Here is a 1,147,349-nt window from a genome sequence, read left to right on the forward strand (position 1 = left end):
ATCTCATTGTGCTAACCTATGAATACATCAAGGAAATGCTTTTATGTCCAAAGGCAAAAAACAAAACAAAACAAAATAATATCCCAACCTCCAAAAAAAAAAAAAAAAACAATTATGCAAAATACAAAGCAGAAATTAATCACTGATAATGGAATGCAGAAAGAAAGCCTGCGAACAAAACTCCATTAGCTAAAAATACTCAGAATGATATTTATAACTATGATTTTATACAACTTCTGAATGTCAGGACTGGAGCCTAAAACCAGGAGAGGAACAGATTAATTAATAATTTAATTAACTCTCCTTAACTGAAGCTTCCCCTTTACAAGCTGACATTTTATTCTCAACTTTAGTCTTTGGGGAATGAGAGCTTCCCAAAATGTGTCCCTGCACATTCAAATGGAGTTAGTGATCACAACTGAATTTCTGTCAGTGAGTCAGACATGATGGTGGTTAAGAACCCGTCCAGCAATACGGCAATATCTTGGAGTCCACTTCTGCGTCAAGTTTGTCCTTGCTCTAAAATTATGCCCAAAGAGGTAAACTTTCTCAGCTTCGGTGTCTACTTTCTAGTTTCTCAGTCTCTTCTGCTGCCACCTTGCCTGCCATTTTGGATCTAGGCAACCCCATAGATTCCCTTCCCTAGGCTTTGGCTTGGTGCCCAAGGAGTTCTTGAAGAAGTGAAGTATTTCAATCTTAAGTAAACTCCATACTGTCTATTTTGGATACTCAGAGGCTTCCCCCCCCCCTTACTTCCTGCTTCTTTGGCTGTGTTCCAAATACTTATTCTAGCCAAAGAAGAGTTCTATGAATAATCAAGTGTGATTGAAGATAATACTTGAAAATATAGAGATAGCCAGAAACCTTTCTGCTTATGCTGCCAGGATTCTCTGGTTGGCTGCAGTGTAAAAAAAAAAAAAAAAAAAAAAGAGCAAGGCTGATGGCCCTGGAGCCTTTGAGTGTGCTGACAGGCTCAGCTCCCACTCTCCGGGTTCCTCCCCCAGCCTCACTGTGAGTGTGGCCACCGAGGCCACCTTCATCACAGGCTTCGGAGAACTCCACACCGTGAACCCTTTGGCCCAGCCCTTGCATTCTTCTTGGAGACCACGTGGGATCTCTCTGAGCTCTTATATTTTTCACCCTCCTCTCTCTATTTTCTGTGCTGCACCTGACCTGGTGATAGTGCCAAACACACGCATATTTTTTTAATTTCTTTATTTTTGCACAACCATAGTTTGGACTGAATGGAGAGATGATTCTCTAGCAATCCAAGCGGCCAACAGGACTCATGACTGTCTCTTTTCCACTGATTTAAGTCCTCATGACCCAGCTTATGTTTCCAAGCCTGTGTAGCCTTTGGTCAGCACATCGGGCCAGCCAGCCCTAAATGCTGAGTGGATGGTGAAGTCTGTTATTTATAGAACTAAAGTAGGTATTTGCCTCTGTTCATTCCCTTGGATATTTCCTGTATCCCTAATGTGCCATTTCTGCAATTTTCATTTTCTTCTAAACATCTTTCGATCATTAGTGGTCAATTCTCACAGAGGATCCTGTAAAACAAGTTAACGTTTTTCACAAAAATATTACTTATATCAATTGTCAGTCTCCAAGAAAGGGACATCAAGCTTAGTCGATACCACAAGACGTTTTTGTGTATATGATGTCTCCTTCAGAATTAGCTTTCCCCAGATTCATTTGGGGCAATAGTACTTTCACTTGAGAAGACTGGCTCAACATTCAGCAACTATTTATTAAGGAGACTTTATTTATAAAGAACTATTCTAGGTGCTTGGAGTACACATCAGCCACAAACAGACAAAAGTCACTCCCCCTGTGGAGCTTTCACGCTAGCAGGGGAAGACATAAACAATATAGAAGGATAATTTTAGTATGCCAGAAGAGGGGGAGTACATAGAATAAAAGAAAAGCACAGCCGGGTAAACAATGTATGAACATCGCCGTCCTCAATAGAGCGGTCAGGGTAGGCTGCATTGAGAAAGTCACATGTGAACGAAGACTTGAAGGAAGCCAAGGATTTCTGGGCACAGAACAATCCAGAAAGAGGAATATTCGAGAGCAAAGACCCTTAGACAGGAATAGACCTGGCAGGTTGGAGAAGCGTCAGTGTGGCCAGGAAGGCTGTAAAGAAAGAGGGTAGAAAGAAAGCAGGCCAGAAAGGCTCTGGGGGACATGCTATGGGGACCTTAGAGGTTCCTGTTCCTTTGATTGCAGTGGAGGCCACTGCAGGAATTTGATCGCAGCGGTGTCTATACCCTTTAAATAATCACTCCCTTGGGTGCCTGGGTGGCTCAGTGGGTTAAACCCTCTGCCTTTGGCTCAGGTCATGATCCCAGGGTCCTGGGATCAAGGCCCCCATCGGGCTCTCTGCTCAACCTTCTTCCCTTCCTCTCTCTCTGCCTACTTGTGATATCTGTCTGTCAAATAAATAAAATCTTTTAAAAAATAATAATAATCACTCCCTTTTTCCTCTCTCTCTAGCCCCTGGTAACCCGCATTCTACATTCTCTTTCTGTGAATTCGACTAGTATAGATATCCCATGTAAGTGCAATCACACAGTGTGTGTCTTGTTGTTACTGGCTTAGTTCATACCGCATAATGTTCTCAAGGTTCATGCATGTAATAGCTTGTGAGCAGATCTCCTTCCTTTTAAAGCCTGAACGATATTCTCTTATATACATTTTAGCTTTCCATCCATCAATAGACATTTATTTCTACCTTTTTGCGATTGTGAATTGCGCTACTATGAAAATGGGTATGCAAATACTCTTTGAGACCCTGCTTTCAATTCTTTTGTATATATACCCAGAAGTGGAATTGCTGAACTGTTTGATAATTGTTTGATAATTTATTTTTTAATTTTTTAAAAATTTTGTTTAATTTTGTGTTCCATAGTACCTGTTTCATTTTACATTCCCCCCAACGGTGTATGAGACTTCCAATTTCTACACATCCTTGTCGACACTTACTATTTTCTGTAATTTCTTTTAAACAGTAGTCATCCTGATGAGTATAATGTGGTACCTCTCACTGTGGTTTTGATTTTCATTTCCCTGATGATGAGTGATGTTGAGCATCTTTTCAGGTGGTTATTCACTATCTGGATGTCTTCTTTAGAGAAATGGCTATTCAGGTCACCTGACCCTTTTTAAGTCAGGTTGTTTGATTTTTGTTGTTGTTGGGAATTGTAGGTGTTCTTCATATATTCTGGGTATTAATCCCTTCCTTATCAGATACTTGATTTGCAATTATTTTCTTCCATCCCACAGGTTGTTTTTTCACTCTGTTGAGTGTGTCCTTTGATGCACAAAAGCTTCAAGTTTGATGTAGTTCCACTTACCTCTCTCTACTTCGTTGGTTATGCTTTTGGTATTATATTCAAGAAAACATTGCCAAGTTTGTCTGTTTGTATTTATTTATTTGAGTGACAGACGGAGTGAACAAGAGAGTACAAGCAGTGGGGAGCAGCAGTGGGAGAGGAGAAGCAGGCTCCCCCCTGAGCAAGGAGTCTGATGCAGGGTTCGATCTGAGGACCCCGAGATCATGACACGAGCTGAAGGCAGACGATTAACCGACTGAGCCACCCAGGCACACCTGTTGCCAAGTTTAATGTCATTAAATTTCCCCCTCTGTTTCCTTTTAGGAGTTTTTAGTTTTGGGTCTTACATTTGGGTCTACAGTTTGTTTTGAATTAATTTTTGGATATGATGGAAGATAAGGGTCCGCCTTCATTCTTTTGCATGTGAATGTCCAGTTTTCCCAACACCACTCATTGAAGAGATGGTCATTTCCCCACTGAGTGGTCTTGACGCCCATATGGAATATCATTTAACCATATATGCAACGGTTTAGTCAAATTCCTTTATTTTTAATGTAAAACTATTGAACTATCAATTAGCTTACCAAGTTCTTTAAAATCTATCCCATTAAAGGGCTTATTATTTTCCTACATAAAGACAGTGCTCTCCCTGAGATGAATTCTCCTGCCAGCTGTGAAATATTTACATTTTCCCACTGGTCACACTGTGTGAACCAGATTAACACAATCTTGGACAAATCTGCTACGATGGCCTTTCTGTAACCTAAAACCTTGGTGAGCACAGCCCCCCCAACTGCACATTCTTTCCCTTTGTTTAACGACATCCTTAAGGACTCCCTGGTGGCATAACGTCCTTGATCTGCCTTGGAGATGTGACAATGACACACACCTTTTCTCAAACATTCTCCTCCTAAGTGGTTCCCAGCCTCTAGGACTATAAAAGCAGGTCTTAGCCAGAGGTGGGATTGTAAAGATCTGGTCCTGTTGCAGCAGTGCAAGACACACTTCTGTCCCTTAGTCCCCCTAATAAACCATTTCTCATCAAGTTAGACTTATCAAACGTTCCCTTCAGTGTTCCAGCTTCTTTGGCCTTTGGAGGTCATTTTACATACAGCTCCCTTTCACAGAACACACACCTGTAGACGCAGGCAGGCCAGGTCCGAGGACCCAGAGGGGGGCCCCGTAGGACCAACCAGAGGATCCTTGACTTCACCCAAGATGGAAATCAAATCCGAGGCAGCAGGAGGCAAAAAAAGTTTACTGAAGGTATAAAGAGAAAGCAGGTAGAGTGTGTGGGAGACTCAGAAAGGAAAGGAGGGAGCCTCATCTTTGTTCGGGGTCTGGAAGTTTTTACTGAGGACAGTAGTCTGGTGTATGTGTCCCCTAAGGCATCCAGAAACCTAGAACATCCAGAAAATCAGAACAAAGACAAATGCCCAGGTATCCAGATGTCCAGCGCACTTGGTCTGGAATATGCGTATGATGGCTTTATCTGGCCACTCTCACCTGGTCCTTCCTTAGATGTTATCGATTTTAAAGAACTCATAAATCCTTTGTCCCTATAGACCGACAGACACTATATGCATTCTGAGGCTTGTGTAAAGTGGGGTGAGTTACAAGGTCTAGCAAGAACAGAAGCAGGAAAAGGAGCAAAAAGCAGATTTTCATGGAGTCCTTCAGGTTCCCTCTCTCGCTATGAGCCCAATTTTCCTGGGCTGCAGTTCCCCCCCCGTGTGTGTATGTGTGTTTGTGTGTTTGTGTGTGTGTGCGTGTGAGAGAGAGAGAGAGAGAGAAACAGAATCAAAGAGGGAAATAAAACTTCCTGCAACCATCATAAATTTTTTTAAAAGATTTTATTTATTTATTTATTTGTCAGAGAGAGAGAGAGAGAGTCAGAGAGCACAAGCCGGCAGAGTGGCAGGCAGAGGCAGAGAGAGAAGCAGGCTCCCTGCGGAGCAAGGAGCCCCATGAGGGACTCAATCCCAGGACCCTGGGATCATGACCTGAGCTGAAGGCAGAGGCTTAACCAACGGAGCCACCCAGGCGCCCCCAACATAGATTTTTCTAAACTATATTTTTTGGAAGATATATCATATGTATAAGTGTTATTATATATTTAATTTAAATAACAATGGTAAATAGTAATGGTAATTTAAATAAAAATAATAAAACAGGTAGGCATGTTCCCTCCACCCATTTTAAGAAATAGAACATCAGGAACACCAACAATAGTGCTCCTCAAATACAGACTCCCCCTCCCACCCCCGGGTACATAAGGACTTTCTAGAATACATAAGCACCAGGAAGTCTTCTGCTAGATGCCCAAATTCCATACGTACTCAGCCTAAAGCCAATTCACCTAAGAACTCTTGACTTCACGTGATCCTTCCACTGGACCAGAGCATCCTTGCAATTCTTACTGCGGTCCACCATCTCCAGATGGCCAGGTCTCCTGAAGCACGAAGGGTACAGTAAACCCACAGAGCTTTCTTTGTTTCCCATTATATATGTTTCTGTGAAGAGTAAAGCACGGAGGGGCACCTGGGAGGCTCAGTGGGTTAAGCCGCTGCCTTTGGCTCAGGTCATGATCTCAGGGTCTTGGGATCGAGTCCCGCATCGGGCTCTCTGCTCAGCAGGGAGCCTGCTTCCTCCTCTCTCTCTGCCTACTTGTGATCTCTGTCTGTCAAATAAATAAATAAAATCTTAAAAAAAAAAAAAAAAAAAGAGTAAAGCACGGGATTTAGAATCGAATATTTCGGTCCCTGTGGAGTTGTTCTGAAATCAGATCGACGGTGACCAGGTTGGACGGACGGCGGCGGGGACATTCTCCTCCTCTTACCCTCCTTCCTGCCTTTTCCAAGAACGGGGGGAAACATCCCGGAGGCCCCAAAACAAAGAGAGCACGGACAAGAACTATCCAACACTCAAAACTTGGCTCCCCCCACCCCTGCCCCGAATTTTAAAAATAAGCATTTATTTTCAGCTAGTCTCAATACTCTCTGGTAGGGTGTGTCATTTGCTGGAAATAAAAACATCTTGATCAGCTAAAGAAGCAGAATGATTCTGGTTCTTCTCAATGTAACGGAGATGTTTTCTGGGACTGCCAACATTTTCAGGGTAACTTCGGGTAACACCCAAAGATAAAACTTCTATGTAATTTCATTCCATTTTCATATGTGGCACTCAATGGGATAATTAAAACCTATTTTAACAATTATATTATGAATTTTTTGTAATTACTGAGATTCCTCCTCTTACTTCACCTTATAAAATGCTTATAATTTTCTATCTCCTTTTTTTTTTTTTTTTTTAAGCAATCTCTGTACCCAACAGAGGGCTCGAACTCACAATCCTGAGATCAAGAGTCACATGTTCCACCAACTGAGCCAGTCTGGCATCCTCTATTTTCTATTAAAAATTTTTTAAAAATAGGGCGCCTGGGTGGCTCAGTGGGTTAAGACGCTGCCTTCGGCTCAGGTCATGATCTCAGGGTCGTGGGATCTAGTCCCGCATCGGGCTCTCTGCTCAGCAGGGAGCCTGCTTCCCTCTCTCTCTCTCTGCCTGCCTCTCCATCTACTTGTGATTTCTCTCTGTCAAATAAATAAATAAAATCTTTAAAAAATTTTTTTTCAAATAAACTAACTGCTAGTACTACCAGTTCTTACTAGCAGAAATATTTCTCTTCATTAAAAGCATAGAAATAAGATAATGACACTTATAAAGAGATGTATTTCTAGTAAATTTTACTTTTTATATTAAATTATTTATCAATATTTATAATATATTTGAGTTTGATCAAGTATTTAGTAATACTTATAAAAGATAACTTCATCTAGAAGAATTTTTTTTTATTTTTTAAAGATTTTCTTTATTTATTTGAGAGAGAGAGCTGAAGTAGGGGGATCCGCCAGCCGCTGAGCTGGAATCCGACGCGGGGCTCCATCCCAGGACCCTGGGATCATGACCTGAGCTGAAGGCAAATACTTAACCTACTGAGCCACCCAGACACTCAAAGGATTTTTATTTTTTGGTTATAGCCCAATGATGTCAGGAAATTCGATGAATGTCAAGAATTACATTTACATGCATCTTGTTTTGGAAAATTTGAAAGGGTAATCAGCAGAGGACTTTCAAGCATACATATTTATCAGGACAAAGATTTGTGCAGGAAGTGGAGTAGAAATATGATTCAAAGAGAAAAGAGGAAGATTTACATATTTTTTCATATTAAGAGCTTGTCCATGTGTGCTTTCAGTGGTTGGGTTGGTTGGTGACAGTATAAAATTATTACTGTTTTATAGTCTATTAAATACTTTTAAGGGCAAAATATAACAGTTTTACTTTAAAATGTCAATGTTTACAACACGTTGGAAATTACATTTTTTTCTACTTTTTCAACTTTGAATGGAATGGAATATTTTTTATGTTAACTTTAAAACATAGGAGCAGGGCGCCTGGGTGGCTCAGAGGGTTAAGGCCTCTGCCTTCAGCTCAGGTCATGATCTCAGGGTCCTGAGATTGAGCCCCGCATCGGGCTCTCCGCTCAGCAGGGAGCCTGCTTCCCTTCCTCTCTCTCTGCCTGCCTCTCTGCCTACTTGTGATCTCTGTCTGTCAAATAAATAAATAAAATCTTTAAAAAAACAAAAACAAAAACAAAAAACATAGGAGCAAATGTATGTTTTTTTCAAAATTCTTTTTTAAAAAAGTGCATAAAATATTTGAAAGTCAGTGTCTTAAGTGGGTGCCCCTTCTCAGTGCATCACAGCTGCACAAAGGGAACAATTATTTGAATTTTATTTTTTTTAGTTTTATAGTTTTATTTTTTTTTTAATGAGTACAGTTGACCAGCAATATTACATTAGCCTCAGGGGTACAACAGTTGATTAAACAACTCTATAGGTTTTCTGTTGTACTTGTAAATCTTTTCTTTTTTTACATGTCCTGTTTGCTGCAATGTACTCTCTTTTTTTTTTTTTATATTTTATTTATTTATTTGACAGACAGAAATCACAAGCAGGCAGAATGTCAGACAGAGAGAGGAAGGGAAGCAGGCTCCCCACTGAGCAGCAGAGAGCCCGATGCGGGACTCGATCCCAGGACTCTGAGAACATGACCTGAGCCGAAGGTAGAGGCTTAACCCACTGAGCCACCCAGGCACCCCTGCAATGTACTCTTGAAATTGATTTATCATCTTACCTATGGCAACCTTTTGAATTTTTATGGTTATTGTATTTGCATAAAGCTTCTTTTGAGTTTTCTTTCTTTCTTTCTTTCTTTCTTTCTTTTTTTGTTATTTATTTGACAGAGAGAGGTCACAAGTAGGCAGAGAGGCAGGCAGAGAGAGAGAAGAGGAAGCAGGCTCCCTGCTAAGCAGAGATCCCAATGTGGAGCTCGATTCCAGGACCCTGAGATCATGACCTGAGCCAAAGGCAGAGGTTTAACCCACTGGGCTACCCAGATGCCCTCTTTTGAGTTTTCTATGTAGAAAATCATAGCATCTTCTTTTAAACGTTACAGTTTATTTCTTCCTTTCTCATTGTTCTATTTCCATTTCTCATTGTCATCCTATTGAGTGTGTTAGAACCTCCCAGTACTTTCATATGGAGTTTGGTAAGATAGAGTCCTTCCCCAAGAAGTGCTTTTTGGGGGGAAGCTAACCCACCAATATGATATAGTATGACATGACAGGCCATAGGGGTGGTTTATATAAAGTATATGGAAACTAAATGAGGCCACTTTTAATTCCTCCTTGGATGACAGAGATCAAGTCCTGCTGTGTGCTTAGCACTGTAGTTTAAAAGTATAAATTAATATGTTGCTAATCTCAGTCAATTATATAAATTTACAAAGTCTTCAGACAAGTAGGCAGGTTCTCTGCTCAGCAGGGAGCCTGCTTCCCCCTCTCTCTCTGCCTGTCTCTCTGCCTACTTGTGATTTCTCTCTCTGTGTCAAATAAATAAATAAAATCTTAACAACAATGACAAAAAAAGTAGAACATTGTTTTTGAAATAACTTTAAAAAATCAACAACACTTTCATTCGCACATTCGTTGAATATATAACACTCTTCTTCAGCATTGTCTCAGACCATGCAGATATAAGGGTGTCCAGACAAACACAGTCTGCTCTCAGTTATTAACTGGAGGAGGGGGAGAAACTCTGTTTAATCAGTGAAAACACTTTCATGTCAGTGGGTTTTTCTAAGTAAATAACCAACGTATGGGGCTCATTTGTAACCCATGGATAGACATGGGAGAAAGAGCATATTGTCTAAAAATTTTGCTCATATTGAGTTAAAATCTACCTTTCTGAAACTCTTTTTTAAAATAAAGATTATATTTATTTATTTGACAGACAGAGATCACAAGTAGGCAGAGGGGCAGGAAGAGAGAGATGAGGAAGCAGGCTCCCCGCTGACCAGAGAGCCCAATGTGGGGCTCGATCCCAAGACCCTGAGATCATGACCCGAGCCAAAGGCAGAGTCTTAACCCACTGAGCCACCCAGGCGCCTCTGCCTTTCTGAAACTCTTAACCACTATTTCTAGTTCTGCCAAAGAAAAGAAAATGATAAAATAAATTTTCTTCTAATTGATAGCAGTTACAAATCTGTGTAAAGATCTCTCTTTATTGCGCCCCCCCCCCCAGTCTTCACTTTCTTGTCTAAACTTCCCTTTTTGAAAACGACTTATTTATTTATTTGAGGGGGAGAGAGAGAGGTTGTGCGCGCGAGCAGGGGGTAGGGGCACAAGGAGAGGGAGAGAGTTCCGAGCCGACTCCAAGCTAAGACGAGAGCCCAATGGAGCAGGGCTCAATCTCAAGACCCCGAGATCACGACCTGAACTGAAACCACGCGTTGGTCACTTAACTGACTAAGATACCCAGGTGCCTCTAAACTTCTTCTTCTTTTTTTTTTTAAAGGTAGACAGATGGGGAGTGGCAGAGAAAGAGAGAGAACCTTAAGCAGGCTCCACCCTTAGCACAGAGCCTGACCTGGGGCTCTACCTCACAACCCTGAGATCATGACCTGGGCCAAAATCACGAGTTTGGATGCTTAACTGATAGAGCCACCCAGGTCCCCCTTTTGTCTATACATCCATTCCTTCAATTATGGTGCGATTTTAAGATCTCATCCTATCCTAGCCCCCCCTCTCCTGAGACATGATTCTTTGTCCCCATCTCTGTGAAAACCATTTCAGAAAACTGAATATAACCTTCCAGATGAGAAATGACCAGTGCAGTGTAGATGGAAAAGATCATCAGCTTTTTTTTAGAAGTTAATTATATCTCTGCCATAAATATACATTTAAAAGTAAATTTACATTATTTCATTTGGTTCCTCAGCGTAGAACAGAGACCTAATGTTACCTATTTCAGGAAATCAGATTTCAACTGAATATGAGTTCAGAATTTCTACCAGGATCCTTTTCCACACAAATAGCTGCTGGGCCCTGTCTCTCAATCCTTTATGAATTGACTTTTTGATCAAGTTTTCATTGTTTCTTTCTGTTGCAAGTGACAGACATCCCATTTCAAGTCTTCTTGCCCAACTGAAACAAACAAACAAAAAACAGGACAGAGATTCACTGTGTCACATAACTAACTAGTCAGATAACTGAAAAATCTAAGAGTATTCACACTTCAAAGACCTCCAGATCTCGGGTCTCAATGTTTTCAGGACTGGTCTTCTGCCATATCTAGGCTTTGTGTTTCTCTAGAATGGCCCCATTCTTACGCAATGCTCCCCTTAAGATGGGAAGATGGCTGCCTGCAATTCAGGCCAAAAGTCTTACCCTCTCAGTAGGCAGAGTGTCTGTCCTCTTAACAGGACACGAATCCCAGGACTGAGTTTCACTGGCCCACCTCAGGATGGGGCACTTGGTCAAGGAATGCACCACTCTGATTGGCCAGGCCTGTACCACGTGCCCATCCTGGAGCTGGGATCGAATTCACTCCATCCTCCTTCAGACTGAAAGTTGAAGGTGAAGTAAAGGAAGAACGTTGGGAAAGAGTACCTTTCCAAGGGGGGGGGGGAATAGTGTTCTCTTATCAAAAGAAGAGGCAATGGATATCAGACTTTTTTTAGTTTAGGATTCTATTTATTTATTTATTTGAAAGAGAAAGAGAGAGAGAGAACATGAGAGAGGGAACACAAGCAGGGGGCATGGGAGAGGGAGAAGCAGAAGCAGGCTTCCTGCCGAGCAGGGAGCCTGATGCAGGGCTCGATCTCAGGATCCTGGGATCATGACCTGAGCCAAAGGCAGACACTGAATGACTGAGCCACCCAGGAGCTCTTGGATATCAGACTTTTAATAAAAACAAATGCCTGGGGCAAATGGGTGGCTCAGGTGGTTAGGCGACTGCCTTCTGCTCAGGTCATGATCCCAGGGTCTGGAATCGAGTCCTGCATCAGGGTCCCCGCTCAGCAGAGAGTCTGCTTCTCCCTCTGTCCTCCCCCACCTTGTGCACCCTGGCTCTCACCCACATATAAATACACAAAATCTTTTTAAAAAATGCCCGCTCGAGCTCTAAATTTCAGATATATTTATGTCTATTAAATTGAACCCATTTTTCTCACTCTAATGTTGATGTCCTCACCAGCTAGCTGCCCTGGTTTGGTTTCCTCAACCCCTTTGAGTTAATGTACTAATTGTAAAATGGAGGAGTGAAGGTTGTGAAGTAATCATTAAAGCTCCGTGCCCCTCTTAACTTCCGTCATTTCGTGATACACATGTTAAGTGAATGGAGGAAAAGGAAACTTTAAAATGTAGTCTCCGATGAAAGCAATGACGACATTAAAATTCCTGTGGCTATAAGGTTTATCAAGTATGCTGGGTCCCTGGCAATCCCTAAATTAAATTCTAAAAATCTTCATTGAGTGCCGACTATCAATTAATCAGCAAGTTCTCCTCTAAATGGAAAAAGGCTCTGGGGATGTATTCAAGTCAGCAACTCTGATTTCATAATTACAAATGATCACCAAAAGGGGTAGAGGTTGGACGTGGGGGGTTTAAAGAAAGAGTTTCAATTGCAGGCTCTGTTTAACTCAGATTTTTAAAAAAAGATATTCAGGGAAGGAAGGAAGTAACCAAGCACAAACGACATATGACATTGACCTATAAGAAATAACAGGAAGTCCAAAATCCAGAATGATTTGAGGCCTGCCATGTGAGATACGGCATGGGGGAGAGAAGGGAAACCCAGGCGTTTGCATGAGACAGAACTGGAGGCAAAGACCACCTCCATACCCACTATTGGTTGGTTTCAGGACTTTGAGTGACTGGCCAAGCCATCTATGTCCTTATCTGTAAAATGGTTATAACGATTTTTTTTTTCTCAAGAGAATGGGATTATATCAGACAAAGCCGCTAGCACCAAGAATCTCTCAATAGATTCCCCTTCTTCATCCAACAGGCCTGACCTTATGAACATTTTTATCAGTCACTTGTCAAAATCATGGGGACATTCACAAACGATATGAAACTGAAGGAATAGGAATTGGAGGAAAGTTGGAGGTCAGAAAGGTTTCCCAACCCTTGCTCTGTGATCTTCGGCATTTGTGAAATATTTGAATCTGTATTCCCTCTTAATAAATTAAGAAGATCCTATTTGCCTACCTCATAGAGTACTGTGAAGAGCAAATTAGATCCCTTTTGTGGAAGCATCTCTAAATGGAAAGCATCGTTGTATAAGTCAGTGGTCACTCAAGGGTCCCACGATGGGATGTACAGTGATACCCAGCATGCAGCGCTGCATTTAAGGGGCACCATTCCCTTCAGACACACCAGGGATCTGTATGTCTAGTGCAACATTTTTCTGACAGGTGGCAACAAAGCTTCCAGGGCTACAAAATCGATACATTGTAATAATTTTCCAACAGAGGAAAGTAAAGGGCCTTGAAAAGAGGTAGTCTCTTTTCTGACTTGCACAAAGCACTTCAGAGTCTAGCAGGGCCCACATGGCTATTTGTTCCCATTAACTCCAAAGACAGAATAAAACTAGTACGTAGAACCTGGGGAGAACAGTGCAACAACAATCACGTGGAAAACAAAAATAGCGGAGTGAGCTCCCTGTCACTCAGGGTATTCAAGAAAAGGCTGACTCACTATGAATGAAGGATCTATCAGAAACCCTTAGAGGGCACATGGGTGGCTCAGTTGGTTCAGCCTCCAGCTCTTGATTTTGGCTCGTGTCATGATCTCAGGGTCTTGAATTCGAGCCCCATATCTGGCTTCCTGCTCAGTGGGGAGTCTGCTTCTTGCCTTCTCCCTCTGCCCCTCACCCCTGCTCATGCTGCATGCTCTTTCTCTCTCAAATAAATAAATATTTTTAAAAAAGAAATCCCTCGTTCAAGTTAGAAATGATCATTTCTGCAGGAAAGAGAATTAACATTCACCAAGCATTAGCTACGTGTGGGTATTTTGCCAGAGGTACACATATTGTTATCTCCCAGAATCCTGATAGAAGTCCTTCAAAGCGTGTGTCATTCTACCTGCTCTGAAGATGAGAAGGTCACGTAGCCTGCCAAAATTCATACAAAGCTTAAAGGCAGCAGAAAGGAAACTGCCAGACTCTATTATAGTTTTCTATTGTGGCAGTAACAGATTAACCTAAGCTTTGCAGCTTTAAACATCAGATTTGTTTTTCAAAGATTTTATTTATTTTTTTTGAGAAAGAGAAGGAGAGAGCGAGCGAGAAAGAGAGGGAGCAGGACCAGGGGAGGAGCAGAAGTAGAAACTTTCTATCTTACAATTCTGGTGTTCCAAAGTCCAAAATGAGTTTCACCAGGCTGAAAAGAGTGTCAGCGGGGCAGCATTCCTCTCTGGAGTCTCTAGAAAAATCTGTCCTCTTGCCTTTTTTTTTTTTTAATTTTTTATTTTCAAAAATTTTTAATTATTTATTTAATTTTTAAAAATGTTTTATTTTGGGGCGCCTGGGTGGCTCAGTGGGTTAAGCCACTGCCTTCGGCTGAGGTCATGATCCCAGGGTCCTGGGATCGAGCCTCGCGTCGGGCTCTCTGCTCAGCGGGGAGCCTGCTTCCTCCTCTCTCTCTGCCTCTCTGCCTGCTTGTGATCTCTCTCTGTCAAATAAATAAATAAAATCTTAAAAAAAAAATGTTTTATTTTATCTTTTTTTTTTTTTTTTTTTTTTTTTTACTTTTTTTATATCCTCTCACCTCTTCCATCTTCTAGAAGCTGCCCGCATTGGCCACGGTCGGTGGGTGCCCACTGTCTTCAAAGCCGGCCATAACTGGTCAAGTCTTTTTCATATCACAACACTTTGTCACGGATTCTTCTGACTCTGTATTTCAAAGGAGCCCCGTGATTCTCTTGAGCCCACCTGGATAACAGACTCTCGGGTCAGCTGATGATCATCCTTAATTCCACCTGCAACCTTAATTCACAGGCTTCGGGGATTAGGATGTGGCCAGTCTTTGGGGAGTCCATTATTCTACCCACACAGACTCCGAATCCCACGCTCTTTCTTTTCTCATGTGTTTTCCTGCTGCCTCTCTGACATCTCCCTCAATTCTTTTTAAGTAAACCCTACCCACAATGTGGAGCTCGAACTCACCACCTCGAGATCCAGAGTCACGAGCTCCACCGACTAAGCCAACCAGGGGTCCCCATCCTTCTCAGTTCTCAATGAAGCTGATGGCCAATGTGGGGGGAATACAGAAGACACGGTTCCCACTGGTCAGCAGCTTCCAGTGAACTTGGAGTAAGACTGACTCACACCAAGTACAACAGCCAGTTTGGGTCTCTGGGGGACAAAGCCCCGAACAGCAGCCCAACTCTAAGTCACCTTGCAAAACCTCGAATTCTTAGTTCTGTCACGGCTGTGCTCAGAAGCACTTTCTAAATTCCTTGCATGCAAATGAGGAAAGCATGGAACTGACTGGGGCCTGGGCAGTGACTGTCCCAAAGGCAGGGGAAGAAGGGGCTTGGCTGAGGAAGGGGCAAGGGGACAGTGGGACAAGGGAGGCAGTGAGGACTGAGGGGCAGGAGGGCAGGGGGTTGACAAGAGAGACTAAGGCAGGAGCAGAGAGGCAGCAACAAGTAGGTCAGGGGAAGAACCATTTCTTAGTAAAGACGCCTCATGGGCTGTCCAGAACCTAGAAGGTTCCTCATGCAATTTCCGACGAAAAGCAGGACCCCAGAATGCTTCTGTCTCATTCATTGGGAGAATGGCAAGACCAGGAAAGGGGAACATCCAGGGGACCCGAAGCGGTCAGTCACCTTCTCAGCGAAGTCAGAAGTCCAAGAGGAGAACTGCTATGGCTGCTGACAGAACAGAGAACATTCCACGGGAGAGGCCCCTGGAAAGAACCGACAGCTGGGAGAGCCTCCCCGCACCGTCCTTGAAAGCGAGCACCAACCATCGAAGAGGCCGTATTGCAACACACGGCGGAGATGCCCAAAGCCACAGGACGCCCGCGACACACTGTCGCAGTGGGTCGCTCTAATGAAAGATTTGGGAACAAGGCACGGTCAACAGAAGCAAATGCAGACGTGTGGTGACTTAGGGTGGTGTGACTTAGGAGGACTCTTAAATAAAATTTCAAAGACATTTTGCTTTCCAGACATTTTGGCCTACACCGCCAGAGACCTCGTCAATGATCACATTTCTTTCAAAACAAAACAAAACGCAGACTTGGGGGTCTTTGCATCAGACCTTCAGAATGGCTGGTGTTGGACACTGGGAATGAGCAAGGTTCTCCAGGGGCGGGACAGTGCTGGCAGGTGGCAGTTTTCTTCCCTGTGCGAGAGACCACCCGCGGGGAAGGTAATGAACTGAGCAAGGGGAAGAAATGTCAAGAAAAAGACTTCCCCTTCCCGGTTCTGTGAGCACCGCAGAAAGCAGCCTCAAGAAAAATAAACGTAGTTGTAAACAAACATCTGGCTTCCCCAAACTATCTGTTTCCAGATCCAAACTTTGGTGATGCCAGCTACCTGGTACGCTGTCGGAGATAGAAAAAGGACTAATTTGCTCAGAAATGGTGTTCTTTTGATAAGTCTGTCATTTTGGAGCACCTGGGTGGCTCAGTGGGTTAAGCCTCTGCCTTCAGCTCAGGTCATGATCCCAGGGTCCTGGGATCGAGCCCCAAATCGGGCTCTCTGCTCAGCAGGGAGCCTGCTTCCCCCTCTCTCTCTGCCTGTCTCTCTGCCTACTTGTGATCTCTGTCAAATAAATAAATAAAATCTTTAAAAAAAAAAGAAAAATAATAAGTGTCATTTCTATAGCTATGTACGTATTAATCGCAGGGGTTAGATAGACTATGAATAGCATTTAAAGGGAGCATATATTCACTTAGTCCCTAACGACCGCTCTAAATTACAGGGAAATTGTGAGGAAAATAATAACATTGATGCTCACTGGATATAGCTAAAAAGCTTTTCAGTTAAAAAAAAAAAAAAGAAAGAAAAGAAAGGAAGAAAGAGAAGTGGGGCATCTCAGTGGCTCAGCCAAGCATCTGACTCTTGATTTCGGCTCAGGTCATGGTCTTGGGGTCGTGAGAGCGAGCCCCCCATCCTACTCTGTGCTCAGCCCGGAGGCTGCTTCTCTCCCTCTCCCTCTACAATACCCCTCCCCTCACTCACACACACCCATGCACTCTTTAGGTTAAAAAAAAAAAAGGAAAGAAAACAACAAATACATTACCAGATCTGGTCATTTCATTTCAGATAAGCTTCTGAATGTGGCCCAGGTTCAAAATACCTGGTTGAGCTAACCCACCTTTTAAAATCCTTTAAACTTTCAACATTTCTTATCACTATGATCTTGGAGGAGGAAACGCTTTTACGTTCTTAACTCGAGCCACACCTGTCGAGAGAATGTTGCCTCTGAAGGTGCGGCCAAGACAGCACCTAAGTCTTCCCTGTGTTCCAGCCCAGTGAGAAGCCTGTGGCTGGAGAGCGATTCTTTCTATTCTCTGGAGCTTCTGGATTAGTTGAGCAGCCCGTCCCCACCCCTCTGGGTGAGTCAGTCAGCTAAGCATCTGACGCTTGGTTTCTGCTCAGGTCAGGATCTCAGGGTGGTGAGATCAAGCCCCACGCTGGGCTCTGTGCTCAGCATGGAGTCTGCTGAAATTCTCTCTCCCCACTGCTCACTCTCTCGTGCTCTCTAAAATAAATAAACATTCTTTTGAAAAAATAGCTAAGTTGAACTACTGTTTCAAACGTAGGCTTCCACCTCCTAGGAAGAGGATTCAAGAGAGACTCCCCAGCCATTAAGAGACTGTCATTTCTCATCCTTTCGCTTCTTTAAATTTCATTTCATGATCCACTTTTCTTAGAAGATCTCACTTATTCAAAGTTTCAAGCCAGCACTTGGATCCCACATTCCCCCCAAATAATTCTTGTTTAGCTGTGTCTAGCTTTAAACCAAAGTTCATGACCTTGGCTGTACATCAGAATTTTCTGGTGGGGGGAGGAGGGAGGAGTTGGATTTTATAAATTACTGAGGTCAGGCTCTGTTGAAGGCCAATTAAATCAAAATTTCCTGAGATGATCCCCAGCAAGACACAGACACGCTTATGATAAAATTTATATGGAAAGTCAAAGAACCTTGGGGCGCCTGGGTGGCTCAGTGGTTTAAGCCTCTGCCTTCGGCTCAGGTCATGATCCCAGGGTCCTGGGATCGAGCCCTGCATCGGGCTCTCTGCTCAGCGGGGAGCCTGCTTCCTCCTCTCTCTCTGCCTGCCTCTCTGCCTACTTGTGATTTCTGTCTGTCAAATAAATAAATAAAATCTTTAAAAAAAAAAAAAAGGCAAAGAACCTTGAATCACTAAGGCAATTTTGAAAAAGAATAAAGTGGAAGGAATCACTTCCACATGATATTAAAGTTTATATAGCTACAGTAATCAAGACAGTGGCAATGACAGAGGGGTAGATACACAGACCAAGGGAACAGAAAAAAGGACCTAGAAAAGAGACCCACATAAATACGCCCAACTGATTCTTGACAAAGATGGAAGAAAAATTCATTTGAGAAATGTCTTTCTAAGACATGGTGCTATAACAATGGGACATGCATGGACAAGAAATAAATCCCAGGTTAATCTCATACCTTATATAGAAACTGACTCAAGATGGATCACAGATGTAAATATAAAATATGAAACTGTATATCTTTTAGAAAAAAAAAAAAAGAGAGAGAGAGAATGTCTTTAGGACCCAGGTCTTGGTGAAGAGTTCCTAGACTTGAGGCCAAAAGCAGGATCCATAAAAGAATAATTGAAAAATTGGGTCTCATTAAAATTAAAAACTTTTCCTCTGCGAAAGACACTCAGGAGAACAAAAAGACAAGCTACACACAGAGAGAATATCTGCAAACCGTATATCTGACAGAAGAAAATACCTAGAAAATATAAAAAAAAAAAACCTAGAAAACATAAAGAATTCTCAAAAACTCATGGTCAATTTAAAATTTAAATTTAACAATCCAATTTAAAAATGGGCAAAAGACTATTGGGTATTTACCCTAAAGATACAAACGTAGTGATCCAAAGGGGCACGTGCACCCGAATGTTTATAGCAGCAATGTCCACAATAGCCAAACTATGGAAAGAACCTAGATGTCCATCAACAGATGAATGGGTCAGGAAGATGTGGTATATATACACAATGGAATACTATGCAGCCATCAAAAGAAATGAAATCTTGCCATTTGCGACAACATGGATGGAACTAGAGCGTATCATGCTTAGCGAAATAAGTCAAGCAGAGAAAGACAACTATCATATGATCTCCCTGATATGAGGAAGTGGTGATGCAACATGGAGGCTTAAGTGGGTAGGAGAAGAATAAATGAAACAAGATGGGATTGGGATGGAGACAAACCATAAGTGACTCTTAATCTCACAAAACAAACTGAGGGTTGCTGGGGGGAGGGGGTTTGGGAGAAGGGGGTGGGATTATGGACATTGGGGAGGGTATGTGCTTTGGTGAGTGCTGTGAAGTGTGTAAACCTGGTGATTCACACACCTGTACCCCTGGGGATAAAAATATATGTTCATAAAAAATAAAAAATTAATTAAAAAAAAAAAAGAACAAGACTCTGAAAGTATTACCATAAAAAAAAAAAATGGGCAAAAGTCACAAAGGGACATTTCGCCCAACAGGATATACAGACGGTGAATAAGTACATGAAAATATGTTCAATATCATCAGCGCTTAGGGAATTGCAAACTAAAACCAGGAATTATCACTACACACCTATCAGAATGGTTAAATATAAAAAACATAGTGACACCACCAAATGCTGGCAAGCAAGGGGAGAAACGGGGCTATTCATCATTTGCTGGTGGGAAGGTATAGCCACTCTGGAAAATAGTTTGACGGCTTCTTCTAGAATTAGACACACACTTGTCCTATGACCCGGCAATTCCACATTTGGTCATTCGTGCCATAGAAATGAAAATTAAGGTTCACACAGAAACCCATGACATGAATGTTCCCAGCGGCTTTATTCATAACAGCTGCAAAACGGAAACAACCCAAATACATCCCCGGTGGATGGTTGGTTAAATAAGCTGTGGTACGTCCATACAGGATCTCCTGGGGGGGAAAGCGCTGTTACCTGCAACGATTTCTATGAATCTCAAGGAAATTATGCTAAGTGAAAAAAGCCAATTTCAAAATGTTACATACTGCAGACCGCACGATCCTATTTACATCACAGTCTTGAAATCCCAAATTACAGAAAGGGAGAACGGATTGCTGGTGGCCAGGTGTTGGGGGGGCGGAGAGGGCATGCGGGAGGCTCGTGGGGAGGGCACCGCTGAGTGTGGTGGTAGTCACATGAATCTACACGTCATGAAACTGCCTAGACACACACACCTACAAGCATGGGTAAAACTGATAAAATCTGAATAAACGTGGGGCACCTGGGGGCTCAGTCAGTGAAGCGTCTGCCTTCGGCTCAGGTCATGATCCCAGGGTCCTGAGATGGAGTCCGGCATTGGGCTCCCTGCGCCGTGGAGAACTCGCTTCTCCCTCTGCCTCTCTCTGTCTCTCATGAATAAAATCTTGAAATAAATAAATAAATAAATAAATCTGAATAAACTCAGCAGAGTGTCGTTTTCTTGGAAGTGACATTGTTCTACGGTTATACAAGCTTATCATGGGCAGAAACAAGGCAAAGTCTGCATGGGACCTCCATGTACCTTTTTTTTTTTTTTTTTTTTTTTTTGCAATTATTTCAAAGTAAAACTTTGAATCAAGAAATAAATAAAAATACACTAATAAAATACTGATGACCTGGGCCCTATTCCAGACCAATCAGATACAAATCTCCTGGGGTAGGACAGGATGTCAAGGTTTTTTAAACTCTTTCCAGATGATTCTAATGTGTGTTAGGGTTGAACCACTGTTTCAACCAAGCATAGATTTCAAAGAATAGGTAAATTTAAAAGATGATAACTTGCTTTGCTCAGGAGTCTTTGCTCTAAAATACAAAATTGATTGCAAGCAGTCTTTCAAATAGACCTGTAAAGCACTCAAGGAGTCCAATTTATGCATTACCTTTTAGGGGGATATATATATATATATATATATATATATATATATATATATATATATATTTTGGCATGGTGCTATAACAATGGGACATGCATGGACAAGAAATACATATATATATATACATATATATATATATATGTATATATATATATTTTTTTAATACAGTTCATGCCGAAGTCTGCAACTAGTGATAAGGAAGTACTACTATAAAGAAGAATAAGTAATTTTTAAATAGATATGTATCTGCAAGTGAGCGTTGTCCTTGGGGGTCGCCTTTGGAAGTATTATCATTAAGATGGCAGCACTCAGAAGAAGAGTATTCGAACCTGTTTGCTATAAAGCTCCAGATCATGCCCACCATTTGCAGAACCTGGAGCAACAGTGCAAATTGAGACCCACACACCATATGTCTAAATAATTAAGAGTTATAAATCACACTTACGGTGAAATAAAATATCCCATTCTTCTCATTTGACAAATGCACCATCGTAATTTTTTAAAAAGATTTTATTTATTTCTTTGACAGAGAGAGAGGTAGGCAGAGAGGCAGGCAGAGAGAGAGGGGGAAGAGACTCCCCGCTAAGCAGAGAGTCTGATGTGGGGCTCAATCCCAGGACCCTGAGATCATGACCTGAGCTGAAGACAGAGGCTTAACCCACTGAGTCACCCAAGACAGCCCCAAATACACCATCATAATAAAAGAAATAAAAAAGAAAACCTGTGTGTAAAGGTTTGGATTTCATAATATTGAAAGCAATATTATCAAAGGCAACAGAGCTTAATAACTATCTTATAAGCTTGGATATTTTTGCTGAGGGGTTGGCAAACTTGGATGAGTAAAAAAATGAAAACATATAATCTATAAATTATTTATTTCAGAAAACTTCTTTTTCCTTCCTATCAGTATGTTGTACTAATCAAGATTTTCACATCGTTTGTGCTCTAGTGATGGAATGATTGGAAAGACGAAAAAAATGAAATGAATTTGTAATCAAAGTATATATCGTTTAAATGCACTTTCATGAAAATGTAAATTAAAGTAACAGTTAAAAATTTAAAAGGTAAAATTTATATATATATATATATAAATTTTACCTTTTAAATTTAAATATATATATATATATATATATATATATATATATATATATATACTTTCCAGAGAAGTCATTTTTTTCCACGCTTTTAAAATCACCTTTTGATATGAATGGTAGATTACAAACTATAATTAGTGAAGACTAAAATTCGAAACAAATATTTGAAATTGAAGTTCTTTATTTTTTGAGAGTTCCATTGAACATTATTAAATATTTATAAAAATACCGTTTTTCACAATTTCAGTCTTCAGTGTCCATTTGTAGTTACTACAAAGAATCATGATCACACTTCATATGTGTTACATGTAGACCTACCTAGATAATTAAAAGTAACATGAATTGTTTCATATTTAATGTTGCCAATTGTACCATGTACAATTTTTGTGAACTGCCACTTCCGTCACAAATTGTAACATGAAGAGAAGGGAGAAATGAGGCGTGGACACTAACTGGGAAGTGACCGTTCCTGAAGTAAGAAGCTATTGCATTCTGCGCTCCAAGCAAACACATTTAACCAGTTTATTAATCTATCTCTTCTCTTATAGGCACATCTACGGTTCCACCCAACTGGTTCCCTGAAGCAGTGTGGGCAGAAGCACTGACATACACCTTTTGCTTCAGAGACGTCAAATGTATTGTATAGAAACTGAACCCTGAGTGACAGAGATTCCATGTGCTTGTTCTTTTTTTTTTTTTTTAAAGATTTTATTAATTTATTTGAGAGAGAGAGAAAGTGAGAGCATGGGCAAAGGAAGGGAGAAGGAGAAGCAGATTTCCGGCTCAGCAGGGAGCCTGACCTGGGGCTCGATCCCAGGACCTTGAGATCATGACCTGAGCCGAAAACGGACGCTTAACCCACTGAGCCACCCAGGCGCCCCTGTTCTTACTTTTAGTGTATGTGTGATATCTGCAGGGCCCTCTAAATCATGGGCCCCATATCGGGGCTCCCCTTCCCCAGGACTAAGGGCATTATGACACACATAGCATCATGTAAGCCTCATTTTATTGTTTCTATCTCAACTGTGCATGTGACCCATTTGATTACCAATTTAATTTACCATTCTGGGCTCAAAGTCATTTTCATTCTAAAAACTAGGCCTGCTCACGAGCGATGGTCTTTTACCATCGAAGAGATTTCCAAACAATATGCCAGAGACTCAAAAGGAGAATCTAAAACAATTTGAACAAGTGACTACATCCTGGAATACTGGTGCAGAGTCTCAAAGCAAAGCGTTACAGAATTAAAATACTGATCTATGTATTACACACCACATGCGTCATTTAAAAAAAAAAAGAAAAGAAAAAAGAAAACGGGGTGCCTGGGTGGCTCCGTGGGTTAAGCCTCTACCTTCAGCTCAGGTTAAGATCTCAGGGTCCTGGGATCAAGCCCCGAATCGTGCTCTCTGCTCAGCAGGGATCCTGCTTCCTCTACCCCCTCTGCCTGCCTCTCTGCCTGCTTGTGATCTCTGTCTCTATCAAATAAATAAATACATAAAATCTTTAAAACAACAACAACAAAAACACTATCTTGAAAGCTCATGAGTGCCTGGCTACCACCATGCGAAAGCGAGATGAGGCTCAGAAAGCTTCAGAGGAGCTGTGGAGATTGGAAGGTTATTACAAACCAGGGCTTGAAGGTAAAGAGAAGACAGCGGGGCTCAGAGCGATCTATCCCCCAGACACTAAGCCCCAGAGAGGAGGGGCAGTGGGAGTCTTGGGGGAACCAAGTGCTCTTGTTGAGAGATGCGTAAGCTGGCCAGATGGATGGACCACATCCTGCCATGTCCGAACATGCTAGAAAACGCAGCCCTCTCGGTGCAAGGCAAGCTCGGGGATAAGACAGATGAAATCCAGATTGGCAGCGACTGGGGCTGAGCTCACGGAGGGACTGACAGCCACGCCAGAAAAAGACAACGGATTCAGAAGCTGAACTGAAATGCATCACAGAGAGACCTGCCAAAGTGCAAAACCCTGGGCCAGACTTTGCGGCACCTGTCTGAGCTGTGGCGTCCCCTCACTCCAGGGCTCAGCTTCTCCCTGCAGATGTCACCGGCACCTACCCCCTGCCCCCCGCCACCTGCTAAAAGCTGACCTTTGAACAGCAGCTGACCTTTACCTGGAAGGCTGCTCTTCTCCTCTGCCTCTTGTGTCCAGTCGTCTGTGTCATCCTTCCCAGAGATCCCGGCTAGAGTCTGGGCCGAACGCCCCCGGAAATAACATGTAAGGGAACGTGAGCAGCAGAGAAGTATCTTTAAAAACACACATTTTGCAAATACCTTTATTGATGTTGTTTGTAATATGTTCTAGATCATTCTATGGTTCTTAAGCTGTCTCTAAGCACTTTCCGAATTTAAGACATGCATGTTGGCCCCTCTCTTCTTATCAGAGCTGAACATAGAAACTCCATTGTCCATATCAAGCTCCATCCAAACCAGAAGATAATTCCAGAAGGAGTTTGCATGTCCCCAGAAGTAAAATCCCCAGGCTGAAGGCATCCGAGGGCATGTTTTTAAGTTGTTGGTCATCTTCCAGAATGACTGTCACCTCCAAGTGACTCTGCCAAAACCAATCCCCATAGCTCAACTTCCTGGAAACTTATTTATTTAGCTTGGGTTCTGTTCACAACACATCAAAGGCCAAGGAATTCTGCCTGCATCATTTAGAAGGGGACAAGCCCAGTTTCTGCCAGGGTACTAGCCAAGAACACCCAGCCCAGGACTTCACTGCAGAGAGCAAGGGTCACCACGCTTGGCTGCCATTCTCATGTTGGGCTCCTGCAAGGAATCCAAACACATAAAACAAAGTAGAACATAAGTTTTAATGGTAAAATAGGGTGAGGGGATACTGGGTTAAATTGAGTTTTAAAAATTTCTTTTTTTTTTTAAACCAGATATCGCAATGCTTATACTATGCTAAGTTACTGTATGAATCTCCAATAAAGAAATAAAATATTCACCACCCTCCAGAACGTATTGGACGCCACCCCTCCTTTTTTTCTTTTACAAACATCTCTCTTGATTAATGGTCTCTGGAACTCATTTTAGGAAGTACAACTTGATATGATATGATGGAAACAGCACACGTGCATTCCCCCTCCCACCCCCCACATGACGGCTTTTCCTTTTTTGCGGTGCCTCAGCTAATTGCAATTACCATTGCCTGTGGAATTTGGGATCAATCTCTTTCCAGCCTGCTTTTCATCACTGTTCCAGTTGTGGTTATGAGCTCCTACGGCTCTGTTCCATGTAATATCAGTACGACACCTTCCTTTTAAATTTCAAGTTTTTCCATACCTACAGACCTGCCCCTTAAGATGTCCCTTTCCTTTTTTCAAAGAATTTCAGTGTTACATACAACAGTCAAATGAAGACATTGCAGGGTTACACGATGCATGTAAAATCAATTCAAACTGAGTGCAGCCGGTGAGCGATCAGATAGATGATGTATTTTTTTGTAATAGTAGATGATTCACAATGCATGACAACACGACGGTGTTGTGTTGCATGACACCACGATTCAGGTGCGGTGTAGATCTGCCCAAAATGGTGGGCTTGTATATCATGGGAAAATAGTTTACACTGCCTCGGGTTTGTTTTATGTTTTTTTTTTTTTTTAAGTTAAAATGAAAATGAATTAAAATGAAATAAAATGAAAAAAGCACTTTGTCAGTTACCCTAGCTTCATGTCAAGTACACAGCAGCCACACAGGGCTAATTGCTACCATACCGGGTGGTGGGTAAAGGGAAACCGTCTGGGGTGCTTCTCAAAGGCGGAGGGCGACCTGCACACCCTACAGCAGACCAAGAGGGCGTTATACATGATGATGGGCAAAGTCTCAGGACGTAAGAGGACACAGGATCCAGAGAGACTGACTTGGAGAGAAGGAAGGACATCTTACTCCAGCCCTAAGCTGCCACCAAGCCCTTCTACTGCATCGTCATATACCCCACGCCCTGCCTCTCTAAAGAAAATCCATAAAGTAAGATTAAAGTCTCCAAAGATGAGCATGAAGAAAGGGGAGGTGGTCTGGGGTATCTGAAGAGAGAATAACCTGTGGCAGCAGACAGATCTGGGCTCAAATCCTGATTCTACGGTGCACCAAGTGACTGTTGTCAGGTTACCTAAGCTTCCGAACCTATTCCCTTATCATCACAATAGGGAAGAAACTTTGTATCTTAAAGAATGGTGTGAGCGTTAAATGAAATAATGCACACAAGGAGAAGCTTAGCCGAGTCACTGTCGCGTCAGAGCCCCCGGTCTCAGGGCGTCTGAGATGGTGAAATACCGGATGATGGATTGAGGTTCCGGTCGTGATCTCAGGGTCGTGAGATCGAGACGCATGTCGGGGTTTGCCCCGGGCTCCGCACTGGACGTGCCGACTGCTGAGGGCTTTCTCTCTCCCTCTGCCTCCCTTCGGCCTTCCCCCACCCTCTCTCATCCTCTTTAAAAAAAAAAAATTTAAAAAAAAGCACCCAGTCTCTCACATTAGGTATTAGGAACATTCCTTACCTAGTTTACAAATTTGCCTGAAACTCTATCCGGTAGCTGTGAGGACCCCCAAGCCTGCCTACAAGACATTCTATGCAGCAAACTGTCAAGTCATGGAATACTAGTGTCGGACAGAGAACATCCTGGAAGATTCGGACACTTTCTGAAGTGCTTTCCCTTAACCCCATCCTTTTGGGTAAGGCAGGCTTCAGCTAAATCTGACTTCACCCCAAAGCCAAACTCTGAGATGGAAGGAGACCGCTCTAAGTAGAAGATGATCAGGTGTCCTAGTTGGGTGTCATACACGTCTTATTTCCCTGTATCTCTGAAAATCGAGACTCAACGGATGTGATATTTCACAGAGTAATTAAGACGTTTTTGTGGGTGGGACACGTTTCCTAGACCTTTGGAAAGGCATTTTTTGGTTCTCTGGTCACCAGATCCCGCCAGAAGTGACCCAGCAACACTCAGCAGTGAGAAAACCTGCTCTGAGGGGGGAGGACCCGCATCCCCCTGCCCCACCCCCACCACACCCCTGCCCCAAGCCCCACCACCAGGAACAGAGACGTTCTCCCCCCTCCAAAGTTTCCACTCCTTCTACCAGTTGCTTTCCCTACTTCCACTGATTGGTTGGAAGTTCTAGTCACTTCACACTGTCACTTTTGTGGAGTCATTCTCCCAGTGGTGAATCAAAACAGCCATGTCAGAGTGGGCATGCAGAATGATTTGATGACTTATAAAAATGATCAAGTCTTCCTAAAGCCTGCAGGTGTTCTATCGTGAGGCGTTTCACACAGACAATGAAGGAGGGAGAACAAACTACCAGGCTCTTAGTCTCCTCCCGCCATCGTGACTGTTCTCACTTTCCCCGTGTGTACTTGAGACGTTTCTAAGGAAATACAGTATCACAGATAAAGTCCTCCTGACACTTTTTCTTGAAGTTGCAGTTTTTATGACTATTTTTTTAACGTTTTAAAAAGATTTCATTTATTTATTTGAGAGAGAGAGAGCGTGAGTGGGGGTGGGGAGAGGCTGATGGAGAAGGAGAAGCAGGCTCCCCGCTGAGCCGGGAGCCCGATGTGGGGCTCGATCCCAGGACCCTGAGATCATGACCTGAGTCGAAGGCAGACACTTAACCAGGCCACCCAGATATCCTTTAACTTTGAACTTAAATAGCAGGTTATGAGCATGGAAGTAATACATCTAAAGGCAGCATTCAAAGGCTGAGTAATAATTTTCTTCTGTTGCTATGGGCTTTAACTTAGTTAGTCTTAGAGCCTGCTTCCTTTCTCTTGTACAGTGCATTTCTTTCTCATTTTTACCAAGAATCTCAAAATCAGAATTAGAATTCGCCAGACTATTAGGTTGTGAACAAAAAAAGATCTAAATTTGCTTTGAAATTCTTACCTGCCTTTAGTCTAAGTAATTTAACTTTAAAATGCCCTGCCGGGTGCGGTGGCGCATGCCTGTAGTCCCAGCTACCTGGGAAGGTGAGGCAGGAGGATCCCTTGAGCCCAGGAGTTCTGGGCTGTAGGGCGCTATGCCAGTCAGGTGTCTACACTAAATTCGACATCAATATGGTGACCTCCTAAGAGATAAAATGCCCTAAGACATCATGAAGATCTTGTGTTATTTCACAAGATATTTGATTTCATATATATATACTTATATATATGTATTTCTATACATATACTTGCCCCATGTAGCAAGTAATTGAGTATAATGATTACTTAAATATAAAATCTTTAAGAATATATATGTATATATGTGTATATATATACATATATATGTATATATGTATATATATATAAGATATATTTATCTTAAAGATTAAGAATATATATGTATTCTTATATATATGTGTATATGTATTATATATACACACATATAAATATACATTATAATATACATATATTATATATACTATACATAATACATAATATACATATATACATATATGTATGTATATACAATATACATTATATATACATTATAAACATACATACATTGTATGTACATGTACATATACATACATATGTATATACACACATATATACATTATACATAATATACATATACATATATAATATACATATATAGAAATACACATATATACATATGTATATATACATATATATTATATATATACATATAGAAATACATATATATTCTTAAAGATTTTATATTTAAGTAATCATTATACTCAATTACTTGCTACATGGGGCTCGAACCCACATCCATGAGATCCTAAGAGTTGTGTGACCCCGAATGTTTACAGCAGCAATATCCACAATAGCCAAACTATGGAAAGAGCCAAGATGTCCATCAACAGATGAATGGATAAAGAAGATGTGGTATGTACACACACACACACACACACACACACACACAGGAATACTATGCAGCCATCAAAAAACCCCCAAATCTTGCCATTTAGAAAAATGTGGATGGAACTAGAGGGTGTTATGCTAAATGAAATAAGTCAATCAGAGAAGGACAATTATCATATGATCTTTCTGATATGAGGAATTTGAGAGGCAGGGCAGAGGGTAGTGGGGGGTAGGAAGGGAAAAAATGAAACAAGATGGGACCAGGGAGGGAGATAAAAAACCATAAGAGACTCTTAGAGGGGGGAGGGATGGGGTGGCTGGGTGATGGACATTGGGGAGGGTATGTGCTATAGTGAGTGCTGTGTGATGTGTAAGACTGATGATTCACAGACCTGTGCTCCTGAAACAAATAATACATTTTATGTTAATTTTTTTAAAAAGAGTCACATGCCTTACTGACTGAGCCAGACAGGTACCCCTGATTCTACATTTTCACCCCCATAAAATAGCCATTTAGGGTTGCAAATATCCAAACAAAAATAACTGAGTGTGGGGGCAATCAGTGGGTGGCTCAGCTGGTTAAGCTACTGTCTTCGGCTCAGACAATGATGTCAGGGTCCTGGGAGTGAGCCCCGCACTCGAGCTGTCTGCTTCTCCCTCTCCCTCCCCAAGCTCATGCTCTAACTCTTTCTCTCTCAAATAAATAAATAAAAATCTTTAAAAAAAAAAAAAAAAGTGTGGCTCTTGCCCAGTTGAATCTCTTTCTCATTCCACTGACTTCCAATTCCACTGACTTTTCATTCATTGCCATAAAAATTTGAATGTTTATTTATGTACCAATTCATTCAAATTTATGTAACTCAGGGTAAGAACCCAGCAAATGTAATGACTATACATTTTTAGTTGTTCACTTGATTTTAGTTAGCATATAAAATGTTTGCATCTTTGAAGCCTGACTAGAAATTTAGCAATTTTTTAATTTTCCAAGGACCCATTTGGAAAATCCAAATTTTCTCATCTTCCCCTAAGTTCATTATTTCAAATTATTCTCAGATATAAAGCTTTTACACCCATTCTCAGAGAAAATCTCCATGAGCATGTGCCCTCTTTCCCCCCCTACAGGCCAAAGAGTGAAACAACTCGTAATGTTTGCAAGATACTTTCTTTCCCCCCAGAATGCTTTAACATTCCAAACGGTGTCAAATGATCTTATTTTCCTTCAGCAGGGGAAAGTCTGTAACACTTTATACTTCTGATAATTTGCTACATTCTATCTTATACCGTGGTTATTTGGGAGCAAGTCCTATATCCCCTTTCAGACTTGGCTGTCTTAAGAGGCAGGTCTGTGTGTTACTGGTTCATCTTTCGGAACTCTTGACTCAATGAGTTTACACCGAGAAGAGTGAAGGAAGGAACAAATGATCAAGTAGACAAACACATCAAGTTGGAGACAGACTGCCATTCATCCGCACTTGGTCTTGGTTATACAAGAAAAGATGACAATGAGAAGAAAATGCTCCCAGCAGCATATGGGGTACGGAAAAGCGGTGGCAAGTATGGTGGGCGTGTGGAAAGATTGTGACCTTGAGGATAGATGTTGCTTTTCCAATCCTGGCTCTGCCACTAGGTAGTCAGGAAATCATTGGCTAAGTGACATTTTTTCTTAGCCTTGCTTTCTCTGTCTCTAAAAACAATAATGGATATTTTACAAAGATGTAGGAATACCAGTAGTGCCTTGTTCTCATAATAAATAATAACTATCATGATTGTTCCTGGAGAAGGCATTGCACACAGAAAGATGAAAGATCCAGGGGCTCCTGGGTGGCTCAGTGGTTAGGCATCCAACTCTTGGTTGCGGCTCAGGTCACGATCTCAGAGTTGTGAGTTCGAGCTCTGCGTCAGGCTCTACCCTCAGCAGAGAGTCTGCTTGAGATTCTCTCTCTCCATCTCCCTCTGCTCCTCCCCCTGCTCGAGGGTGTGCACTCTCTCTCTCTCTCTCAAACAAATAAATAAATAAATCTTTAAAAAAAAAGAAAGATTGAAGATCTAGACTCAAGGTCTGGCTCTACCACAGGCAGAGTAAGTCACTCACCCTCTCGGAGACTCCTTTTTCTCATTAGTGAGACTGAAAAGTTTTATGTACCACCTTTGAGGTCTCTGTGACTTAGAGAGTTAATGTTTAACACATCGACTCATTATCATTATCATAGTATAGCTGGGTTAACAGAACTCCATAATTTCGTTTTTTTTTTTTTTTAATTTATAATAACTACAACTTCTAAGTTTTGTTGCTGCCATGACAAAAATAAGGATCTGATCTTAAAAAAAATGCATCTCTCAGAAAAGAGCACTTAATTATCTGACACCATCCACGGAGCATATTTTTGCTTCCACATATTTTTGCTGAATGAATAGATGAATAAGGCCTTAGTGGGTGTTTGCCAGAAGTTCCACAACCAACAATACATATTCTCTACTTTTAGACAGCCAGCTTAGCTTTTTTTTTTTTTTCCCCCTCCCAAAATTGGTTTTGAGTCACTCACAGGATTCGTAACTTAAAAAAACAGGTTGAACCTGAAATTGGCCCAGCAGGAAATGAGCGAAGGAGCAAGATACAACCAGAAGGGAGATGCCCCCTCAAAAAAAAAAAAAAAAAAAAAAAAAAAATATATATATATATATATATATATATATACATATATTTCTTCTTTTCATTTTCTAGTTCCCAAGACAAAATGAGAAAATGTCAACAAGTAGCTTTATTCTCATCTCTCTGATGACATTGGTTGAAATCAAATGTGAAGTACAGAGCCACCAAATCTCCAGGAGCCACAAGGCACAGGTTTTCAGGTGGGACTGGCCTCCCCTCTCCACTTCCCCCACCACCATGAGTCACTCGGAGGGAGGGAGGCAGAGGGGGGCGAATCAACATTCTGTGGGCAAAGCGGCACTTACCGGGATTCAGGAGATCTAGGTCAAGCCTTGACCCTCAAAGAAACTGTTGATGGCAGACGGGGGCGGGGGGCCACTGAGGGCCAGCAAGAGAACTGTGGGACAGAGGCGAAGGTGACACAGGGCGTGTGGCAGAGGACCAAGACGTGCAGGCGACACGGGGAAGGGAGGCCCGACGTCAGGAGTCCGTGCCTTTGCTTGTTGTAGAAAGTTTGCCATGTTAAGAAGTATCCAAATGCTAGAGGAGAGTTTCAGTGCTCTGCTTTCGATATCCCCTCTAAGGCCCCAACTTCCAGTAATATCTGGAAACTACTTGGGCTATTTTCCCATGAATGATGGCACAGCCTAGTGTTTGTCCAGAAGCCTATAAAAATTATCCCAGGGAAGTAGAGAAGGGACTGTGGGAGAGGATAACATTGTTAAATAGGGGTGGGGTGGCTTTAGCCTTAGTCACGTGCAGAAAAGTTCCCCAGGAAAAGAGAGGCTCTTGTCCTAGAGCTCACTCTTAGAGAGCTCACTCTTGCTTTTCTCTGGCCATGCCCTCCCTTCATGGCCAAAGGGACACGCCAAATAGGTGTCCATGACCTCTTTTCTAGATCAGACTCCAGGTACCCAAGACCCTGGGATTCCCTTCCCCCAATGACCCTGAGCTCTCTTCCAGGACCTGCACTGGTCTCTTCTCTAGGTCTGGTCTAAGGGTGGACAGAAAAGCGGGAAACCCACTCCTAGACATGCAGGTGGCCATGCACAACTGTTGGGGCAATGGTGAGAGGTGGCGAGAGCTTGTATGTGCAAGGCTAGGGTGTCCACATGGGCCACGTTCTCCAAGGCCCTACAGTATAGGATGAAGCCAGTGGTAAGAAGAAGAGAGGGTGGCCTGGGAGAGGGGAATTGCTGATGTACAACACAAAGTGGTCCAAGAATTCTAAATGTGAGCTTGCTGTCCAATCATGAAAGTGTATTTGTAAATAGAGAAGGACAGAACGTATTTTGGTGAGCAAGTCATTAGGTTGGTTTATGACCGTTAGATCTACGGCATGAGACCATCTCCTTGTATTCTGCACTGGGCCCTGTAAATGTTGGAAGTGGGGGGAGCACAACACGCATTTCAACCCAAGATTGATTATTTATTGCTTGTATGATGACAAGAATGGTTTGAATTTGGTCAGTAGTGAAGGGTTGTTTCTTTGATACATATTAATACTTCAGTCTGTCAAAGAGATTGTTGTGCTCTCTATCCTAGAGTAATTTTTAACCTCATGTCAATAATTCTTGATAGTACCAGAAGAGAGGCTATAGTTTTTAGTGCAAAGGAAAATTAAGGTGTCTGGTTGGATTATGGTTTTAAGAAGTCACTCTAATGACAGCTGCTCATTTTATTTAAATGTCTAAATGCTTTTTCTGAAGAGTCTTTTAAAAAGGACCTTGTGAAGTCTGAGTATTTAGCAAACTAATGAATATTCTCTATTTTGATATATTTAGAGGCAGCCCTATCAAAATATTTAAACATCTTTTTTTTTTTAGATTTTATTTATTTATTTGACAGAGAGAGATCACAAGTAGGCAGAGAGAGAGGGGGAAGCAGGCTCCCCGCTGAGCAGAGAGCCCGATGTGGGGCTCGATCCCAGGACTCTGAGATCATGACCTGAGCTGAAGGCTGAGGCTTTCACCCACTGAGCCACCCAGGCGCCCCTAAACATCTTTTTTTAAAGACATTTTCTATTTATTTACTTGAGAGAGAGAGTGAACTAGAGAGCACATGAGCAGGGGCAGAGGGAGAGGAGATAGAGTCTCCCCTGCTGATCAGAGAGTCTGATGCGGGGCTTGATCCCAGGACCCTGGGACCATGACCTGAGCCAAAGGCAGATGTTTAACTGACTGAGCCACCCAGGTGCCCCTAAACATATCTAATTTTTTAAAAAAATGTTTAGTAGATCTCAAAATTTGCACTGGTTATTACTATAGTAACTATGTTGGGCTTAATGTTGCCTTAATGCTTTGCAAATCATAAAAATACCACATAGACACCGAAGTCTTGTTAAATGCCTCCTGACACAGTCCAGACTTCTGTTTTATAGTCTTGTTTCTAACACTGTTTAAGGCATTTAGTTGCCAAGGAACCTTGTAATCACAGGATCTTGCCTGCGCTCCAGTCCTAGCAGGAATCTTAGGCAACAGCATCCTTGTAAAATGCCAACAACCCAACAACCACAAATACAGATGTTTTCAAAACATCTGTACAAAAGGGTGGAATATATTTGACTCTTCTTGGCTCCATCACCATATTGTTGGGGCTTCGTGCATTCCATGAATGATTTGAAATAGATATTTTATTCCATCATCTTATCGGCTTAGACATGCAGAGTATGGTGATAAAAGAACATCCTGAAAAGAATACAAGTTCACGCACCGTCCAGATGAGGCCCAATAAGGAAAATTCCTTTCCAGTGACAAACATCCGCAGCCCAGTACAGAGTCTTCAGAAGATGGCGACAGATCCTCCCTCATTCCTCTCCTTCCAAAGGAGTGCATGGAAACCAGGTAAATCCTTTCAAAACCCCCAGATGTTGTTCAGGCTGCTCTTCTTGCCCTGCGGGTGCTATGTTGTTTTTATCCTTTCTGCAGCCTCCCTTGGCCGCTAATGGTCTTGCCTCACCAGTGGGATGGCAAGCTGGCATTTACTTCCCAATGGATGGAACTCCGTCACGGCTGTCCCAGCTAGAACAACAGACACTTGGATACACCCTTGACCATGACATTCCTCACGCTGACCCTGCCAGCCCTCACTGATTCTACCACCACTGCCTCTATCTGCTCCCTCACCATATTAATTCCTTGGAGAAGCTACAAAAGGCAGGGACACCTGGGCTATAGACTCTCCATTGCCCAAGGCAGATCCTTGACATCACTCTTCCCCCTGGAGCAGGATGGTCAAGGCCACTACCTACCCTTCTATACACATGGGCACGACAGTTTCATTTATTTCTTCTGATCAGCAGGCTACATGTTATCCTTTCCTCCAGGATGTCTTTTTAGCATCCTATAAGTCCCTATCATAAGACTTGTGTGCACCCCCTTATATTTACTTGTCCACAAAGGCAAGGGACTTGGTACAAGAGTAGGGATTTTATTTGTCTTGTAAACTATTATCTCTTCAAGCATCTGGTCCTTTAATAAACTGCACCTCAAAGGTTAAAGCAAAGCACTTTCCAACACTACAGTGTGTGTCTACTGACCTTCTTTCCCAGGCTTCTCCCCATCTTCCCAGGCCAACAACCCCAAATTATGATCCAAGAAAAAGCCTTTCTCACCTGGTTCTTAAGGCCCACCCTGTCAGGCCCCAGGCAGCCCATTCTGGGTGGCTAGGTTGCATGTTAGTCTTGGAGGTTGAGGTTTTTAAAACGACTGCTCAAAATCAGGGGGCGTGACTAGGAGAGGAGGGGGGTGTTTCTGTTTGGGTTCCTAAGGGACACAGCATACGCTCCCTGCTGTGGAAGCCACTCTCTCCATGGTAAGGGCTTCAGCCTTTAAACTATGGCCCCAGTGCGTCTACTCCCCTGTCTTGGCTGGGTGGGGAAAAATGGAATCAGGAGAGATGGATACTGTAGAAATGGAATGAAAGAACAAGACACAGAAGAGGTATGTTTCCACGTTCATGCTTAACTCTGATTCCAATAAAACCATAATAAACTGAGCTTTAACTTTATTATCCTCTAAGGAAGGATTATTCTAACTTTCCTTCTGGCATTTGGCATTTGTAGGTGAGGCTACTCAGAACAATTCTTATCTGAGCATAAGGTAGAACTATATGACCGAAGAGATACAGATTGTTCCTCATTGCAGACCACAGCTGCCATCTGCAAAATCATCATGACTGTGTATAAATCACCCTCTTTGACAAAGAACTTTTGTGGTCAAGCTGCCCCCTCCTAATGACCCAGGCACAGCCTGTCTATGATTCTTAAAAACCAACAAATAGCACTCTTTAAAACTTTTCTTCAGAGGGTAAAGTTTTTCTTTCCTGTTTCAACCTGATGAACTACTATCGTTCTCAAGATGGAAAACAATGATATTTTTTTTCCTGACAATTCATTTCAGGCTCATTCAGCATTGTGAGGACAATAGAGAATATGGATGGGGTTCTACCATATCAGATGGACAGACAGTGACTCTCAATGTATAATTCAACAAATACTTCCAGAATATATGGCTGGACTAATGCCAGATGGTAAGAATACAAAGTTACATAGAATGGAAAGAGACTCAACCTTGGTCTCCAGGGGCTAGGAGTTGAATGTGGGAAAAGACTCAAGTAAACCAGTAATTACAGCAAGTTTATTTGGCACATGTTCTGATAGAGCTCTATTTGGGTAGGGAAGAATACTCGCGGTACCAAAAAAGGGCACACAATCAGACTGGGGGAGGTGGTGACAGGAAACACTTTTCAAGAGTCGTGCTTAAACTGAATCTTGAAGGCCAAGGATGATAGGGAAAAGGCGAGGTGTCAAGGAGAGCGCGGAGGCATTCTGAGGAGAGGTCCTCATACCCATAAAGGTCAGAGGTACAGAAGCTCTGTATGCCTTCAGAACTGCAAATATGGCTAGAGGAAAGGGCAGGTTGGGGGATGGTGGGAAGTGGGGCTAAAAAGACGTATGGAACCACATCATGAAGGACTAGTAGGTTAAGCTCAGTTTAGAGGACCACAGATTGGTTTAAGCTGTCCATTGTACTATAAATGCCAAAAAGGACACAGACCGTATCTTCCTTGTACATTTCTATATCCTCAGTGCCTGGTACATGGTAGACTATCAACACAAGTGTGCTGAATCATTAAATCACTTAATTAACTAAACCCTATCACCAGGAAGGAAATATATCTTTATCAATGACAAGGGCAGTTTTCATTTATAGTAGCATATGGTTACTGAGGAATGAAGAAATAGAGTATAAATTTAAAAAGCTACATTAAAGATAAACCAAATTTTTTTAAAAAGATGAACAAAACTGACAAACCTTTAGCCAGACACCAAGAAAAAAAGAGAGGACTCAAATAAATAAAATTAGAAATGAAAGAGGGGACATTACAACAGATACCACAGAAATACAGAGGATCATAAGACACTACAAAAAAACAATTATATGCCAACAAATTGGATGACCTACAAGAAATGGATAAATATCCAGTCTATCAAGACTGAGTCATGGGGACACCCGGGTGGCTCAGTAGGTTAAACATCTCCCTTCGGCTCAAGTCATGACCCCAGGGTCCTGACTGAGTGCTGCCCTGGGCCCCTCACTCTGCCTGCCACTCCATCTGCTTGTTCTCGCTATTTCTCTGACAAATAAATAAATAAAATCTTTAAAAAGTGAGAGGGCCTGAATCATGAAGAAATGGGAAATCTGAAGACACGATTGCTAGTTAAGACATTGAATCAGTAATCAAAAAAACAAAAAAGAGGACTGGTCTTTGAATTATTTTTGGAACTATACCTCTGGTCCTAACAAAAGTCCAAAACCCAACACCTTCATTGGTAAAGTCTACCAAACATTTAATGAAGTATGGATGCCAACCCTTCTCAAAGTCTTTCCGAAAACTGAAGAAGAGGGAATACTTCAGGACCATTTTACAAGACCAGCACTCTCAACTGAACCAGTCAGTTGGGAAAAGTTTCTTTCCATCACTGCCAGTGAGTCTGTCACCTGGGGCCTCTCCATTCCCCAAAGAAAGATGAGGTCATCTGCCTGGTAAGACACCTTGCTTTTCCCCCAGCAAACAGCCTCCTCTAGAACAATCCTTTTCTTGTACTAATAACTTTCTTGCTGCCACCCCCCACCATCTATAAGAACCTCCATTGTGTACAACTCCTTGGGGTGCCTCTCTACTTGCTAGATGGGGTACTGCCCGGTTCATGAGTCACTTAATAAAGCCAATTAGATTGTCAAATGTACTTGTTTGAGTTCTGTTATTTAGCAGAACTGATGACAGTGAGGGTACTGGAAGCAAACTTCCAGCAGCATTTGGGGACAGCGATAAACAGAGGCATGATACCTGCAGATTTTCTGAGTCCACTGTCTTTCTCATAGTTTCGAGGTCTACGCTTCAGCTCCTCTCAGTCTGATTTGTCTCTTGAGACAACTGAGCTCCTGATCTAATTGGCTTTCTTTTAACAGAGTGGGTAAACTTGTGTTGAGTCCATTGAGATGGCATATTTGACTGGAGCCTAACTGAGAGGGCAGACTGGTCAGCCTGGAGCCACGCCCCTAGCCTCTGGTCACAGCTCCCTGGGGCGGGGGGCAGGACCTCAGCCAGATTTCAGGGCACTTGCTGGATCAGGATGCCGTAAGGCTGATCCATTAAGTCATGTGTCTACTTGTCTTGTCCGGTATAAGTAAGTGGCCATGGCTGGTGGGATCTCAGAGGCCAGAAGGCACAATATCAGTGGGCACGAATAGAGCATTTCAAGGCTGTTAATAGTGCCTGCCACCTCAGGAGGACTCCCGTGACAGGATAAATTGGTCATGCAACAAGGGAGATCGACCCTGGGTCACCTGCCAAGCTCAAGAAAACGTCCTTGCCACAAGGCACACTGTAAACTGCACTCTCCTTTTAGGTTATTAATTACTTCAGCTCCGAGAAACTCAAAGCTTTAGCTCATGGGATCTTTAACTTCTAAAGTCAGCACACCGCTCTCCAGCACGCCTGTTTGTTCTATGTCTAAGCACTTTCGCCCCAAAGTTAAATGTATCTAGGAATATAAAAGAAATTATTTTAAAAACCTGGGAAATTAGGTTGGCCATTATGGGCACTGTTCTAATTAGACAAGATTGTTCATTTAAGAAGGGCACTTAAAAGACTCTTAAAAAGAGGGGGGGCACCCGGGTGGCTCCGTCGGTTAAGAGTCCAATTCTTGATTTCAGCTCCAGTCCTGATCTCAGGGTTCTGAATGGAGGCCTGCATTGGGCTTCGCGCTTGGTGGGGAGTCTGAGAGTCTCTCTCTCTCTCTCTCTCTTTCTCTCGTTCCCTAGTCATGCATGCACACTCACACTCTTTTTCTCTCCCAAATAAATCAATCTTAGAAAAAAAAAAAAGAGTAAAGGCTTTTAAATTAAGTAAACAGAATGGGAAGCCCATTTTAATTGGTATGCAGAAGCTTCCAAAAGACTTCAAGATTCCACAATAGTTTCCTTGAAAGATTCGTAACAAAAGGCTAATGAAAGAATTAAAAACATACACAGTACCTGGGACGAAAGGCTGTAACTGTGCTGCTCCTCTCTGTCCTTCTCACCTGAGTACTCAGTGGCCTTTCTGTCTGAATGGCCTTTCCACTTGGAAGAGATGGTTACCTTTGAAAATAAAACCCCCTGAGGTTACAGTGGTTGTCCTCAGGGGTCTTTCATCCCCTGGTCAAAGGCTAACCTAGGGCCATAGTTAATTTCTTAAACCCAGGGAGAGTCCTCAACTGTCGTTTTAAAAACAGATTACTGGGGCACCTGGGTGGCTCAGTGGATTAAGCCGCTGCCTTCGGCTCAGGTCATGATCTCGGTGTCCTGGGATCGAGCCCCGCATCGGGCTCTTTGCTCAGCGCTAGCCTGCTTCTCTCTCTCTCTCTGCCTGCCTCTCCGCCTACTTGTGATTTCTCTCTCTGTCAAATAAATAAATAAAATCTTTAAAAAAAAAAACAGATTACTGCCTGAGCCCAGCTGAGAAAGGGAATAAAACTTCACGGTGTTCCTTCCCAAACCACTGGTTATTGATCCTTTTCTCCTGGGAATAGCTGTTTCCTTCATGCTCATCTTGTTTCACATTCTGAGAACATGGCTTGGCTTTCCGCCTGCCTTGGTTCTTTCTTTGGCTCTCTTTGGGAGTGGCTCTAGATCTTATAAAAATAGTATCTTTTACACCCTTTCTGAGGATGCTTCTCAGGCCCATGAGGTTGTTATATACTGCCAGAAATCTTTACTGTTTGTCCCAGCTAAAACCTAACAAGATATTTTAAAAAGATTTTCAAAATCTGTAATCAAAAATATGGCCAAATTAAAAGCTGATATTCAGAGCCTGATAAAAAAAATTTTTTAGGCCTTCTCCCCTAAGTTAAATGTACCCAGAAAAAAAGACTTTCTCATAGGAAGATGGATGTATGAGTCATTTAAGATGTTTTAGGCAACAGCCCAATTCTTTGAGAAACTAAAAACAGCCCTGTTTTATAAATCTGGTCTTTATAGGACCAGAGGTATAGTTCCAAAAATAATTCAGAGACCAATCCTCTTTACTAATTCCAAAATCTCCCGTATTTATCTCAAAGAGCATGTAAGTATCGTAAAACTTCTGTCCTTAAGAGAACAAAAGTCCTTCTAGAAAGAGCATTAGCCACCTAGATCAATAACCTTAATTTATTCCATCTACTAGAAAAACAAACTCAGATTCAACTTCTGAGACTAGTAAATTCTGTACCTATTTCAAGGCATTAATTTCAAAACTGAAGGTATTGGGGCACCTGGCTGGCTCAGTGGGTAGAGCATACAGTTCTTGATCTCAGGGTTGTAAATTCAAGCCTTACATTGCGCATAGAGATTACTTAAAAAATAAAATATTTTAATAAATAAATTAAATAGAAGCTTTAAAGTTGGCATCTATCTGTTTATGTGTGTCTATGTGTTGTAAATGTGTTTCTACCTCATGATGGATTTTGCTAACAATAATTTGTGAAAGTCTATTTAGTTGATTTGAAGGCAAGTGCTTATAAAGATTGCTCATTCTAAAACTCAAAGCAATAAAAACTAACCCAAATGCTTTTCAAGATCATATGCTCTGGGAAAATAATATATATAAAAGCTAGTTTGTGATTGATGGTTTAATCAAAATGTTGGGGAGGAAGAAATTCATCCTCCTTTCAAGATTCTTCTAGCTGGACTTAGAATCAAACTAACATGAGGCAGATTAACAGGGGAAAATAAAATTTAATAGTGTTTGTATAAGAAATCCATACAGACATAAAAATTTCAAAAATAGTTAACAAGATTTATATGAGCTAAAGAGAGGGGTAGTGATCTAAGGATACCAAGGAGAGAAAGATCACTAAAGGAGGTATTTGGAAAACACAGGTGCCCTATAAGCAGATAGATTTCTTAGGTAAAGAGAGATCTTTGTTAATAACTCTCTTAAGCCAAGGGGAGATAAGGAACTTCTCCTGAACTGTGGGTTTTGACTGCTTTTAATTCAGATTAATCTCAATGTCAACGTGGTCCGTCTTGGGGCTGCCTTCCTTTGGCCCCTACAAAACTAAATATGTCTTTGGAGCTACTGACATGAAATATAAAATTTTTATTCTACCTGCATTCACTAGTCAAATAAGTTTATGTTATCTTACAAGATTTATCCACAAAAAAATAATAGGTTAGACTGACTTTGTCTAATGCTTAATAAAGTTTTTGTAAGAAATCTAAACTTAATTATTAAAAACAAGTAGGTTGGGGCACCTGGGTGGCTCAGTGGGTTAAAGCCTCTGCCTTCAGCTCAGGTCACCATCCCAGGGTCCTGGGATCGAGCCCCGCATCGGGCTCTCTCATCAGCAGGGAGCCTGCTTCCTCCTCTCTCTCTGCCTGCCTCTCTGTGATCTCCGTCTGTCAAATAAATAAATAAAACCTTTGAATAAAAAATAATAAGTAGGCTATGGTTAAGTGGCCAACTTGGTTTCAGCTCAAGTTGTGATCTCAGGGGTCATGAGATTGAGCTTCCCTTCAGGCTCTGAGCTCAGTGTGGAGTCTGCCCAAGTCCTCTCTCCCTCTCCCTCTGCCCCTTCTCCCCAACTTGTGTGCTTTCTCTCTCTCTCTCTCAAATAAATAAATAAATAAGGCATAAAAAAAATAAAAACAAGTAGGTTAAATAAAAAGTTTAGGTAAATTTTCCAAATGTGTAGGGGCCAAAGGCAAACAACCCCAAGATGGGCCACTTTGGCATAAAGATTATTTTGAGTTAAAAGCAGTCAAAACCCAGCAGATTCAGGAAGATCCCTTTATCCACCCCCATCCCCATTCCCAGCCTGCCTGTACCAGAGAAGGACCGACTAACAGAGAGACCTCTTTATCTAAGAAACTAACCTGTATAGCAGGGCAACCTTTGTTTCCAACACCTCCCTTCACCTTCCTTCTAATGGTCTTCCTCCCCCTTTGTATCCCCAGACTCTACTCTTCCCTTTAGCTCCGATTGTCCTATTAGCCTCATATTGCTTGACCTTGACATTTCATGGCTATGCAGAGTCTCTGCAGGTAGGAAACAAAATCTGACATTCTCCCATAAATCTGTCTCTTAGATTCTTAGTCCAGGACCTTAAAGGGAAAATAAAATTTCTTCCTTCCCAACAATAGTTTTCCCAAGTATTTTTGGTAACTTAAAAATTTAAAAGTTTTGCTAAGTTAAATAATGAGTTGAATTAAACTCATTAGATATCTAAATCATTTCCAAATTAGACAAAATACTAGAATACTAATTACTAAATATAGGTATATCTACTTTTGGCTTCTTATTGCAGAGAAACTAAAAATATTTAGATATGCTAATGTTACATTAAAATAAATTAAAAAGACATATGCTTCTGAAAATTTTAAAATGCATCCATAAATTTGCAATTTAAAAAAATGTTGATATGACAGACTGCTCACCATTGCTTAGTTTTCACTAGAAACCAAGATGACTAAGAGTTAAAAATTCTAATTGATATGTAATTAAAACTACTAAAAATAGTAAGAGAAACATCTTCATATGCGGGAAAATGAGATATAAGACATGTAAATAATAATAATTTTCCCTTAAAATGAAGCTGGCTTCAAGTGAAAACTAAAGACAGCAGGAGAATATAGAAAAAATAGAAATTTATTTTAAAAATTTAAATTTTAATGTGTGGTCAAGCTGGCTAAAATTAAAGTCAGTTTTAATATCCAGCTTAAGCTGGTGCAAACGTTAGCTAGGATCCAACTGGAAGTTACTTAAATCAGAGGGCTGAAAGCTATCAGCAGAATGAAGAGGAGGAAGGGACAAAAGCAGGGAAAGAATGTGTTTTGTCTTACAAAACCAGCAGTTCCCACCAAGGAGAGGCAAGTTTGTTTCATTTGATAGTCACTTGTTACGTATGTCTTGCCTGGCATTTGAGCCAGTCTGACCAGGTTTGGAGCTGAGGACCTGCACAGAAGCCCCCCTGAGGTGTCCTAAAGTTACATTTAGATCATTATAACACAAAGCTCTCCTCCTATGGTTGGTTTTCCTGCCATTTTTTGGAAAAAATGATGTATGCACTAGAATGCTGACATGCTAGACTTGTACGAGCCAAAGTGCCTAAGTGATAGAACATGGATGAGTTCCTTAATGTACACGCCAGCTCCCTGCCCCTTAATACACCAAATAAAGATTTCTGTGCTAACTCCAGAGGACAGCACTTTGAGAGCTAGCTCCCTGTCTCCTTATTTGTAACAAGTGATAAAGGTTCTTTGCTTCTAATACTCCCTTGGGTTGTGTTCAGTTTAATACATCCCAAGCAGCAAACTCCTTGCATTCAGCTACACAAAATTAAAATTTGGAGGTTGGGGGAACCAGGTGGTGGGTATTAGAGAGGGCACGGATTGCATGGAGCACTGGGTGTGGTACAAGGAATACTGTTATGATGAAAAAAAAAATTGGTTTACTCTCTGTTAAAAGGGCAAAGTTTTCTTGGACTTTGGTCTACTTTTGATAAGATTACATTTCTTTACTTTTTAAATACTAAGTTTTTAAAAATCTAGGATCCTATTTAGATAAGTGCTTGAAAACATTTTTTGATATTTTTGACAAATTTCCCCAAATCAAATTCTTAAAATAAAAAAAAACAAAAAAAACCCTTTTGAACCTGGAGTATTCCAAAAGATTCATTAAACCAATTAGCCTTATTTAATATGCAAATTACATGGAAAATACTGTCAAAGAAATAAATATTAAGACCTTTTTAGTTATATTTATAAAATTGTACCTTTTAATTTATAAAATTAACATTTTAGTTATATTTATAAAATTGTAGTACAGGTAGATAAAGTCTATTCTGCTTCTGCAAAAAACTGTCTTCTCCTTGCCAGACTTTTGTTATCCTAATGTCATTGTGACATGGTTACAGTCTGTTTTACAGAAAAAAAATAATATAGATAAATAATGGTTGTAAATTCAGTAAACAGGATGATGAGAAGTCCAAGTTGGTCACTTTGTTCTTCCAAGCTCCCTGACAAACCTAATTTATTGGTTTTTGCATTCCTTCACCGACCATAGTACATTTAAGATGACTCAAATTATGACTAGACATTGGTGTAAAGACTTCTACAGAATTTTAACAATTGAAACTGAACTTATTTATACTACTACTATGAGTATGAGTATGAGCATGAGTTTTTAATATGTTCTTGTTATTTTATATGAGTTTTCTGGGTAGGTTAAAGTCACAAGGCTGATGCCCTCACAGTAAAAAGTAATAATAATAATAATAATAATAAAATTCTTTCCCAGTTGGGGTGCACTTTCCACTATCTCCAGTGATCAAGATATGCACTTCACTGCATAAGTCATAGGAGTCGTAACATAAATCTTGTGAAAATCTTGAAATTCTACCAGAATGCAACCTTCTACTGATCCCTTTTTTTCTCTTGATAGTATGACCAGCTACTATGTCTCTAAGATTTTCTGCTCAAGGCTGTCATCAACAGGTTAAAGAAGCCTTATTGGATCCTAATTCAAATGCACCTGTAAGTCAAAGTCTAGAACCTGGTGACTGGTATTCTAAACCATCACCAGAGACGCCATTAAAAGGAAGCCTACCACATTCTGACGACTGATCTTGCTTTAAAACTGAAAGATACTAGAGACCTCCAAACAAAATTGATGAGGAAGAAGTAGCTGACATGGAGGGTCTTTTTTTGTCAAGACACTGGATCAAGACTTTTTACTTTAAACATAAAATCTTTTCTCTTTCTTTTCCTTTCCTTCACTCTGACATTGGCCTAGAAGGATGGCACCCTCGTCTCCCAGGCCACTGCTAAGCAGGGGTAACCTCTTTTATGTCAGGCTAGAAAAAATATCTAACTGTGCCTCTAGCTCTTCACGAGCAAAAAAGGACATCTCATTTGTCACTCTCCTAAATTCACTGTTGAATGAAAAAGGACACTTCTTTTGGAAAGTTCCTCTTTCCCTGGTTAGGGATAAAGGTAAATGAAGCTATCATCAGACACTCCTTAATTTCTGGGGCACCTGGTGGCTCAGTTCGTGGAGTGTCCCACTCTTGATTTTGGCTCAGATCGATCTCAGGGTCATGAGACTGAGTCCCATCCTGGGCTCCATGATCATTGTGAAGTCTGCTTGTCCCTCTTCGTCTCTTCCTCCCCTCACTCAGTCTCTCTCTCTCTCTCAAATAAATTAACTAATTTTTGAAAACCTCCTTAGTCCTTAAAATCATTACAAACTACAGCAAAAGCAGCCCAACCAATCTAACCCCTTTGGTTAGATTCTCTGACCAAAGTTGTCCTTGGTAATAGAATATCTCCTGATTATCTTTTAGCTGAGCAAGGAGGTGTCTGTTCTGTGTCCAACATCACGTGCTATGCCTAGATTAATGCTTCTGGGGACATTAAAATTCAATTACATAAGAACAAGCTGCTTGGCTTTAAAAAGTGCCTCCTTCCATGGAGCCTTTCTTTGACTTATTTGATTTTGAATGATTTAGGTCTTAAGGACCATGGCTCTAAAGTGCACTCCAAATATTGAGAATTATCCTCTTATAGTAATCATAATAATCTCCCTGGTGCATTGTTTTCTCTCAAAAGCTTGAAATGCCTGGTTTGCAGTGATGAACCACCAAGCAAGTGATCTCCCTAACACTGGAACATCAAAGGAAAGAAAAAAATTTACCAATTTGAAGAATGTGAGCCAGAAGCCATGACCCACGAGTATCACAGGGGCCAAGTAAAAACCGTATGATCTGTAGATACCACAGAAAGGAGCAACAAAAACTGAACTAGAGCAGTAGCTAAGAGTGGTTTTCATGCCTTAAGATTTGATCTTATCTCTGAGTTAAACTGAGTCTGACCAAAAGGAGGGAGTTGTTAAAAAAAAAAAAAAAAAGAAAAGAAAAAGAAAAGAAAACTATGAGCCCAAATTGGTGTCACTTAGACTGAATTCCCAAACTTGGACTTATTACCCAATGTAATTGCAGTTTCAACCTCCTCAGAAATGTGGCCTTAACTGGTCAGTCAGAAAATTTGTCTTTCCATCAGCGCCAATGAGTCTGTCATCTGGGTCCTCTCCATCCCCCAAAGAGAGATGAGGTCATCTGCAAGATAAGACACTTTGCTTTTTCCCTAGCTAACAGACTCCTCTGGAACAATCCTTTTCTTGTACTAATAACTTTCTTGACCCCCACCCCCTGTCTATAAGAACCTTCCATTGTGTACAACTCCCTGGGGTGCCTCTCTACTTGCTAAATGGGGTGCTGCCTGGCTCATGAATCATTTAATAAAGCCAATTAGATGTTCAAATTTTCAAAAAAAATTATTTGTTTATTTATTTGATAGCGAAACAGCAAGAGAGGGAACACAAGCAGGCAGGGGGAGTGGGAGAGGGAGAAGCAGGCTTCCTGCTGAGCAGGGAGCCTGATGCGGGGCTCCATCCCAGACCCCTGAGAACATGACTTGAGCAGAAGGCAGATGCTTAATGACGGAGCCACCCAGGTGCCCCTAAATCTTCAAATTTACTTGGTTGGATTCTGTTATTTAGCAGCAGTTAGGCAGGAAAAGAAAAAAAGGCATCCGAATTGGAAAGAAAAAAATAAAACTGGCTCTCTTGTAGATGACATAATATTTTATATAGAAAACCCTAAAAACTCCATCAAAAAACTGTTAGAACTAATAAATGAATTCAGTGACATTGCAGGATACAAAATTAACATTCAAAAATCAGCTGCATTTCTACACACTACCAATGAACTATTAGGAAGAGAAGTTAAGAAAAAAAAGTCTCGTTTGTGATTGCACCAAAAAGAATGAAATACTTAGGAATAAATTTAACCAAAGAGGTGAAAGACCTGCACACAGAAAACTGTAAGAAACTGATGAAAGAAATTAAAGAAGACACAAATAAATGGAAAGGTATTCCATGCTCATGGATCAGAAGGACTAATATTGCTAATATGTCCATGCTAACATGACTCCAGGCAGTCTACAGATTCAATGTAATCCCTATCAAGATTCCAATAGTATTTTTCACAGGCATAGAACAAACCACGTGGAAGTTTGCAGGGAGCCACAGAAGACCCTGAACAGCCAAAGCAAGAAAGGACAACAAAGCTGGAGACACCCAACATCCCACTTCCTGATTTCAAACGATATTATGAAACTACAGTAATCAAAATACAATGGTATTATGTGATTTCACTCATAAGTAGAATCTAAAAAAAAAAAAAAAAAGGAAAGAAAAAAGAAAAAAAACAGAAACAGACCTGTAGAAATAAAGAAAACAATGGCTGCCAGAGAGGAAGGGCTGGGCGAAATGGATGAAAAGGGGTGGGAGGCACAGGCCTCCAATTATGCATGAGTAAGTCCTGGGAATGAAAGTTACAGCACAGGGAATATAGTCAATGATACTGTGATAGTGTTGCATGGGGACAGATGATAGCTACACTTGTTGTGAGCAAAGCATAATGTATCAACTTGCCAGATCACTATGTTGTCCACCTGAAAACGAATGCAACGTTGTGAGCCAATGATCCTGAAAAAAAATTAGAAAATAAAATAAAATAGAAAAAAGAGAATAACAATACATTTTCTATGTGACTTAAGAAAACAGTATGGCATTGGCATAAAACAGACATATAAATCAATGGGACAGAACCAGAAGCCCATATACATGATCAATTAATCTAGGACAAGGGACAGAAGAATATACAAAGGGGAAATGACAGTCTCTCCAACAAATGTGGGTGAAAAAACTGGACAGCCACATGCAGAGGATAAAACTGGACCACTTACACTGTACTCAAAAATTAACTCAAAATTGATTAAAGATTTGAACATAAGATGTGAAACCATAAAACTCCTAGAAAAAAGTGTAGCCAATAAGCTCCTTGACATTGTTTTTGGTGACGATATTTTGGATTTGGGACCAAAGCAAAGGCAACAAAAACAAAAACAAGTAGGAATACATCAAACAAAAAAGTGCCCAGCAAAGGAAATCTTCAATAAAATGTAAAATCATCTTATGAAGTGGCAAAAGATCATATTATCTGTTAAGGGGTTAATATCCAAAATATATAAAGAATTCACACAACTCAGCAGCAAAATAAATAAACAATTTGTTTTAAAAATGGGCAGAGGATCTGAATAAACACTTCCCCAAAGATGTCCAGACGGCCACCAGGTACATGCAAAGATGATCCACATCATTAATCATCAGTGACATACAAATCAAAACCGCAACGAGATACCACTCTACACCTGGTAGAATGGCTATTATTAGACAAGAAATAACTAGTGCTGGCTAAGATTTGGAGAAAAGGAAACCCTTGCACACTTCTGGTGGGCGTGTAAATTGGTTTAGTCACTATGGAAAACAGTATGGAGGTTTCTCACAAAATTAAAAATAGAGCTACCATAAAATCCAGTGATTTTACTTCTGGGTATCTATCAGAAGAAAAAACACTAACTAGAACCTGCATCCCCATGTTTACTGCAGTATTATTTACAGTAGTCAAGATATGGAAGCAACCTAAGCGTCCATGAATGGTGAATGGATAAAGAAGATGGTTTTTTATCTGGAAGGGAATATTACTCACCCACAAAAAAGAAGAAAGTCTTGCCATTTGAGACAACATGGATGGAACTTGAGGGCATCATGCTAAGTGAAATAAGTCAGAGAAAAATAAATACCATATGATTTCACTTATACGTAGAATCTAAAAAACAAAACTCAAAGTTACGGATACAGAGAACAGACGTGGTATCTAGAAGTGGGGTGCTGGGAGAGGGGGAGTCACCAAATGGATAAAGGGAATCAAAAGGTACCAACTTTCAGTTCTTTCTTTTAAGATTTTATTTATTTTTTTATTTAACAGAAAGAGATAGAAAGAAAGGGAACACAAGCATGGGGGAGCTGGCGAGGGAGAAGCAGGCTCCCGCTGAGCAGGGAGCCCGATATGAGACTCTATCCCAAGACACCAGGATCATGACCTGAGCCAAAGGCAGATGCTTAACAATTGAGCCACCTAGGCACCCCAACAAACTTTCAGTTCTAAAATAAATAAGTCTGGGGATATAACATACATACAACATGGAAACTATAGTTAATAATACTGTATTTGAAAGTTACTAAGAGAATAGATTTTAAAGTTCTTATCACACACAATAGATAAATATTTGGTACCTACCACAATTAATATGAAGAGGTTTACATATCATCAAGCAGACCTTAGGGAGGCATAGATTTCTGGGGAGTGTAGTCTTTTTCTTGTCTCATCAGAAACACATCAGAAAATATCTTTGAAATATAAAGCACTGTTCAAGCGTCCCTTAGAATTCTAATTCCATATACCACATCCCATGCAATACCCCTTACTTCTATTTAAAAATTATTCATTATTTATCTGAAATTCAACTTTAAACCAGATGTCCAATATTTCCTCTGGCAGTCATTTTCTGTGCATGCAAGTTTGGGAAATTCTGAGTTAAATAAACGAATACAAGCATCTTTAACGCTGGTCTTCCTGGAGCCACTAGTAAGCTCTAGTATATAAAATTTCTCCAGGAGGATAATGAGGATGCAGTTTTTCTCAAACTTATTTGAACAAAAATGTTTCAATGAACATCCCCAAAAAGCTAATCTGAAGGGTAATTGCTCAATGACCCCTGTAGATTCAGTGTCTTATTCACTAAGTATTTCTACAATTTCCTATTAGATTCTAATCGAATTGTTTCGCCATGTAATATCATCACATCATTTCTTCCAAGAGAAAGTCTGAAATCCCTAGCATGAAACATGGCGCCTTCCCAGATCCCTCTCCGGTTCTCCTCCCCCATGATCCTTACCTCGAGCTCCTCTCCAGCTTCTGAACATCTCCGCACTCTCAGACCACCACGGTCTTTGCACTATTTCCTCTTCCAGAATTGCCCTTCTCTAGCCCCCAAGTTCTCACTGAGTCTCTTAAAGACGCATGAAGGAGGGTGTTCCTGACGCCCCACTATGCACAGTGCGTCCCTCCTTGTGTCCCCTTCACATGACAATTGTCTATTAGTCTTTACTCGCTGTATTATTCATTTATGGGTCTGTCTCCCCCAGTGGTATAGCCTAACTTGCAAGGACAAAGCTTTCTGTTACTCATCTTTTAAGTCTTCGGCTCATACCACGGTATCCGACACATAGCAGATGCTCAACCAATGGGTGATGAATTAATGAATGGCTAGTGAGTGGGATTTTTAAAAAGATTCAGGGTGTGGTCCCTTCTCCTTTTTCTTCAATCCTCTCTCTTCTGATTCTGCAAAAGACCGAACATGTCATCCAAGAAAATAACCATCTAACAAGTAGGTACCATTTTATAGACATTGACTCAGCATTCAAATAGCCTCTCTGAAAAGAATGAGAGGCAATATATTTAGGTAAATGTCTGCAAATGTAGTACAGTATCTATCTGTGGATCCTTGCTCTCCCAATGATTATGATTATAATAAGTTATTTAAATCATGTCTTTCTTTAGTTACATGGTAACGTATTCAAAGAAGTTGACTGACATCTAACCTATCTTCCATTCATGAGGTAGTAGTATTCTCACCTTAAGAAGCCAGGAAAGTACAGGGCACCTGCCTGGCTCAGTCAGTAAAGCATGCAACTTTTGATTTTGGGGTTATAGGTTTAAGTCCCACACTGGGTGTAGAGCCTACTAAAAAAATAATAATAATAAAATCTTAAAAAAAATAAGAATATAGGAAATTGCAAGGAGGTGCATAATCTTTTGCCTTAGTCTGTTCTTGACTGATTTAACTGTCTTCAGCAACTAATTAGAGACCCTAAGTGCTATGAGAGGTTTATCTGATTCAGGTATCTCTGATTAAAAGTATGAAGAATTAATTCAAAACTCAAAACTGTGTAAATGCAACAAAAAGATTAGTTGAGAATAATGAATCCATACTATGGAATTCACTAATTGCAGACACATAGAGTCAAGCCGATGGAATCCTTCTCAACTGGAATTTGCCTCTCACACAGTTTTAATGCCTGGAGATATAGTTAGGATTGTATTTTCAACAACTAAGACAATTTTATTCCAGTATTAAAATGTATATTAAAAGTTGTGATTCCTTCCAACTATAAGAGACTCTTAATGTCACAAAACAAACTGAGGGTTGCTGGGGGTAGCGGGATAGGGAGAGGGTGATGGAGTTATGGACATTGGGGAGGGTATGTGCTATGGTGAGTGCTGTGAGTGTGTAAACCTGGCGATACACAGACCTGTACCCCTGGGGATAAAAATACATTATATGTTTATTAAAAAATTAAAAAAATTTTTAAAAGTTGTGATTCCCTCTATCAAGGACTCTTAGAAAGAGAGAATTAAAGGCAGAAGAAAGAAAAAGGAAGAAAGGAAATGATAGCAGGCACAGGACCTGGCACACAGTAGAATCACAAACAGTATTTGCTGCTTGGAATTGAACCAACATTTGAGGAACATAAAATCTGTGTAGTGGAGCAAAGGAGAGCATTTATTTTTTAAAAAATGAAAAGGCTAAAGGGAAGTAAACACGCTATTGGGCTTTAGAAACGCACTATTAGGAATGAGAAGTCTGTGATGGTCAAAGGGTCTGAGGACAAATTGACTGACATGAAACCACAAAGGGCAGGAGGGCCATTGCTGTGAAGGGGAGGGATGCGGCTCAGAAATATGGAGCTGACCAGGTCAAGTCAAGCTAAGCAAAAGCCACAGCTCTGCTTCATGTGGGCTTTCAAGTGAGGCTTTATCTCTGAGCCCTTATGAGGACTCTACAGTAAAAGTTGATTTACTTGAGATAAGCTGTTTTGGATCATAAAATGAGGACGACAGTCACTCAGGGGTGGAAGCCTGTTAAGATACAGAGCAGCCTCAGAGCCCCACCGAGCATCTTCTACTGAGCAAAAGATGATAATGGAAAATAGCTTCACAGACTTGGTGGTCCATAAAGGACATGAAGATATCATGAAAAGTGCCCTTATATACTAGGTTGTCTTTACAGTTTTATTCCAGTGACCTCTATGTTAGTACTAGTGACAACTAAGTATTCGAATTCCAGGTTTGTTCTAGGGGCTTTACATATCAGTCATGTAATTCTATTAACAGACCCATGGAGTTGGTACTCTTATTATTTTCATTTTATAAACAAGGAAGCTGTTGCATAGAAAGATTGCTTGGCTAGTGAATGGTAGAGTAGCCATTTGATCCTAGTGAGTCTGTCTACATGTGCACACTTACACACCACCCACGTGGGGTTCTTAACTAACTTCCTCAACTGAATTTAATTCAATATACATTTGTATTGAGCATCTTTTGTATACCGGGCCATTTCCCAGAAGCTTAGGACACAGTGTTGAATAGAGGTCATGGTGACCTCTATAGAGGTTGAGTAGAGGCCAAGGTGACAAATGCTATCCCTCCTCCTCAGTGAAGAACAAGGAAGGAATGAAAGTGGTAGGATTAGGGGGACCTGATGTAAGAGTTGTCCGATGCGAACAAATGTATCAGTGGTCATGTCTGTGCTAAGCCACCGTCTGGTATAGAAGTTTCTCACCCTTGTCCAAAGAAGGGAACATGATCCAAGCTGGGTCAATGGAGAGCCCACTTCCCAATCACAGTGACAGTCCAGGAGGTGGGTATCAGAATCCTATCTGGACCCTCTGAGGTCTTTCTTAGCATCTTTCCAACTGAAATTGCTTGGGATGTTGCATTGAGAAGAGAAGAGCTGCGAGATCAGGTGGAGGATATGACATAATCCAGGCACAAGATGGAAGTCATTTTGAAGATCTTGAGAAGTAGTCAGATTTTGGTTATATGGTGAAGGTAGAGCCCATGAGATGGGTTGATGGAGGAGAAAATTATGCATGTATTCTTCCTTTTTAAAAGATTTTTATTTATATATTCCAGAAGGAGAGAGAGTGGGGGAAGGGGCAGAGGGAGGAGGAGAGAGAGAATCCCAAGCAGACTCCCTGCTGATTATGGAACCCCCCCACAGGGCTCGATCCCTGGACCCTGAGATCATGACCTGAGCTGAAACCAAGAGCTGGGTGCTTACCTGACTATGCTACCCAGGAACCCACATGCATGCATTATTCTATTAAAATAATAATTACTGTAGTGGAGGTTTCCAGCATACAGAAGAACTATAAGAGAATGTGTGCCTAGATCTGGCTAACATGTTAAGTTCTCCACTGAAATATAAACTCTATTCAACACTGTGTCCTAAATGGCCTTCTGAGAAATGGCCTGGTATACAAAAGATGCTCAATACAAATGTATATTGGATTAAAACTCAGTTGAGGAAGTTTGTAAAGGCTTCACAGAGGAGAACGTTCTTGAGCTGCGACTCAAAGGGTCAAAGAGTTTTCAAGGTGACAAATGGGCCATGGGCTAAATTTATTGACCGTCCTGACACTTGTCTCCACCCCCAAGTTAAAATGCTCTCTCCTTACATAGTAAAAAGTTGGAGAAGAAACAGAGGATTTAAATCACAGATCTTTAAAAATAAAGATCTTTACATCAGTAAGTATCCAAGAAAGTACTAAGAGAATATAGGAGACTATATTTTTGACTTCAGGGTTAGGAAGAAGTCCATAAACAAAACCCAAAAGCATAACCATAAAGAAAAAAATGGATTCATCTCATGCGTATATGAAACAAAATAGCATGACACAGAATGGGAAGTTACTTAGACTGTAACTGAAAAGGGATCTATAAAGACATATAATAAATCAATGAGAAAAAACCAACTATATATAAAATGAGCAAAGGATATGCACCGTTGATATCCAAGAAAGGAATTCTAAATGGCAAAAAAAAAAAAAAAAAAAAAAAAAAGGAACAGCTGCTCTATTATTGGTAATCAGATGCAAATCTGTACAGTAAGCAGATGCCATTTCCTACCCATCAGATAGACAAAGATTAGTTTGGTGGTACCAAGTTTTGGCAACAACGTCCTGATAATGTGTCACAGGCATTCTGGGGCCCAATTTGGCCGGCTCTCATAAAGCGACACATGTCATCCCTGTGTTCCAACAATCTTGTTCTTAGTCCTATAACCTAGAGAAATTCCACCAGTATTTGCACAAGGAGACAAGACCCATAAAGTTTACAGGAGGATTAAGAAAAAATGAATTTGAAATACCCAACACATCCAGTAGGTAAATGTATAAGGAAACTATAGAATTCCCATTGACAGGAGTGTAGCCATCTAGATATTCTAAGAAGTCATCTTGCTGAAAAACGCGCACATACTGGATTAATGATCAAACATACGTTTCCAGTACATTGCTAAATTATGAAATATAAATCCCAGAGTACTCCCTATCCAAGGAAATAAAATGTAGACGTTCCTTAGTACTGAAGCTGGGGCTTTCCTGGGGGCAAATGCTAATTCCAGAAATGTAAAGCTTTGAGGATCAACAGTCAGAGGTCTGGGGACCAGGATACCAGGCTACAGTCTCTCGAAAGGTAGCTTGAAGTCTTCTGAACCTGAGACCCTAAACACTAATAAATGTGGGACTTTGAATGGTCCTTGCGCTCTGTGATAGGGTAGACTAGAAGAAACACTCTCTGCTTAGAGCAAGAGCAAGTCAACAAGAAAATCTACCTACTAAGGACAAAAGAAAAAAACTCCCATGAGAATTTGTATTACTAAGTCTATCTACATGTAGATCTGTGTTGTTTTTTTTGTTTGTTTGTTTGTTTGTTTGTTTTTAAAGATTTTATTTATTTTATTTGACAGACAGAGATCACAAGCAGGCAGAGAGGCAGGCAGAGAGAGAGGAAGGGAAGCAGGCTCCCTGCTGAGCAGAGAGCCGGATTCGGGGCTCGATCCCAGGACCCTGGGATCATGACCTGAGCTGAAGGAAGAGGCTTTAACCCACTGAGCCATCCAGGTACCCCTAGATCTGTGTTTTTAATGTAAATATTTGTTCACATGCTAAATCACAAGGTAAGGTTCTTAGTACCACCCAAAGTCTAACTAAACAGATGCAAACCCTCTATGGAGGGAAACATCCTCCTATTAGGCTTCCCCAAATTCCCACAGATTAAGTTCTGCCAAATATGAGCTCACAATCAAAATGTATGAAACACTTGGAGAAGGAAACCCCACAGACAAGACTTGGTAGAAAAAACAAACAAAAGGCATAGAGTTCCCAATGGCTTCCGAGGTTGGAATTTCATATGAGATATTGTATTATCTGAGTCTAAAATAACCACATATGGGGTGCCTGGGTGGCTCAGTGGGTTAAAGCCTCTGCCTTCTGCTCAGGTCATGGTCTCAGGGTCCTGGGATCGAGCCCCGCATTGGGGAAGCCTGCTTCCTTCCGCAGCAGGAAGCCTGCTTCTTCCCTCTCCCTCTGCCTGCTTCTCTGCCTGAATGTGATCTCTGTCTGTCAAATAAATAAATCTTTAAAAAAATAAAATAAAATAACCACACACAATGTTTAAAGATGTAAATGTTGGAATTTTGTTTTATTTTATTTTTTTAGAGATTCCATTTATTTATTTGACAGAGAGAGACACAGCGAGAGAGGGAACACAAGCAGGGGGAGCGGTAGAGGAAGAAGCAGGCTTCCCGCCAAGCAGATAGCCTGATGTGGGACTCGAACCCAGGACGCTGGGATCATGACCTGAGCCAAAGGCAGACGCCTAACAACTGAGCCACCAGGGGCCCCAAAAGTTGGAACTTTAAAATGTGGAAGGAACAAATACAATTAAACATGCCTAGGAGGATTTGAAAAAGAACCTCATGGAAATCCTAGAAAAGAAAAGATTAATCATTGAAAGGAGAAACTGAGTAGACATTTAAATAGCAGATAAAGTATAGAGAAAAAGACAAGTAACGGGTAGACAGAGCTGAAGAAATTGCCCATAATTTAGTACAGAGTAAAAAGCAGTTGAAAAATATGAAAGGTTAAGAGACATGTATTTTAGAGTAAGAGCCTACAGTCTGTGTGATGAGAGTTCCTCAGAAGAGAGTAGAAATTACAGTCTTGTCTCAAAGACATAATAGCTAAGAATTTCCTATAAATGATAACAGGTATACATTCTCACTTTTGGGGAAAAGAAAAAAACACAACCCTTGGACACAGTGTAGTAAGACTTTAGAAAGTCAAAGATGGGAAACATCTAAAAAGCACTCATTGCAGGAGGGAATGCAAACTGGCACAACCACTTTAGGAAACAGTCTGGCATTTTCTTATAGTTAAATATACACTTACTGTACCACCAGCAATCCCATTCCTAGCTATTTATTCAAAATAAATTAAGATATGAGTCTACAAAGTCCCTATATGTAAATATGTATAGCAGTTTTATAATCACCAAAACTGGAAGCAGTCTAAAATGTCTTCTGGCAAGTGAACAGGTACTGAACTTGTGGTATACCCCACACGATCAAATTAGTAAGGCAGGACAGGACAGGACAGGACAAAACAGGAACAAATTAAAAATACAACATGGATAAATTCTTAAAACATCATGCTAAAAGAAAGAAACCAGATTGAAGGACTACATACAGTTTGATTCCATTTATATGATATCCAGGAAAGAGCAAAACTATAAGGACATATCAGTATTTATAGGGACATATCAGTATTTGCAGGGACTGTGAATGAGGGCAAGAAATTCCACTGCAAAGGTGGACTAGGGAATTCTTGGGGATGATGAAAATATTCTATATGTAGATTGTGGTGGTGGTTGATGAGTTGTACATATTTGCCAAAATTCATACAACTTTACATATAGTACATTTATATTATACTATATTAAACAGAACTTTTTTTAAACATTTATAGAACATGGGGAAAACATCCAGAGATAAAAGACAGATCACTGTAAAGGAATTAAAATTATACTGACAGCAGACTTCTTAACAACAGGAAAGTCCAGAAGACAATGGAAAAATATATGCTGAGAGAAAATAACTATCAACCTAAAATTATGTATCACTCCCTCAAAAAAATTTATATCATTCACACCTGAATTTAATCTGAAAAAAATAATTTTCAGATTAAAAGAGAACTGGGAATTAGCCTTTAGTGGGCATTGAGAGGGACACGTGAGACACTCTGCAGACCTATACTCCAGCCAGCAAAACTGGTAGACAGTTTAAAAAAAAAAAAAAAAAGCCAAAAAACTAACCATTTGCAGTTTCTAGAAATGGACCCAAGAAGTACAGCAAATAAAGAAACATGTACTCAAGCAAGTCTACTAAAATTCAGTAAGAGGGACGCCTGGGTGGCTCAGTTGGTTAAGCAGCTGCCTTCGGCTCAGGTCATGATCCCAGCGTCCTGGGATCGAGTCCCGCATCGGGCTCCTTGCTCCGCAGGGAGCCTGCTTCTCCCTCTGACTCTGCCTTCCACTCTGTCTGCCTGTGCTCGCTCTCACTCTCTCTCTCTCTCTCTTACAAATAAATAAATAAAATCTTAAAAAAAAATGTTTAAAAAAATAATAAAAAAAAAATTCAGTAAGAGTAGAGAGAGTGTGTGTTATTTGAACACAGCCTCTTGACCGTATCCCAACTCAGCAAGATGGAAACTCCATTCCAGGCTGGTGCCACCAAGAATGTGGGCTTCCTCTTGCCCCAACTCCCAGGCAGAGGTCTGTCCTCCCAGCAAAAGCAGGATGTCAGCATTTTTCCTGCTGCCCCCAGCTACCTGTTACTGAGGCAAAGTTCTAGACAAGAATGGCTGAGAGGTTTTGGAGAGGAGGAGGTTGGGGGTGGGGTAACCCTGATGGTGGGTATTAAAGAGGGCATGTATTGCATGGAGCACTGGTTGTGAAGCATAAACAATGAATCTTGGAACACTGAAAATAAATTAAATTAAATTAAATAATAATAAAAAAAAGAATCGTTGAGAAGTGAGGCTCTCTTCTACCCAGACCCCATTTGTGGGGCTGGAGGTTCTCCCTTCCATGTAGTACTGCTAATAACACCAAGACCCTGATGGCCTTTGATTCAGCTCTCAAAGTGGCGACATGCTAGGACAAGTTAAGAACACTTGGGGTTACTGTCCCCCCTCTACCATCAAGAATTCAGCTCTCAAATTGGGGGTGTCACACAGAGAGAGGTATGCCATTTTTATCCCTTTTATCTGGAGCCAGGCTCCGAGGTTTGCAGAGAAGCAGGCCTAAGACAGCTCCTAATCTCATCTGAAAGGTACTGACATCATTTGCAACAGTGTGGAGAAGTTCAAGTCTACAGGCATTCGCAAAAACGGTATAGGTTGTGTCGATATGCGATTGGGAGGTGAGTGGTAGGTACATCTGACATAAAGACTAAACTGTAGTCTGGCTGGTTTACCTGACAGAACTGGAGAAAGAGGCAGGGGGGAGGCGTCTTCCTGGGTCTAGGGAAAGTTTCAAGCACTGATTTAGGAACTATCTTTTCCAAGAAACCCACATTTAATTTGTTTGGTCTACAGGGCAATTTATGTGCCAGGGCACTGTAGGGGGAGGGGAGGCTTAGAGCAATCAGTCAGCAATTAATAGAATTTAACAACTAGTTATCAGAAAGACAATCACAGAAGGCCCACACCGCTGCCACCCAAAAATTTGCTATGATGTAGCAGAAGTAGTTCTAAGAGGGAAGTTCAGAGTAATACAGGCCTATCTCAAGAAACAAGAAAATTCTCAGATAAACTATCTAACTTTGTACCTTAAGGAACTAGAAAAAGAAGAACAAAGCCCAAAGTTAGTAGAAGGAAGGAAATAATAAAGACCAGAGCAGAAATCAATGAAATAGAGACTAAAAACAACAAAAACAAAGATCAGTGATACCAAGAGCTGATTCTTAGAAAAGATGAAAAAGTCAATAAACCTCCAGCCAGACTCATCAAGAAAAAAAAGAGAAAAAAACAAATAAGTAAAATGAGAAATGAAAGAGAAGAAGTTAGAACTGACACTACAGAAATAGGGATCATAAGAGACTGGTACAAAAAATTATACACCAACAAATCAACATCAAAAAACTATTAAAACTAATAAATGAATGAAATAAAGTCAAAGGACACAAAACTAATACACAGAAATTGGTTGTGTTTCTACACACCAATAACGAGCTATTAGAAAGAGAAATTAAGAAAGGATCCCACTTATAATTGCATCAAAAAGATTAAACTACCTAGAAATAAATTTAACCAAGGAAGTGAAAGACCTGTACTCTGAAAACTCTGAGATATTACTGAAGAAAATTCAAATAAATAGAAAGATATTCCAAGCTCATGATTTAGAAGAATTAATATTGCTAAAATGCCCATGCTACCCAAAGCATCTTACAGATTCAAGGGAATCTCTATTAAATACAAATGACATTCTTCACGGAGCTAAAAGAAAGAATCCTGAAATTTTTATGGAACCACGAAAGACAATGAATAACCAAAACAGTCTTGAGAAAGAAGAACGAAGCTGGATGTACCATAATCCCTGATTTCAAACTATATTACAAAGCTATACTAATCAAAACAGACACGTAGATCAATACAATAGAGCATAAAGCCCAGAAATAAACCTATGCATCTATGGTCAATTAATCTATGACAAAGGAGGCAAACATATATAAAGGGGAAAGACCATTTCTTCAGTAAATATTGGTGGGGAAACTGGACAGGCACATGCAAAAGAATGACATTGAACCACTCACACCATACACAAAAAGAAACCCAAAATGGATTAAAGACTTGAACGTGAGACCTGACATATAAAACTCCTAGAAGAAAACATCACCAGTAAGCATTCTGACATCTGTCTTAGCAATATTTTTTCAGATCAATCTCCTAGGCCAGGGCAAGACAAGCAAACATGAACAAATGGGACTACAACAAACTGAAAGCGTTTACACAGAGAAGGTAACAATCCACAAAACAAAAAGGCAACCTGTTCATTGGGAAAAGATAACTGCACATCATACATCCAATAAGAAGTTAATGTCCAAAAAACATAAAGAATTCACAAAACTTAATATAAAAACAAACAGCCCAATTGGAAAATGGACGGAGAACGTAAGTAGACATTTTTCCAAAGAAGATACACAGATGGAGAACAGAAATATAAAACGTTGTTCACCATTAGGGAAATGCAAAAGAAAACCACAATGAGAATTAGCTCACACCTGTCAGGATGTCTATTTTGAAAAGACAGAAAATAAACATCGGTGAGAATAGGGAGCTCAGAGAACATTTGTGCACTGCTGGTGGGAATGCAAACTGGGGCAGCCACCATGGAAAACAGCATGGAGGTGCCTCAAAAAATTAAAAATAGAACTACCACATGACCCACCAGTTCCAATTCCAGGTATTATTTATAAAAACACAAATTTAAAGAGATATGTGCACCCCTATGTTCCATGCATTCTTTACAACAGCCAAAACATGGAAGCAACCTAAATCTCCATCCAGAGAAGGATAAAGATGATCAACAGATAAAGAAGATTTTGTATATATATACACACACAATGGAATATTACTCAGCCATAAGACAGAATGAAATCTTGCCACTTGCAACAACACAGATGGACCTAAGGGTATTATGCTAAGTGAAGTAAAGCAGAGAGAGATGAATATTGTATCTGGAATATAAGAAACAAAGCAAATAGAACAGAACAGAAAGAGACTCATAGATCCAGGAAACAAACCCTTGGCTACCAGAGTAGGGATGTGTTGGGGGGTGAAGAGGGTTAAAAGGTACAACTTTCAGTTATAAAGTAAGTCAGTCATAGGGATGGAAAGCATAGCATAGGGAATACAGTCAGCAATATTGTAATAACTTCATATGGTGACAGATGGTAATAGACTTACTGTGAGAATCATTTCATAATGCATAAAATATTGAGTCACTAGGACTTACACCCAAAACTAAAGAGGAACTCTATGTCAATTATACTTCAGTTAAAATAAAATAATCTTATATTTGGCAAAGTTGTCTTTCAAAGTAAACGGTAAATAAAGATGTTACCAGATAAACAAAAAATGAGAATATTTGTTGACAACAGACCTGCTTTGCAAGAAATACTAACGGAAAATTTTCTGGCTGGAAGGAAGTGATTCCAGATGATAATCTGAATTGATGTGAAAAACAAGGAACACTGAGAAAGCTAAATATGTAATTATAAAAGATACTAATAAATGCATTTTTTTGTTTTATAAACTTAACTGATGTATAAAGCGATCATCTAAAACAATATTTATATAATGCCTTGTTGGGTCTACAGCATATGTGAATGTAATATATTTACCAATAAGAGCACAAAAAATGTGAGTGGGAGCAAAGCTGTACTGGACTAAGAAAATGATTGCAGATGGCAACTCCACAAGAACAAATGGAGAGAACCAGAAATCATAACATGCTTTTGAGAGTACAACAAATGCTAAGTAAGCTTAACATACCAAAAGCTATAGATATATACTTGCTCTCTTTGTTACTCTCAGCTTCCTTAAAAGACATAAGATATATTATTTGATATTTATTACATAAAATATTATATATTATATAATGTAACAATTATAACAATGTATTCTTTTATAACATTTATAAATGTAATATGTATAACGACAATGCCACCAAAAAAGGAAGAAAAGAGAATAGAGCTAAGTAGGATTAATGTTTCTGTATCTCACGGGAATTAAGTCATGTGAATCTGAAGCTGATTCTGATAAGGTCAGAAGTAATGGTAAACTCAGGAGGAACCACCAAAAAAAAAAAAAAAAAGTAACAAAATACAATTCAAAGCAAAGGCAATGCAAAGGAGAAAGGACAGTCTTTTCAACACATGGCATTGAAACTACTGCACATCCACAAACAAACAAAACAAAAGAATCTAGACACAGACCTTGCACCTGTTACAGAAATTTACTCAAAATGGATCACCGACCTAAAGAGTAAAATGCAACTATTAAACTTCTAGAAGATAACAAAAGAGAAAATCTAAGTGACCTTACATTTGGTGATGACTTTTTAGTATGACATCAAAGGGATGACCTATGAAAGAAAAACTAGTAAGTTGGGCCAAAGAAGAAATCAAAAGGGAAGGAAGATGGAGATGAATGAAACTGAAGACACAGCCGACCAAAACCTAGGGGACGCTGTGAAAGCAGTACTTAGAAGGAAATTTACTGTTGTAAATGTATATATTAATGAAGAACAAAGATCCTAAATCAATAATCTAATATTCTACCTTCAGACTAGAAAAAGAAGAGCAAACTAAACCTAAAATAAGTAGCAGGAAGAAAATAATAATGATTAGAGAAGAAATTAATGAAGTAGTTACTAGAGAAAGTATGGGGGGGGGGAAGCAAAGGAACCAAAAGTTCATTTTTTGAAAAGATCAACAAAATTGACAAACATTAAGCTACACTGAAAAAGGAAAAAAGAAGGAAGAATAAAAATAGCAGAATCTGAAATGAAAAAGGGAAACTACTACCAATCTTACAGAAATAAAAAAGAATGATAAAGAAATGCTGTGACTAATTGTATGCCAATAAATTAGATAACTTAGATGAAATGGACACATTCCTAGCAAGACTCAAACTACCAAAACTGACTGGAGAAGAAATAGACAGGGGCGCGTGGGTGGCTCAGTAGGTTAAATGTCTGCCTTCAGGTCAGGTCAGGTCATGATCTCAAAGTCCTGAGATCCAGTCCTGCATTGGGCTCCTTGCTCAGCAGGAAGCTGGCTTCTCCCTCTGTCCCTCATCCCACTTGTGCACACTCTCTCTCTCTTTATCAAATAAATAAATAAAATCTTTAAAAAGAAGAAGAAATAAACAATTTGAATAGACACATAACAAATAAAGAGATTGAATTTATAATTAAAACACTACCAAACATACACAAAAAAGCACAGGCTCAAATGGCTTCACCAACTAAATCTATCAAACATTTAAAGAACTAATACCAATTCTTCACATTGGAAAGAAGGAAGGAAGGAAGGAGAAAGAAAGAAAGAAAAAGAAAGAAACATTTCCCAATTCATTTTGTGAATCCAATATTAACCTGACAGCAAAACCAGACAAAACATCACAAAGAAAAACTAAAGACCACTGTGGTGTCATAAATATGAATCTAAAAATCCTCAATAAAAATACTAGCAAACTAGATCCAGCAATATACAAACAGAGTGATACACCATGGTCACATAGAATTTATCTTAGGATTATAAAGGAATTAACATCTAAAAATCAATTAATGTAATACACCATATGGGTTGAATAAAAAGAACCACAAGATCATCTTACTAGGTGTAGGAAAAGCATATGACAAAATTCAAACACTATATCAGAATTTTTTTTAAAAACTCGATAAATAGGAAGATAAGAGAATTTCCTTTACCTAATAAAGGGCATCTAGGAAAACCTCACAGCTATAATTATATTTAATAATGAAAAACTAGGATCTCCTCTCATGTTCAGGAACAGGACAAGGATGTCTCTTCTCACCACTTCTATGCCACATTTTACTGGAAATTCTAGCTAGGATAATTAGGCAAGAAAAAGAAAAGGTATCCAGATTTGAAAGGAAGAAATAAAACTCTCTCTTTTTGACGATGGCGTGATCTTATATATATAAAATCCTAATAAGGATTCCACTAAAAATTATTAGAACTAATAAATGAGTCCAGTAATGTGCACAATTCATGACCAGTATCAAAGATCAACTGTATTTCCATGTTCTTGCAATGAATAATCTGTAATTGTAATTAAGAAAACAATTCCAGTTCTAACAGCATTGAAAAGAAAACACTCAGGAATAAATTAAACAAAAGAAGTACAGACTATGTACTCTGCCAACTACAAAACATTGTTGAAAAAAAGTTTAAAGATCTAAATAAATGGAAGAACACTGATGTTCCTGGATCAGAGGACATAATATTGTTAAGATGGCCATACTCCTCAAATTGATCTACAGGTTCAAAGCAATTTCTAACAGAATTCCATGTGGCTTGAATTCATTAGTCAATCCTAAAATTCAAATGGAATTATAAATCACCCAGAATAGCCAAAACAATCTTGCAAAGAACAACAATGTTGGAAGACTCACACTTCCTGATTTTATAACTTAATACAAAGCAATGATAATCAATACAATTCTGACAGCATAAGAACAGACATACAGATCAACAGAATAGAATTGAGCATTCAGAAATAAAACTGGGTGTCTATGGCTAAAGGATTTTCAACAGTGGGACCAAGATCATTCAATGGGGAAAGAACAGTCTTTTCAACAAAAGATGCTGGGAGTTTTAGAAAGCTACATGCAAAGGAATGAAGTTGAACCTTTATCTCACAACACACATAAAAATGAACTATAAATGAAGGGCAGACCTACATGTAAGGGCTATGACTTCAAAATTATAAGAAAAAAATATGAGTAGGTCCTCATAACCTGGGATTTGTCAATGGATTCTTAACCATGACACCAAAAGCATGAGCAACAACGAAAAAAAAAGAGATACATTTGAGTTCATAAAAATTAAAAACATTTGTGTTTCAAAGAACACTGTCAAGAAATTAATAAATAACCCACAAGTGGGAAAAAATATTTGAAAATCATATTATCTGATAAGGGTCATTTATCTACACTATATAAAGAGCACATAAAACTCAACAATAAAAAAGCAAATAAGCCAATTTTAAAAATTAAGTGAAGGATCTGAATTGACATTTCTCCAAGGAAGATACACACATGGCCAATAAGTTCATGAAGAAAGACTCAACATCATTACTCATCAAAGAAATATAAATCAAAACCACAGTGAGATACACTTCACAACCACTAGGATGATTAGAATCCAAAAGTCAGCAATGCATGTTGGTAAAGCTGTATAGAAATTGGAAGCCTCATTCACTGCTGGTGGGAATGTAAAGTGGTGTAGCTACTCTGGAAAATAATCTGGCAGTTTTTCAAATAATTAAATGTAGAGTTACCATGTGACCCAGTGATTCCATTCCTAAGTGTAAACCCAAGAGAAATGAGAATATGCCCGCACAAAAATTTGTACATAAATGTTTATAGCAGCATTATACAAAATAGTCAAAAGGCAGAGAGAACCCAAATGTCAATCAAGTGATGAATGGATATGTAAACTATGGTGTATCTTTAGAATGGAGTATTATTCGGTCATAAAACAGAATGAGGTACTGACATCGCCTATAACATGGATGACCCTTGAAAACATTACGTTAAAGAAGCCAGATACAAGATGCCACATGCTCTGTGATTCCATTCAGATGAAATGTCTATAATAGTCAAATCCATAGAGAGGGAAACTAGATGAATGGTTGCCAAGGGCTGAGAGACAAGAATGGAAAGTGTATTCATTTCATCACAGATTACCACAAACTGGATGGATGAACACCACAGAAATGGTTTGCTTTCCCAGTTCTGGAGGCCAGAAGCAGAAATCTAAGGAGCCATACTCCCTCTGAAAGCTCTAGGGAGGGATCCTTTCTTGCCTCTTCCTAGATTTTGGTGGCTTTGGGCCATCCTGAGCATTCCTTGGCTTGTGGCTGCCTCATGTAATCTGCCTTCTTTTCTGTTTATCGCCGTGTGCCCTCTCCTTTTCTTAGAAGGACATAAGTCATTGGATTTAGGACCCATATTAATTTAGTATGACCTCATCTGAACTAACTACGTGTGTAAAGATTGTATTTCCAAATACGGTCCTATTCTGAGGTTCCAGGTAGACATGAATTTTAAGGGAAACCATTCAAACCACTATAGGGAGTGACTGCTAACAGGTACAAGTTTTCTTTTTGAAAATGCCCTAAGGGATGCCTTGGTGGTTCAGTGGGTTAAGCCTCTGCCTTCCACTCAGGTCATGATCTCAGAGTCCTGAGATCGAGCCCCACATCGGGCTCTCTGCTCAGCAGGGAGCCTGCTTCCCCCGCCCCCTCTGCCTGCCTCTCTGCCTCCTTGTGATCTGTCTCTCTGTTAAATAAATACATAAAATCTTAGAAAAGAAAATGCCCTAAAATTGACTGTGGTGATGACTGCACAGATGTCTGAGTGTACTAAAAGCCACTTAATTGTATACTTTAAGTGGGAGAACGCTGTGACCCATGAATTAGATCTCAAAACGCAAAAATAATTGATTCAACAAACCTCCAGTAAAGGAACTTCTAAAAGATGTGTAGGAAGAAGGAAGATGATCTCAGGAGGAAAATCGGAGGTGTAAGAAGGGACCGTTAACATGAGCTGAAAGTCCCTAAAGATCGGGGACTTTATTTTCTTCACTTCTTGAGTCCCTAGACCTATAGGAAGTCTTCAGACACACGTGTTAGATAAATGGCGATGTGCAAACAAATTGGTAAACAGAGACGTAAATCAAAATAAACATTTTCATGAAAAAAATCATATCAAATTTTTATGGTTTAAAACCACTAAGTAACTGGTTTTGGGAAGATGGCAGAGCAGGAGGGCCCTGAACTCACCTCATCTCATGGACACACTGAGATAATGGCCACATCAGTGGAACTCACTATGAAAATGACCCAAAGACTGGCAGCAGAGACTTTCCACACTGTTAACCTACAGAGAGGCCACACCGGAAAAGGGGCAGAGATGCAGTTAGGAAACGAATCCCTGGTAAGACTAAGCACAAACATAACCATAACAAGAACTAAAGAACATGATCTTCTTTGTACATAATGTACATAATGATAAAAGGAACAAACCAACAAGAGAATATAACAAATGTAACCATTTATGCACCCAACATAGGAGCACCTAACTACAACTATTAACAGTCATACTATTAACATACAACTATTAACATACATAAAGGGAGAAATTGAGAGTAATAAAATAATAGCAAGGGACTTCACCACCCCACTTATATCAATGGATAGATCATTCAGACAGCAAGTCAACAAGGAAACAGGCTTTGAATGACACATTGGACCACATGGACCTAACAGATATATATTAAACACTGCATCCAAAACCAGCAGAATATTTTCAAGTGTACATGGAACATTCTCCAGAACAGATCACATATTAGACCACAAAACAAGTCTCAATGAATTCAAAAAGACTGAAATCATATCATGCATCTTTTCTGACCACAGCAGTATAAAACTCGAAATCAATCACAAGAAAAATTCTGGAAAGAACACAAATCTATGAAGGCCAAATAACATGGTACTAATTTTTTTTTAAAGATTTTATTTCTTTATTTGACAGACAGAGATCACAAGTAGGCAGAGAGGCAGGCAGAGAGAGAGAGAGAGAGGAGGAAGCAGGCTCCCTACAGAGCAGAGAGCCTGATGTGGGGCTCGATCCCAGAACCCTGGGATCATGACCTGAGCCGAAGGCAGAGGCTTTAACCCACTGAGCCACCCAGGCACCCCAACATGATACTAATTAATGAATGGTCAACCAAGAAGTCAAAAAGGAAATAAATAAATATATGGAGACAAATCAAATTGAAAAGACAACGGTTCAAAATTTTTGGAATGCAGCAGAAGCAGTTCTAAGAGGGACTTTTATAACAATACAGGCCTACGTCAAGAAGTAAGAAAATCTCAGAAAACAACCTCACCATACACCTAAAGGAGCTAGAAAACAAGAACATATAAAACTCAAAGAGAGTAGAAGAAAGGAAATAATAAATGTCAAAGCAGAAACAGATGAAATAGAGACCAAAAAAAACACAATAAAACAGATCAATGAAACTAGGAGCTGGTTGTTTGAAAAGATCAACAAAATTGGTAAACTTTTAGTCAGATTCATCAAGAAAAAAAAAGAGAGAGAACTCCAATAAATAAATCAGAAATGAAGGAGGAGAAATAACAATCAACACCACAAAAATACAAAAGATTATAAGAGAATATTATGAAAAGTTATAAGCCAACAAATTGGGCAGCCTAGGAAAAATGGATAAATTCCTCAAAACATATAATCTTCCAAAACTGAAACAAAAAGAAATAGAAATTTTGAACAGACCAATTTCCAGTAATGAAATGGAACCAGCAATCAAAAAAACTCCCAATAAACAAAAGTCCTGCACCAGATGGCTTCACAGGTTAATTCTATCAAACATTAAAAGAATTAATACCTATTCTTCTTAAACTAGTCCAAAATACAGAAGAGGAAAGAAAGCTTCCAAATTCATTCCACAAGGCCAGCATTACTGAAATACTAAAACCAGATAAAAATACTAACCAAAAAAAAAAAAAAAAAGAGAGAGAGAGAGAGAGAGAACTATAGGCCAATATCTCTGTTGAATATAGAAGCAAAAATTCTCAATGAAATATTAGCAAACTGAATTCAACAATACATTTAAAAAAATCATCCACCATGATCAAGTGGGATTTATTCTAGGGAGGCAAACATAGTTCAAAATTCCCATATCAGTCAACATGATATATCACATTAATAAGAGAAAGGATAAAAACCATATGATCATATCAATAGATGCAGAAAAAGCATTTGATAAAGTACAACATCAATTCGTGATAAAACTTCTCAACAAACTAGGTTTAGAGGGAACAAACCTCAACATAATAAAGGCTACAGGTGAAAAAAACCACAGCTGACATTATCCTCAATGGTGAAATACAGAGCTTTTTACCTGAAGATCAGGAGCAAGATAAAGGTGTGCACTCCCATCACTTCTATTCAACATAGTCCTGGAAGTCTTAGCCACAGCAATTAGACAACAGAAAGAAATAAAAGGCATCTGAATTCGTAAGGAAGAAGTAAAATTTTCCGTATCTGCAGATGACATGATACCCTATATAGGAAACCCTATAGACTCGACCAAAAAACTACTAGAACTGACAAATGAATTTGGTAAAATCTCAGGATACAAAATCAATAACAGAAATCTGCTGCATTTCTATACACTAATGATTAAGAAGCAGAAAGAGAAATTAGAAAATAATCCCATGTATAAATCCACCAAAAAGAATAAAATACCTAGAAAGAAACTTAGCTAAGGAGGTGAAAGACATGTACTCTGAAAAATATAAAATATTGATGAAAGAAGTTGAAACTGACACAAACAAATGGAAATATACTCCATGCACATGGGTTGGAAAAATTAAAATGTTAAAATGTCCATACTACCCCACAGCAATCTATAGATTTAGTGCTTATCAAATACCAGCAGTATTTTTCACAGAACTAGAATAAATAATACTAAAATTTGTATGGAACCATAAAAGACTCCAACTAGCCAAAGCAATCTTGAGAAAGAACAAAGCTGGCGGTATTGTAATCCCAGATTTCAAGACACACTAAAAAGCTGTCATAATCTAAACAATATGGTATGGACACAAAAATACACACATAGGTCAAAAAACAGAACAGAGAGCCCAGAAATAAACCCATGCATATATGGTTAATTAATTTATAACAAAGGAACCAAGAATATACAACAGGGGAAAGGCAGTCACTTTGGCAAATGATGCTGAGAAAACTGGACAGCCTCATGAGAAAGAATGAGACTGGACCACTTTCTTACATGATAGACAAAGGAGAACTCAACATGGATTAAAGACCTAAATGTAAATCCCGAAACCATAAAACTCATAGAAGAAAATACAGGCAGGAATTTCTTTTACATCAGCTATAGAAACATTTTTCTAGATATGCCTCCTCAGGCAAGGGAAATGAAAGCAAAATTAAACTAGTGGGACTACACCAAAATAAAAAGCTTTTGCACAGTGAAGGAAACCATTAGCAGAACAAAAAGGCAATCTACTGAATGGGAGAATATGTTTGCCAATGACATATCCAAATGACATATCCAACTGATACAACTGAACACCCCAAAAGCAAATAATTCAATTTAAAAACATGGGCAGAAGACACGGACAGACATTTCTGCAAAGAAGACATCCAGAGGGCCAATAGACACATGACAAATGCTCGATATCACTCATCATCAGGAATCAAAACCACAACGTATCACCTCATACCTGTGAGAATGGCTAAAATCAAAAACACAAGAAAAAACAAGCGTTGGCAAGCATGTGGAGAAAAGGGAACGCTCATGCACTGTTGGTGGGAATGTAAGCCGGTGCAGCCACTGTGGAAAACAGTGTGGCAGTTCCTCAGAAAGTTAAAAAATAGAACTACTCACGATCCAACAATAGCACTAATGGGTATTTACCCAAAGAATACAAAACGTCTAATTTGAAAAGAGGTATGCACTCTTACCTTTATTGCAATATTATTTACAAGAGCCAAATTACGTAAAGAGCCCAAATGTCCATCAATAAATGAATGGATAAAGAAGATGTAGCATACATACACAATGGAATATTAATTACTCAGCCCTAAAAGATAATGAGATCTTACCATTTGTAACAATAGGTACGGACCTGAAGGGTGTCATGCTAAGTGAAGCCAGCCAGTCAGAGAAAGACAAGTACCATCTGATTTCACTCAACTGTGGAATTTCAGAAACAAAACAAATGGAAGAACAAAGAAGAAAAGAGAAAACAAAAAATCAGACTCTAAATTACCGGAACAAACCGTTAGTCACCAGAGGGCAGGTGGGTGGGTGATGGGGGAAATCAGCCAAGGGGAAAATCGTGTTGAGCGCGGAGTGACGCACAGAATTGCTGAATCACTATATCGTACACTTGAAACTAATACAGCACGGCATGCTAATTACGCTTCAATAAAATAACAAATAAATAAGCAAGAGAAAACATAGAGTAAGCTGAGAGCGTTCAGAGCTGAAGCAATGAAATATTTTGGAATTTTTTTTTTAAAGATTTTATTTATTTATTTGACAGAGAGATCACAAGTAGGCAGAGAGGCAGGCAGAGAGAGAGGAGGAAGCAGCCTCCCTGCCTAGCAGAGAGCCCGATGCAGGGCTCGATCCCAGGACCCTGGGATCATGAGTTGAGCCGAAGGCAGAGGCTTTAACCCACTGAGCCACCCAGATGCCCTGAAATGTTTTGGAATTTTTGAGGCACAGGCTAACGACATTAATTTTGGACTTTGTAAATTAAAAATGCATGAAATTATTTCAGAAGGAATAATTAAGAGATAAAGAGGGTATAACTTCCTAGCTAGTTGAGCAAAAACTTGGAAAAAAGAGAAAGGGAAGGTCCATTAATCCAGTAGGATGTTGGAAAGGAGGAAAGTATAGATAAGGTGGGACAATTAGGAAGCAATATAAATCAGAGGACAGGGGAAAAAATCCAAATACATCAGAAACAGATGTAAATAGACAAAATCTCCCATTTAAAGGACAAACTATTACATTAGATGAACACAAATCTAGCTAAATGCTACTTAAAGATATACATCTAAAACATGAGAACACAGGAAAAAAATGCATATATATAAAACCAAATCCCAAAAATGCATATATTAACCTAAACCCTAGAACCAAACGTGTTTCCAAATTCAGGTTAATTTTAAGAAATTAATTAGGTCATATGTTATATTTTATGTAACATACTCACTGGGGTTTGAAGAAATCACCTCATAATCAAAAACAATAATATTTCTGAAAGAAATATTCACACCAAGTAGAATAAGAATAGCTTCACCTCAGCATAGTGCAGATTTTGCTGCCTAATAAATTATGAGAAAAACTTTATTTTGGGAGTTTTATGGTTTTCAGAACTTCAGATTTGTACTCATAGACTTAAAACCAAGCAAATATTGGCCAAAAAAACCCTGGCATACCTGGGGCAATGACAAACAAAATAGGGTCTAAGAAGACAATATTATTAGGGGTTATCACACAAGGATTTTTTTTTAAAGATTCAATGTACCTGGAAGATATAACAATTCTAAATTTATACACACTTACTGAGATAGCCTCCAAACACCAAGAGAAATTGATAGTATAACAAGAAAAATGTGTTGTACACATCAAATAATTTTCCATTTATTATACCCTGTCTGCCTGTTTAGTATTTTAGTGTGTGTCTTGTCATCCCAACTAGATTATAATAAATCAGCAGCGAGTGGGTAAACTTCCAAGTGAAAGGCACGAGGTGAAACCCTTTACCATCATGACCTCCTTTGACCACACAACATGGTGGCTCATGTCCCCTGGTTGCAATAAGGGAGATGAAGTAATTTGCTCAAAGTCATATTGCTAAGTTATCAGAGTTTGGATTCAAATTTCATTCTGTTGGACTCCAAAGACCCAGGACCTTTTCGGGGTATCATGAAATAAGCGTAAGACGCTGTCCCTTGATTTACTGAAGTTGAAATGGCAGCCATGATATCGGAGAATTAAAATCAAGACAAGGGATCAATACCTACTCTCTCTGTTACCATTTTCCAGGAAGCACAGTCTCAAGCAGCCATGCAGGAGAGACATGTTCCAAAGGTTTACACAATCTTCACCCTCTTGCCTCTCCCCAGATTTTGCCATTTTCTCCCTGACCTTAAGACAGCTTTGAAATGAGATGAACTCCCAATCCCAAGACATTCTGATATTTCTCAGGCTGACACTCATATTATGCTTTTAACACAAAAATGCAGAGTTGTTTGGGTAAAGGACGAGTTTATAATTTAAAATGTGAAGCCTCGTTAAACTTGTCTCAAATGTTTTTCTGCTCTCAGTCACCAATTACCCTCTGTAACAGGGAGAAACCAATTAGAACTAAAATCGGTCACAGTAACAACAGTTGGCATACAAATATACAGTGAAAAAGTCTAGAAATAAAAACGGCATATTTGCCTTTATGTGTAAAGCACACCAGGGGCCGCTCAAGAAGGAAAATCGTGCAGGGTGTACTTCCTTTTAGCAGGGATGTCAGAGAACATACAGACAAAACTCCTCTGTTCATGGCTCTCCAAGAGCCCTGGAGGTGGACGGAGATGTGCAAACTCGTGATCCACCGCAAGAGGGCGCTCATCCAAAGGGAGTGAAAGGTCATCTTGCCCTAAAAACACACCGGAAGAGTAAATCCCTGTCCAAAAGGGTTAGGAAATACTGTTATAACCAGGAGCTGCTGCCAGAATTGGTAAAACAAGGATCCCAATTACGATTTTCCCCCAATACTACTCTTGTGTTGTCAATCCCCTAATCTATAGTGAATCTTAGAGCTACAGTATACAAAATGGTAAAGGGCTCTTGTCTGGTGAAACAGAAACCAAGCGAATTGTTCACATAAAACAATCCCAGTAAGTGCCGGCATTAAGGGAATCTTATTTTGGGTGGGCTTTGCCGAACATTGGCGGATAATAGGGATTCAGCCTGCATTTCCCTTTGAGAAAGGAATGGAGGGGGAAATGTGGATTTAAACCTTGTCGTCCTTATAAACCGCTGAAGAGGGAAAACTCTGGGTTCAAATTCCAGTTTTATTATCTTTCGAAAGTATGCATGGCAGCTGCCTCAGCCTCTCTGTCTCTCCAGGCCACTGGGACAAGGTTTCTCTTGGATAACTCATTCCTTCAAATGGCTTCCACTGCAAATCCATCCTGCAGATATGATCTGTCAACCAAGAATGTGCTGGGCTTCCACAGGCTTCCCAGTGAAGACGTGGTGTGAGGGTTTGCGGGCCAGATTCAGGCTTGGGGCTCAGGCATTTCTGTGTTTGAACACTGGCTTCAACTCTTGCAAGCTTTATGTAAACTTGGATTAGTTTTGTAATCTGCCTGAGCCTCTGTGTCCTTATCTGTAAAATGGGAAAAGAGTAGGAGCCCCCCAGCCCCCTGCCCAAGAATGACAGGAAGGATTCAATGTAAAGCATTTGGTAAAGTGCTTTAACCAAGCATATGTCCCATAAACATTCATTATCATAATTCATTTCTTCACGAATACTTATTGAACACCTATGGTGTGCTGGGTAGCCTGGGATGCATCCCTGAACCAAACTGGGAATGATCCCTGCAATTATGGGCTTGCATGCTAGCAACGAAAGACATATAGCAAATAAGGCATTCTAAGTAAATAACATAAGCTAGAAGGCAGGTAATAGCACTAGGAAAAAGAAGACAAGAAAGCAGAATATAGAACTTGAGAAAGCCAGTTACAGTTTTAAATGGGGTGGTCACGTAGGCCTCATTCAGAGGTGGGGCTTAAGGAAAATTAGAGAAAGTGTGGGAGATACCATGTGGGGGTGGGGAGAGCATTTGAAGCCAGTAAAATAGCCAGTTCAAAGGCTCTGCAGTAGAAATATGCCTGGCTTGTTCCAGAACAACAAAGGAGCCCAAGGCTGCTGGAAAAGAGAGAAAAATCTCCAAATGGAATGACCCATTCTCACATCAAACGACAGGAGGTCCAAAACAAAACCCAGGAGCCTCCTCCTTTCAAGCCTGTCATGTTTCCCTTTATTAATGGTACATTCTTCTGAGATTGTAACTTTGTTTATTCCTTCTCTACTTCATTCCTGACATTATATTACTACTACTCCTGCTACTACTACTATTATTATTATTATTTGTTGTTGTTAGTGTCCTTTCCTGTCCGTCTCTTTTCCTGGAAAAAACCACAGAGACAGATTACAACTTGGCCCTAAGACAGAAAAAGGTATGGTGGGTGCCCTTCTTCATAGGTAGGCAAGGTCTGTGCAATTTTACAGAGCTGGGCATTTCTCATTTTTAGGTGCCCCTGCTTTGTCCCTGACTGTGATCTGACTCTGGGGTATCCAACACTGCCTCGCCCCCTTCTACATGCTTTTCACCCACCTTCTTGTAGGTTAGCTGAATTTTTTCTTAAAAGTATCCCCCTTCAGTACCCCCCAGCTACAATGTATACAATGCAAAACATTCTGATAGACCTAAGATGGTGCATTCATTAGTCATCTCTCTACTTAAGGACTCTGTAAGGACCATTTATTACTTACCAGATAAAGTCTAAATTGCAATCCCTGTCCTCCTAATTATTAACAACTTGAGATCAGAAACCTAGTGTTAAACTTCTGTTATAGTTCAAGAAATGCTTCGCATGGGGAGTGATACATGACTGAACTGATTTGAAAAGAAAAGAACACTGAAAGAAAAGAGAGTGAAATTTACATCATGCCAGGTTCTTCCAGCTCTGAGGGCCGTATTGATTTTTTTAAGAGTCTTTGAGGTATAACTGACACACAGTAAGATTTACTCCTTACAGTGTATAATTCTCTGAGTTTTGATAAATGCATATGGCTATGGAACTACCATCGTAATCAACATACAGAACCGTTAGAGGATTCTGAAACATTCCCCTGTGTGCCTTCTAGTCAACCCCTCCCTCCACCCCCAGCAATTATTGATCTGTTTCTTGTTCCTATACTTTTCTCCTTTTCTGCCTGTCCTATAAATGGAATCATCCAGTTAGATGAGCTTTGAGCCTGACTTCTTTCATTTAGCATCCTGTGATTGAAATTCATCCATTTTGTTGCATGTATCCATAGTTTGTTCTTTGGCCACTGTTCGGATGAACCGGCTTGTTTATCCCCGCACCCGTTGAAGAATGTTCAGATTGTTTCTAATTCAGGGCAAGTATGGATAAAGCTGCTACAATCCTTCATGTATAGGATTTAATGCAAACATCTGTATTCATTTTTCCTCGGATAAAAGCACTGAAGTGGAATTGTTGGAGCATGTGATATGCTTAATTTTTATTTTATTCATTTACTTATTTGAGAGAGAGAGACAGAAAGCAAGTGGGGAGGGGCAGAGGGAGAGAGAATCTTAACCGGGCTCCATGCCCATTTGCAGACCCCAACCTGGGTCTCTTCACACAATCCTGAGACTATGACCTGAGCAGAAATCAAGAGTCAGATGCTCAACTGACTGAGCCACCCAGGTGCCCTGCTTAGTTTATGAAGAAACACCAAACTGTTTTCCAACGTGGCTGTAACCATCTTCCATTCCCACAGCAGGTAGGACTGTTCCAGGGTAGGGAGAAGCCTCAATAGCACTTGGTATTGTCATTTTTCTTTTGTATTATTATTTTGTGTTATTATTATTATTTTGTTTTATTATTACAATAATACAATAATATTACTAATGGTTACTACTAATTAATATTATTAATATACATATACAACAATACAATGGGAACAGGTATATTTCATGGCGGTTTTAATTGGCATTTCTCTAACCATAATGTTGAGCATCTTTTCATGTGTTTACTTGCCATCTGTATATTGTCTTTGGTGAAATGTCTATTCCAATCGTTCGTCATTTTTTGGGTGGCTGGGTGGCTCAGTCAGATAAGTGTCTGCCTTGGGCTCCAGTCATGATCTCAGGGTCCTAGGACTGAGCTCCACATCTGGCTTCTTGCTCCGTGGGGAGTCTGCTTCTCTCTCTCCCTATTCTCTCTTCTACTCTCTCTGTCAAATAAATAAATAAAATCTTTAAAAAACATTATTCATCATTTTTAACTGCTTTGTTCTCTGATTATTGACTTTTGAGAATTCATTATAATTCTGGTCACAAGTCTTCTAATAAATATATTTTTTTGCAAACATTTTCTCCTAGTCTGTGGCTTGCCTTTTTTCAATACTCGACACACCGTAGAATTCGCCTTGTGTACAATCCTCTGAGGTTTTGTTTGTTTTTATTTTAAGATGTGATTTATTTATTTGTCAGAGAGAGAGAAAGCATGCATAAGGAGGGGGAATGGCAGGCAGAGGGAGAAGCAGGCTCCCCCATGAATGAGCCCAGTGCAGGACTCGATCCCAGAATCCTGGGATCATGACCTGAGTTGAAGGCAGATGCCTAACCGACTGAGCCCCCCCCCAGGCATCTCCAATCCTGTGAATTTTAACACAGGCACAGATTCTTGTAACCACCCCCCAAAACAGGACACAGACATTTTCAAGACCCTAAAGAATTTGCTCATGTTCTCCTTCTGGTCAGACCCTCTCCCCACCCCAACCTCTGGCAACCTGTTCTCTGTTCCTATAGTTTTGCCTTTTTCCACATCTCGAACAAGTGCAATCTTACAGTATATAATCTTTTGTGACTGGCTTCTTTCACTTACTATAATGCTGAACAGTGGTCGATTATATGGATATACCACAGTATGTTGACCCATTTGCCCACTAAAGGATATTTAAAGTTGTTTCCAGTTTTGGGTGATAAAAGTTTTGGGGAAACAAATGCAATTCTTTTGATGAATAAAGACAAAATATCAGACATTGTTGAAGACAGCAGATTTAAGCAATATTGTTAAATTTGAGAAAGCTGGTGAAGAAGTGTTACAAGCAAAGTGGACAGAAAGACCACCATGGGGCCAGCTCAGTTAGGATTAATGCACAATGAGCCCTCAGGGAATGACAGAAACCCAAGGGCATGAGCAGCGTGGTGAACCAGAAAGGCAGCCTAGGTCAACACAGGACCTTGGTTTCCAGTTGAATGCAAGAGAATTACTGGTAACATTATGAAGCTACAATTATATTAAATATTTTACTTACATTTTTAGAATTTCTCTTCCCTACTTCTCCGAAAGCATTATAACCAATGAAAACTGATTTGTACCAGAACAGCTAAAACCTAAATGGGAAAAAAAAAAAAAAGTTCAGAAGCCTACCGAGGAAGAGAACAAGGAAAACCTCCAGCGGAGAACTCAAATGACATGCTTTTTTATTTTCTGAGTCTCCCCTGGATATTCCACGGGTGGGGAGCAGCGAGATAACTTTTATTCTTTTGGCTGTTAGTTGGAAGAAAATCAGGTTTTCAGGAGAGGAAAACTTTTTCCTGTTAGTCGGAAAATTCACAGAGAATGCCTGGAGGGAGCAGTTGGTTAAGAGTCTGCCTTTGGTTTCAGCTCAGACCATGACCTCAGGGTGGTGAGATCAAGCCCTGTATCAGGTCCAGGGCTCAGTGAGGAGTCTGCTTGGGTTTCTCTCTCTCTCTCTCTCATAAATAAATTAATCTTTGAAAAAATGTTGTCACATCATTTCTTATATAAAAGACCCATGAAAATACTGAATAACATAATGAAAACAATAGTTTTGCAAGAGATGCAAAATTTTCTTCATAGGAAATTGTCTTATTTTTAAAAAATAATAATAATTGATTAAGACATCTCTCCACCCAGTGTGAGGCTTGAACTCACAACCCTGAGATCAAAAGGCACACGCTCTTCTGACTGAGCTGGCCAGGTGCCCCCGTGGGAGATTGCCTCGTAATGCATCTGCAGCATAATCTATGGAACACAGAAAATTTTGATGTGTTCACGTCCAGTTTCTCAAAGGTGGTCAGTATCACGGGGGTCAAAATCGTCTAGGGCTACTGGACGTGCATGCAAATTCCTAAGTCCTGTCCCAGACCAATAAAATCAAAATGGTGGGCGAGGGGTTTGGAGAAGGCATAGAACAGAGCCCAGGTATCTGGTACAGGAGAGTTTAGGAAGCACTTGTACGGAGAAGTATGGCTGCTCGTAGGCCATGTAAGAAGGCAGAAACAGAAATGGAGAGATTTAGGAAGATGAATAATTAACATGTCCTTTAAACAGCTTCTGTGGCTATTAATTGCTTCCAGTGTGCTTTTTGGCAGCCAATTAAGAGCTGAGTTCTTTGGTGAAGTTCCTGGGGAGCACACCTTCTCTTTATTGACTGAATCTTTCTAATTTAAATACTTTGAAGTGTGTTAGCCCGCAAAAGAAGCTTCACCCAAGCTTGGGCTCATCCCTTCAAAAACTCTTGATAAGCATATTAATAAAGAAAAGATGTTGATCACGTTTTCTGGTCTATTTGCCCAAACGATCTGCTGGGCGTGCGTTGGCGCTCTGAGTATTAGTGTCTTGCACTGTCCATCACGAATGAGACATGAACACAGACCAGGAGGTCCTTGGCTTGGAAACACCCATCCCACAGCCGCAGTTTACATGCGCCTGAGAATCACAAACAACAGTTCCTAAAAGTACGCTCAGGTCTGGACTGCGGTCCCACCGTCAGCGGAGGTCACTGAAGTGTTTCCGGAGTCTCCTTATTCTTCCTTCAGGAAACCACTAGAGGGTTGGACAACTTTCTCTTGAAAAGCAGCATCAATAGAAGAGGTTAACCAGCGAGAAAGAAGTGGAGGTTTCGAGTCAAATATATATACTGCGTTTAGTCTATAATCCTATTTATGCTGAAATCTAATACGGCCCCAGAGGTCTTGATATACATATGCTTCCTGGGAGAAGATACACACAGAAGTCTAACAGTCTCCAGGGTTCCTCCGTGTGTCTGGAAGCAAATCGTATTTGTCAAGCCCTTGTGGGCACGTGTGAAGTGCTGGGTGTGTTTACAAAGCCTCTGTAAGAGTTTATATTTTCGGGGAAAGAAATCACACCAGCTGCACGTGGAAAGGCATGTTCAAATAACTTGGATAACTAAAACCCAGCAGAGACACAGGAAGATACGTTCACTGAAAACGACACGATGTGGAACTTTCAATCCATAACATTAAAACCACCATTGTGCCTCTCAGAACCTACAGAGAAAATCAATGGCCACCACCATTTTTTGCTTTGGGAAAAATTAGAAAAATAAAACATGTGAGCTTTATAGTTGACTTAATGGTTAGATGAAACTTTCAGTTCTATTTGACCCACTCCTTCTTGTCTTACAAGCTGAAAACTTCTGGTTGTAAGCTGCTCATTCAATACGACCTGCCCTTTCTTTTCCGGGGCCCCATCTTCAACTCTCAAGGAATGTTATTTCCTAGAGGAACTTTATGGTCTGTGTTTTCACTTCTGCCCAGTATGTGGTATTACATATACATAGAAACATATACTTTCTGATGTTTGCCCCTAGAGAACTCTGGTTTGGCCCGTTACCCTAACACTTTGTAGGATTCCCTTTTAATCATGCGGTTGATAGTAGCTGGAAGTTCCCTTAGAGTTCCCTAATTTTTAAACATCAAATCTTTTAGACTCATTCGGGCCATTTCCTTTTCCAGTCCTTGACTCTTTCTTGAAATGACCCCTTTTAGTTCAGCCAAATGTAAACAAAACTGAATTTTAGCTCTGCTCTTCCAAGAGCCGTGTTTAGACTATGATTTGCTTCAGGCCAAGCCTTTTCAAAGGGAAGATGTTGATCTCTGGAAATCCCTGAAGGTGAAAGATGCCAGGAATCAGGAAGGCAGATTGTAAAATGTATATATTTATCATTCCTAACTTAGGTTAGAGGAAAAAAATAGATTTAGATGCAAGGAAAATGCATAGAAGCATGGCAGGCCACTTCCGTAATTCAAAAAAGGCGAAATTGTCTTATAACTCATTGAAGTATTTATTTATACCCCCATCTTATTTCAAAATGGGTGTTATTATACGATTCCATTTACGTGAAATGTCTAAAATAAGCGAATGCATTGAGACAGAATGTGGATTGGTAGTTGCCTGGGGCCAGCAGACGGGGGTGGGAAGAAATAGGGAATGGCCGCTGGTGCTTACAGGATTTCTTTCTGGGGTGATGAAATGTTCCAAAATTAGATGGTGGTGGTGGTTACACAACTCTAGATTGTACACTTTAAAAAGGCTAAGTTTTATGGTTATGTGCATAATATCCCAAGAAAGCTGTGACTTTTGAAAACAGATTTACAAAGTCCCCTTCCATCGATAAGATGATAAACAACCCAGAAAATGGACAAATGACAAATGACGTCTACCAGTTATGCAAAAGCTTTTATCGAAATTGATCCAATCCATGTCTCTTGTTTCTGTTATTAGTTTATGAGCTAATTAGAAAGTTTTGCTTCTCTACATGTTTATTAAATGCACTCAAAACCCAGGGGAGGGGGAAAAAAAAAAAAAAGGAAAATGGGCTGGTGATGTGTCCTGAAAACTCAATGCAGGAGGAAACACAATCAGGCAAATACATATGGAAATATACACAGCATGACGTGTGGCCAAGGAAAATGCAAAATGAAGCAACAGTGGGACATTTCAGCCCCTTCTATTGAGGGGCATTATAACAGGTCCCAAGGATGGCGGAAGGCATGAGTGAGACTCTCACACAGAGCTGGTGGGGAAGTCATTTAGGTTAGGGAATAAGCCCAGGCTACAGCCCAGTGGTTCCATCCCTTGGCATACTGCCACACACCAGGGCAAAGACAGACACACAGGCACAGCCATCAGCCTTGTTTGTAACAGGGAAAACTGGGAACAATGCAAATGCCTATCAATAACAGGACCGAGAATTAAACTCTAGTGCATATATACAACAGGATAGGCTACGGCACCAAATAAATACATTCGATTCATGAGAAGAAAAACATATTCACAAAACACATGCCATAGCATTTTTCTTAAGGGAGGAGGACTAGGAAAATTAAGATTCTGCTGAGGACTTTATGCACAGAATGAGGTCTGGCTCACTTGCTACCACTGGGTCACATTTGGCTCTTAATGTTTAGACACCAGTGCAAAGATGAAAATCTGATCAATTACAGAATTAGACTGTGATGCAAAAACCTACAACTAGTCCCGACACTAAGCTATTCACAAATGACATAACAGATAAAGGGCTAGTATCCAAAATCTATAAAGAACTGATCAAACTCAACACCCAAAGAACGAATAATCCAGTCATTAAATAGGCAAAAGACATGAACAGGAATTTCTGCAAAGAAGACATGCAGATGGCCAACAGACACATGAAAAAGTGCTCCACATCACTCAGCATCAGGGAAATACAAAATCAAAACCACAGTGAGATATCACCTCACACCAGTCAGAATGGCTAAAATTAACCAGTCAGGAAATGATAGGTATTGGCGAGGATGCAGAGAAAGGGGAACCCTCCTACACTGTTGGTGGGAATGCAAGCTGGTGCAGCCACTCTGGGAAACAGTATGGAGGTTGCTCAAAAAGTTGAAAATAGAGCTACCCTCAAAAAGTTTCAATACAGCTGAAAATAGAGTGTGATTTCTATGAGCAATCACACTACTTGGTATTTACCCTAAAGATACAAATGTAGTGATCCGAAGGGGCCTGTGCACCCCAATGTTTATAGCAGCAATGTCCACAACAGCCAAACTATGGAAAGAGCCCAGATGTCCATCAGCAGATGAATGAATAAAGAATATATGTGGTATTTAAATACAATGGGATACTATGCAGCCATCAAAACCCCCCAAAATCTTGCCATTTGCAACAATGTGGATGAAACTAGAGGGTGTTATGCTAAGTGAAATAAGTCAGTCAGAGAAAGACAATTATCATATGATCTCCCTGCTATGAGGAATTTGAGAAGCAAGACAGGGGATCATAGGAAAAGGAGGGAAAAATGAAATAAGATGAAACCAGAAAGGGAGACCAATCATAAAAGACTTTTAATCTCGGGAAACAAACAGGGTTCCTGGGGGTGGGGGGAGGGGTGGGGTGCCTGCGTGATGGACATTGGGGAGGGTATGTGCTATGGTCAGTGCTGTGAATTGTGTAAGACTGATGAATCACAAACCTGTACCCCTGAAACAAATAATACATTATATGTTAATTTTTAAAAAATTTATTTATTTGAGGGAGAATGAGTGAGAGAGAGCATGAGAGAGGAGGTCAGAGGGAGCTGGAGCCCGATGTGGGACTCGATCCTGGGAGTCCGGGATCATGACCTGAGCTGAATCAACTGAGCCACCCAGGCGCCCCATTATATGTTAATTTTTTAAATATGCAAAAAAAAGATTCATTTTTGAGGAGCTCTTGAGGGGCTCAGTCGGTTGGGCGTCTGCCTTTGGCTTGGGTCATGATCCCAGGATCCTGGGACTGAGTCCCGCATCAGGTTCCCTGCTCAGTGGGAAGTCTGCTTCTCCCTCTCCCCCTGCTCATTCTCTCTAATAAATGAATACTTTTTTTTTTTTTCTTTTTTAGAAGATTCAATTTTGAGAGCAGGGGATTAAAACAAGAGTGCCAGCTGCTCGGTCAGTACGGTGTTCAACACTTTTAAACTTGAATGCCTCTGGTGGGACATATACTCCTTACAGTGGTCCCATTGAGTAGAACTTCTTGCCATGGTGAGAATGTTCCATATCTGGCCTGTGCAGTGGAGTGGCCAACAAACGTGTGGCTGCCCACTGATTACTTGAAATGAGGCTAGTTTGGTGAAGGAACTGACTTGAAATTTTATTTCATTTTAATTAATTTTCATTTAAATAGCCATGCATGGCTAGTGGCAACCCCATGGCGTAGAACTCGAGAAGAGGAGGTCTGGTAAAGCCACGGGTCCCCCACCCCCATTCTCTATGTTCACCCTCAGCATCACACAGTCTGGGGTATCAGGCCCCTGGAGGTGTTTTCATTTGTAAGTCATGCTTCAACGCACTGTGTCTCAAGAAATGGACAGGTTGTCATTTTATTGTGTGTCCACATTTGTTCCTTTACTCTATAAACACTCTACCTGGAGGTATTAGGTCTGTATCAGACCCAGAACGTAGCTCCTCGAGGGCAACACAGAGCATGGCAGGAGGACAGCACTGTTCGGACAGGCCATCCACAGGGTGGGGAAAGCAAGGTCCCTAGGGAGCTCACAGGGGGGTGGCATTAAGAAACCTAACCATGAACTTGGTGGAAAGAGAAGCTCCCCAAAAGGGAGAACTAAGAAGTACAAGTCAGCTGGGGCTTGAGGGCAATTTTTTTTTTCCTAAGGTGTTTATTTATTTATTTGAAAAAGAGACAGAGTATTAGCAGAGGGGAGGGAGAGGGAGAAGCAGAGTCCCCGCTGAGCAGGGAACCCAACGCAGGACTTGATCCCACGACCCCGGGATCATGAGCCCAGGCAAAGGCAGATGTGTAACCGACCAAGCCACCACCCCCTTATTCTTTTAAGATTTTATTTATTTGAGAGAGAAAGAGACAGAGAGAGCCGGGGACAATTCTCTGAAGAGGAAAGAGTATGGCCTATTCTAGGGATTTGAAGAAATTCACTAGAATTTAGAATGAGGTGGTGGGGACTGTGAAAGATGGCCCAAGATGAGATCATATGGAATGTCTGAACTGTGTCCACCTGACTTTGGACTTTGTCCTGATGGCAGAAGGAAACCACTGAAAAATGTTAAGCAGAGCTACAGAGGTTCCTGCCATATCCACCATTCGAAATAGACCCACGGGGATTAGCATGTGACCGTGCAATTCCATTTCTGGGCATTTACCCCAAAGAATGGAAAGCAGCACATCAACTGGAAGAGATACTGGTACCCCCATGTTCACAGAACCATTATTCATGAGAGCCAAAAAGTGGAAACAACACAAGTGTCCACCAATGGTTGAACAGATAAACAAAATGTATAGTCCAATGGGGGAATATTACTCAGCCTTGAAAAGGAAGGAAAGCCTGACACAGGCTACCACATGGATGAAACTTGAAGACATTATTGCTCAATGAATGAGTCAGAGACAAGAAGACAAAAATATGATTCTGCTTATGAGATACCTAGAATGGTCCAATTCATAGGGACTCAGAGTAGGATGCTGGGTGGCGGAAGGCAGATGATAGTTGATGTTTAATGGGGATTCATGAGTAACGAGTCCTTAATGATCTCCAGTTTGAGAAGATGCAAGCGTTCTTGACCTGGATGGCAGTGGCACTCAGCAGTGTGAATGTAGGTAATGCCCCCCAACTGTACACTTAGAAGTGGTTAAAATAGTAAATTTTATGGGGCGCCTGGGTGGCTCAGGTGGTTAAGCAGCTGCCTTCAGTTCAGGTCATGATCCCAGGGTCCTGGGATCCAGTCTCGCATCAGGTTCCCTGATCAGAGAGGAGTCTCCTTGTCACTCTGCCTCCCTCTTCCCCTGCTTGTGCTTGCTCCCTCTCTCTCTCTCTCTGACAAATAAATAAAATCTTTTAAAAAAATGAAGAACTTAAATGTGCATGTGCAATGCTACTGATTAATTTCAGACTCATACATTTTATTCAGCCGAGGTCGTCATGTTTTTAAAACGGTGTATGGAAGGCAGGAAAGTCTTTTAAAAAGTATTATTATTATTATTATTATTATTAAATTTATTTGTCAGAGAGAGCCCAAGTGGGGGGGGCAGCTAGCAGAATGAGAGCAGGCTCCCTGCTGAGCAGGGAGACCAATGTAGGACTCGATCCCAGAACTCTGGAATCATAACCTAAGCCAAAGGCAGATGCTTAACCAACTAAGCCACCCAGGTGCCCCTAAAATCTAGTTTTACTTTATTTTATTTTTTTTATAATTAAAAAAAAATTTTTTTTAAGATTTTATTTATTTATTTGACAGAGAGAAATCACAAGCAGATGGAGAGGCAGGCAGAGAGAGAGAGGGAGGAGGAAGCAGGCTCCCCGCTGAGCAGAGAGCCCGATGCGGGACTCGATCCCAGGACCCTGAGATCATGACCTGAGCCGAAGGCAGCGGCTTAACCCACTGAGCCACCCAGGCGCCCATAATTTTAAAAATTTTTAATAAACATATAATGTATTATTAGCCCCAGGGATACAGGTCTATGAATTGCGTGGTTTATACACTTCACAGCATTCACCATAACACATACCCTCCCCAGTGTCCATCACCCAGCCACCCTCTTCCTACCCTCCACCCCCGGGCAAGCCTCAGCTTTGTTTTGTGAGATTATGAGTCTCTTATGGTAAAAAACTATTTTTAAAAAGTAAAATAATGCTGCCTTTCCCCCCCTTTTCTTGTGTCACTGCAACTGGGTCAATTTTAATGGATGCCATCCAAACCTTAAGCCATAAACTCTGTAATCCATCTAATTTAATAATTAACTAATTGCTCAGCCTTATGGGGACATCATTTCCCTTTATAGTTACAAGAGATCTCTTCATCCAGCTTCATCCTTTCACCTATGGGGACATAAAATCCCACAGACATCACTGACATGCCTAAGGTCACACCGCAGGACAGCGGCAGAATCAGAACTAGACAGATTCTTCTACATCTGCATAAGTAGTTCATAATTACGCGCCATTGTTTTGATTTCTGTTTTTGGTCAATCCTTGGAAGGACTCCTTCAAAATTGCTCATCGTGGAAAGACAAATACCATATGATTTGAGGCATATGTGGAATTTAAGAAACAAAACAAATGAACAAAGGAAAAAAGAGACCAAAAACCAGGCTCTTAACAGAGTCTTAACAGAGAACACACTGGTGGTCCCCAGCAAGGAGCTGGCTGGGCAGATGGGTGAAGTAGGTTGAGGGGGTTAAGAGGACACTTATCAGGAGGAACACTGAGTCATGCCAAGAATTTATGAGTCACTATATTGTACGCCTGAAACTAATATAATATTGTATGTTAACTACACGGGAATAAAATAGAAATACATACACAACATACATACATATATACATCAATTCAGTGGAGGCCCTTTAAAAACAATTGCTCATGATAACTGCACTGAAGGTGACCAAGAACAAAGCCATCTGGGTATCTTGCCGGTACGCACTACTCCACCCAGTGAAGTGAAGCTATTGTCAGATACTGAGTTTTCTCTCTTTTTTCCATGTCAGCACAGTTTATCTCTCATTTGAATATTTAAGGAAGTGCTTGAGAATAAAGATCTGACATCCAAGAATTCATATTCCTAAAACCTATGACCACTGGTGCCTCAAGATTGAAGGTCCAGGCTCTGATACCATGCACAGACTTCTCTTGGATGAGTTTCCTACTTCATGGAAAACCATTATTAGGTGGGGTCTGTAAGGACCAAAATTTAACGACCAAGTCCTACAATGAAAATTTTACATTAGAGGCAGAATAAAGGATCACCTCACCGGTGATCAACCAGCCAGAGGTGCTGGTTTTTCTCACCATCCCAGAAACTAATTCCGGTGGATTCACAGAATGGCCACTCCCAACCCTTCCCAGTGTCTTCTTCTTGTCTCCCTTCCTGCTAGACATCCTTCGCTTCAGCCTGGTTCAGACCCAAAGGAAAAAGCCAAGGGCACCACCGGGGACAGGCACTGCCATTGTCTGACCTCTGAACCCAAATCCGCCAACTCCACATTTCTTATTGTGTGAAAAAATTATTCTCTTTTTGTTTAAAGCACGGTAGATGTATCGTCTGTTTCCCACATCTAAATGCAATTGTAACCATAACTCAAGTTAAAAGGGTTGGGGGATGGGACGAGATCTCTCAGAATCTTTGTGGGTGGGACCTAGTTAGACACATAATTTATATATTTATATATTATATTATATAATATCCATGGGTAGGGTCTAGTTTTATATATATAATTTATATATTTTTATATATAATATTTATGGACAGGGCCAGTTTATATATATATAAAATCATCTTCAACACCTTCTCTTCCAATTAGGAACTATTCGTATAAGGTTTTCTTAATCAGTTCAGTTTTTATAGAGCGACAATCAATTATGAAAAAAAAAAACAACAACCCTAATACATTCATGATAAAAACCTTCAACAAAGTAGGTTTAGAGGGAACATACCTCAACATAATAAATGCTGTTTATGGAAACCCCACAGCCAACATCATATTCAATGGGGAAAATATTTCCCTCTAAGGTCGGGAAAGAACTAGGATGTCTGCTCTCACCACTTTTGTTCAACGTAGTTTTGAAAGTCCTTTCCACAGGAATCAGACAAGAGAGAAGTAAGAGGCACAGAGGTCGTAAGAAGTAAGATTTTCACCATTTGCAGGTGACATGATACTATATACAGAAAACCCTAAGGACTCCACGAAAAAACTTTCTAGAACAGATAAATGAATTTAGTAAAGTTGCAGGATACAAAATCAATATACAGAAATTTGTTGCATTTCTATACACTAACAATGAAGTAGCAGAAAGAGAAATTAAGAAAGATAATCCCACTTAAAACTGCACCAAAAAAATAAATAAAGCACCTAGAAAGAAACTTAACCAAGGAGGTGACAGACCTATACTCTGAAAACTATAAAACACTGATTAAAAAAAAATTAAAGATGGCACAAAGAAATGGAAAGATATTCCATGGTCATGGGTTGGAAGAACAAATATTGTTAAAACTCAAAGACATCTATACGTTTAATACAATCCCTATCAAAATACCAAGAGGATTCTTCACAGAGCTAGAACAAATAATCTTAAAATTTGTATGGAACCACTAAAGACCCCAAATAGCCAAAGCAATCCTGAAAAAGAAGAACGAAACTGGAGGTATCACAATCCCAGATATCAAGATACAGCCATAGTCATCAACACAGTATGGCACTGACACAAAAATTGACTCATAGATCAATGGAAGAGAATAGAAAACCCAGAAATGAGCCCACAGGTATATGGCCAATTAAACTCTGACGAAGCAGAGAAGAATATGCAGTGGGAAAAGTCTCAACAATGGTGCTGGGAAAACTGGACAGACACATGAAGAAGAATGAAACTGAGCCATTTTCTTACACCACACACAAAATTAGACTCAAAATGGATTACAGACCTCAATGTGAGACCTGAACCCATAAAAACCCTAAAAGAGAACGTGGGTAGTAACTTCTTTGACCCTAGCTGTAGCAACATTTTTTTCTAGATATGTCACAGGAGGCAGGGGAATTAAAAGCAAAAATAAACTATTGAGACCACATCAGAATGAAAAGCTCATGAACAGCAAAGGAAACCATCAACAAAACTGAAAGGCAACTGACAGGAAGGGGGAAGGTATTTGCAAATAGCATGTCTGATGAAGGGTTAGTATCCAAAATATATAAAGAAATCATAAAACTCAACACCCAAAAAATAAATAATCCAATTTAAAAATGGGCATCAGACATGAATAGATATTTCTCCAAAGAAGACATCCAGATGGCCAAGACATATGTAAAGATGTTCAACATCACTCATCATCAGGGAAATGCAAATCAAAACTATAATAAGTTCTTGCCTCACACCTGTCAGAATGGCTAAAATCAAAAACACGGTTAACAAGTGTTGGCGAGCATGTGGAGAAAAAGGTAGCTTCTTGCGCTAGTGCAGTCACTCTGGAAAACAGTAAGGGGGTTCCCCAAAAAGTTAAAAATAGAGCTACCCCTGATCCAGCAATTACACTGTTAGGAATTTACCCAAAAAATCATGAAAACACTAATTCAAAGGGATACATGCACCCCTATGTTTATAGCAGCATTATTTGCAGTGGTCAACTATGGAAGCAGCCCGAGTGTCCATGGATAGATGAATGGATGCAGAATGGAATAGTACTCAGCCATAAAAAAGGCTGGCATCTTGCCATTTGCAACAACATGAATGGATCTAGAGTGTATAATGCTAAATGAAATATGTCCATCAGAGAATGACAAATACCATAAAATCTCACTCACATGTGGAATTTAAGAAACAAAAGAACAGAGACCAACCAAGAAACAGACTCTTAACTCTAGAGCCCACACTGGTGGTCACCAGAAGGGAGGAGGGTGCAGGACGGGGGAAATAGGCCATGGGAATTAAGAGTATACTTATTACCATGAGCCCTGGGTCATGTATAGAATTGCTGATTCACTAGATTGTACACCTGAATCTAATATAACACCGTATGTTAACTACACTGGAATTTAAGAGAGAGAAAAAAAGATTGACATCAAAATGAAACAAAATAAAGGAAAAAAAAAAAACCTAGAACTTTGGTATACAAAGACCACTTTCATCCACATGAAAACTTTTCTAATTTGATAAGCTCCAAATATCACCAAAAGATGACAGAAACTCTCCTCAGGGCCCGAAATCCTATAAAGCATTAGAGACACTCATGGAGAATCGGTACAGCTCTCTAGGGCTGCTCCCCCGTGACTACGTGCTGAGGAGATTAGGGGAAATCTGCTTAGTCCCGCCAGGACTCAGGCTCTGCTCCTGTCCTCACACGACCCTGGAACACCCCCTCGGCCCTGTGGTCTGGAAAGGTCTTGGCTGACTAAGCCAAGTGCAAGCCCTGGGCTCAGTTGCTGTTAGCGCCCTGGCCACATCCCTGTAAACCATCTGCTGGCTCTGCCTGTCTCCGTCATTCTGCAGAGATCACGGTCCAGTCTGTGCCACCACACAGAGGGCAAAGCTCCCCGGAGCGACAGTGGGAATCCATTCAGAAGTCAAGGTCTTGCTGACAATGGGTCGTTTCTTAGACGCTTCGTGGTTTTCCTCCTGGTCTTACAAATAATACAGATAGCAGGCCTTTGAAACCCAGAGGCACCCCCTCGCTTCCCTAGCTTGGCAGGAGGCAGCACTGCAGATGTGTGAACAGTAGTTTGTCCTCCTTCTTGAATTTACCACCAGCCCAGGAAACGCTATGAAACAGGTGACGTTGGCTTTCCCCGGGTCTGTAAGAAACCCCCTTAGCACCCTTGGAGCTTCCTCTTCGCCCAGCCGCCACCTGGTGACGCTCTGCCCGCCCAGAACCACCCTCAGAAAGTCTCTACGCTCGCACCCCCAGCCAACCGATCATTTCCACACTGGGGAAAGCAGCACCTCGTGAAGACGCTAGGCTAGACTTAAGGTCTTATACTGTCTGGGCACTGGTCCTTCAATGACCAATGCAAACCCAAAACAATGACGCTGGTGCCACTCTTTCAGGCTCCAGGGATGGGCTGCTGGGAGGCAGTTTGCGGCAACACCAACCCCAGCATGCCGAGACGCAGCCTGCCTCTTTTTTTTTTTTTTTAAAGATTTTATTTGACAGACAGAGATCACAAGTAGGCAGAGAGGCAGGCAGAGAGAGAAGGAAGCAGGCTCCCAGATGCGGGGCTCGATCCCAGGACCCCAGGATCATGGCCTGAGCCGAAGGCAGCGGCTTAACCCACTGAGCCACCCAGGTGCCCCTCTACTACCTATTTCTTAAATCATGTCTTCTATGTTGCTAATCAGGTAAGTCAGAAAATGACGTCAATGTTCTCTGTGGTAGAAAACCTAGAAGCTTGCTAAACCAGCTGACTTCTACCATACATACCCCTCTAAGCACCCACAGGCAAAACCTTTTGTAAAAAGAGCCAGGAAAGCAGCCCATTGGGTCACTTTCCTTCAGATCAGTGGCTCTCTCCCATGGTCACTCAGGGTCATCCAGCTGGTTTCTCAGAGCATGAATTTTCTCTGCTATGACCTAGTCTCTATTTCTGTTTCATGAATGAATTTCTTTGTTTCTTTGTCTAATACAAACGAAAGGACACCTGGTTCTTTTCTCATCGAATGCATCATTAGATTCCCCCACCAATTCTGCAGATTATTTTTTCCAGTGGTACGTGGAAGCTGGCAGAAGAAGCGATCTGTGGAATATTTGTCCTCTTGCAGTGTGGACCATGACAACAGCAACGTTTTGAGTACTCAGGACCGATGCCATGTCGAATTTCAAAAAGTCTTTAGAATCACAATCTCCTCTTACCTTCTGCTAGACCTTTCTGGTCCTTTAAAATCATGGGGAAGTGTATTCCAAGTAATTTAAGAAAATAAACTTTACACCTTTGCAAAAATAGCCCGTTGGGAATTACTGGTGTCAATTTCCAACCCCCCACAGGACTGCCTGGTGTGAATTTCACCTGTCACTTGTTAGTACCCTGGGGCTTGATTCAGGGCCGCCTGGAAAGTAAACAGGAGACTTGCAGAAATATAATTAGAAGGGGACCCCCTTGTCCCACAAGTATTTTTTCTATTTCTTGCTCGCTCTCTGTAGAATGGACTCCCAGCCTAAAAAATAATAATAATAATAAATAAAAATTAAAAAAAAAAAAAAAAAAACGCTGCCTCACTGAAGGTGCCTAACAAGGAATGGGTAAATGCACTCTCGTCTGTGTTACAAAGCAAGCCCACGCTGTTTGTTCTTATGGGACACAAGCAAACCAACATGGAAACAAAAGGCATTACCAGGCCTAGGAAGTCATGGATGAAAGATTTCATCTTAGAGGCTCTTCTGTCACAGGATGGCAGGTGCGCAAACACTTCAGTTCTGCTGTGTGCCCTTCTCCAACCCCCCAACACCCCCCCCCAGCCCGGAGCCACCAGGTGCTTTCCTGGTGAGGCTCCGGAGGAGGCCTCTACCCTCGCAGGTGTGAAACAAGCACAAGGATAACCTCACACATCGGGTGTGCCAGTGAGGACCGGCCCCACAGCCGTGTCTCTATGTCTGTCATGACACTTGCTTGTGCTGCAAGACTCCCTTGGAAATCTGCAAGGGGGATTTCTGTTTCTTTCTCTGTCTTTATCATAGCCTCGTTTCCTATTCTGCTGCTGATGCTGTCTCTCTAGTTCTACTAACTTCCATCTGGTGGCCAATTCCTTCCCACGAAGCCAGATGGAATTACAACCCAACCCTGCACAGTCTGAATGTGGGTACCTACTTGTCTCATGCATCCTATCTGTACTTTGATAAAACGAGAATCTTTGAACACCATAAAATGACGATTACCTTTGAGTGCTACATGTTCAAAGGTCAAAAGAATATGGAGGGAGAATCCAGTTTCCTTTTTAAACTGTAAGCTTGCAATCAAACTCATGGGATTACATGGTGACTTTGTTTAAGGAGTAATTTTGCATTTATTGCCTGCTAATCTGGAAAAAAAAAAGGGTGGGGGGGAAATGGTAGTGTTAGAACGCATGCAGCAAATTAGCTCAGGATTAGCAAGTTGCTGCAGTGACTGCTTTGTTAGGTAAATGACATCACCAAATGCTTTAAGAATCAGAAAAACCTGGTCCTGAAGGGACAAAAATGGACCTGTTGAAACCCACCAACCGCAGGGCACCTGGGCGGCTCAATCGGTCAAGTGTCTGCCTTCGGCTCAGGTCATGACCCCGGGGTCCTGGGATCAGGCCCCCGTTGGGTTCCCTGCTCAGCAGGTGGTTCCCTTCCACTCCCCTTGCTCGCGCTCTCTTTCTCCCTGTCAAATAAATAAATAAAATCTTTAAAAAAATAAAAATAAAAACCCTGTCAACCCCTGTCAGCAGTTTTCCTTTTACTTCTGAAGGGACCTGGACCCTAATTCCATGACACAAGTTTTAAAAATTAGGATCAAATCATTGCTGCTCAAGGAATGTTTGAGAAGTAATGCAACGTATCTAACAATACAATATTTAGAGGCAGTGTGGCCTGGTAGAAAGAGCAGAGCCATTCGGCCGTAGGATGATGTGGGTTCCAATCTTGCCTCTGTTGTTCACCAGCTATATGGACTTGGACAAATTACTAAGCCTCAGTTTTCTCATCTGCAAAACAGGAATGAGAGAATAAAATGGCTTTATGTATGTAAAACAGGCATAGCATAAATAGTGATTTGGGACCAGATCCCGGCATTGCTGTTTACAGGTTATGGGACTTTCAGCCGATTGCATAACCTCTCTCAGCTTAAATGATGCTATGATACATACCTCAAAGGACTATTGTAGAATTCAATTGGTACAGGGGTCAGCAAGCTGTTTTAAAAGTCGGATAGAAAACATTTTAGCCTTTGGAGGCCATATGGTCTTTGTCACAACAGCTTAACCCCAACTTTGTGGCACAAAAGGTTTAAATGAATGGTTAGAGCTGTGTTCCCCTAGAATTTTACTCACAAAACAAGTGATGAGCCAGAGTTTGTTCCTAAGCCATTATTTGTTAAACCCTGATGATACATAATAATTGTAAGAAACAGTCTTTTTAAAAAAAGTGTTTAAAGTAATCTCTTCACCCAATGTGGGGCTTGAACTCACAACCCCAAGATCAAGAGTCATATACTCTACCCACTGAGCCAGGCACGCACCCCAGAAACAGTCTTTTTAATTAAGGTAATTGACACTAGATGAGAGACTAAAGAAAAGAATTGAAGAGTCCAATCTTGCTCTCAATACCTGTGTTTTTACACAATTAGTCCTGTTAGATAGCCATACAATAGTTCAGGTCACTTGCTTCTGACAAAATCCTTAAAACACACACACACAGAGCTATAATTTCTGGGGGCATAAAGGGAAATATGGCAACAACAAAAACAAAGACAAGCTTCCAAGACAATAAGCAAGTCTAAATATTTTAATAACAAAAATCAAATAAAAAGTATCACCAAACTGAAGGGGAGAGCAAAATCGCAGAACACAAACAATGCACAATGGTGGGATTGGTGATACTCCCCGAAGATTCCAAAATGAGAAGAAATTATCTGGTACTAACTAGGCTATGAGAGATAAAGAAGAGACTGGGAGTATAAAATAAAGAACAAACGTGGGACACCTGGGTGGCTCAGTTGGTTGAGTGTCTGCCTTCAGCTCCAGTAGTCATCTTGGGGTCCTGGGATCAAGTCCCACATTGGGATCCTTGCTCAGTGGGGAGCCTGCTTCACCCTCCACCTGTTGCTCCCCCTGCTTGTGCATGCACACTCTCTCATTCTCTCTCTGTCTGACAAACAAATAAAATCTTAAAAAAAAAAAAAAGGATATACAGCAATACAGAAAGGTCTCAACAAATGTGTAAACACTGAAACAACTCCAGGAACTCGTAAAGAGTAGAACTAATGGAGCACTGATGGTCCACTTAGAAAACAAAATTCACAGCTAAATAACACAGCAATTGATAAGAATGGAAAACAAATGGCAAACAGAAAATAAAGAATAAGAACTTAAGGATGATAAAAAAAAAAAAAAGACTAAATAGATAAGGCCATAATGAAAACCACTGTGCGACAGACTCTGCTAGCTGCCAATTCAATATCCACTCTTATGAGCCTTGAGGGAACCATGAGAAAGCCCCATGCTGAGGACAGAAGGAAAAGAGACAGAACCTGAGTACATCATAGAGTTGGTAGACCAGCCCTGGACTGCCTGTCTCCACGCTTCTTGACATGTGAGAAAAATGAACTGTATTTGGTGATGCCAGTAGAGACCAGTTTCTCTTACATGCAACTGAATATATCCCCTAACTGTTGTTTATATATTATCAAATCCAGGATGCTGTAGGTTGGAAGAGGCAACATTATATTCTGCACAAATTACTAATAAAATTAATAGTAATTAATTTACTATTAATAGTAAATTACTATTAATAGTAAATTAATTACTATTAATAGTAAATTACTATTTAGTAATAGTACTATTAAATACTATTTAATAGTAATTTACTATTAATAGTATAGATAACACAATGCTCTGACAGCCCTATTAGATATGTGAGTTGGTCATAATACCTCCCTTTCTTGCTTTGAAATTTCTTTCACTGGCTTTGAAGGGTTTTCCTGTCTTTCCAGATATGCATTCCATTACAGAGGGAGGATAAGCAATCCTTTGACACAGATCTCAGTGATAACCCAAATTTACTTGTGGGTTTCTTCTTTTCTTAGGTCCCACAAAGCACTGGGTTGTTGCTTTACAAGATCAATGTGTATGGTTGTGTGGTCTGTGCTTTTCACAAAAGTACCTGACCAAAGAGGGCAAAGGCATGCCCAATCTAGCCCAAACTCTACTATTCTGGCGTGTGACTCCTGCTAAAATGAAAGAGAAAAACCCTTGCTTGGAGGGGGCCCTTTTTCTGATCGGCACAAGGTACAGTGTCTTCACTATAGCCCTTGCACTAGAGAGATGGTGGACGAAAGGAGACACATGCTCCTGACTTCCTAGCTCTTGAAGTGTTGTGAGGCATAAGGACTGCCTACAATGACGTGTGACCATGGGGGTGAAGGAGAACACCGAGGCTCTGGGATCACAGGACAAGAATGCCTAGAATGGGTTCAAACTAAATGACCATCAACTTAACATAGACTGCTATATACAGAAGAGGTTATACACAAGCCTCATGGTAACCAAAAACCACTGATAAATATGCAAAGAATAAAGAGAAAGAAATCCAAATGTACCGCTAAAGAAAATCAACAATACATGAAAGAGACAAAGACAAGAAAGGATCAGAGAAAATCTCCAGAAACAATAAAAAGAAACAAGTCATAAGATGGCAATAAATACATATCTATCAATCATTACTATGAATGTAAATAGAGTAAGCATTCCAATCAAAAGACCTAGGATGTCAGACTGGATTAAAAAAAAAAAAAAGACCCAACTATATGGTCCTATATGGAATGCATAGCTGTAAAAACACCCAGCTATATGTCCCTCTATATGAGCCTATATGAGACTCAATTTAGACGTCAAGACACCTCCAGATTCAAAATGAGGGTTGGAGAAATAATTATTATACAAATGGATGTCACAAAAGGGGGGAGTCAAGATGGCGGAGAAGTAGCAGGCTGAGACAACATCAGGTAGCAGGACATCAGCTAGATAGTTTATCAAACCATTCTGAATACCTACAGCTCCAACAGGAGATGGAAGAGAAGAGCAGCAATTATAGAAACAGAAAATTGGGGCACCTGGGTGGCTCAGTGGGTTAATGCCTCTGCCTTCAGCTCAGGTCATGATCTCAGGGTCCTGGGATCGAGCCCTGCATCAGGCTCTTGGCTCAGTGGGGAGCCTGCTTCCCCCCTTTCTCTCTGCCTGCCTCTCTGCCTACTTGTGATTTCTGTCTGTCAAATAAATCTTTAAATAAATTTAAAAAAAAAAAAAACAGAAAATTGACCACTTTCTGAAAGGTACAACCTGCAGAGAAATGAATCCAAAGCCACAGGAAGATAGACGATGGGGGAGGGGCCGGCTCCCGGTAGAGCAATGGAGCACTAAATCAGGACTTTTAAAAGTCTGCTCCACTGAGGGACATTGCTCCAGAGGCTAGCTGGGGTGAAGCCCATGCGGGGACAGCGAGGTCTCAGGTACGCGGGGTCACAGAAGGATCAGGGTGTCTAAGTGTCACAGAGCTCACAGGTATTAGAGTGGGGAAGCCGGCTACAGAGATGGAGGTGAGGAGTGAGGAGTGTGGTCCGTGGCACAGTCAGGCCACTGCTCTGTAAGCAGAAACCCCACAAGATCCGGGAAGACCCCCCTGGAAGAGTGCAGGGATCTGCTGGGTCTGGAGACTCCAGGCGGGGCTGTGTGTCAGAGACAGAAATCCTTGGACACAGGCCAGGTGAGCTCGGAGTGCAGCGGGAGACCTGGAAGATAGGAGGGATTGAGTGCTTTTCCCCCAGAGAAGAGTGGGGGCCGAGCTCTCAGCTCCTATAGGCCAGAGACTGGGCGCCGCCATCTTCAGTCCCGTCCTCCGGAACTCTACGGAAAGTGCTCAGGGAACAAAAGCTCCTGAAAGCGAACCCAAGAGAATTACTTAGCCCAGCCCCTGGTAAGGGGGTGAAATTCCGCCTCAGGCAAAGACACTTGAGAATCACTACAATAGGCCTCTCCCGCAGAAAATAGGCAAGAAATCTAGTCAAGACCAAGTTCACTTACCAAGGAGAACAGGAGAATTCCAAAGGAGAAAGCAAAGCATGGAATTCATGGCTTTCTCCCCATGATTCTTTAGTCTTGCAAAGTTAATTAATTTTTTAATTTTATTCTTTTCCTTACGCTAAAATTTTTTTAACTTTTACTCTTCCCTCTTTTAACATTTTTTAACTAGTTTATCTTAACAATATCTTTCATTAAAAAAGTATTTTTTGAAACTTCATTATTATAGTCATATTTTATCCTTCACTGTATCTAATTTTATTTTTTATATACACATAGGGTTTTATCTTCTAAAAAAAATTTGGTATACAACTTTTTCTAATAGATCAAAATACACCCTAAACCTAGCACCAGGCTTTGTTCTAGTGTCCAGCCTGAGCAAATTCGCTCCACTTTCTTTTTCTTTATTCTCCCAACCAACTTATCTTATCAACTCCTTTTTAAGAAATTTTTAAAAAAAATTTTCATCTTTATAGTCATATTCCATCCCTTCATCATGTTTATCCTTATTTTGTGTGTGTGTGTGTGTGTGTGTGTGTGTGTGTATTCATTCTTTAAAATTCTGGGAGGTAGTTTCTTCTAAGAGACCAAAATACTCCCCAAATTAAGTGGGTGACTCTGTTCTATTCACCAGTCTAATATATTTTTTTTCTTTTTAATATTTTTCTTTTTAAAAAATTTTTTTTCTAAACTTCTTTTTACAAATGGATGTCAAGGGGCGCCTGGGTGGCTCAGTGGGTTAAAGCCTCTGCCTTCGGCTCAGGTCATGATCCCAGAGTCCTGGGATCGAGCCCCGCATCAGGCTCTCTGCTCCACAGGGAGCCTGCTTCCCTCTCTCTCTCTGCCTGCCTCTCTGCCTACTTGTGATCTCTCTCTGTCAAATAAATAAATAAAATCTTTAAAAAAAATAAATAAAGCAAAGACTGTAACAAGATTCAAAGGACACTATATAATAAAAAGGTGACAATCCAACAAGAAGATATAACAATTGTAAATATTTACTCACCCAACCTGAGAGCACCCAAATACATAACAATAACAAGCGTAAAAAAAACTAATTGATAATAATACAATAAAAATAGGGGACTTTTATATCTCACTTACATTAATGGACAGATGATCTAACTAGAAAATCCACAAGGAAATACTGGCTTTGAAAGACACACTGGCCAGATAGACTTAACAGGTATACTCAGAATATTCCATTCTAACACAGCAGAATACATTTTCTTTTCAAGTGCACATGGAACATTTTCTAGAATAGAGCACATATAGGCCACAAAACAGGACTCAACAAATAAATAAAGAAGACTGAAGTCTACTGTCTACCTTTTCTGACCACAACACTTTGAAACTAGAAGTCAGCAACAAGAAAAAATCAGGAAAGACCAAAGACACATGGAGGTTAAGTAACAGCCTACTAAACAATGAATGGATCAACCAGGAAATAAAAAAAGATATAAAAGAGGGTCACCTGGCAGGCTCAGTCAGTTGAACATGCAGCTCTTGATCTCAGGGTTGTGAGTTCCAGCCCCACATGGGCATAGAACCTACTTTAAAAAAAAAAAAAAAGGAATAAAAAAATACATGGAAACAAATGAAAATGAAAACACAATGGTCTAAAACCTTTGGGATGCAGCAAAAGCTGTCCTAAGAGGAAAGTTTATAGCAATACAGACCTTCCTCAAGAAGCAAGAAAATTCTTAAACAACTTAAATGTACATCTAAAGGAACTAGAGGGACGTCTGGGTGGCTCAGTTGGTTAAGCAGCTGCCTTCGGCTCAGGTCATGATCCCAGCGTCCTGGGATCGAGTCCCACATCTGGCTCCTTGCTCAGCAGGAAGCCTGCTTCTCCCTCTGCCTCTGCCTGCCATTCTGTCTGCCTGTGCTCGCTCTCTCCCCCCCCCCTCTCTCTCTGATAAAAAAAAAAAAAAAGATAAAGGAACTAGAAAAAGAGCAATAAATAAAGATAAAGGCCAGCAGAAGGAAGGAAATAATAAATATTAGAGCAGAAATAAATGATGCAGAAACTTACATACACACACACACACACACACACACACACACACACACATCAATGAAACCAGGAGCTGGCTCACTGAAAAAAATTAATAAAATTGGTAAACCTCTAGCCAGACTTATTTAAAAAAAAAAAAAGGAGAAAAGACCTAAATAAATAAAATAATAAAATCATAAATGAGAGAAGAAATAACAACTAACATGACAGAAATACAAATCATTCTAAGAAAATTATTATGGAAAACCCTATACCAACAAATTGGACAATCTAGAAGAAATGAATACATTCCTAGGAATATATAAACTACAAAAATTGAAATACAAGGAAATAGAAAACTTGAACAGACTAATTGCTATCAATGAAACTGAAGCAGAATCCAAAACTTACAAAAAAGTTTAGGACTACGTGGTTTCACAGGTAAATTCTACCAAACATTTAAAGAGGAGTTAATATCTATTCTTTGCAAACTATTAAAAAAAAGAATAGAAAAGGAAGAAAACTTCCAGATTCATTCTATGAGGGCAGCATTACCCTGATACCAAAACCAGATAAAGATGCCACAAAAAAAAGGAACTACAAGCCAATATCCCTGATGAACATAGATACAAAAATCCTCAACAAAGTACTAGCAAACCAAATCCAAACACAGGTTAAAAAAAAATCATTCACCATGATCAAGCAGCATTTATTCCTGGTTTGTAAGGGTGGTTCAATATTTAGAAATCAATCAACATGATACATTGCATTAATAAAAGAAAGGATACGAACCATAAACCCTTCCAATAGATGCAGTAAAAGCATTTGACAAAGTATAACATCCATTCATGATAAAAAAAAAAAACCCTCAACAAAGTAGGTTTAGAGGGAACATACACTTAACATAATAAAATCTGTATATGAAAAACTCACAGCTAATAACATCCTTCATGAAGAAATACTGAGCTTTTCCTCTAGAGTCAGGAACAAGACAGTGACATTCACTGTCACTGCTGTTATTTAACATAGTGCTGGAATCCCTAGTCACAGCAATCAGACAACAAAAAGAAATAAAAGACATCCAGATAGGCAAGGAAGAACTAAAACTTTTACTATTTTCAGATGACATGATACGTTATATTGAAAACCTGAAAGATTCCACCAAGAAATGGCTAGAACTGAAACATGAATTAGTAAAGTTGCAGGATACAAAATCAATGTACAGAAACCTGTTGTATTTCTATACACCAACAATGAAGCAGAAGAAAGAGAAATTAAGGAATCAATCCTGTTCACAATTGCACCAAAAACAATAAGATACCTAGGAATACTTTAACCAAAAAGGTGAAAGACCTATACTCTGAAAACTGTAAAACACAGATGAGGGACGCCTGGGTGGCTCAGTTGGTTAAGCAGCTGCCTTCGGCTCAGGTCATGATCCCAGTGTCTTGGGATCAAGTCCCACATCGGGCTCCTTGCTCGGCAGGCCAGCTTCTCCCTCTGCCTCTGCCTGCCTCTCTGTCTGCCTGTGCTCGCTCGCGCTCTCTCCCTCTATCCCTGACAAATAAATAAATAAAATCTTAAAAAAAAATTAAAAAAAAAAACACAGATGAAAGAAACTGAAGACGATGCAAAGAAATGGAAAGATATTTCATGTTTAAGGATTGGAAGAACAAATACTGTTAAGATTTCTATATTGCCCAAAGCAATCTACACATTTAATGCAATCCCTATCAAGATACTAACAGCATTTTTCACAGAGCTAGACCTGACAATCTTAAAATTTGAAAGGAGCCACCAAAGACCCCAAATTGCCAAATCATTCTTGAGAAAGAAAAGCAACGCTGGAGACATCACAATTCTGGACTTGAAGTTATATTATGTATGTGTAGTATCAAAACAGCATGATACTGACCAAAAATAGACTCATGGATCAACAGAATAGAATAAAAAACCCAGAAATCAACCCACATTTATATGATCAATTAATTTTTGACAAAGCAAGGATAGTCAATGGAAAAAGATAGTCTCTTCACCAAATGGTGTTGGGAGAATGGGACAGCAACATACAAAAGAGTGAAACTGGACCACTTTCTCATACCACACACAAAAATAAACTCAAAATAGATGAAAGACCTAAATGTGAGACCTGAAGCCATAAAAATCCTAGAAGAGCGCACAGGCAGTAACGTCTCTGACATGGACCATAGCAACGTTTTTCTAGATAGATCTCCTAAAACAAGGGAAATAAAAGCAAAGATAAACTACTGGGATGACATCAAAATAAAAAGCTTGTGCACAGAGAAGGAAACAATAGACAAAAGTGATAAGCAACCCACAAAAAGGGAGAAGATATTTGCAAATAGCGTATCTGATAAAGGGTTAGTATCCAAAATAAATAAAGAACTGATAAAACTCAACACCCAAAGACAAATAATCCAATTTAAAAATGAGCAGAAGACAAGAAGAGACCCTTTTCCAAAGAAGACATACAGGACACAGAGGCCAAATAAAGTGGGCTCACATGGGCATTGATAAGGCTCCATCCTGAGGCAAGTGGAGACCCCATAAAGGGCTTTAAGTAGGAGAAGGCACGCAGGCTCGTGCTGAGCAGGGAGGCCGAAGGTGCCATCCATAAGTGGGATCATGTGCAGTGGGTTCAAAAGGGATCATGACTTGAGCTGAAAGCAGATGCTTAACCGACTGAGCCACCCAGGCGCCCTCAGATTTGTGTTTCAGAAGACACTGTGGCTACAGTGTAGGGAATGGATGGGCGATGTTAGTCAGGAATCTGTCACACAGCTGAGGTATGACATGATGGCAATGTAGACAGGATTAGTGACAGAGGGGATGGAGAAAAGTGAATGCAGTTGAGAAATATTTAGAAGGTACAGCTGTCACAGTAATGTTAGGTTGTCTTCTGGGAAGAAAAGGGACAGAGTGACAGTCTGACAAGAGAAGTGGGTAGATGGTCACATCATCTACCCAACTAGGGAAGAGGAGGAGAATGATACATGGACAAGATATTTCTGTGTCATACGTGTTGAGTTTGAGGGACCCATGATGCCCAGGGGAGAGAGCTGCCCACCTCTTTCCATGCTCCTCCGACCCAATCGTCTCCCTCCCTTGTTCTGTATGCTCCTGAGCCTGATGTCTCCTAGCTTGGTCTTCCTTCAGAGGAAGGAAGCTTCCTTCCTTCCCAGAGGAAGCACATAAAAATTAAAGAAAAGAAAAGAAAAGAAACAAACAAGAAGGATTAATATTGTAGTATTCCCTAGAGAGGACATTGAACAATTTAACATCAGAGTCTGAGGCATCTGCTTCAGTTGGATTATGTCCCCTGGGGTGGAGGTTCTCCAAAGTTACGGTTGCTATTCCTCTTATAAAAGCAGATCAAAATCCATCTCCAGTGGGACCTTTCTAAGAGGACGACCAGAAAATCACTGAAAGATGAATTCTAACTTCTTTCCTTAGAGCCACCAGAGGTCCTATTTACATTAGTAGATATATCACAACATAACTGAATTGGATCCATGAGTTTTTACATGGTGTCTGGTTGTGGAACCCTTCTAAGGAAGCCTTGGTCTAGAAATGGAACCTGAGATGGAGATTTTTGTGCAAATGATTTGTGGAGGAAATGCTCCTGGCGCAAGGGCATGTTGGGGCGGGGGGATGGGGAGCGGGGGTTGGGGGACAGGGAGAGGGACAGGGCAAGGTGGAAACACTGAATAAAGATGTGGTCTCAGCCTAGCTCTAGCTTCACCCCCAGGGACCAGGAGCCAAACTATACTTCAGAGTCCATGACCCCTCAGGCAAGAGACCAGCCTTTTGTATCCTTCCAGCTGACCATTGGCTGAGGGCTGCTGAGTAGGGCTGTAACCTCCAGGCAGCCCTGTGCTAAGGGCAATTCTTTGGACAAGGGGGCAGCCAGGGGTCAGAAGCAGCCCATGCTCCCAGCGGCTGGGGGATGGGTGCACTGGGCCCAGTTCCAGCAATCTAGACAGAGAACCCATCGATGGCGTCTTCAAACAAAGCTTATCCAGAAGACTGATAGATGTAAAGGAAAACACACAAACACACCCCTGATGGATGGCACCTTCACAGAAAACTTTTTGACTCCTTCTCCCCAGGAGAAGAAGTCTGGTCATACATACCAGTTTGTATGAGAAACTTATAGAAATAAATAATAAACACTGTGCTAAAAAATTAATATTAGAAAATGCTAGAAAAATAACTAAATGAGATAAGACTATCATCATCATCATCATCATCATCTCAAGATGATATAGAGTTCCAAGCACCCTTTTTAAAAGCCTATGAATGAGCGAAGAACAGTAAAAATAAAAATATGTTGTACAAGGAGAGGCAAAAGAGAAAAGAAAGAAAGAAAGAAAGAAAGAAAGAAAGAAAGAAAGAAAGAAAGAAAGAAAGAAAGAAAAGAAAAGAGTATGACTAGGTCAGTTATTGGACCCACTGCACACGGAATACTTCATAAAGATTGTTGAATGGGACAGAATTGAACTGAGTACCCCCTCCAAACATCATATACTGAGTGTTTTACTTTTTAAATTTATATGTTGCAGTCCCAATGCCCAGGACCTTAGAATGTGACCTTCTTTGGAGACGGGGTCTTTACGAGGTAATGAAGTTAAAATGGGGATGAAGATGAACCCTGATCCAATTGGACGAGTGTTCCTATAAAAAGGGGGAATTTGAACACCAAAACACACAGAGAAGGAAGACAAGTTGAAGAGACAGAGGGAAGACAGACATCTACAAGCCAGGGAGAGAGGCATGGAATGGTCTCTCCTACAGCCCTCAGAAGAAACCAACCCCACCAACATTTTGACCTGGGACTTAGCCTCCAAAACTGTGAGATAATAAATTTCTGTTGTTTAAGCCACACAGCCTGTGGTACTTTGCTCTTGGAGACCCAGGAAACCAATACACATGCCAAGGAACATGCTTGGAAAAAACACCACGGAAGGGGTTGACATGGTTTGCCTGTTGGATGATAAGAAAAGTAAGAGGGGTTATCTCACTGTCTGATTTCAAAGTGAAATGAAGAAAGTCATTATATAATAGTAAATGGTATAATACATAACAGAAGCCTGAGGACACCAGAACACCATGCAAGGACGAAAATAGGCAGAAATTAGAATTGTAATTTGAAATGTCAATGTTCCACATGACAAGTCAGTAGGAACCGGATTTAATGAAGAAAGTATAGAGTTGATTAGTATAATAAATTAGGTGGAATTAACAGACATGCAGAATCATAGAAGAAATTAATACACTTTTTCCAGTGTAATGGGTCATCAGAAATATCAACCAAAGAAGGCACAAAAAATTCTTTACATGAAGAAAAAAAGAGAGATTTCTGTATACCACATTCCCAAACTAAAAAGGAGTTCAGTTTGAAATAAGGAGCAATAGTAGAATTGATTGAAATTTTAAACCAATCTCTTAAGTAATAACCTACACCATAAACAAAATCTACTACATAATTTCAATATATTTTAAATATATTCATACATTATAACACACACCCATGATCCACAATACATAAAGTTGTATATACAGCTGACACAAAATTATAGAAACAATACACAACTAAATGCACAAAAATAATCATAATTGTCTTTGGTTTCTGGGACTGAGTCATAATTTTTCTTATTTTCTAAATTTTCTGCTTTTATTAGGACTATTATTTTCCATCAAATTTTTTAAAAAGTCGATGACCAAAATGAAATGGAAGAGATTTCAAAAACACAAAATACACAAGCCAAGAGAAGCAGAAATGCAGGCTCTCGTTCCCACCAGTGCAGCCTTGGGAAGAACATCTCATGAGGTTTCCCAAGACCCTTTGTAAGAGGTGTTAGCAAAAGAAGATGACTTATTAGAAAAGACTTACTATCACTTAGGGGAGAAAAGCCAACAGAACTAACTATAAAAACTGGGAAAAGCTGTTCCACCATAATAAAAACATAAGAGCAGGAAGAAACAAGACACCTCACTCAGCAGATATTTCAAATAACAAATAATTCTATCGTGTATTGTTCTTAGCTGACTTTGCAAGTGACACGTGCATGTGTTTCCCTAGCTGGAGGCCAATATCAAAGAAGACAATTGTAACTATCAGCATAGATGCAAAGGAAGAAAAGGAGAAAGGAGGAGAGAAAGGGAGGGAGAAAGGAGGAGGTAGGTAGGAAATGAGGGACCAAAGGTAGGAAGGAATTAAAAATGAGATCCTTCCAAGCATCCAAAAACAAATTATCACTGAGGATGTCCAAGAGTGCAAGGTTAATATAACACATAAAACATCAAGATGATTCATTGTTTCGTAGAGTAAGGATTGCATAATGATATGAATAGATGCAAATAAAGTATTTGTTTCAATACAAAATATTTTCTTGATTATAAGCAATTTTTCTTAATTTGATAGAGAGTGCATATTTAAAGTGGAGAGTAACTATCACACCTAGTGCAGAACATTAGAAAAGTTTAGCTTAAATACAGGAACATGTCAAATTTCCCTGTCATTAATCTTACTTAACACCATACTAGAAAAGTTGCCCATGGTTAGTTTACTTTTTAAAAGATTTATCTATTGGGGCGCCTGGGTAGCTCAGTGGGTTAAAGCCTCTGCCTTCGGCTCAAGTCATGATCCCAGCGTCCTGGGATCAAGCCCCACATCGGGCTCTCTGCTCAGCAGGGAGCCTGCATCCCCCTCTCTTTCTCTTGCCTGCCTCTCTGCCTGCTTATGATCTCTGTCTGTCAAATAAATAAATAAAATCTTAAAAAAAAAAAAGAATCATGAATTAACTACCTCCATTGTACAATGAAAGAAAGTCTATTTTAAAAACTTAAGCTCTGAGAGTTTTGTAGCCATGGAGTGTGGTTGTCACTATTTTCAAGCAAAGACAAGATATCAAAAGAGATGAACAAGTAGCCTTAAAAAATTGCAGCCAGAGTATTTGCGACAACATGGATGGAGCTAGAGGGTATCATGCTTAGCGAAATAAGCCAGTCGGAGAAAGACAACTATCATATGATCTCCCTGATATGAGGAAGTGGAGAGGCAACATGAGGGGTTAAGGGGGTAGGAGAAGAATAAATGAAACAAGATGGGATTGGGAGGGAGACAAACCATAAGTGACTCTTAATCTCACAAAACAAACTGAGGGTTGCTGGGGGGAGGGGGTTTGGGAGAAGGGGGTGGGATTATGGACATTGGGGAGGGTATGTGCTTTGGTGAGTGCTGTGAAGTGTGTAAACCTGGTGATTCACAGACCTGTACCCCTGGGGATAAAAATAAATGTTTATAAAAAATAAAAAATTAAAAAAAATTGCAGCCAAAAATACACACAAAACTCACAGACTTACCATTCATTGTGAAAATCGAGATTTAAATAACTCTATGATCCACTTTTTTAACTTACCTAAAGTTGATCTATATCATAAAAATCCAATACAGCAGACCTGTATGCAGACAGGTGAACTAACAATATCTGGTCAACTATGAAGTGGTGTGTCTTTCCAGAAAGCCATCTGACAATATTTAAAAGCAATACGAAATTGTTTTGCACGTGAGCAAAACAGTCACAACTTGGAGAACCCATCTCCTCAAAACTCCAAATTTCATTTTTATTTAGCTTTATTTTATTGTATTATTTATTTTTAGAAAGCAAAACGTTTCAACTTTAAAAGTAAGAATTTATGGGGCGCCTGGGTGGCTCAGTGGGTTAAGCCTCTGCCTTTGGCTCTAGTCATGATCTCAGGGTCCTGGGATCGAGCCCTGCATTGGGCTCTCTGCTTAGCAGGGAGCCTGCTTCCTCCTCTCTCTGCCTGCCTCTCTGCCTACTTGTGATCTCTCTCTCTTTCTGTCAAATAAATAAAATCTTTTTTTAAAAAAATAAGAATTTATATAAGAATGTTCAAGGTGCCTGGGTGGCTCAGTACATTAAGCTTCTGACTCTCGATTTCGGCTCAGGTCACGATCTCACAGTCATGAGATCCCACCCCCCGTCGGGCTCCACGCTCAACGAGGAGCCTGCTTGACATCCTCCCTCTCCCTCTGTCCCTCCCTCTGCTTGTGCGCTCTCATTCTCTCTCTCTTTCTCAAATAAATAAATTTAAAAGCAAACTAAGAATGTCGAACAGTCTGAGTGCCTGTCAATGGGGAGATGTTTAAGCAGATGCTGGCCCCCTCCCTCTTGCGAGCCTTCTCCCCCAGATGGACAGCACCACCCCTACAGTAAACCTAGGACTCCTTTCTTTACCGTATTCCAGCCTTTCTCCCATGTAGGAGCCTCCGTACGGGTCTCTGCGTCCAGTGCCTTCGTCCTCCTCCTCCAAGTCGCTTTCCTCAGTGCTGCCAGGGTACTGATTCTGAAATCCGAATCTACTTCCCCCTCTCCACAATGACCATAAAAATAAGATCCAAAGAGCATGGCATCCAAAGTCCTCCAAGATCTGACCGTACCTACCAGTGTATTTCTTCCCTCACACGCACCCCATGCTCTAACCATCTGGACGATTTGCAGGTCAAGTCCATCACACTGTGTGTCTTTGCCCAGAAAGCCCCACCCCACACTCCTGTCCTCCTGACAAACACTCCTCATCTTTTAACCTTAACTCAAGGTTCCCTGCCCTATAAGCCCTTCCTGATAGAGCAGGAAATGCTCGCACGTCGGCTCAGATACACAAAAATCCGCTGCCATGTTTCTCTTCTCTGTATTCTCTTATTCCTGCGAATGACGTCAGCAGCGGAGCGGGAGTACCCCAATTGCCCAGTGAAAGGTAATGCAGTCTCTTTAGGTTGAATGCTGCTGCTTTCAGGAAGATAGGGAAGGTTCCAGCTCCTCATCAGACGGTTTCTTTCCCTTCATAGGAACTCATGCAACCCCCACCACTTTCCAAGATGGCACCACATGCAAGGAAACACGGCCCATCCTTCCTGTGAGGTGACATGCGTCCGTCACCTGCCTGGCTGTGCTGACACGTCACTTGCCTTATGAAGCTTCTGAATGCACAGAACTCATGGCTGCTGAGAGAAGGGCTTGTCCAACGTGGTTGTTTGGACGCTGTGGTGATACCAACTGCAGAAATCCATGATGACTGGCATTGTCCCCATGTTCTGAAGCTTCCTCATTCAGAGACCAGGGGACCTTCTCAGCCCCTGGATTTCTGGCCCATGAGCAGCCGCGCTCTGAGGCAGGTAGAGCTTCCGGGTGCCCTCGGTGCCGTGTGCAGGCTGGGGACCCCTGCCCCAGCCTCCTAAATGCAGACCCACCTCCGCCAGGGCTGTTCTATTGCTCCTGCACCATGGAGGAAGTGACGATGTGCTGAACCACTCCCAGATAACACCCGAGGAAACAGGGAATCTACCCCAGTATTCGGGGTTGCCTCAGCCCTGCCTGGCTGTTCCTACACCCTCTGCCAACTTTGAAGAGAGAGTCCAACACTCAGGACTAAATTCTAGTCCTTCTCCCCTCTCCTCCGTGCCTCCTCTTAGTGCTGGAATAAGTTTCTAATTGCCCCTCCTGATTTAGAGGAGTTACTGACACCAGTGTCATTCAAAAGTTGATGTGAATATAGGGGCGCTTGAGTGGCTCAGTCGGTTAAGCGTCTGCCTTCAGATCGGGTCGTGATCCCAGAGTCTCGGGATCGAGCCCAGTCTTGGGATCTGAGCATCGGGCTCCCTGCTCAGAAGGAAGTCTGCTTCTCCCTCTCCTTTCTCCCCGCCCCACTCGTGCTGTCTTTCTCTATCATTCAAATAAATAATCTTTTTTTTCAAGTTGATGTGACTATAAATCACCCACAGATGCTATTAAAATGCAGATTCCAAAACAAACTGAGGGTTGCTGGGGGGAGGGGGGTTGGGAGAAGGGGGGTGGGGTTATGGACATTGGGGAGGGTATGTGCTTTGGTGAGTGCTGTGAAGTGTATAAACTGGGCGATTCACAGACCTGTACCCCAGGGGATAAAAATATATGTTTATAAAAAATTTAAAATTTAAAATTAAAAAAAAAAATGCAGGTTCCAATTGAATTGTTCTGGACCAGAGCCCGAGAGTCAGCATTTGTAAGAAGCTCCCAGGTAACGCCAGCCAGGATGGCCAATGACCACTCTTGGAGAAGTCGGTCTGATTAGCCACTGGATTGTATGTGCCGCCCCCACGCCTCCTCCCTGGGACAGTGATAGCAGACAAAGTGCGGGGAAAAGAAATAGATGAACAATGGGAAGAGATGTCAGGAGCTCAGCTCCCCCGAACACCACCATCTCTCCCTCTCCCACTTGAACCCCACGGCTTCTTTGAGGCTCACATGCTCTACAAATTTCAGCCATTACTTCTGTATTTGATTATATGTGTTTCTCCCTAACTATACTATAATTTTCTTGAAAGTGTAGAGCAGAATTCCCAAACTGGTGGTGACAGGCTGCATATGGCCCCACAGATGTTTTGTTTTACCATCACAGTGTTTTTAAAATACATGAGTCAGTTGCCAAATGCAATGGGCTGCTTCTCAACCCTGACTGCACATTACAACCGCCTGCAAAACTTTCCCCCAAATGTCACTGCCTCCGTCCTACCCTCTAAGCGGTTCTGCTTAAACTTGTCCGAGAAGGACATCAGAATACAGACATCAGAATATAAACTTTTCATTCTAGGACAGTTTGAGAGTCACAAAATTGTTGCAGATAGTACTGACTATTTTCCTACATCACACGGCTGGCCAGTTTTCCCTCTTAACATCTTACATTGCAATTAGTGAACCGTATTGACTCAGTATCATTCACTGATGTCATATTTTATTCAGACTTTGTTTTTCCCTGGTGATTTTATTTTCTCTTCCAGGATCTTACCCAGGTTACCATGTTCCATTCAGCTGTCCTGTCTCCCAAGGCTTCACTTGGTCATCTCAGTCCTTCAGATTTACCTTGGTCTTGGTCCTGATGAATACCAATCAGGTGTTTGTAGAATGTTCCTCCCTTGGGATTTGTGTGATGTTTATCTCCTGATTAGACTGGAGCATTTTTTTTCTTTTTTTAAGAATTCAAGGTTATTCTGAAGTCCAACTAGTGTTAAAAAAAAAAAAAAATCCTTGATTTTAAGAACGTGAAGAATTCCCATGAAAGTTCAAATTCTGGCTTTCCTTGACGTGTGGGGAGATGTGCAAGCATGGAGACTGCGGTCCTTTCCAGAAACTAATGGCTGGCCATGAGAAGTGCTTGCCGGCACCTTCCAGGTCTCCACAGATCACTTCACTACCGGCCCTCACGTCACCCCCAGTGTAGACCATAACTACATCTCTAATGCCTCGCTCCTCGTATGACACAGACGCAAAGTGTGCACTGGATCATGTTGATTAAGTCAATCAGTAAATCAAGGAAGGAGTGTTAAAGGGAAGGACACGCAGTTCCTGAAAATGACAAATTCGTGTATGGTATCAGCAGGTTAAATTACTGGGGCAAAAATGGCCAGTTGGTTTACTCAACATGTGTTCAAACCCACTTTCTACCTGGCAGGAAGCTGGGCTTCCTCACGGGGCACTAGTCCTGACAGACTCGCTTTGCCCAACTTGGAAGGAGGAAGGAAGCCACACGAGAAGGAAGCCATGCACACGGAAGGGGCTTCCTTTTCTGGCAAGCCCACTCGTGGAGACGTGTGGTGATTCAGAGACCAGCAGCACGCTGATTGGTGCAGAGGCCACATGGTTTAGGGGTTCTGGAAGCATCAGCCGATGAAGCAGGCCAGTCCTGCAATGGTGCTCTGGGAGCTGGTGGCCAAGCAGAGCTTCCCCAAGCCTACGTTTTCATCCATCCAAGACTTTTTCCATAAATTAACAGGATGGATGAATTCTGTTATCGCCGTTTACTCATTTTGATACAATAATCGGTCAGAGACTGCTAATTGCCTCGCCAGCATTCACTCTGTTCTTCCCTTGCTTCTATATTTGGGAAGCGTAAATATGTCATGCTTTAAAAACATATGCTCTGTCTCCGTGTTCTCTTGCAGCATGAATGGCCAAGGAGTGGAAATGGAAGACTTGGCACAGGGCTCCTGGAAAAGGGGTCTGCTCAGCTGTCAAGGACTCGTTCTTCCTCTGTCCACCCTCCGACTTGGATGTGATGTTTTTAGCACCCACAGCCTCTTGTGAAGTTGGAAGCCACATGCCAAGGATGGCGGAGGAGAAAGCCAGATGGAAGCTGGATATTGATGCCTTTGTGGTGCCATCTTGTCCTCCCTTGACCACCTTCCTCCAGCCTTCTTCTTCTTTGAGAAACAAACAAAATTGTCTTGCATACACTATTGTGATTCGGGGGTCCCACTTCCCAAGAGTTTAAAGCTGCCCCTTCATAATACAAATATAATGTAATAGGATATCCAGCGGAAATTTGATGTTTTGAGCTCTAGGAAGTCAATGTTAAGTTGACTTTGCACCTGCCCAGTCTAACAATGTCTTTGAATCACTGAAATATCTTCCTCCACCTTCAGGGCCGGTTTAAGACCTCCAGATGGGTAGCCAAGACAAGATGGTGAGGGATAGCTCTATAATCTGGCCGGGGGATTCCAATCAGCACTTTCATGTTTTTCCAAATTTAGAAAGAGCACTAGGCAGACGCTGAGGAAGGGAAAGCAGTCAGGCTTCCGGATGCACTTGCTTACACAGTGCTTTCATGGTGCATCTACCTTATGCCATGGAACTATCTAGGCATTGAGGGCAGGCAAGGAGTGAAAGATCAGTTTCTCTCTTCTGGGAGTCTGCACTCCAGTGGGACCGCTGCAAGGAAGCTGAGCTGTAGTACAGAATGTGACCAGCAGAGTGTGAGGCCCTCAGTCCCGTTCACGCTTCGCGGAGACCATGGGAGTGAGCTACTATTATCTCCGTTGCATGAATGAGATCAGTGTTCACAGAAGTTAATTATCTTGATTGGGCATGGTAAGAAATCAAAATAGATCCATCTGACTCTAAGGTCACATTCTTTCCACCTCACTCTCCACCTCCTCCATGCCAGCCTGCAACTCCAGAGACACTGTGTGCTAGAGATAATTGCCAGTCTTTATCAAGCAAATCTTGTCAATTCACATCATGGCCACAGCAGTCATTCCACAGGCTGAAGGAGGCTATCTAGCTTGGAGGAGGGCACAAGAGCTGTATGCATCCAGGAATTTAGTAGGCTTCAGAAGTATCTCCAAGATTCTATCCCACCATAAAAAATACCAGACAGTGCCATAAGTTGTGGGTTTTTTGTCGGTGGTGGTAATTTACATGACCTGTTCTTGCTCTGGAGGGGGTTTAATGGCAATTTTTGTCTCATTACAGAAAGAAAAATATATTTCCCCTTGTCATTTTCACCAGTACAATCTTTGACTTGACCATAGGGTCTTTAGCAATATCCACCAGTTAATGAAATACAGAGACTAGGGGAAATTGGAGAAGAAAAGGAGTTGCCAGAAATTCTTTCCAGACCACTGGGTCCTACTAAAACTAATTAACTTGAGGCATGTAGGAAGAGAAAATGTATGTCTTATGGTCAGGAGGAGTGTGGGCTAATCACCCTCGCCAGGCCACGGGAACTTACTCCCTGGTCAGAATCAGGTGCTCCCTCTGCTCTACCCCCCACACTGGGAATGTATCTCTAAATTTGCCCTTACCACAGTTCTGCAGTCTCGGTATCAGGAATGATGTCTTTTCATTTCTGTCTCTCTATCAAAATTCTTTCACTGTTGGTGACAAAGAATATAAAAACTAATTCAAACTGGGTTAAGCCAAGGAAGAGTGAAGGAAGGAAGGAAGGAAGGAAGGAAGGAAGGAAGGAAGGAAGGAAGGAAGGAAGGAAGGAAGGAAGGAGAAAGAAAAAAAAGAAAAGAAAAGAAAAGAAAAAGAAAAGGAAAACAAACCAAAACAAAACTATTGGCTCATACAATTGTGAAGTTCAGGGTTAGTGTCACAATGATTTGGCCTGGATCCAGAAGCTCTAATAATATCTTTGGAATTCCATTTTTCTCCATCTTAGCTCTGCCTCCCACCATGTAGGTTAGGAGCTACGCGGTAGGTCCTGGCAATTCCAGCTCACTTCATTCTCAGTGTTAGTAATCCCAGGAGAAAGTAATTCCCAGTGCTTCCGCCTTCAGTTCTGGCTTTATTCTGATTGGAGGAACCCGAGGGACTCTGCCATCTCTGAACCAATCACCAGCTGGGGGATTCAGTGCGGTGACTGGCCAGCCCTGAGGCACATTCTCTGTCCCCGCAGCGGGAGGTGGAGACTCTCTAAACCACGGGGATTGAGCAAGGATGCTGGGAGTGGTTCCTTAAAAGAACTTCATGTTGTTATTATCAGAAGAAAAAGTGAGTTGGAGAGCAAGAGACCAAGAACAACATGGGATCCTCACTGCCCAACATAGCATTTGGCACATTCAGGAGCTCAAAAGTCTTTATTCAAATTATCATTGAAGGAGGAGGTGCTGCCTGGTGCAGACTTGTGCTTGGAGCAGTGCTCTGCCCCAGGCATCAGGTGGCATGAGTTAAGTGATGCCCGTCTTGGGTTTCTTTTCCCTTTGGCTCCTCTTCTCTGAGTTCTGACTCCAGCCCTGTAAGCTGCACTTGAGGTCTGATAATTTCCTTTCTCACACAACATGCCTTCTATTCTCCTGCCCTGACCAGTCTATGCTCTTTCCACTGAGGTAGAGCTCTTCAGAAGGCAATGCCCAGGCCTTCCTACCTGGGTCCACAGAACTCAACTGGACCTGAGCTGTCCTGGGTGAGACACTAACTGGGCCAGGTGCCTTGCTTCACCAGGATGGAGGACACAAAAGAAAAGAATGCTAGAACTGAAACCTTATCTTCTAGGTGCCCCACTCCATCCTCTTCCCAAGGAGCCAATGACCTCTTTTCCACCATGTATCTCGCAGATATCTTGAGAGTAGGACCAGTGGTTTTTCAAGATGGCAGCAGTTTCTGTTTCAACAAGTTATGGCGGCACTGGTAACGTTTCATCTCAGAGTATTGTACTAATTGACCAGAAAATGTTATACCCCGGAAAGAGTAAGTCAATAGCTAAGCCCTGTATAGTATCTGTGAGAAGACACCCTTAATTTGGGCTGCTGTGGTTCTGAAGGCCATGTTCCATCACTCCCCAAAAGAACTTGCAGCTTGCTGAATCTTCTTATATTATAAAACTCAGATGCCAAGTTAGCCTAACAGAATGCTGGCAATCCTCTTTGTTTTCCTACAATAATTAATTTTTCCTATCTTCCTAATCAATGCACTCCTTAAAAATTTTACATTGAATGTAAGCATGATTGATCTTTATCACAAAGAATGTGCTCCACAAGAAATTTCCAATTTCCTATTCTCACCACCGATGCGCTTTTTAAATAAACCTGAAATTTAAGACACTAAATGTAGGCATGTACTCCAATTGAGCAAACTCAAAATTTAAGACACTAAATGTAGACATGTACTCCAATTGAGGCATCAGACACAAACCTTGGAGTAACTAATAACTTCTGATTTCTCATGCATTCCAAACAGGATCCTGACAAAGAGGATAGGGAAGTAATTACCAGGATAGGGAGAGCCAAAGAACGCCTGATGATTTGTCTTGGAATATGACTTTTGCACACTCTAGTCAGAGGAAATTGAAAGTGAAATATAGCATTGCTTCTAATAACACAAGTATTTTGTATCTGTGCAGTACATTTCCTCAGAGGATGTTGTAACCCTTATCTTGGTAATCTTTATAACCACAAGGGGAGTTGAGTAGGCAGTCAATGACTCCATTTTACAGATAAAGAAATTAAGGCACAGAATAATTGGGTTTCTCAAAGTCACACACATCAAAGAGGGCGCTGGGAATCAAGTCCAATGTCAATTCTCAGTCAGCTCAGAATTTTACCTACTCGTATTTATAGAAGCTCAGACCCACCCAGTTTGGTTATTAACCTTTGTTCTACGAGCTATTGCTCTTTGTGTCTTCCTTAAACTCCTGTTCTCATTTTTGTACCGGATGTCGGTTCTCTTCCTGACACCAGAATTTTTTTTTGTTCTAATCCTTTGTTAGCTCTCTGTATAAATTGATTTCCCGTTTGTGTTCCTGAGGCTCACGGATGCATTTATTTTACTCGCTAAAAGACATGAGCCAGGATTCTTGTGACATAACATTGCAACGCAGTTAAGTTGATAAGTGGAGCACAAAATATTGCAAAATCAAAATAAAAAAGGTTGATGGGTGCCCAGGGTGCAGGTTCGATGCTGTTCGGCACTGATTTCCAGGAGGCATGTCTGCCCTACCCTGATGTAAGCCTAACTTTGGTGAATTTTTTAATTTTTTTATTTTTTTAGCCAGTGTTACATAACTATTCATTTCCCAGAAGTGTAACTTCCCTTAGGGGTTATAATGAAATGTCTTTGCAGTGCCTTGTCACAGTGAGGCGAGAGAAAAATGGAATCATTGGGCCTTAGTTATGCTTCTGGTGGGCAATAATAAAATGTTCACAACAACTGCTATGGCTTGCCCTAAATGGCAGACTCTTCCTGATCGTGTCATCTGTTCTTGAAACATATCACAACTTCCAAGAGGGGAAGCGTTTATTTCCTTTTTTTTTTTTTTAATTAACATATAATGTATTATTTGCTTCGGGGGTGCAGGTCTGTGAATCATCAGTCTTACACAGTTCACAGCGCTCACCATAGCACATATCTTCCCCAGTGTCTATGATCCAGCCACCCCATCCCTCCCACACCCCTCCCCGCAGCAACCCTCAGTTTGTTTCCTGAGATTAAGAGTCTCTTAGGGTTTTTCTCCCTCCCGATCCCATCTTGTTTCATTTTTTTCGAGGGGAGGCATCTATTTAGCGTTAATTACCTTTTAGGATGTAGGGTCTCCTAGGTGCTCTCTCCCCTACAAAAATAAAAACCCAAGTCCCGAGACTAAAGAGTCAATGTTTGGTGAAGCCTTTGGTAGGAGGTAGAGTGCATTGGTCAAGAGACTGGGCTTCATAGAGATGTGGATTCAGAGTTCAGCTCTGATGCCTTGAGAGTCACTCGATTTCCTATAAAATGGTACAGGATCCCCACTTCCTAGCATCCAGGTGAAGCCAAAAACGAGGTGAGGTATGTAAAGTGTTTGTTATGCTCAAGGAATAACAACTATTTGAAGGTATGCTTGAAAATAAATAAGGCTGGGGCGCCTGGGTGGCTCAGTGGGTTAAGCCTCTGCCTTCGGCTCAGGTCATGATCTCAGGGTCCTGGGATGGAGCCCCGCATTGGGCTCTCCGCTCAGCAGGGAGCCTGCTTCCCCCTCTCTCTCTGCCTGCCTCTCTGCCTACTTGTGATCTCTGTCTGTCAAATAAATAAAATCTTAAATAAATAAATAAATAAATAAAGGCTACTGGGGGATGGACACTGGGGAGAGTATGTGCTATGGTGAGTGCTGTGAACTGCGTAAGACTGATGATTCACAGACCTGTACCCCTGGAACAAACAATGCATTATATGATAATAATAAATAAATTGGGCTAGGGACACGTGGCTGGCTCAGTCGGTGGAGTATGCACATCTTGATCTGGGGGTTTTAAGTTCTAGCCTGGCGCTGGGTGTAGAGATTGCTTAAAAATAAAATCTTAAAATATAAATAAGTAAGGCTATTCATTGCCCCTGTGGGTGTAAGAGAGAATTCAAGGCAATTTGTCACTAATGATGGGTGATAACTTGACCTCTGTCAAGCGTTCTGCTTATTTTATGTACATTGGCATAATATACCAGGCACTAAGTGGCAAGTCACCAGGTGTCCCTTTATAATTTGAATGAGTACAGGGAGTCTGGTTCTTTGGTCGGCATGTGGTAGAGCTTTATGCGCCTGTAAGAAAGGAGAGCATTGATTTCCTCTCTTTACAAAGAGGAGAGAGGCAGAGTTCCTTCCACCTCCTCCAGGGCCCCAGAGGGACAGGGTGGTGGATCTTTGAAGATTCGAGAACTGCATCGGTTACCTTTTCTTAAATAGAAAACCTTTGTAGATGGGATGAAATTAAACTTAACAATCTCTGCAATTGCTGTAATGTGAAGCTCCAGGGCTAAGGCACACCGCACACACAGATCTCACCAAAAACTGTGCTAGAACTGAAGCTTATTAGGTGTCCTTTGACACCACCATGACCCTAGAAGCCAGAAGGACTTGGACGTGACCTAAACCAGTTTCTCTTCCATCTCCTCCTCTGTCTGGTGCAGGAGAACCCTGTGGCCCGTCTGCACTTCTTTACATCCATCAAGGCAGCTGGGATTACTAGCAGCTGTCCCCAGCCCGTCTTGACTCTGAGCCTCCCTGGTTCCTTGCAGGCTCACTCCGCTGCAGATGTAACAGAGCCCTGCACATCTCTGCACATCCCAGCATGGAAGGCGCTCATTAGCAATTCCATTTCCTATGTGAATGGGGACAAGCCCACGGTGTTCCATGGGTGCGAGTCGGCTGCCATCAGCTTTACATCACTGACCCCCTCCCCTGGCCCACCTGTCTGTGTTCAAGCAATACCACGACACCCCCATCACCAGCCATCACCGCCACCAGGAATCAAGTCAGCCGGACTCCATCATGGTGGGCGAAGTAGGCCCTGCTACTAGACAAAGATCCTCCAACTATCATTATTGTGTGTGTATCATTACTGTGCGTGTGTTAGGAGTCACGTAGGAAGGATAAGGATGTGGAATGATTCAGGAAGCAGGAATCGAAGAAAAAAGTATGAGGTCATGTTGGTTAGCTATGATCATAGCACTTTTTTTTTTAAACCACAAAAAGTGTTTGTGTGTACAGGAGGGCCAAAAAAGTCAACTAGTATCTATTAAGCAACAACCTGGGTCACAATATTGAGTTGGATGTGGTTGGGAGAACATTAGAAGTATCTAAATTACGCCCATCATTTTAGCCCTGAGTTAAGTACCCTGGCTTCTAAAAGCCTACAGACACAGGAAGAGTCTCTCCCTCCTTGTATTTTCATTCTATTTATTATCTACCAAAAGATTCCTTGCTTTTGAAGGCCGTAAAATTTATTGAGCACAAAAATCCAACAGAAGCCAGTATGGAAAGCAGGTCTAATCGGAGGGACTCTGGTAGATAGAAGTAGGGATATGGTCGCCCTCTCCTCCCTCTGTGGACAGCCTGAGAAACAGTGGGGTATTCTAGAACACCATTTGAAAAGTGCTTGCCCGTATCAGTTACTCGGCAGTTAACTGACATACATTGTCTGTTTTTTTTTCCCCCCTGATTCTTGTGCGTTGGTTACTAGATTACAGATTTCTAAAGGACAAAGATTCAAATGAAAGGCAAGAGAAACAACAAGGGCTGGGAGTCAGGAGCCGGGCACTGCCACCCACCAGACCTGGCACATAAGACGGCTCAGTGTGCTGAGTCTGCAAAGGCCACACCAGACCATGCGTAAGAAGGGTGACAAAATTCCCAGTTCTCATGCTAGTCCTGGTTTGCACTTGCTGGAGACCAGTTACCGTCACTAATTATTCTTAGGACCCCTTTCATTCTCGAAAGTCTCCCCATGTGAACGATCAATCACATGACCTCTCTATCTAAGGCCCCTTTTTCTTTTTTTTTTTTTTTCCCCAGCTGAAGCACTTTATTTCTCTCACCCAGTGACACGCTGCCGGGCCTAATGTTCAAACATGACAGGAGCAAACCAAAATTTGTTGTCATCTCTTAAGGAATTGAAACTTGTGTATAAAAACCTTACATAAATTCAAAGGATGAATAAATTTACAGTTGTACATGCAAACCGTTTTCCAACTCTAGGCAATGAACAGGCCACCGCGTGCTGGCAGGAAAGCATCAGGTAAGAAAGAAAAGTCGGTCCTAACGCTCTCGGACCTTCCCAATCCTGTCAGACCGGCAAGACCAAAATGACGACCGGTTCAGGACTCTTGCTAGCTTCTGGAGAAATTCTGGAACAGGCAGCTCTTACACATGAATACCCTGCACAGAGAACCTCACAGTCTCGCAGCTTCTCAAACCAATGGATCTCTGCCAGACACACGTTCTCCCCTGCAGCCATGAAGCGACCCAGCTGCACCGACAAAGGGTTTAAATCAAAGGTAAGTGCCGGCTACCGAACATATACCAAGGGGGCAGGGATATTCTTGAACATACAAGGCCAAGGTCAAGATACAAGGCCAAGGTCAGGGGCAAGTTCTACAGTCTCGTGCTGATACCAGATACAAGCGTCAAGGACAAATTTCTTTTCACAGGCGTATTCCAGGTATAAGGCTACTTTGGGAATTATGATGCCGCACTCCTGCTCCCCATTACCCACTCACCTCCACTCTAGGAGCCAGCGCAGGGCTAAAGACAGAAGAAGGGCTCGATGTCTATTACATTCGTTCAGGATAAGACACAGTTATTAACCTAAAGGAGCTCAAAACCTAATTGAGGAGATGATGTACACGTATAAAGCCTCTTGAGATCAATACAAGCCAGTGTGGGGGGAAGGGGGGTGCCGGAAGATGAATGAGAAGAACGTCAGGCAGGTCCCACATATTCTGGGCAGCCTGCAGGCAGTGCCTTCGTGGCAATTGGATTTTAAACATCGGAGCCAAGAAGAGAGGCCAGGTGAGGAATGGGCAGGACCAGACACACCAGACAGACCAGCCCGTGGAACCCATGACTGAAGCCATAGGGTGGTGAGTGTCGGGGAGGCGGAGGCTGGGTCTGGGTGGGTGTCTGGAGAAGGCGTTCGGCAGCCGTCCGCGCAGGCAGTGGGTGTTGGCGAGGTTCCTACGTGGATGGACCAAAAGCAGGGAGGGCAGTGTGGTAGGGGAGAGCCAGGCGTTGGGTGCTGGCAAGCCCACGCAGTCTCTAGCACTACGGCTAGGGAGTCCTGAAGTGAGAACAGAGCTCAGGAGTTTAGGCGGGGGTTTTCTGAAAGTCGGGGGAAAGTGGATGCTATGGTTTGGGCTGATTTGGCTACGGGGCAGGCAAGGATCTCAGCGGTAGGTGAACACTGGAAAAATGAGCTGCAAATTGGCAGCGACCAAGCAAGAGGGATTCATTTGGTTTCGGGCATGGCCCCAAGGAGAGGAGCCAGCTGTCCAAACCACAAACTAGGGTCTGACATGGGTCGGTGCCAGTGTTCAAATCTGCCAGCCGGAGCCTGAACCCTGCCTCCTCCGATGGGTAGAAGCCAGGCAACATGCACGGGGGCAAAATCCCACACGTTCTGGTAGGTCGCGGGGTCCGGCCCATCTTTCCCAGCAGTGTTTCCGGGAGGTGAGGTTGAAGGCAGAGCCTGGGAATCATATGAAATCTTAGAGAGCAAATCCAGTGCTAGGTCAGAAAACAGGGGTTGGGCTGAGACTATGTTTTAAGTTAAAGAGCTCAAGGGGAAATCATGAAATGAGGTCGGGGAACACAGGACATCTCTCATAGCAAGTTCATTACAAAGTGTGGGTCCCGATGGGGGTTCCCACCTCTAGCAGGCCCATCATGGGTGAACATACATGGGCTTGAACCATTTAAAGAGGAGAGGATAGCACATGGCTACAACCATCTCTAGGTCGAGATCGTGAATGTAGGCAAGCAGGAGGGTTGTACGCGGTTCACAAGACTCCATCTAGCAGCTGGAGGGAACAGGGGCGGCCCTGGGGGACAGGAGGTAGCCGAGCCCTGGGGCAGGAGGCATAGGGTCTTCTCAAAGTCCACTGGGGTCAGGGTGATCTTCAATCCCAGGAGTAAAAGTCAAGATCCGGGACAGAAGCCCAGCCACAGAGACAAGGCACACCCACGTAAGATGCGAAGGAAAACTTGAACATGTTGGATCGATCACAGCCCCTACCAAATACCAGCCTGGACAGCAAGACCATGGGCTGGTGGGGTTTGGTTTATGCTCTGGACTCAGACAAATTAGGGTTTCAATCCTGAGTCTACCGTGTGCTGGCTGTGAGATCGTCAGTTAATTAATATCTCCGAGTTGCGGTTGCCTCATCTTAAAGATGAGGATAACAACGTGTACTTGGAACGGTTGCACGAAAATTAGGTGACGTAATGTGTATGAGGCACCAAGCTCCCTCCGTGCCCACCACCATTATAGATGCCTCATAAACAGAACTTTACTACCATTAAGACTAAATCCCAACCACACCTATAGGGAGTGAGGCAAACGGGGGAGTTTTAATACGTGGCCAGGCCGGCCCAGATTACCACGGGAAAAGGGATGGCGCTCAGCCCGCAGGTTGAAAGCTGGGTGGTGCTGACACAGGCAGGGACTAGCGGTGGCCTTGGCCCCATGGAAAACACAGGGGCTCGGTTTCTAAAAACAGGTGTTCAGATTCAGAGAAGGACCAGCTGTGAGGTGCCAACTTCCTGGCCCTCATTTCCAGCTCAAGGAACACCGAGCCTACAGGCAAGGTCCAACCACCCTTTGCAGAAAGAAGGAAGGAACTTGGGATTAGGTGACCAAGTAGCTTCCTGACACTGAGAACGGGTAGACAGTCTGCAAAAAATATCCCCTCTCCTTAGATTGACAATCCATGGTACCTAAAATTCCACCATTATATATCAATTTCTTTGAATTAAACATCCTTCTCCCCAAACATCACTGTTTAAATGTAAGCGCTGCAGGACAAGGAACACGCTAGGTCCCTCACTCATAACTCATGTGTCCAGCCCTCCATCTCCAAAGAGCCTGCAACCCCCCCCCCCCAAAGGACTCACCTTCCCCAGACACGGGGCAGCCAACGTGAGGGAAGGAGAGGAAGCATTTGTAGGACTATGAAGCCTCAGGAAGGAATCAGGAAAAGGCGGAAGCTCACACAGTGTTTGTTTCTCTTCTTTCTGCTGACCCTGGGGTTTCACGGGTGCTAGTTAAGACATCCAGTTCTGTTTTGTGGATCCGAGGGTCCCAGTGTCTAGGGAACTGCAGGCATCTAGATATGGGGAAGATGGTCTTAGAAAGTTACGGAGAGGGCGCCTGGGTGGCTCAGTGGGTTCAGCGACTGCCTTTGGCTCAGGTCATGATCCTGGAATCCCGGGATCAAGACCTGCATCTGGCTCCCAGCTCCATGGGGAGTCTGCTTCTCTCTCTCTCTCTCAAATAAATAAAAATCTTGAAAGAAAGAAAGAAAAGTACGGTACGGAGAGGGACACTGTGTGCACCGTTTCCCCTCCCTGGGGCCCCAACCTCCGGGATCTTCATCCTCTGCTCTCCAGCTTTCCCCTGAAGAAGCTAATACCAGTAACTATGGACATAATTCTGCTAAGGCAGCTTTGAATTGAAGCACTGCGCATTGGAAATGTAGGTGCATGGCTAGATTACCTATGTGACCACTGGCGAGCGTCGGATGGTAACCCCTAGCCACACTGGGCTGCTGAGCCCTGGAGACACGGCCGGTTCCAATGGAGATGTTCTGCCAGTGTACAATACACACCAATTTTGTGACAAAAAGGGAAAAGAATGCAAAATGTCTCTTTCATATTTTGTACATTGATTACCTGTTGGAATGATCATACTTGGGATATGTTGGCTTAAATAAGATATATTATTAACATTAATTCCACTTTTTTTTCTTTTGCTTCTTGATGGGACTGCTCAGCCTTTTAGATCCATACATGGCTCACATTCGAGTCCTCTGGGACAGCACTGTTTTAGGCCAGATTGATGAGTCAGTTTTGTTCAAGGGTCTCCAGCTCCTGAGGGACCAGCCACCCCCGCTATGATTTGTCAATTGGGCGGGAATATGACCTCTGGCTGGTCACAGAGGGGTCAGCTTCTGTGGTGAGAGGGAGGGTGATGGCTCTGGGGGAAAACCACCAACATTCCCTGCACCCCTTGTTGCATCTGTCAAGGAAGAGCCGTCCCTCTTCCCTTCAGACACTTATCCTCACTTCGGCAGCTGAGAAGCTCTCCTAGTCCTTTCCTCATCACCATTTTACGGTTCCTCCCTGTGTTGAAAATAGGCTCTTTTTTTTTTTTTAAAGACTTTATTGATTTATTTGAAAGAGAGAGCACAAGCGGGGGAGAGCGGTGGAGGGAGAGGGAAAAGCAGACTCTCTGTTGAGCAGGGAGCCCGACACAAGGCTCGATCCCAGGACCCTGGGATCATGACCTGAGCTGAAGTCAGAAGCTTCACCGACTGAGCCACCCAGGCACCCTCCCTGAGAAACAGAAACTCTTAACTCATTTTTTCACCAGCTGGCACTATGGAGGGATCTCCGTGAAAGTATCTTGTGCTTCTCTTAGTGAGCTCAGATCTCCATGTTAAGAAACTCTCCTCTAGATGAAAAAACCTTCTCCATCTCCACCTCTGAAACTAGAAAGTTAGTCCTTCATTAGATTAATAAGGACACAAGCCTCACCTCATCTCTTGGCAACGTTTACGTGGCATGTACGACACGCCCCACACTGAAGGGAAGAGCTAACAAAACAGATGTGTGGTTCTGTCTAGCGTATTCGATGAGCCCATGGCTCCTTCCTTCTTGAACCACTAGCTTCATGTGGCCCCTAGGCATGACTTTATCTTTCTTCTTCCCATTTGACTGTTCAGTCCTTCATTCTACCTAGCTCCTCTTGGCCCTGATCTTTGAATTTTTTTAAATTTAAAAAAAAAAATTTTTTTTTTTAAAGATTTTTTTATTTGACAGAGAGAGATCACAGTAGACAGAGAGGCAGGCAGAGAGAGAGAGAGGGAAGCAGGCTCCCTGCTGAGCAGAGAGCCCGATGCGGGACTCGATCCCAGGACCCTGAGATCATGACCCGAGCCAAAGGCAGAGGCTTTAACCCACTGAGCCACCCAGGTGCCTCTGGCCCTGATCTTTGAATACCGGCCTTTCCTCAGTCTTCAGACCTCATGTTTTGAACCATCACAAAGTCCCCATGTTATTGCTCTGTTCCAATGGCTGTGCGCCGAGAATACCTCATCTTGGTGACCTGGCCTGGTCCCAACCTCTCGCTCACACCCCAGACTCCTAAAACCCTCTCTCTCTTCAGCATTTCCGCTTGGATTTCTCCTAGGCATCTCGAATGCCACATATCCAAAGCTAAGTTCTAGTCTCTCGACCAAAATCTGCTCTGACTTGGAACACTGAGAACGTATCCTTCCGGTTTAAAAAAAAAGAAAGAAAGAAATTGAATCATTCTTGATTCCTTTTCCTCTCACATCCCACTTCTAATCTGTCAGCAAGTCCTATTAGCTCTACTTCAAAATATATCCACCTTCTGACCCTAAACCAACCCAACCTCTACTCCCTTGCGTCAAGCCGCTGCCATTGCATATGGGGGATTTTTGCGATGGTTTCCTAATGGGTCTCGCTGCTGTTCTCACCTTCCCCTACAGTCTGTTCTCAGGTGAAAAGCCAGAGCAGCCATTGAAAAATGTAAGTTGCAGCGTCTCATCCCACGGCTCAGAATCCGGCAACAACTGCCATGTCTCTCCAAGCAAAATCCAGAGTGTTTGCTGCATCCTCAGGCGTACCATGCTCTCCCCTGGCTGTCTCCCGTGCGGCCACTCTGTCTCCTTGCTTTCCTTGAGCACATGGGCCAAACTACTCCTGTTTCAGAGGCTTTGAATTTGCTCTCGTCTCTATGCAGAAAACGCTTTTCCCAGATATCTGCATGGCTTGATCCCTTATTCCCTTCAGGTCTCTCTCTGCTCAGACGTCAAAGCAGTATTCTGGGGGCACCCGGATGACTCATCGGTGAACCCTCCAGCGTTTGGTTTCTGCTCAGGTCATGATCTCAGGGTCATGAGATCGAGCCCCGTGCGGGTCTCCGTGCTCAGTGTGGAGTCCGCTTAAGATCCTCCTTTCCGGGCGCCTGGGTGGCTCAGTGGGTTGAGCCGCTGCCTTCGGCTCGGGTCATGATCTCAGGGTCCTGGGATCGAGTCCCGCATCGGGCTCTCTGCTCAGCGGGGAGCCTGCTTCCTCCTCTCTGTCTCTCTGCCTACTTGTGATCTCTCTCTGTCAAATAAATAAATAAAATCTTTAAAAAAAAAAAAAAAAAGATCCTCCTTTCTGTTCCCTCCCCTCATGCCCTTTCCCCAACTCACTTCTCTCTCTCTCTCTAATAAATACACAAAAATATTTTTTAAAAAAATGTTAAAAAGCAGTTCTCTGCACCAGAACTTTGTATCCCCTTATTCTTGCTAGATTTTTCTTCCTGGCCCTCATCACCACCTGGTACATTATATATTTATTTACATGCACAGTTATTGCCTCCCTCCCACTGGAAATAGGAACCCTCGGACAGCAGAGGTGACTTTTCCTTCACCGCTGTCTCCCAGCAGCTGGGACGGCCCCCGACACACTGCAAGTGCTAAAACAACACTTGCTGAGTGCATGATGGCGAAGAAATGGTTTTCCCTCAGGAAGGCTATGAGGCAGACAGGAAACACGTAAATAATAAATACACGCCATTACAAGTAGTGATGAGTGCTGTGAGGAAGCTGGGACGGAGAAGCCACTTTAAATAGGGTGGCCAGGGACGCCTGGGTGGCTCAGTTGGTTAAGCAGCTGCCTTCGGCTCAGGTCATGATCCCGGCGTCCTGGGATCGAGTCCCGCATCAGGCTCCTTGCTCCACGGGGAGCTGCTCCTCCCTCTGACTCTGCCTGCCACTCTGTCTGCCTGTGCTCACTCTCGCTCTCTCTCTCTCTGACTAAATAAATAAAATCTTTAAAAATAAATAAATAAATAGGGTGGCCAGAGGGGATATTCTGGAAACCATGGCATTTAGGTAGGATTCGAAAGATGGGATAGGGCCAGCCCCACACAGGGTGGGAAGATCATTTGGAAGGAGGGGGGGAAAAGCACATTCAAAAACCCTTAAGTGGGATGAGTTAGACATCTTCAAAGACCTAAAAGGGGGCCAGTGGGGACTGTAAAAAATAGAAATTGATGTTGACGAGCCATTCAGAGGTCAAATCATCAAGGGCGTGGTGGGCTGTTGAAGAAATTAGATTTTTTTTTAAGAATTTTTTTATTTTTTATTTTTTATAAACATATAATATATTTTTATCCCCAGGGGTACAGGTCTGTGAATCGCCAGGCTTACACACTTCACAGCACTCACCATAGCACATACCCTCCCCAATGCCCATAACCCCACCCCCCTTCTCCCAAACCCCCTCCCCCCAGCAACCCTCAGTTTGTTTTGTGAGATTAAGAGTCACTTATGGTTTGTCTCCCTCCCAATCCCATCTTGTTTCATTGATTCTTCTCCTACCCACTTAAGCCCCCATGTTGCATCACCACTTCCTCATATCAGGGAGATCATATGATAGTTGTCTTTCCAAGTTGACTTATTTCGCTAAGCAAGAAATTAGATTTTTATTCATAGTTTTGTGTAAGGCTCCACATGTTAGTAACATGATGAGAGGAAGGTCTGAGGTGGCCTCCAGAGATAGCATCTGGGCATCTGGAGCATTAATTTAAGCTTCTGCATAAAGCTTCTCAGTTAGGGAGGGAGTGGCTTTTACAAGGAGAGGGCAGACTTACCCTCCTACCACAAAGCTTCCAAGATGCCATTTCCCGCGCAGGAAGCAACAACATTCTCCCTTTCTCGGACGCAGCCCTCAACAGCTCCTGCCTTTATGTTAGTTCGTCCCTCTTTAATTATGTAGCCAGTCTGAGCACGCACTCTGACAAAACACACATGACATTTCCAGTGGAGTGGGCCTAGTCCTTGGTCTCTTCCCTACATCCTTACAGCTACCCCTGGGCCTTTGCTCATGCTGTTTCCCGGGGAAAGAAATACCATGTGCCTCATCCGCATGGCCCAAACCCAGCTCTAGTCCGAAAATAACCGCAAGGTCAGATGATTAAGCCAGGATCGTGATTTCAAATTTACTTTATCACTGAAATAGGCTTCATAATGCCTTCCCCGATCCTACCAAAACAAACAAACAAACAAATAAATAAAAGACATCTGCATCCTAATCTCCAGAAACTGCGGCCATTACTGTATGAGGCCAAAAAAAAAAAAAAAAAAAAAAAAAAGTCTTTGCAGATGTGACTAAATTAAGGATCTCGACATGGGATGAACCTAGATTATCTGGATGGGTCCTAAAATGCAACCACGTGTCTTTATGGGCGAGAAGCAGAGGGTGAAAAGACCCAGAGAGGGCACGGCAGTGGGGCGGTGGAGCCAGAGATGGGAGCGAGCAGCTCCCAGCCTAGCAGCAGTCACCAGAGCCTGGGGGCTGTGAGAGCGGATTCTCCCCTCCAGCCCCTGGGGAGAGGGTGGCCCTGTAACACTGATTGCAGATTTCTGGGTCTCCAGAACTGTGACAGAGTACATTTCTGTGGCTGTAAGCTACCGAGTTTACAGTAATTTGCTACAACCGCCATAGCAAATTAATACAATTACCTTACTCTTGACCTGGGCGTCTTGTCCCTCGGGTCACTGCTGCTTCCCAGCTGGCCTTCCCGGAAACCCCTAGGTACCTGCTGGCCTCTCCTGCCTCTTTAGGTCCTACGCACTCACCTGGACTGCGTCCTGTTTCCCAGGTTTGCGGAGGCGTTTTCTGTCTCCTGCCCCCTTCATCCTCAAGCCACATGATCAAGCCAGCCAGGTGCCAGGCACACATCCAGGGGGGGCCGTCTGGGCAAGCCGGGGCTAGCGAGGAGGCTAGTTCCGCAAGCCGAGAGCGAGGCGGTGGGGCGTGGACGAGTGGGTGGCTGGAGCTTGTTAGCTTGTTTGGGTTTCCTAACTTTGACAACACCAGGTGCTTGGGATTGTGATGCAGAGACCAGAAAACAAAGGCTCTGAGCTGAAGTGCAGGGAAGAACTGATAAGACCAAATGGTTGATGGCTTGGTTGGGGGGGGGGGGGCAGGGCAAATAGTAGCGCTATGGACCAAAGTGCCAAAAATTAGGAAGCAATGAAAGGGTTTTTAAAATATTTTATTTATTTATTTGAGAGAGAGAGAGAGGGCGGGTGTGGGGGGAGGGGCAGAGAGAGAGAGAATCTCCGGGAGACGTCCTGCTGAGCCCGGAGCCTGATGTGGGCCTCGATGTCCCCACACTGATCATAACCTGAGCCAACATCAAGAGTCGGTTATTCAACCAACTGAGCCACCCAGGTGGCCTGAAATGAAAGTTTTGGAGAGAAAATTAGGAAATGCTGAGTCTTAGGTAGGTGGAGATGACCACTAGGAAAGTTGTCTCCTATGGAAGGTCCCATCCCAAACTCGCTGGTGCTTCTGGAATCCTCTGGTTATGTTTTTAATGTTGTTGTTGTTTTTGTGTTTGGTTTGGTTTGGTTTTGAGAGCACACAGGTGGGGGGAGGGGCAGAGGGAGAGGAAGAGAAAGGATCTTAAGCAGGCACCGCACCCAGCGTGGAGCCCAGTGTGGGGCTCGATCTTACGACCCTGAAATCACAACCTGAGCCACAACCAAAACTCAGATGCTTAATCGACTGAGCCACCCAGGTGCCCCTCTGGCTATGATTTGTTGTAGCCCCATTAACCCTATATCATGAATATGGGCCTTTCTCTCCCCCTAAGAGTCTGCAAGCTCCTTAAGGAAGAGATCACATCTCATTCTAGCTCCACCACCAGAGAGACTATCTGGCCCTTAGTAGATGCTCAATAAATCAACTTGGAATGAATCACTGAATGGAACTGAGCTCAGATCAGAGGTTCAGGCTGGGGATGACATGCTTGGAGCAGGCAGGCCACTTGGAACTAAGAGTTGATGCCATGGTAAATAGCACGACGGAAGGGGGTGGCTGCCTGATCTGCCACCAGCCAGATGTCACAAGAACAGGAGGTTCTAGCAAACCTGAGTTCTAGCGAGCCACACTCTTAAACTTTGACCTCCCCTTCGGGTGTCAGGGATCATAATCATCAAATGAGGAAGAAGACAGGAGTCTGAGCCATTGTCGTCCACCCAGGGCTTGCTGAAAACAGAAAGTAATTTTTATTTGCCAGCCGGTTCAAGGTTCATTCACCCTTATCATGATTGTCATACAACATTACAATGAGTGTCCATCAGAGGCATAAAGATATTCTGCATGTGACGTGCCTGACTTCTGGGCATTGGGAATTATATTTTGTGCCATACCCAGGATCTGGTCTACAGGGAATGTGCTTTTTTGGTTGGCTACTACTATTCCTAAAAAGTGGCCCAAAGCATGGAGCATTCTCGAAAAGGCATTTCAAGCATTTTAAGGCTGCCCCTCAAATTGCTAGCCAGATCCTTGTTTCACTTCCTGCAGGCACCAGGACATGGGGGTCCTGTTTCCTTTTAGCTTCTGAATGCTAAAAGTGATAGATAATAATCCCGGCCATTTTAGACTCTGCTCTTACCTTCATAGCCTGGACCTATAATTGAATTTCCTCAGGAATTTTATGATATATTGATTGAACCTAATTTAGTCTCTATTATCTGCCTTAGCAGCCTCTACCCAGAACTATTCAATTCAAACAACATTTACTAAGCTACTAAGTACAAAGCTATGTGCGGGGCCTCTGCTCGACACAGAGATAAGTAAGACCTTGTCCCTCTCCACCGTGAGCCCTGCACCCCTCGGTCCTGGAACCGTGAGGGTTTATATACTGATACTCTTACACAGGAACATAAGATAAATACTGTAAAGGAAACGGAGAGAGCCGTCACCACAATCACCGTGAATTACTGGGTTGAAATGGTAAAGATCCAGATTGTTTGTTTGAAATAGGAAGGACTCTACGTATAGGTTTTTAAGCACTTGTTCTTCAAACAGAGCCTAGGGAATTCTGACTCACCTGGTATTAGGTACCTCGCTCACCTCCTTCATGATTAACCCCAATGTGTCCTCCCGGTAACCATCATTCCGCTCCTCCACTTCCAGCTCCCTTGTTTGAACGTACACAGAGCAGGGGTTAACTCCTAGGGAAGTGCAGAAATGTTTTTAGGATGATCCAGGGTAGCTTTTCTTCCTTTCCTTGGCTCTGCTCCGTAGGACGCTCCCTAGTCCCCTGGCAAAGACGACATGTTGCTGAGTTAATACCCTTGACAGTTCTGTCCCTCTCCTTCTTCCTGAGAGAGACTACTGTTCTTCCATGTTTCCGCCACTGCCGAGGCCAGAAGCCAGGCATGCAAGAGTGGGGTGAAACCAAATTTGCAAACAGACCTCACTCGACCCAAACTTTGGAGAGAAAATTATGTTTAAGGAAAATCACAGCTATTTTTCTAGAATATCGTCGTACATAATCCTGTCAAATAACTTCAAGGTAAATGGTACTTGGTTTTATATATATTTCTATGTGTGTATGTATGTATGTGTATCCTAATGCCTGTATATATATATATATTTTTTCAATGTGTGTCTGTAAACTTGTAATTTTAAACTTCATGGTTATTTTCAGAAACTGCGCCACAATTAGAGCCAACTCGGAGTAGGCAGTAAATGCTTACATTGCATCACACAGCCTTCCAGACTTAAACTGTATGTGTGGTTAATTTAAAAAGAGATTACCATGCTTTCCTGCACATATTAGCCTGAACAACTCACTTAGCCTTAAATCCAAGACACTTTTACTGAATGGGAATATCTGCCCTTCTGAATGTTCAAAGTGATTGGTTATGAGAAACAAATAGGATGGTGTTGGTAAGATCACTCTGCATAAAACAAGGGAGTTAGGATTATCATTACTGAAAAGAATCTTCTGGACCTTTGGGTCTTTCCTTTGGTATCTGTAAGCCGACAGGAGAGTTAGCTATCGTGGATACTCAAGATGGACTTGTTTCTGTCTTTCCATTAAAACTATTCATAATCTTGGACCCAAAACATCTAAGTCTAGTAGTTAGTCTACTCAGGAAATTCTAGAACCTTACCTGACATTTCTTCAATAAGGGTTGTATTCAACATTCCCCTGTGCCAGGCAGAGCATAGACCTTAGAGATGCTAAGACGAACAATTCCCAGCCTGTGTAGAAAGGGCTTGGAATATAGCCGAAAGAAACAAATAAGTAAATGCAGTAAAAATTTTATAGGCGCTATCTAGAAGCCTGTGTGGAGAACAAAGAGCAGAGAGGAGGGCGTGGTTGAAGGGAGCGTGGGTGGGAGCATGACAGACTTTGCTGATCCCCAACCTAACAATCATCCCTTCCCCTCCCCCACACCAGCTTCCACCAAAGAGACTTGAAAGTCAAACGCTGCCTTCCTCACCCTCCCTCCGCACTAAGCACCCATGCGACCTAGATGGGTTCGATGAGATGAAAGTGTTGCTTTGCAGCCTGGTTTCTGGGAAAGTGTTGCTTTCTTGATAAAAGAATTTAGGGTCGATTGTATTTTGCAAAGATGGCCGCAAAAAGGATCTCCCACCAGGGGTGCTCTTCCAACAGAGTGATTGTAGAACTCCTCCCAGGAAGAGGTGGAGTCGATGTCCTCTTCCCTTGACCCTGGAGGGAGGTGTCTCTTTAGTCTTAGCCAATGGAGTGCACCAAAAGCGACATCGTGACGTGCGAGGTTAGATCACAAAAAAGCCGAGCATCTCCATGTCTTCTTTCCGTACACTTGCTTCTGGAAGCCATTGGCCATGCTGTATGGAAGCCCAAACCAGCCTATACCAGGACACCCCGTGGAGAGACTGGGTCTAGACGTTCTGGCCAACAGCACCAACCATGAAGCTTAGGAGTAAGGATGTGTCTCAGGGTTTGCAGCCCCATGATTGAACTGAGACTTCCGGTCTTCCCAGCTGAGCCCCCCGACGTGGTGGGTTAGGACCACCTTCCCCCATGGTGCTCTGTACATGCTCCCATGCTGCAGAATCTGTGAGCAGAATTAAATGGTTGTTTTGATGCCATTTAGCTTTGGGGGGTTTGTTTTACATCTGGACTGAGAACATGGTTGGCATTACTCCTTCTCTCCCCTTCCAGCCTTGATTCTGGGAGCTGAGCAGGGTGGGAGTGGGGGAAATCTTACAAGCATGTGGTGAAAGCATCATGTGGATCGTGACGAGGTTGATCTGTTAAACCAACATCTGCAACTGCCTATCTCCAGACCTCCTGAAATGTGAGAAAAATTAATACACTCCTGTTGGTCTATACTGCTGAACGCCAGATTATCTGTTACTTGTTAGAAGCACCCCTAACTCACACACAAGAGCCCTACTGGTAAGATTTGGTAGATTTGTGGGGGACAAAATTTGATTTTTAAATGTCACTGACTGTCTAATCGGAATAAAAGCAGAAATAGCTATTGTAGCCTGGGCTTCTGAGAAGTTAGGCTGTGAAGAGAATGAGAGAAATGAATTGGTAGCTGGGGGCAAATGTGCCTATGGGCAAATTTTATAGTCCATGAGGAAATATCTAGTAAAACCATAGAGATTAAAGCAGGAAAGAGAATAATATCAGTAATTATTGTACAGCTCAACCCTGCTTTGGCCCTCTCCATCTTCAGCCGATCTCAAAGACTCTCTTGGGAATTTTTTAAATAGAGCCGGCTTCATGGGTGTTCAACCTGTAGAGTCGCACAGGGACCTCATGCTTAGAAGGACATCATGGTTGATTTAATGCTCCCCTGTTTCTGTCTTGAAATTCGTAATATTTTTTAAACAAGGGATCTCATTTTTATTTTGCTCTGATTCCTGCAAATAACAGGTGGTCCTGCCTAAAAAGTGTTCTGCTCCCATGACCCATTCACATACAGTGCTAAGAAACGTGGACTTTCATTACTCATGGATCTTCAAGGGCATTCTGTTCTGTTTTTAAGTAGCATAGCACATGCTGTCATATGTGCTATGACATCCTCAGATGGCCGTCAAGATGGTGACTTTCTCCATCTTGGGAATTTTCCAACTCTCTGGAATGATGGCAAACCCAGAGAGACTCATGAAGACCCTCATTAAAACTGTGCCATTCGGGTCCATGGGTCCTCTGGTCCGCACCTGCCCCATAAAGGTCAAATGCGTTCACAGAGCTGTGAATCAATTCCCCAGGAACTATATATACCCCACGTCCCCCAGATGACTGGGCAGGTTAGTGGCCCACTACTGACTAATACTTTCCATGTGACCTGCTGAAATAGACCTCCCACAGTAATTATGGATTCTCTCGTTCATCCTTCCATCTCCCCCACAGCTACAATTGTACGTATAGAGTAGCTCCAGGTCAGTCACTGGGACATACGTCATGGAACAAAGGCTCGGTATGTAGTCTCCAGCAAATGCAGCTCGTTAAAAGTGGGTCCTCTATAGATGGAATGACCTCGGTTGCCACCCTCTTTTTAAATTTTTAATCTGAGTACAGTTGACACACAATGTAACATTATTTTCAGATGTACACCGTAGTGATTCAACAAGTCTCTGTGTGATGTTCACAGCAAGTGTAGCTACCATCTGTCACCATGCAATGCTGTCACAGTGTCATTGTACCACACACAGCACAGCAGACTTGAAATACTTGCCTTTGTATTGCCTAGGTCAAGTAGACTTCAATACTGTACACAGTATTCCTGTGTTCCCTGTGCTCTGCCTTCCATTCCCACGATTTATTCACTCCGTAACTGTAAGTCTGTACCTTCCACTCCCCTCCACTCAAGTCACCCATCCCCCACCTACCTCCCCTCTGGAAACCATCGGTTTGTTCTCTGTATTTATTGGTCTAATTCTGCTCCTTTGTCTTTTTATATTTCACACTTAAGTGCCATCAGAAGGTATTTGTCTTTCTCTGCTGACTTATTTCACTTAGCATAATCCCCTCTAGGTCCACCCATGTTGTCATAAATAGCAAGATCTCATTCTTTTTTGTGGCTTTTTTTAGATTCCTTTACATGTGTGTGATGTGTCTATATCCCATCTTTATCTATTCTTCTATTGATGGACACGTGGGTTGCTTCCATACCTTGGCAAATGCAAACAATGCTGCAATAAACATAGGGGTGCGTATATCTTTTTGAATTAGTATTTCTTTGGGTAAATACCCAGTAGTGCATATGATATTTCTATTTTTAATTTTTTGAGGGACTTCCATACTGTTTTCCACAGTGGCTGTACCAATTTGCATTCCCACCAATGGTGCCCAAGCGTTCCTGCCCTACTCCTTACATTTTATCTCTCTAGCTTCCCAGAAGACTTCAGGACATCTCCCTGGGGATAGGAATAGCTAAAAATATTCAAGCAAGAGATTTAATCAACTCTCATTGATGTGGACTAACAAAACACCATTCTCTCTTTCCTTCCTATGTTGGGATTACCAGAACCTGGGACCTCCTCCATTGCCTCTCATAGATCCTCCCTGAAGTGGGGAGAGAAGGGGGCACTGGAATGTTCTGTGAAGCTGTCATTTTCAAGCCATCAGGTATGTGCCACAGTTATAGATCACGAATTCCACAGGTAGCGTTCATTTCTTTTCTAGAAAGAGTCATGGTGACCAGGATTCCAACCAGCTGCGTTTCCATCCTACCAAAATAAAAACGAGGAACGGGAGCAGGAGGTCTGTTGGGGAGGGGGAGGACTTGGTAGGGTAGTGAGAGGGCCTGCCATGGATGCCCAGGTGGGTGCCTACAGTCCCATCATCCCAGAAACAAGGCAGCAGACCGCTACCAAGCTCCCTCATCCTCTCCACCACTGGGTGGTTGGGGAACTGTGGACGTGCCTCACCTGGCCTGACTCTAACTAGCTCAGAGCATGCAGAAGAAAGTGTGTGGAAGGTTCTAGCAGATAGGGGTGTGTGTTGCTGAGAAGTGGAGGTGAGAACTTACCTCCTCCTCTCCCCTCACCTCTCCCTGTGCTAAGGGAAAAGGACAGGATGAAATTATGTTTCCGCTTCTGCTAGCGAGGCTCAGCAACCATTTAGAAAAACACATCAAAGCATTTGTTTGTAATTACAAATGGAGAAGTGCTAGCAGAAAACCGAAAAGCAGAAGGTGGATTTTTACCCACCCAGAGAAAAATTTAGCTAAAAAACAAAAAAACAAAAAAGAAAAAACCCTGAGTGTTTGATATATATCTTCAGGACCCATTTCTATGTCCACGATAGGAGACCTCATGGTTCAATGCCTGCATTTCATAGCAGCCTGAAGTCATTTCAGCCCAAACACCTTGAAGAGGCATACGGTCCACAGGCATATTTTTCAAAAGCTCCTTTTTCTTCTCCCACCCACTGTCCCACAAGCAACAGCTCACCTCTCCTTTCTCAAAACCCTTCAGAAAACATGCTCCTAGCCCTAGCCAACGTGCCTGTATCTTTCTCCCCCATTTTCTTTCCTCTCAGTTCTCAAGACAGAAGCCTAAGAAAGCTCATCTGGCAAGACCTGTCCTTCCACAAGAATGAGGGAGAGAGAGAAAGCTGCAGGACTCAGAATTCTTTGCAGGTGGAGAGAGAAAAGCTGAGATTTTCTACACAGGCTGGTTTTCGCATCGTACACATGCAGTTAAAAAATAGATGTTTTTCTACATCAGTAAATATTCTTATATGTAATAATTTTGAATGGCTCCCTAGTATTCCATTGTAAACTATAATAAGTTATTACAAATAAAGTATAATTTCTTTAACTGAACCACTAGTAGTTTCTTTGCAACTCTCACATAAGGTCTGTGATGGCTTTCGCTGTTGCTAACATCTTTACACAAACCCTCAATTACGGACTGAGGATAAATCTCCAAAAGTAGGGATTCTGCTGCATTAGTTGGGATATTTTTGACCACTTATTAACATACATATATTTATATCTGCGATAAAGTCAGAGCTGGGATGGTGGTTTTGGTTCCATGATATCAAGAACCCGGGCTCTTTCTATCTTGAGGCTTCAGCACCCCTAGATGATGCTCTTGTCCAAGTGCTCTGAATTCTAGACAGTAGGACAAAGAAAAAAAGGGAAACGAGAGACCTCACTTGTGTCCCTTCACAGCTCAGCCTGGACGGCACCACATCCCTTCTGCTCTTGTCCCATTGGCCGAAACTTACTCATGTGCTCATTCTCGGCTGCAGGGAAAGCTGGGAATATCATCCTTAGTCCGAGGAGCCAGCTAAAACTTCTATTACAAGAAGGAATTAATGAACATACATGTCTTTAAAGCTCTTTATTTTACTTTTTTTTTTATTTTTAAGGCTTTTGATATCTGCTATCTTATCGGTTTGCAGAAAGACTATAGGAATTTATATCCCCTTTGCCCGCACAAGACCTTTAAAATATCTCATCAAATTAATAATGGAAGAAAATGATCATTGTGCTGTTTTGCATTGCATTTTCTTAATTTCTGGTGATGTCCACACTTTTTTTTTTTTTCTGTTGAAATACATCTCAGAAATGGCTTCAGCCATTTCTAAATTCTAAATGCAGAGTGATATGGGAAGCTCAGATTTCAAGATTAGAGACTCTCAGTAGGGCACGCCAGTTTGCCCACTGTCTTTAGGTCTGTTTTGCTACACACAGTTCTAATCCTGGTTCTCAGGGGTGGTCCCTTTTTTTCCCACCAGGTATGGACCTACTGTTGCCAAGTAGGTCTGCCCTTGGGTTTCACTGTTTCAAAGACTTTGATGGCAAGGTGAGGCGGCCCCTTTGAAGCAGAGGGGGAATGACTCAACTTGAAAGGACTGTTGTTTCTGGGAATTCCAGCTACAGTCAGTTCAGTGTTACCTTTGTTCATTTAGTGTTGCAGGGTCACCAGGACGCCCCGTCCCAACTCAGACTAGATAGCCCCGTTGGGGGCCACAAAACCTCTTGCCGGGTCTGGGAGATGCCCACTGTATCCGACAGGGAAGGCTAGGTTCTGCTGAGGTAATAAACACTCTCAAACTCAGTGGCTGAAAACAAGAAAATTTTTTCACATTTACATAATCGTCTATCTTGGGTCAGTGTTGGGGGCTCTATTCCAAATCATCCTTATCATGGAACCCAGCTAAGGGCCTCAACATCTAGAACATGGCCAGTCACTGACATAGAAAACTATGCACTTGTTCACCAAGGCTTTTTCCCAGAAGTGACGTGTTATTTCCACTGACCTTCTATTGGCCAATGCAAGTCACATGACTGCTCTTAACTTCCAGAGAAACGGATATGCAATGGTACCATGTGTGTTAAAGGAGGAGAGCCGGAAATACTGGGGAGTAACAGTAATGACTACCAGACTCCTGTTCCCGTGGAAGTAGGGGGTGTGGAAGTCTCCAGAGTTATCTTGGTTAGCCTCCAAAGGGTCTAGGTATGTTTCCCATGGTCCTTATGAACCCAGAATCTTAAGACAGAGTCTTGTCTTACTTTCTTTGGATCCCCAGCAACGGGTACATCTCTTGGCACATGGCAATTGCTCAACAAATACTTAGTGAATGAGGAATGAGGGAGGAAATACGGTCCCTGTAATAGCTTTGATATAAAGGTACTAGAGAGCATAGGACCAAATTGCTAGGAAGGTCCATTGCTTGGGGCAGTCCAAGTCACTACTTGAAAGGAGCCAGAAATAATATGTTCGTATAATATAACTAGCAGGTGTGGATGAAATGGTGGGTGGCTAGCTAGAATGGAAGGATATTGACCCACCATTTTTACCATCACACACACATGCCTGTATGACCTTGACTCATGCACTCCCAGCATGTCTGAGTTCACATACGTTCAGCTTAAGTTCCATTTATCACACAACACCACGTGTCCCCATAAGCACGCACACACATACACCCAGCACTAGCTGATTATAAATGCCTTGCTCATTCCTAAAAGAAGCTCACTAATACTCACAACCGGCTTGAAAGAAGCAAGAATAAAGAGCCTAAAAAGTTTCCGTGACTTAACTCTTCATGGGCAAGAGGACAGAACAAATTCATTCTTTATGTTTTATCTTGTTAATCTTGTAAACCAAACATGTAATACACGTTGTGTTAGTAAAAATATTCTCATTGCAAACCCCCAAAACAGTTCAGACCAAAGACAAAATGAACAGGGGCACGTGGAGGGCTCCGTAGGTAGAAAATGGGACTCTTGACCTTGGAGTCATGCATTTGAGCTCCACATTGGATGTAGAAATTACTTAAAATAAAACTTTTAGAAAAATGAATGGAAGAAACTGTAGAACCCTAAAATTAAAGTAACTCCTAAAACCTCAAGAAAGACAGAACCCAACAAATTTCCAAAGAATCTTTTTTTGACATTGCCACCAGATGATACAACGCCACAGATCATTCCAAGTGTAGGTACGGAGGTTCAGATTCCAGGAGAGCATGTGATTGGCCGAGGCCAGATGATATGTAACCACTTCACGCTGGATGGGATGGGGTGCGGAGGCAGTGAGTTGGGAAGGAAGAAATGCTTAGCTCTCAAAACATCCAGAATCACGTGGACCAAAGACAGGGTATTTGCCTGAAATCATGGACACTGATCAGAACAAAAGCAATAGAAGCTTATGATAGGTGCTTCTATTTTTAAGTAGAAAACATGGATACACAAGGAAAATGAAAATCACCTGCATTCCCCCTACAGTTTGTATTTTGGTATTATAGCCTGTCAGACATTTCTCTAATCATATATAAGTTTTTTCTTGGCAAAAACTGAGCCACACTGTGCACCCTGCATTATAATTTGTCTTTTTTCTCCCCCCACTGAAAATACCTTGCAAAAACTCTAAATAATCAACAGGATTGAAATATAATTTTAACTCAGAGAAAGGGGATTCAAATGAATTGTAACCAAAGATAGTGACTAGTAGACTAATCAGTCAAAGTGAGAGTAGGAATTTTGGAGTCATGGTTTCTAGACCGACTTTCCTACCCATGAACAACTACTACCAGGATATCTGAATGCTTATCTCTGCATATCTGTCTACCTACGAACACACCTACCCATCAGCTAGATCGCTACCTCTATTACCAGTCATGATGGATTCAGTTATGTGCCAATAGCAAACAATCCTGAGATCTCAATGGCTTCATAAGTACATTTCTCTACCTCACAACATGTCTGATGCAGGTTGGGGAGACTCTGCTCAACCAGGTACTTGGAAACATCCAGGTCATAAAACCTCCATCTGAACCCAGCAGGGGCATAAAATGTGGCAGAGTACACACCCATTCCCCAAGCTTCATCCAGAAGTGATACATCTTGTTATTTCTACTCACAAGTCCTCAGCCAATGTAAGTCTCATGGTCAAACTATCACCAATGTAGGAATCCTGTCACCTTACTGTACCTCCAGAAGAACTAGAACATTTGTGGTGCCAAGTAGCAAAGATGACACTTTGTTTGTTTGAGTGTATACACAATTCAGTCGTCGAAACTGGGTTGGAATAGAGAGTAAAATCTTTCCCGGTTTGCAAAGCCTTTAAGAGGATCAAATGATTTAACCATATTAGTCAGCGTTTGCCTCATAAACCATTTCCCTTTCTATCCTCAACTATATTTCATCTCTCCCCTTAATCCTCTGTTCATATAATATCAAACAAACCATAAAGTAAGGACACGGACAGCTGATTCTTCACACAGAAGACAATTTTGTGTTATGCTAAAATGCCCAATGTTATTAATTCTAGGTGATCTAAAACAAAATAGAGTACGCTTGATTACTCTGTTTTAAAAACTATCCTGAGGAATTCTATATTAAAATGAGAGCACTATTATCAGTGAGTCCAACCAGGAGTCTATTAGGAAGATAATACCAGTAATAACACATAGTTTTGGAGCTAGTTTATTTCAAGTGTTGCCTACTGAATGTATTAACTGATTAAATGTTTGCAATCTTTTTAAAGAAGTCATTTATTATTACACAGACTACGGGAAAACTACATCTGGAGCCACACTGAATGGTGGGATTCAGGTATATCCATCTGTTACATTTATTGAGGGGTCCCAAGGTGCTGTAGTCTTGGGGAAAGAGAGATAGCATTGGTCTTCATGGGAGGTTCACTTGAGCCCTTGGGTACCACTGGAACCAAGCACAGTCATCTGCTTGGAGGCTGAGATGGGAGCAAAGGTAGCTTTGCTGGAGGTACTGGAGCGGTACTGGAGGCTACAGATTTTAGAGCAGACAGGTGCCAGGGATGCCCTCTGATGAATCTAGACACCAAGGCTCACTTACAACCAATCTCATCGACTGACTGGTAAAGGTGCAGCAGGCAGAGGTGATGAAAAGAGATGAGACTGTAGGGTCGGCAGTTTGCAGCCCTTGGAAAAGTGAGCAGGCGGTCAGCAGAGCAGAGGATTCCCTGAAGCCCAGGGAAAGATGTAGTAGGATCTGGGCATGGAAGGACCTGGGCATGTGGGGTAGAGAGGAGGATGTGTCCTAGAAAAAAAGCCAGGAAGAGTTACTGAAGAACCAAAGTTCATTGCAGAGGAAAACTAGCTGGGGCTTGGGGGCTGGGGTCCAGCTTCCTGGTCGTCTGTCTTCTGAACAGATAGGGAATGTGCAAATGTCCTGAGGGCAACAGACACTCTCTTGCCAGAACTTAGCTACTCTGAGCAGAGAGAACATCTGTCAGTCCTCAAAATGGAGGGGATAGGGTGAGGGAAGAGACCTAGACCAGCCGAAACCAGATTCTGAAAAATGCTGCCAATCCTGTTCGGTTCACCCACCCCCTTTGGCATCCCCGAGGGTGTACACATGGGGATATAAATGCAAGTTTTAATCAAGGCAGCAAGTGTTTTCGTCCAGTTTAATATAACAAGCATAATGGTTAAGAGTCGGTATTATTTTTGTAATGTGCCCAATAAATTGGAATTTCTAGTTGCGACTGCAAAAGCAATACGAGCCAAATGCTGAAATTTTTGGAAAAGCAGAAAATGATACAGAAAAAAAATTTAAAGTGCCCATAATCTCACTGCTGGGAGATAGTTACTGTTAATATTTAATGTTTCCTTCTTGTCTTTGTCTATGCAATTTTTAGCAATTCAGGTTTTTTTTAAACATGGTAGATTAAATGTTATATACAGAATGAATCTCACATTTATCATTTTAAATTAAAATATGAACACTTCCCTGTGTACTAAATAACTAAAGGCTTTACATGATCTTCGCCCTTCGCCAGCATTTATTTATTCTTTTCCTATTGTGAGTCATTAGGTTTATTGCTAATACTTCATTGCTATAAGTTACACTGAAATTTATATGTATACATATATCTATTTACACACAAAACTTGGTTCACATTTTGAATAATTTCATTAAGATAAATTCCTCGAAGTGAAATCACTAGATCAGAAGTCATTAATACTGAGGCAGTTTCAAAATGAGACCCCCAAATTCTCTGGCGCCCCTCCCAGAGAGAGCTGGGGTCTATTCCCCCCTCTCCTGGGATCTGGGCAGCCTAGTGACAACCTCAACCAACAGACCGAGCAGAAGTAAGGCTGTGTGAGCTTTGAACTTTGATGGTCAGAGCACTGACATTCGGAGCCCCCCCGCACCACCGCACGACCAACCAGACAACCACAAGGCCCCCATGCCAAGAGGAGGCCAGACCACATGGGGGCCCAGCAAGGCCCTACTCTTTGGGTCACACCAGTCTAGGCACCCAACTTGGGAGTAAACCTACCGTCAGAAGATGAGTCACCCCCATCCAGCCTGTGGATCTTACCCGCTGAGGCCCCCCCACACCCTGTGACAGACTATCCATCCCGACTGTTTGAATTCCTGATGCGCAGAATCTGGGAGCTTCATATGATGGTGTGGGTTTTTGTTTTTGTTCTTGTTTTGTTTTGTTTTGTTTTAATAATAAAATGGTGTTTTAACCCAAGAACAAAACGGTGTTTTAACCCAAGTTTCTGGGTAATTTTTCATGCAGCAATTAGAACTAGAACAAATATTTTTAGGGGTTCTTGATATATCCTGTCAGACTATTTTCCAGGCAGCTTGTAGCAATCTGGCTTTCCACCCAGACGCTAGTAGGGCTCCCGGCTCGCTGCACTCTATCCACACTGATACGGTTCAGAATTCGCCCCTTGTCTTGTTTGTACCTTTTTACTACGGACAATGAACATACACAGAAATGAGAAAATAATAGAGGAACAAAACTTCTGTGTGCCCATCACCCATTTTATAATTCCCACTTTTATTTCATCTCGTCCCCTGCCTACTCCCATCTCTATCAGCAGAAATATGTTATATTTTGACGTCACTCTTCCTCAGTAAAAGCATATTTGCTCCTCTCGGTCTGTGAAGACCAGGACTTGCTGGAAATAGCTAGGTCAGACAATCAATAACAATGGAATAGAGAAGGAGACCGTAGCTACTACATCCCAAACGGTTCCGATGAGCTAGGCGCTATTTTATTTTTAACTTATGTATTTATTTAAGTAATCTCTACACCCAACATGAGTCTCAAACTCATGACCTGGAGATGAAAGATGAAAGATGCTCTTCCAACTGAGTCATCCAAGGGCCCCATTTTCTTTCTTTTCTTCCTTTTTTTTTTCTTTAAGTAAGCTCTTTGCTCAATGTGGGACTTGAACTCATGACCCCAAGATCAAGAGTCACATTCTCTACCGACTGAGTCAGCCAGGCGCCAGAGCTAAGCACTATTTTAAACACATCACCCATAATCACTCATTTAAGCTTCACAGAACTCTAATAGGTAGGTAAGATGAATTACCATCATCCCATTTTACAGATGAGGAAATCGAGGCCCGGGTAATGAAGTGACTTGTTCAGGTTTGCACAGCTAGCTACGAAGTGGTAGAGACAGAAGTTGACCCCAAGCAGTGTTTCTCCAAAAGCTCATGGGGTCATCACTCTACTACATCACCGCTCTTGAGGCAGACCAACGTCTGTGGCTGGTTATAGCAAGTAAGCATGCTGAAATGATTCTCTGTTCCACCACAACCCCGGTTAGTGGGGAGAGATTTGAAATGGAGATAGTATATGGTGCCATGAGCCTAGATGGCTCATGTCGGAGTGTGGCTGGCTTGTGTGTGGACCCCCGTGAAGAAAAAAGCCAGGTCAGAAAAGAAGCAAGTAGGGTATAGCCTGATAAAGTCAGGGTTTCTACTGCAGATGGAAAAGGTCCCGTTCCTATTAAAAGGGAAAAATACAACTTCTGGACAACAATGAAGCAAAGAAGCTGCCTCATTGCTAATTCTTAAGAAAAATGATAAAAAGTCAAAGCGAGCCCTTCAGAAATTCTCCAGCAGCCAATGAGGAAAGAGGCACACTCTGATGTCATCAGCTTCAAAAAAGGTGGTCCAGGATGGGCACACGACTCGGGAGCTCACTAGGGCGGCTTGTTGGTGGGGCTCCCAATGCCAGCTCCATCTCCCAAAGGATAGGAAATGCTAAGCCTTGTCATCAACCCTCCAATCGGCAAACCGCCCATCCGCGTTGTTGTCACTGTCTTCCCTGATGGCAGGGAATGACAACTGGGTGAAACATTCCACAGGGACAGCACTGCTGGGAGGGCTCCAGGCCTGCCCGCCTAATGACAGAGGGACCCAAAGCCTGTGGAAATGGAATCCACCAGGTGGAAAGAACTGTCGGAAGTAGAAATGAGCGCAGAGTCCCGGGTTTCTATTGAAGAATGCGTGTGGCGGCCGCTGAGCCCCCTACCATGCCCGCAGGGCGCAGAGAAACAGGAACCACGGAGCCCGCCCCTTAGAGCACTTTGGGGAAAACAAACGGGTCTCAGATAAGGTCGGAAGGCAGTCACGGAGTCACCCACACTCCATCAGAGCCAACAGGGGGTTGGACAGAGCTGCCTGAACTTGAGCAAGATGAAAAGAGGCCCCGGGGCCTGCAGGGCTAGGGGAGGAAAGGGGCACAAAAACAGAGTCTAACAGAAGACAAACACACCGCAGACTGCGTGAGCACTTGACTCAAGGGAAAGAAAGAATTGCCCTTGCCAGAGGCTCAAGGGCGAGACAGAGCCACCCAGTGATCAGGGCCTTTGGAGAGAGTCAGCGAGGACACCCACGGGCCGTCCTCTTAAGGCTCAGCTCGGGAGTCCAGGTCCATATTCCTTTGTGTGATTCGAGTGAGGGGGGCAGCTCCGGGCTGAGGATCCTTGCTGAACCTTTCGGAGAGAAGACAGCTATTTGAGTAGTACTGTGCAAGCTACGACCTTTTATTTTAATGTCTTAAGTCATGTAATCCTTACAGCAGCCCTATGAGACAGTCATTATTATCATCTTGTTTTACAAACGGCACAACGCACACACAGCCCGCAAGGTGGTCTGGTTCCAGAATCCATTCTCTCATCTAGTATACTACGTGCTAGCTTTTACTAAAGAAAAAGAAAAGGAAAAAAAAAAGAGAGAGAAGAGAAGAGAAAAGAAAGCAGAAAAGAAAAGAAAGAGCTCTTCTTCTGAGGCAGGATAAGCCCACACTATACCCACTCAGGTAGACAGGAGAACGAACCACAAGCTTCCCATCCATGGAGAAGAATTCTTTGATTTTTGCTGTTCACTCCTCTCCCCGAGAGAGTGGCTGGGGAGCAGCAAGGAGCCTGCCATCTGCTTACACTCATTTTGCTCACAAACCTTGCTTTACAGGTAAAGAACCAGTTGCAATTAATCCGGTTTCTATGAAATGTTCCAGATCTTTCTCACAGGTAAGTGCAAATCCCTTCCCCAACAGGTTTAACTTCCCAGGCCGTGGACAACACCCATACGTAAAACACCCACACGGGCACACACGGCTCACAGCCGTGTTTTAACACAGACATAGTTATGACTCACGAGTAAGCTGGACCGTAACTTCGGCCAGACATAGCATAAGCATGGACGCCCTCCATATTCTATTAGAGTGCACAAACATGACGCATAGTGGATTGGAGATGAAATTAACAGGAGGCAGAATAGGCCATTTATTGTAATAAATTCCTGACAGGAGGGATCTGTCCTGTAGTCACTAGATTACTGTGGGGAGTTCAATATTCCTCCAATTAACAATCAGCCCAATAATAAGCCCCAATATTGCTTCCAGAGAGCCAGCTGTGATTTAGAAGCTTTCTATCTGGACTCAGTGTCTTGTGTTCTACAGCTCATTGCCCTAGAATAATTCCTACATGGGAAGGAGGATGGATTCTGAAAGCCCCAAGAAAGCACCTCACTTGTATCAAACTTCCCAAAACCTTCTCTAAATTTTTAATGTATGCATGTGTGGAAAACTTGTGAGAATAGGAAGAGTAGAAGTCTATGCTGGCCCTACCTCCAATGGTCTATTACTTATAAATATTTCTTCTTCTTCTTCATCATCATCATCACTTTATCTACAGCACACACACCTGCTGGTCCATGGAAAGTGTTCATTGTGAAGAGAAGAGGGTCCCAGGGCCCTCCTATGGAGGATAGCGGCTGAAAGCCATATTGGTACAGCTAGAACTCCCTCCCCAAGGCACATAGGCTTCAGAGGGGAAACAATCTCACTTCTTGGGAGTCTCTGAGGCCACCCCTGAGGCCATCATGAGTGTTTAGATGGATTTAGAACAAGTCAGTAAGAATGACTACAATTTAGAATCATGATGGGTCTATAGGTACTTTGGGTGTATGCCTGGTTAGGGGACAGAGATGGTGGGATATCATGGGAAGAAAGAAGCAGAGTGACAAAACAAGAAAGACCAGGGGGAAACAAGTTCATGGACACCGTAACAGTAGAGCTGCAAGAAGGAAGGGGAGAGTTAAAGGTATCCAAATATCAAGCTTCTTGAAACATATATTCCTTTAGAAACAAGGTCCCTTTGGATCCTACATATTCCCTTCTTCTCTCTCACCAGCAGTCCCTGCTTGATTCCCAAATATGTTCCTTCAGTATAGGCTCTTTGTCTTTCAACTACCTGCTAAATAATTTCACTTGGATGTTCCATGGAGCCAACCGAAGCTTTCCTTCCCCACTTTATTCAGCAGTGTGCAGAGGGACTCACCATCATCTAACAATTACCTGAGCTGGAAACCCATGTGTCATCGTTGATAAGTCCTTGCCCTCCAACCTGCATTACCAATCCCTGAGATGTGCCACTTTGGTTCCTCCACATTCCTCGTGTTCATTACCCCCTTTCCAGCCTGGGTTCCTGATGCGTCATCTCTCTCCTCTACTGTCACTCTGGTCTTTCTTCTCTGCTCTCCCCATCTCTGGTCCTGCCTTCCTCAGTCCATGCTTCCCACAGTCTCCGAGTCATCTGATGGCCGACATCACCATTTCACGGTCTTGTTGAAAACCATTCATCTGCTGTCCCTCATCCAAGGACCCTATGGAAACAACCTGAGTTCCCACTGGTGAAAGAATGGATAAAGAAGATGTGGTATCTATGTATGATGGAATATTACTCAACTGTACAAAATAAGGAAATGTTGCATGTGCAGCAACATGGATGCATCTAGACAGTATTCTGGTAAGTGAAATGTCAGACAGAGAAAGATAAATACCATTGATCTCACTTATAGGTGGAATCTGAAAAACGAAAAATGAACTCATTGATACAGAGAACAGATTAGTGGTTGCCCAAAAGGGGGGAGGGCAGCAAGAGGATGAAGCAGGTCAAAAGGGAGAAACTTCCAATTGTAACATAAAGAAGTCACGGGGAGGCAAGGAACAGTGTGGTGTACACTGTACACCACAATACATGGTGTACTGCATGCATAATAGCAATGGTGCATGCTATTGTACAATCAGCAAATTGTACAATGGTACCATAGCAAATGCATTGCATTTTTGAAAGTTGCTAAGAGAGTTGATCATAAAAGTTCTACCCCAAGACAAAAATCTGTAGCTAAGTATGGTGATGGATCACTTCACAATATATACAAATACCAAATCACTATGGTGTACCTCTGAAACTAATATAATGTTATAGGTCAATTATATCTTAATGAAAAAAAATTGTCCATTTGCTGCCCATGATCTATTGGATAAATTTATGTGGGCCTCCCATCATCCAACCCCTGCCTCCCTCTTCAATACGGTCTTGATGCTCCCTTCCCCAAACGCAGCAATGAACTCCATGAGATTCCAATCACACTATTTTATTTCTCCATATCTCGGCTCTTGCCCCCTCCCTAAACCAAGCCTTGGCCCAACTATCTCACACCTGTACTCTAGGGCCCATCTCCACTTTGTTTTCTCTAAAAAACTTATCTGATCCTTCCCGAGTAGTTTCCCTCCCCAGTTAGATACTAGTTTCCCCTCCCCAGTTAGGTACTGGTCTCCTCGAAGACCCACAGGATACCTTTAATTTGTCCATCCAGGTCCGCTCTACCCTCCTCCTTCCTGCTCTGTTCCAGGAGGCCCATGTGTAGACGGCATCCACTGACTTCCTCTTCCACTGGTTTCCAGTTGGTTGGTAAAGGGCATTACAGGGTGAGGAGAGTGAAGTCAAGGTATTTATTCCCCAGCTTCCTCCTTGCCAGGTTGCTATCAGCTGACCGTGCCCTTGAACTAAGGCCGCACTGTCCCTACACAGCTTGCTGGTACTTCTCTGTTTCCCGTGTTCCAGCAGCTATGCCTCCCATCCTCCCCTCATTTCAGGTCTAAGGATGGTCATTCCCACTATTATTAGCCTTAGGGGACTACACTACCCCATGCTGTTTCCCTAAACTCGACATTCTCCTCAGATGACCCAATACGCAGTGCCATCTCTTTTCTGCTGGGATTCTAACTGCTACAAGGACAAAGAATGCCTCTTATCTATCTCTGGAGCCTCAAATTCAGCATAGAGCTTGGCATACAGTAGGTGCTTGGTAATGGTAGAACGAAAGACTGTGTCATCTTGCTGGAGTTTACCAAGTCGTGCCCAACCCAGCTGTGTTTGAGGTAACAGAAAGTGGTGGTAAGGAATGAAATCCTTGAACATAGGTTCAAGGGAAGACAGAAGAAGGTGCTTCCAAAAGCACTGGAGGGGGGTGAGCCTCAACAATTGGTTAGGACTAGAGGAAAGAGGGGAGGGTCCGAATCTTCTGGTAAATTTAGAACAGAAGTTCGCCTTTGGAATGTGAGGGAGTTTGGAGCCATTGATGTGAAAGATAGAGAAAAAACAAGTGTCCGTTCACAGGGAAAGTGGAGTTGATGTTAGAATTTTTTTCTTTTGCATCTGCATATATTTATAGTAGGTCAGGACAGCAATTCTCTGGCTTGGATGCAGGAACAGAATTCAAATAAACATTGTACTGAACACTCCCACGTGGCCGGCATTGTGGTAGGATCTGGAGTCACAGACATGAATGAGACAGTTTCTATCCTTGTAGAGAGAGGGAGACAAACACATAAACAGATCTTTAAGGCCACCTGGTGAGAATGACAGTCTGTGGAGAGCACAGACAGACTCAGGAAGGGTTATCCAACCCAGCCTGGGGAAGGAGGCAGCGTGACAGAAATCCAGAAAGTCTTCCTGAGCAGGTGAGCTTGGAGAGGCGTCTTGAGTCAGCCAGGCGAAGAAGGGTGGCCTAGATTGGGGCATAAAAAGAATGAGCAGAGAAGATCAAAGGGGTGAGAAGCACAGGACCCACACACCCGACATCCGCCTCGAGATCTAAACACTGTGACCTGAGTGGGAAACTGTTGTGTTTTATCATTAGTTTTAATTATGAAGATATCTTTTTTTTTTGAGGCGGGGGGAGGGAGAGAGCAGGGAGGGCAGAGGGAGAGAGAGGATCTTAAGCACGTTCCATGCCAAGCGTGGAACCTGACGTGGGACTCGACCCCACCACCCTGAGATCATGACTTAAGATGAAACCAAGACTTGGATGTTTAACCAACTGAACCACCCAGACGCCCCCAAAAGATATCATTAAAATATGTCCATAAAAAATCTAAAGAAACCAAAACAAGTTTTCAGAGAGAAAGTAGTCTGCTTTCTCCTCACTATCAATCCTCCTCCATTCCTCACAGGTAAATCCCACTAACACCCAGGCAGGTTTCCTGGATTTTCTTCTATGGGTATTGAAATAATATTTTGGTATATTAATCAATGTGGTTTTGTCCTTAATATTTGTAGTAGTTTCTGGGGTTTTTTTTTTTAATTCCTGAGATTTTTTTACTCTTTCGGTCCTACTCCCCATATACACTCAGCGTGAAAGCAGGACTAAAAGGCAGGGAGGTTGCAGGAATCAAGATGACACATGATCAAAGCTGTGAATCCCAAAGACCTGAAATAAAATTCCCAATACCCAAATCTTGATGTTGTGTGTCTAAATCAAATCCCTGAAATATTTGCAGCACAAACAGGGGTTCAGATATAAAATGCATGAAGAGGCCAACTTCTTTGCCACCAGAGACTGGTTAGGAATTGGGGGGACAGAAGGGACAGGACGTGACAGGGGGTCTGTGGGAGTCAGGATGAGGGCAGGACCTGAAGCCACCACATCCATCCAAGAGGAGAGATTCCATCTTCCTCCCTTGTGAGCAACAGAAAGTTCCTGGGGGCCATGGAGGGTCTCCACGTCTGCAGAGGATTCAGCAACCCTTCGAGTAAATGGAGCCAACAAACACTCTAGTTGTTCTTCTGGTTGTCCTGTGGCAAGGGCTTTCTATAAACAACAGCCAGCCGGACAGCCACCAACTGTCCAGCAGCTATGGTGGCTGTTTGTGCCTTAGAACTTTGCCCTTTCCAAAGGTTCAGGCCATTTATAGACCTCCAAGATGGAGCCAGGATACATAAGGAATGGTGATGTCAGAAAGTAAGCCCTTGCTTCCATACAGGGTCGCCTGAGGACAGCCAGCTTGAGACCCCTTTACCCCCTGGCAGAGGCGACCACAGCCCAGGAGATATCCGCACACAAGTCCGGATAATTGTCTAACATAATTGTCTAATGCATGGGTCATCCTACGCAGACAATCCCATATTTTAATAGTTTTAACTTTCAGCACCTGGAACAGTTTAGGCAAAGTCAAGTCCTCAATAAATATTTGTTGAGTCAATGGACCATATATGGGTGATCTTTCCCAGTAGAGTGTACAGACTTCCATGATATTTTAACTGGCGGCCCCATGCTCTATGATATGATAGCATCTACTCAACTATTTTCCCCCACTGAAGAACGTTCTGGCAGGCGTATTTCTGTAGGTACAAAGTACAATGGCTTAGCCAAAGTACATAGACGTTTTGAAAGATACTGCCAAACTGTCCTCTGAGAAGGATACACTGATTTACACTCAGCAAAGGTAAATGATATGATAGCCAATGTTGACTGAGAGTTTATTGTACTTAAGGCAACTTCCCAAATATTCTGCATGGATTGCTTAGTTTACTCCTTAAAACAGCCTTTTGAGATAGGTACTTCTGTCTTCTTTTTACATTTTATGTAGAGATGGAAGCATAAACAAGTCAAACAGCTTGACCAAAGTCATGGATTAGTAAATTGGACTCCAGACCTTGTGTCCTTATGCATGTGTTTCTCTAAGGAAGGTTGTCTGCTATCCTACATCTTCAAATAATCCTCAGATTATGTACTTCTGTCCATCTTTTAGGAGATAATGTGGGTGAACAGACCATATGAGCTCAAATGTGGATGTGAAGGATAAAAGATTAGAAAGCTGATTCCATGCAGCTATGTCTCCACTAGACTGGAGCTTTAATATTTTTGTGATGAAAGAAAAAGTTCTAATGTTCTTGCTGACAAGGTAGAGTATCAGTCCAAGGATCTGAGTGGCCAACAGCGGAGTCCAGTTTTTTGAGCTAGTTTCAACAGAAATGGATTTATTGTTTGCTCTCTGGACTTGCTGAATTTCTGAGAGGGTCAGAAAGAAGTTGGTGGGCACACAGCCAGGAACAATTCCACCAGGAGGAATAGCCAACCACCCTAGGAGCCCGTCCGACACCAGAGAACCTCTTGGCTGCTATTGAAGACTTGGGACAACGGAGTTGTGACCATCAGTCCCCACCGCAAGCTCCTAGCTCCCAATGGGCTGCTAGTTCATCTTGTTCATACCACCTTCCAAGTTTCTGGTGGAAGCTATTTGCAAAGGAGCCTGAGAAATGGATGTTTAGCTTGCTTGCCTTGGCAGTACAGTCCAGAAGGGTTTGGAGTATGTCCTACATGAACGGTAAATTCTGCTACAAGCATACACACTTTTATCCCTAGGGATTCAATAAAGTTTTGCCCTCTGTGGATAAGGGGACAAGGGGTAGATGTGATCTAGAAGTATCTTTATTTTTCCTTAATTTTCCCTCTTGCAGTTTGTCCTAAACATGGGGGCAGGATGGGAACTAGAGGGTCACGCTGTAGAGGGAATGAAGAGAAGAATGGGACCAGTAAAGATTTCACATTCTCGAAGCAAGATAATTGATCACGTCCTCATATCGATGACTTCTCTGCTCCTGAAAAGTACACTCCCCACCACCCTTCCCATCTGCACGACTTCTATCTAGGACCTTTCTTACTCACTTATTCTCCTGATGATTCTTTCACAACTACATATCCCCAGCCAAATGTGGCTGTCTCAGGACAGGTACCTGACCCGACAGGTACCTTGAAGACAAGGAGTGCCTCTCCTAGTAGTTTGGAATTTGTGTCTCAGTCTGCAGAGCCCGGAAGATACAAAACTAAGAAGCTATTGGTAGCCCCGTGTCTCCCATGCCAAGGAAGCCAGTGTGCAGTGAAGGAAATGTAGCCAATCCAAATGAGGGAAGACATTTGGACAGAGAGTTCCAGTAGGGTTTGGGCTTCTGGTTCAAGTAGTTCCTGAGATTCAAGTGCCTTGCACTCTCCTGGTGACTTGCCCCTATCTGATCAAGTTGAAGAAGCCATCAATTAAAAGATGTACCAGTTCGTTAGTATGTATGTTATGTAAATACAGTTGCAGTTAACCATAATAGGCTATCGAGTGGTAGGCTCATTTTATTGCAGAGATATTTTAAAAAATTGTCAGGCAAATTTTAGAACCAATGAAGTATCTATTCGACTCCTCCTTGGAGTTTAAGCAAATACAAGTTGGCTTGCTTGAGTCACAATCACAGCAAGTACGGGCGGATGCCATGGAAAGATAGGTTCTGACCTGGGAACAGGATCATGTGAAAAAGACATGGCAGTGAGGGAGAGGAAGAGAGAATCTCAAGCAAGCTTCACACCTGGCGTGGAGCCCAACGCGGGGCTCGATCTCACGACCCTGAGATCATGACCCGAGCTGAAATCAAGAGTCAGGGGCTTAACTGACTGAGCTACCCAGGTGCCCCTGCAATAAGTACTTCTTCAGGGAAGAATGATATCATGCAAGAATTACAAAGAGCATACATCTCCTCGAAAATACTGAAAATTGCCACTGTCCTCCTTTATTCCACCGCTGTTACGAGAAGGACCGACCCACCTGGAGGTGAAGGAAGACTGACAGTGATGATGGTGTCAAGCAATTCCGTTAAGGTGCTTTCCTATAATTATTATTCATAATTACAATTTTGAACATTGCTTAATATACATGGGCATCTTCTCAAGCTAGAAGTTAGCAAGTCCTCAGAATCCACCCTCCTAATGTAACTAAATTGTTTTCTAATTAGTGATAAATGGCTGCTTTAAATGGAGGAAAGCTTCGAAAGTTCACAAATAAGCAAACTTCTCTTGGGTAAACCAAATGTAAGCGCAGATTTACTTTTGTCAGTGCAGGCGAAGGACCCTATCTGAAGGCTACGGAAATGTACACACACTTTACAAACGGTTGTCCCACTGCAAAGAGTTTCCGGAGTTTACATGAGAATTTTTCTTACAGACTCAACTGTCCTGTAGCCCACTTCTACTTTAAATTTGGCTTGTGGTATTGCTTCTGCCGTAGTGTGAGCTGTGAACTTACATAGTCTGCCAGATGGCAGTGGGGAGCCCATTAGTTATGCATCACACATCCTGATCAAAACTGAAAGAAATTATGCTCGGATTGAGGAGAGATGCTTGAGAGTAAGGCAATGATTAGAATTTTCTGTATTTTTACAGAAGATTTCACATAATCATTGTCCATAAATAAACTCATTCTTATGATCCCGCAGACCCAAATCTGGGATAACTTCCAAAGGAGCTCCTCTCGTGCTTTGGGTCAAAACACGCACGTTCCCATGATATTCATTAGAGAACGCTATAGAGCAGATGCCCTTTCAAGGTTATCTCGAGAAGTCTGAGAATCAGAGTGTAAACTAATACATTAAATGTTGTGCCTTCCCGAGGAGGTCTGTTCTTTACTAGGTCCTGGAAAGGAAATAGAGGAATTCAGTTACAAAGGAAGCTTATTAGAATCTTTGAGAGAACAGGCTTGATGAAAATAAATGGGAAATGCAGTATATAAATACTGTTGATAGGAAAAGTCTAAGTAGTATTTTGAAAGGGGCTGAGGGGCCCGACGTGTATAAAATAACATTATCTGATTGTAAAGTTTATCATCTCTGAAATAAAATATAAGATGGGGTTTGTTGCTGAACAAAATCACGAGATCGTATCATAACCATACATTACCAGCTATCTGTGGAGTAGAAGACATTTATATTAGGGCTGATTCTAATGTACTCTTGTGAGAAAAGATCTTCGTTTTTATGGCTCAAGAGAGCCAATCACTGTAAATATGTCCACGGAAGCCAGTCCCAGCTCTGCTTTGAATTGTCTTTTTGGCAAGGGGTAAACTGATCTATTTTTCTAGTTCTTGGTTTCCCCATCTATTAAATAAGGGAAAGAAATACTTGTCTTTCCCCATCGACTAGAATGCTGGGAAGAAAAATGTCGAAAAGAGACGTTTCAAAGGGGGAAAGTTCTATCTTGGATGAAGAAAAGAAAAAACCTTTCTGCCCTGTCCCCAAATTTTCTGAGAATGCTAGACTACATCAATAGACATTCACTGGGCATCTCTGTGACTCTCACAATCCTTGGAATCCAAAATCAGCTCTGAGGGAAGCTTGGAAGACCATGAACCTATAGCAGCAGTAGAAGAAACAGGGGACACAGTGTAGGGAGCTCCAGTGAACGTGGCCCTGGAGTGGTGAGGGATAAAAGGTGTAGACTCCCTGCTCTCAAGGTGCATCCAGTCTAGCACCCAGGGGCGTCTTGGAGCCGCACCTTCCCAACCTGCCTCTCCATCCCCTCCAAACACCTAGATCTGCCTCTCCCCAGGTCTAGCGAACTGGAGCGTCTGGAAGGAAGAGGACAGAGCGGGAGAGGAGCTTGGATGACAGCATTGAAGGTCCCATTTGAACTTGTATTCGAGTGTGATTCTGCCATTATTTACATTCAGCAAGATGTTGTTTGAAAAGAGAATTCTACATCTAAAACAACAAAACAAAACAACCCTTTGATTTTAAAAAAAAACAAAAACAAAACAAAACGTGGGTCTAACGGGTTTCCTCACAAGCAGGGAATCATTTCCAGAGTTTCTTCTGTTCCTTCCACAAATATTTATCGTATGCCTGTTGTGGCACTAGGGTCTAAGAAGAGTGTACATCCACTTCCAGCGTGGAGGGAGACCGGGTTCGGTCCCACAAGGCTGCCCCCACACCCGCACCTCAGATGCCCATCACACACCCAGGTTCTCCCCTTTGCCTCTGACCAACAACTTCCTCCTTGGGTTTCATTAATTTGCTAGAGTGGCTCACAAAACTCACGGAGACGATTTACTTACTAGAATCCTGGTGAATTATAAAAGGAGGCAACCCAGAACAAGCCGGATTGGGGGGGATCCTTAGCGCAACGGGCGGGGAAAGGGCACGGAGCTTCCACGCCCTGTCCAGGCCTCCCACTCCTCCCAAATCTCCACGTGCCCGCCAGCCCAGAAGCTCACCGAAGCCCATCCTTGTGGGTTTCTACTGGATACTGTGTTACTTAGCCGGGATTGATTAAATCCTTGACCCCTGGTGATTGATTCAACCCGCAGCCAAGGGGTAGGGCTGAGTAGGAGCGCTGTGCCAGGAACAGAGACAGAGACCAAATACACATTTCTGGTGATAAATATCACCAGATAGCCCAGGTCTCAGCTGTGACAAAGGACAAAGTCCCAGCTCTCACGAAGCTATCATCCACAGAAACCGAACCTCCGGGCCCCCAGGTTTTGTTTTTCTAGGTTTTATTCTTGAAGAGAACCAGATGTTCCTCCCATAATTCACATTCTTTCTTACTCCACCCCCCTTTCCACCACCCTCTTCTCCCTCCAGAAAGTCATTTCTATTTCTTTGCAAACACAGATTTTAACGTTTGCTCATCTGAAGGATATTAGTCCCTGCGTATCTGTGCCATTGGTTCTGAAGCCGGCGGTGCATGAAACAAGGACTTGTGCTTGTTGCCTGGCTTGATTTCCTTCTGTTTTATATTCAACATGACATGTCAGAAATGGGTCTTAGAGCAGGATGTTTATATGTACATACTTTGGGTGGATTTGACCTGATGGGCCGTGTAGACATAATCAATCCATCGGCAGACACTTCTGGAGACGTTCCTGAATGTATAAAACAAGGCCCTCCTTCTCAACAAGCCCCTCCACTTCTTGTGAGGATCCCACAGGTCTACCCCCTCCCTGTGGTCGTCTGAAAAGAGAAGGAAGGATGTTAAAGGTGACAGGCAGATTATCTCCTCTTGTAGTTCACAGTCAAAAGGATGATTACCTCAGAGTGAACAGTTTTGTAGGGGGTCCTGTGTGTGTGTGTGTGTGTGTGTGTGTGTGTGTGTTGCAAGAACCGGACTAATGGGTACCTAGAGAGATCAACTCTTCACTGTTCCTGGTGGATATCTCACCAGCTTTGGTCAGGATGAAAAAGGTTAACTCTAGATAAAACCAACTACAGGGAAGATGGTCCTCTGAGGGTCTCTTTCTCCTTTGTTCTCCCTGTCCCCTCTCTGCTGACCTCGCTCATCAACACCAACTCCCGTCTTTCTGCTCCTAGAATACAGTTACTCAAGGCCCCACTCACTGTGTGTCCTGCCTCCTCACTACGGTATGAAGACATCATTCGTAGCCATCCCCACCATCATTCATCAATGGCATGGCTCCACCTGCTCTTTGACGGGTGGACCTCCATTTTTACTTGTTCTGGAACATCATTCCTAAAGCTGGTTAGCCCGAGGGAGGGGATGACCTTTCCAGATAGTGAAGGACCACTGTGCAAGTAAGAATGTCGTCCAGGTAAGAATGTCATCTGTCGAAGGACATTATCCATGAAGGACGTTGTCCAAATGAGGAGTCTACTGGTCTCTCCAACAACCCTCCATGCTCTTATTATTGTGCCTTCTCCACCACCAAAATGAGTCTCTCCCCAATCCAGATTCTTTGACATTGCTGGTAAATTTTAGCAGATCAAGTAAATTATTCCATGCTCACCAGTTAATGACACAAGAGCCATGGAGAATCAGAGCCCTCATCTTTTACCTCTCTCAGGAGTCCTAATTATTACAGTCTCTGCAGAGAATCCCCTCATCTTTGTTCTCTAGCCCAAAGAAATGACTCTAAGGGAAGGAATATTAGGCCACAGTTGTTAAAATAGGAGATACATTAAAACTAGAAGGATCTTTCCCTCATACTATTACGTACAGGTCATTCCCAGCACAAAACTAGCTCAATGAAAAAAATTCAGTGACCTTCTTGCAAGCCCTCTTCTGCAAGGAGGGAAAAAAATTAATACACACTTCAAGTAGCATTCATGTTTTGTAAATTTTCTGCCGTGGCTCAAGTTGAAAATGTTCTCATACAACAATAATGTGTAAATATTTCTTTATATGTTTTCAACAAAATAACTGCAGAGTTAAAAAATTTTTATAATAAGATGTTGAGGAAAATAACCTCAGGGATTAAAGATCGACTATTTTCTCTTAAACCAAGGATGTATTCTTTTTCTTTGACCTCTTAAATTCTCGTTGAGTACTGAAGAGATAAGAATCATACCATTTCTGGCCTCTTAATGAGCTTTTGCTTTGTTTTGAGCAACTTAAGATATAAACAGGAAATGTCACCCTTACCAAGAGAATATGATCACTTTTTGTAAGTTGTTAGCAAAGCTTTTACCTCTGTTACGTAGAATTTACCTGGTGTAGTGGTATCTAGAGACACTGTAGCTTGACGGGTTAAAAACAACAGAAACTTATTGTCTCACAGTTCTGGAGGCTAGAAGTCTGAAATCAGACTTTTAAAGAGGACCACACTCCTCTTTAAAACTGAAGGGAAATCCTCTGTTGTCTCTTCTACCTTCTGGTAGTCAGCAGGCAAGCTTTGGCATTCCTTGACTTGTAGTTACATGCCCCAATCTCTGCCTCATCATCAGAGGACATTTTTCCTCTGTGTCTTCATATGGCCATTTTCTTAAAAAGATACCAGTTGTATTGAATTAAGGGCTCACTCTCCTCCCGTATGACCTCATCGAATTTAATTAATTCTATCTGCAGTGACCCCATTTCCAGATGGAGTCACATTCTGAGGCTTTAGGGGTTAGAACTTGACACATCTTTTTTAGGGGGACACAATTCAACCCATGATATTTGGGATCTGTGATTTTATTAGAGAATGATTTGGAAACCAGGCCTTGCTCTCTAGAGAAGCTGGCCTCTCAGGTCAGACTAGTGTTCCACTTTCAGAGCATGTCTATAGGCCATGTCACGGTGTGTAGAAGGATCACTGAATCAAGAGTATGAACCCCCGGGGGCACCTGGGTGGCTCAGTGGGTTAAAGCCTCTGCCTTTGGCTCAGGTCATGATCCCGAGGTCCGGGGATCGAGCCCCGCATCGGGCTCTCTGCTCAGCAGGGAGCCTGCTTCCTTTCCTCTCTCTCTGCCTCTCTGCCTCCCTGTGATTTCTGTCTGTGAAAATAAATAAAATCTTTAAAAAAAAAAAAAAGAGTATGAACCCCCGAATCAGAAACATTGCCATCTAGCACATATGATGCTTTGTGCTTGACATAATAGATCTGTCATCCGCTGTGTTAGAGAGGGTAAAAACCTTAGGTTTTTAGAGGATAGAAGCACCTAGCCTTGCTGTTTATTGTGAATATATATTTGTTTAAACTTTAAACAAGAATGTATCTGTATATTGCTTGTAAAATAAGAATATTTTAATGTAAAAGCATAAGGCTTTATCATTGTAAAGTGCTCACAAATTAAGATATTTTTATATTTGATAAATCATAACCAATGTCTTAAAAATATTGAGATTCCTTCCGAAGTACCTACTGCTTATCTTAGATTTTGCTTGTGCAAATAAATGGCATTTGAGACAATTGTCCAGAGCACTGTCATAGGTCCACATTCTACCTCTTTCTTTTCTTCCTCTTGGCTTCCACTCGTTGCATTTGCTCTTCTTTTCCTTTTCCTGTTTCTTTCTCTTAGAGCTCCTTCTCCACCCAACGGCATTCCAAAGAGCACACAGGATGCTCCAACCCACCTGCTCACCCTTGACATTGGGTGTTACGTGTGTGTGTACATACCACTTAAGAACAAGACTAGTGAGTACCCAGAGGGATAAACCTTCGCTTTTCCTCATGGATAGTCTTCCAATTTGGAAGGATGAAAGTTAAGGTCAGCTCTAGGCAACACTCAGTTAAGGGAAAGATGTCCCCATGAGTTTCCAAGCGTTGAAAGCAAAGACCTGAAAAAGACTTGCTGGACAGGCTTGGATTACATTCCTACCCCTGGAGTTGGGATAAAAGGGCTCACCTCCAACTAAATCACATGGTTTCTGGCAGTGAGGACTAGGGGTCAGCAAGCAAAAGCAGTGGACGCTTTCCGATATCTACAGCCACACCCATGTAAATCTACATATATCTATTTCTCCAGCAAACACTGACCGAGCAAGTACAGTGTGGTGAGTACCAAAAGTCAAAGTTAACTGAAGAAAAAATATCATCTCTCAAGATGTTCACAGTTCAGGGGTGCCTGGGTGGCTCAGTGGGTTAAAGCCACTGCTTTCGGCTCAGGTCATAATCCCAGGGTCCTGGGATTGAGCCCCGCATCGGGCTCTCTGCTCAGCAGGAGGCCTGCTTCTCTTCCTCTCTCTCTGCCTACTTGTGATCTCTGTCTGTCAAATGAATAAATAAAATCTTAAAAAAAAAAAGATGTTCACAGTTCAGTGGAAAAGAAAAAAGAAATCAACGGATTATCATTTTAAGTCATATGTTATGGAAAAGAGAAGACATCTCCATCTGCCTGGGTGGTCTGGTCTAGTTCACTATGATGTCTCACTTAGATCAGAGGTTGGCCAACTCTTTCTGTGAAGGGCCAGACAAATATTTTCAGCTCTGTGGGTTAAATTATATTGCAACTATACTCAACACTGCCCTTGGAGCTCCAAAGCAGCCATAGACAATATGTAAACAAATGGGCTTGGTGATGCTCTAATCAAACTTTATTAACAAAAACCGAACTTCGAATACCATTTAATTTCTCATGTGTCATAGGATATATTCTTTTGATATGGAATATACTCTTTTGATTTTTTTCAACCATTCAAAAATAGAAAAAGCTAAAATATCATTCTTTGATTGCAGGGTATATAAAATCAGACCTAGGCCAGATTTGACCCGGAGCCAGGGTTCGCTGACCTAAATTATTGCCATAGTCCTGGTTCCTCCAATACATTCCCCATACTGCAACCAGAGGGGCCCTGCTTAGACCAGATCTTCTCATGTCACACATTGTCTCAGTAACTAGTCATTGCCCTTGTGATAAACTCCAAATGTCTTGATACTGGTTTATAAATGTCCTCCACAATCCCCTGCTGAACCCCTCCCATTCCCTTTAAGAAGCCATGCATTCACGTTCTCTGCTCCCATTCTATATTACCTAATTAATTCTTACTCATTCCTCTATTTCTTCCTCCAGGAAGCCTTCCCTAAGCTCTCCCTTAAGCCCTTCTGCAGTGTTTGGAAAGCACCATGTACTGCCTTACATTACAGACTTATAATATATTATTACATATAGTTATAATGACATTATTATTATTCTGTATTAGCTAGCCTCTATCTTCAAGCCTGGAGAAGACACGTTTAAGTCTGTTTCTCACAGTCATAGTTTCTAAATTGGAGTCTGGCACAAAGTAGATGCTTGATAAACATTTATTGGCTGGATGAAAAACATTGGATCTGAGCAGAGGAGGTGTTCCTTGAGCTGAGTCTTCAAAGATGAGTAACAGTGTATAACTTTGACAGGAAGGGACAGGCATTTCCAAGGAGACAGCTGTAGCCGTCATGGAAGAGGAAAAGAGCATTTGAGGAACTCCAGGTCGTTTGGTTTGGCCGGAGTGCTGGTCACCAGTGGGGGAAATGATGTGGGGTGGGACTAGAGAGAGAACCTGAGAACTTGTAGGCTGAGATAAGAAATTCAGTCTTGCTTAATTCCTCAGGTAATGGGGAGCCTCAGAAAGACAAAGTTGGTCAGACTGACATTTTAAAAACTTCACTTAGATCTCATTGCCCGTGGAGGTAGTCTAGATCCAATTAAAGTGTCTGAGATAAAGTAGACAAGATCATCTTGGCAGTAGAACTGACTGGAGTCTGGTGCCAGGTTCACGTTAGGAACTGAATTTGGAGTCTGCAGTAAGAGTTCACAAAAGTAAAGACCATGCAAATTAAGGAACACGTTCGTGGAAACCCAGTGGAAGTTTCATACTTGAAACTCAAGGAAAATGGCCAGGTTGGAAATAGAGAATTGGGAAAAGCCACAGCCTGTAAGTATGTGCCCACTCACTAGCCTATACTAGATTTACTAGCCCATGCATGGCTATTTAAATTTGTATTTAGGGGTGCCTGGGTGGCTCAGTTGGTTAAGCAACGTCCTGCAGCTCAGTCCTAGGATCGAGTCCTGAATAGGGCTCCCTGCTCGGTGGGGAGTCTGCTTCTCCCTCTGACCTTCCCTCTCATGCTCTCTCTCATTCTCTCAAATAAATAAATAAAATTCTTATTAAAAAAAAAAAAGAAAGGAAGAAAGAAAAACTCTTAATCCTAGAGAACAAACTGGTGGTTACCAGAGGGCAGGAGGATGGAAGATGGGTGGCGTAGGTGATGGGGATTGTTGAATCACTATATGGTGCACCTGAAACTAATATAACACTGTATGTTAACTAAAATTAAAATATAAACTTAAAAAGAAAGAAAAGGAAAGGTAAATCGGAAGATGGTGAGGAGGCAGCATTGTTCTTCAATCTCCCCTTTATGCCTGTATGAAAAGAGAAAGGACATCTACAGAGGAAAACCAGAACCCCATGAGCAATGTTGATGACAAAATTTGGTGACAGAGTAACCCCCTGAGTCCCAAAACAGAAATGAGAGGGAACAGACCACCAAGTGCCATTGAGAGCTGCATGGTATCAGCGCCTGTGTCTGGGAAAGGAAGAAAGAACAGGGTAGTGCCTGTTGGACCTTTGAACAATGCCCAAAGAGCCATCAGAACTTCACAGAAATGTGAGCAAAGTGGCATGGTAACAGTGGCTGAAATTGGGGGAGAGGTTCTGCCCCCCAAGAGCAGGTGAGAGCAAGGGCCGTGGTAGGATGGTCTGGTAGGAACAGTCTAGTCTCTGCCTCTCAAAACCGTCGGGATTCCCTTTCAAGATGGAGAGACACCAAATAGGGCGGGCTAGGATGGATACAAAACTGACCAGGAAAGGGGTCTCTGGGTGGCTCGGTTGGTTAAGCGTCTAGCTCTTGATTTCGGTTCCTGTCATGATTTCAGGGTCATGAGATCAAGCCCCAAGTTGGGTTCAGCACTGGGCGTGGAGGCTGCTTAAAATTCTCTCCCTCTCCCACAACCCCCTTCACAGGCTTGATCTCTCCTAAAAACAAAACAAAACAGAAACTGAGCAGGACAGGCACAAGGCAGAAGAAGGAAAGGCAAGGTTTACACTAGACTGGAATAGGGGTGGACGGGTCGCCAAAGGAAATCTCAGAAAGTAAGCCTCCTTCCTCATGACAACATGGAAGATGGAGCTCTGTGAAGACAGACAAGCTTATCTGAACCCTTCTCACTCAAGTCTGAGAAAACAAATTTCACAGACAGAAAAGTACTGAGGACAAATACGGTGGGAAAAAGAACATAAGAAGCATGAATGATCGCTAACAGGACGAAACAAGGGCTCAAATGGCCTTGGGCGCCTCAGATTTGCCAAAGGAATCAAACTTGAGTCCGGTCCACACTACGGATCCAGCTGCAAAATCTGCAGGAAATGCGGAAGACAGAGCAGAGGGGGTAACTGCACCGGGAGGGTGCATTCTGCCGAATTCAGGCCTTGAGGTTAAATGGCCCAAAGTCCTTGAATGAGTTCCTGGAGCTGATATAACAAATGCCCACAAAGTAGGAGTCTTAAAACAATAGAAATTTATTCTCTCCCAGTTCAGGAGGCCCAAAGTTTGAAATCAAGATGGCGACAGGGCTGTTTCCTTCTGGAGGCTCCTGAGGGAGAATCTGCGCCATGCCCGTCTCCCAGCGGCCGGTGACTACGGGCAGTCCTTGGTGTGCCTTGGTTTGTGGACACATCCCTTCGTTCTCTGCCTCTGCTCCTGTATCTCCTCTGCGTGCTCTTCTCCCCTCCTCTTCTAAACTAACTGACCTTGGATTTAGGGCTCATCCTAATCCAAGGTCATCTCCTCTTGAGATCCTTACTTTCATTATTCTGCAAAGACCACTTTTCTAAATGAGGTCAAAGGTCAAAATCAAAGGTCCCAGAGGACATATCTTGTGGGAGGGGCCACCATTCAACCCACTCCACAGGCCCAGATAAATCCTAAGGAAAATAAAAGGATGGTTGTGGAACCATAGATCAAAAGAGACTTAAAAGACATACCAGCATTTTCTTTAAATGGGCAAGATGAAACTATCGTTTCTAAAGATGCATATTTAAATGATGAAAGTTTAAAAAACATAAAGGGAAGTAAAGACTAAAAACATCAGGCTGGGGACTCCTGGGTGGCTCAGTAGGTTAAGCGTCTGCCTTTGGCTCAGGCCATGATCCTAGGGTCCTGGGATGGAGTCCCACATTGGGCTCCTTGCTCGGCAGGGAGCCTGCTTCTCTCACTGCCTCTGCCTGCCTCTCTGCCTGCTTGTGTGCACTCTCTCTCTCTCTGACAAATAAATAAAATAAAATCTTTAAAAACATCAGGCTGATGGTTAAGTTTTGGTGGGAGGCTGGGAGCTGTGGTCAGGATGGAGCATATGAAAGGGACTGCAGGTCGATGTCACAGTTGCCTAAGAAGCCAATTTATAAGGCAAGAGATTGCTAGGTCATGGATGGACGTCTGTGGGAGTTTCTCCAATTGCGTCCTGAGGACTGCCCGCACCCCAATTAGCCTGTTTATAATAAGGCACATCCCTGGGCTCCAGCTGGAGAGGCAGATTCACCAGAGGGGACTGAGAGCCACGCTCTGTGACGAAGCTCATCCCAGATTTATTTAAAAACACCAGGGTCGGCTGGGTGGGTCCGTCCATTAAGCATCCGACTCTTGGTTTCCCCTGAGGTCATGCCCTCCGGGTTGTGGAATCCAGCCCGGAGCTGGGCTCTGCACTCAGTGCAGAATCTGCTTCTGCTTCTGCTCCCCTCTTCCTCTGTCCCTCCCCATTCACACACACTGTCTCTCAAATGATTAAATAAAACCTTCAATAAATAAATAATAAAAACACAAGAGCTCAATCCAAACAGTACCTTCCTGAACAAAGAGCTGAAGACAAGAAACTCGATGCTGATATCTAACCCACAATCTGTAATAACCGCAATGGTCGATTTTCTAGGATAAACACCTAGAAATTTTGTTATTAGTGTGGGATGTGGTGATGGCATACGGACAGGCTCTTCCTAACCAGGAAGAGAAAACGGAGAATATTATTTCTATGTGGGCAACTAACAGAACTGCACTACAAAAATCCCTAAATTCTTAAACTAGTCTTCTCCAGACCCTCAAATTTTAAAGCCGTATACTGTAAACCCAATGTGGCGACCGCGTTTGTAAGAACTGGGATTAGAGGCACAATTTAAACCTCCCACTGTTCCAAAGACTTTCTGGTCTTAGGAGCTGTTCCTTTTGTTTCCTGAGCCTACGATTTTTCTATTTGAAGATTCAATATCGAATTGCCACAAAACTGTTTAATGGTACTGTGTCTTGGGAATTACTTCTATCGGTCTGAGGGATGCGGGCAAAACTGTATTTTGAAAATGAGGGCTTTTATAATCAGAGAAAGACAATTATCATATGATCTCTCTGATAATGAGGAAGTGGTGATGCAACATGGGGGGTTTGCGGGGGTAGGAGAAGAATCAATGAAACAAGATGGGATCGGGAGGGAGACAAACCATAAGAGACTCTTAATCTCACAAAACAAACTGAGGGTTGCTGGGGGGGAGGGGGGAAGGGGGCTATGGACATGGGGAAGGTTTGTGCTATGGTGAGTGCTGTGAAGTGTGTAAACCTGGCGATTCACAGACCTGTACCTCTGGGGCTAATAATACATTATACGTTTATTTAAAAATTTAAAAATTACAAAAAAGAAAATGAGGACTTTTAGAGAGGATTAAACATCCAGCTTTATATAAACATATCTATCAATCTATATAGTATGTGTGTGTGTTTGTGTGTGTACGTGAGTGACTAGGAATTCCGAACTTGTTCCATGAACTGTCAGGATGAGAAGAGGCAGGAGGATGCGAAAGCCCCCCTCAAGGCATTTGGGCACAGGAATGGCAACTCCAGCTGTAGCCAGAATAGGAAATCAGGGGAAGAAGGCCAAGGTCACACAGCTGACTCGGGCTCTCAACCTTTAATACCTGAAGATATTAACCTGGAGGGACTTGTTAAATAAGATTCTTGGGCCCTGACTCAAAGGATTCCAGCTCATTAGGACTGGGGAGAGCTCAGGAACCTGCATTTGGACGAACTCCTGCAACAAGTCTGCAACAAGTCTACTTTGGAAAGTCTTCAGCAGGGGCTCGAGCCCCGGCTGACAATTAGTGTCACTGGTATCCAGCAAGGAATGGTCCCTTGGCAGCAGCACAAAACAACGTGAGTAGCGGCGAAGAGGTTGGAGATTCGGGTAGGCAGGCTAACAGGTTGAATTAGTCCCCCAGGGCTGCCATAATAAATTATCGCAAACTGCGTAGCTCAGAACAACAGAAATTTATTCTCTCACCGGTCCAGAGGGCAGAAGTCCTAAATCTGGGTGTCGGCAGGGCTCTGCTTCCGCCACAGGCTCTGTGGAAGATTCTATCCCTTGCCTCTCATGGCTTCTGGTGGCTGCTGGCGTTTCTTGACTTGGAGCTGCTCATTCCGGTCTCTGCCTCCACCTTCTCAAAGTCTCTCCTCCTCTGTGTCTTTCCGCTGGGTGTCTCTTCCAAGGACATTGGTCATTGGATTTATTTGTCGCGGGACTTTGGGCTCGCCCAGGTAGTTCAAAAGGATCTTGAGATTCTTGACTTAATTACATCTGCAAAGATCCTTTTTCCAACTATGTTCACACTATGGGTTCTGGGGGTAAGGATAAAGACATGATTTTTGGAGGGGCCACCATTCAAACCAACTATGCAGGCCCATTTTGTAACAGCTAGCTGCCTGGGCCACTGTTGAAGCAAGAGAAAGGGGGTGCTGATTGGCAAAAGCAGTTTGGCTCTAGTCCAGATCGGTCTGACCTTCCAGAGAAGGATAGGAAGGCTCAGACTTAGGAGCCAGCCAGGAGCCACTGAGATGGGAGTGGGACAGGCAGCAGAGATGACTTTATTTTATTACCCTGAACTTCTGGGTCAGGATTCCAGAATCCCTACTAACCAGAACATGCCAGTGCTCCTACTCTGGGACAAAGCTAAGCTGCGTGGCCAGTGAACATCCAAGGGCAAAAGGGAAGATTTGAGGCTGGGAGTCAGATTGGACGACATAGAGCTACAAAGCACAGTCACACAAATAAACAGAATCATAAATAGCTCCCACTTATGGAACGCCTGCTATGCTATACGCCCGGTGCTTAACATTTATTATTGCCTCTTTCATCATGACCTTATAATATGGGCACTGCAATAGGAGTTCCCAGAGAACATACGAGAAAACAGGCTTTTAGAGATTAAAGTTATGTAACTAGTAAGTGGCTCCAAAGCCCATTATCTTTCTACCAAAACATGCTCCCTGTCCACAAATCAATAGCCTACCTCAAATTTTAGCATCTTATTTTCTGCCGCGAGACCTAAAAGGACAAAACGTTTGCTTTCGACCAAATACCCTACATTAAAAATATAGCTTGGCTAAAGGAGAAGGGTGTCAAAGCTTTCTAAACCAGAATCACCAGTGTGGATCTGGATTGTGTGAACACAGCCCTCTGTGGATGTCATCGTAATCCCTCGCTGGGTGCTCTAGCTGGGATTTTGCATACAGTTCCAAACCCTGGGCTTGTCTCTCATCATAAAAATGCAGGTCCGTCACAACTCCCCCACAACCCTCACTGTCACCACCACAAGCACGCCGCCAGCCATGTCCCACAGCGGGTAATATCCACCTAGTGACAGTACTAGGGTTCTTTTCCCACCCATGGTGGAAAGCAGCATCCATGGAACAGAGTCAGGGAAACTAATACATTACACCTCTAGTCCAAAAGAATTGATGCCCTCTGAGTACCATCTAATCTGCCCTAAAGAGAGCGTCAGTTTTATGATAGGTGTCAGTAAATGTTTGGGGACTAGGCCACGTGTCCTCAACGAGCCGGCCTGCAAGCGCAAAACCTTCCTGAGCCAGAGGCCAGGTTGGACCAGGTAATAGGACTGAAGTATTTAGGAGTCTGAGCCTCCACTGACCTATCTGTCCAGGCCTTTCATAATACTGAGTATATGCGTTTTTGGAAATTACTATTAATAATAAGAATCATAACCATAATAAAGTTTTGGGTCGGGACACGAAGAATCGCAACCCTCAACACCCCGTGAACACCAGCTTAGCGGCTGTTTTGTACAATTCTCAGCGACTGGAATGGTAAATGACGACTGACACGTACACCTTTCCCCACACTCCTGCAGGGGTCCCTTTTCCTGTGCAGTCTCACAGGGGCAATCTTCGATTTTAAGACCCATGAACAGTTGTTGCATCCATGCAGAAGTCCATTCGGCCATATAGACTTTGGGTGACCACTTATGGTATGCTAAAATTTAAAAAAAACAAAAAAAGTCTTTAAAAATGTTTTGGAATGAGTCTCGATCGCCGCGTTTGCTTTCTGACGGAGAACTTGGTAGGAAACCGAGATTGTCAAGCGCCAGTGTCTGGGCGCGCAGCGTTGGCTGGGAGCAAGACGTCACCGTGCGAAGCGTGCACTTCTTCGGGTTCCTGCCTGGCGGATTAGAAACCCGCAGATCAGCCCTAGGTTAGCCCTGATTAAATGCCCCGGGTGCTCCCGGACCGGGAGGGGTCGGGAGGGAGGGGCATCCGCGGGACTCAGACCAACACTCGTGGTAAGCTTTCGCTCCAGACCTTGCAGAGTTAATTGTCACTTCGACCCCATCCAGGCTCCTAACGAAGCCACCAGGAAGGATCTGGAATGCTAACTCAAGTGGTGCCCGCAATAGCGTCAGCCCAACCTTCTGCCCCCACGATCCCGTCTGCCCACATGCTTCTGTCGATCAGCCTGGGCCTCGGGATCAGCTCTCGCCGCGGCATTGGTTGGAATTCAGGAAAAGAGAAACCCACGATTTAAAGGGCTTCGAGCCCACCTGCCGGGCATCGTCCGCGTGGTCCAACTTGCCTTTGGAACGTATTTGGGAGAACCTCCAGCTCGTGCACATCTACTACACTGACTGGCCAGAGGAAAGAGAATTCCAGCGAGTGTCCCCTTGGTCACCTTGACGATTTCTAAAAGCGAAACTTGCGCTCCAGACCGGATCCTCACTGAGTCTGCGGGGCGCTGAGCGCCTGCCCAGGTCAGCAGCCCCCGCCCGACGCGCGGGCGGGGACCGGGCGGAGCTTGGACAAGGCGTGGTTTTCCGTGGGAGAGAAGGGAAGGCTTGGCCCCACCTCCTAAAAAACTCTGCTCTCCCCCGACCAATCAAGGAGGCCTATGCAAATAGAGCCTCTGTAGCCCCGGTAACCATGATGCACGGTGGCCAACGGAAACCGGCAAGTCGCGGCCCTGCGCCGCGATTGGGAGTTAAGTGAGAAGGCAGCGGCCCAATGGGCTGTGGGAACGGGCCTCGCCGGGTTGGAGGGCGGGGATATGCAAATATGGTTTGAAAAGCCGGCGGGAAATCTGAGTTTCGCGGGAGGACCTTGGCGCGTAAACCGTATCCCTTCATTCATTGTCAGCAGCAGCTTCCTGGAGCCATTTTTCAGCTGCCGGCCGCAGCACCCGGGCTGCCGCCGCCGCCTCGCAATCCGTTGCATCGGCCGCCCCCGACGCCTCCATCCCCCCTCGGGGCCCGATATCCGTGCGGCCGGGACCCTCCTCTCTCCAGAGCCCCGATTATTTTTGGCCCCCGGGGCCCGTGCGGTGCGGAAAAATAAAAAGAAAAGAGAGAGAAGGGGCTCGGAAGCGCCGGGCGGGGAGGAGAGAAGGAGGAGAGACTTGGAAACTCCGACTGCAAATAATAAAGAAATTGAAAACAATACATTAATAGACCATAGCAATAAAAAGAGCAGGAGCGAGAGATGAGAAAGGGGATCCAGCCCGCCCTGGAGCAGTACCTGGTGACCGCCGGGGGTGGGGAGGGGGCGGCTGTCGTCGCCGCCGCCGCTGCAGCCTCCATGGACAAAAGGGCACTGCTAGCCAGCCCCGGCTTCCCCGCCGCCGCCGCCGCCGCCGCTGCCGCCGCCCCGGGCGCGTACATCCAGATCCTCACCACGAACACTTCCACCACCTCCTGTACCTCCTCCCTCCACAGCGGCGCCGTCGCCGCCGGCCCCCTCCTCCCCAGTGCCCCCGGCGCGGAGCAGACCGCCGGCAGCCTCCTCTACACCACGCCGCACGGACCCTCCAGCAGAGCCGGGCTGCTGCAGCAGCCACCAGCGCTGGGACGCGGCGGCAGCGGCGGCGGCGGCGGCCCTCCGGTAATGCCCTCCCGTTCCCACCGTCCCCAGCCCGGGCGGGAGGTGGGCTCGCAGGGCGCGGGGTGGTGGGCGCGCTGCGGGCCGCCCCGGGACAGCGCGGGGCCGAGCGTCGCGGGCCTCGGCGGCTGCCCCTCCGGCTGGGTTTTATTGTTCGACTTGTGCGCTCCCCTCCGCGCCCGGAGGGTCGGGGGGCTCCGCCGGGCGCGCGGGGCGGCGGGGAGCGCGTTGGCGCGGACCACGTCAAACACTCCGAAACTTTTGGCGGCCCCCCCGTTCTTTTCCTGCACTTTTCCCTACCCCCACCCTCCCCTCCCCTCCAACTCGAAGCTTCCTCTTTCTCGGGCGTAGGAAGGGGTCACGCCCCGGATGGAGAAGGGGGTGGGGGAGGGAGTCGTGAACTGGGGAGTGGGGGACTCTGGGGGCTGGAAACTGGGAGACTGTGGGGGTGATGGCCCCCCGCCGGCCTCGGAGGCCCGTTGGCTGCCGGGGGTCCCCAAAGCGTGCTCGGGGCGCAGGGGCTCTGCCATGCGGCGCTTGACACATTTGGGGATCTGTAACTCCCGGCAACAAAGGGGCTGGGGGAGGCGGAGAGAGGTGGCGAGGGAGGTGGGTCTGGAAGCCGGGTGCGAGCTGGGGCGTGGGCTGTCCGGGGGTGAGGGACTCGCGGCCAGGCGCCCCGGCCTGGGCGCATCCTGGCGGCGTCCGCGTGGCCCGAGCGCCCGGGCCTTCCTCGCCGGGCCCCGGGCCTGCCCTTGACCCGCCTCTCCCCTTGCCCCTTCCTTCCCCGCCCTGTCCCCCTCCCCGCCCCCCGGCGACGGAGGGCGGGGGCAGCCGTGTTCCCGTCCCGCCGCCTGGGTCTGTCCCTCTCCCCGGGACCCGCCGGTGACGTTTCGCACACGTGCGCGGAGGACGCGCCTGTGACTGGGGAGGAGGCGGCGGCGGGAGGGGGCGCTGGAGGGGGAGAGGGGGGCACCCACTTCCTCCTGCTTGCCGGCTCCCTGGCCTGGGACGGTCCCGGCGCCCTCGCACCCGCCCCCGGCACGGCCACCCTCCCTGCGCTCGCCCTAACCACCCCCCCACCCCCCGGCCACGGGCGCCCGCCCTCGCCCGGCGCCGCCGGTCTGTTCGGCCCTCCGGGCCCCCTCTCCAGCCGGCCCCCCCCACCTCCCCCGGAGCCAGGCTGGTTTCGGAAATGCCCTTACAGCAGCAGGTTAGTGACCGGGACGGCTCGGGGGTCTGCGGCCGCCGCGGGGGCACCGGATTCTGTTGGAGGCTGAAGCCGTGGGGGTAGGCGGTTGAGCGGGGTTTTGGAGTGGGAACGGGGGGTTGGGTGCTTGAGGGAAATGAGTAAGCAAGAAAAATCTAACTAAGTAAATGCCCCGGCCTCCGGTTCTAGGAGCCTCGGGCCGGGAGTGTCCGCCCCGGGGGGTGGGTATGGTGTTTACGTGTGTTATTTTCCTAGGGGGCCGATGGATGGGCGATCGGAAAGCGGAGGGGGGGCTGCTCGCCAATGGCCGAGTTGAGCTCTGTTTTCTGTCTTGCTTCCCTTGTGCTGGAGGGGGAGGGGGGCGGGTCAGAGGGTAGGGTGTCTGTAGGATTCCCAGGCCACCCGCCGCCCCCTCCCTTTGTCCCTGTAATTTATAAAGCGCCTTTGAGAGATGATTTAGGTCAGTATGCGGCTTCTCTTTTTGTTGATACTAGAAAGAAGTGTGGCCCGGAGCTCTCTCCCCTTTCTCCCTTTCTCTCTCTATCATTCCCCTCCTCCATGCCTCCTGTCTTCACCCTCGTGGTGAGGCTGGGCCCCCACGAGGCTAGAAACGAACCCGAGTCGCCTGTGGTTGAGAATACCAGTCGTTGACCTCACCTTGTCTCAGTTCCAAATGGGTGTATGATTATTATTATTATTATTATTTTTTTTTTTTTTTTTTTTTTTTTGGAGAATCGGGATTTTGCAGGGCTCTTTAAGGAAGTCAGCACCTAGGCAGCACTTTGGGAAATGAGATGGGCTGTGGAATAATGAAAATTTTGGAATTCCCTTACTCTTACCAATTTCTCCCATGGTTGGATCCTAACTGCGTTCCAGTCCGGCAGATACTTGCTGAGAATGTGTGATATAGTCTCATATAGTCTCAAAGAAGCTCATGGTTTTTTAGTGACAAGGGTCTGCCAGCAGGGGGGAGATAGAGTGCGGTGCCTCCTCACATACTGTATCCAGGATGCTGGATCTCGGGCACAAGAATATTCCATGCTTTTAGCATCAAGTATGTGTTAACTTCGTCTGACCACCTCAACACGTTTAGCATATTTTTTCAAGCTTACTGACCCCTTACACAGTTCTCCTACTATATCATAAACCTAATCTGAGACAGCCAGCTATTGACATGTTTCTTGGATTGCATTCAGATTTATGGAAGAATAGTTTTGATAAGGAGAAATTATGAGACCACCAGATTGCTGGGTTTTTGTTTTTGTTTTTTTGAATCTTAGCCTGCTTGTCAAGACTCCAAAACTGTCTAGCCAAACTTACATGTAGTTCATTGTCTTTAAAGTATAAAAATGATCCTGTCTTCCAAGTTATTTCAAAACTTTTACTTTCTTTCCATGAGATTATTACTCCACAGTCAGGAGCGCTGAAGATAAGGTTTGAGTTTCTTATCAAAATTATATTAGACTTTTATTTAAGTCTTGAAATTTTGTTCATCTTCTTTCCCTGAGGCAGAAGATAGCTTGGGGATAGCTAAGTGATTGGCTGAGCACAGAAACCATTTAAACACTTTGTGTCCAAGAAGAGGTTGAGAACTCTGTTCTGCTGGCCAGATTTGTAGACCCACCTGGTTCTAATTCTCAAGGATGTGTAACAACTTTTTACAGGAACAGATCCTGTTCCTTTAGTGGGAGAAAATATATGAGTACTCCTTACTAGCTATCTTACTGCTATTATTTACAAGTTTTATGATCTTAGGCAAATCAGTTAATTTCTGCAAAGCTTTCCTCTTCTGTAAAATAGGAACAATAGCAAGGTTTAGACTGAGGTTCTTTTTTCTTTTGAAGGGTTCAGTATGATATGCATGTAAAACTCTTCCCACAGTGCCAGGCAAATAGATATCCAACAAAATCAGCATTCAAAAATGTTATTTCTTTTATAACTTAGAGAAACAGTGCAAGACTTTGCATACATGCCCTTCTTTCCATATGAGAGTAAAAGGGTTGAAAGTTTTCTGAGGTGATATGTAATTAATGATACCGAATTCATTTGGGTTTTTCTTTTTTTTAAGATTTTATTTATTTGACAGAGACCACAAGTAGGCAGAGAGGCAGGCAGAGAGGGGGAAGCAGGCTCCCCGCTGAGTGAGAGCACGATGTGGGGCTCCATTCCAGGACCCTGAGATCATGACCTGAGCTGAAGGCAGAGGCTTAACCCACTGACCCACCCAGGCGCCTCTCAAGCAGAACCTGGCTCTTGAACCATGGGTAAAACAGGGACATGTCCTTAGGACAGGGCTATATAGAGATAGTGTTGAACGGCCTATACATGTTCTTGTGCCTCGAGCAGTGATCAATTTAGATCAACTCATCCTCACATTTTCGCCGGGCCTCCACCTCTCCCCTGACCTCACGGACCTGCTCCCTTGTGGGTGCCGTCTGTGCCCCCTGGCTTTCAGCTGTCAGCAAGGCCGAGGCGTGCTCTAGGTAACCTCCTTTTCAGCGGGTGGACTATGGGAGATGGGAGCGCTGTCGAGGACCGCAGCCAGAGTGCTATTTCCTGAAGCAGAAGGGGCTTCCTCATTTCCCACCTCTTCTAAAAAAGCAGGTGCAATTTATTTCATCCTCCTTCTAGAAAATTTGAGATCTATTCATGCGAGAGACTAGTAGCCTTTCACATCTGATTTAATTTAATGCAGTCACAGCAGCCTCCTGATTATACTTGGGGAAAGAACCCACAGCATTTGAAATCTCGGTGTGAGAATGGGCAAACCAGAGATGCTATAGCTGGGTCTGCTTTTTCCTGTGCAAGTATGAAAGAAAAACGCCGGGTTCCTGTGGTTCTATACTCAATAATCTTGTTTCTGCTGAGATATATGGTTGGTGCCAAGTTTAAACTAGGAGAGAATTTTTAGTCCCTACATACCCCAAAAGGGAAGTTTTAACATAATGCAGTGCCCAGACTTGGGCAGTACAAATAGCTCCTCTATAATCAGTACCAAGGATGCCCCTCTAATCATCCTATGAAACAAAGCACCCTTAACTGTGCCACTGTGAGCCAAGGAACCCAAGCTCACGAACAGGAAAGGATTTTTTTTTTTTTCCCTGTAAGTCGTCACTTGTGTAACTCTTGGAAGAGTAGATTCTGAGATTAATGTTGTGCCGTGTAAAGCGAACTTGAAAACAGAAAATAATACTCAAAGCTTAGGCGTGAATAAACAGCAGCACCTGGAGATTTAAAGGCTGGAGGGGGGGTGGAGGTGGGGGAGTTGCTGTTTTCTCCTTTCTCAGAGATCTCACGCAGTAGTTTTCTTTAACCTTTTGTGTCTTGGGGCGCCGGGGTGGCTCAGTTGGTTAAGCGTCCCACTCTTGATCTCAGCTCAGGTCTTGATCTCCAGGTCGCGCGTTCAGGCCCTGTGTTGGGCTCCACGCTGGGCTGGGCATGGAGCCTACTTTAAAAACAAGACAAATGAAACCTCCTCTGTCTTGATTGCCTTCCCCGAAGGTATCGCACCTGTGCCTTCGACCCCCTTTCCATAGGACTGGGACCCATTTGGCAAAGCTTCAGATATCCATCGTTTTGGTTTTCTGATTTCCCAAGATTTACTTGTCCTCCATGTGTCCCCTTCGCCAGGGTCACCAGCTCCCACTCCTTTGCGTCCACCTTGTTTCTCGCTAACGTTGTTGAACCCAAGATGAGAGAAAGCCAGCAATGGGCCTGTGCTTGGGATATCGAGTTCCGTCTCCGTGCCCATGAAACCACCCCAAAGAGTGCAAAGCATAGAAGCAGATTTCAGTTCTTATCAGATCCTCTGTTTCCATTTGGTTTTTAAAGAGAGGAACTTTCCTGAATTCTTGGAGGTACTAAGCATGTGGTTTAATGCGTATTTTCATGCTTGTTAGCAGCTTAAAAATAGTGTTTTAGGGACTATATTTACAATTACTAAGAACCTTTTTTTTTTTTTACTAATCATTTTTCATGGGACTAAGAAGGGAAGATAAACTAGGAAAGCAGTAAATATAGGAAACCACTAATGCTATCTCTTTCCTCCGACTCTGATCCGCTCTTTTGGCTTATAGAGTGACTTGGAAAATGTATCTTACGCAAAGAAAAGTTAGACAACAGAAAGCTTAGAAAAGCAACAGCTGAGGTGGGGACAGGAAACCCAGGAGGGGGGTTAATGTCGATGCATAAGGCACAGCGCTTTTGCTCTAATAAGAAGGAAATTGGTTCATTTTCTGTTGTCACTTTTGTTTCAAACGCTCCCCCCTACCCCCATAAAGCAGTGTGTCTTGAGAACTCCAGGAATGTACGAGTTGCAAGAATGCATTCTTAGCCTTCCCTGGACCTTAACTGGGGGATCAGTCTTGTGGCCATGGCGGCCACAATCACCTGCAGTATCGCTTTGAACAAGAGGAAATAAAGCCCACTGGCTGCCAGATTGTATCACCAAGGCCATGCCCTTTGCTTTGCTGGAGAGAACCTGAGCAAAGCAGACCATGACTTAGATTTGAGAGCTAAGGCGGGGGTCTGTGCCCACTGGAGGCTGATGGGGAGAATGGACAGTTGATGGGATAGGGAAGGAATGGAAAGGAAACTGGTTGACCCTTGAACAGTGCGTACACACGCACACGACACGCACACGCAGTCAGAAATCTGAGTAGAGCTTTCGACTCCTCCCCCCAAAACTTAACTACCGATAGTTAATAACTGATTCCTAGTAACACAGTTTAAGCTTTGCGCAGTGGCAGCATCGTAGCCAGTGCGGTTTATCCGAGGCGCGATTGTTGCTCATTGAAAACTTTTCCCTAATAACACAGTTTACAAGGATTTTGCCCGTGTATTACATACAGTGTTAAAATAAGGCCGAGGAAGGAAAATGTTGTTAAGAAAGCCCAAGGAACAGAAAAAGACACTGCTAGCACTGCAAAGAAGAAATAAGTAAAAACTCGTAGAAGTGGACCCTTGTGCTTCAAACCTGGATTGTTCAAGGGTCAACTATAAGTGACTATGGCCCAACTGTCCGGGGCTAGCTGTGGGGTCCAGGGAATATTCTTTCTGATAACGCCACAGTCCCGAAGAATAAGGCTCCAGGTGAGCTCAGGCAACAATCGGTGCTTCCCATGGTCTTCGTGCGACTCGGCGTTCAGAGCCGTAACGCGACAGAGTCCTTCTCTGACCCAGGCCCCTTCATTTTGCAGGTGAAGAAATTCAGCCCCAGTGGAGTTCAGTTACTTGCCCAAGGTCACAAGCTAGCTCATGGCCAAGCCAGGACTGAAACTGGAGACTTGAATTCTTAGAGGAAGCCTCATTCACCAAGAAAAAGTTAACGATGTCTCTATGGGAAAAATTGGATGTATTGAGTACATTTTAGGTGGCCTTCAGGAGGGGTTACTTTTTTTTTTTTTTTTTTTTGGTAAACGTGCACATATGGAAGTATCCTTTGAACAGTTGGTCTTGGAGGAACAACTCATTGTCAACTATTCGGAGCAAGCGAAGTGACTTTAGATGTTCAGTGAAAGGGAATTTTTTTAAATGGAAGGAATGACGGACTCTTACAACAACGTGATAGTGTTTTTAAAGCTTTGTTACTGACAAGCGCGTTCTTCGTGTATCTGACATTTCAGGTTCTGGAAAGGGGAAACTTGTACAGAGACGAGAAGCTAAGAGGACTTTTGAAAGTTTCTTCAGGGCAGGGGCTCCAGATGGCTCTGGTGCTGGAAGTTTCGTCCGGGGCCGTCCACGTCCAGAGTAACTGGACAGGTTTTCGGAGGCGTCTGCTCGGTCACGCGGGACTAGAGGCTCTTCCCGCAGGAGACACTCCTGATTGAACCGAGTGGCTGGTCAGTTAACGCTTTCGGAGGAAGTCCCCATCCCCTAAAACCCAGAACCCGTTTCATTAAAATGTCTTCTTTTACGGGTGGAACTGAGGAAACTTAAAAATAGAATCACTTCAAGCCCTGGAGCCTAAAAGTGAAACCTGATCTGAGGTGAGGCTGTAGTTCATCCCGTCCTTAGGGGCTGGGATCTGTGGCCCGTGTGTCCCCCACAGACCCGCGGGGCCGCGTGCAGAGATGGCCGAGAGGCCAGGAGTGCTCAGGAGCACCGAGACCGCAGTTCTGCTTGTCAGGGAAACTTTTTCCCAGAAGATATTTTGGTAAACGGAGTCCGTCTTCCAGGCAGGGAGAAGCCGAATGCCCTTGGTCCGCCGGGCCAGCCCATGCCTGGCTGTCCCGGAAAGCCTTCTGGCTCCGTGGGCATGCTCTAATTTTCATGACCCCAGTGGCTGTGGCTCTGGACACTGGGGTCACTGGAAGGGAACTCAGCCCGGAGGGCTCACCCCCTCTGCCCACTGCTGTTTCTGATGCTCCGAGACTCTAGAGCTAGGAAATCAGAGCTGTAGCCCTGGGGGCCCAAACCCCATCCCCTTTGAGCCCTGCTGGGTCCAGTAGGCCTTAGGAGAGAGGGAGGGGGAGGCTCATGTGTACCACAGGGTACCCTCACCTTGAATCCAGGCCAGAAGGGAAGGTATGAGGGTCAGATGGTGGAAGCCAGAGCGCCTGGGTTCTCACTCTGGCTCTGCACACCAGCTCTGTGACTTGGGACTTAGAACCAACCCCTGCATCTCAGTTTCCTCACCTGTAAAATGGGCAGATCATAGTACCTAGTACAGAGTTCCTAAACCCTGGGGGTTTAGGAAGACTGCATGAGTTTCTATTTGTGAAGTGCTTAGGGCAAGGCCTGGTGCGTGGGTGCGCTGCCGAGAGTGTCCCTAGCTACACGGCAGGACCCAGCTCCCCTTTCACGGCCATCCCCTGCACTGTCCTTTGTGGCCTGTTTTCTTAAATAGCCCGGTGTTCCCTTAAACCCAGTTACAGCTCTACAAAAGTGGTGACGAGGAGGAGGCGTGATGCGCAGGGCGGTTTTCTCCTGACCTGGTCATTAGGGTCTGTGTCTTTATAAGCCGTGCATCGACTTGGATTGAATAATAATCTTCTTACTATAAGAGCAGTAATCGTGATTACTCTACTACTATCCTAGTAGCATCATGACGAAAATCTTCATTTCTCCAATTAAATGTGTTAATAAAGTTGCTCTGCTAACATGAATTGCGCCGTGAGCGTGATTTCACTTCTGCACGGTAAGCCATGGCTTGAGACTGAATGGCAAAAATCGGGGGTCTGAGCACCGCGGACCCCGGCCCGCGTGGAGGCCCTGTCCGGTGGCGGGGGGAGGGCCGCATTGCTCTCCAGTCAGGCAGCCTGCCCTCTGGGCCTCCCTGTCCCCTCCCCAGCTCGCTCTCACCCCTCACCTCTCCCTCTGGCAGGCTTCTAGAAGGATGCCAGTATTGAGCCTTCCCTGGCTGCTCCTGTGACTTACCAGGTTAATTGCAACCTTTTTTCCCCCGGCGTTTGAGGTCCAGTGAAATCTCGCCTTTCCCGTTCTGCCTCCCGGCTGGCCCCGCACAGCGTTTCAGCTGGCTGCAGGGTCCCCTCGGGTGCCTTCGTCTGCTCGTGGCTTCCGTGTCCTCCCAGTCCACCCCGCTTCTCTGCTGCCCTCGTGCCCTGCGGCCCCAGGAAACCGGTCGGTGGCGTCGTCCCCACAGTGCCTACCACCCCGTAGCCCCAGATTGCGGTGACGCGTTTGCAGTGGACACTCTGGTGCTCTCGGCACCCCCGCCGTTCTGCTGGGGATGCCGAAGTCCGAGGCGTGACCTGCCCGCTCTGGAGTTGACGGTCTATTTGGGGAGACGGGCTTGAAACACAAGGTGATCTCGCGAGCAGGATGGAACAGGAGGAAAACAAGACTCATCTGGTCCTCAGTGGCGCGGCGTCCACGGGAGGGGCCGGCCGGCCCGGGAGACGGGGAGCTCTTGCGCCATCAGCCCCGGAGGACGGAGGGTGCACGTTCGGTTCATCTGGGCACTTTCAAAAAATGCCAGAACTTGCCCCCCGGCCCCCATTAATTAGAATCCCTGAAGGTGCGATTCGGACATGGGAACTTTCCTCTTTTTTTCAAAGTGTCCCAGCTCGTTTCGCTGCGCGCTGTCCGTCGGAACCGCGGAGCTCGGTGGAGAGGGAGGATTGAGGAGGTTGTTGGTGGCTGGGGACGCATCCTGAGGCAAAAGGCAGGGAGTGGAATATAGGTCACATACGGAGAGACCAGCTGGGCTGAAATGAATATGGCGGAGTAACAGGACCTAACCTTGGCCGTGTTGGTAGTCCTGGTCCAGCCTAGAAACCTGCCTTCCTACGAGGGTCAGGCAGGGAGGTCGTTGCGGGGGGTTGGGGTGCAGGATGAGCGATGGGGGGGCTGGGCTTGAACACAGAAGAAATGCCCTATCCAAAGGGGGGCCCCGGGACCCAGCCCTAGGCAGTGTCTGCCGGAGGGGAAGGCAGGCTTGGCGTGTTGTCGTATCTGCAACCTTCTTAAAATGCCAGAAATCTACAGTTTTAAAATGTTGGCTCGATTAAATAGGAAAATGTGCAGGCCAAACAAAATAGGTCTCTAGGACAGATTTGGCTTAAGGGCTGCCACTCAGCAGTCTCTGGTCTTTGGGATAATAATAGCTAATGTTTATTGAGTGCCCGCGCGTGTGGAGGGCGCTGAACTAAGTGCTTTCCCCACATTAGCACATTATCCGCATAACAGCCTGTGAAGTGGGTATTATCATCAGGCTCGTTCTGCACAGGGAGAGACCGTGAGGGGTTAATGAGGGGAGCCGTGGAAACGGAACCCGAAGGGCCTGCCTGCAAAGTCTCAGCTCATTCTTGGCTTTTATCCTCCACGGTCTCCGACGTGGTTTTCATTCTATAGCAGAAACTCAAGATGCCTGTCCCTGAGAAATCGCCTGGTGTTTTTCCAAGCTTACCTGATAGTAGGAACTGCCTGTAGCACTTGTTCCAGGCTTTTCCCTTTGCCCTCTTCAATTAGAGAGAAATACCAAGATCTCCTGATCTTCTGGGATGTTTGGCAAAGACCGCTGCAAGTAGGGGAGCACAGGCAAAGGTTCTGGAAGCTGGAATGGCCAGGCGAGGGCTAAAGCTGCCTGCAGAACCTATGTCGGGTGTTCTAGGGTTCTCTCCACTCCTTCCGCATTCAGAGGGAATAGGCCAGCAGATCCCGGAAACCTGGGCCAGGTGCACTGGATCCCAGGCCCGCCCCTTGTGGTTCCTTCACCTGTATTTCCAGGTCTTTGCGGAGGCAGACCATCTGGATGACCCAAACCCCAAAGTGGGTGAAACCGGAAGGGGCTCCAAAGAGAACCTTGGCTTGGGAGGTCGGAGTGGGTATGATTGCCGCACGCCGGGTACCAGGGCAGGCTAGGAACATGGTGTACCATGTGATAGGCTGCATGTCGTGCCCTCGGAGGATTTACTTGACCCTGTAGTAGGAAGGCTTTTTTGGGTCTAGGCTGCCTGGAATAGGTTACCAAGGGAACCCAAAGCCAAGAAGCCTCCCTGGGAAGGGAACCAGGTCACACCATTTAGGGCAGGGGCGCCGTAGATCTCATGCGTCTGGGAGCAGGACAGCAACAGTGACCATTTCAGGAGACAGGATGAAAGTGAGGGCGATTCTAAAAAAAAGAAGGAAAAGGACTGTAGACGGCCCCGAGGTTGCGCTCCTGGGACTGTGGAATGGATGCGGCTGTGCGGGTCTTGCATCGCGCCGCACGCCGTGGGGAGGGAATGGTTATCTGTGCGTGACGCCACAGGCCATCCAGTTTCCTACGAGGCTAGGGCCACGCACTGCAAACGTGGCTTCGGAAAAGAGGCCACGATGGGCGTCTTGAAGAACAATGACGATCCAAGAGCTGGTCTCCCTCACTTAAAAACAAACAAACAAACAACAACAACCACCAAAATGAATATGGTGCCACAAACACCTTTCTCTGTTTTCACTTCTCCCTGTGTAATATGAAAACGAGACAGATCCATCAGGTTGGTTCGGGGATCAATACTGTCAGGGCTCCCAGAGACCAGCCATCAGACGTTATTTATCCTGTGCTCTACATGGTCTGGGCCTGGCTCCTGGCTGCTTTGAGAAAGCCCCCAGCTTGCACCCTCTCGAGGACGAGACCCAGCTAGAGAGTGCTGCGCATAAAAAGAAAGGTCACATAATTAGGTCTTGAACCAAGATGCCTCTTTGGACGGTCATTTCCCAGGCTCTCTGATTTTGCTGATTAAAAAAAGGAAAAAAAAAATCTTGAACTTTCTTAAGCTCTAGCACATTAGCATTTAAAAATGAGTCTTTGAGTACTCTTCTGAAGGAAAGACTCCTGTAAATTCCAAGTATCTTTATAATTAATTTTTAAATATGTAACGTGCACTTAAGCCCATTTGCAGCACTCCGTGAACTGACCAATTTAGTGGCTATGTCGGGCAGCCACACTGGTGACGATCACACTGATCATGTAAAGTTTCCAACCTTTCACGTTGCTGTTTTCCCTGTTAGCATCTCCGAAACCCTAAAAATGAGGGACTCTGTAGGAGACAAGGCTCTCAGCCCCAGAGCCCGGGGCCGTGGCGGTGGGGCAGGGAAGGAGCACAGGCTGGAAGATGTGGCCTCAGAAACAGGCTCTGTCACTGACCAGCATGTGACCTTTTACAAATTAGACATCTGAGCTGAAGGTACCTAAAATAGTGTTTCCTGTCTCCTTCAGTGGTTTGAAGGATTAAATGAGATAGCGTTTATAGGAAACGTGTGTTCCTGATTTAGTCAGTGCCCTGCCTCCGCCTCCACATTAGGATCTCCTGAGTGTTGGTGAGTCTGAAGTCTCAGTATCTTTACCCGCCTCCAGGGAAACCGTGGTGTTGGACAGATACACACCCTCACTTTGTGCAGAATGCAGTCCCCTGTGTTCTGAGGCATTCAGAGGCAACCAGGATATCCTTGCCCTCATCAGGAGAAAGGCAAGATGGAACAGGTTCTTCAGTCATAAAGGCAAGATAAAAGACAGTGAAGGCCGGATGATGGTATCGGTGGAGTTTCTTAGGCATCCAAACTTGGAAGAGGACAGAAAGCTTGAGGGTATTTGAAAATGGAGCAGGATTTCAGGCACCACTGATGTTTTGGTGGGAGACTGCCTCCCTCACTTGAAGCCAGCAGCCCCTCCAGTTATGATGGTCAAGGTTGTCTCTGGACATTGCCAGGGTCTCCTGGGGGCAAACTCGACCCCACCCCCATTGAGAACTGTTGTACTAGAGCTTGAAGGTAGGGCAGAAATGGAATCGCGCAGATAGATACATCTTCTATATATTAACGCTCTAAAATATGGTAGAGATTTTCAAAGCAAATGGTTTCTCATAGCTTGATTTTAATTTCGGGATGCCTGCCCTCCCGTGGAACCCCAGAGCTTGTGCTCCTACCCTCGGGAGATGGTATAGAGAAAAGACGGTGTGCGTAGCCTGCAGAAACCCTGCCTGGTTTCTCGCCCGGTGTACGGTGAATTGGCCCCTCGAAGCCTCCCCATAACTTGGAGAAGAAAGGATCAAAATCTGCCACTCAGGGAAGGCCGAGGAAGTTTTGCATTTATCATGTACTGACCGGGGCCATCAAGACAGACCTCAGGACCTCCTTCGCAGCGTGGTTTTTGGTCCCTATGCAACCGCACCATTCTTTGATGATCTGGGCGCATAATTTCCCCTCTCACTCCCATCTCCCTCACCCAAACTGGGGTTCCTACCTCATGGGGCTCTTGTGAATGAAGGTCAAATGCCTTGATGTGTGTCAAGTGCTGGTCAGGGCCGGCCACCTGGTCAGCTCAGGATTGGTAGCCGTCATTGTATGACTGTTGGTAGCGGTACCTTTGTTAAGTAGTAGGCTTCCTTCCAGCCTAGACCAGCTGTTAGCAAATAAGGTGAAGTGGATTGAGAGGTACAAACTTGCAGTTATAAAATAAGTTAGTCAGAAGGAAGAGAAGTACAGCTTGGGGAATAGTCAGTGATACTGTAACCACTTCATGCCGTGACGGTAGCTACACTTTTTCCCAGTGCCAACCCTTGAGTCACTGTGTTGGACACCTGAAACTATCATCATATGCACCAACTGTATTCAATTAAATACAAAAATAACAGGTCGCCCAGGTGGCTCGGTCAGTGAGGCGTCTTAACTCCTGGTTTTTGCTCAGGTCATGATCTCCGTGCTCAGCATGGATCCGCTTGCGATTCTCTGCCTTTCCCTCACCTGCCTCTCTAAAAAAACAAATAAATAAAAATAAACGCTCGAAATAAAATAATCCTAAATGTGCATATCGAAAAAGAAATTAGAAAGGTAAAACTTTTGGAAAAAAGAATTAGGAGTCTAGAGATTTAAGAAACATCTGTTCGTGTGTTATTAATAAGCCAGCAGATGTGAATCAATGTCAACTGAGATATTAATTTGCATCAAATACTTAATAAGAAAAAATGCACAATATACATTTTTCATCATATATAGTAACTGCAATCCAAACACTGAAATATATCAGCCAACCAGGAAATTTTACACATTGTTGAAGACAAGATTACATTTGTAAATGAAGAGAAAAACCTAGTGGTTTTTCTTTTTAACATCTTGTTTATTATATGTTGCACGTGACAGCATTAACTGTGGTGCACACGGGAGCTGATAACAGAAATGAGTCAAGCTCTCCATCCCCTAGAAGTGACCCAATTTTCCCTTCTACTAATAAAAAAAAAAAAATGATACAGCTCAGTCTTCCGTTCAGACTTGCTCGCTGAAACATGCAAAATCTGAGTTCTGGGTTTTCAGAATTAGATGCTTTAGCAAGAATATGCATATCAATCACCTCACGTTCTGAAGTAGTATTGGGCTGCGGGGCTGGAAGGACGGGAACACGCCGAGAAGAGTGCACTGGGCGGCCTGGCATGGGCTCCGCACAGCACTGGTACCCCGGGGGTGCTCACCCCTCCCGACTCCGTGTCGGGCGACTCCACACAGGTGGCTGGTAATTGACCGTGGTGGAAGGATTTAGGCCGGGGAACACGGCACATGCCACAAATTCAGGCTTTTTTTTTTTTTTTTCTGGAGAGCTGGTAGTGAAATATTTAAAAATGTATACTGTTGTGACCATGGAAAAAAAACCAAACCGAAAACAGTTAGCAGCCATTCCCTTTGTAGCTGGCACGTCTGCAGCCTCTTTCCCGGACTCACTCGCACCCACCATGGAGCCTACTGACTGCTTTGACTTCCGGGGGGGGGGGGGGTTTGTAGGGCACCCGCTGTAGGCCAGCCCCTGTTCTAGGTGCTAGGCATACAGCAACAGACAAAATCCCCTGCCCTTGGGTGGCTCAGATCAGACCTGATCAAGATTTTGCCACATCATAAATAGCCTGTTCCCATCTTTGATGGATTCTGGTCTTTAAAAACAAACAAACCAACAGTGGTCCTTGGGTTCTAGGATGTCAGACCCCAGGGCAAACACTTGGGAGCATGTTAGACCTGCAGGCTTTCCGGTCACAGCCGAGACCTCTCGTGTCAAAAACTCTGGGGTGGGACCCGCAGTGTGGGGTTAAACGGCACCCCCTCTGCCCCTCCCCCCCAATCATTCTGGGGCACCAAGTTTGAAAGGCACCGTTAGAGAAAAGCCAGCTCTGAGCTCTCAGCAAGAACGGGCCGGGGAATACTAGGGTCTTGTTTGTGCCGCAGCGTCGCTCCCGAAGTGCCAGTCTCCCAGCAGCCGAGCTTACAAACCATACTCTCGGGTGTATCAAGACCGTTCGAAACTGGCAGTACCCCTTGATCTCTCCCTGGGCCTGGCATCCCTCCCTGAAACCGGAGGACTCCGAGAGGATCCTGCCCGCCGCAGCCCAGAATGCCGCAACAGAAATTCTTAGCCTTCTTTGGGCTTTTCATCATTCAGCAAACAGGGAAACTGCTTCCCTCCCTTTTCTCCAGAGACTGTTGACATGTTTGGTTGACAAATATTTTCTTCCTTTTAATTCCCTCCCTCCTAATGGTCCTGTTCTCTGGCACCATTAAAAATCTTTATAACCAAATTGCCGGCCCGATGTCCAGGACTTATCTGGAAACGAAATGGTCGCTCTCCTTGTGTGTCTGGTAATTTGGGTATTTAAAGATATTGTGAGGAGCAGATGAAATGAGAGACCACGGGAAGGTGTCCAGCCTGGAGCCGGGTACGGAGCGGCCGGGCACTCGGTGACTGTCTGCCGTTCCTGCCCCTTCCCCGGGAAAGGCACTAAACAGCTGGTGCGCTGCTTTGTGGGAAAAGTTTGAAAAACCCCCCCCCAGATGGAAATGGGTATGAATCACCATGGAATAAATTATAATCAAAACCATGGAATCAGAAATTTTGATTAGTTAAAATATATATAGATATATATACACACATATATATGTATATGTGTTATATATATATAAAATAAAACATATATATATATATATAAAATAAAACTTAGAAACTTGAAAATAAAAAAGATGTTAACCTGATTTTTTTTTTTTTCCCCTTCATGAGGCGGGATTCTTCTGCACCAGCCCAAACCAGGGTCGGCTTCTAAATAAACCTGTGTTCGGTTTATAAATTCTAATCACCTGCTACCCATGTTAAAAGGAGTGTTTGGGAGGGAGCGATAGTTTCTTTTGAGAACAGACTGTCTGGAAAATGCCCGCATAGGGTCATGTGGCTTGATTACGGCCCAGGTTTGTCTTGGTGGTTCTCTTTCTAAAAATGTCTCCCTGGCCCCTTCGGTGGGCAGCTCCGCCCCCTTTCCATTCACCTGCTGCCAAAACAACCTCTGGGGACTGGGACGGTTCTAAGTTTGACAGTTTAAAGCTTGCCATTTGCGGTCGATGGCATCACCGAGGTCGAGAAAATACGGCAGGCGCGACTCATTTCTTGCTTCCTGCTTTGCTCGAGAGTGTGAAGATCAGCTTTTCTGAAGCCCCTGACTTCCGATGTCTGCTGCTCCGGGTGGTGAGGGTGGCCAAGGTGTGGCCCTTCAACGCTGCTTCTGAAGGTCTAGCATGACTCAGCCGCTCTCATCCTTCCCAAAGCAGGCCGGGTGTGGTCCTCCTGTCCCGCCTTGGTGGGTAGAAGAAGTTAGCCACGCTGTCTCCCGTTGCTGAGTTTTACAAATATTTTTCAAACGGACCCGGACGTTCGTTGTTACATCTGATGGGTCCGAGTTGCCCAGAGATGAGCTCTTTTGGGTCTTGCTTTTCCCTTTGCTGTGATACAAGAATGATGGGGTTGAAATGGCCCGCTTCTTGGCTGTCCTTTTCGGGTCAGGAAGGTCTCCTGCTGCTTTTGCCCCTCCGGGAAGGGATCTCAGTAGGAATCCGTGTAGGCCCCCACTTGGCATGATCGGGCCCTCAGATCTCTTGCCGGGGAAACTTCTCTGTGCAAACCAGACTTGTGAAGACTGATCAGTTAGTATGGGAACTCGTTCACCCTCCCTGAGACTCGGAATGGCCAGTTGCTGGCTTCACTGTTGTTTGCATTCCTGACCCCGAGGTTATTAGAGACCTCAGGATCAAGTTGAATGATCCTGTTAGTATCCAGCCGGGGTAACCCCTCTCTGGAGCCCAGCTCTTGAAGGAACCTAACGGACCCCGTTCTTTACTCAGATGTCCACGGATGACTGCTGTGGAACACTGACTTTGCTGCCTTTTTTCCTTTGTTTGAAGAAAATACTTGCTTTTAGTACATGCTTGCTTATTTAAAGAAATCAAAGACGGTCCATGAGGTTAAACTTTAAATACCCTCTCCTCCCTCCTCATCCTGCTTGCCTTCCTGGACGTAACCACAATAACAGCTTGGCCTGTCCCTTTTTTGTTCATTTGCAAATATATATTTTATATGAAGGTGCAAATTGTGGCTTGCAGTCTCGGCCGAGTGGGGCAGCAGACCCAGTCCCGCACCAGTACTCCCCGCCAGGCCGCACTGCTGCCCAGTGAATGGAGTTAGTTCCTCCCGTGTGGCTGCGCTCTCTGTTCCTGCCAGTTTTAACTGTCCTTGTGCGAGTGTTTTTATACGTAGTGTGTGTCTCCTCCGGGCAGGTGCGGAGCACGCCTGTTTTCCTGTGCTCTTTCCAATATTGGGTATAACATTAGTCTTTCTGCAGTTTTGCCCAGGGTGCTAACTGGCGATCTCTGATGTTTGTTTGTTTGTTTGTTTGTTTGTTTGTTTTTTCTAAATGAATACTAGTTACCTCCACCTCGGCAACTTCCAGTACTGCTGCCGGCTGATGTTTATGGACTGTATTTCTGTGCCGGGATGGTTGTAAGCACTTGACGTGGATTTTACTGATTTCAGCTTCCGCATCCCTGTGAATTGGGTAGGATTATCGTCCTCACTTTCCAGATAAAGTGAAGTGTCTGTGACCGGATTTGTATTTCTGTGAGTTGCCTCGTGTAATCCTTTATCATTTCTTGTTTACAAGGCTCTTTATAACTTTCCTTTGGAATTATTGGAATTTTTAATGCATTGTAGAGACTGGGCTTTCTCAGATGTGTGTGTGTGTGTGTGTGTAGTAAATAGTTTCCCCTTTTTGTCACTTTCCTATTAATTTTGCCTGTGAAATATTTCTCTCCAGCAAAGTTTTGCTCATTTTTTGAAATATATAAAACTATAAGCATAACAGTCTGTGAGTTTGATGGCTTGTTTTCGAAAGTCTTTCCTAATCCCTAAATGATAACGATATTCTGTATTTTTTTCTCCTGACTTCATAATTTTTGTTATTTTGATCTTGAACCTCCTTGGCAGGGGGCGTGTTGTATTTGTACGTTAGAGACCTGACTTTACATTTCTCCCAAGCGGACAGCCAGTCATATCAGTGCCCTTTGTTGCTGGCTCCGCCTTTCCTCATGAGTCTGAAATGCCACTTTTGGAGCACCGGGCCGGCTTGGTCGGTACAGCACGCAACTCTTGATCTCCAGGTTGTGCATTCAGGCACCACACTGGGAGTAAAGATTACTTAAGGGGGAAAAAAAAAAAAGAAAGAAAGAAAAATGCCACATTTATCCTACAAAAGTGTGTGCGTGTGTACACGCATACGGATGCGTATTGGTCTGATTCTGGACCTTCTCTGCTCCCTTGAGCACACTGGTGTAAATACGGTAGCTTTATGGTATGTTTTGCTATAAATAGGGAAGATCTCCCCCCCTCTCATCTTATACCTTTTTTTTTTTCCCCTTTCATTAAAATTACACTTTTCAACCTTATACTTTGTTGTAGTTTTACCACCAGGCCTCTCCACGCCTCATCTACTATGAATTTCCGGTAAGGAGAAAATAACCATTGTCTGCCTTATTGAATAGCTTTCCATGCCAGCCGTGGCCGTGAGCATCTTGTGTGTGTTACTGCTTCTGCCACAGCGACCTTCCTCACCGGTAGACAAGCACAGGGAGGTTCGGTGGGGCTCAGCACCTGGTCCCAGCCAGCGAGAGGCCTCCCAAGCACTCCCACGGTGGGGCAGCAAGGGTTGAAAACTCCGGCCTCGCTCAGGGTAATTGTTCCCATCCAGGACCTGGGTCACGGCGGGACCCCGGAGTAACACAGAAATGAGAGGAGGGGAAATGGCTTAGCTCCATGCTTCTTGGGCCTGGAGTTGTTGAACTGCCCTGTCCCTCAGCCCCGACATTCCAGGGCATTCTGGCAGGAAGGGCCCTCGTCACGATCCCCGTTCCCTACCCGCCCACCCCCACAACTGCCAGTGACTACCTTTTCAAAGAAAGGGAACACACGTTAGGGAGGAACAAAGGTCTTGGCGCATCTGGAAACACGTGGCTGGAGAGGAGAACTTAAACTTTTTCCTCCACGTCTAAATCAGCCTCCCGGCCCGGCTGAGCCCGCCTTTGCAGGCGGCTGCCCCTTGATTCAATTTCTCTCGGGTGCCTCCTGTTCTTAAGGGTGAACATCAGGGAAGTAATTTTCTTTGGAGAACTTCAGGTCGGCCTCCCAAACAGAAGTTTGGGCGAGCGCCCACCGGGAGCCTGAGAAAAGTAATCTGATTTATTAGTAGGAGAATATTGATTCTGTGTGTCAGAAGGGCCAGAGGCCTGTGACAGTGAGTCCATCTGAAATTATCATTTAAAATACCTAACAGACGAGCCGGGCTGAAATACTTCTCGAGAATGTAAATGATGAGGTGTTCAGCGAAGTTCGCGTGTACGTGTAATTAAATTGGCAGTTGGTGGGTCAAGTTTGTTTTCATATCCTATATCATTTAATTTACTTTTTCTTCTAAAACTGTCACCGGTGGTAAGGAGAGAGGAATCACTATTAAATCTTACAGGCCTTTGTAAAAATAGATCATTGTGCCTTTGTCGTTCATTTCTCTGTTTGATCGGTCTGCATCCCCCGATCTTATATTATAAAACAGAAGGCTCCTCATCAAAGAATTCTCCTTTTCACTGCATGACGGCCGTCTTAATTTTGTGGAAGTCGGCAAGGTTTCCTTCGCGACGGAAAGGTGAATGTATAGTCATCTTATCTGTTCAGCACCTGCCGTGTGGCCTTGCTCCTGCTGTCTGCCGTCAGGGCTGGGGCGCGTGGCTGCAGGTGCGCCCGCTGGGGTCGCGCTGGTGGTGACCGCTGCCACTCGTAACGGTGGCTTCGTCTCCGCTGCTCCGGGCCTTCCGTCCCTCCCGGGCTTTAAGCTGCGGCTCCGCCGGCTCCGTTAGCGGTCGTCCTCTTTCCTTCCAAATGTCTTCTTCCTTCTTCCAGTACAGCTGCCCTGGCCTCCTGGATTTTTCCATTCTTGACAAACGATCTGTCCGCTCACTGTAACTGTAGTTCCACCCGTGCTGATATCTGTTGACATTAGACCCAGAATCTAAATGTGACTTCTGGAAATGGTGGGTGGGACATTTTTCTCTTCTGATGGTCCGCGGTCTTCAGGCACCCAGACCACCCAGCTGTACCATCTCCGCTGTGGCGTGTGGGAGGAGTGGAGTTGCCTGTGTCTGAAAGTGGTTTAGAGTCCCAAGTCCCAAAGAAGGTGCGAGTTCGCCGTGTTCACATCTGTAATGAAGTAGAGCGACGTTTGCCACCAAGGCTGCCGGCCTCCCCCAGGCACGGTGAACTGACCTCAGACTAATTGCATCTCTGGCGTATAAAAGGAATCCAGAACCTCCTAGGGTTTGCTCCCACAGCTATTCCTTAACCCTAACGAGACTTTGTAACCCAAAGATTAAATGTTTTATTTCGGCTTCCTGGACCGGGTTACCGACACACTTTATATGTGGTCCTTTTTCTCTTAGAAGGTTCAAAACAGTAATTTGGTCCAGAAACTACTGCAAAATCGGTACCTGACAAATGTGACTCTGGGCTGGTGGCGGGCCAGAGTGCGCGGTGATGGCTTACAGTGGGGCGGGGAGGTGTGCCAAGGAGAGTGGGTTTGCTGTGTCTTCAGACTCGGGGGGGCCTGGTGTCTGGCAGGGGTCACAGCCTGAATGGACAAGGTCAATCAGCCTTACACCTCTAGGCTCCTGTTCCTTGTCAAATGTGACTCATCTTCAAAGCCTCCTCCTACTTAGACCTTGTGTGATTTGTCCATTCAGGCCACAGGCACCCACCCCACCACCGTGGCCCCTGGCTTCTTGGGGGCCTCAGGGAGGTTTCGCTGCCCCAGGTGGCCACTCGTCTGCCGCTGTGCATTTGGGGCCCCGCTGGAGGTGACTCAGACCTTGTGCAAGGGGGGAGCCCCAGAGTGCGAGTTGCCTCCCTCTCACCCCTCGCCACACCCCTCCGCTTCCAGACTTGGTGTCTCTGACTTCTCCACTTTTCAAAGTCCCAAGGGTTAATTATGATGTTTACTATTTACATTTGCATTCCTGATAGTGCTCTTTCAACTCTGAGTGGCACTGGTTCATTGTCAAGTCTAAGTAGATCTCACACTCAGGGCGTGGTTCTCCCGGCCTTTGAGATGGGCCCCAGGCCAGTGCAGCAAGCCTGGTGAATGTTACACTCACCCAGAAATCGCTGAATCTCATTGCTTGCCGGTTGCCAGGACTTTGGTCCCTTCCCTCCAACAACCCAGGAAACGGCCTCCGAGATCTTACAACGATTCTGACAAATACTGAGAGATGTCATTTCCAGGTTCCAGGTGAGGAAACAGAATGAAGGTCAGAGGCATCCAGTGACTTTCTTTTCCCCTCCAAGCGGAGATAGGATTAGACTTTGGTCTAATCTCAGCAGTTTTGGGGGCTCGGGCAAACAGTTTCACCTTTCAGGGCCCTGAGTCCCTTCATCCATAACATGGGACAGCTAATGACCAGGGCAGAGATGAAAGAATGAACGAGGACGCAGGCCCGGGAAGTGGAAAGTGAGCAGAAAGGTTGGCGCTTACTCTGTATGGTTAGGAAGTTGGAGAGACAAGCCAAGAACAGGTCTCGGATCCAAACGTCATGTGAGCGCACGACTCCCCGTGTATACAGACATCCAGAAGCGTCTTTCGACAGACAGACCTGTTTATTTTAATTAGATCGTACGTATATTTAGAACCATTTCGATCAGTGTGGCTTTGGTGCAAATTCTGTTGTGGTTCTGTCTCTCTGTCTTTCACTCGTGTTATTCTAAGCTGCCCTGCAATGGTATTTTTAAAAATTGCTGGAACTCAGGACGGCGCAATTGCCAGGGGAGAGCCAGGACACCGAAGGTTCTCCGAGGCCAGTGGTTCTCAACTGGGGACAAGTCTGCTCCCATGTCTGTTGTCGTGACTGAGCAGAGGGAAGGCGGGCATGCTGCTGGTATCTCGTGGGTATTGGCTGTTAAGCCCCCCACAGAAGAGAGAATTATTGGAGCCCAAACATCCTTAGTGCTAAATTTGTAAAGCCGTGCCCTGGGGTGATTCTCTTCCTATCTGAGGCAGGCTTGCCCCCTCCCCTTTACTGCGAAGTCCTCAGTCTTTTCCTCTTCTAAGGGGTATTGGTTTTCCTTATGAAAAATCTTCAGAATCGTAAAAATCTAGGACCATCTTTCAAACTGTAAGGGGCAGAGGAAGCTGGAGAGGAAATGGATTAGTTCTGTCTTCTAGCTGGAGGTATAGAAAGCTCTCAGATCTGCTCAGAAGTTCTTGCAATAGCTTTCTTTTGGGTATGCCTGCCCTCCCCCCACCCCAGCAGTGTCATTGATATTTTCGTTTTTGCGAGCACTAAGTAGACAGTGGCAGGCTATATGAATAAAATGTTCTTCTTACACTGTCAGTTACTCTTCTTTATACAAATGATACATGACTTCTTGTTCTTACACACGCTGATTTCTAGGCGAACTTTCATAATTTGTTTTGAAACTTTTCTTTCTTTCAAATTGAGCGACCCAATTGTTGGAGTGAACCATCAGTTCTAGAATGAATCCCGACTGTTAGAATAGCAGCCTGTGCTAGCTACTCATGCTCCGAACATTCTGCTGTGCTTTATCAAAGTGAAAACAGGAAGTTCGTATTTTAAATAGAAATTCTACTTTAAAATTCTAATTTTGCTAATTTTCCATTCTGGAATATTAAGATCGGTAGGCTTGCCATAGAAAACATGGATGCCAAGTTCAATTTGAAATTCAGATAAACAACAAATGCCTTTAATATAAGTATGTCCTGCGCCGTGTTTGAGATATACTAAAAATTATTTGTTGTTTGTCTGAAACTATAATTCAGCTGAGGATTCTGCATTTTTATTTGCTAAATCTGGCAAGCCCAAAGATAGGACCCAGGACTGGAAAACACCAGGAAATACCACTCATGTCTGGTATCTCCCTGCATAAATTTATCTTGGATATTGGACTTCGTGAAAGTGTTCAGTAATAAACCTGAGGCAATGATTTGCCAAGAAGAAAGAAAGAAATTTCTGAAGGGAATTTTAAAAAGTTTGTTCTGCGATCACATTCCTTGGTCTTTGAAGGTGGCTCGAATCCACCAGTTAGAAATCTCTTATCTCGTGTTCCAGAAGGGCCCTGTATTTGACCTCAGAACTTGATTCCAGAGGCGGAACCTGGATGGGAGAGAGAATCCTTTTTCTGGTTTGGCTTCCGGGCATTACCTAATAAAATTTAAGTGAGATCATACAGTTTCTAAGCATGTTCTCTTCACCATGGGCAGAATTCTTGTTAGAGCTCAAAGGCTGATTGCAACCAAGGGGATGGGTTGATTACAAGAGAACTAGATTAGCTTTAGGAAATGGCCCAAAAGCCCAACAAGAATTCTCATGAAAAATACAGAATTGTAGGAGTCTGCTGAAAGGCGGTGTGCCTGAGCAAGGAGCCCTCAAGCTCCCCTCTCCGTTATGGGGTGACGTCCAAGTTTACCTTTATGGGAGGAAAGCTATTGTTCCAGATGCCGGCGTCTTCCCGTTTCTGTGGCCTCAAAGTGGCTCCATCCCAGGTTCCCTGCTGCCCCGAGCTGCCCTAACGGTGTTTCTGCTATGTCAGCTGCGGTCAGGCACCTGCATGTTCCCTCTGGTCCCGCAGCACATCGCAGTGACCTGCCTCTAGCTTCAGTCACATCTGAGTGCATCAGCCGGTGTCCTTCGGGCTCAGATTCTTCCCCCGGTTGAGTGTCACTTTCTGCTTTCTCCCAAGGAGCTTCTCTAGGGTTACTGGTGCAAAGACCGCACCCCCCATGTGGAGGGTGTTAGCATCCCTGGAGGAAACCCTGACCCTGTGGGCGTGGGAGGAAGCCAGTGGGTTAATCTCCCTGCCTTCCAGAACAGTTCCTGGGGGCCCACGGCTGAGTCAAGCCCCCGTCACCCACAGCCATGATTGGGTTCACACACCCTGAAGTCCTACCCCTGCCTCACATTCCCTGTGCCCCAACTCCCGCTTCCTGGGATCACTTCTGAATGAACTGCCTGCACCCAAGTCCTTGTCTTGGTCTCTGTTTCCAGAAACGTCTACATTCAGACACCTGTCACGTGAGCTTACCTGGGGTGCCCTAACAGAACACCACCTACCAGCTGGCTTACACGTCAAATTTATTCTTCACAGTTTTGGAGCCCGGGAAGTCCACGATCAGGGTTGGGTTAACCAAGGCCAACAGGGTTGGTTTCCTTCAAGACTGCTCTCCTTGGCTGGCAGATGGTCCCCCTCTTGCTGCCTCTCCACGTGGTCCCTTATGCGCGTGCGAGGACACCCGTCTCTTTGGCCTAGAGTCCACACTGACCGCCTCATTTCCACTTTGTCCCCTCTTTAAAGAGCCTGTCTCTGAACGCAGTTCCTTCGTGAAGTGTTGGGGGGTTAAGGGCTTCAACATACGAATTTTGAGGCGGGAACAAATTGAGCCGGTAACACCTGTGAGGAAGAAAAACCGCAATCTAGAATATAGGCTTCCCTGTCATAGTGGGTCTCAAGTTTGTGGCTGTTTCCACAAAACTTGCCTGGCTTGTAGGGCTTTGGAGAGGTGGGTCTGTGAGCTCGGAGAGGAATAATTACATTAGCTGTCTTTCAGTTCACCGAGCAGCCCGTCTCCATACATTCTGGAGAAGAAGGCAGGGTAAGGGTGCTGCTAGCCGGAAGGAGCTAAAAGGCTAAATAAGAAGACAAGACCCTTAGTCATACATCAACAGGGAACACTGTGAAGTTCGTTTGAGACCAACTATGATACAGATCATAAACTTAGAAGTTTAGGGCGGATGGGCCACTTCAGGGGGATTCAGTTTCCTGTAACTGAAGGTAATGGTCAGATTATTAGATGTATGGTTGAATGAGGTGGTTTATGGAACCTCTGCCCTGAAACCCTTTGATGTGAGAGGTCAGTGTGGCCTGGAGTTTGTGAAAATGTGAGGGAAGAAGGGAAGGGTCCAGAGGACGTGAACACCGCCTCCTTTCCAGGGTCTTGGAAGAAGCCAGAGGGTTTGTGTGAGGGAGGGGAGTCAGGGGAAATGTTAAACAGGGTGTGGTATGGTTGGCCATATTGAGGAACAGGGAACTTCTTCTGTATTTGAGTGAGGGGCCCAGAGCACAGGGCCCGTGGAAGAGGATGGACTGGGCCGTGTTGTGCTGCTGGGAAGCCAGGGCCTTCAGAGGCCAGGTTCCGAGGTAGGAAGGGCCTGCGCCAAGCTTCTTCCTGCCTCGCAGTCTTTGCGCTTGCTGTTTCTTCCTCCTGGAATGGCCTTGCCCCACTTGCCCCACTTGCCACGCAACCTTGGCTCCGGGTCGTCACAGACTCTGTCGACACCTCAAAAAGGCCCCGCCACCATCCAGTCTAAGATGCCTCTCCCCCCGGCCTATCACACTTCATCCTCTTGGCGTGTTTTATTTTCCGAACATGAATCACTGTCTGAAGTTAGGGTCTCGCATCCGCCCAGTGCCTAGAACGCTGCCTGACCCTTACTGGCTGCTCCGTGTGTATTTGCTAAAGGAACGGAGAGGTTGAAGTCGGCTGGCCATTCATTCGCCAGCTGAGGTCTGGAATTTGGAACGTCACCCAGCAGATAAGTCAGACTTACCTACTGACTGGGTTCCAACATTCACTGAGTGTCTACTTTGTGCCTTGTCTCCTGCTCATTAGATCTCAGGAATCGTAGGTGAGTAAGACCTCAGGGGGACCCTTGTCCAGTGTGGGGTCCTTCACCTGGGTCTCCAAATTGGATTCTAGATCTTGCTTCTTTCTATTACGACCCTCCAACTGAAATGTTGCATTTCCTCCAAATCAAGACTGGCCTGTGTCTTGACCACCCACAGAAATCACAGATCTCTCCGTATCACGTTTCGCTATCACTTATTGGCAGATAACCTCGAAATACTGTGTACTCTGTGCACACTCATCACCATTGCAAAATTACAGTAATTTGGGGGCGCCTGGCTGGCTCAGTGAAGTGAGTGACTCTTGATCTCAGGGTCACAAGTTCAAATCCCAGGTTGGGCGTGAAGCCTACTTAAAAAAAAAAAAAAGAAAAAATTACAGTTCTTTTTAGACCTGCTACTGAGTCTTTTTATTTATTGCATTAATAAAAAGTACATAGATGACCGTATCATGAATTGCTTTTTAATATTTTGAATAGCTGTGTTTCAGTACAGAGTGTTTTCCCTTACAATCCTATGTGCTTTGTTTTAGGTCTATAAAAACATTAGTCTGAGAAGGGGTGTGTAGACTTCAGAATGCCAGAGGAGTCCGTGCCGCCAAAAAAAGGTTAGGAGCCCTGGTGGAATTATGTAAAAATAGGGAGTTCCTATCACCTTGGCTGACATTGTATTAGTGAGGATTCCTATGAGAAAAGATCCCACCCCTGCTCCAGGCTTATTGATTCCTCTAGAATCTCCTCCTCCTCTTCCTTTTCTCTACCTGTTCCCCCACCGCCGTTCTTTTGAAAAATTTGAGATGGACTTTCTGCGCAAGATTCTTTTTTTCGTAGTGTGGTCACAAGAGGCACCGGTCCTTGTCAGGACCGTACGGGCGTATCACAAGCCTTAGTGACGAGCAGGAAAATCGGGGGACAGCTGGTCGGAACAAGCCTGTCCGGCTTTGTGGGAGGGACAGAGCTTTCCAAACCATCCCTTGGTGAAGACCGTAATTAAAAGCAGCCTCAATTCACTTGCGGCCAGAATTTATTAAAGGAAAATAACCGTGATCCAGTCCCTGTTGTGGTTTAAAGAAAGGAGCCCAGTAGTGGGAGTTGGGAGGCTTGGATTCTGGTGAGCAGCAGGCAAACCTCCGCCGGGTCCGTCGGTTTGTGATCCATGTAATTAGGGGGTGGATTGGCCACTGAGATCTAAGCATCTCTGAACCTGAAGACACTGTGATATGTGGCGTAATGAGATACCGTTTATACTGTGATATCAGGGTGTCGGGAGAAAATGCACGAGTCATGTACCAGCCTCACTTCTGTGCCCCTGAAACTGCTGAAAGCGTCAGCATGTGGCAGTGGGTTTTTCAGCATTACCCAAAGCGCGCTGCTTGCTGTTTCACTGGGAAGTCTGTCGAGAGACCCAGGTTTCTTCCAGAATGCCTTTAGGGCGTTTATTAGTTCTGGGACCTTGGAGCTCCACTTCTTTAAGACCAGAAGGGGGTCAGGGAGCCGATCATTCCTTTCTTGTCCAAACACCCCATTCACAGCCACAAACTTAATGATGCTCATGGTCAGCTTTGGTGGGAGTGACCGACCCACTGAGCATTGGTTTCTCTGCTCTTCGAAATCAGCAAAGGCACATGCATATAACCAGAGCACAGCAGGTGAAGAGGGGCAGGGAATCGGAAGGGGGGCCGGGCTTCGAAATCAGCAAAGGCACATGCATATAACCAGAGCACAGCAGGTGAAGAGGGGCAGGGAATCGGAAGGGGGGCCGGCATGAGGCATGACGTTTAGGCGATGAAGGGGCAGGTTCAAGAAAATGGCAGGAGGGCCAAATCAGTGGACACCTGCCCTGGACGTTCTGCACAGCACAGGTGCGCAAGTGGGTGTGGCCTCGGCTAGGTGAGGTCGGGATGGACCACTTCAGAGTATTTTGGGGTCGTTTTTATTTTATTTTATTTCCCACTTTGAAGTAGTTTAGTGGAGTAGCCCCATTTTTACAGAGAAAGAACTTAAGACGTGGGTCAATTATAACTTGCCAAAAGTCATGTATAAAATTAACAGTGAGCCCCCAGTCGGTGGTAACTTGGGTATTGCTTGGCCTTCGAAGGGATGGTGAGCCCAGACCACTTGAGTGTAATCAAGAAAGAACTTCACCAAGCCAATTTGCTAACTTTAAAAGGGGGGGGGGGGCAATGAATGAACATCACTAACACTCAGTGAATTACCAAATACTGTAATTCAAGGGAGACCGGAGGTAAGAAGCATGGCTCCTTTTGTTATTATAGAGCAATAATAGTAACAGCAATTTTTAAAAAAAAGATTTTATTTATTTATTTGACAGACAGAGATCACAAGTAGGCAGAGAGGCAGGCAGAGAGGGAGAGGGAAGCAGGCTCTCCGCTGAGCAGAGAGCCCGATGCCGGACTCGATCCCAGGACCCTGAGATCATGACCTGAGCCGAAGGCAGAGGCTTTAATAACCCACTCAGCCACCCAGACACCCCAGTAACAGCAATTATTAGAGTTCTTTCGCTTGTGCCTCTCAGCCTCCCCTGTGGAAAAAGAGCACTTTACCAAACAAAGATTGTATATTGAAGAATCGTCTTCACAGAAAAGGAGTGTTTTTCCTATTATGGTTAAATGGAGGTCCTATCTCTTCCTCTTTATCCGTGCATGAGATGCTTTCCCTCGATGGGAGTAGCCCTTCCCCCGCCACACACAAAAGTACCAGGCGGAAGGGAGAAAGCATGAAGATGAAGAGAGCACACCGCCCACCCTTAAGCCCTCGAATTCAAGCAAAGCTCCAATACAGACTTAAAAGCAAGTATAACAATTGAGACCATTTAGGGAATGGGAACATCTTCTGTACTTTTGAAAATAAGTCTATATTCCCAGGTGGGATGAGCTCCTGGGAAACAGGAGTCTCCTGGCTGGACCCGGCTTCTAGGGAAGGTAAAACATGCCGTTGCCCATTACAGGTGACTGGTGCTTTTGGGTCGAATTTATCAGCAATGGAAACGGCGTTGAGTGAGAAGGAGTCATGTTTGTCTCTAGGGAAGACTGTTCTTATAAGAGCTTCTGCTTCCCTAGATCTACCCTAACTTGGCCGGCACAAATCAAGTGTGGAGGCGTGGCAAACGTAGTCACCTACAGAAAACACTGAATAATTCTCAGCATGTTTGTTCTGTAGTGCTTGTTCAGTGTTTACGTCTCACGTTGGGCAAAAGTTAGTCAAATGCATTTTGGAACCCTGTTTTCATGCAGTCAGGGTGGGTCGTGAGCCGTTGACCTGGACACACGCGTATTAGTCCAGAAGGAGCTGGAACGTTGGTTGACACCAAATTCTGGGTAGGTGGGAACAGAAAAAAACTGAAGCCAGTTAACGTTCTCATCAGCTTGATGTTGAGAGGACTTGGGGGTTCTCTCGTCGGTCGTTTCTTTACTGATTAGGAAACCGAGTCCAGGTGCAGACCGAGCTACTGGGGAGCCGCCCTCACCGTCTGTGCTCGCTGTGTTCTCGAGCCGGGCCTGCTCATACGATTTCTCTAATGGCATGTGTTGACTCAAAGATTCTCCGGGATGGCGAATACCACAGATCTGACCGGGTAACCTGATCGTTTTTATTTGCGTGAACTTGAGCCCTTAGCTCGGCACAACGGAAAGGGCACTCAACTTGGACCCGGAAGACTTGGGTTCAAGTTTCAGCCTCGACATTAGCTCTGCATCAGCAAATCTGAGGGCCCTGTTTTCTTAATCCATAAAATGGGAATAACACCATTCCTCCTCACAGTGGTGAGAATTAATGGTGGAGGGCCTGGTTTAAAGAAAAAAAAAAGACACAAAGTGCTACTGGAGTGTGAGAGTTGTCTCACACTTTGGTGATAAGCTAAAAGGCACATTTTCAAATTTGGGCTAACTCTCATTTGCATAATCTTGCAAATTCTTTCCCTATTTTTACTCTTGGTATTTTTTTTTTCCTTTCGAATTCCTGCGAGGCGTTAGAGCATCTCCCTCTCCTCGTCCAAACTTTGTCTCCACACGTATACTTTAAAGCATTACCTCCAGTGTAATTTGTCAATCCCTTGGCCTATTGGAAATTTTTGATATTTTCTTCAGTGTGTAGGATAACTGAATCCTACAAGGCCATGAGACACTTGAGCAAATGTTCAGGCTCAACACTGAAAATCCAAGCATGTTCCGCACTGAGGGAAAGGGAGGACTCGGACAGTATGTGATACACCCATCACCTGGGAATAACCCACCTCGGCACAGCCTTGACAGCACAGACTGGAGGGAGATTTGGTAATTATACTCTTTAGTTCTTCTATGACTATAGCCAGTCTGGGCAATTTGGGCACCAGAGTGAATTTTTAGGCATGGATTATCTGGTTAAGTTAGCCAGATAATTGCCAACTGTCTCCTCCGCCCTCTGCTCCCAGACCCCGGCCTGACTAATTGTCTTCTCTATTTCCTCATGCAAGCATGTTGCTTGTTTCCATTTTCAAACAAAAACGAACTTACATATCAGGATGGTATTTTAATGGAGCTATTTTTGCTGCTGATTCAGAAGTCCTCCATCCCTTGCCAGAGGAGCTGCCCAGATCAGAAGCCATTCATTTAGTTGATTGGGGGGCTTCCCTTGTTGACTCGGGGGAAGACGTAAATAGACTGACGGAGGTTTGGAAGTTGATGGGAGGAGGGTCTGTGAAACATTCAAAACTTATCTCAAATTCTGACCAAACATTTTTTTACTAATTTTCCTCACTAAATGGAGACTCCAGCTGTATAAATAATGATTTTTGTTTGGAAATATTTCTTCCCTTGTTTTTAGAACCATCGAGGGAATTACATTATAAGTAAGTAGCAGTGAAGAACTACTTTGCCAGTGCAGAACAGAACGCAAAATGGCTGTGATTCTGGAACCGAGTTCTAGAATGGAGAGACCACCTCTGAGCAGGGGTTGACCAAGCAGGCTGCCCGTGGAGGGGGAGGAACAGGCTTGCTCTGATGTTCCTTTTTGTTTGTGTCTTTCTGTCTTGATTTATTCGCCCATTTCTCTGGTGCATCTGATTTGAACACCGCCATTCCTTCCATAGACCCACAACTGATTGCAAATGCAGTGACATGGGCCTCCGCAACCATCCCCCCCACCTCATGTTTCCTTTTTAAAAAAAGAAAAAAGTGGGGCTGCCTGGGTGGCTTAGTGGGTTAAGCCGCTGCCTTCAGTTCAGATCATGATCTCGGGGTCCTGGGATCGAGTCCCGCATCAGGCTCTCTGCTGGGCAGGGAGCCTGCTTCCTCCTCCCTCTCTCTCTTTCTCTCTCTCTCTCTCCCTCTCTGCCTACTTGTGATCTCTCTCTGCCAAATAAATAAAATCTTTTAAAAAAAGGGAAAAACAAACACCAAAAAAAAAAAAAAAAGAGAGAGAGAGAGTCCACATTTCACTCACCTCACAAGCATGTCTTACTTAAGCATGCGTAATGGAGAGGTTTAAACTTCTGACCAGTCCTCATACTTTTCCTTCGGTGTGCTTGGGTTTGGGCTGTCCATTCCTCAGGCTCACTGGGGCACACGCTACCCTGAATTTTGTCTCCTGACCCTTCACTGCACCTCCTTGAACCCCCTCCAATGTATCCATGTTATTACACTGCGGGCCTCATTACATTTTGTTGAAGGGAGTCATTTTCTCACTGTCTTTATCCCGCAAATCCTTACCCAGGCCGTATTTTGTGATAGGACTATTACTACCAAAGAAATCAGAATTATGTCTCTGGGTTACCCGAAAAGATGATAATAACTTAGTATCTTCCATTGGACATTTTCCCAGAATTCCTCAGTGGAAGCAAATGGCCGCCATGAATTTTCACCTCGGCCCCTGCCTACTTGCGATCAAGGCCGTGAGAGCTGGCGAAGCATAGCCGTCACCCCAAGAAGACAGGAGGAGGTGTGGCCTCCGAGCTGGGGAGAGTGGACGGTTCCCTCAGGGGTCATGGGAGGCTTGGCCCCTTTTCTGTCTCCCTGGCTTCTTGGAAGGAAGTCAATGATACCAGTCAAAAAATCCCACTTTTCCTACTTGGGATTTGCTCTGTTCTCTGGAACCTTCTGGAAAAACTGAAGTTTTCTTTCCAAAATAATCTTTTTTTTTTAATATTTTTATTTATTTATTTGACAGAGATCCCCAGTAGGCAGAGAGGGAGAGGGAGAGAGAGGAGGAAGCAGGCTCCCCACAGAGCAGAGAGCCCGATGTGGGGCTTAATCCCAGGACCCTGGGATCATGACCTGAGCTGAAGGCAGTGGCTTTAACCCACTGAACCACCCAGGCGCCCCTTTCCAAAATAATCTTAAGTGTTGGTAGTTACTGTCTGTGTGAAAACTCATTCAGCAATGCCTTATTTTCCTTTGGAAGGGGAGGTCACAGGCTGGGGCCACCAGGGGAACACAGGAGCGAGGATCCCAGGCCTCCTGCTGATTCGCTGGCTCCCAGATTCATTGGAGCTACTTGTGCCAGGATTCGTGTCAGGGAAGACGGAGAGGGAGGGTGACCAGAGGCAGGGTTGGGAAGACCCTGTGATCCAGTGTGGACAGGCAGGGGTGAGGGCTTCCCTCGGGAGTCCTTGTTTGGTTTGTCTTATTGTGGTAACTTCTCATTTTTAGATGTATAACTCGGTGACATTAAGTACATTTGTAATGTTGTGCAGCTTCCCCCAGTGTCCCTGTTTAGATTTTTCCCCACCACCCCTCCCCGACCCCCTGCAGCACTCCATGAACGGTCACTCCGCGCTCCTCCAAGTCCCCCGCAAGCACTGTCCCGCTCACTGTCGAGCAACCCGATTCCTCCAGAATATTTGTCTAAGGGGAGTCAGAATATTTGTCCTTTTGTGTCTGTCTTATTTCACTTGGCATCTTCGAGGTTGGTCCGGGTCGTACCATGTGTCGGAACTGGGTTCTTTTCTAAGGGCTGAATGCCCTTCCGTGGTGTGTATATACCCTCCTTGTTCGTCCATGCTTCTCTTGAAGGGTCATTTCCACCGCTGGGTTGCTGTGAAGGAAGCCGCTGTGAGCCTTGGCATCAAAGTATCTGTTTGAGTCTCTGCTTTCAGTTCCTTCGAGTATAATCCCAGAAGTGAGATTGCTGGACCGTCGCTATGTCTCTGTTTAACCCTTTTAGGATTTGAGGAGCCTCCCCACTGTCCCCCACAGGGCTACCCCATTTCCCATTCCCAGCAGCAGGTGCATGAGGGGGAGACCCTTGTGTAGACCCCCTCTGGCTCTCACCTAACCCGTGGCCTCACCAGGCCTCATTCGTCACAGGGTCTCCCAGGAGTGACTGCTTTTGCTCACTGGCGGGTTGACTTTGGTTGGGGGAAGGGGTCATTCCTGTTCTGTCCCTTACTGGGTGAATATGACGGCCTGTTCCTGGGGTGCCGGAAGGCTGCCCGTGGCTGTGGGGTCCAGCGGGGATGCTCTTTGCCCTCCTCGCTTGTAAAGGGAGCCGGCCTGACGTGTGCTCCCCCGCCTCCTCCAGAAGCAATCTGCCCGCGAGTCTTTTCATTATCCTGGTAACCAGCTTCTTAATAGCTGCTGGTTCATCTAAATGAAAAATTTATCTTGTGCCGCTTACCAAAGGAAAGGCTCCTCGTGTGTCAGATATTATTTTACCCATTATCATGGAAACTTCTGTGCTCTTTGTTTCTTTATTTCTTAAAGCGAAGTTCGGAATTACTGGAGTTTCTCTAACATTCAGCTCTTTATGCCTTTTTATCATTATGTAGTAACAGTAAATCAAGCAGAGTGTAGAATTATTTGAAAAGTTGTAACACCTTCAATTATGCATGTGTTTGTGTACCTGCGTATTTACATCTGGTCGCGAGCGTTCTCGCTGACCAACATAGGGAGAACCTTTAAGTAAACATTTCGGTTTCTCGATTAATCATTTTTATTAGAAACCTCAATCTGCTTTTGATTTAACCTTTGAAACCTCGGTGGGAAGCAGGTGACTCATGAACACCATTCTCTTCTCTGGGCCGAGAAGGAAACCAGTCAACGAGGAACTCGGGACCTGCCCAAGAATTCCGGTGGGGGTGCAGTCTGGAGGGGCGGGGGAGCCTGGACAGCCTTGGAGCTCCGCCCAAGGGGAGGGGGGACCTGCGTGGCGACAGAGATGTCTGCACGTCCCTGTGCTCGTTCTTCCTTTCCTCCTGAAGTCACTGGGTCACATGTGGACGCGGTTACCCTGCACTCTAACTCGGGGCTGGCCCAGACCTTCAGCTCTGCACAGAACGTGCACTTTGTGCCCCTGAAATCCCCAGCGTGGTTATTGATCATTGCTTGGAAACCATGGCGCTCCAGATCCTGTCTCAGCCCGTGGGAATTCTGGTAGCTTGATCACCTATGGAAATTAGTTGTTAATAACAGTTAACTGTGTCCTCCAATAGTGTATGTCTTCCATCCAACTAAAAATTAGTTATTTTATTTTATTTATTTTACTTCGATTTCCTATTGCTACTTTATCCTTGTTTAGCTTTTAAAATAATGGGGCGCCTGGGTGGCTTAGTGGGTTAAGCATCTGCCTTCAGCTCAGGTCATGATCCCGGATCCTGGGATCGAGCCCTGAGTCAGGTTGCCTGCTCAGTGGAGAGCCTGCTTCTTTCTCCCTCTGTCCCTTTCCCCCGACTCCTACTTTCTCTCTCAAATAAATGAAATCTTTAAAAAAAAAAAAAACTAAACTAAAATGATAGAACACTCTCCCCACTAGATCGTAAGCTTTCTAGAGCTAAAAGCTACACAATCGCATGCCCGTGGGGTCTCCAACATCCTAAGTCCCTTCCACATATTTATGATTCGGTACAGTGCTTTTAGGTAAGGAGATTTGCAATACTAGCTACTCACGATTCATAACAAGTTCAGTCTTTGTGAGACAAACTCACTCCAATCCTTGAGGTGTCCATTTTTTTCAGCAGAGCTGCACAGTGGACACCTTGGACAGGGGAGAGGCTTGCCCGTTTCTGAGGTCCTTCACGAGAGAAGAACATGAGCATCTAGCACGCTCCCTGGGGGGCCCTCCGCCTCCACCTGAGGTCAGGCTGTGGCCCTGTTCCTCTGTCTTCCCTCGTTTGAGAGCTCCTTCCCGCAGCGGTGCCCAGACCCCAATGGGGGCAGGCGGCTTGCGTGCTGACCCCATCGCTCACCGCGGCTTGTCCCCCACATCCCCACCCAGAAGCAAGAGCCTTAGAAAATATGAAAGTTTATGTCAGACAAACAAACAAAAAAAAACACGATGCAGAGAAAGCATGATTTATTAACCATTCAACACTTTATCCTAAGTCTTGGGAACAACGGGTTCGAGTCTGCCCGTTGCCACTTTGCGGCTGACGCTCAGGTTCCTCATCTGTGACTTGGAAGGTGGGGGACAATGTAAGAACGGTGTCTAACACCGCGATCTCCCTCTCACCAGAGGCTCAGCATGTACCACCTGTGATCATTTTGCCAAAAGGGCAGGGACTCTACTGGAAGGCACCGGGAGAGGAGGCCATACGGGACACTTCCATGGGCAGCAAGTTGAAGCAGATAAATAATCAATCCCCAAAAAGCAGTTTCCTATAATGTCTCTGTTATACTGCATCTTTATAAAGAAATGCAGCCACCTTAGACCGAAAGATGACTGCTTTCTAAACTGTCTTCCTTGGGTAATATCAGGAGGCAGTGTAATAAGTTAGATTTATGTATTAGCTTGTGTCTTCTTTTCGGCTGAAAGGTAGGCCCGCAGAGCAGAGAGGACAGAGGAACCTTCCTGTTGCCCTGTTTAATGTCATTTTGAAGGGGACTAGCTCCTCGCAGTGCCTGGTGGTCTGCAGACGTGGGGGCAGGACTGCCTCTCTTGTGATGTTTCTTGCCCAAGGGACAAATGAGCCAAGCAACACTGCATTATTGTGTATGTATGGGAGCGAGAGAGAGACACACACACACACACACACACACAGGCAGAACCAATAAGTCTTGCCATTTTGCTTTGTCTCTGACAACCCACCCCCAGCCCAGAATGTAATCCTAACTCCAAGCTACTGCTTTGTCTGTTGGGTTTCCAAACGCGAACTGGTCGTGGAGGCCATTTGCCCTTACACCAGATGGAGAACCACGGCAATCTTCTGGGAGTTGGGTTTTTTTCCCCCAGAATGTCCGTGATTTGCACTGATCCAGTCTCCCAGGATAGGGGACAGATGAAATAGAGAATTTATTTTTATATTCTGTCATCTTGTATGGAGACTGCTGTATAATCAGGAGCCAGAAATCTAAAGGATTAGGCTCTGAAGTCACTTTATGCACACTTTGGGTGACCACACACCCATTCATCGCCAACGGTCACCAGTAGAAGAACCCACAGTCACTGACAGAATTTATTCTTGCCAGTAACTGGGGATTTCAAGTGACGGAGGACGCTAGCAGAATTAAGCCACCTAAAGTTCCGGTCTCTGTTCGTGTGGCTGGGAAAGAGCTTCCTGAGACCTCAGGGGCCACCCCTGCCTTTTGGGAAAGCTCCAACAGAGGCCCAGAGAGGGGAAGTGACTTGCCCAGGGTCACACACCGAGTGAGGACTGGAAAACTCCTTCCCACTTCCACTTTCCACTTCCTGGTGACACAACTGCTAGGATTTTACTCAAGTGTCAGTCTCGAGGTGGACAGGGAAAGTTTTTCCCTTGTCCAAGCCCATTCTCTTTTTCCGGGGGGATCACAGGTGGTAACATCAGATGCGGCACAAGGGAAGCCGGAGAGCTAGCGTGTGCAGTGGGCTTTTGGGGCCGGTTGTCAGGGGTGCTGTCCGTGCATTAGCTTAGAAACATCTCCAGAGGAATGATAATCAGGTCTCCAAGGAGCGCTCGCGGGACCGGCATGTTTCTGGCCCCCTGGCATACATGCTCCTGGAAATTCCTAGCATTGGGATTCGTCAGTCCTGGGGAGGTCAGCAGACTTGTTTTCCTTCATTGATGATAGGACAGACAGTCCTAGAATTGTAACTCTGGAGCCTTGGCGTGTGCCCAGAGTGAATTAAATGTGTTTGTCTTTATTTTTAAAAAATTTTACATAACATTTATATAAGACTTATATTAAATTTTTATATAACATTTATATAAGGCTTATATTAAAATTTTATATATTTTATATAGAACAGTCTAAATATAGGGAATGACAGGACAATAGGATGTTTTAGGGAGTTTGTAAAAGTGGGCATCTCCCCCGGGAAACACAGAGGTGGTACCCACAACCCTCAGTTACCGTGACATTTGTACACTCCTCGTGCTGTACTTCGTACGGGTGTCCAAAGGTGTTTCCTCACTCTGAGTTAGGTAAGAGACAGGCTGGGGAGGTGGGGGAAGGGCAGATCGTATTTCTTGTCTGATCTGGGGAATTTTATGTTCCTGAAGTCTATAATCAGGCGCCGATGTTGATGGCTTATTTATTAAAACAAAGGTGGGGGTGGAAAGTAACCGTGAAGTGAGACGCATTCTAGGGCCAATATCTGAGCTTCACTTAAAAGCATAGGCTCCAAAGAAATGTAAATTCATTGGCTTAATTGGAAGAGAGTATTTATAGAAATTGAATGATCCAGTAAAACGAAAAGCCTGGCTTCTTTCATCTTCAGAGGCCCTCATAAATGCTGTCCGGAAAATCTCTTGTATGCAGAGTGGACTTTGCTGTGGATGTCTGGCCTCCTGGAGGTCAGTAACTTTGGCCAAGCCCTATCACTTGACTGGTATTTACTAAGTACTTAGGGACGTGCGTGCGTGCGTGCGTGCGCATGCAGGGGTGTGTGTGTGTGTGGCTTTGAATTGTGCTGAAAGCATGTAAAGAAAAAAATGTTCAGATATACCGTTTTCTCATTGATGAAATAGCTAGCAATTCGATTCCGATAGCTGTTATAAAGGAACTTGCTAGGAAGGTGTGCTGGAAAATCCTGCTCACAAGCCCATGCCCCACCTCCCCCGAAGCTTTCCTCCTGTGCCTTTTACAGGTCATCATTCCTCTTACTCTATTGTGAATTCATCCACTGTTTATGCAAATTCAAAAAATTAAGTATTTCTTACTTCTTACTTTCCGTCTTAGAAAAAGATAACTAGGGACGCCTGGGTGGCTCAGTTGGTTAAGCAGCTGCCTTCGGCTCAGGTCATGATCCCAGCGTCCTGGGATCGAGTCCCACGTCGGGCTCCTTGCTCAGCAGGGAGCCTGCTTCTCCCTCTGCCTCTGCCTGCCATTCTGTCTGCCTGTGCTCTCTCTCTCCCCCTCTCTCTCTCTGATAAATAAATAAAATCTTAAAAAAAAAAAAAAGAAAGAAAGAAAAAGATAACTATACCTTCTTTTCTGCCTCCCTCTTACTTCTAGTGTGTGCTCTCAGGAGCCTTCTAGACCATGCAGAACTGCCTGGTATTTTTTATCTGCCATTGTATGGCTGCCCCGTAGTTACCAAGTCAGTCTCTCTGGTTCTGTCGGCCTTCGGCTGTTCCTAACAAAGTGGTATGTCTACCCGTTCCTATAGAGCAGGTATATCTGGGCGGCCATGGACTGCAAGGGGGATCTGAATTCTGGCCAGAGGACGTGTGCATGTGACTCTGGGGTGGTGTTGATCCCCCTTCCCGGATCATTCTGCATTCCTACCAACAACTCAGGAGAGCTTCACCAACAGAAGGGGTCATTCCCCTTTTGGTTTTGGGGCAATCTGATATGCAAAATAGATCATTGATACGGTCTGAATGCGTATGCTTCCTTTAAAGTGTGAGGCTGGACATCGGTTATGTGTAAGGGCCACTGGTATTTGTGTGTGTGAACTGCATGTCCCTGTACTTAGCCTTCTGTTGGTCTGTTGATTTTTTTTCTTATTGATCTGTAGGGCTCTTTCTATAATAAGGAGGCTAATTAGCTTTAAATCCCTGATACGATCCCCAAATATTGTTTTGTTAGTTTTCTTAGTCATTGAGGTTTTATATGCCCCATTCAGTGATTTGCATGAGCAGAGTTTCTGCATTTTTTTTTCTTTTATGGCTCCCAGACTCAGAGTCCCTTAGAAAGCACTCTCCACTCTGCCCCTTCCACACATGCTTATAGAAGTTGACCCCCCATTTTTATTTATTTTTTTTTCTTTGCAGAATTTCTGTGGGTATTTTTTTACATTTAAATATTTGCACCATTTGAGGTTTATGCCCTGTTCTATAAAGTATAGGTTCAACATTATTATTATTATTTTTTTGTCCAGTTATCTCAGTTGCTCCAATCTCTGAGTTAAAAAGCCCACGTTTAGGGCGCCTGGGTGGTTCAGTGGGTTAAGCTGCTGCCTTCGGCTCTGGTCATGTTCTCAGGGTCGTGGGATCGAGTCCCGCATCGGGCTCTGTGCTCAGCAGGGAGCCTGCTTCCCTCTCTCTCTCTCTGCCTGCCTCTCTGCTACTGTGATCTCTCTCCATCAAATAAATAAATAAAATCTTTAAAAAAAAAAAAAAAGCCCACGTTTGCCTCCCCCTAAATGTTCATTATAAAATAAACATTTATAACAAGCAAATATTTATAAAAATAAATATTTTTATCAATGAAAAAGAGCCCCTACTGCCCTGTGAAACAAACCATGCATGAACGTATTTGGGGGAGAATGTTTAGGTCCCTCTCTTAAGACAATTCTTCCACTTTCTCCTCCAAGGTGATGTTTAGTCACAAGCGAATGAATGAAGTTAACCAAACCCATCTGCTCTAGGGAAATGATACAGTTTTGCCTCCTGGCCTTTCAGGATTTAACCTAAGACAATGTGTCATTTCACTCAAAGTAATTTGTGTCTATCACAAAGCCTGAAGCAGGGCAAAAACATTTCATGACACTGCTCAAGAAACATGTGGCTTGTGAGCCCTTAAAACAAGGGTTCTCGAAGGTGGCTCCCAGACCAGCAGGCTCGGCGTTACGGGGGGGACTTGTCAGGAGGGCACACTCCTGTCCTCCACCTACAGAGCAGAGTAATCTTGATACTCTGCACCACGTAACCAGCCTTCCAGAAGGTTCTGAGCTGGCCCAGGTTTGAGACCTGAGGCCTTCCAAGTTACATTTCATCTCTTGGTGGAACCCTACAGCCCTGTGGTGCTGTGCTCCTGTGGTGCTGTGCTCCTGTGGTGCTGTGCTCCTGGTAGATGGGCTTGGGTCCTTATCCTCTTGATAGGGAAACAGAACAGCCCTCACCAAACAACGACATCTGTTCTCCGTCCACGGTGTTCTTCGAGTAGAAAACTTCCCTGGGTTTTTCCAGAAGTCACAGAGATATCTCACTCGTGCTTTGGACGAGAACGTCTTACATCCAAAATTGTGCGATTGGGTCAGTGATTCCCTTTGTCCTATAATAAAAAACCAGCAAAACTGGTTTCTGTAATATGTTAGGAAGTGTTGTAGCCTCGAAGCCTTGTCTTACCTCCACAAAAGCGTCATTGTTCCTTGTCGCTCTTTGCCCGTCTGCCTTTAAAAATAATTCGATATCTGAATGCAATTCATATTTGCCTCTGATGACTGGTAGCCACACCCTAACTGGGCTTACATTTGGCAGGGGAAGGCGGGCTTTGGCACAAACAGCAGTACCTTCTGGACCGAATTGCCAACCCGGGTTCAGCTTAGAGCAGTGGTTCAAAACCGCTGGATGGTAGAATCAGCGGGGTAGCTTTTTTAAAACCCTGCCTCCCAGACCACGCCCATACACCTAAACCGGGATCTCAGGGTGGGTGGGACCCAGGCATCAGACTTTTCAAAGCGTCCTACGGATTCCCGGGTATATCTCACCCAGCTCAAGAAGCAGGACTCATGCACTTGTCTTCGAGTGATTTTGATTGCGACGGGAGCAGACAGCATGTGCTAGGAAACGGTCCAGAAAACGGCAAATGCGATCAGGATGAGACCCTTGTAGTCGAAATAGCAACTTGCTTGAAACAAATCACCTCCTTTTTGGATAACTTTCTCATGTTCTGGAGAACCGGTGTAGAGGCAAGCTTTCCTCTCTGCATCCTCTGTATTTCCTTATAATAGTCTTGCCGATTTTGTTAGCTCCAGGGAAAGTGATGGGGGGTGGGGGGGCACAGGGGTCAGTATCGGGCTGTCCCACTGGCTCTGCTTCGGTGCATTAAGCAGATGGATTCAGACCCTCTCTTGGAAACTTTCCAGCCCCAGCACCTTCTGCAATCTGAGCTGTGGTCCTTGTTGGACCTTTTCCCGCCTTTTTTGCTCTGGAATACTGTTTTGTCCATAGCAGTAGGTAACAGCCCCTCCTAACGGCTGGTGATTCTCTTAATCGAACCCTGCTGTATCAGTTTCCTCATGTGAGTCAGAGTTCGCTGGAAAGGGAGAGAAGGATGAAGGGCAAAACTTTCTAAACATGCTGCTTTCCCTGTAGACAGGGCACTGCTCAAAAAAAAAAAAATTCAGTGTTCTTTCACAGTGCCCTGGGGCAAGGGTGTCCCAACTGCTCTGACAAAGGTGCCATCTGGTCATAAACACTGTGGTCATAGAGGTGAGGACAGAAGGAGAGTCTGTCATCCCTTTTACAACTCCTGTCAACTCCAAAACCAGACTCTTTGGAACCCAGAGCTCACAGGGATCTGGGGTGGGTGCATGTGTTGGCCGCACCTCAGGAGAAGCTGGGGAAGGAGCAGGGGAACTAGGAGCTTCTGTGTTTGGCCACAAACTAAGCCACAGATCAAGAGACTTGCAGTATGAGATTTTTCCTTAGGATTCTACGATGGTTTTTGAAATCGATTTCCCTTAACCTTATGTTGGTAACTAATCAAGTACAAATTTCCAGCGAATTTAATACTTTCCAGGTTCTGGTCTGTACACCATGGGGCAGGGCGTCTTGCTCAGAGATGGTAAGTGCATGTGAACAAGAAGTAAACTTTATTGATGGGCGAGGCTTCCCGAGACTCAGGGATATGCCTGGTCTTCTGTACACTTTGTACAATGAGGAAGCTGAGGCCCTGGAAGGTTCCGAGTCTCGCCATTTCTCCACAGCCTGACAGGTGGAAAAAAGGGTTGTTTGGGGCTTTTTAAAGTTACATTTTGCAAACTGTCAAAAAGGATTACATAATATGATGGAAATAGCACTCATTTTAATGTATCTGTTCGTCTAGTTTCTTATTTTGCTCACCTTTATAAACCGCTCTGAGAATATCATCATAAAGAGTGTTCTCCTAAATTGAAAGGTAGTTCATACAGTCCTCTTTTCCTCCGTGATTTTTATGAAGTCACTGCCTACGTGTGTGTGCATTTTAGTGAACAGTACTATCACCGTATGCGTAAAAATAGAAATAGATTCTGTAAAAGATTGTCAGTCCATTAGTTGAGAAAAGTGCCGAGGTAATTACAAGATTCATTAATCGTGATTAATAAAACTATCGAGGTAGGGTTTTTTTTTGGATTGCCTAATTTTATTTTATAAAGCTAATATTCTCAGATAAGTAAATGTCAACTGATCTGTAGAGATCTTGAAGTTTTATTTATCACACAGATAAGCATTCATTATTTTTTTTTTTTTCAGTAAGTAGGTACTTATTTTGCATTTGTAATGATTAACTGCAAAATAGTTGACACGGGCAATAGAAAACTCGAGATGAATTCTCAGGTGAGACCTCCTGTGGAGGTCTTTGAGGTTTACTTGGGGTCATTCATCAAGAAAGCCGGGCATTTCGGGTTCGGGAACTCCCTTTGCCTGCAGGTGAGCTTTCCAGGTAGAGAGCCAGGGGGAGAAGAGACAGTGGGAGGAGCTCATGGATGTGGGGCTTCAGAGAGGAAGGGAGTTTCTCCTTGGTGTGCTCCCCACCCCTTGCCTACCTCTAGAAGTAAGTATAGGTTATATTGATTATAATTATTCTCCAGTGTGACAGGTTCAAGTGGACTACTTTGGGGTCCTAAGATCTCTCTTCAATTTCCCAGTTAACAAATATCAATTGGGGTAACATCTCGTGCCTGGAATGACTTTTTTTAAGATTTTTTTTTTTTTATTTAGATAGTTATGTAAAAAAAAAAAAAATTGTTTATTTGAGAGAGAGAGAGAGAGAGAATATCAAGCAGACTCCATTCTGAGCATGGAGCTCGATGGGGCCTTGATCCCAGAACCCTGGGGTCATGACCTGAGCTGAAACCAAGAGGCTTAACCAAGACTGAGCCACCCAGGCCCTCTGCCTGGAATGATTCTAAGGTATATAGGCTAAAGGAGGAAGAGGTAAATGAGCAGGGGAAAAAACGCACCTGTAAAAAAGGAGGCAGGCCATCAGAGTGGTCCCCTCGCTGGACCTGCCACTCAGTCGTGTCCCCCGAGAGGGCCTCATTGGCTCCTCATTGGCTCCTTAACCTTAACCTATTCAGGTCAATTGTTGCTTTCCCCGTCACCACAGAGCTGCTGGATAGACTCAGGTCCTTGATAAACTTTCTAGCTTATTACTGATTTGTTTTAAAGATTTCATTTATTTGAGAGAGAGAGAGAGAGCATGAGCAGGAAGGGGAGAACGAGAATCCCAAGCAGACTCCCTGCCCAGCGCGGAGCCAGACGTGGGGCTCGATCTCATGACCTGAGCCGAAACCAAGTCAGACGCTCCACCGACTGAGCCAGCCAGGTGCCCCCGTTACTAAATTTTTTAATTAATAATGTTAACGTGGTCATCATCCCTTTCCTATAGCACACTAGCCTAGCATTTTGTTCAAAACTCATTTGAAGAACATTTTTCTTCGCATGTTTGTTTAATTCCTTTTTATCCAGTTTGTGTCTCTTCCAAACTATTGCACCATCACTGCATTGTACCATCACTAGCATTTACTCCTAGTACATTTCCAGGACCATCTTCTGTGCGTTTGGAAAATGAACACGATTTCATAAGCATTCAGTGGCATTCATAGAAAACAGACCTTTCTAGTCAGATTTTCTTCTCTGCCTCGAAGGCTGCAGCTCCTTACAGTGTAGGAAAAAGGCCAACACCTTCTCGTGAACCTTTAGTGGGTAAGTCAGAGGCTCCCAAGTCATGATGTCTATCAGAATGTTGGTCCCCTTAGTCCAAGAGGAGTCAATGTCCGAGTCACATATCGGACCCCGTCGTCACAGTAAGGATGCTAGTAGAGCCATGTGGCTCCTTTCAGAGAGCTGCACTGCTTCTGCTTTGATGGTGGTATTGTTTTGCCATATAGACCAAGAGCATCCACCCTTGAGTTCTCTGGGTTGAGGGGTCTTTAATAAGTCTTGGGTCAAGCAGAAGCAATAAGTCCTAGCGCAGGAACCCTGGGAGCCACAGCAGCCTGTCCTTGGCCCTGCCTACCTACCTTCCTGGCCTGGTCTGGGTCTTCTCCACTACCCCCTCCTCGACCATCTCCTCAGCCTCAGAAAGCTCATGGTGGTCCCATTGGGAGGCAAATTTCTATTCCCTGGTGATTGTTGCTTTTTACACAAATTGAAGTCTCGTCTTTGGGCTAATCCATGTCTTTTCGGTGTAATTGACTCCCCTGTCCAGGTTCCATTCCATCCTTGAAACTCTAGGAGATTTCCCAAAAATGGCCGTCAGCCTGTCGGTAAAAGCCTGCCATGACCAAGGAGCCAAATTTCCTTCTCTGTGTGGCTGGTGCTTTTTTAATATTCTTTTTCCTGGAAAGAGGATTCTAGGATGCTTCTCTAGAAGTTATTGAGGAAAAACCAAATAGGATAATGGAGGGTCCATCATCTGCCTCACTTTGGGTGTTGTGGGGTGACTCACCCACTACCAGAATGGCCTAATCCTTTTATATACCATGTTGAGGATCAAGTGATTTGGGGTCTACGTCAGGTTTTCCAGTTGTTTGCTCTTCCGTGATTTGCGGGGAAGACCCCAGGGAGAGGACTGGACCCACAGGGATTATCTGTGGGGACTCACTGATCCCAGGAACACCAGCTGTGGAAGCCAACTATCATTCTTACCGTTAGACGAGACGAATCTGCAATCCTCCTGTTACCAACAGACTATGTTAAGCATTGCTTCCAAATAGTCCGTGTGTCTGAGGACTGACATCACTATCTTGACATCAGTTTTGTTTTGTTTTGTTTTTTTCATTAAAACTTTTCATCCCCAGGACTTACTTATTTGTACCTGGAAGTTTATACCTTTTAATCTCCTTTGCCTATACACTAATCTTTTCAAATACAAAGAAATTTTCCTCTTAACAAATTAAAGGTCCACTAATAATGTGGATTTTTCTTCAATAAATACGGTATGGTACTTTTAAAAGTATTTTCTCTTCCTTACGATTTTTTTCTTTTCCAGAGCTTACTTTATTGTCAGAGTACAGTATATAGTACACATGACTACAGACTGTGTATTAATCAACTCTGTGTTCTTGGGCATCCAATCAACAGTAGGCTATTAATAAAGTTTTGGAGAAGCCAGAAGTTATATGTAATTTTTGGCTGCGCAAGGAGGGGTCTGTGCCCTAGCTCCTGTGTTCATGGGTCAACCATACAAGGAAGTACACAGTAGGCACTGGATACATTTTAGTTTCTTCTCTAAAACTTGGGGAGTTAATCGAATTATAGGGAGGTATAGAGATGTGAGACTGTAGAAACGGCCACTAATTCTAAAATCTGAAAGCTCCCACCCCCATTCCTTCCTTCCTTCCTTCCTTGTGGCCATCCATTCATTCTTTCACTGAACTTTGTCCTTTGCTGTTCTTTGAGGAGCTCCCCACCCCGCCCCCACGCTCTCCCTACTTTCAACTTCTTGTTTGTCTGATTTCTCATCATTTCTTTGGTGCCTAGGTTGTTATTGTGTTTTTAACCTGTGTTCCCTTTGTTTCTATTCTTTTTTTTTTTTTTTTTTAAAGCTTGATTGATTGATTTCAGCAAGAGTGAGCGCACAAGCAAGGGGAGGGGCAGAGGAAGACGGAGAGGGAGAGACTCTGACGCAGGCTCCCAGCTGAGCACAGTCTGATGCAGGGCTTGGTCTCACCACCCTGAGATCACTACCTGAGCCCAAATCAAGAGTTGAACGCTTGATGGACTGAGCAACACCCAGGAACCCTCCTTTGTTTATATTCTATTTTTACCAATTTAAAAGGAAAGGCAGAAATACTGTCTTCTTCCTTTTTTTTTTTTTTAAAGATTTTATTTATTTATTCGACAGATAGAGCACAAGCCACAAGCAGGGAGAGTGGCAGGCAGAGGCAGAGGGAGAGGGAGAAGCAGACTCTGCACTGAGCAGGGAGCCCAATGCGGGGCTCCATCCCGGGAAGGCAGATGCTTGATGGACTGAGCCACCCAGGCGCCCCGAGTTATGTATTCTTGCACACCTTCCATCAGTAGAGGACACTGACTTTCTCCACACTTCGCTGCCCTCCTAGCTAACAGACTTCTTAGGCCTTGCCTGGTTTTGTTTTTCCATAGGCGATCCTACCGCCAATACTATCGTGACTTGCTTTTTGTTCTTACTAGCAAGTCACTAGATAAAGCCAAAGATGGCTCTCACCATAAACTTGCAGTGTTCTCCAACGTGGGTGTATAATACAGAGTGGTTTCCTTAAATATCCTCCTGTTAATGGACACTGGACATGGAGGGTTGGCTTTTTTTTTAATTTCCCCCATTAAATAGAATACTGTTATAAACATGTACGTGCCTCCCTGTGCATGTTTTTGTAGTATTTCTCTAGGATAAGTTGATTTCCAGAAATACAATTTTGGGGTCAAAATGATGTGCATGTTTAAAAATATTAATAATAATATTTCCAGATTACCCTCCAGGTGGTGGGTCACACACCCATACTTCTCCCTGACTCCTACTCGTTTTACATTTTTAAAATTCTGCTAGAAAAATATTTCAGAGAATAGCACCATATAATGACATCAACAACAATGCAGTTGAAGATTCTTGTTTCTCTCCCCAATGGCTTTTTCTTTTTCCTCTCTCTTTTCTATGTTTCTTATTCTTTTCTACCTGTGCCTTTTGTGTGTATAATCATACTACGTATGGAGTACCCTATTGCTATTTAATAAGGTTTTCAAATTTTATGTAAGGAGACCATGTCTGTTCCGTAGTGGGTTTTGTTTGTTTGTTTTTACTCAAAATTTCTGTGATATACCTATGTTGATGACTACAGCCTGGTACTAATTCTTGTCCATGCCTCCTTGGCATGAGTGCAGGAGTTTATGGTGCATACTGAGCTGTTGATGGCTTTCACTAAGTATGGACAAAACTTGTATCCACAGGGTACCCGTGCACCCCCAACCCCCACACCCCCACCCACTAAAAAAGTGTAACAGTTTTGCATGTTTATAACACCTGGTATTTCCAGACTTTGTAGGTTTTGCCAATCTGACAAGCGTGAAACGTTTCTTTTGATTTTATTATTTTGTTAAGATTTTATTTATTTATTTATTTATTTGAGAGGGGGGGGCAGAACACAGAGAGTGAGAGGGAGAAGCAAACCACACACACACACACACACCTGAGCCGAGGGCCTGATGTGAGGCTTGATCCAAGGACCCTGGCATCATGACCTGAGCCAAAACCAGATGCTTAACTGACTGAGCCACTCAGGCACTCAGGATTCTTCCTTTTAATTGACATTTCCCTGATTATGTATTTTAATGTTTTGGCCATTTAGTACCCTCTTCTGAGTACTGTTCTTGTCTTACATCTGTTTTCTCTTGGGTTATATTCCCTTTCCTTACTAGTTTCTACTAATTCTTTTATCTTTTTTTGAATTATAATTCTTTGGAGATTATGTGCATTGCATGTATCTTCTCCTAACCAGTGGCTTGCCTTCATTGTGGTCTTTTGATGACCAGAGTTAATTTTAATGTATGTATAATCTGTGCATTTCTTTTTTAAGAAAAACTTGAAGCCAGATATTTCCTTTGTTTCTTTTTGTAACTGTAAAGTTTAGTCCCTTCATTTAGATCTGCAGTGGAATTTTGTCTGTAGAGGTAGAGGTCCAGTTTTATATTTTTTTCTTCTCAGATCAGTAGATGTCCTGGCACCCTTTATTAAATAGTCCTTCTTTGGTAGGTACACTTGGGTTGAACATAACAGGATGTAAGGAGTTGTTGAATCCCTATGTTGTACGCCTGAAACTAATGTTGTGGTGTGTGTCAATTGAATATAACTCAATTTAAAACAAACAAACAAACAAAAACTTTCGGACACCTGGGTTAAGCAGCTGCCTTCAGCTCAGGTCATAATCCTGGGGTCCTGTGATCAAGTCCCACATGGAGCTCCCTGCTCAGCAGGAGTCTACTTCCCCCCTCTCACTCCCCTGTGCTCTCCCTCTTTCTCTCTCTCCATTTCTCAGATAAATAAATAAAATCTTTATTTAAAAAAACAAAGACATAAAAATAGTCATCCTTTCCAGCAGTCTGGAATTCATGATATTTCCATGTACGTGTGGAACTGTTTCTGGGTTTTCCCTCCTATTCCCTTCGCCTTTTGCCCCTCCCTGTGCCAGTACACATTTCATTAATGACTGTAGTTTTGCAGTACACGTTTGGATACAATACAAGGTCTCTCTACCTTGTTCTTGTTTCTTCAGAATTGTCTTGGTTATTCTTGGCTCTTCGTTCTTACCCCGACTCTTGCTTAAGATTATATCACTTACCTCCCCTTCTAGCCTTGATGCTAGTATTGTCATGTATGTTACGTACACATATGTTATAAATGCCATGTAATTTATATTTTTGTTTAGGTAGTCAGTTTTCTCACAGATTTAAATATAAGGGGAGAAGTCACACATTTACCATGTAGTTACAATTTTTGAGACTCTTCATTTTTTTGTATAGATCCATATTTCCAGCTGGCATCATTTCCTTCTGCCTTGAAGGTCTTCCTTTAATATTTCTTTTATTATGGATCCACTGGTTTAAAAAAAAAAAATCCTTCAGCTTTTGTATCACTGGAAATGTATCTGTTTGCTTTTGGATTTCCAAAGATATTTTTGCTGGGTATGGAATTCTAGCTTGACAGTTTCTTTTCTTTCACTTTTAAAAACATGCTGCTCTACTGCCTTCTGGCTACATTGTTACAAATGAGGATTCTCAGTTTTGTTTTTTTTTGTAACCTATTCCTCCACTAGCCCCTACTGGCTTTGGAGATTTGTCTCTTTATTACTGATTATGAGGAATTTTTTTTTTAAAGATTTTATTTATTTGTCAGAGAAAAAGGGAGAACAAGCGAGCACAGGCGGACAGAATGGCAGGCAGAGGCAGAGGGAGAAGCAGGCTCCCTGCCGAGCAAGGAGCCCGATGTGGGACTCGATCCCAGGACCCTGAGATCATGACCTGAGCCAAAGGCAGCTGCTTAACCAACTGAGCCACCCAGGCGTCCCTGATTATGAGGAATTTGATTGTGATGTGCCTTGTTACACTTTTCTCTGTGTTTCCTTGTATTTGAGATTCGTTGAGCTCATTGTATCTGTAGGTTTAAATCGCTGAGATTTCCCCTTAAGTTTTTGAACATATGGAATATAGTCACATTAACTTGTAGGTTTTTTCTATCTTTGTCAACTGAGTCTTTCATTTGTGTTGGTTCTAGGTCAGTTTTGATTGATTTTTCTCTTAAATCTGGGCCATATTTTCCTGTTTCCTTGGAAGCCAGTTTGGTTGAATGATAGTCATTATTGTGTGCTGGACATTTTTGTATTTCTGTAAATATTCTCCAATTTGTTCTGAGATGCTTTTAGGTTTTCTTAGAAAGAGTTTGATCTTTCCGTTCTTGCTCTGTAGGTTAGGACCAGAGCAGTATTTATTCTAGGGCTAATGTCGCCTCACCAATGGAGAAACAGCCTTCTGAGTACTCTACCTGTGCCTCTGTGTTATGAGGCTGCTTTTTGTTTTGGTTTCACTTTTTGGTGTGTTGTCCCATTGTCCATCCCCTCCCCCCACAAAGTCTGTCCACTAGGAACAATTGCAGGAACAGTGTGCCTACAATTTTATAATTCCAGGCCCCATGGGAACTCTGGACATGCTCTCTTTCTTCTTTGTTTCAGGTGTGTTTCTTGGCCTTGGGGAGTTACCTCACACACATACACTGTATTCTGCTGGATTCTCAAGAGGGACCCTCCACAGGTTTTCAAGATTGTGCCTCTGACCAGTTCTCCCCTTTCAGGGCTCTGTCCAAATTTGAGCTCCTTTGATCTCCCTGGACTCTCTGTTTCATCTTCTCAACTCAGGGAGTTTATTGGCCTCCAACCAGGTTCCTCCTTACTGTGTTACCACCCAGAAACTCCCTAACTCTCAGAGACAGGAATTAAGTTTGCCACTAAATGAAAGTTGAGTGCATGGTATGTAGCAGTCTTTGGTCTTCAAGTCAGTTGTACAAGGATTGGATGGTAAACTTTAACTCTTTAAGAGGAACTTCTTAGTTCCTTGGTTCATAAATCTTTCAAAAGTGTTCTTCCTTCTTGGAGTCCACTTATCATGCTTCTGTACCAGGGAGCAGTTTGTAAAACTGTGTCCACCAGGACCAAGTGCCCTGTCTTTTGGAGCCACAGCGATCATTAAACGTGTGCCCTTTTTCTTGTCCTGCAAGCTGTTTTGGCAACTACATTCTGAAGTCTGGTTGAGATTCAGAACAGTTAGTCTGATGTTTCTACAATAACTCAATGGGACAAAGTTTGCTGAGAGATTTTTTTTTTTTTTTATTTAAGTTATGAAGCAGTTAATCTTCTCTAAAATTGATCTGTCAAATCCATAGAAGAATTTGTTTATAGCTCATCATTGCACCTATAAATTATCTCTTTAGCTTTTGAAGGTTGTGGGCATAAAACAAAGAGTATGTTCGTGTGTTTAATTATCATTGTTTCCTGTGGACAGGCTGAGGTTCAGCCATTCAAACGGATAGGTCAAATTTGCTTGTATTTTTCGTACTTCCTTGATATATATATATACATGTATATATATATATCAAGGAAGTACAAAATATATATATATATGTCACATATAACATAAAGTATATATATATATATATACTTTATATACTTTGGTGTATGTGTGTGTATATATTTATATATATATCACATGTAACACAAAATATGACAGAGACAAAATTCCATTACCCAAAAAGATGATTGGCTTTCTTCATAAAATTTCAGTATTTGGTATGAGCAGTATAAATACCCTTTAAGAAAAACATAAATCAACTTGTACAAGGATAATGGTTTATCCCATGAGTCCACAAACTGTGGCCTGTGGGCCAAATCTGGCTCCCGGCTCATTTTTTAAGTAAGCTTTATTGGAATAAAAGGAAGCCCATTTATGTATGAACTATGGCTACTTTGAACAGTGAAGGGAACTACAACAGGACTGTGTCCCACAATGTCTTAAATATATACTACCTGGCCCTGTATAGAAAAAACATCAACTCCTGGGTTTTTTCCATTGGTGTTGAAATGAGGTAAATTCCTAAGACCAAAAACTAGGAGTTGGAAAGGAAAGTGGAGATAAACGGAATAGTACCCTAGTGGGAGACTCAAGTATGCCCTTTCGGGGAGGTATGTGAGCAGCAGAGCCTACGCTTTGTAAGTGGCCATTACTGAACCTAGTGTGAATCCTTTGTGCCAACCTCCAACCTGGAAATGAGGCTGTCAGAAGAGAAGAATTCTTAAATTCTGTTTTATGGGCAATAACTATATCCTTAAGGTTAGCAATAAGTTAAAAGAAAAACACATGATGAACTGGGTAATGTGACTGAATTTAAAACTCTCTTCTCAGGTAGTGGTTTAATTGCAGTTGGCCATGTTCGCCTTCCTGCAAAAGCATGTGAGGTGCAGGCTTTAAAGGGAATAATAAAGCTTGAGCGTTGTGTGGGGAATTCAAAACCTTTTGCCCTCTCTGTTGTAGAGACCACGATGGTTATGCTAGGAAAGGTCATCAATCGTATTTCTCATTATTAAAAATAGTATTTATTTTTACCTCATTTGCATAACATTTAATCTAATTTATTAATCAGGCCCTTCTCTTAAGCTTCTTATTCATTTATTCTTTATTTGGTACAGATACAGAATTAATCTGTAAAAGGCTTTCAGAGATTTTTGCTTTTTTATAATCCATATTCAATTATTGGGGTAGAGACTTAGGTAGGAAGGATGTCTGGGCTTCAGCTCGCCTTGCATGCAAAAGGAGCCATTGCCTTTATCGTTGGGAGGGCTTAGCTCGGTGCCTTACACACGGTGAGTAGTCGGTATCACCTGCTGATAAACGAGAATTAAATACACAGACACTTCTGGTTCAGAAAGGCACACTGTCAAACTGAGATATCTCCTTTCCCTGGAAGAAGATAATAGTAAACAGTTAAAAAAAAAAAATCACTGAAAATGAGAGTGGGGTTTTTAGTGGACACGATCACTCAGCAGATTTCTGGAACACAGAGAAAGGATGGAGGAGTGGAAGTCAGTAAAGTAGAACAGAGAGGGGGCGCCTGGGTGGCTCAGTCAGTTAAGCCTCTGCCTTTGGCTCAGGCCATGATCACAGGGTCCTGGATTCGAGTTCTGCATCAAAATCCCTGCTTAGAGGGGAGCCTGCTTCTCCCTTTCCCTCTGCCGCTCCCCTGCTTGTGTGCACTCTTTCTTTGTCTAATAAATAAAATCTTTTAAAAAGAAACAAACAGGCATGCCTGGGTGGCTCAGTTGGTTAAGCGACTGCTTTCAGCTCAGGTCATGATTCCAGGGTCCTGGGATCGAGTCCCACATCGGGTTCCTGGCTCAGTTGGGAGCCTGCTTCTCCTTCTCCCTCTCCCTGTGCCTCTCCCCACAGCCCGTGCTCTTTCTCAAATAAAAATGAAATCATAAAAAAAAAAAAAAAAAAAACCGAGGAAGCTAGGGCCAGAGAGAACATTGATCTGCCTTGGAGAAGCTGAGGTATGACAAAACCAAAAATAAAAACAAGAGTTGACAGGAAGGACTTTATGTAGAATCTGGGAGTCTTTTCCTCAGCCAGTTAGGTTTTGAGAAATCTTCTCGAAATAAACGGATTAGCTCCTTTCTGGCATTTAAGGATATCACCTCAATCTGAGTCACACAGCCTGCAGGTGTCACTTAAATAGGGACTAGACATTTGAAAAAGGACTGCAACAATTACCGAGTGGGGCCAAGATTTCTTTTTTCTCTAAGTAGGAAAAGAGGACAGTGGAGAAAATAGATTGAACAGGAAACAAAAGCAAACTTTAAAAGAAATAATGAGTGACGAAGGAAGGACTCTCCTCTTCATAAAAGAACAAGATGCTATAAAAATAGATTGATCGGAGAGCAAAAGCAAAACAAATTCTCTTGGATATTAAAAGTCTAGTTGCCCAAACTTTAAAAAAAAAGAAAGAAAGAAAGAAAGAAAAGAAATTGAGTGAATGGAAGCTAAATCTGATGTAAGAACAGCTAAGTAGCACAAAAAGGCAAAGAAATGGAAAAACAGAAAATGCGAGCTTTAGAGGATCACTCTTAAGAGGAATGGGAATTCCAGGGAGATGACAGGAGAGGGGAGGGGATGATTTACAACATAAATATTTCTTGTAGCTGAAGGCCATGTGGGTGGGTTCTAGGAGCCCAGGAGTCCCTCGCACCGTGAGCGAGAAAAGGTACACAGCTGAGTCGCTTTTATGAAATGTCACAGTGAGTGTGAGACAGGCCGGAGGCTTTCAGGGAGGAGAAATCGGATAGCTTCAGCCAAATGAGAATCAGTGGCTGCAGGTTTCTCATCATCAACACTGGGTTTAAAAAGCACCAGAACAGTGACTTCCGGGTTCTGAGGGCAATAGGTGCTCCGCGTGAAGTCCTTGACTTAGCCGACCCGTGGAACGCGGGCATGAAATTCACACTTCAGATCTGCAAGGACTCGAATTTTCTCTTCCGGACCATCATTCGGGTGTGTTCCCCGAAAGCCGTCGGTTAACAGCCCTACGTGACTGAAGCAGAAAGGGCATTTATTGGAGGATATTGAGGATGAGAGCACCGAGCTTGGAGAACAAGCAGGAACGAAGGAAGGATCAGTAGCCAGAGCCACAGCCCAGATGTCGAGCCCCAGAATGAGTCCAGCAACCCCAGTGATTTCTCCCCGGCGCCAGCAGCCATCACCAGACAGCCTGCTGGTTTACCAGAGCAATCCAGATTCCAGGTCCGGGGCCGGTTTGTCTGTCTGTCCATCCCATGCAGGTAATGGGCCTGGCCCTGATTCTGGGCAAGCGAGGAGGGAGTGCGCGGAGCCTTCAGCATCTGCGATAGAAAGGCCACTATGCCTCCCACCGCGACTGATGGAGTCGGGAGTTTGCTAACCAGAGGAGGGAAGGTTCAGATGCTGGGCAGTCAAAGTGACAGGTGTCCCCATCAGGCTTCAACACGGTACAGGGAGTGGAAGATCACAGCATGGCAGCTTTGCAACAAGCTTGCAGAACAGTCAAGAGTCTCGACAGAGGTCCAAGAGCTTCAGGTGGGAGAGGAAGTGGGGACTTGACTTGAATACCTGAGAGGATGGAGAAAAAGCTATGATGGGTGTACACAGGTGACGTCATCTTTGGTTGGGTGACGGTCATCCCTGGGTGCTGGACATTTTTGTCCAGAAGTCGCTAGCCAAGCTTATTCCTTGGAGATGCTGAGTTGACCGCCTGGAGAAAGAGGAAAGTTGATTTCCCTGGGGAGCCCCTAGAAGCTGCCTGAACTAGTGGATTTTTTAAAAAATCAAGTACATTGATTTTTCTTTTAAACTGTCTTAAATTATTCTTTTTCTCTTTTTAGTAGGGCTCCACACCCAGCGTGGGGCTTGAACTCATGATCCCGAGATCAAAAGTCTTGGGTTGTCCCAACCGAGCCAGCCAGGCTCCCTGTCTCCAGTTACTCTTAAAAGCAAAGCAGATGCCTTTAGAAAGGGATGCTGTGGCCAGTGTCTAAGTCAAGGGCGTCCGTCCCACAAGTCAGGCTTTCTTTTCCCTGAGAAGCCCTCCTACATTATGTGGTCAGATTCCCAAAACCAGTCCACAAACATAAGTTATGGTGAAGTTAAGATGCCCTAGATCTGTAGTTTAAACATGAAAAGAAGAAAAACGGCCAAATTTGGGGACCATTCTCAGTCGGCAGTGGGGGGGGGGGGTGGCGGGGGCGGAGGCCTGGGGAGGAGAGAGACCTGCGCTCCCGGCTGCTGGGGCTGGCGTGCAGGATGGACGCTGCGTTCTTCCCCGAGGGAAAACGCACGCACGCTTGCTACTTCTGTTTCCACATGCATCGTCGGGGCCTTCTGCATGCCCGTGGGGCTCGCCAGGTCTTGGGGAGAATTCGGGTTCTGATTCGCTTCCCACCTAACAGCTCAGAGACAGACCCAGCTCTCGTGGATTCTGAACGTGCCCCTGGCTGAGGGAGGCCGGAGAGGACGACCTTGAGCTGTTCGTCCTAGGTACCCTCATCTCCAGGAAAAGGAGACACGGAGTGTGGTTCAGTAGCCACGCGGCACGGAAGGGACTGACGATGTGGCTCCTTCTTCACCCAAGCCCCTCCCTACCCACCAGTACCCCTGACTGGGGGCCCTACACATCTCTGCACCTCTGCGCATTCATGGACCCGGACTCCCACTCCCTTCTGTGCAGTACAGAGGCCCTTGCCTCCCTGGTCGTGGTTCAAGCTCCACCCCCTCTAACTGCCCTCTCCAGACCTCCACCCTCTTGTCCATCCAGGCCCCCTGCCTGCCTGCCCCCAGCCGCGGGCTCCTTGCTGTCCAAACCATGCGTTTCCCGTTCCTGGTTGGGTGCCGTGTCCCTTACGGCAGGGGCCTTTTACAGTCAATTATCTGCCTGTGCAGGGCTTGGTACACAGCAGGCACTTAATAAACATTGAGTTCAGGGGCGCCTGGGTGGCTCAGGGGGTTAAAGGCTCTGCCTTCAGCTCAGGTCATGATCTCAGGGTCCTGGGATCGAGCCCCGCATCGGGCTCTCTGCTCGTCAGGGAGCCTGCTTCCTCCTCACTCTCTCTGCCTACCTCTCTGCCTACTTGTGATCTCTGTCAAATAAAAATAAATAAAATTTATAAAATTAAAAAAGAAACATTGAATTCCTATGTAGGACCTGGAAGCTTTGTTGTCCTTTCTTAAAATCCTCCTGCCCTAACCTCCGACCTATTGGCCAGAATCCAAGGTAGATTCAGCTGTGGTCTGGTCTGGAGCTGGATGGAGAGTCTGTCCTTTGGGTTGTTTCACTAATGAACCTAACCTGACCCTCATTTGTTTTATCAAATTTCCATCTTCGGTTTCTCCTCTTCCTCTGTTCAAAATGCCCTGTCTCGTCTTTGGCCGTGAGATGGAATGTATCGTAGATCCTGTTCTTTCCCTTGCTGGGATCTCTTATGAACTGGGGTAAAGAGAGTTTATTTTAGGGCTCAGTTTGTGAACTACAGCAGGCTATGCCTTTTTCTCGATTTAATTTTTTTTCCTGTGGTTCGGTCTAATGGTAGATAAGAACCCCATTTCCCTCCCCATCATGAGCCTAGGATGCCTTTCTGATAGTGTATCCATCCCATTTCTGCTGAGAACTCATACCCATACCTACTGAATGATACATAAGATTTTCAACAGCCTAAAGAACAAACCAGCATCTTTCTTTTGTCCAACCTCAAATGGCAAATGGAAGTGATTTTTGTCTTGTGATGCAAGTAACCCACACACAAAAGCAAAACCACTGTAATCCTATCACCCCAAGATTATTACTCTTAAATTGTTTGCTATATATCCTTTGATGTCCATTCTTTCTATGCATATAATATCCCCACAAAAATAAAATTTTACTACTCACACCTACTTTTCTTTTAAACTTCTATATAAATGTATGTCATTATTAATTGCATAACATTCCGTTATATAAATGTACAATAACTTAGTGAATTTTTCTCCTGTAATTGGGTGTTCATGTTGGACATATGTGGCAAAACATAAAAATATTCAAGAAACTGGCTGTGCTGTTTTTAATAGACCCTAGAACCAACATAAATGTTCTCCGAATATACTCCGAAGAGCTAAGTTGCTAGTTTAGAAGGTATAACTTTAATATGTACACATTGCTTTGTAAAATACAATCAAATATGATAGAACTATAAACATGAAATCATTACCCTGTATTTAATTTTATTTCTCAGAGATAACCTCCATTAACATATGATGTGGATCTTTCCAGACTTTCTTCCTCTCTGGGTACTTGGAAATTTTTAGAGCAAAGTGTATGTTTTATCGTTTTTCTTACCCTTATAAAATCCCATTTTATGTATCCTTCTGCAACTTTAATTTTTCCCCTTTGCACTTCTTGAAAACCTTTCCAAATAGGTAGAGCTTAATCTCCAGCATATGTATATGTGTACAGACACATACATGTCTGCATAGACACATGCATTACAACATACATGCCAGCCTCGCAGGTGAGTGATGGCAGAGCATTGTGATTTACCTGCCAAGTGGCTGTGGGACTTTATTGCTTGGTTCATTCAAAATAGATACGTAAATCCAACTGCGTGCATGCCCAGTGCAAGGCTACTTAAGACCTGAGCTCATGGTCCATTGAGGAAACCAGGAGCATATATGTGAGTTATGATGGCAAAATGAGGCCCTGGCGCCCTGAAAATTGCTATGGCAACAGAGGAGGGACCTTTCCATCAGTCCAGAGAAGGCATGGGCTCCAATCCTGGTGTCTGTGACTTCACGGAGACATTAGGTACATCCTTACCTTCTCTTCCTCGGTGCAAGGTGGATATGGTAATAATTACCCCAAAATGCTTCATGAATGCCTACTGGGAAAATGTAGTCATTTCTAGAAAAGCGTCGGGTGTCCGTTAGTGTTTGGTTAGGTAAACAAATCATGGTGCACTAATTAATCCAGTATTCTGTAGCTATGAAAAATAAAGTCATTCTGTGTACCGATAGGTCAAACTTGAAGATGTATGAAGAGTAATGTGTGGTTTACGATCATTTGTGTACAATTTCTTTATAGGTTGCAGTGGTATACACCTATATACATACTTGTAATTCTGTAGTCTGTCTAAAAGGATATCAAGGGGGGAGGGGCCCCTGGGTGACTCCATTGGTTGAGCGTCTGCCTCTTGATTTCACGTCAGGTCATGACCTCAGGGTCGCAGGATCGAGCCCTGCATCAGGCTCCCTGCCCAGTGGGGAGTCTGATTCTTCTCCCTCTGTGCCTTCCCCAACCTGTGTGTTCACTCTCTCTTTCAAATAAATAAAATCTTTTAAAAACAAATAAAAGGTTATCGAAGGAACTGAACAGTCTTACCTTCGAAAAAGGGAGCAGAACCAGGAGCAGGGAGAGAGACGGGCGTTTCTCATAAGCACATTTGCGCTCTTTAAATTTCCTCGTGTGTTTATTGTGTAAAGGAGCGTTCTTAAAAATTACGAAACAAGTAAAAGTCTATGTTTATCATAGAGTAAGGTGTCATCCGTTTAGTGAGACTTTTCAAATATTCTTATGTGGCAGGTCTTCACAGTCATTCCGTAAAGCTGTTGTAGGCATCAACCTTGGAGTATGTGTATTTACTGACCGTGGGATCTCGGAAAAGTTCCTTAAGCGCTCTAAACCTCCACCTTCTCCTGTAGGATAGGAAATAATAATAACAACTACTTTCTGGGGATGTGTGAAAATGAGATCGCATGATGAGATGCAATGAATGGTGCGTGACAATGTGTCGTCCTCAGCCGTTCCTCGTGTTCTAGCTAATGCTGACAGGCCTGGCTCTTGAAGGACAAGGGGTTGCAAATGGCGGTGATCTAACTCAGTCTTCTTCTGCAAGAAAGGGAATGTGTTGGTTCGCACAAATGGAAGTCTTGCCTGCTTCTGGGCATGGCTCTATCTAGCACCTCCCTCGAAGGTACTGGGACTCAGTCTCTCTCCATCTCTTTGCTTCCACGTTGGTTCATTACCCTGGTGGCTCCAGGCTTACATCCTACCAACTCCCCATGACAAGAACCCACCGTTTCTAACCAAAGTCCCCGCACTGGCCAATTCTCCTGCCTTGGTCGTAGGTGCATTAGCCAAGGCGTAGGCACTTTAGCCAAGGGACTGGAATGCAGTGATTGGTGGGCCCAGATTGCAGTCCTCTCCTTTGAGCCCCTGCTGGGAAGGGTCAGGCTAAGATGTTGATCATCAGGGTTTTTGCTTGTCAGGCTGAGAGACAAAGAAACCACCTGAACCAAGGACTGTGGAGAAATTTCTTCCCCAAAGGGAACAAATAGGGGCCAGGCTGGCAGAAACTGGATGTTCCCCCTCACGGCCCACCACTTGGCTGCCTGACAGTTATTCCTATTATTTTTATATATACATTTTCAGAAATTTAACAGTACAACTGTTCATTACAATAGCACGTCATCTCCGTTTGGGCTGAGGTTCTCAAATTAGCACATGGTTCCTTTATAATAAAAGCCGCCCCTGATAATGCCTCAGGAACATAGCAGTGGGGGTGACCCACGGCACAGCCCTCCTGTCCAGCCTCTACTCTCAGCGAGGACCCGATAGCTTGGCCTTCTGCTGAGCACCAGGTAGATGCGTCGCTTTACCAGTGGGGCCCGGATATGAAGGTCTCTTTATAAACGGAGTAACTCCCAGTTCAGGGAAATGGTCACCCTAAGCAAACAAACATCTCTCTCTGACTGAGAGAGATTTCCATCTGCCCTGGTGTGAGCAGAGACGACCTGGACTGCTTAAAACCTCCCATCCAGTTTTTTGGGTTTTTTAACCAGACGTGCATGCTTGCCTTTGTTAAGGTAAGCGTTGACATAACGCTGCTCCGTCAGAGACCACAGTGTTTGGCCCCTTCCCAAGAGAGAGCCCAGTTACTGTGCCCGTCCGTCCCCAGGTCTGGGAGCGACAGGTAGTAAGTACTGTGTGTTCCTCTCAAAGCCGTTCAGCCCCTGCCACTGCACCCTGGACGAAGGCTCATGGGATAGCCTACCAGAAGCGTCCAGTGGGAGAAGGAGATGACACAGTGATCACCTCCCAAAGCACGCCCTGTCTCCTGCACGGCAGTAAATTCCAGGCGCCGGGAGACTTGGTGGGACGATGACTGTTGGTGCAGCCCATAGGACCGCCTCAATCTCTACCCCCCAGGAGGATTTGCTGGGGCTGCTCTCCCTCCGCCGCTCATTTCTTGCTGTAGACATAGGGGCTTGGTGATTGATTCCCTCAGAGGCTGAGCTATCTTAGACCTTTGCCTTCTGGACTTAAGGATTCTCTGGCAGTAGAATTGCCTTCAAGATTTTGTAGATTTTCTACCTAGTATTTAGATCAGATCAACTATCCAAAGGCACACAACCTGCCTAGTCCCGGTCCTTGAAGTTGGACCTCTGTTTCTTAGCAACAGATCTCAGGGAATTTCCCCAGCCTACAGTTTACGGCTTCCATAGGCCTTTGCCTCAAAGCAATTTGGAACAATAGCCTAGATGGGAAGACAAAAGTAATGTGCCCCCAGGCGGCCAGCCTGTGGGTGGTTCTTTCTTGCCAGTGTTCCGAGAGGTAATATAGACTTTGAGACTTCAGGGCCCCCAAGAGTTCTAGGTCCCAAGCTCTTCCCACTGGGCTTCTTTCCAGGGCCCTTCACCTGGAGGGAGTCCAGCTCTCAGATTGCTTTCAATGGAGAGAAAAGGCCTCCATAGCAAAGCTGTTCCCCTCTGACTTCCAGGCAAGCTTCAAATGAGGTCTCTTGTGGGTAATTTCCTGAAGGCCCCAGAAATGACCCACCCACTCTGCCGCTCCCTGTCGCACCAGGGCTCAGCCTGACTCCGCCCGTCCCACAGGCTGGCGCTTGCAACACCACACTTCCATTTCCCTAACTCGAAGAGCTTTAAGCAAAAAGGAGATGTTATGGGCTAATGCAACGGAGAAATCTGAGGCAAAGACCAATCGTGGCCCCTAGCATATGACCTTGATTCAGACTTTTGAAGGACAGACTCAGACCCTCTCTCTCCATTTCTCCACTCCACTGGCCCCTGGGGGCTCTCCATTCTCCATGGCTTCTGGCTGATGTCAGCCTTCCAGGGAAGGCACAACACCTCCTTGCCAGGAGTTCCAGAAAAAATCCCTGGGGTTGGCTTTTTTTTACCCCGCTTTGGTCATATACAGCTCACCGTGGTCATTTTCCAGGGGGGCGGGGGGCGGGGAGGGTCAGCCAGGCCGGGGTCTCGTCGGGGTACAACACACTTGGGCTAGCACCGGGGAGGACTGCTCCCCCCAAACAATCAGGGAGATTTTGCCTCATCAAGAGGGCATGTTTGGTGGCCAACCGTCACAACAGGCTCACACAAGGATTTGACCGAATACTTGGGAAGGGAAAATGATGTTAAGAAGTCTGCCAGATGTCATTCCTAGGCCTTCAGAGTGAAGTTCAGCCCAGCATTGCCCAACAGAAAAAAGGCAAGCCACGGGGTAAAAATTATATACATAGATAGATAGAATAATAATTGTCATACTATCTGATTTAACCATATTTCATAAAGCCAAAATGGTACCATTTTAACATGTAATCTGTGTAAAAATGACTAGTGAGATCCTTTACCCTTTCCTGCGCCGAGTTTTCGACCTCCAGCGTGTATTTCCTTCTTCAAGCACATGCTGCCGGGGGGTGGGGGAGGGGGCCACACGCGGCTGGGGACTGGTAGAGAGAACAGAGCAAGATTCGCCGGTAACTTTCTCTAGAGAGGCTGCATCTCTGTCCTCAGCTGATAAGTTATCCCTCCGTTTCCATGTCATGAGGGGTTGAGTTGAAATTGTGCGTGCCCTCCTGAGAAGAACGTGGCCATGCCGGGTGTCTAGTCGGTGGCCCTCCTGTCCAAACACCCATCCCACCGTTCGGTTAGTTAGTCCACAACAGTTACTTAATGATCTGTCTCCTCTCCAGGACTCTACAGGCTAGGGAGGCAGACGCACTTACCCATCTTGCTTTACCTCTGTTCCCTAAGCCCAGTACCCAGTCCACAGACACTAAATCGATATCTTTTAAGTAACATTAAATTAGATGAAAAACGTGGATGAAGGGGTGCCTGGGTGGCTCAGTCGGTTAAGCGTCGGACTCTTGATTTCAGTTCAGGTCATGATCTCAGGGTCTGAGATCAAGCCCCATGGGGGGCTCCATGCCAGGCATGGAGGCTGTTTAAAATTCTCTCCCTCTGCCCAGCCCCTCCCTAAAATAAAAGAAATAACTGAATGAAGACTCCTCATTTGCCTGGTTTGATGACAAAAATGGAGACAGGAATACTACTGGAAACCCAAGATTGAGCGTTTGCGTTTTTGTTATTCTGATGAATGACCATTTGCAGTCTGTGACTAGCTGTGTTACTGTTTAATCACTCTTTCTTCAAACATAAATATATGTATATAGAGAGAGTGATTGAATACCTACAGAAACCCAGGCTCCTTGCCAAACCCTAGGTATACAAAGATAAATGGGAAACAGTCCCTGCCTTAAAGGAAATGAGAAACAGATAAGTAAAATAACCCTTCTATCCAATAGGTGTTATAATACACAGAAACACAGTGATTGGGGGGAGCATAAGGAAGGAGACCCAACCCAGATCAGAGATGAGTGAAGGTCGGCGGCGGAGTGTCGCGAGGGAAAAGCGAATTCACGTTCCAGGGTGCCTGCTGTGGTCTGACTATCTCACCCCACGCCTGGCACATAGTGTTGAATCAGTGAAGGGGGTAAGCAGAGTGGCCCGTGACCTAACCCTAAAGGACCAGAGAAGGGATCTGTCTGAGCCTAGACGGGTAATCCCTCGCAGGTGAAGAGCGTTTTGGCGCCGGCGCAGACCTGGAGCCAGCAGCTGGCCAGCAGCCCGTTTGGCTGGTCTGGGTCCCCGGCAGCCCCACTGCTTGTGATCGCCCACACGACCGGTGATGAATGATTGCACTTTCCCGTTGCAGGCAAAGCGAAGGCTGGAGCTCGGAGAAAGCGGTCACCAGTACCTCGCAGATGGCTTAAAAACCCCCAAGGGCAAAGGAAGAGCCGCCCTGCGAAGTCCAGATAGTCCAAAAAGTAAGGATCCATTTGGTCTCGTACTCTCCTTGGTGTGGGCTTCCTACCTTTCAAAGCTGCTGGCTGCGAGGGTGCCAAGGTGGGGATAATTGTGGCACGTTGTGTCCTATTCCACTTCTCTCTCTGTTCCCATCCAGAAAATAACCGAGTATCTGCAGACCCCCCACAGACACTGCAGGGTCCCTTCGGTCCATGAATACTGACTCGGGAGGAGGCCTTTTTAAATGTGTGCGGTGTCATTTTTCAGCTCGGAATGCAAGCTCCCTGGCACCATTCTATAATCAAATTTAATTTTAACTTCTCTTCATGGACATCACTTTGGAGACCGGGCTCCCTGGGCGTAGAATTGTGCCAAGGTCAGTCAGGTCTGCGCCCGCCTCGTCCTCGGGCTCCGCACAGGGCGCTGTCAGAATGGACCAAAACCCAACCATGGTAGCTCGTTTTCCTTTCCACTGATTGTTTCTTTGACGAGAGAGAGAAGTAGGTTGGAAACAACGAAATAGCCCTTTAAGTCTCTGGTGTTTAATGGAAATGCTAAATTAGCATCTCCCCTTTCCTGGAGTTTACGAATCAGGCCTTCCCAAACCCTGTGCAATGAACACCTGCCTGCAGCTTAAATATGGTATTGAATGAGGACCTAACATGCAGGAGGGACGGGGCGAGTCGATGGAAAGGCTGGTTGGGTATTCTTCATTGACATGAATGCCGGTGCCCAGGTTCCAGACTCACACAGACCATGGACCCTGCAGAGCTGGTTGTGGGGGGTCAGGCTGAGCCCCTCCCACCGCCCCCATCATGAAAATGAAATGCAGGAGAGATTCGCAGCCCAGGCCCTCGTGGGTTGGGCTCTGCACGTGCTGGTGTTCAGAGACCATGGCACGGTTTCATTCGTTCAACAGATAATGTTGAGGCCTGCCTTGTGCGGGACCCAGGGAGGAGGGTGAGGCCAAGTCGGAGCTCCTGGGAACATCACAGCACAACGCTTTCATCCAACGGGAATTCGTACTGTCCCTTTCTTTTCTAATAAAGCCATTTCATAGCTTTCTGTAACTTACCGAGAACACTGGCCGTGGCTTTGCTTGGATGCTAATCCTTGGGCTGCAGCGGGAAACAGGGCTCGCCTACCTGCGGAGAAACCCTTCATTTCTTTACCTTTCCCCCTATCCCCCCCACCCGCTCGGCTTTTGTTTTTCTTTAAGCTCCAAAATCTCCCTCAGAAAAAACACGGTATGACACATCCCTTGGTCTGCTCACCAAGAAGTTCATTCAGCTGCTGAGCCAGTCCCCCGACGGGGTCTTGGATTTGAACAAGGCGGCGGAGGTGCTGAAGGTGCAGAAGAGAAGAATCTACGACATCACCAACGTGCTAGAAGGCATCCACCTCATCAAGAAGAAGTCGAAGAACAACGTGCAGTGGATGTGAGTACGAGCCACGGCCCCGGGCCCCAGCGCCACGTTCACACCCGCGCTGCTTCCGCAGGCTCCTCCCCGCTGCCCCTGAGCCCCCAGCCGAAGGCCAAGGGCTCTTTGCCCTTTAGATGCAGTCGGAGACATTGGGTTGGCCTCAGGCAAGGGGGTCCCTGCCCACTCCATGAAGGTGCTGTTTCTCTGCACCCAGGAGGCCGCGTGTGCTCACGTGTGTCATCTGAAGGATGCTGGCCCGTGTCTGCGGCTCGTCTCTAACAGGGGTTTGGAAATGAACCACAGCTCAGTATGAACACAGCCGTGTAGCTGTCCCATGGCCACGTATCCTCATCCGTGGCTCTAACGGCGGGTCAGCTTGCTTTCTGTGTAAAAATAGAGGCAAGACTTAGAGGACTCAGTCCCTCCTGGAGCGCAGGGATGATAACACATGTCCCCTGTCCACCGACACGCGTGACTCAGCGTATGGTTAGTCTCGTTTGTGAATTGCGGACGGAGCACTCGTGTGGCCGGTATTTTAGGAGGAACGATGAAGGCATTGTGGGAAGGAACAAATCTGTTATAGGCTGGCTTTGAGAAAAGACTCCCTCAAACGTGATTTGAGTGCAGGGAACGTTTTGTCCTTTTCAGGAATTTTGTGACAATTCAAGTGACCCATTTTGGCCTGTGGTTTAGAGAAACCTGTTGGGTAGTGGTCTTTGTTCAGTGTACAGTACACACATCTGTTCCCTTAACCTCCTTTTCCCTTTCCGTGGTTGCTAGAAGACCCACAGGAACTACCTAGGTCTTTTGTGCTTCCCGAATGATATTCTGTTGAATTTGAACCAGTCCTCTCTTCTTTCACATTTTTCTCTCTCTCAATATCTCTTTATCCTTTTTTTCCACCCGTTGTTTCTCTTTCCTCCCGGGAGGCATGTGGCAGGCAGGGGCGCCTCCTTTTGCCCTTTGAAGTTGAGCCTTCCGAAAAAACAGGCCTCCTGGAGGACAGAAACCTGGGAATTACAGTGTTGGGGGTTTATTGGGTTTTCTTGCCGTCCACTTAATTTCTGTAGTGTGAGAGGTGAAAGACTGTGCGGACAAAAAGTAAATACAAAAGTATAAATGTTCTGATGTTAACACTCGGCTAATAAGTGTGTCCTTCTGTGTCAAGGGGGCACATCTTACTCAAAAGGACATTTCTAGGGCGGGGTGCCTGGGTGGCTCAGTGGGTTAAAGCCTCCGCCTTTGGCTCAGGGTCCTGGGATCGAGCTACCTACTTGTGATCTCTCTCTGTCAAATAAATAAATAAAATCTTTATTTTTAAAAAAAAAAAAAAAGGACCATTTCTCGCTGCCCCTCCCCCGCACGCTCTCCCCCTTGGCCCCTGAGCAGTTACGAAGAGTCTGTGTTTGGGTTCCCAGGGGCTGCAGTCTGTCTGAAGATGGGGGCATGCTGGCCCAGTGTCAAGGCCTGTCCAAGGAAGTGACCGAGCTCAGCCAGGAAGAGAAGAAATTAGATGAACTGATCCAAAGCTGCACCCTGGACCTCCAACTGCTAACCGAAGACTCAGAGAACCAAAGATATCCTTTGTGCACCTGTTCCTTGGGGGTTAGTGCCTTCTAGAACACAGCCAGTGTTGACAGGCTGACTCTTCTGCACAGGTAGAATTTTACTCTGGTTAACGCATGTTCTTCACGTGTGGTTGGGGACATACGGATACACGCAGCACGCCGGGCGGCACTGTTCTCAGATAGATAAGGTGTCAGCGTTAATGACAACAACCAGCAGCTCCCTCTCTGCCTCCCCAGATTTCTGGTGGGCGTTCACTGTCACTGTTGGGGTTCTCATATTCTATTTTCTTTTCATCAGATATTGGAGCAATAGGAATTTGTTGAATCTGTCTGAGCTATAGCTGAAGGAACGAAGAGCCTAGAAAAACCATTCTGTAGCCTCTACCCATGCGTTAATGCTGATGCTCAACACCAGAAACTGATTTCTGAATCACACGCCCTCCCACCCCCGATGCCTGCAACATCTCGGTCTATCCATCCATTTACAGACATTGGTCCTTAGAAATAGTTTTAAAAGCCAGTTCTTGTCAACTGGCTGACAATCTGTTGGCCGTCACAGGAAAACTCGCTCTCAGCATCTCACTCCCCACAAAAAGGGAGAAAGATGACTTCTTCGCGTTGACAAGAAGTTTTTGCAGTATTCCCAGTTACGCGTAGAAGATGAAGCCCGTATTTTAAGAAACCTCACCTCTTAAGTTGTGTCCCCCGCTTCTGATTGTTCCACATTACCTTTTATGTCTGAGAGGCTTTCCCTTGGAGGGTAGGGGGACATTTATTGTTCAGTTGAGGCTGTTTTTTGAAACCGCGATTACTCATTTTTTGTCGACCACAGGATTGATCTTGCCCACCGATAATTAGTGAGGTGGAGAAGAGGTGTGGTGATTTGAACCCCCCAGTGGCAGCCAGAGTGGGCTTATGAGGGAAGAAACAAGAATAGATCTAGTTAGGACGAGACAGGGTGGTTACATGTGATTGGCAGCTCTCTGGAATGTGCAGCTTACAGCCTCGTTGACAACATCAGCTTCCTCTGGGGCCTTTGTTGCAGACACTGAAAGCTTCCTTGCGGGGAGCTGCTAACCCAAAAAAGCAAATTCAGGAGGGAGCCACAGTGGAAGTACTTTTAAGTTTGTAAGATTAGAAAGAAAACGTGTTTGCACAATTTATTTCAATTCGCCATTCGGTTCCGAATGTGGTACAGCTTGTTCACAAATGTGTTGAAATTTTCCTTCCTGCAGGATGTTGAGTAACTTGTAGATGAGTTTTTATTTTAATAAGTACTTGTCACGTAGCTTTTTGACAGTGGACTTGTGGGGTAGGTACCTGGTTATCAGTTTTTCCATGTTCTCAGTGAAAACTCAGAACTATCAAGTCTCATGAAGACAACAGTTGGCTTCCTTGACGAGGTACATGGTGACCTAAGGCCCAGACTCTTGCCTGAGCTGTCCTGTCAAGCTCAGTGCTGAATTTGCTGTCGTGTCAACCATTAAGACTTAAACTTAAGGAAGACAATCTGTGATAGATGTCCCTAGAAATACATATAGATTTGGGGTGAATGTGCTTTTTTTCTGCACAGTAGGCTCCTAGCTTCCTTCAATTTCTAATTAAAAGCCACTGTTCTAAGAGAAGCATTTCCTCCTAACTCTCTAAACCCTATTTCTGTATGAAATTTGTTAGATCACAGACTCAATTTTCTAATATTATATGACCTGCAGAAAGGCCTTCATTGAGTCATGTGATTTGCTGTTTTATCCTAGGCATTTTTTGTGGGCTAACATAAAAAACACAACAGGCTAAAGACATTGTACGTTATTTATGTCACTCCGTGTCCCTTATAGAAGAGAGCTATGTGACTCTTATAAGAGAGCTATGTGAACTCCTTTAGTGCCAAGTAAAAACTCGTCTCTCCAGGCAAGTTTGCATGAATACTCTTTATCATGTAGTTAAGTACCATAGCCTTTCATGATATCCTCTTAGGCTCAGCCACCAGGACACTTAAAAGAATTGTTCAGCGCCCAGAAGTCATGACCAAGGGTAGGGAAATACTCTTTCACTCTCGTTTCCTGCGACAGTGTTTCTCAAATTAATTCAGGTTGCAGAGCATTTAGAAGCTGCTTTCCCTCCTTGTGAACACTGAAATAGTGATAGTGATATTGTAGAAAGGATAACTTTTTTCTAACAGAAATGATGACTTTCTTATCAATAGGCAGTATGCAATCACAACTAGCCCAAGTGCCCTTAAGAAAACAAGCTGTCTGCCTGACCGTCTTCTGAGTTCTTCCACCTCTTTATCTGTTGGCTACTCATGTGTTCATGTGCGTGGCTAACAGTCGAGCAGCAGACAGAAGTTACCAGAGTTCCAAAAATTATATGGGCAAAGAGAGCTTAATTTTTTTTTTCCTATAAATTGGGATCTGCCATCTTTCAACTTGAGTGACAGAATACTTCACCAAAGTTCACTGAATGTTCGTGCTCCAGAGGAACCCGGCTAGGAAATCCCCACCAAACTGGGTCTGGGTTTTCTTCTGATAATTTAACTATTCTGTTTCCATGTTTAACATTCTCCATCACCATGGGCTTTTTAGAAATGAGTAGGAGAACGCTATGGATTTGTCTTTTTGTTTTGAGTATCAGAAAAGGTTTGCGAGAGATCCCGTGTGTCTAAAGATCGAGACAGAGAGACCAGTATATTCTTACGAGTCATAAAATACTTGAAAATTTTTCCATGCATCTGTTCTGTCAGTCTTCTAAATGGTTACATTCCTTAACACTCACTACGTTAGCTTACGTTACATATCAAGATATTCGAAAAATTAGTGGCCTTAAAGACCAAACTGTTATAGTTGTCAAAGCCCCTCCAGAAACAAGACTTGAAGTGCCTGAGCCAATAGAGGTAAGGAGATAACATCTTTGTCCATCTGCAGAGATCTTTTTGGAGTGCCCGAAGTTAAAGAATCATTGACATGTGGTCAAAGTATGCATTCTCCTGACACTCGATAGTTCTTTCCCATCCCTTTTACCTAACTGGAATTTCAAAAACATTTCAACTGTTCAGTACATATCGAGTGTCTCAAAAGTCTAATATTAACATCGTGGGGCCTCGAACGCAGGGTATGGTGCCCTGTCCCTCTAGTACTTTTTCTTTCTCAACATTTGGTATCTGGAGGTTCTGACTGATTTCAACCATTGGGGAATTTCATGTTGATTGCCTTGGATTTGTTCCCCACCAGGAATAGAGACATAAATGTTTTAAGGTATCTCCCTAACTTTAATTAAAAAAAAAAAAAAAAAAAAAGTATCTCCCTAACTTATCTTAGCACATTTTAAGAATTTATCTTTTAAAACATGTTTACTTTTAAGAAATCACATGTGACTTTGGCTGAATGGGTAGACAAGAATACTATAAGAAAGTAGGGAGCATATTCTTGTCATTAGTCTCTGATAATCTTTGCTAATATACGCCTGGACCCTAACTATAAGAAAAAGAAATGTAGCAGAAAGAAAATGCATAGAAAATAAAAAGAGAGTGAGCGTCACAAGCTCACATCTAGGGTAGAGTTCTCACCTAAATGATAATAATAGAACTATGACCCAGATGAAGGAGAATTTTAGTAGTTAGTGTGCTGCATCCTCTTATTAAACACTGCTCCTAGCACTTAATACTCTTCATCCAGTGGTTATTAAAGTTCACATAAAAATGCCCTGCCATAAAGGGATAGCAATATGGAAATACCGCCTTTGAAATACTTGAAGGATCTTTTCATAGTTTGCATAGAAGGAATATATTTGAAGAACACAGTTCACCTCTTCTTGGGCAGGGGTCCCCAAACTTTATCTTTAAAGGGCCAGAGAGTAAATATTTTTGGCTTTGTGAGCCATAACTCTGTTGGTTCTACTCAATTGCACAACTTTGCCATTGGAGCCCAAGAGAAAAAACAAAAACAGCCAGAGGCAATCCGGAAACAGTGGGAAAGGGCATGATTCTCTGCCAATAAAACTTTATTTACAAAGCCAGTTGATGGACTGGATTGGGCCCTCTGGGCTGCAGTTTGCTGGCCCCTCCTCTAGAGGATGACAGTCATCACCTGCTGGGGGGAGAGGGGGGAAGAAGCAAAATGAACAATGAAAAGTACCCTCACTTCCCATTTCTGGATGAAAATTACTATAGCTCTCGTGTCTCAGTTTGAACTTTTCTCACTTGTTCTGTCGATAGAGCCTACAAATACATTTGGCAAGTACCCAAGGGCCCATTGAGGTTTATTTGTGTCCAGAAGAGACAGAAACACACAGTCCAATGAAAACAAACAACCAAGACCACAATGGGAATATCCCGAAACCCCCTTCCAAAGGTAAAAATTCCACTTTTGTCATTTGGAAAGTATATTAAAAATGAAGGTGACCGGAAGGATCCGGTGCGGGAACCACATGCCTAGGCAAGAACCAAAAACTTCTGCTATTTAGCGCTATTAAGGTAACTTTTTTTTTCTTTTCAAAGGCAGTCTGAGTAGTTACAGAATCAAATCATGGTCTTGAGCCAATGACTCCTCCGCCCACAGACGGAGTCCCTCAGGCTTTCGCTATGGGCAGAAATCGCTTCCCTTACAGTGTTTTGGAAAGCCCGCTGGGGTGCCGAGTAAAGCTGTGAGCTGTCTGAATGAATCATCAGCTACACTTGGCCACACACCTTCGCCTGATGCCTCTGAGATCATGTTAGCAAAAAGGAAAGAGTTTGGAGCCAAGAGCCTTTTGTCAAAGAAGTTGAACTTGATTTCCGCTCCTCTCCTCAATCCCACCCCCTGGGGTGATGGGGACAGGCTATGGGAGGAAGACCCCGGGAGTATCTTAAGTTCTCCCCCTGTTTTCCACTTTCAGACTGGGGATATGTCTTCAGCCTTTCCCATTACTGTCTCCCAATATAGCCGCAAGAATTGGAGCGATTTAAGTGACTCGGGTCTGATTTGTAACACTGAGCACTGTGATTGCCACGGCAGCTCAGATGGTAAAACGAAAGATCACCTTTTTTTGCCACAGACATTCAAAGTGGTTATGTCTTATTACGTGCATTTTTAAGAAGTATCTTTAAAGACGTTATTTGTTTAAAAAAAAGACTAAGTGAAAATCCATTGAATCCCTACGAGGAAGCCAGCTTTTCAGCATGTATGTTTTGTTTTGTTTTGTTTTCCTTTAAATATTGACCAGCTGATAGCCGAGAGAAGTGTTTGAACTTGTTAGCCTCTAATCTTTGAAACGATTTGTATTCTTGTTTGCTAACCGTAGGCATCCCAAAAGTTGAGTGAGTTAGACCAGAACAGAGAAAAGTTGTCAGTCACGGTGCATGAGGTGGGCTGGACCACAGTGGTATCTGATTGTCCTTCCAGAAGGTCCTGGCTTTTATAACAGCCCCATGCATAGTCTTCCAAAAGTTGGTGTGATTTGTCTCCTAACTTATTTTTCGATTTCCTCCAATTTTTTTTTTCCCCCTTCAGACTTGGCTTCAACCAACTCAGGACATAGCGATTGTTCGATTTCTATGGCCAATCTTTCTCCTTTGGCCTCCCCAGCCAACCTCTTACAGCAGACTGAGGACCAAATTCCTTCCAACCTAGAAGGACCATTTGTGAACTTACTGCCTCCCCTGCTCCAAGAAGACTATCTCCTAAGCCTCGGGGAGGAAGAAGGCATTAGCGATCTCTTTGATGCTTATGATTTGGAGAAGCTCCCGCTTGTGGAAGACTTCATGTGTAGTTGATTATGCTTTGTGTGACCTCCCCTTATAAACCAATATTTTTTTATTATGGAACCAGAACATCTGTCATGCAGTGTTGCCCCTTCCTAACTTCTTCCTCTGAGATAGTATCATGAAGTAAACTACAAACTTCAGAACAAAGCTGACATTTTAATGAATTTAAAAGGGGGGGGTTGCCTTTTTTTTTTTTTTTTTGGGTTTTTTGTTTTTGTTTTTGTTTTGTCTAAACGCACAGTCGCGGGCTCCCTTGGGAAAGCCCTGCTTTGCTCCAGGCTCCAAAAATCTCCTGGATGAGTCAGCAATTGAGAAAATGTGCAATCAGGTGTCTCTCACCCGTATTTTTCTTCCCTCCCTCCCGGATTGGCTTGCTGTGCCTGACGGATGCGCTGTGGAATGGGGTCTGGCCACCTGGCCCACTCAAGAACAGCAATCTTCCTTAATAGCATTTCAAGCCGTGCCTTCTCCGCGGATTGCATGTCTTTGGGGTCTGCTAATATGGAACGGAACGGCAGGAACTGTAAACTTGAAGTCATGCAAAGTATGAAATGGATTTCTTCAGCTCTTCTTAGGAATATTTAAATTACTGTCATAATTCAGTGTAAGCTATGGACCTTGTGTCCTGCAGGAGGTCAAGGGAACCTGCACAGCCTTTCAGACGAAGAACCTCTTTTCCGATACTTGTTGCGGATACAGAAGAACAGTAGAGTTCTGCCGCTCGGAAGCTGTTGTGGATTTTCCGGTCTCCATTAACCACTCCCATTCCCCCGCCCCCAACGTATTTGTTAGTTTAAAGTTGATTTGTAGCAAATGCTTACTTAGGAGTTTTCTGTGGATTGTTTTCGCCTTTTTATTTTTATTCTTTTTAAATTTTTTTTTTTTTTTTTTTAGCTGCCATTTAAGCATTCCTGTGGCACCCAGCACCATTTCAATTTAATTGTTTACTTTGAAACGGTTTTTGCTAATTCACATTATTTAAGCAGAGACGTAGAGGACCTCTACTGATCAGAGCATCTATACGTGTGTGATCTAAGGTTTAACAGCCTCTGCAAGAAGTGTCACCCCACCTTGCTTCCTTGCCCAGGACGGGAGCTCGGAGCCAGCTGGTCCTGGGGCTCCCTCGCGGACACGGGTGGCCCGTTGGAGAGGAGAACCAGGTCAGATGACATAGCAGTCCCAAGGAGCAGCAGGTGTGGATCCCTCCGTCCTTGGGCTTCCCGGCCCTGTGACTGGGGCAAGGGCTCTCTTACTCTGCACTCAGGGAGACCACTTCTCAGGATGGGGTCAGATGGAGAGGCCTCTGGGGACAAAGATATCCCCACTGTGTCAGTGGCATTTACTTAAAAGCTGGTGAGAACAGGGCACTCCCACTGCATCGGGGGCTGCGATCGTCCTGGCCCAGAACCCATTCCCCTTCCTCTACGAAGGAGTCAGTTGGACCAAGGGAAGTCATTACGCGGAAGGAGAAGCGATAGAAGCCAGGGCCTCTCCTACTTTACTCTTCAGGAACGGTGTCCCCCAGTTGGAGGCTTCGTGTGAGCTGCAAATCCTACCAGTTAGGTCCAAGAATGGCTTTCCCATCGGCCCTGGGGAGGCACCCTTCTCCCGCTGGGCACATGGCATGGAACCTCAGGTCCATTGCTTGGATCCTGAAGACCACGGAAACGAGGGAGTCAGGTGAAAAAAAAAACAAACAAACAAACCTCAAAACGAAAATAGTTAAATTGAAATGCTATGTGCCTGACACTGTAGCACTCAATTCGTGGGTTTAACGGAATCGAAAATAATCCCTTAGGAAAAACACAAAATGAAACAAAAACAAAACAAAACAAACAAACAAACAAAAAACCACAAAAGCCCCAGCCAGTTTACTTAAGGTAGATTTCCACAATATGCAAAGTGGTGGTGGGGTCAAAATGAATGACACCAGCACTTTAAACTATTTGTGTGGGTATGCGTGGGTGTATGTTTGGGAAGAAAAACAAAGGTGCACATTATCCTCCTTTTTCTTCTTCGGCCTCCGTCCCCAGCCTCCTCCCTCACACACACTGGCTTTGGTACAAACAGCAGTGTGGTCTGTGATGAAGCTTTGGGGTGGGGGAGGGAGGGGGAGCTTTGTGTCAAGTGCCTACTGGAAATGCACTGTGGGGTTTTTTCCTGTATGGGAAACCATTTATGCCAAGCTTTTCCCCAGTTCCCATATGTATCTCATCTGGTTAGCTGCCTCTGCTTCAGCTCTGTAACGATTCTCTTCGCCAGCTGCACGAAGCTGACTTGTTTCCAAAGTCTAAAGACTGAGCTCTCACCTGGCTAGGTTGTTGTGTGTTTTGTTGACTTTCTCGTTTCGCCTTTCCGTAATGTAATAATGCCGTATTTATTGTTTTGAAGATGAAAGGAATACTAATAAGTCTTAAGAGTTCCTTCATGCATAAGATTTTTTCCAGTTAGTGGGCTGAGCTTGGTGTCCGTGAATTAGCCGTCCATGCTGTGTTCTGTTCGCATCGCCCATTTTTCCTTTCCGACATAGATTCTGGCACCCAAAGTGGGTTAGTGCTACAGTATTTGTGTTACTTTGAGTACTGAGTATGCAGGTTTTTCTGGTACCATTGAGTTGCTGCTATTAACGCTCACACATGAAATGGCTGAAAGTTACACGTGTGCGAATTATGACTGCGTGAGCCTTACAAAAGAAAAAGTGTACAAAGGGCAACACATGAGCTGTCAAACAGTATTAGGTGTGTGTTCACGTGTACAGATCTGTGCATAGCGATTGTTTTATTTAAGTTGATACGTAGTCTCCTCACACTTTCATTATCTAGCGATTTTGTACAAAAAAAAGAGAAAAAAACAGCAATTAATTTGTAAACACTGCCAGAATATTTTCTAGCGGGTTTGTAATTTTTTAAGAGTTGTTCTATTTTGTTTCTGGGTTTTTTTTTTGTTGTTGTTGTTGTTGTGGTTCTTGTTTCCGTTTTTGTTGTTTAAGTGTAGATCTGTAAATAAAACTGCAGTATTTAAAGCTTTAGCTTTCAGGAAAAAAAGAAAATAAGAACTCAGATGCGTGCATGACAGCCTGCGTGTGAGAGGAGGGATTTGAAGGAACATGGCTTGCAGAGTGAGTCGAGTGGCATTTGTCAGATTGTGGGAATTTCTTTTCCTACGGGGTACGTGATTTTTGTCAAGAGGAAGTATTTCTCCCAAAATTGGGAGTAGGCAAACTACTAATCGGTTTAGCTTTGTGTTGTATGCTAGTTTAAAAAAAAAAAAAAGAAAATATGTAATATAATGTAAAAAAAAAAAAAAGCTTTTATGATGGATTTTGTAAATAGATTTGTTACAGGGTAACCTGTTCTCTAGCTGTGATCTTATCACTTCAAATGGGTGTAATTTGAATAAATTTTGTATGGTAAAGGATCAATAAAATGATTTTTTTTAAGAGTTCAGACTTGTAAACGGCTTTTCTTAATGGTATCTTACGTTCCTGCATTAACTTCATTCTTAAAGACGTGCTTCAGCATGGAGAAAGGTGGCCTCAAAGCCTGAAAACACACCTGTATGTGGGACTTGAGGAACAGTGCCCGGACATTTGCCAAGCACCTGCGGTATGCCCGGCCCTTGGAGAAGTGGAAGAAGTCACCACGTCTCTGACCAGCAGCAAAAACCACTTTCAGATACAGAAGGATTTTTACTCTCCGTGGCAAGTCCAGTTTTATTTTTCATAACGAGTTACGAAGCCAAGACATTTTAATTCTCACGATGGGTAATTAACCACCCTTGTCCTGGATTCCATGTTCCGGAAAATGCCACCTCTGAGCAGGCTGGGATCTTTGGATGGCCATCGTGCCCTCTTCACCCTGAGCTCATCCTCTAAAATTCCAGCATATTATGTATGGTACGTACACGCGCAAGCCATCAATCAATACGCAAGGGTATAAAGTACGGAAACAAAACCATCCCTGCCCCTCCAACCTATTCACCCCGAAGGAAACCACTATCCTCATCTTCCCTATGCATCTACTTCCAGTCCAGTTTTTTCCAGGCATAGGACTCATGTGTGCGCATGTGTATTTTAACATAAATTGTACCATGTAGACTCCTCCGCAGCTCTTTTTCTTTCTCACTGTAGATTTGGACATCTTTCCATGTTTGCACTTACAGACCATGTTCACGGTCTTCAAAGCCTGTGTAGTGTCCCAGTGATTAAAAATGTATTTAAGAATTTATTTCACCCAAGTAATTTTTAAATAAAATATTTTATGTATTTATTTGAGAGACAGAGAGCACAAGCAGGGAGAGGGGCAGAGGAAGAAGCAGGCTCCTCTCTGAGCAGGGAGCCTGACGTAGGACTCGACCCCAGGACCCTGAGATCATGACCTGAGCCAAAGGTAGATGCTTAACCCATAGAACCACCCAGCCCACCCCTAGGTTATTTTCTTTTTGAATTTATTGAATGCTTATATTTTGCCAAGCACTATTTCTTTTTTATGTGGCAAAATACCCATAATGTGAAATTTACCATTAGTGACATTCAGTACATTTACAGTCTTGTGCAATGACCACCCCTATCTAGTTCCAGAACAATTTCATCATCCCAAAAGGAAACGCATACCCATTACCAAACCCAATACACTTGCACCCAGCAAACCACCCCCCGTACCCAGGAATGTTAATCTGCTTTCTTTCAATATGGATTGGCCTATTCTGGATATTTCCTGCAAATGGAATCATAGAATAAATGCCCTTTGGTATTTGCCTTCTTTCATTTAGCGTCATGTCCTCAAGGCTCATCCCCGGCCCAGAATGCGTCAGTACTTCATTCTTTTTTTAATGCTTGACTCGTGCTCCGTGGTGTGGATAGACCACATTTTGTTTATCCATTCATCAGCTAATGGACGTTTGCATGGTTTCTACCTTTTGGCTATTGAAATGCCAGGTACCATTTTTAAGTGCTTTATACGAGGGCTCTATGTTTTCTTGAAGCATGCATCACTAGCTAATATATCTGTTGTTTCTCTACTTCTAAAATGTCAACTCAGTGAGGAGAGGTACTTCGTGGGGCTTGAACTCACAAACCTGAGATGAAGACCTGAGCTGAAATCAAGAGTCAGATGCTCAATCGACTGAGCCAGCCAGGCAACCCTAAATATTGTTGTAGAGATGGGTTGTACTTGAGACAGTTTGAAGTTAGTCTCAGGAATATTAAGAGATAGGAAATAATAGAGAAGCTCATTGAACTCACTCATTCAGGATCCATTAAGAGAAATCATTAACTCATTGAGTCACTGAAGGATTCTGCAATTACTATATGCCAGGCACTGTTGTAGTTTCTGGAGTCCAAACAGAAGAAGGCACAGGTCCTATCAGCAAGAGGAAGCTTACAGTCTAGTTGGGGCGAGAAGCAAGTTTTAGCTGGAAGTAAATACTGAAGCCCAGATCTTGAATAAGGAATTTTTCTTTCTGAAGCCATATTTGAAAGACTTGGAAGGACAGATGATATAGAGGCAGAAACAGAAATGGAAAGAGGATGTAGCCTTACTACTGGAGAGCTTTACAGAAATGGGAGATTCTGATCCAGGATGGTGTGGGCGCAATTTCCAGCCCTGGACCTCTGCATCCAGATGTGGGAGTGCTTACAGTCCATTGCCCGGGTAAGCATGACTCAAATGTGAATAAACCAGTGGATTCATCTCCTAGAAACTGGGGAGCCTCCATCTAAACCAGGACAACAACCCCGAATCGAGAAGGGAAACAATAAGTGTAAATGGTAGGTCATGCAATGGGACATTTAGTGAGAATTCTCATACAGGCTTTTGAGAATGAATCAGCCAGGAGTCAATCAGAAGTTAAAAAAAAATAATAACCTTTGTAGCAGCAGATTGAGATGATCTGTAGAATACACAGAGAAGACTTTCCACGGTGCCCTTAAATCTACGACTTGAAGGCGGAAAGACAAACAGAGCAATTTATTAAAATATTCTAAAGTATTTTCTAACACTAAAAATTATGATTATGCTTTTCATGTGTGTGAAGAGCACTATCTAAAAAGCTCTGGAGTTCCTGATGCTAAAGTGTCTGAGAAGTGCTATGGGAAACAGAAGGGACAAAGTCTCACGTTCTCAGAAATGTGCCTCAGGAACGACATTTGTGCTTCTGTTGGGAGATTTTGCAACTTCGGTATGGACCACATCATGGAATAGGTGGCAGTAGTTGTGAGGGGAAAGAGAGGTTGTGTCTTCTCTTTCCTTCATCACCTTCAGGGACTCAACATACAAGCCAGGACCACAGGAATGGGAATTAGAACCCAGGGAATTAAGAATAAAAAAGCCAACCATTAATCAAGCCCTAGTGTTTTGACTCAAGACAAAACCATGTCAACCGGTAATGATGATCAGATCACAGAATTTGAGCTGCAAGGCAACCTCCTAAGAAGGAACTGGTTTCATCATGTGACAGTACAGCAATTTATTGTTTTTCATCAGGGGAAAAAAAAAGTTTCCAGCATCCTAGTCCAAGGCTCTTTCTGCTATGTCCGTAAGGTTTAGTTGCCCCACTCGGGCATGCTCAACGGAAACCTGCCTCGTCCAAGTTTTAGCCCTGGAACCATAGGCTGGCTGTCATGGTTAATTCATCATTTTGAATTCACATAGCTTCTGAGATTTCCTCATCCAGATTGTCCACGAGCACTATAATTTCTTCTACTCTTCCACACCACGTTTCAGAGGTGCCTGTTTCTAGATAGGATGTCTTATTTCCCCCTTGAAAGACTCAGACCTCTCTTCCCTTTCTCCACTTTTCAGCTTCAGAAGGACGTAAGACAGTTTTTTCAAATAACCAAAGTCAGGACATTTGCCTCAGCTAACACCTAAACTATATTGTATGTCTTATCCCTGAATCATCCTCAGTGTTGTACAGAGCTTTATAGTTTACAGAGTATTTTCCTATACCTCATCTAGTTCATCTAAAGCTATTCATAACTGATGGCGACAAGGACAGAAGTAACTAACCAACCTAAAAGTGACAGAACAAGCTATGCGCCATGATGTAAACTGAGGAAGAAAAGCACTTAGCTTTAAGCCATATTCTGTGGAGACCCAAAGAGCAAGAAAGAACATTGTGGTTCCACAGGAAGGAACTGAAATAATGACATCAGTGAATAAAAATTGAACCATGTCAACAAAGAGATTGTGTTTAAGTAGGTTAGGGCTGAGAATAGATGTTGTGTGTGTTTAGAAATGGGAGGAAGCAGGAGAGCTAAGATGCTTGAAAAGAGCCACAGCTAAATTCTGTCCTTGGCAGGAAACCAAAGAATGGCTGTTTCTCTGGTCGAAGAGAAGATACCATCTTTATTGACTCTGAGCTTGGGTGTCTGTTAAGGGGATAAAATAAGTGCTGAAGACATGGGCAGACACAGGACTGTCACTAAGGAAAGGTGAAGGTAGAAAGTATGGAAATAACTCCTTTACCTTGTCTTAGGAAGTAGATAAACTAACAAGTGGGGGCCAAAATTAATCATCAGGGTAGAACAAAGAACTGGATAGGACTTCCGCCCTACCAATATGGCAGATTAGATAGCCAGGAAACCCTCCTGTTATAAAACATTGAGATTGCATAAAAAAAAAAAATTTTTGTTGAGACTACAGGAAATTCCTAATTGGCTAGGAGAATAAAAAAGAAAACTGAGCAGAGGAAAAAAAAAAAAAAAAATGGAGGAGCATGCACATGGGAAAGCGAAGTGTGCCTAAAGACAGTCACCAATTTAGTTGCCAATACTGATGCTGGAATGGAGGGAAAGATGTCTCAACATCATGGGTCAAAAGAGAAAAATTGGAGCACTGAACCTCAGATTCTCAGATTAAGCCAGAAAAATTGGAAGAAGGCTCTAGTGCTCCAGGTGCTAATCATCCCCTGGCTTCCAGCAGAGCAAAATCCTCTCTGGACAGGTCCTTAAATAGGACCACAGACTTGATCTACCAAATCTGAGATCACAATCAAAGATCATCAAATACGTAAGGAAACGATCCAACACCAGGAGCAGAAGCAGGGATCTCAGATTTAGATGTCAAGGGATTCAAACGGAATTATCAGGTACAGAATATAGAATAAACATACATGAAATGTGTAAAGAAATAAAAGACGGTATCACAGAAATTACTTACTCAAAGCTTAGTAAGAGTTGATCAAAACCTGCCACATCGATTAGAGAAAGGATAAAATACAATGTTAAAACTTTTAAATAAAATTGTGGAAGAAAAGGGGGGAGGGAATGATGGCTAAAGCAGCAGATTAGATACGGCTAAGGAGGTTATAAAAAACTGGAAAGTAAATTACTAAGAATGTAGCACAGGGAGAAAAAGAGATTTAAAAATATATAAAGAAATATTAAGGGGCACCTGGGTGGCTCAGATGGTTGAACATCTGTCTTTACATCAGGTCATGATGCCAGGATCCTGGGATGGAGCTCCACATCAGGCTCCTGGTCTGTGTCTCCCTCTCCCTCTACTGCCCCCCCATCCCCTGGTCCACTTGTGCTCTCTCGCTCTCTCTGTCAAATAAATAAATAAAATCTTTTTTTCAAAAGGAGGGACAATCCAAAAGGTGACATAGCAGTTTGAATAAAACATCTCTTAAAAAGAAAAATAAAGAAAGAAAAGAAAAAATTAAGCGATAGGGAGCAGGAATTAGATTTTTTTTTTCCTCTGTAAAGAGCCAGATAATAAATGTTTCAGGCACTGTGACCTCAAGGTCTCTGTCAAACCATTCCGTTTGCCTGTGCAGCATGGAAGTGCCCAGAAGCAGCAGGTGCATAAGTGAGCATGGCTGTATTCTAATAAAACAATGATGGGTCCTAACACTTGATATTCATGTAACTTTTACTAGTCGTGAAATAATATTCTCTTTTTATTCTTTTCAACCATTTAAAAAATGTGAAAAATTGTTGTCAGCTCACAGCTGTACAAAAGAAGGTAGTGGGTGGTTTCTGGTCCAACATGTTAAGAGTGTGGATGTTGTCTCAGAGCAAGAATAAAGCAGAACAATGTGAAAATCAACAATTCTCCTTGGATTCATCAGAAAATTGAGATCCGGAACAAATCCCTGCCCTGAAAACTGGACAGAAAGGGAAATACAGAGAACCAGAGCATACCCAGAACACAAATGGCCACTGGAACTAGCAAATAGTATGAAAACCTAAAAATCAAGTGACTAATTGTGGGGGTCTGAGCATCAAGATAAAAGTCTCCTGAGGACCCAGTCTTAGGAGGATGCTTCCCACTTATACCAGTTTTTCCTTCCCACCAGGTTCTGAGTGAAGGTCAGAGAATGTTTCCTTTCTGCTTCTAGCAGGCAGAGGGGAAAAGTAGCTATTTTGAAATATGTCCAGAGCATTCTAGTCTCCTTAACAAAGGCCTGCTCTTGAGGAAAACAGTTTAGTCAGAGCCGAAATGATGTGGGGAAAAGGACATACCCAATTCCAGCCACTTCTAGTCTTCCTGTCCCACCTAAGGGGCAGGAAAAAAAAATGAAGAAACACAAACAACAACAACAACAACAAAAATACCTGAGATCCTGGTGGAGGTCTCAGTCCAGGGACACTGAAAGAATGATACACAATCATAGGATTATAGGATGCTTTCCATCTCCCACACCTTACCACCACATCAGCAGGACTGTGTATAATAATAGGGAACTACAATGGAAAGACTTGTAAACCACAGCCTTTATCTAAAAGGGAGGGTCTCTAGGAAAACTGAAAGACATCAGGAAAGACAAAAACAAGGACACAAGAGGAAATTTTAGCCACTGACACCACCACTATAGGAAATAGCACCACAGACTACAGGACTCTTAAGCAGATAAACACAAAAGCTCATGCTAAAGGCCTCTCTACCTCAGGTCTTTTTATCCTAAACCTAATGTCTGACTTCTGGCCAAAAGAAATAAGAAAAACAAAAGACAAGGAATGTTAAAAGACAAAAAGAATAAAGTTTGAAGAGACATCAGACCCAGACTCAGTTTGAGAATTATGAGACTGGGATTTTAAAATAACTGTGATTAACATGGAAGGGCTTTAATGTAAAAAAGTGGGCCTTAATACAAAAACAGATGGGCAATGTATGCAGAGAGATGGGAGCTCTAAGAAAGAATCCAAAGGAAATACTAGAGGGGCACCTGGATGGCTCAGTTGGTTAAGTATCTACACTCAGCTCAGGTCATGATCCTAGGGTCCTGGGATTGAGCCCTGTGTCAGCATTCTGAGCAGGGGGCCTGCTTCTCCATCTTCCTCTACCCGCCCACCCCCACTCATGCTCTCTTTCAAATAAATAAATAATTGTTTTAAAAAGGAAATGCTAGAAATTGAAAACACTTGAAACAGAAATGAAGTACATCTTTGATGGACCCATTAGTACATTAGACATGGTTGAGGAAAGAATCACTGGGCTTGAAGATAGGTCACTAGAGACTTCTCAAGCTGAAAAACAAAAGGAGAATGAGAAAAAGAAACAGATGATCTGGGGCTCCTGGGTGGCTCAGTGGGTTAAGCCTCTGCCTTCAGCTCAGGTCATGATCCCAGGGTCTGGAGATCAAGCCCCACATAGGGCTCTCTGCTTAGTGGGGAGCCTGCTTCCCCCTCTCTCTCTGTCTGCCTCTCTGTCTACTTGTGATCTCTCTGTCAAATTAATTAATTAATTAAATCTTTAAAAAAGAAAGAAAGAAAGAAAGAAACAGATGATCCTAGAAGAGTAGGAGAATATAAAAAGTTGCATCATATATTCAGTAAGAATACCAGAAGGAGAAGGAGAGAATGGAGCAGAAGAAAAACTCTAAGTAATAATGGTTGAAACTAATAGAATGCTGAATCTTGATTATATGGGAATTTTTTTAATTAAAAAGAATAATGGCAAAAAAAAAATGAATAATGGCTGAGAACTTCCCAAAAGTAACAACAAACACCAAACCATAATCCAGGAAGCTTATAGGATCGAGGAGGAAAACAGATCCATATCGTGGTACATTATATACAAGCTGCCAAAAATCAAAGACAAAGAGGAGATCTTGAAATAAGCTAAAGAGTGGGGAACCTTATTTGTAGAAGAGGAAGGGTAAGTATTACATTGAACTTTTCAGAAATCATGTGGGCAAGATGAGAGTAACTTGAAATGTTTAAAGTGTTGATGATAAAGTGTTGAAAGAAAAAATTAGCAACCTAGAATCGTATATCCAGAATAATTATCCTTCAAAAGTGAAAAGAAAAAAAAGAACTTTCTCAGACAGATAAATATTGAATTTGTTGCAAACAAATCCCAGCAAGTTATTTTGTGGATTGCAGCAAAAGTGGGTAATTAAAGTTCATATGGAAAGGCAAAATTCCCAGCATAACCAGCACAATACTGAAGAACAAAGTGGGATAATTGAGGCTATCCAGCTTGGAGACTTACTGTCACACTATAGTAATCGAGTCAGTATGGCACTGGTGGAAGAATAGACAAATGGATCTGGAGAACAAAATAGAGGGTCCAGAAATAAATCCATGAGAACATTGTCAAGTGATCTTTGACAAAGGCCCAAAAGCAACTCAATGGAGTAAGAACAGATTTTGTAGTCAATGGTAAGAGAATAGTAAGATCCACCCACATGTAAAATTTTTAAAAAATAAAAAATAAAGAAGAAGAAGAAGAATCTAGACATGGCCTTCACATCTTTCACAAAAATTAATTCAAAATGAATCATAGGCCTAAATATATGAAACACAAATCCATACGATGTGAAAAGGATATAGAAGAAAATCTAGGTCACCTAGGGTTTGTTGACAACCCTTGACATGCAACACCAAACAGGATCTGGGATGACCCTTGACATGCAACACCAAACAGGATCCAGAAAGACAATATCAATCAATAGCAATTGTGCTTACCTTACCTTGGTGAATTCACAGGTCTTGTTTTATTATTAAGTATCAAAACTTTCATGCTACTATGTACCTGTTTAAATGTAAAATTATTACATCATCTAAAATGTTTTTAACGTTGAACCCCAAAATGCCCAAGAAGAGATCAGGTAAGGGATCGACCAGGTCTTTGACAATGAACTGGTCTTCAGAATACCAAACAGGGTATTTCACAGCCCATCATATTGCTCATTAATAGAGAGGAATAACACACCGCAGGTTCAAGTCATCTTTTTTTTCTTTAGCTTGCTGTGTGCCGCAGTAAAGACCTCTGATAGATAAACGTCGAGAATTTGGTAGAACTAAGAGAAAGGCAAAGCTTTACAATTATTATTTTTTTTCTAAGCCAAGAAATAAATCAGAAACGTTAAAAAGAAGAACAACAAGAAGAAGAAGAGAAGCAAGGAGACAGAAAATTTTAGTTTTACTACACCAGGCCTATAGAGTGCTGTGCTTAACCCTTCTCTGAAGTGTTCTTGGGTGCAGACAGAGGGCTAGGAACTGTCCTTGATGAAAGCTGCTTCTCCTCCGGGGCCCTGTCCAGCGATGTCCAGCCACCTTCTCAAAGGCCCCAGCCTCCACTTGCTCATGGAGAGGTGCTGACAGGGGAGAGCCTGGTGAGAGCAGGAAGAGTTGACGAACAGCGATCTGCCCTGTGTGTTCTATTGCTTTCATAGTCATTTCTTTCTTTTTTTTCCCCTAAAGATTTATTTATTTGACAGAGAGCACACACACACGTGCACGCCCATGAGCAGGGAGGGGGACGGAAGGGTCCCCGCTGAGCACGGAGCCCGACAATGTGGGGTTCATCCCAGGACCCTGAGATCATGATCTGAGCCAAAGTCAAGAGCGGGCTGTTCAACTGTCTATGCCACCCAGATGCCCCACTTCCACGGTAATTTCATGAAAATACCAGGAAGTGGGAGAGGTTGGAGTGAGAAAGACCTTCCTGAGCCATTCTTGCTGCCTTATTCCTTCTTGTCTCGGTCTCACCTCCAAATTCCACAGCTTACCTTGCAGCATCTTTGCTCTCTCTTACTCCTGCCCTCTCTGGGTCCCCCTGTGTCTCGGGCTATCACAGTCTGTGGGACCTCGGCTTAAATACAGCTGTCCCACCCTGCCAGTCCCTCGCACCACCCAGTGTTAGGAGTTGGTATCTTGGTCCTTGCTGTTTCCATTCTGGACATCACGGTATGTGCTTCACGGAAGAACAGAGACAATAAAGCAATATTCTATTAAATATTTGTGGAAATACCCACCCAACTCAGTTTAAAACCTTCCTTTTTCTATCCTGTTTATTGCACTTTGGGTGGAAAATACGTAGTGGGAATGTATGAACTTTCAGGAAATATACATATTTTCATCTTTTATTTAGCTTCTTAAATTAAAATTACAAAGATACTCTCTTGATGGAAAAACTACCAATATTTTTCTCTCCTATTTCTTTTGGCAATTATTTGGCATAACTGAAATAGATAGTGCTAACCTTATAATGGAATTCTACCTTATTTATGAAAGCTTCTCTTGTTTTAGGATGACTGTTTTTTTTACAAGGGCAAGGGGGTGACATAAAAGAAACCGTCCTCTCCCTTCTCCCACCCCTCAAAGCTGCCATGCCCTGGACCACTTTCAGGATACTGCATGAACACAAGAAAGCCTTAACTCTCAAAGTTAAGTATAAAAATAAAGTTTCTATAGCTTCAATTATCCAAAATAGAGTGGTTTTGAGGCAACCTCCCAAAGTTAATTCTATAGCAGCACAATTAAGGAGGCTTTCCAGACTGTTCAGGAAAATTCTAATGCCAGCCATGGTTTTTTTCTGCACAGATTCAGGTATTACTACAAAGATCCTTCTCCTGGCTCTGTTTTGGCTTTCAGTAACTCTTGCTGTGCCTCCCTTTTCAGCTCTGCCACCACTAGACAAAGGGCCTCTTCCAAGAGTCAACGTTTTTGAAGACCCGAGGAAAACAGCATAAGTTTTATTTTTTTTTCCAAAGATTTTTATTAATTTTTTTGAGAGAAAGAGAGAGTGCCCACATGTGAGCAGGGGCAGAGGGAGAGGGAGAGGCAGGCTCCCCACTGAGCAGGGAGCCTGAGGCAGGGCTCGATCCCAGGACCCTAAGATCATGACCCGAGGCAAAGGCAGACCTTTAACCGCATGAGCCACCCAGGTGTCCCAATAGCGTAAATTTTAAGATGGTAGAAGAAGAGTGTTTTAAGCTGGTTGAAAAAAAAAAAATGATGCCCAGAGGTATTTTAACAACCTACTGGAGCGTTGAGTGCTTGACTCACATTATGCTTTGAAAGGTGAGAGATGAGTTTCTTCTAAAACCATAAACAGAAATGCCAGAATGGCAGGGATGAGGGGATCAGATCATAGGATGATTCCTGAAAACATAAACTGCTCATTTCAGAATCACCCAAATGAAGGAAGTTGGTCTTTGCTCTATGAGAAGTAGTAGATCAAGAATATTGCGAGTGTTTGCTTCCTTTCCTTACTAATTCATATCCTTTTCATACAGTGCCGTTAAATAAAATCAACCGAAAAACAAATTAGTGAGGGGAAGACTTTTGCACTGCTGGTGGGAATGTAAATTGGCACAGCCGTTACAGAAAACAGTATGGAGTTTCCTCAAACAATTAAAAATAGAACTACCATATGATCTAGCAATTCCGCTTCTACGTATTTATCTGAAGGAAATGAAATCACTGTCTTGAAAATACATATGCAGGGCACCTGGGTGCTCAGTGGCTTAAGCCTCTGCCTTCAGCTGGGGTCATGATCTCAGGATCCTGGGATTGGGCCCCACATCGAGCTCTCTGCTCAGCGGGGAGCCTGCTTCCTCCTCTCTCTCTGCCTGCCTCTCTGCCTACTGGTGATCTCTGTCTCTGTCAAATAAATAAATAAAATCTTAAAAAAAAATACATATGCATCCCCAGGCTCACTGTAGCATTGTTCACAATAGCCAAGACATGGAAATCTCCAAGAGTCAACCCACTGATGGATGAATGAATAAAGAAAGTGTGATATATATTTAGCCATAAAGTTATTCAGCCTTAACAAAGAAGGAAATTCTGCCATTTGCAACAACCTGGATGGCATGTGAGGGCATTTTGCTAAGTGAAATGAGTTAGACAAGGAAAGAGAAATACAGTTATGATCTCACTTACACGTGGAATCTGGAAAAAACCAGACTCATGGACACAGAGACAGACTGGTGGTTGCCAGAGGCAGGAGGTGGGGAGGTGGGTGACTTGTGCGAAGGGGGTTGAAATGGGGTTATTTATAAAGTAAATAAGTTCTGGGGATGTAATGTACAGCATGTTGACAATAGTTAAGTTAAAAAACAAGCAAGAAAACAAATTAGAGAGGCAATTAAGAAATGAAAAAAGAGACAAACCTGGCTGGTTCAGTCAGTAGAGATTGTAGCTCTCGATCTTGGGGTTGTGAGTTTGAGCCCCATGTTGGGCACAAAGATTTATAAAAAAAAAAAAAAAAGAAAGAAAGAAAGAAAGAAAGAAAGAAAGAAAGAAAGAAAGAAAGAAAGAAAGAGAACATAAAATGAGAGTTGTCTTAAAGATAATATGTAGATAGTGATGAGATTAGCAAGCATGATGCATCTACTGAGCACTGCATGTTTGCTAGAAAAGAAAAACTAATTCAACTCCAACATCTTTAGAACCAAGACAAAGAGAGAAACCTGAGTGGCTCAGTGGGTACCTAAGTGGCTCAGTGGGTTAAGCCTCTGCCTTCGGCTCAGGTCACGATCTCAGGGACCTGGGATGGAGCCCAGCATTGGGCTCTCTGCTCAGCAGAGAGCCTGCTTCCTCCTCTCTCTCTCTCTCTGCCTGCCTCTCTGCCTACTTGTGATCTCTGTCTGTCGAATAAATAAATAAAAATCTTAAAAAAAAAAAAAAAAGAGCAAACAGTCACATGGTTCAGGGTTTATAGGATAAAGCAAACCAGGGCTCAGGAGAAGTCCTAGCTATTCCTCGGTTCTAAGATCCTGAAATCACAGTTTCTCTGAGAATCTTCACAGAAATAACACTGTGTAAATGTCATAAACAACAAAAGTCATTCAATTCAGCAAATGTTGATGGAGCATTGATCATGTAACCATTCTGGAGTACTGTATAGTCATCCACCCCAGGCACGGAGTAGCAGAGAAAGCCACTGCAATGAGAAAAGAGAGGATTCTAGCAGTTTGGAGAAGCAGGGATAAGAAATGAAGAGAGCAATCAGTTCCATATGCTTTCCGCAGCCAGCTGCCCAGGAATTCTCCTTACAATAAATGTTTCATTGCTTAATTGGGCTTGGGTTTGTTGTTTCTATTACTTGCCACCCAAAGAGCCTAAGGAATATAGCCTAGTCACACAATGTGTCAGCCACGAAGGATACAGAGATTAAAAAAAAAAAAAAAAAAAGATATGGTTTCCATGCCACACTCCCACTGCACTAACTCCCCACCAAAAAAAGACATGGTTCCTTCCTGTAAGAAACTTTCAGTACCCAAGGGAGAGGTACACATGTCAGCAGATAAATCCCATACAGTATAACGAGTGAGGAAATGTTTAGTGTTGCCAGATTCGGAAAAGAAAAACAAAAACAGGATGCCTGGTTAAATTCGAGTTTCAGATCAACAATAGACAATTTTTAGTAGAACTGGTCCTCAAATATTTTATCTGGCAACCTCAGAGATATACTGTACACAGATGTCAGGGAAAGTGGGGCTTAACCCAACTTGAGATGTCTCAGAAATTTTATTTTTTTATTTAGTTGGTTGGTTAGTTCTTTCCTGGAGAAAAGAGTGCTTTGGGTTGAGTTCTGAAGGATAAGTAAGAGTTCACCAGAGCAAGAAAGGTGGTAAGGGTTTTTGAGTGAAAAAAGAGAAAATCACTCCACCAAAGGCATAAAGCATGGCCCAGCCACGTATGCGTGCAGAAAACTCCAGCGTCTTGGTATCGCTAAAGGTCACGAGCTCTAGGCAATGAGATGAAAAATGTCAGTAAACATATTGGAATTAAGATGACATGCTAAACACAAACAATGATTTCCCTTCCTGTGCATATGCCCATTGGAATGTCAGGAGAGATATTTTAAAAGCAGTTAATTCATGACACTAGAAATCTAAGAAGGGCTGTAGGCAGCAGATAAAAGAGTTAAAGAATTCCTGGAAAATAGACCACTGATAGCATCAGATTAACAAAGAAATAAGACAGAGAAACTGTAGCCAAAATACATACAGGAGAGGGTCACTTCCAGTGATATTTCAAGGGTAAGAAAAGATTTTCCTAAGGAAACCCCAAGTTCATCGTCAATAAATAGGAGAAAAGAGAAAAGCCTGGACATGGCATTATTACAATTATTGAATGATCTGACCTGGAACAGATCATTGGATTTCTTGGATTTCCCTTCCCTCCCCATGCTGCTAGCCAAGAGTTTGCTTCCAGAATAAAGGCCTGAGGATGTTTTTTCCTAAGCCTGTCAGGGAAGGGTCCAAGTTAGAATTGTGGGTTGGAAAGCCAAGGGGGAACCATTGGTGACTCTAGACTTTGGCCAAGATTATGCAGGAGGGTAATTTCCAAACTAAAGTCACGAACACTACTCTCTAAAGAGAAGGGGGTGCCTGGGTGGCTTGCTTGGTTAAGTATCTGCCTTTGGCTCAGGTCATGATCTCAGGGTGCTGGGATTGAGCCCCAAATCGGGTTCCCTGCTCAGTGGGGAGTCTGCTTCTCCCTCTCCCTCTGCCTGCTGCTCCGCTTGTTTGTACATGTGCTCTCTCTCTCTCTCTCTCTCTCTCTTTCAAATAAATAAATAAATAATAAAATCTTAAAAAAAAAAAACCCAACTACTTTTTAGGGGATAGGTAGAGGGCCCCAGCTAAGAGTAAGCTATCTCCATAAGCACTTGCTCTCTCTCTGTACATATATTTTATATGTACATGTACATGTATATATATTATCTTTCTACTTTTACAAATTCTCCTGAATAACAAAACATATTTTTAAAAATTTTTAAAGATTTTATTTATTTATTTATTTGTGAGAGAAAGAGGTGTGGGGGTGCAGAGGGAAAGAGATAAACTCAGGCAGACTCAGTACAGAGCCCAGCACAGGTCTGGATTCCCTGACTCTGAAAGCATGAACTGAGCAGAAACCAGTAAAAATAAAATGTAATCTTTAAATGTACAAAATTTACATTGCATTTATCAAAATCTGTAAATTAAAGTAAATGTGATCATTATTTTTCATACATTTTCAAAAATGCTGTCTTCTTCTAAAATATTTTCAGTTGTCAGAATTAAATGACAAACTACAAAGTTCATGAGTATTGGATTTTTTACTCAAATTATTTCAGAGCTGAAATTTAGATTTAATTTTTAAAAATTTCATTTAACCATTATTAACTTTTAAATAAAATACACCAAAAGCTAGTTAAAATTTTAGTTTTCACTGTCCATCTAGTTGTCAATAGAAAGAATCAGCATCATGTTACACGCCTATTACGTTCTAAACATATGTATAGAAATTTAAAAGCAATATGAATTATTCAACCTTGTTAAATTTTATTCAGCTGTCATGTACAAGTGTTTTAAATATTGAGCTAATTTTGATCCGGGAGTCCTGGAATCGAGTCCCATACCAGGCTCCCTACTCGGCAGGGAGTCTCCTTCTCCCCCTGACCTCTCTCCTCTCATGCTCTCTCTCTCTCATTTTCTCTCTCTCTCAAATAAATAAATAAATAAATATCTTTAAATAGTGGCTAATTCAAGAGAACCTCCAGATTCACAAAGGCAAGCGAGAAAACGGATGTTCAGCCTTCTTAGAGAATAATTCTTCATTATGTAAGAAACTATTGCATTCATCTTGAGAGGAAGGATTTGTCATGAAAATTAATTTGTATTTTCTCTTCCTTCAGTGATTCTGCCTGTCAAATCTTCCCTGCTGAAACAGTACCTATTTCTGAACTCGATAGGGCACAACTCACAAACCTTCATGGCACTGGGACAGGTTAGTCTCTTTTTGTTTCAAGGTTGCAGACACAAGGTGAAGAGAAGCGTTTCTCTGGGGTTTGAATGGGGTTAGCAATGGGAGCATATGTTGAGAGGGTACAGATCTCGCTGTGCCAGGACCAAGTGCCTAGCCTGAGTGGAAAAGGCACCTATGAATTCTTTAACCGTTTATTTTTGTGCAGTGCCTTTAATGTCTCCTCTCAGAGTGTGGATGTCCCCACACTTTGTCACACGATTCACCTCTCACCTACAATCGTCAGAATCAGTGTTCTGTGATCAAAACTTGAGCCCACTGAGGTGCCCAGGTGGCTCAGGTGGTTCAGGGTCCAACTCTTGGTTTCGGCTCAGCTCATGGTCTCTGGGTCATGAGATTGAGCCCTGCGTCACACTCCCCGGCATGGAGCCCACTTAAGATTCTCTCTCTCTCTCTCCTTCTGCTCCTCCCCATCACTCACTAGCTACACGCCCCCCCCGCCCCCCCGCCCCCGCCCATAAAACAAATCAAAATGTAAACTCACTGGGATAGGTGACCAGAAAGCCTGATTTGGGCATAGAAATAAGCTGTTGAATCTAGACCCACAAACAAATATTAGCAAGAAAGAAAAAATAAAAGCAGGAACCACCAAACTCTTAAGAAAAATTAATGCTGTGGAACAACATTGACAACAAAGACAACAAACAAGAGAACTGACACTTGAGTCACATGTTATTAAGAGGAGAAGCAGGCAAAGGCCAGATCCTGACCGGCGTTACTGGTAATGCTGAGGAGATCGGACTTTATGGAGTTGTCAGAGGGCTGCAGGAAGTTTTCCACCAGATAATGGCTTTATCATATTTGGGTTATAGGTGGGCCACTGGTTGCAGTGTAAGAAAGAGTTTTGAGAGGAATAAGATTAGAGGCAGGAAACAATTTAGAGGTATATTTAATAGTCCAGATGGGATTTGATGGAGGCCTGAACTAAGATATGGGATAAAGAAAATAGTCTGAAAGTACTCAGTAGGTATAATCATTAGGACATAATGATTAGATTGAAGGTGAGGAATGAGGATAAAATCAGTCAAGGATAATATCCAGGTTTCGGGATCATTGTGTTGCTAATTGATTTTGAAAAATGGGAGCAGAAGCATATTTGGTTAAAATTAAAATTTAAAAAATAATAGAATAATAGTCACAACAGGAAAAAAACTGAGGTGTAGCAAGGTCAAGTAACTTGCCAAAATTCATTATTATCATTGTAGCAAATAGCATGTTAGGATTGTTTCTTATCATGTCTGCTTTAGTTTACTGCTGCATAACAAAACACCAAAAAGTATTGGTTTAAATCAACAATAAACATTCATCATATCGTGCCTTTTTGGTGGATCAGGAATTCAGGAGCCGCCTAGTTAGGTGGTTCTGGTTTGGGATGTCTCCTGTTGTTGTAATCAAGATGTCAGCCAGGGCGAGAGTCATCTGAAGGCTTGACTGGGACTGGAGGGCTCACTTCAAGATGGTGGACTCTCATGGTTGGCCGACTGGTGCCATGATTGGGAGGATACTTCAGTTCCTTCCCATGTGGACTTCTCCATAGGGCTGCTTGATTGACCTCATGACGTGACCACTGACTTCCACAGAGTGAATGATCCAAGAAAGAAAGTGATGGGAGCTACAATATCTTTTATGTCTTAGCCTCAGAAATCACATAGTGTCATTTCCTCAGTGTCTTCTCAGCCAGATTCAGTGTTGCAGGAGAATGGAGAGAGACGAGCATCATGGGAGTCATCTTGATACCAGCTGCCATGTGTCCCTTAATTTGGCTGTGTGGCATTAAGTCACAGCTCCTTCAACAGTGCAGTCAGACTCTCAGTTCTTCTGACTTAACTGACGGATAGATTTTTAGAGACAAGCATGTGCTCCATACCCTGAAGGCAATCCTTTATTAATATTGTATCTGTCAACCAAGCTTTAGTCAATGTTGAGCATCAGGAAGTTTGACACTGTAATCCCTGACGAGTTCCTTGAGGGCAGTAAGCCTCCCCTGATGGTGAGTAGTATAGAAGGCCTAGCATAGGTGGTCTCTGTTTCTCATCCCTGACCATTCTCTGCCCACTCATAAGTTCTACTCTCCCTTGTCCTTTTCCCCGCCTTGGAGCCTTTGAAGCTGCTGTTGGCTCTGTCTGGAATGCTCTCTCGTGCTTCCTCCCACTCCATCTCTCCCTTGGCTTCTTATTCTAGACTTCAGCGTCCTTGTCATTACCTCAGAGAGTGTCCCTGCTCACATGGGACTCAGACGGAGCCATGGGTCCGTCTCATAATTGGGGGTCCTGAGCTATGTTCTGCCAGGAAGCAGGTGAAAAGAAATCTATTTTACCTGAGGAAGGCGGCTACATTAGCATTCTCATGGGGGAAGAAAAGGCGCCATTTGTTATGGTTGTCATGAATAATAAAGACAATTATTGCTACCATTTTTCAGGAGTTAGATAGCAGTCGTGTCCTGGTCCTCATCTCCTTCAAGAATTTACTTGCATAAACCGATAGTAAATAAAAGGGACTTTACTACAGGTGTCATGGGAAAATGAGAAGCAAACAATCTGAAAAAAAAATTTTCCTTTGATGTTCCTTTTGTTCTGACACAGGGATATTTCTGGGTTTTTTTTTTTTTTTTGGTGGTGGTGGTGGGGAGAGAGTTTCCACTCTTTTCTTCTTCTTCTTCGTTTTTTTTTTTTTCTTAAGATTTTATTTATTTATTTGACAGACTGAGATCACAAGTAGGCAGAGAGGCAGGCAGAGAGAGTGAGGAGGAAGCAGGCTCGCTGCCAAGCAGAGAGCCCAATGTGGGGCTCCATCCCAGGACCCTGAGATCATGACCTGAGCTGAAGGCAGAGGCTTAACCCTCTGAGCCACCCAGGCACCCCACCCCTTTTTTTCTTGAATAGGCTCTATGCCCAGTGTGGAACCCAATGTGGGGCTTGTACTCACCACCCAGAAATCAAGACCTGAGCTGAGATCAAGAGTCCAATGCTAAACCAGCTGAGCTATAGACCCAGTCTATGAGTGACTGAGCCAAAAGACTTTATTTAACTTTCCCAGGCGGCTCCCGAAGATGGCAGAGGGGCAGGATGGCCCTGGTCCTGGATGGCCAGGTCATCTCCTGGGCCACCTGGCAGCCATCATGGTCAAACAGGTGTTCCTAGGTCAGAAGGCTGTATTCATGCACTATGAGGGCATCAACATTTCCGGCAATTTCTACAGAAACAAATTGAAGTACCTGGCCTTCCTCCACAAGCACATGAACACCAGCCCATCCCATGGCCCCCACCACTTCTGAACAACCAGCCGCGACTTTTGGCAGACAGTGCAAGGCCTGCTGCCTCATAGGACCAAGCGAGGCCAGGCTGCCCTGGGTCGCCTCAAGGTGTTTGATGGGATCCCACCACCTTATGACAGGAAAAAGAAGATGGTGCTTCCTGTTGCCCTCACAGCGGTACACATGAAGCCTACGGGGAAGTTGGTTTTCCTGGGGCGCCTGGCTCACGAGGTTGGTTGGAAATACCAGGGAGTGGCAGCCACCCTGGAGGAGAAGAGGAAGGGGAAGGCCAAGACCCATTACCAGAAGAAAAAACTGCTCATGAGGTTACAAATACAGACCAGAAAGAATGTAGAGAGGAAAACTGATAAATATTCAGAGGACCTCAAGATCCACGGATTCCTGGTCTGAGCCCATTAAATGCTGTTTATTAAAACAACATTATAAAACTGTTTATTCTTCAAAAAAATTTATTTATTTGAGAGAGAGAGGGCACACATGCGGTCGCCAGTTGCACAAGTGGGGGAAGGGGTAGAGGGGGAGGGGGAGAAAGAGAGAGAATCTCTTAAGCACGCTGGGCACTCTACATCAAGCCCAAGGTGGGGCTCGATCTCACAATGCAGAGATCATGACCTGAGCAGGAACCAAGAGTTGGACACTCAAACAGCTGAGCTACCAAGGTGCCCCCAAAGTGAGTATTAAATAAGGAAGTTCATAAGACTTTTTTTTTAGCTTGTGTCAATAATACATGGAACCAGGTAGAGTTGTGGATATAAACCTGGGACCTAAGACATTTTAAACATTTGTAGAAAAGCAATGAGTAAGTTGTCTTGGGCCAAATCTCATAGGATGTTTTACGTGGGGAACAACCCAGGAGATAACCCAGGAGTGAACCTTGCAAAGCTGTAATATGTCAGGTGGGATCCTTAGAAAATAGGTTCATAATACTTAAACTCAGTTTTTGGTGGCCACACTCCTTTTTACCCTTCTTTTAATAACAGTGTGAATTTTGTTCTAGAAGAGCTTGCCTCCTGAATTTTCAGTCCAGGTGCTCTAGGTGGTATTCATTCAGTATTCTACTTCCAAAGAGTTCGTGTGGGGTGAATTTTATGGTATGTGAATTATATTTCAATAAAGATGTTATTAAAAAAATAAAATTCATAAGACTCAGTCTGGCTAATTAGAATATTACATTCTCCTGGCCAGAGTGAATCTGTTCAGGGACAGTTATGTAACCCAATCAAGCTAATAAAAAGAAATGAGACTTTTGCTGGGATTGTTGAAAGTCACACCTTAACACATTTTTTTTGTTACTGAATTGAACTGGGGAGATGATTCGAGAGATAGTTCTCTCATGGGGTCAGAGAACAAGCCCAACCTTCTCAAGACAAACATTTAGATGGTATTTCCCGATGACGTTTTGGTTTAACCTTCTTCTGAACCCAGCCTTGATTGAAGCGAGATCTTTTCTCTTTTCTTTTTTTAAGTTTATTTATTTAGGTAATCTCTATACCCAATGTAGAGTGTGAACTCATGACCCTGACATCAAGAGTTGCATACTCTACTGACTGAGTCAGCCTCATGCCCCTGAAGACCTTAAGACTTTTTTCAGTACCATAAGCCAATAACTTATCTTTCTTTCCTTAGGCCAATGTGGGTTGTGGTTTTTGTTATTGGCAACTAGAAAGAAGTTCTAAATGATAACACAGCTCATGCCAAAACTGGAGTGTAATAGACACTCAACTGTAGAATTATCTAAGTTAAGGATAGTTTTGGTAAGAGTGGACACCCTTCTTTCCTAGACAGGAAAGTTGGCCACTCTTATAGCCCTTAACGTAAAGAAAGAAAGAGCTGGTTAAATGACTATCATGTATTTTATCTTGGGACTAGAATTATTTATTGCCAAAGGATGGAATGTTAAAAGATACAACACAACCATGAAAGAATTCTGTTGTGTTGGCTGTTTCTTGTGGCCTATGTGATGGTGCTCCAAAAAGGAGGGCTTAGGTTGAAAGTGGCTCAATCTGATATCTAAGCACTAAAATCAATATTTTAAAAACACTCCTAATCCTACAGGTCCCATCCAACCAGCTCTCCTAATGCACTTCTGCCCGACAAAGTGGGCAATTCCTAGTTACAACAACGTGGTAGGGACCCAGACCTGGAGCAGATTAGCCTCACCTTCCTACCCAAGAATACTATTTTGAGTTTCGTAAAATAGATGTAGAGATGACGCCCTTAAGCTAAGGGTTGTAGTAGAACAACAGAGCTCTGGACTCTGTTGCTAAGAAACAGAATCCCATAGGTTCAGTTCTAGATTCTACTAGTGGTCTGGCTTTGGTTATTAGCTCAGAGAATTGCACAGAAGCAAGAGCTAACTAAACCCCAAGTCTGGCATAAAGACTAGTGATCATTTCACCCCTAAGTCTCTTGTCATACTATTAGTAGCTGAAAAGGTATAACCTCAGGAAAGGAAACCCTCCCCAGTGTCCATCTTAAATGTGACCTTGGAAGAAAAGGAACTGTTTTGGCCAATTACTTCACTTCCAAGATTCGGGACTTTGCTCTTCCTGTCAGCAGTATATGATACATGCTACGGTTTGGAGACAACTCTCTGTTTTTTTCTACTCATATTTTTTCCAAAGAAGTGTTGATGATGGGGGTTGGGAAACAAAAAAAACCAAGATCATGGGCAGATCACTACTTCACTTTATTACTACTATTTTTTTTTTTAAGATTTTTCATTTTTAAGTAATCTCTATACCCAACATGAGGCTGGAACTTACAATCCCAAGATCAAAGTCACATGCTTGGGGTGCCTGGGTGGTCAGTCAGTTAAAGATCCGACTCTTGAATTCAGCTCAGGTCATGATCTCAGGGGCGTGAGATTGAGCCCTGCATTGGGCTCCAAGCTCAGCGGGGAGTCTGCTTCTCTCCCTTTCTCTCCCTCTCCCTCTGTCCACCCCCTGCCCTCACCTCCCGCTCACATGCACTCTCTCTCTCAAATAAATAATATATCTTTTAAAAAAGGGGGTGACATGCTCTACTGACTGAGTCGGTCAGGTGCCTCTCACTCCATCACTGTTATGCTTGACTCTGTTCCCCAGCATTTTGATGCTGGGAATAGCATGGTGTCAACTCCCGACTATTGGAAAGCAGATGCTGGTGAAGTGAGAAATGCAAAAAGTTTATTAGGCAGTGGGGGAGGATCCACAGGACATCTGATACTCTAAAAAAGGGATTTATCAGGAGCAATGTCTCTACAGGATAAAAGGGGAGCAAGCTGGAGTGGGTGGGTGAAGCCTTCGTGCAGATCATACAAAGCCTGAGTCAGTGCAGTGGATGGTTCTGTAGCAAAACTGCAGTTAGAGTGGCCTGCCTTGCACAGAAACGGCTAGATATGAATAAGCCTGTCATGCTTCATCATTGCCTGGGACGGTGGCCCCGGAAGAGCATGGCCTCAGCGGAGAAGCTACCCAGCTGAGTCCTGAAGGTGCTGCTGAAGGAGGCTGCTGGCTAGCTGCCGTCTTCCCAGCTGGCCAGCATGCTCTTCCTCGAGAGCAGACCTGATGGTCGCTCTTCCACAGCCCACGCACTTCTTGGTTCTTTTTATTACCATTATTACCATAACACATCAGGTATGTTGGTGGGTGCCTCTGTTACTTTTACCGTTTAAGGTGGGCTTTGCTGGATTATGTGAAGTCACCCGGAGAGCTGCGACAAGTATTCCAGGGGAGCCACGAGACGGAACTTGGCGCGTCCCGTTTTAAGGGCGGTGCGGTTGTGTCTCGGTCACATACGGTATTCCGGTATGGAGGTGTGCGCAGGTTTTAAAGCATGTGAATGGGAAGAAGGGTTATGTGGGAATGTCAAGAAACAAAGTGAATCGTGAAAATCCATTTTGCTGCCCAGCACACGCGCATCGTTCTTCTGGCGAAGGGGTTCGAGCGCTCGCTCCTCTCTGTTGTCGCTCTGGCCTGCACCACCAGCCCCGAGGCCTTCCAGGGCCGCTGGTTCCAGCCCCGCCTCCGGGGGTGGGCGTGGCTCGGCCTCAGCCAATCAGTGCATTGCATTCTCCGTGCCTCTGATAATGCAAAGACCCGCACGAGGTCCAGAGTCAATAATACACGGTGAGACTTCTTTGTTGTTTGTTTGTTTGCCTTGAGATCGTTGAGCGAAAAACACATGTTTTCGTTTTCTTCTGGACGGGAATCTGGAAGTCGGCCTTGAAGCGGTGACAGCCAACTTGACCCCTTGCAGAGAGTCTGAGAATGACATCAGGCAAGTCAACAGGAATGATGGAGCCAAGAGGCTGAGCGAGGTGGGTGCTGGCTGAAGCTATTTGAGGTTCTAAATCCATTTTTACCTGAGGTATGATCCCTCCTAGGATTTGAACATGTTTGACCCAAGAAAATCGGTACATCTACATACGTTCTGTAAACACACATCTGTACACATTAATATTTACTTCTGTGTCTACTGTTATGTTAACAACAGACTTATATAGAAATCTCCGATTCAAATTCAATACCACAGGGTTCATTCTTCTTTGCTTTTCTTTTTCTTTTCTTTTCTTTTTTTTTTTTTTTTAAGTCACCTCTGGGCCCAGTATGGGGGCTCAAACTCATGACCCCAAGATCAAGAGTCCCATGCTCTACCAACTGAGCCAGTCAGATGCCCTTATTTTCCTCTTTCTAATTGTCTTGCTTGACAGTAAGAGACTTGCCTCTTGTTATGATGGGTATATTAACTTATCTGCTTCATCCTCCTGTACGTAGCTGGTCTCTCATGATGACCACCGTGCCTGTTCCCGTCATAGAGCCCTCCTCACCTCACTTAGAGCCTGACATCCTCCCTGCCTTGGCAGACTCTGTTCTTACTCCGCTCGGGCTCCGGTACTCTGTGCCTGGCTGATATTGGTGCCATCCTACGATGATATTCTTTTCACCCAGCTCTGACTCGGACATCCTCCGCGGGGTCACCCCTGCTGGGTGGTAGCCACAGGGTGGAGGTACCATAGATGAGCCATTCGCCTGTGAAAGGACATGTAGGTTACTTCCAGTGTGGGGTATTACGGATAAAGCTATTATGAATGGTCGTGTATGTGTTTTTGTATGAACGCAGCTTTCATTTCTCTGGGATGAAAGTCCAGCAATGAGATGGATGGGTCATACGGTAAGGTCAAGTTTCATCTTTTAAGAAATAGCGCACTCTTTTCCGCAATGGCTCTTTCACTTTATACTTCTCAGTCTAGTGACTTTTCTTTTCTTTTCTTTTCTTTTTAACCAGGTCTTTCAGGAAGGCAGAACAAGGAAGGGAAGACAAAAGGAGAGAAGAGAAGGAAGATACTAATAAACTATTACCTATACTGATGTTCGTGTCTGGTTTCTCCAATTTTTGTCTTTTGATCTTGCTTTTTGTTTTCAGACCATTGACATAGTATTTAAATTTTTATTGCTATGTGATATTTTCTTGTAAAAGCACTTTTTATCTGCTCTTTTTAGCATTATTCTTTAATAGTTTCTCTATTAAAACATTTTAAAAGCCGGGACACCTGGGTGGCTCAGTTGTTGGGCGTCTGCCTGAGGTTCTGAGCTCTGCTTCTCCCTCTGCCACTCCCTTTGCTTGTGTTCCCTCTCCTGCTGTCTCTCTGTCAAATAAATAAATAATCTTTTAAAAAAGGTTTTTTTAAAGGTTATTTATTTGACAAAGAAAGAGAGAGAGAGATCACAAGTAGGCAGAGAGGCAGGCAGAGAGAGAGGAGGAAGCAGGCTCCTTGCTGAGCAGAGAGCCCGATGTGGGGCTCAATCCCAGGACACTGGGATCATGATCTGAGCTGAAGGCAGAGGCTTTAACCCACTGAGCCACCCAGGCACCCCTAAAAATATTTTTTTTAAAGCCATGTTATTCAGGTATTATAAACATACAATAAGTTTCATGGTTTTTAGTGTATGATTCTTTCTTTCTTTATTTTTTATTTTTTATAAACATATATTTTTATCCCCAGGGGTACAGGTCTGTGAATCACCAGGTTTACACACGTCACAGCACTCACCAAAGCACATACCCTCCCCAATGTCCATAACCCCACCCCCCTTCTCCCAACCCCCCCCTCTCCCCAGCAACCCTCAGTTTGTTTTGTGAGATTAAGAGTCACTTAGGGTTTGTCGATTCTTTTTTTTTTTTTTTAAGATTTTATTTATTATTTTAGAACAAGAGAGTGAAAGAGCAGGAGAGGAGCAGAGGGAGAAGGAGATGGTCCTCAACAGACTGCACTGAGAGCAAGCCCGGTGTAGGGCTGGATCCCAGGACCCCGAAATCATCACCTAAGATGGAGCCAAGAGTCAGACGCTTAACCAACTGAGCCCCCCAGACCCCTCATGCATTTTTAATTTCTGATTTACTTACATCTGTTTTAGTTTTACTTCACTCAGGATTTATAAATTTTCTACGATCTTAAATTGAATGTTTATTTAGGTGTCTATTAGTAATAAATTAATTTAAAAGCCTGCATTTTTTCTAAGAGTTTTCCTGCATTTCAAAGCTTTTAAGAAGTATTTTTTTACTGTTATTTTCAATGAATCACATAACATTGTGAATAAGTGTTAAAGTCCTTTTAATATTATTTTATTTTATTTAATTTTAAAGATTTTATTTATTTGACAGACAGAGATCACAAGTAGGCAGAGAGAGAGAGAGAGGAGGAAGCAGGCTTTCTGCGGAGTAGACAGCCCAATGTGGGGCTCGATCCCAGGACACCGGGACTCTGACCTGAGCCGAAGGCAGAGGCTTTAACCCACTGAGCCACACAGGCGCCCCTAATATTATTTTAAAATAGACTTTTATTATGTTCTCAATTTTCCCATTAGTAAGTCTGTTATTTAGGAAAATTTGAAATTTTTTCGTGTAATTAAATTTCTTGTTTTATGTTGGTACTATTAAGTTCCTTTTTTATCACAAGTGATGGCCTAGAGGACATTTTGTATGTACTATAAATAGAGGTCTTTGGCTTCATTTAATTGATTCCAAATATCAATTAATTCTCTATTTGGAGATGTCACAACCCTTTGCACAATACTTCATGCTCTCAGTCTCTCATTATTGACACTGGAGAATTAAAATCTCCAGTATAATTTACATTCTGTCAATTGCCCATATTTCTAACAAACACATACACACAGGGCTTTGGTTCACACTCTTCTCTACCTAACTACGACCACTTTCCTAGGTAAATTGTACATTCTGTCTCTTACTGCCAGAGTTCCTGAACCTCTCTACTCCAACCCTTCCTTCCTTTCAACAACCCCCTCTCCTAGCCACATCCTGGACCTTGTTACAGTTTGGGACTCTTCTACCTTGGGTATCTCACTTTGAGACCACATCCTTCCTCTCCATTCCTGACTCCCACAAAGCAGCAAACTCATCTAACCCTGCCCTCCAGCTCTCCAGGCTTTTCCCTTCCTCTAGTTGAGTTTAACCCACTTTGGATACTCATTCTTCGCAAACTCAACTCGACTCTCATTTTCAGTCACTTCAACTTTGTTCTCCCTGGTACCTTCAGTTTCCTTTCCTGCTCATCCCTCTCTACTCAATCTGCCCTACAAATTCCCAACCCTCGGTCGCTATAGTCATCTGCCTTCTCCTCTACTTACCTTCAGGGGATGCAGAATTTAATAAAGATTCTTGACTGACAAGGAGAAACCAGCTGGAGCTAGCTTCAAAGAAAGAAACAAACTTGAAGATTCTAATGTGTACCTTCAGAGGACCAAGGGTCAAGAATGTCTGCCCGAGGCACCTGGTGGCTCAGTCAGTTAAGCATCTGACTCGTGATTTCTGCACAGCTCATGATCTCAGGGTCGTGAGATTGAGCCCTGTGTCAGGCTCCACTCTGAGTGTGGAGCCTGCTTAAGATTCTCCCGGGCCCTCTGCCTCTGCCCCTCTCCCTGCTTGTGTGTGCCTATGAGTTTGCTCTAACTCTCTTCCAAAAAACAAAACAAAACAAAAGCAAATGCAGCCTGGGCTTGAGAGGACCAGAATCACAACTTCTCCTGGCCTTGAGAGGACCAGAATCACAACTTCTCTTTTCATTTTTCATCTCTGCTTTTCTCTTCCTGACTGCTTCTTTCTTCTAGAAGGTTTTCTGTTCTCCTATAATCACATGGAAGACCAGGTGGACTAAGACCATATTCTTAGTCTCAGTTTTGAAATCATGGGGAAAGAACTCTGATTGGCCCAGCTTTGGTCAGAAGTCAATTCTAGGTCAACTAGGGCCAGAAGTGCATAGTCGTATTTTATAAAATGGCAGCAGGCGATGCGTAGCACTCATCTATGAACCTATGGCCAGGGAGGACAGGAAGAGCTGATGGACTTGGCCAGAGTTGAATGTACTCCTGAAATCCAGTACTGGGGTCATCATAGTTATGTAAAAAAAAATCAGCTTCAGGGACTATAGTTTTGCTTTGAGCAAATTCATATAGATGTGAATTCTGCCCATATTTATGCATAAAATAATTAAATATGCTTTGAAAATAATGTTATAATTATTCACTGAGTGCCTTTTTACTAAATACTTTTTCCTGCCTCCTTACAAATTATTTATTGAGAAATATAGAGGGTAAATATGAGAACACACAAAAAGTAAGACAAAAAAAATCTTGTTTATTTTGTACTGGCTTAGTTTTTCTTTTTATTTGGCTCTTAACTCTCCTTGAATGAGCAAAAACCCCAATGGGAGTATTTGAGAAATTTAGAATAACAAAATACACCAAAATTGAATAATAAAAAAAGTGAAATACTCCCTCTCCTTCTTCTCCTCTTAGTTGTTTCAATGTAAACTTGGTCTCTCTATAGTTTCAGAGTAAAATTATCATAAGATCAGCTGCTGCAAGTGTTCTGTTCTCTGGCAGAGTTTCTGAGGAGCAAAGCCCTTAGTGGTCTACTATTCACACTCAGAGAGATTTGTTCTCAGAGGAATTGCAAATCTCTGAATTTCCCCTATAGATTTATCATTTGTAAGAAAATATTTGGAAAGAAGACAGTGAGAGATGTGGCTAATAGCATTAATGATGCATTTTTCTTATTTTTAAATACAAGCCATGAATGTCCTATGGTTAAAAAAGAAAAAAAAAAAAGGATTATCTATTTTCCACATCTTCCTGGAAGTGACCACATTCTGATACTTGCCAGGGAAATATATTTTCAGCATAATATTTTAACTGACTCTTTTTTTAAAAGATTTTATTAATTAATTTATTTACTTAAGTAATCTCTCCACCCAACTGGGGGGCTCAAACTCACAACCTTGAGATCAACATCATGTTCTTTTCACTTAGCCACCCAAACACCTCTAAAATTTAGCTGACTTTTTTTTTTTTTAAGATTTTATTTATTTATTTGACAGAGAGAAATCACAAGTAGATGGAGAGGCAGGCAGAGAGAGAGAGAGAGAGAGAGAGAGAGGGAAGCAGGCTCCCTGCTGAGCAGAGAGCCCGATGCGGGACTCGATCCCAGGACCCTGAGATCATGACCTGAGCTGAAGGCAGAGGCTTAACCCACTGAGCCACCCAGGCGCCCCTAGCTGACTTTTTAAAAAAGTTTATTTGTTTATTTATTTTTAAGTAATCTCCCACCCCCCTACAATGTGGGGCTGAAACTCAGGACTCTGAGATAGGGAGTCACATGCTTTTCCAACTGAGCTGGACAGGCACTCCTAGTTGACCTTTCATTTTTATTTTTATTTTTTTTAATTTTTAAAGATTTTATTTATTTATTTGTCAGAGAGAGAGAGAGAGAGAGCACAAGTAGGCAGAGAGGCAGGCAGAGGTAGAGAGAGAATTAGGCTCTCCACCAAGCAAGGAGCCTGATGTGGGACTTGATCCCAGGACCCTGGGATAACGACCTGAGCTGAAGGCAGCGGCTTAACCAACTGAGCCACCCAGGCATCCCTGACCTTTCTTTTTTAAAAGATTTATTTATTTGAGACAGAGAAAGGGAGAGGGAGGGACAGAGGGAGAGGAGAGGGGGAGGAAGAAGCAGACTCCCTACTGAGTGTGGAGGCAAGGCAGGGCTCTAATCCCAGGACCCTGTGATCATGACCTAGTGGAAATCAAGAACCCGAGGCTCATCCAGCAGAGCCACCCAGACACCCCACCCTTGATGGTCACTGCTAATATCTCCTTAGAGAGAGCTAACTTTGTTTGTTTTGTTATATTTTTTTAAGTGTGACTTTTAAAATGACATCATCCAAATGTATTATATTTTTTTAAAGTAGGTGAACAACCTTTATTTATTCCCCAAATATTTATATTTCAAGCACTGTGATAAGACAATGCTTAGAAAAGCCACTACCTTCCCCCAGGAATATCATTTCAGTGATTTCCACCTCTTCATACTATATCATCAATTTCTCCATTTCCATGACCTTGTTCTTATTTAGCATATAGCAATCTTTTGTTTTCTCCTATCTTTAAAAAATAGTCCTTTATTTTTTTAATTTTAATTCCAATATAGTTAACCTAAAGTGCTTTGTAAAACAGTCCTTCTTTATGAACCCACTTTCTCCACTGCTACAGTCCAACATTTCTGCTCCTCTTTGCAGCATTTGCAGAATTTTCTATACCTCCTATCTCCAGTTCTCTTCCATACTTCACCCTGGAATTCACTTTGTTCAACTCCTACCCACACCATTCCACCAAAAGTGTCCTTCTGAGGTGCTCAGACTCATCATTCATTCTCAGTCATCTTACCTGACCATCTGATACTGTTGATCGTTCTCTCTTCTGTGATGCACCTTTATCATTTGGCTTTTGGGATACTGTATTCTTAGTTTTCTTCCTACCTCCCTGGTTGCACCTTCTCAGTTTTCTTTACTGGCTCTTCCTCTTTTCCTTCATCTTAATTTTTTTATTTTTAAAAAGTTAAAAAAATTTTTTTAAGTAATCTCTACACCCAATGTGGGGCTTGAGCTCATGACCCCAAGATAACGAGTTGTATGTTGTACTAACTAAGCCAGCTAAGCACCCCCTCCCTCATCTTGATATTGGAGTGCACCAGGCCTCAGTCTTTGGTTCTCTTTATTATTTATGTTCATTCCATAGCTACTCTCATTGAGTGTTTTGGCTTTATATGTCGGCTATATGCCAGTGACTCCCAAATTAACATCTGCAGCCCAAACTTCTCAACTAAACTTCAGAATCATCTATCTAATTGCCAAATTAACAATCCAGTTGGATGTCTCAAAGGTATCTCGAGTTTAAGAAGTTCAAAACTGAGCTTCTGAATCAACGGCACCTATTAATGATGAGCATACTTGGTGCTCCCATCTTGGTTTGTGAATATCACTTCTCACTAAAAGGAGCCATGCCTTCTTGAAGAATTGGCTGATTTGGAGGGTAGAGAAAGTACAAGATGAGCCTGGAGAATCTTGTGGTTCCGAAAAAATAAGTAAGTGCTAAAAAAAACCCTAAAAAACAAAACAAAAAAACCCCCAGACTTGTCAAAAGAACACAGAAGCCATCCCAAAGGCCAATGACCAAATCTGGGATAATTGGAGGATCAGAATAATGGTAGTAATGGATTAAAAGCCATAGAATAAAATAGACATCTATGAGTTCATATTAATATAAATAAATAATTGAGCAGATAAATAAATGATGGGGAGGAATAGCTCATCTAATAATAAAGGTAGAAGGAATGACAGAAATGGAAAATTATCATTTGGCAAACACCACAGTAATAATTGTTGCTCACAAGAATCATTAAGGGGTACTAAAATTAGTGGATGAGTGGATGCTGAGAAACAAGATACTTATACACTCTCAAAGGATCTTCACACAAGGCACTTACTAATAACAAAGGGAAGCCTAGTAACTTTCCATTGGAGAGATCGAGTGTTCAAAGTGCATCATCGGTAGAGAGACATTCTAACATCATGTGCCTCTTTGATTGCAATGGACTGAAAGGGAAATGGCATGCCTTGTATAGGAGTACTGCCAGTATTTCATACCTGAATTTAGTCATGAGGGAACATCAGACCAACTCGAATTGAGGGACATTTTATAGGATAATTGATCAGTATTCTTCCAAAGTGTCAAGGTCAAAAAAGACAGAGAAAGAACGAGGAAGTGTCCCACACTGGGACCGGTCAGAGTATCATGTCAATGTGAATTTTTTGGTGTTGACTGTTGTACTTGGGTTATATAAAATGTTAACATCTGGGGAAACTGGGTGAAGCTTATACATAAATTCATTGTACTATTTTTTGCAACTTTACATTTTAATTTAAAATTTAATTTAAATGAATTTTAAATTAATTTTAAATTTAAATTAATTAAAAATTCAATTAAACTTTAAACTTTAAATTTCCAAATTTAAGCAATTTGGAGATTCTTTCAAAATAAAAACTGATAATAAAAGGTAAAAAAGAAAGGGAAAGAAACAAGCCCTGAATTCCTGATCTCCTCCTTCAGTAATCTATTCCAAATTGTGATGATTTCATCCCTTTTATAGTCGAGGCTAAAAACTTGGGAATCCTCCTGTATCTCTCTTTTTCACTCTCATATTCTAGATCCAATCTACAGGGAATTCTATGGGCTGTGTCTTCAAGTATGTCCAGAATCTAACTACTTCTTATCACATCTACGGCTACTTGCCTAGTCCAGGACACCATCTGTATTCCCCTGGATCATTACAGTTATCTCTAACTTACCTCCTCGAGGTACTTCTCTCTTCATAACCCTCTGTGGACTTCCATTTCGTTTAGAGGAAAAGCCAAAGTTCTGGCTATGGCCCATGAAGGTATACATGATCTGGTTTCATTGACTCTTTGACCTCCGTTCTTATTACTCATGCATTCACACACTCACTCCATTCAAACCCTTCTGATCGTCTTGCTGTCGCTTGCACACGCCCAGTGTTAGAGCTTTTAGAGCCCTTCCACTGGCAGGTCCCTTTTCCCTCTGTGTTCCTCCTGCAAGCATTCCCACAAATACTTATAAGCAATCAGGGAGTTAGGCAACAGATACAAATTATCTTTCTTTCCCTCTGTGGTTTTTTTTTTTTTTTTAAATCAAGAGAATGTGTAAAACTAAGAAGTTTAGCTAGTCCTCTTTCATTTGCAAGTTAGCTTAAGAAATAAAAAAGGAGAATTGACCGGGGCGCCTGGGTGGCTCAGTGGGTTAAAGCCTCTGCTTTTGGCTCAGGTCATGATCCCAGGGTCCTGGGATCAAGCCCCGCATTGGGCTCTCTGCTCGATGGGGAGCCTGCTTCCTCCTCCTCTCTCTCTGCCTGCCTCTCTGCCTACTTGTGATCTCTCTCTGTCGAATAAATAAAATCTTAAAAAAAAAAAAAAAGGAGAATTGACCTATTCACAGAACTAAACAACTCACAAGTAAACCTAGCTTCAAGCAAGCTGGATATATGAGGGGGGTTAATAGCTGTCCTCAGAACTTACTGATTTCTCCCTTCATCAACCAGATCTACTTTCTTGTGAAACAGTTTGGGCCCCAGGCAGGTGTTCTCCACCTGGTAGTTTCAGAAACTTCCAGCTGCAGGTTCTCTTGGCAGACAGAGAAGACAGAATTTATCTGCCTTTCAAGTCTTAGCGTGGGTTACCTGCCCAGCGGCAAGTGGATGTGGGCCTCGTGCTGCTCTGGGCTGGCCCACAGGCACAGCCCCCAAACCACTCATACTGAGAGTGGAAGAATCAAAAGAGAAAATTAATTACAGAATTGAGTCAAACCTATTTGTGCAAACCGAAAGAATAGAAATAGCTGAATTATTGCAAGGACAGCGCTCTGACCCCTAGTGGTTAGATGACGTGGAGAAAATTCAGCATTTGTTCAAAGCCAAGAGCAGCTTCATTTATTTCACATCACGTTTTTATATCATCTATTTTCAGCTTACTTAAGAATATCAGTGTCCTTCCTTCCTATCCTCTCCTTTGAAGCCGTCACCTGTATGGGGCAAAGTTTCTTTTGACACACATTCTGTCTTCTCTATCTCAACTGTCACCATCTTTCTCCTTGGGTTGGTATTTAAATGCTGTGATAATGTCCTAACTTATTTCCTGATCTTCAAACCTTTAGGAAAACCAACACCTGAAAAGCCTTCCTAAAAACTGCATTGGTTGTGTAGTTTCCAGCTGGGGAGTTTACTCTGACGCTTAATCAGATTCAACCAAAAACCTTGGTGTAGCCTCAATTTTCATGTGCTCCTTTCATTCTTTTTCTTTATCTTTTTCTTTTTTTAAGATTTTATTTATTCATCTGACAGAGAGAGAGACACAGCGAGAGAGGGAACACAAGCAGGGGGAGTGGGAGAGGGAGAAGCAGGCTTCCTGCCGAGCAGGAAGCCCAGTGTGGGGTTCAATCCCAGGACCCTGGGATCATGACCTGAGCTGAAGGCAGATGCTTAACACCTGAGCCACCCAGGTGCCCCCCCCCTTTTATTATTATTATTATTTTTTTTGCTGATGAAATTACAGCTAGCTTTCTGTCACAGGAGATGGGAAGCTAATGTAAATAATAATACATTCACGTAATACGTGTTGACCCGCTGAACTTTAAAAACTGAGAACACTCATACTTTCTGATCTCATGTAGGAAATAGATTAATACATTTTAAATCTCATTCCACTAAACTTATCTAATATTCGACACAGAAACCTTCATTATACGTCTTAGTATTTTTCAAGGGTGAATTAAGTGCAGGATTTATTTCTCATGAAAAGACATTGACTGGGACAAATTTTAAGTATACTAACTAAAGACTCAGATTGTAAGCTAACACTAAATAAGATATGTGGACCTAAGTTTTCATCACTTTCATGTTTCTTTCTTTCTTTCTTGGTTAATGGCCGAGATAGTAAGGATTGTAACCTCATTGTTGTCTACGTTTTCTTTTCAATTTTCCCTGTAAAGACAAACATAAAGAATGGAATTGATCACTGAAGTCTTACAGATTTTATTGTACATTTCCCTTATGTTTGCTTTCTCTCTAGTGTTTGTCTCTGTGTGAATTTTTGCATTCTTAATGATAGTATACAGTTTCTTTCTTTTGAAGTATTCATATAAAGTTGCTAAGAAAGACCAGGGCAGGACTATCTAAGTTTCAGTTTTCTTTTCTGTGAAAAGAGGATAAGAGAGGGCTGCTTGGGTGGGGCATTGGTTAAGTGACTGACTTTTGGTCTCAGCTCAGGTTATGATCTTAGGGTTGTGAGATCAAACCCTGCATAGGGGGGCGCCTGGGTGGCTCAGTGGGTTAAAGCCTCTGCCTTTGGCTCAGGTCATGATCTCAGGGTCCTGGGATCGAGTCCCGCATCGGGCTCTCTGCTCAGCAGGGAGCCTGCTTCCTCCTCTCTCTCTCTCTGCCTACTTGTGATCTCTCTCTGTCAAATAAATAAATAAACTCTTAAAAAAAAAAAAAAAACCCTGCATAGGGCTTCATGTGCTCAGCTCAGAGTCTGCTCGAGTTTTTCTCTCCATCTCCCTGTGCTCCTTACCACCATGCTCTCTCTCACTTTTTCCTCAAATAAATCTTAAAAAAGGAGGATAAAATAATAATAGTACTACTAATTTATAGGATTATTTATAAACCAGTAAATTATAAATTATCAAGTGCCATTTTAATTTTATTTACATACTGTATCTTTATTTTTTGAATAAGTAGTACACAGGCATGATACAAAAATAAAAGTTAAGAAAGGTAATACAGGGGGGTGCCTGGGTAGCTCAGTGGGTTGAGCCTCTGCTTTCAGCTCAGGTCATGGTCCCAGGGTCCTGGGATAGAGCCCCGCATCGGGCTCTCTGCTCGGCGGGGAGCCTGCTTCCTCCTCTCTCTCTGTCTGGTTCTCTGCCTGCTTGTGATCTCCGTCTGTCAAATAAATAAATTAAAAAAAAAAATCTTAAAAAAAAAGAAAAGAAATGTAATACAGGGAAAAGTAAATCTTCCTGTAGTCAATGTGTATACACACACACACACACACACACACAGGTGTGTACTATACACTGTAAACACTATGTTGCAACTTTCTTTGTCCACTTAACAATGTCTTGGATAGTCCTTTAAAAGCAGCCTTATTCTTTCTTAAGAGAGGTATAGATATACCATAAATATATTTAACCATTCCCTGTTCAGAAGCCAGAGAGGTTTCTGGTATTTTGTGATTACAAGCCACATTTTAAAGAATAACCTGGCACATATGCCATGTGATGTAACTGTGAACATTTCTGTCAGATAAATTCCTAGAGGGAGCGTCAAATGGCTTTTCAAATGATTCCTATTAAAAGCGTCCTCCCTTCCATTTCCCTATGCCTCACAGCCAACAACTACATTTAGGTTTTCAGTATTTATTCATGTCTGAAGTTTTGTCCTCAAACCCATCCTCCTGAAAGAATCATCTCCTCAGATACTTTCATGTTACCTAATACATCCAAAATTAGGTCCAATGTCTATTGTAGCAAACAAGGCTCACCTTCATGGGGTCCCTGCATTTTCCCTGTCCAGCCTTCTCAACGATCACCCCCTTTACTCTTTTTGGTTTTATAATATACAAAAGTTTATACTTCAGGCCTCTGTGTACTTGCTTTACTATCTCCCCACCTGGAACATCTTCTTCCACTGCTCTTTTTTCCCCCATGAGGAGTCATGACCTCTTTATGTATGTAAGAGGAGGAATTTCCCTGTTGTGCTCCACAGGTCCCTGGGCATTCCTCTTCCACAGTGATTGCTCTTTTCTACTGAAACTATATCATTGAAGTATCCTTAAGGTAGGGAGTTGTCTTTTTCTCCCCTTTCTAGGGCTAGCATACAGCGTCTTGCCTGAGGTCATGTGGTATATACTCAGTAAAACTTCTTTCATGAACTCAACTAGATCTTGGGGGTCAGTCACTCTTAGTTAAGGTAGCTTACGGAGAGGCTATTAGGTGGAAGATTATGTGCTAGGCAGTGGGATTACAGTGAGAGAGATGGGGCAGCGTAAAGGTACAATTCTGATTCAGCTGGGTGAGGACTGCAGTGGACTCTAGGTCACAGTTTGGATTTTTTTTTTCATGGATATGGTGAGCAAAGGGTAGCATTGCAATTAGAAGATACACTAGCAATAAAGCTCATGATTTCTGTCTTCTTCATAGCTAATTGTCTTCGTTTTTTATTTTATTTATTTATTTTTCAAAGATTTTATTTATTTCATTTGACAGACAGAGATTACAAGTAGGCAGAGAGGCAGGCAGAGACAGAGGGGAGGAAGCAGGCTCCCTGCTGAGCAAAGAGCCCAATGCAGGGCTCGATCCATCCCAGGATCCTGTGATCATGACCCCAGCTGAAGGCAGAGGCTTAAGCCACTGAGCCACCCAGGCGCCCCATTGTCTTCGTTTTTTAAAGTGGAGATGCTCTTTCAGTAAACAAGGTCATGCACAGTGTCCTGGGTAAGAAATAATAAAATGAGAAAACACATGGAGGGCAACTAGACCAGAATCAGTGTACTCCATGAAAGTTTTTTCTGCTAAACTGCCTTACAGTGTAGCGGCCTTCCAAGCATTAAAAACAAAACAAAACAAAACAAAACAAAAAAACACAACAAAACAAACCCTTGCTTGGTGTTAAATGATCTATACTGTTTAATCCAACTGATCTTTGTCCTTTTCTACCCTCTTCGCCAATATGGTCTCTTTTCATAAAAGGTCGAGGGAGAAAGTAAATGTAACGAAAAGAATGGGTTCTTTCAGAGCTGGACAAAATTGAATTCAGCACAGGGGACTGCTACTACTAGTATAGTAACTTCAGGCAAGTATGTACCTCTTTTGTAAAATAACAACAACAACAACAACAACAATAATAATAATAAAAAGAAGAAGTTGGGAGATAATGTTTATGTTAAGCGCTTAATACGGTGTCTGTCACGTACTAAAAACTCAGCAGAAGATACTATTAATTGATTTTAAGAACCTGAGGTTTTGGCGTCGATTTTCACTCTTGCAATCAAAGGAATTCCGACTGTAATCTTTACCAAAACAAGTTAGACCTGAAGTCGCACTTTCAGCGAGGATGCAATTTGACCTCTTCGGGCCACCGTCGCCGAGCATGCGCAAGGAGACGTGGCGGGACGTCTGTGTCATGGCGAGCTCCATCTGAAGTGTTTTCCGTAGCCGCAGAACAGCGTGTGCTTCCCTCTCTTTGGGCTGGTAAATTGTTGCCTGATCTCTGACTCAGGGTGGCGGGTGGATCAGTGTGAGGCAGAGCGTGGCTAGAGCTTCGTTCATGGTGGAGCCCGTTTCTCCCGTTTCGGTCTTTCTCGGGCGGTTTGCTGGTTTGTTTCGTGGTTGAAAGGGGACTTGGCAGCTGGGGTCGGGGGGGGGACTTGGGAGGCGGGGAGCGCCGCCAGAAGTGAGGACAGAGTCGTTGGCGTTCGGTGCTGGAAGGGTGTAAGAAATATTTAAGGGGCCTCGTTCCTTATTGTCAAATCTAGTTTCATTCGTTCTCCCCCTGTCTGCGCCGAATTTGTGGGATGGGACGAGGCTTTCGCGGTTACGTAGCTTGTACGGAGCCGTATTTCCTGAATTTAGACTGCAGTTGGCTAGAAGGACCAATGTCTTGTGGTCTTTCAGTTTTGTTCCCTTTTACTCCTAAAACCTCCCTCTGGATCTCGGGACGACACGTGTTTCTCTCGTGGATGGTGACCCGTATACCTCCCTCTTTGCCTAGTTTCCGTTTTGGAGTTGGAAGTACTCGAATCACGCAGGCGTGTTGTCGTGCTGGGTTCGGCTGCTGTTCATAGCTGTGGCCAGACGCTCCACCACCGAGACGGCAGATGATGGTGGATGTAAACACACCCGACCCGCAAGATCCGTCCGAAGTTGGAAGTAGCGCGGAACCTCGTTCACCTTGCTGCCCCAGGCAGTCTTTAATGACGTCTAATCCCTTTTAGCGAGTCTGCAGGAGTTCTTAACTGTGGGTCTGTGAACTTGCTGGGAGCACGCTTTTTCTGATCCGTTTTTATTTTCCAGACTTTCCAGAGGATTTGAGACCGATTGCAGATAATCAAGGTACTCCTTTATTTCAAACTTTTTACGCTTGCATGAAGTGTTCCACACATTAGAAAGTTCAGAAAGGCAGCCTCGTTTCTAGTAATGTTGCCACCATCATTCTATGGAAATAACCATTCTCTGCGTATCATGCTATATCACCAAATCTAAGAGACTTTTCATTCACTGTACTTTTCATCTACATTCAGAAGCACTGTCATTGTTGTCCTCTTGGACATGTTCTGTAACCTACAGATTTTCTCCTTTTTGGGTTGCTGCTTCTTGGTCTCTTTTATAGGCCGGTTCTCTTCCATTTGGCAATTAAATTTGGACTCCCTTAAGGCTTGGTTCCTAATCCTTTTCTCTTTCTTTCTGGGTGGCCTAATCTACATCCTAGTGAATGCTGGTTTATTTTATTTTATTTATTTGACAGAGAGAGATCACAAGTAGACCGAGAGGCAGGCAGAGAGAGAGAGGGAGGGAAGCAGGCTCCCTGCTGAACAGAGAGCCCAATGCGGGACTCGATCCCAGGACTCTGAGATCATGACCTGAGCCGAAGGCAGCTGCTTAACCCACTGAGCCACCCAGGTGCCCTAGTGAATGCTGTTTTAATTCATTAATTTAATTTTAGCCATCCTAGTGGGTGTGGAGTGGTAGGTCATTGTGGTCTTGATTTGCATTTCCCTTATAGTTAATCATGTTGACGTCCTTTCATGTGCTTGTTGGCCATTTGTACACCTTCTTTGGAGAAATATGTATTCATATCTTTTGTCACATTTTACATTGGGTTGTCTTTTTATTGTTGACTTTGATAATTATTGCATTCTGATACTGGATGTTTATCAGACATGATTTACAAATATTTTCTCTCATTGTATGGCCTGTCCTTTCACTTTCTTGTGGTGTCCTTTGAAACCTAAGATTTTTTTTTTATTAAAGATTTTATTTATTTATTTGTCAGAGAGAAAAGGAGAGAGTGCATGTGCAAGAGCACATAGCCAGGAGGAGGAGCAGGCAGAGGAAGAAGTGGTCTCTCTGATAAGGAGGGAGCCTGATGCAGGGCCTGGGTTTCAGGACCCCAGCTTCACGACCTGAGCCAAAGGCAGATGCTTAACCCACTGAGCCTCCAAGGTGCTCCTCATTTGTTCATAGTTTTCAAAAGTGTATCAGGTGAATACAGTGAGCACTCAAGATTGAGAACATCTGTCCAGCAGAATGGTGGATCTCAATCAGGAATGTTTGGTGGAATTACCTGGGCAAGTTTTGCGTTAACATTTTTTTTTTTTTTTTAAAGATTTTTATTTATTTACTTGACAGACAGATCACAAGTAGGCAGAGAGAGAGCAGGAAGCAGGCTCCCCGCTGAGCAGAGAGCCCTGACTGTGGCCCTTGATTCCAGGACCCTGAGATCATAATCTGAGCCAAAGGCAAAGGCTTTAACCCACTGAGCCACCCAGGCGCCCCTGTGTTAACATTCTTAAATGCCACTCTTGGAGATACTAATTCAGAATGGAACCTGGATATTTGGTACTATAAAAGCTCTCCTAATAAATCACACATGGAAATAATACTACTGTAGGATATTTCTTTTTTCTTCTCATCATTTTTAGTAACTCCCTTTTTACTGACGATTTTTACTCCCTTTATCAAACTTGAATTCCTTTATCTTTTGAGAAAAAAGTTTATGATTCTGTTGTTACCTTTAAATATTGTCTTGCTTTCTTCTTAGTCGCAAGCTTTCATTTCCTTATTACTCATTTATAAATTTCTGAGGGCTAACAATTCCTCCTACCAGCTTGTTGGAAATAAAAACTTTATTGATGAGTGAGATTTTTTTTTAAAGACTTTATTTATTTATGTGACAAAGAGAGAGCACAAGGAGGGGGAGCAGCAGGCAGAAGGAAAAGCAGGCTCCCTACTGAGTAAGGAGCCTGATGCGGTGCTCGATCCCAGGATTCTGGGATCATGAGCAGAGCCGAGGGCAGATGCTTAACCGACTTTGCCACCCAGGCGCCCAGAGTGAGATTGTTTTGATTTGCTTGTGATAAGCAGCCAGATTTACCATTCCCTGCTTTTGTATTTGTCTCCTTTGTTTCTCTGAAGTGAATTTCTAGAGGTGGAATTGCTGGGCAAAGGATATATGTGTTTTAAAGTTTGGTAGGTATTGCTAGAAAGCCTTCCAGAAAGGATATACCAGTTTTACCATACTTTCAGCCAGCAATAGGGCTTTTGTCAGTCTTTTTTTTTTTAAGCAGTGGGGTAGACAAAAAATAATTTATTGTTTAAACACTTGCTGTTACTGTGCTTGAGCAGTATTTCTAGTGCTTATGGGCTGTTTGCATTTCTTGCGTGCCAGTTTTTCCTTTATCCCTTTTTTTCCTGGAGTGTCTTTATTTCTTAGCATAGCATTAGACTCTCACGTGGTCCGGGCTTTGCCAGTGAGGCACAGCTATGGGAGAGTGTGGTGCTGAGAGAAGGCTTGGATTCTAATTCTAGCTCTGTCGGCGCACAAATCTTTTTCTTTCTCTGGACTTCAGGTCTGTAAAAGGAGAGGCTTAGCAGTGTTTTCTTCTCCCCTCACTGTGTGATACTGTATGTCTACCTCCGTGGGCCCATCTCATCTCTCTTTCTCTGTTCTCTTTCCCTTCTTTGGGTCCATACACAATGCTGTATGGGATGTTAAAAATGTAACTAAGAGGGGCGCCTGGGTGGTTCAGTGGGTTAAGCTTCTGCCTTCGGCTCAGGTCGTGGGATCCAGCACTGCATCAGGCTCTCAGCTCCGCAGGGAGCCTGCTTCCTCCTCTCTCTCTCTCTGCCTGCCTTTTGCCTACTTGTGATCTCTGTCCGTCAAATAAATAAATAAAATCTTAAAAAAAAAAAGACTCAGTCCATTTTTCAAAGAAAATTGTAATTAATAAATATGGCTTTCAATTCAGAATCCTTTAGGCGTTCTTCAGTAACATTTGAAGGTACTATCTGGTCTTAGCTTTTGTCACTCACCTTATTTATTTCATAGACTAATAGCGATAGAAGAAACTTTAAGGGTTATTAGATATTTGCTTCAACTTCACATCCAGTGTCAGAATTTCCTCCTGTGTTATAGAGAGACTAGCTAAATTTACCTTAAGCATTTTATTAATTCATTCACTCGGGCAACAAATTCCATGTGCCTGCTCTGGGCGAGGCATTGTTACAGGTGTCATAGATGCCGTGGTGAGAAAGAGGTAATGCCTTTGTTCCTTATGGAGCTTACACTGCAGTGAGAAAGATGGAATTATGTTCTGCAGTTAGGGTGTCGGCTTAGAGGTCATTGTGAGTGTGTGTGAGTGCTTGGTCTCTTTGTGGTTATTTTATGTTATTTGCCTGAGACAGAGAGAGAGAACACGCATGTGTACAAGCGAGGGGAGCAGCAGTCAGAGGGAGAGAGAGAAACAGACTCCCTGCTGAGCGGGGAGCCCGATGCAGGGCTTGATTCCAGGACCCTGGGATCATGACCTGAGCCAAAGGCAGGCACTTAACTGACTGAGCCACGCAGGCGTCCCTGTGTGGTTACTTTGGATGTGGTGGTTAGGAAAGGCCTCTCTGAGGAGGTGTCATTTGAAGAGAGAAGTGGCCAGCGAGCCATACAATATTTGGGGCATGATATTCCAGTCAGTAAAAAACAGGTGTGAAGACCTCCGGGTCAGAAACTAGTTTGGCGTACTTAGCGAATATCTAAAAGGTTTAGTTTAGTTGGGACAGAGGGAGTAGCCAGGGGCCATATCTTGTTAGACTTGGTCAACTACAGTAAAAAAAAAAACAAAACTTATTGAGAACCTGTGATGTGCTAGCTGCAGTTTTAGGCACTGCTGGGATAAAGCAGTGAACAGAGCACACAAAAACTTTTACCTTTGGGGCTCCTGGGTGGCTCAGTTGCTTAAATGTCCAGCTCCTGATGTTGGCTCAGGTCATGGTCTCAGGTCATGAGATCGGGCCCTGTGGCCAGCTCTGCTGAGGGTAGAGCCTGCTTGGGATTCTCTCTCCCTCGGCCCTTCCCTGTTCCCATGCGCGCTTGTATCTTTCGCTCTCTCAGTAAAACAATAAACCTTTACCTTCGTGGAGTACATGTTCTGGTAGAGAAAGATTAAAAATTAATGAGAACCTCTGAGTGGGTAATGAAGTTGCTATGGTAAGGAGACAAGTCAGGGGAGGGGGAGAGCAAGTGTGTGTGTGTGTCTGTGCGCGCGCGCGCGCGAGAGAGAGAGAGAGAGAGAGAGAGAGAGCGAGCGCGCACGCATGCGTGCACAGTGAGGTGGGAGTTGCTCATAATGGTTTCAGTGTAGAGACCGTGGGATGAGTGTGTACTGGTGGGTATGAGGAAGCTCATGTGTTGAGTGGAAGGCGAAGGGGGATGGTAGGAAAGAGGGTCAGAGAGGTGACAAGAGGCTGATCGTACATGTCCTTGCAGACCTTTGCAGCAATTTTTTTTTTTAAGATTTTATTTATTTATTTGACAGAGATCACAAGTAGGCAGAGAGACAGGCAGTGAGAGGGGGAAGCAGGCTCCCTGCTGAGCAGAGAGCTGGATGTGGGACTCAATCCCAGGACCCTGGGATCATGACCTGAGCGAAGGCAGAGGCTTTAACCCACTGAGCCACCCAGGCGCCCCGCGATTTTGGTTTTTTACTGAGAGGGAATACCATTGGCAGTCTGAAGCTTGAGATGAAGTTAGGATTTAAAGGAATCCCTGGCTCGTGGTGCTGAAAATGTCCTTTGGGAATTAAGGGTTGACATAGGGAGACTAATTGGCAATAATCCATGAAAGATTCGATGTCTTGGGTATTGTAAATAATGCTGCGGTAAACACAGGGGTGCATGTATCTTTGAGTTAGTGTTTTCCTTTTCCCTGTGTAAATACCCAGATCGTGGACGTACTAGATCCTTGGTGTTTCTGTTCTTAATTTTTTGAGGAACCTCCATGCTTTTCCGTGGTGGCTGTACTAATTTACATTCCTACCAGCAGTGCACAGAGTTCCTTTCTCTTCCTCTCCAGCACTTGTTCATTTTTGTCTTCCTGGTTTTAGACATTCTACCAGGTGTGAGGTGATAGCTCATTGTGTTTTCGATTTGCATTTCCCTATAATTAATGATAGTGAGCATCGTTTCGTGTGTCTGTTGGCCATCTGTTTGTCTTAGGAAGAATGTCTATCCAGGTCCTCTGCCCATTTTTTTTTTTTTTAAAGATTTTATTTATTTATTTGACAGAGAGAAATCACAAGTAGTTGGAGAGGCAGGCAGAGAGAGAGAGAGAGGGAAGCAGGCTCCCTGCTGAGCAGAGAGCCCGATGCGGGACTCGATCCCAGGACCCTGAGATCATGACCCGAGCCGAAGGCAGCGGCTTAACCCACTGAGCCACCCAGGCGCCCCCTCTGCCCATTTTTTAATAGGCTTTTTTTTGGTGTTGAGTTGTATGTGCTTTTTACATACTTTGTATATATTACCCCTTTTTGGATATATCACTTGTAAATATCTTTCCCATTCAGTAGGTTGCCTTTTTGTTTTGTTGATGGTTTCCTTTGCTGTACAAAAGCTTTTTATTTGATTTAGTTCCAGTACTTTGTTTTTGCTTTTGTTTCTCTTGTCTTAGGGGATGTATCTAGAAACATAAGAGTCCTCCAAAACTGGATCGTGTCATCTGTGAATAATGACAGCCTACTTCTTTACCAGTATGGATGTCACTTATGTTCTCTCGTCTGAGCTGTGGCTAGGACTTCCAGCTCTGTGTTGAATAAAAGTGGCGAGAGTGGACACCCTTGTCTTTCCTGACCTTAGAGGGAAAGTTTTCACCATTGAGGATGATGTTGGCTGTGGGTTTTTCATACATGGCCTTTATTATGTTTTGGTATGTTCCCTCTAATTCCATTTTGTTGAGAGTTTTTATCATGAATGGATGTTGAATTTTGTCATATACTTTTTTAATATGTCATATGCTTTTTTTTCTATATCTATTGAGGTAGTATATGAATTTTATCCTTTGTCGTGTTGATGTGGTTCATGATGTGGATTGGTATATAAGTATTGAATCATCCTCGCATTCTGGGAATAAATTCTATCTGATCAAGGTGAATGATCTTTTTAATGTATTGTTTTATGGGGTTTGCTAATATTTTGTTGAGAATTTTGCGTCTATGTTCATCAGGGATATTGGCCTGTAGTTCTTTTTTTGTGGTGTCTCTGGTTTTGGTATCAGAGTGATGCTGGCCTCTTAGAATGTATTTGGAAGCTTTCCTTCCTCTTCTATTTTTTGGAATAGTTGGAGGAGAATAGGTATTAATTATTGATGTGTTAAGTGTCTGGTAGAATTCACTCATGAACCCCGCTGGTCTTGTACTTTTATTTCTTGGTAGTTTTTTGATCACTGACTTAGTTTCATTACTTGTAGGTGGTCTATTCAGATTATCTTATTCTTCTTGGTTCAGTTTTAGAAGATTATGTGTGTTTCTAGGAATATATCTATTTCTTCCTGGTTGTTCATTTTGTTGGCATATTGTTTTTCATAGTATACTCTTAAAATCCTTTGTATTTCTGTGGTATCAGTTGTTACTTCTCTCTTGTTTCTCATTTTATTTATTTGGGTCCTTTTGCCTTTTTTCTCAGTGAGTTTCCATAAAGGTTTTTCACTTTTATTTTTTCAAAGAACCAACTCTGGTTTTATTGATTTTTTTCCCCTATTGTTATTTTAGTCTCTGCATCATTTATTTCTGTTCTGATTTTTATTATATCCTTCCTTCTACTCATTTTGGCCTTTGCTCTTCTTTTTTTAGTTCCTTCAGGTGTAAAGTTAGATTGAATTTTTTTTCTTGCTTCTTGAAGTAGGCCTGTATTGATACATACTTCCCTTTTAGAACTGTTTTTGCTGTGTCTCCTAGATTTTGAATTGTTGTCTTTTTGTTTTCATTTGCCTTCATGTATTTTAAAAATTTTTTTTAAGATTTTCTTTCTTTCTTTTTTTTTTTAAATTTGTCATTGTAGTGTTTGAAAGCATATTCTAATTCCTCATTTTTTTTTTTTTTTAAGATTATTTATTTATTTGTCAGAAAGAGAGAGAGATCACAAGTAGGCCAAGAGGCAGGCAGAAGCAGAGGGAGAAGCCGGTTCCCTGACGAGCAAGGAGCCTGATGCGGGACTCGATCCCAGGACGCCGGGATCATGACTTGAGCTGAAGGCAGCCGCTTAACCAACTGAGCCACCCAGGCGTCCCAAGATTTTATTTATTTCTTAGAGTGAGTACACAAGCAGAGAGGGAGAAGTACTCCCGCTGAGCAGGGAGCCCAAGATGGGGCTTGAATCCCAGGACCCTGAGATCATGACCTGAGCCAAAGGCAGATGAGATGCTTAGCTGACTGAGCCACCGAGGTGCCCTAAATTTCTTTTTTGATGACTCTTTTGGCCCATTGGTTGCCTAGTATCATGTTGTTTAGTCTCCCCGTGTTTATGTTTTTTGCATTTTTTTTTCCCTTGTGATTTATTTCTAGTTTTATGCCATTCTAGTGAAAGATGCATGGTATCATTTCAGTATTCTTAAATTTATTGAGGCTTGATTTTGGGCCAAATATGTCATCTATTCTGGAAAATGTTTCATGTGCACTTGGAGAGAAAGTGTATTCTGTAATCTTGGATGGATATCTATAATGTCCATCTTGTCCATTGTGTCATTCAGATACATTGTTTCCTTCTTGATTTTCTGTGGATGATCTATCTATTGATGTAAGTGGGGTATTAAAATCTCCTACTGTTTTTATATTACCTACCATTAATTTCTCTCTTTATGTCTGTTAGTATTTGCTTTATTTATTTAGGTGCTTCTGTGTTGGGTACATAGATACTTGCAATTGTTATCCTCTTTTTGGATTGATCCTTTTATTATTATATAATGCCCTTTGTCTCTTATTACAGACTTTATTTTGTTGAAGTATTGCTACCCCAGCTTTATTTATTTATTTTTTTGGCTTCCATATGCTTGGCAGATGTTTTTCCATCCCTTTATGTCTTATGTCTTTAGATCTGAGGTGAGTCTCTTACAGGTGGCATATAGAGAAGAGTCTTTTTTTTTTTTTTTCCAAAGATTTTATTTATTTATTTGAGGGGGAGGAGCAGAGGGAGAGGGACAAGTGGACTCTGGACTGAGCATGGAGCCTGGCATGGCGTCCGGTTCTATGACCTTGAGATCATGGCCTGTGCTGAAACCAAGAGTTGGATGCTCAATCAACTGAGCCACCCAGGCACCCCAGATGGGTTTAAAAAAAAAAAATATTCTCTGTGTCTTTTGTTTGGAGCATTTAGGTCATTTACATTTAAAGTGATTATTGATAGGTGTGTACTCATTGCCATTAAAAAAAATTTTTTTTTCTGGTTGTTTTTGTACTTTTTCCTTCCTTCTCTTGCTCTCTTTCTTTGAGATTGGTATAGATCTATAGTGTTTTGTTCAGCGTTGTTTCTCTTTGTTTTTTTGTATCTCTCATGGGTTTGTGGTTACCATGAGGGTCATAAATAACATACTAAGTAAAGAGCAGTTCATATTAATTTGGTGGTCATTTAAGTTCAAACAAAGTCTGAAAAGAACAGAAAAAAAAAATCTTTTTCCTCTTCTCTTTTTACTCCCTGCTTCACATTTGTGTATATGTTTTCATATCTTACAACTTTTTCTTATGTCTAATTATGTCCATTTCTTTTCCACTTAAAGAAGTTCCTTTAACATTTTTCTTAAGGCTGGTTTAGTGGTGATAAATTCCTTTAGCTATTGTTTGTGTGGGAAACTGTTTCTCTTCCTTTAAATCTGAATGATAATCTTGCCTGGTAGAATATCCTTGGTTGTGGCCTTTTTCCTTCAGCACTTTGAGTATATCATGCCTTCCTCTTCTGGACTGCAAAATTTCTGTTAAACAATCAGCTGATAGCCTTACGATGATTCCCTTTTAGATGACTTTTTGTTTCTCTCTTGAAGCTTTTAGGATTATCCCTTTATCTTTAACCTTTGACATTTTAATTATTATGTGCTGTAGTATGAACCTCCTTGGGTTCTTTTTTTGGGAACTCTGCTCTTTGGACTTGGATGTCTATTTCCCCTCCTTAAGTTAGAGAAGTTTCAGTTATTCTTCAAATAAGTTTTCTGTACCTTTCTCTCTTTTTCTTCTGGGACCCCTCTAATGTGAATATTTATTCACTTCATGTTATCCAAGGGATCTCTTAATCTTTTCTCCTTTTATAAGAACTCTTTTCTCATTGCTGTTCAGCTCATGTGCTCTTCATTATCCTGTCTTCCAGATTGCTGATATGTTCTTCAGCTCCTCTAACCTACTGTTGATTCCATCAGTGTGTTTTTTTTATTTTGGTTATTGTATTTTTCAGCTTGGATTGGTTCTTTTATTATTTTCTATCTTTATATTGAAGGTTTCACTGAGTTCCTCTAGTCTTTTTTTGAGCCCACTTAGTATCTTTATGATCATTACATTAAATTCTTTATCAAGGATTTTGCTTAAGTCAGTTGCATTTAATTCTTTTACTGAGGTTTTTTTTCCTTCTCCCCCCTTTGGAGCATATTCCTGTATCTCCCCATTTTTCTTGACCTTTGTGTTTGTTTCTATGAATTAGGCAAAAGGGTGCCTTCTCCAAAAGTTGAAGCGAAAGATGACCCCTATGCAGACCGTGTGTTCTTGCAGACTTTTGCTGACTGGCTGGAGCTGTGGCTATATGTACTTAGTTACTCTTTCAAACTGTGGCTTTTTACAGAAAGGATAAAGAACAAATATTTTAAAGGAAAAGAAAATAATAAAAGAAAAGAAGAAAAGGAAAAAAAAGATGAAAAAAGAGAAGAAAAAAAAAGAACAAAACCAAAAAGAAAAAAATATACGCTAGATAAGTCAAATTTTACAAAGATAAACAGTAAAAATTAAAACAGACACACACATACACAAAACACAGAACTGCAGCCTGTTTGTTTTGCCCCAGTACCACAGGATGCTGGTGTGGGCTTGTGGACCGTGGACTTGCTGAGGTCACAAGCTCCCTGTGATGACTGGACCTGCCAGTTCCAACATTGGGACCCTCCAGTTATGGCGTTGGAATCCATCTCTTAGGGCAGCCAGACCCTTCTTCAGGTGGGGAGGAAGAGAGAATTCCCGCAGTTCCTTGGCCCTTTTAAACACAGGCTGTTTTTCTGTGCCCCAGCACATCTAGGGCTGGTGTGAGTTTATGGACCCTGGGCTTGCTGAAGTCACAGTCTCACTGGGAGGCTTGGATCTGTCCATCATGGAATCTGGACCCTGTTCTGATCTTGGCTTTTAAGGTGGGGTGGGAGCATCAACTGCAGTTCCCCAGCCCCTCTGACTTAGAGAGGTTTTCCTCTAGCTCCTCTGCTACTTGGCAGAGTTTTAGGGTTGTTGCTTTTATATGCTGGTTGCTCTTTTTTTTTTTTTTTTTTCTGTAAGATTTTGTTGATTTGAGAGCGAGTGAGAGTGATGGAGCAGGAGCGGGAGAGGGGCAGAGAGGCAGGAGGGGGAGAAGCAGGCTCCCTGCGGAGCCTGATGCCGGACTTGATCCCAGGATCCCGGGGTCATGACCTGAGCCAAAGACAGATGCTTAACTGACTAACCCGCCCCAGGGCCCTTACTAGTTGCCCTTTTAAACCTTGTTTTTATTTTTTTATTTTTCCTGTGTCCAAGGAGAGAGGGATCTGTTCCTGGTCCTTCAGTACTGTCCCTTCCCACTGCAGTTGACAGTGCTGGAGGTGGGGCTTCCCTCTCTTGCTGTGTCTTTGTCTCTCTTGCTCTTCTCCTGCCGTGCCGTCTGTGGTGGTTCCACACTTGCTCACTCGCTCTGTGTTCCTAGGAGGAGGAGTTCTATTAATAGGTGTAATTTGGTGTGTTCTGCGGAGGAGGTGAGCTCAGAGTCTTCCTACAACACCATCTTGAGTTGGAACTAAGGGGAGTTTTTCTTCCTTTTTATTTTTTTCTTTTAAGTTTTTATTTAAATTCCATTGAGTTGGGGCACCTGGGTGGCTCAGTTGGTGAGGCGGCTGCATTCGGCTCGAGTCATGATCCTGGAGTCCCTGGATCGAGTCCCGTATCGAGCTCCCTGCTCGGTGGAGAGTCTGCTTCTCACTCTGACCCTATCCCTTCTCATGCGTGCACTCGCTCTCTCTCAGTTTCTTTCTCTCAAATAAATAAATAAATAAGTCTTTAAATTCCACTGAGTTAACATATAGTGTAATACTAGCTGCAGGCGTACCGTAGAGTGATTCAACACTTTCGCACATCACTGGCGCTCATCACAAGTGCCCTCCCTAATCCCCATCACCTATTCGCCCTCGCCTCTGGAAACCATCAGTGTGTTCTCTAGAGTTAAGAGTCTGTTTCTTGGTTTGTCTTCTTATCTCTCTTTTTTTTTTTTTTTTTTTTTAAAGATTTATTTATTTATTTGACAGAGAGAGATCACAAGTAGGCAGAGAGGCAGGCAGAGAGAGAGAGGAGGAAGCAGGCTCCCTGCTGAGCAGAGAGCCCAATGCGGGACTCGATCCCAGGACCCTGAGATCATGACCTGAGCCGAAGGCAGCGGCTTAACCCACTGAGCCACCCAGGCGCCCCCTTCTTATCTCTTTTTTAAATCCTTTGCTTGTTTGTTTTTTTTTTCTTAAATCCCACGTATGTGTGAAATCATCTTTCTCAGACTGACTTATTTCCCTCAGTATAATAGGCTCTGGCTCCATCCACATTGTTGCAAATGGACAAGGAGTTTTTCTTCAAGGGAGAGAAATATGATCGAGGTAGTACGGGGAGCAAGCGGGGTCCAGATACAGTAGGAGAAATAACATCGTGTTTGTTCAGCGGGTGAAATAACACCATGTTTATAGGTAGGTAGTAATGATTCGGCACAGAGGCAGTGATGTTGCAGGAGGAGGAGTGATTGCCGGGAGGCTGTGCTTGAGTAAGTCAGAATAGAAGGATTGTTCCTGGTTGGGGGGCGGTGGACCGTTCACTTACAGGAACAGATTGGTAGGCAGAGTACATGGGCAGAGAAGCATTTCCCTGTAAAAGAAGGAAGTCCTCCATCTGTGCAGAATGTGGCAAGGGATCTGAGGGTCTGCTTCATTCAGGCCTTCTGTTTTTGGTACCATCTTTAGCCTCATTAAGAGGAGATCTGTGAGAAATTAATTTTCGGAAAACTCCTAAAATAAATGAGTTTTAGGCTCTTTACTGCAGCTTTTCACAGTCTTTGATCTACTAATGAATACTGGGGGTCTGTAAGGAGGCAGAGTTTGCAAATTTATTTGACCACAGAACCATTTTTCCCCACTGATCGTTCGTATTTGAAATAAATAGAACCAATTTCAGAAAGACTAACCTACTTTATTTCTCCTTCTCTAATTTGCTGAGTTGGCCAGGGCTCTTCTTAGCAAGAGCAGAAAACCCAATTTAAACTAATTTAAGCCACAGAGGGAATATACTGGCTTACATAACTGGGCAGAACAGGCTTTTGATCCAGGTGTTCAAATAATGTCGGTGTTCTCTCCCCAGCCCCCATTAGGCTTCATTCCCTGGGCAGTTTCTGCCCTATGGCGGGCAACATGGCCCCCAGCATCCCCAGTCCGACATCTTCCCTACTTAGCCACTTCAGTGAAAGGGAAGCCGTCTCTCCTGTTAGCTCTGGCATAGAAGTACTCTTGATGGTTTTCAGTGATCGGGCTTGTCACGTACATCCCTGAACCACTTATTGTGGCCAGGAGGATGGGTCACTTTAAAGGCTTGGCTCCTGTGCCGCATTCCTGTGTCTAGGGAAGGAGGAGTGATAGGCAGCCCCACCAGGACAATGCGGTATGCACGTTCACCACATTTTAACCAATCTTTAGTAGGTTATTTTTAACCTTTTGCTGTTACTACCAGTGTAGAACTATCTTTGAACACAGGTTTGTCTGATTTACTGGGCATCATTTGTTACAGTTGTAAAGAGTCTGTTACAGTAAAGGGCACAAAAGGATCCTGGCTGGAAACTGCTCATTTAATTGAAAGTTGTTCGTGGGAGGTTGGGGATCTGGCAAGTGAAGAGCGGGAAGATTTGTCCGAGAGGCTTGAGACCGACAAGGGAGTATTAGGATCCTTAACACTGGTTTGGGCAATGCAGATAGGACTAGTGGTCATTTGGTATACCTACATCACGTAGGCATTCGAGGCTACATGAAGTAGCAAATGGGCTTGGGCTCTTTGGGTAAGTTAGCTCTTTGTGTTTCAGGAGGCTCTTTTTTTTTTTTTTTTTAAGATTTTATTTATTTATCAGAGAGAGAGAAGGGGAGAGAGCGAGCACAGGCAGACAGAATGGCAGGCAGAGGCAGAGGGAGAAGCAGGCTCCCCGCCGAGCAAGGAACCTGATGTGGGACTCAATCCCAGGACGCTGGGATCATGACCTGAGCCGAAGGCAGCTGCTTAACCAACTGAGCCACCCAGGTGTCCCCAGGAGGCTCTTTAAAGTGAGGACAGTAACACCACCAAACTCATGGAGCTGCAGATGCTTAATGAATGACCCGGTAAAGCACTTTTTCATAAGCGTAGTAGTAGTACTCAGTCAGTGCACTCAGCATATATTCCTTTTTCTTTCCAGATAACTTTTTTCTTAATTATTTTATTTTCACATAATTATAGATTCACTTTCAGTAATAAAAATTATGTGGAGATGCTATAATGTTTATCCAGTTTTCCCCAGTGGTAACATCTTGTGAAACTGTAATATAGTATCACCGCGGAGGGGGAGGGGGGACTGACATTGACAGAGTCAGGATGGAGAACATTGGCATCACTCCCAGGGATCGCTCCTGTTGCCTTTCGACAGTCACATTCACTTCTCCCCTGTCCTCCTCTGCTTAACCCCTGCTAACCTCTCTTGTGTTCCCTATTTATGTAATTTTGTTACTTCAGTCTCAAGTATGTTCTATAAATGCAACCATGAGTGTGTAACCTTTTGGGCACGGCTCTTTCCACTCATCATCATTCCCTGGAGATTGAACCAGGTGCTGTGGGTACCGGTCGTAGGTGTTTTGTTGCTGGGTGGTGTTCTGTGGTATGCGGGTGCTAGAGCCTGTTTGACCATACCACCCACTGAGGGGCATCTAGGTGTTTGCAGGTTTCGCCTAACACAAAGAAACATTTGTGTTGAGGCTTTACATGTCTTTCTCTTGGATAAACCCTCAAGTGTAATTGCCGGGTTACATGGTCGTCACATGATTAGTTTTTTAAGAAAATGCCAAACTGTTTTCCAGAGTGGCTGTGTATGTTCCCACTAGGAGTGTGTGAGTGATCCAGTTTCTCTCCGTCCTTGTCGGCTTTATGTTCTCGCTGGTTTTTCCTGTAGCCATTCTGATAGGTACGTGTAGTGATACCTTACTGTGGTTTGGGTTTGTATTTCTCTGGTGATGAGTAATGTGGGCCATCTTTAAATGTGCTTATTTGCTCTCTCTGTGTCCTCTTAGGTGAAATGACTTTATGTCCTCTGTCCATTTTCTAATTGTATTTTTTTTTTTTTTAAGATTTTAATTTTAAGTAATCTCTGTCCTCAACATGAAGCTCGAACTCACAACCTTGACATCAAGAATTGCACGTTCCGGGTGCCTGGGTGGCTCAGTGGGTTAAGCCTCTGCCTTCAGCTCAGGTCATGATCTCAGGGTTCTGGGATCGAGTCCCACATTGGGCTCTCTGCTCAGCAGGGAGCCTGCTTCCTCCTCTCTCTCTCTGCCTGCCTCTCTACCTATTTGTGACCTCTGTCTGTCAAATAAATAAAATTAAAAAAATAAAAAAAGAATTGCACGTTCCACTGACTGAAGCAGCCAGGGACCTCTTTACTATTGTGTTTTGAATTCTAGATACCATCCTTTGTCAGATAGGTGATTTGCAAACGTTCTCTCCCACTCAGTAGCTTGACTTCTTATCTTCTCAAACGGGTCTTTTGCAGAGCAAAGGTTTAAAATTTTGGTGATGTCTGGATTTATTAATTTTTCTTTTTATGGTTGCACTTTGGTGTCAGGTCTAAGAATTCTTCACCTAGCTCTAAGTCTAGAGATTTTCTCTTATGATTTTTCTTAAAAGCTTACAGTGTTTTACATTTAAGTTCATGATACATTTTAAGTTAATTTTTGTATAAACTAGGAAATAGATTGAGGTTGATTTTTTTGGTCTATAAATGTCCCCTTGCTCCAGCACTAATAGAGAAATTTATCTTTCTTTCATTGAATTGCTTTCGTACTTTCATGAAAAATCCCTTGGGCATATTCGTGTGGGTCTGTTTGCAGGTCTCTGTTCTGTTCTCGATTCGTATTTCTGTTCTTCCTCGATTACTGTCTCTGTATAAGGAGTCTGAAAATTGGGCACCCAGTTCCTCCTGCTATTTCTTTTTCACAATTATTTCAGATATTTTATTTTTTTTTAAATCTTCCCGTATGAATTTTGGAACTCTTATCTATGTCCATGAGACATCTTGCCTGGGATTTTGATAGGAATTTGGTTTCAAACTTGTTTACCAGTTTGGTTTTCACTGAGTGGGCGGGGAGGGACTGGTGGGTAGGCTGGTTTGAAAGTCCAGAGTGGGTTACTGGTGGGTTGGCTGGTTTAAAAGTCCAGAGTCCCTACTCTGGTTCTGTCCTGGTGGAGTGTTTTGGGGTGCCTCATTACAGCCTCAAAAGTAGAAGTCAGGAGGTAGGACTCCAGTTTTGTGGGATTTTTAATGTTTTGTTTCATGGAGTAGAATGGTTATTGTCTGAAAATTTTCATCTCTCTAGGCCACCCCTTTTCTGCTTCTTTGCAAATAGAACAGTCTTTTGGGGGGGTTTTTATTGTCTGCGTCTGTTGGGTTGCTGGCTTCTTCAGCTTCAAGTCTGGGATATAGAAGGCAAAAGAAACCCCAAGCGACTCACCATTGTGTTGTTCCTTGGGTTCCCATGTCCCTAGCCAGTTTACCTCCTTCTCTCTTCCTTTCAAAGTCTTCTAATGTTTATTTTATATATAATCTCCCTAGTTTTAGTTGTATTTAGTGGGATCGGGAGGGAAAAGTATATCTGTTCTGTCTTCCTGGAAGCTATATCCACATTTTTCTTAATTTCAAACATTTTGAACTTTCAGTAAAGTTGAATTGGATAGGGCACACCAACACACCTATGTCTTAGATTAAAAAATGTTTGGCATATATCCTATTTCTACTGTTTTAAAGTAAATTATAGGCATAATGATATATAATCTCCAAATACTTAATAAGTATCTTTAAGAAGATTTTCTAAAAATAATAAAAAGTAAAGTCATGTATACAGTGTCAGAAATAAGGTTTTTTTTTTTTTTTTTAAAGATTATTTATTTATTTATTTGACAGAGAGAAATCACAAGTAGATGGAGAGGCAGGCAGAGAGAGAGGGAAGCAGGCTCCCTGCTGAGCAGAGAGCCCGATGTGGGACTCGATCCCAGGACCCTGAGATCATGACCTGAGCCGAAGGCAGCGGCTTAACCCACTGAGCCACCCAGGCGCCCCAGAAATAAGGTTTTTGAACATAAGGACAGTACTTTATGTCTAATGATTTACAGCCATACTGTAATATTACCTAACACCCACTTCATATTCTGATGTTCCTAGTTGTCCCCAAAATGTCTTATAGCTGGTTGGACAAAGTATATTATCAAGAATGCGAATTATCTTTCGTTGTTAGGCTTTTGAGTCTTCTTTAACCATGAATAGTCTCTTTCTTATTTTTTTCTCTGTGATACTGATATGCTGAGGGGATAGATCACTTGAACTTTGGGATGTCCCATTATCAGTAGGATTTGTCTGATTATTTCCTTGTGTTTTTTATCTTTCGTGTTTTTTGTAAACCTAAGTTTAAATGTAAAGGCTTTATTAGACTCGAGATCAGCGAGAATATTTTATAGGTGATACTCTGTTAAACAGATTTCTCAGGGACTCATGTGCTGCTGTCGTTTATAACTTTCTTAGATAATAGAGAAGATGCCTTCTGCGTCCTGCGACATACTACTGGATGACATAGAAGATATCGTGTCCCAGGGAGATTTAAAGCCACAAGATAGGCATTCTGCACGAAAGCATGTGGTTCCAAAGGCACGAAAGCGAAACACCCAAAAATACATGCAAGAGGAAAACAGTCCACCAAGTGATAGGTAAGCTCTTGTTTTGAAATTATATTCAGTATCCTACCAGGGAAGAAACTGGTACTCCCAGATGTGATATACATAATGTCTCTTTCTGAAAGTCTTTTGAACTCTTGAGAGCAGACATGTAGATTTATATTGTTATTTGAATGGTTTTAAATTTAGCAAAATAATTGCTTAAAAAAGAAAAGGATGTGAGATGGCGTATTTCTTGAAGACAGGGCCAAGGGCACTATTTGGCACAAACAGGATCTCTCCCCCCCCCCCCCCCGCCCCCGCTCCACTGCCCCAGGATCTTTGATTCCACTACTGTAGTTGGTATAGAATCTTGTGTTACTTCCAAATTCAAAACTTTTCCTGGAATTTTGAATTCTTGAGATGGTGGTTTGTTGGTTTGGGTACTTCATTTTTCCTAACAAATTTACAAATACTTATGGATCAGCTAAAGGTGTTGGGCACAAATAAATTCATGCTGTTTTATTATGTTAGGTCTGTAGAGTGAAATTCTAAGACAACCTAGCCATAAGGGTTATGCACTTGTTATGGCTTTAATATGCTTACATTTGTTTAGCTAGTAAATTGTTGAAATTTTTAATACACTTGGTTATTTTGTTTGGAACAGTAAGCTTTTAAAATCTGTGAATTTAAACTGTCCTTATATTTTAATGACTGAAGTTGATCAGATTTGCTTTGAATGTCTTTAAGGTAATTTCTCTTTAATTTCAAATTATTAGGACAGTCCAAGTTGAAAGTCCTTTTTTTCCCTTCCTAAAAATATTACATTTTTATAACTCTATATAAGGTATATTTTTAATTCTGCTACAGGGTGATAGTTTTTCTGTTTTGAGTCAGCTGCTTATATCTTAGTTATAAAATAAAGATTATAACTATTATATAGGAGTCATTGAGCAGGTAGATAAACTTAGTTTTTCTTTCCTTGGTTCTGTTGCTAGAACATTTTCTTTGCTGTTGTTATTTGTATTACCTTTCTTTGAATTTAACTTTGCGATAGTATATTAGTAGTACCGAATTTAAAATACAGTTCTGGGGCGCCTGGGTAGCTCAGTGGTTTAAGCCGCTGCCTTCGGCTCAGGTCATGATCTCAGGGTCCTGGGATCGGGTCCCGCATCAGGCTCTCTGCTCCGCAGGGAGCCTGCTTCCCTCTCTCTCTCTCTCTCCTGCCTCTCCGTCTACTCGTGATTTCTCTCTGTCAAATAAATAAATAAAATCTTTAAAAAAAAAAAAATACAGTTCTGAGCAAAAGGAGATCTTGTTATGTAGAGAGACTTAATTTAAAATATAATTCAGAAAAAAGGGAGATCTAATTTTATATAGAGAGTCTTAACTTAGATTCCCGTGGTTATTTTATTTTAATTATAGACTTGGTGTAGCAATTGATTGTGGATTAAGTTGGTGTATTTCATGAACAGATTGTGAATAGGTTGCTGTGTGTTTTTTGTTTTTTTTTTTTAAAGATTTTATTTATTTATTTGACAGAGAGAGATCACAAGTAGGCAGAGAGGCAGGCAGAGAGAGGAGGAAGCAGGCTCCCTGCTGAGCAGAGAGCCCGATGTGGGACTCGATCCCAGGACCCTGAGATCATGACCTGAGCCGAAGGCAGCAGCTTAACCCACTGAGCCACCCAGATGCCCCTGCTGTGTGTTTTTGAATGATATGCTCAGAAATCATCTTGTGTTTTTTTTGTTCCAAAACTCCCTTGATGAGACTTACTTTTTTTTTTTTTTTTGGTTGATTATTTTGTAGCACCATTCCAGGCATACAGAAAATTTGGTTGCGAACATGGGGTTGTTCTCATAATAATTCAGATGGAGAATATATGGCTGGACAACTGGCTGCTTATGGATATGAAATTACAGGTAATGAGATCTGTAGTGCATTTTATTGAATGAATGTTTCAGAGCTAATTTTTTCGGAGATATGTATTTATTTTCAACAGGTAAAGCATATTTTAATGTAATTTAATGATTTTAAGGCAAAACAAAATGATAAGATAACTATTACACATTGTCTGGATAATTACAGATATCCTATTTTAAAAGTACTTCTAAAAAATATTTTGAAATGAATTTAGACTTATAGAAAAGTAGTAAAATTATAGTTTGCATATGTCCATTATCCATCTTCCCCTAATATGAACATCTTACATAATTATACTGTGTTTAATATACTGGGCAGTTAACATTAGAGCAATACCCTTACCTAAACTGCTTATCTTATTTGAATTATACGAGTTTTCCCATTTACACTCTTCTGTTCCAGGATCCAATCTAAGATCTCACTTTATATATATTGGTAATGTCTCCTTAGTCTCCTTCAGTCTGTGAGAGTTCTTCAGTTTTTTCTTGTTCTTTATGTCTGTGGACTGCTGAGGAAAACCAGTGAGTTACTAGTTATTTTGTAGAATGCCCCTCACCTTGTTTGTCAGAGGTTTCTTCATTATTAGCGTAAGGTTATGTCTGCAGTCTTGGTGAGAAGGGCCCATTGGGTTCCCTATGGATCATAGTTTCTCATGAATCAGTATGTCTTATTACCAGTGGACTATGTCTGCCAGATTTCTCCATAGTAAAGTTACTACTTTTTCTCATTGTAATTAGTAAATATCCTATTTCTCCTCAACCTTTTCTCTACTAATTTTAATATCTTGATAACTTTAGTATCTGTCCATGGAACTTGTTTGCAGCAGTCATTACTGTACTGTTTGTTGAGTGGTGATTATCTGTTTTCTTTTCTTCTACACTTACTCACCGGGATTCTTCTGTAAGGAAAGACTACCCTTTCTCCCCTGTTGCATTTATGTGTATCAGTATGAATTTACATACTGAATATTCTATTCTGTGGGTTATACTGAATATTCTATTCTGTGGGTTTTGGTCCAATAGTGTCATTATTAATTCTGCTGCTCGTATTGTTCTGGCTTTGGCCATAGGGCCTCATTCAGGCTGGTTCCCGCATCTTCTCAACGTGTGCCCATTTTTTTGAGCACTTTCTTATTTTCTGACACCATAAGATGTTTTAGTCTCATATTTCCCCTTCCCTAGCCTTGGAAGCAGCCACTTCTCCAGGTAGTTCTGATTCCTTTCACAAGAAGAAGGGTGTTGAGAGCCACCAGAGGGCTGTGGACACTGGTGTGCTCATCACCACCGTGAAGTGTCTGTGTTCCTAGGTGCTCTCTGGGGACTGAGCTGGGAAATACGTGTATGTAGTAACCGGCGCGCACACACATCTATGTTACTGTCGCTGGCGGCCTGTACATTAAATGGGGCCATAATCGAATGTTTTGTGACAGCGACTGGCCCAGCGCTTTCTGTATGTTACCTTAGTTAGTTTTTGGGCGATGAGTTAAGTGTTGATATCTGTACTTTACAAACTAGAATGGAGGGATTGTGTCCTACTTTAAATCACCCAGTGAGGTCTCTGTCGCTCCGAAACACTGAGACCACTATTCTGCAGCTCCTACTGTCTGTGTGATTGGCAAAGTCCTAGCCTCAAGAGGGCCTGTTGATCAGCAACTAAATAGTCCGAATGTCTTGCTCTGTGTTTTGGTCATTTATTCTTTAGACAGTGAAATCACCCTTAATATTAAATTTTGTTCTTTAGATAAAAGTATCAAAATGTGCTTTTAGAATTATTTCTCTAAAAGAAGAGAATTATTTTTCTGTATTCATTTAGGGTAAGTTTGTGAGTTTGCCTTAATATTTCCTAACGGTGCAGTTTGGGTATTCAGACAATAGCCTGTGAGATTATCTCCTGAAACATTTAAAAAAAATTAGCTTGACTTTTCCTTGGTGACATTAAATATCTAATGCATTTTAATTTAAATTTTAGTCTATTAGCAGTTTGTATTTGGTCTTATTACAGTACTTTTCTAAAAAATAAAGGTAAAACAATTGTCCTGGTGTATTTCTACAAGAATACTAGGTTTTGTTACATTTTAGCTGCTTATTTAGGATTAGTGAAAAGGGAGGATTAAGGGAGCAATCATTTGAATATGAAATTCATTTTTCTTAATGTGGTATATTACTTTTATATAGTTGTATTGTCTGTATGTATTTGTATTGTCTGTATGTATTTGTATTGACGTTATGTACTGATGATTGTCCCCACTTTAGAAAGTTGCAGTCTGTGTTTAATTCTAGTCTGGCTTGCATGCAGCAGACTGTGGAATCTCTTCTCCCTGGTCAGATACTGTAGCCCAGGAAGAATGAACAATAGGAGCTTCTGTAAGACATTTAAAGGAAATCTCTACAGATTCTATACTTAGGTTGAATATATGAGATGAATGATTTCTGGGTTATCTGTGCCAGTTGTCTCTTCCATTACTGTGGAATGGTGGGAGTTTATAAAAATTATTATTGCTAAATAATTTGACATGTTTTATTGATGGAATGTAGAACGAAAATATTTTCTTTTAACTTTATAACTGATGGGAATAGGTATAAAATACAGGTTATGTGAAATATACACAGATCTCTGGAAACAGTACGTAAGAAATTCGGAATTAGCTTTCAGTAACCAATAATAGATACTTTTACTATTTGGGGAGAAGAGAGATTATGTGGGTATATACTTAAAATTGCTTTTTACTATGTGAACCCAGGAATATAATTATTCAATAGGGAAATCTGATAGAGTCTCTGAGCAATTAGCTCTTGTCCAGTGCCTCTTTTTTTTTTTTTTTCCTAAAGATTTTATTTATCCATTTGAAAGAGAGAGAGCGAGCCCAAACAGGGGGAGCGGTAGAGGCAGAGGGAGAAGCCGACTTCTCGCTGAGCTGGGAGTCTGCCATGGGGTTTGATCCCAGGACTTCGCAGTCATAGCCTGAACTGAAGGCAGATGCTTAACGCCTGAGCCAGCTGTGAATAAACATAGCATGTACTTTTTGGTTAGTGGAAAAAAGTTCATTGCGCAACCATTGACTGAGGTTCTAGTTCATAGGCATAAGAGTAGCATGTGGTTACAAACGTGGAGTGTTGTGATAAGCTTACATAGGTTGGAATAAGGCATTTTGTTTGGGTGCTCCCAGTTACAGAGAAATCATTTCTAAATTGCTGGGCTTTTGTGGTTCTTGATAGTTCCTTCATATATTTGTAGATCATTTATACATTCTACAAGTGTGGCCTGATCGTGGTGTGTGTTACAGGGTACAGTGCTGGAAGGTGTGAGGACGTGAGAACGAACTAGATGTGGATTCCAGCAGATGAAAAGTTTATTGTTCTTTTGGCAGAGGAAAAGCCTTCGTATTGTATGTTACTTGTTAGAAGTTATTTTAGTAAATGGTCAAGCTCTTAATGTATCCTTTTATGATACAGTGAAGTAGGACCTGCTTTGTTTGAAGAGTTTTTACTGTTTATGTTTTAGAAATGCTTTGTGGTAATGTCAAGTCAGAAATAACATTTACTTTTTTAATCATGGTAAGTGTAGTCTTTAATGCCCATCACCTATTTAACCAACCCCCTACCCATCTCCGCTCTGGTAGCCATCAGTTAGTTCTCTATAGTTAAGAGTCTGTTTCCTGGTTTGTCTATTTTTTCCTCTGTTCTTTTGATTCTTAAATTCCACATATGAGTGAGATCATGTGGTATTTGTCTTTCTCTGACTGATGTATTTCACTTAGCATTATATTCTGTAGCTCTATCCGTGTTGTTGCAAAAGGCAAGATTTCATTCTTTTTCATATATAAAGTTCATATATAAATTTCGTATATAAATACACACACACACCACCTCTTCTTTATCCATTTATCCATTGATGGACACTTGGGCTGCTTCCATAGTTGGGCTGTTGTAGATAAAGCTGCTGTTAACATAGGGGTGCATGTATCCCTTTGAGTTAGTGTTTTCATATTTTTTGGGTAATCAACCAGTAGTGTGATTACTGGGTCATAGGGTAGTTCTATTTTTAATTTTTTTTTTATTTTAAAGATTTTATCTATTTATTTGACAGAGAGAGATCACAAGTAGGCAGAGAGGCAGGCGGAGAGAGAAGAGGAAGCAGGCTCCCTGCCAAGCAGAGAGCCCTATGCGGGGCTCAATCCTAGGACCCTGAGATCATGACCTGAGCTGAAGGCAGAGGCTTAGCCCACTGAGCCACCCAGGTGCCCTGTAGTTCTGTTTTTAATTTCTTGAGGAACCTCTCCATGCTGTTCTCCACAGTGGCTGCACCAGTTTGCATTCCCACCAGCAGTGCAAGAGCGTTCCTTTTCCTCTTCATCCTTGCCAACACTGGTTGTTTATTGTGTTTTTGATTTTAGCCGGTCTCAGAGGTGTGAGGTGCTATCTCATTGTAGTTGTGATTTGCATTTCCCTGATGATAAGTGATTTTGAGTATCTTTTCGTATATCTGTTGACCATCTTTCTCTCGTCTTTGGACAAATGTCTGTTCATGTCTTCTGCCCAGTTTTTAATTGAATTATTTGTTTTTTGGGTGTTGAGTTGTATCAGTTCTTTATATATTTTGAATACTAACCCTTTATTGGGTCTGTCATTTGCACATACCCCCCCATTCTGTAGGTTGCCTTTCAGTTTTGTTGATTGTTTCCTTTGCTGTGCAGAAGCTTTTTATTTTGATGTAGTCCTAATAAATTATTTTTGCTTTTATTTTTCTAGCCTTGGGAGACCTAACTAGAAAAATACTGCTATTACTGATCTCAGAGAAATTACTGCCTATGTTCTCTATAAGGACTTTTGTGGTTTCAGGTCTCACATTTAGGTTTTTAATCCATTTTGAGCTTATTTTTGTGTATGGTGTAAGAAAGTGGTCCAGTTTCATTCTTTTGCATGTTGCTGTCCAGTTTTTGCAACACCATTTGTTGAAGAGACTGTCCGCATTGGGTATTTATTCTTCCTTTTTTGAAGATTAATTGTCCATATAATTATGGGTTTATTTTTGGATTTTCTTTTCTATTCCATTGGTTTATGTCTGTGTATTCATGCCCAGTACCTTACTGTTTTTCCTTTTTAAAAAAGATTTATTTATTTATTTGAGAGAGAGAGAGAGCATGAGCAGGGGAGGAGCAGAGGGAGAGGGACAAGCAGACTCTGTGCTGAGTGTGAAGCCTGTCGTAGGGCTTGATCCCATGACCCTGAGATCATGCCCTGAGCTGAAACCAAGAGTCAGATGCTTAACTGATTGAGCCACCCAGGTGCCCCAGTACCATACTAATTACTAGTGCTTTGTAATATAATTTGAAATCTGGAGTTTGTGAAACCTCCATTTTTATATTTCTTTTTCAAGATTGTATTGCTATTTGGGGTCCTTTTTGGTTCCATACAAATTATAGGGTTGCTTGTTCTCATTCTGTGGAAAAGCAGAGCAGAGAGCCCTGTATGGGGCTGATCCCAGGACCCTGAGATCATGACCTGAGCCGAAGGCAGAGGCTTTAACCCACTGAGCCACCCAGGCGCCCCTTAAAATGTATTTTGTTGGATTTGGTTTGCTAATATTTTGTTGAGGATTTTTGCATCTATCAGAATATAGCATTTTATGTTTGAATTAAAAAAAACTAATCTTGTAGAAACAAGTACTACTAGTTTATATGGTATAGGAGACAATATTATGATATCAATCAATCAATATTAATTATATTATATATTATTATATTAATTAATTAATATTATAATTGAATGTCCAAAGTGAAAGCCTGTTTCCTGGACCTGGCCATTTAATTTGAAATAGCTTTAAATTTTAATGGGATATATTAGATTGATACAAGTAGATGTTTGTGTAAGGAATACATTCAAGGACCATACTTACGGGTCAGTGGCATTTTAAGGACATTAAAGCTACATTTTTGTGTTTGGACTTGGTTTTTTTGGAACTCACATTTGTGTACATAATTAAAGTATGAGTGCACATAAAGTTTCTTAAGAGGAAAAAAAACCCACTTTGCCTGCTTTTTTATCTTTTTTTTTTAAGGACTGATTAGCATGACATTTCACATTAATACCCTGAGCTTACCTATATAATAAGATATTAAGATACGTAGACTAATTATGTGGGAAGCTGAAAAAGCAGTAGACTTCCACCTTCTTCAAAGTGAAACTAATGAAAAATGTGTATTTTGCTTCTCTCAGATGACACAGTATTTTGTGCCAACTAATTCTAAGTGAAATCAGGGTTTTTGTACACATTTCCAGGCAAGAGAGTTGAATTAGTTGAAAGTCTACCGTGTGTGAGGCATTTCACATAAGTTATTGCAAGGATCAGATGAAGTAACTTTGGCAGGAGGTTACTACATATTTTAAAACCAGCAGATTGGGACTGGGAGAAGGGAGATGTGTGATTCACGCACCTTCACCCAACTGCCATATGCTAGAGTGGACACTGACACATTGTTGTCTGTCAGCATGGCCGTTGCTCTTTGCTTTATACCCTATAAATGCTCAAACTTGATAATTTGAAGACAGGTCAGTATGGAAACTAATATGGGATAGGTTTTTTTTTTTTTTTTTTTTAAGATTTTATTTATTTATTTGACAGAGAGAGAGAGAGATCACAAGTAGGCAGAGAGGCAGGCAGAGAGAGGAGGAAGCAGGCTCCCCGCTGAGCAGAGAGCACCATGTGGGGCTCGATCCCAGGACCCTGGGATCATGACCCGAGCCGAACACAGAGGCTTTAACCCACTGAGCCACCCAGGTGCCCCTGGGATAGGTTTTATTAGATAGGTTTTGGGTTTCATTTGTTTGTTTTTTGTTGCTTTTTATTTTTTTTTGCTGCCCAACATTTTGAAATTGCTCCTGAAACACTTAGGATTCTTAAGTGCGATCCTTATTAGAAACCTTTTTGTTGTTGTTTTGAAGGGGAGAGAAAAGGGGATACTTACTGCTGGAATCCATACCTTAATTTCAGCGCTGTGCTGGGGGTTGGAAGCAAGCCTTTACTTTAGTTATAGATGGCGTTGTTGGCTGAGAGCTACCTGGTTCATTTCCACCTCGTTTATCATAACTGTAAAGTCTTCTCCTGATGGAACATAAATATAAGATCTTCTTTCTTTTTTGCTTTGATCAACAGTAATTACCAATGTTCATTTGGGGTTTCCCCTGTGCTGGGCCCCATGCCAAGGGCCTTTTCCATATTCCTTCAGTTAATCTTCACAGTAATGTATGAGCACTGGGACTCTATTTCTGTTAAAATTGTTTTAAGTTTTAGTTGACACACCTGTTACGTTAGGTTCGGGTGCGCGGCAGAGTGATTCGGTAGCTCTGGGTGTTCCGCTGCTCTTCTTACTCCTTAACCATCACTGCTGTTAAATACCTGTGCGTGGTGTGTTACAGTTCATAAAACACATGCATCTCTACTGATAATTTTTTGTGGATTGTACCTGAAGATAAAGAGAGAACAGAGACTTTGTTTACCTAGGCTTTTAAAGAATTACTTAGGGGTGCCTGGGTGGCTCAGTGGGTTAAAGCCTCTGCCTTCGGCTCAGGTCATGATCCCAGGGTCCTGGGATCGAGCCCCACATCGGGCTCTCTGCTCAGCGGGGAGCCTGCTTCCTCCTCTCTCTGCCTGCTTCTCTGCCTGCTTGTGATCTCCGTCTGTCAAATGAATAAATACAATCTTTAAAAAAAAAAAAGCCTTTCCTGGGGCGCCTGGCTGGCTCAGTCAGTTAAGCCTCTGATTCTCTCCGCTCAGGTCATGAGCTCAGGTTTTTGGGATTGAGGACCCCCCACCCCCGCCCCATGCCCCGCTCTCCGCAGGAAGTCTGCTTCCTCTCTCTCCCTTCCTCTGCCTCTCCCCTTCCACTTGTTCTCTCTCTCTTTAAAATAAATAAGTAAATCTTTAAAAAAAAAAATGAAAGTACTTCCTTACTTTGCCGGTAATTCACTTTTTTAAAAAAAGATTTGATCATTTATTCATTTGTATATGTTGAGGATGGAGAGTAGAGGGAGAGGGACAAGCAGACTCTGCTGTGAGCGTGGGGCCCCGTCCCACAACCCTGAGATCATGACCTGAGCCAAAACCAAGAGTCGGTTGCTAAACTGACTGAGCCACCCAGGCGCCCCTGCTGGTAATTCACTTTTACCTTTGCTTCCTGGTTACTGTGGCCATATTCATAGATTAGGTTATTTGCATGAACCCCCTAGGAATATTCCGCATAATCTTAATGATGGCAAAAATAACTAGAAAAATATTATTTCACATTGAAAGTTGAGAATTTCACTATAAGCTGACTTAGTACAAGGATCTGACAGCACAGGGGTAGTAGCAGCAGATGTTTTTTTCAGGATGTGACTTAGAAAAAGTACAGGTGGTGTACCTGTTGTGGGAGAGATGACCGTTGTCATTGGATCCCAGAGCTGTATTCTTTCTTCCAAGTCTTTCCAAAAAGTTCAGTTTTCAAGGGTAGAAGTCTTAAAGAGCTCGGTAGTCTTACCTTTGTGCAGTTGACAAAAACGAAACAATTCTCAGTATTAGGATTTGATGTGAGAGAGTAATTCGGGGATCTCTGAATGTAAAATGAGACCTGTAGGCATATTGCGTTATAGTATGTGTCAGAAACAGCTGGCTCTTTAGTAAAGCTCGACAGCCTCTTTTTGACCAGACCTCATGTTACAAGAGGATAACATTTTGGAATCCTATACTTGGATTTCTGAAATGACTAGCTTGAGCCAGGAAAAGTTGTTTTGTGATTGCAGAAGGAATTGAGTAAAGAAGGTCTGCTTTTGTTAGAAAGTGGTTTGGGAGGGGCGCCTGAGTGGCTCAGTGGGTTAAAGCCTCTGCCTTCGGCTCAGGTCATGATCTCAGGGTCCTGGGATCGAGCCCCGCATCGGGCTCTCTGCTCAGCAGGGAGTCTGCTTCCCTCTCTCTCTCTCTCTCTCTCTCTCTCTGCCTGTCTCTCTGCCTACTTGTGATCTCTGTCTGTCAAATAAATAAATAAAATCTTAAAAAAAAAAAAAAAAAAGAAAGTGGTTTGGGAATGCTAATAAAGTAAAAGATGCATTGGTTGCAGTTGAGGAAGATGAAGGGCGACCTAAGGGGATTAAAGTAGGAGTTTGAAAGTGGGAATAGTTGAGAACAGGCTTGAAGCGAATTAAGAGTGTAAGAGAATTAGCATGTGTTTGTACATCTTGTATGTAGGTATTAATGAAAGACTCCATCATTTGGAAGGATATGGACAAATGGAACTGGAAAACCATTTATAATAATTCACTCGTAGAAATGGCTTCAGTTTGGAAGGCCATTGAGATATATAATTGATTGCCATATATTATGCGTAACTTGCCTTTTTGGCGCCCTTGTGGAAGGCTGTGTCACGTGACGTTGGAGTCCCATACGCACCTCTTACGGAAGGCACTGAGTGAAGATACTATGAAGCTTACGTGGCATATTGTGATCAGTGTTTGTCCTTTAAGTTGTTTGTTTTTTTAAATTTTAAACTAATGAAGTATAATTTACATTTTATTTGCCCATACAATTTACCTGTTTTACCTGGAAGGTCTTTAAGGAGGTTGTCTTTATTTTAAAATGCATCCAGGATGATTGAGAAATGGATGAAAATTGCTTTTCATTACATCAGGAATTTTGTTATGCTTTATGTTGTAAAAACTGAATGGGATTCCCTAAGTCCCTAAAATTTAAATTTGATATGCTAACAGTTTTGTTTAAATTTTGTGATGCTTCAGTGGAACATAACATTTTAAAAATGTTTTAATATCTTTTAACAGGGTGTTTGGACTCCTCATTACGGTGATATTTCAGAATAGGATACATGCTCATTTTTCTGGTCTCTGTATTCTAGTTTTCTTTTTCCTTCTTTAAATGGAGCATGGAAATATTTAGTTTCTGTTACTTCTCATCTTGTTTGCTTTTTTTTTTTTTTCCCAAGGTTTTACTTACTTATTTGACAGAGAGAGAGATCACAAGTAGGCAGAGGGTCAGACAGAGAAAGAGGAGGAAGCAGGCTCCCCCTGAGCGGAGAAGCTGGTCAGTACTCGATCCCAGGACCCTGAGATCATGACCTGAGCCGAAGGCAGAGGCTTAACCCCCTGAGCCACCCAGGCACCCCTCTTCTTCTTTTTTTGGGGGGGGGGGTGAGGGTGTATTTTTTTTTATATGTCTCCTTTAAAAAAAAAAAAAAGATTTATTTATTTGAGAGACAATGAGTGAGAAAGAGAGCAGGAGCAGAGGCAGAGGGAGAGTTTGAAGCAGACTCACCACTGAGCAAGGAGCCTACTGTTGGGCTTGATCCCAGTACCCAGAGATCATGATCTGAGCTGAAGGCAGGTGTTTAAGCAACTGAGCCACCCAGGTGCCCCCCCAAGAGTCTCGTTTATCATGTGAAGCACAGTGCTCGCTTCGGCAGCACATATACTATCATGTGAAGCACAAAACGACATGTGTTTGAATCAGCAGTTTATTAAGTGGCCTAATCACTAGTTTTGATTTTGTACTAAATTGTGGGTTATCTGTACAAATTAATTAGTATCAACCTTTTTTTTTTTTTTAAATCCCAGGCATTTTCTCCTTCTGTTTGTGAGTAAACTTGCACAGTTGATTAGAATCTTCACCTTTTAAAGAGACAAAGAGATAGTCCAATTCACACTTGTGAATTCTACAGTGTGGTGGTTCTAGGTCATAATTTTCCGTAGCCTGGTATTACATCCAAAGTGAAATACCAGTAATAGTTAAAAACTTATGTGGTAATTTATTTCAAAAAAAGTTTTGAACTCTTTCTGTTTTCTTACCTAGTAGATCCAGGAAAGGATTGTCTTTTTGTGCTTGGGAACTTGAATATCGTGTTTCATTCTGTTCCACTTTTGGCCTGACCTTTCCAGGTTACTTAATTCTTGTTTGTATGTCTTGTACCGTGTAGGGATTACTAATATTTCAATTCATGTGTGGTTGTATTTTTGTGAATAAGTTGCTGTGGAGTGCTAACTTGTGTGAAGATGACTACTTTTTAAAATTTCTGGCATTCTGGTATCGAACAACTTCCTTTCTGCTTTTAATATTTTAGTCTTTTTAGGAGAAAAAGAATCCACATAGGCCCAAAGATTATTGGAAACTTGATATTTCCTCAATTGCTTAAAGATCCAGATTACTTTTGAGATTTTGTAAAACTTTAGTTTGGATAATTATTTAGAAATAGTCTGTTTAAATTTTAATTTGCTTTTTTCTTTCTTTTATTTATTTATTTTTGGTAAGGAAAAGGGTAGATGATAAATAACCATGGAAGCTTCACTTAAAAATCTGTTTTTTGTGTTATTGTCCTTGAGTTTTGGGGGAAACCTGTTTTTGAGATGTCGACCCTTGAATGTGTAAACTCATGTGGGCTCTTTCTGGCCTTGAACAATTCAGTGGGTTTGGATTAAAGATGATGTATTTTTAGCTCTTGGACAATAGATGGCAGTATTCCATTGCATGATCACTGTGGCTGTAATCTGATAGATGGAAAGTGAATTTCTTGTCACAAGTAGTCCTCCCATAAAATTATTAGACGTCATTAACTTTGTTAACACCTTACTTTTTTCTAACGTACTACTTTTTAAGCTTTGTAGTAGTATTTATGTAAGAATTAGACAAGTTGACCTTCTCAGAAGCAGCACGGATCGTGCACAATCTGCTCGCAACATGTATGCAGGAGACCAGATTGGAAAAAAAAAGGAAATGCTCCTTCGTGGGCTGACTCACTGCTTGACATCTCCGTGGCTCTGGCCCCGACTGGGTTTGCTCCTGGGGCTGCCCTCTTGCCCACAGGAGCTTACTCAGGTGGAAGTTTCTGAATCTGAGGACAAACATTCGTTACCTTTACCATTACATTGCTTGGACACTTCCTAAAAACTAACCTTTGCATAAGATGCATTTTGAGTAGCTCGTTAATCCTCAAATCTCTTAACATATATTAAGGTTAAAGAAGCTTAATTTTTAAAGAGTGCCGTAAACTACAGCCTTTTAAAATTTCCTGCCATTCTCACTTGACCAACATGTACTGGACGGTTCATTTAGAAGGGGAGGTGATTTGAATATCCAGGCATTTGCGGAGACTTTCCTTTTGGTCATTCCTTTATTGTAGCCTGGTGATTCTCAAATTTAAGAGTTTCTAAGAATTTTATAGTGTTACAGATTCATGTATGTCATACGTGTGTGTGTGTGTGTGTGTGTGTTTGTATGTGAGCCAGTTGTGACTATACCTGTTAGATCAGCTAATGTCATCATTTTCGGTCCCAGTTCTAATAAGTGTATGGAGTCTGCTTGTATATAATTCCACTTGCACTGCCGCCTTCCTTTTATTCCCTGGCTTCGAGGCGGAGAGGAAGTGGTCCCTCCATTAGTTCCTGTCTGTTTTTCATGTTCTCTCCTAGTGGGTGTGTGTTTCTCTGTCTTAGTCATCTTTACCTTTGACGTCTCGGAGACAAGTGTCGTTTAATTTTTAGGAGGAGACTGTAGCCAGCTATTAATATTAAGCTAGACTGTAAAAGCAGCTACTGGTGCGTAGTAGCATATGACTTTGGACAAACGACAGTATCTCCGTGCCTCAGTATCCTATTTACTTGATGAAGACAGTAGTAGTTTTTTCTAAAGATTAAAAGTATATGTATGTGTAAAGTGTTCAGTGTGTGTTTGGATTATCCTTATTATTTTTAAAACAGATTTTATTCATTGATTTGACACAGAGAGAGAGAGCACAAGCAGGGGGAGCTGCAGGCAGAGAGAGTGGGAGAACATGGGGCTTGATCCCAGGACCCACAGATCATGATGTGAGCCGAAGGCAGATGCTTAACCAACTGAGCCACGCAGGCGCCCCTTGGATTCTCATTGTTATCATTAAGCACAGGACCTGGCACAGAGTAGGAATTTAATTTAAGTGCATTAGTGAACCAGTCAAAATGCTATTTTGACTATATTGAATAACTTCATTCTTCTTATCTTTCTAGCAGGACAAAATATTAATGTATATCCTAAAGGTTAAATAAATGTGGGGCGTGCACGTGTGTGTGTGTCTGTGTGTGTATGTGTGTATCCCTTGAGTTTTCAAGTACAATCTATTTAGGTTTACATCACGTCCATTCTGTGTAGTCTTGACAGGTCTTGGATAAGATCCTAATACTATCGCTTTTCCTGACATGGACACTACAAATTATATTGAATCAGAAATCTAATTTAATCTATCCTTATTAAATTGTGAGCAGTAATTGCTTTCAATTTAATGGGATTGAATTCAGTACTAGAAATTTTGATGTTTCCTCATACCTAGTAAAGTTTGGTTATATATATTTCCATATATTTGTGGGTATGCCTGTGCAGAGACGGAGACAGGTGACCTTGGACTAATACTTGTATTCAAGGGTTCAGTTATTTGTGACCGTTGGTAAGGGTACATAGTGTAAGGATGGCAGTGGGAAAGGCCCTTTCTCATTCTTTTTTCCTTTTCTACCCAGGAACTAAAGCAGGGAGAGCAGTAAAACTAAGGGCCTTCAAAATGGGATTTTCATCCAGTTAGAAAAAGGGGGAAAGCAATTAAGAGTCTGTAGAGAAGACACTGAATGTCGTTTGCTCTTGAGGGTGCGCAGGCGGCCCTTGTAATTACGAGAAAAGAGCTAGAGGGTGAATGAAATCCTTCTAAAAAACTTAACTCTTCTGGGTGCCTGGGTGCCTCAGTGGGTTAAAGCCTCTGCCTTCGGCTCAGGTCCTGATCCTGGGGGTCCGGGATCGAGCCCCGCATCAGGCTCTCTGCTCAGCAGGGAGCCTGCTTCCCTTCCTCTCTCTCTGCCTACTTCTGCCTACTTGTGATCTCTCTCTGTCAAATAAATAAATAAAATAAAAAAAAAAGATAAAAATAAAAAACCTTACTCTTCGCATATTTTTGCTTGATTCTTTCCTCTAAGTCATTTTTAGAAATAGTTCAGTTTACCAACTTCCGCATCTTACACTGTGCCTTTTTCTTGAAAATGTTATGAATAAGAGGTGAGGCTCACTCATGCACTAAATGCATTTCTGGGTTAAGGTCTGTTGCCTTGGATCATGGCATAGTGGCGTAGTGTTTCAGGGAAGAAGCATTGCCCTTGGCCCTCGCTCTGACTCCCTCCCCGCTCTGACTCTTGCAGTGTTTTCCACAACCATTTTTTAGCCATCATCATATTAGCTATTGTTTTCTTTGTTGCTGTTTTTTAAAAATTGAGTTGCTGGGTCATTTAAGATGGAGTCATTACCTAGGAACTGTGATTCTGAAGTCTCTGTAAGGAAGTACTCGATGGGTGCAGCTGGAGTTAAATTCATGGTAACAAGTGAATCACAGACAAAGATCATTGGGAGTATTTTGTGCTCTTTGTGTGAGAGCCGAGCTATTAGCCAGCTTGGAAGAATCAAGGACCTGTGAGGGTGTTCCAGAGTACATACGTTATAGGTCTAACAAAACCAGTCAGGAAATCGCTGAAAGATGTAAAAATGGAAGACATTGAAAGTGGTACACAGACTTCTAAATACGAGATCAAATTAAGGCAGAGAAGCTTAGGAGAGAGTATTTGAAGATTATCATTTTCATCTGTTTAGGAGCAGCTTTTACTCTTAGGTGACTTAGGTGAGTTGCAAATCACGTGCAAGCTGTACATCTCCTGGGGTGGGGGCAGAGAAGGTAGTGAGGAGGCTTTGCAGTTGGCAGTGAAGGTTTTTCTAGCAGCATAGAGATAGGAAGAAGACTGTTGGATGAAGACTTGGTGGTTGTGTTTGTGACATGCGAACCGCTCCATGAGTGTAGTCCATGTTGTGTAGCCTTCATGGAGGAGTGTAACTATAAACATGTTTCCATTTGCACGTGTCTGCAAAAAACGTTGTAAAAACAACCACTTTACAAAATCTTACACAGGGTAGAACTGTGTGCATTAACTGCAACGTAGGATAATTCTAGGATTTGACTTATTCTATAATGTTTTAGGAATTAATGTAGGAATTTAAAAACTAGCATTTCTGAGCCAGTGACGGCTCATTCTCGCTTGAGGGATGTTTGGGTCAGTCGTTAAAACTTTCTGAGCCTTGTCAGTTCTTTCTTTTTGTTTTTAAATGAAGTGATGTTCAACCAACCTCATAAAATTGAAATGAAAATGTAAACATGAGGTGATGTTTTAGTTTCTGAAAATATTTATAATTCAAAAGATAAATAACTCGTTTATTGATTAAGCTGACTCTTAGTAAACTGTAAACGGATGGTTTTTAAATTTCTTGCTTTACTTTCATCTGTGTTGCATTCAAGATGTTTTTGTACAATTTAGGAGCTCAGTTCCTAAATATGCCAAAAGGTGGCGCTGTTGACCTATGTTTAATATTTTTAATTTGCTTTTTGATGAGGACATGTGTTGGATGTTTTATCTGCAAATGTATTAAATTGAGGTTATATTTTTTACATTTAATTTTCTGTTTTGTAAATGGATCTTTAATTCATGTAGGGTTTACTAGGACCAGGTTTCATTTTTATTTTGAGATGGTTTGGAAATTCAGATATTTAACATTTTGTAGACATAAATTCCTGTATAATCCAGTATAATTAATGATAAAACCTTGTATTAATGTGACAGCTAATGTTTCATGGAAAACATAGTTGCTTTTGTATAGCAAAAACCATTAATTTTTTTAAGCGTCTAAAAACAGTCCAGTGATTAAACCATAACAGCCATAAATAAATGATTTGGGTAGGCTTTTAGGTCACACCATGTAGGTTTATCCATTCTGGAACGTTCTTTTATGTTAAAAGTACCTTTGAAAATTTAGCAGAATCTGTCATTGCTTGAATTTCCTACTGGTAGTAATGTGATTAGAGGAGAATCTAGGTTCTATGAATAGCTTCTCGGGTGAGAAATGCAAAAATCAGGTAACAGGAATGTGACTAGAAGTGAGGGTTATTGATGCAGCAGGATGTGGGGCATATACTTCTCCTGATTGCTCATTCGTGGAGCCTAGTGCAGCCAACATAGCTTATGACCCAAGCAGGAGAACACAAGGAGGATGTTTTCATGTCCAGTGAAAGCTCTCTGTAGTTGGTTTTCAGTTATGGACAGAATTCGTCAATGATACTTGCTGGAAGTAGAAAATCACAGAACACCTCTGTTACTAATGTTATAAAATGCTTGACTCTTGCCTGAGGGGAAAGTTAAAAAACCCAGGGTAATTGTGAGTGTGCTTCCACTGTTCCCTTGATCGAAAACTAGAAAATGTTTGGAGTTAACAGAACTTGCCCTTTTGAGTTTTTGTTAATTTTCCTTCAATACCACTTCCTTAGGTGCAGGCCTTAGAACTAAAGAGACCTCTCTCTTTCTCCATGAAAAAGTCATTCTGAGAACTTAATGTGACGGTCACAGTTACTGAATGTACGTAGTTTGGGGGACGTGGGGACACACCTGGCAGTTAGAGGTTTTATGTTCAGGAAAGTGTGTGTGCTTACATTTAGGTGTTCACTCTTGTTGCTGCTTTTGTTGATGTAGTAATATGATACATATGTTATTTGTCTGAATTGTTTAAAAATGCATAATTAGAGGAGGATTTGATTATTCAGCAACTGTTCCAGTAGCTAAAGACTATTATTTGGATATTTTCTTCCAGTATTTGACAACTGTTTCGTGAGCTATGAATAGTATGAGAAATAGAAGGAACGTAGTATGACACATTAATACCTCAGACCCCTACTCTTAGGATACCATTATTGTAGACGTTAAAAAAACAATTTTAATTATTTAAAATGCAAGAAACGAATCTGCTCTTTCCCGTTTGTGTGTGTGTGTGTGTGTGTGTGTGTGTGTAGATGTAAAATTCTGTGGATTTGGTAAAGAACAAAGGTTTATTTTCCTAAATGGCTTTGTGCTTTCAGACTTTTGTAAGGAAATTAGAAGAGTACATTGAGAATGGCTTTTAAAAAATCTCTTTCTGCAAAAATGTAAAATGGAGAAAGACAGGCAAATGTCCCCAAAACGCTTTAAACAGAATTCCCTTTCTCCACCCTACCCCTTCCCCAACCCCCCACACACCCAGGCTCTCCCTAATTGCAAATTTCCTTCTCAGGGAAGTTGACGTAGTAAAATGTGATGTTACACAAGCAATACTTTTCCTGCAAATACTACTTTTGATTAAAAGAAATCCAATCAAATAGTATTATATATTTGTTATGAAAAAAGATCTATCATAGAGATTTTATCTGGTTCCTGTAGATGCCTTATAATAATGTGCTAATTTATGCTGATGATTTTACCTCGTGACACTTCTGTGTGGCCTAGATATGTTAATATGTTACAGCTTTTTAATTTCAGTAATCTGTGTTGGTTGAATATGCTTGTTAGTCCATAGTACCCCTCACCAGTCTGTGTCAAGGACTGGAAAAGAACAAGAAAATGTATCTCAGAATCCTTTTCTTTAAGCATGCATTAGTAATAGAAGGGATTATAAAATGGACATAATTTTAATAAGACTGTTACATCTGAATATACACTGAGAGTAGTGAGTACTCCAGATACTGTCAGCTTTTCATCAGGAAAGAGAATTGGGTCATTGATAATATGAAGCAGGGCCTATTAATACCTTTTGATTTTTAAAAAATCTTTGAAAATGTCAATGAGAAAATATCACAAGAATGGGAAATAGATGGCATAGGCAGTTTTTAAGAAGTAAACCATTTTATTAGAGCACTTTCTCTATTCTGTACACTTTGAGCATTATGTGTCTCAAAATTCCCATGGTAAGAAACTGCTGTATGTGATTTGAGAATTTCAAGGCCTCATGGTAGAAAAAGGGGTAAGGATGACCAAGGTCTGAAACATGTGGGAGAACGAAAATATATATATATATATTTAGAGATTTTATTTATTTGAGAGAGAGACAGTGAGAGAGAGCATGAGCGAGGAGACGCAGACTCCCCATGGAGCTGGGAGTCCGATGCGGGACTCGATCCTGGAACTCCGGGATCATGACCTGAGCTGAAGGCAGTCGTCCAACCAACTGAGCCACCCAGGTGCCCACGAAAATATTTAAAAAAAAAATTTTTTTACAATAAAAATTTCATAGAAGGAAAATAAAGATTTATATTACTTAAATATAATTAGTTCACCTAATTCTTCTTCTTCCTAGAAACTCCTTATAAGTTACTTTTATCCTTTCCATAGCAAGTATTTATCTTCCATGGAAAATATTTATTGTAGGAGGGATTTTTTTTTTTTTGCTTCTTGTATTTAGCCCTTGATCTACAAGTGTAATGCTCCTTTAGCTTTGCCTTGAAATTGCTGTTTCCCATTTTTGGGTCTCACTTTGACCTGAAAGACACTGACCAATTCAAATGTCTGAAAAACCTGGGGTAATTTTTAAATTAGCAGGCTTGGCATAACCAAATGAGTATTTCTTAGACCTCTCTGAGCCTGTGAGTCCTCGTCTCTAAAATGGGTTACAGTGTCGAGAAAATTCATAAGTGGTTGATAAGTGTTAGCTCTTATTAACTATTAATAAAGAAAAGTCAGTTAAATATTTTCAATTTGAATCTCTGAAACAAACTGGACTTTAAATGTATGTTTCATTCATTTTAACCTACTGAAATGGTTTTGTGTCACACATCTCTTTCTGGTAGTGAGTGTTAGTAAAAATCAAAAGGTATACTAACTAGGGTACGGAGGTAACACACAATAGGTAGCTTCTTGGGGAACCGTTGAGGCAGAAGGGAGTGATTTCGTGGGAGGAACAGGGACTGGGCATCGGGAGGATTAAGGTTTTGCTACAGAGATGACGTTATTAGCGAACTTATGTATCTTTGGTCAATGAACGTATTTTTACTTTATTTTTTTACTTCTCAACTGTGGAATAACCATTTTGACTTTTCCAGAAGTGTGAGGGACAGGTCATGTTTTTTTCTCACACACGTTCTCGTACTTTGAACGAGGTAAAGTGCTGTATTAAGAAACGTCAGGTGCGAATCCTTCTTGGACATCCCTGCCTCGGCTCCCCTCCCCCATCGCCCCCTCCCCTCATCAAGCTTACCATACTCCTCGCACCAGGGTTATCTTTGTCTCTGCTTGTAGCACTGTTCGACTCTGTTGGGATTATGTGTTCACAACCCCCTCTCTGTCCTGTTAGACTGAACTTGAGCACAGCTTTTCTATTCACAAGACCCACTACCACGTTTGGCCTATAATAAGCTCTCAGTGCTGGCTGATGAAGTAACATCCATATTCGTGTCATTTGTGAACAACAAGTAAAATGTCCTGAACAATTATGTCCAGAGTTGGTTTCTCACTTGCGTTTTGCTCTTCTTTTTTTACTGTTAGGTGTAAATTACTGATGATTTCTTGCCACATGAAAGAATTAAATTTCGCATTTTTCTAGTTCGAATAGTTCTTTTATAAGTTTTTGGGACTCTTTTATGAGCCTGCCCACAGTAAATGGCTTTATTCGTGCTTTACAAATGTTGTGATTCATGGGCACTGTGAGTGTAGATTTCATGCTTAAAGTGACTAAATAAAATGGGCACATTGTTCTTTGTTAGTTCCTTCAATTGGTTCTTTTAATTTTCCTGTTCTTACTGGTGATACCTTAAGGCATCTGGCCAGTGTTGAGTATTTCTTCCTGACTCATCATTCCTTCCGCCACCTGCCAAAGAAATGCTCTTTTACTTTGGTCAAGAACATTTGGAGTTAGATTTCCTTATGGGTATAGGTCATGGGCCATCTGATAAGTCTAAGCATGTCATACTAATTAGCATTGACTGCCAGCCACTCGAATGCTTTAATTCTGGTGCTGTGTTGTTTTAAACCTAAAGGTATTATAGAGGATGGAGAAATCCTTTATCTGAGTACGAAACTAGCTACCAAATCTAAAGGTTCTTCTTCCACTCCCGGTACAGTTTCCCTTTGTGTGAAGTTCTAGTAGATTGTATTAAATTGATGTTTATGCAGTCTTTCAGGGTCATTAGATTTTTTTTTCCTTAGGTATATCTATCTGAATCACCTCTTTTTGAGATAATTTAGAAAAGAGGAAATTGAGGGTCGGGAATTCAGGAGGAAGAAGAATGGCTGATACGTCCTACGGTAGAGGTTTTAACCTTTCAGCCTGAAGACAGAGATACTTTTGGGCCCCAATATTTACCATCTTGTATTTGAGAGCCAAGAGAAAGTTGAGATCTGTGTTGAAGTGTCCTTGGGACTTTATGGGACCCCAGAAATATAGGAATCTATTATAGTAAGAAAGGATCGATTGGACTTATAAATGTTTTACATACAGTGAAAGCATCTTAGGATGTATTTTATCTGTTGCAAGTCAAAAAATTTTCTCATGTTTGAATGAGACTGTAGAAGGGAGATCTGAATTTTCTCAAAAGCAAAGGATAATTGGCCTTAAAAATGCTGTACTCATCATTATGAACTGAAAGTGTAAAATGTCACTTAGTTCTTTCTTTTAGTGTGGTATCATTGTCATATTGTAGCAAATTAAAAAATTTTTATTATCAACATACAATGTCTTATTTGTTTCAGGGGTACAGGTCTATGAATCATCATTTTTTTTTTTTTTAAATTTTATTTATTTTTTTGACAGATCACAAGTAGGCAGAGAGGTAGGTAGAGGGAGAGAGGGAAGCAGTCTCCCCACTGAGCAGAGAACCCCATGTGGGGCTTGATCCCAGGACCCTGAGATCATGACCTGAGCCGAAGGCAGAGGCTTTAACCCACTGAGCCACCCAGGCGCCCCTATGAATCATCATTCTTAACACAGTTCACAGCGCTCCCCATAGCACGTACCCTCCCCAGTGCCCATCCCCCAGCCGCCCCATCCCTCCCACACCCCCACCCCTCCAGCAACCTCAGTTTGTTTCCTGAGATTAGGAGTCTCTTATGGTTTGTCTCCCTCTGGTTTCGTCTCGTTTCAGTTTTCCCTCCCTTCCCCTATGATCCTCTATCTTGTTTCTCAAATTCCTCGTGTCAGAGAGATCATATGATAATTGTCTTTCTCTGATTGACCAATTTCGCTCAGCACAGTCCTTTCTAGCTCCATCCATGTCAGTGGTTAGGGGCTTTCATGGGCTTTTCTCTTTTCTTTCTTTCTTCCTTGCCTCCCCCCCTCCCTTCCTTTGTTCCTCTTTTTCTCTTTCTCTCTCTCTCTCTTTTCTCTCTTTTTTAAAAAGTATGTGGGGCCCAAACCCATGACCCTCGTAACAAGACTTGAGCTGAGACCAAAAAGCACATGCCCAACCAGCTGAGCCACCCAGGTGCTCCTCTGTGGGCTCTTTTTCTACTTTGGGTCTCTCTGTTCTGGCCTTCCCTTAGATCTTAAAATTCCCCCAAAATAGATTCTTTTGCGATGGGAAGTTTTAGAAAATTAGCCCCCTGAGTGGGAAGGATTACTTTCCATCTGTCTGTCTATAAAGGGGAAACCTTTATGCATCTCTAGAAAGAGGTGCACTTAAAGAGTGAGTCCTATAGGTGGGAGAATGGATAAGAACAGTGTTGGGCTTAGGAGTATCCATTGAGTGAGACTCTGTTTGAGGTTGACCAACCTGCCTGGGGATCTTAGCCAATCTTTCTGAGCCTCAGTTTACTTACGCATAAAATGAGCGAGTTCAACCTCAGTGTTCTCTTGTTCTTTATAAATTCACTTTTTCATTCAATATTTGTTACCTGCTGCTAGGTGCTGTGTCTTTGTCAGCGAAAAAGACCGATACGGTCCCATACCTGTGAGAAGATCCCTACTTCTCCTGTCTTTGTTGACCCATCCTTTCCCCGCTTCTGAACCCTTATCCAGTAATGGGGTGGATAATGAGGAAATGAAGCATTGCAAAATGATTAATTACGAATTTGGGGACCCTGCCTGCTTTTGTGTACAAAGTGAATCAGCATGTTTTGGAGGAAAAACACACTTGCAAAGACCATAGTTTATATATGTTAAAAATGTTATTAAAATGAAGAATTATCTGTGAGTGGAAATAATTGGGTGACTTGGGAGAGAGAGGAATGAGCGTCTGAGCTAGAAAACGATCTTGTTTCAGTGGACCAGGTATAAATGGGGAAGATTTATCCTCGATGCTGAAAAGTAATTAAAAAGTATTTGAGCTTTGTGGGGGGTGGTTACTCATGCCATTGTATATGCTGAAGGTCAGATGTAATTTTTTTTAATCTGGGGGGAAAACCTGTTTGGTATGTCAGCCTTTAGTCTGGAGAATTGAAATTTATTGTCTCACTAAAGTGGAAAATAATTTGAATAGAGTTAATAAAAATGAAAGGAATAACATTTTACTTCATTAAGAAACACCGTGAGGCATCCAAAATGAAGAAAAGTCCGCATTTGGCTTCAAGATTTAAAATGATCCTTTGGTCTGTGTAGGTTGGTTCAAGAGCGTTTAACTCTGTCGGAGGCGGCCCGGTTAGCTTCGTATAATTTAAAACTCTGACTTCTCCCAAGATACTGATGAAAGCAACTGAATTTATTGGTTATTAGGTAGTGAGAGTAAGTTCAATTTTCTCCAGACTTGTGACAATTAGAGGTTGGTTCTAGCATATCTAATGCTTCAGTTTCAAGGCTACCTCTATTTGAGAGCTGTTTTGGGGAGATAACCTTGTAACACATCCATTTTAATGAGTACATTACTCTGACCACTTGCTCAAGTAGACTGGCAGTGACTGCTGACCTGAAGTGAAGGCCCGTGTTCAATATTAATACGGCCCGTCTGCATCCAGACAGCAATCTTTCATTTTGACATGCACATAGTCAAAGTAAATTAATGTTTAAAACCCGAACACTCTAAGTTCAGCCAGTGTGTGCATTCCATAATAATCCTTCAGAAGCAGTTTACATAGAAATGCTGAGTGCTTTCTTATACTTTATTTATCATATGTATGGGTCCACACTGCAGTATTTGTAACAAGATTTATCCAGTGCTGTTTTTGTGACTCACTTGTCTTGTGGTGCCTGAAGAAATTAATTATTTTAGGATTTAGTCTTTGCATGTTTTAAATAAAATTACACTCTTTTTATATATTCAAGTCTGGCAAGGCAGTAGCCTAATTTTGGTTATATTATTTTTAGATATTTTTATTAAGCTAATTTCTTTCTTTATTTCTGCTCAGATAATCACCACTTTTTGAAAGCATCGTACTAATTTTTAATAAACTAGGCTGGGAAATAGTGTGTATTTGTGGCTATCTGTCTAACAAGGATATTACTGGAGGATTTTTCTTTTCTTACATACCATTTTCTAAACTTGGCTTTTATTGGTTGCAAAAACATTCATGGCAGATGTAGTAATGGGGAAATTATATTAACATTTAAGTATTAAATTAGCTTTTAGCCAGAGTCTCCTACTAATACGATGACATTTAGTGAGTTCAGGATTTTAAGGACCACATTGCACAACTCATTGTTACACATTTCCTGTTTGCCTTTTTGAGGAAGCATGTTAGATCTACTTTTTCAGATTGAAAATTTCCATTGTGGATTTCAGTGGTGTTCTTATTTTACTGTGCTTGTCAATGTTGGTTACTTATGTATTAAGAATATGTGTAGAGTGACTATAATGAGAATAGTATGCTGTTGTTGCTACGTGTAACAAGCCAGGTTTCATAACACTTTTATAGCTTAATTCCGAAGAAAGATCTCAAGTTATATTTATTAACAAACATGTTTCAGCTAAGGGGGTTTTCCATTCTCCAAAACGGTGGCAGATGCCGATGAATCTAATATGTATTTAAAGGACATGTACTGCGTTTAAGTTCTATCTCCTGGACGTTTGATAGTTGTCTTAGCTTCAAGAATGCCATACTTTTGCTGTAAAAATCAGAATTAGATTCCTTCTGTGTCTGATAGAATTTATTTTCTGTTCAGAAATAAATATAATATTTGGTGTAGTATATAGACCATCAGGTATCAACTGTTAGATTATACTTAATACATATATAGTTTCCTGAGTCTTGGATATCCCTAACATTAGGAAAATCTGTGCTTTCCCCATGGTATGGGGGATTTAGATTGGATTTGGAAACACTGTACAGAGAACACCTATTGTTTCCACAGAATGATGTATGCCCTACAGAGGTGAACCTTTTGACCCACTGCTCTTCCAGTGGTAATGGATTTACACTGATTCGAGCATAGTCTGTCACTTGGTCCTGCTTTCAGTTCTCATGTGATGACTGGCTGGCAAAATTAAACATCTGCTTTGTGGCTGTAGAAGGCAGTCTAACTAGCTGGCTCATACTTTAAAATTTACAATGCAGGTTTGATTAGTGTTATGTTGTCACTACCTGAATTAACTAGCTGTGGATAAATTGTCTAGATCATGTGAACATAGTCATTTTTGTTCTGCTGCCTGGGGAATTTTTGTCCTCCTGTAAGGTTTCATAAAAGCTTGTATGAGCTTGGATGAATTAGAAAATCAGCATTTTAACACTAGCTCTCCCCCAGTCAGAGACTTTGTGAGTGAATTCTGCAAAAAGAGACTATGTACAAGATTCCATAGTTGGGCCTGCTATTTGTGATCTGATTCTAATTTGCTTGCTTTTATAATTCTTCCAAAAAACCCAGCATGTTATACCTCTAGAAAGATGAAGGGGTTTAGCTGGAATGTGTATACATGTAGGTTTTTATGGACTCATCTGTACATTTGTACAAACACACTATAAAATCATGCATCGGGCTGAAGTAATAAGACCTCTCGGAAAGTAAGAGTTACTGTGGAGTCCAGAGGTCTTGGGATATTTTGATGGAAGCTCTCCCTGTACCTTCATTGATAGAAATATGACAGGGCAGACATTTTCTTTGGTGAAGAGTGGTGCACAGCAGACGGTGACCTCCGCTTCTTGCAGTTTTATGGACTTAGTTCAGAGGGCTGGTTACTGAGAGCAAAATATGTGCATGATTACATATAATCAAGGTTAATTTTTATCAAGGGTCACCATGTTTTTGCTATGGTCTGACAATCATGACCTACATTAAAAGAGCCCTGTGGGTCTGTCTGGTGTATTTTTGCTTGATGTCTGGGTAGTTGATTTCAGATGCTTGTCAGTTTCATTATATATTATCATTTGGGGCTCTTGGTGGATTTTCAGGTACACCATAAACACAGTGCTCTTTGCCCTTAGGTTGTCATAAGGGTGCTTCTGTTGTGTGGGGTGTAAACATTCTTTCATCTTGAAGGATGAGGAATTTGGGGGACAGTGGCCATTTGGTTTTGTGTTATATTCAATTGGTAGATGTTTTTGAAATAAGATATATTTTAGCCCTACAACCGAGATTCCAGATTTGGTTCAGTTAATTCATTCTTCAGTTAGTTTTTTTGGGGGAAAATACTTTGGAGTTTTTAATTCAAATGCATTTTCCTTGCTTAAGAAAAATCCAGATGAGTAGTTTATTTCACAACATAGCAACTAAGTAGGATTTATAAGACAAATTTACAAATATTTTCTTCTTCTGCTGTTACAAAGAGAATGGTGGATAGCGTTTAAAAAAACATGTAATTTAGGACATTTTGGTAACTCAAAGACAAAACTTAATGGCTGTTAAAACTGGGTATTTGGTTTTATAGTTTTGAAATCATATTTAATTTTGGCCGTATCTGTCTTGGTAGTTTAAAGGGTAAACAGTTCAAACAGTAAGAAAAAAGCAGTTTGTGTTTTGTCAGTTTTCAACTTTAGATATCAGTAAATCATTGCTGTAGCCTTCTTTATCTTTTGTTTGCACAAAAAACCTGTTAGAATTATGTCTGGGGGGACCATCTGCTGTGGTTCCCAGTCTTGTCAGTGTGATAAGGGATAAGCTGTATAAACAGGGGCATCAGAAAAAAAAAAAAAAAGAGAGAGAGAGAGATTGAGAGAGAGAAAAGCAGGCTGCTTTTAGGAAGGAAAAAGTCTGATGTGGATTTAATTTTATAATGTAGCCACAGAAAGTCACAGGATTTTGCTCACAGTCTGTCAGGACTGACGCTGTCACGTATTTATTTAGAAACCACAGGTCCATGTTATTTAAATGGTTTATCTTCATGATAATATTAAACCTTTTTTTTTTTTTTTTAAATAGGGTTCCCATTTTGGAGGTCGAGCTTTAAAAGTTCTTTGAAAATATATCTGTATAGCACTTGACATTGCAGTATTTTCCAGATGGTCGCTTTAGTTTTTGAATTCTTTTTTCTAGCTATTAATTTTTCTCTCAGTTGAATCCTCAGAAATCATCCTTTTCCTTTTTCATTTGCAATGAGGTCATGGTGCTTCATAAGGAACAAGCCAGTCATTTCCATGGCAACACACTCTATCAAAACATCACATATCTGTCTTGTCCCTTACCTTCAAACTCTCAAGTGGAAGAGGTGTGTAAGCAGCACTGTTCTTACAGCACCCTGGATTATAGCAGGAGTGCAGGGAGGAGAAGAAAGTCAGCTAAAAAGAATTAATCTGAAAAGTACCTTAAATTCACTTAGCTACATAGATGTGTGTCTGTGTGTGTGTATACATATAAAATGTACATTAAAATATGTTTTATGGGGCGCCTGTGTGGCTCAGTGGGTTAAGCCGCTGCCTTCGGCCCAGGTCGTGATCTCAGGGTCCTGGGATCGAGTCCCGCATTGGGCTCTCTGCTCAGTGGGGAGCCTGCTTTCCCCCTCCCCCTCTGCCTGCTTCTCTGCCTACTTGTGATCTCTCTCTGTCAAATAAATAAATAAAGTCTTTTAAAAATTTTCATAAGTTTGGGAGAAGAGGGTGGGATTATGGACATTGGGGAGGGTATGTGCTTTGGTGAGTGCTGTGAAGTGTGTAAACCTGGTGATTCACAGACCTGTACCCCTGGGGATAAAAATATATGTTTATAAAAAAAATTTTTTCATAAAAAATGTATATTAAACAGTTTTTTTAAGATGGAAAAATAAAGATTTTAAAAAACTTGATTGAAAAGTCCATCCTTGATCAATATGGGTTTGAGCTGTGTGGGTCTGCTTATACTCAGATGCTTTTTGATAAATACTGTGTAGTGCTGTAAGTCTGTTTTCTCTTCTTTATGGTGTTCTTAATAACCTTTCTTTTTTCTAGCTTACTTTATCGGAAGAATACAGTATAACACAAAATATGTGTTAATTATCCATGGTATTGATAAGGCTTCTAAGGTAGTCTATTAGTAGTTAAGTTTTTAAGGAGTCAGAAGGTAGATGCAGATTTTCAACTGTTCAGAGTCACCGCGCCCTTAATCTCTGCGGTGTTCAGGGTCAGTGGAACTTGTTTTAAATAGGGGAATGAGTGCTGTATCATAATTACTGAGAATTTCATACTCTTTGAGATCAGCTATTACGGTGTACGATTAAGTTTTTATAATTTTTATACATTTTTAATAATGAAAAATTTTTTCAAAGTACATTTTACTTCTTTCCCCATATGTATTTTGCAAAATTTCCAAAGCTTCTTGGTGTGAGCTGTGAGGATGGTACATGTGAGGCTCAGCGCTTGCTGGTCCCTCTGAGCCCTGTTGCGGGCCATGCGGCGCGTCTGTGCCTGTCCTTGTCATGGGGCTGTCCCTTGACCTCCAGAGGCCAGCTCCTCTGTCTCTCTCCTCCCATGTGACTGTAGGAAGCCTGGAGGCAGCCACCTTCTCGTCCCTGTCTGTATGTGACGTGGAGCGAGTGCTCAGTGACTGTTTGGTGTGAGAATACGGGTCAGAACGAAGGGAGTGAGTGGTGGCAAACTGCTCGTTTCTGTGGCAGAGCTGTGTTCGGGTTATTCCCTGTGTGTGTCTAAAAGGAAGTTGGAATATGTTCTGCATAACCATTTTGTATCTTTTTCTAAATTTCCCAGTATAGTCGGATATCTTGGGCCCACTGCCTTGTGCCTGCCCGGGCCTCCTCCTTGGCCATCACAAGAGAACTCCCTAGCCTGTCTCTCCCCGTATGTTTTCTTTCTGGTGGCCTAACCTGGCAAGTCTAAGCTATCTGTCATGGGAGAAGGAGCTGCTGGCGGTGAAGGTTTCCAAAGGCTGCAGATAGTATGTGGTGGATGGCATTAAATTTTTTTATTATGAATCATATGATAGAGAAAGGGACTAAGCAAATAAGATCAGGGACAGCAGTATACCCCTTACCCAAAGTCAGAAATACAACATGGCTGTGTTGAAGCTCCCTTCTGTACGGAGTGGGGAGTAGACGGGAGACACTTCCCCTTCTCCCTCTCTGCCTGAGCTTCAGCCTGCAAAGGAAATCTTCCTCTCCTCCGTGCTTTTCCTCATACCCCCTGCGCCCGTGTGTGCTATTGAACCTGCCAGGGTGTTGTAACCATCTGTTCGGATGTCTGCCACCTCCACCGGGCTGTGCTGCAGCCTCGCGGTCCCAGCACCGTGCCCGACGGCTGGGCTGGAATAGGTGCTCGCTGAGGGCTTGGTGGCATGAATATGAGAACGAATGAGTAGGTACGATTCTTCTCTGACCATCCCCCTTCCAGGGTAGGATTCCGGTGAGCAAAACTATTTCCTTGTCTAGCCCATAGTTCCAGGGCCTTGCTGCTCTCATTTGAGCAAATTGAATTAAACATAAAATCCTGTAGAACAGATGCATTTACAAGTCCCTGCTCACACAGCTGCTGGTCTCTTTAATAAAAACACTGCTGTTTTGATTGAGCATTCATAGGCCTTCTTTTCGGTAACTCTGTTCATATTGTGCTGTAAGCAGAGGCTCCGGACTCCCGGCACGAGTGCAGGAATGAGCCAGTGAAGAGAAGTAAGACGGTAGGAGATGGCGAGAGGCAAGGCAAAAGGGTGGATGGGGAGTAGGTTTTGTTCTTAGGTGTGGTTTTAACAAAAAGAACAAATACATGTGCATGTCCTTCCTGGACCATAACCTGGAAGTCTTTGATTCCGTATTTCTCCAGCAATTATTCTCATCTTCCCTCTCCTAAATCACCTGTATGTAATGTTCCTCTTTGAAATTACCCAGAGCATATACAGATGTATTTGCTTTTTAAATTTTTAAAAAAATTCTGGCATGATTTATATCCAATAAAATGTACCAGGTCCCAAATATTCCGTGAGTGTTTCCCCAGCCCCCCGTACGCATCCATGTGCCACCCCCCAGAGAAGGTGGGAATAGTTCCCACTTGCTGACCCTGCCCCCTCTTAACTGCGGATGCCACATGAACAGCGTCACATGGTGTGCATGCTTTCGTCTTCAGCTTTTTGGGATTCGTCCATGTTGTTGCTGGTGGAAGTTTCATTTGCATCTGACAACGGAGATGCATACATTAGCAGCCAGATGCAAGTTTAGTTTCACCTTAAAGCTGAGAACCCCAGGAATGCTTTTTTAGGAGTTTCGTTAATGGAATTAATAACCTGAACTCCTATTTCTGGAGCAGCAGCCCCTAAACCAGGGGCTCGGCCTGTGTTATATTCGCTTCCTGCCGTGGTTGTGCTTGCTTAGTTCTCTGTGGCAGACGTACTCAGTGAAAGTCTTGACATCCGATGATGGCTTGATGTTTGCCCGAAGAAACTGTCATGTGTTGTGAAATTCTGCTTGTGTTCTTCAGGACCGAGCACTGTTTGTGGCAGGTCCTCAGGAACTCTCCGTGGAACGGCACTGGGAAGGGTGCACTGCGTGGGAAAAGCTGTGCAGGAGTTGAGCCCCGGTTCCGCTCTTGCTGGCTGCGAAGAGATCTCCTTTGTATGTAGGAAGAGTCGCATTAACTTTCTCAGAGATGCTTCTGACCATGTGATGCCCTTGTTTGTGTTCAGACTTACATTAGTCCAACTCTGAATTTTTATATGTAGGTGGGTTTTGCTTGCGCTTCCGTTAATACCTACAGACACTCTCCTAACTGCTTCACATCTATTTCATAATTCTGCAAAGCACCGATTTTTCCTTTTGAGTCTTTGTTTCACACATGAGGCTGAGAGGCGCTCAGAGATTTTAGGACCGGACCAGAGTCGCATAGGTAGCAAGAGTGGAGCTGGGATCCCTACTCAGGCAGTCTGGTTTCAGAGACTTACTCCTCTGTGCCACCCCCCCCCCCCCCAACCACGTTTCTTACCTTTTTCATCCTAGTGATGATGCTGGGTGAGTATTGGCGGTGCTAGTAAGCACTGATGATATCCAAACAGATGCAATGACTGGAGCTTACTTTTGACTCTTATGATTCATAAAGTAGGTCTTGACATTGCATGGTGGGGTTTTTAGTTTTTTGTTTTTTTTTTTTTTGTGCTGGGGAGGATATTTAGAAAGGAACTACTTACATTTGGAATCTGTGCAGTAATACAGTGAGTATTTTAAACCTCAGCAAAACTAATCATGGAACCAATATTATACTTATTCAAGCCTGTATGTGTAGCAGATCGAAGCTTCTCAGTGAGCTGTCTGTAGATCCTGGGGGTGGGAGACTCACCGGATTTACTGCAAGGAATGTACTGGGTGTTGTCTTAGTCATTGGCACTTGAAAGTGTGTTATCACCGTGAGGGGTCCTTGTCCTCGGAAAGATTCAACACATGTGCACTAGGTCCTTGATGTTTGTGAATTACATCTGTGACACTAAACATCTGTGACACTACTAAAGTAGTTTGTCATGATAGTATCAGTTTCGTACAACTCCGGGGGTATGAGAATTAATAAAAATAATGTATGTAGAAGTTAGCGATCAGGAGGCTAGAGTGTAAGTTCTAGTCAGTTGGTTCATGAATGAACCTAGCAGAGGTTCCCGCATGTCTGTTTCACTCTCTGATGCTCTTGAATCTGGGAAGGTGTCCAAGTGCGTGTCCCATGTCCAGGGGACACTGTTGCTGCCACTCCTGGTTCATGCAGGCCTGTGGGGTTTCTTCTCTGGACTTGGGCCTTCTGTGTGGCTTTGCTCTCTTGTCGTTTATGGAGAGGTTACTGTTTACTTCTGTTTGGTCTTTAAAATGAAGTTTCTTTATATTATTGACTCCCCTCTCCAGGCTATAAGATAGGCCACTAATGGCGGTCACCTTTCTCCGCTGCCGGTTAAACATTCTGGGCTGTATCCTTCCCTTTATTGCTGTGCTGTCACCCCTGCGTCTCTCTCCTCAACTCATGGTTAGGTTGGTTTCACTGATACTTTTTCAGCCTTTTACTTTTTTCATCTTAAAATACATTATTAAAATTTCTAGGAGGGTCCAAGGTGTTTTTGTAGCTCAGCCTCCAGAGCCTAGGTGAACCCTTGATACGTTCATTAGGTCTCTTTGTTTCCCACCAACAGCGGATGTTGTGAAAAACAAAAACAAAAACAACCCCCAAAAAACCTCAAATAAGGTTATTGTCATTCACCCTTGTTTTTTAAGCCAGACTTCCATTTTACCATGCTTTACTATAATTGGAGAAAATGGGTTATCACATATTTATATTTTAGCAAATGTGCCTTATATCTTCTTGTTCGTGATGGTTATTCTAAATACATAGTTGTCTGATGAAGGACTGTTTTTCTCATACACTAATTCACAAGGTATTTGATTTAGTAAGAAGCCTTATAATTCTTGAATTTCAGAAGGAGCCATTTTTATAGGGCCTGTTGAGTGTACACTTCCTACGTAGAAGATACTGAGTTTGATGCGCTGGGGGACATAGAGATGAAGTTCTGTTCCACGTTCCTATAAAGTATTCATCCTTTTAAGACTCTTGAAGATGTTAATGTTTTGGGCAAACCAAATATACTTCTATTGTTAGAGGTTAGTTAAGTATTTGAAAAAAGTTTATCTACTATATGAAGCTCTTAATTTATTGCAACTTTCATTAATCTTTATTTTTTTTTAATGCTGCTCCTCATGAAATTCTGATATTAAATAGATCCAAGTAGTGAGACAGAGTCATTAGTGCCGGATGCTTCAGCAGCCTTCAGACCTGAGCAGCGGAGACTCACAGTCAATACAGAGTGCCTCTGGTAATCGTCGAAGTCTGATCTCCAGAGTCCGTATTTTACATATCTGCGACTTCTCATAAATATCATGAAATTGCAGGTTTTGCTTCTTGCAATAAAGTACAAGTCAGTAAATAATGTTAGAACCTTAACACCCTGGTTTTTGGCTTAGCAATTCATGGTAATATCTAAAACGTACTTAACTTTTACTGTGTGCCAGGCATTATTCTGAGTGCTTACATATATTAACTTCATCCTAAGGATTAAGCATGGTTTTCAAAAATAAATACTAAATCCTTTTGGAAAAACCCAGCAGGGCCGTCTTGGAGACCCTGGGTTTGGAAAGTCCAGTCCCCACCTCCACCCTTTCTTTAAAAACATGTCCATACAGACATACAGATTAAGTATATTTTCAAAAACAAACCTAGCAATTCATAATTACTTTTTGGAGAGGAAGTATTTTCTTTATGTATATGACCCACAGAGTACTCTCTTTCACAAGACATTTTGCAGAGACCTTTTCGTGTGTGTGAGCTAAATGTTCACATGTTGCTTAACTATTCAACATATCTGAGATAACAGTGCTACGGACTGAAAGAAGTAGTTTTAAAAATGAAAAGATTTGGTCATTGTTTTTATTTGTTTAGTCATTGAAGGTGGCAAAACATGGATGATGCCAATATAAGATGATGCTATATTTTCCCAATGAGAAGATTTAATAAACTGTTTGGATTAAGTGGAATATATAAACTTTAGGAATGAAGGTGAAATTGTTAAATAAAATTGTCAGATATCCTCACATTTAGTTAAGTTACATATGCATAGTTAAAGTGGCATTGAATGGAATGATTTTGAAGTTGTTACTTTCCCGGCTTTTCCTCTCTAGAATCACTTTTTGATTAGACTGACACAGTTTTCTACACTTGATTTCCATTTGACTTGTTTGGAATTCAGCATATTTAGAATCTATCCATGATACGGTCTCTAGAAATTTCTCCCAGGCACCTGTTCTTAAAATTAAAGAACAGTTGGTTTTGTCTTTCCTCCTGTGGAAGCATATACGTTGATCTCTATAGTGTAACCATTTATTATGCTTTAAAAAAATTAATCTTCGAAAGATTTGTTAAAAGGAAATCCAATACTTGCCAGTGTGAGGTAATATCCCGAGGAGTTAAACCAGGGTTAAATCTCACTGCAGCTGTTTTTACTGATTCTGGTGACTTCTCTAGGCTTTCAGAGGTCCTGTTGTTCAGGCTAATGTCTTCTCCAAGTGATAGTCTGTTACTCAAAGTAAGGGAATGGAAAGAGTAAGAAAGAGCTCCTCGTGATAAGAAAGATCTCTGCACGGATTTTATTAGAAATATAAAACAGTTCCATCTTTTCTGAGGGATAATTTTAGGAGGAAAAATAAACTATGCCTTGCATTCGAGCATCTGTTTAGTAGCTAGCTAACATGTCTTGGGGAGAACAGATAGGTAGTACTTGAGCCCATTTTTTCCGTTGGTATACTGTCACCATTGTGTATTGCTTTTCCTTGCCATGAATTTAGCTCTTTTTACTTCTTTCTTCATTTTCACATTTTTCTGTTTCATATTATCTTGTTAGATTTTTCCCCTTTTTTTCAGGTGAAGAATACTTACCACTATTGTTGTCTTCAAAACCATAAATATCTGTAACTTATTCAGGGTGTGAGACTAATGTTCTGATGGCTTAGAGGCTACCAAATTGATCTCTAGTACAGACTGATGTATTCCTGCAATGAAAGTTTCAGTGATTATTGCTTGCAGATTAAACTTTAATATTTGATATCAGACCTGTATAATGTGGAAAGCTAAAATACACTCTTAAAAATATTTGCATGATAATCTAAGAACAAAAACATTTAGTAGGAGTGGTGGTAGAAATGTTTCCAGGATCAACACTTGAATGCTATGGGAGAGCAATTTTTTTTTTTTTTTTAATGGCTGGCAGGTGGCAGAGTTGAAAAACAGGTTTTTATAATGGAAATGCTAAGAGTCTTAGCTATAGTGGTGTGAATGGTATTGTTACAATAGATATAATAGATGTATTGCATTATCTTATCTAATCAGACACTTTTGTTAGAAAGAGCTCTCCTCCCCATTAGTTTTCAGCATGCTTGTTGCAGAGAATGGTTCTTACGAACAATTTTAGCTACTCACAGAATTTTTGAGAGACTAAGGATATTTTGTTTTATCGTCAAATTTTAACAGATTTAATAAGCCTAAATGTATTTTATTAAAAATACTACTTTAAGCTAGGAAAGTAAGCATAGGAAACAGCCCAGATGTATTACGGATAAGAGGATATGAATTGCCCCTTTAATGAATACCAGTACCGTTGGCAGTGTTCTGCCGGTTTTTTTTTTTTCTTTTTTAAATGTTAGTACTCATATTTCACATTTGATTTGTTTTCAATATCCTTACTCTTAGAAAGGGGCTCAGGAAATTGAATTACATCTTGTATATTTAGTTCTAATCTCATTCTTATTTTAAAAATCCTTACAATTCCTAAAGGCTTTTGTAAATAGGGCTCTGTAGTGTCTGTGAGTCTGGGAGGCTATGAGGGAAATACCACACAGGAGTCAGGTTTGATTGCAGTGGGGAAGGTGCTCTGTAGTAGACTTAAAGGAAAAGGAACACAGTTATGTTCCAAGAAAGAGTAGGACCAGTTGGTCTGTTCTGAGTAAACAGACTAGTGTCTGAGTGAGTCAGTCAAAATCAAAGTGGAGAGTTGCCATTTGGGGACTTCAGTCCAATGGGCCGGAAGCATTTTCTGCACATGTAGGTTGGAAATGGTTACATCCTTCCTACTCCATCCAAGAGCGGCAGCATTGGGTGGGGAGTGGGGATGGGTGCGGCTGTGGCTGGGAAGAGTGTGATGCCTTTTCTTCTGTGCAACATTGAGCATCTATAGTACAGAACTGACTAGTAAGTCCTGCACCTATCAAGGCTTAAGCTGAGGTCCCTGGGTAGTTGGGGAGTTCTGAGAATGTATTTGTTCAGTGGAACTCTTGAATAATTTAATGTGTGCCAGCTTGCTAGTGCTAGAGACACAAAGAGGACCAAGACACAGTCTATTCTTCTGGAAAGCGGTCATCCCTGTGAATCACACAGCTGTAGAACCATTGGAAGCAATACCCATACATTCCCCAAACCGAATCTCCGTGCCCGCATGAATTTGCTTCATGAACCACGTTGGGATCCAGCCACTGCTCTTGAGGAACGGTCTGTGTTCCTGAGACCGGCGCTGTCCCTTGTCACTCATCCCCTCTCGCTGCTCTGGGACATCGTTTCTGCAAGCTTTTCTCCTTTCTCTGTTGGATTACTTTCCCTCTTTACTAGGCCATTTCTGTCGTCATACATGCTGTAACGTATCTGATCTTAAAATAATTTCCTTCTTTGATGCCATATTCCTCTTCATCTTTTACATTTCTTTCTTCCTTTTTGTAGCAGAATTCCTCATAAGTAGTGTTTATACCCTCTGCTTCGCCTTCCGTCTCCAGTTTACTCCAGTGAGGTACCTTTACTGAGATTGCTCTTGCCAAGTTCACCAGTGACCTCGGTGTGGCCAAGTGCAGCTGTGACTTCTGAGTCCATGTCTTACAGTCTTTATCTGTTAGCATTTGTCATAGCTGAACACTCTTTTCTTCTTGAAATACCTTTACTGGGCTTCCTGGACACAGGTTCCTTTTGGTTCCTCACTCTTTTCTCATCTCCCTGCTGCTCCTTCAGTCGTCCTTGTTGGTTCCTGCTCATTCTTACGATATCTGAGTAGGATATCCGAATGTTGCAGCCCCCAGGTACTTCTTTGTTTTCTTTCTCCACCTATACTAAGCTGGAGCTTCATGGAACTACAGAGCTCTGAAGTACTCTCTGTATGCAGACACCACTCAGACATGTTTTTCCAAATCAGATCTCTCGTTTGAACCCTGGACTCTGCTTATGTATCGTCTGAATTCGAGTCTCTGATAGGCGTGTCTGTTTAACATGTCTAAAAGTCCCAATCTCTCCCACAGATCTGCTCCTCTGGAGTCTTCCTATATCAGTAGAAGAAATTGGTGTCCTGTGAGTTGCTTAGGGCAAAAATTTTAGAATCAAGGATAACTACTCTTGTTTTCCTGTCCCACATTGAATCAGCAAATCCTGCTGGCTCCACCTTCAAGAGGTAGCCAGAGTCCTGTTGTTTTTATCACCTGCATTTAGGCCACCACCTCGGTCTAGTTCAGCATCATCTCAGCTAGATTATAATAGTTGCCTGATTTATCTCCTGCGGCCCCCACCAGTCTGTTTTCTGTGTAGCAGTCAGATTCTTCGAATACCTAAGCCAGATTAGTTCCCTCTTCGGCTCCCGTTTCACAGTGCTATCTAATGGAGCTTTCTGCAGGATGGAAATGCTCTGTTTTGTACTATGATGGCAGCTACGGCTCCATGCGGCTGTCAGGCACTTAAAATCCAGTTAGTGCAAGGGGGGGTGGCGACTGAACTTTAGATTTTATTTAATTTTAATAACTTTAAATATAAATAGCCACATGTGTGAAAGCCAAACTTTTTATTCATGACGACAAAGGTGTGAAGAGAAGTGGAACCCCTCTTGCTTCTCTGACTTCACCTGCCAACACTGTTACTCTAATTTTCTTGCTGTTCTTTGAGCATACCCAAGCGTGTGCTCATACATCCTGTGTTTATGCCTGGAATGTTCTTTCTCCAAGGTATCCACTTGTGTTCCCTCATTTCAGGTGTGTGCTCAGGTGTCCCCTCATCAGAGAGTTCTTTCCTGAGTGCTCTTTACGAAATGGCGCCTTCCCTCACTTTCTGTCTCCAGCCTTCTTTATTTCCTTTGCGTACTGATCACCACCCGATGTATTTATCGGTTCACGATCAGTTTCTTCCCCACGAGAATGCGAGTTCCGGGAGAGGAGGGGCCTCATGTGGGATACAGTTGTAGCCCCGGAGCCGAGAACAGTTGCCAGCCTGTAGTAGGCACTCAGTCAATATTTAGTTAATGAATAGTAATTGGAGTCAAGGTGACGTACTTTTGTTGGTGTATGAATGAAGGCTTCTTGTAGTTACAGAGGAATCCGTAATGCCTTCAGCTTCAGGACTTGGGAAGACTTGATAGAGCTGATAAAGTTGGAATTAGGCCTTCAACAAGCAATAGACATGTGTCTAATTTTAGTAGAAAAATTAAAATTATGTGACTGACTTTCTTTTTAGCTTTACCTTGTTTTAAATGATGGTGACATTTGGTGTATGAGTTCTGTTGTGTGGTGGGTCCCACGCTGGGCACTGGTGATGCAAAGAATAAGATGAATGAGATGCTCTCACTTCCTTCAGGGAACTCCGGGTACCATATATGGTTATACAGTGGTGTCCGCTGCTTGCAACGAGAGAAAAGGGGTACAAGGTTCAAGTACAGCTCTGTTTCTTCTAGCACTTTAAATGGTATGTTTAATTATTTCATAATGAAGAGATCGATATGTAAAAAATGCATCAGTAGAAATGTCAGTTTCCATCAGCACCAGGTTTTTATTGATAGGGATCCAATTTTCTTTTCTACTTCCCTCCTCTTTTTCTCATTATGGGATGGGCGTTCTGCAGAAAGCTGAGACAATAAAATTCATTAATTGTCCTTAAACTTTGAGAAATTACAAATCTGAATTGTTGAGATTTTCATTTTGAAAGAAAAGCACCAAGATTACATGATAATTTTGGACTGCTGCAAAGTGGATACTAGGTGAATACTTAATGAGTTTAATGCTGATAAAACCCAGTGGAAATAGATTTGACACTGCCCCCTAGTTCCCTTTTCATTACATGTTGTTGTTCATCATCATGTATTGTAGGTGATGAATGAGCTTTTCAAAAATACTCTTTTCTTTCCTACAACCCACAGAGTCTGTTCTTCAAAGCCACCTTCTTCATCCCTCCCTCATCCAAGAAAATTTATCTTTCCTCCTAGCTGCCTGTGTTACTCTTATTTCTTCGAGCCCACCTTTGAATTTAGGACTCGTAAAATTATAAACATTTATAAATGTTTGATCTCTATGTCCATGGAACAGCTTTAAAAATCTTCTTTAATCTCTGAGATGAGGCAGTCAAGAAGAAGGCATCTTCGATTACAGAATCTCTTTGAAGTTTTCTTTCTATTTTCAGTTTTTCCCTCTAGCACTTCTACTTTCAGTGGCTCAGAGGTGGGTTTTTTTTTTTTTATTAACATTTTTTTCCTCCTTTTGCTTAGGTCTTTTTGGCAGTCATTCAAAAGTTCAGAGGCAAAAATTAGTAAAATTATACTTTGAGTTCTGTTTGTTGTTTTCAGGCTCTGCTTTTCTACTAAGATAGTTGTTGCGGATGGAAGGCGATCTCCTTTTAAAATAGTTTTATCTGTTTTACATTTTATTGCTGCTTCTTGTGGATATAATAGTCCTAAGCATGACTTGTTATTTTCTTTGAGTAGACTAGGAAACTTAAATCAGGATGTCTTGAGTATAGTTAAGCTACTATCCATTTTTGTTTTAAAGGATTATATTCTTGGAGTGCCTGGGTGGCTCAGTGGGTTAAAACCTCTGCCTTCAGCTCAGGTCATGATCTCAGGGTCCTGGGATCGAGCCTCGCATCGGGCTCTCTGAGCAGCGGGGAGCCTGCACCCCCCCCCCCGCCTCCCTCTCTGCCTACTTCTGATCTCTCTGTCAAATAAATAAAATCTTCAAAAAAAAGAAAAAAAAAAGAAAATCTCACTTCATAATAAATATGTTTTTTTTTTTTTTAAAGGATTATATACTTAAGTTTAGAAATGAAAATATAATTTTGGACTTTTCTTTTGTGGCTTTACGTGAATCAAAGTCTAGTTCAGGCCATAATAGTAAAAATACCACTACAAGGTATTTTCACTCAGGTTGTCTTGTGTGAAATTGTTGGTGGTCTTTTTGTCTCTCCAAATACCTACTCTGTACGTTAAGAAATTTGCTTCACCTTTTGTTATGCGATTCATATACTGTGAATGTTCAGGCTAGATAGCATTAGAGCCAATAAAGTACTTGTATCACACTCTCATATTTATGCTGAGCTTTTACTTCAGTGATGACTCCACTGTTTTCTCCTTTTTACTTAATATCATACACATGCATACACTCATGCTAAGGAGAAAGTGTTTCATATTGCCTCCTATTTGATTTTAGATGTAATCAAAGCTCTTACTGAAAGCCCATGAAATTGAAAGGCCTAACTTTGTAAGGAGAGTTTCTGTTTCTTTAATTCTGTAATTAATAATTATTGTTTCTCAAGTTTCCTTTGGTGGGTATTCTCATGGAACATTCTAGGATCCTGTAATACTTCTTGTTTGATTAGAAAATAATTCATGACTTGAGTTCTTTCGGAAAGCGGGGCTCTCCTCGTTGACATCAGTGGGATTGAATTTCAGAAGAATATACCATGAAAAACACTTTCTTAATTATTCTTTTAGGTAGTTGTTCTCTCATTTCAATGAAATATGAAGGATAAAGCCTGAATTTATGTTTGCAACTATTACAGAGTAAGTCATTGACTTTAGAATTGTATTGCTCTATTTGAAGCATTGGCAAGATGTTAGAGGGAAGCAGGTGAGTGGGTGTGTGATGGTCCCAGGCTGTGTTATGTGCAAGAGCCATTTCATAACTTGCTGTGTGACCTTGAGGACATTGTCGGCCCTCTCTGTATCCAGTTTTCTCATCTGTAAAGTAGGAAAAGAGTACCTTCTTTATTCGGTTATTATGATTAGGAAATGAATTTAAATGGAAATATTCGGGATACTTAGCAGTGTACTGAGAAGAAACTCTTAGTAGGAGGCGGCTGCTACTGCTGTTGTGTCGAGGTTGTTTTGTTAGGATCGACAGATAGGTCTGTGTTCGAATGCTTGGTTTGTCCTTTTCATAGTTGAGTGACTCTCCCAGCTTACCTGACTTGAAGTCTGATTTCCATCTCCCTACTGAAGACTGTGTAATGTCGTGCCTAATAAGTCATCACGAGGATTAAAGATAGGGTATGTAAATGGCCTGCTATCAGGTAGAGTAGGTAGGGTGCTTAAGTTTACTGATCCTCATGGAAGTTTTTGTATTGTTTTCTCTTGAAAACCCTGCCTGATAGCCATTTTCCTTTTTCCTTCCTCTAACATTGTCGTGTTTACTGTATCTTGCTAAGTGGATATCTAGAGGGTTTCTAAAAGGAGGAACTCTTGGGATTCTAGGGCTTTAGACTTGATTGAAACAAATGTCTCTTAATTGCAGGCTGAGAGAGACATGGTGGGGATCATTAGGGTTCCAGTACTGAGTGTCCAAAAAGGATGTGAGTGCTGAGCCGACATTTCCTTCCTCTTTTCTCTCCTGTCTGTGACCCCCTTCCCTCTGTGCATTAATATCTGTTGTGAGGTTGTTACGGTAGCTGGAGTTCACGGTGCAGGCATGGTAGTGCCTGCGGTGAGAATTGCAGGCCTTTTATTTTAGCCCGATGGCCTGGGGACCATAGAATGCCACGCTGGCATTAATGGATTCAAAGAGCTTCGGAGGCGGCGTTGGAAAGATGAAGTTGCATTTCCTTAAACTCTAATACTTGTAATGGGTCTAGTTACCAAAAGCATTGGCATAATTTGGAAATCTAGGGAAGGCTGTGCTGGCAGCTAGTTTTGTAATAAATTTGCTTGCTAATGTCACATACTGATTTTCTTTGCCCCAAAAGGCAAATTGTTTCTAAACCGAAAACCTCAGCTTCCTGAGCCTAATATTGATTTTGAAGGCTGTATAGTGATGACAGAAAAATAGGTTAGAGCCATTTTTGAAGAGAGAGAATACGTTTGAACTTTTACATTAAGTATGGCATGTGCTCCGTGTCTGACACATCCTGCTAAAGCAAGTCATTAATGACATGACCTCCTGTCATGGACACAGACACGTTTTAAATGCATCAGTGACAGCCTACGGAGAGAGGTCTGTTGTGTTCATTACAATATACATACGAGCTGGAGTCATATTAAACATTTCGAATAGCTAATTTTATCAACTCTTAACAATTAGTTAGTTTTTAGCACTGAGAATAAAGGTAATTAAAATAGATTTACGACATGCTATATGATTTCACCCCCAGGAAGATGAAAGGGGACATTTATTTTTCATGTATTTAAACACTGGCATTTCTACCTTTATACTCTTGGGGTTTGTATATAACAAAAGAAATCAATGAGTATTTTTGTTATAAAACTATAATTATAAAATATACTTAATGCTTTTTAGTCTGCCTCAATTTATTTAATTTTATTTATTTATATTTTAAAGATTTTATTTATTTATTTGACAGACAGAGATCACAAGTAGGCAGAGAGGCAGGCAGAAGAGAGAGAGGGGAAAGCAGGCTCCCTGCTGAGCAGAGAGTCCCCTGCGGGGCTCGATCCCAGGACCCTGAGATCATGACCTGATGGCTCAGGCAGAGGCTTTAACCCACTGAGACACCCAGGCGCCCCAGTGTGCCTCAATTTAATTGCAGCCTGTTGGAATGTTAAAATTCCATCTTTAGCTTCTACAGTTAAAAAAATATTTTATGCTTTTATGGTTTATTTTCACATTATTTTATTTACATTTTTATTAATTTGATCTTTAGAATGGGTTACATTTTCACATGGTTTAAAGTGCCTAGAATATAAAAAGACTTAAGAGGCAGAAGTTTTGTTTCTACCTGAATACCTTAATTTCTCAGTTCTTTTACTCTTTCCACGTAAAAACATTTATTAGTTTCTTGTGTATCATTCCATAGTTTGTAAAAATGCAAATACAACCATGTATCTTTTTTCTCTCCTTTATTACATTCTGTTGTTTTATTTATTCTTTATTATGTTTTAAAAAGTGGAAGTCCAGAGATAATAAGGTATTAGATAGTAAATGTTAGATATTAGATAAGTACTTAGAAAGAACAAAGTCACAGTATTTTTGTACTTGGGAGCCATTCATTGAGTGTGTGTATCCCTCCCTTTCCCTGTTATTTCAGGTTGAGTGTACATGTTTGCTTCATCTTCAGAAGAGAAAGTTCCTGGAGAAGACCTACCCTTTCTGGAATTGTTTCTGTTTGACCCATCCTATGCAAACTTACTCACTCATGCAAACACTGGGTGCTTTATACAAATACTACCACCTGTATTTTTTGTTTGTGTTTCTCAGAGGAGTTTTTGGTAAAATTTGCATAATGACTTGGCTCATTGAGCTTTGTATATTGTTGAGAGTTCAAATGCTGTGGATATGAGAGATTATAGTGTGTACCAAATAAAAAGGTTCTATGACAGGCGACGTTCTCAGGATAACTCTGTTTTAGGTATTTACATCTAATTTGCATATTGAATCGACACCTATGATTATTAACCTAACTCCGTTTACAGTTGATGAAAGTTTGCATAAAATTGGTCTTGATAGCGTAAGGTATAGTGAGCAGACGTTAACTCCTTATGTAGTAAGTGCAAGTCCCACTGTCGTGGTGAAAAATTATCTAAGCGCATGTGGTGTACTGATAATTTTTTCTAGAAATTAACTGTAGTATCCTGTCAGAATGTCAGAAGCATGTCTGACGGTTTGCCTTTTCACACTGGAAATGGTGGGTAGCATATTTCAAACCCTAGCAGCTGTGCTCTATCAAAACTTCTCTGTGCGGCTCTCATTCTTGGTAGGCCCATCATGCAGGAGGGGCTTGTGGCTTGTGATTTGTTTGATGATTTTGAAAACAATTATAGTAACTTTATCCCTTTTTATGTTGTTTCTTGCTTTGTTGCAGGCTTTCTTTTCTGGCCTTAACTGGTAACTTCCCAATTATTTGGTCTTTTTTTTTTTTTTTTTTTAATTTGTTGTTTGGGGAAGGTGCTTCTTTTTATTAAATGCTATGTGGGTATGCGTGTGGAATGGTTTACTGGGGGCAGCGCAGGTACAGATCTCCTTTTCAGACTAAGTTCCTGGCTATTTACAAAGGTTGATTATTTCTTAAAACATTGATTGCCTCAGATTTGCAAAAGCAGAGGAAAATAACACCCTTATTTTGCTTTTCTCCATCTGTGGATAAACCTCCTGTCAATAGATTGGTAAGGGTGTTAGGCCATGGACTAGGCCTCTGTATTTGAACAGTTTGATTCTGTCACTTTCACTGAAGTCATTATGCTTTGTCCTAACGAAGGTGTTTTATTTATTTATTTATTTTTAAAGATTTTATTTATTTATTTGACAGACAGAGATCAGAAGTAGGCAGAGAGGCAGGCAGAGAGAGAGGGGGAAGCAGGCTCCCCGCAGAACAGAGAAGCCCGATGTGGGGCTCGATCCCAGGACCCTGGGATCATGACCCGAGCTGAAGGCAGAGGCTTTAACCAACCCACTGAGCCACCCAGGTGCCCCAAAAAGGTGTTTTAATCAGGAGGGTACCACTTTCAGCGTGGTGACTGAACAAACATCAGTCCTTAAATAATACAATTTCTCTTAAAGTTTTTCTTTTATCAGAGGAGTCATCTGTGCCCTTTAAAATAAGATTTTAATGAGATGGTAATTAAATAATACTCAAGATGTTTGACTTTACTTATAAAGTTTTGGTTGCCTTGAGCAAATCTCCTGATGTACAAAAACCTGGAAGGTGAGTATGTATTTTAAACAGTATTTATAAGTTACGTCTGGCTAGCAAGCACCCTTAGTGCTTATTTAAAGTATTAGATTTGTAAAATTCACTTTATGTACAATAGTAGCTTAGGATGCCTGTTCTATAAAGAAGGGTATTCCTCTGTGAAACCTGGCATGATTTTCGTTCCCAGATGCTGTGGTGTGCTCAAAGATAAACAGTCTTGTCCTTAGTCCCATTGATCCCAGATCCCCTGAGGGAACTGGCAATTTGCCTTGGATGGCATTGCTAAATTTTCAGTATTCTTTCTGCATTGTTCTCCCTGTGGCCCGCACAGTTTGGTCAGATTACTGAGAAAGTCAGTGTTACTGATAAATGCTCTGTATATAAGTCTAAAAGTCTCAGTACCTCCGAGAAAGAGCAGAAACACATAATTAGATGCAAATGGTGGCAACTTTTAAAGTTTGAGTGCATGGAGATTAACCCAGTGACATTGGTCACTTGGGGTAGCACCGCGTGGGAGTCCATGATAAAGATCAGAATGCTTATTTTTTTCTTTTAGGTAAGTTAATGTGTGAGGATAAGAAGTTTTTGCTTTTTTTTTTTTTTTTAACAAAAGATTGCTCTGGTGGGAGGATAGTAAGTGGTGATTAAAGTTTTGAGTTGAATGAGTGGAAGGGAAAAAAAATAAACCGAGAGTTGGTTTACAGTTGTCCTCGGAGAAGAAGAGATCAGGGCTCTCAGAGCGGCTTCTCTGGTGGGAAGCTGGTAGTAGATGAGGGTGAAGGTGACGACGGTGGGAGCAAAAAGCCAGGGGGATTCCGTACCGGCATCCTAATGATGCCAGCCGTCAAAGTTCAGCATGCGCTGCGAAACTGTAATGGAGGCAGAAACTCTTGATAGCATCTAAGTCACGCGCGTCTTACAGCTAACAAAACTGAGGCCCGTGTAGAATGGGACACCTCCACCTTGTGCCAAGTTAAAGACTCCGCGGCAGCCTGGAATCCGGATCTTGTTTATGCAACCCAGCGCCACCGTCTACACTGTCCTCCTTCTGTGTGGATGGCTCATGCAGACCTTTCCTGGGATACTGGATGGGAACAGGTGTGATTGAGAAGGGAGGTGGGAAGACCTAACGCAGACGTGTGTTTCACAGTCCTGCTACAGACCATGGCCACTGACAGTTAATAACAGCATCTCATGTAACAGTGAGGGCTTGCTGTACGAGAGGCACGTGTACTTTACACGTAGTTCTCAAAAGAGAGCGATGTGGGTGGATAGCTTTCTTGCACTAGTTCGTGGATGCCAAAGCTAAGTGAAGAGGTGAAATAGTGTGCTAAAAACGCATACCTACTGAGTGTGGGAGCACAGATTTGAATGACCATATCCCCTTCAGCTTCCCATGGTATGTCATTCAGCATGGAAGGGAAGGCCTTTCAACACATCCAAAGCCCTTTTCAACTCTAACACCCTGGGACCGTTGGATTTTAGCCCTTTTAAAAAATTTTTTTCTTTTAAGTTATAATATGCAAGGTTAGCTAAGTGGATTATTCTCTATCTTCCAAGAGGGGTAGCACTGAATCAGGAAGATCTCCCGACTCTTAGGAAGAATTGAAGTTAGCTTTGCTGTTATTTGGGCCTTAGGATTTTAGGCTTTTCCTCATTGGTTAGTGATTTCTTTCTGTGGTGGTTTTAAACCATCTTTAAAATGGTGTAATTATAGTTCTTTGAGAATTGATGGCAAGTTGGCAAGCAACCCACTTTCCCTTAGCTTGGAGAATTGGAATCCATGCCTATGTCTTGTGTTTGCAGATTCTTTCTCTGGGACTCCTCTGAGATTACCGATAGGTTCTGCAAGCTTCACTTGCTTGTCCCGTCATTACCCTGGGATATCAGTTACCTGGGCTGCTTTAGAACAGGGAGACACTTAATTCTTACTCATCTTGGCCTCCAGTTCCTTTTAACCATATTTATTGTATTCTTTTCTAATCTGAGGGAAGTGGTCACATCCAGTTTCTCCAGGCAAGGAAGAGAAACTCACCGGTAATCTTTTCTCTGGGTCTCCTTTATGATTTGGGACTATAGCCCTGTTATACTGATTAAATCTCAGAGGGGTGTAGGTTTAGGGAGTGGCACCCATCTGTTCCCACTGTGTTTAGAAACAAGGAGGATATTGTGAGCAAAGCCGGTGTTCTGTGACTTTCTCCCTCCTACCTTTTCCTTCTCCCTCTTATTTGCCTCTGGCAAGTACCAGTAAGAAAGTCACAGTGCAGACCTCAAGGAATCTGATGCAAATCTATGTCCTCTTCTGCAGATAATGATTTTTCTTTAGAGAAAAAGCTCCTGGCTTGTATTGGGCCTCGTTAGAGACTGAATACTCAGTTGTAAGCACCCAGGAGACCATGTGGCCTGAGCTTCCCTTCCTGAATTAGGTGTTTGACCCATTTTACCGTAGAGTGGGAATGGACACCAGACTCTGTTATCAAATAGAGATGGTATACAGCAGGCCAAACTTGGGTGGGTCTGGAAGGTATGGCTGGCTTGTATGAGCAGGTGGCTCAGGAAGCTTTGAGGCCAACTTCTGTTTCATTTTTTCCTTCAGACCATGCCTGTGGCCTCCTGGGAGTTCCTATGGCCCGTTGAACAAAGAAGAAAAAACTTGAGCCTGGTTTACAAATGAGTCTGTATGACATGCTGGTACCACTCAGAAGCAAACACTGTAGCACACAAGCCCCACTCAAGACTGACCACGAATGACAGTGATGAAGGAACGTCCATCTAGAGGGCAGAACTTTGAGCTGTGTGTGTGTGTTTTCCTACCATATTTTGAGGAGGTGACCAGAGATAAAGATCCACATTGATTACTGGGCAGTTTCTCATATTTTGTCTGGATGGTCAGGGACTTGGAAGGAAGAGGATCTGAAGACGGGTGGCCAGGAAGTGTAGGGAGAGGGTATGTAGATGGACCACTCCTAACATCCACAGACGGTGGAGACTGGATGCCCACTGGATTGTGTGTGCTCCCGCACCGCAAAAGAGACGCTTGCACTGCAGGGGACGTCACCTGTCACAGCTTCATCGTCCCTGGAATAGCCACAGACTCTTCCCACAAATTCTCTTTCTCTGCCTATGGTGCTTCTGCTAGCAACACTGTGCGTGGATTCACAGAATACCTTACCCTCCGTCCGGGCATTCTGTATTGCTTTGCTTCTGCTTGGAGTGAACTCCACAACAAGGACCGTGTAGAGTGGGCTTACGTCCTTGGAATTTACTAGTCTTGCCATATGCCGTGTATCCTGTTACTTGAAAGTAGCCGGCCTAATTGAGAGGTGGAATTGATTACACAGTAATTACTCAGTAATTCATTACAGCACCAGTTGAGAGACACAATCATCGAGAGATGGGGTTCTCTTTTACAGGATGCAGGATGTACTTTGAATTCTATGGTGCTGTCTCTCCCCTAGTCAGAGTTCATGGTTCGGGGAATCAAGGAAAGTGAGAGGGGGTTTTTCTCGATATGATACCTAACAATCCACTTGTAGAACTTTTGCTTCCTGTCCTGGGAATACTGGGTTCTGCTGGTTTGGAGATCTTAGTCCGCAAGGAGGATGTTTCCTCTAGGGGACACAACATTGGGTACGTTGGATTGGAAGATGAGGCTTGCCACTTGGCCATTTTGGAGTCCTTGTATCACTGAGCCAATAGGAGGAAAAAAAAAAGGCTAATTTACTTGCCAGAGTGATTGATCCTGATTACTGAGGAGAAACTGGGTTGTTGTTGTACAGTGGAGTCAAAGGAGACAAAATCTGGAATTCAGGAGGTTTTCTGGGTTACCTTTTGGTACTTCCATTCCCAGTAGTTACACGTTAGTGGGAACCGACAGCAGTTCATGAAGAGCAGAATGACCAATGCCTCTGGTCTCTCAAGAGTAAATGTTAGGGTCATACTGCCGGGTGAAGAACCCAGAGCAGCTGATACAGTGTAGTCTTTCGTGCTCCAGTTTGGGGTTTTTGTTTTTGTTTTAATCTTTAGGTCTGTGCTTAATTTTTAGAATGCACATAATTCAGTTATAGTTTTTTAGTGTGTGTGTCTTGTAATTCTAACATCTGTGTTAATTCCGGGTCCTTTTTGAGGAGTACCTTCTGCAGATCTCTGGAGTTCTTTTACCGTGTAGCTGTCTCTAGTACCTGTCCTGCAAACTCTAGCAAATCTTGGATCCCGTCAACTCTGAACTCCAGTCTTCTCATGGTGCAGTCCTCGGGACTGTCCTGGTCAGCTACAAATCAGACATGGAAATGCTCTCAAGGCAGTAAGCTGGAACCCACTGGGTTTGGATCCCTCCTTCCCCCAGGGGTCATTGTCCATCATGTGATGCGCAGTGTCTTAAAAACTGTTGTTTTATGTATTGGCAAATTTTTTGGTTGTTTCAGATGGGAGCTTTTAGCATCATGCTTTAGATGATGTATTCATGGAACACTTAATAGGCTAAGAGTAAACAAAAAAAACCAAAAAACCCCCCATGTTGATTATTTAGAAAGTTAAAAGGAAAGCATTCTGCATAATGGGACCTGTTTTTAGTAATTTATAACCACTTCTTTATCATGGCAAGATAATTTGTTTTTACTGAAGATTGTGTCTCTCCAGACTTTTCCCTTGTAAGTTGTAGAGCATCGGAAAGAGCGAAGGCAGATAAGATTGATCTGATTGCCTCTGCAAGTTTGTATATACAGAGAAGCTGAATGTGTAGAATTTCAAGCAGGTAATAGAGAAGTCTGGATGTCATTTATCTGAGCACCAAAGAATAGTTTGTGAATAAATGCAGAATGAGAAAAGCAAAGAATCAAAAGAGAAGCTTTAAAATACAGTATTCCTAAGGTCTTGTCATAAGGATGTATTTCTGTGTTTGTTATCAACTTATTTGAGGTCTGCTTAGTGTGTGTGAGAAAATTTTATCAGTCTGAAGGAGTTGATCCTAAAATGCTACAGAAGAGTTAGATACGAGCAAAAGTGGGGAAGGTTCTTGAACTTTCTTTGGGGAAGAAAGTTAACTTTCATGAAACTTCACAGTATCTCTTTCCGTTCTGGGCAAAAATAAAACTGCCTGTCTCCCACTGAGGTTTTAAAAGGTATGTTGGCTGTTTGTGTGAGTTTTCTGAAGTGAGGTTTTATTTGGCTTCTTTTCGCCTTACTCTGTGCCAGTGCTATACATACATTGTCTCCTCGCGTCCTCCTGACAAATCCGGTGAGGTATGTAGTGTTCATCTATCCTAATGATGAAGGGTTTGGGGCTTACACGGTTTAGGTAGCTCACTTAGGGTCAGTGCTAGGCAGTAAGTGGGAATGGTGCCTGGGATGTTGACTCCTGCTCTTGATACCTTACCAGTGCCTAGGTAGTGTGTTCGTAGTTGCTTTTTCTGAAAGTCTATTTGTCTGTTAACCTTCTTTCTTGGGTAGAGAGCAGAAACTGAACTGAAAGTAATTCTTAGGTTATCAGTTTCTTCTGGTTACCAAACTAACATATGGTATGGACCAGGCAGCCTTTCTCAGCTGGGTTTTGCATTTTCCCTATTATATTTGTTGAAATACCCATACTTGTTCTGTTGAAATGGCCACATGTGTTTCTAGATAAGATTGTTACATATTTCTAAATGCAGACTTTAATCACTTAATTATGCCTTATTAAATGATCCATAGCCTGTCCTCGGTTTTTTAATCAGGTGGCACTTGGAGTCATAACTTTAGTACTGTAGGAGAAAGATTCAGAACATCCCCTTTCACCCAGAAAATCATCTGAGCTCAAAGCGCAATCTAAACACTATAGAGGCAGAGCTATTAATAGAGGGGATGGTAGCCACAGGTATTTGGCTCTTTTTTCTGGGGGTGGAGGTGTTTGTAATAGAATAGTGCCTGGACGTGTGTGGGTTGCATTTTGTTTGTTTCAGCTTTGATGTATTATTAAAAATACCACAGATCGCGGTAGGCGAGACAGGTCCTCGCAGGGAGCTCGCAGTGGTTTAAATCCAGCGGTGTTCTCTGGTTCTTGAGAGAAATGAACTGTGTACGGGAGATTCTAGGATACTAAGAAAAGGGGAAGTTTAAAGTCGATCTCATGTGTGGTTTTACTTCTAGTGCTGTCAACAGTCTGTGGCCAGAGCGGAGAGTGTTCTCGAACTAATAAAAATAATTTGCACTAATGGTGACATTGGCACTTTGTGTACTTCTGTTTTCTTTGGGGGTACTCTGTATTCTTTATGAGGCTGGGAATTTTAAGAATTTGAGGGTCTGCTCCTACTTTTAGCACTTTGCAGGTTTGTTCCTGGTTCCAAGTTAGTATTGGTGTATACAACTGCATGGCGTGATGTTTTCATCTATCCCGAAATAAACAAGTAAACAAAATCCAGTGTGTTACATCCTTGATAAGAACACTGTGTTGTTGTGGACATATGGTTAGTCATTAGTTGTATTCGGTAGTATACTTTCCTCATCTAACAGCACCATCTGTTAAAACTTTCACTGATACCAGTAGAGAGAGGAAGCAAGTTACTTTTTAGCTCTGAAGTGTGGACTGAATGAGACCGTGCCCAAGGCGGCCTGTGGCCCAGTGCTTTACAACTGGTTTGGTCAAACAACCTGAGCTGGTGCTACCTTGGGAAACTCGCTCTGGAGAGCCCAGGATAATGCTTGTTTAGTGTCTTTATCTACTCTTAGCAAGGGTGAGGTTTTATAAAAAAAATAAATAACATGATTAAGTTATTCAGAAAGATTTGCGCGCTATGCTTTGTTTTAATGCTGTCACACTGCTGGTGGTTATGGTTGGTGATTGCATTGAGCGTAATGAGAGTTGGAAAAGGTGTTTTTGTAAGGAGGCGAACACCTTTACGAGAAAGATTTTTTAAAAAATATTTTATTTATTTACTTGACAGAGAGAGAGAGATCACAAGTCAGCAGAGAGGCAGGCACAGAGAGAGAGAGAGAGTGAGAGAGAATGAGGGAGAGGATGCAGGCTCTTTGCTGAGCAGAGATCCCGATGCGGGGCTCGATCCCAGGACCCCGAGATCACGACCTGAGCTGAAGGCAGAGGCTTTAACCCACTGAGCCACCCAGGTGCCCCAAGGAGAAAGATTTTCATAGACTTTTAGATTTGGGATGATTTTGTACTAATAAAATAAGTCTTAAAATTATTAGACGTCAGGGTGCCTGAGTGGCTTAGTCAGTCTTAAGGGTTTGACTTCGGCTCAGGTCATGATCTCGGGGTCATGAATCAAGTCCCATGTCAGGCACCCTGCTGAACAAACAGGGTGACTCCTTTCCCTCTCCCTCTGCTCCTCCCTTCCACTCATGCTCTCTCTCTCCCTCAAATAAATAAAATCTTAAAAAAAACTTTTTTTTAGACATTTATAATCGATCCTCTTGAGGTCTTTGACTTTATGTGTATTGTGAAGTAATGTTTTGCAGCGTGTATGAGACTCTTGCAGAATGACTGGCCCTGCCAGGGGATGGTGGAGGCAGTTCTTCATAGCCTCTGTGTGTGTGAGTGTGTGCGTGAGCGTGCTTGTGTGTGTGGCAGTGGTGTGTGTGCTGTCACTGTCTTTTGCTACCTCTGCCAGGGCTCCTGAAACACTGATTTTTATTAAATACTTTTGACTTGGGACTTACGTGTGGTCTCCTCTTTAGCCGGCCTTCCTGCCCAAAACTCATTGTAGGACCAACAACTGATACTCAGATCAGAGTTTTCCTTCCCTCTCTTTTCTCCCCACCTTTCTCCCTTTCTCTCTTCTGTGAGTAAATCTTATCCGCATGACGACAACAAGAATTAGCAAACCGTAGAAGGTCGGAAATAATGTCAACAGAATTAACTTTGGCCTAGAATCTGTCTTGAGTAATTTTGTCAGAAAAGGTCTGTGGTAGTAAAATTTTCTGCACATGCATGACTGAAAATGTTTCCTATCTTTTGGCATTGGTATAACCTATGAGGTTGAGATAATTTTCCCTCAGATCTTTAAGGCATTCTTTTCTTTTAGAGTTCAACTTAATAGGTACAAAGTTTGATGGCAGTCTTTTCTCTCTCTGTGGTATCATTTTGTATTTTTCCTTTTTAGAAAATGTGTAGGACCTTAACTTTAGCCTCAGTCTGAAATCGCAGAAGGGTATTTCCAGGTGTGGATGATTTTTCAGTTACCATGTTTAGCTGTCTGTGGCTTATCAGTTAGAAGGTTCACGTCTGACTGCTAGGAAGTTTTTGTTTGTTTGTTTGTTTGTTTTTAAAATTTTGTTCTTTATTTTCTCATCTTTTCTCTCTTGCTCTTTTTCTCTCTGTCAATCCTGTTATATATGGTAGCCTTTGTGGGCTGGTCATCTATGTCTTTTAACTTTTCTCTCATATTTTTTATTTGCTTAACTTTCTGGAATTTCCTCGATGTGGTACACTAAAAATATACAAGGTAGCAGTTAATTTTAGTGCATATTTAAGATCCATATGTACATTAACTGTACCTAAAGAACTCTGTATTCTTAGCATTTCACATTTTCATGCAGATTATTAATATATTTTTGAGTTTTTATATTTACACATAAATAATATTGGTTGTATATATTAGGGTGACCACATTTTCATTTTATCATCAATAACTTTTTGGGCTCGTCTTTCATACCTCTCTGGAATTTCCCCACATTTCTCTGATGTAGATTGTTTTCTTTTAACCACTTAACTCTTTTACTTTTGTTGCCTCCTTTCTGGCAGAGAGAGTGCATTAGTTCACTTCAACCCACCCTGGTATAATCTTCTTCCAGTTGTGATCATTTCCTCATCTTACTTTAGTGTAGAGAAAAATTGCTGGCAAACTATTGTTTCTTAATAATCTAGGCTAGCAAATGTAATGGACAGCCGATCGGGCCTTCTGCATCGCTGGATGTAGGAGGGATTCTGATAGTCTCAGTGAGAGCAAATTAGATGAAAGAATATTTTAAAGCAGTAATATTTTGGGGAGGCTAATTCATTGGTATATTTTGGATAGGGAAGGCTTTCTCTGTAACTCAGGACCCAACACATTTGTTATGTATTTCAGTTTAAAATTGATGGTGTATGTAATCAAGACTCTGGTGTTTACTATTGCTGTCACTCTTTTGGCTCAAACTAAGAATATTAACATTTTTTGAATGGTTAATTTGTTCACATGGTACGAAATTCTAAAGGAGCCAAAGGGTGCACACTGACAAGACTCCATCCATCTGACCCAGCTACCAACTCTTTCTGAAGAAACCCAGTATTGCAATTTCTCTTTCTACAAAAGAAGGATTTGGTTTATAAGAATAGTTGTATATATAAATAGTTGTGCATGTGTGCACACACACATTTTTTTTATTTCCTTCGTTTATGTAAAAGCTAGCATACAATACATGTGATTTTGCACCATTTTCATTTAACAATATGATTTAGTGATCGTTTAATGCCATTTCATTACAAATATCTTCTTCTGGTTTTTTTTTTTAAAGTAGAACTGTATTCTGTTTTACAGATGTAGGATAATTTATTTAACCAGGCCTTGATACTAGGTCTGCATGTTGTTTCTGTTCCTGTCTTTCTGTACTGCCCACATCTGCTGTAGGGCTACCCACTTCTGTGTGTGTGTGTATCATTTTGCACTTGTGTAGATACATATATAGAATAAATAGCTGGGCTAAAGGGTGTATGAATTTGTAATTTTGATGGATATAAGCTAATTGTTTTCTGTAGAGAGTGTGCTAATTTATACTTCCATTATCAATGTATGAGCTTGTTGGTTTCCCCAGAACCTTGCCAACATAGTGTATTATTAGCCTTTTTTCATCTTCGCTAGACTGATGAATGAAAAGTGGTATCTCAGTCTTTTAATTTGCATTTCTCATAAGAACTATTTTTACTTCCTTTTCTGTGACCTATCCATATCCATTTATCACTTTTCAGTAGATGATGATTACTGATTTGTAGGCACTCTCTAACTGGGAAAGTAAACTTTTGTGACACGATTTCCAGATTGTCCTTTGTTGTACTTGTTGTTTATGGTAGTTTTGGCCACGAGAAAGTAATTATTTGTTGTACATTTGACACAAATGTTTGGTTTTTACTTCAAGGTGATGATTATAATTCTCTGATTATTTCTGTTGTTACTCTAATAGTTTCATTTTCTTGTACTTAAATTGACCTATATTCAGTTTATTTTGTGTTCTCTGAGATTTATGGACCCAACTCTCTTCCCCCGACTCCATGACTAACCAGTTCTCCTGGTGTTCCCCTTCCCTGCTGATGGCTAACCAGTTCTGATACCATTTATTGAGTCATTTACCTTTTTCTTCTGATTTGAAATGCCACCTCTACCATACATGAAACTCCTATATGCATTTGTATTCTCTTTTCATATTTAAGAATTATGTTTATTTCCTTTTCATATTTAAGAGCTAAGCTTGAGCATATAGATAGAGGGAATATGTGAGTGAACTGCACATACCTATCAACGGATTGAATAATTAAGATTTATTTCCTTTTCTCTTATTCTGTTTTTGCTGAGGATTTTAAAGCCATTCTGGGTATCATGTCATTTGACACTTACGTAATTTCTGTATGCAGCTCTTAAATATGGATATTTTAAAAGATAAGTTAAATATATGACATTTTATTCCAAATTCAAGGGAAGACACTTTTGGGGCTAACATTTGGTGTCTTTGCATTCTTATTAGTAGTAAATTGCTTTAGAAGGGGATTTCATATTAGACTTTCATCTGTTCCATGTTGTGTCCTTGTAAAGCTTTCTTCCTGCACTTGTTTTTAGGGGGCCTGTTTCTGTGTTACCTGGGTATTGAAATATTTTATTAGTGCAGAGGTGTCCAGGTGACTTTACTAATGGGTCACATCATGAGCAGTCTGTGTGTAGGCTGCATGAATAACAAAATTGTGAGCAGTGGTTAAATGTAGCCAAATATATAGATGGGAGCAGGGGAGTGTGATACACAGGCAGTTCACATATTGCTTAATCTGTTTTTGACTGTGGAATAGAAAGCTTCATGCTAGAAATTAATAATATTTTGATTAAATTAATGACTGCAGTCTTGAGAGTAAGGATGTCAGGGTCTGTGTCCCATCTGATCGTAGAATTGTACCATTACAGTTCGTGCTCAGTTTCATGTTGTCAGTTTCATGTGAGAAAATATATTTCTGTGATGCTAAATGGGCCCAACATTTTGCATAACTATACTTTGTCAATTAGATTGCGTGTATTGTATATAGTTTGTATAGTCTCCTTTCAATTTAATCTTCTTAAAGCTGAGCTAACCTCATAGGGCTTGTTCTTGATAATTCGTTTATGTCTTCAAATTTGTTCTCCAAAGACAGCTTCAGAAACTTAAAATACGGTTCACAGTTTTGTAATCTATTAAATTCTTCTGAAAATGAGAAATTATTTTTATTAAATAGCCATGGTAGTCACCAGAATTTACCTGGTATTTACTTGTAGTGATACAAAATGAATATAGATTTTAGTTACTATTTACACACTAGTTTCTATTTGCACACATTAGTTACTATTTGCACCAATTTGAAATTCATTTTTTGAACAATTCCACAGTTTCCTGATTTTTTTTTTCCATGTCAGTGTGTTTATATGTCACATTATGTCACTGTCTAGTGAGTCCCATAGATATTTGGCTGGTTTGGTCTTCCAGAGCCCTGCAGTTCCAAAAAGTGATCTGAGAAGTGCTCTTTTGTTTATCTCATTGGTTTCTTCTTGTCTAGTTATTTGTTTGAGTTTTAGTAGTCTCCATATTCTGCTTCAGCTTTTAAATATCCCCCTAACTTGCCATAGCAACTTCTTTCTAGATAGTTCTCCTGAGGCAAAGGAAACAAAAGCAAAAATAAACTATAGGGACTATATCAAAATAAAAAGCTCTGCCCAGTGAGGGAAACAGTCAACAAAACTAAAAGGCAGCCAGTGGAATGGGAGAAGATATTTGGAAATGACATATCCAATAAAGGGTTAGTATCCAAAATGTATAAAGAACTTAAAAACTCAATAGTGAAAAATGAATAATCCAATTAAAAAATGGGCAGAAGACATGAATAGACATTTTTCAAAGAAGACATAGACACACATGAAAAGATGCTTACATTAGGGAAATTAAAAAAAAGAAACTGTAGTGAGATATCAGGTTATACCTGTCAGAATGGCGAAAAAGAACACAAGAAACAACAGATGTTGGCCAGGATGTGGAGGCAAGGGAACCCTTGTGCACTGTTGGTGGGAGTACAAACTGGTGAGCCCTTGTGGAAAACAGTATGGAGGTTCCTCAAAAAATTAAAAATAGAACTACGCTATGATCCAGTAATCGCACTACTGGTATTTACCCCCCAGATACAAAAACAGAGGGATACATATGCCCCTGTGTTTATGGCAGCATTATCTACAATAGCCAAACTATGGAAACAGCCCAAGTGCCCATTAATTGATGAATGGATAAAGATGTGATGTGTGCGTGCATATATACATGTAGACGTACACACATGCATACATATATAGCAAAATATTACTCAGCCATAAAAAAGAATGAAATCTTGGCATTTGCAATGACACGGATAGAGCTGGATGGTTTTATGATAAGTGAAATAAGCGAAAGAAAAATATGAGATGATTTCACTCATACGTGGAATTTAGGAAACAATACATGAGCAAAGAGGAAAGAAGGAGGCAAGCCAAGAAACAGACTCTTAACTCTAGAAAGCAAACTGATGCCTACTAGAGGGAAGTGGGTAGGGGATGGGTAAAAAAGGTGATGGGGATTAAGGAGGGCACTTGGGGTGAGTCCTGGTGATGCATGGAAGTGTTGAATCACCGTGATTGCACACATGAACCTAATGTTACACTGTATGTTAACTAACTGGAATTTAAATAAAATCTTGAAAAAATAAATACCAGAAACTGTCTTAAAAAATAAATTTCTCCCTAACTTCTTTGTGTGTTCAACTGACTTGAAAATGTTATAGCATGATCTCTTAATGACTTATTTAGTAGAAAACTAGTCACACCTCTCTTCTTTGACTTGAATAAACTTGAAGAATCTTCTTTTCTCCTTGTATTGAAAATAAGTAAATTATCCATGGCAAGTGTACTCAGTTTTTCCAGGTTCGAATTTCTCAGTATCCTTCTGGTATGTTTTCAGCCCTATTTTTAATTCATACGTGTTGGCTAAATAGGCAAAACAAAGTTCGGGCTGAAAATCTTAATTTCTTGTATGTTAAAAACCCTAGTTTCTATTTGAGGGAGAAAAACCCACAAGACTATCTCAATCTATAGGAGGGAAATGGTTAAATTTGGGACATTATTAACCAGGTAGTGTGCATTTTTTTTTTTTTTTTTTTTAAGATTTTGTTCATTTATTTGACAAAGATCACAAATAGGCAGAGAGGCAGGCAGAGAGAGAGGAAGGGAAGCAGGCTCCCTGCTGGGCAGAGAGCCCAAGGTGGGGGGGGGAAGCAGGCAGGGAGCCTGATGCATGGCTCCATCCCCAGACCCTGGGGTCATGACCTGAGCTGAAGGCAGAGGCTTTAACCCACTGAGCCACCCAGGCACCCCAGGAAGTGTGTATTTAATAAGGTAGCTTGAAGATGTTCTCATTTATAAATTTAACATCCTTTTAGAAATACGAAATTTAGAACTGTTGAAAACAATTATTTATCCAGATTCTCAAATAGTTTTATTTATTAATTTCTTAAAAAAATTTATTTTTAAGTAATCTCTACACCCAACGTGGGGCCTGAACCTGAAACTTGGAGATCAAGAGTTGCATGCTTGGGGCACCTGGGTGGCTCAGTCGGTTAAGCGTCTGCCTTTAGCTCAGGTCATGATCCCATGGGATCTTGTTCTTCATTGGTCTCCCCGCTCTTCTGCTTCTCCCTCTCCCTTGCACCCCCTCAATTGTTCTCTTTTTCTCTCTCTGTCTCAAATAAATTAATAAAATCTTAAAAAAAAAGTTGCATACTCTACTGACTGAGATAGTCAGGCACCGCTCTTAAAGAATTCTTATTTATTTATTTATTTTTATTTATTTATTTTTTTAAAGATTTTATTTATTTATTTGACAGAGAGAGATCAGAAGCAGGCAAAGAGGCAGGCAGAGAGAGAGAGAAGGAAGCAGGCTCCTGGCTGAGCAGAGAGCCCGATGTAGGGCTCGATCACAGGACCCTGCGATCATGACCCGAGCTGAAGGCAGCGGCTTAACCCACTGAGCCACCCAGGTGCCCCAAGAATTTTTAAAGAATTTAAAAATATATACCAATTGTTAAGCTTCTACAGTGCTGGTTCTGTCCTAGTGGCAACTTTGCACAGATCATCTTTACTGATCTTGACACCACCACCAAGATTATCCCCACATCTTGGATGAAAACAGCAAAGCTCCAGAGGTTAAGGATCTGATATGTCACACAATTAGTGTGTTGGTGGAGTGAAGATTCGAAGAATGCCACCAAACGTTCATGGATATTGAATTTCCCAAGTTCTTATTCACATGTTTCAAATTCTCTTTTATTAAAACAAAAATCGGGCTCTATCAATGAGGTGTTTATGAATTTTCTTTTTCTCATTTTCATCCTCATAGTCTTGCTTTTGGATTTTGCAGGGATAATGTGAGTAAAGGGAGTGAGGAATAGCATTGGGTTGATTATCAAAATAGTTTGTTTTCAGTTTCATTTGTTTGCTAGGTTTCCAGGTAACATTCTTCAAAAGTTGATAGATTAAGTTTGGCCCCTTTCCAGGTTAGAACACTTGTGGTGTTTCTCTTTACTGATTTTATTTTATTTCTTTTGTTTAGTTCATTGAGATTTGAAAAGGTTCGGGGGCGCCTGGCTGGCTCCGTCAGAAGAGCACACGACTCTTGATCTCAGGACTATAGGTTGTAGCCCCATCCTGGGTGTAGATTCCTTAAAAAAATAAAAATCTTAAAAAAAAAAAAAAAAGAAAGATCAAGATGGGTTCACTGCTTCTATATTATTCTTTCACTTCGGTTAACACATTTTCCTCCCAAAGGCATTTCCACTGTACCTTACTGCTTCCTGAAATTTACTATTTACATTGAAGTATAATTGGAATTTGGAATTATCTTAGCTGTTATCTAGTATGGCTTTCATTTTATAAAGAAGCTGGGATATCATTTGCATTAGAAACTGACACACTGATACACACATACACATTCGCGCACGCGCGCACACACCCACACACACACACATCCTATATATATGTTTTACTATTCTGAAAGAGACCCCTTGCATTTGCTAGGCTTTTTTCAATAAAATGTTTTTGTGCCTAAGCTTATTTGTGGGGACTAATTATATTGGTTTTGTATGGACTTTTTGGGGGAAGAAAAGTATGTTAAAAGATGGATTGTTTTTTCGTTTTGTTTTTTTGTTAGCAAGGCAATGAAATATAACTCTGTACATTTCCAGGGTAAAGCAGATACTTAACTTCTCTTCATGTAAACTGTTGTAGTCAGATTTCATTGCAGAAAGCCCATTCAATTTTGGGTAGCAGTTTAAAGTTGCAGTGAAATCTATACCCTTATTTTAGGAGAAGAAGAATTTTTGAAAAGTCTTAAATCATTTTATAAGCTGACTTTGTAAGCAAAGAAAAGTAGTAAGTTTATGCAGTAGTCCATTTGGAATATGGAGAATGGGATACGACGTAACATAGCTTGCTAGCTTAGACTTACGCACCTGTTATTCAGTGTATTAATGGTTTTAAAATGGGATCCTTTATATTATACTATCCCAGACTCACAGGAAAGGGAAATTGCTATGTTATGTTCAAAAACGTGTTGAGATAAAATCTATTGCTATAGTTTACAGAAGTAAATCAGCACACTGATTCAAAAGTTTTTCATTCAGTGCAAGATATTTGCTATCTATGTTCAACCAAGTAAATCAAGGCAGAGGTTAGTTATTTAGTAGGATAGGTTTTGTTGGTTTCATGGTGTCTAACATAAAGAAAAATAGTACTATATAATAGACGCTTATGTTATTACTGATCTGTTTTGATGTGCTTTTAAATACATTTGGCAGCAGTGGTGGTTAGGGTTGCAGAGTCTGTTTGCAAATATCTTCTCCCATTCCTTGGATTGCCTCTTTGTTTTGTTGACTGTTTCCTTTGCTGTGCAGAAGTTTTTTTATCTTGATGATGTCCCAATAGTTTGTTTTGTTTTGTTTTGTTTTTTTGCTTTTGTCTCCCTTGCCTCAGGAGCTATATCTTGTAAAAAGTTGCTACATCCCATGTCTTAATAGGTTACTGTCTGTGTTCTCCATGTCTGATAAAGGGTTAGTATCCAAAATATGTAAAGAAGTTATAAAAACTGAACATGCAAAAAACAAATAACTCAGTTAAAAAATGGGCAGAAGATAGGAATAGACATTTTTCCAAAGAAGACATCCAAATGGTGAACTGGCACATGAAAAGATGTTCAACATCACTCATCATCAGGGAGAAGAAATCAAAACCACAATGAACTATCACCTCACACCTGTCAGAATGGCTAAAATCAACAACACAAGAAACAGTGAGTATTGGCAAGGTTGCAGAGAAAGGGGAACCCTTGTGCACTGTTGGTAGGAATGCAAGCTGGTGTAGCTGCTCTGGAAAACTGGAAGTGCCTCAAAAAGTTAAAAATAGAACTACCCTATGATCCAGCAATTGTGCTACTAGGTATTTACTTAAAGGATACCAAAATACTGGTGCAAAGGGATACATGCACCCTGATGCTGTAGCGGCATTATCAACAATAGCAACACTATGAAAAGAGCCAAATGTCCATCCACTGATAATGGATAAAGCAGTGATGCGCGTGCATGCACACACGCACATGTGCACACAGAAATATTAGTCAGCCATCAAAAAGGATGAAATCTTGCCATTTGCAATGATGTGGATGGAGCTAGAGAGCCTTATGCTGAGTGAAGTAAGCCAATCAGAGAAGGACAAATACCATACGATTTTACTCCTGTGTGGAATTTAAGAAACAAAGTAAATGAATGTAGAGGGGAATATAGAGAGAGACAAACAGGAAACAGACTCTTGACTCTAGAGAACACGCTGATGGCTACCCGAGGGAAGGTGGCTGGGGGGGATGGGTTAAATGGCTGATGGGGATTAAGGAAGGCACTTGTGATGTGTATTGGGTGTTGTGGGTAAGTGTTGAATCACTAAATTATACACCCAAAATTAATAGGACACTGTATGTTGACTAACTGGAAAATTAGATAAATACTTGAAGGGAAAAAAGAAAAGGTTGCAGAGTCTATAGCCAGACTGCCAAAGTCAGATTGCTGTTTTACCACTTGGAATGTGTGACCTTGGTCAAGTTTACTTAAGTTCAGGTTGCTTACCTGTAAAATGGAGGTAACCTGCCTCATGAAATTATTGTAAGGATTGAATGAATTTATGCAAATTAAGTCTTATAAGCTGGAACAAAGGAACATGCTTAATAAATGGTAGTAGGGATTAAATATATATATTAAGGAGTATTGGTTTATTGATGTGCTTTCTTTGGAAGACTGGAGAACCTTTTCCATGCTGCCTGTTGTGGGATTCTTTTCTTGAGATGAGATCTTTGTAATTTGGAGAGTTTACTACCCAATCCAAGAGGCTTGTTTTCAATTTATGAATAGCTATTTGGTACTCACTAAGGTGTGACCACTATGATGAGCTGGTGGTCAGCACGCATTAAAGACCTAGAGCTGTGATCCACGGAGGCAGCTCCTGGCACACAGGTGTTTTGTCCCCATCAGCAGTCTCTTTGGAGGACTCATTAGGAGAGCTCATAGGTTTGTGTCTGACTGTTTTTGCCAAGACTTTCTTCCCTCCCAGAGATGCTTCTCATGGTCATCTGACTCAGGAGCGAGTAGGCAGGTAGGAACTAGGGTGTCCAGGAGCTGCTCTGTCCTGTATGCATAATACAGAAGTCCTGGCTTTGACGCAGCTGGATCCCTGCTTCTCTTTCTTCCGTGCTCCCGACTCCTCACTACCACCCTGACTCCCACAGACTCATGAAATAGGGCTGTGATCGCACGGGTTGAATTTGAGGGCTAGAATTGATATATAAAGGCATCCACTTCCACAAGTGAAGGGAGTACTGGGGAAAAAAATGAGACATGGAAATTTACGAAGAATTTCAAATTATAAAATTACTTGTACTAACGTTTTTTACGTCAGCTTTTGTACTTCATTCTGTATGGCACCCTATTTCTACAGAGTGTATGGAAGCCAGTTTTTTTTTTGTTGTTGTTGTTTAATTGAGTTTATTATATTCACATCAGCAAGTGGTATTAGAGTGGGTTATAGAATAGAAACAGTTTCTTTTATAATCATGATTTTGTTGGAACAAAATTTTGTCTTTTCTGCTTCTGTGATTTTGGCATAGATCCTATGATTATCCTCTCTTCCTCTTTTTTCTGAGTAGTAACATGATTTCCCAGAATACTTAACATACCTAATACAAAAAGACAATATTTGTCTTTGCTCTGGTTACAAAAAAATAGAACTGAAGCATTCTGGATAAAGATCTTAAAGACAGTTAATTCCTAGGAAAAATGGTTCTATTTCTATTGGGGAAGGTATAGCCTTTTGCAAGAGTAAACCATAGATGAGACTAGTATCTTTTTTTTGTAACTGTATTCTAGAAATAGTTACGTATTCTGTTCTATTTCAGCAAGCTTTTTTTGAATATTAAATTATTTACCTGGGTTCTCTTATATGTCAAATATAAAAAAAGGCTTTTAGAGAAACATTTCTTGGTGAATTAAAGTGTTTAGTTTGTATGCGTCTATTTAACTTTTTTTAAAGATTTTATTATTTACTTGAGGAAGTGTGCGCATTGGAGGGGGTGGGAAAGGGGGAAGCAGACTCCCCGTTTAGCAGGGAGCCCATGTGGGGCTTGATCCCAGGACCCTGGAATCATGACCTGAGCTGAAGTCAGACGATTAAGTAGCTTAGCCACTGAGGCGCCCCTGTTTAACCTTTGCTGCATTGGTCAGTTGAACAAGAATTCCAGAGGTGAGTGTATTAGGGTGGTATGTTCCCTTCCCACAGTTCTCACTAGGGAAAAGTGTGAAATTCACTAAATTAATTCAAAAGTTTTAATGTCTTTGTGGCTTGTGATAAATTCCTGAAAATTAGGGCTTTCTGAGTCCACCTCTATAGGTCGTGTATAAAAAGTCAATATATTGCTATAATGTACAGTTTAATAAGCCTTTAGACATACTTGGTTCAAATGCAGTCTGTATATTTTAACCCTCTTAAGTGATTTGTAATATTTAGATCTATTTTCCCTGTGGGATTAAGTAGAAGGAAGGCACATAGAGTCAACAAATTGCTTCTGGGTAGAGCTCAGCACAAATAGATTTTGCTATAATGAAGATTCTGAAATAGAAGAAAATGTGGACTGTTACGTTCAAAAAATTAAGCAGATTCTATAAAATTGTAATTGGGGGACTCTGTACCCCTTTGACCTATTTAAGCTTATTATTAGCCTTTCTTCCTGATTTGGGCTTAAAACAATAGCCCTGTCTCTGAGACCTGCCTTAATTGTGTTCCCCTACCCCTAACCATTAAAGTCAGAGTTAGGATCAGTGTTTACTTTGCTGCTGTTACTTTGCGTGGGAGGCTTGAGGATGTACTTTGCGTGGGAGGCTTGAGGATGTGAATTAAGTATGCCTTTTTTCCTATACCTCTTTTATTTTGTAATTATTTAACTTTTAAATTCACAGTTACCACTCCCCTCACCCCCTTCTTAGACTGACTGACGTAGAGGGCTGTCATTCAGAAAGCTCCTTCCTGGATTCTTTCTCTCCCTCGCCGCATGCCTTTGTTACATGCCAGACCAAGGTTTGTTGTCCCTTACATTTTGGTGTTAGGACAGAGCATTTCCCGTCTGTTCATGTTGCAAGTAAGTTTTTTAGCTAGAAAGTCAGCTGTTTGGAGGTGGAGGTCTTGACTAAATCCTGATTACTTTTTGTTTTCCTGGCTTCTAGAGGGGTGCTTAACATGTAGTAGCCACTTAAAAATACATGTTGAATGAGAAAAAGGAACTGAGGTCCTGAGAGGCTAAGTGAAATAATCCATGGGAATGTATGTTATAACACCTAGTATCAAGTTAATACTCGTTTTGAAAGTACCCCGAAAGGCTCTAGATATATTAGGTACAATAATATTAGAAATATTAGTGTTCATGTGATAGTAAATAATTGTTCATATTTTAATAATCTATTATAAGGTAATGTAGTGCCCTAATAATATATTAGGGATGCTTTTCTTATTTTTTTTTATTGTAGTTGGCAGACATCATTATATTAATTTTAGGTGTACAACATCGTGATTTCACTTCTCTGTACATTATGTGTTGTGCTTCCCATCTGCCACCATATCATGCTGTTCCGTGTCATTGACACGTGGTATGCATCTGTGCTGTACCTTTTATTCCTGTGACTTATTCATTCCATAGCTGGAAGCCTGAACCCTCCACTCCCTTCACCCATTGGCCCATCCCCCCCCCTCCCGTCGGGCAGCCACCAGCTTGTTCTCTGTATTTATGGGTTTGTTCCTGCTTTCTGTTTTTGCTTTACATTCCACATATAAATGAAATCATATAGTATTTGTGTTTCTCGGGCTTATTTCACTTAGCGTAATACCCTCTAGGTGTACACACACACACACACACACACACCCCTCCCGCCTCTCTCCTTATCCACTCATCTGTGGATGGACACGGGCTGCTTCCGTAGCTTGGCTGTTGTAAATAGTGCTGCAGTAAACATAGGGATGCTTTTCATTGCACGAAACAGAACACCTCATGAGCAGTGGCTTAAACTCACGAGGGCTTATTTTTCTCATGAAAAAGAAGTTTGGAGGTCAGTACCTGCTGACATTGACTTAGGAGCTCAGCAGCGTCAAGGCTGTTCTGTAATTCTCTTGGCCTTCTTCATGGTCACAAGGTGGCTGCTCCTGCTGGAGAACTTGGCTTTCTGTTGGAGGCACCGTGGCCGGGCGTGCACTGACAGTGGCATCTCTTCATTTTACCAGGAAACCAAAAGCTTTCCTAGAACATCTCTACCTCACAGCCTTCCTGGAAGCCTTGCAGCACAGCCGATCTGCCCCGAAGTGTGGGAGGTCACCTGTTCCACATGGCCACCCCCACCTGGAAGGAAGGCTTTGAAGATGGAATTTAGCTTGTCCAGCCTCTAGTAGAGATCTGGGAAGGGAAGAAGGGGTTTGAACATGGGTGTTGTGTTTGCTAACAGTATCTACAAAATCTACCACTCTGGCTGGCCAAACTCCAGATGTATCCTTTTTCTTATGACTGTATTTTACAGGGATGCAGTCACCACCTTTCCAAGGGGGAGAATCCCTGTTCTTTTCCAGGACTGCATCTGCCTCTGAGTCCAAGCTGTCCGTCTGATGTACAGCTGTCTGCATCAGATCCAGTTGTAGCTTGCTCTCTGGTGACCCTGTCAGCTAATAGAGAGTCTCTGCTCCCAGTACATCCAGCAAAGTGCTATGGATAAAGGAACAAGGTGACTATGACGAGTCCTCCCACTTAGAAAACGGGTGAAGTAGAAACTCCCCAGTAGAAACTGGTTTTCAAACCACCATACAGTGGGGAGTGTGAATATTGAAGACTTCCTGTTCTAGCATGGATTAAATTCCTAGTGAGCCTTTCTGCTGTCCCTACTTATGTTCCCGGGAAGGGTTTCCCCAGGTCTTAACGTGTTCACCACCATAGCTATAGAAGAAGTCTTGAAATCAGGTAGGCTGATTCCTTCCACTTGATTTGTCCTTTGGCTATTTTTTTAGGGTGTTTCCCTTGCCATGTAAGTTTTGGAATAAGTTTATCTACATGTGGCAGAAAGCTTCCTGGAATGTTGATAGGAATTGTGTTAAAACTTATAGATCAGTTTGGGGAGAATCAGCATCTTCACTGACTCCTTTAATCCAAGAGGCTGTCCGGAGCAAGTCTCTCTGGCGATGGCCTCCTTTCATTTCTTTTGCCAAAATTTTATAATTTTCAGCCTACAGATTGTTAGATTTATACCTAAGTGTTTCATTTTTGGGGGGCAGTTGTAAGTGGTATTGCTTTTTAGATTTTGATTTCCCTTGTTGGTTGTTAGTATATACAAATGCAGTTGATTTTTGTCTGTTGGTCTTCTGCAACCTTGCAGAGTTCACTTATTATTTCTAGGAGTTTTATTTATTTATTTATTGTGAATAATGGGATTTTCTATATACATATTCATATTATCTGCAGAAAGAGTTTCATTTCTTTCTTTCTGATTGGTATGTATTTTGTCGCTTTTTTCTTTTCTTTTCTTTCTTTTTTTTTTTTTTGCTTTCCCATGCCATCTAGACCTTCCTGTATTACATTGAATGTGAGAGGTGACATTAGACATCTTTGCTTGGTCCCTGATCTTAGGGGGAAAGAATTCAGTCTTTCACCCTTAGTTATGATGTCAGCTGTAGGATTTTGGGGAGATGCTTTTCTTGTGTTTGAGAAAAATACTATTTTTCCCTTGTTTATGAGTATTTTTATCCTGCATATGTGTCGAATGTCTTATGGATATTTAAAAATACTATGAAAGAAACTGGGTTAACCTTTTTTTTTTTATTTTTTTAAAGATTTTATTTATTTATTTGTCAGAGAGAGAGCGTGAGCGAAAGCGAGCACAGGCAGACAGAGTGGAAGGCAGAGTCAGAGGGAGAAGCAGGCTCCCTGCGGAGCAAGGAGCCCGATGTGGGACTCGATCCCAGGACGCTGGGATCATGACCTGAGCCGAAGGCAGCTGCTTAACCAACTGAGCCACCCAGGCGTCCCTGGGTTAACCTTTTTTAATTGGCAGTAAGGTAGCATGTGAATAGTAAAATGTTAAAGTCTGAATGTTATCTAATATATAACAATAATAAAGGCACCAAAGAAATTAAATTACCTGACTCCGAATCAACTTTACTTATTTCTGTCTATATAGGAAAAAATTTATGAAAATCATTACATGTGAATATTCTTTTCTTTTTTCCTCTTGGGCCTTTAAAATAAATATTCCTTTAATCTAAACATTTAGAAACCCACATTGTCAGTATCTTTATTAGTCCTGCCACTGACATTGTACCCATTAACCTGACACTTATTTTCCTATCAGGGAAAAAAATACCTCCATGTGGATAGAGAGTCCTGTTCCTTATTTCATGGTGCTTTCCATTCCTGTTGCAGTTTCTTCGGTGTCAGCTATATATTCTTGCACTGCTGAGCAGATTGCTTCTCCAACCTCCTTGTTTCAAAAATGAAACTTTTAGAAAAGATGTTTAGAGTGAAGTTGCAAGAGCAGTACTGAAGCTGTATTTCTGAACCGTTTTCTAGGTAGCTGTTTGCTCAGTGTGTCTCACCACATGCTTTAGTGTCTGCAGAGTTTCCGCAAAGTTACTCTTCACAAAACCACAATGTTAAGCTAGATATTCTTGCCACCTCTTCCACAGTCCACGGTCACATTAGTCCCATAGTGCCCTTCACAGCAAGGGGACCCACTTTGTAATGCCGTTTTGCACTTACTTGTGTCTCTCAACGACTCTTTATTTTTATTATTTTTTTATTACTATTATTTTATTATTATTATTATTATTATTATTTTATTTTATTATTTTTATTTTTTTAAAGATTTTATTTATTTATTTGACAGAGATCACAGTAGGCAGAGAGTCAGGCAGAGAGAGAGGAAGGAAAGCAGGCTCTCTGCTGAGCAGAGAGCCTGAAGCAGGGCTCTATCCCAGGACCCTGGGATCATGACCTGAGCCAAAGGCAGAGGCTTGAACCCATTGAACCACCCAGGTACCCTTTGAAGACTCTGTAATCTGAAGCAGTTTTGGTCTCTCTCCTTGCTTTTTATCTCTGAGATGTTTGAGGGGTACAGGCCAGTAATTTGGATGATTGTCCCTTGATTTGTGTTGATCTGATGGCTCTCAGGTGTAGGTTCAAGTTTTGCATCTTTGACTGGAATTTCTTTGAAAGTGATGCTGGCTTCCACTCTGGGCATCCTGTCGCATGGGACCTGACTTTTATTTGTCCCATGATTGGTGATGGTAACTTTGATCAATTTGTTAAGGTGCTGTCTGCTGAGTTTTGACACTGTAAAGTTACTTTTGTCCCTTAATATATATTTCGTGAGAAGGTTTTTGGGGAGTATGTCAATTTCCTATTCCTCATCAAACTTTGACCTCCCTTGAACTCTTGTACTCTTGCACCTTGCTGCGTTTTGGCAGGGATGCCTGCTTGTGCCTTCCGGATTCCAGCACATTCTGCATACGTTCTTCTAAAACCGTTTGGGGCCACCGTCCTGCATACGCACACCGCCTCCCTCACCCTGTGTATGCTCTGACAACAGGCACCGTCCCATGTATGTGCCTGCTTCCCCTCTCCTGGCTTTGACACCCCCTGCCAGGCTGCCCTTGCATGCACCTGCCCAACTTCTCGGACAGCCCTGGCGGCCCAGGCCTGGCTGTCCCCTTCAGCGATGCCCCTCTTGCTCCTCTCAGGCTCCCAGACCCTGGGCTGGTCTGCCTGCCGTGATGGGTGCGCTCACTCTGCTCGCCGGTGATGCCTCAGGTCAGACCTCTCTGTCATACCGTCCCCACCCTCTGTTTCTTGGGCACTGCTGCCCGTGCTCTTGTCCTCCCGCTCAGATGCCTTCCGCATTCTGCTTGTGCTCTGATGCCCTCTTCTCCGCGAATGGGCCCTGATGTTCCCTCCTCCCGCTGTCTCTCTGTGCCACTTAGCACGGCCGCCTTCCTGGTCCAGCGAGACTGGAGGGAACTGGAGGGGAAGTGGGGGAGGGCGCGGGGAAGTCCAGCCTTCTCTTGGTTTTTATATTGATCATCAGCCCCCCGTTGTGTGCTTTCTCACCTCTTCTTTCTACTTCATAGCTCTTTTCGTGAGGACTAGAGGTAAGTTGTAACATTCTAAATGTGAAATTTCTTTTCCATAGAGAAAAGTAGGTGAGTATAAAGTATGAATAAATGTGCAAAGCTTAGTTGTTTTGGGCGTCATGAAGGAAATAGTCTCTGTCCCTGGGAGCGAGGACAACCCATGTGATAATCCCTTCCTCAGACGGGAAATCACTCGTGCAGCGTCGGAGTGCTGCCCTGTAACTGGAGAGCCAGCGATCCCTCCCGGCCTGGCCTCCTGCTTTCCCGCTTCTGCGGCCTTTTTGCAAGTCACCGCATTTTTCTTCTGTTTCCTCATCCATAAGATGGAGATTATAAATACTTACCTCATGGGGCTGTCGGGGAGCTCGGATGAGATAATGGATTTAAAAATGCTTTGCAAGTGGTAAAATGCTATGCAAATGTGGTTACTTAGCTCTAATTTATTGCATAGTCAAATTGAAATCTGTAGGAAATTAAGTCTAGCATTTTAATTGCACTTGTGACTTGTAGGCAAATTCCCTCTGATTCATAAGGTGGAGGAGAGGTCAGCCTAGTGTTGTTTTGGGCTGCCGAGCTGGGGCCATTGTTCTGTCACCATTACTCAGCCAGGCAAACACTCTTCTGAAGTCCTGCTCACTCACGGTGTCTATGGGACATAGTTGCATCTTCTGGAGGATTTTTTACCCCTGCCGTACAGTAGTCCGCCTCACCCCATTGCCTGCTCTGTGTCATCCTTGGTGACATCAGCATCACTGACCTTAGATGAGTTCTCTCATGCGTTCACAACTGCTCATAGCCCAGTCACTTGGCGTGTCTCACTGACTAGTCCTCGTGGAGTGGACACGGCTCAGTCCGAAGCTGCACTCTTCTTCCCTGACCTGCTTCTCCGTAGCGCTTCTCCTTGTGTTACTGATGTCACCTTTTGTATCAGTTCTCCGGTTCAGAAACCTGTAATTCCTCCCTCTGTCATCTCTTGTACCCGGGCAGCTGTGAGTTCTTTTATTTTTACAAAACTCTCTTTGCTAATCGAGCCCTTGTTTTCCCGTAATTAACAGTGTACCTTTGGCCCTTATTACTTAATCCCCGAACTATTGAAACAGCCTTCTTCAAGGCCAACATTGGAACCTTAGCTTGCCAGGTCTAAGCTTGGGCCGCTGCTGAATAATTGGATGAAGAAGACTTTTGTGGTCTGAGCCAGCTTGCCGAGGAGCCAGCCCTTCCGGATAAACTAGTCAGGTGCTGTGGAACATGTCTCTCACAGAGACCAAAGGGTCTCTGTGAGACCCTCCAGATGGCAGAGATGAGGCTTGCGGAAGCGCTATCTTGTCAGGCCCAAACTCGTGTGAAAGCCTCTAGAATCTAGGAAGACCTGTTCTCTAGAATAGGAGTTCCATTATTTAAATGTAGCTGCTATTAGCCTTTTGGTATGTTTCCTTCCAGTCTATTTTAATGCATAGGTTTTTTTGTTTGTTTTCTTTTACTTTTTTCTATAATTTACAATTTTCTAAAATTGTGTAATAACTATTTGATGAAAAAACATTTTCTGTGATATTTTTGTAAGTGTAATTTTGTTATTCATATACAGTGTTTGATAGATTGAAAGGTTGCTGTGGTCTTTGCTCCTTTTAGAACAATATGCTCTCCTGGGACAAATACTGGATTATCTATCAGAGCTTGACACTAGCTTCTACTCAAAGTGTTAACTTTTTTTTTTCTTTTTTAAGATTTTATTTATTTATTTGACACAGAGAAAGAGATCACAAGTAGACAGAGCAGCAGGCAGAGAGAGGGGGAAGCAGGCTCTCCGCTGAGCAGAGAGCCTGACACAGGGCTCGATCCCAGGACCCCGAAACCATGACTGAGCTGAAGGCAGAGGCTTAACCCACTGAGCCACCCAGGCGCCCCTAGTGTTAACTTTTTGACTGCTGACAGGAGCTAGTCTGTCTCTTGTTTGGTCTTGATGCTTAATTCATTTACATGGCTTTCTGTGTCTTTGATCTTTGCTTGCATGTCCATTCTTCCTTTCAGTTTTCGTTTTTTTCCTTCCTCCATTCCTTCCTCTGTTACCCTGTTTGTTCATTTGTTCTTTCTTTCTTTTCTCCCATCCATCCAGCCATCCATCCACCCATCCACAGTGAGGACATATGCTCTTCGCAGTTCTGAGGTTGGCTCTGGGGATTTAGAATGAATAGTCCATTAAAGGTCACGTCCTGGGAGACATCTTGGAATATTTGCTACAGTGTGCTATAAGCTCATCCGCGGGCACAGATGTAGCAGTGCCTTCCTCTTTCTGAAGAGGGTAGGGAAGGCCTGTCGCGGCCGGTGGCATGTAACCAAGCTGTGAAGGGTTGGGTAGGAGCTCGCTGGGGGCAGAGCGGTGGAGGAAACATTAAGGCAGAGGGCCCAGAAATGGAGAGCAATGAGGATGTGGCTCATGGTTGTCTCCAGTGGGTTTTTTGTCTTCATATTTTCTTTTTTTATTTTTTTAAACAACCTTATTAGTTTAAGAATTCCCATATTATACCCTGTTTAAAGTGTACAATTCAGTAGCTTTTAGGTTACTCACAGAGTTGTACATCGGTCACCGCATCCAATTTAAAACCTATTTATTACCCCATCTGGCAATTCCACATCTTTCAGCTGTCCCCCTCAGTCTGCCCAGCCTTCCAGCCCTGGGCAGCCACCAACCCACTTTGTCACTATAGATCTGTCTCTTTGGATCTTTTATTTAAGTGGAATCCTATGATTGTGCACCTTTGTGACCGACCTCTCTTAGTTAGCATATAGTTGTCAAGGTCTGTCCCTGTTGTGACCTGTGTGAGTGCTTCCTGTCTCTTCATCGTCTGCTGATGCTCCCTTGTGTGGATATATACGGCATTGTATTTATCCATCAGTTAAGGAGCATCTGGGCATTTTCCACTTTTTTAGCCATTAAGAATAATGCTTTGTGTGTGTTGAGTTTGAGAAGTTCTTTATAGATCAACACACACAAAACAGATAATCATGTCAAAAAATGGGTAGAAGGCATGAACAGACACTTCTCCAATGAAGACATACAAATGGCTAACAGACACATGAAAAAATGTTCATCATCACTAGCCTTCAGGGAGATTTAAATTAAAATCACATTGAGATAGCACCTTACACCAGTTAGAATGGCCAGAATTAGCAAGACAGGAAACAGCATGTGTTGGAGGGGATGTGGAGAAAGAGAAACCCTCCTACACTGTTGGTGGGAATGCAAGTTGGTGCAGCCACTTGGGAGAACAATGTGGAGATTCCTCAAGAAATTAAAAATAGAGCTTCCCTATGACCCTGCAATTGCACTACTGGGTATGTACCCCAAAGATACAGATTTAGTGAAAAGAAGGGCCTTCTGTACCCCAATGTTCATAGCAGCAATGCCATGGTTGCCAAATTGTGGAAAGAACCAAGATGCCCTTCAGCGGATGAATAGATAGGGAAGGTGTGGTCCATATACACTATGGAGTATTATCCTCCATCAGAAAGGATGAATACCCAACTTTTGTATCAACATGGATGGGACTGGAAGAGATTATGCTGAGTGAAATAAGTCAAGCAGAGAGAGTCAATTATCATATGGTTTCACTTATTTGTGGAGCATAAGAAATAACACGGAGCACATGGGGAGATGGAGAGGAGAAGGGACTTGAGGGAAATTGGAGGGGGAGGTGAAAAACAATCTGAGTGTTTTGAAGGGGTGGGGGGGTGGAGGTTGGGTGAGCCTGGTGGTGGGTATTATATGGGGCACGTATTACATGGAGCATTGGGTGTGGTGCATAAACAGTGAATTCTGGAACACTGAAAAGAAATTAAAAAAATAAAACATTAAAAAAAAAAAAAGAATGCTGCAGTGAACATTGATACACAAGATTCTGTATGATCATGTTTTTGTTTCTTCAGGGTTTATACCCAGGAGAGGAGTGGCTGGATCGTAGATTAACTCTGTGTGAATAGCTTATATAGTTAATGTATTATATAAGTTATATATTATATAAATATATACTATACTTAATATGCTATTTTATATTTTAATCAACAGCGTATGATGGTTACAGTTTCTCTACATCCTTGCCAACACCTGATATTATCTTTTTAATTTAAGTTTGGTTTTTATTACACCCATCCTAGTAGATGTGAAGTGGTATCCCACTATGATTTTGATTTGCATTTCCATCCTGACTAATAATGTTGACCATCTTTTCTTGGGGTTATTGGTTATTTATCTTTGGAGACATATCTATATCTTGTGCCCAGTTTTAGTTGGATTGTTTGTCCTTCTATCATTGAATTGTAATATTTTTTACATTGTCTCTAATTTTGTGAAGCAAAATTGAGGCTAGGATACATTATTTTTGACTTTGTAACTAGGAAATGAACCAGTTAATCAAAATAAATTTTGAATTACCTAAAATAAATGAAACGAATTTGGAAAGTAAGATTTGGAGTTAGGAGATATTAACTTTAAAAGGTGGTAACATTAATAAACACCACAAATCAAATTCTTGTTAAATTATTTTAATCTGTTTAAGATAATTCTTCCTATATACAAGAGTGTCAAATATCTAAATGCTTCTCACTCAGCAAGTCATTTTCCATGACAAATGAGTAAGATTTCAAATAGTTTCTTCTTTCCCAAATAGTTCTGTTCTTTTCTTTAATTTAAAAAAATTAAAAAAAGATTTATTTGAGAGAGAACACATGCATGCGTGTGCGCATGAGCGGGGTGGGGGTAGGGGCAGAAAGAAAAGCAGACTCCATGCTGAGCATGACTCGATGAGGGGCTCCAAGGCAAGGCCCCAGAATCAGGACCTGAGCTAAAGGCAGACGCTTAACCAACTGAACCACCCAGGCGCCCCTCCAACAGTTCTTTAAGGCAATCTTGTTTCTTCTCTTTGTTATTCCTTATTTTTGGTCTCAAATTGGTAACCCGTATTTGTCATTTTAGAAAGTTTAGAATTGCTATTTGGGGAATATTATTTTGGGATATCCATCAGTCAGTTGAATAATTACTGGATGCCTACCAGGTGTACAGCCAGCTCATTCTGTTTCTCTCCGGGGATCCTACTTAGACTCTCCACGGTGGTGCGGTGTGGACCCTGACATGTCCGAATGGACAACTGGTCTTGGAGTACTTGACTCAGTACCTTCAGCTCCACTGTTTCACTCAGAGATCTTTGATGTTCTTCTTTGCACTTTGGCTTCCATCGAACCTAGGCTTCGTATGTGGCTTTGTCTTTGATCTGGATCTTTCCTGTCTTGGCAGTTTCCTGTGGATTACCAAATTGGTACTTATTTTGATGTGCTAAGTCTGCAAGGTTAAAATCCAGAGGTAGCTCTTATATTAGAGATGATATGCAGCATGTAATCTATACTTCACTTTAAGGGGATACTTCTGTACTTAGAATTTGTCTTGGAAATTGGCCATAGGGGTGAATTGGTCATTCCTAGCAGATGACTCAAGTTATTGATTTGTGCTACACAATTGAGGGTTTGTATATCATTCTGAATGAGAACCATATGTTTTGCAAATTTACTAGCGAGGGTTTTTCTTGGTTATGATTTGCTCTTGGCTAAATAGAAGTCTTTTTCAGCATATTACTTTGAAAATATTTGAATGAGGAAGGAAGGAAGGAAATTTTCCATAGAATACATGAATTTAAGGTTACAATTGGACTGGTGGGTCCGGAAAGCCCTCCTGGCATTGTCCCTGGCCTAGCTCCTGGCTTGCAGCATCTACTGCCTCCAGTGCTGCCTCTGCCAATGCAGACTCGGGCAGCCCTCTCCCCACAGTCCCCGGACCCCGGCGTGCTTTCTCACTGGCTGCATTGGATCACCGATGAGCCCCACCACATTGGGCATGGTTGTGCACACCAGCTCTTAGTCATCACCAAGGACTTAAGGGACAAGAAGGACATTGTGTGGGGGGTGGGGGTTGGGAGATATGTACCTGCTAGTGGGGACACTAATGAGGAAAGTGGGAAGCAGGAGGCCACCAGTGAGGTAGGCCAAGAAGGGGAGGGAGAAGGGGATGGAGATGAAGATGAGGAGGTTGAGGTAGACCTGGGCCAATGGGCAGCAGATGTTGAGGGTGATGATGTCGACACCCGGAAGCAAAGACCAATGAGGATGACTGGACAGCAAAAAGGGAAAATTAACCTTTAAAAAAAAAAAAAGGCCCCATTATCCGTTCATGTTCCACATTCCTGTCTCAGAATCTCAGCATGGTCATGTGTGAGTAGAGAGCCTGCCGTGGACCGTGTCACCCGCGGACGACACCAGCAGCCCAGCCCCCAGCCAGAACCGCAGCGTGGCCCTGTGGTGGCTGCAACATGCAAACTGCAGTGGCCCAGCTCTTTTTCTTAAAAGTACTTTAAAAAGGAAAATTTGTATTTTTAATTTATATTTTATATTTTTGCTCATCTTGAGAGGGGTGAGCCATTTTTAGTGACTTCAAATGATCCAACCAGCCTTGGGGCCTTCTCTGGCGCTTCTGACTTGACTTGTGCTGTGACTGTGTTCATTACACTCTCAAAGGAGAGAAAAATAACAACAGATCTTACCACGAGCATTCTGTAGCTCTCTGTGTGCTTACTTTGCTGTACTCTAAGTAGTTGGTTTTACGAGATGTTAGAAAGGCCAAAGATAAAAAGTTTTTTTTTTCTTTCCTTTTTTTGTTTTTTGTTTATGCAGTTGCTATTTTATTTTTTTGTTTGTTTAAGTGTGAAACATGGTTGGTCAACAGTAAACTGGAATTGTATTTTGCTGAGTTCTTTAAAAAAAGCAGATACAATTGCATTTTTTAGCAACTCTGTTTCTTTGTATGTAGTGAATTATGAATAGTGACTTTTCCCCCCCTTACCAAGATAGGGTTTCAACTCACTGTCAGTAGAATGTATCTAATTAACCCAATTTTCAGTTATCCGTATGTAGAGATTACTCAAGCCGGTTAAAAAGCTCTAGCTTGGGCGCTGGGGTGGCTCAGTGGGTTGGGCCGCTGCCTTCGGCTCGGGTCATGATCTCAGGGTCCTGGGATCGAGTCCCGCGTCGGACTCTCTGCTCAGCGGGGAGCCTGCTTCCTCCTCTCTCTCTCTGCCTGCCTCTCTGCCTACTTGTGATCTCTCTCTGTCAAATAAATAAATAAAATCTTTAAAAAAAAAAAAAAAAGCTCTAGCTTTCCTTTGGCTCCTTGCTAGTTTTTTATTTTTAAGATTTTGTTTATTTATTTGAGAGCGTGAGCGCGCGTGCGTGCATGAGTGCGCGTGCGTGCATGAGTGGGGGTTGGTACAGAGGGAGAGGGAGAAGCAGGCTTCCTGCCGAGCAGGGAGCCCGATGTGGGACTCAGTCCTAGGACCCCAGGATCATGACCTGAGCGGAAGGCAGATGCTGAACGAATTGAACCACCCAGATGTTCAGTTCTTTGATGGTTCTGTGTTGTCTCACCGCAACTGTAGGGAGGCAGGACACTTGCAGTGGCCTGGGGGAGACAGCTCATACAGAGGTGGTGGCAGTGGAGGGAAATAGATACGTTCCCATTATTTTGGAGGTAAAATCCTTTGGGAGCGGTTGGATGTGCTGTAGGGGATGGTGATGGCAGAGGAATGGTTAAAGATGATCTCAGGTCTCTGGTTTCAGCATTTGGGTGTATGTGCTGATCAGGGAGATGGGAAGCCTGGAAAAGGTCACGTCATTTCCCTGCTGGCTCGCAGACACATCCCCCTGACCTCTCTCTGTCCTGCTCTTCACTGCATGGAACTAACTGCCTTTCTCAGTCTTCTCTACCTTTTGGGTTTTGTGGGTAGGACTGGCCAGTGAGAGGCGCTGATGGAAGCCTGCAGGATAGGAATGGGGAGAAGGTCATTTTCCTCCCCCTTTCTTTTGTTCCGGGTCACGTCCCAGGACACAGCAGTTTCATTGCTTTGGCTTCTGCTCCTATCAGACAGCCCCTCCCTCTGCAAGCCGAGCCCCGGTTGGGCAGCTCCTGCCCGTGTTCTAGCCCCTGCCCATGATGGTGGCTTCCAGGCTCTTAGAATTCCACCTCTTCTGCTGGGTCTCTCCAGCCTTTGGGCTGCTGTGCTTTCCTGCTGTAACTCATCTCAGGGTCGCTTCACCATTCCCTTTTGGGGTCTTAGCTTTTCCATCACCTGTGTAACCACAGTTCTGTATCCTAAAATGTCTAGAGTATTTTCCTAACTAGAATCTGATGAGTGAGTGAATACAGGAGTGAAATTTGAGAGTCCAATTTCGGAAATGATTTCTGTCAAGTTTAGTATTTCTTTGATGCGTTCCAGTGGAGATGTTAGGATGCGTGTTGAGTAGTGTGCTCAGTTGGTTGTCTGATCGGGAAGTATACATTTGGGTGTCGTCTCTCAGTGTGATGGCAGTGTTCTAGACCATTGGAACGGTTGGGATCATCAGCGCTCAGGTGAGAAGAGAACCAAAATCTAGGTCCTCAGGAGCTCTATTTTGTGGAGGGCAGAGGGGGATGGATAAAATAGGGGGGTGGCGTGGTAAGAGGAAGACAGGAGAGTCGTGCTGTTGACACCAGCTGGAAAGGGTGTTGTGCGGCCTTGTATGGCCGCTGTATCTGACATTGGTACCCGTTCCCTTGGTGAAAGCGGTTTCCAAGAAAGGGTGAGCACTCGAGGGTCTTCACCAAAGTGAGGCAGTGGAGTAGGGAATGCGAGGTGACCAAAAGTGGGCACAAAGAGACCGATCTTTCAGGATGTTTGACTCTAGGGTAATAGAGAAATGGGAAGACAGCAGGAAGATTTAGACAAGTTACAGTTTTTACAATTGCTTTTTTTTTTTGAAAATGCTTACTTTTTGGATGGGTTAAAAAATTAAAAATTATATACGGAATGAAGTCTTCCTCTAACCTTATCTCTCAGAAGTAAATGTGGTTCCCTCCTCCTTGCAACCATTGCTGTTTATTTCCGATACACATCCAGACACTTCTCATGCAGATGAATGCAAATGCCGCGATGTATTCCGGATTCCCCCTTTTGACCCCCGTGGTAGCCTACTGTACGTATTTTGTAGCATCATGTTCTTCGGGCAGTGGTCCTGGTGACCTCTCTGTATTAGGACTTAGAGGTTATTCATTCTGTTTCTTCTTTGTGGGCGGCTTTATAGCACCCTCTGTTCCGAATGTACAGAAACGTCTTCCACCATTCACCTCGTACTATCAAAAATAATGCTGAAGTGAATGACCTTGAATGGTCTTGTTCATGTGCGGGCATGTTTGTAAGTGGGCTAACTCCTTAGAAGTAGGACTTCTTGGTCCGAGGGTGCGCAGGCACCGTTTCAGGAGGTGTGGCCCATTGTGGGTGCGGGTGCCGCGGTACTGGCCTGCTTCCTCCCAGCTTCGCCAGCACAGCTGATCACGCTGTGGGGATTTTGACCCTCGAGTGAGTGAAATTTGGTCTAGTCGTGTTGTTGTTTTTTTTCTCCCTTAGTGCTTTTAACTTTCACTTATTTTAAGAATGGGATTGGTCATCTCTTCATGTATACTCAAGAGACACATGTGTTTCTGTTTTACGTGAACTCTGAAGATCATATTCACCGCCCATTTTTTTTTTTTCCCTATTAGATTTTGGTCTTCTTAATTTTTGACTTCTACTCATGAGGCCTGAGGGCCTAAAAGCTCCCATGTGGCAGGAACGGCAGCCTGCAGGAGGGGCACGATGGGCAGGGGTTTGGGGAGGGGGTAGTGACCAGATCATGAAGTGCCCTCACACGTCCATTGGTTCATATATTGGCTCTTAGTTTATAAACCTATTTAACATGTAGACATAGATATCCTGTTAGGGATGCCTTAGGTGGAGTGACTTCTGAGCTAATTATGTGTCAGGATCAACAGAGCAATTTAATTTGGAATGAGGATGGGGAGTATTAGCAGTGTTCTTTTCTACATAATAAGTAAAAGGTCTTTCTTGCACTCGGATTTTGATGATGGCCAGCCCTACTTAGCTATGTAATTAGTTTTCAATAGTTATCGGTAGAGTTTTCCACTATTATTTGTCATTTAAAAGGAAAAAAACATGTTCTTTTCCTTTCATACAGTAAACAGAGTTCAAGCTGACCCTTGGCTTCATCTGATTTCTGTGAAACACTCAGCAGGACTGTTCTAAAAGAACAACCTTATTATACAGGTCATCTCCGGGAGTAAGTGCTTCCCCATAGGAGTGCCTGTGTTGTGTTCCACCCAGAAACACACCGCGCAGTCCCCAACACTCCACACGCTCAGGCCTTGCCCTGTTTCCGACCGGGGACTGGGGATAGTTTGTCTCTTTCTTTCCTTTCTCCTCTCCCTTCTTCTCCCCTCTTCCTTCCTCCTGCTCCTTCCCCGTTTTATTCTTCCCATCCTCCTGCTCCAACCCTAGCTGGCTAAAGGCAGGATATCTCATGGAGATATTTTTTTAAAGCTTTTATTTTATTTTATTTTACTTTTTGAGAGGGGAAATGAGCGCATGAGCCTGGTAGGGGTGAGGGAAAGGAAGGACAGAGGGAGCAGGAGCCTGAGGTGGGGCTCGATCCCAAGGTCCTGGGATCATGACCGGAGCCAAAGGCAGACGCTTCTCCGACTGAGCCACCCAGGTGCTCCCCTCCTGGATCATTTTAATTGCTTTTGTAAAACAGATTTTGCAGACACAGTTAACTGCATTCTTTCCATTACACCGTTGCTCTGGAGAACAATGAATGGGATGAAGAGGAAAAAAATTAATCATTCTACAGAAATTTATTTTGCCTTTTATTGCTTTTAAGAGATTATTTTTAAATGTAAACCTTAACAGTGCCTTTAAATTCTCTTACTAAAGCATACTATTCTCTGAGTTTGTAGTAGGCATCCAGTGATTTGTATCACAAAAATACAACTCTCTGGGCATGATTAAGTATAATGGACATTTAAACTGTTTCGACTTGTCTTTCAGACTTCTGTGGTAAAGAGACTCCCTCAAAATGCTTGCGGGGTTTAAAACAATCAACATTCCCCCCCTTCATTTTGTTCTTAGTGATTTTTTTTTTTTTTTTTTTTTTGCATAAGCTTGCTTAACTGCCTTACTTAAATCCACGAATAGGCTCCTCTCCCCATTTCCCGCTGCCCCTCTAGGTGACTGTGCAGTGGAACAGTTGTGTAAGATAAACCTTGTGCTCTGAGTAGTGTTGATGCGAACCATGGCCTTCTCCTCTGTAATGTGGCCATTATGCACAAGCCTGCAGGGAGATTGGTCGCTGTGAGAGTCAGCCTGTGCTTTGGAGTAACAATCCTGTGCTCATCATTAATTCTCTCTTTATTTGCATGTCTCCCACGGATTATAGAAGGCCAAGAGCTGACATGTTCAAGATCTTGGAAATTTTGGAAATAGCCAAACAGTTCCTTTTGAAGCCTGATGATTAGCTGTCTTAGAAATACCATGAGGCAACCTCAAGGCCATGTAATACTTCTTTATTTTGTTTTTAGATATTGTCTGTATTATTTTTGATCAAGAGGCAAAAAGCCACTAATGAGGCATTCTAATTTCCTTAAGTTTATAGTCTCTGGAGTCAGTTTGTCTGGAGTTCTAATCCTGGGCCCCCTACCCCTTGCTGTGTGATTTTAGGCAAGTTACTTTTCCTTTCTAAGTCTTAGATTCCCTGTCTACAATTAGAGTAAAAATGAACCCACCTCAAATTGGGAAGATTAAGGGGAAAAAAGTGAGTATGATCTGTGTGGCTCATTTCTGGATGCATGATACGTACTCAATAATGCTAGCTATTGTCATTACTGCTAGTCAGATTTTTATTACTTTAGATTTAAAAGCAATTTTTCTTGTGTATATAAAGAAATAGTTCGGAAAGTCCTGCATTTTGATTAAAACAAATAGTTTGTTTTTCTCTCCTCACACTCAAAGTAGGTGGTATGCCAATGACCATCATTTTCTTGGTTCAGTGAGTACAAAAGCTTTTAGCAGTGGGGAAAGAAGTCTCTCAGAAAATGTCTATCAGGTCACTGTTTGCCTGATGGATCCCAGCAGGGAAATAGCTTCTTATATTCTCACCTTAAAATGAAAGAACACTATTGATTCTAAGCTCTCTGGAAAAGGAAACTTAAAAAAAATTAAAAGGTTTGATCAAAAGCAATACATACTTTAAGAAATTCAAGCCGTACAGATGGATATAAATGAAATATTCATGTCCCCTCCTCAGGATTACACTTTATACAGTTATAAAAGGAATGCCCATGCAAGTTGGAAGACAGAAGAGAGAATGAATATGAAAGGGTACATGAACAACTTGCCTTCATCTGGCTCCCAAGGGCAAACAGCTCAGTGTCATGTATATGCTTCCAGAAGTTTTCTTTCCTGAGAATGGAATTTCCCCTCGTAAGAAACAAATAACAAGATCTCCTGTCTGTACCTTGCTTTCTTTTACCTGATGATTTAACAATGATGATTATAAATCAGCATTTACTGGTGTGTCTTGCTTTTTAGACAGCTCAGTAGTATTTTAGCAGTCTCATAATTAATTGAAAGATTTTCCATATAACGGATATGTAGACTTTCTGGATTTTTTGCTTTGTCAGTAATGTTCACTGAGATTTAAAAAATTGATTATTGGTCTCTCTGTGTGTGTATATTCGTGTGTGTACATATATGTGTGTCTGTAAATACGCACGTGTGTGGTACAAGTAGCTCTACAAGCAGGTCTTCGAGAAATTCTGATGCACATGTAAATTTTTGAGAGCTTTTCCCACATTGGTGTTCCAGAGAGTTTCATGAGTGTAGACTGTTATCAGCAAAATTGCCAATTTCTCTGTTCCTTTACTAACACTAAATAATATCATACCTTCTATATTTTCCAGTGCGATAGGAGAATATAAGGTTTTAAAACATTTCATTTTGCATTTAAAACATTGAGTGAGATCAATGTTTATCATTATAAATTCCTAACAGATCAAAGATCTACATGTAAAACCATATGTGTATTAGGAGAAAACATTGGCAAACTCCTGAGTAATCTGGGAATTGAGGAAACTTGCTAATTATGACTCAAAATCCAGAAGCAGTAAGAGAAGATGTTGTTGAATCTGATATCCTGGAAATAAGAATATACAAAGATAGTCTATAAAAAAATGACAAACTGGAAAAAATAATGTAATCTATCATAGACAGAGAATATTTCGTGTGTGTGTGTGTGTGTGTGTTTGTATTTATTAGTAATTAAAACTTGAGATAAAAATGACTGTTTGACCCGAGGGAAAAAAAAGGGCAAAAGACATGAACAAATGGAAAACATTAACAAAAATTGCAAATAACCCTGAAATACATGAAACGATGTTCAACTCATTCATAATAAGAGACATGCGTATTAAAACCTCCCTGGATCCAGTTTCTTGGCAGATTGGCCTAAGTACAGAGGTTCGCTAGCACACTCCGTGGGCATTCTCCTGCATAGCTCACAGAAGTGCAAGGTGGCACACTCTTTTGGAGGGGAATTTGGAAGGGTAATGGGATGACATATGAGTTTATCCTAGGACAACAATCCCACCTTTTGGGACCTGATTCCAAAGGTAGTCTGGGAACAGTGCAAGATGGTATTTGCACCGCACTATTCATTATAGCACTGTTTGTCATAGTGGAAGCCTGAAAATTGTCTGGTCTTGGTGCCCAGATTCCATCTGGCTGGTCCGAAGTTTGTTCCTTTCCAGACCAGCCCTGGTGTCACAGCTGTGACACTGGTGATATTTGACTGATGTGCAGATGATTTTCATCTGCATATCAGGTTATTTGTGCTGGAGGCCACATCCCAGAAAGGTAGACATCTTTCTTGGATCCTCTTTAAGCCTCCAAGCTGGGTGTCTCCTGACTGCCCCTCCCTTTGCTGGTTTGTTCTAACCCCTCTGCCTAGTGCTTCTTTCTTAACTGCTTCTTCTCTAACTGCTTCTCTTCCAGTGTTCTAGAGAACCTGACATGAGGGCTCCGATTAGAGCCAGGCCATAAGGTTTAGCTTTCTCTTTGCAGATATTTAATCTGATAACCAAGTCCTTCACCAGTGGTAGTATGATTGAACATTTATTTAATTTTGGGTGATGGGTTCCTGAGAAGGCAGGTCTTCTGGCATTTCTTGGTTGTTCTTGATGGCAGCCATGCTAAACTAGCTTCTTTCTATTTCATGTGCCATTCATTCTTACCCTGTGAATTTTAATATTTGAGGTTGGGATGTAGCTTAAAGTTGATAAGAACGTGACTGCAGTTTTCCACGCCTCTTGAAGAGCTGTTACTAAGTCAATAGTGTTTCTGATCAGTGTTGGCATCTGAAAACCCAGAAAATATGTTTGTAAGGGAGCAAAACAATAAAGAGTCTGCATTCTTTATTGGCAAACAGCCATATACAGTTCCTCCTTTCTCCCCTTTTGTAGTGTTTGGTTTCTGTGTTACTTAGTAAAGCAGGGCCTTTGAGTGATTGTGGGTTGGCACAGAGATGTAGATATCCTTCTCGAACTTTCAACATGTAACCTAATTGTTTGTTCCTTTTTCAAATACTTTTTTCCCTCTGGATTTCTGTAACACCATGTTTTCTATTTTTTTTTTTTTAATTCTCGTTATGTGCTGCTCCTTTCCAATACCCTTTTCCCTTCTTTGCAAGATCTTTCTGTCTTCCACTGCTTTCTCTGTCCTCTTTTCTTCCTCCAGTAATTCCTTGTTAGATGAGCTCATCCGTTTCTGTAAATTCAGGTATTTTCTGTAGGGTTTGGACTCTCACATTTGTTTATGCAGCCTGAAAGACTCCCCTGAGCTTCTGTTTCTTTTATACCAAGCCAATCAGTGTTTCTAGTTGGATATTTAATAGGGATCTCAGAAAAAGTATACCCCCTTCCCCCAAGAGCTCTGTTGGTTCTCTTGTCTCCACATCTGTTTCTTTCTAAACTTTCCTCATTTCAGTAAACAGCGCCACAAACCACTGAGGCTCAGGCCCAGATTCCTTCCATGTGCTTAGGAATCCTACTTGATGCCTCCTTGCACCATTCCTTTCTCGTCTGTCTGTGAATTCTCTTGATTCTGCCTCCAGAATAGGCCTCCATTTGCCTTCCTGCTTTTGCCGTCGCAACTACCATGTTCTTTCACATATTCCTACTTACACCCGTGCGTCAACTTCCAACTGGTTTTCTTGCCTTTACTTTTTCCCCATTTGTCTTGACTTTTGCCCCATCTGTAGTCTTCATGGTGCTTCTAGAATGGGCTTTCCAAAGTAGCAGTTAGGTGTTTGAAACCCAATGGTGACTTCCTGTAATTTTACAATACAGTGTGAAGTTCTGAACTTGCCAGATACTCTGGTTGCTGCCTGCCTCTCCGACCTTTCTATTCCCACTTTCCCAGTGTCCAGTTCAGCTACACTGGTCTCTCTGGTCCTAGAGCACAACAAGTTCACTTTTACTTCATGGCCTTTATACTTGCAGGATTTTCTTCTTGAAATGCTCTTATTTTTGGCTTTTGCATGGTCTTTGCATGGTGTTGTGTTACTTGAGTCTCAACTCTTCCGACCTAATTATTCTTTGTCCATTAATGTCTCTTATCATTTTAATAGCATTGACCAGTACCTGAAATTACCTTGTTTTTCTGTTGTTTGTTTTCATCAGACTTCCTCCTCAAGACCTAAACTCCTTGAGGGTATAAACTCTTCTCACAGCCGTCTCCCCTGTGCCTGGAGGAGAGCCTGGCGTATAGTAAATCCTCATTATGTTATGGTGGTTTACTGACTGATTTTTGCTTGTAAATAGTGTGTTTTGACAATAATAAGTTAAGATATACTAACAAAAAACTGAGTTTGGAAATAATTGGTTAAGAAACTCTTGTGTTCATTGGAAAGGACATTCTCTTTTGAGGGGTGGTCAAAAAGTTGGGTAATTTTGTAGGCATTTTGGTATATTCATTGGATTCATTGGATTCCGACTTTTATAATCAAATGTTTGGAAAAAAATTTTTGCCAGTTCACCAGAAGCTTTGATGTGGTCGCCCTCCGTTTGGCATCATGCTGTCACTTGGGGTTCCCTTCCCAGGAGGAGAATGTGTGTGCAGACATCCGTTTGTCCTTCTGATCTTAGCTGCTTAGACATCCGTTTGTCACTGACCTTAGCTTCTGCTCCTACATTGGCGTACATGGAAGGTGCTGCGGTTTTCAGTTTTGGTTTTCCTTTCATTGTGGTCGTCCGGTTTTAACGAGTATGTCCTGCTAGGCATCAAGGTAGTGGGAATAGCAGTGAACACGTGAGGCATTTACAAAGGCCTTTCCTAAACTGGATGGGTTGCGGTTATTGGTTGCTTTGCCGGTGAGTTTATCACAGTACGGCGGCCCCTCTCCCTTACCTGCGGTTTCAGGTGCTCACGGTCAACCACAGTCCAGAAGCAAGTGAACCCTTCCCACCCCCGTGCCGTATTGCTAGAAGGCCAAGTAGCAGCGTGCTGCTGTGCCCCAGTGCGTGTGTTCATGTCCCTTCGTCTCCTCACACAGACGTCTTACCCTCTCATCACGCAGGCATTCACCATCTCCCAGCAGCACAGGAAGGGGGTGAGCAGAGTACAATAAGGTATTTTTACAGAGAGGTAGAGAGAGACCTGTTCACATAAGTATTTATTTATTTATTTTTTTACAGTATGTGGTTATAATTGTTCTATTTTATTACTGCTGTTATTTTCTTACTGTGCTGAATTTGTAGATGAAACTATCACAGGTCTGTATGTGCAGGAAAGCCTATAGCATCTTTAGGGTTCACTGTTATCTGTGGTTTCTGGCATACCCTGGGGGGTCTTGGAATGTTTCCCTGCGGATGCGGTAGGGGCTGGGGGGGACCACATACAAAACAGTAGTTGATCAAATTGGTGAGAGGAATGAGAGTCTCACTCTGAGGTAAATCATTAACTTTTTCAGGGAAGACAAAGTATATATATATATATATATATATATATATATATATATATGTGTGTGTGTGTGTGTGTATATATGTAATATTTTATTTATTTATTTGACAGAGATCACAAGTAGAGAGAGAGGCAGGCAGAGAGAGAGAGGGGGGAAGCAGGCTCCTTGCTGAGCAGAGAGCCTGATGCGGGGCTCGATCCCAGGATGCTGGGATCATGACCTGAGCTGAAAGCAGAGGCTTTAACCCACTGAGCCACCCAGGCGCCCTGACAAAGTATATTTTTAATAACTTCTTAGGCTGCAGAATATTTGGTATATGAAAATATCTGTGCCTAAAACATACTGACACAGTCCAAAAGGGAGCAATGAGGTTGCGTACTCGGAAGGTGAGGCTGGTTCCACTTAAGTTTTTGGAAGTTTTAAAATACTCTCAAGTATCGGGGCGCCTGGGTGGCTCAGTGGGTTAAAGCCTCTGCCTTCGGCTCAGATCATGATCTCGGGGTCCTAGATTGGGCCCCCCGTCGGGCTCTTTGCTCAGTGGACAGTCTGCTTCTTCTTCTCCCTCTCCCTGCCTCTCTGCCTACTTGTGATCTCTGTCAATAAACAAATAAAATCTTTAACAATAAAATAAAATACTTTCAAGTATCGAATATAAGGGAAGAAAATGCTTATTTTCTTTATATTTTAAATGAAAAGATACAGCGCAGGGTATACATTTTTATATTTCTCACACGTATTTCCACATGCGTCTAGCGGGCCCCTTTGTGTCAGGCAGTTATGGGTTTACGTGACTGCCCACGGCCTCTGTCTGTTTCAGTGCTGCGCAAGTGAGCTGTGATTAAGTGTGATACTGAAATTTCTATTTTATATTTGTTTTTTAATAGAAAATGCATCAGACGCAGATTTATGGCTCCTGAATAGTTGTACTGTAAAAAACCCAGCTGAAGACCACTTTAGAAACTCAATTAAGTAAGTGGAAGTTGTTTTTTTTCCTGTTTTTTGTTTGTTTGTTTTTAAAATATAAGTGAAGATAAGTTGAGGAAATCCATTTAAAAAAAATTCCCTAATATAAATATTTAGTATGTGTCAAAAAGAATAGGAGTTGGACTTGTAAGATTATACTGTTTTGACTTTGATAAAGAATGAAGCTTTACTCTTAAGAAGTTACATTTTCCTCATTAGGATTTTAGATTTATCCTTTGATCGATGTGAAATCACTGGTCATTCTTACATTTCACTGAATGAATTTGTTACCGTTTACTGATCAGAGTTTTCCCAGCGTTTTGCTTTTATGAACACTTCTGCTGTGAATATTTGGAATGTGTTTTCTGGTGTGCCTGTGCAAGAGTTATTTTAGTTTATGCACCTGAGAGTTGAATTATTGGGTCACAGGCGTGTGTGTGTTCAGACTTGAGTAATGTCAAGCTCCTTCTCGTGGACGGGCGTGCCAGTGTTCACTCTGAGTGGTAAGGGATGTGTGGAGTTGTTCTGCTTTCTTGCCAAGTCTTCATATTGTCAGATTTCTAAATTTTTGCAGTCTTGTGGTACAGGTGATACCTCACTGTGGTTTTAATTTGCATTTCTGTGACTTCTAATGATGTTGAACATCTTTTTATATGTTTACTAGCTATTTGGACTTACTTTTTTGGTGAAATGGCTTTTTAAATATTTTTTCCTGTTGAGTTGTCTTTTATTATTTGTGGGATTTTTTTATGTATTCTGTCTACTAATCTTTCCGTGTTATACAGGCTGCAAACATCAATTGTGACTTGTCTTTTCACTTTCTTTGATGGGATCTTAGGATGAAGAGAAATTCTGGCTTATAATTTATTTTTTTCTTTGGAGTCTGTGTTCTTACTATTTAAGAAGACTTTCTCTGTCTTGAAGTTAGGATATTCTCTGGTATTGTCATCTAAATGTCTGAGGGATTTTACTTCTTACATTTAAATTTGTAATCCATCTAGAGTTAATTTTTGTCGTGTGGTCCCAGGAAGAAGGTCCAATTTTATTTTATTTCCATGTAATCACTGCATTTCTTCAGTATCTTTTCTTGTTTCTTAAAAATCCATTCTTTTCCCTTTTTTCTGAGTATTGCCCATTCTGTCATGTTGAGTGTCCGTAGATGTTTGGGTCTGTCCCTGGACTCTCTCTTTGGTTCCGTTGACCTCTTTGTTTATTCTGGCATGATTCTACACAGTCAGTGATTAATACAGATTCATACTAAGCCAAAATATTTGGTAGATATCAAGAGTGTCTTGGCTTTTCTCGGTCCTTTGTCCTTCTATATAACTTTAATACCAGGTTCGAAGTTCAAGGAAAATACTCTTGTGATTCTGATTGTCATTAGAGAGACTGTCTTGATGACTTTGAGGGGAGAGTTGGCCTCTTTCTACATTTTGAGTTTTCCAGTTCGTGAATAAGGTATTTAGGTCTCCTTTGACCCTCCAGAAGTGTGTAATTTCTTCCTCTAGCATCTGTACATGTTTCAGATCTTTTCTCCTAACAATGTAGGGATAGCTGCTTTGTCCCCGTACCATTATTATTATTGTTATTTTAAAAATCTATCCATTCTCCTTTTACCTGTGCAGTAATTTTTTTTGTTGTTGTTGTTACACTACTATACAAAGTAATTTAAAAGAAATACTCATTTTCTAGCCGTGTTTGCTCCCAAGGTCTCTTGGGATTGATTCCTGGAGCAGTGTGAAGGATGCTTGGGTGCAGGGGTGAGCGTAGATCAGGAGCCCGTGGCTAGTGAGAGCTGTGCTTGTGGACGGGCTGTTGGCCTCATCTCCCAGAGAGACACTTGGATTTGGAAGAAAGGAGTTGACTAAAGAAGGAGGAATTCTTTCTATTTTCAACATTGTCGAGTATGGCTCCGAGACCCGCGGCTTGAATGCAGTGGGGCATGCCCAATGGGGAGGGCAGCTGGAGGGAAGACGTGTTTTGGTTTCGAACAGGCCGTTATTTGAAGCCACAGCTAAGTACTCCGATAAAGCGATGGTCCTGTTTGATCCTTATCGAGTCCTTCTGAGTGCTGGGTACGTCCGAAATGCTGTCCTTAATTGGGCATCACCCAGTGCAATTCTCGCAGTCTGTCCCTGACTTGTAGGTGACAGTTTTATTCTGCTTCTACAGACGAAGTGTCTCTTTTCCAGAGGAAGTTCTCTAAGGCTGGTCATAAAGGCAGGAGTGGGGACTTTTAGCCTAGGCAGCCCAGAGTCACTGTGTTGAACCATTTTATTGCTGTGCTTCCCAGGAAAAGCTGTCAGGTAAGCCGTTACCAGAGACCAGGACTAAGAGATAAGGATTTTATATTTTTTTTGCCTAGAAGTGATAGCTGAATGGGATGGCATCCTCAAGTCAGAAACTACAGAAGGAACGGAGAGGAGTTCTTACTGGCACTGTGGTGGGAAGCAGAAGAGGTGGAGGTGATGCGGGGTGGGCACAGGGGAGTTGAGTTGTGGTCAGAAGGAGGAGGAGGAGGAGGAGTGACAGTGAGCCGCAAATGACGATTCCCAGATGCTGCTCGTTTCGAAAGAATGCTTTTCATTTCCCGCGAAGTCTGTTATGTCCCCGGGTTATCTACTCTTTCCCTCAGAGAAAGGTAAATAAGATGTAAAGATATTTTGGTGCTGCTGATACCCCCTCAGTGCAGAATCCAGAGAATTTAGTTTCTCAGATTCTCCATTTTGTAATGTAACTAATGGCTGTGCTGCTAGACTATTTCTAAAAGTTTATTTAGAACCTCAAATATAGCTTGTGTCAGTGGGTTTTGTTATGTACATGAACCAGATAGTGAATGTGGTTCTCAGTAATGACTTGGTGAAGTAATCCCTTAAGAGAGCTGTCATTTGAACCACTGTAGAGCCGGTGCCGGCCAGCATAGGTTTTTAATGCGCTCATCTGCTTGATTGAAAGAAAGTGTAAAAACAGGGTTACAGGTGATTAAATGTTTTTTTTTTTTAATGGTTTTGAAGGCTTTTGATAATCACAACTAGTTCTTGTTAACAGAACACCTATGTTAGCATTTGCTTTGTTTCCAGAATAAGTATAATCTGCTAAAAGACACAATAACAATTAGCACTGAGAAAATGTCAAATTCAAGGGACATGTGTACATTTAGGGACCTTCAGTGATAGATTACCTACTCTTGTCAAGCTTTTCCCTTCATGCCGATGCCTTCTTCCTGGTCATCACCATCCCCTAACAAAGGATAACGAAGATGGATACTTTGTAAACTCTCGCATACTGTACGTTACACTGTATCCTTTCCCTTCGGCCTCCTCTCTCACCTGGGTTCTTTTTATCATAGTGAGAGGACACTGAATTTCTAGGAGAGTCTGATGTAGTGAGACAACACTGAAATGCTAGGAGAGTCTGATGGACTATTTCCCTTCTCCTTGTTCTGTTTCACTTAATCCCTTAAGCTCAAATTTAGAGATTCACAAACGTGAGCCTAGATCTTGCACAAATAATGATGGCGTCACTTTGCCACTCATTTCCTGAGTGTGTCATCATTTCTGACCTTCTGCCTTTGTGTCTCTTCCAGTGTATGTGTGGTATTTAATAGTTTGTCTTTAATCACTTATCATCTCATTTTTCTCTCTGTTGAGCCACCAGCCAGTCAGCCATCTCATTTTAACAGGAACGAAGAAAGAAGAACTTTAAGGGATTTACCCTCTTTCGTGTGATTGATACCATTGGTATTAAGATTCTTGAATCATTCCTCTCCTTGATTCAGATCCATGAATTGTGTAATCCAGACAAGGTAGCCATGGACCGATTCCCATGCCCCCCACCCTCCCCCACCGACCCCGGTGGTGGTGATGGTCAGACTTCATGCTGTGTATTGTGGGGAGTTTTATTTAAGGCTGGCCAAAGAGAATATTGGCTTAAAATTACTTGGAAGACTTCATTTTATAACTAGTGCTGATGATAAAATATTCCGTCTTTAAATAATTCCCTAATCTAGGCAAAGTAGCATACCGGATAGGAAAATGGTTGTCTGTATTTGTCTGTAGGCTGGGCTGCTCAGTACTTTATACTGGCTCTCTTCTAGTTGATCGGATTATGAGGGTTTTTACAGTGTTTGTGTTACTAGTGTTCAGATTGATAAGGAGTAGGAGTGTTAGTAGTGAAAATGGAGTTGAGTGATTTTTGGGGGGAGGGGCTGCCTTTTGAACTTTGAAATCTTAGATGCTGTTTCCTTCAGTAGTTTTGAAAAAAGTCACTAATGAGCCCCATATTTTGTGATGGCAGCCTGTTGGATGTATACTCTTTCTTCTTGAGCCTTTGCTAGTTGCCCTGTCCTTGTTTTATTCATTACACCAATTTGATTTAGACAATATGGCCTTTAACTTGAGGGGCTCTTGAATAAATGAAAAAGATCAAAAGTTTCAAAAAAATAAAATTTGCTCTTAATGAGAGTATCAAATAAAAAAACTCCTTTGGTTAATGCTTTATAGAAATGTGGGATCTTTTCTGTGCCACCTAAAGGAGGTCATTCAGAGGCTGGTAAAAATAAACACATCTTGTGTGTTCTATATAAATGACAGAAAGAATAGCCAGCTTGCTTTGATCATGGACTGTCAACCTCTGTTTGACCTTGGGCGTTATTAACCCAAACGGGCAGTGTGGTTTAGCCATGCTGATAGTGGGTAGACAAGAATCACTAGTTCTTTGAACCACCTTTGCTATAGAAATAAATGGTAATGTTAAAGGGATGGTTTAGACATCTGAGTGAAATTACTCGAAAGAACAGTTAGGATTTAAGGAGTGAACAAAGAGGAAAAGTTTGTGTTGAGACAGTGTTGACTTTGAGTAACATCTTCTGGGTGTAGGATGTTCTGTTGACAGAACATAGAAGTTAATGGACGGTCATTCTTATTATGAAATGATTTTTTTGCTTTACCTAGATTTAACCTGGAGTTCTTAATTGTGATAGTATTCTTTCAAACTGGATTTGTGAAATGTTTTAAACCTAATTTAGGAAGAACAGAGAAGTGCTTGGCCTTTCAGTTAATAATTATCCAGCTTATAAGGAAATAAAAAACTTGACTGATTCTGTTGTTAACCTAGATTCTTTAGCAATCAGTTATCTTTTTCTTTTTCTAATAAAAATAATTGGCACTGAAAGACAAAAGTAACAGTAGGCTTTAGTTTGGGCCTTTTGCAAAACACAGGTCAGGTGACACAAGTTGTTCTGTTAAACTAGTTTTTTATACTGTACATTGTGGAATTTTTTTTTTTTTTTTTAACTTAGATGTTTTAGTTCTGGCTTCTCTAGTTGTATGAGATGCCTTTGGTTCATTGTGTATTTTATGTCCTTGCTTAAACTGTCCGTGGCAGCCACCGGAGGCCCTGTGTGATCTTACCACTCACAGCCTCGTGGCTTCAGTCTTCCCTGCTCGCCACAAAGTTTCCCTCCGTATGGAATGTTAGTTTGGAGTTTTGGACCGTTGGGCTGAGCATGTGTTGTAGACCAGGTGTGGGTCTCCGAACAGCGCTGTGCTGACATGAGTTTACATTTCCTCCTGTCATTTTCCCCCTCATCTCCTTCACTTGTGTAGATACTGTCTGTGTGCTGATCACTTGCACATTGCTGTTTCCGACCCTTAGCTCCTCGTCCAAGATCAGACCTGTGCATCCCACTGCTTCCCCGCCTTCTCTATTCAGATGAGACCCAGACACATCTGGTTATCGCACGGAACCTTTTCCCCAGCTGCTGTGTCCCCTCCTGTTGCCTGTCCTGTTTGCTTGCACTGTCCTCTTTTAGATAGTCTCTGAGTTTTCTTTGATTCCTTTACTTCTAAAATATCTTTTCCTGGGACACCTGGGTGGCTCAGTCGGTTAAGCATCTGCCTTTGGCTCAGGTCATGATCCATCCCAGGGTTCTGGGATCAATCCCTACATTGGGCTCCTTGCTCAGTGGGGAGCCTGCTTCTCCCTCTGCCTGCTGCTCCCCCTGCTTGTGCTCTCCCTCTCTGACAAATAAATAAAATCTTTTTTAAAAAATTACCTTTTGCTTCTCCTTCTGAGCCTTCTATTTCCTCTTTTTTCTCGTTTGATGTTAATTAGCGTTACGGTCCTTACGTGGTAGTAAACGTTCTCTGGGAACTTGCAGCGAACCTCTGTTTCCTCATGTTCCCTCAGAGTGCCATGAACTAGACACACATCTGGCGGGAGCCCTTGCCGCGCGTGCCTGTTGTCACCGCTGGCGTTACGGGTCCTTGCTCTCTCTTGCTCTTCGTTCCACAGCAGAACTCTGGCTCGCTCTCTGCTGCTTTTCTGCCAGTCTGTGCTCTGCGCGCCTTCACACCCTGGGCTGGGTCCTTCCCAGCCCTCGGAGGAAGATTAAATCTCTTAGTGTAACAAGGTCTCTGTACAAAATCTCTTTTTCGCCTCCCTCTCTAACTTGTTTTCCTGCCACTCCTTGACAGAATTCTACCTCTCCCCGATATGATGATAGGATTTCGTGTTTGCATATGGTCTTCCTTTCCCCTGTAAGAGGCTCCCCTTTCTCCCAGATGCAGGCCTGTATGCCCGTGTGTGCCCTTACACACACACACACACACACACACACACACAGACACACAGTCCTGCCTGGCAACCTGTTCATCTTTTGGAACTCATATCAAAAGTAATATCATCTGTAAGGTCATCTTCCTTCTAATTCCCACCCTTTACCTCCAAGGTCCACAGAGTTAATCATCCTCTATTCTCTGCTACTTCTCGATCCCATACAAACATCTGTTGTTGAATATTACATTTTATTGTCCGTTTACATATTTGGCCTTCTACTAGATTGTAAGTCTTGAGGTCAGGTTACTGACCTCAGGATAATTCTTTTTTATGGAGTTTTTGACCCTCTGATCTTCCTTTTCTTGGGAAACAGAAATCATTAATAGACTGCTTGTCAACTCTTCTAAGAATGATCCCCCAAGGCCCTTGTGAATCCCTTGTCGGAGACAGCCTGTGTATTTGCAAAGAGGAGAGACAGAATTCTGATTTTCAGATATCATATTAAAGGAGCCTCTTTTTAAGAAATCATGCTCTTTTCTTTTTATATTTTACTTATAAACTAGGAAAAACCTGACCCTTGTCTTAAATGAGGTAAGAAACTTGTGTTTATCGTTGTTAGCCGGCATTTTCTCTCTAGAGGGAAGTAGTAAAGGCTGTCAGAAATCGTTTTGTTTGTTTTTTTCCTTTCAAGTTTTTGTTTAAAGTCCAGTTAGTTAACATTTTATGTAATACTAGTTTCAGGAGTGGAATTTAGAGATTCATCACTTACCTACAACACCTCGTTCTCATCACAAGTGCCCTCCTTAATCTCTTATCACACATTTAATCCACCCCCCTGTCTACCTCCCCTCCAGCAACCCTCAGTTTGTTCTTTGTAGTTGAGTCTTAGCTTTATGGTTTGCTTCCCCCCCCCCCACCAAATTCCATAATGAGTGGAGTCATATGGTATTTGTCTTTCTCTGACTTAATTTGGTCAGTGTAATGTAGTCTAGCTCCATCCATAGCAGTGCAGATGGCAAGATTGTGTTCTTTTTGACGGTTGAGTAATATTCCATTTTATGTATGTACACACACACACACACCCCACATCGTCTTTACCCATTCATCATTTGGGCTCTTTGCATAATTTGGCTTTTGTTGCTGTTCTGTGAACATCAGGATGCATGTATCCCTTTGAATCAATAGTTTTGTATGCTTTGGGTAAATACCCAGTTGGGCCATTGCTGGATTGTAGGGTAGGAATTCTTGTCACTTGTTGGCCTGGTCACTTGGTCAAGCTGGCAGAAGTCCAGCTGTGAATGGCAAGACCTTGTTCTCCCTGACAAATGAACTGGGCCAGCTTTAGAACCTTGGCTTAATTGAAGCATCTCATCTGGAGTCAGGAGAAGAAAAAGTTGTAGATAAAAACCTGGTAGGGTTTGGCTTTGAGTTTGACAAGCAACTAATTACTCAACACATGTTCATAGGGTCAGATAGAATTGATTCTTCCTTTTTGGGGAAGAGAGTTTGGCCTCATTCTATCTGTGCATCAGCGTGTCATTGTGAGTGTACTGTTCTGTGTTAGCTATGTTAGTATCGTACATTTATTTTACATTTGAGTATCAAATTGTTTAGTTTCACAGAATGAGCAAAAAACATCAGATAAGCCATCAAATTAAAAAAAAATCAACACGGCTATTGCAGGGGAGGAAGCAGAAGCATTGGTAAGGTGAACTTGAGAAAGGACGTTGTGAGGGAATCACACAGTAAGATCTCTGCGGACAGAAATGCTGTTGAAGACCACATTTCTCTGCAGAAGTTGTTTAGGCATTAGGTCTTACCGTCATGCCATGTGTGATTCGTATTATTTAAGCCTTAAGTCATGGTTCTGTTTAGTCTGTTTTCTGTTGTTGCAAGGACTTTATATGTTTTTTTACCCATCAGCTAGTCTGGGGTAAATAATGATGTTGGAACAACATGCTTTCCGGAAACCTAAATGAAGAGCTCTCTGTTGAAGGCTAAGAGTCATATAGGTTAGAGCAGATTTTGGCTCCTTCCTTGTTACAGGCTTTAGGTTGCTCGTCCCCTAGCCAAGGAAAAACACAGAGATGAAGGGGAATACAGGGAGATTATTATGTATTGTATCCCAGGGAGAAGTGTGATTGCAAATAAAGGAGAAAGTGTATTTGGGGGTTGAACTTCTGGTTGACTTAAGCAAAACCAAAGGAGGGAATGGTTAAATTCACAGTTGAAGGATTAGTAACTTATTTTGCAAATCAGAAGGAGAAAAAGCAGTTTAGATGTAGTAAGCCATTTCAAAATGCAAAACCAAGTTTTGCAGTTATCTAAAATCTTTTTGGTGAATAGTATTTTGCATATTTCATGATTACTGTTACATCAACAGTCGCTTTGTTTTTGCCATTTTAAGCAAGAGAGTAAGTGAAAGAGGTCAGTGTATTATGTACCGGCAACAGCTGGCTGATAGCATTGAATACTTACGTAATTAAATATATGTGTTGGCTGTGGTCCTAACAGCTCTGTAGGTGGAGGCCCAGGAAAGCATGCAGAAACTTGCTTTAGCAGGATTAAAGAAGAAATCAACATGATCTGAGCTGGTGCTTTCAGCCAAGAGTGATTTCCTATTGTTTTGGTTTCAAAGACATTCTACTTATTCTTGGTGTGTGTGTTTAGACAACAGAGAAAAAGACTCTTGTGTTTTTTTTCTCCCCATATTGTATGCTCTAAGTGTAAGAAACATAATCTTTCTTAATTTTTAGTCACTCAGTGGTATTGTTTAATAACTTGTAATAAATGAAATAAAAAAACCATCTGACCTTTAAACCTATACATGGTACATGATACCAAGATTGTATGTGTTAACTGTTTCTGTTCCTTGCGGACGGTTTGCACTTAGGTGTCCTCTGGGCCAGTTTAAAGGGTTGCTTCGATCTTAGACCACGTTAAGGCATGGTTGTCTGTGATCATGGAAAACTGGGTCATGTGGCTGTGCACAATAAACAGAATGCACAGGTAAAATGCAACTGCACTTTTGGGCTGATAGCCTCATCTGTGGAGGCAAATCCTATTCAGAGTACCCTATGATTATTTCTATTCCTGTTTTTATAGCTCAAGAAGGGCTGAGGCCAATCCTTAAGGCACCTTTGAATACAGGCTTTGATGACCAGAGAGCACCTTTGTGGGTTTTAGAAAAAGATGCCAGGCCTTGTAGACACAACCCCACATGGCTATGGATGGCTGCCCTATATAGGTAATTCTGTATTGAACCATCTCTTCTTGTGTCTGTACCTCATGTCAGGGTGGCTGCCCCTCAGGAACTCGCTCTGGTAACGGTGCTTGACCGTGAGAGTTGAACAAATGAAAGAACTGGGTCATGTGTTTGCTTTCTTTCTCTGTTTATCCCTTTGACCCCACTCTCCCCTGCCTCCGTCAGAACAGGTATCTTCCTCTCTAGCTTTTCATAGAACTTCTGTATCCCTGTTTTCTGATAGATTGCATCATTTAGAAATTAAGTTAGGCTGCATGTTCTAGAAAACTCAAAAAGTAGAGGCTTAAATAAGATGGGGCATTTATTTTTCCCATGTAATGTGTGAAGTCCATCGTTAGGAAGCTGCTGGTTTGGTTTACCAATTTAAGGATGTACGTGCTCGGTCTTTGCAGTTTTATTGATCTTTCTGTTATGGTGTAAAGTGAATGTTACTGTCCAGCCATTATATGTATTTTCTAAAAATGAGGAAGTACCAAATGGGACAGTGCCCCTTGACTTTGCCCCTCCTTTAAAGAAGATTTTTAGGAAGCCCCACTCAAGACTGTGTGTATATAGCCCAGTGGTTGGAACCCTATCGTGTGACTGCTCTGTAAGGGAAGCTAAGAAATAGATTGTTGTTTTGGACTGGTTACATTGTTGCTCCAATACAATTGGGGTTCTGTTGATAAGTGAGAAGGGAGAACTTTATCTGGGGGCTGACTTGATGTCTTTGCTGTAGATTATGATCTTTGGGACAAAATACAGATTTTGTTTCTTTTTTATATTAAAGATTTTATTTACTTTTTGACAGAGAGAGACAGCGAGAGAGGAACACAAGTAGGGGAGTGAGAGAGGGAGAAGCAGGCTTCTCGCTGAGCAGAGAGCCTGATGCAGGGCTCTATCCCAGGACCTGAGATCATGACCTGAGCTGAAGGCAGCTTAACAACCGAGCCACCCACGTGCCCCTAGATTTGGTTTCTTATTTGTCAGGATCCCTGTATTAATTAGTTTCTCAATATATTTTTAGACAAATGACCCTCCTTTCTTCTGATTTCTTTATTAAGAACATTTAGGAAACAACATAGGTGCCATTTGAGAACTTCCCTTTTTGGTTATCCTGACCTGGCTTTGATGAGGTACTAACAAAATATGTAGGAGGAGTTCATGGCTTAGCTGTTGCACACACTAACACTGATACTAGTACTGTTGATGATGATGATGGTAATGATGATAAGGACTTACTGGGATTTTCAGTTACTTTCTGATCCTAGGACCTGCAGGTAACATACTTGACATGGAACCATTAAGGAAGGTATCTCATTGTTTCTAAGATTCAGTTTTGTGATACAATAATTATAAAGCTGGTTTAGAAACTAGGAAGTTTAAAAGAATTTAGATAGAAAATAAGAGTTTAAAATTGAATATCATGGAATTAAATGACCAAGTAGAAGACAAGTTGATCCTTAAATACAGTCTATAATTAAATGTTAGAAAACACTATTTTATATAATTCTAAAATGTTTGTTTCTGCTGAGAACAATGCTGTTTTTCACTGAAATGGAAATTTAGTGTTGTACATCTAATGTGAAAAAAGTGGAGAATTAGAAGTAACCATTAAAACTCTAAACAATGGAGGGCACCTGGGTGGCTCAGTCCGGGAAGCGTCTGCCTTTGGCTCAGCTCATGATTCCAGGGTCCTGGGATCGAGTTCCATGTTGGGCTTCCTGGGCAGTGGGCAGTCTGCTTCTCTGTCTACGCCTTTCCCCCTGCTCATGATCTCTCTCTTTCTCTCTCTCTCTCTCTCTCGGATAAATAAAAAAAATCTTAAAAAAAAATCTAACCAATGAGAAGAGCCATATAAAACTTGTAGAGTTTCTGTAGTTTGGAGCCATTGGCCGTTATTACAGGAAAGTTCAGGATTATCAAATTCTCACCCTGGAATGTACCCTGAACATTCAGCAACAGTGTCTTTTGTGTCTTTGCAGAGATACACTGTTGAACCATTGTTATGAACTACCCAGACAAATTTATGTTCTAATGACCCATTCTTTAGTATTTTTCTTCTTTTTTTGAAGGTCTGTGTGTGTGCATGCTTGTCTGCTTTTCTCAGCGTAGATGCATTGAGAAAGAAACTGACAGAATCCCACGAGAGAAACTGTGCTGGGAAAAGTACAAATTAATGTGTATGTCAGGGATCTCCTTTACAGTAAGTTTTAGAATCAACAGCTCATCCTTTGTGCCAGGCAGTGATGTGTTTTCTAGCCCATAAATTTCTTTTCTGTTATAAGGGGTCAGATAAGAAAAGTTTATGGCAAAACTAAAAAGTTTAATTTGATGCTTTCCTTAAACACATGTCAGTATTTTATGATAGCTACTGAAGAGAAAGACTTACTTTTCTTTGAATGAGAAAATGTCAGCGTATTTTATAGTTTTTTTGGTCATCCGGGGTTGAAGCATAGGTTAATTTACTCTTGATATTTTTACCATTTTTAATAAATAACAAAGATTTTAGTATGCTTGATCAAGTTAATTTTAAAATGGTAATTAAAAAAATTACAGTAGAACTGATGGGTATTCGTTGAGCAAACCCGTACAAATGGTGCTTTGAGTTTGTGTTTCTGATGCCTTCTGATGCCTTCATTGTCCTACTGCCTACGTAACTTCAGGCAACTGGTTGAGCCTTAGAACTGATGTGTGAGGAGAGCACTGATGGGACTGAGACCCTGGGTCTCAGGAAGAAGGTTAACTGTGGTAGGGGGATTGCAGGACGACCCTTATCCTAGTGGAGGAGAAGGAAAAGGTCAAAGACCTGGAATTGGGGAAATCTTCACTCTCCTGTAATCTGAGGGCAGTAGTTCTGATCCTGGCAGGCTCTGTGGTCCTTCTGTGTGACAAGTACATTGCACTGTACCCTTAGTATTCTGAGGTGAAATTCATAAATAATGTAATCTACCTATACACATAATAACAGCACTGCTCTGAATAGAATTAATATAAAGGGGAAAACCAAAACTTGATAAGGTAATAATATGTTTTAAAAATGTAAATGTTCAGGCATAGATACCATAGGAAATGCAAGGAATGTGTGTATCTAGAAGCACACTGAACGTGAGCGGAGTGAAGGCGGGTCGTATATGTGTAGCCTTATTAGCTTAAACACCAAGAATGCCCTTCCCTAGTGATGCGCCTTTTTCTCAAGCAGATGACTAGTCTTTGTAAAGTTCTCAGTGCAACAGAGTGTGATTTTCCCCCCTCCATTTTCATAAAAGTTGGATTCCTGAAACTGTTTAAAAAATGCATTGTGTTTATATGTGAAATAGATGTAGATTCTAGATATTATTAATATTTTTAATACAATTTTTAAAAATCTAGTATTTTTTTAATGTTCAGTGAGATATTGAGAATTCATACACGACATAGGGAATTCTTTATATGGGACGAACCTATGCATTAGAAGACCTAGAGAACTTCTGACTTCTGTCCACTAAATGGCAGTTGCAGTCTCCAGTATCATAATCAAAAAGAATCGATTAATTTAATGACTTAATGGTTTGAATTTCTGTATGGCCTGAAGCACCCAAATCAGTATTTTAAAAAACCCCAAAGATTTTTAAAGATATAAAATTTATATGTATGTATGAATGATTTCTATTTATATGAACATATAAAGTCATATATGTCAAAGGGCTCCTTGAATGAAACAGCTTAATTGGACAATTTCCAAACGGTATGAATAAGCAATATATAGAGGAGGAAATGCAGGAAAACATGAAAGAGTTTCATCCTTTCTGGTGGTCAGAGAAACACAAATTAAAATGAGCTGCCATATCTTGCTGAGTATGTTGGATTTTCTTCCCCCAGGATATCCTGTGCCCCTAAGATTGTGGGGAAATGTGATACATTTCTGGTACATCCTAGGATATTTGAATTACTATCATCTTTCGGGAAAGTAATTTTTTGATAGGTATGAAAATAAAAAATAGGTATGCCCCTTGATTTAGCAATTCTGTTTTATTACCCTCTCCCCTACTGATAGGAAAAGACTTGTCTGCAAGGATAGGGATATAATCACCGATTACATTATTGTTGATAGCAGCCAGAAGCATCGCAACAGCTCTTCATCTGTTCTCCGCTTCCCTCCCGTGTTCTCTCCTCTCTCTCTCTCTCTCCTTTCTTCTCTTTCTTCAGTGGTACATTCTGGAATAATTCCATACAGGTAGAGATAAAGCTTCCTTATCCTTTCATTTATGGATTTCTAGAATACTTCTTTGTGCTCTTTTTCATGGATTCCTAGAAATACTGTTCTATCTTATGTGCATATTTTATTTAACTTACCTTCTGATGGACATTTAGTGTTTTTCCTAATAAATGGTTATTGTAAATATTGTCTATGAACATGTTTTGACTGGGACTTGATAAAGCCTTAACTTTTTTTAACTTGCACCTTGAAATGATAGCATAGTTAGAAAAGAGATGCAGGAGGAGTGCAGAGACTACCCCCCACCCAGACCCCTCACTGCAGTTCTGTGATGCTCCCGTGTCTTACATCACCGGAATGCAGTTGTCAAAACAGGATATGGATATTGATCCAGTACAGTGAATGGTTAGACAGTTCTTATGCACCCATTGTCTTTTTTTCTAGTTCAGGGGCCCCATTTTAGATCTCACAGTGCATTTAGTTGTCATGCCGATGTCTCTCAATGGGACAGTTTCTCTGTCTTTGTCTTTTATGACATTGACACTTTTGGAGACTCGTCAGTTATGTTGTAAAATGTTGCCTCATTGGGGCTTTTCTGTCATGTCCTCATGATTAGCTTCAGCTCTGCATTTGATTAAGACTACGAGAATGACAGACACATGTCCTCGGTGCATCAGTCATAACGAGGAGATTCTGGGGGCTGTAATGTCTCTTTATAGTTAACGTTAACATGTAGTAACTAGTTGTTAAATTTATTTCATTAAATTGGTGGCTTTTGCCATTCTCTAGTATAAAGTTATTATCGCCCCCTTTGGAATGAACAAGTACTTAGTGATACTTTGAGATTATGCAAATACTGTTTCTCATCATGCTTTCACCATAAAATTTAGCCATTGATTATTCTTGCCTGCAACAGTTAATACTATAATATATATAATATATAATGTAATACTATAATATAATACTGTTTCTCATGCTTTCACCATAAAATTTAGCCATTGATTATTCGTGCCTGCAACAGTTAATACTATAGTATTTATCAAGTGGTGATTTTTCTATTTCCACTGTGTGTCTACATTAATTAATTGGAATCTTGCTATAAGGAAGAGCATGGACTCCTTTCTGTTTACTTCATTATAGAGTCAAGTTTATTTCTTTATTTTGTGGAGCATAATAATCTCTTACTATCATTATTTTATTCCTTGAATTGTTCTGGCGTTGACCAGTATAAATTCCTTTCCGTGACTCCTTTCTGGTGCATGGAGTAAACCTAGCTTCAGTCCTGAATGGAGCCATTTCTCCGTGGATCCTGGTTCCTTTCACTGGTGACTGGTATAAAGACCCCTAATCCGTATGCTCTTTGCCAGTGGGGTGCCATTGCTTCTAGGCAATGTTAGTGGACAGAGTTAGGAGATGTATATATGTGTACAGACTGTATCTGTATCTGTTTATCTGTGTATTTATTAAGAAGAACGAGGTCATAGTACTCTCTCTGATTCTATTTCAACTGCATAGGGTTTATTTCTAGCCTTCCCTTCTTTCTTATATGTAACTCCGTTCTAGAGCTGCGAGAAACAAACCTCTCATTTCCCACCATGTATATGTTATTTCTTTAATCCTATTAAGTGTATAAAGTCATTTTGTAATTACTAACGCAATCTCCTGTGAAAAGACATTTTACTAACTAGAATATAATGTTTAAGTCCTTTTTGTCTTTCATCTTGCAAGATGTAGCCAAAATGTTACTTTCCAAAGTTAGATTGAATGTGGTTATGTTATTAATTTGTGATTCAATTAAGTTCATTTGAAGCCACTTGTATTCCATTATGGATTCTGCCCACTTCCTGTCTGGTTTTAATTTTTTTTTGTATTTTTTTTTTTTTTTTGTATGTGAAACATGAGCATGATTTTCAGCCTCAGAACTATGCTAAGTAGTGCACTGAGAGAAGGATCATTGCCCTGTCACTCCTTCCGCCCTCCCCATTACTCTGTTCTTTTCAGCCTCATCCCCTCGACCTCCCAGTAGCTTCTGGCTGCTTCTTGCTTTTTTCCACATACAACCACACGTCAGGTTGTGATTTTCCTATTTCTGTTATGCCTTTTATATTTATTAACTGCTATTCTACTGTGAAGAACTGTTTTTTTTTTTTTTTTCTTCTTCTCATTTCAGTTACTTGTATCAGTATGGACTCATGATTATTTATTCTGTGGGTCATAATCCCACAGAGTAAATTGTACCAAATTCTGGAGGTGGAATCTATGTAATTTTTAAAAATTTCCCTTTGTGGGTGTCTGGGTGGCTCAGTGGGTTAAGCCGCTGCCTTCGGCTCAGGTCATGATCTCAGGGTCCTGGGATCGAGCCCTGCATCGAGCTCTCTGCTCAGCAGGGAGCCTGCTTCCTCCTCTCTCTCTCTGCCTGCCTCTCTGCCTGCTTGTGATCTCTTATCTGTCAAATAAATAAATAAAATCTTTTGAAAAAAAATTTCCCTTTTTTTTTTTTTTTTAACTTAACTGATAACATATTTTGGATATTCTTTTCTTCTGTACTATAGCCTATGAACTTTGTATCAGGTGGTAAGGGATCGTCCCCGTTCTTCCATGTGGCTGTCCCCTCCTCCACTGTGGCCGCAGCAGGGTTTAATCTGTGGTATTCCTTTGTGTGGACATTTAGGTTGTTTCCATTAATTCGTAATTCCGAATAACGCTGCAGCAAGTAAACTTTGGCACACAGATGTTTTATGTTGTTGGAGGGGTGTCTTCTGGATACATTTCTAGAGTGGAGATTGCTAGGTTGAAAGGTAAGTGCACGTAGAGATATTACCGAAATGCTCTTCAAAAGGGTTGTGCTGATTTGCATTCTTAAAGGGCAACGTGTGAACCTTGGACATTTCTGCAGCCTCTCAAACAGTGTAGGGGAGCATGGTGTCCCCAGGGTGACCACTTTCATTTCTTGCCTTCTCTTATTCTATGTTTGGCCATTTTTATATCTTAGTTAACTGTTCATGTTGTTTTCCTATTTCTTATCCGCTGTCTCAGTTTTTGGAAGTTTTTTATGTATTACAGATAATTTGTCTGTAATATGTGTCACAACAGACACATTCTCCCAGTTTTTCAATTGTCTTTTGACTAGGCTTATGGTGTTTAGTGACACGTAAAATACTTCATACATTTATAAAATGTTTTTCTCCAGTTTTTCCTGGATATCGAATCCTAATTCGACCATAGCCTTTCTGGAAGCTGACACTCATGGTTTCCTCTCGTGCTTGTTTGGGTTCATTCGTTCGTGTTTGCATCGCCGATCTGTTTGGGGTGTGTGTGTTAGACGCTGTTGAGCTATGGCTCTGCTTTCATCCTGTCCACATAGCTCTTTAAATGTCCCACTGTTCGATATTGAACATTTCATCTTTTCCCCAGTGTTTCAAGATGCCGTCTTTATCATACGTTACATTTCCAGATTGACCTACGTCTAACTTGAGTTTCTTGCCTTATGCCACGGGTCTGTTTACTTATGTTCCGTCCACTCTGTGTTTATGGAGGTTTTATTTATGATATCTCGTGGAGTTTTCTCGTGGTATTAATCTCTCTTTGTGGTCTTCCATTTTTCGTGTTTTTTTTTTTTTCTCTCACTATTGTTGCACATCAGTTTCTTCAAATGAACTTTATTATCACTTTTCTAACTCCATGACAAAAGCGATTGGTACTTTTCCTGGTAAATAAAAATTAATCATAAATTAACTTGGGGAGAACCGATATTTTTATGATGTTGATTCATCCCACCCAAGGATAGAAGAGGGTACGTTTATTCAGATCTGCTTCTCTTACTTTCAGGAGTGCGTTAGTCTTTTTCCCAATATCAGTTTGGGATATAGCTTGTGAAGTTTATCCCTAAGAATTTTATGGTTTTTGTTTGCTATCTTAAATGCTTTCTCTACCTTTGATGAAGATTTTATTTTTTGTCCTCAACTTGGTTATTGTTGTGCCTACAAAGGTGGTTGTTACTTTATTTTATATTTTAACTTAATTTTTTATCATCAATTTTTATACATTTTTGTAGGATTTTCTAGATGCATCGTTGCTTCATCTGCAAATAGATGTTCCTTTCTTCTTTACCAGTTTTTATCCTTTAATTTATCTCTCTTGCCTCATTACGTTGGCAGTAAGCTCATTGGCTCGAGGGGGAACTTCTTGGAGGATATTTATTGGATAGGAGATAAGTCTCTATCTTCTGTAAATCAGCATTTACTGGAAATGTCTTTCAGCTAGCTCCCTTTTTCTGCGGGTTCTTTTGGGATATTTTCCATTTCATATCATGCAGCTCTGTATTAGACTGAAATCCTTTCATATTTCTGACTTGTGTTTAGTTTTATAAGGGGTGGTTGCAGCATTATTTTGTTCATGGATATTTATAAGTTACAATTTTGTTGTCAATTGTGGCTTCAGGATTAAAGTGCTCTTTTCATGGTTAAGTATTTTGGCTTGAATTCTGCTTTGTATACCCTTTTGATTTTAGCCATTCTGAATTGTGCTTTAGACATGTCTCTTATATGTAGAATAGAGTTGGGTCTTGCTTTGTGAGCCATATTTGAAATCTTGTTGTTCTGTTGATATGGCTGATACATGTGGTCGCAAGTCTGTGGTCGTATTTATAATTCTACATTATTTTGTATTTGCTGTGTTTCTCTATGAGATATATTTTATTTTAAATTAATGACATGTTATTTAGGAACATTTATATTATTCTGTGGTTACCTTTGTCTCTGTACCTCTTAAATGCCTGTAATCCTCTGTCACCATTGAATTGTTTACCTTCTGTTGTGTTAGAGTTTAATATGGTACCTTTTAACTTCCGGCTTTTGCCAACCAAAGAACTTATTTTACTTTCTCAACTCCTTTCCCTTTTCTTCCCGTTCTTTTTGCATTACTTCCGTTTTGTCATATAACATTTGCATATCAATCTTCAACTTTCAAAGGTTAATGTCTCCACCTTTATTTTCATCATAGATTTAGTTATGTGTATGAACGGTCTTATCACTCTTTTTCCTTTCATATGATAGGTGCATTAAGCTAGATTCTTGGAGAAAGGATAGTGATTCTTCTGTTAGAGTTTTTACAAGGCATTGATGCTTGAAGGACAGCTTGGTTGGATATAAAATCCATTATTCATATTTTCTTTTATTCAATTTCTAAACAGTGCCATTCCCTTGTTGCTCTGCATTGTGTTTTGTTTTAGACAACTCTGATGCCAATCAGATTCGTTTGCCTTTGTTCATTGTTGTGTCTTTTTTTTTTTTTTTAAGATTTTATTTAGTTTATTAGTCAGAGAGAGAGAGGGCGAGCACACAAGCAGGGGGAGTGGCAGGCAGAGGGAGAAGCAGGCTCCCCTCTCAGCAAGAAGCCTGATGTGGGGTTGGATCCCAGGACCCACCTGACTGGATGGCAGACACTCAACTGACTGAGCCACCCAGGCATCCCTGTTTTATCTTTTTTTTTTTTTTTTTTTTTTTTTTTTTTGCTAGAGGCCTTGAGCTTATCTTTATGTTTGAAACCCAAGAGTTTTTTAAGATTTATTTGGGAGTTGACTGTTTCAGGTAAATTCTTCCAAGCATTGGTTGGCACTTCAAATATGTAGATTCAGATCTTTTATTTCTGCAAAGTTTTCTTGGATTATAGTTTTAAATGTCTGTTTTACCCCCCTCTGTGTTTTTTTTTTTTTTTATTGGGGGGTTTTTTTTGCTTTTCTGTTGGGACTCCAGTTTTATGAATGTTATTCCTTCTTTCCTGTTTTCTAATTCTACCACTTCTGATGTTATTTTTTAGCTTTTCTTTTAATCTCATTTTTATTATCTTGATTGTTTTACCACATTTCTTCAATACTCCCTATTAAATTTTTACTTGAGTGTGAGGATGGATATTTATATTTAGATGGCGTCATTTTGGGGTGGGCTGGTCAGGAAGGCCCTTTGAAAGCGTAAGTCTAAATATAGACATCGGGTGAGTTCTGTAATACTTATTCGTAGTCAGTAAGAGAAGAACATTCCAGACAGAGCAGGAAAACACAAAAACAAAAACAAAAACAAAAACCTTTTTTTTTTTTTTTTTTTAAAATTCTATTCTTAACTGCTCCCATTCAGGTTCCGCCGTCTTCAGGCAAGACCTAGCTTATTATGAGGAATGGAAATTATATGTGGGTAGTGTTTTGTTCTGTTTGGAACTAATTGACAAAGGGTTCATTATGATCAGTAGTGGTGGATAGAATAAATGAATTATTTTCCCACTAGTAACTGGTGGATGTGCAGCAGAGTGAGAATGAGTGGCATTGTTGTCCATGCCATTGGCCACCTCGTAGAATAGACTACCACGTGGGGAGATCCTTTTAGCCATTTCTTGAGCAAATGCTGTCACTCAGCTCTTTCCTGTTAGATACTGTAAGAGGCACTGGGGACATGGACCCTTTCTGAAAAAGAGCTGACAAAGCCTCTTTCGACCAGATCTTTAGATACAGTTCTCTTCTGTGTTGAATGGCTTTTGGATGGACTCAGGTATAATTAAATTTTGTAGTTCCTGAAAGATGAATGAACATTGCTTTAGAAATTTATTGGATGAACATCTTTTAGAATATACTACATTGAATTTTAAAAACTTTTTATTGTGGAGACTAATTCTAGTCTCCACGTGTTAGGAGCATGTGATTCTTGATCTTAGAGTCATGAGTTCAAGCCCCACCTTGGGCAGAGATTACTTAAAAAAAAAAAAAAAAAGACATTATATTTGAAGTTAGTTTTCTTATAAATGTGTGCCAAACCAAGAAAAACTGAGGATGAATTTCCTGCCAGAAAACACTGTTAGCAGTATTGGATTCTTTACATTCATTGCTTAAACCATGACGATTCTAGGGCTAGTTTTTTTTTTTTTTTTTATAAGATGGTTAAAACTAGGGCAGGTTGTCACTTGTCTGGATTTGTTCTTTCAATAAGCAAGACTTTATGAACACTGAATGTTGTCTGTCACCGTCTACATCTGTGATTCCCTTTATTCTGACTGAAAGAAAATCTTTACTTCCTGCAAGTAGCTTTATGTAGAAAGCTGGCATCACAAAGCACTTTTGGATCGACTCTTTTGCCTTAAAAAATACTGAAAGATGAAATTTAACACTGATGTTTCTGTTCAGCAAGGTGAGGCTCCTTGTAACAGGGCAGCGTTGAAAGCTGTGTTTCTTGTTTGCTAACCTGCAAAGAGGCATCTTGTTCTTACCATCAAAGTTTTCCAACATTGGGATGTGATTTTAAGAAAATAACAGTCTTTGATACCAAGGATATGATTTAGTGCCTGAAATGAACAATCAGCAATGAAAAAGCAGGTTGGGAAGGGTACATGGCTTCAGTTGTGTTTGTTGCGTCACAGTGATTGGGAATATTTAGCTCACGTGTCTTTCCTGGTGGCCCGCTTTAGCTCAGTTCTTTTAGTTGTCATGAATGCACTTACAGTTCCGTGAAAGGATGGCCTCTCAGGATGGATGAATCCCTGGACATTACATTATAGAATACTGTTAAAGTGTGATCTGGAGTCCGAAATGTTTCTAGGTAGAAACAGCCCTGTGCATGCCCACCTTTAGGAAATCCATTTTTTTCCCTGCTGCTTATTTGGGTACCTTACTCCCTCTACTACTTCCCCTTCCCCCTACTCTGTGACTGGACAGCCTGGTCCGGTATCTGCCTGCATTGGAATTCTGTGTTCTTTCCATTTTACCCTGCTTTGCAAATGTATTGAATTCCTACTCTGTGGCAGACATTGTGTTAGAGGCCAAAGATTTATTTTTTATTTTATTTTATTTTATTTTAAAGATTTTATTTATTTATTTGACAGAGAGAGATTACAAGTAGGCAGAGAGGCAGGCAGAGAGAGAAGAGGAAGCAGGCTACCTGCTGAGCAGAGAGCCCGACGCGGGGCTTGATTCCAGGACCCTGAGATCATGACCTGAGCCCAAGGCAGCGGCTTAACCCACTGAGCCACCCAGGCGCCCCTAGAGGCCAAAGATTTAAAAAAAAAAAAAAAGAAGACCAAGTCCTGGTCCTTATCTTGAGAGGAAAGACAGTATGCCAGTTACCAATGTAAAGTTTCTCAGCCCCCTGTGCAGTCTTTATGGGACCAGGAGCCAACCCTGAAGTAGTTCTCCCCTTGTTAGTCTCTGCAGTATTAGCTCTGTCAGTAGAGGGCGCCGGAGAGAAACCGCAAGGTGGGAGGGGCAGGAACGCTCTTCTCTGGGGTGCAGCCCTCCTTCCTCTCCCCTTTCCTGCATGAGCGGCAGGTGGCTGTGTGGACCCCCTGGTGTGGCTGCTGGGACAGCATCCATCCTGCCTCCTTTCCCCGATCTTGCAGGCCACATGGCTGATGTTCCGTTCCTCCTCTGACTGGATAACATTTATTTTTCTGGTATCCAGCTCTAACAGCACTTCTCTCTTAAAGTCTTCCTTAAGCTCCAGCCCCCGTGAAGTTTCCTAACTTGTAGGTCTTTAGAGCAGCCTGTGCTTACGTAGCTGCCCTGTAAGGTTTTGCTAGCTTGTGTTTTTTCTCCCTGCAAACTGCAAGCTCCGGTTTCCTTCAATGTGCCCAGTGTCCTGCAGGGCCTCTCAGATGCCTAGTGAATTGATTCAAATCTTCTATTATGCTCTTTGCTCCTTGCTTCTACCCAGTAAACATTGCTTCTGAGGGAAAATAATAGCTGTCTTTTATTGAGTAATGTGTGAGGTACTCCTGCATACTCTGATTACTTAGCCTTACGTTAAACCTGCAGAAGCACATCTGCAGGTACGTTTTAAGGGATGAAGTCTCTTCCCCCAGGTTTGCGTTGCTGGGAAGTGACGGAGTTGTTTTTTTCAAACCTGGGTCAGTCCCACTTCAAAGACCCATACATGTTCAGAAGATGTTAAAACTTAGACCAGTTTCTCTCTTAGACCAGTTTCTCTCTCTCACTTTTTAAAAACTTGGTACATTTCTGATGCTTTCTTTTCATTATAGTTAGTGTAGGTCCAGTAGAGAGCCCTACAATCCAGAATTTCGTTAAAAATTCCTAGTTGTGGGGTGCCTGGGTGACTCAGTGGGTTAAACCTCTGCCTTAAGCTCAGGTCATGATCCTGGGGTCCTGGGATCGAGCCCCACATCGGGCTCTCTGCTCAGCGGGGAGCCTGCTTCCTCCTCTCTCTGCCTGCCTCTCTGCCTGCTTGTGATCTCTGTCTGTCAAATAAATAAATAAAATCTTTAAAAAAAATTTTAAAAAGGGGCACCTGGGTGGCTTAGTGTCTTAAGCCTCTGCCTTCAGCTCAGGTCATGATCTCAGGGTCCTGGGATCGAGTCCCGCATCAGGCTCTATGCTCAGCAGGGAGCCTGCTTCCTCCTCTCTCTCTGCCTGCCTCTCTGCCTGCTTGTGATCTCTGTCAAGCAAATAAATAAAATCTTTAAAAAATTTTTAAAAAAAATTCCTAGTTGTATTTATACTTAGAGATTTATCTGTTAGCAGAAAGTTGCTTATGAATAGTGTCTTGTCCTCTTCAAAGTTGGAATTAATAAAATGGTTCTTTCATCTCTCACAGTTATTTCTAGGGAAAGGAAATCACAGAGGAAAAAACCATAATGTCCATTTTATGACTGTTGTATAATTCCACCTGGGGATAAATTGTGTTTTCTTTGTCATTGATTTTTGTTTGTTAAAGGCTTATGTTGTGACATTGATTTTCAAAGTCATAGATACTTTATCTAGGAATCATTCAGAATTGAATAAGAAACTCTGTATTTATTATAAAAGGCTCATGTTTTATGAAGCTGATCTTAGTGTTTAAAATAGATGAATAAATAAAATGTTTGTTTAAAAAATAAAAAAGATTAAAAAAAATAAAATAAAATAGATGATTTTTAAAAATACCTTTGGTTGTTGATCCATAGACTTTTCAAACTATTTTACTAGCCAGTTATAAAATGGTAGCTTGCAGATTGTAGAACATTTGGGAAATACAATTTAAAAGTCACCTGTACCCCCTTATGTAGTGGTTACCATGGTTAAGATGTTGGCATATGACTTTTTAATCTTTTTTCTGTATTTGTTTCTCTTTGACATAAAGGAAATTGTTTTGTAGTATTTTTGTATCGTACTTGAATAAAATGAGTTTAACCCATGATATATTAATTTTAAATGGCTGCATAATGTTTCATTTTAGAGATCTGTTATTTATGTACATTCTTTGGCCAAGTACTTAGGTTTTATCCCATATATCACTTGCTGAAATAATTATATTATAACCACCAAATAAATCAACAAGTTCGGGTATAATTTTTTGTGTTCGTTTCTGGTTATTATATACTAAGCAGATCAGATTCTCAGAGGTGGAGCTTGGGGTCAGAGAATGAGCATTTTAAGAACTCTAGATATGTTTTGTCTCATTGTTCTCTAGACGAGATGCACCCATCAACCTCCTTACTAGTCATGTGTGAGAGTCAGGGGGAGGTGCTTTACTCTCCTGTGCCACTGGAATTCCGTTGCTAATTTAATGGGGATTGGGATGTTAGCTCATCGTTTTAATATCTGTCTCTTTGATAACCATTGAAATTAATATTTTTATATTTGGGTTAGTTACCATTAGTATTGTCTTTATTTTAGATTTCATGTCTTTCAAGTATACGCATATGAGCTTCTTGTATATTGAGAATAAGCTATAAGAGAACTTTCAAACTTAGGACTTCTTTATCATGCTCATGCAAACAGTAATAAGATTAAATTTTACTTTCGAATTTTGAGAAAAGGTTTTGCAGATCTAGTATGAATTTAATAATATCCTTGTGTACCCTCTATTGTCTGCTTGAGTACTTTCATGAGTATTAAAAAAAAAAAGGAAATTGAGATTGTGGTATGCTCTAATTATTTAGCTCATAAATAATGACTTATATTTCTTAAATAAAATGAAATATAGACAATAATGACTTTCAAATTCTTTAGGAACTACAGGTGAGTTAGATGCTCTATGATTCCTGCCCTAGAGGTTTTGTGGTTCGCATGTATAAGCTACCATTTGTCGTCCTGTCTCTTGTCTTTGGCCCTCTCCAACTTTTCTTTCTGAATCCTTGGACTAGTTCCTGCGGAAACTCTGAGTTCGCAGTGGTGCCCTCTGGGCCAGGGCATCTCTGGCCTGGCAGATTGTGAGCAGCCGCTGCTGCTGGGCGCAGGTGCGCGTGCAGATGGCGTGGCGGGGCCGGCCTGCCTTCTGCTTGGCGGGGCCGAGAGGTGATGGATAATCCAGCTTGCCTTGCATGGTGGTCTGAGGCAAGGGGAGCAGGAGGACCAGCCTGCGTGAAAGTCTGAGCTGGCAGAACAAACACACACACACTTACTTGACTGTAGTTTTATTAAACTTCCTTATTAATGCTCTTAAGCAGTGGCCTCAGCGCTTGCCAGTTTGTCTCCCTGCCACCTCTCTTGCCCGTGTGTCTTCAGAGGGATGTGAGAGTCGTAGCTACGGAAAGCGGGGACAGCAGCCCTCCTGTGGTCAACGCGTATCACATACCGTAGTGTGGGCTCCACGGCAGTGTAAGGGTGGCTTAGTATGTGCCTCAGTCTGTTTGTTTTTTCCTTTCCTCCTACTTGTCTCCAAAATGGGGAGGACATACCCCTAGAGTAGAGAAGCCAGGGAAGGACATAGCCCTAGAGTAGAGAAGCCACGGTACTGCTTTTGTTGTTAATACCAGGACACTGGGATGTTTACATAAGGTTACTGTCTACCTGTTAGGAGTTTTTCCTTTTTTAAAATTTATTTATTTTTTTACGGATTTATTTACTTATTTGAGAGCACGAGCGAGCGAGCGCATGAGCAGGGGGAGGGGCAGGGGCCGAGGGAGAGAGAGGACCCCTGGCAGACTCCCGCCGAGTGCAGAGCCTGTCATGGGGCTCTCACCCACGACCCAGACAGCGGGACCTGATTCAAAATTAAGTTGGATGCTCCACGGACTGAGGCACCCAGTGCCCTGAGTTTTTCCTTTTTAAAAAATTTGTCCTCCAAGTCAGCCTGCATAGAGGACATATGATGACATGAAGTCGAGGACACTTTACACTCTTTCTTTGCCAGGATTTTACTCTGAATTGAAAAATGTCAAAACGACTAAAGACTTCTGAAATGACTAGCATGGAAGCATTCTCGGTTTGTTACTGACCCTCAGAGTTCACCTGGAGTTTTATAACTGTTTTAGGTAGTTTTCTGTTTGGAGTTCCAGACATCAGGGCATCTTGTGAATTCTGTCTACAACTAAGAAATAAGGGTAATTCGTCTCTGGTTTTCTTCATCTTCTTTTAAGTGCTTATCTGTAATGTTCAGAACTGCTCTGGGTTTTTGATTGGTATTACAGAGAATTTCTTTCTGGGTCGCAGAGGACTTAGTTTGTTTTTGGAACTCTGAAATTTCATTATTCTTATGGTTTGAAAATCATGAAGACTAAAGTGAAAGCCAGTGTAGAAGCTCACTGCAGGGGAATAGGGCTCTGAGATTTTATAGTAATTATCATTTTGCCTTTTTTCCTTTAGGACACCTTACCTTTTGAGGCTTTATTTTTTAGGGTGTTATTAGTGGTGGTATTAGCAGGCCAGAAGGTAAGTCTTCCTTTAACAAAACCTTCTGGACAAATTTGGAAAAACAGTATTTTAAGGGGTCACAATTAAGAGACATTGGAGCTGCCCACAGGGTTAAGAACTTGCCACAGAGCAAGGCGTGAGATCTTAGCTGCCATCGGAGGGGGTGGCCCTCCAGGCTCTAGGGCAGCCTCTCACGTGTCATCCTCTCTTCTCATTCCCATGACACATATATTAAGTGCGCAAATATTTATGCCTTTTCTGGTTAGTCAGACGGCATTTCAGATACTTTAGCCACTTGAGATAAGGTTATTCTTGTTATTCAGATCAGGTCACTGAAATCCCTCTGAGTCTAAACTTACAGAACTCTCACCGAGCTCTTGGCCACATCAACTGCAAGTGAAGCCCGTTCTCAGCAGTGAGACTGTCAACATTTCCAGAAAACGTCCATACCACCTTGAAGGGACACACTGTTACTCTGAAGGTCCCTAGAGGAACCCTGGGAAGGGACGTCAGTCCACTGACGTAGAACTTAGTCTCCTTGGGAAGAAGAAGAGGCTCTGACTTGACAAATGGCGGGGCTAGAGCAGAGCTGGCTACTGTTCGCACTCTCTCCGGTCAAGTACGGAACATGGCTGAGGGCAGTGCCTTGGGTTTCCACTACAGGATGGGGTCCGTGTATGCTTCCGCATCAGAGCTGTTGTTCAGGAGAATGGCTCTCCTGTTTAACTCTGGAATTTCTTGGGCCAACAGTACATCTGTGGGGTTCGGATGAGGCCAGGTGTTGCTTATTCGGTATCCCAAACACAGAGACATGAGTTAATGCTCGAAGGAAATGACATCGAACTTGTATCAAACTCAGCCACTTTGATTCCGCAAGCCACAACAGTTAAAAATGAGGATATCAGAAAAACTTTGGTTGGTGTCTGTGTTTCTGAAAAACAAGCAGTTCAGCATGCTGATGAGTAAGATCTAAGCCGTCTGGAATCAGCAAGATGCCGGATGATTTTTCAGACTTATTTGTGATACTTGAAAGATGCAGTAAAAGCTGTATTGATTTCAGGCTTTTTCTTAAAACAACAACAACAGCTATTTGAACTGTGTGTTTCATCAAGACAAGAAGAACAACAACCATTTTCCTCTTTCTCAGAAACACAGAGTGAAGAACAGGACAAATGACCAAATTACCTTTCCAGATAGATGCGTTTCTTCCAAGACAGATGTTCTGTACTTAATTCTCCTTAGTTACCGTGCCTCCTACTGATGTCTTCCTAGCCCCACCTGCAAGAGCAGCCTTAATCTCTCGCCCGTGACTTCCTGAGAGGTCAAGACCACGGACATGCTATTACCTTCTCTTGTCACGTCTCGTCCATTTAATGAGGGTGCTTGAAGTCTACCCTAAAAGCTTTTCATAAGACCTAGTTATACTTCAGCTTGGAGGAGCTAACCTCAGGAGAGTTCCTTGTTTCACTAACTTGTAAACAGTCATGCTTGGCAAGAGTTTTTTCCGAGAGCCTCCGGCTACTTTCCTAGGAGGCACAGTTTGAATTCTGGAGGCAGGGAGAGCCCCTTGAGTTCCACAGAAAGAGAAGAGTGGACCCCTCTCTCAGGGCATCAGCATGCCATCCTTGGAGTTGTGCAGAGAAGGTTCTACTCCCACATCGTCTGCATGTTCTCCATGTTTATATTAATTCTGTGGTGAAGCATCAGCTGGGCAGAGGTCCTAGGAACCGGGGCTAGAGATGACCCTTTGCCCTTTCTCCAAACAGCCCACGAAGGTAATGAAATATGTCCTGACTCCTTGTGGTGACAGACATAAAAACCAGAATGAAGGCCTTTTCCAGTGCTTTTTACCTCTAATGCGAAATAGAAAATCTTTTCAAGTCCCTGTGTAATGCCCAGCTGCTTCTTTTTCAGCCAAGTAGTTTTGAAAGCTAGAGATACACAGTGTGTGTCTCTAAGGACTGTGGGAGAAAAATCAAGTTGTGCAGTCAGTGCCTTTGGAACTAGATGTTCTCGTGCTTCTAGACGAAATTTGATACTGACAGCAATATCCAGAATTATTTCTTAGAAGATATCCAGGACATTTGGTCCATCTTCCAGTGGCCCTTTTTTATCTGTTGGATCTCTTCTCCGTAATGTTCCTTTTTGTTCCAGGTGGGGCAAGGGCTTGCTCTCAGAATCGCCCTCGACTACTGCTCAGGTCCATCCAAAGGTTCATAAATACACACCATTTTCTTTTTGAGCTGAGCTTAGTGGTCAGTTTATAGTTGGGGGAAGCAGTGTCTCTACACTGCAGGGAGCTCTGGTTTCTCGCTCTCTGCTGACTCAGTTGCACCACCCCGCTCCTCAGCCATCAGTCCTGCTCCCGCCATCATTCTTTTGCTCCCTTTTCCACTGGCCGTGCAGATGTACTCCGGATTGCCGTCCGTGCGGCACGAGGCTGTGTGCAGGACCTCCTGGTTTTCACGGATACCTTCTTGTGAAACACAGATAACATAAAATTTGCCATTTTAACCATTTTTAAAAATCCATTAAGTACATTCCCATTACTGTGCAGGCATCACCACTACCCATCCCTGGAGCTTTCTCATCCTCCAGACCGAAACTCCATCCCTCATTAAGCAATAACCTCCCATCCCCACCCCTGCTCCCCGTCCCTGGTAATCCCTTTTCTACTCTCTGTTTTGTCAGTTTGACAGTTCCACATGCCTCTTGTAAGTGGATTCACTGATGCCTTAAAAATAGACCTAAGAAAGCCGCCACTGCCTTCCTCGGCTCTGTGGCGGGCACACCCGAGGGGCCTTCCTCCTTTAAAGACTGATCCCGAGGAGTCCCCTAAAATCAAAATAGTGTTCTTCCCCGAAGTCGTACAACCCGCGTGGCTCCAGAGTTGTCCTGACAAAATAAGGAGAATTCCAGGTTACTCAGCCTTTACCTGCACTCCTGGGCGAGGCTCCCAAGAGGTCTTCAGGCCAGACCGGGAATTCTTTACGAAATCATATCACTAAAGGCATCTGAAATTAGGGAAGAAAATAAAGCCCGGTTTTGAGAAAACAGAAATTAGTAGTTTGCTGAACAAAGGGACATCTTCCTCTGGCTGTCTCTAGAGCAAGGAGACAGACATTTGTGCTTTGAACTCCTTTTGTTGCATGCTCAGAGTTAAGGAAAAAATGTTTTATTTTTAAAGGTGTTTTAGGGGTGCCTGGGTGGCTCGGTGGGTTAAAGTCTCTGCTTTCGGCTCAGGTCATGATCCCAGGGTCCTGGGATCGAGCCCCACATCGGGCTCTCTGCTCAGCAGGGAGCCTGCTTCCTTCTCTCTCCGCCTGCCTCTCTGCCTACTTGTGATCTCTGTTTGTCAAATAAATAAATAAAATCTTAAAAAAAAAAATAAAGGTGTTTTAAATGTTTTAACAAAATTGTCTAAATTTTGACCAGGTAGCTCTAAAATTATTTCTAATGGAAGATCTATTAAGTTGAAAGGTATTGTCACGGAATAAGAGCTTCTGTAGCATTTGAGTCAGTGCTATGTGACCTTCTTACTAACTTCTGATAAGTAATCCATGATCCTTTCTGCCGCCCGTTTTCATTCCAGCGTTCCGCAGTTAGGACCTGACTCAGCCAGTATGTGCTGAACAGTGTATGATGTGAGGACTCCGCGCCATTTTTCATGATGTTCAGTTGTCATTCATTATAACATTCTCCGTGTCTGCTCATGAGGGCTCAAAACAGTTACTGTGTGTGCGTTGCCTGATCAGAAGTTTGGCTAACGAGATGGCACTCTCACCTTGAGCAGCATTTCTGGTGACTCTGTAGCACATGGCTTCCTTGTGCCAGGTCGTTGGAGATGAAATAATATTCACCAAAGAGGTACCCAAAGGGAGAAGATTGGTCATTCTTTCCCAGGGTTGGCTGAACTGGAAACTCCCCTAGCGTGAAGATGCTGTGAAACCATGGCTGAAATAAGGGACTGTGTTTAAAAAATAGAGCAAAACCTAACTCTACTGAGATGTACAAGTGATTCACGTCTTCAGATAAAATGGTCTGACATTAAAGAAAGGCACAGTTTGTCATTGTGTGCAAATAATGGCTGCTCGAAGAAAGTTTTGGCTTCTGCTTTGGGAGAGATGTTTGAAATGTCAAGTAAATTGTATTTCCTAATAGTTACGTTTCAAAAACAGATAAAATTGGATGTGGTATTTAGAAGAAACTGGAAGGCCACTTTTTTGCAAGGGGGGAGGGATATAAATTGTGTAATTTTAAGGGAAAACTGATTTTTAATAGAAAAAAACAATAGTTGGTTGTTCATTACTCAGGGCTATGGTTGTTAATACTTTTTGAGTCACAGACTCTTTCAATAATCTGATAAAACCTAAGGACACTTCCCTCCCTACCAAAAAGAAGCCCATTCACAAACACTCAAGTTTTCCTACAATTTCAGTTACCGTTTTGGAAGGCCATGCCTGTGTGTCAAGTTTGAAGCTCTTTCTGTACGACGACTTGACATAAGTGAGCTTTGTCATTCACAACACGTAGTTTTTGCCAAACAAGTTCAAGGTGGGGGAGGATCTTGTATGCAAGGCTCACATCACATTTGTCCACATGGAGATATATATTGATCTTTCATTGGGGAAGCACGCCCAAAGCAACCAATACAGTTTGTTGCATCAGCTTGCTGAGGGCTCAGATCTCTGTGGTCGTAAGTGCCTCGAGTACCACTTTGTAGGAAGGGTTCTTCCAGGCGACCCAGTGACCTTTTAGAAGTAGGATTCTGTTACCTGCATTTTTGACATTAAGCAGCAGAGAATCTTCCTAAACCCATGACTGGACACAGGACCTTTTAGAGCTTAAGTTTTGGGAGCCGTCTCTAAGGGTAAAGGCTGCCGGCCTCACTAATTTTTTTTTTTTTTTTAAGGTTTTATGTATTTGAGAGAGAGAGAGAAAGAGAGAATAAGGCTGGGGGAGCAGCAGAGGGAGTGGGAGAAACAGGCTTCCCGCTGAGCAGAGAGCCTGATTCGGGGCTCGTTCCCAGGACCCTGAGATCATAACCTGAGCGGAAGGCAGAGGATTAACAACTGAGCCACCCAGGCGCCCCTCGGCTCACTAATTCTTATGCCCTGTTCACTCAGAAGTGTGTAGTTTCTCTGACGATATTAGTCAGTCTACATTTCTTGAATACTGTTACTTTCTTTTTAATTTTTAATTTAATTTTTTACAATTTAAATTCAGTTAATTAACATATAATGAGGTCAGTGATTCATCAGTTGCAGATAACGCCCAGTGCTCATGACATCACGTGCCCTCCCTCCTGCCCATCACCCATTACCCCACTCCTCCCCCGACCCTCCAGCAAGTTACTTTCAGTAAGTGAAAACCCTTTTTTAGCAAGAATTCTGCCAGCCAGCAAGTACGATTTTTACCAATAAGAACTCATTTCTGACAGTATGCTAATTAGCAACCGAAGGTTCTTATTAGAGATATTGATAATGAGGTAATTATAGTAGCTGTTTCTGGAATGGGGATTCTAACTTGATTGCCCTGGGCTTTGCATTCTTGAGAGAGCAACTGAATGCCCTTAATCTTAACATTTGAGCTACATAAACACTTCTTTCTTTATGTTCCAGTATTGTGACAGCACACGCTAATTGTATTCTTTTTTTTTTTTAAAGATTTTATTTACTTATTTGACAGAGATCACAAGTAGGCAGAGAGGCAGGCGGTGGGGGGGGGGGGAGCAGGCTCCCTACTGAGCAGACAGCCCAACGTGGGGCTCGATCCCAGGACCCTGAGATCATGACCTGAGCCGAAGGCAGAGGCTTTAACCCACTGAGCCACCCAGGCACCTCGCTAATTTGTATTCTTGTGTCATTGAGGCGCCCTCTTCCATACACACCTGCTTGTAATCCTTTTCCCATCAGTAGTGGAGTTGAGCCTCAGTTTTGTGGTGGTCCTGTGTGCTCGCTTTGACCCCAGAGCCTTATATTGTATGTGGCTGCAGTTTAGTGACTGATCTGTGGATTTTGGTTGAGTCTCCAGTGAACAAATTTTTAGACAGTCTTTTTTTTTTTAGAATAATTTTCACTTTACTACAGAGGCTGCAGAGATCGCATTCATGTATACACTTCATCCAGTTTCCCCTCTTGGTACCTTTTCCATCACTACATGCATTTGTTGCAACTGTGAAATTAACGTTGGTACATTATGTTAACTGAACACCCCAGTGTGTTCAGATTTCACTGGTTTTCCCGAATGTCCTTTTTCTGCCCCAGGATTTCATCTAGGGTGCTCCACTGCATTTAATTATCTTGTTGTCCTAGTGTCCTTTGGTCTGTAACAGTTTCTCAGAGTACCCTTGTTTTTGACAGTTTTGAGGAGCACTGTTTTGTTAGAAGGTCAGCTGTTTTGTAGAATGTCCTTCAGTTTGGGTTTGTCTGATGTCTTTCTCCTATTTAGAGTGGAGTCATAGGTTTTCAAGAGGACACATAAGTGAAATGCCACTCTCATTATATCATATTAGAGGTACATACTAAACAATTTTATTTCTCATGTTTCATTCTCAGAATGGAGAGGTGGGGGAAAGCAGGAAAGCAGCATTTAAATCAGTCAGTTTTGCCATGGAGGAAATTGTGTTAAAGACAAGTAAGGGAACTGAATCTAAAAGAAAAATTTAAATTTATCTAGGAGAATTCAGCTCTTGGTATTCCTGTCATGCCTCCCTTTGGATATTTGTGAGATGGTAATATTTACTTTATTTAAATGCTTGACTGATATAAATCAGACAAATGAAAAGGCCAGTGGTTTATAGATACACTTTAAGGCAGAACTGCAATAATTTTTACAAGCCTCTCAAATAACCAGTTTTTTTGAAGTGGGAAAAATCTTTAATTGGATTTTTTTTTCCTTTTCCTTTGCTGCTGTGTTTTTTCTTTTCCTGTGTTCTTTTGCATTTGGGTTTATGTTTTTCAAGCTGAGTTAATGTTATTGAGAAACATTTCAAAGCATTTGTCACTGGAGTAGTTTATCCCTTAATTAGTGGTGAGGTGGTTTTGCAGACAGGTGACACGCTTTAATGCATTAGAGAGACTAGTCTTGTTAGTTATTGATTACTGATGAATAAATTACTGCCATTTTTAATCACAAGAAAATTTCTTTTGAGGATAATTAATCAGATTCATGCATTTCTTAACCAGTGTAGGATTATCCTGTGTTTTTGTTACAAGAATGAACCTGCCTTGCTTCTGCCCTAGGTAAAGTCAGGAGAGAGGAGACAGGTTTCTAGGTTTGTATTTTGATCTTTACTTTTATTAGGCAGATGAAAAGTATACTTGCTTAAAAATTACTTCAAACTGCCTTTCTTGTTGAGTAGGTTTTGAACTACCTGCCTGACAGATGGTGTTGGAAGTAATTACAGAAATCATGTGTTTACCTGTACGTGGACATGTGTTCACCAGATGCACCCTGTTTGCCCAGTGCTGCTGATTTCTTAAAGAAATACACACCTTCTGGCTAGAGTTGCATAACTCCGGAGAGGAGAAGCTGTGCCAGCCGGAGCTCTGTCTCTCTGTTGCAGAATCAGCTCTAGTCAGAGGGGTTGGTCAGGAAGGCCAAAGAAATGCTTTCCCAACATTGATTGCCTTTACATTTTTTGATTTATTAGTTCTTTAATACACCTTTATATTTATTAGTACTTCAATTTTACCCATCTACGGAATCATTTAAGCACTAGCCACCCCCCATTTTATATATTCAGCAGCAGTAACAGTAGTCACTCTCTTATTATGATGGTTATAGTTTGTTATATTGTTGTATTATTTGTACTCAATACTTTTTTTTTTTTAATAAAATTGCCTTCTTTTTTTTTTTTTTTAAGATTTTTATTTACTTGACAGATCACAAGTAGGCAGAGAGGCAGGCAGAGAGAGGGAGAGGAGGAAGCAGGCTCCCCACTGAGCAGAGAGCCCGATGCGGGGCTCGATCCCAGGACCCCGGGATCATGACCTCAGCCGAAGGCAGAGGCTTTAACCCACTGAGCCACCCAGGCACCCCTGTACTCAGTACTTTTAGAAACCGTGTTGTCCTGAGCCCATGTTAAAGATTTATGTACCCATCCTCCCCATCTCTAAATTCCGATTTGGGAGGTCTGGCATCTGGATTAAGTGTTGGTTATTATTTTTATTTTTTTAACAACTCATGGGTAATTCCTGTACTCGTGAAAATTGGAAATAGCTGCTTTATTTTATTAACCATCAAAACCTAATTTATGCTTTCCACTTCATTTCTATTTTACTTTTGCTTAAAAAAAAAAAGTGAAAAAAACCCTCAACGCCAGTGACCCCTTTCGCATGTATGCCTTAAGTGTTCAGTTTTGAAACAGTACATTTAACTGTGTGTAAACCCCGAGGAACAAGGGAAGTCATTGTTTCAAGATTTTGACAGGTGCAAAACTGTAAATAATTACAGGCCTGGGCAGAAGCTAGAACAGAAGTCGCACAGCAGCTGGCAGGCCCGACCTGTGACAGGTCTGACCTGAGCTAAGTAGCCTAAATTTCACAGCAAGCTCAGATTTGTTTTATAGTATGAAATTCACCTTCTGCCACAGAACGTTTCTAGTGATTCAGACTAGATACCAGCTGCAAAGGGAGAACTACATGCAGAATATTGAGAAAGAAAATGCCCACTGAGCCACCTTTTGTATGGCTTCGGGGCCAGATGGAACTTGTATAGATGAATTCCAAAATTGATTTGCACCCTGACTGAAATAAATCACCTAGCACCAAATGGTATTCAGCAGTCACCTCTGAGGAGGGCGGGCTGGCTTTTTTTTTTTTTTTTTTTTTTTTTACTTTTTATATTACCTACTTCTAAAACATCAAACTTTTTAGTCTATGAGCATATCTGACTTTTGTATGAAGTTATGTCTGGGAATACCTGAGTGGTAATTTTTTTAGGTCTTAAAGAGAATAAAGTGAATTTTTTTTTTTTTTAAGATTTTATTTATTTATTTGACAGACAGAGATCACAAGTAGGCAGAGAGGCAGGCAGAGAGAGAGAGGGAAGCAGGCTCCCTGCAGAGCAGAGAGCCCAACATGGGGCTTGATCCCAGGACCCTGGGATCATGACCTGAGCCGAAGGCAGAGGCTTAACCCACTGAGCCACCCAGGCGCCCCATAAAGTGAATTTTTGATGTGATTTTATCGCCGTTGGGTTCCATCAGGCAGTTGCCCACCTTAAAAGTACCAGATTCGTCACTGATCCCTAAAGAATCCTGCTCAGTGCGGCAGCTCCCCCTCCACGCCCCGTGTTTTCACCCCGGAAAGCTGCAGTTTGGAAAGGACAGGATTCTGCGAGAGCAGAAATAAAAAGCTGATGACTGGTGGGCCCTGTCGAGCCCATAGACACATTTTCTTTGGCTTGCACAGTGTTCCGAAAGTTTGACAGACCCACACATAAGAATCTGTGTTTCTAGCTTCCTTAGAAACACGGACGATATGGCAGTACTGGGCCTGCGTTCCCGCAGCTGGTGGTGCTGGGTGACGGGGGCCCCTTCTCCGTCCTTCTGTTTGCTGCGGCCCTTACCATCCTGTGGTTTAGTCCCTTCCGTTACCTGCCTCCCCACGTTTGAGTTGATGCCCCTCGGACTGGAAGACGTGTGGGATTACAGGTGGACACGCGTTGGGGGTAAGAACCACACGAGGGGAGACTGGCGGAGTGTTGATCTGGTCGGGGTGGTTTGCCTTGTGCTCTGTCCCTCCGTGTTCTTGCGTTGTTTCCTCTTCACTGGAGACTCCCAAGAACTTTGAGTTGTGATGTTCCCCCAGCCACCCTTAATAAAGGAAATATCCCAGGTATCCGGAGGAGGAGTTTTCTGGATGATTACCTGTCCTTTAATTCACATTTCATTTGATTTAGTGTGGTCAGCTAGTTTGTCTCCCTGTTTTTAGTCGTGATCAGCTTTATCGAAGGATGAGAGTTCAGGTAAAAAAGGAAGAGAGACATTTTTCAAGCCCTGGGCGTACTGCGAGGCAGATCATGGCCTACTGCCAGGGTGGGTGACGTAAGTGAAGCTGACAGCACCAAGACCCTTTACAAAGTGGACAAGAAGTAGAAAGATCAAGAGATTAAAATTTTCCTAGATCGGAGAGAAGAAAAGGCCCGTTTCTACCTTCCTGATACCCTGGTACTGTTTGGTGTCCCAGCTCTGTGCTTTCTCTTTGTTTCTAATTAGGAAGAGAGAAGAGGAGTGGGGAAGAGTTGAGATTCATTCGTCTGAGAATCTCACTACTTAAATACATGGGGAAAAAATCCACCCCTGCTGTAGGTTGACTTGGCACATAGTGGACTCGGAAGCTGGGTTGTTGTGAGCTTTGTTGAGTGAAGTTGGTTCAGAAGGCGTGGTGTAGACCAGGAGTTGGAAAACTGCACTGCAGACAGATCTAGCTTACTGGCTGTTTCTGTAAATACAGTTTTATTGGAACATAGTTGCACCCATTAGTTTATATACCGTCTGTGGCTGCTTTGACATTGTAAGGGCACAGGGGAGGAGCTGTGATAGAGACCATATGGTTTGCAAAATCTGAAGTATTTATTACCTGGCATTTTACAGGAAAAAGAAAAAAAAGCGATGATTTTGATGTAGAAGGTTCTGTCCAAAAAAGAAAAAAAACCCCAAAACAAACAAAAAACCCCCAGTTCTTTTATGTGGTCTAAGTTATTTTTGTTGAAAACAAAGGGAATTAGATGTGTGATTGATTTTCACAATTTATATGGCTTTTTGATGATTTTGCAAATATTTCATATAAGTTACTTTTCCATTTGAATGAAATGAAAATTTTATAATGCCTAGGACTTCAGTGGGGCTATGATTTTATTATGTCATTTACAACAGCTGTTTCTGGGGAAGATTATAATACAGCTAATGGGAAAACATGAATTAATATAGTTAGTCAAAACATGATATAATTTTAGCAAAAATTAATAAAATTAAAAAATTGGTTATGTTTGGGTTACAGCTTTTTTGGAGGGAAGAGTATAATGACAGTATAAAAACACGATGTTATTTAATTAGCTTTAAACATGATATTTTCAGGAATATATTTAATGCACAGATGTGCACATATGGTCCATTATGGTGTTAATTTAAACTTTGCAAACTGCCAAAAGTTATAGTTATTAGGGAAATAGTGAACTTTCATCTAATGATCACATTAAACATTAATAATGCTACGTTTTTATTGTTGTTTTCAATTTGGAGAACATTTGAAAGTAGCAGGCCTGTACTGCAGGATTCATCTAACATGATTATTGAATGCCTCAAGAGTAAGCACTCTTCTAGGCACTGGGATTGAAGCACCGGATAAAATAAAATATGAAATAAGCATTTCGATTGCTTTTCCTGCCAGAGGAAAAAAAACACAGAGCACTTTTGAGCTACAAACGTTCATTTACTCAGTCATTTATGGAGCTGCACCAAGTGCACCATAAGTCCTGAGGACGTTAACAGTCAGTAAAGCAAGTTTTTGACTTTTAAAAGTAGCTTCCATTGTAGTTGGAGAAGAGATAGACTGTGTTCAGTTGGGTAACAGATGCCGTGAAGAAAATGGAAGAAAGGACTTGGGAGAGATGGGGGTGTTATTTTGGGTAGGGGGTCAGGAAGGAGTTCTCTGATCAGGTTGTGTATGAGCGGACACCTGGATGGATAAGGTAATGGGCATTGGGGGTATTTGGGGGAAGAACGTTCCATGCAGAGGTAATAGCAGTGTAAAAGGCCTGGGATGGGTGTGTGCTTGGTTGTTGAAGGGAAAACAAAGAGAAGCCAACGTGGTTGGTGTCACAGGAGCCGGAGGGAAATGGGAGGAGGTGTGTTTGTTTTCTACGCAATGCACAAGGCTCTGCTTCTGGATGAGAGGTGAAGTCACATGGACCCAAGCTAAATTCTATGTGCAGTGACAATAGTACAGAAGTAGAGCGTAAGGGTCTATGGAAGATGCCGTAGACCAGAAGTCAGGAAATAATAGAGTTAATTTGCTCATTGTTCCTCGAATTAAATCTCATTTCTGTGAATCTCTTTGTCATCTACTCTTTCAAAAAGGAATTCTACATGGTATAGTCCAGTGCCTGGAGGCCTGGATGAGTTGTTGAATTTATGGTGTGCCAATACCCATTACAGGGTGGCCATCCGGTGAATTTGTAACAGAGAGTCTGAGGTTGGGAATAAATGGGTCAGAAAGTCTGACTAAAATGAGAATAACAATTCACGTTCAATTAAAATGTGCATAGCCTGCAATAATTTTTCATTGTACTAGGGTTAAGGGGAGAGTAGAAGTAGGTTGATAATTAATAGTTGTAAATTTAAAAGTCAGCTTTATTCCAAGTGTTAATTTTTCCTGGAAGTGTTTTACAAAACGGTCAAGTTCCTGAAATTGTAGAAACACTGATCATGGTATTTATAACTGTGAGGCATGCTAGGTACCTGACCCCAAGTGTGAACTAATTAACTTAGGGCTTGTGTAATATGCTTTAGCAAAAGTAGATATTTAAAAATAATTGACTTGTTTTTTTTTTCATTTCACAAATGACAATATATATATAGTATTTTAATTTATTTTAATATTACCGAGCACATTTTTGTGGTGCTTCCTTCAACTTTGACACAGATGGGTATCAATAAGTGAATCAAGAGGATGATTAACCTTATTCACCAAATATATATTTTATAAAAAACACCATCAATCACAACTATCATAAGTCTGCTGTACTCGAAACAGTACGGGTTTCTGAAACTCAGCAGTTAGTAACGATTATTGAAACACCACACAAAGACAAGGCAAACGTAGCATTCGGAGCAATATTTCACTGGGAAGGTAGGTGCCCATATGGAAGCAGGGTTCGGTTAAAAAAGTTCTTCTGCAAAGACTTGCTGGAGTTTAGGATGCATTTTTCCTTAGGAGTAATAATATCTATGGTATTTTGATTCTCAGGCCAACCCAAAATGTATCAGGAATCTCTCTATAGTTCGTGGATTTTTAGAGGACTTTGGTACTGGTTTTCAAGCAGATCTAATTTCCAGTAAAAAGTTACAGCTTTGCTTGTCCTTGGTCTACATGTATCAGTAGAGCACCCCTTCTCGAATCTGTTCGGGATTACTGCTCTGTTTGTTTTCTGCGTTGCTTTACCCATGTGGTGGCTTAAGTGATCTGTGCTCAAAGAGAGGTTGCTTTAAGCATTGGGCCTACAGGTGAGGCCATTGTCCATATCCTCCGACATTTAATTCTGTCACTTGCTGTTCCCAGGGCGGCAAGTCTTACCTGTGGGTCCCCAAGCCCTTGATTGCAGCCACAGGATAAATGAGGTGATGGGGAGGGCATGTCCCTGAGCACCCATCTGTTCCCCATTGGACGGGACGGTAGGAGGCAGTGAAGGCTAGGACAGTGGGGGTGGGACAGGTGGGCCCTCTCCACTTACAGCCCTGTGGCGTGTCCTGTGAAGATTCCTTTACCTTAATTCTGCCGCTTGATCAAGGGACACCCACCCCCCTCAGTAGCCTTACCTGGTGTGGGGAGGCAAAGCTGTCGGGCTGGACCTTGGCTGGAATGTTGTGCCGCGGGGGAGAAGGGGAAGGAAGGGAAAAAAAATCGTGCAACCTAACTTCTTTTGCTTTATTACGTTATGCTTTTTTTTTTTTTTAACTGCTTCTGGTGAATTTGAGGTGGTTTTCAGATGCTCTTACATTGACCCAACCAGCTTCTGCCGACTTTTCACTCTGACATGTCCATGAAAAATATCCTACAATTCAAATTTAGTGAAACTAGACACACTCTTCTCCTTAGTCCTGACTTTATTTCAGATTTGTAACATTTTACTTTTATCCACTCAGTCCTAAGTATTCATTAAATTCAGCCCCCTCATAACAGAGGAAGCAGAATACCCTCAAGTAAATAACTGTATTTAAATATATATGTGTATGTCTGTTCTTATGTATATTATTGATATATATTATAAGAAGTAATAAATAATCCAGGAGTCCGGCATCTGTCTCACCTGCTGTTCTCTTTATGATGTGAAGCGATGAGTCACACGAGTAATTGTATTACTTGTACAAAGTACTTGGAAGACAGTTTCACTTGCATAAGTCCTATGCTGCATGTCATAAAGATGAAAAGTTTGAGCCATCTGTTACTTAAAACAAAAAAAACAACAACAAAACTACCCTAGTATACCACCTGGTGTTTAACTAGGCCTCGGGATTTGTTCCAGTTATGGCTCTGCTTCATTGAACAAATATTGGGGTGAGGAGTGGGTAGGGTTTGGTGATTACTCCTGTGACTTGGGAGGGGCCCTTTTCACTGAGTCTCGAACAACGTTATTTGGATCATTGTTATCTCCCATTGTGGCTTGCCTGTCATCAAAAACAATTTTGTCTTAATTTTGAAAATTGGATGTGAGGAGTAACATTACACAAAAACAACATTATACAATGATGGGGATAATGTTCTGTGCAGCATGATTTAATTTGGAGCAGTGGATGGCCACCTGCTAGGCCTTTGTTCTGTGGCCGTCTGGCAAGTGGCCCCAGTGTTTTGGTTCTTTCCTTGGTCACGTGGCTGTTGAGATCCGCCTGGGTTAGTTGCAACCCATTAATCTGGTAGCGTGGAACGATGGAATATTTGACTGCTGGGTTTTTGCATTAAGAAAACAAATCCCTTTTAAAGTTATTATTCAGCAATCACAGAATGCTTTTAATGTGTTGATATAACATCTGAGCCTTTACATTTTATCTAGGGGTAGCCTCGTCTTATCTGCAACATTAAAAAAAAGATCTAGTTGTACTTGGCATTATGGTAACTAGCTGCCATAGAGCACCTGTCTGCTTCCCCACTGTGGTGGGGTAACCCTGTAATTCAGTGACCAACCTGGGACACCTTTGAGAGTGACAGCCACTCATAATAATGCTGGGACAAGAGACATAGGCAAGGACATATGGTGACACTGTTTATAAGGCATGGTCATTTTTACCATCCTCTGTGATCGAGAATAACCCAATATCCCATATGTATTTAAGGATAATTCCTATATTTAAATTGCATTAATTGTGGCTGATACGGTCCTTTGTAAAAAGTAGGTGCTCAAATTCAATATTTGCAAACCGATTAAATGTTTACATTTATTTATTTTTATTATGTTACATTAGTCAAAATTAAAACTTCCTGCCAAGTATCTTAAAAAACAGACATTTTAAAACAGCTTTGGGCTAAAACTCTTCACTCTGTTCTTGATATTAAGGATTGGTCTCAGGCTTCCAAATAGTGATGCTACCTATTGCCCTATGATTAGAAGTCTGAAATCATCTTAATATGTGGTATATTATAAGGGTAGGGTAGCACTTAAAAATTGCAGGGGCCTATCATTCTGTCTAAAATAATATAAACTGACTACTAGTAGAGGGGGCCATTTAGTCAAGTGCTTATTATGACATATCCTGGTAACTTAATTTACTTTCCCTTATTACATGAAGTTGTGAAGTGATTCATTGGGGAACTAGCAATTCCTTAAGTTTCTTCTGAGGAAATCAGGAAGCCAAGTCAATCCATTTCATTGTCTAATAATACTTTGAGACTTTCAGAGTACAGAAGGATTGAGACTTGGGATAATTTTTTAATGCTAAGTTTTAATCTGATACTTATCAGTTTGGGAACTTTCTTTCATCAGTTTTGTCTTTACAAGCCCTCGTTTATTACCTATAAGACGTAGGAAAGGATGCAGGAGTCTCTCTCCTTTTCTGTCTGAGGTAATAAAAAGGGTGTTTGTTGCCTATTTGGCCATCTCATGAGACAAGTTGGATTTTTAGCTCAGCCCTGGAATGTGGGTTATGGTGTTGGGGGGTTTTGGAAAGGCAGTTGTGGTTTTGAAGGACTCCACGATGTGGGCTGGGAACTTTGGTGTTTTCTTCTGGTCTGAGGTAGGTGTTTTTAAGAGCGAGGTGTCAGAAGATCTTGGGTTCTAGACCATCCCATTTGTCCTGGTCTCTGTGTTTTACAGAAGAGTTGAAACAGATGCTGTTTACACCTCCATTTCTTTATCCTTTGTGTGTGCGTGTGTGTCTTGGTGATTTCATAGTCTGGTTCTTTTTGCAGCTTTCCCTTTTGCATCTCCACCATTCTGGTCTGCTTTCTTTTCCCGGATCAGTTTTTTTCTTTGTTTTCTAGGCCTTACCTGTTTCACCTGAGTGGGAGAGTTCATGAAGTCGTCTTGCTTGTCTCTACCCTGATTGTTCATCATACTTATTGGTCATGAGGGAACTTGCTTGGGTGTCTATGAGTTTTATACAGTAGGACAAAATTCACGAGGAACTATTTATTTACTTGTTAATTATATTTCCTTCCCTGTTGCAGGGAAGGTCCAGAGGCAGGTGTTTTGCTTTGTTCACAGCTATATCCCCAGAGCCTGGCAGTATGCTGGGTGCCCAGTGACTTTTTTTTTTTTTTTAAAAGGAACAGGTTAACATAAATTTTAAAGGGTGGGGGGGAGCACCTGGGTGGCTTAGTCTGTAGAGATGACTTCGTGATCTTGGTGTCACGAGACTGAACCCCACGTTAAGGGGTAGATTGTACTTAAAAAAAAAAAAAATTAAAGACTAGAAATGCCGTAGCTTTCTGATAGTTTACCAAGTCAGATATTTTTTAGGGAGAGTCATGGAGCTCCTTCGCTCTATAGAAAACCTTCTGAACTTGGCTGGTATTTGAACCATTTAATGAGGGAGGAAGTACTTTGGAGTGATTCTTCTTGTAATAATGTAGGTTTTTAGTCTCTTTCCTTTCTGGTACTTATAGTCCCTAGACTTGGTTTTACTACTTTTATCAGTTAAGATGCTTTTTGTTGCAAGTAATAGAAATCTCAGCTGAAACTCATTTAAGCAGTAAAGAAGGGGGTGATTCGCACGAGTCCAGGAAGGCTCCGGAGTGGGCTGATTGAACTCAGTGCTGTCCTGAGACACCCAAGTTCGTTTGTTCTTTCTCCTCTTCCCTTGGCTCTCTTGGGTTCATCCCTACAGCTTGTTCTTCCTGTGACTGTGAGGACAGGAGCAACAGGTCCATATAGTTCTTGTTGATATCTAGTGGGAAAAAGACTGACTTTCCGTTCCTTGACAACTCGAGTGAGACTTCTTTATGTATCGTTGGTCCAAATTGACTTGGGACTACTCTCTCCTGAACATTAGCAAAGGAGGTGGAATTGTAGCATTTGGCTCGGGCTAATAATCATCTCACGTGAGATAGATGTTGGGATCAACTGCACTACTCACTAAAAATCCCATGCGAATTAACCTTTATAAATACATTTTTAAAGACTGTTGATTTCCTGAACTCCAAGATAAGACTTCCCAGAGTAATTAGGTTCATAACTAAGAGGATGCTAGGTGAAGTCAACATTATCATCATAATTACTTCATTAGGGAAATTACGGCCTTTAAATAAAAAAAAGTGACAATTTTTGTTCTGTCTTCCCAAGTTTGTTAAATAGACATGCGGCATTGTTTTTGTAAAGTAGAAAGTAGCTATGTAGAAATTGGTTGGAACTGTGACGCCCCCTTAAGTGTGTTTGCACTGATAACAATGGATATGTCTCAATTATTTAAATAAAATGAAATCTTGTTGACTAGAAAAGTGGAAAAAGATAGCGAGGACATAGTGAGGCTTACTTAAAAAAATAAGTCAATATATAAGGTAATGTGCATCTGTTACCTTAACTTACTAAAAGGTTTCTGATTTACTTGAACATACAGTAATGGATCATTTTGTTTGTTGAATAATGCTTAGTAAATATTTAATAAGTCACATGGAAGCATTATGCTATTGTGAAGAAAGCACTGAATTAAGAACTGAAATCCAAATTTCTCTAATTTTCCCACTGATGTAATAGGAAAGGACAGTTTCATTCAGGTTAGTATTCTCATTGGCTCATTCTGTGGGATCTAGCTGCTTCCAGGACTTAAGGGTAGTTAAGTACTCATTCAGTACACTGTAGAATGTTCCATGTTGTGAAAATCTACTGGCTGATCTCTCTAACAAATACCCTAGTGGAGTTACTTTTTTGGTTCAGGTTTTCTTTTTTATTATTTTAAAAAATTTTTAAAGATTTTATTTCTGTATTTGACACAGAGAGAGAAAGAGCGCGCACAAGCGTGGAGAGCTGCAGGCTCCCCACTGAATGGGGACCCCCATGTGGGGCTCCATCCCAGGAACCTGGGATCATGACCTGAGCTGAAGGCAGACGCCCAACTGACTAAGCCACCCCGGTGCCCCTTGCTTCAGGTTTTAAAGAGAAGTAATCCTTTTTCTCCTTCAGAAGGTAGAGATCTTCTCTGTACATTCTGTTTTCTGCAAACACTCCCACGTGCTTCTTTTGGCTTTAAGTAGGAGAGACCAAGGTTAATTCGTCTCTTACTCTTGTATTCCCTTTTCTGGCTTCCTTCTCTGAACCTCATTTTCCTGGTTTGTAAAGTGAGCATCACCCAGATTCTTCACAGGGATTGATGGGACAAGGCAGCACATGACATGTGTGAAAGTCACTCTGGAAAAATCTAAAGCGGGATGTTTTCTAGAAACAGGGACAGTTGCACAGGATCACCCCTTAGACTCCTGCCTGTCATCTTACATTTGTTTTTTTTCCTTCCTTTTTTTGTTTTGTTTTTGTTTGTTTGTTTTTCCCGTTAAGGACTTAGTTGTAGTGACCTAGATATCCAGGACCTCGATGTGAGGGGTTGAAATTCGCGTGCTGCAAACTGGAGGTCAGAGAAAGGAAAGTGGAATGTGTTGCCCATGTTTTTAATGGTTTCTTTTTCAAACTTATCCAAACTTGTAAAAACCACAAGGGTTTCCCTCGTATCACAGTTTTACAATGAATACATGAATGAACCAGAATATAAAATATGACAATAAAACTTCTTTCTTACATTTTTTATTTGCTAATTTTCAAATCTACTAAAGAAACTTTCTTTGTGTATCAGCTAGGTGTAAAATACTGCACATAGATTGCAGCTTTTGGGGGCAGTTTCCAAGAAATCTTACATTTTTCTTAAAAAAGTGTAAATATTTGGAAATGAAAATAATTTCTAATGACATCACTTGCTGCTGTGGTGTTTTGTATTAGCCTTGTTGATTTCTGGTGGGCCGTACTACTTTGTGGGACAAGTATTCCCTGTTACGATCATAGATTTGTAGTGCTGCAGTCAGCCTCAGAGTTGATCCTCTTCTACTCTTTCTGTGTCTTTGTGAGAAAATAAGGCTCGGGGAGGAAGATTGGTCTCACTGTGCATTCGGGTGCAGCAGGAGCCGAGCTCAGGTGTCTGGGCTGTGAGCACGGGGTGCTTCTTCCTGGACCTCTTGGAGCTTACATTTATGCTCTCAGAAAGTTCCAGGGAGGCCGCACACACACAGTGCGGCAGAGCAGACAGAAGTGTGCTCTGTGCACTCTCCGTGCTTTTTTTAAAAAATTTTTATTTATTTATTTGGCAGAGATCACAAGTAGGCAAAGAGGCAGGCAGAGAGAGAGGAGGAAGCAGGCTCCCCGCTTGAGCAGAGAGCCCGATGCGGGGCCTGATCCCAGGACCCCGAGATCATGGCCCGAGCCGAAGGCAGAGGCCTTAACCTACTGAGCCACCCAGGCGCCCCTCTCTCCGTGCTTTTAATCTCCCTGTCCTTTCTGGGGTAAAGATGTTGGTCAGTTTCCACAAAATACAGAAAATACACTCATTCTCTTTGAAATCTCCTCCTGAGTAATTCTGAATTACTGGGTCTTTCCCCTGTCGCTCCACTGACGTGCGACCAGGATGGTGGGAGGCAAGAATGCAGTTTTGTTTCTCCGAGCGTACATCGGGCTGCTTCCAGCTGACTGGGGCATCCCGTTCCCACACCCTGGGTTAAAACCACTTTCGGGTGGCTTCTGAGACATACAGGAAGGTTCTAAAGACTTCGGAGACGGCTGCCACAGTGTTACTTCTCTTTCCCTTTTTGTTGACTGGGGAATTTCTGGTTATTTAGTTCTAGAGTATTTTTTTAATTAGTTATTCATTTTATTTTTAACTCCTTTATTGTAACATGCAATCAGAGATTAACAAATCACGGAAACGCAGGGGAGGTTAGTGATTGTTTTCAGGGAGACCTCCACCTCCTTGTAAACCCCGGCCCGAGTGAGAGCGAGCCCATTGCTGAGCCACACTGGTAACCCTGCCGTGTTTCCACAGGCAGTCCCCCCATCCACCCGCCCCCTCCGTCTCGACTTTTGTAGTCATCACTTCTTACGGCTTTGTCACCCATGGTTTCTTTTTAGACAGTAAAGTTCAGTCCTGCTCATGTTTAAAAGCCTGATCCGTGCTTTAAATTTCTCTTAATCTGCATGTGCCCTCCTCAGTTTGCATTGGAAAAACCTGGGCCTTTGGACATGTGGGCCCTGCAGAGTCTGGGGTGCGCTGCTGGCGTATTTGGGGTGCAGCTCGCCGCAGTCCTTTGTTCTCTCTCTGTCCTGCAGCCTGGAGGAGGCAGTGGGGCCTGGCGGGGCTTTCGGCTGCACTGTAATCTGTCCTTGTGTGTGTGTTTCTTGCTTCTCGATGCCACCAGCCAGAGATGCTTAATGTCCAGATTCATTCTTTCTTTGCAGTGTGGAAATGGTGATATTTTATTTTATCACCTTATTGTCATAAATTGGCTATAATAACTTAATTTACTGTTTGTCCATTAGTCTTCTGTTTACCTGGTTTCTAAGATAATAAATTAGTTTCCTGTCATTCTCAGAAGGTGACTGAAAACTGCCTTTTTTTTTTTTAAATAAATGATTAGAAACGCATGAAAAAGCCTTCAGTTAATTGTAGTTCTCATCCAGGTTTGAACTGTCCCATCTTTGACCACCATGCCCCTTTTAGATTGGTTTTTGAGTCCTTTTGACATGACCCTGGTGTTCTTTGATAGCTTCCTTGCTCTTGGGCAGTGTGAGAAGGTGTTCCAAGCACATCATATACCTTTCCCGTCCTGGACCTGGGATCAGCCATTTCTCTAAGAAGCCCTGGTTTCTTTAATGGAAAATGGCATTTCATAACCACACCTGGGTGCTCTACTTCTTGTGTTAATCTTTGTTTCTAGGCCTTTTCAGCCTTTTCAGTGGAGACACATATGTGTGCGCACACACACAACACACACATAAAAACGCACACATATTTTAAGATAAAATACCTCACTGAGTTCATATTGGTATTTCCAGTTTACATTTAAGACTACAGGGTTTTTTTTTGTTTTAATTTCTTACTTCTTGATCAAGAATTATAATTCTTAAGGGCATTGGTGATAATAGAACTGGAATTATCCTATAGTCCTCATGAATTTTATCCTGCTTTACTTTATCCCACATAGTTTTGGAATAATTATACATGTACATATACCAAATTATGATTACTGAAAAAGTTGAAAAGACCTCTTTCTCAAATCCTCATTCTCCCCCTCAATATTTATAATGGGCATTCTGTATCTACAGTTTCAAACCATATAGCCATTACGTACTCACTCTTCTCTCTTAACCCTTATTTGGTATTTATTCCATAAATAACTATATGTTAGTGCTTGCCACTAGACAATATGTAGATAGCCTTGTTCTTCTTCTTCTTCTTCTTCTTCTTCTTTTTTTTTTAATTTGAGAGAGAGAGAGAGAGAGAGAGAGACAGCATGAGACAGGAGAGGCTCAGAGGGAGAAGCAGACTCCCCGCTGAGCACGGAGCCTGATTTGGGACTCAATCCTGGGACTCTGGGATTGTGACCTGAGCTGAAGGCAGACGCTTAACTTACTGAGCCACCCTGAGATCTTTTCTGTAGTTACCCTTATGTAAATATCCTTTCAGTTCATTTTTTGGTTGTTTGAAGTGCATTCCTTGTAGGTTCTTCAGGAAAGGTGTCTGGGAACAACATGTTGGCCCTGAGCTTAGCATGTTGATGGTAGTGCTCTTTATACTTGAAAGTTAGTTTTGCTGGATATAAAATCCTTGGGTCACATTTTCTTTCTGGCGCAGTGTACTGCTTTCAAAGTCCAGTGTAATATTTTTCCCTCTTAAAATTCATGTGCTCTTTTTGCCTAGTTGCTCCAAGGAGTTTTTTCTTTTTCTTCAGGATCCAGTGATTTTATTAGATTTGTCTTGATGTTGGTTGTTCTGGGGCAATATTCTAAAGTATGTAGTGTGATCTTACAATGGTGAAATCTCTTAAATCTCTTTTAATTTTTTTTAGGTAAGTGAAATCTCTTACAATTTTTCTGAGTAAGTTTTCTTGAATCATCATTTTTAGTATTCTTCTCCTCTGCTTTAGGTTCCCCCCGCCCCCACCCCCTCCCCCCATCTAAGAGCTTTTCTTATTCATATGCTGGCTTGTCTTTGCCCGTCTTCAGTAATTGCTACTTTCTCTTGAATCCTGTGTTCTTGTTAAACTAACTAATAAGGTCTAGTAGCTTTTAGTAAATTCCTTTGGAAGTTTATATATACTTCATCATTTCTTTTGTGAAAACGCTCTTCTAATGCCCCGCCCCCTTCCCCTTGCTGGATTATATCCCTTTTCTTTTCTTACTGCACTAGCCACCGTACCTAGGACAATATTGAATACAAATGGTAAGAGTGGGCATCTTTGCCTTGTTTCTCATTTTAGGGAGAAAGCCTGTTAGTTCTTGGTTTATTATAGATAGTCTCTCTCAAGTTGAGGAAATTCTCCTCAGATTTTAGTTTGCAGAGTTATTTTCATGAATGGATGTAGAACTTTGTCAGATGCTTTTTCTGCTTTTATTGAAATGCTAATTTGATTTTTGTCAGCATGCTAATATGGTAAATGTGTTAGGAGCTTTGACCCTAGTTGTTTAGGGGGTGATAGAAGTGATGACAGGATCATGAGTGGCTTCCTTTTGGGAATAGGGGAGATGCTGGTCTTTTAGGTGTGGTGATTTGGGGGCCCTGTGGTGGCCTGAAGTCATTTCGTCGCACATGTCTGCTTGGTTGCAGTGCTGATATGTACAGGCCCATCTCTAAGAGCTGCTTTATATTGAGAGCTGTGCTCAGGCCTTAACTTCTTATTCACTCTGGAAGCCATTCTCTGTGAGGGCAGGGGGATGTCAGTGTTTATGCATCTTTGATTAGGGAGGTTAGCTTTCTTTGCTCCTTTGACCTTTGACTTCCAGATTTTCTTTGGAAAAGTCACCTTGTTTTTTTGAAGTTTTATACAGTTCGCTCCATGATTTGGGTTACTTACAGTCCCTTTCCCCAGTTCTCCATCAGTGCTATGGATTTGTGTGTGTGTGTGTGTGTGTTTCTCGTCTCTGTAGAATTTTACGATAAGGTGCTTCTGTTCATTTGGTTATCACAGCCCTGGGATCAAACTACATAATTTGGCTTTATCTTTTAGAAAGACTCAGAAGATAGTAATTCACACCCCTCTTGACAGCAGCTGTTGTTCCCGTTACAACTTGCTTTTCTGCAAGTCATTTTCTGCATTCATTCTGAATATAATTTTCTTTTTTTTTTTTTCGGGTCCCATTTCTTTGGTTTCTAACTTCAGTTGAACAATTTTAAATATTATTTATGTCACCATAACAATCTAATTTTCTGTATCTGTAAAAATACAGATAATATGAATTACCTTGTTTATTAGTTCAGAGATTGAAAGGGGGTGACCTCACTGCAGGAGAGGGTTATTTTTCTGTCTCTGTCTCATGTATATGCATATATATGTAGGTATATGTTCACTTCTATGCACCAGTAAAATATGCAGTTACTTAAAGGAGAAATTAATTGACTAATTTCAGTAGAATTCAGAGAAAAATCTCCATAGGGATATGAAACTTCTAAATTAACCACAGATGTTGCCTCTGGCCTTAATAATTAAAAAAACATCCTAAGAACTGACATGCTTTGTTTGTATCTGTAAAGTGAAATGGATAATTAATGCAATTATGCAGTTAAAGTAATCCAAATCTTCTCATCCTCAGCACATGTAACTTTGCATCCCAAATAGTTTTCACTTGCTACACTGTGATTGTTCAGTAACTCTTCGTTGATTGTATAAAACCTTAATTATGGCAGTCCTAGATAATTGTTTTTGTATATACATACAGCCTTTTTTTTTTTTTTTTAAAGATTTTACTTATTTATTTGAGAAAGAGAGTGAGAGCACGAGAGGGGAGAAGGTCAGAGGGAGAAGCAGACTCCCCATGGAGCTGGGAGCCTGATGCGGGACTCGATTCCAGGACTCTGAGATCATGACCTAAGCCAGAGACAGTTGCTTAACCAACTGGGCCACCCAGGTGCCTCTATACAACCTTTTTATTGTTACTGCTGTTCCTCCTAGGGACATTGAGCGTAGAAGAGGCAGTCTGAACACGTTCTTTTCTCTTACACGCCTTAGAGGGAGCATCCAGCCCCTTTCTATAGACTGCCGAGCTTTAGTTTCTTCCTACCGGACAGAGGTATTAATGAAGAAAACCTGGGTTTTTTTTTTTGTTGTATATTGTAATATGTTTTCATTTTTTTTAAGTTATGCTGCTAAACGGTGAGTGCCATTCGCTTGGTCTTCTGGCTGGCATTGCAAACAGTGGAAGCCTGATGGCCACTCCTCATCGCACCCCCGCCCCGTGATGTTTTGTCCTTTTACCTTGGTGTTAGAGCATTTTCACAGAGAAGAGAGGGCAGTGTCTGTTTCACCGAAACTGCTTTGCTTTTTGGAACTAGAAGTGAGCCAGTTGCCCCAAGATTTGTCTGTGACCAGAAACGTTAGGTGCTCCCGTAAAAAGGAATTTTTTTTTACTCATGAAGTAAAAAAATAGTTGCATTTGTTATCAGTAGCTTTCTGTCTGAGGTCAGATTAATTACAAGCAATAGCTGTATTACATTTCTGAAGATGTAAACTAAATAGAATTTTTCTTTTTTAAAGAGTGATGGAGGGGACAAAGGAGAGAGGGGAAAATCATGTTGTTTACAAACACTAAAAAATAATCCTTAAGAATATGATAATAATTGTTATAAACTGTTTATTTGATCTGTGAATGAAAATCCTACTAGGATTTTCCATAAAATTCAAATTTAGATAAATGATGTTGACACTGATCACCTAGTTAGTTCATCTGATTGGATCATCTGTTTCTGAAGATGAAAAAGATAGATTCCTGTTTAACAGTGGCTTTATGAAATTTTAAGAGATCTAAGCATGGCTTCTTAATCACAACTTGAGTTAATGTTTGACCCTAGTGTTATTTTCTAGTCTTAGCTTTTCTTTCATTTGTTAAATTTCAAGAAGTCTTTCAAAAACGTTTCTAATGTGAATCCCATCCTGGTGTTGCCCTCAAGGAGCACATAGTCGGGAGAGGTGTCTGTTGTGAGAGCTACAGTACAATAAATCAGCCCTGAACATTCTGAATCCTTTGTCATAGGAGCAGGACAGAGAATGTAGGACCATGATTTTTCCAAATCAGCTAGTTCACCTAGAATATGTTACAAATGAGTTGTTGGTAGTGCTCTGAGGTACTCATATTCTTTGCCTCTTGCCCCTCCAGTGAAACCTCGTGATCACGCTGGCCTTAAAGCTTGCCGGAGCCCAGTTAAGGCAGTTTCGAAGGAAGTTTCTCCTCTCTTGCCTGCATCTGTAGGCAGGGATTCCATGATTGTATGAATTGGTCAGGGAGACAACTCTTACTTTTACTTGGGTGCCCTTTTTATTGTATGATTTTTAAATAACAAAGTGCTTTTCTGTTACCCTCTGCAGGGGGTCAGCTTTTATATGAACGCCTCTTGGGAAGAGTGGCTTTGAAAAAAAGAACGTGGAAATCTTGTTTAGGAACTGTTTATACGTTTCTAATAACTGTTCAGACCCTATAGACCGATTCTAAATGCAGGTGGTCTCCCCCAGAAACCAGGGTGGGATCTCACGGTGCTGGCTCACTGCGGTGTTCAGGAGGGATTAGAAATAAACCCAGCTGCGCATTTTCCTTCCAAACTTGGGTCCCTTTGTTCAGTTCCCAGTGGGAACCTGAAGTGTGTATTTCCCTCATTCCCTCCTCAAAATATGTAGATTCCTATTGTAATTTAATTTTCGTCTTTCTCGGTCAGTGCGATAATTAAAGTACAGTGAGATGTGCAAATTGGACAGTAAATTGAAAAGATGGAAGAGCTGATAGGGGCGTCTCTTCTCAGTGTCACTTTGTTAATGTCTTCCGATATAGTCAGAGTCTGGGGATTCCTTTCTTTCCCCTTTTCCTTCCTCTCTTTGGGTCTTTGCTCCGTCCAAAGATATTACCATCGGAAGAGTTTGCTGTGAAGAGTGTCAGGTTGGTGATTAGGGGAGGTGAACTAATTACAGATTTGTTTTTCATTTTATGGAATGAGTTCTCCATAATCGGAATATATCTGTCAGAATCTTAGGTAATTTTTTGTGTCAATTCTTTTAAGGAAGAAGTGTTTTACTTGCTCTGATTGTTAGCTTAACAAGAAGGAAGTGATTGATTCAGATGGTAAGTGCTGGTCATCTTAAGTGCAGTTTTAAAGGTTGTGAAATATCCTCTCTCCAGGGGTCAGATTTTCATGGGCCTCACTCCTCTTACTTTTCCTTGGATCCAAAAGTTACACAGGAAGTTATCAGAACCTTAAACTTCTTAATGTAGGGGAGGAAAAAAAATTCCCCTCATTGGCCTGGGAATCATTCTACTAAAAGATGCATTAATGGGAGTGGGGCGGAGGGGCGAGGAAGATTTAGGTATACAGGGTTATTCATAAAGAAATATGACTCAAATATAATTTGGAGATTATATACCATCTTAACAAAGGTGATAAGGAGTAGAGAAGAGTTTAGACAAAGGAGAAAGGGTTTAAGGTTTCTTTGGGAAAGGGAAAGGATGGTAAATGATTAGGAAATGTGTGGTAGATCAGGGCTGTGTAGAAGGGTTGGTGATGCGGGAAGAGTCAGGTGGTCTGAGTTGTCTCTGGACTGGTTCTCTTATCCTGGTACTGGAGGGGGCAGGTGCCTTTACAAGTGGAAATTTACATCCTTCTCTTTGCCTAATTGGGAGGGGTCTCTTTTCCTGTCAGTGCTGTTTCTTAATTGCTTTCAGCTCCGAATAATCTTCCTGGCAAAGTACTGTATTTTGTGGCATATTCCGGTCCTCTTCAGTGACTAAAGGGGGTTCGAGGTGATTGTTAACATGACACCAGATTATGGGAGGTTTGCTAACCCTTTATCTGAGCCTACAATCATTTCTCCCTGTTTGAACTCAGAACACCAATTTTTCTTTTACAGTAGTTCACTACAGAAATCCCATTATTAAGGTGTGTTTTACAACATACTGGTCTAGTACTACATGCGTATGATTTATATACAGATGTATATATTTCTATATCTGGATTATCTCCTCCCCCCCTTTTTTATTGGTGCGTTCTTTGATTAAAAGTTTTGGTGACCACTTTTTTAAGATTATAAAAAAGTCTGTTAATTTATTTGTACTTATTAATACACCACCCTTGTACTTAAATGTCCATTTGTATTTCTCTTCAATTTGCAAATTTTAGAGTTTTTTTTTGTTCTTTTCAATTTCACCTATATTTCTTGAAGCACAAATTCCTCTTGATATCTGACAAGCTTCTAAGCTGTACCCATAATACTGCAAAATATTTCATTAATGAATTTGTGGAAATCACGTACAGAAAGAGGTTGTTGGTTGGTCCTCCTATACCCCGGAAGTATCATAAACTCATTGCATGGCAGTTAGAAGTGGCGGTGGGAGAGTTGAGTAGACAAGTTAGAAATGACGTGTGGCGAGGTAAGAGGTGATGAGGGAGAAGGATCCATCTGTATGGCTTCCTGAGCTTGATTTTGGGGTCACACCGCCTCACCGATCTCGGTAACCCCGGGCCGGGTGTCATTAGATTGAAGCGAAGGGCCGCGGTGCATGACTGGCCGTCCTGTCTTTACTTTGACCTTGGGCAACTGCTGCATCTTTCTGAGCCTCCATGTTCTCTTTTACAAAGTGATATGACAGGGCTAGAAAGTTTCGGGTGTCTCTCCCAGATGTGAAATTCTGTATCTGCAGTGATTAAGGCATCAGCAAAGGTTCATTTGGATTCGCCGCATTTGGTCCCATAGGAAATGTGAGCCTGCCATCCAGATATTTCAGAGACATTTCCTTTACAGCGATCACGTGTTGTTTTGACCAAACATAGTTTGGCATGTAGGCCAGAGTGGGGGATAAGTCTTTGAGGGTAAAAGAAGGCGAGTTTGGGTGAATAAGTGGACGCTGTCTGGAGGTGAACTTTACAAGTAAGAACTAATAGGCAAAAGCAAATGTTCAGTGAGTAGGTAGGAAACTGTGAAACACTGAGCTCCCTGCCTCCGGGAAGTAAAGCAGAAGCCGCATGACCCCTTGTGAGGGATACTATAGGAAATATGGACCATTTGGGTAAAATCTGTTCAGTTGGGCAACCATCCTATCTAGGAGAAGCTCTACGAATTTTGCGGAGCTCTTTGAGGTGACCCAGGGCAAGTTAGGGAAGTATATAAGGAGGAACATGGCACGAATGGCCTCCTTGACAGGCGTTAATCCTGGAATGACACCATCCCAGGAGCTGGTCTGGCTGCTGGGGAGTCCCTCCCCTGCCCTGTTTTAGGGGCAAGTTTTCAACACAGTCTTTGTTTTCTTCATTTCTTCTCCCACAGACATGGTAGATGTTTACAAGTTGGAACATTTCCTTTCAGGATTTATTGTATGCGTTGTCTTCTTAATACCTTCTTTGTATAAATGGGACATAGTTTCCATCCTGTTCTCTAACTTGATGTTTTTTCACGACCATGTGACTGTCTATCCACTCAAGCCTTGTAGCTCTCTATAAGGCTCTCAAATAATAGTGAGCTTTATAACGCTCTTACTGTGTGCCAGCACTTTTTAAAAGTGTTTTTTATATATTACCCCAGTTAAGTCTCACAGCTTCATGAGGTAAGAACTTCTGTTACAAGTGAACAGACTACAGCTCCCAGAGGTTAAGTAATTCACCTGCGGTTCCACAGTAACTGAGCCAGCGTGGGCATCTGGGCTCTCTGGCTTCAGTCTGGGCTCTGTCACTTTGCTACTGTGTTTCCCACGTGACTGTCCTGTTCCTCTATACACCTCTGTTAGAGTTCATGGACTCCTCTGTGGCTGGACTTGTGCCCCCTTTCCCCTTCTTGCCACTACAAGATACCAGGTTCTGTTCTTAGACTGCACTACTACTTCTTCTTCTTCTTTTTAAAGATCTTATTTATTTATTTGTCAGAGAGAGAGAGAGAGAGAGAGCGAGCGAGCACGCACAAGCAGGGGGAACAGCAGGCAGAAGGAGAAGCAGGCTCCCCACTGAGGCTGAGCAGGGAGCTTGATGCGGGACTCGAAACTAGGATGCTGGGATCATGACCTGAGCCGCAGACGCTTAACCAGCTGAGCCACCCTGGCGCCTCCACCAGATTCTAAGTCTGGGGCTACTTCTGTAAGAAAACACACACCCAAATCCCCGTCTTTATGAAAATCACACTCTTGTGGAGGGGCAGATAGGGGAACGCACTATTTAAAAATCTTGGAGAATTGTGCCGGAGAAGAGAAGGTGAGAGGTGGCGTGAGCAGTGCAGGGAGCGGTGGCGCAGCCGTGGTGCCACGGGTTCGGTGAGCACGGTCCACGCGCCGGGACCCGGCAGAGGAAGGGAGGCCGCCAGGTGGACTTCTGCACGACAGGGGAAGGCTTGAAGGCCTGCGTAGCTGGAGCGGAGCGAGTGGGGAAAGAGTCGTGGGGGTCCCACTACGTCCCAGAGACGTAGGGAAGCAGGGAAGGGAGGAGGGGGAGCTGGGGGTCGGGGCAGAGCCTTGGAGGCCATTTTGAAGAACTTTGCCCTTTCATCTTTGTCCGATGATGAGCCTGTGGAGATTCTGAGGAGGGGGTGCTTTGTTCTGGCATACATTTTACAGAGATTCCCTCCGACAGCAGTGCTGAGTGAGAGGAAACGATAAGGGGACAAAGACAGAAGGACACAGTGCTTTGACCAGGGTGGTAGCCGGAGGTGGTCAAACATGGTTGGAACCTGGGCCTCCCCTTGAGGTCCAGGGAGCGGGGTTTGCCGACGGACTGAGTATAAGGGAAGAGGATGTAGTCAGCATAATTCTGTGAGTTTTTGGAAAACAACTGAGCAAGAATGTGTGTCGTGTCAAGCTGCCTTTCCATGTGGCATAACTAGGTGTGGTCAGTATATTTCAGGGTATGATCCTTAGTTTTGCTGATTCAGAAATTAGACTTTTTGTAGAGTGACCTAGAGTTAAATGGGCTTGGGGACCGAATTCATACTAACAGCCTCACTCACTCAGTTTCTGATGCAGGCGTGCCTGACCATGGTCAAGAGCAGCCAACGTCCCAGAATTAGAATTCCCCCACAGAGGTCCCCGTTTCTGAGAAAATGCGAATTTCCTGACTTGCAGAGAGAGTGACTTGTAGCAACTAGCCTGGGAGGATTCAGAGAGAAACCTCTTGCTTCCGTTTGGAGCCATGAGGCTGGTTAGGCCGACCTGGTGCTTTCTTTCCTGTGCGCTCCCTTGGCCTCTGCCCAGTGTGCGAGCTCAGCACGCGTTTTCTGATTTCCTTCTGCTTCTTCCCATCCCTCCTGTCTTTGGTCTCACCTTCTGTCTTCTGTCTCCACTTTTCTCTTGTAGCTTCTTTTAAAAACTTGTTTACACTCCTTACTGAAATTCCATTTTTCTATAATAATCCAACTTTCCTTATGCTAACCTCTGCACGGAAGTCTCTGCCCTTGGCAGTTACATCTCCGTGGAGCTGAGGAAAAAGTCTGTGTCCTGTGCTCACCTCCCTCCCGCCCCCTTGATTTAAAGCCGCCGAACCCTTTCTTCAATGAAAACCTTTCACAGATCTTTGCTGCATGAAGCACATACAAGCATAGTAGCAAGTCACAGCGGACGAGAAGGCGGACCATGGTCCGCTTTGCCCAGCCTCCTCTGTGTCCCTGACCGCGTCCCTCAGGGACCTGGTCGGGTGTCAGCGTTCCTCCGCAGTGCTTGCAAAGAGCACCGTCTGCCCCTCGCAGCCATGTGCCTCGGAGTCTCTGTGCAGCTCCGCGCGCTGACTCTGCCACGGGGCTTCTCGCGGCTCTGCTCACCCGCTCCAGACCCCCCGTCTTCCTCTTCAGAGAAGAGAACCTGGGCTCTAAGGCCCATTTCTTCTTCTCGCTAGACTGTGAACTGCTGGCGATTAGGGACTGTCCTTTTGTCTTTCTTTTTCCTTGTGTCTGGCACGTGGGGAGTGAAGGGGTGATAGAATGAAGAGATGAAATGCCAAATTATCGGCTTTATTGATAGAAGTTCCTATCGGTCCTGGCAGTCAGCATAATAAAGCAAGCTCCCTGGGCGTGAATGCAAGTGGGCATCCCCTGACTGGTTTTGTATGGTCCGTTCACCCCGGTGTGGTCGTTTGCTGTGCCCGGATTCACTTCGAAGAAATGACTGCTCTGGCTCTGGTCATCAGCCGTGGAGGCCTACTTTGCCTGTCGCCGTTACAGATGTTGGGGCGTGTTTACCCTTTGGACTCTTCTGGGTGCCTGGCGACTCCTCCCCTTTCAGTAACATTCTTTCTTATGGCGCATAAAATGTGCGGGTGTGTTCTAGTTTTCGTGTCGTTAACATACAACGGAGCCTTGAGATCCTGATGAGATCCTGACTCTGTCCCCGGTTACTGTGGATTTGGACGTATCCAGCCATCCCCAGTTACGAATTTGAATTACATATTTTTTTCAGAGTGAAAAAAATCCCATCAAGTCTTAGAGTAATTGATTTTTGGCTTCTGGCAGCCCCCAGCCCACCCCTCCTAGTCGTGGTGGTAGTCACGTGTGTGGACAGTGGCCGTGCTGTAGACGACCTGCCTCAGCTCCTTGTTCCAGGATTAGGAAAGGCGTCATGTTATCACGGTTTATCACACACACGCAGCCTTATTTACTGGGATGTTTTATGTGTTTCCCATAACTGTTGCCTGCTGTGAGTACTTCCAGTAGTTCCTCTCTTCCTTGAGTATTTAAGTGCAAAGAACACTCACATCCAGAGTAGTGAAGACTGCGCTTGCTGTGTACAGAAGCCGGTGAATGTGACTCTCTTTTTAGTGCTCTTGTGAGGAGAAGTTTTCATGATTATATCAGTATGCATTTAGAAATGTAAAAATTTGGGGCACCTAGGTGGCTCAGTCATTTAAGTCCAGCTCTTAATTTCGGTTCAGATCATGATCCCAAGATCCTGAGCTTGAACCCCGTGTTGGGCTCTGTGCTGACCGTGGAGCCTGCTTAAGATTTTCCCTCTCCCTCCCCTTCTCTTTCTGCCCCTACCACCCCCCCCCCCCGAAATGTCAAAGTCAGGTACATGTTTAGGAAATACTTTTTCATGAGAGAAGACTTTGGGTGAAGACCTAGTCATCGTTGTGAGTGTTTTTGTATTGATTAAGCATCACGTCGCAGGAAGGATGTTAGGAATAGGAGAGAAGAACATGGGGAGAGAAGCTACATTTCCTCCCAACCCACTGCTTGTAGAGAACTGTTTTTTTCCTTGATGTATACAGGAGTTTATTACTCCGCTATTAGATGGTGCACAAAACTCAGGAAAACGTGAACTATCAAATATTGTGTTTCTACTTTGAAGACGTTTGATTTCTTATAATCCTGTAAGTTTCTTTGTGGTTCAATCAAGGAATTGCTTGCTCTAATATTTATCAAGCAAGAAATTGTTTGCTCTAATATTCATCACATGATCAAAACCCAAGTTTCTGTCCTGAGATCTGATCTTCAAGGAACAGAGAATATTGGGCACCCATCCCAGCTCCAGTACTAACTCAAAGTGTGGCCCTAAGATTCACTATCTTCTTGAATCACAATTTTCTGTCTCTCTCTCTTTTTTTTTAAGATTTTATTTATTTGAGAGCGCGTGCGCGCGACAGAGAGGCAGAAAGAGAGAGTATAAGTGGGATGGGGAGGATCAGAGGGAGAGGGAGGAACAGACCTTCCCCCATCTTTCGAGCAGGGAGTCCTACGTGGTACTCGATCCCAGGACCCTGAAGTCATGACCTGAGCCGAAGGCAGATGCTGAACCAACTGAGCCACCCAGGTGCTCCTCAACTTTCTCTTTTATGAAATAAAGCAAATGATATTATGCCACATTTATTTTCTATACTTTTGTGAATCTTAATATTCTGTACAAATTATTTTTTGTATTTAGTAGTTGGCAGAAAAGAGGAAAAGATTTCTTTGTTTTCCGCATCACTCAAGTTAGTGCTCTAGTCAATGGTATGTCTCTAATTTAGAAGTGTATTTCAAGAAAATAAGAATGATTATATTGAATTAACTTTACATGTAATTTTTGTTTTAATTAACATTTCAGAGCTATTTAAAATGAGGACCCAGAAATTCATGCTACTTTAAAGTTTCTTGAGGTATTTTTGTTACCAACATTCATATTTTGAAGGATAAAAGCTTTTAAAAATGTGTCGGGTTCGTTTCTAAAGAAATTGTTTTACAGGCTTTTATTAACCTGAACAAAGCTCACCGAACAAAAAGAATAGGATGTAAAAAGGGAATATTTAGAACAAGAGGACTCCGAGAAATTGTGTTGAAACTTTTGCTACTTTATTTGGTCATATATAAAGTGTGACATTAATATTCCATAACGGGGCTATGATTTTTGCTTTGATTATAGTTCTGGTCTACCCTAGCATTTTACATCCAAATTCTGTAAGAGCATGAACTAGAATTCTAACTAAACTCCTTACGCAGGCATCTCTGTTTTCAACTTTCCCTCTTAATTTTCTGGTGTTTTGCTTACTCCCTTAAAATCAGCCTTGGACTGTTTTATGACCTGATTTAGTGTTTATAATGTCATGAGAAGATTTTCCCTGGATCGTCACATGTATAGGCTGCACTGTTTTCAAATACAGCTAACAGTGTAATGGTTAACTTGACGAAGTGCCTTGTAAGTGTTAGCCATGATTGCTGCTGTTGTTGAAGTACGGTTGTCAGTGGTGATATTACCTCCTTTTCGTTTTCCACACTAATATTTTTATTTTGTGGAAGTGTTTCTACATCTCTAAAGAGCCTTAACGTTTTGTACACAGTCAGATTCCCTCCACACCTTTAGTATCTGTTCTAGCCACTGTTTCAACGGTCACGTTAGAATACGTTGTGAAAATCTCCCCCAGCTTCGTTTCTTGCTGGTGACTTGAATTTCCAGAAACTGGATGGGCAGTAGTGGAATCTTGGATTTAGTGTGGCCTTTGTGAATTTGTTGCCTTTTATCTCAGGACTTAGCCAGCTGCTTCTTTGAGCCAAATCTGACCTGCTGTCTATTTTTGTAAATGAAGCTTCATTGGAACACACACACACACACACACACATTATGTATGGTTTGTTTTGCATTAAGGTGGCAGAGTTAAGATTTTTCCAATAGAGGACCTGTGAGTAGCAAAACCTAAACTATTTACCATGTAGCTCTTTATAGAAGACGTTTGCTCATGCCTTTTAGACTTTTGATTCTTCCTTGGGGTTTTCCTCAGGTATATTCTAGCAAGAGAACTAATTTCCTTTCCTTTAATCTTTCCTTTTTTGGATCTTCCACATGCCTTCAGTCACCACATCCCTGCCTAGAGCATTCTATGAATTTCCTCATCTCTTTGTTTCTTTCCCCCTTGTGTTTCCTTTCGTATCTTGCCAGCAGTGTCTTAAAGTTTGGTTCCACTCTGTGTCCACGCTGCCACCAGACACTTCCCCATTGCCCCCCATTAACTTCCCAACTTAAACAGAAACTCTCCAGTCTCTTTCTTAAGTCTCCGTCTATAATAGAAGCTTTACTAGTCTCCCTAAAATAGGAATTCTGCAGAATAATACTTTCCTCCTACTTTTTACCTTCTTGTCTTTGTCCATGCTGGAACAGCTGCCTGGTGCTTTCTCTGCCATCTGTCCCACATTCTCCTACTGCTGCAGGAGTTTATTTGGGATGCTCGTACTGTCTTTTTCTGTCTGCGTATTCCTTTCTTGTCCATGATGTGTATGTCGCCTGTGCAGCTTTCTGTCACGAGGGGCATTGTATTTGCTGCTGTGTTGTTGATGTTCTTTTACATCTCATCCATTATAAACCATGAGCTTGTAGAGCACAGTGTGTGTATCTTCTTCCTTACTATGTTCCCTTCAGCTCTCAACATCATGTCTTCGATGTGCTTAATAATTAATTGAGTCACATTATTGGAAGGAGGCCTTTTAATTTGCATGTAACTCTTGGTGACCTTAGAGACTCCCTTGGATGTTTGCTCTGATTCTAGGTGTTACAGTTAAAAGTCTTGAGGAAACCAGATGTTACTTCCTCATATAGATTGTTACTGTAAATGGAAAAAATCTGTTGTTGTTTGATAAGGTGTTTCACGTTTACCAGAAGAAAGCTGTTTGTGTGTAGTGATGTGCATGGCACGGATAAAAAAGTAAAACCAGGTGGTAGAGCCAGGCAGTAATTCTCTTGGATGTGTATAGCAATCTATCAAACTCAGATTTTTTTTTTTTTTATTCCATTAACAGGTTTCTCCCCCCCCCCCCGATTCCAAATGGAAGAATCATACCAAAGCTCTCTAATAAGTTTTGAAATGAAACACGGATGATATTAAAATAATGTTTTATTCTCTACTTACTGTTTAATTGCGCTCTGCATACTTTCCAGAAGGTTTTGATGTGGCTGTTGATCACAAATAGCTAGTTCTGTTAATCCTAGGGTTTTTTTTTTGGGGGGGGGGGCTCCAGTTCTGAGTTTGTACTCTTGAAAAGGTTGAGAAAAACAAGAGCCTGCCAGGGGTAGAAACTTTTCACTTCATGGTGGTATGTTCTAAGAGTTACATGTCCCGAAACTGGGCTGCTGATACCCTTAACTTCAGTTGGTTTTAGAAAGATAAAGATGGCCGGTGGGGCCAGCAACACAGTATGGTGCCTAAAGCCTAGAACCGAGTATCCAGAGAAACAAAGGAAGCAAAGCACTGTGCCCCCAAGCCCACATACTTGAAAAAGAATGGAAGACTTCAGAATTTCATTTTAAACTGGGCAAAGGATGTGAACAGTTTCTAGAAAAAGATACCAGCTCTGCTTGGTTGACCTCTGTGTAATAGCACACGGTCAGTGTTTGCTGTATACACGTATGCGTGATGAATGAGTAATGCCTAAAATATATCCCAACCCCTCCTAAGTAAAGATGTGCTAAATAACCAGCCCGGTACACCTTTGGATCGGCATTTCTACTTCTTAGCATTTATGCTAGAGAAATAATTAGACATCTTAGCATAGATTTCACATCGAATCTTCCGTAATCCAGAAACACTCTCTCAAATATTCAAAGATATCCATCCATCCACATATATATGTACATATGTATGTATATACATACATGTATGTGTGTAGGTGTATATATATGTACACCTGCATGCTCGTTGTAAAATCATTTGTAATGTGAAAGATTATAAACAACCTAAATGCCTATGAGAACAAGAATCATCAAACTATAGCATATCCACATTGTAATGGGTAAAAAGGATGAGAATGATCTGTAGGTAAAGATGGGAAAAGAAGGATACAAGATGTATTTGTAAAGCATGTGAAGCACTTTATGTGTAAGTACCGAACACAGGTCCAGTTACACATCATGCTTGCACATGTGAGGGCTGGGCTGAAAGTTAGCATAAGCACCCTGTGAGCTTAAGCATAAGTCTCTGGGGAGCACAACTGGGGAGTTGTGTGAATTCCCAGCATAGAGGGGATATCATACCTTCTATTTTTTTAAACTTCTGTTCAGTGTTTAAAAGTATATATTTACTATTATGTTCGTCAAAGCACTGGGAAGTCATAGAATGAGTTTTAGGTACATTTTCATTACTATTTAAAATAACTTATTTGAATGGGTAACTTGTCTGTCTAGAAAGTGGCTTTTGAAAAAGTTATGTTCAGTTAGCCAACGTATAGGACCTCATTAGCTTCTGACGTAGTGGTCAGTGATTCATTTGTTGTGTATAACACCCGGTGCTCATCACCACACGTGCCCTCCTTAATGCCAATCACCTGGCTACCCCATCCCCCCACTCCCTTCCTTCTGTAACCCTGAGTTTGTTTCCTGGAGTCCAGAGTCTCTCATGGTCTGTCTCCCTCTCTGATTTCTTCTCACTCAGTTTCCCTCCCTTCCCCTGTGGTCCTCCACGTTATTCCTTATCTTCCACATATGAGTGAAACCCTGTGATAATTGTCTTTCTCTGCCCGACTTGTTTCACTCAGCATAATCCCCTCCAGTTCCATCCAAGTCGATGCAAATGGTGGGCATTCGCTCTGACGGTTGGGTAATATTCTCCTGTATGCATGAACCACATCTTCTTTATCCTCCATAGCCAAACTGTGGAAGGAGCTAAGATGTCCTTCAATAGAAAGTAGCTTTTAAGCATGACTTACGTCCTTGAGAAAGTTCTTTGGTTTTGTAATGGGCTGATAACAAAAGACATGATCAGGTTGGATGGCCGTTGTATTCTCTGGTGGTATGACCAGTAGAGGCATAGTGCAGGGGTCTTATAATATGTTTTCTTTGTGCAGTTGTAAGAAAATCCAGTTTCATGATGGAAGGTCTTCTTAGGATTTGGACAACTTGTATGCACTAACATCAGTTTCCAAGGGTATACTTGTGAGCAAAAGAATCACACTGTTTTCTCTTCAATCTTTCAGAAAAGCTCAAGAGGAGAACAAGAAGATAGTGCTAGCTGGATGTGTTCCTCAAGCCCAGCCTCGGCAGGACTACCTTAAAGGACTGAGCATCATAGGGGTAAGTTCGAACCCCAAGGGGACAAAAGAACATTTTGGGCTGTCGAAACACATCCTAAGTCCACATTTGATGTGCTCTTTCTGTGTTGCTTGCAGGCTATGTTACACTTCCGATGATCTCTCCTCAACATACTGGCCCCGTTGCTGCTAAAATTTCTTCATGTCTCTGTAACTTTTTTACCTTGGCACAAAAATATATTCTTTTTTTTAAAAAAAGATTTTATTTATTTATTCATTCATTTATTTATTTATTTATTTATTTATTTATTTATTTGCGAGATAGTGAGAGAGAGCATGAAAGGGGAGAAGGTCAGAGGGAGCAGAGTACCCATGGAGGGACTTTATGCGGGACTTGATCCCAGGACCTTGGGACCATGATCTGAGCCCAAGGCAGTCGCTCAACCAACTGAGCCACCCAGGCGCCCACAAAATTATATTCTTGATTCTCTCCTTAAGAAAAAAAAATACCAAACGCAATAAAAAGCCATACGGAATTTAAGTCCCTTCCTGATACCCAGCCTTTGTCTGCCTGTCCAGCACATTTCTTGCCATACAGTTGTAATTTTCCCATCCCACCGAACTCCTTATCATCTCCCCACTACACAGATGCCTGTTTGGGGAACGTGCCCCTTCCCTTACATTCATCCCCCGGGTCGCCCTCTGACCACTCCACGCGTCTTCCTGTCCTCCTGTGCCACGGTTCCCTGTACCCACTGTGCTTACCGGTCATCTGCCCTCTCAGCAGCTCACAGCATTATGATTTTACATTCACTTATCTAATTTGATGATAAAGGCCACCTTTCTGCTTACATCACTATCTTCACAGTGACCACTTTTCAGTCTTTTTTAAGCTGTCCAAGTTTCTCCAACCTTTCCCATGATGCCGGGCATCCAGTAGGCACTCAGTGTTCGGTGACTGACTGAAGGAAAGAATCTTCCTGCTCTTGGCCTCATGAAGTCAGGAGACTTGCTGCCTGTTACTGGTCTTATTCACAAAATGCTCAAAAGTCGTTGGCATTCAGTCACTGTTGGCCACGTGGTGGCACTTCCTCCTTTCCGCCATTCTTCTAGGGCTGTGCTCAGTACGCTCAGGAATCCTCATTTATTTATATTTTATTTTATTTTTTAGAAAAGATGTTAGTAATTTTTTGACAGAGAGAGAGAGGGAACACAAGCAGGAGGAGCAGGAGAGGGAGAAGAAGGAGTCTCCTGGCTGAGCAGGGAGCCGGATGTGGGATTTGATCCCAGGACCCTGAGAGCATGTCCTCAGCCAAAGGCAGAAGCTTAACTGACTGAGCCACTCAGGTGTCCCAGGAATCCTCTTTTAAAAAAAGACTTTGTTAATTAAAAAACAAAAAACAAAAAAACAAATCTTAATGATATAACAGAGTACACTCATAGAAAAGTAATATGAATAATTGGCACCTGGAATAAGATTTATTGGGTTTTTCCTTATTTGATATACAACAGTACTGTTGACAACTTTTTTTAAGATTTTTTTTTTTTTAAAATAGTGTCTGTATTCAGCGTGGGGCTTAAACTTACAACCCTGAGATCAGGAGTCCTACACTCTACTGACTGAGCCAGCCAGGTCCCCCGCCATCGACAGCTTTTAATACTGTATTCTCAGCGTAATGACCTTGTTTTCTGCTGTCAAATCCTTGCCCCAATAGCAAATTTAATAATCTTTGAACAAACATTCTCATGTTAAACAGAACCTGAATGTTTGAGAAGTTTAGTTTGTTTTCACATTTGTCTGTTTACTTTTTGATTTCTCTTGGTTTAAGGAATGACAGGAATATGGACTCCTGAGTTATCCGCTCATATGAGACCCAACTTTCTCCACAAACATGGTCCTGCCGTATTAGGGAAACAGGAAACTCGTTAGAATTCTGTTTGAGGATGGAATATGGCAGAAGCATAGGATTCATCTTAAATTTCAACTCTAGGAGTTCAGTTACTGGAATAGGATAATTTCTTTAGTCTGGCAAAGCCTCTTCTCTGTGTACGTTATTGTAACAGTTTCCTGAGCTCCACTGTGTGCAGTGAAGAGCTCAGTGTATGTTAGAAGGTAGGGGAGGTTCTAAGGGAGCGTGCCCTGTGCTGCTGATGGGGAAGACGATTTTCAGTGATGGTATGAAACTGTGGCTTTGGCAAATAACAGCCCCGCCCCATTTGGTCTAGCACCCTTTTTGTTCTGTCATTGAATCTCACTTAATTACCACTAAAATTCTTTAGATGTATGTATTTTGCTTCTTTATAATTACAGAAATAATTTAAGCTCACATATTTAAAAATGGAAATAGAATATTCATAGTTCCATCACTGAAACATGGTAATTATAACTTCGCTGATTCCCTGCAGCCTTTTTTTCCCATTGTGGTGTTTTTTGTTTGTTTTTTAATGTAATCACTACACCCAATATTGGGCTTGAATTCACAACCCTGAGACCAAGAGTCATATGCTCTTGTAGCTGAGCCAGCCAGGTGCCCCCCATAAATGGCTTTTTATTTTAATTTCAAATCAGTATGTTGTGAAAAGTTTCCAAAAGCGAAATCACACTGTTTGTAACAGTGTTTGATTTGTAATCTAATTATATATGAGCAGTTAGTATTATTATTAAAATATAGGATTATTCTTTGTACTCATCATTTTGTAGAGCAATTGTTTCTGTGGCAGCTATATAACATTTATCATTACTGACTCTTTATATTTAAAAGTTATGTCCACAGAACCTGAAATTTAAAAATCTGCAGTAGGAAACCAAATGCATCTATGACTGGTATCTAAAAAGACCTGTTTCTGAAGATAATTGTTAGAATTGCTACAAAAACAGAAACCTTCTGAAATACAGTGAGTTTAACTGAAATAAAGAAATGCATTATATTGATTTAGACAAAGAAAAAAGTTGTGAAGTGTGAAAAGAAATACAGTGATGTTTAAATTCATTGATCTAGGAAACTAGTTTTAGGGGTTGTACTGCAGGTTTTTTTAATAGATGGAGTGAAAACTGTTATTCCCTCACAAAATACCCCTCACAGAATAAGTGTGCCACAGGACTTTAATAGAGGTGGAAGAAAGAACCCATGTAACTGCATTCTGTGCTTTTGCCATCTGCTAGGATTTGAACATGTCACCCCACAGTACAGGGAGGCTGTGTGGATTCTTTTGACCAAGTGGCTGAAATAAAAAGGTGGGGATTAGTGGCTGAGAAGCTACTTAGTGCACACCTGAGTTAAAAAGACATATTGTCTCCATGTTTGCAGGTACTCATGGCGTAAGTGTTTAAAAAAGAAGATTCTTGGGGCACCTGGGTGGCTCAGTGGGTTAAGCCGCTGCCTTCGGCTCGGGTCATGATCTCAGGGTCCTGGGATCGAGTCCTGCATCGGACTCTCTGCTCAGCAGGGAGCCTGCTTCCTTCTCTCTCTCTCTGCCTGCCTCTCAGTGTACTTGTAATTTCTCTCTGTTAAATAAATAAATAAAATCTTTACAAAAAAAAAAAAGAAGATTCTTAATAATTAAGCAGGATAATACTACTATTGTAATGTGAATTTCCATCAGTATCAGCCTTTAGAAATGGGACATCTAATTTTTTTTCATAATGAGAGAGAGCAGTGTAAGTGAGGGCACACAGCGGTCAGTTGTCAGACCCCTGGGCATTTTATTATCATCTCTCCTACTGTCTCCTGGTATTATCTACTTATAATTAATATTATTTGTGTGGTGGTGAATGAAAAGAAAATAACAGAATATCAAAACCTACCCGCCTCTGGGTCCCGAAGAACTGGCTTTGGTGGCAGTAACCTTTACACTTTCCCCATTCTGGAGCACAAAAATGACGAATTCTTTTACATTGGGAGAAGAGGGAGAAAAGATTTAACAACACCCTGTCTTCAAAACTTCTTTTTGCAACCAAAACTTCTTTCCTAGACTGATTAAATGAAATTTTATCTAATATCCAGAATACATATATTTATAGGTAACTCATATAGAATCAGGACCTTTTTAATTTTTTTCAGGATCTTGAAACATTTTAGCTCACAGTGAAAAATTTCATGTCTCTTGGGGCAAATAGTTACGGTTAACCATCCCACTTGGAAAGAGTTTTCATGCAGTGTCATTTTTTAAAAGTCATTGCTGTTATTTGTTTACTTTGGTTACTCTGTGTCTAGCTGTAGGTGCGTCCAAGATCTTGTGACTCTACTTTCCAATGTTCCTTTCCTTCTCTTCAGCTTTATTGGCAGGAAAATTTCTTTTAGATGAGTCAACCAGAAAGCATGATGCTCTCTGTTAAAGTCTGGTAGAAAAAAAGAAGAGTAGACTTCGGGACTCAGAAAGCCTGACTTCACATCCCTGGGCTGCCAGTCCTTTCCCCCTTAATAAGAACTTTCTGAAGACCTGTTAGGTGGTAGCTGCCAGGTGCCGGAAAGGAAACATGCCAGTATATCAGATCATCCAAGAGCCCTGTCCTCGCAGAGGTTACATTCCAGTTCTTTGTGATACCTGTTTTAAGCCTAGAACATCCCTTGTCCTAGAGAATGTGGTGGGATGGGTCCCTAAGACCAGAGGAAGATTGGGTAGTTGGGAATCTCCTCTGAAGGCTGAGGTATATTTTGAGAGAATATACTTCGTGTCTATCAGTTAGAAGTGGTGTTGGGGATGGGGGGGGGTGAGACAATATTTACTTGCTTCAGTTCTTTGTAAGGTAATAGTATTTCTTCATTATTGTAGGAGTCATCATTAATATGTGTGACATTTAGTAGGAAGGTTGGTTTATATACTCTGTTTAGGAAAGCATGCTTACTAAATTGTACATTTTATGTTGATTTTCCGTGCTAATTACTAAACAAAGACAACATTTGAACTTGATCTTTTTGATTCATTAGGCTCATCTTTGCGATTGTGTAGTCTAGAAATCCTAAATAAACGGAATTAATACACAGGTTACAATATTTGAAAACATGCAGTTCACAGCAGAATATATAACTTAATGTCAAAAAATTTGTAAATGAGAGAACTTCCTGATTTGACAGCTGTGAGCCCTGCAGGCAGGTGCACAGCTTTCTTGGGAGAGCTGAACAGTGATGCTTAGCACAGGTGTCTGCTTATCTCAGGGACTATCAACCAGGTTGATTTACGGTGGTTTGAACATCTTAGGCAGGCTGCCCTAATGGTGAAAAGTCAAGCAGCACGGCGGATATTTCAAATGGGGACACTTTAATTTTGGAAATTATGTGTATAAAGAAAGTAGCATTTGCAAGAGGCTATATTTGAGAAGATTTCTGTTATATATTGTAAAAGGCAAATGAATTCATGAAGAGGAACAATGTCGCAGTAATCCTGGCTTTGACACTGAGGGCAAAGCTTGAGAAATGTGTTTCGTTTGTCTCTACTTCATGGCTTCCCATATGTCATTTTGTTATATTACCTTTTTTTTTTTTTTTAACCTGTAATTGTCAAAAAGGCACTATCTTAACAGAATGACATGTAAATTTAAAAGCCCACTGATGTTTGTACCTTCTTAGATAATGTTGTTAGTTCTTTTGTGGTCTTTTCTAATTTAACCTGTATGTGTACACATTCTTCAGTTATTCAAGTATAAAATAGAGTAGAAGGTAATGTATCGTAGTAGTTAAGAGCATGGATTCAGGAACTAGACTGTATAGGTTCATATCCCTGAGGCACCATGTATCAGCTGTGTGGCCTTATACGAGTCACTTAACCTCTCTCTGCCTCAGTTTCTTCCTTTTTGGATGGGCGATAGTAATAGAACCTAACTCCGAGTTTTGTAAGGGTTAAATCAGTTAATACATGTCACATGGCTAGCATGGTGCCTGGCAGATAGTAAGTGCTCTCTCTGTATTAGCTTTATTATTATTATTATTTTTATTTTTATAATTAAAATTTTTTTTATAAACATATAATGTATTATTAGCCCCAGGGGTACAGGTCTGTGAATCACCAGGTTTACACACTTCACAGCACTCACCATAGCACATACCCTCCCCAATGTCCATAACCCTGTCACCCTCTCCCTCCCCCGCCCCCCGCCACCCTCAGTTTGTTTTGTGACATTAAGAGTCTCTTATGGTTTGTCTTCCTCCCGATCCCATCTTGTTTCATTTATTTTTTTCCTACCCCCAAATCCCTCATGTTGCATCTCCACTTGCTCATATCAGGAAGATCATATGATAGTTGTCTTTTTCCAATTGACTTATTTCGCTAAGCATAATACCCTCTAGTTTCATCCATGTTGTTGCAAATGGCAAGATTTCATTTCTCTTGATGGCTGCATAGTGTTCCATTGTGTATATATACCACATCTTCTTGATCCATTCATCTGTCGATGGGACATCTAGGTTCTTTCCATAGTTTGGCTATTGTGGACATTGCTGCTATAAACATTTGGGTTCATGTGCCCCTTGGGGTCACTACATTTGTATCTTTAGGGTAAATACCCAGTAGTGCGATTGCTGGGTCATAGGGTAGCTCTGTTTTCAACTTTCTGAGGAACCTCCATGCTGTTTTCCAGAGTGGCTGCACCAGCTTGCATTCCCACCAATAGTGTAGGAGGGTTCCCCTTTCTCTGCATCCTCGCCAGCATCTGTCATTTCCCGACTTGTTAATTTTTAGCTTTATTATTATTATTATTTTAATTTTTATTTCATTCACTTGCTAATAGAATAGAGTGAATGATAGAATAGAATGAATAGACTAGAATAGAATAGAATGAGCATTGAGCACACCTCTGTGCCTGGAACAGGAAGTGTTTGCTAGAGACACAGAGCTGAATAAAACGTCCTTTCCCTAAAAACCATGAAATCTGAAGAGAGCCACCAATAATCGTGGATAAATGTGCAGAGGGACAAAGTCCTGTGGGCACACCGAGGGTGACACCGTCCTGGACTTGCACTTGAAAGCCTGAGTAGTGGTTTGATGGAGAGAGGAGGAAAGGCTTTCAGCAGAAGCAACAGCATATCTTAAGAAAAGTACCTGTGGGCCAGGGCACCTGGAAGGGAGAGGAATGGCGAGGCGTGTGTCCTGACCTGAGTGTAATCTGGAGGGGGTGGGTTTAAGATGTGTGGTTTGGAGCAATGCCGGCGAGGGGTATGAATAGGCTTGTATGAGGGGAGGAGTTTGCAGCGCATGGAATGCTTACGGGGGACCCAGCAGGACAGGGAGAAAGATGGGGGGCGTCGCATAGCCTGGAAAACTGACATTAGAAGCAGCGTGATCCATGTCCTGTACTCATTATTTGTTAAATATTTTCTTGTACGTTAGTTGTACTGATCCTTTTTTTTTACTTTAATGCAGGTTTATTGAGGCATAATTAATAAAGAGATTTATCCTTGATGAATTTTGACAAATGTACACTATTATATAAGCACAGTAACAGTTAAGAGAGACCGTTTCCATTACACCAGAAAGTTCCTTGTGTCCTGTTGTAGTTGAACCCTCCCTTGCCCCTCCCCCGCCCCCTGCCAGACACAAATACCCACAGTCCTTGGCAGCTGCGGTTCTGATTTCTGTCCTTACGGTTTTGCCATTTTTGGAATGTTATAGTAATGTTACTTCTTGCTTTTTTTTTTTTTCTTTCATTTAGCCTAATGCATTCAGTTTTCACCCATGTTGTGATTATTAATAGTTCATTACTGCTTATTGCCTAGAATTATTTCATTTTAGGGACAAATTTCAATTGTCCCTAAAAACAATTATTTCATTTTAGCGCCACAGTTTATCTGGTCACCAGGTGATAGAAATTAGTGTTGCTTACGATCTGGGGCTCTTACGGCTCAAGCTCCTGTAAGCATTCACGTGTAGATCTTTGTGTGGATTCGTGTCTGTGTTCTCTTGGGTCAGTACCCAGGAGTGGTATTGCCTCTAGTCATGTGGTAAACATCTGCTCAGCCTTTTAAGAAACGGCCAGAGTGTTTTCCAGAACAGCTACACCATCTTGTTTTGCACCAGCTGTTCCAGTTGCTTCATGTCCGCATCGAAAGTTCTTACGGCCAGTATTGTCATCTCAGCACTTGTCCTAGCTGTGTAGTGATCGCTCTCTGTAGTTTTTAATTCGCTTTTCTCTCTTGACTGGTGATGTTCAGTGTGTTTTCATGCGAATATTTGCCATCGGTAGATCTTTGGTAAAGTGTTCAAATCTTCTACCACCTTCCCCTCTCTTTTGGTGATGTTGAGTTAGGAAACTTTCTTAGGAGACAGTACACACACACGCACGCGCGCGCACCTCTTTTTTATGACATGAAAGAAAAGAAGTTGACAAAGTGGATTTCATCAAAGTTAAGTATTTTTGCTTCTCAAAAGATACTCTGAAGTAAATGAAAAAGGCAGGCCACAGACTAGGGGGAAAAGAGTTGCAAAACACATTATCTCCCAAACACTTTATATCCAGAATATGTAAAGGACTCCTGCAGCCGAACAGTAGGAAATCAACCTTTTTTTTAACACGGGGAAAAGATTTGTCTTTTTATCACTTTTCATTGCCTTTTTAAAATTCTGTGATATTAGAAACTTGGAAATTTGGGGCAGGGGAGTGATGAGTTGGCAATGAGATTCTTCTGTAGTTTCCAGACTTTAAACTTATATTCTCAGAGCAGGTCTGATAAAGTATGCATTTCTCTCTCTCTCTCTGTTTTAAACCTTTTTTTTTTTTTTTTAAGTATGAAAAGGATTAATTCAACTTCTCAGTTTATTTACATTTTACTCTGATGGACACTCCTTTAAAGCCAAGGACTTTGTTGTTTATTATTTTACATGTTTAGATATTTTACATTACTTTCAGTGCTCAGTGTGGTGTCGGGCTCAAAAAGTATTTGTTGAGTGAATGTTAAATATAAGGTATGCATTTAACTTACTTTTTTCCATGTTGTTCTGTTTTTCCCAGAGCGTTTGTTTTTAAATTTCTCTTTTCCTGTTTCATGGTGCTGATGCCCCCATATGTTGGTTTCTTAATTAATGCATCAGTTTTGTATGCCACATAGGTAATGAATTGCCACAAATATAGTTGCTTATACCCAATACACAGTAAATACACAGCACGTATTTGTTATTTTACAGTTCTGGAGACCAGAAGTGGGACATGGATTTTATTGGACTAAGATCAAGGTGTTAACAGGGCTGCGTTCTTTCTGGAGGCTCTGCGAGAGAGGCTTTCTTGTTGCCTTTTGCAGCCTTTTGAGGCCACATGCATTCCGTGGCTTGGGGCCCATCAGTGTGTCTCTCTCTGTCCCACACAGGGGACACTTACCCTTAAGAACTCGTGTGAGTGGGTTGGGCGCATCTAGAGAATCCAGGTGAGTCTCATCACATCAGTGAGGTCCGTTTGCTAGGGAAGGGGACACAGTCACAGGTTCTGGGGCTTAGGACTTGAACATCTTGCCTGAGACAGCATTATTTATTACCTGATGTTCTACATCTCTCATGTGCATTTGTGTTTTGATTCTTTTATCTCTTTTTAACTTCAGTGTCACTTTAAAAGTCATTTTTTTACTTTGTAATATTGTCCTCTTATTTAATAGGGTTATCATATTCTAATGTCCCCAAAATGTGTCTTTGTGCACTTGTGCTTGGCAAATGTTGAGTTTTGGTACAATTGCTGAAAGAGTTGTTTTTGTTTTCCCACTACAGAAAGTTTCACAGGTATTTTAACCAGATTTAAGAGGAGGAAGTTTCCAGTATGGGCACTCATTTTTCTTGGTATCCCTCTAGCCTGGCCTTACCTGTCAATCAGTAAATCTCATCTCTCACTGAATGTTCATCACTCACTGGTACCATTCAGGTAGTAAATAAGCTTTTAGTGATATGTGGAACGTGCGCCATGTAATTTTTAGAGAAAGGGCTACTCCTACCATTGGGAAAGAATTTTTCTCAGTGAAGAGATGAAAGAAGATAAAACTATACTGGGAAATGAGGTTTTGTTCAAGAAGTTAAACCATGTGTAGCATCCAGTATTCTTTTATGTACTTCATGAGCTAACTTGTTTACAGACTAGTGAATTCAGTGTTTTTTTGGTAGTAAGGTTAGCTTAGTGACTACTATGGCTTCCTCAAATTTTAGAGATTGGGACATTGAGCTCTCTTACAACACCATGTATAGAAGAAGGGTCTTTCCTTCACAGCTCGGAGAAAAAATTTTAGAGAGAAAAATGTCTTACTTTTTTGCAGAGAAGTCGATATTGAACTTTAACTTATCAGGTAGTGATTACTGAATTAAACTCCCATTATGGTTCTAGTGAAAAGTTTAGACCTACATTTGAGGAAAAGACTTTATATAGCATAGTTTTTAACAGAGATAGAAAGACTTTTTTTTTTTTTTAAAGGTTGATGGAGTTTTAGGTGGTTTTGAGGTTTTGGTCTTATATTTCTTAATTAGAATGGTAAAGACAGGTTGCCCTATTTACATACAATCAGAATTAGGAGAGCCCACGAGAGAATTCCTTTGGATCTGTATTAATGTGTACCTATAATGTATTAACCTCTCTTGCAAAAGGATTTGAGGTGTCTTGGGATGAGGTCTAGAAATAGTAAAACCCCAGCTAGATGTATGCAAGTAGAAAAAGACTCAGACCAAATAGTAGAGAAACGCAGGTGAACAGTAGTCTGTGTACATTTTCAATAGCATTACCCTGAGCCGTGCTGTTGCAATAGTTCTGTTAACCCCGCACTGACTCCCTTGGGCGGGTGTAATAGCATCTGAACAGCACAGCAAGAGGTACAGTGTCTCACCTAATCTCCCTCCTCTGATCATCTGACCTCCTCTCCAGTCACTGTGCCCCTCATTCACCATCCCTTCTGTCCCGGCCCCTGGAGCTTCACGCTGATGCTTGTCTTAGGGTTCAGGTCCCAGGATTGACGCTGCCCGTTCAGGGGCTCTTGCGGACCACTGTAGCGAAATTGCCCTCTCCACCTCTGGCCTCTTGCACACTTGATTTTCTTCACGGCATCCGTCATGACCAGAAATGAACATTTCAGTTATTTGCATGGTTTTCCCTCTCCGCCATTAGAACGGAAGGCCCCCCGAAGCGGGGCCTTTGTATTTTCCACCATTATGTCCCCAGAACAGTGCTTTGTGCTTTGTTGGCGCTTAACAGACGTTTGTCAAGGGAATGCGTGCATGCCAGGGGTGATCTGTGGGGGAAGGTCTGGGGGAGTAGCTGTTTTCGGGGTCTCTTAAAATCCTGGTTTGGTTGGATCGCATTCTGTGGTCATTTAGGAATGACCTCCACACGTGTAGAAAAGGAAAATTCATGAAGTGTGCCACCCATGTGCCATTCCTCGGTAAGATCCCTAAAAATCCTTGGTGAGCCGTTAGCTGGATGTCCTTGTGCCTCAGTTCCCTTAGCCTCGGAAGTCACGGTGCTGTCGACTGCCTGGGAATGTCGTGAGGATGAAATGTGACAATGCAGGTGCCGTGTTAGCACGGAGCCTGGGACGGAGTAATTGCTCAGGGAATGTTAGCTTTCCCTGCGTCTCCACTGGTCACGCAGTGGTGCCGATCGCTCAGAAAAAAGAGGTACTTCCAAATGCACCCTAATGCAGACTTCTTTGTTACCTCAGTTGGCCAGATTGTGTCTGAGGTGTGCGTAGGTTTCCTAGAGCTGCCGTCACCGATTGCCACGAGCTGGGGCGGGGCGGGGGGGCTGTCTTAGGCATACCCTAAACCTGTGGTTGCCAGGAGCCGCGCGGAACTGTATAGATTAATCAAAATTAGAGGTTAGCTTCTCCGTCTCCGTAGCCACATTTCCAGTACGCAGTAGCCGCGTGGGGCCCTGTGAGCACCTCCATCCCTGGGGAAAGGTCTGGGGTCGCACTGCTCCAGTCACTCCCGACGTTTCAGAACAGCACTTGCACTCGCTTTAGGTGACTGGGTATAGGTTTGTTTCTTCAGTTCGTGTCGAGTTATAAATTCGGAGTAGTTCGTAATAGCCGAATAAAATATCTTTATGGATTTCTTTTAAAAGTTCTGCAGCAGAGTGACTCATTAATGTTATTTATGAATTGTTTGTTCACGGACTCCTTTCTTCCTTGTCGAGAACATATGGAGTCAGTACATACATCCTGCAAGCCTTTTTTTTTCCTGTATATTTATAACCAAGTGCCTGAAGGACACAAGATACTGTTTTATTTATTTTATTTGAATTATATGCCAGAAACTAAGCTCTTGTGTATTCAGGGCTACAATTTATAGTATTAATTAAGAACAGCTTTCCTTTTCTCTCCAGAATGAATTCAATATATTCTTCATTACTGTGTGTGAATTTTGAGTTTGTTCTCTTGTGATTGTTTTTTCTTCTTTCCCTGCCTTTTGCTTGGGCTTTTTTTTGCCTTCTGCCTCCTCTCTTCCTCTAACTCCCCCTCTCCTGACTCTTCTCCGCCATCCCTCTCTGCTTCCCTTTCTTTCTTTTTCTCCAACTACTTCCTCCAGTATCCTCCTTACTAGAAATGGACACAGCACAGTATTTTCTTTAGGTCATTCACTGAACCATCCCTTTGCATGTTTGTAATCAAATGCTGGTTTTTTTCCTTTGTCTTAATATTTGGTAGATACTTCTTAAAGTCCTAGAGGTCCTCCACACCACCACCCAGCGATTAACTTATGTCTGGGAAACATCGATTTTTCTACCACAAAGCAAATGTATTCAGTACTTTAAAAATCAGGATATATTTTTTTCTGTATGACCATCATTACAAAAGAAAATCTCTTTATTTCTTCAACACATACATATATACACACACACACACATATTTTTAAACTTTTATTTTGACATAATTTCACATTCACAGGGAAGTTGCAAACAAAAGGAATTACCGTATACCTTTTACCCCAATTCCTCAAATGTTTCTGTTTACCAAATTTGCTTATAATTCTTATGTATGTATGCACACACACACACACACACACACACTTTTTTTGCTGATCCTTTGGAGGGTAAGATGAAAACATGTGTCCCTTTACTTCTGAATACATATATATTTCAAAAACAAGGATTTTTTTGTATGCTACTGTAGTATAACTTTATAGCAAAGATACACTTCTATAAGTTAGCATGCAGGCCTTATTCAGCCCTTGCCAGCTGTTCTCTAATAATGTCCCTCTTCTTTGGGGAAGAAAGAATCCAGACGCCAAGTTGCATTCAGTTCTCAGGTTTCTTTAGGCTCCTTTAATTTGGAATATTTCCTTAATTTTTCCTTGAGTTTCATTAGCTTAGCATTAGAACATTTGAGTACCTCCAACCTGTATAATAATTATTTTTTTTAAAGGATTTACTTATTTTAGAGAGCTAGAGTGCGGGGGGCTGGGAGAGAGGGAGAAGGGGAAGGAGTCTGAGCAGCCTCTGAGCCGAGTGCTGAGCCTGATATGGGGCTCGATCTCATGACCTTGCCTTCAGGACCTGAGCTGAAACCAGGAGATGGAGGCTTAACTGACTGTGCCACCTAGGGGGCCCATATTATTATTTTTGAAATAACCGCTTTTTTGAGCTGTAATTCACATACAATACAGTGACCTCACATAATGTGTGTAATCTAATGGTTTTTAATATATTCAGAATTATGCCACAATCACCACAGTCAATTGTAGAATTTTTTCATCCTTCCAAAAAGAAACTCAGCACTCCCTGGCAGTTTCTTTCATTTCTTTTACTGCCTCGCCCTCAGGCAGTCACTAATCTACTTTGTCATTGAAGATTGACCTGTTCTGGCCATTTCATATAACTGGAATCATACAATATTTGACTTTTTTTTTTTTGGTCTGGCTTCATTTAGCATACTCTTTCAGCATATAGTACCCCCTTCCTTTATCTGTGGGGGATGTATTCCAAGATCACAGTGCATGCTAGAAACCATGGATTGTACCGAACCCTGTATATATTGTGTTCTTTTCCCATACGTACACACCCGTGCTAAAGTTTAATTTAGAAATAGGTGAAGTAAGAGAGTAACAGCAATTACTACTAATAAAATAGAACAATTATAATCACGTGCTATAATATAATGGAAGGTAATGTATTATGTAATGTAACATGTGATGTGGTCTATCTCTCAAAATATCTTCACGTACTCTAGTCATCCTACTGTACTCATCCTTCTCATTGTGATGATGTGAGATGATAAAATACCTACGTGATGGGATGAAATGAGGCAAGTGACATAGGCATTGTGAACTAGCCTGTGGACCTTCTAAGGATATGTAAGAGGGAGGACCATCTGGTTCTGGATTGCGGGTACATGAAACCGTGGATAAGGGGGGACTACTCTAGCTCCTGTTCCCCTTGATGGTATCATGGTATTTCCTTGTATGGCTGTACCACCTTTTGATTCTTTATCAGTTGATGAGAATTGAATAGGTTCCACCTTCTGCTTATTTTGAATAATGCTGCCATGCGCATTTGTCTGTAAGGTTTTTGTGTAGACGTCTGTTTTTCTTTCTCTTGGGTGTATCCTTACAATGGGAATTGCTGGATTGTTCTGTGACTCTGTGAACTATTTGAGGCTTCTCCAGACTATTTTCCAAAGCAACTGCACCATTTTACTGCAACTCACAACCTTGAGATGAAGACCTGAGCTGAAATCAAGAGTCGGATGCTTAACCAACTAAGCCACTCATTTTTCCCCATTTTTAAATGATTTGTCTTTTTATTATTGAGTTAAAGGAGTTCCTTACATATTTTAGATACAAATCTGAGTCATACCATGTTTATGATTTGCAAAAATGTTCTCCCATTTTCTGTGTTGTCTTGTTACTTTCTCAATGGTGTCCTTTGATGTATCAAGAGGTTTTAATTTTGATGGTGTTCAATTTTGATGGTGTTCAGTTTATCTTTTTCCTTTTATTGTTTATGTTTTTGGTGTAATATCTAAAACATCACCATCTAACCGAGGGTTCACCTACATTTATGACAATGTCTTCTTCTAAGAGTATTACAGTTTTAGTTGGCCGCCAACTTGGTAATTTTTTTGACTGCTCTGCCTGTAGTTAACTTCTCCAGAGAAATTCTGACTCTCTAGGAATACTGCTTCCCTCCCAGTCTGTGTGTTGTAAGACTGGATGCAGTGATCCCTTTGAGCTATTAGATCTCCAGCTATATAGGAACACTTTGCTGTTTTTGTTCCACCATTGGATTATCTCCTATTGTACTACTTTTATTCTCCGTCTTGTATCCTCAGCTGATATCTTGGTTATTCATCCCCGTTCCACTGGGAAATTGGGGCAACTCTTCTTTCCTTGTCCTTTCCATCCATCTGTCTGTAGGAGTAGGCTCTCTTTACTGTATTTTCTTAGTTATGATTCATTACTGTGACCTCACTTCTTCCCCTAAGCTCATCGACTCCCTCATTGTTGGATCAGGCATTTATATTCCAGTCTTTATGTGAACTTATTATCTCTGTCGCATTTGACCCTATTGGGTACTTTCCTCCTCTTTGAACCCTGTTTTTCTGGCTTTGATCACAGTCTATAAGGAGGCCACATGAATTCTCTTCATAAAACCAGAACCTAGTGGTTCCAGTGGTTCCAGTGAGGTGGGTTCTATGGGATCTATGATCCAACAGAGATTTACTTTTCCTTTGGCAGTTTCTCAGTAGTTAGTGCAGCTACTACTATTATGCTGGGCTGAGTGGTCAGAGGTAGAGTGGAATCCAAGTGTGTTCTCACAAGTCTTTTCCTCACTTCCCATAGCACAGTGAGGCCAAGGGAATATTTAAAAGAGACTTGCCACTGCACTTTTATAAAAGGTTTTTACTCAGTTGAGTTCATTGCAGCATCGTTGTATGATAACGAAAGATTAAAAATAAGGGTCTCTCAGTTGGGGAATGGGTGAATGCATTATGGTCTATCGATACAGGAAGTACTAGGAAGCTAGTGAAATAAATGAATACATAGACCTCTATGTATTGATGTTGTATAGAAAAAAATAAAGAGGCAGGTTTGTTACTTTCCCTCTCATCTATCTGTCCACCTATGTATCTCATAATTCGTAAGAAAGGACAGAGCAGAGCTACACATAAATGTTCTGCATTGGAAGATGTCTGGTACCTACTTATTAAGGGATTATGAATGATACTATCTGAGGAGTAGAAATAGAGGATGTACGGTAATACAGGTTACTCGATTTCCTTTTTATGTTTCTAATTTGTTTGAATTTTTCAATCAACATGTATTTCTTCTATAATAAAGCAATGATTTGAAGATTTTAAGGCTTGAGTAGTATCAACTTAGGACTCATTCTGTTTCGACTTTCTCTCTTCCCTTAGCTTCTTGCACTACAACCTTTGTTTTTTTCATTTTCCTTCTACACCCTGGCCATTCTAACTCAGTCTCCTTAGTGGGCTTCTCCTGTCTTAATCTGGTTTATCCCTCAAGAGTCCCCTTTGGTTCCCTGAGAAGCATTCCTAGATCACTCAGTCACAATTACCTTTGCTCTGTGTTTCCATGGCACCCTGGGGAGCTCTCCTTTAGTCACTGGTGTCTAGGATAGGAGCTGTTACTATTTGGCTCTGTCTCCCATTGACATGAGCGCAGTGACCAGCGCACAGTAAATATCCATTAAAAAGGGGCTTCCGGGTTAGAATAATAAAGCCTAGAATTTGGGGTAGGTTTCCTTAATACCAGCATGTCCTTTTGTGTGGGTTGTCATTTCATGCCATTTTTCTTAAAGAATGAAAAGAAGAGAATGTGTGTGTGAAGAGACATGTTTTAATTAAATGTCAGTTTGTATCTCAGGATGTGTTGAGTTTATGTTGATAGGCTATGCTACCAGAACTCCAGGCAGTTTATTTAAATGTATTATGATTTCTTCCTTTATCATTGGAGGACAGGAGAGTAGTAATTTCATACTTCACTGTAACACAAAACATTAATACAGAATATTTTTTATAATATCTCCCAATGCATTAATTAAAGAAAACCTACATTCGTGTGCTTAGAAAATGTGATACACTGACTCAGGCAGAAGGGTAAATACAAATTAATGTTTCTCATCCATGTCAATTGCTTGTCTAACAATTTGTTTTCTTTTTAGGTTCAACAGATAGATCGAGTTGTAGAAGTTGTGGAGGAAACGATTAAAGGTAATTGTCCAAGTAGGATAAGCAGGTGTATATGGTGGTTGATCCCCTGTTCCTTATCTGCACTTTTGCTTTCTGGGTACAGTTAGCCATAGTCGACTGATGTCCAGGAGCAGATGGTCTTCCTTCTAACTTATCGTCAGAAGGTCAATAGTGGCCTGACCCTATGTCAGAATGCCTACCTTGGTCACCTCGTTTCCCATCGTATCATCACAAGAAGCATGAAGAGAGGACAGTAAGATATTTTGAGAGAGAGAGAGAGACCACATTCACATAACATTTATTGCAGTCTACGGTTGTAATTTTTCTAGTTTATTATTAGTTATTGCTGTTAATCTCTTACTGGGCCTAATTTATAAATTAAACTTCATCGTATCTTTGTATTTATAGGGAAGAACACAATACATATAGGATTTGGTACTATCTGTGCATAGTTTCAGGCATCCCCTGGGGGTCTTGGACCATATCCCCTGGCTGGTAAGAAGGGGGAATTACTGTATTGTGTGAGCCATATTATAAAAATATCACTTAACATTTATTTACATGTAAAATGATTGACATTTTGTCCTTGACTGTTCCATGCATTCACCAGTCTAATACGGGAGGCATATATTTGATTGGCTTATAAGTGAGTCAGGTATGAAATAGATTTCATTTAAGTCTTAGGTCAGGAAGACATAATTTAATCAGTTTTAAAATAAGGAAATGGGGCACCTGGGTGGCTCAGTGGGTTAAGGCCTTTGCCTTCGGCTCGGGTCATAATCTCGGGGTCTTGGGATTGAGCCCCACATCAGGCTCTCTGCTCAGCAGCGAGCCTGCTTCTCCATCTCTCTCTGCCTACTTGTGATCTCTGTCTGTCAAATAAATAAATAAAAAATCTTAAAATAAGGAAATGAAGAATGCCCTGGGGAGTCAGTTGGTTAAATGTCTGACTCTTGATACTGGCTCAGGTCTTGATCTCATGGTTGTGAGTTTGAGCCCCGTATTGGGTTCCATGCTGGGTGTGGAGCTGACTTAAAATAAATAAATAGATAAACAAATAAATAAGGAAATGATTTTATTTATGTGGGTTTTGGGGATAACTTTATTGAGGTATAGTTGACATTGTGTGCATTTTTTAATCACCTGATTAGTTGCCCATGTGCTTTCTAAAAGTACTTAAAATTTTTTTTTTTTTAATTTTTAGGTAATCAGGGCACCTGGGGGGCTCAGTGGGTTAAAGCCTCTGCTTTCGGCTCGGGTCATGATCTCAGGGTCCTGGGATCGAGCCCCGCATCGGGCTCTCTGCTCAGCGGGGAGCCTGCTTCCCTTTCTCTCTCTCTCTTCCTGCCTCCCTGCTTACTTGTGATCTCTGTCAAGTAAATAAATAAAATCTTTAAAAAAAAAAATTTTTTTTTAAGGTAATCTATAGACCCAGCATGGGACTCAAACTTACAACCTTGAGATCTAGAGTCACATGCTTTTCCGACTGAGGCAGCCAGGTGCTTCTACAAGTACTTTAAAAAGTAGTGTTCCATTTTGATATTCTCCTGCATATAATTTTTGTAGTTACACTGGAAAATAGAACTGATGCTTTGTTTCATTAGCCATGGTTCTTCAGACCAGATTCTTACTAAAGCCACTGAGAAGAAGTTATCCTCAGTGCTACGGTTTAATTTTTAAATACTCATAGTTCGTTTTCCTCTGTTAGATTAGTACAAATGAAAACCAGTAATGCAGTGTTGAAATATTACATGAATTGAGCTTCTCACTTAAAATTTTAATTGTTTTGTTATAAGTGGGAATTGTGTGTTTAAAAAAAAGAAAATGAACTCCCGTCACCACGCTGAGGTTTTAACCACACACTTTCCCTGCTGGCTCTGTCTGTCGTCTTCCATGTGCTGTTCATTTCCTTTGGCTCCTTGCTGTATTGGCTGGCCGTAGAACGTGGGAATTAGACAATACCTTAATCTTCTTTGAGATTTCAAAATAAAATGAAATACAGCGATTAAAAACATAAAGCAGCGATCATTTTTCTGAGTTTGTCGGACTATGTACATGAGTCCCCACCTCGGAGTGTGTACAAGGGCTGGCATTTTTTGTGGGGTCCTGGTGCGGGAGGCGCGACGCGGGGCCTTCCATGGGGGTTATGTCGACTGATCTTCACAGCAGCACCGGGACGTGAAGCGGGTGTAAATATGTTCCTCACGTTTCTGATGACAAAGCTGAGACACAAGGGCACACAGCTGGTGGTGGCAGAGTCGGGCCTGGCATGCAGCCGGGCGGTGTGCTCCGGGCCTATGTGGGCGAGTTTGATGCCACGATTGTGCCGCTGTACTGTGACCACTCTCATCTCTCCCATCCGAGCGCCACTGTGTTCATGGTTGACGGAGTTCCTGGAAGCAGTGCTTCAGGGTACTTGAGGGGTTGCCTTGTTCATCTTCTGTCTGAAGGACCAGCTCCATGATGGCTACTCGGTGTGGATATATATACTCAGTTAATGGTGATAGAGTTAGCAGAGGAGAAAATCTAGGCGACCCGGGGTGTGGTGATGACTTTTTAGAGGCAACACTAAAGGCTTGAGCTAGAAAAGATGTAACTGACAAGCTGGACTTACTACAACTAAAACTTACCCTCTGCAAAAGACACTGTTGAGAGAGTGAGAAGATAAGCCACCGACTGGGAGAAGATGTTTGCCAAAGGTGTATCTGGTGAAGGACTCTTATCCAAAGTATATAAAGAACTGTTAAAACTCAATAAGAAAATAAATAACCCTATTAAAAAATGGACCAAATGCCTCATCAGACACCTCACCAAAGAAGAGACATAGATAGAAAATAAGCATATGAAAAGATGCTCCACTTCATAGGTCATTAAGGAAGTGCAGTTAAAACATGATAACCACCACACACTTATCTGGATGGCTAAAATCTGGATCACTGACAACCCCAAATGCTCGTCAGGGTGTGGAGTAACAGGAGCTCTCATTCACTGCTGTCAGTAGTTCAAAATGGTACGGCCATTTTGGAAAACAGTTTGGCAGTTTCTTACAAGACTAGTATACTTTTACCATACGATCCAGCAACCATGCTCCCTGGCAGGTACTCAGAGGAGTTGAAAATTCGCGTCCTCACAAAAACCTACACACAGATGTTTATTCAGTAATTGCCAAAAGTTGGAAGCAACCAAGATGTCCTTCAGTAGGTGAATGGATAAACTGTGGTCCATACAGGCAATGGAATATTGTCCAGTGCTGAGAAGAAATGTGCTATGGGGTCATGAGAAGACATAAAGGAAACGGAAATGCATGTTACAAAGCGAAGGAAGCCAATCAGAAATGGCCACACACTCTGTGATTCCAGCTCTGTGATGTCTGTAAAAGGCAAAGCCAATAAAAAGATCATTGTTGCCAGTGTTGGGGCAGGGGGAGCAAGATGAATAAGCAGAGTACAAAGCAATGTTTTGGGGTGCTGGCAGTATTCTATATGATCTTGTAATGGTGGATACATGTTGTTGCGTGTTTTCCCAGACCCAGGGAATGTTCAGCGCTATAAGTGTATTGTAGTGCGGTCTCTCAGTGATTGTGACGTGTCAGTGTAGGTTCATTGATACAACGAATGTTCCACTCTGGCAGAGGACGTTGATAGTAGGGACAGCTTGGGGGAACCGTATATGGGAACTCTGCACTTTTCTGCTCAATTTTGCCATGAACCTAAAACTGATCTAAAAAATAAAGTCTAATAAAAAACAGCAGATAGTAATATTGTGCTCTGAAGGCTGCCAGATGGCTCGGAGAGATATAATTTCTATAGGAAATCATAGAAGGTAAAGGTAATGTATGTTTTTCTATACTGACTGGCTCCAAATGTGTAGGTTTTCTATACCAAGAAATTTTTAAAATTTAAACATCACAAGTAAGATCTTTTATCTGTCACCATTAAATGTCTGAGTTTTTTTTTTTTTTTTTTAAAAAAGAGATCACCAGAGGCAGGCAGAGAGAGAGAGGGAAGTGGGCTCCCTGCTGAGCAGAGAGCCCGAAGCGGGGCTCGATCCCAGGACCCCGGGACCATGACCTGAGCCGAAGGCAGCGGCTTTAACCCGCTGAGCCACCCAGGCGCCCCATGTCTGAGCTTTAACCAGATTCTTGGCCTAGTGGTTCACCTCCATCAGTTTGTTCAACTTTACACCAGTCTCATCCCCAGTAGCATTTCCAGATCTACTGCCTTGACCATGAAGCTTCATGAACATTCCTTTCCCACCTCAAAGCGGGGATTCTTCAGCATTTTTACTTTTCTAACAAAGACATCATGGAGTGGATAAGAAGATGGGCAGGACTTTTTTGTGTCTTTTCCGATGCTGCCGGGAATCAATTTATTGACCACTCCTTTCAAGTCATTTGTCTGCACATCTCAGGTCATGATTTCATCATCTTTTTCTCAATTTGGTGGACCTCTTGGTACTACATTTTTAAGTAAAATCAACACAAAATAGATGAAGCAAATAACCATCCGTAGTCTTGACATCAACCTGAGCTTCAATCACGGTCTGTCATTTTTTTGACCGTGGAGCACATTTTGTCACTGGTAAGATCCATGCCGTGCTAATTCGTCAGGCACTTTTTGCCCTGAGTGTCCTCAGCAATTAGCTTGAATTTTCTAAATGCAACTCTTTCATTGTGCAGATCAGCAAGGCTTACTTCAAAAACACAACCCTTGAGGCCAACAGATGCATTTGCTTCCTTGAGTTCTCGTGACTCATGTTTTTTCCCAGTATTTCTTACACTGTACGAAGCTAGCTGGTACTTTCACATCATACCAGTCTTTCTTTCTTTCTTTTTTTTAAAGATTTTATTTCTTTATTTGACAGAGACAGAGATCACAAGTAGGCAGAGAGGCAGGCAGAGAGAGAGGAGGAAGCAGGCTCCCTCTTGAGCAGAGAGCCCAATGCGCAGCTCGATCTCAGGACCCTGGGATCATGACCTGAGCTGAAGGCAGAGACTTAAACCCACTGAGCCACCCAGGTGCCCCCATACCAGTCTTTCTTAGAAGATGGCTCAAGCATTTTCTTCTTGCCTCCCTTTTTGCTGCCTTTTGTAAGGTGTCTCTTCTTCCCAACCACCAGGGTGCTGCATGGGGAGCCAAAAGGCCTCTACCAATGTGCTCCTTGATGCTTCGGGTGCTGAATTTGCAGGTTGCTCTATGTTTCTCTGAGGGTCCTGCCCATAGTGGATGATTCTGTCTACTCTTACAGACCCTTTCTCCACCCTGACGTGTGTCCACGGAGGCTGACCCGTGTGTATTACGTCAGTAGAACCCTTGCTATTTTTGTGTCTAGGTGGGCTTTTCCCACTGGAGGTTGGAGGTATGACTGGAGTGTGAGACAGGAGTATTTGTTACGCTTTCCTACTCTCCCCTTCCCTCTTTCTGCTGGTGTTGGGCTTCCCTCAGCGGTGACCACAGGTCCTGTCAGGTGGCCCACTCTGGTCTTCTGTTCCTCGGGGTTCTTCTGTTCCCTTCCTTTGCTTTTGCAGGCCCGGGGATGGAAACAGCACCCTGCTGTTGCTAGCCTCAGAGCGTTGCATTGTCTCTTGCTGGTGTTCCTAACCTTGCCAAACCTTAGTAAATAGTCCCTTTATTAAAATCTCTTCAATTATGCAGTGTGCCATCTGCTTTGCTGGGACCCTGATTGATAAATGCTCCGTGGAGAAGCGAGTCTTGGCCCAGAAGGGCCAGATGGAATACAGCCTGACAAGGGGATTTTGCCACAACTGTCTTGTTTCCGCATTGGATTCCTGTTGGGCTCTCTTCATATGTCTTCCTTGAAGGGGGTTTGGACGTACAGCTTCTGCCACAGCCTGTTTGCCTTGTTCTTACTGCTTATGTTATCCCAAGTCATGTTTTAAAGATGTATCAATAAGCTACATTGGTGCCCAAAGCATTTAACTATTGTGATTAACGTAAAACTATATAAAGCATATTCATTTGTATCTGTCTCGGTTGGAACAAAATGGAAAGTTCCAAGTTATTCTGAAAGAATCCTCCCTATTTTAATAGTGGCCTGAAAATTCCATTCATTTATAGCATTTGCTTTAGGAGAGAACAGATTATAGTGAATTTCGGATTTTCCTCTGTATCATCTTGATAATCCAACCAGGCATATAACTGATTTGGAGGGAAGAAGTATAGTTTAAAAGGATTTACATGTATTTCTTTCTTTTAAAGTATTTGTGTGTCTTAGTCTGGGTTTACAGGGTCACTAAAACTTTTTTTTCTTGTATGAAAGCTCTGAAGGGAGTGTAAGTTTGTATTTCTTCTGATATGTGTACATTATGGCCTCCAGTTACTACAGGATAACTTAATGATTGCAGGTAAATATTGCCTGTTGATATTAGAAATATTTTTGTTATTAAGCCATATTTCTTCCCCAGTCAGCTTCTAATAAAAGAGGTCTCCATTGTTATTAATATGTTTGCTGGTATTTCATTCAGTCTAATGCCAAATGCCTCTAGTGTCGGTAATTCAAGACTTTCCCAATATGGCACAATCTGCAAGTTTAATTGATTTTCCGATTCCCTTAACTTCTCAGTAATTGATGCAATCTTGGATTAGACGGACCAAAATTCCCAGGGTACTACACCAAATAGCTCCTTCTTATTTAACACACTGTTATTCATCTTCACTCTGTCAGGTTTTGTACTTTGCATTTGGTACGAATTCAGAGTATGAACTTTTTGTGAATTAAGATTGGACGGCAGAACTCCATCAAGCGTGGTTTTCCTAAGTGTTAATAACTGAGCAGCCTCCCAAGCATCCCGTGGAGATGTACGTGAGGATGCTTTCCAAACTTAATGAATCAAGAGAATGGAGCGTGGATATGCAACATGGTCCATCTGGGATGGTAGTAGACTGCAAAAGCACGTCTACTTTTTTAGGGTTTGTTTTTCAATAAAATAATTTATTTTCAAAAAAATAAGTTTGCTTTGAATAAAGTAATTCAGTAAAATGATTTTCAAAGTACGATACCTTTGAAGGGACCCTTCTCTGCATCCTCTCAATATGTGTAATTGCTGATACAGCTATCAGGGAGGCAGAATGTGCTGGAAGATATTGCACATTGCTTTTACATATTGGGAATACTTCCCAGTCTTACTGGTGTAATTAAATAAGTGATAACTTCTCTCTTGTAATAACTAAAGAAGCCAGGAATTTATGGCTGTGGATTATTTAGTTTTTTTTTTTTTTCAGTGAGCCTATTTTAAGTGCCATGTTAATACATGATTATAGTTTCGCAAACATTGCATTTTGTCACCTTAAATGTGTCAGTTTGTCTTTTCCTCTTCCTTTACCTCACTGTCCCCTCTCATGGTTCCCCTAGATTAGCAGCAGGATTCTAACTTTACTTTCTTGCCCTCTATACTTCAGTATACAGTATTTCTAGAATGAATTTTTTTAATCCATTGTATCTTTCATTTTGTCTAATATTTTTCTTCCTTGAAAGCTTCTAAAGCTAAAATAAACACGTAAGTGTGCCCCCCCAGGTAGTCTTATGCTTTATGATTCAGAATTGTTTTGTATGTTTTTGGTTTGTCTTTACACTGCTTTAGTGTGCCTATCACTTAACATTTTCTTTTCTCTTCAAAGATGCATTTTTTGTACAGGTTTGAAGCTACCTTTTATTATTAATGGAATTAATTTTTATGAAGTCTTGGGTCTTTCATTAACCTCTGCATCTTCATTCTGGGTGGGGCTACAAGGGAGGGCACATGGTGTTGAATAGTTTGTTAGTTTGACGATCTTACTAGAGTTTTCACATAACATACTGTTACAATGGTTCACTGGATTTAATTGTTCAACACAAGGAAAGGAAATTGCTTTCAGCTTGAACCCCTCCGGCTTCCCATGACCCAACCCTTCTATTAGTGGTCCCACTGATCTGTCTGGAAATGTGGCCTCATCCTTCCTTGTTTAAATATTAACAAGGAGTTGCCTACTGAGAATTGGATGTTCATGTTAACTCTTAGATTTTTTTTTTTCTTTTAAACACAGATGGGCCCAGTGTCCCTCCTTTACTCTGACTTCCGTGGTACTCCCCCCTCCAACCACCCCCAACTCAGAGTAAAAGATAAACTTCTGTATGGCCTCTAGGGGTCAGTATGAGCTGCTTCCCCTGCAGTGTCCCTCCTCTCTCCTCCTTTAACTCTGTCCCCTTTTCATTCTGTTCTGGATGCATTGATCGCTGTGATGTTTCTCTCCCCTCCAGTTTTATGGAGAAATAAGTGACGTACATCACTGTGTAAGTTGAAGACCTATAGCAGCACGATGGTTAGATTTCTGTATATTGTGAAATGATTACCGAAGCAGGTTCAGCTAACCTGCACCTTCTCATATAGAAACAATCAAAAGGAAAGAAGGAAGAAAACTTTTCTCTTTGTGGTGGGATTAACTCTCCTAACAGCTTTACTGGATGCCATACAGCACTGTTAGCTCTAGTCATCAGGTTGTATATTCCATCCCTAGTACCCATTTATCTTCTAACTAGAAGTTTGTACCTTTTGTACCTTTCTCCAATTCCCTCTTTTCTCCTCCACTGACTCCCTGTCTATGATAACCGCAAGTCTGATCTCTTTTACTAGGAGTTTGCTTTTTCTTTGCTCCTCTTCCTCGTCTCTGTCCCCTCATATAAGTGAGATCATACAGTATTTGTCTTTCTTAGTTCACTTAGCAGGATACCTTCAGGCCCCCCCCCCATGTTATTGCAAATGGTAGGATTTCTTTCTTTTTTATGGCTGAATAGTATTCCATTGTGAATCTATACCACATTTTTATCCATTCATCCACTGATGGACACTTAGGTAGTTTCTGTATCTTAACTCTTATAAATAATACTGCTTTAAGTATGGGAGTGCAGATATCTCTGTGAGAATGTGTTTTTAATCACCTTTGGGTATATTTTTAGAAGTGGAATCGCCAGATCATATGGTAGTTCTAGTTTTAATTTTTTGAGATCCTCCATAATGTTTTCCATAGTGTCTGTATCAGTTTACAGTCTTACCAGCAATGCACAAGGGTTCCCTTTTCTCCACATGCCTACCATCATTTATCTCTTGTGTATTTTGATGGTAATTTTTTAACAGGCAAAAGGTGGTATCTCATTGTGGCTTTAATTTGCATTTCCCTAATGACCGGTGATGAAAGGTAGTGTGGACATTTTAACAATATTTGTTCTTCCAAACCATGAGCATGGAATGTCTTTCCATTTCTTTGTGTCATCTTGAATTTCTTTCATCAGTGTTTTATAGTTTTTAGAGTACAGACCTTTCACCTCTTTGACTAAGTTTATTTTTAGATATTTTATTGTTTTTGATGTGATTATAAATGGGATTGTTTTCTTTCTTTCTTTCTTTCTTTAAAATGGTTTCAGGGTTAATTTTAGTTCTAGAGCCTGCAACAGTTGGTCAGCAATGCTAGCTCAGCTGGTATAATCTGAAGGCCACTTGCCTTTCCAGGTGTTCATGAATAGAATCCCTACAAACAAGGTTAGAGACCATTGAGATGTATCTCAGTGTGTGGTGAGAGGGAGAAGAGGTCTTCCTCTCTCCTCCTGCTCCTCTCTCCTCCTGTTCCCTTCCTCCCCACTTTTTCTAACAAGATTGTTTTATGGTCAGATGCACTCAAACCCATCACAACAGCAACCAGCCATCTTCAATACTGCTGCTTCCAGAGTAGGAAGCAAAGAGAAGAGTGGGATTGTTTTCTTAATTTCACTTTCTGATGCCTCATTATTAGTGTATGGAATGCAGCAAATTTCTGTACATTGATTTTGTATCCTGCGACTTTACTGAATTCATTTATCAGTTCTAGTAGTTTTTTCGTGGAGGTTTTATGGTTTTCTGTATCTAGTTATCATGTTATCTGCGAATAGTGAGAGTTTTACTTCTTCCTTAACCAGCTTTTGAATGCCTTTTTTTTCTTTATGCTGTCTAATTGCTGCGGCTAGGACTTCTAGTTCTATGTTGAATGAAGGTAGTAACACTGACCATTCTTGTCCTGTTCCTGACTTTAAGGGTAAAGCTGTCAGTTTCTCACCATTGTGTGTGATGTTAGCTGTTGGTTTGTTATATGTGGCCTTTATTAGGTTGAGATGTGTTCCCTCTAGACCTGCTTTTCAGAGGGTTTCTGTCATGAATGGATGCTGTCCTTTGTTGAAGGCTTTTTCTGCATCTTTTGCAATGATCATATGGTTTTTTATCCTTTCCCTTATTGATGTGATCTATCATGTTGATTATTTTGCGAATATTAAACCACTCTTGCATCTGGGAGTAAATCTCACTAAATAAATCATGGTATATGATTATTTACTGTATTGTTGGTTTTGGCTTGCTAATATTTTGCTGATGATTTTTGCATCCATATCCATGAGAGGTATTGGCCTGTAGTTCTCTTTTTTTATGGTGTCTTAATCCGATTTTGTTATTAGGGTGAAATTGGCCTCGGAATAAATTTAGAAGCTTTCCTTTCTCTTCTGTTTGTTTTGGAACAGTTTGAGGAGAATTAAAATAGCTATTTCTTCTTGAAATATTTGCTAGAATTTTCCTGTGAAACTGTCTGGTCCTGAACTTTTGCTTTTTGGGAGTTTTTTTTGATTACTGGTTCAGTTTCATTGCTGGTGATTGATTGGTCTGTTTAAATTTTCTGTTTTTTTCCTGCTTCATTTTTGGTAGGTTGTATGTTTCTAGGAATTCAGCTATTTCTTCTATGTTGTCCAATTTGTTGACATATAGGTTTTCATAATAATTCTGTTACAGTTGTTTGTATTTCTTCTCTGTAGTAATTTTGTTTATTTGGGTCCTTTTTCATTTTTTTTTTAATGAGTCTTTCTAGAGGTTTATCAATTTTGTTGATCTTTTCAAAGAAATAGCTTCTTGTTTCATTGATAGGTTCTATTTCTTTTTGTTTCTATATTATTTATTTCTGCTCTAATCTTTATTGTTTCCTTCCTTTTGATGGGTTTGAATTTTGTTTGTTGTTTTTCTAGCTCCTTGAGGTATAAGGTTAGGTCGTTTGAGATTATTCTTACTTCTTTAAGTAGGTCTGTGTTGCTATAAACTCTTAGAATGACTTTTGTTGTATCCCAAAGATTTTGGACCATTTTGTTTTCATTTAATTTTTGATTTCTTGATTTAACCTTTTCATTGTTTAATAACATGTTACTTAACCTCGATGTATTGTGTTCTTCCAGATTTTTTCTTAGAGTTGATTTCTAGTGTCATAGTGTTATGGTCAAAAAAGATGCATGGTATGAATTCCATCTTTTTGAATTTGTCGAGACTTGGTGTTTGGCCTACTATGTGACCTATTCTGGAAAATTTTCCATGTGCACTTGCAAAGAATGTATAGTCTGCCATTTTATGCGGGAGTGTTCTGAATATATCTTCTATATCCATTTGGTCCCTGTCTTTCAAAGCCACTGTCCTTGTTGATTTTTTGTTTGGATGATCTGTCCATCGAGGTAAGTAGTAAGTCTTCTGCTATTATTGTACTATTATCCATCAGTTCCTTTATGTTTGTTATTAACTGTTTTATATATTTGGGTGCTCCTGTGTTGGGTGCACAAATATTTACAATTGTTATATCCTCTTGTTGGATGGTCCCTTTATGATTATATAGTCTCCTCCTTTGTTTCTTCTTATAGACTGTTTTAAAGTCTGTTTTGTCCAATATAAGTATTGCTATCCTGCTTTCTTTTGGGATCCATTTGCATGATAAATGTTTCTCCATCCTCTCACTCTCAATCTGTAGGTGTTTTTCAGTCTGAAATGAGTCTCTTGTAGGCCACATCTAGGTGGGTCCTGGTTTTTTAAATCTACTCTGTCACCCTGTGCCTTTTGTTTGGAGCATTTAGTCCATTTACATACGTTATTGATAGATATTTATTGCCATTTTGGTACTTGTTTTGTGGTTGTTTCTGTAGATTTTTCTTGGATCCTTCTCTTCTATTTCATGATTTGTTGGCTTTCTTTAGTGATGTAGTTGGGTGCCTTTCTTTATATGTTTTGCATATCTATTAGTGGTTTTTGATTGGTAGTTACCATTGTTTTGTATATAACTTCTTCTGCATACAGCAGTCTGTATTAAGTTGCTGGTCTCTTAAGTTTGAACCCATTCTCTGCTCTTTCTCCTGACTACACACAAACACACAAACACTTTTTAGGTCTGTGGTATCATATTTTACATACTTTTATTTTATGAGTCCCTTGACTGATTTTTACAGAAATATTCATTTTTATACTGTTCTTGTGGTCTTTCTTTCTTTTTCTTTCACTTTTCATACTCTCACTTATGGCCTTCCTTTCCACTCACAGTCCCGTTTATTATTTTCTGTAGAGATGGTTTAGTGGTCATGAACTCCTTCAGTTTTTGTTTGTCCGAGAAACAATTTATCTCTCCTTCTATCCTGAATGGTACCCTTGTTGGAAAGAGCATTTTTGGTTGTAGATTTTTCCCTTTTAACATTTTGAATTTATCATTCCACTCCCTAATCTGTAAAATTTCTCCTAAAAAACTGCTCATAGGCTTATATGGCTTCCCTTTTATGTAACTGTCTTCTGTTCTCTTGTTGCTTTAAAAAAATTTTTTTTATTACTACTTTTTTACCATTTTAATCACTATGTGTCTTTGTGTGGACCTTCTTATGTGAATTTGGGGGGATATCTCTGTGCCTCCTAGATCTGGATATCTTTTTCCTTCCCCACATTGGGGAGGTTTTCAGCTATTATTTCTTCCAATAAATTTTCTGCCCCCGTATCTTTCTCTCTTCTTTCGAGGTCCAGATAAGGTGGATGTTATTACATTTGATGGCGTCACTATTTATACAAACTCAGTTTATACACTGTTTCTGCAAACTCAATTTGTATAATTTTCTGTCCTCTCCTTTGGTCCGTTTGGTCTCTTTTCGTTACTCTGTCTTCCAGGTCATTAATTCTGTGGCTTCATCCAGCTTGCTGTTTATTCCATGAAGTGTATTTTTGATTTCATTTATTGTGTTCTTGATCTCTGCTTGGTTCTTCTTTTTATTTTAGTGTTAAGGGTCTCACTAATGTCCTCCACTCTTTTCTTCAGTCCAGTGAGTATCTTTATGATGACTTCTTGAAGTTCTCAGTCACATTTGTCATTTATATCTGTTTCCCTTTTGTTTCTTGCCATGACTTCGTCCTGTTCTTTCATTTGGCAGATGTTTCTGTCTCCTCACTTGGCCTTTCCGTGTCTGTTTCTGTGTGTTAGGAAAGTCAGCTACTTCTCTTGCTCTCAGTGATAATAGGCTTTAGAGAAGAGTAGAGGTCCCATAGTGCAGTGTCCCGTGTTCCCCAGGGCCTGGCTCTTCATGGAGTGTCTCCTATGTGTGTTGCACGTGCCTGGCTGTTGAGTCTTCGGCCTCTTTTTCCTTCATCCCAGTGGTCTGCAGATGCTCTCTTTGCCTGTCGTGTGGTTGGTCTGCTTGTGAAACGTGAACTGCTCCTGCCGCTCAACTGGTGCTGAGCAGAGGTCCTGTAAAACGCGCAGGTCAGGAGACATGCTGCTGGCAGGGCTCGCACCAGTCTTCTGGACGAGGGACCTGCAGTGCCGGGAAAGTGACTGGAAAGTGACTGGGAAGGATGGACCATTGAAGTGGGGTACAGGTGGGGATGCTTTCTGCAAGCATGCTAAGTACGGAGTCTGGGTTCTGCACTGCTTCCTGCAGTGGCCCTTGTTTATGTGATGATGAGGCTGCATTGAAATGGTTGTGCCTGCTCCTTTGTTTCCAGAGGGGTCTCCCTGCCATGCTCTGAGATGAGCACATCCTTCTTCCTCTCATGTGCTCCCCCCGGCCCCACCATCACTTTTCAAACTGCTCGCTCCACGCTCTGTCTGCTCAGGCTCTTTGTTGTCCTGTCTCTTTAAAGGTGGGGACTCGGTTTCCTAGAGTCCTCCAGACTCTACCAGAGCTGAGCCTACCGATTTGTAAAATTCCAGGCTTTAAGTCCCACTGGTTTTAAGAACTCATGCTATTCAGCACCTGTCATCTTGAAGGAAAAAATGTGACAGAGAAGCCCCATCAGTTCCCTCCCTGTTGCGGATGGCCACATTCCCTTTTGTTCCCAGGCCGCAGTCTTTGCCCTTCTTACCCTCCTACTTCTCAGCCTTTAGTTGTGGAGTTTGTTCTGCCGTCTTTGGATCCTTTCCTGAGTTATTCACATCGATGTGGGTGTTACCCAGTTGTGTTGGAGGGATGGGGTGAGCTTCAGGTCCTCCAGCGCCATCTTGTCAGCTGACCTGAAGTAATTGTTCTTATTCTGCTCTCCTTTTTTGTGTGTTTTGATATCTTTTGGTATTAGTATGCTTTGGCTTGTATATCATGTTTTTTTGTGTGTGTAATTCAGTTTTTCCTTATGGTTACTGTGAAGCTTATGTAAAATATTTTAAACTTTTAACACTTCATCTTAACTGATGGTGACTTATCGTCCATGCTTTTAGGTTTCCTTTGATAGAGATAGTTCTTTACCAGTCAGCTCCGTTTGGGTTTCTGGGTGTGTTTGGTGATAATGTCTTTGGCAGTTGTGGGGCCTGCTAATATGATCTTTTGTGGTTGAGGCAACTCTGAGGCTGGGGATGGGGGCATGTGAGAAATTAGATAGGACTTGGTTACCTCCCCACCTGAGGCATCTGTAGGAGGGGCTCTGTTGATGCCTCAAGTCTCTGGTAAGGCCTCCTCCATGGTCTGGACTTAGAACTGTATTCAGTAGTAGGTGGGGCTAAGAATTAGCTTGTCTGCTCTGGCGGAGAGCGAAGAAGGGCCTAGGAGCTATATAGCTCATTGTTTGGGGGCCTGGATCAGGCCTGAGTGTGCACTGAATTTGCTGGTCAGGTAAACCCACCAGGTTTGCTCGGCAAGTGGGAAAGGGCATGGGCTGCATTGTACGTGTGAGTGTCACCTTCTGTAGGACTGTTGAATGGGCCCCCCGGCTTCCTGTGTGGCCCAGGTAGTGTCTGTGGTTAGACAGGCTGAAGCTGTATTCAGCCCTGAGCAGGGCTCTGAATTAGATTCCTGCCCAGGTACAGCAGGAGAAACAGCTCTAAAACCAGTAAAGCTCTTTGATTTTTGTCTTCATTCAAGCTGAGGTGTAACACGTCCCCTGACTGAGCAGGGCGGTCCGCCTGCTCTTCTTCGCTGGCCACGTAGCTTCTAGGTCTTGTCAGCAGCCCTTCTGTTCTGATGGGACCGGAAGGCACTTCCTACTGTGGGGGGCTTTGAGTCAGGACGCTGCGTAGGCATGGCCCAGCCTGGCTCTAGGACCAGCAGAATTCCTTATCTGAGGATGAGAATCAGGCAGGTCTATACCCAGCCTAGTTCCCTTGCATCGTGTGCAGCCAGTTTGTTCTGCAGATGAGAGTACCTGCTTGTTGGAGTCACTACGTGGGCACTGCGTGTGCTGCCTGTTGCAGGCCCTTCCTCCCCCTTCTCTGTCCTAGTCAAGATTCCCAGTGACTGGGCCCCACAGATTGTTCGGCAACCCCTGTGGTGTGAGATCAGAGTAGCTGCTCCCACCAAGGACCCATGATATGGGGGAGATGGATTGACCCCTCTGGGGTTTTCTATTCCTCCTGGAGAGATCAGTGGCCTAAGAAACCTCTCCTCTTGGTGCTGCACTGACTGGGGGAGGGGCGGTGCCATCCGTGTGCAGCTACTTATTTTATATGCAGTCTGTCTTGGTCTCTGAAGCGCAGTGGGGTACTTCCACCTCACCCCGCGTTCTAGGATTCCTTCCGTGATCTTTTGTTCTTGAACAGTGGTTGTTCTTGGGAGAGGAAGTGAAGTCAGGCCCGACCTGTCGCCATCTTGGTGACATCCGGCTCCCACTCTCAGAGATCTTTAGCTCGTCATAGCTGACTGTGTGAAGGGGAGACTACAGATACTGTCGAGTTCTCTGAAGATGTATATACTACTGTTGTCTAGATTTTGTGAAACTCTTAATGGAAAACAGTTTCTAAGTGTGAACATCCTGATTTTTAAGTTTGAATATCATTTTCATTTCAACTATTTGGTATTCTGAGGTATACCAGTTTCTGAGTCCAAAGGTTCTAATTTCTATTTACCGTGATAGGATTATTTAGCAAAATATGCCAAGTGGATGAGTTAGTCTTTTTTTGAAGCTCTCATAGAAGCATGAAAACAAATATGATTTTAAAACACTTTAATATATGTAAAAAAATTTTCTGTATACAGTGTTCTTCCTTCATTATGGCTACCTTAGAAGAGAATCAGCATGTGGCACACTGCTTTTGTACCCAGCACACATCTCATATACATCTTTGTATTCATCAGGAAAAGTTTTAATCTTCATTTAAAGAATGCAGTTTTTGTTTGGCAAAATGTAGTAGGAATCATTGAGACATCAACTTAAGTAATACTAGCAGCTGCACTATACTTTTCAAATAGAGGGTGAAGTTGTAGGTTAATTGTGCTGTTCTTCTGTTTTCCTAACACGATAGTAAATTGTACTGGTAATTCTCCATGAGTACGTTATAGTTGGCTTCCATAAAGACAGAGAAAGTGGAAACCATTAGAAATAGAAAGTGAAAGCCAGGTCATGTTAAAGGTGTATTAGAACTTTGGTGTCCAAGGAAAATATGCATAAAAATCATGATCATCCTTGAGAAATCTACCAAAATTAGTTTTTTTTTTAAGATTTTATTTATTTATTTGACAGAGAGAAATCACAAGTAGGCAGAGAGGCAGGTAGAAACAGAGAGGAATGGAAGCAGGCTCCCCGCTGAGCAGAGAGCCTGATGAGAGGCTTGATCCCAGGACCCTGGGATCATGACCTGAGCTGAAGTCAGAGACTTTAACCCACTGAGCCACCCAGGCATCCCAAAACAGTATTTTTTTGCCAGTTAAATCATGGATTATATCGTAGCCACACGAAAAAACGGACAATATAAAGTTGACAAGTCAGAGTACACAGGAAATTTAAATCTGATTTTCTCTTTGTCTTGAAAGTTTTGTTTGAGAGGGGAATTTGCTTAATTAGACAATTTTAGGATGTTGTTTATAAGGTGATGCTCTCAACCTTTCCTTAGAAAACCTAATATTGATAATAATTGGCATAGAGAAAGAATGTTTCTTGATTTTAACATTTTGTATATGTTTGGGGATATTCATTTTTTTTCTCTCTTTTCTTTCTTTTTTTAAGATTTTATTTATTTATTTGACAGAGAGAGATCACAAGTAGGCAGAGAGGCAGGCAGAGAGCGGGTGGGAAGCAGGCTCCTTGCTGAGCAGAGAGCCCGATGCGGGGCTCGATCCCAGGACCCTGAGATAAGGACGTGAATTGAAGGCAGAGGGTTAACCCACTGAGCCACCCAGGCGCCCGTCTTTTTTTTTTTCTTCTTTTAAAAAATTCATTCTGTAACACTCTACAAAGCATGTAGCCTATATGTAGCAATTACTACTGAGACTTCGAGAATAAATTACCAATTTCCTGTAATTATTATTTTGAGGCCAGGGAACTCATTTGCAAAATCTCCAGTTAGACTATCAACTATGGGTGGGTTTTAAGTAGAGGTTTATCAGAACTACTGTTCTGCAACAAAACGTACATCTTATAGAATAGTGAAGATGTAGTAATTGAAATGTCTTTCTAAGGTAGTTTCTGACACATGAAATCTTTATCGTAACTCCCAATACTCAGATGTACCATTTCTTTAAACTGTGCTAAGTCTGCTGCCATGAGGGGTAAGAATCCCGGATTCAGAGTATGAAGAGTGTGGAAATATCTGGTTTTTCTTTTAACAATGTCATGTTCAGCAACACACACAACCTCATCAGTTCTGTTTCTCGAGTTGTGAATTGTGTGACATGGAAGGTTCCTTTGGCTCTGAAATTCCAGTAGTGTTTGAGTCTGCAATGTACCACTGACTTTCAGAGTCTGTCATTAGAATGAAATGTTGACATTTTGGACAGTGATCTCTAGCCAAAGTTACTAGAACGGGAGACACTTTTTCTCACATCCTAATCTCCTTCTGCCAGATTTTACTTTTTTTGCCCTGTGCCTTCCTCCTTAAAAAAATGAAGTTGAAAATGTTTGTAAAGGACATACCGTGCCGTTTTCTTTTGTATATTTCTGTATTTTCCAGCGAAGAGGGTCTTGAAGTCATACAGTGGCAGTCCTGGGGCTCGTCTGCCTTTACTTCGTTTTGCTGTAACCCCGTCCTGGGCGCTGATGGGCAGCGGGCTGCTCCGTGTTGCTTCAGAGTTGTCGGCTACTTCGAACCAACTTCACTTCTGCCCTGGGGCGTGTTTATTTTGGGCTCTTTGGGATAGACCATTTTCATCTTGGTGACTAGGATTGCTGGAGGAAAAAAAGCAACTCGAGGGGATTGAGTGGAAGGTGAGAACAGCACCCAGAGCAGGGCCTGTCAAGTGTGTTTGTGGAGAGAAGAATGGAGGCTGAGAAGGGGCTCCTCGCCAGAGAGGGAGTTGGCAGAGTGGGTTATCAGAGCTTGGGGAAACTGAGGCTTAGAGGGTCTGCCGTGTGGCCCTTCACCTAGATGCACTGCTGTGGGGGCCACTGTTGCAGTCTGATGAGGATCCTGTCACTCAGGTGTCCTGGGTGGGGCGTAGATGCTGTAGGCGTAGATGCTCAGACTTACCAGGATCCTGTGTGGTTCTGGCACGCCGTTTATGCTTTCTTCCTCGTCCCTCAGTTTTCAGGAAACTGTATCAGGATGCAAATGAGTGATTTAATAGGAATGACCTTGAATCTTCTTTAATTTATATATTTAAAAAAATCATTCGCAGATTTGATGATCATCATCAGTGCAATTATTTGTGACCTATTTCTTAGCCCTCCAGAGCTTAAAAAATAAATGGGCTCTGACTTTAACATCTAGTGTTTGTAAGTTTCGAAAATCTCTTTTCCTCCTTGCTTTTGAAAAACGTCATTAGCGCTGTAGATCTTGATAGGATTACAATTGCATTAATTATAGTAGCAACTGTAATTAACTTCTGTCTAGCTCTTTGTAGCTCACCCTTTCCATATACATTAATTCATTTGTACTCCACAGGAACCCTGGTATTACTGATTACACAGCGAGGCAGCAGTGTGTTATAATTTGAAACCTAGTTCTCTAATCTCGTGTTCTTTACTTTCTGTTAAGCTGCTTACCTTGACTGGAGGGGAGTGAGAAAGTGAGGCCTGTTCCTCATTTCCTTTCCTCATGCCTGCTGTCGAATGCCGCTGCTCCTCCACTTCTCATTCCCTTTCGTATCCGGGCTTACACATTTCCTTCCTTCCCATTTCTTGTTTTCCTCTGCCATCTCTTTCTCCCCCAGCTCCTCCCTTAGTTTTACTAGCCATCCCCATTTTGTGCCAAAGTAATTTTTTGTAAGGAGTCAGTAAAGATTTGTTTCATTTATTTGTTTTTAATGTTTTTATTTATTTATTTGACACAGAGAGAGAAAGAAATCACAAGTAGGCAGAGCAGCAGGCAGAGAGAGAGGGGGGGAAGCAGACTCCCTGCTGAGGACCCTGAGATCATGACCTGAGCCGAAGGCAGAGGCTTAACCCACTGAGCCACCCAGGTGCCCCCCCAGATTTGTTTCACTTAAAAAAAAAAATTGTAACTACAATATTTGAGTCTTACTTCACTATAAAGGTGCTTAATTTAGGAAATGAGAGAATGAAAGTATACCTTAACCGTAAGCAACCAATACAAAGCCGATTTAACCAATAAAAAGCTAATGAAAGGTTTTACAGAGAAAATTCCCTTGGGTGTGTGTATTAGAGATACTTTTTGAAGGTTTTTATTTGAAGTACACTTTATAGTTTTTTACTCTTAAATGGGTGGGTCAGGGTAATCCGTATTTTTTAAGGTTATGGACTGTGTTTTCTATCTCAGCTTTGTATTTAGGCTAGATAAATAATGAAGCTGTAAGGAGAAGGATTTTGAACTTTCGGTCTTTAGCATCTCGTCCTGAACATTAATTGTAATTTCTCAAAATTAAGTTTCAAAAATAACGTTTGATCACTCTTTGGATTAGATTTAAGAATGCATCTCAAGCCCACATAATTTCTCCTTCATAAACCATATTTAGAAATACTGTCATCTTGGAAGGTGTGGTTTTCACAGTGGGATTCTTTCATGCCAAGTCTTAATAAATCTTTGCAGAGAAATCTGGTTTTTGCGATAGGCTCTTAACTAGATTGGTTTTAAAAAGTGGAAAATGAGCAACAAGCAGGAATTCCAGCAACGAATTCTGCTTGCTGTGTTAGTAGTATTGTGTTCGGAGGTGCTGTGAAATACGTATAATCGTATATTTAAATTGTATCCTGCTTGCCCAGCAAGGTCAGCTCTCTGTGAAGCCTACCCGATCTTTCCTGGGAGAGTTGACCCCAGTCTCTTGGTGCCGAGCTCTTCCTAGAAACACTTGTCAGCCCATCTCTGTCGCTTCATTCCAGTTATTTTTGCAAATCTGTTTTCCTTGAGACCTTGCATGGCTTTTGGACAGAAGTCAGTGGTGGCGGTACTAAGGACAGTATAGGGTTGGTTTGGTTGGTTGGTTTTTTTTTTTGCATGTAGAAAAGGTAGTCTTTATGTTGTGTTTCAATATTGATAAAATAATATTTCCTACATCATTTTTAAAAAATATTTTATTCATTGATTTGACAGAGAGAGATCATAGGTAGGCAGAGAGGCAGGCAGAAGAGAAAGGGGGAAGCAGGCTCCCTGTTGAGCAGAGAGCCCCATGCAGGGCTTGATCCAAGGACCCTGAGACTATGACCTGAGCTAAAGGCAGAGGCTTTAACCCACTGGGCCACCCAGGTGCCCTGCATACATCATTTTTAAAGCTTGTCTGTAATACGTAGAGCTTTTGTTTCTGTTATGCATATGCATTACTGTATTATGCTATGCTATAAAATGTGCATCTTTGTTTTCCTTACATTTCTGTGCTTAGCCCATTATCGTCATTTTATAGAAGGGCAGTGAGAACACCTCTCCCAAGGGGCTGAGGACTAAGAGTATGAATTTAAAGCCAGCAAGGACGCCCCAGGTGCCCCGTTTCGTACCTCCTCCCTTACCGATTGCCGTGAGACAGCCACAGTAGAAGTGTGTTCAGCTCATGGTGGGAGAGGAAGTGAAGCACAGACCAGGTCTGTTTTAGGGTCCAGAGGCGGGACCTCTCCAACTTCCTTCCCTTCCTGTCTCTCTTCTGTCACGCTTCACACGGGCTTGAGTTGAATGACAACAGGAGGAAACTTGAAATTTTCATTCGCGATTGAAAGTGGGAATTGAACTTCAGTTTTTAAAAGTTCAGTTTGTGAAAGTTCACGAGGAGCTTGTACTTTACAGGTTCCGTGTGTCTGTATTTCACTGTTCTTGTGTCCTAGCGGCCTGGATGCCCTGTAGCGTACGGTCTGTTATCTCTGCTTCTGTCACCTGATGCAGTACTTTCAGAATGTAGGTTTGAGCACGGGCTATCATTAAGTTATGTGTCCTGACCGTGGATTGCTCTGCATACCAAACTGAAGCAGACATTGCGTTACTGCTGTAAACACTAAGGCCTCGAAGCTGTTTTGCAAATTTATAGTTCAGAAGAGCCGATTATAGCCAGCCAGCCAGTGAACTAAGGAGTTCTTTTACGGGTCCTGCTAACGCAGAGTTACTGACGTGAGACTGCCATTAACCCTTTCATGTTTTGATGTACACTTAATTTACATTTGGAAAAATAAATTGGTACCAAACAAATCTCCCACTGTCATATAAGGTACAACAGCTTGTAAGAGATGTCATTAAAACACAACATTCAGCGTTTATGGTAACTTGCCCCCAGAAGGTGTCTCCTTTAGGGTAAGAAGACATTTTGCTTACATGGATTATTTGTGATGTGTGTCTTTCCGTCACGTGGTGACCTTACACTGATTGTCATTATCAGTTGTGCCAGCAATGCTCTGCAAAGCGAAGAAAATATTGTCTTAAAATCTTCTGTAGTTTTGGATCATACTTAAATTTCACATCCTTCTAATTACAGCATAGGTACCCTTTGTGTGCAGCAAGAGTTTTGACATTAAATGATCCTCAAACTGGCAGGGATTTAAACTTTGTCTTATGACCTCATTTTAGCTTCCTCTCCAACCCAGTTGCCCGTCAGGTAGGGTGTCCGCTTCCCTTACACTTTGTTCACCCCTGGAGATGCACGTCCATAAACAGCACCGAAGCCCGCCTCTCTCCACTTACCCTCGGATTCACGCTTCTAATTCCGTCTCTTGGGGCAGCTGAGTCTGACTGTTCTTTCCTTCTTTTATTATCTTTTCCTAGGTGTCCTTGTTCTGGTTCACATTTAAAGTCTTCATACTTGTTTGGGGCGCCTGGGTGGCTCAGTGGGTTGAAGCCTCTGCCTTCTGCTCAGGTCATGATCCCAGGGTACTGGATTGAGCCCCAGATCGGGCTCTCTGCTCAGCAGGGAGCCAGCTTCCCCCCTCTCTCTGCCTGCTGCTCTGCATACTTGTGATCTCTGTGTGTCAAATAAAAAATAAATAAGTAAAAAAAAAATAAAGTTCTTCATCCTTGTTTGAAATCTTAAAAGCTGAAATTGGGGCTTCAATTGGAAGGATTTTGTGTGTTTGAGTCCATTCTGGCCCTTCCTGTAAGGTGTTCCAGCTTTGCCTTGTGGCAAGTTATTCCCCCTAAATCCCAAGTTTTACTTCGCTTTCTCCTTTTAAAATGAAATTATTACCAGGGAAGGTCACACTCGAGTGTGACTGTCAGACAATTCTTGCTTGCTTGAGAGGAGCCTGCCTCTGAGGAGTGACACTGGATTGAGCAGAGACACATTTTTGTTTGTCTTCATCAATCAGGCAGTTCAAACTGCCTGTGGAGGATATGTCATGTGATAATTCCAAACGTTTTGCAGAGGAACAGATGAAATTGAGCATTCCTGGGGCACCTGGGTGGTTCAGTCAGTTAAGCGTCTGCCCTCAGCTCAGGTGCTGGGATTGAGTCCCACATCCGGCTCCCTGTTCAGCACGGCGTCTGCTTCTCTCTTGCCCTCTGCCTCTCCCTTTGCTCCTCCTCTCTCTCTCTTTCTCTCCCGTGAATAAATCTTAAAAAAATAAATAGATTGAGCATCCCTTTCCTTTCCTTTTTTTAAAAAAATATTTATTTGACAAAGAGAGAGAGGGGGAACACAAGCAGGGGGAGAGGGAGAAGCCGGTCTCCCGCAGATCAGGGCTGGGTCCCAGGACCCCAGGATCATGACCTGAGCCGAAAGCAGATGCTTAATGACTGAGCATTCCTTTCTAATATTCAAATTGATGTGACTGCATTTGTTTTAGTGAGAATGGGTATCTGTAGTACATGTATCCTTTGTTCTTTTGGCTTGATTTTTCTGCCAATCTCCTACCTCTTCCCCTTGCATTTTGTTGGGTTGCTTCATGAGGAAGTTTTCCAGTGGCCAGACCCAGAGCTTGGGGTTCACACAGGTCCACTGAATGCGTCGCTGATAGGCCCGAGTTTGTGTGCAGTGAGAGCAGTTAGTAAGGTATCAAGAAAACTTGCCATGAGACCTCTCTTGTGCTGGTGGAAGGTGGGTGGCCACATGTTAAGGACACAATGGCCTTTGAAAATTGGTGGGTTGAATAGAATATTGAAGCAAAGTCTGGGCATTTAAAGAGCCTTTAAAGAACAGGGAACATTAAAGAGGGGGAATAAACGACCGCCAGCCAAGTTGCTCGCTCACTGGTACTTCTGCGATGGGTAATGCTATCCCGAAGCTAATTTGTACAACCCACTTTAGCTGTGAGAACCAAAAGGAGGGAAGATTGGTTTGCGAGTCGAAACAATTTAATTAATAAATATGTATTTTGTAGGTAATCCTGTTTCTATCACTCAATTAACATATGTGCTCATATTCCGGAGGTTGATTCTTTTCTGTTTGTGAATGACCATTGTAATTGCCTTCCTAACATGTTGACAGACTGTCTTTCTAGTAGACATGGGTGGAATGGAACCCCTCGATTTCCATAATGTTCTCAACGTTTAGCACTGTGGAATTTGGGAAAGATATTTTGCTTTCGACACAGCATTGAATATTGATTCAACTAATAGAGCGATTATTGTACAAAACAGACCTGTTTTTTTTCCCACATAGATTTTTTTCCCTTATTATGAATTTACAAATATGCATATAATGATGGATTATGTTTAAAAATTAGCTCTTGGCTCAAAATTTTGCAATACATAAGAATTTTAGCTCATAAAATTGTTTAGTAACATTCTTTGTGGACTGGATCAAATGTAAAAACAGCACAGAATCAAGGTTTTGTAGCTGATTGAAAAATAACCGCTGAAAGCCTCAGGCTTAAAATTAAATTTGGTTTTAACAGGGGTGAATTTTTGTGACATTGCTGAGTAACGACTTAGGGAGATGTTTATTAAAGATGGTTAATAAACCCACTGAGACACATCTGACCATTATTTATATGAGATGAAATGTCAATTTACATTTAGAATGGAGAAGACAAAAGATTTCAGAAATACTGCGTTTGAGTGTGTCCCATTCTGCATATTAAGGCAATCTGCTTTTTAAAAAAAAATCTTTGTATTAAAATTGCTTATCTCTGTTTTAATCACTTTACATCTTTATCTCCATCTCCTTGGTGGTCTCCTGTTATTATCAGTTGATCTGTTCACACTGAGCGTCATTCCTCCCATCTGTTCCTATTAATACTTACTCCTTTAATTTCTTCCTCTGTGTGATTGAAGTGATGTCAAAACGGGTATTTTCACTCTGTTTTTCTTTCAGACTCCGTTGTCCTGATTCCGCGCCCCCCCCTTCTCTTCAATCTAGCCGTGAAGGGTGATGAAATTCACAGTAGTAACAAAATAAATCAGTATTCACTGAGCTGCATGCCTTCCCCATCACGGTGCAAGGCCTCAGTGGCCAGAAGGGATCGAACAAAGAAGCAATGTGTGAGTGTGTAATTGTGCTCCTTGCTTCGTGGTCCTGTCGTAAGAATGGCATGTTCGTTTGCAGCACAAATTGCTCCAGAAATTTCCTTTTTCACTTTTCACATCTTTATTCCCTGAGCATGTTTCCCTGTTCCAACATTCTTGTTTTCTCTCCTGTTCTTCCCAAACACATCACCTCACTTTTATTTTTTAGTCTATCAAATTTCAATTTGTTTTAGATGGTTTCATTATTGATAACTGCGTATCGAGAGGTAATGATTTGCAGTATATGTTTTTAGTCTGTGGTCTCTACACTTAGGGAATTAATTTGAAACAACAGTCTGTTTGCACAAGGATTCTTAAATGAGTTGGTTTATAACAAATAAAAGTTTCATTCCTCTAGTCCATTAAAAAAAAAAAAACAACTGTTCTGTGGTTGAATTTTCTTCTTTTCATCTTTGGCCAGATATAATGAGGGACTTTTATGTTATTTCCTACTTTGTCTTCAGTGTACTATATTTTTCAATTAAAAAAAAAAAAACCCAGACTATTGTTAGTTCTCCTGCTCTTTAATGAATCATTGGATTGGAAAATAACTCATTATATCATCAGGCAGAGATATGTTCCTTTATTTGCATGTAGATAGTGAAGATGAATAATTTATCTAATGTTATTAGTGCAGGCTGCATATTACTGAAATCTCAGCAGGATATAATGAAATTTGTCTCATGCTAGTGTGGAGATAGCATGCCTTTGCATAGTCATTATTGAACTTTTGGCATCTCTCAGAGAACTATTATGTTAGCATGCCAGTCTTGCTCTCCTCTTCATTAACTGGACTTTTGATTGAAGAGTTGAACTTATCTTGAAGATCTGTGAAATCTGGTGTGCCAAATGCTCGCTTGACTCCAGCTATGTTTCTACAGCAGAGCAAGAATTTTCAGAATGAATGAAGGACTTAATGTTTCTTATTAAAGTGATTACTGCAAAAACGCTGTGACTGATGGTTTTATTACTTCTGGTCATGAAAAGCTATCTTTAAGACAGACATGGAAACAATGTATCTTTCTGAAATGAAGGGTGATGAAACATGTATATAATTGTCTATTATGTATATATGTATATGCATATACACATTATATATATATAATATATATATAATTGTACTAATTATGTATTTGAAGTTATTTTAAATAATTGCTTTGAAAAAGTTGGCTTTGATTTCCTTATTACATGATCAAATGTGGAGGTCAACAGATCTCCTCCTGAGCAGCAGTAAAGCTGGACAGTCAAAAACAAGCAGCTCAGTTGACTTGAAGAATTGTTCGTTAAAGTGGAGATTTTGATGGCAAGTAACAGGGAGGGTCTGTGGCTCTACCTTCTTGAAACTGGGGGACTGTTTGGCATGAATAGTGGACAGGTGGACTAGCCAGGTTTTGAACAGGAACTTCCTGAAGGTGAGGAGGTGATAGGAGGCTTGCTAAGTCTCCACGGACGGTTAGTTGACTGGGGGTTGTGCATACGCACAGCAGAGTCTGGAGTGGGCCCAGCCACCCTCGCTCACCTGCCCACTGGAGCCTGCATGCACATCCCGGGAAGATGGGGCGGACTAAAAAATGGCCCTAACTCTGAGTGACCTCACTGGCTCATACACACTTCCATCAGCAGATAGAAATCTCATTGGCTTGTGGTGTTTGAACAAATGTGTGACCATTCTTTCCTCAATAAAAAGCTATGCAGATACAGAGTTGACCCCTAAGATGTCATGCTTGGTGGAGGGGAGTGAGGATGGAGAACTAAGAAGGGACAAGGACAACCTTTCATTGTAGAGAGACAGATTTCATAGATTTAGTCCAGGTAAGCTAGTAAAGAAAACCAACAACAGCCCTTGGTGGGGGGTGGTCTGAATTAAAATTTGCCACAGTATATTATCTACAGTGTTCTATATTAAACAAGATATTACGATACATGCAGAGAAAGCAAGTACACCTATATGGAGAAAGAAAAACAAACCAGTCAGTATAGATTGTCTTTGACCAAAAATGTTGGAGTCAGCAAAGACTCCCACGTACTAAGTAAAATGATGTCAAAAGCCTTTAAGGAAAATGATGGCAGTGACGAATACAGAATCACAAAAAAGATGGAAAGGATAAAAAAGAACCAAGGGGAAATTGAAAAGTACAGTAAATTAAATGTTCATTCAAGGGGCTCAATTGCAGGTTTGAGATTGCAGAAGAAAATAAAATCAGTAAATTTGAGGACAGATCAATAGAAATGATCCACTCTGAATAACAAGAAAAATCAGCAGGGACTCAAAGACCTGTGGGGCAGCATCCAGCAGACCAGTTAGTGTGTCACGGAGCCACAGAAGGAGATACAGAAAAAGTGCCCCTCCCCCATTTTTTTTTTTTTTTAAAGTACTATATGAAAACTTCCCAAACTTTGTTAAAAAACAAAAACAAAAAACTCATTACTTTATGGAGCCAAAAAGCTACCTGAATTGCAGGTAGGAAAATCACAGAGATCCAGGAAAGCATAAGAAAGAAGTAACACATTATGTACAAGGGGAACAGTATTAAGATCGATAATTGACTTCTCATCAGATACAACAGAGTCAAAGGTAGTGACCTTTGACAGTTGAACCTTGAACGACATGTGAACTGTGTGGTCCCCTTCTCTATGGATTTGTTTACAGACCAGTACTGTATATGTATTTTCCTCGTGCTTTTCTTAACATTTTGTTTAGCTTATTCTATTGTAAGAAGTGTGTCATACATATGACATATAAAATATTTATTAGTCAGCTGAGTATGTTATTGGCAAACAGTGTAAGCTATTAGCAGGTAAGTTTTGTTATATGTGGATTTTCAAGTGTATGGGGGTTGGTCTTGCTCACCTCTGCAGTGTTCAGGATCAGCTGTATTCAGTGCTCAGAGAAAAAAAACCTGTCAACTAATAATTCTATATCCAGCAAAAGTATCTTTCACAAATTAAGCAAAATAGAGACTCTCAAATAAGCAAAGAATCTGTGTTGCTAGTAGATTTCCTTTATAAGAAATAGTAAAGAAAGCTCTTCAGGCAGAAAGGAAGTAGTATCAAATGATAAGTTGAATTCTCAGGAGGGAGTGATTTTTAGAAATGGTTAAATATGTGGTTAAATAATAAGTCCTTTGTAAAGATATGTTTTTCCTCTTTTTAAAACTATATAGTTGTGGGGCGTCTGGGTGGTTCAGTCAGTTAAACGTCTGACTCTTGATTTCAGCTCAGATCATGATCTCAGGGTTGTGAGATCAAGTTCTGTGTTGGGCTCTGTGCTGGATGAAGCCTGCTTAGGATTCTTTCTCTCCCTCTGCCCCCCCCCCGCCAAAAAACAACAACAACAACAACAACAACAACAACAACAACAACAACAGAAACTATACAGTTGTATAGAACAATAATTATGGCCCTGTGTTTTGGGGGTTGATGCAGCTGTCTGTTAATATGTGTGACAACAGTTGCACAAAGAGGGAGGAGGGAAAAGAAATGGCATTTGGACGATTGAATATCCATATGCAAAAAACAATCTTAGACTCTTATACACAAACTAACTAAGTGGATCCTAGACCTAAGGCTAAGACCTAAAATAGTAAGACACTGAGAAGAAAATACAGAATAAATCTGTGCCCTTGGGCTAGGCCAGGAGTTCTTAGCTAGAGTAGCAAAAGCATGAGCTAGAAAAGAAAAAATTGAGAAAGTACACTTCATTAAATTGAAAAACATTTACTTTTGAACAGATACTATCATGAAAGTGAAACTGTAAGCTTCAGTCTGCGAGAAAATATTTACAAATCACATACTTGACGAAGGTTTTGTAAGCAGAATAAAGGATTCTTAGAACTCTATAACAGGGCAACTACTCCAGTTAAAATACTGGCCGACTCCTGGAGTAGACATTTTTATTAGTGAGGGTTCTCTAGAGAAACAGCCAGTAGGGTGTGTGGGTGGGTGGGTTTGTTGAAGAGAAATGTATGATAAGGAATTGGCTCACACTATTATGGAGATATTTTGGAGACTGAGAATTCCAAAGACTGTAGTCTGCAATCCAGCACTCCATGAGAGCTGATGTATAGGTCCAGCCCAAGTCCAAAGGTCCAAGAATCAGTAGAGCCGATCGTGTAAGTTTCAGTCTGCAGCTGGCCAATAACAAGACCCAAGAAGATCCTGTATCCCAGTCAGAATCTGAAGGCTGGCAAAGAGCAATGTCCCAGCTGTGCAGTCAGATGGGAGTTGTTTCCTCTTAGCTTCCTTGTTCTATTCAGGTTTTGGATTGATTGGATAAGGCCCACTAGTGTTAATCAGTCTCCTGATTCCAATGTCAGCCTTACCCAGAAACACCATTGCAGAAACACCCAAGATAATGTTTGGTTAAATGTCTGGGTACCCTGTGGCTTAGTCAAGTTGACACATAAAAATTAACCATACTGGGGCACCTGGGTGGCCCAGTGGGTTAAGGCCTCTGCCTTCGGCTCAGGTCATGATCCCAGGGTCCTGGGATCTAGCTCCGCATTGGGTTCTCTGATCAGCAGGGAGCCTGCTTCCTGCTCTCTCTGCCTGCTTCTCTGCCTACTTATGTTCTCTGCCTGTCAAATGAATAAATAAAATCTTAAAAAAAAAAATTAACAATACCAACATTTTACCACACAAGACGTGCAGATGGCTAATAAACATGTGGAAAGGTGCTCAACATCGTTAGTCATTATGGAAATGCATGTTCATTCCAACTACAATACTGGATTACTTCTCACTAGAATGGCTGTTAAAAAAGTTGCAACTATAAGGACTTCGTTAACAATGTGGGGAAACTCAAGTCCTCATACGTTGCTGGTAGGATATAAAATGGTACCACCACTTTGGAGAACAGTTGTTTCTTATAAAGTTAAACAGAAATTGACCACGTGATCCAGCAGCTCCATTCCTGGGAGTCTATCCAGGAGAAATGAAAACTTATGTCCCCATGAAGTCTTGTATGTGAAGATTCGTAGAAGCAAGCATTATTCTAATAGGTATTAGTTGGAAACAATCCAGATGTCCGCCAGCTGGTCAGCAGTTGAACAGAATGTGATATATTTTGGAATGGAAGCAAGGTTGGACTGTAAATAAGCTTGAGGGAATTCTTAGGGTGATAGAAATGTTCTAAAATTGGGTTGTTGTGATGATTGTACAACTGCATGTGTTAATTTAAAATCATTAAATTGGGGGCACCTGGGTGGCTCAGTTGGTTAGGCATCTGCCTTTGGCTCAGGTTATGATCCGAGGGTCCTAGGGTTGAGATTTGGGTGAGGCTCCCTGCTCAGAGGAGAGCCTGCTTCTTCCTCTCTCTTTGCTGCTCCCCCTGCTTGGGTGCCATGCACTCTCTCTCTCTCTGTTAAATAAATAAATCTTTAAAAAAAAATCATTAAGTTGTGTACTTGCAAGGAGTGACTCTTATAGGATGTACCTCAGTGAAGTTATTAAAAAATACTATGTATATAATGAGCAAAGGACAAAGTAAGCATGGAAGAAATAATAATTGGAGAATCTGAAGGGGATGGGAAGTCTTAGTACTGTTCTCTCGTATTTTCTACCACTGCAATTCAAAATTTCAAAATTATAAAATTTTTCATGGCTTTTAGAAATAGTCTGTTTTTCTTTTGTAATAGTTTTAAAAAATAAGCCTAAAAATTTTTTTTTTAAAGATTTTATTCGATATAGAGAGAAAGATCATAAGCAGGCAGAGAGGCAGGCAGAGAGAGAGGGGGAAGCAGGCTCCTCACTGAGCAGAAAGCCAGATGCGGGGCTTGATCCCAGAACCCTGGGATCATGACCCGAGCCAAAGCAGAGGCTTAACCCACTGAGCCACCCAGGCGCCCCTAAAAATTTTTGTCTTTAAAAAATCTGACCCTGAAGTGTCACCTTATCCCAGCCTTTTTAAAATTTCTTTGATGTGTTGTTTGCTTTGAGCAAATAGTCTGCTTTTGCACTTTTTTTTTTTTTTTTTTTAAATTCCCCAACAGTGAGTTGGTTGGCAGGCCTGGTGTTCAGGTAAGCTCTTCCTGTTTCATTTCATACCTGGTCCCCGCTGGAGAGCATGCGTACCTTATGGAGTGACATTCTGAGGATGTTTCTGTTTTCGTCATATGTACAGTAGAAATGTGCAAATACTTTAAGCAAAGAACTTTGACTGCAGGAAGCGCGCACAGCTGTTTTTCCCTTTGGCGGTATTTCTTAGGTCAATGGTTCCATCTTATGTATATTTTGTTGTTTGTTTCATAACAGAAGTTACGTGAAAATATTAACTCATTTGTTGAGAGCAGTCAGTTGAAGTTCTGTGGCTGACGCTGTCGTGTATTTTTCTGCTTTCATTGGAGGTCACTCTGTGAGACTGCTGGGTCAGAAAAAGGACAATGGAAAGCGCCTCGGGGGGGCACGATTGGATTTGCCGAAGATCAGGAAGAATCCGCTGATAGAAATCATTTCCATCAATACCGGGTGAGTGTCTCTCAGACTTACCCATAAAACACTCAGTATACTCTGTGAATTCAGCTTTTCCCTCTGGACATGGGACAGAATAAAGCAGTTGAACATTTTCACGGGAAAGAAAAAATCAAAAAGCTCTAAATCACATGAATATAGTTCCCTCTTAGAGGTTCCCTGCGTACAAGTTACACGTTGATTTGCAGCAGGGTCTTAGGCCTTTGATTAATATTATTCTGACATCTTCTTGGTAACAAACTTGGATTTCATTTTCCAGCCATGCCCTTGGGTTAAAATAATTTTAAAAAGAGTTTTGTTGTTGGAATGATTAATATACCCATCATCTTTGTTTTTTCAATAGAATTATAGTAAATAATGCCTGAGATACTAACCATGTTTTAATTACGAACTCTATGAAATTCATGTTTTAAAGTGTTGTCCTTGGAGTGCCTGGGTGGCTCAGTCAGTGAAGTGTCTGCCTTCGGCTCAGGTCATGATCTCAGGGTCCTGGGATCAAGCCCTGTGTTGGGCTCCCTGCTCAGCGAGGAGCCTGCTTCTCCCTCTCACTCTGCCCCTCCCCCTGCTTGTGCACTCTCTCTCTCTCATATAAATAAATACAATCTTTAAAAAAAAAATAAAATGTTGCCCTTATGAGCTTTGGGCTAAAAATAAGCATTGTTTACCGACTATTAAGCACTCTTAATTTCATGTCTTAGTCTGAAGTTCCTGACCTTACTATTGACTCTTGGTGAGCTCGTTTGTACGTCGTTTTATTTACCTTAATGGAGTTCGTCGTCAATATTAGTGTAGTCTGAAAGTCTGCTGAGGTGAAGGCCTTCTGTTCTTTAAATCATGGGAGTCGCTCCGTTCATCAAACCGCTTTGCATAGGCTTAAGCTATCCTGCCTGTTATTTTTTATTTTTTTTTAAGATTTTACTTAAGAGAGAGAGTGCATGGGTCGGGGGAGGAGAGCGAGAGGGAGAAGCGGAGGCTCTCAAGCAGACTGTACGCCGAGTGCCGGGCCCAGCGCGGGGCTCAGACTCCCGATCCTGGATCATGGCCTGAGCTGAAGCGAAGAGTTAGACACTCAGCCAGCTGAGGCACCCAGCCCTGTCCTGCTTCTTTCTGATTCCAGCTTCCTTCCTTCCTTTTGAGTATTGTTTTCCTCCGTCCTTCGCATCGTTCATGCTGTTCCCGCGGGGAGCCGGGAACTTCCTTTCTGCTTCTCCAGCATCGTTCTTCCTCTCCCTGAGCCGCGCCTCCGTTTCCCCCGCACGCTCCCGGCTCTGTCGTCACTGGTCCTCTTTTCTCTAGTTTTATCACCTTCTAGTTAATCCTTCCCACGACTGCCAAAGATCAGGGAAGGCTGAAGAAGTCATTTGGTTTTTCCTTAAAAGCCGCCTGGGGTGGGCGCCTGGGTGGCTCAGTGGGTTAAGCCGCTGCCTTCGGCTCAGGTCATGATCTCAGAGTCCTGGGATCGAGTCCCGCATCGGGCTCTCTGCTCAGCGGAGAGCCTGCTTCCCTCTCTCTCTCTGCCTGCCTCTCTGCCTACTTGTGATTTCTCTCTGTCAAATAAATAAATAAAATCTTTAAAAAAAAAAAAAAAAAAAAAAAGCCGCCTGGGGTGACTTCCGTTTGCCCTGGTGAATTTGTCTGTGACCAACGTCCGGCCTTCAGCGCCGAAGATTCGGAGACCTGCACGCCTCAGGCGCAGAGGCTAGTCATGACATCAGGGTACAGTACTGAGAAATGTCGTTACCACGTTGACTGGAGCATCTAATATATTCTCGCTTTTGAGCCTGAGCCAAATCAGAGGCATAAGCCTGTTTGCTTCTCCCTCTGTCTCCGTTCTCCTCCTCTCGGTTGTACCGCGGTTTCTCTTTTGACTCCTGATTTCCTACCTCAAATCGCCACATCCCCACATTCCCCCTCGTCCATATTTGCCTTATTTTCTTCTGTAGCACTTCTCATTATTGAAGTAGATTCGAGTTCCTTTGTATTTTAATCGTCTCTCCTCACTGGCACGTCATAAGCTCCAAGATGGCAGGAATTTTCGACTCTGTCACCTACCACTGTATCCTTAGAATACGGAAGAACGTACACAGCAGGGATTTAATCAATATTTACTTACTGAATGAATGAATGATTGATTTTTATAATTTGAAAGTTTAATGGGTTTATGCTAAATTCTCTTCACAGAACAGATTGCCTTACCAGTTGGACAGTAATACTTGAAGTCTCGCTGAGCGCGCTTTCTCCTGAACAGTGTCTTTAGGAGGGCAAAGTCAAGTGTTTCTGTGAATGTCTCTCTCTTTTTTTTCCCCCATGTAGGATTGATCATCCCCTTTTCGCCAAGATACATTTCTTTACGCATGTTAATATTTTAGGGTCTGTCAAATGGATCTGTTTGATTTCTTTAAGGTGACTTTGCTCCTCTTGTTGACCTCTGGAGTGTTGCTTTTAACTGTTGGTTTTCAAAGATGCTTTATTTTTCTAGTTTCTGCGTATGTCTTCATGTGGTTGCTCCCTGCCTCACCCTCCAGTGTTCAGTCACACTGACTGGCTTGAGATTTCCAAACTCAAGATTCTCTTCTGTCTTGACTGCAGTCCCCTGTGCACGCCCTCTGGTGTCCTTGGCATGTCGTAGCCTTTCCCCATTCACCGTGTTGGTAATCCTTCTCTGTGCTCTTTTGGGGTGACTGCTTATTCCTTTCTCTGTGACTGGGGCTGAATACATCCCTCCTTCCACTACGCACCTACCATATTCCCTATTTATCTTGGTTATGGTCCTCTAAGACTGCCTAATTTCTACTTTAAATTTTAGGCTACATGGGCTCTGGAAGTATTTCAGGTATCATTATATTATTATCTCTGAGTTCAGTGTCTGGTATAGAGTGGAGTATGCAGTCAATAATTTGTTTTATTTATTTATACATGTTTTATTTTAAGGCCATCACTGTTTTTTGTTGCCATAAGAAATGTTGAGAAATTTGCTTTAGGTAGTCATTTGAAATGGCATTACGTGAAACATTTTGAGGCATTTTATTTGGGTTTCCCTTCTTTTGGATTTAGTGTTTCTTAAAATGAGGCTACACTATAAACTCTTAAGTTTTTAAATTTTTTAAAGAGATTTTTTTAGAGAGAGAGAGCACGCACACCCGTGAGCATGAGCGTGGGGGTTGGGGCAGCAGGAGAGGGAGAGAGACAGTTTTCAAGCAGACTCCCTGCTGAGTGCAGAGCCTGGCACGGGGCTGGATCTCAAGACCCTGAGATCATGACCTGAGCCAAAATCAAGCATCGGACATTAACTGAAAGAACCACCCAGTCGCCCCTACACTGTAAACCTTTTAAAGCTCACTGGATATTTGCCATCACTCTCTCATGTTACCATATAGAACTGCCCCTTAGTAAGTAAATTAGCAAATATGCCTTTGATGTTAAGAGAATTTAGTCCATACTGTCTATCTCTGCATGAGATCTGAGTTTCTAACCCTCCCTGACTACGAATCCCTTCCCTGAATCAGCTGTGGCCTTATCATTTGCTCTCAGGTGAGAGCATCCCCGTGGGCATTTGTCACGGTATCACTCCTAACATCTTAGCTTGGATTTTATTTCTTACCTCTGGTGCAGCTCATTGCTTTTTCTTTTTTTTTAAACTTACATTCAGATGTTTCGAAAGAGGCATATCCATAAGTATTTCTTTCAAGAGAAAATAATCCTTTCCACTAAAATCTTGACAACGTTTTATTGCTTTCAAATTAAAAATGGACATCTTAAATTTCATATAAATTTGTCCATTCTCCATTTGGGAAAGGGCTCACATTTGCAGCAAGTTTTATTGTGTATGTTAGTAAATTGTTGAAGTTACTATTAGAGTCTACAAAGTTGTTATGCTTTGTTACATTTCTAAAGGAGCATAAGGACTGTATTAATGCTTTACCAGTGAAAAAGTTAAACATTTTAGGTCATGCTAGATTCTGGAGGAGCAGAGAGAATTGTGTAGTTGATCACAGTATCTATAATGAGGGTGCCTTTTATTTCTTCAACAACATTTATCTTTTCTCCTAAAGCCTCTCTCTGGCGTTCGGTTACCCATCTCTGTTTATAGCCGCTGTGTCGAGTATATAAATTTTGGTCCGCTCAAGTCATTGCTGCAGTTTCCAGCGCTCTTCTTGTTTTCTGAGGCGAGCTTTTCAAGGTTAGCTGCCGGTTGCCTAGTACAGCTCCTGTTTCTGGACTGTCTCTCGTGCGGCAGAGACGCCCTGTAGAGGAAGCATGGCGAGGCACCTGTCTGTCTGGTGTGGTGATAAGACAGGGATGTGACCGTGACTCTGACAAACAGGTGAGAAGAAAGTTTAATGGTGATTGCTGATGCGAACTGAGTGCCTACTGTGGGCCAGACATGAGTCTTCGAAATGCATATTCTTTCCTGTATTGAATCCTCACAACAGCCTCTGAGTTTGGTTTTCAGGAGGTGACGAAAGTCAGGTGCAGAGAGGTTAAGGGACTTTGCATTGTCACGTTCCTGGGAAGCGGCTAAGACCGAGACTTACCTGTTACGTCCGTCATATACTTTTGTGGGTGCAGAGGAGCAGGGAAGTCTCTCCAGTGCGGCCGGCAGAGAGGGAGCTCGTGGGAGCCGAACGATCTTTGCGTTTCAGAGACTTCTGAATCGGGGCCTGCAGGACAGGTAGAATTGTGATGGTTTTGAATGGAGGTATAGTCAGTTTCAAATGACCACTAGCTGGGTGTCTTGAAACTTCACAGATTTATTATGTTACCGTTCCGGAAGTCAGAATCTCACACAGGTCTTGCCGTGCTAACATCATGGTATAGGCAGGGCTGCGTTCTGTAGGCTTTTGGGGAGAATCGATTTACTTCCTTTCTTCAGCCTCTGAAGGCCACCCACATTCCTTGCTTATGGTCCCCTTCTTCCGTCTTCAAAGCCTGCAGTATTGTATTTCTACTCCGACTCTCTCTTCCTCTCCCCCCTTAAGTGATTACACTGGAGCTACCTGGAAACCCCAGCATGCTGGCTACATTTTAATGCCAGCTTTAACTCCCACTTGGCGTGCATAGTTCCAGGGAGTAGGACAGGTGTGATGAGAAAGTGGTAGGTAAAGAAAAGAATGAGCAAAGGTGTGTGAGCGGGCCGTGGGAGTTGTTTGTGAAGAAGGCAATTTTCTCCAGGCAGTCTGATGTTTCCAACGCAAGGAAAGGGGGGATAAATCATCTTTTGTGTGAAGAGTGTAGTTGCCCCAGGGTGAGAAATTACGTTTAATTCAGATAGTGAAGGATAAGGAGAGCCACTGTCGTCTGGAGCAGAGGTGAGAAATAATCGTAGCCGGGCAGTAGGAAGATGTTTCGGGTACCAGCCTGTAACGTGGGTTGGTGTTGGAAGACAGGTGCGGGGAGCTCGCTTATGCCACCATTACAGCGAGCCCGTCAGGGAGGCCCGAGGGCCCGAGTGTGGTTCCAGGAATGAATAGTACGGATGACAGAACTGTGTCACGGTTAAGAAAATGGGCTTTGGCATACCCCAGTGGAACTACTTGTAACCATTGATTTGGGAGTTCTGAAGAACAGTGGGGGATGGGAGCACAAGGCCACAGAGAAGAGGTGGGAGTGGGTGAGTCGCTGAAGGTTGAGTGCTCGGTGCCCGCCCGGGCATGGGAAATGGGAGGAGTCATCTGTGAACCAGTAGCCGGAGACGAAGGTGTGGGAATAGGGAGCGCCATCCCATCACTTGCTTTCAGGCCCTTCAGGGGAAATCGTGTTGACAAAGCCGAACCGTTTCAGGAGAGTGGGCGCATTAAAAACCAGATTCAAAATTAGTAAGTTTTGCTCCAGGAAGATTACTCTTTTGAGGAGTTTAAAGGCAGAGAAGCAGACTCTAGAGAATGGAAAGATGTTTCTGCCTGGGCCTGTTTAGAGGCAGGGGGTGAGGAACAGAAATATATTGACAGCAGGAACTGCTTCGGTAGGATCGTGTATACAGATGGAAAGGTAAGCCTCGGCAAGGACGAAGGACACTTTTGTGCCTCCTTAGGCAGAGGAGTAAAGGACACGAGTAAGCCCAAGGGTAGGACTGAGTTCTTTTTCTTAAAGATCTAAAAAAATGGATTGTACAGGAGGTGGTTGTGTTCTTTTGTGCTAGCAGGTGAAATAGAGGGTAGTGTTTGCGTGTTTTGTCCCTTTACGTTTTGTTGGTATACCGTGATCTTTTGATGGCCCTGACTCAGATGGCGTGAGCTCTTCGTGGGAGTAGCAGGCTCCCTCCCCAGAATTCTCCTCTCCTTCTCCCGCTGGTGTTGGTGTTCAGTTGTGATTCCACGCCATGTACTTGCTGTAAACTGGAAGTGACATCACATGCTAGATTCGAATTAAATATCCAGCCGGAAACAAGCTAGTTTCTGAGATAAAGATAAAAATTTGAAGATTTATGCCAAAGTGTTTCATTTTTCTCATTAAATTGGTAGAATGGGGTTATAGTTCTGAAGTAGAGTTTATGTGGGTGTTTATGTAGATTTAAAAAAAAGGATCCATCCAACACTGTGGTCTGTATAATGAGGAGTCATCTTGTGCATAGACAGAAGAAGTGTGCTGAGGTTGGAAAGCTCAGGTTTTATTAGGGGCCCATGTTTGTGATTGCCTTGTTTTTTTCTAGGAGAGACGGAAGATCCTAGGTATTGTAGAGACAAAAAGTCAGAAGTTGGAAAGTGGACCATAAAGAAGATCTGTGCCTCATTTTTGCCTTCTCTGTCACTTATTAAAGTCATCACTTTTGACAATCTCTTGGCAATTTTTTGCTCCTCCAAAGCCAGAGTTGGATGTTGCTTTGCCGTTCTGATAGAAGTTGTATCGCTTTTTAGGTCCTACTATCAGATTATCCCTAGTTTGAAGGGAATAACCCTCCCCTGGGCTGAACAAATCTAAGAAAATACTGTCCGACCCTGTAATATTTTACTAATACTTTCTCTTTTAAGATTTATCTCAGTTTTCCTGTTACTTGCCATCTGTCAGACATAAAATGATGGTATATGGGTATCTTCACGGGGCATCTAATATTCTTTGAGATTACGTACTTGAATTTATTATCATTTTTAAAAGTATCTGTTACTTTTTTCCACCTGTAGCATCATGTCTTTGTGGGAAAAAAGCTAACTTGGGTGTTTTCACTTTCTTTCTCTATCCCAGTGCTGGATTCATAGGTGCTTTCTAAACATTTGAATGAATGAATGAATGAATGAATTTGAATGAACTGAATTTGAATGAATGAAAGAACGACAATTTATTTTATACAAGTAGAGTTGTTTTTAGAGAAATACAAGCACAACTAATAACATTTTGTTACCTTTCTGGTTCTAATGATTACAACATGAAATCGTTATTAACTAGACATAATCACATTTGAAAATACAATTATTATGTGCTTACACATTACCAGGTATTGTGTTAGGTATTACGATATATGCAAAGGTAGCTACATGGAATGAACTAATCCAAAACACGCAGCTCTAAACACAGACTTAATTGCAGCTCCTGGATGGGGAAGGTTTGGGTCTCTTTCTATTCTGTATTTTAGAGAATACTTTTAGATCGCAATATGACTGTCTTTCTAGGGGCTAAGGGTGCACAGCAGGGACCCGCAGACCTTGAATTGGAGAGCTGTGTGACACTCAGGCACTTCCTCACTGCCCCTCTATGAGCTGCAGTGGCGGCCACACCGTAAAACGATTTCCATGGCCTTTAACCTCCAACAGGACTACCGCCATCACCAGTATGTGTGCGGAAAATAGAACCTCAAATTCCATCTTTTTTTCTTACTCTTAAGTTAGAGCTTTCAGAAGATTACATTGTATAAAGAAACATCTTTAGAGGTATTTAATTAGAAGCATGCTAAAAAGCTCATAATTAAGGTTCTAAAGAAAGCGCATTACAAGGTTGAATATATGTGGGTTCACACTCACACTAGGGTGAATCCTTTTCATATTGTGTGAGGACAAGGTTTGGAAAATCTTATAATGTCTTCAAAATGACTGCATATTTTAGTATATTCAATAACAATTTGAGTTTTTATATCTTAGCATTGTGTGAAGAGATTAAGATTTTTTTTTTTTAAGTTCATGCTAGACTGTTGTTTCAATGTCCTGATGATATAAATCATGGCTTTCTTTTGAATAAGCTTCTTGAGACTAGCTCCTTCAGCTTCAGTGCCATCCTTAGACACAGCTGTTAGAAGGTCATAATACCTCTCTCTAAGAGGCAGAATCCCAAGATAAAACATTTCCCAGAAAGGATTTGGCAGACTATGTAGTCATTCTCTTATTTAAAAATTATGGGTCTCTATTGGCTTTTGTATATCGGGCACTGATGACTGCAAATTAACCCAAGCCAATTTCATTATGTACAACTAAATCTTAGGATTTTGTTTAGTTTTGTTTTTTGATAGACAGTAGTCCCTACCAATGGGGATTAGTTGCTTCCTTATAACCCAGCTGTCAGGCTATAATGAAAGCAAGTCCCAGTCCAAAATCTGTAATAAGAACTTACTAAGCAAGCTGGCACAGTCCAGCTGTTCTTACAAGCCTGGTGAAGTCCTTATTCTCTCTCCTTTTGGGTGATTAAAACACACCTTGCATGAAAGCTTCGTTAGAGCCCAGTGAGACAGTGTGGTCAGCCTCAGTTAGAATCCTCTACCAATGTCTGGAGTGATGGTCCAGTAGGGACCAAGCCAGAAAAATATCCATAATGTCCAAGTCAGGGCGACCCAAAGTGTGGTTCATGGACCAGTGGTGGGTCATTAACTACTGATGGCAGCTCTGTGACTGGTGGAGAAATTGAGAGCCAACACCTTAGAAACTTTAAAGATAGTTTACCATTGCTGCAATATCTTAGAATTAATTTTCATTGTGTTTTATAAAAATAATGATTTACAAGAGATTGGAAATCGAAATCAAAATCCTGGCCTGTTATGATAGTTTGAGAAACATTGTAAAAATATCCTTTAGCATGTTGTGGAGAATATTTTAGCCCATCCGCTTACCTTGAGTGCCAGTGATTTCACTAATTAGATCTTATTTCTACTACCTCTTATGCTAGGAGTTAGCCCCTTGTCCTTAGTAGCTAGGCACTACTTTCACAAGTGAAAACTTATTTCTGTCTTTTATGATGCTAATTTGCAAAGCCTCTGCTGTTGACCAAAGGTAATCTCTGGAAGGTAGTCTTGCTGATTAGTCACTAGAAAAGAAACACTGTTCTTTGGAGTTGTAGCTTCAAAGGACTTGCACATTTTGGATGATGCTCTTTATCTTAGATTCTTTCAGAAGTAAACTATGGAAATCCTCACGTGGCTTGTGGGACCTAAATCAAGAGGTTGTAACTGCTCTTTTAGCATGTCCCTCAGATGAGCAGAGAGCTGTTATTGTTCTCGTTCTTCTATAAACTTATGGAGGCCAAGAACCTTATCTCCTGATCATGAGCCTGGAATGTGACATCAGCTGATTCCTGGAGAAGGCAGTAGAGTCCGTGGCATATTGGAGAGAGGTCTGCATTGGGGTTGGAGTCGTAGACACTGTTGTATTCTGGCTGGGTGGCTCAGATAAATTAGATCCCTCTTGGAGCTGATCTCTTTGCTGACAGAGACACATGCTACCTATTACATGTGTCGCCTGGCACAGTATGAGTACTTTAATAAGTGTTTTCCTCTGGATTTTGATGTTGCTCTACCATTCTACCACTATTCCCTGAGGCTCCTCCTCCCTTTCTTTTCTCTTCATCCTTTTTTGTTTTTTGTAAAGATTTAATTTATTTATTTGACAGAGAGATCACAAGTAGGCAGAGAGGCGGGTGGCGGGGTAGGGGGCGGCGCAGGCTCCCTGAGCGGAAAGCCCGATGGTGGCTCGAACCCAAGACCCTGAGATCATGACCTGAGCCGAAGGCAGAGGCTTAACCCACTGAGCCACCCAGGCGCCCCTCTCTTCATCCTTTGTACTATGCAGGCGAGGACGTTTCTGGGACTGCAGTTCATTCGGTCCCTCATCCGCTTATCAATCATCAACATCACTTGTTCACTGTTAAGTGAATGACAAACTTAGAAAAATTTAATCTTAGTTTCTCCCATAGCTTTTGGTATAGTGTCTTGCTCACAGTATTCACCTCATAAATATTTTAGTATTTTAGTGACAGCAGTGTTACTTAAATGCAGAACATTTTTTCTGGCTGAACTGGAGTGTAATTCTAATTACTTCTCTCTTGCTCTAGACGATTGTTTTGTAGAAAAAGAGAATATGGTAATTTGGACTATGAATGAAGTGAAACTTATCTCAAACAATTAAATGTGTGAAATTGAAGTATTTATGGCATTTTTACTTTTATCCAAAAGCTGGTTGTCCTGAAATTTGCTGCTTTGTCGATATCTTCGGTGAAATTCCCAAATACCTTATTTTCAGTTAAATACTGTTGACATGAGATTTAAAAGTCATCTCATTTTTAGTGCCTTATAAAACTGGGTTTGGGAAAGATCATTCAGAAGAACAGTGGATGGCACTATTGGTTCATACCTGTGAAGTAATTATCATTAAGTAGAACATTTAAATGCTGGTGTAATAAATGCCTTTGAATGAGAGGCCCAGCTAGAAATTTTAGACTATATTAGGATGGGGATTTAATCTTAAATTTTGTAAATTCTCCTCTATGTTTTCACTGTTTTATGAAAATTTTGGGATGAATATATAACTGTCCTAGTAACTATATATAAAGAAATGGTTGGTTTAAAAAAAGCATTTCAAATGCTAGCATGTTAGAGGATATACCATTGCTCTAACTAAAAAGTACACCTTGCTTACTACTTTTCTAGTTAAACAAAAATATGCGGTTTGAGGAAGGTGTAAAAAAACCTGAAAATTTAAAAGATACTCAAATTTGGGTGAAGCTTAAGAAAGCCTTAGGTTTTGGTTAATTGAGTGGAATGGCTGACACTTTCTTCAAGTTAGTTCCTGGATTGTAATGGCGAGGAGATACATTAATTATAAATAGTTACAGATGTGTTTACAGTTTAGAAAGTTTTTTAATTTTATTGCATGTGTGAACGTCTTTTCTGCTTGTTCATTAAGAAAACCAAAGAGCCCCCTGTCCGGACATTTATTTACTCAACAAATGTGGTGGAACATAACATATGTTACGTGGTGAGGATGGACAGAAGCGTCCATTTGGTGTTGGCGTCTGCCCTCGAGACTCCCACGGGAGAGTGAGACAAGCCCTTAACAATTAAAGCCTTGTCAGTGCCACAGTATGGGAGGAGACAGCTAGGTCAGGACCGTGGCGGTTGTTGGGGAGGACTTTCTCAGAAAGTGCTTATGTAGACCGTGTCTCAGAGTTTATCTCCTCGGTGGGTTCAAAGGCAACTTCAGCAGGTGGGAAAACACACATGAACAGTGGTGTTGAGTTGCCGCCTCTGGGAAATGTGTGCAGGCCGGGTCCTCTGCAGAGAATGATGAGTTGGTAAGTGTGGTGGTGTTCTGAGTAAGGGGAAAGGGAGAAGAAAGACAGAGAGAAAGAGAGAGAAGGAAGGACTGAGAAGGGGGGGAGAGGGAAGGAGAGGTGGCTTGAGGGCTTGAGATTGCTTAGGTTCTAATCTGGGCCGCCTCATTTCATCATTTGCCGTGTGACATTGTGTGAATTATTCAAGCCCTCCATCAGGCTCTATTCTCTTACTCGCACAATGGGGATAATCATAGCGTTGTGAGAATTGAAAGATCATCTGTTAAAGTAATTAACACACTGCCTAGCCTATAGCATTCATTCTGTGTAATCATTATTAAGTTTACTACTTTTGCAATGAAACAGAAGAGAAATGTGAGACTTAATTAGATTGCAGTTTGCTGAGGACCACGGGCTAGTCAGTGGCAGGCCTGGGACTTGAACCCCTTCATCTGACCAGTTCTTTTTCCGGCAGACCCCGAGGTCGGCGGTGGCCGGCTCAGTTTTTTATCCTTACATTCAGACTGCGGTTGTTGAGTTAATTGAAAGGAATGCCAGTGTGAGCTGAAGTTTGAGACTACTGGGTGGGGGGGTGTCGTACTAAACCTGGGGGTGATGCGGTGGGCCCCAGATTTTTAAAAGGAGAATGTCCTGTCGGAAGGAGGTGGGGGAGGATCCTTGTCACGTGCCTCTTAAGGTGCGTTTGGTCTGTCCAGTGGAGTGGGTTCTCTAGTTTGATGTTTTTGTTTGGGACTTAAGTCACACAGATTTAGAGATTAAGGACTCCTGCATCTGTCTGTCTGTCTTCCTTTTTTTGTTTTTTGTTTTTTTCTTTTTTAGCCAGTGCTGGAGTTAGGGTGCATGGAAAGGAGTTGCACTGGGAAGGGCACATTGGGAGTGGACGTTGTGGCTACATCCAGAGAGCTCCCATCTGTCAATTTTCCTGTAGCTTTAAGAAAACTCACTTTCTAATCCTTATCAGGGAGGAAAAAAAAAAACAACCCTCCAAAACTTGTCTAGCGCAACTTTAATTAAGGATAATTGGATTACACATATGATTGTGGATAAAGGCTTGTCAATTTTTCAACCCCAAAATAATACATATCTCATATTTATTCCGGAAACCACTTAAAAATTTTTCTTTTTTCTACATCTCAGCATGGTAACACCAGTTGTTTTATTTTTCGTAACCCTGACAAAGCAGAATGTTTTGTTTGGCTTTTTAAAAAGGCGATAGTGCATGTAGTTACAGCCTCATTTACTTTATCTGATGAAGCAGTCTGTGAGGAATGTCTGTTTTTCTGTAAATTCACTAAGGAACCTGGGTTTAAGGCAAGGTCATTTTTAAAAATCCTGCTCTGTGTTTTCCAACAGCATATGAAGCTTCGTGATTTGTAATGTCTATTTTATGGTTCTTCTTAGGTTCTCCTTGAAATAGCTATTAATTGTGAGAGGTAGTATGGGTTGAGGAAGGTCTTTCTACCCTGTAAAGTATCTTTTATGTATCGGTCCATTATAGTTCTTCTTCTTCTTCTTTTTTTTTTTTTTTTTTTTTTAAGATTTTATCTGTTTGACAGAGAGACAGCAAGACAGGGAACACAAGCAGGGGGAGTGGGAGAGGGAGAAGCAGGCTTCCTGCGGAGCAGGGAGCCTGATGTGGGGCTCAATCCCAGGACCCTGGGATCATGACCTGAACCAAAGGCACACGCTTAACAACTGAGCCACCCAGGCGCCTCCATTATAGTTCTTGAGGAAAACATAAACTGTCTGAACCGGGATTTTAAGACTGTTCTCTTCCTCCCTCACCCCCTTTCCCTATCTTTGTGGTTCTTCCACCCACATGCCTCTACAGATTTACGAGAATGGTATGTAAGGATGGATTGATTTATTTAGGACCAGTAGCACCTTGTGCCTGGAGGACCTCAAGCTTGGTGGCCTGCCTTATTCATTGGTTTGTCTTTATACCTGTTTGGCCTATAGTCCTTCACTCATTTATTCAGCAAACATTCACAGGCTCTCTGTTAAGTATCAAGCACTCCAAACGCAGGGAAAGAAGCAAGGCCTGCCTAGTTTATCCCTGCACCCTGAGAGTCCCAGTGTAGCATAGTTAACTGGTAAATAATTCTGTTTTAGTCTCCATGGAGTGTAATAATCATCAGTTCTTTTTTATGTGTCTGTGACTTAGGGTCGTGTAGCTAGAAATGACCGCAGATATGCAGAAAAATAACATAGCATGGCCCCCAACAGGCTTGTCCCACAGTAGTGTTCACCACGTGGCATGTGGGAGCCGGTGGGACCCTCTGGGTTAGTGGATTACCTCTGAGAATTCATTCACTATGGTTACACACTGTTCTCACTGTAGAGTTTGGGCAACCTATAGTCCTTTCATGCTTATTCTCTGCTTACTCTGTTAAACTAAGAGCCTCTGATCTTATTTCCAAAGAGTGAAACTGTTCAGACACCTTTTGGCATGCCCTAGCTTCCTTCTCATTCTTATTTCCACTATTAGGTTTACTTGTTTATTTTCCTACCTAAATTTTACAATTATGTATAAAATAAGAAGCAGAGCAATAAAGACAGAGATACTGTCAACAGCAGTACTGGTGTTGACATGTTCAGCTGATTTTTGGAAAAGAGACGTCTGTTTGCGCCAGATGTCTACCAGGAGAGAGTGGGGCTCTGTGTGCCTCCAGCACGAGGTTCTTTGGCGTTCAGCGACACCTGCTAGTGGCTCCTTGGAGCATAATGTGACCTGTTACCGTGAATTCTCAGGGTAGATTATTGTAAGTGGGTGACGGAGGAGAAAATAATACAGGCATTCCCGGGTTTCTTTGGTGTTTGATTTTTAAGTCCTGATCTGTACCTGCCCTAATTCAGAATCCAGCGCTCACGGTACGACTGTTCTATGACTCACACATAGGATATTTTCCTGGTACTACCCCACAGTGCTTATTGGACACAGCATGGCTATGGATTGCCTCATTTCCCAGTTCACTTTCTCTAACCCGGCACTGCTTTGCTTAGATCTTAGTGCTTCCTGGACCACTTTGGTTGACTGATCCTGCCATATCTGTATTTTCTGATGTCTCTTATCTTGCAATCCCTTTGTCTTCTCTAAATTATTGCTTAGTGCCCTTGCCATGCTTCCATCTTTGTGTATCCTGTCCATCCTCGAGGGGCCATTATCGTGAAGATGTTTTGATTTCTTAGACATTTCGGTCTTCAGTACCGTCCGTGTACTGTCTCTTTCTTTGCATCTAGTATAGAATGATCAACTGTGGGTATTATTTATTTATTTTTAAGAGTGGATGTTTGGAAGAGCCTTTTCTCTGAATTTAGATATATTAATAACAGCCAAAAAGTAACTTTGATAAAGCTAGAGTGTCCTTTTTTTTTCTTTAATCTTTTTAAAGAACATAGAACGTCATAGATTTACCTTTGCCTTTTTATTTTCTTTCCTTTCTGATGGTTTTGACTGCAGTTAACTTTGGCTTGTTTAACATGTGCTATAGTTAACCCTTGAATAAAACAGGTTCAAACCGCACGGGTCCACTTACATGTGGATTTTTTAAATTAGCATTCATACAGCCCCGGAAATGTATTTTTCTCTTCCTTATGATTTTCTTAATAACATGTTCTTTTCTCTAACTTACTTTTTGGTAAGAACACAGTTTATAATACACATAACAAACAACATATGCGTTTATTGACTGTTTATGTTATTGGTAGGGCTTCTCTGGTCAACAGTGGTTAAGCTTTTGGGGAGTCAAAAGTTTTATGTAGATTTTTGACTGTGCAGGGGGTTGGCACCCCAACCCTCTGTGTTGTTCAAGGGTCAACTCTACTGCATATTATAAAGCATAGATTTGCAAATATATTTCACTAGGATGAATTAACAGAAGTGAAATTATGTCAAAGAGCTCTTTCATGGGGTTCTTACAAGATAATATAATATAAACTCAAAGCACTTTCTAGTGGCTTTTTTTTTTTTTTTTTATAAGTATGCTCTGAGCCAGCATGGGGCTTGAACTCACTCTGAGATAAAGAGTCACGGGCTCGGGGCGCCTGGGTGGCTCAGTGGGTTAAGCCTCTGCCTTCGGCTCAGGTCGTGATCTCAGGGTCCTGGGATCGAGCCCTGCATCGGGCTCTCTGCTCAGCAGGGAGCCTGCTTCCCTCTCTCTCTCTGCCTGCCTCTCTGCCTACTTGTGATCTCTGTCTATCAAATAAATAAAATCAAATCTTAAAAAAAAAAAAAAAAAAAAAAAAAAGGAGTCACAGGCTCTCCTGACTGAGCCAGCCTGGAGAAAGAAAGCCAAATTGCTTTCTAAAATATTGCCATTTGCAGTGCTAACAATTAAGAGGGTACATACTTTATTCCACTAAAAAGTCTTCATTATTATCCCCATTTTAGAGAAACTGATGTTGAAGAGGTTAAATAATGTGCACAGAGCTACCATCTTAGCGTAAATGTAGCTAAAAATTGCAGCTTCATATACCAAATATAAAGGGCCATTGGGCATAGTATAAGGAGTGTAATTCTGGAGCCGAACGGCCTGGGTCTAAATCCTGGCATCTGTGCTCACTGTGTAAGTCTGAGCAAGTTTGTTTGTACATCGGGGTTTCCATCTCTGAAGTGGGAACATTCATAATATATAATAATAACTTTCACAGTCCTCTCGTGAGGATTAACTATATCTCTGCATAGTTTAGAACATCATCTGGCAAATCATAATTACTGTATAAGTGATTGCTATTATTATTCTCATCATTAATTAGACTGTGTTTTCTTTTTTAACCCCACGTGTGTTCATTCCTTCTTTCTAAAACAACATAGCCATTTTGGGTAATCAGGTCACTAAACCATCCAAACACTTGTACGAGTGAGTGAATGGATGAAGTAATGCCTGGAACCCACATCTTTGACTTTTATATAATTAGGCTGTTTTATTAAAAAATGTCATTTGGAGGTGCCTGGGTGACTTAGTCAGTTGGTGTCCTACTCTCGGTTTTGACTCCTCTGGTGATCTTAGGGTCCTGGGTTTGAGCCCCGCATGGGGCTTCATGCTCAGTGGGGGGGGGGGGTCTGCTTGGTCTGCTTGGGGTTTCTTTCTCTCTCCCTCTCCCCCCACTGCCCCTCCTGCTTGTGTGCTGGCACACATGTGTGCTTAAAAATCTTAAAAACAAAAACAAAAACAAAAACCCTCCTTGTTTTGGTGCACTAGGTGAGAAAGAACTAGTTGAATTTAAATATATCCCCTGAAAGTATATAGGTGTGTCCTTCGTAACATGTCCTTGCTGAATGTTTACATGGATGATGGGATAACACAACAGTTTGCATAGGGAGCTACAGGTTGATCTAAACTCTTTATTAGTGGTTTGTACTGCCCGAGATCTCTTCCCAACTAATGAGAATGGTCTGAGGCCTTTCTTGTCAAAGATGAGGGGAAAAACCCCTTTTAATTAGGGATAGACTTTGCAAACTATTTAATAGGTTCCTTTATTATTTGTAGCCCTGTGGCCAAATACCAACTGCCCACACACCTTCTCAGTACAACTCTATTCTTGGATAATTAAAAACCCTTTGGGCAGATTCATATATTCAGAGGCTGTGAGAGCCGGAAAGGATTTTAGAGATTAAAAATTTTGGTTTCGTAAATGATGAAACTGAGGCCCCCTGGAGTCTGGCAGCCCTGCACATCACACCCACTCATAGAGGAACTCGGTTTGTGACAGACAGAAGAGGCTACTCTGATGGGTGGTACAGCTTCACTTCAGGATTGTAGAGCTTGGGGAAGGAGTAGAAGCTTTTCTTGTCTGTGGGACATTGTATAATCGATATTTTATGTTAGTTTGTATTGAAGTATATATAGGTCGAAACACCAGAAAACGGTATCACTTTGGCCATTAATGTTTGGTGAAGGAACAGTGGAACGTAGTGAAACTACCTTTCTATTAAGAGAATTGAATTAAATGGGATAAAGAGGTTGTTGCGACTCAAGGCTTCTCTTTGTGGAGAACCTCCGTAAGAATATTCCAGACTTTGTATCTCCTCGCATTCTCTTCGGTTCATGCATTTTTGGCCTTTCCTGTCTGTGTTTCTGATTCTACTCTTCACCTTCCTTTTCCCCTGTAGGTTTGTGTGTATGTTGTATCCTTAGCATCTTATAGTGACTAGCAAATGGAAGCACCCCCAAAATTTTAGAACTCAGTTTCTAAATGCCAGTGGTGTGTTTTCATTCTGGAGTCTCTCTCGTTTCCTCAGTATGGATTTCAGTGTTTCTCAGGGTGTGTTCTGGGAGAGAATGAAGCCTGAACCTAATACCTGAATGTTCGGCGGCATTCACTGTGTAAAATGAATTAACTTCTTTCTTAGACTTCTAGATTGGTAAATACCTGTGTGCCATCCTTGGGAGAATTTAGAAAATAACCACTCAGATTATTTTCTGTAGATAATTATCTTGGAACACTGGATGAGAAAGTCTGATTTATTCTCTTTGCCTGATTTCCCTTCTTGAAACTTACTTTTGTAGGAAGGTCATTACTGATTGATCTCATTTTGATCTTGGTTGATTCTTTCACTCCACATTTCTTTACGTTGCATTGACTTCTTTTTTACTATGGGTTGCTGCTAAATTTGCATTTTGCTGCACAAGTTACAGTTAATTCGGTCATCCTTTAAAGAGAAACACAAGGAGTAAGTGTGTAACAGAATTCTGACAGTGCTCTATCTTTCTCATGTAAAGCACCTGTCACTTGAATGTCAAACTGGCTGTTGCTTGGGTGGGTTTGTGTGTGAGAGATGCTAGCACCAGGACCACACAGTTCTTTTTTTTTTTTTTTTTTTTTTTTTTAGGACCACACAGTTCTAAGGGCAAAGGAGGGGGACTGGAACTAGTAGATCAGAAGGTGGTTAACACCGAATTGGCCACCACAGTTGACCCTGACAGTCAGCCTTGTTTTTAGGCATGGCCTCTAAAACTGGCAACTATCTGAGTTCTTACTCCCAAAGGAGTCAATATTAGACATGTTAGGGCACAGTTATAGAAAATCCCATGGAATCTACAACAAACCTCCTGGAACTCATGAGTGACTTTAATAAGAATGCCATGTAAACCCACAAAAAGCAATTCTATTTCTACATACTAGCAACGTACAATTGTAAACCAAAATTTTAAAAAATTACATGGGAGCTCCAAGAAAAATTATTTAGGTATGAGTACTTAGGTATAAATCTAATGCATCATATTGAGATCTGTATGTTGAAAACTATGCAATGGAAGAAATCAAAGAAGACCTAAAAAAATTATAGACATATGATGTTGTGATTTGGAAGACTTAATGTGGTAAAGGTTATCATTTCTTCCCATGTACATCTATAGGTTTAAAGTAATTTCAATACAAATTACAGTTGGATTTTTTTTTCCAGTTATGGATAACCTAACTCTAGAATTTATAAGGAAAGACTAAGGAACTAGAGCCATCTAAAATAGTTTTCAAAAATAATAAAATTGGAGGAATTACACCACCCTAATTTTTTAAAAGATCTTATTTATTTATTTGACAGACAGAGATCACAAGTAGGCAGAGAGGCAGGCAGAGAGAGAGAGAGAGGGAAGCAGGCTCCCTACTGAGCAGAGAGCCCAATGCAGGCCTTGATGTTAGGGACCCGAGATCATGACCTGAGTCGAAGGCAGAGGCTCATCTCACTGAGCCACCCAGGTGCCCCACATCACCCTGATTTAAAAGCTATTCTAAAGCAGCAGCAATCAAGAGAATGTGAGTGGTGAAGGGCTAGGCACATATGTCACTGGGAACAGAACAGCAAGTCCAGACAGAGAACCTAACAGAATGGCCAGCTGATTTTTGACAAAGGTGTCATGTCTGTCCAACAGGAAAGCAGTGAAAACATCAAATTTTGCTGGAACAATAGTTAGCCATATGGAAAATGAAAAAAAGAAAAAAAAAAACCTTTTAATTAAATCTCACAGACAATGACAATTAGCCCTGGTATTAACCATCCACATGTAAAATTTTAAATTTTAGTATTCTAGAAGAAAACATAAGGAGAACATTTTTGTGATATATGGCGAGGCAAACAGTTCTTTGATATGTTACCCAAACCATGATCTATGAAAGGTAAAAGAATGGACTTTGTCAGAATGAATGTGTTTTGCTCTGTGAATGATAGTGTAAAGAATAAGCTGCAGACCGGGAGAAAATACTTACATACCATACCCAAGCATAGTAGTAAGATCCAGAAGAACTCAAAACTCAGCATGAAAACAAAAACCCATTTAAAAAATGGGCAAGAGGCGTGAGCAAACGCTAAGCCAATGAGGATATTCCAAGGGCAAATAAGCACTAAGCATGTTTTTAGCATCATTACTAGGCTAACTTACATATTTGACTAGGTAAATTAAGAAATTGTAACAGTATCAGGCAGAGCTTAGGAGTAACAGAATTCTTTTTTTTTTTAGATTTTATTTATTTATTTGACAGAGAGAGAAATCACAAGTAGGCGGAGAGTCAGGCAGAGAGAGAGAGAGAAGCAGGCTCCCGCTGAGCAAAGAGCCCGATGCGGGGCTCGATCCCAGGACACTGAGATCATGACCTGAGCCGAAGGCAGCGGCTTAATCCACTGAGCCACCCAGGCGCCCCAGGAGTAACAGAATTCTTACACATTGTTGGTGAGGATGTAAAATGATACAGCCAGTTTGTAAAGCAGTTTTGCAGTTTCTCTGAAAAGTGTCACATCAACTTACCCTGTGAGCATTGATCCCATTTGTGCAGATGAGAAATGAAGACTTCGTAGGAAAACCTGTACGCAGGTGTTTGTAGCAGCTTCCTTCCAAATTGTCCAAAACCAAATAGATTTCGTATGTCCTTCAGGGGGTGAATGGATAAATAAACTGTGTTACATCCATTCAGTAGATGGTGAGCATGAAAACATGAATGAATGATTGATATCTTTTGCATCCTGGATGCATCTCAGAAGCATTGTGCCAAGTGAACAAGCCAGTTTAAAAAGGTTTATGCTGTATGATTTATTTATATGATATTCATGGGAAGAGAAAATGGTAATGATGGAGAAGAAATCAATGGTTTCCAGTGCTTAGAGGTAGAGGGAGAGAGAGAGGGGGATTAAAGGGAGAGCAGGAAGGAGTGTGTTGGGGCGAGTGAACTCTTCCATGTTCTTATTGCTGTGGTGGGTCCATATATCTATGCATGTGCTAAAATTCATAGAACTGAACTATACTCTCTCTAGGAAATTAATTACAGAAATTACTGTATGAAAGGTTTTTTAAAAAAAATAATTGGTTCTGTGAAGAAAAAAATATGTTAAGAAGTATTTAGGTGGAAAACCAAAGTAGGAGATTGAAATTTTTGAAAAAAGATTTACACCTCATCTAAGTAGGAAGCAAAGTCATCTGGACAAAGGGAGAGGTGGGTTTGGGTTTCTAGATTTGAGAAGAACTTAGTTTTGGAACAGCTTCTAAGGGTAAGTGAAGTCTTTACTGAATTTGTGCTCAGTGGTGAGTGGACTGTTGTCACCTCAAGGTAAGATGAGATGAATAACAAGACAGTTAAATGGCAGGATTATGTCATGATTTGATTTATTAAATAAAACTTTTTAATTACCTGCTGTCATTTCCCATTAAAGAAGACGCTCTTTCATTTTGGCGGTTCCTGCCAGTTGCCATTTGTTGACTGGAAGACAACTTTCAGAGGTATTCTGTGGTTGCGTGAGCTGAGAACGGGCGAGGGTGGAATTTGGTTAGGACACAAAGGTCATGGTCACAGAAGAAAGGGTTTTTGGCTCACAAGCCAATGCCTGTATGTCTGTGTTACCGGAACACATGCACGTACACCCACCTTGCAGTTTTTCTTGCTACTCTTCGCATAAAGAAAGGAATTGTTACTGCTTTGGAGCTTGTGCCCATAAAAATTGCAGAAATTGGGACACCTGGCTGGCGCAATGGGAAGAGCATGTGATTTCTGATCACAGGGTTGTGAGTTCTAGCCCCACGTTGGGGGTAGAGATTACTTACATGCATACATACATAAATACTTCTTTAAAGATTACCAAAAGTGCAACAGTTTGTAGCTACTTTATCATAATGACTTGTTTAAATTTGAATTTTTTGTCTAAATAGATACTACAAAATCAGGTCCTCATATTCACCATGTAATCATCTAATCATGTATATGGAAGAATTGCAATCTCATTTTGCAGGGGCCATAAAAATGTGTAATGGTGGCTGATCAGCAGCATGGAGAATTCTGTATTCAGAGTCTATAGTACCTAGGAGTGTTCAGCTCTCCAGGACCTGTTGGACCAGCATGCACACAACAATCTGTTGCTGCTGTATTTTTTTAAAAAATCAAATGATCATAGAAATATTTGTAATAACCAAAAACTAGAATCAACTCACTGTCTATCACAGATGCAAGGACAAATTACGACACGGGCATACAATAGGATACTGCCTAGCAAAAGAAAGGAATTAGCTTTTGATGCATGCAAAAGCATGGACGAAATTCAGAATAACTACGCAGAAGAACTCAGACAAAACCATTACACATATGTGCATTGGACCATCCACATAAAATTAGAGACAATGCAGACAGATCTCTAATTGGAAAAGTGGTGGTTCCCGGAGCAGTGGTTCCCGCAGGTGAGAGAGTCCTGTGGGAGGAAGGGGACACACAGGTATACACAGAAACTCTATCTCGATTGGAAAGATGTTTTCTTAAATACGTGAAGCATTTCTCAAACTATCCTGAGCAGCTTCTTGAATCCTTATAATGCTGGATAGGAACTGAAACATGTTTTAATGATACCACAGTTTTCCTTCCCTTTTCCCCTAACACATTTTCTTTGCTCACCTCCCACCTCAGTATCTTCCTGAAAATTACAAAGGAAAGAAAAATCAGAAGGGCGAAGAAAAGGGAAGAAAACAAGGAGAGAGTGTAAGCCATATTCTATTTTGCTAGTAACAGGCTACCAGAGAGCACCTTTTTTTATTTACTTTCCTTTTTTTAGCACCGTGTGTGCATGTTTGTGTGTGTATGTGTGTGTGCGTGAGCACATGCGTGTGTTGTACTCTCGAGGTTTGTGTATCGAAGCCTCTTGGCAGTTACTGGTAAGTGATCCGCACTTAGGGCTAATATCTATGTTTGTTGTGAATCATCTGACTTCACACGTTACCTGACTCTTCATAAAACGAAGCTCTTCAGTGTTTGTCAGACAGTATATAAGTAAGAGAATGGAAGATACAATGCGGAAAATTACTGTGACAGGCAGTTCAGCCCAACTGGTTTATCAACAGGGAGTTACTGTTGTCATCCTTGTACATAGCTTATTATGTAATACACGTACATCTGTGACGACAGTTCAGTCAGTGATTTTTTTTTTTTTTGCCAGTTTTAACTGACAACTGGTGATTGCCATAGACACCTTCATTGGGGGGGTGAGCGAGGAGGACATATGTACATACCTCTAAGGGTTTTGTATATTTTGATGGGGTTCCGGAATCCTTGGAACCTTGAAACCATATATATATATATATATATATTTTTTTTTTTTTTTTTTTTTTTTCTTAGAGATTCAGGGACTCTTGTTAAAAACTGGCCTAGGAGGTGGTGTTTAGGATGTCCTTGCTCGTCTACCTAGTCCCTTTTTCCTTTGGCTGGCCAGAGTTTCAAGGCCGCAGATTGCCCAGACTTTCACTTCTGAGGGATTGGTTCCCTGGGTGGGCTTGCCTGTGAAAGGTCCTTGGGGCTTCCTGTTAATTTTCACCACCAGACTTAGCAATACAAAAAGTGCATCGGAGAGTCCCGGGGCCTCCCCTCCCCAGAGCAGCCCCATCTCTGCAGTGTGAGTGCTTGGTCTCGCTCAGCCACACCACTGTCTGCCTTCCCCATCATTCCCCAGAAGCACTGGGGACTAGGCTCAGCTTTCCATTTTAGTGGACATGACTACCGTGACCCCTAGTGGAGTCATCCTCCATAGATACTAACGCTTCCACGTTAATGCAGACTCACGGGGATGACCTAAAAAAACACAGTTAAAGTGGGTCATCATTACGTGTAATTGTGAGAGGCACCACTGCCCCACCCGTATCTGGGGGTGTCCAGATCTTTGTTTTTGGCAGTGAGTGGAGTACAGGCCACGGCTTGCAAGATAGGCCTTCGGGCTTTGTAAAGAGGATCTGTGGATGGCACCCTAGCAGGCTTGGGTACATTTTCCCCAAATTTTATTATGAAAAATGTCAAATAACTAGCAATGTTGCAAGAATTTCACAGTGAAGAGTCTGTCATTAACATTTTATTACCTTTGATGTATCACATATTTACTCCTCTCTCCATTTCTAAGCATCTATCAATCCAGCTTATTTTTTTCAACACATTAAATTGCAGACATTTGAACACTTCTCTCTAAATGCTTCATCAGACATGTCACTAACTAGAGGTCAGTATTTGTTTGCGTTTTTGTTTTTGTTTTTTTAAAGATTTTATTTATTTATTTGACAGAGCGAGATCACAAGTAGGCAGAGAGGCAGGCAGAGAGAGAGAGGAGGAAGCAGGCTCCCTGCCAAGCAGAGAGCCTGATGTGGGACTTGATCCCAGGACCCTGAGATCATGACTTGAGCCAAAGGCAGAGGCTTAACCCACTGAGCCACCCAGGCGCCCTCATTGTGTTTTTTAAGTAAAATGTAGAAGCAATGGGATATGAACATCTTAAGAGCACATTTCCTGAGTTTTACACAGGTATATGTATATTATTTACATAATATTCAAAATGCAAATATAGTAGCACCCTTGATTTATAAGGAAGTGTTCCCTATAAATTTGTATAAATATAAAGAGTTGGTAAATATTCTGTATTTGCTGTGTTAAGAAAAAAAGCTATGAACTTCTCTCTCTGGAATGATGGAAATGATAGGTTACTTTAGCTGGTTCTGTGGTGTCTTTCTTAACTGTGTTATGTATTTTTAAGTGTGCTGTTACACAACATACTTGGTAAGATTTTTTCTTACCTCGCAGTATTTGCTATCAAACCCTTAAAAAGTGTGAGTTATTTTTCTTTAGCAAATGATTTTCTTCATTTTATTTTAAAATACTAAAAACTTATTCATATTTTATACATGACATCCTCTACATCCTATGCAATAAATAAACAACCAAATAAGGCAATAGAAAAAAGAAAGAAATTACTTTTAGAAGAACTGTCATGAGGAAGACAGAAGAATTTTTGTATTCAGGAGAAATAACTGTTGGAGATCAAGGAAATCCAAATGAGAAGCAAGGCTCTTCAGTAAGTCACTTCCTGATGCGTGTGGGATCAAGAACACGGGTGGAAGTACTGAGAAGAAGAATCTACCACCACCTCAAAGGCAGGAGGGTACCAGAAGATGAATGAATTTCCATTTTTAAGTCTTGTTTAGGAGGGAAAAACTTGACCTGTGATCTTTAGATCCTTTGTGCCACATTTTTCCAAGATTGTATTTCTTTATTCTATTCTGTTTACATTTATTGTATTCTGTCACATCTTTGAATAGAACTACACCATGCCATTTTAGAACGACCACCTATTTGGAAAATACCTTTAAAAGTTTAGGAATGGCAATAGAGGCATTGAGTCAGATTATCTTGAATGCCAATTATGTGTCAGCTACAGTGCTGAGTAGGAGAAGGCAATGCCGAGTAAAGAAGTCATGAGCGAATTTTAACAACTCAGGAAAGAAATATGGTCATATGAACTCGGAGAGAGGCAGTAGGTGAGTGGCAAGAGTAACCGGGACTAAGGACACAGGTGATTGGTTAGTTCAGGAATGGGACTGTTAGACCTTGCAGGCCATATCCAGCCACTGGCTTTGTTGGAACAGCCCACGAGCCAAGAATAAGAATGGTTTTCACATTTTTAAAGAGCTTGGAAAAATCATAAGCGTATTTCATGACGTGAAAGTTACAAGATACTCAAATATCAACCCACATAAATAAAGTTTTATTGGTATATGCTGCTGAAACAAGCACAAAATAAAGTTTTATTGGGAAGCAGCCATAATCACTCATTGTTGTTGTTGTTGATGCTGTGGGCTGTGACTCATTTTGTGCTGTGCTGGCTGAGTTGAGCAGTTAGGCCAGAGAATATACGTGGTGCTGTGCAGAAAAAAGTGACTGTAGGAGGTCTTGGGATGCCTCGCAGGGGGAGGGTGAAGGGGGTGGAAGGTGGGGCTGACCCTTTTCTGGCACCTGGTTTTAGGATTTTACCCAAATTAATTGAATGGGAAGTCTGTAGTTTCGATAGTTGTGACTTGTCTGTGACCATCCCAAAGTACAAATCCTACCATCAGTGTCTCCAGTGGGCTGGCCTAGGCTGAACTCTGGTACATGTGTGTTGTTCTGTCTCACTGCTGGAGGAAGGAGTGCATTCCGTAGGCCTCTCCCTAGAGGAAAAGTGTAAGAAGCCTGTGCATGATCCCTCCAGTCATCCCCTGCTGTGTCCTTGGCTCTTGCTGGTTGCTGGGCGAAACTATGGGTAGCAGTCTCCTGAGGGCTGTAAGTCCTTCTAGTTAGTGGCCAGATGGGTGGGTGGCCTCAGGTCCCCCGAAGCAAAGGAGCTCGCAGCCATCGCCCTGCTGCTCAGCACACGACAGACTGCAGTTACAACTCACACAAAACATCTACTCAGTGTTTTGAGTAGATGTATAGTGCTGGTGTTTTTCAAATTTTTATTTTTTATTACCATCTTTCCAAAACAGAAGAAGACAAAAGTACACTTCGAATGTCTCACTTCTAAGGCACGCTAGAATGTAGACTATTTTGTTATCAAATTAGAAGACAGAGCATTGTGTGTGTTTTGTGCAGTGGCGCCCCGAGCTAGAAGAATTCAGTGTGCCTTGCCGTCGCAAGGCTAAGCACCCATCACAGTAGTCCCAGTTCACAGAAACAGCAGCAGGTGGAAAACACCATTTAAAATGGGGTACCTGGGGGCACCTGGGTGGCTCAGTGGTTAAGCCGCTGCCTTCGGCTCAGGTCATGATCTCAGGGTCCTGGGATCGAGTCCCACATCGGGCTCTCTGCTCAGCAGGGAGCCTGCTTCCTCCTCTCTCTCTCTCTGCCTACTTGTGATTTCTCTCTGTCAAGTAAATAAATAAATAAATCTTTAAAAAAAAAATAAATAAAATAAAATGGGGTACCTGGGGGTGCCTGGGTGGCTCAGTGGGTTAAAGCCTCTGCCTTCGGCTCAGGTCATGGTCCCAGGGTCCTGGGATCGAGCCCCACATCGGGCTCTCTGCTCAGCAGGGAGCCTGCTTCCTGCTCTCTCTCTCTGCCTGCCTCTCTGCCTACTTGCGTATCTCTGTCTGTCAAATAAATAAATATAATCTTAAAAAATAAAATAAAATAAAATGGGGTACCTGTTTGCAGCAGAATTGCTTTACAAAAGTAGCCAATGAGAATGAGGCGGCAACCAAGTGTGTCTGATGGGTGCTTTTGGAAGCCAAGCCCGGAAGCCTCTTGTCAGGGATTTCATGCAGTCACTCTTGACGGGAGCAGCCGGAGAAGTGCGTCCGTTGGAAATAAACGTGGTAATTACATGTGAGGTGAGAGCAGTTGCTCACGGGGTGGAGGACACGAGGGGCACCATTCCTAGTTCATTCAGAAACTGGATGAATGATTGCAGGTGGGTTTCCTTGGCTCTTGATGAGTCATCAGGGGTCAGTGATGAATGTGAATTGGCGGAAGGATTAGGTTCTCTAACAGCCCTGGGTGGTCAGTTCCAGGTGAGGATACGGACAAGGAGATGAGGAAGACGGTGATTCCGTACAAGCTGAAGGGGAATCTGCTATGATGTGTCGCGCCGGATGACGGTAGAAATACGTGTGGGGCAGGAGAAGTCTCAGTCTCACAGACTGGGAAAATGGGGGGTTGAAAATGTGGAGTCGTTCGTTATTCATCAGCAGACACTTGGAGGAAAATACCTGCATCTGTTGTGTATTGAACCGGAACTGCAGTTCTGGTTTTTTTTCTTTTTCTTTTTTCTTTACAGATTTAGCTTTTGTTAGCTCCCTGAATTTTTGTCGGAGGTTAAAGCTAAAAGCCTTGACTTGCCCTGTGACACAGCCTTGGTAACTCAGCAGGGGCGGAGTTTTCCTGTGGTTTTTCGGAGGCTGTTGGGGCTGCAGGTGAACTTTTTCTGAATGAGAAGAATCACTCTCAACTGCTGTTACCGAACACTAAGTGGCTTTGAATTAGGTTTTGCCAAAGATTTGAAATACTTCTTAATGAAATTAATCTAACGTGAAAAGTTGGGGAGCCTGGCAGGCTCTGTCAGTAGAGCATGAGACTCTTGATCTCAGGGTGGTGAGTTCGTGCCCCATGCTGGGTGTGTAGCCTAGTCTTTAAAAAAAAGGAAAAAGAAAAACTTGAAATGGAACTCGCAAATGAAACTCCTAGTGTGTAAAGTCATTTTGATAGCAACTGGTGTTTACATCGCAAGTAATGCTGGGCTTCTCTCCACACTTCACGTGCTGTCCAAACTCAAACCAAGAAGCAAGCACTCTAGTCCCACCCAGATTTGTAGCAGATAAATTTTCTGAGCTCAAACTACAGTTCTAGCAGCATGTTTTGGAAATGTCCATACTTAAAAATCTATTTAAGTGTGTAGAGTGAACTCCCACCTACCTTCCTTAGAAATGATTGATCTGGGTTGTAAAGATGTGCTCCAAGGCAGATATCAAGAGTAGAATTGGGTGGATGCCGTCCAAGTGATGAATTTGCTCAATTAAAATCGCAGCGCCTGCGTGTTGCTGTCGGTATCTGCCATTACCCATCTGTGTGAAAAGACATTTTCAAAGATGAAATTAGCAACATCTCTTCACATACCAGTATTCACAGATGAGTGTAACCAAATTTTGATGGTGGGGGACATTAACTTTGAACCCAAATTAAGTAAAATGTTTTACCCCTCAGGGAAAGAACTCCATTCTATTCCTTAGGAGGTCTGTATTTTTTTTTTTAATTGTACTCTGTTATTAATACATTTTGAATTTTGTTGATTAAAAGCTTGGGGAATTTGTTCTCTCTCATTATAAAAGTACATACATAGTAACCTTGATACTACCTTTTGCCTTAGAAAACCCGGCCTGAAAAAATATTTACTATCTATCCCGTTACCGAGAAAATCGCCACACCTTTGTTAGTCGACTGGATGTGGAAAGCGGGTGGTGATGGAAACAGAGAGACATGCTGCCCACGGTTTCTGGCCGGGACATTTTGGCCCTATTCTTGCAGACAGGGAGTTCAAATGAGAACAGGTTTGGTGGTGAGACCAAGATGAGTAGTTGAATTTTGGGAGTGTGTGCACGCGAGATGCCTGTGGGAGATTGTCAGCAGCCGGTTGAATATTTGAGTCTGGGTTTCAGGAGAAAAACTCGGGCTGGATTTGCTGTCAGTAGTGTAAGGGGGTAATAGAAACCATGGGTGTGGTTTTTAATGTAGTCTGTATTTCTTCAGAAAATAAATGCATTTTTCTACTGTGTTTCCTATTAGGAAGCAAGGCTCATGTTTCATGGAGTTGGTGAGCTACATACTGGTCACTAAGAAACTAGTGTTCTTAGATTTTGTACTAAGGGCAATATTTCACATTCTCTTCTTGGCTGCGTGATAAAATTCCCTTTCACTGTGTATAACTTTAACTTTCAGCCACAGCACTTGCAGTAGAATCTAGAAGATCTATTTAGAAGGCAAACAGCATACATGCATTTTGGCTGCATCGATGCTGCTTGCAGAAACCACAGTGTTTTTATCAGGGGGAAAGCAAAAGCTTGTTTACAGTGGAAAGCATAACAAAATCTGTGATCTTTTTGCCCGAGGACTCTTTCCAAAACAACTTACTGTAACAGACATCTAAGGTCAGTATTTCCTAATTAAGACTCTTCAGCTGGAGCTGGAGCTCCCACTCGCAGCCATCACTCCCAGGGCTCTTCCTTCCTCTCTCTCTCTCTCTCTCTCTCCCTTTTCCCCTCCTTAATACACTGTGCCTTTCAAATTGCTGTTTAGTATCAGGGCCGATCCTTCTTTAGCTTAAATCAATATGAGAAAGAAAGATGTTTTATTTCTTAGCACTGATGATTTTTAACTTTTTTTTTTTTTTTTTTTGCCTTTTTCTGAAACCAAGTTTAGAAATCCAACACGATGACTAGGTATATCTCTTTGTTAGCCAACTGTGAGCAGAGAATGTAGTGCACTGGTGTCTTTACACATTAGTAGTAACGTTGTATCTAGAGTCTGTGGCCTGACGAGGGTCATAACTTCTCTCCTTTCTGCCCTTGCTTGTGCTCATCAGAGGGCCTCCTAGTGAATGCTCTGTAAATATTTGTTCATTTGAACCCCATTAAATGAGCTAATTGGAGGGTTAATAGTTGAAGAATAAATATATTTAGAAAGGAAGAGCCACTTCAAGATGAGTTATTCCAGTTCTTGAAGAGTTATCCAGTGACAGAAAATTGGGGATTGATGGGACTCATTCTTTTTATTGTTTTTTTTTTTTAATATTTATTATTTGAGGGAGGGAGATAGCAAGAGAGAGCAAGAGAGGGGCAGAGGGGAAGGCAGACTCCCCGCAGAGCAGGGAACCTGGTGTGGGACTCGATCCCAGGACCCCAGGATCATGACCTGAGCCAAAGGCAGACACTTAATGACTGAGCCACCCAGGTGTCTGTCTTCCTTTTTATTGTATTTTTAGCTGATTTTTTCTTTTTAAAGATATGTAACTCCCTGAAGAAAGACATTTTTAATTTTGAGGTCTTAGTATACACTATGTTTCATATCCCAATTTTATAATAGGAGAAAAAAGCTAATATGGAAAAGGAAGCAGCAAGTCAGTTTGAAGACGTACGTAAGCTTACAGGTGGACATATCCTTGGTTTTGGATCCACTTTTTCCCCTTTCACTTTTTCACATTTCACATTTCCTTTATTTTTGTTTTAATTATGGAAAACTTCAAAGAGAAAAGAGGGTGGTATAAAGAACCCTCAAGTACTCACCAGGCTGCAGTAATTACCAACTAATGGGTAATCCATCTTATTTTATCTGTCTTACGCCATCCCCTGCCCCTTTCTTGTTCTTGCACAACTGGATTGTTTTGAAGCACATTCCAGACATCGTATTGTTTGATTGACAACTACATTAGTTATGTTCTCTAAAGAAAAGATCTTTCAGAAGGAGGGGGAGACAGAATCTCAGGGAGACTCGGCCCCGAGTGCAGAGCTTGATGCAGGGCTCGGTCTCTAAACGCTCAGATCATGCCCTGAGCCAAACTCAGGAGTCAGATGCTTAACTGAGCCATCCAGTGGCCCCTTTCCTTCTCTTTAGGGCTAAAAGAAAAACAGAGAGTAGAAGAGAAACCAACCCACATACCATTGTCATACCTAAAATAAAATTAATAGATTTTCTTACTATCAACAAAGACCCTGTCAGTCTCAAAACTTTCAAAGTTGATGCTCTTTTTTATTCTCCCTCTTCTGCTCCTCCCCACTGTCTTCACAGTTGGTTCTTTTGAATCAAGACCCGAAGGGAGGCTCACATTACTTTTGGTTGACATGTCTGCACCACAGCACCAGTTATGTGTTCAAGTTGGCCACCAGTCTCCCAAGACTCAGATGGCTTCAATACTGGTTTTATCCGGATGCACAGAAAGAACAAGGGCAGGAGACTCAGCAGTCTCAGCATCTTCATGTCATCCGGAAGCCTGACCTACGTACCCTCATATACAGCTTCTTTTAGCCGTCACCTGGAGTGAGCGTTCTGACTGCCGTGGTCGGGAGCCAAGATGTGTGGATGCCAGCTCGGCACAGTGAAGACTCAGCCTTGATTTTTCACTAATTTTGAGACCATTCTAGTAAGTAGGACCAAGGCCTACATACCATCTCGGTGAGCAGACATGTTCTGCACTTGCCTGAGCTCCGATGTTTCGAAATACACAAGTGTGAGAAGAGGGACCCTGAGGTCACTCTCAGGGATGTCTGCATCAGCTCAGGCCAATGTTAACTATTCACATAGCCTCTTAAGTATTTTTTCACCTGTTGTTTGTTTTATCTCTTTCTTTTTTTCTTTCTTTCTTTTTTAACAACTGATTTGAGGAGACCATTTCACCTGTCCTAGAACTTCTCATATTCCACAATTTGCTTATTGCCTCCTCACAGTGTTATTAATATGTTTTCTTATCCTGGGTTTCTGCTGTAAAGTGGAAATTAGATCTAGAGTTCAGAATTTTGGCAAGAATACTTGCTAGCAGGTGGTGTGTAGTACTTGTTGCAACATACCAGAGTGCTTGTGTCCAGTTATCTTACTTCTGTTAACCTGTGCTATTTGAGCTCTTTTGGACTACTGCAGTAAAATAGCACCGACTGTCTAGTTTATACACAACAGAAATTCATTGCTCGCAGCTCACGGGGCTGGGAAGTCCAAGGTCAATGGACCAGCCAGCATGGTCACCTAGTGGTGCGGGCCTTCCTCCTGGTTCATAGCCATTGGCTTCTCTATGTCCTCACATGGTGGACCGGGCGAAGGGACCTTTCCGGAGCCTCAGAATTATCAGACTGATCTCAGTCATGTGGGGTCCAATTGCTTTCATTTCCTATTAGATAAGTATCTAGGAGTGGAATGGGCCTAGCAGATTGTACCATTGTATGTTTCCACTGGCATTTGTGATAGGTCCAGTTGCTCTCTGTTGTTGCTAACACTTCATAAAGTCACTGTTAACTATTGTAGCTGGCATATAATTATATGTCGTGGTTTTAATTTTTATTCCTCTAATGATTGATGATGTTGAATATGTATATGTTGTTTTAGGTCAATGCCTACTCAAATCCTTTGTCCTTTTTTATTAGCTTATTTGGCATACTATTTAGTTATTTATATGTATATAAAGTTGGAGGGGTGCCTGAGTGGCTCAGTTGGTTAAGCATCCAACTCTTGATTTTGGCTCAGGTCATGATCTCAGTGTTGTGAGATCAAACCCTGGCTTGGGCTCTCTGCTGGGTGTGCAGCCTGCTAGGATTCTCTCTCTCCCTCTGCCTCCTCTCGTACTGCACATGCTTGTTCTCTCTCTCTTAAAAAAAGAGTTGGACAAGTTCTTCATTGGATATCTATTTTGCAAATATTTTTTCCATTATATGACTTGTCTTTTTATTAACCTTGTTTTTTTGGATAAGCAACAGTTTTTAATTTTGATGAAGTCTTATCATATTTTAAAATAAAATTTATACTTTTTTATGTTCTACTTAAGAAACCTGTGTCCAGTTTGAGGACTGGAAAATGTTTGTTAACATTTTCTCTTTTTCCCTAGAAATTCCATAATTGATTAATCCTTAAATTTAGGTTTACGATGTAGGCATTTTTGGTTAATTTTTACATGCTGTGTGAGGCAAGGGTTGAAGTTCATTCTCTTGGTTGTACTGTTGTTCCAGCACTCTTTTTTGAGAAGAAACCTTTCCCCTTGTCTTGGAACCTTTGTCAGTAACCAGTTGATGGTGTACACATGTCTGTTTCTGGATTGTGTATTTTGTGTCACTGTCTCCCTCAGTATCATTTGCCCATAGCGTTGATCAGTGTTGCTCGAAATCTCATAGCTTGTCTTTCAGCTTCATTCTTCTTTTGAAAACTCAGTTATGCCATTCTAGATCATTTGCATTTCTATAAATTTTAGAATCATCTTTCAGTTTTTGCCAAAAAAAGTTTTCTTTTATCACATTTATTAATTTCATAGATCATTTTTGGGACCATTGACATCTTTAAATGTTGAGTGTTTTAATCTATGATCATATTATATTTTTCTGTTTAATGGTCTTTAATGCTGATAGTGTTTTGTAATTTTTATTAACAAGGGTTACACATCTTTTGTCAAATTTACCTTTAAGGTTTTTTTAGGGGGGTGTTATTATAAATAGCATTTAAAAAATCAATTTCTAAATGCTCATTACTATTATATAGAAGTTTAATTGACTTTTGTATACATTCTAACATCTTGTTAAACCTACTTACTAAGTTTGGTAGTGATTTGTAGATTTTTTTGGAAATTTTTACACAGATAATCATGCTGTCAGCAAACAAGATGGCTTTACTTCTTTATGATCTCTGTGCTTTTAAACTGGTTTTCTTGGCTAATTGCGCTGGCCAAGACTTCCAGCCTAATGTGGAATAGAAGGTTAAGAATGCTACAATTACTCCTGATGTCAGGTGGAAAGTACTGGTCTTTCACCATTTAAGGTAGTGTTAATTTTGGGTTTTATTGTGGTTGGGGAGGTTTGATTCCATTTCTAATTTGCTAAGAATTTTTTTTTCAAGATTTTGTTTATTTATTTGACACAGAGAGAGAGAGATCACAACCAGACAGCGAGGCAGGCAGAGAGAGAGGGAGAAGCAGGCTCCCCGCTGAGCAGAGAGCCTGATGCAGGGCTCCATCCCAGGACCCTGAGATCATGACCTGAGCCACACGCAAATGCTTAACCAGCTGAGCCACCCAGGGGCCCCATAATTTGCTAAGAATCACAAATAGATGTTTAGTTTATTCAAATGCTTTTTCTGCATTTACTGAGATGATCATATGCTTATTTCTTCTTTTTTAGTCTTCTGCACTTTATATAGTGAATTACATCAGTAGACGGTTTTTGTTTTTTTGGTTTGTTTGTTTGTTTTAAGTAGACTCCACACCCATTGTGGAGCTAGCTCAACACAGTTTGAATTTGTGACCCTGAGATCAAGACCTCAACTGAGATCAAGAGTCAGATGCTTAACCGACTGAGGCACCCAGGTGCCTCATGTCAGTAGATTTTTAAACAGTAAACTGGTACAAAAGCCGCTTGGTTTTTGGCATACTATTTATCATGGATTTTTGGATTAAGTATGCTAAAATTTTGCAAAGAATTTTAAAATTTGTGTTTAAGGGAAATTTTAATCTGTAGTTTTCTTGAAATTTAGCTTTTATATCAGGGAAATGCTGACCTCATTGTTTTTATTGGTGAGTTTACATCATTTATATTTAATACAGTTATTGGTGTGTTGGATTTTATTGCCCCATTTTGCTTTTTTCTATTCATCCCATGTGTTTTTGGTTTCTTTTTTCCTGGTCTCCTGCCTTCTTTTGCATGAAATGTGAATTTTTATTATTCTGTCTCTTTATTTTGATCTCATTTTCTTGGTAGTTGCTCTACAGTTTACAGTATTTATATTTAAATTACTACAACTTAACTCCAAGTTCTTTCACTTCACATTGCTTAAGAACCTCATAAGCAGCATGCTGTTATATCTGCCTTCTTGATTCAGTTGTCATCCTACATTTTTCTTTTCTGTAAACCTTATAATACATATGGTTTCCCATCACTCCATCTAGTCCTGAAGCAAAAGCCTTTTTGCCAGTGTTTTATTTAGCATTTTTTACATTGATATTCCTGTGAATGGCTATAGCTTCCTTTTTGGGATTCTTTGTGAAGTTTTGAAATTATTGTGATGTTTGCTTAATAAGCGAAGTATTGGATAATTGTTTCTCTGTTTTTAAGAATAGTTTATATAGCACTTGTACCATCGAATTTCTTAAGGTCTCAATAGAGAAAGGAGTACTTTAGATTCACTATTTCTGCTCTAGAATATGGATTTTTGGGGGGGGTCTTCCTCTCTTTTCTGGGGTCAGTTTTGCTAACTTGTATCTTTCTAGAAAGTTAGCCATTTCATCAAGATTTTCAAAATCATTTTAATTTGTGCAAAGTAGTTTCTTATCTTTAAATTAAAATAAATTAATTAAATAAATAAATTTAAATTAAATTTAAATTAATTTTAAAAATTGTTCTCTGCTTTCGTGGTCATTTCTTCCTTGCCCTGTCTAATTTTGTTTTTTTTCTTTATGCCTTGCTACATGATTAGTTTTGTTTAGTTTAGTTTTTTATAGCCATCTTTATTGGCTTTTATTCTGATTTTAAAAGTAAGCATCTTATTTAAAAAAGGCTTAGAAAATTTGGATCAAGAAGAAATATTACAGTGAAAATCACTTAGTCCACCACCCAGATATAGGCATTGTTAACAATTTGGCCACATTTCATACGTTGGTGTGCATATAATTGCCTATTAATCTAATACGAATGAAATCAGTATTCTGTGCACATACTTGTATTAGTTTCTTAGGGCCTCTGTAACAAAGTGACTGCAGAGTGGGCGGCCAAAAATAAGAGAAATATATTCTTTTACAGTTCCAGAGGCTGAAAATCCACAATCGAGGTGTACACAGGGCCATGTTCCTTCTGAGCAGGACTCTCTCCGGCGTGCTCATCTTTACATGGCTGCCTTTCTTTTGTGTCTGTGTCCAGATTTCCTTGTTTAAGACGGACACCAGCCACTGGTTTAAGTTCATCCCAATCCATTTGACCTTGTCTTAACTTGATTGTATCTGCAAAGACCCTATTTTGCAATAAGAACCGTCACAGTTTTGGGTGGATATGGATTTTGGGGATACACTATTCAACCTGTACAGTATTGTTATTTTCCTTTCTCTTTATTTCAAGGCCTTCTTTGTACTGTCATTTCTACAGGGGAATTTTAGGGTCTGCTGCTGGGCAAAATCATTACTAGAGTGTATCAGCATTCTGATGTGCTAGCGTCCAGCTACACGGAGGGTCTACCGTCAGCACAAACCTCCATCATTACCTAACAAAGCATCATCGTAGAGTAGAGAAGCAGAGCTCAGTAAATTTCTTCAGAGCTTAGTTCTCGGTTAATTTTAGAAGATGAGAATGGTTTTTCTTACACCGTTCTTCAAAATTACTTAATTGCATCATAAATAAGTGAATAGAATGAAAGTCATGTTTTTCAGACTCAAATCAAGAATCATAAAAAAGCAGGTAGAGTTTATCAAATGGTATCAGAACACTAAAAAGAAAGTAGCAGTGGCTTGAATGTTTTGTTGTTGATGGTGGTTAGTCTGATCAGCAAAACTGTTCTGGACTTTCTTCACGGCGTCCACCCTGGTTCTCATAGATGTCGTGGTGTGCTCTAGTCGTATTCCGCATTTCCTTAACAATGTTGTTCTGCCAACCCTGCTGCTGCCCTTGTATATTGAGAGTCAATGGCTATTCTTCCCCCTCCCCGCAAAGATTTATTTATTTATTTTAGAGAGTGAGAGAGAGAGAGAGAGAGAGAGATCCGGGCAAGGGGCAGAGGAAGAGAATCTCAAGCAGACTTCCCGCTGAGTGCAAAGCCAGACACGGGGCTCGATCTCACAACCCCAAGATCATGCCTTGACCCGAAATCAAGAGTTGGGTGCTTAGCTGACTGACCCAGCAGGTGCCCCATCAGTGGCTTTTTTGTATTATGATGAATTCATAATTCCTTATGGCCTTGGCTGTTGACACTTTGCATTTTAATTGGTCTAGTTAGGGGATGGTGGAGGGCAGGGTGTGGGCAGGGACCCAACAAGTCTTTGGGGACATTATGAATGACACACTGTGTGACACAGTATATGTTACTTTTTTTTAGTTCCTCAAACTGTCTTAAAGGTAAGTATTACACCCATTTTAACTATCAGATAAATTGGTATACTTGGAACTAGAATTTAGGCCTGAATTTCCATGATTTTGCTTACAGCTGTAGTTCTTTTTATTAATATATGTAGTTGCAGACTCCAGTGTCAAGACATGTATAAACATCCTCTATTAAGTCTTGTGCCAGGCAACCCATTTTTAAGAGTTAAAGAGGAATTTTTCCTAGTTTTTTTCCTTTTAATTATTTAAATTCTCAAGTCATGCACAAGCTATTCCCAGTAGTTATAGGTTTAAAAAAGCTCTCTGTTTTCAGAGGGTCAGAGATGGTAGATGCCATGCTCATTCTCAAACCGGTTTTATTTAATACTCTTTATTTGTTTTACGTTATTGGATTAAAATGGATTGGTTATTGTTATTTGAAGGGTCGCAGTGATATAAAGTCACCCTTCATCTCCAGCAAGGGCCAGACCCACTATTTTTCTAATCAACTTGGTGTGACCCAACAAAGCACGAATTTATTATTACTTATTATTAAGACTATTATATTAAGGGTTTTTGTGCTTTACATCAACGTGGAAATTAACCATAGTTTTTTTGCGAAAATACTGCTTCATATTATGGAATGCTTTTTGGAAATAATGGGAGACCAGAAGAACATGATCATAACGTAAAGTCCCTGGCTCTCAAGGAAGCTTCCTGTTCCTGAAGAAAAGGTCTTCTTACTCTTTTTTCTGAGCCTTGCAGCCCTACTGTCCGTCCCCATAAATGCTCTTTACCAAGAAGTCATTTACATTACTGGTCATATTGTGGTGTCAGCTTTTCCCAGACGTGCTCTCCCCAAACTCATGAGTCATGTCTGTGATGATGGCTTGTTTCAGAATCTTTCACAATCTCTTGTTTGATCCTGTGGGACCAAATGTCATGCTGTCACAATCAAGGGCTAGATTATGGTTTCTGGTAACATGTATAAAACTGGAGTTAACAGTTGTTAACTGGAGTTAACAATTTCTTCACCTGAGGAATGTTTCTGACCTGAGTCCTATAATCTGTTCTGTGGTAATAATGTTGTCCGTCTCTACATTTGTGCCTTAATCATTACTCACAGACACTGGAGCAGTAAACTCCAATGACTTCACATTATCAGATCATCAGTATTAGGGCAATCCAGTATCAACCGGTTATCTTTTTTTTTTTTTGCCTGTTTTGTGTGTAAGAAGAGTGATAATTTTTTTTTTCTCATTAAAATTGAACCGATGCGACTTTTCTATCTCTTGTCGTTGAAATCAGTTACTTAAAAACAATTATAGATCTGTATTATGCCCCATGACAGAAGTTTCCATTCAGGGCATCGACTTCATCAGGCTTCTTTCAGAATAGAAGAGTAGGCGCTGTTAGAACAGGTGTGCTAAACCTACACAAACTTTGTGGAATTCATGGTGAAATTCTTAACAGTATGTTATGCTATTCCAGTCTAGGACATCTATATCTTAAAGTGTCGCTGTTGCTGTGACGTCACAGTGAAATGGTGCCTCCCCGAGGGAGTGGTGAGAGAGGGACCTCACTCACCCTCTTGTGACATCTGGTGGTGACTGCATATGCTTAGGATCTCATTTTAGAGGATGCTTTCAAAATCTCTCCATCCTCGCTCTGTTATTAACTGACACAGGAATATGTATCTCTTCAGTTCATGAATGAGCATATGCTTGGTTGATTTATGCTTCATATTAAAACAATCATTTGGTTGAATGAGTATTTGATTTGTGTTTACAAGTTACTCACTTAATCTTGCTGTTAAGAATCATTTCTGGTAGTGCTGTTTTCAAGTGGTGTTTTCTGTTTCCCCCCTTCTCTGTAGCTAGCACACATTGCAACGAAACTTTGATTTATAGATGTTTGCTCTCTTATTTTCCCATGTTTTGTGTGCTTCAATGTTTAAAAAAATATATTTTTTAACCCATATATTAATGGATAGTTTGGTCAAGATGATAGCTATACAAAAAAGTTTGAGGTAAGTTATAAGGAAATGTCTCTCTCTCTCTCTCTTTTTAAAAGATTTTATTTATTTATTTGACAAAGAAAGAGATCACAAGCAGGCAGGCAGAGGGAGAGGGAGAAGCAGGCTCTCTGCTGAGCAGAGAGCCCGATGCGGGGCTCGATTCCAGGACTCCAAGAACATGACCTGAGCTGAAGGCAGAGGCTTAATTAACTCTCTGAGCCACCCAGGTGCCCTGGAAATGTATCTTTTAATTTGACAGGCAAAAGAACTAAAGTATAATTTTTTGTGTGTGATAGGTGTGCTTTGTAGGTGTCTTCTGACTCCAAGTAGCTATGAATATAATCTTTAAAAATTTTGTAAAGAAGTAGCAGTATATTAATTGACTGGCAAATACATTTTTTTTTAAATTTATTCAAGACTCTGTCTTCTGTATTCCTAATGGCGAAACCGATAATGTAAACTTTGCTTCATACATTTAGTGACAGAAAACGCCAAGGAACTAGATACTGTCCGAAGTGACCAGCTATTCAGGCATGAAGTACTATAAAAATCGTGACACACACTCATCTTACGCTGCATTGAAAGTTTTGATCACTAAACAGAGGAGACTCTTTTATATTTGAAAATGCAAAGTGTGAAGATTTTTTAAATGTGTATGAATATTTTTTCTTTATATTCTGCTTCACATGTGGATTTTTAGTATAGAAAGAGGAAGATAGCAGTAAATAATCATGCTGAAAAATTTTAGTTATCCTTTTTGTTCAGTATTTAAGAAGGTCGCTCCTCAGGCCTCGCCTGCCCCCTTCATTGATGCCGTGCACAGTGGAGGCTGCTTAGTACCCCTCGTCACCCCACCTCGAAGAGGCTTTCTCTCCCTGGGGACGCCTCTGTGCAGGGCTGAAGTCTGGTGGGCAGCTTGTCATGGGGCCAGTGATTCCCTTTAAGAGTTTGTGCCTGCTTTCTCTTGGTGCTGCCCAGAACTCCTGAGAGTAAGCATCGGGTCACCCTCATCCCACCTCCTCTTGTGCCTGTGGTTACGCCAGTACCTTTAATCTGGCTGAAGTCGGGTTTTCGTGGCTGGAAGCCATTCTCCTTTTAGTAATGATGATGGCGATGGTGGTGGTGGTGATAATGGCGGTGTGGTGGGTGTTGTTGGTAGAGGAGGAGGGATTCTCTGTACCGCTGGTGGGAATGTAGCTTGGTACAGCCACTGTGGAAAACAGAATGGAGGCGCCGCAGTAAGTTAAAAATAGAGCAATAATCCAGCAATTTCACTTTTGGGCATATAGGCTCGTGTTCATTGCAGCCTTATTTACAATAGTCGAGATATGGAAGCTGTCCACGTGTTCATGGATGAACGGATAAAGTTGTGGTAGAGACCTACAATGGAATATGATTCAGCCATTCAAAAGGATGAAATCTTGCCATTTGGGAGACATGGATGGACCTTGAGGGCATTATGCTAGATGAAATAAATCAGACAAGTAATGATCTCTCTTATATGTAGAATTTTTTTAAAAAACAAGCTCATAAATGCAGAGAACAGATGAGCAGTTGCCTCAGGGAGGGAAGTGGAGGGTGGTAGAGAAACGGAGGAACGGACATAAATTTATTTTACAATAAAGTAAATAGTAATGAGTGTACCTAGGCCTTTCTATGGAAGGCGCAGATATTGTTTATTCTTCCCACCAGCCTTGTCAGGTGGGTGATTTGGCTCCATCTCTATGCAGAGATTTTGCGTTGACCTCTTTATTTCTGGTCCCACCAGGACATGCCTTAAGAGCTGCTGGAGAAGGAGCGTGGGCTCCGGTCTCCAGCCACCTTAGACTCAAGTTCTGGCTTGGTCGCTCTTTCACTAGGTTCTTGGGAAAGCTCTGACGCCCTTTCATAAAGCAGTCCCTATTCATGCATTCATTCCGAGATGTTGTTGATCATCTCCTCTGTGCCAAACGTGGCTTGAAAGGTTAGGGATGTCATATTGGGGACAAAGTCCCTATCTTCACAAGAGTTCAGTTTCTAGTGAAAGGAACAGACAAACAGGTAAACCAAAGACTATACAAAATTATCAGAAAATTAACAAATTAATTCATATCCATAACTTCCTTAGAAAAGGCTTAGAAAATTGCAGGTACACTCATTAGGATACTTATTCTGTAGCATAAGTGTAACGAGAAAAATAGAGCTGCCAGTGGAGACGTAGGGCTATTACAGGGGGGCTGTTGTGGACAGGGGAGTTTTAGGGGCGGCCTTTGAGGTGGTGGTGCTCTTTTGATCTGAGATACAAAGAAATGAGAGAGTGAACTATGTGGGTTATCTGGAGAAGAGCATCTCAGGCAGAGGCAGGAGGCCTTGGATGGAAGGTGTGTGGCATGGGACCTCAAGGAGGCCTGGGTAGGGGGAGACCGAGTGGTAGGAGGTGAGATGAGAGGGTCATCAGGAACCAGATCTGGCTTTGGCATTTCTCACTCGCTGGGGGAATTGGCCTGGCCAGGGGGATGGCATTACAGAAGCATTTCTGGGGTGGAACCAGCCTGGGAGAAGAGAGAACCGGAAGGTTGCTGCACTGGTCCGGGGGAGAAATTATGGAAGTGACCCACGTAGTGTGAGCCCCTCCAGGAAGATTACCATCACTGACCACACTGCTTGAAATTGCCGCTCTGCCTCTGCCCCGACATCTCCCCCCCACTGCTCCCCCCCCTTGTCTGTCTCATATTCTAATAATACTGTGTCCTTTACTTACTAGGGTTGTTATTTATTGATATTCATCTCTTGCCAAAATATAAGCTCCTCCAGGGCAGGGATTTTCTTGGTTTCGGTCTCTAATGTTTCCCTTGGACAGAACCTGACACAGTGTCTTGCTTGGTAGATACTGACCGAATGAATGGATGGATGGGTCGAATGGTGATAGAGGGGTGAGGAGAGACTGGATTTGTGGGTGTCTATCAAAGACAGAGCTGACAGAATTTTCTTCTGGATGATCTCATGCATTTCTGGAAGTTACTCTGATAGACCAGAGGTCACAGACTTAGCTTGTACCTGATGTGCAATACGACATCAGTAAGATCGATACAATTATGTCATTTAATTCCAATGTGCAGGAAAGAGTTACATTTTACCCTCTTTAGTGAAAGCAAATTAATGAAAGAAAATATAGATCCAGGTCAGCAATCCATGGCCCCTGGGTCAAACTTGGCCTGTTGTCGGTTTTTGTAAATAAGGTTTAATTACAGCACAGCCACACTCACTCATTTGCAGAAAGTCTGTGGCTACCTTCACTGCACAGCAGAGTCGAGTACTTGAGACAGAGACCATATGGCCCTCAAAGCCGAAAATACTTATTCTCTGGCTCTTTACAGGAAGAGTTTGCCAGCTCCTGATACAGAGCATTATAGAGAGTTGATGGTGTTCTCTATTTTAGGGTATAGATCAAAGCGCCATTTTAAAAGTTGTTACAATGAAGCAGTGTTTGTGAAAGCAAGTAGCGAATGAATCAATATTGACCAATCTCCACAAAATTGATTTCTTTACAAAATACCAAAAAGCAGAATGGACAAGGAAGTTCTGTAAGTGATTAAGGTAGCAGGACGACACCTAAAATTTTAGGATGGTGTTTAGTTCCACTGTCTGTAATCAGAAGATGCCGCAGGAGCCGTCTAGCCCTAGGGATGATTCTCAGGTAACAGTTCTGGAATCACATAACACAAGACCCAAAGGCAAAGAGCATCACTTTCTCTGACACAGTGTACTTAAAATTTTGCTGTGCATTTCTGATCAACACAAACTCTTCTTGTGGTGTTCAGTCTTCTGCCCAGCCTGCCTCTGTCTCAACAACCCCTACTCTCCCGTACGCTCACACGCACACTCTCATTTCCCTGCCCTTCCCTCTCCTCCCCCCATGTCTCTAGGCATTTTGCTCTTATCTCCTTCTGGAGAGTGTGTCATTCCTCTCCCCAGCCCCTGCTCCACACTTGTGAAATCCTACCATTTTACTCACAGCCCGTCTAGCACGCTGTCTCCCTCAGGAAGGGAGGTTCCCCATTCCGCCTGTGGGTCCTTCCTTCCTCGGTCTGGACACTTCCTCTGTTCCTTGTTGTGTCGTTGTGTATACTTGCTGGTGCGTTTGTCTCCTTCCTCCTGGGAGACTGTTCTGATGACACCCAGTGTTCTACAGAGTGGGTCCCCAATAATTATAGAATTGATTTGATCTAATTGATTTGAATTGATGTGATACAGTCTAATATTTTCTGTTAAAGTAAGTGATGATTACAAGCCGCGGTTTGGAAAGCTGTGCTCTGAGGTATTTCTATGGCTGGCCGAGCTGGATGGTTAGGATGTTAAGGTTTGGGATTGCCACTGAGTCTACTCGCAAGTAGATTCAATGTGAAACAAGTTTGCCAAATGGGTTAGTCTTGTGCGTTGCTGCAGTGGCTGCTACGGCTCTTGCGAATGCTTTAGGTTGTATAGATTGTAGTGTAGGGAAGGGCATGTGAACCCTCTTGATCTTCTGTCAGAAGGACCGTGTTCTTCTGACTCTCAAGTGATTGTATGAGGGCGTGACCATTCTAAAGGGCCTGCACTAGCTCTTGCTGTATGGCACGATCCTGCAAACACAGCCCGTAAGACAGCATTTGTTTTCTGTCTCACTGCGTCAGAAGGGCAGGGGTCCGCACCAGTTTAGAGTCCTCTGAAAGGCCCTGGGTCACCAGGGTGGCTCTGAGGGCTGAGTTTTCACTGGAAGGTTTGACCGGGAAGGGCCCTGCTGTGAACTCACACAGTTGCTGGACCTTTTGGTTTCTTAAGGATTGTTGGATCGAGTGCCTCAATTTCTTGCTGATGGTCAGTTGGAGGCCACCTTCAGTTCCTTGCCATGTGGCCTTCTCCAAAGACCAGCTTCCAACATGGCAGCTTCCCTCTTCAGAGCCATCAGAGGAGAGTGTCTCTTTGTTGCACAGGTGTTAGTTAACATAATAATTCAAGTGGCATCTTTACGTCTTTGCCATGTTTTATGGATGAGAAGCAAGTTAGAGATCCTGCTCATCCTTAAGGGGAAGAGATTACACAGGGGCATGAATACCAGAGGGCGGGGACTGTGGCGGCCACCCTACAGTCTGTTAGCAGGAGGCTCATGCAGATGTAACCCATTTTTCCTGGAGCCGCCCATGAGGAGGGTGTGATATGTTTTGTTTATCTCTGTTTAAAAGATTCTTGACTGTTGGGCGTTGGGCTCACCCAGGTGGTAGAACATGCAACTCTTGATCTCAGGGTTGTAAGTTTGAGCCCCACATGGGGGTGGGGGGTAGAGATAACTCAAAAATGGAATCTCAAAAAAAGTTATAAGAATTAAAAAAAAATCTTGATTGTTAAAAGGCTATGGATATTTGATAAGTAGTAAAAAGAAGCAAGATTTTTAGCTCTTCTAAGAGAGAAGTTGTAACTATAAAATTAGTAATTCTAGCTGAATTCATTTTTATATTTCTGTCTCCCAGGAGTTGTCTCATGGATCAAATGTTGACCTCTCAAATGCACCTGACATTGTCGTTCCTTCTTACCCCTTATGTCCTATTTCTTAGCCCCCAAATATGCCGTCTTCTGGTTCTCCTCCTTTCTTCCCCCTTCATTTCTTAGTTTTCCTTTCCTGGATCATTTTCTTTGTTGCTGTTATAGCTTGATCGCTGTTATATGCTCAGTAAGTGTGTGTTGACTGTGTCATTTAAATGGCAGGAGGCTAAGTTCGAACCTAGTAAGGCAGAGGTTTCAAAGCTGGGTCCTCAGGGGCTGTCGGTGGGAAGGCAAGTAGCCAGAGCTCGAGTTGGAACGCGGTGCTGCTTCGTGAAGGATCTGCTCCTAGTCTCAGACCAGATATAGAGAGTCTGCACTTAGATGCTCTGGATTCAGGGGCGGGGGTTTGTTTGTTTTTCTCATTTTGTTACTTTAGTTGTAAGCAGTATTCCATCATATCACACCCTGTGCTTTTATGACAGCTCTCATGAACTTTTAAAGTATGGCTTAATTCTTCTTGGCAGGACTTGTGACATGAAAGCAGATCCCTAGTGACAAGCTGTATTTACTATAAATACTTTAAAAATTGTTACTGACAATTCAGGGCTAATTAATGAATTTTAAGTTGGTCCCAGTTTACTGATCCTCAAGTTATTATTAGTTGTGACTTAATGAAAGTATTGCCAAGTTCCAAATATGGCCAGGCAGACTGTACAGACAGGCCCCCTACTCCCCTGCAGTCTCTTTTTATGATATTTCCTTGTTGGATTTATAGCTCCTCTCCATTATTTTTTTTAGATCCTTTTTGGAAGATTAGTACATTGCATTACATTTTGGGGAGATTAACTTTCTTTTTACTCGCAGACCTGAATTTGGTCTCAGAAGATGTGTTCTTGCTACATAAAATTATGTAATGTTCTCTTCCAACAGAATCTACATTTAAATTGATGTGGCAACCTTCAGTCTGTGTGTAGCCTTTCTCCTTAGAGACAGAAACCAGAGTTTTGAGTAAGAATTTCTCTAACCAGAAGCCAATCCCCTATACCAGTGGACTCAGCCTAGTCACTTTGAGGAGAGAGACATTGGCCTCCCTGAGTTCTTGTACATGGATATGGGGAGCAGGAACCTGCCGAATGAACACAGCCACTGTGACCAAAAGCTCTTACTTTCTTTCTTCCTAAATACAGTAGTTTCTTACTGTAAGATATTTTATCCTCTGGCTCATAAAACTTCCTTTTTGTTTTTCTTTCTTGCTCCTTTTGTGAAACTTGCTATTTTCAGGTGTTTGTTTTGATTTGGGGGGGGGGGAGTTATAAATAGAATTGTGTATTTCAGAGAAGGTCAGGTTTAGAAGTCATCACTCATCACATGCCTATCTCCCTTTTTTATTTTTAAACGGCACACAAGTGTCTGACTTGCACGTGGTACTTCTTGCTTGGCAGGCTGGTGCCAGACTCAGTGTCTTTTGTTTTTTAAGAGATAAACGTCTGGTGGCTTTGTTTTGCTGTGAGACACATGTGAGTCACAGTTATCATGAACTAAGCCCTTCCTCCAAACCTCTAATTATTTTGGACAACTTACCTACTTCAACATCTAGAAGTTAATATATTAAAAATTTCAACTGCATGTCTGTTTATGAAGGTTTGATTAGTCATCTATGCTTTCCCTTTATGGACTGATATGATAATTTCTTGGTTGAGGAACCACCAATTCTGTTGGCACTGACATTGTTTTTGTGCTTTGGATATTGATTGCAAAGTTAGAGGAAGATTAGAATAAAGAAGTAGGCCTCAGTCTCTGTGACTTCCTTCTCGGTCATGCATAGTACCAAAAATTTAGATTCCACTAATGTGTTTAATCCTATCAATTATACTCTCTAATGCAGTAGTTAGTAGTTTTTTAGGAGAGCAAACAATACTGTGATCAAAGAGACAACTGAAGTATTTTACATTATATTATTAAAGAACTTGCTCAGCATTATCAAAATTGTCTTTATTTTCTCCATATATTATGACATGTGCTATGTGTAATGGTTAAGAGAAGGCGTGTCAGAGGCAGACGATCTGGGCTTATATATTAGCTCTACCATTTAATTGGTTCCGTGATCTTTGTGCTATTTGTCAAATAACTGTATCTTTCCAGGCCTCCGTTTTGTTTTCATAAAAGGGAATAGTAGTAGTACTGCTTCCCAAGGTTGTTTCGGGATTAACTTAATTAATGTATATAAAGTGCATAGGTGGGGGCGCCTGGGTGACTGAGTTGGTGAAGCGTCTGCCTTCAGCTCAGTCATGATCTCAGGGTTCTGGGATTGAGCCCCGTATGGGGCTCCCTGTTGAGCGGGGAGTCTGCTTCTCCCTCCGCCTGCTTTTTCCCTCTCCTTCTCTGCCCCCTACCCCCACTTGTGCTCTCTCTCACTCTCTCAAATAAATAAACAAAATCTTTTTTTAAAAAAAAGTGTATATATGCATAGGGCCTGGTACTGGCTAGTAGGTGCATATGAGTCTTAGCTGTCATTGGCCACCTTTGTGATTGTCTAGTTTCACAAAAATTTGTTAATAGCAACAAAGATTTATTTACCATATATTAAAAGAGTGTACTAGGATTTAAATTTTCAAAACTAAAAATTTCCAGTGAGATACCACTTTTCATCTATAACTCTGAAGAAATTAGCAGTTGAAGTGAAACACTTCCCCTTCAAGGGCAATGGCAAAATACAGTTTTAAAACATTAAAAACAAGCTAAAAACAAAAAGGTTATCTGTGGAGCTGTGTGGAAGACCCAGTAGTGGAGTTCTGGTTTTTTTGTGGTGTGTGTGTGTGTGTGTGTGTGTGTATTTACTTCTTTTAACATTTCCTAGGTTCCTGGTTGAAAAAATAAAGACAGGTGATTTTCAACGAAGTAGCTGCCAAGTCTTGTATGTCTTATCTCTGGAACTTTAGTTTTCTTTGGATTACCACTTAAGTAAGTTTTCTTGACTGTGGATACTCTTCCATATTATTGTTTTAAATAGCCTTTTTTTTTTTTTTTTTTAAATTGGGAACATTTCCTTGAACATTCACATAAACTATATCAAAAGAAGTTTTTGTCTGTGGTTGGAAAAAATGTCTCTAACCTGCCAACAGAACTTAAAATTGCATAAGGAAACGGGTGTTGATGCTGAGAAATGGTGTGTAGGCAGCAGATCTCTTGTTCTGTCTGAAAACAGTGATGAAACATAAACAACAAATGTGGATCGCTGTTGCTCTATTTTAGTGTGGGAAAGACAACTTCAGAGCAGGAGAAGAACTTCTGCTGTTTTAATCAACTTTCATTATATTGTAGGCATGGGATTTTGTTGGCAGTCCTCGCAGGGATCACAGAAAGCTGATGTCTATAAAAAGTACTATGGTGCCGGTTGCATTATATTTGTGTTGAACTTTAGCAGGAGTTCATAACTTGGGATTTGTTTTTGATCTTCACGTGATCTGTGGACTCTTGAAATTATTTATAGAATTTTACTTTTTTTTTTTGAAGCTTTTATGATGCATCTTTGTCATGAACCAATCTTTTACTCTTTTGTTTTTATATTGTAGTAGAGCACACAGAACATAAAATTCATCATTTTAACTATTTTTAGGAGTCTGGTTCAGTGGCATTAGGTGCATTCGTATTATTGTGTGTCCATCACCACTGTCCACCTCTAGAACTGTATCATCATTCCAGCCTGAAACTCTGTACCCGTTAAACAGTAACTCCCCACACCCCGCTGCCCTGGCAACTTCTCTTCAATGTTCCCTCTTTATGAACTTGACTGCTTGCTGGGAATGGCTACTCCAGACTTTGCTGTTGAAAGAGAGCAGAGGGCAAGGGGGTTTGTGCTCTGGGACGAAAACCCTTTGCTCTTCTTTGCTCTCACCTTTATTCGTGCTTCAGGGTAATTATCAGTCTTTATTACTCTGTTTCTCAAGCAAGTGATGTATGGCAAGGGCTCTTAGAGAAAATAGAAGAGTCTGATTATGGGAAAGATACAACGTGCTGATCAGATTGTTCTACGAGTTCTGCGCAACATTGCTTTAGGGGACAATGCAGGCATCTCCTAGATCACGGGGCAGCTGTTGGGGCTAAGAAGGCTTTGGGGAAGGTAGCTCCCCGCGGCATTCCTGTGACAGACTAGTCGCACAGGTCTGGGCATTCCAAAAGTCTGCGTCCTCCTCCAACACCTTCCCTTGCCCCCAGCAGCCTCTGTGTCACATTTTAGCAAGCTGGGTGTTATGGCTGACTTCATGCTCTATGTTAACCCCAACAACTGCTCTACTTTATGTAAGTGGGATCATGCACTGTGTTTCCTTCTGATTTATCCATGTTTTAGCATGTATAGAATTTCATTTCCTAAGGCTGAGCAATGGTTCATTGTATTTATATACCACGTTTTGTTTATGTGTTCTCCCACGGATGGACGGTTGGGTTGTTCTACCTTTGACCATTGAGACGAATGCTGCTCTAAACATTGGTGTGTGAAGTCTGTCTAAGTCCCTGCTTTCATTTCTTTGGTGTATGTAGTTTGAATCAGAATTGCTGGATCACATAGTAATTCTATGTCAAATATTTTGAGAGACCAGAATACCATTGTCCACACTGGCTACACCATGTTATACTACTCCTGCTGTCTATAGAATTTTGTGTTGTGTGCATTTTTTAAGAACCAGTCATTAGATTTCATCAAAATCTCGAGGTGATCTATTTGATCCTCACCAGATTCACTTGAATTCCCGCATACCTGATACAGTGAGTAATGTGTTACAGAGATGACTTAGTTAGGCCCATCCACTGTTTCCGCATTCCATCAGAACCTCTCTGGGTAGATGAAATGGAAGGCATCGGCCTTTAAGTTCAGTTCCCTGGGTTAACAGGAAAGTAGGTGACTGTAGAATTAGGTAGACTCTGATGTTCAAGTGGCCTTGGAAAACAGTATTATTTTTCAGGCTCACAAGAAGACTGAGATGACAAAACACAAGTAGCATTAAATTCTGCACTGAGAGTGTGATAGGTTGGTGCTAATTTTGATTTCTCATCTGTGTGGAAGAGGCTTTGCTTACAGGCCAGCAGACACTACTGTGCACCTTTATGTACTTGAACAAACTGTTTTCAGTGTGAGTATGATCATGGATTTCTTTATGTAAACAGATTTTTAAAATAGGTTTGTTGTTCTTTAAAATGGATTCTTATCAACCAATGACATCATCATAGCTGGAGTTTTTTTCACCTAACCTTAGAATGATAACTAGCAAAAATTAATACATTGTTAGTAGAAATAAATAGGACTCCCTTTACTTCGTTAAAAAAATGAAACAAACCCAATGACAAAAGTTCAACATTATCTTTTGACCCCGTAGCACTTTAAAATTACATGAAGTTGAACATGGTAATTTAAAATGCTATTCAAGATTCTACTATTTATATTTTATTTCTTTTTTAAAAATTTTTATTTATTTATTTGAGAGAGAGAATGAGCAGTGGGGGGGGGGCGCCGGGGGGAGAGAGAGAGAGAGAGAGAGAAGCGGACGCTTGATGCTGGGCTCGATCCCAGGCTGCGGAGATCATGATCAAGCGTCAAATGCAGATGCTTAACTGAGCCATCCAGGTGCACCTTTATATTTTATTCCTTAAAGCAGAGAATTTGTGCCACAAAGAATTTTTTTAGTAAATGAATTTTTGGAGTCCTATAATTTGGGACCAAATTTAAAAATCCAAAACAAACTAAAGAAAATTGTATAGAACTCTACTAGTAAGTCTGGTAAGGCTAGACTAGTGATGCTCTGACAGCCCACCTTTCTGCGCCTCTCCTCCGTTCAGGGCCATTGCCGTCGGTGGGACTGGGACACAGCTCAGCACTGTCTTTGGGCAGGAGAAAAGGTGGAGAACAACCAGTGCTGAAGTTACTTCTTAGAAAACATGATTTTTGCTTTTTCAAATTAATTAGCTTAATCACTTGGACTCCATTTCTTATTTTTAAAACGTTAGGATTGAACTAGAAGGATGTACCTTTTAAGGGGATGTTTCTCCCCAACGAGGAGATCAACATGGTGGTATTTATGATTCCAGAGTCTTAGCAGTTCTTTAGATTTAGAAACCTGGCAGATTACCCAAACATCCTTTATAGAGCTTCTATAATGTCCTAACCCTGTGATTCTTTTCTAATTTGGAGGGAAGGACTGTCCATCCTGTAAATTTCAAAATCTCCCGTTATGAGGCGTTTCTCACAGTTGGCACCTAGAAAGCATGCAGATGCAAAGAAAATGGTTCACATTAAGGAAGGTACAAAACTGTTGTGCAAACACTATTTAACTGGTTCTTCAGCACTCTTAGTGGGGTTTGGTGGCTCTGTTGGTTATTTGGATGCATACATTTCAATGGCAGATCAGAGATATCCTAATGATAATGAAATATAATGACTTGCATAACTCAAGGTTAAAAGTTAAGTTACGCCTTAATCCAGTGGCTTTGTCTGCATTTCTCAGTGATTTCTTTGGCTCTACCTTCCTCTGGCTTTTGGCCTCAGGGTCTGATAATCTTTTGTTCCTACTCTGTAAAAGAAAGGGGCAGTATTTTAAGAGGAAAAGAATGCTTTCTTCAAACTCTCTGTGCATTTCCTTGAATTTTACCCTTTTTCCATGTATGAGCTAATGGCCATGTGCTGATTGGCTTAGGTCTGAGTTCTGGGACTACCCATTCATTACAAGAGGAAAAGGGACTTCTCTTTGATTAGCCATGTCCTAGAAAACTCTAGAATTGGTGCTGTAGATAACTTCTCTTGAGCTTCGTGGATGACAAAACCAGTATTCCTTCAGGTCAGGAATGGGACTACATCCAGGACAGAGGTCTAACAGCATGCCCTATAGTTCAGCCCTTCACTCCCAAACATCCGAATCTATTCTTCCTCTTATGCGTGTCCTGAATGAAACTTGGCCCGTAGATGAAACACTCTCACTACCTCCCCAGAGGAGGACATTTCAGCATCTCATCTCATTCCAAGACCAAGGTCTTTAGGTGACCCATGATCATCTTTCTCAGATCTGATGGAGTGCCTCATGAACCTGCAGCCCTGTGGCAGAAGAACAACATGTCTGTTCCTAGTGCTCGAGCAAGAGCAGCGTGGTCATAGTACAGGTTTCCATCTTTAAAGTAGATAACGGAAGAGGACGCACAGTGAGCAACTCTCACCCTTTCCTGGTGCAGGAGTGATGAGTACCCCTATCGGCAGGAGGTATGAACCTTAGCGTATTTGACAGCAAGTGATATTTATGTCTGAGAGCGTCTCCTTTCCCGTGTCCTCATGGCACATCTGTCGTGGCATGAGAAGGACTGAGCACATGGGAACTGCAGCTTCTAGTAACCCTCTCACCTTGCCCACGGGATTAGAAGGGAAGGACCTCAACTTGTGTCGGAGCAGTGGTTCTCAGTGTGGTCCCCGGACCAGAAACTTAGCAGATTCTGGGGTGTCACCCCAGACCTAATGCATCATAACAGGTGCTCCAACGATCTGTCCTCCTGGAGCATCAGATGCACTTTCTAGTTTAAGAACCATCGACTTAGATGCTCAGCAGGCTTATGTGGTTTCTTTGGCAAATCAACTTCCTTAAAAACGAAGTGGACTGCAGTTGGTTTAGGGTCAGTTGCATTTGCACTAACCGTAGTCAGAGCCCTTGCCTGGCCATCTGCTTTCTGCTTGTCAGGGCATGAAGTCCCCACCCACCCCGGCTTCTTAATTTAAAGGCCACTGCCCTGTCCTGGCCTTGGCTTGGTCCTTGCCTTTAGGCTGCATCTTAATTGCCTTTCACAACAAAGTTCATTGTCCTCTTTTTTAGGCAAGGGTACACCTGTTAGGAGGGGTAGAGTGGTAGGTGCTGGGGAAAGGACCCTGGGTAGGGGGCCAGGTGTCCTGCTGGCTCCATTCTCCTCTTCCTGAGAATCTCTGACATCCAAGCCTCTGCTTTCTTAAGCCTTAGCTTGGCTTCCTCAACTTGACTTGTTAGTTAGTTGGTTGGTTTGTGGTTTGACCATGCTGGAGTCCACATTACTGAAATTTTAGTTTTGGGGGGGTTTATAGAGGCAGAGAGGGCCTCTCTGTTTTCTCCCCTCTCTGCTTTCAGCCAAAGTTTATCTTTAGGCTAGAGAGAGCAGGCAACACATTTCTTCATTCTTAATTTTTATAACACTTACCTTTCTTTTTCTTGAAGCAACCATAATCAGTGCTTGGAGTCATGGTGAAATATAAGGTATTCGTTCTTTGGTTAAGAGTGCGGATGTTAGACTCTCTCTTTTGGGGTTAGAAACAGGTGCCTCTAAGAGACAGGAAGCAAATAAGAAAGAACAAGTCCAGGCTTTCTGTCTCCCTCTTTTGACCCCTGCCCTCGTGGCCTCACGAGGAGAAGTTGGCAAAACATGGAACCCGTGGAATACTGCTCAGGACTAAGAAGCAGTGCACTGTTGATACACTCTGCAAAATGGCCGAAAGGAGTCAGACAAAAAAGAGTATATACCCTATGACTCTATTTATATAAAATTCTACAAAACTAAGTTATCTTGAATGTGAAGAGGGAGAGAAGGGGCAGGTGATGTGTCCAGAGGTGGAGAGGTGACAGAGGGACTGGAGGGAAAGATAACGAAGCAACACAAGAAACCTTTGGGGTTCATGACTTCACAGATACATATCTATAGCAACGTGATCAAAGTGTACATTTATTTTTTTAAGATTTGTTAATTTATTAGAGCATGAGCAGCAAGTGGTAGGGGGCGGGCGGAGGGACAGAGAGTGTCTCAAGCAGACTCCGCTCCGAGCGTGGAGCCTGAGGCTTGATCTCATAACCCTGAGATCACGAGCTCAGCTAATCCAAGAGTCAGATGCTTAACCCACCAAGCCACCCAGGAGCCCCTGTCATGGTGAAATTCCAATGCCCTAGGATTGACATTTGGTCGTGGATGTCAGGACATATCAGTGGAAGCAGCGTGTGTTCATGTAGCACCTTTTGATTTGTGTACTGAAGTAGCATAATCTAGGGCTTCTGAGTTTCAGAAGCCTCACCACTCATCAGTAGCCTTTAATAAATTACTTAGTCTCATTCTGCCTCAGTTTCTTCATCTGTAAAAGAAGGGCAATAAAAATGCAGACTTTATGAAGTTGATAAAAGGATTAAAAGTGCTTTCATATATGCAAAGTGCTTAAAACAGTGCCTTTCACATAGTAAGCATTGTGCAACTATTTGCTGACTATTCATTACTCCGTCGTCCAGAATGTTATATTTTTAAGACTGGGTTCTTGGTAAGATTTTTTTTTTAAAGATTTTATTCATTTATTTGATAGACAGAGATCACAAATAGACAGTGACGCAGGCAGAGAGAGAAGGGGAAGCAGGCTCCCTGCTGAGCAGAGAGCCCAATGTGGGGCTCGATCTAACGACCCTGGGATCATGACCTGAGCCAAAGGCAGAGGCTTTAACCCACTGAGCTACCCAGGTGCCCCGGAAAGATTTTTTTATACAGTGTATACAAATTGAACACTTAAACATGAATGTTTATTAGACTGGAAATAGAGGGGGAATATTCGGGAAAATACAATAAGGGTTTTTAACACTTGTTAACGGGTTCTGAAGCGAACCAGCTTTCACTCGTGTTGGCAGTCAGGGAGCTTCCCTAGAAATGGACTTATGAAGCCAAGCTAGAATGTTTTTTTCTTGAAAAATCTTAACATGAACCAGTTTTCACTATTTAATCTAGAAAATAAAAATGTCCAATAGGATAGGAGATATTTGGGAATATAAGAAAGGATTTTCCTATACGATCTATTGAAAAACAGGAAAGTGAACATTTGAGGTTTGGCAAGGAATGTACTCTGGGAAATGCTAATATACAGCATTTCCTATTGTTTATTTTATACTATTTGGGAGCTGTGGGCACTTGGGTACCTAGCCTTATTGATAAGATTTGGATAAACAGTCTAACGTATGTTTCTTGGTTGATTTTTTTAAAACAAAGGAAACATTCCATACCTTGATGTCTGCCTATGTGACACTGGCCTGCTGGGGAGACAGAGGCGGCTTACAATTTACCTTTGCCTCCTTTAGATGGTAGCTTCCTTGGGGTATAACCTATGCATACCTCTGCCTCTTGGAAAGGAAGTTTCTCAGCAGGGATATTGCTCAACTCAAAAATATTATTCTTTAATGTTCCTATTCTAGTTCTTACATTTACACGATTCCCTTCATCTGAGACACAAAATCCCTTTTCTGTCCTCATGTTTCTGAAAACAGCCTAACAGTTCTTTAAAAAGAATTGAATTCTCTATTTAAAGGGCGGTAGCTTTTAATCACTCCCTCTTGTCCCAATAAAGAAAGAGTTGTTGCCGAATCAAGAGGGAATTGGACAGTCTTTCGAGGAAAGAAGGGGTAATATGTATGAAGGGGAGCGTGCACTAAACCTTGAGGCCCCAGTGGGAAAAGCTTTTCTTCCAGGAGGTGTGGGAAGGGTGGGCAGCCAGTGCCTGGCCATTAAGGACCTGCTGGTTCACTCATTTTATCTCTGATAGATAAACGGTATTTGTCTTGGCCTTGCTTTAGTTAGTGAGCTCCAAAAGCTAGAGATAGGCGGTTGAATTTTACTTGGATTATTTTAATGCTAATTAGAGTTGAAATATTCAAATTTGGAGAATTTGTTGAAATGAAAATAGTGGGTAATTGCATAAATGCTGAGGCATTACTTTTTCATTTCAATTTAAAAGCCTCCTTTCTCTTCATTACATAATTACTCACACCATTATTTGACCCAAACAATTTGTTATTTTCCCACACAGGTTAGACAGTTATCTGAATTTAGCCTTCTAGTTTCAACACAGTTGAAATATAATATAAGATTTTTCTTTTTTTTCACAGAATGTTTTGACCCGTGTTAGAACAATACCTTTTATCCCAGGCGCCAAAATGTGGTACCTGTTATAGGTTTATGGAATTAGCTTTGGCTAGTGTTTCCTGTGAAATCTCTCCCCGGCAGACGTCAGCCTCCAGGGCCAGTGAGGAAGCAGAAACAATAAGCTTTCTTTGCTGACAGGTCTTTACTTTTTAATATATTCTGAGTTCTCCGAATCAGGGGTTGTTGTCCTTGCTGTTAGGGTTAGTGTGGAAGGTGGGGTTACTTTAGGGGAGTAACCCCCCGCCCCCCAGCTCAGTCTTCCTTCCATGTGTTGTCCTTTAGAGTATTTGGAAGTGGAGTTCTAGTGTTCCTTGATTTGATAGCAGTAAGTGTTAACTGTTGAGCCACAGGAAGTAAATAAATGGTATTTCTGATATCATCATGTAAATTTGGCTTCAGCTCAGGAGGCTAAGAATAGTACTATTGTTTACAAATCCACATTCTTTGGTTCTGTGGTTGTAGTTGCTAATGGGGCCCCCATATTTGTACGTAAGAAGCAGCAGCCCAAAGAAAAAACCAAAACCCAAACCAAAACAAAGCAATAACAACAAAAATCCCCTCCAAAATATAGAGAACATTTAGCGGTGGAAGAAGGGGAAACTGTGTGTGTGTGTGTATGTGTGTGTGTGTTTGTTCTTTATATACAAATATACATCTACTTGGTTATATATATATTTTTAAAAGAGTGTGTGTTACTGCTTTTTGACTTGAGGTGTATTGGGGATATGCTCTACATGGCAGAATTATATTTTAAGGGATAAGTCAAAAATGTTTATTTCTTGCAAATACATATGCCTTAATCTGATCACACATCACTGTATATAATGTATACACACAGTGCCTAAGTAAAGTCTACTGTGGTAGGAGATAAATAATTGCCTTCAGGAGCCCTCTTGTTGTGTTGTTGTTGTTACCCCTCTCCCCACCCCCATCGTGGATACTCATAAGTTAATTCAAGTCTGTAACAGAGTCACTTTGTAGGGGTCCCCGGCTCCCATGGCTCAGCTGTGTGTGCTTCCCTAGTCAGTAGAATTTGGTGGCTGCAGGTATCTTCAGTGGTCTCTTTGAACGGTGCAGATAATAGCTTGACTTTAATCTTTTGTACTGCTGTTACTGTTTTAGAAAGCTAAAAATGGCATGGCATTGTAGGTGGAATAGAAGAAAAGTTTTGGAAAAGTATGTGCCTCACGGTTGACAGCATTTCATCATCTTCCACCACGCTATTTTGGTCAATACATTCAGAAAACAGTTGTTGCTGTTATGGGTGTGGGACCTTGTCTCCCAGGGAGTAAACCACTGGCTAGAAATAGAACAAGCTCAGAATCCAGCTGGAATTATTGTTACTTATTATATTTCTTCTGTGTATTAATTGGTATGTCATCTGACCCAGGCCACTATATTCAGCGATGCCTTTTTTTTTTCACTTTTCTTTATTTTATCTGTGTATCTTCAGTTCTAAAGGTTATCATAGAAATGTAAGGAAACTTAGGTGGATGCTATTGAATCATCTGCAGCAATGGTTTCTGTAGACCTTGATGGATTTTTGCTGGTCTCTGGTGAAATATAAAGAAAATACAGTGAATTTTTCCTGCAGCTAAATATTTGATTCTTTATCATGATATTCCTCCTATTTTGGTGTTGAAATGGGCTCTTTTTAAGTAAGATAATGACAGTACAGGGTAGTTTGACTTATGTTTTTTAATGTCTTTACTTGGCAAAATGAAAAGTTGACGCCCAATTTGGTAGGGCAGGTGTAAGTGTGTGCATTTTAAAGTTGATGTCTCTTGACATCTCAAGGTCTGGAACTGCTGATGGAAAATGTACATTGAATACGGATGGTCTTTGATGAATACTTAGGCCCTTTGATTTCTCTCACTGGCTAGTGTATTTGACATAGTATCCACATTGCGTTGTGCTTATATTCTGTGTATGGTCTCTGGCCAAATCCTTCTAGTCTCTAAGCTGCCGTTTCCTGTTCCCAGCTGCCTGACCTTGAAGACAGGAAAGCAGCTCATCTGCTTTCGTCTGGCAAGATCTATGTGGTCTTGCGTCTTCTCCATTCCTGGTTTCCCTTTCCCCACCTCACTGTATCTTACTGGATTTGTTTCCAAGAAGATCCAGTTATAAATGCCAGCCGGCCTTTTATGGCTCTGTAACCAGGGACTGACTTGACAGCCGGTCTGGTTTATTATGAAATCACCAATAGCTTTGGGAATGGATACTCTAGTAGTGTACATGCACTGTGTAGGATTTTATGACACTCAGTAAAATGAGTAAAATAATGCCTGTTCCCTAAGTAAATTGTCAACCACTAAGAGAATTAAACACACAATCATGTATTCTTCATTTTGTTGTTGTGGTAAAATACACATAATACAAATTTTATCATCTGAACTTTTTACATGTACAGTTCAGTCGTATTAAACACATTCACATTTTTGTGCAATCATCGCAACATCCATTCCCATAATTCTTTTCACCTTGTGAAATGAGACTCTGGACCTCTTAAACAATAACTTCACATTCTCCCCTCCCCACAGCTGCTGGCAGCGCTGTTCTGCTTTCTGCCTCTGAATTTGGCTACTCTGAGTACCTCATATAAATGGGCTCCACATAGCATTTGTTTTTTTTTTTGTGATTGGCTTATTTCATTTAGTAGATTGTCTTCAAAACTCATACACGTCTTAGCACATCGCAGAATTTTCGTTCTTTCTAAGGGTGAATAGTAATAGTCCAGTGTGTTTTCCTTGTCCTTTCATTGGTCAGTGGCCATTGGGTTGATTCCACATTTTGGCTATCGTAAATAATGTTGCTGTTACAGATAACGGGTGTATAAATATCTCCTCGAGACTTGCTTTCACTTCTTTGGCATATATAGCTAGAAGTGAAATTCCTAGATCCTAGAAGTAGAATTGCTGGTAAATTCTACTTTTTTAATTTTTGGAGGAACTGCTATCCTGTTTTCCACCCCGGCTGCACCATTTTACATTCTTATCAACAGTGCACGAGGGGTCCTGTTTCTCTATATATTTGCCAACACTTAATGTATCCTGTGCCTTTTTTTTTTAACCAATCTAATGGGTGTGAGATGACATTTTATTGTAGTTTTGATTTGCATTTCCCTAATGAGTAGTCATATTGGGTATATTTTCATGTGCTTATTGGACATTTGTATATCTTTGGAGAAATGTCGGTTCAAGTCCTTTGCCAATATCTGAATTGGGTTGTTTGTTTTGTTGTTGTAGAGTTTTAGGAGTTCTCTGTAATTCGTTAATCTCTTATCAAATATATGATTTATAATTTTTTTCTGACTATGTGGGTTACCTTTTTACTCTGTTGAAAGTATCTTATGGCGAACGAAATTTTTAATTTTTCTTAAATCCAGTTTGTTTGTTTTTTTTTGTTTTCTTGCCTGTGCCTTTGGTATCATATCCAAGAAATAATTGCCAAATCCAAGGTCATGAAGCTTTTATCGTATGTTTTCTTCTAAGAGTTTCGTTGTTTTAGGTCTCACGTTTAGCTTTTTGATGCATTTTTGCGTTAATTTTTTTATATGGTGTCAGGAAAGGGTCAACCTTCATTATTTTGTATGTGGATATCTGGTTTTCTCAGCATCATTTGTTGAAAAGAATGTCCTTATCTCATTGAATGGCTTGGCACCCTTGAGGAAATCATTTGAACATGTATGTGTGAGTTTATTTCTGGGTTCTCCATTTTACTGCACTGGCTTATAAGTCTGTGTTGTGCTAATACCAATATTTTTGATAAGTAGTGCTTTGCAATAAGTTTTGAAATCAGTAGTGTGAATTCTTTAGTTTTATTCCTTCTCAAGATTGCTTTGGCTATTTGGTGTCCCCTGAGATCCACCCCCCTTGCAAAAAACATCTTTGGGATTTTGATAGGGATTGCCTTGAATTTGTATACCACATTGGGTAGTACTGACATTTTAACAATATTTATCCAATCTGTCATCATGCAGTATGTTTCCATTATGTCTTTTTCAGTTTCTTTCAGCAAAATTCTGTAGTTTTTATTATATAAGTCTTTCACTTTGATCAAGTTAATTCCTAAATATTTTATTCTTTCTGATGTGGTTGTAAACAAAATTGTTTTTATAATTTTCTTTTCAGATTTTTCATTGTTTGTGTTTAGAAATGCAGCTGATTTTTATATATTGACTCTTGTTCATGATACTTTCCTGGGTTTATTCATTCTTACAGTGTATTTTAGGGTATATTTTTAGGATTTTCTGCATAGATGATCATATCATCTGTAAACAGATGATTTTACTTCTACCTTTCCAATTTGGATGCCTTTTGTTTCTTTAACCTGCCTAATTCCTCATGCTAGAACTTCCAGAACTATGTTGAACAGGTAAAAGTGAGCATCCTTGCCTTGTTCCTGATTGTAAAGGGAAAGCTTTCAATTTTTTACCTTGACTGTGATCCTCACTGTTTTTCACATATGGCTTTTATTGTGCCGAGGAAGTTTTCTTCTGTTTCTAGTTTATTGATTGTTTTCATTAAGAAAGATGTTGAATTTTGTCAAATGCTTTTTCTGCATCAGTTGAGATGATCATGTGTTATTCTTTCTCCATAATTCTGTTGATATGGCATATTACATGGATTGATTTTTTTAAAAAAGATTTTATCTGAGAGAAAGAATAAGAGAGCATGAGTTGGGGGGAGAGGCAGAGGGAGAGGGAGAAGCAGACTCCCCACTGAGCAGGGAGCCTGACTCTGGCTGGATCCCAGTACCCTGGGATTGTGAACTGAACTGAAGGCAGATGCTTCCCCTCCCCTCCCCCCAATTTCTTTTCAGTGTTCCAGAATTCATTGTTTATGTACCAAACCCAGTGTTCCATTCAATACGTGCCCTCCATAATACCCACCACCAGGCTCACCTAACCTCCCACCTCCCACCCCTTCAAAACCCTCAGATTGTTTTTCAGAGTCCACAGTCTCTCATGGTTCATCTCCCCCTCCAATTTCCCCCGACTCCCTTCTCCTCTCCATCTCCCCATGTCCTCCATGTTATTTCTTATGCTCCACAAATAAGTGAAATCATATGGTAATTGACTCTCTCTGCTTGACTTATTTCACTCAGCATTATCTCTTCCAGTCCTGTCCATGTTGCTACAAAAGTTGGGTATTCATCCTTTCTGATGGAGGCATAACACTTTATAGTGTATATGGACCACATCTTCCTTATCCATTCATCTGTTCAAGGGCATCTTGGTTCTTTCCAGTTTGGTGACTGTGGCCATTGCTGCTATGAGCATTGGGGGTACATATCGCCCTTCTTTTCACTACATCTGTATTTTGGGGTGTAAATACCCAGTAGTGCAATTGCAGGGTCATAGGAGAGCCCTATTTTTAATTTCTTAAGGAATCGCCACATTGTTTTCCAAAGTGGCTGTACCAATTTATATTCCCACCAACAGTGTAAGAGGGTTCCCCTTTCTCCACATCCTCTCCAACACACGTTGTTTACTATATTGTTAATTTTGACCATTGTAAGGTGGTATCTCAATGTGTTTTAGATTTGAATCTCCCTGATGGCTAGTGATGATGAACATTTTTTCATGTGTCTGATAGCCATTTGTATGTCTTCTTTGGAGAAGTGTCTGTTCATGTTTTCTGCCCATTTTTGGACATGATTATCTGTTTTATGCGTGCTGAGTTTGAGGAGTTCTTTATAGATCCTGGATATCAGCCCTTTGTCTGTATTGTCATTTGCGAATATCTTCTCTCATTCCATGGGTTGCCTCTTTGTTTTCTTGACTATTTCCTTTGCTGTGCAGAAGCTTTTGATCTTGATGAAGTTCCCAAAATACATTTTTGCTTTTGTTTCCTTTTCCTTTGGAGACATGTCTTGAAAGAATTTGCTGTGGCTGATGTTGAAGAGGTTACTGCCTGTGTTCTCCTCTAGGATTCAGATGGATTCTTGCCTCACGTTGAGGGCTTTTATCCATTTCGAGTTTATCTTTGTGTATGTTGTAAGAGAATGGTCGAGTTTCATTCTGCTACACACAGCTGTCCATTTTTTCCAACACCATTTATTGAAGAGACTGTCTTTTTTTCCCACTGTATATTTTTTCCTGCTTTGTCGAAGATTATTTGACCATAGAGTTGAGGGTCCATATCTGGGCTCTCTACTCTGTTCCACTGGTCTATGTGTCTGTTTTTGTTGAAGGCAGATGCTTAACCAACTGAGCCACCCAGGTGGGATTAGATGATTTTCATATGCTGAAATATAGATTGATTTTCATATGCTGAAATATTCTTACAGTACAAGAATAAATCCCACTTGATTTTAATGCATAATCCTTTTACTGTGCTAATGAGATGTGTTTGCTAGTATTTTGTTGAGGATTTTGCATCCATGTTCATAAGGGATATTGGTCGGTAATTTTTCTTGTGCCATTGTCTGGCTTTACTATCAAGGTAATGCTGCCCTTCTAGAGTACGTTAAGAAGTGTTCCCTTCTTTTCAAGTTTTTGGAAAACTTTGAGAAAGGTTGGTATTGCTCTCCAGTGAAGCCATCAGGTTCCAGGCTTTTCTTTGTTAGGAGATTTTTGATTTCTAATTCAAGCTGTTTAGTCGTTATAGACCTATTTAGATTCCCTGTTACTTCAAGACTTGCTTTTGGTAAGTTTTGTGTTTTCAGGAATTTGTCCATTTCAAATAGGTTATCCAGTTTGTTGGTATACCATTGTTCATTGTACTCTCTTATAATCCTGTGTATTTCTTTAGACTTGGTAGTAATGTCCCACTTTCATTTCTGATTGTAGTAATTTGAGTGTTTTTTTCCTCAGGCCATGTAACTAAAGGTTTGTCTGTTTTGTGGATCTTTTCAGAACCAGCTTTTTAAAAATTTTCTCTGGTGTTTTTCTGTTCTCTATTTCACTTATCCCTTCTCACTTCCTTATTATTTCCTTCTCCTAGCTTTGGTTTTAGTTTCTTCTTCTTTTTCTCTTTTCCTAAGTTACCAAGTTGAGTGTTGATGTAAGATATTTCTTTTTTTTTTATTTTTAGCTTTTTAAAAGATTTTATTTATTCATTGCCAGACAGAGATGACAAGTAGGCAGAGAGGCAGGCAGAGAGAGAGAGGAAAGCAGGCTCCCTGCTGAGTAGAGAGCCTGATGTGGGGCTCTCGAACCCAGGACCCTGGGACCATGACCTGAGCCGAAGGCAGAGGCTTAACCCACTGAGCCACCCAGGTGCCCTGAGATCTTTCTTTTAAAATGAGAAAAGTGTTTATAGTTATAAATTTTCTTCTTAGTACTGTTTTTTCTGCATCCTGTAAGTTTTGGTGTGGGGTTATTTTAGTTTTCCTTCATCAGTGAGTATGTTCTTTGATCCATTGGTTGTTTAAAAAATGTGTTGTTTAATTCCCAGTTTTGTGAATTTTTGTATTCTGATTTCTGACTTCATTTTTTGTGTTCAGAGAATTTACTTTTAATCTATGGAGACTTAATTTGTGTCCTAACACACGGTCTGTCCTGGAATATGTGCCATGTGTATTCTGCTGCTGTTGGGTAGAATGTTCTGTCACCTCTAGATGGTTCAGTATATTGCTTAGGTTTTCTGTGCCTGCTTTCCTTCTTTCTTGTTGTTCTGTTCATTATTGAGAGGGTTTTAAAGTAACTACTGTTATAAAACTACTTCTTTTTTGAATTCTGTCAGTTTTTGCTTCATATTTTGATGGTTTGTCATTAGTGTGTAAATATTTATACGTGTTATATCTTCTTTTGGTATTAGATCTTTTATCAATTTATAATGTGTTTCTTTGTCTTTCATTACATTCTTTGATTTAATGCCTGTTGTGTGTGATATTAATATAAAAACCACTGTTCTCTTTTGGTAATAAGTGCTTGCAATATCTTGTTCCATCATTTTACTCTCAACCTATTTGTGTCTTTAGATCTAAAGTGAGTCTCTTATGGACAGCATATCGTTGGAGCTTGTGTTTTATCCATTCTGCCAGCCTGGAGAGTTTAATTCATTTGCATTTAATTACTGATAAGGAGGGACTGACTTCTGTCTTTGCGCTGTTTTCTGTATGCCTTATAAAGCTTTGCCCCTAATTTACTGCATTCTTGTTTTCCTTTGCATTTAGTTGATTTTTTATAATGAATTTTTTTTTAAGATTTTATTTATTTATTTTGACAGAGAGAGCACAAGTAGGCAGAGCGGCTGGCAGAGGGAGAAGGAGAAGGGAGAAGCAGGCTCTCTGCTGAGTGGGGAGCCCGACATGGGGCTCCATCACAGGACTCTGGGATCATGACCTGAGCCGAAGGCAGGGTCTTAACCCACTGAGCCACCCAGGCGCCCCTATAGTGAAAGTTTTAAGTAACTTTCTCATTTCCTTGTGTTTATATTTTGTAGCTGTTTTCATTATGGTTACCATGGGGTTACCTATAACATTCTAAAGTTCTAATACTAATTTGAATGTGTACCAACTTAATGTCGGTAAGCATAAAACCTGTGCTCCTTTTCAGCTCTATTTCCCTGTGTTTTGTTATTGATGCTGAATCCTTATAGTAAATCTTTCATTTTGATTCTTGTACTTCTCAGCTCCGAATTTTTTTTTGTGCTTTCTGTTCTTTTATTTCCATTTTTTCATTGATTGTTCTCTTGATTTCCACATTTTTTGGTTAGTTCTTTGAGCATCTTTAAGACAGCTGTTTTAAAGTCTTTTTTTTTTTTTTTTAAAGATTTTATTTATTTATTTATTTGACAGAGAGAGAGAGAGAGAGAGAGATCGAGAGCACAGGTAGGCAGAGAGGCAAGCAGAGAGAGAGAGAGAGAGAGAGAGAGAGAAGCAGGCTCCCTGTTGAGCAGAGAGCCTGATGCGGAACTCGATCCCAGGACCCCGAGATCATGACCTTAGCCAAAGGCAGCGGCTTAACCTACTGAGCCACCCAGGTGCCCCTAAAGTCTTTTTCTAGTAGATCTGCCATAGGACTTTTATGGGGACAGTTTCTGTTGACATATTTTTTTTCCTTTGAAAGGGACATACTTTCCTTTTTCTTTGTATGTCTTGTGATTTTTTTTTTTCCCCAACAACTGACAGTTGAATCTAATAATGTGGTAATTCAGGAAATGAGATTCTCCCCCTTCACAAGTTTCGCTAGATTTTGTTATTATGTATTTTTTAATTGTTGTATGCTTTGTTTTTGGTTAGGATCAGCCTGAAATGAACGTAAGATCTTCTCGGGTCTCTTCTGATCCTTTTTTGGGCATATCTGGTCACTTTCTAATTGTGCTCATATGTGCAGTTGTTTTTGAGTGTCCTAATTAATTCCTGGGCTCCCTACAAAAAAAGCGAAAAATGAAGGGATAGGTGGGATGCTGGCCCTTTAAATCTCTTCGCAGTCATTTCAGCTAGAGAGACAGAGACTTTTAACAGTGTGGGCAGGTGCATCAGTGGCGGTCACCTCTTCATTTTGAGCGTCTGTGATAAGAAGTAGCAATCAGAGCATCATTCCTGATACTCTGAGGGCAAGGTCCTTTTTGCCCACCCTACCACCCGCATTCCGTGTGTAAGCTGCTGTCGAACACATGGCTGGGGTAAAGCATGAGTAGGAAGGGTAGCTGCTCCTGTGCTAAGAACTGAAATTACCCAAAAGTTGCCATTCAGATCTTCCCCTGTAGTTGCAAGCTGTTAGCAGACACCAGGGTTCCAAAATTGTTACATCAGACAGACTCTGGGGGCGCAGTGAGAACAGCCTTTCCTGGAGCTTCCCAGTCCGCTGTGTACTAGGATCCTCCCCCCCATCACATGTTCTTACACACAGTGTGTTGCATCTTAAGGGAGGTAAAGTACAATCAGTGATAAAGGAGTTTCAGATAAGATAGATGCATTTTGGGGGACTCTTGGCTGGCTCAGTTGGAACCAACCCCAGGTTGGATGTAGAGTTTAGTTAAAAAAAAAAAAAAAAGAAAGAAAAAGCTAGATTCATTTTTTATTGAGCTGCCTATGTAACCTTGGGTAAATTTCTTAATCTTTTTCAACTTCAGTTTCCTCTCTGAAAGTTAGTGTAAAAATGCTGGTATCAGGATTTCTGTGAGGCTGAATGAAGTCATGGAAAGCAACCACCTTTTACTATTGTTAGCAACCCTCTCTACCCAAACCAGGTGATTTTAAAGGTGTGGTGCTTTTTACACAAGATTGATGGGTAGTGATGATAAAGGTAATTTGTTTTAGCTAAAAGGAATGGGAAGTAAGGATATAGAGCTTATATATGTTAGAACATCTTTTTGAAGCAAAGGATGTGGCCCTGTAGCTAATGGAGGTAGAAGAAAATCGAGTTGGCAGTTGTGTTTGAATTCAGTGTAAGTAGGAGAAAGTTTGGCTGCTGCTAAGCTCCCTCCTTCTTTCCCTCCTTTCCTTTCTTTTTCAAAAGGAAAAGCAACTTCGGAAAGGTAGCAGTTGAAGAGAGAGGCCATAATTGTTAGAATAAGGTCTTGGAGTTGGGGACAGAACATGGAATTGGTGACCCCAGTGGAGAGCTTCAGTCTAGGTTGGAGGCTTCCTGACCACAGGAAACTTAAGGGTTTAGAACTGTATTTTGTTAGTTTTTAAGGAAGTCATTTTTTCTTTGCTTGGTCAGGATTTCGAGCTTGGCAAACAGGTATTATGTTATCATTTGAAGATCTAATCAGATCCTGATGATAGGAGGATCTCTTACATTTGCTTAAAAGATCAAAAGGCTTTTCCTGGAAATACTTTTAAAACCAAGATCAGGACTCACAACAGGCTATGCACAGCCAAGTCTGGCACAGCCTGCCCTGTGTGAACCTTTTGTTTCTCGAGGAGTTTTTTGTTTTGGTTTGGTTTGGTTTGGTTAGCTTCATTTTCCTTCGATATGGAAGAACCTGGCGAGTGCTACAGCATGATTTTTGTAAAGTTTAGCTCTGTAAAGGGGCTTATTATTTGGTAAGGTTGAAGCTTTGAGGAGCATTGTACTTTGTCAATTGATTAAAAATAAATATGGATTGAATTATGTGGACGAAACTGAATATGCTATTTTAACGTGTTAATGTCTGAGTCCCCAATAGTATTTTTGGGTATTTAAATATATTTTTGACCCTAAAACACAGAGAGAAACAGAGTTCTGAGTCACGTAAGCTTTTTTTCCTTCCCCATAAAAAACGGTGTCAGTATGGTGAATTTTTTAGAAGTATAACTCTGATTTTTAAATTATTTCAGAACTTGTGATATTTAAAGATGCTCTTTAAAAGAAAAAAACTGAATATGTTAAAACTTTTAGTTTTCATTTGCTTTCTGTGGCTTAGGTATTAAATTTGACATTTTGTTATGCATTTGAGCCCTTTGAAATATTTTAATTTGTGAAAATTGTTATTTCATCTCTCTGGCTTCTGTAACTGAAAAATATTCTGCCACAGATGCTTTTTAAGACTTACGAGTTACACTGCTTAACTGGATGCTGAATCGCTCTTTGCTTTTGAGGTGTTTAGTTCCTTGTCGGCCTGTGGCCCTGGGACATCCTTACACAGAGTGGTAGGTGCGGTGTGCTCGCTTCGTTCTTCTGTCAGAACAGGTGAGGGCTTTTCAGGATTTTCCTTCTTCCTCAGAGTTTCACAGCATCTCTTTTTGGTTTTGGCTTGCAACAGTCAACCTTCAAAGATCTTTTGTTTTCTGACGGTTGAAGAAATTGGCTTGATGTTCCTACTACCAGACAATTATTTAATTGTTTACAGATAACCGAAAGTATCTCATAAAGGTTTCTATGATGAATCCCTTTATTTTGTTAGAAGCTTGTCATGTCGAAATAATTGGTTATTGTAATTCCTGTTGGTGGAGGGAATTGTTTTCGACCTAAATGTCATCAAAAACTCATTCTTTCTTTTTTGATTTTGTTGTACCTATTTTTCCTGTGAATTGTAACTGATTTCTCTCTTTTTTAAATGTAAGGCTTAGCAGATTTAATGCTTGAAATTGTGTTGTTACAACATGCTTGAAGAAATGCACTGTATAGAAATCTTCACTTTATCAAAATAATATGTTTTGATAACTGCAGATAAGGATGAACCTATCTTTTTTTTTTTTTAAGATTTTATTTATTTATTTGACAGAGAGAGATCACAAGTAGGCAGAGAGGCAGGCAGAGAGAGAGGAGGAAGCAGGCTCCCTGCTGAGCAGAGAGCCCCATGTGGGGCTCTATCCCAGGACTCTGAGATCATGACCTGAGCCGAAGGCAGCGGCTTAACCCACTGAGCCACCCAGGCGCCACAGGATGAACCTATCTTATACAATAAAGAGTTTAGAACTTCAAAAACATATCACATCAACAACCCTAATTAACCCTAGGGGAGCAGTTTAGTGAAGAATATTTTTAATTCTTTTTTTTTTTTTAAGATTTTATTTATTTGACAGACAGAGATCACAAGTAGGCAGAGAGAGAGGGGGGAAGCTGACTCCCCGCCGAGCAGAGAGACCAATGCGGGGCTCGATCCCAGGACCCTGAGATCATGACCTGAGCCGAAGGCAGAGGCTTTAGCCCACTGAGCCACCCAGGTGCCCCAATATTTTTAATTCTTAATTTAATATACTTACTGGCGTATTTTGATTATTATAAATGTTTCCAAATATCACCCTGTTTTATTAAGATGTTCTAGTGGATTTTCAGTAGGGAGCTTTCCATGGGGGGACGCTTCCACCTTTATTAAGTGAGCCCATAGGAAAACACAATTTGGTTTCCACAGTTGGTTTAAGCCAACCGATCAGTGGTACTTCTGTTCCATAAAGTTAGGTATATCTGGAACAGGATAATGCATAATTATTTCTTTATAGAATTGTTTAGAACAGTCACATTAAACAGTGGCCAACAGTTACTAATCAGTTACTAGGTATAGACACTGTTCTAAATACTTTATATGTGTTCATTCATTCATTCATTCATGTTACAAATGTTTCAAATACATGTTTCCCTTCACTTCCTCTGTTTTCCTTCCCCTTCTTCAGTCTAGTGTCCCTCAAGATAGTTCCTTTTAAGAAATAGCCCAAGTCAGAAATAGTAGTAGCTTTTATTAAGATTGTCTGCTTAATTTATGGAGCTCTCCATTGGTAATAGAAATAAGAGAAAAGGGTCAGGAGACTTGAAGTAGTTTCAGGAGGCAAAGAGAGCAGATTCTCTGCAAGAGTGCTGATCTACCCTGAGTGACAGCTGCCCATCATAAGGGGATATTATAGATGGAGGAATGGTAGGGCTTGCTGCATTGAACCTTACCATGGTGCCTGAGAAGGGCAGAGAGAACCTGAGCAATAGAATTTAAAGATTTTTTTTTTTTTTTAATTTGACAGAACGAGAGATATAAGCAGGCAGAGCAGCAGAGGGAGAGGGAGAAGCAGGCTCCCCACTGAGCAGGGAGCCTGGGATCATGACCTGAGAGCCAAAAGCAGTCGCTTAACCGACTGAGCCACCTAGGTGCCTCACAGAGCAACAGAATTTAAAAAGATATGGTATATCAAATGAGATGACATATTTTTCCCCAGAGCCAGCAAGAAGATGAAAAACAATTCGTAAAGAAGGGTGAAATAACTTGGGGCTAGTGGATAGAAAAGAAACTTAGTCTTAGATTTCTAAAGAATAAAGGCGAAAAACACATGCTCTAGACAACTAACCAGTACTAGATGCTAGTACTGGTCATATCTTTGAATCCAAATGCTACATTACTTGTAACTCATGTCAGATCATTGACTAGTTTATTATTTGCATTTGTATGTTACTAGGGTGTTTGACACACATTTATTTTGGGGAGTCAGATTGTATGGAAATAGCATGAACTTTGAAATTTGGCAGGCCTGGATTTGAACCTCAACTACATGTCTTGAGCAAACTACTTACTCAACTACCCCCCCGCCCATTTTTAGTGAGATATAATTGACATATCACATTGTATAAGTTCAGAGTATACAACATAATGATTTATGTCTATATCGTGAAATGCTCACCACAGTAAGTTTAGTAAACAGATTTCCCTGCACATGATTAACATTTTTTTCTTGTGATAGGAACTTTGAAAATCTAGCTCTCAGAAATTTTCAAATATAAGATACAGGGTTGGTAATTATAACTATGCTGTATATTACATTCCCAGAACATAACTATGCTTGTAACTAGAAGTTTCTACCTGTAGATTTCATTCACCCATTTCCCATTTCACCCATTTTCACCCATTTGCCCTTACTTCGGGCAACCACCAGTCTCTTCTCTGTTTTTATGAATTTGTTTGTAGATCTCATCACCTTTTTGTAGATCTCACATTTGTTTGTAGATCTTCACAAAGTGAAGTCATACACACTTTGTGTTTCTCTGACTTATTTCACGGAGCGTAATAAAGCCCTCAGCCCATCCATGTTGTTGGAAATGGATGTTCTTTTTTATGGATGAATAATGTTCCGTTGTGTATGTGTGGATACGTGCACATGCTACCATAGTTTTGTTCATCTACTAACTGTTGGACAGACTGAAGTGGTTTCTTTGTCTTGGCTTTGGTAAATAATGCACTGACAATGAGGATGCAGACATCTGAGATTGTGGTTTCCTTTCTTTTGGATATATATACTCAGAAGTGGAATTGCTGGATCATATGCGTGTTGTATTTTTAACTTTTGGCAGAACCTCCATACTGTTTTTGGTAGTGGCTGCGCCAATGTACATCACCACCAACAGTGGCCAGCTGTTCCCTCTCTTTTCTCTACATCCTTACCAACACTTGTTATCTTTTGTCTTTTTGATGATCGCCTTCATAACAGGTGTGAAGTGATATCTCATTGTGGTTCTGATTTACATTTCCTTGATGACTGATAATGTTGAACCCTTTTTCATGTACCTGTTGGCCATTTGTATGTCTTCTTTGGAGATGACTATTTTGATTCTTTGGCCTTTTTTTTTTTTTTTAAGATTTTATTTATTTATTTGACAGAGAGAAATCACAAGTAGATGGAGAGGCAGGCAGAGAGAGAGAGAGAGGGAAGCAGGCTCCCCGCTGAGCAGAGAGCCCAATGCAGGACTCCATCCCAGGACCCTGAGATCATGACCTGAGCCGAAGGCAGCGGCTTAACCCACTGAGCCACCCAGGCGCCCCTCTTTGGCCATTTTTAAATTGGATTATTTGTTTGTTTGTTTTCGCTGTTGCGTTCCTTATATATTTTGAGTATAAAGTCCTTATTGGATATTAGGAATTTCTTATTATGGAATAATAATCAAATATTTGAATCACTTATTATATTATGAATTAGATGTGTGGTTTGAAAATATTTTCTCCCAATCCATAGGTTGTGTTTTCATTTTGTCTTTCACTTCTTTTGCTGTGAAGAAGCTTTTTAGTTTGATGTGTCCTATTTGCTTACTTTTTATTTTGTTGCTGTGCTTTAAGGTGTCACATCTGAAAAATCATTGCCAAGACCCTTGTCAAGGAATTTTCTTCCTGTGTTTTCTTCTAGATCTTTTATGGTTTTTGGTATTACATTTAAATCTTTAAACCATTTCAAATTAATTCTTGTGAATGGCATAAGACAGTGATCTAGTTTCATTCTTTTGCAAGAGAACTTCCAGTTTTCCTAAACCATTTCAAATTAATTCTTGTGAATGGCATAAGACAGTGATCTAGTTTCATTCTTTTGCAAGAAAACTTTCAGTTTTCCTGGCAGCATTTATTGAATAGACCAATCTTTTCCCCACTGAATACTCTTGGCTCCTTTGTCAAATATTACTTGAGTGTATACACATAGGGTTGTTTCTGGGCTCTTAATTCTCTTCCACTTGTCTATTTGCTTTTAAGTCAGTACCATACTGTTTTGATCACCGTAGCTTTGTAATATTGTGTGAAATCGGGAAATGTGATGCTTCCTCTGTTCCCATTTCTCGGTACTGTTTTGGCTATTATTAAGAGTATTTTGTAGTTCTAGACAAATTGTAAGATTATTTTCTCTATTTCTGTAAAAAATGCCATTGGAATCTTGATAGGGATTGTATTGAGTCTATAGACATCTTTGAGTAGTATGGAAGTTTTAACAATATTAAATCTTCCAATCTCTGAGCATGGACTGTTTCTCCAATTATTTGTATCTTCTTCAGTTTCTTTCATCATTGCCTTATTATTTTCAGTGTAGAGGTTTTTACCTCCTTGGTTAAAAGGGGCCCGTGGGTGTTTCAGTGGGTTAAAGCCTCTGCCTTCAGCTCGGGTCATGATCCCAGAGTTCTGGGATCGAGCCCCGCATCAGGCTCTCTGCTCATCAGGGAGCCTGCTTCCTCTCTCTTTGCCTCTCTGCCTACTTGTGATCTCTGTCAAATTAAAAAAAAAAAAAAAAAAACTTAAAGAAAATGTTCTTATGTATTTTACTGTTTTTGGTGTTATTGTAAGGGAGTTTATTTTCTGTATTTCTTTTTCAGATAAATTGTTAGTGTATAGAAATACTATTGTTTTTTCGTTTTGTTGTTGTTTGTTTGTTTTTGTTTTGTTTTGTTTTTGTATGTTGATTTGTTATCTTCTACCTTTACTGAATTCATTGATTAGATCTAATAGGTTTTTGGCGGAATTTTTAGGATTTCTTATGGATAAGATCTTGTCATCTATAATGATGCCTCCGTGGCTCAATCTGTTAAACATCTGCCTTGGGCTCCGGTCATGATCCCAGAGACCTGCTTCTCTTTCTCCCCCCACTGCTTGTGCTCCCTCTCTCTCTCTTGCTGTCTTTTTTTCTCTCTCAAATAAATAAAATCTTTTAAAAAAAAAATCATGTCATCTGCAAACATTACTTTACTTCTTCTCTGATTAAGATGCCTTTTATTTATTTTTCTTATCTAATGCCTCTGGCCAGGACTTACATGAGTGTGATTGAATAGAAATGGAAAGAGTAGATGCCTTTGTCCTGTTTTTGATCTTGGAGAAAAAGCTGTGACCCTTACACCATTGAGTCTGATGTTAGCTGAGGGTTTGTCCTGTATGGTCTTTATTTTCTCATGGTACAGTATTCTGCAACCAGTTGGTTGAGTGTTCTTATTATGACTGGACATTGAATTTTGTCAGATAGTTTTTCTGTATCTGTTGAGACGAGCATGTGATTTTTGTCCTCAATTCTATTAATGTGTTGTATTACACTTCTTCATCTGTGTATGTTGAACCACCCTTGTTTCTCAGGGATGAATTCCACTTGACCGTGGTATATGATTCTTCCAGTAATATGCTGTTGAATTTCGTTTGCTAGTATTCTATTGCAATTTTCGCATCTGTATTCATGAGGAATATTTACATGTAGTTCTCTTGTCTTACAGTGTCCTTATCTGGCTTTGCTATCAGGATAATAATAGCCTTATAAAATGAGTTTGAGAGCATTCCCCCCTCTTCTGGTTTTTGGAAGAGTTTGAAAAGGATTGGTATTCATTCTTTTTAAAATGTTTGACAAAAATCATCAGTAAAACTCTATCCAGTCCTGTGCTTCCACAGTGGGATATATGGTTCAGTCTCTTCACTCATTATTGATCTATTCAGATTTTCTATTTCTTCATGACTTAATATTTGTGGGTTGTATGTTTTTAGGAATTTGTGCATTTCTTCTAGATTTCTTCTACATTACCTACTATGAACAGCTCTGTAGCTTATGTCTTCTTGTATTTCTCTGGTGTCAGGTGATGATCAGACATTCTGAAGTAGATTCTTCATCTGTAAGACGGGGATAATAACACTGAACTCTAGAATGATGAATGAGATAACAGGTATAAAACATCCAGAATAGTGTCTGATACTCAGTCAAAACTAAACAAAAGTGAGTTATCCTCTTAGAGAGAGGCCCGCAACAGTTTTCTCCTTTCCCTTCTTATGAAACAGATGGAAATTGAGAAGAGAAGACCTTTAACAACCGGGAGACTAGAATTTGTGCTCATAAGAGAGAGACCACAATCTGTGTTTTATCTTATCTTAAAAAAATGAACACAGCTTAGGAAGAAAAGAATGATAGTTTTTTAAAGTTATGTGGTTGGGTAAACAGTAAAAATCATTTGAAAATATATGTGTTACTTAAAAGTGCCATGCAGAAATTATGAGAAATGAAGCATTGCAGAGCGCCTGGGTGGCTCAGTTGGCTAAGTGTCTGCCTTCAGCTCAGGTCATGATCCTGGAGTCCTGGGATCGAGCCCCACATCAGGCTTCCTGCTCAGCCGGGAGTCTGCTCCCTCTGCTCTCTTCCTGCTCATACTGTCTTTCTCTCTCACTCTCTCTCTCTCAAATGAGTAAATAAAATCTAAAAAAAAAAAAATAGAAATTAAACATTGCATATTTGGCCGCTGAGTACGGTGATTCATATGTATCTCATAGTCACATATTAGCAAAATTACACATTGGTCAGGTTCAGTTATTAAAAGTTCATTTTTTTCTCATTTTGAAATTTTAAAGCATTTATATTATAATGGTGTTTTAAAACCTTGCTGTTCATTTTAGCAGTTGAATCAGTGAAGAGTTACTTCCTTGTTTGGTTTTGTTCAGTGTGGTTGAGCCTTTTTGGCATAGGACTGTTCTATTATGTTGTAACTATTTTTTTTTATATTAACAAAATCTATTTAAATTATATTTAAAAATTATGAGAGTAGAGCCAATATTTTAGTTTTTCAAAGATAATTCTTTATTATGTCTACAGACAATTGGGAAATCTGTTTTTTTATTTTTCAAAACTAATGTCATTTTCCTTGTTTACTTTCTCTAATGTAATCCTATAGAGTATTAATTGGATTTGTTTTAATGTATTTTTTCTGACTTCAGGAGTGAAAAATGTTATCTGAAAATTTCTCAGGGTATATTTTGTTATGAGAATGCTATGTTGCCTGTTTATTCTTATATCATTAGTTGAAAGTTGAATGAATATGCTTTATTATTTCTAAGCAATACAGTATACATAAGCAATACTAAATTTCTACTTTTATAGTGACCAAACAATGTCAGTGGCTTAGAAAAAAATGCCGATCTTGAATTTGTTTTGATTACTTAATCAGTGTAAGCATTTATAAACTTTGTTCCTCATTGCTATGTTCATTTGGAGATAATACTGTGTGATTTGTGCAATTATTTTTGAATAGTTGAAGCTTAAAAAGAATTGCACGTTGTAAATTTCTGTGTCTTGTGGAAATAAAGTAAGTATGAAGTATGATGGATACCAGTTTTTCATTTTTTCTCATTTCAAGTGGCACGTGTTATAAATTAACATCTTGTTGTATGTTTTAGGTCTTTTCCCATGTTAGGTGTGTACTATCTTTTTTAAAAATTTGAGCCCCATTTATTGCCTCATTTGAACAGGTGCCTCAATGCTTGTACCTACTGCAAAACTAAACACGCCAGAGGAAATTTGGCCAGTTACCCGATAGAAGAACTAGTAGAAAGAGCCAAACAGTCTTTTCAAGGTAAGATTTTCTAGAATTATGTGCGATTTTAGCCTTCTAAATAAATTATAATATTCTTCTAAATAACCCTTCACTTTAAATATATGATGCTGCTTTAGCTTTCTGGAGAGTTTATAAATATTTTAGCCTATATAACAGAAATGTTACCAGATTCAACCAACCAGCTTCTAGTGTTCCTGTTACTCTTCTTTTACTACTTTTCCATCTTCCATTTTCTTATGATGTATTTTGAACTTTATCACCCATTGTCACTTCATAGAAAAGACAAAAAATAAAAAATAAAAATGAAATCCATGACCGTCTAATGTGCATGAAGACTTTTGTGGACTGAGCAAACTACTTTTCAAGATTTCTAACTCTTTCTTTGGTAATTTTTGGACATTTGGAATGTAGAGTGAATAAGTATTTCCAGGAGCCTTGAAAAAGGTAGATTTTACTATCGGTCAATAAAGATCACCCTCAAAAAAAAAAAAAAAAAATTCACCCTCTTTATCTGCAGAACTGTGGACCAGCAAAGAGTGGTACAGGTAAAGAGACCTAATGAGAATAACTCTTTGTGTAGGTGGCCAGCTGCTTCCAAATCATCACTTGCTGGAAAATGTGATTGTTTAGGTATCTCTCAGCATATAATGAGACTTATCTTTAATGTGAGTCACAGTTGTGTTGACACTAACTGCTTAAACCATAGACTTTCTCTTTTGTCTTTGTTTATAATATGTGTGTATAACATTGGTGTGTCTTTACACCTAACATGATATAATCTATTGTCTCATAATCTTGCGGGTTAATAGTTATTGGCAATGTACTTGTCCTTTTAGCGAGTAACTTGGAGTGCGACTTTCAGTACCTCACACCCTAGAAGTGATAGTATGAGTTCTGAACACGTTTCTTTATTTAATCTGTGAAAGCCTTTATCAACATGAATTTGGAATGCTCTCCATAATAGAAAGAAAAGTACCTTGATTGATTTATGAACACCTCCCAACAAATTTGTTCTATTTTTACAACCTGAGTTCAGTCCCTTCCTTCATTCACATCCAACTTATATTGAACAAGAAACAAGAGATGCTCATTGACTCCTGCCGGCGTTCTGTTTTAGAGCCAGGTAATTATCTAATATGAAGAACAGTCTGAGTGATTGTCTTTTGTACAACATGACTACATTAAGCCGTGTTCAGAAAGGGCATACATTTGCACAGAAACCTCATCTATTTGAAAAATGATGCCTTTCCTGGCATTCTAAATTGGTGTTTATTTTTCCATATATCTGTCAGAAAATGGGGATATTAAAACTCTATGATCTATCCACCAAACACTGCAAATTGGTAGGAGTATGAATTAGTTCTTTCGAAGTACTTTTCCAACATTATGCATTTCTCTTCACAGCTAAATGTAAGTCTTAAAACATCTTCTCACTTGACTCTGAAAATTTATTTTAAAGGTCTAAAACTGATAAATCATCATCTAGGAAGTGAAGGTATTCTCTTCGCTCCCTTATATCTATCTTCACCTATAACCTCTCCTAACATTTTGATGTGATTGCTTCACCACTTAGTATAGACACATTGATTGATTGATTTTTATTTAGATTCAGTTAATTAGCATATAGTGTATTATTAGTTCCTGAGGTAGAGTTCAGTGACTCATCAGTCTTGTATAATACCCAGTGCTCATTACATCACGTGCCCTCCTTAATTGGACACATTTATGTATTACGCTTGACTTGAGGCAAAAACCAGAAAGGAATAATCAGTTTTTATAAACTGATTGTAGATTTTTTTCCTAAAGATATCCAACTTAGTTCTCTGACTTATGTTACTTATCTTTAGAAAGGCCCTCTGAGCAGCGGAAGTACAGAGTGTGACTTCGTTCAGACTTTATTGTCACTTAGCATCGTCATAGCCAAAGTGGGTTGGGCCACTTAAGGTGAATGTTACAAAGACTGTATCTGAGGTCAGCAGCGATGTAGCATTTGTTTACTCACAGAGAAAGCACTCAAAGAGATTGGGTTAGTATTGCTTTCATCATCATGAGCGTGTGTTTGGGTATGTGTGTGTAGGTGTGTTGCCTTTTTATTCCTGACCCTGGAATGTTGGCTGTGTAACTTCCATTGTCTTGGTATCTGTGTATTAGAGCTGAAACCAATTGCTACTTTTTGGACTGGTGAGCTCATTTGATTCATGGTATGGTAGTGTTACTAAAATATTGAGGTCGTAACTTCCTAGGCAAGGCAGGATGGTTAGAAGAACTTAAAGTAGTTAGGTATTCAATGTTCTTTGCCATAGGAGGGTTTGAATATGAAAAGTGTTCTGCTGCTGACCAGCCATGCCAGTCTGAAGAAGGTACTTGCCCCCTCCAGGCCTTGGTTTCCTTGTTACTGTGACGTTTCCTATTCTTTGTTGTTAGAATTTGAGATAACTTACAGGAAGTAATTGGCTGTGTTCTTCTTATGAAGAAGACATGCTACTTAAACTGAAGGAATTTAAGTGAATCCAAGAAGTCTAATTTTTTTTTTTTAAGATTTTTTATTTATTTGACAGAGAGAGATCACAAGTAGGCAGAGAGGCAGGCAGAGAGAGAGAGAGAGGAGGAAGCCGGCTCCCTGCTGAGCAGAGAGCCCGATGCGGGACTCGATCCCAGGACGCTGGAATCATGACCTGAGCCAAAGGCAGCGGCTTAACCCACTGAGCCACCCAGGCGCCCAAGAAGTCTAATTTAAAAAAAAAAAATTTTTTTTTATTTTTTATAAATCTAATTTTGAGGGAAAATATTGAAACATCTATAACAGACATTAACGAATAGAGTCAAATGACAACTTTTCTTTTGATGCTAAAACATATTTTAGGACTCTGTAGATAGAAACTATTTGGTGTGACTATTACCTTTCATTCTCTTAATTTGAGAAAAGCAAATTTGTGCTGAGAATGGCCGTATACTCTTTTTCCACTATAGGAGGTACCTGTTGATAGCTTACATTTTAAAGGGATTGAGTTCATTTTCTTTTTTTCTGCAAAAGACATTGGGATGTTACTGATCTTACAGATTTTCTATATGTGAACTTTTAAAATTGTGAAGAATAATTATGAAGGTAAATAGAAGAAATTCTCTCTTATCTCTGTGATTTTTGCGTATTTAATTCTAAATAATTCAGGTGTTAGGACTATCCTTTGAGCTAGAAACCCTTAAATTCTGCGTGATACCATTATTATTAAATGGCTGTATAATTAATAATAAACAATGTGGTTCTTTGAAAGGCTGCTCTAAGATGAAGACCCTTTTAAATATGTTTCCAATAAATTTGATGAGAGCTACTCTGTCTGTGGAAGTTAATTTCCCGTCCTGAAAAGTCATTTCCTTTCTTAAAGTTTTTGATGACTTTGTGTCAGAAATACCAAATGACTTTCAAAAACTCTGTACCAGTTGTAGAATGGGGATAGAACCCAGATTGCCTAGCCTATGATAGAATAAGAGCACAATTTCTTTTTGAATAGCATATTTATGAAACATTTTATATTCATATAAATTTATTTCATAGTGGTCTAATGAATGGAGAGGCTAAGGGCTGACCCAAAGGGAAGGGAGCATTCAGAAGAGATTCTGAAATAATCATGGAATCATTCTGAATGTACAGTGGATTCCCAAAGCACCAAAAATATACTGACTATACATTCAGCTGCCAAAAATGAGGGAGCTCATTAAATTTTGAATGGATTGCATTAAAATAAAAATTATTTATATTTTTAAATAGAAATTTTAGTTTGCCATTTACAAAAATACATGCATATATATGTATATAATATACATATTAATACATTAATATGTACATTACATTAATATGTACAATACATTAATACATATGTAATATGTATGTATTTAGTTTATAGTTATTTGATTTCCTTGCCTTTTTTCCCCCCTTTTTCTCTCAACTCAGTCCCCTTGACATTTTCACTTTCTCAATGTGTTCATCATTTTTGTGGCCAGTCCTGAATGTGAGTATAAGATTTATCACGTAACTTGAGTTTCTTCTCTCATTGTTCTAACAGCCTGTGGGGAAACTTTCCCCCTACCTCCTCACCTCTGCTGAGATTCCGGTTTTAAAAATTCCTCAGCATCGTGGTGTTCGGGGACCAGGGTTTGACATGGTTGCATTTTATATATCTAGAAAAACATGTCAGGCTGTGACCAGGACTTTGTTGGGGCCAGAATGAATTTACAAGCTAGTGTTTTCTAGGATATTTGTATTGATTTTTCTCTAGCAGCTAATCAATCAGTTTCAGTTGTATAAGTGATGGAGCAAACCTTTCTAAGTGTGCTGGGTGAGTGGTGTGGAAACAGCACCTTTCACTGCTGCCTCTGGAATCAAAATGTAGAGATGATGGATGAGCTATTTTTATAGTGATTGTGTGCTTTTCTAGATCTCATTTGTGTGTTGCTACTTTTTTCTTCCTCATGAATCTGAAAACCCTTGCAGGGTAAGTGGCATAAACCGGTTATGGAAAGGTAAATAAATTAAGGTGAAATATTCAGAGCAGGGAGAGAGTTTCTTGGTGTTGAGTGATTTTAGTATTAATGTTGAAATGTTAAAAAAACGAATTCTGTTTTATTTGAGACTTGCAAAGTTGCTGTTTTTTGTGTGTAAGATTAATTATGGAATGCATCTAGAAGACATTACCTCCTGACCTTTTATGTAGGGAAGGACATAAGCGGTGTTTGATTTTTGGATGTATGAACTTGGATCGTCGAGTTCTACAGTTTGTATCAAGCCGCATTTGACTCATCATTGTGAGCAGTGATTGCTGCATATTGAGTCTGATCTGAGACTGGAAAGGAGACCAATAGCTATATCCTGTTAATTTACATGGCAGTTATTTAAATGTCTCATTGACTCCTAGTTTCATTTGTGCTGTGTTGACACAGAGAAATTTCTTTCTTCTATAGGATTAATAATTTAATTTAAGTGTTTGTTATATACTGTCAACTTGCAAGGAGGATTTTAGGTAGTTTACATTAAAGGGTTGTGCATGTGGGCACCTGGGTGGCTCAGTCGTTAGGCGTCTGCCTTCAGCTCAGATCATGATCCCGGGGTCCTAGGATCAAGCCCGGCATCTGGCTCCCTGCTCAGCAGGAAGCCTGCTTCTCCTTCTCCCTCTGCCCCTGCTTGTGTTCCCTCTCTCGCTGTCTCTCTCTCAGATAAATAAATAAAATCTTTAAAAAAAAAAAAAAAGAAATACAAGATTGTGCATGTAATGGACCCTGAAAATAAAAGTGCTATAAAATGTTGTATTATGTTTGCAAAGAGGGAAGATAATTTTACAAACTGGTGAATCCTGGCTCTAGAGAAGAATAAGGGAACACAGCGGTTTATATACTTTGATATGAGTGTGTAAAAGGAAGTGTATAGTTTATAATGAGTCAGGTACATGTTTCGAGGCTGTAGACACTAAGAAGAATTATTTTCCTTTCATAAGAGACATTGAATAATGTAATAAAAATATATATAAAATATATTAAAATACTACATATAAAATATAAATATAACATATAAAATACATATTAAAATACTACATATAAAATATAAATATAACATATAAAATACATATAGAAGTATAAAATTGCTTTTAGCTGGTCATATATAGAAATTCAAGATATAGTTTGCACATGGCCTTTTCTTCTGTTGATTCTTTAAGAAACCCAAAATATAATATTAAATTGTAACTTTTCAAAAAAATTTTAATGAGACAGCTACTTATATGTGGTGTGCATGATACATGTCACCGGATAAGAGGACCTGAGGCCTAAATGGTTATGTGTCACACATTCAGTTTAAATAAGCCAACATTAATCACTTAGATTTCAGAGAATGCTAGTTACGTCTGTCCTTGGCAAAGCAGAGTACAGTTTACCTGGTCTTTGTCTATTTGGATCTGTGAGTTTCTAGGACAGTGGTGCTCAAGTCCTTATTTATTTTTTTTTAAGCAATAAGGGAAATCCCTTCTTCAAATGAAATTTGAAGAGTAAAAGCCGAGCCAGCCCCGTCTTCGTAGAGGTGAGGCCCTGTTCATTGAGCCCCTCCCCTCGGAGGCCTGGCCCCGGAACCTCTAGAACCCCGAACTGGCCGGCTTCCTCAGTATTTCTCTGGGGCCCCGGTTTGCCCCGCTCTGTGCAAAGAGAACATGTCCGGGAAACACTTCGTAAGCCGAGGGGCATCAAGCAAAGAAGCAATTACTGTTCATTTATGTGCAAAAAATCTGGAGTATTTCCCGGACCCCCAACATAAGCCCTCCCAGGCTCTCCTGATATCTAAGCACAGACACATTTTGCCAGTGGGTCAGGGGAGCTGAGCCCCGGGGCTCAGGACAGGGTTGAGCCGGGCGCCGTCCTGGGGAAGGATCTCAGAGGGCCACTGACCACTCCTGCTGTTGCAGGCTGCTAACGGTGCAGACGGCTGTGTTCATGCTCAGCTTTTTTTTTTTTCTTTTTTTGGGGGTAAAAACAAAAATCCTCTTTGGGTGCCTTGCAGTTAGCAGAAAACAGGTAGTTATGTTGGTCTTTCCTAAAAGCAGAGTGGCCTCACGTGAACCTCAGGACAATGTGAGATTCCTGTAACTCCTTAACACACCAGTCCTTTCTTGAAAGGGCTGGCTAGTGAGTTTTTTAGGCTTGGTGGACCCTAAGGGCTCTGTTGGCAACTGTTCATTTCTGCCCCCAAAGCCTAAAAGCGGCCACAGATGACACATACATGAATGGGCGTGGCTGTGTTCCATTAAAGCTGTATTTATAACAGGAATTAGGGATGACAGGGTTCATTGGTCACCTTTGGAGAAAGCTAACCTAAACAAACTAAGGAAGACTGGCAGAACCTCCCATTGCTTCTAATATGCTTATATATGTCCCAGATCCACCAGAGAAGGAGGGCCTAATGTTGATCTAGAATAGATCGTTGTACTCAGTCTGGCTGTTCATTTTAGTCACTTGGCAGTTCCTGTTTTTCACAGTCACATCGCACTTCCTATGACAGGGAACCCTGCACTTTCTAGAATCCAGGTGAGTCTGCCGTAGTGCCAGAGCTGAGGACTAGAGTCGAGAACCAGTAGTTTGAGAATTGTTGGTTGAAGCCGTAAAATGAACTCACCCTCTTCCCCTCTACTGAGAAGGATCTTGAAGAGGAAACCCCGGTTGCTGAGTAAGGAAGGAGCGGACTTAGGGAGGTGGGAGGGGCAACACAAGTGCCAATTTGCTGACACCCCTCCCCCCAATGGTTTCTGAATGCAAAGGTGCTTACTTAAGTTAAAAGGGGCGGTGATTTTTGTTATCCCCTAAGGTATCACAAAAGGGTCAGCTGACACTTGCTGATTGTTTACTGTGCTGTCTGGGAACTAAAAAGATGAAAAGCAAAATGACAAATACATGGTTCTTGTCATTGAGGGGCTCCTCCCAGTTTAGAAGGACAGGATAGCACGTGGGGCTAATGAAAGCTAAAATCCCCAGAACCAGGAAGCGGGTAACGAAAGTCATTGGCCCTTTTAACATGTATAAGCACCTGGATTTCCAGAACGTCTGTTATGGACCTGGGGCGGTGTCCACAAATGGGCCACCCCTGGGTTACCTCTGCACCTTCCCTGACTCTGGGCCCCCGTCACCAGTCAGCCAGGGCTTCTCCTTGCAAGCCTTCTCATGGTCAGCCACTGCCACCGCCACTGGAGCGCACTTAGGGTCCTAAGTAGAATCCACTTGCCCTTCTGAGTCTTGGGGTTTCTGTAATGCTAGAGTCACAGTCTGTGAAAAAAAACACACTGGCCAGTGACTCCTTCACTCAGTTAACTTCAGTTAACTGTTCCAACTATATAGTTATTTTTCCATTCATTCGACAAGTATTTATTGAGCATTTGTCAGAAGCAGCTTGTGTTTCTGCTAATAGGCACATGCCTTAGAAAAGGGAGGATAACGTACATTCTTACAATCAGCCTTTGGTTACTTCTGCCACTGGGTCAAGTTTGCTGACCCTTGAGCAAACAGCATACCTTCTAGGTGGGAACAGGGACGCAGTCCCGAGGCTGTTCGGCAGAATGGCGTCTGTTCATAATTCTCTGAATTTTCCTAGTTCAGAGAACATACAGACCAAAGTACAGAAACCTGGGAGCTTCTGGGAATACCTTTTGTATCTGTCCATAGCAAATCTGGAGTGTCCTCAGTCCCCGCTGTTATGGGAGTGGTATTTTTGGGGCTCCATTGTGTTCTACAAAACAACTTGCCAATACGCAAGTACAGAATTATATTGAAAATAATGAGGCACGGGAAAACAAATGAGAACAGAAAAGTCAAGTGTTGATGGGGAATTGCATCGAAAGTAGGCCATCGTCACAGATGCCGTGTAGTCTCCGAACTTCTGGAAAGCTTGTTGTCTGTAAGGAGAAAAAACCCGGCTTGGTGTTCGATCTGAAAGATTTTCACACGTGAGTTCGTGTAGAGAGTGCCGAGAGGTGTAGTACTTCTCAGCAGGCTCCTCTCACACTGAAATTCACATTCTCTGCTCTCTTAAAGTTGCATATTTTGGCTTTCCTGGTTAAAACTTGTAGCCGAGCCCTGAAAAGCTTCACACTGTGAAAGGCTTTCTGGGGATCTTAAACAATCCATCCTCACTAGCTATGCCTCTGTGGTGCCTTGGTCCCACGTCCGAAGCCCTTAGGAACCACAGAGGAATCCCACTGTAGAGACAGGGTGTACAAACCCTGGGTCATCCTGGGAGATGAGGCATCGGCGTGCAGGAAGAAGATAGTAACATTGTGTTTACTTGTATGTTCTCCTTGGAATTTTCCTTTTGTGTATATTTCATACTGTACATAATGCATTCGTACAAAAGTGCATGAATATAATTAATGATCTGGATCTATGGGGATGCATTCTTAAATTTTTTGACGGATTCAAGAAAGTGATTTTTCCAGAGGCGGAGACCACTGATTCAGAGGAACACATGGCCTGTTTCCTGCTGTAACGCAGTGCTTTCAGCCGGGTGTTGGTCTGAGCAGGGCGACGGAGCTCCCTACTCTCTGTTATGGTCTGAAGGTGCCTGTGTTCTGTTTTGCTTGAGTGCAAATCCTTCTGCTTTTGAGATCAAATAAACATGATGAAGTTTATGTCTTCAGGAGGAAAACTAAAGCACGTAATGAAGACTGGCCGTGTCTCTCTGCCCAGAGATACTCTCTGTCCTCCGTGGCATGCTTCCCCTTCCCTTCCATCTGTGCTTTAGGCCGGAAGGCTGAGCCTGGAGGCTGTGGGGTCAGGCGCATGCGGCAGTGTGCGTGTTGGCTTAGTAGGTGCTCAGTAAATGTTGGATGAGTTGCTAATCCTGAATTGATGGGGCCTGATAAAATCCTATATGCGACTTGGAACCTGTGGTGAAAATACAGCCTGGAAAGCTCAATTTTAAAGTGGGCGAGGGATATTGCTTCCTTTCAGCTGTTGTTCAGGCATAATTGAGTACTTGTGTCTCATAACACAGGCGTGATTTTATGACACTAGATACTTTGTGGTGGTGGCTTTCCAAGATCTGCAACAGAAATAACTTACTTTTGAAAACTATTTTCTGAGAATTGACGGGTATCCATCATTCTTACTAAGTGGGTACATCCCACTTAGGTCCACATGTATAGTTGTAAATACATACATATTTGCTTTAATTTTTTTTTCTTTTTCTAAATGGAATTTTGCAAAAGATTTTTTTTTTGGTGACGGGAGATAGAAGTTAACCAAAGGTTTTGCTTTCAGCATCTGAACTGAGGCAGATCTGTCTCTGGGATCATTTTGGTGAACTTTAAAGGCTGCAAGTTAGTTTTGGAAGGTTGTTTAATGGAATTTTAATAGCCCTGGAAAGATGTGAAAGTGATACTGCTACCTGGTGGTTTGTAAACCTGACCTTTGTGAGATGTTTTCTGGGCAGAAGTACTGCTTTGTGATGCCAGCGGCTTTTATCGATTCTGTGGACTCTGCACTTTTCTACCACTGGCTGTCAATTCATTCCAGCTGAAAAATTATTAAATCTCTTCTCCTGCTTGTGTGGATATTAAATTGCAGTAAACATACTTGCACTGTGTCAGGTATGGCGAGCATAATTTTCTGCATGAAAAAAATATTTGTTAGTGGGACCTTGGCTGCTGTGCAGAGGTTAAAAATTTCTGTACTTTTTTTTTATTTGTTGCTCTCTGTGTTTTATATATATATATATATATGTTTCTCTTGGTGAGTTTCAACACATTTCTTGTTACTTGTAATATAAAAAAGCTAGAGTTTGATTTAGATTGCTGCCTTTAAAGAATAAGCCCCCTTTAGCCCGTCATTTCTGGTGTCAACAAAAGAAGGATGAGAACCTGGGGGTAAGAGGGTTTAACCTGTGGAAATACATTTGGGGAAGAACGAGCAAGATCTGCTGAAAGAATGAATCAGATGGATCAGGGAAAGAGCGAACAATTAGATGACCATACTCTTCGCTTAGATCTTTTTGATCTGTTGGGTTCTAGTTAAGGAAAGTGAAGGCCAGTGCACTAACCATCATCTGTGGACGTGGGTCTTAAGCTTTACTGTCTCTGTGGATAACCCTGGGCCTTTGGGTATGTATTTAAAATTGCACTTTCTTACGCACGCCCTCAGCCCCTCCCCTCTCTTACACCCCTTTCTTTCTTTATAAAATAAATGAAGCTTTAAAAAAAAAAAAGGGTGGGTGCCCAGGTGGCTCCCAGAGTGTTGAGCGTCACACTCTTGATTTCGGCTCAGGTCCTGATCTCAGGGTTCTGAGATTGAGCCCCGCTTGGGGTCTGCGCTCAGCAAGGAATCTATTTGCGGTTCTCCCTCTTCCTCTGCCCTTCCTCTCACTTGCACGCCTACACACACTCTCTCTTTCTCTCTCTCTAAATCAATAAATCAAATCAAAAAAAAAAAAAAAAAAGAAAGAAAGAAAAAGACAGACATACTGCCCAGTTCCCAATTCAGTAGGTCTGCCGCAGGATTTTCGGATGAATCAGTCCAGATGGCTCAGATGCATGTGGTAAGGACCACTTCTAGAAACTTCTGTCTAGAAAACTTTCTTCGTTAAATAAATACACTGAGTCATGGAATCAAAATATTCAGTGGGAGTGGAGAAGAAACACCGTCGATGTGAGGCAATAAACTAAAACTCTGTGCCTGTTCCTCCCACAGAATGGCTGCAGCGTGGGCGCGGGTGCCCCTCTTTCCACCCCCAGCCTCCCCTCAGAGTACTGTGCAGAGTGTCACATACAGGTTCCCAGGCTCCCCCTCCAAAGATCCTGGCTCTGTGAGCTAGTTGGAGGCCGGGGAACATTTATTTTAGAAGCCACATAGGTTTGGGAATCACCAGCCTAGAATTTTTTTTTGGGGGGGGGGTGGGTGTAGTGTGTTTCTTTTGGATATAGAAATTCGTCTTGCTTTTCCTCTCTTTAAATATCCCTTTTTGGGCTCAGTTTGGGTCGAGTCTTTCAGAGCAAATTATCACACTATCATAATTAGAGGCACATAGGAGCCTTTCACTCTCAAACATGTTTTATAAAACAAATGTATGTATATTGTGGAAATAATTCCCTGCTGGTAGCAACATGATTGATGTAATTAATTAGCTAATTTGTTTTTATAGGAATAGAAAGAATATGTCCATTTGTGTAGTTTGTAAAATACCTTTATTTCCTCGATATAAAGTGTGCCTTTATTTACTTTTCTTTATTTGAGAAGAATAAATTTAAGAAATACTAAATCTATATTGGTAGCTGAAATCCACATTTCTCTAGTTCAGAAAGCACTTAACCTTGATATATTTGCATGATGCAGTATTACAAAGCTTTGAATGTTAATGTTTACCGTTTATAATAACCTGGAAAGTTTTTCATACTGGGTTAAAAAACATGGCTGTAAAATCATATTTGCTGTACAGTCACAACTTTTTATTAAGCAAGCAAAAATAATTAAGTACAGGAAAAAAGGAGAAATTAAGTCATAGGTTACTTTAGTTGGAGGGACAAAGAGCATATTAATACTATTTCTGCTTTTTATGTTTTCTAAATTTTCTGTAAGTACCTACACTTTTAGACTGCATAAACACAATAGACTTCATTTTTAAGGAGTTGCATATATTAAATTATCAGAGTTTTTCCATTTAGAAAGTTAAATCATGCATATTTGAAATAGAGCCACTTTTTATTTCTTGACTGAGATATGGGAAACAGAAATATGACCATTTGGAACACTTGATAAACTGAAACTTATTTGTACCTAACTCTGGACTTGGTGAATTCTGTTTGAGCACAGACTAGCCTGATATTCTGAGAATTTACTTTTTACAAATGATCAACTGTATGTGATGAAGATTTCTTTAGGAGAAATCTGGACGCCCCCTGGCTTAACCTGATCTGCTTCCTGCCCAGCTCTATGGTTGAAATGGCAGCTCTGTGAATAAATCAAAGAGCCAGCTAGCTGGGAAGCCTTTGCAATTATCTTTCACCCTTCATTTTCAGATGAGGAATGTGGAGCCCAAGGAGGACAGGGAACCTCCCTAAGCCCCTCTTTGCTCCCCAGTTCCCTCACCGCTATCCTCAGCTGCTTCTGCGCCATGGAATAGCATTATGAACATTTCTTTGAAAGGTAGTTCAGAGGGTGGGGCGGGGAGCGGGGGAAGACATGTGAGTAGGAGAAGCTTAGGGGAAAGAAAAGTTGTGGACTAGAAGACTAAGTGGTAGCTTTTCAGAAGACCAGAGACTTGCTTGAGTCCTTGGAAGGTGGCTTGCATTTGGAGGAAAATACAATTGAACTTGGCAGCAAAGCCCAGGAGGGGTCACGTGATCTGGCTGGGTTACCATTCCGAACTCTTCTTGCCTCCCTCTCTCTCCAACCTGTTACCATCCAACCCTTTTCCCTTAATTCCTTGAACAGAGCACTGGCTTTTCCCTTCCTTTGAAAGGGTTTACCTGTTTACCAGTGGTCTTTGCACGGCCGTCTCTTTCATAATAAGGGATCAGCTTTAATGTCTCCTGTTCATGGGGCATGTCTTTGACCACCCTGAAAGGGAGCCCTTTCCTTCTAATTCTCTGTCATATCACACGTGTCCTCCAAAGCACTTATGATTTGTACTTTATACCCTTTTGTTTATTCATTTCTTGATTCAGGAAAAGTTCTGAGACAGTAGACAGACTGCCTGTTTTATTCATCCATGGATTTTTTAGAGCATGGTGTAGCGCAGGGCATACAGGTCCATAGTAAATACTTGTTGAATGGAGGCATGAGTACACATTATAACATACATTAATGGAATTCTATTTAGATCTATATAAAAACACTTTTCTTAGGTATGCTCTTTTCTTCTTAGAGCAAAACATAAGCAACAAAAGCTATATATAAATAGATGGCTGTCTGCATTCTCGTCTTGTTAGGATAAGCCTGTTTGCTTTCTCTGAATTCCTTCTGCAGGGGGTGTGGAGTGACAGTGCCAGCACTGGGGCTGGGATAGAGCCGTGGTCCCTGAGTCATGCCGCCACAGGCTTTGTGCATTCACATGTGCAGCTGATACACAGAACAGTCACGGCCCAGAATGATGGTGGGAACCCAAAGTTGACCCAGAAGGGGAGCCTAGAATGGCATCAAAACAGGATGATCAGAGTCAGAGATCAAAGCCAAGAGTGTGAAACCAGAAGAGTGGATTGTTTCTCCAATCACACGGAGAGCAAAAGGGGGAAAGACCCAGCTAGTTAATTAGAAAGGGCCGTGTTACGTGCCCCTGGCTGAGTGCTCGACTAGACTCAGGGTTTAAGGCTATGTGTACAGTGGACAAAGCCCACTGTTGGCATAAAAACTATCTGAAGTATTTAGCAGTTCATGTTTTCTTCTCCCTAAAACCCTGTGGATAAACAATTGAAACATCCTGGGAGTCTGTTAACTTGGTGGCTCTCATTTAATCCCACTTCTTAGTCTTTGTACTTTGTGTAGATGGGACCTTCCACAGTGACTGTCAGCTGGGCCGTTGGATCTCACTTTGGCCACTGGATTTTGACTGTCCTGTGTACTGGGGCTTACTCTCGTGGAATGCTGCTTGGAGTGCCGAGCAGCCTCGTTCGGACGTCCAGCTACTACCCTACTGGCAGTGTCCTGTGAGCCGAGAGACATGCAGCCAGCCCATAGGTCTTCTCGCTTTTCCTCGGATCCCCCAGACTTGTAAGCGAAGGAGCCGTGTTGAATGTTTGGGCTACCACACTGATCAAAAGAGCTGCCTAGCTGAGCAGGATCGTATTAATCAGTTATTGGTTTAAGCCACTAACTTTTAGTGCAGTGTGTTGTACAGGCATCAGGATACTGTGTTAGATATTTGTATGAATGTTATTTTAATATATAAAAATTTCATAATACCTTTATTATATTTCAAACACCTTTTAAGATTAGCCCTATATATCTGGGATTGCTTCTCATTAAATGAGATATGGTGGTAATAATAGGATTATGGTTAAACAATTACTGGCATGTCACTAGGAGCTGTTAAACACAGAGAGAAATAAAAATCAGCACCTTGCCATTCACAGTCCGGTATGTAAGCCCTTACGTCACTGGACTCAGGTAATCCTGAGGTACTGTGACATTTTCGTTAAGACGGAGTTGGTTACCTGCTGTTTCCATAGCTTGTTAGCTCTGTGGCCTTGAGACAACTCTTTGGTTTCTTCTTCCTCAGCCTCAGTTTCCCCTTTAGCCAATCCGCATGAGTATGAGCCAAGCCAGTGTAGTGCTAAGTCTGTGATACTTTGAGAATGCTCAGTTGCTAATATGTTATTCTTGACCATATAATGAGAGAGCAAGAAAGAAGAGGAGGGACAGAAGATGTCGATGCCTAAGAAGATGCTGTTGGAACTTCAGTTGACTTTGCCCCCCTTGGCAACTGTGTTCTGTGCATTTTGTTCATACACTCCACCCGCTCCCACATGCATATGCCTGGGCTGCTTTTCAGAAGAAACGCTGGACCCTGGATGTGCTCCTCCCACCTGAAGCGCACGCAGGTCACTCAGGGACCTTGTTAGCCTGTGGGTTTGATCCTCGTAGATCGTGGGTGGGGCCTGAGATGACTCCGAGTAAAAAGGGCCTGTAAGATGACAGGTTATTCATGACCCTTCACCTTTTGGCCTTGAATCTCCTCTTGAGCCACCAGTGCTTAGCATTCTGTACCACATAACGTGTTCTTCAGTCACAGAATTTTTTTCTTCAGACGGCCAGGTCGAGGTGAAGTGGTTTGTTTCACTTTCCCTCCTCTGTGACAAGGACTGCCTGAGTCTTATCTTTGCATCACAGCTGATGTTCAGTAACTGTGTTTTGCACACTTGCTCACACGCCCTTAGGATTCTTGTGACTGTAGACAGGAAACTTCCCGGTCTCGCCTTAGCGAGCGGAAGTAGCAAATGCTCTGAGTGAACCTCTTCAGTGTCTGGCTATGGCTGCTGGAGTTTGAGGGACTAGTCAGCCAGTGCCCTTGAGTGGAAATGAGAGAAAGATGGATTGTTCACAGATGTGAGGTAATTTAGAGAGGATAATGTGCATTGGGCACAGTTAAAACTATTCTTTTTTGGTGAATGGTAGCGCATACTCATCCTATATTACAGTAACACAGTGGCAAACTAGCTAATATTTCAAATAAAGTGAGTGCCCAACATAGGAATTGTTGAAGAAAGCTGGAACCAAAAAGGTAATAGCTGTTTTCTTTGAAAAAGCGGGCTGCTGCATACTGGATACAAGTGAATTCATTCCTGTTTTTACATCTGTGTTTTACTCTGGTCACATCTAGGCTCTGTTTTTCAGACTTGAGATAATTTATACATAACAGTCTGACCTTCATTTACAGTTGTACTGACTGGAAGATGTGATTTACTATGTAATTAGTTTTGGTAAAAAACCAGGGGTGGGTGGGTAGGAGAAACTTGGTACTATGTTAAGGAGAGAATAAGTTGAATAGATTTTTAAAATAATTTCTTTCAGTGTGTTAGCCCACCCAGCAATATGATTTTTGCAGCTAAGTTTTCAGGTAGCAAGTGCTCTTTATAAATTCATAAATGCTGCAATTACGTGAAAATTATACCACCTGTGAATTTTAGAAATCTGTACTGTTTTTGCTGAGATTCACTGATGTTTTGCATTTTACTATGTATTTCTTGATGTAATAACATTTAAAATAGTTCACCTTGAGTAAATACAAGAGATTGGTTGAGTTTTTTTTTCCCCCAGCACATTGGCCAAGGTTAGTGTGCGATTTAATCTTAATTGTTGTTACTGTTATTTATTTAACAAACATCTGTCAAGTGCCTGTTAGGTGGAGGATTTGTGACAGCAAAATGCTGTATACATTCGACGTTTTCCATAGAGAAGGTTGGAACATTAAAGGAAGCAATTTGTAATTTGTAAGTATGGCTTGATAACAAATTATAAAACAAATATGTATTTTTCTTCACTAAAACAACTTGCTGGATTATAAGGTTCTACTTAAAGATGGCTGGCTTTTTCAGATTAATTTAGATAAAAGGAGAACTATGAAGAAACTTGGACCATTATTTTAAGTAAGGTGAGTAAGGACCATTATTTTAAGTAAGGTGTATTTTAAATAAGGTGAGGTGTTTCTCAAGTTTGGGATCAGCTCATTGTTGACATCTAATCGTGTACTCAGCCACCGTATTGCTGTGATCATTCTTAAATGTGGACTCCAGGAAGCAGAATGGCTGTCACCAAGAAAACAAAAAATTTATTTTATATGGTGCAAAATGTTTATTCTATTCTACCACCAGAAACATAAAATGGACTTTTCGCACATCATTGGTTCTATTGTCTTACTGCTTTTATTTTCTTTCTTATTTGTGACAGTGATTTTTTTTTTGATGACTGCAAGTATGATTATATGTATAATTCAGATGTGATGCTGTTTTGTGGGCCCTTTATTAATAAGACTGTCTGAGAAGTAGGCACCAAATAATTTTCTTTGCGCTCTTACATCCGCCTCTTCATCATTGCGTTTGCCCAATGAATTGCAGCTGCTGGCGTTCTCAGCCCTGTTCCACATAAGCACAGAGAGGTTCCATGGCTAGTCTGAGCAGGAGTCCTGAGAGGAACACTTTCTCGGGGGTGGGGGGGGGCGCACCCCTTGGCCCGCAGCGTGTGCGCCTTAGGGAAGGCGTTGTACTCAGACACTCGATACTGCAAATGCAGTGCTCGCAGTAGTGCTCTGTGGGTTATTGTGATAACTGGGCTCATTCCATCACGTGTGATCATTTTGAGACAAGCCCTTGGTGGTGGGCAGTCACAGTGGTCTTGACTGGCGGCACTGACTCACTTTACAGGTCTTCAGTTTCATTGGCCGTTCTGGTTTCAAGAGATTGAAACCTGACAAAGGCAACAGAATGCTGAAAATCAGATCCCAGCACTCATTTTAGGCTCCAGGAACCCTACCATACAAGAACAAGAGAAAGTGTTTTAATATTTGTTTGTAAGTAAGACTCTGTTTAAGTGCATTCACTAAGTAGTTCGTTAAGGTACGTTTAAAACTAGCTCTGCTTAATTTGTGAAAAATATTTAACTCTTTTCAAGTTTGGAGATTAAATATGTTCAAAATAAAGGAAAATTCTGGGGCGCCTGGCTGGCTCAGTCAGTGGAGCATGCATTTCTTGCTCTCGGGGTCATGAGTTGGAATGCCGTGTTTTGGGTAAAGTTTAGTTAATTAAAAAAATTTCAAAACAAGAAAAGAAAATTCTGTACTTCGTATTTTAGAAATGTATATAAAATGGATATAGTAATGATGTTCATGGTACACGAAAGATTTGTTCCGCTACATGTAATAAATATCAACTTGAGGCTTGGGGTCAGTGGAGATACTTAAAGCTTCCAATATACCCATCAGATTAGCTTGATGGCCTAAAATCCGTGTTCCCCTCATGCCACAGACTGTCGTTAGGTGTGCTGTGCATGTGAATTTGCAATGTCTTTGCAAACCAATTCCTATTAAAAAAAAGAAAGAAAATGGATCCATGGCCAAAGGGGGTACTTCAGAAACACGGAGTAAATCCAGTTCTTCAGCTGCCAGTTGTGCCTGTTTTTAATTTTAAGCAAATTGCATTTGTGACCAGCTCTTGTTTTGCTTTACTTTCTGAGAACCAGTGCTCCAAAGAAAGAAAAAAATAAGCCCACTTTTGTCCCTAGTTTATTTGCAAACCAGGTCAGACGCCCTTGATTAGCTCTCAGTTGGAGGATAATTTGAACCTTGACAGATTGAACCCAAACAGCAGGGTTTCTCTGGTCTGGCCAAGAGATAGAAAAAATAAAATAAAAGCTAATTCCAGTTCACAGGCCGTACAACAGGACTGAATAAATGTGCAACTGTTAATGAATGGCTATTTCAAATATTTACAAAAGGCTCAAGAAAAAAGAAAAGATTAGCATCTTAGGCAGCTGTTCTAAGGGAAACCTATTAAAAATAAACATGATAAATGATGCTTGAGAGCTAATATATCTGTCAAATATCAAATACACTCAAAGAAAAAAAAAACACTGTTTCAGGAAAGGGAAAAAAAAAAAAACCCAACCCGAAGACTTTTGGGCATAGCTATCTTGCTTTGTGGTTGACACCCGATTTTTCTTTTTATTCTTTTTAAATTTATCTTTTCTAATCCTGGAATATTCACGCAGATAGTATTTTATAGATTGTAAGGTCATGGGTAAGTGAATGGAATCATTTGAGTTGTGTCTGTTGTGATTAAATTGGTTAGAAACTTTAAAATTCACCCATATATCATTTGAATGAAGACATACCGTTAATTGTTATTTTATGGGATTGCAGATGATATAATGGTTTGAATATGATCGTAATAACATTTTAGCATCATGGCAATTGTGCTAGGAAATGCTACATAAAAATGGAAATTATTACAGAGGCAGTGAAGTGTTGGTTCCCAGCGCTGAGTACAAGTAGAGTTACTGTTGCCTGCAGTGTTGGTACCCGTCCATCCCAGCCTCTTCCTGGGAAACACTCTTTTTTTCTCGATTTAGCTAAAATGAAAGCCAACTGCGTTTGCCACATATGATGGACTTGTATGGTAGACCTTTGGCATTCAAGACTTACTGCTCGTGTTTTTAACTGTTTCTTGATAACCTGAAAATCTGTGGAAAGAAGCAATTTGAATTTTCTGAGGCTTGAATTTGTATTTGAATAGCTGTAGGCCGAGACTGGAATGGTGGATCAAGTCATTTGTCTGCTCAGTGAGTGTAGCCAGCACTTAGAATTCATATCTCAGTGTAATGGAGAGTGAGTCTTGTGTAGTTTTTTAGTTGTAGATTACTCAATCTTTGTTTTGTGTCCAAGATGTCACCTAAAGGAAAGCTGATTATTAATGTATAGCCCTTGTCAATTTGGTGATCTCTGAATGGTAAGGACCTAGTGTACTAATAATGGAAAATTTGTAAAGTCTCACAAATAGTTATTTCGATTTGAGGTCGTTTCGCATTTTGTAAAAGTGTGATTCTTTACCAGGCGTGTTTCTTTACCCGGGTCATTCTGTGAAAGTTCAGAAGGCACGTTCCTTGGTTGAAGTGTGTTCTTTGTGGGGAGGGCTGCCTGTGGTGTGAAGAGAAAGCACTTTGGTCACGCTGTCCACTATGAGTCGGGTGGACTGGGCATACGGAGGGAGTAGTAGTAAGCCCACTGTATGCTTCAGGCCTGTCTCAGAACCCGTGCAGCAGTGTGGCCATCGGAGCCCCTTCTGTGGGAGGGTGCGTGTTGTGAGGGAGACCGCGGAGAAGGCTGCTGGTGATGTGGGACCGGAGGCTCAGGTCCCAGCCTATTGCTCTCACCTCACATCCCCCCTCTCCAGGGGCACACGTGGCCTCAGCAATCTCTTCATCGATCAATTTCCTCCGTCCCCACCCACATGGGCATGATTGAGCACTCCGTAATTACCTATCACCTGGGCTAGCCTTTAATCACCATTAATTCACTTCTGCTCACTAATGGAAAGGTTAGAAAGTGGAAGGGAAATGACTAAAAACATAAAACTGATATATAGAGGGGGCCTGAATAAGTAAGTAGTCAGGGGGTAAGGAAGAAAGGCAGCCACGTTAGCCTTTTCTTTTTAAGCCACATGTTGCTGCTGTGTAATAAACAATGTTACGCTTGTATTTCTGTTGAATTCTTTGAAATACACACACACACACACACACACACACACCCCATGGGAATTACATTATGTATCCTTATAGGAAGGGCACTATCGACACTGTTGATGTTTTTAAGGATGACTTTCTATTTCTGCTGTGTTGAAAGAGCCTCACTAAATATCAGCCCCCATCCTAAAAGTGGTTTTAGTGAAACCTGAAAGGGTCTGTTTCTTATTTAGAAAACGCTTTGGGTAGGACTCCATTGATCGTGCTGAATTTTCAGGCTGTTCTGCCGTTCTCTGAGACCCTTAAACTTAGACTCTCTTTGTACTTCATCATTGTAATTTACACACTGGGTTGGTACATTCTCTCCAAGACAGTTTGTCTTGTGCCTCCAGCTGCTCCCCAATAGCCATTGTGCTGAATAAGCACTTACTTCAGTATGTCCTTGATACAATTAATGCAGGCATCTGCACGAGCGGCGGCCGCGGCAGCTGCAGGGCCTTATGGAAGCCAACTTCTGCTTAGCATTGTGATAAAAGAAATAGTTTTGAGCTGGAAGCTAATGTTGGCTTATTTTTAGCATAAAAAGAGTTGCACCTGCCAGGGCTCCGGCTTGCGGAGGACTGAGGTTTGTTGATTACACGTTCTTGTTAGTGCCATTGTTATTGGTAAAATGGGGATGATGTCATCCTTATCAAACTGAATTGGCACCCTGTAGAGTGACAAATAATTTACCCTCTGTGGTTTTATCAGCATGGGCCGCATGTTAGGAGCTCGTGGAGTGCTGAGTTTTCACAGTTGAATGCTGTGGAACTGCAGAGGTGTATGAAAATGAAAAGGGATTGATACTTGTAATCAGTGCACATGGTAATGGCCAAGGTGTAATGAAACATAAGTGCACATTTAGGGTAATTATGCTGCTACCAGGTGGGGCCCTGGGGCTTCGCATGGCTAGAAGCTGCTTGAGGTGGCGGACGTGCGGCGGGGAATCCGGCAGCACCATCTGGTAGCTTCTCATTTTCTCATTAATTCTTCTGTCCCCTAAGTCTGGGCTACGTTGACTTTGAACAGCACTTCATCTGTTCGGTATCTCATCTCAGTGTAGTGGGGAGTTGCTTTCAGCAATGGTATTGATATGATGTTACTCACAATCTCAGCTGGGTGAAATATATTAAAACAAACCATCAAGTTGATTTTTATTTTTTTTCCCCCTGTTTGGAGTAAAGCTGACAGGCCTTAGTAATGTCCACATGACCATCTGATTCTAAATGAGTCACCACTTATGTTGTTATTTTTCAGTAAAATAGTCTGAGTAGCTGTTCGATTTGGCCAAATGGACCTTGTCCTCCAGAATAATCTATAAATAACAGTAGGATGTCCATCCAAAAGAGTAAATGGTTACAAAAGTGCATTTTCTTTGGTAATTTTTAAAAAAATTGCATGTTTTATTTCTCTAGGCTGATTTAGTTTTTGCCTCAGATAGAACAAAAACTTATTTTTCAGTCAAGCTGGAGAATATGAAATTATGGTGAGGGTTGCACAGCAGTGTGAATGTATTTAATGCCACTGAGCTAGCTGTACACTTAGGAATGGTTATGGTAGTTTCTAGAAAAAGAACCAGAAAAATGACATCCAAGCCCGTATATATTGTAGCAAAGTAAAATGCTTTAAACCTGCTAAATTAATTTTTTACAAATATTTTCACATAACATTCAGAATAGCATATTTAAGGTACCTAGAGTGATATGTATAGTTCACATATGGCTGTTTTCCTTATTAATCTGAATATTAATATCATGAATGGTTTTAGTGGAATCTATAGTATGTATTTATGTAACAAAGAGTAATAATAAAGTGACATCCAATGGCCACCTTTTTTATCCTATGCATTCTGTAGCAGAGTACAGTGTATCAGAATAATTTAGGCAATCTTCTGGAGCCTGTGGTTACATTTAGTTGACATTAGATTAGTGATTTCACAATCTTTTTAATAAATGCAAAATAATATTTGTACAGTCTGAATGGTTCTTTAAGAGCTTTGTAGAAACAGTAAAAATACCCCTATTAAAATTTTCCACCAAGAGAATCCCCATGTAATTTGTCATTTTGTTTCCATGAATTTTCCTAAAATGGAAATCGGGGGGGGGGGGGTGGAATATGAGCTTCTTCCACAGACTCCACGAATGCTCGCTCGCAGGGCCGTCCCTGCCGTCCGCACTGGTCGGGGTGGTGGCACAGAGGCTGGGAGAGGTTTCCTGTCGATGACCGGGCTGCCCTCCGACAGTCTGGTCCACAGACCTCTGGCTCCATGACGGGAGAGAGTAATCAGCAGTTTAGTGCTTTAAGATGCCCGAGTAAAATTTTCTCACATTTACCTTGAATATGGTTGCTTATTAAAAGATTAATAAGTTGTATCTCATCCTCCCCTCCTTCCTCTTTATGTAAGTTCATTTACGGCAGCAAATGAGAGGAGGCTGGAAACGCCACGAAATCATTTCTCGGGAAATTACTTGATGATTATTTAATACAGTGCAGGGGTGGACAGAAGATACGCCAGCAGTACTTGACTCCCGTCCTGAAGTTTACGCGTACGTGTTCAGAGTATTTGAATACCAGGATTTTTTTTCCTTGGACATTGAACAGAGATTAGCAAGATTACGTATTTTCCAGGCTGTGAGTTTAGTACAGACCTGGGCAGTGAGGTGATGGGTTTGAATCCTGACTTGGCTGCGAGCCGGGTGTGTGACTTTGAGCAAGTAATTGAACCTTTCCATGCCTCAGTCTTCTCATCTGTAACCTGAAGATGCTAATTCCTTGCCTTGCGTGAGTTCACCATAATGCATTCCTGGCGCAGGCCTGTGCAGTGGCCCTCAGTGGGCGGCCGCTGCTGCAGTGGTTATTTTGACCAGCAAATGTGGTTAACAATCTGTGCCGTACTGTTTCCTTCACAGCAGCCGTTACACAGGAAAACGCAGAGTTAAGTCATTATCCTGGACCTACTAGTACCACATATTCCTCAAAGGCAAGGATGGGTATATACCTACCCCGATCCAGGATGGTTAATAGACAAGAAATGTCAGATGAAAGGCATTAATGAATGGGAGAAATACCTTTGTATCACTTCTCATGATGATGTTTTTATTTTTTGTAACTTTTTAAAAAAAGATTTTATTTATTCATTAGAGAGAGAGCGTGCACAAGCAGTAGGGGAGGCCAAGAGAGAAGCAGACTCCCCACTTAGCAGGGAGCTCCATGCAGGGCTCGATCCCAGGACCCTGGGATCATGACCCGAGCCGAAGACAGACGCTTACCCGACTGAGCCACCCAGGTGCCTCATGATGATATTTTTAAATGCATAAAATAAAACACGTAGGATTATAAGAAGACAGACTACACTGAAATAGCAGTATCAGTATAGAGAAAGGACAGTTTTGTGATAATATAGTATATGTTTACCGGTACATTAAGATGCAGCTGTGTGTCTAATGTTTCCCATAATTTTACAGGAGTGATATTTCTAACTATTTCAAAATATCTGGAAAAACTGATGTGATATAAAACTGTGATTTCTTATGGACCAAATCTTGGGGGCCACAGATACCTATTACTTGTCACCCACATTCATAATTGGAGAAATGCCGAATTTTGGCCGAAGGTTAGTGCAAACCAAGAGTTACAGGTTTTTTCCTCATCCAAGTTCTGACATTCTTACTCCCCCGTCCCCCATGCCTGTCCTTGAACACATTCAGGGTTTCTGTACTCAGGGTAAGAATCCTTCATGGACTGGGGCGCCTGGGTGGCTCCGACAGTTAAGCATCTGCCTTCAGCTCAGCATATGATCCTGGGGTCCTGGGACGGAGTCCCGCATCGGGCTCCCTGCTCAGTGGGGAACCTGCCTCTCCCTCTGCCTGAAGCTCCCCCTGCTGTGCTCTCTTGCATGTTCTCTCTGTCTGACAAATAAATAAAATCTTGGGGGGAAAAAAGAATCCTTGATAGGGTACTGGTAACTTTCACCTAGGCCTTCTTAATGAAGGAAAAGGTATAAACACCAATAATGACAGAACTAATTAAACCCACTTATCAACACCAGTGAAATAATCCAAAGATGATTCGGGCCAGCAGGTTTGTGCTATGTTGGCCTTGACCAAGACCCCTTGTCGTTGGGCCCTTCATTTCTACCTCTGTTGATCGCCTCCTATAAGATTAGCTATGTTGTAAAGTTTTATACAAAGTAATTCCTTGTCACTTGACTATGACTGCAAATATACTTCATGTTTTATTTGAATTAGAATATGAACTTCCCATAAATTAATATTATTTCCTCTTAATTCTATCTTTGTGTCCCAGGTCTATAAGACTCAGTTTACAAATGGTAGATCTGTCCCTTTACCTGTAAACAGTGAGTGCTTATGAGTGTAATAGGTTTGGAGTTCTTGAATGCAGTGGCCAAGAGGCAGTAGATGTCCAAATTAAAATCTAGAAAATTACTTTGCCCGAGCATGGAGCAACAGGAAAGACACATATCTATTCTTTACAGATTATGGTTTCATTGTTTTATGTATCTTTGATCATAGACGGGAGTAATCACAAAAATGTCATATTTTCTGGAACATGTTAAGCATCTTGTGTTGTTGATAATATTTTAATTTAAAACGTGTATTTTAGAGTAGCAGCACTTATTTTTATTCTCTGAAAAACCTTACTTTTCCTAATATGCACATTTCTGATTATACTTCCAAAGGCTAATTCCTTACTGTAGTTTTGTTTATCAAAATTGTACTCAGAACTAAGTAAAAATAAGGACTAGCAAGAATCATCAGAGCGGAGAGAAAGGTGAAGTTTTGGCTTTCAAGATGGTATTGGGCTATAGAGAAGGTTCCTTTAAGCTGGGGTTCTAAGGACATGTAGGATTTGGTAGATGGATATGCAGCAAAGGGCATTCCCGTTCTGGGCTGGCAAAGAGAGATATGGGCTTGCATGTTTTAAGTCAGGAGCCACACCACCTGAATCCCCAGGCCCGTGGCAACATGTGACGGATTTTATAAAGGCTGAACTGTGGAGGCCTTGTGTCCACAGCTGAGGAGCTTCACCATCATTTTGTAATTACTGGAAAGAAAGAAAAGATTTTAGAATGTGGATTTTGAAAAATTGGAAAATGAGGGGAAAAAAAACCACACACACACATAGCCCCAAAGGACTGAGATTTGTAACCTGAATGCCTGGAAAAGGTTGTGTCAGTAATAGAAATTGAGATCAAAACAGGAGCAGCTTGCTTTAGAGGAAGGGGTATTTGTAGGCTTAGGCTCAATGCGGTGTTGGAAGTCTCTACAGAAAAATACAACTGCCTGTTCCAAATTCTCATCTGAGTCGCTCTTAAAAAGTTCATGGTTAAGGGCGCCTGGCTGGCTCAGTCGGTAGGGCAGGCATATAGGGTGAATGATGCTGCTATTGGTCATTGTTAAAATAGATGATACATATATATACAATCAGTAAGTGATTATATATATATATGTATGTATGTATTTATATGCAGTTCAAGTTTTAAATGAAAGCTTTGGGAATCAGACATTGAAGCGGTGAAGCTGAAGAGGTGTGGGCTGTTCTGCAGAGGTTGAGTATTTTTAAGAAAGTGTCGCTGACGTGACAGGAGCTCACTGATTATCTTCGAAGAACAGTTCCGTCACGGTAGTCATTTCCACATGTTAGTGTGTGTGACCGTGACCTGAGAAAGCCTCTCAAAAATGCAGGTGTGGGAACTGTTAGCCCAGGTGTCTGGGACCAGGGCAGGGCCTGGAATCTGCTCCGGGAAGCACTGAGGTGATGGTGGTAATGATAGTAGTAATTGAGGTGTGTATCAGAAGGATCAGGGGGAGGGCGAAGGGGAGGGGGGAGGGAGGAGGAGAACTGACTCTATGTCAGGCACAGTTTTGTTTTGTTTTGTTTTTTAATAAGTTTTTGCTTCTTTTTTTTTTAAGATTTTATTTATTGGACAGAGAGAGATGACAAGTAGACAGAGAGGCAGGCAGAGAGAGAGAAGGAAGCAGGCTCCCTGCTGAGCAGAGAGCCCGACACGGGACTCGATCCCAGGACCCTGAGATCATGACCTGAGCCGAAGGCAGCGGCTTAACCCACTGAGCCACCCAGGCGCCCTCAGGCACAGTTTTAAACCCATTATATTTATAACCGTTGTCTCTTAAGAACCCTGTGAAGTATATGCTCCAATTTTTGTATTTTACAAGTGAGAACACTGAATCAAAAAGATGCCAGATAACCTGCCCAATTCACGTAGCCCAGGAATCAGTGCTGTGTGGCCTGTGATCTGCAGCACTGTGTCCTTCCTTGGGTGCTGAGAAGCGGGGCCTTAGAGCAGGGCCCATAAGAGGCAGGCCCAGGAGGACCGCAGACCCAGCCTCGCATATACCGAGGCCTTTAGTCATTATGTTTATTTCTGTAGATGTTTTAAAGGGCACAGCTCTGTTTCATGTTATAATTCTTCTAACATTGTTTTGACCTTGCTTAAATTTTAATACTGTTGGAGACTTACAAAATCTAAGTGACCAGGATTCTCCTAACTTCCACGAGGCCACTGGTGGGTGATTGTGGGGGGACATTGGATTGCAGTGACGTGTGTAGCTAAGGGGAGGTGGACAAATCAAAGTGGCTAGGGTTTGGAGGTGAGGGAGTCATGTCTGGTCCAGAAGTCTGTGGAGAAGGGGCTGAAGGGGTGGCAGTCCCAGGTCGGGACATGTGGTTTTAAAATAACACACTGATTTCACTCAGAGCTGGGTTTATTTGTATGGCCTTGAAGGGCACTGGACCCAAGATGCAGGAGGAAATAATTGGGGTTTGGAGTGGCGTCAGGGGACATTGCCACAACCCTATGAACACCACCTTTGGTGCCCCCAGCCATGGAAAGGAGAACAGATACGGTGTGGTAAATGATGAAATCCTATTCAGGGACAGTATTTTTACATTGGAGAATAATTTACATTTTACATTTACTCTTCATGCATGTTTCTAGATGACAAGGAGGAAGGAAGTGGAAGGAGTTTAATCCTAGCAGAGAGATGGATCTCATTTGATGGGGGAGCCGTTTCAAGGCAGGTGGGAAAGGACTGTCAGGACGCAGAAGGCAGGACACTTCCTACTCTCACACAAAAAGAGGCAAAGAGAGTAGCGGAGACATTTTGAAGCTCTGGGAGGAAGGTTAAAGCCTTTCAGAATGAATGTTACCTCGCCCCTGTAGTAAGTAGGTAGCAAGATCATTGCCCAGGAAGCACTGGGGATTTGAGAATGGTTGTGTATCACCTATAATTATATGTCTTTGTAGACCTTTGAAATTGACAAGGCAAAGAAATGGTAGAAACTATTAGAATATGTTTCAGTATTTACATTTAAAGTATTTCATCCTCACTATCGTTTCTGAGTTGGTGGGGGCGGGGGGGGGGGGGGGTTGGAAGACTGTTTCCAGGAGGGGGCAGCAGTGCTATAAGCATTTTACTTGGGTATTTCCTTTCTCTGTTCACTTGGCTTTTAAAAATCAAGTAATGATGTGTTTTCTGTCTCTATTACCTTAACTAGTGAAAAAAAAAAAAAGAAACAAGGTTTATGAAGCTATTTAATCATCTTACAATTATTAATTTATTAGTCTCACTTTACTGACCATAGCACTTATGGAAAATACCAAGGTCCTGAAAATTATCCTTAAATGTAACAGTAATATTTGAAAAATTTTGGTTTGATTTGGTGTAATTTTGTCCCATCTCTGTGTGTGGCTTGTATAATAAATTCAAAAAAGGTTTACCAGCTTAAATAGCTTTTATAATATAAACTGTGGGACTATAGGACTAATTGGGCTTGTTGAAAGAATTTTTAACATATAAACATTAATTTTTATTGAGCACAGACTGAATTGAAAAGGCTAAACTTACATGTTAAAATAATTTGGCAATCTAACTGCAGATTCAAAATTTCTGGAAATGTAAATAAATGAAAATGTAGGCAGTGTTTTGCCATCTGTAATGAATTAGCATTCCATTTTACCAGCTGCTGCTGGGGTTTTTGACGCTGACTCAGGATCTAAACACACTGGTGGGGAGCTGCCGATAAATATAAGGAACCAGGATTTTCAGGGGACAGGGCAGCACTGGTGGTTAGAGAAGTCGTTGGAGTTTCAAGTGACAGAGATTCTTCTGCATGGGACAGGCAGTAGGGGTGTGTTGTGTGTACAGATGTTACCAGAATGAATGAGGGAGATTTGCTGCTAAGGGGCCAGAACACTGAGGACGGCACTGCTCACCAGCATGGAGGTCTTCCTTGGGAGGAAAAACAAGCAGTCTTCTCTTATCTAGCTATTTTTAGGCACAGTAACACTATTTGTACATTGCTGGGAAATTTGGGGCTCTAGATTAATATTTTTTTCTCCTTGTATTTCAGTTACAAGGACTTTTATTTTTGAACACAGAGGAGATAACGATTTCTTGGAAAGCATGTGAACTTGGAAGTCAGACATCCCTAGATACGAATCCAGACGCTGTCACTCGTTAGGTGTGTGATCTTGTCAAACAGAATGCCTCAGCTTTCTGAGATTTCCTCATCTGTAAAAGAGGGATAATATCTACCTGGTAGAATTGTTAAGACGATTTATGCTCCATGGAAAGCCACCTCAGTCTGATACTGTCCGTCTAGCCCAGGAAATGGGGACATACAGGAAGGAATGCAACAACGTCTTTATGCAGGTGATCTGTTGATTTCTCATAGGGTGTTAAGGTCTGCGATACTTTGAATAGCAACTAAGAAATAGATGTGAAAGCTTACCATTTCCTCTGGAATACTGTGTCCAAAATGTAGTGCATTCATTTCATAGATATGAAATGACTTTTCTGGTTAATATGCTTTTAGTATTATTTTCTCCCTTGGTGTGGACTTACCAAAAGGAAAAATTTTTAGTGAAAGGTTTTTGTTGGCTTCGGAGCTGAAACACTTCGGCATCTTCACATTGTCAGGATCATACAAACTCCGTATATTCTAATTCAATAAGTGGTAACAGAGAGCTGGATTATCCGTGTGTGTGTGTGTCCCTCTTACCTCCTTATTGTCAGTCTTCTTATAAATTAGACTTCCAGATATTAAAATTTTACATACTAGCCAGAGCCAGCCAGAATTCAATACACGTATTTAATCAACACACTGGTTTAGTCTGTAGTATGTACTACCTATAGGAAGACACAGTGGTGACAATTCTGGCTTTGCGGAGCTGACGTTCTGATGAGGTTGGAAGGGGGTTGGTGTGGAGCGCTGGGAATTCAGAGCAGATAAGCCAAACGTTGTGATGTGGTCCATGCTATGATAGGGAAAACGTGTGTGGTTAGGGAAGCTTTTGGGCAGGCAGTGATGCAAAATACAGAACATTTTGCTAAAAATTTATTTGTATGAGCAGTTATGACTCAGGGATATGAAAATGCGTCAGGGGTTAAATGAGGACCGCAATTTTGACTCTGACAGATTTGTACATGCCACTTACAAACCTTTGCAATCTAAGACCTGACCACACTTAAGGAGTTTTACTCAAATATGGTGGAATGATCCTGTGAGTTTTCAGATCTCCCTGTGTCCAAAATGGCCGACCTGCTCTCACCATCCCAGAATTCCCAGGGGTCCTCATGGGCTGTGCAGGACCGAGATGTACCTGTCCCGGCCACTACCCAGGCCAGCCTGAGCTCACTCCCTTAGGGCTAAGACCTGTGTCACTGATTTGCTGGTGACTCACCACGTATTACTACAGCTGGCCCTGACTCTGCTTCCTCAGCTGTAGCTCAGTGTGAACTCAGACAACCTGTTTGTGACCCTAAACGGTTCTCTGTGCATTTCTTAGTGTTACTCATCCACCCATGACTCATGGCTCGGTTCTTTTTTTCAGTGTGTGGATTGGGGTCACTTTTAATTGAGCTTGTCTTCTCTTAGAAGCAGAAACTCTTACGTTGTTTTGACTCAGCCCTGGACTATTTGAAGTGTCTGTGTTTGGTTTTGTTTGATCCCAATCCTAGCTCCTCGGCCTGGAGATTGGGGCCATTCGTGGTCCTTCTTTCCAGCCTTAGCCCCAGCCACGTCCCTTCCCGCTGTCCTGTCACACTCAAGTACAGATACTTTTCTGTGTATGTGTTTCAGACTTCTCTACCAAGGTGGTGGGTCTTTGTTGCCCTGGTTTTCTTCATTTCTTCGGCCAAGTTCAAAGTTGCCACATTGGTTTCTCCTAGTGATGGTTTCACTGCTAAGGGGATAGAGACCTGTGTGCATTGTCTTTCGACTCACGTGCTGCTGGCCTCTCCCCCCACTTCTGTGGAGCCCCAGAGTGTCTTTTAAGGCTCCCTAGAAGCAGCGGAGAACAGTCTGGTAGGAGGAGGAGGAGGGTGTGGTTGGAAGCTGCTCAGATGTGCTTTAAAAAGACTTTTGAGGAATAATATGTTCTGTTTTTTGTGTATAAGGTGCTTTACCAGTTTGTAGGACATGTAACCTTCAAAACAATTTGGATAGACATTGTTCCTACGTTTATAGATAGGAACCTGAGATTCAGAAAGTCATGTGGGAGACACGAATGGCTCTTGTGGGGGCAGGTTTACTCTTGTCTCTGTAGGGGATTTTGAAGTTCAAACTTCATTCTCCTTCAGCACCTGATACCAGCTCATTCCTTCCTATCCTTCGTGGATTTCCTACACTTCTCACTCCCAACTTCCTCTGACTTCTCTTACCTCTTTGACTCATCCCTGAGTCCCTGGACTTGTGGTTCCCATTCTGTTTAATGGTCCTTGCTGTTTGCTGCCTGTGTCCTGGAGTCATGTTCAGTAAGAGAGTCCCACCTGCCCAAACCCAAGAAGGCGACCAGGTTTACCCTGGTCAGTGGTTTACCCTGACTGTCATTTTTTGACTTCAGCATGATAGTTTGATCCTGATTGCCTTTTTTTGTATTTCCAACCTTTGTTAATAATTTTGTTTCCTGCATTTTAAATCTACCTGCCTCTTGTCTTCCTTGGTTTCAGGCCTTTCTGCATGCAGGGTTGTCTACCATGTTCTTGCCATTGTCTTCCTGTCAGAAGATGTTGTTCTGTGTGCCAAGATGGTAGTTTTAATTATTTCAGAGGTGGTGACTTTTAATAGTTGATATGTATGTGTGTGTGTGTGCACGCATGTGCAAATTCTGTATTCAGGCATATTTTGTTATACTGGCATTTCTGGAAGTAATTCCCTTCCCTCCATCAATGTGAAGAAGCTTTCCAAGGGCTCCAGAATACTTAGACTGGGAATATGAAGTAATAGTAGTTCTGCATATTTTTTTAACCCTGTCAAAGAAACAAAATTCTTCTAGTTTTTACAACATCTTAATGTTGTAAAGGTGTCATAATGTATCGTAATACTGGTTTTCTGTTATTTATATATTTCTCTGTGACCTGTAACTTACACAATATACATTAAGCCCTGGGATTCGTATGTAATGTGGGTCTGAAAACGTATTTGAAAGTTGATTTTTCATTAATTGTACAAATGTGATCCCGTCCAACAACTCAGCATCTTGATTCCCAGTCACCAGGAGGACTTGTTAAGAACTCAGGTTTCTGGGCCCCATCCGCAGAGTTTATGAGTCAGTGGGTCTGGAGTAAAACCTTGAGTATTTGCATTTCTTTTAAGTTCCAAGATGATAATGATGCTGCTGGTCTGGGATTATACTTCAGGAAACACTGAAGAGAGACCTTTTCTCCATTGGCATAAGATTCCTTCTTTTTTTTTTTTTTTTTTTAAAGATTTTATTCATTTATTTGACAGAGATCACAAGTAGGCAGAGAGGCAGGCAGAGAGAGTGGGGGAAGCAGGCTCCCTGCTGAGCAGAGAGCCCGATGTGGGGCTCGATCCCAGGACCCTGAGATCATGACCTGAGCTGAAGGCAGAGGCTTAACCCACTGAGCCACCCAGGCGCCCCATCCTTCTTAACTTATGTATTTATAAGCATATATTCTGTGTATATGGTATATAAATCCATAAACCTTCATTTTTGACTCCCTCTCCTCTATATTTCTTACTAAGAATTCATTGTTAGCATACTCTTCTTCTTGTGAATGGATTGTCTTATTCTGTTATCTACTTTATCACATGTAGATGGGCAGGGTATTGATTTTGCTATATTTATCTAGACATTTGATTGAACTTTCTCATTCATTATTAACCCTGTAGCTTTTTAGTTGATTCTTTTGGGCTTTCTAGGTAAACGACCATATTGTTTCTATTTTTCTTTTGGACCTCCATTTATTTCTAAAGTGGCTCTCCATGAGATGTTTTTTCTATCTACTAGCATGTTGCCGTTTCTTTGTTGTTGTTGTTATGGTTTTATTTCTTAAGTCTATCTTCCATTCATTTTAATGTAGTCTCAAATCTCCAGTTTCTGCTTCCAAAGTAGTTAAAAAATTTTTAAAAATTCACACACTTGAAAATTCATTTTTGGAAATTGTTACTGCCACTACAATCAAGATACGAAACAGCCGTACCCTTTGCAAAAATGTCCTCCTGTCCCTTTGTAGTAAAACCCTCTTCTCACTGCAAGCCTTAGTAACCACAAATTTGTTTTCTAGTATGGTTTTGTCTTTTCCAGAATGTCCTATAAATGGAATCATAGAGTCCTGAGCCCGGTGAGTCTGGCTTCTTTCACTTGGTGTAGTGTCTTTGAGATGCATCTGTATTGTGGCCTCGTAGCTCCTTTTTATCACCCAGTGGTAATCCACAGTATGAATGCACCACAATTTGCTTATCTGATCACCAGATAAATGAAGGATCTTTGGATTGTTTCCAGGTTTTGGCAATTATGAATAAAGTCACTATAAACATTCACGTACAGGGGCTCCTGGGTGGCTCAGTGGGTTAAAGCCTCTGCCTTCAGCTCGGGTCATGATCCCAGGGTCCTGGGATTGAGTCCCGCATCAGGCTCTCTGCTCAGCAGGGAGCCTGCTTCTCTTCCTCTCTCTCTCTGCCTGCCTCTCTGCCTGCTTGGGATCTCTGTCTGTCAAATGAATAAATAAAATCTTTAAAACAAAACAAACAAACAAAAAAACCAATAACAACAAATTCACATACAGATTTTTATGAGAACTTTCTAAGACAGTTTCTGATTTTCTTCATCGGTTTTTCATTTTCATGTAGTCTGCACTTACTGTGCTGTATTTTCTTTTCATAATGGCTTCCTCTGATTTCTAGAATTACTGTCCTTTTCTGCGTTGTTATTAAGAACAAGTTTCAGAACTGAAGAAAATGTTTTTTTGGTTTACATTTCATATTGTGAGAATTAGTCTTTTTTTGGACTTTGGATCTTTCTCTTTTCCTGCTGAATTTGTATAGGCTATGTGACTTCTTTGCTCCTTCTTTGTAGTAGAAAAGTCTATAGTTATTTATGAGGTTTAGACAAAATGAGATAATTCAAATATTACATGAGTTCTGACACAAATTGGTATATGGCCCCACCAATGATTCTTCCAAAAGAAGCCTCCCAAGTCCATGCTGAAGGAAACAACAAAACCCAATTCTCAGTAGGTGGCTGGATGGGGAATGGAGCAGTGAGGAATTGCATTGGAACTACAGGCATGTGCCTCTTCTCATATTTCTCTGATTTTTTTTTTTTTAACCAGTTGTTGGATTTTAGTCAAGTATGACTAATTCCAGGTATCTGTCCCACATGTGGCAGGCAGAATTGAAATGTGGTCCACAAGATTCTCACCCGCTTCTCTACATAACTTATGTAATCCCCTCCCCTTGAATATGGATAGAATTTTGTGAATATGATGACATATTCCTCCCGTGTTTTTGTAGCCATTGGCCACATGTGGCTATTGAACATTGAAGTGTGGCTGATGCAACTGAACAATTGAATTGTTTTACCTATTTATTTTTAATTAATTTAAAAACAAATAGCCACATGTAGCTAGTGGCAGTTCAAGTTGATAATAAAGTTGCTGAAATATTTGGTGTGAAGTATACTGATAGCTGCATTATACTTTGAAATTCATAAATGAGTATATATAAAATTTTGCTTATAGCATCTAGGTGGTGGTCATATGGGATTCATTGTAAAATTATTTCAGCTTTTTGTGTATTTAAAAAGCTGTATAATAACATTCTGGTGGGAGGAAATCTTTCAAAGATTTTACTGAAAAACTAACTATATCCTGTGATGAAAAATCCAAGTCCAGATGACTTCACTGGTGAATTTTACCAAAACTTTAAGCAAAAATTAGCACCAGTCCCTCTCAAACTCTTTTAAAAAGTAGAAGAGGAGAGAACTTCTTCTGTTAATTCATTTTCTGAGGTCAGAGTTACCCTGATATCAAAGCCAGACAAAGACATTAGAAAAGAATCACACACCAATTTTACATAAGAATATAGTGGCAAAATTGCCAGCAAAAATACTGGAGATCAGATTCCATAGCATGTTCAAATTCCTGGGGGTAAGTCCATTAAGTCGGACTTACCAAGTGGGACTTAACCCCGGAATGCAAGGAGGGTTAAAAATGGAAAATTGATCAGTATAATACACCGATGTATTATAAAATACCTAAGAATAAACTTAGCCACGAAGGTTAAAGACTTGTACTCTAAAAACTATAAAACATCAATTAAATAAATTGAGTATGGGGCACCCTCTCACTCAGTTAGTTAAGCATCTGCCTTTGGCTCAGGTCATGATCTTGGGGTCTTGGGATAGAGCCCTTCATGGCCTCCCTGCTTCTACCTCTTTCTGCTGCTCCCCCTGCTTGTGCACTCATGCTTGCTCTCTCTTCTCTCTGTGTCACATAAATAAATAAAATCTTTAAAATTGAGCATGACAGAGACAAAAGGAAAGATACTCCATTCTTATGGATTGGAAGAACCAGTAGTGTTAAAACGTCCATACTACCTAAAGTAATCTACAGATTTAATGCACTTTCTATGAAAATACCATCAACATTTTTCACAGAACTAGAACAAAGAATACTAAAGTTTGTATGGAACCCAAAAGATCCTGAGTAGCCAAAGCAATCTTGAGAAAAAAGAGCAAAGCTAGAGGTATCACAATCCCAGATTTCAAGATATACTCTAAAGCTATAGTAATTAAAGCACTATGGTATTAGCACAAAAATAGACACAGAGATCAATGGAACAGAATGGAAAGCCCAGAAATAAACCCACACATATATGGCCAATTCATTTATAACAAAAGAGGCAAGAGTATACAGTGGGACAAAGGTAGTCTCTCAATAAATGGTGCTGGGAAAACTGGAAAACAACTAGGTGCAAAACAATGAGACTGGACCACTTCCTTATACCATACCTAAAAATAAGTTCAAAATGGATTAAAAACCCAAGTGTGAGACCTGAAGTCATAAAATCCCTAGGAGAAAATACAGGCAGTAATTTCTTAGACATTGGCCATAAAATCATCTTTCTAAATATGTCTCCTCAGGCAAGAGAAACAAAAGCAAAATTAAACCATAGGGAGTACACCAAAATTAAAAGCTTTTGCACAGCAAAGGAAATCATCAACAAAATGACAAGGCAACCTACTGAATGGAAGGAGATATTTGCAAATGACATATTCAACAAGGGGTTAATATCCAAAATATATAAAGAACTCATACAACTCAACACAGAAAACTCAAATGATCTTGATTAAAAATCAGCAGCGAACCTGAGTAGACATTTTGTTAAAGAAGACATAGCAGATGGTCAACAGACACATGGAAAGATGATCGATCATCACCAATCATCAGAGAAATACAGATCAGAACCACAGTGAGATTATCTCACATCTGTCAAAATGGTTAAAATAAAAAAGACAAGAAATAACAGGTGTTGGTGGTGATGTGGAGAAAATGGAACCCTTGTGCACTGTTGGTGGGAATGCAAAGTGAAAGTGGTCCAACCGCTGTGGGGAACAATGTAGAGATTCCTTGAATGGTTAATAGAACTACCCTACAATCCAGCAATCCCAGTACTAGATTTTTACCCAGAGAAGACAAAAACACTAATTCAGAAAGCTGTATCCATTCCTATTTTTATCGCAGCATTATTTATAATAGCTAGGATGTGGAAGCAACTCAGGTGTCCTGGAATAGGTGAATGGATAAAGAAGTCACACACACACACACACACACACACACACACACACACACACACACACACAGTGTTAGGTTACTTAGCCATAAAAAGGTTGAAATCTTGCCACTTGCAACAGCATGGAAGCATGAATGGATCTAGAGGGTATGATACTAAGTGAAATAGATTGGACAGAGAAAAATAAATACCATGATTTCACATGTATAATTTAAGAAACAAAGGGGAAAAAACGACAAACACAGAAACAGACTCTTAAATACAGAGAACACACTGGTAGTTACCAGAGGGGAGATGGATGTGAGTGAAAGAGAGGGAATGAAGAGCGCACTTACTGTGAGGAGCACTGAGGAATGCATAGAATTGTTGAATCATTATATTGTACACCTGAAGCTAATATAATGTTGTGTGTTAATTATACTTCAATGGAAAAAAAAACCACATTAAATAATGAAGAAAAAAACCCCACATGATCATCTCAATTGATGCAGAGAAGGCATTTGACAAAATCCAGCACCTCTTCATGATCAAAAAACTAAAAAAGACAAAAAACATAATACTGTGCAAATAGAAAGGAACTTTCTCAAGATGATAAAAAGCATTTATGAAAACCCACAGCTAACATCATACTCAATGATGAAAGACTGAATGCTTTCCCTCTCAGATTAGGGATAAGACAAAGATCTTTACTTCCATCACTGGTATTTAATATTGTACTGGAAGTTCTACCCAGAGCAATTAGGTTCAAAAAAGAAAAAAAAAAAAAAAAGTAAAGCGCATCGCTATTAGGAAGGAAGAAACGAAACTCTTTTTATTCACAGATGTAATTGTCGTGTATTCAGAATAGCTGAAGAATCTTTAAGAAAGCAACTAAAGCTAAAATAAGTTGTAGCATGTAAGGTCAGTACATAAAAACCAATTGTTTTTCTATGCACTAGCAGTGAACAATCCAAAAATGAAATTAAGAAAGCGGTTTCATTTGTAGTAGCATCTAAAAGAACAAAACATTTGGGAATAAATTTAACCAGGACAGTGAAAGAATTATACACTGAAAATTTAAAACATTACTGAAAGAAACTAAAGAAAACTTAAATAATGGGAAGATATTTGTGTTTATGTATAGTAAGACTTAATATTAAGATGTCAGTATTGTTCAGAGCAATCTACAGATTCAACACAATCCCCATCAGTATTCCGACAGCTGTTTTTGCAGAAATAAAAAAGCTGATTCTCAAATTCATGTGGAATTGCAAAAACAAAACAAAACCACAAACCCCAAATAACTGAAACAATCTTTAAAAAGAATGGATTTGGAAGACCCACACTTTCCAATTTTGGAAGTTCTTATAGAGTTACATTTCAAAAAGTGTGGTGTCTCCATAGGTATAGACATATAAAAAATAAAAAATTATATAAAAAAAAAGACATATAGATCAATGGAATAGAATTGGCATTCCAGAAATAAACCCATATCTTTATGGCCAGCTAATTTTTAACAAGGGTACCAAGTCCATTCAATGGGGAAAGAGTAGTCTCTTCACTGGGACAACCAGATTTCCACATGCAGAGAATGAAATTAGACCCATGCCTCACTCCATATGTAAAGCGTTAAAACTGCAAGACTTTTAAAAGAAAACATAAAGGAGATCTCCTTTACCTTGGATTTATCAATGATGTCTTAGATATGTCACCAATACACAAGCAGCAAAAGAATAAATAGATAAATGGAACTTCATCAAAATTTGAAACTCTTATGCAACAAAGGACATTATCAAGAAACAGAAAAAATAGTCCTCAGAATGGGAGAAAATACTTGTGTCATGAATTTGATGAATTGAATATCCAGAATATTTAAAGAGCTCCTCCAGTTCAGCCACAAAAAGGCAACCCAATTATAAAATGGGCAAAAGATTTGAATAGACATTTTTTTTTGAAGAAGATAAACCCTTGAAAAGCTGCCTAAAAGCGGTTCATTAGAAAATTGTGAAAACCACTTTGAGAGATTGCATTTCACACCTGCTAAAATGTCTGTGGTTTACAAAATGGAAAATAACAAGTGTTGGGAGGACATAGAGAACTTGCAACACTCATACGAGGCTGGTGGGAATGTAAAACGTGGCTCTTCCTCAAGAAGTTAAATGTAGAATTACCATATGATGTAGCAGTTTTATCCCTCACTCTATACCTGAAAAAATTGGAAACAGGTACTCATAGACTTGTTTCCATGTTCACTGCAGCATTATTCACAATTGCCAAAAGGTGGAAACAACCTGTCTATTAGCATACAGGTGGATAAAGAAAATGTGGTATATGCATACAATTTAACATTATTTAGCCATAAAAAGGGTTGGAGTTCTGATAGATGTTATACAGCATGAACCCTGAGAACACTATGCTCTGTGAAGTAAGCGAAATACAAAAGGACCAACATTGTACGATTCTGTTTATATACTGTATCTTTAGTAGACATAATCATAAAGATAGTAAGTAGATTAGAGGTTAGCAGGACTGAGGCAAGAAGGAATATGGAGCTTTTGCTTTGGATACAGAGTTTTTGTTTGGGATGTACAAAGTTTTGGACATTGATCATGGTTAAAAGTTGCACGGTGTTGTGATTATAATGTCACTGAAATGTAAAATTAAAATTAAAAGCTGATGAAATGAACAGTCAAGCCAGATACTAGGAGAAGATACTTACAAGACATTGGGTCACTTAGTCGTTGAGTGGCTGGCTTTTGATTTTGGCTCAGGTCATGATCCTGGGCTCCGTGTTCCACAGGGAGTCTGCTTCCTCTCTCTCTCTCAAAAATAAATAACCTTAAAAAAAAAAAGACATTTATTTAACAAAGGATTGGTTTTTCAATAATAAAAAGACAACTGACTTTTAAAACAAAAAATTTGAATAGATACTTCACAAAAGAAGACATAAAATGAGTGGTAAGTCCCGTTCACAGTGTTCATTATCATGAGTCATCAGGGAAATGCACATTCAAATGACGGAAAGATACCACTATACGTTCAGGACAGTCGCCAGGATTTAAAGGATTGACGACACTAAGTGTTGGAAAGGAGGCGGAGCACCTGGAACTTCCATATATTATTGCTGGAAGTTGGGGGTCCCAACCAGTTAGGAAGAGGTCCGCCAGTTTCTTAAAAAAGCAAGCATGTACTTATCCTAAAGATCCAGCATTTCTACTCATTTTACTTAAATGAAAACAAATGGTCACAAAAGATTTAACAGAAATGTTTGTAGCCATTTTATTTATAATAGCTAGAAAAATTGGAAATGGTCCATGTGTCCATCAATAGAGGAATGGATAAACAAAACGTAGTTTACTTACACAATGGAGTATTATTATTTTTTTAAGATTTATGGACTGTTTTGAGAGAGAGAGAGCAAGCAAGCATGGGCATGGGGGAAGGGCAGGGGTGTGGTTTGCAGAGAAGCGGACCACCCGCTGAGCAGGGATCCTGACAAGGGGCTCGATCCCAGGACCCTGAGATCATGACCCCAGCAGAAGGCAGAAGCACCACCAACTGAGCCATCCAGGCAGCCCTCAGTGGAATTATTTAGCAATTAAAAGATATGAATATGAAATAACAGGGATTTTTCTCAAAAACATACTAGATGAACGAAGCATCACACAAAATGTGCACAGGGCATGGTTCCATTTATATGAATCTCTAGAACTGACAAAACTCATCTGCGATGGAGAAATGTTCAATATATTTGTTGTCTCTGGGATATGCGGTGGAGGGAGTAGTGAAGATTGACAGGTTCGTGGGTTTGGGTTTCAGAGGACTGCTAATGTTCTGTACCTTGAGAGGAGTTTGGGTTATATTTGCCAAAACTCATTTAGGATCTGTGTATTTCATTTTATGTAAATTTTGCATCAAATTAAAAACAAAAAACTGTACTCCATGATATAAAGAAAAAAAAAATTCTGGGTTTTGATGGCATAAAGCCACCATATGTCCTGTGGGGCTGTCACCACCAGCCTGGGGCAGTTAGAACACCATGTTCTACAGTGTCCTCACCATGTGTGTAACATGTGCTTGAAGCTACGTCTTGCCTGATGTTTCATACTGCCTGATTATCAATTTGGAGACCCTGAGCATGTTATGCTCATGGTGTCTAAGGAAGCTTTCCTTTCTCCAGAATGTCTCCAGAATGTCTTTAGAGTAATGAGAACATTGTTAGTGCCCAGATTTGAACGTTGTAAGCAGTTGTGAAAAGAACAAAATAAAAAAACAAAAGATACCTCAGCAAGATAGATTGAAGAAATAGTGTGCAATGGATAATCTGATATGTTTTCAGGAATGAAAGAGTATGCATAAAGTCACATTTCTCTCTTGATGTCCGTTGTAACTTCAGACACTCTTGATGGGAAATACAGTTGTATTGAGAGATGTCTGGTGATGGCCAGATTTTTCTTTCCTGAGCTCTCCAGAGTTTCTTTTATATTGCTTCAAATAAGGATCACCTGTACTATTGGTCCAAAATACAGATTTCCTACCCTCTCCTCCCAGAGATTCTGTCTGAGTGGGGGAGGGAGGGGGTCATCAAATTTGTCCTTTCAACAAGTATATCAAGTAAATTGTATCAAACTGCTTGGGAAATGTTACCTTCAGACTGTCACTAAAGGCACCGGACAGGAAATACTCTTGTAATCCTTAGTGGGGACCAGTAATTGCTTAATTCAGTATGACAAAAATAAAAACAATGTACGATGTTAGTATCAGTTACAATCTTCCAATCACCCTTCTAAAATGCTGTGGCTGTTACTTGTCTGATCCTCGCCAGAGCTGGAGGTGCTGTTCTTCTCTCCTATTACGGATCAGGAAACTGTTTCGGGCAAGTAATCTGCCCTCAGTCGAAGAGACAGGCAGTGACAGGGCATGCTTTAAACTCGTAGATGCTGGCTACAGAGCCCACGCCTTGGTTCGGAACACACTTGGCTGCAGTCTGGCTTCTCGGGGGACCGGCTGCTCCTGAAGGGCTCACAGGTGTCTCGTCCAAGGTGCGAGGTCGCCCCTTGCCTGCGTCCCTTCTCCCATGACCTGCTCACCTGCTGTGTGGCACTCGCGATCTTGAACTGCAGCCAGCTTGGAAGACTCTGGGTTGCAGGCTCCTTCGCAGCAGCTTTGCGGCCATGCCGCAGCCCGTCCTCCCCACGGGGGCAGGGACCCGCCGCGCTGTGTGCCACACGGAAGGTGATGCCGAGTGCGGTGACAGGCACCCAGCGCTCCTTCCCATTTCCCCCTGTGCTGCCCGCCCTGCTGAGTTCCAGGGTGCATATGGGGCTCATCCCCTTTTTGATGATTGTCTGTTTTTCTTTGTAAAATTGATCTTAACCTCCAGAGTTTTTTTCCCTGAGCTCTGCTTTCACTGACCGTATCCTTCGAGTTTCTGTTGTTTTGTGTCTTTCCTTTTCTTCAGCACTTTTGTGACTTATGTTTCTTGTGTATCTCTGTTAAAAAGACTTATTTCCGGGGGCATCTGGGTGGCTCAGTCCGTGAAGCGTCTGCTTTTGGCTCAGGTCATGATCCCGAGGTCCTGGGATCGAGTCCCGCATCAGGCTCCTTTCTCAGTGGGGAGTCTGCTTCTCTCTCTCTCTGTCTGCTGCTCCTCCTGCTTGCTCTCTCTCTCTCTTTCAAATAAACAAAAATGTTAAGAAAGAAAGAAAGAAAGAAAGAGTTGTTGTTTCCACATCACCACCCATCAGGAAACCTTACCAAAAAGCTGAACTCAGATTTGCTTACGGTGATGCAGAAGACAGGGGGCCATGCTAAACCACACTTGAGGGATGCTCTTAGTGAAGTCAGATGTAAGAAGTTTGACTGAAGCAAAGACCCGGTTCCCTCCTAAAGGAGAGGTGGGAGGGGCTGGGGGAGGGGGATGGTAGGGGAGGGAGAGGGAGAGACGGAAGGACCACGTCGAAGATGACCCGATTTAAGAGAACATTGCCGTGTGTGGATCATATGCGGATCCTTACTCCAACAGACTGTGCGAAAAAGGAGACAATTAAAAAACTGAAGGCTGATGAGGTGTGGTAATCATGAAGTAGTAGTAGATGAAACGACATAATCTGCAACTTGCCTCAAAAACCCACTGCGGGGGGCGGGGGGGTGCTGGGGTGTGCGGGTAGACCTGTGGATGGGCTGCCCTGTGTTTCAGTTGTTGAAGCTGGTTCCTGAGTCTTGGGGACTCCTTGTCCTATCCTGTCTACCTGGGCATACATTTGAAGTTTTCTTCTCTAATAAAAAGTTATAATATATGCTTCTAACCCTTCTTCATCTGCACAAACCTCCGGAGTTAATAAAGTAGTTCTTCCTTGAAAATTGGTGTAAAGCGTTTTCATTTCTCTCATGCTCGCTCTCCACGTCTCTCTTGGCCTGCTAAGATCCTGTCCCCGTATCTTCTGACGGGGTCTTTCTAGGCAGACCTTGAGGAAGCGGTTGCCTCAAGCATCTGTGTTCATAGAGTCTGATCAAATTGGGTAATTTGAGTGAGATTCAGCAGCGCCGAAGTCAAGTGGATGAGAATCTCCAGGTCTTCCACCAAACACCTGCTCTTGGCGACAGGCTCCCAAAGGCCAGCGTTACTGATTTACCTGAGCTGAATTTGTGGGAGCAGGTGCAGAGTTGCTCGCTGCTTTTGTCCTGCACCTGCCTCACCTCAGGTAAGGAGAAACAGCTGCTGAGAGCAGAATAGCACGACCCTGTAGGTGGGTCTGGAATGATCCCAACAATGCAGCCCTTTGTGCAGCCTCATTTTTAATGGCTGATGTTTTTGACTTGGCATCACAAGAGAAGCACATTAGGACATCTTAATCAGGTACTAAATTCTTTGGGATTTTGATTGGAGTCCGTAAGGTAATCATGATTCACTCAAGTTGCTGCACCGAATGCCGTTTATAGCATACTGCCAGTGAGCTGTGTGCTGGCCTTTTGCTTGCCTCGGAGCAAAGGAACAATAGGGTTCAATGCACCTGCCTCCACACTGTGTATCAAAACGGCGCTTGGCGTATTCAGTTCAGATCTTATGCCTGTAGCAACTGTTTCTCAGCAATTACGATAAGAGGAAAGGATGTATGGAATGTGGAGACTGGCTTATTTGAGTGGGGAGGACCTGATCCTGGGGAAAGTGATGTCAGTTTTAAGGCATATTTGCCATATTACATGATTTTCTGTTGTGTACTTAGCTGCATTTATCTGCATTGTTTCCTGGCTTTTCTCTGGTTTTATGTTGAATGTATAATGGTTCCAAGTGCTTCCGCACTCGGGTGAATCACTTCTCCTGTTTGCTGAATCTGCGTGACTTTGGATGAATTATTTAATCTCTCTCTTCTCAGTTGCCTGTCTGCAAAGTGAGGATACTGACCGAACCAACCTCCTGGGCTCATTGTAGGAGTCAAGTGAGAAGATTGTGTGGAAAGGGCTTAACAACAGGCCAAGTGCTTCAGAACTGATGGGGGGATGGGAGGATGGGGGAGAAGGACTAGTGTCGTAGTGTGTGAGCAAAAAGATTGAGTCTATGACTTTGAACATTTCTTACCAGGACAGAAATGAACATTATTTCATGCTAACAAAACAATCCTTGTCAAAGCATTCAGGCGGTGTGATTATAGATGAAATGTAAATACACAGAAAGGAAACATGTTTTAAACTTCTTGACATGTAATCATGTACTAAGTGCATTGTAATCAAGAGGAGAATGCAGTTGTTGTCAAGGACATTAGTAGTTGGTTTGCTTATTGGCTGTGTACTAAGTATCTCAAATGGGATTTTGGAGTCAATCTGATGAGTAATTCCTAGTTCAGGGTATTACTGACCTCACCTATTTGATTCCTTAAAAAATCAGTTTCACTACTTCTTAGTTAAGTATTGTTTTGTAAATCAGTGTACCGATTTAACAAAAATTCTTTTATTCTTACCGCACCGTTCAGATGGTCTTAAATTAACTGTGATTAGAAACTGGGAGATTAATTTCTGATTTTACATTTTATACTTTTTTCTTTTTTTGTTGTGCTTTCAAATATATAGTACATAATTCTTTAAATAGTGATTGGAGAAAACGTATCAATGCCTTAAATTTTTAAAAAGTCTTAAATTTAAGGGTTTGTTTTGTTTTGTTTTGTTTTTAAAGACTTTTGCATGATGACCCTCTTTGTAAAAGCTACTCTCAAATCAGAGATTTTTCCACTTAGGAAAGTTTGAAGACCTTCTCTGTCCTTGTATGTGACGTGATGGGTGTGTGGATAACTAGACGGACAGACAGGCGGTGACGCATTTGTTCAAGGAGGTATTTAGCATCACCAGGTTGGTCATTTCCTTTAGGATATTTCCGTTCTCTAGGAACACCTGACATTGGCAGTTGTGGTGGTCCGTCAAGTCTCTTTCTCTTTGGCTTTGTTGAACTGCCACTACTTAAAATCATTCCTGGAAAGAAAGGGAATGGCTTTCCATAGTAACCTACCCTAAGGCAAGCCCAAATACACACTCAGAGGCAGGACTGCCTTGGGGAAGTATGTTTATAGTCTCTCCTTAAAATCGTCTTTCTCTACTTCCTTTACCCAGTGGCCCTTTTGAGGAAGCTGCAAGGCTTAGTTTCCTGTTTTCACTACAGCTTCCAATAGGCTGCCCCATGCAGCCTGGTCTCCGGTACCCCTGGAGCTCCGTGAAAGGAAAATCAGCATTCTGGGCAGCCACTGAAAGGGAGCACTGACAGATCAAAATGAAGAGGTTGGAACTTAGAAGTAATCTCGTTCTTTTTGAGATCATCTTATGAAATTTAACAATGGGTAATGATGTCTTGGTGAAAGCCTCAGGTAAAATATTTACATTGTGTCTCTTTGATATTAGATGCATATTTTCACAATTCGTTGGACGAGTGTTTTGCGCTGTTCAATAAAGGGTAAAGAATACTGTAAGTCAGTAACGAAAGCCATGGATTGGGTTTTGTGGTTGAGAAATAAATGTATGTAGTTGAGTTTGATTTGTGAACTCGTCAAGTTAACATGGTTCTTTCATTTTTCAGTTAACATTTAAATATAGTTTAGGCTTTTTTACCTCATTGTTGGAGCCTGAGGCTCCTAGATGTTACCAAATTGGGTATGGAGTGTGGAGCCAGAGAAATCGCTGTGATGATGACTCCCTACCTTTCTCAGAATAAAGGCCTCTTCTCAGAGAACTGTGGCCTTGGGAGTATCAGTTTTGTTCAACTCAATCAGGTTAACATGTTCCTGAGTTCAGAGGCTGGTCTCAGAAATTGTTTTTTACTCAGACATGCTACCGCTAAAGGAAAATAAATAGGACTTTAGACTTGAAACTCCTATTAGTAGCAGTGAATTTTTTTAAAAAAGATTTTATTTATTTATTTGGCAGATAGAGATCACAATGAGGCAGGGAGGCAGGTAGAGAGCGAGGAAGGGAAGCAGGCTCTCTAAGCAGAGAGCCTGATGTGGGGCTCGATCCCAGGGCCCTAGGATCATGACCTGAGTCAGAGGCAGAGGCTTTAACCCACTGAGCCACCCAGGGGCCCCAGTAGTGAATTTTTTTAAAAAATCTGTTTAAAATTGACATTTGTTATATTTTTTCAAAGGTTTATTTATTTTAGAGAGAGTACGTGTGAGTTGGTGGTAGGAGGAGAGGTCAGAGGAAGAGAAGCAGACTCCCCTCTGAGCGTGGATCCCGATGCATGATTTGATCTCATGACGATGAGATTATGACCTGAACTGAAATCAAGAGTGGAGGCTTAACCCATTGAGCTTCCAACTCTGACACTTAAAAGATGGATGAATATGTGATACAACCTGCTAGGCAGAGTGCTGAGAATTCTGGCTGTCTTGGCTGAACATATCTAATGATTTGGAAACTGATTTTTCAAGTTCTGCTGGTTTCAGGATTGCTATACTAATTATGTTAATTTGAAACGGTCCAGATGATTAATTTAAAGTGTTGGAAACCAGCTTCCACGGGAGACATGATTCTCTTTATGGAAAGGATGACCTTCTTAGACCAAACCCAACTGTGGGATCTAAAGGGAGGATATGGGTGAAGGCTGGCACTCTCCTCTCCGTCTCCCACTGCCGCCAGTCTTGAGAAAAGAGCGGGAAACACGAAGTCGGTTACTTTGTTTTGTTGCCTTGAGCCTTGGTCACCAAGAAGACCCCAGTCTGAATCGCCTTTCGTTAGAGATGATTCAGCTGGGGCATTTATTCAGAAATGACTTGAGTCAGATGGAGCTTCCAAGAAGAGCAGCTAACATCCGGGTGAAGTGAACAGCCTAGTCATGTGGGTGGGCAGAGGCAGGCTCGGAGGAGGAAGTGATCGGGATGCTGTGCCCCTGCAAGGGGAGGCTGACGACCTTCTCCAGACCAGACGGAGAGTGAGGCCACGTCAGGGCCTCTTTGACCTTGGGAATCTGGTGCCAGTCAGGTACCTCCAACAGCGTATATATCTGCATTATAGTAAAACAACTATCTGTTAGGAAAGTCTTCCTAGAAATAACTTTTCATTTTGTGTCTCTTTCCTACCAGATCTTCAATTTTTATAATCAAATGATAAATCAGATTTTATTGTAAGGGACTAACAATCTTATGCCAGTTATTTAGGGAAAAATGGTGCTTCTATGTGTCTATAAAAAAAAGACTGGATTCAAACAAAATAATGGTTTTTTTCTCAGTAGTGAAATTTAGTTATTTTAATTTTATATTGTATGGAATTTTTTTTATAGTGAGTGTCCATAATTTTTTTTCTTACAATTAACATGAATCAATTCCTCCTCCCTCCCTGTGATAAAATAATTAAAAATAAGACCTAGTTAAAGCACTTGGTGCTACACAGTAAGAGGATATGTTGGTGGCTGTTCTTTTTTTCTGAGGTTTATTTATTCATTTTTCAGTTAAATGGCTTCATAACTAATACATCAGTCTGTTGAAGATTGGATTATATGACTCAGTCAAGGTCTGATGAATTGATGAAATTAAGTTTCTGAATCTACAGAGAATTCCATGAAAATGTGGCTGCTCTGTAGGGTATAGTTTTGTTAATCAACAGATTTTTCCTCGTTTTCTTTCAGTAGGAAAGAATAGCCCAGTTCCTCTTGGATATATTTTAGTTTGCGACACCTGGATTCTGCAGTGGGGGACTACATGGGCTCTTTTTGCTGTTTTTACTTAGTCTGGGTTTTGCTTCATTTGCTTCTGCGTATCTCTGCCTTTGTCTTTCGTTGATTCTTAGGTCTTCTCTGTACCTGCAGATACTGTCTTGGTCTCTATACTGTCTTTGTCTCTATAGCTCTCTGTTCATATCTCTGTCTCTCTCTCCCCCCTTTTTTTTTTCCTGTCTCTCCTGCTATTCCTCTCTAGTCAAGCTAGTCTGAATGATTTTTTTTTAAAGATTTATTATTTATTTATTTGACAGACAGAGATCACAAGTAGGCAGAGAGGCAGGCGGAGAGAGAGGGGGAAGCATGTTCCCCGCTGAGCAGAGGACCAGATGTGGGGCTCGATCCCAGAACCCTGGGATTATGACCTGAGCCAAAGGCAGAGGCTTTAACCTACTGAGCCACCCAGGTGCCCCCTGAATGAGAGTTTTTAGGCAGATTAGACAATACTGACTAGAGCAGATTGACCTCAATGTGACTCATTCTGAGAGGGGTCTCCTGCTTAGGCTTCCATAGGTTCTTCTCAGGAGTGAACTCATATTTACAGAAATACTGTAATTGTTCTAAAGTAGACTACTCTTGACTAAGGACTGTTTTTCTTGGCATCTGAGATATAAGAGATGGAAACCCAATGTCTCTTTCTAAGTACATTGATTCAGTAGGATTAGGAACACTTTCCGAGAGTCCTGATAAACTAAACAGTATTTAAATAATACCATCCTGAAGATTATTGAATAAAATAATGTTTTGTAAAGTCAGTCAGACCTAAGTATTTTCTTATTCTCATAAATGATAGATTCTGTATTTAGAGTAATCCTGTGATAAAACAATTTCCTCCTAATATGTGTTTGCTCAGAGTGACTTCAACTAAGATTAAATATGGCTCCCAGAAGTCCCCACATTCAAACTACTAGTGCCAAGGAGTATTTTGGACATGGTCTTACCAAATTCCGTATATTCTTTGTGTGGAAGTTGAGAGCAAGAGGGGTCCAGTGACTTGCACACGTTGTAGAGCTGGTTCTAGTGAACAGGACGCAAACGAGGCACCGTCTGCTGGAGCTATCCTTCCTCTTCCGGTTCTCCAGCTGCCTCGTCACGCTACATCTTCTGAATGGGGTGTCCTCTTCAGGGCAGAGCGTATCTAGTGCCCGGTGCAATGAATCTTAGGCACAGGCTGCTTTTAAAAACCATTTCCTGGGGATATAATACTTACCAGGCTTCATACTCTTAAGTCTTTTACATTGCACTAATTTCAGTTTTCTTCTCACCATGATCCTTTGAAGTTGTTACTAACATCAGCATTTGTGGATGAAGAAACAGAAGCAGAGGGGTCCTGGGAGACATGCCCAAAGTGCTGTGTTAGCTTTAAGCACTGATAAAATGCTAGGTGACTAGAGATGCTGACCTTCCCAGTAATCTAGGCCTTAAATTTTCCTACAAGAACTTTTGTTCTCAGAAGCTCAAGATTGAACAGCGCTTTCTCCTTCATTTTATACCCATAGAGAATTTGGCGTGCTTCCTCAGATGGTGAGTGTTTGGCCCAATACTCAGGAAAAGTTGTAAGTAACACATACCTAGAATCACACTAATGCAGTTTTCCAAGTAGGTAAAATGGTGTTACGACAACAATTTTTTGGTATCCCCTGCTATTTAAAAGATAGCCTCCAAGCGACTGTCGTAATACACTTCTGTGCAGATCTCGAGTCTTTAGTAAAGGGTGAAAAGCTCAAGGCTTGTATCCTAATCAGCACTGTCACGTGATCTCCCGTGTTTTCAGTTTAAATATTGCATGCTCTGATGCAGTATGCAAATTGAAGCACCATCCCCACAAGTAGGTATTGCTAGGGGCACATCATCGATAGGCTACTTGAGTGAAAAAGGCTGCTGTTGAGTTTAATGATGAGGCTGAGTGTCATTAACTGTTACGCTTATTCAAAGAGCTTCCCCTCGAAACATCTGCTCCCTTGTCAGAACTGTCACTTTTAAATAACACCTGTAGGGTAGAGTCCTTTCCAACTTTCTCTTCGCGGAATCACCTTGCTTTTGCTAATGGATTTCTTGGTAAAAGAGGGAAACACAGAAACTGTTTCAAAATCTTACTGTTACATCTCTGCTCGTGTAATGTGATGCAAAATCATGAGAAAAGGGACAACATTCTTTGAGGAAATTGTTTATGAACATGTAGTAGAATACCATCCTTTGTGCGGTAGTTTTCCCCTGAAAGTTAAATATTAAAATTAAATGAAAAAGCATTATCCCAAAGGGCTTATGTCATCCACAGTAGTTTAAGTCGCGGATATGTGCTAAAAATCAGTGTGCTGTCCTCCCATAACTGACGAGATAATGTCTGATTGGGCTCGTGTATTAAAATAGGAATGTTTAGGGTGCCCCCGAAATGACGAGAGGACACCCTCACTAGTGAGTGCTTGCTTGCCGTGGGTGGGTCTGAGGGAAGGAGCGAGGACTAACGTGTGAGCAGCGGGTGGTCTAGAAGATACTAGAAGATACGCAGGTTAAGGAGTACTTTTATCTGATGTACAGAAACGAGGGTGGGTTTGTGTGGGAGATTATTACCTTTTTTTTTTAAGATTTTTTTTAATTGATTTATTTGACAAAGATCACAAGTAGGCAGAGAGGCAGGCAGAGAGGGGGGGGGGAGCAGGCTCCCCACTGAGCAGAGAGCCCGATGCAGGGCTCGATCCCAGGATCCTGGGATCATGACCTGAGCCGAAGGCAGAGGCTTTAACTCACTGAGCCACCCAGGTGCCCCCGAGATTGTTACCTTTATTTGCAAAGTCTGGGTTCCGCCCCCTCTGAATTTTTGTTTAATATTTTTATACATGGAACATATATACCAAAAAATGCACAAATCATAATGGTACAAGTTTCATGATTCTTACAAACTGAAATCAAAATGCATGAAACATAGAACCAGCGTGCAGATTAAGAAACAGGACCTTCCCAGCCACTAAGAAAGCAGTTTCTTACACTTCAATCATCTACGGAGAGTAAGCGCTCGCCTTACTTCTGCCGCTGTATATCAGCCTTACCTTTATAACCAATAGCAGATGAAGGATTTTGACCTTTCTCCTAGGAACAATGGTAAGTTTTATCCAAAGGCTCCAGGCAGTGGGATGACATCATCTGGTTTGCATTTCTAAAAGATGAGAAGCTGCAGTGTGGAGAACACTTTGCTGGGGTCCAGAGTTTAAGTGCAGGGATCCGACAAGAGGCTATTTGATGAAATCATGTTGTTAGAACTAGTGCTCAACCTAGTGTTAGACCCAGTGAGGTTGGAGAAAAATGCACAGATTCAAGATACACATACACTCACAGGCACATACCCCTTTAATGCTGAATCTCTTAATTTTTATTTCAAAGCTCTTCTGAGGATGTGAGTCTTTGAAACACTATCTCCTTTAATCTTCCCAAGCATCATTATTTGGAGATGTGTTCTTGAATAAAGTGCTGCTGGAGTCGGTAAATGCATCCTCATTACTTTACTCAGCCCGAGTTCCTTTGAGATTTTATAATTGAGCATTAGTAATATGCATCATTTTAGAAGCCTTCAGAGATTGGTCTTGATGTTCCCTCTTTTAGCTTTGCTGCTTTTATGGTGCCCTCATATATTTATTGAAAAAGATGAGATGATTTTCTATTCCTATATGCTTTAGTTTGATTGCTTAATCATGATTGTATTTTCCGTATACTTGCACATAGTAACAGAGAAGGGGAGAAAATGCTGGTAACAGAGGTGGTGCTTCTAAATAAAAAATGGTTTATTTGAAAGTGCTTGTAACCACCCCCCAGAAAGTCATGAAACTGTATTAAAGTCCCTGTGGATTCACATCACAGGGTAGGTTGGGCTTTCTTGATTTTTCATGAAAATGTAAACCCTTTTAGGTTTGAAAGAAGTAGTCTTAGAATTGACCATGAAGACAAGAATAGTAACTGGGGAAAAATCCTAGGCTAATCCTCTCACAATTGTGGTCTGGTCAGTAACTGTATGAGTCAATGGTCAGGCAGGAGAACTGGAACCACTGTGAGTTACTGGATAAGGGATTCATTATGGGAATGAGGACTTCCACAGTGAGCTGGGCTGGGAGGGTACAACGGGGAGTCAGAAGCCAGGCCCAGGGGATGGTGAAGAGGAAGTCGCCTCTGGGGACTTGCTGCCCCACATGTAGTGGTGGCCCTTGGGCTCCTGTTGGGCAAAAGTAGGGCCAGCTTGTGTCTACATCGCTGGAAGCAATGTGGAGGAGAATGAGGCTAGCCCGGTGCCCGCTGGCATCTCTGCGTCTTTGTCCCCCCCTTCTGGTCATGGCGACCTTCACGCAGAGAATGGTGGTGTCCCTTCACCTGTGAAGCGTCCCTCCCTTGTGAGCGTCCCTCCCTGGGCCAGCTTTAACCCAGGACTGAACCCGAAAGAACCTTTGGAGGATTCTAGCTGAGCCCTTGGAGACGGAGAACCACCACCTATGGGATCTGAATAACAGGCGCTCCTAAAAGCTGACCTTTTTGTCCTAGCACTTCACATTAATTAGAATTACTGAATGGAGACAAAAGAAAGGCTACTGTATTTTTCACTAAAAGACAAATGGCAGACCTGATTATGTAATATGAATTTAATAAGAATTGAGTATGTCTTTATTAGATTTGGATGGGTCTAAGTAAAATTACTTGAAAATATTTAGTATTGGTTAAAAAAGTCATATTTTCTTTAAGATACATAGGAATTATAGATACAAGTTTAATGACTGATTACAGTGGCTTCCTTCTTGAATCTTCATTGGTAAGCAAACAAAAAGGCCCACCAGAGTAGACGTCACCCGATCCAGGTTTTTGTACCGGCTGTGTCATAATCCAGCTGTGTGACTTTATATAAATATTTAATTTTCCTATCCTTACATTCTTTATTTATGAAGATTAAAAGAAATAATGTATGTGAAAACTTAGAAATGTTCTACAATCTTCAGATATTACCATGTCCTTAGGGAAAAAGGTTTTCCTCAGTTAGCAAGAATTTAACTTATATAATAAACATTTTTATCCTGAGTAACAGATTCTGGTGAATAGATTCCCTGTGTTACATATTAAGTCTGATTCCACTGAAGTCTATCTCAGTGCAATTGTAATGTGACAGAATCTTTTTATTAAAATTTAAATACTCTTAAATCTTGGGTATTTTTCGAAGAGGAAACTTCATTTATATTTTTGGTGATAGTGCTGGCTTAGCTGTAGTTATAAGAATATTATTCATTTTTGTCATAGAAATTCTGTCCTTGGATGTCTTGCTACAATATATCTGAATGAGTATTAGATATGATATGGATCTGTCTGAATAAATTTTCAGACTTTCTGGTTGTTTCTCCAATGTTGTTGCTGCATCTTTTTCTAACAAACAAAAGTATATTCAGTAAAAAGTCAGACATTGTAAATTAAGATCCAAAAGCTAAAATTAGCTGTAGTGTGACGAAAGTGTGCATGTCTGTGTCTTGTGTGTGATTTGTGTGTATGATCCCCTTATCGAATTTAAGGCTTTGTGGGACAAAGTTCAAATTACACAGAGCTTGGGAATCATTCCTAAATATCTAATACAAGATGAAAATTGGGATTAGGTCATCAGAATTGATGAAGGGATCAAAGAATATATCATAGTTCTGCACCTTTTAGAGTTAAATCTTATTCACTGTACTTAAGTTTTGTGGACCAATGATACGTTTCTTAAAAAGGCCTGTAGTGTTCATCTCTCAACTATTATTGGGTGTGTTGTCATTGAAATATATTAAATGCTCTAGGTGCTTCATTAAATCAACTTAAAACACAGATTGTATTTTAATGTGGCATTTGCCCTGGTTTTTTGCTTGTTATTTTTTTCTCCCTGTTTGTAGCATGTTTCAGTACTTGGAGCTGTACCCAGACCACCCACAGATGAGGCAGCGTTCTGCTCTCAGATCCTCCCCTTGTAGGGAGAAGGAGAATTTCCCAGTGCCAGGGAGGTTAAGCGTCTGGAGGCAGTGGGCACAGACTCCTGGGCAGGCCTCAGGTGGAGGGAGAGGTATCGTGCTAGGGGTGGGGGCGCAGAACAGCAGCTCCCCTCATTCCACCACGACACAGCCTTGGTTATCGGGCACCCTGAGTTTCGCAGGTTTGTACCTGGCAGAGAACGCCCGGGAGAAAACAGTCTGACTCACACGGTTATCATGCTCACTCCCAGCTCCCCAGGAGGCGAGCATTAATTATTTGTGGTTACCTACTCCTATTTCCTGCACTCTCATGTTCTAAATTAGAAGAATGTTTATTATTCTCAGCTGTTTATTTCTAGATTTTTGTTTTGATTTGATCATTCTTCCTTGTAGCTCTTCTACTAACAGCTCCTGAACTCTTCTTTGTCCTTGTCAGATCCAGAGCTTCCCACATCACATGCCTTTGGGAACAGGAATCATCTGGCTACAGGTTAAACCTCTAGCTTTCCAGACTCCTTCCATGGAAGGTCTTGATTCTCTGGGTCAGGGATGGAGTCTGGGAATCTGTGTGGATCACAGGCACCATAGGACATTCTTACCAGGAAAGTTCAGGCGATGCTGCCTGACCCTTAGTTCAGTGTGGCAATCCACCAAGCAACCCATTGGTGTGGGTCACGTGTCAGCTTTAGCAAGTGAAAATACAAGAGGATCCTGGGACACTCCTAAGCTGAAAAGTTACTTGTCGTTTATCTGAAATTCACATTGAACTGGATGCTCTATCTGGCCATCCTGCACCGGACAAAACAGACTTGTGTTGCAGAAACAACCATTTGGACTTGCACAGAGGTCTAGGAATTAGAATTCTCTTGGACCAAAATGTGGGGGCCACTTCAGACTCTCTCTGTGTTCCCTGATTTCCTAGCTATTTTGATGCATCACGGTGTTATGGGTTAAATTGCATCATGGGGAAGTCCTAAGTGCCAGCACCTCAAAGTGTGACAAGATTTGGTGACAGTATCTTTGGAGAAGTCATCAAGTTAAAACAGGATCATTAGAACGGGTGTTAGTCCAGTGTGACTACTGTCTTTATTAAAAAAAAGGGAATTTTCGTTGACAGACACATGGCAACAATGCTGTGTCAAAATGGAGGCAGCTGTCGGGTGGTGCTTCTGTAAACCACAGAACCCCAAAGATTGCCAGCAGCCCACCCGAAGCTAGGAGAAGTAGCATCAACTTCCTCCTCACAGCTCTGGGAGGGAACCGACCCTGCCGACATCTTGGTCTTGGAGCTCTAGCCTCCGGAACAGGACCTTCTGTCGTTTCAGCCAGGTGGTGCTTTGTGGTAGTTTGTTCAAGTAACCCTACCAACCAAACCAGTGAGCAAAGCCCCACGGAAGCTGTGCGGATGAGCTCTGTCATTGGGTGGGAAATCTGTAGAATGGCAGGCTGGATAAATGGCACAATATCTGTTTTACAGATCAAGAAGCTGAAGCTCAGAGAGATTTAAATGATTTACCCAAGTCCCTGACTAAGAAGTTAACGTTTACCAACATTTATTACCATATAAATAGAGAATATATGGACCATAAACATGAAATATGTATGTGCACATATTTGTAGTAACACTCCGTGTAGAGGGATTGTCATGGCCAGAGAACTGTATGTCCATGATCTAATTTAATCTCCAAGATAGCCAGTGAGCTGGGTCCTGTCGATCAGCTCCGTTTTATGAATGAAAACCGAAGCTCAGTAAGAGAAAATGTCTTAGCAGAGTCAAACAGTAGCTACCAAGTGGTGGAGCTAAAAATCAAGGCCAAGTCATCGGGTCCACGCACTGAGCTTTACCACCAGACGAGGCCGGCTGTGCAACTCCACAAAGAACTACCTGAGAGAAAGGAGGCTACTTACTTTGTGGGGCTAGTTTTTGCTCTAGAATGGTATATTTTGGTTTACGTGCTAATTTTGCATATGTGCCTATGAATCCGTAATCTTTTACGTGTACTGGTCACCCAGAATGTCTTTGTACATGAGTTTTACTAAGAATTGGAAGAATTGGATCCAAGTAAGCTTTTCACATTTTTACAGACGTTTTTATTTTTATGATCTTCTTGTTTTGCCCTGAGACCAGAACAGACATAGTCAGATTCAGTTTCTGGGTTTAATGCTCTTATTAATGCTTGCCAGTTTCTCTGAAGGACTGCTGGCAGTGTGGTCTTTCTGATGCACGGCACAGTAGATTCTCCCTCCCTCTTCTTCCACTTCCTCTGTCTTTTCCCACCCCGAGGTTCGTAGTGCGCAACTTCTGTCCCTTTGGGTTTTCACTGTGGTGTTTCCAGCCCCGCATTCAAACAGTTAATGTCTGCTTAGTGCATTGGAAAAGGTGATTTCTGGCCTGCAGAGTGTGTGGCTTCTGAGATTTATTATTTTTATGGGGTGGAGAACTTTCTCCAGGCTATTTCTGTGAATTAGAGATCAAAGTCAGATGGATCTGACAACTCTCCTTTGAGAAGGACCACCCAATAGTTAGATAGTTCTTGTATTTTTCTGCCACATGGTGATTGATGTACCCATGATCCTCTGCCATTTTGTTTTGAGTGGATGTGAATGAAGAAGCTCCTGTTTCTGCTGTTGATTTTTACCAGGAAACTGCTGGGCAATTTTTATTATTATTATCATTCTTATTATTCAAATGCATAAAAATTCTAGTGCTCTTCTTCCCTCAAACCTCAACTTCCATTTCATGAGTATTTATTTCTATTGCCTTCATCTAAATTGGAGTTCATTTAAACCTGTTTGACTTTCCTGGCCTGGGTGGAGAAGCAGCAGGCTTTTCAGGACTGAGTCCTTAGGTAAAGGGTCAAGCTCCTCGTGGGGTGAAGTTGGTCTCATCGTTTTCGGCAGATGAGTCATTTGATGAGGGTAGTGGTCTGTTGGTCAGGTCTTCAGTTCCTAAAGGAGGGCCAGGTAAGCAGGAGTCCGGGCCCATGAGAGGTCGGCGGGGGGGGGGGGCGGGGGGAGGTGTCCTCACTGAGGGGTGGCTGAATGAGGCAGGTGTTTCTGAATTAAGTCAGAGGCACCTTATGAAAACCAGAGAGCCCTGTAAGAAGGAAATAAGTTAGAGACTCAAGTGGTCAGGTAGGGGAATGGAGGGTCAACCTCTCTAGAAGGATTCTGAGGATCTCCCTTTCCATCTTCTCTTGTGGGAGGTGTTTCTTGACTTTAAGGAGTCTAAGTTCCCCCTAAATGTCACCTCAGGGATATCTTCCATGTCCATCCTCTCTAAAGTAGCACCTACTACGACCCATGCTTCCATCTTTCCATTTCTTACCTCGTGTTAGTTTTTTCATAAGAATTTACCACAGTCTCATTTAGTATATGTCAGTTCATTTTTTCCCTTCACCCCAGCCAAGCCCAGTGTAGATTTCATGAGAGTTTAGATTCGGTATTTTCTTTTCTTTCTTTCTTTCTTTCTTTCTTTTTTTTTTTTTTTTTAAGATTTTATTTATTTGAGAGAGAGCACGCAAGCAGGGTGTGAAGGGCAGAGGGAGAAGCAGACTCCCTGCCAAACAGGGAGCCTGATGTGGGACTTGATCCCAGGACTCCGGGATCATGACCGGAGCCAAAGGCAGATACTCAAGCAGCTGAGCCACCCAAGTGCCCTGCATGGAACATTTTCTTTATTGCTTTATCCTTAATGCTTAAACTTAACAACTACTCAATACAAATTTGTTGTTCTGTTGGATGACTGTTTTCTTGGCAGAGATGTTAACACTGCCTGTCTGGTCCTGCATTATTTTCTAAAGCACTGTGATTTAAGGCACATTCTAAAAATACTACTACTGCATAGAACATAATAAGCTTTTTGTAGGTTCATGTAACCCCCCTGCAAATGTCTGCGGTAGTCCGTTTTCTCACCTTGTCATGTGTAGATTTTCTCATAGCTCTTGTCCTACTTTGACAACATTTGCCTGCCATGTATGTTGAAGGTATTGTTCACCTCCAGACTCACATGGCACACCTAAACATAGTCTTTAGTTTACCACAGTGAGTAAAATTGGAGATAGGATAGTCTGCTTTACTCTGCTTACAGAATTTACTTGGTGAAATACTAATGGACTTTATAATAAAATGTTCTTATACCATATTTACTGAATCTCTATCAAATTTTTAATCCTAGGCTAGCCAATATGCAGATATCTGAGAAATATACTCATTTATTATAAATTGATTTATATCTTGAAAATTGCAGATTATTAACTAAGAGGAAAAAATTAGAAGGACAGATATCCCTGCCCACTTCCCAGTCTTAGGGTCCTTAAAGTTCTCCAAAGAAGTAGAACCAGTTACACACATGCACACATATATACACACATGCTCACACACATATATGCAGATTAACTGATTGATTGATTGATTGATTCTGAGGGATTGCCTCCCACGATTGCGGAAGCTGGTAGGTCAGAAATCTGCAGGGCATTCTGGAAATTCCAGCAGGTGTTGTGTTGCAGTCTTGAGTCTGAAGGCAGTCTGGAGACACAATTTCTTCCTCTTCTGGGAACTGTGGTCTTTTGTCTTGAGGCTTTCAGCTGATTGGAAGGGACCCAACCACATTATGTAGGATAATCCACTCCATTCAAGTTACACTGATTTAAATATTAGTCACATCTAAAAAATATGTTCACAGCAACATCTAGACTGCTGTTTGACCAGACAATGCTGTAACACAGCCTCGCTACATTGACACATCAAAACTAACCAGCACAGGGCGCCTTGGTGGCTCAGTGGGTTAAGCCACTGCCTTCGGCTCAGGTCATGATCTCAGGGTCCTGGGATCGAGTCCCGCATCGGGCTCTCTGCTCAACAGGGAGCCTGCTTCCCTCTCTCTCTCTGCCTGCCTCTCCATCTACTTGTGATTTCTCTCTGTCAAATAAATAAATAAAATCTTAAAAAAAAAAAAAACTAACCAGCACAGGTAATACGTGACCCAGCAGTCCCACTCCTGGGTACTTACCTTAGAGAAATGGAGATTTTAGGCTTACACAAAACTCTGTACTGTTCTTAGCAACTTTATTTGTAATAGCTCCCACTGGAAATAACCAAAATGTCTTTCAGCACATGAATAGACAAACAATGTGGTGTATCCAGTTTATACAGTGGAATACACTGGTCAGCAATAAAAAGGAACAAAGTATTGATATATGAAATGATCTCAAGAGCATTATGTTGAGTTAAAAAAAAAAATCTCGGGGCGCCTGGGTGGCTCAGTGGGTTAAGCCGCTGCCTTCGGCTCGGGTCATGATCTCAGAGTCCTGGAATCGAGTCCCGCGTCGGGCTCTCTGCTCAGCGGAGAGCCTGCTTCCCTCTCTCTCTCTCTGCCTGCCTCTCCATCTACTTGTGATTTCTCTCTGTCAAATAAATAAATAAAATCTTAAAAAAAAAAAACTCAAATGATTCTATATTGTGAGAGTCTACATAGAATATTCCTGAAATAACAAAATTATGGAAATGGATAACAGGATTGCCAGGACTTAAGAGTAGGCAGAGTAATGATTATAAATGGATAGCATAAGGGAGGTTTTGGGGGGTGATGAAACAGTTCTGTATGCTGACTATGGTGGTGGTTACATGAATTTGTGTGTAAGACCCTCCACCTCTTAAACCGCACCCCCCCATAAGTTCATGGAAAAACTGGTGGAATCCAAATAAGGCCCTGTAGTTGAGTTGGCAGAATTGTAGTAATGTCATTTTCCTAGTTTTGATCATTGATCTTATGGTTGTATAAGATGACATTTGGGGAATCTGAGTGGTGGGTACAAGGGAGCTCTACTCTTTCTGTGACTTCTGTATGAATCAAAATCTATTTCAAAATTACAAGTTGTCTAAAGGGCAGAAAGAAGTGAAAGATCTTTAGATAGTAGAGAAGTCACTGAAAATGGCAGATCGGTGGGCAAGGAGGCAGAAGAAGTCACAAGTAAAGCCCTGAACTTATAGGGAACATGGAGGTGAAGGGGAGTGAGGAGAAAGGCTAATGGAAAAGGCAAATGGATTATTTGTGGGGAAGTAGTAGGCGGGGACCCTCAGAAGCAGAGGGTGTAGATCCTTGTAGAAGCCATTTGCCTGAAGCATTTGAGCCCTCATCTCCAAAAAAGGAAATAGGGAGCTGTCACGGGATTTTTTACAAAGTAAAAATTAAGTAGAATTTTAAAGGACATTGATATGTTAGGTCTGAAAAATGGAAAGCATCAAGAAGCAATGATACTGTGAGGGTATCACTCGAGTATTCTAAGAGCATTAGTCCATTTGTGTCTTCTTGAAAGTATACTTTCTGCATACCTTTGTCCTAACATAGGTTGGCACACAATAATATATATTTTTGAAGGGAGGAATTCTGGTGATAATTCAGACAGTGGTACAAGCAATACAATCGAATGCCTTTGCAGTGGTAGGCTTCGGTGTACATTTATGGAACTAAGGAGTAAAATTTAAAATACCGTGTGTATTTGCTATATGATTGCTCATTTTTACTGCACATATCTTAAAGCTTTAATACTTTTGTGACCTAAGCAACAGAAATTTATTTCTTACAGTTTTGGAGGCTAGGGGTCCAAGATCAAAGTGTTAGCCCTGGTAGCTGGTGAGGTCTTTCTGCTTGGCTTGCAGACGGTGCTTGCTTCTGCATATTTGCGCACATTGGTGTGTCTCTGTTTGTCTGATTTCCTGTTATAAGGACAGCAGTCAGGTTGGATTCGGTTCCACCCTAAAGACATCACCTTTTCTAATGTGCTCTCTCCAAGTAGTCACAGTCTAAGGTGCTGGGTGTCCACACTTCAACAGGTGAATGGGGGGAGGGTGGGGAGGCAGACAAATGTACCCATAACAACCGCCATGTTGTCTGCAAATAAATGCATTGTTCTTCTTTCTCTCCAGTGTGTGTGCCTTTTGTTTCTTTTTCCTTCTACCTACTGTACCAGGTAGGACTACCAGTGAAATGTTAAATAGAAGTGGATTGAACAAATATCCTTGACTTGTTCATAATCTTTTAGGTAAAAAAGTATTCAGCTGTTCCCATTAAATATGATGTATGCTGTGATTATTTTTTGGTAAGAAGATTTACTTCCCTTCCTAATTTGCTAAGAGTTTTTTTTTTAAATATTTTATTCATTTATTTGACAGAGAGAGATTACAGGTAGGTAGAGAGGCTGACAGAGAGAGAGAGAGAGAGAGAGAAGGAAGCAGGCTCCCCGCAGAGCAGAGAGCCCGATGTGGGACTCGATCCCAGGACCCTGAGATCACGACCCGAGCCGAAGGCAGCGGCTTAACCCACTGAGCCAACCAGGTGCCCCTAAGAGTTTTGATCATGGTTGAGGAATGCATTTTTTCCCCCATATGCTTTTTTCTGTATCATAATCTCTGGTAATATACTTTTTCTGAAATCTACTTTTTCTGGTACTTTTATACCTACTCCAGCTTTCATTTGACTAGTGTTTATATACCTTTTTCCATCTTTTTACTTTTTTAAAAAGCTTAATTTTTTTTTTTTTTTTTAGAGAAGTTCTAGGTTTATAAGAAAATTGAGAGGAAGCTACAGAGATTTGCCATGTAACCCCCACCTTCCCACACGTACAGCCTCCCTCAGTACCAGCCAGCATCCCCACCAGAGTGGTACATTTTTAGAGCTGATGAACCTCCACGGACACATCCACGGAAAGTCCCTAGTTTACATTGGTGTTCACTGTTGGTGTTGAACGCTCCATGGATTTGGACAATCGTATAATCACTGTATCCATCATTGCGGTGTCATAGAAGTATTTTCACCGCTCTGAAAGACCTCCTTGCCCTGCCTGTGCACCCCTTCCCCTTCTTTGCCCTTGCCCCTGGCAACCTCTTATCTTCTTACTGTCTCTATGGTTTTGCCTTTTCCGGAATGTGGTATGGTTGGAATCATTCTTTCGAGATTGGCTTCTTCCACTTAGTAATAGGCACTGAAGTTTCCCCCTGTCTTTTTATCACTGGATAGCTCATTTTTGTTTTATGCTAAATAATTTTCCATTGTCTGATGGACCACAGTTTGGCCATTCACCTGCTGAAGAACATCTTGGTTGCTTTCTGGTTTGGACATTCATTAATAAAGCTTCTCTAGGGGCGCCTGGGTGGCTCAGTGGGTTAAAGCCTCTGCCTTTGGCTCACATCATGATCTCAGGGTCCTGGGATCGAGCCCTGCATCGGGCTCTCTGCTTGGCAGGGAGCCTGCTTCCCTTCCTCTCTTTCTGCCTGCCTCTCTGCCTACTTGTGATCTCTGTCTGTCAAATAACTAAATAAATAATCTTTGAAATAAATTAAAAAACAAATAAATAAAAAACAAAATCTTAAAAAAAATACATGTCTAAATGTCTGTTTGCAGGTTTTTGTATGGACACACAAATTCCAACTTCTTTGTGTACATACCAAGGAGCACCATTGCTGGTAAACATTCATTTAGTTTGGAAGAAACTGCCAAATGGCTTCCAAAGTGGCTGTACTGTTTTGTATTCCCACCAGCAGTGTATGGGAGTTCCTAGTGTTACACACCTGCCCCAGCATTTGGTGTTATCATGTTCTAGATCTTGACCATGCTGATAGATATGCAGTGGTATCTCACTTGTTGTTTTAATTTGCATTTCCCTGATGACATAACGATTTGGAACATCCTTTCATATAATTATTTTCTCTCTTTGTATCTTTTTTGGTAAAGTATTTGATAAGATATTTGGTCCATTTTTAATTGGGTTGTTGATTTTCTTATTGTGGAATGTTGAATTCTTCGTATATTTTAGATCATAGTCCTTCATCAGATATGCCTTGTGCAGATATTTTCTCCCAGTCTGTGCCTTCTCATTCTCGTGACAGTGCCTTTCACAGAGCAGAAGTTTTTAATTTTAATCAAGTCCAATTTATCAATGGTTTCTTTCATGTCGTATCTAAAAAGTCATTGCCATATGCAAGGTCACCTAGTTTTCTCCTTTGTATCTCCTTGGAGTTTTGGAGTTTTGCATTTTATACCTAGATCTGTGATCCATTCTGAGTTAATTTCTCGATAGCCTGTGGCGCGTGTTTCTAGACGGGTGTTGCGGCGGATGTCCAGCTGTTCCAGCACCCTCTATTGACAAGGCCATCTTTCCCCCATCGTGCTGCCTTTGTTCCCTTGTCAAAAATTAGTTGACTAATTAGGGCAGGTCTAGGGCTCTGTATTGTTTTTTTATCGATTTTTTAAAAAATCTATTACAATACTGCACCGTGTTGGCTGCTATTGCTTTCTCATAAGTCTTGAAGTCCTCCAGCTTTGTTGTTTTCCATTAGCATTGTGCCAGCTGTTTGTCTCTTGCCTCTCCATATAAACTTGAGGAACAGTTTGTGGATAATTCGCTGGGGTTTTAATTGATACTGTAATGAATTCATAGATCAAGTTGGGAAGAACTAACGTGGGTAATATTGAGCTTTCCTACCCATGAATTTAGAATACCTATTTATTCATCAGACTTTTATACTTTTCCTAATAGAGGTCTTATACATATTTTGTTATATTTATACCTAAGTATTTTATTTTTTTTGGTTAATAATATAAATGGCATTATATTTTTAATTTCAAACTTACTTGTTCATTGCTGTTATATGGGAAAGAAACTAACTTTTTTTTTAACCTTGTGTCTGAAAGTATAGCTATGATCATTTATTAGTTTCAAGAGGGTTTTTTTTGTTGTCGATTCTTTTGGTTTTTTTTTACATAGATGATTGGGTCATCCCTGAACAAAGGCAGTTTTATGTTTTCTTTCCTAATCCACATGCCTTTAATTTCCTTATCTTATTGCATTAACTAGTAATTTCAATATGATATTGAAATGGAACGGTGAGAGAGTTTGCCTTAGTCCTGACCACACACATTTTAAAAGAGACTGATTGTGCCATTCAAATATCACAAGCTTTTTCCCTGATTTAAAACTTCCTCCAGGAAACATACTTGAAAAAGAGTTACTTTTAAAAGGAAAGTGAGTCATAATCTTTTTTTCTTTTCAGATTTTTATTTAAATTCTGTTTAGTGAACATACAGTGCAATGTTGGTTTCAGAAGCAGAATTCAGTGATTCATCACTTACAACGCCCGGTGCTCGTCACATCCAGTGCTCTCCTTTATCCCCATCACCACGGAGCCCATTGCCCCACCCGCCTCCCTCCATCACTCTTCAGTTTGTTCTCTACGGGACTCTTACAGGTTGTTTCCCTCTCTCTTTTTCTTTTTCTTCTCCCCTCCCATTGGTTCGCCTGCTTGCTCCTTAAATTCCACATATGAATGAAATCATATAGTATTTGTCTTTCTCTGACTGACTTATTTCACTTAGCATCATACCTGCTAGCTCCATCCATGTTGTTGTGAATGGCAGATGTCCTTTTTCATGGCTGAGTAATAGTCCATTGTGTATATAGTATATATACTGCACATTCCTTATCCGGGAGAGTCATGATCTTGATTGAATTAATTTTGGGGCTAAGGTATGATTATGGGCTGTATCAAGGAGACTGTACTCCAATCAACAAGTCTGCCTGTTTTCCTACCTAATAGGCTTATTCATGCACATTAAAAAAATGCAAAGGACAATCAAATGTGCTTATTCTATAATTTTACCTAGCTATAAGGTACTGAAATTTTGGGTGTGTCTTCCTCATTTTCAAGGCATAAACATGCATGTTTGTTTGTTTTGGACTTCAACCTGCAAGTGGTAATTCTCTTACTTCCACTTCTTGATCTCTTTACTTACTCATATTCCTGTCCTTACATGTAGTTTGCAGAAGAAAAGCTACATAAAGTTAGGCTGTGTTATGGGGCTTGAAGAAATAGCGATCAGCCCTTCTTCATTGTGTTTATCCCAGTAAACATTGTGATGCCGATGTAAGCAGGAGTGCCGGTGCTTAGTTTTCGTGAGCATTCCTACACTCTAGCATTGGCCAGGAGCGATTGTGTGTGTGTGTGTGTTCCTGGAATTCTGTACTTCCTGAGTCAGAACAAAGTGTTCATGTTACAGAAGCACTTTTACTTGAACACACAGGCTTACTGACGGCAGTGATGTTCCTTGAGAACTTAGCAAAAACAAAAATGTTGGTAATCACTGAATATCTGAAGGTAAAAGGAAAGGGAGGAAGAAGCGGGGTGGAATTAGCCAAGATGTGGCAGAGGTCATTACAGGGGGTCTGAAGTGTTGGCTTTGCCTCTGTGACTTGGAAAGGTTAAGGGCCACTAAGAGTTCCTGGAAATGTTGACACTTAGGTAGTTAAGAATACTGTAGAGTTTTCATCTCCATTGTTCATGGTAGACTTAAAGCATGATTGGAGACATTGTTGTAGCCAAACCATGTTGGTTTGCAGTATTTATGATTTAATTATTTGCTTCAAAACATGTCTCTTTTCTAGGATGAAGGGATAAAGACTCCTCGTTTTCTTTATGTGGGTGTTTATTTGGTTGTGGCCGTTTATAACCCTGTGCACTTGGCATTAGTTGTATTTTCTGGCTGCCCAGCACCTTTTGATCACTCTTGGAATGATTAGCATGGTTCCAACCTTGCAGAAACCACGTCCCCAGGACGGAGCTCAGAAAGCTAACCTCCTCTGCTGGAGAGCATAGAAACATGACCCAGATTCCACCAACACTGAATTTGGAAGTGAGCAATTTGCGGGTGGAGGGTCCAACTATAATCCCTTTCTTGCTAGCAGGAGGAGCTGTGTCTGCTCTTGGAATTGGCCATGTGGACAGGCTCTCATGTTGGTGTCGCAGAAAAATGGATTGTTTTCTCATTAGGCCTCTTTGGCTTTGTATTATACACTGTTCCTGGAAGCTTAATATTGAGCCTCATTCTCAGTGTCCTTTTAATAAACTCGTCTTCTGTGTGATTACTCAGAATTAGCTGCTGCTGTTGCTTACAACTAAGTAGTTGAAGGCTGTCTATGCCCATTTGGCACCGTGGAGCACCTCATTAGGGCGCCCAGACTGAATTTGGTCTGGCCATGTTTCACAGACAGGTTGGGGCAGAGGACAAGAGCTAGGCTCAACACTTGAATGAGTGATAACATTTTTAGGACTAGCCCTAGGAGGTAGGCATGTAACCAAGGCAGGGAGGCTGAGCCCGGGATAAAGGTTTGAGCCCACTATGGGAAAAGCTGAACTCCAGTGTGGGCTGAGGGTACAGATCAAAGTTGATGAAGTGACTGGAGTGGGTGAGACTTAGGGCAGATTGACAAGTTAAAGTATATGTAATTTTTGTCTTGGTTTTAGAAAATTTTAGGTTTCAATACCATTTTTAAAAAAATTCTGACTGCCTTTTGTCCTATTTCTAAGACTGTAAGTCTTAAAACGTTTTAGAGAATCAGGTTCTTTGTCTACTATATACAGAAGTAACTAAATCAAAATTATTTTTATTGTTCTTAGGATTGTGTATGCCCATCCACAATTCCATTTAGTTAGTATTAAAACAATGATGCTAATTTTCTAATAGTTCGTGAACAGTGTTCCCAGGAAAGCACTTACAATGAAATATGCTTCCAGAAACTATGTACCTATAAAATTACTATTCAGATACTCTTAGATTAGCAGATTCATTCTCATATTGAGAGTCCCACTTACCCTTTACATAGAGAATTACTGACCCCGTGATTCAGGAGTGTGGCAGTCAGGAGGCCATGTTCCGTTAGTAATAGGATCCCAACTGCAAAATGCCCCATTTTCTTGAGATTCAGATGGTTCCCTTAAAGTTTTTCTCATATAAAACTGAAAGTTTCTTCCATAAAATTTCTTATTACAAAAATAAAAAAATAATCATGATAGTAGCTTTCATTTATTTAGTGCTGGGTCCAGTCTTTGTGTTCAGGGTATCACACAAGTGATTTTTGAGCGACACAGCCAGACCCTTTGTTACCTGTATCTTACAAAGAAAAGAGGGCTCAGAGAGGTCACGTGACTAACTCATGGACTCATGGCTCTCCAGGTCTATGTTACGTTGATGTTTCAGAGTGATTTTGAAGGAAATTGAAGGAGCTGAAGGTTCTTTTCTTAGGAATCATTAATTGCTGCTTGTCCTGAACTTCGTAGAATCTAAGTGGAAAAGCCCCATGGCCCGTCTGCATCTAGGTCTCCCAAGAATTGTTCTTAACCCCTGGACCAGCTTTGTGGCTTGATTTCACAGGCTTTTGAACTTCCAGCAGCTGGTGACGCTGGACAGTCCCTTCATTTCACTCCCTATTGGGAAAGTCCTTTTCCTAGATCTGAGTTTTACTTTCTCTGGTTTCCATTCTTCATACTTGGCCAAAGCAGCACATGGCTAAGAGAAGGCCCAGTGGAGTATTTAAACCCTCTTTGACTTGTTTCTCAGTAACGACAGATATCTCTACGATTTTCTTGCTTTAGGAAGGAGGAATATGTCAAACTTTTCAACGTTTCCTCTCAGACTGGGAGATGCTGGGCCTGATTTGCAGCTACTTGAGAAGCCCTAATATGTTTGTGTGCTGTAAGTGTGAAGGACTGCTGCCGATAGATTTTCCAGAACTGTGTGCATAGAAGCACAGGATATTTTGAATAAGGCGTAACAGGCTATTTGAACATAATTCAAACTGGTTTTTACGATAAAGGCATACATTCTGAGGCAGTGCCAGAGAGAAGAGTGATATCAAACTTATTTAAATCCTCTGGTGCTATTTGAGGAACAGACTGTTTTTGAATAAATCATTGCCCCACCAGTATTCAAAGGGTTTGCTGTACTTGCCATAATTAACCACATATTCAAAATGCAGACACAAAAGGAAGCACTGTAGAAACCTTTCCGTGTTTGAGGTGACTAAAAAAATCCTGATTTTGAAGTTTTTTTCTTTCTTTACCCTCTTACGCTATCCCTACTTGCTGAGAAGTTGGTGTGGGGGGGAGGGAGAACTGAAACCCGTGACCTCACCTGAGAAGGACACGGGAGGGGGCAGGGTCTGAATGAAAACGCTGAGTCTTCGTACATGCAGTAGCGTGTGTGTGTATGAGAACGTGCGCGCGTTCCCACAGTTCTGTGGAAAAGGGTAGAAGCAAGCTGCTACTTTAAAAGAAGCCAAGGGTAAACTGAGGGCTGCTTTATTTCCCTGTACCCGGCATCCGTACAGGGCTGTGGTCAGTTGAGTCAGACACCTCCAGGCTTTATCACCCAGAACAGGAGTCCGCTGTCTGGAAGGTCTACCTGACTCCAACATGACCCAACACCAGCGTGAGAGCTGAGAAGTGGGCCTTGAATCTCTGAGCTTAACTTCGAAGCAATAACTGTCGTGTAGGCAGCCTTTGTTTATTATGAAAATTAGTTTTAGTGAATCTAAATAACGCACGGAAATTTCCAGCATTTACCAAATGGTTTGTAGTTTAAACCGCATCTGTATGTCATCTGACTTTGTGTAGTAAAATGAAGGGATAGCATAACTTGTGTCTAAGATGTATGTCTTGAGTTGAGCTCTAGGCATTCAGAGTATTTATTAGGTAGAGTGGTATTTGACTGAAAAATGTTCTATTAAGGCAGATGAGAAATTACAAAAGAAGACAAAGTGATTTTAAAAGGGATTTGAGGGGCAAAAGCATGCATGTGCATATAAACTCTTAGCTATTTAAGATTTCAAAATCCTAATAGAGAAAATTGGTTAACATACTCACCTGTTATGTTACATAGTTAACTCTCTGGGTTACACTGTTAATATTACGTTAGTAGTGTTCAGAAATGTACTTACTATTGGATATAATGTTATAAGAGCAAAAAACCATAGTACTTTGTTTAATAAATTTTAGGGTACACTGATTTTTATAGTTAAATGGGGATACTTTTACATCTAAATGAGGGTACATCTTATTACTGAGGGAGTTTTAAAATTATTTGGAAGTATTTTGTGTTTTTTCCCCTTTAGAAGTACATTTTCTAAAGTATATTTTCCTTTTTCCAGATTTATTATATAATTGACCTATAACAAAAAAGGTGTGTTTTACGTTGTTGATGTTTTACGTTGTTGCTGTTGATGTTTCATTATATACAGCAATCCTCCTTTAAGTAGATATTATCTATAAATCATATAATGATAAGAATCGGGATGATAGTAGTACCATAACCACTTGTCAAAGCATCAAGCCAGTGCTGTTGGCTAGTAAGTACTATGACTCTTTGAAAAATACTGGCAATCAGATCAATCTCATTTCTCTCTTTTATGATGGAGTGATGGCCTACCTGAAAATGGGAGAGAAATTCACATTAACTACCTTGACATAAGTGAAAAACGTGACAGTTTCCAGTATATTTTTACCAGTAGAATTTTAGGAAATTATTGAAAGATACCCTTAAAGAGTTCCATTCATAGCCCGAGGATGGTTTTCTATAGATGATATCATTAGCTTGAAACAGTACTGCATCTTACTTAGTAATTGGAATGAAAGATATAGAGGGGATAAATTGATGGTGTCAAGAGAATGAAAGATTCTGAATTAACTGTGGAAGGTTTTGTCAAAACATCCATAGACACATAGTATGTTGAGCTATAGAGTTGTTTATGTAGAATGGAGGCTTGGCATTAACCCCTCAGGGGAATAATCTGGGTAGCATCTCTCAGAAAAATTTAAAGAAATCAAAATCATTTGATTAAACAGAAGAATCTAGAGATTAGGAGTTATGAGGAGAAGAGGTACCAGCTTTTCTCCCATTTCTGTTAACAGAGAGTAAGAACAAATGAGTATTAATGAGCAGAAAATGTGCAGGTTGGTTGTTGTGATGGTACCAGAAAGGAAAGGAACATCTTTTCTTAGGAATTTCGAATGTGGTGTGTAATTGCATCTGATAATAATGGCATAATAGTCTCCACAAATGATACACTCCAAGATCCCCAATGGCTTCCTGAAACTGTGGCCAGTATCAAACCCCATATGTACTACGTTTCTCCTGTGATAAAGTTTAATTCGTGTATTAGGCTTAGCAAGAGAGTAACAACAGGAATAAAACAGAACAATTTTAACAATATGCTGTAATAAAAGTTACATGAGTGTAGTTTCTCTCCCAAAATGTCTTATTGTACTATTATTCACTCTTTTGCTTGTGATGATGTGAGAAAATAAAATGCCTGTGGGACGGAGGGAAGTGACTGACATAGGCACTGTGACACAGTGTTCGGCTACTCGTGACTCTGACAACGTGTCAGAAAGAGAACCATCTGCTTCTAGATCACTGTTGACAACGGGCCGCTGAAACCACAGAGAAAGTATAGAAAGTGAAACTTCTGTGTGAACTCATTTGGTAAATACGTATTGAATATCTTCCGTTGACAAGGCTAGGGTTAGGTGCTGATTCCCGTTTAAATATAAGAGACTACTCCAGGGATGAGATGGAAGGTGTCCCTCCTGGCTCTGGGACTTTCCGGGAAGGAGTTAGCAGGCTAAGTGAAACTTCCCGAGTAAGGGAAAACCTAGATAGGATTCTTACAGGGAGGTACCGTACTAAAAGATGTTCCGTAGAGGATCAAGAATAGAACGACTCTATAAACTTCGTCACCCTTTGATGTCAATTAAGCTGACCTTCATATTAAGTATCTTTTGAATATTCCTTACAAAATGTCAGGCGAAGCAAGAGAAGGTTAGCAATGCTGCTCATATTTTCTTTGTCATTATTTACAGTGCATTATGTACACAGTGTAATCCGTCAGCCAACTTTAATTTCATAAGCTATTCATTGTGTTTAAACAGTGCCTTTCTTATATTAAATATTTATGGCAGTCTTTGAGAAGAATACATTAAAATGGCAGATGGGGGTCATTTTAAACATTTCCTTGATTGAAAGAAAGGGACCCCCTTGTGAATTTATAGTCTGCTTTCAAAGAAAGTTCACAGTGTCTGATAATAACCCAAGGAGGCAAGAATTCTACCAGTTCCCAGCACTGTGCTTTCAAAAAGCAGTGGCTGCAAACAGTCTTCATGCTTCAGCACCTCCCGTTTTAAAACTGTATGCAAGGGCACTGAAGAATGGTGAACAAAAACATTTACAGTTGTATTGCCTATTAATAATTCAATAGGAGCACATCACTTTTGCATTAATATTACCTTTTCATCGATTTTTAACCACAGTAACAAAAATAAAGGGAGAAATCCAATTTTTGACTTATGTTGGACAGGAAGATCTATCCTAGACTCTGGAATACTAGAGCTTGGAAGCTCCATTGGGAATCCCATCCTGGGCGGCTAGAAGAGGGGTGTGCTTTTTCGCTTTCCTGATGGCTGTTTGCCTTGGTAACAGGTAACCCCGAATCTAGGAACATTAACAGTTTTTTCCCCTCAGAATGGTGTCTTCTAGTCAAGCTCAGAAGAACTATACATCTTTAGTTACATTATCTCCTTTGGTAGTCATCATAAAAACTACTCTCTGTCTTTAATAGCTAATCTCTTTTCTTGGATATAAAAATTAAATCTGCAAATTTTTTTGGAAATTCTTGGAAGATTATTTATTAATCTTCATGGTATCATTTGACTCTTGAGTGTCAAGATGCTTCTTTCCTAACCAGTCCTTTTCTGTTTTTTCTTTTTCTTTTTCTTTTTTTTTTTTTTAAGATTTTATTTATTTATTTGTCAGAGAGGGAGAGAGAGAGAAAGCACAAGCAGTGGGGAGGGACAGAGGGAGAAGCAGGGTCCTCTCTGAACAGGGAGCCTGATGGGGCCCTTGATCCCAGGACCCTGGGATTATGACCCAAGCCGAAGACAGACGCTTCACTGACTGAGCCCCCCAGGAGCCCCTATTCTGTTTTTTTCTAAGAAAATGGTCTGTATTTGATGGAAAAGGGACATGATTGTTTCTGAAAATGCTGTTTCAGAGACAGTTACTTTTCCTCTCCCTGCTTTTTTAGCATGGTTCTTCAGGTATATGATCACAGAATCATTCCAGGTGTGCACGTTAGTGATTCACACCACTTGCATACATCACCCAGTGCTCATCACAAGTGTCCTCCTTCATCTCCGTCACCCGTTTCCCCCGTCCCGCCACCCGCCTCCCTCTAGTGACCGTCAGTGTGTTCTCTACAGTTCAGAGTCGGTTTCTTGGTTCGTCAGACAGTTGCTTTAAGTATGTATTTCATTCATTTTGGGAAGAGCTTTCAGAATCTCAAGCCAGAGAAGTTGTGGCTTTTGGAGTAATTACTTACTTACGTCACTTGACAATCAGCAATGACCATCCTTGGCTGATAGAGTAATTATTTTACAATTATGTGAAACGTGTGGGTACGTTGGACTGCCTTGGGCAGTCTGATAATTTCAGAGTTCCTTTAAACTTGTACATCTCAAGTAATTGTTCAGCGGTTATTAAGTGGGGATGTGAAGAAACTGATTTTCTAGTGGTAAAAATTATAGATCTTTATTTTCAAACATGGCTTGTTATGGGGGCACCTGGGGGGCTCAACCTATTGAGCATCTGACTCTTGGTTCAGCTCAGGTTATGATCTCATGGTCCTGTGTTCGAGCCCTGCGTCGGACTCTGGCCTGGGTGTGGAGTCTACTTGAGATTCTCTCTGTCTCTCTCCCTCTACCCCTCCCCCTGCTAACACACAATAAATAAATAAACAAATAAATAAATAAATTTTAGAAAGAATGGAAGCCTTGTTCTGTGCACTGACTGTGGCATCTCATTTGAAAATGTAGTCCAGGAAGTTTTCCACAGATGTGCTTCTAAGAATCTATGAACTGGCAAGAAATATTTTGTATGTGGCTTCCTTTAGAAGGCGATCCTTAACTTCCCTCAGTGTCAAAGAGGATGTTTAATGCAGACAAGTTGAGCTAAACAGCCTTGTCTAATCTCCTTATTTTCCAGATGCAGAAACCCTTTCTCGTACTGTGGACTGTCCCTGGGGTTTCCACTATCCATTTAGAATTTAGATGTTCTGATCCTGGAATTGGAAAAAAATACAAATTTTTTTCCATGCAAAAATATATTCAACCTAGAGTACGTATGAACCAGGGCATATTTTCTTGAGTTCCATCTTAGCTTGAAGATAATATCTACAGAAGTCAGTCCATATTCATTACATCTTATAAATGAAATGATGCCTCCTCAACCTAATTTTAACCCTATGCAGTAGAAATGTAGCATCTCCTTATTCTACCATTTGTTAGTAAATCCTGGCAGTTCCAGACAACGTTGAGGATTCCCAGTAGACAGTGAAAGGTTCCTCGCTTAAGATCCAGACTCGATGGGGTGACTTTCCTGAGCAGATTAGTAACAGGTGGTTGAAGGTAGGCAACCACTCATCTCCTGGTTTCCTTTGGGGGTACTCCAGGTCTTCTTTGGGGAGGGGGCACATTAAGTTATCCCGTTCATCCTGGTAATAAAGGCTAACCTTTGGGGGAAGGATAGTAGTCTACAGAGCAGTATAATGTAGGAGAAAATGGAAGGGAGAACCCAGAAGGTCTGAGATGGTCCCCAGCAAGAGCAGAAGTGGGAGAAATAAGATCTACTCAAGAAGGCAGTGAGGTAGCAGTATTGTAACGAGGGCAGTTTTTCATCAGGAAGGAATGATGGCAGATTGGATGTTTCCTCTGAATCTGAATCTTGTTTCATCTTTGAATAATCTTTCTGTATTTCGATATCAGGAGTAGTGACTTTGGCTTTTTATTTGACTTATTCTTTTATTTCCATAATCATCAAAGTAGGGTGTTTTGCTTATTTTTGTAGCAGGCCTGGCATGGGCTGATTTATTATTTTTGCCTTTAATGGTGGCCAGCACACAGTAGTCCTGAAGATTTGCCCGTGTCTGCGTCAGAGGTCAGTGCAGGTGTGCAGACGGGCTGTTGAGGCCGTGGCCACACCCTCGCGTCCCCCAAACACCACCTTGTCAGCGTCTACTGTCAGACCTCAAAAATACAAGGAACAGGGCACCGATTTGGCACAGTTGTTTTCAGGGTGTCAGCTCCTGGCTCAGGATTTTAGTACTTGTTTAAATACTATGAAACCATATTCTCTTTTTTCCTTTTAATTTTGACCCGTCTTCACGAAGTTGGTTTATAAGAAAATTTCCATATCAAATTGATTTGGGTTTTCTGAATCAAAAAGTGTAAGTGATTTCTGAACTTCTTTCTTGACAAAAAGTGCCGAGAAAAGCTTCATTAAAACAACAAATGTATTTTTAAAAACACTTAAGTGAGTTAAAAAGCAGACTCAAACCAAACTAATGAAAGCTATTTAGAAGTCAGTTGAAGTGGTTTTAAGCATTTCTCTCATTGCTTTTTTCACTCTTTGACTGTTAACACTATAAATGTGAATCTGAGAAAAATTAACTTGTTTTTGAACTCTAAAGAAAGTATTTTTTTTCTTTTAATTAACTTTATTGTTTTTAAAGCCCTGTATCCAGCTCTATTTCTGTGCTTGGGTAATTCCCATTTGCAAATAGGGCAATTTCTGCATATAGGTCTGAACAGGCTATGCCACAATTATCCTTTTTATTGTAACTTTACTGTCAAAGAAGTAGTTTTCTTCTCCAAATGGAAATTCCAGAGTAACTCAAATGCCTTAGTAAACATATCGTCATTTCCAATTTCCAAAGGCAGTGGCCCCTGGTCCACCAAACAAAAACCGTGTTGAGACCTGGGATGGGTCCCCAGCCCCTCACGATTACTTTGGTATCTCATGTAATCCTAACAGTTGTGAACATTGGTGGTTTACTCTGTGCCTGGAGAACGGGGGTTGTTTTGTATGGGTTATCTCATCTGATCTTTACAGCAGCCCTGTGAGGCGTGGGAATCATTTTCTTCGTCTCACAGCTAAGGGAATCTAAGAGACTCGTAGTTCACTTACGCAGGGCTACCTCGCTAGTGGCGTGGCAGGGCCAGGATTCTAACCCAGGCTGCCTCTAACTAAGCTTACTCTAGCACGGCTCACCGTGCTATACCGATATGTAAAGATGTACATTTGTTGGGATATATGTAATGTTTTTCTAGTTATCCATCATTTATTTATACATACATTAAAGAAGGAGAGGGGGAGGGGAGAGGGAGAGAAAGCAGGGGGAGGGGCTAATGGCAGGGGACAGACTCTCAAGCAGACCCCCCCGCTGAGTGTGGAGCCACACGTGGGGCTCGACCCTAGGACCCGCAGTATCAAGACCTGAGCGGAAACCAAGAGCTAGACGCTCAATGGACTGAGTCACCCAGGTGTGCCCCTTTGTCACAACTCATTTTGAAGCCACTTCAGCTTGGAGGAGACACTCTAATAATTGGCCCTGCTCGAGGTTATCAGGTCCTGTGCAACCTGGAAAATCTATCGGTTGTTACAGTTCAATTGTAACAATCCCAAGTCACTGTGCCCTGTTTACAGACCAGCCGCAGGAGATACTAATCTTCTTGTTGTCCTCTGGCTGGTAAGGTATCCGCACAGGGGTGGTGAGCCTGCTCTGGCTGCTGGCTATATCCAAACAAAGCTATCGTGCCATCGCAGGGCGGGTACTACTCGGACAAGCCACACAGAGATTAAAGAGCAGATTATCTCTAGAACACTTTCTACAATATGATTTCCTACCCACAGAAATAGGAGAAAAAATTTTGTTGTAAAATTCCCTGTTGCCCATTAAGTTGCGTATGTGAAGTATTTCCCTCCTGTCTTACCCATGACTTTCCTTCCCTCAGCAAATATTAGTTAACTGTTTGCCGTGTGTGGTAGTCATTGTGCGAAGAGCTGAGAGTACCTAGATGAATACAGCGCCCACCCTGACCTAAGAGAAGCTCCAGTTCGCTTTGGCGTCCGCAGGTGAAGGCGGAGAAATTCACAGAATCTCCAGGGCATCGATTTTACAGTATAGGTTGTCTCCACGCATTTACGTTCTGTCCCCATATTTAGGACTCCCGCACCCATAGAATCTTCTGTCATTATGTCACACACTCTTGAGCACCTGACTCTTGATCTCAGCTGGGCTCGTGATCCCCAGGGTCGTGAGATCGAGCCCCACATCGGGCTCCGTGCTCAGTGTGGAGTCTGCTCGTCTCTTGCCCTCTCCTGCTTGCATGTTTTCTCTCTCTCACTCTCAAATAAATAAATAAATAAATAAAATCTTTAAAAAAAAAATCTGGAGCATATATTCCTTTGGGGGATTAATAATTAGGAAGTATGAAATCATTGCGTGAGTGTTAACTAAATTCAAGGAGGGAGTTTTCAATGTCTTGTAAAGGTGTGAAATCTTTTTTTTTTTTTTTTTTCTTTTTTAGGATTGTGTAACTAAACATATTTAAGTTGTTGCTGTATACTCTTCTGAGCCCTAAGCTAGCATTTCTCTAAGTGCGGTTATCAGGATGGCCAGGGTTTTTGGTCTTGGACTTCTCAGACATCTGGGACCTACTTCATTAGAATCTTGTCCACCCTTCGCCCTTGAGTTTTTAACATGCGTTGGGGGATACTTAAACTCAGTAGCACTGGAGGCCCACTTTTCTTGTTGATTTTGTTTGTATTTAAGCAGAAGCAGAAGAAACTCTGGTTCGGGGTAAAAAAGAAATTGTGGAGGGATTCCTGATGCCTTGTGAGCTCTGTAGGAAGCCTGCATAGATCTCTGTAAATTTAGTTGACGCAATGCCTTCTGGCTGGACAAACTTCCTTCCTTCCTTAACAAGCATGAGTTTCTTCAGTGGCTTTGAGTAGGATGAATCTGGATTCCCCGAACACTGAATTCTGTCTTGAGGACTCTCACTTCTTAGAGAACCTAATTTCCCAACCAACACTAAAGATGTTCCCTTAAAAATAGTGGGAGAGTATTTTTACTTAGTTCGAAAGAGACCCCTTCTTGTTCTTGTAATCTACACAAGCTTCTCTTGGGGGAAGCAAGCCAACAGTGTTAACCTTTATTATATGTCTATTTGCTCTGAGCCGCACCCTCTACTAGGATTTTTTGTTACTGAATTTAACAGGTTTAAGTGAAAGGGTTATTATTTACACTCAGGTTGACTGACTCGAAGACATCGAGTCAAAGGAGCTAGGAATCAAACTTTGGTTGGCTGAATTCAAAGCCGTATAAATGGAAGACCATGCTTCCCACTCTGAATCACAAAAGAATTTGACAAAGCCACGTCTTTCCAAACTTATAAGGCACAGAGTCGCACTGAGTGAAAGGACTTTCTTCCTCTGTCCTGAAAAAGGGCCATCTTCTTTCTGAATGTAAGTGTTCACCTGACCCAGGAGAATAGAGCACCATTTGCCTTGGGCAAGAAGATAGTTGTTGTGTCTTTCCTTGGGCTTTTACAGGATTAGAATAAACAAAGGTGATGTTTATGTCAACAGCGTTGTTTAGCCAAAAGGTGACAGTGTCAGTGTGAAGGAATGCTTGAGGATAGTTGACTCTAAGAAAGTGACAAGACATTTATGAACTAAAACCGGAGACTCAAAATTAAGAATGCCTCTGTAACTGTAACTTTAGCACATTTGCCTGAATGTTATAATGTATTCACTGTAAAGTCTAGAAGCCTTATAAATATATGACTGGCAGTCGCCTCAGGCAGAAATCTTTTACTGATGCAATGAGATAAAAGTAATTAAGCTACATGTAGACTGATGGGTAATTAAATCCATGTGAAGCATTTTGTAACTAATTGCTATGTTCTAATCACAGATTGCTTTCTATTTGTCAAGGTAAGTGTATATAATTACACAGTCCTTATTTTCTTTAATCTGAAATCATCCCAGTTGGGTGAATATTTTTAAGCACTCTGAGTCTTAGAATATTTGGTACATTTCTTGCATAAAGGTAATTTGCATATTTTATAATTTGAGGGCCTTTTATGGTAAAATAGCTTTTAGTGTCACAGCAATTCTGTGGTCAATAACAATTTCTACAATCTAGGTTCATTGTTCAATTTTTAATTAATTAATTTTTTGAATAGTAAGGCCGATTTGTTATTTACTGAATGCCAGTAATGTTCCGAGCATTATATGGACTATGGTACTAATCACAGTAGCTTGAAAAGACCAAGGATCGGTAAGTGGATTTAAAATAGAATATTTCAAATGACTCCGGTAAAATAAATGAATAGCTTTGGGGGTGGGAGAGTCGCTGTGTGGGAGAGCAGCGCTGGCAAGATAGGGCTGGAGCTACTTGGCACATCATAACAGGTATCAATCATAGGCCGTTTCTGGAAAGAGGTCTGGAGGGGCTTTCGTCTCCTGGTGGGAGCAGAATTTTAGATGTGGACACCCACTCAAAGCTTGGTTTTTTGTTTTGTTTTGTTTTTGTTAATACAAGTTGCTTCTGCTGCTGCATGAGGCTAGACACTGTGCTTCTGGGATGCAGGACCAGGGCCTTCTTCATCTTGTGTTCGAAGCATGGTGCCTGGCCGCGGATCTCCCTCAGTTCATGTTCGTGGAATAGGTTGACCGAGAGGGAATCCACGATCACTTTCTGAAGATGTTATTCATTTGTGAACTTCCTTGTCTCATTCACTGCTTGGATAGATCTTTAAGGCACATTATAAAGCACTGCATTAAAATAAATTTTATTTAATTCACTTTTTGTACATGCTTTTTCTTAGATAAACTGTGTAACATCTTTTTTTTTAATTGCTAATGACTTTTAATAGCCTTGTAATTCGTAATGAATATTCTTTAACTTTAGTCTTCTCTAAGTGGGAACTATCATCAGAAGTATGATTTCCTAAGGCAGCGTTGCAGTATATTCATTAGGGGACCAGACACTTTTCCCCCCTCACTCTTCCCACTGTCTTTCCTCCAGCTATTAAAGCTGTCCAGAGCTGGGGGTCTTCAGGCCGCATCCCAGACCTGTTTCCCCACCCTCTGACCTGGAAGAGCTTGTTGACAACCTGCCAGCAATTTCTTTCTCAGATATAAATGCTGTGTTCCATTCCTGTCCACCACTTTACCGCATCTCATAATTTCTTTTTGTATTAGTGTATATAACAATAAATATAGGTGTGATATATTTTACCTTCATTACGTCTGAGTTTAATACCTTGAGTATAGAATATTCTTTGCCATTGCTAAGGCTTCTCATAGATATTGGCTCTGGTCCTGGTCACTTCCTTGTCTTGATGTTCTTCCTTAATTAATTAATTAATTAATTTTTAAAGATTGTATTTATTTATCTGACAGAGAGATCCCAAGTAGGCAGAGAGGCAGGCAGAGAGAGGAGGTGAAGCAGGCTCCCTGCTGAGCAGAGAGTCTGATGCGGGGCTCGATCCCAGGACCCTGAGATCAGGACCTGAGCCGAAGGCAGAGGCTCAACCCACTGAGCTACCCAGGCGCCCCTTGGTGTTCTTTCTTTTTCACTTTTACTTTGAAATACATCCAGGTTTACAATAATGTTGCAAAGATAGTACAGAGAGTTAGCATTTCCCCTCATCCACCCTGCTCAAAAGTGAATTATCTTCCATGACCCTAGTACAATGATCAATACTAGAAAACTAACATTGGTCTAGTACTGCTATGTAATCTGCAGATGCTATTCAACTGTTCCCCGTTGTCCCACAGAGTTCCTCTTTCTGGCCCAGCATCCAGTTGAAGAAGCCATCTGACGTGCAGTCATTATGTCCCCCCAGTCTCTTAACCCCTCATCTGGGGCAGTATCTTACCCTTCCTCGTCTTGCATAACGTTGATGTTTTTGAACGGTGTGTACTGGCCATTTATTTTATAGAGCCTCTCTCAGATAGGTTTGTGTGATGATTTTGCATGATTAAATTCAGATTATGTATTTTGGGCAGGAATACAGCTAGAGTGATGTTGACACTCTTCAGGTCGTCCAGGTACATGACGTTGAAATGGCTCACTACAGGGGGGGGTTCATTTTTATCATTCAATCAAGATTGTGTCTCCAGGTTTCTCCCTTATGAAGTTCATTATTTTTCTTAATAATTGCCCTGCAGGGATAAACTACAAGACCATGCAATTACTTTGTTTGTCTTCAACTCCTGCCCACCAACTTTAACATGCACTGGTGATTCTTACCTCCAACAGTTATTACCATGGTGTTTGCAAATGGGGATTTTTCTATCTCTCTTCTTAAATTTAGCAATTGGAATTATGTTATCAGGAGTAGCTGTTCTTTTTCCCTTTATTTATTTATGTAGGTATAAATATTTATTTTATTCTGTGCTTCAAATTCCATTAGTATCATGATTTATATTGTTGCTCAAATTGTCCCAGATTGGCCATTTGGCAGTGTCTCAGACACCGTTCTGTTGCAGGAGACACATCGGTGAACCAAACAAATGAAAATCTCAGTCGTATTGTAGCTTTCATCTTAGTTAGGGGTGGTGTGGAGAGATAATATACAATAAACGTAATTAGAAATAAATTGTATAGTGTATTAGAATGAGATACTTTTCTCCATTTTTCCTTCTGCTGGGCCCCCCTTTCTTCTATATTCACTGAGTAATTTCCTCTCTGTGGATTCTGTTGGACATCTTCAAAATAAACAATGAATGAAAGAGACCCTCTGGGACCTCACCTTCATCCATCACCAGCTGAAGTCACACGAAATAACACAAATGAATGAGGGAATTTCCAGTTGAGAATACAAAATGTTTTTCACAAGGGTTTTGTAGAATATTTAAGTGAATTCAGGTTTGAAGTATCAAAATGGGCTTCCCTGGAAGAGATTTGTCAGACTTGATAGAGGTAAATTAACGCATTTTAAAAACTTAACCAACACACTTATAAAAAATAACAGTAATCTGGTGTAATGGGCTGAGTTTGGTCCAGTGTAATTACCGCAAATACTCTGTTTTCTTCTTAAATCATTTCTCCGTGGTTAGACGATAATACCACAGTAATAGGTTGGTTGCGGGAATGAAGGGAAAAGTGGGGAGTTTCCTTGTAACGGTTTCATGGAGGGCTACTGGGGGTAGTAAACACTAGTTTTCATCAAGTTAGTATGAGTGGTTTGGTGATGATATTTCCTTTTTTCTCAGAGAAGAAGAGTTGTGTAAATCAGACTTGGAGATTGGGAGCTTTTAAAAATTTCTTATTCAACTCATGTCCTGATTAACAATATACAATTCACATATCTTACCCATTTTCTATGTTTGTTTTCTCATTGTGAAGTTATAAGATAAATAATGGTTTACAGTCAGAGGCAATTTGTAGATCTTTGAATATCTCATGCTTGGAAATGCTATTTGCAGCAAAAGCTACATTACTGGATATATATTTCGGTAGTGAGAAGCTCCACACCCAGTCTGGAGCTCAGTGAGGGGCTTGAACTCATGACCCTCGATCAAGACCTGAGTTGGACACCTAACCCATTGAGCTGCCCAGGTTCTGCTGAGTAGAGTTTTAAATAGATTAATGATCTTGGTATTTTTTTGAATATTGTGAACTGTATAAAATGTGCAAGTCCAAGCTGACTTAAACATGATAACACAAAATCGTAGAATTATAGAATTGAGAGTTTCTTAAACTCATTTCTTACTAACTTCAGTATTTTGCAGTTTTCTTAAACTACAGCAAGACAATCAAGTAGAGAAAAACAAGCATAAGTAAATGAAATATAAAATATTTAAGGTACAACATCTTATACCTATCAGGCTATGTAACTGAAAAGTTTTTAGTTTTTTCTTGATTATTTAAGAGAAAGTATAATTAAAGTCGAAGTTCCTATTAATTCTTTCAGTTCTTCATTGTAGATAGTTTTATAGGCTATATAACAGTGGTATCCAATAAAAATATAATGTGAACCATGTAAGTAATCTAAACTGTCTAGCTAGCCATGTTAAGAAAAGTCACAAGATACAGGTTAAATTTATTTTAGAAGATCTCTTAATTAACCCAGTGTATGCATATGTAATCATTTCAACTTATAATCAGTATAAACATTCTTAATATTTAAATTCTTTTTTCATATCTTCAGCATTTGTACACATACAGCATAGGTCAGTCTGCACTAATTGTATTTTAAGTGCTCCTTAGCCACATATGGCTGATGGCTACCATATTGGATAGCTCAGGCTGACACTCTTAATGCGCCTCATTATTTATTGATGCATTGTTTTGGTTTTCTTCTGTCATTTCTTATTTTTAATGCTACTAAAGCTTTCTTTCTTTCATGATTTTTGTTGGTACTTGTCACATTGCCATAATTATAGTCAAAGTTGTATAGAGGTTTTCTTTGATTCACTGAATTGGCATTATGTTCATGTTCCTTTCTTGGTAGTTAAAATATTAATTCTTTTCCCTGCTCTGCTACTGGTTTTATATAACTTTGGGTAAGTCATTTAATCTTTCTGATCTTCAGAATCTTTGTTTATAAAATGAGGTGGATAAAGTCTTGCATTTTCTAACTGGACAAATGTGATTTTTACAATTACCTTTGTGTTTGTTACTCAAATACATTGATTAATTATCCTAATATGCATTGTGTTAGGCACTAGTACCCAAAACAAAAAAAATTCAATGGAATCTGTTTCCAGTGAATCATGGTGAGTGGCCAGTTGGTAGATCACGAAGAAAGAGAAAAGTGATCTTACTTCACTCTCAGGGATAGAATTATTAAAGTTTTATATCATATCTGGAGACAGATTAAAGAGCCCTGAATTGGAATAATTGGGGCAAGGAAAAAGATGAGGTTATTGGAGTATTGGGTTGTTGTTCTCCTCAGGGTCACCAAACAACTGTATTTTATCTTTCTTTGAAAAGTGGAGAAATAAGAAACTACCATTTTTACCCCGGCGAGGTGTTTATTTTTCAGTGGCATTCACATTTTCCCCTTAGGCTAGAGGAGAGTTAACATTCTATTTTTAAATACTGAATACTAGCTATCTAGAGTAGCCTCAAATAGCAGAATTTAATAAAGGTCATTGCACTTAATTATGCTTATAAAACCACTTAAATTAAAGCACACTGACTTCATTGGTTGATTTAACTTCTTTTCAAGTGTTTTATGAAAAAGAAAAAGAAGATGGACTTTACCAATATTTACTTAATCACAAGGACTATTACTTGTTCACATTTTAATTATAAAACATTTCCAAAATATATAAAATTAACACAATTAGTTAGAAGCTAACAGTTAAAAAATTACTAGTTGTATCAAATTTTAACATTTTATCATATTCAATTCAGACCTTTTTAAAAACTAAAGATAAGGGGCGCCTGGGTGGCTCAATAGGTTAAAGCCTCTGCCTTCGGCTCGGGTCATGACGCCAGGTTCCTGGGATCAAGCCCCGCATCAGGCTCTCTGCTCGGCGGGGAGCCTGCTTCCTCCTCTCTCTCTGCCTGCCTCTCTGCCTACTTGTGGTCTCTGTCTGTCAAATAAATAAAACCTTAAAAAAACAAACAAACAAACAAACAAACAAAAACTAAAGATAATATTGAAGTCTCCTGTGTGTATCTTTCCATGATTCCATCCATAGTTTATTATAATTCCCACCATTTCTTCTTTCTTCTTTTCCTATCTTCTTCTGGATTAAGTATTATGATTCCATTTTATCTCCACTAATCCCATGTAAACTATACCTCTGTTTGACTGACTGATTGTGGGTTGCTCAAGGGTTCATATATACACACTTGACTTACCACAGTCAGCCTTTAAATAATATGACACTCTTTAATTATCGTATGAGAGCCTTATAATTATATACTTCCGTTACCTCCTTCCTTCTCTTTTATGTATTGTCTTTTCTTTCTTTCTTTCTTTTTTTTTTTTTTTTTTGCATATAGACCCCACAATATATTGGTGTTATTTTTGCTTTAAGCAGTCAATTATATTTTGAACTGATAAAAAGTGAGAAAACCAGCTTTTCTATATACCCACAAGTTTACCAATTTCTGGTACTGTCCTTTCCTTTGTGTATTTTCTGGTGCTCTTCTTTCCATCTGGAATCATCTCTTTTCTGCTTAAAGATCTTTTGTTCTTCCTCTTTAGACTAATGGTCTGCTGGTAATGAATTCCCTCAGCTTTGTCTGTAGTCTTTATTATGCCCTCATATTAATAGCTATTTTTAAATTTTCATTGAATACAAAGTCCTAGGGTAGTTTTTCAGTGTTTTGTGGACGTCTCCCTGTTACATTCTGGATTGCACGGTTTCGGACAAAAACTTTTCTGTGCTATGTTTGAGCCTCTGTGCAGTGTCTTCCTCACTCCCTTCACCCCCAAATTTTCTTACTCTTTTTCTTTTTTTTAAAGCAGTCTGTCTATAATGCACTTTGGTGTGCTTCTCTTTATGTCTATTTTACTGAGGTTGATTGAGTTTCTTGAATTTGTGGTTTATACTTCTCACCAAATTTGGAAATAAATGAGCCATTATTTCAGGGAATCTAATTGTGTGTGTGTTATTTGGTTTGGTATTGTTCTGTGTTCATTCTTACTCTCCATTCTTTCTCCCTTTGCTTCATTTTGGATAGTTTGTGTCGCCCGGTTTTCAACTTCATCCCTAGAAGTTTCAGTAGAGTCTTTTTCTAATATCTCCTATTTCTTTTCTCATCATGTTCACATTTTCTCAGGATATGGACCACATTTACAAGAGCTGTTTTAGTGTCCTTGTCTGCTAATTTCATCATCTCTGTAATTTATGACTTTGTTCCTGTTGATTGGTGTTTTGCCTGATTATAAATGTAGTCAGTGTTTTCTTTCCTGTCTGCATGCCTGATAATTTTTGTTTGGATGCTGGGCATTTTAAATTTCATGTTGTTGAACATTAGATTTTGTTGTTTTCCATTAAAGAGTTTTGGACTTTTTTTTTCCACAGAATTCAGTTATTGGAAATTACTTTAATTGGGTTGGGGGGGGGCTTTCTTTTAAGATCTATTAGTATAGGTCCAGAGCAGGTTCTAATAGAACACAAGTTTTTCTCAACCATGAAGGCAAAATAGCCTTCTAAGGACTCTATCCATACAGTCACATATTCTAAGATCTTTTCGTTGACTTCTGGGAACACAAATCATTCCTGGTCCTGCATGACTCCTAAGACTTGCATGGCCCACTGCTTTGCTCTGATTCTTTCACCAGCCTTGGGATTTAGTTTCCTCTCATGCATGTCCAGATATTACTCAGCCCAGAACTTGAGGGGAGCCCTCATCTGATCTTTGGAGCTCCATCTCTGTGCAACTCTTTCATCTATAATATTTAACCCTGTGTAGTCTAGCTTTTTGAGTTTCAGTCTCTTTCTTCTCAACTCAACAAGATCGTTGGGCTCTGTTTGCTTTCCCCTTTCCTGCACTGTGGCCTAGAAAATGCCTTTAGGAAGTAAGATGGATAATTATAGGATTCTCCTTGTCTGCTTCTTTAAAAAATCACAGTCCCTCACTGCCCGTTATTACTCGTCTGGTGATTGTTATTTCATATATGTTACCACTTTTTCTAGTTGTTTATAGCATTGAGGCAATTCCTGTAACAGTTAATTCTTTGTGTGTGGAAATGGGAGTCCTTACTGTATTTCCTTTTAATTAAAATTTTATGTTGCCATCAGTATGACCAGAGTCCACAATTTATACACGATATTATATATTCCTCCACTGAAATACCCATTGGTAGATAAAATTTTGATTAGCATGGTTTGCTCAAGTTACAGAGTTGGTTATTGGTATATATGTTATTTTAGTATAATAGATGGTAAAATCTATTTTATTAATACCACCTGCAATTTCTTTTTAGAAATTTTGAATTGAGCAGGTATCTGACCATTAAATCTTTGATATGTGAGGTATGTATCAAACCTTCATATTCTGGTTATTCTTTTTTTCCCTTAAGACACAACTACCTGCTTTTCCACAGAACTTCTAAACTTTTAAATATTTTCTTAGAGTTGCACCTTAATCTTTCATTATGTAGGGACAGTTCTCATCACCCAATCCCCCTCCCCTTGCTTTTTTTTTTTTTTTTTTAACTTTCTATTTACCAGAAAAAAAAAATCTTCAGATTTCGATGACATCAGACCTGGAAAAGCTACACTTAAACATTTACAGGAATATTTTAACCCACTTTTTTGGTCAGTTGCCAAAGTGTAGTAGCTAAAAGGAGCCAAACTGATCTGAATTATGCTATTTATCACTATAGTTACTTGGTGAGTGGGTAGTAGATTCTTGGGGATGATCCTATTTTTTTCTTTAATGAAGGAAAAATGAATTTTTTCCTGCCTCATAACAAAGGATTTTATTTTACTCGTTCTTATTTGTTCCTCCTTCTGAGATTGTAACAATGGCTCAGACTCTGGAGACTGAGTTTTTGGCAAATGTTGGTTTGTTGGGTGTCAACTTAAGTGATGTAAAGATAGAAGCTGGAGGCTCCTTAGTAATCTTTAGGTTCTGTTGAAGGGAAATGAAACAGAAGAGATAAAAGGCCGGCACCAGCTCCTTTCCCTCTTTTCCCTCTTGGTGCTACCAACTAAATGGCCTAAATGTATCACTAGTCTCAGATTCCTTTTTACCTGTTCCTGTTTAATTTTGTGAGTCTGATTTCAGGCATTTTGGTCAATTATAACAAATTCACCCTCCCAAAAAAGAGCAAAAGAAGGTAATTTTTTTAAGACAGACTGGACATTGACCTTAACTATTCCTCCTTTTCCTGCTGTTTCTTCCTATCTACCAAATATAGTGACTTGAGAATTCTCAAATGGCACCAAATATTCATGAGCTTACACATGAAAATATCTTAAAACACAGAGTTATTGAGAACTTTCACTAGCAAGTAGAATATACATGTTGCATATTCATTTGCCCATGACAGTGAATAGGTGATCAACATGTAATTTTTGTTTCCTTAACTCTGCTTGGTGAGCTTGAACCTCATGCCCCCACTGGCTCCCATCTTATAATTCTTTCTCACCGCAAATTCCTCTCTGCCAGCACATCACCCCAGCCACACTGACCTCGTTGTGGTTGCTTGGGAACCATAAACATGCTGATGCTGGATCTTAGGTTCCCTCTGCCGCGAGTGCCCCTCCTTCAGCTAATTGCACATGGCGCATGGCCTTGGTTCATGCAGGGTTCGCGTTATCCTGAGTCTTCCTCAACCACTCCTTGTCAAAAGTAATGTCCTGACCCACCACGTTTTCACTCATTCTTTATCCTGCTTTATCCTGCTTTTAGACATCTTCTAGCACTTACTCATACTTGACAGTATATTATTCATCTTTTAGTTTATTATATCCCTCACGTGAATAAATTTCACTCAAGATCTAACACAGTGTCTGGTACATTAAAATACTCAACAGATACTTGCTAGATGAAGAATGAGCGATGAATGAGTGAATGGATGGATGTTGTGTTATTTGTATTAGAACACCTACACTGTCCTCCTGATGCACCTCCAAACTGAATAGAAGAATGTGATAGAAAGTAGAAAGCTGTATCTGCCATTTAAGCCCTTGAAATGATTAATTTATAAGTTTTATATTCAAGGTCAAATTTCTGTAAAGATAACTGCAGTATTTTTAGTCCCACTTGACCATAGATTTGGTGTAGTTCACTTTGCGGAAAGACCTTGGGCCCATAAAACATTAGTCATAAAGATATTCTATCCTTTTAAAATTTAAGTTCTATTTGTCCTTCATTCTGTAGTTGGGTTCATTGGCCCAGGTAGTGCAAAATGCTTTGCTTCTTTAGTTTCTTTTATGCTCTAAACTATTCTGTAACTCTTGAACGTCGTCTTGGAATCTAGAGGAATTTTTAAATACCTCTATGATCACCTGATACTAGTTTTTTTCTGAGCAGAGGATACTGTGTTGTAGACTTCTTGTTCTTTTCTCCCTCTTCTGACTTCCTTTTCTATCTGTAATGTTTGGACTTCTGGGAGTTGAAGCGGTTGTGATTTTTTTAAAGACCATAGAACATCTCTCTGCATATCCTGCTAAAATACCAGAGGGCCCATTCATAGACACTCCTGTCTGGGTCCTCTCTGGGGGCATTAGAAAAGCCCATATATGGCATAAAAAACACTGTGGGATTAGGAGGATAAACTTAATCTCCCTCACTGAGGCTTACTGCCAGTTCTGGAGCCTGGGGAGTCAGATGCCTTGTTTTCAGAAAGTATGTCATCCTTTTGTGTTGTTTAGTTTGCTTTTAGCTTTCCATTATTTCCAGATTCTTGTAGAAGTATGAAAATAAACAGTATTCTCTCTGATTATGACCTTTCGAAAGAAATAAATTAAACAGGTTGCTTTTGTTTAGCGACAACATGATCAATTTATGTCAACAACTTCTTTTCTGTGTTGTGTTGTAATCACAGAGGTCAGGGTGCTCTGCAAATACTCTGTCAACTCTTGCTATTAGCTCAATAAAAAAGATAATTTTAAAGTTTAATCGTCTTGCGGATAATTGATCTATCTGAACTTACCTGTAAGAGGAAAATCTTACTTTTAGGTAAAAAAAAGAAAATTATATTCACCTGCTGTGCTATCCAGCTGTCCTTGTAGGATAATAGGAAATTCTAAGTAAGGCTGCTGATCTTATGGAGAACATAAGAGACCGTATAGCACACTTTGCCACATTCAAGCTGCATTTCCTTATTGTCCAAAGAAAATTTGTTATTTCCTTACTGCCTAATACAGAACGTAGTATACTCCTGTGCACACACTCTATGTACATGTACACATGTACATCCATATGTATGTGGAACCAAAATTTATTGAGTGCTTCCTATGTGTTATGCAGTGTATTCTTAGGCATCCATTTGTTAGTAAGGTTTTGGCACCTCTGTCTGGAGATGCTTCCATCCTAACGAACCACTAATTATAATGCATTGTGATACAAAATTTTATATAAGATGCTTGGGAGCACAGAACAGGGGCATCAAAATTAGTCTGGGTGGTCAAGAAAATCTCCCTTAAAGTTGTATTCATTATGCAAAGAGTGGAAGACGCTTTAGAGCGAATAGCATATGCGAATGCACGGAGGCCTGAGCAGCAGGACTTGCACAAAGAAGTACAAGGAATTCAGTTCACCGACAGTGGGAGTGATGTCCAGTGTTAGGTTTGCGGAGAACAGTGATTGTGTTGTGATTATGAGACAGTGTTCTTGATCTCAGAAGGTACATGCTGACATATTGAGATTTAAAGTGCTACAACGTCCACAACTAACTCTCAGGGAAAAACAAACAAACAAACCCAAGTATGTGTGTTAGTTGTTTGGTGTACTACTGTTGAGATTTTTCTATAAATGTAACATTGTTCAAAATAAAAAGTTAGCAAAAACACCTTCATGCCTATGATAACTTTTGTTAGTTTGCAATAGTATAAACAATATAGTTGAAGAATGAGGTAATTAATTGATGGTATGTCATTGTTCTATCCAGGATAGCCATGGTTGGTCCTGTTATGATGCTATTTTAATAATACTGTCATTTCAGGGGTGTTTGTTTGTTTGTTTTACAAAACCCTTGAGCACCCAATAATAGGATTAGAAGGATCAAATAAGTTATATTGTCTAATTCACTATTAAGTGAATAGATTGATTAGGTGGAGGACTGGCTATATATATTATTACTTAAAAACATCACCACTGAAGAAATTTCCATGACCCTTCAAATGCTTAATCAGAGATTCATAGTTATTTGTGAATTTTCTAAGTTTTTTTTTTTTTTTTTTTTAAGAACAAGACAAACCATAAACATCTAATTAATGTGCCCTTGTCATCCTTAAAACAGAGGATCTGGAATTCAGAGGAGAGAATTGGATGCGTATTAAAGGAATACAATAGTCTCTGTTTCTAATTCCTATTCCTTATTGGCCGTTGAGGAAGACGGAAGTTGGGCACTGGAATGGGATGGTGGCGAGAGAAGCAAGGGAAGGGCGGGGGCAGGCGCGAAGGAGGCGGAGGGAGAGGGCAGAAGCGTGTTCGGGAGAAGAAAGACTTAGCACATTTTGAGGTGAACTTTATAAAAAAATTTTTTGTCGTGGGTAAAGATTTTCTGGCTATCTGCTGTCGCTCCCTTTGGGTCCCATTAATCACTGTTTACCGTTTTCCTGTTTTTGTAACCCTCACTTTTAGAGACTCTACTCCTAGTGGAACAAATGAATCACCTTTGTGGGGTAGAAATTTTCCAAACGATAAAGCCAGAGCCCCTGGAGGAAAAAATCGGTTCTCTGATTAGATGAAATCAGTCTTTGCCCATATTTTCATCTACTACATCGAAGCCCCTACATAGGGCCAGTTGCAGTGAGTCCTAAGCTTTTGGAATTGAGTTTTGGCCAAGTTTGATTTTCAAGAAGGATTTTCTTTGCTGTGAGACTCTTATTGAGGATATTATCTTTTTTTTTTTTTTTTTTTTTTTTTATGTCTTCTCCTTTTTCTGTCCTCTCTCATCTCAGATTACTCTGGAGCAAAGTTCAGAATCCAGCTGTGGGGGTGGTTCTCCATTTGGGCAAAATACCGTGCATTTGAACTGTAGGCTGGTCTCTAATTACTTGGGCAAAATGATAATGGATTCTAATAATTGAACCTTTAGAGGACTTTCCCTGGTAAGACACATTTCATTCCTTCCTAGTATTTGATCATCTTTTCACCAGAATTAACAGCAACAAAGGGAAGATAGATGATCTGATGAGCCTGATGTTCATTAGAAAAGGCAAAATGAACAATTTCAGGAAAACAAAAATCAGATGGATGAACAGTTTTAGGAAAAAGTAAAATCTCTCCTCAGATGCTTATAAAAAGCTAATTTCTGTCCCACTTTTCCACTGCCTACTTTCCTTTTTTTTGCACGGGTTTATTTTTACAGACCTGGGAGTTTCTACTGGGCATTCATTCCTCTTATCTCAGTTCTTCCTGCTTGCATCCTTTTTTTTTTTTTTTTTCGTGTGTTTGTTTTCCTGACACGTATACATCCCAGTCCACGTTGGAGTGCAGACTGGGCCTATCTCATTGTGGCTGACATCATCCGCCCCCCTTGAGTCAGCCCAGCTAGCCTCTCATTCTGGTGTCTGGGGCTGTGTTCTCCAGTCCCCGCCCCGCCCCCCCCGCCCCCCTGCCCCCACCACTGATAGGGATGTATGTGAAGTTCCCAGGGTGTCTGTTAATGTCCCCTTCCAGCTCCTGGATAATAGCCAGTGTGAGCTCACAGAAGCTTAATGATGAATCCATATCTGTCATGAGTTGGAATTGATGCAGGGCACATAGTAGGGAAGGGCTTAATAAATGTTTGATAGACCAATAAAGAAACGAATGTGCAAAGGAATATAGCTCATAACCCAAGTCCTCAAGGAATGAAGCTGTTTAGGCAAGCCCTTCTGTCCATAAGTATAGCCAATTAAGTGTGCGGCTAGAAGCGCGCATGTGTCCCAGCCTCCATTAGTGATCACAGTCTGCAGCCTGCACTTTCCCTGGTGAATTCAGACGCAAGCGGACCTGACAGGAACCGCTTGCACAGTGAGTAATCACCAGACTTCCCAGAGAAAAAGATGGCAGGGAGGAATTCCGCATTTAGCTTCACCGTTAGTGTGAGATGACTTTCTATATCCCCACGATTGGAAGGATCAGAACTCATTGGAATTCTTGAGATAGAACCTTGCAAAATCCGACTTTCTCACGTTGATTAAGAGCGGAATCAACTCTGACACCTTTTGGGAGGGAATTGGCAAGGCCCGCTTTGCCAAAAGTCCTGGGATTTCACATTTTGCACATGGGCTCTCATTTCACTGTGTTTTAACCCAGGTTGCTGTTATATAGAGCATTTTAGCAGCCTTGATCTTGGAGACATCAAGACCATTATTCCTGTTGTTGCTCTGATTTAGTGTTACAGCTGCTTCCTCTTTATGTGATTTAATTTGAAGTTTCAGCCCACCAGGGGGCTATTGGTCCCCACCTATGCGGCTTTAAGAGCTGGCTGCTGTTTTCTGCATGGATGTTATTTCCATTCCTATTCATAGTGATTTTCCCCCCTTCTATATTCATCCAGCAACAGCAAGGCACTGTTCCAGGAACTCGCTCTCTCTACATAAGGTGCAACATGGAACCATTTGGATGGAAAAATTATAAATTAAAATTATTCTGTTCATTTTAAAATATTCATATTGTGTTGCTCAAGTGCCAGTAACTGGAAAATCAGGGATAATGTCCTGTTTTTATAACCTCTTTCAGAGTGTTTTAAAATCCGTATATGCTGTTACTTAGCCATCTCTTTTCCTGGAGTGGATTTTGTGATAAGATTAAAAACAAAACGGGGTGGGGGGGTGTTGTAGGAGTCCACTGTCTGATGTAATATTCAAATAAAGATAATACCACTGATTGCAACCCTTCTTCTTAAAATAGAAAAATATTTACTCCGTGTGCTGGGAATATTTATAAAACTGACTACAAAGGTAACCTATGAGCATGGCAGACTATTCCTTTTGAAGAGAAAAGTTTTTATTAAATGATTAAAACTAAGCAAACGTTTATTGATTTCTGGAACTACATATTTAATTGAAATAGAGAAAACCTGTGTGTTCACTGGACTACCGATCTGCAGATTCTGAAAACCTCTCCAACTTTTTCAGTAGGACTGTTTTCTTGTTTGTTTGTTTTTGGTTTTGTTTCTGTTTTGATGCCTCCAGTTCTCTATGCTAAGTTATTGATTCTTTAATTGCAGGAAACTAAAATTTTGTTTCTATCCTTGTATTTTCTGTGTTGTACGGGTGTGTTTGAGGATGTGCATGTCTCAGAAAGATAGACCCTAGGGAAAAGTGAAATATGTTTTTATGTGGTTTGGCTGGTTTGGGGTCAAGTAAATATATCTCTTATTCTAGAGGAAAGAGTACTTATTGGAGATCTCAGCTCCGTGTGGATTTTTCCACCTCTGTGGAAGGCATTAAAGAGAGTAAAAGTCTTTACTTTCCGCTTCTCTTTTCTGTAGGTTTTTAGGTTTACAGTCACACAAAAGCCATGTGTTTTGTTTGTTGTCTCCCTTGGCTGGGAATATTTAAATGTATTTTTAAAATTCTTCTCTTCCATCAACTGACGACAATTTAAAATTATAATTTGAAGACTCTTTCTAGAAATGTACACTTTTGGGTCAGGCTGTCGTCTTTGTGGGCCTGGTGTGTATGCCGAGGTTCTTCTGAAGCAACAAATCACTTTAGCATGAACACATTTCACAGGGCTGTTTCATTGTTGGTCTTAGCTTTGTGTGAATCATTTGGCCTTTTAAAATAGGCTAATCCTTTAATCGAATATGCTTTCAGAAAGGTTCTGAAAACCTGGGTGGCTCTTGTTAACTGTCTTTTACTCGTTTTAAATAGTACTAGGTTATCCAGACGTGTTTCTTTTTGATTTTTGAAAGGATGTTATTGCAGGCCATAATATTTAAAGTCAGGATTCTCCGTAATAACAGTAACAACAAAACACACACGCATTCTCCTAAAGTCTGATTGATGGGAAGCAGGACGCAGCCTGCCAGTAAACAGGTTTTTCAGCACAAATACTTAGTTGATACAGCAACCGACTTCTTTGAACACTGCAATATAGAGCACTCTATTCTTAATTGAATAAAGAAAACAAATTAGAATAGTGGCTGCAGGAGAAATGGGTACCTCATAATTAATAATTTGTGAGTTAAACCTTAACTACACTTGACATTTTTCTTTGAGCTGGCGACAGACTGATTAGTGAGTTAACTCCTGGTAGCACCTCTTCTGCGCCGCGACTGTTTCAGTTCCAAGGCTCACGGTGCTCCATAAAATAGGTCTTCATTGTGATGGGATTGTCGCTTTCGTCCTGATCAAAGTGCTTCGGAGGAAGCGCGGCTGAACTGATTGGCTGTGAATGTTAATCACTCCATAGGACGCACTGATAATTTACAGCATTGTGGTAACTCTCTGGTGTTCGTAAAATGAACTTAATAACCCAGTGCCACCACGGGATAAGCTGCTTTTTCTCTGCAGTTGAATACCCCGCCTGCCCGCATAATGGTGTTGAGTAATACTGCATTAAAAAGAGCGAGCAGCTGTATCATGAAGGAAACAGCTCTGCAGCGGATTTGTTCATTATCTCCTTTGATTCACAGAGGGCGTTTGTGAGATATGGTTGACCAGCGAAGACACGGGGGCTTACGGCAGAGACATTGGCACCAATCTCCCCGCACTGCTGTGGAAACTGGTTGAAGTGATCCCTGAGGGAGCGATGCTGAGGCTTGGCATGACAAACCCACCCTATATTTTAGAGCATCTGGAGGTAAGGCAAAGCGCCCCATTTCCCTGCTCACACAGACACGCTCCAGCCCAAGACAGGGTGGCAGCCTCAGCAGCATCGTACGGTTGCATTGAAAACCTCTTGCACAGGATCATTATTATTTTATTTTATTTTATTGTGGTCCCGCGTTCCTAGGAACGAGTGGAGAATTTCAGACCCTCCTCTGCGTCAGTCGCACATCTTGATTTTGCGTGCTCTCCGTTGATGAACGTTGCTTGGGTTTTCCTGTGCTCGCCCCCTCGTCACAGTTCTTTGTTTCTTCTTCGCAGCCCCTCAGACTCCCGTGGCATAAGTGTGCCTCGGTTCCTCCACTCAGTGCCCCGATCTAGTCCAGTTCAGGCGTGCTACGGCCTTGCATTCATTTTGCATCCGGCCGTGAGCACGTTATGGGAACCGCTGTTCGCCCTGGCGGTAAGGGTGCGGGGCTGTAAGTGTGCGGGTGTTTTAAAGCTCCTCCCTTTGTCTGGGGATGGTTAGGGATGAGGTGGGATCCCAGAGAGACGCAGCTTGGTTTTCCTCTCCTTGATTCTCTCGTGGTCACTGTGAACACGAAGGGGTCATGGCGACGGGAGATGCCTGGTCTCATTTGCATCCCTTCCCTGGGTCAGGCGCTTACCCTCAAGGAGCTTACCGTGAAGCTTGAAAAATGGACCCGTGTGCAAGTACCTGGTATCGGATGACACATGCCACAGTAAATATGAGCAAGAAACAGGGACATTTAAGTGAAAAAGTGCATGCCAGGATCCATGACAGCTATTTGAACAATAAAATGATTACATTGGACCCACAGTTCTGGATAAGAAATTTGATAACTGCTATTGGAAAATCACGTGCAAAGTATAGAAACAAGTCGCTTATACTTTTTTATTTTTAGATTTTTTTTTTTTTTAATTTGACAGAGAGAGATCACAAGCAGACAGAGAGGCAGGCAGAGAGAGGAGGAAGCAAGCAGGCTCCCTGCTGAGCAGGGAGCCCGATGTGGGACTCGATCCCAGGACCCTGAGATTATGACCTGAGCTGAAGCAGGCAGAGGCTTAACCCACTGAACCACCCAGGCAGCCTGTCACTTATTCTTTTATCCTCTGTGTTCTTTACAGTTGTTTTGGGCAGGAAAAAAACATTCCCGAATCTAAAAGCAAGCATAGTTGCTAAAATTTAATGCCCAGATCCCAGTGAACAATCAACAATGGTAAGATTGTTTCTGTTGACTTGACTGGAAGCCTGTACTTGTTGAAGTTGTGCTGAAAAGCCTCCCTTACATCTGCAACGTCTTTTAGAAATTCTGAAATCAGATTTGGTAGCAATCTGATTGCTAATTACAAATACATAGTGAAGAAATCCAGCAGTTTCAGTTTTGTTATTCACATATCCCCCAGCCAGATCTTTTAGGTAAAGGGATATGATAGGTTAACTTTAGTGCTTTGGACAGTGGGGGACCGTTAAGATTTGCTATTGAAAAACAAGTTGCAAATGTATCAGTTTATACATAAGCCTGTGACCCAACACTTGAATAAAGCAAGTGGCTTCCCTCTAAAAATCAAATATGGTTAAGTCCTGCTCCATTTGAAGTAAATATGCTAGATGTGTGGTTTGAAACAGGTCTCAGTGAGGACCAAGGGAACCATAGTACTAGAATCAGCAAAGTTCAAGTAGGGAGTAGACATAAAGGGGCAAATCATACATAGGTTCCGAGATGACTGAATAAAGTACATCTTGGAATGAATTCAGCACTTCTGTTAATTGCAAGGTTACAGAAGTAAATGCTGCATTTGTAGCAGATCCTCTGCCCCGAATCTGAAGTAGTGCCAGAGCTGTTGACCTCCACATGCATGCTCCAGGAGAACTTCTGAAATCAGCAGAAGTTGCTAAACCTAGCTTTACACTTCACCTGGAAAAACACCAGATGTTTAGTTCATACGTCGTGGTTGGGGTGACAGCAAGTTCTGATTGTTGTGACATTACCCTTTGAAACCTCTCGCTGTCTGGTATCTGTAATGTCGGCCTTCCCTCCTCTACTGTCATCTTGACAAGGCAGGGACCTCGTCATTTCCGTCTCTGGGTGTACCCGACCGAGTGGTGGTTCAGTAAATGAGTGAATCAAGAATGAGTCAAGGAAGGGCCTTCTTCAAAAAATAAATTAGAGAGCCCCACTCTATAGCCTCAAACTTTCGAGTCTTAACATTTGGGTCAGAAGAGGCTACAGAAGATGACAAAGTAAGTGAACTTCAAGGATGAGAGTTTGTCCCGAAGAAAAGCCACTCACTCCTCTGTCCTTGGTATGCTGGGAGTCACCCACCCTGTCGCACCACACCAAGGGAGAAAGCAATCTAAGGGAAAACAGGAAATGAAACAAATGAGCCGAAGAGTGCAAGAGGAAAATTACCCATGCCTACCTGAAAGGACAAGCTTGAAAAAGCTTCCTTTGACATCTGGACAAGACCTTCGCACCTTGTCCAGTTCTTCTCATTCTCCCCTGAGCAGGAGAGCCCAGAGCGCGCCATGTTCCCCAGACACACCATCCATTGTGTAACAGGAAAGGGAACTGAGCTGTGGAGCCTTCCTTGGCTCCCCCATGTGAAACAGGACATCAGGGAAGGGGGGAGCCCAGCCGCGCTGAGCCTCGGCCCGTGCCCACCAATACGTTGTGCTTCCTCATTTTCCTCTCGCTAAGCTGAGGGCACGCTGCTGAAATTACCTGACTTATCTAAAGAGTGCTGGAGAGAGTTCACCAATAAGAAAAAAAAAAGAAAACAGGAGAAAAAAAAAATCAAAACAAAAATAACACCCGTGAATGACAGATGGTGATGTCTTTTAAACTGTGGGGATAGAAAGAGCCCACTCTTGAAACAACTCCTCATGCTTTAAAACCCTCACAGTGAGGGTTCCTTGAGAATTGTATTGGTGGGAACATGCCTTCTCAGGTTTCTGAAGATGCTTCAGGCTGCAGACTTTAATTATAGAGGATTTCACTGGGCTCTTTTCCTTCTCCATTGTTCTGTTTACTTCACATTCACCGGACTTTGCGATCTTCCTTAAAATGTTTTACCAGCTTGCTTGCTTATTTTTGTATATATGTATTTAATTGAACAGCTTAAAGGGGAAATTCTTCTTCTTCTTCTTCTTTTTCTTTTTTTCTGAGAGAGAGGAAGAGAGCAGCGGGGAGCACAGAGGGTGAGAAGGAATCTTAAGCAGGCTGCACGCCCAGCATGGAGCCCAACATGGGGCCCAGTCTCACAATCCCGAGATCATGACCTGAGCTGAAGTCAAGAGTCGGACACTTAACCCATCGAGCCATCCACATACCCCACAAAGGCGAAATCATTTAAAGGAAAATATCAGAGTTTCTGTGATTATTTAAAAGTACAATGTGGAAAAATAGATCTATGGATAATAGGAACAGAATAGTTGATTAAAAAAATAGATCTCTTGATAATAGGAACAGAAGATGCATATTATAGTTAACATAGGTTGTACTTTTAAGGTATTATCATGAGTCTAGGGCCGCCTGCTTGGCTAAGTCAGTAGAGCATGTGACTCTTGAACTCAGGGTCACGAGTTCAAGTCCCATGTTGAGCATGGAACCTACTTAAAAAAAAAGTCTAGCATTATGTGTGGCACCTTATATAGTAGACATTAAATTAATGTGTAGTGAATGAAAGGGAGAGAGGAAAATTCTTAATCCTTAACAGGCAAGTAATTAAGTGTTGTTTGGAACATCTATAAACCCTAATTTTAACATATTCCCGCCTTAATAAAATAATTTGAGATGCATTTTAAATGATGAGATAGTTGACAAAGAGATAATCTCAAACATCGTACTTACATATATGTCTCTTTGAAAAGCATCCTCGAATTGCAGAAACCGAAGTATAACCTTATGCAGTACTTACAATATGGACATGAGGTCAAAACAATAGATAAATCAATGGATTGAAACCTATTAGCCCATCTTAAAGACCTTGCAGACCTGTCTGTTACCCATAGGAAGAGGATACACTCTTTAGCTTGGCATACGGGGACCTCAGGATGCCTTCTTCCAATGCATCCCTGTGTTCCCACGTCCTTGGTACCCTGTGGTGTCTCCTGTATGCTGTGGCTTTTTCATCCTCCTGAAGTTTCTACTTGAACTTCTGCTCTTTGCATTCCCACCACGCAGTGATTGTTGGTAGTAATGACGGAATCAGACGAACCGCTGCTCCGTTCGTTGACACGTAGATGGCCCCCACATGGCAGAAGAGAGAGGTTTTTGTGCTGTGTTTGCTCTCCTGTTGACATTATGGAGGTAATAACCGAGGCATATTCCTCTTGAGTGAACTCTGACTTTACAGAGAGTGGGGTGACTGGTGAACTTGCGCATTCTTGAACCATGTTGCTTTGTGTTGCTCTCCTGGTTGTAGATAGCCCACAGCTAAGGATGAATTCAGGCAACATGGTACCTGTGAACCCCACAAGGTATCTAGAGGCCAGTGGCAGGGGCACACTGGCTACCTGTCCTCGGGCTCCAGATCTCTGGTACCTTTTTTCAAGACTGCCTGATAATAACATCAGTACAGTTTGTCGACTGCTCGTTATTTTCAAGAAACCACACCGATTGCTTTCCACACATTAACTCTTTTCCTTCTTAAAATAAGCTACCTATAGAGATGCTATTCTCCTGATTTCACTGATGTAAAGCTACATCTTAGAACGCTTTAATTATTGGTCAGATTACATAACTCGCTAGCAGCTGGACTCATCTTTTTTTAAAGATTTTATTTATTTATTTGACAGACAGAGATCACAAGTAGACAGAGACAGGCAGAGGGTGGTGGTGGGGGAGCAGGCTCCCCGCTGAGCAGAGAGCCCAATGCAGGGCTCCATCCCAGGACCCTGAGATCACAACCTGAGCCGAAGGCAGAGGATTAACCCACTGCGCCACCAGGTGCCCTGGACTGTTTCTTATCCTACTTCCTCCATCTTTCACAGAGCGCTCTCTACCGCCGCCAGATTCCCACCATGCTCTGTCGGCCTCCGTCCGGCCTCCCCGTGTGGGCGCTCATCACCCTGCTCTAGCACCCCTCACTCACATGTAAACCCAACAGAACTGTCACCACCTTTAGGGAGAGGCCATCTTGGTCACCTCTTTGCACTTCGGTGCCTGTGACGACAGGCCTGATGAATGTGGATGGAACGGTGCATAGCTCTTCCGGACTGCCTGTCTCCTGAACGTTGCAGTATCTTCAGATCTGTGCCGGGCATCTGGTTTTGGAAGACCTTGTGGATGGCTGTCACGTGTGTTTCTCACTTAGGAGTCACACTTCTTTGAGGAGATAGGAGATGGTGAGGCAAGATCCATCTAAGGGATCCATTTTATTTATTTGTTCTGCTAGCATTCATGATGATAGATAGTATCTTTAGAACTACCTGGAGCAAATGAGCTCACTGTATGATTACTTAATTTATAGATCGTCTAGGCTCTTAGCTTCTTTCTCCTCCTTCCCACTCCTTAGCTCTCACTGTTTTCTTTTTGTTCCCATTTTGTTTTCTTTCTTTCTTTCTTTCTTTCTTTTTTTTTTTAAATAATCTCCCATCAGAGAAATCAGTAGTGGATGGTCAAGAAGGAGAAATTAAAATCAGGCAATTTGTCTTGTTTTTCATTTTATGGGTTGGCTGGTAAGGAAAAGTTATTAAAGCTGTTGACTGGGCAGGGATAAGGGAAGGATCTATGGATTTTATTTATCTAAGCTGTTCGGGTTCTCCCTGTGTTATGAATAATCTGAAATAACTGTTATCTCCCTTAAGATTCCTACATATCTTAAAATTGTATCTGAATTTTAGTACATCACCTGCAGCCTGGTCCAGAGAGGGGAAGTTGATTAATCTGGATCATAAATAAATACTTGTTATTAAGGACCTAACTACATTCAGAGTTATGAGCAAATCAGATTACTTATTTTTCATTTTATATTACTCTGGGAAATATCACTAAAATTACTATCAACATTGCTATTATACCACATTTTATTTAGCTTCAGTTAAAACATATAGTTTTTTACAAGATTTACATTTAGTATATTTATGTTATGTTATGTAAGATGGATCCTAAATAGTGATGTTTAAAGTGTTGTATCTGTTTTTGGTTGAGAAATCTTGTAATGATTAACAGTTTTCCATTACCCTTGGTTTTTATATATTTGCTTCTGCTTAAATGATCGTACATTCTAACCTAATTGGATATGTATCAAAATTAATTTATCTGGTAAAAGACAATAAATACGCCACATGGTAATTTATGAGCACTAATGATATGTTTGGCTTTGCAGACTTCTAAAAACTTCCTCATGGTTTCAAAATAATAGCAATTTCAGTACTTGCTGTACCTCTGTTGTGTCAAAGCAATACAGAATTTCTAAACTGAAGTCAATAATTCACATGGGGGCCCTTAAAATTATTTTTCCTTATGGCTTATCCTTTTAAGAGTAACAGAAAAACATGCAAACAGACTTTGTGCTGTTGTATATAAAATATTTCCCCTTTTTGATAAATGGAAGGACAGGCCAGGTGATTTATTTTAAGCAAGAAGGTGGAGAGGAGAAATCTATTTCTGCCATCCAGATCGAGCTTTGGGACATCAGTGTATGATTCGATCTGACTGTCGGCTCCCATTTTCTGGCCAATTATAATCCTCAGCGCTTCATTCTTAACCTGGCATTTGTGAATTTCAGGAGGTCCCTGACATGTCTGAAACTGGAAGCCAAAGTTTGTGCCTTTCTGAAAATCGAGGGGAGGGGAGACTCCCTCAAATACTGAAAGGCTTTTCTGGGAGCCTAATGCTGAGTGCTGGGAGGGAAGGGCAGGGAAGAATGGGGGGCAGGCCCCAGCGCTGTTTGCCACATGATTCGATAACTTGTGATGACAGATGAAATTAAAACACTCCTCCGCGCAAGCGTGATTGCAGGCTCCTTTCTCCCGGGCCTGGGCTGAGCAGCAGCACAGCTTCAGTGGGGCCATCTCAGACCCTTCCATCTCTGCCCTGTCACTGCTGTGACCCTCACTTGATTCCTCGTCACCTCCCAGCCTCTGAGCTCTAGCCCTTCACAAGAAGCCTAAGCTTTTCTCAAGCCCGACAGCCCCTCTGAAAAACTTCCATAGCGTGTTGCTTCTTACTCTAGTCTCAGTTTGCAATATTCAATGGTGAAGCCTTGTGTTTCTTTGCAGATCCAAGGACCTAGAATAGAAATGAACTCAGAAACATACAGACAGGATCTCGGCAAGTGACTCTTTGTGTCTGCCCTCACACCCAACAGACTCAACAGGTTTCATCAGGAATTTTATGGTCCCCATGTTTTCTGGGGAAAATGAACCATTTTGTGGATGAATGTTCCTCATGTTGAAAATTCTAGTTACATCTGTCTTCCTGGGAAGTGCAATGGAAAATGCATTGGTTTAACAATTCTATTTGTATGGCCATCAGTGATGTATAGAGACCTACCCATTGGGCTTCTCTGCTATCTCAGTTCCCATTTCTGAACTACCAGATAGCACAGGTGGGCGTCTAGACCCTGTATGGGAATATAAATGATCAGATCATCTTTGGTTATGATGAAGATGCTTTAATCCACTTTGTAGTAAAAGCTTTCTGTATTTCTCAATCTCTAATATCATTTTTCCCCTTGTATTGGCCTAAAATTTTGAGTTTTGCTCATGAAATCCAGTAACATGTGGATATTTATTCTTTTGGGAATTTTTCCTGGGAGGACATTTCCTGAGAGGGAAAGTACATAGGGATAAAACATGTGTCAAGATGATAAGTGAAAAGGCCCCAGCAAATGCTTCTGTAAAGAAAGTGACACCATGGTCAAATACCCATGTCTCTCTCTATAGAGATCTTTTAACAAAGCAAGAGACTTCTGTGTATATATATGAACATACATATTAGAAGTTATATAATACATATTATTTATAAATATATATAATATGTAATATAGTATACATTAGATATATTGAGAATTATATACATGAAATACTTTCTAGAATACTTCAGGAATATTCTAGAATACTTAAAAAGACTGCAAATTTACATATTTCAGTCGTGGCATACAAATGTTCCTATTTCATCTTTTAGTATTCCTGTGTATATTTTCATTTATAAAGGAGGGTATTAGATATGTATGTGGTTTAATTTGCATCTTAAAAGGCATTTCACATTGCCATTCCCCTGAATCCTTAATTTCACAGGAGTAGCTGAGAAGGCTTCCATGTCACCTGTCAAAATTAGTATAGTTCAAACACCACAATACACCATCTGTGGGCTTTATCTTCCTCATTAATTTAGGAAATCACTTGTGCTCAAACCATTGAGAAAGGCTGCCTTTGACTTTCCTTCATAAGCACAGAGAGCCGCCAACACACAAGGCAATCAACGGTCATTCCTTTACATTTTTCTTTTGATTCTAGGATCATTTCTCTATTGATTTCTTTGCTCTGATAGCTTATGAAAGGCTACCTTAGGCACTTGCTAATTCAGCACTTAGTAAAATGAAATCCTCATATTTTATATCAGGTGGGTAATGGAATTTTCAGATGATTCATGGTGTAGAACAGAAAGGTTGGTAATGAAGTTAATGGTTCATAGAATGCTATAGTGACAGTCTGCATATTTTCCAGAAAGTACAATTTCTTCGTTTGCTTCTATTCGTGTCTAATCTACTAAATTGTTTCTTCTAGGTCCCAAATGTATCTTTTCTTTTCCCCACATCTTCCTTTGCGTACCACAATAATAATCGGCATGAAAATGTTAAAGTTTCAAAATTGAACTCTGAAATTCTGTAATGCCATTTAACAGTAAATAACGATTGTGCCCTAGATTGGAGACGTAAAGGTTTTAAAATTATTATTATTGTTAAGAACTCCTTTATTTGCATGTCATATAGCAAAACTGTCAAAAAGATTAAATGGGCATGAGCGGTCCCTGTGCAATCAATCATTTTCAGTATCAGAGTTGCTGTATGTGGTCCAGAGAAAATCAAACTGTAATGCTGAAAGTAATTTTTAATTAATTTTTCATTAATTTAGGGGGGAAGTCCATTCTGGTTTTTTTTTTTATAGCATATATTTTTGTGTGTTTTTAAAAATCACTGAAAACTTTGCCACATGTAAAGCAGTGTATGATTACAGAGAAATACTGTGGATAAGTCTCTCTCTAATATATGGCAACAAAGAAAGAACTTCCTAATTACATGTTAAAATGTATCTTTAAAAAAGCAAGCTTTATATCAGCTCTTCTTACCCCGTGTCATATGGAATATCAGCCTCCATTCTGATCAGTTGAAACTTCAGACCTTAGTCTTCTGATTAACGTGTAACTGTATTTTCAACCTTCATTTTTTTCCTGCCTCAACAAAGCCTTTTTATTTGTTTGTTTCTCTATTCTTCTGTTACTGCCCATGTGTCAGTTTCCTAAGGTTGATGTAACCAAGTACCGCAGACTAGGCTGCTTAAAATGACACAGATTTATTCTCGCCCAGGTTGGGAGGCCAAAGGTCCAAAGTCAGAGCGTTGGCAGGCTCAGTTCCTTTCTGGAAGCTCTGAACTGAGAACCTGTCCGATTTCTCTGTCCTAGCTTCTGGTGGCTGCTGGCAGACTTGGGCATTCCCTGGCTGGTAGACACGTCACCACAATTTCTGTGTCAGTCTTCACATGGCCTTCTCTCTTTGTGTCCAGATTTCCTCTTCTTTAGGGGTACTAGTCATTGAGTTAGGGCCCACCTTAATTAAGTTTGACCTCATTTAAACTGGGTAATATCCATGAGGACCCTGTTTCAAATGATCGTATTTATAGGTACTGGGGATGATGTCTCCAATATATCTTTTTTGAGACACAGCGCAACCCACAACAACCTTGTTTTGCGGTAAACAGACATTTTCTAGGATGCCATTTTAATTCCGTTGTTTTATCTATGTTAATATCCATGTGTGTGTTTGTGTGTGTGTGTGTATAGTTAGTTATTTTCTTCCTGGATGCCTTAGAGATTACAGTTAATACCTTAATTTGTAGCAGTCTACTTTGAATTAATACCAATTTTATACTAGTATACAAAAACTTTTATGTATACCTTAGTTCCTTCTCCCCTTCTGTGCTGTTGTTGTCATACCAATTACATTTTTGTACATCGTATGCCCATCAACACCTTTCTTACATTTTTTTCTTTACTGAGAGAGAAGTGTGAGCAGCGGGGGTAGGGCAGGAGGCAGAGGCAAGTGGGAGAGAGACTGAAGCAAGTTCCATGCTTAGCACAGAGCCTGATACGGGGCTCCATCTCATGAACCTGAGCTCACAACCTGAGCCGAAATCAAGAGTCAGATGCTTAACCAGCTGACCCACCCACGTGCCCCCTCATCAACACATTTCTAATTAGTGCTTTATGCCATTGTCTTTTAAATTACATAAGTTAAAAAACAAGTGTTACAAACAGAAACCACATTTATACTGTCTTTTCTATTTATCTGTATAGTTTTCATTACCAGGGCTCTCTATTTTTTTCATGCAGATTGTAGTTACTGTTCTAGGGTCCTTTCATTTCAGCCGGAAGAACTTCATTTAGTATTTTTAACATAGGTCTGCTAGCCATGTAGTCTCTCAGTCTTTGTTTATCTGGGAATGTCTTAATTTTTTTCTTCTTTTTTTGGAGGATCCCATCTGTAGATTTCGAATTCTTGACTAACAGTCTTTTTCTTTCAGCCCCTTTTATGCCATGCCCGTGCCTTCTGGCCTCTGTGAGTTCTGAGGAGAAGTCAGCTGTTAATCCGCTTGGGCATCCTGGTGGGTTGTGAGTTTCTCCTCTCTGGCTGCTCTCAGGATTCTCTCTTGGTCCTTCCGCAGCTTGATTGTGAAACCCTTGGGGCAGATCTCTTGGAGCTTATCCCACCAGAGCTCCCAGAATGTATAACGTTTTTCTTCAAAAGTTGTGAGGCCTTTTTGCCATTATTTCTTCAGATACTCTTTCTGCCTTTTTTTCCCTGCCTCCGCCTGGAATTCGTATTATTTGTGTGTTGGTATGCTTGATGGTACCCCGCAGATTTCTGAGGCGCTCTTCATTTTTATTTATTCTTTTCTCTTTCTGTTCTTGAGTCAAAGTAGTCTCAATTGACCTGTCTTCAGGTTTGCTGACTTCTTCTTCTGTCTTCTCAGATCTCCCACTGAGCCTCTTTAGTGAATTTTTCTTATTTCCATTGTTATACTTTTCTTACCAGAATTTCTATCTGGCTCTTTTTTACAGTTTCTTTCTCAGTACTGATATTCTTTATTTGGTAAGACATTATTCTCATGCTTTCTTTTGGTTCTTTAAACATATATATTTTTCTTCTTTGAACATATTTAAAATGATGATTTAAAGTTGTCTGATGAGTACAATCTGGGCTTTTGCCAGGACAGTTTCTATTGGCTGCTTTTTTTCCTTGTGTGTTTTGCATTTTATATAAAAACCAGATATTTAAACAGACATGTAAGCATAGTGTGGAAGCTCTGGAAATCAAATAGTCCTCCCTTGCCTGCACTATGTTGTTGTTATTGTTATTATTGTTGTTTGTTTAGTGACTTCTTAAAATTTAATTCAGTAAAGTCTGTATTTTTATGTGTAGATAGTGAAGTCTGTGCCCCATTAGTTTAGTGTCCAGCTGATGGGTAGAGGTTTTCTTAAGTGCCTCAACCTTAAATCTCTCCCTCTTCACAGAGGAGCATACTGGAGCATGTCCTAAATGCTCAGTCAGGATGCTTACAGCTATGTCTTTAGCTTTATTTCCTCTTTGTGCAAAACTTCAGGTTGAGCCAGAGGTGAGAGCTGAGGGCCTTCTTGGGTATTTAGCGAGCCCAGGTACAACCTCGACACACACACACACACACACACACACACACACACAGTCAGTCCTCTGTGTGCTTGTAGCCCTCTAGAGTCCTTACAATATGTCAGGGTTTTTCAAAGCCCCCTCTGGACATCACATTCCCTAGTTTTTCCTGTTAAGCTTTTTGGTTTGTTTATCATTTGCCCTAACTTATTCACAGCCCCAGGCAGCCCTGATGTTGAACAATTGCAACTGATTATTTTTGACAAATGCCCCTGGGAAAAAGGCTGTTTTCACTATGTGAGTGCCAGGTCAGGTTAAATAAGCAAGCTGAGTGAGTAGAGTCATCCATAGAACCACTAGACGGATCAGATAATGACAGTTTTCTTGGAATAGGGCTTTGAAGGAGCTCTGACCCTCTTTTGTCCCCTCCAGTGGCTGCCCAGCTGCTGGTTTTCACCATGATTAGAGGCTTTTGGTTTTCAAGGCTACTGCAGAACTGGGGAGTGCGAGGAGAGGAACGGGCAAGTTTAAAATGCCTCATAGCTCTTTATGCCTACCAGGAGTCCTCCATTTTCCTTGCAAAAGGCTACCCAGATTGCTACAAGCCTTTAGTTAATTTCCAGAATTCTGAAAAAATTGATTTTGACCATTTTGTCACTACTTCATTGCCTCTATGGAAGAGAGGATTTTCAGAGTCTTTGCTCTGTCAGTCCTTCTCATATCAGTAAATATTATTTATGCCTCGAAACGGGCTGCCTATATATCTGTCAGCCATTAGTATGTTCGGTTAGTCCATTTTCTTGCTTAATTTTTGTGTTCCATGTCAAAGGTGCCATCAATCACTTAGGGTGCCATCTGCCCTCCTAACGCTTTTGAGGAGGAGCTCATGTCATTAGAAGGTTATTGACAGCAAAAGATCACTATTAATTGAGTCTCTCAGTGGCCTGTAACAAACATCACCCTCACAGAAAACGCAGAGATAAAATGTAGACCTCATTAGATACTCACAGCTCTGGGCAACACATGGGAGGTAATGTGGCATACATAGATTGAATCTTGACTATGACCGTTGGTTGCTTCCCGCTCTCTATTTTTAATTGATTCTCTTATTAAGAACTCTATCAAATAGTATTTTTAAATTTCTATTCTAATAGATAATCCAACTTCTACAATCACTATCTTTTATGTTGCTGAAGTTTCTGTGTGTCTTGATTCCTAAAAATGCTTTGTTTCCTTGATAATGATGTGCCCTTCACAAGGCTATGTTCCATCATCTGTGTAGCCTTCCAGAAAACTTTGCATATCAATTGATTAGGCATTTGTTAATCAGAAAGATGTTTGCTGTTGATGTCGATTTACTAAACTAAAAAGATACCCAGTTGGCAACTAGCAGCTATATACTTTAGGATTTGCAATAAACCACTGGAAAATACTGATAATTTGGAGATATTTAATACCAGGGATTAATGAGTCATTTTGAAATGTGCAGTACATTGTTTCACCATCATGAAAATAAACAAAGACTTTAAAATGCCTTGGTTTTATTACCAGCATTTTTGTTAAAACATCTATATGATGTTTTTATTTATTCTTCTTCCATCTTGAATGGGTCATAATTGTAGGAAGTGTTCACACAAGTAGAAAACCCGAGTCTAAATCAGTTTTGTCATTAATCTGTTCGTTTAGTTGAATCATGATCACTTCATTCATCTAAGTCTTTCTGAAAAGGGAACACCATTTTGAAGGGATTTAAATGAATGAAACATTACAAATTTTCCATTTGATTTCTCATTCTGAGCCTTCTGAATTTTTTTCAAACTCATTTTACTTGGGTTAAAACTTTTAAAAAGTAGCATTTTAAAAAAAAAAATGTGCCATTTCATTATCTGGTATTTGGTTTGAACTAATCATCTTAACACTTGCTTTCAAGGTTATATCCTATTTATAGAAACCTTTGTCCCTGAGGCCTAAATCACATGGACTTCATGAGTACAAAGAATTTCTGTAGGAAGTGTGAGGAATTACTTCCTTGACTTGCATCCACCATCGAAAACCTGAGAAAGAAGCATTCTCTCGGATAGCATGGCCCTCCACACTTTCACATGCTTTTCATATTGTAAATAATGCAGTATAAAAGTGAACATTGCAGAAAACCATTATCACAGCGATCTCTGTGTTGTTCAAGAGATGATTTGTCTGCAGATGGACTCTGTTGGTTCCCCGCCCATGGCCCTGGAGAGGAATTGGGGGTCATTTTGGTGGCCGGCTCCATGAGTCCTCAGACACCCTCTCTAGCATCAATTCCCAATCACACCGGGCTTGGGGCACTCTCCACACTCTGAGTGAGCCTTCGTGAGTTTCCCAAGGCACCAGCTCCTCTTTTGTTTACTCTCAGTTTTACTGATGGAAGCCTGTAAGTTTCTTTGTATGTCTCTCCTTCTCAAAGTCTTTACTATTTCTGGAAAGAAGTTGTCAAAAGAAAACAAGATAAACATTAAACTACTTCTGTCCCTCTTGCTCTTACCGTCAGCCTAGCCCACCTTCACCTCTGTCCATTTCCTCAGTGGCAGGTACATTTCCTGCTTGGAACATGTGTAATCCATGTTAATACTGGGACTTCAGTGTGGGGTAGCTCATGAGCCTCTGTTCTCTTGTCTTGAGCAAGGATCTTGGATTTGAGAACTCAGAGGGAGTCCGTAAAAATAGAACTGAGTGTTGCTGATGGGCGGGGTCCGGGCCATTCTTTGATACTGTCCTGGATGTGATTGATTTGGGTGGGGCACTGGACAGATTTTCACATTTCTCCAGGTTTTAGTGTTTTCAGATATCAATTGGGTCATAATAGCAGTTACCCTATACAAAGAATATTAAATAATGTGTCAACAGCGCTTCGTGGGATCCTATGTAAATCTAGTATTTTGTTTTTGCCTGGAATAGAGTAACACCTGTAGAACCACCAATGAATTATGCATAGAATGCTTAGGATAGTACCTGACGCATAGAAAGTGCTCACTAGCTATCAGCTGTTATTATTGTTCTCTTACAGGAATTTTGGAATTTTATCTTAAAACAGTGCATCAGATCTGACAGTACAGAACTTGGTTCTTACTTTCCTGTACAAAGGTGTGTTTTGAATCAGGTATTTCTAACTCGGAAGTATTTTCTCGTATCGATGAGAGATGCAGACTGAATCTGAAGGCCTTCTAGGGAAGGAGAAAGCTGTCCAGGGAGGGAGTGAAGCAGGGCTCATGAAGGCAGTAGGAGGCTTTCTGAGGGGGGAGGAGGGGGGAGTGTGGCTCAAAGGAACTAAACCCTGTAAGCAGAGACAGGCATATGCTAGTATTCTCCTGGGCCTCTGCTTTAGTGTCACCATCTTGTTGTTTGCCCCACAGGATGTCCGTGGGAGACTCCATGTTGTTGTGTGTACGGGGAACTGGCCTTTCTTCCAGTCATTCTCCTGTTGAACATTAGGATGATTTCTGGATTTCAGTTATTCTCCTGTTGAACATTAGGATGATTTCTGGATTTCAGTTATTCAGAATAAAGCTTACATGAACATTACGTGTGCCCTTTGGTGAACATATATACTCATTTCTCCTGGGTATATAGCTAGGAGCTGAGTTGCTGGCTCACAGAGTCAGCATATGTTTGGCCTTAATGAAATTGCCAGCCAGGTACGAGACTTGCCACTGTTCGTTTAAATAGATTTTGAATGGCCAGTATTTGAATGATCCAGTATTTAATCCCCCAACAAATGGGGAGGTGTTTGGGATTGGTTTTTGGGGTTGAGGTTGGTTTTTCCCAGTGGTTGGTTGATGTAGTAATGCCTGTTCAAGAGAATGAAAACATTTGGAATGTAGTGGTTTTATTTATATTAAATATGTTTAATATTGGTAGACTCAGTAAGTCACATATACTGTTAGAATATATTCTTGTGAACCTTGGTTAAATCTGTAATAAAAGTGTTTTATTATGAAACCTGTCATAAATTTTAACTTGTAAGAGTTGCATTTAAGAAGGCACTCACAGTTCTGAAAATCTGAAGACCTTGGTTCTAATCTAACCCTTCTTCTAACCCAGTTTAACTCTGTGACCTTGGACAAGTCATATAACCTCTTTAAATTTTTATCTGTCTCCAGAAGTTGTGGTGTTGAGAGAGCAGTTTGATCTATGTATCTCTTAGGTTTTTCCCAGTTTTCTCATCCTTTGACTTTTTAATAAGTCACCTAAAGTTATTTAATAAGTTTTTCCCTTATGTACATAATTAATGGATTAATAATTGAATAAATTAATCTATACTCACTCAAGGAAGAGAAAATAGTTCCAGACTTAAAAGACATGGAAGTGAGTCTAAAGTTTTGGACTATTAAGACAGGGTAGGTTTTACTAAACCAGAAGTGTATGTTCTTAAGAGATGAAATACTAAAAACTTTACTGGCAACTGCTTTGGTTTTGTAATGTATCACAGATGTGGACACTCAGCTACTACGTAATCAGAATCCTAAAGGACATTCCACATAAGATGTTGCAAAGGTTCAACTCTGGACTGGGTTTTGTAGTCAGCTTGAAACGCATTTAACCAGTCTGTGGCTCTTCAGATCCCAGTGTTTTTCTTAACAGTTATTAGTAGGTGCCAGAGTTTAGGAAAAAGGGCAATCAGCTGTTTCTGTTATGATTAAAGGTAGAATTTTCCTTTCACAGTCCTGCCATTTCAAAATTTGATTCCTTTATTATATCCAGATGGGACTAAAGGAGGCCTTATATTGTAGTTTTTCATTCTGCAGAATATTTATTATATTTAGTAATACAAAATAGTTTGTGAAGAATAAAAGCAGGAAATAAAAGTGAAGTTAGACATACAGATAACTATAAAGTTGAGCTGCTTTTGAAACTCTCAAGTTTTCATATTCTCTTTGGGCTACAAGTTAACAGTTTTATTACTGAGTGATGTAATATGGTTCTTTTTTTTTTTTTTTGAAGTGGACCATGGGAATTGCTCCATCATGTCGCACATTTTAAAGTTCAGTAAAAAATTAAAATGAATTTAATCATCATTTTATTATTGGTTGTTGATTTAGAGACCTGAGTAGTAAAATGTGCGAAATAGTGAGTGTGATTTTTTTTTTTCTTGAATGTGGGGTTTTCATTTGTTTAAAATATCTCTTTGGACAGTAAAATTAAGATACGATTAGACACTAGCATAGCTTTTGAGCAGTATCCTCTGGTCTTCAACAGATTTGACTTGTCAGATGAACTCCTTATATCTTGATTATTTTTAAAAAGTTTTAGGTACCTCAAATTTAACAAAAGTCATAATTAGTCTTTTCGTATATAAAATGATGACAAATTATTTCTGGTTAACTGTTCATTAAAAACTCTCCTGTTAAAAAGTAAGATATTTATGAATGAACGAACAGATGAAGAAAATGTGTTTATAGATACAGTAACACTTTATCCTTCTACTAGGAATATTATTCAGGCATTAAGAAAAAGAAGAAAATCCTGCCACTGGCAATAATCTGGGTGGCCTTTGAGGACATTATACTAAGTCACATAAGCTCAACAGAGAAAGACAAATACCGTATGATCTCACTTAGATGTGGGATTAAAAACAAAGAAACAGAGAACAGATGGGGGATGAAGGAGTGGGTGAAATGGGCGGAGATGGTCAAAAGGTACAGACTTTGGGTTATAAAATAAACAGGCGTGAGCACGTACTGTGGAGTGTCGTACAGCCTGGGGACTGTAGTTAACAATACTGTGCTGGAGGTGGGAGGTTTCTGAGAGGGACGCCTGGGTGGCTCAGTGGGTTGAGCCTCTGCCTTCAGCTCAGGTCACGAACCCAGGGTCCTGGGATGGAGCCCCGCATCGGGCTCCCTGCTCAGTGGGGAGCCTGCTTCCCCCTCTGCCCTCTTCCCTGCTCGTCCTCTTTCTCTCATGCTCTCTCTCTCTCTCTCTCAAATAAATAAATAAAATCTTTTAAATGAAAAAGAGAAAAGTTGCCAAGAGAGTAGATCTTGAAAGAGCTCATCATAAGAAAAAAATCTATAATTATGTCTGATGAGGCGTGTTAACTAGATTTATTGTAGTGATTATTTCACATACATAAATATCAAATCATTATGTTGTACACCTGAAACTAATATAATGTTATATGTAGGTATATCACCATTTTTAAAAATAAGCTCAGCATTTCCTTGCCAAAGAATTACGACCTTTTCCTGCACAGTTTGAAAATCAGTGAATTTCTCCTACTCCTCCACTATCCCCCAGTAGTTGCTGTGTGTTTCTTATATCACTCAGCCCTCAGAAGTCTCGGATATTTTGCCGTATCTACCTCCAATGTGTCCCTTTGCACTGTGCATGTCACACTCTGCTTCCTAACAAACAATAGTGTCTTCCAGTGACTGTAGTGTATTCCGAGAGGGAAACAAACTAGCAGGCAAGAGTCTTTTAAAATGAATCCATTTCCACTTGTGCTCTTTCCTACAGTTGATCTGTCTGTAGTGCAGGTTTCCTGCTGGGTCTCCTGCCAAACCCCCCTCTCACCTTCATGGAACATCTTCAGGTCACCAAACAAAGAGCTGCCTTTGTCAAGGCAACACACAGAATCCCCAGGCCCACCGCCCTCACAGACCATTTCATTGAAGACTGCATTTATAATAAAATTCTACATTTATGCTTAATAAATATTTATGCTGCTTTGATGAATTGTGTACTAGTGATTGAATGACAATTCAATTTTTTAAAAAGTGTTCTTTAGAAATACTTAGAGCCTTGTGGTTTCAGTCATGTTTTTATCTTAACATACACACATATCCTGATACAGAGAAGGATGGTTAGAATAATCAGTAGTAGACTTTCAAGCTTAAAAACATATTAGATGAAATTCTGTGGAGGAAGTAGAAAGGAAATTCAAATTGAAAGAAAAAAAGAGAGTGTCAATTTTCTTATTATATTTCAGTGAATACATTAAAGAGGGTGATGTAACAGTTTTATTTTACAATTCCGTATTTGAATTTTGCAACTTATTTAAACTTATCGTGAAAAAAATTTCAGTGTCAATAAAAAATGTATGAAGTGGCACATGATTTTTTAAAAATCTATTTCGGGGGGCGCCTAGGTGGCTCAGTGGGTTAAGCCTCTGCCTTCAGCTCAGGTCATGGTCTCAGTGTCCTAGGATAGAGCCCTGCATCAGGCTTTCTGCTCAGCAGGGAGCCTGCTTCCTCCTTTCTCTCTGCCTGCCTCACTGCCTGATCTCTCTCTCTCTGTAAAATAAATAAATAAAATCTTTTAAAAAAAAAACAAAACTATTTCGGGGTAATACCAAGCAAACGTTTCGATACCACTGACTCGTCTGCAAAACAAAATCGCACGTCTTAGGCTGACCCTCTGCCCTGCCTTTCCCATCTCATTTTCCGATGATGACTTTCCTCCCCACCCTACGTTCAAGTAACCTATTTCCATTTAAAAGAGACCTTCTGCTTTGCCCAGAACATGCTCTAGACTTTTCACCCTTGGCCAAATGTCACCCTCTGTCTAGAATGGAACTCCGTACCTCCAAGGTAGTCCCGCCGACTAGAAGTCCGTCCACACTTCAGTGATCAGTTGGGTCTTTCCAGTGTACACGAAGAACTAATAGTATATTTTCAGTTCTTACTAAGGACACTTTATACCTCTACTAGACAATTACAATATTCCACATTTTAGTTAACACCCCCCTCCCCCACATTCACCCTCTACATCGTGTGTAAAAAAGATTTGACATCTTTTGTTGAGTTGATACAAGCACCTCATTTTACCAAGAAGCAATGTATTTTAGTGATTTGATATTTGCAATTCTTATTTTGGCTTTTTCAATGACCTGGTATGTGCCTCTGAGTAAACTTCAGCTTTAAATAGTTTATGCCTAAATTTCTGCATTTGGAGCTTGAAGATTGTCCTCTTTTAAGTGTGCAGTTTGATAATTTTTTTAGTAAATTTGTATACTTGTACAACCATCATCACAATCCAATTGGCAGAATCATTTTTAAAATTGAGATATAATTGACATCTAACATAATACTTTAATGCATTCGACATAATGGTTCAATATTTGTATATAATATAAAATAATAGCCCCAGTGAGTCTAGTTAACAACCCTCACCACACATAATTACAATTACTTTTTTCTTATGATGAGAACTTTTAAGATCTGGCTTATTTTACTTAGCACAATGCTCTTGAGGTCCATTCAGATTCTTGGAAGTAGGAGGATTTTTTTTTTTTTTCAGTGCCTGGATATGTTCCTGTGTGTGTGTGTGTGTGTGTGTGTGTGTGTGTGTGTGTATGTACATAAAACACAGTATATATATCACATTTCCTTTATCCATACTTCTATACAAATTTTATTTTCCAATTTCATTTATACAGCCAGCAACTGTGGGAAGTCATTCAGTAGTTTATTAAGGAAAAAATAAAATTAAACACCCATTTGGCTTTAGCTTCGAATGAGTAGTTTTAATGTGTCATTCTTACACCTCTACAGGGTTGGACTTTCTTCATTTCACTCAGAAGACGTTCCAGAGAGTTAATTTCACCCAGGGGATACTTGGGATAAATTTCATCTGGAATGTGTTCTCCTAGTTCTTGACACCTTTTGCAATAATTCCCCATTCTTCCTAGATATCCTCTGAACCGTGGCCGTTGGGTAGTTCTAAGGAGAGATTAGTTGGAATCCTGTGAGGATAGGACCAGAGAAATGATCCGATATCATATAGAAAACTCTTGATGCTGACGATTATTCTCCATGCCGGGTCTTTCAGGATATTCGCATTTGGTTAGACTTATCTGTGATACAGTTCTTTCTTTTCCTTTCTGTTTTCTATATTCTCAATCTCTAGCTAATTTTGAAATATTTTAAAAAAGGACAGAGTTTTTTATTTGGAAGTCATTTTTCCTAAGACAGTAGGAAATTCTTAGCCTGTAATCTGGTGCATTGTATCTCCTTAATCATTGTTACAGACCTACGTTTATCCGGTTCTGAAGGCAGGTAAACATAATTATTAATGATCTTTATTTATGACACATCGGATCTTCTCAAGATGAGTTGCAGAACCTTCTATACTTTTTTTTAAAAGTAATTTAATCCTATAAAAATGGCAAATTTAAGATCTGAAAATACTTTTGTATCAAGTGATTGCTTCTATTATCATTAGCCAGAAACTTGCAATAAAGTTGCAGCAGATTTTTATATTTGTAAAGGCCATAGGCTTTGATAGAAAGGAGGATAATAAAAATCTTCATTTTCCTTGCTCATTGGAAGAAATCTGTTTCAACTGCATAGAATATTAACTTCCATTTGCTTAAAAAAAATAACAAAACAGTAAAAAATTAGCTCAAGTATTAAAAGGTAAATTCGGTTCATCAAATGGTAGTTTTTCCTGATCTTTCTTTATGTGCTAGATAATCTGGTTCTGTAACTTGGGAGCCATGGTACTTAAAAAAGCAGCAGGTTAGAATATCAAATATTCTGACAAGGTGTTCTTAGACAAGCTAGCCTACCCTGCAGTAACTGGAAATGCTTTCATTTCAGTTCCAATTAAAGAACTGACGTGTGAAGCCAATTTTACCAAGTGAAAACAATTAAAGTAGAACAAGGAGGAAATATGCCTTGCCTTGTTGCCTTATAAAAATGATATACCCATACACATTTATCAGTGAATTCAAATTTCATACCGTTCAGCAGCAAAAGATTACAAAGATCTTGTTTATTACCGTCTAATTTCAAGTAATATAATAAGAGGTTTTATACATTTTGAGACATTTGAAAAAAATCCATACATTTCTAATAAATTTCATATAAAGTTAATTTTGCAACTTAACAGAGTTTAAATCGCCTTTGATATATCAATATAGAGACTGATCTCTCTCTATATTTTGCATCTTGTTTAAAGAGCCCACTCTTCACTGCTTCTTTCTAACCCTGCTTCCAGAGATGACTGTTAACATATTCATGTGAATTAGTTTGTGCTATTCCTCCAGAATAGTTTTAGGTTTAGGGATGATCACACATGGGTCTGCAGGAGCGATGCCTTCGTGAGACACGTTTGATGGAGCGCGTTCTCCTCTACCCATCTCCAGTTCTCTAGGGGGGCCTCTATCAGTCAGACTGGCCAAAGGCAGAGTCATAGGAGTAGAACAGAAATTAACTGTGCCCCACTCATGTTTACATGGAAGCATCTGGCAATCAGCCTCCCAAATGGGTGCTTAGAATTTGGGTTTATATGCCATCCTATGCTAAAAGGAAAGAAAATGGGTTTGGGGCTTCAAGGCTTAATCTCCAAATTAAGAGAAGATGACCAGGAAAAGTATGAATAACAAGGATTCTTGAATAAAGTTTGTAATGCAGATCTAAGGTTGGGTTTTCATCATTGGTAAGGGGTGTTGAAAGTTCTCCTCTTCCTAGTTTGGAATGTCCATATTTACATCTTTTTCTTTTTTCCAAATTTATGGACACTGGGGAGGGGGGACGTGCTGTGGTGAGCAATGTGAAATGTGTAAGCCTGATGATTTACAGACCTATATCCCTGGGGCAAATAATACATTATGTGTTAATTTAAAAAATTTTTTTAAAATAACAATTTCCTTTATAAGTAGAAATTTCCTTTACAAAAGGAAAATGAAGGCCCTGGTTGTTAGAGCTCTTCCTGGGTCTGCTGATTCTTAATTGCCTTTAACTGAGAAGAATTCATACACGGAAGAGTGTATTTTGGGATGTCATATTCTGGTACCTTTCCCGGGTCAACATGCCGGTGTGTACGTTCTAGCTCTGCCCTTGTCCCTTGGGCAAGGTAGTTCACTTCTCTTAGTATTAGATTGAGTAAAGCTACTTCCTAACTTTGTCCAGAAGTTTAAATGCGATGAGTGTGACTCAGCACAGGGTTTAACCAGGGAGGATGCTAACTGCGCTGTTTTTATCATCATCGCATCATCACCATCACTCTCCCCGCTGTTCTCACCACTCACGGGGGTGTGATTTGGAGAGTGGGAATGGTTTTGGTTCCCCTTATAATCACTCCAATTAAATGCTGCTTATGGTCCATGTTTTTAAGACCAAAGGTCTCAAAGGCCTTCGAAGGTGAATTTGGGAGTGGGGAGAGAGTGCCCCTCCCTCTTCTCTCCTTTCACCTGCATTCCCATTTTTTATGTTCTTCTTAAACAAAGAAATTTCTTTCATGTCTATTTATTTTTTTTCACTCTCTTATCCTAGCTCCAGGGACAACATTGCTCTAATGGTAATAACTTCTTCAGGAATGATTCCAAGATGTTTTGCTGATTCTTATCTCTGATTCTCCTTTGTTTGTTGTTTTCATATTCAGATTTCTCTCTCCTGTTATGCTAATGTGGCAGCATTATGAGCCCCTGGAGTATAAGTGCCTGGGTGATTTGGACCCTGCTTAGAAGAAAGGTTTTCTTCTTTCATTATTGAAGAAATTGAGCTCCCAGGAATGATGTATTGTTAAGAAATATTGTGAAGCTTAGTGTTTTGGTCTTTGAAAAATCATTTCAGTTTTTCCAAGCCCACTGGGTAATATCAGATAAAATTTTATAATTTAATTGTTTGAAGATGATAATAAGAGGAGTGTTTTTCTTTGAACAGTGATTGCTGTAACTATGGTTAATTTTTCCCATTCTGTTTTTCTGTTTTCCAAAATCTCAAAAATGAAAATATGTTAGTTTTATAATACAGAAAAAAAATTCATTTTATACGTTTATTTTTTTTAAAAGAAGTGGGGTTTTTGTTATTTTATGTTACGCGAATTACTTTATGCATTTTTTTTCCAAAGGTGTGTATCAGCTTCAGCTTCATAAGATCTATAGACCCAATCCTTCAATGAACAGTTCTCTCTTTAAAATGATTTCAGGAAAGAGTATTACAATTAGTGTATTTGATAAAAGAGTAAATAGGTAGAGAAACATTAAGTGGTCCCCAAGTGTACTTATTTTTCCCAAATATACTTTAAAAGATATAATTGATAATATTAGGGGGAAAAAAAGCAGGTTGCTGGGTTCTTATACAAAATACACAGGTTTGTATCTCAAGATACTGAGATATGTTATGTGTTGCCTCTTCTGGTTTGCCTGGAAATTTTTTGTTTAGTCATTGAAAATTGAACTCCATTTGCGATGAAATCATCTGTTGTCCATGTTAATAATTTCTCCCTTGTAATGGATACATGCTTCCATTCCAGTGTTTACTGAAAACTGGTTCAGAAAAAGGACTTTGCAGTCTGAAAGGCATGGGTCCTGAGTGCCATTAGTCCTCTTACGACTCTTCCCCGTGAACACATTATTGTGAATGTCTTTGAACTTTTGTTTCCTTCAGTGACAGCTTGGCGGTGGGATGCATCAGGTTCTGCTGTACGACAAATGATCTCAAAAAATGTCAGTGTCTTAGGGCGACAAAAATGTATTTCCTTGCTCATGCTAAATAGCTGTCACAGCTTGACCGAAGCCCCGTTCATGTAGGCTCTGCTTCAGAACTTGGATCATACAAGAAGGGGGAATGAGAGCCAGCGAGAACCCCTGGCTTTCTGCCTTCTGCCCAGAAGGAGCACCTGTCCTTTCTGCCCACTGTCACTGGCCTTTCAAGTCCCACAGCTGCTCCTGAATTCCCACAGGGAGGGGGAACCAGGGTATTTGGCAAAGAGTGCACAGTCTGCCACAGAAATAATAGAAATACCTGTGTCCTGAGTTGAGGGCACAGATGAGGTCTGTACAAGCTGCTCAGCAGAGCGCCTGACGCAGGCATCGGATCCTTCGCAGAGGGACGCCGTTCTAGGTTTCCGTGGGTATCAAATGCAGAGGGGCTTACTGTCGTCTCGGCATCCCCGGTCTCAGAAACATAGTTTGATGGTTAATAAATCCTTGCGTAGCTGCATCCATTTCCTACCAGGCAGTTCTGACCAGAGCAATTAAGTCACTAGACGTTCTTTTTACTGTAGACCACCTAAAGCTGGAAGCAAAAGTTCTCTTAAGTTAGCTTCATTTTGAATAACTAGACCATAAATAAATTAAATATTTTAAAATAAGTCTTGAACAGCTGCTTTTCTGGGGGCGCCTGGGTGGCTCAGTCTGTTAAGCATCTGCCTTCAGCTCAGATCATGATCCCTGCCCCCAGGCTCAGGGTGGAGCCCGGCTTCTGGCTGCCTGCGAGGAGAATCCGCCCCGCCCCTGCTCCTGCTGTCTCTCTCTCTTAACTAAATGAAATCTTAAAAAAAAAAAACAACAACAACAACAATCTGCCTTTCCATCACATTCCTTAATTATTTATATCAGTCTTGAGAAAAGCCAATAGCATTGTTTTCACTGACTGCTCAGTCTAACTGGGATGCACTTTCCCCATTAAACTGATCAAGTATTGATTTGTTCTTTTAGTGTTAGTAGACTAGCTTCAAGAGAAAAAAACAACTATATGTATATTATACCTTTGATTTTTAGGACATACCTGTTCATATCATATAGCGTTTAAAACACAACAGATTTTATTACTGTAAATTTTCCTCTTTGCTGTTTTATCTTAAAACTAATCCAGTAAAATGGACTCAATCCTGTGTGTTCAAGTTTCATGAATTCTCACATACATAGAGATTCATGTAACCATCACCACCATCAGGATACAAACACCCTCTTTTGATTTCTTGGTGATGGCAGAGCAGAATCATAATTATAAAATAGAGTAATGATAATATCAGTTGAAAATAAATGTGTGTATAATTATAACTCTTAGCATCCTGACATTAGTATTAATGTATATTTTTATCTTTGTAATGTAAAGTCTGATTATTGACTGTGACACTTAGATGAAGTGGTAATGGTAAAGGAGCATTGAAGTCCTTTTAACATTTCTGTGAAGGCTAATTAGAACAGATATTTGCCTCAACTTCTTTTAACACAAATACTGAATATGTTAACTCTTCGCAGTTGAGAAGTGAATTCCATGTTATAATTAAGTTACAGACCAAATGTGATTTAGAATCTCCTCTCACTATCTAATTCTCTTCACTTGGGACATAAGGACTGGGACCCTTCTCTTCTTAGGCTCCCTCATTCGCTTTCTGATGCCATTAAATGATAATTTGTTTTTAGATTACTGAGTAAATGTAGGTGCTGGTAATTCACTTAGTGGCTGTTACAGTGTCACTAATGAAGTAATGGATGAAATAGGACTCTGGTCTTATTTTATCTTGACTTACATGACTTTCCGAGTGTTGAAGGTGACTCCAGAAATAGGATCCCCTAGAATGCAGGCATTGCTGTTTTGACCTTTAGCTGGAAGTTGTTGTAAGGACTTACTGTAATATAACCATGTTCACTAATTAATTGGGTCATTCATTCATTCACCTGTAACTGAAGTATTTAACAGCTCAGGCATTCGCAAGGCAATTGCAAGACGAGGACAAGTAAGGTCTATCATTGGGGTGGAGTATGTTTGGTAAAATTACAGGACAAGGAAGCAGGGAAGCAAGTGCTAATGGAAGCCTCTACGTTGTCCCCTGCACCGAGAGTAGAGGATGCCCAGGAGCCTGGAAAAGCAATATTTAGAATAGCATAATATTGGTACAGCAGGAGTGAACTTTGAAAATGTTACGCTAAGTGAAATGAGCCAGGCACAAAAGGACAAATACTGTAGTATTTCCCTTATGTGAGGTGCCTAGAATAGTCACATTCATAGAGACAGAAACTGGTATGAAAGGCAGGGAGAAGGGAGGCATGGGGCGTTATTGTTTGGTGGGTGTAGAGTTTCAGTTTGGGAAGGTGAGAAAGTTCTAGAGATGGACAGTGGCGATGGACTCATAACATTGTTCAGGTACTTAATGTCATGGAATCATACACTCAGAAATGGTTAAAATGGGAAATTTTATACCATATGTATTTTACCATCATAAAATGAAAAACAGTGGGAACCAAAAAAATGGTCATTTGTAGGCCCCCCACCCCCAGTTCTTCTATTTTTAAGAGAAGTTTTTTAAAAAGAAATTTTTGTAACATCACCTCCATCTTTGATAGTATGTTATAGTTTTTCTTAGTAAGATCCTGTATTTAACAACTCTTCTCTCTCAGATTTATGCCATTAGATTGTGTTGTTAAAGTCCGTAAGTGTAGACCACACTCACTTTACTACCTTAATCGAGCTAATAATATTCAGAACATTTGAAATACTCTTGCATAAAGTGGCATATTTAATAAATTCTGAATTCCTGTATTTTACTTAATTGAAAAAAATACCTACATACTTCAACATGGGTGACCCTTGAGAACATTATAAGTGAGAGAAGCCGGTTACAAAAGACTAATGATTCTGTTTATATGAAATGTGTGGAATAGGCAATTTACAGAGTTAGAAAGTAGATTGCTGGCTTTTTCACGCTCAGGGAAAGGGGTTATGGAATGGGGAAAATGGGAAGAGATTGCTGGTGGGCACAGGATTTGTTTTCGGGGGAAGGAAAACATTCTAAAATTAGATTCCGGTGATATGCACCATCCTATGACCATACTAAAAAGCACTTAATTGCATACATTTTTTTATAGGTCCATTGTGTGACATTTGAATTTTATCTCAAATAAGCTATTTTTTACAAAGCTTAAAGATAACAGTGTAATTTTTTTTTTGCTTCATCATATGTCTTAGTTTAGTTGAAAAATAGCATGGTGAAGGTTAGCATTTTAAATATGCATATACTTTCTAACAAAGCTATATTCTGAGAGGGCTTTTGGATGGTTAACTATCAAAATGAACGCACGGGCATCTGAATGCAAGTATGAACACATTTTATACACTCACACATTGAGTGACCTTGTGAAGCTGGTAGAGTACCTATTCAGATCCAGGTCGGATATAATGATTGATGTGATGACTGCAGAGCAACAAAAATGAAACTGAACCTTTCTTTTAAAAATGTACCCATACAAGGACACCTGGGTGGCTCAGTCATTTGGGCGTCTGACTCGTGGTTGTGGGATTAATTAAGCCCTGCATCAGGCTCTCCACTGGGCATGGAGCCTGCCTGATTCTCTCTCTCCCTCTCTCTACCTTCCCCGCACCACCACCCCAAAAACACACGTACAGGCATTCTCTCTCTTTCAGAAATAAAATTAAAAATGAAAATATACCCATACATAGGATTGCTTTTTTAAAATTAAGCCTGTTCTCTTCAACTTGTTATTTCTTCTTTGCTTTTCAAGTTCATAAAAAAATAACATTGAGATGTTATTTAACATTGAGATGGTTCCCCGTTCATGAAAGGAGAGCTCCATGTAAAAGCAGTGGATGGAAATCCTGATTCGTGGATTTGGTTAGCCCTTCTGGAGCCCCTGCCTATAATGCAGTCGCTGTCTGGATGCTGAGCAGCCTTGATACATTTGCCCTTAAACTATAAATAACCTTATATTAAAAGAGATACTGTTTCCATGCTAGTTGCTAGCAGAGCTACACACACACACACAAGCACGCACCCACGCACGCATGCACACACACGCACACCCCTTGCGGGCACATTGCCAACCAGCAGACTTGCCTGACTACTCAGACTCTCTCCACCAGCTCAGAGCTCAGGGTTGCTAATGGCTGCCATTCTCCTGTTAGCCACATTTTGGAACTAAATGCTCCTTTTGCTTTGGTTAAACTGGACCCCACATGTCATTTATAAATTACTTGCATAAGAAAATACATTGTGATTCCAATATACAGCTGCAACAGATTTTTAGAAATAAAACCCATGGGGGAGGTGGCTACCTATGAAATGTCTGATTTTTACTTTGTAGTTAGCTATCTATTAACATGTGATTTTTCACCACCAAAAATTAAGGCAGGCCCGTCATATGTTTGTTCACCTGCGTGAATATGTGTTACCTGCTTTAGCCAGACTGAACTGTGACTAACTGAAAATTTGTCTTCCTATCAAATAGCACTTCTATCTTAAATCTCTTTGTATGGATGTTTATGTGGTTTTGACCCAGATATATGTATGGTTTGGTGATGGACTTAGCACGGTACTAGCCATTGTAGGGATCCGGCGAGAGGAGTGAACCAAATCCCCTGCTCCTGTTAAGCTTCCCTCGTAGGGATTAAATCTCCCCCGCATTGCAAGGCAGAACCAAGAATTCATTCGGCTCACACCAGGCACAGCCACTGAGGAATCAGAGGGCATAATCTCTGACACCAGAGACCTTGTAACTAGAAGCTAACCCTTAAAACGAAAAGAATTTCGAAGTGGGGAGAGACCATAAGGTCTTTAACCAACATGTTGAGTTCTCATGAAAAGGAATAGAACTAAAATCAGAACCAAAAATATGTACTTTGTTTCTTTGGGGTATGTTAATCTATGTTAAGTCCTAAATCCTTTAGGAGGAGAAATATAGACATTAATTAAGGGGCAGGGTTATTTTTATTTTGTCTTCTGGTGCCTACCATTCTAAAATTGCGAAGTCTCTAGTATGAAGCTGAAAGTAATGACTAATGAGAAGTCTTATTTTGGGAACCAAAGGGGAAGCCCACCAAATTTCTCCTATTTGTTGGCTATTAAGTTTTAATTTGTAAATTGTCATACTGTAACAGGGCAGTACTATATCTGGGGCAGTGTCCTGTGTGGTGTGGTAGTAGTGGTGGTGGTGGTGGTAGTAGTAGTAGTAGTAGTAGTAGTAGTGGTAGTAGTAGTAGTAGAAGCAGTAGTAACAGTAGTAGTTGGAAGTGGGGCCGCCCTGAGGGTTTCTGGGAGAAGCTGCACTCCCCTGTCTGGCCCAGGCTCAGAGTTGCTGGGATCCCCTTTCCACTCTATTGTATGAGAATTAGCAAAGGTAAACTCTCCTTCACTTACTAGCTAAGGGAACTAGCATATTGAAAAGCTGTTCTTTTAAGGTTCCCATTAATCCGTATGAACATGTGTGACTATGAACTTCAGATACTTTGCAAGGAAGAAGAATATTAGATAACTTGTCTATTGAATACTTACAGATAAGCACATACTGAATTATTTTATTTTATTTTCCCTACAACCCAGTAGCCCTAGGAAGTAGGTACTACCACTGTCTCTGTTTCATAGATAAGGAAACCAAGGTACAGAGAAGGAGAGGGAAATTTTATTTCCCAAATCATTTGTTTTTTTTTGTTAAGGTGTTGTCATTTATCACAGTAGGTATGTTGAAAGTTAGCAAATGCAGAGTCCTGCCCCTTAAAAAAACAAGGATTTGTCTTACAGTGTTTATGAATCTTGATGTTCAGGCCTGAGAGACCTGAAAGGTGCAGACGCATGGCAGAAAGCCAGCACATTTACTGTGGGGTACATAATGGTAAGCGTTGCCTCGCAGCCTCATACACAGCAGGTGCTGAGTAAGGGTAGGGAGAGCCCACCGGTGAGGTACCCAGCCAGGGAGTCTAACAGTTTTATGAACAGATAATGCGTTAAATAGTTATTTTTTTGTTAAATAAGAAACTACACAACTCCAGTTCGAATGTGTATCTCTCTACATGTATCTATCTGTCCATATATATGTATATGTATGTATAAAATGCTGCATATATACTGATTAATTTCTGGTAAAGAAATTATCGATAAAATATATCCGTGAGTAAAATTATTGGACTATTAAATTTCTTCATCCAAAGGGATTTTTTTAAAACAACTAAGGCACTGGGCGCCTGGGTGGCTCAGTGGGTTAAAGCCTCTGCCTTCGGCTCAGGTCACGATCCCAGGGTCCTGGGATCGAGTCCCACGTCAGGCTCCTGCTCAGCAGGGAGCCTGCTTCCCCCTCTCTTTCTGCCTGCCTCTCTACCTACTTGTGATCTGTGTCTGTCCGATAAATGAATAAAAAATAAAATCTTAAGAAAACACCAACAACTAAGTCATTATTAAGAAGGTGACAGATCTGAGTTAATTGTTCTTTCTTCCACGTTGGCAAAAGCCCTAGTGTTGGCGGTCGGTAGAGACACACAGGGCATGGTTGACACGTGTGCCTGACTGGCCCCTAAATAACTAGGAGGTGACTCTGTGGAATTAGCTGGTTCTCTTACTCCACGTAAGATCTTCAAAATTCTGTTCCAAGAATGAAAATGAAGCAACAGATTGGAAAACGCGGTCCTTTACAAACTAAAAATCACTAGTTATGTGCGAGTTATCGCAGAGGAGCTCCTTTCTCAACATTCTTGCCTCTTGGTCTCTTCGTAGGCGTCCTCTCCCCACCACTCCCCTGCTCCCCTGTTCTCTTGCCCTCCTCTGCTCTCCCTTCGCCAGCCTTCCAATGCGTGAGTCCGCAGTGCGTCCGAGGAGAAGGGCCCAGTCAGTCTGGTTTCGTATTGCTTTCGTAAATGCTCACGTCACCACAGCTCTCCTGTTCTTCTTCCTGCCTGCGTTTGTATCTCCTGAGGAATTCCAGAAAATACCCTCTGGGTATCCTGATTTGTTTTACTCCAGTTTGCTCTGACTTTGCCAGCCACATTCTTCCTGTTCTTCCCTTCTCCCCGACTCTACATGGATGTCTGCAGGTGACCCAAGGCCAACAGGCTAGCTTCATTGAGTGATGCTCTCTCTTTTGCATTGTAGATGCTCAACGAATATGTTGTTGTTGGCTAGCTGAGAAAGAAACAGGTTATACGTTCCTTCTTCTTCTTCAGTATTTAAAAAAAAGAAATGTTGACTGACCTCAAGTTTGGAGATTTTATTCAAGTACCCAGGATAACAGAATCTTAACTGTTTAACTACTGCCCCTTCCCCGGCTAATGTAGCGAGGCAGAATATAAAACTTCTTTGAGGCAAGGGAGGACTGGTGGTTATTTTGAAGCTCTCAAACACCTTGCTCTTCAGGGATTCCATGACTTTACCTTCGTTTTGTTACCTAAGAGAGACAATGAGCGCGAGGAAGTAAGCCTTGTGTGGAATCCTCCGAAAGTCATCTTGGAGTCATCACAGAGTCTTACCCATTATCATTTGCTTGAAGAGCGCCTGCGTCCGTTTTCAGCTTTGTTTATTTGCTTGCCCCTGTGAGTGTTGATCTGAAGGAAACCATAACCTAATTCCTTAAAATGGTTAATGTTTTCTCCTTCCATTTTTTTTTTTAAAGGAAATGGCAAAAATCCTTAATCATCCCCGAGTCTACGCTTTCCTGCACATCCCGGTCCAGTCTGCCTCTGACACTGTACTCATGGAAATGAAGAGAGAATACTGCGTGGCTGACTTCAAAAGAGTCGTGGATTTCCTGAAAGAGAAGTAAGTCTGTTAGTACTTAAGAAAATAACCATTCCTTTTCTTCTTTCAAAAGCATGTGGCAAAAATGCACTAATTGTAGCCAGAGTTAAAGGTACCAGCGAGAAGGCGAGAGTTTCGAAGCTTCCCCAGGCTTTATGTTTCCTCAGGGAGCCTTCATGTGGTTTCTTCTTATATCCACCTCCCATCTGTGCATGACACACCATGAATCTGGGTAAGATTGCCTCTCTAAGCTAATGTACATTGTGATCATTTTTATACCTGACCTAGTAGATGAAAACTGCTTTGGCTTTGCTTAAATCTCCCTTAATGTGGACTTCGAGGTGCTGAGCTGGTTCTGATGTGGAGATAGGCCAAATCGTGTCACTACAGAATAGACTGTTTTCTACCAAGTAGCATTTTTTGACGAGTATCTGGAAAGTCTCTGCTTTTACATGTTTATCCCTGAAGATTACTTGGAGAATTGTGACTTATAAGGAGGTTTAAGGATTCTGTTTTTTAAGGTTGAAATTGCTGTTGACCAAAATTAAGGCATATTTACACAATCTTAAACATGAATGATCATTTTGTTTCCACAGAAAACACTTGCAGCCCATAATTATATTCTTTAAAATCCTACTTCTCATCATCACCAAACACTGACTGCCTTCTGTGATTATACAAGGCAGGAAATAGTAGGGCTGGCCAAGGTCATACAAAACCTTCTCAAGTCTAGGGCACTGTTCTCCGCTCGGGGGAGAACATTTATCTTGGCATATTTGTGGCATGGGTCTTCCTACTTTCCATAATTTTTTTCCATAATTTTTTCCTCTGTTGTTTTTCATAATTAAGATACAACTTTTTATTTCCATCTTCTTGTTTATAATTATGTACCTTTGTACCATGTCGAAGTGCTACATGGATATGATTGCTTTATACAAATTGTAAGCAATTATTTTTTCCACCTTCAATTAGTGACTTATCCTGACTACATAGAGATCTTTTAAAATCTTTTTCTTCTTCTATTTACTTTCTCCTTGCTTCCTCGTCTTTCCTGTACGTCGTTCTAATTTTTTTTCACCTCTAGGCATTTCTTGATTATCCTAACCACTAGAAATAAAGACACTTGTGTGCATTCAAACAAACACAGCTAATTGTTCGAATATTCAAATCAGTGAATAGAAGGCATATTTAATCTAGGATTTCATAATTATAATCATTAAGTATATACAGCCTTCAAAGCAGAAAACAGAATAATGACAGATCTCTACCATCTGTAATACTTCCTACTTTTAAAGAGAACTGAGGTCAGGGCTAAAGAATAAGAATTTTTATGTCCGATGTTCGTTAAGTTGCCCGGTATCCCTCCTTTGCATTTGTTCTAGTTTATGGTAGGTGAACTTGTCTCATGTGAGAGAGTCCTTTTGGGCACGTTGGCACTGGTGAATGGAATATTTTCAAAATCGCAAACATACTGTTGCACCTGTGAAATTTCTTGCCTCTTGCTTATTACTAGGGCGATAGCAAATAACGTGCACAATTCATAAGTGTTGCACAAGATTTTGCCAAGTGTAGACATGTATCCTGTTGTGCAGAATAGACCAGAACACTTTCCAAGTGCTTTGTTGCATTAATGTGATTCAGTGAGGTTAAGGAATCAACACCTCTCTTTCTCCTCTGCTTGGGTGAGTGCTGACTCAGTTGTTTGGGGAATTACTGCCGCCTTCTAAATGGACAACAGTTTCATAATAAGTTCTAGCCTTTTATGTTGTTCCAAAGATGGACCTTTTAAATCTGTTGCATCTTGAACAGTTTCAACAGCATCCATGAGCTGTAGAGAGGTCAAAAGATGATCACATCAACGTGTTAGAGTAGTCTCTTGCCCTTGTTCGTGGCTGAAACTCATTGTCCTTTGGATTCCGAGTTACCCTGAGACATCTGCGTAGCCTTTCTAGAACTACTCTGCTGTCTGGAAGATCCAGAACTGGGTGCGCCCCCCTAGGATCGCCAATATTCCTAGCACTGGAGATACCAGGGATCCCTGGAGAGGATATTGGAGACGTCTGGAGAAGACGCCCCATCCCACCGCCCGTCTGTCCATAATACCGGTTTCAAGTGTATTATCGCCGGCCTGGGATAGTGTGAGTCTTGATAGCATCTTTGAGAAGTGGTTTATTAAAACTCTATCTTGGAGGTACACAGTGAGGACTCAGGCAACCTCAGTATATAAGTCCATACTTAAATTATAATTTACAGGACATATTAGAAAAATGTTGGAAGACAGACAATATGATAATCTGATAAAACTTACAGGGACTCTTTGGAAAACAAGAAGAAATCAAATTATGACTACTAATAAGGTGATCCTTACATGGTTTTAGACAGTTCATCAGAACCATGAAATTGTGTCTTTCGTCCAGTCTGTCCTGTTGCTTGTGACGCATAGTTCCGCGCACTCACCCCTGTGCAGACGATACGCCCCACCTTTGCTCTTGTGGAAAAGTGTACCCATCCTTCCGGGGAAGTCCACCCGCCCACGGAGCAATTTTCAAATGCATCCAACTTAGAAATAAATGAAGTCTTTTTAGCAGGTTTCTGCTCTCACGGTTTGCTTAGTTTTCCTGTAAAAAACCAGCACCGCTTTATGCCAAATGGATTAGGGCTTATAGGAAACACCAAAATTTCACGGATTTTTATGGTGGAACCGCTAATCTGGATAACTGATCCAGCACAAAATTGTTTTGGCTAGCGTTTTATCAAAATTCAGTAAAATACTGTCTTTTTTTGGAAAGAGGGCCTCATACTGTCATTTTGCTTTCGTGTGTTCGTTAAAATGACTCTGACTTAAAGTGGTTTGTGAGGCGCTCTCCTCTTATATCTGCTTTTAAGGCTCCTGTACTAGTGTCTTGTTTCCTCTGAAGTTTTTGAAGCCTATTTCTTTTTTCTTAATGAGCCTTTAACAACTAAGAATCTCGATTTTCTTTTCCTCTCCATCAACAGGAGACTTATAGCTTCATGTTCTGCATTAGGGAGAGGGCATTTCCTAATCTGTCTCATCAAAAAAAAAATCCCAATTTTGAAAACCACCTATCACATGTAACAGGGCCATCTGAACTGTAGGCTGTAGGCTTTTAAACTACGAATTCAGCCGGGGCCGTGACGCCATGTCTCTGAGATGCTGGAGGTGAAATCTTTTTAATTAATTTTCTTTACAGTTGAAACTGGCCCATGTTTTAGCTGGGAGCAATAGAAGTTGACTTACGAGCCAAGTTGAAGTTGATTCATTATTCTCTTCAGTTGTTTGAAAGTTGGCAGCCATTACCATGACAGCAGCTGGATGCAAGATAACCCAGTGGTTCTGGCACATGTTGAGGCGTATGGGAATTTATTAAATCACACAACCTTTGCGAAGGAAAGTGCCTAAATTACTTAATATACTAATTTAAAACAGCTGGTCCTGAGCAGACAATCATGTGACTTAAATTATTCTATTCCGATTGATTAATCCAGTTGGAAAATTAACGAAGTTGATGTTTTCATATGAACGGAGAAGATGGTTTCTTGAAATACGTAGTGGGAGCTGCCGGGACGGAGAAGGAAGCTGCCATCACAAAGGCGCATTTCTGGGTTCAGAAAGATTTGCGTTCTTGTGATTTTTAAAGTTGTTTTTTTTTTTTTTTCCTTAAGATTTTATTTATTTATTTGTCAGAGAGAGGGAGAGAGCGCGAGCAAGCACAGGCAGGCAGAGAGAGAGGAGAAAGCAGACTCCCTGCCGAGCAAGGAGCCCGATGTGGGGCTCCATCCCAGGATGCTGGGATCATGACCTGAGCCGAAGGCAGCTGCTTAACTAACTGAGCCACCCAGGCCTCCCCATTCTTGTGATTTTTGATAAATACCTCCTAAGTGCAACTGCTTTCATTAATGGTCACTGAGCTGGTTTTTGTGTTAACTTTTTTTTTTTTTTTAAGATTTTATTTATTTATTTGACAGAGAAAGAGAGAAAGAGAGAGAGATCACATGTAGACAGAGAGGCAGGCAGAGAGAGAGGGGGAAGCAGTATCCCCGCTGAGCAGAGAGCCTGATGTGGGGCTTGATCCCAGGACCCTGGGATCATGACCTGAGCTGAAGGCAGAGGCTTAACACACTGAGCCATCCAGGTGCCCTGGTTTTTGTGTTATCTTATTGGGATTTTTTTTTTTTAAAGTATAACATTTGAATCATTATTATTTTTTTCATGTGATTTTGAAACAGTTACTTCCCAAAGAAAGGATTTTTCACTTAGCTATTTTGAGGATGATGTAATTTGGGACCTTGGAGGTAGACTTTGATTGGGCTCTCCTCATTTGAACAGCATTGAATTTACGCAGTCACTCCCCACCATAAAATCGTTTATTCACATATATTCAAAAAGTCACAACATGCAGAGGTGTCCTCTCAAGCATATGTTCTCGTGCTAAGTAAGAAAAACTCTTAAGTCCTCAAATTCACACATTCAAGTGTGAAAGAAATACTAAGAGTGTCCTGTTGATAGATACATTTTAAGACGTGAAACACTTTATGTATTAAAAGACCTATTTGTTTTCAGAGACTATTTTATTGGAAGTCCAGTGGCCTTTTGGTTTTTGCTAACCAGACCTTAAACTTGGTTTAAGGAGACAAGATCTGTTCCCCTCACTCGGTAAATACATTTTGAATGAAGTAACTACCAGTTATGTTTTTACCTGCAAGTTGCATAGATCTGAAGTTGTGCCTTACTGAGGCATCTCTGTGTGGACTTTTAATGCCGTGATATTACCCTCTGCAGCATTTGCCATTATCATCTGTCAGCGTGCTGTGTAATTCTGGGTTAATTTGTCATGTTGCTTATAGAATATTAACCTTGAGCATCATGCTATGCGTGCACAGCCCCGAGCTTCCTGTATCCAGAGATTGCCCTGTGAAATGCCACAACCAGTGACTAAGGAGCTTTTAGTGGGGAGAGCTCACTCGAGGGGGGCAGACAGCCTTGCAGAGAAAGTTCTGTCCTCCGATCTCTCCACTGTATACTCAGGCGGGGAAGGGGCGCAGGGACCCAAAGTCGGGCTGGTTTCGGCAGGGTGGTTTGTCAGTGAGTCCCAGAGTTCTCTCATTACCGCCCAGCCTGCCCTCTGACCTACTTTTCCAGTCTCTCTCGGGGGGGGGAAAAAGAGAGACGCTAACTCATGAACATCCTGAGTTTTGTTTTTTTTTCTTCTTCTTTTCATGGGTTTCCCGTCGCCCACGTGTGTCCGTACTGGAACAGAATCTGATGAAAGGCCAAATTGTGCTAAATTTGTGTTTTAATCCATTTTTTTATATCTAGTTTTATTCCTAGTGGCTTGGAAACACAAGCAACAGTATTTGTCAGAACAGAGGGAAAGAAATTGCAAAAACAAAAAACAAAACAAAACAAAAAACGATTCGGCAAGGATTAGGTAATTAAGTTTCCTTCCAGATGCGTTCCCAGATGTGTTTCTGTTCACTGAATAACCACCTCCCAAATCATTTACGGAAAATACTTCCCTCAAAGTTCTTTTCTGGCTTTATCTCATCCTTTCTGATATCTTTAACTAGGTGGATATTTTGGGGGTCCCTAAGGTCTTGCTCACTATTCTCTCTCTTGTCAGATATCTTTCTGAAATAATGACATTCTCTTCTCTTTCTCTGTCTCCCTAGCTAGCTCTACATTATTTCAAGAAAATGAATGCATATCATCTGAACAGTTATGTAGCAAGGAAAACATTTACTTTTTCTTTTTGACCATAGTATTATATTTATATTTGGAAGACACTGACATCATGTGCTAAACACCATATTATTTTGGGATTACCCTAAATGTGATTCATTGGTTTGAAGGTAATTACATTTTCTATTGATTTAGCTTTACATTTTCCATTGAGCCCAGTCGAGAGAGAAATCTCATCATTCCTAATCTCTTTCTACCTTATATCTTTCCTTTATGATACAATTGTGTTATTCCTTTCAGAAGCTACCTTCCCTTAATCCTTTGTACATTTTCTCTCCATCTTCTTGCAAACACAAGAATGTCAGATCGCATACTGTGAAATCATATACTGGTCGTGAGCTTTTCTCCTTTGATAGAGTGCTTTTCATATTCCATGGGGCTCGTGTACTATGTCATGATGTTGTCGCAGCCAACTATATACGATAGGTATTTTTAACCTGCACTTCTAAAGTGAATGTCAGGGTTCATAATGGTTAAGAAGACTTGGTGAGAGCCCACAGTGATTTAATGCATAATAGACTAGATCTTCAGTTTGTGCCATGTAGCTCTCTCCCTACTGATTCTACTGATTGATTTAATCGCTTTTAAAAAAATTTATCAGTTTTGTGCTCAGCACCATAATAAATGCAATAATACCAACACCACTAGTAATATTTGATATGGTCATGGTAATAAAACCAGTAGCTAATATTTTTGAGTTTGACTTTGGTGCCAGGCACTGCCTTGAGGGCGGTGGCATAGGTTAATTGATTTAGCCCTTCAGTTCCAAGGATGTTATGTAATTTGCCCACGGTCAGGCGGTTAGTGATGGAACCTTGGTGAGAACTAAGGCCACGCAATGCCTGAGTCAGAACCCAGTCATGGTGCTGTACCCTGGTTCCCGTCGAAGGCATGTCACCCTAGGAATGGAGCCAGTGAGGTGGACTCAGCAAATGTGGGTGAGGTGAGATTTACAGTGTGTGCTTAGGAGGGAGGATGCAGAAGGATGGCTTCTTGGTATTTTATCCCAAGGCGTAGTAGAAGATGGTCTGGTTAACCAAGAGGGGAAACGAGAAGAAGGAGGAGTTTGGGTAGAAGGCATGAGTTTGGCTTGGGACATACTGAATTTGAAATGCAATTTAAAATAGATACGAATTTGAAAAGAAGATCCAGGGGCGAGCCCTGCAGGCTATACAAAATAGGGGCCAAGAGCCCAGGAGGAAAGTGAGGATCTGTCTAGAGATAAATGTTGGGAAGTAATTAGCTTTTAAGTGGTAGATGAAGCTGTGGGTGGGGAGATCGTCCAGGAGCTGGAAAGTGGAGGGCTGGGGACAGAGGACTAGGGGACACCAGTATCTGAGTGCGTGTAAAGGGGAGAGGATCCTGTGACAGAGGTTGAAAAGGCGGGGTCAGGCCGGGGTAGGAGGAGACACAGGAGGAAAGGACACCGCAGAAGCCAAGGGACATAGCAGTTAAGGAAAATGAAAATGGTAAAGGGTCAGCTGTCAACTAGAGTGGGCTCTTGTCAGCAGGTGCTAGAGGGGAAAGAAAAGGTATTTTTAAGATTCTGTCCGCAATACCAAGTGTTCAAAAGCTGTTGAGATACAGTGTTGTCGCCTGTCTGAGCAGTCTCCGTGGCCCTCTGGTGACTGCATTCCGGGTTCTTAGCACAGCGTTCCCTTTGTCCTCCTCTGTCTTCCCCCTGCTACCCTGTGCACACGGCCCTGGGAGCAGGAGAGCAGGAGGCAGGCATACTGCGTCGTCATTGCATGAACGGTGCTCGCTCTGGAACCAATGAGATTGAGGCTTAGAGTAATATTTCTCAGTCTGTTTTAATTAAAGTTCTCTTTTCATAAACAAGAAAATCCCCTGCTCTTTGCAGAGAAACTGATATATTCCCTTTCGTAGACCATCAACCTCTGCATTCGTAGAGAGTCTGTGTTCTGTGAGCTCCTGCTGGCTAATAGTGAACAATAATTATAAGGCATTATTTATTGAGTGTATAATATGCTGGAAGCAACGTGCTAAGCACTTTACATAGATTAGCTCATTTAATTTTCACAGTGGCTCACACCAGACAGGAAATATTGTTACCCCATGTGACAGGTGAGCAACTTAAGGCATATGGTGACTTTGCCCGAAGTGACCGTGCTAACTGGTCGAATTCAGATTCACGTGCCAGCCTGTGAATCTCCAAACTTTTTTTCATTGCTGCCGTGGCATCTGGCCTTCCCAGTCTTCTTAGAAACATTAGGGATGATCGTAATTTTCTAATTAGGGATTGACTATATCATCAGATGGAAAATTTTAAATTAGACACAGCTTCTTCCAAAAATTTACTCCTTCTGTAGTCAGAATCCCCTCCTTTTTGCTTTCACTCCCCATCCAGGTGGAGAGTCCCTGAGCGAGGAGATGATAAGGAAGCAGTTGTGATTGTCAGCACAGGGAGAGGAACTACCAGTAGATAATGACGGGTCTACCTATAACAACACCTTTAAGTATATACTGACCCATGTCGTCACCTGCTGCTGGCACAAGGAGAGTCCATTCTTGGCCACTCGTACCTCCTCTACTCAGCCCTGTCATCATTCTCTGATGGCCATTTCCTGAGGCCTCCTGATTCTCTGGGACCTTATATCCTTATCGAAAACCAGGAAGAAATCAAGGGAGCATATGCAGTGCATGTAGTTTGGAACGTTCTACGAGACTTTGAAGTAATATCTAAAAGGCAAGGTCAGCAGCAAACAATAGGAAGAAGACGGGGTAATATAACCCATCATTGTTTTTAAAAAATTTAATTTTGGGGGCACCTGGGTGGCTCAGCGGGTTAAGCCTCTGCCTTCGGCTCAGGTCATGATCCCAAGGTCCTGGGATCGAGCCCCGCATTGAGCTCTCTGCTCAGCAGGGAGCCTGCTTCCTCCTCTCTCTGCCTGCCTCTCTGCATACTTGTGATCTCTGTCTGTCAAATAAATAAATAGAATCTTTTAAAAAAATTGAATTTTGGATTATTGAGATCTGACCAGTTTAAATTCTGGAAATAGAACCAAAAAACGTTGTTGTGAATTGATATGAATTTCAAAGGAGCCAAAGTTGCATTTATTCAACTAATACTTAGTGGTTATAGACTATATGTCAGACACTTGTTATGTGTAGACTATGAAAAGCTAAGTAAAACCTGATGCCTATCTTCTGGAGACTGACATTCTTAAATCATGGTTCATATTATGCAAATATGTATAGCCATAATGTTGGTAAGTGTAGTAAAACCCCAAGATTAACTCTAGTATAGGGGAGCAGAGCAAAAATGTTTATTATAGGCTTTCCATGGACAAGAGGGAAATACTGGATTACAGGTCTCACAGAAAACCAGATGACTATACTTTATTGTTTTGATTTGTTTATGATATAAAATCTACTGACAGGGAAAGGCTCTACCTCAATTAACCACACGTATGTGTATATATGTATATTTGTGTGTATAAAAGTTATAGTTTGGTTTGTCTCAGAGTGACAGAAAAAAAGTAATGGCATAAAGAAAGTAGAAGTTGTTCAGTCCCAGAAATAAAGTCCAGAGCTAGTGACAGAGCTGTGATAATCTCCAGTGTGTCGAGGATGCAGGATACAGCTTTCATCTCATGGTCCAAGATGGTTGCTTCAGCTCCAGCCATCACAGTTGCATTCCAGTCTATAGGGAGGAGAGGGACAAACAAAGGATATGTGTTCTTCCCCTTTAAAACCTGTTTGAAAGTTACATGTATCACTTTGATTTTATCTAATTGGTTAGAACCTAGTCATGTGTTCTATGCTTAGCAGAAAGAAAGGCTAAGCAATGAAGTCTTTAATTTGAGTGGCCTTTGGCCTATCTGAAGACCCAGGGCTTTGTTGGAAATAAGGGGAGGTGAGATTGGAAAATGGTTAGAAGTCTGCCACAGTCTCACCCTTTGGGCCACCTTATTACTACACACAGAGTTTACTCTTTGTCTAAGAGAGATAACTCAAGCCCCGTCTAGTCTGCCCTTTTGTACATGCATGGTCTATGGTCAATGCTCTGTCCTTTTCAGAAGGTCCAAAGTCTCCATTTAAAGTAGAGTAGAAATTAGAACATAATTTTTAAAAGTTCCATTTAAAAATGGGGGAATGGGATTGACAGATGAATGAATAAAGAAGATGTGTATGGAATAAAATATTACTCAATGGAATATTACTGAGCCATCAAAAAGAACAAAATCTCACCATTTGCAACAACATGGATGAAACTGGAGTGTGTTATACTAAGCAAAATAAGTTAGAGAAAGAAAAATATCATATGATTTGACTCATGTAGAATTTAAGAAACCAAACAGATGAACATAGGGGAGGGGAAAGAAAAATAGAATAAGATGGAATCAGAGAGGGAGGGAAACCAACTGAGGGTTGCTCGAGGGTGGGGTGTGATAACTGGATGATGCGCATTAGGGAGAACCTATGATATATCGAGCACTGGGTGTTAGATGCAACTGATGAATCACTGACCTCTACCTCTGAAATTAATAAAAAAATTATGGAGTGGGAAATACATACCAGCTATTGTTCAGTGGGAATGAGCAAATCCTGTTTGGTAGAATCATGAAGACTTTCTGCCCTAGCACTGAAGGACATTCTTTGTTACCCTGTCCCATGAACCCTGATAACCTTCTATAGGGGAAACTCTTGGCTGATCGTCCTCCATTGCTCTGGTCTCCAAGGCCATGTCTGAGTTGGGCATTAGAGAATATGCTCTTCTGGCTGGGTTCTGCTACCTCCATGCCTGCTTCCTTCTGGTGCTGATGTCAGATCTGGAAATTGCTGTAAGAGTTGTACAGACATATTGCATGCATCGTATGCAGACTAACCTGATGCATCGTTGGCAACCCACTTCCCTTAAAAATTTAGTATGCTCCCCATCTATTTATTTCCTGTCAGTTCCATGAACAAATTAGTCAAAAATCACGTCTGGACATAGTTTTGAATATAAAGACTCTATATTTTATTTATTGGCCTCAATCTTATGCCCTTCTACCCTGACTCTGAATTTCGGGATGACTTCCTGGAGGCCATCTGAAACACTCTTCATCCCAGTGCTGCCAGGAAACTGGGTCGGTATATGGTGGGGCACTAATCTATCGTAGGGAGCGGCGCCATTGTAGTCAAGCCTTAAAATTGCTTTGCTTGGGTTTTTACAAACCTGCAAACCACAAAAATCACAGGACTCTCAGTCAAATTGGATTATAACTCTCAAACACAGAGATTTTTTCTTAAATCTCAGCTTGCAACTGGCTACTCCCAGTCTTGAGGTCTCTGTTGAGAGCAGTAAGAAGGAGCAGGCTAATATTTGTCATTCTGATTTTTTTTTCTAGCACTTCTGCTGCTGTAGACTTAAACTAACACTTGGTCTGTCTACTGAGGTTCAGCGGTTGACAGTCTGACCAAGCATTTTGCCAACACACAACGCTAATTAGCTTTCAGGTCTGCAGTGAGAGTACTTGAAACCTGCGATACGACAGAGCTAATGCCACCTTTCAGGTTCTGGCGCCAGTAGTATTCAGCTGTAGATCGATTTGGTTTGGGCTGTCAATGATCAGAAACAAAAATAGCTCAAACAAGATAGGTGGGAAAACCCCAAAACATTTAGTAGGTGGTCGTCTTGCCCTAGTGGGATGGTCCGCAGTAGTGTGGACCCAGAGCTCTGTCCTGTTGCTTAGCTATCCATGAGCTCCCGCACCATGGTCTATGGTGACTGCTTATGACCCGTCCCTCAAGTCGCCATCCTAGCTGGCAGAAAGGAGAAGGGGAAAGGTGCACCTCTCTACTTCCCTACCCTTACAGTCCTGCCTTGGAGTTGACCGGACACTTGCACTTATGTCTCTTCGAGTAGAAAATGGCTATTTCTAGGTGGCAGAGAAACTGGGAAGTCATAGTGTTTCTTCCAGACCTCCATGTATCTGGCTAAAAATCTGTGGGAGGTGAAGAGAAGGGAATGGAGGGGCCTCCAGCAGTCTCTGCCACGTGTGCTTTTAAAAATGCTCTCATGTTACAGTTTGAGAACTGCCCCTAAAAGGAATTAAGTCTATTTTGATCAATGAAATCAGCTGTGTCTTACTAATAGCCTTTAAATTTAACAGATTCCTCTTCCCTTATTTAGAATAAGTTGGTTTTAGTCCAGCCATATAAATAAGACCAAGCATTCAACTTTTTTTTGAAAATACCATTTTCGTTGAACTGTGCAATAATGACTAATTGTGTGATTAGAAAAATACCGTTATTTTTTTGAGATTTATTTTCCTGGAAAAAGTGGTATTGTTCAGTTTTAACTCTTATCAATAGTCCCGGTTTGGTTTTATTCTTTTTTAAAAATCTATTTATTTATTTTAGTGGGAGAAGGGGCAGAGGAAGAGGGAGAATCTTCAAGCAGACTCCCCAGAGCCAGAGCTTGACGCGGGGCTTGATCCCAGGGCTCTGGGATCATGACCCAAGACAAAGGCAGACGACTGAGATGCCTAGGCAACCCTTCTCCCTTTTAAGTAAGTTGTACTTTCAAGAATCCTGATATAATTAACATTTGAAGAGCATTTTTGTACTTAGAAAAAAGTCAGATTGCATCTTAAAAACTTTTATAGTATAATTCCCTGAATCGTACTTAAAATTATAAAAGAAACTAAATTTAACTGAAAACTCTTGAGAACTTTCAGAATCATGGTACATTGGAGAGCTTAAAAAAGAAGAAAACAGCTACTGATTAAATTTTAATGACTTTTAAAACTGTTTTTGTACATAAAAGACATAGTATTTTCTGTTTTCCTTGGCTAAAATAAATCTCCATGTTTTTCCAAGTTACAAAAAAAAAAAAAAATACACAAATTAACTGCACTAGCATAAAAATATTTACCCTAAAGCCATGACTTTGTGTGTGTGTGTGTGTGCGCGTGCATACAGATATGCACACACACTCATGCTCACTTTATTCAAATAACAATTACATTAATTTCTAATACTAAGCATTTAAAGTATTCCAAATAAATAAATAATAAAACGTTCCAGTCACTGTTCAGGCTGGTGAGTATGGAGAAAGTCATTTAATTCTTAGAACCCCCCGGGGAGAGGTGTCACTTACTGACCTCCGCATTGCACAGATGAGGAAGCAGCAAGCCTGAACGTGCGTAGGTAGTAGGCGGGCCAGGAGAATTTGAGTCCAGGTTGCCTCGTACTAGAGCTTTCACTGCTATGTTCTCCCATCGCACGTGCTGTGCAAAAATGGCTTAGCGGCCAGGTCCCGTCTATTTGCAGACTTGTCATCAGTATATGAGATTGCCACCGAAACCAAATGTAAGCACGTAGAAACTTTTCCAGTAATTCAGCATTTGCAAGACATCAAATTTAATTCACTTTCGTCGTCATCTTTAAAACGTGGCAGTGCATGATGAATTGGAGGGAAGACTGGTTATTAGCCACAAATAATTCAAGAAGCACTACTAGGAGTAGAGTGCGTTTTATGGGGTGGTAGGTTCTTTGGAATTCATCATTTCATTTAGCTCGCCCAGTAACCTTGCAGAGTCCAGGGTGAGAAACTAAAGATCAGAGAAGGAATATATGTTGTGTATCTGGGATTCAAAGCCTGATCTTTATTCTATAAAATATAAAAACTACATTCTCTAGTGACATTCATATTAGAATATTTTTTTATGATTTAAAAAAAAAAGGTTTTTTAAATAATCCCTACCCACAACATGGGGGTCAGACTCAACCCCAACACCAAGAGTCCCACGCTCCACAGACTGACCCCGCCAGATACCCCCCTACTGGAACATTTAATTACCGATATAAATCGGTTAAAACCTTTCAAGACATTTCTTTTGGGCCAGTTATCTTTAGAAAAGAGAACATAGATTGAGTAAGTAAATTTAAAAATGTTGAAGCCTCCTTAACCTTAAAGAGAAAAATACAACATGGTCATTTATTAATCCTTTGTAAAGATTTTTTTTTTTTTTGTGAGTTATTACAGGCAGGTTTTTCAATGTTTATTGACAACCCTAGTTAGTAAATATTTTTTAGAATAGACGATCCAAATCTTTTTCTGCTATTTCTAATCGCAATGGCAGGATATGAGTTGGGATTCCTTCAGTTTCCTTGTTTCTAAGAAAAAAGACGAGCGAAGTGATTTAAATTCTAGTCTAACTCAAAAATTCTGTGGTTTCTTTACCTGTTCTTCGCTTTCTCCTGATGCGTTGTATTCTCTTCCACTTTTGCAGTTACTGCTGTTTGCAGAAACCCCTCACTGAGCCTGCATTTCCTCTTGCCTCTGTGTGCTGTGTTCTCGCTCACAGCCCACTCTCTTGCAGAGCGATCCCCCCTGCTGCCCGCCTCCGCCTTCCCCACTGTCCTTCCGCTGCTTGATCCTCTGGCCTGATTTCTCCTCACACTCCTGCATTGTAGCTGCTCTGGTTAAATTCTCGATGTGGGCTCCAGCAAGCAGCCTTCCATCTTTCTTTTTCTTCCCTCTTACGTTGGCCAACCCCTCCTCCTTCAATCACTTTCTGTCCCAGTCCCTTCCCCCAACTCTCCCTCTTCCCTCCATCCCCGTCTTCCCTCCTTCACGTCCGTCACGGCCATCCGTCTGCCTGTCTGACTGGCTTCTGAAGAAGGAGGACTTTCCGTTTGGGCTTCTACCCTTCATATTGCTCTTTCCGCCATGCTCTTTATCTTAGTAAAAGTACCCATTATTTATCCAACCAAATCAGAACCACTTTTTTGTTCTTTGGACTCACCTCTGGCTTTCTCCCGCCCAGTCTAGTCTGCCACCAGGTCCCGTGACGTTGGTCGGCCAAGTGACTCATGTCTGCCTCTCCATCCCACTGTTGCTGCCTCAGTCAGAAAGTTCTTTTGAAGTGTGTTGCCTCTCAAATCCCTTCCTCAACTCCAGGCTCACTCCCTACAACCTATCCTTCTTCACTGCATTGCCAGAGATGTTCCTTCTAAAATACAAACCTTGTATTTCTTTTACAAAAATTCTTCCATAGCTCCCCCATTACCTTCAGTAAAAGAAGGAGTAACAGCAGGAATTATACACCTACCATTGACTGATTTGTACCATCCGCCATTTTGCCAAGTATTTTACATACATTACCTCCTTGTAGTTCATCTCCATTGTGGTACTTACCACGTTGTGCATGGGTACATGGGTCTCCCTGCTAAAGACTCCCCCTCCCCCATATAACTTGATGAGGCTTTTCATGTGTGTGTATCTTCAGCACCTAAAATAGTGCTTACCATCTGAAGAATAGTGCTTACTTCATCGTCGAATGAGTTCTTTTGTCATCTTAGGGTTCGCTTGTAAGAATGTAGGGCGTCTTGTAGAATCTTGTAGTAGAAAAGCCTATAGGAAGCAGGCTGCCTGGGGAAGAATATCGTCCCAGGTCAGGGTCAAGGGAACCAAAGGGCCCGTTACCCATCACAACCTTGTGACGGCAGCATCATCACCTTAGTATAGCAGGACTCAGAAATGGACAGAAATGACTGCCTCTGGGGCTTGGGTCAGTGTAGACAGCCCACTACCAGCAGCCCCACCAGCAGCCTCACACTGATGTGCACTATATTTTCAGGCAAAATAATTGTACAGAAAATAGTCTTGGAGAGTCAGTTGCCTTCCGTGCTCTGGTTTGTTTAATTCTTCACTGCTGTCCCTTTACTGAAAGACAGTGATTCTTCTGTTTTTATCATAAGACAGCTTACTCTTCCAAGCCGTCCGTATTTCTTAAATTATCAACCTTCACACAGCATGGCATCCTGCGTTTAGCAGCAAAAGCTATTCTTTTTAATTCCCTTTCTTGGGTGTTTAATTTAAAACATATAAAATTTAATTTAGTCCCTCCACTTCTGAGATGTTTTAAAGGGTGTAAACTGAGGTTACGAACACTTTTGGGTCAGGTTACTGATAGGAATTTGACATTTATATTAATAAGAATAATACCAAGAGTTACAAGAGCTAATATAGAATCGCAAGGGCTATCAAGCTTTGTGCTCGAGGCCATAAATTGATTGCCAGCAGGGGTCAAACAGGAGTCTCTGCTTTCTCTGTACAGTCTCCCTTGGGGAAACCGTTGCAGTATTTGGTGCACCGGCAGAAAGGGCAGAATGAATTTACACCTTCTTTAAATAAATTGCCAGAATATTGCCTGCTTAAGAGATATATGGATTAATAGACCTTCTTGTGGAGACAGCTAAACATAGAGCCCACGCTTATTTTTCTAGAAATCATATCAGCCAAGAGAAATCTGATAATTTAGTCAAGCATTAGGTGGACAGCCTCTGTTTGGTCCATACTGTGTGTTCTAAGATAGGGTTTCAGATTTCTGGGTTTTTGTTTTTGTTTTGTTTTGTTTTGATTTTTTGCTGTAAGAGCTGCTGAGAAAAATAAAAGATGATTCCAAATGAACTAATCTGCTGCTCATTACCTAAAACAAAGTGCCAAAACCAAAGTTGATCCTTAAGGCATAAATATCTATGTGTGGCAATTTTGCTCATGCCTATTTATTTTATGTTGCCTTAAAAGCATTTTTTCTTATAAAAATGAAATCCTGAATGTTATTAAGTACTGGAATAAGTTTCTAAAAAATAGAAGTTATATTTAAATGTAAAATAGAAGGGTTAGCTACACTTTTGCCAAGATTATGACATTGGATGCTTTTAGTAAAGATTAACTCTTCGGTCAAGCAAACCTTTAAGGGGCTAAAATTACACAATAAGCTTTCTCATTTTCATTTGGTTTTCAGGTGTTACTTTTTATTACTTATTATGGGGAGTTTTTTCCTCATGAAGGTAGGATATGAAGTCTTTTTGTTCAACACTCCCTCTTAGGCCATTTAAATGAAGCCCTCTCCTCATATAAACTAGATGTATGTTCTTAGTGGCCAAAGGGAGGTTGTACCCGGCCTGCCTTATTTTCTCTCTTTTGTCTATCATCTGTCGCACGTCTTGTTTGATCGGAGTTGTTCATTTTGTAACTAATTGGCATCTGCTATCATCATCCAGTTACTCCTTTTATTTTCTCTTCTCTCTCTTAAGAGAGGCCCTTTCTCTGGTTTCCCGTTGGTGACGCGGGAAATGGGAACGCGATCCATTTTCCTCCGCCTTGAGATCCCACATGGTCTTCTTTCTGTGGCCTTCTCGGGTGCTGTGGGTACCACCAGAGCTCCTGAAGGAGTGTTGTTCTGCACTAGCAATCCAGTCTAGAGGCTAGACAGCAGAGATGTTAGCGACACGGGCTGTGATTACCTACAGGAAATTTAAATAACGCCTCGGCCAGGAGCCCCCCAGCCCCTTGGTGGTAGCACGGCCCATGACTCTGCTGCGGGGGGATGAGAGCCTGCTGTCTTGGGGAGGGTGCATTATGGAGAGCTTAGGAAAACATTATTTTCTTAGTTAGTTAGATAGAGGCATTATTATCCATACAACAGGAAGTGGTATGTAAGCTGCTCATGCCGATGTTCAAAGTGGTTCGTGTGCCAGCAGGCCACTAGGAGATGCAAAATAACAAAATGGCCCGTTTAATTTACCTGTTCCAACCTGTACTGAGGGAAAAATCTTCAAAGTTGCTCCTAGCATCATTTTTTAACTTCTGTCAAAGCATCATATTTATAGTGGCATTAACTCATTTTTTTTTCCTTCCTTACCCAATAACTGTTTCATCTCCGCCGGAAAAATAGCCCCTCTAACACCAGTATCCTAAATGATACTGCCTCAGAGTTTTAGAAGCTGGGGGGCTAACCTTATCAGAAACAAGTGTGTTTTTTTCTCTTTGCTTCTTCTTCTTTCATTCTTTCCTCCAGAAAGCAAGCAAGCAAGCATGCACGAAAGGGAGGGAGGGAGAGAGGAAGGAAAACAATTCAGGGAGATGAGATATAAGAAAGAAATTAAAAGGTTGCAAAATTAATTAATACGATCATAACACATGGAGTTAGAAGACAGCTTAAAGATTGTAGCCCTGCCTGCCCTCATTTTTACCTAAAGCCCAGAAAAGTTCATTTTTGCCCCCCACATATATTTAATGGCCACGTCGGTCTCTGGTTTTCTTTCATGGCTCATTCTCTCAAAATGTCAGACATAAATATATAAGTTGCTTCTCTCAAAAATGTCAGACAGAATTATGTAAGTTGGTTGTACTGGAGATAACCCCACACCTTCAACTAATTTCTGCAATTTTTGACAGAAAGCAACTCTAGCAAATTCAAAGGTGCTATGATTTAAAAAAAAAAAAAAGAAGAAGAAGAAGAAAGAGAAGCATTCTCAAGCTTAAGTATTTTGTGAACTCTGCCACTTTGGTAGAGATATTAAGTGAGGTGTTGTCATAATTTTCCTACAAGCAAGAACTTTTGTGTGGGAGTAATCACAGTCAGAGCACTGATGATAGAGACTTTAATTTAGCCCAGTAATTGAGAGCACAGGTGTAGGGTCAGATAAACGAGGTTTAAATCCCCTCCAGTTTTGTGATATTGATCGGGTTACTTAACCTCTATGACCTTGGTTTTCTTATCTATAGAATGAGGATAATAATACCCTCCTCCTAAAGGCTGGTGGGAGATTTAAATGAGATAATGTGCATTAAGGTAGACAACTACAGTGCTTGGCATGCATTCCATAAATGATTGCTGCTGTTTTTTCTCCCAAAAATAATAATAACAAAACACCCCTTCAACACAGAACATAGTCATTAAGCAAGACTTAAAAAATAAAGAAATTTGATACTTGTAAGGTAGAAGCCAGTGCCCATAGTTTCTGTTCAATCTAAAATATATAAAAGATCAGTGTGGAGGAGGAAAAAAAAACACTGAAAACATTTTTCCATTTTATCTTCTTTCTCACAGATCTTTATAAAATCCTGAGGTTAAAAGCATAGTTCAGTTTGCAGAGCTCATGCAGAAGATTGGGAGAGCAGAAGGAGTGTGCGAGTGTGCCACAGTTACACTTTGGATTTAATTATTTGAGAGAGAGAGAGAGAGAGAGAGCAAGTGTGCATAGGCACAAGTGGGGGGGAGGCAGAGGGAGAGGCTTTCAAGCTGACTCCCACTGAGAGCAGAGCCTAACACAAGGCTGGATCCCACATTCCTGAGATCACGGATCACAACCCTGAATAACTCCTGAATCAGGAGTCTGAAGTTTAACCAACTGAGCCACCCTCCGTACCCCCAGCAATGGTTACATCCTGGTCAAAGCTCACCAGTGTCTCCAAGAGTGATGCTACCAATTGGGGTCGTCAGGGTTGAAATTAGACACTTTTTCCCAGACCAGAGTTCTCATCACTGTCTTCTAGAACTTTCTTCCTTTATTCACTCCACACCCTAATTTGACCCCCAGCAGTGCCAGTCTTCCAAACACTTTATTTTAGTCTTTCCTCTTCCTTGTAAACCCCTGCTTTCCTGGAGTTCCTCACAGCCCTTGTCACCGGTGCTTAATCCTGCGGGCAGTCATTTCTGTTGGAGAGTCCTTGGGTGATTATGCCTTTCGGTCCCTTTCCTAAATAAAATTTGCCTTCGGCCATGGTTTTGTGATATCTTAAAGAAAGAGTAACAGAGAATACATTAGGAACTCTGAAAGGCCAGTGGGCAAGATATTCTGTGCAGAAAGAAATTTCAACCCCCGTCGCCCCTGAGCAGAAGTTGCCTGTTTTCATCAGGACCCACCAACATATTTTAGAAAAGCTACCAGTGTGTGGAATGGTTCTAGGTCCCCAGGTATAACATTCTGTTGCATGGGAAGTCAGAATTAACTTCCCAGTCTCTGGGTGGTGTAAAACATTATCTTGTTATGCAGTTTGTTTAAGAATAAATACTTAAAAATACTGTCTGGAGTCATTCCACAGGCTGGTGCTGGTTTCCAGAGTGAATTTTGAGCATTGTGTCCTGGGGGGTAAGTTATCTTTAAGACGCTCGGGGCCTGGCCGCTGCCCAGTGTCCTGGGAGAATGTAATCAGTTTCAGTTTGTTTCAACAATAGATGGTGGCGGGAACGCAGGTAAGTGGCGGGTTGACTGCACCCAGACTGTTGACTTAAGTTGTCAAAAGAGCTTGACTCATAGCTGGACCTGAGACCAGTTTGGGTCAGCTGGCTTAGCTCTAAGCCATTACCAGTAAACTCAGTTTCTTCCGTGTGCAACGAGGCAGGGTGAGGGTGATCCCTGTGGTCACGGTGCCCTCCTGCCCACGGCAGCCTCGGCAGCCTCTGTCTGACTTGGACTGCGCTGGGGGCCCGGCTTCTCCCCGGAGCTCTTCGGTAGCCGGGCTCCTACAGCCACCTGCCTGCGGGGATGCCAGCACTTTCCAGTCATTTCCAACATGTGTTGGTGCTGTTGAGCTGCACAGCATTGCGTGATTTTCACGGGGGACTCCTAGCTGTCCTGTATATTTGAGGCTAGAGCAGAGCAGGAATCACATTATGGCGTAATGTCAGCATGAATCATTCCTGTTACCTTCTGATGAGATCATTCAGGTTAAACACTGGTTTGAAGAGTGATCTAAGGTTGAAAGCATGAGGATAAGTGTGGGCACAGTATTAGCAGTTTGTTTAATGTGAGTCTTTATAAAAAAGTTTGAAGGTGTTTCTCAATACCTAATTCAATCCCCCCCTACCTTTAGCCTTTGAAAGTAAGAAGTAGCAATTTATCTAGACACGCACACAAATGAAAATTTGTTACCCCCTTGGATACCAGTTTGAGTGTGTTGGCTCGGAGGTGATTTAAAGCCCTAGATGGGCATGTTTGTTTCAGTAGGTCTGATCAAACAATACCTTAGCTTAGTGACAAGGTGCTGTGAGGAACTGAATGTCAGGGCGATCCAAGGCAGTTGTAACCTCACACCCTCCTGTTCCTGCCTGGCCCCGAGGCTCAGCAAACCTTGAGCTGCTGAGTTCCCGCATGGATGGCCTTTGTGTTCTTTCTGTAAATTAGTTTTCAGTACAGAAAGCCAGAAAGCTCAACCCTTTTAAATAAATTCTCTTCTTTCATTCCCTTATCAAACTTCAGAGCCTTGTCTCTTCCCTGTTAAGACTTTGAAAGTTTTCAAGTCATTTCAGTGACTTGCTTCTCGGTTATGGACGGTTCCATTTGGTGATGACTGGAACGCTGTCATCGAGAGACTGTCTGCTAAACATTGCCCTGTTTCTTATTTGACTTTCCAGTTTCGTTTTCATTTGTCTTAGAGCAGAGTGCAAATTTTCACGAGAATAGAAACAATAAACAGCATGGCACAATATGTTTTTGTTTACATGGAGCATACCCATTTCGCTTTTCCATGGCAGAGTGGGAACAGGCCCATCATGACCCTTTCATCGTTCTCCCCAGTGTCATTCAAGTTAATGGGGTACGTTAGTTACTCCCGTGGTGGGATGCGGGAGAGGAAAGGTACAATGCCTTTTCCTGTTTACATGGTATCTTCAAATGAGGGAAACCGTCTTCAGTTGAAGAATGTTTCATGAATTTTAGTCTGTGCATTTCCTTTTTTATTAATATGTAAATAAAAAACAACTTGGCAGTTATATTTTAACCAAGAAAATAGGAAGATATACATATTTTCGTGTCTTTATACTTGCTGGGTTTTACCTAACTTTATGAGATGAGAATAAATTTGAGAGATGGGCCATTAAGAAGTATAAATATTAAAGCAGTTTTCTTTTCCTAGGACAATGTATAGAGCAGTTTGATAACATGACATGAGTCGGTGATTTTAATTATTAACACAATTCATTTATTTATACCTGCACCCAGGAATTGGGTGGTTTATAGACAAATGTGCAGAATGCAGGATTCTTAAAAAATGCATTTGAAGAAATCCAGAGAAAGAACGTTAAAGTAGAAAAAATAAGATGATGCCAATGGTGAACTTACTATCAAAACCATGTGTCCTCTAGTCATAGAAGCTTGTTTGACTGGTGCTGAGTGTTTGACCACAGGCTTTGTAGAAGCCAGTGCAAAGACAGAAACACTGTCAGTTACACGATGTACACAGACTGTGTGGGATTAAAAAGTCTCAGGAACGAAGCTGTTCCTAATACTGAGACTGTGTCAAAATTCTGCTGCAATGCTCTTCCCAACACACCATGTCCTCGTTAGTGGCCTGTGGAAGCTCTCTCGTCCTCTTTCTTTTTTCAGTGTACGTGAGAGAATGGCAGTCACCATTCAGAAAAAGTCCAAGTACAAAGTCTTCTCACTGTCTGGTTTAATGCGAGGACCAATTCGGGCCACGTACCGGGGTGCATGGCCTCCAGCTCCTTCCACCATTCCTCTGCCATTACTCACAGCTGTGTTACCAATAAGTCATGGATTGCAGAAAATTTAATACTGTATTACCTGAAGAATACATAGAATAAAGATGTATTTTGTTGCCTCTTAAAGATGCATCAACAAGCTTTAAAAAAGCTTTAAAAACCCACTTCTCTGATAGAACTTTAATCCTTATAAATTTGACGTGAAGGAACATTTTAAATCACCCTAAAATTGGTTCTGGTTAATTGTCAGTTGTACAATTAGTCACCCCATTTTTTCCCCTCCCCAAGTTCTTTTTTGCTTTTTGGATTATAGAACTGGGCTAAGATAAAATCTTTTATCATTATAATTAATAGACACACTTTTTCCGATTAAGCAAACTCTTATCTTTATGCTTTTCGATGTATTTTCAGTTCAGTTTATCTCCCCTCCCCCCGCCCAGTTCAGTTTTTCTTAAGGTCGTATTTGTCTGCTTTAGTTTTTTTTGTTGTTTTTATTTGGTTTTACTTTTTTTTATTTTAAATTTAAGTAAGTTTTAAAGAAATACAAAGGTGGATGACTGGCCTTACTCTTCCTCCTCTGAAACTTTCAGGCCACCCCTTCTGACTTCTTTTTCCATTTGGAGACATAGAGAGTTTGGTTTGTTTATTTAGGGACTAGGAGGGCAGTGAGCAATGAAATGAACAAAAAGAATTCAAAGGATTATTTTCTCAAGGGCCTGGAAATGAAAGTTTTTAGGGCATTCTTTGAATATTTAAGTGCTCTAATCATTCTCTTCAAAATAAATAAATAGTAAGATGATTTTATAAACCCCTGCTCCTATTTCCAGCTGCAAAGAAATTCATCAAGAGCAAGAAAGCTTCATTCCAAACTTTAGAAACAGCTTGCTCATTTATCTGCTTGCTTCTTGTTGGTTTATATTATGGACGTGGAACAGCTTTATAGAAAAAAAAAAAAATATATATATATATATATACACACACACACACACAATAAAGGTTAATTTTCAGCTGTTTATATTGTTCTCTGAATTTGCTGCAAAACTCCTATTAATTTATATTCACTTTCGTCATTTTTCCGAATATCTATTTCCGTGATTCTCTGTTGTGCACGTATTCATCATTTCTAGAGCTTCTATAACTTATCATTACATTTACATTCCCTTCTTTGCTCATTGTTAAACATTTGGATTGTTTCCAATTTCTGTCATGTAAAGAGTTGGCTAAGAATTCCTTCTCCTTCTCCTTCAAGGAGAAGGAATTCCCCCACTGTTGGCGGGAATGCCAGCTGGTGCAGCCACTCTGGAAAACAGCATGGAGGTTCCTCAAAAAGTTGAACGTAGAGCTACCCTACGACCCTGCAATCGCACTACTGGGTATTTACCCTAAAGATACAAATGTAGTGACCCCAAGGGGCATATGCACCCGAATGTTTATAGCAGCAATGTCCGCAATAGCCAAACCATGGAAAGAACCTAGATGTCCCATCGACAGATGAATGGATAAAGAAGATGTGGTGTGTAAATACACGTGCGCGCGCGCACACACACACACACACACACACACATATACACACAATGGAATACTATGCAGCCATCAAAGGAAATGAAATCTTGCCATTTGTGACGACGTGGATGGAACTAGAGGGTATTATGCTGAGTGAAATAAGTCAGTCAGAGAAACAATTATATGATCTCTCTGATATGAGGAATTTGAGAGGCAGGGCTGGGGGGTATGGGGGACAGGGAAGGAAAAAAAGGAAACAAGATGGGATCAGGAGGGAGACAAACCGTAAGAGACTCTTAAATCTTACAAAACAAACTGAGGGTTGCTGGGGGTAGGGGAGAAGAATGGGGTGGCTGGCTAATGGACATTGGGGAGGGTATGTACTGTGGTGAGTGCTGCGAATTGTGTAAGACTGATGATTCACAGACCTGTATGCCTGGGGCAAATAATACATTATATATTAATAGAAAAAAAACTCCTTCTCCTTTTTTGAAGTGGTGACTATAGAAGCAAGTTAAGATTCATTATAGCTATTTGTAGGTAATACTGTAACGTTAGGTAATACAAAACTCCCATCCAGTAAGGTGACATTTTTCTGTTCTGTAGATTCACTGTAAGTAAATTGTATATCCTTACATGTTCAAAGTATTCTGTACAATGTATCACCTCACAGGATTCTTACGTGATTGGGCATAGGAAATAAGTTTGTTGTTGTAGTTTTGAGTCTCATCTTTTGGTTAAGAGGAAGAGGCTGCACAAACTTGAATGTTCACTTCTGCTCTAAAATTCTTCATTGTAATAACTTGGAACAGTTTTACTGTTCTAAATGATTATACGTGTTTGTTATTGTGTCTTTGCTTTATGATTTATTTTTGGTCTTATCTATAATCAGTGCCACGTCACAACCAGGAGGGTAGCAACCCATGGTTTTATTGTTCTTATGAAAAAAGGGAGACTTATGATGCATTCTCCAGGAATTCATTTTGGAGGGAAGTGGAGACGGCCCGGTATGAAGCCAGACGTATACATGGTTATAATTAAGATGTTATCAGAGAAAATGGCTTTATTTCTGGACACTTTATCTTTTGCTGGACATGACTGTATGTCTTCTCCATTTACAATGACTGCCGGCTGCCAGACGGGGAACCGCACCTCTTCAGTGAATCTCAGCCGTGATTCATCACGGCTCCTCCTGATCCTGAACGCCATCGTGAATTTCTCTCAATTCTCAAATCACCTGGCTTCCACCTGGCCTGGGTTTTAGGGATGTCTTCTGGTATTAGCTCTGACATCCCTTTACTTCGAGTCCTACCACCCCTCAGCGTTGGCCCTGCTGCCAGCTGCCTCTCCCCCCACCTCCATGGCTATACGTGCGTTGGGAAGCCCGGCCTAAACCTGACTAAAGGTGTCCTGTTCTTGGATCTCTGTGGAGCCCTCTGGGGTGTCCATGTGTCTGTTTTCTTTTTTAGACTGTTTCTCCGTATTCATAATAGCCACAGCCCGTCAGTTTCACCCATCTAAGGGACAGTCCCCCGACTTTACCTGACCTGCTCGGCAGCAGGACGGGGCCTCCCAACAAGGACCACCTCCATCCCCTCCTCTCCACGCTTGGAATGTGGCTAGATACTGGCCATTTTCCACATCCTTCCTGCCTGAGGATGTGTCTCTCCTCTCTTCAGCTGGAATGAAGGGAACCCTAACAGTCAGAGAGATGATCGGAGGGTCAGGTTCTGTGCTGACTGTGTTCTGGAAAAGACTGTTCATTGGGGGAAGAGCCTGAGCAGAGTCAGCCAAAGCCTCAGAAGTCTGAGGTGGAGATCGGTGGCCTCGGGTGCTAAATTGAGCCAGAGACGAAGAAATACAGGGGGGCTACACACAGGCACTGAGGATGAATTGGGGAGTCCACGAAAGAAGCCGGTGGGTCCAGAGAGGAGGGAGTCTGAAAAACCTGTGGGTTTTTACCTTCTTCTGTGAAGAAGAATAGCTTCTGTGAAGAAGGTAAAAACCCATAGGTTCTGTCAGTAAAATACCTTGTCTGGACTATTGAAAGAACCTCCTCGTAGGTATGCTTCCTGGCCCTGACTCACCTCCCCCGTTTCCAACAAGTGTAATAGTTACCATGTAGGGGTTGGCTTGGTGCCGGGCGCGGTATCATAGTACTGTGTAGACATTAGTCGCATTTCATCTTCCCCACACAGCCAGTCAGCGGTTCTCCTCAGTGTGCAGACTAAACCATAGAGGGAACATGGGGGAAAATTGAGGTACAAAGGAGATACACCGAAAAGGAGGCCTTAGCCTGTCCCCCGAGTTCCCCTCCACTGGGGTGCTCATAACTGGGGGGGGGTGATTTCAGTCCTCCTTCTGCACATTCTCTTTGCTTTGAAGCTGACGGAGGTAGATGTCTACTGCTTCCCTCATTCTGTTCTCTGTGTATTCATTTTCTCTTACTGTGTAACAGATTACCACAGACTTAATGACCTAAAATAACACAAATCTGTTGTCTTGCTGTTTCTGTAGATCTGAAGTCTGGTACGGGTTCTCACTAGGCTGAAATTCAGGTGTTGGCTCTGTTCTTTTCTGGGACTCAGGGTTCTCTTTTGACCTTACTGGGTCTGGTTAGACTTCATTTCCTTGCAGCTAAATGACGGAGCTTTCTGTGTTTCTGCTGTCTGTCGTCTGGGTACGATCCTTAGCTCTTAGAAGCCACTCACAGTTCCCAGCTGTGCAGTCCCCAGAGATGGCTCATACTGTGGATATTTGTTTCTTCTAGGCCAGCCTGAGCCCTTTCTCTGACTTCCCTCTTTGTCAGCAATGGCAAAAAAACCTCTTGGTTTTTCTTAAAAGGTACCTGACTAGGTCTGGTCCATCAGGATAAACTCCTTTATTTTAAGGTCCGTGGATTGAGGTCCTAATTACATCTGCAAGATCTTTTCCCAGCAACACCTAGTTTAGTGTTTGGTTACATAACTAGGAGAAGCTACCCACACACCAGGGGCCGGGGAACTTGGGGGCCATGTTAGAAGTCTGCCTACCATGCTTTAGTTGATGCCTTATCTGGGGTTATGACGACTCAGCTTGGTCAGGAAATAAGGTAGAAAAATACATCTTAGAGGGTAGAGGTCAGGATTGGAGGTGGGTGAAACCCAGTGAAAGTGATTGTTTCCTTGGCTAAGTCCACTCTGTGCTGTAGGGATGGAACAACCCCTTTATCTCCTGTGCTTTTATACCAAGCCCTAATCTCGTTTGATGCGTTATTTGCATAATTTTTGAATACTATTTGGAGAATAGTTCAATGTCTCAAGGTTTCCTGATGGTGTGGAGTCAGCTAGTCCTTTCTCCTCCAGTATCTGGGGTCACCTTTTTCTTTGTTTGCCCAGGACCGTCCTGGTTTATGCCTGCTGTCCTACCATATTTATTAACAGCACCTCTCACTTTCACTCAGCAGGGTCTGTGTTTGGAGGGTAAATGTCGACACACAGTCCTTACCATTTAGGCTCCTGCAAGTCCCATCTTTCTTAGTTGCTTCTTCCTATCATCCTAATGCCGTTCATGCACTGACAACCCACGGACCCTGAGCTCACCCCATCACATCATTTGTCAAATGAACAATGAAAGAAAGGATGATTAATAGTGTCAAATACAGTAAGTAGGTCAAGTGGAATTAGGACAGAAAATAACATTCATGGATTTGCCAGTGATGAGATCATTTCATCACTGTGTTGGGGCAGGAGCCAAGTTATAGAGGATTTATCAGGAAGTTAATTGTACAGAAGCAGCAATGATAGAATATTTTTCCAGAAGTCTGGAAGGAAAAGGAAGAAGGGAAAATATTTGGAACCAGGTAGGGAAAGAGGAGGGAGGAGTCAGGCAAGACAAGCTGGTTGGATTGTTCCTTAGTAGAGGTGAACCCCAGTATGGGGAAGAATAAGATAATGCTAGAGAAAGGTATAAGTATGAAGTAGAAGCAGGGTTCTAGAAGGATGAAATGTAGAGCACAGCTATGAGGGAAAGCGCAAATGTGTTTCTTAGAATCTGGGAGGATGATACAGAAAATTAAACCAAGCAACAGTGAAATATGTGGATACAGACAAAATTCTGGTGCTCCCAGATGGTCTCCACCTTCCGTGTCATCTTCAGTGACTGCTTGTTGGCCCTGTAGCTCCTACTCCTAATTGCAAGTTCCCCAGCTTTCCCTGGGAGCCATCACTGTCTCATCTCTGGAGGTTTTTAGATCCTTGATGCATGTTTAATAAAATATATTTATAAAATAAAAATAACTGTTTAGAATCACACCTGTTTGATTTAAAATAGGTGGCCAATTAAGGCAGCTCCCTGGATGAGCTAATCTTATAGGCTTTGTCTTACAGAGATGAATACAGTTTGTTAAAGCACACACGTAGCTTGATCCCAAGGCGGGTTTCTACCTAATAAAGCTAGGGAGATCGCTAAGGAAAACATCTGTTTTGTTATCAGGACAAGACAAACTGCCTACAACTTCAGCACATGAAAGACTTGTTCATGTGAACATAGGATTAGTTTAGTATGACTGTTCATTCATCCAAGCAAAGAATGGATAATCTAATCTTAGGAAATTATTTTGTTGTTGTTGTTTTTAAAATAACCAATTTTGGTTTAACTTGATAAACAAAAATCAAATATGAGCTATTCATGTATGACATTTTCCCTATCTACACAAAAGGCACAAGGGCACAACATTTCATTTTAAGAACTTTATTTGTGAATTGTATACTCAATTACTTTCTAAATCTTTTAATCTATTATTTTTTCAATTTGGTGGATTGTCTATACATCACACGTGAATACATAATGTCTTTTACTGGTGCTTATTTTAATGAAATAGAAAAAATTGAAATCGTATATTAACAACTTTTCATGCTGAAATATTCTGTTATTGTTTGTGCATTTGATGTTTGTGCTTGAGACGCAAGACAGATTTTATTTCAGCATCTTCCTGTCAACATCAATTTTTGGCAATCACAGAAACATACCGTATTTAGTTAACATTAAATATTACCTCAAAAGTTCTCAATAGCAAAATTCTGAGACTCACGATCGGAGCTGGGGCTTGTTGAAAATCCACTGGAATTCTCTTTATAGAATTATTCCAAGTAAAACCTCATAATACCCTGCTGGGAATTACCCATACTCTGATGCATTTCTTTATTATTAAAAAAAATTACAGCAGCCATAGAGTTTGTTTTGAGCATAACTCATATTCGAGAGGAAAACTTTACTTTTATATCTTTTAAACTATTCAGAGTCATTAAAGGAGCATGGGGGTCAGTGAACTTTATTGGTAAAGGACCAGGTGATATTTTCAAATTCATAGACCAAAACCCAAAATGAAGAATAAACTGTCCATCTAGGTACCGTCTATCTATAAGGAAAACAGATTTCCGCAAATTTTTTATTGATAAAAATATAATGATGTAGTCTTACATTTAAAATATAGATCTGCTGGTAAGAAGAATGGAATTACTTCATTTGGATAACGTTTCACTTATTGAGACTCATGGTCTAATGTTCCCTGTTGTCAAAACCAATTGTTTGTGTTCCCTTGTGAAGGTTGATTATGATGAGATTTTATGTATTTTTTTGAAAATGCCTTTTACCCAGATAGGAATGCCAAATATTGATATCAGTTCATGATCTCAGTTCCTCATGGTTTTAACTGAACATATTTGTCACTTGAAAAGGATTTAAAGAATTGTATTAGATCCTTTTCTTGATATTTGCCTTTTAGCAGATCAGTCCCTTCCAGCTGAAGGTTAAGTCAAAGCTCCTCAATCGCAGAGTTAAATGGACTTTTTAAATATAGACATTTCCTTTGCACTCGCATTGAGACCTGGAAAATGCTGGCACTGTGGTTGCGCTCAGAAAAATAAATATGCTGCAGATTTGTGCAGAACACTTAACGCTTTAAGTGTTGACAGCCTGGAGTGTATACAAAATGCCTTAATGTTGCTTGTGATTTAAACATCTTAATTGTTAAAAATGACCTTACTGAAGTAGAAGTTCTGTGTGAAAATATTGTTTGTCATGTAATATTAGGTCGCGTTCGTTGTGAAACATTACCACAGCTCTAACAAAAGCTAATTTTCAAGACCCTTAAGCCGATAAAAGTTAAGTCCACAGAGTGCACAGAATTCCCTGTTGACACTATTGGCTCCGTATCATGTAAAAGTCAGACATTTCCCCAGAGTTCCTGCAGAATTAATGTCCCAGGTTTTCAGGTTCAGAAGCTCAGTCTGTCTGAGCCTGTGTGTGTGTGTGTGTGTGCCACACGTAGTCCCAGCTGCCGTTGGCTGTGACACGTCGTAGCAGATTCCACTTCAGATTGTAACGAAATAGTGTTTCCTCAACTTGCCTGACAATGCTCCTGCCTCCAGTGGCTCCGTGCAGATTATTCTTAGAAGCTAATTTTTGGGCACTTCAGTTTTGGCATTGAATGCACAAATACAAATAACTCAACAGCATTGGTAATGTCTCTTGATTCATCAGAGCCAGAGATTACGGCTCAAAGTCATTTGCTTTGTTTTCTTTATTTTTTTAAGATTGTATTTATGTATATATGTGAGAGAGAGACAGAGATAGCAAGAAGGGAGCATGAGCGGGAAGGAGAGAGAGAAGCAAGCTTCTGCTGAGCAGGGAGCCCAGTGCGGCACTCGATCCCAGGACCCCGGGATCCTGACCCAAGCCAAAGGCAGACACACAACCGACTGAGCCACCCAGTCACCCCTGGGTTTTCTGTTGACTCTTGGCATTGGTCCCAATGTCCTCAACTTTGTGGCTAGAGCACTGTAGTGGGCGTTGATGAGAGCAGAGGACCTGGGTTCTGATGGGTTTTACTTGCTTGCCGTTCATAAGTCTAGAGACATATCTTATGGGACACTGGTTTGTTGTTTGGGGGGTTTTGTTTGTTTTGTGGGTTGTTTTTTTTTTTTACTTGTATTAAGTTCATGTGTTTAACCTCACAGTTCGTTATTGAAAAAAAATAATAATTTCAAATGGACACCCAGTCTATAACAGTTCGGTCTGGAGTCACTTCATTTGAAAAGTCATGAGGTGGGAGACATAGCACCCCACAGGCCTGAGGTTCCACTCAGGCCCTGCCCCCATGGCCTGTTTCATGCAGAACACACAGAAAACGACTCTTTTTAGCCCAGCTGGGGAACACGTGGTATGCCGTTCTCTGAGCAAAGGCGGGGAGCCTGTGTGATCGCCTGTTAGGTATCAGACACCAAGCTAAGTCTTTACAAATACCTCGTTTCATCCTCACAGCAACGTGATCCCTATCAGTGCCATTTTATAAAATGAAGAAAAGATTCAAATATATAGTTTTTGAGTGCTGTTATTTATAGGATCTCAACTTCTAGAACAGGACAGTGGAACTTCCTACAGTGGTGGGAATGCCGTGTATCTGTGCCGTTGAATATGGTCAAAGGTGGCCTGAGGTGGTTCCTGAACACCTGAAAGGCAGCTAGTGCAAATGAGGGACTGAATTTTAACTTGTAATTGCTTTTAATTGATTTTCATTTTAATAGCCACAGGTAGATAGCCTTTATTCTGGGGGAATGTTCACATCTGGGTAAGTATCCAAGTATATTTATTCTGTCGTGGTTCTGTCTTGCTTCACCACTTGCTCTGGAAGATTATTCCATAGTTTACGTTTATCCTGGGATGTTTTGTTGAATGTATCACATTTAAGTGCACCTATTTCAACTAAGAAGTTGACAGGTCTCAATAAAAATTTTTTATGGGATTTGACTCTCTTCCTTGAAAGGGGACTGATGAGTCTTTCGCTGACTCATTAATATTTATTAACTACCTACTTTATGCCAAGCACTGCTCTGGACCCTGGGGATACAGCACCTGAGACAGATGTGGCCACTGTCCTCCAGGAATTCCACGGTCCAGTGGAGAACCCTTAGAAACAACCAGCAATTCTAATAGCATATTGGGAAATCCAGTGTTTGGGAGCTCAGAAAGGGCTTTACATAGACCCTGCGCTCAGAGAGTCCTTCCTAGAGGAAGTACTCCCTTTAAGTAGAAGCATCAGTGGTGAGTGGGAGGTAGCTCTGCCCAGCAGGTGTGGAGGGGCACTGGGGAGAATGTTGTAGGTGTCGATGACTACAGGCTAGAGGGCACTGGGTCTTCAGAGAAAGGACTGGAAGTTCCACGGGGCTGGCCTATACCGTGTGAGACGTGGAGCCTGCGTGAGGTTCCCTATCAGGTCAGCCTCTGGGGCTCGAAGCAGGGCACAGAGCACGCATGGCTGGCTGGGGTGGGGAGGCTGTGGGGGAACAATGGAAGAATTAGCACAAATTATAACCTAAAAGATATTTGGAGTTTAATAAAAAGGAAAAAGAATTTTTTTTTTTTTTTCACAATGATACACTGCACTTCTTACCAGCCATGTTCACTTTCATTTCTATCCCTTGGTGTACTGACTCAGGCTTCAGAGACTTTTCTGAATCTCTCAGGAAGAACTGTGCATCCACACCTTTAAGAGGCACTCTGAAAAAGCTGATTTCCTTTTGCATTTCAGAGATGCTTTTGTACAGACCTGAAATTCCTTTCAAAATGGTCATTCCTTTTTTTTTCCCCCCCTTAAACTGCCCTCCGGTATTGTAGCATCATAAGGGTTTGTTTGAAAGATGGCCAGTATGTAAAGCTTTTCTCTTCTGTTGGTTTTAGATGTAATCCTTACTTCCCTCATCTACAAATCAAGGAAGTCTTAATTCTCTAGTATCCTGAGCACTGGTTTGGGCAGTAGTCCTACCTGAGAAGGAATATTCCCAAAGGCGTGTTACACGTTTCTTCTCCCATTCGACTTCCTCATTGAGGAAGCTGCCGCGTGAAATAATTATCCGTCAGTTTGCTGTTTGTTGGTGATATTGACAACTGGGGACTCCACTCAGTAACTCTCTTCTACTGTTATACTGACCACCTTGTGGAGCACGGGCCCCTCTCAGCAGCTCTCTGTGAAGCTTGATATTGATGGCTTTCGAAAAGCCAGCGTAGAAATTAGCACCTGGTGGAATACAGAAAACATTTAAGCTCTGGCCCTTCACACTTGTGTTCCTCTGTGTTTAATTTCTTGGTAAACATGGATGGACTTCATAATTCCAAAAGGATTTAATTAACCACAATTTCTGAAAGCATACCTGTAAAAATTGGGATCGGAACAGTATTATGCCTACAGAAATCGCTCAGATGTTTTTCCTTAGAGAAATGCAAAGTCTGGTTGAAACATTGGGGGGACTTAGCCATGTAAACCAATGTCAGTCAGTAGACGTGCCATATAATTTTCTCTATTTTGATGTCTACTTTTGCATTTTTTCTGTCCATGCATGACAGTTTTAATGTTTTACAAGGAAGAGTTATAAAAAATTAGTTTCAGTGACTGATTTCGTGCAGCAAACATTAAGTCGGTTCCCATGAACAGCCCCCTGGTGCGACCCTTAATAAATGCAAACTTTATTTTTAGTAATGACCTTTCGTAATGTGAGCCTTGATCCATTGAGATGCTGTTCACTTTTGATGCATCTCCAAATCCCTTTTTTTATGCATTTTAAATCAACACACGCTTGCTCTGAATTTATGCATGTGGATAGACGGAGATGTAATTTAAACACATCTGTTCAAATATGCATTTCAGATCAACTTGGTGCCGGTTCTCATAATACGATGGAGTTTTTGACGGGTATTATATCCCTAAAGTACACAACAGATGGTATTTATTAGAGAATGAATAGAAATGAAGTTTAAGGATGTTGAGCTTTTTGTCTTAAGTCACTCATTTTTTAGTCATAAAACAATAATGGTCTGAAGTCCTCTGCCCCTTATGTGATAAAGCATCATGTAAGACTAATTTCTTTCAGATGAGAGTCTCTCATTCAAACTGAGATTAAAAATATCTTCGTGTTGAGTAGTCACCAGTGTTGAGAAAATTCAATGAGAAAGAGATGGGGCAAATAATAAGCATTAACAATGAGCTACTAGCTACAGTTAATACTTTGTAAGTCATAGAGATAATGGATTTTAAAAGACAGCGTAGCTTCACTAAAAATCTCCATTCACTTGAGAAATATGTCAATGAATAGCTTCAAATGTATCAAAAATTATTTCCATACACTGGGGTCATTATTTCAGTGCCTAAAATAAGATTTCTTTACTCACGTTCAAAGCTAACCTTTCCCCCTCAAAATACATGTACTAAGAATGAATGGCGTGATATATCCATAATGAAGTGACTAAAATTCATATTCATCGCCCTTCAGATTTACTGTTTTCAATTAGGAGCTATACTTAAATGATTTGTCATTTGCACAAATGTAGAAAAAGATGACAAAAACGCCTCGTGCCCCCCTCCCCACTCTTTGAAGCAACCCCCCCACCTGCCATGTACCTTTCTGCCCACACCTGCACATGGGAAGCTGACAAGACCATCGGTTGCCCTTGTAATGAGGAGTCCTTGTTGGGAGATGAGTGACAATCGCACAGTGCTCGGACTTACAATAACTAGCTTTTAACACTTACTGCTTTCTCCCGAATTCATGACGCTGGGCACCATTTCCAGAGAGCTGGGTCAAGGATAAGAAACAAAATCTATATATGCATGCCTTTTTCTTACATTTGATAAATGCTGTATTCTCATATCCACAATCAGATGCAAGGAAACCAGACTGAGATCACTTGTGAGCTATTATGGACTCCTGCAAACAACACCGCAAATAAGTCTTTTTCTCCAAGATTTAGACAGAGGGGGTGCAAACGGAAAGTGATGATTTGTGAGGGGACCTGCAGTTATGTTAGTCAGTGATAGAAAACACTTTAAAATATTTGAAATAATATAATTGCTTTGCACCGAGAACACGTACATGAATAAAAGATGTTAGCAGGTGTCCTGCTAGTATGGAGTCTCATGCTGTTGTATTTATTGGAAATATGCACATCATCAGCAGATTTAAATTTGTAAAAAGTAATCGAAACAGAAGGCTTGAATAAAAACTCAGGCTTAAAATCATGTAACTCCTTTAAACTGAATTTCCAATTTCACAAAATGCAGGTTTTGCATCAAATTACCTTTCTATCTTGGGTTTTTTCACTGTAACTCCTTAAATTATGTTTTTCTTAGCATTTCAGATTTTTTGCTTTAAAATACTATAAGGTACAACATATAACACCTCTGATATTTGACTCGCCCATTGCATAATTTGATAAAGACTTTTGTAGCATTTAAACTTTTGACTGATAGGGTCTGAATGTTTAATGTATCTCCGGGTTATCCTTTTTGTGGTTAGTAGCACATAGAATTGTAAACATCACATTCTGATAGTCAATGTGCAGAGACACATTTGCGTATTGTTTCATGTTCATCAGTGAAATCGATTTTAATAGAATCAGTTGCATGGATAGCAGTTCCAACTTTAAATAAGGGACTAGTCACCTAGAATGGAATGTGCTTTTCAGTGCAAGTCTTTTCCCTCCTCCTATTTTTGTTTGTTTGTTTCTGTCTTTGACACTATTTTTATCCCTTGAATCAGGTTTTTCACTACCAGGGAAAATTCAGTCCAAGCCTCAAGTCTTAATCCATTTTAAGTTATACTAAGGCCTCCTCCTCAACGTTTCTTCCAGCTTGGTCGTCTTGCTTTTCTTTTAACGCTGAGTTTATGTCCTGCCCATCCTGCTCTATCCCCATCATTACCGTATTTGCCCCCAAATAGAGTGCGGCCATGTGGGCAAAGCTCGGACCTTGAAACCCAGATGCCTGTGATGCACATCATGGTTCTGCCCTTTCCTCACTTCATGTCCCCGGGGTCACACACCTTTACTGAGCTTCGGTTTCCTTTCTGTAAAATCGCGATGGTATCAGCACCTACCATGTAGGATTGCCGAGGGATTAGATGCATTAACAGAGGGAGAGCACTCAAAGCAGTGCCTGACTCAGAATGCAGTGTAGACGTTGTCCGGAGCTACTCATATCACTGCTACTGCTTCTCTGGGCTGCACCTGACTGCGATCCGCCAAGGCACGGACAGCACCTCCCTGTCTCTGTGGAGCACAGGGCTCAGTCGGAGAAGGGCCTCCTTCTGTGATACTGGTTAAGCTGACTGTCACATTTATTGTCAACTTAATTGATGCCATTGATGGAATTGAATTTTCCTTGAGAAGCCATCAAAACCCAGAGGGACTCCTCTGCCAACACTAAAAAAAATAATAATAATGTTGGGGCGCTTGGGTGGCTCAGGCTGATAAGCATCTGACTTTGGCTCAGGTCCTGATCCCAGGGTCCCAGGATCAAGTCCCATATCGGGCTCCTTGCCCAGTGGGGGGCCTGCTTCTCCCTCTGCCTCTTCTACCCCCTTCTAATGCTCTCTCTCTCTCTCAAATAAATAAAATCTTAAAAAAAAAAAAAAAAAGATTTCACTAGAGAGATAAACTCCACAAACACAGAATGTCCTTTTCAGCTGCCCAAATATGTGTGATAATGGCTCTTTAGTCATCCCATTTACCGTCCTGAAAGATACTCCCAAATGGAAATACTCTAAGACCTTCCTCTCTCCCTTCCTTCCTTCCGTAAAGTGTTTTGGATTCATTTCAGAGTATCCCGTGTCTGAATGTTCTTACCGCGTGTCCCTGTGCCCCCATATCTCTAGGAATCACTCTGCCCGCCCCCCCCCCCCATTTTAATGCCAGTGCATGCGTTTTCCTCTCAGTGTCATTCTCACATGATTTTCTGTTACAGTCAGCTCGTTTATGTGCACATTTTATAAAAATATCATCATGTAACCAAAAACGATTCTTATTCAGGGTCTGGGAAAATGTGACTCTGCCTTGACGGGGAGAGGACTCCGTGCAGGCAACCTGCGTCTTGGACACTTAGCTGTGATGAGAGAGTCATTGGCTGTCTCTTACCACCTGGGGTCTCTTCATTTACTGTTTTGATCAGAAATTGATTTTCTTAAAGCCGTTTGCTAAAGGAGCTGTTTTCTGTAATTGGAGCCATGTACATAGATTGACATGGAATATAAATTCTAATGATACCACACTTCATTTCGGTTCATCTCAGCAGACTCCGTGTTAGGAGGTGACAGTCCAGGCTCTGTATGCCTGGCCATGCTCTCAGACCTCTACATTTTTCCCCTGTGGCTCCTGCCTCCTCCCTGGCCCCCACCCCACCCCCGTGCGGTCCCTAATTTCACCTTCTTTAAAGGTCATAATCCATGTATTCCACCGCCCATCCTTTCTCATAACCTTGTGTTGTTTTGAGCTTGACACTGTCAGCCCATCACCATTCACCTCTAGTGGTGGCTGGGAATGGTGCTTAGCCCGCTAGTGGGCTGTGCTGTTATTTTCTTGGCCCTTTACTTGTGGGTGTGCTCTTTGTGTTCATTGGATTGAATCAGGTCGTCTTTAAATCAGGCTTCCGTCTAGCGCACCTTCCCACAATGGCCCCTCCTAGGCAGCATCACGGACAAAACTTTTCTCCTGTACTGGTCTCTTGGACAGCATTGCACCAACATCTTTGGCACAGGCTGTCTTTCCTGAGAACGATTCAGTTTAGCAGGTTCGAGAGGCCGGAGTCAGTATTCAGAGCCTGATTTCTGTGTCCCAGAACCTCTGCAAAGTAAACATATCCCTCCTTCCTTCTAAGAAGGTTGTTTCGATGTCCGTGTTGGAGCAGAAAAGGAGTATCAGCATGTGACCCTTCATGGGTCTTTGTAGGCATTGGTTGGGTCCGAATGATATGGAAGATGGAGATCCTTCGACTTCCATGCCAGGCTCGGAACCTCCCAGGACTTGGTGTCAAACCCCACTGTGGTTGTCTCAATATCCCTCAGATTCTCTTGCCAAAGGTGATATCATCAGGACGACTTTCTAGACCCCGCACGGCTTGGGACACAGCATGAAGTGTTAAAAATTAACAGGATTTCTTGTTTCCTTGCTGCCTCTCGGAGCCAAAGGCTACTTATGTCGATTAATGTTTCTCAGTCTCATGGGGCCCCGTCTCCTTTGCTCATTTTTGGTACCACTGAAAAAGTGATAAAAATCTGAGCTGTATGAATCTTTTCATTGGCTACTGTAGGCACAGATAAGAGATCTGGTAAGGGTATTTTTTTCTATGTTTCTTCTCACTGGCTAAAAGGATAAGTATGTGAGTACCTTTTTAACATAGGACCAGTAACTGAATAACTGAGAAATGACCGAGGAGATCATGCTAAGTGGGTGTTTTTGTGGGTGAGTAGCTATGAGATCATCTGCTCGCACTTGCGCTTCTAGATGAGAGTCTCAGATGACTTACTCTATGAGGACACTCTATGAGGACACCAGGTGCCATTTCTAAGAAGGGAGGCCTTATTGGAATAAAATCTGGCACTTTTCATATTCTGCTGCCCAGCATCGGTGGGAGGAAGTTCATCTTTCAAGATCACAGCCTCTGAAAACAGCTACTTTGTGCTCCCATTGCCACGTCTATAAAATGGGGGATATATTACCTATCTCATGAGCTGCATCGAGGATTGAACGAGTCGATCTGATGAAAAACACTTATATGAGTGCCTGGCAATGTGTTCGGTATGAGTCAGAGAGGCTGTGTCAAAAATGCTGCCATTTCAACCTAATACTGAGCTCGTTCATGTGTGCATAGTTTGTGGATGTTTTGTTCTCTAAATGGTGACTTTGGTGATTGTTGCAGTGTCCTGATGGTCCCTAAAGTAGTGGCTTTGTTCTTGGGTGTTTGAACCATTTCTTGGTTCAAATCTAAATCCTTGGTTTAGGATCAGCTACCGCCAGCATCACAGCGATGCCCAGTGTCCCAGTGCTGCTGATCTGGGGGTCGTAAGAGGCGGGCTGACCCTGAGAGCTGTCACGGCAGCTGAGAACTGAGTTGAACTCAGTTGAACTGAGTTGTTGGGTTACGCACAATCACGAAGGGCCTCAGGCTGTGTTCGGGACTGGGGCAGCATGCCTTGGGCAGGGCTGCGTGGCTGCGTGGCTGGGCCGGACGAGGAGCAACTGCCACTAGCCGGCTAGCCAGGCGTGGCGTGAGACTGGAAGTGCCCTTTCAGAGGTGGAGATTTCATCCAGTTGGGGGTCCAGCAGGCTGTGTCACAGATAAGGACAGGTCCTTTGAATGAAAGCTGCAGTGTCTCATGACCAGACACATTTCCTGTGCGTTTCGCAAGGAAAGGACTGTGACCGCCTGCTGTTTCTCTGCCGCGGCAGCCTCGGCAGCCTCGTGGATCTTGCCTGCCCAGAACTTGGCCAAGACCATGTCATCTAGCCAAGAAACGATGTTTGAATAATGCTCTCCAGAAACAGGAGAGCAGCGGGGATGTAGAATCAGAATGAAGACGCCTCTTCCAAGTCTCATAGGTCTTCAGCTTCTGGGTTTCCAGCATGTACCCCTTTCTGCACCATTTAAAACCTAAAGTTGCAAGTAAACTCAGGTTATTTAAAATAAGCATTGAATCCTGTCAGTATTTTAGTTATTTCTAGAGCTAGAAATTTAAGGTGAAACAACGATTAGTTAACTAATACACACACACACACACACACACACAAACACACTCGTTTGAGAAAAATGCCTTCATCATAAGCAGGACAGGCCAGTTCCAACAGGTAGTCTGGAAGCGGCAGCTGGCTGGCCTTTATCCCAAGGAGAAGGCTGCCATTTAAAACGCCTTCCGAATTGCCTCTTCTCTTCCACTGCCGGATGGACGAAGGCTAGAAACTCACCTTTAGGTCTGTAAGTAAAATATCAAGACTGATGTGAGAGAAAATGGGAAGTAATCAGTAATAGGTATGAGTATAGCCTTTTGCCTCGTTGAGTTTATGTATTCATCTCGCTGTCTTTTTGCCCTGTTCTCCCTTCCCCATCACCTTGAAGCCATTGGTCACCATGAGTTCTGTGTGCTGCCTCATTCCTGCAGAGTATAAGAACATGAACATGACCCCATCCTTGACCAACAGATGCTTATGGTTTACTTGGAGGCATAAGACAAGGATACAGATGTGAAAGGTACCAGGCAGATCATAACAGGCTCATCCTAGGTATATAGGAAGGAGTATGACTGCACTGAGACACGGAGAGAAAATCAGGGAAGACTTCATCTGCGAGGTAGGCTCCAGCTATGACTTGTATGGGTAAGTGCTCCTGGGTGATGGACCAGGATCGCTCAGGGAGGAAGTACTGATTTGAACTGAATCGGTATGCATTTGGTGATAGTGGAAAGTGTTGACTGCAGCTGTATTTTGGGGAGCATCATATGCTCCCACTGTCCCCTCAGACTCACCCTGGAGCAGCCCTGGGAGTACTTAATGAAAATCAGAGTCATGGGCCTGGTTGACTGCAGTCTCTGCAGACAATAAATATTTTCGGCTTTGCGAATCACGTGGTTTCAGTTGCAGCTGTCACAATTACTCAGTTCTGCTCCTGTAGCCAAAGCAGCGTTAGACAACATGTAAATGAGTGGGTGTGGCTGTATTCTAATAAAACTTTATTCACAGAAACAGGCAGTGGCTGAATTTGATCCTTGAGCCAGTTTGTCAACTCTTGATAATGATATTTAGGATAGACTGAATTTAAACCAAACAAAATGAGAGTTCAACTAATAAGGAGTAAAGAATATAATTGTAAATCATGCTGTACTGTGTTTTGATTTGATGCCTTCTGTCCCATGCTCACTCGCTCGCGCTCTCTATTATTTTTAGTATTATTTATGATGCTGCTATACAAATTGCATTTTAGGATGCAGAAAACTTGAAATGTAGTATCTCAGTACCATTTCTTGATGATGACAACACTTTTGTTAAAAGCAAAAATTTACCTGATTTCTTATTTATAGTGGACTGGGTATTAGAGGCAACTACATTATGACCATATAATTTTAGAAATTATTCTTCCCAAGACCTGACGTTTAGCCAACTTCCAGTCACGCTTTTCTATTAAGGAATACTATGATCTGGGTTTGAGTCTCTAAAATTTCAATAAGTGTTTTTTTTTTTTTTTCAAAGTTTAATTTTAAAAGATTTAAGAAACTTACCTAACTTTATGGTTTTTGCCCTGTCCTGATATTCGTTTAATTGGTTCTGCTAATGCGAATGCCCTTTCAAATATGAAAAAAAAAGAAAGCAAGAAGGAAAAGTTGATTATTTCTGTAATTGGATTTTCTCTTGAATAAAATGATTTCACCCATGTTATCTTTCTGACTTAAGGGATGGGGGTGGGGGGGCCAGTTTTCTTTCGCATTGTCATGAGAAGCAGACAGAAGAAGGTATAGTCTGTTCCAAGGTATCAGAATACCATATTGGTTTTGGTTGTAATTAATTACTGATGCTGAATATACTCTAGTCCCTGCTTTCATTCCCAAATCTAAATTTCCACTGTGTGCAAAATAATTCCATCCAGGAAGAATTCTAATTACTTTAGTAATTATCATCTTATCTCTAAATGGAATTCAGACATTTGCTGCAGTTTATGAATGTTGGAAATGTTTCATTTCCTTTTCACCTTGAATAACAGAAAAATACACATTACTGAATCTGGCTTCATTGAACCTTATAATTCATGTTACCATAGGAACAGAAAAACTCATATAAGAATTGTGTTAACAGTACCATAGATAGTAAATACCTTCACTTCCACCAGCAATATCATAAAATGATTTTAATAACAGATGTGTAAAAATTCTTTGAGATTTAATATGGTTCCTTTTAAATATTATAACAATATTATCCAGTATGCTCACTTACACTTTTTAAAGCAGTATCTTTGGTCTTATGTCAGGCTCTGTGCTTATTCCAAAATATTTGCTGTGGAATGCAAGTGTAGTGTTACAGCATAAAATACTTACTTTACACAGTATTTATTTAATTTTTAGTTGATAGTGATGGTTCATTTGTTTTTCACTGGAAGCCCAACTGTATATTCATGATTGATGCTGGGTTTACTAATGGAATGGGTGACACGAAATTCTTTGGAGTCACGTGCATCTGTGTGGCCCCCTCTCTCTTTTTCTGGCCTTTGTGATGGTCATTTTTCTTTCTGAGTTTCAGAAGCACTTTCCCACATACTTGATCACTTTTTAACCACTGGTATTTAATAATTTATTTTTTACCATTTTAAATTCTGATTTCTCAGAATAGCCAGAGAATAAACAGAGCCTTAGCAAGTCATTTGTCCTTTTATTCATATACTTTTTCCTTTTCCAATCTTAGATATACTACCTTTTTTTATTCCAAAAACTAGAAGTGTGCCACATTTAAACAAAATAAGCCATCTGGATTTTTTTTTTCAGCATATTTAAAGTAGTTTTATTACTTTTGAAGAGAGGTAATGACTTTTTTAAAAAATCTAATTGCTACTACATTTTTCTCAGTGAGAGTCCTTAAAAGTCTCTCCTTGATTATAAATATCACTTATAATTAATATGTGAATTATCTATAGATTTTGGCTAATATTTGAAAACAGTTTTTTCAGCCAAATAAATGTAAGTTTCTCTCTAAAGGTCACACATTCTGTGTGTTCTGGTTTGAAGATCATAGATACTCATTTACAAGAATACATTTATCTTCTTTTTATTCAGTTAACAAACAAACAGCATTGAGGTTTTACTAACCCCATCTTCTTACCGTTTATTTCCAGTCAGTTGCTTTATCCCAAGACAATGTGGTCTGTGTCAATGTCACTTCATCAAGGTCACAGAATATGGGCATTGTTGAATTTGATGTTTTTAGTCTAGGTCCATTCAGGAAGATAAACTATGCCAGGTATATCTCCCAGAGGATATTTAATGCAGGACATTTACAGCACAGAAGTTAGAAGATTGGGAAAGTACAGAGAACCAGACAGGACTAAGCACTGAAAGCAGTCACTGCCCGGAGAGGCGGGGGAATGGAGTCTATGTTCCTGGAACCCGGGAGCACCGACCCAGGGCTTGCTGCCTCCCCAGCAGCGAGGGACCACTTTCAGAGACATTGAAGCTTATCCGTGCTCCTCGCCTCTGACCTCCTATCATGCCTCTCCTTTCTCAAGGCTTTAAAAGGGGCCACAACTGCCAAAGGAACCAAATGTACTTTCTGGACATAGATCCCCAGTTACACCACTAAGAATTATACGAGTACGAGGCTAAGAGATGGCAGGAGTAACACCAGGTTTCATCATGTCCAAAGTAATACAGTAACCGACAGAGTGGGACCCGGTTTGTATACGGATTTTCTATGAGGTTGAGCTTTTTGAAATTGACAACATCCTGACCGTTTTTTATTTGCATACAAAACAAAACAGCAATATGTGAGTCAACTTCCAGGTGATACTCAATCTACCACTGCAAAGAGGGTGATTTCACTCAGATTAGTCAGATGAACCTTTTCTGACTGGAAAAAAAAAAAGTCTAATGCATACCGTCATTAGGTCAAAGGTTACCTGTTCTTTTTTTCCCCTAATACTTTTCGGTCGATCCAGAAGCATTCACCAAAGTTATCTCCTGATCATATTTGGGTCACAGAAGACGTTAAGAATCAGAAGAAAGGTATAGTCCCTTCCCCCTGGAATATCTACATACAATTTTGCTTGTGATTCTTTTTTTTTTTTTCCTTCTTTTCTGCATGCAATTTTAAGGAGTCCACAGACTCCAAGAGAAGAAACCCTGGAATGACATAAAGACAGGACTGTACTGGCGTTGGCATTTCATTTGTGTTTCTTTAAACTCTTATCATTATAAGCGTGCCTGCCTGAAATGCACACCGTAGATCCACACCACCCCCTCACGAGTTTCCAGTAGGAGAGTAATTCCAGGTCCTTAAATGGCAAATACCATAGAGAGAGAAGTAAATGGGTGGATGGATAGATGGAGAGACAGGTGGATGGACAGATGGGACAGACAAATGGGTGCACAGGTAGACAGATATCTGTTCATTTGAGCAGACTTCACCAAGGAGAAAACTATATACAGAACTCCTGACTACGCCAATTAAGGTAAGTAAAAACTTACTGAGCTACTTTTATTTTATTTATTTATATTTAGTGAGCTTTACGTTTTCAACTAGTGTTAACCCATCTTCGTTTGTGTGGTTTTAATATGATTAAAATTCCAGAAGCAAACTAAGTACTAGTATAATTCCTTCGTTAGATATTTTAGGAATTTTGTGAGGTTACACTACAGCCAGAATATTATTCATATCTAGCGCATTTGGGGATTTTTTTTTTATACTTAACACATAAATCAGTTCACCAAATGTTGGTGTCTTCTGATTTTTTTTCCGTGATAGAGAACATCAAATTGATCGTGTCATGTGATCGCCATTCGTTTGTGTCTCATGTGCTGACCATATAGTCCTTATATAGTTTTCTCCTAGTACTTACCCACAGCACAAAACGTGGAAGAAACGTGAGAGGGATACAGGCCACAGGACTTGGTAGAAGGTGACGTAGTCCAGGGTCAAGGTCTGTGGTGTGGCGGTGTTTCTCACCTCCACTAGTCCCTTAAGGCACACAAGAGCACGTTGGCATCTATGAAGTGCCTGTGTCCCAGCTGCTATTGTGAATGCTTTCTATTCAGCCTTCCACTTGATCTCACCGCAGTCCGGGAAGGATGTGTTGTTATCCCCGTCATGTCGCAGAGAGGGACCTGAGGCCCTGAACAGTAACATAACTTGTGATACCTGGCTAGAAGCTGGGGGCTCAGATCGGTCTGGATTTAAAATCTCGTTTCTTTCTACTGATACTCTTTCTTGCTGCTTCCTCTCTCTGAGCCGTCTGGAAATAGGGATAATTTCATCTGCCTGTGTCTTGATGAGTGACGATAATGATAAAAACAAGAAACTGTCTTATAAAGAATAAATTTAGCACATAACCATTTAGGCTTTAAATGCCTCTGTATTCACCAGGGTAGAGTTACAGAAAGAGCCCCGACCAGGTGGAAAGGTTTGGGTTTGAATTATGGATCCCTCTAGCAATAGCTTTGGTGACCTTTGGTAATCATTTAACCTTTTAAGACCACAATTACCCTCTCTTTAAAATGCAGTTCCAAAGATACAGGCAAGTTGTTCTTACTGCAGTTGCTCTGCAAATATTGTTACTACAGAATATTTTTACTGTAAATTTAGGATCAGCCCATCCTTATAGGACCTCAGTTCTGCAAGCACTTCAGTAACGTGGATAGAGATAAGGCTGCCTTATCATTTCCTGATTCTGCAACCAGCGGCAATCGACCTCTCCCTCTGGTTTCCCTAATGGGACTTTCCCTATGTCTTGGAGAGATGGAAATAGAGTCTCCCGTACTGGGAGGTTGTAGTAAAGAACATGTATGTTGCTAACACATCCCCTGGCACTCAGTATTGTAAAAGAGGTGGCAGGTACTTCTTTGACAGGGTTACACCAATAATAGCTAAAGTGTATCGTACATAGCCATGTGGCAGGCGCCGTTGGGAGCAGTCAGTATGTGCACTAACTTCCACTAGCCCAGGAAACCAAAGCAGAGTAAGGCTAAGTAGTTTGCCCTAGTGCATGCAACATGTTCATCACAGAGCAAGGGGAGGCTCTTTCTCCCCGGTAACCATGCTAAGAGAGGAGGGATGGTCCAAGCCGCACCAGTCTTTCTTTGTCTCAGTGACTCATTCTGGCTTTTCACCCGTCACGCTAATGCTTAGGTGCTTTTTCTCTTCCAGCTCAGGTCCTTTAAGAATTGTTTCTCATGGGGCGCCTTGGTGGCTCAGTCAGTGAAGCGTCTGACTCTTGATTTCAGCTCACATCATAATCTCAGGTTGTGGGATCCAGCCTCATGTGGGGCTCCACATGGGGCTCTACACCGAGTGCAGAGTCTGTTTAAGACTCTCTTTCCCTCTGACCCCCCCCCCCACTTGCAAGCATCCTTGCTCTAAAATAAAGCTTAAAAAAAGAATTGGTTTTCGCAAACGTGTGATGATCATTTTAAAACTGCTGAGAATTTTCTCAAATTTACTTGAAGGCGTCATGTTGTTTCTCTTTAAGTTTCCTCTCTCAGGATGAACAGAATGATTCCTTGCTGTCATCTGTAGGTAGCTGGGACAGTCCTTTGTGACGTCATGCTCTGGGTAATTTCCTTTCTACCTTAACCTTGTCTTTTATTGTCTCTGCCCTTCCCTCCTATTTGGCCATATTTAATTGTTTGACTACATCCTGTCAGAAGTTCAGCTATTAGGACTTTTTCTTTTCTTTTTTAAAAAATTTTTAAAGATTTTTTATTTATTTATTTGACAGACAGAGATCACAAGTAGGCAGAGAGAGAGGGAGGAAGCAGTCTCCCTGCTGATCAGAGAGCCCGATGCGAGGCTTGATCCCAGGACACTGGGATCATGAGCTGAACTGAAGGCAGAGGCACCCAGGTGCCCCTATTAGGACTTTTTCAAGAGTTTTTAATGGGGGATTCCTTCTATCTCTCTTGTCTTCAGAAAGGGTGTTTTGTTTTGTTTTGTTTTTCCTCCTCCCACTTTTAAGAGTAGATTTTTTTTATACCCACTTTCATTATGGGTATACTTTAGATAACGTATCGTATGCCTCCGATGTAAGTGTCTACTCTGAAGATTCTTAATAAATTAATAATTTCTGCAGCCATCATCACTGTGCAGTTAGTGATGAGAAAAAGTTTCTAAATGCCTGTTTTCTGTTTCTGTAGTTCTGCTGCTAATAGAAGTTTCATATAAACAGAATCAAACAATAAGTAATCCTTTGTGTCTTCCTTCTTTTGCTTAAGAAAGGTCTTCAAGGTTCGTCTGTGTGGTGCTGTATCCATAGCTGGTTCTCTCTCCTTTGGAGGTAAATTTTCACAGTATGGACATGCCACGTTTTGTTGACCCATTTACTGGTTGACAGACTTTTGGACTGTTTCCAGTTTGGAGCTATTATGAGGAGAGCCGCTATAAAAATCCACATAAAAATCTGTGTGGACACATGTTTTAATTTTTCTTGGGTAGATAACTAGGAAGTAAACTTTCTTAGTCACAGTAAGAATATGTTTAACTTTTTAAAAAACTGCCACACTATTTTCCAAAGTGACTGCAACGTTTTGAATTCCCACCTACGGTGAATAAGGGTTTCCGTTTCTCCAGCTGCACATCGATGTCTGTTATTTTTTTAAGTCTTTTTTCAGTATAGCCATTCCCCTGGATGTGCAGCATCTGACGTGCTTTAACTTGCATGACCCCAATAACGACCGATGTGAGCCAACTTTTCCTGCACCAATCAGCTACTCGTATGTCTTCTTTTAGTGAAGTGTTGGTTCAAATGCTTTGCCCATTGCACAGTTGTATTGTTTGTCTTCTTGTTAATGAGCCATAAGAATTCTTAAGGTCATTTGGATACAAATATTTTTATCAGATAGATGGTTTGCAAATATTTTCTCCCAGTCTATGGCTTATCTTTTTATCTTATTTATGGTGTTTTCCCAGTAAGTCCAGTTTATCCAATTTTTAAAATATTATTATAGTGCTTTTGGTGTTGGTGGTAGAGCTAAGAAATCTTTGCCTAACTCCATTGAGGTCACAAAGATTTTTTTCCCATATTTTCTTCTGGAAACATAGTAATTCTAGCTCTTACATTTAGATCTGAGATTGATATTGAAGTGCTTTTTGTGTATAATGTAAGGTAAAGGTCCAATAAGTTCCTTTGCTTGCTGGCTTGCTTTTGCATATGGCATCCATTTACTCTAGCCCGATTGATTGAAAACATTGTCTTTTGATCTCACTGAATTGCTTTGGCAATTTTATTGAAAATTAAGTAACCATAAATGTATAGATGTATGGGTATATTTTTGGACTCTGTTGTTCCATTCTATTAATGTCTTTTTATACTAATACACTGTTGTGATTAGCATAGCTTTATAGTAAGTCTTTAAGTCAGATTCATCCATTCCACCAATTTTGTTCTTTCTCAAAATTGCTTTGAGCAATTTAAGTTCTTTGCATTTCCATATAATTTTAGAATCAGCTTGTCAATTTCTACAGAAAACCATGCTGGTATTTTGATGGCAGTTGCATTGAATCTGTGTATCAATTTGAGGACACATGCAATCTTAGCAGCAGTAAAATCCTTCAATCTATGAAAACTGTATATTTTTTCATTTTTTTAGATATTATTTATTTGTTTATTTTTTAAGATTTTATTTATTTAAGAGAGAGAGAGACACTGTATGAGAGAGGGGGAGCATGAGTGTTGGGGGGTGCAGAGGGAGATCCTGCCGAGCCAGGATCCCGATGTGGGATTCGATCCCAGGACTCTGGGATCATGATCTGAGCCAAAGGCAGATGCTTAACCAACTGAACCACCCAAGCATCCCTAGATACTTTTTAATTTCAGTAAGTTTTAAGAAAATCTCTTCAAGTTCTCTGTTTCTAGAGTACAGGTCTTCCACTTTCCAAATTTATTGTGAGTGTTTTTTATGGTATTGGGAATGAAATTGTTTCCTTGATTTTGTTTTCTAATTGTTCATTACTAATATAAGAAATACACTAGATTTTTATATATTAATCTTTAGCTCTGCTAAACTCGCTTATTCTGGTAGGTTCATTGGAGTTTCCACAAACAAGATACAAGACCAACAAAAAAAAGTTTACTTTTACTTTTTCAACCTGTATGTCTATAATATCTTTTTCTTGCCTTTCTTGCACTGACTATAATCTTTTTAATATATTGAGTCATAGAAGTAAGAATAGAAATCCTTGCCTTGTTACTAATCTGAGTGGAAAAGCATTCAGTCTTTCATCAATAACTATGATAACAGCTGTAGACTCTTTATCAAGTGGAGATAGCTTTCTTTGTTTACACAGAGTTTTCATCATGAATGGGTGTTAGATTTGTCAACTGAGTTTTTCTGCATGTACTCAGATCACCATGGAAGTTTTATCCTTTTAATATGGCTTACTGCATTAATTAAAATTTGTTTGTCAAACCAACCTTGCATTCCTGGGATTAAAACTTGATCATGATAAATAAACTTTTTATATGTTTGGGGGCCCAGTTTGCTAATTTTTGTTAAGTGTCTCTTTATTCATAAAAGATAGTGGTCTGTGGGTACCTGGGTGGCTCAGTCAGTTGAGTGTCCTACTCTTGGTTATGGCTCAGATCATGATATTGGGGTCGTGGGATTGAGCCCCCTAGTCAGTTAGCCCCTGCACTAATTGCAGAGTCTGCTGGAGATTTTCTCCCTCCCCCTCTGCTCCTCTGTCTCTTTGAGTGCATGTGCATACTCTCTTTATCTCTCCTTCTCTAAAATAAATAAATAAAATCTTAAAAAAAAAAAAAAAAGAAAGAAAGAAAAGATTTGGTCTGAAGTTTATTTCTAATCTCTTTCTATGGTTTTTATATTGGCTATTGCTGGACTTATACAATAAGTTCCTTTCTCATTTATCTTTGAAATAGTTTCCATAGAATTGGTTTTGTTCTTTCTTAAATGTTTGCTGTAATTCACCAGTGAAGCTCTCTGGACCTATGTTGTTTTGTATTGTTTTCTTTTGGTGGCAAGATTTTTAATTATAAATACAATTTTTGTAGTAGACAAAAGACTTTTGATTTTCTGTTTCTTCTTGAGTCTCTTATTAATTTATGTCTTTTACAAAGTTTGCCCATTTCAGTTTAAATTTTGAATTTATTGGCATAAAGTTGTAATACATATATATACCCTTAGTATTTCTTTAATATTGATAGCATCTGTGATGCTGCCTCCTTCCTCATGCCTGAAGTTGGTCATTGTGTCTTCTTTTTTCTTCTCAGTCTAGCTAAGTTTAGTAATTATATTGTTTTTCCTCAAAAGGACACCTTTACTTTAACTGATTTTTTCCCTCTATTTTCTATTTAGTTGATTTTTTTTTTAACCTTTACTTAGTAATTTATTTTTTGTCCTACTTTGAGTTTGATTTGCTCCTCTTTTTTAGTTTCTTGAGGTGGAAGCTGAGATTGTTGAGTTTCTCTCTTTTTAACACAAACATTTAAATCCATTAATTTATTTCTAAGGACTTCTTTAAGCTACATCCCATAGATTGAGGTATGTTTTTACTTTCATTCAGAACTTTAAAAAAATGTTTCTTTTAATCATATGTTTATGCCTCATCATTACCATGGATTTGATTCTTTTGCAATTATTTTTATGTCTCTCTTTTCAGGTAAATAGCACATGTATTAGTATTAATTTTTTCACATGTAGAATTTGAAGCTCATTTATTGTTCTAAGCATGAATAGAATCATCCTTTTCTCATTTTTTTTGCCAGTAAAACACCAAATTGCAAGTGTGGAAGTCTTGAGATGATTCAAGTGCGGCATGTAAAGTAGGTGTAGGTCTGTGTTTATTTTTATTCATGGTAAATAATAAAGTCTTGAAATATTTGGGGGCTCTCTTTGCCTCAGGCCAGCAAGGAGGCCGTACTCTCCTGATACCCTCCTGATACCCTCTTGGTAGACTTGGATAACTGATCCTAGCACCACCTCTGCCAAGGCAGATGTGTAATTGGAATCTTCCTCATTCGTTCTATTTCCAAGTTACTTAATGAACCCATTTTGCCAGTAAAAAGCTTGTATACATCAAAAAAAATATTGGGTCAGAATGTATGTGTTATTTAAGCTAATTGACCATTTTCGTTTTCATGTTCTTTCAGAATTATTCTCCAGTACTGCTATGAAAAAATAAATATAGGTCTTTTAAATTTTAAAAGCATAGAATACCTGGTAATTATGTTCATTAGACTCACAGCTTCAATACACATTTGGAAATGATTATTTTTAAAAATTTTGGTATTTTGAAAATTCATTGCTTCTCAAAACAGCATTTATTCACTATTAGCATATTAAATATTTGGATTGATGTTCTATTTTACAGTTTTTAATAATTTCCTCATAGCCACTTAAATCATATACAATTAATTTAGAATTGGGTCCACTTCAGACTTTCTGGATTTTCTAATGAACTGAAGAGAATAATTTACTTAGGCAAATTAACTGTGTAAATTTAAGAGTCTTTTTAGTTGGTTCCCCTAAGAAGCCAAAGTATTTTTAAGAAGCATCATTTGCATATATAAAATTAATGTATAGATGAGCCTCATCTAACATTAAAGTGTAGTCTTCACTTTGAAAACATTTTATAGGCAATCAGTTTATATTCTTACATACTTTATATTCTTACATACTTTGAAATCAATTAAACTGCTTTTACTTTTAAATACTGGCTAACCTAAGTCACAAATTCATAGTTTACCTACCCTCTCCCTTGTTACCAGTCAGCTTTTTGCATAGATTATCAAATGTATTCACACTTTGAACGTCCCCTTTTTTAACATTTAAAATGACTTCTGTAAAGTTCTGTCTTTTCTCACTGGCAACCTTCATGCCAAAGTAAGCAGGTCTTGTGAAATACTGAGCTCGGCTATCCTGGATCAAGGAGTATTGGGGGGAGGGGGAACCAGTAAGGTACTTTCCTTTGGGAATACCCCATAATCTAGTGCCAAGTTCATTGCGATTCATAGCCTAGGACAATAACCAGTTGTCTTGGTTTCTATAATATTTCGCAGGCAGTTTCTAAGTTGTTTTATTTTTAATTTCCTAGGGGAGCTGGGACTTGGCTCTGTCATTTCTGCTATGATCTATTACTTGTAGTTTTAGTTGTGGATTTCTTTTGTTCAGGAGTAGTTAAAAGTCAAGTGTAAACATTTGCTGATTAAAGTTATTGACATACTTTTTCTATTCCTCATGCTTTAGTAAGTCTAGAAAAAGGTCCTTTAATCTACAGCTTACTGCAAAAACATGTTTTTCATGATTTTCAAGTGTAATTTTGATAATTTTGAAGGAGAAAGAATGTTTTTGTGTCAGAATAAAAAATAAGACTTTTTTTTAAAGTTTCATTTTTGTCTTATGCATATTACCTCTTTTTTCTATTTACCATCACAGAGAAAAGCTCCAGCCTTTGAAACTTATCTCACTAATCCAAGGTCAGCCAAATTAACAGCTTAGTAACACTAAGTAGAAATCAAGAAAGAAATATTTTTAAAAATAAGTGTCATTCTCTTTTCACAGTCATTAAAGTATCCAAATCAAGTACGGAAAGCTGTTGTTTTTATGATGCCATTTGTATTAGGCAGCCGATAAAGTGACTTCCCTTTGCCACATTCTTTGTCCTCTTTTAGGCCTCGAAATATCTAATATATTTAAATGAGATAAATTGTTTTATTCATCCATACAGACCTGCATTTAGGAGATAGAAAAATTGATATAGTCAGGTACCTTACAGTTTGTGATGTTTGAGGCTATTTTTCCTGTTTATGTGTTGAGAATAATATTGGAGTTATGAATACTGTTCATATTATTCCGTTGTTACACTGTTATTACACAGTAGAATATTGTAGCATACGTATGGAGAAACTCCAGAGCCACAGAGAAAAGACCTCCAAGATGCTAACATGTGGACTTACCAAAAAAACAAAGGCAGCTTGTTACCCAATCAATCTGTGATGAGAAGCTTTCGATGATTACTCCTTAATATTAAAGGGCAGGGTCACTCTTTGTTGATGGCAGATCTCAGCCATGAGTGAGAGGGACCAACATACAAGAACCTGGAAGAAATGGGCTGGTTGCAGTGAGCAGAGGAAAATTGTAAAAAAAACTTAATTGGTATCTTTAGGAAGATGAGAAAAGATGTTGCATCTCTAAAACAAATGATTAAATGGTAATATAAGAAAATGTGGTAGACCTAAAGACCTTGAGTGTTCAGATTGTGCCTGTACAAAGATTTATACGCCTAATCCAAGGCCTGTTATCATGAAATGTAAAAACATCAAGAATAAAATGAATCTCCTAAAAGCTTTCAGAAAGTGGTGAACATAGTTTGTGTGAGTGAATCTGCACATCTCATCAGAACCTTGCCAGCATGAAAAAAAAAAAAAGTATGAAATTCCCATGGCCGGTATTTTTCCCTTTGGAGTGCTCTGCACAGCCGCTCCATCAGTCAACGGTATGGATTAGGACAGGTTCAGATATGCTAAGACAGTAACAACAAAATTACATTCTTGTAATTTTTGTGGTATTCTTTTTGGTGAAGTTCCTGAAAGAATTCTCCCCCAGAATTAAGCAGAATAGAGTAATCAAGAAGTAAGAATACATAGGATTCAGGAGAAAGGGAAATGGGGGGCGGGGGGAGGAAACCAAAGAGCAACATAGAAGGATGAAACCCGGTTCGTTATGAAAGCAACACACACTTGAAGAAAGTAGGAATGGCCTTTCCAGCAGAAAAAAATAGAATCCATGAATTATGTATGTAGTACATTGAGTGTTTGGAAAACAGTATTGGTTTTTGATCAATATGATGGAGCTTCTGGAAACATGAACATAGGTACCTAGAATATGCAGCAAAACTTTTTTAAGAGACTGTTATTAACTCTCAGAAAAATTAAACGTTGTCACAAAAGAAAACATGATGGTAGGTTTACCAGTTGGCTCTGCAGTGAGCAATATCTTTGCAGTTTATACTAATGGAAATACAATTAATTTTAAAACTGCAGTGATTATATTGGGAGGGGAGGGATAGAGTAGTTTAAGGGGCTAAATCTTCATTTACCATAGTAGAGAAATTAGTAAAATGCTGCTTAAACATCAGTAAGTCTGGAAATAGCAGAATAAGCATCAGTTTTAAAATACAGAAAAAAAGAACAAAGAGACATTCAAAAGAATAAAAAATGAGTGTCCCTTCAGGATGACAGGGGACCACTGTTACCCATAAACTTTTTCAGTATGTAGGACTCTATAAATACTCATTGCAAAACGTCCCTTTCCTAAAAAATAAAATTTATTTTTAAAAGGAATTATGGCATTTAAAATGTCAAAGAAATAGAATAATTATGGATTGTATTCAGCTTTCTACATGTTTGTTGTGTTGTTTTCTAGAGTTCCTGGAATAACTCTGGCCACAGATATTATCTGTGGTTTTCCTGGAGAAACAGATCAAGATTTTCAAGAAACAGTGAAGCTTGTGGAAGAGTACAGATTTCCAAGCCTCTTTATTAACCAGTTTTACCCAAGACCAGGAACTCCTGCTGCGAAAATGGCACAAGTTCCAGCCCAAGTGGTAAGATACTTCTCTTGTAAAGAGTATTAGACTCATCAGCCAGTAGTTAACAAAAATGCAACTCTGTTGCCTGGCTTAACACAACTTACTAATGGGCACCTGGGTGGCTCAGATGGTTGTGTCTGCCTTCGGCTCAGGTCATGATCCCAGGGTCCTGAGATCGAGTCCCGCATTGGGCTCCCTGCTCAGGGAGCCTGCTTCTCCCTCTCCCTCCGCTGCTCCCCCTGCTTGTGTTCTCTCTCTGTCTCTCAAATAAATAAACACAGCTGGCTCATGGTATCACTTTTAAGTTAAACAGTATGGAGAGTTTTCAAGATGGGGGCTGGGGCAGGGGACCTTGGGTGACTTCAGTAACTTTAGGCCCCTAAAATACCATCTTTTTTACTTTTGAGGAGCGGGGTTCTGATGACACTGGGGAAAAAATAATCTGGTATCACCTGTGTTGATAAGAGAAATCCTTGGATATTTGAAAAGAAGCTTACATTTAAATATCTGTGAGCGAAAGAAGCTTCATGTTTACCCTGATTACCATAATTTGTTCCTTACTGGGGGCCCCACATCTTCCCTCCCTTTCCATGGAATAGATTTGGTGCGTGCTATCTGTCTCTCTAGTTCAGATTTGTGTTGCTTTTACACAAATGAACCTCAGCTTAATTTCATCCTTACATGTTCAGAAATGTATTAGAATAAGATAATCTAAAATGAATGTGAAAAAGTTTAAGATCCAGTAAAGGCAACCTGTTTTTCAGAATGCCTCAGAAATTAGTGTTCTTTTTTTTTTTTTTAAGATTTTTATTTATTTATTTGACAGAGAGAGATCACAAGTAGGCAGAGAGGCAAGCAGAGAGAGAAGAAGGGAAGCAGGCTCCCCGCTGAGCAGAGAACCCAATGTGGGGCTCGATCCCAGGACCCTGCGATCATGACCCAAGCCGAAGGCAGAGGCTTAACCCACTGAGCCACCCAGGTGCCCCAGAAATTAGTGTTCTTAAAGTAATATAATTTCAAGATTCATTGGCCAAAGATGAAAAAATGTTAATAAGCTTTAAGAGGAAGTCATAGGTTTTTAACTGAAATTTCTGTTTTGTTTCAAATAACTAAAAGAGATTATGCTCTACCATTAATTTTCCTCAAAGCTTACATGAATAAATACTAAAAGAAATAACCCGGAGCTTATTATTTTTTCTATTATGCCATATGTGAATATCAAACCTAAAACATGCAGATTTTTTATTTCAAAATAGCAAATGTATTTTTTATTTGCATAGATATAATATATTTTAAAGTCTGAGTCCCCCATCAAAACTGAAGGGAATATCATTCTTTGTTTTCTCAAAAATTTTGACATTTTTATTTGCCAAGTTTCTGTGTATACAAAGGTAAGAAAATCTTTTACAGGTAGACTGTTTAATTTTATTTCTAATTTAATCAACAAAAAGAACAGATTATAGCACCATGGAAGTCAACTTTTCACAAACAAAAATAAGTCAGATTAATTCCTTACTTTTATATCTAAATTATAATTGCTTTTATTGCATATGGCAAAATTCACTTTTTTTGGTCTGCAGTTCTTTGAATTTTGATAAATGCATCCACTGCTGTAACTGCTATCCCAGTCCGGGGATAGAACAGTTCCAGCAGCTCCCCAAAATGTCCTTTTACCTTTTTTGTAGTTCCCTGCTGCCTCCCTCCCCAGGTCCTGGAAAGTACTGGTCTCTTGTCCTTATAGTTTAATCCATACTTAAACTTTACTTCTTTAGTAAGAATGTTTTTTGCTCTGTAACCTACCTGCAGAAACACGTACAGCTGCACGTTTTTCTAAAGTGAACACTGCCGTGTCCCCTAGAACGTGACCGGTAGCCCAGAGCTCCGCCTCCTACCCCTCCCATCCATTCTCTCCCATTCCCCGCCGGAAAGTGCTACCCCTTAGAGTAACACCAGACACTCGTTTGCCCTGTTATTCAACTAGATATAAATGGAAGAATTTATCAGTGTTTGAATGTCTGCGGTTTTGTTTTGTTTTTAATGTAATTATTATTTTTGCTTTTCAGTGAAAGTAATATTTGCCACACAGTGCTGCCTAAGTCTTTAGGCTCACTGTTCAGGGTTAATAAGAGATGGCTTTTTCTACTGAATTTGTAAAACACTTAGCTTTAGCAGTAAATAATTTTTCATCTTTTTCTTCGTTGTTTATTATTATACAGCTTTTGAGGATAATACATATGTCCCGAGATTTCACATGTGAAAAATCTGTGCATCTCTCTTCCTGGAGTTGAACCTATTGCTTGTTGAGATTGTCCGTATTTATTTCAGGCGCTGTGACAGTCCCTCTGATCTGCCCTGAAATACTCAGGCACCAGCTGTCCTGGGGTGGCATCTTCCAGCCCCCAGATTTTTTTTTTTTAAACAATATTATGGCAGTGAGACTCACCTGTCTTTGCACGTGCCTATAGTTCATCCATTTTCATTGCTGTATAGTATTCTATCGCACGCACATTTATCCATCCTGATGTGGAAAGACAGTTCGGTATGTTCAGCACTCTAGTATTAGGACAGTGACCAATACCGCTGTCAGTGTTCTTCTCTAGACCTTTCGTTTGACTCATTGACGCAAACATGTCTGCTGGGTGTGTAGCGAAGAGTGTAACCTCTAGGTCATAAAAGTACAGTGGATCTGCTTTATATTGCCAAATAGTTTTCTAGAATAGTTGCCTAAATTTACATTTCCCCCAGCGATGTATAATCATGTTAGTAGCTCTGTATTTTTGCCAACACTTGGCATTGTTATGTTTCTGTTAGTAGCCATTTTCATGGGAATGCACTGTAATCTAATGGTGGTTTTATAGTTCCCTATTAACTTATGACAGCAAATACTTACATGTTGATAGATCTTTAATCCACATGGAATGTATCTGTGTTTCACCATAAGGTGTGGAGGTCAAGAGTTTTGTTTTGTTTGTTTTGCTTTCTATAATGATATCCACTTGAGTTAATGTTACTTACGGAATCTCATCTTTGCCCACTCTCTGCCTGGGCCCCTTTATCATAAATCAGGTGTCTGTCTGTATGTGTGCACCTCTTCTGGAACTTTACCCTGGTTTTTTTATCTGTTTGTCCATTTTTCTACAAGATCACAGTGTTAATTACCACAGCTTTATAATAACTGTTGACACTGGGGTATATACCTCTCAGCTCTCTTTTTCTTCAACATGGTCCTAACTATTCTTGGCCCTTTGCCTTTCGAAATTTGTCAACTTACACCAAAATATTTTGCTGGCATTTTGATTGAGGTTGTTTTGATTCTGTAGATCACTTGAGGGGAAATTGACATTGAATATCTGAGTCTCCATCTTTGAATAAAGTATCTCTTCTTTATTTTAATCTCCTCTTTCTCGCAGTAATGTTTTCTAGCTTTCTGAATATGAGCCCTTTTCTCCTGTAGCCCCCTGCCAGGTATTTCTTTATATTTATCCTGCTTGGAACTCTTGGGGCTTCTTCATTCCACCCCGGTCTCTTTCATCAACTCTGCAAAATATTAGCCATTCTGTCTTCAGAGATTCCTTTTGCTCCATTCTCCATCCCTTCTGGGATTTCCATTATATATGTTAGGTATTTTCATTACGTTCCCCAATGTCTACGCTCTCCTTTTTTATACTTTTCATTCTTTGTTCTCTTTGGGTCTCTGGATTTTTTTTTCTCTCTTCCCATTTTTTAGTTTCCTGGTATTCACAGCAGTCACTGGGCCAACAAGAGCAGTAGTAGCACACCATGTTCCCTCGAGGAGAGACCCTGCTGTCACCACGGGGCTGCTGCAAAGGCAGACCCCCAGCTGCCACCCCAGACCTTCTGTCATGGTCTGCATCTCCAAGCAATTTGTGTGTGCATTAATATTTGTGAGGTGGTCTTCTGGTTCACTAAGCCTCTCTTCATCTGTGTTCAATCAGCTGTCCAACCCACCTATGGAATTTCTAATTTTTAGTTAATTAATTTCTTCTTCTAGCAGAACAGTTTGGTTTTTTTTTTCTTCATGGATTCTAGTGTTCTGGTAAAATTCCTCATATTTTCCTTTGTAGTCTTTGAACATATTACTCAGTTATCTTAAAGCTCATTCTGAATTCTCCAGTATCTGGTTGTAATATTGGTTGTTTCTGTGGTTCTTTTTTCTTTCTTTCTTTCTTTTTTTTTTTTTTCTTCATTTTGATCATTTGTCTTTTCTTTCCAAGTACCTGATCATTTTTGTTAAATGGTGACCATTGCTTGTTTAAAAACAAAATGAAACAATAGGTTCTAGATAGTAATGTATCTTCCTCCTACGAGGACTTGATTGTGCTTCTGCCAGGCTCTAAGGGAAGGATTGATTATTGTAATTGATCTGAGATTGATTTTTGAATCTGGTTTTCAGCCTTTCTGAGGTTGGGTGTATTTCTGGTTTGCCCTTCCTTTTCAATTGCAGCCTGTGGTGTGCTGGGTGGTGAATGATCGGCTCTCGGTGGGAAGGCTTCTTCCTTGTAGCATTTGTTCATTTCCATTGACTGCTGCCAGCTTCCGACTGCCTGTGTGGCCACGCGTGAACGTGGAATTGGAAAGAGATGCACATAGTCAGCTCTCGTGAGCTAGTAGAAAGCCACATGCAGCATAGCGATCAGTGTACCTCTTCAGGGCCTCATCGGACAGTCTGTGGTACTTACCAGGCCTTTTTTTCTACTCTAATCTTTGTCTCCCCAGGCTCATGAGAATGCTGAAGGCTCTGCGTGGCCTCTAAGTCTCTTAGCTTTTGCTCGGCTCCTTGGCCTCCTGGCCACTGCTTACAAACTGATACAGATGTGGAGGGGAACAGTGGCTCCAGGTGCTAAGCTCGCAGACTTACCTTCTCTCGAGTCTTGCTAGTTTTTGATGTTGAATCAGAACATCATACATTTTTATTCACCTTTTCTAATTGTTTTTGGCAAGATCCTTGGTCTGATACCAGCTCGTTTGCCTCCGCCAGAAGCAAGACTCACTGCTTAAAATCAGCTTTCAGATGCTTTTGCTTTTCCTCTTTGATCTTTTCTCCCTAGCCCCTTAACAGCTTCCTTACATTTTTAGATCTTAGTAACCCGGTCCTGGTATAGCGGAACCTCTTGTCATATTTTAGACTTTATATTTTCAAGGGGTTTTAGGTTTACCGCAACACTGCATGGGAAGGACACAGACGTCCCACGGACTCCCTGCCCACACACCTACCCCCAGGATCAACATCCCACCCGTTTGTTACACTGATGAACCTACGCTGACACATCATTATCGCCCCGACTCCACAGCTTCCCTTACATTCTATTCTCAGTGTTACGCACGCGTTCTTCGGGTTTGGATAATGTGTAATTACATGTATCCACTGTCAGAGGATCGAGCAAACTAGCTTCACTGCCCTTCCCTGCTCTGCGTTCCGCCCGTTCATTCCTCCCTTCTCCCTAACACCTGGCAGCCATGACGTTTACTGTCTCCATCGTTCTGCCCTTTCCAGAATGTCATAGACTTGGAATCATGCGATAGGTAGCCTTTTTGGATTGGTTCATTTCGCTTAGTAACATTTTAAGTTTAGTAACAGTTTAAGTTTGTCTAGTAATAGTTTAAGTTTGTCTTTCTATGGAACACAGCAGACATTGATTGCCCCACTGTTCTAGAGAAATGAGAAGTCAAAACAGTCTGCCTGCTCCCTCGGGACCACGTAGCCGAATCTTTCCTCCTCTCCATTGTCACATGGAGTCCCTATGTAACTGTCATCCTACGACTGTCTCCTTAGAAGGACCCTGGTTGGATTTGATTAGGGACCCACCCTATTCCTCATCTTTTTTTATTTTTTTTTAAGATTTTATTTACTTGTTTATTTGACAGAGATAGAGAGACACAGCAAGAGAGGGAACACAAGCAGGGACAGTGGGAGAGGGAGAAGCAGGCTTCCCACTGAGCAGGGAGCCTGATGCAGGGCTCTGTCCCAGGACCCTGGGATCATGGCCCGAGCCAAAGGCACGTGCTTAACGACTGAACCACCCAGGCGCCCCCTGACTCCTCATCTTAATGAGGTATCTCTGCAGTGACCCTCTTTTCAGATAAAGTTACATGCTGGGGTGTCGGGGGTCAAGTACTTCCAAGTATCTTTTCGGGGACAGAGATACAAGGCAGTCCACAGCCCTTCTCTACCGTGTGCAGTTCTGCTCCAGGTAAAAACCGCAGCCGGAAGAGGCTCACCTTACAACATTCAGAATTAAGCATTAATGGTGAGACCTTAGAGGCCTGCAGTCTGGGAGAGGGTACAGGATGTGCACTGACTCTTCATGGCTCTCTTAAATTTCTCAAAAATGAGCAATCGTCTTCGTCTCTCAGGTACTTGATGAAACCGCTTAGCAAGCGGACTTCACTCAAGTAAAACACAGCTGCAAATGGGTAGCAGCTCCTTCTTACCTAATTTCTTTCCCATTTTCCTGCCCAGAAAATCAACAGTAAAGATAGATTCTAACCTAGTATTGAAAAAAAAGCGCTGTTTTCAAGTCACCGCTCCTTCTGGCTGCAGAGAGCCGCTCAGTGATGGTCTCTTGTTGTCTTAGATGTACTGTATTTTCACCAAAACTAATCCCCGAAACTGTTCTCCCTCTGGCATAAATGATGTAAAATAGAGAATTTCAGTGTAAGTTCCCCTTTTTTCATAACTACCTTTATATGACTCCTAGTATTAATATAAATAAACTCCAGTTTTAAATGTTTTCTGGTAGAGCTCTGGTAAATGAACGAAATTCTGTGTATTTCTTAATCACTTAAATCACCAAAAGGATAAAGCCCAACTGAGTTTTGTATTTGCATAGGTGGGAGGGGAGAATTTTTCTCTAATCTTTAATTCCCTGCCCCCAAAAAAGAGCATAACTCTGTTAAATTCAGAATGAAAATAAATTAGGCAGTGTATCTTCATAAACAAGATAAACTAAAATGTATTTTTTTCTTAGCTTTTGCAAGATTATTAATGTATGAGATTTAATAGTAAGATCCCCTAAGCTAAACAAGAGTGACCTTAGACTTTTAGATGAAAGGTCAAATTTGCATGTTTATATTTTCTTTTCGATTGAGTCTTCCTTCATTAGTCTTCATTAATCTTAAGTAACTCTAACAGTATTTCCAAATTGTTGCTGAGATTCTTAGTCTGCCTAGAAAAGGTCACTTAAGTTTAAAAAGTCTTTGGATCCTTAGCTATCAATTCCAGAGTTTCTTTCTAAGAAAATTTTGATGAAAAATAATGCAGTTGGGTTGAAATCTTTAAGAGGCCTGTGACCTGGAAAAAGAAAGTTCTTTAGGTGGCAAGAGTGGCCATTAGAATGTTTGTATTGATTTAAAATGTTAAATTGTGTGGTAAATCCCCCTGCTTGCTTGTCTCACATCTTGGAACCAGAGAGTAAGTTTGTGTTTTCAGATATGTGTGAGCATAAAAAGAACCATAACTCATTTAGCCCCCGTTTCTAGAATATTTACCCCAAGGATGACAAGGCCATGGTACTCTTCTGGACTCAGCCCTGAGGAGTGTGGGTTAGGGTTCCTGAGCTCTCGAAGGGCCACCCTTGGGGTCGACAGAGGCAGCTTTGCTGGAAGTGTCCACAGAAGGTTTCCCTGTGAGGGACTGAGTTTTTGCTGAAGATGCTCCTCCCAGGGCAGGGTGACCACTTGGAGCAGATGTTGAATAAGGAATTGTTCCGGAATCATATACAGAGCATATCCGGTGACATACAACGGCTCTCCCAAGCTCAGCTGCATGTGAGTCCAGGACATTATCTTGAAAGGCAAAACAGAAATACAGCATGCAGAAAGAGCTTTGTCACTTTTTCTAGATGTTGCTAAAATTCTTTGTTCGAGTACATCAACTTGCCTCAATTTCCAGTTTTTACATCGCAGCTTTTTTGCCTTACTTGATCAGATAACCGCATTGTTTACACATTCTCCTATTTTCAAACTAAGCTTTTTTCTTTGGGGGAGAGGTGTAAAAATATTTTCAGGAATCTTCATACTCCAGATTTTCTAGCGTTCTCTATTCTAAACCAATTCCCAAACACACCTGGAGGGACACTCCTTTTCTCAACATCCTTTTCTTTTAACTTCTTTTTTTTTTTTTTTTTTGAAGGAATATTTTGGGATTCTTCTGCAATTCATTGTATTTTATCCCTCCAAATACAGTTAATCTTTTCAATTCCTTTCTGGGCATATTATTTCTCTTTTTACTTCCATTTTGGATAGAGTTTTTAGCCTGACCATAGTTTTATTGTGTATCGACTTCAGCAGATGACTTACTAGTCTCCCATGAAGACTCTGTAGTAATAGAAGTAAAGAATGATCTATATTCTAAGCCAGAGAGTTGGTTGGGAACCTTCTACCTTGTGTGAATTTTTATTGAGATGCTATTTATTTAACAAATAGAAAATTGAATTTAATATCTTTAAGGGCCCTTGAAATTCTTTTTTTTTTTTTTAATTATTTATTTGACAGAGATCACAAGTAGACAGAGAGGCAGGCAGAGAGAGAGGGGGAAGCAGGCTCCCTGCTGAGCAGAGAGCCCGATGCGGGGGGCTTGATCCCAGGACCCTGAGACCATGACCTGAGCTGAAGGCAGAAGTTTTAACCCACTGAGCCACCCAGGTGCCCCAGGCCCTTGAAATTCTTAATCTTTGATTTTCTATCATACGGTTATAAGGTCAACTTTCAAACAGTATTTTTTGAAAGTTTTTTTGAAAGTCTAAGTGCTTTTCTTTTTTGAAATATGTAATCTGCATCTCCCAATTCTTTCATCTTTTACTCTATTATGAATCTGAAAACTTTTTGCCTGTATAATCAATTAATTGACTAGGGATAGTAAAACTTAATACTTCCTTTGGTGGTTTATGAGGGCTCAGAATGGCAGCCGTGGGCCTAGCTGTGCTAGGGAGAATAATGGGCCCCTGGAAGACAGCACATCCTAATCCCCAGACCTGTGAACGTGTTACTGCAGTAGTAAAAAGGTCTTGGAGAATGTGATTAAGTTAATGCGTTTGAAATGGCAGATGGTTGCGGGTTATCTGGGTGGGCTCAATGTAGTCACGAGGGTTCTTAGAAGAGGGAGGCAAGAGGGTTCAAGTTCTAGGGAGGAGATAGGAGGACACAGCGGAGGATCAGAGCCATGTGCCTTGAAGATCAGGGCGGGACAAGCAGTTCAGGAATGCAGGCTGCCTCTGGAAGCCTGAAAAGCCAAGGAACACATTCTCCCTCAGGTTCTCCAGAAGGACCACAGCTCTGCTAATACCTCGATTTTAGCCCGTAAGACTCATTTTGTACTTCTGGCTTACAGAATTGTTAAGATAATAAATTTGTGTTGTTTCAAGCCACTAAGTTTGCTAATTTGTTATTGTAGCAATAAATAGGAAATTAATGTGCCCACAGTGGGATAGATAGTTTGAACTGAGGGCATTGTCTAGCTCTTGGAGACAGATAAATGAATTGCTCTCAGCTTTATGCTACCCAGGTTATGCTGTGTCATGGGTGACACATGCTTGTTCCGAGGTCTGTGCAAACCAACCCTTGTTGCTCCCCAACAGGCACAGTGTCTATAGGCCTCATCATTATGATGCCAGGACAGAAATAATGGTAAGAATTAACATTCGTTTAGCAATCAGCGTATGTCCAACCTTGCTCTGAGCCCTTGGTGTGGATTGCCTAATTTTACTCTCACAGTTTATTAGGGTCATTTTGCAAATAAGGAAACCCAGGCTCAGAGTAATGACCTAACCGACCCAGATCTCACAGAAAAGCTCCCCACCCCCTCTCCACTCTCGGGTCTTGCAAGACCCAACACACCTTATGCTCTCACAGTGCCCGGCAGCTTGGCATTCCCAGAGTGCCCCCATGTTCATCTCCCCTGCCCCAAGCCCCCCAGGAGGAGCTGCCCATGAAGAGCCCTGGGAATACAGACAACATGGATCATTTATTGAGCAAAAAATGCATGATATTTAGGACAGTGAGGTGTGTCGAAGTTTTCCGTTTGTTGTTTGTGGGCTAGAGAGCAGCCTGCGAGTGTAAGGTTAGCACAGTCACTGAATGGGCCAGGAGGCACAGGCAAACCTTAGACTAAATGGCCTTATCAGCCACAGGACCTGGCCTCAGCCCCTCTTGTGGGTGGCAGGGAGCTGCTGACGAGCGGTGGTCATGTGTCTGTTTTTGAAAGCTCATTCTCGGTGCCGTGGACAAAGAATAAAAGAGTCGGAAAGCCCAGTTAGGAAATTGCCCAAGACAGGTCTGGAGACTTAATAGGGCAGTTTGAAGAAGTCTCTGGGACTTACTCCTTAGACCTTCAATAAATACTTTTCCTGTGGACTTAATAATTCCAAGTCTTCGACTTAGCTCCATGTCAGCAAAGTAATTTTGTGTTCCATGGAGAATATTAAATTTGCTGTCCAGAAGTCACTTTGTTGGTTTTTGATTGATTCCAGGCCCACGGACAAATACTGGTAGGCCAGAACATTTTACAAGGACCCTTGAACATGCCAGAAATTTAGGGCATTACATCCTTTTTCTGCCTTTGTGCTTGCTGGCGCTACTGGTGTTCTCCTAGACCAGGCCTAGGCCTCTTCTACTCAGAAGGAGAAATGCCAGACCCTCCAGACCCCTGCCCTTGTCTGATCTCTGTCCTTCTACCGAAGTGCTTTTATCTCTTCCCAAACTCTTTCTACATGGCAGTTACAGGATTGCCTTTTTCCTTGTAGCCTCTTTATCTTTTTTTGTGTTTTTGTTCTAAGTACGGTGAGATAAGCTTATCAACTGTGTGTGCATGAGTGTGTGTGTGTGTGTGTGTATTTTGAACCTGTAGAAAACTCTGAATTTGGGAGCGTTTGAAGAAGCTGGGGCTCTGATGGGGGAGCATTCTTTTTTAAATCCTTTTAAAACTGAGTACTTTCCTCTTATCACATTCTCACACTGGAAGAGTAAAGGAAAACAGGGTGATAATGTCTGGAGCTTTGAAGAATGTGAAAATAACAAGAATTGTTCAGCCTTAGTCATGTAGTGGGAAGTCGGCCAATGTCGATAATACCTTGGCCTGGCCAGTACTATTAAGCCCTTTGGTTGTCTACCATCTTGAAATGGAAGTATTAGAGAATTTGACAAATATATTTAGTTTGGAGTAAATAAAAGCAGAATGTTTTATCAGGATCTCATGAGAGAAAAGAAGTGCTATTTCCAAGAGGAAAGTCTTCTTGGGGTGTATAAAAGATAGACATGGCCACGGCTGGTGGGGTACCTCACCATCCAGGAACCTGTCCAGGGACCTAACGAAACAGCTTGGGGAGAGATCACTGGTGACGTCCTTATTTCTGTTTCCTGCCACAAGGAATTTTTTTTTTTTTTAAATCATGCTCCTGATTCCTCTCAGCCCTAATCATTTTTTCAGAAAATGCTAGCCTTTTCTCCAGGTACCCTCACTGCTCCCCCTAGTTTCCTGCCTCCTGAATCTGACCTTTGCCTGCATACCACGGAGCACTGCCTGATGTTTTATTGGGCCCTGACCGGCCGTGATGAGCAGTCACTGCATATAAGTCACTGCATATAAGCAGACCCACAGAACTTCACCTGTGCCGGACGTGGGTAGCCTCTAACCCCAGGACGGAGCCATGTCTCTGTGAACTTGCTCTTTGTTTAGGATGATAAAGATAAGAAGGATACAAATGTTTTTTTGTTGATACCTAAAGTCCTTTCATGGGACTCTTCTGTTAATTACAAGCCTTTGTAAGAAAAAGATCAGTGATGACTGTATTTTGGACCCATGGTTTGTATAAATCAACTTTAGGACAACAGAGAGTCAGTACGATTTCAGAGCCTTAAATTCGATGATAGTAATCTTTCTGTGCTTTGTAGTCAGCTTACAGAAGATTGTTCAAAAAGAAAACTTCTGTAGAAAAAATACACTCGATTTGTTTCTTATGATTGATTTTTGGTTTTCCTGTTGGCATTTATTTTTATCTTGCTTCTTTTATGAATTTTAATTACCACAAAACAGTAGGGAGATAGGTGGTTTTTTTCTCTCAGATGCTGAAGTGTGGTAGGTATTAGGGTTGAGATGGACTGAGTGAATTCATATTAAATCAGGTGAATATAAGTTCTATCCTTTGGAAAGTCATCTTTATTATATTTTATTCTAACTTTTTTCTATGGTGATTACATACCTTGTTTTATATAAATTTCAGAAAAGTTGCAAGGATCTACATAATTCTTTTATGCCTTTTATATGAACTTGATTTATTAAAATTGTAATATTCAATTTGAATTCACTTTTTATTAACAACTTTAGAAGTGAGTAGACTCTTTGGAGTAACTTCTAAAGATAAAAGAACCTTATAATGATCTTATTTTTTATCTTATATTATTATTTTTCTGTGATAACTATGGTTCATTAATAACTTCATATTTATAACCTTCCAAAGGACCTGTAAGTATAGTTCCCAGTAATAGAGCTAATATTAAATGTGTTTGTAGGTCAACAAAATATATTTGGCAATTTAACGTGACATGCTTTTCTAATTCCTGCCTCTTAGAACCACGTTTATCTCATAATTACGGACTAAAATATCAAATATGAGCAGATAAGCATTCAAATGGATAAAATACACTGTGCTAGTTATGTTCTGATAGCTCATAATGGAAGATGAATGTCCTGAGGCTTTCTTTTTGCTATTCATAATAAAGTAGAAGTGGTCTGTAAGATTAGAAGTTATGGGAGCATTGGGTATGGTGCATAAACAATGAATTTTGGAACACTGGAAAAAAAATTAAATTAAGAAAAAAAAAAGTTACGTGGGTAGGGGAAAGAAGCTTTCTTTGTTTGAATGTTAATGTGTGCCAGAAAGAAACATAGTCTGTGCTTTTCATGTACTTTGTCTCATGTTATTCTTCTGACCATACTTTTACATATCTGGTATTTTTTTTTTTTTTTAATTTTACAGACAAACCAGCTGAGGCTCAAAGAAAAGTAAATTTGCCCAAGGTTTTATAACAATTAAGTGAAAATGCCTGAGCTGTGGGCTCTTCTTTCTGACTCCTTGCTCCATGCTCTTATAAACCATAAAATAAACATTTATCCCAGAAATTCAAAATAATTTTAGAACATTTTAACCAAAAAAGTACTGGTTTCCAAAGTTTTATTTTTCTAGTATAGCAGTGAGTTTTTATTTATAGGCCCTAGAAAAATTGTAAACTCCTTAAAATGATTTTAAACTTAACAGAGAAGGTGTAGGAATAGCACATCTCCAGCAGACCCTTTGCCAAGCTTCAACATTTTGCTAAATGTGCTTTCCCCCTATCGTTGGCTAGATAGATACACAGACAGACTGGCTGACATTTTTCCCTGAACAATTTCAGAGTAGATTACAGATACCATGCCCCTTTACTGCTTCAGATTCAGTGAGTGTTTCCTAAGAAAATGAGAATCTTCCATAATCACGATATCGTTTTCTAACTGAGGAATTTCAATGTGGGTACAGGACTTTAGCCGACAGTTTATATTCCAGTCTTTCAAGAGTCCTAGCAACATCCTCTGAGCTCTAATTTTCTGGTCTAGGATTCAGTTCAGGATAGGGTCTTAACTTAGTTTTCACATCTCTAGGTCTTCTTGAACCTAGACACTTCCTCAGCTTTTTTTTTTTTTTTAATCTTTCATGATTTATTAACACTTTTTAAGAATACTGGCCAGGTATTTGATAGAATGTCCCTCAATTTGGGTTTCATTTCTCTTGTGATTAGATTACTGTTTAAGTGAATGATATTCTGGTCTTCTCAGAACGTCACATCTGGAGGCGCCTGGGGTCCTTTCATCCCTATTGGTGCTGCTAACTTTGATCACTTGGTTAAGGTATCGTCTGGCCTCTCCACTCTGTAGTTACCCATTTTGAGGTAAGAATATTTAACCCCAAGTGTGTGATGGAATCATGGAAGAAGGAAAGGGGTAGGCCCCAAGACCTCGGAAATCTTAGTGGAGTTCACACTTTCTGTCTTAAAATGGACAGGCCTCCACAGTAACATTGTCTGAAAGACTTTTCATTCCTTCGTTTTCATTCATTTTAAATCTTGGAATTATTTCTAACAGTTTTTAATGGTTAGACTATTCTCTTTTTAAGTGAGATGCTTCAGGCTGAGGGTGCAGTGACATGTTGGGAAGAGTAAACTTGGAAAGGTGGAAATTTATTTCTTTGCAGTATCTGTATATTTGCACAGCAGACAGTACATACAGAGTTTTTATCCTCAAAAACTGCACGGATCAAAACTTGGGTGAGTCAAGAGGAGCTAGAAAAATTAATGGATGACGTGTCTTTAATTTTTAGGAATTCATAGGCGATGAGTGAAATATTACTCTCGAAATGCTATGATGGCAACCCAGCAGCTCTCTCTCTGGATACTACTGAGTGTCAAAGACATTCTGTTGGAATCAGAAAATACTTTCCATGTTTGCTATATCCCTTACTGCCTTTCCTGTGTTATCTAGGAAATCACAGAGTATCCTCTCCAGCCACTTTCTGGGTTCTTTGAACGTGTTTTGTTAGGACAATCAAATGGAAAAGGTAAAGGAAAGATTCTACAGGTAAATTCCAGTGGGTTCTGTAATCAAGCACAAAAACATGTGAATCGTATTACTAGGGCCATACAGAGTTAATCCAAAGCAGTAACTGACAGCCCTTTAACCAACTAACTTGATACTAATTCTTAACATTGAGGGCCCCAGAGAACAGAACTCTTCATTCTTCTTACCGAGTTAACCCAGAATCACTCAAACGCTATTAAAATGAAAATCAGTGTGTTCTCCAAAGTTGTACAGAGGTTACCCAAATGAATAATGTGTCAGGTACCTGAAATCCTATCCTAGTAAAGAACGTAAAGACCACTGTGAAAAAATTTAATTTGATTTTATCTTCTGTTAGCAGCCATAGTGGTGCAAGGGCAGATGGGAAGTGGGAAGCAGGTTCTCTGCAGCACTCCTCACGCTTGAACAGTGACCACAGCTGTCCCATTGACCATCATGACCCAAAACATGGCTTTGGGGGAATGGTTTAAGTTTCTTGATCACTTTGGCAATCAGAACTACTGATATTTTATTAAAAATTATGGTGAGAAATGCAGTTGGGATAACACGAATTAATTTACCTAATGTCAAATAAACTTCTACACCAAGGGGCTGGGCTGGGTGCTGCTGCCCATATTAATGGCATGCTGCCTTTCTAGGTGGTTCCTTCGTCTCAAGCAGCATATAATCCAGAAAGGAGGAGGAAGAGGATGGCATAAAGGGTGATGATACAAGGCAGTATGTCTTGATGACTATAATGATCCAAAGGGCAGTTAAAACTCTCAGCCTTACGAGTGAAATGATCAAAGTCACTGGCAGGAGAAAAGGAACTTTTAAGGTGAGGTACCAAGAGTGAGGCACCAGGTGTTTCTGGAAAATGATGAGAAATTTAGTCCTTCTAGAATGCAAGGTTTGGCATGAAAAATGAGAAGGATCCTTTTGGGAAGTGTTTTGGGACCCGTCAAGGGGATTTTGCCTCTCTGATCACACACAACCTTGCTAGCCCTTGAGAATGTTCTTAGCTAATGATCTCAAGCTGAGCCATCAGAAGGCCATCACCTGTAGTCCACAGGCAACAGCCACTGTGTTTAAGCAGAGGAGTGGCCCGATTTCAGTAGTGTTGGAGGAAATGAAATTAGAAACCACATGTAGGGTGCATCAAAATGGAGAAAGGCTGAGGCGGGAATGGAGCAGCTGAGGAAATAGTGTTGCTGTGAGGTCAAAGAGGTTGGTGGTGGACCTAAGAATAGGTAGGAAGAAGGAACTAGAGAGGCTTTGAAGGAAGAATCCCTCTGACCTGTGAGCTGGACGATGCTGGTAGTTTGCCCCTTGGGTAGTCCAGGCAGTCTTGGTGATTCACAAATACCGATGCCTTTCATCCTCACAGTAACCTGGGGAATGACTGTTCCCATCCTCCATTTTACATTTGAGGAAACTGAGGCACGGAGAATAAAAGGAACTTGTTCAGAGTTCCACAGATCGTGATGGAGTTGTGATTTTAAATCAAGCAATTCTGGCTCTGTCCTCTGCTTCCTAACCACGTTGTCTATAATTTCGTGGCCAGGGAGAAGGAAAAACAGGGCCTAAAGTAAAGCTCTAAGAGACTTGATTAAAATACAGAATCCTTGATTTTCTATTTTAAATACAGAATGTTAGAGCCAAAATCTTATACATTTAAAGGCAAAATACGTTAACCAGTAAGGCTGCTTTAAAGATGTAGGAATCTTCTCCCTGAGGCTTGGTGAGGGAAAGCAATGGCCCAGTGCTTCCTCCATGCCAAGGGCAAAATGGATGAATGGACAGGGAGGGGGGGGCGTAGGCCGACACTGGTATCGTTCTGGCTGTCTACGGGGTATCTGTCCATGCTGAGGGCCAAGCTCTGGCATTGTCTCTCGTCTCTAACCTGCTCCCTTTGCCTCTCCTCTAATTGCCATGTTGTCTTTCACCCCAAGACCAGCTTCAAGTGAGATCCAGGGTGTAAGCTCTCCCTTGCTGTGCCCAAATTTCTTTCACACTTTGACCTTTTGGTTAATCTGACTTGAAAATAGGAGAAACACAGAATGAAAATTTTGAGGATCTTAGATGTTAAAAGCCGTCATAGTCCCTCATCTTCAATTCTTAACCAGTTCGTTAGATCTAGATGTCATGGTCCAAAAAATATATATATTTTTCAGGAAACAAAACACTGATGAACCAAGCACTGATTAGGGTGGTTTCCTGTGGCCTACCGACTCTCCTGCTAATTATCTCCTAGAGTTCTTTAATGTGACCCTATCTGTCTGCTTATCCTTCAGTAGGTCTTGTGGAGTCTTCCTTCTTGGCATTTAGTTCTCACAAAGCAAAACAGTATAAACTGCATGAAATTATGGCCAAGTTACTTGCCTGGTACTCTATCAAAGACCAAGTGAGTGATGCCAAGCATCACTGGAAAGAGAATGACGTGGGGGAAACAGTTTTTTATTGAAACTCCTGTAAGGGAGATGGACTACATGTGGGTTGTAACTGAAACTTTGAGAAACCTCCGAAAATGGAGCTTCAGACCCCAAAGGATGTGCTTGTGTAACTGCCTTTTAAAGAGGGAGACCGAGCACGCTGAGATTAGTCCAGTGTGGCCTGATACTGGAAGAACACTCCCAGAAGTAGGCTGTAAGCTGCACTTAAGTACAGCTGAACCAAGGCAAATGCTCTGCAGGTCTAATACTTGTCTGGACTGTTCATTGTTGTGTTATTGTTTTGGGTTTTGCCAGCTTGAAAGGTCTACCAGAAGATAATCACCATTTTTTTTTCCATTTTAAATTCGTTCCTAGTCACACAGACTGTTTTTTCTTTTTCTTTTTTCTTTAATTTTTTTAAATTAACATGTAACATATTATTTATTAGATCTGTCAATCATCAGTCTTACACAGTTCACAGCACCCCCATAGCACATACCCTCTCCAGTGTCCATCACCCAGCCACCCTATCCCTCCCCCCAACCCCAGGAACCTCCAGTTTGTTTCCTTAGATTAAGAGTCTCTTATGGTTTGTCTCCCTCTCTGGTTTTGCCTTGTTTCGTTTTTCCCTCCCTTTCCCTATGATCCTCTATCTTGTTTCTCAAATTCCTCATATCAGTGAGGTTATATGATAATTGTCTTTCTCTGATTGACTTATTTCGCTTAGCATAATAACTTCTTGTTCCATCCACATCGTTGCAAATAGCAAGATTTCACTTTTCGTGGCTGCATAGTGTTCCATTGTGTATATATACCACATCTTCTTTATCCATTCATCTGTCGGTGGACATCTGGTCTCGTTCCATAGTTGGGCTATTGTGGACATTGCTGCTATAAACATTGAGGTGCACGTGCCCCTTCGGACACCTACATTTGTATCTTTAGGATAAATACCCAGTATTGCAATTGCTAGGTCATAGGGTAGCTCTATTTTCAACTTTTTGAGCAACCTCCATGCTGTTTTCCTGAGTGGCTGCACCAGCTTACATTCCCACCAACAGCGTAGGAGGGTTCCCCTTTCTCTGCATCCTCACCAACACCTGTCATTTCCTGACTTGTTTCTTTTAGCCATTCTGACTGGTGTGAGGTGGTATCTCACTGTGGTTTTGATTTGTGTTTCCCTGATGCTGAGTGATATTGAGCATTTTTTCATGTGTCTGTTGGCCTTTTGGATGTCATCTTTGCAGAAATGTCTGTTCATGTCTTCTGCCCATTTCTTGGTTGGATTATTTGTCTTTTGGGGTTAAGTTTGATAAGTTCTTTATGGATTTTGGATACTAGCCCTCTATCTGATGTCATTTATGAATATCTTCTCCCTTTCTGTCGGTTGTCTTTTAGTTTTGTTGACTGTTTCCTTTGCAGTATAACCACCATTTATAATGGAAAAGTATGGCCCAATTCCAAACCACCAAGTTAAAAACAAAGTTATAGGGCGCCATATGTTTAAAAGTTAAGAGCTGCATTTAAATTTTACTAATTGCTTTTATTAATACTTGGCTCCACAACACTGTTTCTGTCTTTGAATTGAAACTGTGTTACTAAGAGTATTGCAAATCAGCATGATGTAAAGAGTGTTAAGTGACACCCCTGCCTTGTCATCTGTGGGCACGAAACCATTACCACAGAGCTTTACAGTATTTTGTGTTTCCGGGAGGTAAAGGTGTAGCGTTTACTTTTCTTGATTTTTTAAAAATAGAAAACAAAAAAGATAAGCTGGCATTCTGAGCTTAGCAGGTGGTAAGATGAATATTCTAAAATCCCTATGCCTTGAGGAGATTCTAGAGGGAATTAAAAACCACACAGGAGTTTCTTGGCCTCGGTTACTGTGCCCAAAGGCTTCTGAGGGTCTGGAAACTGAAGTTGTGTAGAACAGTCTAAGAGTCTATATGTATTTACCCCCTACGGAGGGATTCATTGGTTTTCATCAGATTCTTAAAGGGATCTTTATCCCACAGAAGGTTAAGAACCAATTATATGGCATTAATGTCTTCAGTTTAAGAAAACAATTAAAGGGGTGTATGGCTGGCTTAGTCAGTAGAGCATGCTACTCTTGACCTCGGGGTCAAGAGTTTGAACCCCAAGTTGGGTGTAGAGATTGCCTGAAAAAGGAGAGATTGAGAGAGACCTATTCACCAGCAAAACTAATGGGGGCAGGAGGAGAAAGCAAAAATAGGGTATATGTGTCTGTATCTGCAAAACACATACAAATTATGTGTAAAAAAAAAAAAACACACACACACACATACAAAACGTGTTAAAAAAACGAAATTCACCTGCGTAAATTTTAAAGATCTTAATGGCTTTAGCCGATAGTTCATGAATGGGGCAGCAACATCCAATCCAGCAGATGGAAAGGCGCTCTGAGGAGCTGTACAAAACAAGAGATTTAGAGGCAGAGGGAGCAGGAGTGGGGGTTATGTGTATTACAAGAGTCTTACCGGGCAGATGACCTAATCGGTGCTGATCAAGTGATTCCTGATGGACTGGCTTCAGAGTACATTTCTGGCACCAGAACTGTAATTATATCTTGGTTTGGCAATGTTGGGCCTATCGTAAACAACTCTGTTTGGGGCCCGTTGTCTTGTTTTTAATACCTGTTTAATTGTTAAAATCATCAGTGGTTAGTACTCTTTTCATCTTGGCCCGGAATATTAACAGTTTAAAAAATGAACCAAAAATAAAATGTAAAAATAAGCTTTTACTTCCTGGTTACTAGATAAAATAAAATTTCATTACCTTAAAAACTGTGTTTCCGGGCCCAGTATTCTTCAGTAGGCCCCATGTCAGAGACTTGCCGAGCCTGATAGAAAGGACCCAAGAAACTGTACATAAGGACATGAAAACTTAATTGTCTCCCATATTTTTTAAATGCAGATTTAAAGGTTTTTGCCAAGTGTATATAATCAGGAGGACTGCCTTTATGATTTTTTCTCCCCCGTGCACTCAGCAGATATTTATTGAGTTCTCTGGTACACCTGACTCCTCAGTGCTGGGCAACATCGGCAAGGACTCTTTTCCCAGGAAGCGTATATTCTAGCCAGGGAGGAAAACAGCAAACAAACAAAAATCAGCAAAATACCAGAGGTTATGTTGCAAATTAATAGATGAATATAATAAATAAAGACTGGGGAGACTTATTGTGTTGGTCAGCAGAGACCTACCTCTATGTAGAGGTGGTGTGTGAACTCTGATCCGAACCAGGAGCCAGCTGTGGCTTTCACACAGAGACCTTCAGAACGGATGAGCATGGAGAAACCAAAGGGAAGACATCATGGCTCAAGTCTTATAGGGGAGGGAGGGACACCTGTGGGAAGGGACACATGCAGGAAGGCTCGATGAACAAAGGTCAGAGCAGGTCCGACTTTGTAAGCCAGAGTGAGGTACGTGGAATAGAATAAGCCGTAAAGGCAATTCTAATTCTGGAAGGTGAGATCGGAGGATGCTGGAGTTAGTTTTTGCTTTTGAAAATTTGAAAACATATAGAAACAACCAACTGTAATGGAGATTTCCATATGAACTGAAGCATTGGTTAGAAAACAACAATTTGATGATGTTTTCAGGTGTTGCTCCACAACATGTCGTTGTTCCTTGACTTCATCGAGACACACATCTGGTCATTTATGAAGAAAGTTTACAAGGCTCCCATCTTTGTAACTGTGGCTGAGTAGACGTGTATTAAATCTTTGCTTGCAGTAAGATATTATTGAACTATTACAGAGTTATGGTCACCAGAAGACTAACAAAGAAGCTTGCATGTTGATAATAGGAGATGATGTTTATTTAGTGATTACTATATGCCCTGCAAAGGGCAGCATGGTAAGGCTGTAGGTTATGCCTGACTGTAAGTTCCCAGTGGGCCAAAAGGAAAGGCCCAACTTTAACACTTTGTCATAGCTAGAACACAGTTCCTTCTGTCTTTGAACATAGTCTTCAGAAAACACAGAATCTGTTGTATGTGGGGGAAATAAACAAAAAAGAGTTGTAAATGCCACTTTCAAAGGTGCCTTTTTGCCCCAGGTTATGGGATTATTTACTCTTACTGAGCCTCCAGAACCCAGGGATGCTGTGTGTGTGTGGCTGTCTGTCTCAGAAAGGTGCATAAAAGAATACGTAAGAATAACTTCTAGTGTTATCCCAAACTTCTTCACATTTAATGTCAGTTGTTCTAACATTAGATCATCGTTTACTTTGTTCTTGAAATTGATTCTTTTGAAAGAGAAACTTATAAATTCCAGATGCATAATATGTGAAGTGAATTAAGAGGTTTTTTGGTTTTTTTTTTTTTTTTAAAGAATACTGACAGTTTGTCCAAGAATAAGTTTGGCTTCAGGTTTGAAAAGAAAGTTCTAGATAGATGAAATTTCATTCTCTTCCAAATTCTTCTAAAACTACAGTGCAGAGGCTTTCATTACACATATTATTAACCCACAAGGCTAAAGGAAACAGGAGAGGAAACAACATTGTGGTAGCAAGAAAATAGATGGACGGTCGACAGCTAGCCGCAGTCCCCTAGGGAACCCTAAACACTAGCCCGGCAGCACAGAAAAGCCAAAACCTAAACTGAGAAGCAGCCTAATGTATATGCCCCAGAATCCTTGCACTGCTGGAAGGAGAACAAGTCAAAAAGGGCAGGGACTAAAATAAGGAAAATTGTTCCAAAACCATGTACGAAGCACATACATTTCTCCATCACCTCCCCAGCTGAGGCTTCCAGGCAATAGCCTCTCCCCCTCCCTGACAGAGAACTGGAGGCTTGTTCTCTGAAGGGGCAGTGTGCCAGAGCTCTTCACAGAAAGAGGACCACCAGTAGGATGTGTATGTGTGCGTGCACACACGCACACGCGCGCACACACACGCACACGCGCGCACCCACGGGGAGAAAAGGAGGTGCGAGAAGGCCCAGGATCTGCCGTCAGCAAGTTGGGGACCTAGGAGAGCCGACGTGTCATTCCCACGTCCGCAGGCCTGACCCCCAGGGGAGCCCGTGGTGGTAAGTGACAGCTAGAGCTAACACCTGGAGGCCCAAAAAGAGCCAGGGGTGCAGTTCGAGTCCAGAGGTCAGAAAAGACCTGTGCCCAGCCCAGTCCGTCCCTCAGGAGGACTTCTCCTTACTCAGCCTTTTTTTCTGTCCAAACCTTGAGCAGATGAGATGCGACTCACTCCCATTAGGGAGCACCATCTGCCTTACTCAGTCTACCAGCTTAAATGTTAATCTCATTCAGAAACGTGCTCACAGATACACCTATTTGGCCAAATGTCTGGGGACTCTCTGGTGAAATCAAATTGACACACAAAATTAACTCCAGGAATATAGAAGGTCCTTGGACAGGAAGCTGCCAGGCACAGTTGAGGGCAAGGTCCGGTCCGTGTGTACGAGGAGGTCACAGGCCCTCCTTGTTCCTTTGTGCAGCTCGGATGCTGGCACTCAAGCACGCCTTTTTCTCCCAGCAAGGACTTGGAAGAGTTTCTTCGGGAAACCTGACCAGTCCGACACTGGAAAGCTGTTGGCATCAGACATCCCGGAATTAAACAGTCCAGCCCTGTCCCTCCATAGTAAGGCTCATTCTGACAAGCCCAGCCATCAGCTCAGAACCTTCAGCCAGTGTTTTAGTCCCTGCGTTCATCTCCAGGGGCGGCTGAAACAAAATATCATGGACTTGGTGGCTTACACACCAGAATGCATTTCTCACCATTCTGGAGTGTGAAGATCCAAGATCAAGATGCTGGCAGGGTTGGTTTCTGGTGAGACCCTCCTTCCTGCCTTATGGATGGCCTCCTTTTTGCTGTGTCTATCCTGGCCTTTCCTCTCCTGAGTGCATAGAGGGAGCGAAAGGTCTCAGGGGTCTCTTCCTGGATTTAAGGCCCCGCTCTTACGACCTCATTACCTTTAATTACCTCCTCCTCTTTTTTTTTTTTTTTAAGTTGGCTTTTACACTCATAATGTGGGGCTTGAACTCACCACCCTGAGATCGAATTGCATGCTCTAATTAATTAATTAATTAATTACTTCCCCAAAGGCCCTATATATCCCTTTGAGAGTTAGGGCTTCATCATAGGAATTTGGGGAGAGAAGCAGTTTAATCTGTAACTGTCCTTACCCCCCCCTTCCTAAAAAATTATTGTTTGACCAATTGATTAGAGCAAGAGAGCACGAGCGGGGGCAAGAGCAGAGGGAGAGAGAATCTCCAGTAGACTGAGCACTGAGCACCGAGCCCAGCATGGCGCTTAGTCCCCCAACCTTGAGATCAGGACCTGAGCTGAAACCCAAGAGTCAGGTACCTAACTGACGGAGCCCCCCAGTCAGGGATCTGCAGATGTCTGAGCAAAGCCACCAACTAATAAGAAGGACAGGACCAAAACAGAGGAGTAGGAAGGGGGTGGGGGGGAGAAACAGGACTCCTCAGGGAGAAGAAAAGTTTAGAAAAGTATGTATCTTTGACATTTTCAGATGAATGCGAAAAGGTAATGTATTCACAGCACAAGATCAGGACATGTGAAAAAAAAAAAAAGAATAGAAGCAATACTTAGAGACTAAAAACGTACTAGGAAAATTTAAAGATTCAGAGGAGGTCATGAGATAGAGTAGAGGAAATCTCCAGCAAACAGGACAAAAAGAAGTGAGGTCGAAAACAGAGGAGGAAGGGGAAGCCAAGGCCCAGAGCCCGCGAGCCCGACACGCAAACAGTGGGAATCCAGGAAGAGTGGCCAGGGAAGGGAGAAGCTGTCGATGAACTAATTCAAGGGCATTTCCTATGAATGAGGGACATGACGGGCCGGACTGAAAGCGGTCACCCTAGATCCAGCATCATGGACAAGAAGAAATAAACGCACTTGAAGACGAGAGAGCTACATTCGAAGGACCAGGAATCAGAACAGCTTCAAATGTCTTAACAGTATGCGATTGACAAATGAGTGATGCCTTCTCGATTCTGGGGGGAAAAGAAGAAAAAGAAAAAAGTGCTTTCCATCTTGGGATTTAATATCCCACCAAAGCATCAGTCAGCACATTCCCTGCTCAGGAAACTTCATCAGAACAGGAGAGGACGCTCAGCAGGAAGATGTCAGAGAAAGGAAACGGAACGCGATGCAGAGAGAACAGAGTCTCCAGGATGACGGTGAACGGAGCCATTCATCGGAGCTCCGGAGCAGCCGGACTAAGTCAAAGCAGGCTGCAAAGCGCTGGGAGAAACTTCTTCAAGAAAATGAAAAGGATAAACATTTAGTGGGAAGGAATTACATTCTTGAGGAGTGATTTAGGTATGTGGAGGAGAATTTGAAGTTGAATTAGTGATACGCACATAGGCAAAACAAATAGAAAATGAGTTGTTTTTTTTTTTTTACTTAACTCCCAAGAAAATAAAATATACAGGAAAGGACATGTCATCATAGCTATTAGAGAGCTGAATGGCATGTCTCTGATGTAGCTGTATTGGGAAGTGGAGGTGGGGAACGGGGTGATGGGGTGGGAAGGGAAGGCCATCTGCTTACGGGAAAGCCGGCGGAGAGTATCTAGTCCTAAACAATTCAGAATCCCCATGAAGACACAGTATTTAGCCATATGGTGACAAATACCAAAAGAATAAACTGAAAGAGCCGAAGGGGAGTGGTTTCTAAGGAAGCAGAGAGGGGCAAGGGAAGCTGGGAACTGTTGAGCAGGTTGACCCTTTTAGAATATTTACACGCGTCCCTGATTCTAGGAAACAACTAAAAAAATAAGCAAATGCCTATTCAGCCGGGGGGGCGGGGGGGGCTGGTTAGGATTAATGGAGTTACTGAAACCGAGCGACATAAACACCCAAAGGACCCCAAGACAAACACCCAGCCATGCTCTCCAACCCGGAGGTGGGCTGTAGGTACACATGAGTACGGAGAGCAAGGAAGATGCTGGCTTGAACAAGGACATAGAGCAACATCGCCACATTAATAGCCTGAGAGCGTCCAACAATGCTCTGAGATAAAACACAAAAGGAAGGAGTTTACGGTGCTTGGCTCCTGTGATGGAGAAAGCCAGCAGATCCAGGCACCGGTTGAAGGAGGGGGGTTAATTGCCGATCCAAATGCACGGAGCAGACATTCAGGAAATCTTTGAATACATGAGTGCCTGTCGTTAAAATACAGTTGGGAGCACTCGGAAAATAGAAAGGACTCTATAAATGTCTAAAAACTGTTTAGACTTTGGAACTGATGAAAGCTACTTTAAGCAGAACTCCTCTCTAACCCTCACGGCCCGGTAGTTGATTGAGTTTTTTCCAAGGTACTGTTGTCCTTTTGTAGCCCAAACATGCGTGTGTGCTAAGCCTATTGGCCTTTCTTAAAAACAGCAGCAGGGGCATCTGGGTGGCTCGGTCGGTTAAGCAGCTGCCTATGGGCTCAGGTCATGATGTCAGGATCCTGGGATCGAGCCCTGCATCGGGCTCTCCACTCAGTGGAGAGTCTGCTTCTCCCTCCCCCAATCTCTCTCGCTTTTGTTCTCTCTCTCAAATAAATAAGATCTTTAAAAAAAAAAAAAAAAAAGAAAAGAAAAAACAACAGAAAACCCTGTTAGGATCCTCTCCTAATGAAAGAGCAGAAAGCATAGGATACATGCAATAGGTAGATGGTGGGCCCTTTCACTGCTTAGCTCTCCGTCTCTGAAGAGGGGGAAGACAGGGACTGGGGCAGGGCCAGGGGTGGTACCTGAGGCTGAGTGAACAGGCTTGCGTATACCCCGAGGGTGTGCTCAGGTGGTGGACACGCGGCTGCCTAAGGCTGGAGAGCCCGGCTGGGCTGACCGGAGGGCACTGCTTTAACCCCTCACTCCCCGCCGCCCCCAGAGCCTTGGTGGTGGACAGAGCCCCAGCACCCCGTTCCGCCTGTTTTCTCGTGACTTAAAATGGTCAGGCCAGTCATTTGGTACCTCCATTGTCCGGGCAGCTTTTCCCTGTTTGTGTGAAAACCTAATTGTAGGTTAATTTCATGAAAGCTGTTACACAACATGGATTATAAATAACAAGGGTTGTTTGGGGTGTTGAAATGGGCTCGAGGGAAACCTCATACTTCACGTTCCTCTGCCTTGCCCTTGTCCTCATTCCCTAAGGCCTCAGCCAACATCCCTGCCCCAGCACCGGCCCCGCGCATGCATACCTGTACCCTTCTCTCCTGTGGGCATGGTGCCAGTCTCAGAAATGTTCACCCCCCAGCTATCTATGCAGTAACCTTGCTCCATGGGATAGAATAAGAGTCCCCAGTTTCTGAAATGGTGTGAGGACGCGAGAAGGGAGCAGATGGAACTGTATATTAAATTGTCTGCTGGTCATCACATACAGGCTCTGTGATCATAAAGGCCAAAGATTTAAAAAAAAAAAAAGGAAAATGTGTATGTTTAATATAGGGAACAAAAATCAGTCCATTTTTGACACAGAACTGAAGGAGGAGACAGGTCAAAAAGCTCAGCCACCCCTGAAATGAATTTTAGACTCTTACCAGTGTGATGGGGCAGAGAGAGAGATCGGTAGTAGCTATCGCTGATAGAAATGATTTTTTTTACAGTAGGTGCTAAATTAGATGTAGAAAGTAGGCGAGTCATTGGCCCTACGATGGCGTGTCTGACCCGCCAGCTCCCAGTCGTGGAATCATAATCAAAACGAGTTGTGGGCTTATCTGGAGATGCAGCAGTAACTGGCCCAGAACAGCTGTCAGCCTTCTCTTCCAATGGGGTGACGCCAGGGGTTATGCGGGGTCACGAAGAAGATGCATTGGTCTTGATCAGTTTTTAGAACTGGGTAGCAGCTTATCTGTAGGTCAGAGAAATTTCGTTTCCTTCATTCTTTTTTCATCATTTCCCCCCTGGGAGCTTTGTGGATTAGCTTCTGGAAGCTGATATGAGGCTCAGCACGTTAATAGAGTTCGTGCAGACCCGGACGGCCCAACTCTGTATTTCGTGATGTCGGACTCCCAGGTGTGTCCGTCCGTGGGGAATGTTAGTAAAGGCCCGTTACCACCTCCCTGCAAATAAAAAGAAGAGAGACATTTGATGATAATACAGAAGTGCAGAGACCTCCAGGGCACTCGTTAGATAAACCCACCTTGTGTGTGTTAGAGACACCTGTAAAATATTACCCTCCCCGAGTCACACCTCTAATCAGGCTTCCTATTTTTGCTTTTTGTTTGACTATACGGTTTGTCCCTACTTAAAATAATTTACAGGTACCAGACATTATTAAGCAGGTAGGAAAGAGTTAAATAAAACCATTTGTCCCCAGCCTCTCCCTAATTTCAGATAACTTAGAACCTAGTAAAACTCTGAAGAAAAAAATATAGTGTAGTTCAGGGAAACCAATTTGTTGCTGAGTTGTGACAGTGGGAGGAGCTCCCAGAGTTTCAACACCGTAACTGCTAGTTCTTCTAAAGTATCCTTGTAAGAGAAGTGATCTTGTCATTTGTTAAAGGAATGCTTTAAATTTTAAAAATAACAGGGAAACCTTTTCACATGGGGGTAATCTTTATACCTATGAATTGGTGTACCAATACTAAAATTATGTGAAAGAACATTTAATAGGAATTAGATTAAAACCTATTTGCTTTGCTTTGTCAGACTACTTAGATCCCCAGTAAGATCGGTTCCATCAGAATACATGGCAAGGGGACCCAGACATCCGTATTATTTCGATCCACAGGCATTTCCACTGTGCAGCTGGGGTCAGACACCAGTGATTTTTTTTTTTTTTAAGATTTTACTTATTTAGTGGACAGACAGAGATCACAAGTAGGCAGAGGCAGGCAGAGAGAGAGAGAGAGGGAAGCAGGCTCCCTGCTGAGCAGAGAGCCGGATGCGGGGCTCCATCCCAGGACCCTGAGATCATGACCTGAGCTGAAGGCAGTGGCTTAACCCACTGAGCCACCCAGGTGCCCCCAGACACCAGTGATTTTGAGCAAGTGTTTGTAAGCTGTCTGTAAAGGGCCAGGCAGTCCTACAGGTCGCATGGTTTCTGACATAGCCCTTCTCCCGTGCCACCGAGCACAGAAGCAGCCATAGACAATGCTTGAGTGGTTGACCGTGTTCCCTAAGGGTTAGTTGGGATTGAATTTCATGTCATTTTCACCTGTCACCAGTACGCTTGTTCTTTGGAGGTTTTTTTTTTTTTTTCTTTTCTTTCCCAGCTACTTAAAATTGTAAAAACAAATCACAGACTGTACAAAAATCAGTGGTCAGCTGAATTTTCCATCAGCTCTTGATTTGGACAGTGAAACGTGGACCCAGAGAGGCCAGGAAAGAAAGTAGTACTACAGTAATCCAGATAAGAAGTAAAATTAGCTCTCTTTTGTGGTCAGTTCGAAGGTCAGAGTGAGGATAAGTGATACTGAGTTGGTATTTATAGCAGCTCCCATTCTTGTCAGCTACCTTGAGCCCCAGAGTTCCTGTACAAAGGAACTTTGAATGAACCATTGTGTGGTAGGTAGTGCTTAGTACCCTTTGACTTTGTCTTTCTAACTTTACAGGGATTTGTTTTATGCTGAAAGGCTGTTTCTCTTCTAACTGCTTGTAATGGCTACTCATTTGGCAACACCTCCCAGGGGAGAATAGTCCTGTCTCCTTCCTTTCTCCGGTGCTGGGTCGTGCCTTTGTCACCCAAGAATGACCTTGCCTTGCAAACAAATGTTCTCTTTAGAAAATAAGGTGAACTTGATATAAGAAGATATGACTACTTAACGCTTTATATTATCAGCTGAATTAATGCAGAGTTCCCTGTTTATACTTTCCTCCAGCATTGGTAGCTCAGTCAAGGACCTCCAGGACAAACGGTGTCCCTGTGCCTCTAGCACACCCACAATGAAAACGATGCACTGATCACTGTACCTACAGTTCCACTAAGGTTATTTTAGAAACCGTAAAGCCAGAGATCAGTGGTACATTTCCACGTTTGCCTGGTTGGGGTTTTTTGAATACCATTAACAGTGGGTGAGCAGTCACTCGCCTCTTTGCTAACATCCACTCTGAGAATTCTGTTTTTCATGTCCTCTGACACATGCTTACACGGTGTGCCCCTTTGGAACTAACATAGATTCCAAACACTAAAGAACCTGAAACCTTCATTGACTTTGCTGTAACTGGAGGCAGAGAAGGAAATTCAAGCATACGGTCCAAATTGGCACCATTTTATGGTCATTTCCATTACCTTCCAGATCTTACTAGGACGGAAGAGGTGGAAAATGTATATAGACTTAGAGCAACCTATTTTTCTTTATTTTCCCTTCTCTCCTCACAGTACCATTTCTCACCAAACACAAAAGTATTACATGTATGCCTTCCTAAGGAAAAGCAGGTGACATTTTGAAGTTTGTCTGTTTTGCTGAGTATTTGAGGTATAGTAAGTGTATTTCATATCACTGATTTCTTTGTTAAGTCATTTCTGAATTTTGATTTTTCTTGTTTTAGATGCCAAGGACCTGTTCTTTCTTCTTTGATCTTGAATGATTATTATCCTCTTAGGGACACCAGCCGAATATGTCCAGTATCAAAGTGAGATTGTGATTGAGTGCTGATAATGTCAAGTGCTTTTAATTAAGTTTCTGATTTTTTTTTAAGATTTTTATTTATTTATTTATTTATTTAATTGAGAGAGAGAGAGAGAGAGAGATAATGAGAGAGAGTATGAGAGGCGAGAAGGTCAGAGGGAGAAGCAGACTCCCCATGGAGCTGGGAGCCTGATGCGGGACTCGATCCCGGAACTCCGGGACCGTGACCTGAGCCGAAGGCAGTTGCTTAACCAACTGAGCTACCTAGGCGCCCCAAAGTTTCTGGTGTTTTATACATTGATAACAAAATAAAGTCCAAGTCTATTCAGTTAGCTCTCCATTAATTTTCCAGAAGCGCTCACCAAGTAGGGAACTAAATACAGAACAGTAGCCTGTGCTCTGCAGCCAAAGCCCCAATGTGCCCCAGAGGAATTCCTGCACAGAGTTCATTTTTAAGTCAAGGAAGAGGCTGGAAAATAAGGCAAAGCTGCAGACATAATATGGAGATTAAGAATTAAAATGCTTGATGGCATTCAGAGCCCTGAACGGCGAAAGCTGAAGGACAGTGGGGATCCCACCCGGAAGGCAGAGGCTGGGAGAAACCTCCGGGATCCTGTATTGGCCAGTGCTTCTCCACTTTGGCCACACACTGGGAAACCCAAGAGCTTCTCAGTAAGACCCTTGTCTGCATCCCACCATGCGCATTAGCTCAGCGTCACTGGGGATTCACACCAGAACACTGGTATACTCTAAAGGTTCCTTATTGGTTCCAACCACAATGAGGCTCGAGAACCCCTGGCCTGATTCACCTCCCTCATATGGCAAAGGAGGTCCAGAGCGGATTGCTTGCCCAAGGTCAGAGAGCTGTGATTTGCTGGAGTATTAACCTCAACCTTCTCTCGTCTTCTTGCCTCCTTTGTCCTGAAGGCTTGCCCTGTGATCGCATCCCCTCTCCTGCTTTCAGTTAGACCAGCAGGCTCAATGCTCCCACATCGGTGGCCCTGTCTCTGCTCCAGCACCCTGTCCTTATCTGACTTCCTCTTGTTATCTCCCTGGTGCCTCATGGCCAGCCGCTCAAACGCATTCCCTTCAATCCTGAACTCCCCTCCCTAACCTCCTCCCCCTCAAGACTTACTTTTGCCTGGATTCCTTATACAGGACACTTCTCTCCTGTTGGTTATCCGAGCCCCAGATCTTAGAGTCCCCACTGTTCTTCCCTGTCCTGTACTCCTTACCTAATGAGTCGCCAAGCGCCATCTGTCCTGCCTCTGCTTTTTGTCGATCTAACCACCTCCTCTCCTCGCCCTAGCTGAATCTGGGATCGGATGTTGTCCTTTTCTCTAAAGCATGGCCACAACCTCTCACACTCAGCTTCTAGCCTCGCATGATTGTTCCATCCCTAACACCACAAGGAAGCGCTTTTTGGACCACAAATGGGATCATTTGTCCCGTTCCTTACAGTATGTGCTCTAACCACTTAGGCATCTCTCTGTTTTCACACAGCTACTTCCTTCCTCCCTCTGGGCACCTACACCCAGCCTGCTTTCCTGCAGTTTATAAATGGCATCAACTGTCTATAGACGCAGTTCTATAATTCTGCTTTTATCAAAAACTAAACTCTCCGATATTTTCCCTTTTCAACCAAATGCTGTCACATCACAGGCTGAGTTGAATAAGCTCAGCATCGCCCACCCCTGACACTGGGAACCTGCTCCTACAGGAAGTATAATCAAGATCCCAGGGCAAACATCAGACCTGCCTTATGGTCAGACCACAGTTTGGATAGTTAACACTAACCTTCTAAGGTTTCCTGGCTACTTCATTTCTTATCCTTGGCTTTAGTGCCTCAGTGCTTCTTGCTAAGCCCTGTCCTCAATGCAGTTCTCCTAGTTCCTGACTAGTCTCACCAAGGACCCCTGAAGCCCTGAGTCATTTGTTTTTACATTGTCACTTTGCTGTGTTGGCCCTTCTGCCTCAGAACGTGGCTCTCTGACTTCCCTGCTAAATGCCTGTCTCTGGCAAATAGTAACAGACCAGTTCTTGCTCCCTGGTGTTTATTTCCTAGAATTTTGATTCAGGTCTCTTTTTGGAATTTGTATAGAACCTAACCCTCCTAGACATCCCACTCCCATCATCGATTACCTTCTTGTCTTAAGGGCCCTTGCATGACACAAAGATAACCTGTTCAGAACCTGCATGCCCACTTAATGAGTTGTCTTGGCTTCTTATCTTTTCACTCTTACTTTCCACTGCTATTTGCTAGTCGATTGGTTAGCCATTTTCCAGGCTCCCTGCCAACAAGGGGGCAAGAAGAAATAAGTGGCTTGAAACTCTCTTTTCCTATCATATCAGTTATACCTTTATATCTAACCTGTGTTAGTAGTTGCCCTAGAGTTTGCAGTATGCTGTTCCAATCAAACCAAGCAAAAAATAAAATAAAATAAATAAAAAAATAAAATCTCATGCAACAACTCAACTTTAGGGGTAGTGGGAGTACCTTAACACAATTTTTTTTTTAAAGATTTATTTATTAGAGAGAGAGAGAGAGCACACAACTGGCAGCACAGGAGGTGCGGGTTGTATAGGAAGAGAGAAGCAGACTCCCTACCAAGCAGGGAGCCCGATACAGGGCTCAGTCCCAGGATGCTGGGATCATGACCAGAGCCACCAGGTGCCCCAATGACACAGTTATCTTAATGTCTTTCCCCAACCCTTAGCGTCATTGTCATTCATTTCACATATACATAAATATGCATAATTGAATATATTTTTGCTGTTACTGTTTTGAATAAGCTGTTACCTGTTAGATCAATTAAGAAAAATAAAAATAAAACTTCTTTTACCTGCAGTTTATTCTTCTCTACTTATTCAGTGCTCTTCCTTCTGATCCAGATTTCTGACCTATATAATTTTCCTTCTCTCCAAAGAACTTCTTTTAATATTGCTTGCAAACAAGGTCTGCTGGAAATAAACTCCCTCAGTTGTTTCTCTGAGGAGTTTTTTATCTATTCATTTTGGAAGGCTAATTTTGCAGGGTACAGAATTCTGAGTTGGTGGGTTTTTTTCTCAACACTTTGAATATTTCTCTGTCTTTTTGCCAGCGTGGTTTCTGGGAAATTAGATGTGGTTCTTATCTTTGTTCCTCTATAGATAAGGAATTCCATCCCCCTTTGGTTTCTTTCAGGAATTTTTATCTTTGATGTACTATAATTTGAAAATAATATACCAAAGAATAGGTTTCTTTGGCATTTATTGTGCTTGGTGTTGTCTGAGCTTCCTAGATCTGTGGTTTGATGTATGACATTCATTGGGAGAAATTCTTAGTCATTACTATTTCAACTATTTCATGTGTTTTTTTTTCTTCTTCTTCTGATGTCCCCATTATGCATATTTTATACCTTTTGTAGCGTCCCACAGTCCTTGGATTTTTTTTTTAATTGTTTTTGCTCTCTCATCTTTTTGGTTTTTGAGGATTCTGTTGTTACAGTCTTAGAGATTCCTTTCTCAGCCACGTTCACTCTGCAACTTGGCCTATCACAGGCATTCTTCATTTACACTGTAGTATTCATCTCTAGGGTTTGGGGAGGTTCCATCTCTCTGCTTACATTTTTCATCTGTTTTTGCATACTGTCTATGTTATCCGTTAGAACCCTCAACATATTTTTAACTCCCAGTCTAAATTCCAGTATTCTGCCATGTCTGGTTCCGAAGCTTGGCCTGTCTCTTCAAATTGTGTTTTTGACTTTTGTATGTCTTGTAAATGTTCTTGACAGTTGGACATGATGTACTGGGTAAAAGGAACCAGTGCAAATAGGCCTTTAGTAATATGGTGAGGTGTAAGGACAGGAGAAGCATCTTAGAGTCCAATGATGAGATCTCAGTCTTTTAGTGACTCTGCCTCTGGACTATAAACAGGTTTTCTCAGTGTTTTTCCTCCCTCCTTGGGTGAAACAGGATGGCTTAGTGGACTGAAGTTGGGTATTGCCCTTGTCAGGTTAGCTAGTCTCTGATAATACCCCAGGAGATAAGACCCTGTTTAACTAGTTTCCCCCAGAGGGCAGGCCTTGTTGAAAACAGAGTACTCTGGTGTATTTCAAGGTGCCTCTTCTTACCCTTCCTGTGCCTGCAGCCACAGGGGGTTTTCCTCTGATATTTAGTATGAGAACCTCGTTGAGCTCTTGGAGGCAAATCTCAGGATATTATAGACCACCCACTCCTGCCTCATGACTGTATCGTCCTGAAGTTCTTTTTTTTTTTTTCTTTTTAAGATTATTTATTTATTTATTTGACAGAGACAAAAATCACAAGTAGGCTGAAGTAGGCAGAGAAGCAGGCAGATAGAGAGGGAGAAGCAAGGCTCCCCACCGAGCAGAGAGCCCGATGTGGGGCTCCATCAGGACCCTGGGATTGCGACCTGAGCCGAAGGCAGAGGCTTAACCCACTGAGCCACCCAGGTGCCCCCCGTCCTGAAGTTCTTAACAGAGTTGTCTGCACTGAGCCTCCAGCAATCCCTCTGTTACCATTCCAGTTTTCTTGCCCATGCTTCAGATGCTCCAGAAGCCACATTCCTCATATTGACTTAGTGGTCTCCCCCAGTCCTGGGGGGCATCAGTGTTTTCCGTCTTTCCCTTCCTTCTGCATCCAAAAAAGAGTTGGTTTTTCAGTCTGTTTGCTTGTTACTTGTTAGGCCAGAGCGGTGTCTTCCAAGCACCTTACACGGGGAACTGGAAACAGGAAGTTAGTATATTGAAACTCAAACCTGCTCTTTCAGCTTCTTACCACAAAGTGTCCTGAAACATTTATATTGTATTATCTACAAGAGAGAATGACACAGAAAGCACTGGATTCTTTTGGGTTAAACTGGTGGATATTGTTACGATTTAATTGATTATATAACCTCACCTTCAAAATTCAGATTTTTCATTGCATGCTGTTTCAGATCTTACTCCTTGTATCCATTTGATAAAAATTGAAATGATTCCATTGTCTGGAAACCTGAACTGTTAAAAATGCTCCACTGGGGCCTTTAGTTTTGTCTGAAAGGGAGTTTAAACTTGGGTCTTAAAGGGGTCATCAGTGTTTTCTGTTCTCGGAGTGTGAAATATAAAAACAGTTTAGGAGACACCTCTGGGATGGAAATTCTCCAGAATCTCAAAGTTTGACCAGATTTTCAGACTGCCTCATCTTCTAGACCCAGGTATTCCCCACACAGACTCATCTCTGAGGCCTGTACCCCAGTGAGTACAGGGAAATGGACTCGAAGACCCTCATCTAGCTCCAAGGGAGATGTTTGTCATAGTTACTGTACTTGGCCACCCTCGTTTCAAGTTCATCACACACCTTGTTCAACATGTTTACTTTTTAAACACTCAGAGAATTAACAGGTGGTTGCATGACTGAGATGTTTGTTTTAACAGGCTAAAAAGTGGGAGGTAGTTTATAGACACACACTATGATGCAATAGGAAAGTATCTAATTATTCCATTTTTGGCTCGGCTTTTAGCTTCAGTTAAAACTGCTGATAGCAAGGCTCAACAAGTTTTGTAGCCCAGGACTCTTAGCAGTGTCTGCCTATGAGAGACCGGCTCACTGGCGGTAACAGCCATTCCCTTGTACATGAAAGCTTCTCCTTGGCTTTGGCACTAAAATTTAGGAAAGAATCTCAGCATTTCTGTCATGCACGGTTCACAGTGCGAATGCGGAAGGCTCTGAAAGTGCCGTATCTATGTCCGCATGCTCTGCAAACCAACTCATAATATTCTCTGCCTGAACATCGAATGCCCAAAAGTAAAATCCTGGTAGCAAGACAGCTAACGGATCTCTGGCCTGGTAGGTTCATTCTGATGCATTTGGGTATAGGTTCTGATTGGTTCTTGCACTGTCTTCATGCAGTGGAAGGAGAGAGGATTTTTGCTGGTTGTTCATTTGGTTTGGGGTCAGGGGACTATTGCCAGAAGTAGACATGATCCGAGATAGCGATTTGAGATCTGGGATGGCTAGCTCTTTCTGTAAAGGGCCAGAGAGTAAATACTTTAGGATTAACGGGCCATAGGATCTGTGTGGGAACCCCTCGACTCTGCTGTTCGAGCACAGAAGCGGTCATAGGTACACAGAAACAAATGCGTGTGGCTGGTGGCTGTGTGTCAGTAAAATGTTACTTACAAAAACAGGTGGAGGGCTAGATTGGCCTGTGGACCACCCGTTGTCAAACCCTATTCTGGATCCCTGAACATATACCACTGAGCTGTATGATTCTGACTTCCCAGGAAAAACAGTTGTAGTTTCCAGTTAACCGGACTAACACATAGAACCTTCAGGATTCCCAGCCAAGACTTCCCCATATTTGTATATATTAAAATTGTTGTCAGAAAGAAGAGCATTGTTTTCCCTGGCTGGCTTCTTTTTGGTGCTCATCTGAATTGTGTTATTTATTTGTCATTTATACCCCACTTACTTCCCAAAATAATTTGAGGTAGCTTACAGTAAAAAGCATGTATAGGTTTTAGCTGTCAAAACAGAGATATAAAACCAAAACCACATGAAAATGTCACACCAAACAATCTCAGAATATTCCATTTCCACCCGCCAACTCAAGCAGGTAGCTCAGCCTTTTTGGGACAAACCAGTCTCTCAGACACCTCCTAAACTGAACATTGATATGCTCTGTGTTTTATCTTTCCTAGCATAATTTCCTTCCTGAAAAAATTTCACCCCATGTTTTATAGTGAGTCTTCTACCAAAGGAAATGTTCATATCCGTCATTTTTCTTCTGATAGAAGTATAACCCAAGAACCCTTATACATCTAAGGGGGTACATGGAAATAAAAGAGAAAATCACAAGCTAAGGAAAACTTTGGTGAGCCCGTGACTAGTTCAGAACAGATTTGGGGGCCCCTGGAGAGTCAGGGGACGGTTCCCCGTCAGTCACAGGCTCATGCCTGTCCTCAGAGGGAAAAGAAGCCGTACGTTGCTTCAGCTTCAGGATGGTCAGAAGCCCACTTCCGAGGTGGACAGGGAGGTGGGGGTTTGGGATGGCTGCAGGGAGGGGTGATGTTTAGTGGGTGACGTGGAAACAAAGCCAAGGGACTTGCAGCCCTGCCGGCTGGAATCGTTCTGAGATAGAAAAACTGGTCTACGGGGCAACAAGGGCGTACAGATGACTCTGATCGCAAATCCGAGCTAATGCGGGATTCAGCTGCTTAGCCAAGTGGCTCCCAGTGGTCACGGAGAGCCCAAGGCCGGAGGGTCTGCTAGGATCCCTGGCACTGGGGAGGTGAGACAGATGTGCTCAGGCAGACACTGGAGTTTAAAAGGAGGAAATGCAGCAAGACTTCCCTAGGAAACCTGAATACCAGGCAAGGATCCATTCACAAGTGAAAACAGAAGCCGCTTGGCTACCTGGCAGTTGGATTAGCAACAGCACAGGGGAGCCAGAAGCAAGAGGGGGTTGGTAGTAAGGACAGGAGACCACGCTCGCACCAGCATTGCAAGATGCAGTCGTGGGCTAACTCGACGACGTAGAAGAAATCAGTTCTGTAATTGGCACCTGGGAAGATGTTCGATCTCTGTTTTAAAGATGTTTCATCTGCTCAGTGAATTGAGAAATATCCTAACCTTTATATGGGAAAGAGAAATGAAGAATCTCCAACTTATGCGGCAGTCCCTTCTCTCATTCACTCTTGCTGGGAAGGCAAATCAGAGTAGGGTTTGGAGAGAGGAGGCCGTTCGCCGTTATCCATCAAGGTGATCAGCATGCCGGGCTCTCTGACTCTGCGTCTGCACCAGTACAATGTATTGTTTCTGAGAAAAGTGCACACTGTCAAGCTGGCAAAGATGTTTGTGCCAAGATGATCATTTTGTGAAAAAATAGAAGTAAAATGCTGAAAAAAATTTCCGATTGCAGAAGTTTTGGATTTCAGTACCCCATGTAAGGGATTGCAGATCTGGTTATACAGGTTTTTAAGTTTGGCAAGGATCAGTTGTGAAGTTGGAAAAAAACAGTTTTGGGACTGTATACAGAATGGTCCCCTTTCTTTGAAAGTAATAATTGTATGTGAAAATACATGCACGGAAGATCTAGAACCACAAGCAAAATTTCCCGTGGTGGTTATGGTGAGGGGACAGGTCTCAGTATACGAGAAAACAAGCTGCTTCTTCCTGTCGACCAGAAGAGAACCCCACCGCCCCCCTCCCACTGTCACAGACACTTAGGGGAGCATGAGGTAGAGACCAGCCTTAAGTAGTGGATTCAGCTGGAGAAAACCATCTCATTAGCAGGAAAAGAGGCTTCTCTTTTCATCATCAAGTATGAGGCTTATGTCATCATTATAGATATGCCTGTCTAAGTCAGGTGAATTCGTTTATTCCATAAGCAAACAGCTTCGAGTGCTGCGTGTGAGATACCACGCGAGGCACTTGGGCTACACAGCAGAACAGAACAAAGGCAGCCTCGCACAGAGGCCTGAGCTGTGACTAGGAAACCAGGGGAAGGTGTCCCGTTTCACTGGACGCACATAGGCGTCCAGGTCCGGGTAACAGCAGCTGGCATTACAGTGAAATCCAAGCATCTCAGTTTTTTTCTTCAGTGTAGTCTCTTCTGTTTAATCTCATGTGTTTGAAAATAGAGTTTCTGAGGATGATTACTGTTTCAACTCTGAAAACTCCAGGAAAAGGTCTCCTCGCTGGTCTGTGACAATGAACCACAAAGCCATCAAGTGGCTATGATTTCTGATTGCAACCCCGTATCCCAGACTGGCACTGTAGTCCCTCACTCTGCACAAGGAAGAACCTCTAAACAATGTCTTCATGCAGGTGGATAGGTAGACAGAGAGATACATAGACAGACAGACATTTAGATACTTATGCACGTGTGTGTTTTTGTCACCTGTCAACTCACATGTTTGTGTTTTCTTCCACAGAAAAAACAGAGAACGAAAGACCTTTCCCGGGTGTTCCATTCTTATAGTCCGTACGATCACAAGGTAAGAGAAACGTGTTATTCGTGTGTTGGATTCAAGTCTTTCTGAACATAGAGCACAGTTCCCGCCAGTGGATAGTGATTTTGAAGTACGTTTTCCAATTACATTTGTATTTCCATTTTTTAAAATTTATTTTTTTTTAAGATTTTATTTATTTATTTGAAAGAGAGAAATCACAAGTAGATGGAGAGGCAGGCAGAGAGAGAGAGATGGAAGCAGGCCCCCTGCTGAGCAGAGAGCCCAATGCGGGACTCGATCCCAGGACCCTGAGATCATGACCTGAGCCGAAGGCAGCGGCCCAACCCACCGAGCCACCCAGGCGCCCTGTATTTCCATTTTAATTTGTCAGCAGTTTATCTCTGCTAAAGAAGTCAAAAAATCTTCATTTCTGAACTGAAATAATTACGTCTTATTCACATTAAAATCCAGTTACACGTTGTCCCTGAAATCTCAAAGACGAGGCAAAAATAGATTTGGGGGTGTTATTTACCTGGTTGGTTTTTTTCTTTCCAAACGCTGAAGAAATGAACTTAACTTTTGAATTGGTAAAGACAGTTGAGATAGGCATTACCAGCTCTTTGGCTTTCCATTGCTCCTAACAGAGGTATTTTCTCTGAATAAAATCCCAAAGAAAGAGCAGTATATAGCATAATACCTGAAATGCCCACTTCCAAAAGTTTTGCCCCACAGAAGACCAACCAGATAGTGCCGAGACCCCACGTATTTGTCCCCCATCTTGAAGGACCTATGGCCCATGTTGCTTCATTTGTACCCCACGCTCTTCACTCCCTGTATTTGAAGAATCCCCAGACAACTTTTTACTTGTAAGCATTTCACCATCTATTTGTATAAGAGCTCTTTAAAAACACACACGCACGCACACCTGACTGTCTTAAAAGAAAACTCTCACCACCACATCATCGTGGGGAAATATATTACAGGGTTCCCGAGGCTCCCGCACCACTTCCGCATCATGTAAAGGTTCCAGGAAATCTGTTAATTCGAGGTGATTTCAGAAGCGAACAAAAAATTTGCACACTTGAAATGCTAATATAAACTTCAATCTTGGTCTGTGAATTTACAAGGAGACATGTGGTGGGGATTTTTTAACTAGCCAACATAAGTAGTGTGAAAACTATTTTCCTCAGTTGAGAATTACGGAGATGTCTGGATTCAGGAGGAAAAAACTGTGCCAGTTGTTCATAGAAGTTGAAAGATTTTCAGTAGCTTCTAGTGTTTCTGTAGTGACCAATTGACTTCAGGCACCAACAATTTGTGAAAGCGGTGTTTATGCTTCATGTGACCATGGCAATCTCTAGTACTAAAAATATTTCATGTTGCGTTTTTCTGCAGTCCCTTTGCAGAATATGGCAATTTGTTTGAAAGAGATCAGGAGAGCCAGTAATGCCTGACGGTAGAGAGAGAAGGTGCCGGCAGATAAGGAACATGCCAGCAAAGGGAAGGAGGCTGGCCGGATTCCTGATAGGAGAGTTGTAGTGTTTTAGATGAAGCCATTTAATTTAATTAACAGATATGCAGCAATGGCTAAAGTCAACATTCAGGAACAACAAAAGGCTTTGACAAATCAAAGGTCTTGCCCGACTTGTGTAAATTTTGCCCACTTCTAACATTTTTTGATTCACAGTTAAGGGAAATTCCATTACTCTTTTATTAGAACTCTTAATGGAACTTAGCCATTTGCAGCTCCTACCGGCTTCCTCTTCATATCCTTTGTGGCATTGTATCAAAGTCACCTCAGATTATTTTGGCTTCCCTTGTGAAGACTTCATTCCTCTACAAATTAGTCATTGGGCAATGAGGAGTTGAGTATAAGTGCTAGTCGGAGTTCCTTTTGATCTTTGCTTCAGGATCGGTAATAAATTATTGTAAAGAGCTGGACTGCTTGGTGAGTGATTTTTGAAGTTCCAAAGGTTTGGCCTGTTGGCATTCTACTTCATTCTGCATGTGTAGGGACGGAAAAGGGGAAAGTTGCCAGGCAGCTCCTGCCCCTTTCTCCAGCTCCATCCAGACACGTCCCATTGGGTCACTGTCAACCTTTCCTGCTCTTGGTCCGTGTCCATAATGACTAGCACCACAGGGGCTGAGGAACAGACACTGCTCTCTCAGTCTTAGAATCATCCCCCACCTCCCCCATAAATAAAATACAACAAGGAGCTCATGATTCAAGTTACTTTGTCATTTTAAGTACCTAATTATATTAAACAAATTAGCTTTCTAAGCAGATAGGTTTTAACATAGAATGTTTTGTATAAGATGTGGTTAGAGTTGGCTTAAGTATCTCGTGCTTGGTAAGATCTCTGTAGTGATCTTCGAATTAAATATATACATGTTATAAATGAAAGCTTATATAAAATAAAATATAGGCTGTCTGCGACGTGCTTTTTAAAAAAGTATGTGGGGCGCCTGGGTGGCTCAGTGGGTTAAAGCCTCTGCCTTCAGTTCAGGTCATGATCTCAGGGTCCTGGGATGCAGCCCGGCATCGGGCTCTCTGCTCAGCAGGGAGCATGCTTCCTCCTCTCTCTCTGCCTGCCTCTCTGCCTACTTGTGATCTCTGTCAAATAAATAAATAAAATCTTTTAAAAAAAGGAAAAAAAAAGAATGCAAGGCAGAGAGTGGATAGGATACAGTAAAATCAGACTGGCTATGTGTCAATGATGAATGAAACTGAATGATGAGTTTATGGGGGTTCATCATGCTATTCTGCATATTTTCCTTTTTTTGTTGTTGTTGTTAACTTGGATGGAAATGTTCCTGGGATTGAACATTGTGGTATTCGTTTCCTCTCTAGCTAGATTCCTTTTATCGTTAATTTTTCCCTTGACATAAAGTTATACCAAAGAAGGAACACTCAGCATTTCAGTGGGTTCCTTATGCTGAGTCAACTCAGAAACGCAGCTTCTGTTCTAAAGCTGGCATCATTTCCCAGGGTTTCATCCCAAATTATAGTGGGTCACTGAAATGATAGCCCGGCCTGCTAGAAACTGTTAAAACAGTGGTAATTACAAAGGATAGTCCAACCGTTCTCTTCCCGGTGAGTCAGCTGTGTTTGCTCTTTTCTCCTCCGCAACTCCCCCGGCCCAGCCAAGATTGCTCTTGCCTGACCCCAGGCACAGGAGCGTCACCGGGTTAAACACACCAGTGGTGTTTGAGTGAGGCCAGGTGTGTTTCTTGATCGTCCTTGGAAGCCACTGTTTACGTTGTAAATGGTCAGTTGGGTTTCTCTTAACAGCTGTTGCAGAAAGCAAATAAAGCTTAGAGCAAAATGTGCACTCTGAATTAGTCTTAAGGAAATTACCTGATTTATTTTTTATACTCTAAGACAAATTTGGCTGGAGATGGGAAGAATTTCATTTTGCAGTGTTATCTCTGGTTCCATGACCATTTGAAAAAACAAAACAAAAAACTATTTCCAGTTCTTGTAATACAGACTTACAGAGAATGGCTTGATGAAAGCCAATTCCCATTTTTCTGTCCTCATAAAAGGGAACATTGGTAAAGAGAATCCAAGGCAGCAGGTAATTTGGTTTTATTTTGTGCTCTGTATGCTGTCCTCTGTTATTTTAATAAACACATAATAAACATAGCTTGTAATTTCTGAAAACACGTCGTCCTAACTACCAGGAAAGGTTACAGGTCCAGAACCCTTCCATGTATCTGGAGTTGAATTTTTTTCTTTGGATAAGTTACGGGTAAGCAGAGCAGGGCTATAATTAGAACAGTTTTTATTAAAACTCTGCTTATTAGCATGTGCTGTCTTTGGTCCGAAAGAAGTATTGCCGTGCATAGAAAAGATGTCTCTCTCTCTCCCTCTTTATTTCCTTCCATACCCTCCTTTTTTCTTTCTTGTTAGGTTTTTATCAGAGTTATGTGTTCAGGGGGGAAATCTCAGTTTATTAGCTAAACACAGATGTTTATCATCTGCTAACGTTAAAAAGCTATAAAACATGAAAATTGGAAGAAAAAGTACACAATTCTGTTTCAGTCTGTGGTGGTTTTTAATATCTGGATAGTTTAGTCTCTAAACAGTTATTCTGTGTAACTTTTTATATATTCCACCATTAAAAGTGAGTCTTAAATGGGTTACTGTTACAGTTTCTATATTTTATAAAGTGAACATCTCATGTTCTTGGAATGACTGTTATTATTTCAGAATTTTCTACATTCATGGACATCAATACATAAACACATGTGAGAGAAGAAACAGTACTGTAAAGCCATGTTGGTGGAAGTGGCTTTTCCTTTTTGGCTTTTTTGGGGTTTGTTTGTTTGTTTGTTTGTTTGTTTTTTGGTGACTAGTGTTATTTTAAGAGTTTTTCTATCAACACAGACATACATCAGCTGAGCTGTACACAAATTCCTAGGTGCCCCCACAAGCAGCTGTGTATGAGTTACCATACAAGCAGATAGGAGACCGACATCAGTGCTTTACACAGCCAGGGGCCTTCTGTGCGGGAGTCTCTGCGCCTGAAACCCGGCTCAAAGCCTGCCCACCCGCCAGCCAGGGCCCAGCCTGTCCACCCCACAGTTTAATTCTCTCCCCCACCTCGTTACTTCTTCAAGTCCCCCATCCACAAGCAGTCCATTTTTAAAAAGAATACTTCTAACAGGCGTACATGTCTGGCTTCCCCCAAAATAATCCACCCCAGCAGCAGCTACAAAGAGGGTGGTTATGGCTTCCAGAAGCCAGAGCTCCATTAAAAACTGGCAGCAGGCTAAAAGGAGGGCAAGGCCAAGGCCATAAAGACGCTAAGTCATCAACAAAGGAACTCAGAAGTGCCGCTACCCAGGACCACTTAATTTGGACCCAAATACCTAAAGATCCCTACCCATTTTTGCAGTCCCGGAGTAAAATAATTGGCCCTGAATTACATGAAGAGGCAGATGTTTGAGGATAGTAGAGATGTGTATGGTCTATTTTTAGAAATATTGCTATTTTAAGGATAGGTATTATTTATCTTGGAAACTTAGGAATAGCTGTTTTTTTTTAAGGTTGGATGAATGAAGTATTACTGTAGAATGTGGTTTAATAACAGAGAAAATAGTAAGAGGGGTTGAACATAGTTGGGTAAAGGACAAAATACTGTTTGCGGGCAGAAAAAATGAGCAGAGAATCCATATTTCCCCAAATTACTTTTTTGTATTATTAGATACTGTAAAAAACATCAAAGTACACGACATTTTTATCTTAAAGAGTATGCTAGGCATAACTTTAGTAGAAGAATTATAACTAACTTATCGGTACAGTGCATTTTTAAGTGTGATATTAAATGTACAAAAAATACCGACTTGTATTTGCATAACCCACACTTCCTAAGGCTACCTTAAACTCTGCTATTAATACAAACACATCTGGGAATTCATGCCTCCCTGTGCGCCGTGAAATATGATTTAATAAAAAAATGTAAAAAAAATATTGTCTGTGGCTTTATGTAGACAGAAGCATACAGCAAAAGTTTATTTTTAAAGTCTTGGGGGAAAAAAGTCATGGGATATGCCACCACCCTCCCTTCCCTGAGAGGCTGTAGTCCCTGTGGCATTGAGTCCCATAAATACATATGTCCTACCTGGGACGAAAGGGGCAGTTTCGCATTAGAGATCCTGTATTGATCTACATTTCTCCATCAGTCGGATTTGTCTGGTGATTTAAGATAACAGAAGTCCCTCTACCCGGCTCTCTCCGCTTGGAGAATAACGGTCATTCGACTCAGTGCCGAGGCAGCCGCAGTATGGTCAAGCCGTCGTCATCCCCTGCGCGGGGAGGGACATGTCGCAACAGAGCGGTTTGAGTGGTTCCTCCCGAGGGGAGATGGGAATTTGGATCCCGGCCTGCTGGCCCTGTTCGAGCTATCTGCTGTCTGGAAATAGCACATTCGGTTTTTAACGGATGCGGCGCTTTACCATAGCCAGATCCGCACGGCGCGTGCGGGCAGAGAGACAAGTTATTGACTCGGCGTGTTGATGCCACGCTTCGCACAGCTTGTCCAAAGCCATTTGTGCATGCCACTCTCTTCTCAATCTTTGGCAAAGACCAAAAAATGTTTAGAAAGCGGCTGGGCTGCCTGAATGGCTCAGCAGGTTAAAGCCTCTGCCTTTGACTCAGGTCATGATCCCAGGGTCGTGGGATCGAGCCCCGCATTGGGCTCTCTGCTCAGCAGAGAGCCTCCTTCCTCCTCTCTCTCTGCCTGCCTGTCTGCCTACTTGTGATCTCTGTCAAATAAATAAATAAAATCTTTTCAAAAAAGGGTGAGGGGAGGTGTTGCTAAGTATCAGGAACGACTGGATAAATGCCCAGTTGGTCGAGTTGCTTACTGTTGTAGAGCCGCGAGGCACGGGGAAGTGAATACTTCAGGAAGGAGTAAACCCCCGTTCACATCCCATGATCTCTACCCTAAAGCCGAACGATGAACTCAGCCTCAAAGCAAAGCGCGTCTCTAAAGCACATCCCACTAGAACTCTGCGCCCCCGTTTGTTAAAATGTCTTCCCTCTCAAGGGGATCCTAGAGCCATTAGCGAGGTGCAGACGTGGCTCAGCGGGGTTTTCCTTCAGCAGTGAATGCGTCTGGCTACCCTTCTGCTTCCTGATCTGTGCCAGCCTGACCCAAAGGCGGCGTCTTCATATCTAACCCTCCCCAGCGAGTGATTCAAGTCGTCTAACTCAACAGCTTTCCTGGAGCGTCGCTTTGCCACTGTATCTCTGTATGTTTCTCTTTTCCTTCTAAAATGACATCGATCTAAAACCCAAACATTTTTTTTACACGTTAGTTTATGATGTGACCCGAACCGCAAGGACGGGGGATACGGAAGGAGGCGAAAGGGCAGACACAGATCCCAGCCCGGCGGATGCCAGCTTTGCCAGTCACCCTGAGGACTGACAAAGAGAATGGAATCTGAGGGGACCTTTTAGTATTGTTGTTGTTATTATTATTATTATTCAGGTATAGAGTGCACACCATGTAACTGGCACTATCCCCAAAGCTTCACAGACCTGCAGAAGTCCTTTACTCTTCATACCGACCCTATAAGATGAGGACTCGGGTTATCCCCTATTTTACAAGTGAGGAGACAGACCCGGGAGACCCTCTGACTGCTCAGGGTCACAGAGCCTGTAAGTTACAGAGCAGTCAGGCTCGAGTCCAGGCTCATCACCCTGGTACCAGGAGTAGCTGAAGAGTCACCGTGTAAGATGCTCTAATAAAAGGTGGACTGACCCTTAAGGTCATGGCCAAAGTGACCCTTCTTCCCCTGCCTCTCCCCCCGGCCCCCACCACTTCCTAGTCAAATTCTAGGTAGGTGAGCTGTAGGGAGAACGAAGTGCGAGACAGAATGAAAGGGACCAAAGTCAGAAGCAGGGGAGGAGCATCGAGGAGTCTGTGGACTGAGCTCCTGGTGAAGCAGACAGTAAAGCAGCCAGGCCAGACCCTGAAAACCACCGCCCTGACCCCCAGTGTCCGGGGCCCAGCTGGCTGATTGACCATCAGCCTGGGGCCGAGATGTGTTGAGTAAAGCTGGATGGACGTCAGGGCGAGTATGACCAGAGACCAACAGATCAGGCTGGCCCGCGCTCTGTTCCCCATCTTGCCTTCCCACACTCCTGCCTGCCTTCTTCGGGACCAACAGGGTAGGAGGTGTCCGAGCCAGAGAAATAGGGTAAGGCAGAGTCTAAACCACTGAGAAAGGTTGAGGAGAAAATCATCTGAAGCCGTGACACGTCGGCATGGGAAAACAGTGGCAGAGCAGCTTAGAAGCAAGGAGGATGGCGTCCTGGGCCGCTTATCCAGACCCCAACTGGCACTGTGGCTACCTTTTATGGGCAGGCGGGGTCATGATGCAGAAATTGGGAAGTTTCCTGGACCTGGGGGTAAGAACGTCATAGTTAGTAGATGACTCTCTCCCCTCCACCTCCCCACCCAAGCACTCTTAGAAATCTTAGTAATAGGGGAAGAAGCTTTGCCAACATGCAATAAAAGTATTGATAATAAGAGTATTGATCAAAAATAATCAAAAGAACATCTACGTAGATACGGCAGTTACTATGTTTTCAAATTACTTCTCAAACCTGAAGGAGTCTCCGTTTTTCCTGCCATTGCTTGCGTACCGCAGCTACGAAATTCACCAGCACAGGGTGGAAGTGAGCCGAGGGCAGGGAGAGGAACAGCATTGTATCAGGAGCTGAAGGTGCCCTACAGCCACCCTGGGCTTGCGCCACTCTGTTCCACCAGTCACCCTGCCTATCCTCCGTCATCAGTCTCTGCACCCTGTCCCAAGCCTGTCTGTGTCTCATCAGCACTGTGCACGACCGCTTACCGGCCTTTCCCACTACCACTGGGACAACACTTGTGTCTGGCTTAGTAGCTAGTCGGTATGCTAGGGTTGCCAGAATGGACAAATAAAAACAGAGCGCACCCAGTTAAATTTAAATTTCAGCTAAACAGTGAGCATTTTTTTATATGAATTAAGTCCCACACAATAGTAGGACGTAGATATACTGAAAATTTATTCATTCATCTAAAATTAATAGGCACCTGGGTGTGTTCTTTTTATCCGGCAACCCAGGCTGCACGGGTATGACATAGTTCACTTTGGCAAATTGAGACAGAAAGATGAAAAGTAAAGAAAATCCCAAAATGGAAGGAAATTTTTAAAAAATGATTTTAAAACCTCTCCTGCATTTGGTGCTATGGACGTAAGAATATTTGCTCCTCCTCCTCATCCCATCCTTATTTGTATACCATGCCTGGCCTCCTCTCAAAGACGGACGCCTATGACAGATATTTTTAATTAAGAAGAGAGAACTAGGGGCGCCTGGGTGGCTCAGTGGGTTAAGCCTCTGCCTTTGGCTCAGGTCATGATCTCAGGGTCCTGGGATCGAGCCCCACGTTGGGCTCACTGCCCAGCGGGGAGTCTGCGTCCCCCTCTTTCTCTGCCTGCCTCTCTGCCTGCTTGTCATTTCTCTCTCTCTCTCTCTCTGTCAAATAAATAAAACCTTTAAAAAAAAAAAAAAAAAAAGAAGAGAGAACTAGGACACCTGGGTGGCTCAGTCTGTTAAGCGTCTGCCTTCCAATCAGGTCATGCTCCCAGGTTCTGAGACTGAGCCCTGCATTGGGCTCCTTGCTCAGTGGGGAGCCTGTTTCTCCCTCTTCCTCTGCCCCTCCTCCATGCTTATTTTCTCTTTCTCTCTCTCTCCTTCAAATAAATGAAGTCTTTAAAAAAAAGAAAGAAAGAAAAAGAAAAAGAAGATAGAACCTGCCGGAAGGGAGGTGGGTGGGTGGATGGGGACGAAGGAGGGTACTTGTGATGTTGGCAAGTGTTGAGTCACTGTATTGTACACCTGAAGCTAGCATGACACTGTATGTTAACTAACTAGGATTTAAATAAACTCTTAAATAGAAAAAGAAGATAAGGGACGCGTGGGTGGCTCAGTTGTTAAGTATCTGCTTTCGGCTCAGGTCATGATCCCAGGTTCTGGGATCTAGTCCCACATCAGGCTCCTTGCTCAGTGGGAAGCCTGCTTCTCTCTCTCCCTCCTCACTGCTTGTGTTCCCTCTCTGGCTGTGTCTCTATGAAATAAATAACTAAAATCTTAAAAAGAAGAAAAAAACAACTTACTCATTTGACCTTAGTTCTCTAAAATCTTATAACAGCATTTTACCCTGGGAAATCCGTCTGGGAAATTGCTTGGAAGACACAAACAGAAGTTAAATTAAAACATACCCATACCTTACTTTCAAGGAATAAGAATTTTCATTTCCCCCCTGAAAAGCACACTTTGTTTCTCGGCAGTATATTTTATCCATAAAACATAATTAATGACTTCTTCGTAGCTGAAGTTATTTCTGTTGAGATGTACAGAGAAACATTAATGCTGGTGGTGCTCGTCGCAAGTAATGTAGAGTCACTGGAGGAATGAGGAAGCTCATTCTGCTTTTCTTTTCTCTCTCTCTCTCTCTCTTCTTAGCTCTACTGCTCAAGTTTTAAGACTGTCCAGAGTCCTGTGATTGGTGGGCTGTGGGTTGATGCTGTTTGCGGAATGGGCTCCCCAGGCCTGGCCTGTGTCTTCCTCAGCCCATCATTAACAGTGGCTGAAAGGCCTCGGTCTGTGCGCCCCTCTCATATGATTACCAACCCGCGATACAGAGTCAGACTTGCACGATTTCCAGAATTCTTTTGGCCAAAAACAGTGAAATGCAAGTATTTCCATGGGCCAATAATTCACTCTCTCTCGGGTTTTTGCGCAACATTAAGAAGACGGGATTACAGTTAGCATCTGTGGTGTTTTTCTCGTGTATGCATTAACACTCTAATCCTGAAATTGGAAAACTGGAATTTTAGCATCTGGGGGAAAAAAAAAAAAGTTAACTAGCTTCTTCTAATGACTGCTAATATTTTCCATTATTCAACACTACCTTGGGGTGCCTTTCAGAATTCCGGAGATATTTTAAAGGCACACGTGTCAAATAAAAACAAGAGAGTTCTAAAAACTCAAGTTCTTTTTAATTTAGCTAATGTATGGAACACACATGGGTAAGAAAGGAGACTATCCATTTTTAATTACCATAAAGTATAATAATCCAGCTACCATGCATAAAACAGATCTCTAATTCTGTTTAAGATTCTTTTCTTTTGAGGGGGGATGATTTTAAAGCTGCTTGTTTGTCTTTACCCCTCACTATTTCTTATCAACACTTTGTTTTTCTGATCTAATTTAAAATTTTAAGTTGTCGCGGGTTAAGGTTTCATTTGATCCCATTTGACCCCATCCTCCTAGGCCTTTTTCACGCTCTCTTGTTTTCGGTTGTCTCTAGGTGCAGGCTGATTACCTTCCCTTGTCCATCCTGGGCATTCATGTCTTCTTGCATTTCTCCACTGTTTCTTAAATATTCTTGCCTTTTGCCCTCCATAATGTGTCTCCTTGGGGTCTTGATGTGGGGTCTTGAGTCCTGGTACTTCCCTTCCACTGGAGCTAGTCACTGATGGCTGGACACAGTGGTCCACCCTCCGATTATACAGTCGTAACTGTAGAGCTGGGAACGCCGTTAGAGTTCCTGCAATCCTACCTCACCCCCATCCCATTTCCACTGCGTAGGTGAGAACAGGTTCCTGTGTCCTGCTGAATTCATCCTTCCGAATTCAGTTTCATTTCCCCTTTTCAGATGCCCCAGGAAAATTGATCTCACACTACCACTCTGACGCACGTATGCCTTTATTACTTGACTTGTCGTGCTCTGAGAATTCAGCTCCATCCAATAAATGTGAGTTTTTCCCTGGAGGACAGGCACAGTGACGGGGCTAAGATGCTCATAATCCAGCGGGGCAGTAGAGGGAGATGGCAGCAAATACTGCATTTTCTTACTTTGCTCTGTTAAGTATTATTATTGGCCTAACTGTTCCATCCTGCTGCACTCTGGGTGTCTGCAGGACGGAGATCACATCTTGCTTTGTTTTTCCCCTCTCCAAGGAAAGACCCCAGATTCCGGATCAGAATTTAACGTGTTGTATATATGAAGTGTATTTTACTTCTCTTTTGATCTGCCAACATAACTATACAAAAGCACTTACCCATCATCCCAAGGATACAGGGTTAAAACCCAGTGTCTTAATTCCTGGTTTGAGGCTCTGCCCCTGTCACTACATAGTTGGAATATTCCAGGAGTAATGGCCACAGCTGTGGGCGAGGGTACTAAGTTCTCCGTTTTTTATTATAAAGTCAGTAACAGAACGCTTACTACTGTATCAAAGAAAGCCTCCTCCTCACCCTTACAGACCCTTGTTCACTTCTCCAGAAGCAACCACTGTTTCTGGTTTTATGTGTTTATTTCTAGGGTTATTTTTACCTACGTAAGCACATACCTATCTGTGTTTTATATAGACACTTGCTTTTTTATTCACATATTAACATAGATACAAATTCTTACATTTCCTCTTTCATACAATTGCACGTCTTGGAGATGATTTCAACCAGTACATAAAGAACTACCTCATCCCTTTTTGAAAAAGTAAATGGATGTGTTCTGTACCAGGTATTGGCCATATCTAACTAGACTCGTACTGATGGATCTTCGGGTAGCTTCTGATCTTCTAATCTTACAGATAATGCTGCGGTGTATAATCTCACGAACGTGTCCTTTCATGTCTGTGTAACTATCAACCGTATGATAAATTTCTAGAAGTAGAATGACTGTATCATAGGTGAGTGCGTTTTAAATCACAAGGATAGCAGGTTACCCACCAAATGAGATGTTCCAGAATACATTCCCACCCTCAAGGTAAAATAGCATTTCCTCACACCCTCTCCTACACGCTGTGTCAACTAACTTTTAAAATCTTCTCCTCTTAGTTACAAAGAATAATTTGGTCTTCAATTTACATTGCTATCTTGACCTTGCCGTGCTGTGTGACCTTGCCAAGATACTTAAGTTTTCTTTACCTCTGTTTCCTCCATAAAATGAGAAGAATAATGTATTTCATAGACTCTGAAACACTATTAATTATAAGTCTTGCCCTTAATTTATATAATACTGAGGAAGGAAAGCAGCATTGCTCATTATAATGTCGAGACACCATCTTAGAAGACACCATTTCATTTAGAAGACACATCTCAAACCAAGAAGTGCAAAAATGTCAAGAAATACACATTTTAGAATTAGTGAAATTTGCTAGTATCTGCTTTATAGGACCATCATAAGGGTGAAGTGGAAGGCTTCTGGAAGAGTACCCAGTACATAGTAAGTACTCAATGAATTCTTGTTCTTTTAGTAAAATTATAGTTATTATAATTATATATATATATAATATATAACATATTATATATATAGTATATATATGCTGCTATTATATATATTATATATCATATATTATATCATATATATCATATATCATATATATGTATATATACATACACATAATGTATATATATAATATAGTCAAGCTGCGAAAGGCAGCTCGACTTCAGGCCTGCTTCTGCATATATAATATAACATATATAATATGTATATAATATATATTATAATAGCTATGTATTATAGGTATTAAAATGTCAGTGACAATACTAGGACCCAGCATATAAGACATTCTCAGAAGATGGCCCTGTTATCATTATTGTTATTAATGCAAATTTATACTTATTAGAATACAAGCAGGGATTTTGTCTGTTTTTTTTTTTTTTATTTTTATTGACGTATAATGTGTTATTTGCCTCATGGGTACAGGTCTGTGAATCATCAGGCTTACACATTTCACAGCACTCACCATAACACATACCCTCCCCGGTGTCCATCACCCAGCCACCCCATCCTTCCCCCACCCCAGGAACCCTCAGTTTGTTTCCTGAGATTAAGAGTCTCTTATAGTTTGTGTCCCTCCTGATCCCATCTTGTTTCATTTTTTCCTTCCCTGCCCCCCATGACGCCCCACCCTGCCTCTCAAATTCCTCATATCAGAGAGATCGTATGACAGTTGTCTTTCTCTGATTGATTTATTTTGCTCAGCATAATACCCTCTAGTGCCATCCACATTGTTGCAAATGACAAGATTTCATTTCTTTTGATGGCTGCATAGTATTCCATTGATGTATATACATAAGTGTGTGTGTGCGTGTTTATTACATCTTCCTTATCTATTCATTTGTTGATGCGTGAATGGACATCTAGGCTCTTTCCATAGTGTGGCTATTGTGGACATTGCTGCTACAAACATTCGGGTGCACGTGCCCCTTTGGATCACTACATTTGTATTGTTAGGGTAAATACCCAGTAGTGTGTTTGCTGGGTCGTGGGATAGCTCTATTTTCAACTACTTGAGGAACCTCCATACTGTTTTCTAGAGTGACTGCACCAGCTTGCATTCCCACCAATGGTGTAGGAGGGTTCCCCTTTCTCCACATCCTCACCAACACCTGTCATTTCCTGACTTGTTAATTTTAGCCATTGTGGTTTTGATTTATATTTCCCTGATGCTGAGTGATGCTGAACACTTTTTCCTATGTCTGTTGGCCAGCTGGATGTCTTCTTTGCAGAAATGTCTGTTCATGTCTTCTGCCTATTTCTTGATTGGATTATTTGTTCTTTGGGTGTTGCGATTGGTTAAGTTGTTTATAGATTTTTGGATACTATCCCTTTAACTGACATGTCATTTATGAGTATCTTCTCCCATTCTGTCAGTTGTCTTTTGGTTTTGTTGACTCTTTCCTTTGCTGTGCAAAAGCTTTTGATCTTGATGAAGTCCCAGTAGTTCATTTTTGTCCTTGCTTCCCTTGCCTTTGGCGATGTTTCTGGGAAGAAGTTGCTGCCTGTATTCTCCTCAAGGATTTTGATGGATTCCTGTCTCACATTGAGGTCTTTCATCTGTTTGGAGTCTACTTATGTGTGTGGTCTAAGGATATGGTCCAGTTTCATTTTTCTGCATGTGGCTGTCCAATTTCCCCAACACCATCTGTTGAAGAGACTGTATTTCTTCCATTGGATATTCTTTCCTGCTTTGTCCAGGATTAGTTAACCATAGAGTTGAGGGCTCTCTGGGCTCTCTATTCTGTTCCAATGATCTATGTTTCTGTTTTTATGCCAGTACTATACTGTCTTGAAGATTACACCTTTGTAATAGAGCTTGAAGTCTGGAATTGTGATGCCATCAACTTCAGCTTTCTTTTTCAACATTCCTTGGCTATTCGAGGTCTTTTCTGCTTCCATATAAAATTTAGGATTATTTGTTCCATTTCTTTGAAAAACATTGATGGTATTTTGATAGGGATTGCATTCAATGTGTAGATTGCTTTAGTAGCATCAACATTTTCACACTATTTGTTCTTCCAACCCATGAGCATGGAATGTTTTTCCAATTCTTTGTGTCTTCCTCAATTTCTTTCATGAGTACTTTATAGTTTCCTTAGTACAGATTCTTTACCTCTTTGGTTAGGTTTATTCCTAGGTACTCTATAGTTTTGTGTACAATTGTAAATGAGATTAAGTCCTTAATTTCTCTTTCTTCTATCTTGCTGTTGGTGTATAGAAATGCAACTGATTTCTGTACATTGATTTTATATCCTGACACTTTACCAAATTCTTGTATAAGTTCTAGCAGTTTTAGAATGGAGTCTTTTGGGTTTTCCACATAAAGTACCATATCATCTGCAAAGAGTGAGAGTTTGACTTCTTCTTTGCCAATTCAGATGCCTTTTTTTTCTTTTTGTTGCCTAATTGCTGAGGTTAGGACTTCTAGTACTATGTTGCATAGCAGTGGTGATAGTGGACATCCCTGCCGGGTTCCTGAACTTACAGTAAAAGCTCGCAGTTTTTCCCTATTGAGTATGATATTCACTGTGGGTTTTTCATACATGGTTTTTATGATTCTGAGGTATGTACCCTTTATCCCTACACACTTTGAAGGGTTTTAATCAAGAAAGGATGCTGTACTTTGTCAAATGCTTTTTCAGCATCTATTGAGAATATCAAATGGTTCTTTTTCTTTCTTTTATTAGTGTATTGTATCACATTGATTGATTTGAGGATGTTGAACCAAACTTGCAGCTCAGGAATAAATTCCACTTGGTCATGGTGAAAAATCCATTTAATGTACTATTGGACCCTACTGGCTAGTATTTTGGTGAGAATTTTTACATCCGTGTTCATCAAGGATATTGGTCTGTAATTCTTTTTGATGAGGTCTTTGTCTGGTTTTGGGAGCAAGGTAATACTGGCCTCAGAAAATGAAATTGGAAGTTTTCTTCCATTTCTATTTTTTTGAGCAGTTTCATGAGAAAGGTACTAATTCTTCGTTAAATGTTTTGTAGAATTTCCCTGGGAAGCCGACTGGTCCTGGGCTCTTGTTTTTTGGGCGATTTTTGATGATAGCTTCCACCTCCTTATTGGTTATGGGTCTGTTCAGGTTTTCTATTTCTTCCTGGTTCAGTATTGGTAGTTTATATGTCTCTAGGAATGCATCCATTTCTTTCAGATTGTCAAATTTGCTGGCATATAGTTGCTCATAATATTTTCTTGTAATTGTTTGTATTTCTTTAGTGTTGGTTGTGATTTCTACTCTTTCATTCATGATTTTATTTATTTGGGTCCTTTGTCTTTTCCTTTTGATACATCTGGCCAGGGGTTTATCAAACTTATTAACTGTTTCAAAGAACCAGCTCCTAGTTTCATTGATTTGCTCTATTATTCTTTTGGTTTCTATTTCACTGATTTCTGCTCTGATTTTTATTATTCCTCTTCTCCTACTGAGTTTAGGCTTTCTTTGCTGTTCTTTCTTCAGCTCCTTTAGGTATAGGATTAGGTTGTATACTTGAGACCTTTTTGTTTTTTCCGAAATGCTTGTATCACTGTATACTTTCCTCTCAGGACTGCCATTGCTATGTCCCAAGGCTTTTGAACAGTTATGTTTTTATTTCCATTTGTTTCCACGAATTTTTTCAATTCTTTAATTTCCTGGTTGACCCATTCATTCTTTAGTAGGATGCTCTTAACCTCCATGTATTTGAGTTCATTCCAACTTTCCCCTTGTGATTGAGTTCTAGCTTCAGAGCATTGTGGTCTGAAAATATGCAAGGAATGATCCCAATCTTTTGGACCAGTTGAGACCTGATTTCTGACCCAGGATCTGATCAATTCTAGAGAATGTTCCGTGTGCACTTGAGAAAAATATGTATTCTTTTGCTTTGGGATGGAATGTTCTGAATATATCTGTGATATCCATCTGGTCCAGTGTGTCATTTAAGGCCTTTATTTCCTTGTTGATCTTTTGCTCAGATGATCTGTGCATTCCAGTGAGGGGGATGTTAAAGTCTCCTACTATTATTGTATTATTGTCGATGTGTTTCTTTGACTTTATTATTAATTGGTTTATGTAATTGGCTATTCCCACAATAGGGGCATAGATATTTATAATTGTTAGAACTTCTGTTGGACAGATCATTTAAGTATGATATAGTGTCCTTCCTCATCTCTTATTAGAGTTTTTGGCTTAAAATCTAATTTATCTGTTATAAGGATTGCCACCCCAACTTTCTTTTCATGTTCACTGGCATGGTAAATTGTTTTCCACCCCCTCACTTTAAATCTGGAAGTGTCTTTGGGTCAAAAATGAGTTTCTCTCAGACAGCATATCAATGGGTCTTATTTTTTTATCCATTCTGATACCCTGTGTTTTTTGATTGGGTTATTTAGCCCATTTACATTCAGGGTGACTACTGAAAGATAAGAATTTAGTGCCATTTTATTGCCCGTAAGGTGACTATTACTGTATATTTTCTCTGATCCTTTCTGGTCTATTATTTTTAGACTCTCTCTTTGCTTAGAGGACCCCCTTTCAGTATTTCCTGTAGGGCTGGTTTGGTGTTTGCAAATTCTTTTAATGTTTGTGTGTCTTGGAAGCTTTTTATCTCTCCTTCTATTTTGAATGATAGCCTAGCTGGATATAGTATTCTTGGCTGCATATTTTTTCTCTTCTAGTGCTCTGAATATATCATGCCGGTCCTTTCTGGCCTGCCAGGTCTCTGTGGATAAGTCTGCTGTCAATCTAATATTTCTACCATTGTATGTTACCTCTTGTCCTGAGCTGCTTTCAGGATTTTCTCTTTGTCACTGAGACTTGGAAGTTTTACTATTAGATGATGGGATGTTGACCTATTTTTATTGATTTTGAGGGGAATTCTCTGGGCCTCCTGGATTTTGATGCTTGTTCCCTTTGCCATATTAGGGAAATTCTCTACTATAATTTGCTCCAATATACCTTCTGCCCCCCTCTCTCTCTTCCTTCTTCTTCTGGGATCCCAATTATTCTAATATTGTTTTGTCTTATGGTATCACTTATCTTTCGAATCATCCCCTCATGGTCCAGTAGTGTTTGTCTCTTTTTCTCAGCTTATTTATTCTCCATCATGTGGTCTTATATATCACTAATTGTCTCTTCTGCCTCATTTATCCTAGCAGTAAGAGCCTCCATTTTTTATTGCACCTCATTAATAGCTTTTTTATTTCAACTTGGTTAGATTTTAGTTCTTTTATTTCTCCAGAAGGGTACTTTATTTCTCCAGAAAGTAATTCCCTAATATCTTCCATGCCTTTTTCAAGCCCAGCTAGCTCCTTGATGATCGTCATTCTGAACTCTAGTGCTGACATATTACTAGTGTCAGTATTGATTAGGTCCCTAGGCATTGATACTGCCTCTTATTTTTGTTTTTGTTTGTTTGTTTGTTTTTCGGGGTTTTTTGTGGTGAGTTTTTCCACCTTGTCATTTTATCCAGATAAGAATATATGAATGAGAGAATAAAATACTAAAAGGGTGGTAATGACCCCAGAAAAATATATTTACCCAAATCAGAAGAAACCCGAAATGGGGGGGGGGTGAGAAGAAAAGAGGGAGAATTTAAGAAATTAAATATATATATATACATATATATATATGTATATATATGAATAGAACAGAGTCACCCACTTGATTTTCAGTGTATTCTGATCTGTTAGAAGAAACTTTCCCCCAAAATTTAAAAGAAAGGAAAATATATATATATATATATATATATATGAAAGGGTAAACACAATGAAGGGATGGAATATGACTATAAAGATGGAAATAAAAAAGATTCTAAAAAAGGAATTAAGTGGTTAGAAAAAGAAAAAAAAGGAGAGAATGTGATCAGGCTGGTGACTAAAACAAAGCCATGTGCTATATTTAGGGTATATTTTGATCTATTTAGAAGAAATTGTATCCCAAAATTTTAAAGAAGAAAACCTATATGTATACCAAAAATAAGGTTAGATACAATGAAGGGATAAAACATGACCATAACAATGAAAATTTTTAAAGATTTTTTTAAAAAGGTATTGTTAAGATAAATTAGTTATAAATGTGAAAAGATTTATGTAAGTCCTGCATTTTAGAGTTTGCCTTTTGAAAATACAGTATATTCTTTTTACAGCTGGCTAGTCTTGGGCTCTCTTTATGCATCCGCTACAGAAAGAATAATGAAATAAGACCTTTTATTTTGAAGGTACCGTGTACTTTTTTAGTTGACTCTGAGCTCTTATGGGAAGCCTTTTGTTTTTCCTAGCTCTACAGATGTGGACTTTCAGAAAGTTTTTAGTATTGTATAAAGTATATATGCTTTACATTCTGCTTTTTTAGTTTCAGCCTTCTCACACGTCAGACTGATTGATTGGAAAGACCCTGCTTTATTTAACGTGGTTACAGGCATTAGAATATTTCTCTGCAGAATAGGTCTGTTTTGACACTTCCAGAATTTAAAATGTAATATTGATTTAGTCACTTTAAAAAGAAAGATGTGAAATGCAGACTTTGTGTATGTGTTTTAATAAATATTTGTATGTACTTATATGTAGATTAGATACATAAAAGTATGCAGGTTGAGATGCACATTGTGATGAAAATATAATCAGCTGATATTGAGATCAGCTGGCATAACCTAATTCTCCATAAACAGCCCAGGTTTTCTGGCTGATATTATTTTTCCCACCTTCTTACTAGCCTTAAAATTCTTTGAATGGTTTCCAGTATACTCAGTAATTAAATGTGAATGCTTTTACCTTGCATTTAGTCGATAAAGTATTCAAGTCAGAGTCTTGTTGAAAAATCAGTATAGCATGTCCCTGTTCTGGGGCTCGCCGTGGAAGGAAGCAAAGCCCTCTTGCTCTCATGCAAGCATCTTTATGTGGGGGAAGGTCACTTCCCCATGTTCTAGAAGTCCCCTTTTCTCACAGATCTATCTGCAGATGAGTTTATTGGAACTCACACTCACTCACCTTTCAGTTTCTCGAAGAAGATAAGGTCAACTCCTGAAAATTTGCTTAAAAAAAAAAAGGAGGCAACCCTAATCTTTCCTACTGGAATACTGTTACAGTCTGCAGTAAGGTTTAGGACCACAGATGAGAATGGCGGCCAGACGATCACTAAGCCTGTGCCCCCAGAAGGTCAGTGGCTGGCAACCCTCGGGTTCATCCGCGATACCTCTCTCAGCCTCGTTGGTGGCCCAGCCTCCCCTTTGGGTGCTTGAAAGACCTAAGCATTCACCAGTTCTCACTTTCATTATATCACGTAGAAGTGCTCGTTTTTAAATAAAGACAAATGGATGAAAAAAAATCTTTTCCGAATTTAGTATTTTTAATAACAGATCTTGAGTATGTAAGAGACATGCATTTAGAGCTTCCCTCAGGGATGATGGAAGCGCTTGCCTGGGTGTACATTCTCATCGTGATCAGATACTAAGTTCCCACAGCAGTGATGCCTCTTGGAGAACTGATCTCTGCCCGGCTCTTCCTTTGCCTTCTTGGCCTCTCCCTCCAGACTTCTTCGCACTGCTCCTCTTCGAGCCCATGCATACCAGGGTTCTGTTCCTGGAGCGTCCACGCAGCAGACTCCAGGTGTTTCCTTTTGGGTGGTGCCTCGGTGATGTGGACCGTGTGCGGGGCTGACCTGACCCTCTCTCTCTGCAAGTGCCGTGTTTACTACCTTCCTGCGCGTTAACACATCCTTCCGGCTCCTTTGCCCTAAACCATGATGGCATCCCGGACTTCCTCTCCCTTCACTAGATACTTTCATTTGGTCACGTTATTCCAAATCTGTGCTATGATTCATCTAGATAAGGCCTTGTTCTCTTTGCTGTTGTCTCTGGGCAGGCCTGTGGCAGTCCACTGCTGGATTTCTTCATCTGTCTCAGACCGACTTCCCCGTTTCCACCCTCGCTGTTCTCCCAAACCCTAGTCCATTCTCTCACTACTCTCCTGGGAGTGTTTATAAAATGCTGAGCACGCTGTGTTAAACCCGTGTGTAAAATACTTTCCCAGCAGTTGGTTCCTCACAGGAGAAAAGCCCCAGCATGATGCCTAAGGCCCTTGATGGCCAGTAGCTCCTTCTCTTGTACCTCGTACTCCAGCCCTACCAAATGGTAGGCCGCCCCACATACTCCACACTCAGAGCCTCTGTTTTCCGTGTCTATTTACAGGCTGCTTTCTCTCTCTTGAACCTACTGTTGCTTCCTTCCCCAGTTTCATCTCTCCCCTTCAGAAGGCAAAGCCAGCCATGTCCTCTAGGAAGCCTCCCTGGTGTCGTCTCCTCTCCATCTGCCCTGGGCGAGGCATCCCTTCACTGTGCTCCCCAGCCTCCTTGTCTGTCTTTCTCCCCGGGTTGACTGTGGACTTCCGGAGGACAGGCATCATGTCAGGAGGGTCTGAGGCCCTGAAGGACCGCAGTGCGGTGGCTGACACAGATGCTCAGTGACGTAGATGCTCAGTAGATGGTCAGTAAAGGGCAACTTAAAGAATGAAGGTGATATTTTTCCAGGGTCTGATTGTCCCTCACACAGGTCCTCTGGCAAATGCATTTCTGAGGCATCCTCAATACTCCATGCACACATGGTAAATTAGGAAGCTTGTGTGAAGAAGCAGTGGTGCCCCTGGATTTCCATGGTCCATATTTGAAAGACATCTTTTCTATTCCCAGGGATGTTCCATTTACAGAAAGTGAAGGAGAAGGCTCTGAAAGCAGGACGTGCTTCCTCTCAATTGCCATAGGAGGAACGTGTTCAGGCTCCTCATAGTGGAGCAATGCGCCTTCCATATTGCAGGTTCACAAACTCAGTGGCACGTTGGGATCACGTGGGCCGCCGTAAAATATACAGCACTTGGGTCCCATGTGTCTGCACAACTTGCGTGTGTGTGTGTTCGTGCATGTGCTGTCACTTCCAAATGCTCTAAATGAGCTTATGATAATTGGTGTCATTATCAAGTCACGCATTGCCATCTTAGCCGAGCCCTTGGTCATCATCCTTCTTTGCATCTGCTCTTAGGTCCTTTCCCCGTGTCTTCTGGCACTTGCCCTAAACATTTATCACTCTGCTACCATACACCCACCTGTACTGAGTGGGTGTGCGTACCCCCTGTGAATTGGTCTTCTGTTTCAGTAGTCCAAACTGCAGACCTGAGTCTACCATTTTGAATTTCTAGTTTTACCCATATTGTTCTTAATCTCATAATGTGATATCGCACTAAGGATCCTAATTAATTGGCTTCTTGGCTATTTTATTTAGGGCTGTGTTGTGAATAACCCAACTCATGATGGCATCAACAAAGAGATCATTTGTATTTATAACATATTGGCTTTCTTAATTAAAATACCAGGATAGATTTTGCATTAAGCAAGGCTTGATTCAGAACTCAGAGGGAGTTATCTCCAGCAACCTTGGCTATATCGCTTGGCAATCTGCTCTATCAGCTATTCTCAGGTTCACCTCCTTAGAGTTAGCAAAGTGGCTGCCGCAGCCTCACTCATCATACGTCATGCTACCAAATATAGAGGAGAGAGCAGGCCACTGTCCTGGGAGCTTCAACCCAACTTCCATCAAACCTGACTGATGTGGGTTGTATGCATGTCCCTGAATTTGGAGTTAATGTGTTGCTCGACTTCAGCCAGCCAGGATTCTCACCCCAGCAGCCAGGGGTACAGTTAACCCACTTAAGCCACATTGGCTACATGGCGAGGGAGGAAGGGGGCACAAACCAATTCCCCAAGGAGTGAAGAAAGAACACAGAAAAGGCAGCGTGAATCTTCACGATAATATAAATGACCGTAATATTTATCCGTAAGGCTTTCCTCAACGTGTGAACATATACTTTTAATATGAAACTTCATACATCCATGTATAGTGATAAATACAGATAATGAAATTGCTAGGTCATATCGGACCATCTTGGATTTCTAGTGAAATGAATGCTAGAAAAAATAGTTATGTTTTTAAGCAACATATTTTTATAACCAATGTAAGAAATCGCTCTTTGTCATTGAATTTGTGAATTTATTGATTTTTTTGCTCATAATGAAACTTACTCCACTAAGCATTAGGAGTATGGCAAATAGAGTCTGAAGAACTAACTTCAAATTGACGTTTTGTCACTTGACTTTGGAGAAGTTATTTTCTCTAATCACTAGTTTTGTTGTCTGCTAGATGCAAATATAATACCTGTCTTTTCTGACACTCGTTGTATCAAATGCGATAATACTCATTAAAGCATGTAATAAAAAAGCATGTGATCTATTATTTCACTACCTCACCAGGTTGACTTTGCCTGGCCACAGAAAATAACATTATAATTAAAATGTAATTCTGTTTTACTAACACATTGCCTTTATTACTTGAAACCTGTTTTGTTTTTATTTTTGTTTTTGTCTGAAGCCTCAAAGTATAGAATACTATATCTTAGGGCAAAGTACAAAGAACCATGTTGTTCACCCACAAAATCGGAGTCATGTCTGCAGTTGACAATAACAGCCAGGGCTTCTGGGAGCAAAAGCAACTAGATAAACAGCCAAGTGCTTTCGTTTTCTCATAATGGGAAGTATATCATTCAAGAGGAGTGACAACCTTTTCTTAAGGCAAATTTCTAAATAGAATGTGTCCCATCCATCTTGCTGGTAAGGGGCATTGAACAGCATAATGGACCATCGTACCATAAAATTTACAAAACCCAGTAAGCTTTGAAACTATTTTGGACAGTTTTCAACAGAGAAGCGCTCCAGCCTGGGTTTCAATCTGCCATTTACTCGCCGTGCGTAACGTAGGCAATTGACTTCACTTCTCTGAGCTGATGTCTAAAATGGAGATTTTGAAAAGCAGTCCCTACCCTGTGGGGTTATTAGGAGGAAGGAAAAAAGAAGATGTATGTGGGAGAGATGGGAACAGTGCTCTGAAGGTAGTAAGTGCTCAGTGAATGTTAGCTGCTCTAGTTACCTTTACCAAGTCCATCAGTAAACGTTTATTGTTATAACTAGCTATAAAAGACTCCTAGCAGTGAAGGGACTTTATTATGATTAAAGCACGCCTGTGATCGGATACTAGAACTTATCACCAGGATCCCTCAATTGGATCTAACCTGCTCAGGTGTGTGTCGTCTCGTCAGTGTCCTGTAGCCTAATTGACATGGGCCAGCATTTGCTTCCACCCACAACAGTGTCCTGCAGCGTGCTGTCTCTCAGCTGTAGGAATTGTGAGGTCAGCTTAATTCAGTGCCTTCTTTTTTTCTTTCTTTCTCATTTAGATATGGAAGCCAAGGCCCCCAGGAGTTAAGTAGCACAAGCGGCTAGCTAATAATAAAACCGTACTTTAAAATCAGATTTGTTCCCTCCTTGTCTCCTAGGCCTTTCATTTCACCACGAGGTGTTTTGGGGGGTGGGGGGAGCGGTTTGATCATTGTTGTTTTGTTTCTGTTTGTGGCTATTGTTGATTTTCAGTATTTTCATTCTGCAGAATGAAAGCTCCTTTTATTTCCAATTATTCTGCAATTCAGAACTCCAGCACATTCCATCTGTTGGCAAACTGGACTTAACATCTGAAGCCCCTGAGGTTGATTTAAACTTGATTTGCTCCTCAAAATGTGAATTTCTGGCTTACTTGGCTTTTATCAGAGGCCAGTCGTACAGATTGCAGACGTGAAAGTGGTTTAGGAGAAGACCACCACTCTTGGGTTATATAGACCTCTTGTGGGCTTGTATAAAAGAAAGCAACTGTAGCTTTTCCCGTTTCACTTTTCCACTGGCAGAAAGCCACAGAACGGGCCCTGCTAGTGATAATTCCTCTACCCCCTGGCAGACCTCCCACAGCCAGCCGGCACCCAGGGAATACTGTGGCGAGGGTTGGTGTGGCAGAAATCACCAATGCCAGGATGAGAAAGACCTGCCAGTTAGAACTCTATTTAACTTTTTTGTTAAGGCTGTAAGTAAGTCTCTTGCCTGAGGTTTTTCCTTGATACTAGCTGCCACAGTAGAACTTAAGAAAATGTGTGCCCAAAGACTACGTAACAGTACAGGGCAGTGCTCGTGAGACGCCGAAGTTCAATGAGCAGCTGCTCAATGGTGTATTCAGTCTGATGCCAACATTAGGTACCTGTGTTTCTGAATCATCAGTGTTTTATATTAGGATTTACTGTAACGAAGAATAAAAGGAGTAAATATTCCTTTCTTTTAACAAGGCTATGACTGGGCTGAAGGAAATTTGGATGACTCTGGATTTTTTTTTTTTTTTTTCCAAAATCTGGTTGGCTGAATTCTCTGTTTTAAATATAACTGTCTCTGGGGCGCCCGACTGGCTTGGTCAGTAGCGCGCAGGACTCTGGATCTCAGGGTGGTGAGTTCAAGCTCTACTTCGGGTATGGAGATGCGTTAAAAATAGAATCTTAAAAAAATCCGTCAGTCAGTCACGGAAGCTTGGAACTACCAGTTCTTCATGACAGGTAATGCCTTTAAGGTGTTTACATTCAGTTCTAGAAAGAAACGCGGTTTCCGTATGTTTAATTTTGACTCTCTCCTTGAGCCATTGAATGGTATGTTCTTCTTTGTTCTGGGCACAAATACTTTTTTTTCATACCATGCATCTTCATGACTCTTCAGATAGGTCTGTATTAGCACATGTATTTCAGAAAGTCAATTTCAGAAAGTACAAGTCAAAAAGAACTTGATGCTGGCTGCCCGAAGTGCAGGTTTTAGAAGTAAACCGGACACGGGTTCCATGGGAGGGGGTCATTGCAAAAGACAGCTGTCATTTTAGCATTCCCAACACTGGAAACAAGAAAACAAACAAAAAAAAAAAAACCATAAAAACCCGGTGGTTACTCTAAAACGCTAAGAGCTCCAGAGCACTTAGTTACTTATGCTAAATCTTCACTGATTTGAACTAGTGTCAAAGGAGACCCGGAACTCCATTAATCACTTCCTGAACTTAAGAAGGCCAGACCTGTCTACTTACTCATCAATGAGCATAAAGTTAGTTATTCATTCAGCTTGCAAATCAGAGTCCTAATGTATGCAGGGTCTGAATTAAGGAAAAATACTTCTTAATATTTTAAAGGAGTTCAGTTTGTTTTCAAGTAATTAAACAAATTCAGTATTTCAAGGAGAAGTACATTGTGATTATTTTTATGAGTAGATAAAAATGATACATTTTCTAAGACATCAATACAACTTCAAAAAGGAAAATAGTTGTTAACCACAGAAAAATTCTTAACCTAGCTGGTAATTAAAATAATGTAGATTTAATTCACAACAAAGTATTATTTTCACCTATAAAATTACTAAGGATTTTTAAATTTAGACTACTAAATACTAGATGAGAATATAAGTATAAGAAAGAGCCTTAAAGTTCGTATCACTTAGCTCAGCAAGTCAGCTTCTGAACATTGGTTCTAAGGAAATAATCTTGAAGACCAAAATGCCGCCTCTCACAGTATGTCCACTGTATTATTGAATAGGAGGGAGAGAACAAAAAGTTAAACCTCCACCACAGAGGAGACTAACTATAAGGATGGCTGTGGGGTAGTACCCAACCAATAAGTGGTACTTACACAGACTTTATGGCAGTGTGGAAAATGCTCAGATATTTAAGGAGAGGATGGTAACAAAATTTCACTTAAATTGGGAGGTCAGTCCTATTTTTAAACATAATGAAAATAGAAAAAAATACCCAGATTTTTAAAATCTCAAGCTTCACGATTTCACGTAAGGTGTTACGTATATCGAAAGACGTAGTCACTGCTGTTTTCATCATTGCTACAAAGGTAAAAGCGGGCTGTTCTCTTTCCAGACTATCTTACATGTCAAGTTACACAGGCCATTATATAATTTTTTTGGTAAAGCAGAAATATCTTTAGATTTTCCAAATATTTCTGTTCCTATTAGCCTTTTATATTTGGATGTTAATGTATTATTTATCTCATTTTGCTACATAACTCTTCTGGAAGAAGTTTGTGTTCCTTGGCATTTTGTCCTTGCCTGCATATCTGTCTCCCTCCCAAAACTCCACAAAAATCAGAATTCCAAACGGTATTTCAATGTCTAGTAGGAGTTGGAACCCATATATTTGTTTTATTTATTTTTTTTCTTTTCAGGTCCCACAGCGCCTGGGGATTATTTAACATTTTCTAAGCACACACGATCCATTTACAAAGACAAAGCACTTTGTGTTCTTATAGTTATTTTTATGTAAAGCTGTTAAAGGAACAGGAAACGTCTTTCCACCACCTTTCTCCCTACAACTTCCCCCCTAAACAGTCATTAGTATTAACCGTAACAGAGATGAAACTTGTTTCCCACAGATTCCAGGGAGAAAGGCTGGAAAGTAACACTAAAGCATTTGGGGTTATTCGTAATAAAGCGTGCGCAGGGGAGACGAGATGCCAACTCACGTGTCAGGCAGACAGTGGCAGCTGCTTTGTTACCATGTGGCACTGTCCCATCCTAAATCATATGGGAAATGGGTCCTGTTTGACAGATACTGTCATCAGTTCAAACATTATTAAAATACTTTAAAAGCTTCTAATTTTTTTTTTTTTTTTTTTTTAAGTTTTGAGGACAGGCTGTTGGGTGAGCTCGGGCTCCTCTGCCCTGCCTCTCAGGGCTCCAGCAGTGAGCGCTCCTGTGCCAGGTTTTTTATCTAGCCAACCCTGAGCTGCGACTTTTTTATCCCAGTGGGACAGTGCAGCTATGTTCTTGGCGTTTTCTGCCTATTACCAGTTAGGGTCTGTGAACAGAATCTCCATTTGTGGATAGCACGCAGTGGTCTTTTCATTTTGATTGATGGTTCTGGTTCTGCACCATCTGGCTTCTGATAGGCTGCATTAATCATATCCTGAACTAAGAAAGTGTAGACATGTCTGTTTAATATGTACCCATACATAATGTAACATTAGTTATTCATTCAGCTTGCAAAACAGAGTCATAATGTATGCAAGGTCTTTATATAGTAAAACATAAATATTAATATGCGACCCATTAATGCTGTTTTTACTTGTACTAACCTCCCACTAGTACATTTGTTGATGAAGATTGAGGAATTAAGAGAAAGAAGACCATGTGCATATCTACGTGAACATATATAATTTTGCTGTTGTCTTAAATGAATTTAGAGTGATGTATGCCTGTAATACTTCTCCTGCCCGTATTTACTTTATATTTCTGACTGCCTCTTAAAATACAGGTTAAATGCAAGCTGCGACACAGATTCCCTTTTTCTCGTGTGAACTGCCTGCCTCCAGTGTAGGTCATCTGTTTGCTGAGGTCACTGGGGGTGTGTGTGGCCCTGCCCTCTGGAGCCGTCCCCAGCTGGGCCCACTTTTGACACATTCTGTCCCCTGCTGTGTAATAACATCCAGAAGCGAATGAGAGAGAGAGACAGACCAGGAGAGGCAGGAGAAGAATTCACAAGTCAAAGTTTGCTCCAGATTTTAGGACCGTCATACTTCTCAGTAGCTTAAATTTGGTTTCAGAAATTTGGTAGGACCTTCCCCAGTTACGAGAGATTTCGTGTGCATTAATCATAATCCTTTCAGTACCTAGTGGAGGGAGGGTAAGGGGATTTCAGTTCTCATGGGAGGTTACCTTCTGCAGAATTGCTAGAGCAGATTTCTTGAGGTAGCAAATTAAAACCATACCCTCATAAGACACAGTCTATGTTTTATTAATTACGTTTTGTCGTAACAGCACTATATCCCTCTGTGGTTCCATCTTCTTGTATGTGTCCCAGATTCAAAGTATGTATTTTAATGAATTATACTATTGAAGACCGAGTGCAGATTATGCTCGCGTGTTGCAGAATGCAAACTGCAGCCCACGCCGGAACAGCAATCAATCATGGGATGATGCACGGGAAACAAGGCAGATGATCCTAGTTTCGGCTGAGAAATAAGTAAACCGCAGCTTCTGTTTAACACATAATTTCAGGGAGGCTTAATTAGTTATGTGTGCGGGATGAGCCCCCCCCCCCCAACAGACGCTCCGTGAGATGTAACGCACGGGTACAAACCGACGTCTTACCAGTCGAAGACATTAAGGCAGCCTGTATAACGCTGGGGAACAAGGATCACTTTAGGAGGAAAATCAGTAAAATTAAATATTCGGTTCATCCATTTCTTTTTTTGGAGGTATTTTTAGCTGTTTCATCCAGTACTTTCCATTCCATCATTGCTTAATTCATCCTATGAGTTGTTTGTTTGTAAATACATTCACACCGAGAACGCTGCATGGACAAGCTGGAGAGCAGGAAATCTGTAAACTGAGCAGGCGGGCCGGTGACCACGAGAAGGGGTAGTTCTAGGACTTTGTAAAAAGCCCCGAGTTTGCCATGAGAAGCCAGGTTTCGAGCCTTAGCTCTGGCACTCGACTAGGTGGGTGACATTGGAATGGGTTCAGGCTGGCCTGACTCCAGAAGAGCCCTCTGTCTGCGATGTAATAGACCTAGTGAGCTTTTCATCTAAAAAGAAAGAAGATCTTGAAGAACCTCAGACCAGATTTCTTACAGAAAAGACAGACGTCAAGCCCTGCACTGTCCACCTTCAGTGCCCAGAGGCTCAAATGAATTTGCTGCCTGCGTTGTAAACTGAGAAATGCTCTGAAAATGTAGGTGCTGTCCTGTTCGCTTAACTTCGCTGAACCTCATCTGTTCTGTTCATGAATGTTTGCGCTGGGATCCAGCCTCCTCCCATCACAGTAAATTCGAGAAGCGGCGTGATGGTGAATACGCGTGTTTCCTGGGGCTGCGTAAGGTCCTTTTCTTGTATGAGGTCCCTCTAGAGTTTACAGCAGAAGCTGAACACTCTTTTTTCCCTCATAAAAGGACCATATACTAGAGAAATACAGCGTAATTTAATTTCCTTCTTTGGGCAACATAGAAGCTATTGGACTATGCTTCCTTAAAATTAAGGACATTCATTTCTAAGGCTTGGACAGGATAGGACTGAAGTGGGGGGGGAGGGTGGACTTTTAAACCAAAACATTTTATTAGTTCAGGGATGCAGCACCAAAACGACAGCTTTCAAAGTCCGGTGCCTCACTTCCTTGTCGGAGAGCAGGAGAACGGGGGCCACGCAGGGGGCGGCGGGGGGCAGGAACAGATGGACAAGTCAGCAAACTAGACAGCTCCCCCCATCTTCCACACGTTGTCGTCATTAGACTTCCGTACAAAACGCAGCGAACCCCCAGAAGGACAAATAGCCTCGTTCAAATACAGAGATAGCAAAACACAAGTCATTTTAAAATGTGTAACGTTTTCATGAGTGTACGCTATTGTGTTTTTGTATTAGCATCAATAGATGGACATTCCCATTATGATTGAATCTGAAACATTTGTTAATGTTTCCGGCCTGCGGGAAGGACACCCGGGCAGATGTATGGTTCTTCAGATCTGGGGAAAATTACTTCTATTTCTAGGCTCTGTTTTGTGCTCCCTTTGACTTTAGGTGAAGTCAGGTATCCTGTATACGCTGTTCCTAGTATCCCAGGGCAGATTTTTATGTCTGGAGACAGTGTTAGTCGTGCCTGAAGTCAGCATTGTCAGGGGGCCAGTCATTATATGAAATTTGACAAAATGCGCGTTCATTGGTTTTTTCAGCCACAGAGGATAAGGTCTCCCGCGGTCCCAGCATCAACACACAGTGTGTTGGGGAGAACAGAGGTGAACAGCTATTTTTACTTCTACCAGTCCTGTCCCATGCCACGAACACCAGTTAATAATTACTGTAGCATCACTAATAGCGTTAAGACCAGCGCATGAGTATCTTCTAAAGGAACCCCATTATAAAGTTTAACTGAAGGTCATTTGAAACTTGGAGAGCACAAGGAACGTGGTACTATCTTCACACCTGAAAACAGTCATGGGGCTGAGGACTAATTAATTATTTGAGTCAGATACACTTACTCCTCATTCCCCTAAGACCTAAACATGCCCGTTCTTTCCCCCTCGACCATCACAGGTGTCTGCCAATTCGCCAATGACGTAATGATCCCAACTTACCTTTCTAATTAAATCAGAGCCCAAACACTGAGCACGTACCTGTCTAAGTAACTGTCCTGGGCCTTTTTCTTAATAACACCACATGCTCCTATATTATTTCTTTTGACTCAATTTCCGATCATAAAGATAATTCTGAGGAGCTACTTCCTAGCTATCTCTCCTATACCGTAATAAATTATTTGCCCTCTGCTTTTCCCAGAGGCCTCCAAGGTTACTGACAGTCCATGGTGTCAGATGGCTGCCATTGCCATCTCGTCACCACTCCGGCCCTCATACCCAAGTGTCCTGTCCCATCTCCGCAGCCATTGAATACACTGATTGGAATAAAAGCAGGAAGCTACTGGAAGGGGCCGGAGGGTGGGACAGCCATGCATTAGGCAGAATTCGTCAGCATTAATGTGAACCAAAGGTCACCAAGACTCATCACGTTTATAATGGGGAGGGAACATTCCCTTTTGAGAATTCCTCATCTCATAGTTAACCAAGGACACTGCAATGATTTTGTTTGAAGTTGAAGATAGTGTTCTTGCTATTTAAGAAAAAAAGCTATTTATTTTTAGTAGTAGTTGATCAACCTGTGCACCAGCATTTATGAGAATTTCAGTTATTTACCAGCTGCACTTGACCTCACTGCCAAAGGCGATCTGCCCTTCTTAACTTACTTTCTTTTCCACAGTGTGTTACAGTTTTCAATGTAGTGAAACCATGAAAAGGCCTTGACATGATACATATATGAGATATTCTTCTAAGCATATGAGATACTTATGTTTTGAAGGAGTCATTATTTTTATGATGTGGGGTTATTTTTTTAATAAAACATATAAGAATGTGAATTGGTTTTATTCTCTAAAGCAGTAATTTCATTAGTATTCTTCATTAGGAGAACCTGTTTGTGGGATAAAATGACAGCATGATTGCTGTTTACGCGCCTTATTTTCTGACAGCAGAGACCTCATATCATGAAAGGACAGTCTCTTAAATGGCTAATGTCACTAAATGTTGGACGAGATGGGAAGATGCTTGTCGGACCCAGGGACTTAGACACCATGGTATCTGTATTTTTCCCAAGAGCGAGAAGTCTTAATATCACAGCTCTTTGATGTCCAGTCCCTGTGTATTGTTTATAAACATCTCTAGAACCCTTCTCTAGGTGACACACACATGTGCCTAGTACTCTGGGTTTCCACCTTCTTTCTGTCTCATTTTGGTTTTGTTCTGGGTGTTTTATTCGTGTCCCCTCCCTCCCTTGAACAATAACATAGCGGTTCACCCTCACGTGTATTACCGGAGTCCTATTTTTGTTTCATATGATGCTTACGGCCCGGAATCCCCAAAGATCCGGGTAAATAAGCTTTTAGCCATCTACATCTTGTCATGCAAAAGAGAACAGTTCCTCCAGATAAGTCGAGTAGCTCAGCCATAGCCACCAATGTTATCGGGGTGTGTGTGCGTGCGCATGCGTGTAAGCTTAGGGAAACCATTGTTTTGTCATTTCAGCCACAGACAGCCACAACCCAAAGCTTTTTAAACGCCCATTCTGTCATGAACATAGTTTTCTTTCTAACATTTCTGGGGTCCACATTTGCTAAAGCATCTAGGCAGCATGGCGTCTGCCGGCTCAGAGGAACCTGGCATGGAATGTTCATTCTCTTGCTTACCAGCTCTAAAACTTGGGGCACACTTCCCAATCTGTCCGAGCCTCACATTTGTCATCTGTAAAATAGGGAAAATAGTATCTACTTTTTGGGAGAAATAAACGTCTGAGAACAACTGATTCACTGTAAGTAACTCCTCATAAAATCTCCTGCCCATTTCCTTTCCCTTCCTTCTAAACAATTACTATTTAATATGCTCAGTCGTCTAGACACTTGGAAATACTGAATTATTAAATATTTTCATGTTTTATTTCTCACATCATTCCACGGCAGTTGAGAAAAATACATTATAATGAAAACATACACACATCATGGATTAGCTCAGGCTAAGCCCATTTTTACACATAAAGTCAAAGTCAGATCCAGCCCTGGAGAAAATTGTGAAATAAAGTTTGCCCCTTCCAGCAGTTGGTGTCTCCTTTACCCTTTGCGTGACCTTTTCATTGCCTGTGACCGCCACAACCTCTTGCTGTCTCCAGTCATCCACGGTCAAGACTGCTTTCAGGAAAGAATGTGATAAACACTTCCATTACGAGATATAAATTATGGAAAAGGGTCAATATGAGAATCTCCCTGGCTATTTTCATGTTAACTCAAGAGAAAAGGATTTAAGCCCAAGTCTTAACTACTAATTGTTGATCCTCACGTATTAATGAACTTTCCTGTTTTCTAACAGACTTTCTGGAACTTGTCAATTATAAGTGTCCCTGAAAATTATAACTTTGAGTTGGCTTTTTCCCCTTTAAAGAGGTTGCTTGTGATGACTTGTGACCCCAGCAAAGAGACCCACAAATCACTGGAAACTGCTCCCTTCAGGCAGAAGCCCATTATACTTTGTGACCGGTCAAATGCATAGTGTCATCAAGGAAGGGCATTGGGAACAGAGCAGCGGATGGAACCCAAGGCACAGCTAAAGATGTGGGTATTTCTGGCCATCAGCGTCTCCTGAGAAAGACCTAAGTGTTGGGAAAACTAGAGAAAAATAGTTTCTACCTTCAGTGCAAGCTCAGCGTTATTATTGTGCTTTTCCTTAGAATCTTCGCTTGTGGAAAATACGTGAAAGTGGATGAAATTCTCAGTTATTAGGATATATGTTACAGGCACGAATATTTTTGTTTCTCCCAGATAAATTAGAGTAGTATTTTTCTCTAGAATCCATAATAAGGGGAACACTGGGAAGACTCACAGGTCAATTGTCAGGAATCTCAGCTGTCTGCCAGTTTTCCGTGTCTTTCTCTGTTGTACTCTTCTGATAGAGGATGTGGGTCAGAGATGAAGAATCGAGAAGCAGGAATAAAGAGGAATCCACTCAATTGCTAAATGTTCCCATGAAACCTGCGGATAATATACCAGCAAACCCTGGATTGTGTACTGCCTTGTGTGTTTACTTAATTGTGTCTTAGCAACTAGACTATAAATTTCTCATGGGGAGAGACTCCATCTTATATTTTCAAACTCCCTGAAAGGAAACTCACTGGTAGTTGACATTTCATAGGTTTTAAATACATACTTGCCGAGTGGAATTGAATTCATGGTAAAGTTTCTTGCAAATTACTCGTGTAAGATGCCAGATATAAACACTAGGGGAGTCCACAGTGATTTTCTTTGGAAATCCCTGGGGCATAACTTATGTGGTTTTCCTTGGACATTTAGGGTAACCCTTAAATGCAGGCAGATTGGTACCACTGCATTTTTCTAAGAGACTTGTCTAGTTTTGTTTTGTTAAGATTTTATTTATTTATTTGACAGAGAGATCACAAGTAGGCAGAGAGGCAGGCCGAGAGAGAGGGGGAAGCAGGCTCCCCACTGAGCAGAAAGCCCAATGTGGGGCTTGATCCCAGGACCCTGAGATCATGACCTGAGCCGAAGGCGGAGGCTTAACCCACTGAGCCACCCAGGCGCCCTGAGACTTGTCTAGTTTTTAACCAAATCATCCATCCACCCAAGGTTCCCAGTAGGGCTGATGTCACCAGCACAGTATCCTGGAGATTGTGCCCAGGGACCAGGAATGCTGAATATCTTGAATGTGGCACATCACAGCCCTTCACAGCAAAAAATCGTGCTCGCAATACCACTAATACAACTCACTAGGAAACACTGGGCTCCTTACAACTTCTGCCTTTCCTGCTCTTCAGATCTCCGTTCCCACTCCTTCTTGTACTCCGTGTCTAAGCATGACTGAGCTACTTCTTGATCGTGGCAAACTCTACTTTATCTTTGCAGAGTTTGTTTCTTCTGCTTTTGACCTACTTTCTCTTCTAGTGAATGTCTTCTAGTCCCTCAGGACTCAGCTCAGGCACCATCTCCTCCAGGAAGCTTTTGCTGTTTACAAACCCAGGCTGATCTAAGAGGAATTCTTAGGTTCTTTCGAAGCACACAGTGACCGTTAAACCAGTGAATTATGGTTGTCTGTTTGCTTTCTGTCTGTCCCTAGACTGAAAACTATTCAACAACCAGTTGGATGTCCTAGGAACTTACCCAGTGCCTGACACATACCGAGCACTTAATGAATAATGTTTTGAATGAACCAATTAATCGGTGACATTTTTAGACAAGGGTTAGTCCATTCAGCAAATATTAGCCATGCACTTTTCATACCTAGGAAGAGTCCCGACATGGGGCATGCTAGGATATTGGCAACACTGGGATTGTGGATAGGAAAGAAGCCTTGTGCAAAGGTAGGGAGGAGATAAGAAGAAGGGGTAGAAGATTCTCCCTACTGTGGGGCTGGCTCAGACTTGACAGTAGCTCTAAGACTATGAGTGGGGCATGAAAACAGAGGGGCCCTGTCCAGGGCTGTTGGGAACATGGTCCTCAGGCCCGGCCAGTCTCAGATAAGGCAACTGCAGAAGCTGGAGTAAGATCTAGGGATTTGACAATAATTTTAGGTCTCTTGAATCTTACAATAAAAAGGCTTTTTAACTTTTCTAGTCACTAAGTTTTATTCTATTTTAGAAGTAAATCAGTTCCTGGTGCATCTGAAATATTTTTCAGAAAGGAAAAGAAGAACAAAAGGAGAGAACATTCTTTTCTTTTAAGATTTTATTTATTTATTTACTTGAGAGCACGCACAAGCGGGAGGAGGGATGGTGGCGGGGGGCGGGAATCTCAAGCAGGTTCCCCGCTGAGTGCAGAGCCCGATGTAGGACTTGACCCTAGGACCCTGAGATCATGACCTGAGCCCTAAACCAAGAGTCAGACGTTTGACCCACAGAGCCACCCAGGCACTCCAAACATTCTTTTCCATAGCTGGTCTTCACCACAGGCAGTTGGAGCATCCCTGGCCCAGTAGAATGATGAGTTTCTCACCAACTGCCGTACTGGGGGCCAACGAAGCAGAAACTTCTGCCAATTCTCTCCTTTCTTTCTTCGGCTCCTGGGGAGGGAGTGGCTGTTTGAGAGAAGGGCAAGTGGTGAGGTTTAAGGTTCCTTCTGACTCTCAAACTCTGGATAAGACGGTAGCACCTGACCAGAGCTGCAGGACCAAGCAGAAAACCAAAAATGAAGTCCGCTTGTGTGGATCAAGCCTGTCCGTGAGGGGTCTCATAAGAGTGCCACAGGAAATGGGGTGGCCCGTGTTCACTTGTAGCAGCAGGGGGTGTGGTGGCACAGCTGGAAGGCCGTCACAGACATGCCCAGGATGTGAGGAGCGCGGGCGGGTCCAGGTCTCACAATGACCTCAGAGGTGACCAGTTATGTTGAGGCTTTGACTCAGAAGCTTTGACTCAGAAGTTTGTATTCTTGAAGAATACAACTAGAACACCTAAGTAAGAAAGGGAAGTAAGCGTTGTAGTAAAGCCATCTTGAAGCATAAATACGAACTCATTTGTGTGCAGATTCGAGCAAGGAAACGTAATTTTTACAGAATTATTACAAGAAGTTAGACACGGTCATGGCAGCAGCGCACTTCCTGACTGTTAAGTAAGAAACACAATGACCCTCATAAAGATGGTGGATATAGAAGGCCTTGAAGTGTCAAATGATCAGACTCATACGCTTTACTGACTAGAGTCCTAACTAATGTAGCAGACATTCCTGCCGGACGCGTGTCCGCTTTGTTTGGAGTAGAAGCATCAATCTCTAATTTGCCTTGTTGCAGAGGAGAATGCATGATCTATGCTGCGTGTAGCCAAATGATCATTCCACCAGGCCTCAAATGTAAAGAAGGTAATTAATTTGCTGATTTGGCCTAATCCTCATTCTCAGCTGGTGAAACCAGTCTGTAAGTTCATATTTTATCTAGTCATATTTTATTTCTCAAAGCCCAAAACACAATTTTTCAAGAAGACCAAAAACAAAAGGGAACCAATAGTTTATATAGGTCAGTATATGGAAAGTTAAAAAACACAGGCAGTGATAAATTTCTCCAAATTTGTTTTTCCCTCAGCGTATCTCTATTTTGTAGGCTGTTTTTTTTCTTTCTACTTCAGCGTTGTGTCATCAAAGCGACTGTGTCTGTCTTGATAAATGTGTCTCATGAATGCAAGGTAGAACCATATAAACCGTTAATATTTTCCATCACAGAAGCTCTTCTGTTCATTTCTTTATTGGGGAAAAAAATGAAGATGACAGCCTCCAACAAAAGTTTTTTTGTTCGTTTTTAAGCAAAGTTGGCTTGATGTTGTGTAAATAGAAGTTGATGTTTTGTTTTGTTTTTAATTTACTGGGCTCTTTTTTAAAGCTGGTATCGTCTTGCCTGCCAGCTGCCATTCCGTGTGAGACGTTTCAGTTTCCTGATGTGTTTGTCATAAACAAAAGCAAATACAGTTTTATTAAACCATAAAAATGACCAACTGTGCCCTCTTACAGAGAAAGCTCATGGGCAGCCTAATTGTTGAATACTGTTTTCTTTCCACATTAAGTCGACCCAAAAGACTATTGATCGTACCAAACACTGTTTCTTAATGCCATAATTCTCCAGACCTGTGTCTCCGGGGACCCCAGGCAGGAGGGTAATTGTGAAGCTCGCTGCTCTGTGTTGAACGCCCAGTGACAGCCTGTCTGGACCAGCTCAGGTCATAGGACAGCACGCGTCTCACCGTGGTTGAACCGCCTCCTATTCTGGGACAGACGGGGAGCATTTCCTTATATATAAGCTCACGGAAGAGGGAGTTTGAAGGTGAAAAAAGAAAAAAAAAACACACCAAAGTTTTAGTAGGCACATCATATTCAGAAAGAAACTAAAATGCTCTTCTATTTGAATTTCTTCTATTTGAATTCTGCCATAGCGCAGGGAGATGTTACTCACTTTCATTCGGATAGTGCTTCATGCGAAGCACTTTGTCTAAGAATCTTCTCACTACCACACCGTATTCTCTTGAGCAATTTCCATGATCCTCAGTTTTCTAATGGGTGAAAATGGGCATAAAATGGCCAGGTGTCCCGTCAGTCCCACAGTGGGGAAGGCCAGATGACACAGGGCTCCACCAAGCAAGTGTTGGGCATTTTTCCTCCACTGGAGTGAAGTCCCGTGTGTTCCATTAACAACTCTTTCTAAGACAAGTAGCATGTGGCAAGTCCTGTGCCATGAGCCGGGAGCCCTGTGTCACACAGTAGGCACGGATTCTGCAGAGGGGCAGTCCGGATGCTGCACCTGTTCTTAAAGAAGAAGGAAGAGAGACCACGCGGGCTGGGGCGATTTCCTGTTAAAGTATTCTTACTTGATTTGAACCAGAGCTTTACACAAAGTGACTGCAACTTTGTCAGGGGGCCAGAATTCGCTGTGTTGCTGTGAGCGCTCGGCGGTCACGTCCCCTTAGGTTCCCAGAGCCCGAAGGATTTCCTGTCCTCCGCGTTTTTCTCTGAGGTCTGCAGGGCCCCGAGGCGCTCAGCTCATTTGCATGCATGAGATTCACGGCCTCTGTTTCCAGGCAGGCACATTTTCCTTCCCCGAACAATGTCCTGACTGTTCAAAGTGTGCAGATTTTCATGTTTGTTCTTAATGATGAAGAGCAGAAAGTCTATAAAAATTTTAAATTAAAGTAACCATGTAAATGTCTTCATTTACTGAGCTGATCTTTTCACACTGAGAATAAATATCTCTCCTCTGTGATACCTCCTTAAAAAGAAAGGGGAAAAAAAGATCCCCAAAGCTTTGTAACATTATTATTAGAAAGGATATATATATATTTTTTCCCCTCCTGTGAAACTGTGTTAGCAACATCCCGGAAAACTGGAGTTCTCTATTAACCCCTAGGTCAAGCATCCTTCTTGACACACATCCCTGTTTGCCACCTCATTTATAAAGGAGCAGTTTATTCTTAACTTAATTCGCAGGTTCTTTTTTAGGGAGCGTTCATAGTTCATCTCAACAAAGAATAGTAAATCAGACTTTGCAATCTGTGGTATTAGGGAATAGAATGAAATCAAGTCGTTTTAGTATTAGAAGGAATCACGGGAGCTCATCTCGTCTGACCTTCATTTTGCTGTGAGGCCACCATGGCTCAGAGACACTAAAAAACCTCTGAAATCACGTGGCTGGTTTGTGGCTGATCCCGTAGCTCAGTACCAGTGACACAGTGGTATTTTCTAAAAGTTATGGAGGACTGGAATGTAAAATTTCTTATTAAAATAAATGCATAGGAGACGTGGCTTGGAGATTCTGCATTTCTAAACTCTTCGAATCCACAGTTGCACCCTTCTACTTCTTGGGTCTGGACGATGTGTAACACGGTTGCCTAGTAAGAGAAAATTTATCATCAAATATCTCTTTGAGAGTCAGGGACCAGGCCTTTGCCAGAGATCCAACATGTACCTTCTGGGTCTTGGGCTTTTACCCACTTGGAAATAAGAATGATAAGGGAGCTGCCGTGACCGACTAACAGCTCCGTGGAGCGCCTCCCCCCAAATAATGCAGCGTATATCCCTTACCCCGGAGGGAAAAACATTTTTGACCTCTGACCCTAACCTTTCTAATCTATCCTACAAATTCAAAGGAGGTTCAGCTCGAAATTAATGCGGCAAGACCCTCCCGGCGCCCGGCGCCTTCACTCTTAACCTTCTGAGTTTCGGAGTAAGGAGTCTATGTGGGCTCATTTCTAGAGCCTCTGCTGTTATTCCTGGGAGAGACTGGTCCCTCTGATGTATTCTCGAACTTACCTTCCTGTGCAGGGTTCCTTCAAGTCTCTACTGCGGTCCGGTGATCAAAATAAACCTCCGGTCTCCTGCACTTTCCCACCTCATAGTCCTGGTCCCAATCTACATCCAAGGGAGCCCACAGTCGCCCATGGCCCATGAGCCATAGTAGCTGTGGCTGCCATGACCCAAGGCCCCTTCAGCAGGCACGAGCAGGCAGTTGACGGGGGGAAATGTCAGTGCCTCCCAACCTGCCGTCCAACGAATGGTTTTGCTTATGAGGGCATCACGCCATCCAGGTGAGGACCACCTTGGGTTATTTTTAATGCGTGAAGTCATTTTACTGAGATGCTTCTTCTCTTAGTAGTTATTCGATACTTCTTCTTATACTCTTTAATTAGCCACATGACAGTTGAATGCATATATATATATTTTTTTTTTTCAAGTTCTTATTTAAATTCCAGTTAGTTGGCAAACAGTGTAGTATTAGATTCAGGTGCATAGCCTGCTGATTCATCATTTAAATACAAAACCCAGTGCTCATCACAAGTGCCCTCCTTAATACCCATCACTCAGTTAACCCATCCCCCCCAGCCACCTCACCTCCCCTCTAATCACCCTCAGTTTGTGCTCTAGAGTTAAGAGTGTTTTTGTCGTCTGCCTCTCTCTTCACCCCCACCATGTTCATCTGTTTCGTTATGTAACTTGCACATAAGAGTGAAATCCCATGGTCTTTCTCTGACCAAGAAGTATTTGCTTATCATAATATCCTCTAGCTCCATCCATGTTGTTGCAAATGGTAAGATTCCATTCTTTTTGACGGCTGAGCAATATTCCATTGCGTGTATACACCCCATCTTCTTTATCCGTTCCTCAGCTTGTGGACATCTGGGCTCTCTGCATAACTGGACATATTCTGGACATATAAGAAAACCTAACTTCATTTAATACAGAGAATGTTCAACAAGATGAAAGTCTGGAAGGCTTGGGTCCTTAACTTTATAGTGTTTTGCTTTTCACTTGTTTAAAATGTGAAAAGTAGCACCACCACACATATAACGAACTCTCTTGCCATGTTGGCAAATACAGTGTGCTGGGGACCTATGGAGTTTGGAGGCCATGCGGGGGTCCCTGAGAGCAGAGGCCACACAAAGACTTAGAGGTTAGAAAAATAAGAATAATGTGTCCGTTCACAGGAGCCTTGAAAGACATATAAGCCAAGCTTTTCAGTTAGCGTGACCAAGACCACCCTCTCTTCCTTTGGTCGTGTGGGATTCTGTCTCCACTTTGACTTGCAAAGAAGCTAATTATGGGTTGATTTTTGGAAAGAGCGGTTAATAATGACTTCCATTTGGTAGAGTGTAATCTGTGGAGGCATCAGTAATGTTTTTATGACTGTATGAACAACATAAGGAAGAAGGAAAAAAGAAAACCCTGTATACTCTTTTGCAACAAGCTATAAAATATTATTTAATCTTGAATAATTAAACAAAAACATTTTTACTCACATCATGTTACAATCATACTGCTAATACCAGCTTAATACTTACTTTTAAACTAATTCATTTTCTCATTTGTGGCAATCGAGAAAGGTTTATTAAATCTAATGACTGTTTTAGGATTAAGTAGGGGAAAAGCATGTTCTAATTACAGGGATGGATAAAAGCAAATTAATTAACCAAAAACGTGTATTTCCTTCCTCATAGATGTCTGGTCAGCCATATCCGAGATGAACTTGGGTTACCTAGCTCCTGAGTTTTTTAATCATGTTTTTAGATTGCATTTTTTACACCATCTGTACCATTAACATGACTGTAATTTCTGTCACAGTTGGGAGCTTCGGTTAATAAATGTTTTGTTTTGGAGGGGGATGGGAAGGCAGACAAGAAAGTGGGAGTGTTAGTCAGTGAACCAAAGGAGGAGACTGTGCCTTCACCGAGGGGCCATGGAGGAAAATGCCGGACTTCCACAGCTGGGAACTTCCCTGCCCTGTCGTATAGCTACAATTACTTGGAAAAAAGTAGTCTTAATTCATATTTAAAAAAAAAAAATCTGATCTAATAGAAAGCATAGCCATGAGCTAGTCAAAAATCTAAGTGGCCTCCTTCCTATACAATAGAATATATACAGAAGAATATGTAATTATTTTATAAAACTTGGACACTTATTTTTCAGTGTTTTATAGGTCTTCAACAGAACACAGATCATGGAAATAGCTTTTAGTTCCAAATAAGTTATTTTTATCTTTTTTTTTTTAATATAGATTTTCGGGGTATGGTTTCCCTTTTTTGCTAGTAACCCCTGCTGTAGGCTTTTCAAAAGCACACTGATTGTGTTTTCAGAATTGGAGAGGATGATCAGAAATTTTAAAGCATCTGATTGTAATTTCAAAAGAGTTGTGCTATCCTGATGAAAAGTCCACAGAAGTTGATCATAAATGGGGAGGGGGAGGGGAGGAAGGTGCAGGCACGTAAGACGCAATGCGAGCTCCGGACTATTAGCCAAAACAGCATGCACGCACTTTCAGATAGAAAAAAAATTATTCCTAAGAAAATTAAAAACTAGGTAAGGTGAAGACGAATTTCTAGTCAAGTCCTAGAATCCTAGGATGACCTTCTGCATCTGGAATCACGAAAGACATTGGCTTTCGTATCATGAAGGGAGTATCAGTATATATGGCTTCCCTGCTGTGCTCCGGGTGCTTGGGGTACAAATGATTAAGACAGACTAATCTTGGGATCAAAGATAAGCCTCCCTTAAAGAATTGGGGCATAAGTAAGCATGTGGGGGACAAGGAGTTGTAGCAAAATAGAAAATGTAGAACTGTAAGATATTTTTTTAAAAGGGGAGCTTCTAAAATAAAATCAGTTTAGTAGACAATGGAAATAGGGTTCCAGTTGTCTGCTTGCAATAATTTGTATCTAGTGGTCTTCACGTTTGCTGGCTGTGCACCCTAAGGCCTTTGTAAATCCTCAAATTCCCACACAACCTTACGGTTTATAGTCGTAGCCCTAGATTATGCTAATCAAAGGAATTGAACATGTCGAGGGACGTCTTCTGGCCTTTCTGAAGGTGACCTTGAGCAGGACAATAGAGAAGCCATGTGAAGATGTAAACACTGGAAAGTTGGCTAAATTCATTCTTTAAATGGGTCCAACCCAGGGCGCGTGGGTGGTTCAGTCAGTTCAGCCTTTGCCTTCAGCTCACGTTGTGTCTCAGGATCCTGGGATCCAGCCCCGCATCGGGTTCCCTGCTCAGTGGGGAGCCTGTTTCTCCCTCTCCCTCTATCCCTCAACCCCGCTTGTGTGCTCTCTTGCCCCTCTCTCTGTCAAATAAATAAAATCTTTAAAAATCAATCAATAAATGCATCCATCCCATCTACCAATCCTGAAGTGCTTTGGGAGTTCCAGATTGTACGTCACTAACATAACCAGCAGGTCCAGGCCCTGAACACCCCAGTTCAGATGAGTAGCGAGGACGTAAAGGATTTCCGCATTTACCGCCCATTTACCAAACCGCACACGCTTCCAGGAGCAAGAAAAAACATGGGTGTGTGTTATGTATAAGCCGGTGTTCTCTACTTGTCATGCTGTAAGTGCTGGTGATTCCTGGGCAAACACTGTGGGACAAGCTTGCTCCCCCTGCCTGGGGTTTAGGACTGTGCTTTCTGGAAGTACGTTCTTTTTTTTTTTTTTTTTTCGTTTTTAAGATTTTATTTATTTATTTGACACAGAGAGAGATCACAAGTAGGCAGAGAGAGAGGGGAGGAAGCAGGCTCCCTGCTGAGGAAAGAGCCCGATGTGGGGCTCGATCCCAGGACCCTGAGACCATGACCTGAGCCAAAGGCAGAAGCTTAACCCACTGAGCCACCCAGGTGCCCCTGGAACTACGCTCTTTTTACACAATCCCACCACCAAAGAGAAGAGTGCAGATATGAAGTTCACTGTACTGAACACTGTGCTCTATGAAGTAAGTCTCCGCCTTGGGAACAGTACCTGGTAAGGGTCATGGAAGGCAAGTGTGGCCTCCGCCAAGTTTGCTCAAAACTTCGGCTCCTCGGCCGGTTCACCGGGAACTCTTATCCATAAAACCAGTGACCTTGGAATTGACCACATTAAGCATTCAAGTCCACTTAATATTTAAAACGCCTTCCGATAATTTGCCACAAAGGCTTATTAAATACAGCAGCCCAATTTCAAGGTTGTCCTATCGGCTCCGTTCTGACAGGCTTTCCACATTCCACCGCTGGCTTTCTCACTTACTCCTCACCAGACTGAAATCAGAGTAATGAAAACAGTCAAACTGCTCATAAAATGTCACATTACTATGAGAGCGCACATTATTTCTACAGATATTTTCTGTCAGTCACTAGATCGCTCCTCGAATGACAGCAGTGCCTGCCTAGAACACGCTTTAAAAATGACAGTCCCGCACCGTAAAGACTCCTTTAGCAGTAAAATTTACTGATCTGTCCCTTTGATCTCAGCCCACAAAAGATACCAAATGTTACTCAGGAATAAATAAAACATTTATAGAAAAGGGGAGAAAAGGTTATATGCTTCATTTTGCTTATCAATGTCATTTCCAAGCCAACAATTTTATTAGGGGTAGGGGTAGGGTGACATGCTATTTTTAGTTTGTGGGGGAGAAATGTGACATTTAGAACAAATGTCATAGCATTTCTTCAATAAAAATCCATGCTGTCAGCCGCCTAGCTCTGGAGAATTACAGAAAAGCTGTGTTGAATCACAAGAGAAGCAACAATAACTTGACTTGTAGTTTAACCCCCTCCGACCCAGCCTCGGTGGGGATGGACAGCAGGGAACTCTGGTTGTTGGTCATGTAGCCCCGGGAAGCCGGCCTGTATTTGCACAGAGTAGTTCTTAAAATAGCCCATCCCGCGGACCCAAGAACCGACCTGGTGTTCAGCCAAAGCTCAGCGACCTGTTCTGTTCGGTGAACCTTGCTGACAAGCCGTTTCTTTGCAAACAAAAGAACTCCCAGTACCTACTAAAACAACTCCTCCACTATGAAGGCCAGAAAATGACTTTATTGACTATAAGCCAGGAAATAAACACTAAAAAAACAGTAGCAGAGAGAATGAGTAGAATCCAGTGTGGGAAGGAACAACCAATATGGTTCTTGTCGTGGGACGTTTGGCCCTTCTCTGCCCCACTGGCTTTGGCCTCTGTTCACGTCCTGCCTTGAAATCTCTCCACGTTGTTATTTACCTTTTCACGGACGGGGTCCGTATCTTGTTTCTCTGCATTCCCCACGGTACCTAGCACAGTTCTTGATAACAACGACTGAACAATTAAAGCATGGGTTTGGGAAATATAGTTCATATCTTTTTTTTTTTTTTTTTTAACTTTCTTGCCCTCCCCAGCACGCCAGCCCCACCCCAGAAACACCCGAAGATTATTCTCAGTCTCAACCTTTTTCAAGGCTCCATCCCGCTCACCGCAGCACCCTTGCTCTCGTGCAGGAATTCTGACAGTCCACCGGCAATGACCTGTGCCCTTTGAGATGGGGATGGTCATTTCTGTTCAGGGAGAAGATGAAGACATCTGTGACCTTTTTTTTTTTAATTTCTTTCCCCCTTGCATGCACTGGAAGTGTGTCACATGTGATCTTCTCTTTCCTTCCTTTCTCAGGCGAGGTTCCTGTCTTCCCCGACAAAGCCCTTTTCTCCCTTTTTTGGGACTCCTTCCTTTCGGCTTCCAAATGAGCATGGGCATAGCCTCCAGTTTAACCTGATGCCTTCTCTAATTCCCATTAAATTGCTAAATAGGAACGCAGCACCCAGTAGGTACCAGGCATTGGGCCAAGTCAGAAGGACATACAGTTGAGTAAGACAAGAGTCCGTCCTCTTAAACAGCTCACGACCCTGTCCTCAACAAGTAACCACCTCCGGAGACCTTCATCCCGCAAACACTCCCCAAGTAAATCCAAGGGACACGGTGACTACTCAACAGCAGTCCCTGCTTTCAAGGAGAACATGGGCCGCACTGTTCCTAGAGCCCGTACCAGCCATGCCACTCCTTTAGAACTTGTTCTCATTTCCTGCTCAAAATTACGGAGTAGGTTTTATACCTCCATCTATAATGCTTAATGCAGTTTTTCCTCAGTTGCTGGGAAACCATCTTGAAGGCAAAGACTGTTTCTCAAAAGCGGAATTACTTTTTCTCTTTCATGGTCATTGCCCAACACAGCGCCCTAAACGCAGGGCTTCTCATGCAGCTGCTCAGCTCCGGGGCCGGTGGGGGACAGGGCAGGTGCGGGGAGGGTACTGAACACGTCTCAATCCAGGAGGCCTTGCAGCCGTGCTCGAGGAATATTTTTGTTGAATCCTATGATACCAGCGGTTTGTGAAACATCATTTTGTTTTCTGAAATTTATTTTTTCGCTCCGTGCCCCCATTCTTTGGAATCTGCTCCTAGTATATAAAGGCATGTGAATAATTCAGAAGTAGGCTCAGAAGTAGGAGATGTTTTGAGAATTCATTTTCATAGGAGTTAAATACATATGATTTGGTAATTTGTATGTGCCCCCAATTCTATTCCTAACCCATTTTTCCTAATAGTGTTTTGACATGACTTTTTAATGTTTGTTCTGTACATCGACAACCTCATTGGCAGGGAGGAGGTATGTGCTTGCTTTTTAGCGTCAAGCATTGTCATTTCTAACCATGGAGTCTCGAATACAAAGAAAAATAATTGCTCCCGTATGGATTTATTTAAGACTTTCATGAATTAACCTGGTTGTCATTTGAACTTGGATTGCCTCTGCGTCTCATCTGACAAGTCCGTGAACACGCGCCAGATCTGTTCCATTACGGCAGCGGCATAACCATCCGTAGCAGTGTTTTCTGCGGACTGGTCTAGAGGGTGTCTAGACCGTCTTGATAAGTAGTTGAACGGACAAAGTGAGAACCTGAGGCATTGAGGTAGGAGGTTAGAACTAACTGCTCTGCAGGGGGAAAATGCAGGGACTCTTTCAGTGTAAATGAGAGAAAGTGATAAAGGAGGGACAGGTAGTGGGGAGAGGAACCAATATTCAGTTTGAGGTGGCTGGCATTTTTTTCCCCTGTGTGCGCTAACCTGCAGAACTCAGTCAGAAGGCCAGAAATTGGGAGCTACCTATGACCTTGGGAATGCAAGTCCCTTTCCCCTTGATGTTTGAAGTCCTTTGGGGAAGGGCACTGTGCTTTTTTGCAGAAGACCAAGTACGGGAGGTTAGAACCTAGATCTAAAGGGACATTGGGACCCCAGCTGCAATCTGAGCTTTGTGCATATTCATGTCTGGCCTTAATGCCCAGTCCCACCTTTTACTAGCTAAATACTCTTGGAAAAGATACTTAATTTTTCTATGTCTCAGTTTTCTCATCCGTAAAAGAGAAGTCATAAAAATACATTTTTCCACTAAGTTTTCTTAATGATGAAACTAATACACGTGACGAAATAAGAGAAATGCTTTCCATGGTAAACACCAGATCAGCATTTTGTGTTCTCAGCCACACTCGTGCAGACGTATGTGTGATGGAAGGCTTGGCTTTGCTTTTTGGTGTGTGCCTCAAGTTAATTACAGAGAAGCTACCACGTGTAAAACCGTTGTAAGGAACCACATATGATTCAGTATCCCCTCTCTCTAACCCCTACATTTCTCCTTTAAATGGGAAGTGTCCTATCCCTTAAACAAATCAAATGGTGCATGATTTATTATCTTTGTACCAATGCTATGTGTATTTATTTTAAAAGACCAGAATGTTATCAGAGTCTTGATATATTTTCCAGTCCTAATACATTTGCTCTTTGGGAGAAAAAGGAGTGCTGTTTCTAGACCAGTGGTGTGCCCAGGACTCATGGGACATCATCTTTAAATACGTCTTAATTGTCTGGCTCTCATCCATATGAAGTGGAAAAGTAGCGTGCCCCGTAGAAGTTGTTAGCTTCGTTGGTTGCTAAATGCTGTGCTGTGTTAAATATTAAAATGCAGAGGTCATGAAGTTATTTCGAGACTATAATTACTGCGTGCTCTGCCTGCTTCCTTCTTAAAACCTTCTGGCTCTTTGCTGCTGACCAATTTTGGTAGCCACTTACGTTCATGAACATTGTTTGCCATATTGGTTATATCTAGAAACTTAGTTCTGGAAAAAAAAAAAAAAAACAATAATTCGAATCTACCTAATCTTGTAGAATAGCCCTTTCCCCCAAGTACTTTTGTACTTTTGTCTACTTTTTATCTACTTTTGTCTTATTTTGTCTACTTTTGCTCAGAATTATTCTGTTTTAATCATTGTGTATGTGGGGGTGGGGCATACAGGGAGTTACAGAGCTGTTCTATTTAGTAGTGATTTCTTTTATAGTTGTGAGGGTATTTGGGAAATAAAATATTTTGTTTGACTCCACTCACATTAGAAATAAAAATAGAAAGCATGGGGAGCTAAGGAGGATAGTCGTGGCGTCAGGAAGGGTGAGGAACTTGGTTTGAAGAGCTGCTGAGAAGCCTCACCCCACCCAGGACACCCCATCCATCCCAAGACTTCCAGTTCCTCCGCCACTCGCCCTCCCAGTCCCGGGTTCTCCATTTTCATGACCTCCCGCTCTTGTCCTTTTCATAGTTTATTGTTATTCCTTCCTTCATTTTCTGTCTTGCTATAATGAAAGCTGCCTAATACCAAGGACGCTATCTACTCGCTGCATCCCAAGACTTAGAACATTTAGAAGGCTAATGCACATTTGGGGAGTGGATTAGTTGATTCACTTATAAGTCACGTTGCAGGTGGTGATTATTCTTTACGCTCAAGATACCAGTTTCCTGGGCGTTAGCACTTCATATGTAAAATGTGTAAGGAGGGCAACCTGACAGTATCAGAGCCTTCCAGATGGGCCGAGGAATGTGTTCTAAAGAAACCATCACAAGTCTCAGTAAATATGAATCTGTGAGGGTGTTCACTGCAGACCTGTTTATAATAATAAAATATTATAAATAACTTAAACCCAGTACTAGATGATGAGTTAAATATGCTGCGTTCATGTGATATAAAGCCACACAGTCACTGAAAATCATGTTGAAAAAGAATATTGAATGATGGGGAAAGTATTCCTTGATACATCAAACATTGAGAAAGGGTTATGAGATAACACATATACAAGATAGCAATTGTATAAAAATAGTAATTATTATGCATCTACTTAGGAAAAAACGGGATTGTAAAATATACACCATAATGTTAACGGTAGTTATTCGTGGCATAATCCCAGGTGATTTTATTTCTGTGTGTGTCCCCATATATATATATGCCCTTTTTTTAAAATTTCTAAAACATTGAAGTGAGAACAAAGAAATGAGAAAGAAAGGGAAGTTTCCAGTGCCATTTGTAGAGTGGTGGGACAAGCCCGTGAGGAAGGATTGTGCAGGAAGGAAGACACAGCTAGGTCAGCAAGAGAAGCAGCCACTAAAACATTCGTGGACTGAGAATGACAGAAATCAAACAGCTGGAAAGGAACAGAGCGATCACATGACCCTGAGGGGCAGGGTCAGTATGCCCGCCATCGCACCAAGCCATTTGCAGTCGGTGGGAAAAGAACCCTGAATGTCTGGTAAACTTGGACCAGGGAAAGGGTCTACTCTCTGCCTGGGTTGGTTTTTCACCTAGGATTGAGACACATTTTAGCCATGCATTAATTTGACTCTTAGTATGTGTTCATTGATTTCTTTCTCTGCACCCTGTTCTTTGTTTCTGCAATGATATTTTGGAAAGATGGTGGGTAGTGTGGAAAGAGATGAGCCCTTGAGGTCGGCAGAATTCAGCAGATAGGAGTTGGATCCCTGCGCTCGCACTTGAAAGCTCTAAGACGTTGGACAAATTTGCTTCGATGCTCTGAACGGAAGTGTTAAAAATGAGACTAATGACAGCCCCCTTCCAGGATTTCAAACAAAGTCACTAATTCAATACCTTTTACCACAAGACAACAGACAGCCAATCACCGTTCGCTGTCTTTCTTAAGATGGTCTTTTCTTGTCATTCTTGATTACACAAGCACGGTGTGTCTTATAATTACAAAACCATATGCTTCTGTTGATGTCTTGTTTTTGTTTCTATAATTTTTTTTTTTTTTTTTTACTTAAGTAATGTAAAGAAAAACTAAGTCAAAAGCTTCTCCAGTAGAAAGCAAGCTGCTTGGTTGGTTCTGAGTCATCCTAACCAAAATCAGTCATTTGGTGCTACTCCTGTTTCATTATGACATCCACCAGTCACCTAAACTGGCCTTACTGAGACAAAACAGTCTTTGAAAATGCAAGCACATCACTCAGCCTTGTTATGGGAAACTGGCAGACACCTGGCTGTGCCCAGAGGGACTGTGATTTCACTTCTCACTCCAGAAGCAACATCCTTCTGTTGTGAATTAAATCTTCACAGTCAAAATCTGTGTCTGCATGTGCTTGTTTATTTGGAAAAGAAATGTTATTCAGAAGCATTTTATTTGTAATAGTTGTAGAGCCATATGATATTCAGGGAGCCTACTGTCGGTGTAGTGTGATTTCCGAGGGGAGAGCCCTCGGGAGTCTTTGATTTTCTTTCTGGTCTGACCGTGGTTCTGAAGGCCGGTGGGCGGGTTCTCCTGTAGACGTGGATGTCAGTACGGTGTTTTACACGTGTGTGTAGTGTCTGTGAATATCGTACCCCTTCTGTATGTGGGTTGATGCAGGTATCTGAGGATATGTGAGTGGGTGAACCAGTTTCTGGATACTACAAGGAGGTTTCTTTTCTCTGATTTCACCCAACCTGACTTTATTTGGAGGGAAATGCCTTCTCTTATCTCACGTCCCAAACAGTTCAGCATCTGGAGAAGCTTAAGGACCCAGTATATTAAATTATCCTGCTCAAACTGGTGTTTATTACAGTTCATTTTGTCCTGTCAGCCTAGTGACAGAATGTGAAAGGTTTTCTTTCTGTTTCCTTCAGCTTTCAGCATCTGCAAGGACCTGATATGCTGTCCCTGCTTTCCTGGGGTAGGGGTGCAGGGGGAGGGGGTCCTACATGATCCCGATGAAGACTACTGGCCAGATATCTGCAGGCACCAGTTAACTTCTTTACTAAAGCTTGGGACGGGTTTCTGCCCCGCCGTTTGCCTTCCCGGAGCGTAAACAGGCAGTCTGTTTTAGGGATGTGTGTTAGTTCCTTATCTGTTTCCATGTTTCTTTAGTTGAGACTTGCGTAATCACAGGCAGATCATGTATGATGATATTCATAGAAGTACTCACAGTTTAAGTCTGGAAACGTAGTGTGAATTTCATCGCTAACTGCAAATAACGTGGTCTATAATCCGAGTGATTCAATTTAGGTAAATAGAAATATCGCATCCTTTAAAACTCAGTCCAGAGTAGCTAAACATGCACATGAATTTCCTGCTTCAATCTTCAACCTCTAGCCTTTATTTTTTTTCCATTAGAAACATACGTGTACCTACTTGTGTATTTTTAGCTTTCTATAATTACAGTCATACATACGATTGCATATGATTTATCTTTCCAGGATAAAGGTTCATTGTGCCAAAAGATGCTCTCATTTCTAAGATACAGCTCAAAATCTCTTGTCCAGGTAAAGAAACATTCGCCAATGGAAAACACGACACTGATTACAGAGCAGGACACATTTGCATGTTTCTACTTAAAACCATCTCTGGCCTGGGGAGCCCCCTTCTCTGGCCTGGACTCATGGGCTCGCTCTGAGTTCATTCTAGTTTCCTTCTCAAGCCTCATCACTGAAGGGAGACTAGAATGTTCTTCTGTGCTAACGAATCTGATTATATCACTTTTCCGCTGAAAACTCCTCAGCGGCTTTCCATCCTTTTAGGAAAAAGGCAAAACCCCTTTGTGTGTGTGCGGCTGAGTCTCTCCGCTGGCCCCCCTCCCCCCGGCTCCCTCTGCTGCAGACCCTCCAGCAGTGCTGTTCCTTTCCACCATGGGGCCTCTCCTTGCTGTTTGCCTGCCCCACATGCTCGACTCATCTTTAACCACGTTCACTCCGGGTCACTGTGCAGATCCCAACCCCAGAGCCTCCTCAGAGAACCTCTCCCAGACTTCTTGAGTGGCTCAGATCACCGTCCCTACACTCTCATAGCAACAGGTGACGCTGCTCTCAACACCCATCCGTTAGCAGGTGCCCCTGCGTTTGTGTGATGCTCTGGTCACAGTCCCCTCCCTCGCTAGACTGGAAGCTCCAAACAGACGGGAACCCAATGTGGTTTGACTCGCCCCGCTAAACCCAGAGCCCAGCCCAGTGCCTAACACAGGGCACAGGCTCAGCGAAGACTTGCGGAAAAATTAAATGAAGATAATCACATCCATAATATATTCTCTTTTATGAAAGCGTGTCCTCACTCACCGTGGTCTACACATCTCTCACAGATAGCCTCTCTTGACCATGACCCCTAATCCACTTAGTTCCCTCTCTGTTGAGATCCTTCCTCCTTGGTTTTGTGTCTGCAGTGTAGAGCCCTGTGTCAGGCCCAAAGAGGAGATGCAGAAATTTCCCTGTAGTTCCACTGAGCGCAGACTGGGTGTGAGGATATGTTTATATCTACACAAGAGAGGGAGACCAGTGACTTCCCAGTTGCTCTTAAAAAAGATCCGCATGGTGAGACCTGATTATTTCCAACCAGTTTTTTACAGAGCAAGAAACATTAAAACAAAACAAAACACTACACTGTGACACTACATGTGTAGGATTTGTTCTTTGTGCTTTGCAATTACTGTTTGCTTTTGTCCGGTTCGGACAGTTTTCTGAGGAAGACTTCGCTTCTCTGCTCAGTCTGTAACGCCTTCGTGGCCTACCCGTATTTTGGCAGATCCACTTGAAACTAAATATTCCCAGGTTTGAAAGTTTCAGCGAAGGATCACTAGGAACCTTTTGGCTTTCAGATGGTGTGTGAGCCTCCTAACTTTTTGTCTTCATTCTGTCTTTTACTTTTGAAAGGGAAGAACGGCTTTTTTATTCACTACAGTTTTTGGACACATATGTATTTTTACTTGAAGACTAATTCAGCCCAGAAAATAACTACTGGAAATTTAGAAGACACAAACTGAGGGAAAATAAGAGTCAATTTTCATACGGGAAGCCCCCTTTGTTGTTGGGGTTGGGGAGGGAGGTGCGGTGAAGGGAAGGTCAAGGTGCCCAGGGAAAATGACCCGGTGACCCCAGCCCAGTATTGCCTGTCAGCAGGGAGTAATTTCCGTGCTCCCCCGAGTTAAAGACCTTGCAGAAACCTTATATTACATGGGCCCGTCTTCCTCAGGCACTTGACAAGGCCGTATTTTCTCCCCTCCAAAGATACAGTATAAGATTGACATTATCAGAATAAAAATAATCTTGCTTGCAGTATTTTCCTAAACAGCAGTAGATAAGCAAAGCCCATTTTCTAAGTAACAGCGACTTCCTGCTTCATTAAAAGATTATTTATGTTCTGTAGAAAAACAGTATTGAGATGATGGTTCCAACAAGCAAATTGTATCTCTCTTTCCTATCAACGTAACAGATAAAGTGTTGGCAATAATAAGGAGATGTCCAGTGAACTGGGAATATTCTGTTCTGAGATAAAGAACTCTGTGGTGGTTTTAATCACTGCCTTCCAAGAGAACTTACCCACTTCGTGTATTTATAGGCACGATCTGTGTTTTAGATTCACAATGTTTCTGAATATATGTTTTTAAATGTATACATAGAAATTAAATTTAGAGGAAAGAGTCCCCAAAATCACTCGTCTGTAAAGCTAACATACATACTCAGCTTCTACATTGCTTTCTTTATGGGCTTGCAGTAATTAAGCAGCCATAATATAACACATAAAGGAATTTATTAGGCCTTTATTAAGCCTTGATCATTTGAGTTTCAGATTTTAAATCTCAAAGGGCTCATAATTGTCATTTTCTACTAAAAGCTGCATTTAGAAAGAAGTTAAGCTATGGTGTAGGGAAAGATGTGCTCAAAGGGAAAGTACGAAGTGCCATTTTCATTAATTCAGCCCTTGAATTCAAATGTCTGTGTGCCTCGCGTGAGGCTTTTACAAAGTAATACGAGACACAGCTTCCACGGGTCCGTCTATGCAGATATTTTCTTGAAACAGCGTTAATTACAGGAAGGGGAGGCTTGAGATTGAGAAATGCCTTGATAGGAAGGGAAAGATTGGTTTCAAACGCCAAAACTGTGAGTGACTAATTGGCCAGATCCATTTAAATCTTAGAAAGGTTTTCGGTTCGATTTTTACTGACTCAAAAAGCACACTTGGGCGGTTCCAGGCAGGACCCGGCAGGGTGAATTTTGCAGTGGTTTCTAATGGTGAGTAGCTCTCTTCTGGCCAAACAGTGTCCTTTCAGTTTTAATCTTTGTTTTTTGAAAAATTCTGTCGGAAATGTATTGGTAATGGTATCTTTGATTCTGGAGGGTTTTTCTTTCCCCTGAAGATTAATTTGTTTGGTACCGAAATTCTGTCTGTGGATGCTACGAGGTATTGAACTTTACTGACCCTACAGAATTTCTTCTAATTTTGCCTTTAAAAGTAATCCCTGGTAATCAGGGAACGTTAATCTACTGTTCTAGAGTCTGGGGCGCACCCAGAACCATTGCCTGGTTGTCAGGACAGCACCCAGGACACACCTGCCATTTTTTTCTTCACCTTGACTCCTAATTCCCCAGAAGGGTTCATCTTTGCCCGGGGCGGGGCGGGTCATGAAAACCAGCGTTTCCCCAAACTGGACCTTCGATTGAAAAAGAGCAACTGGCTCTGAACTGTAAGACTCATTTAGCCGTTTTCCCTGGAAGCAGCTTCGGCCCTGTGGTTCGAATTAGAGGAAATCCCAGTCAGTAGAGAGTTTGCCCTAATATTGAAAACAAGCACCGAAACCACCTGACTCCATCAGGCTTCACCCCGTGCGTCACTTCCCGGCCTCTTGTTCACTGTCCAGCCTCTGCAGTGAGACTGCCTTGGCCTCCCCCTTGAAGTCAGGGCACCCCGAGTGCATCTGTTGTCACCCATCAGGGCCCCTCGCCCACCACCCAGCTCGCACAGGAGGCCCTTCTCCGGAGCAGAAGGAAGAGGTGGTGGTCGTGTCTGGGCTCCGGAGCATCGGCCCCTGCCTGGAGTTCGGTTCCATCCCCTGCCCCGCTGAGCACCTGTCTGCAGTGCGTTGGCCACGTGAAAGTGGACCCAGGCCTCCTGGCCTTCCCAGTGACTCAGATCGAGCACTGCACGGGGGCAGGGAGAGAACAGGCCGCCACATGGGGAGGGAAGGACTGGAGCATCTTGACTTCAAGGCACCGCCCTCCCCCTTGGCTCTGGCTTCCTTGCCACCCCTGGCGCCTCCCTTCTTGTCAACAGCTCTTGAACCCTCTAACCCATCAGCCAACATTCTCGTTCAGTGGAGGCTCCAAGGTCCCAGACGTTCGCTCAAGGAAACTCAGAAAAAAGGTAAATGCAGGTGACTCCCAAAGCCGATCAGTCTTTAGCTGTGTAATCTGAAAATGATGCTGTCTTCTGCAATGATCAGCTGCTGCCCCACTGCCCGCAGCCTTGCCTCTCTACCTCTGTCTAAATTACAGGCCCAGAAAGATCTGACCCAGGGCTCCTCACTTTTGGACTAGGAAATCCTGGTCCAGAATGATGTTTTCATCACTCTGACATAAGAGAAATAAAGAATCATACAATACAGTCAGTTTAAATTCACTATTTAAAAGACACTTCTTTTAAATCCCTTTTTATTATGAAGTACTAATATTTCATGTGGTCATAGATACTAAAGTTTCAAAAACATTATGTCCCTACTCATAAAATAAAAAGTATTTAACCTTATAAACACACTTCAAATAAAAACACCTTTCACCTCCCCTCAACACAATTTTACTAGCATTTAGAATCCAAAAGAGTAAGAAGCCTAGATCTAGCCAGAACACAGATATCACACCATCACTGCCATGCCTCACACCGACAACTCCCACCGTGATGTACCGAATCAGGTCCACGTCCTTGAAAAAAAGTACTCGAAGGCCTGCACTGGCCCCTGTCTTCTTGCCACCATCCACGCCCACCATTTCCTGTCCGAAGGGACGTTGTCTCGGTGGCACAGATCCCTCAAAGCAAAGCCAGGTAGAAACCCATCACTAATGATACAGGGTAAACTGAGAGGCTTACCCGCATGAATACAGTGTCCGGGGAGTCTCGCCGTCTCAGATAAGGATGCTCTCTCCTCTTTTATTGCCTTTTCCTGCTTGAACCGAGCTTCCCAGCCCGACATGCCTCAGTACTTTTTACCCATTCTGGAAACCTGCTCCCGGCTTCACATCGGCATGCAGCCCCTGCGGTCCGTCCCTGTGCTTGCTGCTTTCATCCAGAGCATGAACACACGCACAGTGCATAGCATCTCTTTCTGTGTCTGTCGCCATCACTAAGCTGGAAGGTTCCTCGAGGTAAGGGATCTGGCTTTTTGGTCTTTGTGACCTCAGCTAGCACACCCTCGAAAGACTTTTTCAACAGAAAGGAACGGAGCAGACAGCTATGACGTGGCTAATCGGTATGGAGGCAAAAACACTCTCTTTTCTTTTTCCCCAAGTGTCTCTGCAGAAGAACGACCCTCTCCCTGACTAAAACCTTATTGCAAAGTGACTGACCACAGCTTTGACCGCAGCAAAGACAACCTTCCAATATCCCCTTCCTCACATTTTCTGTCTCCTGAGAAGAAAAACCATCTTGCCCTTATTTAAGTTCCTAGGCTTTCCTGAGAGTTTCTGAGCGGTGACTCCGCTCCTCACATCAGCTGCTTTAGTCCCCAGGTCACCTAAAATGTGATGCCGAGATTTTCCTGTGCTACAGTAAAAATTTAATTTTTATTTTTTTGTTTTATTAAATTACAGTAATTTAATGTTATTAAAAAATTATTACTGGGTTTTAAGGTCAGACAATAAAGAGCCAGAGAACAGTTGAAATTATTTTTTATTTACTCAGAATAGTTCTGAAACAATATAAGAAACAAGTTAATAGCTTCTTTTATTTACATTTTGGGGTTTAAAAAACCTATTTATTTATAAGCCCATTTTCTTTATTTTGCTTCATGGGGAAGAAATATTGAAGTTAAAGACTCTGGTTTGAGAACCGTCAGAAGAACCTAGATTAGTAAAGTTTCATGTTGACATATTGTTCTCATTTTGTTTTATTTTATGTTTTAAAGATTTTTGTTTATTTAAGTAATCTCTAAACTCCACGTGGGACTCAAACCCCCCCGAGATCAAGAGTCACATGCTCTTCCGACTGAGCCAGTCTTGTTCTCATTTTAATAAGCTTTTTCATGTTATTCAGTCAAAAGGTATTTCTATAGCTTTGACTATGCCCAGGCCTGTGGCAGGTGCTGAGGAGAAAACCGATCACTGTCCTGGACAGGGAGGTTAGTGGGGGGTCAGTATTATGCATTATAGAAAAATACGGAGGCACCTGGGTGGTTCAGTCAGTTAAGCGTCCAACTCTGGATTCTGGTTCAGGTCGTGATCTCAGGGTTCTGGGATCGAGCCCCGCATCGGGCTCCACGCTCAGCACAGTCCGCCCAAGATTCTCTCCCTTTCCCTTTGCCCTTCATCCTGCCTCCTGCTGACTTTCTCTCCAATAAATAAATAAATCTTTTTTAAAAAATAATAAAATCTTTATAAAAGAAAATTACGGAACATGGGGTAGCATGCTGTCAGTGTGATAATGGAGAACAGGGGGTTTTACCTCCCTGAGGATGGGGATGACTTCAGTTTCACAGAGGAAGTGAAGCCTGAGCTGAACTTTTTAAAAGAGAGTTCAATGTTGGGGTGCCTGGGTGACTCAGTCGGTTGAGCATCCCACTCTTGATCTCAGGGTCGTGAGTTCAAGCCCTACATTGGGCTCCACACTGGCCGTGGAGCCTGCTTAAAAACAAGCAAGCAAACAAGCAAAAAATGACTAGTTCAGTGCTTAGGGAATTCTGGAAGCAGATTGCCTTGATTCATATCCTGGCTCTTCCATTTATGACCCATGTGACCTTTAGAAAATAACTTTACCTGCCTGTGCTGGTAGTTTCCTCCTCGTTGAATGGAGGATAAAAGCGGGACTTGCTTCATAGAGTCCTTTGTAAGTATCATTCACATTTAGTGACGCATTTACATACTCAGAACACTGCCTGCCCCAGAACTAGCTTTTATTACTAGCAGGAGTTGACCTGATCATTGAATTAGGAAGAGAGGAGTAAATGTCAGGGTACAGATATATGAGAAAGCATGTCATGTTCGGAGAACTTCGTGTAGCTTTTCAGCATTGTTCCAAAAGGGAGGTTTTACACCCAAGAGGGAAGTGAAGTGAAAAGTGTGCTCGTGGGCGGGATTTGAACTTGATGCTGAGGTGACGGGACCCACTCACAAATTTCAGAGGCTTAGATTTGGCTTTTGTAAAGAATATCCTCTTGCCAGTTTTAAGGCTAGAAAAGGGACAAAAAGGGGAGACTGAGGACAACAGAAAGTGACTGGTGAACCCAGCCAGGCAGAAAGTGGTTCAGACCTGCAGGGGTGCTGGGGAGAGGCTCATTGCATTAAGACCTTCCAATGGTCCAGATCCTTCTCTGCAGCAGCCCCCAACCAAACCAAGTGTCAGTACGCACTATTGTCCTCAACTTGAATCTGAACTATGAAAATACTTAGACAGACTAAGGCTTAGCTTTTAATAGAATAATCATAACTGAACAGGGAGCCTGACACGAGGCTATCCAGGACCCTGGGATCATGACCTGAACCGAAGGTAGACGCTTCACTGACTAAGCCACCCGGGCGCCCCAGTTTTAGTGGAATTTTTGAGCCAGGTGAGAAGGAATTGGAGATGCAGTGCTGTTAACATTTTAATTTTCAAGTTGCCTTTCCAAAATGTTCCTGGCAAATGTACCATCGAAGCTGACAGTTGATTGACTTAATTATTTCTCATGAAAACACCACCAAAAATAACCATCACCTAGTCACATGCAAAGACTATTTAGTAAATATCAGAAAATATTTAACATTTAGAAACAAAGACAGCAACTGATTTAAAATGGAAGGAAGATCTTATCTCACAATGGCTTCTCAACTCCCAACTTTGTCATTTAGCCTGTGTCACCTAAAGTATCAAATAATTTTAGACCTCATTGTGCTCAAGAATATACACTCTACTCACATCAAATTTATGGAGAGTGCAAGAGCCTCTGTGTTCTGTTCTGTGACCTTCCTTGGGCACAAAGGGAATGTCCAGTCTTTGGTGACTACTGCAAAGCTTGTAAACTGATCAAGTAACCAAAGTTCAAGGTATAAGTGGGTAGCCAGCGGACAGCAGCTTGTCTAACGTATTCTTCACTGCCGTGAAGAAAATTAAGATTGTCACAGGTTCCATTCAATTTAATAAAATTGATTTAATACGGGGCTTCAGAAGCCTTACTCACAGAGACACAAGGACCTGCAGGCCAATGTCTGAGCTTCTGAGGCCTGCTTTCGTCTCATTCCGCAGAAGCCCTTGAAACCTGCTGTGTGCTGATAAACAGACTCTAGACGTGCACCCCCAAGAAGACAGCTAGATGACAGGCCACTTTGCAGACTTGGCAGAGTGTGATTGTTTGACAGGAAGCCCAAGGAGTGGTGGGGGAGACCCCAGGCCGCATGGTGGGATGCCCTGTACGTAGCCCAAGAGTGCACTTGACCACAAGGGAGCACAGTGACTTGTGACGTGAATACAAAAGCAGATACTGAGATCAGGTCAGTCAGCGTGTTCTCTGGGAAGGTGATGGCTCGTGACACCAGTGAACTCGGCCTTCTACTCCTGGTGAGAAGCAGGTTCCACATGAGCTACATCCCAGTGCTCTAGCTAGCTCATCAGTGTTCTTAGGAAGGGCACTGGAGCCTAGAACAAGATGGGTCATTATCGGGGTCCAAAAATGTCAACCAGCCTGGAAAGACAACTCATTTGAGCAGATACTATACAAGTAACATAGTTTCAAAGAACTATAAAAACAATTTCTAGGGCGCCTGGGCGGCTCAGTCGGTTTAACGTCTGCCTTCGGCTCAGGTCATGATCCCAGGATCCTGGGATCGAGCCTTACATCAGGCTCCCTGATTGGCAAGGAGCCTGCTTCCCCCTCTCCCCAACTCATGCTCTCTCTTTCTCTCTCTTGCTATCTCACTCTCAGATAAATAAATAATATCGTTAAAAAAAAAAATTCTAATGTATGCATAGTCTGTGTAAATAACAGGGTTTTAGCAGTTCCTTGTAGTTGATACATTCACCGGCAAACCAACAGTGCTTTACTATTTTTCTGTATCTCCATCTTGCTTCTTACAGCCATCTCGCCGCTTATCCCTCTCTCTTTCTCCTTTCTTCCTCCTTATAAATATCCTCCTTCACCAAAGCATAAATATGTAAGTGCCAAGGCAGCCGATTTAATGTAGACAGACCTCTTGGGCTGGGAGACAGGGTTCCAGGTCAGTGAAGACTTGTGAGAAATGCATGTGAGCGGCAATGAAGAAATTACTTATTTAGGGAAAGCAGGAACCAACACAGGATCATTTTTATCAGACGAAAGGAAAGCCAGAAGGAGCGAAATAAGATGGTCCACAACTTGGACATTAAAAATATATATGCAATTAGAATATTTTACAAAGGCTACCCCATGACAGTAACAGGCACGAGCAGATATTACAGATGCTGCGCACCTGGGTCCCCACTGAAAACCTGTATAATTTAAAAAGTGATATTTACCGACTAGCGTAACCCTCAGTGGATTTGTCAGGTGTCTGACAGGAGGGAGAAAAAAATGATAGAAAAGCCATCAAATGTCTGATGAATGTAGATGAATTCATACCGACCAGTGAGAGCAGCACAGTAATGGCAAAGACAGCTAATGATGTGCGGAGCCCAGCAGCGAGTCTAGCGGCTGCCGTCTGCGGCTTTGTCTGGGAGCATGCCGGCGAGCGTGCTGCCCGGGGGTCACCGGGACCCTGCTGTAGGTTCGAAGATGGACCAGGCAAATGCCGGAGTTAGGAGAGAAGATGGCAAAATAGTCTTACCCGTCACCTTGTTCCATGTATATTACCCGCTGAAGGACTTCGTGTGCAGGTCTCCTTTCTTTATAAAGCACGGAGCGAAAAATCGTGACCCTGTTTCTAAAACGTTACTGAGGCCCTGAACATCTTTCACTGATAAATTGTTGTGTTTTTTTTTTTAAGGTTCACTTAGAGAGAGAGAGAGCTCGTGTGAGCAGGGGTTCCGGTGCTCTCTCAAGTATTCCCCAGCAGATTCCCTACTGAGCACGGAGCCCAGTGCAGGGCTCCATCTCACAACCCTGAGATCATGACCTGAGCCGAAATCAAGAGTCAGACGCTTAACCCACTGAGCCACCCAGGCGCCCTTGTTGGACTTTTCCTATGTAAGGGAGGGAAAACCTCATACCATGCATAGAAGTTGAGAAAGACGGTACCCTGAAATACCAAAACTGATTGCGTGGCTTTGAGCCCACACTCTTCAGCTGTTTAGAAGAGACATCAAGTAATACTCTGCCTGCAGCTCTCTCATTAATTCTCAGAATTCTTAAATTCTCTTAATAATAAATAGAAAGATGAAATAGTATTATGAGCAAAAATCACAACATGAGGAACAGTAACTCTGATTTCCATTTGGTTATACAGCTTTAATAGTAGAGTATTTTAAGATAGCTCTTTTATTAATTATTTTTAATAACATATAATGTATTATTTGCCCCAGGGATACAGCTCTGTGAGTCATCAGTCTTATACACTTTGCAGCACTCACCGCATTGCATACCCTCCCCAATGTCCATAATACAGCCACCCTGTCCATAAAGGTAGCTTTTTAAAAGATATTTATTTATTTATTTGACAGACCAAGATCACAAGCAGGCAGAGAGGCAGAGAGAGAGAGGAAGGGAAGCAGGCTCCCTGCTGAGCAGAGAGCCCAATGTGGGGCTCAATCTCAGGACCCTGGGATCATGACCTGAGCCGAAGGCAGAGGTTTAACCCACTGAGCCACCCAGGTGCCCCAAGATAACTTTTTTTTTTTTTTAAGATTTTATTTTTTTAAGTAATCTCTACACCCAATGTGGGGCTTAAACCTGTAACCCCAAGATTAAAATTGATTACTCCACCAACTGAGCCAGCCAGGCACCCCCCTTAAGTAGCCTTTTTTTTTTTTGAGGGAAGGGGCAGAGAGAGAGAATGTCAAGCAGGTTCCACACCCAGCTTACAGCCTGACGTGGGACTCAGTCTAATGACCCTGAAATCAGGACGTGAGCCAAAGTCAAGAATCAGATGCTTAACCAACTGAGCCACCCAGACACCCCAAAAATAGCTCTTGTATGATTGCTTTTTAAAATGCTTATTATAGGGGCACCTGGCTGGCTTGGTCAGTGAACCTTGTGACTCTTGATCTTGGGGTCATTAGTCCAAGCCCCATGTTGGGTATAGAGATTACTTAGGTAATAAATAAACTTCAAAATAGTAAAATGCTTATTCTAGAATATCTGGAAAATGTTTTAAGAAGAAAGAAAAAATATTAATGACCCCTAATCCCACCACCCAGAGTTAAACCATTAAGACCTTTTTTGGTGTATTTCCTTCCTTTGGACTGTGTTCATTTATTTTATGATGCAGGCTACTTAACTCATGTTTTAAAATCCTATTTTGAGCATTGTTTTGTGTTATTGAAGTTCTCAAGACCCTTTTTATCAGTGGCTACAGATGACACCATTGAATGGATGCATCTGTTTATTAACTATTCCTCTATTGTTGGACAGATCGTTGCCAATGTTTTATTACTATAAATTATCCCATAGTACACATCTATAGACACCTCTTTTGGTCTCAATGGCCATTTTATTTAGATGTATTCCTGGAAGCACAATTACTAGGTTGAAGAGTACAGATATCATTAGGTTAAAGGGTTTTTGTTTGATAGATGCTACCAAATTGCTTTCTAGAGAAGCTGCCCTGTGTACACTCTCACCCCAGAGTAGCTTCAGTTTCAAAGACTAATTCTGGAGGTGGGGGGTTATTGAGGAGTGGTTCTTTTAATGTTGTGTTGTATTTATTTTGCTTATACTGTATCCAGATTTTTGTTCTGCATCTATGCTCAGAAGAACGATTCATGTAAGTGGGTCTTAAATTGAGTGGGAGAGTGGGGGAGATGAGTCGCTTAGGAATCCCATCAGAACCATGAACCTTCCTCTCAGAAAATGAACACACTGATAGGATGCAAATGTTTACATGTTTTAAGGGGACCTTATTTTATAGTAACTATAAAATATTGCTGCCCACAGGATACTAAGTACGCTAGATGGATTATTTCATTTAACCCTTCTGATCTGGGGCTTCACAGAGGAAAGTGATCACTCAAAGGGACAAAGCTAGTAAATGGCAAAGCTGGGATTCAAAATCCAGGACCTGTCCTTTTAACCATGTTTTTTACTATCTTAAGGTCTTAATCTTTGTCTTTATTATTCTTCCTTCTTGTTTCTCTTTTCTGTTGTTTCTAGTCATAGTGATGCTGGCTTCCTAAAACCTAATAGGGTAATCAGCCGTGTTTTTTCTATGCTCTGGGTTTGTTTCATATAGCATTAGGTTATCAGTTTCTTAAAAGTTTAAGTGTTCAGAAACGTTCTTGCCTGGAGTCTTTGAAGAAGAAATCATTTTATAACCTTTTCAATTGCTTGTATGAATATTGGCTTTCTTTTTTTCTTGTTCTTTTTTCGTCCATTTCTATAATACATTCCTACAATAACTACACATTACATCGATTTTCTGGTTCACATTTTCAGCATACCGTTGTATACAATATTCTCCTGATTATTATCATGCTGTCTTCATTCCTCCAGTTTGTCTTTTGTGGTCTTTTCCCCATGATTGGTTTTGCTGAAATTTTGTGTACTTCAGGATTGATTTGTTGTTGTGCTGTGTTGTGTTTTGTTCTTGTGAGAACCCACTCCACCCCCCACGTACACACACATTTATATATACACAAATATGCTTGCATGGTTAATTGTCCATATTTTTGCATTTTCTATTTCTGTTTTTAATTTATTTCCTTTCTCCTGCACTTCTTGGGGTATGGCTATTCTTGGGATGTTCTTGTTTTTCTAATTTCTAAAGTGGAATATTTGTTACTTGTTTTATTCTTCCAAATCTTGTTTTTCCATATCTAGTATATACTGTTTTGATCTCTTTCACTTTCTTTTTTTTTTTAAGATTTTATTTATTTATTTGACAGAGAGAGAGAGATCACAACTAGGCAGAGAGGCAGACAGAGAAAGTGGGGGAAACAGGCTCCCTGCTGAGCAGAGAGCCTGATGCAGAGCTCGATCCCAGGACCCTGAGATCATGAGCTGGGCTGAAAGCAGAGGCTTTAACCCACTGAGCCACCCAGGCGCCCCAGATCTTTTTCATTTTCAAGTTTACTTATTTGGAGTTTTTCTTTCCTCCTTTTCTCAGTGATTATTTAGAAAAGTGTATTTAATTTTCATATGTGTTATTTTCATAGGTTAATTATTAAGTTTTTGGTAAGTTTGAATCCTAAGTTAATTCCTTCAAGAAGTTTGACCATTGTAGGGAGAAATGAACATGAATTTATATATATATATATATATATATATATACATATATATATATATATATATATACACACACACACACTGATAGGATGCAAATGTTTACATATTTTAAGGGGACCTTATTTTATAGTAACTATAAAATATTGCTACCCACAGGATACTAAGGATACTCTCTCTCTCTCTCTCTCTCTCTCTCTATATATATATATATATGAAAAATCTGAATTTACATGTTAAATTCAATTCAGCAAATATGTATTGTCTACCGTGTGCCAGCAGCTGTGCTACGTAGTAGGAACACAGTAATGCGAAAGGGTAGAAATAATTTCTGTTATCACAAAAATCTTATTCTAGTAGAAAACACAAGTATACAATTACAGGAAATACAATGGAATTCGTTGAAAATCTAATAAGACAGTTGAGTATAAGCCAGCTACAAGATCCCATCAAAACCAAAATTAACAGAAAAGGACAGTTTTAAAGGACATATAAGTCCATGGGACAGACTGGAGAACCCGGAAATAAACCTTACACGTATATGGTCAATTGACTGACCAGAAAGGAGCAAGACTATGCAATGGGAAGAGAACAGCCCATTCGATAAACAGTGTTGGGAAGGGGCACTTGGGTGGCTCGGTTGATTAAGCCTCTGCCTTCCGCTCAGGTCATGATCCAGGGTCCTGGTATGAGCTCCAGATCAGGCTCCCTCCTCAGCGGGGCGTCTGCTTCTCTCTCTCCCTGTGCCCACCCCTCCCGCATTCATGCACTCTCTCTCTCTCTCTCTCAAAGAAATATATAAAAATCTTTAAAAAGAATGTTTACAAAAAATAAGGTTGGGAAAACTGAACACCAACATGCAAGAGGATGAGACTGGACCACATCTTATACCATACGCAAAAATCAGTTTAAAGGGGACTGAACTCTTGAGCATGAGACCTGAAACCGTAAAACTCCTAAAAGAAAATATAGGTGGTACGCTGCTTGACACAGATCATGGGGATGGTTTTTTAAATCTGACACCGAAAACAAGTAAGACTATATCAAACTTAAAAAACTTCTGGATGGCAAAGGAAACCAACCTATTGAATGGAAAAAAATATTTACAGATCGTATAGGTGATAATGGGCTGATACCCAAAATACATAATGAACTTCTGCAACTTACCAGTAAAAAGACAAAGAATTCAACTTAAAAATGGGAAGAAGATCTGCAAATGGCCAAGAGATACGTGAAAAGATGTTTGACATCATTAATCATCAAGGAAATGCAAATCAAAACCATATTGAGATATCATCTCAGACCCATTAGAATTGTTATTATCAAAAAGAGAAGAAATAGCAAGTGTCAGGCAAGGATGTAGAGAAAAAGGAGCCCTTGTGCGGTTTTGGGGGGGATGCACACTGGTGCAGCCCCTCTGGAGAACAGAATGGAGGTGCCTCAAAAGTTAAAAATAGAATTAATTCAGCAGTTCCACATCTAGGTATTTATCTGCAGAAGAGGAGAACATAACTCAAGAAGCAGTCTCATCCCCGCTTTCATGGCAACATTATTTATAATAGCCCAGATATGGAAACAACATTACTGTCCATCAGTGGATGAACAGGTGAAGAAGTGGGGTGTGTGTTTACACGTGTGTACATACGTACACACACACATACACATACAATGGAATTTTATGCAGCCATCAAAAAAGAATGAAATTTCGACATTTGCAACAACGTGGATGGACCTTGAAAAGATTTTGCAAAGCAAACTAAGTCAGAGAAAGACAGATCCCATCAGTTCTCTCTTACATGGGGAATCTTAAAAAATACTCACACAGGCTCACAGGTACAGAAAGCAAAGTGATGTTTCAAGGGAGGTAGATGAAGGGCGTCCAAAGTAAAAAGAAATCTGGGGAGGTAACATGTTGGCATTATGTGGAACAAGAGGTGTCGTGAGTTAATTGGTGAAACTGAGTAATGATACATTGGGTTCATTACATTCTTAAACCAGAAAAACAATCTAGAAGTTACCCCGTCATATCCACAGGGGTCCAGAATCCCCACTGGATGCCTGACACACAGATAATACCAACTTATATATGAAGTTCTTTCCCATATAGATATACCTGTGATAAAGCTTAATTTATCAGTTAGGCGCTTGTAAAAGGTGAAGAACAATTAACTAGTAATACAACAGAACAGTCTGTTCCATACTAACCTGGCAATTAAGGAAAGCTGTGGAACCACTTGTCTTTTTAAGAGTCTACAAAATACGCAGGTGACTTAAGTGGGAAGTTAGACCTGGAAACACCCTTAGGTGACTTTCCGGGAGACTGTTTTCTCTAAAAAGTAGACACTATCACTTTCTGGAATTTTTAAAGTCAAAAATTATGAATTAGTTTCTCTTAACTCTAGTTTCGCTTCTTTCCTTGTCAGTATAATGCTTTGGTAATCAAAAAATCAAAAGCATTTCTCACTTGGCTGCCTCCCACCATCACTCACTGATTCTTTAATATATGGTACAGTTGTTTGCCTGCCTGAGAGATACTTAAAGTAAACAAGTTTTAGGAGGAAGAGATATATAAGATAGATAGATGTGATAGAAAAAGACGTCATTCACAAAAGAAACTAAGCAAACACATAATTTCCTACATATAAACCTAACAAGAAATGCACAAGACCTTCATGATGAAAACTAATGCCGTTGCAAAGAATGTAGAATCTATTTTATCCAGATTTCAAAAAATTATCTCAAAAACACAAAATATATTTAAGTTATGAAACAACACATTCCTGGATAGGGCAATTTAAAATAATGATAATGTCAACTCTTCCCGTATTATTCTATAGAGCCCATATAATTTCAGTCAAAGGCCCACCAGGGTGTCTTGATAAATTTTACCTACCAAACACCAAATGCTTCTATATAATGAATGACATGATAAAGGATAAGTGGTCGAGACAGATGGTAACCACACTGAATCACGGTGGGCATGTCGTAATGTATGTAACTGTCAAATCAGTGTGTTGTACACCTGAGACTAATATAATATTGTACATCAACCATACTTCAATTAAAAATAAAAATTTTTGAAAGTTAAAAGATAAGCAGCAAACCAGGAAAAAAATATTTGCATTAATTGTAATTCAGTAATTATGACTCAACAGAAAAATGGGCAAGGAGTTCAAGAATACATATGAAGGGTGTTTGTTCTATCTCACTGGCAACTAGGAAAATGAAAATCACAGCAAAAATACTTGTTCACCTTTTATGCTAGTGTAGTTGTTTTGTTTTGTTTTCATTTAATTGATAATAGACAATGTGCAGAGGGTAGGAAAGAAAGCCCTCCTGTACAAAGTGGGAATGTAGAAATTGATAAAGCCATATGCAGGCCAGTTTAGTTGTACATATGAAAATCATAAGTTTAAATATTCTCCCTTCAACTTAGTAATCCCCCTTCTAGAGAAATACTCGTGTGTCCAAGGAGGCATGTGTTGGCAGTGATTGTAATAGCCAAAAATTGGAAACAGGCCAGATATTATTAATAGGAAAGTAGTTAAATAAATTATGACATCTTCATTATATGGCCTCCAGTGCACTAATTTAAAAAAAAAAAATTAAGTAGGGTTTTATGTGGTAACTTTCTCCTGAGAGCAGTAGGAGCCATTGTAGGGTTTTAAGTGGATGCGCGACATGACCAGACTTGAGTGTTTAAAATATTTCTCCAGGTGGATTATGGGGAATGGATCTGGGAACTATAAGGTAGAGGCCAGGTTCCCATTACAAGGCCGTTAATCTAGTCGCACACTAATGGAGGCCCCATGATATGACAGAGCTGAAACTGTTGTCATACAGCCAAAAATATTCTTACGTCGCAGGACGTTTTTGTCTTCTATTTTAATGTGCATTTGTGGAGCAGCTCTTTTATACAAAGTACTTTCCTAGGCAAGGAATACACAGAATGCTCACGGAATACACAAGATAGGTCTCCCCAACTAGAAAATCTAGTTCCTAAGAGGTTCAGAGTATTAATCTGTGGGTTTTACTGAGTTTGCTTTCCAAACTGGAAACAGTGGAGCTCATGTCTTGGTTTTGGTCTTGATTGTCAGGAAGCTCAGAGACAGGTTGAGTGCCCAGCTGCAATGACCAGAGAGCTTAGGTTTAGGGTATAATTAGCTTCCACTCTTACCCCCAAAGATTTAACCCATTACTTTCATTTCCAAAGGCTGCGTGGTTATGTAGGTCTTCTGTTGTACACTGAGTGTCCATTTAAAATAATCAGACCTGTTTAAATTACTAATAAATAAATGAGCGTCGAACTCACCATTTTAGCTGCATAGTCCCTTTGATCCCTTGGTGACTTGGTGAAAGCCGTCATTTGACCTCTGACTCCTACTAAAGTTGTGAATATTGTGTGTTGATTCAGCAAAAACCTTTTAATAAGAAAGGGCCCACTTTAACTCCAAGGCAGACCACATTGTGGTTATCAGCTCCCCAGGATTAATGAAGCATTAGTAAAATCATTTTAAAATCGTAACATCTTTAAAATGGAAGAGGTAGCTGGGCACCTGGGTGGCTCAGTCGGTAAGGCGTCTGACCCTTGATTTCAGCTCAGGTCACGATCTCAGGGTGGTGAGATGGAACCCTATGTTGGATTCCACACTGGATGTGGAGCCTGCTGAAGATTGTCTCCCTCTCTCTTTCCTTCTACTCACTCTTTCTCTCTCTTTAAAAAAAAAAAAAAATTTGAAGACTTAGCATGACGGGGTTGTTACAAGCTCAGACTCTGGACCCAGACCTCCAGGTTTGAACTCAGGCAGTGTCTGTCACTTACCAGCAAGGGACTTGGTGCCTTTGGGCCTCAGTGGCCGCATGACAGAGTCCCTGCAGCAGAAGGTTGTTTGCAGCATCGAACTAGCTAACATTTGTAAAGTGCTTGCTACAGGTATCTGTTAAGAAAAAACAAAACACGCACACATACACACAAAATGAAATTCAGATTCTTTCCTAGAAACCTCTTGAAATGGAATAGACATTTATTTTATTTAAGACGGTGTGATAAAAGAAGCAATGAAAGTCTGGAAGCTTTGGTCTTGGTTTCTCATGGGAGTGTACCGCTACAAGAAAATAACCTTTCCCTATGCCTTCCCCAGTCGAAAACCAGATTGTTGATGAGCGTTCCTGCTGATTAACTGAGTGTGGCTGTCGCAGGCCCAAGCAGCAGAACACAGAGAAGGGAAAGGCTGCCCTCCGCGTGTTGTGTAAGGAAGGCAGGTAGGAGTGCTGAACACACAGCTCGTCTCCCCGGTGGCGAACTGCGTGATCCGCCCGGGGGTGTTTTGTAAATTACAGTCTCCATAAAGAAGTCGGAAACCTTGCTCTGAATTCACGTGTGCAGGGAGCCGCCCATAAAGGAATGAAGGGTGACACGTGTGTGCTAGAATGGGACATCTCAGGACACAGGGAGAGCCGAGGCCAAGGCTCCCCCCGCCCCTGTGGTCTGTGAACGTCCCCACAGGATTCTAAAGCAATCCTCACCATCCCCTGCCTATTAGAGAAGAATTATGATTTTAAAATCCACAACTCTGCTGTTCATTTGAATTATTTACATAAGCAAGACTTCTTCTTAAATTCAAATCACACGGAAATTTGGTATTTTAGACTTTTGGGTATTCTCAGTTAATTTAAGCAGGCTAGAACAGAATGCAAATCTATAAAATACCGTGTTGTTTTTAAAGCTTGGCCTATTCTCTTTCACTTTAGAAGGTCCCCCCCCACACCCCTCCACTTTAATACACTAGCTTATTTCTATTTTTATGACACTTAGTTTTTATATATCATGATAATTATTGTTTTGATAAATTGAACATCCCCCCCCCCCCGCACACATGCTTCATTCTGTAGAGGGCATATCTGTTATCAAATACAAGAAAGACCTAATTCTAGTTTGTAATGATTATGAATTTTTCATAGATTTGATTTAACTGCCTAATTCTGTTTGGAAACTTTATGTGATTTTTTTTTTCTACCCTCTTTTCATTAGCTACCAAAAAGGATACATGAGGGAAAACTAGGTGTTTTGAACAAAACCAGAACACTTGATTTACAAAACCAAAAGCTTGATTTAAAGAGTGTGATATGATCTTCAACCTGGCTAGGTATTATGTTTAGGTTTTCATCTGATCTTATTATTATTATTATTATTATTATTATTTTTAGTAGCAAGGAGATATATTATCTCAAAAACGACTACTGAATTTATTCAAACATTTGTTTTATAAGGAAATTGAAAAATCATCACTTACTGATCGTATTTGATGATTTCCCAAAAAGATAATGAATGCAAACACATAGAGTAATAGTTTATTTTTGATACAAGTGTTCTCAGAGCCTAACAAATTACCCAGAAATGTTGAATAAATCAGTGGGAGAAGTGAAATTTGTATTCTGTTGTGTTTTCACTGATGTTTTCATGTGCTTTCAAATTCAAAGATGGTTAGATTCAAGCTTTCCCCATTTTATAGATGGAGAGATGCATCACTTGTCCAAACGAAAGTCAGAATCTCGCTGGAACTCAACCTGTCTTATCATCTCTTGGTGTTTTGGTCAGGCAGCTACATAAGAAAACATGACTTAAAAAAGAAAGTAGCAGCCAGTGTTGCAAGCTTTGGGCAGTGATGATGAGAAATGGAGATGCTAAGGGGCAAGCACAGTGTCCCAGGCAAGGGCAGTGTACTGGGGGAGGGGAAGTGGGAGGGAAGAGGATCCAGTCGTGAAATTACATTTCTTACTGTCCTCCTGAGCTACATGGCAGGAGCTGTATATTTAAGGATCTTTATAAGATCAAATTATTTCACAAAGCCAGGGCTCATTGTTTCTCTGTAAATGTTTCACATCGATGCGGTAATCCCACGGATAGATACGTGACCAGAACATGGACCTGCTGTTAATGTGATGTATGCCCCGTGTCATTCTGAGCTCAGATAATGAAGAGGAGGCCCTATTTTTTAGCTTTTTTTTTTTAACTTGTTTTCTTGTGTTTTTTTTTTTTTTAAGATTTTATTTATTTATTTGACAGAGAGAGATCACAGTAGGAGAGAGGAAGGGAAGAGATCACAGAGAGAGGAGGAAGCAGGCTCCCCACTGAGCAGAGAGCCCGATGCAGGGCTCGATCCCAGGACCCTGAGATCATGACCTGAGCCGAAGGCAGAGGCTTAACCCACTGAGCCACCCAGGCGCCCCCTTGTTTTCTTGTTTTTAATGTTGATTTCTCACTTGTACATAAGGCTTTTCAGTGGGAGGAAAGGGCAGGATCACGTTATGAAAGATGACCCTGTTAAAGTCATTGTGGAAGACGGGAAGTTATCCGTGCGCCGTGAGCCGGCCCCTGCTGGGCTTGCCTTACCTCTTGTCCGGTGCGCGAAGTGCGAAATACCTTTGCCAAAAAGGCCTTCGATTTTCGGAGAGAGAAGAGGCTTCAGGAAGCCTGCACTGCTTGATGGGGAGGGGTGAGCGGAAGCTGAGGGGAGGAAGAGGGGGAGGGACGATGAGCGCAGAGTGGAAACATCACCTGAAATAGGCTTATAACACGAATGGCCCTGAATCCGCCATCCATCATGATGGGTTTACTTCTTAATAATGAGATGCCTCCTTCGTCTATCAGCCTGGGCCTCGTGTAACCTCAGGACTCCCACTCCGCCAAGTCAGGTGCTGAAGGTGAAGTCGCTCAGTTAGGGGTGAGCACGGAGGTCCTCGGGGGCATTTCCCCCGTGTTTTCTGGGAAATGCTGGGGAGGGAGGGGGTGAATAATTAGCATTAAATCCATTTTGGGGTTTTTTTTTTTTTCTACTAGCTTTGTGGCAAGCTGCAGAATTTGAAAGTCATCATTTATTTATAACACATCTTCGTATTTTTTTAAAATTAGGAATAAAATTTTTATGATGGAATATTTTAAGCTATTAACTTTCACCTTCATACAACATTTCTATTTGCTGTATAATTACGTTTACATATACTCCAAGTAATAGATTACTATCACTCTGAATTTTAGAACGCTCAAAAAAAAAAAAAAAAAGAAAAGAAACATTCAGCTTCACCATTATAAACCCTGATTTCAGCTAAGAACACATCAGCAGGCCTTAGGCTCCTGATCTGTAGAGCAAAGGTATTTGGGGAAGAACTAGGGGAAAAGTTGGGAGCCCAGCACCGGAAGGGAAGCAGTGGTAGGGATGGTCTGTGCTTGTCATCCTGGTGGTGAGAAGTGAGTAGTAGGATGAGATTGTCCTCATCGGATTGTTCCGACTTTATCATGACTCCCCCTACCCCACCCCCCACCATTCCTTGAAACTGTAAATCTGAGAACTTTAAGTTTTATACCACTTGCCAGTCCTCGTGATCCCAAGGAATGTATCAGCAGTAATACACCAGCGGGCTTGGTAGGATCCGCTCCTACAGCTCCAAGGACTTTTAGAACCCTTCAGCCCCTCTGAAATAACCATTAAGGAAATTGGGTTAACATTTTGAACTTTCAAACTTCTACCCGAGTTACTTTTGTTCGCCTAGGCGTGAATGATCCATGGGGCTATTGATTTGCCTTATCAATTTGTACTTATCTTGTACATCCCCTAAAAAGGTGGGGGAGCAAGTACGTCTTCTGAAGAAGCTTCTGTGGTTTTGTCTTCTGCTGATGATCTGCTATTCGAGAAACTGCCTCATCTGACTTTTCTTTTCCCCACGTCTCCCATCTCTGACTGGCGGAAGGCCGCGGCATCTTCTTCTTCCTGAAGTCAGTCCTTGAAGGTGGTTTTCTTGGTGTGCATCTTGACATCAGCAGTTCTGTATTTGATATGTTAGCACCAAAGCAGGAAACTCTCGTGGACGGTTTTGAGAAAATATTTTAATTATGTTCCACCTTTCTCTATGGAGGGAATGATGCCGAAAATGACTTTTCCATTTCTCATCTTTTTTCTGTGTTGTGTGTGCGTATTAGAGTACCTCTTTTTTTTTTTTTTTTTTTTTTTAAGGAGTTTGTGTGTGTACCTTGTTCTAGACACAAATAATGTAGCAAAGAGAGGATGTAGTCTGTGTATTCGGGAGAACACTGGGCCTGGTAGTTGCTCCTGGGAGCTGTAGCTCACAATGCAGCCTTGAGTAAAGTACTTCGCTTCTCTGTGTTTCTTCGTTTATGAGTTAGAAGCAACAAAAGTATACGTGAAGATGAACAGTAAGGGACAGTTGTGGACATCCCTCCCCAGAGTGGTGCCCTGGTTACAATGAGCAGATCTACACAGACCCGTCAGTGGGGGTGGGGGTGCTGTGCATGTCGGGGCAGGGAGCGGCTGGGAAATCCCCTGACCCTTCCTCTCAGTGTTGCTCTAAAACAAAATTAAGTCTTTAATAAAAATAAATGAGGAATTATGTGAAATAAGATTATTACAGCTGTTATATGTTATGAAGGCAGTGAGAAATGCATTTCTCCCATGGCCCTTCAATACATTACAGAATTAAATCCCTTGAGCATAACCTCCTAGATGATCTGATTGCAGCTTAGCAGTGATATTAAAAAAAAAAGTATCAGCACGTGATCACATAACTCCAAAAATATAACTACATACTCCTCCAGAGCGCTGGCTCTTTCATTCACTCATTCAGCAAATATTTATTGAGAACCTGCTATGAGCCAAACGTGGCCACAAACAAAAGAAACAGAATCTCCAATCTCAGAACATTTAGAATCTTGCCAGCGTTCCCCAAGGTCATTGCCCTTAGAATTTTTTTAACCGATCAGTGTGCCCAAGGCAAGGAGGGTGTTTTGCCCTGCTGTAACGCCATCTGTATGTACTGTTCTTCAACTTCACACTGTTCTGTGTGCTGTTTTGTAGCAGAGAATTGTTTATTATGATTCTGATATGTTAATGAAGAGGTACTCATTTGCAAATAACTGTTTAATCTGTAATTAAAATCTGGCAGCTCTCGCAAAAATAAAGACAGTTAAAATGCGTAGTCACTGGCCTGCTATATTGAATATGCAATTGCAAAACATTAAGAAAAGCATATCCTATTTATCACTTTTAATGAATCTTTCACTCCAGTCCCTCTGTAAGCCCTGGATGGGATTCCTGTCATCCCACCCATATGCCCATTTTTGGATCACACATAAGCGAGCCATAGCGCACACACACACACACACACACACACACACATTATCATTACCATATCCTCATTAAGATGGTGGGCCTCTGACCATATCCTGATGTTTGCTTAGCGATCTGAAATTCATGTATGCAAAAGGAATTTTTCTTATCCTTTTGAAAGAAGGATGATAAATATTTATACAGCCTTAACTCTTTCAGGCAGGCATAGGATCGTGTTTTAGAAATGACAAGGAGCCGGTCAGGATCTTTTTCGGCATAATTCATCTTTCCAATAGGTCCTGAGACGTGAATTGTACATTTATCAATATTGGACAGTTTTGTTCCTATCTCCCCATTAAATATGCTTTGTCTTCCTTCTCTGAAATCCTTTTGAGTCCTGCCTTTGTAAAGGGGAGCCACAAGAGTTATCTCTGCTTTTCAGGCAAGATTGTTCCAGAAGGAGGCAGGAGGCCCTGCAGGCCTGCTAACCTGCACTCCTCAAGGCTGGGACCCTGATTGCTCTGCCTCCTCGTTTAGCTGGCTTAGCAACAGTCTCGACTCTGAATCGTCATGAACCCCAAGTATTGCTTTCGTGAAGTTATGCCCATTCTGAAGCAATAATTGGATAGAGCCGCAAGACACTCCTCTACTTGAAATTAGAGTCGTCTCCCAGCTGCTTGAATCAACATCTCTAGTAGTAATGGTGAACTTGGGAACCTGTCTCAGCCCAGAGAGCTGTCTGCTTCCAGTAAATGGAAGATGCAGGAAATTTCCAAATTGACTCCTGGCGGTCGCAGGAATGCTATGAGCTGTATTACTGATAGTAATCACACTCCTCCTGCCTATCCACTGGCTCCCAGAAGCTGGGTTATTAATCTGAAAACTCAAGGCTGGAGCCAGGTAATGGTGTTAATTATTTCATTCACGTAGGTGAACCAAGTCCCTGAATTGTTAACTCCTATCCGCTCTTCATTCACTCTTGCCCTTTGGCAATCCTGAAACCTAGACTGTGTGTCAGCTCTGGAGGAGAAAGGAGGGAGCCCGGAGGTGTTGAGACTGTCTGAGCTCTCAGGCTACAGCAGCCATTGGTCCCAGCCCCTGCCGACCTGCCACCACCATAGCCATGGCCAAAAGCACCTTGCTGTCCATCGGGGGTCCTCTGTGTCCCTGCAGGACTCCTCCAGTCCTGCCTCCTTCATAAACTCCTAATTGAGAAACACAGGATATGCGAGCCAGAAAGGGCCTTACAGATGGCTGATTTCAAATCCCCCTGCCTGGTTTTTAGAGGAGGAACCTGAGCCCCCCAACAAAGGAAATGATTTGCTTAAAACAGCTAGTTAATGGCAGAAGGCATCCTGACTTCCTGATTAGTCCTCCTCCAGCTCTTCTCCGGTTGGCTAGGGTCTGTCTTAAAAGGGAAGGAGAGGGGCACCTGGGTGGCTCAGTGTGTTAAAGCCTCTGCCTTCGGCTCGCTCGGGTCATGATCTCAGAGTCCTGGGATCAGGCCCCGAGTCGGGCTCTCTGCTCGGCGGGGAGCCTGCTTCCTCCTCTCTCTCTTCCTGCCTCTCTGCCTACTTGTGATCTCTGTCAAATAAATAAGTAAAAAAAAAAAAAAAAACGGGAAGGAGATTGTACCACGGTACCCAGAAACCTTTGGTGAGATGCAGGGCTCTAGATTGGGGCTGTGGTTTTTAAGGAGAAATCGGGTCACTGTGGGTTAAAATACACAATTATTGTGCTTTAAAAGATAAAGCAGTATGGAATTCATACTAACGCAATACATTTGGGTGCCCTTAACAGGCAACAATTGGAGGTGGAAATGGACAAGAAGTGGAAAATAAAATGCAATGTGATCTATGAGACAAAAATTCAGTGGGAGAGAGGGTTTTTAAAAACCCACTCTAACTGTAGGATGGACGATGGAAATCAGTTCGTGAATGCTGAATAGTTCGCCAGATAGAGAAAAAGGCCTTTTAGGATTTAAGTGATACCCTTAGGTTTATTTTAACTAGACCCTAGCTACTAGGCGCGGGGTATGAGTAGCCTTCAAAAGTCTTACCCCAGGTCAGCAGTCTGCGCTGTTATTAATGGCTTGACTCCTCAAGGTCTCTCCGTTCCTGCAGTACAGTAACTTTGCATCAATTGGAAAGGTCTATTTGGGTTCCCTGAGGTTTTCTCAGCCGTGGGGCGAGTTGGCTTGGTTTCTGCTATGGAGTCTTGGTAGCCATCAAGAGCTCCTACTAGAGCCCCGCACAGACCGGGCAATGCTCGGGTTTCAGTAGACTATGCAATAGTGCATTTGGCCGGAGAGGCCATTGAAAAAGAAATCAAAAGCAGCCGCAGAACTAGATTCCTTTCTGAAAGGTGTTCCTGATAAAAAAAAAAATAAATAAAGCTCAGAATTGGAAATTGTTTGGATTGAATGGCTGGGATCTTTCCTTTCTCCTCCCCACTCAGTCCTCCCCCCACAGTAGCTTGATAGGAAAGAGTGCATAGGATTACTTGAGGCTTCCATCTTTCTTGGTGCTCACCGTGGAAGGCTATTTTTTTTGTTCTTGGTTTACATAGGATCTTTTATTTGCGCCTTACATTTTATATAAAACCACCCACCTGCTATACAAAAACTACTGTGTTCATCTGTAACCTCAGTTTTTTCAGGTTGGGTTTTATACATATTTTTGCGCTTGTCTGTACTCGAGAGCAAAGAGGGGCAGAGGATGGCGTTGAACCAGACTAGTCGTTTAAATTCCCCGATGCGCGTATGCAGGCATGTGCGCACGCGCACACTCGCAGCTAACTACCGGTTGCAATAAAATTGGGTAGAATTTCAGTTCAGCTTCATTAACTCTGAGACGGTGGAGTAATATTAAAGGGGGAAAACAGACTAGGTGAAGAGAAATCAATTTCTTTAAATAAAGACGTTTTAGGGGGAACTAGTATCCATTTTTTTGAGGTTATCATTGCCATTCCTCAATATTCTAGACCCATAAACTGCATAGCAGAACTTGTATGTGCTTGAAGAAGCTGCATTTTCACGGCAGGAGAGGAAATCAGAATAAATCACTGAGATGCAGGTGCACAGTAATACAAGTAGGCTCTTTCCCCTGCAGCCTGAAAGCCCAGCCAATAAGACAAAAGGGCTGGGACTGAGCTCTCCGGGTCTCCCGGAGCTAAGCCAAGGAGTGTTGGGGGGCGGGGGGGGGGGGATGGGGTGGTTAGGGGGAGAGAGTGGGGGAGGGGGGAGCAGGAGAGAAGAATTGTTATTCGGTCTTCTTTAATGAGATGTATTGCCCGCTGCTGAAAGATTGGGGCAGCGTCTTTTGTAATGCTAATTAGACACCGTTAGAGCTTGGCTGTCTTTGATTTCTGCTTAATCCCTTCTGCCTCCCTCCGCCTCGATCCGGGCTGGCAAATGGTTGAAAGATGGTGGGGTGTAATTTATTGCTCACGTCTATGCTGAGTTCTTTGCTAACAGGGTTGGTAAGGGGAAGAGGTCTCCTACCAAAGTCGGTATGTATGTGGGACATTCATTTTGGGCTTTGTGAAAATGAATTTGAGAATAGCTCGATCTCTGCCTTTTTAGTCTAAACACTATTGTTTGTTTATTTGTTGGAAAAGGCTGCCTTCGCAGCCACGCAGAATGGAGAAGGACAGAGTGGAAAATTCAGATGGCCTCTCCCCTTGGTTGCCTCAATCTCCCTAAAAACAACAAGCAAGCTGCTCATGCCTTCGCTTTGGGGGAGACTGTGATGGACCAGAAAAATGGAAACAAGAATAGTGCAAGGGTCAAAAAGAGGATTTTACCAGGTCGAAAAATCCCGCCTTTATAATTGATAGATATGTGTGCATTCTTTCCTAAAATTAAACTGTTGTATTTTTATGATTACTGAAATTATGAGTGTTTGTGATGAGTTAAAGACAATTTTTTTGAAAATGACTAGTTTTTGAAAAATGAGTAGGACGGTCCTTTCTGAAATAGTAAAAGGGAGGATTTCTGTGAAATCCTTAAAAACTCGCTAATACTGGTTTAGAGCAGCCCTGTCCAGTAAAAATGTCCTATGAACCACATAGTATTTTAAATTTTCTGGTAGCAACACTAAAAAAGGACAAAACAAAACAAAACAAAACAAAAAAACAGATGACGTTAATCTTAATGTTTAACTCCATATGTCAAAAATATTTCAGCATGTAATCAGCATAAAATTCATGAAATAGTTTACATTATTTTATTCATGTTAAATTTTTGACATCCAGTGGTTGTGTTGTACTGGTATGTATTTTATAGCACCTCTCCCTTGGGATTTGCCACATTTGAAGGGCTCAGCAGCCTTGGGCTAGTGGCCACTGAACTGGATGGTGCAGGCTTAGTGCAGTTCAGTAACTGACTTGCTGAAAAACAATGGTCAGGGTGAAATCCACTTTTTATGGTATGGGTAGATATTATTAGCTGTATGACTTTGGCCTTGACACTTAGTCTCTAATGAGCCCTAGTTTTCTCATCTGTAAAATGATGTATTTGTACTCAATGATCTATTTATTCTTCCAACCATGCCAACTCTGAAATTCATAATTCCAAAAATGCCTATCTAGAGCCTGGTTATACTAGAACTTATCCGTCCTTTCCTCTAATTTAGTATTTGAAAAGAAGCCTTCTTCTCACCACAGAGAAAATTGCAAGGTGTCCTGTATACCATTCCCATACCTTTCTTCCTCCAACTGTCTGGACCTTTCTTTGAATTCTTCTGAGGCTTATACTGTTTTAATAAAGTGTTTGATAGTGTTTAGGCTCTCAGCAATCTTCGCTCAGTACTTCTGAGTGAAGATGTAAAAGCAATTGGCAAGTAATTACTACGCATTAGTAGAATTACGTAAACACCAAATCTCTAAAACCCAGTGGTCAGTCTTTCTTCTTTCTCTCTCTTTGTGATCTAGCTAGTTTACTGTGTCATCAGTGAAACACAAATCCTAAAGCTGACTTATGCCTATGAGTGCCTCAGTGGTCCTATTGTTCCTGTTGTTCCTTCCAGGAAGGTTATCAGTTCAACTGTCCTGAATCATAAGTGTGGTCACTTTCTGTGCCCCAGGAGAAGCCCGTCAAAGAAGAGTGGCCCAGATGCGCAGAGTCACGATTGGTAGAGACCAGTGTGAAAAGATGGGGAAGGTGGAAGTATGTGGAGATTAACATTTAATCTTAGAATCAAACTTTTAATAAAAAAGTGTTCCACACACGTATCTCATGTTGGCCTCCATTAGTCATCCTGTTGATAAGATCTCATGGATAGCTACTACTGGCAGCATCTGGCTTTGGGACTTGAGATAGTTCTCAATGTTTGTTGAGCACCTTCCTACGCTGCCTGGGCATTGTCAAGCTTACCTGATGTGGGAAAAATAGATCTAACATACTTTGTGCTAGTTTTGTGATAAAAAAAAGGGCCACTCGTCTCTGTTTGTTAAGAGAGTAGATCTCATGTTCTGTGTTCTTACACAGTTTAAAAAAAAAAAATCTTCACAAAAGCACTGTAGGTAACATCTTAGAATGATCTAGAATACTGAAAATTTACAGGCAGGTGGTTAAAACTTGGCTGTTTTTTGAATTGGCAGTTGAGTAAGCACCCAGGTATACATTTCTAATACTGCAAAGGGGTCAGGTTGGCATTTCTCACATAACTGTTTGCTGTTGAGAATTATTTTAACCAGATCAATAAAGCAGGGTTATTGTACTATTACTGTTGGCTCTCACCCAGCAGATGAAAAGAGCTCTGTTATTAGAATGGGATTTTACCTCTAAGTGGGAAAAGACTCCCTCTTCTCTCCCTTTTCTCTTGCTGAAGTGGGCACAAGACAGAAAGCAGGCCAGCAAGCGATTGAAGAAGACAGGCCACAGGGCTGCTATTAGAAGAAACATCATAGTCTGATCGGATTCCAGAGATCCCTGGCATCTGGCCTTTGTATATTGCATCCCTACTTTTGCAAAAAGACCCCCCCCCACCACCGTTTTCTTGGTGTTTCTTCTGAAATATGAGGAAGGAACAATAGGACCACTGAGGCACTCGTAGGCATGGGTCAGCTACTTCCAGGAATGGATAGTCTACCTCAAAGGAACATTCTTTTTCTTTTGCATATATTTATTCCTGTTAATAAGGAGAGCTAAAGAATATTTCTTTTTTTCACCCAGAAGATACTGCTTTTAAAAAGTCTGATAAAATGTATTTTCAGTCATTGTCTTAGAGTCAGATACGAATCAGCCCCTTTGAGAAGAAACCACCCAACATCTCTCAAGAATCTCTAGGTAGACCAGCAAACGGATGGCAAGCATTTGGAATACGACGGACTTTGAGTCCCATTACTTGTTTTCTGCGCCATCATCATTTTTTGACACACATTCCTGTGTCATGGCCCTTTCATTACAGAGTGGAATTGTCGAGTAAGGATGATATTAAACTTTAATGTTATTGCTATTATTACTGTTGACTGTTGTTAGCATTAGTATGCCTGGTTCTTTCGTTCCCGCGTCTGCAGGGCCAGAAAACAGAAGTGTGCATAAACAGTCGGGAAAATTACCGGATACCCTGGAGACCCAGCGTCGCATGCTCTGCCTGTTGAGAATGATGAATCAAAATGGAAAGGTTATCATTTTCATTAGCTAGCAAAGAACAAGACCATACTTTTCTCCAAGTGTAATTACAGTGGTTCACCGGCAACATTACACTGCAGTAATTAGTCTAAAGGTGTATGTGAGGGCAGGCTTTTGCACAGACACTAGAAATATTATTTCAGAGTTTAAGGTCACAGCCTTGTGTTTAACATGTTCCAGGCAGCTTAGGGGAGGGGGGGGAAAAAAACTAATTTGACTGGAACTAAAGAAAGACATTTGACATTTCCCAGAGTCATGCATTCAGAAACCAGTCAGGTAGAAAAATTGTATTTTATTATCTACAAAAACCAAGAAAACAAAGAAAAACAATAAAAGAAAGAAAGAAAGAAACCCTCAACAACTTAGCTGCGGAAATTGCATGTCAGAACATTTTGTAGGATAAACGGATATTCAAGTTTATTAGGAATGTGATATAAATAATTATGAGACCTTTTGATATATGTGTTTTAATCTCCTTTTTTCCCCTAAGGCTATTGGACAGAAGAATTAATTTCTAGAAACTCTTCAGGGGAAGCAAAATAATTTCTTTACCTTCCTATAACTGTTGCAAGAAAGAAATATTTCTCTTGTACCGGTACTCAAATATGCATCTGTCCTTTGTGAATGTTTTTTGGATACTGAGCTGTTAACACTGAAATACTGAGATCTTTCAGACCTAACCCTCCAGTAGAGATTGAATTGGAATTTTTTTCCAAAGCCTTATCTCAGGCTTCCTCTATAAGTAAAACAGAAGTGAGGACATGGAGGGCTAGGGAGGGACTAAGAAAGAAAAAATAAACTTTGTGTGAAGTTTATATTTAAAGTCATCTGTAGAAGTTTAAAAGAAACCTTCTACTTCTTCTAGAACAAGGGAGTCTTACACAAGTAACATTTCTTCCCGACGTAAAGGTGAAGGCCACAGACTCTGCAGTCTTTGGTTAAGGTTGTATTGTGCGCCGGCCTGAAAGCAATTCTCTTCAGTGTCTCTCTTCAGTCCTTAGTCAGGTAGGAACTTTCTAAGGACAAATGGGGAAACAGTATACTCGAATGAGCATTCATTCAGCAACCACATTCTGCCGGAAACCACTGCTTTGTTAACGCAAGGCTGTTTTATGTGTGTTATCTGGCCATATGGTTAGAACTGATGTTTCTCACAACTTTTGGGCACTTGGGAAATTTTAAGCATAGATGTGACACAAATAACACGGCTAGCTGATTATGTAATGTACTGAAAATTCTGCCCAAAACTTGAATTTAAAAACATTCCTTTTTGTTTGTCGCAGATGTTTCTCTACTCAAGGAAAAGTCACGCACTGCAGAATCAGATCTCTGATGGTGTAGGTTTTCTCCAGTGAGCACTCAAGTGGGAGGCCCCGGGTAGTGGGAGGACTCCGGGACTTCCTCTTCTTCCTTCTGCCCTGCCCCAGAGCAAATCACCACATCGGGCCGGGCCTCAGTGTCCTCTCTTTGAAATCGGAGATCGCCAAACCCGCTTCAGCTGCTGACTTCCTGGTCCGCTTATGGGACTCCTGCCTTTATTTCCAGGCTTTATGGATAAATGAATAGCTAAGTAAACATAAGACCCCTTGTCCCATCTTTCCAACAAGGCCTGGAAAACTGTACAGGGGCGTTCTCTCGTACCCAGCCCTGTGAGATCACCAGTAATGCAGGATCCCATGAGACCTTTTTCCTGCACTTGGCCTCAGTTTGGGGACGCAGTCTGTGACATGGAAGAAGAATGGTTTTACAAGACCGTTTTTATCATTAATTTTTCATAAAACATCCTTTTTGTTGTTGTCTTATTTATTTAGGTACACCCCTGGCTCAACGTAGGGCTCAAACTCACAACCCTGAGATCAAGAGTTGCATGGTCTACTGACTGAGAAACCCTGGTGCCCTTCATGAAACATCTTTTTTTTTTTTTAAGATTTTTGTTTATTTATTTGACAGAGAAAGATCACAAGGATGCTGAGAGGCGTGGGTGGGGGGAGCAGGCTCCCTGCTGAGCAGAGAGCCCAATGCAGGGCTCAATCCTAGGACCCTGAGATCATGACCGGAGCCAAAGGCAGAGGCTTAACCCACTGAGCCACCCAGGCGCCCCATGAAACATCTTTTTAAAGCTAGACTAAAATAGACTAACTGAAATTCTGCTTGCCCTAGGAAAAATTGCTTTCTCCACAGACATTTAAGGAATAAATGACAGAATAAGCCTACCTTGTGTGAGCAGGACTGACCGCCACTTGCAGGAGTCCTGACTTTGGCCACAAGATCAGACTTCTCAAAAGGAAACTCAGTTTCCCCCTGAAATTCATAACTTCCCATCCCAAGTTCCCACATCCAAAAATGCTGAGGAAGCTAAGTGAGCATTTTCGTTAACCAACTATAAATTATACGTCTGTAAAACAAATCAGAAACAAAAGGGTTATCTTTCTTAGGATTATAAAACAAAGGTTTTGTTGGGAAGATTTTGACGGGTTTCTTGGGGTTCAGATCCCTCAACAGCTTTTTGAAGGACTTTGTGGGTATTCGAGATCACGTTACTTTTAAGTGCAGCAAGAAAATAGCTGTGTGCTTGAAGCGTATGTTGACTTTAGGGAAAGTGAGCCTGGATTCAGAGTACGTATTTTCGCATCGGGAAGCTTGTGGGCGTACCAGCCCCAGTCCTACCGATCCACCACAGAGGAGGACCTAGAACTTTGGAACTGAGAGGTGTTTTAAATCTTATAACCCAACTCTCCTTTTCCCATGTCCTGCTACTTCCTGACCTCTCCTTTTCGCGCCGAGTAAATGTCCTCACCTCTCTATCTTAAAAATAATCTACTCAGACCTCGTGTTCTCCCATCTAACATCTGCTTCAAACATGTGGTGGCTCGTGTTTTTAAGTAACCCTCCTTGGACTCCTCCCTGCCAGGTTCTGCGGGCAGGCCACACCCCTGCTTTGACCATCCCTCCTCCCTCCAAGCATCCCCTTCCCTCCTGTCCTTGAACATTCCTGCTGTCGTGACGCCAGCTCTAGACCATTCTTTGGGTGCCTGATTCCACTGGCACCCTAATTTGTGCTACCAGTCACAATCTTTATGAAACACTTCATCGTCAACCTCTCACATATTCTTAGGAATTTGTCCATTTTTAAAATTTTACCCCCGAGTTCCACCTGAAACCTTCCCCCTGCACCCCTGCTCCTTAATGTCGTGGGTGTTTTTAAGGTTACGGGAAATAGTCCATTCTCTTAAAGGTTGTGTCTGATAGTCACTTCATTGCAACTTCAGTCTTATATACATATATATCAAGGAGGGCATTTATTATTCATTTTAGTTAGTTTTTTAAGGGGATTGGAATAGATTGCAGCAGCTTTTCATCCAAGTCCTGGCTTCCTTATGCTCATTTTTGCTTTGTGTCTTTCGAGGAACTTTAAGAGCCTCACTGGTGAGACAGGATGCATGACTAAGGGGACAGAAGAGGTGACAGGAAGATGTTTGCCACCGTAAATTACCACACATAGCCATTTCCCTGCATCCTTGTGGCAAATAACAGTTAAATACTCAACTGTAAATAGTTCTCTGGTGGTTGATCAGAAGCCCCACCCTCTGCTGTGCACACGTAGCAAGTCTCCCCGACTCTGGGTCTGTGTGAGCTCGCGTGGCTGTTACCTGGTGAGCCAGGGGAGCCCAGCAGTGCGGACAACAGCTGTCCACCTTCATTCAAACAAGACGGAAGCAGCAGCTACAGTCTCAGGGGCTCAACAATCTCATATTGTTGCTAGATTCGTTTCCCGAAAACTTAACGTGAGATGAAGTGTAATTGCAGATTTCCTTAAGAACCATTGACAGATACTTAGCCTAAGTCATAAGCAACTCACACTGTGAAATGTGTACAAACATGCTAAGTTTTTCTCCAGAAGAATATACTTCAGTAGAAACCAATATTCATCATTCTTGTTAAATAAACAGCCATTCCCATTCGATGGAGAAGTTGGGGAGATGTTCTTTGGTTGCCACTCGATTTTCAAAAGGGGTGAATGTGGCAGGAAAGTTCCTTAGTTTTCAGGGAGTGAAGGAAGTGCCTGGTAAGTATCCTCCCAGAGACCTTACGACCTTTGGCTAAGGGGGCTACATTTTGAACAAGATAGTAAAAAAAGATAGTAAATTATGGTGTGTTTAGGTATTGGCATCGTATGATGGAGAGGAGAGTTTGGTGTTTTGTTTTTAATTGTTAGGTGGTCTGTTTAGTGCAGCTGTGTTTACGTTTGCTAAACCCTAACTACCCGACTGCGGTAGCAAGTCCCTACATAGGAGAATAGGGACGACTTATTTTTTTTTTTTTAATTTTATTTATTTATTTGACAGACAGAGATCACAAGTAGGCAGAGAGGCAGGCGGAGAGAGAGGAGGAAGCAGGCTCCCTGCCAAGCAGTGAGCCTGATGTGGGGCTCAATCCCAGGACCCTGAGATCATGACCCGAGCCAAAGGCAGAGGCTTTAACCCACTGAGCCACCCAGGTGCCCCTAGGGATGGCTTTTTTGAAATCTTCTTGTCCGTGTGCTTTGACACAGAGAGTTGTATTTATCAAGCAGCGAAGGCAAAAATAATTCTAGGTACAGTCATTCCGTGCAGCTAGTTGCTACTACATCAGACATTTTGACAACCTTGTTAGAAAGAAGTAATTGGTGCTTTAAATGTACTTCACAGTGGACGAAACTTGGAAGTGGTAGAATGTTTTCGACTGGTCACATTTCTTCAGCCAATGTTTTGGCTGATTTAACTTCTTTGTTATTAAAGATGTGTGCTTAGACCGTAAATGTAGATTGAACCTGGAGAGAATTAACAGTCCCATATCTTTGCTGTCTTTCTTCCTAAAAAAAAAAATAAAATAAAAAATAAAACATGAACATGGAGTCGTGGCTACAACAAAGAAGAGACTGCTGCTTATGAGAGAGTAAATGTATTTAATAAGGAAATAGCCGTAGGAATTAATCAGTAATTGCAGAGTTATATGCAATGTGTGAAATGTTTAGATGCAGGGACTTAATGACTACTTTTCGAGGCATTTTCTTTAGTGTTACATCCCTCATAACTCAAATTAATGTTTATTACTACTCTTCCCCATTGCCAAAATATTTTCATGAATTTGGATTAGAAGTAGCTTGTTCTGGCTTGTTGGGCAACGTTGCTTGGAGAAACCAAGTGGTACTTAGAAGAGTTTTGTGTGTCTTGGAGCCCTTAATTATCTTACTTATGTTGAAGGAGGAAGCTAAGTTTTGTTTCATAGTTATATAATAAAGTAAGATTTCATGCTAGGCTCATTTTATATTAGTTCATAGATAATAGCATCTTTCAGGAAATTTGAATTAGTGGTTCTTCTATTAGCTGCTCAGTAGCTAGCAATCCAGAATCCGCTTTAACTCCGAGCAGACACCGCTTACTGGTCCATGACTGTCTGGGCTGGCACTTCTGTTTTGGATTCTGAGGTGTTTGCCCTTACCTTTCCTTTTCTCTCCCCTTCTCTTCACAGATTGGCGAAAGACAACAAGTGTTAGTGACCGAAGAGTCTTTTGATTCCAAGTTTTACGTTGCCCACAATCGATTCTACGAGCAGGTGAGCAACACTTCCGAGGCCTGATGCTTTCTCCGGAGTGAGAGAGGGCTGTGGAGCAAATCACTTAAGCAAAAGGAACAGAAAGGAGGGGAGGGTTGCAGAGTCCTGTCACAGCGAAGGGATTTTAGAGCATCGGGTCGGCTCGATGAACAGGGCCTTATCTCTGTGGTTTAGTCCACAGAATGCCTCTGCAAAGGAGTAAGTGTGTTTTTGTCTTTAGTCGTCTTTGCCGGGACCAGCTGTAGGCTTTAGGAGGCGAGAACAGGTAGTCCCCGCGGCTGGAATTCCCACAGCCTGGCAGAGGAGAGGGGGAGCCTCTGTCCAGGGAACAGGAAGGATGAAGGGGAAGCGCAGGGCTTTCCTCCCGAAGCCTCAGCCCCGGCGCTCGCTCAGGTGGTCTGTCGGTCGGTGGTTTTTATCAGTTCTGTTTAGTTGTAGGATTTTTGTTTGTTGTTGTTGTTGTTTTAACTTCCACCTTGGTAAGAATGCTGGGGGCCAAGGGGAAAGAGTCCATTCTGTGAATTCAGCTCACGGGGCCAGCTCTAGAGACCAGCATGAGGATCAAACCAGCTTCACTGAGAGCATCGTCTACACGGGCAGAGCCTGCCCACTGGCCGGCAGCCTTGCCCCCCTTGTAAACTGGACCAGCTCACCGCACTGCCGGCCCGCCCAGCTTCTCTCTCAACATTTAGGATTCCACTCCCCCAAGATGGGCAGTGGTTCAGAAGTGACTGAAGAACACAGGGGCCTCCCTCAGGGGCCGTGGCCCTGGAAAAGGCCCAGGAAGAGAGGGGCTCTCCCCTACTCAGCAGTACACTCTCCATGGGCATAGGGATTTCGTGTGTCACTCTTGGACTCTGTTAATGGTTTTTTGCTTTGTTTTGTTTTGTTTGAGATTTTATTTATTTGAGAGAGAGCACCAGCAGGGGAAGGAGTAGAGGGAGGGGGAGGAACAGACTCCCCGCGGAGCCGGGAGCCGGATGGGAGAACTCGATCCCAGAACCCTGGGACCATGACCTGAGCCAAAAGCAGACACTTAACCAACTGAGCCACCCAGGCGTCCGACTCTTAACTTTTCTTAATACCAAATGTGTTTTCCTACTTTTTGTTCCTTTCTCGTTAAATAAGAAGTGAATTTTTTTTCCCCCCTATGGGTCGTGGCTGAAATTAGAGTGTGGGAAACCTCTTCGGGCTAGTGTGGGCGAGTCAGGGAAGGGAAACCCCCTGCCCATGTCCGAAAGCAGGGAGGCCGTAGTCGGAGAGACCTCCCCTGCTGATGCTTCCCAGGGAATAACCCCAAACTGGGCCCTGAGTTCTCAGGAAACGTGGGAGGAACTTTTCCAGGCCCAGACTAAACACGTGCCCTGTTCCATACCCGGCAGAAACGACAGCGGAGGGGGGGTTCCCAGCACTTGATGCCGGAGACGAGTTTCTTCCCCATTTTCCATCTCATTAGTTGGCTCCCAAGAGCCATTTTCCTATTCAGGCCAACCTGCTCGGCCCTGGGGAGGAACTCGATTGTATTTTGGTCGCCTCTTCCCTCTCTTTTCTCTGCCATCTGGGTTTCTGCCTCAGCAGGAAACTTTTTTCCCCTTCATTTTAAAGGCAATGGCGTGCCTCATTAGCTGTTTCCTCCAATTTAAAGCAGCCGGGCTTTTTCCAATTATTACAACTGGAGGGAGAAAAAAACAGTGAGCTCTTCATTCAGATCAAGGCAGCAGATCAAGGAGAGTTATTTCTCCTCAGAATAGTACCACATCTCCCAGGGACAGTTTACTCTAGAGATTTTCTTGTTTTATAAAAACCGATTTAAAGGGGTTTTCATATTCTGATACTAAAGCTCTTTGAGTTCACGTGCTTGCTGTGAGTAATTCAGCGCCCCGGTGACCTTTTTCCTCTCCTTTGATGGGGCCGTGGACTCAGTGGTCATAAAAAGAATCAAACCCAGAAAGACCCAGATCCCTCTCTGCCTCCCAGAGAAGTCGGCCGTGGAACCCTGACTCGCCTCCAGCATGTCTGTCTCTACAGCGAAGCGCATCAAAGATGTCAGAGGAATGATTTTTCTAAATAAGATGAGCTCCAGAAGTGGAGATGGTATCTAGAAATGACAGTATTACTAGGTTGGAATGAGTCTGTTTGTTTTGGCTCCTGACTTGAAAAGCCTGGCGAGCGGCTAAGGCCCCGACACAGAAACGTGAGGGAGACACGCCGTGTGCAAACCTCCTGCGGGTCCCCAAGGACGGGAACGTTTGCTCGAGGTAAACAAGTGCTTCCGTCAGAAATCTCGAGCGGAGAGAGACCGTCTGACAGTTCCTTGTGAACTAGCCAAAGGAGCCTTCAGAACTGCCGATTGTCTGTGGAGGTAGAAGGAACCAACGTGCCTGTCCCAGGACAGAGCGAGAGACGGGAACGGAGGCTGGTGTTCATCAGAGGAGTCATTGAACTCCAACACCAACACTTGGGCCATTAAAAAGGGCGCTTTTAAATGCTCTTCTGCTCCCTGCCCCTCAAATCACACACCCATGCTCTCTCTCTCATGCACACAAACACACACACACTCATGCACACACAAACACGCGGGCCTTTATCTGAAGTGTCTATTCAAACCATGATTCTGACAGCTGACTTGGCAGGTATGGAAAGTATAAGGCTTTCATCAGCGTTGTCTCAGTTTTCCTCATTGCATGGGACAGCCGAGAGCAGCATATCAAAGGCCTGTCCAAAAGCGACTGGCTTGATTGCTGGGGGCTCCCCCCGGGTCTGCCAGCCACATGCCTGAGGACAGCAGGCATCCCGAGGAAGGCGCATTGTCTCCAGCCCGTGGCTCCTCCCACACGCGCCTCCCTTGCCTACAGGATCTCCAGATCCTTGAGCAGCTGGAAGATGGAGCCTACTCGGGACAGGGTCTCAGGACAGAGAGAAGAGGCAAGGAGGCAGCCAGGGATACCCGAATAAAGGATGGGCTGCGGCGGGTAGTCCTAGGTCAGTGTGGGTTCATTCATTGTGACGAACGTACCGTACTCGTGGTCGGATGTTCATGGAAAATAGGGGTCTGAGGTATCCGGGACTCCTCTGCTTCCTTTGCAGTCATCCTATCAATCTAAAACGGTGCTCTAAAATGGCAAGTTGATTTTGTTCAAATTAAGCCTTCTGAATTTTTCTTTAAAGGTCTTAGTGCCAAAGAACCCCACATTCATGGGGAAAATGATCGAAGTGGACATTTACGAATCAGGGAAACACTTCATGAAAGGGCAGCCAGTATCAGACGCCAAAGTATACACGCCATCCATCAGCAAACCATTAGCCAAGGGACAAGTCTCAGGTTTAACAGAGGTGAGTACAAGACGCTTTTCTCTCTACCTTGCTGGTGAAACAGCAGCTGCAGAAGCACAGAGATTCCAGACCGTGTTTCTGTTATCATTTCTAGTTCCCTCTTTATGTATGCATGAGCCTTTAATCCTTCCTGACAGACTGAACTCTGAGTTAGAAAGATGCAGTTTGGCTGCTGCCTTTAGCTTTGCTGCTCCGCCTGGAGAGGGAATGAGCCCTTCCTACTTCTAGGCCAGCCGTGGAGGGCAAAAGGCATTATTTTCAGGTGAAAGATGGAACGCAGAAGATCCTCTGATCCAGCGCATCTCTGTGTCAGGAGATCCTGAGTGGAAGGGGGTGATGAGAGGAAGGTTTTCTTGCTTTACGAAGCTGTTGATAATACAGTAAACGCCTGCAGTTAAACAGGCACTAAAGCGTGTCGGTGTGTGTGGTGTGAGTGCCTTTCTCCAGGCTGTTTGTTGAATATCTGCTTTAGTCATGTGGAGTGAAAATTAAACAATTTTTTTCCTTTCTATAAAAAAGTAACCTGACCCCTCTTTTATACCTTGGTGCAAATCTGGCTGTTTTCCAGTCTCCCTCTTACATTTCATTGAGCTACAGTTGTAAAAGCTGATGGGGTGTGAAATGAAAATGTGTATCACATTTCTAAGCATCATTTGATGTCCTTTCTCCAACACAATTGTTAAGCACGCCACAAAAAAGTGTGCAGCCATGATTTTGCGTACGGAAAAATGAGAAGCGATGTTTATCTGGCCATCAAGTTCCACGATTGTTTGAACGTATGTATTATCTTTCCCCCTCAAAATAAACTGCCAGGGCATGTTAATTAAGCATCGAGCGTAGCAACAAAGAGGGTCCTGTTATCTGTGCTCTCACTCACTGTGGTGATGGACTCTGATGCCCAAACACGAGTGACGCCTCTCGTGAGCCTGACAGGTGCACGTGAAGAATCCGCGTGCACGGCCATCGGACTGATAAATGGAGTGACACAGGCTCGCCTTCGCCGGGGCCCTGCCAACTGAGTGTCGTCCCGCTCAGCCAGGAGTGAGCTCTAGTACTTGATAAGCATAGCCATTCACGGTTGCTGTTGCTTCAAAAAAAAAAAAAAAGTCCTTGGGGTTTGGGATGGATGACCAGGAAGGAACACTAGAATCCAGAATTTAAATTCTCTTGTGTAAAGATTTGGCTTCTGATGCGTTAGCTAATCCTTGAGGGATTGTTAAAGGAAGTGGGCTTTTTGTTGTTGTTGTTGTTGTTTGTTTGTTTTTCTACAGAGTACGTATTACAAGGTTGACTTTACATAGCCACAGTGAAAAGGATTTCACAGCAAATGGCAGTGGTGGGCAAATGATTGTTTAATTCCTTCGATGTAGGTCTATTGAAAAGGATAATGTTTTGAAACATTATCCTCAACCAAGAAAAGCAATACCCTTTTGTTAGTTCCTTGACTGTCGTGTTACCTGCTACAAGGGCAGCGCCGTTTAAATTTGGGGGGCAGCCTCCTCTCGTCCCCTGCCCTCTCTCCCTCCAGCCTGGAAAACGCATTGTCATCTGTTCTACCAGCGGACCTTCTCTGCATGGGACTATTCCAGACCCTGGGTGAGATGAGGGAAAGTCCCTTGTGTGTTGGCCCTCCTCGGTTTCTAGGAAGGGGCAAGGCCACACGCATGAAGCCAAAGGGTTAGGACTTTCGAGGGAAAATCAGGCCAGGCTTCCATCACCGTCTGTGACTTCCTGTATGTCAGGACTGAGCGTGGCTTTACACTTCATTACTGGTCAGCTTTTAAAGATAACACCAGGCTCAGGGTCAAAAAGCCTTCTTCAGTCAGTGTGTCCTGATGTTAGAAATGTTTTTGCTGATGACACAAGCCAAAATAAATTAAGCAGGAGGAGAACAGCTTGTCACACTTTTATAGAGTAGAGAAGTGGGTAGAGGTTGTAATCACGTCTCAGACTCGTTGAGCTCTTTGAGCACCGGTAAAGGTTCTGGAACTCTTGAATGACAGAACCAGCATACTTCCTCCATGGATGAAGCATGACCTTGGGGTCCGACAGACCTGAGTTTGCATCTGGACTTGCCAGTTTCCCCTAACTATGCAACTGCCAAGCTTCCTTTGGTCTTCATTTCAATGGGAAGACTAACGTCTCGCCCGTAGGGTCATTGAAAGGAGTCCCTTTGGTAGTGTCTGTAAGCCACCTGATACTGTTCCTGGGACATAGCGATCAGCTTCCAAAGGGTCGTTTGCCCTTTCCCATAAATCTAGTTGCATCTAGAAAGAGCAAACCCTGAAGATGACCTGGTACTAATCATTGTCGTTGTGTTTCGTTGTTTTAGCCCTCATCATGCAGTACATGCTGTCTAGGGGTAAGCGAGGGGAGTGGATTTCTATATACGATGGTCTGTTTAGGACCAGAGGACCCATCCCATCGGAATGTGTTTCTGCATATTGTAGGCTTTTCCTTAGTTTGTCTAGAATGGCGACCTCCCCTGTACACTTTGTAAAGACATCTGGAAAGGTCAAAGCATCTAAAGCAAAGTATTGTATTAAGTAATTATTGGCCAAAGTAAATGCATTTATCCTCATTGAGAATTTTATGATTATTCTCTAAGTATTTCGCCCGATGTTCCTTGAGAGTTATTTTGTCCCCCTTCAGGTCCTGTTGGCGTCTTCTGATAAAACTAGTGAGAGGTAGAACAGACTGGGGGAAGGGGCGCAACCTGGGTGGGCATCGTGGGATCCAGATGATAGCATTCTGGCATCTGTGGTAACAGACTTTTTGACCTTTTGTATATCACTTAGGTTCCCTAGACCTCAGTTGTCTCCGGGATTCTGTGATTGAAATATTCTGTTTGACAAAAATGGATTGACTGCCTACCCTGTGGCAGGGCGTTGAATTCTATAAATATTAATAAATATCAGGCCTTGCTATTTTCAGGTTGTAAGTGAGTGCCCACAACAGGATGGAAAAGGCGAGCAATAATCAAGTCAAAGTTTACTGTCCTGTACGAAATTATATGCTAGGAAACAGCATACGGTAACATCTTCCATGAGTATTCCCATCTTTCCTCTCAGTTTGGTTAAAGGAATAGAGAATTAGAAAGAGAGGGTGATAGGAAAGAAGCAAAATTGCCTGAATATTTTTAAGGAATACGGAAGCAAACAGGTACCGATAAGCTAACAGGGGACATTTCTGAGTATCGTTTTAAGGATAATTAATTTCAAAAAAAGGTTATATAGTAATTAAACGGGGGAAGGCATCATGGAATTCAAAGGACAGATACAAATCAAAGAAAGGGGAGATCATGAACTTTTATATGAAAAGTATCAGGGGGCTTTGTTCTTAGGAGGAAGCAAGGGACACATACGTTTCCATAGATGTTCTTGGGGCTTTGTTCTTAGGAGGAAGCAAGGGACACATACGTTTCCATAGATGTTCTTGGATCATAATTCTCAAGTGTGGTCTCCAGACTTGCAGCATCAGCAAATCTGGGAACTTGTTAAAAAGGCGAATTCTCAGGCTTCAAACTGGACCTGAATCAGAAACTCTGAGAGTAAGGCCCAGTAACCTGTTTTCTTAATAAGCTCTCTGGGTAATTCTGGTGCCTGCTCAAGTTTGAAAACCACTCTTCTAAGAAAATGATTCTCAAGTGGGAAAGAGGGTTTGCTATTTATAAAAGCAGTTTTAATATTGTAATGTAATAAGGCCAAATTTCCACACTTGGAACTTCAGAAAGCGTGGGACCGCATCCCCCTGGATGGTGAAGACTGTCTCATCTGCGTATTAATAATTCTTCTGAAGTGGGTTGTAGAAATGACTGTGGGGACATGCAAACGTCACCTGCCTGTGGGGAGGGGATACTTAGGGGAAGGGCCATAGGCATGGGAACCCTGAGAAAAAGCACAAGTTTTAAGGTGTTGAAGAGCGGTGATATTTTTGCCACGCTCCCTCATAGAGCCCAAGTGTGTCGTAACGTATCCTGTTCAGTGCGATGATCATTTTACACAGTTGAAGTTTCCTCAGAAAATTGCCGTGCCTTCCAGTTGTGCCACCTGAAGAAAACCCGTGGGGAAATAGCGCCTACTGCACCAGATCCGTGACCACCTGATAATATGAAAAATTACCGAAGAGCCGTCTATCAAAGACTGGGATCGAGGAGTTGTTTTGTTTTAACTCAGTTATGGAAAATTTGTACTGTAGCAAATTTCAAGCATAATACATGTCACATACCCGTCACCCACCTTTAACGTGTGTAACTTCTTGTCTTCTACACTGAAAATCCCAGGTCCTGGTCACCTCGCATAAGTATTCACGGGCTGTGTCCTGTGCTACTCACGTAACTGTCCACGAATAACCATATCAGCGCCATCACCTACAGTGTGACTCCTGAGCGCGGAGCTGAGTTGAGGTGGCGGTGGTGGGGAGGTGGTTTTACAGGTGTTTTTGTTCCTGGGTATTTCCCTCGAGGACTGTACGGGCAGAGGGTAGTTTTAAAGTTAGCCGAATTCATTCCTCTCTGTACGGCTGTACCAGCCAGTGACTACTCTGCTAGGAACATTTGTTCCACTTTATTTTCAAATTTGGGGGGAATTTAAAAAATTTAGTTTTGTTTCAAAATCATGTAAAATATTTAGCAAAATCAAATCTACGGAAGTATGTTCTGAGAAGTTCACCTTCTGTCTTCTCCACCCTGTTTCTTCTCTTACCTATTTAAGGAATTTTGTTTGCTTTAGTTTTTGGCTTATTCTTCCAAGGGTTTGCTTTAACAATATAAACAAATACATGTACATGTTTTTTGCCACCTCCGTCCTAGATAAATTATAGACACTTTTGCTGTTTTTCACAGTGTATCTTGACAGTTACTGCCTAGCAGTATATGAAAATTCAATGGATGTTTACAATGATTTTTGTTGGGCTCTTCGGCAAAATACATGCGAGTCTGTGTTGTTCTTGTCTCTAAGTTGAATACTATTACCCTGTATGAAACCCAGCATCTTCTCGGTCAAAGAAGAGAGAGGCGGGATTACCTCAAAGTATTTAGGTAGCCAGAGAGACAGCAGACCGGTCAGAAGGTAGTGGTTAGGTGACTATCCTCACCAATATGTGGTGTTTTCTGGAGTTTCGGTAGTGGCCGTCCTGAAGGATGTGAGGTCAGGCCCGGGTTTTTCAGCCCAGGCTCAAACCAACTTTCCCTTTGGAGTTGCAAGAGTCTTACCAATGACTTCACGGCTTTAGTTGTCTTCTGCATACCACTCGGCCACTCGGGCTTGTGCCGGATGCAGAGAAAAAAATGAGGAGAAAATGGACGGTATTAACCGTCTTCTCTGTGCTCTGTGGAAAGTGGTATTCGCGTTACCAGCCTGTGTTAGGAAGACAGGAGAATATGAACACTACCCCTGCTTGATCGAAGCTAACTCGTTTTACTCCTGGTGCTCTTTCCTCTCTTGTGGCCCATCTTCTAACAAATTACTTGGATCCTACCATCTCTGAGATCAATACTTAAGAAGTCAGAGCCATTTCGTGCCTGAATCGGAAGAAAATTCTCTCTGATTCCAAACTTAAGTAGTGAGTTTTATTGCAAAGTTTTTCTTTTTTTGAGTTTATTCCTAGTAGGAAAGGATTGCTTTAAATAAGAAAGAGGTGGTGGCAGGGTGGGGGGTGGTGATTTGTGGAAGAAGCTCGAGATTTGGAGTCTCTCGTGCTTGGGTTCAGATGGGAATTACACGCTTCTCTGCTCCTGTACAACCTCCTTGAATCACAGTTTCTTCATTTGTAAAATGGACACAATCGAGCCACAGAGGATTAAATTAGATCATGGGGACAGAATGCCTGGTGTATCACACGTGCATTAATATTTGATAAAAGGATTCAGTAAGTGTACTTTTAAAAATCAGTGATTTCCTGGGTCTTAATTTTTTTTTTTTTACGTCAATGTTTTTTTAAAAGGTACTTTGCTTCCATTGGCTTTCACTCTATAGTATTGTACAGCAGTTAAGAACACTGATGTTGGATTCTGAACACTTGTGTCTGAATCTGTTCCACCACTTACAAGGAGTATGACCTTGGGTAAACTCTTCTTATCTCCACCTCCTCTCTCTCCTCCGTAAACATGGATAATAGTACCTGCTTCATGGGACTACAGGGAAATGGCTTAACAGTCAATAAAGATTGGCCCCTCTTAATATTATCATTATTAATTTGTGATACATTCCACACAGTGGCGCAGAGAAGGTAAAAATTGCCCAACCTTTGATCATTTCAAAAGTTGTCATCGGGACACCCAGGTGGCACAGTCAGTTGAGCGTCCGACTCTTGGTTTCGGCTCAGGTCATGATCTCAGGGTCAAGAGATCGGGCCCCTCATCAGGCTCTGTGCTCTGTGTGGAGTCTGCTTAAGACTCTCTCTCCCTTTCCCTCCGCCCCCCCGCCCTGGGAGTGCTCTCTCTCTCTCAAATAAATCCTAACAACAACAACAAAGATAGTTGCAATCATAAGCTGTCGGTTTCCTACAAAATGGCGGATGAAAACAGACGAACTTGGCAGCCCCTCCACATAGTGAGAAAAACCAATGAGCAGAAAGAGACCCCACAGCAATTTCAGAGCTCGGATATTCATCCTGACAGACGTTTCTTTCTCTTTATGTGTCTTTCTAATGGCGACTGTTCTAGAACGGAGAGCTGGACCCACCATTCCGTTTCTCAGATGCAGTGGGAAGGTTGCCCCCAGGGTTCCTGGCTGCCACCTGTTTCTCATCCGTTGAGACTTTGATCCCAGTAATGGATTCGCTTGAGCAGTTAGATGGCTCAGCACCAGCACAGCCGACTGCCCGTGGAAAGGAAGCAGGAGTTTTAAAGGGTGGCACGGTTTGCCTTCATTCCCAAAGGGTCAGCAGGATATTCAGGCGGACTGAGTTTTATGTACAAACCATACTATATTTTCAGAGCTCTGACCCTTACAAAAGCACCGTAAAACTGCTTTCCTCTCCATCTAACATTCATTTCCAAAACCACTGAAGTGAAAGGGTCTATTAGTTCAGGGCCACATTTGAAAGCACATGAAAACTGCATTCACGAGGTTAAGAAATGGCTTAATAATTAAGTTAAAACAGTTGAAAGTGGATCTAATTTCAAACAGATCAGCTAACCGTGTTAGAAGCAAATGAGGGTGTGTTCCTTCCTATTTTCCTTCCAGCCCTGAGATATTGGCTCCGACCCCACGTGGTTTTTCTCATTCCTTTTTTTTTTTTCTTTTTAAACTTGATATAAGATTGACTTCTTCATTGCCCATATGTTAAATTGGCGTCGCCCACCGTGAAAACACAGTACACTGGCTATTAAGTCCATTTCGTTCATGCTGCACCCATCAGTGTCTTCTGCCCGCCCGTTAAGACGTGGTTGGGTGTCGCTGTCTCGATACGTAGATTTTATTCCGTGCTGCTGAGCTGTGTATTTTATTGGCATTACAGCCGAACTCATCGCTCTGATTATGTCAGCTCAGGATGCGCTTGGTGTGTCCGCTGTACCTTCGTGTACCTGTTTGGTGACCATCCAGAGTACCATCTGAGTGTCCCACTGCTCAGCAGTCTGCTCTCACGCCTCTTGCATCACCACCCATGCAACCACTGACGATAATTTCCTCCTCCCGAGGCCTGGTGCTGGGGCACGGGGAGGGGAACTGTGTGCGTCATGGAATTGTGCCTTCATAGCAATAATGGCTCCCAGTCAGTGACCCTGTCCTGTGCGCGTGGTATGAAGTTTACCGATGCTACCTTTTTACCCGTGTTCTCTCACTGTATTCCTGTAGCCTCTGCCACAGCAGCTGAACACAGGAGCACTGCTATGCTTGCTCACCAAGAGGCATAGGAGGGAGGACTTGGCCAGGTGCTGCCCCTCCCTCTGGACCTGGACTCTGGAGGGAGTAGAAGGCACAGCAAGCTTGCGGTCAGAGGCAAGGGCAGACGCCCAGAGCAAGGAAGGAAAGAGACTAGGCCCCCTGACACTGGATTGTTCACACCTGCACCATGTGCCTGATGCCTGGAGTCTTATGGTGGGTTTCAGCGTTTACCGACTTTAATGTTATTGAGGCACCGGCCCACATGTTGGCGATACAAATAACAAAGAGCATCCTGGCCTTTGAGGAGGTTTTAGTCTGGGTGTGGTTCTGGTAATACTCTTCTTCCATAGAGACCCTGGTAGGCCAGGGAGGGGGTCTTATGTATGTACACCAGCTGCCCTGGGCAACGTAATGGCTCTGGAGGTGAAAGTTTTATGGGTGATTTTTTACTAAGTCTAGAATGAATTCATTAAGAACAAAAGGTATTCTTCATCATAAAAGCAACAAATAGAAAAAGCTTTCTTAGGAAAACCAAAGTGGTATCTTGGCAACACCCGAACATGAAAGGTCAGCTAGGCCCAGTCTCATGTCCCCACCAACTGGGAGGAGGGAGACTCCAACAGAGGAGTATCTGTTGTGATGGTTTGAACTCATGTGTCCTGAACTGCACTTTGATGCTCTCGCGTTGGCTATGTTACGCTTCCTCCATCAGCTAGCATGGCATGGCCGTGTCTCAGTTTGCCTGGGACAGCCTTGCTTTATACCTGTTGTCCTGATGTAACTGATCATGGTGCCCCTCTCTTTACTCCCCACCATGTTCTGGTTCAGAAGATGAATCACGCGGCCATCCCGTCAATTTCCAAAGTGGACCCGGTACTTTGCTAAGTGCCGCTTGGGACGCAGAAGTCTAGGCCGTGGTCCTTGCCCTCAGGGAGAGGAAAGTCTAGTGGGGAAGAGGAGATATGTATGTTTGAAACAAAATATGTAATATAGCAAGTGCTCAGTAAGAAATTGGAAGCTGGGAAGCCTCTCAAGGTTGGAGGTATTGGGGGATGTGTGGGTCAGGTTCTTTGCAGACAACAGAAAAATGTTCATCTAGTTTAAACAGAAAGGGGGATACAGTTCACAGAGTCGTGGGAGAGGCTGGCACGTAGATGCTGCTAGAACGACAACACCCAGAACCACACAGAAGGTGCCAGTAAGAAGTCTTCCCTGGCCCCACCCTGTACCTCAGAGTTCCCACGCCCATCCGCCTCCTCACGGAGCCCACTCCACAGTCCGTCCCTCCCGGCATGGCCTCTGGGTGTGGAACCTGGCTCTCAAGCCTGCGTCCAGGGACAAAGGAGAAAGGGAGATGGTCCCAGAGTCTGTAGTGATAAGAATCATCCATGTGGAGACCCAGTGGTGTGAAGAGGCTGTTGGAACAGTTTCCCCTGCAGGGGTTGTCGTGGATGTGCTGGGCTTAGAACTGGACTTGGAGGACGGAAGGGACCAAGGCAGCAAGTGAAGAAGGAGATTCTCTCAGTGTGAAAGGAACACAAGTCAAGGGACAGAAAACACAGGAATGCAGCTGGCCTTCTGTGTGCATCCATACACAGATGCGGGCAGGTGGGAAGCGGTGGGAAATGATGTCTCCTGGGAAGGGGGAGACCTCTGGGTTCTGAAGGCAAATAGCACGAGACAGAAGTTGGGCTTTGCTACAGTAACACATAAACTCCGAAAGCTCGGGCTTCATCCTGCATACACTGCCACACATCGAGAACCTCGTGAGGGGCCGTTGGGAATCAGGGACACCCCGTTCCACGCAGTCCCTCAGGGACCCAGGCTGATGGCAAGCAGAAGTTTGCTGGAGAGCCAGGCTCTTCTGTCCCTCAGCGCCAGAGTGGCTGATGACATTTCTGTTCACGACAATTGACCGGAATATTCGTGTGGCCCCACCTACTTCAAGGGTTTGGGAAATACATACTTAGGGCATGGCATGGCCGTGTCTCAGTTTGCCTGGGACAGTCTTGCTTTATACCTGTTGTCCTGATGTAACTGGTCATGGTGCCCCTCTCTTTACTCCCCACCATGTTCTGGTTCAGAAGATGAATCACGCGGCCATCCCGTCAATTTCCAAAGTGGACCCGGTACTTTGCTAAGTGCTGCTTGGGACGCAGAAGTCTAGGACATGGTCCTTGCCCTCAGGGAGAGGAAAGTCTAGTGGGGAAGAGGAGATATGTATGTTTGAAACAAAATATGTAATATAGCAAGTGCTGTATTGAAGTGCCTGCCATGGCCGGTTGGAAAATCTTTGAGGACCAGCAGAACTGTGAAAATCATCTGTGGGAGGAAGAACTGAGGAGCACTGGGCCACCCTGTCTGTCTTGCTCACCAACAGCCCTCAGGCCCAGCACAGCGGCTGGCTCGTAGCTGGCACTCGGCACATGTTTGCTGAATGAACTTGGCTCTCGGTGACATGCAGGATGGAATGGACAGTTTCTCCACCACAGGCAGGGAAGTTGAGAATAAATCTATGACTTCAGCTGGGGATATTAGTATATTCTTTAAGGACTAAAAAAGAAAAATTATAGTCGAGCTACAGAACCTGTTCTTGGAGGTCATTCGACGTCTTGATAAGCACATTGCAAAAGCCCATTTTTAAGTTGAAATAATCTTGCAAATTTAAGTTCTTTTTGTGGAAACTGTAAGGATGAGTACTTTGGAGCTGGGATGCTTCTAACCATAAATTTGCGTTTTCTTCCCTTTTTTTTTTCCTAAAGATGAATCTGACAGCCTTTTTCTCCCGTCATGCTCAGAAGACTAACTTTGAAATGTGCCTCAAATAATAGAACTATGGATATTTCTGTTTTCTAACGTAGTTTACAGCATTTTAGATGTAAAGGGTTTTGGAGAAATTAGTTTTCTCCTGCCCCTCTGTCTCCCCAGTGCAATTCTATAAAATTACTGAGAAACACAAATATTCAAGCCGTATGTCAAGTCAGCAGTTATCTGGTAGGATGTCCACGTACAAAAATGGGATGCAGTAGGGCTCAGTGGGCTAAAGCCTCTGCCTCTGGCTCAGGGCTCGATCCCAGGACCCGCATCGGGCTCTCTGCTTAGCAGGGAACCTGCTTCCATTCCTCTCTCTCTGCTTGCCTCTCTGCCTACTTGTGATCTCTGTCAAATAAATAAAATCTTAAAAAAAAAAAACAAAAAAAAAACGGGATGCAGTGCCCTCCAGATTTGCCCCTGCTTGAGACAGGACCACAAAAGCAAAGAACCACGGCAGTCATACTTTATCAGGATTAGCATTTTCCTTCCAGAAACTCCTGGCTCCCAAGCCTTCTCGCTTGCACACATCCGTTCTGAAAGATAGAGTATGTCTTAAGCACAAAAGCTGTGGAGTCGCCCTGTGTGGATTTGGACTTCTGGCTCTGTTCCTTATTAACTGTGTGGTCCTCAGCTGATCACTTACCCTCTCTGGTGTGTTTCCTCTTGCATAAATGGGGGGTAATAGAAATCTATCTGACAGGGTGGTTTTGACGAATGAGATGATGCGTGGGAAGCACTCAGAGTATTACCTGACACATAGGAACAGATCAATGGTGTGAAGTTGGGGCCGTGGTGATAGCAGTGATTTCTCTGGACCCAAATAATCAGAGTGCGAATGGTATTGTGTCCGTGGGCATGGGTTATGTTTTGCGCGAATCACATATATACCATGAGAAGAGGACTTGGTCGTTGTTTTTTCAGGTACGTGGATCACCAGCAAGAGCATTTGTAAAGTCCAGTTGCCTAAAATAAATAATCATGATCATGATTTAAGTTTCCCCTTTTCACTGACTTTGAGTGGCTGTTCCTTTTCTGTGATCCCTTCAAGATGAGGTCCGTTCTTCTGAACAATCTCCGAACATCGATGGTACTAGATAGTGTTATTTGCGACAGATCTTTTTCTTGTAGATATTCTTGTAGGAGGTAATTTCCTCTTCTGTGTTGTACTATATTATCTGAAAATAAACACAATCTGCCTAATTGGTCTCCCTGTTTCTACCCTCTATATAAATCAGATCGTGTCTCCCTTATGTTTAAAACCATCAAGGATTCCATATGACCCAGCATATGTACCCAAAAACTGAAAGCAGGCACTTGAGCCAATAGTGGTACACCAGTATTCGTAGCAGCGTTATTCACGATAATCAAAAAGGGGAAAGAACCCAAGTGTCAATCAGCAAATGAATGGATACACAAAATGTGATATATACATACAATGGAATTGGACTCATCCATAAGAAGAAACGAATTTCTGACACGTACCACCATGTGAACCTTGAAAACATTCTGCTAAGTGAAATAAGCCAGGCACAAAAGGAGAACTATCATATGTTTCTACTTCCATGAAAGATCTAGAATAGGCAAATTTTACAGAAGCAGAAAGTAGATTAGAGATTATCTGGGGCTAGAGGTAGAGATGGGGAGCTATTTCTTACTGGTTACAGTCTCTGGGATGATGAAAAAGTCTTAGGAATAGTGGTGATGGCTGTACAACGCTGTACAACGTGGCGAGTATAATTAATGCCACTGAATTGTGTACTTGAGAATGATTAAAATAGTGAATTTTATGTTATATATATCTTACCATAATAAAATTTTTTTTTCATGTCGAGTTTCCTCATGCTCACAGCGGAAACAAAATCCCAGCCTGTAAGGCCTAGTATGTTGGCCCCGCCATTGTCCCTCTGACATCATCATTGACCTTTCTAGCCCTTGAGTGTGCTGGACCAGCCACACTGGTCTCTGTGCCTCTCCTCGAATGTGAACACACCAGCGTCACTCCCAGCCAGTCCTTCTGCTTGGAAGCTGCCTCTCTCAGATGCCTGTGTGACACATCTGTCATCTCCTTCATTCATCTGCTGAAATTCTGCCTTATCAGTGAGTCCTTCCTGAGTAGGTCTCTATAAAACAGCCACCCCTAGCACAACCTAGAACCCCTACCCCATCCTTAATCCATTTTTCTCTGTGGAAAATCTCCCTGTCAGACACATATAATTCTGTGTTTCTTTGCCTCAAGTGACTAAAATGGAAAAACCAACCATAAGTGCGGGGAAATTTTGCTTCATTCCTTTCATTTTTTTTTAAAGATTTTATTTATTCATTTGACAGAGAGAGATCACAAGTAGGCAGAGAGGCAGGCAGAGAGAGAGAGAGGGAAGCAGGCTCCCCGCTGAGCAGAGAGCCCGATGCGGGGCTCGATCCCAGGACCCTGAGATCACGACCTGAGCCAAAGGCAGAGGCTTAACCCACTGAGCCACCCAGGTGCCCTTCATTCCTTTCTTTGTCTTTAATGTCTAGTGCCTGGCATGGCAGAGCAAATCTTTAGGAAATGTCTGCTGAGTGAATAAATGAGTGTATTTGTGTTGGAGATGGAGAGAGAGAAGGATGCATGCATAGATGTGTAGATAGGTAGATGGATAGCTGGATAGCTGTCCCTTACCACAAAGGATTGCAGGACCAAATATCTGGCCACCTTATGTATCAGTTAACTATCACCACCCCAAATGCCTCATGATGCAACCACAAACCTTAGAGCAAGCCAGCTAATCTCAGCTGTTGCACGGCTTTGCCTTTGGACAGTCCAGCGTCTGTGAATTGGTGTCTCATTGTGTTTTTAACTTGGGTCTCTCTAATGACAAATGAGGTCGGCATATGCATATACATTTGTTGGATTCTTTTGAGATATTTATTTAGACCTCGTCTCTGCTAAAGAGTCTGTGTAAGTCTGTTGCCCGTTTTCTTCTGTTGAGTTGATACCTTTTGGATTTTTAGAGTTTCTTCATACTATAACAGTCTACAGTCAGCTGTATGTGAAGCACGTGGCTTCTCTCCGTTCATGGCTTGTCTTTTACCCTCTAATTGGCGCCTTAGAACTTCATGTATTTTTGTGATTTTTAGAATGGTTTCCCTGCCTTGTGGGTTAGAAAGGTTTTTCTGCCCATATTACCTAAAATTTTTCCAGTTCTGCCTTTCCCAGGTAAATAATCAATGTACCTGGAATTAATTTTTAAGGATGGTGGGTAGGGGTCAAATTTCATTGTTTTATGTGTGTATAATGAATTGTTCCAGAAAATTTTATTGAAAGGCCATCTTTCCTAGTGGCCCGAAATGCCTCTGTTATAAAAATCACGTTTCAACATATATGTGAGTCGGTGTCCAGCCCTCTACCTGGCATCTTTTTAAATTAGTTGTCCATTGCTGTCTAACAAAGCTGGGTAACCAATGGCCTCAAAATTTAGCAGCGTGAAACAAAAAACATTCTTAATCTCAAAGCGTCTGTGGGTCAGAACTCTGGGCACAGCGTAGCTAGGGTGCCTCTGGCCAGGTGTCTGTCAGGAGGCTGCAGTCAGGGTGTTGACCAGGAGTGTCATCTTACCTGAAAGGTCTCTTTGAGTTCACTTGTTTGGGGATGGTGGGGTACCTGTTCCCACGGGGTATGAGATTGAGATCTTGGTCCTTCGTGGCCGTTGGTCAGAGGCCTCCTTCAGTCCCTTCTCCTGTGGGCTTTGGTGTAGGACACCTCACATGTGGCAGCTGGCTTTCCTCAGAGCAAGCAAGCAGAGAGAGAAACAGGGAAGCCACATTTTTTTGGGTGACCAAATTTCAATTTATGTTGAGTGTTATTAATTAGAAGCAAAGCCGATCAGCTCATAGTCGGGAAGAGAGGAAAGTTGTTACACCAGGATGTGAATACCGGAAGGCAGAGGTCACTGGAAGCCATCTTGGAGGTTGCCCACCACACTTCTACAGTAATACAAACAACTTAATCTCCTTGTATTAATCTCTGTTATTTTCAGGGACATGTGGTAGGGTCGTTTATTTTTTACTTTTTTTTTTTTTTTTTTTTAAAGATTTTATTTATTTACTTGAGAGAGAGACAGTGAGAGAGAGCATGAACGAGGAGAAGGTCAGAGGGAGAAGCAGACTCCCCATGGAGCTGGGAGTCCGATGCGGGACTCGATCCCGGGACTCTAGGATCATGACCTGAGCCGAAGGCAGTCGTCCAACCAACTGAGCTACCCAGGCGTCCCTATTTTTTACTTTTTGAAACCTATCCATATTCAAATAGAAAACATCTTACATGTTAGCTCATCGTTTATGAGATTCTTCGGACAGAGCAAAGCACCTGCCATCTCCTTTATTCATGTTATGCAGTCCATGGAGCTCAATGATGCTAGAACCGTATTCCCAGTGTCACTGAAAATGATGCTCAGAACAGAATGGAAGGGTTGCAGGGTAATCGCGGTTAACATCACACATGACTTCTTTTTCATTTAAAGCACAAACATCTGCCAGCACACTCTCATGGTTACCTAGTGGGAAGAAATCCTTGGGAGTAATTATTTTGAGTTGAATTGCTTGCTTAAAGATTAACTTTCATACACCTGCTTGTTCCGTTTGTCGACATCCTAGTTCACAGCTTTCTGTATACACTTCATGGGACGAGGGTGGTTTCAGTTGGAGCTTAAGAGATTATCAAAAAGACTTCATCATCAGGAAAGCATCTGGACCCAGTTCACCTTTCCTTTCTTCAGCTTTGTCCTCACCTGTGGGGAGCGTTAGCGTGTGCAGATGTGGGCTTCCAGCCAGTGTTTCAAGGAGTTAGACTCCCGCCATCGTCAGGAACATGGTGAGGACCAACTTTGCAGTTCTCAGGGAGCCTTTTGGTTCCCTCTTTATGTCCAGTCCCTTGTGTATGTGTATGCATGTGTGTACTTGAGTTTACCTCCATAGCTAACGTTGAGTTAATGAAAGAGAGACCCACGTATACCTTCTACAGTAATTTCCATATTTTTAAAAAAGAATTTATTTATTTATTTGACAGAGATCACAAGTAGGCAGAGAGGCAGGCAGAAGAGAGAAAGAGGAGTGAAGCAGGCTCCCCACTAAGCAGAGAGCCTGACATGGAGCTCGATCCCAGGACCCTGGGATCATAACCTGAGCCAAAGGTAGAGGCTTAACCTACTGAGCCACCCAGGTGCCCCTAATTTCCATATTTTGATATAGTAAAGAAATAGCTTGGGTTTTAAGTGGGGCTATTAAGAAAGGCTTCTCTATGTGCCTTCTCTTGGAAGAAGAAAATTTAAATAACAGTGGACAAGAAGTAAAAATAAATGCATCCCCAGCTAATAAGATGCCAGAATTCTGATAACACACCCTTCAAGCAAAGCTCGCAGCCCCTTGTTTTTTGTAGAACTAAGGAGGTTATGTATAGACAAATGACAACGTCCCACTATGGGCAAAGATTTTATGCTGTGTTATTAATTCTAGATCCTCTTCTTCTACCCTGCAGCCCACGCATTTATTTGGTAAATGTAACAAGCCAGGAACTAGGCCAGAGTCAGGCATGTGAACGGACAGAGGGTGTCAAGATAAAAAAAGATTAGGAACTTCATAAAGGATGACAGAATTCAGGTAGAAGCCTACAACTAGAGGGTTGAGGAGCCCTTACAAAGGCTGGAACCACCAATGTTCATTCCAGATTATTGGGGTCTGAGGCCACAGTTTACGTTAAGATACTTACATTAAGAGGTGCTTCCTTAAGTATGTATTTTGGGAATTAAAATGCAATCACAATAGAGATAACTTTCAGATATGAAGATGGTTTTGTATTTAAAGCAGACTCTACAGAGTCAGGAGATTTTGAGGGTCTTTTCTGATAACATACTGCGCTGCAGAATGTATATTTTAACATAATTTCCTTACATTGATCACATATTTGGTGTTGATAGCTTTTCTGCATAGGCCATATGTGCAGGCTCAGTTGAAAAAAGGAAAAAAACAAGAAGGTGATGCTAAACTCTAATTTCTCTTGAGCTGTGAGCTATCAGACAGCTTTGTCTGCATCCCCAGTAGCTTCCCCTTCCATCCCTAACAATGTTTTTGAGCCATGAGAAAAATTTACACGTAATATTTTGAACCCATTAAAAGATGTTCAGAGCTTAAGAGTTGTTTTTGGACTCTTGAGTCGGGCAAATTATGATCTCACAGAAAATAATCACTAGGTGATGCGTCGAAGCGGAGCTTTGATTTTTGGTGTGAGTATCTCTTTCTTCCACTGGGGCTCGGTTCAAGTCAGAGGGTTGGACGTCCTGAAAGAGAGGCTCGCCTAGACCAGGCAGATGCACATGTGAGCTCTTCCTTTGGTGAATGTGAAGGTAGAATTATTCAGAATATAATCCGAAATGCATTTGATCATATGACAGATAGTTTAATAATTTATTTTTGGCCTTATTAGCAAAGCCTTATATTTACTTTGCTGTCACCAAAACAAGACTTAAAACACGGTCATAGTGATTTCGCATGTGCGGGTATGTTCTGATTTAAATTTTTCTTTCTTTGCGATGTTAATGACCTGATAGCAACTACACATTTGAGCTGAGAGGTTGTGGAGGGAAATGACGTACAAATAATGTCGAATTTAGAATAGCCAGTGCCCAAGTGGTATGGAAAGGCTGACAGGTCTGTGCTCTCAGCATGTGACTCTGTGGCAGATGCTTTATCCTGTAAATATCCTCCCCAAATAAATGAAAAGGTGTAACTGGTTCCAGGTTTAATTTGTGGAGCTCGTTACATGCCAGCGTACCGTCACGGCCGATGGACGACGCATAGAACATTCTCCGCAGAGACTTCAGGAACTAGAAACTACCAAGATCTTTGGTTCAGAGATAATCGGGCGCTCCTCATTATACGATATTACGATGTTCCCAGTTTGAGGGAATTGTCGGGAAAAGTAGTGAGAAGGGTAGCTTGGCACCCTCTCTCCCCTGTACGTCCTCGTAGCTGGTGAGGACCCGAAGCACGGGGACAAGGGTGTCTGTCAGTCCGTGGAAGGCAGCTGGCACGTGGACCTGGCAACACCTGCAGGGGTCGGGGACAGCAGAACTCATTTAGACGCTGCACGGCAAGATGGGAAGCCAGGTGGCGACTCTCTTCCAGGGATATCTTTTGGTTGAGCAGAACCAGACCAACTGTTCCTCATTAAAACACATTTTGCAACATGTTCTGATGTGAGCAGACCAAGTGAGAGTGTGTGTGTGTGTGTGTGTGTGTGTGTGTGTTTTCAGAGAAAATGCAGCACTGTGCCATCTCCAGGTCCCATTTACAGAGTGTCAGCATGGCTCACAACTGCAGGACAGGTGGGGTGCAGTGACCCCGCAGGGCGTGGGGCCTGACCTGGCTTTCCTAGAATGGCCTTCTGTAGAGAAACACAAAACAACACCATTGCGTCTGTGAGGTACAGTGACAGGTAAAGTGGGTAGAGTCGGCTTGGAAGGAACCTCGAGCCCGATCACCATTTGGCGTGGCGTGCCCTGGGTTCTCTCACTTCTCTGTAAGGCGTTAGAAATGGACCTCTGCTATGTTATCACCAAGGCTGAACTTCGCAGGACCGAAGCCAAGCCTCTCATGGGCTTCACCGCGCATAGCCGCTCCCCGTCAGTTGGGCAGGTTGGGATTAGGTCACGTTAACAGCCTCCCTGGGCACTGGGGGGGAATGAATTTGCACCTTAGAGCACTTAGAACGGTGTCGGGCGCGTGGTGACTTAGAACAGGCCTCTCGTCTCCTTAGCGTTTTTATATAGAGGCCGTGGCCCACCTGTCCTCCTGGATCATTCGGCTTCTGGTGCTGTGGCCGTTTCATGCATTGCAAGTTACAAATATTCCTGAGGGAGGAACTGCAGGAGAGGCCTCTGAGCACCATGACTTTCCCCTAGAAGGCCAAGCCCAGCCAGCTCCCGAGAAAAGGGCAGGATGTTTGCACCTGTACAAAAATATAAATATAGAATGGAAAGGAACACACAGAAGAACACTCATTGACCACCTCCTTCAGGCCCTTGTCTCTTTTGGCTGAAAAAGCCGTGAGCAGGACAAACACCACGGCTTAGCAGGTCTGCGTGAGCAGAGGCTGAGCCTGGAGGCCGCGTCTTTCTCCACAAGGAGGATTCCTGGCCAGCCAGCGGCACACCCCCCCGGAGCTGCCCGGCACCCCTTTTCCCTGTAACACGGAGAACATTGTCTGTTGGAGCACATTCTCTCCTGTAGCTGGTTTAGCTCTGCCTGAACTGAGCACACCTTCTGGTGGGACAGTGAGAACACGGGGAAGTCACCTGTGCCAGGAGCGGCAACGTGTGCACGCACAGACACGCACAAGCACGCGTGCACACGGGCACACACACAAGTGCACGTGAGCACACACACACGTACACACAACAATCAAAGGCCGAGGTGGAGAAATGATCCCGGGTTATCCCCATGGACCCAGGGTGAATCACAAGGATCCTCACTGAAAAGCCTGCACTACTGGCTTTGAAACTGGAGAGAAAAGAGCCCAAGCCAACGGATACAGGAAGCCTCTGGAAGCCAGATAAAGAGCAAGGAGGCCAGTTCTCCCCTAGAACTGCCAGAAAAAATGCAGCTCTGGCAGCACCTTGATTTTTTGAATTTCCAACCTCCAGAATTGCAGGCTAATGGATTTGTATTAAAACCTGAGGTTTGTGGCAATTTACTGAAGTAGCAATAGAAAACCAGTGTACCATGCTACTTCTCTGCCGGCAAGTTTTTCCCCGTTAGTGCTATTTTATTGTTATACAGTGCGGTATAGATGGTGGTTGACCCTCTGTTCCATCTAGCCCACAGTCTAATAAGAAATCCTAGGATAGGTAAATGGCAGTTTATACCCCTGTATAAAATGTGCATCTGTAGTAGTAAGGAGCAGGTAGAAAGGCAGATATCCTTACAGCCAGCACCCCAAGGTGCGGGGCCCGGGACACGTGCTGGCGGGGCCCCTCTCCAGCGCGCATGGGATCGCGCGGGAGCAGATGGGACATTTGCTACCACTGGCAAGTCCCATGACTCGGCCGGCCGGCAGGATCCCCAGCCTCACTCCGGGGGCTGGTGCTGGTTGAGAGAGTTTTTCCTACAGGAGGTCCCGTCTGACTGAGCCCTGGGAAAACAACCACAAGAGGAAGCAGGGGGCAGACAGAGGGCGGAGGGAAACTGGCTGGTTCAGACAGGACACAGAACAGAAAACCTTTGTGGGATCGAGAGGGACCCCTTTCCTTTTTAGTTTCCTTAGGGGAAAAAAAGTTCTAACAAAACTAAACATCAAAGGAAAAAGCAGATATCAAAATGAGCCCCTGGAACATGTGCCCGGTGAACCCCTCTTCGTAAATTGTGGAGTTCAGGTTTCCCTGCACGTATGAGATGGTTGTAGTTAAGAGCCGGTCTAGAGGGCTCACTCCGAGGAAGGAGGCATAGCTTCTCCGTCGTGGGTAAGCCCGCGATGGGAGTACCCAGGACAGGACATCTTCATCTCGGTGCTGGGGACAGGTGCTGTGGGGAACTCTGGCCGTCTCCATGTTCCAGGTCGCGCTCCTGGGATGTAATAGCCCTTCGTGTGGACTTTCTGCATTCCAGACAGCCAACCTGGGTACTGGGCAGATCACTCCGAACCCTCTCAACATCCTCTTATGGTAGATATTGATATCCCTGCTTCATAGAAGAGATAACTAGGCTTCGGGGCTTTAAACCACTTGTCCAAAGTCACACAGCCGCCACATGTCTGACCCTGGATTCAGTGTCTGCCCTGCCAGAATTTAGAACCCGTGCCCATCCGTCATATATCGTGTGTCCCCTGATAATGGGGAAGGGACAGGAATAGCCTAGATCAATTAGCTATATGTGAGAAGCAAATAAAATAGTGACCCTAATTTCACACAAAGAGTATCTGAGACAGTTTGCCAATTCCATTAGGACTGCAGAACACCACGGAATGTGTTAACCTGGAGTTTCATGTGCTCAAAATACTTAACATGCCTAGCTCACTTGATCCTCCTAACACCCTGTGATGTGGAAATACTAACAGTAGCTCCATTTCTTAGGCGATTTTATGTGGAAACAGAGGCTAAGTCATTTGCCCCCAACTCCTAAGTTGGAGGTGGGATTAGAGCCCAGAACCCGGGTGCTCCCAGCCCCAGCACGGGTCCCACTTGGCCTCCGTGCACCCCATGTGCTCAGGTGTTGTAGGGTTCCCTTGTCTCTTCCCAGCCGTGCAGGTAGCTGCTCACGGAGCGGAACTCAAGACGGACTGCCGCTACCATCTAGGCGGACCGACTCCTCTTTTCTGAAGTCTTCACGTACCTCCACCTGGTTGAAGTCTGATCCGTAGACTTCCTGAACATCAAAGTGGTTTTTGTTTGGTTTTGTTTTCAGTGTAGCTGCTTGGTTCTGCTTTAACAGATTTATTACTGCAGTAGGATTTGATAAACTGTACTTTTGAAAATTAGTAGGATACTTTAAGAATTAGCAAGAATGTTTAGAGATTAATCAAGGAAACAGTGAGATTTATGGCGGTGGGAGGAATAGCCCGTGTTGATCAAAGTGAACACTTTCTCAGTGTTGTCCTTAGTTTGCTATAACTGGGTACACGCAGGGATCTTTTCAATCAAACAAAGGTCCTATCCTCGTTTCAAATTTCTGTTTTGAAAAAGGCATTTCTAAGTAGAGTTCGATTTCTTAAAATGTGTAAGTTTGAGCGTTGGTGTTTCCTTAGTTTTAGCAAGCAATAACATGTCCCATAGTGGGCGTATCACAGTGTGAGAGAGGGAAGTGCATCTTGAATTTCAAGAATTAATAACCTTTGGTAATAATGTTTAAGAAGTTTAGGGAAGGTTTGAGCCTTTTGTTTACTTCCCGGAATTATTGGCTGTACTATTTTTCTCTAATCTGTGTGTCTGTGTGTGTACATAAACTTTTATGTTAGCATTGTTATTTATCATCACCTCACCTGAAAGCACTTTTTGTGTAAATTGCATCATAGAAATGCTGCAGTATTTCCTATTCATGAATGTTGCTTCTGACTGTATAGCGGTCTGCCATAGTTGTATGTGGAAATGTTAAGGAGACAGTCCTTCTGTTTCCTTTTTTTTTTTTTTTTTTTTTAAAGATTTTATTTATTTGTCAGAGGAAGAAAGAGTATAAGCAGGGGAAGTAGCAGGAAGAGGGAGAGGGAGAAGCAGTCTCCCCGCTGAGCAGGGAGTCCAATGCGGGGCTCCATCCCAGGACCCTGGGATCGTGACCTGGGCCAAAGGCAGATGCTTAACCCACTGAGCCACCCTCCTAAATTTTTAAGTTACTTTTCCTTCAGTATCACTGTGCTGGTGACAATTGAAATGTACAAAGCTAGCTCCCTGCTGACCACTGCCAGCTGAGAAGTCTTTTTCTCAATCTTATATTTAAAAATGTATCATCATCATGGGGCGCCTGGGTGGCTCAGTGGTTAAGCCGCTGCCTTCGGCTCAGGTCATGATCTCAGGGTCCTGGGATCGAGTCCCACATCAGGCTCTCTGCTCAGCATGGAGCCTGCTTCCTCCTCTCTCTCTCTCTCTGCCTGCCTCTCTGCCTACTTGTGATTTCTCTCTGTCAAATAAATAAATAAAATCTTTTAAAAACAATGTATCATCAAATTCTTTTAATCAAGATCTTAGATCGGTAAAAGGTGACCTTGTAAAAGAAGCACAGTGTGGTAGAGATAGACCGCATTGTCCCTCTCCTGCCGCGTTGTCAGGTGCCCACCTTGATCTTCGGGAGAGCGGCAGGGCAGGTGGGCTCGGCTGCCCGCTGCTGTCTATGAGCTTCTGTGCTGCAGGTGTGGCCCCTGGGGATGGGAGGGTCCCCTACGTTCAGACATACTAGCTGTTTGCTGGGATTGAGTAGTGGGCAGGGTATGGAAGGGGATAAGGAAATGCCCAGGGAAGAACACATCCGCAGGCCATCCACTCCGGTAATTCACTGGGTAACTTTCATATTTGGAGAAAATTTTATGATAGATGAGTTAGAAGAAGGAGCAGAAATTTTGTGGAACAGTCATCGAAAGTCAAGTTGGAGAGCACAAACACATTAGCTATGAGGCAGCTTTGGGAAGCAGAAGGTTCTATAAACACAGATGCTCACTGCTTTAAGACATGGCCTCCTCCTGCCCAGGGCCGCCTGACCCCTGGCTGGGTGCCAGCAATCACCAAGGGACAGTTTGAAATGGCGGGTGTAGAACCAGGGTCCAGCATGCAGACAGATGGGCAGAACAGAGGAGGATTCTTCCAGAAGCCAGGAGAGACTGCATTTCAGGGGCTCACTCTGGGAGGGGCCCCTTCCATACCCTGTACTTAATTTTGTATTCGTACTTTTTGCTGAACAGAAGACCTTAGTCCCCACGCTGTCTGGCTGGACCCCTAGCTGAGCTCTCTTGAAGTGGGGGTGTGAGTGGGGCTGAGTGCATACGGGCACAGGCACCCCCACATTTTTAGGGGTACAGTCTGTAGTCTTCACTGGCTTTTCAAAGCCGGGTTGGTCTCAAAAATCTCAAACTTGGGCCGATGAGACATGAATTCGCCTCTCAAGGATGGTCTCGTAAATCCAAATTTAAGAAGCTTTGATCTCTAGGGGCAACACCTTGGGATTCCTGTAGACTCGTTCCCTGTGCCCATCACAGGACACACAGGTCACGAGGGACAGGGAGAGGCACATTTTTTAATCATCTGTGCGTCCTCGGGAATGTGCACTCCCATTCACTCACTCGGTCACATTTAAGCACTTCCCGAGTCCCCGCTGTGTCCCCGCTCCATCCCCGCAGCTGCAGGGCCAAGCCTGGGGGTGAAGTAGGCAGAGAGCTTCGCTGCTTTGAAGGACTCTTATCCCTGATGTCATTGCAGCAAAGAAGAACTGCGTTCTCTCCCGAGGCTGGCTGCTGGGTCCAGATGCGGGCTGTCCTTGAGATACTGAGACTACTTCTAGGCAAACTAAGTTTGTCGGCATATTCTTAGCTCCAAAGTATCACACAGAAAGCCAGCTTCATGAGAGAATGGTCCCCTGAGGCGGGGGCAGCTTTGGGTGGACCTGTGAGCTCTGGTGACTGTCCCCACCCCCGCAGGGAAGGAAGCTCGTCTGTCTGTTCGTCTGTTCCGCTGTGCGCCCCCTTCTCGGGGGATGGACGCAAGCAGGGGGTCAGTTCAGGTACCTGTGAAGCGCACAAGTGAGCCCTAATTGGACTGGCACCGGGTTGGCAGATTTAGTCGGTGGTTAGCAGTTTGTTTTTCGTTTTTTGGTTTTGACTTTGCAACGAGTCTCCTAGCATCAAAGCGAGAATCCTTGCGCGTCTCTCACATGGAATCATGAGCCGGTGGAAACTGGATTCTGAACATTATTTTCATTTCCCCCTTCGTGTTCTCTGTACCTCTCGTTACTCACTCGTCTGAACTCAGGTCCTGTGGGTTTTCCATCAAAAGTCCGTGGTCCCTCCTTCTCCGGGGGGGGGGACATCTGCCACCATCCTAACATAGATGCTCATCACCTCCCGCCGCAGCTCACCACTGGATCCTCTACTCCCGGTCTCTTCCCTCCCTTTGGTGCACCCTGTGCCTTCAGGCCACCGTTTCCTTCTGGAAGGTATGGTTTCCCTGCATCTACTGTGTGTGATGAGCTGCAACTCCCACCCAGAGGATGCAGGGGTCAACAAGAGGGTCTTAGGGAGCTTGGAAGGAAGAATACTCAAAATAAAAAGGTTATTGAAACACGTTTGGTGCTGCTGTGGGTTTCTTGTACTTCCACAGATGTGTCTTACATTGTCCTGCCTCTGGGTCGCCCCCTCGTGCCCCCACACTGCTCCTCGCATCCACACCCTCCTGCCCACTTCCATATCCATCTCTGAGTGGTGTTTCAGGTCTCAGCAGTGGAGGCAGCGATTCTAAAGCCTGTAGATAAGACGGAGATCTTATATAATCGAATTAACGTTATGCTTCGAAAAGCTAGAACCATCTTGAGAGCAGCCACGTGCCCCCTCCCCACTCGTCTGCACACCCCCCAGTAGAAAGCATCAGGGAACACAGACTACCAGAAAATTCGTGCGGTGGGCCTGTCCCTCCGGCCACCCACACCCTTCAGCTCCCTCTTCATGTTGGGGCATCTTGGGACTCGCCACCCGGAGGCATATGTTTGCAGAATAAAACGGCTTCCACAGCTCTCCTCTCTCATTCTCTTACTTTGCTGAGTAGATATGGCTCCATCTCCCAAAGGTCCATCTTTTATATGATTCCACTGTACATAAGTGTCATGCTTCTCCTGGGGTGGCTCAGCAGGTTAAAGCCTCTGCCTTCGGCTCAGGTCATGATCCCAGGGTCCTGGGATCGAGCCCCACATTGTGCTCTCTGCTCAGTGGGGAGCCTGCTTCCTCCTCTCTCTGCCTGCCTCTCTGCCTACTTGTAGTCTCTGTCTGTCAAATAAATAAATAAAAATTTTTTAAAAATGTTATGCTTCTCCTTAAACTAACTCTCTCTCTTTCTCTCATATATATTTTGTATATTATCTGAAAATCAGGAACTTGGCCTGATACTTCAAGGCAAAGAAATGTGATTTATTCATACCTAACTTGGGGCTACCTGACCCACGGTGGGTGTTTGAATGTGTCTGTGTTGGAGAAGTTACTAAGCGATCGCTTCTTTTCTTACATCAGGCCAAAAAGCTTTTACACGGCAAAGAAAACCATCAACAAAACAAGCAGACTACCTGAATGGAGAAAATATTTACAAATCATATATCTGATACCTGATAATATCCAAAATATATAGAGAACTCCTATAACCCACTAGCGAAAAAACAATCTAGTAAAAGAAAGGGCAGAGGATGTGAGTAGATACTTCCCCAAAGAAGACATCCAGTTGGCCAGCAGGTACACGGAACATGCTAAACGTCCCTCATCATCAGGGAAACACAAATCACAACCACCGTGAGCTATCACCTCCTGCCTGTCAGAATGGCTGTTATCAAAAAGGCAAGAAATGACAAGAAGTGCTGGCAAAGATGTGGAGAAAGGGGCAGTGTTGCGAGAGAATGTAAATTGGTGCAGCCGCTGTGGAAAACAGTATGGTGGCAGCTCAGAAAATTAAAACCAGAAATACCGTATGATCCAGCAGTTCCTCTTCTGTATATTTATCTGAAGAAAGGGAAAACACTCACCCCTGTGTTCGTTGTAGCATGATTCACGGTGACCAAAATACGGAAACAGCCTAAATGTCCATTCTCTTTATCCAAAGAAGATGTGGGATATATATCCTGTGTGTGTGTGTGTGTGTGTGCGCATGTGTCTGTATATGTGAGTCTTACTCAGCCATAAAAAAGGGAGACATCTTACCATTCGCAACAGCGTGGATGGACCTTTAGGAAATTAAGTGAATTAAGTCCGAGAAGGACATATGCCATATGGGCTCAATTATCTGTGGAATCTAAAAAAAAAAAAAAAAATGGAACTCATAGATCTGGAGAGAGATTGGTGGTTGCTAGAGTTGGGGGTGTGGAGAGGGTGGACGAGGTGGGTGAAGGGGGTCAAAAGGTGGAAACTTCTAGTTACGGCACTGAGTAAGCTCTGGGCGGATCAAGCACAGGGCGGTGACTACAGTTACTATGTTGCATATTTGAAAGTTGCCAAGAGGAGATCCTGAACGTTCTCATCAAAAGAAAAAAGGCTGTGACTGTGTGTGGCTCTGGACGTTATAAGCAGCCCTACTGTGGGGGTCATTTTGGAGTCCATCTGCTGCCCCCCTGAACTAATAACAATGTTCTCTGTCAGTTACATCTCAGTAAAGACAAAAAAGCTTCCTTGAGAGACTCGTGCTTGACTGAGAGTCACAGTAGACCTGTTCTGTATCTCACAATCACGTTTTCCCCTCTATGTTTCCATCTTCATAGGACTTCAGAAAAAGGCTTGGGACTGACCTGAGCTCGGTGCCCCACACTTCCACGGTTCGGCGGGACCCCGCGAGTTCCAGAATGACGCTCCGCTTGGAAAAGCTCCGTGGAGACTGTGCGTTGGGGGTGTCTGTAGGCCTGGCTCTGTTGGCCCTCCTTCTGGCTCTTTTGGTCAAAGTCTATAATTAAAGCACAACTGACGGAACCATTTGTGAGGAAGACTACATTGCTAATTAAAATCCATACTGAACAGAAAAGCAACGGCATCAGTCCTCCAGGAGCTGGAGTTTACTCTGGTCTCTGCCCCCGAGTCCGCCATACTTTTTATGAGGCTTACCCTGTCGCCCGTCCCGTTGGGCCATCCGTTATTTGACATGACACCTACTAACTGTTGCCGCGGCATATCTTTCACATGAACCTCCTTTCAGTTTATCTGCAGCAGGAAGTGGTTGCATTTTTCTTCAAGCCTCCAGTCTTCAAGTCAGAGCTTAATTGAGCAGTGGATCTGGTCATCTTTTCCTGACGTGGGAAGAATTTTGAGTCTTCAATAAACATTTAAAAATGTTTCTTTCTCTGGATGCTTTGTGTGGAGTCCTGATGCTACAAACAGCATCTTTTCCACAGTAGATGTGGTCCTGGAAAGTTTATAGGGAAACCTGTGTTTGGAACAAGACTTCTCTCGGAATGCACAGGGAGAGTCACCAAGTAAAGGACTCTCGGTGACATTTTGAGAAGTGTGGGGAATCGCCCACTTCTCTGGCAGCCACGAACTTCCAAAAACTGGATTCGTCTCAAACCAGCTGTGCCCCTTCTCTGATGGTTCTGATTGATGACATCAAATGATTCTCTCTACCTGACATCACTGGCTTTTACCAAATACAATGATTTATTTCACAATAAAAGGACTCGATGTACTAAGCGATCCTGTGAACACCAGAATTTAAATGTTATCTGGATCGTATCGGTGCAGGGGAATCAGGTGCCCTCTGGTTACCATAGGACATTTCATCTTTAAACCCACACCCCTGTTTAGCTCCTCCTTTTAGGTGTCTTTTAAGGAATCCAAATTATAATTTAGGTCATTGGTTGGTGAGCTAAAAAAACAAACAAGCAAAACAAAGCGAGTGTTAGTACATGTGTGCTTCTAAGAGGAACTCACATTTCCAATGCAGAAGACCTACCCGGGCCCGTCCCAGAGGCCCCCAGGGGAACATGCATTTGGGACACTTATGAGTCACACTGTGTGGGACGTAAGAAGAGCTTTGTGCCCCTGACTGACCAGAGACCAAAAGGGTGTTCATGCTCCCCGTCTTACCCTTTCCCCACTCTCTCTCTCACCTCTCCCCTGTTTCATCCCCTCCTGCCCTTGAAGTTGTCCTTGCCTCTACTCTGCTCCCCTGAGCTGTCCTTCCTGTGGGCCAAGGGCACGCCCAGCCCTCCAGCAGCCCCACTGCCCATCCCCCACTGTGATGGGGGTTCTCAAGGATTGTTTCAGCCATACGGGGTCACCCTCTGCCACCTTTCCTGTTCTGACCCCAAGTTGGGCTGCAGCTTCCTTTTGCTCAGAGGTTCAGAAAATACAAAAGTCCCACAACAGGGACCAGGTCATGTGCAACGTTTGCCATCCTGGTGAGAGTTGGCCAGACGGGGGCTAGGGTCTACACATCCAGCTTGCCTTTTCCCATGACCTCCTGCAGGAGGGAGAGAAGGGGGAAGGGTGTGTTTGTTGCTGACGGCACAGTTCTCTCGTGGACAGGGTGAGCCTGGGAGCCTTCCGAGCAAGAGCAGTCATCAGGAAGGGTGTGCACTTTCTACCTCCTCTCCTTCCTGCCCACGGTGCTCCCGCACGCCTCCCACCCCCTTGGAGTTGGGCCTGGCCTCGTGACCTGTGTCGGCCAATGCACGGGGAGTGGAAGGGTTCGATCTTCGAGGCAGAAGTTGAAAGAGCCGGGGTACAGTCGCCATATGCTCTTCCCGCCACATCAGGACGAAGCTGTCCTCGGCCCGAGTCCTCCGAGGGAGTGCGAGGAGCAGAGCCCCGCACCAGCACGTGCTGCAAGTGGGTAAAACAAGAAAGGAACTTCTTTTGTGTGAAGCTGCTGTCGGCCTAGAATGACGTAGACCATCCTCATGCGTTCGGAGTCAGCCATGACAGAACGGTTGACTGGCCATTTGTGAACGAAACGCTCATGTGCCTCAGATTTTCCCTTAGTGCCCAATTTTTTTTTCCTTTTTTTTTTTTTTTTTAATAGTGACTCTTCCTGCTGAAAAGGAAGCTATGAAGAGACCTGTCTTGGTTCATTCCAGCTGCTATAACAACACCGTCGACCGGGTGACTTATAACTCACAGAAATGTGTTTCTCATAATTCTGGACACTAGACAGGCCAAGGTCAAGGCGCCAGCAGATTTAGTATCTTGTGAGGACTCCCCTCCTGTTGCACAGATGGCCGTCTGCTTATGCATCTCACGTGGCAGAAGGACGGTGTCCCTGTGTCGTGAGGGCTCTGATTGCATTGCTGAGGGCCCCAACCTCCTGACCTAGTCACCTCTCAAAGGCCCCACCTCGTACATCACATTTTTAAATAAAGAAGGTTTATTAATCAAGGTTTTTTTCTCTCTCTCTCTCCTTCCCTCCCTCTCCCTCTTTCTTTCTGTCTTCCCTGGTTCATCCAGTGGGAGATAGTTGGATAACGGAAAAAAATTCTTTGGTGAAAACTTCGCTTTGTTGCTAGAGAAATGTGTCTAAACATCAGATTTCCATATGTCTTTCAGTCAAAACATATGCTTTCCTGTTGACTTCAGTCCAGGTTGAAGATTTCAGTCACAGGGAGAGAATTGGACTTACAAATGAACGTTGAGTTTTATCACCATAACAAACCTACAGGAAAGTAAAGGAAGGGCAAGAGGGAGGGAAGGGAGGAAAAGAGAGAAGGAAAGAAGAGACAAAGAAAGGGGGGAAAGATAGTCTTAAGATTTGCCTGGGCCCTGAGGCACCCCAGGATATTTTAAACGTCTGAGGGAAACAGTGACATCTGTCAGATACCGTACAAAGTCGTCGCTCGTCGGCTCAAAATGGTTGGATTTCAACATTGGAATGCACACTTTTCCATGATGCTGTGTCTAAGACTGGATTTTAGGCAGCTGCTGTGACAGAAAAGCAAGTATCAAGTGAAAATGTAAAACAGGAACTGAAGACAATCTTATATCATGGTTTGAGAAGTTGTGCAGTGCCCAACAGATGCACATGTTCCATTAATACATAATGATGGTAATTTTAGAATAAAACAAAAATATATTTATTTCAATTTAATTGTATTACTTTTTTCACACAAATTTTTGTAAGGTATTTAAGACACAAGCATTTATTAAGTTGTTAGCGCCTCGCTACTTAGTAAACAGGATGGTTAGCTCTTTCAGTCGGCCTTGGTGTGGCATGAATCAAGAAAGCTTGAGAACCTCAGTTCTGGGGCGTGACCTATTTAGAGGACCCATGCCAAATTTATATTTAAGCTGAGGTCCTATTTATTTCTCAAAATATTTTTCTTTCATTTTTTAATTTATTAATAGCACATGTTTAATAAATTTGCACCTGCCTAACCACCGAGCTAGAATTTATGATGTTGAAACTGTAAAATTTAGGGTGCCTGGGTAGCTCGGTCAGTTGAGCATCCAGCTCTTGGTTTCAGCTCAGGTCATGATCTCAGGGTCCAGGGATCGAGCCCTATGTGGGGCTCTGTGCTTAGTGGGGAGTCTGCTTGGGATTCTCTCTTTCCTTCTCTCTTTGCACCTCAGCCTTCCCACTCGCTCATGAGTGTGTGTGCTCTCTCTCTCAAATAAATAAATCTTTAAAACAATTAAAGAAAGAAACTATAAAATCTGAGTTATGGAACCATCAAGGAGTCAAGGATCTAAACGAACTGGATTCAGACCTCAGTAGTTTCCTCAGACCTCAGTACAGATTGGAGGCCGATTGTTTAGGGAAAGAGCATGAAGAGAGGTTTTTGACATCAGCAAAAGTTTGGTTTAAGTTGCAGCCAGGCCACTTTCTGAGCCTCATCTGTAAAATAGAGACAGTTCTACTGCAGGGTCGCTGAAAGATGAAATGAGATCACATATATCAAGTAGTATGTCTTTGGCAATCGTAATTTTTTCCCCTTTCATGATTTACTCTAGCCATTTAAACACGAAAACCAATTTTATAAATAAGGTTAGGTGGTTTTAAATTCTGATATTAACACACGACCACCCAAAAGAATTATATATGGAATAAAAAGAGTCTTGCCCCGAAGGACATAGAGTCTAATTCTAACAAATGCAGCAAAGGAAGAAAAATTCAAAGAAAATGGATTGCAGCTGTATTTGAGGAGATCAAATTAATGAATGGTGTGGGGCACAGATTTGGGTGGCCGGTCTAAGATCAAGAAGGAGATTTTCCTTGGCCAAAGATGAAAAGAGCAAGCAGATTAATGGGAGACCTAGCAGTCCTGCCCTCCCCCACCCTGCCTTGGGGGTAAAAGGAAATGCAAGACACTATTATTTTTCATTAGTTTTCTGTCAGTTATTTCCTACTAGTACTGTTTCTTGGGGTTCAGTAGCCAAAATATCCCAAATGTGTAGAGGTTGAAGCAAAGAGTTTCATGCAATCTCTTATGGTCTTCCTAGTTGAAGGACATGGGAATATACTTACAGATACTAATGAGGCAAGTGCCCAGAAAAAAAAAATCTATTTTTGTAAATATACATATTTATGTATTTCATATATAAATACAGTTTTAAAACCCACCTTGGATTAAAGTAAGAGAAAACTTGAAATTCAGAAAAGCCTAAAGAACTAAAAATTTTAACTCTTCGGTTTATCTAATCTGCTTTTAATATGTCTACTTAATCTAGTATCTACAGATGTTATTCCAGGCTGTCTGATTCCAAGTTCCAAACTTCTAACTTCTGTTTTTACCCACAGTTCACATAAAGAGGAATAAAACATGTGGTTTTTAAAGAGACCTGGAGATTTTCAAATAGATATAAGGCATGTTGTTGACTTGTTATACTTGGGTCCAACCTTTGTGAACTAAAGTATACCATCCACATATCATAGGCATACGTAATAAGGCAGTTACAAACTACAGCTTACTTTTAAGAAGTAATTTAAACATATCTGGTAAGGATTGCCTGGGTGGCTCAGTTGGTTAAGCATCTGCCTGCAGCTCAGGTCATGACCTCGGGATCCTGGGATTGAGCCCCAAGTCAGGTTCCCTGCTCAGCAGGGAGTCTGCTTCTCTCTCCCCACCCTCAGCTTGTACATGTTCTCTCTTCCTCTCTCTCTCTCTCAAATAAGTAAATAAAATCTTTTTTAAAAAATCATATCTTGTGAGTGAAGATTAGATTGAACTAGTTGTATCAGCAGGGGTCCCTGGGAAAATTCTTTTGTGGACCTTGGCACTCTTAAGAAAATGCCTTGCAGGGGTGCCTGGGTGGCTCAGTGGGTTAAGCCACTGCCTTCAGCTAGGGTCATGATCTCAGGGTCCTGGGATCGAGTCCCGCATCAGGCTCTCTGCTCAGCAGGGAGCCTGCTTCCCTCTCTCTCTCTGCCTGCCTCTCCATCTGCTTGTGATTTCTCTATGTCAAATAAATAAATAAAATCTTTAAAAAAAAAAAAGTTTAAAAAGAAAATGCCTTGCAGTAAGACTTTCTTCCCTTAAATCTTAGACTTTGCCCTGAAAACGGCATGAACAAAGAAAAGTTCTGGAGCAAGTGGCTTCACAAATGTATAAAGAATAATTAACATCACTCCTTTGCATACACTTTCAAAAAATGAAAAAGTTTGGAACACTTTCTAACTCATTCTAGGAGGCCAGCATTACCTTGACATTAGAGCCAAATAAAGATACCACAAGAAAAAAAAATGGAAAACCATGTCCCTTATGAATATGAATGCAAAAAGACAAAATATTAGCAAGTTGATTTCAACAGCATATTAAAAGGATTATTTACCATTATTTACCATGATCTAGTGGGATTTATCCCAGGAATGCAAGGATGGTTCAACATAAAATCAATCAATTAGATTTTAAGCCAAAAACTATAATAAGGGCACATACTTCTCAACTTCAAAACTGACAACATGGCTGCAGTAATAAAAGCAATATGGTACTAGGATAAGAACAGACATATAGGGGCACCTGAGTGGCTCAGTGGGTTAAAGCCTCTGCCTTTGGCTCAGGTCATGATCTCAGGGTTCTGGGATTGAGCCCCGTGTCAGGCTTTTTGCTCAGCAGGGAGCCTGCTTCCCTTCCTCTCTCTGCCTGCTTGTGATCTCTCTCTCTGTGTCAAATAAATAAATAAAATCTTAAAAAAAAAAAAAAAAAAAGAACAGACCTATAGACCAATAGACCAGAGTAGAAAAAAAACCAGGAAAAAAACATTTCACGTATATGGTCAGTTGATTTTTTTTTTAATTTTAAATTTTTTATTTTTTATAAACATATATTTTTCTCCCCAGGGGTACAGGTCTGTGAATCGCCAGGTTCACACACTTCACAGCACTCACCAAAGCACATACCCTCCCCAATGCCCATAACCCCCCCCCCTTCTCCCAACCCCCCTCCCCCCAGCAACCCTCAGTTTGTTTTATAAGATTAAGAGTCACTTATGGTTTGTCTCCCTCCCAATCCCATCTTGTTTCATTTATTCTTCTCCTACCCCCTTAACCCCCCATGTTGCATCACCACTTCCTCATATCAGGGAAATCATATGATAGTTGTCTTTCTCCGCTTGACTTATTTCGCTAAGCATGATACGCTCTAGTTCCATCCATGTTATCGCAAATGGCAAGATTTCATTTCTTTTGATGGCTGCATAGTATTCCATTGTGTATATATACCACATCTTCTTGATCCATTCATCTGTTGATGGACATCTAGGTTCTTTCCATAGTTTGACTATTGTGGACATTGCTGCTATAAACATTTGGGTGCACGTGCCCCTTCAGATCACTACGTTTGTATCTTTAGGGTAAATACCCAGTAGTGCAATTGGTCAGTTGATTTTTGAAAAGAGAGCCAAAACCATTCAATAAAAAAGATCATACTTTTCAACAAATGGTATTGGAAAAGTGGGTATCTTCTACAAAAGAATAAAGTTGGATTTTTACCCTGCTGCATATGTGAAAATGAACTCAGAATGGGTAAAAGACCAAAATAAACTTAAAAGCTAAATCTTAAGAACTTCTAGAAGAAAACAAAACACTGGGGAAAATCTTCATGACTTTAGATTTGGTAATGATTTCATAGATGTGATACTAAAATATAGGAAACAAAAGGAAAAATTTGGACTTCATCCAAATTAAAAACTTGTACATCAAAGACACTATCAAGAAAGCAAAAAGACAACCTACAGAATGGTAGAAAATATTTGCAAATCCTATCTCTGGCAAGAGATTTATATCCTGAATATATAGAGAAGTCCTATAACTCAACCCACACTCAGCAAGGAATCTGCTTGAAGACTCCTCCTCCCACTTACACAGGTGCTATAAACTTAAAAAAAAAAAAAAGTGTAAGGGACTTAAGTAGACATTTCTCCAAAGAAGATATACACATGGTAATAAGCACATGAAAAGATGCTCACTATCATTAGTCATTAGGGCCATGCAAATTGGGACAGCTGGGCGGCTCAGTCAGTTAAGCAGCTGACTCTTGATTTCAGCCTGGGTCATGATTTCAGGGTCCTGGGATCGAGTCCTGAGTCAGGCCCCATGCTCAGTGAGGAGTCAGCTTGAGATTCTCCCTCCCTCTGTCTCCTGCCGTCCTCCTCACAAATAAATAAATAAATAAATATTTTTTTTTAAGAAATGTACAAATCAAAATCACAGTGAGTTATTACTTCATACCCATTAAAATGGCTGCCATCGATAGGAAAAATAATGTTGACAGTATAGAGAAATTGGAACCCTCCTATATTACTGGTGAAAATGTAAAATGGGTCAGCCCTGGCGGGAAATAGCTTGGCAGTTCTTCAGAATTTAAACCTAGGATTACCAATGACCCAGCAATTCTATTCTAGTTATATATGTATGTATGTATCTGTATATGTATATCCAAAGAATTTTACGTAGGGACTCTAACAGATACCTGTATACCTGTATGTTCATGGCAACATTATTCACAATAGGCAAAAGGTGGAAGCAACCCAAAAGTCCACTGCAGATGAATGTATAAAAATACGTAATACACAGTGTAGTTAACAATGGAATATTAGCCTTAAAAAGAAGTGAAATTCTGACAACATGCTACAACATGGATGAACCTTGCGGACATGATGCTTCATAACATAAGCTAGACACAGAAGGACAGGTATTGTATGACAGCACTTACAGGGGTACCTAGACGAGACAAATACGTAGATACAGGAAGTAGGATGCAAGGTAGCAGGAGCCGAGGGGAGGAGGAAAGAGGGAGTTCTTGTTTAATGGGTACAGAGTTTATGTTGGGTGTGATGAAACGGTTTTATAAATCATGTTGATGGTTATACATACAACACTAGAATTATTTATTGCCACTGAATTATACACTTAACAATAACTGTTCTGTTATGCGTATTTCACCAAAACTAGAAAGCACGGAAGTATGGAAATGCCTGGTAAATTTGAGACAGAATGTAGCTAGAGGGAGAGATATGCCAGGGAAGTGACTGGAAATTAAGAAATAAGCTGAGATCACATTTGGGAAGCGTTTTGACACCACTTTTGATGGAATCTAGACTTCATCTGATAGTCGAGGAAGAGTCACTCCAGGCTTCTAAACCATCTTCTAAACATTGTAGGCTTCAAAGAGATTCCTGTTTGGAAAGATAAGCATTGACAATGCAGAGGACGGCTGTTTCTCCTGTTGATGCTCCAAGCCAATGAGTTCCTCTTAACCTGAATCTAGATGATTCTTTTGGAATACAATGTAATAACCACTTGTTCAGGACCATGAAGCCAGGCTTAGGTACAGTTAAATCTCTACACTCCATCGTGAGTTTCTCACCTGCTGCTAAGCTTCTGAATTTTATCCATCTCCAGGAGAACTGTGAGCAGACCTCGGCTTAGCCAGCTGGTTCACAATGGTTCTTGTCATTGCTGTTACTGACACTGGTGTTGCTGATTCGGGGTGGCTTTGTCTTATGACTGTTGCTGTAACACCCAACACATAATCTGGTGTGTAGACCTCCCCCCATCGTTATTTTAATTAACTCACTAAGAGTCAACCTCACTAAGAGTCAACCTCCTGTCTTTGTAGTTGAGCATCTTTGATCCTTAATCTTTGCTTTAGCACGTCCACACTGAGCCGCATCTGGGGACCCAGCAGTCCTCTGTCTCCCCAGCACCTGTTCCTTCTCTGGGTGTCTACTGCCACTCAAGTGAGTGACTCCAGCTCACTGGTTTTGATCTCCTGTTTCTCAGATTCTGTTAGTACACCTGTTCAGTTAAGGATTCATGTGCTCTCTTCCCAAGAAATGGATGTGAAGACTTAACCAAAAAGCCACCTGTGATAACCATCTCAGGCTGTGATCCTTAGAGAACAAACACTCCTGGCTTTTTGTCTCATTTTTTTGTTTTTAGCCAGGAGGACTTCTGCCATCTTAATTGGTGTCATTTGAGATACAGGGGGAAGCCTTCTGCTGCCCATAGTCACCCAGTCATGGCTCGTTACCCTCAGCTCCAACCTTCCCAGGAGAAGTCTAAATTCCTCGTTATTGGCCCACTGACATATTAAAACATGTCACAGTCTTAAGGCCAGAAAAATTAGACTATAATTTGCTCTCCAATCCCTGTTTTGGGTATGAGGAAGTAAACCTGACTTTAGCCCAGTCTCTCACCCAAGAAACAGTGGTGAATAGTTAATCTCGTGTCTCATTTAGTTCCAAGAGTGAAATCAGAAGTCAGGCGGAAAATGAACCAGGAGACTGAGCTTAGAGAGTCCAGGTCCCATCTGGAGGAAGTAAAGGATCTTCCGAAACTACTTTTACATGTTTACATGGAGAAACATTCAAGATAGGTTGGGTTTTGACTCATTTAAGAGAATGATCCGCAAACCTTTGAAGGCTATTCTGTTGGGTCTGTCATCCTTGACCACTCGCCGCCTTTCCTATTTTCATGTTGTGTTTTGTCTCTGATTCTCCAGGAGTTTTTCTACTCATACATCCCTTCTGTGTGGAAATGCTCTGACCTCATCTGCAAAATAAAATTCTGACATCTCCAGTGAAGGTCCCTCTTCTCTCTTTCCCTCTTACACAGCATCCTCCCAAGATTTCTGTAGTTAGGTGAAAAGTTCCAAAGCAATCTTACAAAAGGAAGGAGTTGGTTGGATAGCAGTCTAAAAAATGTAATCTCATCAACCCAGATTGCCTTGGGCAATCAGAATGCGACAAGCTGCAAGCAAATTCAGTAGCTAAAAATGTTGTATTTCAGGTTGAAGAATATCTGTAATGCCTTACACATACAAGTAGGAGAGTGGGCAGGGGAGGAATTTAACACCAGCTTTTCCGGAAGCTTTGTGGCAAAGTCAAGGGGTCTATCTAGGAGCTGCAGTAACTTCAGTTAATATTACAAGCAACACCTGTGTCATAAACATAAACTCCTAGAAAGTCACTTCTTTCTGCTGTGAGTGGACCTCTTCTGCTTATCAATCCCAAATAGCCTCTGTTTCTCCCTAATGTCAGAGAGTTAAACTTTCTTGCAGAAATATTTGAAATTGGGAGTTGAGATTTGAATACTTTGCACCAAAAAAACCCCTGCTTTTTCGGCTCGTGACAGAAAGGGATCAGTGAGCTGCTCTGTGCTTCGCCTAGGACCTTGGTTTTGCTTGACGAGGCAGGGATGGTAACCCTACCTACAGGTCAGCCTAGAATAAGAGCGAGAGGGGCCCACGAAGACCATGGGGTTGGACCCCCGTATTTTATAATCGGACAGACTTAAGTTAGAACGAGTTGAGTGACTTGCCTATGCCATCCCTCTAGTTGGGGGCATTTCTAAACAGGGAACGTAAGTGTTCTCTTAAGTGTCGAGATACTTTGGGGTAGAACCCTAGACCTATCTCCGTCCGGACATCCATCCTAACTGAGCATGTTCCTGGAGGCTCCACTCACAGCTAAGAAAGTGTCCATGAGCACAGCGTCAGCTCGGGCCAGAGGTGTCCCCTACAACTATCTCCATCCCCTGATTTCTTAGCCCCAAAGGCAAAGAGAAGGCAATGGGAGGAGATGGGTAGCTGGTGGGGGTGGGGAGCTGTGCTGAATGGACCCGGATTGACTTTTGTCTTTCCGCTGGAATAGGGTTATAATAGCCGCCTGGGTGGCTCGGTCAGTGAAGCATCTGGTTTCAGCTCAGGTCTTGATCTCGGGGTCTTGGGCTTGGCCTGCATCAGGCTCCCTGCTCAGCGGGGAGTCTGCTTCTCCCTCTGCCCCTCCCCCCACTCGTGCACTCCATCCCTCTCTCAAATAAATAAAATCTTTTTTAAAAAGTTGAGTTACAAAGAGAAACTCGAGTGGAATCATAAAAAGAATTCATTTTCCTTATACTCTGCGTTATAGACTCCTTGTTACAACTGTGTTATATTTTATAATATACTGATCACGATTCTTGATTTTCGGCACCAGATCTGAAATCTCTGCCTTCTCCCCACCCAGACCTCCACCTTCTCTTCCTAAAACTGAGCCAGTGACGCGCCACTTACTCTCTACCAGGGCTGGGATCTTTAGCTGGGCCACATTCCCTGCAGCGGCTCGTAGCTGTTCAGAGCACACGGGTTATAGAGCATACACTAGCGTCGCTCACCACCCGTGGTCCCGGGACCACCTGAGGTGTCAGGGAATGGTTACCTCACTCCATTGACTCTGGTACCATAAACGCTGCCTTTCACTGTGGACGACTTTGAGAAAACATCCTAACACCCTCTGTGGGTAGGGAAACTTATCAGTACTTAGTCGTTAGGCATAAGGATCATGGCCTTTGTAACAGGAGGTAGGGAGTAGTGACACAAAGAGTCTAAGCCATAGTCCTTGGAGATTCTGTGCTACTGTTGGAGCAGGAACCAGAAGCCAGTGTAGAAATCCGGGAACGGACATGGCGGGAGGACTGGAATGGAACAAAAATAAGGAGATGGGTCCTGGGTGACCACTTGGGAGGAAGCTGAAGTCACTGAAATTTGCCACTGCTGGTTTTAGAGATCATGTTCAAGGCTTGGTTGGCACCAGAGTCAAGGGGAACAGAAGCAGTAGCCCAAAATACCTTTGATGTGTCTGTCGCAGTAATAGTGGTAGTAACATCCCCTCCTCCCCCTGCTCGTCTTTATCATCGTAATAGCGGCTACCATTTCTGTAGAGCCAGGCCCTTTCCCAGGCACCATAAATATATTATATTTGCATATTTAATCCTGTGCCCCCCCCCCGAAGAAGGAACTATTATTCTAGGCGAGGAAACGGAGGCACAGAGAGATGACGTGTCAGGGTTATTAGCTGGTAATTGGTGCAGCCAAGGCTATAAGCCAGGCCGTCTGGTTCTCGAATCCTATTGCTAACCAGTGTGCTTTCCTGCTCTCAAACTGGAGTCTGTGGGGCTGCCCCATACATCAGGTGGCGTCCAGCAGGGGGATGGGGGGTGGGCGGGGCACAGGATGCCCTGAGACCAGGAACACAGGTGGCTCAGCCTTGGGAGGTGACTAAGGGGAGAAAGGGAATCCCTTCTGGGTGCGGGACAGAGACTTCTGACGGGGCAAGACCACTTGGCACGTGTTTGGTGAGTCCTTGGTCTATGCCAGGCGCTGTGCTTGGCGCGGGGCCAAAAGCCATGAGCAAGACAGATGCTGTCCCCACCTTTGTGAGGCGAGGAGGCAGTTGTGATCTAGCCGCTCAAGGCAGAAAATACAGGGAATTGTCCGAGCACAGGGGGCACCTCTAACCCAGACCGGAGAGGTCGGCAACGCTCTGAGAAGGAGGGCGAAGCTCCATGAAGACCGAGGGCGAAGAATGCTGAGTACGTGGAAACGGGCAGGGGCAGGGGCCTTGAAATCGGGGAACAGGCAAGGACCACATCAGCAGATGGCTGCGGGGGATTGATTTAGCCGGGCCGAGGGGCAGGGTAGAGTTTTGGGGAGACAGGAGTGGAGGATGGAGGGAGACATGACTGGGGTGGGGTCGTCTTTAAGAGAAGACATACATCCCATGCACAAGGACCTCCTAAAGGCAAAGTTTCTCTAATGGAAAAAGGAAAATCGAATACATGAAATCTGCCCTAAAAACCATGAAATGAGGAAAAGCAAAGCCTACGTGTGAATTTGCCGTCGTGACTAAAACAAAAAAGCAGCGCCACGGACGGTGTGGGGTTCCCTAAGCAATGGTGTTCTGCCCCCCTTTCCCCCTGTCTGACCCTCAGGAGAAAGAAGAAAAAATTCATTTCAGAACGGCTTCGCACTCTTCAGATCTTGCCCCGTCTTCAGAGGTGGCGGGGAGCAAGTCCTTCCCTCTGCAGGTACTTTTCATGCGTCGTGAGCATCCGCCTGACGCAGACTTGCTGTCTTCATTATTGTAATTACGCTTCGGGACCACTTCCCACCCCACCCCCACCCCACCAACTCTTCCCGGGAAGGAGTGAACAGGAATTGGCAGCTTCAATCTTACCGTGCCCGTGGACCGGATCATTTTTTTGCTTAACAATGACATCATTTAGCCGCACACCTTAAGTAATGAAATTTGTTTGTGAAACTCTTTATCTTCACCAAAAGAAGAGAAACAAGGTACCTTTTCGGATGGGAGGCCACCCGTCCCCTGTCACGCGGCTGTCTGTGATGTTGCGAACAGCTGACAGTGTCTGTTAATTTACTTTCGCTCCCCAGTCCTACTTCCCGTATGGAAAGCTGGAGTGATTTTTGAATAACAGCAAGTAATATCTGATGTGGCAGCAACTGGCAACTCTGACATTGAGCTTGGCTGTGGCCATTACCCAGGATCCCGTGCTTCTCCTTGAGAAGCAATTACAATTTCACAGGCTGGAATTAAAACTCCCGGCGGTATGCAGTGGAGACGCTGACTGCTGTCAAAGCGATTTCAAGCTGCTAATCTCTTGCTGGGGTATGAGCGAAAATAGAGTTCCTCCTCCTGGAAGCGGAGGTCCGACAACTTGCAAACTTGGGATCTCTGATACGTTTTAATTCGCACCGAGGTCAGTGGGCACGGCCAGCTCCCAGCAGAACGCGTGAGGGCCCTCGATGGGGGAAGATGGGTTTTTTTGTAATGATGGAGCTGAAGTTCAAGGGTTCTGGAGAGAGAGAGGAGAAGGGTGCAGGCTGGAAATGGAGAAAAAAACGGGGTGGGGGGGGGCTCAGCTCCCAGATGAGCCAGATGGGGAGAGAAGGAAGTAGGGGACCACGTCTGAGATGGACACGGGGCAGGAGCCCTTCACGGCGGCTCCCGAAGGCCTTGTCACAGATCAGAGGGGACGGCCCCTCTGTGCAAGGAGGAACCTGGGAGGAGGGAGTTAAAACTGTTTCTAAGTTCTTGGCCCAGCCTGGGGCTTGAACTCACGACCCCAAGATCAAGCGTTGCGCCCTCCACCAAGTGAGCCGGCCAGGTGCCCCTGAGAGTTATAACTTTTTATAGAGCTTTGGTCGTTAACCTGGATTCAGATTTTGGCTTCTCTTACTAGATCATCTTACACAGTGAAATTTAACCTCGCGATTCAACTTCCTTCTTTCCTTCAGGGCTCCTAACACCCTCCTCGCAGGGCTGGGAGGGAGCCAGGTGTGAAAAGTGCCCTTCACAGTGACCTTCCCATGGTGGATGCTGAATATTAGCTGCCGTCCACCAACAGAAGGCTTTATCCGACCTGGAACCCTCATGAGTTCATGAGTTGGTCACAGCCAAGAACCACCGGCAGAATTGTTTCCTTAGTAGTTCGCCCTCAGTCAGTTACTTTGGAAACTTACACTTGTCTATTTTGTGTATTTACCTATTTGTGTATCTATTTTTCTTAAAGAGTTTATTTATCAGAGAGAGAGATAGAGACACAGAGAGAGCACAAGCAGGTGGAACAGTGGAGGCAGAAGGACCCATGGCCAAGAGATAATGACCTGAGCCGAAGGCAGATGCTTAACTGACTGAGCCACCCAGGTGCTTCTCTGTATCTATTTTATTTTATTTTTAAAAATATTTTATTTATTTATCTGACAGAGAGAGAGAGATCACAAGTAGGCAGAGAGGCAGGTGCAGAGAGAGGAGGAAGCAGGCTTCCTGCTGAGCAGAGAGCCCGATGCGGGACTCGATCCCAGGACCCTGAGATCACGACCTGAGCCGAAGGCAGAGGCTCAACCCACTGAGCCACTCAGGTGCCCCCTGTGTATCTATTTTAAAGGAAAATTTGGGGGGCACTTGCCTGGCTCAGTCAGTTAGGCATTGACTCCCCATTTCAGCTCAGGTCACGATCTCAGCCCAAGTGGGGCTCAGTGCTCAGCGGGGAGTCCGCTTGAGAGTCTCTCTCTCCCTCTGCCCCTCCCCTGCTCATGCTCTCTCTTGTGCACCTGTTCTCTCTCAAATAAATAAATCTGAAAAAAAAATGAAAAAAGTGTGAAATTCCGCTTAGCATTAGTTGACGAAGGCTATGGACTGGGGCTTGCAGTGGTCAGTTAAAAAGCAAACAAAACAAAACCAAAAAGAATCAATGGCAAGGTGTCCAGGCCACATTCCAGGGTCAGCCTTCCTCCCTGGGCTGCGTCCCCCACCCCCATCCTTAGGGACCTGGCCAGTCTCAGTGAGGATGCCTATTCTGGTTCCTGTAGCCTCACTCTTGAATTTGAAAATAGGGTAAGAAGTATCTGGCTGAGGAATTCATCAACCTCTCTGACTGTGTTTTTCACTTTATTCCCTGGACTCTGATAGGAGCTTCCAAGGGAAAACACACGAGTAAAGCTCGTTTCCTTTGTTTCTGATGAAGAAATGTGAAGCCTGTCTGAATGAGGGTTGGTGGTCACGCAGCAGCACCTGTTTCACTCCTGAATTTCTCGGCAGCTGGGGCTTTGACCGGGCGGAGCCGGGGGGCGGCACCCAGGCCCGTGCGTCCTACCCCCTTCCCGAGTGCCCAGCTCTGAGATCCAGGCAGGAGCACGGAAGCTTCTCATTCATTTTCTCCTTGTTACTTTTGCTCTGGCCAATTTGGGGGAGGAAAATTAGGAAGCAGGGACTTACCAAATCCCACTGTGTGAGTATATCAACCTCTAGTTTAATCTTTTGAAAGAGTTCTTCCCACTGTTCCTGCTCAGCACGCATCCACTCTGGAAGTAACGAGCCCTGCCCCAGCTACGTTTGCAAAACTCTAATGAAATCATCATCTGCAGGCAAAAGTCCAAGGCTAGCTTGAGGCTTGCTACATCAGTGTTCCTGGGACAAAGGAAGATTCGGATGATGAGAAATTTAAATTTCTACTGCAGCCTCTGTCTCTCTCACCACCACCCCCCAGCCCCCCGGTGCACCGTCACCTCTTGGATACCCCAGCACCCCCCATGCCCCGGGTGACCCACCGAGGCCCACCCCCTGGAGAGCACCATCTGCTCATTCTCAGTCGAACCGTCCGCAGTCCGACCCCAAAGTGAGCCGGGAGGAGAAAATCATGCAAAGGGATCCAAGTGATTACAACATGGATAAAAATTAGTTTTGGGATGAGAAGAAAAGATAATAAGATTGTCCTGCAAGAAGGTGTACAAAGACAAAGGAGTTACTGAGATTAAGTAGGAAGTGGACTGGAGCCCTTGGATTCATCTTCTACGTAGAATGATCTCTTAACTGTCAGCTGGTGTATTGGGCCAGTGGTTTCAGTAAATACAGAGGTAGAACACCTTTTATTTTTCAACCTTTTCTTTTCTTTTTTTTTGGACTAATTTAGTGTCAAGACACTCTCCGGTCTTCGAGGAAGGCTTATTTGTATCAGGGAAGCCATTTAGGCTGACAGTTATTTCTAACCTTACTCCGCTATCGGACAGATCTAATTGTTAACCAGAATAATGATGTCAATGATGATCCGTAATGTATTAAAATTCAGTCTGAGTCTGTGGATTTAATTCTATTAAACCTCAACAGGAGTTTTTCTGAAATAAGGACTCCAGCCCCGAGTGCATATAATCACATGAAAAACTCCCCTCCGAGGAATCAAAGACGCTAATGTCAGTAAAATGTTGTGTAGGCTTATAAAACATAGCGTCCTGGAAATGTGAGGGGTTGTGTGTTACGTTTTTCCCTTGATCACACATCCTTTCCATTGGTCACGGAGAAAATGGCTAAATGGAGCGACATAGTTTGCTGATGTTTGCAGGAGGTCGTGCGTGCGAGGGACAGGGACCTGAACTCGCCCTCCACGATCCCTACGCCTGATGGTCAGCATTCCACCTTGTATTTTTAAATTGAGGTGAAAGTCACACAACATCAAATTAACCATTTTAAAAAGTGAGTGTTTCACTCACAGTGTGGCATTTAGTCCATCCATCATGCTACACTGCCTCTACTTCTATTTCCAAAACGTCTTCATCCCAGAGTCAGAAACTGCACTGGTGGAAGTTCTCTTTCCCCACCCCCGCCCCGAGCCCCCAGCGACCTATTCGACCTTCTGTCTGTGCTTTTGCCCGTTCTACATGCCTCCAAGGTGTGCAATCATGCACTATTTGTCCTTTTTGTGTCTGGCTTAGTTCACCTGGAATAATGATTGTCGCATGTATCAGAACGGCATAATTTTTTATGGCTGAATAATAGTCGTGTGTGTGAGTGTGTATGGCACACTTCGTTTATTCGTTCCATTTGTCTCATGGCTATTTGGGCTGTTTCTCTCTTTTGGCTACTGGGAATAGTGCTGCTGCAAACTCGCATGTACACATATTCGGTGGAGTCTGTTTTCAGTTCTTCGGGGTGTGTACATAGCGTGGGATCGCTGAGTCGTATGGGAATTCTATGTTTAACTTTCTGAGGAGCCGCCAAACTGTTTTCCTAGAAGTCCATCTTTGGCAACTCGTCCCGTTGGATTATGCATTCCTGTTTCCTTAGATGTCCAACAATTTACTATAAAAAGCTCCAGACATATCTGGAGCTGCAGGGTGCAACAAAGCCAGTGCATCTACTACTTCAGTAGCCGTCAACCATGTGGCCATACCTGTTTTGTCTATTTCCCCTACCCACTGCTTCACTTTTACATATAATCAGGGCATTTTATTTATTTTATTTTATCATTTTTTATTGGAGAAAGAGAGAGGAAGGGACAGAAGGAGAGAGAGAAAATCTCAAGCAGACTCCACACCCAGCACAGAGCCCAACACGGGGCTGGATCCCGCAACCCCAAGATCATGACCTGAGCTAAAATCAGGAGTCGGTGCTCAACTGACCGCCCCACCCAGGAACCCCTGCCAGAGCGTTTTAAAACATATACTAGACATCATGTAATTTATCCCCAAGAAACTTATGTATGCTACTGAAAATAGGGAACAGTATCTTCTTACATAACCACCGCAACAAAATTAACAGTAATCTCTTAATATCAACCAATATGCAGCCTATATTTACATTTCCCTCGTAGTCTTAAAATACTGCCTTGTTGTTGGTTTGTTTGAATCAGAATCCAAACAAGATCCACTGCATTTGATTAGTTTATGTCTGAAGTGTCTGCTAAGTTGATTTTAATCACTTTCCCTTTTATCTATGTCACTGACTTGAGAAAGAAACCAGGCTAGGTGTCTTATGGAATGTCCCTATTCTGAAATGGGCTGATTTCTTCCTTATGGTATTGTTGACATCCTCTCTCAAAGTAAACCTTCTGTTTTTGCAGGAGGGGTTGGTTGATTCCTATAGATGCCATTCTCAGGCGTTAATACCAAATGTAGGAATCACGTCATGTACTTTTTTTAAAAAAAGATTTTATTTATTGATTTATTTATTAGAGAGAGAGTACAAGCAGGAGGAATGGCAAAGGGAGCGGGGGAAGCAGGCTCCCCGCTAAGCAAGGAGCCCCATGTGGGACTTGATCCCAGGACCCCGGGATCATGACCTGAGCTGAAGGCAGACACTTAACCAACTGAGTCACCCAGGGCCCCCCACCTCATCTCCTTTTTTAAAGACAGAAATTCCTGGCCCTTGTGCCACTCTCTCTTTCCCTACCTCCTGTTCACCGCTCCCCCTTGCAACCCAAGAGTGATTAAAGAAGTCTGGGATGCAACCCAGAAATGTGTGTCTTTGGCAAGCTCCTCAGGCTGTTTGGACGCAGGTGGTCCTTAACTACAAGGTAGAAGCCCCACCCTTACGGTGTTGGAGTTTTATCAGATCAGCTTTGCTCCACAATGAGAAAAACAGCTCTGTTCTACTGAAGAAGATCCCCCAAACGTGTCCTGGAGCCCAGTGGAGAAGACAAAAAGAGATTTCACGCTCTTCACAATCTGGCCAGCTTTGGCCAGCTCGGCCAGGAATCGTTCTGATGATGCATTACGAGCTAGGGGCCTACCAACTCTGGGAAGAAGGCACTATGGGCAGCCCACACTTCAGGAACTGGGGGACGGGGGTCATGTTCCAACCGACTGAGAGCACATACGTACATGAATAATTGGGAATTCTTCTGGAATTATTTCTTCCCCATTTATTTATTTATTCAGTCATTGATTTATATCAGTTATGGGCTCATGGATATTTATTTTATTCTTTGGGCTATAATCCAGTACAATTTCATTTATTCTGTTGCTCCAAGCTTTGGCCGTTAGGAGATCTCCCCGCTGGCACCTGAGTGCCTTTGAAATATCCCCATCAGTGCGGCAGGGTTTTGTTTTGAGCCCTCCCTTACTTTCTGGCACTGTAAGATGCTCTGGATCATCTAGTATATTTTCTGCCCCGGTCCTAGAATCAGTCGTTTCTCTAGGAAGCCCTGGTTCATTTGATTAGGGAATGGTTTTAGAAACCAAGACGTGGATGTGATGTGTGCTCACGGTTATGGGGGTGTCATGGCTTGTCAGCCCTCTCATCGATAAGAGCAAGGAAACGTGTGTCAGCCAGTAAATGTATAGGAATTTCTATAACTATTTCTGTATGTAGCCATCTGTATCTATATTTAGCTTAAAAATGTGAGTTCATTCTGATGTGTTCAACTGTAAATTATTACCACACATACATTCTATCCTCTCCTTGCTTATCTGGAAACTGTTGTTGCAACAGTGAGAAACCTGGCTCCCACCGTTCACTGCCGTTAACTTAATTGATCTGTTCCAGAATACATCTATAGCATTATCACCTGAATCTCTGCAGAAAGCCACTGCAGAAGTAGATTCACACAGACGTGGAGTGTTACATATATTAAAGATTGTATTTTTACAATAAAGGGAGTTAGAGAAAGAAAATGTTGTGAAGGACGTCGTAAGGAAGGGAAAACACATTTACAAAACTACTGCATCTGTTGAAAACAATCCACGCGTAAGTGGACCCACACACCTCAAATCTGTGTCGTCCAAGTGTCCATTGTAGTTGTATCACGTTATGTATAAAATAATGTATGTAATCATGTGTGTATAAAATAATGTTATATTTGGAGTATCGTAACAAAACCACATTCAGTATTATAAAGCTGTGGTGTTAATTGCCTAGCAACTATTGTTCTTTACTTAATTTAGTAAACCATTGCCTCATCCCAAATCACCCAGTCAAATAATGTTACGTAACAATCACTAATCTTATTTTTCATCTTCTGTGAATGCATGCAAGTATTTGAACTGATAAAAGCTTCAAAATAGCTTTGGGGATAACTTTCAAATTACCGGTGGAGATTTGCTTTGAATTGCGATTCACTTCTCTGGGCAGAAAATTTATTTTGATAAGCTCTTAAGATTAATCAGATTCTCCAAAGTAAGATTTCCTTAGACATCAGTATTTGTATTTTATATCTATATAGAAAAAGACTCAGGTTGCATTTGCTATTACTGTCTAACTGTGGATTTTTTGAGAGGAGAATTATCTCTGAGATCATTTAATTTATTTAAAGGTAACTCTTCTACCTGCTTCCTACAAGGATCTGAGGTTCTTGGGCCTTCCTGTCCTTCCAGGCATTTACAAAATAATGGATTTACTTCTCTTCGTTGTCAACTTTTTCCTAAGAGGTTTCAGTATCAGCACATTTCTAATGTCATGAGCCACAAAACATTAATTAAGATAAAACGAGTCGTGAGTTCGCTGGCCGTTCGCAGGAGCAAAGCACAGGAGGGTGAGACCCAGGCTCGCTCTGTCCCTCACTGTCATTCCGGAAGTCACACTGGGACGGTCCCCCCTTCCCCCCACTCTTAGCCACTCCCTTCTCCCTACACTGTCCTTTATAACTGGTCATCTTGTTGTCATAAAGGATTAGAGAAAAGGGACTAGAGGTAAGGAAAGGGGAAAGGAGACTGCTGGAATATAGGAGAGAAAATTCCAATTTGTTATCTAATTTCAACAACTGCCTTTAAAAAAAAAAAAAAGGATTTATTTATTTGAAAGGCAGAGAGTGAGAGAAGGAGAGGGAACACCAGCGGGGGGAGCAGTAGGGGCAGAGGGGGAAGCTTCCCTACTGGGCGGGGAGCTCTATGCGGGACTCGATCCCAGGACCCTGAGATCATGACCTGAGCCGAAGGCAGACACTGAACCCACTGAGCCGCCCAGGCGCCCCAACAATTGCTTTTGATAGTTTCTCGAAGCATTTGAAATGACACATGGCAAGAATAGCAGAGTATCTTAATGTCTCAATCCTTGTCATTGACTAAACCCAACACTTACAGTACTACTCCAGGGGACACGCATTGTTCTTAAACAAAGGAAGGAGGAAAGAGACCACTATAGGCTTTTTCATTTTTCCGGGCACGAGAGCTGGCATTTTACATGAGTCATCTCACCGAACATAATTAACAGCCTTTAAAGTTATCAAAATGTGGAAATAGTTTGCTGTGCAGAGTTGAGACAGGACCTGCTAATAGTTAGAGAAAACTGCAGATGGCCGTATTTTCTTGAAGGAAGTCAGTGAGTGGGGTTAGCAGTGGTTGCAGGAGCTCCCACTCCCTCAGGAGGCCAGGTCAGGTCAGGTGCAGGTGACAGTGTTGCCTGGAGGTTAAGGATGCTGCTGTGTGGCTGAGGCTCCTCTTAACCTTGAATCCAGCTCCATTGTTTCCTACCAGCCTGAGCTAGGGTGCAGGTGTGTCCCTCTCAACCACTCTTTCCTGTCTGTACAGTGGGGATGGTTGTCACCTTCTTTTTAGGACACCTGTGAGAGCAGAAGAAGATGAGGCATCCCAAGCACTTAGCACGGGGCTTGACATATAGTAGGTGCTCAATAAAGCCCCCTGTTTAGTCCCTGCCAGAGGAGGCTGGCTTCTGCTTGGAGATTGAGGCAGAGCCCATCCCCACCGATGCAGGGGCTCTTCTCACCTCCCAGGACAGCAGCCCCGGGGCCTCAGACAGGTGCCTGGAGTCCCACATGCTCCCCTCTGGTCGCTGTGCGGGTCAGTCAGCTGGCGAGATGCTTGGTAAAGGTTGGAGAGGAAACCTAGGAGTGGAGAGGAATTGAACTCCACAATGAATCATACTACTTCCAAAGAGCCCACATTTAAAATGCCCCGTATGTCATAAATCATTTTATACACAATCTGCGTTACAAGACTGCCTTAAGCCTACTTCACGACCTAGTGGCTAGCACGACAAGTTGTTTACAAACTGTTCTTCATTAAAATGTCCCCCCAAGGAAGGGTTCCTGTCCCTCTCCGGACATACCTATCATTTCTCCTTCCTGTCTTCTGTGTAATGATATCTCTTACGTGCTAAGCTCTGCTAAGTAATGGGGCCACGAGATGACAGAGGCACAGCCTTATCCACAAGCGGCTAACTCAGTGTTGGGTGGGAAAGACACCCACACAAACACGGAGACGAGAAGAGGGACGGGGAGTGGAGGGGAGGGGAGAGGAGAGGGAGGGAAACCCATGGAAACATACCCTTGGGGGGTGGGGGGGATAAAGGGATGTTCTGGGTTTGAAATGCTGGAAAAACAGTACTTTTACTTTGTTTTAGATACATACATACATACATATATATATATATATATACACACACACACACATATATAAACATATTGTAGAAAGGGCTATATGCATGTACATGCGACATAATTATGTGTAAATATATAAATACATACATAAGTACATAGCTCACATATGTATTTCATTTTATAGACACGTGTGTGAAGAGCTTTCCAGAGCGTTCCAGAAGCTCCTCACTCCATGACTTCTGTGTACGTCTCCCTGGTCGGAGACCCGTCACAGGTGTGCTCCCCGTCGCAGGCGTGCTCCCCGCCGCGGGCGTGCTCCCCATCACAAGAGTGCTCCCCGCCCTGGGCGTGCTCCCCGTCGCGGGCGTGCTCCCCGTCACGGGCGTGCTCCCCATCACAGGAGTGCTCCCCGCCACGGGCGTGCTCCCCGCCGCAGGAGTGCTCCCCGCCACGGGTGTGCTCCCCGCCACGGGCGTGCTCCCGGTCACAGGAGTGCTCCCCGTCACAGGTGTGCTCCCCGTCGCAGGCGTGCTCCCCGCCGCGGGCGTGCTCCCCGTCACGGGCGTGCTCCCCATCACAGGAGTGCTCCCCGCCGCGGGCGTGCTCCCCGCCGCAGGAATGCTCCCCGCCACGGGTGTGCTCCCCGCCACGGGCGTGCTCCCCATCACAGGAGTGCTCCCCGCCCCGGGCGTGCTCCCCGTCGCGGGCGTGCTCCCCGTCACGGTCGTGCTCCCCGTCACGGTCGTGCTCCCCGCCACGGGCGTGCTCCCCGTCACGGGCGTGCTCCCCGTCACAGGCGTGCTCCCCGCCCCAGGCGTGCTCCCCGTCACGGGCGTGCTCCCAGCCACAGGCGTGCTCCCCGCCCCAGGCGTGCTCCCCGTCACGGGCGTGCTCCCCGTCACAGGCGTGCTCCCCGCCCCAGGCGTGCTCCCCGTCACGGTCGTGCTCCCCGCCCCAGGCGTGCTCCCCGCCACGGGCGTGCTCCCCGTCACGGGCGTGCTCCCCGTCACAGGCGTGCTCCCCGCCCCAGGCGTGCTCCCCGTCACGGGCGTGCTCCCAGCCACAGGAGTGCTCCCGTTTTCAAGAAGCTGGGAGTGTCGTGTTTCCAGCCGGGCGCTCTCTGGCCTGTGCAGTACGCGCTCGCGCGGGGTGTGTAGGTCTGCACCATCCCCTGCCTCCTCCTGGGACCCCATTCCTCAGGGCTCCCGCTGGGGGAAGGGCCCTGACCACGAGCATCTCCGGGGACACGGGGAGCACGGCCAGGTCCCAGGCCGGACGGCTCCCATCAGAACCTCTCGCCCGCGGGCCTCGACCCCGGCGCCACCCGAGAGGCTGCGGGCGCCGCGGACGGGTGACGCCGCGCCCGGACACAGCCCGTGGGGCCCACGTGCGCCTGCGCGGGCGTCTCCGGGAGCCCCCGGGGATCCCCTGCGCGGCCGGACCGAGACACCCGCCGCCTCCGCGGCTTCCTGGTCCGGGGAGCTCCGGCTCCGGCTCGGCGGGGCGCGGGTGGGAGCCGCTGTGGGCGGCCTTGTCTGTGCCTGGTTTTTTTCTTTCTTTTTAAAGATTTGATGTATGTGTTTGACCGCGAGAGACCGCAAGAGAAGGGACACAAGCAGGGGGAGGGGGAGCGGCCGAAGCGGACTCTGGGCCGAGCCGGGAGCCGAGGGCCGAGCGGGTCCCGGGACGCCGGGGTCGTGACCCGAGCCGAAGGCGGACGCTTCGCGGACTGGGCCCCCCAGGCCCCCTGCCTTGCCTGTTCTTAACAGCTGGAACGTGGGAGTCCTTATCCCTTGGCCTGTACACGACCCTAGACCCCAGACCCTAGACGACCCCAGACTAGCGGCCGCGCGGAGCCGGGGTTACCTGCGTCTCTGGGGGCTCGAAAAGCACCTGCAGCTGCCGCACAGACCGTGAGGACGAGTAAGCCGTCCTCTGTCCCGGACACTGGCAGCTTCCAGCCCTGCCCATCCAACAGGGGGATGACATGGCGCCTTGTAACTGTGCGGAGTGCGGTGTTGGGGGGCTTGGCTGGGAGCCGGGAGCGGCCCTTCGGGGTTCCATCGGTTTCCTAGCTGGGGCCGGCCTGTGAGAGGTTCGGGCTCTCGCGCCGGGGTTTTCTCAGTGAAAATTTCTCCGTGAATCCCTGCCTGTGTTCGTGCTCTCCTGCTTATTCTGGAAGGGTGAAGAGAGTGTGTTGTGTTCTTGATCTGCCTGCTTTGAATTTAAAAAGAGGTCAGAGCCAGTATGAGATTATTTCTTCCACTCATTTATAATTAATAGCAATTAATAATTTAACATGATTGCTTCATTTATGTGTGAACCGGACGGTCTCACCTATGGCAGAATATGTCATTTCCGAGGACTTGTTAGGGATTCTTAAAATGCTCTTAAAGCATTTCCAGAGCTCAGCCGTTGACCCAGAAGCTTGCTTATGGATAGGCTAAGCTAAGGCCATATTGGGAAACACAATGAGTTTTATGGCAAGGACGAAAGGGATAAGACTGGAGACTCACTGATAATCACTGTGAAAGGGAGTTCTGAAGTTGAGAAGCCAGATCTGGTCGTCAGAGTCCAGGGGAACCAAATGCAAGGAGGGAGTTGTCTGGATAACCCCCCACTTGTCACTCGGGCGCGTTCTATATCCTCTGGTTTTCCTTGGAAGTCACCCAGAGGCTTTGGAGATTGGAATATTCGAAGGAGTTCATTATAATGATAGGTCCCATGTATCAAGCACTGTGTTGTAACAGGTGCTGTTCTCCGCCCTTGGTCCACGTTATTGTACGTGACCCTTCCAACAACCCATTTTACAGAAAGGTAATTGAGGCCCGGAGAAGTAAACCGACTTGACTGAGTCATACAGCTAGTCAGTGACAGAGCTGGGACTTGAAACCGGGTCTTGCCCTAGGGCTTCATTTAACTGCATTCTTTCTTTGAAGAAAGAGGAGGAAGAGGATGGAATAAAGGAGGAGGAGGTCAGGCAATCTGAGATAGTGTTGCAGGAACGCTCAACCACCCGTGCCTCATGTTTCAACGTATTTTTAAAATATTTATTTATTTGAGAGAGAAAGAGAGAGCATGCAGGGGGAGGGACAGAGGGAGAGGATCTCAGGTAGACCCCCCGATGAGCGTGGAGCCCGACACAGGGCACCATCGCAGGACCCCGAGGATCATGACCTGAGCCAAAATCAGGAATGGGATGCTTAACTGACAGAGACACCCAGTGCCCCTATTTCAAAATATACTTATATAATAACTCCACCTCCGCAGCAATGTCTAGATACAGGGATGTCACTTCATCAGCCACGATGAGATGGGGGCATCGCAACAGCCCTCACCGGGTCGGAAGCGAATGTGTGAGTGTGGCTTCCACGCAGTCCCCTCAGCTACAAGGGGAGAGCTGGGGGCAGAGCAGACGAGCTTGACCCTGGTCACCCCAGGTGCTCAGCCTTCACAGTGATAACTAAGCCATCGCAGTGCTTGGAAGCACAGAGTTGGTTTTTTTGAGAAAATAGCTTCTCTTTGTGTCATTGCAGAACCTCCTGATCTTGGTGGATTGAGCAAAGGCAGCTGAGATCTGGAGAAGTGATGAATGCGGCCGCCTCCTCTCTTTTCGTGGTTCCTTCCTTCTGACTCCCTGAATTTACATTCATGGAGACAGATTTAGTGCCTTCCGTATGTCTAAATTATCCTGGGCATTGTGCATATCCTGACCATAATTTCCAAACCAGAAATTTTAAGTGTATTTCTATTAAAAAAAAAAAATCTTAGGGGCACCTGGGTGACTCAGTGATCCTCATGATCCCAGGGTCCTGGGATCCAGCCCTAAATTGGCTTCCTGCTCAGTGGGGGGCCTGCTTCTTCCTCTCCCTCTGCCTGCTACTTCCCCTGCTTGTCGACTCTCTCTGTCAAATAAATAAGTAAATCTTTTTAAAAATCTTAGAGCTAAAGGTGGTATTATGAATCACTACTGGTTGCTGGTTGCTAAGCGCATAATGTCTAAACCTCTCTGCTTAGGGCACAAAGTTCTCACTACATGCTGCCAATCTGCCATGCCAAGCCAGTAATTCTTTGCCAGTCATCTCCGCGTAAACTCCTTCCCGCTCCTCTGAGGGTTTCATTATTTTCTGGGTCAAATTTGGATGACTTATGATTCTGTGCCTTTGCACATATAATGCTTTCTGTTCAGAATACATTTTCCTCTAATCTAGGTGAGGCACTCCTGTTTGTCCTTCAAAACCTCACTCACACATTTTACCCCCCACCCCACCCCACCCCCAGGCCTTCCTGACTTTTTCTTAGACAAAGTGCAGTTGCTCTATCATCTGTTTTCACAACTTTGCTCACACTTCCCTGAAAGTATTTTCTACTGGAACTTTTCTCTCAATGGAATTTGAAATCCTCAAAGATTGGGACTGTGTTTCATGTATCTTGGTCTCTTTTGTGCCTGTTGTAGGAGTTTAGTAGTAGTTTTGCTGAATAAGTTAACAAAATTACACGGGATCAAAACTGTCAGATAACCCAGATAGTGAGGGTGTTTATAAAGGGCAGGAGAGATGTTGGGAAAAAATATCATTTCTAGGGGCCTCTGGGTAGCTTTTGTTTAGTGTCTCCCTTTGGCTCAGGCCACGATCCCAGGGTCCAGGGATCAAGTCCCACGTTGGGCTCCCTGCTCTCCCTCTCCTGCTCCCCCTCCTTGTGCGCGCATGCACACACACACACACACACACACATACACTCTGTCTCTGTCAAATAAATAAATAAAATCTTTTAAAAAATGCCACTTCTAAACATGTAACTTTTAACAGATTTGGAGAGAAATGGTGAATCTGAAAGAGATAACAAGTGTATTTAAAGATACTGAAAATGAGTATGTGACATAGCATTTATAAACATAAGGAAATTCTAAGTAGAGATGTGGTATCTGTTGACTTGAAATGATTTCTGGAGGCTTCATGGAGGAGGTCAGTTTGAAACCCATGACTGAGAGTTGGGAAGAAAGGGTCTCTTCAGCTGTTGGGGAAATGGGCTCAGAAAGCCGTTTGCGCTGACCAAAAAATTTAGGATTGAAAGTGTGGCTAAGCTGAGTGCCCGGCTGTTGGCAGGTCCTCAGTAAACACATGATGTTGCTAGAATGCCCGAAGCATCCATCATCCATCTATGATCCGTCCATCATAGATGAGATCGTCCCTCATCTATGGCGATATCCAGTTAATAAGAACAAACACTGGGGACCGAATGAGGAACAGAGATCACAGCGTCACTCTCCAAAGCATGCCTTTCCCGAAAAACTGGGGGCCGCGTGCCCTCCACTTCCTAAACCAAATGGACTTCCTGCTCCCTGAGCTTCAAAGATGGAAGCCCGTCCCCTTTCTTGGAGAGCCTGGGCCTTGCACCAGAGGAGAACCACGCAGCCTGGGGGAAAGGCAGGTTCTCTGCCATCCTCGCAGGTTGTGGGGGGACTTGGGTTAAAGAGTGGACAGGGACGCAGGATACAAATTTGTGAAAGATTTGGGAATCCCAGGTACCATTGCCACAGGCCCTCCCATATTAGCAGAATTATACTAGTAAGAACTGTAAGGGACTCGGAGAACAACTATTCCTACCCTCTTATTTGACAGATGAGAAAACAGAAGCCAAGAGAGATTCCGTATAGGCCTTATGGTTTGATTACATTCACCGAAAACGTCACACATCTCCACATTTGTTCAGTGATGATGCTCAAAAAGGCTACGATTGTCATTTTCTAAAGATGTCAGGTTTCAGACATGGGACACAAACCTTTGATTCACAAGCACACCTCTTCATGTTACAATCCTCTATTGGATTCATCACTGGCTGTGGAAAATTTCAGATCACCATGCTGTGAAACCAGGGCCAAATGATACAGGTAGTGGAAGGAGGCTGTGCAAAATGGAGTTTTCTACAAAGAGCTTTAGGAGCCATGAGAGTCCACATCTTTCTTTCATTACCTTGGAAAGTTGTTTACATAAGAGATAAGTGATAAGAGATAAGCGCAGGGTATCATTGAGAATTAGTGGGAGGGTCTAGCAGGAAGGAATGATGGGAAGGGGTCAGAGTGTTGAGACAAGGGGTCTACAGACAGAAGATTTAGCCATTTATTTCTTCTGGAACTAACTCTTTATGCTTGTGTGAGACTTGGCTTAAGATGGAGGACACTGTGAGGAAAGGCTTCCATGGCCCACACCTCTTTCTTTCTTAAGCCTGTGTGGTTTCACAGTCTTCCTGTCTCCAGGTGGTACCCACAGATCGGCACCGTCAACTCTCAGACAAAACAGAAAAACCAGCCTGTTCCTATGCCACACGTATTTTCAGCATCTTCATTAGGTTCCCTGTATTTTTGGCCTTGCTCCCTCCTTTGGTCTGAGTGAAACTCATATGTTGAATCTTTACCCCCAAAGGTGATGGTATTTGCTGGTAAGACTCTGTCCTCATGAGCAGGATTAGTAGACTTTTAAAATAGCTTTATTGAGATCTGATTGACATGTAACATTGTATAAGCTTAAGGTACACAATGTGATTATTTGATACATGTCTGTGTTACAAAGTGTTGACTGCAATAAGGTTAGTTAACACAATCTTCAGCTCACATAATTGCCATTTTGTTGTTTCTGTTATGGTGAGAACACTAAAACTCTACTTCCATAGCCACTTCAAATATACGATACAGTGTTCAAATTAGAACCCTTTGCCCGACATCTCCCTACTTCCTTAACTCCAGGAGCCCCAACCTACTTTGTTTCTATGAGTTCGATGCATTTAGATTCTGCAGATAAGTGATGTAACACAGTATTTGACCTTTTCTGATTTATTTCACATAGTATAGTGCCCTTGGTTCCATCCACCTTGTCACCAGTGGCAAGATTTCACTCTTTTTTATGACTGGATAATATCTCATTGTATATATATATACACCTTTTCTTTATCCATTCATCCACTGGTGGATGCTTAGGTTATTTCCACGATGGGGCTATTGTGAATAATGCAGTGATGAGTATGAGGGTGAAGATATCTCTTTAAGATACTGATCTCATTTCTTTTAGTTAGATGCAGAGAGTGGGATTGCTAGATCATACGGTAGTTCTACTTTTAATTTTGTGAGGAACCTCCCTACTGTTTTCCACAGTGGTTGCACCGGTTTTCATTCCCACCACCAGTGCATCAGGGTTCCTTTTCTCTGCATCCTCACCAACACTTGTTACTTCTTGTCTTTTTGATGATAGCCCTTCTACCACCTGTGAGGTGATGTCTGTGGTTCTGATTTGCATTGCCCTGATGATTAATGACACTGAGCCCCTTTTCACGTACCTGTTGGCCAACTGAGCCCCTTTTCATGTACCTGTCTTCTTTGGGAAAATGTCTACTCATGTCCTCTGCCTATTTTTTAATTGGTTTTTGTTTTGTTTTGTTGCTATTGAGCTGTATGAGATCTTTATGTATTTTGAGCATTAACCCTTTATTAGATACATGATTTTCAAATATTACTTCCCATTTGGTAGCTTGCCTTTTCATTTTGTTGGTGGTTTCTTTTGCTTTACAGGAATTTTTTAGTTTGATGTAGCCCCACTTGTTTATTTTTGCTTTTGTTGCCATTGCCTTTGGTGTCAAAGTCAAAAGAAGCATCACAAGGACTAATGTCAAGGAACTTACTACTTATGTTTTCTTCTTGGAGTTTTATTGTCTCAGGTCTTATGTGCAGGTCTTTAACACATTTTGAATTAATTCTTGTGTATTGTGTAAGCCAGTTTCATTCTTTTGCATGTGTGCACTGTTCAGTTTTCCCAACATTTATTAAAGAGACTATCCTCATTATATATTCACATCTTCTTTGTGTAAATTAATTGACCTTAGATGAATAGGTTTATTACTGGGCTCTCCGTTCTGTTCTGTTGACCTCTGTGTGTGTTTTTATGCCAGTTTCCTATGTCATAAATGGTTTTGGCAGTATGGACATTTTAACAATATGAACTCTTCTTATCCATGAACATGGGATATTTTCTATTTATTTATGTCTCTTTTTATTTCTTTTATCAATATCTTATAGTTTTTAGTGTACAGGTCTTTCATTTCCTTGGTTAAATTTATCCCTAAATATTTTATTGTTTCTGAATCTACTATAAAGGTGATTGTTTCCTTTCTTTTTTTTATCAGATGGTTTGCTGTTAGTGTATAGAAATGCTAATGATATTTATTTATTTATTATTTGTTTATTAGAGAAGGAAGAGCAGAGGGTGAGGGAGAGAGAGAGAGAATACCAAGCAGGCTTCATACCCAGTGCAGAGCCTGATGTAAGGCTTTATCTCATGGCCCTGAGATCATGATCTGAGCTGAAATCAAGAGTTAGACTCTTAACTAACTGAGCCACCCAGGTGCCCCACAACTGATAATTGTGTATTGATTCTATATCCTGCAGCTTTACTAAATTTTTTTTTATTAATTCAACAGTCTTTTTGGTTTTGTTTGTTTGGTTTTTTGCTGGAGCATTTAGGACTTTCACATACAATATCATGACATCAGCAAACAGTCAGTTTTACTTCTTTCCTTCCTGTGTGGATTCCTTTTATTTCTCTTTATTACCTAGTAATTTATTTCCTGGCTAGGACTCCCGGTACTATGTAGAATAGAAGTAATGAGAGTAGCAAACTTTCTTGTTCCTAATCTTAAAAGAGAACACTTTCAATCTTTTACCATTGAGTATGGTGTTAGCTGTGGGCTTGTTATATATGGCCTTTATGATGTCAAAGTATGTTTCTTCTATATCTAATGTGTAGAGTTTTTATTAAGAATGGATGTTAGGGGGTGCCTGGGTGGCTCAGTGGGTTTGAGGCCTCTGCCTTCGGCTCAGGTCCTAGTCCTGGGGTCCTGGGATCAGGCTCTCTGCTCAGCGGGGAGCCTGCTTCCCCCCACTCCTGCCTGCCTCTCTGCCTACTTGTGATCTTTGTCTGTCAAATGAATGGATAGAATTTAAAAAAAAAAAAAAGATGTTAAATGTTGTCGGATACTTTTTCTGCATCTATTGAGATGATTGTATTATTTTTATCATTCATTTTATTATGCAATGTAACACGTTGATTAATTTGCAAATGTTGAGCCATCCTTGCATTGCAGGGATAAATCACACTTGATCATGGTTTATGATCCTTTAAATATGCTGCTGAATTAGTTTGCTGGCACTTTGTTGAAGATTTTTGCAACTGTATTTATCAGGGATATTGGCTATAGTTTTCCTTTCTGGTAGTTTCCTTCTCTGATTTTAGTATTAGTACTGCTGACCTTGTAATGCTGAGTTTTGTGGCATTCCTTCCTCTTTAATTTCTTTGAAAGAATTTGGAAGAATTGATATTATTCCTTCTCTAAATGTTTGCTAGAATTTACTCATGAAACCATCTGTTTTGGTTTTTTTGTTGTTGGGAGGTTTTTAAATTACTGATTCAATCCTCTAACTTGTTATTTATCTATTCAGATTTTCTGTTTCTTCAGGATTCAGATTTAGTAGTTTACATATTTCTAGGAGTTCGTCCATTTCTTTTAGGTTGCCTAGTTTGTTTATGCATAATTTTTCATAGCAGTCTCTGATGCATATCTATTTATTTATTTAATTATTTGTTTTAAAGATTTATTTTATTTTAGAGAGCCCATATGCAAGCGGTGGGTAGGGGCAGAAGGGGAAAGAGAGAGAGAATCCCAAGCAGACTCCCCGCTGAGCATGGAGCCCAATGCACGCTCTATACCATGACACTAAGATCGTAACCTGATCAAAACCAAGAGTCAGATACTCAACCAACTGAGCCACCCAGGTGCCCCAATCCTTTGTATTTCTATGTTATCAGCTGTAATGTGTCCTCTTTCATTTATAATTATATTTATTAGTCTTCTCTCTTTTTTCTTAGTAAGTATAGCTAAAGGTTTGTCAGTTTTGTTGATCTTTTCAAAAAGCAACTCTTAGTTTTGTTGATCTTTGTAATTATGTTTCTATTCTCTATTTCTTTTATTTCTGCTCTGGTCTTTGTATCTCCTAACTTCTGTTAGGTTTAGGCTTAGTTTTATTCTTGTTTTCCTAGTCCCTTGAGGTATAAAGTCAGATTGTTTATGTGAGATCTTTGTTTTGTTTTAATGTAGGCACACATTTTTCACTCTGAATTTCCCCCTTAGCACTGCTTTTGCTGCATCCTTTTTTTGGTATATTGTGTTTCCATTTTAATTTGTTTCAAGATACTTTTTTATTTCTCTTTTGATTTTATGTTGTTCAAGAATGTGTTGCTTAATTTTCACATGCTTGTGAATTTTCCAGTTTTCCTCTTGTTAGTGATTTCTAGTTTCATATCATTGTGCTTGGAAAAGATACTTGGTGTGATTTTAGTCTTTTGAAATTTGCTGAGACTTGTTTCATGACCTTACATATGATCTATCCTCAAGAATGGTTTGTGTACACGTGAGAAGAATTAATTCTACTTGCTGTTGGATGGAATGTTTCATATACATCTAAAAGGTCCTTTTGGTCTACAGTAAGGCTCAAATCCAGTATTTTCTTACTGATTTTCTGTTTGGATGACGTATCCACTGTTGAAAGTGGTGTATTGATATTTCCTATTATTATTGTTTTGTTTTCCTTTACTCCCTTCAGATCTGTTAGTTTTGTTTAATATAGTTAGATGCTCCAATTGGGTACATATATATTTACAGTTATTATAGTCTCTTGATGAATTGACCCCTTTGTCAATAAATAATGACCTTCATTGTCTTTTTAAAAAATATTTACTTATTTTAGAGGAAGGGGGAGGCAGGCAGAGAAGGAGAAAAGCAGACTTCCCACCGAGTAGGGAAGTCTGATGTGTGGGGCTCAATTCTAGGACCCAGAGATCATGACCTGAACTAAAACCAAGGGTCAGATGGCTAATTGACTGAGCCACCTAGTACTCTGGCCTTTGCTGTCTCTTGTTACAGTTTTTGACTTAAGTCTATCAGTCTGATACAAGTATAGCTACTTCTGCTTTCTTTGGTTTCCATTTTTGTAGGGTATCTCTTTCCTTCCCTTCACTTTTAGCCTGTGGGTGTCGTTGAAGGCGAAGTGAGTCTTTCACAGATTGCATATAGTTAGTTTTGTTTTGTCCCCATTCAGCCATTCTATGCCTTTTGATTGGTGACTAATCCATTAACATTTCCAGTAATTGTTCATAGGTTTGTTGCCTGCTTTTTAAAAAGAATTATCTATTTATTTTTAAATCCCAATGTAATTAATATACAGTTATATTAGTTTCAGGTATATGATACAGTGATTCAGCAATTCTATACATTACTCATTGCTCACGGAGATAAGGGTACCTTTCATTCCCTGCATCTATGTCACCATTCCCTTACCTCCTCCCAACTATTGGCTTCTTGTTCATTGTTTTCTTGCTGTTTTGCAGTTTCTTTGTTTCTTTTCTTCCTCTCTTGCTATCTCCCTTTGTGAGCTGATGGCGGTATACTTTGATTCCCTTCTTTGTATTTTATGTTATCTACTATAGGTTGTGGTTACCCCAGGACTTACTTAAAACATCTTCTAAACAAACAGTTTATTTTAAACTGATAAAAATTTAAATGTGAATACATGTGAAAACTCCACCCTTTTACTTCCCTTCCCCACATTTATGTTTTTTGATGTCATGATTTATATCTTTTTAAATTGTGTATCCATTGTGAAATTATTATAGCTATAGCTGCTTTCAATATTTTTGTCCTTTAGTCATTTTGCTAGAATTATTGGTTAGCACATATCCATATTACATTATTAGAGTGTTCTGAATCTGACTGTATACTCAACCTTGCCAGTGTGTTGTCTGCTGGTATTGCATTTTTAAAATATGTTTTCAAGTTACTAGCTAGTGCCCTTTTGTTTCAGCTTGAGGAACTCCTTTAGTGTACCTTTTAAGGCAGGTCTGGCTGTGATGAACTCCTTCAGCTTTTTGTTATTAGGGAATGCCCTTATCTCTCCTTCACTTCTGGAAGACATCTTTTCTGGGTAAAATATTTCTGGTTGGCAGGTTTCTTTTTCCCTTTAGCACTTTAAATATATCACCCCATTCTCTCTTGGGCTGCAAAGATTTCTGCTAACAATTCTGATGTTGTTATGGGTTTACCTTACATCAGAGAAGTATTTTTCTATTGCTGTTTTACAACTTTTCTTTGCCTTTAAATTCCTAAGAAGCTATTTGCAACTACAATGACTCAAGAAATGTTATACTATAAATGAAATAAAAATTATGTGCATACTTTGATTATAGGAATATAATTAATAGTTTTGCTGAAATAAAGGCAACACAAATTTTTTTAAAAAGAAAATCATTTTAGATTGAAATTTTGGGATGACCTTTCAGCTGCACAAACTTGGGTATCCACGTCTTCCAGGTCTGGGAAGTTCTCAGCCATTATTTCTTATTTTTAATTTTTTAAATTTTTGTTTATTTATATTTTTTGGTAATCTCTACACCCAACATGGGGCTTGAACTCACACCCCTGTGATCAAGAGTTCCATGCTCTTCTGATTGAACCAGCAGGTGCCCCAGCCATTATTTCCTTAAATAAGTTTTTTACTCTTTTTATCCTTTGCTTACTTTGGGATTCCAGTGATGCATAGATTGTTTCTCTTAAAAGTGCCCAATATGTAGGTTTTCTTCATTCCTGTTCTTTTTTTTTTTTTTTTTTTCCCTTTTTGATCCTTTGTTTACTTAATTTCAAATGTTCTGTCTTTGCGCTCACTGGTTTTTTCTCCTGCTTGGTCTAGTGTGTTGTTGAAACTCTCTCTTGAGTTCTTCAGTCATTGACTCCTTCATCTCCAAAATTTCTGTTTGACTCTTTTTAGTGTTTTCTGTCTCTGTTGAACTTCTCATTTTGTTCTTGTACTGTTTTCCTGATTTCATTAAATTGTTTATCTACATTCTCCTATAGTTCTCTGAGCATCTTTTGAAGAGTTATTTTAAATTCTTTGTTGGGCAATTCCTGTATCTCCATTTCTTTGGGGTGAGTTACTGGAAGTTCACAGTGTTCCTTTGATGAGATTATGTTTTTCTGATTCTTCATGATTCTGTAGCCATTGAGTAAGTGTGTGCACATTGTAAGAAACAGAGACCTCTAACAGACTTTAGGGACTAACTATATGGACTAAGGTGTTTCCTTGTGGATGGCAGCTTGGTGGAATGTGCCATAACACAGGCTCTAGTGGGTCAGGGCACCAAGTGCAAGGATATATGGCAGCTCTGGGTGTACAGGGTGTGGTACCTCATCAGCTCAGCTACTGGAGTCCCCAGCATTGACAACTGCCTTGTCCTTGGTGAGCACTGGGAGAGTCCAAAGAGGCTGCAAAGACTATTTAGGTCCTCAGCAAAACCTTCATGTCCAACATCTAGGGATCAGAGCAGGCAGCAGTGGTGGCCAGAGCTGGCAGTGTACACACGCTTGGCTCTCGGGGTCAGCATGGGTGCCTGGGTCTGGCAGGGGCTGGTGTACAGACACACACATAATGGTGGGCACCAGGGCAGGCAGCAAGGGCACAGTGGTCGCCATGGGGGGTGGCCCTGACTGTCAGCCTATACTACCATGGCTGCTGGTTCTTGCCACAGGTGCCCCGCAGCAAGGCCAGTGTTGGGAGTCAAGCCAGAAGTCACACAGATACACAGCTGGCAGGCCTAGTTGCAAGTAAGCCTCATGGTACCAGCCTGTGACAGAAAACAGACTAGAATTGGGCTCATAAGCTGCCGCCGGCGCCCTGGCTATCAATATTTTTTCATGTGGCTACACGGTCTCGCCACGGGTATGCACATTGCCGTGGGGGCCAGTGACAGGGTTTAGACCAAGGGTGTGACAGTGTTGGCTTGGGAGTGGGGGGGAAGGGTATCTAGTTGCAGTTGAGCTGAGTGGTAGAGGCCAGTGACAGGAGATAGGGTTGAATCTAGGCCCACAAGCAGCTACAGGAGCCCTGGCTATTGGCACGCACTTCCGTGGCTGTAGGATGTTGCCATGAGTGCACACATGACAGTCAGGGCCAGTGAGAGGAGTCAGGCCAGTGGAGAGCAAATGCAGAGAGGGGTTAGCCCCAGCATGCAACTGGAGGTGGAGGTCAGCCGTTGGGATCTGGCCTGGCATCTTGCACGTCTGCAGCTGCAGAGGCCTGGGCTGGCTGCTGGTCCCCATCAGCTCTGCTGGGAACAGTGGGAATATAGGGAATAAGAAGGAACTTGGGGGGCCAGTGTCAGCCAACACAAATACCAATGGGGTGAAAACCAGTGAAATCCATGGTGTGTTCTCATTGGGTAATTGGGGAAGATGGAGGGAGTGAGAGGGGAAAGGATAGGAGATTGGCTGTAATCCAGTCCAAACTAGTACCCTACTAATGATATGATAGCTAACATGTGCTGAGAACTAAATAGGTACAAGACGCTCTTCTAAGAGTTTCATGAATGTCAACTCATTTAATAATTGTAGGTACCTCTATTAACCCCTATGGCAGATGAGGAAACTGAGGCACACAAGGGTTACGTGGTGAGCCAAGGTTGTGCATCCAGTAATTGGTGGAGTAGAAACCTTTTTGATGATGCAGAGAAGTGGTCATTTTTTGATAGTTCCAACCTTCCCTTTGGTCTTTTCAAATGTGACTTCCAGGAAGATCTCGGGCAGGGCTGTCAGACCAGAGAAGGGCCTGGTTCCTCTATTCCTGTGGTGGTCTCTGTGTTCTCCTTGGTCTCTGTAGTGCAGTGGTTGGTCTGAGATGCTATCTGGCCTGGGACCACCTGCCTGGCATAAAAATACCCTTTGGCCTTTCAACCGAAATTAAAGACTGTCTTTTTAAAAATTAAGATAACATACAAGCATTATAATGCACGTAAGATCTATAGAATCTGTTTGGGGGAAATGTGGGTCCCAAATCTCTAGCCATGCTTAGGTAACAGAGGACTTTCCCTCTGGAATTCAAGGATGAGGAATATAGCCTTCCTGTTGCAGATTACACCATAAGAGACATACCATTAATAATCCATTAGAACAACCTGAGGGGTTGGAAGCTCCAGAGCACAATGTCTTATAATACTGAAGTATTTGTCAGTGAATGTCTACCAGTAGAAGGTGGAAATCAATTTCAGTTCAGGTATATAATTAACAAGACCCTTTGGCAAAGAGGCTATGTGCATTCTTCACGACCAAACAAGAATACAGCTGCTAAAAATTGTTTCATCAATGTGCAGTAGGGTTCCCTTGGGTGAATTTTTGGATAAAAGAGGAACCCCTGGAAAAAGATTGGTTTACACCTCCAGGAATCTCTTCAGAGTCATTCATAACTACCAAATACATTATGTATTATACTTCTAAATGAGATATGAAAATATGCAAAGTAAAGCCCTAGGATTTTAGGCACACACAAAAAGATGCAAACAGATTTAATTAGTTTGTGCACGGACAGGTAGAAGCAACCCAAATATTCATCATTGGATAAATGGATAAACAAAATGTGGTCTGTCCATGCAGTGGAAAATCATTCAGCCTTAAAAAGGACAGTGATCTTGCCACATGATATAACACAGATAACCTCAAAGATATTATGCTAAGGGAAAGAAGCCAGACACAAAAGGACAAATACTGTGTGATTCCACTTATATGAGGTATCTAGAGCAAATTCATTGTGACAGAAAGTAGAATGGTGGTGGCCAGGGAGGGAGGGAGGGGAGACTAGGGGGTGGCAGCAGAGTTTCAGTTTTACAACATGAAAACATCCTGGCAACAGGTTGCACGGCACTGGGGATATACTAAACGCTACTAATTTACACTTCAAAATGGTTAAGATGGCCAATTTTATGTTATGTGTATATTACCACAGTTAAAAATAAAAATAGGGGTGCCTGGGTGGCACAGTTGGTTAAGCATCTGACTCTTGGTCTTGGCTCAGGTTGTGATTTTAGGGTCATGGGATGGAGCCCTGAGTCAGGCTCTGTGGTCCGCGTGGGTCACTGGGCAGTTGGGTGGGCGTGTGGGGTGGCCAGTCCCTGTCAGGGCTCAGAACGCACTTGTCCTATTAACGAGCCAGAGGAGGAATAAGACCAGAGGGTGAAGGGCACCCCCATGAAGGACGGGGAGTATCACTGGAGGGCCAGGAGTTCTGCCGTGTCGGGGAGTGTGTGCGGGCGTGTGCTCACCCGGACGCACTCACACCGCAAGTGACCAGTGCCGCCAGCTCCTCGCTGGCCACCTGTGCCATCAGCCAGCCTTGTCTTCTCTCAGCAAGAGCTTGTGGTCTCCTCAGGTCCGTGTCACCAAACAGCGGGAAGGGCCTCCACCACTTTGGTGTTCGTCTCGGAGCTGAATTAAGCCAGTGAATTCTCTTCTTTCTAGGAATAGCTTGGCGCTCAGTAGGGTTACAAAGTTGTGTCCCTGCCCCCTGCTCATGTTTACATGAGCTTGGAGCTGGTTTAGAGAAACATCTTTGAGACCCCAGGGCAGGTAAGGAAGTATTTTTAGAGACGCTAGGCGGCTCTGTTCCCGGGGGTGGTGTTAGAGCTGCTCTAACAAATCACTCCAAGTTGTGTGACTTAAAACAACGGAAACTTAGTCGCTCTGAGTTCTGGTGGCCAGAAGTGTGAGGTCAAGGTGTGCAGAGCCGCACTCCCTCTGAAGTCTCTGAGGGGGACCCCTGCCTGCCTCTCCCAGCTTCAGGTGGCTCCAGCTTCTGACCCGGGGCTGCACAATCCAGTCCTCCCTGGTCTTCCCGTGGTCTCCCCTGTGTGTCCGAGTCCCTCAATCCTCCCTCCATGTTTCTCTTGTAAGGACACCTGTCACTGGGTCTGGGGCCCGCCCCCAATCTGGAATGATCTGATCTCAAGACCCTTAATTACAAATGAAAATACCATTCTTCCGGACAAGGTCACGTTCTCAGGTTCTGATGCCCAGGACCTGGACATTCCTCAACCCATGGCTGATGGAAATATTTCGGTTGTGGGGGGTGGGGGGGGTGAAGAGCTAAAACCTCTTCAGAGCAGCGCTGGCCACATCCTGTTCAGCACGGCTGTGTCTCTGGGCCCTGGGTCTGCCCAGCCCAGGCCCACAAACCCAGCAACCAAGGCTCATCCCTTCGCACCCCCCCCACCGCCACAGCCAGGTCTCCCGCCTCCCTCCTCTCCTCCTCCAAGCTTGAAATACACTTTGAAACACATGGGCCCCAGAGAGTGAAGCATTCGGTCAAGGTTATACATCCACTTAGCAGAGGAGGTCGGAGCTCCCGATTCCTAACCCAGTGTCCCATCTGAAATGGTTCTTGTCGAATCAGATGCTGCGGTTAGAGAGGACGGGGAGTAGAGCTGTTGAATCCGAACACGAAGCTTCCTGCGTTCCTGGCAGGCTCTCTAGGCTGTTTCCAAAGAAACTTATCGGCCTGTCAACATTCTCACCAGCCCCTCTTACCTTCCGCACGTCACGGGCCCCGAAAAGTGAAGGCAGGCGCACTTCTCACAACCTCCTCAGCCAATAGCTCTCTAGGCAAGTTTTCCTGTCTTGTCTCCAAGGCGTATGATGGCAGCTGAGACACACACCAGCTCTGTGAACTGTGCTGTCAATTTTTATTTTAATCCTCCTTTATTCACAGTTTGATTTCGTTTCGGATTGGCCCCACTTCCTGTTCCAATGCCAGGCCTGTGGCCCCACAGTCACTGGCAGAGCTGTCTCGTTGTCACTACAGAGAAAGAACTCTGCCCCTCGACTCTCGTAGGGGAGTTTGGCTTCTGTGTTCACTCCGTCTCCTCGGGCAGCTCCCAGTCCTGGAGCAACCGTCAGGAGAGAGCGACAAGGAATTTCTCCTCCACTTTGTTTGTTGGAACCATGGCAGCTTGGAAATGGTGGTGGTGGTGTTTTTTTGTTGTTTTTTTTTTTCCTTCTAATATCCAGTTTGCTTTCTCATACTCTTGAGGAGTAGAAATAGATAGACCACATTGTCGATCTCTGGAATGATAACCCCTTGAAAAAGGTTTTTGAAGGGAGATGAATGAAGTTTTCTGAATCTGGCCTTTGAGTGCTTACGACGCCAGGAAATGCATTGTTTGGTAAAGGGACTCATCTGAGGTCAGACTGGAAGGCTGGTATCTGATCCCTGAGTAAACACTAAGTAGAAAGAGAGCATAGAAAACCAAAAAGGAGCAACAGGCACTTGCTTCTGCTACATGGTCAGGTCGGCTTCCGCAGTGCCCAGCCTAAGCTCCCCCACAGCAAGGAAGGGCCAGGGGGTGGCTTTGCTGTGGCCGTCCTACTGAACACCCCTGCACACCGTCCCTTGTGTCCTGGTCTTTGTTCCCTGATCGACTTGACCTAAGCCCACTTTAAACGCCTGCCTCTTTGTGAAGCTCATTGACAGTTGGCTTTTGGTGCCATCATCATCCATGTAATTTTCTGAATCACGGAGATCAAAGCCCAAGAAAAGGATATGCAAACCTGAGATCAAATCTGAACCAACTCAAAAGCCCAGATTTCAGCCACAGCCAAAGAATAAGGGGAGCTGGACACCCAGCAATCAGCACGGGCCCTGGACAGCGGAGCGGGGGTCAGAACCAGGTTGGAACCAAGCAAGTATGAAATGAAGCTTGGAGCAGGGCCCAAAGGCAAAAATGGTGTTCTGATCTTCTGCTTCCCAACAGTGGGCAGCAAGCAAGAGTACGCTGCTTTTAGATTGATTTTGTGTATACTCAGCTTTAGATCAGGCGGGTCCTATAAAAGGAGGACATATAAATTTCTGAATGTTCCCCCACTTTTCAAGCCCAAATTCTATCTTCTCAAAGTCATTCCAGGCTTCCTCGCCATTTATTCTGAATCAGGAGCTTCTGGGGCGCCTGGGTGGCTCAGTCCATTGAGTGTCTGACTCTTGGTTTCATCTCAGGCCATGACCTCAGGGTCCTGGGATCTAGCCCTGCCTCGAGCTCCCTGCTCAATGCAGAGCCCACTGGTCTCTCTTCCTCCCTCTCTGCTCCTCCCCCCAACTTGTGTGTGCACATGCGCACACTCTCAAACTCTTGCTCTCAAATACATAAATAAAATCTTTAAGAAGAGGAAGAAAAAAGATGATTGCTAGATCTCACACAGTGGGAAGATTCAAAGCCAGGACTCAACATGAGTAATTCTGACTCTACAGCCAGTGTCTTTTCTCTGTCTGAAGGAAGATAAGTGAACATTTTAGGTCCATAGAGTTCGAGTTGCCAACACGGCAGGTGCCATGATACACTACAGGTAACAACAAGTTGGGGGATGCACTACAGGTAGCAACAAGTCAAGCAGAAGAGAAAAGTCTAGATTAGAAATGTCAACTTGGAAGTCAGTTGCTTGAAAGTTATGAGGCTGATGTGACTGTTCTAGGCACGGATATTGAGGGAAGCAAAAACATGGGATGCTAAACCCCCAAAGAATCCCTCAATTTAGGGAATGAAGGACAAAATTTGGGCAAAGGAGATAAAAGAAGCAGCCAGAGAGGTGGGCAGAGAACCAAGAAAGGCCGGTTCTGTAAAAACTGACTTAAGATGGAGTCATAAGAGGCAAGTCGTAGGTAAGAGGATTTAGCTGGAGATTCCAGTTTGCAGGGGATAAGACCCAAGAAGCAGCCTTTGAATTAAAGTTAAAGCCCTAGACCTCTTTTTGGAGTTCTGTACTTGTATATTGACGTGTTTACTTGACTTCCCCAAAGTACCTCAAATCATAGATTCCTATGTCCTGAACTTCTGTCTTCCTCCCTCACTCCAGTCCCCAAATCTGATGCTCTTCCATTATTCATCTTTCAGTGAATGTATCTATCATCTATTACGTTATCCCCAAGTAGCGACTGGCAGTGACTTCTTCCTCCCCTACTGCGTAAATCCAACATCCTCCTGGCTGCAGGGAGGCCAGGACTTTGGCTGGGGTTGACTTTGACCAGGGCTTGGGAAATTCTTTCTGTCTGGGGCCAGGAGGTAAATACTGGAGGCTTTGCGGGTCCTATGTTTTCTGTTGCAGCTACTCAAATCCTTGGAGTGTGAAAACAGCCACAGACAGTAAGTAAATGAACGGGCGGGTCTGTGTTCCAATAGTTTTATTTCCAAACGCAGGTGGGGGGCTGGATTTGGCCCAGGGGGAGTTTGCTGGCCTCCGACTTAGATAGGACACAGCCTACTTCTAAGAGATGGACGTGCTGTCGCTTCCAAAAGTCCTCATTCGATAAGCAAGAAGTTGTGGGGGGTGAGGACCACTAACGGTGTCCGCCATGTCCAACCCGTGATACTCACTGCCCTTCCAGACGATTTGCAGCTACAAACCACTGGAAGTCTTTGTTGAATTATGGAAGATATATTTTTTGGTTTTTAATGCAGAGCGCAGTTGAATTTTTTTCCCTGCCTCGTTGGAGACAGTCACTGATCAGAGACTTTGGCAAAGGGACTCACTAATTCTACAAAACGCCAAATTATGAGATTTCTAAGCTGGTCCTCTGCTCTGGCTCTTGAAACTCGATGGAAGGAAGAGTAGGGTTGAAGTAGCTGGGGGGTGGGGTTGTGAGGCCAGAGCACCTGTGCTCGGGTGTATGTTAATTTGTTTGGAAATATTTATCTATGCATGCATAGATGGCGCCCTTGATGAGTAACTATATTTATGCTGCACTTACGTGCTTTTTCTCCGCCTTTAATGCAATCAGTGCACATTATGGAGACATGAATATGCAAACGTTGAATAAAGCTTGAATTTTTTAATTAAAAAAACTAAATCAGGGGAATTACAAGCATCCAATTTAACATTTTTAAATATGAAATGAAATGTTCTCCTTCATTCCCATTCATGGCCATGGATTTTGTTGATATTCAGCGTGGAACTTGATTATTTTATGCCTATCTGTCTTTAAAGGCATTGGCTTGGATTTGGGTGAGATCAAGGAGTGTGGGGGAAGGGCATGAGCGAGAGGAAAATGACTGACTGAAGAATGACTTCTTTCCTGTCCTGGTTGATGTTGCTGGCACATGAAGCAGCTGACGGCTTGTGCACTTTCAAAGAGTATCAGCATATAAATACGCAGTCGGGAATTACATCTCCAAAAGGAAGCATTTTCCCCACTCAGTCTTCTCTTAATTCAGAAAAATTACTTTTAAATTGATGTAACACAGCAGTTTATAGCAGTTACGTTATTCCCCCCTAGGAATAAATGCAGACTTCTTTCTGCTCTCTGTTCAAACCAACAAACAAATGCTCTCTCTTCCGGCTTCACTTTTCCTGAGAAGGGAAGGTGCCCTCTGTCCGGCTTGGGATGAGAGCCTACACTGCAATCAGTTGATTATTTTTTAAACACTTCTTCATGTGGGATTCAGAAGTGTCCATAATTAAATTACCAAGGGTCATGCCAGGCTCCTTGGCATTTCGTCTTCCATGGTCAGACAGCTGGGTGATCTTGGCCAAGTGGCTGGTCATGATATCAAGAGTAATTATACCTTATAATTATGCCACAGTTTATTCCAAGGACTTCCGCCTGTGTGCCCTTGTTTAATTTGAAAACTACCTCTGGGCTTCGAGAAGAATGGGTCAGGCCATTTTTAAGACCCTTTGGAAGCTACCATTTTGAAGTCCATAAGGTGTTTAGGTGGGGATAAAAAAAAGAAGGGGCTAGACTAATGATAATTGCACCAAACTTAGCCTTTGTTGATCTGCTAGCGTGAACAAGTAGCAGAAAATCTAGTATGCGGTGATAAAACAATGCTTGGTTCATACTTGCCAAGAAACAACTTCTCCGACTTTGTAAAGCTTTGCACTTAGGTTTCCTGGTTTCGTCATTTTATAGGGGAAATTCCTCGGGCAGTTTATTTTATCCCTAGTATTTTATACCAATTCTGCCTTCGCAGTTGCAGGCATGCAGTCTGGAATTCTCTGAAGATTGTGAAGTTTTTCAAAGGCTGAGTTTCTTCCTATGACAGCAGAGGGAATAAAGTGCTCAGGGAGTGACTGAAACATCTAACGAGTACTGACATCAAGCTGGTGGCCGCAGCAACATCTGAATCGTGTCTCGTTCTTACCTTGTCTTTTCTGATGATGGTGTAGCAAGGTGCTACTTTGTAATACATAGTTTAAAATGTATATTGCTTTTATTTATACCAAATGGAGGAAAATATATGTATACTTTTTATTTATCAGATTATGTCTTTATATGTACATATATATTATGTATATACAAAAACCATATACGTGTGTATATATATATGTGTGTGTGTGTATATATTCACACACATGCACGTATATGATTTTAAATGAATATTTTATTTTGAAACCATTCTCGATTTACAGAAAAGTTGCAAAGGTAACACGGAATTCCCTACACCCATCCCCCAGTTCCCCCTAATGCTAACATCTTTCATTATCATGATACATTTGTCAAACCTAAGAAAACTTCCTTGATACATTACTTTTATTTATATTTTAAAATATTTTATTTATTTGAGAAAGAGAGCAGGAGCTGGGGGAGAGGCAGAGGGAGGCGGTAAAGTAGACTCCCCGATGAGCAAGGAGCCGAACGTGGGGCCCGATCCCAGAACCCTTCTCAGCGAAGGCAGCCGCTCAACCAACTGAGCCATCCAGGTGCCCTGACACATTACTTGCACTCAACCCCAGATTTTATTTGGATTTCACCATTTTTAGGAAAATATTTCTAAGTCCCAGAGGTCTTAGTTGGTGTCCAGTGTCAGCTCAGCTGTTTCAAATTCTATGAACCTGAGTTTATGGGATCCGTGTTACTGGATCACAGAATGGCCCATTAGTTAAGAATTTTAGGATCCACATAGTGCTAACACATTTTTGTAAGGAAAGCAAGTAAGCTCTCTGGGGAAATTAACATCGCACGGGCCAACATAATTTCAGCTGGCCACCATGTTCTCCCATCGCTCCAAAGAGCAGTCGCTTGAAGTCTGGCTGTCCTTTTCTTAGATTCTTTCTTTGAGAAAAGAATCCTGCATACACCATCATACGCTCGTGTCACGTGGAAATGGAAGGTCATAATGTGTAGGAAGAGCCCAATTCTCATGGTCTTTTTAACCTAGGAAAGGAGGCCTTTCATGGGCTTCAGCCATTGCAGAAACCATCGGTGTACTTTAAGAAAGTCGGCCGATGGAGGGATATTTCCAGCTGTAAATGCTAGAGTGGAGAAACGAGTCATCCTCAAATGATCCGAGTTTCCTGGGGGTCGGCATTTCCTTTGGGCCGTCTATGTGGTTGTGGGTCACTCCCAGGTACGTCAGGTGGTGTGAACTCGCATGTCGACACAGCAAGGAGTGCAGGAAGCACTCTGTCAGCACGCGTAACCATTAGTCTCTCGGCAGCTGATGCGTCTGAGCCATCGTCTTGAGAACCAAGGCGACCCGAATACGTTTCTCTCTAGCCGTGCAGATGGGTACCCGGCAGCCGAGCAGATGCGTTGTGGCGAAGCAGACACAGCGGGGTAACGAAAAGCTAGGATTCGCCTGCCTTCGTGAACCTTAATTAAAGAGCTTGGTGCCTCCTTTTGTCTTATCTGCTGCCAGTGTTTTGTCTCCTATTGTGATAGTTTTGGGGTTTTTTGTTTGGTTTTGGTGTTTGGTTTTTTTTTAAGTGACCATCAACTTGCCGTGAGACTCCTGATGGGGAGACAGAGGAGTGCTATGTCCGTGGAACAGCGGGTGGTCGTGGCTGCCCAGGAGTTAAGGAGATGCCGCTCCTGCAGCTGCAAACCAACGCTGGCAAGAGCCAAGCACAGAGGGGGCAGGAGAGAGGGTGGGAGGAGGGCAGGACACCCCCGAATTCCTCCCACACCGTCGTATGCAACAGCCAGCAGAAACCAAATGTACTTAGGGAGAGCGAGCTGAATTACTGAGTAGACTCTGAACAGCAGGCGAGTGGAAAAGGCATCTGCAGATTTGTGTTTCACGCCCCAGTAATAAATACAGTGTTGAGAGAAGAAATCTGTCCTAGCAAATGCGTGGGGACGGGGACAGACTGCTAACAGGCTGGCTCTTCCACCTTGACAAGATCGGAGCCAGAGGTTGTCGGCTGGGTCCGGTGCCCTCCCGTGTGAGCTGGCGGAGGGAGAGGAGGGGGCAGAGATCCCCAAGCTTGGAAATGACTAGGTGTCCTCTGGTTGAGCGGGGAACCCCGCGGCAGTTCACGAGAAACTAAGAAAAAGCTGGGTCCAGTGGGGAGTGTGTCTCCGAGCAGGGTCTGGATGAAGGGGTGACCCCTCCGAGCAAGCTTCGTGAGGGCAAGAACAATCTCAAGAAATGTTGGGCCTAGTTTTGTGGGGGTTTCCAAACAGCGCCGTCTCGCATCTGTTGCTGGAAGGCCACGGGAAGAAGTGTACCTCCTGAGAATGTGCATCGGAAGGTAGTTGGGTACACCTGGAAAGGGCATCAGGTTAGGGCTCAGAAGTCCTGAGGTCTGTCTGCAGTCCGCCTTTTAAATTCAGAAGACCCCTGGAGAAGACACTTGGCCTCTCCCTATGGCCGATTTCCCAGGACAGTTCTCTTTGGTGGTGACAGGAAGGACAACAGGCTAGTCAGACTGCTGGAGGCTCTGTTGCCTCTTTGCATCTTCATCATGCCTTCACCTAGATAAATTCATATTTTTAGAAAACTGTCTCACGCCATCACTCTCCTGCCCTCCTCCCCCCGAAACCACAAGCTCCAATTATGGGGATTAGGCCAGCGGCATCCAGAAACGAAGGTCTTCAAATGGTTTGGGCAGGGGGTCTATCTAAGCACCCAGCCTGTTAGCAGGTCAGCCCTGTTTAGACAACCCCCAGTGCGGTCCCCTCCACAGGCATTGTGCTCACTCACGTATCACTAATAGCGCACAGTCACAGTGACCCGGGCTCAGTGACCTGTTCTGCTTCCTGCCGCGCCTGCTTGACCTCAGATCCCTGCTCTCGTCCTCAGGCTCTCGGACCATCTGGCTTCCTATTCTGGATCGGGATATCGACCTGAGGTCTGCCATGTTCGGGTGACCCACTGGACTCTTCTCGGCATGCGCCTTTGTAGTATACAATAGACCCAAAGGGGTGATAGAAATGAGTCTTGACATGTGTGGGTTGAAGCCTGGTGTTTAGTCCATTATAATTAGCAAGTTATTAAGTCAGGCCAGAAAGGCACGCATGAAGGGGTCTCGCTGTACTCTCTGGGCTCCCCTGACGCTAGCTGACTGATCACGGGGGAGATTTATGGAGCCCCCTTTGGAGAAGCCCACCCTGCTTTTTCTTCTCATAGAAAAAGGCTGGAGAAGACACCCTTCCACGGCTCCCTTCTCCTCATCGGCAACAGGTTTTTCTTTAAAGTACTGACCTTCCAAAAGTACAGACTGCCCTGTGAGCCTCAGCTTAGTGACCTGTGAACCACAGAGTCTGACGTTGTAGCGGGGGGAGACTGATTCACGGCAGATTGGACTGGTAGACGGCACCTTCGTGTTCCTTGAAATCAAACTGGAATCACGGAACTGCCTGTTCTTGTTTGACCTACACTGCAGGCCTGCGCTGCTCAGTGCAAAGTACGGATGTGGATTCTTCCTTCTCGCTGGCGGTGACTAGTTGACCGGCCTGGAGGCTCTTTGGATTCTGGAAGCCTGGCTCTGCAGCTCACATGTCTATGTAGGTTACCATGCAGGGTGGGGTTCACGTTTGTTTTATGCCTGCACCTAGCAGCCCTGATGTATCTAAAAGGGCCAGCAGAGACCGCTTCCCTGCAGAACACCTTGGAGAAATCCACCCGTGTGCACTGGGCAGCTCTGTGAGGGTGTTCCTGACCTTGGCTGGGATTTGTGCTCGTCCTGTGCTGACTCAACATCTGAGGCACAGTGGGCGCCTTGAACTTGCTCCAGGGCGATTGGAGAAGCACTGGAGTTGGAGAGTTGACGCAGCCCTCGCGCTTCTTGGTTCTCCTCCTTGTGATTCCCCCCGAGACAGAAACTGACCACCCCTGCCCAGGTGGGTGCCTGCGCTCCTCTGGGAGGCTGTGGACAGCCACATGGAGAGGTTGTGGTTCATTTCTGAGCAGAATGGCCAACAGAGAAGCTAAAAAGTCAAAGTGTCGGGAACCTACCCCCAGCGATCTTAGCGTCCTGCTCCTTGGAAACAACCTTCCCAGCGGATGGATTCAGGGCACAAGGGCTGCAGCTGTCCCTTGACAACGGTGTCCGTCTGACTCACTTGGTGTTCTGGTTCATCTGGTGGTTGGTTTTTTTTTTTTTTTTTTTAAGTTGGCCAGTTCGATTTTAGCTATAAATCCTCTAAGATCGTGAATAACGTTACTGTCCCCCAGTTTAGTCCTCAGGACGCAGTCTCGGGACTTCACACAACATGAAAGGGGGTGGGGCGAGGAGTAGACTGATGTGTTCCCCTCGCTTCTCCCCTCTCCCTCCCACCCCGTCGAGCTCCCACATGCATGCTTTACCTTAAATGCGGTTTTCGGCATTATGGCAAAAGGACAACTGCGACCATTGAAACGGGGTGAATGGAACCAACCAGGGCGCGGGCCTCTGACTCCTCTTGCCCTCACTACTTGCCTATCTCCAGTTCACATTTTTTCCTGTCTGACCCTTTCTAACCAGATGCAACCCAGTCTCTCAGGAAATCAAGACCTCTGAGGCTTTTGATGTGACTGTTTTCCTCAGGGTGATGGTCCTTTGGCTCTTTTCTTTCCTGATTGATTGGAAGGCCTTTCCCACTTATCACCAGAGCTGTCTCACTGCCCCCGCTCCTTTTACAGATTGCTCTGGGATGCTTCAGAACCCAAGCAACTATCCTTGGCACCCTACCTTTGAATCTTGATAAAGACAACGCGGTCCAGAGTTGTTTTAAACATCCCCTAAGAGCTTTAAGGATAAGCAAACAAAACTGTATGCATCTCCAAAATGATTTGGAAAGCCCAGGATAGGGCTGATTTGGGGAAACTTGGCCAAGGGGTGGTCATACGTTTTGGCTTTCCGTCACACAGCTGGCCTGTAATGCCTGTGACACTGGAGATTGTCCTAAGTGTGTTAAAACTTCTCCCTATAATAACTATACTGTTACACTTCCCAGATCTTGTCAAATGAGCAGAGTTTCCATTTCTAAACATTACCTTGGGGCATCTGGGTGGCTCGGTTGAGTGACTGCCTTCTGCTCAGGTCATGATCCTGGAGTCTTGGGATCGAGCCCCTACATCGGACTCCCTCCTCGGCGAGGAGTCTGCTTCTCCCTCTCCCACTCCCCCTGCTTGTGTTCCATTTCTCGCTGTGTCTCTCTCTGTCAAACAAATAAAATATTTGAAAAATAAATAAATAAAAACATAAATAAACATTATCCCTTTATAAGTATTTTGAATTCAAGGGTCTCATAAGAGTTTCTGGGTATTTAACAGAATCTCATGGATCCAAACAGTAGCAGGTGTGTCAGCCATGAGAACTGTTTTAAGTAGTTGGGGTTCTGAGATGACTCTGAGTTAGCTCTTCATGGCAGAAGTAGTTAAAGCAGAGGCCAGCAAGGAGTCTCTGGAGAGGATAAAAATGTTTAAGGGGGACGACAGGCAACCTCTGAGATGACCCCAGTGCCCCCCACCTCCTGGTATTCAGGCCCTCGTGCAATGCCCTTTATTAAGTGTGCGTCGAACCTAGTGACTTGCTTCTGATAAATGGATGACATAATGGTATATCACTTCTGACACGTGTGTGCAAAAGATCATGACTTCTGGGTTGTTTGTTCTTTCCGTGTCTGCTCAGTGAAGTCAGCTGCCGGATTGTAAGCTGCCATATGGAGAGACTCACATGGGGAGGAACCGAGCGAGGGCCCTGCCCTGCAGCTCACAAGGAGCAGACTCTAGCCAACAATCGTTTGAGTGGACTTGGAGGCAGATCCTTCCCCAGTCCAGCCTTCGGATGACTGCGGCCCCTGCCAACACCAGGATCGCAGCCTGTCAGCGGCTCTGAGGCAGAAGACCCAGGTGCTGCACCCACATTCCTGAAGCTTAAAATACTGAGAGAGAATCAATGTTATTGTTTCAAGACACAACATTTTGGAGTAATATGTTCTCTGACACTAGATAATGAGTCTAGCATGTTGAAAAGTTGACCTCTGGTATCCACCCCCCCTTACCTAGGATTTATGAATTTTCAGGGGTTAAAAAAATGAGACTCAAAGGTATCGACTATATTGATGACGAAGCTGTTCTTTCTTTTTCCTTCTCCTCTCTTCTTATTAAGCCCAATAAATAGTTGTGCTTATCTGCTGGGATTCATTTTTCCTTGTATTTCAGGCTTGTCAGCTAGCTGAAATCTTATTAGGCTGGCCAGAGAAAGTGAACTAATTCAGGCAAGAGTCTCTGGGAATTCTAGGAAGTCCATCAGGACGAGGAAGATACCATCCGGTTGCTAACGTAGTGTGCTTTGCATGTGAAACAGGAGCGATCCCAGCGCAAATAAGCAATTCTGAGGTGTCATTGATTGCTTGGGGTCTTGGCAGTTCTTTCTAATCTAAGCTATTCTTTTCACCTTTAGCATCAGGGCCCATCAGCCCTGGTGCTCCTTGGTTCCCTCCACCATCTATTTGAGGAGCTGCCACAACTGCTTTCCGCCTAGATATATTTGTGGCTTAAATGCTCTTGGTTCGATGGAAGAACTACAGTGCCTCATTGTGACGTAAGGAACCCCAGGTAGGGCTTTGCCACCGCAGTTCCAAACATCTATTCCTCTACCAGACCAGCCCACTGAGTTAATGTTTTGTATTAAGATTTCTAGTCTTCGTCCCTAGGAACAGAGAGGCAAGCGGCATGCTAACGCTTGATGTTGTCGAAAGAAATAAAAGATGTAGCTTGAAATTTAAGCAATTTACATAAAAGAAAAATCTCAGCACAGTGAACCGAGTTGTCCTTCTTTTCCCCACCAGGCACATGGGCAGACTTCACAATGCTTGAGCAATGGTGTATTTTAAACCAACAAAATGATCTGGAAGACAGACCCTAAGGAGTTCAATCGTGTGAAAAAATTGTCTTGTGCTTTCAGCATATCAAGTACCTAGAATACATTAGGAACAAACAGTGCTGCCTGTTTATGCTTCTAAATAGTGTTCTGATTGTAAGGGATGCCTGGGTGGCTCAGTGGGTTAAATAGTGTTCTGATTGTAAATTGTGACTAGCAATTTATCTGGGGAGCAGTTTTGCTCCAGGGGTGGGGGTTGAGAGAGAATGAGGGAAGTCAGGGATTTCCGTGTGTTGGGGGAATACAGTTCCCACCTGTACCGTCTCGTCCAAGTGGCCTGGTGCCATGAGCAATGCTGGCCGCCGAGTGGTTCTGGAATGTCGCTTCCATGTCAACATGGTAGATCCTGAATTCCACTTACGTACAGGTTTTCGTCTGCAAGATTTTCACAAGACAGTGTTGCTCTTGGTTTCCTGTAACATACCAAAGACAATACATCAGTGAATGTAGCTCAGGAAATGGAAACCCAGAGGTTAAAAAAATTGTCATAGGGGCATCGGGGTGGCATGGTCGGTTGAATAGTCGACTCTTGTTTTCAGCGCAAGTCTTGGTCTCAGGGTCGTGAGATGGAGCCTCGTGTCATGTCAGGTTCTGTGCTCAGTGGGGAGTCAGCCTGAGATTCCCTCTCCCTCTGCCCCTCCCGCTCATGCTCTCTGTCTAAAATAAACAAATAAATAAGTATCATAAACTACACATAAAATCGACTTCCTTAAAATGGGCAGTTTAGCAGCCTGAAGTACACTCGTGATGTTGTGTATCCGTTAACACCGTCTAGTTCCAGACCTTTACATCACCCCAGAAGGAAACCCCTTACCTATTAAATAAGCGACTTCTCTCCCCACCTCACTCCTGGCAACCACTAATCAGTGATCTCTCCAGATTTGCCTGTTTTGTATATTTCATATAAATCGAATCATAGAACATGTGGTTTTATGTCTGCGTCTATCAATGTTTCAATCCCTTTGATGGCTTTTATCCATTGCGTGAATATACCACATTTTGGTTATCATTCATCAGCTGATAGACACAGGTTAAAGGCTTTTAACATTAACTGGCAGCAACATGAACTAGAACTACTTTAAGTATCTACGACAGATTACTAGATTACTGTATTGGTAGTAACCATTTAGGACTAGACTTCAGAAATGGTAGATTTTCTTCAGCCAGCAGATCACAGGAATGGACTCCTTTTTCTGAAAGCAAGATTCCTGATTCATCTTTATCCTTTAAAATGCTGACAGACGAGTATTTGAAAGATGTGACTATCCTGAGAAAACTGATCTACTGAATGCTGGAGGATTTTTTTTTTTTTTCCAACGGGTTTTGGCTTTTGCAAGCTGGACTTATTGTGCGGAAAAGTTGGTCCTGGTGGCCTGTGGAGGGTGTTCTGGGAGGTTCTAGGAGGGAGGTCTAGGAGCTGTCTCCTGGATGTGAGGTGTGTGTGTGTATGTGTGTGTGTGTGTGTGTGTGTGTGTAGGGGTTTTTCCTCAGCCTTTCTGGCTAGAGTTTTGTCGATGCTCCTGAATGATTCTCCCTCAGGCACGCAAACAATCATCCCCTATCAAAGACACTCCATGGGGTCGGGGTTTCCGTGCCTCCAGCATGTCCCTGTTAGTGTTGAGCTCTGAGGCTAGGATGGAATATAGATCAGGGGACCCCACGGTCACAGAGCCGGGCAGCGGGTCCGACATGAAGAGATTGGGTTTGTGTGGACAGAGGCATCGCTAACCCATATTCCCATGGGCAACCAGTAACCTTGTGTTTGACACTGAGCTGGTTCAGAAACCGCTGAGGGTTTGTGCGTGTCACAGACGAGAGGAATGGGGCCGCATTTACTTCTGTATTTACACAGGTCTTGACCAGTTTTAATCAACTCCGCCTTGTGTTTTCAGAGACTTTCATCACAGTCTTCTTTCAAGGTCAGAGTTTTCAGACTCTGGTAGTTCCACCATAGGAGGAAAAGAGAAGCCAGCTTCTTAAACTGGGGACGTGGGAACTTGGGTGTTCGTTGTCGCATAATAGTCTTTATGCCTTCTCTAGATTTTATTAAAAACTCATATGTGTCTTCTGATTTTATAATGGATTCTTAAAATGTTCTGCACAAGCTAAGAGGTTGCAATTATAATGGATCATAATCACTTTTCCTTTCAAAAAAGAATTCAGCCCACACCCTTAGTTAGATCATTGTGTATATACCACACGGCACCTGTCTGTGTGTCGCTTGCCGGAAAGTCCAAGTGAGCAACGCTGAATAATGACGCCCGGCACCCTCCGTGGCGGCAGATCCCAGATGTGGTCTCCCATTTCCGCTCCAGTGGCTGGTATTGGAACTTCTCCCTGGCCCACCTCTGCGGTCAGTAGGACAAGATCCCAGGTTGGTGCATGCCGGCAAGGGAACATTGAATGGGTCAAAGTGCAAGTGATTCCCAGACCACGAGCGTGACTTCCTAACTACGCGGGATGGGTTTTGAGGGAAGCTGCACTGCCTTTCTAGAAGGGCAGTATCATAGGACCGTAGTCATGGGAATGCAGCACACGGGTGACTGCGCACAGTTAAACATGACTGTAAGCGTAAGAGGAAACCAATGTAGAATCCGGAACATGGTTCGTGTTCAGTACGGGATCCTTCATTTGAAAGCCCGCGTCGGGAAGCCTGGACTATCTCCCAGGTGGAGAAGATAGGGACAACTAAGGCATATTCCAGCCTTTTTGGCGCAACCAGCAGAACATTTTTATTCTCAACAGAGATGTGATCAAAACGATTCCGTGTGAGTCTGTGGGGATTCTGGATGCCTCTCGTGGGGGTGGGAGGGCTTCCAGGTGGAGGCGCTGCATTTGCTGAGATGCTTCAGGGTGTTTTCTAGAACCCAGATCTTCATGTGGAAAACTGCATTTCTTTTCCCCATCCCTGCGGGGCAGGTGCCCCATCTGTGTCTAGACATCTTCACCAGCACAATCTCACTGCTCTCATCGCTAAACGTGACCACGTGCCGCATTGGTACTTTGTGCACAGGAGGTTTGCCCCCTGCCATCGGTCCCCGAGATCCTCACCCAGACCAGCTGCCTGCTGGGGGGGCTGCGTTACTTACAGACTGGGGGTGGGGGGGACGGAGCCGTTGGTCTCTGACCACTTGTATTGGGCCGCCCGAACAAAGGCTCACAAACTTGGCAGCTTGTGACAACAGACATGTGTTTTCTCACAGTTCTAGAGGGTCCACATCTGAATCAAGGTGTGGACAAGGCCATATCTGTTGGCAGGCTCGAGGGGAGGGTTCTTCCCTGGCTTCTGGTCGGCCCTGGAGTCCCTCGGCTTATATGTATTACTTCGGTCTCTGCCTTTCGCGTTTCATGGCTCTCTCGCTTTTTGTGTCTGAATCTCCTCTCTCCTTACAGGGACACTAGTCATGTGGCATGAAGGGCCCATGCTACCCCAGTATGACTTTCTTCTGCCCTAATTCTATCGTCAATGATTCTATTTTCAAAGATTTTCTCTTCTGAGGTACTAAGGATTAGGACTTCAGTGTCTCTTTTTGGAGGATGCAGTTCAACCCATAACACCACTAATCTATGTTTCTGGGGTCAAAAAGGAACTCAGCCCTGCTGAGTCTCCAGAGAAAAGATATCTCAAGACTTGTTGAGCACGAGAGAGCTGTAAGGGTGTCACCTAGAGTTCTCGTCTGAGACCCAGCGGTGTTACAGAAGGTTTTGCAAAAAAGTACAACATCGGTGATTAGATGGTTGCACACAGAGTGTTCTGATTTTATTCCCATATATATTCCCTGTTTTATTTTATTTTTTTCTTACTGGGTTTTCTCTTCTTCAGTTAGAGCTGCAATGCTGCTGTGTTTCTCCTCCTTTTCAGACTCATGTAATACTTTCTTACTTTATCCTCTGTGCATCGCCACCAGCAAAACCAACATCACTGAACCTGGGTTTGGGAATTTTTGTCCATGAACATTAGATCAATGAAATGTGCTCTGCTGACTTATACACATTGGGTCTCTATCCTGATGCCATCTCCCGAAAGGGGATGTACTCTTCCCCACCACCTGAGACTCACTGAAGTAAAGATGTGCTGCTGTGCTGTAGGGAGCCGTCAGTGCAGAGCTCACGGAGGGACTGCCCGCACCCCCCCTTTCTGCACCCCAACACAGCATTCTATCCCACGCTTGAGGCCTGGTGCAGCGCTACCAACTCCGTTAAGGTTGCTGCTTCACAAGAGATGAATGGTGGTGGGACAGGAAGACGTGGGCCGGGGGGTTCAGCAGGAAATGAGGCAAGGAGTGGGAAGACTGCTTTAGTCATCAGGACCTTCTGGAAGGTTTCTGGAGGCCCCTGAGATGATCGACGTGGATCCCTTCTACATCCCGATCACCTGAGTTATCTGCCAGGCTGTTCTGTGGTGGGCTTCCGAGGGGGAACACAAGTCCCAAGTGGGGGCGGCATGGGCTGCTGGTGAGTGAGAAGGTCAAAAGCAAAAACCCCATTTGCTTGGTGGTTCAGAAGCTTTTGAGTAACCCTGATTATGGTATATCCACCTCCCTTGTTCGTGAGAGAAAAAGCGCCACTTTCGGTTGACTTCAGGCTTATCCATTATTGTCTACACCATTCGCTTTCCTTTCTTCGTGGAGATGGTTCATTTTTTAAAACAATTTTGTGAATCAATGAGTCAAATCTGTGGTTATTGGAGTATTTTCCACTAACGCTGGTGAGTGAAAATGGAAACAAATTGATTATTACTACTGTAGTCCCACAGTTTTATCAACCCCGGGGAACATCAGCTGCCCTTAAGAGGGCAGCGCCACACAGTTCTCGGCCCCACACCGAGAGGTGGTTCACGCACTGCCTGGAGAGTCAGGTGCTTCCCTCTCTCAGTGACACAAGTTTTTTGCTCGAAGGAGAAGGCATGGAAGAGGAAGAATGCGGGAGGCAGGAAGGCTCGGAGAACTGAGGTTTACTTTTCTCCTTTGGAGACTCTATTTAAATCTTGGGGGAGAAGGCATTGCCCAAACCCCTAGAGTCCGTAGAAGAACAGATAAAGTTCGCAGCAGAAGAATTTGCTGTGTTCTTAACACGCTTTCCAGTCTTGGAAGTGAGGCGCCGTGGGGTGGACATGGGGGGCAGCCAGGCGCAGTAGAAACCGCACAGCCCCCAGGCGGAGCCCCGTGCGGTCCACTCCACCGCCCATGACTGCGGCTTCCCTGGCCTTTGTGATTTGGAGCAATTCCACTGGCGTTTCTCATCGACTAGAAGAAGAAAGTGAGCTAGATAAAACTGCGAATTCAGAGTTTATCTGCTGCATTAAAATATAGGAACCAACCTGTCAAATTTTCTTAGAGAAAATTGAATGAAAAGAAAATTATCATAATGTGGTCTCCACATTTTTAAAAAATATGCATGTATAGAATACAAAAGCAAGCAATGTTTATTGCAGAATATTTAGAACATGGAGAAAAGCCCTAAAAGAAAATAAAACTATTTCTGCTCCTACCACCTGGTGATAACTGTTGGCATTTGGACATAGATCATTCGCAAATATAAACATATTCCCATTTTGGACCGTATTGCTCATACTGCTTTGTAACATTTCCCCCTAAACCATATTGTTAATGACTTCTTAAGGTGTTAATTATTCCCATAGAATTGATTTTAAATGACTAAATAATATTTTATCGGATGGCTGCGACATAAATTATCTAGCTAATGCTCTAATTATTGGTTGTTCAGCTTGTCTCCAGCTTCTCACTGTGGCTAGCGGTGCTACGGTGAGCATCCTTGTATGAAACTGCTCGTGCACATCCTTAGCAGATAATTGCTTTGTTGTGTTCTTTTTGGTATTCTTGCTGCTTTTTCCATGCATAGGAATTCACTTAGCGATCGCAGTTTCAAGTTGTACTCGTGTATTATATTAAGGAAGCTCTTGTTTTTTTTCACTCCAACCCATGGACCAAGAGTATTTTCCATTTTACATGTACTTCTTGGGGACGCCCGGGTGGCTCAGTCGGTTAAGTGTCTGCCTTCGGCTCAGGTCATGATCTCAGGGTCCTGGGATCCAGCCCCACATTGGGCTCTCTGCTCAGCAGGAAACCTGCTTCTCCCTCTCCCTCTACTCTTCTCTCTTGCTCATGCTTTCTCTCTCTTCTCCTCTCTCAAATAAAGAAATAAAATCTTCTATTAAAATGTACTTTTTAAATTTAAACAATTAGAATGAACTTAAGAAATGGTTCTGCTCATCTACAAAACATGCCAGGACATGGGACCATGTATTAGTCAGCTCAGGCTGCTGTAACAAAATACCCCAGACGATGCAGGTTAAAGAACAGGTGTTTATTTTCTCATAGTTTTGGAGGATAGAAATTGAAGAAAGTTCTGGCCCTTTCAGATTCTGGCGAGAGCTCTCTTCCTGGCTTGCAGACAGCTCCTTTCTCACTGTGACCTCATATGGCCTTTTCTTGGGACACACACACTCATGGAGAGGAGAGAGGGCTTTCTGGTCTTTCTTTCTTTCTTTTTTTTTTTTTTTAAAGATTTTATTTATTTATTTGACAGACAGGATCATAAGTAGGCAGAGAGGCAGGCAGAGAGGGGGTGGGGAAGCAGGCTCCCTGCTGAGCAGAGACCCCCCCCCCAATGTGGGGCTCGATCCCAGGACGCTGGGATCATGACCTGAGTTGAAGGCAGAGGCTTTAACCCACTGAGCCACCCAGGCGCCCCTCTCTGGTCTTTCTAAGGACTCCTGTTGGATCAGGGTCCCACTCTTACAACCTCATTTACCCTTAATTATTTCCTTAGTGACTCCATCTCCAAACAGAGTCACACTGAAGGTGTGAGCTTCAACATATGAACTGTGTGGTGGGGGGCAAGAGTTCAGGCCATAGCATTCTGCCTCTGGGTCCCCCAAATTCATGTCCTTCTCACATGTGAAGTACATTCATGCCATCCCAACAGCCCCCAGAGTCTTAATTTATTCCAGGATTAATTCTAAAGTTTAAAACCCAAAGTCCCATCTAAATATCACTAGAATCAGATACGGGTGAGACTAGAGGGAAGAGTGGACCTGAGACAGAACTCCTCTGCCACTGTGTACCTCTGAAATCAAAATCCTGGACCTCCAGACTGCAATGGTAGCACAAGAGTGGGATAGACATTCTCATTCCCAAAGGGAAAAATCTGAAGGAGGAAAGGGGTGACAAGCCCCAAGAGAGTCCAAAACTGAGATAGGCAAATTCCATGAAATCTTAAGGTTCAAGGATGGTCCTCTCTGGTTCTCCACTGTGCCCCCCAGGCCTCTTGGGGTGGTGGGAGCACCTGTAGGCTCTTCAGGGTGGCCTGTACCTTCCCTTCTGCTCTGACTCTCTGCTGGCACCCCACCTGCACAGGCAGCTCTCTCTGACCCCCCAAAAACCAAGGTGGAAGCCGTCTTGCCTTCTGGGGTGGTGGTGGGAATGGCAGTCCTGACTGAGCATCTCTGAATCACCTCTGGGGTCATTCTGCTTTCATCTTGAATGATAAGGCATGTGGCAGCCTTCCTTCATTCTACTCCTTTCTCTTCCATTTCATTTTGTCCCAGCCAGCAGTGTTTCCACTGGCATAATCCTGGGGTCTTCTGAGACGGCTGAGGAAATGTGTGGTTCACACCCATCCTAATAGTTTCACCAGAGGGTTGCCCCACCACATCCTTAGTGTGTTCAGAACGTGCTTCCTCTAGTTTTGCTGTGTGGGTAGGCTCAGGATGTTCTAAATCTTCAAGTTCTGACTCCTTTTTCTTTTTAAACAATCCCTTCGATTTATCTCTCTCCCCTCGCATTTTATCTGCAAGCAGTGGGAGAAACCAAGCCTCTTCTTCAACACCTTTCTTAGCTGTCTCCTCAGCTACATATCCGGGTTGTTCACTTGCTGGTTCTACCTTCCAGAAAGCACTCAGGAGCAATTTAGCCAAGTTCTTTGCCACCTTGTAACAAAGATCACCTTTCCTCTAGTTACCCATGACCTGTTACTCATTTCCATCTGAGATCTCATCAGAATGGCCTCGCATGTTCCTATTTCAAGGCAAACAAAAGGGAGGGTCCTACTGGATTCTTCAGTTTGTGATGATGTACATATTCTTCAGAAAGATGGAGGCTCTCTGTGTTTTTTCCTCTTTTCTGCATCCTGACCGGAGTCACCTCTAACAGCTGTGTTTCTAGCAGTGGTCCCTTCACTGCAATCTAGGCTTGTTCTGGCGCACACTTCAAAGCCCTTCCAACCACTACTCATGACCCAATTCCAAAACCATCTCCATGTTTTTAGGTGTTTGTTATAGCAGCTGCGTCTTGGTACCAAATTCTCCATTAGTCTGCTTTGGTTGCCATAACAAAATACCAGAGATCGGGTGGCTTCAACAACAGAAATTTATTTTCTCACAGGTCTGAAGACGGGAAGTCCAAGATTAGAGTTCCAACTGGTTCATTTTCTGGAGAGGACTTTCTGGCTCACAGACACTCATCTTCTCACTGTACCTTCACATGGATTTTCTTCAGTGCGTGCATGGGGAGAGAGAGAGAGAGAGAGAGAAGAGAGAGAGCATTCTAGCAAGCTCTCTGCTGTCGCTTCTCTTGGGACACTAATCCTTTTGGACCAGGACTCTTCCTTTATGACTGCTCTTAAACATAATGACTTTTGCAGAGGCCCTGTCTCCAAATACAGCCACACCGGAGGTTAGGGTTTCCGAATATGAATGTTTTGGATGAACACAAATATTCAGTTAATAACAGACTGAGATTTTGAAACTTAATTAGTAGGCCTTATCTTTGTATGGTACTTTTTAATTTTTTAAGCACTTTTACCTATATTATCCCATTTCACTTGAAAGGCATCCTGTAATCTTCAAATTTCCCTCAGGTTAGCTTCTGTGAAAATTAGCGTTTTTTTTTTTTTCTTTTTTCAAAGTAATACATGGGTATAGTTTTTAAAGTCAAATAATAATAATAATAACCTTATGACAACAAAAACTAAAGTAGGCCTTCTCTACAAACTGGCCACCCCACTCCACCCCTCTTGGGTCCATCATTTCAAAGGTAGCCATATTAATGCCTTTGGGCACATTTCTTCATATTTCTAAATACTGTGCCTGTGTATTAAGTATTCTGCATAAGAAGTGGCTGCAAACTCAGTAGCTTAACATAATACATATTTCTCAGCTCATTATTTCTGTAGTTCAGGAGTTTAAGCACAGCTTCCCAGTGTCCCCTGCTCAGGGTCTCATGGAACTGCAACCAGGATGTCTGCTGAGCCGTGTTCCATTCCTGAGCTCAGAACCTTCTTCAGCCTCACATGCTTGCTGGCAAAAGTTAGGACCAAAATCCTCGTTTTCCTGCTGGCCATTAACTGTGGCCTCCCCTTAGCTCCTCAAGGCCACCCAGTGTTCTCTGCCACCCGGCCATCTCACTTCTTTCAGCAAAAAAAAAAAAAAAAAAAGTCTCTTTTAAAAGACTTTCACCTGATTAATTCAGGCCCACCAGGGATTATCTTCCTTTTGTTTACCTTGAAGTCAACTGATTTGGGACCTTCGTTGCACCTGCACACTCTGTTCACCTTTGCCATATTCTGGAGGCTGGAAACAAGTCAGCTTCCACTTTAACTTAAGGGAAGGGGCCATCCAAGGGCATCACACACTGGGGTCACCAGAGAGTATCTCTGCCACAACCCATAGAGCTGTATCTGATCGATTGATTTCAGATAGCACTGAGTTTCTTTTTTGATACACAGTATTTAAGCTCTTACACTTCTCTTCCTCTCCTTTCTCTTCCCTCTCAATTTAGTTATATCACTTTTAAAAATTAAATCCATGGGTGCCTGGGTGGCTCAGTGGATTAAAGCCTTTGCCTTCGGCTCAGGTCATGATCCCAGGGTCCTGGGATCAAGCCCCACATGGAACTCTCCGCTCGGCGGGGAGCCTGCTTCCCCCCTCTCTCTCTGCCTGCCTCTCTTACTACTTGTGATCTCTGTCAAATAAATAAATAAAATCTTAAAAACATGAAATCCATATATGAAACTTTAGTCACTGTGTCATGTAAACGGTTGATGGATAATTTGTCGTATTTTGTACCTGCAGGGTTTCCTTTGTACACTGCTCCTGCTTTTAAGGAATTATCTGCCTGATAATTCCAACCTCTGCCCCACCCCTTGCATGTGTCCATTATCTTCTAGCTTCTCTCTCTCTCTTTAAGGTTCTATTTATTTATTTGAGAGAGAGAAAGAAAGAGAGCATGAGTTGGGGGGAGAGGCAGAGGGAGAGAGGTGAGGAGACTTCCACCGAGCAGGGAGCCCAATGAGGGGCTCGATCCCAGGACCCCGAGATCATGACCTAAGCCAAAGGCAGACTCTTAACCCACTGAGTCACGCAGGTGCCCCTCTTCTAGCTTCTCGTGTTGCTATGGAGATGCCTGCTACAAACTGGATTGTCCAAAATTCATCTGTGGAAGTCCTGACCCCAATATGACTATATTTGGAGATACGGCTTTCAGGAGGTAATTAACATTAAAGGAGGTCATAAGAATGGGGTCTAATCTGATCGGACTGGTGTCCTGATAAGAGGAAGAGAGGGATCTCCTTCTCTGTCTACATGTACAGAAGAATGTGAGGGCATGGCAAGAAGGTGTCCATCTGGAACAGAGTCGTCACCAGAACCTGACCATGTTCCCACACCAATCTTGGACTTCCAGCCTCCAGAACTGTGACAAAATAAATCTCTGTTGTTGAAGGTGCCCAGTTGACACTATTTTGTTATAGAAGCCTGAGCAGACTAACACAATGCCCCATGCTACTCTGACTCCATTCTTCTGTATATAACCAAGGTTCCCTTTCTAGAAGTGTTTAGGATCTGTGCTTTGTTTCGAGAGCTCCGAAATGTGATCATGTCGGTTAAAAAAATACTCACTCCATGGACATTTTCTGTTTGGAGATGAAGCTTCACTTACTTCAGTTGTACATTGTTTTTTTCTTGTATTATTTTTTCCCCTAATGTTTGCTCTGTTGGCTCTTTCTGGAACCTTTGTTATTTGATTGTTGAACATTCGCATCTAACCCTTAATTTTCTTGCCTCTTTTTCTCCTCTTGTCCATCTTTATCATTTTTTTAAAAGTCTGTTTTATCTTCCAGTGGCCTTACTAAACTTGTAATTTTGGCAGTCATATTTTCAGCTCTGGGAGTTCTTAAATGTGACTACTGATTATTATTATTATTGTTATTGTTATTGTTATTATTATTATTAAACAGTATCTTCTTGTTTCCCAAAGGTAATATCTTGAAGTTATCTTCTGCCTTCTGCATTGTCTTAATTTCCTGAGTTTTTTGGAGGGAGGGGGTGTTGATTTATAGTTTTCTTGATTTTGGAAATTTTCCTCAATACATGTTGAGAAGAGGACCAGGGTTGACTTGTTTCCCAAACAGAATTCCGAACAGTTTTCCTGTATTTACTGCCTATCGCGCAGTACCTCTTTCATGCTGAAAAACGTTATCTCCAGTACCTTCTCTGGACTTCTGAGGTACAGAATGGCTTATTTCCCAGCATTGCTGTCCCTACCAACACTTTAAGTTTGAACTTCACCTCCTCTGCAGTATCCACCATTTCGCTGTTTTCTTTCTGTCTTTATGTGTTATGGTTTCAGTTATAGATATCTTTCGGATTCATTAAACACAGACTTTGTATTCCTACATCTTTGTTGTTTTGGGGTGTTTCAAGAGAAAAGGGTCACAAATACATTTACTCTGCCATCTTGGATCCTGTGGCACCCAAGATCGTTTTAGAATACTTTTTCTACTTCTCTGATAAGGAGCAGGTATTTTGAGTCCCTTGTCGAGATAATGGAATTCGGAGCCAGGAAAGGGATGTTGCATGTGACACATCAGATCAATGGGTATAGAAGAAAACTGGAGAAACTCAAATCCTATCAAGGATTTTTCTGAAGTGCAAAAAATAGATAAATGGTCTCTTTGGATTATGGAATTTCCTGTTTGATAGTGCCCATTGCCTGTAACTTGTTGGTCAAAATTAGATTTCACAGAAGCATAATGTTTTATTACACTGCTAGAATTCTACGGCAAGACATACCATGTGATTTGAAGTCCTCAAACTCCCTGTCAGAGTGAATTTTTGTGAGCCATACTTGCCTTTAGAAAAACAGAGAACTTGGCAATGTGCTATCGATCAGGACAGAGCAAAGTGAGAATGACCACATCACATTTAAACTGGGGATGGTAGAACGCTACCACTTTCCAAAGCAATCAAGGTGAAGGCTCGCCTTCTCCAGGAACGAAAGGGAGAGATCTGGAAGTTGGTTTGGGGTTCCTCCAGCATTCGAAATGGTGTTCTGGTTCCTCTCTCAAGGTTAGCAGAGGAATAATATCTTTAAAAAGGCTTAGTCATCTTGTGTTTGCTATTTACTGAACTCAAAACAGTATGGTTTGCATTAGCAGGACTTCTGCAAATAAAATTGTGTGGAAGGGATTGAAAACAATTCTCTGGCTGGTATGAAAACTGAGCCCACAATTCCTGGCCCCTCAGAGTTCCTTGTGGGAGTCCTGGTGTCAAGTGATCTTCTACATGAGGGCTGGAACTGTGAGCCAAGCAACATCTGCATTTTTAAAAAAATAAACTTTTGCATGTAGAACTGAAAATTTCTTCTTCAGCCTTTTTTTTTTTTTTTTTTTTTTTTTTTTTTTAGTGCTAAATAGATTGATTCATTCTATATGCACACTGGTACTTAGAGAAGAATTGTCAACAGATTTTAAATACATATTCGAGGAGGTTCTGTGGTGATTCCTGTGTAACTATTTTGGAATCAGGGCTCTTCACTTTCCTTCCAAACATGTTTTGTGTTCAAGGAACATTTCCAGTAGCCCAGCTTACAGGTGCATAAGGACAAGAAAGCTTTTTCCTACAGGCAGGACCCTCTGGTATGATTCTAGGCACTCAGAAAGTGTACCTACCTCTCAAAATAATTTTTTTTAACAGTATTACTCCCTGATAAAGCCTTTTATTCTACATCTAGAGATAAATTCTACAGCTTTGGGAGAAGTCACACATTGATATAAATGTCCAAAGGCACAGATGTCCCAGGCCCCATTGTGACTCTGTTCCTCAGCGTGGCAGTGACAGAGAGGAGGAGCTGAAGGTGTCCAGAAAAGAGGAGGAAAGAGCTTGGTGAAAAGTAGGATTTTATGGTGAGACAGGCAATATGATTTGAAAAACCACAAAGTTCTTAGCTGTCAGACTCAATTTTTAGAAGCCCAAAGCCAGAAGGGTTGCAGAGACTAATGAAGGCAAACTTTTCCCACTCTTCAGTTTTGCTGAGGGCAATCCTGGCAGATGGACTGGGAACAGGAAAGTCTCCCCTCATGCATGCTGAAAAGGCAGAATGACAGAGTAGCAAACCAGAGCCTGACATATGGTTTCCCGGAACACTAGGTGAACGCTGGGTTAGACTGGGTAACTCTGCTTTCTCCTCCGTCTGCCTGAAAAGAAGTTCCTGGGCATACTCAGACCTAGGAACAGGATTCCTTATCCTGACAACGTGGTTCCAATCAGGAAGAATGAGAGTTACATTCTTGGAAGTACTTGTTCACGAAGAGTTTCTAACAGTGAAGAAATAGTATTTCTTTGAGAGGGTATAAGGGACAGAAAAAAAAAATCTTACTTTCTTTAAAAGTAAGGATGGTTGTTGAAAATCATAACTTTATAAAGAGAATCCCAACAACTTTATAATCTGGGAGAGAAGATTCTGGGTCGTGCCATTCTCCAGCTTAACTCTCTCTTATCTACAACAGTGGTTCTCTGGTTCTTTATGTACCTACATGATAATTTCTTCTTCTTCTTCTTTTTTTCCAAAAAAAGCTCTTTCTAGGAAAATGTGTGAGTACATACGTGCATCCTTACTTATAATTTTCAGGAGCCTTCATTTTCATATGAAGAAACTTGACCTGTAGGAAAATCCAGTTCCATGAATTGCATTCTAGATCTTCCATAATTTGGCCCCCAGCGTACCTCTCCATTAAGGAATTATTTCTTTGAGATAACATTGTGGCTGGATAGTATGCTGAGACCTAAGACAAAATGATGTGTAATTGTCTCCAGACACTGTGTAAAAGAAGGTATCATGGGGTAACCTGCAAAGCACTGACATGGGCATTAAGTTTTGCAACTGAACCAGTTCTGTAACTCCTAATGGTGTAACCTTGGGGAGAAAATATCATTTAGTCTTTTGGGGTCTCAGTTTCCTCATCTGCATAATGAAGGGTGACTCACTGATCTCTCTTGTTGCTCTTACCTCTGAGATCCTAGACTTTATGATTCCAGGCTTATCACCACCTCAGGTGGGGACCGTCCCACTTTCAGGAATCTCTTGTCAGGCTCCCCATGATGGAAGGGCATCACAGAGGCTCCAAAGCTCTGGAGCATAGGATCCTGAACGCCTGTAAGGAGGCAGATCCAGGATGTATCTGCAGCCCTGTTGTGAGTACAGAATGACGTCTGGCCCAAGTCAGTGTGTGTCTCCCATTCTCCCCTTCTCTGGTTCACTCTCTGCTTCTCTGAGCTCTTGGCCAAAGCGTTCCCGGTGACTTATCACCAGGTAGACCCAGTCCTGGCATACTTCCTGCTGCATTTGATTCCTTTGAGCAGTGGAGTTCCTGCCTCTAACTCCCTTATCTACCCAGCCCTTCCAGTCACAAGCACTCTTGCGGGAGATGTCTTGCCTGCCTGACTCATGTTGCCCTGTTCCTCTTGGCTACTGGCTCCTGTGGCCACCCATATTCAATGGGACACAGAGATGTGGCCATCCCTTCTTAAGGCCAGCTCCCTTTCTCAGTCTGCTTGGATTGCCATAACCAAACCCCATAGTCTGGGGGACTTCAACAAGAGACATCTCTTTCTCATAGTTGCATAGTAACTCTCTTCCTGGCTTGCAAATGGCCACCTTCTCACTGTGTCCTCACGTGGTGGAGAAAGAAGGGACTCTGGCCTCTTTCTTTTCTCTTTTCTTTTCTTTCCTTTCTTTCTTCTTCTTTTTTTTTTAAATAAGAATACTACTCCCATCATGGGAAGACCCCCCTCATAATCACACCTAAACTAGTCCAAACACCATCGAATTGGGGGTTAGGACTTCAACGTGCAAATCTGGGGAGACGCATTTAGCCCTTAACACTCTCCTCTCTGGCCGTAGACTGAAAGGGGATAAGAAGTGACTTCTAAAAAAAGAGAATTGGGGCAGGAGTAGAAGATGAGGCACAGGAAGGAGTCCATCTGTTTCTAGGTTTGCATTCACCTAATATTTAAACTGTTCCTAATTTTGGCTTTAGAGACCCTTTTGTGACCCTTGTCCATGCACCCTAATGAGCATACAACTTCCGTCATACAACATTTTCTAAGCTGGGAGGGGAGGTTTTCTGGGGGGCATGTTGGGCTTTATTTTGAAACAAATGGAGTGGAGATGGTGGCAGGAATTGAAATAGAAATGCCTGCGTTACCCTCCTCCAGGTTCTATAGACCTTTTTTTTTCTCCAAGAATCATATACAAATTTCATGCATCCTCTGGCAATATTCTGGCTGGAGACAAGAGTCTGTCATAAATGACAACAATGTAATCTCTAAACAACTTTATCCTTAGCCTCAGCAGAGCTCAGTGTTTCCATGTGGTCGCCTTTTTGACGGAGGTCAAGATGGGCAGAGACCACCAAGCACATTTCCAGAAGGATATTAGATTTCACTGGGGCCAGGAGCTCAGAAGTGAGTTATTAGGGTTTTGTTTACGATACCCTCTGGCTCTATCCTTAATTAGGTGGAACTGATAAGCTTGATAAATTTTGAACTATTGCTTTCTGTTTGGCAATAACATAATATTACTGTGTAGGATGTTAGTTATTTTCCGCATCAAACCCTTTCTATTTTCCTGAAGATATCACTAGTTTTCATTTCAATGGGCCTTTTGTTTAGAAGGAGAAGAATGTCCTTTTTACCTTTTTTAATTAAAGCCTGTTGGTGACTACTATACAGTTTCTTTAGACTTTCCTCTGAACCTCATTCTCCATTTTTCCTTCTTTGCCGAGCTCCAAGATTTTGCTCTCAGGTAATAATCAGATTAAGCAAAAGATTCAGACACAGATGACTTCTTCCCAATTCTCACCAGCATGTCTTAGCTTATATTTTCTTTTTCTTTCTTTTTTTTCCCTTTCAACTGAATTAGGCAGACCCTACTGTCAGAGACCTCATTATCTACAAATTTATATATATATATATATATATATATATTTTTTTTATATATATATATATATTTTTGGACACGGAGAGAGAGTGAGCACAAATAGGCAGAGAGGCAGGCAGAAGGAGAGGAAGAAGCAGGCTCCCTTCTGAGCCAGAAACATGACAGGGGGCTCAGTCCCAGGGCCCTGAGATCATGACCTGAGCCAAAGGCAGACGCTTAACCTAAGGAGTCATCCAGGTGCCCCCAAACCTTATATTCCTATTTTGAAATGGTGAAAAGCTCTATTGGCAATATTATAACCACGAGCAGGAACAAGAAGAACAACAAAATGGAAAGCAAATACGTATTTATGTTTATGAAACAACTGCATACATAGGTTAATATATACAATCAAACAGAAATGACATGTTGGAATAATGCCTTAGTGATGTCTAAAACCATAATTATATCTTAATGAAACATTTAGTCATTTAGTCAAGTCTTAATAGGTCCAAGACTAATTATTTTACTGTTCTTTTGAGAATGCAAACTTAGAAGTCTAAGGGTTCTAATTACCCTGGAGTTGAAAAGTTGAAACAGTTTGCATGTAGAAGGATTTCTTTTTCCCAGAGTGGTGTTTCATATAGACTTCAGTCTGGGTTCAGTGGCTGCTGGTCAGAAAGATACCCTCCTGCTAACCCCCTCTTTCAAAAATACCGAGGGAGACTATTCCAAGTAATCACACCAAGGAAATGAACCAGCTCATTGAGAAGTAAAGGGAAACACCTGGATTTTAGAACTGCATAGCAAACGAGGTTGCAAGGAATATCTGTGGGAAGGTATAAATCAGCAACTGTTCAAGAATGAGACTCGTGAGTTGTAGTAAGTTACCCTCAAAACAGAAGAATGTGAAACAATAAGCTGAGATATTCTTGTTTTACCCAGGAAGATTCCTTTCAAGAGGTTTTTTAAGAAGGTGGCATTTGACTCATTTTTGGAAAAGTTTCTTCCTTTCAGTATTTGTCTCAGAAATCTGACTTCTGGACAGTCTTTAGTTTCAGGATGTTTTCTGTGATTATCACCATGTTTGCCTATGGCCTGGCCACTTTGTGGGAAGTGAAAGAGAAGGTTGAGGTGGAGAATTTATTGGAAGAAAAAAACCCAAGTGTTAGAAGGGCACTTGGGTGGCTCGACCAGTTAAGCCTCTGACTCTTGATTTCAGCTCAGGTCATGATCTCAGGGTTCTGAGATCAAGCTCCATGTTGGGCTCCACTTGAGAATGGAGCCTGCTTAAGATGCTCTCCCTCTCCTGCCCCTCCACTCAGGATCTCTCTAAAACAAAAACAATGACAAAAAAAAAAAAAACCCAAAATGAAAAACAAAACAAACAAACAAAAACAACCCAAGGGTTAGAAATAGCAAATGTATGTATAAAAATAAAAGACTGAATAAATTAGGTTTTCTCTTTTCTTAAGTTCCTTAAAAGGCATTTAAGATTTTTTAAAGTGATCATTGTAGTCCTATATTGCTAGTTTTATGACATATATACATGTAATATGTGTGGCAATAATATAAAGGAAGCAGGGGGAAATGGAACTACATTATTGAACTCAAATTTCTGTATTTTACTAGAATTTGGTCAGAATCATACTGGAGTATGATTGGAAATTGTTATCATTTGAGATGCATACTGTGATCCCGAGTGCAGTCACTAAGAAAATAACACAAAAAGAGAGTTAAAAATTTTAAAAAGGAATTAAATGGCACATGAGAAAATAACTACTTAACACAAAATAAAGTAGTCAAAGAGAAACAAAGAAGCAAAAGAAGACTTGAGACATGGAAAACAAAAAGCAAAATGGCAAATGTAAATCCAATAAATGATTTCATTAAATGTGAGTGGACTAAACAGCCCAATCAAAAGGCAGAGATTGCCAGAATGGATAAATAATCAAGTTCTAACAGTGCGCTGTGTGCAACAAATCAAAGGCACAAATAGATTGAACATAAAAAATGTAGAAAAAGTTATACCATGCAAATAGTAAACTTAAGAAAGCCTGAGTAGTTATATTAATATTAGACAAAATAGACGTTAGTCAAAAATTATTAGTATGTAGAAGACAATGATAAGAGAATTATAAATGATAAAAGATGACAAAATGAGAAAACAATAAGTGAAGCTGATATGACTGTTGATAAATGTATACATATTTAACAACAGTGTCCCAAAATTAATGAACCAAAAACTGACAGAAGTAAAGAAGAAATATCAAATTCAACAACCAGAGTGAGATTTCAGTACTCCCATTTCAATAATTGGTGGAATAGCTAAACAGAGACTCAGCAAAGTTACAGAAAACTTGAACAGCACTTTCAAGCTTGACCTCAGTGATCTAAAATGTCATTTATGGAACATTCCACTGAAGAGCAGCACAATATATATTCCTTTCAAGTGCAAAAGGAATATTTTCCAGATAGACTATATGCTATGTCAAAAGTTTATTAAATTTAAAAGGATTGAAACTATTCAACCATTACAGACTTAAAGTGGAAATCTATAGCAGAAAGAAATTTAGGAATACTCCCAAATTATTGGGAATTAACACAATTATAAATAATATTATGGATCTAAGAAGATATGAGAAGGGCAAAAAAATATTTGTACTGAGTAGAAAATATTTGAACTGAATAAAAATGAGAACTCAACATACCAAAGAAGTCACGAATGCAGCTGGAGTAGTACTTAAAGGAAATTTTTTTAGGTTTAAATAACTATTTCAGAAAAGGTTTCTCAAATCAATAAGCTAAGCTTCCAGTGTAAACCAGCAAAAAAACAAAACGAAACAAACAAAGAAATTGAATCCAACGTAAGAAAAATGAAGGAAATAGAAAGACTAGAAATCAATGAAATAGAAAGCAAAAACATAGTAAAGAAAATATTCAATAAAATCAAAGTTGATTCCTTGAAGTGATGAAGAAATTGATTAACCTTTACCTAGACTGACCAAGAAAAGATGAGGGAAGACACAAATCATCTAAATCAGGAATGAAAGAAAGGACAACACTGCTCCTATATAAATAAAAATTATAAATGGAGTATTATATAATTTTATGCCAATAAATTAGACAATTTAGATAATATAGAAAAATTATCAGACAGGCATTAATTATCAAAATCAATGTAGGAAAACAGTAGAAAATCTAAATAGAAATATAACAACTAAAGAGATTGAAATAATAACAAAAATCCTCCCACAAAGAAAATCCCAGCCCCAAATGTCTTCACTGGTGAATCTTAGTAACTATTTAAAGATGAAGTAATAACAATTCTAGGCATATTCTTTCATAATATAGAATAGAAAGGAACACTTCCTAAAATATTCTTTGAAGACACTGTTGCCGTGATATCAAAGCCAACAAAGACATTACAAGGAAAAAATAAAACCACAGGCCAACATTCACTGTTAACATTAACAATGTTAATTTTTTAACATTGTTAAAAAATCTTTAAAAAAATACTCATAAAGTGAATCTATCAACATCTTAAAAAAAAAAAAAAGATACAGCATGATCAAATGAGATTCATCTCCAAAATGCAAGATTGGTTTAACATCCCAAAACCAAGCAATAAAACATACAATATTAATACAATAAAGGACAAAAAAAAATCTTCACATGATTAGTTAATGATATTCTCTTTAAATGCAGAAAAAGAATTCGACAAAATTGATCACCCAGTTATTATAAAAACTCATATTCAGAGGGAACTTCCTCAACCTAACAAATGGCAAATATAGAAAATTAATAGTTGACAAAATACTTAAAAGTAAACTAATGCTTTCACCACTTCTTTTAAAATCATATGGGGGTTCTAGTTAGTGAAATAAAACAAACAAAAAAGGAAGTTAAATTTGGAATGGAAAGGAAGGAGTAAGTCTTTGCTCAGAGACAATATAATTCTGTGTAGAAAATACTAAGGAAATTACCAAAAAAGCTACCAAATTAGTAAGAGTGTGTTTAGTGTTTAGCAGGGTTCCAGGATGAAAGATAGCTATACACAAATCAATTATTTTTCCATGTATTAGCAACAAACAATCCCGAAATTAAATTGGGAAGCAATTATAGTAGCTTCTAAAAGAGTGAGATACTTAGAAAAAAATGAATCAAAGAAGAGCAAATCTTTTATGCTGAAAATTTGGAAAATATTCTGGCAGAAATATAAGAAGGTCTAAATAAAGGGAGAGGCATCCCATGTTCATGGATTGGAACAATCAATATTGTTAAGATGCTGGTTCTCCCCAAATTGATCTATAGATTCAGCACTCTCCATATCAAAATCTCAGCAGGTTTTGTTTTTGTGTTTGTGTTTTTGGTAGGAACAGGCAAACTGATACTAAATGTATGTGAAATGCAAAGAACCTAGAATAAGCAAAAGAGTTTTGAAAGAGAACAAAGTTAGTTGACACACACGACCCAATTTTAAAACTCACGATAAAGATAGAGCAACTAAGACTACAAAATTGGCATACAAAGGACAAATAGACTAAAGGGAAAAAATTTAGTATCCAGAAATTATCTCTTCCATTTATTATCCACTGATTGTGACAAGAGTATAAAGGCAGGGAGAAAAGACAGTCTTTTCAACAAAGGATACAAGAACAGTTGGCCATTTTTTCCCCATAGAAATAAAGAAACCTTCATCTCAACCATACGCCATATGCAGAAATGAACCCAAAAGGGATGATAGATTTAAATTTAAGATTTAAAGCTCTAAAACATCTAGAAAAAGTAGAAAAATGTATTTTTGACCTTGGGTTAGCCAGTGTTTCTTAGATAAACATAAAAATTACCTTCCATGAAAATAATTGGTGTATTAGACTTCATCAAAATTAAAAATTAAAAATCTTTGGTCTTCAAAGCACACTAGTGAGAAAATTAAAAGACAGGCCACAGAGGAGAAAATATTTGTAAATCCAATAGAACACTTGTACCTAGACCACACACACACACACACAGAGGATATATATTATATATAATCTTAATGCAAATCCTGTATTTGCAAATATTATCAAGAGTTTTTATATAGAATATATATTTTAAAACTCTTACAGCCAAATACTAAAACCAATTAAAAATCAGCAAATTTAAGTAGTCATTCTACTTAAGAAGATAAATCCTTGTGCACTACTGTTGGTAAGAATATCAGCTAGTTCAGCCACTGTGGCAAATAATTTAGAGGTTCCTCAAAAAAAAAAAATTAAAAATCGATCTACCATCTGATCCAACAGTTCTACTTCTGGGTATATATCCAAAGGAAATGAAAACAGGATCTTGAAGGGATAGCTGCACTTCTGTGTTCAGTGCAGCGTTATTCACAATAGCCAAGATATGGAAAAAGAACGTATCTGTCAATAGATGAATCATAAAGAAAATGTGGTACACACGCACACATACACAGAGGAGTATTGTTCCATCATGAGAAAGAAGGAAATCCTGCCATTTGCACCAACATGGATGGACCTTGAGGACATTTTGCTAGGTGAAATAAATCAGCCAAGAAAGGTAAATACGGTGTGATGTCACTTCAATGTGGACTCTAAAAAAAACTAAACTCGTAGGAACAGAGTATAGTGTCAGTTACCAGGAGTTTTTTTATTTGGGTGGGGATGGGGAGATGTTGGCCAAAAGGCACAAAACTTCCAGTTCCAAGATGAACACACGGTGAGGCTCTAATGTACAGCATGGTGATTAGAGTTAATACTTCTGCATTCTGTGCTGGAAAGTTGCTGAGAGTAGATCTTAAATGGTCTCACCGCAAAAAGGAATGGGTAATTATGTGATGGGACAAAGGTGTTAGGTAAGGCTCCGCAGTAATCATTCTGTAATACGTATCACAACACGTAATACATAACACAACACGTTGTACACCGCCGACTAACACAGTGTTGTATGTGAATTACATTTTGGTCAAGCCGGAGAAAAGAAGTCTCTTGGTTGGTGTTTAAAATGCTTGAACATTTCTGAGGTTTGTTTTGGCATCAACCCTTATCCTGAAGTAAGACGTGTAGCCAGCCAACAGTGTTTCAAAATATATTGTGTAATTGTGTAATTGGTGCTGACGCTGACGAAATATATTTCGTTCCAATCGTAAATTTTCTTACAGAATATTTATCACCTCCCCCCAATACAAATTTCACAGCAGATTTTTAGAAATGACCTTTTGCAACTTTGCAGGAGAATATATTGAGTGGAGAACAGGAGAATTAGCTCTATAGACTCTAACCATTATCTTGTCCTTCTTGGAATTGGTTGAAGCCACCGTGGGCTAGCCATGAAGAGATGTGTTGTCAGAATCAGAAGTAACTGGCCTTCCTCTGTGACTGCTTAATGAGATCTTGCATAAATGTGTATTAGCATATCCAAATTAGTGTCATTTTTTAAGCAGCAGAAGTTCAGAAACAGAATCAAAGGAATTCCCTTACTTCCTTTGTTTTGTTAAAAGTGAAACTGAACAGAATGGTTGATTATAATATAGCTAGTTTGCATGTGTTGTAATTACATTTTGTTTGGCCTGTCTCAGGAATAATGAGACTGTAGAAGTATTCCATTAGAATCTTGACAATACTTCTAGTGTATGAAATACATTCATATATTCTCTGCCTTGTCTTCTGTCACTCCAATGCACGCAAATATATGGTATAAAATCCTAAGTCTGATTTTTTTTTTAAAAATGCACATGCTAGAAATTATATCCCAGTGACCTCTCCCACCTCATCACTTTCTGAGACTATAAGCTTATTAAAACAATGTTGCCTAAACATTTCTGTTGCTTAAACCAGTTTTGACTTTTTAAAATAAACGCTGCCAGGACCTTTCTCAGAATTTTTTTTTTCAATGGTAAAATTGACAAATCTTTCCCCTTCAAGGGATGATTTGATGTTCAGAAACAACTGGGAGTCTTTCAGAGCCAAATTTTATGATTAAGATGATTTATCAGGTTGGAACATATAATTTTTAATTAAAAACAGAATATCCTAATTAACTACTAAGATTTTTTACTTACATGATTTACAAACTTTTAATGAATGGCAGTATCTGTAGATATCAGAGCACTGTGTTCTTTTATGGAGATGGGCATTCTAGTGACGTTGAATGGGAGAAATCTTTTAGCCTTGCAATTAATTACCATGCAATTCTTTGAAATCATAAAAAGTCATATTGTCAAACTGAGTTGAAATTTAGGCACCCCGAGGAGTTTTTCAGAATTCTCGCAGAGTTGGAGAGAGTCAGAGGTCTCTATCTGCGTGGGGCTGAAGCTCCAGCTCTCTTCGCTGAAGGCTGTCTTCTCTTTAAAATGGTATGTGGGTGTATTTCCACTTTGAAATTTTCATCGGTTCCCCCAGGTTTAAAAGCTTATACCTGTTGGCTTTATGAACTTGAGTCTTCAGTAGGTCATTTTTCCAAGCATTTCCAGTCTTCCTTTCTCCCCATCATCGGCAGGAGGAAGATGGCTTCATGTGGACCCAGCACCCCCACCCTGCCTTCCTCCCTTCCAGCTGTGACTCCCTTCCATCTCCCTTGACATCTCCAGGTCTCTGCAAAGGGCTGTGAGGGTTCACCTTCACTCCCCATTGCTGAGGGACTTTTTTTCCCCCACAAATGCCATTTGTCTCTCATTTCTGGCCCTCAGCCTCCTTCTCCCACTGAAAGTACCAATCTCTTTGAGAGGAAAGGTCCCACTAAAGACAGACCAGGCCCTTAGTGAGAAAATTTTACCTCTTTTGCTTAAGGCCACTTCCCCTCCATGGCACCCAGGTACTCTGGGAGAGGTGGGGATGGGTGCAAATGTGAACCTTATACTGGATCCTGACCTCCACCTTTTGTCACTCAAGTTCAGCCATGCACTTTCACCCATTCTTCCAGATTCATTCCCGGCTTGGTGATTTCCAGTCAGTGGCTGTCTGTCCCTGTGTCATCTGCAAGCTCCATCCCTGACCCAGCCCACCCCCAGGGTCCATCAGTCATGTCTGTGAGTGTTGATCCCCGATTGTGGACAACATTTGGGTCCTTTCTCATGGGGCTCCTTAGTTCCCTTATAAAACACACTCTGTGGCTACAGAACTATTCAGTTGTCTCTAATATCCCGTAGGGATTGAGGGAACGTTGACCAGAATGTGCAACAGATGCCAGGGGTGGGGGGCACCAGCTCTACACAGCCATGATGTTAAGGGCAGATAAGACACTTCAGGTCCTGCTCCTCATGTTCTGCTCATGTAAGATGCTTTATGTCCTGACTCCTGCCTACCTCTCCAGGCCCCTCCCTTTCCATCCTCTTGAACTACCCCTGAAATAGGTACTCTGAAATACTCTGCCCCCGTTCATTCATCCAGGGCAATATTTGAGCATCTACTGTGTTCTGAGCTCAAGAGTCAGAGTGTGACAGATGCAGGTTGTGGAAGTAGAATGGAGGAGCTAACATTCCAGGAGGGAGGCACAGAAGTAAACCATTGCATAAGCAAGAAACTACCAGGTCGGGATGGTTATGAGGAAGAAAATAAGGCACATTTTGTGATGGGCTCTTTACAATGAAGACCAGGGAAAGCCTCTATGAGGAAAGGGCGTTGCATCTGAAATCAGAAGGACTTCAGCTTACTGGGAGCACCTCTTGAACCAGGAGAAGGAGTTTATATTTTATTCTAAATCTAGGGGAAGCCATTGGAAGTTTTTAAACAGGGTGGTGGTGTGTGTGGTTTAGCTGCTGGGCCGTGGATTTCAAAGGGCCTGAGTGGAAGCAGGGAGACAGGTGTGTTGGTCTGCTCAGGCCGGGATAGCAGGATGCACAGACTGAGGGGCTGAATCAACAGAGATGTATGTCTCACAGTTCTGAAGGCTGGAAGTCCAAGATCAAGGTGCCTGCAGGGCTGGTTTCTCCCGAGGTCTCTCCCTGGCTTGGAGATGGCCACCTTCTCCGAGGCTTCACCCAGACTTTCCTATGCCCTGCTATCTTTTTGTGCATCTTAATCTCTTCTTGTGAAGACACCAGTCAGTTTGCCTTAGGGGCCCCCTAAATGGCCTCATTTAACTTCATCACTTAATTAAGGCTTTATCTCTAAATGCAATTACCCTCTGGTGTATGGGGGGGTTAGGGTCCCAATATATGAATCCGGGCATGGGGGCAGGGGACACAGTTCAGCCCAGAACAAGTTAGGAGGCCTTTGCAGGGTCTAGAGGAGAAAGGCCAGGGCTTCTGCCAGGACGTAGCATGTAGAAGGACCTAGATGGATTGGGGACATATTCTGGAGTAAAGTTTGAGTAGATGTGGACAGTGAGGGAAAATAAGAGATCAAGGCTGACTGCACAGCTTTAGCTTGAGCCACTCGGTGAACAGTGGTGCCCTTTGTTGAGAAGTAGGCTTTGTTCAGTGTCTCCCCACAGTGGGAATTCCCACTGGAAAATACCCACAGCCTCCCCGCCCCCACACCCACTCAGCCATCCCTCCCATTCCTCCTCCTGCGGGCAACTCCTATTCCTTCTGCGAAACTTCAGCTCAAGAGTTACCTCCTCTCAGGACTCTTACCCCTCTTCTCCCACCCAGAGACTGGTGGATGTGGGTCGCTCCAGCTCGCCCCCGTCTGCCCCCACCCCAAACGGATGCCTATGCAGCAGCTTGCTGGCGGGTTTGCTGGTCGACCCCCTCGGGCCGACGGTGAGCTCAGCAAGCGCGGCGGCTTCTTCACCAGCTCCTGCACGGGCTCCACGCTGATGTTTGTCACGATGGAATGAAGCTACTTGTGAGGTTGTCGTGCTCTCAGTTATGGCTCCCGCCCGCCTCTCAGCATAGCCAAAATTTGACATTTGGAGGCTCTCCCCCTTACATCTTTGAGACTGACCATGACTGTGCTTTTCAAGGTGCTGCCGATGTGCGCTTCTTGGGGGCACCTGTGTGGTTCAGTTGGTGAAGCCTCTGCCTGCGATTCAGGTCCTGGTCCCGCCATCCCAAGTTCGAGCCCCACCTTGGGCTCCTTGCTCAGCGGGGAGTCTGCGTCTCCCACTCCCTCTTCCGCCCACTCCTGCACATGCTTTCTTTCTCTCCCAAATAAATAAGTAAAATCTTAAAATAAATAAAGTGTGCTTGTTGAGGACCGCAGCACCGAGGGGCTTGGGATGAGCAGAACCATGCCTCAGAGGCGTCCTGGGCTCCTCCGGTCCCCGAGCTGGTGATACTGGTCCAGGGGGGTTTCTGCCTGACTGGGATTTCGCAAGCACATCACTCTGATGTGTTTCCCCAGGTCCCTTTCATACAACCTAAGAAATGCTCATGGGATTCCTTCCCAAACAGGCCTCCCTTAACTTCCCCTAAAAGACGAGATGTCAGGACGCCAAGTCCCTGCGGGGTGGGGCAGCAGGTGCACAGGCGCGAGCCTTCCTTTGGCCTCCATCCGGCCTCTGGCGCGTGGGACGCCCAGACCCCAGCACCGCGGACGAGAGCCAGCAGCGCGCGGTGGACCCGGTGCGTCCGGGAGAGGGTGAGTCTTTACACCAGAATGTGCACCCCGGGTGCCAGAGGCTGATCGGGAGCTGCCCAAAGCGCCCCCCGCCGTCCTGGGAGATGACAGAAGGCCCCGTAGGTGGGCTCACTCTTCCCCCTCCTCTGCCTCCCGCGCCCCGTCTCCCCTCCTCGCCTTTCCTCACCGCACTACCTCTCATCTGTCCCTGTCAGGGGGAGACATGGAGGCGACCGTTTCTTTCCATGTAGTATATTATACACCGCATCCCTGTATGTCACGTGCACGTGTGCGCGCAGCGTAAGGCTGCCTTCACTGTGTGGCTCAAAGCTGCCATACGTCCCATTCTCCATTCCAGAAGGGAACGATGTCATCGTCCTCTCTCAAAAGCCTCCCCCCCTGCCCTGTTAATGTGGTTTTAACTTACATGTGAGTCTTTCTTATTTATTTTTCTTTCTAAGAACCGATCCCTTCCCCCACCCCCAGCAAGCACGCCTGCTTCAGGCAGAGCAAGGAGAGGGGACAGGCAGAGATGCTGTGTCCTGTGGGGGGCAGGGGGCAGGGTGAAGGGGCAGAGAAGCCGGGTCACCAAGGGGAGGGGGCTTCCTCTTCCCCTTTGTACTTCTCCCAGCTAGAGCTTTGGGCCAGAAGCTTTGTTTGAAACGGGAGCTTGCATTTTTCTCAGGAAATACAGAAAGCCATCCATCCTGTCAGGTGCTTTGCTGTCACCCAGAGTCTCATTTTTCAGGGGCCGCTTGAGTTGCCAGCTCAGGGCAGGGTGCCGGGGGAGCCGTCCCGGAGCCACACTCTCTTGTCACTGCAAATGAACCAGAAAATTCTCTGAAGCGACAGGACCCGGCAGATAGAGGCTTGATTTCTTTTGTGTGCACATGTGTATTATGCATAAGAAATCATTATCTTTCCTTAGATGGGGGTCATTTTCCTCCCTCTTTTTACTACAGACCTATAAATTGAATTATTTGGTCACTGCTGCTTTAATTAAAAAGTCTTCCTTATCTTTAGAGGTTTCCTTTTTAAATTCCTAGAGATTAGGATTATCCACAGCATGTCAGCTCTTCTTATGTCCATATACTATATGGTTTCTATAATGATATAAAAATGAATTACCGAGATACGAGAAGCTAATCATATTCTGCATTTCTCCCCTAATAATCCCAGATTACATTAATCATAAATGTCAGCAGCGTCTCTAGATGACTTCTTGACTTTTGACAAAAAGCCTTCATCTTGGCCCTTTAAATTCCAAGGTCAAGGGGAATGTAACATTCAGAATAATTATCAGCATTATTTTACCTTGACATTTCATCCCCTGCTTCCAGTTTAACATTCCGCCCAGGCAATGAAGACGAATGTCATCTTTCGATTCACTGGAGGGAAGTGCCCCAATTAAACGTGACTTAAAGGCTATTGGAAATGCTGTATTAATTTGCCGTTCCTCTTTAAAACAGAAAATATTTCGTGAAGGAGAAGAGTTTTCATTAAAAGCATTAAGGATTTACCATGACATGAACAAGCAATTTTTTGAATTGGCTTTTTTCTCCCCAGGCTGCGATAATAATCAGTGCGCCTCAGCCCGGCCGGGGTCTCCCTGTCAGCGGGCATTCCGACGGGATGGGCCGCCGCCGCCTCCTCTCGGCTCAAAGGTCATCGTCAGAGTTCTGTCACATCAAAAACGATTAGAAGTATCTTTTCAAAATCCTAGCCTTTCCATGTAGCAGGACCTCCGGCCTCACAACCTCTTGGTTACACTCCCTCCCGCAGACTGCCTTCCTCCCCTACTTAAAAAAAAAAAAAAAGTCACGCCAAGGTCATTGGGGCATGTGCTAAAAAACCTCTAATCCTGCATTTGCTACTTAAGGTGGGGGTGGTCAGCGGCTTTTGAGAACATAAGTGTGGTGAACACAGAGACCTTTATCTGACTTCGGTGCCAGTCCTCCAGCCTGACACACAGTCAGGCAAGAATGACAGGAGACCACAGAACGCAGGGAATGAGATGTTGAGCTCTGGCCCGGGCAGACGGGGACCGGATCCCCGCTGTGCCGTCTGCTGGCCTCGGGTCGCCAACAAGCTGTGCCAAAAGGCCTCCTCATCTTCATCTATGAAATGGACATAACTGTATCACCTTCATGGGATTGTTGTACGATGAAGTGAGACAATGCTCGTCACACGCCTAGCGCCAGGCCTGGAAAACAGTCACTTTTCTCGAATTAGGCAGACAGGGTCAAGGCTAAGACCCCGCCCTCCCCCACAAGGCCTGTCTTCTCCAGATTGCAGGGAGAACGAAACACCCAGATGCCCGTTGTTTGGGGACCTCTGCTAAATGACAGTCATTCACTTCCCAACCTACAGTTGTGAGGTTGTAGAATTCTCTCTCTAGAGTTCTACAGCAAAATTTCTCATCCAGTCCTGCTCCCCAGAACAGAATTCCTGATGCTGCACTAGCTTACTGCTTGCAGCACATTTGGATCCCAAATTTGGATCGGCAAATTAATGCTCTGTTTGGGTGGCGGCTCTGGACCTGGGTCACCTGGATGTCACCTTCAGCTTTGGGCAGCCTTGCCTCCCCCTCCCCCGATGACCTTGGCCGGATTGCCTGAATCTCGCCTGTGTGAACCTGACCCATCCCCCACCTCCTGTGACTCGCATCCTGACATAGGACATGTCCACCCTCCCGCGGTCTGGCCCGGATCTTGGTTTCAAGCCCTTGCCTTTGTCCTGCAAGTCACCTTCTCCTATGCAAAGTTGTTTTGCCTTGTAGTGGAGTTCGTCCTAATGTCCTGTTTGTCCTAATGTCCTGTTTCTCCCCGCGACGAACACTTCTTCCTTAATGCTACTTTTCAAACAAGCAGACAAACACTTTGAAATATTTCAGGGGTGCCTGGGTGGCTCCGTCGATCAAGCATCTGACTCTTGATTTCAGCTCAGGTCACGATCTCAGGGTCGTGAGAGTGAGCCCTGCACCAGGCTCTGTGCTGGGCATGGAGGCTGCTTGGGATTCTCTCTCTCCCTCTCATCCTCCCCACCTCCACTTACATTCTCTCTCTCTCTCTCTCTAAATAAATAAAATCTTGAAATATTTCTGATATGCAAAAAAACACAGAGAATAAAGTAATACCCCCCCATTGACATTTAGCAAATGTTAACGCTGAGCTGAATTTCCTTCATATTATAAAAGAACTGAATGGCACAAATAGTCAAATCCCCTTTCCAGACCTCTTGCAGGTACCATTTCCTTCTTTTGATCCCTCCTTGGATGGAAGCACTATGCCAAAGTTGATCATTTTTCTCCCATACATGTTTTTATACTTCCGCTAAGCCTTTATATGCCCATAACTGCATTGTTTTGTATTTCAAAATTTTTACGTAATTTAAAATTTTACATATTTCTTTGTGTCTTCCTCAGTTTCTTTCATGAGTACTTTATAGTTTTCTGAGTATAGATTCTGTGCCTCTTTGGTTAGGTTTATTCCTAGGAATCTTATGGTTTTGGGTGCAATTGTAAATGGGATGGACTCCTTAATTTCTCTTTCTTCTGTCTTGTTGTTGGTGTAGAGAGATGCAACTGATTTCTGTGCATTGATTTTATATCCTGACACTTTACTGAATTCCTGTATAAGTTCTAGCAGTTGTGGAGTGGAGTCTTTTGGGTTTCCCACATATAGTATCATATCATCTGCGAAGAGTGATAGTTTGACGACTTCTTTGGCGATTTGGATGCCTTTAATTTCCTTTTGTTGTCTGATTGATGAGGCTAGGACTTCTAGTACTATGTTGAATAGCAGTGGTGATAATGGACATCCCTGCCGTGTTCCTGACCTTAGCAGAAAAGCTTTCAGTTTTTCTCCATTGAGAATGATATTTGCGGTGGGTTTTTCATAGATGGCTTTGATGATATTGAGGTATGTGCCCTCTATCCCTAGACTTTGAAGAGTTTTGATCAGGAAGGGATGCTGTACTTTGTCAAATGCTTTTTCAGCATCTACTGAGAGTATCATATGGTTCTTGTTCTTTCTTTTATTGATGTGTTGTATCACATTGACTGATTTGTGGATGTTGAACCAACCTTGCAGCCCTGGAATAAATCCCACTTGGTCATGGTGAATAATCCTTTTAATGTACTGTTGAATCCTATTGGCTAGTATTTTGGTGAGAGTTTTCGCATCTGTGTTCATCAAGGATATTGGTCTATAGCTCTCTTTTTTGATGGGATCCTTGTCTGGTTTTGGGATCAAGGCGATGTTGGCCTTATAAAATGAGTTTGGAAGTTTTCCTTCCATTTCTACTTTTTTTGGAACAGCTTCAGGATAATAGGAATTAATTCTTCTTTAAATGTTTGGTAGAATTTCCCCGGGAAGCCATCTGGCCCTGGGCTTTTGTTTGTTTGGAGATTTTTAATGACTGTTTCAATCTCCTTACTGGTTATGGGTCTGTTCAGGCTTTCTATTTCTTCCTGGTTCAGTTGTGGTAGTTTATATGTTTCTAAGAATGCATCCATTTCTTCCATATTGTCAAAGAAATGGAAAAATGTTCCATGCTCCTGGATTGGAAGAATAAATATGCTACCTAAAGCAATCAACACATTTAATGCAATTCCTATCAAAGTACCACCCATCTCTTTCAAAGAAATGGAACAAATAATCCTAAAATTTCTATGGAACCAGAAAAGACCTCAAATAGCCAAAGGAATATTGAAAAAGAAAGCCAAAGTTGGTGGCATCACAATTCCAGACTTCAAGCTCTATTACAAAGCTGTCATCATCAAGACAGCATGGTACTGGCACAAAAACAGACACATAGATCAATGGAACAGAATAGAAAGCCCAGAAACAGACCCTCAACTGTATGGTCAACTAATCTTCGACAAAGCAGGAAAGAATGTCCAATGGAAAAAAGACAGCCTCTTCAATAAATGGTGTTGGGAAAATTGGACAGCCACATGCAGAAAAATGAAATTGGACCATTTCCTTACACCACACATGAAAATAGACTCAAAATGGATAAAGGACCTGAAATGTGAGAAAGGAATCCATCAAAATCCTTGAGGAGAACACAGGCAGCAACCTCTTCGACCTCAGCCACAGCAACATCTTCCTAGGAACATCACCAAAGGCAAGGGAAGCAAGGGCAAAAATGAACTATTAGGATTTTATCAAGTTCAAAAGCTTTTGCACAGCAAAAAAACAGTTAATAAAACCAAAAGACAACTGGCAGAATGGGAGAAGATATATGCAAACGACATATCAGATAAAGGACTAGTGTCCAAAATTTATAAAGAACTTAGCAAACTCAACACCCAAAGAACAAATAATCCAATCAAGAAATGGACAGAAGACATGAACAGACATTTCTGAAAAGAAGACATCCAGATGGCCAACAGACACATGAAAAAGTGCTCCATATCACTCGGCATCAGGGAAATACAAATCAAAACCAGAATGAGATATCACCTCACACCAGTCAGAATGGCTAAAATTAACAAGTCAGGAAATGACAGATGCTGGCAAGGATGCGGAGAAAGGGGAACCCTCCTACACTGTTGGTGGGAATGCAAGCTGGTGCAACCACTCTGGAAAACAACATGGAGGTTCCTCAAAATGTTGAAAATAGAACTGCCCTATGACCCAGCAATTGCACTATTGGGTATTTACCCTAAAGATACAAACATAGTGATCCGAAGGGGCACGTGCACCCAAATGTTTATAGCAGCAATGTCCACAATAGCCAAACTATGGAAAGAACCTAGATGTCCATCAACAGATGAATGGATCAAGAAGATGTGGTATATATACACAATGGAATACTATGCAGCCATCAAAAGAAATGAAATCTTGCCATTTGCGACAACGTGGATGGAACTAGAGCGTATCATGCTTAGCGAAGTAAGTCAAGCGGTGAAAGACAGCTATCATATGATCTCCCTGATATGAGGAAGTGGTGATGCAACATGGGGGGTTAAGGGGGTAGGAGAAGATTAAATGAAACAAGATGGCATTGGGAGGGAGACAAACCATAAGTGACTCTTAACCTCACAAAACAAACTGAGGGTTGCTGGGGGGAGGGGGTTGGGAGAAGGGGGTGGGTTTATGGACATTGGGGAGGGTATGTGCTATGGTGAGTGTGTAAACGTGGTGATTCACAGACCTGTACCCCTGGGGATAAAAATATATTATATGTTTATAAAAAAAATTAAAAAAAAATTTTACATATTATGCTGGATACATCTGTTATGGGTTGAATTTTGTCCCCCTAAATTCATATGTTGAAGCCCTAGCCCTCGGTTCCTCACAATGTGACCATCTTTGAGAAGAGGGCCATTGTTGGAATAATTAGTTGTCACAAGGTAGTCATACTGGAGTGGGGTGAGTCCCCATGACTGGTGTCCTTATGAAAAGAATGCCAGAGACAGAAACACCTCAAGAGGGAAGGGGATATGAAGGTAGAGGAAGGAATCGCACCGGAAGCCAAGGGATGCCCAAGGGACCAAGCCCAAAACAAATTCTTCCTCACAGCCCTCCCAAGGAAACAACACTGCCACCACCTTAATCTTGGACTTCCGGCCTCCAGAACTCTGAGAGGGTACATTTCTGTCATTGAAGCCCCCCAGTCCGTGGGACTTTGTTAGGGCAGCCCTAGCAGAGCCTATAGGATCCTTAAGCAAAGTCAGCTTTCTTTGCCCTACAGACATGGCGCTCTGGATTTGAGCCTGTTGGAGGTAACAGCCCACCACCCCATTTATTTATTTATTTAAGATTTTATGTATTTATTTGACAGGGAAAGAGAAAGCACAAGCAGGGGGAGCAGTAGAGGGAGAGGGAGAAGCAGACTCTCCACTGAGCAGGGAGCCTGTTGTGGGTCTCGATCCCAGGAGCCCGGGATCATGACCTGAGCCAAAGGCAGACACTTAACAGACTGAGCCACCAGGCGCCCCCACCAGCCCTATTTTAAATATTAAATGGAGGCTTCGAAGGTTTGTTTGTTTTGTAATGAACATAGCCCAGTGATACCCACGGCTCTCATTTATTCTTTCATTCAATAAAAATGTACTGAGTACCAACTACACACCAAGCCTTACGGAGAGCACAGGGAGGGGGAAGTGATGCGGGACGTCCCTCTAGGAATGAAGGCAAATGACCTGGGCTTTAAACATAGGCCAGCCGCGTAAGGCCGGGGACAGCGTGTGTGTCGGCATGAGTATCTAGGGTTCTCATTCAGCAGGTCTGCCTTATGGAAATCATCAGCAGGGAAATGGATCAACTTGGATGCCAGAAAGTGTTAAAAGGATTTAAGAACATAATCTCAAACTTTCAAACTTGCATTTCTAACAAGTTCTAAGGTGATGCAATGCTGCGGGTCCAGGGAACTCACTTAGAGAACCACTGGTCTAGGGCATTCGATGCCAGGAGTGGACTCATATTTTCTTCATGTGAGATTTTATATATATATATACACATACATGTATATATGTATATGTATATGTATATATATATTCATTTCCAGCAAGATTTGTAAAATGTGTGCCCTTTCCTGACTTGTAAAAATTTTGCCTAAATTTGTTGTTTTGGGGTGGGTTTTTTTTAACATTTCTGGTGGGATTCCAGAAACTTCAGTGGCCCTCAACCAGCATTTTTGGTACTTTCTTAGTTTCCTGTTCCCATACCACGTGGGAAAGATCCGGTCAGAGCCCACACCGGTGCCTGAAAAAGGTTGGGCTTTTCTTTCTTGAGGGTGATCTGTCCCCCTCCCCACTGAAGGTCCTGATACAGGGCAAGATTTCTTAAACTTTTTTCCTGGGTCTCTGAGCCTAAACATGGAGCTTTGGGAGAAGCAGGCTCCCGCTGAGCAGGGAGCCCGACATGGGGCTCGATCCCAAAACCCTGGGATCGTGACCTGAGCTGGAGGCAGACGCTCAATGACTGAGCCACGCAGGTGCCCCAAACACAGCCCTTTTAAAGGCAGAGGTGGCTCTTCACTTAGGACACGATGGTATCATCACCCTCCCCACCTTCTATAGGCACAGGCTCTCACCTCTTACCTCGGGGGCCCCGGAAACCCGGTGGTCGAGTCGGGGGGCTGTGTCTCCTCAGCCCGTACTCACTCCACCGGCTCCGCTTTCTTTCGTCTCTGGCTCCCGGCCGTTTCCCTCCTTTCGCTCTACATTTTTAGATGTTCTATTTTATCTGCCGTTCGGGTGTTTTCGTCCCTGGAGGAATCCGGGCGACATCAGGTTCATCTGCTATGCCACCGGAGTTTGAGATTATGTTCTTAAATCTCTTTAACACCCTCCTGCATCCGATTGGATCCATATCCCTCCTGACGATTTCCATAGACACTCTCATCACCCTCAGGTGACAGATGGAACACAGAACTTTGGAGAGTTTGAGTGATTTTCCCAACGTGGCATCGCTGATCAATAATGGAACTTGTCCTGGGACCTCCCACAGGTGTGCGCACCCCACACAGGCACCTACAACAGCCAAAGTGGAATGGTTGCATTTCTTTCTTTTTCTTTTTCTTTCTTTCTTTCTTTCTTTTTTTTTTTTACAAAGCCTAAGAATCATATTCTAGTTCTGTAGAATATATAGCGCTATATATATATATATATATATATATATATATATATATATATAAAGCCATACACTGTAATTGAAAATCCTCCAAATTTCAGAAAACATTGCTAACATTTCTCCAAGTAAAGCTGTGAGATGCTGTCAGGAGCAGCCACGTTTGACGGTTTCTCTTCTGTGGGTCTAAAAGCATCTTTCGAGAATCTGAGAAAACCTTCTCTTCTCTCCACACCCTCCGTGCCATCCATCCGAAGAGACAGATTTTCATCGCTGTTTATGCCTGAAATTTAGCAGACATTTTCTTTATTTTCCTCTAGTAGGGGTTCCAGGGCCCGCATCCAAAGGATTTTCCTCTTTAGGATATAATCTTGGAAGCCTGTGAAGCTGCGATGTGCGGCACAGAACGAGGACTACGGAAGTAGAAGTTCTCCGCTGGGATACGGATTCTGGACACTTTGCTTAGAAGTAGAGTTTTGGGGTGAGGTGTTCCGCTTACAACCCATGGCCTGGGCGACAAGTGGGTTCTTTCTCTTGGTCTGTTTCCACCCCTCGCCCGCAGCCTGGGGCGAACACGCTGTGTGCTGTCTTGCTGTCTTCCCACTCACGAAATCCAGAAGGATCCTCTGGTTGCGTTCAGGTTTCTCTTGACTCCCGCCCCGGGTTCTTCCCGTGTCCATTCACCTCCTGCCTGTCCGGTCTGCATCTCGTGCACACGCCTCGCCCGCACCCCTCTGCCGATGCCCTTTCCTGAAGCTCATTTCCTGGCTGGGCTCAAGAGAGTCGCAGTGGCTTTGCTGTCCCTGTCACAGCTCGCCTCTCCCTCGTCACTTCTGCGGCTGGAGGGCCCGTATGGAGGTCTGTGGCCCAACTCCTGCAATGCCCAGGCTCCCCTCGCGTCCGGGACACGCTCAAGCTATCGACCCGTTCTCCTGTAGCCTACACCCATGTAACGCTGTTCCGATGTCCTTGCGAGCCTTTCTGCGTCCGTCAGCAGGAGCTGTCAGGTCGAAAGCGACAGGACTCCAGGCTCTTCCATCTCGATGCGTATTGAAGGCTGGAGTGTTCTTTGGACCCTCGTGCCTTGTGATACTGCTTCTTTATCAATCGCTCGGCGCCTCCTGGTGACCCTGCCCTCTGATGTCGACACTGCTTAGTGCTCCTTGGTGCCTGGGTCGTCGCCTTCCACGAGCGCCCGCCGTCTGTGTTCTCTGCTGCCAGTAATTGTGGACAAGGACGTGCGTGTCTCCGAAGCAGTGTCCTCTCGCTCTGTTTTCTCCTTTACGAAATGTGAGAGAACAGGGGTGGGGTCTAAGCCCCCGTGGTCTTGTCAGCACAAAAGGCATTTCTCAACAAAACCGTGCTGGGAGCATCGTGCTGACGGGAAGTCGTGGGGACATGGCCAACGGCCCCTGGAGAAGCAGTCTCTTCTTGGGGGAAGAGATGGCGCCGTTGCCACCTGCCCTATGTGCTCCTGCCGGTCCCCCTGGCGCCACTTTCTTGCTTGCGGGAGACTGTCACACGCAGGTGGCCGGAGCAAGGCTAGGGATGGTTCTTGTTGTCTAACACAAGGGAAAGCATCTCGGGAGAGTCAGGTGGTTCTTTCAAGTGGCAGGGTTTTCTTTTAAATGGGTTGGGCAGGGGGATGAGGAGCAGAGGATTAAAAAATCAGAACATCACAACCATTGGATGGTTTTGAAATGCATCTATTTTTGTTTTCTGCTTGAGACCAAGATACTCTTGGCAAAGCCGACCCCCTCCCCTCCCCCAGCGTGGTGAATACCTGAGTCACCAGAGTCCAAGAGAAGTCGTGGGCCATGGGCTCTTGGAAGTAACGCAGGGAGGCAGGCATCCGCACTTGAATCCCCGCCTGTGGCCACTGGCTGAGCGATGGCTGGGACACAATGAAACCCCACACGCGTCCTGGGACCTCACGGTGACCTGGGCGCCCGCGTCTGAGAAGTCACCTGAGGGCCTTTGCATCTGTAGATTAGACGCTCTGGGAGTGTTTTCCGACAGCGACAACACCGTGGACTGATTGCGATGGAGGGATGTGGCTTCTCGGGTGGACCCTGAAAGTCTCTTAGCTCAGCCCGGGTTCCCAACTCTCCATGCCTGCTTGTGCGTGTCGGAGCGGCCATAAGCCAAAGAAGCCACTGCACTCATCATGGGTTCTTAACAGCTACCTCTTCCCTCTCTTACGCCTCTCTGATGAGTCCTGGAAAAGTTCTGGCACCTACATGTAAAGTAGCCCTCGAACCCTGAAACTAGTGGGTTAAGCCTTCAGGTTTGTTGTGTGTGTATGTGTGTGGGGGGGTGTATTTGTTTTTTAATTAGTCTTAATCCATTCTGTGTCCTCAAGTATTAAAAAATACGGATTAATGGAAAATATATTGGGCCAGGCAGCACTGCCAGCATTTTACATAAATTATTAACTCCTGTTGTATGTCCTTTTATCGGCTTGGTGCTGGTCCCCCAGAGAAGCAGACGGAGGCGCAGGGAGGCTGGGCTCGCCCCTGTGTTTTCGAGGCAGTGGGTGGGCCAGCCAGGAGAAGATGCAGGCCTCCCCTCGCCGGGCACCCGGGAATGTTTGAACCACCAGTTCTCAAGCAACCCCAAAAGAGCCCTCATTGTGAGCAGTGACTACTGCTGATTTCCATGGTTCAGTGCTCCCTCTCTGGTGGGTTTCAGACTTCCAAATGGGAACTCAGCCGGCTCCCAAACTCGCCAGAAAGCTGAATCGTGGGCTTTCATGAGCCTATGTGAGCCGGCTCCAGCCCGAATCTCTGTAGTTTCCTGCGCAGCCCCTGAAGGGGATTCTGTGTGCTGGGTGCTGCCCCTGGATCCATCTCCCCCTGGGGCTGGGCTGGCTGCTGCTGCGCCAGCCTCCACACCCACCTCCTCCCGGCTTCCTAACTTCCCGCCCTTTGTGATAGTGCTGTGCCCAGAGAGTCAGGACCAGGCGAGGTCCACTCTTGGGTCAGGTGTAGGACAGACGGTGGCTTGCTTAGGCAAATGAACACCTGTGGGGTAAGAAACAGTCTTCTCGTAGGAAGGGGAGAGAGAGAAGGGCTCAGCCAGTAAGGAGAAGAGACGGCAGCCTTTCAGAGCTCATGGAGACCAGACCCCAGCGGCGCTTTGTCCCTTTTCCCCAGGTGAAGACCCACCTCTGTGGGGATAGCGGCCTGTGTGGAGGGAGCTGTGGTTAGTTTGGGGCACATCCAAATCTCTTGAGTAGAGGAAATTTATTTTATTTTCAGAATATTACTGAGGACGTGTATGAATGCCTCACCCCCAGGCACCTGCCACTGTTCCCAGAAGGGGTGTGTGGTGACTTCGTGTCCAGCTGTCAGAGAGGCCCAACAGGAGGGGGTGGTGGACACCCCCAGGGACCCACAGTCCGTGGAGGAAGACATGGTTTGGCCAGTTTCCGTACTTACGTTACAGCTTTTACTTCGATCGTTTGGGGATGGGCCTGTGGTATTTGCACCTGTCTCCATGCAGGCTTCCTTGAGCCTCGGCAGGAGGCCCAGGCTTTGCTGCATGTCCACAGTGTCCACAGAAACAGTGTCAATCACTGGAAACGAAACCGGCCCATGAGTATTCTCGGGGCAGAGGACGGGAGGACTTCCGTTGAGGTCACTGATACGCAGAGAGGGAATTTGGGTGAAACGCTTGAGAGAACCAAAACCAGACAGAGTAGGCTTTTTTTTTTTTTTAATTTCTCATTTATTTATCTGTTTGGGTTTTGGGTGTTTTTACCGCTACAGGGAAAGATTCCTTATGTTTTCTTGTCCATTGCTTCGTTGTTTCCATGTTCTGCCGCTCATCATACCACAGTTCAGGCCTGCTGCCTGGGTCCCAGCCTTGATTTCCACGGGGAGGAAAATCTCATTCAGTTGCATGTGACACGAGGGGCTGGACGTGCCTTCGAGGGCGTGAGTGGGCTGGGCGGGGGTCTCACCCGCAGCGCCGGCCAGTGAGGCAGGAAATGACCCTCTTCATCATTACCTTCGTGCCTGTGCCTGGTCCTGTCCCAGCGGCTGGGCGCCTTCATCACTGCTGCTGAGCCTGGACGGGCCCGGCACCCTCTCCCTGTTTCCAGAGGGTTCTCTCTGAGCTCCAGACAGAATGATTAATGGCCCTTTGGGCCAACCCTAAAAGACCGAGGAGACAAATATACCTCATTCGTGGGGAAGCAAGCCCCGGGACATATATTATCTAGGAAAAATGAGATGGCCAATGAGCTATTTCACTGGGTGTTTATTAGCTTTAGTTTTTATTAAAGGACTTTATTTGGTTTTTATATCCATATATATACATGTGTCTAAAGAGAGGTCTCTGTGTATATTTAGAATATATACACATACATACATATACACTTTATTATACATGGCATCTATTATGTTATTCATTTATATATACTTATATATAATAAAGTACATTATGTATATGTATGTATATATGTACACATATACATACATGCACTTTATAAAAAATAAGAAAGCTCTACATACTAGAGTATTATTAAGAGAGAGCTTTTTTTACATGCTTTTTCTTATGTAGAAGACGTAGATAAAAGTAGATACAGGCAAAAACAACCTGTATGTTTTTAATCACACAAATAAGCTGCCGTCAACAGTGCTATGTTTTTTTCCAGTTATTTATGCATACAGGAACATTGCTTTAAACAATTAGGACTGTATTGTGCATGCACTGTTTTTTTTTTTTTTTTAAGATTTTATTTATTTATTTCACAGACAGAGATCACAAGCAGGCAGAGAGGCAGGCAGAGAGAGAGAAAGGGAAGCAGGCTCCCTGCTGAGCAGAGAGCCTGAAGCAGGGCTCAATCCCAGGATCCTGGGATCATGATCTGAGCCGAAGGCAGAGGCTTTAACCCACTGAGCCACCCAGGTGCCCCAATATATTGTGTTTTAAAAAGCTATTAAAACACTGCATGGGGCGCCTCTGCCCCGGTCATGATCCCAGGGTCCTGGGATGGAGCCTTGCATCGGACTCTCTGCTCGCTCTAGAGCCTGCTTCCTCCTCTCTCTCTGCCTGCCTTTCTGCCTGCTTATGGTCTCTCTCTGTCAAATAAATAAATAAAATCTTAAAAGAAAAGAAAATAAATAAAACATAATATATTGTGAAGATTAAGCAGGACAAAGTATTAAAAAAAAAAAAAAAACTTTTAACACACTACCTAGGAGTCTCCACCAGATAAAAGTTATCATCACAATTATCTTCCTTCTGTATCAAATATCACAACATATTTTATCTCCAGTGATAAAAAATCCTATAGTGAGTATATTCATGGCCATAGTCTTACATATAGACATTATTATTATTCCTATATTGGTCCTGGGAGAAGAAATGCTAGGTTGAAGGATATTCTCTTACTCTTCATTTTGTGTTTGCTGTTCGCTGGGAGCTAGAAAGAACCATCAGAATAAGAAGACATACTTGGTTCCTGCTCTGGTAGAACTCACACCCCAGGGAGAGAGGGAAAACAACTCAACAATGAGAGGGAACTCCGAGAAAGCAGATGCACGTGGTCAATAAACATGTGAAAAGACACTCGGTCTTCCTGAGTAGGGAACAAAAGGCAAATCAAAACAACAAAGAGGTGCCACTGCACATCCTTTAGATGGACAGAAGGAAGGGCCACCCACCAAAAGCCAGCCAGGATGTGGAAGAGATGGGTGTGCGCGGATTCACACTGCTGTGTGAATGGTGGCTTGTTGCTGCCATTTTTTGGAAAGTGATCTGGCCACATCTTAAAAAAAAAATACACATATACTTTCCACTCAGCAGCCTGGAGAATGTCTCCCACAGCAACAGTATATAAGAACATACATTTGAAGAGGACCAGAGTATGCCACCCCCAAAATACGCCTCTTCAACAGAAGGATAATTTTGAATTGGAGGAGTCACAGGAGGAACCCCACCCGGCCCTCTTCTGCCTAAAACAGGGCACATGTTCCCTTGGTAAGATCTTCCCACTTCCCCCTCTCAAAGCAGGAGGAGATGACTTGTCACCAGAGACCACATTTACTTGATTTTGTGTGAACAAGCCTAGCCTAACCACGGTTTTCCACTAGTCTCTACAGATATGTACCTTCCTACAACTTACTACTCTTAGAAGCTCAAAGCCCTTTTCCTTCGTCTTGTCATTTTTTTCCCCATACTTCCTCGCCCTTTGTTAAAATAGTATATACACCTTCAGGCCTCAGCACTCCTTGGCATCTCACTTCTTTCCTATAAAAAAAACTTTTGTGTGTATGTGAAGTAAACTTCTTTTCCTGTTAATCTGTCTTTTGTCAGCTTTATTAGCGGGCCTCAGGAACAGAGCCTAAGTGGGTAGAGGAAAAGTCTGGGCTTTTATTCCTCCCCTACACTTCCAACAGTTTTTACTGCAGCTTTGTGTGTGGCGGCAAAAACCAGAAACAGAGATCAAAAGGGGAGTTATGATATCATCATTAACAGGAATGTTCATATTATCATTACTTCTTATATGCATACCTCATTGTGTATATGTATGTGTGTATATGTATGTGTGTATATGTATGTGTAATTAGGGAATGAGATTTAGGGATATCCATGAGATATTATTAATCCAAAAAAAAAAAAAAAAAGAAGAAGAAGAAGAAGAAAGAAAAGAGTTTTGCAATAATGAAAAATGTGTGCATCTCTTTCCATGGAAGACAAACCAGCAAATTCAAATAGAAGTATAGGCTTGTGTGTGTCTATGATCAGGGAGAAATGTGTGTCCAGAGACCTAGCACAGAATTAATACTGGCCACTATGGGGAGATGGAATTGGGTAGATGATTAGCTTTTTTCTTTTACACCTTATATTGTATTACTTTTGTAAAATACTGAATATAGAATTTTAATAGCAGCAGTTTTATTATTAATAAAATACTAGAGAGACAAATGAGGATGTTTTGGGAGCTCAGAGCAGAGGCACCCAGCTCCTACAACATGGAGAAGCAGTATCCACCCAACGCACTGGACAGAGGCCAATTTCTTGCCCAGGAATCAAGAGGCCACAAATGGGCACAAGGACCCGGTTGTGGTTATTGTGTTTATGTGGGACATGAAGGCACATCTCTGCCAGTAGAATATTATTTCATTGCTCAAGTGCCACTTCTTAGGCTTGCCATAGTTACTGGAAGAATTGTAACTGAGGCACAGAATTTCAAACGGGTTATATGTAGTATGGAAAAGGGTGAGATTTCAACCCTCGGGCGTGCCACTCTCTGTTCCTCAAGTTGTTTTGTCTTCCTGGTGGGTACCTTTCCCTTGAGCCACCTCGTAGGTTGTCTGCACGATCACATGAGAGAGAATGCGTGAACATGCCTCACACAGAACCTGGCAGGAGGTAGAGTCTGCAAACATGTCCCCTAATCTGAATGTGCCCATGCCGTCTTACAGGCTATCCTAAAGGACAAAGGAGGAACAGATGTGAGGGCGCTCTGGAAAGCATGAGGCATGATACAAAAAAAAAAAAAAAAAAAAAAGTGAGGCACTAAGAAAGACAGTGTGAGAGCCAGTGTTAGAACTCCAGGACCTTGGCACGCACTTCAGATCTTGGATGTGCTTCTTGCACACTGTCGCTGCAAAAAGTTTAACCAAGTTCAAAACGTGGGTTACTTATCTAATGGCTGGGACAGTGAGGGACTTGTTGAGGTGAAGTGCTCCAAAAGAATGTCTGGCACAGAGTCCTTATTTCCAGAACTTTCTACCACTGGCAGGTGTGAGATTGTGCAGTCACTGAGAGCCTTGCCAGGGAGATTCAGCGCTAACTGCCGAACACAGGGGGGAAAGTCCCTTGGTGTGTGCTGTTAAAGGAAAGTCACATAAGAGGGTACAATGAAGAGTTCCAGAAACACTTTGCAAGGCATCGAGATGTGGCCAGCTACAGAGTTAGAGTGTTCTGGCCAGCTCCCAAGTGTGGGGGGGAAAAAACCACAAGACAAAGCTTGTCTCCTAGCGTTCTTTTTATGATGCTGGGTGTGCGCAAGTGTCTCATAGTGCAAGGTGAGAATATTTAAAAAGTGGTTTATATTCATGAAATTGAAACCTCGGAGTATTATCTCTATCCTCTTGTATCCACCTAAAACACAGCGAACGTTCCAGCCTTCTTTCCAACCTGCCTTTACTTTTGCCATGTGGGTTGTTTTTTTGTTTTTTGTTTTTTTGGTTGGTTTGTTTGTTTTTGTTTCTTTTTGACGTTGTTGCCTGCTTCAACCTTGAGGTAGAAAGCTGCATGCAAACATTTCCCAGTCCTGGTCCTTCTTAGGGGAGAAATGGAACGTCTCCCCCAACAGAAGCCCCAGCTGTGGACGGGGAACGAGACAAGGGTATCCTTGGGGCTGTATTGTACATGAGGTCAAAGGGCAGAGGTCAAAAGCGTGAGACTGCGACCGTACATATATGCTGGGATTCCAAGTTCCGAGGTCCAAGTCTCTTCCTGGTCGGCCTCTCCCTCAGTCCTCTTTAATCTGCTCCTTCCTGGCTTGATGACCTAATTATCTCAAGTCAGGTCAGGGTGGAAATCCTGTGAAATCACCAACCTCAGACAGAGTCCCCCCCTGTTCTCACATCCTGTGGTCAGTGGAGGGAGGTGGAGAGAGTCATTAATTAACCTTTTAGGGCTGGCTCTTCCTTGTTGACCACAAGCACACAAAGGCTTTGGTATTAAAACAGCAACCACTAATCACGGCTCAGTAGTTTCCTGGGTTGATGGGAATAGGCTTTCAGAAAAAGTCAGGGTGCTGTGTGTTCAATGGCTTTTTTGAAAATTAAAAAAAAAAAAAACAAAAACCAAAAACCCAGTCTTAGCATTGTTGTCTGCAGGGAGTCAGCCCCTCGGGGCACACCTAGGCTTGCTTCTGCTGCTGTCTGTGGGGACAAGCAGCTTTGTCCACACACATGAAATGTGACTGCGTTTGCAGGGTCGCCGTGGGGCGTCTAACAGACTGAGCAGTCTTTGGGACAAACTTATTCTAAAAACACATATTTGTTGTTCATCTGAAACTCGGATGTAACCCGGTGTTCTGTATCACTTCTGGTGATCTTGCAACAGTTCAGACATTGTGGGGAAGGGAGCAGCTAACCCGAGTTCCACAGCCTTGCCGGCGGTCCAGGGAAACGCAGAGAAGGTTCCCCTGGGCACGCGCTTCCTCCCTCCCATCTCCCTGACTCACCCCGGCTGCGGGGCAAGAAAAATCCGCTCGTCCCACTCCGCTGGTCTCCGATTAGGGACACTGCAAACTCCAGCTCTCTCCAGCGCTTTTTAGGCAGACATCTCAAACTCATATTTGATTTGGCTTCATTTCTGATCCATATTATTGTTGAAAACAAAACAAAACTCCCCGTCACGAGGAGAGGACCATTGTTCTTTCTTTCTCTGTGGAATGAAATCCTCACACGTGACCCAGGAGGTGGGTCACTTCCTCAGCAGAACATTGGACTGAAATCCACTCTGGGAGGGGGACATGACCCGTACCGCGGTGAAAATAAGAGTACTCTGAACTCAGAAGCCGGATCTGCGGGGCACCTGGGTGGCTCAGTCGGTGAGGAGTCTGCCTTTGGCTCCATCATGATCCCACGGTCCTGGGATTGAGCCCCGCATCGGGCTCCCTGCTCAGCGGGAAGCCTGCTTCTCCCTCTCCCTCTGCCTCTGCTTGTGTTCCCTCTCTGGGAACATTCCCTGCCGAGTCTCTCTCTGACAAATAAATAAATAAAATATTTTTCAAGATTTAAAAAGAGAAACAGGATTTGCCTTAGAAAAGTGGTGGGAGGGAATGACATCTGTACAGCATTTGGTGGTTTATAAATTTTCTTCCTGACATCCTGTGACCTAATGTATTCGTTCCATTTAACAGGTGAGGAAGTAGGCCTGGAGACATTAGGTTTCTTACCCCAGTCACCCAGCTGGGACGCAGTGACAGACCCAAATGACCCAGCTACACGGGGGAGAGCCTGACCCTGGACCTTGCCCTCTTCACTCGGCTGCCCTGCTGTGCGAGGTCTCTTTGCACATCGACTCACACATTTAGAGGGTCCCTCTGGGCTTTGGAAAGTTCTGGTGCCTTCTGATGCTTCTGGAAGCACGGTCATATACCAGTCTCTACTCAGGCCCCTGTCTACTTCCCTGCTCCGCCGGCTTCTGCCTCCAGCCATAACGCATGGGCTGTGAGAGCTGGCCGGTGTGGACCGACAGGTCTGATCGGCGGCCGCTGCGCGCGGGAGGACACTGGCTGGAATCAGACCCTCGACGTTCAGGCAGGCCCTCGTGCTCCCCCTCCCCTTCCAGCAGTGAGGCTGCTGGGGAACCGGTCCGGCCGGCAACGAGGAGCCCCGGGCTGAAGAAAAGCCACACACACACTTTTCTCTCTCTCCTGTCGCTGATACGGGAACCTACCCTGCATGGGTTTGATCCGAGACCAGCGGATCAAATTCACTTCCATGGTCAGTCTCTGGTCGGATAGACTCGGCAGGTTCCAGCGGCAGGTCCTGCCCACAAAACTAGAAAACTGACCAGGACTCCCTGGACACTAGCAAGCTTTGCCATCCTGCTCTGCAAAAGACCAACCGGTTTTAGGGTTTTTTTGTTTTGTTTTGTTTAAGATTTTATTTATTTATTTGACAGACAGAGATCACAAATAGGCAGAGAAGCAGGCACAGAGAGAAGAGGAAGCAGGCTCCCTGCTGAGCAGAGAGCCCAATGCGGGGCTCAGTCCCAGGACCCTGGGATCATGACCTGAGCCGAAGGCAGAGGCTTTAACCCACTAGGCCGCCCAGGTGCCCCTGGTTTTAGGGTTTTGAATATCAAATAGCACCGTTTGCTTTTATATGGATAGCCCCCGATGCCCTCCTGTTGCATTTGAAAGTATATGCTCCTGGTTTATCGTATTTAGCTGAATTTCTAAAATTTATTTATTTAGCCCCCTAAAATTTATTTATTTATTTATTCATCCCCTGTATTCTGTGTATAGAACATTTAAACCATTCGTCTATCCATTCATTTATATATTTTATATATTTATATTGTTTTCGATCACCTATGAGGAAGAAGAAATAAAACTACCAAAACCCCATTGATCAAATGACTTCAAGAAAATGCCTACTCACCGAGCTTCAGAGTCATTTTTTTGTTTCTTCTTCCATGCACATCAGTATAGAGTCCATTTTATTTTTTTACTTTTTTGAAGTCGAAAAGATTCGGAACAGAGAGGAAACCCTCCTTGCCCAAATCGTCACCTACAGACCCATCTCTCCCACTGGGGACAGGTCTCATCTCTCCAGCCGTGGACACATTAGCATAACTGAGATAATTAAGGGCAACACCAGGTACTGTCCTCAGACAGGGACTCTGCAGCTAGGGGCCTGCCACCATCCGCTCGTAACAGCCTGAAGGCGTGGAAATTCACACCTACAGAGTGTGGCAGCTTGAATATAGATGAGGGGAGGGAGACAGGCTGCTTCCTTTGATTAAAACATTGCAGGAATAATTATTACAATGGCAAAATGGCTTTAGCCTTCTGCTCACTTTACTCTGTATCTCCGAAACTTTTTTCCCTTCCTCCATAGAGCAAATGACTGTCATTGACAATCTTTCAGTACTTTAAGTCGAGAACATTTTGTATGGATAGAGTGAGTCGTCCTCAAGACGGGGTAATTTTTGGTGTCGAGGAGAGAATATTTCTTCGGGAGACCCCGCTGGCCTTTTATTAAACAATTGTACCAGCTGGAAACGAATTACTGCCTTTATTCAACACCACCGTTTAGAAGTCTCGTCTGCTTTCATTTCAGTGGGCAGCGAGCAGCGGGACCTGCGAGGGATCTCAGGTTGGCGGACTTCTTAGCGGGACACCCCGAACCCACATCGGGACCAATGATGAGGCGACTGGCTACTGTTTTCTAATCCAGCCTATCATTGCTTTTAAGTTAGAGACTGATTCCACTGTCCCTCTTTTCTCGAAGGGTCTGGAATATTTATGATCAGTGGACTCTCCTCTGGTATAAATCAGGAGTCACACACGTTGGGCAAAATCCAAATACAGCATTAATGCACCCCTTTCCTCTTCAGCTGGGATTCCTTTGAAACAATTATGTGTGGCCTCTCGCGGCGGCCTCTGAGTCCCATCTGTGGTACGCTAAAAGGAACAGGCTCCACAGTTTTGCAAAAACAGGGAAATGCTGGCCACAATCTCTAAAGGCCTTATGATCCAGAACCTGGTTGTGGCTCTTGGAAAAAAATAAAAAATAATAATAATACATGTTCTGCCAAAAGTAGGCCAGGCCACGTTATCAGCTAATATCTCCATTCTGTATATTTAGTGGGAAAATAAAGTCTATCGGGACAGTGTGATTTAGAAGGGTGGAGAGAGCCACATAATTTCCAGGGCAGGGTAAAGAGTGCTCTTTGGTGCATTTTTGGTGGAACTGATCTGTTTTGGCAGTAACTTCCAGTTTCCTTTTCTTTTTTCTATGCATAGTCTTTCCCCCCCCCTTGGTAATGGAAAAATACAGCACCAGACCCTAAAAATTTGAAAAGTGGCTGGTGAGAACCCTGCCTATTGCTTTCTGCCTCGAATTTGCTTCCTAGAATTGGCTTATCTTCTTGGCAAATACCTGTTTATTAGAAAAATTAAGTGCCTTCCTGTCAGAAACTTAATTGAAATGGGCTGATTCAAATCCTGGCTGGGGGCTGGGGGGTGGGGGCTTGGGGGTGTTGGGAAGAGCCTTTCGGGCATTTCATTCCTTCAAAATCTGCCATGCCTTTTGACCTAATTGATTAAAACAAACAAACAAACAAACAAACAAAAAGCCTTCCATGTAATTGTGCAAGTCGGGAACCCAGATAATTTTCTCCACTCAGTCACCCTCCTGGGTGCACCACCCCTGCCGGCTCTACCCTCACTCCTGTGGTTTCTCACAGGAGACAAAAATCAACTCCGGGTAAACGGTGAACCGACACCAAATTAAAGCACCATCCTAGATTAAATGGGCGAGGGGCTAAGGTCTGCACAGTGGATGGCAGACCCAGGAAGGCAGCTGGGTGGAGCCCCATTCCAGTAGCTCAGAAAGGAGCTGTCAGAGCCATGTCCCCGCTGTTCTGAGCAGAACGGGAGGGCGGGTCTGAGTCTGGTGGCATTACTGTAACTTTGTGCCTGGAGTGTAAGTCACGTCCCTGGCTAACGTCCATGACCACCTCCAGTTCCATGTTTGGCCCAGTGAGAAGGTTCCTGTACTCTCCACCGGTATCCCTCCTCCCGCCTAAACAGTCTGGAAACAGGGGGGTGCTTCATGCCTGTTCCAAAACCGAGAGAGGAGCTGAGACCAGGTCTGTGTGACGGGCCACCGGTGAGGTCTTGGAACGTGGAGGCGTGGACTTGCAGCAGCTCGGTGGGAGGGACCCTGTCGATGCGCACGCACACGTTTGAAATTGAACAAAAAAATACATTTTAAAAACGAGTGCTGCTTTTATTCCTTTTCCATGGCCGTTGTAATAAATTATGACATTCTGGAGACTTGAAATCACAGGAATTCATTCTTTCACCATTGTGGAGGCTTGAAGTCCAAAAGCAAGGTGTCAGCAGGGCTGCGCCCCCCTCCAGAGCTCTAGCTTCTGGGACTGCTGGCGGGACGGAGTTGGTGTCACGTCACTTTCATCCCCGCCCCAGGCTTCACCCTACCTTTTCGTCGATGTGTCTCCACTGAGAACACCTGTCATTGGACTTTGGGCCCCCCCGGATAGTCCCTGACCATCTCCCCATCTCCAGATCCACTACTTATTTCTATCTGCAAAGACCCTTTTTTCAAAGATCACAGGTTCCAGACGTCCCTTCAGGGGGCTGTCGTCTAGGCCACTACAGTGCCCAAAACTCTTGGGTCGCTCACAGGAGAATGTTTGGAAATAGGCACATCATTACAGATTGGCGGACTGAATCGCACAGATGCATTTATTTCTTTTGGATACTTGACTCTGCTCCCGAAAAGTCTTAAGGAAGTTGCATGCGATCACACGGTGTTCATGAAGAGAAGTAATTTGTACTCTCGATCTGCACGTTTCTTGCAGATATACCCTGTGGGCTCTGGGACTTGCAAGCTCTTCTCAGGGCGCCTCTGAGCATGAGGGGCAGCCATTCACAAAAGGAGGGGGAGGGTGGGTTTGCTACTGTCTTGTCCACGTTCGGTCAAGGGCCTTGTCATCCCACGTTTGCCTCACCTCCTGGCAAGCTTCTCCCAGACACTCTTTCAGAGGCAGTGACCCTCTGCCTCCTTGCCGTTAGAGACACTCTTCGAGGGCTTGTGGAGTCCCGCTCCTTAAGGACTGAAGGGGAGAAATGTTGTCAGTATCCCAGAACAGTCCCTGGTGAGGTGACCAGCAATGAAGAGACAGAGGACATTGAGTGACAAGCATTAACTTCTCTGGCTGGCAACAGGCAGTGCAGCCGGCGGGCTCCAGTGGGACTTGGGACCTGGACTGTGACACGAGAGCCACACTCCGCCCTTCCGTGTCTTGTCCCCACCCCGCGAAGCTCGCAAGCCATTTCTTCCGTGCACATCTGCTTTCACTGTGTACAGCATCATTAGTAAACTGAGGCAGGATCCCGGTTGGGGCCCCGCCATACTTGAAACTCTAGCTCCTCACAAACACGTCCGAATGTGCTGGATTCTTGGATCTGATGATGGTGGGAAAGCAGAGCCTTCACGTAGACCTTGAGCCTCCGCTGTGGGCTCCAGTCCTGGCTTGACTAGAGGAAGGCAGCTTTGGGGCTTCCTCTTTGGGAGCATTCATGCCATGATTAAGAATGTGAATTGGGATTCTTTTTTTTTTTTTTTAAGATTTTATTTATTTATTTGACAGACAGATCACAAGTAGGCAGAGAGGCAGGCAGAGAGAGAAGGAAGCAGGCTCCCCACTGAGCAGAGAGCCCAATGAGGGGCTCGATCCCAGGACCCTGGGATCATGACCTGAGCCAAAGGCAGAGGCTTTAACCCCCTGAGCCACCCCGGAACCCTGTGAATTGGGATTCTTACCCTGTTTTTGTTCCTTTAGTATCACTCCTTCCAGGATTCTGGAGGGCAGTAGGGTGTTTACAGATGGGGTTCAGGCATTCCTGGGTTTCTAGTCAAAATCCCTTTAAAACATCATCAAACCTTTCTCAGGGGACACCTAGTCTGCAACCGGCTTGATGAAATGTTGTATTTGCTGTAACTGGCATCTGGCATCGTAAAAAAGGAGCACTTCTGTAGGAGCCACGGACGTAACCAAAGCCCGGCCTGCGCCTTGGCTTGGGCCCGTGGCCTCCACTCACGAGACTGCAAGGGGAACAGACCCGGTCATCAAGCTGGATTGTGACTAATCAGATTAGTTCCTCGAAGCAAGGAGAAGCCGCAGAGACATATATGGTGTGAGCAAAACAAAACTCATTTGCCTCCTTGCTTTTTTTGGTTCCCTGGGTTGCATTGAGCTTGGGTCTGGGGTCCATTGGCCCCTGTTCCGTTCAGCTGTCCCTCTGCTGTGCCAGGGTCTGGTCAAAATGCGCGGTCTGTCTGGAGTGGCCTTCATGGGGCCACAACCTGTCCGATTTCCCTGTCTGACATTTCTTCTCCATGGGTTGCATTTATGCTTCATAAAGGATTTCCTAGACTCTGATCCGAGAAGCATGGGGTCCTGAAAGCTGCTTTGACAGGAAAATAAAGGGGGTCTGCCGTCTCATACGTTTAGAAAACTCAGCGTGCTGGAATACCCACTTGGAAATTCACAATAAACATGAAAAGCCTCCTTAACCTCAGTTACGGTGGCGTTTCCCAAACTTCTGTGACACCAGAACTCCTCTTTCATGTGATTCCTATTAATAGGGAGAGACATATTCTGGAAAACACTGGCACGGTGGAAGACATGTTGGGACTTTGAAACAATAGGCCTGGGTCTGCGTCTGTATTCTGTGATCTTTGAGCTGTCGGCATCAGATAAATTATTAGGGGGCCTCAACTGTCTTATATATAAAATGGGTATATATAACCCTGGCGTCCCTGCGTGGCAGGGTCAGGAGAAACAAAGATGTCAGTAAAATCACTCCTAAAGTTATAACACGCTGCTCAAAAAGACATGTATATGTACATCTGTCCCAGGAGAGTGGCCTGCAGACTAAATCTGTTGCACGGCCCTTTGTAAATAAAGTTTTATTGGGACACAGCCATACTCATTTGCTTATTATCGTCTGCGGCTGCTGTTGCCCTCCCATGGGGAACTCAGCAATTGCTTCAGAGGCGGTGAGGCTCACAAAGCCTGAAATGTTTATTATTTGACCCTTTAATGGAAGAAAGTTTGCTGACTCCTTTTCTGTAATAAAAAAAACCATTTCTGTTCAAGGACACATTATGTCTGTGGAAGGAGAAAAGACAGATGTGTTTCTGCTTTCCTTTTGGGAAACTGGGAAGTGGCAATGGGGTGAGGCCCCGGCCCGGATTCTTGTCCGTGTCTCAGGGTATCGAGGTGGCTCTGCCCGGCCTCAGCAGGTAGATCAGCTGGGAAGGTCTCTAGACTAAGCAGGAAGGGGGCAGAACAGCTGCATACGGACTGTCTCCTGATTACCCCTGGGGTGATGAACCTGTCTGGACCCTGGCAGCAGATCCTGGAAGATTGCCCAGTCCACCCCCGAGGAGAAGGAAAGGCAAAGAGCGTAGCTGAGGGCAGAGTGTTTCCAAAAATCCTCAGGGACAGGTGCTCGCTTGCAAGAGCAGTTCTCAAAAGCTTAACAGAGCCCTGAGACCTGTCGGAGACCCTTCCAGATGTTTCACCCTGACGTCCCGCTGGTGTGGGAGCTAGTGTTTAGGACCCCGGGGTCTCCACCTGTAGACAGTCTGGAACATTCAGCGATGCCAGCATTCCGCAAGTCCGTCTCAATGACTTTCCGGAGCTCAGCGCCCTCAACTCAGCTGCCTGGGGTTCACAGACCACGCAGGCAAACAGCAAAGCACGAAAGCAAGAGAGTCTTTCCTGGAAAGAAGACTGTTCCGCCCCTTAGTAGGGGGGTACGTGTGATAGGAGCCTTCCCACCAGGAGCTAGATTATGGTGGTATCGCGAGGGCCCCTGTTTCTGGTCTCCGCGGTCTCTAGCTGCTAACAGCATCTGGCATCCACCCCTCTTGGCCGAGGAATGCTGGGAGGGCTATTTGCGGAGCCTGTCTCTGGGAGCACACTTGAGACACCTCGTGCGTTCCCAGCCCTCCCACCACGTGCGGCCGTGGAGGCTGTGATTCTCTTTATGGCAAGGAGAGACGAAATGTTCTGGAGAGATGCCCTGACATTCCAGTGCCCTGTTAATCTTCTGAGAATTGTTCTCACAAGCGAGCATTCCCATCTAGTCCCTAAGGATTTTAGAAACTCAGAGAAACAGAGAGTAAAATAGGGTCAGGGTCAGCGTCAGGCTCAGGGTCAGACTAGCTAATTATCATCCTGCCCATTTTACCCTGTGGAGCCGTCAGTGTCCCTTAGCGATTCAAAGGCAAGTGGACGTTCCCCTCCTGCTCAGATTGCAAAGTCCTCTGCAATCTTGGGAACGTTTTGTTGTTCTCGACTCTCTGGTCTTGCACTGCAGGCAGGTGGATGGATTACTGCCCCCCCCCCCAACAACTATTCCACCTCCCCCTCCTGCTGCTGCTGTCTTCCTGTTCCTGAAGCCCAACTGCGGGGAGGCCTCCTGGCATCTCAGGGCCGTGTTCTCAGAGCCCAAGACCCGTATTGCCTTTTGCATTGAATCGGATGCTGTCCCTTAGAGCCCATTTAACACATGCACCCGTCTATAGACACTCTGCTCTCTAGCAAGAACGTCAGATTCTTGGAAGCAGAGACCCTCTAGTTCTGAGCCCCCACAGTGATCTAGAATAAGGGTTGTATACCATAGTTGGTCAGAAAATGCTGTTGAACATGAGAATTTTAGGGGCACTGGGATGACTCGGTTGGGCATCAGATTCTTGGTTTCGGCTCAGGTTCTGGTCCTGAGGTGGTGGGATGGAGTCTGTGTCGGGCTCAACACTCAGCATGGAATGTGTGCCAGGGTCTTTCTCCTTCCGCTTCTCTCCCTCCCTACTCATGCTCTGTTTCTCTCTTTCTCAAAGAAATAAAATCTTTATTTAAAAAAAAAAGAAAGAAAGAAAATGAAAGTTATTGGGGTGCCTGGGGGCTCAGTCTGTTGAGCGTTGGACTCTTGGTTTCAGCTCAGGTCATGGTCTCGGGGTCATGAGATCGAGCCCCGTGTCAGGCTTCCTGCTCAGCACAGAGTCTGCTCATCCCTCTCCCTCTGCTCCTCCCCCTACTTGTCCTCTCTTTCTCTTATAAATGAATAAATAATCTCTTTAAAAAAAAAAAAGAAAATGAGAATTTCAAAGATGGGTTTTGAGGGGGCCGTTCTGTCTACAACATTTAGGGAATAAAAGACATGTTTCCAAGAAAAATAACAGAGGCTTCAGCTGAAGAGGCTGAGTCCTCCATTCTAGGACTCGGGTATATCTGGAAGGCCATGGGTGGTCCCGCCAAGATCCACTGAGTCTCTGGGAAGGAGTTCATCCTCAGGCAACAGAGAGTAAAGGGTCATGATGTTCGGGCAAGGGAATCGACTTCCCCTTCCCTCCTGGGAAGGACAGGGGCCTGCCTAAAGCAAAGTATCACGAGCTGCTTGCTGTGAAACAACAGAAATTGGTTCTCTCACAGCCGGAAGTCCAAAACCAAGATGTCGCCAGGCCTGTGTTCCCTCGGAATCCTCTTGGGGAGAATCTTTGCTGCTTCTCGCTTCTTAGTAGCCCCAGGCATTCTGGGCTTGAGGCTGCTTTACTACCATCTCTGCTCCTGTCCTCCTCACATGGCCACCGTGTCCACTCGGTGTCTGTGTCTCACACGTCCTTCCCTCTCTTTTAAAGACACCAGTAATGTTGGACTGAGGGCCCAGCCTAATGACCTCATCTTAACTCCATTACGTCCACAAAGACCCTATTTCCAAACAAGGTCACATTCACAAGTGTGGGTGTCAGGACATAAGCACATCTCTTTGAGGGACACAATTCAACCCGTAACAAGAGGCATCTTTAAGGGAGTTACGGTTAGTCTTCAGTATCAGCCCGTTCTTTAGAGGCGGAGCGAAATAAAGCCCTGGAGGAGTAAAGTCAGTAAATGTAGGTTGTTTTTAAGATTATTTATTTATCTGAAAGAGAGAGACCACACACGTGTGGGGTGGGCGGCGAGGGAGGGACAGAGGGAGAGAATGTCAAGCAGACTCTGCTGAGCGTAGCGCCAGTTGCGGGGCTCGATCCCACGACCCTGAGGTCATGACCCCAGTGGACACCAAGAGTCAGACACTTAACCAACTGAGCTACCCAGGTGCCCCAGTTAAAAAAAAAAATTTATAAAACTATTGGCTTATATGCTTTTGTTGTATGTATATTTAGATATTTGTATTATCTCCATGTGCTTCTAACGCTGTCTTGGGGCTGTGCGGGAAGTACAAGGAGGTGACAGGGATTTCCTCCGATGGAGCTTGGAAACCTGACTGGCCGCTGGGTCTGAGCAGAGGAAGGCCCCCCACCCGACACACACACCTGGGGCAGGAGCTGGAGCTTAAACAAGGGAAAGAGGCCAAGGGGACTGTCCCTGAGTGCACAGACAGGAAGTCAGACCTCCCGGGGACCATAAGGAGCTCTCCCCTCCCTTTCTACCCACTTCTGAGCTCTCCGCCCACCACCCGGCGCCCGGCGCTTTCTTCGGCAGAACTCGTCCTCGGTGCCTCACGGACCCCATCTGGGCTTCTCCGTCACTCCAGGAGCCGGTCAAGTCATTTTACTTAAGGGGGAAGAAAAAGATTCTCTCCTTTAGAGAGTGTTATCTGTGGATTTATAGTTCCACTGACTCAGTCTTTAGTGGTGCACCATTTCCTTTTTGTTTCTTTTGGAGACGGGGAGAGCGCAGGGGAGGGGCCCAGAGAGAAGGAAAGACCGAATCTTCAGCAGGATCCACGCCCAGCATGGAGCGCAGCAGGGGCACGGTCTCATGACCCTGAGATGGTGACCCGAACTGAAATCGAGAGCCAGATGCTTAGACCTCCCACCAACCCAGTGTCCCGAGCTGTGCAGCTCTTGAAGGGTCTAAAAATGCTCTAAAAATGAGGCACCATTTTGTTGCTTGCAGATGGACCTCTGCAGCGTGCACGGCTCTGCTCCCCTCTACATTTGAGGCGTTCTCGAATCTGCCCTCCCACTCTTGCCCCCAGCTCTGGAGGGCGTCCTGTCATAGCTTTAGGTGGAGTAGGAACCCCTCCTGCTCTTTTGCTGTCCCTCTCCCACTAATGGGCAGAGGGTGGAGATTCTAAGAAGCTTCCAGATAGCACGAGTGCCCTCCTGCTATGAACCCCTGCCCAGCACTGTGTGGAGCAGAGCAGAGGCACCAGCCCCTGGCCCAGCTGACTTCAGTATCTCCACTGGGCAGTCCCCCCCCTTTATTTGGTACGGGCACCATCTTTTCTAACTTAAAAGAGGAATTAGCCTAATACCTGTCTTTCCGTCTTTGTCAGACCCTAATATGATGCCTCGGGGAGAACCTGGGGTGGGAAGCTATCTGTCTCTGGTGACTTGGGCCAGCCCATCAACCCTGGGCCATCTGTCTGGGGAGGTGCCCCCGAGGAAGGCCACACAGGCAAGGCTGCATCTGTAGCAAGCACAGCTACAGATTCTCCAGAGCCGGGCCCCTGTGGAATCTTCTGACTGGACAGACAGCCCTCACTGGCCTCACGGCCTTCTCCTACGGGGCAGAGGGAGCAGAGAAGCAATGAGCTCACGCCTCCCCTCCATGGCCAGCCCGCCTCCGTGCTGTGCCCTTGCTCACTCCTTGTCACCCAGGCCCTGTCACCCAGGGCCTCAGCCAGCTGGTGCTGATAGGGCAGGACGACACTGCGGTCACGGGCCTGCCAGCCAGACCTCACTTGACGCTTCTGCAGCGCGTGTGATCGGGGCATTAGAGAGAACTAGACCAACGGAAAGAGCAAAGAAAAGTCCTGAGATTTGGGCCAGTTTCTCAGAACTGGAAAAATCTTTGTTAACGTGAGAGCATGTGTGGATGCTGCCTTCTCGCATATGTTTGTGTTTCCATGTTTACTTACGGAGGCTTAATCATTAAATCATGTCATCCCCTAAAGACGTTCTCGGCAGCAGCAAATCTCTTGGCATGACAGATCACGTCAATAAACGCTCCTCCTCGTGACAGGCAGGATGCTTCCGGAGTGTGTAAAAGGAATGTTAAAAACTAGGTTAAAACGGTAGGAGGCACGATCGTCAATAAAAGTGGCAATCTGAGATTGTCAAATTTAGATCTTCGTTTCCCGAATAATCAATAAACTGTTTTTAGCTTTTTTTTTTATCCCCCCCCATAGGTAAAAATGATGATAATGTTGCCTTTTCCCCCAGTTCCTGCCCAGAGCCTCCCCATTGTTCTCAAGTCTGGAATCAGTATAGTATAAAAAAAAAAGGAAGAAGAAGAAGAAGCAGAAGAAAACAAACTAAAGGAGACGAATTGTTGATAGATTGATAAATTGATTCAAGAAATTGAATTCAGAATAAATGATGGGATTGAGCGAGGAGGAAGGGGAAACTTGAGGGATATAAAGCATGCTCTCCTCAAAGAGTTGCTTGTCACATGTCATCAGCTACGATTTTCCAGCCTGATGTCAGTTAGTCAAGATTAATAATAATATTAAAAATTTGAGTGCCCTGGGGCGCCCAGGTGGCTCAGTCGGTTGAGCATCTGACTCTCGGTTTCGGCTCCGGTCAAGATCTCAGGGTCGGGAGATCGAGTTCCGCATGGGGCTCCACACTCAGTGCAGAGTCTGCTTGAGATTCTCACCCTCACCCTCACCCTGTGCCCCTCCCTCTCTAAAATAAATACATCAATCTCAAAAAGGATTTAAAAATTCTGAGTGGCCTGCAGTGTGTGAGGCAGCACCGCCGAGCCCTTTTTCCTTACTACTCAATCACACCGTCTCCGTCTTACAGACAAGGAGACAGGAGGCTCCAAAGCGTGGATGACTTGCCCGAGGTCAGGGACCGGTGGCTGTGGATGTGGGCCGAGAAACCGTGAGCAGGCTGGCGCAGACGTCATGTCTCGATGCTGACGCTCAGCCCTGGATGTTCTGTGGGCTGCTCTGCTGTCTTCTGTCTTCAACCCCCCATCCCGGAAGCAAGGTAGTGTGGTCCTCCGGCCAGGACCACCCACCCAGAGGTGGCTCACTGCCGTCGGTAGTCCTCTGTCCCCCATCTCGATGTAGCTCCTCCAAGGCTTCCCTTCTTGGCTGTCTCCAGTAACAGCAGCTCTGCGACCCAGCACAGGACATGTGAGAAAGCCTTTGTCAGTGTCAGCCAAGTGGCATTCACACGCACGAGATGGCTGGGACCCGTCTCCCCGCCCCTCTGTGCTCACGCAGATGGTGTTGAGGACACAGCAAGCCTGGTCACTTGCGCTCCTCGGAATGCCGTCGTTTTTGGCCCTGACTCTGTTACCTGATAGCCCCTGGAAGGGAAACTGAATCCTGCTGCTAGGGTTTGGGATTATGTGCCTCAGATGAGTCTTTCTCAGAAAGCGCCTGTTGGAGTGCCTAGAAGTGCAGCGACCTGGGACTTGACTTCCCTTCCAAGAACATGTGCCGTATGTGTGCCTGTCGGCTGGTAAATTTTTGCAGAGTCTGTCTGCGATGTCATTGCATCATAATGCATCCCTGGTGGTGAGCGTGTGTGCCCGTGTGTGCCCCTGCCGTCCCACTGCTATGCTGGAGTACACACTAGCCTATAGGGGCTCAGAAGAGGTCAGCGTGCACCTTGCTCCCCAGCTCTGCCTTCATGACATCAGAGAGTAACTTGAAATCCACTGTGAAAATAAGCAATGCCACACATCGGGGCTTTTTTCCTTCCCGTCGGAAAGCTGGTCATTAAACACGTACCCATAACACCAGTGCCTCCCACACCTGGGGGTGTCCAGGAAATGGCCAAATTGGTCTAAGATAGTTTGTTTTATCATTAAAATAAGTCAACCTACTTATCCCTATTTTAAAAGTCCATAATGATGCTCAAGAAAGGATTTAGGTGTGTCTGGGTGGCTCAGTTGGTTAGGTGACTACCTTCAGCTCAAGTCATGATCCCGGAGTCCTGGGATTGAGTCCCACGTTGGGCTCCTGGCTCAGTGGGGAGCCTGCTTCTCCCTATGACCCTTTTCCCTCTCATGCTGTTTTTCACTTTCTTTCAAATAAATAAATAAATCTTTTTTAAAAAGGACTTAATTTGTCTTGTAAGAACCCTAGTGTTTTTCAATATTTATGTATTTAACAACAAAGTTTAAAAATTATAAACAGCCATGCATATTATTTTTGGGGTATTAAGACAATACAGAGAAGTAAAAATGCTGAAAGTTATCATCCTCAGTGTTACCCTCCAAAGGGGATAATTCTTAAAATATTCTTTACAAAGTTAAATTGCTTGATGAAGCTTTATTATTTTTAAAAAATTTTTATTTATTTATTAGACAGAGATCACAAGTAGGCAGAGAGGCAGGCAGAGAGAGAGGAGGAAGCAGGGTCCCTGCTGAGCAGAGAGCCTGATGCGGGGCTCAATCCAAGGACCCGGGGATCATGACCTGAGCTGAAGGCAGAGGCTTAACCCACTGAGCCACCCAGGGGCCCCCGAAGCTTTATTTTTAAGAAAGCAAGCCACAGAGCACCTGGGCGGCTCAGTCGGGTGGGCAGCCAACTCTGTGTTGGCTTCAGATCAGGTCGTGATCTTGGGGTCACAAGACTGAGTGCTGCGTCGGGCCCCTTGCTGAGCTCGGAGCAAGCTGGGACTCTCTCTCTCCTGTGCCTGCCGCTCACCCCCATGCTCTCTCTCTGAAATAAATCTTCAAAAGAGAGGAAGGAAAGAAGGAAGGATATCAGACAATCCACAAAAGGGAAGCATTCCTCTTGGTTATATTAAAATGATCCTTCTTTGTTGTGGAAAAGGCCAATCGGAAAGGTTAATCTTCATTCTTTCATGAGCATTTCAATTAGCTGCGACTCAAAAAAAAAAAAAAAAAATAGCTGCTTTCCCACAAATGGAGATCAAGTGCCAGTTGCTCTCCTCTCTTCCTGGATTCCAAGGTCCTGAAGCTTGTGATTATTTTCCGACTTCGCGCGTTGGCAGGACTGTTAGGGGTCCCAAGACCATGAGACCCGCCGTCATCACAGCTCTGCACTTGCTGCGCCTGAGCTCCCCGAGAAGGTGTCCGCGGACGGGAGTTCAGGCTTTGGCATCGTTGACACACGCAGCCGGGGCCGTGTCCGGGGCAGCCGGGGCTGTGTCCGGGGACCCACAACGTGCGGCCGTCACCGCCTGGTGGGGCACATTTGCTGAGATGTGTTTGCTTTGGAGCTAAGACTGTTTTAGAAATAAACTGAGGATCCAAATGGAACAGCAGAAGCGGGGACACGGCTCTCTCCTCTTTAAGCGACACCCCCGTCCTTTGTTAGCCGGTTCCTTGACCCGGTCCCACCGCGCGGCCGGTTTCAACCCCCGGCTCCTGGCACTGGTTCAGCCTCACGACCTTGCCGGTCTCCACCGTCATCCCTGTCCAGAGAGCTCCCCCACATGATGTCCCGAGAACAGCCCCCGACGGCTTTGTCGAAAATCATTCTTGTGACCGTTCCGGAACGTGAAGGTGCATAGGTTTCTCCGTTCTAGAACTTTCAGACGCGTCCATTTCAACAGCTGTGCAGATCACTGAAGGCCGCTGGTATTGTGCAGAACTCAGCTTGAGGTCCCTGCCCTCAGATGGTCTGCCCTCTGATGGGGAATCCCGGGTAAGCCTCGGTTCATGAGACCCAGCAGAGCGCAAACCAGAGAGCAGGTGTCATAAAACCCCGTGCTAAGTGTGCTTCCATTTGGGCACCTGGCGGGCTCCGTCTGTTAAGCCACTGCCTTCGGCTCAGGTCATGATCTTAGGGTCCTGGGATCGAGCCCCGCATCGGCTCCCTGCTCAGTGGGGAGTCTGCTTCTCCCTCTGCCTGCTGCTCCTCCCCTGCTCATTCTCTGTCTCTCCCAAATAAATAATCTTTTAAAAAGAATGCTTCCATTCACCAAGAGTAAGCCTAATGTCAGGTCTGGGCCCTGGGTAATAATGGTGTGTCTGTGTAGGTTCATTCCCCCTGGTGTGGGATGTTGATGTGGGGAGGCTGTGATGTGGGGCACAGGCTATACAGGAACTCTCTGTGCTTGGCGCTAAATATTGCTGTGAACTGCTCTAAAAAACAAAGTCTATTAAAAAAAATCCATATTCTAAGGAAGCCATTCCCAGGGTGGGAAAAATCATCTTCCAGATCTTTGACATTTCTGATGGGTACCATGAAAGCCAGACTCAGAGTGTGGATTTGAGGAGACTCTGGACCTTGAGTGATTAGAAATGGGGGTTTTTTTTAAAGGTAAGAAAGAAAGAAAAAAGAAAAATTTATTTGAAAGCCTTTGTTTCCAATAAACACATCAAACATTGATTTGTAAAAGTTTTCAGACGAAAGGGATCAGAGGGAGAGTCTGCGTTTGCATTATGGTTCGGTGGAGAGCATTGTTTTTGGAAGATTTCATTGACTCTGTTCAGCGTGGTGCAGTAGGGAAGGGGGCGACAAAGGTGGGGCAAGGGAGGTAGCCAGAGGCCCAGCGGTCTGTGGTGTGACTCCTTCCTTCAAATCCGCAAACTTCCAGTAAAAAAAAAAAAAAGCTCATGCTTGCTCTGAGTGGCTTTCTTTCTTTCCTTTTTTTTTTTTTAAGATTTTATTTATTTATTTGATAGAGAGAGATCACAAGTAGACAGAGAGGCAGGCAGAGAGAGAGAGAGGGAAGCAGGCTCCCTGCTGAGCAGAGAGCCCGATGCGGGACTCGATCCCAGGACCCCGAGATCATGACCTGAGCCGAAGGCAGCGGCTTAACCCACTGAGCCACCCAGGCGCCCCTCTGAGTGGCTTTCTTAAAGGAATGGGAGAGCAGGTCCCCGTTTTGTGTTCTGGGTGTCTTCGAGTAGAACAGGGAGGTCTCTTGAAGGTTGAAGCGAGGAGAAGCAAGAGGGAAACATGGAAAAGAATATGATTGTCAAAGGAAAAATAATTCCATTGGTGCTGGTCTTCTTGACACAGTGATCAATTCGGGGAACATTGTTACAGCCTGAAGGATCCCTCCGGTGGATAGATTATACCCCCTACCCCAGAAATTGCTGACATCAGCACTAAAAACAGACGGTGGTTCCTAAATTGGTTTAATAATAGAACCCAGAATCCTCACACAAAAGCATTTCAACTACCAAGTCGGTTTACTCTAAAATGCTCAGTAGGCGTGATGATAACAGACAGCATAAGTTCCAGTTATGTGGGAAAGCACTCACAATCTGTTAATCCTGGAAGATTCTTATGAAACAGAGAAATCACCTGGGAATGGATTGTGTTTATTATTAGAAGGTAGATTGAGGGATGCCCGAGTGGCTCAGTTGGTTGACAGTCTGACTCTTGATTTTGGCTCAGGTCGTGATCTTGGGGTCCTGGGATCCAGCCCTCCGCTGGGCTCCCTGTTCAGCAGGGAGTCTGCTTGTCTCCCTCTCTCTCTACCCCTCCCCCTGCTCACGCTTTCACTCTCTCTCTCTCTCTCTCAAATAAATAAATAAATAAATAAATAAATAAATAAGACAAAGAAGAAGAAGAAGATACATTGAGCCTCCCTGGGAGGAAATCATGACATCTTTGAACTTGGCCAGAAACTCATGTATCTCTTCTCGGTGACTGACTTCTCCAAAATGGCTTTGACAAGACTCCGTGCTTTTCAGTGTATGCATAATCGGACAAGAAAGAAGGTGACAAGATTTGAATGCAATGCTAGGAAATTTCTTTCCTGCTAGGTATGGAGCAGCTCTGAAAACCTTTGTGTTGGATCCATGGAGACTGGGAAGGATGGTGGGGGAGTGCAGGTACATCCAGGGTCAGTAACCAAGCTCACACAGATTCAGGGCCTCTGAGGTGGCAGGGCCTTGGGGGAGTGAGGGTTTAATGGGAGACTGCAGTGCCATGATCCTGATAGATAAGCCTGGCCCTGAAGGAGTGGAGCCACCAGGGCCATTTGACTTTGAAGGGATTATGTGTATCGACCTGGGGAATGATAGCACGATGACTACGGCAGGCTGGGATCAGGCGCTCTTTTACGTTCTTGGGCCCAGACATGTTTTCTCACCAGGCTAGTCACAGCTGCCTAAGCGGCAAGATCTGGTTCCACTTTCATCTGCCTGCTCCTAGGCCATGGCCAGCCAGGTGCGATCTGTTCCCGGCCTCTCCCAGGATTAAGCTCTTATTATTATTTTTAGGATTTTATTTATTTGAGAGCGAGAGCACGAGAGAGCGTGCATGAGCAGCAGGGAAGGGTAGAGAGAGAGGGAGAAGCAGACTCCCCACTGAGCGGGGAGCCCGATGTGGGGCTCAATCCCAAGACCCCAAGATTATGACCTGAGCCAAAGGCAGATGCTTAACCCACTGAGCCACCCAGGTGCCCCAGGATTAAGCTCTTATTGACCATGATATGAGACCACTATCTGCCCCAGCTTGACTTTTTAAGAAATCTTTAGCATAGTGCTTCTCAATTCTGCCTGTTTTAAACATAAAAATATGTTCCAACTGCAGATCAGCTGGATGGACGGAGGTTGGGTATTGAATCTGGATTAACACGTGGCGCAGTTGACTCTAATGCTGGCCAGAGCTGAGAGCCGTTTTTCAGCTGCATCTCGGTCTGGGTTCCGTGTAAGGTTTATGTGATGCTTTCATTGCATTGACTTGCCTTGCATTTGCCTTGCATGGACTCTCCAGTCTGCCTGGGTTCTAAACTCTGGTGACTTTTTGTCTTATTCCCTAACCTAATGCCTACTTGGCGTCTGAAACTTGCATTGTCCTCTCCAGGCCTTCTTGAACATGGCTTCTTCTAGAGAAAAATCTAGAAAGAGCATTTTCACGGAACCTTTGATTCTAATGACCAGGACATGATTTTCTGGTTCCTTCTTGGTGTCTGGCTGGGAGACATTAAACTAAGAGAACATGTGGTCATGGGAGCCTCTGGGATCACAACCCCAAGGCTATAAAAACGTATCTTCAGGATTCTTGCCACCTTCATGGCTTCTTGAGCTCAAGACCTAAGAGGGAGCCGGAAGCTGGTGTTTGTACCGTGTCTCCAACTCAGACACATCATTCCAGTTGTAAAACTTCGTGCCCCTTGGAACAGGCAGGTAGATGCTATCCTCAAAGTTCACACTTGGCCTCAAACGTACTGCCATATGAGGTAAATTTTCCATATGAGGCAAAAAATAACCTATCGTCTTCTGTGGGCCTTCTGTGTGTTGTCTAAAATCCTCATTTGACCATTGAGAAAACAGAAAAAGCAATGTATGGCTTCTAGAATTTGGAAATGAGGGTGAATGCTTAAAAACTTCTATTAGGTTTTATGAATACCTTCCCCATTTTGTGTCTGTTATCCTGAGGCATGGGCCATCTAGTGTGGCCATTAAAAAAAAAAGAATGAGAACTTTCCATAACTCAGCAGCTTTGCTTAAAACCTCTATGTGTCCTGATCTCTTGCAAGTGAGAGGTTAAAAAAAAGAAAGAAAGAAAAGGAAGGAAGGGAGAGAGAGAGAGAGAGAGAGAAAGAGGAAGGAAGGAGGAAAAGTTTGGAAGTTGTAAGTTCTTCCTCTGAAATTCTTATTTGCCTTTGAATCTAATCTTTTGCCTTAAAAAGCAGAGTCACCTTATATCACCCAAAGCCAGAGTTGACTGAGAGATTTTCAGTTCTGCAAAGCTGACGCTTTTTCATAGGATTATTTCTTCTTTCTTAAGTATTTTTTTCGATGTGCTGGTCTCAAGTGACGGTTTTCTGGAGCTCAGCTTCTATGATCTGATGTACCACTCCTGGGCCATTGATCTGCGATGTCGCTTTTAAAAGCAGCATATATATGGTGGTATTTAAAACAAAAACAAAACCCGGCTCCCATGTCGACTCACAGGTTATCCTCAAGAGCGACCGAATCAGCAGCAGACATACTGTTTCAAGCAGCTTTATTCATTACGTTACTCTTTGTTCCTGTGCCAAGGACCTGCACAATTTAACCACACTTTTCTTTTTTTTTTTTAATTTTTTATTTTTTATAAACATATAATGTATTTTTATCCCCAAGGGTACAGGTCTGTGAATCGCCAGGTTTACACACTTCACAGCACTCACCAAAGCACATACCCTCCCCAATGTCCATAACCCCACCCCCCCTTCGCCTAACCCCCCTCCCCCCAGCAACCCTCAGTTGGTTTTGTGAGGTTAAGAGTCACTTATGGTTTGTCTCCCTCCCAATCCCATCTTGTTTCATTGATTCTTCTCCTACCCACTTAACCCCCCATGTTGCATCTCCACTTCCTCATATCAGGGAGATCATATGATAGTTGTCTTTCTCCGATTGACTTATTTCTCTAAGCATGATACCCTCTAGTTCCATCCACGTCGTCACAAATGGCAAGATTTCATTTCTTTTGATGGCTGCATAGTATTCCATTGTGTATATATACCACATCTTCTTGATCCATTCATCTGTGGATGGACATCTAGGCTCTTTCCATAGTTTGGCTATTGTGAACATTGCTGCTATAAACATTCGGGTGCACGTGCCCCTTTGGATCACACATTTGTATCTTTAGGGTAAATACCCAGTAGTGCAATTGCTGGGTCATAGGGCAGTTCTATTTTCATCATTTTGAGGAACCTCCATGCTCTTTTCCAGAGTGGCTGCACCAGCTTGCATTCCCACCAACAGTGTAGGAGGGTTCCCCTTTCTCCGCATCCTTGCCAGCATCTGTCATTTCCTGACTTGTTGATTTTAGCCATTCTGACTGGTGTGAGGTGGGATCTCGTTGTGTAACCACACTTTTCTAAGGCTGGCCCCCCTTTGTAGTTCCATGTAGGTAGTGGGGCTCATTTTTCAAGAAACTGGAGTGAGGATTTAGAATAAAATACAGGTGTCGGCCGCCTGGCGAAGTTCCGTGAAATCAAGAGGATCCTCCTAAATTTGCATCCCTCTCATTGGCACGAAGAAGGTATCGACACACACACCTTTCCCAGCGATGAGACTGCAAGACGGGCTTCTTAATGGGAGGTAATCAACTGCACTGCAGATCTGATGAACTCTGATTTTGAAATGCAAACCAAATCCAATATCCCGCAGAAAATTAACCTAGCCCGTAACCTGGTGTGCTGTGCTGTGCTGTGCCGTGAGACCCGTCCACGGCACGGCCCCATCTGCCCCTTCAGAACCTTCACCCCGCGGGGGTGACCTTTCTTCTCAGGTGTTCCTGCCTGACACAGTATTTGCTAAACGCCGCCACTCTTACCCTTAAGGAGGATGCTCTCGGACTTACCGTCACCACCCAAGACAGAACGAAACAAAATGAAAACTCACCTGTCATCATCCACAGAGAAGAAGGGACGAAAAGCTCCTTCTCAGGGAGACGCAGCCCAGGCGGACAGCCCCCTCTCTGTCCCTCAGTCCTCTATCAAGCCTGGGGGAGCTTCTGTCTCTTTCCTGAAACCAGAGAGACCCCTCTGTGGCCCCTCTGTTTCAAAAAATGGACCTGTTGCCCTACATCTCCCCTTCGCAGTGGAACTTCCTTCCACGAGTCCAAGGTCTTTTATCCTTCAAAGGGCCCCCGGAGAAGGCCACCTGCAGAGCATTCTTCTTTCCAGTGTCAACCACTTCCTGTGATTATAGGGGGCTTCATCTCCTACCCCCCGCCTTTTTAGGAATGGCCCGTAATCCATGGGCGCAAGATGTTTTTTCTGGCTCTTTTGATGAGGCAACATATTGCCAGATGGGGCCCGCTGTGGACTACGCAGGTCTGGGAGTTGGGGAAGAGATCACAGCTGGAGATAAGGGTTCTGCTCATCCCCACGGAGCTGTGAGTTGACATCACGGCAGAGGGTAAGATCGTCCGCTGAGGGGTTGGGAGATGGAAAACGCCACGGCAGCCTGAACCTTCTGGAAGGTGTGGGCAAGCTCCGTAGGGCCTGGTCTCCTGTGTATGAGAGAAAGAGAAAGAAAGAAAGAAGAAAAAAGCGAGAGGTAAGAAACTGCAGTAGTTGGGAAGCCACACCATGGGGAGAATGATGGTGGCCCAGAAAAGGGTCCTGTGCAATTTTGTGCAGCTTTTGCTACGTTAATGAGGAATACAGGTTATTAAGCATTTTTTTTTTTTTTTCAAGATTTTATTTGTCAGAGAGCGAGCGAGAGCAAGCACAGGCAGACAGAGTGGAAGGCAGAGTCAGACGGAGAAGCAGGCTCCCTGCGGAGCAAGGAGCCTGATGTGGGACTCGATCCCAGGACGCTGGGATCATGACCTGAGCCGAAGGCAGCTGTTTAACCAACTGAGCCACCCAGGCGTCCCAGGTTATTAAGCATTTTGAAGCATATTTTGGAGGCAAACAAAGCCTTCTGTAGAGGTTAATTTACAGTGATTTATAGACTCAGTACTGAACAACTGTACTTGGAGTAAATGCACAAGGGAGATGGAGACTTGGCGGTAAGGGCCTGGGGACAAGAAGGGGCCACCGGAGCCCAGCTGGTGTGACCTGTGGTCCGTACACCGTGTGTGGTAAATACAGTGGCACGAAGACCTGAGATCAAGAGAGGCTGTTTCCGAAGCCACATTAGGGTAAAGGCTATCCCCCTCCGCACCCCCAGGTCCTTGGAGGAAAAAGCATTGGGAGGCAGGCGTGAAGCCCACTGCGTAGACTTCATAGTTGGTTTTGCCCGAGTAATCACAGTCACTCCTTGTGCGCTGAAGACGGGCCGCCAGGTTTAGCAAATGAAAATACAGGACACCCGGCCACAGGCGAGTTTCGGACACGCGTCTGCTGAAGCGGATTCACATTACAGAGTCCTCATAGCCAACGTCCTCAACAAAACCTGCTGCTGCCCTCAGAGGGACTTGAGTTAAGGACCCCTGCACGTGTCGCTCTCGTCCTCAGAGCGGATGTGCTGTCCCCAGTGGCCTCACCACGTGTGACTCCAATTTCTCCGTAAAATCTCCCTTCCCTTGAATATTCTACCGAAGGCTTCGAACCACTCCAGATTCTCGCCTTCCACACCCACGACGTCCTTCGTGTGGTTTTCTATTCTCAACCTTTTCTTCTAGTGTTTTCCTTCTACCCACTCTCCCACGGTTTGGCTTTTCGGACGGTTTCTGGCACTCGGAGTGGGCCCGCCTCTCCTCTGTGCCTCCGCCTGCGCCACGCCCCTCGGTAGGGGCCCAGCCTCCCCTCCTTCCCAGGAGCACTGACTTAGGACTTTGGTCCAGAAGGTTCTCTTCTTACCCTTCTCACCCCCATGAGCAGGACAGATCGGAGAGAGCCTCCCCAGCGTATTCAAGTGAAGAATTTCATGCCCACAGTGGCCAAGACAGAGCATCGTCTCTTTAAGTCTGAGTTCTGCAGGGTCCTCAGTGGATGGGGTTTTGAACAGACCCTGCAGGGAGTGGGAGCTCTTAGCAATCATGTGGTTAAGGCAGAGGCACATCTGAGAGTATTTTTACACTGTTTTTTGTCATCATACGCTACTAGGATTTGGGGGAGAGGGGTGTCACCTAATTTCCTTAAGATCTCTAGACTGCAGCTCAAAGCCTAATTTCAAAGAACACTTTCATATTTATTCACCCTGAAATAAAAAGATTTTAATTCGACCTGACAATCATGACATTTCATTAGCACTGAAATCATGTAAAATCGATGCATGTCACTAGGATTGTTTATTACAGAGAATGAATAAAATATATATACACACACACATATATATACATACACACACACACACACACACACACACACACAATACTAAACAGCGGCCGATTTCACCCGATGTTTATGGAAAGAAGATGCCTTTCTTTGCCTACAGGTGTACTTGATTCCACCAAGTCCTCGGAATCTGGGCTCCCTGGTCATATCTCAGTGGTGACTTCTGAGGCTCTCTGGTGACCTAGAGCCCTAGGCATTCTCTTCTTGGCCCTCGGAGGCATCTTTACCCTGCCTGGGCTGGCAGTGATGTCATCTCTTCCTACCAGAGGTCATTTCTACCTGCATCTTGCTGAACGGGTCCTAGCAGCCCAGTGCCTGAGGACAGCTCCTCCGGTGACCCAGGGTGTGTTAGATCTGGGCTGAACTGGGGGCAAGCTCCATGAGCCACTCCCAGCTCGTTAAAACATTATTTCCATGTGAGCTCATGCCATTCCTGCAGCTTTTTATGGAAACAGCTCAGCACTGTTAGCAACATCTGGAATGTCTCTCTCTCTCTCTCTTTCTCTCTCTCTCTCTCCCCCGCCCCTCAAAACGCGAGCACTCTCAGAGACTTTTCCTTCACAGGACGCTTTACCCCGCATGTGTGATTGTCGTCGTGGCCGCACTTGTCCGTCTGGACAAAATGAGTTGGTGTATGTAAAACTCTTTCAGCCGAAGCCAGGCAAGGTCCTTTTCAGAAGCCTTTTCGCCCCTCCTAGCTGTTTTTACAGCAGCCCAAGAGTCTGGAGCGTTGGGAACAAGCCAGATAGGTCGGGTGTATTTGCGCAACCTCGAGGATCTTTGGGGGCAAAAAAAGCAGCCAAAGAAAACAGTTTTCCTCCTTTCCTCGGTTTCTAAGTCCTTCTGTTAATCTGCATCATGTACAGGCGTGGTTGGCTCGACTGTTTAACCATTTTGGGGGAATAGGGCTGTCCTTTAATATGGTCTGCGATCTTGCCTTTGGGTCCCTCCCGAGCCCTTTGTTCTCCTGCCAGATCACTGACCTGTCTTGCCCTCTGCTGCAGGGATCAACCCTGACCTTCATGGAAATTCCAACCAAACTCAGGAAAGGAAAATTTTAGCTCCAGCCAGGCCTAGAATCTTGCAATGAAGGGAAGCTAAAATGAGATTTTTATTTGAAATAAGGCACTGTCGAATGCTAGTGACTCAAAAATGGTCATTTTAAATATTTTCTTTTAAAGATTTTATTTATTTATTTGACAGACAGAGATCACAAGCAGGCAGAGAGGCAGGCAGAGAGAGAGAGAGGAGGAAGCAGGCTCCCCGCAGAGCAGGGAGCCCGATGCGGGGCTCAATCCCAGGACCCTGGGATCATGACCTGAGCCAAAGGCAGAGGCTTTAACCCACTGAGCCACCCAACCGCCCCCAAAATGGTCATTTTAAAGAATTTCTTTTGTTAGAAAATTGGCCCCAGCATTATTATTTTGAAATATACAGCTTTAGATGGTGCGTGGACGTTAGACTATTAAAGAGAAATTAAAATGATAATAAACGCAATGGTTTTGATAATGCACAGATCCCGAATTCAAACCCTAAATCCTTGTAACAATGATGATAGTTCTTACATCACCAATACGAAAAACGACTTCTTCTATTATTGAGTCCTTTTTCCTATCTTCCCATATCCTCCCTCCGGTTCTGAAGGGTGTTTTCAGCCGCCACATACATAGTGATACTGCTTTTCCAAACTTTTAATTCCATTGGCTATGGAGGGTTAATTAAAATGAGGGTGGGGTGCCTGGATGGCTCAGTGGGTTAAAGCCGCTGCCTTCGGCTCAGGTCATGATCTCAGGGTCCTGGGATCGAGTCCCGCATCGGGCTCTCTGCTCAGCAGGGAGCCTGCTTCCTCCTCTCTCTCTGCCTGCCTCTCTGCCTACTTGTGATCTCTCTCTGTCAAATAAATAAATAAAATCTTAAAATAAAATAAAATAAAATAAAGTTAGGGTGATTTCAAGTAGCACAAAAACAGTATCCCCTTTCTCTGACAGGGTGGTGGGAGCTGGACAGCATCAAATCATCCTATTGCACTTACTTGACCAAGTGTTTGATTTCTAGAAAAAAATTCCCATTAGTCTGAGGTCAGCGTGTCCTTAGCCAACGTGAAAGGTGACATAGAAGTTCAGATGGAAGTTCAGGTTCAGGGTAGAGTTGTTTGCTGCTGGTCCAGGGACAGTAACTCGCCCGTGGAAGAGCAAAGTGGGACCATCCTTTCCACTCTGCAAAGTGGAGTAGAAATCACCACGAGCTGGCTAATTAAATAAGAGTCAAAGGATGAAATGCTATTAGCGGGACACCTGCCCATGCTTTGCTGGCATTTCATGACCTCTCTTCTCGCCATCAAAAGCAGGGAAACAGGGAGACACATATCCGTATAGAGCATCTTGTAGATGCCGTGAGATGTTTCAGAAGGGGAAGGCGGGGCTCTCGCCTTGCACCCAGCCTTGCCGGACAACAAAGGCACGTTCTTAGCCTGGCAGGAACGCGCTTCCCTTCCAACAAGAGGTCTGTGATATTTAGGCTCTGGAATAGGGCATCACGACCGTGACAGTCTCCTGGGGACCCTGTTCAAAATGCAGACTACGCCGCATCTCCCCGCCAAGATCCTGATTTAGTTAGTAGATACAGGGCCCAGGAATTTGCATTTTCATGAGTGCTCATGGTTTCTGGATGCAACCAGTCAAAGCTTTCCTCCTGTACACCAGGCTTCAACTATCAAAAATGTTCGACGGCAGTGGGTGCCTGGGTGGGCCGGTCAGCTGAGTGATCTGGGGATCATGGGATGGAGTCCCACACCGAGCCCCACACTGGGCTCTGCACTGGGTGTGGAATCTGCGTGGGATTTTCTCTCTCCCTCCCCCTCTGCCGCTCCCACTTCTCATGCGCATGTACATGCTCTCTCTCAAATAAGTAAATAAATCATTTTACGGAAAGTGTTAGGCAGGAGAGATGAGCCCCAGCTAAGAAGATTTTCTCATACTCCATGCCCTGAAAGATAGCCTCAAGGAGATATATATATATAGATATATAGATATATATACACACTATTTGTATATAATATATAATATAATATCTCTACCTTATTTTTACATTTCAAATATACACACATACATGTGTGTGTAAAATTAAGGCACACACAAACCCAACTTTCACTTGAGGCTGGAAAATATTAATGCTCCTTAGAAAAGAGAAGTATTTTTGTATCATATGAGAATTATTTTTGGTTAAAAAAAAAAATGCAGCACGGGCTGTTCCACAAACTCTTTTAGCTGGATGCTAAAAATCACTCAAATCTGTCGTGACGTCTCCTTGTGGCAGAACGTGCCCGTGTTGTTCTATAAAGGAGCCGTGTGTGGATGGGGTGTATAGTCGTCGTGCGCACATGAGGGAGAGGAGAGGGAGCAGAGCCCGGAGTAGCTGTAACTCGGCCGTTCGCTCCTCCGGCAGCGCACGAAGTAGAGTTGTTATAACTGAATGTGGGAAGAAGTTCAAACCCTTGAAAGAGGGGTGTCACATTCGGGACACCAGCAGCTCATTCCAAAAGCTCAGCAATGGAACTATTTCCAGAATTTCTAAACTGGCACAGATTTGAGATGCCAGCTCGTTCGAGAAGAGAGAATATACGGACAGACTCAGGTGGTGTGACCCAACGGCAGTGTGACTTTACCATTAGAAACAAAACCCCCTGGTTTTCAAAACGTACCCCCCCTACACACCCCCATCTCCAGCCTCCCATACCCTGCATGCTAACGGGCCCCAGATCCCCAGCTGCCCATCATTGAGAACAGTGCCTTCCACCTCCAAAATCCCTGAGATTTGTTAGCACGTGGACTGAAATGCATGCTAAGCCCAAGAAACAGACCTCCAGCAGTACTCCCTACTCCTCTTCTTTTTTTTCTTTTTAAGATTTATTTGACAGACAGAGATCACAAGCAGGCAGAGAGGCAGGCAGAGAGGGGAGGAAGCAGGCTCTCCACTGAGCAGAGAGCCCGATGCGGGACTCGATCCCAGGACCCTGAGATCATGACCTGAGCCGAAGGCAGCGGCTTAACCCACTGAGCCACCCAGGAGCCCCTCTCTCCTCTTCTTACTCCATGGGTCTGGCTGAGGCTGGGGGTTTGCCCTGTCACGGGCACCCAAGGGCTCCCTGATGGGAATTCACGGGGCTCCACGTGGAGGGGTACGTGCCCGAAGTCAGATCCTTTCTCCAGAAGACGAGGGGTGCTGGGCACGTGCATCGTGAGAAGGACCTGGAAGCAGGGTCCATGCCGTCTCCTCCTTCAGCCTTTCCCTCAGGATTAGCCCCTGAGAGTCACTGGTACGAGGCAGACATTTAAAATACAGAAACAGTGACAAGGAATAGAAAAAGCTCTCTGCCTTCTTCAGGGTGGCATCAGATCATGGTCAGATCATGTTCCGGGACAGTGTTGTACTGGGCGAGGGGGTTTGAACCCTTCACACTTGCAATCCAGTGAGCAAGTATCAGCCACGTTCGATCTGGAGAATGTTCCCCTGAACAGCCTGCAGGAAAGCTGAGGCGGGGACGGGGGGTGCGGGGAGCAGCTATTCTTCCTCAGGAGCCCGCACCCCGGCAGGTCTGAGGGCACAGACGCTCCGCTGGGAGGGAGACTGGGACGGAGGATGTGGCCGAGAGTCTGGGAAGTCGGCGGAGGAGACTGGGAACCACGTTTATACTCCATCAGGCTTTCCAGGGCCGCCGAGGGCCTCCGAATGACTGAGTCTGTGCAGATGGGGAGGCACAGTGGAGAGGCTACCCGGGTGAGCACAAGCCAGTCCCAACCCTGAACGCCCATGGCCTGCGGGACCCACGTTTATAGCTGGAGTTCAGCCGGCGTGTAAAAACCGCTCTTCGTGCACGTAACTTATTTATCTATTTTTAGAGAGGGAGAGAGTATGAGCAGAGGGAGGGGTAGAGGGAGAGGGAGAGAGAACCTCAAGCAGACTCACTTCTGAGCACAGAGGCCGCACAGGGCTGGAACCCACAGCCCCGAGATCGTGGACCTGAGCTCCTGAGCTGAAATCAAGAGTCAGACGCGCCACCAGCTGAGCCGCACCCCCCCCCCCCCCACCACCGTATCCCTGTGACTTATTTTAGAGCACACATTTGATTACAGGTTTGAAATCAGAGTTGTGGCCAGTTATTTAAAAATAAATAAATAAATAAATAAAGACAGTGGGGGGGAAAATATACACTTCTCCTTTTGAAAAAGACTGTCACGCCCCGGAAGTAACTTTTTTGTTTGTTTGTTTGTTTAGGAAGTAAATAGCATTATTGGTGGAAACCATCAACTCGTTCTATGAACAGCAGGCATTGTCTTAGGCGTTGGTAGACACTCCTGTGTCTAAATCATCAGTTTGGTCCATAAAGTGAGGTCTCGGTGCTGAAGTCCTCGGTTCCTCCGGAACAGCTAGCGGGTCTCAGGTGCTTTGACCCCTCTCCGTTGTTTTCGTTCTGTGCCAGGCCTTTGCCGAAACCAGAGGCTTGGAGAGTGTGGGTGGGGAGGGCACAGATGTCATCGTGGTTTCCGGTCATAGTTTTACTGACAAGGCAAGATGGTTTGGAGAAGAGAGCGGTGGGCAGGATTAACATCAGGCAGAGCAGCTAAGAACAGGCTCGGCGTCAACAGGAAAGTTGCCAGAACATTCGATGGGGAGGAACCACTTTGGGAAGAGGGCATCGGAGCAGGAGTTAGGAAGGAAGAGCATCAGCTGGAAGGAACTTGAAGACCGACAGGCCTCTCGGGTCAGGTGGGGTAGCCGGGAAGGGGGCCTAGAACGTCCTCCATCTCGTGGTCCAGTCTGGGGTCCTCGGTGAGACTAGGGGCGGGCTGGAGGGTGGAGGTCAGGCAGAAGGCGTGGCAGTGTGTGTGTCACTGATGTGTTGGGACAGGGGAGCCCTGCAACTGAGCCCAGGTCTGAGGAAGATGAAGCCGGAAGCCACAGAGAGGCCGGATTCCTGCCGGGGAAGCTCAGAGTCAGACTCGAAGGAGACTCTAGCCACAGCAACGCGACGCGGTCAGCTAGGCCTGAGCTAAGGCAGCAGCAATTACGGCCTCTGGGACACGTGACCCAGAAGTGAGGCTGGGCCTGGCGGGGACACAGGATGTGTTTGGTTTGGGCCCTGTTGCGTGTGAGATGCTGGCGGGCTGTCCTTGGGGAAATGTCCGCTGGCAGCTGGCGCACTGAGCCGGGGGTCGAAGCACTGAGCTGGGAGCAGAAGCGAGGGTGTCTGCGCGTAGGGACAGGAGGGGGGGCAGGACCTAAATGAGCCGCGTTCCGTGTGTGAGGGGCTGCTCCCACACAGCAGGACGGAAACCAAGGCACCAAGGAGGCTCACGGCAGAAGGGCTGTGGACAGTGTGGCTGCCGCAGCGGGGCCAGGGACTGGGCCCTGGGGCTGGGGGGACGGGTGGTGGGGGCCATACAGGCAGAGCACGGAGAAACTGGGAACCTAGGTGTTGCAGTGAAGGAGCGATTTAGTCTCACGTCCAGGGAAGATATAACTGAAGGAAGGATTTGTAAATGAATGAATGAGGCACCTGGGAGGCTCTGTGGGTTGAACATTGGTGCTTGATTTTGGCTCAGGTCATGGTCTCAAGGTCATGAGATCAAGGCCCGCATCGGGCTCCAGGCTCAGTACAGAGTCGGCTTGAGAGTCTCCCTCTCCCCTCCCCCCACTCGTGTTCCTTCTCTCTCTCTCTCTCAAATACATAAATCTTTCCCGTATACCCATGCATACATATAATATATATACACATATCTTATGTATGTGTATATAATATGTGTGTATACATGTATTAGGTGTGTATTATATATATATATAGAGAGAGAGAGACGTTCATTTGTTCGTTCAGTCATTCACATCAGCGTTGGAAGGACAGGCCTGGGCACGGGAGAGTCCCCGCGTCCCTTCAGAGACAGCGTGGCAGCTGCTGACGGGGGCGCAGAGGAGAGAAGTGGACGGAAAGCATGGTGCTGAGGGGGAGCAGCAGGCGGCGCTTGCCCAGGACGGTGAGCGCTCTGAGGGTCGCCGAACCGGGCACTTCGGTATGGCGGGATGGTTAAATGCATGTTGGTCGGCTCTGCCGCAGCGAGAGGGAGAGATGGCGGCCTTCCCGCCGTGGAGATGCAGACGGGGAGAGCTGGGAGGGGCCCGAGGGGGCGCCGAGGCTGAAGCTTTCCCCACCGAGACAGGACTGGACCAGCAGAAGCCCACAGGACCGGGTGCCGGAATGGCCCCGCGTCAGGGGTGATGTCAGAGAGTCTTGGTAAATCGGAGTCCTCTCATGTCCCTTCTCTACTTAAAATCGTTCAGGGATTCCCCATTTCTCTGAGGATAAAATCCCGAGCGTGCCTGGACCGCCAGGCCTGGCGTGAGCTGCCCCCGGCCTGCCTCCCTGGCCTGTGTCGTAGCTCCCCTCCCCCACGCTCCTCAGTCGCGTCACACAGGCCTCCTTGGGTCCCCCCGGCCCAGCATCGGGCATGTTCCCTCCAGCGGCCCCGCTCATCCTTCTTCCCTCAGTCACAGCATCTGGCCATTTCCTCCGTAGCCCTCGTCACGCTGTGGAACCACCCATTCGCCAGGAGTGTGAGGGGTGTGAGGACCACCACGACCGCCCTGTCCCTCCCCACGGAGGGGGAGCTCAGTAAACACACGTTCAGTGGATGAAAGAGTCGCCTGTTGACTTTTTGCAACAGTGGCCGGCAGCCTGGGCTGGAGAGAAAGACCTCAGAGAGAGGCCAGTGGTGCCAAAGGACTGGGAATGGCATTTGGGAACATGTGGGAGAAGCTGCGGGCAGTGGGGGGTCCACCAGCTCCGAGGGACCTGCCTGTGTGGACCCACTGGGATGTTGACTAGACCGCCTGTGGCGGAACTACCTGAACCAGGGAGAGATGCAAACCCCCGTGCTCAGGTCCTGTTTGCGCCCCACAAAGCTAATGGAGAGGGGTCCGGCCAAAGAGCCCATGTGCCCCCCACCCACGTCTCCTGCGCGCCCAGCACAGGCTGAAACGCGGCAGCTCAACAGTCCCCACCGGGCCCTTGCCCCAGTCAGCGCTTGCATTTTACACACCAGCTCCCTTGGCCTCACAGCAACCCTCTAGTGTAGGTAATTCCCTGAAGATCGGACAGAGAGCAAGGTGGCAGAGCCCCCACGAACGAGACCCAGCCCCCCTCTCCTTGCAGACGCCGGGGTTTCCTCCCTCCCAGACTGTCACCAGTGTGTGTGGCTTCACATTCACCCGGAAGAACGTCGAAGCAGTCACCCAGGATGAAAACGCAGGCCGAACGCTCAGAAGCATCTTCTGCGGGCCCGTGTGACACAAAGACTTGATCCTTCACACAGCGTTTAATTGCCAAATCACTTCCATTGGGGCCCAAGAGCGTCTGTTCTCGCAAACGGCGGCTTACAATGACCTTGCCCGGAAACCCACCGTTCCGCGATGACGGTTGGAAGGCGCTCAGGGAGGCGCCACATATTGGATCCCATTTGGGGTCATCCTTTCTCTCCTTTTAAGCACCAACTGCTGTCTTTGGCACTTGGCAGCTTGAACATAAGGTGTTGCCTTCGGGGACCTGGAGAGAGAGCCGTCATTGTCTGCCCTGCTTAACGCTGTGGTACTCGACTTCCGTTTTTGCTGTTTATAAAAATTATTAGGACCGGTCGTCTAGCGAGCCACTTTCAGAGTGGGGTTGTGTTGAAATTCCAGCTTGGGAGCTTGGAAGGAAAAAGATCAAAGTGAGGTGTTGCGAGAGAAGGGAATATACGGAAAGAGGCTGGAGAGGGTGATGCCGAGCCGACCCCCCTGACGCGTATTTCCCAGAAGAAACGTATATCCATGAGCAGCTCACATGGCAGTAGTCACCGGCTGGGTTATTCTGGCAAGAGCGAGTTCAGAAAATCTGCTCGGTAGCATTCACCCAACCTCTATGGCCTTCCTGTTGAGGTCCGTGTTTTCCCGCAGAAGCGAGTGCCCCTGAGCCACGAGGAGGGGGCGACCCCAGGCAGGAACCCTTCCCCAACCAGCCTGCTTTGGGTAACATCCACGCAGTTCCATTTGGGGTCTGCTGGAATGGTGTTCGGTGCCGGCGATCACTGTCACAAAACCCAAAGGACTCAGTGGCTGCTTGGAAAGATTCCCGCCGCCTTGCCGGACTCCCACTGAGCCCTCGGTAACCGGTCTTATTGGTACTAGATTTTAATATACAGAAGGGTTTCACGCAGAAAGACTGTCGCACGGCAGAGGGAATGCTGATGTCAGGGCCCCAGGAGCTGTTTGTCTTTAGTTCCATGCATATCTGCTTCATTCTTAGGGCGGCGGCAGCACGTGCGGGGCAGATTAAAGTGACACCGAGGACGCGGTGAGATGGTCTAACAGCAAGTGCTAGAAATGGCGGTAAGGGCCCCTCTCGTCTTCATCAGACCACAGCTGCGGAACATAAATTAACCTGGAAACTAAATTAACCTGCTAATAACCTCATGTGGACAAGACGCACCCAGGGGCGAGTGACTGAGAAACACATTTCACTTTTAATCAGAATGAAGATTCCTGTTCACACGCAGAGACCCTCGCACACCATCCCGCAGGTGCAGGGCGTGTCGTGAGGCCTCGAGCAGGCTGTCTGCAGCATACAGGGGCAGCCACCCCCCCCCACACTCTCCATGATCAGAGGGCCCTGTTTATAGTTCACAGCATTTTTAAATACAAGGACATTTTGAGTTCTCTAGGGCTGTGGTACAAAGGACCCCGCAGACTGGGGGGCTTCCATAGCAGAAATGTACTGTCCCAGTCTGGAGGCTGGATGTCCAAGATCAAGGGGTCTGTAGGGTTGGCTCCTTCTGAGACAGAGAGGGAAACCCTGTTCTGGGCCTCCCCTCCAGCTTCTGGTGGTTGCTGGCGCTCTCCGATGGTCCTTGTTTTTTTGTTTTTTTTTAAACTGCTGCCCAGGCCTCAGCCTCTGTGTTCACACCACCTTCTCCTGTGTGCATGTGTCTGGATCCAAATTTCTCCTTTTATAAGGACACCAGTCATACGGGATGAGGGCCAGCCCTACTGCAGTGACTGATTACCTTTGCAGTGATCCTATTTCCACCGAAGGCCACATTCTGAGTGCTGTGGGCTAGAACTTCAACCTAGGGATTGGGGGGTTGGGGAGCACAACTCCAGCCATAACAAGAGTTGGTCCCATAACTTAGGAGCTTATTAACTGGTTTATACACAATATCTGCTCTTCATTTCTCTCCTACGTTTCTGTTTTTGTTGTTGTTTTGTGTGTGGTTTTTTTGCTTCCCCGCTTCTTATAATAAAAGTTAATAAATAAAGAAGCCGGGTTGCCTGGGTGGCTCAGTGGGTTAGGCGTCTGCCTTCTGCTCACATCGTGATCCCGGGGTCCTGGGATTGAGCCCTACATCTGGCTCCCTTTTCCTCTGCCCCTCCCACCCCACTTTTACTGTCTTTCTCAAATGAATAAAATCTTTAAGAAAAAAAAAAAAAGAGGAAAGAAATGCAAGCCAGTGTATCTCACTTTGTTGCACAAAAGCTTTGGAAACAGGTTGGGGGTCAAAACAAGGCTTTCAGTTCATAGAGGGTGTAGGTGGCTTCCCATCACAGAGATAACTGGGCGGTGGCCGAGGCCAGAAGGGCCAGAACTAATGACAATGGCAATGATGAAGTAAGGACAGTCGCCCAGTTGGAGGTTAGGAGGCCCTGAGTTCGTATGTCTTGCTCTAACAACGCTCGCAGTCCTGGGATTTGTTGCTCTGACACCTGCAAGGACATCTGGGTAGTGGCTTCCTCTCCAGGTTGACCTGAGGATGCCTGGACCACAGAGCAGAGCTGGGGCTCCCGTGTCTGGACGCCCAGGACCCAGGATGGTGCTGACATGTGGTCCATGCTTGAGTCCTGCTCTGGGGCACTGAGTGGACGGGGGCAGAGCTGGGGGGCTTTCACACCCCTCCCCGCGGGCAGGCCCATCTGCAGGTCAAGACATGAGACAGCCCTCATTTTAAAAAACTCCTTCCTTCCCCTACCTCTCTGCCTCGTTTTCTTTCAAACCTACTCTCAAGGCCTCATGTTTTGGCCCATCTTTCCATCTTATTAACTGATTTTTAGGGGAAAGAGTTTTAACAACTTTCTGCTAGGGAAATTACCCCACCATTTCGACCACCAGAGTTTTTCCAGAACATTTCAGACCTCAGCAGAGAGTTGTTAAGATATCCAGGAGAAGATGTTTAGAAAACGAAATTCCATTTTACTAATTGCCACGCTGCCCAGCTTGGAGAGGGCTGTGGTTAGGATTACGGGAGAAAGGCAGTAGACTGGATTACAACACAGAGCTGACCTTTTACCACCCAGCCAGAGATCCAAAAACAAAACCAAATCCCATCTTACTAAACCGTACCTGCGTCTCTTCTGGGAAATGCCCCAGAATACAAACTTGTTTGTTTTTTAAGATGGTTTTCCTTGCCTCAGAGCACAATCCCGAAACTTCAGTCAATAAGGTTCTCATAGTACAGAAGCATTTTGCCTCCTGGGGTCAAGCTTGGGGCTTTTTTTTTTTCCCCCTTCCTTTTTTTTAACACACATCAAATGCCTAACATCACAGTTTGTCCTGGGCAGGTTATGCAATCTTAATCTTATAAATATGAAAATTAAAAGGCGTAATGAGAGCTAAAACGGGACACTTTATTTTTAAACCAAAGGAAGCAAAAACAGCAACAGAGAAGAAAAGAGTCTAATTAGGGCTGTCTCTGGGGCCAGCGTCCACGTTAGTCCCCGTTCCTTCCGCTTTCCCCCGGTGCCCTCTGCCTCCTCCCCCCGTCCCCAGCCTCCTCTCCCCTCCCCTGCTGGAGCTCTCTGGTTCTCAGTCATTCCCAGCTCCTTCCACTAAAATACTGAACCTTTGGAAACAGATTTAATCCATCTTTGTAAGAAGGCACTTTTCCCTCTCCAGAATAAAGGGGGGTTTGGGGATGAGGAGATGGTCAGCCCAGGAGTGAGATGCTGGTGTTGGGGAAGGTTGGCCCCAGGTGGCATCTTTGCCGACCACTGTAAACCCGAAAAATAATGGCTCATAGTCATTAAACATGTATTATGCAGGCGCCTGGGTGGCTCAAGCATCTGCCAACACAGTTGGTTAAGCAGCTGCCTTCAGCTTAGGTCATGATCTCAGGGTCCTGGGATCGAGTCCCGTGTGAGGCTCCCTGCTCAGCGGGGAGTCGACCACTGTCTCTGCCACTCACCCACTCTCTCTCTCTAACAAAAATCTGTTAGAAAAAATTGTATTATACACTCAGACATTAACTCATTTGTGTTTTATAACAACCTGTGATAAAATGTGCCCTGATTTCATTTTACAAATAAAGAAATTGAGGAAGAAAGAAATCACAGGTTACCCAGCAGTCCTGGCAAAGTGGGGATAGGAACCCAGGTCTTCCCGACCAAAACTTGAACCCTGACTATGTGATAACCAGGGGGAAAGAACCAAGAGAACATCAAGGCAGAGATCACAGACTGTTCCTGAAAGCAGCGCTACTCAAGATTCAGGAGTTGAGAGGCCAGGGAAGGTCTCTGAGTTCCAGGATTTTCCATCTTCCCTTCACCATAGGGAAGGCTGGGTGTGCTCCTGGCCATAGTTGAGGACTGGGAAAGGCTAAAACTGGTTAAAAGTTCAAATGTGTGTGTACAGTGGGATACCATTCAGCCTTTAAGGAAAGAAGGAAATCCTACCCTATGTGACAGTGGGGATGGACCTCAAGGTGGTTTAGCTACATGAAATAAGCCGGTCCCTGAGGGACAACCCCTACATGATTCCACTCACAGGAGGAATGGAAAATCATCAGACTCCTGGTAACAGGAGAAGGGCAGTTGCCTGGCCCAGGGGGAGGGAGGAGGGAGAGTCGCTGTTCAAGACAAAGTTTCAGAGTTAATACGATCGCGCTCCAGAGGTCTGGTGTGCAACAGTGTGTCTCCAGTTCACAGTAGTGCATCCTCCGCTTAAACATCGTTAGAAGGGATGGAGCCTGAGTGGTAGCTTGGTGGGGTGCAGGGCCAGGCGAGGACACAGCAAGCGGAGGGATCCCAGGGCCCAGACAGGGAGATGAGGGGCGCCGGGCAGTGGGTGCCTTTTCCTGGTCCTGTTGCCTTTTCCCTCTTGCGGCTGCAGCATGGTGTCCTCACCTCCCGCGGACAGGCGTGTTTCTGGGTAGGATTTCAGACGGTGTCCGGCGCGCCTGTCCCCTTCCGTCAGGAGAACACTCTCCGAGAGGCCCCCAGCGGTCATGGGCGTGGGGCTCCCTAACTCAGGGTCACCCTGGGCGGGAAGGGAGGCTGGAGGAACTGGTCATCAGCTGGAACTACAGCTCCAAAAGAGAGGAGCGCGGCAAGGAACTGTGTCCGCGGCGGCAGTTGCTATTCACACTTTAGTGTGAATTACTGATCGGTGCGCTTCTCACCGGACGTCGGTTATGCTGGGAGAAAGGAAGTCAGGCAGGTCCACAGCCTGGAAGTAGACCCAAGGCGGGGAAAAGGAAGGATCCTTTGGATGGACCACGGGCTTTAAGGAAAGAGGCTTCTGAGGTGTTCCAAGTGCAGATTGCTGTGGAGACAGAAGGCAAACTGACCATGGGGTGAGGGGGCGCCCCGGGTGGATGCAGGGCCCCGGGATCCAAGGCGGGGGATGGAAGCTGGAAGGGGTGGCAGCCAAGATGAAGCCGATTTATTTTGTAATATTCCGGAATGGACCGCTTCTCTGGTGCCCTGGCTGCAAACATCTTCCTCCGGCGCCTCGGTTTGCTGTGCAGATGGAAGCTCACGGACGCCTGCCCTAAGAAACACACACCCGGGACCTTGGCCGGGTGACCGAGGAGGATGCTCGCTGCGTGGGGACTGGCGGGGGCTGCAGGGAGAGGAGCCTAAGGAAGGGACTGGCCCCCGGGCAGCCGGTGGCTGGCCCTGGTTCCCTCCCGGAGGCCGGCTGGTCCTCACGAAGCTGCAGGTGAAGCCTGGAGGCTGCCTTCTCTCCGCCGAAGACCGTGCCAGCCAGTCTTGAATTCCTTTATTGGGAACACAACCGACCGTGCATTAATGCAGTGCAAGGAGCCAAAAGGAGAGGAAATCCTAAATCATCCCACCGGATTTCTTTTCCTTCTTTTTTTAACAGTTAATTTTAGTTAGTTTCATCTCGACCTTCCTGGGCTGCGAAGGCGAGGGTTCCCCTCCGCGCCCCACCCCCCCCCCCCCCCCGCCCCCGTGATGAGGTCAAGGCTTGGCCGCTCCGGAAGGGTTCTTAGGGTCTCAGTCTCCCGATGGACAGAGCTGCAGGCCGCTCGCCAAGGCAGACAGTGACCCTTTGCAGGCACTTCCGTGGTGACCCAGCAGAGGCCAGCTATGGAAACAGAGGGAAAGCTGCCGTCCTTGGGACTTGCCACTGACCTCACAGGCCACAGGACGCCCAGAGAAGGGTTTGCCTTTTGTGTGAAGTCTCTTGTTTCCACGTTAGGCCTTTGGCATCAAATTGCCAGATGATTTTCCAACCTTGCCTTATTTAAAGAGATTATATTGACTTATTGTTCTGCTGCACCTTCCCCATCCACGAGTGAGGGTGCGCTCTGAAAACGTGCTCATCTTCTAGAGCTGCGGGTCTTGGACGTTGGTGTTCTTGCCCTCCCGTGAGGGCTGCCATCACCCATTTGCTCCTTTAAAGTCAAGTTGTCCTGGGAGGTCCGGTTCCTGTACCTGGTAATTTGATGGAACACTCTCGCCTTCATTTACCACAAGCAAAACAACGTTGGGAAAAAAAAAGAAAAAAAGAAAAAGTAAGGGGCATCTGGGTGGCTCAGTGGGTTAAGCATCCGCCTTCAGCTCAGGTCATGATCCCAGGGTCCTGGAATCCAGTCCCGCTTCAGGCTCCCTTCTCCGTGGAGAGCCTGCTGCTCCCCCTACTGTGCACACTCTCTCTCTCTTTAATTATTTAATTAAAAAATTAAAATCTTTTTTAAAAAATCAAATAAAATATTAGCTTTGGGAGGGAAGCTGGATAATGAAGGCCATTCTATTTATTTTAGAATTTTGATAGCCTAGGAGAATTAATAGGCTAAAACAGTTTAATTAATCTCCTCAATTACCAAAATATATTTATCAAGTGCCAGTGCTAGAGAGGCTCTGCGAGATATTGTATAAAGAAAAAAAAATCTGTAATCTTCTGGGAAGTCATTTTCAATTGAGGAATGAATTGATATTTTCTATTCAAGTCCACAAATTAATTGCAATGCGATTTGAAAATTAATTGCTGTACAATTGGCTGTTTCTAGGTCGAACTTTCTTTTCTCTGTAGCCGCACAGGTCTTTGTAGATGTTTCCACTGTTTGGTGCCCTACACTGAATACCGCCTCTCCATTCATTTGCTTGTCTCCTTTACTAGCCAGGAAGCTCCAGAATGATTTGGGGTGAATAAAAATGTGTCTGGCGATCAGAAGGAGAGTAAAACTGAAAAATCAGCAGGGAGTTAAAGCAGCTGTATGAAGGGTGGTAATTATTGGGACAGAAATGCTCGGTTGAAGGCACACACTTACTTGGAATATAAAAACACACAGAAATATGTGCATCTCAGTCCCCCAAACTTAGCTAGGATCCTTCTGCAGTGGAGGCCAACAGGAGCGGACATGAAGGTTTTGTTTTCAGACCTTCAGTCTCTGCTACTCCATCCAGCTCCGACAGCCCAACGCTCAATCACACCCTTGACCTCCAGTGAGTCCTAGGGCAACCGCCTCTACATTTCACACCCGTGACCCCACCAGATCGTAGGCCTGAGTGGCGTCCCTTCCCTACAGTCCGCCCACTGCCTCATCGTCTTAAAAGAAAAGACCGCAAGCGCCTCCTCGTGATCTGCCTGCTGGGCCCCTCCCCCACTCCCTCTCCTCCTGCCATCAAGTTGACCATATACCTTAGTCATGATACATTTCTTGCAGCTCTTGAACTTGCTCTGTTGTTCCCACCTCTGTAGTTTTGCACACGCTATTCCCTTTGCACGGACTGTCCCTCCCCCGTCTTTGTCTTCCTGCAGCCTCGTCTTCAACAGTTCACACTCAGCCCAAGGGCTAAGCCCAGCAAGAAGCCTCCTTTCCTCTTCTCTCTTCCCTTGTGACGGCCTTTCTCCGCTTGCTTCTGGGATAACACCTCTCATTGCGTCTTTGTCACTTTGTCTCCAGGATGCTCTCCCTTGTGCTGGCAGAAACTGGGTCCACCTCCTCCGTCCACCCCGAGGTTCCACGTAATATCTGCTAGATTGTGGGCGCCTGAGTCGTACCATGGGAATGACTGAGTGAGGGAGTGGGTGCAGACTCCACGGAGGAGGGAGGACTGTAGGCGACTTTCAACAGATGGGAATGACAGGCGTAGAATAGCCTTGAATTCCAACATGGACACGGACTTCAGTGCAAATACCATACCCAGGTTGCCCCCACTATTCAAAAGTAGACCATTCCCGTGAAACCTTTTATAAGCTGAAAACGGTGTAAAACAAAGAAGCAATTGCCATTAATTTATAAGGAAAAGAGTTTGTTTTTTGAGCATTCGCAGACCTCCACCTGTTGGGCTTTTCTGATGCCTTAGGACGCCGAGAGTAAACCGAGATAAAACACGGGCGCTGGGAGACATGGAGCAGAGCTCTGGGGGTCTGATGCTGAGTATGGTTCTCTGGGTAAGGAGCTCCGCGGGGACACTGTCACCTCTCCGGGTGCACTTCCCCTAGGAGGGCTCGCTGCAAAACACATGCTGAACACAATTTTCACGTTTTGCCTTTTTTGCATAAAAGCGAAAATCCTCTTAGGGCTTCTTCCAGTTAGTGAAAGCAGGGAGGAATGTAGGTCTTAACATAGAAGCGAAGTGACGTAATGTACACTTGTGAAGGGTGCAGGCTACCTGTCTTATTTTTGTCCTAGAGCAGTGGTTTTCAAAGGAAGACCTACCCCCTCCCCCCGCCGCCCCCCAGCAGACGAAGGGCATCGGAGTTACCTGCAAGCGTGTCAGATATGTCAATTCCTGGGCCTCCCCCTGGACCTACTGAGGCAGCAACTCTGGGGGCTGGACCCTGGAATGAGTGTTTTATAAGCCGTCCCTGTTCATTCTGAGGCCCCCTTAAATTTGAGAACTACTGCCCTCAGGAACGAGGAAGTCAGGGCTTCACAATATGCGTGCATCCTAGCTGGAATTCAGCTTACACAGGCTCCCCGGAGTGAGGAAAATCACAGGGGACCCTGTCTTCCATTCACTTAAGCACCTAGGACCCTCCTTCAGATCAATTTCTCTCTCTTCTGTGGGGTTTCCCACACCCCTCAGTTTCGAAGGCCAGGACACAGAGTTCTAGAGGATAAGATCTAGAACTTTAGATTAACGTGAAAAGATATCTTTGGAATGAAAAAAGGCCTGTTTATGTTGAAACAAGTCCATTAGCCTCAGGGTCTGTGGTGCCTTATTGCGGAGAGAGAAGGAGACTGTGGCAATTAGAGACAGATCACGGATCTGAAGTTAGGGACGCCTGGGATAGAATCCTGACTGTAGTCCTTTGAGCTGACAAACCCCTTGACCCTCGTGAGCTTTAGTTCCATCAGAGTGAAAGGGGAATTACAGTCCCTATCCTCTGGGGATGTCCAGGGGATCATATGGGGCGCAGAGTACACAGGGCTCAGCAAACACTAGCCCCTTTTCTTTCTCCCGCCTCCTGAACACAATCACGAGAAGGTATCAGGCTGGGGCAAAAAATCAGTTTTGTTGTACTCTGAGGCCAGCCTACGCCAAGGTGCTCTAGCAAGGCTTCTTGGCAGAAGGACTCTAGCAGGGTTACCAGTTAAAAAACAGGGCATTTCGTTAAATTTGAATTTCAGGTAAAGGAATAATTTTTTAGTTACTATTAATGTGTCCCATGCAATATTTAGGATATACTCGTGCTAAAAAAAAAAAAAAATTAATTCATCATTGATCTGAAATTTAGATTTAACTGGTTGTCTTCTATTTTTATTTGCTAAACCTGGCAGCCTAGGATTATCTCCTGGTAGGAGCAAGTTCCATGGTACAGCTTTTCTCCTCCCTCCCTAATGTTTCAATAAAGGCCATTTAAAAAAAAAAAAATTATCGATTGCTTTGAGAGAGAGTGAGAGGGCGCAGGCAGTGGGGAGGGGCCGAGGGAAAGGGAGAGAGAGTCTGAAGCAGGCTCCTTGATGAGCGTGGAGCCTGACCTGGGACTCGATCTCACAACCCTAAGATCATGACCTAAGAATAAAGGCTGCTTCTGAGCCGCACGTGCTGGGTGCAAGTGGTGAGGGCACCCAGCACCGGAAGATGCTGGAGGATGTGGGGCCCAACGGGGGAGGCCCTGCTACTTGTCTTGGGGATTTGGGGGAGAAAGGAGGAGCAAGGACTGACGTGCTGGGGATCCACTCAGATTCTTGCCTCTAATAGCAGAAGGACCGGGGGCCACCTCTTGCCCTTCCTGCCCCACCAGGCACCGCTGGAGGTGAGGGCGTGATCATCGCCCCATTTCTGTGCACTGGCTGCCCAGCGGGGAGTCAGAGAAGGGGTTAAAAGTGATAACCATCCTTTTCTAGGATTCTGAGGTGCTTTTTATTATTCTCCAATCTGGCGTTGGTACGGCAACGAGGCTTTCCCAAATCTAGCAAACGAGTTGGATCTTCAAGCGCTTGCTCATTTCCACCCCTTTGAAAATGTTTAGCCGTCGAATTATTTAAACTAGAAAAAGATGAGGGAGTGAGAAGGGAAGGGAGGGCTGACTGCCCCAGGCACAGCCAGGGGAGGGTGCTAAATGTCGTTATCAAGAGATCAAAGAGCCAAGGAGAGACTCCTTTGATCTGACGCTTGTCAGAGTTGCAATTAGATCTTTGAGAAGCTGCACTTGTCCACACCCCACATCCCACACCCCACTCCCCCCTTCCCTGCAACCCCCACCCTTTGGTTCACTTTTCTTCTCTTTCATGGACACCTGGAAGTGCTAGACCACGGCGTGCCCTAGGAAAAGCCCGCGTGGGTACAGGAAATGAGTGTGCCCTAGGACACGAGAGACATAATGTCTCCTGGAGGAAAACCCCTTCTCTAGATACAGTTGCTTTCATTCATTATTTTTGAGGGGGAGAGGGGTAAATGTGGAATCCCCCCGCTTAGACCTGCAGATGCATGTCCCAGTGTGAGAGCTGATATTAATCATTCTGTGTGTCCAACGCTTTTCCTTTGGTACAAACAGGAAAGGTACCAATTGGCTGGGACTATCTGTTGGTTGCCTGGATTTTCCAAATGTTTGGGGCAGGAAGGGGGTCCCCAGGGGAGGTCTGTCAAATCTGAGCAAAGGCCACTGCATACCCAAGCCAAATTCTACCTCTTTTGATTTCTGTGACCTTTATTTTCCAAATAACACAGGACTATCCGACCGTATTTAGAGCCCTGCCCTGTCTCCCCTTTACCCCAAAAAGCTGCTTATCAGCGGCTTTAAGCAACCTCGGTCTCATTCTGAGAATTTTCAATACAACCTCTGCTTGTCAAGAAAGTACAAGAATAGCGGGGTCCGTTCCTCCAGACGAGTCAAACACTTCATCCCTATCAGCCCGTGCAACATACGGAAGGTCTGTGGGTTTAGCGTTTGTTTCCTTAATGGACAAGATTTGATACGGGCGTTTCCTAACCCTGAGTTACTGAAATATTGATTCTCATCCTGACCTGGCCTCCTGGGAACGGGGCCAGCGTGTCTGAATCTCTACACTCCACGTTTAGACAGTCTTCCTGCTGGCCCCACCCGTGAACCCAGGGTGAGATTAGATGTGTTGGGGGTCTGAATCCCAGTGCCACGGCCGTCTGGTCTCATTTCCATACGGCAGAATGGGGCAGCCACCCCCGACATTTTAGGCCAGTGCGATCACGGGTTTACCCCTAATACCTCTTCGCTCCTTTCCCCCTATTTGATTTAGATGTACGTAGGCTGTCGGGTGGAAATAAGAAGAGAAAGCTTAGGTAAAGTTTCCTTTGAACAGCCGAATAGGATTATCTGGAAAAGGTCAGATATCTGAGGAATTCCAGAAAGGTGAGTAATTCACACCAGGTCAACAATGCTTCCTGACCGCGGAAGATTCTAGAAGCCCTTCCATGACTCATGTGCTCTTTGAATAAGGATCCAAGGTGGTCTGGAATCATGATGTCATACCCCAGTGCTGGGCACCGTGTCTGACGGGCAGTGACTCCAACCCATGTGAAGATGGCGGGGCGGGGACTGTGTGTGCCAAGGGACCGGTTATCCTCATCGGCTCAACCCTTTGTACCGTGGCGGTGTTTAGGAAGCAGACAAAGGTGAACCCTGAGGTTCAGGACTTCCCATAACATGTTTAATGTCTTCTAAACCCTGCTTGAGGGCACCTGGGTGGCCCAGTCGGTCATCAGCCTTCAGCTCAGGTCATGATCTCAGGGTCACCAGTGTGAGCCCCGCGTCGGGCTCCCTGCTGAGTGTGGGGCCTGCTGAGATTCCCTCTCTCTCTCCCCTCCCCCTCCACCCCCACTCACACTTGCTCTAAATAAATAAATAACAATAGCTACCTGTTTACAACCCTCTAGAGGCTCCCTATCACCTAGTCCCAAGCCGCTTTCCGACCTACGTGGCCACCATGATCTGACTCATCTCCCCCTACACACGTGGCTTCCATGTTCACCTCTGCCCTGTAGTTCCTTTTTCTTGCACGTCCATTCCTTTCTCCTTCCCCAGCTTTCCGTCGCAGAGACTTCCCTCAAGAACCCCTCCAGGAGACCTTTCGCATTTGCCATCTCTCCATCCTTTTGCCCTAACCCCTCCTCGTACTTCCTCAGCAGTGCCCGTGTCTGCCGCCATCACCGTGTTTCCTGGGGTTCTGGTCCATCCCTCTCCTTGACTACACCGTAAACTCCTTGAGAGCAGAGCACCCCTTCCTCAACTTTGTGTCACGGTGACTTATTCAGTGGTGGAGCAGAGACCGGGCTCACGAGGGTTTTTGTTGTTTTTATTTGATTTGATTTTTTCAGTGTTCCAAGATTCATTGTTTAGGCACCACACCCAGTGCTCTGTGCAATCCGTGCCCTCCTCAATACCCACCACCAGGCTCACCCCAATCCCCCACCCCGCTCCCCTCCAAAACCCTCAGTTTGCTTCTCAAATCAGAACGGGAGATGAAGCATGAGAGACTGAGGACTCGTGAGGGTTTTTTGAACTAAATTTAGGAGGGGGTGCTGAGAATATAAACAGCAATGGTAAAGGCACAAAGAAATGAGCATCAATACCATTTTGATCTTAGTAACAACCCTCTGAGGAAGGATAGGAAGGATTGTCATTTCCATTTTGCTAAAGAGGAAAGCAAGGGTCACAGAGATTCATTTTGGGATTAATCTCTTTTTTTAAAGAATATTTTATTTATTTATTTGACAGAGAGAGTGTGCAGAAGCAGGGGGAGCTGCAGCGGGAGAGGGAGAAGCAGGCTGCCCGCTGCGTAGGGAGCCCCACGGTTGGGGCTCGATCCCAGAACCCTGGGATCATGACCTGAGGCAAAGGCAGCCCCTTAACCTACTGAGCCACCCAGGTGCCCCTGGGATTCATCTCTTGAGATAAAGCTCTAGAGACAGGAACGTCTAGAACAGCTCCAGGAGAGGATCCGGGAGGATCAATAACCGTTTGCGGAACCGAACCAGTTGCTAGTGTGTCTCTAGGTACTACTCTTGAGTGGGCTCATCATCAAATCACATGTGGGAAAAGGTTCTTTTTTAAAAGATTTATTTCTTTGAGAGAGAGAGCGCGCGCGATAGCACATGGGGAGAGGGAGAGAAGCAGACTCTGCCAAGCACAGAGCCCAATGCGGGGCTCAACCTCATGATCCCAAGATCACAACCTGAGCCTAAATCAAGAGTTGGACGCTTGACTGACTGAGCCACCCAGGTGCCCTGGAAAGATGCTCTTTAAAGACCATGGGGCGCTGGGGTGGCTCAGTCGGTTGGGCGTCTGCCTTTGGCTCAGGTCATGATCTCTAGGTCCTGGGATCGAGCCCCATGTCAGGCTCCTAGCTCAGTGGGGAGTCTGTTTCTCCCTCTCCTGCTGCCTCTCCCCCGGCTTGTGCTCTCTCTATCTCTCTCTCTCTCAAAAATAAGAAAACCTTAAAAAAAAAAAAAAAAAAAAGACCATCTTTGCTGCTTCTTTCTGTAGGGTTTTACCTTAATAGTACCAAATTTGATATAGCAAAATGAGTCTTCTGGATTTGAAATGATCACTCACTAGTTCCTTCACCAAGTATCTATTAAGAGCTTAATATATGCCAGGCACTGTGCTAACACAAAGGAGTGTGATTTAGGGCAAGAAAAACTGCCCCATGGATGCTTTTCTGGAAAACAGTCTGCCTGGAAAAATCTCTCTAATAACATGGAATGAATTAACCATTGACTCACCAGTGGATGAGATATTTTATCAGCCAGACTCATATAAATCATGCAACTGGTAGACCCAAATCCTTGAAGCCAGAAGTTCAATGAATCACCAAAGAGTTATGGATGTTTGGGGCTTGTTAGTTGCAACAGAAAAGACTAGAAGCAGAAAAGGAATTTACTGAGAAGATGAGTTGGCTCAAAGAACCACTAGGACAGCTGGAGGACCAAATTTGGGAATTGGACAGAAACAGAGGGAAGTAATAGCTCAGACCCTTGGCTACCGTCTGTCAGCAGACCAAGCCAATGGAAACACTGCTCCAGACCCCCTTCCTCTGCCTCCAGGATCATCCTCTTGTTTCCATACCACAGTCTACTTACTGTGAGCAGCTCCCTATCCTTATGGGCACATGTAATGAGCGGGCCCTGTGCACATGTAAGTCTGCGCCCTGGCTGGAACAGATGCTGAGAATATGGGAAGCCCATCCCTGCAGCTACTGTGGACAGTCAAGCGCTCTGCCTCCCCAAGAGACTTCTACACAGGGCAATTCTCCAAACATAGGAAGGGCATCCGGACAGCCAAACATACGACCAATGTCCACTATAGTCACTAAGATTAATATTAAATCTTAAGATTGAGGTAGCTCAACGCACTTGGGTGGCCCAGTCAGTTGAGTATCCCACTCTTGATTCTGGCTCAGGTCAAGATCTCAGGGTCATGAGATCAAGCCTTACATCGGGCTCCACACTGAGCATGAAGCCTATGTGAGAGTCTCTCTCTCTCTCGCTCAAACAAAATAAAACAAAACAAAACAAAAACAAAAAGATTGAGGTATCCCACCAATGGCCACACGTACAATATGAAAATGAATAATATTTATCTTTTCTCACACTATTATTTGAATTCCTGAACGGCCTTGGGCAATTAGCTTCAGTGTATTATAAAAATAGCAGTCAAAGTTTTACCACATGTCTTTTTTCTGGAAATGAAAGAAGTGGAACGGTGTTATATTGTGACATTATGTTTTTCTCCCCCCACCCCCCCGCTTCCTTCCTTCCTTTCTCCTTTTTGAAAACATTTCCAAGTGCCTACTGTATGCCAGGAACTGTGCTGGGTCCTGCAAAATCAGTGGTAACTAAGACAGACTCTTTACCATCAAATTGTCCCCAGCACCCTGAGGAGAGACACACGGAACGAATAGTAGTTGCCCACAGTGTTAGAGGTGCCACGACAGATGTCTACATAGGCTTAGTCAGGACGCACGAGGTGGAGCGTCCATCTCTCCCCCCCCCCCCCCGGGGGGACTGAGAGGTTAGAAAAACTGCAGAGAGATGACGGCGGCTGAAGTGAGTCTTTAAAGATGGAAGTGGCCACCAGGCTAAAAGGTAGACCAACATTCCCAGGTTGGGGGGAACTCACGGTGAGAGAACAGGGCCATGAAAAAGAGGTGGCCGGCCACCCCTGAGAGCTTGGAGTGGCAGGACGTGGCGTCTTGGGTGGACAGTAAAGGGGAGGCTGGGGACCGCGCAGTAGAAGACTTCGATGGAATACAGTGGGAGGCGGGTCATGGGGGCCCGCCAAGGGGTTTGGAGCTTATCTTAACGGATTACAGAGCCATGGAAAGAATAACCCCCTCTGACTTGGGTTTGTGAAAAACCGCTTTGGTGGCAGTACGGGAAAAGATCTGGAATGGGGTCAGACCCCAGGGGACCAGTTAGACATTACCGCAGTGCAGGTGGAAGATGGCTAGATCCGACTAGGACCCACAGCAGCAGTGGGAATGGAAAAGAGGAAATAGAGGCGCTTTTGAGGGGCTGGAATGTGTGGGACTTTGTATGGCCGAAGGGGAAGGCTGGCGGGTGCTGCTCTCCAAACAGAGAATTCAGGAGGAGGAATGGAGTTTACTTGGGGTGCGGGGGGGGATGGTTGGGTGGCGCTCAAGGTACATGTTAGGGTTTAAGCGTGATTATCTAGGCAGTTATGTATAAAGGACCAGAGCTCCAGGACTGAGGTGAAAAATAAGAGGTTCGCGTCTGTAGTTACCTTATCAACAAACACCTAGGCCATCCTAGTGACTAGAGGAAACCCAATAACATCTGTACCAATGTGTAAAACTGGAAAATTCAGTCGTCTGTAAATTCCAGAGCTAAACTTGGCACCCTCCTGAATCTCAGAGAGTCTGAAGCAAACCATACTGCATTTAGGGAGAGTTACAACTTTATGACCATGGAAACGACCCTAGGGCAGCCGTCAGCTCTGTGTCTCCTCTGCACATTCTGCCCGTTAATTGCTTTTGTGCTGGGGTGATGCGGATTGGCAGGTGATCAGTTTTTCTCTGCAAAATGAGAACTCAGGCTAAACAAGCCTGAATGATGGGAGTCCCACCTTGGGTACCTACGAAGCCTCAACCTTTGTCTTTTACATTAAATCTAGCTTGGGTCCCCAGAACTTGACAGGCTATGCAATCCTTCTGTGTACATGATCCAGATTACTCAGTTCTGGAAATGAACCCCTTTTGGAGAGAGAACTGCTGTGGATGACCAGTCCAGTAGGTAGCCCACTGTGTTTGCTTTGGCTCTGTCCATGTTTCACTGTAGACCTGAAGAGTCACACCTCAGTGCCCCCCCATCCTCTCCTGTGCTGGCCTGGATCTTTGTGCTGAGTGGGTCTTTGAGGCAGGATGATGAACACACTGTCAAGGTCCACAGGTCTTGACTTGCATTTCCTCGGACACCCACCTTGTCCCCCCACCCCCAAGACCAGAACCACCTCTTCACCACTCCCTGATGGTGGGGTTGGGGTGACCTTTCCAGACCTTTCCTTTGCCATCATGGTGAGTGACCCTTGGTGTTTTTTCCCTGCTAGCAGATCTCGGTCAGTCTACTTCGACCCCCCAGAGACTTATGTGCAGACTTACCCATTTCCAGTCAACTTATTCTCAGAGCAAGGGGACCCCCAAGAGGACTTGCCATCTCTACGATAGAGAAGTGGCTGGCAAATTTTTAAATAATTACCTGCTTTCACTTAAAAATTAACACGAACAATCCTGACTAACCAGGCACCCATTTACCGTTATATGTCTCTATAAATGATAAACCAGAGTAAGAGAAAGGGAGTCATAAAAGGAGAGACCGGGAAAGAACTCTGAGAAGTGAAACTTCGGTCGGTCAGCATCTCGTTAAGGAGATACAGTCACTGGTTGGAACTCAGATGCCAGGATCCAGCTTTTCAGCTGAGGCTGTGGGGAAGTCTTGTGGTGTGTGGGCAGAGGGGCTGTCCATCATCATGACAGAAAGGATGGGAAGTGCACCACCACCCACCCACCCATCAGCCCTCCACATATGGCAGCCACATGCTGTAAACCGCCCTTCCCACTGCTCCCGATTTGGATACAAAGTGAGGGAGGTGGGGGCTGGGCTGGGGGTGAGAAGCACCCGCCCTCCCCCTGCCACAGCATTACAGAAGAGTGGGAGGGCCTGTGGGAGACTCCCAAGTGATTTTCAAGAGAAAGGTCAGCTTTGCAGGGCAGCTCGGGGACACGAGAGCTGGGTTGGTGCATCAGGAGGCAAAAACAAACTGGAAAAACATCACCATTTCTTGCACAATCAACCACTGAATATGTGTCATCAAACACGAGACCATCCTCACCTGGCAATCACGCAGCTGAAATAGACCATTTAAGTAGTTTCTCGTTGTTACTGAGCCTTTGCCCGAGAACCAGCCAGTAACAAGAATCCTGTATCATAGCCCGGAACACAGAAGTTCATTTCCTTCACCGTCAGATGAGATGTTGTGGGTACAGAGCCAGAGAACAGGCTTGTGTTGGGTGTGTTTTGGTGCCTTTGAGTTAAACAGCTGGTTGGGTTTGTTTTCTTTTTTTGTTTTTTTACAATAACATCACCATCCTGGTAAACTTCTTGAGATGAAAAGAGGGCTTTGGATTCTGTTGGGAAATCGACACTCATTGTAAAGATGGTACACAATGTCCTCAACTTTGTTATTTTCTAAAGATGAGTTTCCTGAGAATCAGGATCCTCGGTGTGCTTCACACTCACCCCAGTGGCTCAGACAAACCTCAGAGACCAAATCCAGCAGACCGATTTCAGCCACGACAGGCTAACACACCACAGGTAGCATAATGGGACCCCGTATCCCATCTACTGAGAACCCAGGAACGTGAAGCCGGTCCCCCGTTTCATAATCAGAAGTCTGCAGGAACAGAGCAAGTCCAGAGAAAAGGTGCACTTTTATAAGTAGTGGTTGCTCTAATTAAAGTTATTAGTTAAGGAAGGGCTGTTACTCAGGGCAAAACAATCAGAAGGAAGTTTGAGCAATTAAGTCAAATTCACTGTGGTTGTAAGGAATCCCCCCCCCCCCACTGCTTTCTTTCTTTCTTTCTGGAAAAACAAAACAACCTGGGGCAAGTGTTCTGTACTTCTTAAAGAGCGTCTTGACTCTAGAGTGGCTGGAGGGCACACAGCAAACCGTGAACTGTGCTGTTGACTCTACCAGCAGGTTAATTAAGAACGCTGTTAGGGAAGGTAAAAAAAAAAAAAAAAAAAGCCACACATTTTCGGTTTGTATTGACAAAATCCGTGACACGGGCAGAATGGGTGTTTGTTCAATACTGGGAAGACATGCTAGAGGCATTTAGAGGAAAGGCTGGTGAAGAACACTTAGCGCTCAGTACAGGGTGTCCCTTACCCTGGGAGCGGAGCCGATCGCTGGAAATCCTACCTACTTTTTCCTTTCATATAGATGATGTAAGCAGACATGTGCAGGGCCTCAGATGTGCCCTAGAAAGGCCAGTCTGTTCCTAATGGAGTAGTTACAAGTAGAGTGTTCGGTTCTTACTCCTGGAACTTCTGTGCCTTTTGGTTTGGAACAATGGGTTTGACTCTTGGGGTTTCCCTTTCTAGACTGTGTGCCATCAGGACAGGCCCATCTTGGGAACGCAACAAACCTACTTTTCCCAGGTCGCATATTCCCCCAGGGGGAATCTCTTCAGAACCCTAATACGAGGGCTGTGGCCCTGTGTGGGACCATCCTTCTTCGAAACAGAGCCCCTCCTGCTCCGTCTGTTGCTGGTTGGCTGGCCAAAGGCTGATGAGGAGTTGGAGAGGGAGATGGTGGGGGGGCGGTGTTCAGAGTTAACCTACATTTGCAAATCCTAAAGTCAGACCTTGACTGGGAAAAGCACCCAGTTTCCTCATTAAGCTTCTGTTTCACTGACCCACCTCTCTTCCATGGCCCTCACTCATTCCCAGTCTCCCAGAATGTGGCCCCGTGGAAACACTGTGAACCTTCTCCTCATGCTTCTACTTACAGTGCTACTAACACGCATACAAGTGCCTATGGGTTTGCTTAGGAGACATGGAAGAGGAGAAAACAGGGTTTCTGTTGGGCCTGGCATTGGCTTTCACTCCCTGTGTCCTTCCTCCCTGAGGGAAGGCGTCACCTGTGAGTTCCCACTGGAGACTGGCCCAGGGCCGGAGCTCCGAGAGAGAGAGAATGCATGACAGACAGGACCTCTCCCATGTGTCTCTAGATGTAAGGGAGCTGTAACTGACAAAGCTTGGACTGCAAATGAGAATGTTATTTGCAAAATAACTTCTAAAATATTATTTGAACAGCTACTCGCCACCTCAAAGACGAGTTACCAACCTCATTGCTTGAGGACTTTTCTGTCTGTTAATATTTGAGCATCTTTGGTGACCTGAGCTCTAAATTTTATTTATTTTGGACCCTTTTAAAGTCTGGCGGTACTAAGATAAAAATATTGGGGCACCTGGCCGGTCCCCTTGGTTAAGCGTCTGACCCCTTGAGTTCGGCTGGCATCGTGATCGCAGGGTCGTGAGACAGCTGTGCTCAGCGCGGAGTCTGCCTCTCCCTCTCCCTCTGCACACCACCCCCCAGCTCGTGCTCTCAAATAGAAGTAAGAATACATTTCAATAGCTTCACTCCCTCTGGTGCAGGGGAGCAAGGATGTTGTGTGTTCCGATGCAGTGGCAAAATGGCATACAGAAAACCCCAAACGAAAAGGAGGGTAGACCTTCCATGGTAGGACCGCAGGGCGTCCCTGAGAAAGTCTTAAGAGCAAGAGTGGAAGTAGGGGATGACGAGAACCAGAGCGAATGACACCATTGGAAGAACTGAGCTCAGAAATTGCAGAGGGACGCGGGGGCTGAACTCAGGGGAGCTGAATATACCGTGAAGGGGATAAAAGCAGAATCTCGGAACCAGACTCTATGCCCAAGGCACAGAAAGGTACGGGTTTTGCTGGGAAATAGTGCCCAACAGAGTAGCATGGGACTTCACTGGTTATGACTCCATTCCTTCCTATATGCCCCCGGGATCTGCTTCACAGGACGGGAAGGCGGGAGGTGCATGGTTGAGCGGACCACGTTCCAGACGGAAGGATGCAGGGGGTGGGGAGCTCCTTGAAATGGGGAATAAAGAAAGCACATGAAAGTTAGACTTCGTATTTTTGACAAGTAGCTATACAGCATTTGGGTACATGGCATTTTCTCCATCTTCACAAATTCTTCTCCGTCTCTAAATAGCGTACTCTGATTAAATCATTTCCCTGCTCAAAACCCCGTAAGCCATTTCCTGTCTGTGGACTGCTGTCCAGGATCTCAGCCTTGCCCTTGCAAAAGCTCTTCATGATCTAGGTCCACACCTGGGTTAAACTGAAATATAGAGCAGGTCCCACGCCTATACATAGAAGGCATGTGACAAGTATTGGTCCCCATACTGGATATGACTGGTTTCCATCCAAATTCCATCTTTTCCTCCTTCCTTTATTCTAATAGAATCCTTGTCTCATGCAGATGTCCCACTTAGCCCACACGTAGGGACACATCTCAGGAGAAGAGGGGGGCCCTGATTGGTCTAAGAATAATCATTTTGCGATGCACTGGGAACTCAGCTTGGCCAGGGAGGTGTGAGCAGAAGTGTGTTGGAAGCCTCTGGAAAAGATTTCCTTGCTTATCAGAGAGTGTCAGGGAGAGGCAAAGTCTGTCTTTGGATGTCACATGTTTGGCTCTGATTCCTGGAAATAAGCCAACCCCCAGGACGGAGAGCCCAGACATGGAAAGAACCTGGGTCCTTAACACATCCCCAAGCTCCTGAAGCAAGTGACTCCCATGTTGGCTCTACCTCTGCCGTTCCGGTGACATGATTTGATATGATGATATGACGTGATATATTACATGATCTGATATAATGCCTCATCCTAGATCAGAGTCAGCTTTTCAACCACTTGCTGGTAAGAGCATTGCACACAATCTTGTTCGCCTCTCATTTTCTGTTCTAGCTTAATTCCAACCTGGATCTTTACAGCCCAGGACCCCCAGCCAGAGGCATCCTTGCTTCCCAACCAGTGCCTCCCCATACCTCCCTCCCTCTAACCAGCTACTGAAATCCTCGGTCTTAAAAACCTTATTGAAACATCTTTCTTGATAACCCACACTTTCCTTCCCACGTGCCAGAAAGTTCTTGGTCCTTTGAATCCCAGGTGTCTATGTCTGTCAGAAGCCATTGGAATTGTATTGGAATTGTACTCATTGATGGTACATTTCACTCTATAAATTTTACTTGTCCATTTCTTGTCCATTTCTTCAGGCGTTTCTCATATTCAGACATCCCAGTGGTTCTGGGGAATCCTATGTTTATTCTAATTGGAAAGTCCTGGAGAATAGTGGCTCTCTCATACGTATCTTCGTTCTCTCCTCCTGCATGGAATAGAGTCTGTGTTGAGCAAAAAGCACCGAGACTTGTTGAACAAATCAGATATTGCTAGACTGATTTACCACCCACCCTCTGAGAACTCAACAAACACTAATTGGTGTAGTAATAAAGTAAGAACACTAATTACACAGCTGATCTTTTTTTTTTTTTTAATGTCACCTCCATGTGAGAAATGTACAAAAATGAAATCTTAAGGATATGGTCCCTCTGGTAGATCTGACTGAGTGAAATTTAATGATAACAATTGAATGGCATTGTAAACAATGGTATCAATTCACTTGGAAAGCTCTTTACATTTAAAATGCAAGTGTAAATCACCTAGAGGGCTTGGTTTTGGTTTTCCAGTTGAGTGAGACAATCAAACGCCCAAATTTCTAGAGCAAATTGAAACAACAAACAAAAGACAGGGCAGAAATCATTTTACCAACCCATCTAGGAAACATTGGCTCATAAGATTTATAATACTAAAATAAAGCCAACGAATTAGGAAACTGCCATCTTGGTTTAAGACAAAGGTTATATTCCATACTGTGAAGTGGTAATAGAATAATGACTCTTTACTTGCAGAAATCATGGGTCATGAAGCTTGAATTTCTCTTTTCTGGGTCTTTTAAAACAATGGCATCATTTGCTGATCTCTGACTGAAGCCTCACTATAAACATACAACTCTGGTTGGAGAGACATTTTAAACTTCATCATATTTTATTTATTTTAATTTGAAATAATTTATACATGCAGAAAATTCTCAGAAGATGAAATGTCGACACCCCATATCCCTAGCATCCCGACATGATAACATCTGGCCACGTTTGCAGTATTTATTTTGTATTTTACATCTCTTCCTTTTGTATGATACTCAGAATAAAATTTCTGCCCAAGCTGTAAATTCACTAAATCATTGTGATTTTTTGAGTTTGATTTTTAACGTAGGCAAAATTTAGAGTGAAATGTACCATCAATGAGTGCAATTCCAATGGCTTCTGACAGACATAGACACCTGTAACAACACCCCAACAGAAATATACATTTTCCTCACCCTATAAAGTTCGTTTGTGCCCTGTTGCAGTCAATCATCCTTCAAAAAGCAAATCCTATTCTATCACAATAGATTATGTTTGCGTGTTCTTAGATGTCATTTAAATGAACTCATATGGTGTGCAGTGATTTGTGTCTGACAACATAATGGGTTTAAGATTTATCCATGTTGCTGGGTGTTAGTAGTGGTCTTTATGTTGCTTAGTGAATTCAGTTTGTGTGACTATGACACGACTTTACCCATTTTCCTGCTGGTGGACTGTAGAACTGTTTCCAGCTTGGGATTGTTATGAATAAAGTTGCGACGAACATTCTTGTGCAAGTCTTCCTATGGAGAGATATTTTTAAATTTTTTTTTATTTAAGTGTAATTGGCACACAATGTTACATTAGTTTCAGGTGTATACCTTAGTGATTTGGCACGTGTGTATGTTATGCTGTGTTCACACAAGGGGAACCACCATCTGTCCTGTTACATCACTGTGATAGTATCATTGACCGTGTTCCTCAGGCTGTGCCTTTTATTCCTGTGACTTACTCATCCCCTAACTGGAAGACTGCATCGCCCAGTCCCGTTGGCCCATTTTGCCCAACCCTCTGGCCCCCTTCTCTCTGGCAACCATTCGTTTGTTCTCTGTATTGAAAGGTCTGATTGTGGCATTTTGCTTGTTGATGTGTTTTGTTTGGTATTAGATTTCACTTATGAATGGAATTGTATAGTATTGGTCCTTCTTGGTCTGACTTATTTCACTTAGCATAACCCTCCAGGTTCATCCGTGTCGTCTCAAATGGCATGCTCTCACCCTTTTTTATGGCTGTCTTCAATAATATTCCTGTGTGTGTGTGTGTGTGTGTGTTACATTTTCCTTATCCATTTATGTACTGATGGACACTTAGGTTGCTTCCATTTCTTTGCTAAACAATGCTGCACTAAACATAGGGGTGTGTGTATCTTTTCAAATGTGTTTTTATTTTCTTTGGGTAAATATTCAGTAGTGGAATTATTGGATCATATGCTATTTCTACTTTTAGTTGAGAAACTTCCACACTGTTTTGCACAGGGGCTGCACAAATTTACATTCCCATCAACAATGCAGGAGGATTCATTTTTCTCCACATCCTCACCCACATTTGTTATTTCTTGTCACTTTGATTTTAGCCATTCCAACTGGTGGAAGGCGATAGCTCGCTATGGTTTTGATTTGCACTCCCCGATGATGAGTGATGGTGAGCATCTTTTCATGCGTTTATTGGCCATCTGGATGTCTTCTTTGGAGAAATGTCTATTCAGGTCCTCCTGCCCATTTTTAAATCAGATTGCTTGGGTTTTTTGGTGTTGAGTTGTATAAGCTCTTCATATGTTTTGGGTATTAACTCCTTATCAGATACACCATTTGCAAATATCTTCTCCCATTTCTAAGGTGCCCTTTTTTGTTGTTGATGCTGCTTCCTTCATGTGCAAAAGCTTTTTATTTTGGTGTAGTCCCAGTAGTTTATTTTTGCTTTTGTTTTGCTTTCCTGAGAAGACATTTTCTCACAAACTGAGGGTTGCTGGGGGGAGGGGGTTTGGAAGAAGGGGGTGGGATTATGGACATTGGGGAGGGTATGTGCTTTGGTGAGTGCTGTGAAGTGTGTAAACCTGGTGATTCACAGACCTGTACCCCTGGGGATAAAAATATATGTTTATAAAAAATAAAAAATTAAAAAAAAATGTTGCTAAGGTCAACATCATAGAAATAACTGGGACGCTTGGGTGGCTCAGTCAGTTAAGCCTCTGACTCCTGATTTTGGCTCAGGTCATAATCTCAGGATTCTGGAATCGAGCCCCGTGTCAGGCTCCACAATCAGCAGGGAGTCTGCTTCCCTGCCTCTCTCCTTCTCCTTTTGCTCTTCCCCCTTCTCACGTACTCTCTTTCTCTCTCAAATAAATATTTTTTTTTTTTTTAAAGAAATTACTGCTGGGGCGCCTGGGTGGCTCAGTGGGTTAAGCCTCTGCCTTAGGGCTCAGGTCATGATCTCAGGGTCCTGGAATCAAGCCCCACATTGGGCTCTCTGCTCAGCGGGGAGCCTGCTTCCGTCTTCTCTCTGCCTGCTGCTTTGCCTACTTGTGATCTCTCTCTGTCAAATATATAAATAAAATCTTTTTAAAAATTTACTGCTTATGTTTTCTTCTAAAAGTTTTATGGTTTCCATCTCGCATTGGTTCCTTAGTCCATTTTGAGCTTATTTTTCTGTACAGTGTTCGAAGATGGTCCAGATTCAGGGCGCCTGGGTGGCTCAGTGGGTTAAGCATCTGCCTTCAGCTCAGGTCATGGTCTCAGAGTCCAGGGACTGGGCCCTTCGTCAGCCTTCCTGCTCAGTGGGGAGCCTGCTGCTTCTCCCTTTCCCTCTGCAGCTCTCTCTGCTTGTGCTCACTCTCTGTCTCCTCTGTCTCTGTCAAATAAATAACTAAAATCTTTAAAAAAAAAAAAAAGTGGTCCCGTTTCATTTCTACATGTACCTATCCAGTTTCCCCAGCACCATTTATTAAAAAGACTTGTTTTTTTCTCACTGTATAGTCTTACCTCTTTTATCATAGATTAATTGACCATAAAAGTGAGGGTTTACTTACGGGGTCTCCATTCTGTCCTTTTAATCTGTGTCTGTTTTGGGACCAACACCCTACTGTTTTGATGACTACTGCTCGGTAGTATATCTTTTTTTTTTTTTTTTTTTTTTTAAGATTTTAGTTATTTATTTGACAGACAGAGATCACAAGCAGGCAGAGAGAGAGGGGGAAGCAGGTTCCCTGCCGAGCAGAGAGCCTGATGCGGGGCTCCATCCCAAGACCCTGGGATCATGACCTGAGCTGAAGGCAGAGGTTTTAACCCACTGAGCCACCCAGGCGCCCCTCGGCAGTATATCTTAAAACTTAACTCCACCTTGTTCTTCTCAGGATTGCTTGGTCTATCTCGGGACTTCTGTGGCTCCATATCCACTTGAGTATTATTTGTTCTAGCTTTGTAGAAACTGCCGTTGGTGTTTTGATAGAGACTGCATTGAAGTTGTAGACTGCTTTGGGTAGTGTGAACATTTTAACAAGACTAACTCTTTTAATTTATGAGCATGGGTATCTTTCCATTTGTTTGTCATTTTCAATTTCTTTTATCAGTGTTTTGTGGTTTTGAAATATAGGTCTTTCACCTCTTCGGTTAAATTGATTCCTAGGTATTTCATTCTTTTTGGTGCAATTGTAAATAGTATTGTTTTCTTAAATTCTCTTTCTGCTACTTCATAATTAGTGTATAGAAACACTACAAATTTCTGGGTATTAGTTTTGTATCCTGACACTTTACTGAGTGTGTTTTTTACTTCTAGTGGTTTTTCAGTGGAGTCTCTCAGGTTCTCTATGTATAGTATCATCTCATCTACAAATAGTGACAGTTTAACTTCTTTACCAATACAGATGCCTCTTTCTTTTTCTTGTCTGGTTACTATGACTCAGACTTCCGGGACTATGTTGAATAAAAGTGGTGAGAGTGGATGTTCTTGTCTTGTTCCTGATGTCAGAGGGAACCCTTTAAGTTTTTTACCAGAGTTAGGATATTAGCTGTGGGTTTGTCATATATGGCCTTTCTTATGGTGAGGTATGTTACCTGTTTTTATCATGAATAGGTTTTGAATCTTGTCAACTGCTTTTTCTGCACTGCTGATATTAACATATTATTTTTATCCTGTTTTGTTGGTGTGGTTCGTGAACTTGATTGACTTGCAAATATTGAACTATCCTCACATCCTCAGAATAAATCCCATCTGATTGAGGTGAATGATCTTTTTAATGTATTCTTGTAAGAAGTTTCCTAATATTTTTGCTGATGGTTTTTTCATCTATATTCACCAGGGATGTTGGCTTGTAGTTTCATTTTTTTGCAGTGTCTTTCTCTGCAGTGTCTGGTTTTGGTGTTCAGGGTCATACTGGCCTTGTTGAATGTGTTTGGAAGCTTTCCGTCCTCTTCTATTTTTTTGGAATAGTTTGAGGAAAATAGGTCTTAACTCTTCTTTAAATTCTGGGAGAATTCACCCGTGAATCCACTGGGTCCTGGGCTTTTAATTTTTTGGTAGTTTTTTGATTACTGATTCCATTTTGTTACTGGTAATTGGTCTGTTCAGATTTTCTCTTTCTTCCTTGTTCAGTTTTTTAAAGATTGTATGTTTCTAGGAATTTATCCATTTCTTCTAGGTTGTCCAGTTTGTTGGCCTCTAATTTTTCACAATATTCTCTTATAATCCTTTGTACTTCTGTGGTGTCAGCTGTTAGTTCTCTTCTTTCATTTCTTATTTTATCTATTTGACTTCTTTCTCTTTTTTTCTTGATGAGTCTGGCTAAGGGCTTTTCAATTTTGTTTATTTTTTCAAATTACTAGGTCTTGGTTTCATCGATCCCCCCCCCCTTTTTTTTTCTTTTCCTTTCTTTTTCTTGGTCTCTGTGTCATTTATTTCTGCTCTGATCTTTACTATTTCCTTTCTTCTACTCACCTTAGGGTTTTGTTCTTCTTTTTATGGTTCTTTAGGTATAAGGTTAAATGGGGTTTATTTGGGCAGTTTCTTGTTTCTTGAGATAGGCTTGTACTGCTATGCACTTTCCTCTTAAAACAACTTTCACTGTGTCCCAAAGACTTTGGACCATTGTGTTTTCATTTTCTTTCACGTCCATGTATTTTTTTTAAATTTCTTCTCTTATTGCTTTGTTGACCCATTAGTTGTTAAGTATCATTTTGTTTAGTCACCATGTGTTTGTTTTTTCCAGGTTTTTCTTGTGATTCATTTCTCGTTGCATACTGTTGTCATAAGAAAGATGAATGGTATGATTCCCATCTTCTTACATGTGTTGAGGATTATTTTATGGTCTAATATAGATATATTCTGGAGACGGTTCCATATGCACTTGAAAAGATTTTGTATTCTATTGCTCTGGATGGAATGTTCTGTATATATCTTATGTTCCTCAGACCCAATGTGTCATTCAAAGACACTGTTTCCTTTCTGACGTTCTTTCTGGATGATCTATCCACTGATGTAAGGGATATGTTGAAGTCCCCTACTATTATTGTATTACCATCAATTTCTCTCTTTGTGTCTATTAATATTTGCCTTATGTATTTAAATGCTCCAGTGTTGGTATTTAGATATGTACAACTGTTAAATCTTCTTGTTGGATTGATCCCTTTACCATTATGTAATGCCTTCCTTTGTCTCTTGTTGCAGACTTTGTTTTAAAGTCTATTGTGTCTGATATAAACTTTGCTACCCTAGCTTTTTTTTTTTCACTGACATCTGCATAGTGAATATTTTTCCATTCCTTTACTTTCAGTCTGTATGTGTTTTTAGGTCCTCTGTTGTAGGCGGCAGATAGATGAGTCCTTTTTTTTTTTTTTTTTTTAATGCATTCTGTCACTCCATGTTATTTGACTGGAGCATTGAGGCCATTTAATGTAATGTAATTATTGATAAGTATGTACTTATTAACCATTAAAAATTTTTTTCTAGGGGTGCGTGGGTGGCTCAGTGGGCTAAAGCCTCTGCCTTTGGCTCAGGTCATGATCTCAGGGTCCTGGGATCGAGCCCCACATCGGGCTCTCTGCTCAGCGGGGAGCCTGCTTCCTCCTCTCTCTCTGCCTGCCTCTCTGCTTACTTGTGATCTCTGTCTGTCAAATAAATAAATAAAATCTTAAAAATAAACTTTTTTCTAGTTATTTTTGTAGTTCTTCCCTTCTCTTGCTCTTTTGTTCCTTTCTTCCCTTCTCTTGCTCTTTTTTTTTTGTAATTGATGAGTTTCTATAGTGTTACGTTTGACTTTCTTTCTCCTATTTTTTGTGTATATGTCATAGGTTTGGGGTTTGTGGTTACCATGATGTTCATATAGCATCCTAAATAAAGAGAAGTCTATATTAATTTCATGATCATTTATGTTCAAAGACATTAGAAAAAGAGAGAGAAGGCTTCTTTCTTTTTCTTTTTCCCATCTTTTCCCTTTTTGCGCCCTTCTCCAGATTTTCTGTATGTCATATTTAACATCTTTTTATTCATAATATCCTTATGTCTAATTATGGCCATTGCTTTTCTGCTTAAAGAAGTTCCTTTAACATTTCTTGTAAGGCAGATAAACTCCTTTGTCTTTTGTTTGCTTGGGAAACTCTTTACCTCTTCTTTAAATCCAAATGATAATCTTGCCAGGTAGAATATTCTTTCTTATAGGTTTTTTCCTTTCAGCACTTTAAATGTATCAGCCCCGTCCTCCTAGCTTACAAAATTTTGTTGACTGGCTAGAGTTATGGATGCATATGCTCATTACTCTTCTAAACCACAGATGTTGTTCTTGTTTAATACAGAAAAGAAAATAATACTAATAATAGAAAAAAATGGAAGAAAAGAAGAAAAAAGTAAGAAAGAGAAAAAAGAGAAAGAAAAAAGGAGAAGGAAAAAAGGAGAGAAATGGGGAAAAAAGAACAAAACCGAAAAGAACAAAATAAAACAAGACAAGACAAATTAAGAAAATTTTTAAAAATCAAGTTAAAAAATTTGAAGTCTTTTAAATTAAATTTAAAAAGGGGAGGCTGGTGTAGACTTGCAAACCCTGGGCTTGCTGAGGTCACAAGCTCACTGTGAAGACCAGACCCACCTGTTGTGGTATCCAGATCCTGCCCTGGTCTAGGCTTTGAAAGTGGGGTGGGGGCATTAACTGTGTAGTTCCCCAGCCCCTCTGATCTGAAGAGCTTTCCTGCAGGTCCTCTGCTGCTTGGCAGAGTTCTGGTGCTGTCTCTTTTATATGCTAGTTGCTCTCATAAACTGCGACTTTTTTTTTTTTTTTTTTTTTTTTTGGTTCCCAAGGACACAGGAATCCTTTCCTGGTCCCTGAGTACTGTCCCTCCCGACCAAAGTTCACGGTGTCAGAGATGAGGGTTCCCTTTGTCACTGCGTTTCCGTCTCTCTTACTGTTCTGTCTTTGGGTGTTCAGAAGCTGTTCAGTCAGCCCTCCGTTCTTCTTCTGGAGGAACTGTTCTGTTAATAGGTATAATTTGGTGTGTTGTGTAGAGGAGATGAATTCAAAGTCTTCCTACCTTCCCGTCCTGGAACAGAGCTGTTGATACATGTTTTTGTGGGGTTTCTCATTTTTTCATTGTTTGGGTTTGTTTGTTTGTTGTTGGTTTTAGTTAAATACCTAAAATGAAATTGCTGAGTCATAGGGAGGTAGACTTTTTTTTTTTTTTAAAGATTTTATTTATTTATTTGACAGAGAGAGATCACAAGCAGGCAGAGAGACTTTTAACTTTATAAGACACTGACAGATGCTTGGTGGCCCCTCATTGTGGTTTTAATTTGCATTTCACTAAAGACTAAGATTGAGCATTTTAAAAAATGCTTATTTTCCGTCTGTATTATCTTCTTTGGTGATGTGAATGTTTAAACTTTGACCATGTAAGAAAATCAGGTTGTGGTTTTCTTATTGAAACCCATATTGCATTTGGAATATTTGAATTTGCATTCTTACTGATTTCTATGTTCTGGACACTGGTCTTTTACCAGAGAAATGATTTGCAAGTGCTTTCTCCCAGGTTGTAGCCAGTCTTTTTAACCTCTTCATTTGTTTCTTGTAAATGAAGAAGTTTCTAATTCTGATTAAGTCTAACGTATCAGTTGGTGCTTTGGTGGGTCTTGCTTTTAGTGTCTTAAGAAATCTTTCCTTAAAAAAAAAAAAAAGATAAGAAACTTTTGCTTATTCAAGGTCACAGAGATGTTCCTCCTGTTTTCTTCTATAAGTTTTAGAGCATTCGGTTTAATATTTAAGTCTATGATCCACTGTGATTAATTCTGTACATGTGTGAGGTAATGGTTGAAGTTCATTTTTTTTTTTTTTGCATATGGATATCCAATTGCAAAAGCAGCATTTATTGAGCATCTGTTTATATTTTAGGTATTTCTCTTTGTATTATTTTTAAATAATAATAATCTCTGCTGAGCAGAGAGCATGATGTGGGGCTCGATCCCATGATCCTGAGACCATGACCTGAGCTAAAGGCACAGGCTTAACCCACTGAACCGCCCAGGCACCCCTCTCTTTGTATTTTTTTAATTGTTGCCCTAGTGTTCATATTAGACATTCTTAAGTTATCACAGTCCACTTAAATTAATATCATACCACTTCATGTAAAATATGAGAATCTTGCAATGGTATAATTCCATATACCTGATTCCACTCCTTATGAATTGCCACATATTTTACTTCTATATATATTATAAAATTTACAACCCAGTGTTGTTATAAAGAGTCGACTTTCTTTTAAAGAATTTTTTTTCAATTTCAAAAGGCAGTTTTTTTTTTTTAACTTACCAGATATTTACTCTGTCTGGTAGTATTGATTTCTCTCTGTACAGCTAAGTTTCCATCTGTTATCATTTCCCTTTAGTCTGAAGAACTTCCTTTAGCATTTCTTGGAGTGAGGATCTGCTGGCTATGAATTCTCTCAGCTTTCTTTTTTCTAGCAATTTTTTTAAAAAAAATATTTTATTTATTTATTTGACAGACAGAGATCACAAGCAGGCAGGGAGGCAGGCAGAGAGAGGGGGAAACAGGCTTCCTGCGGAGCAAAGAGCCCAATGTGGGACTCGATCCCAGGACCCTGACATCATGACCTGAACTGAAGGCAGAAGCTTAACCCACTGAGCCACTCAGGTGCCCCTCTAGCAATTTTTTAAAACCTTGTTTATGAAAGGCTGTTTTCACTGGCTGTAGAATTCTAGGTTACCACTTTTCCCTCTGTGTTTTATAGATTTCATTCCATTGTTTTCTAACTTTCATTGTTTTCTAGGAGTAGTAGTCATACATAATTCTTATCTCTGTTCCCTGATAGCCAATGTTTCTTTCTTTCCCCTCTGACTGCTTTACAGTTTTATCTTTGATTTTTATTTCTTTGACTATGATATACCTAGGTATGATTTTCTTGGTGATCAATGTCTTTATCCGTTTTCAAAAATTCTCAGCTACTATTGCTTTTTTTTCCCCCCTATTCTCTCCTGTTAGATCTTCATTTACACTATGTTAGATGACTTTATATTGTCCCACAGGTCACTGAGGCTTTGCTTATTTTTATTTGTCTTCTTTCTCTGTTCATCAATTTGGAAAATTAGTCTTGAGCTTTCTTCAAGGTCATTGGCAGTTTTTTCTATTGTGTCCAATCTGCTGTTAAGCTTATCCCATGGATCTTTTATTTCAGATATTGCGTTCTTCAGCTTAGTATTTCCATTGGCTCTTTTTTATACTTTTTTTTTTCAAAGATTTTATTTGACTGAGATCACAAGAAGACAGAGAGGCAGGCAGAGAGAGAGGAGGAAGTGGGCTCTCCGCCGAGCAGAGAGCCCGACGTGGGGCTTGATCCCAGGACCCTGGGATCATGACCTGAGCCGAAGGCAGAGGCTTTAGCCCACTGAGCCACCCAGGTGCCCCTTTTTTATACTTTTTATATCTTGACTGAGATTCCCCATCTCTTACTTCACATTTATCCATGTTTTATTTCACATCCTTAAGCATATTATAATGTGTTTTTTTTTTAATCTACTTCTGTTAGTCCTAACATCTAAGTCACTTCAGGATCTGTTCCCATTTCCCCCCCTTGATTATAGATCATACCGTCTACTTCCTTGAAAGTCTAGTAATCTTTGATCGCATGCTGGTTATTGTAGATGATACCCTCCTAGGGAGAATTAATTATGCTGTCTTCTTTTAAAGGGTTTTGAGCTTTGTTTTGGTAGCAGTTATGTAATTAACCAATCTTGATCTAGTCAGATGTTGTTTAAGTTTTCTTAGGGTGGCCTTTTACTATTTTTGTTCTGTGTCCTAGGGTATGGCCCTTCCTCTAGGATATAGATTTTACTCATAAGATAGGGGTTTGAGTTTCCTGATCTAATACCTTCTGTTTTCATTGAGGATTCTCCACTTGGACTGGGCCACAATCCCAGTGTCTTCAAGCTCTGTATGATCTCTGATATCTCTCTTCAGCCCTCAGCCTCCCACCAGCAGGATTCAGAGTCAAGACCAGTCCATGCACGTCTCAGGGGAAACTTCATGCAGCTTTCTTGGGCCCCAGCTCTGTATAGCTCCCTCTTTTCTGGCTGTGCCTCTACCAATTCCAACTGCCTCTAAAACACTATTTGAACAATAGCGGTTATACTGGATAGCTCTTTCTTGTTTGACTTTAATGAGAATTTCTTTAATATTTCATTAATTGTTACTTTCTAAGAAATACTCTATCTTATTTAGGAATTCCTTTCCATTTTAATTTTACTTAGAAATTATACTATGAATGCCTACGGAATTGCATCAGTTGCAAAAGTATAATCCTATATTTTCCCCTTACTTTATTAATGGAATAGGTTATATTGATAAAAGTCCTAATGCTCAGTCATTCATTGATTTCTGTAATAAGTTCTTATTTTACATGCTCTTAAGTATGCTTTTCAAATGTTCAGTCCTTTAGCATTCAACTTTTGAAGTAGAATAATACGTTTTAAAATTTAGAATGCTATTAGGCATGCCTGAGTGGCTCAGCTGTTAAGCATCTGGCTCTTGATCTCAGCTCAGGTCTTGATCTCAGGGTCATGGGTTCAAGACCCATGTTCAGCTCCACAAGGGGCATGGAGCCTACTATATATATTTATATATAAATATATATAATACTATGTATATATATATATATATATATATATACACACACACACATACAAAATATATAACATATATATATATTCTTTTAAAAAAAGAAAAGAAAAGCATATACTAAGTTTCATTCACTTTGGTTTACTTAAATGTACAAAGACAAGTTGATTATTAACAGCAAAAAGTAGTTTGTACTTCATTTCTGTACTTGTGCTTTTATTTTTTAGATTTTTTTTTTTAAGATTTTATTTATTTAGGGGCGCCTGGGTGGCTCAGTGGGTTAAGCCGCTGCCTTCGGCTCAGGTCATGATCTCAGAGTCCTGGGATCGAGTCCCGCATCGGGCTCTCTGCTCAGCGGAGAGCCTGCTTCCCTCTCTCTCTCTGCCTGCCTCTCCATCTACTTGTGATTTCTCTCTGTCAAATAAATAAATAAAATCTTTAAAAAAAAAAAAAAGATTTTATTTATTTATTTGACAGAGAGAGATCACAAGCAGGCAGAGAGGCAGGCAGAGAGAGAGGAGGAAGCAGGCTCCCTGCTGAGCAGAGAGCCCGATGCGAGGCTCAATCCCAGGACCCTGCGATCATGACCCGAGCCGAAGGCAGCGGCTTAACCCACTGAGCCACCCAGGCGCCCCTGTACTTGTGCTTTTAAGACGATTGCATACTTGTTTCAACTTTATTGAAACATAATTGATGACAGCTGCATGTTAGAGATTAAGCTGATACTGCGAAGTGACCAGCATTTAGAATCCTAAGCTCTGCTGCTGAGGAACCAAGTGACCTTGTTTAAGCCATTGCTTTAGTTACATTCTTTGTGAAAGGGAGGCAAAATCCTATCTACCCCAAAATGTTATGGTTCCTGTACAATGTTAGTGGCTTTTTTTTTTTTTTTTCAGAATTGCTCCACTATATTTCTAACTCCTGACCCTTTATTTTTCCTTTTTTTAAAAAATTAAGATTGTACTTTTAGTAAAACTGTTTAAGGTTCACTGCAAAGTTGCGAAAAAGGTACAGAGAGTTCCCATATCGCCCCTGTCCCCACACATGCATAGGCCGTCCCCATTACCATCATCCCTTACTGGAGTGGTTCATTTGTTATAGCTGATGAGCCTTCATTAACATGCTATGACAACCCAAAGTCCATAGTTTACATTAGGGTTCCTTCTTGATGTGAAACATTCTGTGAATTTGGACAACTGTTGGATGACCTGTATCCACCATTATGAGATCATACGGAGTTTACTGCCTTCTGCTCTATCTTTTCCTGCCTTCCTCCCCCAAACCCCTGACAACCACTGGTCTTTCTACCATCTCCATCTTTTTGCCATGTCTGTCCTTTATCACCAGTGGTTCCTAAGGCCTACACAGCAGACATCAGACATTCCCTCTCTCGGAATGGGCTGTGGGAAGATTCTCTTTGACCCTGTTGTCCCTGTTCACTATTGGATTCACTGTTTCGGCTGCTAGGCAGTACCCCCCCTGAGGGTCCTGTTGTTATTTGAGGAGACGTGAAGGGAAAGAAGAAATCCATTCTAATTCCCTGGGAAAGAGTTAAAAAGGAAAGGGGAAGAGAGAACTCATCTGTTCTTGAGTGGAAAAGGAGAGGAATATAAAGGAAATTCAACTCTGGAGACTTGAACTGTATTTAGGGCAGAGTTCTCACCCTGCTTTCAAAATTCATTAGGCCTAGTTCTTTGTTTTTCCCAAAGAAACAATTAGAAATGATTTTAACACTCCAATTCACCTGCCTTAAAGGTTAACTAAATTTTCAGAGGACTGACCTAGAAACCTAACTACCTAAAGAATTCTGTTTTGCAGAAAAAGCAAATGCATTCTGGATTTAAAACAAAAACAGAGAAAAACCTTACAAAGACATTTCTACCCAGATCCTTTATATACATCTCATTAGCTCAAGCACAAAATGCCTAAGCATATGACAACAATGCTTATGATGGGCTTTATGTGCAAAGGGAGTTTTTGAAAGGCTGAAAATTGATGATCAAACCTCAAGATACATAGCAGAAGAAAGCCTCTATTCTGTTTTGGAAAGCCATGGAAATGCTTTTGAATGGTCTTTTAGGAATGGTCACTGAACCTCCAGGTGGGTGTTAAATAGTCAAGGCTTCCCTGACACCAGACAATATGAATAATGGAAAGTTGCAAGCAATTTCAGAGAGTTGGAGGTGCCTTTAAAGAAAATCCCAATAAGCTTGTTCTTGGCTAAGTGACCAACGTTTTACATGCACGCAGACATAGTAATTAAACAAATGTGCACATATGCCCTCAACTTGTGATTCTGGACAATAGGACTATTAAGTTGCAATATTAAGTCTTAAGTACATTCACTTGAACTAATTTAACTTCTGTTTAAGATAATGGGGCAGCCAAGTTCCTGCAATTCTCTTCTCCTTGTTATTATTTTTCTTTCTTCTGAATTTAAATCCCAGTTCACCTAGAGGTTTCAGTATTCTGGGAGCTTGGATTTACCTTAAAAAGAAGTCAAGAGACGCTCTCTTTATACCCACAAAGATCATGTTCAGTGGTGAGAGAAATATCTCCACATGGTTCAGCTCTAAAACCCCAATGGCAGATAAAAGAGAAATTGGTGGCATGATATTCTTAAAAGATCTGCTCTGCATTTGTAATATTATCTGTTTGGTTGGTAGCCTAGTTTGTGGCTTTTCAGGAAAAATACTGCAAAGCTTAATATCTGCTTCCATGTTGCTGTTCCTTTGGTTTCCACAATCCAGGATATAGGCCGGCCTATGTTTCCATTTGTCTCCTTTGGGAGATTCAGAATTGATTTATTAAGTTGGATTAGCTTGGGTTGATGCAAGGAGATGTCAAAGACTATTAAAAGATAGTGATGGAGAAGGGACTAAAGAAACAAGTCAACCAGAATAGTGGGAGAAAAGAAAAAAAAAATACAGGAGGTGGGAATATGATAAATAATGTCAATATGCAGGGTTTTTTTTTTTTTAAGATTTTATTTATTTGACAGAGATAGGCAGAGAGGCAGGAGAGAGAGAGAGGAAGGGAAGCAGGCTCCCCACTGAGCAGAGAGCCCGATGCAGGGCTCGATCCCAGGACCCTGAGATCATGACCTGAGCTGAAGGCAGAGGCTTAACCCACTGAGCCACCGAGGCGCCCCTATGCAGTTTTAACTGAGAATTTTAAAGGCTGCAAAACATTGAGAATACAAAGTAATGACCTGGAAGATAAACTCAGATTAAGAAATGTCAGATTGGAGGATAATCTTGATGGGATGGAAGTAAGAGAAACAGTGACCTTTCCCTACCCTCCCCACTCCTAACATAGAACATTGCAAATTCTTTGGTTAAATACTTTTTTTTTTTAAAGATTTTACTTATTTATTTGACAGAGAGAGAGAGAGCTCACAAGTAGACAAAGTGGCAGGCAGAGAAAGAAGGGAAACCAGGCTCCCTGCTAAGCAGAGACCCCCCCCCCAGTGCAGGGCTTGATCCCAGGACCCTGGGATCATGACCTGAGCCAAAGGCAGCGGCTTAGCCCACTGAGCCACCCAGGTGCCCATGGTTAAATACTTAAAAAAAATTTTTTTATTTATTTATTTATTAGAGATAGAAAGCACAAGCATAGGAAGGGCAGAGGGAGAGAGAGAAGCAGACTCTCTGCTGAGTAGGGAGCCCAATGCAGGACTCGATCCCAGGACCCCAGGATCATGATCTGAACCAAAAGCAGTCGCTTAACCAACTGAGCCACCCAGGCACCCTAGATAAATACTTTTTAACTCCTTCCACAAGCCATATCCTAATTTCCTTAAAGCTTAAGACATTGCCAGTAATCTGCTGCATGTTATATGTAAGATGATAAATTCTTTCAGCAAAAAGACAAATGTCTTAACTTCCTCTGGCCTCTGACGATTTTTTGTTTCTGTGGAGAAGCCAACAGCCACCACTTCGACGGCTTTCAATTACACAGGTCTTAAACCAAGGTTGTTAAGAGTTCCAAACATTACGAGTCAAATGCTTATCTGGCTGGCTCCAGTTATCATATTTAAAGAACACCCTTCCTTGAACTATTATCTTGATAAGTATCTTTTCAAGACAATGCCGAATCAAAAGAATTCTTGATTAGTAAAGAGGAAAATGCCTTGAAGTAGAAATACACTGCAAAACATTTTCTTTGTTTGGGATCTTACTTGGAGATTCCCAGAATTGTCCTGGAGTTACAGTGGGTGAATGGCCTTCTACCAATGGGACCCTTCATGGACTATTTCTATCACGTGACTAGCAGATAACAGTATGTGAGCATTTGTTTTATGCCAGGCACCATTCTAAGTGCTTTATATAAAATTCAGTTAGTCTTCACTACAGTCAAAGGTAGAGGTATTATTATTCCTGTTGTCAAGATGAGAAAAACAAGGTTAGGTCATTGCCTGAGGTCACACAGCTCTTACAAGAGAGGGGGGGCACATATCTGCCTATAATCCACACTTACAACCCCAATACTATGGTGTTCCCATTATATAAAGACACTGAGGGTTTTTTTTTTAAGATTTTATTTACTTACTTATTTGTGAGAGAGAGAGAGAGCGTGCACATGCACACAGGAGTGGGGGAGGGGCAGCAAGAGAGAGAAGGAATCTCAAACAGACCCTCCACCCCACCCAGTGCAAGCCCAATGCAAGGCTGGATCCAGGACCCTGAGATCATGATCTGAGCCAAAACCACGAGTCAGACATTCAACTGCGTGAGCCACCCAGGCACCCCTGGACACTGAGGTTTTTAAAATAATCTATTTTTGGCCACTGATGGGAAGATATGTTCATTTATCCTGGGAATACTTATGTCAGCAGGAGGAAGTCTCTTTTCTGTGACCCATTCATAAAATGAGTTTAAACACAAGACAAATCCAAGTCTTCCCACCGCCAGAAAGATGACAGGAAGGTGTGGAGAGAGTACAGAAGACAAGCCCATGTTCAGAAGAGATCTCTACACTCTCCCTAGCCTGACAGGGATCAAATAGGAGACGTTCCTTTTAAGAAAAAAAAAAATGGAGATAAAACACAAAGAACTGAATTTTTTTTTAATTCATTTTCTTTCTTTTGACATAATGGCTGGTTTAAGTTACCCAGCAGCAGGGAGTGATATGAGAAATGCTTTAATTAAGAGCACACAAGAAACATGTTTTGAACCATGAAGTCAGAAGGTGTGAGAAGCTTCTGCGTACCAGGGGCAAGCGGCTCCTGGAGGAGATCGGGCTGGTTGCCACCCTCATCAGAGCAAGAAGAAGCAAAGTGTCTCTTAAGATGACGGGTGTCTGAGCACCGTAAGAGAAGCAGCAGCATCTGCTTCTCCCTCCCAAAGAGTAATTGACACGGCCTCTCAACGCGGTTGAAGTGGCTGCGAGCTGGCCAGTGTTCCTGGAAGGGTAGCGAGGGCGTGTGTGGCAACCTAGAGAGGACGTTGAAGCCAAGTGGAAGAGAGGAGCCCCCCCAAATAAAGTGGAGGGTAGTGCAGAATCAGGAACTCAAGAAAGGGATGAAAGGAGAAACCCAGGACTAGTCGCTTCCAACCCAACCACTCTCAGCACTCATCCCATTTTTCTTCCTGCTTTGCAAGGTATGATGTCGGCTACAAAAATGGAAGAAAATGCCTGTGTGAGTCTGGAAGTTCCAACTGGTGAGGGGGAAGGCACCTAAAGGAACAGCGCTAAGAACTTAGGAAAAAAACATGAAAAGCCATGGAAATGCCACAAAGGCTCAGCGGCAATAGCTGTGCATCCTGGATGCCACTGCCCCGGGTCCAAGGAAAGCTCAGATTAGATCTCTACTCTCTACATGGATACTAGGGAAAAGTGTGTTTCTGCTCTCTTTACAACATTTCCTGGCTAGGTGAGAAAAACTGCTCACAATTTTGCCTGAGGAGAAATGGCTGAACTAACCTCAGACATCCTCTCTGCCGCGAGAAGACAGCATGTTTGTCATTTTGTTAATTTATTTATTTCCGAGGCCCCAGGTTAAGCCCATACTCGCTAAGAATCCCAAGAGAGGAAAATAGGCCATGCCGTGATTTAATAATACAGTGAGCTAAGGGGGCGCCTGGGTGGCTCAGTGTGTTAAGCCACTGCCTTCAGCTCAGGTCATGATCTCAGGGTCCTGGGATCGAGCCCCGCATCGGGCTCTCTGCTCAGCAGGGAGCCTGCTTCCCTTCCTCTCTCTCTGCCTGCCTCTCTGCCTACTTGTGATCTCTCTCTGTCAAATAAATAAATAAAATCTTAAAAAAAAATACAGTGGGCTAAGAATCCAGAACGTGTACCTGGAGACACAGTCAGAGCAGGGACATGGTCTCTCCGCAGGTGTTTCTGTTGGTGGAATGGAAAGACAATAGTGGATGCTTCCCAGGAGCAGGGATTCCTCAGACGACGGTGCTGGACGTTCCTTCAGCACCGAACGGCGTCAGATTTGACAGCCTGTGTGTAGACATCCGAGACTTTGGAGGCTGCCGAGTGCAAGCCATTATTATCCTCGTCATTCGCTGAGTTATGGAGTCACATACAGCCGCTGCAGATCGCACTCAAAGCCTCTCAAAGGCATTTCACGTTCGTGCTGTATGGTGTGGTACGATTGCGATCCGTCCAGTGCAAATCCGAAGAAGAGGAGGACTGTTCCGTGTGAGACAGGAGGCTGCCTCTTATTTCCGCGATAGCCGATACAAGGCCAATCAATGTACTGCTGGGGGCGGGGGGGGGGGGGCGGTCAAAATTCTACTAAAAATCTCTATTCTTGCAAAGTATGCTCCATCTATAGTTTCCCAAGTTATGCATTTTATCATTTTATAAAATAAACATTCATGCGTTAAGATACAGAAAAAAATAGAAAAACAATAGAAATCCCTGTTAAAGAGTCTAAGACCTCGATCAGTTCCACAGGTAGTCAGAGGCGGGAGCCAAGCGAGGGATCCAAGGACTCTTACCTCGAAGCTAATGTCATTTTTACTACATCACAGTTCAGAGTTTAGCTATTTTAATATTTTGCTTTTTTTCACTTCGCACTGTGCCAAAAGGATATTTGATGTCAAGCTTTCTTAGAGGGAGGTATAGCATTCTATCAAGTGCTCCAGAAGTGCTTTCAAACATTTAAAAATAGTATTTTGTGGAATGTCTTTGTCGAGGGTGAAGGTCAAGGGCGCGGGGAACTTTATACGGTGGCATGTGCTGCTGGAAACAGCTTTTGCGCAAGGACCTGCTGTCCTGCCCCTGGGCTGGGGTTTTGCAGAATCAGTAGGAGGGGTAATGAACACACCTGTCTTTCTTCCTAGGAAGTCAGAGGTGTAGCAGTTCTTGATTGGAAGGGAGACAGCATTCCAACAGTTTAAATAATAAAGAAATGGAATTGCTTTATTTCCTGGGTATCTCCGAAGAAATACAAGAGAAAATCTCACCCATCTAGCAAGGTTAATGTGGGGCTTTGCATTAAGAAAAGTAGAGAAGGGTGTCAGTTAGTTGTTCTAAGCTTTAGATCTGTCTGTGGAGAATGGAAAAAAGTAAAACGCAAAAGAGGGCACCTGGGTGGCTCAGTGGGTTAAGCCTCTGCCTTCGGCTCAGGTCATGATCTCAGGGTCCTGGGATCGAGCCCCGCATCACATCAGGGGTCTCTGCTCAGCAGGGAGTCTGCTTCCCTTCCTCTCTCTCTGCCTGCCTCTCTGCCTACTTGTGATCTCTGCCTGTGAAATAAAATCTTTAAAAAAAAAAGCAAAGAGGGTAACTCAGCATAGTACTCTGAGGAGCCAAAGTTGAGTAGCACCAGCGCCAGGGGCCTCCTGGGAGGTGGGTTTTAGGGTGGCAGTGTTGGAGACCCTCCAGCCCTCCCAGGCATCCCTCTACCTCCTCCTCCTCTGGACTCCCCAGTTTCCTTCCACGCCAACAAAGATACACGTGTCCCTTGTCACAGATACACGTCACGTGTAGATTTACCCCGTGGTTACTGAAGTAGCAGACTCCTTCCACAGTTCCTGAGTTCATTTCAAATCCAGTCCCAACCTCTCCTGCAAAGCTTTTGCTGCCGCTCAGATCACGTGCCTGCGTGGCCCGCCCCTCTGCGCCCAGCAGCCTGAACTATTTTCGCTACAGAGGCACGCGCGTCGCCCCATGCTGGCAGTCACTTGTTCTAGCATTGGCTAATCACCAGTATGTTCTGTTAAGTGAGATTCATAGATGCTGATTGCATTTATTGCATAAATTACTTCATTATTAAAATCAGGTCATTTGAGCCCCCAAACCATTAACATGAAGGTTATTAACATAATTTCATAAGCTAATAAATCAAGCACAGGAAAGGAATTAAAGGGTTCTTAGTGATAAGTGTTTCTTCAGAGATTAAGGAACACAATTTTCTTATGCATATATTAACATTTTATGAGTGGATTCATGCAAGAGCGGTTTTTTCTCACTGCACACATGACTCACACTTCGTCTTCATGCTCGCCCTCTAAAGCTCATTTTCAAAATTAAAGGTTTTTTTTTCTTTTCAAATAACTGTAAAGCAGTTTTCAACAGAATCCGTTAGCCTTCTGTAATATGCATCACATACAAGATTCTTATCTTTCCCCACCCCTCAGACTGCAAAATCTTTGGAATGGGGGGAGGAGGCGAGGTAAAGGTGGAAGGGAAAATACCTCGGATTGGTCTCAGATGATGCGGTTTTCATTCTAGGTGAATTTCAGATGCATTCCTAGTCTTAAAAGGTTCTTTTGGAGTTCTAATTATCTCTCTAATTACAATACATACTGAGGTTAAGTGTTCTTATCAAATGGTGCATTAAAAATGGTTTTTATTCCCAGGCTGGATCTAATAGGTTGAGATATCAGCCCCCGAACATACAGAAATTGGTTCCCTTGTTCATTCCACTTACCAGATTGTGAAAGATTCTGAGGGTCGGAGCCATCATTATCCAGTGCAATGGTGTTGCCTAGAAACGGAGATAAGTTCCAATGTAAATTAGACTATAACAACTTTATCCTTTGTGCAATTTGTGTGATGTTTTTAGCAAATAGCGATTGATGGGTCATAATTGAAATACGTGGCATGTTAGCAAACACGGAGTGTGATTTTTCGGGAGAATTTGGGAGATGGGTGGGACTTACAGTTCTTTCTAAGAACAAATGTAGTGACTGCACCATCATACTTTCCCTCTAAATCTTCAGTGACGGTGAATATTCGCCTACACAAAGTACAGAGTTCCCAGGACCTCCTCCTATCTGCCTGCTTTTAAATACCCCATTCATTGCTCTTAGGAGAGAAAAGCATTCCTCAGACCCACATGGTCTGGCCTGCCCAGCCTGGTGGTCCAGTCTTCCGTCACAGCTTGCTTGCTATGCTGCTTGCTTTTACTTCTTCCTAAGCACCGACTGCCTCCGGACCACAGGGCCTTTGAACAGACTTCCCTCTCTGATTACAATGCCCTTCTCTGCTCTTTCTGCTCTTTGAGCCTACTGACTCCTGCTCATTCTTCAGATCTCAACTCAACAGCCACTTCCTGATTCTTCAGGAATCTGAAGAATCCTGTCTAGCTGTGATTCCCATTCGTATATATTACATAATATCTCCCGCTGGAAATACACTTTTTTTAAATTGGTTTCTTATTTATCTTTCCAGCATTTTTTTGTGCAAGGACAAATGCAATTATAACATATATATATATATATATATATATATATATATATATATATTTCCCTCCTTTTAACACAAAAGTTAACACACCTTAGACATGGTCTACATCAGATGTTTCCTCCCTGACAAAATACTCTGGAGCTTATTCTGTATTGAGACATAAAGAACATTTCTCCTTCTTTTTAAAAGATTTATTATTTTTTTAATTTATTTATTTGACAGACAGAGATCACAGAGAGAGGAGGAAGCAGGCTCCCTCCTGAGCAGAGAGCCCGATGTGGGGCTGGATCCCAGGACCCTGGGATCACGACCTGAGCCAAAGGCAGAGGCTTTAACCTACTGAACCACCCAGAGGCCCCTCTCCTTCTTTTTATAGCTGCATACAATTCCACTGTGTAACTCTTCCACTGTTTATAAAACCAGTTCCTTATACTGGTAATTAAATTGCTTTTACTGTTTTGCTGTTACAAGTAATAATAACCCCAGGTGGGCATGCATGTCTCTTTCTGTTAGTGATGCATGTGCAAGTTCTTGGAAAGTAAATGCCCACAAGTAGGAGTTCCGGGTCAAAGGATGAATGACTACATCTGTAATTTTGGTAGATTTCACCAGACTCCCTCCCTGTGAGCTGTATCACCTTGCAGCTTCATTAGCAAAACATGATTGCCCATTTCTCCCTGGCTTCACAATGGTGTTGTCCAACTTTGTGGCTGGGAGGTGACACATGGTCCTCAGTGCAGTTTAAATGTGCATCTTTCTCATTGTTATTAAGGTTGACTCTCCTTTCGTGTGCTTTATAGTTCTGGTGGGTGCAAAGCGTAGGTCACGTTCCTTGCCCACTTCCTACTGCATGCTTAATGTCTTCCTCCCTGTTATCTAGGTGCTTTTTATTACAGAGATTAGCCATTTATCTGTGATATGTATTGCAAATATTTCCCCTAGTCTGTCATTCTTATGACTTCCCTATGGTGATTTTCAAGTCAGTATCTATTGTTCCTGCTAAGACACTAATACTACTAGGGAGGGCCATCCCCACATCCCTTTCGGTGCCACTCTGGTCCCCAAACCTTGTTTTTTTCAATCTGTAAAAAAAAAAAAAAATGGTGAGCCATATTGTAGAAGACCTCCAGGGCCCGCCTCCTCTCTTAACGTCGAGAGTACCATTTTCTCATATTCTGGTTTACTAAGTTTCCCTCTGCCTCTCTAAGCTCGGGTTCTAGGGGCACACATGTCATTGAGAAATGTGGAACCTAACATAATGTCACCTTGGACATGCCTGGAAAATCTCCCTCCCCCAAGGATTCAGTGCAATTTTCATTTGAAGTTTCACCGTCAGTGGTGGATCTCGTCTTAATGCCCACAGACTTTGTTCCAGTCCTTGCTACCTCTTGTCTGGATCTTCAGCCCATCTCAATGTTTGTCTGCCTGGACTCTGTCTCTTCAATCTCCAGCCTGTATTCTGCCTCCAGATGACATTTCTTAGAGAATAATCTTGATCAGGCCACTGTTCCATCCAACTTTCTTGTATTGCCCATTTCGTTCACTGTTAAGCTTTCTGGTCCCCTCCCGATAAGGTCTCAAATGACGTGTTCAGCTGCGTGTCTCATTAATACTCTCGCTGATACCTTCTGTCCCCTCACGTGGGCTCCTTGCCTCAACGACCTCAATGCCCTTCCCAGCGTGCTCCCCCCACCTGCCGCATCCTCCTTTTATCCGGTCTGATTCTGCCTACAAAGCATTTCCCATTTCTCACCATTCTCCTCTGAAGCTGGGCTTGAGCTCTGTTTTCCCAGGGACCTCACACTACTTTATGTATTTTTTATAAAGATTCTATGTATTTATTTGACACACACAGAGAGAGAGAGAGCACAAGCAGGGGGAATAGCAGGCAGAGGGAGAGGGAGAAGCAGGATCTTCATTGAGCAGAGAGCCTGACAGGGGGCTCAATCCCAGGACCCTGCGATCATCACCTGAGCTGAAGGTAGATGCTTAACTGACTGAGCCACCCAGCAATACTTTTTTAAAAAGATAAAAGATCAGGAGCTCCTGGATGGCTCAGCTGGTTGAGCATCCAACTCTTGATTTCAGCTCAGGTGGTGATCTCAGGGTCCTGGGGTTGAGCCCCATGTCGGGCTCCCTGCTGAGCATGGAGCCTGCCTGAGATTCTCTCTCCTCCTCTGCGCCTCCCCTCCTGGTCCCCTAACTCTAAAAAAAGATAAAGATCATATTCTGTGTTTTTCTTGGAAGGTGTGTTCATGGTTCTCTATCTACCGGAGTATGATCTCTTCGAGAGCTCAAAGGTATTCCTTTGCATCCTCATAGGGTTCTGTAAGAAGTAGTCTTTAAGGCGTTCATTGACTAGAATTAAAGCAACACTCACTGCTGGGAACTCTAATTTTTTTTTTTTTAAAGAGAGAATGAGAGAGAGAATGAGAGGAGAGAAGATCAGAGGGAGAAGCAGACTCCCCATGGAGCTGGGAGCCCGATGCGGGACTTAATCCTGGGACTCCAGCATCATGACCTGAGCCGAAGGCAGGGAACTCTATTTTTAAAATAATTTGCACAATACTCCTGGAATGGATAGGCACTTAAGACTTAACATAGGTAAAAGTTAGCTTAGAAGAGTTGTTTTTTTTTTTTTTCTTAAATTATGGTTCATGAAAACATTAGTATGCACGTGTGTGTGTGCGTGTGTGTGTGTGTGTGTGTGCATGTGTGTGTATGAGAGAGAGGACGTGTTCATCGGAGGGGAACAGTGTTGAGAGGGAGGGAAAGTAGGTGTCGAGGTGAGACGTGAAGAGCACTGAGGAGAATGTCTTCTGCTTTGCATTGTGCCAAAGAGCACCTCTGCTCATTCCTGAAGTAGCCTGTCTCATCGTCCTCCCAAAGTATATCTTTCCCATCTTTATGATTTTGGATGAAGTTTATCCAGGAAAACTTTTCTAGTTAATTCTCAACCATCGGCCACCTTGTATCACTCTGCTAAGTTCATACATTCTGCATGGGCGTGTCGAGATCTTATTGACATGGTCCAGTGTATCTTGAGGCTGTCCTTCGTCTTATCTCCTCTTTGGATTGTCCTCCCCTGGTAGTATTTCCTATTTAATTTTGTAGCTTTCCTAGAGAAATAGCTCAGGAGTAAATGAAGTGGAAGCATTCTTCAGGATTTGTGAGTGGGTCAGAGCCAGCCTCCCCCATGACTGCCAGGAACAGAGACTACATTTTCCTCAGCTTCCTTGCATCTTGGTGTGGCCGTGTGACTGGGTTCTGGTCGGTGGGATGTGACCAGAAATGCCACATCTAACTTCCAGAACTGGCTTTTGAAGTATGAAGTCTCCCCCTTTGGGCCCCTTTCTCCTTCCACCTGAGAGGGACGCCAAGGTAATGAGTGAAGCTAGAGCAACCATCTTGGACTCGGAGGGGGGGCCCCTAATGCTAAAAATTGCAGCATAGCGAGATACCAAGAGCCTGCATCTGTGATGACTTTCTGAAGAGATGCTTCGAGACCGCCTACCTCCAGGCGTCTTATACATGAGAAGTAGGGCGTCTGTCTTGTGCAGGTCTTCATCATTTAGGTTTTCACTCCTCCCAAACCTAATCCCAACTGAATATGGTCAGAGGAGAGTGCAGAGCATGGAGATTTACGAGGAGATCTCAAGCAAGACCCAAAGAGATGCTCCGCCTGGATAATAATAATTCACAAATCATTAGGAGGGAGAGGAAGAAGATCAAAATTGTACGCTCGAGGGAAAGTTCCCTTCTCCTTGGTGAGAGCAGAGAGTGTGGGCTTGACCCATGATGCAGGTCGACTGCTCTGGAAGTGCAAGGACTACCAGAGCCCGAAGTGTGAGCAAGAGGAAAACCACAGAGAGCTAAGGAAGCTGAGATGTCATGCGGACTGGGCTTTCGGGCTCTCAGTCGATGGCTTCAGAACGTATGAGATGCAGAATTTGGTCGCATGGTATCTTCATTCCTCAACTACAGAACTTACTTTTGTTTGTGGCAACTAACATATTAATATAGAATCATCGTGATAATACCTCTCCTTACGTAAGCCATCCCCAGGAATCTGAAAGAAGAGAGCCAAAAAATCCCAGTCTGGTGTTACTCCACAGAGCAGACTACCCAAGGAAATTCTTGCCAACGCGCAATGACGTGCACGTTACATTCCAGGGGAGACAACGAGGTCTGGAAAGGGAAGCAATCAGCCCTAAACCACCCATCTACTTGGTTACTCACTCCCCTTGAGGCTTCTAGGCTAGATCTCCCTCCTCAGCACATGCGGTCAGCCCCCTTCACGCCCTGTCCATGAGGGATATTGGTTGTGGCGTGGAAAAGTGGGGGGAAGTGGAATGAAATATTCAGCTCCGCCCCAGGGTTGTACGTGACCAAACCTGGAGCTCTCACCTGCCACCCACGACAGAGAACTTCGGCTGTCAAAATGTTTGTAAAGAAACGTCCTTTCACACTGTGTGTCTCTCTGACCATAAGAAATGGGTCTTGCATGAGGAAAGGAGGAAAAGCCATGCCGGGCAGTGCCAGTGTCTTTCCACGTGGTCTGGAAATCTCCAGGTCTGGAAGCTGACGGGTGGGCTAGTCACAGGGACAGCTTACAAAGTGCTGCTTGGGATAATGAAGTGGAAAAAATAAATATGAGGGCCACGTGGGTGGCTCAGTGGGTTGAGCATCTGACTCAGATCCCGATCGCGGGGCTGTGAGATGAAGCCCACGTCGGGCTCCACACTCACCGGGGAGTCTGCTTGAGACTCTGTCCCTCTCCATCTGCCCCTCGCTCCTTCTCAAATTAAGAAATAAATCTTAACAAAAAAAAAAAAAAAAAAGAAAGAAAGAAAAGAAATATGACTTACCTGTCCTTGGTCCTAGACGGCAATTTCCTAAAGCACAGAGCTCTTCAAACAAGAATATTGCTATTTGAAACCAACAACCAAACGAAAACACTGTTCCTTTGTACTAAATCTTTCAGGGTATTTCTTACTCGTTACAAATTTCTGACACCCTTCTGTGCCTAAGGGTGGCAAATCCGAGTGGGCTCTAACAGATCCTGATGTCGTGGGAGATGTGCTTTCAGATAGGCTCCCTTCAGGGAAAGTGGCCCAGCTTAGAATCTCAAGGTTTCAACACTGAAAGAAACCTCTTGGTTCACTATGTCAGTAATCCAGTCCCCTCACTTATAAATGAGACAATGTGAAGCAAGATTGTGGCCAAGGTCACAAAGCTGGCTGAGGTTTTCCCAAGTATCGCTTCCATGGCTTTCAGATCTTTGCAGAACAGATTAAAAAAAAAAAAAAATTCTTTTTTTCTTTCCCTTCTGTTTTCTTAGCCACCAGCATTCCAGCTGAGGACCCACAGTTTGGAATCATAAATCTGGCACAACAAAGCACGACTGTGTACAACTTATCAAATGATGACGGTTATTTTCTTGCACTCCCGAGGAACAAAATGTAGCATCGCCACTCACTCTCACTTTTGTTGTCAGCTCTCCGTGCGTGGGCCCAACCGGCTGTTCTTTGCTCTGAGGTGTGTGTGTGCATGGATGTCTTGTGTTAACAGCTAATTAGTAGCACCCCCGAGCAGAAGGAGACCTTGCTAACACAACCGGGTCCCCGTGTCACAGCGAGGCTGGGTGCAGCTGCTTCTCTTAGATGTCAGCAAACCCCAGCAGAACGGAGATGTCACCCAGGGCCAGGAGATGTGGGCTGAGAGCGGCCGACGACCTCATTTGGAGCCTGCCAAGGAGCTGTGTTGGCCGCTGGTCTGAGCAAAGTGCTGGAGGCCTTCGGGCTCTGGTGACCCGGCACCAGCTCCCCACGCTTCATGCAGATGTTCACTTGGAACAAGCTGCTGGCAGCAAAGGAAACCGCACGTACTTGTGAAAAGAACTGCAGGGCTAGGAGTGAGGAACTGGATTGTAGCCCCCAGTCTGCCTCTAGCTGGGTGAGGTTCCCAACCCCATGCCCCTGCACCATCAACACTGAATGCGGCCCAGCTTCCATTCCTGGGGCAGAAGTTACCAGAAATCGCATGCTTTGTGGGGAGAAGGAGAGAGAATGCCGTCTGAATGGAAGATAACTAGGAAGCAATCGCCTCCACACCTCGTGCACCTAATTTGTCTGATCGACGGCAGATAGCATCCCTGGGACGTAAAATAGCAAAGTTCTACTTGATGATTCCGAGGAACTCGATATTTTACCTTCATTGAAATTGATTCGAGTGTGGTGTTTTCCCAGTTCCGTTTAGAGATCTAGAATGGGGAGTGAGTTTCCTTTCCCAGCTTTGACTCGGGAAAACCCCGGGCCTGCGCTCAGAGGCTGGGATGAAAGCTCAGACCGGCACGGTTCTAGAAGGACACACTGAAGGCATCACGCAGTTCATCCTGATGCCCTCTCGAGCACCAGCTCTGGCCCAGGCGGAGGAGGCCGTTCTGACATTCGTATTTTGAGATTGCCACGTGAGAATTGCCTCCGTCACTGCATTCTTTGTTTCTTTTTTTCCTTCACAGGGAATACAAAACTTTCTGGACTCTTGTCGCTGGCGTTTAGTGAAAACTAATAGAAGCGGACTGTCATGCCGCACACAAAGAATGTAATTGGTTTCACAATTACTTAATACCCCTTACAAAAACAAACCATAGGGACTTCTAGTTAGACGTGGCAAACTCAAAAAAAAAAAAAAAAGACAAAAAAAAGACTACACCTCCATCCTTCTCAAACTCCCGCTAAGATGACGGGGCGAGAAAGGAAAAGCGCCTGTCCATAAGGACTTGGAGAACAAAAGAGGAAAGAACAGTGTTTTGAAAGCCCGAGAGCGTATGGATGGGCAGTGACTGACGTAGTAGGGCAAGTGGAAGCTGAATGGCAAAGCGCCTACAGGAAGGGAAGCCAGCCCCCGGGGTGAATGGGGCCACAGAAGCCTGGAGGGTCTCTGCTGGAGTGGCACCAGCTGCCTCCGCGGGGCTCTGGGCGGGACTGGACCTGGAAGGAGTCGTTCCAAGTCTGTAGGAGCAGGAGCTCCCCAGAGATCTCCCATGGTGTCCCTCCCTCCCTAGTACAAGACAGGAGGTTTATTTTCAAAAGAGGTTGAGCGAGAAGATCCTGGACTAGGACACTGGGCACCGCTGAGGGCACCTGTGACACGGCAGCCAGGGAGACTGGGGAGGGGTCTGTACACCCAGCCGCGGCACCAGCAGCACCATTGTACTCCTGCTTCTAGAAGCCTCGCAGCCAGGCTTGAGAACGCACCAGCAGGAGAGCAGAGGCTTCTTGGTAAACCGATCGCCCAAACTACAGCCCTAACCGTGATAAGCAGAATAATGTCCACGTCCTAATCCCTGAAACCCGCACCAGTGTCAGATCACACAGCAAAGTGGAGTGACAGGGCAGATGGAATGGAGATTGGGAATCAGCTGCCCTTGACATAGGGAGAGTGCCCTGGGTCATCCGGGTGCACCCAGCGTGATCCCCAGGGTTCTGAGCAGCAGAGAGAGGCAGACAAGGTCAGAGTGAGGACGTAAAAGGAGCTGACCCACTGCTGACAGCTTTGAGGATGGACCAAACCCCAAAGAGTAGGAGAGGCTTCTAGAAGCTGGGAAAAGGAAGAAAAGGGGTCCTTCCTGAGAGACTCCAGAAAGGAATGCAGCCCTCCCGACACCCTAGTTTTCATCCAACGAGACTGTACCAAACTTCTGGCCTGCAGAACTGGAAGATATATAAAATGTGCTGTGTTAAGGAGCCCAGTGTGTGGTCGTCGGTCGCTGTGGTGATAGAAAACTACGCAGATGAAGGGGGGGGGGCGACTCCCGATCAGTGAATCCCACCAGCTGCGGATCCCACCCACACTCCCTGGGCTGCCAGTCTTGGTTCACAGCATCCCAGGAAGAACAGGTATTTGAAGGAAGTATCTAACATAAAAGGCAAAGTTCAAAATTAATACCCATCCCAGAGGGAGGAGACCGTGAAGGGACCAGAAGAAAATGTGAAGAACAAGGAAGCAAACCAACCAGCCAGCTGACCCTCAGAATGAGGACAGAGCACCCTTAAAAAGGAACATTTGGCAGATTTAACAAGCCCTTCGAATTTAAAAACATAATAGAATAAATAAAGACTAGATTAAAAATGCAGAGAAATAAGCTTTAAAACCTCCAGAAAAGAGGACTGTGGCAAGCCATGGACATGGGTCCGTACTGAAGGTGTCAAGAAAAAGTCCTACTTTGAAACGCCTGCGTGGCTCAGTTAAATGTCTGCCTTCAGCTCAGGTCATGATCCCAGGGTCCTGGGATCGAGTCCCGCATCAGAGTCCTTGCTTGGCAGGGCGTCTGCTCCTCCCTCTGCCTGCTGCTTCTCCTGATTCTGCTCTTTCTCTGACAAATAAATAAAATCTTTAAAAAAGAAGAAGTCCGACTTTAAGAGATACAAAGTAAAATTCACAAGAAAATAAGAGATAAAACGGATTACTGTGCTCAGAAACACTTACTATTCCAGGACAAAAATAGGCAAAATATACACAAAACAGTTCACGTTACCAACAGAGAGGTTGTTTGTCTAATTGCTCACGCCCGTAGAGAAGGGGCTGTGGCAGTCTGTGCAGCACAGGCTCACAAGCTTCCAGAGAATGGCATGAGGACTAGCCTGACGAAACATGCTGCCCCATAGTCTACCCACGCGCGGCCCACAGGCTACTCAGCAGGTCTGGCGGAGACAAGATCTACAAAGGCCACGTGGGGTGACCAGAGACAAATGCAGAGAGGAAAGCATTGATGGCCAACCATGCGCTTCCGCCTGCTGTCTGAGGCAGGCCTTGCCAGAGCTACCACGGGAGGTGGTTTTGGGGGCCCCCATGGTGCCACGCCATCCCCTGGTTGTGATTCCACAAAGCAAGGAATTCAGTGCCGTGTCTCCATACGGTGGAGGCCCGCTGTAGGTCAGATCATTGCAGGGGACGTGTGTCACCTGACGGAAAGGAAGCAAGATGCTCACCAGAAACGATTCTCTCACTCCATAATGGACAACATAAATTCCAGACCTGACAGAGGTCCAAGACTGTCCAAGAAAACTTACACTACTGATGGGACAGTCCAGTCTGTAAGAAGAAGCCCAAGTAAGAATTTGAAAAGAGGGGACCACCGAATCTCTTGCTCAAAAAAGAGATCGTGTAACTCAGAAGAAGGTAAACATCCTCAGAGCTCAGGTGCTGGCTCCAGAGAGCCAAGCCAAACCACAATTTTCTGTGAAGGTTTTTCAGATAAAGACAAACTTGTTGGCCAAGTAGCTAAGAAAAGAAGGGAAGGAAGGAAGGCCTTCGTGTAAGTAAAACAAAACAAATAGTTTTAAAATAAGAGAAAAATGTGAGAAGGAAGAGTTTCTACCACAGATACCCAACAGGTGTCCAGGACAAGGTGGAAAAGTTGCTGGACCCAGAGTCAACAAGTCGACAGCAGGAATGGAAAAAGACCCCCAAGGAGATACACCATTGTGGTTTTTTCCAGAAGTCCAGTAACAGAGTTGCTTCTTAAACAAACTTCTAGAAAAGAAAACTTGCTGACAGGGATGCCTGGGTGGCTCAGTGGCCTTTTCCTTCGGCTCAGGTCCTGGGATTGAGCCCCGCATCAGGCTCTCTGCTCGGCGGGGAGCCTGCTTCCTCCTCTCTCTCTGCCTGCCTCTCTGCCTGCTTGTGATCTCTCTCTCTCTGTCAAATGAATAAATAAAATAAAGAAAAGAAAACCTGCTGACGGACAAAGATCAGGCATCAGAATGCTCTCCGAGGTCTTAAACGTAACACCGGAAACAGAAGAAGGGCGCCCGAACCACTTTGGAGCAAGCGGTTTCCCCCCTAGAATTTCCAAGCGAGCAAACAAGCCTACAAGTAGAACAGCATCTGCAGCCATTCAGAGTCTCAGAAAGTTGCCTCCCGTGCACTCCTCTTTCAGGAATTTACCAGAGGTTATGTTCCTCCAAAACGGAGGCGAGAACTCAGAGAGCAAGCCCTGAAACAGGACGTTCTACAGAAGAAAGCAGCCAAGAGAACCTCACAATGTTACTGTGTAACACGTCCGAGAAGGGCCTGTCCAGGTTGGAAGAGAAGGACAGACGGTTCCGAAGGGGGAGTCCGAGGGGGTGGGGGAAGCAGTGGACAATTCACCGGCCGCACTGGTCCTTAGGAAATGCACACTTGAGGGCCGAGGTCCTCCCTGGAGCTGAGCGAGGGGGAGGGCCTGTGACAACCTAAGCGAGCAATTCAAGTCAAGGCATTTCTTTCCTCTGAAGATCGGAGCCGACATCCGACATCCGTATGTATTAAAGAAAATATAACCCTCGTCCGGTATGAGCTCTCCTTAACCTAAGTGACCATCACCATCACAGGGCAAATACTGAATCCCGACTTAACCCTGAAGGATGTTTACGGCTGTACGGAGGGAGACGGTGGCCAGGAGCACAGACGTGTGTCTCTACCGTCTGTCGCGCTGGATTGCAGAAGGAGCCACAGCCCTGCTCTCCCTGCAGCCAGCACACATGGGAGCAGAGCATCTCCCGTCGAGAGGTGGAGTTTATTTCTCCTCCCGTCAAACCCAGCCGGCCTGGTGGGAGAATGCAGCCGGAGTAGCAGAAAGCGGGTTCTGAGCCCGGTCCTCTAGAAACTTCACATGCTCCCTTCTGCCCCGTCGAACCCTGACCATCCCCACCCCGTGCACGCGAGCCCAGCAGAGTGTGGCGCCTGGGGGGCTCGATCGATGATGCGCCTGCTTCCAGCTCAGGTCATGATTCCGGGGACCCAGGACCAAGTCCCGTGTTGGGCTCCCCACTGCAGCAGGGAGTCTGCTTCTCCCTCTGACCCTCCCCTCTAGTGCTCGCTCACTCTCTCTCAAATAAATAAAATCTTTAAAAAAAAAAAAAAAAAGAGTCCATGGGACGTGGAAGAGGCACCCCAGCTGAGGCCACTTAGGGCAGGCAGCCCCCCCAGCCAACTCCGTAACCGACCACAGCTGCATGAATGAGCTCAGCCAAGTCCAGAAGCATCACCCAGCCCAGCCCAGCCCCGCCCAGTCCCGCCCAGCCCAGCTCAGTTCAGCTGCTGATCCACAGAACACATGCTTTAAGCCAGTATGTTTTGGAGCGTTTGGCCACACAGTAAAAACTAATTGATACTGTGTGGTATGTGCTTGTGCATCTACCAGGATGTTCACGCAAACGCTGTTTTTGTGTTCTGTCGCGGGAAATCGAGACACCTACCTAAGTCTGCAAAAATCCAATACGGTAGAAGCAGGCTGTTTAGAAACACAGGGACAAAACTGAGGGCAGCTTTTGGAGGGGATCTCCGCGGAGTGTAAATCAGGGGCCAGGAGGGACAGGCTGGAGGACTGGGCTCTTTTTCATGATAGGCTTTTTTAGATTTGTTTGTTTTTTTAAGTCATGGACGCATTTCGCTTTGATAAAATGGCAAATTAAGTGGAAAGAAGAGAGAAAAATAACTAACCTCCCAAGTTCCTGCTAGTCAGCTGGGCTAGAGCACTTGTCCCCTGCCAGTGAGAGTCATGTGTTTGACACATGCTCTGGTGGCTGGACGAGTTTCCCGCCGAGACATCGCCACAACCAACCCCGCTGGCCCCTTTGATTAGTGCTCAGTCTTCGTGCTCGCGTGCTTGTGGCCAGGACACAGTGGGAGACCCGGGAACAGTGCAGGGACGCGCTGGCGGCGGGTCTCCCATGCCACGGGTGTTCTCCGGGTTCGTAGTCTCCGCACTAATGGAGTCAACTAAGGACCGCGAACAGCCGGAATAATGGAACGCTGGCCGCCGCCAGAATCAGGGCATGGAAAAATTGGGTCATTAAAAATTATTCCGTGGTCAAAAGAAAATGTATTCTGTGGTAACATTGTTGAAATGAACAGAAAGTGGGGCACATCACCATTATTCAACAGGGTGCAGTGGCGTTGTAAAAACCACAGACACACACACACACACACACACACACACACATTAACATGCAGACACAAACACAGACACATACACACACAACCCCCCCCACACAGACACAAACACACATAGACAAACACACACAGGCACATACACAAACCCACACACAGACAAAAACACACACAGACACATACACACACAACCCCCCCCCCACACACACACAGACACAAACACACATAGATAAACACACAGGCACATATACAACCCCCCCCCACACAGACACAAACACACACAGACACACACAAACACACATGATGGCAGCAGAAATGGCTGTTGTCAGATGACCCCTCTCTTCCCTGATACAACTCTCTGTGCTTTACACGTATTTTTATCTTTGTAATTATTATTCTCACGTGTGTTTATTAAATTCCCTCTCCCATGTGAGGCTGGAAAGAAGCAAGCAATGTGAGAAAAGGCACAGGGACACCTGGGGGGCTCAGTCAGTTAAACCTCTGCCTTTGGATCAGGTCATTGTCCCAGGGTCCTGGGATCGAGTCCTGCATCGGGCTCCCGGCTCAGCAGGGAGCCTGCTTCTCCCTTTCCCTCTGCTGCTCCCCCTGCTTGTGCTCTCTTTCTCTCTCTCCCTCTCTCTTTGTCAAATAAATAAATAAAATTTTAAAAAGAAAAAAGGCGCAGGAGGTAAAAAGCAAGACACTAAGCTGATGTGTTCATCAGTTGGAGGAGGTTAGGGAAAGCCATGGCAACAAAAAGCCTCAAGTCTCAGTGATTTCACCTCTCGGGCTCATCTCGCACGTCGAGTCTCGAGCGGGAGTCTGGGTATCCAGGTCACTCAAAGGTCTGTGCGGACCCACACTACCCTCCTCTACGCTGACCAGATGTGACCATCATCCTTTCGCGCGGCTCTGCCTGTATTCAGAGCGGGGTGGGGGGGGAAAGTCATGTGGCTGTGTACCCAGAAGGGAAACTGTACCCAGGAGTATTTGGGACACAGTCCAGCTCAGTTTGGGGTTCTCCCCACCGCTCACCATTGTCGTACATCACCTAGAACATAAACCAGTTGTGTTTATTTTTATCCAAAGCATGGGCTTTTTTCCTGGACATGTTTTACTCCCCCAAATTATTATGCTTTAAAGGCAGATCCTGGATCTGGCTCGAGAGGGAGGGCCCGGGAGGTTATATGAGGTACGAAAGTTATGTAAAATAATGTGGTTTCCTTTTTTTTCTTCCTGCGGTTTGATGATGGAGCACAGTATTTGCCGACCAATCCTGGTCTTCCTCAAGCGGTTTCCATAACAAGATAATTTTATTTCACCTAATCACTAGCCAGTTATTTTTGCTTCCAAGTAGAACCTTGTTTTTTGCCTAAATTTTGAAGATTGGGAATTGAAGTGAGCACCACTTATGGCCTGTTGAGGGAAGGACCCCCAGTGGCCTGGAAATCAGCACACTAATGCATAAATGAGAAAGTTTTGTTTATGTAAGTCTCAGAACCCTAGTTGTGCTGTGAAAAGGAGAGGGTAAGGTGAGCAGGGCCTGCAGATGTGGACGAGAAAATGCAGTCCTCCGATGAAACATGTGCTGTGCGGAAGGAGCGGAGTTCGTTTCCATCTCTGGGGGCTAAGGAAGGAAACTTATTTTCCTGCATTTATTTGTGAAGAGCTTCGGTGATAAGCCCTGGGCTTTTCTCTTGCAGAAAGATGGAAACAGAGAAGCGGGGGTTCCAAATCTTCAGCTTAAGTCCCCAAACTCTTTGATGCTACAGCTTCTACACATCCTTGCTGCCATCCAAACAAACAGAAGGCTGAAATCATCTGAATTCTTTATTGCATTGGAGTAAGAAAAAACACAGGGCAAATCAGGGACCTTCAAAAGAAAAGCAGGGCCGGAATGTCACGGGGTTCGGACTGATTTGGGCCTATTTCTTAACGTCTCTAAAACACGTGGCACCTTAAGGCAGGAATAAAATTTGCTAGAATGAACCACTTACCTAAGAACTTTGGTCATTTTGAAATCTGAAATCCTTGTTATAGAGGGGAACAGCGGGTCTGAATGGAAGTACTGTGGTCTTCAACATGGGACCAAACGAGACCTGTTTGGGAGTACAGGCCACAGCTTCACACCATCTATTAGGTAATGAGCACCCTCCCATTCTTCCTAAGTGACTTGCTGGTGACATAGAGCAACCAGGGGGCAGAAGGAGTCACGGGTGCTGGTGTGTTCTTTTGTCCCACGCCACATGCATGGGGTGCTTCTGGCCTTAGGCCCTTCACTTAGTTTTTTTTTTTTTAATGAATTAGTTACTTTATTTATTTGATTTTTAGGTTTTTGAATTTTATTTTAATTCCAATTAAAACTCCAGTTGAAATTGAATTCCAGTTAAAATTTCAGTAGTTAACGTGCAGTGTTATAATAGTTTCAGATGTACAATAGAGTGATTCGACAAGCCTGTGTATCACTCAGTGCTCAAGATAAGTGTACTCTGACTCCCCTTCACCTGTGTCTCCCATCCCACACCCCTTTCCCTCTGGTAACCATCTGTCTGTTCGCTACAGTGAAGATACTTCTGGCTACAGACCCTTTATATCGCAAATGGTAGTTGGCTGGTTGTAGATTACTGTATCATATATGTCCCATCATATAGATAGAGATTTGTAGACGTTTCACTCGCTCACTTTAAGCTCCTTTTATACTCTATTAATTGATCTTTCTAGATCAGAGTTCACCAACCTTGGTGCTAGACATTTTGGATGGATAATTCTTTGTGATGGGAAGAATGCTGTCCTGTGAGTTAAAAGATGTTAAGCAACATGCCTGAACTCTACCAGGTAGATGTCAATAGCACTTAAACCCTCCAGTTGTGACAAAAATGTCTCTGGACATTTGCCTGTCCCTCGGAGGCCAAAAATCACTCCCATTTGAGAAGGACCAGGCTTGACCAGTTCTGTTTAAGTTTATGCAGTTCACAAGTGTGAGCCTCAGAAGCGCTTTTAAATTTTCTAGTAGTTACATTAAACGAAAGTAAGAAGAAATTAGCAAAATAAATTGTAATGTTGTTTAATTTAAACATATCTACTCAAAGGATCATTTTAAATGCAACAAGATAGAAATTATTCGTGAGATATTTTCAGTAGTTGTTTTGCTTTTATTTTCTTACTAAATCCTAGAAACCTGGTGTGTATTTTGCACTCACATCTCATCTCAACTTGGACAAGAGCTCAGTTGCCCCATGTGGCCAGTGGCCACTTGTTAGCACAAGATAAGATGGCTATTGTGGACTGCCAAGATTCATAGTTTGGGGAGGCAGTTCAAGATGGCAGCACAGGAAGAGCCCCAGCTCACTTCCTCCTATGGACACAACAGATCTAAAACTGCACAGAACATTTCCTCCTGAAAAGAACCTAAGAACTAGCAGAACAGTTGCTCCACAACAAAGGATAAAAGCGCTGCCTCGAGACCAGTAGGAGAGGCAGAGATGTACTTTTACCAAAAACCCAACCCCCATTAACCCCCATTGTGTCAAAGTACCCTTACGGGGTCTTACAAATTCAGAACTCCCATTTGAGGAATGAGGGTTTTGTGACCCAGAGCAAGCACCCCAACCCTTGGGACATGCACTAGAGAGGCAAACCCACACCACAGCTGGCTTCGAAAACCAGTGGGGCTTACATCCAGGAGAACCACAGGGCTATAAGAAATGTTGAGTCCACTCTTAGTTCACTTGTCCCAGGACCCAGTGCAAAAGCAACAGTTTGGAAAGAGCCCAGACCGTATGTGAAGGAGATTCATTGATAATCTTTAAAGCATCTATGAGAGAAAAAGCCTGTTCAAAATCTCTTCAGGGTTGGATGGCTGTCAGGAACCACTTTTACATTCTCTACCTTGCTAGTGCCTCTGCTTGTGGGCACAGTTTTTGCACTCTCACTCTAATTTGCTAGCACCTGCTCATCAGAGGTGGTAGGTGAGTGCCACCTCCCACACTGCTGCCCAGGTCCCTGGAGGTGGTGGCAAGCAGCCCACCTTCCCAGAGCCAGCAGGCACATGCAGCTCACACACAACATGCCTCTTGATGACAGAGTCTAGCAGCTATGGGAGATTGTGTTTCTGGGCCCCGTAGGTCCAAAACAACTGGGAAAACAATCAAGAACTAGGGCGAGGTTAAATGGTAAGTTTCATCGCCTATACAGATCCACCCCTCTAAGACTGGGAAAGACAGGGCCCTTGGGTGGCTCAGTCAGTTAAGTGTCTGCCTTTGGCTCAGGTCATGATCCTGTGGTACTGGGATTGAGCCCTGTGAGCAGGGAGCCCGCTTCTCCCTCTCCCTCTGTCTGCCACTCCCTCTGCTTGTGCTCTCTCTCTGTCAAATAAGTAAATAAAATCTTTAAAAACACAAACAAACTGGGAAAGATAGCTGTTTTGCTAAGACATACAAATAAGCACAGTGTCAAGCAAAATGAGGAAACAAAGAAATACATCCCAAATGAAAGAATAAGATAAAAACCCGGGGGATCGGGGAGTGGGGAAACTTGATGAAACAGAGATAAGTAATTTACCTGACACAGACTAAAAAGTAATGGTCATAAAGATGCTCACTGAATTGGGGAAAAGAATAGGCGGATGCAGAGAGAACTTCAACAAAGAGATAGAAATTATAAGAAGAGCTAAAGAATACAATAACTGAACTGAAATATACACTAGAGGATTTCAATAGCAGACTAGATGAAACAGAAGAAAGAATTAATGATCTGAAAGACAGGGCAGTGGAACTCAACCAAATAGAGCAACAACAACAACAACAACAAAAGAATGTTTAAAAGTTCGGAAAGCTTAAAGGACCTTCAGGACATCAAACAGGGTAACATGTGCATTATTGAAGTCCCAGAGCAGAAGGGGTTGGAGGGGGACAGAAAATATATTTGAAGAAATAATGGCTGAAAACTTCCCTAACCTGGGGAAGGAAGCAGATATTCAGTTTCAGGAACCCCAGAGAGTTCCAAGCAAGATAAACTGAAAAAGACCCACACCAAGACATATTACAACTAAAATGTCCAAAGATAGGGGTGCGTGGGTGACTCAGTTAGTTGGGTGTCTGACTGTTGATTTCAGCTCAGGTCGTGATCTAATGGGCCATGGGATTGAGCCCCACCTCTGACCCCCAGTCAGTGGCAAGTCTGTTTGAGATTCTCTCCCTCTACCCTAACCCTGGCACACTCACTCTCTCTCCAAAATAGATAAATAGATCTTTAAAAAGTAAAATAAAATGTACAAAATTAAAGAGAAAAATCTTAAAGACAAGAGAAAAACAACTTATTAGCTACAAGGGAACCCCTGTAAGACTATCAGTAGATTTTTTCAGCAGAAACTGTAGGCCAGGGGGCAGGGGCATGATATATTTAAAATGCTGAAAGGAAAAAACTTCTAACCAAGAGAACTCTACCTGGCAAGGTTATTTCAGAATTGAAGGAGAAATAGAGTTTTCCAGACAAGCAAAAGCTAAAGGAGTTCATCACCACTAAACCAGGCTCACAAAAAATGCTAAAAGGACTTCTTTCAGCTGAGAATAAAGGTCACTAGTTGGTAATTAGAAAACATATGAAAGTAAAAATCTCATTGGTAAAGGTAAATATATAGTAAGTAAGTTAATCATTTATAAAGTGACTATGAAAGTTAAAGGACAAAGTAGTAAAAATAACAATAACTATAGTTATAATTGGGGGATATAAAAATAAGAAAAGATGAAAAATGTGAAATCAAAAACATAGAATGTAGGTTGGAGAGAGTAAAAATTCAGTTTTAAAATGCACTCAAACTTAACTTGCTATCAATTTAAAATAGACTGATCTATCTATATTTAGTATATATGTATTATATGTACAGATACATATAAATATAAGTAAATACAGATATATATACATATACATACAACATATATAAACATATGTTGTATATATTTATACAACCTATATATATTTTGTGTGTGTGTGTATGTGTGTATGTGTGTGTGTGTGTGTGTGTATATAACAGCCTATATATATAGGCTGTTATATGTGAGCCTCATAGTAACCACAAAGCCAAAACCTAAACCTATAATAGATATATAAAAGATAATATATATAAAAGATATATAAAAGATAATGATATATAAAAGATAACATAAGCATAACATTATAGAAAGCCATCAAGCCACAAGGGAAGAAAGCAAGAGTAGAAAAAAGGAACAGAGTAGAACTACAAAATAACCAGAAAAAAACTAACAAAATGGCAATAAGTACATACTTATAAATAATTATTTTAAATGTAAGTGGACTAAATTATCCAATCGAAATGTTAGAGTGGCTAAATAGAAAAAAATACTAGACCCATCCATATTTTATCTACAGGAGATTCACTTCAGGTGGGAGGAGAAACAGGCTGAAAGTTAAGGAATGGAAAAAGATGTTTCATGCAAATGAAAACCAAAAGAAAGCTGGGCTAAGTCGACTTATGTCAGACAAAATGGACCTTAAAACAAAGGCTATAATAAAAGACAAAGATGAACATTATATAACAAAAAGGGGTTAATTCAACAAGAAGATATAACATTTGTAAATACTTATTTATCCAACATGGGAGGCTATAAAGCAAGTATTAACAGACCTAAAGGGAAAAATGGACAGCAATACAATAATAGTAGGAGACTTTAATGCCCTGCTTACATTAATGAATAGATCACCCAAATAGGAAATAGGACATCAATAAGGAAACATCAGCCTTAAGTGACACATTAGACCAGATAGACTTAAGAGATATATGTAAAACATTCCATCCAAAGCAGCAGCATACACATTCTTCTCAAGTGCACATGGAATGTTCTCCTGGATAGATCATATACTGGGCCACAAAACAAGTCTCAATAAATTTAAGAAGACTGAAATCATATTAAGCATCTTTTCTGCCCGCAGGAGTATGAAACTAGAAATCAATCATATGAAGAAAACTGGAAAAATCATGAATGTATGGGGATTAAATAACATGGTACTGAACAATCAGTAGGTCTACCAAGAAAAGAAAGAAAAACCAAGAAAAAAATTCCATTGAGATAAATGAAAATGGAAATATAACATTCCAAAATCTATGAGGTGAAGCAAAAGCAATTCTAAGAGGAAAGGTCATAGTGATATAGGCCTACTTCAAGAAATGAGAAATCTCAAAGAAATGATCTAAAAGAATTAGAAAAAGAAATGAATGCCATGCTAGTAAAAAGAAGGAGATAATAAAGATCAGAGTGGAAATAAATGAAATAGAGACTAAAAAGAAAATTTAAAAGATCAATGAGACTAAGAGCTGAGAAGATAAAATTGGAAAACCTTTGCCAGACTCACTAAGAAAAAGAGAAAAAAAAATGTTTTGAATAAAATCAGAAATGATTTTATCATTATAACTGATACTGCCAAAGTACAGAAGATCATGACATCTATGAAAAAGTATGACCAACAAATGGGACAACCGAGAAGAAATGGATAAATTCCTAGAAATATACAGTCTTCCAAGACTGAATCATGAAGAGATATAAAAATCTAAATAGACCAATTACTAGTAAGGAGATTGAATCTATAATCAATATATTCTCAACAAACAAAAGTTCAGGACCAAGACACTTGACCAGTGAATTCTATCAAACATTCAAAGAAGGTTAATACCTATCCTTCTGAAACTCTCCTGAAAAACTGAAGAGGTAGCAATGCTCCCAAACTGATTTTATGAGGCCAGCATTACATGGATACCAAAATCAGTCAACGACACTAGAATAAGAGAAAAACAAAGGCCAATATCCTTTAGAAACAGAGAGATAAAAATCCTCAATAAAATATTAGCAAACCAAGTTCAACAATGAATCAGAAGGATTGTACACCATGACTAAGTCTGATTTATTCCAGGGATGCAAGGATGGTTCAACATCTGCAAATCAACATGCTACACCACACTAGCAAAATAAAGGATAAAAATTCTAGGATCATTTCAATCAGTGCATAAAATTCATATGTTGAACCTCTAACCCCAATGTGAGTGCAGGTGAGTTTGGGAGGTAATTATGTTTAAATGAGATCAGGAGGATGGAGGCCCCATAGTGGGATTAGTGTCCTTACAGAAAGAGACTGGAGCTTACTCTCTCAGCCATGTGAAGATACAACCAAGAGGAGTGCTATTTGCAAATCAGGAAGAATGCTCCTACCAGACATCAGACCTGCCAAAGTCTTACGCTTGGACTTCAGCCTCCAGAACTGTGAGAAATCAAGGTTTATTGTTTAAGCCACCCAGTGGTTTAAATGAATACGTGGGCACCCATGCACCCATGCATGACGCCTTCTCCCTGTCAACTCTCTCTTCTTGCTTGCTGTGATGGAAAGGCAGATAGAACACAGACATTCCCGTTTGGTCATGTGGTGCCCAAATTTGCTCCTAAGGAATTGCACGATAAGACCTTGTTATGACTGACTATCCACCATGCTCTTTGGTTTATCATAAAACATTATATTCAGGAGATGTTTACTGTTAAATACATTATATGAAATGGTAAACATCCTAATTACAGTGTAATCTGTAATGCTGGGTTAATTAAAATTCCCTACCCAGCATTCTGGGGGAATAGTAAGTTGGTAATTTAGTTGTTTTATTTCATTGTTTTCTTTTTTTTTTTTTTAATGAATCCTGTTATAACACTTATTAATAGAACTGTGTGCAGCAAAGGGGATAAAAGAAACTTCATTGATGGCTGTTCTTTCCTATAGAGAGTGGTTTTTTTGTTTGTTTGTTTTTGTTTTTTTCCATTCAAGACTGCCATTTAGAGAATTAAACCAGGTCTCAGAGTAAGACTTGGATATTGAGCTAGTGTATCTGGGCCCGTTTCTGGGTAAGAATGCTCTCCTCCTCTTTGTATATATTTCCCTTTGTGTTGTGTCATTCATGAATCTTCTGGCTCTGAAACCATCTGGAGAAATGCTGCCAAGATGATGAGTGAGACACCCTGAGCCCAGATTATTTCCCTTTAATTTTTTCTTTCTAAAACTAAATGTTCTTGAGATCTTCTAGTAGTATCTGTCTTCCAAACCTGCAAGATTATCAAAATCCTTTGGGAGGAGATTTTTAAAAGACTGAGAGCCCAGAAAATATAGAAAATGCAAACGATTAAAAAAATGAATAAAGAAGATTATGAGATTCAAGACATACCCAAACAGGAAATAAAAAGCGATATGGAAATGTGTCAGGCAGTTGATTAATAAACATATTTTTCTGGAAAAAAGAAGTCTCAAAAGGCTCCACCTCCAGAGATTTTATTTTATTAGCTCGTATGTGGGTCCTGTCTGTTGCATGTGTTTAAGCCTTGTGGGTGATTTTAATGATCAACCATATTTGAGAATCAGTGGTTTAATTTCCTGTATGAATTAAAAGAGGCAAGAAATGCTAGGGAGACTTATCCTAAGATCCTTTGTCTTCCTTTTGTGAGCCCTTCTCTGGGCTGAGTAAGATCCTCTCTGGCAGAAGCAGACATAAATGAAGTTAATGAGAAGTACTTTGAGCTTTAAGTGAAGGCAGCCAGATTTGACTTTATTTGTTACTAACGGTCTGTCTTCAAACAAGTCATTTATTCTTGCAATCAGTTTCTTCTCCCTGCAAAATGGATTTTATTAGCAATGACCCTTACTTTGTTTTTTGAAAATGTGAATTGAAATGTACGTAGGCTGCAGGAGGTACATTAATTAAAACTGCTATGATTATTCATTGGCATATAAAACAAAAGATCAAACATGCTTCTCAGTATTTTCCCAAAAAAACATTTTTTTGCCTATTTTATTCATTGATAGAAGATCCCTTTTATTGTTCACATAAGAAATTATCCCAAGACTTGTCTATATCTGTTGGAGATATAGACAAACGCGGTAGGCTACAGGTATGTAATATAATATAATACATACCACAAAGATTGGCAAAGGGGCACCTGGGTGGCTCAGTCAGTCAAGGGTCTGCCTTCAGCTCAGGTCACGATCCCAGAGTCCCAGGATCGAGCCCCTTGTCAGGTTCCCCACTCAGCCTGCTTCTCCCTCTGACCCTCACTGCTCTCATGCTCTCTCACTCTCCTTCTCTCAAATAAATAAAATCTTAAAAAAAAAAAAAGTAAACACAAATATACATGGTTTCTCTGATCTCAAGCAAAATCTAAAATTAACATAAAATATGTTCCATAAAATTATTTCTTATTGTTTTCAAATGTGTCTTTTTTCTTATTTGCATTTTTCATATTTAATGCATAGATATTTAAAGCATATAAAGCATTCTTTTGTTAATATTTTCTAAATAATAGGGCTAATTTTGATGAGACATAAAAAGAAAACTGTGGTTAATAACTAAGTATGAAAACATGGCTAGTTAGAATTAATCTGCATATGTAAACTTAATTAACATTTATTTTATTCAAATTGAGTAATTTGCATAAAATTGGAAGGGTATTTACTTTATGGCATGTTTTCATTTTGTGAAAGCTCCGATACTTTATGAATATCACAAGGGCTTCAAACAGTTATTCTGAGATAATCAGGATGTTACAGTGATCACTCAATTTTTGTGGTGAATTTATTTCACGAACAGCCATTAGTCTGTAAACCGTCGTGTGTATGTAGGCTTGGTCATCAGAGACAGATTTTCTATCTGTACAAAATCTAGATGATCTAGAAAGATGGAAGGTGGTGTCACCCGGCATTGAGCTGTTATGCCAAGAGGGTAACTTCTTGGATGAGCCTCTTATCTAGCATGAGAAGTGGCACACGTGCGGAAACCATCTCAGCGCTAAGCCAGCACCACATGCATCTTGTAACATGCCGCCCTCTGAGGCAGTGGAGGAAACACTCTCTCTTGTCATCTCCACCCCATTTCCTGCAACTTCTGTGAAATCACAGAACTTGGGGAAGTCGTGGTGCTTCCTGGCCTAGATTTATCACCATCTGGGAACCAGAATGAGATGCCTGGTGATGCCACCGCCACTTTCCTCTGCCACGTTCTCGGAAATTCACCACCCACGGGGTCCTTCTGACCAATGCAAGTCCCCTCATCCACTGGGAAAAGGAAGAGATGTAACGGGGGAAGGAATCCTTCTCGAAAACCTCCCCGCCCGCTTCTCTTTGCCACCACATCCTGTGTTCAGATTCCCGAGGCTGACTTCCAAGGCCGTTGCTGATTCCGCCGCACCCTGCCAGGTTCTCTCCCAAGCCAAGCTGGCCTCCACGATCCCCAAACAGTCGCGCCTCTTGCTCTTCCTCGTGATCCTTCCAGGTGGCAACCCAAGTCTCGAATCTCACAGAAATCTTCCCTGATCTCTCCAGCTCATACTACCGCTCCTCCCCTCTGACCTTCCAATTTCATCTGTAACAAGTAATCTTGAACCTAATTATGGGCTAGCATGGACTGTTCTTCCAGTTCTTTGATTGTTTCACGTGTTCAATTGAATTCCCCAATTAAATTGTAAGCTCCTTAGGATCACTTCGGTGACTAATGTCTATTTGCTAAACTCTCCTCACCCTCCTTTTCCTCCAGTAACCATCGGACCGCTCAGTCCACTACTAGGTGTTCAATAAATCATAGAATCTTGGAGTTGGAACTTTTAAATCCAGCTAATAGATGGGCAAAGAAGATCTGCTGTATTAAAGCCAGAATCACTTTCACGGCCGCTTCCTTCCTCGCTTCCTTTCTTCTTCCCACCCTCTCCCCTTCCTCCATTCATTCTTTTTTTCCTCTCCTCCCCCTCCCTACCACCTTCCCTCCTTCCTTCCCCCACTTGCATATTCCTGGAGAGCTGAAATCTCTTCACCGGTGATAGTGATACAAAGCGCACAGATGACCCTGGGAAAAAATTTTCAAGTACTGAGAGAGCACCTGCCTCCCTCTGAGGGTCACAGCTTTGCAGTCCCATAAGGTCAACGCAGGTTGTTCCTAAGGCTTATCTACCATCGATTCAATTGCGATGATTTGTTACAAATTCTTAGGAAGAAAACAACGAAGGCTGACTTAAAGTCATATAGGGAGTTTGCAGATTATGCCACTTATGTCCTAACGGCTCCTTGCTGAGAATATTCTTTGGAAATTGAGGACACCTTTTTCTAATTCCAGCAGCTTTGCATCGTGGTTATGTCCCTGGGCTAGCACATGAAAGCCTGTTATGTCTACTGTGTACCTAAAGTTTAGCACAGCGTAATATTAACGCCATAGACTCTAACCAGATGAAAATGAATTTTTTTCAGAAAGCAGTAGAGCCCTAAATCTGCACATGGAGACCATGGCAACCTGGCCCCACTTAAAACCTGCTTCTCTGTGCTCCCCATACCCCACCATTCAAGCAGGAGGGGGCACCCTCTTTCCCTATTCCCTTCATGCAAACTGCACTGGGATAAGTGATCATCTCGCCTCTCCCATGGTAACTGGGAGTGAAGTTTCAAGGAAGAGGGAGACTTGGGGGAAGGTTAAGAGAGCCCTGTGTACCACAGGCACTTTTTCTCATCTTGAAATGCAGATAGGTCATGCAACAAAAGGTTTCTGGATCATTCCCTTGGTAGGAAAGGCAATCTGAGAGAGGATGCTTTTTCACCAACTTCTGGACTTTCTTGGACATTCTACCCCCTTCGTGGGTTGTTGAGAGGATTAGAGATAGTGCATGTTGAGGTGCCTTGTTGGCTCAGTTGATTAAGTTCCTGACTCTTGGTTTTGGCTCAGGTCATGATCTCGGGGTTGTGAGATCTAGCCCTGCCTCGGGCTCTGTGCTGGGTGTGGAACCTGCTCAAGGTTCTTTCTCCCCCTCCCTCTGCTCCACTCCACTCTCTTTCTCTAAAATAAATAAATAAAATCTTTCTTTAAAAAGGAGATTGCAGGGGCACCTGGGTGGCTCAGTGGGTTAAGGCCTCTGCCTTCGGCTCGGGTCATGATCCCAGGGTCCTGAGATCGAGCCCCACATCGGGCTCTTTGCTCAGTGGAGCACCTGCTTCCTCTTCTCTCTCTGCCTGCCTCTCTGCCTACTTGTGATCTCTGTCTGTCAAATAAATAAATAAAAGTCTTTAAAAAAAAAGAGAGAGAGAGAGAGAGTAGAGAGAGAGAGTGCATGTAAAGACCTCCGTGTGTAGTAATGACAATTATGAATAAAATAAGTTTAGTATTTATTGAGAGCTTACTGTTACTATGAGATACTAATTAGATACTGTTTAATATTAACATAGATGGCTACTGTGCTAAGCTGTCTCTTCGACTGTCACTTTTCATTCTCGCAGCAACCCAGTGGGCTATTCTGGACCATTTACAGATGAGTCGTGAAATGGAGACAGAAGGGGAAGGAAGGCCACTCAGCAAGGAAGTGACAAAGCTGGGATTCAGAACTGTCCCATCTGTTGTCAGAACGCAGCACCCTGGCTTTCCCTCTGACCGCTTGTAGGGCCAGCAGAACAGACACTTCGGACGCAGACCCTCTCAGAAAGTTCCGGACACATTCTCTGGTAGTTTCCAGTGGGTGGGGAAAGGAAAGGGAATAGAGGGAAAGTGTGTGAAGGGGGAGGAAGGAATAGGAGAACCGGGGCCGGCGCACCTGACCGGAGTCTGCTCGCCCCCCACCTACTCCCACACCTGCTTGAAGCCCCCTGAGCTCACAGGCACCTTCCTGTCCCCTGCCCACTGACCCTTCTCGGACTTCCGGTTTTCACCTGCCTGCCGTTTAGAAACAGGGGCTCCTGTCTGCCTCAATCCCACAGTTCCCCTGTTTGGCATCCTCAGCTCGCCAAACCGAACAGCAGGTTATTCCCAAAGACCACCGTCCACAGTAAAAACGACTGTTTGTTTTAGTAAAATCCCAGCGTCTGAGCACCATTGAGGCCTGGTTTCTGGAACAGAGAAATAGCAGCCTCAGGGGCTTTTGGAGAGTGAGGCTGGGGGGTGGGTGCTGGGTAAAGCTAAGGAGGCCGTCACGGGTGCGGGGAAGGGAAAGGGGCCTTGTCTCTGCCCTCTCTCTCGCTCTCCTCCCTTCGCCGTCGTAGAGGGGGTGCCTGGCAGCAGCAGCTGGAGGGGAGGAGGCGGGAGGGGCTCTAGGTCCGCTGATGTGTGAGGCCTAGATATCAGCCAACCCCCAGGGAACTGATTTCACAAAATTCAAATGCCCCATTGAACTGCGGAAAATGAGACACACGATGCAGAATCACTACAGGAAAAGCAGGGTGGACTGTTAATCTAGAAGGCACTTCATCTAATCTCTTTTTATCCCATCCAAATAACTGGGATCTGTGGTCATCTCCACGGCCCACTGCTCATTTGCGGTTTTATGATAACTTCATATTTGAGGGATCATCTTGATTTAGATTGCTCGGGGTTCGTGAATATAAAGAACTCCGTGACACCTCTACTTCTAGGCCAGAAACTGTAAGTAGAATAAAGTCTGTAAAAATAAAAATAACAAGGCAAGACGAGCTTTAGCAAGGAACATTTGAATATTTCCAATTCAGTGTGTTCACAGGCCAGTTTCTTTCCTTCCTTCCTTACTTTCTTCCTCACTTTCTCTTTTTCTTTCTTTCTCTTTCTATCCAACTCCTTTCTGTCTTTCTTGTGGGCAATGATTTTGCCAATCTTCAGAGAGAGAGAAATTGACATAAGTTGTCACAGAAACATTAAATATCATAGCCGAGAACAGTGAAAAATGAACGGGGAATTGGGTCAGAATTTTATACAGCTGAAAAATAATTCCATTGAGGGCTTGAGAACATTAAGACAGGAATTCTGGAGTGATAATGGGAATGGTTTTCAAGTAACCTTCAACTCCCAGAGAGCATATTTGCAAAGAGAATATAAAGTCGATGCCCCCTTTTGTGTGGAGTGGATTGATTTACTGCACAAGAATTTGAGGAAAGTTGCACAAGTTTTGGGGGGAAAAGACACCTCAGGACTGAAGTTCTGGGGATTCCACATCCCACATGAATAAAAGGTGGGCAAGAGTTTGAAAAGCATTATGTAACAAGGATCAAAGCCATCCCTCCCTTTACCTGGAAAGATGTGTGACCTGTGGGAGCAAGTTGTGATCCCTTTCCTGCTTAGGAAGTTTGCTGGTTGTGGTATGGAACACAGAGGTGCTCTCGATTGGGCCATACCCATATGGCGTGTTAATAGGAATTTCAAAGCCATGTCCACGCCCAAATAGCAAAAACTGTAAAATCCCTGTGATAAACATATGTATTTTCTTTGGCATTTACTGTTGGGCTGTTCCAGGCACCACATTGTGCTGGGTGCCATAGCAAATTTTAAAAAATGGAACTTGCCTACTTCTCAAGGAATCACAGCCCTACCAAGTGTCTCCTGGCTCTTGGTTTGCCAAATAAATGTGTAGGACTGTGTCCCGCAAAGTAAAGATGGAGAGGGCTATCGACGAGGAACCTAAACACTAAACCTAAAGGAAATGATCTTCCTAGAGGTAAACACTCTGTTATTGAAACCAAATCGACAGCAAGCCTGTACTTTGCTTCTTGACTAATGGTAACCTTTTTAAAGAAAAAAAAAAAGTAGATAGTTAATGGAAGCAGAATGGTACAAAATCAACAATCACAGGGACCGCTTTATGGGAACCTTCCTCCCCGGGCTCCTTGATTTGTGTATTCCACAGCTGCTTTCCCATTGCCCAAAAGGTAATTAAGAGGTGATAATGATATGTATCTTCTCTTATCAAAGTCATTAACACGTTATTATTGTCATAAGGAGGCTAGCTATTGCCTGGTTGTGGAGACGGCTCTTTAGGCGAAAAGTCTTTATTGGTCTACCAGGGATTTGTGCTGGGAGGAAGAAATTGCGGTTTGGGGATGAATTAGCAGGTTACATTCCCTGTGACTCGTCAGTGTCTTTTTTTTCCAAACCTTGCAGGTTTCTGAGAACCCCCCCAGGGCCGTTGTGACTCTCGATTTGACCTACAACTTTACTCCTTTCCAAGCTGTTCTGTTCGAATCAGGGACGACACAACTCTCTTCTATTTACCAAATTACACATCTCTTGTACTTGAAGATTTGGCTCAGACCCCATCAATCCAATCCGTTGGTGCCTTCTCTGAACTTCTACTCTGATAAAAAGATACCACAAATTCTCCCAACATCAGTTGGTTTCTCTGCCTTGGTTAGCAAGTGGTATGGTGCAGAAATAGTCACTCCAGATTGTGGTGAAGTTTTCTCAATTGATCTCTTAAACATCTTGGAAAAATATGGGAGTATCTACTCATGCCACTTTTTAACGCTTTTAGAATTTCTACAGATGGATGAAGAGAGGAAGGAACAAATGCATCCAGATTGGTTCTGAACTCTCCTAGGCTTCTTTAGGTTAGAAAATAGTCTATATGGTTTTTCTGGGGTTTGTGTTCAAATTGTGTGATCTGTGAAGGCAAAAATATATCTTATTTGTTGACCATAAGCCTCATTAAAATCAGTTATGGCAGCTTATTGTTTTTAAAAACTATCCAGATAAATATATACATTTTAAGAATCAAATATTAATAAAGAGTTTTTTAATATAAAGGGAAAAACTCATCGCAATTCTGTTCTACCCCCTTCAACCATCAGTTCCTGCAGGCAGCTACTTTTAATGAATTTTAGTAGTTCTTCTGGTATTTACCTACATATTTCTAAGTAATAAATGTGTTCTACTTGATCATTATTTAATGAATGACAGTTGGGGAGGATTTAAGTCTGCTGTCCCATAACACTGCTTCCTCTTGTTCCCCTTTTTGGTCAAATCAATATTCAAGGTTTATATTATTATAACTATATAAATAATGTTCTCTACTGAGCTAACACTACACCATAATTACCTTTCCTTTCTTGTACAGCTTTTTGTTTTTCTTGGAGTTAATGATTGCCTTGTTTTCATCAGCCTGGCTTTTTATATAACTATCCTTAAGTTTTGCCACAAGTTCCAACAGTCTCTCCAAAACTTTCCACATAGTAATATAGAACATATAATCTATTAGAATCTAACCACCCCCTTCTTGGGGCCCTTTTCTCCCTTTTTCTAACCTGGATAGGTGTTTCTTTTGGGCTACTGTATCCACTGCTATCCCACAACTTCTGTCATCATGTCAGTGATTCTCTCCACCTCCTTCTTGTGTTGGAGGCTCTCCTTCCTGGTTTACATGTTTTCTTCTCTCTTGCTTTATTCCCTCATTTTGGTGGCACACCCTTCCTGAGAAAGGGTGCATGTGAGGTAAATTTACTGAAAATTTTCCTGCCTGAAAATGTCTTTATTCTACCCTGTATTTTTTTTTTTTTATTTTGGTGGTTTGGCTGAAACTTGAATTCTAGGTTAAAAATAATTCATTCTGAATTTAAAATATCAAAATGATATTTCTTGGTTGAGTCTTTTCCTACTTATTGTATTAGGCATTAAGTGGTCCCTTTAAAGATCCATATTCTTCTGGTCTATGAATTTCTCCTATATTGTTTCTCCAATAGTTTGCTTTCTTCTCCCTTTCCCAACCCCATTTCTCTTCTCAAACTTGTATTGGGCAACTATAGAGTCCTCTAGATTAATCTCACATTTTCTTTTCTCTTCTCTCCTAATGCCCATGTTATCATTTTGTTTTACTTTCTGGAAGACTTTTATCTATTTCAACTCCCCAACTTTCTATTGATTTTTTTAAATGCCAGAGCTCATATTTTTAATTTCCAAAGACTCTTCCATGTTCTAAGATTGCTATTGCAAGGATGCAATATGTTTTTTTGACTTCTGCGAAAATTCATCACATTTTGTTGGAAGTATTCTTCTAATCCCTGTATTGTCTTTCTCCCCTCTGATTTTTTTTGTTTTCTGTTGCTTGTTTTGTCTCTGTCTTTCGTGCTGGAGGCGGTCCCTCAAATCTTGTGATCTTTGGCTGTGAGGGAATCACATGCTAAATGAATGTTCTGTGTCCATGTGTGAGGCTCACTGAATGAGGGACTCACAGTAGAAATACAGGACAGTGAGCAAGCATTTTTATTAGAATACCTCTGAATTCTACAGTGTTTTTCCTTAATACCCTTTAATTTCTCCACAGAAAGATCTTCCAAATATCTCCCTAGGGATTACAAGCCTGGCTGTGGCCTTCTGGGTAAGTAGGTGGAAAAAGGAAGCTAAAATAGTTTGATGATCAGACTTTTGCTAGTACCCCCTATTGTTCTGTCTTCTGTGCCTTGGGTTCCTGGTCCTGAGCCTGTCTTGTTTCGAATGAGTCAACTCTCTCTGGGGGTTGGAGGTGATGATGACAGGTAGACCTAAGGAGCTAACTGTTTACACAGACTTTCAATCCACTGCTGACTTCATGCCAGTACCTTCTGTGGGCCCCATGCCTCCAGGTCCTGAGCCCTCCAAGTTCTGAAGGATGACTGGCTTGTTTATTGGGTTGACTCTATGGGGGGCCTAGAGTCCAGCCTTTTGTATTCTGCTGAAACTGTTATCATTACTCTAAAAGCTGGCATAAGGTAGGCATTTGTTGACATTCTTGTCCACTGTTGTCTTCTTTGCTGTTCTTTTCATTCTTGTAGGTTTATACTTTTGCATTCTTTTTTGTTGTTGTTGTTGTTGTTTAAAGATTTTCTTTAGGTAATCTCTACACCCAACATGAGGCTTGAACTCATGACCCTGAGATCAAGAGTCACGTGCTTTTTGACTGAGCCAGCTAGGTGCCCCCTGCATTCTTTTACTCACACTTAAGTGGGTTTCCAGGAGGGAGTGGAGCTGAATAGGTATATAAAATGAACATGAACTTTGTCATTTAATTGATGATTATTTCTGAGTTACAGCTTTTTTTTTTCTTAAGTAGGTTCCACCCCCAGAGTGAAGCCTAGTGTGGGGCCTGAAGTCAGGACCCTGAGATCAAGAGTCATATGCTTAACCTACTGAGCCACTGAGGCCCTCTCAGTTATAGTCTACTTTTTAAGGAATGTTGGGCCTTAATGTACTGATAAATAAAATCAGATTAACATATCACTGATTCTAGTATTGATACCTTCAAGGACTGTCTTCCCTTATAAATCGAACTAATAATATGCTAAAGTTGGATGTACCAACAAGGCTAAGACCAGGACGAGGGTTGGTCGTATCACTTTTGTGTTGACCATTCGCCTAGGATTTAGCACGTACTTTGGCAAAGAAACTTAAAAGCAAAAGCAACAACAAAATGAGAAATCAGAAGAGTTGTAGTTTTCTTTTTTCTTTCCATAAACATGTTAAGGATCACCTGTTAAGACTAGTAAAGAGCGCGTGAGCTGGAGATATGGTGAATGGGACAGAGTCCTTAGGCTGGAGAGCCTCACAGTCTAGTGAGAGAGACTAACAAGCGAACAGGTAATTACCAGGCAATGGAATTCATCTTGGTTTAGAAATATGTACCCAGTGCAGCGGGAGTACCATTCCCCTGAAAGTGATAAAGTACCTAACTTCTGTTCTCTTGACGCTCTTCCTGTAGGCGTCCAAGGCTCTGGCTCGTGTCAAAGTTAGAAATCAGTCCATATAGCTATGTGCTCTTAGACACATAGCCGTATGCTATAGCTAGATTCACAGAGAGAGACAGACAGATGCTCTATTCTCGCAGACTCTGTTCCCTACAGAAGCATCGCCAGAGATAGGCAGATGCTCTCCGTACGTCTTCACCTCTGGAGACTCCCCAGGCTTTCCCCTTCAGAGCTGATCCAGTAGCATGTCTAGGTTCAAAAATGTTTCTCAATGCTGAAAAGAGTCCCGGATAAGCCTTGAATGTCATTCTGTAATCTCGTAATCATGTTGTTCTTGTTCGTGAGCATGCCTGCATAGTCTTTGAGGGCAGGCTGAAGGCCTCGTTCATTTCAAGGAGGTCCCGTGGTGCATTGCCAAGAGCATGGCCCCTGAAGCTGGGGGAGTCGCGTGCGAGCTCCCCGTCTTAGCTGCGTGACTTTGGTCAAGTTACTTGATCTTGCTAGACCTAAATCTCCTACCGTTTCAGACCGAGATAATACCTAACTCACACGTTAGTTGTATTAAATCAGCAAAACCAGACAAAGGGCCGAGGGCCGTTCTTGATGGGAACTAGGTGCAGAATGAACAGGAGATCTTTTTTTTTTTTTTTTTCCTTCCTTCCCCACCGGACAGGGATCCTCTCAAATGCAGAGAACATATGCTATTCTTACGTGTAATGCCCCCCTTCGTGCAATGCCGGGCATGAAGTTGGCACCCGGTGCATATTTATTCAATGAATGAATAAATAAAAGGCTGTTTGGATTCCACAGGCTGAGATATTTTCCTGCTCTGTGAATCATTATTTGCCACTTTCTTCCTTTAGACGGCACTTCCTTCACTATTTGCTGATCCTAATAAACCACCATTCTTTTCTGAGCTCCTGGATTACGTGTTCCGCTGTGCTGCAAATCGAGCCAAGGAACAGTAACGTGATTTTTAAACACCCCAGCAGCACTTGAAATCCAACCCCGCTTAAGTACACTGCGGTACAGAACATACAGAGGTGCCCCAAAATAAAAGAGGGGACTGAAGCAACAGAGTGTGTCCGTTCCTAGTTTAAGAGGCCGTTTGGCAATCGCGTCTCCTGGTGGCCCCCTGGATAAGAGAGCCTTTGGCGGTGAGGCTCGGGAAGGAGAGGAAAGAGCGGGAGGAGATGGTGAGGTGAGGCTTTCGCAGGGGCGCTCCATGTTTGCAGCTTCCCTCTGCAGAGCCGGCCGGGGGGGAGGTGGTAGGGGCAGTTTCCGCTCAGGTCTACCATCCACCCTTCTAGTTGCGAAAGCGGGGGTGGGATTTGGCTGACCCATCCTTTGTCACGTTCTAAAGGTGGCAGTTATATCATATCAGGGCTATTTGTAGAAATAAAAACAGAAACAAAAAATAATCTAGCCTTGGCAGCATCCTTACCATGACCACTCTGAGCAGCACGCCTGTCTGTTCCCTATGGGGGTCGAAGCCCCATGGACGGCAGGCGAACCCCTTGGACCAGCACAGAATGCCCCCTGCTGCTGTGATCGGCGTGTGCAGTTTAGCCGTGGGTTTTAACGCCACCGTTCTGGTCCGGCGTCTCCGCGGTGCTGGAGTCTGTTGTGTGCTGAGACCGTGCCTTCCTCACTTCTGCGCACACACTTTGCCCTGATCGGACCTGCCCATCAAAGGGCTCCTATCCCACAGTGTCCTCAGAGCTCTCTGCCACACTGGGCTCTCTGAAACCTCTTTGGATTACCTCTCCTACGGGGACTTCTTGGAGCTTATTCTGCTTTTTTGATTCTCTTCACACTCTCCAATTAATAATTAATGCTCATCAGGTCTTTTTCTTTCATTCCCTCCCCTCCCCCCAGGGCCATCTCATCTACTCCCAGGGCTCTGATGATGACTTCTATGCTAATGACAACCAGTCTGCACGCTCATTTCCACCTCTTGGGAAATCCGTAATCAATAGACCTAAAAGGAAATTTATTATCTTTTTGCACAAATTGGCTTTCTTCTCTTTTGAAATGTTTTAAAATTTTATCTTGTATTTGTTATTTTAGTAGGTTCCTCTTGATTTTATTTTTTTTTTTAGACTTTATTTATGTATTTTGTCAGAGCGAGTGAGAGCACAAGTAGGCAGAGCAGTAGGGTAAGGGAGAGAGAGAAGCAGATGGCCAATGTGGGGGGAGGCTGACCCGGGACTCGATCCCAGGACCCTGGGATCATGAACTGAGTCAAAGGCAGAGGCTTACCTGACTGAGCCACCCAGGTGCCCTCTGTTTCTCTTGATTTTAAACTCTCTAACTATACCTAGAAATCTAAATATATATCAGTGTTGCCGTCTCTGTGTATTTATACCCAAACCCCCGCCCGTGTAGACGTCTAATGAACGTTTGATGGTTTATCTTGACTCACCGTTCTGGCCTTTACCATTAAATCAAGTTAGGTCGAAGGGCAATGCTTTCAGCTCATGGTCCTTCTGGTCCCAAAGGAACAGATCCAGTGTGTTCTCCAGAGAAGAGTGTAGGGCTCGAGACAAAGCAAATGCAAAATAAAATTTTAAGGACATGAATATGCAACATTTACAAATCGATTTTGTAAGGGAAAGTATCAGGCCATTACATCATTTTAGTCAGCTCAAGTGAGGTGTCTACATTAGCTCAAGTTTAGATTTTTGAGGCATCCAGTGCAGAGATCCGAATAATTCTGGAGGGAATGTGAGTTAAGTCATCTCTTTCAGAACAGCCTCTTAGAATGCAAGTTTTCGTTACTTCTGCGAGATTTCAGGTGTTGGCTCTTGACACCCAAGGCTAGATAAGACCTTCTCAGCTCAAGAGTTATACAGATTGCCGTTATCAGAAGTGCAGGGTGGCAAGACCACGGAGCAGGCCACCTTCGGGGGGCTTTACCAGCCCCCTGCCTGGACCAGATGAGGAAAGCCTGCTCGATGGGCTGCGCTAAGGCCGACTGGCCGCTAACGCAGAACCTTTCCTGGCAAATCTCTCCTCTTGCTGTGCGTCAGCTGTGCCGGTGTTTTCCAACAATGCCCAAACAACCAACCATGCAGACTTAAAGGGAGGGAACCACTGCTTCAGCTCTGAGGTGTCTGCCTGGAGCCTCTGATCCAGTCTCTGTCTAGACTGGACTTGGAAAGGCCCCATGTAGTGCTTTTTCTCCCCTGCACCCTGGGGAAAGGGGCAGTGAGATTTACAGTGCTGCTGAGAGCACGGCAAGGATATCTGCAAACAGTGGTTTCTAGTGTTCAAGCAGTCTGACTAGCCAGCAGGGATTTCTACAGCCGGTCCTCAGGATACAGAGTTGAGACTTGCTGGCTGCCTGGTTTTGTTTGGGTTAAAGTGGTTTCGAGGGGGGGGGGGGTTGGTTTTTTTCTTTTTTTTTTTTCAGGTCATGTGTCCATAGACTCCACTGCCTGTTCAAACAAAGCACATCCTACACGACGTCTAGTAGAACTACTTTAAGCCCACCTGGATCCCGCCCTCCTTGTCTCGCACTCAGTAGCCCTTGCTTATGTTTTAAAAAGTGTCCCAGAGACTGTTTTTCTTCTCCCTTACTAGAGGGATCCGCCTTGAGGAATTGGGTGTGGAAGTGACTGGAAATCCTCTTCCAAAAATCTTGGCACCCGGAGTCCATTAACGAATGTACCCATTTGACTGGGTGACCCTGGCTGGCCTGCTTTCTTTCTTTCTTTCTTTCTTTCTTTTTTAAGATTTTATTTATTTATTTGACAGACAGAGATCACAAGTAGGCCGAGAGGCAGGCGGGGGGGGGGGGGGGGAAGCAGGGTCTCCGCTGACCAGGGGGCCCAATGCAGGGCTTGATCCCAGGACCCTGGGATCATGACCTGAGCCGAAGGCAGAGGCTTTAACCCACTGAGCCACCCAGGCACCTCTGGCCTTCTTTCTGATGGTAGGTTTGGGTTGAAGCCTCAGGCAAGAGCCCAGATGTTGACCTGCCCCCGTGCTTTTGATTAAAATGGCATTTCTACCTGCAAAATATCCAGTGAGTCCCAGAATATTTAACTCAGTTGAGAGAGGACACACAAAAAAAACTTTGCAGATGACACTGACATCGGAGTATATTAAGAGTCTAGTCTTCCGGTGGCATTTCTGGAAATGGCCCCACCTGTCCTAGCAATGCCAGGTGGTTAAGCAAAAAGGCTGACAGGCGTCCTGATCTTTTGAACTCAGCCCAGAGTGCTGCTCTCCGCTTCTTCAAGACTTGTGCTGTCTGTAACCAGACATAATTAAAAGATTAATGACACATTTGGAAATGGGAAGCTGGTCCCTTTTTAATCAGGGAGATTGATTTTCCAATCCTAGTGTGAAGGTGGAATTTTAAATAATTTAGAGGTTAGAAATCAGTGGCTTGTCACAGTTCGGCCAAAGGAATACAAGCCAGGGAGAATAGAGGGGGCTTAATTTTTTCTTCTTGTCCTGTGAGTGTTTTATGGAAAGGAGCATAAAAGGGAGCGAGGCACGGCCGGTTGTTACAGAGGAAAGGTTTCCCAGCCTCTGTATCTCTGCGGCAAGAACCAAGATTAGCCTGGTTCCCTCCCACCCCCTTCCTCTTCTGCCTCCGGCTGAAGGTCTGGACATATTCTCTTCACTGCTCAGCAACATTTCTCTTTTATCCTCCAGATACCAGTGACGTTCCAGTCAGGTTGAAACCAGAGTCTCCTGGACAGGGATGGGGACTGCAGCAAGTGATGCCTCCCTTAGCCGAGAGGGTGCATTCCAGGGACTCAGCTAATCAGGGTCAGAATACAGGAGGGCGGACAGCGTGCTCCCGGGGGGGGCTCTACGGGGTGTTCCTGGAGCTAGAGGAGAAACAGCCTTCCGCTGTTCGTGTGGGTTTCAGCAGCCATGTGCAAGACGACATGAAATGGGGATCCAGAAGCCTCGATAGGAAGGGGAAGGAGCAACTGATGCACAGAAACCAGAGGGAGAATCTGCAGGGAGGGGATTGCCCGCTGAGGCCATTTTTAAAGGGTATCTGTGGTCTGGGGTCAGGACACCCTGCAACACCTTTCTTCTATTCCGGGCTTGGCCAAGCTGGTGGGTCCCCCCCGAAGTCAGAGAGTATCAGGCGACGACGGCTCCCCCCGCGGGGGTCCCTCCGGAGCAGGAGCCTCTTAGAACACCTCTCCCCGGGCTGTGAAGTGTGTAAACCTGGTGATTCACAGACCCGTACCCCTGGGGATAAAAATATAGGTTTATAAAAAATAAAAAATTATATTAAAAAAAAAAAAAAAAAAAGAACACCTCTCCCCTTTCCCAGGTGGGCCCTCAGCACGGACGCAGACTTGCCTTCAGACGACCAGCGCGCTTCGGGTCATTCCCAGACGGCGTTTGCCCTCGCCCGAGAGCTCCCCGCTACTTCGCGCGTCCGGAGAGGCTCGGCCAACGTGGAGGCCGGAAGGGAGAGACCCTGGGATGCCACAGACTTCCGGTGAGGCCCCGGGTCTCGCGAGGCTGCGTCGCCATTACAGGGGGCCCGTCACCGACGGTGAGGTGAGTGAGAGACGCGGGCCCTGTCTCCCGGTTCACAGCAGCCCTGGCTCTCGGGAGGAGGGGCCGGGAGGGAAGCGAAGGCGAACGGGGGAGGGCCGGAGAGTGCGTGCTGCGGGAGGGGACGGGGCTGCGGGAGGGGACGGGGAGGCGGGCGAGAAGATGGCCTCCCGGGGCCGCGTCCGCCGTGAATGGGGCTGGAAGAGTTGGGAGCCGGAAGGAAAGCACTTTTGCCGCTCTTCAGGAGGCGTCGCCGAAGTGACTTCTTTATAGGACACGTTCTCCCACAAAACTCACTGACTAGACGCATCCCTGGAACAGGGGCCCAGCGCCTCCTGAAAGGCACTGGCTCGGATCCACAGCCTTCCGGCTACCGAAATGGCAACAAGTCGTCACGTCCAGGGACCGAAAACCAGCTCTGGGATAGCGGATTCCCGGGGCTGGACGTTACCAGGGCGTTCTGAAGGTGAGCACCGCCTCAGGGCTGCGGTCTGCTTTCACGCTTCACGCTCGTGCCCTCCTGTTCCTCTGTAAGATCTAACCAGAAGGTTAGGGCCCTGTCATTTCCACACTACCGGCTGCTTGCCTTTAACCCTAAAGGGTTCTTTTCTGGGAGAGGCCGTCCTGCTTTTTGTAGGACGTTCAACAGCATCTATGGTCTCTACCCGCTCGATGGTGGCAGCCCCTGCCGCCCTCCAATCATGACAACCGAAAATACCTCCAGTTATCGCCAGTAACCCCTGGGAGAGCGGGTAGGTCTGGCCACCGCTGAGTCACTCTCCTTTCTATTGAATTAGTAGTCCAGTTACAAATCAGGCTGCATCAGCGCCTACCTCTGAAGCTTCCTCTAAGGAAGAATAAGCCTACCTTTGGCATAAATAAGCCTGTAGGTTCCAGCCGTACCAGAATCCTCCTCCCGTGGCTGTTACCTGCTCTGTTTGCACGGATGTTGCAATGCAGTCCTGAACAAAGCTCTCAGCACACAGTCGTGGGTTCCCACCTGTACTGGGTTCTCTTCCTTCTTCCTCTCCCTGCTATCTCCCCTCCCACCGCCTTGACGACCAACCGACTTAAATATGATACCTCTCCGAAGCATGTTTTCCAGAAGGCAAATCTTCACGCACAGACGTGACCCAGTAGTGGTGGCGTCTCAGGGAGCCGGGCTCAGGTGGTCCGGGAGAGAATTCCGCAAGGGAGCCTCTCCACTGTCCTTAAACCAAGCCAGGCAGAGGCTAGCAAAATCCTCCCGTTTGTACACTTGGCCTTGTCAGAGCAGGTCATGTTACAAGTATCCACTAACAACTGGCAATAGTGGTCAGAATTCGGGGGAACTTTGCTGGGAAACAGATCTGGTTCTGAAGACAAGGATATTGTCTCGAAGGAAAGGGAAGCTTATTGCCCCAGGAGAGGAATAAATGCAGTTAATAGTCCTTCCAGAGCTCTTTGACCAAGCGCCTTCACTCAGGTTAGGTGCGTTAGCAAACCGAACCAGGTGTTAGCTGCATAGATTACGAAATGCAGAGTCTAACTTGAACAAGGTTACCAGTAAATGTGGGAGTTCTGGGTCAGTCATTGGGAATTGGGGTGAGTGAGAGCCAAAGAAAAAGTAGCAAGACAAACACATCAACAATAACCCGTGGGTAAACAGAAAGAGCTACTGCACACGAGAACAGGAAGGGACACTTCTGCCTGCATTAGCACAGTGTTACAAATGCACGTCGAGTCCTCAGGTGCATTTCAGAGGGGACCTCTGTCCTAAGGGTCTGCTGGTATCCAGGGAGCTAGAGGAGGGAATGAGCCTTTGGGGACATTGATACCTATGTCTTGTCTGAAGATCGAGCCCTGTTGAAAAACCAGTCCGTCCAACAGCAAAAGTTGGCCTGGTCCATGCCGTTCTGCTAGTTGAAAAGAGTGAAAAAGAAATGAAATTTCATGCTATATAGTCCACTGTCCTACTAGAAATACATGTGCTTATTCAAAATACAAAAATGAAACGGAGCAAATAGAACAAATTCATAGGCAACCCGTTCTGTGCTCCCAGCTTTCCTGAGCGGGCATACTGTTCTTGTGAAGTACCCAGTTTCCCCGAAATATGTTACAAACAAGCTGTGATCAGTGACTGTCAGGCCTCTCCCTGTTAAATCAGCCCCTAGCTGCCTCTGGAGACATGGCATCTTTCCTGACTGTCCATATGCGTTGAACTCTCTTTCCTGAACCATTTCTGAGACGTCTGGTGGAAAGCTTCATAATGACTGCTTCCCTCCCCACATAAATGATCTGCTTACTGTAAGGCTTGGGGCTGTTTTTTAGTTGACTTTCAAGCATTGGGTAATTCGTGGCTAAGGTGATCTCATTCCGTTTCCTGGCTCCGATACCATCTGCTTGCTGCTGTCTCTCAGTTCAGACTGAGAACATGAACTCCTTCTTATTCAGGATCACCACTTGGACGTCCCAGAGGACCTCACAAGTCCAGGACCTTAATTCCTGGTTCCTGTCCAGCAAACCCGTTCTCCGGGCAGTCTCCCACATCTCAGCAAATGACAGCTCCGCCCCGCACCCCATTCAGTGAGGCCCAAACCCTTGGTATCATCCCGCCTCTCACTAGGTACAGCCAATCCGTCAGCAAAATGGTTGGTTCCAACTTTACAGAACATCCATCCAGAGTCGAATGATTTCTTACGACCTGGGTATCTGTATCTGGCCCAAACCACCCTTCGTCTCTGGCCCAGTTCAATGCAACAGCCTCTTAATTTTTCTTTTTTTAAAGATCTTACCTTTAAGTAATTTCTACACCCAACGTGGGGCTCAAACTCACAACCCCGAGATCAAGAGTCGCACAGCTCCCCTGACTGAACCAGCCAGGGGCCTCTAAATGCAGCAGCTCCTTAAACCCACCTTGCCGCTTCCTCACGGGTGCCCTTAACATCGATATTCTCGGCAGGGCAACCAGAAGAGTCCCTTTAAAATTGCTGCTCTGCTTAAAACTATCCAGAGTCTTCCCATTTTAGAGTCAAACCAGCATCCTATGGGTAAGAAGGCCACAGGGATTCTCCCAAGGGTGTCTCCCATCCTCTTCCTCTCTCTCACCGGGTGCCAGGCCTCCTGGCGTCCTGGTTTTGCCATGAGCCCGCCAGGACTTCCGCTTCCGGGTCTCGCCCTCACTCTGACCTGCTCAGACCGCCATTTCCCCAGACGGCAACCTGGCTTCCTCCCTCACCCCGGGTTTCTGCTCAGATGTCCGCTTGCTGGTGAGGGAAGCCTTGCCCCAACTGTCTAGAAGCACATGGACCTTTTTTCCCCACACCCAGCTCTCTATCCGCCTGCCCTGCATTATTTTCCTCCCAGCATTTATCAGGAATACACTTCTATTTACTTGCTGCCTTTTGTCGCTCACACAGGGAGTAAGGCTTAGGAGGGAAAGGACTGTGTTTGGTTCCCTGCTCTATCCGTAGGGCCTGGATCGATGACTGATACCTTCTGGGTGCTTAGTACACTTTGTGACTTTATATTCCATTTAGATGTTACTGTTGTAGGAAACCTTCCCTGATCCTCTCAATCTGGGTCAGATGTCCCTCCCACAGCTGTCTCTGCCACCCTGTTCTAGTGCTTCTCACACTCCCTGATGATTTCATGGCTGATTTATAAAAATCTCCACAAGGACAGGAGTAAGTTCTTCTCTCTCACTGATGAATCTCCATTAGTTCCAAAGTGCTTGGCACACTGTCCACACTCAAATATTTGTCAGATTGAGTACGCACGCCCAACAGGGTTATAATTAAGTGAATTGAAATTCACACAATACAGAATTAACTATGTTTAAGTATATATAATTCAGTGATATTTTGTACATCCATAATGTTGTGAAACCATCACCTCTTTCCAATTTCCAAGCATTTTATCGGCCCAGGAAGAAACCCCAACCCCATTAATCAGTCACCCAGTTCCCCAGTTTACGCCAGCCCTTGTCAACCATGAGTCTCCTTTCCATCTCTCTGGATTTACCTGTTCTCTGTATTTCTCATAAATGGAATCCTACGCGGGGGGACCTTTCTGGTCAATGAGGTTTTCATGTATGAGACTTAGGAAGGTTTTATCCTAGCAAGACTGTTTTTAATCCGATTGGCATGTGTAGCCATCGGTTTGACCTGTATTTCTTTCAAGGGCATACCACTCCAAAAGGCCAAATCCATTCATGTGAAGAACTTTCTTCTGAGTTAACACTGGTGATTTACCAGAAACCATTTCTTGTGCTCTGGCCCACCCCTCCAGCCTCCGTCTCCCCGCCCCCCCCCAGCCCCCTTGCAAGGGCCTTTCAGTCCACCTCCTCTCACAGTTTATCATCCCCCCACCTCTTTCTGGAAGCTTGCTGGGATGAAAGTATTGGCAGTGAAAGACCACAGCTGAGGGGCACTGCTGAAAGTCCATAAAAAATCATGAAAGGTAGGGAAAGTCTGTGTAAGAACTTGTTCCCCAAATCCGGGAATCTTTTTGAAGCTTAAAAGGCATCAGTTTAAGGGAAAAGTAAAAAGTTCTATTTTATGTAGTAGATTCGATGCACACACAACTTGTTACCCTGGTGAGAAGATAAATAGCTGTAGGGTTTAGACAAATACACAGACAATAAATCAATACCAGGCTGCTGAGAGGAAGCAGGGACAGGAGTTAACATCCGAGGGCAATTACCGTTCTCCCGTACAAATACCCCCGGTTGGAACGGGCCCTGGGCGGTCTGGCAAGGACAGGCCCCATGGTGACATGTGAGCTGCCACCTTCTCAACTGATCTGGTGCCCTGGCTCTGGCCTCAGAAACCTTGCTAGGGTTGCAGTCAGCTTCCGATTTTCAGAGGCTAATTTTACAAGCTATCCATGAGCTTGCCCTCGGGCGGAACATTCTTCCCAAGTTCTTGCCGTCGGGCTATTTCAGAACCCTGGGGGTGTCAGGAGAGGAGAGGGAGAGAAAGACATGGAGAACAGTACATACTTTACCTTGTTAGCAAAAATGGACTTGAATTTTATCATGGAGGGGGCAAAAAGTGAAGTTTTGGATGACTTCAGGTTCTCAACAGCTCAGTCAATAAGCAGGGACCATTTGAGAAATAGCTGAAGTTCCGAAACCTTACGGTAGACGCCTTATTGGACCAACAACACTTTCATGTGTTGTTTTATGCTCTGACTTTAGCTGATTTTTTTTATTTTTAGATTTTGTAGTAATCTACAATTTATGGGGGGGGGGGTAATATTAGGTTGACCGTGTTATACGTAATTCAGTTTACTATATAATATCTCAGTGCAACTGTCTGACACCGATTTGACCCCCAAATTTGGCATTTTTTACTGAACTAATGTTCATGTGTATGGTTTAAACTGTGGCATGACAAAGTTTCCCTGAAATAAAAAAATGAACGATAACCAAATATTGTGCCGTTTTGCCAATGAAAATTGCCAGCCAGCTGGATGGGCCAAAGAAAACTGAAACCAGGGTGATGAGATTCATTTTCAAAGTCTCCAGCCTCTGAAATAGGCAACTAGAAAAGAGGAGTTTTGACTTCTGAAATCGAGGGTGTGCTGTTTTGTTTGTTTGTTTTTAATTGGGTGAAATTTAGTGTAGCAATGAATATAACACCAAGGTTTCAGGCCGATTCAAAGGTTATTAATCTGGGAACAAAGGGCATTTAGCCAGTTAAAATAATAACTTCAAACAAGGACTACAACTTTCCCAGCAATGGCTGAAACCCAATTAGGTCTTTCCAACTGGAGTTGTAGTTCTTTCTTCCAGATTATGCGGTTTGGCATAATACGGAATGAGTAAACTTTCTTAGATGGGGAAAATATTATCAAAAGAAAATAATGTCATGGAGTCTCCTGCCCTTAGCCAGTATAAATGAATGGAGAAGGTGCATTTGCTCGTCAAAGAGGACGTGCTAAAGCCCAGGGGTAGGACATCACTTGAGGAAAAGCCAACAAATCAGAAGACAAATGTTTTTGATTTGTGTGGTTTCTAGTAGGAAATAACTCATCAACTCACATGTATTTGCTTAGGATCTACTTCGTATCTAGTTGCGTGCTTGGGATTGTGAAGTCTGCAGGAATTTACGTGACTTGGGATACTTGCTCCATTCATCATCATGGCCGCCAAGGTCATCAGCTCAGGCCTTGTGTCATGAAATGTGTGTCAGGTTCTTTAAATGGGTTACTTCTCTGAATGTTAGCAAACCCCCTGCACAGGAGATATTGCCCATTTTGGAAAGAGGAAAACCTCACATTCAAAGAGATGAAGGTTGCCCACGTGTGACCACACAGCCCTCACACAGTATCATGCTGAATGTCTGTGCCTAAGTGTATGAATGTGTATGGTATTACGAAACATGAATTGTTGAATTCTGGGCAATTACAGGGATGTCTGGGCCATTTGCTTGACTGGTTTTCCCTAACTAGAATAAAGACCAAGAATATAGAGTCAACATTTTTCATTCGCACCCCATTGTTCACTTAACAGAAATTCAAATCCAGTGGTCAGACTCTCAGACAATCTTCGTGACCCAAGTAATCAACATAACCATCTTAAACTCAAAACCCCAAACTTTCTATTTCAGTATCTATAAATCTTATTAGATTATCTTACTAGAACTCACTGAGGTTTTTTTAAAAAGATTTAATTATTTTGAGAGAGAGAGAAAGGAAAAAAAAAGCAGGAGGGGCAGTGGGAGAGAAAGAGAGAGAAAAATCTCAGGCAGGCTCAATGCTCAGTGCAGAGCCCCAAGTGGGGCTCAGTCCCACAACCCTGAGACCATGACCCCAGCCAAAATCAAGAGTCGGACACTTAACTGACTGAGCCACCCAGGTGCCCCAGAACTTACTGAGTTTTTTAAGGATCTCCATTAAATCTTATTAGTTTTATTTCTCAATTATTTTGAGGAACTTTAGTTCAAAGCCGAGCGGAAATTTTTTTCCACCAAACAACTTAGATACTTTCTCCAACAATGTCCACATGACCATATTATCAGTATGTGTGACAGCTTTTTTCAAGTCATCTTAAAAGTTGCCTCTAGAGCCTTAAAATTCTCTTTAATGTGCACATATATTAAAGGCAAGGGACAAGACTTTTGTTCTTCCAAAGGCATTTCTTAACAAAGTGTACCTAAAATCATTGTCCTTGTATCTTGGCTAAAATTTGAGGGACCTAACTTTTTTTTAGAAGGATATACTTCACATGCCATTATTCAACACCCTTTAAAATACACAATTCAGTGGTTTCTAGCATAGTTGCAAAGTCAGGTGACTTTGGTATCCCAAAAAGTAACACTATTAACAGTCCAGGCCCATTAACAGTCACTCCCCACTTCCCCTCCCCTTGACCTTTGGCAACCGCTAATTTACTCTCTGTGGCTACAGATTTGCCTATTCTGGACATTTCTTATAAATGGAATTATATAACGTGTGTTCTTTTGTGCCTGGATTTTTTCCCCAGACCATGATGTTCTCAAGGTTTATCCACAATGTAGAGGTATTCATAATTAATTCCTTTTTATAGCTGTGTAATATTTCATCATGTGCATATATCACATCTTGTTTATACACTTATCAGTTTGTTTTTACTTTCTGACAATTAGAACACTTCTATGAACACTCATGTGTAAGTTTTTGGGTGGAAATACATTTTCGGTTCTCTTGGATATATACCTAGGAATGAAACTGGTTGGTTTATACAGTAACTACATTTACTGTTTTGAACAACTGCCACTGTGATTTCTACAGCAGCTGTACCCATTCCCACCAATGAGGCATGAAGTTCTAATTTTTCCACAACCACCTTAAGACCTGTCATTCTCTTTTCCATGTTGGTTTTTAATTTCAGTCATCACCGTGGGTGTGAGGGGATCTCTCCTGGTGGTTTTTGATTTGCATTTCCTGGAGGATGAGTGTTATCGAGCACCTTGACATGTGTTTGCTAGCCATGGTGTATCTCCTTTGGAGAAATGTCTGTTCAGGTCCTTTGCCCGTTATTAAAATTGGGTTGTTTGTCTCTTTATTGTTGAGTTTTAAGAAGTTTTTTTCCATATATTCTGGATACCAGACCCTTATCTGATAGGTGATTTGCAAATATTTTCTCCTGTTCTGTGGGTTGCTTTCAGTTTCTTGATAGTGTCCTTTGAAGCACAAAGGTTTTTAATTTTTATAAGGTATAATTTATTTATTTGTTCTTCTGCCGTTTATGTTTTCAGTGTCATGTCTAAGAAACCATTGTCTGATCCCCCGTCAAATCCATTTCTTTCTATGGTGTGAGGTAGGGTTCCAAATTCATTTTGTTTCCTATTTCTAGAATCAATGTCTTGGCAGAATAGCAGAGTGATCACAAGCTCAGCCTCTAGAATCCAACTGCTGTATTGTAAAACACTCCCTCTTCTTCAGTTTCTAGTTGTGTGATTGTGTGATCTTAAGGAAGTTCCCTAATTTCTCCATGTCTCATCCTTCTCATCTATAAAAGGCAACAGAATAGTAACTACCTCAGTCACTTGCGTTAAAATAAGGTGATGGGGCGCCTGGGTGGCTCCCTCGGTTAAGCATCTGACTTCGGCTCAGGTCATGATCTCAGGGTCCTCGGATGGAGCCCTGCATTGGGTTCCCCAGTCAGTGGGGATTCTGCCTGTCTGTCCCTCTTCCTTTGCCCCTCCCCTTGCTCATACTCCCTCTGTCTCTCTCAAATAAATAAATAAGGTCTTTTAAAAAAATAATAAAATAAAATTATAGCGTTTTCATAAGAACATAGTCCTGTGCATTTAAAGTGCTGAAGGACTGATTATTATCATCACTACTGCTTCTGTGAACGTTTAGGACTGTCCTACTGTCTCCTTTAGGTGTATGTTTTCAGTAGCAGAGTTGGTGTCTTATTAAGAATATACCTTAACAGAGAGATTTTAATGGACTTTGAATGTTCTAAGAGGGTTGGATATGGGCTGAATTTGTAGTTGTCACTCACCCCAAAGAGAAGCAAAGTATTTGGCAAAAGGCATCTTTGATCTTTTATAGAACTTTACACAAATAGGGGATGCCTGGTTGCTCAGGTGGTTAAGCATCTGCCTTCAGCTTAGATCATGATCCTGCATCCTGGGATCCAGTCCCGAGTCAGGGTCCCTGCTCAGCGGGGAGTCGGCTTCTCCCTCTGCCTGCCACCCACCCTCCACCGCACCCGCAACTTGTGCATGCACGCTCTCCCACTCTCTGACAAATGAATAAATAAAATCTTTAAAAAAAAAAAAAAAGAACTTTACACAGATAAAAAGATGAAAGCAAGGCAAAAAGTGTTACTTTGCTGGGGCTGCTGTAACTAAATACCACAAACCAGATGGTTTAAACAACAGCAATTTTTTTCCCCACGTTTCTGGAGGCTAGAAGTTTGTCTTTAGTTTCTTCTTTATCCTTTCTTGTATCTTCACCCCCCACACACACCCTCCACTCCCCCTCCCAGCCTCCTCTGGGGGCCAGTCCTCTCATCTACTAGCCTCGTTTTGATCACATAGAAAATGAGATACCAAAGCCTGCTCATGCGGAAGCAACTGAAAATGCCTGTCCACCCAACACCAGGTAGAACAGCAAACTGTCAGCTGTGGGTATCTGACTCCCAAAAGCTCTAGAAACCCAGCTGTATCCATGAACAAGGATGTCAGCCCTGACTTGATTGTCAGCACCCTGCTGAGAGAGGGCTCCACGGGTCCCCGCTGTCCCAGGGCTCCCTATAGAACCAAGCCTCACCTTCCAGGGCTTGATATGACCCGTCTCTGCTCTACCTCCCCCCGCCCCCACCCGGCCATGGCTGAGTTCTGGTAGGAACCGGAAGTTACTCCTTCGAGGGATGGTACAGAACCATGCGGAAGCAAAGGCAATGGCTAACTCTAAAACTGACACTTCTATGGTGAAACGTAGACCCTTGCAACAAGCCAGTGAAGAAAATGTTTTGGAGAGAAACACATTTTTGTTGACTCTCTAATCATCTCACGTAGGCAACTCACTGCCTTCCTGAAGCCTCAGCCCTATTGAGATGAAAGGTCCTTAATTCGGGTAGTTTTTGTGGAAAACATTCACCAGGAAACTTCCAGTTTACATAATGAGAAGCTTCCGGGGAACTTAGACCTCCTTGTTTTTTCTCGTGAACTCTGTATTCTTGAAAAGAAAAGACAAGGGTCTAGCATTTCCTGAGATTGGCTTCAACTGACGAATGCACGGTTGCTACCTTAAATGAGGGGAGCAGGCAGGGGGTAAAAGTGTGGCCTGAGGGAGGCTTCTGTCAAATGGATAATTCAAAAAAGTCATTCCTTTTGAGCTCGAAGCCATTAACTCCTCTAGGAACCAACTGCGAGAGCTGTGTTTCAGCTTGTCTTGAAAATTACTTAAAAAAAAGGAGCAGACAAGGGGCCGCTGACTTGGCTGCCAGCTTATTTACACGTCTTCAGCAAGAAGCTGCATCTACTTGTTTTAAGATCTGTTTGGAACACCACTGGCCCTCCCCAGCCGTCCCGTAGAGCAGTGCGTGTGTGTCAGATGGCTGCAGAGTGGGTCAGGCTGAGAAATTCTTACAGACCCTCCAGAATTCATTCCCTTTCTTTCTTTCCTATTCAAAAAAAGTAATATTCAAATATCTGTCAGATACGCCATCAGTTGAGTGGACCAAATCGAGAGAAATTCTTTTAGGACACGCTTAGTGTCTGGTGACTTGTTCAGAACCCGGCAGCTCACCTGTGCCCCCAAGCTCCGTCGGTTCTGACTCGTCTCGATGAACATGAGGAAGGGAGAGAGAATTCCAACGGTCACGGGATGGAGAAGGGGGCGTTTTCGTTTGCAAGGAGCTGTTGTAAAAAAGTACCATTTCCTGATCGTTCTAGAGGCTGGTAAGTCTAAACTCGAGGTGTCCTCGTGGGGTTGGTTCCTTCTGAGGCCACGAGGGAGGATCTGGAGTTGGCCTTCCTCCTTAGCTCGTAGGTCGCCATCATGTCCCCACGTTTTCCCTCTGTGAGTATCTCTGGGTCCAAATGTCCCCCTTTCATAAGGACACCAGTCCTGTTGGATGAGGGCCCGTCCTATGACAGCATCTGAATTTGATTCCCTTTGTAAAAACCCTGTCTTCAAATAAGGTCACATTCTTAAGTAATGGGTGTTAGGACCCCAATGTATGAATTTCAGGGGGACAACATTCAACCCCCCAGTTGGGGGACAGGAGCAAGATGTGTATCCTACCCAGATAGGAACCACACACTGCTATAAAGGCCCCCGTCCCTGGTAGCCTCACTGATAGATCCAGTACAATGAAAAACGCTTCCAAGGTCTCAACCTTCTAGAAGCCGCCTGACGGAGGACTCTGTGTTCTGTGAACTAACGCACAGAAGCATCCAGTCCCTTTTGGAAAGGCTGTCCCCAGAAGGGGTACGCAGTTGAGAGACTCCGTGTTTGGAGGCCCATCACTTTCAGGGTCAGAGTCAGTACCTTCTGTATCACCTCATTCCCTGAGCTTTCATTCTGGGTAACTGAGACCTTAGAACTGTGCTGTAGCCTATTTCATTCTCAACCAGAGGGTGTCTGGAACAGCAAGGCTTAGCCTTGAGCCATGAAGACGGTTCTAAGGATACTTTGTTAAGATGCCATGCTTTGGGGCACCTGGGTGGCTCAGTAAGTTAAAGCCTCTGACTTCGGCTCAGGTCATGATCCCAGAGTCCTGGGATCGAGCCCCGCATTGGGCTCTCTGCTCAGCGGGGTGCCTGCTCCCCCCCCCCCCCGCCCTGCCTGCCTCTCTGCCTACTTGTGATCTCTCTCTCTGTCAAATAAATAAATAAAATCTTTTAAAACAACAACAACAAAAAAACACCTTAAAAAAAATGCCATGCTTTGCAATAGATTGATCTGCTTTCTTAGAATTTGATTCATCTGGGTGCGTCACTCCAGCTCTCTGGGTTTCTTTTGCCTTGTCTGCAACCGCGCTAAAAACACCCACCCACAGGCAGAGGAGGTAACGTGGGTAAGCTGGCCGTTTCGGACCTGGCCCATAGTCAGTGCGCAGGAGATGGTATTTTTTCTGCTTTCTTCTGCTTGACTGTCAACTTTGTCTCATCATACACTACAACTGTGGGTCAGACCCAGGCCTCCGGGGACAGCCACATGCAGGGGAGTCTTCTGAGTCACAGGGAGGCTTTCTCAGCAGGATGGTGCTGGAGACAGGGGCAGGCTAGCGGCTGGAGGTGCGGCCCATGCTCCCTAAATCCCCTCCGTCCTGTCAAGGGCAGAAATCATGGGATCGTTGATAGGACTGGATTTCCTGTGGACGTTGGCATGACATGAAGCTTGGCACAGATCTGGAAATGCGTGCAGGCTGGAGACAGAAAGTCAGAAGGGAACAGAAATAGAGGAATCCATGAGTAAATTAGAGCAGAAACCCAGAGGACTGGGCCCTGTAATCACCTACAAAGAAAAGAATGTGTGAGTTGAGGGTGGCCTGTGTATCTTCACATAGGATTGTCCATTGATGTAAAATCAGAAAACTCTCTGCAATCTGGTCGCTTCCAACATTCTTCAACAAAATCAATCTCTTGCTTAATTACCAGTTTTTCCTTCCTAATGCCCCTTTTCTTGGCCTTGCTCTAGATCTCCTGGTTGTTTGGCCACTGGGATTTTCGGCCATATAATTAATCTCTCTGTGAATTTTCTTTCTTTCTTTCTTTTGGCCATACAGTGTATGCTGCTGTGCCTCTTGCTTTTCTCCGTGCTTCTGGCTACTTGTGATCACTTACAGTCTAGTTGGGGGAGACATTGCTTCATGGAGAGGTTTACCCAGCAGACCCTTCAACACCCTCTGGAATCTTCCTGTGAACCCCGTTTCCCATTATTCTTTACAGTATACCCTCTAGTTAGGGCAAGTGGGTGACTGACTTCTCCCTGATTTACCATTTTCCATGTTGGTTTGCCTCCCTGGGAAAATGCTATATATCTCCCTTTTTTCACACAGACACACACACACACACACACACACACACCAGCTTCCCACTCAACACACAGGCGCAAATGTGGAGTCTCCAAGGTCCAGCTCAAAAAACATGACCCCCGCCCTCCCAAGAAGAAACAGCTGCCTGGGTTCTCCCATTGGCATTTCCTTCAGATGCCCGCACACCCCTTGTCTACTAGAATCCTCAGCTGTCGTCTTCCCTGTCTGCACGGTGAGACCCTGGCTCTCCTCTCATGGGAGCCTCCGCTCACTGACACAGAGGGCGAGGTTGGGACAGGTTTCCACGAAGGGGTAAATGAATGAGTGGAAGTGAAGAGTGACAGGGAAAATCCACAACATCAAATGACCCAAAAATAATCTATACGTTACTTTGGAATGTATTTTATACACACACTCAGGGAACATCAAACACGAAACTTCAAATACAGCAACGAAGCCAGCCTGTGCAGATCCCCGTTGGGTGGGGTGACCTGGAAAAAGGGTGGGTTTCCCAACAGGAAGGGAGGAACCTCTCCACCAGCCAACTGCCCTTCCCTAGCCTCAGTGGCTTATCTACAAACCAGAGAGACTCCAAATGGCTAAAAGCTCAAGGGCACAGGGCTGGGTAATTCATTAATAATTGTAATGCCTTTAGAAATGGAAGTCCTATGGAAATACTAAGTTATAATGATACAAAAATAATCCTCTTCCATTTTCTTCTTTAAAGATGTAAATGGCATAGTTTAAAAAAAAAAAAAAAACAACTAAAAGCGGTTCAAGAAACAGCGGAAGAGTTTAACAGGGAGATGCACCCAAATGATCTTGCAAACCCATTCAGTGTTCTAAATGCAATTACAGGGCTGACCATCAGCCCTGGAAACAAATTACAGTAGCTAATGACAGGGGACAGCAATTAGAATGTTTTCAGAAAATTACTTGGAAGCAACATTGTCAACAAAAGACCACTCAAATACAGCTGTAAACAGCTTAAATAACAGAATAATGCGGTGACCTCTGCCCCAAGTGACATGAAGAAGATGTAAAACACATTCAGGGTCCCGAATTACTGTCCCCCCCCAGTGATTACAGACCGTGTTTTTAACCTCAGTCTCTGGGGGCCGTTCCAAACGTGGTGGAGAGCCAAGTGCCCTTGAACATCCTGCTCCTTGCTAAGTCTTATCCTGGTTTGCTCCTATAGTCTGGATAATTCTTCCTCTCTCCTCTCCTTTGCCTTTTTTGTTATCTTTGGCATCCGTTTCTGAAAAACACGCGCCTCACTTGGAACAAATCCACTAAAGCAAACAACCCTAAAACTTTCCAAACAGCCCTGACTGCTGCGGTCCAGGGGCAGCCCAGATGCGGGCGGCGGCATCTCCCAGGACTTGCAGCAGTCGCGGGGACCCTGGCGGAAGAGCTTCTTGTTAGCTCGAATAGAGACTGACATTTGCAGAGCTCCGTTTGAACTCCCCGGAGACTGGCGCAGCTCTGAGTCTGTGATAGGCATTCGGGGGTGGGGGTGGGGGGTGGGGGGTGGGCAGTGGAGGGAAGAGGGAGAGAGGGGTGGGTGGAGGGGGTGCGGATGGGAGACAAGCCTTGAGACTGAACTCTTAGAGCTTCATTAGGGACAGAGCAAAATGAGGGAAATCTGAGGACAGAGTTCCTTTAATAAATTGTCACTTGTTTTTTTTTTTTTTTACCCCAGAAAAGCTTGAGTATAAGTTCTCATTTATTGCCTGTTAAGAAAGAGTCAGCAATTCCTTGTGGGTGGGTGTGTGTATGTGTGCATGTGTGTGTGTGTGTGTGTGTGTGTGTGTGAGAGAGAGAGAGAGAGAGAGAGAGAAGGCAAAACAACCAAAAAGATATTTTGAAAAGAAACCATATTAAGTGGAATTCTTTCCAAAATGTGTATTCCAGATGCTTCTCTGACTAGATAGCCTCCCAAGTAGGGTAAGCGTGTTGTTACCGAGAGCTCCAGTGTCATTATTAGAGCAAACTGCCATAGAAAATGCTGGAATACCGTTATGCTTGGCACCCCATGTTAAATCACTTTCAAAATATTGTGGTCCACTTTGGGGCGGTTTTCTCTACCTCTGGGCTTTATTGTCAGGCTAGCAGATGTTACTTTCTGCAACCCCATCTACTTCTTAATTTCCTGCTTCTCACATGTCATGGACTAGAAATTCTAGCTTGTTCGAATTGTGGCAAGAATGAGCCAAGCTGGCTCTTAGCTAAGTACCAGTAAATAAATCATATGAACTTTGACAGTCCTTTTCTTGCAAGAGTTTTAACTTTTTGCTTCTACCTGTTTCCTGACCACATTCCACAGATTTAAGCTGATTGTATAAGTGGGAGTATCACTGAAATTTACCCACAAGGTGAAGTTATAGCATGGAATTTAGGCATCTGATAGAGATTCATATGAAATGTGCAGATTACACGTAACTTTATTTAGATTCTCTGGCCCTTAATTTCATATCTTCAGTAATATACAATATATTAAAATATTATTTTTAATTAATTTGTAAATTGTCCACTAACAAAATTAATATAACTCTATTTGTTATACAGAGAAAAGAAACAAATTATGCAGTGCCATGACCCTAATGCTAACATGCTTTATACTTGGGTATACAGTTGACCCTCAACAATGTGGGGGTTAGTGGCACCAACACCCCACAGCCCCGCCGCTCCAGTCAAAAATCCACCTGTAACTTTTGACTCCCTAAGAACTTAACTACTAATAACCTACTGTTGACCAGAAGACTTACCAGTACCGTAGTCAATTAACACACATTTTGTATGTATTATACACTGTATTCTTACAATAAACTAAGCTAGAGAAAAGAAGATGTTATTAAGTCCTAAGGAAGAGAAAAGATATTTATAGTGCTGTACTATAAAAAAAAAAATCCACAGGTAAGTGGACCCATACGTCCAAACTCATATTGTTCAAGTGTCAGTCGTTCTTTTTCAGATGTTTTTCCTATGCATGCTTTTGCAAACATAGTTGTACTACCATTCTCTATACAAGTTTATATCCTATTTTTAAAATGTGACTACAGAATATTCCACTGAGCAGCTATATATAGTCTTTTACTTGTTTATCTTATTTTATAAATAACTCCCAATTTTGTATAAAACATCTCAAATTCTCCTTTCTTCGAGATAGTCAAATACTGTTTTACTTAAACGAACCTGCCCCTTCTAATGAGTTTAGTCTGTTTCCCGTTCACCAGCAAGAAGTTTAGAATATTTTCAAATTTTTACTATCATAACAGCCCTGCAATGAACATCTTCTGGAACATAACTTTTGTTGGCTTGATTGTCTTGGAGTTATATTCTAGACATAGAAATACATAGAAGAATACATTTGGTTCTATGACAGTTTAGAACCAAATTTTGGAGATGGAAAATTCTGGATGGCTGTAAGCGGTCACAGGCAAGATCAGAGCAACTTCAAAGCCAGTGGGCACGAATCCCGGAGATGAGCAGTATTGGGTGAGGGAAACCTGTCACAGCTCTACTGTTACACTTCTGAAGTGCAAATATCCTGTTGGAGGTGGTAACAAGGGACTCATGTTCTAGACAAGATGACGCAAAAAACTTACATGGACTATTGGCAAACTATGGTAGTCATTGGTGAAATGTGCATCAAGGCGTTGTGTTCAGGTTCAGTCTTGGGAGGGAAGAGGAAAAGAACTAGCCTGAGTGACTCCTTAGAAAAGTGTTCATCCATAAAAGACTTTTACCATAAGGCCAATTAGCAATTGTCCTATATTTCTGTCTTTCCTGCATGTCATACAAATGCATTGGGATGATTTGAGCAAGTACCAGAAGGGCCAAATAGGAGCCTAGATGGGAAGGGGTTTATTATTTCATTTGATGAAAATCCATAAGTGATAATAACATCAATTAGACTTACTTAAGGAAATAACATGAAGATTTAAGTCCCAGGTATTAGCCTATGCATTTAGTGTGCGTTAGTTCATGTGCTTCGACATAGATACTTTACAGTGTGTTCCCAACTTGAGATGAGGCAATGGAGGCATGGTGAGTTTAATAATTTACTAAAGGTCCCACAGATATTCAGTGTAACCTAGTAGGTGGGAGATTCAGAACTCAAACCCAAGCCACCTAGCTCCAGTCCTGCCCTTTCAACTATTACAGACAGGGCTGTTCTCGGATAGTGAAGTTGGTGATTCCATGACTTTGTAACGGTTGGAAAACACCACTGTGACCATACCGAATGAGTGGATGTGCCTTCTGATTGTTTGCTGCGTGTCGTGTACTGGTTTTAAATACTTGGCATACTGCCCCTGGACCTAGTTCCCAGCTTTCTACTTCACCGTCTTCATCACATCAATAGTCTCTTCCTTCATGGTTGAGGGAAGCTTATTAATTTGAAGGATCATATGCAAGTTTGATGATGTCCAGCAGCGAGGAGTTAAACATTTTCTTTCTGTCTTAGAATTTGTTACTATTTAACTTCATTTTTTAAAAAAGACTTTATGTATTTACTGGAGAGAGAAAGAGAGAGAGGGAATGCACAAGGAGGAGCAGAGGGAGAGGGACAAGCAGACTCCATGCTAAACATGGAGCCCAGTGTGGGGTTTGATCCCCCCCATGCTCAGCTGACTTAGCCACCCAGGCACCCCACTATTTAACTTCTTTACAAGCATAACATACATACACAAATCTTAAGTATTCAGCTTCATGTACAACTTGATGAATTTTTATCCTAATATCCAATTAATCACTACACAGACCAAGATATAGATTATTCCCAGTGCCTCATACCCCCTTCAAAATTCCTATGGTTTTTCTGATAAAATCCAACACATATTTTTTTAAGCATGCTAACCAGAATTACTTCCCATTTGTTGTCTGATAACTATAAAACTTGACCAGTGATCATCCTCAGGTCTACGTATATTATCTATTTCTTCTTTGAGTTTTTGTCATTTGATCCTATTTGTTCATATACTGGTAGATTTTTTAAAATTAAATGTCAGACCTTGTGTACAAAATATTGTAAGGCTGGCGCACCTGGGTGGTGCAGTTAAGTGTCCCACTCTTGGTTTGGGCTCAGATCTGGTCACAGGGTCATGGGTTCAAGCCCCATGTTGGGCTTCACACTCAGCATAGAGTCTGCTTGAGTTTCTCTGTCCTTCTTCCTCTGCCCCTCCCCACCATAGGCTCACTCACTCGCATGCTGCTCTCTATCTCTCAAATAAATAAATAAATAGGTTTTAGAAAGAAAAAAGAAAGAAAGAAAGAAAAGAAAAAGAAAAATTGCAAGGTTTTGGCTGATAGTATTATTTCTATCCAAAGAAGATTTAATTCTATTCTGGAAGTCAGTTAGACTTTTTGCAGATCAATTCGATCTGGTTGAGCATGGTCTTAGGCTTTGTTAGGCATGATGTTTTTATGGTTTACTCCTACTTCCATGGTAGAGTCCTCTGGAATCTCAGTGGCGCCCAAGCCCTTCAACCTTTTTAGGCCCCAAACTTCAACCTCTACCTCTTTCTGTCCATCTTCTTTGGAAACTCCAAACCCCAACACTTTCTAGCCCAGAAAGATTGTCCTTGTCCCCAGCCTTTACTTTTTTGCCTCCCTTTACTTCCCATACCACTGCTAGGTAGTAGTAGAGGCAAACATCGGGTTCTCTCAGTATGTCTTCTCTCTCTTCAGGATTCTGGCCACTTGAGTCCTGTCTGCCTTAGTTATCTTGTGTGCCTTCCAATAGTTGGTTTAAATATTTTATTCAGCTTTGCTAATGAGGAAGAAATCTATCCAGAATGCTCCCAGCAGAATTCCTCTTAAATCCCAAAGGCAGGGATTGATGAAAAGAGTCAATGACAAGAGGAATGAGAACATCGTATATAGTTTAGACCAACTCGGGCCCATGGAATGGTGAACACCTGCACAAAATTGGGATACTGCCAGAAAAAAAAAAAAATGGCAGACACTGGGATTCCATATTATTTATTTATATGAGGATGCGCCTTACAAGGACAATCATATGTTTAGATAGCATGGGCTCTCCACAACCTTAATCTTCTCCAGAAAGACCTACCTCCTGATTTAGACTCACCTTTTCTGCCTTGATTCCATTAATTTACAAGTTCCTTTAGACCCATTCTCTGCCTCTCTCTGTATCCTCAACCTAAAAATGTATCTGTAATCTAGATCAGTGAGGCTCTATTATGAAACATTTGACTTTAAATGACATGTTCCTTTTTTAATGAAGTATCATTGACACACAATGTGGCATTGTACAACAATGTAAGATTAACACACCATTAAGGATTCAACAACTCTAAACCTTATGTTGTGCTCAACCACCAATGTCGCTGCCATCACCATGTGCTATTGCAATACCACTGACTGCATTCCCTGTGCTATACTTTTCATCTCTGGGGCTTAGGTCTTTTATAACTAGAAGTTTGTAGCTCTGAATTCCCTTTATCTATTTTACCCATCCCCCTCCACCTCCCTTTTGGCAACCATCTGTTTGTTTTATCTCCGAGTCTGTTTGGTTTGTTTCCTTGTTTTGTTTTGTTTTTTAGATGCCACATATAGGTGAAATCATGTGTTATTTGTTTTTCTCTGACGTATTTCAGTTAGTGTAACACTCTTCAGGTCCTTCCAAATGGCAAGATCTCATCCTTTTTATAACAGAGTAATATTCCACTGTGTGTGTGTTCTTTACCCTTTCGGACACATGGGTTACTTCCATATTTTTGCTATTGTAAATAATGCTGCAATAAACATAGGCATACATATATCGTTCCAAATTATGGTTTTCATTTTCTTTGGGTAAATACCCAGTAGTGGGATTATTAGATCATATGGTATTTCTATTTTTAATTTTTTGAGGAACCTCCATACTGTTTTCCACAGTGGCTGCACCAGTTTACATTCCCACCAACAGTGCAGGAAAATTCCTTTTTCTCTACATCCTTGTAAACACTTGGTATTTCTTACCTTTTTGAGACTAGTTGTTCTGTTAGATGTGAAGTGATATCTCACTGTGGTTTGGTTTGCATTTCCCTGATGATTAGTGATGTGGAACATCTTTTCATATACCTGTTGGCCATCTGTGTATAGATACATATTTAGGTTTTCTGCCCTTCTCATATCTGATTATTGGGTATTTTGGTTTTCGTTTTGGTTTGGTGTTGAGTTCTGTAAGCTCTTTATATATTTTGGATACTAACCCTTTATCAGATAGGTCATTTGCAAATTGTCTTCTCCCATCCAGTAGGTTGCTTTTTCTTTTTGCTGATGGTTTCCTTTTAGTTAATTTTTGCTTTTGTTTCCCTAACCTGAGGAAATATACTCATAAATATGTTGTTAACACCAATGTCCAGGAGATTACTGCCCAAGTTTTCTTTTGGGAGTTATGGCTTCAGGTCTCCCATTTAAAACTTTAATTCAGTTTGAGTTTATTTTTATATAGGGCATAAGAAAGTCATCTAATTTATTCTTTTACATGTAGCTGTCCAGTTTTCCCAGCCCTATTTATTGAAGAGAATGTTTTTTCCTCATAGTATGTTCTTGCTTCCTTTGTCATAGATTAATTGACCATAAAAGTGTGGGTTTATTTCTGGGCTCTCTATTCTATTGCTGATCTGTGTGTCTGTTTTTCTGCCCATACCATACTGTTTTGATTATTAAAAATGTAATTTTCTTATGTGAAACCAAAATAACATTAAAAATTATAGTAAAACTAAATTGAATTAAAAAACATGGAAATAATACACTTTTCTTCTGGATGCTCATCACTCCAAAAGGTATTTTAAAAAATTCTATTGGAAGCTTAAAAAATAAAAATCTATGTAAATTATTTGTAATTGGTTATATGTATACTCCTTAAAAAAACTTGACTACTATAGGACATATGAAAAATTACATAAATACACAAAGAAGAAAAGGAAGTTAACCTCAATCTCATCATTTTGGATATACCTTGTTAACTTTTTGGATAATATCCATCTGATATTTTTCCTGTGTGTGTGTGTGTGTTTAAAAGCCATTAAAATGGTTTTAACAAGGTGGGCATTGCATACATTATCCTCAAAACATTTTTAATATTTATTTTTTTTTCTTGAAGTTGCAGATAAAAACTAGGATTTAATTTTCTGAATATGAGGGCTTTCTATTTAATGAAAACTGTAAAAATAATAATTCCTTAATATTCTGATATTTTTCCCCATTTAAGTCATATGACCACACATCCTTTGAGTTTTGAATAAAAAAACATAGAAAGAATGTTGAGTTTGGTCACAATGAAAACAAACAAGGAATTCAAGAATAATCTCTTGGGTTTCACAATATCATGCTCACAACTTCACATCAAATGTCTGAGATTAAATTGTGACATTTCCAGACTGAGAATCCAGAGCCCTAAACACTCCTCCTGTTTTATTTCCATAATGTTTGAAGAATGCTGGTGGTCTTGTAAGAGAACCTGAATAAGGAGAGGAAATAGCCAACATTGGGGAATGGTGGAGGAAAAGAAAAGCACAGCTACCCTCCTTCTACAAGAAAATACAGCTGCTCAGCCAAGAGTAGTCTTTTCCTGTGCCAGAGCATTTACTGGGGTGCAAAAAGAGAATAGTAAAATGTTATTTTTATTTCATTAAAAATTATATCTTCTGTGTATATCTGATATATTAGTACAGCATCATATGCACATAATTCATAAATGTGTAAATATATGTTTATTGTGGTTAGCTAAAATTTTGTGTATATTTACACACAAAGTATAAGATATGTATTGTTTTTAAGTTTTTTTGAAATACCTTTTTCATGATAGGTGCACACAAGCAAAACATTCGGCGATCACTGATAATCTTCCCTCAAAATCACTTCTTCACTGGAGGCTTGGGAGAGATTTTAAGTGGTAGAGAACCATATCACTGGAAAATGTGTCGTTTAAGATTGAATGTCTTTTTTTTTTTTTTAAGATATATTTGAGGGAGAGAGAGAGCAAGAAGGCAGAGGAGGGGCAAAGGGCGAGAGAGAGAGAGAATCTCAAGCACACACACACCCCGCCCCCAGTGCAGAGCCGACCGGGGGACTTGATCTCACGAACCTGAGAGCATGACCTGAGCTGAAATCAAAGGTCAGACGCTCAACCGACTAAGCCACCCAGGTGCCCCCATATAGATGTGTTTGATGACTGAACCGATCTGGCTGAGGAAGAGGACCTTCTTCCTTAACACCTTCCCTGTGCTAATTAAGATCAGTGCATTTATTCGCCCAGCATTTACCGCGATGCACTCTGTAGAGCACTGGGCTGAGCAGTGAAGGAGGTGAGGACACGGGTCAGACCGAAGTCTGTCACTCACAGAGAATGAGACTGTGGAGCGAGGATGAGTGAGGCGCTTGGGAGGGGTTCTTTGATCAGACCTGGGGCGTCGGGGAGATAGCTCTGACGGGGAGACTTTCATAGGTTGGGGAGCGCGGGGCTGTCCTGGATTAGCAATCAAACAGCCACACTGAATGGAAAGCATTTGGTGTGCTGGAGAAAGCAGTTAGTTCCAAGAGGCCAGATCCCAGGGTCTTCAGCGTAGGACTGGAAAGGAAATCATAAAGGTTCTTAGATATTATGCAAAAGGGTCTGCGCGACAGCCGGCAAAACCATCACCGCCATCCCCATTTCTAGACATGAAGAGACTGAGCCCCAGAAAACTCAGTAAGAATGTGGACATAGCATAGAGCTGGCTTCTAAGCCAACCTTCTTTATACCTTTCAACTTGTAACTCTTAGAAGTATAAAACCAAAAATGAAGCATAAAACGCTTGCCGGCATTATTGGTTAAATGTCTTGCGGGTTTGCCAAAGGTAAGTTGAGGCTCCTAATAAGACCTAGAATTGTAATTTCGCTTTTTTAAAATCAGTAGGTTTGAGAACTTAGAGTGCTCACAACTGTGGTCACGAGAGCCGAGTGGCAGACCGAAATCTATGTGGTTCTGTATCGCCAGTGTCCGGATAGCACCTAAGTCGTAGCAGGTGCCATATATGCAAAGGGGGGAGAAAAGATTTATTTTCTTTCTAGAACAAAATAAGTCCATTAAATTTGAATTCAGTCCAGGAAGTTGATTAGAGAAGCATGCACGCAAACACTTTTGAAATAAACTTATGTCCCTTAACGATGGATTTGGCATTTTATTTATGAAAAGGGGCATCTTTGAAGTTCTGGTTGACAACTACCGAATGCTAATATTGAACAGAGCATGGTCATGGAAAGGACGCAGGAGTTAGGAGTTCAGACAAATGTAGATTGGTTCTACTCTTTATCTGACCATCGATAAGACCTTATGGAACCTTGGGTAACTTCTAGGAGTTTCAGTTTCCTCATCTGTAACATGGGAATATTAATACTCCTTTGCTAGCATTGTTGGAAGGGCTAGAAATATAAATGATATGTAAAGTCCCTGTCACGTAGTAGGTGTACAGTAAATCACAGTTTTTGTTTTCTGTTTTCATGTTTTGAAAACTGGTGCACTTCCCCAACAAATGGTGATTTTTGTTGGATGGGATTCTGAGCTCATACGATCTGTGAACATGTTCTATAGCTGTATAACTTTCTCAACATTTGTACAGTACAATTAAACACAGAATAATCCTATAGGAACAGATAACTAGCTCAGGGGTTTTGTATCTGTGAAAATATCATTCGTCTAATAACTAAAGTCAGAATAGGGTTAAAGCAACACAGAGAACAGTAGTGAAATTGGTTTAAACAAATCTGTTTATATTAATTCCCTCCACTTTCTATAGAATGAACAGTTTTATTAGAAAATAATCAGTGTGGGGATCTCTTTTTTTCTACACGTTCTATCCACCTTCCCTACGTAGACCCTCTTACTCTCAGTGCTTCTTGTTGAGTTGGGTTCTTCACAGATAACAGTGAATTTTAAGCATAGTATTTACAGCATTCTTCATTCTGTGGGGAAATTGATTTGATGGGAACAGTAGATTTGGAGTTCTAGCCTGGGGCCCTGTGGAGAGTTTATAGAAAAAAACAGATAACTGGGCAAAGTAAACAATATCTATACAGAACTTATCATCCCCCCTCCAGAGAAGGCCAGCGGAGTCATTCATTTGCTGGGTATCTTATTTTGTTAGAAACATATATCTCAGTTATAAAATCAGTTGCAGACTCCACTACATGACTTTATAAAACACACGCTTGTAAGCCTCACGAAGGTTCCACGCACTCGAAGCATCCTCCTCATCCCCTCGAGAATCTTCCATTAGAGGCTTGGGACATATGAGTTAATAGGGTTCGTGATCCCCATTCTGTTTTCTTCCAAGCAGATTTCCTAAGAGTATTAATTTACACATTCTATTCCAATAGAGACTTTAATGCTAAAAATGTCAAATTATTAACCACATAATTTTTGTCACTTATTAAAATCTCAGTTGTCAGAAGTCCCCCTTCACCTGAGATGTTTGCACGAGAGGAGCTCCAGCCTCTTTGCTGTTACCCCTGTTTTAGTCCAGCACTCTGGAAATCCTGTGTGCAAATCTCCATCTTTAGGGGAACAGGATCCTTTAACCTCCAACTCTTCTTCAGTAAAGACAGGGTTCATCCTGCTTGGTAGTAGACGCTAGTCAAGTTCTAACAGTCCAGTCTTCTTTGCCTTTGCATCAGCCACACATTGTCCCCATGTTGTTTGCTCTTCTAGTGGCAAGGAATTTTAGAAAAGGAAATATCCCATATTGTAATGGGCTCTTGTTTTGTGGCAAGAGTTGGAAGGTCTCAACAGAGGGCCCTTTACAGTTTGCTGGGCACTAGTTAGTCTCTGTGGTTAAAAAGCAGAATGAGAGGACGAGGGGTCCTCCTGTAGACCTCCTGCCTTCTTTCTGGCTGCAGTGGAGCTGGCAGCCCAAGGTCAAGGTTTGGGCCCTATAGAGCTCTACCTTAGAACCCTGGAGAATAAATCCATTGATTTACAAGAGGTTCTCCCTGATCTCAAAGGGTGATGGAAAGTAGGTTCAGAAAGTAGAATGGTGCCTGCTAGGGGCTGGCTGGAAGAAGATAGGGAACGCTTCTCTAACGGGTATGGAGTTCTAGTGTTAGAAGATGAGAAGAATTCTGGGGATGGATGGTGATGATAGCTGAGCTGTGTTCTTAAGCCTGGTGACTTAGTGGCTTCAAGTTCCCACTGCTTCTCCTTGGGCTCTTGGGCTGACTAGATCAGCTTGATTCCTCTCCACCTGTAACACCATTTGGAAACTGCCTTATCTTTGGGGAACTTTGATTTTGGATGGTTTTCTACTGAGGGAGACGGTGGGGTAAGTGCTCAGATGCTCTAACTATTCAAACTCCCAAACTCCGAAGACTCTGCTGTACCATGACTTTGTCCTCCTTGGAAAGATTCCTGTGGAATACATAGCTCTGGTACCAAGTGCAAATTCTCTCCCAGATTAAATCGTTCACTCCCCTGCTCCACACTTTCTCAAGGTTTCACATCTTGGTAAAATACATGGTGATTAATACGGCCGCAGGTCTCTGTGATCTGGCCTTTGTCCCCTCTTAAACCTCATGCTTTCTCCATCTTTCTTACTCTATTCCAGCCCCTGTGGCCTCTTTCCTGTCCCTCTAAGCCGGCCCAAATGCTCCCCCGTCAAGTGCTTTGTCTTTGTTCTTGTCATAGCCTTCTCAGATGCCAGCTGCGGTTTTTCAGCCTGACGTCAGTGAGTCAAGATGAGTAATAATATTAAAAATGTGAGTGGCCTGGGAAACCTTGGGGGGCTCAGTTCGTTGAGCATCCGCTCTTGGTTTCATCTCAGGTCATGATCTCAGGGTCGTGGGATCAAGCCCTGTGTTGGGCCCCACACTCAGCCAGGGTCTGCTTGAAGATTCTCCCTCCCTCTGCCCCTCCCCGCAACTTGCACATGCACGCGCATGCCCGCTCTCTAAGTCAGTCTTTAAAGAAGAAGTGCATTCATCATGGTGAGCCCCAAGTAATGCATAGAATTGTTGAATCACTGTATTGTTCACTTGAAACTGACACGGTTAAATATACTGGAACTGAGATTAAATAAATTCCTACCTTCTCCCCCTCATCCTTCTCGGCTTCATTCTCATCCTTACAACTCATCACTGTCTCGTGTACTGTTTAGTTTGAAAATGTATCCTATTATCTGCTTTTAGAAGCGTAAGCCACCCGATGGCAAGATCTTCCACTGGTGGTGTTCATTCCCGTATCTCTAGCCCCTAGAATAGTGCATGGTACATACTAGGTGCTCAACGAACATTTGTTGAATAAATGAATGCGTGAATGAAGGACAGACTGAAGGATGGGCTCAGGGCAACTTACTGCCATTCCTGACGGTCCTTGCCCAAGAGCAGCCAGCTCATCCTCCCTACAAATGCTCAGAGATGCTCTATACACTCTGATTGTGCTCCCGAAAGCCTAATGTCTGACGGATCCTTTTTTCATCAGTCATTGACCTAGCGGGGGGTAGGCGGGTGAATGCAGTAGGTATTCTGCGGCTCTTTGCATACACAAATTGATTCTCTCCAGCCTCACCCTCCTGTGGATACAAATGAGATTGTATTTAACCGAAACTTACATCGTAGGGGCTCTCAGCTTTTACCCCTGTAACTGCAGGACCTCAACCCATCTCCCCCAGTTTATTTCTTCCATGTTCTTCCGTGTCAACTTTGCCAAGGCACCTGCCCATATCTCTACTGCCAGCGCCCTCTCCAGAAAGATTGCCAGCATGCCTGGCACCTGAACTACTTAAGGGTCTTCTCTTCTCAGTGCTGGGGCTTCTCTGTGGGCTCTGGAGGGGTGAGGGGAGGAGGGCAAGCATCTCTGTTTCCGCTCAAGACTTCAGTGACCACAGCTGCCTTGAGGCGGCCTGGGTCTATATGTTCCAGCGACACAGTTACGGAGAAACGCTCAGGCTAGCGGGAAGCAGAGAACTCGCGTCCTCTCCTTGATCCCCGCCTCCCCCTCCCCTTCCAGGTGCTCATGTGAAGTAACACCCCGTCCCTCCTGCCCGCGACACATGACAGAGAGGTCTCTGTGCAAGCTGGAGGCTGGGCTTCTGAAGTTGTCACCCATGGGCTAGACGTTTCCAGTCTTCGACGGAACAGGCTGTCAAAGAGCTCATCGGCATCCAATGCAGAGGGTCCCTCTGTGCAGCCCTCCTCCTGTGACCCTCCAGGTCGCTCGGAAGGGACCCGGAAGCAACATTTACTCCTGCTGGGAGCACAGTGCCCGTTCTCTCAGGCTTCTGGCAAATCTACAGCCTTCTCTGCACAAACCCACTTCTTTCCTTCTTTATACATAATCACGGAGGAAAAAGCAGAGCCCAGCATAGCTCTGATGGACCTACGGCCGCTTGCCCTGAACTCAAAAATTCATATTCTCACTCAGGACAATGAAGAGCTGTCTAGAGAAAAAAATACCACCCTAAGGTGTCATCTTCCCTAGTGTCTTCCTTTACTTTTGAGATCCACGACGATGCCCTTTCCATACTCCTCCTGGGAATTTAGACCCCCCTCTCCCAACCCTTCGAAGCCTCGGTCATTTTGTGATACCCTGCAGAGCCTCAGGCGTGGAAAAATATTGGATCTTAACCAAATAATGCAAATACTTCCAAAGGGAATCAGCTTTTTGTTCCTGCCTCTTTTAATGATTTGGTGGTAGCGGAAAGATGCCAGTTTGATACAAACCATAGAGCTGGGAGATGTGGCTGTCCAAAGTGGTCAGTGCTTGGTGCGACCTCTGAACTGTGAAAGACAGCAGCCCTGGAGTTAGGAGTCCGCAGTAGTGAGCTCCTGAGCCCGTGCGGGGGACCCCAGTTCCATCTGCCCATGTCACCATGTCACCCCACGCTGTGCCCGCTGACTCTCCCGTTCCTCTGCTCTGCACGTACCCTCCTTTGCTGTCACGTTAGGACAGACAGAAGTTTGCCAAAGCTCCCTATGTGTGCTCCTCTTGGAAGAAGGATCAAAACTGAGAAAACAATAGGAAGCCACTGTCCTCAGAAGAAGAGATGTAGCACTTGTCACTGTCCGGGAAAGTGGCTGGCGGCGTGCACCCGGAATCCTACACAAGCTCTCCTCTTCTGAAGGCGGTTTAGCCAACAGCCCGCCGGCTCGCGCGCAGCAAACAGACCGGCTGCCCCAGTGGGTCCCCAGAAGCTTCCAGATGTTGTAGAGAGGGACCTGTGGGCCACAGGCCAGCTCCCGTGGGAGCTCGGTGGGAGGCAGTGGCCTGCTCTGCTGTCTCTCAGGCACAGTGTTTCTCGTGGAAAGGGTGTTTGAAAGTTGCTGCTTGGAGAGCAGCAACTTTTTTTTTTTTTAATTTCCAGAAAAGGGAAACTGTTTTTCTTATCAAATGTCTTGTAGCCTTGTGACCTGAAACAAAGTATCATGAAGGTTTGAATGCCCTAAACTTCAAAAAACGAAACGATCCCTGCGTGCTTCAGCCTTCGAATAAGAATGAGGCTCCAACTCTCCGTGGCCTAAGTGGCCCACGCGGGTTCTACTCAGAATCACTGCTGATCTATTTCTCCTGGAATAAATACAATGCCATTATGTGTTGGTGACAACAGAAATAAGCTTTGGCCGGGTCTGTGCATAGTTTGGGGATGAAGAAAATAAGTTCTGAAAGGCAATGGGTAGTGCTGATTATAGATTTTTATTAGGAACAGATGTGGGGCTACGGCTGTTCGTGGTGGACAAACTTACCGAAACAAGCAGCTAAGAGCCACATTACCTTCTTTTTTCAGGAAAGAGAAATAGTAACAAGTTGAGTTTGTCACCTTTTTCTTCCAGGGACAGCCCGATCATGAAAAACACACTCTGAAAACATTTCTCTGTGCCTCTGTCGAAGAGGGCACAAACGGGGCACTGTGTGTGTTAACATGTCTGCAGGCAGAAGCAGAGGTTTGGAAAGTAATTCTAACAACTTCTTTTACCCCAGTGCTAAAGCTTCAGATCTCTGCACTTTAAATTTATTTATGGCCGCTGCCTTCTAACTGGTGTGATCCTCTTGGAGTGCCGAGGTGTCGACCCTGCGTTATATTGCTCTTCCTACAAGGACAGCCTCACCGTTCTGGATCCGTCCTGCCCAGTCTGGGGCTAGGTCGGCGAAGGGGCAGGCTTTAGACATCACAGACCATCGCCGTCTCTCTCTGCCATCCGTTTTGGTCACCGTGCATGGCGAGTCCTTCACTTAAGGACACTCCCCAGAAATTTCAAAGGACATTTCCAATCATAGACCATTGGCCAGAACTTACTCATACGGCCATGCCTTGCTTCCAAGGAGTCAGGAAAGGGAAAGTTAATCTGAGCGTCCAGGTAACTCGTTACAATCAGGAGTCAACTCTGTGGTTGAATGGGAAACGCATAGCGAGACTGACCATAGGCTTGTACCAACCTACCCTCCTATCAGCAAATGAGAGCTCTGTGTTCTCCATGTTTTCAAAAAGACCTGGTTATTGTCAGACACTTTGATTTTTGTCCATCTGATAGATACTCCTCTATTTTTTCAAAAAACCAATTTATAGCCCTGAGTGACTCCATTCCATCCCCCACAATAGACAGACAACCAATCTAATGTATTTGATATAGATCCGTATTTTCCATGAG

At 42.5% G+C, this 1,147,349-nt stretch overlaps 2 protein-coding genes, 5 long non-coding RNA genes and 3 pseudogenes across 20 annotated transcripts; 5 read left to right on the plus strand and 5 right to left on the minus strand.

The window, feature by feature from the left end:
* Positions 1-74,252: 74,252 nt before the first annotated feature.
* LOC309864975 lies at positions 74,253-127,552 on the minus strand. The gene is made up of 4 exons (XR_014311881.1): positions 127,407-127,552; positions 102,134-102,240; positions 77,307-77,385; positions 74,253-74,380 (listed from the first exon to the last, which is right to left on the minus strand). It is a non-coding gene; the product is annotated as an uncharacterized lncRNA (long non-coding RNA).
* Positions 127,553-164,874: 37,322 nt separating this feature from the next.
* On the minus strand, positions 164,875-168,514 carry LOC309864996. The gene is made up of 2 exons (XR_014311895.1): positions 168,426-168,514; positions 164,875-168,319 (listed from the first exon to the last, which is right to left on the minus strand). It is a non-coding gene; the product is annotated as an uncharacterized lncRNA (long non-coding RNA).
* E2F3 (E2F transcription factor 3) lies at positions 168,312-243,600 on the plus strand. Of its 4 annotated transcripts, none has more exons than XM_082731038.1 (7): positions 168,312-168,788; positions 231,336-231,447; positions 232,647-232,866; positions 234,270-234,428; positions 237,195-237,309; positions 238,630-238,765; positions 239,903-243,600. In XM_082731038.1, the coding sequence occupies exons 1-7, from the start codon at positions 168,390-168,392 to the stop codon at positions 240,163-240,165; spliced, it is 1,404 nt and encodes a 467-aa protein (XP_082587164.1). In that variant the 5' UTR covers positions 168,312-168,389; the 3' UTR covers positions 240,166-243,600. The 4 variants fall into 4 exon arrangements, with proteins under 4 accessions (XP_082587164.1, XP_082587165.1, XP_082587167.1 ...); XM_082731039.1 differs by having other exon boundaries at positions 232,665-232,866; XM_082731041.1 differs by lacking the exon at positions 168,312-168,788 and adding an exon at positions 169,568-169,998 and having other exon boundaries at positions 232,665-232,866.
* An 18,643-nt stretch (positions 243,601-262,243) lies between these two features.
* LOC309865948 (large ribosomal subunit protein uL13 pseudogene) lies at positions 262,244-262,814 on the plus strand (annotated as a pseudogene). Its single transcript has one exon. The product of its transcript is annotated as a large ribosomal subunit protein uL13 pseudogene (transcript).
* Positions 262,815-265,712: 2,898 nt separating this feature from the next.
* On the plus strand, positions 265,713-267,775 carry LOC309864977. The gene is made up of 3 exons (XR_014311884.1): positions 265,713-266,041; positions 266,570-266,724; positions 267,693-267,775. It is a non-coding gene; the product is annotated as an uncharacterized lncRNA (long non-coding RNA).
* Positions 267,776-280,474: 12,699 nt separating this feature from the next.
* Positions 280,475-911,576, plus strand: CDKAL1 (CDKAL1 threonylcarbamoyladenosine tRNA methylthiotransferase). Of its 8 annotated transcripts, XM_082730991.1 has the most exons (17): positions 280,482-280,582; positions 281,405-281,443; positions 298,418-298,599; positions 300,355-300,467; positions 386,773-386,857; positions 451,240-451,336; positions 468,368-468,416; positions 499,765-499,885; positions 574,642-574,745; positions 668,121-668,287; positions 700,226-700,371; positions 750,131-750,187; positions 753,789-753,969; positions 792,462-792,524; positions 878,958-879,041; positions 882,210-882,374; positions 908,972-911,576. In XM_082730991.1, the coding sequence occupies exons 3-17, from the start codon at positions 298,430-298,432 to the stop codon at positions 909,158-909,160; spliced, it is 1,791 nt and encodes a 596-aa protein (XP_082587117.1). In that variant the 5' UTR covers positions 280,482-280,582; positions 281,405-281,443; positions 298,418-298,429; the 3' UTR covers positions 909,161-911,576. The 8 variants fall into 8 exon arrangements, 7 of the variants coding, with proteins under 7 accessions (XP_082587116.1, XP_082587120.1, XP_082587118.1 ...); XM_082730990.1 differs by lacking the exon at positions 281,405-281,443 and having other exon boundaries at positions 280,475-280,582; XM_082730993.1 differs by lacking the exon at positions 750,131-750,187.
* LOC309865171 (large ribosomal subunit protein uL6 pseudogene) lies at positions 412,259-414,552 on the plus strand (annotated as a pseudogene). Its single transcript has 2 exons — positions 412,259-412,401; positions 413,833-414,552. The product of its transcript is annotated as a large ribosomal subunit protein uL6 pseudogene (transcript).
* Positions 472,525-482,688, minus strand: LOC309865172 (small ribosomal subunit protein eS1 pseudogene; annotated as a pseudogene). Its single transcript has 2 exons — positions 482,641-482,688; positions 472,525-473,145 (listed from the first exon to the last, which is right to left on the minus strand). The product of its transcript is annotated as a small ribosomal subunit protein eS1 pseudogene (transcript).
* A 148,644-nt stretch (positions 911,577-1,060,220) lies between the features above and the next one.
* On the minus strand, positions 1,060,221-1,072,321 carry LOC309864978. The gene is made up of 3 exons (XR_014311885.1): positions 1,072,233-1,072,321; positions 1,068,845-1,068,992; positions 1,060,221-1,060,805 (listed from the first exon to the last, which is right to left on the minus strand). It is a non-coding gene; the product is annotated as an uncharacterized lncRNA (long non-coding RNA).
* Positions 1,072,322-1,107,231: 34,910 nt separating this feature from the next.
* Positions 1,107,232-1,113,954, minus strand: LOC309864973. Its single transcript, XR_014311879.1, has 2 exons — positions 1,113,663-1,113,954; positions 1,107,232-1,107,386 (listed from the first exon to the last, which is right to left on the minus strand). It is a non-coding gene; the product is annotated as an uncharacterized lncRNA (long non-coding RNA).
* Positions 1,113,955-1,147,349: the final 33,395 nt, after the last annotated feature.

Source organism: Mustela nivalis (assembly GCF_964662115.1).
Source record: "Mustela nivalis genome assembly, chromosome: 5".
Lineage (NCBI taxonomy): Eukaryota > Metazoa > Chordata > Mammalia > Carnivora > Mustelidae > Mustela > Mustela nivalis.

Coding starts and splice junctions, on each gene's coding strand:
- E2F3 (XM_082731038.1), top strand. CDS start 168,390: ATGAGAAAGGGGATCCAGCCCGCCCTGGAGCAGTACCTGGTGACCGCC. Junction 168,789..231,335: donor GCGGCGGCGGCGGCCCTCCG/GTAATGCCCTCC, acceptor TTCCCGTTGCAG/GCAAAGCGAAGGCTGGAGCT. Junction 232,867..234,269: donor AAGAACAACGTGCAGTGGAT/GTGAGTACGAGC, acceptor TTGGGTTCCCAG/GGGCTGCAGTCTGTCTGAAG.
- CDKAL1 (XM_082730990.1), top strand. CDS start 298,430: ATGCCTTCTGCGTCCTGCGACATACTACTGGATGACATAGAAGATATC. Junction 298,600..300,354: donor AACAGTCCACCAAGTGATAG/GTAAGCTCTTGT, acceptor ATTATTTTGTAG/CACCATTCCAGGCATACAGA. Junction 879,042..882,209: donor ACAATCGATTCTACGAGCAG/GTGAGCAACACT, acceptor TTTTCTTTAAAG/GTCTTAGTGCCAAAGAACCC.